The sequence below is a fragment of the Nymphalis io genome, chromosome 4 (assembly GCF_905147045.1).
Source record: "Nymphalis io chromosome 4, ilAglIoxx1.1, whole genome shotgun sequence".
Taxonomy (NCBI): Eukaryota; Metazoa; Arthropoda; class Insecta; order Lepidoptera; family Nymphalidae; genus Nymphalis; species Nymphalis io.
The window spans coordinates 9,231,623-10,216,878 of record NC_065891.1 but is presented as its reverse complement, the minus strand read 5'-3'; the positions used below and the strand labels follow the sequence as shown (position 1 = coordinate 10,216,878).

At 32.8% G+C, this 985,256-nt stretch overlaps 31 protein-coding genes and 1 long non-coding RNA gene across 68 annotated transcripts; 13 read left to right on the top strand and 19 right to left on the bottom strand.

Moving 5' to 3' along the window:
- The first annotated feature begins 1,950 nt into the window (after window positions 1-1,950).
- Window positions 1,951-15,787, top strand: LOC126781830 (uncharacterized). Of its 3 annotated transcripts, XM_050506908.1 has the most exons (17): window positions 1,951-2,075; window positions 4,129-4,279; window positions 5,038-5,143; window positions 6,636-6,694; window positions 9,750-9,961; window positions 10,296-10,394; window positions 10,675-10,779; window positions 10,880-10,958; window positions 11,671-11,888; window positions 12,035-12,269; window positions 12,721-12,822; window positions 12,985-13,119; window positions 13,471-13,785; window positions 14,097-14,210; window positions 14,513-14,659; window positions 15,042-15,232; window positions 15,382-15,787. In XM_050506908.1, the coding sequence occupies exons 1-17, from the start codon at window positions 2,047-2,049 to the stop codon at window positions 15,536-15,538; spliced, it is 2,454 nt and encodes an 817-aa protein (XP_050362865.1). In that variant the 5' UTR covers window positions 1,951-2,046; the 3' UTR covers window positions 15,539-15,787. The 3 variants fall into 3 exon arrangements, with proteins under 3 accessions (XP_050362865.1, XP_050362866.1, XP_050362867.1); XM_050506909.1 differs by lacking the exons at window positions 14,513-14,659; window positions 15,042-15,232; window positions 15,382-15,787 and adding an exon at window positions 14,313-14,456; XM_050506910.1 differs by lacking the exons at window positions 1,951-2,075; window positions 4,129-4,279; window positions 5,038-5,143; window positions 6,636-6,694 and having other exon boundaries at window positions 9,765-9,961; window positions 10,680-10,779.
- Window positions 15,788-15,828: 41 nt separating this feature from the next.
- Window positions 15,829-26,669, bottom strand: LOC126781825 (ubiquitin-protein ligase E3A). Its single transcript, XM_050506895.1, has 16 exons — window positions 26,447-26,669; window positions 26,012-26,225; window positions 25,336-25,466; window positions 24,967-25,127; window positions 23,064-23,246; window positions 22,728-22,843; window positions 21,984-22,200; window positions 21,055-21,224; window positions 20,275-20,443; window positions 19,313-19,447; window positions 18,817-19,019; window positions 18,520-18,701; window positions 18,026-18,194; window positions 17,465-17,632; window positions 16,651-16,806; window positions 15,829-16,277 (listed from the first exon to the last, which is right to left on the bottom strand). The coding sequence occupies exons 1-16, from the start codon at window positions 26,479-26,481 to the stop codon at window positions 15,939-15,941; spliced, it is 2,748 nt and encodes a 915-aa protein (XP_050362852.1). The 5' UTR covers window positions 26,482-26,669; the 3' UTR covers window positions 15,829-15,938.
- Window positions 26,670-27,184: 515 nt separating this feature from the next.
- On the top strand, window positions 27,185-31,226 carry LOC126781870 (retinal rod rhodopsin-sensitive cGMP 3',5'-cyclic phosphodiesterase subunit delta). The gene is made up of 5 exons (XM_050506991.1): window positions 27,185-27,502; window positions 27,796-27,827; window positions 27,992-28,143; window positions 28,420-28,556; window positions 29,822-31,226. Exons 1-5 carry the CDS (start codon window positions 27,432-27,434, stop codon window positions 29,901-29,903), a joined length of 474 nt encoding a protein of 157 aa, XP_050362948.1. The 5' UTR covers window positions 27,185-27,431; the 3' UTR covers window positions 29,904-31,226.
- A 41,423-nt stretch (window positions 31,227-72,649) lies between these two features.
- LOC126781866 (protein sprouty) lies at window positions 72,650-117,619 on the bottom strand. Of its 5 annotated transcripts, none has more exons than XM_050506983.1 (3): window positions 117,447-117,619; window positions 94,245-94,273; window positions 72,650-73,788 (listed from the first exon to the last, which is right to left on the bottom strand). In XM_050506983.1, the coding sequence occupies exon 3, from the start codon at window positions 73,729-73,731 to the stop codon at window positions 73,075-73,077; it is 657 nt and encodes a 218-aa protein (XP_050362940.1). In that variant the 5' UTR covers window positions 73,732-73,788; window positions 94,245-94,273; window positions 117,447-117,619; the 3' UTR covers window positions 72,650-73,074. The 5 variants fall into 5 exon arrangements, with proteins under 5 accessions (XP_050362940.1, XP_050362938.1, XP_050362937.1 ...); XM_050506981.1 differs by lacking the exon at window positions 117,447-117,619 and adding an exon at window positions 115,381-115,530; XM_050506980.1 differs by lacking the exons at window positions 94,245-94,273; window positions 117,447-117,619 and adding an exon at window positions 78,191-78,387.
- A 3,121-nt stretch (window positions 117,620-120,740) lies between these two features.
- LOC126781822 (eukaryotic translation initiation factor 5B) lies at window positions 120,741-146,198 on the bottom strand. Its single transcript, XM_050506886.1, has 18 exons — window positions 145,981-146,198; window positions 145,838-145,900; window positions 145,484-145,641; window positions 142,798-143,963; window positions 142,194-142,358; window positions 141,763-141,897; window positions 140,566-140,784; window positions 139,882-139,995; window positions 139,460-139,687; window positions 138,802-138,984; window positions 138,525-138,686; window positions 138,240-138,370; window positions 137,682-137,814; window positions 137,058-137,165; window positions 136,101-136,265; window positions 135,929-136,036; window positions 134,877-135,038; window positions 120,741-121,807 (listed from the first exon to the last, which is right to left on the bottom strand). Exons 1-18 carry the CDS (start codon window positions 146,025-146,027, stop codon window positions 121,700-121,702), a joined length of 3,555 nt encoding a protein of 1,184 aa, XP_050362843.1. The 5' UTR covers window positions 146,028-146,198; the 3' UTR covers window positions 120,741-121,699.
- Window positions 146,199-149,899: 3,701 nt separating this feature from the next.
- Window positions 149,900-161,245, top strand: LOC126781833 (ATP-dependent RNA helicase SUV3 homolog, mitochondrial). The gene is made up of 15 exons (XM_050506914.1): window positions 149,900-150,393; window positions 151,280-151,400; window positions 151,726-151,894; window positions 152,211-152,397; window positions 152,878-152,955; window positions 153,733-153,824; window positions 154,320-154,459; window positions 154,688-154,822; window positions 155,633-155,739; window positions 156,770-156,963; window positions 157,712-157,891; window positions 159,056-159,204; window positions 159,605-159,703; window positions 160,284-160,425; window positions 160,713-161,245. Exons 1-15 carry the CDS (start codon window positions 149,970-149,972, stop codon window positions 160,809-160,811), a joined length of 2,316 nt encoding a protein of 771 aa, XP_050362871.1. The 5' UTR covers window positions 149,900-149,969; the 3' UTR covers window positions 160,812-161,245.
- A 2,547-nt stretch (window positions 161,246-163,792) lies between these two features.
- On the top strand, window positions 163,793-167,116 carry LOC126781855 (uncharacterized). Its single transcript, XM_050506965.1, has 5 exons — window positions 163,793-163,918; window positions 163,994-164,126; window positions 164,864-165,166; window positions 165,890-166,056; window positions 166,645-167,116. The coding sequence occupies exons 1-5, from the start codon at window positions 163,846-163,848 to the stop codon at window positions 166,917-166,919; spliced, it is 951 nt and encodes a 316-aa protein (XP_050362922.1). The 5' UTR covers window positions 163,793-163,845; the 3' UTR covers window positions 166,920-167,116.
- A 353-nt stretch (window positions 167,117-167,469) lies between these two features.
- LOC126781857 (transcriptional adapter 1-like) lies at window positions 167,470-169,602 on the bottom strand. The gene is made up of 4 exons (XM_050506967.1): window positions 169,584-169,602; window positions 168,708-169,169; window positions 168,097-168,461; window positions 167,470-167,657 (listed from the first exon to the last, which is right to left on the bottom strand). Exons 2-4 carry the CDS (start codon window positions 169,101-169,103, stop codon window positions 167,507-167,509), a joined length of 912 nt encoding a protein of 303 aa, XP_050362924.1. The 5' UTR covers window positions 169,104-169,169; window positions 169,584-169,602; the 3' UTR covers window positions 167,470-167,506.
- A 1,153-nt stretch (window positions 169,603-170,755) lies between these two features.
- On the bottom strand, window positions 170,756-195,620 carry LOC126781840 (cytochrome P450 4C1-like). 3 transcript variants are annotated; one of them, XM_050506940.1, is made up of 11 exons: window positions 178,617-178,847; window positions 177,552-177,658; window positions 176,764-176,854; window positions 176,030-176,215; window positions 175,038-175,107; window positions 174,759-174,961; window positions 174,218-174,327; window positions 173,594-173,727; window positions 172,471-172,571; window positions 171,648-171,836; window positions 170,756-171,303 (listed from the first exon to the last, which is right to left on the bottom strand). In XM_050506940.1, exons 1-11 carry the CDS (start codon window positions 178,765-178,767, stop codon window positions 171,137-171,139), a joined length of 1,509 nt encoding a protein of 502 aa, XP_050362897.1. In that variant the 5' UTR covers window positions 178,768-178,847; the 3' UTR covers window positions 170,756-171,136. The 3 variants fall into 3 exon arrangements, with proteins under 3 accessions (XP_050362897.1, XP_050362900.1, XP_050362899.1); XM_050506943.1 differs by lacking the exons at window positions 171,648-171,836; window positions 172,471-172,571; window positions 173,594-173,727; ... (5 more) ...; window positions 177,552-177,658; window positions 178,617-178,847 and adding exons at window positions 182,276-182,464; window positions 185,098-185,198; window positions 186,079-186,212; ... (5 more) ...; window positions 190,379-190,485; window positions 195,377-195,620 and having other exon boundaries at window positions 170,774-171,303; XM_050506942.1 differs by lacking the exons at window positions 170,756-171,303; window positions 171,648-171,836; window positions 172,471-172,571; ... (6 more) ...; window positions 177,552-177,658; window positions 178,617-178,847 and adding exons at window positions 181,477-181,647; window positions 182,276-182,464; window positions 185,098-185,198; ... (6 more) ...; window positions 190,379-190,485; window positions 195,377-195,620.
- Window positions 195,621-198,535: 2,915 nt separating this feature from the next.
- LOC126781871 (39S ribosomal protein L27, mitochondrial) lies at window positions 198,536-200,011 on the top strand. The gene is made up of 3 exons (XM_050506993.1): window positions 198,536-198,681; window positions 198,844-199,007; window positions 199,761-200,011. Exons 1-3 carry the CDS (start codon window positions 198,630-198,632, stop codon window positions 199,962-199,964), a joined length of 420 nt encoding a protein of 139 aa, XP_050362950.1. The 5' UTR covers window positions 198,536-198,629; the 3' UTR covers window positions 199,965-200,011.
- A 106,087-nt stretch (window positions 200,012-306,098) lies between these two features.
- On the top strand, window positions 306,099-313,110 carry LOC126781874 (lipopolysaccharide-induced tumor necrosis factor-alpha factor-like). 2 transcript variants are annotated; one of them, XM_050506996.1, is made up of 3 exons: window positions 306,099-306,205; window positions 306,717-306,855; window positions 312,412-313,110. In XM_050506996.1, exons 2-3 carry the CDS (start codon window positions 306,722-306,724, stop codon window positions 312,512-312,514), a joined length of 237 nt encoding a protein of 78 aa, XP_050362953.1. In that variant the 5' UTR covers window positions 306,099-306,205; window positions 306,717-306,721; the 3' UTR covers window positions 312,515-313,110. The 2 variants fall into 2 exon arrangements, with proteins under 2 accessions (XP_050362953.1, XP_050362954.1); XM_050506997.1 differs by lacking the exon at window positions 306,099-306,205 and adding an exon at window positions 306,380-306,429.
- A 25,541-nt stretch (window positions 313,111-338,651) lies between these two features.
- LOC126781917 (uncharacterized) lies at window positions 338,652-339,539 on the bottom strand. The gene has a single exon (XM_050507038.1). The coding sequence runs from the start codon at window positions 339,537-339,539 to the stop codon at window positions 338,652-338,654; it is 888 nt and encodes a 295-aa protein (XP_050362995.1).
- Window positions 339,540-404,517: 64,978 nt separating this feature from the next.
- On the top strand, window positions 404,518-772,755 carry LOC126781823 (sorting nexin-25). 7 transcript variants are annotated; one of them, XM_050506890.1, is made up of 17 exons: window positions 757,010-757,449; window positions 757,840-758,147; window positions 758,503-758,675; window positions 758,960-759,146; window positions 760,419-760,665; window positions 760,965-761,174; window positions 761,258-761,432; window positions 761,800-761,957; window positions 762,284-762,457; window positions 762,675-762,809; window positions 763,260-763,400; window positions 763,479-763,609; window positions 764,446-764,588; window positions 764,970-765,120; window positions 765,625-765,758; window positions 766,295-766,443; window positions 771,685-772,755. In XM_050506890.1, the coding sequence occupies exons 1-17, from the start codon at window positions 757,219-757,221 to the stop codon at window positions 771,739-771,741; spliced, it is 2,904 nt and encodes a 967-aa protein (XP_050362847.1). In that variant the 5' UTR covers window positions 757,010-757,218; the 3' UTR covers window positions 771,742-772,755. The 7 variants fall into 7 exon arrangements, with proteins under 7 accessions (XP_050362845.1, XP_050362847.1, XP_050362848.1 ...); XM_050506891.1 differs by lacking the exon at window positions 771,685-772,755 and adding an exon at window positions 766,510-766,589 and having other exon boundaries at window positions 766,295-766,452; XM_050506888.1 differs by lacking the exons at window positions 766,295-766,443; window positions 771,685-772,755 and adding an exon at window positions 404,518-404,528 and having other exon boundaries at window positions 757,100-757,449; window positions 765,625-766,282.
- On the top strand, window positions 441,059-454,831 carry LOC126781875 (roundabout homolog 2-like). Its single transcript, XM_050506998.1, has 10 exons — window positions 441,059-441,158; window positions 448,164-448,493; window positions 448,570-448,723; window positions 449,809-449,939; window positions 450,072-450,344; window positions 450,471-451,787; window positions 451,895-452,228; window positions 452,315-452,487; window positions 453,067-453,413; window positions 453,493-454,831. Exons 1-10 carry the CDS (start codon window positions 441,110-441,112, stop codon window positions 454,075-454,077), a joined length of 3,693 nt encoding a protein of 1,230 aa, XP_050362955.1. The 5' UTR covers window positions 441,059-441,109; the 3' UTR covers window positions 454,078-454,831.
- LOC126781854 (uncharacterized) lies at window positions 617,612-622,896 on the bottom strand. Of its 2 annotated transcripts, XR_007670713.1 has the most exons (4): window positions 622,185-622,896; window positions 621,512-621,698; window positions 619,019-620,769; window positions 617,612-618,462 (listed from the first exon to the last, which is right to left on the bottom strand). XR_007670713.1 is itself a non-coding variant. In XM_050506964.1 (3 exons), the coding sequence occupies exons 1-3, from the start codon at window positions 622,615-622,617 to the stop codon at window positions 620,424-620,426; spliced, it is 966 nt and encodes a 321-aa protein (XP_050362921.1). In that variant the 5' UTR covers window positions 622,618-622,896; the 3' UTR covers window positions 617,612-620,423. The 2 variants fall into 2 exon arrangements, 1 of the variants encoding a protein (XP_050362921.1); XM_050506964.1 differs by having other exon boundaries at window positions 617,612-620,769.
- Window positions 623,536-674,767, bottom strand: LOC126781826 (proton channel OtopLc). 7 transcript variants are annotated; one of them, XM_050506902.1, is made up of 16 exons: window positions 655,885-656,132; window positions 640,340-640,495; window positions 639,702-639,865; window positions 631,207-631,391; window positions 630,901-631,124; window positions 630,501-630,584; window positions 629,986-630,100; window positions 629,731-629,891; window positions 629,465-629,630; window positions 629,213-629,383; window positions 628,715-629,086; window positions 628,071-628,287; window positions 627,597-627,881; window positions 626,796-627,033; window positions 626,299-626,466; window positions 623,536-625,537 (listed from the first exon to the last, which is right to left on the bottom strand). In XM_050506902.1, the coding sequence occupies exons 1-16, from the start codon at window positions 656,080-656,082 to the stop codon at window positions 625,397-625,399; spliced, it is 3,045 nt and encodes a 1,014-aa protein (XP_050362859.1). In that variant the 5' UTR covers window positions 656,083-656,132; the 3' UTR covers window positions 623,536-625,396. The 7 variants fall into 7 exon arrangements, with proteins under 7 accessions (XP_050362859.1, XP_050362857.1, XP_050362858.1 ...); XM_050506900.1 differs by lacking the exons at window positions 628,715-629,086; window positions 655,885-656,132 and adding an exon at window positions 674,518-674,767; XM_050506901.1 differs by lacking the exons at window positions 628,715-629,086; window positions 655,885-656,132 and adding an exon at window positions 660,371-660,548.
- LOC126781832 (proton channel OtopLc-like) lies at window positions 688,287-745,273 on the bottom strand. 2 transcript variants are annotated; one of them, XM_050506912.1, is made up of 9 exons: window positions 744,864-745,273; window positions 712,867-713,115; window positions 710,223-710,378; window positions 699,125-699,242; window positions 698,499-698,607; window positions 695,933-696,112; window positions 693,999-694,159; window positions 693,421-693,583; window positions 688,287-691,022 (listed from the first exon to the last, which is right to left on the bottom strand). In XM_050506912.1, the coding sequence occupies exons 1-9, from the start codon at window positions 745,082-745,084 to the stop codon at window positions 690,016-690,018; spliced, it is 2,364 nt and encodes a 787-aa protein (XP_050362869.1). In that variant the 5' UTR covers window positions 745,085-745,273; the 3' UTR covers window positions 688,287-690,015. The 2 variants fall into 2 exon arrangements, with proteins under 2 accessions (XP_050362869.1, XP_050362870.1); XM_050506913.1 differs by lacking the exon at window positions 744,864-745,273 and adding an exon at window positions 720,173-720,319 and having other exon boundaries at window positions 688,288-691,022.
- On the bottom strand, window positions 746,396-751,990 carry LOC126781865 (vesicle-associated membrane protein 7). The gene is made up of 4 exons (XM_050506978.1): window positions 751,533-751,990; window positions 751,223-751,451; window positions 749,309-749,376; window positions 746,396-748,387 (listed from the first exon to the last, which is right to left on the bottom strand). The coding sequence occupies exons 1-4, from the start codon at window positions 751,734-751,736 to the stop codon at window positions 748,229-748,231; spliced, it is 660 nt and encodes a 219-aa protein (XP_050362935.1). The 5' UTR covers window positions 751,737-751,990; the 3' UTR covers window positions 746,396-748,228.
- On the bottom strand, window positions 754,024-755,767 carry LOC126781846 (pyridine nucleotide-disulfide oxidoreductase domain-containing protein 1). Its single transcript, XM_050506951.1, has one exon. The coding sequence runs from the start codon at window positions 755,527-755,529 to the stop codon at window positions 754,111-754,113; it is 1,419 nt and encodes a 472-aa protein (XP_050362908.1). The 5' UTR covers window positions 755,530-755,767; the 3' UTR covers window positions 754,024-754,110.
- Window positions 772,756-774,932: 2,177 nt separating the features above from the next.
- On the bottom strand, window positions 774,933-800,519 carry LOC126781816 (low-density lipoprotein receptor-related protein 4). Of its 2 annotated transcripts, none has more exons than XM_050506873.1 (36): window positions 800,345-800,519; window positions 794,634-794,809; window positions 794,314-794,496; window positions 793,918-794,036; window positions 792,980-793,184; window positions 792,547-792,673; window positions 788,634-788,740; window positions 788,304-788,463; window positions 787,863-788,013; window positions 787,212-787,522; window positions 786,858-787,044; window positions 786,613-786,766; window positions 786,316-786,525; window positions 785,912-786,093; window positions 785,186-785,349; window positions 784,959-785,096; window positions 784,471-784,576; window positions 784,252-784,402; window positions 783,874-784,035; window positions 783,523-783,738; window positions 783,211-783,400; window positions 783,049-783,139; window positions 782,775-782,937; window positions 782,555-782,688; window positions 782,403-782,490; window positions 782,222-782,327; window positions 781,832-782,135; window positions 781,413-781,741; window positions 781,212-781,335; window positions 781,036-781,130; window positions 780,714-780,957; window positions 780,316-780,574; window positions 779,858-780,052; window positions 779,571-779,734; window positions 777,667-778,983; window positions 774,933-777,547 (listed from the first exon to the last, which is right to left on the bottom strand). In XM_050506873.1, exons 2-35 carry the CDS (start codon window positions 794,722-794,724, stop codon window positions 778,852-778,854), a joined length of 5,742 nt encoding a protein of 1,913 aa, XP_050362830.1. In that variant the 5' UTR covers window positions 794,725-794,809; window positions 800,345-800,519; the 3' UTR covers window positions 774,933-777,547; window positions 777,667-778,851. The 2 variants fall into 2 exon arrangements, with proteins under 2 accessions (XP_050362830.1, XP_050362831.1); XM_050506874.1 differs by having other exon boundaries at window positions 794,634-794,806.
- Window positions 800,520-803,929: 3,410 nt separating this feature from the next.
- On the bottom strand, window positions 803,930-813,014 carry LOC126781843 (gamma-aminobutyric acid receptor subunit beta-like). 3 transcript variants are annotated; one of them, XM_050506945.1, is made up of 10 exons: window positions 812,718-813,014; window positions 809,535-809,635; window positions 808,780-808,847; window positions 807,478-807,623; window positions 807,176-807,333; window positions 806,776-806,891; window positions 806,396-806,564; window positions 806,015-806,263; window positions 805,615-805,806; window positions 803,930-804,699 (listed from the first exon to the last, which is right to left on the bottom strand). In XM_050506945.1, exons 1-10 carry the CDS (start codon window positions 812,822-812,824, stop codon window positions 804,524-804,526), a joined length of 1,482 nt encoding a protein of 493 aa, XP_050362902.1. In that variant the 5' UTR covers window positions 812,825-813,014; the 3' UTR covers window positions 803,930-804,523. The 3 variants fall into 3 exon arrangements, with proteins under 3 accessions (XP_050362902.1, XP_050362904.1, XP_050362905.1); XM_050506947.1 differs by having other exon boundaries at window positions 805,615-805,803; XM_050506948.1 differs by having other exon boundaries at window positions 807,179-807,333.
- A 2,721-nt stretch (window positions 813,015-815,735) lies between these two features.
- On the top strand, window positions 815,736-836,958 carry LOC126781835 (gamma-aminobutyric acid receptor alpha-like). The gene is made up of 11 exons (XM_050506916.1): window positions 815,736-815,850; window positions 830,781-831,127; window positions 831,213-831,280; window positions 831,359-831,579; window positions 832,055-832,137; window positions 832,930-833,064; window positions 834,982-835,109; window positions 835,280-835,465; window positions 835,548-835,679; window positions 835,844-836,027; window positions 836,764-836,958. The coding sequence occupies exons 1-11, from the start codon at window positions 815,804-815,806 to the stop codon at window positions 836,925-836,927; spliced, it is 1,695 nt and encodes a 564-aa protein (XP_050362873.1). The 5' UTR covers window positions 815,736-815,803; the 3' UTR covers window positions 836,928-836,958.
- A 1,145-nt stretch (window positions 836,959-838,103) lies between these two features.
- Window positions 838,104-851,861, bottom strand: LOC126781819 (adenylate cyclase type 9). Of its 2 annotated transcripts, XM_050506879.1 has the most exons (9): window positions 851,843-851,861; window positions 851,680-851,724; window positions 850,829-851,194; window positions 849,688-850,694; window positions 849,045-849,299; window positions 848,603-848,968; window positions 844,872-845,245; window positions 844,241-844,438; window positions 838,104-842,635 (listed from the first exon to the last, which is right to left on the bottom strand). In XM_050506879.1, the coding sequence occupies exons 3-9, from the start codon at window positions 851,113-851,115 to the stop codon at window positions 840,815-840,817; spliced, it is 4,308 nt and encodes a 1,435-aa protein (XP_050362836.1). In that variant the 5' UTR covers window positions 851,116-851,194; window positions 851,680-851,724; window positions 851,843-851,861; the 3' UTR covers window positions 838,104-840,814. The 2 variants fall into 2 exon arrangements, with proteins under 2 accessions (XP_050362836.1, XP_050362835.1); XM_050506878.1 differs by having other exon boundaries at window positions 851,680-851,860.
- Window positions 851,862-853,105: 1,244 nt separating this feature from the next.
- On the top strand, window positions 853,106-854,755 carry LOC126781880 (uncharacterized). Its single transcript, XR_007670716.1, has 3 exons — window positions 853,106-853,175; window positions 853,316-853,399; window positions 853,795-854,755. It is a non-coding gene; the product is annotated as an uncharacterized LOC126781880 (long non-coding RNA).
- A 1,294-nt stretch (window positions 854,756-856,049) lies between these two features.
- Window positions 856,050-868,962, top strand: LOC126781820 (probable phosphorylase b kinase regulatory subunit alpha). Of its 4 annotated transcripts, none has more exons than XM_050506882.1 (18): window positions 856,050-856,448; window positions 856,530-857,515; window positions 857,809-858,022; window positions 858,206-858,315; window positions 859,397-859,544; window positions 859,942-860,106; window positions 860,590-860,757; window positions 861,723-861,849; window positions 862,142-862,227; window positions 862,935-863,105; window positions 863,784-864,040; window positions 865,002-865,130; window positions 865,393-865,531; window positions 865,871-865,915; window positions 866,578-866,682; window positions 866,798-866,913; window positions 867,030-867,287; window positions 867,375-868,962. In XM_050506882.1, the coding sequence occupies exons 1-18, from the start codon at window positions 856,190-856,192 to the stop codon at window positions 867,621-867,623; spliced, it is 3,732 nt and encodes a 1,243-aa protein (XP_050362839.1). In that variant the 5' UTR covers window positions 856,050-856,189; the 3' UTR covers window positions 867,624-868,962. The 4 variants fall into 4 exon arrangements, with proteins under 4 accessions (XP_050362839.1, XP_050362838.1, XP_050362840.1 ...); XM_050506881.1 differs by lacking the exon at window positions 859,397-859,544 and adding an exon at window positions 859,035-859,182 and having other exon boundaries at window positions 856,051-856,448; XM_050506883.1 differs by lacking the exon at window positions 865,871-865,915 and having other exon boundaries at window positions 856,051-856,448.
- Window positions 868,963-869,473: 511 nt separating this feature from the next.
- On the bottom strand, window positions 869,474-871,059 carry LOC126781861 (39S ribosomal protein L28, mitochondrial). The gene is made up of 5 exons (XM_050506974.1): window positions 870,915-871,059; window positions 870,532-870,799; window positions 869,985-870,304; window positions 869,718-869,899; window positions 869,474-869,620 (listed from the first exon to the last, which is right to left on the bottom strand). Exons 1-5 carry the CDS (start codon window positions 870,933-870,935, stop codon window positions 869,563-869,565), a joined length of 849 nt encoding a protein of 282 aa, XP_050362931.1. The 5' UTR covers window positions 870,936-871,059; the 3' UTR covers window positions 869,474-869,562.
- A 386-nt stretch (window positions 871,060-871,445) lies between these two features.
- LOC126781815 (golgin subfamily A member 4-like) lies at window positions 871,446-885,088 on the top strand. The gene is made up of 10 exons (XM_050506872.1): window positions 871,446-871,759; window positions 872,273-872,402; window positions 872,794-872,907; window positions 873,088-873,245; window positions 873,558-873,756; window positions 873,864-875,012; window positions 875,099-875,206; window positions 875,386-881,962; window positions 882,986-883,140; window positions 883,984-885,088. Exons 1-10 carry the CDS (start codon window positions 871,637-871,639, stop codon window positions 884,061-884,063), a joined length of 8,793 nt encoding a protein of 2,930 aa, XP_050362829.1. The 5' UTR covers window positions 871,446-871,636; the 3' UTR covers window positions 884,064-885,088.
- Window positions 885,089-885,907: 819 nt separating this feature from the next.
- On the bottom strand, window positions 885,908-901,123 carry LOC126781856 (G1/S-specific cyclin-D3). The gene is made up of 5 exons (XM_050506966.1): window positions 900,469-901,123; window positions 898,115-898,336; window positions 891,693-891,855; window positions 888,385-888,506; window positions 885,908-888,275 (listed from the first exon to the last, which is right to left on the bottom strand). Exons 1-5 carry the CDS (start codon window positions 900,700-900,702, stop codon window positions 888,093-888,095), a joined length of 924 nt encoding a protein of 307 aa, XP_050362923.1. The 5' UTR covers window positions 900,703-901,123; the 3' UTR covers window positions 885,908-888,092.
- A 36,854-nt stretch (window positions 901,124-937,977) lies between these two features.
- LOC126781792 (splicing factor YJU2) lies at window positions 937,978-942,914 on the bottom strand. Its single transcript, XM_050506829.1, has 5 exons — window positions 942,753-942,914; window positions 942,465-942,677; window positions 941,494-941,668; window positions 940,935-941,112; window positions 937,978-938,476 (listed from the first exon to the last, which is right to left on the bottom strand). Exons 1-5 carry the CDS (start codon window positions 942,774-942,776, stop codon window positions 938,113-938,115), a joined length of 954 nt encoding a protein of 317 aa, XP_050362786.1. The 5' UTR covers window positions 942,777-942,914; the 3' UTR covers window positions 937,978-938,112.
- A 1,305-nt stretch (window positions 942,915-944,219) lies between these two features.
- Window positions 944,220-952,478, bottom strand: LOC126781802 (myosin-9-like). Of its 2 annotated transcripts, XM_050506844.1 has the most exons (21): window positions 952,357-952,478; window positions 951,659-951,801; window positions 951,418-951,474; window positions 951,293-951,343; window positions 951,090-951,222; window positions 950,769-950,822; window positions 950,326-950,696; window positions 949,641-949,854; window positions 949,379-949,509; window positions 949,040-949,170; window positions 948,745-948,889; window positions 948,020-948,202; window positions 947,464-947,579; window positions 947,102-947,334; window positions 946,884-947,020; window positions 946,558-946,676; window positions 946,371-946,488; window positions 945,382-945,513; window positions 945,153-945,260; window positions 944,618-944,826; window positions 944,225-944,511 (listed from the first exon to the last, which is right to left on the bottom strand). In XM_050506844.1, exons 1-21 carry the CDS (start codon window positions 952,388-952,390, stop codon window positions 944,493-944,495), a joined length of 2,838 nt encoding a protein of 945 aa, XP_050362801.1. In that variant the 5' UTR covers window positions 952,391-952,478; the 3' UTR covers window positions 944,225-944,492. The 2 variants fall into 2 exon arrangements, with proteins under 2 accessions (XP_050362802.1, XP_050362801.1); XM_050506845.1 differs by lacking the exon at window positions 945,153-945,260 and having other exon boundaries at window positions 944,220-944,511.
- Window positions 952,479-953,472: 994 nt separating this feature from the next.
- LOC126781915 (putative leucine-rich repeat-containing protein DDB_G0290503) lies at window positions 953,473-969,255 on the top strand. The gene is made up of 16 exons (XM_050507037.1): window positions 953,473-953,509; window positions 953,790-953,890; window positions 953,983-954,034; window positions 957,518-957,571; window positions 958,239-958,342; window positions 959,735-959,909; window positions 960,230-960,296; window positions 961,053-961,203; window positions 961,422-961,604; window positions 962,097-962,212; window positions 962,380-962,627; window positions 962,913-963,037; window positions 967,322-967,443; window positions 967,771-967,882; window positions 968,354-969,128; window positions 969,248-969,255. The coding sequence occupies exons 1-16, from the start codon at window positions 953,473-953,475 to the stop codon at window positions 969,253-969,255; spliced, it is 2,430 nt and encodes an 809-aa protein (XP_050362994.1).
- Window positions 969,256-969,383: 128 nt separating this feature from the next.
- LOC126768236 (centrosome-associated protein CEP250-like) lies at window positions 969,384-984,108 on the bottom strand. 6 transcript variants are annotated; one of them, XM_050486210.1, is made up of 19 exons: window positions 984,011-984,108; window positions 983,255-983,346; window positions 981,426-981,488; window positions 981,062-981,173; window positions 980,865-980,977; window positions 980,495-980,675; window positions 979,912-980,060; window positions 979,359-979,480; window positions 978,300-978,456; window positions 977,892-978,074; window positions 976,354-976,469; window positions 976,171-976,279; window positions 975,716-975,866; window positions 975,451-975,590; window positions 975,264-975,376; window positions 975,076-975,193; window positions 974,668-974,874; window positions 974,189-974,420; window positions 969,384-969,480 (listed from the first exon to the last, which is right to left on the bottom strand). In XM_050486210.1, the coding sequence occupies exons 1-19, from the start codon at window positions 984,039-984,041 to the stop codon at window positions 969,461-969,463; spliced, it is 2,409 nt and encodes an 802-aa protein (XP_050342167.1). In that variant the 5' UTR covers window positions 984,042-984,108; the 3' UTR covers window positions 969,384-969,460. The 6 variants fall into 6 exon arrangements, with proteins under 6 accessions (XP_050342167.1, XP_050342166.1, XP_050342168.1 ...); XM_050486209.1 differs by lacking the exon at window positions 969,384-969,480 and having other exon boundaries at window positions 974,081-974,420; XM_050486211.1 differs by lacking the exon at window positions 969,384-969,480 and having other exon boundaries at window positions 974,081-974,420; window positions 976,183-976,279.
- Between the last annotated feature and the right edge of the window lie 1,148 nt (window positions 984,109-985,256).

Genomic DNA, 985,256 nt, shown 5'->3' with positions numbered 1-985,256 from the left:
CTATCACAGCACGGAATAAAGCACTACTTTAAAAAGAGTAGAAATAACTTAAAATTAATTGATTAGGATGTTATAGTCGTATTAGCTATATTTTATTTTAAAAGAAGAAAAGAATAAATTTAAGGCCTTTCGTTTTTATAATGAGAAAATGCCCAACAAATATGATCCCAATGCATTGTGGATTGCACTTAGCGAGTACAGCGATGGAAACCTTTTCGCTGTCTATCCTAAGTTATTAGCTGAACTCCTTATACAGGAAGATGCAGCAAGGCAGGAGGGAGATAATAGCGAAGCTGAGAGGCTCGTTTTACCAAGCGACAAGGAATGGAGACTCACTCAATATTTTAATCTGGTGGCTATGCAGAAAGCGCTGGATGTTGACCAGCAAGTATTGTCAGTTCATTCAATAACTGAATTAAAATTAAACAGAGCTAAGAATATGTCCAATTTGTTTATAAGATTAGTAATTGTCTATGGGATCATCTTAATATCTATGATAAGTATTCATGTATTATTTTACATTGAGAAAAAAATAAGGTGATCATTTGGAATATTAATCCCCAAAGTTTTCACTTGGAATGGTTTTCCAAATCCTGTGTACATAAACACTTTTTTAGTTTATTTTATTATTAATATATTTTACGACACATGTATTAAGTGTTTCGTTATGAACATGCTCTATATTCAGCTCCATAATTATGTTGTGGCCTTGAACTCAGGTATTTCCGTTATAGCTTACCATATACGTTTTACATAATATGATACATACACACACCTACATCGTCTGACTGACAAGGACATCCGATATAATGATTATTGATTATAATAGTTTGCCTTTTTTATTAGTCAATATCTTATTAAAATTCGTTCGAAATATTTATTAATGAATTAATAAAATATATATTAGATTGTCGTTGCATGTGTAGGTAGAGTTAGGTAGGTGCTATATACACGAAAAAAAGCTTTTACACTAAATTCATATTAATTTAAAGACACAAAGGACCTTTTCTAAAATCAGTCGCATCATCATCAAATCACCAACAACACTATTGGTTGTTGTTTATACTATACATAAATATGTAAGACAGAAATCCATACAAATTGCATAGGCACCCACAAATTACTAATATTCATAGAGTACCTATAAAGTGATTATTTACTGCCGTGAGCACATTTAATTTGTACAGAGAATTTTTTAAGGAACACCTACTTGTGATTGTTATAAGTAACAAACTCCATCAAGCTTAACTTTACTAACTATACTTTTTAGATTTAGAATATTTTAAGTTGTTTACGACATATTAATTATGAAAAAAAATTCTGGTAAGGAAATTTGTTCTGACGTAATGAATTATCTAAAAATTACATTCATATACATACCGGTCAGACACAAGAAAAAAATAACAATACGTATTAAACATTTTTCGCATTAATCGACCACAATTGTTACTTGTTAAGGTTTTCGGAATAAAGTAGGTAACTAGGTACGGTCTCGTATTATATATAGATATAATCGCAAAGCTTGCGTGCCACATATCAGTATAATTATTTTACGAGTTGTAATTTTGATTGCAAAATATATAACCAATTTTACAAAGCAAGCAATGTGTTTGAGGTCGACTCAAAAACTTCGAAATATCGATCTCTATCTAATAACGACCGTTTTTATAATTAGTTTTCATATATAATTCATACAACAGTATTAAGCACATCATTTGAAGGCTATTTTTAAAGCTGAACTTTTTCATTTAAATAGTTCATAAAAACTCATTTCTTTCCTGATTATAAAATTAAAAAAATACTCATTGTTTATTTGTTGAAAATGAAACAGGCACTTAAAAAAACAATACCATTGACAACATTGATGACATATCATAGATGAGTAATTATTGTATTTTTTTAAATTATTATATATTCAAACAGAACAGCTGTAATTTTTAAAATTCGTATCGGATATAGTGGCGTGTGAACCTTTTGAAAATGAATTTCTCTAAATTATATTATTTCGAATAATAATGACTCATAATATTTTAATGGATAAATGAAATGATTGATGGACGTCATAAAATAATACCGTAAATATAATAATGATTATATTTTCAGTTTAATAGTTTATTGTATTCGTGTAGAATACATTGTCAACATTAGATATATTTCATTATAGATTTTATATACTTAACTATTATATAAATAACTATTTATATACTTCTTAGTACTAAAACGCGTTAGGTAGGTAATTAATTGTGTACATTCTCATACAAAATTATCTGAAATAAGCACTAGTTTTGTACTGTTAGATTTAGTAGAATATTGTCTTTATAATATTATCATAGGTCGATACTAAGATATCTCATAGACAGTAATTACTTTTATTATCTACTACCAAACTTGTGTCTTGTGTCCTTCAACATGTGCCGTTTTAACGTACGTAATGCCTTTTTTGAATTATAAATTTAAAATATTTCAGTAATTAGGTAACACCGGTTGTCTAAAATAAATAAAAATGTTGTTATGGTTTTGATAACTCGCAAATAAGGTCCTTACATATGAAATTGGCGTTTTGTACGGGAGGAATATAAAGTCATATTTTTTTTGTAAAATATATTTAATTATTCAAAGTATGCACAGTTGTTATCTATGCACTTTTGCCATCTCATATTTAGTTCATTAATCCCTTTACTTAAAAAACCATGGGGGCGAGATTCAATAAGCTTTTTGAAGGCTGCCGCATCGGAGTTGAATTTTTTTTTTCGTAAGAAGTTTTTCCAATTCCGAAAAAATGGTAATCTGATGGATTAAGGTCCGGGGAGTACGGTGAATGTCGCAGACATTCCAATTGTAGCTTATCTAACTTAGTGGTTGTTTGTTTTGCAGTATGTTTGGTCTTGCGTTGTCGTGAAGCAGCAGTGGCCTAGAGCGATTGACCAATCTCGGTTGTTTAGCAGCTAGTTCTTCCTTCATGGTTTGCAGTTGCTGACAATAGACATCTGCCGTAGTCCACCAAACACTCACAAGTAACTTTTTATGAGTCAATTTTCGTTTAGGGCAGGATGTGGCTGGGTCTCCAGGATTCAGCCATTGCGAAGAACGCTTCCGATTATCGTACAGTATCCACTTTTCATCACAAGTAATGATTCGATTTAAAATTGTGTCGGTTGAGCAAAGTAACAGTGCAGTCGACGCGTGTTTGCAAGTTCGATTCACTCAATTCATGAGGTACCCATCGTTCAAGTTTTTTTACTTTCCCGATTTGCTTCAAGTGGATGATTACAGTTTTATCACTTACCCCGAAGCCTGCAGCTATCTCTGAAGTCCTTTGTGATGGATCCGCTTCCACAATAGCGTTTAATTCTTCATTTTCCACTTTGGTCTCCGGCCGTCCACGAGGTTCTGAAGGTCGAAATTTTCAAGACGAAAAATTGAAACCAAAAACGTACCGTGCTTTCTTTTGCAACACCAGCGCCATACACATATTTAGTCGTTTGAGCTGTTTCTGCAGCACTGGTGCTACGGTAGAACTCGTACTCGTAAATATACCGATATTTCATGTTTTCCATTGTGTAATAAGTGACGCCAAAGAAAAAAATAATGGGGAAAAAACAAATGAATAACTGTTTTGAAAACTCAAATGTACCACCCAAAATGAATTTATAAATTTTAATTTGGAGTTCTTAACCAAAGAGGAGATATTTCAGATCAAAGTGGTCAGTACGACAAAACGCTAATTTCATATGTAAGGACCTAATATTAACTTGACAAAAGGCAGTTATTCTTATTTTTATCTCACAAACAGACAATTTAATTTGATTGAATTTGTTTCAATTTGTATTTCTGGGCATATTCCTAACAGTATTATCTTGATGTGTTTAATGAGATAAAACTGAGGCATATGTACTTTATTGTGGTGGTATTATTCTTAAAAACATATGATAAACGTGACAATTTTTTTATTGAAAATATTGTGTAATTTAGAAACCACTAAACAGGTCTATTATTTCATAATCTTAATTTAAATATTTAATAGACAATGAAAGAATAGTCATTAAATAGTTTATATCTGCACCAATATTCACCAATCTTCTATGTAATTATATTTCAAATTATTTAAATCTAAGCTATGTTCTACAGGGAAGAAGATGATGGTAAAGATAAGAATACGATAGCAGAGGCAGCAGAGGAATGGGCGCCTTGGAGTTTGGTGCTACCGAGTAAGAATCCAAATGCACCACCCCCTGTATCTGTGAAAACTGCCCCTGGGCCAACTTGGGACATTGGACAGGTATTTTTAAAAAATACTTATCAACGTATTATCAAACACGATAGAATATTAAAAAAATGCAAAATATAAAATAAAGTTATGATAAAATAGATCAAGTATGTAAGTTTATTGAAGAAAATATATTTATCATAAAACGTAGCTGTCACAATAGTTGATATTATTTGCAGTGCAGTAAAATTGTTAGAGACTTGGTGAACTACTCATGCATCAAAAATTCAGCATTAAAAATTCAAAATAATATTTATTTAAGGAGAATCTATGCATTCGTCAGTTTTCAAAACTTGGATAATTATTTATGTCTGTTTTTTATTCTTCATTTATATTAATTGAACGTGAATATATGGAACATCAATGTACGAATGAATAGAAACCGTTATAGTAAATACTTGTTAATGGTGGTAGGCCTAGCTGTTGACCTGATGTGATGGTTGTGACTCTATGTGAAGAACCGTATAGGTGGGTACCACCTACCACTAACTCAACAATCATTCTACCGCTAAACGACAATACTTTTTGTTACTGTATTTCAAATTAAAACTTAAGTCCAGTGGAATAACAGTCACAAGCAACAAAGCTCTATAGTTTCCATGATTTGTGGTGCATTGACGGTGTATGGAACGGTTAATATTCCTAATCGAACCTTACCGCTAGCTAGGTGGTCCAATATTTGTAATATGTAGTCAGAATGGCTGAATAAGTTTCTAAATTACGTTATGTTAATTAAATTGCTTACATAATAAATAAATAAATATTACTAGGTTTTGAAAGCTGCCCGTCTTCTCTGCAAGCCCCCGTTGGAAGTAGACTTCGTTGATGAACAAGAAATGCGATGTGTCTATTCCCTTATCTACGATGTTTTCCGATGTAAGCATATAATTTTTTAAATCAATTATCTATCTGTGTTAAATATCCCTATATTTATATATTTAATTGGAAAATTACATACTATTAAAGCCAATTATATTTATAGTAATTTGCCTAAATAGCGAATTACTCAAGGTGAAGTTGTTAAAATACGAATCCGTTAAGAGAAAACTAGCTATTAAAAAATAATAAAGTTACAGCCTGTTATTAATACCCCACTCAGCTCAGGCTTAAGCCTCTTTATCAGACCTCTGTTAAGGTTTTTGGAGCACTCCGACATGCTATTTCAATGCAATCAGCATTCATGCCAAATCCATATTTCGTGTAGTTGAAAAAAACACTGCGCTGACCCGAAATGGATAACGATTTGGTCATTGATGATTAGTGAATACAACGTCCTACAATTACGTAATATATACTGAAATATGGCATATAAATTATAACATTTTATTGTTCAGTCATAAAGTGACGATATTTTGAGTATCGTTATTCGAATGTCGTTCGTGACTTTTTTTGTAAATCACTAAACACGATGATCGTAAAGCCCTTTATGCTATTATCCTTATAAAGTATCCTAAAATGTGGGTTCCGGATAGGAACGTTTCTACATAAGTATGTGTCCCGATGGTAAAGTCGGCGCGTGAACGATAACTGCTGTAAATTACATCACGCGAACTTTGAACTAGTTTACGAGGCACCGTAAGCATTATTCAACTTTTATCACAAAACGCCTAAACGATAATGTCGTGATAAACACTCGCGTGTGTTTTAACTGTCTTATTTAAATGTAGCCAAATGTTTCTTTTTATTGCACTGGAATCTGAAATTTAAATGCGATTTAAAGAATATATTTTCAACTAGCTGGGAATCTGCACTTGTCGATATACGGACATCTATTATAGTATTATACTTTTCAATAAAAATTAAAAAAGTATACCTACTTAATCTATCCCATTTCGCGACATATGTACTTAATTAGAACCCATGTGATGAATTACAAAAAATGTAAAAATCAAATCAGATAAAAATTCTCATTTACAATAGTAGTATTTTAAGCGCTGGCCCTGGGGTAGAGCGAAAAGATTGATCGTTCCGGGCACCAGGTAGCAAGGGGCGCGAAAACAATTTCCAGGGGTACATAAGTTTTGTTTGATTTTATAAATGTGGTAATTATTATGTTTATGATATAACATTTACTGAAATGCATATATATGGAGTGAAAGCGTCAACCAAAGGGCGATGAAATACAATTTCGCTCTATTCTAATGAAGGGTCAGGGCCGGCACAGAGTATTTAGTACCTAAGTTGATGCCTGAAGGATAAGATATAGGTAATCTAAGAGTATTTAATATACCCGTACTTTTTCTGGTCATGCATAATAAATAATAATAATTTTATGGTCATTAAATTCATTCGGAAAGTTCAAAATGCGTAGCTAGGTACTTTTACTATTCGTATTCTATTAAAATACCTTGTTCGGTATTTATTTCAGACAAAACTATTCTGGATCAAGCGATAGAAGACATAGACTTTTTTGGTGATTTCCCGCAGGTAAGTAATTGTTATCTCAGGGCGATCACAATTAATATTCCATTGTACAATATGTCAGACAATTTAATGTACACGTAACGTACGTGTGCGTATTTGAATCATACATATAAAATATTTTAATTATTTAAATGACAGATAACTTTCAAGTAGCCATATTAAAACGATTTTTTTTAAATAACAGACACACTATTTAATTTTTTTTTGTATATCTATACTTCTATAGATAATAAAATCAAGAGTGTGGCGTAGGTACAAGTAATGCAATCGAGCAAAATAGAACGAAAGCTCGTATAAGGCTTGCGTTTTATTCAGCAACTAGGTCAATCTCATTTACTTCCGAACTGCATGTTGTGACCCGCATGAATATCGAGTAATAAAACACTATAACATGTTATTTCCTATAAAGAGACAGTACTGTAGTAGAGACTATACTGATTACAGTGCTACTTAAGTACATTAAAGTTGCCAGCGGTTTTGTTTTTCTTTATCTCAGTTTGCCGTCCAGCCTAAGTTACCTTGTATTTTAAATATTTTGTAGCGAATTCTTTTCCAAAAAATAACTGTTTTTTTTAATTTATATTTGTAACATTTTCCTGATTAGTTTATTTAAACAAATAGAACAGTTAATTAAAGTAAGTTATATTCAGATAAAGTTTTAACACTAAGTTTTCGACATCTTACTTAAAATAGATTAAAGTCTGTAACCTACAAGCTATTCAGATACTAGTGCGATTTTTTTAAATTAAAATACATCTAGTTTAAATTGGATCAAAATGTTGTATTCCATACCAACTTCAATGAATATAGATATAGCAACAATCTATATTATCAAGTAGAAATTAGTACTATAAAAAAATATTTTCGATTTACTCATTTAAAGCGACTACTATATTTATTACGCATGTCAATTACCCTTTAAAAAAATGATACATTTATGGTCAATAAGACGAACGAGCAAATGGGCCAACTGGTGGTAAATGTTCACCACCGCCCATAGACATTGGCAATGTAAGAAATATTAAACATCGCTTACATCGCTAATACGCCACCAACCTTGGGAGCTCAGGTGTTATGTCCTTTGTGCCTGCAGTTACACTGGCTCACTCATCCTTCAAACCGGAACTCAACAATAGTAAGTACAGTTTCGTGGTAGAATATCAAATGAGAGGGTGGTACCTACCAAGACGAGCTTTCACAAAGCCCTACCACCAAGTAAAAATGGTATTATAAGGAATGTAACAAATCATAAATAACATTAGGCCGTTTACATACTTCTTTTGTCAAGCATTTTAAAGTTAACGTAATCTGGAACAGTTATATCATGAAGTAGATGTCAAAAAGCGATTACCCTGGTGGGCATGCTTATACTCTTATAAGCCTTGTCATTCTTTTTTGTTAGGCTATTTCTAAATTTTGCAAATAGGATGTATAAATAATGTGAATATTATGTATAAATGTATTTAATCAGGATTACATAATAGTGAAATTTATGCATAAATTTTGTCATTGGCAATTCATAATTTTTAAAGCATGCAACACATAAATTTAAGCTTTCGCCTGATATCATAACCTTCTAAAAGTAAAATATTATAGACTTTTGAACATCTTTATAGCGCTCTTGAACTTGTGGATATATTGTCCTGAAGGTAATTCATTTCGAATTTTACCAAGGTTAAAAAGAAATGTCATTACCGAACGGCAATAACTTCGGTTAAAGCAGATTCGACAAGATGTAACAACAAAAAGTATAGACCATCTAACTCACATTACGACGTTATCGTGACCAAAAACCATTTCTTTTTCTTTGAGGACGCTCACGAAAACGAGCTTTGTATTTATGAGGGTTTATTTTCGCGAAAAAATCAACATCGGTAGCATTGAAATCTGATAAAACGACTCCGATAAATAATAAAACAGAATTGTGTTAAAATACATTCAAGTTTGAATGTGATCGCTTTGATAAAGCGCCTTTTGTCGTAATTATTTAACACAGCTAGAACTATTATTCATCAATGAATTTGTTAACAAATAAATGTTTGTGAACTATAAAGACCAGTAAATAAATAACTCGCAAGCGTAGATTAGAAATGCGTAAAATTAGTTAACAGTATAATTTAATAGAAATAAGCTATAAATGCTAGTAATGCTCAAGAAGCGGCTACATGAGTCGCTTAACGCATATAAAAGTTTTTTAGGGTTAACCTAATCGCAACCGGTAGTATTTTAACTAAATATGAGACATTTTTCACTGTTTCTAGTGCTTTATTTTATAAATTTTATCACTAATATATATTTTATAGAATAGGAAGGTTGACGAGCATATGGGCCACCTGATGGTAAGTGGTCACCAACGTCCATAGACATTGGCATTGTAAGAAATGTTAACCATCGCTTACATAGCCAATGCACAACCAACGTTGGGAACTAAGATGTTATGTCCCTTGTGCCTGTAATTACACTGGCTCACTCACCCTTCAAACTGGAACACAACAATACCAGGTACTGCTGTTTTGTGGTAAAATATCTGGTGAGTGGGTACCTATCCATATATTATATTATGCCTTATATTACTCTATGTAGTATTTAATTTTCATTTAAATCATGTACATATCATTTTAGCAACAATTTGGTGTTTGCATGATGGATATGCCGACATGACCTAGTGGTTAGAACGCGTGAAGCTTAACCGATGATCGTGGGTTCAAACCCGGGCAAGCACCACTGAATTTTCATGTGCTTAATTTGTGTTTATAATTCATCTCGTGCTTGATGGTGAAGGAAAACATCGTGAGGAAACCTGCATGTGTTTAATTTCATTGAAATTATGCCACATGTGTATTCTACCAAACCCCATTGGAACAGCGTGGTGGATTAAGCTCCAAACTAAGCCTAGCAGTGGGACATTAACAGGCTGTTACTTTTATGATTGATAGAACTCTTATTTATGTTTTGGAAGAGTAATTAGTAGATATTTTAGGTACTTTTATCTAAAAGTAATTCAGATACAACTAAATCATGCATTGTTGTGGAAATTTCACGTGGAATACACCAACAGTTTTCCGTACACCGCCACACAACATGGCTGTTTCTCATGGAGTTAGCAAGACGCCGCTGGATGGCAAGAGCACGTGGTGAGGCAGAAAGAGCTACAAGATTGCTTAGAGCGGCAGGCTTTCCTTTCCAAGATGTTGAAAATGCAGTTTGGGAACAGAGGATTCACTTTGCCGCAGCCATCGCCAGGATCCGAATTAAAAATAAGGCTTTCACGTAAATTATGAATTATTAAATAAAATAATGAATTATTAAATAATTTATTACAGCTAATTAAGTCGCCAATAGCTTAGCTTAAACAAATGAATTATAAAAATAAATACGATGCTTTTTGTTTGTAATTTTTATTTTCTACGACAAAAACGTTTCATATCGAGTATATCTCATATCCCTAAAGGAAATCTAAGATAATCTTGTATTGTAATGGAGACGCAGAATCGATCATCCAACAAAATATTTTATTACATTTGAATATATATTTAGATTTTGAAAGCTTCATATAAGTACCTATTTTTGATAACAGTTACGCTATAATAGACTATTATTTTAGGTTATCTGATCTTTTGCCGCCTCATTTACGGGAAGAAAGAATATCGGCATGTGTTAACAAGGACACTGTTACTGGTTGGGTTAACACTTTTAAAGCTAAGTAAGTAACTAATTGATAGTGTCTGATATGTTTGGTGTTAAAGCTGTTATTCATTTCATGCTTCTTTAATGTTTAAGTCTTTCGAGTTTTCGGAGTTGAATTATGCGATAAAATTGTAATAGAATTTAATAAACCAATAGCAGAATAATATGGACGATGATTTAAAATAATAAAATATAGATTTAAGTGTAATACTTATACCTAAGTGTTCTTTGAGTTTTTCAATTTTTAATGTGGTTGAAAAATTTAATATTTTTCCTGAACAGTTTTTATTTTTCAGAAAAGTTGCGTTGCTTGTAAAAAGACTTAATGATATGGGCTATTCCTATAGTAATTCTCGTCAACTTTGCGCTGGAGAATACAGATTTGATCGTGTCTGTCCCAGGTAGGTCCTTACAATAAATTTTTATTGCCATCTGAACAAGCTTAAATTGACTGATTTCTAATTCTTTATATATTATAAAGACTCAATTATTATTATTTAGATTTATAACACTGCGTCCACCAGATAACGTCAGTTTTGGACAATTGGATCTCGTTAAGGAAGGAGTTATCGTTCTTCAGGTATTTCGTAGTCAAAAATTATGATATGATTAGGCGCTACGATTTTTATCCAAAATTATATAATAGTATTTAGTTACTATTTATACAAATAACGCAGCAGTGACCCAATTCACCAGTCCACCTACAAAAAAAGGTAACAGTAATCTAATAAGGCACGACATATATATATACGAAAAGTATAATTATTACTTTAAAAAACAGTCATTTTAAAGTGAGATGGGCGAATCCTCTCGGCGTACTAGAAAATTTACTTGTCATACGGCAAACGTACTTTTACTGGTGGTACAGCTTTGTGCTCGTCTGGGTAGGTACCACCCACTCATCAGATATTCTACCGCAAAACAGCAGTACTTGGTATTGTTTTGTTCCGGTTTGAAGGGTGAGTGAGCCAGTGTAATTACAGGCATAAGGGACATAACATCTTAGTTCCCAAGGTTGGTGGTGCATTGGTCATGTAAGCGATGGTTAACATTTCTTACAATGTCAATGTCTATGGACGTTGGTGACCACTTAGCATCAGGTGGCCCATATGCTCGTCCGCCTTCCTATTCTATATAAAAAAAGTACATGCTTTTATTATGAAGTCGCAAAATATAAGCAAGATCGACTGACTTATTCATACCACTTATTCATTCTCCCATAATGGACTTCTATCAATCTAGTTTCCCTTTTTATTTTTATATGAAAAAATAACAATTTGCCACATGACCAGGAGCGCGAGTTTTGCGCAGGCGCATCGACGCTGTGCCGCGCATTGCGTGCGAACGCGTTGCGCGGCGTCGTTGCACAATCGCACGCTTCCTCTCCGCGCTGCTCAGCTTACCTCGCCGCGCAGCTGCGCGAGCTGGCAGCGGTGCTGAAATCTGAGACTCCAGCTTTACCAGTTACACCCGAGCTCGGAAAACTGGTCGTGTTCGGAGCTGGTGACAAGTATTTTGAAGTTTCTTTTTACATCATGTCACCTTAAAATTGGCGAATGTCAAAAAAATATCCCTAGAGGCTTTTCAGCAGCAACACAGTGCTTATTAGTTTAAACTAGTAGCTGGCTTATCTTAAGTATTAGGGTGAAATTTTAGGGCCGAAAGCTACGTGTGTGCTCTACGTGAACTGGGCATAGAGGCGTCGGAGCTGCCTCAATCGAGTGCACCGGTTTGTGTTCTGAGTGATCCAGTGCACGGTGACACACCTTTAGTAGCCAGCGCGCTGGACGGAGTCGTGGCAGTGCTGGCTACACCACCGAATTCCTTTTCAGCTGTAACAGATCCAATCGACTTAGTATGTGGACGAGGGGGAGATTTAGCCATGCTTGAGGTGGGTAATCATTTATTTTATAATTTTATAGTAATGGGCTAGGCTGTAGGTATCCTTTGTGTTTAATTTTTGACAATTTTATATATTTGATGAAACATTTTACGATATAACATTAACTGGTTAACTTAGACATCTTTAACGAAAAGGCATGTTATCACCAGAAAAATAAAAAGAGTTCCACTCAGTTTATATCTAACATCGTCTATTACGCAATTTATACGCAATCCGTAAAAATATATTGGTAATTTATAACCTATTAGCTACTAAAAATATTACAAAATATAGGCACAAGAATAATTTCACAAAATTACCGCAGTAATAATAGCTAAGGTTCCATCGTAGTTTTTGTGAAAAGTTTATTTAAATATTTATACTATAAAATTTATACTATTATTATAAAATAAATTTTCTTTTTCTATTGAATATTTTTCTATTGGTAGTGTATTTTCAGGTTCTGACAGAATCAGAAATTGATTCCAATGGAAAGGCTCGCGTTCAGTCTATTTTGGAAGAGCAAAAGAAAACATTGAAAGTTTTATTGTCTAAGCCTCAAGTATGTAAAGCATTTAATGATTGAAAATTTAAAAAAGCTTTAGTTAAAATACAATACCTCTCTCTTAATATATTTATTATTATAATATTATGCATAATCAATTAAATATTACGATTTAAACGAAAAATAAATATCTACAGTTGGATAAAATTCGATTTATAGATTCAATTAATACTGTATGAGACTCATTCGGCCCTGGAGGCGGAGAATCAAGCGCAAGTGACGCGTGCCGTGGCGGAGGCCAACCGTCTCGCACGCGAGAGACATGCTTTACTCAAGAAGAAGACGAAAGATCACGTGAGTTTTGAAGGCTTCGGCTTTTTTCTAACTTTCATTATAGAAAGGGAAGCAGCAAGAAATCTAGCTATATATCCTGAGCTTTTATATAATATATGGTGTCAGTTATATCTTATTTACTTTTTAAGTATGATTTGTAAAACGATTTAGTCATAAGTAATATCTAAATAAAGTTATCTTGATTTATTTTGTATGAGTTACCGTTGTTAACTTTTAGTAATAAAAATCTTTATGAATGTCTTCGAAGATATGTCAACTAAGCATTTTACGGATGTGAAAGTCACAATATAAGCTTTATGCTACAAAAATACATACAGACAATTATCTTATAACTTATATTCTAACACCTAGACACCGAAGCATAAGGAAGTCGCTGAAACAGGAATAACCGATTCTTGCACATCGCTAGATCAGACATGTTCACGATCTGATTTAGACAAAGATGAGGTGGACGAAATGCGCCTGTCGCATAAGAGGCCGATGTCGTCACCACCCACCACAGCGAGAACGAAGTCAGATATTGAGGAAACAGTGCTAAAGAAACGAGCGGAAAGCGCCAATATGGCTTGGCGGCCAGGATATAAATCTAGACCCATTCCTGAAATGCAGGTCGCTGAAAACGACCCCTTTCCGCGGGACCCGGATAAAGATAGTCCTGACGTATTTGTAAGTATGATACAATCACTTTTATAAATTCCTAATGTTCGGAATATGTGAAATCAGTAAAATGTACTAAATTGTCTATATTTTTATCCTAATGTCTTTGATTAGATTAGACTAGAAATTGTGTAGTCTTATTGTTTATTATTATTAAGTACCTACGTAGATGAAGTACTCCTATTAAATTTGTAATTTTTTGCTTTACACTATATAACGTAATAAAACAAAAAACTATACTTTAGACTTCACTTTAACACTACAAAATAGCTCTAACTTAAATTATGAATGTTATAAACAAGATTTTATATTTTCGTCAGGTACCTGAATGTGATTTATTTGAAATTCATAAATTGCCAAACCTTGGCAATGGTTTAGACATCAATTACATTCTGGATCGAGACGGGTGCTACTTGGGCCTTATTCAAAGAAAGGTATTTTTTCTGATTTATTAAAAAAAAAAAATGAAATTGAAAATTTTTGATGCTTGAAATTTTATATATATTATTGATTTTAAATGATTTGTCTGCTTAAAGAATGAATACCTACTTTATGTCGAATGTCATCTCGAAGAATAGGCATTTTAAACTGTCTCACTTACCTTTTTCACCGGAAACCAGTAGTAACGAATGCCGAAATCTACATACAAAAAGCTATCCGACTGCAAATTCGCCATTAAGTAGCACTGGTACTACGTTCGTGACGGTAAGATATAAAGTTGTCAGGCGTCGCTCAGGAGATCACCCGGCTGGACGCCAAGTACATGATCCTGGTGGCGGAGGAGCGCGGGCTGTTCGGCGGCGCGCCCGCGCAGCGCCGCAAGCGCGCCGAGCCGCCGCCCGCCGCGCCGCGCGCGCGCCGCCGCCGGAACAACGTCTTCGAGGTGCCCTCTCAGAACCATCGACACAGCTGCTCTACGGTCTAGCAAAATATAGTTTAACTTCCTCGTTTATGATATAACGAAACGTTTTGTCGACTTAGTACTTCTAAGTTAGGTACCGGGATTTGATGGGGTAAACACTTATATTTGAAGCACTTCTTCCAGGTTTAAATGCTTAAATTATACATTCATGTTAAATTTTTACTTAAAAAAAGTTGTTTGTCGTTTCGTAAGCATTAAGTCACATTCAAAATAAGTTTTTCTGTTCGATCGAAATCGTTGCATCATGCAGGAGCATGCTGTATGTCAGCGCAATATTATGATTTTAAACAATAAGTCTCATAACTTAAATAATTATTATAATTTGCAACACGTCTAAGTGTAGGTAGAGCGCGTCGCCGCTCCGACGTACGCTTCGATGTCGCGCTCGTTGCGGCGCAGTTCCGCGCCCGCCTGCCTGCCCGAAGCGGGCGAGACGGGAGCGGAGCCGATCCGCGTGTGTTCGCGACACGCGCGACGCCACGCTGCGGCGGCCGCCTTCACGGCCGCTGCGTGCACTTGCGACGCCAAGCATCGGTCAATATAATTACAATTGTTAAGCTATTGTTAACTAGGAATAGCTTTTTATGCTACTCAATAAAACATAATTTAAGCTTTACCACAAGATATTTTTAACTACGATATAATTCGTTAAATTATAGACGATGTTTAAAAAAATATTACAGAAACATAGTCAAAAGTCGTCGGCTGTCAGTGGCGGTGACGTCACCACGAACAGCCATTGCGTCTCCCGTGAACTGTCGCCAACCCTTCCCGCTTACGGTGCACGACCTGCGTCTGCGCCGCAACTACAGCGTACTCCATCGATTGAAATTTGAATAAATATGTGACGTTATAACCATTATTGTTTATAAAAATAAGCCATGGCTTATTAAATATTTACTCGTATAAGTCAGGCGATAATAAAATATAAAGAAATTGTAGCTCATTATGTGCTGTTCAAATAGAGGACGGATTCTTCGATGAAATTTAATTTATTACAAAATAAGCGCACAAGAGGCATTGTTTTGTTAATATTATATACCTGCTATTTAAAAATAGGAGTATGATATCGGTTACAATAAAAAAATAACATGAAAATATATGTTTAATTTCAAAATCAAACAATAATATCTGTATAAATAAAACCAACTTTATTCATTAATTATACAGATTTGCCAAAAAATGGCATTAAAACAATAGGCTTCGCAATTCGCTGTTTTGTTCAGGTTTAAGCGAACGGTTAAAGTAAGCCGAAGCCTTTTGAGTAATTAATGGCTTTCATCAGTCTGTCTTGTAGTTTCTCTTTGCTGTCGTATTCCGGTAGGAGTAGAACGTTGAAACAGGTGTGAGCCGCCGGTAACCGGTCGCAGTCCGGTCCATTTCTCGCTACAACTAGTTTCAAGTGGCTCAAACCTCCTACAGGTACTCGGTCGGACCCTGTAGTAAACTGTAGCAGCTTTCGTTTATTCTCTAACGACAAACTGTGAACGATGCTCCAGAAATCTTTTATGATTTGCGATTCGGGCGTGTAGCCTCCGTCATATTCTGTCGATTTTTCTAGTTCAATGAAATCAAATTTCTGCAATAAAATGGAAATATTATAATAAATTTATCTATAGATGAAGCTAATCGTGAATGTAAATTAAAAGCAGTGACGTTGTATTAACAAGTTAGTTGTGTAGTAAAATTTTCACAAGTGGTATGTTTACTATTATATGAAAAAATTAATAATAATTTTAGACAGACTTTGTGAATCAGTGACCTTTAATGGTTACCTTTAATGGATGCCAAGAGACATTGTAAATATTTAATATTCTTTACCATCTTTAAAACGCCACCGATAATGGAAACTAAGCAACTCGTGCCTATAAATACACTAGGTCATTGAAAACAAATCGACACGAAGTATTAGATAGCCTGCACAAGTAGAGGAGGTCCACAGTGGAACGGACCTTGCTGCCGCACACGAGCATCTCGACCTCCTCGGGCCGGAACAGCGTTCCAAGCTGGCTCTCGTCCGTCACCATCGCGAAGCCGCGCCTGAACGCCTTGAACTGCGTTTCCACTGACTTGTTTAGTAAAAAATCTGCGTATAGTTCCACGAATTCCTAAAAATTATAATGGAAAAAAAAGAGGAAATTAATAAATACTTTCTACTTCATGATTTCTTTTTGTGTATAATGTCTTACTAGATACATGATTGTCTTTTTTTTGTCTTTCTATAAATACAGATATATATATAATATCATTGGAATGCATAAAATGTAATAGTTGAGTCACCATACCAGACAGAACCTTAAGGAAATGTCTCAATTTGATAAATACATGGAAATAATTATCTTGATTGGACAAATCTTATAAAAGTTTCAAGATAAATTCAAATTCCACAATCAACAATCAAGACTACTCAAAGAAGTATTCACTCAAAAATGCTGTCAGTGACTCAATAGAACGTTATAAGAAATGCCTTAAGATTTAACTATGTTTAAATACATTATTTTTACCAAAATCACTGAGAGCAAAATCAAAAAATTAACTCGACGCTTAAATATAATTTATATTTATAAATTCGCTATAAGCTATGCCAAAAAATGTACTTTTACTTGAAAATTATTTGCAATTGCACGCAACTGAAATAACCTTTCATTTATTACAGTTACTGCATTATTTTCACTTAACTCAAAACAGCAAAATTACATAAAACTATTGGTATCTTATTTAAAAACGGTGAACTTAATACATTAAATTCGTTCAATTTAAACTCACCTGTTTATTTTCTTGTGTAACAAATATATTATCGCCATTTTCTTTCAAATCATGAAATATATTGCTGCCGAATACATCCGTATAACATATTCTAAATGTCTGATAGTACACTTCATCTAAATCGCTGCCTGTATAATTTAACATGTCCTTCAAGCCGTTATATAAGGTCTGAAACAAAAAAAAAACACCCTTATAGAATATATAAGGCTTTTTATAAACTTTAAAGAAAAGCCTTTAATAGAAAAATTTCTAATTCCTCCCTACAAGTGTGTTCGATTTCACTTCACTATCTGACATCTACCCAAAAGCCATTCCGTTATTGGTATTTATGAATTCACGGCATGTATTGCCTGATTAAATTTTTCGTAAAACATTGATACTGCTCGACTGCCAGCTTACATAAGTCGATGAAACTATAATCAAAAACTTTTGATATTTTAATTGTAAGTTTATTTAATGGTGTACATGATAATTAATAATAATATAAAATATAATATAACAAAAAATCATCTTGCCAATGGCTTGCTTATTTGAATAAATGCAGAAATCATGAAAAGTTACCATATTCCAGTCTGCCAAGTCTTCAAAGGATCCTTTTCTGCCCATTAATTTTCTGTACACGACCATGGGGAAATTAACAGCCAATATAATATTGTTATATATCGCAAGTCCTAATACTATTCCGATCAGTGTAAACTGTGCTTCTGTTTCAAATGATGTGGGATTAAACCTGGAATTCATTTAAATGATTAATATAATTATAACACGTGAAAAAAAATTAAGAATGTTTTGTATTATATTATAATAATAAAGATGTGTCGAGTTGGTAAAATAGAAAAAGTAATATGTACTTTCAAGTGATATTCTTTTATACATTTGTTCATTTTTGTAAAATTTGTCTCCGTAAATTTTTTATTGTTAATGAAATTATTGTATTTATATATATTTTTATAAAGTTTAGCATGTCAGCCATCTCGGGTAATAAAAAATACTTTTTTAAAGTTAGATATTAAAGCATTATAAAGTACAAACGATTGATCTGTTTAGCTTCTCACCAAACGGTCTGCGAGTCAGGTCTGTGTGTGAACATGCCAAAGTCCGCGTTAAATATCTGCTCCACGACGAGCTGAAAGAACTCCTTGCTTACGCCACCCTCGTCCACCCCCTGCTCGCCCTCGAACTCCACGACCAGCTGCTTCTTCAGGTCCAGCGCACGCTCCATCGCTATCATCTCCAGCTGACGACGAAAAAATTAAATTCTTAAACTCACTATCATCGTACGTAAGGGCAAAATAATTATGATAATCACAAATATAGCTTAAATTAAGAAACATTAGATGTAGAATGCGTACCTCGACGAGTGCGTCGTCGATGAGGTGCGAGCGGCGCACCTTGAGGCGCAGGAAGGGCATGGAGGGGGCGGCGCCCACCACGGCGTGCAGCAGCGACACGCGCCGCTCCGAGAACATCCGGATGCGGTTCTCGTAGTACAGGCCCAACGACTTGGTGGCAGCCGTCAGCACGAACGGGTACTTCAGGAACGAGAACTTACGCCCTGGTACCCACACACGTTTATAAGGTCAGTCGGACAGACGTGGTTCAGTTACGAGTAAATAACGAGCAGTGGGTAGTCGATAAACACTTTAAAATCTACAGCCTCAGTAGAAAGAAGCTGTGTAAAAAGGGAGATTCGGAAACCAGTTGTATATAACAACATTTAATTTTTTCATATTTCATAATCATAATATTTCATTGTCCATATTATTACCAAGATTCTTTCTCTTTTCAATGGTCGATGTGCAATATTTATCGACGGGTATTATAAGTATAATATAAAGTGAAACTTACCATTTGCTACTTCAGTTTTACAATTAGCTAAATCTATGTCCATTTCTATAGTATCACTAAGAGGTTCATTGTAAAACTCTTCAAATGGCAAATAAGGTTTCCTGACGTCTAATACATTTATATCTAATTCAATAGCTGAAAAAAAAGAAAGCAATTGTAAGTGACAGTAATATTTCGTTTAAATTATTTAAAAATAAGATCTATTTTATTGAATCTCCAACGACTAAGCGTCCATAGTAACAGCCTGTGAATGTCCCACTGCTGGGTTAAGGCCTCCTCTCCCTTTTGGGGAGAAGGTTTGGAGCTTATTCCACCACGCTGCTCCAATGCGGGTTGGTGGAATACACATGTGACAGAATTTCAGTGAAATTCGACACATGCAGATTTCCTCACGATGTTTTCCTTCACCGTCAAGCACGAGATGAATTATAATAACAAATTAAGCATATGAAAATTCAGCGGTGCTTGCCTGGGTTTGAACCCACGTTCATCGGTTAAGTTTCACGCGTTCTTACCACTGGGCCATCTCGGCTCGGCTAAGCGTCCATGTTCTTGTTTAACTTAATTGATAAAATTTTATTTATTTTCTTTTTAATGCGCCCAACTTTTAATAAATAGTAACAATTAATGTACATTGCAAGCATTATTATTGATTGTTGGTCCAGTGGTTCGGATAGCTATAGATATATAGAGCTATAAAGTTTATTCTGCAGTAAAATAGCTATGGGTTTTTTTCTTTGAGAAATTAACAGAAGCACGTGAAGATATTGGTCCTGTGCTTAAACTCGTTCCGGATTGCCATCCTATCGGATTATGGGAGTGAGGGAGATGGAGACTGCACTTGTATTTGCACACACACTTGTGCTCTCGGCTATATCATATAGTGCGCATTTGGCTAGTCTTTCTTGAGAACGGTCGCAGTGGCCGAAATCGGTTTGGAGGGCGTCATCATGAATGCTTACCTAAGGGATCTTCCTGCTGCGCCTCTTTAAAGGTCTTGATTTGAGACAAAGGATATAAGTGGTCTAAAGCATCGCCTAAAGGATCTAACTGGCTGGCTAAAACAACTGGCTCCTCCCGTAGTGAGCTTGGTTCCATCACACCCGCTAGCATGTTGGCATAGTACACTATCTGAAATTTTATGTTTTTTTTTTTTAAATAAATATAATTCCATGCGTATATTTATAATAAACAGGTACGTGAAATTCACGCTTGTCATGCCAATAGACAACTTTAAAGTGGGCGAAAAACAGCTGCTTAAACAATAATATAATCATTTACATAAGGCGCTGCATCTACTTTATAAGTTTTATGGTTTTTTTTTATAGAATAGGAAGGCGGACGAGCAAGTGGTCACCAACGCCCATAGACATTGGCATTGTAAGAAATGTTAACCATCGCTTACATCACCAATGCGCCATCAACCTTGGAAACTAAGATGTTATGTCCCTTGTGCCTGTAATTACACGGCTCAGTACCACCAGTAAAGTATTTTGGTTTAGTAGTTTTTTCAGTTAGCCGTTATGAAAATAAATGTTTCCTCATTTATTAGAACAGAAAGATGTTAATACATATATTAGTGAAACATTTTTGGCCGTAAAAATTAATTATGTAACGGGCAAATAGTTACAGATCGATTTCTCTTAATATCATCAGGCATTTGTAAAATTCTTAAGAAGAAGACAAAGTTTTATGTTTTCAGAGGTAATTTCACATACACATACAGATAAAATTAAAACTACCTTCATAAGTTTCGTGGCCATAGTGACACTATCGTCATCTTGAACTTGAAACGTTCTAGAATAATTCGTTGATATAACTCTGAGTGTGATGAGTTGTTGGATAGTTTCTAATATATGTCGGAGGCTCTCTTTACAATGCTGTCCCCACAGGCGCGCCAGTTTAGCTTGAGCTGAAACATCATTAATATATTCATTACTAGACCATTCCTACTTCGTACAGGTAAAATAAGAATTTTATCCAATGCCTTTATTTATATACACAGTTTGTGTATATAATTCATCTCGTGCAAGGAAAACATCGTGAGGAAACCTGCATGTGTCTAATTTCATTGAAATTCTGTCACGTGTGTATTCCATACCAACCCGCATTGGAGCAGCGTGGTGGAAAAAGTTCCAAACCTTCTCCTCAAAAAGGAGAGGAGGCCTTAGCCCAGCAGTGGGACATTAACAGGCTGTTACTGTTATTTATAGTTTTTAATCAACCAGATATTAAACATTCGCCACTGATCTATTCGCCAATACCATGCTAATACATCGTACAAAACGTCCTGCATATATTTTTAACGTTCTTATTTTGAAATATTTTTTAATATTTCTAAACGGAAATTACTGATATCGTTATTTTTTATTCTCGCTTTTTTAAACATAAAAACGTTTAGAAGCTATCAATAAAATGTAGGTACATATGCTGTCGCTTACTTTTCTTTAGATATCATAGAGGGCTACAAATAGTTTTTTTTTTAAACATAGAATAGTATTAGCAGTAGGAAAACTGACATTACAATATAGACTAATTTTCAAGCTTATCTTATTAAGGTATAAAATATAAATTGGATGCTAGTTTCCTTGAAATAACCATTGGTTAAAATTTGTTATAATATTGTATTAAATTTCCATTATATTTCTATCATAAACAAATATATATTTACCTTTGACCGACAAATGCTGAGCGGCATGACACATTGCCGGCAATGCAATTTCCAGGTAATCACTGCAACCGAGATCTGGCACCTCGAAGGCTATGACGAAACAGTGGACTATATCGTCCATACTCAAACTCTTCGTTATCCTCAGATCGATTTCTATATTCTCTGCCAGCGTTGTGAGAGCTATCACAAATGCTGAACTATAGTATTCCGATGGCACCTATTTATTTAAAACTTCATGTAATACATCATCATATTATGTCTGTAATTATATGGAATGACACCATGTGCATGGCATACGGCCAATAATAATAACGTGATGCCAATAATAATTATTAGAGAAAACTAAGTAATTGATAGTTTTAAATTTGTCTAGTATCACAAATATCCCACTACTGGGTAATAGCCTTCTCCCTTACTATGGTTGAGTAGTGTAGCTTATTCCACTAAACTGCTCAATCACGGGTTGGTCGATATAATATATGTGACCTGAAGAAGGTGGCGGGACCCATCAGTATACGGAAAGCATCAAACCGGGAGCTTTGGCGCCCTTTGGGAGAGGCTTATGTCCAGCAGGGGATTATGATTAGCTGTTGATGATTTATGATGATATATGGGAAAATATTATACCATCTTACAAAGTTCCCCTTAAATCGCAAGCACAAATTAAATTAAAAAACACGAATTTACCACATGAAAAGTGTTTGCGATTTCATTTAAAACTCATATATTCCAACTGAGACCTACTTTGGTAAGGTACTGCAAGGCTCTCTGACATGAAGCGACATCTAAACCCGGTCCCATGACACTGTCCACATCTTTATCAGGATCATTTGAAGAACACATTGCATTTGATTCTTTATCTGCAACATATTTTTGAATATAAATATTTATATATTAAAAAAAAAAATACCGCTATTCGGTTTAAAAAGATAATTAAAACATTTTTTTTATAATCTCTTGGTTTTAGTAAAAAATTCTTGTACATTAAATATTAAGCTATATTTATAAATGGGTAATTTAATATGTTTTCTCTAAGATATCCGTTAAATTAGAAGATTTGTCACAAATGTTTATATTTACCTAATTTTTTCTCCCCTTTATTGTGATTGTCCCTGTCAACTATTTTTCTTTGAAAACATTTCGATAGTATTGTGGGCTGCGTAAATGCTTCACCTAGTGCTCTTATTAATGGCTCTGGATTTTTCGTTTGAAGGCACTCATCACATAATTCATATACACGTTCTTCAGTTAACATGGAACCATCTGGAAGCAATGACAGAAGCAATTCGTCTAACGCCTGAATCAATAAGTGTTTTTTTAATGTAAAATCTGCTTTGTTGTTACTGGACATGTTTGTCTTTAAATCTTTCGAATTGCAATGTAAAAATTTGCATTCATTGTACAATATAGCAATGACTTTGTTAGTTAATTAAGTAGTCACTTCTAATTAACTAATGCTTCCTTAGAATTAATTGGGTTTGTGTGTAATTACAATTTTTAAATCATGTGTCAGATGTTAATCAATTAGTAGCTCTGGGTAATTTACTAAAATGTTATCTGTTAATAATACATAAGACCCAATGATGTTAGGTTAAGCTTGATGATTTAATATGTTTAATTGCATAAAATAATGTACAAAAATGAAAATATTATAATAACAGTGTATGATAATAATACATATGATAATACATCAGGTCGAGATTCAAAAAGGTTCCTAATTTTAAATTATATATTTACTTTAACTAGTAGAATGCTACAAGCCAATATATATATATATATATATATATATATATATAGTTTGGCAAATATAATTTACACAGTCCCTACAAAAAATGCTAATAAATTATTATACAGTGAAAATTATACAAATAAGTATAGACTCTATTACAGTTTTTTATGTATTTAATATGTGTATGAAGGTATCGGATAGACTATTACAATTATTTTCGAAATATTATATAATTAGTACATCATCCAACACACATTGCCAAAGTTAATTAAGATTTAATTTTGATTACAGTATCAAGACACTGTTTAATTTTAATGCTACATAATGTATGTTGTTTGTTAAATTTAAACACACATACAAAAGTCTGGATCAAACAGAAAGCAAAGACGGCAAGGCGAATTGGCTTGTTGAAATACTTGCTTAAATCAGAATAAAAGTTCTCCTTCTGGGTTATTCAACCCTTCGAGTCAGGTACATTAAAAATAAAGATTAGGGAAAAAAAATTAACTCATAATTAAGCCTAACACTGTATAGTTCGTTCTAGCGGCAGGAAGCATTCCATGTGATATTTATAATTTATAGGTGCAATAAAAAAATTCTTGATTAATATATCTTTACTCATAAACATTACTATTTCACTACTATTCATATATGAATTTTAATTTTACTTCCAAAATTCTAATAAAAATTTCACTGACATTAAAAAACACAATTTTTTCATACTTCAAAAACTATGATTAATTATCATTTATTACTACAGTCCAATTACCTTTGCTTGTGTTCATTAAAAAAAAATAAGAATGATAAAATTTTAGTTTATAAAAACATAAATAATTTTAATATTTTTATATCTGAATTATACATTTATCTAATAAAATGAATATATAATTCTGTATAAAAAAAAAAAAGAAAAACCCAAATATTATAAATTTTTATTAGTTCATTCATTCTTCAAACAACTAGTTCAAACAATGTTTCCCCTCACTAGTTAAACTCAAATGTCATGTCAATTCAAGGTCAATGTTGTTTATTAGCTTTTCCCCCTCCTGCCATAGGAATATGGACTATAAATTGATGAAATATTAAAACTGCAACGAAACTGAACTTTACCTTCTCTCTTTCAAGGTTTATTATAGTAGTTATTACCTAAAATCTAGTAATTTTTTTATCATAAAGTTTTATGTTAAGCTGCGTTTCAGAAATAGGTAATGTACCTTGTGAAATGTCCATTGAATAATAAAAATAAATACTTACTATCATAAATTGCATTTTCTTTTTCTTCGTGAGATAAATTATGACTAGTTTCAGGTTTATCTTTCTTGTTGTCCGCCAGTGATACGCTGCATGATGCTGAATCTAATTGTTTACTCTCTACACTTGATTTGCCTTTTATGTTAGAATTTGTAAAAGTTGCACTGAAAGATTTATATAAGAAATTACTCGTACTTGCATCTTGATACAATTACATAAAACCATTCATTAAAAATTAATTTAATTAAAAAATAAATTGAATTAAGTAATATAGCATTTCACATATAAGCAAGATACACTTTCAATCTACTTGAGTGTTTTTTTATAAATACTCAATTAAATAAAATTAAAATTATGTCATATTTAATTTACCTAGCACTGGCATCACAATTACTTGCTTCGGTCCTTGGAACTTTGTTAGGTAAAGTGTCACACAGGCGAGCCTCTTTATAGAATAATTTGATTGCTTCTGCTGCTGCTTCATTTGGGGTCAAATTTCTCGCCTAAAATTGAGTTATTAAAATAATAAACTTATACATTTAGATATGATTTATATTTACAAAACCTATAATAACATCAAAAGTACATTAATATACCGTAATCCACCTCTGCTGTTAAAAAAGTTTAGAACGAATTTTACTGTACTGGTCCATTTGACCCTTCATAAATTAAAAATATAAAGGCTTTTGGTTCAACCTGTAATGTTTATTTATATTTTATAAATAAAGCAATAAATAATTGAATAGCCATCCTCACAATATTTTTCTATGCCATTGAGTACTATGTTACATATAAACATAAGTTACTATTTACTGGAATACCCTCAGTTTAAAAAATTTAAAAAAAGTTTTAAGTACAATAAATTTATCTTATTTTATTGAAATTTGTAATTCGCCTTCCTTGTTTTTATGTTCTTTTATATTTAATTTCAATCTATGTCATTTGAAAAATATGCAAGAAATGATTTATTTTAATATTAAATTAAGTCACTAATTAAATTAGCAGTTTATCCACTATAATATGAAAACTTTATGTCTAAGAAAAATACCTCTCCACTTGAAGCACAATATTTGTTATCACAATTAGGATTGCCACAGCCATCTAACAGCTGATAAAAATATCTTTCAATTAATTGTCTCGCAGCTGCTCGTTTCATAATGTGTGGATTGTTCGAGCCTGATCCGGCGCATAAACCTACTGGCGGTTGATTTTTGGAATTGCTTGGGGTTGAACTGGTGTTTGACGATGACGCTTCGCTCCCCCTGAAAAACATGAAAATAAGCCAACGTCCGAGCTCGCAAATTAAATCGTCGTCAACAAAGATCAAAATTGGCAAGTAATGCATAACCTCGAATGATTACTACTGTCAATTACGCAAAATTTTAAAACAATAATCATTACTCGTGAATACAAAAAGATGGTAGGTAAGTAAAAATTTACATTAATGTCCAAAATAGTAAATGAAAATAAAAAAAATATTTACCTTGAAGCTTCGTCAATTTCGCTTTTCGAGTTCATAGAAATAAATGATTATGTATTCTTATTAACTTCTAACCGTCTAATATTTCTAACGCAAAATCGCCTGACACAACATTTACTTATTAGCTCGAGTTCCAAGGCAATGTTTTTACAAAACAAATTAAGCAGGTAGGTACACAAAAAAATACTACCGATTGTTCTCATCCTACAATCTGTCAATCTACCATTTTGAATTTACATGAAGTTGTACGTACCAAAAAAAAATTAAAGAATATATTTTTATAACAAAACATTAATAAACAATACAAAACAATTGACATATAAAATATATACAAGGAAATTATTTATATCTACTTGTAGTTCATTGTCAATTTCAGATTTTATCGTCACATAGGACATTTTTATAATTCTTAAAATTCATGTCAGCGTTAAATGGAACATTTATTTTCTTTTTGCTTGAACAGCTTTTAAAAAAAAAACTGTTCACAATCAGTAGTGAAAATATTATTAATTTTAAGTAAAAGAATATATAGATATATATATATATATATATATATATATATATATATATATATATATATATATATATATATATATATATTCTTTGTTTACTTTTTGCTAATATTTTAAGAGTCACACATGATAACTTTCACAAGATAAATACCAAATTAATCGATCAATCTTGAAATGTCAATTATGTCAATATAACTGTCACTTACAATAAAATAAATTATATTGTCAAATTATGTGTCAGTTATTGTTTTCAATTACACAAAACTAAGTAAATATATAGTAATTAGTAATATTTAAACATATAAATTACATCAATAATAACATTCCAAACTTTATGTTTTTGTACGTTTATAAAAACATCGACCTACGTTCTTGAACGTCTTTGATAATAATTCTTTTGTATACGTTTCACAACCTAGGGGCATACGAAATTACGAAAGCTTTAATAAACTTAGTACCTCCTAAATCTAAGAAAAATGACGGAGCTATTACCGCTTGAAGAATCTGAAAAAGATCGAATGAAGTCAATTCTCAGCGGCTTTCAAATGTATCCTTTTTCTCTGCATCCATATGGCGCTGTGGCGGCACCACAGCACTATATCATTACTTTTAGATTTTATTTTACTGTATTTCTCTTTCTTAAAACTTGTATTATTCCTATTTATTGACATTGTCAGAGTATTTCTGTAATTAGATAAAATTGAATGACAAATGAAAACTAACCTCAGAATGTTAAACAAATAAATCTTCAATAAAATTTACAAGTGAACTATGATAACCAAGTTTTTTATGTGAAATTCTTATTGTTGGCCAATATTTTTTTAACAATATACCAAACAGTAATTATATGAATCTACGAGATGTGGACACAGGTAAGTTTGTTTATTCCCATTTATAATAGTAGGAATAAATAAAAAAAATATATTTTTTTTTAATTTTGTGGCTCATTAACAAATTGTTATAAAATGAAATAGATTGCTTCAGTGTTAGTACATACATAATAAATATAATTTAACTTTTTATTTTGTGTTTATAGGTAAAGTTATTTGGCAGCATAACGATGATATGTCAAATCCAGATGTTGAGCATGAGGCGCGCGTTCCGAAACGTATCCTCAAGTCTAGAGTTGTGTCTCGCGAGATGAATTTCAGCTCTGTAGAGTCTATGGACAAATTTCGACTAGAACAGGTTAGAAAATTCTTCATAAAATTTATCTATATACTTTGATCTACTCAAAAAGTTATTTCAATAAATAAGGTGTTGAATTGTCTGCATAATTCAATTACAATTACTAGGTTCACATAATCCCGAATGTATTGAACTGCTTAGATAAAAAGTTTAATTGGTACATTAATCTTACTAAACAGTAAACATAAGTACAGTATAATGTGCATTTATGAAACAGTTTTTGTTGTTTAGTTAATATTACCGACATGTATGATTATGTTATTTATTACATTTCAGAAAGTTCTATTCAAAGGTAGATGTCTAGAGGAATGGTTCTTCGAGTTTGGATATGTGATTCCTAATTCCACCAACACCTGGCAATCCATCATAGAATCGGCACCAGAGTCCCAGATGATGCCTGCTAATGTACTTAAGTGAGTTTTTTGACTTTTTCAATGGGTGAAAAGGTGATTGAAGCTGTCACCATTTTTTTAAGTATTTTTAAATATATAGAAGCTTTATTGTACACCAAAAGTGTTATAGAAACATACAGTTATCAACACAAACAAAATATATTAAGTTGTTCAGTTTATACTTTGAATGCCCTGCCAACGATAGGCTCCAAGATGTGATAAAAACTCCCAAACACAGACCGGAATATTGATGTTTGGCGGTAGAACAATAGATACCCACCCACTCATCACAAATAGGAATTTAATTTAATATTTTTTTATTTATTAATTATATTTTTAATGTAAAATCTTTAAACCCAATTCTGCTACAACGTGAGTAAGCGGCTATGTAGATTTTGATGTTTATTTAGCTGTGTGTATGGAATCAATAACTATCTATGTGAAGAACTAGTAGTGGCTTAAATTTTTGATTTTTCAGGACGAATAATATCCATAATCTATGTACACCAAAAATTACCTCATTATATAAATATAAAATTATTATATATTATGTGAGATAGACCAATTTGAAATCCAGACAAATGCTGAATTGCAAGTACATTTGTACATGAGATACATTGTAAGAAAACCTTCATGTATCAGATAAACTTCTGCCACATGTATATCTACCAATGTACGACACAGGTTGGTGGCGGAATGAACTCCAATTCTAAAAGGAGAGGAGTACATTGGCCAGCTGTGATATTTACACATTATTTATTTGAATTTCTATTTGGTCTAGTAGAAAGGTATTTTTTTTTTTATAGAATAGGAAGGCGGACGAGCATATGGGCCACCTGATGGTAAGCAGTCAACAATGCCCCTAGACATTGGCATTGTATGAAATGTCAACCATCGCTTACATATCCAATGCGCCACCAACCTTGGGAACTAAGATTTTATGTCTCTTGTGCCTGTAATTACACTGGCTCACTCACCCTTCAAACCGGAACACAACAATATCAAATACTGCTGTTTTGCTGTAGAATATCTGATGAGTGGGTGGTACCTACCCAGACGAGCTTGCACAAAGCCCTATCACAAGGTATAATCAGATCCGGATGTCCTGGATCCATACCTCTGGTTGGGACCAGGTCTGTATGTTGGCAGAGTAAACACAACATCTAACATTGGAGTCTGGATATTGGCAGTGTAAACACAGCATCTAACATTGAATATATTAAAACATTTTACTTTTTATTCCAAAATTGGTAATTTTATTAAGATTGATAAATTTATCTTTTCAGCGGGAATGTCGTGATTGAAACTAAGTTCTTCGATGGAGATTTTCTCATAACAACGTCGCGTGTTCGCCTGTTTTACGTTTAAACGACTTTTGTAATGATAGGCATTTATTTTATGTAGATGTATGTTTCTAATATATGCATTTATCATGCACAATTTTAATGGTATTTATATACTAATGTCATAATTTTAAACAAGTCTAGTCAAATATTTGAAACGCATAATGTGCACTTGATGTTTAAGATAGATAATGTTGAAACTAAATTACACACAATGTTCAAGATTTGATGTATTTTTATCCTTCACGTGTATTTAAATAGATGAATATGCATTGTAACTATTTCAAACTACTTATAATGGGTTAGAAAATATATATGTAGAACTGTCTGAATGGCTTAACTTAAAATGTATGAGGGGGTCTACTAGTCTAGGGGCTATTCTTTGCTTTGCAAATAAATGGACCAACATCTGCATTTTATGCCAGAGGAGTCCTGCTCTAACAAGCCGTCCAGCAACAGGATACTTCAATGGCAGGAGCATAGCACTTGGAACTGCCATAACCATATCCCATCACAAAGGTGATGAGCGATGAAAGCATGAAAGAGAGGGGCGAAGAACTGAATATAATTCCACTTAATTTGACTGATGTATTGAAGGCTACACACCAGGTGTGTAGTTGTAGTAGGTGTGTAAATAAATAGTTTTGATACTTTAACGACGGGATGTAATTAAAATCAGTGATACGAAACTTATTACAAAAGTTATCGATTTATTTATAATTAAGTACATTTTAAAATTTTGATAAGTCGTATTTCTAATTAAAACTCGTTTGGCCGAACGGATAGTAAATTCTAATTTTAAATTAACCTTGGTTTTTAACCTATTACACTTCTGCAACTGGTCCAGCAGTAGATACTTTTATATGGCAACGATGCTTGATTGGTTAGTGGTCCGTGACTACTACCGTGGTCGTTTCTACCTCACCATTTTCAGGGCCTACTATGTTTATAGCCGTCATAGTTGTAATGTGCGGCCGTATACATTAGAGCAGTTGCAGATGCGGGAAGCACATTTCGTGTTCGAACATAGAGTATACGTACGTTCACCTTTCGAAGTATCCGTCTCGCAAGAAAAACAAGATTTGATCGTGGGTGAGATTGAAATAGAGTGCAAATGATTGTGGGATTGATGGAAGCGATTGGTAGAAATACGAAAAGAACGCATGCTCCTTGTCACAAAACAGATACAAATATCTAGTTTCACTTCCACGCTCTATTTACTATTTTTTTATTCAAACTGAGCTTAGACTATTTTAGAAATAAGTTTTAAAGAACATCGTTAAAATCTGTGTTAGTTGTTAAAGTGTAATGTCAAACCACTTTCAATAAAAAGCATTTTCTATCTATACATTTTGTTTTTTCTTTTTTTTTTTGACGAATCATTTCTTGCGCCTGACAGTTTTTCGGCATAGTTTTTTTTTTCTTTTCATGCAATATAATATGGTATAAGATCTTTGTTATTTCTACAAGATTACAAATCACTTATGAGAAAAATCACAACAAATAATTTCAAAATTGTTCAAATTGTTTTGAATTTATTATATATATAGACGCGCAAATTATTGAACATGTTGTATGTACTAGTTGCGTAAGCCTTAAATTCAAAGATGTATAGCAATAATCTAATGCAAAATATATTTTAATTAAATATACTCTCCATTTTTGATTTTACGAACAAAATTGTAAATATGTTACTAATAATTTTGGTTGTGTATGTTGTGGCTTAAAGTAGGTAATTCTAAAATGTAAAAGGCAATTATGCGATACATTGGTATTTCTTTGGCAGGTTAATCTTACTCTCAGTATAAATTATCCTTAAAGGAATGAACGAGATAGATATATGTCTAACAAAATTTAGAGAAAAACAAACAAAAAAGTTGCATTCAAGTTTGCAAGGAAAATAGTTTACATCAACACTCGATAGATGGCTTTGTACCCGTGAATGAATCGCGGGTTTTTTAACTTCTTACTTCAGTCGAGCATCTTTCAATTTTATTATTTGTTCAATACAAGCTGTATAACATTGTTTCAACAGATATTTAAAACAGACCACTTTTATTGTATAAATGAATATTGATATAAGTTTTAGTAATATTTGTTGCATTTAACATATATGTAGGAAGGCTGTCTGCGTCATTGGTATAATGAATAGCTTAAATATTGTAATCTCAAACTGTCGGTTTAAATGAACCTATCACTTGGGCAAATTCTCACTAGCAGTCGCGTTAGAAGCGTGTCTCGACGGTTGCAGTGCAGTCATGTAATTTTTGTTATAAATTTAAAAATTCTCAATAGTTTAGCAGTAACCATAGATAATGCCAAATATCGTTAATACGCAAAACTATATAATATATAAAATAATTCTTTAAGAGTTCACTTCATATCTCACTCGTAAACTTTTGAAAACCCTTAGGTGATACATGTATCTTTTAAATGTTACAATTATTATAATGTCACATTATAAGAACTCACTTACTCACCCGTGAAAAGTAGACATTGGTTGTCTACTATTAATGGTTATATACTATTTTGATGTGTGTATTCTTGAAATGTTATAATTATTATGATCAAATTCGCATGTCATTATCTGACATTTCACGACCGTTCTCGGCGATGAGTTTCGAGTTTGTTCATACAGAATAATTATTACTATTTTTTTGATTATTAGTATGTAATAACTTTTATAAAAATAGTGTTGCGTGTAATAATGAACGGACTCATGACCATTTTAATACGTTGATCTGTAATCGCTAGAATAAGTTTAATAAAAATATGTATATTTACAACTTCTACAACGACACCTTCGTTTTTGAGATTGTTATAATCTTAATGATTGGAACAATAGTAAAATTATCAGTTGTATCGATAAATCGTGACTCGATGCTGAATCTTATTAGTACGCTGACACGTTTATCAATATTACCATAGAGGAAGCGAGGAGCGTTGTGAAACGTCACCTGCAGGAAAAGCGACGGACGTTGACGACAGGAACTTTTTGTGAATTAAATCATTGGTGGCGGGCCTTACATCCTCTCTAGCGAGAACCCGTTGTCGGATTTCTTCGTAGAGTGCCGTCGAAGGAAGCCGTGTCGTTTCGATGCGCGGCACACGCACTGACTCCGCATATAAATAATAGAAATTATATAATTATGTACCGGCGAGTGCTTGCCGCGTACTTGTTGGGAATCGTAATGTCAACCATACTTGACTGCCTAATAAATAATAATTATGACATTCCGATAAATATTGAACGCTTTTTTTCGATAGGAAGGTCGATGTTATCGGTTACTACCTATTACACATTATAATAGAACGATAAGCTGCCTAATTGTATGTACATATACGCGTACTGATCGCTCTATTACATCGGTCAAGTTTTTATTGCTTCGCCATACAATTTAGGTACGAATTAATATTTTCTAAAAATACGAATGAAATAAATAAAGACACACAAACGAATTAAAAAAAATACTAATTTACTATTTGACTTAATGTTTGAGTTATTACATTTAATTATTTATTTGATTATCTTATCCCATATAAATATATTTAAAAAAAAAACTATCTAATTTTATTTTTCACTTGCATTTCGAAATTTTTTTAAGATCTTTTCTACAGGAATCCAATAATGTTGATTTGTTACTATGATTTGAGTGAAGCATTAAGAATAAAAAAAATATTTTAATGGCTATGTTAATAAAATCATATAAGTACGCGTTTGTCATAGATAAAGCTAATGTTATTTCTTATAATCATTTTAGTATCAACTATAAATAGCATTTAAAAAAAAATGCTGAAGTAATATTGTATTTACGTAATAATTAACTGTATAAATACTCTACTTTAAGTAATACTTAATGTATATTTTTGGTATTATTTAGGTATCAGTATCGACTATGTATTTTAATACCGATGAAATAATTAGCGAAGTCTGATGTATATGTATGTTATAAGGCCTAAATTTTACAAACAAATTTTAGCACTGATGTGTTTATAGGTGTTTACGTACAAGTTCTTGCAGCTCTCTAGAATTTAAAAGGATTTATTTAAATGCCAACATGGTACAGTAGTTTGACCAGAATTGTTGTCGAAAATCGCAGGATCAAATCCAATCAAGCATAACTGAGTGGTGTCGTGCTTATGATGCATCTTTCGCTCAACGATGAAGAAAAACATCGCGATTAAATTTACATGTAGTGTATAAAATTTGCAGTGGATCAGCTTGGTGGAAACCTTAAAACCTTTCTAACAAAAGTTCTTTCCAGTTTCCAGCAGTGGGACATAAAGAGGGTGCTACTTTCACTCCAAATTTAGCCTTACTGATGCCAGCCTACGGTATGTTGGCATCACTAGGGCTAAATCGCTTGCCGGATGAACACCAAATGTGTGATATTTTTAGCTACGTTGATTGCTCTCTTCCTGTTTCCGGCAGGAGTCGCTCTGATCTGCACCGCACCGAACAGTTAATTAGTGATGAATAATTAATACCAATGCTTCGTTGACATGTAAATGGCTTGATCAAATTTGGATCCGTGTAGCTAAAAAGTTAATTACTTTAAATTCATTTGTAATTTAAAAAAATAATTGATTCCATACTGATTTAATTTCAACATACATATGAAAGTTGCTGATGACGTTAATAGTATTGAAACCACGAAATATGAATTGCGAGAAAGTTAAGTGCTGGGATTAATGACCTATAATTAAGATTTTTATGACGCTGGGTTCACACACCAAAATAGTCTATACTTATCCAAGGATGTTGTAATATAAAAATTATACGCTTACGTACAATACAGCCTGTATTGTACTGCTCTGTAAATAGCATAAACTTACACTAATAAGCTAAAATTTTCTTAGAATTTGATTTTAGAAACAGGAGCCTAAAAATACATTTATCTTAAATGTCGTTGATCCTAAATAGCGTATAAATGTCTTTTATTTTTGTAAAACATAAACTATATAATTTAGCTAAGCATATTAATTTTCCACTTCAAGATCATCATTGTAGGGATACAATAATTGATTTTTCTAATTAGGATATAGAAAATTAGTTATTTTAAGGAATTCAGATAAATATGCATTATACTTTACTCTAAAGTAAAACACACTAAAGCGTTGAATTTACAAATGAATACATTACTTTTACTTTTAAAAATCATGCAATCGGTTATCGAATAAGAGACTGACGCGAGCGAAAAGTTCCCTCAAAAAAGTGGAATAAACATTATGTGGAAGGATGGCGGGTGCGTTGCGCGCGCGCATCGTCCGCGGGTCAGCGTCCTACGCCCCTCCCGCGACCCCCTAACGTCACGACCGCTACGTCACTATCTTGCTTGTGAGACAAAGTTTTTTGACCAAATAATAGTTACAGATAGGACAGTTAAGTAGAACTTTAAAATGAAAAGATCGAGTCGTAAGTAAAATGTAATCCTAGATATTGTAAATTGGGCATGTTTAGAAGTAGGTATATATGAAAAATTAAGCTTATGTGAAGTAGCACTATAAAAATGTATTTGAAAATCATAAAATATTAAATAAGTGCTTTAAAATATTTATCTATTACGTAAGAAAGTTTGTTTTAAACAATAGTATTGTAATAATATTTTTTAAGGCATTGTAAATAACCATCGCTTACATAGCCAATGCGCCACCAACCTTGGGACCTAAGATTTTATGTCCCTTGTGCCTGTAATTACACTGACTCACTCACCCTTCAAACCGGAACACAACAATACCAAGTACTACTGTTTTGCGGTAGAATATCTGAGGAGTGGGTGGTACCTACCCAGACGAGCTTGCACGAAGCCCTACCACCAGTGGATAAAAATATTACTATAAAGATACTATAAAAATAATTGAGTATTGAAAAGATCGGATGCTGAATAAAAAATAAATTCTATACCATATCCAAATCTATGTTTTAAAACAATATCCACGATAAAAGTTAAAATAAATCCCCAGCTCATCGGTGCGGAACATGAGGTTCAGCAAAAAGCGTGATTACAAAAAAGTTGATGTTTACGATTCGTTGTCGAAGGTAGTGGACGTCGTGACAAGCTCAGGGGAGACGCATTGAAGCGTTTAGCGAGTGACTGTAAAAACTGGATGCGCATGGGTATCTGCGATTACCTCCGGTGTCTTAGCTTAATAAGAAAGTGATCAGAGACGACGCTTGCAGGAACTCCAGTAAGGATTGAAAAAACAATAAGCTTAGTATTCAGTAAGGAAATAAAGGTGTCATGTATTTAGCTCATCTTTCAAACTTTCAAAGATTATCAAAGTAAATACTTTGACAAATGACAATTTGACAAATGTCCAATTACATATTCCTAACGGTTGTTTGTAAATGATCTAGATGTGAAGGATTTAAGCTTCTCACGAAGGATAGACGGTTGTTATATCTTTATGAAATGTAAAAATGAATTACTAATATAAAAATATATCTCTGATATCTAGAAAATTGTCTCCATTTCTACAGTTTTAAAAAAATAATATGATGATGTCTTCCGATTTTGTCCACAATTGAGTATTCTTAGCGGAGACTATTTAACTGAGATAGGCAATATAGTACACAAGGGTATGCGCAAACACAAATATGCTCACTAATCTCTCCCTCAAAAATCCGAAACGACCGGAAGAAGTTTAGGTTCTTCCTTATAAGCAAACCAACGACGACGACGCAGTTAATACCAATGTATTATATAATACATTTATTGTAAAACATAGAAGCGGGAGACATTTTTAAAAACGTTATTTACTTATATTATGACCTTGAGTGTTTTGAGAAAATACATCATAATATTTCTTCATAATCGTTATATTTTTTTAATGTGGTACTGATTCGCTTATAAGAGATTAATAAACCGGATATCTACGCCTACAATTTGGTAGACATGATTAAACTTAAAATAACTTGTAGAATTGGGACTACTGAGGGTCAAATATGAGAACTCTTTTTTTAAATCCTGTAGATAATTGTGTGGCATATATTCAGGTCTATATTTAAGATAGAAGACAGAAAAAGATTAACATTAATACTATTAAATTTTATTACGTAAATAAAATATAAAATAAAAATGCAAAACTTCGATTAAAGGTTACATTCGATCACGATTTAAACAATAATGATTATCGGTGATTCAAAGAAGCAAGACAATCAAACATAAAAAGGCTACCTACTCGTACAAAGGTACCTCCGACGACCTCCCATCAAAACGAACAGGTCCTTAATAATAATGATGCAAGATGAGTTTCGATGGTCCTTATGGGCACTCAAGGATAGCTACTGCGCATTCGGAAGGCTATGGTCCACGTTTGGACCAAGTTACATCACATCTTGTCTATAAGGCGCGGTGGATTTGAAATATGAAATCGTTTATTGTTAATTATTGATTCATTGTTAGTGCGCCGCCATCTTGGATGTAAGTGGCCAGCCATGTTCCCGAGCGCGGCTTCCGGCGTGCGCGTGCTGCTGAATGCTAATGTTCGCGGTTGTGCTGCGCCCTCGCCATGTCCTGGATCAATTTGTACGCTTCTCACTATTAAACCTAACGCTTATGTCAATATCTACCTTTAAAAAGTCATTAACTACCAGCTTTACAATTTTTTAATATCTTGTCTATAACTCTACATAGATTATAGAATCATAAATAGACTTGTTTAAAAATTGGGAATTTTATCACTTAACTATAGTCTAATAATGATTCCAAAGTTTATTCCCGCAATGAGAGAAATACTACATAGACAGCTCGGCTTCTTGCCTTGTATAAACTCATAATTTAGCTTCGAAATGCGATAATACTCATTCACTGACAATGCTATTGTTTTGCTAACTGCACAAGTTGATATGAATCGCATGAATAGCACTCCCGCAGACGTTATTATGTATAATATAGATTGCTGGCATATAACAAAAGATTAGAGGTTGGGTCTGCATATAAATGTTTACTCGGGAACTGTGTAAAAGACAAGAAGCTGGCGATAAAAAGTACCTACCAGTTCTAAACAGTGCATGACAAAGTTACATCGTATTGATATTAAATATTTCCCGATATTCAAAACTCTAAAGAGTCAACAAGACGAGAAAAATATATTTAATGGACAAAATTGCTGGTAAAGACGCGAGACAGCGATTAATGTTGAGCTAACTTCAATATATTGAAAATTTCGACGTTTACGTCAGTCATAGAGCATTCCTTGAATACCGATATGCCTTGAGTTGTTATCATTTGTTAATTTATTGTTATTTATAGAACTTCTAATTGTTTATTGTTCTGATTGCGATTATGTTTATGTTGAACATTGTGATCTGTTGAATGTTTATTATAAAATTCAAAAATTAAATATTTGATTAAAATCTAATTAAAAGAGTTGGTAATTTTATTCGCCCAGGACTAGCTTGCTTAGGTATGTGATGTATGTCTGCTCAGCAATAGTGTAGCTGTTTGGCATTTATGCGACATGTGATTTCTATTGTCTTGTTCGAGTTTATACATAACTACTTAAGTTCAACGGCATCGCATTGCAATATATTACCCAATAGTAATAATACTAATAATGGCCTCCAGACCAATCCGGCTACGGTGACAAATATCATTGTCTAACCAGCTAAGAAGGAAATGTTATGAAGAAGTATGCGTTCGTGCTGGTGCACTTTCTATTCCGTCAAGGTCATAAATTATAATATGATAGGACAGCAATCCGAAACCAGAGATCAGGTGCAGGACTAACGGCTTTCACATGCTTGTCGAGGCGAGCGTTCTAACTCCGGCTTTCTGCTGACAATTTCTTAACATAATAACTTTTTTCGGTCCGAAAATTGTGAAAATATGACTATATAAGGCCAGTGCAAATTCATAGAGGGCCACCAAAAACTATAAGTATATAATAGATATTACATTAAAATACCAAGACAAAAAAAGTATTCAGTCTTCAGCAGAAAATCTCGTTTTATTTCTTGCTACAGTATCCGTGCAAAACCGAAAGGAGTCTGCACATACCACACACATAACCGAGATGAGAATGAAGTAGTATTATTATATATCCATATATAAAACTACTCCGAAACAAATTAGTACAAAGCAATGTGCGGGCGTATTTTTTGCATTCACCCCTTCGTGTCTACGCGTATGAGTGTTCTTGCGAGTATTGAAATCGTCTCAACCGCCCCTACCCCGCATATGGTACCAAAGGAAATGACATGTGGTTCCCGAAATCTGCTGACGATGGACAAAAGGAGATACGAGCCCTTATATATATGTATTTATTTATTGAAATAACAACAAAAGCTTTCAATTCCTAATATCCAAGGTTACTAAATTACTATGCTATACTCTATCTAGTATTGTATAATTAACATTAATAAATTAAAATAATCGAATTGATTATAATTAGTTACTATCCATATAAATTTCTTTGAAAATAACATATTTTCTTTAAAAAAGCTTTAAAGTGTTCATTTGTCACTATTATGGTAACAGCCTGTGAATGTCCCACTGCTGGGCTAAGGCCTCCTCTCCTTTATTGTCGAGGAGAAAGTTTTGGGCTTATTCCACCACGCTCCAATGCGGGTTGGTGGAATACACATGTGGCAGAATTTCAGTGAAATTAGGCACATACAGGTTTCCTCAAAATGTTTAAATTCACCGTCAAGCTCGAGATGAATTATAATACAAATTAATCATTTGAAAATTCATTACTGCTTGCTCGGAATTGAACCCACGATCATCGGTTAAGATTCACGCGCTCTCAACACTAGGCCATCTCGGCTTTTTTATACTATAATATTACTTTGTTATACTATAATACTATTATATTTTAACACAATTCTTAAATAATGTTAAAAGTAGATTTAATTGAATTATCATTGCCATTATATAAAGAACTGTATTTTATTTCTTAATCGAGGCGTGTCAATGTTAACATCATCGTTAGGTTAGAACACACCTGCCGATACATTCCGTTCATCGCATGGCTTCGGTCGCACACGAACCACCGAAATTTATATTTTTATAATACAATACGTACGTACTGAAATACAAATATATAAAGGTGAAGATCGAAAGGATTTTTTGTACATTACTGGTACAGTAACAGCCTGTTAATGTCCCACGGCTGGGCTAAGGCCTCCACCCCCTTTGTAAAAAAAGCCGAGATGGCCTAGTGGTTAGAACGCGTGAATCTTAACCGACGATTGTGGGTTCAAATCCGGGCAAGCACCACTGAATTTTCATGTGCTTAATTTGTGATTATAATTCATCTTGTACTTGACGGTTTGCCACATTATGCCACATGTTTATTCTACCAACCCGCATTGGAGCCGCGTAGTGGAATATGCTCCAAACTTTCTCCTCAAAAAGAGGAGACGAGGCCTTTAGCCTAGCAGTGGGACATTCATAGGCTGTTACGGATAATTTAAGAATTAATACCGATACTGGAAACGAAGATACATTTGTATCAGTGTATCGACATAACAAATATGAATTTATAGGAGTGGTAAGTAGGTGCATGTTTACAAAAAACTTCGTTGAGTAAAGTGATTCTTTTCATTGTTAGCGGGAACGTGTAAAAGTGTAAAGGCGGAGCCTTTACACTTTAAAATATATTTTATTTTTTTATACATTATTAAACAAATAATCAATAATTCTAAAAAATCAATTTCACAAAAATATATTTTTCAATTATATAATGTGATCATTTTTATTAGCATTACAAATTTTGTTTAGAAGGCAAATGAGATAACAACATATCTGACTAAAATTATAAAAAAAAACAACTAATTTTCATATATTTTATGATAATCACAGCAACAAATTTGTGAGAAAAACATTACAAATGTGGCAATTCATAAAACTCTGATATAATCAATAAAAGTCATGTATAATAATAATTATTTTATTTCAATGTCAGCATAATGAATGGAACATTAAAACGTAAAACATTAAGTTAATCTTATGATTAAATCTACTGGTTATTTTGTTAAACAAGTTTCGTAAAGCAAATAGTTCTCGAATGTATATTAAATTAAATTAATTACTTATTTGCGTGATTGGCTTACGCGATAATTACTTTGATGGCATAGACAGTTGACATCTAATTAATCCATATTAGTATTAAAAACGATATATTTAAATTAATTAATTCACACACAAAACTGTGATAGAGCAGTGTCGTCATGTTGTTTCATATTATAATCTTTCGTTTTTTTAATGGTAGGTAGTATTTTTACGTAAGTTAGTGGTCTACTAATCTCTGCTGGCATTTTGCTGATATCAAGCTGACAGCTTCCATTTTTTAGAGGACGGATATTGTATATTGAAACCGTCTAACATCCTAATGAGCGAATTAGTAACACATTGTTGTGTGTTAGAGTTCATGATATATGTAGAGTTGTATCATTTATATTATTTGTACTGATATTGTATCTAAAGCCTCGTCTCTATCCTGGAATTACCTTTCTTCTTCAATAGCGTGTAGACAAACATTTCTCCGTTCCTCAACAGTTATGGCATTAAATTTTTACTCAACTAATGTCATAATAGAATTCACATAATATTCATTATTACATTTTTTGTGACTCGAGGTCTCACTTTCACTCCCACATCTTTTATTATGAAATAGTTAGTAAGAAAATAATAATAAATAAAATAGCATGACACTTCATATTTATGTGAAGCTGTTTGCTTCACGAGTGTGCGTGTCACGATGTAGCTAGCACAAACTAATTTATTCCGAATTGAGTGACAGCGTATAACACTACTACAAACGCAAAAACGTCTCTAAGCTAATTTACCTGTAACAGTTAGGTGCTATGGTTGGCATTGACAGTGTTAGAAATGGTTATTGTAGCTTAGAATGCCAATGTTTTTGCGCGATGCAAGATGCCACTTACTTTCGGGTGACCCGGCAGCCGAATTTTATCGTTATTTTGAATACAGAAACAGCCTGTGAATGTCCCACTGCTGGGCTAAGACCTCCTCTCCTTTTTTGAGGAGAAGGTTTGGAGCTTATTCCATCACGCTGCTCCAATGCGGATTGATGGAATACACATGTGGCAGAATTTCATTGAAATTTGACATATGTAGGTTTCCTCACGATGTTTTCCTTCACAGTCAAGCACAAGATGAATTATAAACACAAATTAAACACATGAAAATTCAGAGGTGCTTGCCCGCGTTTGAACCCATGATCATCAGTTAAGATTCAAGCGTTCTAACCACTGGTATTATTTTGAATAATATATTAATAATATATATAGAAATATTAAAATTTTATGCTAGTGTGTTGCAGGTGTGATTGTTCCTGCACATATTTCAGTTCATTGCTCTTGCACAACACGAAGTTGTTATTGTGTATCAGATGAATGTGCAAGTAACGCCAACACGAAGTGAAGGAGCTCGGTGGATCCATTTTTGAATCCTAGAAGCTTCAAGAGAGACCAAGAGCAAACTACGTGGGACATATTACGGTTTAAAATCACTTTATTTCTCAAGATTACAATCACTTCGAGGAGAAATAAATAAACTTAACAAATTAGTTACAATTAATATACAGAGTGCGCAAATAAATAGACGGTATTACAAAAAACTTGATTAACAAAAACATTTGTGAATGTGTAGGTACATTTCAATAATTGTCTTGTTATTGAGAATAGCATAAAGGCCGGTTTACATGTTGTTAGAAATTTTTTAAAAACATTATTTTTGAAATATGATTATTTAATAGCATTACCTTTGAAAATGTGATCTTTAAGTAATTTTTTATAAATATATATTGTTTTTGCGTTTTTTATATAATTTGGAAATGAATTATAAATTCGTGCTCCTTGGTACAAAATACATTTTTTTCCGTAATTAGTTTTAGGTTTATATACTTGAATGTTATTTCGTGTTTGTATCTGTTTGTTTTTTGTTAATTTAATTTGTGTGTGAATGTTATTGTTTAAAATTTTTCTTATCAACATAGCTGTATTGTATTTGTAAATTTGTGTAATATTAAATAATTTAGTGTCATCGTAAATTTTATGGGTTGGTGTTAGATGTTTGTATCTAAAAAGAGCTTTAATTAATTTATTTTGTGTTCTTTGTAAACTATCGAGGTGGGTTTTTGCAGCTGATCCCCATATCTCAATAAAATAGTCAATATGAGGTTTTACCAGAGAGTTGTATATGGTATAGCGTACTTTTAAAGGAAGGCAATTCGATATATTTCGTAAAGCACCAGTGAGACTGTTTATTTTGGATCGTAAGCTTTCTATGTGCGGCTTCCACTGAAGTTTGCTGTCTAGTGTGAGTCCAAGATACTTCTCCTTGTTTAAAAAACCAAACCAACAAAAACTTGTAGTGGTGCATGATCGTGAATGTTTTTGTTTTTGGCCGAAAAGATTATGTAATTTGTTTTTGCTGCATTTACAGTTAATAAATTTTATAAAAACCATTTTTCTAATATATTAAGATCATCCTGTGCGTCCTGTATTATAGTACACATATATACTGTATATGTGTATTATAGTACATATGTATACTGTATTATAGTATACATATCTAATACATAATCTGATCCGACGGAAAATCCGACACTACCGGAAAGAGAACAGGCGGTTTACGGTGTTACAGACAGCCTCTAGACGGCAGTCAAGGCATTATGTGTGTAATTTGTATGCATTTTTATTTTATTTGTGATTTATTAACTCTTACAAAAAATAACCTATACACGTCACTGATCCCATAAAGACAAATACTAAGAATTATTGCTTAATATTGATCACAAGCTCATTAGCCGCAGTTTTGCTCTTCCTTCAAAAATGAAGGATTTTCAAACAAACTTTCATCTTTTTATCACTACCTTGGAGGTTAAATTTTCAAAAATCCTTCCTTGGTGCTAACTTACTGTGTAAAATGAACCCGTATGCAAATTTCATGGCTATTGTCCCAGTTGTTTGGCCTATACGTTAATATTTCAGTCAGTTGTATATATATATATTTAAAGAAAGCGGTTTATTAATTTATCGGTCACGCTCGAATATATAATTTAGTAGTTTATATATGTATTTTAATTTAAAAAAAATACTGCTTATTAGTACATAGCATGTTTAATATTGACTCTAATGTGAAGAAGAGTTCTCACGGTGTCGATCTCGTTCCCGATTTCCGTCCTACGAGTAGACATTCCGGTGTTAAAACCTTCAAGTGCACGCACTGCACTTGAAGTTTTTAGCATGTAATGAATAAAAATAAGTTTTAAAATTATTTTCATAAATTGTCAATATCATTTTTTCCAAGTTATTAGTACGGGTGGGCCTAATCTTGCAAGCTGTTATACATAATAAAGTACATAATAATATTACTTAAGTAAGTATGAGTAAGTAGGAATGATTGTAAAATAATACTATACCAAAATTTTCTTGTGGGTTTGTTACCTGTTATAAGAACTATAAATGTAATGGAGGTTTTTTAATTGCATCATACATTACAAAGACAAATCCATAAATTAAAAACGTGGAAGCGCATTTTCGTATTTTAACTCTTGAAGGTCGACATTTTTGTCCCAGTAAAGAAGAAGCAAAAACCTATTCGTAATTAAGTAGTTACTTTAAATGCTAATGAAAAGGTAAGTAGTGGCCTTCGAATAAGCCTAACTGGAAAAGAAATATGGTGTCTCAGTAGCTGATTAGTCCTTTTTAGGCATACGAAACCATTTCGCTAACGTAAGATAAGGTAAGAGATAGCAGGTACTGTTCTGTACAGTAGTATTAGCTTAGATTAAAGTAAAATGTTCTAGGAATATTGTTTTATAATATTTATATTTTAATATTGATATTTCAAAACCATCTTCATTAAGTCTTGTATCATATTTTAAAATTCATCTTGTGCAATACTATTTTTACTGATGCTACAGTGTGATGTAATGAATAAACATTTGAATATATTACTAAAAAAAGAGATATATATATAATGATTGGTTTCGAATGATTCTTGCACGTGACAAAATCTAAATTGCAAGACAAAAAATCGAAAACAGGAAACGTAAAACGGATTTCGGAAGTAAGTTACAATAAAAGTAACAACGAAGAACAATTTCATACCTTCAGGATCCTTGTCAATGAGCGCATTGTGCAACGTAAACTATAGTAACGAACGCGGACGGATGGGATCTGTCGAGCGGAAGTAGTGTGCCTAATATCAACAAAAGCCTACGGCTGGTGAATAGATAGGTAGCTATTTCGCCATACGTGCCTTTAGTTAAGTTTGGCCGCTGAGTGTGAATAGTGTGATGAGTTCGTAGGGAGCGTGCGTGAGCGACGGAACGGGGCTCGGCTTAGCGGCGCGGGAGGGGGCCGGTTTCCGGCCGCGCGGGCGCAGCGTGGGAACGCACCTACACTCCACAGATTAAATGACGGGCACTAATTAATTTAAGTTTACGCCACGTAAAAATAGAAACCCGTGCGCGAAGGTACTACTGAACGACCATTCTATAGCGTTTATGACGTTTATCTGATTATTGGCGTTGATTACCGCAGGCGACGAGCTGGGACTTGCGATATGATCCAAGTTATTACAAACTTTCTTTGGCCTAGACGACATAGTTTAAGACCGGTAGCTTTGAGATAGTGCTTAAGTATTCTATATTATAAGATACGATCAGTGGAGCGGTGACTGCAATTAGGATGTGTTTATTTTTAGATATATGAATAATAAAGTTTAATTAGAATTCTTAATTTCCGTTAATATCATAAAATCTTCAAGCGCATTATGCCGCAGGTGCGTAACAGTCAGTTCATTGAGTGGCTGAGACTCAATCGGAACCCGCCTGTTTTAGATCTTATCTGTCCCAAAAGCTTCGCAGTTTCGCTGAAGCGGGTCGATCTTTGTGCGCAGTCGCTCGGCGCAGCGGTGCGGCGAGACGCGCGGGCGCACCTGGCGTGGCAGATGCTCGGCTCCATTCAAATTCACTATTAAGTTTTATCAATTGCGGACGCGCTGAACTCCATTCATCGTTTTTTTATAGTCCTCGTGTTTATACATTCGCGCAGTTGCGCGTTAATACTACTCTGTAAGAAACTTTATAAGATAAAGATTTATCCGATTACAATTTCGTTAACATATTTCTCACAATTAACATTATTCTTATTATTTTTTTATTACACTTAATATTATATTTATACAAAGTAACTAAAGACATGGGTAGATAAAAGAAGATTTATCTCGTTTCATTAGTATACTTACAATATACAATGTAAGTAAAAATAATGATTTTATATTCGATAATTAATATATAATAGTTATGTATAACTTCATTAATAAATATAATTAAAAAGTGCTTAACTTAATACGTATAATAAATCGAAATAACAAAATGGAACACAATGTTATTCGAAACATCTTATATTGTCCCGATATTCTATATTTGGCATAAAAGTATTGATAGAGCGTTACATCGAACGTATCTGACATCTTGACATGCTAATGGGCTTCCTATTTATTACCGCCCCACTCGATTGGTCAAAACGAAAAACACATTAATGGTTACAATATAACCCCTTATCTGAGACTGTTTCATTCATAATTCCCGTGATAACAAGACATATGACATTAGTGTTATTTAAATGGAGATTATTATTGGTGTGCTCGAAAATGATATATATTGAGTGCTTAGTGGTGTTTATCAGACATTACATGTGATTATTTTGCTTATATAATTATTATTTCAATAATAAGTTCAATATTTAATTTGAAGTTTGTATATTCATATTTAATTTATATATGAACATAACACGTGTTTTAAATTATTATTTATGTATTACATATAAATGTTTTCTGTTGTTTAAGATTAATAAGCAAAATGATAGTTAATACTCTACGTAAGGACTTGTAATTCAATAATTTAATTATATTTTTCCATAAAACTTGTTATTTTTGTAATTAAATGTAATAAATATTTTGTCGTTATTTAGTTTCAAAATATATCATTAAAAATGTACGGAATTTAAAATTTTAGATTGAATAGTTATAAGTTATATAAGATATATTTTGGAGTCAATAACAAAAGTGAGGCAAAGCAAATATATTGAGATATTATGAACTTATATAACTGTTTGGCAATTATATTATTATAATAATAATAATTTTACATTTTACTCACATTTACTTAAACTTTATAACTCCTAACATTATTACTACATTTATCTAGAGTTTAAACAAATTCGGTGTCTATAAAATAAAAATAAATATTTGATAAACATTTTCGAAATTTAAATTACCTATATGGCCTATTTTTCGTTTTCTACGAAAAAAAGGCCAGATTGTTTAATTTTTTTTAAGAAAATAAACATTAGCGAAAATTCTTAGAATCATGTGACTGCTTAAATGATGTAAAGTTAATCGAATCAGTATCGTACTTAAAGATTTTCCCAGTCACATCAATGTAAAGACAAGTATTTACTAGACGCCAGAATGAATGCTCGCTGAATATATGGATAACTAGACTGTCCAGACTACAATGTTAATGTCGCGAATACCAAACGCGTTTGGCTGGGACTTCTTGCGGCGCACATTACTTAACCCACCGTCATTACAGCTTTAGTTCGTACTTTTTTCGATAACCACTTTCATACGACATCGTTAGATAACATCTTATTTATCGTTTCAATCAATTAATAAAGATAAAATTAATTCTGATAATGTAAAAAAACATACTCCTACTTATCCGTATTAAAAAAATTTAAGTTAAACATATAGCCAAGTTACAAATATATAGTAAAATAATAAGTTGTGCATGTTTAACATAAAGTAAAAAAAAAGATAGTAGATCTGAATGAGAGATCGTCTGAGCTCATAATCTTGGCTTGCCGCCAGCACGAGGCACTTCGTGGATAACGTTGATTTAGGAACGTTCTTTATTTTTGTGCCGAAAAAAAATCATAAAGTAAACTAATAATAAATATTCTAGTAATAAATATGAAACGTTTTCGTACGTAAAACGACCTCCGCTAAGCCTATTTAGATAATTCAGTAATAAAAATAGTCTGAGTAAGGCGAAGTGCGCGCGCTTAAAAATACCTCCCCTTTTTCATTCACATCCTGGTGAGGATGAACCGACCAAGTAGAAGTAACACTTAAGACAGTAAATAATATGAAACGGATGAGTACTTTCAAAATGGTATCTTTATTTTCATTCATGAATTAGTCGTTACGGGTGGTTCGGCTGGTAATTCTCCCACGGTCTCGTGAATGGGATCGGAGTGCGGCGCGGGCACATGATCAAGAGCGCAGGAAAGAAAGGGGCCCACTTCCCTTGCAGAGGCGTATGGCGTTACTTCCGTCCGTCGCCGGATACGTACGTTCCCTGTTCGCGTCAATTATTATTTCCTACTTAGTGTTTCCTCTGGGGGCGATTGTAATTAAAGTGTAAGATTGTTTGACAACTAAACGTAAGGAACTTAAGACGTATATTTTTATGTATTCATTCAAAATAAGCGTTTTTTAAGAAACCATTTTAAACACAATTCTTTGCATAAAAGTGTTTGTTTTATACACATCCTTATGAGTATTACAAGAGGACAGAAAAACAGACAGTTCATGATATAAATATGATAAGAACAAGAACAAACAAAGAGCTTCAAATACTTACTTTGCACTAAGAATAATATAGGATATTAAATTTAAAGAAAATAAAGTAACATATAACATCTTCAAATCATAGGTTCTGTTTATCTTTCGATTTTAGTTTCAAAACTTTATTCGCTGATTGGTTTAATTGGTTTTTTACATTATATACACTGGTCGCATTCGTCATTGATAATACTCGCTCGTTATTCCAAGAAAGGTTCTGAATCATTTACTTGTACAAGACTAACCAGCCTTGAATCTCCTACCTATTTTTATAAACAATTATTGAGGTTGTTAACTTTCTTCATTTAATCCAGTAATCCAATCAACATACAATAGCAACATCATTGATATCATACGATCTTTAAAAACTAAAAGTCAAATATATTCTGAAAACAGCTGAATCTGATTCAAGTTTCACAATCAATGAAATTGTTTTATTCGCGACGCAAGTGGCTTAAATATGTCTGTCTCATTAAGGTAATTTATTTGTTGTATGTGTGATAAGGACGGATAGCGGAAGTCGGATAAGAATGGCGCGGGTCTGTTCATTGATGTTTCCGTCGAGTCTCGTCGACTCCAAGGGCTACTATAAGATGCAACTTGACGCTTTGTATACAACTTTTAATTCTTTTAAGTAATTAACACTGGAAGGTATTTTTTATTTAAAATGTCTAAGTAACTTAAGATTAGCTGTTTTTATTTTGTGATATTTTAAGTGTACACTTTTTCTACTATAAATTATGATACATAATTTAAATTTTAAAGGAATGTCATCTAAGATACGTAATGTCGCAAAGAGAATAAAAAAAATGTTCATCATAAGGTAATGAAAATTTATAATTATTATCATGCAATCTACATACCATGGAACGATACAAATAAATTATATGGAGTTAAGTGTTAAGTTACAGCAAAATGTTAATAGCCATGGTCTTCCTAATTTATTATTATATCATCTACTATTTAAGTAAAGATAGTTCAAAAGGCCGATTTGTTTTATATTTTCTCTGCTTTCTCACGCTGTAGCTTACGTATATATTATTCTTATCTCGGATGTTTATTTTAACCCTGGCAAAACGACAAGATGATATAAAAAGTTAGTTTGATGACGTAACTAGTTTCATTAAACTTAACCCCTCTACCCGATGTCGCGCCCGCCCACCAGTGACGTCACGGGCAATTTTCCTCCCCGAATAGATCTCGAGATCATTTTAATTTATGATATATCTATGTTTAGATATTTAAATATCAAAAGATAGTGTGCTCTATAAGTACATGATTAATTTTCAAGGGTCGCTTAAATGCCTAATCTGAAACTACAAGCAATATCGAAAAACGCTCAAAAGAGGCACGCAGCCGATTGGATGAAACTTAAAACACCACTGTTACACTTTTAAAAAACCCTAGCTAGGTTAAACATTTTTTCTTGACAAGAAAATTGAAGTCGTTGTTTTTGATACGAGATCCTTGTAATTAATGCACCAGTTGCATGCACAAATTATGGGTAGCAGCTTGGATTTTTTTTTCTCATTTTTTATAAAAAAAATTGTCATAATCGGCCCCCAAATTCTTTATATAATTATTCAAAATGTTTGGCAGTTTAGGATTGCACCATACATGCACACTTGAAAAAATCAACCCGTATAAATGCTTATAATGTAATAATAATAAATGTTTATTTACAGATAAATATCCATAGTATTATTATATTATGTAAATGGTCTAAAAGCAAGTTTTTTAAGTAAATAAAAAAAATATACATACTGACGATAACGCTGGAAATTCATGAAAGTGTAGTTTACTTTTTAATTGAACGCTTTTTTAATAATATATTTAAAAGATAAAAGCAATTTGATAGTCTTCAGAATCTATTATAATATAAATATATTAATGACAGAAATGTTTCACTGCCAAGGTCTTAATAGAAGCCGGACTTAGTTCATATAAAAAATAAACAATAATCAAAGAGCGCACACAGCAAAAAAAGCACAGAAAACGGCTCGTATTACTCGCGTATCCGGTAGTCAGTAGTCGTTCACGGTGTTACTCCACCAACCAACTATATAATATTACTTTAATGAGACTAAATAAATGCCTCGTTGGTCTAGTGGCTAGACATTATAACCTAGATCCCGAGGTACTGGGTTCAAATAGTTATTGGGTTGTTCTGCCGAAGATTCTCAGTAGCAACCCCGATTCGGAAAGTTGGAAGTGTGTACAAAGCACGTAAAGTGTGAAAGCACGTAAAGCCGTTGGTCCTGCGCCATCTGTGTTTGTGTACATACTTGTGCACCATAAGATGTCCAGTTGGCTAATCTCTCTTGAGAATGGCCGCTGTGGCCGAAATCGGTCAGACAGAAGAACATCATCATTACTTCAATGGCACGAAATACATCGAGTGCACGAGCCTAGCTAGCTATCTCGTAGGGCTGCCAGATTTGTTTGCAGGAAATGACATTTCATATATTTATATTACAGAATGACTAGACTAGTTATGAAAAAAGAATTAAGTAAACTACAAAGATAATATTACTTTAATAGCACGATATATAACGAGCGAGTATAGGAGTAGGGTCGTTAAGTTCCATTCAAAGAAGTCGTACTTCATTTATGAGTGGTGTTGCAATAATAATATTATTCGGTAGTCATTTAAATATTCAAATAACTAGAATAATTATGTTCCCTTGACAGATTTCAGCCAACTACACAAGCCATATTAAAGTGCACTAGTGTGTGTGCAAACAAAGATAATCTTATAGGACGGCAATCCGACACGACACAATGACTTTTCACTGGTCCGACCTGGGGCTTAAACCCAGGACCTCGGGATCTGCGGCCTTATATTTAGTCACTGGAAAAACGAGGCAATCAACTAGAATAATAAGGAAATTCTCTCGTTATTCCTATTGAACTGTACTATTCTACTTATTTTTAGATTATACTATACTCTCTTTATACTCTCCCGCTCCTCAGAACAAACATAAAGAAGTTGGTCCTGCCTCTGATCTCTCCGGTCGTGTCTGTTCCATCAGGTTACCAAAGTAAACCAATGCTTGCGCACACACTTATACGAGTTATATGAATTTAAATTACAATCTATAGACTACAATACAATTGATTATATAATGTTATTATATAAGTAGATGCGCTTTGCCGTTTCACCTGTCATTTGAGACTATTGACGTGACAAGCATGAAGTTCATGTTCTTCTATTTTAGTATTATGATACGATTAGATTATACCAACCTATTATATAATAGAATAAAAATTTTAAAAATTATGTTGCGAATGTAAAAAATCATGATATATTTGTATAACGTTAACTTACAAAACAATGAATTTTAATTTGAAGAGGTAATTAATTTATTTATAATACGTATTTTAAAAAAAATGTTTAAAATACGTTTGGAAGGTTATGTAAATTATTTCGTATTAGTCATGGCCGATCATTATTTCATTGCTCTCCATCATCATCATCACTATCCTTGTAGTTCATTATATTTTTAGCCAAAATTGACGGTTTTAGATTTTTTCATGACGCATGCGTGGTCTAACGTGAACTAATTTAAGAGATAATTTTAATAATAAAAATATATTATCAATGAATTAATATTATAAATGGAAAAATAAACTATTTTTACTCGTAAGTTTTAACAATAAAACTAGTGAATCAATTTTGATAACATTAGATGAAAAAAGTAAAGTTAATTAGGTATAGTAATTTTATTTTTAACTCAAAAAAATACTTGCAATATATAAATACTAACGAATCACCAACAACAATTATATGAATGTAAAACATAGTGTACTAATACCACACGAACTGTATGTAATAATATATGTGCTACTTCAAATTTTTTTAAGATAAAGTTTTGAATGAGTATTAATTCATCCTAGCCGAAGTCGAGTACGGTAGAATAAGTCTATGAGACTACGGAATATAGGTATCTATGAAAAATATAAACTACACTCAATACGCGACATGGACACTTTCGTATTAATTAATTAAAAATTTTATTTTAAAAAAGAAAGTAATACAGGTATTTGTTCTGTGGGTAACGCTTACTTTAAATTTAGAACATTGCTTTTTATAATGTTCCTACTTTTTTTAGAATGCTCTGGGATATTAAATGCAAAAGGTACCTACACCAAATTCATAGATATAAAAATGCACTAAAGTTATTAGTAAATTAATAGTAAAATTTAAGTTCTCATACAAAACACAAACATTTTTAGTTTCTAGTATAAAGAAGATAAGGTAACAATAATAAAACAAACTTGTAAGTTTATTTATATACATATTTAATTATATACTACGAGGATTAAGAACGAGGAAAAACAAAATGTTGTGATGTATTTACGTTCGGATTACTGTTTTTTAAATCAAATCTATCCATCAGCCCTATTGGACGAAACAACGCGTCCGGCGAGTCGAGCGGCGAATGGGAGCGGAAACCCGCGGTTAGTCCACTTCCTGTTTCCTGCGGGGCGGCGCACGCGCAGCCGAGCGCGCCCGACCGTGCGCGAGCTCATCCGAAGCTGCTCGAATGAATACGAGACTTTTCAATGGTTAGGTAGTATACTCAATGGCTTAGCGTTAATATTGATCTAAGCTTGCGTCGCCTCCTAGATTATAGACATATAGATAAGCGGAAAAATAATTTTATTTTTTAGTCTTTACCTAGTGGCAGGTATATATTTATGCAGCCCGCCTGTATGGTTACCACCCACATAACAGTTATTGCATTCCATTATGTTCTAGCTGCTGCTCCAGCTCTTTAGCTCTTTAGCTGGTGAGTCTGTGTGGTGAATGTATGTCCCAATAACATTATAAATGGCGATATAACAAGGCGATGAACAGTAAGCAGAGTTAATTTTTGCACTTTCAGTGTATCAGTGAGCGCACCATTGCCGCTCTCTTCTCCCTTGTGTGCGAGTGGCGCATATACTTAATATTTCGATTTGTATATTGTATACTACATTTCTGCTTTTTAAATACATTAACAGCGATATAATTCAAATAATATATATATACATGACACAAAAACAATTTTCTATATTTACCATATTATAAAAAGGTTTTAATTTGTTCGAATGTCGTTGGCGTTGAATAGTATAGTCTACATTAGGTGTAAAGCCTGGCTTGAATCGCGGATGTAGTACGTGACATTGTCTTACTTAGATACACTCGCCGTGATAATATTAACTTTACAGTTATTGTAAATGTATCGATTATTCTTGCTGTTTGTCTAAAATGCTTTATAAAGGTAAAGAGTACTGAGTTATTAAGAATAGAAATAGTGCTGAAATGCACGACGCATATACATGTGCCTAGATATTATATTATATTTTGCTATTTAATAACAAATTGTATGATATAATACATAAATGTAATATAGTCTTCCGCGCATTGTGCAATATGTGTTCTTTAAAAATGCCTAATTCATTTAAACAGGTTGGTCTTTATACATGTGTATATTGTACATGAGATACATAAAATATATAATTTAAGTCCTTAATTTCGAATTAATAATTCTTACATCTTTATATTTTTCCGAAATACTATAAATGTATATAAATATTCCGCAATACTATAATGTAAATAGATAGTTGTCTCTAGTATCTCATCAAAATGAAAGATCTCGTAGGATATATAAGCCTGTAGTTTATTTGTAATACATTTTTAAAATTAATTGCATTAACGAAATTAACCTGTCAATAATATATATTATGTAATGTGTATTACTATTTAAAAAAAAGGGTCGTTATTAATTTCAACGAAATACTTTGACGTAGGTGTTACGAAATGTCAAACTGCCACTAACAACATTCGTTAAAATTTACAAAAGTCAACACGCTATCGTGTATTTGAATTGCGCTATTTTTAGAATATTCATATATGAATAGACATGGGTATATATTTATTTGTAAATAAAATACGGTATGATAAAATTCAATTGTTATTTCATTTTTGACATGTTTATACACTAATTAAAAAAAGCTTTGGAACTGGTCATAGCATTTATGAAGTCGCATCTCACATTTCGATGTGATGTCGACAGTCGGCATACATTAATTACTCAAATGCGAATATTATAGGTATATACATAGTACATCGCCGCCCACGCGGTCGCCCACGCGTCGCCTACGCTCCACGCCTCGCAGACTGTGTAGTAGCGTAGGCTCGCTCCGTGATTATATCATTCGTAGAGATGACAGTCGAAACGTCACTCTAATAAAAACATTACGAGAAGTTTATAAGCGTCTAGTTATAATTTCTATAAATCATCCATTTCATTTAAATTTATTAAAAGATTTATTCGAACGTAAATATTTTGGAAGCTATCACAAAAAATAATCAAAGTTTTTTTTTTTTTTTTAATTTTTTAAAATTTAAATTGCTAACAAAATTTTAAGCAAATTTCGATAATTGTATTTCAGTAGTAAGCCTAAGATTCTTTAATTCGCCTCACTGTTTACTACCAACGGTGGTATTCGTTTTAATTCTCTTCAAAGCATGAAAAGAGAGTTAGAGTCTCCTGGCTGGCCTAGGCCCGTCAAGGTACGGGCCTCGGGGTTGCCCCCTTTACCCGGGCTGCTCCTCCTCGACGGTCTTGACGTCATTTCATTCTGGCCCAAAGGGCCAGGGTCTCATTGACCCAGTGGCTGTCTATTTGTTGGTTGTTGCATTGTTATATATGGCTTTTCAATCCGGTGATTGATGTCGTCCTCATCAGTCCAAATAGTCGTCGTCTTCTACATCGATGCCCGCATCGGAGCAGATGGTCGGCGACAGTAGGAGCTCGCATCATCAAAGCATGAAGCAGGAATACCCAAAATAAAACCACACAGCAGACTTTGATAAATCGCTATTGTTATTGTTTCTACGTAAAAACTGTTTGACTGACTGTTAATTAAAAAAAAAAATATTTATTAAAATATGTTTTATTCTCAATCAATAATTTGAAAGTAACCTTGAATTTGTATAATTATAAGGTAGTTTTTTGCTTGAATATATAAAATATAACGTACTTCTGTTAGTTCGTTATTCTTTGACAGTATCCTTTGCTCAGCAGCGCGACACAGCAATCGAGGCAGGCAACTCGTTTGACTCGTACGTTAAATTAATTAAATTGTACAACTCTTGATGATTTCAATATGCATAAAGATTGTTTCTTCTTTATAGAATTGTTGCATTTAACTATAATAGTAATAACGATTGACAATTTGCCCAGACATACTGTATTCGACTTTTATTTACTTTCATAAAGCTTACAATTCAATACATGTTTGTGGTTTATTTCTTTTCCATCTGCCTTAGAGTTATTACCAAGAATTGGCAGGAGGTATCTTGTTAGAAGCAGGTTTGAACTTAATTCCACCATGATTGAGGTTGGTGTATACATATTAAGATTCACGACATTGCTATTCAACCACTGGGCACTCTCGGCTCTTTCTCCTCAAAAGGTGAGAAGGCCTTAGCCCAACAATGAAATATTATTACTGCATATACTATATATAACATATAATAATGAATTTAGTTCAAACCTGCTTCTACCAAGAATAAATAGTTAGTTATATCATATTTCTGATACGGACGCCTTTATTTTGAATAATGATAAATCGATGTTTTTCACACACTTCAATAATTTGTGAAGAAATTCATATTCAGGTTGCAATGAACATGTTTTTTTTTCAATCTTAGACTTAAGTACAGCACTCGTGTTATGTACATGTTATGTTATGTACATATGTACATCTCGTGTTATATTATGTAATGGTAAACTGTTTTTCGCGCAATAGTAGAAAAGGTCACTGGACTGACGAAATGAAAACTGATTTCACACCTAATGTAGATAAAATATGTTATATTATAAGTTATTAATAGTCAGCTATTTAGATACTAGCATTTGGTCCACCTGATGTTGTGTAGTCACCGCCACCTATAAAGGCATCACATTGGCAATGTAAGAAATAACAACAACACAATCATCCTTGGTAGCTAAGATGTTATTTCCCGAGCCTGTAGTTACTCAGACTATCTTTATAGTGGTAATTTAAAAAAAAAATCTATCAAATGTATTAAGCCCAATTTAAGCCTTTTAAAGTTACGTTAAGCGAATATCAAACAAACAGCGCTAATAAAGACACAACGTTACCGATGTTACAAAATTTAGTCCTCATGCTCCAGTAAATAAGAGGGTGGGGGGTGACTCAGGGGTGTACGAGGAGGCGGGCTGCCTACACACCATTCATGAAGACTTCGTTACGAGTCGAGTATTTGCATAATGATATTCGAGAGTCTGCAAATTAAGAATGTTAAAAATAGAACAGTATTCTATTTTCACTTACAATCAGATAACCTAGTATAATCGAGGCTCCCAATTTAACAAACAAGGCTACAGGTTTTATTATTAATATAATTTTAGTAAGTTTTACGAAACTATAAAGTTTTATAGCTTTTACTGGAAATTTGAAAATATACAAAACAAACAGTAACAGCCTTGTTGACTGGACTGCCTCGTTGGTCTAGTGGCTTGATATAACGCCGTAGACCCGGAGGCTCTGGGTTCAATTCCCAGGTCGGACCTATAAAAAGTTATTGCGTTTTTATGTCAGGAAATTCTTAGTAGCAACCCGGAGTCTGGAAGTTGGAAGTGTGTACACTCCCGTGCCTCGGAAAGCACGTAAAACCGTTGGTCCTGCACCTGAACTTTTTCCAGTTGTGTTGGATTGCTGTCCCATCGGATTATGAGAGTTAGGGAATAGACAGTGCACCTGTGTTTGCGCACACACTTGTGCACTATAATATCTCCTGCGTAGTTAGCTAATCTCTCTTGAGATTGGCCGCCGTGGCCGAATCGGTCTTGAGGACATTATTATTATTATTATTATAACAGCCTGTGAATGTCCCACTGCTGGGCTAAGGCCTCTTCTCCCTTTTGAAGAGAAGGTTTGGAGCTTATTCCACCACGCTGCTCCAATGCATGTTGGTGGAATACATGTGACAGAATTTCAATGAAATTCGACACATGCAGGTTTCCTCACGATGTTTTCCTTCACAGTCAAGCACAAGATGAATTATAATAACAAATTAAGCACATGAAATTGCAGTGGTGCTTGCCCAGGTTTGAACTCAAGATCATCGGTTAAGATTCACGCGTTCTTACCACTGGCCATCTTGGCTTTTTCAAAACGTAACTCTAAAGAATATTAGTATGATGAATATAATTTTTCCAAAGAAAGATTATTTATATGTATATTTGAAGTTAAAACTTCTCCGACCTTTATTATAAAAAGGTCATTCGGTCAACAAACTTTCTGTACGCGTCTGCTTATTAGAGATTTAGTTTAACATTATTTCGCATAATTATTAAATTTACTAGCCGCCTGGAATAGTTATTTTCTTGGAGACAATGATGCATCTGGTATGATGGTGGTAAATAATATGTTTTTCTATGGTAAATATAATGGTTCCAACTAAGAGATCTCAAATACCTGTCTTTTTTCTCTATAGCGAGTGTCTGTCTTTTCAATATTACAGTCGAGACCAGGAAATTTAAAAAACAGTTTCGTGTGTAGAATATTTATTTTTCATTTGTAACAAGCAGACGGTATTTCAATTAAGGATAAACTATAAGATAATTTAAGATGCCTAATTTGTCAATATCATCTACAGGTATTTTGTCGTATCGACGAAAAATTCGTGGTCATACATCCATACAACAAATTGCTCCTGTTATTTTATACGTTCTATTTGTTCGTGGATCATTCATATGGTGGTTCTGCTGAAGTATCATCAACGACCTAGTAGACGAGAATAGACGACGAACAGATACTTGTTTACACGATACCGGATCCGATACTTAGTGGTAGAGCTTTGTGCAAGCTCGTCTAGGTAGGAACCACCCACTCATCAGAAATTCTACCGCAAAACAGCAGTACTTGGTATTGTTGTGTTCCGGTTTGAAGGGTAAGTGAGACAGTGTAATTACAGGCACAAGGGACATAACATAATCTTAGTGCCCAAGGTTGGTGGAGCATTGGCGATGTGAGCGATGGTTAATATGTCTTACAATGCCAATGTCTGTGGACTGTGGAGACTACTTAAAGTCACCACTGTCCACACCAATTGTAGACCATCCATGTGGTCAATTTGCTCGTTCGCCTACCTATTCAATAATAAAAAATAGTCATCGCAAAGCATCGCCGGCTTTTATAATAAGAATTCTACATTAGATATAAGCACTAGTAAGTATTTTGTTTTTGTTAGAATGTTTCTTGACTTTCACTTTTTTTAAATATCAATGTAATAAAGCGATTAAGATGTAGTTTGCAGTCATTGTTGTACCGCATATAATTATTACGTCGATAATTTTATCGATTTCAGCCACAGCAGCCAATCTTGAGAGAGATTAGCCGACAGCGCGGAACATATTATAATGTCTTGTACACCAATACTGGTGCACTCTCTATTTCATCACTCTCATAATTCGATGGGGCGGTATCTTCACACGAGCGGAAAGAGTTCAGACGCAGAACCAAAGGCTTTTACGTGCTTTCTGAGCCACTGGAGTTTACACAGTGTGTACTGGAGTCTTGAAGTTCGATTGTGTATTACATAATCCAAACTTCTCTACTTCTAACTCCGGGCTGCTAGTGAGAATCTTCGACAACCTAATCACTTTTTATCGGCGTGACCTGGGACTTGGAACAAGACCAAAACTTAGGATCTGCATTCTTATATCCACTAGACCAACGAGGCAGTCTATCATAATTTAAAAAAATCTAGACGGATTCGTGGAAAAAGGACGTTTTGAATATCAGCGAAGTTGTTATCGGAACTTTTTGAATAAAAAAAAATCTATTAAAAAAGTACTGTTTGTATTATAAAACTGTCGGTATTAGAAAACCGCATGTTCTATGTAAATAAATCTAAGGTTTGTTTTTCTCCACTCCTGCCATTGGAAAAGGCGCTATGTGTGATTTCATTCATGCCTGCAACTAAACTTACTTAGTTCGAAAGTAATATACAAACACGTAATAAGTAGTATATACATTAATCTATGGTTGAACTGTTTTCATACAATTATAATTAAGGATATACGAAAACGTTGTCGCGTGACGCGACTGATATTGAACCCCGTCTCGAGGGTGACTTTTCGAGAACGTTGTGACGTAATTCACAAGGTCGGATACCAGTCTAATGACCTCATTTGCACTTTTACAATTAGGTTAATTCATAACGATGATTATAATTAGTATTATCTTAACTAAAATATTATACTAACTACTCATTCGCTCATTATGAAATGTTGCAGACACGTTGTCAAAAGTACAGAAAAGGACATAGGATAACTAACACCTGTCCCCTGCTCCACACACTGGTGAAGCTACGTTCGGAAACTACTTATCTGTAATATTTATATGAAATAATAATATTGATACTTTAATATACTTAATTGACTTATAGATAGATATGTATTTAATTTAATTTTTTATTAGCTACATAAAACATTTGTAGTGTAAGTTATTTTCATATTTTAAATTTAAAAAGAAACAAAAGTCAAATTAAAATTTCTAAATTATATAAACATTTTATAAAGGTGTATTATATAGATATTTTATATAGGTAAACCAGTGCTCTAGATCGTGATTAGCCTTAGAGTAGGTGTCGATGTCGAAGTGTTGAGGGAGGTGGCTGAGCGAGGTGAGGGAGTCGCGTGGGCCGCAACCAATATGAATGAACTGCCAACGCGGACTCAGAACCGCTTATAAATGTTAATTTCAACACGATTACCATCGGTTGTAGAAAGTGCAACGTGGGTGAATAACTTGCTTATAAAATGATTTTACGAATAAATAGAAAATATGCTTAAATAACCTTAGTCTTTATTGCTACTTTTAAGATATATTTATTTACTTAATATAGACATTTTTTTATTTTTTAACTATGAAACATAAAAAAATTGTAACGAATTACAAATATTTTCTGAAAGGTGAACAACCTCAATTTTATACGCCATTTATTTCGTAACATTCCTGTTTGGTTGGGACTGGATGTTTGTTAATCACGCAGAATTGTTGAATGGAACGAAACATGGTACACACACAGGAAGACCTGACAAGTTATCTTAAATACCTAAAAAACTGCGTTTTCTCTAGGACAATCGGGCATATATGGATACGAAAGTTTGTGAGAGGAGGACACTTACTAGAATGGTGAAAGCGTGTGCTTAAAGCATTAAAAAGGTGGGAAGCGGGTGTCTCTGCGAAGAACGCAAACTTGTCGCCCAGCATATGCTGGAGGTTTGCCTGCGTACAGCACTTAACACAGCTATAAACAGCTATTAATCTATACATGCGAATAGGAATAGGTGATCTGATGTGATTATGATAATCTCTTAACTGAAATAATATAACAGGACATAAATGATTGCTATCTCTTTTTTATACATGAGGCTAATAAGGATAAAGAGCTTTTTATTACCGTCATAATGATTAACAAAATCAGTTCCATTATGTAGGCAGATGTCAAAGGTGCAAATGTCAACTGAACGTAATAGTTCGTTATTTCGGTAAAAACAATCGTGTTGTTGTTTGGACGGATGGTAGTTCATCTCGCACCGGTGCCGGACGTACGTCCGCTGCGGCCTGGAATTCAACACCTGTACTACCTGTGTTGTGTATTTCATTAATATATTTTTCAACCGTCATTACAAAAGATTTATTAGAATATTTTATATTCTAATAAATCTTTTTTCAAGATCTGTGTAAAGCAAATTTGCGTATCCGAATTAAACAATATATATATATAATATATAAAAAGAATCCGAAGACATATTTAAATTTAAAAATTGTTAAGTGCGGGATGCCTCATTTTTATTAACTATTCGTATATCAATTAATTGTAAAGCTAGTGAACTGAAATATACAGCTAGAATTCTGAATTCTTGTCACTATACCACGCGGTTATGATTTGAACCGTGGCTGTTTTTAATTATTTTATGTCACTATTTTTTTATGTAAATGAACTAAAATAAATAAGCCTTAGCATCTTATAATATATAACGAGCTGTGCTATCCAACAAACAAGTGAGTCACCAAAGACAAGCAAGACACCCCAATTTTAGGTTAAGAAAATTGTGGGGGTTTCAAGCCCGTGCAAGAACACTGTTTTCTCGTGAGTCGTGCTTGACGCCTAAGTAAAACTTCGTGACAAAAACGGCATAAAAATTATGTTTAAATAGTATAATTAAGTTATTAATAAATCGACGGAATAAAAAATGACTAAAATTTCGTCTATATCATATGAATTTCAATAAATTAATTTTAAATTACAGCGTGTACGCGTTCAAAGTTGCGCGGCGAGGCAGTTCGTTTCGTAATAAACTATAGGATGCTGATAAGACGGATGTGCTGTGACCATGCCGGCGGAAGAGCATCTGTTACGAGCGATTGCTCTGGAATCCGCCTCGATTGTTACGCTACGTGATGTATTTATCGGATAGCGTCATATTTATCGTTTTACTAGTTTTCTTGAAGAGTTTTACTATAATACTTTACTGTTTAAAATACGTCGTTCAAAAAAAGAATGTTTTTAATCTACAATTCTAGGTAACTGTAATTTTTCTTAGTATTACTACCAAAAAGCTAATTTTGTAATACCGAATAAATTTAATATTCAATAAAGACTTGCGTCGTCTCTGTGACGCACAGTTTATGCGACAAATAAATATAATATGCTCTCGAATTTGCTTTGAATGCCCTAGGCCATGTAGATTTATACACAATTTTGATCACTCGAATATTTAATCTGTCCGTACATACAGAATTGTATGTACCTTGCACCATGCTTTCAAATACAATTTCTTAAATACAGAGTTAGTTTAATAAATTGATAATCAACGATTTAATATATGCATGTGGGTACCTTTTTTTTTGTCACAAAAATTCAGTTTTGTTAACACTAAGTGGACGTACCACAAGCGTACGTACAATATTAGGACCCAATGTGCCCCAAATGCCATAGCTGTAATCCAATTTATAAGAAGTGTAACGAATAAAAGATAAGTACAGATATTTAAGCAACGAAGAGACGGACAGAGCCCTGTCACCATTCTTTACTGAATTTTGGTCATGGCGTCATATTATTTATATAATACTATAAACATAAAATAATGTTTATTAATTTATACTTTACGTAGCATTAAATAAAAAACCGTGGAAGAAATGTAAATATGAAAGCTATTGATGTATGAAACACGTTAAAAGTTGAATCGTATTACAATTATCGGTGTCGCAACGCGAGCTCTTCCTGTCCGCCTGGTCACACGACACCACGTAACATAACACCCGTACACAATCCCACAAATGCGGTTAATATGCAACTTAATAGAATCATGATAAAATTATTTTCATCTATACTTTAAGGGTTTTAAATTATTCTATAAGCTTTCGGCTAGGAATACATAAAATATTACAACTTTACAAGCTTAATTTGACTCTTGTAATATAACTGATAAAACTTCACCTGTTAATTAGTAAGTACATGTCAGCTGATTTTAAACGCTTCCTCCTAACCGTTTGATCTGATTTTTTTAATGATTTTGGAGCAGATGACCATTTCTAGATAGTGGTGCCAAGAATAGAACATTATCTCCTTGAAAGTATAGGGAAACATTTGTTACGAAGTCTTCAATACACACAGCAAATGCAACATAATGTTAGTAAAAGGGATGGATACACGTCAATATATACGTCAATACATACTCTGCCGTGGAGTACCGGCTTAGAATAGTACTCCCCCAATCTCATCCCGTGGGTGTCGTAAGAGGCGACTGAGGGACGGGGAAAAGGGGGGATGGGCAGCAGCGTCCCCCCTCCCATAAACATCTTACCCCCTACTGCGCTCGCCAACACGCCTGCCCAGCGCGGCGAGTATGGGCAAACCCCTCCTTTAATGGCAGATGCGCCCAAAAAAAGGCCCCCAGTTACCGGCAAGCCCGCTAGGCCCGTACAAGGTAGCGGTCGCGGTATCGGCAGGGCAGGGGGTGCTAAGAATCACCGGTTCACGGCAGGCTACCGTATAAAGCGACTGAAAATGGCAACGTATAATGGACGCTCGATGAGGCTGGACCATCACCTCGCCGAATTAGAAGTAGAGTTAAGTCATATAAACTGGCATATACTGGGGTTATCTGAAGTCCGAAGACAGGGGGAGGACACGATAACTCTAGAGTCCGGTAACTTACTCTACTTCCGCGAAGGTGATAACCTCTCCCAGGGTGGTGTCGGTTTTCTAGTCAAAAAGGATCTCATTAGCAGCATTGTAGAAAATCAGTAGTGTGTCGAACCGGGTAGCGTACCTTGTCCTAAAACTTTCCGACAGGTACTCCCTGAAGGTTGTACAGGTATATGCGCCAACTTCGACATACTCTGATGATGTGGTCGAAGCGATGTACGAGGACATCGCAAAGGCCCTCAACGACACCTCGAGGGCCCACTACAATGTTGTTATGGGAGACTTTAATGCTAAAGTGGGAGTACAAGATAGCGGTGAATCGAAAGTCGGACCTTACGGCTTGGGCTGCAGAAATCACAGGGGGCAAATGCTGGTAAACTTTCTCGAAGCGCAGGGGCTTTTTTTTATGAATTCTTTCTTTCAAAAGAAGCCTCAGAGGAGGTGGACCTGGCGAAGCCCCGATAACGTGACAAGGAACGAGATAGACTTTATCATTTCGAATAAAAGGCACATATTTAGAGATGTTTCAGTGATCAACAGGTTTAATACCGGAAGTGATCACCGCTTGGTTCGAGGCACTCTAAATATCAACTTAAAAGCCGAAAGATCGAGAATGATGAGGTCTACTCTCCGACCTACCATGCTCCAAGCTGCTCAAGGCTCCGAAAAGTTCCAAATGGAACTTCAAAATCAATTCACCGCGTTGGAAACCATAAGCAGCATTGATGAGAGAACCGACACGCTGGTCAAAATACTGCAAAACACATCCCGCAAGTGTTTTCCGCCACAGAGAAGAGACAACGCACCAAAACTCTCTGCTGAGACACTCGAGCTCATGAGAAAACGACGAGAACTACCATCGTTTTTGTCAGATAAGGCCTTAAACCGAACAATAAAAACGCTGACGCGACGCGATCTCCGACGCTCCAATACCCGTGCCATCAAGGCTGCGATTGAGCAAAATCGGGGATCGAAAGTGTTCGCTCGCAAGTTTGGGAGGCCGCGTCTGACAAAACTTAAAACTGAAAATGGTGGGGTCGTTACCTCTAGGCCTGAGATTATCGGAGAAGTAGAGAGGTTTTATGGGCAGTTGTTCTCTTCAAGATCGGATAAACCCGTGGGAATCAGTATTGATGACCAGCGCGCCCCTCTTATGCGCCATTACTCCGAGGAGCTCCCGGTCGTTGACCAAGGAGAGATTAGGGCGGCTCTAGAACAGCTTAAAAACAACAAAGCTCCGGGAGATGACGGAATCACAACAGAGTTGCTTAAGGCAGGCGGGACTCCGGTCCTGAAAGAGCTAGCAAGCCTCTTTAATTCCGTCATCCAACATGTGGCAAGACCCCGGAAACGTGGAGCGGGAGTGAGGTGGTACTGTTTTTCAAGAAAGGTGATAAAACCCTCTTGAAAAACTACAGACCAATCTCCCTCCTGAGTCACGTGTATAAGCTGTTCTCAAGAGTCGTCACGAACCGTCTCGCCAGACGACTTGACGAGTTCCAGCCCCCAGAGCAAGCCGGCTTTCGATCAGGCTACAGCACCGTGGACCACATCCATACTGTTCGGCAGATTGTGCAGAAGACCGAAGAGTACAATCAGCCGCTGTGTATGGCATTTGTGGACTACGAGAAAGCCTTCGACTCCATCGAAACCTGGGCAGTGCTCGACTCATTGCAGAGATGTCATATCGATTGGAGATATATCGAGGTACTGAGATGTCTGTACAACGCCGCTACAATGACTGTCCACATCCAGGACTGTAAGACGAAGGCGATCCAACTGCGCAGAGGGGTGAGACAGGGGGATGTAATATCCCCGAAACTGTTCACCAACGCGTTGGAAGACGTTTTCAAAACGCTGGATTGGACTAGGTATGGAGTCAATGTAAACGGCGAGTACATCTCACACCTTCGATTTGCCGACGATATCGTCATCATAGCAGAGTCGCTGGAACAACTCACCGAAATGCTGCGTAGCCTAGGCGAGTCTTCCTGGTGTGTCGGTCTCGGTATGAATTTAGACAAGACCAAGGTCATGTTCAATAGGCATGTCGTGCCGGGACCGATATACGTCGAGGGGAAACCTCTCGAAGTTGTTAGTGAATATACCTACCTAGGACAGATAATACAAGTCGGTAGGAACAACTTCGAGAAGGAAGCCGATCGAAGAATTCGCTTGGGATGGGCAGCATTTGGCAACCTTCGTCAAGTCCTCAAGTCGTCTATACCGCAATGTTTGAAGACGAAAGTCTTCAACCAATGCGTCTTACCTGCCATGACATACGGTGCCGAAACGTGGACACTAACTGCGGGACTAGTCCACAAATTCAAAGTCGCTCAGCGTGCTATGGAGCGAGCTATGCTCGGAGTATCTTTGAAGGATAAGATCAGAAATGAGATTATCCGGAAAAGAACCGGAGTCACCGACATAGCTTGCAAAATTAGCAGGCTGAAGTGGCAGTGGGCTGGTCACGTATGTCGTAGGACCGATGGCCGTTGGAGCAGACGAGTCCTAGAGTGGAGACCGCGAATCGGCAAGCGCAGCGTAGGGCGCCCTCCAGCCAGGTGGACCGACGACCTTAAGAAGGTGGCGGGCACCAACTGGATGCGGAAGGCGGAGGACAGGGAGCTTTGGCGCACCTTGGGAGAGGCCTATGTTCAGCAGTGGACAACGATTGGCTGTTGATTGATTGATTGACACGTCAATAATGAGATTTTGGTCAGATTTTAAATAAAAAATATATAGTAGTGTGCGTGTATACGATGGCCAGAATAACTGTATTCATATTTCTTTATATACGAGAGAAAAGTTTTTTTTTTAATGTAGAGCTTATGTTGCCGAGTAATTTGAGGTGTTTAGTTATGGAAAAAATATTTAAGTTTATTTATTATAGCGGGAACGTGGTATTAACTAATTGAAATTCAGAAATACAGACTCTTTTTATATGCGCCGGGATGGCAAATTACTCCACCTGATGGTAAGTGGTAGTAGAGTCCAAACGCGACGACGGCCAGTACTGTCGGCAATAATGTTCTGTACTAGCCGTCCCCGCCTTGCCGGCCCGCAAGATGCCTCTTCACGCCTCGTTTGAAGAAACCGGGGTTGTAAGAGGAAGAACACGTGAGCTGGTAAGGAATTCCATTTTTTGGATAGTATTTATACTGTTTTGTATAAAATAAAATTGTTAACCATTAAATTTGCAGGCCGTAACGAATAAGCTTACGGAATTTGGAGTAATTTCGATAATTAATTTTTTAACCCATCACAATTTTTTTTTTATCCGGCAAATTAAAGTTGCGTTATTATATTTTTTAGCTTAACTTTCCAAAATTTATTATAATTATATTTGCAACTGCATTTTATTTGCGGTTAATAACTTTTAGCATGCAAAATTGCGCACGCAAAAAATTTCGGTTTTCCTAATATTAATTTGTATTAGTAAGCCAGACCTTTATATTGTCATTTCTACCTATATACCAGTAGACGAAGTGCGGTATATACTGGTTCTAAGTCTTACTAAGAAGGCTCTAAGAAGGCGTCCCGGCCATTGTATCTAAGATATTATATCTCTTGTGCCTGAAAGTGCTCTGGCTCACTCACTCTTTAAACAGCACTACAGAGTATTGATGTTTGTCTGGAGAAGAATTCATTAGTAGGTGGTACCTATCCTAAAGAACATTTGCTAAGGTCTGTAAACCTTATACTAATTCAGCGGTTTACTTAAGAACCTTTGTGATTTGATTTACCAAGGCAAAAACATAAATTTGGAACATTTGTGACTAAATAATTGTTTCGAAACGAAACTAAAATAGAGACATTTATTTACTTTTTAACAATCACCTGTATTAACATTTGAATATTCAATTAAAAATTATACAAAACCTAGTTTCCCTTAACAACTTTGGATTTAATCTTATTAATTAAAATAGAAATAACGCGAGTCAGCTAAATAACAAATGGAACAAAACACAATTTTTAGTTTAGTCAAGTAGAATGAGACACTTAGGGAAGTTTTATTTTTGAGCTTGGAAACTAAGCTTAAGGAAAAACTAAAGTAAATTCACGGGCTAATACATCACTTTTTTTTACCACACACCGCCCTTAGATATTGGTATTGAAAGAAATATCGTTTACGTCGCCAATGCACCACCAACTTTGGGAACTAAGATGTTACAATTCTTGTACCTGTAATTACACTGGCTCACTCACCCTTCAAACTGGAACGCATCAATAGCAAGTACTGCTGTTTTGCGGTAAAATATCTGATAAGTGGGTGTTACCTACCCAGAAGCAGGGCTTGCACATAGCCCCGCCACCAGTACGCATAGCCGTACCACCAGCACACATAGCGCTACCACCAGTAAATCTCCTTTGTGGCTTAAGAAAACGATGAAACATTGCAGTAACTTGATAAGTTCTTATTAAGTATGTATAATGAACGTGGAATTACTGTCACTTGAGTTGTATCTATATTTATATGTGAGTTGTTTTTTGTGGGTATTCCGATTTAGGTTTCTTTGTACTTATATTATATAAATTACCTTCACATGTCGCATTGAAAGTCGCACATTATGTTATCTTCACGACCGCAGATGTGTACTTTTACTAATATATCTTATTAATATTTATCCGAATTGTTATAGTTTTTTATTAACTCGTTGGTTTTAGGTAAAACTGGACTTCGACAAAACAGTTTTTTTCACTGCATTGATGTCTAGTAATATAAATCTAGTAATTTATTTAAAGAATGTAATATAATACGAAATATTCATTGAAGTACTATTATAGTGTATGGGTATGGAAGTTTTAGAAATACAACATTGGTGAGCAAATATTTTTTTTGTAAAAAAAATATATCAATATTTTATTATATATATAAAGTATTCGACGAATAAGTGTCGTATGAATAGGTAGGCGAAGACACCTACAACATCGCGTAGGCCGGCGACAATGAGGACATATTTTTATCTTCCGACTCAGGACCGATGACCGTAGTTCCTACGTCGTCGCCAATTTGTATAAATACGAGTTTAGATAAACCCATCATTCAACAGATTGACACAAATATCTTTATTATCGTCGTCTTCAACTAATTGTGTCATACGGGCGTTGTAAAACGTCTGGTTTCATATTTGCATATTTATCTGCACAGTGTATGAACTCTAAGTTACGAGTAGGTAGGTATAAGACAAACTTGTTGTACCTAATTGTTTTCATTTATGTTGTATTAATGAGTCATTAATAATTAACGCTTATTAAGGAAATCGTGTATACTGTTTTTATTCATATATGTATGAATATTATCTTAACGAATAACTACAATTACAAATAATGAGTTACTTCAAGCCAACGTAGTCAATGTAAATAATTAATTGCGACAAAAGTCATTCGGGTTTATTCGCTTAAATAAATTTGTTATCTTATTGATATCTTCATATGAAATAAATGTTATGCTAGATACGCAGCCTTTATTATGTAATTTTAAGCTGAGTAGTTCATATTTAGCTTGCCAGGATATCGAGGCAGATTTATCGCTACTACGAAATGAGAACAAAAAAGACCGTTAAGACATATTCACGTTGCACTTGCCGTCCATAGACAAGAAACTTGTTTCTTATTTATGAATTCTGTATAATGTAATTTTTCTTTAGAATAGATATAAAGTTGAATAAGAAAAAATCTCCATCCATTGTATCTGACGTCAGAATTCGAAGTGGAAGCCGCCTCACCCGTGCCGCGTTTTCATCTTTTATTTATAGACGATTGATTGATGAAGCGAAACGTCGTATGAATGAATCGATTTATGGTTTCGTTGAGCGGACACTGTTTATGTGCCCGCTTGACGTCAGGAATCTTAAATGGGAGACGAATAAACGTTCCTAACCCTACCGCCGACTACCTTATAACACGCATCGTATGTTATTCAATCATCTTTCCAGAAATGCCGATCTGACGTTACATAGGACAGTCGTACTTGCCGTACAATGATTCATTAAAGCGACTATTGTATTTTATCTTCAGTAATGTATCAATTTATGCCCCATCAATCTACTTCGTCACAAGTCGTAAATCCGACACCTCGAGTTTAATCTTCAGGAATTTCATTAAGATGGCGCGATCGAACGATAGCCAAGGTTAACCGTTAAACCTAGAATGTTGCCATTAAGTTCATCCATAAGTTAAACAATATATAATTAATAATAATTGGTATAGACTTATATGAAGATAAATTGAGATAGAACAAAATGGGGAATTGAACTCGAATTGACACCGACAGGTGTTTCGCATTCGCACTGAACTCGGAGTCATCTTAACATTAAAGTAGTCTATTGCGCTTATTAAGACCAACTAACAGAGCAATAGATTACGCACGATTCGGCGTGGCAAGCGGTCTAATTGTTTAATTTCGGTCTTGAGATAGGTTAGCAACGGAATGAGTACGGACGGCGCGTTTGCTCAACTCGTTATCGTCGCTTCGGGAGCTCGTTTGAAGAGCCGCTTCCTGCGCGATGACCTGTCTTATCGGCTGCACCTACACTGCAGATGATGCGAAGTAACTACCACCAAATATTCTTCAAAGCTCTAACGTCTCAAAGTACTGAATACGCCTCCGGTAATCAATAAAAAACTAGTAATCACAGTTTTAGTTCTTTACTAGTAGTAAAAAAATACTTCTATTCTTTGACACTAAACTATTTAGTAATTAGCTTGTATTCTAATATACTTAATAATCACTTTCAATACAACTTGTCAGCTAAATTCGATCTAAAAATCTTGTATAACACCAAACTTATATCCACAATAGCCGAAGAAATAACAAAAATTGGTTCCTAATCTCTTTTTTATCTATTCTTGACGATCATATAAACACCGTAGATAATTTAAAATATTATACACTGTATATTTAAGCATAACAAATTGCATACTGTTTAATTTTATTTAAATTCTAAGCGTATTGCTACCGGATAGTGTATTTCGCAGACCCGCTGGCTACGTGACTGAGGCGTCAGATGATAATGGCAACTTTATTAATAGAATACTTATTTATCAAAATATTGCACGTTGTGAACTTGAAGATATGTAAAATACATTTTTACGGCAACTTTATTCTTTTAGTAAGTAATTACTAAAAATGTATTTATTAGACAAAAGACAAAGTAATAAAATATAAAATATTTTTTTGTGTTCACTAGTTATTGAAAGTACCATTAAAAGAGTTTGTAATACAATAAATAGCTGTTTCCTTTTTATGAAAAAATACTCTTATTGTTCGCATTACTTTTATCTCCATATTAATAACAGAACAAATTAAATTATATAACAATGGGATAAGAATAAAAAGGTAACCCCTTTATTATCGTATAAAACGAAGTAGAGCATTATTCACCGAGCATCGAACAATCAGAGTGCCACTGCATCATGCATCACGGGGCACAGGTCAAGAAATGCGATCGATAAATAGCAAGATTTGACAGTGAAATAGCGTGTTTACGAATACAAGCGCCACGACGCACCTCCATCGCCTCGAGCTCACACAAATCTCGAATCTGCCTCGCAATGACACGAATAATTCATCTTCCACGAAGCATAGGTCAAAAGATCCGTGGGGCCAACATATTTTATACGGGAGATTTTTTTTTTCTTAAATTCAAACATGAATTCAGTTAGAGCAAACAGGTTTATCTATTGTAATACATCAGCTAGACACATTTGCGTTTGAGTAAACAGAAATGTCGTGGTGTCTATTCGGAGACATAGCGCGAGGATCCTGTATACTTGCAAATATCGAGCATTAAAATTCTCGATGTGGTGCGCTTACGCACGCTGAAAATAAATAGGCGTCCTATACGAGAATTGCTCACAACGTACAGCAAAACCTAAATATATCGGGAGCGGATCCGAGGCATCGTCTATACATTGTAGGCTTAGGCATGACACGTCTGCACTTTAAGTTTTCAAATACGTACCTTAGATATTTATGATAAAATTTTACAAACAAAAGCCACAAAGTGGAACTTTGTTTTTTCAAATGTTTATATTATTGCGTCTCAAATATGTCCTATAAACGATAGTTGCCTTTTATCCCATGCCAGAGATCATCCGCCCATCAAACGCTGTCGGCGGCTTGTCGACATCTGTTGTCCCCATTTAAACGATCCAGCTAAGTACGTACTCGAGTAAATCTTGTAAAGTCTTCACGAACTAAATTTAATAGCACACGTATTACTAGTGTTATTTTTTTGTATACTTACTTTTTTAACAATTTACTAAGTAAACTTATGAATAACTGATTTCACATGTAAGAAAAAAAATTTGCGACAAAACTGGTTTTGAATAATTTGTAATATTATTAAACCTGCACATGCGATTTAAATAGGAAGCAAATTATTAATAGTACGTTTAAATAAATAGAAAAATAGTTACATAAAATTATGAGCGTATATTTTCGGAATGCATTCCAGGCATCAGATAAACATGGAGCGAAGGAAGGAAGAGTGAGACAGGAGGTGCATCCTGCGCGCCGAAGGAAGCGGCGCGCCTCACTTCCTCCTGCCAACTCATAAACGAACCACTATTTATATACCGACACATATGCTTCTTTAATATTTTACTATTGTAGCTATTCAATAATTTTAACAGACTCATTTGAAGATTAATCTATTACACCTTTCGTTAGAAAGAAGACTGCAGACATTTGCAATAAACATATATACGAAGTTAGTGATTTCAATAAATTTCGATATATTTTTCTCTTATAAGATATTCAGATAAAAAAAAAAACATTTTTTGACTTTTGTTTGCTTCGTATAGTTCGCATTTTAATATGTACAATCGTGGTGACCAATAATAATTTTTTTCAAACTTCATATGTCGATTACGTTGTGATAGGTTTTATTGACAAAAAGAAAACAAATATTGTAGTAAACATTCGTATTTATAATATAATGTTGTCGTTTTATTTACAAATAAATACAAATTCAGTTAATAAATAAATGGTAAATTATCTACATCTTAATAAGTATGCTTTATATCTCATTTCTTAATCTTCTCTGGATTTGTGTGGAATCCAAAATACTAATGTTAGCGTTTTCTTATGACACGTTTCGGTCTCAAGAAAATTTGAGACTTTCGGCGTTCGGCGACACGTTCACGTACATTCACACTATACGACTATATTTACAAGAGACGATCACTCAGCGGCGCGGGGCGCTCGTCCGCGCCGGCCCCGCGCCGTCACCACACACTCGGACCAGGCACAGCGATCACTGAGTCCACCCCCGCGCGGTCCGGAGCTCTCCGCTCGCCAATAAATATTTGTACAACGCGGGCGCGCGGCGGGACTAGATAATACTGGAGAGCGGCGGCGGCTCGGGGCAGCGGCAGCCGGCGCGGCGGCAGCGCGCGTATGCGGTCGCACCCGCCGCCGCGCACCCGCGCAGCGGCCAGTACAGCCACAGGCACGGCAGCGGCACCGCCAGCGCCGCCACGCACGCCAGCCGCGGCCCGCACGCGCACGGCTCGCTAGCCTCCTCCTCGCCGCTCCCGCAGTGGTAGAACAGCGCCTTCGCGCAGCACATGCACGACGCGTAGTCGACGCACGCCTCTGCACTGCACAGGCACGAGCCACACAGCCAGCGCGAGGGCAGCGGACGCGGCCGCGCGCACTGCTCGCAGCGGCAGCGGCCGCAGGTCTCGCACACGATCGAATCCGTCGCAAGCGGCGCGCGCCTCTTGTCGGCGGCGGGCTGAGCGGTCACCGGCTTGAGCGGCTGCGACGCCGCATGTCGGTGCGGCGGCGCGGGGGGCGCGCGGCGCGGGGCCTCCACGTACGCGTTGCGCTCGCGCTCGGCCTCGGGCCGCGGCCGCAGCAGCGACACGGCGGGCTGGCGCGCGCCGCCCGCGCCCGCGCCCCCGCCGCCTGCCGCGCCCGCTCGGTGCACGCGCGCCGCCGGCTTGGGCGGCCGGGGCGGCGCCGCCGGCCCGCCATACTCGTCCATCGAGTCCGGCTAACGGCTCTCTGGGCCGTCGCCTTCCTGTTCCCTCATCGTCCCCACCTGGGAAAAAATAAACACATACGTTAATACAATGTTCGTAGGAGGAAAATACATTCGTTTTTTGTACTCGCACGTATCATTCCCATTTAAAAATACATGGTATAGCTTATCCTGTTCCAGATATAAATTTCCTATTAATTTGCTTATAAGATTTAAGATGTCCTTATGACGAAGAAATTTAACAGTGAAATACGTGTCTGAAGTTTTACGTATCTGTTTTATGTGAATGACTGCCTCGTTGGTCTAGTGGTTAGATGTAAGGCCGCAGAACTCGAGGTCCTAGGTTCAAATCCCAGGTCGGGCCAAAAAAGTTTAAAGTTATTGGGGATTTTTGTCGAAAATTTTTAGTAGCAGCTCAAAGTCTGGAAGTTGGTATTGTGTACACTCCCGTGCCTCTGAAAGCACGTAAAGCCGTTGGTCCTGCACCTGAACTCTTTCCGGTCGCGTCGGGTTGCCGTCCCATCGGATTATGAAAGTTAGGAAATAGATAGTGCACCTGTGTTTGCGCACGAGCTTATGCACTGTAATACGTCCTGCGCAGTTTGCTGATCTCTCTTAAGATTGGCCGCCGTGAACGAAATTGGTCTGGAGGACTTTATGTGAATGATAACAGAGGGCTGCTCTTATAGCAGGCCGATTTCCATTGTTATCAATTTTTATTACTAATACTTGTTGCTGTTGCCTCTTAATAAGCATCTTTAGATACGACAAATCTTAGTATTGTTCGTAGTATGGCTGTATTGTATGATGATATTAATTGCTTTGATGAATGAACGCGGTAAAGTAAAGTTTATTGCTATAATATTTAATACAAAATTATATTGTTGATCTTGAGTAATCTTACGATGGAACCTGTTACAAGTTTGGTAAGTTGCTTTACCAAGTTAAATAACTATATATATGTATATGAAATTAAGAACATCCGGAGAAACACAACCAAACTTTTTTTTTTCGAGATTATATTTAATATAATGATAAAGTAAAAGTTGGTATAATATTTTATCTACGGTATCGATGGCGTTGTAGGTATAACTATATACATACATTAATTTAATGATTTTGTTAAAGATTTTATTCATATAATGTCCTTGCAAGTGTCAGAAATTTACTCATAATTACGAAACAAATCAGCTAACATAGTGGTATTTAACTATACGTATAGCATACATACATATCTTCCACACCATTGAAAACATTGTATACAACTGTGTAGAGTCGGCTCATAATTTGTCTGATACGAAACATTTGACCATCTCACTCGTGGTCGAGTGTCTAAACTGACTAATTATTTTTTTGTTAAATTATATCACATACATATAATTAATTTAAGCGCGTGCTAGTTAAAATAGAAATGTGTACAAGAAAATTGCTTACAAGAGGACCACATCTTGTCGGTGTGAGCATAACTAGTAGAATTTCGAAAAGCTAGTAACTGTTCTTTAATCTAAATTAACCACTAAACCTATTAGATAACGCTGAAAACTGTAAATATGCGTTTGTAAGTTGAATCCGATTACGAAAGGGTTTGAAGCTAATTTCGTTTTGGTAGCTGTTACTAAGTCAGTGTCTGTAGTTATTAACTTTTACTTTCGGTTTTATTCTAAATTTATACTTTTTACGATTGTTAAAAGTACAAATCAATGTAAATACAAATTACTCAATAAATTTCTTTTCGTCTGGTTTAATGAAACAATTATAAAATGCATTGATTGGCAACGACTATAATTGAAAATTATATATTATTTACTCAATTTTATTACTAAATTACGTAAACATATATAAAGTATAAAAAAGGCTCGTGCTAATATTAAATGGATGTATATATAATATTCGTATTAATGTATATGTTAGTCAATTTCGAATATACTAAAAAGTTGAAGGAATTTCTAATACTCTTAAATTCTTAATCAAATTTAATGTAAAGCAAATGTATGTTATTTATTTCGTGTAGTCTATAAATTTGACAGATATAAAGAGTTGCGATCACTTATTAATCGATATAGAAAAAATACTTAACTCCATGATTAATTTCGTTTATCTGTATAATATGTCATTAAACTTTTATCAAAAAGTATGACTTTAATTAATTATTTCTTCTGTAGGGGTACGCAATGAGCTTTAATATATCAAATACATAAGAGTATCATATAATATAATAATTATTATTGATTGGGCTATGTGTTTATGAAGCTTACCAGTATTACACAGTGTCATACTTTATCAAAACTAATATTATATATGCAAAAGTATATTAGTTTTCACAATACAACGAAGCAACCAATCCACGTTGTTTTTTTTCGCAGATAGGTCAGAGAGTAAAATTGGCTACTTTTTATCATTTTCAGAAAAACGGAAAAGAAACTGCCTGTCAAAATTAATATTAAATATATTGAAGACTATGCTAATTAAAAAAATATATATAAATTTTTATTTACGTGTCTACATAAATGAGACCTTCTAAATATTTTGTTACGATATATTTCTATGGAAAAGTGGAATGGATAATTTCGATGACATCTCGTGACTAACATTAACGTACGTTTTGAAACACATAAGCAGTTGATTAGTATTGCTACGATAAAATTAATAATGTCAGAAATATTTGCATATATGTAAACTATGACAGGCATCTGGCTACCATGAGCGTCCGTCTATCTGAGATAAAATAGTGTCGCCACTACACTAATGAATCGAAATTAAATGTAATAACTATTGATTACATTATATTTAAAAGGCTAAGTTGTTTTTGCACCTTTTATAAAATGTCTGCTAATATTTTTTTAATTGCTATTATCTTTTTTTTTTTTGTTTTCGTTTTAATTTAATTGCCAGTAGTAAATTAATATGATATATATATCATTTAACAGGTTTTATTAAAATCTGTGTATATAAATTTCGTTTTGATGATAATAATTAAGGCCAGAACAACAATTTAATGTATTTATTTAAACAATTTAATAAAGGTTTTTTTTAACATCATTATAAAATTAATTAACCAAAGCTTTCAAATTCAAACACTTTCCTATATTTCTAGCCTTATAAATACTAAAACGTAGTCAGAATTTTAATAGTCTAATACGATTTATATATTTCTAGTAGACATGATTGGTTTAAAACATTCGAAAAGTAAATATTAAAAAAGCTCACTTGTATAACTTTTAAAATAATCTTGAACAAGATAAATCTTTAACACTCGTTTTATATACTGAATGATTATTACTATTTTTAATGAATTTTGGAATGAGAAATCGTATGTAGCGACATTTATGGTGACGTTATGAATATTTATTCGTCTAAATAATATCCTACGTTTGATACGTTTAATGGTTTTACGTTTTCATCTAAATATTGTAGGGATTAAATATATTAGTGACTTATATTATAAGTAGTTTAAATTAAATAATTAGTTTTTCCATTCCATAAATATATACTTCACGATATTATTTTGTTTAGTCTAAATGCGTTTAACGTCGTAAAGTTTGTTAAATGATAAGGGTTGTGTATTGTTTACAATACATTTTTATTCTTATCTGCGTTGAGTTATCAAACGCTGTCGAAATTGGTCTCGCTGTTGCTATAATAATTCTTAATAAAACGATCAAAATATGTAACTTAAAACGTATCTTCTTATTAAACGTCGTTACTCGAAACGGGATACGGTTCTCTACGATTTGTGAGACTCTACCTTGTCTAGTACTTAAAATTGTATGTCACGGGCACGTCGGCTTGTACATGAAAGCTTATGAGCGCCCTGTTCCAAGATAAAGGTGGTTGTTATTCGGTTCTAATGATTTTTGAAGTAGAATTATAAATGAAAGCTTTCTTATTAAACTTGTTAGCGGAGAGGTTCTCGCTGCCACTACGCGGAGGCGGTGGCGACGCGAGGTGCACACGTGTGACGGTATGTGACGGCGCTAGTCACATTCGACGGTCGCCAGGCGCGACGCGACGCCTCATCATTCATGTTTGCTCAATTTTTTTCGCGATCGGAATGATTACTACCTACGTATGGTACGAGAATTATAAAATCTCGCCGGACAAATCCGCCGCGACTCGTCACATCCTGGAATGACGTCGTGCGAGTACTTACGAAGCAGACGTTCCACGGTCACACGTCTTCTACACACATCTCACAAGGGCACTCGGGCCGACTGGCCCCACACACTACACTGAGCAACTACGCTCGGCCGATAGTGCCGGACCGAAACCGCGCCGGTAGGCTCACTGACACACAAAAATACGGCAGAACCACCGAATTTTGGCCGCGCAAATCCACGGGAAGGCTCATAAGACCGGCGCGGTTCGGAGTGGCACCTGGCGCGGGCGGGGGGCGGCCCACGCACCGGCCTCGATTCTCGTCCGCCCGCCGCGCGGTTATCACTGCAATATGGCCGCTACTCACTTCCTCGGTGAAGTTCTTCGTTGATTTCTACTCCTGATCTCGATGACGGCGATTTTCGTAACCGTTCCGAACTCGTGCGGATTCACTGCACTTATCCTTATACACATTTTAATGGAAAACCGGGAGCGTTAGCGCTACGCTCCAACGAAACGACCGTTCCGTTCGCTGGCACATTCCGCACTGGCGTCGGGCGCGGGAGCGGGCCGGCGGAGAGCCGCACCCCGCCGCCGCGCGTCCCTCCGCGCGCGCTTCGCCTTTTTATGAATGGAAGGCGGCCATACTGAATGAACCGCGTACACGAAGCGGTCGGCCGCTATTTTCGCAGGCGAACGGGGACGGTAAGGGGGGCGGGGGCCGGAAGCGGGCTGCGAACGCTCGCGGTGCCAAATTTTGCGGCGCGGGCGACGGCAGCGGATGTGCTCGTTTATCGAGCTTCCGGTGAGATCCCCGCGCGGCCGCATCCGGGAATTAGGTTTCCGGTCGGTAAGAGTCGAAACATGCCGCCCACTTTCGTCCTGCATCTAGAACTACCCTCGTCCTATGGTAAAGAGAATGAAAAAACGGTTCCATTCGGATCTCCTGATAGTCATATAAAACATATCGAGTAGCTAAGCATGCAAAATGTTATTCACAACACAAATATCTGGGTGCGCGAGAAGACGCGCGAGCGGCCGACGACACGTTATCGCATTGGTAATAGGTATACGCGAGTATAATTTTCGCAAGGTTGCAACGACAATAAGGCGTGTTGTGCACGCGTCTCTGTGTCAAGGACGAGCGATAACGTTATGCCATATGAGATGTTGTCATCATGATTTAAGGGACTATAATCAACGCCGAAATTTAATAGAGACAGATACGCCGTAGTAATTAAAAACTTAAAAAAAAACCGAAATTAAGCGTCTTATCATTTATAGTACAGTACTATTTATAATTACATCACAATATTAATAAATTTATGTCAACACTTTATCCCATTAAGGCATAAGATTTAATGAACTGGCTTAAAAAATGAGATAAAATCTAAAACAAGATAAGAATGTAGACCAGAATGCGTTGTAAATATTAAATATTAATTCATAAACCAGATTGCGAGTGAATGGACGTCACAAGTTAGTCATACAAAAAATTGTCTCTACCTGAGGTTAGTTCTTCTATTGTCCAGATGCAAGCGCCAACCGCATAACAATTGCTCTTAAATTTCCATTTCATTTCTATGATTGACTTCAATGAAATAACGATTGCTCTGAATCATCTTTTGGTGGTATCAAAAATTTAATGAATAATTCAGCAAATACTGCAAAAATTGAAGTAGTAGAACTAAAAAGAAATAAATAATCTTACTTTTCTGTAAGTATTTTCTTAAGAAACGCGATTTGCTTTCTTTATTAAATACTAAATTTTAATAAAAAACTTACTTTACGTAACAAGACAATTTATTTATACTCTGCGTAAATAGAGCTGTAATATGTTATCTACATTCTTTTAAAACCAACTTATTAATAATAATAATAATAGTTTTAATTTTGTTGCGGCTAGTGTGCCTTAATTGGCATTTTGTAGGTAATACGAGTGTATTTAAACACTACTGTGGCATTCACCCGTTTTGATTTTCGAAACAATCTGTTTACGTCTTCGATCACTAATAAGAACTGTGAAGTTCTTATTAATAATTGAAGGTTTTCGTATGAAGTTAACGCTTATTAATAAATTCGTTCAAGACATTTTTATAACCAATGTTGTATTTATTACTAGTACGAAGAATATCAGTTTATAACAATATATAACTCTATTTTTTTTATTTTCTAACACTGAAACTTACGATTATTATTTAAATCTTTACGAATTCGCAAACTACTTAAAAGTTTTATTTCGACCGGAACACTGGGCTGACATGTGTTTGAAGGGAATGGGTTTTTTTTCGGAATCTGTATCCGGTTCGGCATATTTTTTGTTGAGTTAACGGTAAGAAGAAAACGCACAGGAAGTATTATTTTTTTATCGCTTCACAATTTCCTATCGAGAACAAACGATTTATAACATTCAAACAACACATATGTAGCATAATAGTAAAATTAAAATACTCTGTTTCAAAAAATAATAAATTAAAGAGGTAAATATCTCGATTTATCTCCTAGCCTGCAACACGCGAAGGAAGCGTTGATGAGTTACATGATACCATTTAAGAACAATGGGTGGACTAAATAGGTACAACATGTGAAAACGACACCATTGACAACCAATTGTATCAACACAAGGCGTTCGTTTCACGGAATGCTAAAAGTTACATCCAGGAATTAACACAATGTGATTCAGACTAAGTACGTTTTCGTAGTAAAAGATTCCTGTTACTTTATTTTTAATGGAAATTTCTCGTGTTTCATTATATATAAACTAGTATAAACTATGTATGTGCATAAATTCGTAATAAATAAAGTGTTATTCGTCTTCAAACTTTATGTAAAAACGGTAAACATATTACATATTATTTTATTTTATAAATAACACAATAAGAAGCCGTCAATATGGCATTTCCACTAGTAGGTGTGGATGAGTCAGATTTCATTGTTCCATTTTATACAAGCCCATATAAGAGTTATACCATAAAAGATAACGTGGGCTGTTTAGACTTAATAAACAAAAATATTTCAATATCCGCGTGTATATAGAGCGCAATGCCTACTCAAGTAAGATTCGAAAAAAATGTTTTGATAGTAAAGTGTTTATGAACGTGGGCCTCGATAGAAATCAGGTTTCGTTTGTTATTCTGGAGGCGGTGCGCCCGCGTCGGTCGAGCGGAAGCCTTCGCCTCCGCCGCGCTTTCCATCCGCCTCGGCCCGAGCTGCCGACCGCAACCAGTGATCCTATTGACAGTATTATCTACAACTATACAATTAACGTTTAATGACTGGCAGTGATTTAGAAAGACTTTCATATAACTCATTACACTTTCTTAATGTATAACATTTTGCAAAATGCGTAGAAAGTTAAGATGATCTAAATGTTACATTCGTGTACTTCAATATTCAATTCAATATGAGATTTTATTTATTTTATTACATACGTCTCTATGTAATTACAACTTTTAATCATTTTCTTATTCTATTTTATAAATTAACTGCGTGTTTTATCCATTTTAGCAATGTGGTGGATCGGATTTCTCTTATTTTATTTTACTTATGGAACGCGACGTCGCATATCATATTAGATTAGAATATTACAGCGCTGTTAATTTACACATTCGCACTCCATTGAGCGAAGTGAAGTCAGTGTAAGGAACATTCCTCACACTGACTTCACTCAATGGAGTTCATATTTGTTTTCGATTGGTATTAAAAATTTTAGGCTTACCGTGAGTCAAATTAGAGGAAGCGTTGGTAAGAAACAACAGATACAGAGTTCACAGTATTGCTAGCGACAAATTTATTTTTACTCATTAATTATAAAAGGTAATATATTCGATAATTGTAAATTTTAAATATAATTTATTACGTGACAATGAGGTTCACTGTGGCGCTAGTTATTATCGTGCGATTGTTTTCTCAAAATATTGTGTTATCTTTGAACTTCCTTTTGGAGTCAAATAAAGTTATCAGTCTCATTTTAATCGTAATTCTTTTTAAATATGTTTAAGCTTTGACAATTAGCGTTATATATACACGAGTATATTACGAAATAAATTGTCTGGTTACTTAACAACGATAAACAGTATTGTTTTGAACACGTATTATCTTTTGCGAGTATGAGAGCCGATAAGCGGTTCATAAGAGAGTTGTTTGTCTAAAATTACTATCTCGGTGTGTGCCCAAACCGTGTGATAACTGTCCCAGTACTGAAAGTCGCGTTAGGCACACTATTATGCCGGATGTGAGACCCAGATAAAGGCAACGCATAGAACTACTATTTAGACTATCTATGTAAACATATTAACTGTGTCGATTCGATGATAAAAAAATATAAAGCATTCGTTATTCGTGCTCCGAGAATTCTGCTAATGCTCTTTCTTAGAAATAAATAAAAACAACATGAACTGCGCGTCGCGCCGGTTTTCGCGGATACTCAATTTTTTGCGACTTTTGGGATGTAAACATGTGTGGTAACATGACAAATTAACACATCGATGTTTGTGTATAAGCAGGAAATAAGATGAAAAAGTGGAATGGTTAACGATGAAACGGAGGCGAGTTCGCAATATCATAAATTCTAATGAATAGATCGGCAACTAAAGCAAAAAGATTTCAAAATGTTTTATGAAGAAACGAACATTATTTTAACACACTCCACATTACTGTATTAAAACCAACAGTAACTTAATGTGTGATTTCGATTAAAAAAAATTGACATTGACATCGTAATATAATATGTTAATGTAACAATATAAGTATCTAGTATATTAACAAGCGTTACGTAAAAACAAAAGTTAGAATGAAGGATCTCATTGAATGGACGCTGTCGCGCACGACTCACTCCATTCATGGCACGCACTCATCGACGATGACCTTCCATGCCCATGCGGTTATTTAGCGATGTGTGTAGTAGGTAGCGAATATTCGCTCACGTGACCGATCTGATAAAACGCTCGGCGTCCATCTAAAGAATTTGTCAGCTATATATTCACAGTCACGTCTGTCATGGGAAGATGGAACATGCGCTGGACGAAATTCTCGTTTTAATTGAAGGCAATTATATAAATTCCACGTAGCGGTCGAGTGAGGGCGTGCAAGAGGCGCGGGAGCGCGGGCGTGCGGGCGGCGAGAGAGGCAGTCGACCTTCCGTGAGGCCGTCCGCGTCCGGCGCGCTATAGCCCGCGCCATCACCTCGCCTATTACGAGTCCGGTAAGCGCAGAGCGCAGGAAGCCACCTTAATCACCGACACCGGCTCACTGGCTTGAATGCCCCCAACAACAATCAAAATCTTAACTTGACGTCCAACGGAACGGACCAGAGTCGGTGGCCGAAAGGCATGTAACAGATATTTAAATCAGAATATACTTTGTTTATGGTACTACTAGATTTATAGCTAAAGTATGTAAGTAGGCTACAGCTAAAGTATCTGCTCATGTGAATATTTTATCCAATGTTCCATACATGAGCTAACAGCTAATAAATTATAAAGCAAATAAATTAACTTTTTTTTAAATTAGTTTAGCCGAAATTATTTAATTAAAAATCGGGTCGTTACCTTAAGTATTAATTAAAGAACTAAAGAGCAAATTTAAATATGTATTTTTCTCAAATGACAATGTTTTATCTGTTTAAATATATTCCAAAGTCCGGAAACAAAACGGTTAATAAAATAAAGAGATAATCCGGTGCGTACAGAGCATACGGCGAATAAAACCTTATTGAAGTAGAATTTCAATGAACCGGAACTATAATTTTTTTTAACTTTTTATCTTCGAGTGTTTCTAAAAAGTGAAATTGAACACGGTTATCTTAAGAAAAAAGACATACATCCTTTTTAATTTCATTAATTTAAAAAACTTACTTTTATTCGTCTTATCGTATTTTATCTCAATGGCAATAAAGAACTTTTTACAGAATATCTTTTTAAAATGTTTAAAGTAACGGTTATTCAATTTGAAGTACCTCACATATGTATATATGAAATAAATAAAATTGGTGTACCTTATTAGCTTTTTAAAAAAAAAAAATCATTTCGTTATTAGTGAATACCAAACGAATGACGTGTTCATCCAGGATGTATATTGTTCGGGGTGCATGTCAGTCACCTCCACGTGGTGCACCCTGGGCAACGGGGTCGACAAGTAATCCGATGTTTTCTCGGAGTGCCTGTCGACCGCGGCTGAGACTGACGCGACGGTAATGCCACGGGCCGTTCCTGGTACTTTTCTGTTCAGCAGACTGGACTGTGCGAGCGGCTTTGTGGCAAATTGAAGGTGGAAGGAAGAAGCTCTCTGCTTTCTTTCTTTGTTTTGTTTTGTTCTTCTTCCGTTTTGTTTCGTTTCGTTTTCTTTCTTCTGTTTCATTTTTTGTTAATTTTGTTTTGTTTTATTTTCTTCTTTTATTTTCTTTCCTGTCTTCTATTTATTTTTGGAGGTTACTCCCAATGGTGGAGTCAGTCGAGTTAGAGTTGGTCTCCGGGGTCTTTTTGGGCTGCCGGAGAAAGGAGGTGGGAGAGGCGGGTTCGCCCAGTGTCGGTATCGATGCTGGGTGGACAGACTAAAAGGTCACCGCCTCTCAAACTCGTTTCCCCGTCCGGGTGTTGTGGACATGTCTCGCAGCCCGTGGTGGGACCGAGGGCCTTGCCTTAACCGGCTGGGCCAAGAGGAGACAACCTCAATAAAAAACATTAGTTTGTAGATCCCGTGATACCACCCGACCTCACGGTGTATATAGGGTTACCAAGGTACAGGGGGCTCTGCCTTGGTGGACTTTTTATTTCCCCCATACTCGTGGGATTAAGTATGGAATTTATAAAGAATACAAAAAACAACAACGGACTCGGCGATCATACGGACAAAGATAACATGGCGGTGGAGGCGGGCGCCCCAATAGCGCGCGCCGAAACCAAAGACACTCTCGTGTCCAAAAAACTGGTGGTCCGACTGGAACGACTCTCAGAGTCCGACTCGTCGGCCACCAGCATGGTGATGGTCTCTTCGAGAGACCCCGCCTGTCGTCGGCGGAAGGGCGAGAAGCGGCCCCGTCCTGGGCCGGAGAGCTACTCCGGCTCCGAGAGCGACGCGGGTATGAGCGAAGGCGGCTTCTCGGGGTCAGGCATCAGCAAATGGCTGAAGCCCTCCCCCAAAAGGGGGCGTGGTCGACCGCCCACGACGGGCGAATACGTCGGCCTCGGGCGCTCCCGCGAGGAGCTAAAAGCCGCTAAGGCAAAGGAGCGGCGGTACGAGGCGGAGGACGCACTGGCCGCGTACAGTGCGGCGGCCAAGGTGGCCACTGAAGAAAGGGCGGCCCGAGCAGAGAAACGCCAACCCGGCGCGACCGTGGACGTGCCGCAGACGTCTGCCGCGCTGGACGCGGCGGTGAAGGAGGCGCTCGACGTCGTTCTGCAGGTTGCCGACAGGTCGGGCAACCTGAAGGGCACGTTCGTTCGGGCCCTGAAGTCCGCCGCCGTCACCATTAAAGGTGCGGTGGCGGATCTAAGGGCCCTCACTGTGACGGAGGAGGTGGCGCGGCTGGAGGCGGCTAACACGCGACTCTCCGGCCAACTGGCTGAGCTGCGCCGGGAAGTCGCCGAAATGCGCCAGCGGCCGGTGGCGGCGACGGAGGCGAACCTCCAAAACGTCATGGAGGAGGCGCTGCGCGCGAACCGCGAGCAGTTCAGCACGATGCTGAACGCTCGCCTCGAGGGCCTCGAGGGCCGCCTCCTTCCGGAGCCTCGGCTGCGGCCTCCACTCGCCGCTGACCGCCGTAGGGTAGCGCAGGCAGCGGCCGTAGCCGCGGCGGGAAAGGAGGCTCCAGCCGCCTCCCACGCAACTGAGGGCGTCGAGGCCAGCGCCGCCAAGCCTGCTGCTGTCAGGCCGAAGCGGCCTAAGAGAAGTATGGCTGCCCAAGAGGCGGCAGCCAGGAGGGTGGCTCCTCAGTCGTCAGCGGAGCCGGCCGCCACTCCGGCCACGTGGAGCGCCGTGGTCGCTAGGAACAGGCCAAAGAAGGCAGAGAAGACGGGCGCCAAGCCAGCGGCGGCGAAGCCGACTTCTTCCGGGGCCACCAAGAAGGTCCCGGTTAGGAGGAAACTCCGCCCCCCTCGCACCGCAGCGATAACGCTGACGCTGAAGCCCGGTGCTGAGGAAAAGGGGTGGAGCTACGAGAAGGCTCTGGCCCTGGCCAAAAGCCGGATCAGCCTCCGGGAGGTCGGCTTGACGGCGGTACGGTTCCGGACCGCGGCGACGGGAGCGCGGATGCTCGAGGTGCCGCCGGGCACCAACGAGGCCGAGAAGGCGGCGGATGCCCTGGCGGAAAAGCTCCGCGAGGCCCTCAGCCCGGAGATCGTCCAGATCCATCGACCCACAAAGTGTGTCGAACTAAGGGTACTAGACCTGGACGACTCCGTGACGGTGGCGGAAGCCGTGGCGGCGGTCGCTGAACAAGGCGGCTGCCCTACCGGGGCCATTAAAGCGGGCATCATCGCTCGCGGCTCGAGCGGCTCGGGCTCTCTGTGGCTGAGCTGTCCCGTTTCGGCCGCGAAGAAGGTCGTGGAGGTAGGTCGCATAAGGGTCGGGTGGGTGTCGGCGCGAGTCATGCTGCTCGACCCCAGACCGCTGCACTGTTTCCGGTGCCTCGAGCGGGGGCACATGGGGGCAAAGTGTGACCGGGACGTCGACCGAAGCCGTCTGTGCTTCCGCTGCGGTCAGCCCAGTCACAAGGCTCGGGAGTGCTCCGCCGCCGTAGCCAGCTGCGTGGTCTGCACTGCGGCCGGTAAGCCAGCTGCCCATGCCGCCTGCAGCAAGTCGTGCCAGGGCGGAAAGGGCGCCGCGCAGAAGGAAAAGACAAGGAAGGTGGCGACGAAAGGCCCGGTAGCCACGTCTCCACGCACAGAGGCGGAGCCGATGGAGACCACGCAGTGATGGCCCTGCGCTGCCTCCAGGCCAATATCAACCACTCTGCCAGGGCTCAGGACCTCCTAGTCCAAAGCATGGCAGAGTGGCAGATCAACGTGGCGGTGGTATCGGAGCCCTATTTCGTTCCCTCGCGGGACGACTGGGTCTCCGACCACGAACGGGTCGTGGCCATCGTCGCCCCTGCGGTCGCTGGCGCTCCGGCCATCGAGGGTGTGGCCAGGGGCAGGGGGTGCGTGCTGGCCGTCGTCGGCGGTGTGACGGTCGTCGCCGTCTACGCCTCGCCCAGTCGGAGTCTCGCCGAGTTTGAGCAGATGCTGGCAGAGGTCGGGACTCTGATCGGGCAAGCGGCGCCCGCACCGGTGTTGGTCGCGGGGGACTTCAACGCCAAATCAACGGCTTGGGGTTCTCCTGTGGCCGATGCCCGGGGAGAGGTGCTCGAGGAGTGGGCGGTCTCGTTGGGGCTGGCGGTCCTCAACAGTGGGTCGGAGAGCACGTGCGTGCGGCGGCAGGGCGAATCGATCGTGGACATTACGTTCGCGTCCAACGCCCTGGCCCGCCGTGCTCAAAATTGGAGGGTCGAGACTGGCGTGGAGACACTGTCGGATCACCGATATATTCGGTTCGATGTCTCTGCGTCGGCTCGTTGGGATGTTCGGCCCACTGTTGTCGGAGGAACGGAAGGTCGTCCGCGTTGGTGCCTGGGCCGCCTCGACGGACAGTTGGCGAAGGAGGCGGCCATCGTCGAAGCTTGGGGGGCCGGTTCCGACCCGGTCCTCCGGATCGACCAGGAGGCCGACCGGATCGACGGCGCCCTGTCCCGAGTGTGCGACGCGGCGATGCCGAGGGCTAAGCCGCACCCGCAACGTCGGCGGGTGTACTGGTGGCGTCCGGAGCTCCGTCGGCTGCGCAAGGCGTGCGTGGCGGCACGGCGCCGTTACGTTCGGTGTAGGAGACGAAGGGTTCGTGATGACGACGCGGAGGGGGTTCTCTACACCGGATATAGGACCGCCTGCCAGGCCCTACAGAAGGCCATAGCACAGGCCAAAGAGGCGGCGTGGGAGGAATGGCTGGAGACGCTCAACGGCGATCCGTGGGGGCGTCCGTATCGGGTCGTGAGACAAAAGCTCCGACCCTGGGCTCCTCCGCTGACCAGCAGTCTCCAGCCGCAGCTCTTGGCGAGGGTTGTGGACACGCTCTTCCCCGAGCGGGGAGAGTTCGTGCCACCGGCCATGGTGCCGCCCGCGAGCAGGCCCCAAGAGGAGGACGACGGGTCACCGGTGACTCCGATCACCGAGGCGGAATTGCAGGCGGCTGTCATCAGACTAGGGTCGAAAAAGACAGCCCCTGGGCCCGACGGAATCCCCGGTCGAGCCCTGAAGATCGCGTCGGAGGAACTCGGCGAGAGCATGCGGCGCCTCTTCACCGCATGCCTGTCTCAGGGTAGGTTCCCGCGACGGTGGAAAACGGGCACGCTCGTTCTGATCCGCAAGGACGGGCGTCCGTCCGATCAGCCGTCAGCCTACCGCCCGATCGTGTTGCTCGACGAGGTGAGCAAGCTCTTCGAGCGGGTGCTCGCTGCCCGTCTCGTCGGCAGTATGGAGCCGGGACTCGACGAGCGGCAATACGGGTTCCGTCCCGGCCGCTCGACGCTCGACGCGATCGCCAGGGTGAGGGGCCTGGCCGAGGAGGAGGTGTCTCGGGGCGGGGTGGTGTTGGCAGTGTCGCTGGATATTTCCAATGCCTTCAACACCCTGCCCTGGGAAACGGTGATGGAGGCCCTGCGGTTCCACGGTGTGCCGGGCTACCTGCGGCGTACCGTGGCCGATTACTTCTCGGGCAGGGCGGTGGCCTTCCCGACTGCGGACGGATGGGCCGTCAGGTCGTTGTCGTGCGGTGTTCCGCAGGGGTCGGTACTAGGACCGCTCCTGTGGTGCATCGGCTACGACTGGGTGCTGCGCGGGGCCACGTTGCGGGGGGTCAGCGTCACGTGCTACGCTGACGACACCCTCGTGTCGGCCCGCGGCAGTTCATACCGGGAGGCGGCCTATCGCGCCACGGCTGGGGTGGCGCACGTGGTCCACCGAATCCGCGCGTTGGGCCTCGAGGTGGCCCTACACAAATCCGAGGCCCTCGTCTTTCACGGGCCTCGGAACGCGCCACCTCCGGGGGCGGCGATAACGGTGGGCGGAACTTCCATCGCCGTCGGGTCGACGATGAAGTACCTGGGACTCGTGCTCGACGGCAGGTGGAAGTTCGAAGAGCACTTCCGGCGCTTGGCCCCAAAGTTGGTGGCTGCAGCCGGGGCGCTAGGGAGGATCCTCCCGAACGTGGGTGGGCCAGGAGGTGCCTGCAGGCGCTTGTACACCGGCGTCGTGCGCTCGATGGCGCTCTACGGGGCGCCGATATGGGCGGACGCTCTGAGCGCCCGTAACGTCGCCTCGCTGCGACGTCCGCAGCGAGCGATGGCGCTCAGAGCGGCTCGGGCGTACCGCACGGTGTCGTACACCGCGGCGTGCCTGCTCGCCGGAAGCCCGCCATGGGACCTCGAGGCCGAGGCTAACTCGAGGGTCTATTGGCGGATCAAGGCGGCAGTGAGAGCGGAGGAGAACCGGCCCCACCCACGTGAGGTTCGGACGTGGCGAGAGGAGGCCCGCGAGAGGGTATTCGCCGAGTGGTCGGAGAGACTGGGTGTCCCGGGTGCTAGCCGGGACCTCGTTGCGGCCATTCGGCCGGTGCTGAGGAAGTGGGTCGAGCGCAAGCACGGCCCACCCACGTATCACCTCACACAGCTTTTGACCGGCCACGGTTGTTTCGGCCGGTACCTGTGTGAGGTGGTCGGTAGGGAGCCGACGGTGGAGTGCCACCATTGTGGCGGAGGAGCCGTGGATACGGCGGAACACACGCGCGTAGAGTGCCCGGCTTGGGCGGAGCCTCGCGCGGTCCTATCCACGGCTGTAGGTGGGGACCTGTCGCTTCCGGCCGTCGTCGAGAAGATGGCCGGAAGCGAAGAGATCTGGGCGGCAGTGTCACGGTTCAGCGCATGCGTCATGTCGCAAAAGGAGGAGGCAGAGCGGGAGCGGGAGGACGACGTGGACTCGCTCCCGCAACGAAGAAGGAGACCTCTTCGACGGCGACGTGCCTTCGCAGGCCGGACGCTGCCGCAGAGTTAAGGTGTGGTTGGCGGCGGAGCCAGTCTGTTGATCCGCCGCGGGGCTTCAAGCCCTGACGCCCAGCCTCCAGTGGCGGACTCGGGGGAGTCCGTCACGTAACAGGATGGAGGCACAGAGAGGAGGGAGGCGCGCCCTAACATCCTGGCGCGTTTCCGAGATGGGTCGCCTTATGGCGACGACCGCTGGCGGGGTTGCGGTTGTAAGTCACAACGTTCCCGTGACCCCGCCGCCTTGCGGAGAGGCGGAAATCCGGGGAGGTTTTAGTGGGTAGGACGGGGCCGTCTGCCCCGTGAGTCCCACATACCCGTCCCGGTCCCCCCGGACCGGGCGGCAGGCGTAAATGCCTTTCCTCCCCGAAAAAAAAAAAAAAAAAAAAAAAAAAAAAAAAAAAAAAAAAAAAAAAAAAAAAAAAGGATGTATATTGTTCACACAAAAAGCAAAAGTAGCTGTGACGGAGCTAGTGGAGCACTCTGTTACGGCCAATGACATCACTTTCCACCACACCACAGACTAACATTCTACTCTATGACCACACCATAGATCACAGAGTTGTTATACTACATAGACATTTTTTCTGCTTCATCAATAGCAGTCGTATTGTTCCGACAGATCAAATTGTTTGTATCGTAATAACGCCGTATTAAGCGCTCTAATTTTTTCGGTTGGTACCGTGCATGATAGCAATCGTATAATCAATTCTACAGCATCCCAACAACGTGCTATTAGATACCCTTTTGGAATAGTAGGAGTATTTGTTAGTTCTCACCGTATAAAATTCGTTCGTGGGAATTGATTTTGCTAATTACCGTTTAAAAAAGTAACATAAAGTACCTAGAAACGGTATTTCTTGCTTTTAAAAATATAAAGATTATGTTTATCAGAAAAAAGTACTGAGATAGTTCTGTATCCATTTCTACCTGATATATGTATGAATAATCATTATCAGTTTTTTTTTTTTCGAGAGAAACTTATTTCATTTCTAGAACATTCAGTTGGTTCACGCAAAACTCTAAAAAAATGTATGACCTATTTGTCTATTTCATTCATCATTCATTTTTTATTTACAAAGTTATATCTAAATGTTTATGTTTATGTCATTTTGCTGCAATGAATGTTAAATATAAACAAAGGTTACAGTATTTATTTAATTAATGCAACTCTTAAAATATTTTCTTCGGTTTGTCATAAAGAAAACTAGTTTAACTTACTAAACAGCTCACTGATTGACGGATATTATGATAATGATGTCGTCCTGGCCAATTTCGGTTACGGTGGCAATTTTGAAAGGAGACTAGACAACTACGCAGAAGACATTATTGTGAATATTTGCGCAAACACAAGTCTGTATTCCTTCCTTCTAATGCGATGGAAGACAAATCCGATACCTCAAATCCCAATAACTTTTCATTTGCGTCACACGGGCTTTGTACCTAGAACCTCGGGAACCTTATAACCTAGCCACTGGGTAGTCAAACGAATCTACGACACGGTGCATTTACACGAAGCCAATCCACTGAACCAAGGCATAAAGCCAGTCGAATGAAAAATGCCATGTAATTTACGCTTAGGCCTATATACAAGGTTTTCTTCTTTTTTGTGCTAGTTATCGTTATATTTTAATGGATTGGCTCGATCAATGCATGAGGAAACAATGTAGTGGATTGTCTATTTAGATGAAGCCAATATTGGATTGGCTCAGCTATTGGCCTCGTGTAAATGCCACATTATACGCGTTTCACAAATTGTAACGACATTTTTACGAGTATGTACATATTATAGTTCCTTGCCCACTGCGGAACTTGAACTATAAACACCAATCCAGACCATTCGGCTCATCAAAAGTCATTGATATTTATCGTGGACTTGAAACCCTACCAATATGTACTGACAAATGGCTCAATTTACTTTGAATTTGTTTACCTAATATAGGACACACAGAAACTCATTTAAAAAAATATTTATCGTTTATGATAATTCTAAACAGGTATAGATATAAAAAGACCAAGTGTCTCAGATAGTCATAGAACGGTTGGCAACTAGCTCTGTATGGAGTAGTGATTAATGATTTATCACACATAATGATGGTGAACGCGCACTGCACTTTACCTTATCAAAAGTAGAATTTTATATTATCATATATTCATTTATATATTTTTGATATATTAGCTTATTTAACCTAATATATCAAATATATGTAAAATATTGTTTTCAAATGAAAATGAACAAATTAGTAGACAATAGGCGATCTTATTGTACGTCACCCAAAGACAATATTATATAGTGTTTATAAGAGATATTATATATCCCCTATAATACAAATGTGCTGCCAACCGTGGTATCTAAATGATTATGCCTGTAGTTACATAAGGTCATTACCCTCGATAAATTAGCCTGATGATTCAAATCCAATTATATAATTTAAATATAGTATATTACGAAAAACTCGTAACAGTCCACAGTGCGTGTATGTCAAGCGAGGCGGCGACGCGGCTAGGTGCGGCGCCGTGGGCGAACAAGCCGCCCACGCGACGCCTGCGACCACGCCACGCAAATTCCGAGCCCACACCTGCGTACGACGTTGCCACACAAGCCTCGCGTCCAGGATGTTCAAGCTCATAAATACGCTTCTTTTTATGTCTGTACGTCATTAAGTGACTTTCTTGCTACCATCGGAACTGCCCCACTTCAAACGTATAGTTGATAAATTATACGATTGCTTTTCATTTAAAATATTATATAGGTATCTTAACGAAACATTATTCGTTTAGCATATATTAAAGTCCAGAATCTTTTTATCAATTTTGCATACGCAGTTGTGTTAATATAACATACAATAATAAAATATGATATGCTTAAATCCACGTCCCCTGCGACATCACGCGTCCAGCTAATTGATCACCACATCTGTGTTCCACGTTGTCTTACAAATTCAAGCCTCATGTGATATGAGCTTACACGATGATGGCGAATGTGTTCAATATTGACAAAATCTATTTTACGCTTTAAACTTTCCAATGTATAAAAAATATTCTTTATATTTTATTCGGATTTTTACTATAAACATAACTTTTTTATTTTGACCATCTTTGCAATACAGTTACATCGGTAGAGATCATAAGTCGATTATATTTTATTCGGGTTTTGAAGGGTTAATAAAGTATATAAAATAGAAATGGCTAATACACAGTACAGTACAGTAACAGTAACAGCCTGTTAATGTCCCACTAAGGGCTAAGGCTTCCTCTCCCTTTTTGAGGAGAAAGTTTAGAGCTCATTCCACCACGCTGCACCAATGCGGGTTGGTAGAATACACATGTGACATAATTTCAATAAAATTAGACACATGCAACCTCGCGATTTTTTCCTACACCGTCAGGCACGATATGAATTAATCACAAATTAAGCCCATGAAAACGCAGCGGTGCTTGCCCTGATTTGGACCAACAATTATCGGTTCAGATTCACACGTTCTAACCACTAGGCAATCTAATATAGCCATACCCAATTCCAAATGCATAACCTATTGAAAATCTGAATTGAAATGAACCAAACGAACATATAATATGATTTATAAATAATTATCAAGATTCATTTTGGAAAAACATAGTTTCCTTATAAAATATACGATATTAGTTTTGTAAAAGTATTTACAAGTTAATAATTAAGCTAACGAATAGTGTAATATTCAAACGATCATTGCAAGAAATTGTTAATTAAAAACTCTTTGTTTGAATCCATATATTTAAAAAAAATATCATATTCACAACAGTATATGTATAGGTGACAATTAATTATTCTTAACGCGTATTATGAGACAATCTTTGATTAAATACGCAGCGTCCATTTGACTACCAACTAAGTAGTGAGTTACAAAAAGGAATATTAAGATTCTATTGTAATATAAACTTTAATTCTATTATATTAAAGTTTAAGATAATAATTTTCTCATTATATATGGTCGTTCATTGATTTTCTTAGTATTGATTTTTAACCACTTTAGTCTTAACTAATAATTAACTTTTTACTGGTGGTAGAGCTTTGTGCAAGCTCGTCTGGGTAGGTACCACCCACTCATCAGATATTCTACCGCAAAACAGCAGTACTTGGTATTTTTGTGTTTCAGTTTGAAGGGTCAGTGAGCCAGTTTAATTACAGGCACAAGGGACATAACATCTTAGTTCCAAAGGTTGGTGGCGCATTGGTGATGTAAGCAATGGTTAACATTTCGTACAATGCCAATGTCTATGGGCGTTGGTGACCACTTACCAAGGTGGCCAAAAATTAAATGCCACACATAATTCTTAATTCAAGTGTTCTGTATTACTGTGAATCGTATTTACTTACCTACATTTTACGCAGGGACTGACATAAACCTGTAAATTGACAAATTATTTTGTTAATATAAATTATTTTAAACGATAATTTAATTGGTTGAAAGATTAAGTATGTCTTTAGTCTAAACATTACAGTACATATCTTAAAATATAGTGTATACCTACGTATCGTGGATATATACAGATTAAAATATTGTTTCCGCTTTCTAAGAATAAAAAACGTAAACATTTATTTTATTCTGTCAAGGAGATTAAGCTAAGTATTAAATTGTGCTCATTTTATAATAATAGAGGATGATTTTCATTATATACCATGAAAAGCATTAATTCCGTAAGGAAGATTAAACAGATGTGCTACATGTGCGCAAAGAAAATATTCAATGTCTCCGTACGCATACGTAAGCATCATAGCATGTCTGCTTCAAGAAGGTCAACCTGTGTGTTGCGGATAACAAAAACGTTCATTTGAAATAAAAATATTCATCATGAATGAATAAACAATTCCACGTTCATAGCGTTAATCAATGAGTTGCATGCAGGCAACAGTCCGAGTCGATGTCGAGCTCATTGATCGATCGACTCGATAGACACTACTACAGGCGCGGGCGTGTGTATACGGTGCTCACGCGCAAAGAAAACCGGATGGCGCACACTGAACGCCTTTAGATGTGTGCGCTCGTGAGCAAAGGATTTCCTACCGTCCGTCCCGCGCCCGTGCCGCCCCGCCTCAGACCTGTTGCACTGCTACCGGAGTTACGCCGCATAGTTACCAGACTTGATATGCCTGCTCTCCGCTCGTCGCCCGCTCGCTCGGCCACTCGGGCCCACGCACACCACCGCGTTTCGAACACTTAATTATCATGGCGCACTATTCGTGAAATTGTTGCTGATCTCCTCTGCTCTTATCGACTGCCGATAATATCTACTGTTGCAATTAATTTGAATACGTAACCCGCTCGGCTCGTAATTCATGGAGGAGACGCTATCGTATCTCACTGGATACTTAATTATTTCAGAAGTAAATATTGTCACTTTGAAAAGATGTCTGTAATTCACTCACTACGATTATTTTATTAACTTTCCATACCTTAAAATGCAAATGCGAGGGTATTAATAGCGTCATTAATTTGTCTCTGCGAGTGTCGTTTAGAGGAACGCATTACAATATCTAATGACTTTTATGGTATCTCTTTCGATAGCATGTAATAATCCGTATAAAATAACCTGTACTTAAATTTAAAAGCTAGAGGGCCCATAAATTGTTATTTAGGTACAGACATCAGAGAGCACAAGAGGCTCTTAGGAAGATTTAAAGCGGGATCGATATTCATAGCTAGTAACAGTAAGTAATGAATAATGGTAATCACTTCCACAAGGTACACATTAACTCATTAATCAGCAGAGCCTAATGACCGGAAACGTAAGTCGCAGCTCATGTTTGGTATTATTTGTAGCTATAGACACTAGATAGTGTTTTTTAGTTTATATTACTACTCATGTAAACAGTACTTGTATCAAAATAATTCAATCATTGGGTTTGTTTAGCAGATCGTTATATGTATGATTTTTTCCCTTTGACCGTCGAAACTATTTAAGTCGTGTTGTTTTTTTTTAGTTACTAGAAGATTAAATTGCAGGAATGTAGAGACGTAGAGAAAGCTTCTCGTTCAAGTTTAATGTATTCTGATCTTTATCGCGTGTAGGATAATTGATTTCGTATTTTATTTTTCATCTCGTGTTTATATCATATAAGAAGTGCTGTATAGCTGAATGCGTGCATATAATATGTACAGTAAATATGTTGGTCACAGCGACACAAGCGTCCCAATTGCCTCAAGCTCTAACGCTCGGTGAAAAAAACAGGTAGCGCCGTCCCGCCGTATCGATCTTTATGTTATTTTTTTATTTATCTTTTTTATCTGAGCCTCCGCTTCGAGACTCGGACCCGAACGGAAGTTGTAACGATTTTTAATCGCACCAAGTATCTCGGCCGGCCGGTTCGAACGCCAGCTTCGGACAACGATTTTATATATAGATATATATATATATATATATTTTTTGTAAACAACCACCGGAAACGAGCGAGAGATCTCAGCGATTTGGAACACATATCTTCCATTACGTCTCTCCGCTCTTTGTAACAATGATAAGGTAGAGATAAGAGACCCTGAGACAAGCGGGGGCAGCCGACGTAAAAACAATATCAACTGTCGCCATTAATGAGGTCTAATCTACAAGCGAGCGTTCGAAATTTCATTGATGCCAGCCCACAGGCCGTGGACAGCATCAATGTCAGTCTCTGACTCGGCACAAGACGAGTGTGAAATGCGACGATGTATTTTAGTAACATTTTTCTGCCAATAGTGAGACGTGGGCGCGCGATAATGGCCCAAAATATCCACATTCTCAACGCCCACCGGCACCATCGAGAATATTACTCCACAGATAAATAATTTCATTTGATATTATAATTTAATAAATCAAATAATCTTGTAAATTATTATATCAACTCAAATTATTTATTAGTTTATTATCGATGAAAAGTACATAATGTGCCGCAACCTTCAAGAGAAAATAATTAATTTAAACATAAATGTAAAAAAATTTAAACATGTAACTTATTATTTCATTATTATATTTTAAGGTTTAAAGAACAGTTCGGAAATGTAAAAAAAAAGTCATCTCGACTTAGACCCCATCACAATATTAGATACTTGGAAAGTTGTGACATGGCGAATTAACGAAATGTTCGAATTTTTATCATTCCGTTTTTCGTCATTCTTATCGAAATCGAGCTTATTTTATAACTATTTTTATAGCTTCCTTTATAATTTTAACGAGTTGATTTTTATATGAGAATTGAGAGAGTTGACCAATAATTAAATTCTAGAAAAAGTTAATACTTTTTTAATGTAAGGAAAACGTATACAAGTTTACGATACTTATTTAGATTCGTAACTTGTAGTTTCATATTTGAGCTGTTTATATTTTGAAGAATCACCATGATAAACATGAGGTACATAACGAACGTTAAACTACTTTGCGGGTCTGGCCTCAGCCCGTGTGTCTGGCTTTGCTGCAATATGTCGAGCGTGTCAAAATTGCCACAATGCGCCCTTGTAAAATGTTAAACTCTTCGAGGCTAATTAGTTGCACTTAGTAATATTTCATTTCATCAGTAAGTAGTTTTGTTATTAAAATACCTAATATTTATTTTAAAATGAATTCTTTTCCAGACCAAATGATTTCGTGTCAATTTAACTTTAGTAATAAGGTAAGTCTCCTCAAAAAGAGGAGAGGAGGCCTTTAGCCCAGCAGTGGGACATTCACAGGCTGTTACGGACGGAATAAGGTAAGCATGATAATCCCTCTTATTGCGTTGTCCAATGCCGATTAAACTCTATGCAATAAACGTAATGTGATTCTTATTACACAATGTAAATTAACGAACGACACAACGTCGTGTGTGTATGCGCAGTACGAATGATTTAATCATTCTTCTTTCAAATATAACAATTAATAGTGTACAACTGTATACTCTATGTTGACACGCTCTTAACGAACGTTGACGAAACATAAGCAGAAGAATTATAATATTCTGGTAGCAAATATTACGCCAAATTGTCAAGGTGTAAAGTTTATATATAATTGACGCACATGTCTGTGGTGCTATACTTATTACTTAATAATCCCTTATAATCAATCAAAAATATTACAAAATTCTCTACGATTTTTACATTTATATTTTTTATTAATATTTTATTATATTGAATTTTTTTTAACCGAACGTACGTACGTACGTATACGTGGTGGAAGTGTTCGGCTAGCAAATATCAAACATCGTATTGTTTTATACGTGACTTCCGTTTGCTCTCCTATCAAATCACGTTACGACGCTAAATTTAAACTCGCTTAAAGTTCGAGAGTACAATCAAAGGTAACTCATTGCATCATTTGTCAACAACAGAAGGACAAATTAATGTATTTATTACAATTTGCTATATACTTATATATAGCCGCCATTACATTTATTTAATTTGCTTGCGGCGTGTTTTTGCTATAAATTTAATGTGTATTTTGTTTTTGTTTTTATTTTAATTTGATATATTATAAAAATTACTGTACATAGTTAACTAATAAAGAATAATAAATCCCTTAATAGTTCAAATTCAAAGTATTTTTTCAGCAGTATTTTATGTTGTCTGCGTACCGCCAAACAGCAATACTTTGTGTTTCTGTCATGGGGGTGATAGATGTTCCGTTGAGAGTGTGAGTGAGCCAGTGTACCTACAGGCAATTACATCTTGTACTTGTGGTTGGCTGTGAAGATTTAATAAGTGGTTTATGTTTATTTTATAACCATCAGCTGGCCAAGTTTGCCACTAAATAAATTGTATTACAATATAAAACTATCCTCTTAAGCCAATTTAGATTTGTACGCGGGTAATGAGTTTGTCTAAACTAACTATAAACTAGCTATATTGTATTTACCAAGTCAATTCAAAATCCCATACTTCGAAGTAGTATTCCATACTTTGAAGTAGTATTCCATACTTTGAAGTAGTATCTTAATCTAAAGATAATGACTTTTATAGGAAAAATGATACCTTGGATTACATTATGGCAATTTTCGGATCTCTAATTTTTTTATAAATTTTATTAAGTTTATGTAGGTAAAAGAATTTTTAAATTTTATTTATTTATTTTTGAGTGTATCCATTACAAACAAACATACAATAAATAAAATTTTACGTCTTTATATTAGTATAAATAATTACACTTTGGTATAATAAAAGCTACCCAGCAATTGGGTCGTTCTGTTCTTATTTATAATATCTGTTTAATTTTGCGTAACCTTCTATTCTATTCTCTTTTATTCGATTCCATGACTACTTTTTTTTCAACTTCTGCTTTCGATGAAAGAAAGCTAAATATTGTTCTGTTTTTATTGTATGAGATTAGTTTGAATCGGTTGAGATCATTTAATACAAAGCTTTAAAGAATAAACAGCGCCAACGACCAACTGATGTGTTCATGTAAGTGCACTAATTACCTTAATATCTGTTCGTTTAGCATTAAGTTCAATAAATAAAGTGAGCTCCGGGCAATATTAGATTAAAAACAATTGGAATAAGATATTATCAAACATACGGACAGACAGACAAAAATTCTAAAAACTCTTGTTTTGGCTTCTGTTGCTTTAATAAAAATATTATATTGATTTTTTTTTCAATATCATCGGCCTGTTACAATTTTATTATATGTAAAGATGAAATTACGATTAGGATTGAACATCTATAAACATGCTTTTAATTGCAAAGCGTTATTTATTGCTCTAGTGGCTAACGTTGCGTATTGAGTTCTTAGCCGTCTTCCCACACTCAGATATTTATATAATTACCTAACATAAATACTAAATGATTAATTAACAAAGTAAAAATTTACGTGTACAAAATTATTTTAATCAAGCTTTGCCCGCAAATTTTCTTAGTAAATGCTAACAATAAAAAGTATCTTTTATCTTATCTACTCAGAGAAGAGGAATAGTATAACTAGTAATTTATTGATTTCATTTATGTACATAATACTTAAAATATACATAAATACAAAAATGGCTTAAAACCGTTAATTTTTAAATACCATCAACAGGAATTCGTAGTTTAAAAAAAACATTTCTTGTACTCACACAAATCTTGAGGCTTGTATTTTATTATAAAATAAAAATCAATTATATTATATTGAAATTAATTGGTTTTTTATAATTACAATTATCAAGTTATAATTATTATTATAAAATCATAACAAAATTACTGTTAATTTAATTTTTATTAAGCTACCGAACAGCAGAATTGTATAATCTAAATATAAATATGTAGGTTGAATTAATGAAACATCTATCATTAAACTTAGTCAGAAACTGTATTATATACGGATATAACATTTTAGAAAGTAGTAGTTACTTTTTTAATATATATTATATGTATTTATTTCACAATAAAATGTCCTTATTATACTGCAGCCAGGTGAAAAGTTTTGTTGAGGCAACAAAAATTGACATGAGTGGGACGACAAGATTATTTGTTTTTTTTTTTAATTTTTGAAGGGGAGGCAAATTGGCTATCGCATGAGATCAGAGATTAGTTAAGAAGTGTTCTGTCGCTGTAGCCGGCGCCAGCTATATTTATATTCTTTTGAAACACCGCCCTTGTGTTTTCACTCAGTTTACTTAATTCCCCTCTTCAGCTTTCCGTTGTAAAGATTTTAAAACAATTTCTCTTTCACGCTCTTCTTTGTCAAGAACTCCTTATTTATATTTTTATAAAAAATAAAATTTATTCATTATAGTTATATATTTTTGAATGTTTTTAAAATTCTGAAACCTTGTTACAAACTAATTACTTGATTAATGACCAGTCAGAACGCTTAAGATTAATATAATACTGTCCAAAGAATACCATTTTATATAAAAAATAAAATACAAAAGACATTGTTGAGCAGATTTTCTATATTATGTTTTTTTAATATAATACATACATTTGATGTTCAATATAATCGTAGAGATCATAGCTGCGGTCACAGTGAACTAACAGCGTGTGCTGGAACCAGTTTGATTTAATCATCCTAATTGCGTCCCCCGTTAAGCCTTATCCCGGATTTAACCGCGACAACATACATTATATGTTATATAGATTGCGTGATTCTTCTATAAAGAAGCAATTTATGCTCCACAATGTAGATTGTTGATCTCTCGGTGAAAAGCGGCAATGTATGTCATCAGTTGTTTTATAATCGTAATTGCGGGTCCCGTTAAACGTATCCAAGAGTACCATGACATTAGACATGAGATATGTGATACGGCTTCGTGATACGTTGCTTATAGTTGTTGCTTTATTGAATACGGAATGTAAAATAATAGTTATGGTTCATACACAATTGCTACTTAGAAATTACTGAAAACTTTTGTCGTTTAATATTCAATGTACATTAAAAATTTTCGCACACAAATATTCCCTATTAATTAAATTAACTTTAACTAATTTCATGAATTTGCAATTGTAACATTTTATGCTTATATAGGAGAGATATTATTCGACCGAATTATTAATCTCCATTTTTTACATTAAGTTAGTGGCATTTAACGTTTCAAAAGAGCTTTGAATCGATTTTTAATTATTGTTGAAAAAACGGTGACATAAATTACCCTTATTTTAATGTTATATTTCTATACTCGGTGTGGAATTCATTCAATTTTCTGACGAAAATCCCTTACAATCTGCCAATTTATCGTACATAGTAGCTATTTGAATAAGACATATACAGTAACGGTAATCTAAAATAAAAATATACTGTTTTAATTTTGGTACTCGCAAATAGCCATATTAACTTAAAATGAGGCAGTTATTTTGAAATAACGAACAAACGCTTCTATTTTATTTATTTGTATAAATTACCTTTTATAATATACTTCAGTCTTCTTCATTTCTAGCATAGGATTAGAGTAAAAAGGTTTTATTTAAAAACATTTCACTTAAAGTATAAAGTCGTATAGGTCGTATATATTTGTATCGGGCTAATAATAACGGATATAAAATAAAATAATTAACAATACTTGAAGCTACCAACTTACGTTTATTGATTTACAATAAAAAATTGCAAATAACACAAAAAACTCGATGTATCAGTTTGTAGCCAGCGAACCGGATGTGAGTCCATTAACGAATTTAATGAGTTGAACGTTTAAAAAGAGAATATTAACGATACAATTTTAATATTTCAATTTTATTTTTAATAGCCAATGGAGTCGTATTAACTTTATTAACTGGTATTTTAGTTTGCTTCTTTATTTGTATATTACAAATTCCAATCACATAAAATTATATATCTTATACTTATTCTTAAAATTATATCGCATACAAATATTATATATATATATATAACAATGAACAGTAACAGTAAAGGCCTGTTAATGTCCCACTGCTGGGCTAAGGCCTCCTCTCCCTTTTGAGGAGAAGGTTGTGAAGCTTATTCCACCACGCTGCTCCAATGCGGGTTGGTAGAATACACATGTGGCAGAATTTCAATGAAATTAGACACATGCAGGTTTCCTCGCGATGTTTTCCTTCACCGTTAAGCACGAGATGAATTATAATCACATGATGAATTATTATAACAATGAAAATTAAATATATTAGCGCTATATAGTTTCTACCTGGGTTTGCTTTGTTCTATGTTTATTGTATAATAATATTTATATACGTATCCATTTGTAAAACATCTAATGGGTATAAAATTGGAACTACACGTGTGGAGTTTGTACGAGTATTATAAATTATATTTCCACGTTGAAATTGCGCGAATATTATTATTATTAGAAATAGTTTTTTTTTTATTTATTTTCGCAATATTCGAGCTAAGAAACATCGACACTCGTTGCTTTGATAAAGTGACACAATGCGTTATCTGTGTATAAGCGACAAGAAGAAAAAATATTTAGACAGGTTTGTTCCTAGTGGCTCTACTTATACCACTATAAAAACTACAGATAATTAATAAATTATTCTATTCAAATATATATTTTTTAGATTTTATTGGTTAATTATAATTATTTTTTAACACACGCCTGTTTCATAGGAAACACCCAACTGATATCCATATTTACATATATTATTAAAAATAAATATTTAATATATATAATACACCCAGATTCAGGGCTGGAATCGAAACCGCAACCCGGAAACGGAAGGCAAAAATGTACGTCTTCTATGATAGTATCGCTAATAATATAATTTTATTATAAATAAAATTTATTTAAATAATATAAATTTACTAAGTCAACATAGTATACTCATATACATTATATACAGAAAAAAACCAGTTATGATTTGTCAAGTCTTTATAAGTCTTACAAATTTTAAAATAAAATATATTTTTTTGTTTTATTTATGTATTTCTTAACTATTATTAGATACTTGGTTACTAACACTGTTTAATTTTGTCCTACTGATGGGCTAAGGCCTCATCTCTTTTTAAGAAGAAATTTTGGAGCATATTCCACCACGTTGCTACAACGAGGCTTAGTGGATAAACATGTGGCAGACTTTCATCCAAAATCTTTTACGATTTCTTCCTACATTCAAGCATATGTAAAATTCATAGATGCTTGCCAGGGTATAAACCCATAATTTATAGTTAAAATTCACGTTCTATATTTACTTAATAACAATTAATAATGTTTATTCTCTAGTATTAACTGGTGGCAAAGGTTTGTGCAAGCTCGTCTGGGTAGGTACCACCCACTCATCAGATATTCTACCGCAAAACAGCAGTACTTGATATTGTTGTGCTTCGGTTTGCAGGGCGAGTGAACCAGTGTAATTACAGGCAGAAGGGACATAATATCTTAGTTCCCAAGGTAGATGGCGCATTGGTGTTGTAAGCGATGGTTGAAATTTCTTACAATGCCAATGTCTATGGGCGTTTGTGACCACTTACCATTAGGTGGCTCATATGCTCGTCCGACTTCCTATTCTATAAAAACAACACCAAAATTTGTTACTAGTATGTTAATATCTATTATATAGGGTAGAAGAAAAGATTATATTTCATAAATTACATATGCCATGAGCATACTGTGCACAAAGTAAAAAGGTCGCCGGTTATATTTTGCGCGCGATTTTCGACCATAGACGATAGTCTAGCAAACATTAAATATTCCACTAAGCTTCGTTGTGTAGATCTAGTAAGTGCTAATAGGAGCAATCCCTCGGTCAACATTCGCCAAGGCCATGCCGTACGCGGAACTCTCGCATCGAGATTCAACAAACGGAAACTTGGTAAGAAAAAAATTTAGATTTTTTATTTATTGATGTACTACTAGAGTTGGGCAATGTCAAATAAGTTACTGGGGACAATTTGAGGTCGTACGCTACTTTAGATTTTTACGATCTGATAACAAATACCTATTTACCTAATATCGAAATGTAAGTTTGATGTTGATTGTAATATTGCGATAATTTTGAATTAAATATATGTACATGTACATGTTAAGTATATACTTTACACCGTAACTATATTGGCTTGTGACCTTTTAGTTATGTACAAGATTTATGTTCTGAATCATTAATATAATAAAAGAAAATTATTAATATAATCAATTTCAGATACTAATTATAATGACTTTAACTTAAGAATAAATGTGAAATTAAAGGATTAATCTCATAAGGTTTTAGGAAATTTTAATAGTAAGTATGTTTTTTTTTTTAATTTTTTAAGTATGTAGTCCAACATTTTATTCATCTAACATAAATGGGATTTACTTTGTCCGTCTAAAGCCAAAAGCTCTTCTTATACTTTTCTTCGTGTATTTTTCAAATTGAATCAAATATTCGTAATCCTAACTTTCATTGAGGCGTGCTGGGAGACGGCGCGGGCGCAGCGCGGGTGACAGTAAACAGGAAATGTCGTAGCGAGTTGGCAGCTCTTCAAGCGACACGTGCTTGACGTTGGCGTCACCGCAGCGTCGCATACTCGTGACCGTGCCCACTCTATGTCTGCATCTTACATATTTACGCTGCTGATTAACATTCGATAAATTAAATGCTTAATAGTAATCAAATAAACTAATAATTGCACCGATTAAAGACAAATTTTGCGAAGGTATTTATCATATACGATACTTATTTGCTTCTTAAAATAATAGTAAACCGATTTAAAAAGAAACTTAGTACGTACAAATGTGCTAAATACATGTATTTTATTGAAAATCATAGCAAAGTACGTCATTGTAAATGGAGTATTTGTAACAAAATTATAGAAACCTTGTCAAACATTTTTGAAGTGAAAACTTCTTTAGGTGCGTTGGGCTGGTTTATCGTAGGGGATAGACTGGTGGTTTTACGTCACCGACATGCTAATGTTAATATAATGAAATCGTTGAAAGTGAAAATAATTAATGTATTGTGAAAATTGATGAGGATAGTAATGATTGAAATTGATGTAAATACAAACAGTATATACAAATAATGTAAGTTTATTTCAACTATTATTTATTTAAATTAAGCTGTATTAATCTTTGTACCGAGTTTGCGACATACTGTGTGTTTTGATGAATAATAAAATGGGATAGAATTGTTACGTGGAGTGCCAATAGATGTGAAAATTATAAAAAATATACATATTTAACAGTTTCAAGTTTTCACCTCTATCGACAGTCCCTATGACTACATGTTTTATTTAATCTATATTTCAACGTGTACATCGAAAAGTCATTTAACATAACATAACAGTGTAACTTAACGAAATAATATCCGTTCCACTGTCAAACCACTGTCTGTAAAGGCTTATTTTAGTGACCGGATACTCGAATAGGCACATGAATGGTTTTAAAATTTCGACGAAAAAAAAACTGTTAGAAAAAGCGTCGACTAAACGTACCGCGGGCCACATGGTCAGGGTAGGAACAAAAGGCACGCTTGAATATGTTCTACAGATGTGCTATATTATGGAATATACGCAGGGCTGTCACCGTTAATTAGTATATTTCAATTGCTTGTAAAAATAAGTCGATTTTCAACGGTAAGCACATCAATGTTTATCTCATTCAAAGTTGTCATAGCTTAGTACAAAGAGAAAAACATTATGATTATGATTGAAGATTACTTATTCCCTTTTAAATTGTAATACTAAATATTTAACAAAAAAGGTAAAGAAGTAGAAAAGAAGCTGCTTTAAAAGTGAAATATTATACTCTAGCTACCCGTCCCGGCTTCACACGGGTAGAATAAGGGTCTAAATAAAATATTTATATCGTAATACATATATTCGAAATCATTTCATCATTTGTTTTACGGCATGACATTTTTCAAAACCTTCATCATATATATATATATATATATATATATATATATATATATATATATATATATATATATATATATATAATTGGTTGAACCAATTTGCACAAAACATTAATAAATTGTACGCTTAAACCTTCCTCAAGAATCACTTCATCCATAGATGAAAACCGTATGAAAATCAAAAGAGTAGTTTTTGAGTTTATCGCGTTCACACAGATAGATAGAAGACAGACGCGGCGGCGTCTTTGATTTATAATTTGTAATGATACTATTATAGATATTTCTGTATTTCATATTATTTTTCTTAGTTTATTTTGTGTGTATAATAAGTTAATTTTACAATTTTTCAATAGAAATATAACATATTTGTTAATTATAAGAACGAGATTCATACATTTGAAAAAAAAAACACAATAATAGAGATCTACAGAACACAATAAGTATCTTAATAAAATACATATAATTATTCGGAATTGTCAACCCTATACCCTTGGAGTGAACAATGCATACCTTCATATGTATGGACTATGACATCGTACGATACTAGTTTTGGCGCGAAGAGTTTCAGTTAGCTTTTATAAAATAATGTAGACTTTTGCCCCAGACGTTAAAATAAAACCGCAGTAATGCTTGATAAAATATCGTCTCTACATTTAAATAGTTTAATACTATATATATAGTTTCAATCTGCATGTTGAATTATTGTATACTGATTTCTTTTTATAAAATACAATATTGACAAAAATAGTTATGTATTTGTTAAACTTAATAATATTACTTCGAAAGAACAAATAAAAGCTAGAAAAAAGTTTATATATATATTTATAAAATAGGTAGGCGGACGAGCATATAGGCCACCTGATAGTAAGTCACCAACGCCCATAGACATTGGCATTGTAAGTAATGTTAACCATCGCTTACATCGTCAATGCGCCACGAATCTTGGAAACAAAGATGTTATGTCCCTTGTGCCTGTAATTACACTGGCGCACTCACCCTTCACACCGGAATACAAAAATACCAAGTACTGCTGTTTTGCGGTAGAAAATCTGATGAATGGGTGGTACCTACCCAGACGAGCTTGCACAGAGCCCTATCACCAGTTATAAGTATTAACGTTTAGCATATTTATCTATCTGGACTTGAATGGAATATTATTACACAATACAAAGAAATTAATCGTTATTGATATTGTTGTTATTGTATTGTAATTGGAAAGTCGATATGGCCCAGTGGTAAGAACGCGTGAATCTTAACCGATGACCGTGGGTTCAAACCCGGGCAAACACCACTGAATTTTCTTGTGCTTAGTTTGTGATTATAATTCATCTCGTGCTTGACGATGAAAGAAAACCTGCATGTGTCTAATTTCACTGAAATTCTGCCACATGTGTATTCCACCAACCCGCATTGGAACAGCGTGGTGAAATAAGCTCCAAACCTTCTCTTCAAAAAGGGAGAGGAGGCCTTAGCCCAGCAAGGGGACCTTCATCGACTGTTACTGTACTGTACTGATATTGTTACCAAATTATACATGATTAAAATAAAATATACACATATAAAATATTATCCGTCCATTGGGATACACAAAAATCGCTCGATAAATTTAAATTATACCATTGAATGGAAAATATTCTGATTCCTGAACCATCTTATTTATTTTGTTAAATAGTACAATATAAAAAATATTATAAATGCAAAAGTGGGTTAAGAGGATGTTTGCCATCCCACTGTTACGCCAATACAGGATTAAATATTTGTGATAGACGTCGATAATTTTTTGTTAAATATGTACTGTAATTGATTGTTTATTATAAATAGAAAAACTATTATATTTGATTTATGTCGAGAGAATTGGGAATAACAGGTACAAATAAAAGTACCTTCCAGATTCGCAAGGACACTCGAAAAATGATAAACGTCGGAAGACCATGTGAGTTCTATTTAATTCCTGTAAAAGTAAAACTTTGTAGTATAACTTACATTATAATTATAGTATAGTACATATAATTATCATAGTACCTATTCAACTATTTTTGTTATCTTTTGTATGGCAGAAGCATTTGAATGACAATTTCGTTAAAAAAATCTTTAATGATTATTTATCATCAAAACTAGACTTTGCAACACTGTGTCTAGTAGATAGGCAGATAATGAGTTAGTGTCAATTTGTCAAATACAATGATCGCTTATGAATGAATCGGTGAATGACAGTTCGGCCATGTTTGTTTACGCGTGCGCATCGCTCGGGCCTACTCGGCGGCGTTCGGGCGCGCTCGCGCTGGAAATAGCACGCACAACGTCGAAGAGTGCGGTCGACGACCCAGCGCCCTGCCACACCGAAATATTGGTAACTTCAATCCTTTTCGATTACGATATGGGGGTGTCAATTATGTAATGAATTTTATTACTGTAGATAATTTTATCAACGTTTTTAGTTGAAAGAAAAACTTACTACATAAAAATATGATATAAATTTTCTTAATTTTTTTGAATCAATTCAAATTAGTAAAATGTGGTTTTATCAGAAATAATAATTAAATAATATTGCCTAATAAAACTTGATATATAGAAAACATGTTTTTTAGGTACTGATCATATAAATTTTAAATAAAGTCAGCGTTCAAAATAATACATTTAACATAATATAGTCAAAAATACCATTGAACTAAAAACAATTAGATAAACCCTATTACCATTCACATATCTATTGTTTTAGTTCAAAAAACTTCAAACTTCAAAAAACAACGGTTTATTTGTTACCGCGAATCTTTTATATGCATTATCCATTTCCAACTTTTATTATAAGTTAAAAAGAAAAGACAGAAAATTAATTTTGAAATATTATAATAATGTTAGGTACGCGTTAGTTTACACTTTACGAAATCGATGATATTTTTATAGATAAAACAAAAACGAAAATTATCGTTACTAAAAATGTAGGTACTTTATCAATATTTCCGTATATAGTATGTTATATATATAAGATTACAACACTTGGTTTGTAATACACATTACCATAGCCGGCTATTAAAATGTACAAGCTATAAATCATTATTCATTGAATAAGTCGATAATTTGTAATAATAAAATAATAGGCGGTATAATTTCATCAACGGAGGCGCTCCTACGGCGGCCACGCCGGTCCCACACCTACCGCACTGAGTGGTACCACCTACCACCACCCACTACTGAAAACTTGCACAAGCCATCCAATTCAAAGATCAAATTCTTGTTATTTAATCGTGTTTATGTATTTAAAAGCAATTACTTCAGAGCAATATAAATTTAAGAGGTATTAAATAATTGATTTTTATATATAATAAAGTAAGATATAAAATATTTACAGATAGTTAAAATTCTTATTTAACTTTTACTCCTGACTAAATACATATTTCAGTATTTAGCCAGAAGTAAATGTAAAAAATATATTAAAATTATATAATAAAATAAATAATTAAACTGAACTTCTAATCTTGAACCATATTTGAAAAAATGAATTTATTCAGAAGTATATTATATATATATAACTATACGATTATTAAAGTAGAGTTGCATATGTACATACGTAAGTTACATTTAAATAAACTGAAATGGTAATTTTTGCTATTTGATTAGAAAGGTTTATCTAAGTCTTTTTTTTTCGTATTCAAACACTGCTTAAAATTTCAGTTATATTTAATACGTACATGGAATATTTTTAATACAATATAAAGCCTTTTTACAGCAAAAGAACTCCATTAACATAAATATGCAAACTTTTTAATATTATAACCTGCCATTAACATAATCCATGTACAAATTCCTGTATCCCTAAGTATTTATTATGCTTTATAGAAGTACAATAAAACCGATGGAAATATTAAGTTGGCTTCACAATCTGCGCCTACGCATCAGTTTCGCAAGGCGATGCATGGAGGTTGGTACCAAATTCTTAACCCACAGTCACACGTGGGCAGGTGGAAAGCGGAGCAAGGCATTATGCAATTGTTCGATATGGCCTGCACCTTATTGGATGCGAAAGTTGATTGTAACAAAATTGAACTTAATGCTAAACAAAACAGATATCAATACTGTAAACTAAAGTTATCATTTCGCAATAAAATACAGCTCCGATTGATACCGTAAGTGTATCGTACATCAGTTTTGAAATAAAAAAAGTACGTTTATATACATTTACATCAGCAGCTACTGTTTAAGATTCTGCATACATAAGTATTTGGCTGCAAGTGTATATAAATGTTAGCTTGCAGGGTTGCATATCAGGGACAAATCTAGTAGCAAAATTATTGACTTCTTGTGCCAAAAATATAATTTGCAGCGGAGTTATAAAGTTGGCTGTTTTACACTCCCTTGCCTCCGAGGCGTATAAAGCTGCTTGTGCTTTTTGTCATAATTATTAAATTCTGCTACATGCGTGCGCTATCAGCTCGCACTATAGCAGTGTGCTTGTTTAATTTCCGATCCGTAACGTTGAAATGAGAGGAGATCTTTTACAACTAGAAATTAAAAGTCCTGAACCTATTTTATAAGATAAAGCTTGAAACTCGAAATGAAACTCAATAAGTAATCATACAATGTCAAAAAAAGTAATTTGGTCAATGACTACAATTATAAAATACTTATAAAATATCTAAACACATCAAAATATTGTATATAAGCCTATGTCGGTTTTCGACATGAACTGTTCGTTATATCGAAGAATTAAATAGTATTTAGTTCATCAATTATTTAGAAACGAATTTATTTAGTATATTAATTTCGTAGAATTACATAATATGTTAAATAATCTGTGGCTTCCCAGGGATTTCTCAGAAATTTCCAATCAAAGCAGAACTCATGAATCGATATTTCGAAATATTACTTTTGAATAAAAGCCCTTGATGTTACATAATATTTGAAATTTATTATTAGTGTCTGATATTTTTAATAGAATAGTAAATTAATATTTTATCTATCGTAACTAAAAATAAATAACAGAATGTCAACATTGAATCGTGTATTCATATTTTACAAAGTTCTTTGTTAATACAGAAATATCCACCAATCTGCATTATATCAATAAATAAGTTACAAACCTTGTCTTCAAAGAAAAGAGGTAAATGAAAGGAGGATTTAGTAGACAGATGGATATTTACAGGCTGTTATATAAAATATCCATCGTTATGTGTTATTCAAAATTAAAATAACGGAGATGCATGGTGGTAAGTAGGCTTAGGTTATTGGGAATTTAACTGAGTTTAAGGGCCTAACAATCAACACCTAAATAATTTAATTTCAGCAAAAACTTTGATTCTTTTATAGTTTCTAGATTATCAAGAAACGGGTTTTGAAAAATGAATGTTATTTATTATTTATTGATTTAAATAATTAATGAAAGCATGTTCTTTATTTAAAATTTTGAAATCGTAATGAACATTTGAAAAACTTTTTTTTTATTACTAACGGCCCTAATTATAAACGTAAATGTTTAGTGCTGACAGACAATACTGCCTTCTTTCGAATGTCAAACCATATAATGACAATAATATCAGAAATAGATACCTTAGCCGCTAAGCATAAGCAACGTGTATAAGTAAGGCCGTAATATTTATATTTAATCGGAGTTTAATTATTTATATAATTAAATTTATTCCGTCAACATTATGATTTTGTCGTTGAGTCTTAAGGGATTTTAAATAAGTCATTGATTTTTTTACACACAAATATAACGGTTAAAAGAAAACTTATAAGTTAATATGAAATATTTTAACGATAAGATTTACAAAAATGAATATGTATTAATGACTGCAATAACTACTGAAAATGTATATATTTGTGGTAACTTTGGATAAATGAATAGCATCGTTAGCTCATCCATACCGCCTACTGGTTAATTAATGACCACAAGGTTTTTTTTTGAATTAAATATAACGATTCGTCGGTATACCTGTCGCCTTCTCAGTGGCCATAAGTAGGTTATGCAACCTACGCTGCATTTTAATTTTGGTGTTAGCATGAATGTCACGAAAAACACAATTTACCTGTTACCAAACGTGTATGTAATGGCTTAAGCAATAATACAGCGAGGTCTAACGCTAATACAACAAAGTCTTGTAATTTGTTGCTAATATAAACTTATTTATGATTTACTTTTTGTCACCTGATGATAAGCGGTCACCCTCGCCTTTAGAGAAAGGCACCGTAAGAAATACTAATCATAGCTTAAATTGCCAATGTGCCAACAAGAAACAGGACATCGTAGGACCGGAACACAACAATATTTAGTATTGTATTGCTATTTGGTAGAATAAGTGATAAGTGGCACCTACCCAGACGGGATGGCACAAAGCCCTAACATCAAATACTTTTAATGTTTTCCATTTAACACTATATTTTTTATATTCTAAACAATACATTAAGACATTTTAGTAATAATCTGCGAAAGACCGTTATCACGAAACATTATTCAAAAAGTAAATATCGTAAACTACCGAATATTTGAAGGCTAAATTGAACTAAAAATATCTCTGCAAATAGCTCGTCAGTCCATTTTACAAAGGACAAAAATTGGATAAAGATGATAAGCAAGGTTTCCTAAACAAAACAATACCGGTACATCCCTATTTGCATGTAATAACATAAACATTTATGCGCACGGCAAACGCATTGGTCTGATGCCAAACTAGGGTTTCCGGCTCTGATAACTAGAAACAACACTAGCGCTAATAAATAATTAACAAGCTCTACATACAGACAGATTTATAATGTGTTTTATTTAAAATAATAATTATTAAGGAAATAGTAAAAGAACTTGCGAGTTCTTATACCTAGTCTAACTTTTAAAACGGTACGAGTCCTTGCACATTACACCGAGGCCCGAGGGTCGAAAAGTTCGCCCTTATGCGCACACATATGTGCACTATAACATCTCTTTCAAAGTTGATTAACTTTTGAGAATGGCTTTTGTAGCCGAAAACTCCCAGAAGGATATTATCATAACGCCTGTACACAACCATGTAATCTTACTGTTTACTAAAAATGTATCCCCTGCGAGGGTTGATTTTAATATATCAAAATAACACAATTATTGTTAATTAGAAAGGGTAAGATCATCTGGCACGATGACAGTGAAACAACACTTTACTCCGGTTGTTACTGATTAAATCTTATTAGGTACACATTAAAAGAACACTTTTTGGATAACGATGCTAGGAAAAGATGTCAAGTCTCGAGTTGTAAAGGACTAGAAAGTTCCTTGTGTACATTCTGACTAATAAAATGCAAGCATCAGTCCGAGTAAAAATTTTTGATATAGATTTTGCCTCAAATTAAATCGATATTTCTTTTAAATAAATCGTTTTTTTTGTTTGCCATTCAAAATGAAAACTTTATAATGTATTTGGCCTACACAAAAACCCATAGTGATTAGATGTATCTACATATGGACAATTGACAACGATTTTTGTACACAGTTTTTAATAAAAAAGGAGATGTTAAGGTTAATTTTAACATTTTATATTTTTGCAGATTAATACGACTAGGAATTAATACGTCTTTTTAAATGGAGTATAATAAATTAAACAAGAACAAAACCGTTGAAAATCATACATAGTTACAGAGTGCGTACACTAACTCGTCAGTCGTCATGCATCGTAATTATATAATTGAGATACCTCTAATGACTTTTTAACTCCTAAATACTCACTATTGACGTAAATAGTGTAATATTTTTTTATAAAGAAACAATGTCTTATTATAATCGTATTCAAACCGGCTTTATTAATGTGTTATTACGAAGATGTAATGATGGTTTTCGTTTTTATAAAAGTCCTTGCGATATTAGCGATAATGCGTTTAGAGTGCAGGGCGCAGGCGGAGTCGGGGCACTTCCTGTGGTACGTGACACGCGGTCCCCTTATCGCCTTCATTGATAGATTTATCTCGCGAGGTCGCGTTCCCGCCCGACGCCCGCGCCGACCCGCTATCACACTCGCAAACGGTCACCTCACGTTTTAAAACTAGCTATATAATTCTTTCATCGTTTATAAATATACCATGAAATTTATAAATTTACACAATCCCAAATAAATGACCATTGCAACTACAATAAATCCTATTAAATAATTTATACAATATTTTATTTACATTTCAGTAACGAAGTTATTTATTATTAGTAAGTACAACAATAGTAAGCCGTGACATTAATAGCTATTGTTATTATACTATTGTACCAAACTAAATTGGTAATATATTTAGCGAAGGAATTAATAAGACATGTAATGTAAATATACATCTATTATTAAGAAAATCAATATCGTTAAACATTCCTTTGTATAAGAAATTTGAAATATGCAGCAGCGTAAACTAAAATAGATTCGGCTAATTGGCAGTTACTAGTACAATGACGGATTTGTATAATATAACAGAAACTTTATATTTTTTAAATATCGTACTGCCACAACCATTCGCTACATATTAAATATTGATTGTTTTTCACAAAAAAAAATCGAAAGCTATATCTCTAATCTAAACCTCTTAACATTCGAACGTATTGAAAAAGCGTCTGGCGCCACATTGATAACGGTCTTAATTTTCTAAAAGCCCTGTCATATTGGCTTTCAAGGTAAGGAATGGCTGTAATTCTTTTAAAACACAGATCATTTTCTGGTAGCCCTTTGTGAATGTCTTATCTTATCAATGAAACAGTGTTCCGAAGTGGTTTTTTGTTGATGGCATTTGGCACGCGCTTTGTTCGAGTCATTTTACAATGAGGTCTTGTTCTGTGATGGCGATAACTGTGATAGGTGTACCGAGTACTTCCTGCAAGTAATATATCAGTGTTTTGTATAGTGCGACGACGGTGTTGAGAGCCGACGACTCGACTAGACTCTGAACAACGGGACCTTGCTACTGTTAGCCGCCCGCGCCCGCGCCGGCCCTACTGACAACTTTAATTTCCTGTCAATAGTCTTTCTTGGTATTTAACTGTAAATATAAAGGATCTACCATAGCGAACTTGTAAGTAGTTTTTACTGATGATCGCTTATTACTGTTTACCCGTTAGTAAATGAAACAGCGGTATTATATTTTACATAACATTTTTCTCGTTTTGAAATCTGAAATAAATGACTTTGAAACGGTCGAAGTCGTCCATTTCGTGCGTTCTTAATCACAAACAATTTTAGATCGTATAAATTATCTCCAATTAGCGAAACTCCCGTCATCGGTAAGCCGAGAACGTCGAGAATAAATAGTGAATGAAACCAATTCAAGGTTGAGGGAGTCAAAATGTATAAATAGATGACGCACCGATAGTTTCTGGTGTTCTGGTGCTTGGTAACTGTCGTAACCGTTCGTGACTGGCAGCAATGGCAATGGCACCGTGTCACTCGCGTTGCGCAGGCGGCTGCGCTGCGCGGCGTGCGCGCGGCCGATCGCCAGCCGACTGTATCTGCTCGCGACTCCCCATTCACTCGTACGCATGAATGAATGATGCCAGCACGTGGCCGAAAAATACTGAAACTCTGCTCTGGCAGGAAACCACTGAATCGACCTTGTCTAATGGTGACTAGACTTATTAGTTGACTGCGCGAACTAATATACTTGTGTACATGCTATTACATTCGTGCGACCATTGCGTACATAAATATAGAGCAACATAACGTTATCTATTGACAGTAAATCAGTTGTAGGACGTTTCTGATGTTGACGGGATATATTTTGTTATACATTAATAACGAGTGTTAATCAAAGACGACACAATACTATATCTTACATTTTTGTCCCATTAAATAATTGAAAAAATTAAAACATGACATCGAATTTTTAGTGATAAGTATTTATATCTTTTACATAAGCGAACGTTTAATTACCTACATAATTATACACAGCACGCAACATGCAAACTGACACTTTTTATTTTAAGGACTATTTAATTTTAATGGATTAAATAAAAAGATTGGATTTGGCTGTTTTTATCCTTATGCCTTATCAAAATTTATTTTTTGAATAATCGTTAGGCTTCATCAATACATTAATTGTTTCTGAAGTTTATATTCAATAAACTTTAGTTCCTAACTATGGATCTCTCAACAGTTTCACTTACAGACAAGTTTTTGATTTATTATTTTGCTTAGAAACCCTCTTTACTCTGAAAATTGAAAATTAATAAAATTATTATGTAGAAAAACCGACCTAAATTATTTCGAATCGTAGTTATTAATATTTTATAAGGGTATATTTGTTTTAATGCAACTTCAACAGTTATTATTACGCATAAAGATTTTTCTTATTCTGACGTACGCAAAGATTTATTGTATGACTTTTATACAGATGTTAATTACTTTCTTTGTTTTTTTTATTATCGTACAAATTAAATAGCAAATCTCTTTGTAAACTGCCTTGTTCGCTTTCATTGCAACTATTGACAAATGAATGTACTATATATTAGTTATATAAATTATAATGTCTCCTGTATTATTTTATATCATGTGCTTTTATATAATTTGTCATTTTTACATATTTATTGATGCTTTGGTTAACCTTTTTAAGATACATATAACATCTGTTTAAATTTCTCCCAACTTGTACACAAATAATTTCTATTCATAAAATAAATTTAATGTATTTTGAATCTTCTATTTTATTTTATTTTTCGCACTTTTATCTTTATGTACGACAAATAATCAAAATCAAAATATTTTAAAAATAGAGATTCAAAGCATTACACTTACTTATTGATAGTCAAATTAGTCTGATATATAGAAGCTACATCCGGTTTGAAAAAGAAATACCCCGACCTGAGAAGAACCGGCAAAAGAAACTGAGCGGGTTTTTTTTTGTCATGGCTCTAAGGAGAGTTCGATGTTTAATTTCATAATGTCTTATTAATATATATGTCAACTAATTTATAAAACAAAAATTACAATGATATTTCAAGCTTGTGTGATACTTGATATATAATTTATTCTATTAAAATATGTTTTTAAGTTAAAATTCTCTTTTGAAAAATGTATTTTACATTACATTTAGAACAATATGTCAAGTTAAGATTTAAATTAATAAATTTGCAAATACTAGCTTTATTCTTACTTTAAATTGTGCAGTTTTTTATTTTTATTTAACAGATAAAAATAGCTATTTTCTATTATATTTGTTAGAAAAAAATAAAACATATATTTTTATTTAGATTATTTGTTAAAAAATATGTATTCTTGAATATTCCTAACTATGAAGAGAATGGTTACTTAAATGAGAAATTTTGCTTCATTGTATTTATTTACTATAAGTATATATTTGTTAATCGAATTCGTAGAAAATAACTTTTAATATTGTAACTAAGATTTTTTCTTAAACTAATGATTTAATCTGAATACCTTTATAAGCACACCATTCAGCAATTAAACACTTCACACAATTTTGTAATCGACACTCACTAAGATCACTTTTTAAATATTCTGCCAATTATGTTATAAAATATGACACCCACAACACCGACTACAGCGGATGTTTGGTCTTCCATCTGCAAGCTCCGGCGCGGTTTGAGCTGGTCTGCTTCCTAGAGGCTCAACGGTCCCGCGCCTGCGCACTCGGCACTGGGGCGTGACCTAGACCCTGAAAACACCACCCTCCCGCCCACGCTCACCGAGTAACATGGTTATTTGCAAAGATGCAACCAAAATGCAATCCGAAATAATAACGCCGTTTTAATGTTTTACCTTCTTTTGTCGCTATTAAATGTATAGACGTTTCGAAAATACATTCCATTTTTTATTGTTTGTCGATGATGATCTACCTTTACTTTACTACGTCTAAAGTTGTAAGGAAGTAACGCACTACCTACACACTTTTGCCCCTCCCTTTGAACGATTATTCTTCGTTTGCATTGGCTCCTCCATTTGGTATGAGTACTGTCCTTCCGGGAGCCATTATGGTTGAAAAACAAGAGCAACGTAGGTTACGAGCCTATTAGCTTGTCAAAGGTTACGTCTAGAGCTATAACTCTGTGTATTATACTGGGAACATTATCTAATTAAATAGTGCGCTAGTTGTACGTGTAGGAATGTCCTTTTTAATGTGAATTATTACTGCTCATGTTTCCTTACGACAGCTCTACATAATTAGATACTTAAGAGAATGTTTATATGCAGAACATGGCATCATCGATAAATGTAGATAGATATTAGAAATATTTATTGAATTGATACCATTTGTGACAACATAAAAAACTAAAAATTTTTATTTCGTCACATTATAATTTGTTGAATTAATCAGTACGTATAATTACTGATAAAAGATTTTTTCTTTCTTTTTATAGAATAGGAAGGTGAACGAGCATATGGGCCACCTGATGTTAAGTGGTCACCAACGCCCATAGACATTGGCATTGTAAGAAATGTTTACCATCACTTACATCACCAATGCGCCACTAACCTTGGGAACTAAGATGTTATGGCCCTTGTGTCTGTAATTACACTGGCTCACTCACCCTTCAAACCGGAACACAACAATAACAAGTACTGCTGTTTTGCGGTAGAATATCTGGTGAGTGGGTGGTACCTATCCAGACGAGCTTGCACAAAGCTCTACCACCAGTAAAATTAGATTAATGATAGATGATTATATTTTACAAAGTTTTATATTTATATTGTAAAATTATTTAAAAGTATTTTTTTTAACTCAACCTATATTTTATACCGGTTGTACTAAAAAAACAAAAAGGATTCACGATTTAAAATTTGCAATACCCGGGAGCGAGATAAAAATAACGACATTTTTTTTGAAACCTCTGAAAACTCGATGAAACTTTTCATTTAATAAATTTACCTTAAAAAATCTTATTGCGCCCAAAGTAGATGTAAAATAAAAAAAATCGGTGGTCGAAACATTAAGCACAATAATGATACAATAAGTTAATTTACTTCGCTTCGAATTAGAACAACTTTTATATGACTACATTGCTTAATTTATTAGATTAGCGATAGTTATATATAAAACTAGTGTTAGTTTCTGTACTGAAGATCATCATCGCTTACATAATGTGCTTTTACAATTTCATCTCGTACACCGCTTTGAAGAAAAACATACTCCTAAAGAATAAAGGATGTTTTTGCTTAGCATTTTAAATTACTGCGCTTAACTACCTCGTTTTATTAAATAGCGTAATAATTGGGTTTACTGTGTTACTCAATTTTTGTGCTTATTGATTGTTTTAATGATTTTACTTCGTGGTAGGGCTTTGAACAAGCCTTTCTAGATAGGTACCGCCTTCTGATCACATATATCACCAGGCAGAAATGTTAAGTAATGTTGTGTTCCGGTTTGAAGTGAGCGAGCCAGTATAACTACGGGCACAAGGGATATAACATCTTAGTTTCCAATGTTGGTGGCGCATTGACACCCTAGCCATAAATCTTCTAGTTCGAATACATCGATATTACATAAAACATATGTTAGATTTTCAGAACAGCAGTTGTTAATATCTAAATTGTTTATTTTAAGTCTTGTCTACTATTTTTAATACGTGTACGAACGCAAAGATTTAGGTACGAGAGGTATTTAAGTTGATTTTAAGGAAATATTTAATTGAATTCGAAGCTAAACTTGACAACAATTAATTTTTTAATTATATACGTACATTGTACGTTAAATTTATTTTTCTTAAATAAAAGAAACATTCGAAACGAGTTTTAATGATTGAAATTATATTTTGAACACCAGCTAGAAACAGCGTTAAGGTTGCAGATATTACACCAATTAACTTAAATATTTTCTATTAGATTTAAAGGTATATTAGAAGTATATATTCTGTAAGTAACATTTTGTGTGGTATTTCAAACTTACATTTTTATAAAAATTACTTTGAGATCTGTCATAGGAGATTAACAACATTTAGCACCCACTTACCATACAGACAAATAACTAGTGACGTGCCTCGTTTATGTATTAACTAGCTTATAGGACTACAGATTTCGAGGTCCTTAGTCCAATTCCGGGTCGGAATTAAATAGCTATTTAGTTTTTCTATCGAGATATCCTCAGCAGATCGGAATGTGAATGTTAAGGTTTTACCTTCCCGTGCCTTGAACTCTTTCTTGGTGGTTTCGTATTTGTCGTTCCTTCGGATTATGAGTGCGGCAATAAAGAGTGCACTTGGGCTTGGGCATGCACACTACATATTAAGAATGGCCGCCGTGGCCGGAATCGGTCAATCATCAATTACATAATGAAGCGTATTTTTTTTAGAATTATTATTCTGCCTTAGTTTTTGAATAATTAGCTTGTAAGCGTAAAAATTTAACGATGTTAAAATATCCTATTAAATTGATTAAGTATATAAAACCAATGAAATTTGTTGTATTTTGGTATCATGGAAAATAAAAATACACAGGAAATAATAAAAAGACCTGTTATTTATGTTCAGAATCTTCGCGAACCAAATAATGTTTACATCATTAAATATTTTTATAATCCATAATAAAGTGATATCTAGATTAACAATAAATTCAGAATATCGAATTTGTTTCATTCGGTGAAATTATTTTTATCTGTGTTAGATAATCAAATCCTAACCTAACCCTTTAATAAAAACAGTTTCAATGTCACACAAACATGCTCACTTACTGCATATAATCATTAGAAGAAAAAGAAGGGAAAATAAAATTCAAGTGCGTATTTTGTAATTTATTAAAATTTCTTCAATATAAGAATATGTCCGATTCCATCCATATAATATAAGCATTTCAAAAAGGGATAATACCTACAAAAAGTACAACCTTCTGTATCTTTTATGTGGACTCCTTGTCACGTTAAAACCTTATGTCAGAAAGGGTGACAATTAAAAAATATATATTTAAGTGACTTTTGTCATTAATAACTTTTTTTATTATTATCAAGATTAAATCACTAACCCAATTTTATTCCTATTTTTATTTGATACTAAGGAACCGATCATTGTCAATAGAACGTTACTACGAGATCAATTATTGCACCCTCTGACATAGTCATAAATAAAAAAAAATGCAAGTGTTGCCACATTATTTACATAAAGTTACAATAGTAAATAAATCATACGTATATGTACAAAGAATTAGTGGTATAAAATGTCTATATAGAATATAACTGGCATATATTATATTGCAAATTATTTCTCTCAAATCGATTAACATTGACGTCCAATGAAAGATACCAAAAGGTTGAAAATGAAACGCGTTTTTACTTTCAATAAATAGTTTCTAATGGACTATTTACATATGTATGTAGACGACAGAGTGAGGTATTATTGAACGCTCGCTGTATTTTGAAAACAAGAGTGTGGTTCAAAACGTATGAAAATAATATCTACGGGGACGCGGCTACATTACGACAGTTATTAGTTATATACTTATTAAGTCCTGAGATTCAGACACAACGGAATAATTAGATGGAACAGACTGAGGGTGTTCAATAATTTTAAACCACATAAATTACTATTAGGTTGAGAGCTTTATAAAAAAGCAAATATAGAATCCAAATGACATGTAAACGACATGTAGACACATATTAAGATGCGAGATCACGTGTCGAATTGACTCGTGTGACGCAACGACAAAAGATCCTAAGTGACGTATACTGTCTCCACTACAACACTTTACAAGATAGCGAAGAGCTTCTTCAGCTCGACCATCAACTGCCAATCGGTCTTGATTAGGTCATCCCTGAAATAATCCTTGCAGGCGTCGATACTCTCGCGCGATATCTGAAACAAAGTAATGTTATTTTATATCGTCATTATTATTATATTTCCATATTTACAAACATTTGAACACTAAACTGAAATAATATAACAATTTTATGAATGCCTGCATAGAAAAAAAATTACTGCACAGCTAATCTTTAACGTAAATTATACGAATCGAGCATTCGGTAATCCGTTTTGTATTTGCTTCGTCCACATCAATATTTGATCTTAAACAAGACTAAATATAGGCCACATTTATATAGCCATTGAAGTGTTCAATTTCATCTCATTCCACCTCAATACATCAGACCCTCGTTAGAAAGTGTATGAGTGGGGCTCGTAAAAAAAAACTTGAGGAGTTTTCATCCTAAAACCACCATCAGAGGATAGAATAAGTTAAGTGGTGGTGATTGGTTCAATAAAAGCAACGAAAACGGTTTGATTCTCACGAGTACTCGTGGGACACCGCACTTGATCTACAGAGTATGACTTCTCCAACTATTTGCAACATATGTATGTTAGAATATGATTTTCTATACCCTAAAATATTTTACGTTCCAAAAATTTTTATAAATAGAATTAATTATATCCACTATAATTAATTATATTTATAATAATAATGCAAAAAATTCGATGTTAAAAATAGAACATGAATGTACGGGGGCCCATTCAAGCCGACCTAGTTTTGGAGCATCGATTCAACTTTCCGGGGTTGAATGGAAGTATGACGTCACTCGGAATTAGATCAGGTTGTGCAAGCATGGAACTGGGTCAGCCGCACCCCTGACCTGGCTTCCGTCTTGCGATCGCTGCAACAACCCCTCGAGGTTTGACGTCATTGAATTAATCCGGGATACTGAATGAATCGAGGCGCGGCACATCTAGTTTAGAGTTTGCGATTTGGGTTGAATTGCATTCATGCATTCAATATATATATATTTAAATGTTTAGAATAAATTTGGTTTAAATAGTGTTTAAAATTTAAAATATATTTTGTGTTAGGTTATTTAATACATACATCGTAATACCGACGACAAATCTTTAAGTGACGATTGTTCGTACTATAATAAAATTTGTTAAGCAAATCTTATAATGTAATAAACAAGAAATACAGACTACAGGGTCTAATTAAAACAATACAATATGTTCTTGAACGACTGTCCTGTGAATCTTAAAGCTATGAAAAGTATATTTCCAATAACAATTCTATGACTTGACTTTAAAAAATTGCATTGTTAAAAGAATACAAAAATATCATCATGTAATGAAAAACAATAAAAAAAATTGAAAATTGATAAAACTTTATTAAGATATAAATAAATTTGAAGCATTCATTGGCATACGAAAATAATAATATCATAACTATCTTATATATAATGTGTGTGTATGCACAGTGCACAGTGGTAGTCAAGATATTTTTCCTTAATAAAATGCTGCAATCATGAATAACACACTTTGTCAATAACATATATATGTTAGTCTTTCGTGAATTGCGAATATGCTACAAGACTGCAAAGCAAATAAGTTTCATCAATGAAACCGCGATGCGAAATATCAATGGAGCTTCGAGAATGGGATTTGACCCGGTCATTGCGTCTGTGTGGGAGCTACCATGGCGCATGTGTTGGTGTGCGTTCCCCCGCCCTAGCAACACGGAACACCAAGTGTTTCTTATTACCAAAGACAGAAGATATATTCGCTTACTCGTATCTGTATGACCTCGTCGTCACGTTATACAGAATTGCAATAAAACAGACCCGTATAGTGCCTTTAGTGTTTGAACTTTTTAACATTTCAAATCGTTTCGACGAATGTTCGCCAAGGTGATGAATGTTATCGTATTGTTTATGTCATTCATTAGTTAATGTTTATGGGACAAGGAAATTGTAAAAAAAATCATTTTTGATAATTGCTTTCAAATAAAAATACGTTAAACAGTAAGAGTTTTCGAAAACTAATTTTATATATTTTTTCGAAGGCTCTAGTAAACCGAATTTAATTAAAACGATGCAGCTGGGCAGTTATCCAAATACCAGATTTCATGGACTAGGTCGATTGGCTTGGGACAATATGAATGAATTTCGCATTTAGTTAAAACGTTTATTTTGTACAGAATTTATTTAGGGCGCGTGAACATGATCGCTGTTTCGTAAGTTTACAACGAATTTCACAAGATTAATTATGTTTAATATGCTCGATCGGGAGGAGCTGGGTCGAGCTGTTAGCGAAACGATAAATCTCTATATTACTAGGACGTGATACGGGAAGTTCTTGAACATAATAATAGCATGCTGAACACTAATAACGCCACATGTTCGAACAATGTAAACACTTCTCGAACTTTCTCAGCGAGATTAGAAACAAACTTCAATAATTCCTATACACGTATCCGAGCTTACTTTGTTCATAGCCGTGAGAACATTTTACAAGGTTTCGGCTTACTTGTCGAGCCTAACATACGAGTACGTATGCCTAGTTTTTTATGCAAATGTGCAATCTATAATTGCCTTACAATGTTTTTCTTATTCTACAAACTGTGTTAAATGCTAAGTACATCGTCGATCCTATTCGTCAGTGAATTCTTCGAACAATAAGTAACGCAATTTAAAAGCGTTACTTATTGTTGGACGAAAAAAAGGCAATATTTTCTCTAAGCGCGACGCTTATTTCACCAAACTGCAGTTTGGTATACGTGTCGTAGAATATCATTCGAGATGAATTATAAAGACAAATTAAGCACTGGGTTGAAATTAAGTATCCGGATTTGAACGTCGACATTGATCGAGAATAAATCAAAATCGAAATAAACTTTATTCAAACTTACAAAAACTTGATGAATTTAGGACTTATTAAATTAATGAAAATTTACTATTTTCAAGAAACAAAAAAAAAACTTTATAACTACTCTTTTGAAGAAGTGTATTATAATATATGTTTCTATAATAATGAAACAATAATTACTAAACAGGTACGATGATTGATAAAGTTAGTGTGAAAACGTGTTTTTTTTAAAGTATAGCCTCAAACCCACAACACGCGCTTCATATCTTACCTAATGCATGGAAAGCCGTCACGTGACGTCACGGCCGAAAATAAAACGACCTTCGTGCGGGTGACGGAAAACCGCTCTGTTCATAACGACTGCTTTATAAAACGAGGATTAAAAGAAACATTGATTCTACCGTGTTTTCTCAATATCAACATTACATATTTTGATTTACATTATATTTGTCATTATGCCAAAGATTTCATTCGAAACTTTAACGTTAATGAGCGCTATATGGCATTATGTAGGGCGAGCTATTATACTTTAAACATAATTATTTCTTTATTCACCCACGTGATAGATACAAGTATCATAATTAAAGTTGAAAAATTTATACAAATGAAAATTAAATCTCAATTCTGCCATTGAAAATTATTCGTGAGTCGAGATTATTGAAATAAAAATAAAATATTAAAACATACTTAGTAAAGTATAGTCTCATTTAAAAAAAAAACCACAAACATTGCATTACATTTGTATGTTAGGTATTAAATTAATTGATTGCGTGACTAGCATTAGTGTAGTAAGTGTAACGCACATCGTTAGGTAGCCAAGTCCCCTCGACCTAGTGACCTGACGTGATCAATGAAACCGCGGACCAAGTGCTACATTCATGCTTACTGCTCAATGAAGGATGCGGGCTACGTTAAGTAACAAGCTTCAATGAACACAGGGAATATCATATTGTAAATAAAACTTAAAGATATCATAGTATAGCTTCGGAAACAGTTAAATTAACGTTGATGTCTTCTAAACGGCTTTCGATTTTAAATCAAGATAATTTGATAAGCGTATCTATTTACATATTTACTGCTAAAAATATTTATATAAAATAAAATATTATGCAATATCACTTTCTTGCCCTCCAAATACTTGATACTTAAACTAATATTTAATTTTTAAAGTATTCTAATATTATAAAACTAGCAAATACTCAATTATAAAAGTAAGGCGGATGAGCAGATACGTATACTATTTGAGATGCGTGATAAATAAAGTTGATCACATCGACCCCTCAATAAGGCCGTCAAACCCCCATTGACGTTCGCTTTGTAAGAAATATTAATCATTCGTCGCACCTTGAGTGCGCCGCACACGATAAGCACTTAAATCCAATCTTCATAAGTTTTTTGATTCAATCAAATTTCAAACAGTAACAGACTGTGAATGTCCCACTGCTGGGCTAAGGCCTCCTCTCCCTTTTTGAGGAGAAGGTTTGGAGCTTATTCCACCACGCTGCTCCAATGCGGGTTGGTGAAATACACATGTGGCAGAATTTCAGTGAAATTCGACACATGCAGGTTTCCTCACGATGTTTTCCTTCACCGTCAAGCACGAGATGAATTATAATCACAAATTAAGCACATGAAAATTCAGTGGTGCTTACCCGGGTTTGAACCCACGATGATCGGTTAAGATTCACGCGTTCTAACCACTAGGTCATCTCGGCTCAAAACAATAAATTATTACTGTTTGATTTGAAAATATAGTCTAGATCGTCATACAAATCTATAGACAATAAAATGCTGTAGGCAATATAAAATCAAAAAAAAATAAATCCAATATAAAATCAAATTTCTTAAAGAATATTGGAAAACCAAGGACGCAATGGAAAATGTAGTTTATTAATTTATTTCATAAAGGGCTCAGGCTACTAAGAATAGAAATACGTGAATAACAGGAGGAACAACCCCTCATGTGACCTAGTGACCTGTTGTGCTCAATGCAGACGCGCGGCGGGGTACTGTATTCATGCTTGCTCCTCAATGAGTTAAGTTAAGCTCAATGAAAAGTTAATTCTAGTTTGTGTATATTAAAATGTGGGTATCGCTTACAAGTATAACTTAATATGTCACATGTATTTCTAAATCTTTTAAGCTTCTAGAAATTCAAATAATATTTTAAATATTTCAAAGCATTACGACATCAGCTCACAAATATTCTAAAAACCATTAAATATTCAAATATATAGAAAATAAATAAAATTACTTGTGCTTAATTATATAAATATATATTTTTATGTAAAATATAAAAAGAGCTAGTCATTGTTTATTTATATAACACTATCATTGGACAAACATATACCCTATAGAGGATGAAATATATATCACAATCAACAAATTTACTGGTGGTATGGCTTTGTGCAAGCTCGTCTGGGTAGGTACCACAAACTCATCAGATATTCTACCGCAAAACAGCATTACTTGGTATTGTTGCATTCCGGTTTGAAGGATGAGTGAGCCAGTGTAATTACAGACACAAGGACATAAAATCTTAGTTCCCAAGGTTGGTGGCGTATTGGCTATGTAAGAGATGGTTGACATTTCTTACAATGCTAATGTCTAAAGGCCGTTGGTGACCACTTACCCTCAGGTGGCCCATATGCTCGCGTGCCCTCCTATTCTATAAAAAAATCATATATGAACGAAATAAAGTATATTATTTTACAGTTTGTAGTGTTAATACAAAAACAACATTTTATAGTCTGTGTCAAAAATTTACAAAGACATTAAAATATTCTCAACACATTTAAAAACCTTCGGACAAAATCCATTCGATAAATTCGTCACTTGAATCTCAAATTTATATAAATGAGTTATTGTACATTTAATTAAAATGCAAAGGCGGTCCTATGTCGTATGTTAATATAATATTGACAATGACATCAAATGCGAATGCACTCACAAAATAATGATTGTTTTATATTACGTAGGAGACGCGTGTGTTTAGAGTTAAACAACGCAAATATCAATACGGCGTGTTTTAATACTACACATCAACGACATACTGTTTCCGTTCTATTCTCGTATCAAAACATTTGCACTTCGGATGCTATGTAAAGGGACGTGCTAATTGCATAATATTCCTTATTGATTCTAATTATATATTCTTATATTATAAAGAGAATTTAATTTTTTGTATGTATGTTATGGATGAGCTCAAAAACTACATAACCAATTACTTTACTTTAGAATTACTTTCAACTATAGAAAGCTACATTATTAGCGAGTAACATAGGTATTATATATACATATAATACCTATGTTGCCCAACGAAAATTGCAACAGTGTAACCCAAGGTTACATAAAAGTATATAAAAGTTATTACATTACATTATTGGCTTAAATAAGATAATTGTATAATCAAACTGGACGAAGTCGTGTCGGGCCGCTAGTATTAAATAATTTGAAAATGTTTTGATTGAGTTCTATTTTAAGCTCACAATTTTGAATACCGTTAGTGAAACTAAAACAAATAAACAAGACTCGTAATTGGCAAATACAAATATTTTTACGTACACTATCTAGATGAGCGAAAACGGAAATAAAAACTATGGTTCGATAGTTTAAACTATGCATGACATTTTTTTTGTCTCAATGCACTATTTATAGAACTAGAGACGTATATTACGTAAGTAACAGATATCCCACGGGGCTGACGCTGAGCTACCGCCTATTTTCTTTTCACAATAGGCTCCGGAGCTACTTCCATCATCAACGCCGCTTCATCAACGCCGATTCGTTATTACACATGTGGCAACGATTGCATCCATCACAAGAAGATTCTAAAAAATTTCCTAAAACCTGCCCCGTTGTAAGCTCTGTGTCATTACCGGTACGATGCGCGAATCCGTGACGCCCCTCGAAAAGACGGAGTGGGTACCGCTGGTTTTTTAGTGGGTATTCCGGCGCCATCAGCGCCGGCGAGTACCGGGGGAAACGCATAAAAGAAAAAAAACCTCACGGTTCATGTATAGGGATTGTTAGTTGGTAAGCACAATGTATTGGGACGAGTCTTCGTGGATATGAACTAATTATACGTAATGTTATCAATTATAATTTAATTTGTGTATATTTACCACATAAAAAACTTTGAGTGGGTTATAAATATTATACAAAGTATTTTACAACTTATTTTTTTAATAAAGTTGATCTTATAATTGACGATAGAAATATATAATCTTTTACTTTGGATAACTTAGGATCATGGTTTAACATCGAGCGCGGTAATGCGATTCTGTAAGAACTCACTTCATTACTCACTCGTAAAAAGTTCACAACCGACTTATGGTGATATACTACTTGGATTCGTGTATTATTGAAATGTTATGATTATTATGGCCAATGTCGCTTATCACTTTCTGACATTTAACGACCGTTTGCGGCAAGTTTCGAGAATGTTCTTACTGAGAAGCCTACATGTAACCAAAACGTTTTATAATTGATGTCACGCCAAATACAATTTGGTGTGTGTTGCAATCGCGTTCACCAGAACACCAAAAGTATACGAACGAAATAAAAAATAAACAGAAATGTCATGTCAAAGGTTTTTTTAAAGTTTCCAATATTCACCATTATAAGGTTTATTGATGTATGCAATTCTGTTTTCAAATCGTAATTAAACATAACTAGCTGCTCCGCGCGGTTTCACCCGTGTGACTTTTAAACTCTGCCTCCGTGGGCTGTACCGAGTTACACATACTTTATGAAAGTACGTTAAGTGTGATTAATTATAAATTATTAATAACTAGTTTACGCCCACGGCTTCACCCACATGTGAAGAAGTGGTCTTAAAAACCCAATGTCCAGCTCATACCCGTAACAACGTTCACAGCCGTTAACCGTAATAATTGGTTATTTAGTTAAGAGGCAAAAGACGAAACAAGCAAACTCACTTTTGCCCTTATAATATGAGTAAGGATAACAGAAATTTAAGATAAAAGTAAATAATTTATTACTTTTACCTTACTTTTCGTAAATGTAATAAATTTACAAAAAATGGCGAGTGCAACTTATACTTTTTATTTATGCAAGCCTTTCTTGCAAAAATAAATAATATTTTACTACTTACGTTGCTTCTATTACTTTTGAAATACTTTAATATCTTTTTTATGATTGTATAATATTTTCAGTTCCTGATAGTAGTGACTGCCTCTTTGGTCTAGTTAGGGTCAGTAAAACGTTATTCCATCGAGGAAATCGGTAGTGTTCACATTCCCCTGCTTCGGAAAATATGTAAAGCCGTTGATCCTGTGAACTCTTTCTGAGAGTGTTTGCGCACACACTTGTGCACTATAATATGTCCCGCGCAGTTGCCCAATCTCTCTTGAGAATTACCCACGTAGTCGAAATTGGTTAAGAGGAAATCATTATCATCACCTAATTATTACTCAGCACGTTATTTTCATTGCGTCAAAATTGTGGTATGAGTTTAATCTATTTGTTACTGACCAAAGAAGTTCGTTTCTTGTTTATTTTATTACTTTTACCGAAGACCTTATTGAATTATTAATAGCAACCGGTAAAAGTGATGAATTTCACAGTTTTCATCACATTTACCAAATGATATTATTGATATCTTCCGCATTAATTACATTAGTCTATAGCTTTATAATATTAGTACCGTACCGTAACAGCCTGTGAATGTCCCACTACTGGGCTAAAGGCCTCCTCTCCTCTTTTTGAGGAGAAGATTTGGAGCTTATTCTACCACGCTGCTCCAATGCGGGTTGGTAGAATACACATGTGGCAGAATTTCAGTGAAATTAGACACACGCAGGTTTCCTCACGATGTTTTCCTTCACCGTAAAGCACGAGATGAATTATAATCACAAATTAATCACATGAAAATTCAGTGGTGCTTGCCCGGGCTTGAACCCACGATCGTCGGTTAAGATTCACGCGTTATTATATAATATTAGTATCGATTCAATATATATTGGTTATATTATACGAAACTCGAGATTTCGACGAACAACAATTGAACACGATAATTAAATCTATTGATTATAATTCAATTGCTTGTTTACCAAAGTTACCCGATGTTATATAACGAACTATTTATTTATTTATTTACAAAATATAAGTAAACATTACAGGTTGAACTTAAAGCATTTACTTATTTAATTAATACACTTATTCCTTAATTATTATAGTATGTATTCCGCTGCCGTTTTGCGAAATAAAGCAGGTGATGAGTTAAACAAGTCGAGGCTTGCGATTCCAGGCCAGGACACCATTGAGCAAAGTCAAAGCGCGTATCAAAGGTGACTCGCTCACCAGTACCAATCGACAGTTTACAATTACAATTATATTTATTACAATTATAATAAAAATAAGTGACAAATGACTCGATTTTCTATTAATTATGAAAGATCAAAAGTTTCAATAATAATAGAATCATAGTAATTATGTTAACGATATAACGTAGAATAACATCGCAAGGTATCATTATTAACGTGCTAATAAAACTTTCACGCGCGTTCCTTTGATATATACATACAAAAAAATATATAACTAATTAATTTCGGTGATGTACATTTATATCTGATCTTTGAAGATATTTTCATTCGGTTGTATTAATAGAAACCTGTTTCTACATCTAATTTACATAACAAAAACATGTGTACGATTTTACTATGGACGTCGGACGCTAAATAAAAATTTTATATTATTATTCGTAGTGTCCAATATCTGCTGTATATTTAATGTTTATGTCGATGCGGCTTCCTGGATTTTATTATAAGTTAAATTACCGGATGTCATTTACATGCATATGCTTTTAAAGTGTTAGTAATGTGTCGAGGAAAATTTATATCACTATGTGTAACAGCCTGTTAATGTCCCACTGCTGGGCTAAGGCCTCCTCTCCCTTTTGAAGAGAAGCTTTAGAGCTTATTCCACCACGCTCCTCCAATGCGAGTTGGTAGAATACACATGTGGCAGCATTTCAATGAAATTAGATACATGCAGGTTTCCTCACGATGTTTTCTTTCTCCGTCAAGAACGAGATGAATTATGAACACATTAAAATTCAGCGGTGCTTGCGCGGGTTTGAACCCACGATCACGAATAAGATTCACGCGTTATAACCACTATACCATCTCGGCTTCTCACTATGTGTTAAGTAAACGTAAATTATCATCTTGTGTATGATGTCCGTGAAGGTGTGGCTTCGATTGACTTTCAAATATACAATTACAATTCAATATTCAAATAAAATTAAATTTAATTAGTGGTATCGTATAAATACTCCACAACAAAATTAATCAATCACGATGATCTTAATCGATGATAGCGGGTTCGAATCGGGGCTAGTGTCACTGAATTATACCGTGCTTAACTTTTTTACACTTGTGTGTGTGTGTGTGTGTGTGTGTGTGTGTGTGTGTCTGTGTGTGTGTCTGTGTGTGTGTGTGTGTGTGTGTGTGTGTGTGTGTGTGTGTGTGTGTGTGTGTGTGTGTGTCTATCTCGTGCTGTTGAAGTATTTCTTAAAGGTAATTCTGACATAATAATACAACAAACCCACAGTGGACCAACGTAGTATAAGCAATAATAAAACTCTTCTTAGAAAAAGAGAAGGCTTTGCCTAGCAGTGGGACACTTACGAACTGTTATTGTAAGTGCGATCCTTAGGGTAGGATTTACGAAAAGAAAAACAAATTATATCTTCTTGAGACATATCATACTATCTACTTCCTATTTTTTAAAGTTATTATATTCCAATTAGATCTAGTTATGCAGAAAGAAGTGATGTGACATTTTTTCGAAAAATGAGTTATTAACACAACCATATTAATTTTGACAAGTCAGACTTTTTGAAAGGACAGCCATGTTGATATCTTTTTTTTTAAATATAAAACGGGAAAGCAAATGACTCCACTCCACCTGATGGTAAGTGGTAGTGGAATTCAAACGCGACGACGGCTAGTACAGTCAGTAAAAATGTTCTGCACTAGCCGCCCTAGAAGGAAGAATAATAATAATATTATATTCTATAACAATGGAGATATGAGAAGTCAAATGAAGTCATTTCAACAAATATTTTCTGTAATGTAAATCAGTCAACATGGTGTCAAATGTAACCAATGTCGTCATAAACTAAATTACCTAAATTGCAGAAGTCAGCTGCCACCTGCTGTTTTTACAAATTTCAATTTGTTACGAGGTGTCGGTTATCGAGTTACATAAAAGGCAGCCACTCCAGTTAAATAATATAAATTAAAAAAAAATTGTTATTTTTTAAGTGGTAGATGGCTTTCTTCGACACCTATCAGGCCATTATTTCAAAAAAAATAAATTTGTCTATGCTGTCAATGTAAGAATAACACTTTTTTATACGTTGAAAAAAAATACCCCCTGAACAGTATTAATAACATACATCGCACATTTATTTATTCGTTTTGAAAAATAAGTTAATACTTTAGTTACTGACTATAATTCTATTTGCTGTTTTTTCAATTGTCTTCTTGTTTGTAATAATACAAAGAACAACCAACTAATCTGGCTAGCGTACGCTTTATTGTAATTTGTACAAAATTTACTACTTTGCTTGAAACAGTCACGTCTAAAAACGTAGGTAATTATTAATATTAAAAGCAACGATTTCGAAGAAATGCGTAGAATTTAAAAAAAATTTAATACCTACCTAATTTTTAAAACACAAGAACACAAACACCGAAATCCTACTACCATAGAGTCTAATGCGAAACTTTTGACATGATCTTTCAATAATTACGAAATAATCTTTGAATTTAAAAAAAAAGACAAACAACGTTATAGACTGCGAAGAAATTTGGAGGCTTTTTTATAAATACTATGACGTGTAATCCACACGTCTGTGCGTATGACAACACACTTACGGTCGAATTACTGAAAACAAAAGAGTTAGAGAGTAGAACTTTCTGCAAGCTCGTCTGGGTAAGTACCATCCACTCATCAGTATTCTACCGCAAAACAGCAGTACTTGGTATTGTTGTGTTCCAGTTTGAAGGGTGAGTGAGCCAGTGTAATTACAGGCACAAGGGACATAACATCTTAGTTCCCAAGGTTGGTGGCGCATTGGTGATGTAAGCGATGGTTAACATTTCTTACAATGCCAATGTCTATGGGCGCTGGTGACCACTTACCATCAGGTGGCCCATATGCTCGTCCGCCTTCCTATTCTATACATAAAAAAAAACTAAAATCGCCATCAAAGTTAATCAACATGTAACTTCGAACACTAACTGCAAACGGTATTTTAAATAAAACTATAATATAAATATTTCTTAGCTTATTTTTTTTTTTAATTTAAGTTTATTTTAATAATTCTAGTGATAATAATCTTAGTAATAATTAATATTAAACTACAGAGGAACGAGTAGTGCCCACATGCCTGTGAATTTCAGGGTACGAACTAATTGTATCAATAACAATAAAATCATGGAGTAAATAAATAAATAATAATAAAAAAGTAACTAGCAGCTTTACTGACAATGTATTTGATAATAATATAACAAAGAAAAACTGCTATCATTTTTAATGATAGCAGTTGGTGCAGCGTGGTGGAATAAGCTCTAAACCTTCTCCTCAAAAAGGGAGAGGAGGCCTTAGCCCAGCAGTGGGACATTAACAGGCTGTTACTGTACTGTACTGATGATATAAACCATCTCAGGGCAGAGAAACGACGACAAGTGTAAAATTATATATACATAATGAAAAGTCGTTGTGGGCGAAACCGACTACACTAAACTAATTAATTATACAATACACTAATTTTAATTTTGACAAATCTCGGAATTCATACACCGGTATATTGGTGATCGCGGAAAGTCTAGTGAACGTCATCGGGGGTTTAAAATATTAAATAATCCGATGGTTTGCTAATACCTTTGTCTGACTACATTAAATTTCGTCCTATTATTATTAATAGTAAGGATTTTTTATTTGTGTATAAAATGTAATAAAAAAAAACCTCTCATCGGAGACAAACAAAGCTCTTTTTTCTATCTTTACCAATAAGTAATTTAAAGAAACTGCTAAATGTATACAATAATGTTTTTTCATCTACTTAAGTCTTTCCATAAACAAGCAAATATCTCCGGCAAGGAACTCAGTACGTAGTTCCCTTTGTTTACTAATATAAAAGACAGATATTAATCATTAAAATATACTATAAATGAGATTGCTGAGATAAGGCCTCCCTTCCCTTTTGAGGGGAAGGTTTATAATACATACATAATATAATCTTATGAATAATAATATGCCTATATATAATTACCTTGCTGACTAGCATATCAGTCTCATCGAAGTGTCTACCGAACATCTTGGGCGACTCTCCGGGGATCGGCTCGATCTTGATACAGACTTCCTGTCCCTTGCGGGCTGTCTCCACTTGCTTGTGGTTGATCTCGATAGATGTCACCAGCCCCAGTTCCACGAACTAGAACAAATTTATTGTGATATTTTTTTATGAATAGTAAATCATTAGAAATAATTCTGGCAGTTTTAGACATAATCCACTAAAACTATGTTTCCCTTTTGCTTTGCCAGTCTGAAAATTATTGTTAAGAATTTATTTGTCTAACGCTCCTTCGCTCACTGTCGACGTTTTCGATATACTTTGACAAAGTTTCGTTCCGTTCTCATTAAACGCGCGCTTAGTACACAATGCACAATTACGTACTACAGTACAAAGTATAAAATCATTTTATGTAATTCTTTTTTTTTTTTTTTTGCTTCAATTCTAGTATAGTGTATAATAATTAGGCTAGCTATTGGATCCCGCTTAATTAGTAATCCGTTGCGGCTTTCACTCAACAAAAGTGTTGTGTTTTGTTAATACGCTATAAAAATTAATTGATAAAATCGTGTGCGCTTAAATACGCGATATACATGATTTTATCATACTTCTATCAAATTTAGGATTTAGTGTTAACGCTCTGTAGCGTGCAATTCAATGGGCCAAGACTCCAAGCCAACGTGAGCGTAAGTAGCTCGATAAAGTATTTGAATTGTTCAGGAAAACATACTACTAAAGTGAGATTATTTGTGGCGAGCGATCCTGAGTGGTTGCAAGGTATTCAACTAAGTTCGACGAGCCAAGACCTTTCTTATGACGTCACGTAAGATACTAAAAAGTGGCACGCTTGGTTTTTATATAATTTGTTCATTTACATTACTTGTTTTATATTATATATTTGCATTTTCCAAGTATACATGTCTGCTGGACTCGAGTTTTGGCTTTCGAAAATAGTGAAATACAACACTTATATTTTAGAAATAATATTCGTAAAGATTAACGACAACGTATTCAAAAGGCAATAGTGTTACCTCTTGGCTGGGCACGCAGATTGGCGTCCCCTCCTTCAGGATACCCGCCTCCACCATGACTCCCGCCACGATGGGATCTCGCGAGTTGAACACGAACTGCGGCAGGATCTGTGGAGAGGTTGGAGTTAGAGAGAGCCGACTCGTGAGCACCCGCCACGCCACCGGTGCGCACCTTGAGCTTGCAGGGGAACACGGCGATGTGCTTGAACTCCTCGCGCTTCTTCTGCTTGAGCTCCTCGCGGTAGGCCGTGAACTTGTCGAACAGGTGGTAGATGATGTCCGCCGCGAATATCTTCACGCCGAGGTTCTCGGCCATCTCCTGCGCGTCGCGTTCGATCTACGGGCAAAGTTGTCATTGGAACTTTGGGAGTTCAATTCAAGTGAACATACGTAGTTACAAGTGCAATAATGTTGTATTGTAAATAATGAAAGATACATCGAGAACATTGCTATTAGGAAATCGCATGGAATAAGGAAATCTACGATTTGTTTATCTCGACTCTTTCTGCCATTGGAACAGGCTGGACACGTTTTTATTATATCTGTTCACAAAAATAGCCGAACTCTCTGCGGCCATTTCTCCAATATCACTTTCAAGTTCTAATTTTGAATGTATTTCTTAAAGCAACAAGAATTGTTCGTAAATAAATTATTATTCATAGTAGTTAAAAAATCGAAGTGGCATTTTTGTAACATTTGTGACGTTTAATGTAAAAATAAATGTATGAAAATGGAAGATTTTTTGGAAAATGGGCCTGTAGCTGCTTAGAGAGGTATCAATATAGACATATATAAAGTTTAGACATGATAGATAAAACCTACTGGAAAAATTAATCCTAGTGAATTTATTTTACTCATTGATAAGGCTTTGTGCAAGCCCATCTGACTGGGTACCACCCACTCATCAGATGTTGCATAGTATTAGAGTGTTCCGCTTAAAAGGGTCATTGCGTCAGTATAAGGGACATAACATCTTAGTTCCCAAGGTTGACGTCGCATTGGCGGTTTAAGTATATATTCTTACAGCACCAATGTTTATGGGCAGTGGTGACCACGTACCGTCAGGTTGTCCATTTGCACGTATCGTATCGACTAAACTGGTTCAAAAAACATAACAATAACATCTTACCTTGACATCAAAAGCCAAAATAGTTGCGTACTGCGAATCATGTTCCAACATGGCGGACGCTTTCATGACGTCACGTTTTACAACCGGCCCTATCCTAATGGCGGAATACTGTGAAGAAAACCGAAGCAAAATTAATTAAAATATATAAAAGTTTTTTCTTATGTTTTTATAATACATGTTATTAATAACAATTTATAATAAAATAACCAACAAATTAAAAAATATATCATTAATATTATAAATTATATATTTGTTGCTGTTGTTGTGTATCTCTTTATTGCACACAGATAATCATACAGGAGTAAACTTAACAAAATAAAAGCAAAAAAAAAAATGCACAAAGGCGAACTTATCGGATCATAGTTACTACCCAAATGAAAGGTTGCCAGTAACTTAAATGTTATTAATTATTGATAGTGTCTTAAATCAACATTATTAATGTTTCTAACATATTTTTTGAACAAAAAAAGTTCTTAATTTGTCCCAAGACATTTTTTTCCAAATAGAAATAGAGGCAAACTCATTGCCTTGTTGTGTCGTGTCTTTTAAAGTAAAAATACCTTAAGATAGTAACAGCTATCTCAAAGACTGATTATTTGATAATAAAATTTTCGGAACACTTACAGGAATTTTGCTAGTCCTGAGGAACTCGAGCAATGCTTCAAGGGAACCAAGTGTAGAGGCTTGGACGTACACGCCGCGGTCCGACAACTTGATCGACGACAGAGCGGACTTCAGTTCACGAGCTACCTCCTCTCTAAAATATTTATTCAATATTTAAAAAAAAAAAACTTTTTCATTCATTTTCCAACCTTTACAAGAGCAGGGTTCTGAACTAAGCTCTTGAAAAGCAAACGAGATCGTACTATACCTCTTATATTTTTAAATAATTATTAATAAGATAAAACTGAACCTAACTATTTGTACATAATTAGATCATTTAGGAACAACACTTTGACCAAGTTATTTAAAACAATAACTTTAAAGTTGTTAAGTTTTCTTCATATTATGCTGACATTCCCAAGTTTATTTGTTTTTAGAGTAAAATCATTGACAGTATAGAATCCATTTTTTTGTGGATAACTGTGGTATATACCGGTGTAAGCTTCTTTTATATAACACTTTTTATGTATTATTATAGTCAGGCTCACGCAAGGTTTCACGTAATTAAAACTTACTTACATTAGCACGTCGACTTCATCCGGCTTCTGAGCCACGAGCAGGTTCAGTCCTGCTATCGCTTTCTCTAACTCTTTTGCAGCAATTTTAACTCCTTGTGCACCCACAACTTCCTTGTGCTCTATATAGGCATTCTACAACAACAATTTTTTTTTATATAATTGATGCATTATTAATTGTTCAGACCTAGATACAAGCTTTATTTTTTGTGAATAAAAAAATGATTATTATTTTATGAATCAAAAACCAATGATATTTCCAAAATTTGATGAACAATAATGGACTAACCTTGACTCTAAGTTCCTTCATGGGTTGAGGCATAAGCAGAGACCTAATCTGTGTAACAATAGGCCCGTCTGTCCCCGCCAACACCATGGTATCTCCTTCTCTCAGGGTACCGTTGATGAGGATTGCGTCGATTGTGGTACCCAATCCGGGTATAGCTTTAACCTGTAAGAAATTAAAAGTATATCATCTATAGTTATAAATAAAAATATTTTATTTATTGTATAACAATATACTTTGGTTATTATATATGTTCGCTTCAATGGGTGGAAAATCTCACCTCGAGAACAGTTGCCAGCAACTGTTGCGAGAAGATCAGTCTCTTGTGCAGCGGCCCCTCGCAGGCCTGCACGATCATGGCCAGCAGGTTGCCCATGCCCTCGCCAGTCACGGCCGACGTGGGCACCAGCGACACGTACGTGCGCGGGTCCGGGTTGGAGTAGAACAGAGCTGCATTTAGACCCTGGAAGAGATTTTCATTTCATATATAAATAATATGATGATTTTAAACGATAACTTCGTGACCATGCTCATTTGGTATTTCTTGACAGAGACAACCAATAACTATTTATTGACCTGACCTAGGTTTTAGCCCAGGACCTCAGTTCTTCAGACCTCAGGAGCAGTTACTAGGTAAACATATAAAAAAATTACATATAATAATAAGTAAGTCAACTCTGCCGCTTGATCAAGCAACTAAAGAGTGTGGTATAAAGGAAAGCTGAACCATCCTACTATCCTATTATTACTTAATACACAATTAAAAATTATAATAAAAAAAAGTATAATAATACAACATGGGTAGTACTTATTTACTTTCAGTTTTGTAATATTAATGAAACCAATAGAATTGATTAATATATTAAAATTAATTATATCCAGACTGGTTTTTTTTTTATAATAATATAAATTAAATAGCACACTGAATATGAACTTACTTGTTCAGCGAACTGTATGATGACATCCTTGCTCCTCTTCTCGAACTCCAACTGAGTGTTGGGTTGCTGCATTTTGAGTATGTCACGTATGTCCTTCCTTTGGGCACTCTGCCAGTCGTATAGACGATCTATCTTGTTTAACGCTACTATGAATGGTGTCTTCTTTTGTTTGAGGAGATTTATTGACTCGATCGTTTGCGGTTCCAGCCCGTGCATAATGTCTACTACCTGTCAAGAAAATATCAAGGAATTACTTGTAATAAAAATTAATATGTTACTATATTTAAAAAATAAAAATCCAACATAGAAAACTGATTAGTATTCTGGAATGGTAATATCACATAATATTTTTTAAATTAAATTAAAATATCATTATCCTATTCAAATAAGAACATAAAATTGATATTTGACGTAAAACTTACAAGAATGGCGATATCACACAGTGAAGAACCTCTGTTTCTCAAGTTACTGAACGACTCGTGCCCAGGTGTGTCAATAATAAGCAGACCTGGTAACTTGAATGCTATCTCGTTCACCTGTCACAAAATTAAATTTATGCAATAAACAGTAAGTTAAATAACGGTCATTTATTATAAATAAAATATACAAGCTGATGAAAATTTTTAGATGCTTACTACATTATGGAAATAAAATTTTGTACAAAATGACTATAGCCCATTTCAATAACAGTTAGAGTAAACATAAACAAACATAACATTTCTAATAACTATAGCAAATTCACCGACATTCAAAACACAATTTTCAAGGAATCCATAATATTTTTTTTTTCATCTGCAATAAACCCCTTAGGTTTTAATTAGACTTGTTGAGTAAGCTTTTCTCAATGAGATAGAAGCCAGTTGCTTTCTCTTTAGTCGAAATATGCAGTCATTTGTATTTAAAAGATTCATAGCCAGTTGATTTATGTGTCCATAATTAATGGAATACCCATTAATTATGTTTTTTATTTTTCAAGGACCAATGATATTTTTCATTATTATATTTTTCAAGGACCAATGATATCATGTCAATTCAATGTTGTTCATTTGTCTTTGCTTCTCCCGCTATTGGGATAGGCTCTAGGAAAACATTTACAATAAACTTACGCCCTTCACGTGTTTAGTCTGTTCCTTAATGTTCTCAATGGGCACATTAGTAGCTCCAATCTGCTGTGTAATTCCACCTGCTTCCCCATCCTGCACATTGGTTCTTCTCAATTTGTCCAAAATCTTAGTTTTACCAGTGTCGACATGACCGAGCACACACACAACAGCAGCTCGTAGTGGATTATTCGTTTTATTCTTTTCATTGTCCTCGCGACGTTTCTGTTTAAATAAAGACATATATGAGGTCAACAGGGGTTAAAAGATAAAGTGAGGAGGACAGATGTTATGTACCCACGTACCCCTGACAATGTGTATGCAAAATTTCATCATGATCGATTAGTTGAAACTGTAAGGGTACCAAACTCACTTTCGCATTAACTATATATTAATTAAATTTTATTAATAACTCGCGCAAAATTTTTTTTTTTTTTTTGAATATAAATATTTGAAACACTGATATTATTGAGGTTTTTTTTTTTTTTTATAGAATAGGAAGGCGGACGAGCATATGGGCCACCTGATGGTAAGTGGTCACCAACGCTCTTAGACATTAGCATTGTAAGAAATGTCAACCATCGCTTACATATCCAATGCGCCACCAACCTTGGGAACTAAGATTTTATGTCCCTTGTGCCTGTAATTACACTGGCTCACTCACCCTTCAAACCGGAACACAACAATACCAAGTATTGCTGTTTTGCGGTAGAATATCTGATGAGTGGGTGGTACCTACCCAGACGAGCTTGCACAAAGCCCTACCACCAGTACAAAGCCCTACCACCAGTACAAAGCCCTACCACCAGTACAAAGCCCTACCACCAGTACAAAGCCCTACCACCAGTAAAGCCCTACCACCAGTGAGCGGAATAGATGTAAAGTGAGAATAGAGAATAGAGAAAATATATTTATAAATAATATTTTGTCAATGGAGGTGACAATTGCTTAAAACAAAATACAAATGAGAGAAATAATTGAATATTTAAGTTGTATTGTGTTATTATTACTAAAGTTCTAGAACTTAACTATTATTATTATAATGATGTCAGACTATTTCTAGATGAATTTTGAAAGGTTTCTGAATTTAAGCAATGACAGTGTTTGCATTTATAGTGTCTACTACTTCTAGCACTACTAACATAATAAACAACTCATAACATTTTGTTATAAGTATTTTTTGTTAAATAAATCATTGTTTACCTCTAATCTCTTCAAAACCAATTCACGTTTCTTTTGCGCATCTGTCATTTGTTCCTCCTCCGAGTCTTCTTCGGAACTTGATTCTTCTTCTGAACTTTCGTCATCTTCTTCATCTGAACTATCATCTTCATCTTTCTGTTAAATAAAAAAAACAATTTTTTTTTTAATGATTTTTATACATTTTGTTTGTTGCTAAAGTTAAACACAAATAATAAACAAACGAAATATTATAAGATCATTAAACAAATATTTTGAAATATTCATATTTATAGCAGATACACAGATATATGTACGACAGCTATTAGGATAAAATTTATTTTGATTTTAAAAAAATTGTGTCAAAAATTTAGACAACGAAACATTACTTTTAATCGTTTTTGTTAAAAATCTTGAAATTTTATAATAAAATAAGATGCTATATATAATATAACCTTAGATTTTTCTTCAACTGATTCAGATTTCTTTACTTCTTTAACTGGCGGAGCAGGTTCCGGTTTAGCTGGTTCTACTTCTTCCTCTGAAGACTCAGCATCCCATGCATCTTTTACTGACTCATTCTCTGATTCTTTTTTCTCTTCTTCTTTTGGAGGTTCTTCCTGAGGAATGCAGATAATATTAATTAAGTTTAATAAATAGTAACTTATTAATAAATTATTAATGCCTCAAACTTAAATATACTCATACAACAACCTCTAGACTAGATTAATTTTCTGTTTTTTTTTTATATGCGCCGGGATGGCAAATGACTCTAGTCCACCTGATGGTAAGTGGTAGTAGAGTCCAAACGCGACGACGGCCAGTACAGTCGGGAAGAATGTTCTGTACTAGCCGTCCCCGCCTTGCCGGCCCGCAAGATGCCTCTTCACGCCTCGTTTGAAGGAATAATAAATTAAAAATAATGTATTAAAGTTATAATAAATAAGCTATAAAAATAAGCAGTGTAAATATTTTTCAATAGTGGGCATGAAATACTCGCTTTAAAAACAAGAGTGAATTAATTGTAATACAGAAAAGAAAAATAATAAAAACACTCACTTTTTTATCTGTAATCTCTAAATCAGCCTTCTTTTCCTCCGCTGGAGTGCTGGGGGCTTCTTGTGACATTTGTGTTTTTAATTTGGTAGGCTTAATTCTAGTTCCAGGTCTAGGAGGTAATTTTTTCTCAGCAGATCCAATTTCAATGCCTTGGGCTTTTAATGATTCAAGCATTGCTTGAGCTCTAGCTTTCTCTGCTTTTTGCTTGGGGGTTAACAATTTGCCTTCAGCTTTCAGTCTTTCCTTCCTTTCTTTTTCTTTCTGCTTCTTCCTTTCTTTACGTTCTTTTTCTAATCTTATAGCTTCTAAGCGCTGTTGTTCTCTCTCTTCTTCTTGCTTCATCCTTTCTTCCTCTTCTTTCTTCAAACGTTCTTCCTCTTCTTTTACTTTCTTTAAAGCTTCTTGCATAGCTGCTATTGTCTTTTTGGTAGGCCCTTTTTTGCCTTTATCATCTTTATCAGCCTTTTCTCCTTTTTTCTTTTTTTTGCCTTCTCCTGTTGGCGCATCACCCTCACCATCCTTTTCTTTCTCTTCCGATGGAGCTTTGGGTTCTTCTGTTTTTTCTTCAGCAGGTTTCTCGGGCCTTTTTTCTGTTGACTTTGCAGGTGTTTTTGGCTCCAATATATCTTTTTTGCCTTCTAGTTCTTTTTCTTTCTTTTTTGCCTCCAGTTTTTTTAACTTTTCCCTTTCTTTCTTTTCTTTTTTCTTTTGTGCAGCAGTTTTTATTGTTACGTCAGCTTCATTATCACTACCTTTATCGTCAGCCTCATTTTCATTTTGTTCCGTTTGAGGGTCATCTTTCTTACCCTTTTTCTTAGTTTTACTTTTTTCCTCAACAACTTCTGAAGGTTTCTCAACTTCAGGTGCAGGTGTTGCATCTTTTTTAACTCCTGAATACTCCATTTCAAGTTCTGCTAAAACTTTTTCTATATCCTCATCACTATCATCCTTCTTTCTCTTTGCTTTTTTTCCTTTCTTGCCAGCAGGTTCTTTCTTTTCCTGTGTTCCTTTTTTCTGAGACTTTTGAGGTTTTTCATCATCAGAAGAAGGAGGTGCTTCAGGTGCTGAACCTGCCGAATCTTCAACTTCTAGCAGAGAAAATGCACTTTTCTCTTCCTTCTTTTTGTTCTTCTTAGGTTTTTCCTCAACCTCATTATCTGATTCATCTAACAAAAACAGAAAATGATTAATTTAATGAAATGTAAATATGCTTAAATTTAATTATGGTGTAGAAAACTTAAGCCTTGAAAAACCTTAAAAGATTCAAACACCAGGCATTGTAATGGTAATAAAATACTTATTACTGTTTTACAATAGGCATAGCAACATTATAAAAATAAAAAATTCTTAGCAATCTTAAAAACATTCGACATATACTTTTTCAAATAATATAAATCAACACTTTAACACAAAACTAATTTGTAGCTGATAGTGACGATTTTCTTAAATATTTAACCAATAGACAGATACAAACAGAGACATGAGCAGAAGTGAAAAGAAGTGCCATATTTTTTATCTATTAGACTTTGAAGAATATGATGTCAACAAAATTGAGGTGAAACTGAAGAATGAGCTTTCGGATATTTTGTTATTAGGTGAAGCACAATACCACAATTTTACACATCACATTTTTTTATATACACCATAAAATTGCTAATTTCCATGGCATAAAATTTTCTAGACCAAGTTTACAAGTTATTTCAATTCACTCACATAATACACAATAATTTTTGTTGTGTTTAATGGTCATACTCATATATACATACATGGTTCATACTCTTTACTAAACAGAAGCTGTTCTACAAAAGCTTATATAAATTACCACCTAATTGTAAGTTGCTTATCTACTAACCTATTCTAAGATTAATATGGACATACAGGATCCTGCTATTGGGAAGTTTTACTATCTCCAATATCTTTATACTACAAAGAATGCAAAATACCATTTAGGAAACTATATGCAATGAAAAAAATGTACTAAAAAAATACTTTTTATGAATACCACAATTATACTGTCAAATGTCTGAAGCAAAGGAAAAGTTAATCTTTACTGCGAGGGGGCCTAACTTTATGTACTGTGACACAAAACTACAATAGTGACTAATAATAGAATAATAATGCCAACAAATTCACCCACAAAATAAACAAAATATAAATGTATAAATGTGAATTGAGAATAGAAATAAGAAAAAGTATGTATTTTACTTAAATACAAAGTATTTCAAGATCAAGTACAGTATAATGTAGCACCTATCTCTATTCTAGGCCAAACCAATATTTTAAAAGTGAGTCTCAATTTAATAGAAATTTCACATTGTTTCAGTTATATTAAATGTTACCTTTTTGTTTTAATAATTTATTTAATATATTATTTTAGTTGAAATTCTATATTTAAATATAGAACAGCTCTTATTCAAACAACTGTAAAGCAAATTCGTATATTAAATAAAATCAAAATATACTTTACTCAAGTAACACCATTTTGAAATGTAGATTCTACCGAGAAGAACCGGCAAGAATAGTTACACTTTTTGACAAGTTATATATACATCATTTATCCTGAATGGAAATAAATGATTTCTAACTTTACACTTTTTTATCATATTTATTTTTTTATGAGTAATATGCCTTATTATACTATAACTTATTATATGCCAAATATATTTAAAATAGTATATCAATTTACCTTCATTACTGACATCCACTTTTTTCTTAGACTTATTTGAAATTGATACATTCTTTATATTCTTTGTGACTTCTTTAACATCAGAATCAATTGGTTTCTTCTGCTTGGTTTTAGATTTTGGTTTTTCATCTTCACTTTCATCTGATTCAACTACTTTCCTGAAAAATTTTTACTTGTTATGAACAATGATTCAGTTATCAACATTTACTATAGCACATGATAATGTATATGAACATATACATTGTAATATATCTGTTTATTATATGACCAATTATTAGTAAATATATATAAAAAATATTTTTTAATTTTAATTAATAGAAAGTAAGCATAACATATAACCTATAAGGTACTTACTTCTTTCCTTTATTTTGGACCTGTTTGGAGCTTTCAATAGCTGTAGTTTCCACATCACTATCACTGAAATTATGTTAAAATTAAATATTAAGATTATAATACATGCAAAATAAGTTTAACATATGTTATAGCAAGAAAATTACCCATCCTCAGCAGCCTGATTTTTCTTCCCTTTTTTAGCCTTGCCCATTATATTTATGTGCTCTATTAAGTCACGATGCCTGTGATGAAATGTTCTATTAGCAAATACTTAGTGATTTCTATCATGTGAAACGTAATCAATGCACTAATTGAGCTAAGCCGAAATATATCGCTCGTCGTCGTGTCCTTACTCTTCTCACGTCAGGCACGTCAATGAAAAAATTAAAAAGTTTCAGCCCTATACAGATAACAAAAACTTATTACAAAAGAATATTGTAATCATTTATTTGTGAATGTGTGAACTCCAAGCATTAGACTTATTATTATTATTATTATTATTATAAGATTTATTTTTAATTTCAACATTAATAAAATATGTATTTTAGACAATAGTACTTCACGCGAAAATACAAAAACATGCCTCATTGCTCTAGGCATTATACTTTATAGATAGAATGTAACGACTTTACCTATATATAAAAACCAAACCAAATGGATGAAAACTGTTTAAAATTAGCTTTATTATCTTTTATTGTTTATTTTAACAACATCAGCACACAATAATTAGGAAATTATTCAATAATAAATTATAGATATCGAATTTAACAACTTTTTCGTCTATAAGGTAATGTTTATATAATATTATTACATATGAAATTGTCGTTTTGTACGGGAGGAATATAAAGTCAATTTTTTTTTGTAAAATATATTTAATAAATCAAAGTATGCACCGTTGTTATCTATGCACTTTTGCCATCTCATAGGTAGTTATTACCTAATACATTAAAAATAATAATTGTGTAACATTTTTTAAACGGAAACAATCAAGTGTTCCGAAAGTTTAGTATGAAGAGTGTATCTTCAGAATATTTTTAAAAGTGGACAGGATCAACTTCCACTGAGGTAACTCTTGGGCAGTGAGCAGTGTCTAAATTTGGGAGCTATGTTATGGCTGCTTTCTCTTATATTTCACTAATGTACCAAAAATCGTAGTGTACCAATCTGCGTAACCTACTGAAAAATATTGTAATTCTCGTCTCTCTTTTCTTTGCTTAGCGGCTTTTTAGTTAGACAATAATTTCTTGCCGTGTGGTGACGGCGACGAATATCACCACCCCATCTCATCCCGTGGGGGCGTAGAAGTCGAACACACTAATAATATACACTAGGGAACGGGCAGCGGCGTCTCTCTGAGTACTATGACCAGCTTACTGCGATCGCCAACCCGTCTGTTAAGCGTGGCGATTATGGAATATCCCCCCAATGATTCGTATAACTAAACCACGGCCCCTAGTCCCCGGTAGTCCTGCTATTCCTAGCCTTGGTAACAGCTGTGGTAACGGTGGGGCAGGGGATGCTAAGAATCCCCGGCAGAATTCGTGTTCCCAACACCGACGACCCCTGCCTCTGGCAACATATAACACGCGTACACTGCGGACCGACGAGAAGATCATCGTAATTGAATGGAGGAAGAACTGAGCAGAACTGACCTAGGTAAATATAGTTGTCTACAATTTCGAGTGCAGAATTTCCAACCTTGACTTGAGTGGGTGCAACATGGATGTTTGACATGATCTTCGTCTTGTCCATGTTCATTTTAAGACCCTCTTGTTGGGAGATCCTGCTGAGGTCATCGAGCATAGTGCCGAGGTCTTCTAAGGTCTCAGCTAAAACCACGATGTCGTCGTCGTGATATTGATGCCAACTCCGTTCCAGTCCAGAAGCTTGAAAACATCTTCCAATGCAGTGGTAAACAGTTTCGCAGATATCACATCTCCCTGTCTTACTCTCTGCAATTAGATAGGTTTTGAGTTCCTTCCTCCTCCTCTCGTACAAGCACTTTAACACCTTGATATACCGGTAATCGATTTGGCACTTTTGAAGGGACTTCAGCACAGCCCAGGTTTCGATCGAATCAAAGCCTTTCTTATAGTCCACAAACGCAAAGCAAAGTGGCTGGTTATACTTCTCGGTCTTCTATATAACTTGCCGCAGCGTATATATGTGGTCTATGGTGCTAAAGCCTTTTCGGTAACCGGCTTGTTCGGGTTCGGGCGCTTGAGACGATTCGTAATGACTCTCGAAAACAACTTGTAAGCATGGCTCAGCAGTGAGATGGGTCTGTAATTCTTCAGAAGGGTTTTATCACCCTTCTTAAAGAAAAGCACCACCACACCTCTGTGCCTTTGGCGTGTGACCTTTGGCTATGACAAAGTTAAATAGCCTTTGAAGAGCCCTGAGGATCGGTGTACCACCCGCCTTTAGAAGCTCTGCTGTAACACCATCATCACCAGGTGCCTTGATGTTTTTGAGTTTCTCGAGAGCCATTTTAATCTCGCAAAGACTGACGTCCTGAAAATCTTCGATGTAATGTCGGGTTAGTCTTGCTCTGGCATCTGCAGCTTGACTACTGACAGGTGATTGCGTTGTCGTGTACAGCTGACCGCTCGATAGCTTCTTGAATGCGCATTGTATTAAATTGTAGAGTGTCGCGAGTCAGAGACTTTGAATCTGTCTTGTTGTTGACGTCAGAATCATTTTCCGTCTTTCCTCCATAAGCCGTGAGGTAGAGGCTGAGATCTTTTTGGTTCCCTTCGTACGGCTAGTCTTGAAGGTCTTAGACCCAGCCGTATAGACCCGTCGAGGTCGGTGCGTATACCTGTATGACCTTCAAAGAATACCGCTTGATGATCCTGAGTATAAGGTACGCCACTCTAATCGACACGCTCTCGATTTTCACAACGTTGTTAACAAACACAAGGACTCACAGTAAGGTGGTGTCGGGTTCACAGTCCACAAGTCCCTTGTGGACTGTGAACCCGACACCACCTTACTGGATTTCAGGATTATCGTATCCGTATATATACCGAAGACAGGGGTGTGTTCGGACTTCGGATAATCCAACGATATCCCAGTGTAACCATCCAACTAGGTAGGTCCAGCTTCGAGAATGAGGTCAATCGTCGAATCCAACTCGGCTGGGCAGCGTTTGGGAAGCTACACGATATCTTCTCATCCCAAATACCGCAGTGTCTCAAGTTGAAAGTCTTCGACCAGTGTGTGTTGCCAGTGATGACTTACGGATCAGAGACGTGGTCGCTTACTGTGGGCCTCATAAGAAGGCTCAAAATCACTCAAAGAGCAATGGAGAAGCCTATGCTCGGAGTTTCTTTGCGAGATTGAATCAGGAATGATGAAATCCGCATGCGAACCAAAGTAACCGACATAGCCCGAAGAATTGCTAAATTGAAGTGGCAGTGGGCGGGGCACATTGCTCGCAGAACCGACGGCCGCTGGGGCAGAAAGGTTCTCAAGTGGTGACCACGAACCGGAAGACGCAGCGTGGGCAGGCCCCCTACAAGGTGGACTGACGACATAGAACGAGTTGCGGGAAGCCGTTGGATGCGGGCAGCGCAAGACCAGCCAACGCGGAAATCCTTGGGGGAGGCCTCCAGCAGTGGACGTCTTCCGGCTGATATGATGATGTTGATGAATTTCTGTCTTTCTGTCATTATGATTTTATATGTGAAAGAAGAACACATAGCACTAATTAACTATTCACCCTCTAAGCAATATTTATAGGTAAAACCATAAGTTGTTAAAACTTCTGATAGAGAACGTATTTTTTGAGTAAATACTGTATAGTAACTTGGAATACCTACTCCCTATAATAATCTGATTGAATTTTTTTTTTTTTTTTACTAATTACGAAGATCAACCAAAAAATTCAGTCAGAAACAAAAATTATAGTTGTTTTAGTTATTGTAACTTGCCAATATATTAAAATAAGGATTTTTTTTTTAAATTACTGACAGACATTTCAATTTTATTAATTTGTATAGATTAAATAACTTGTACGGAAATTTAACGTTGTGTGAATTAGCAACACTTGAATTGTCTTTGATTTGAGCAACACTGTTTTTAAAAGAAATGTGACATACTGACAGATAGTTACAAAATTTTAGTACATTTATTTTTGTTTTTTATCAAAATGTACAAAGGGTTTTCGCGAATATGGACTGTTTATTGTGTAGATAGATTGCAGCCGGGCTTTTCTCCTTTTATTACCTGTGTTTTCAATTCTCGAAAAGGAAAACTTGATAATATAGGTTATGTTTTTAAGAGAACTAAGAAACATGATAGAGGGAATCCCTCAGCTTTATTCGTTCCGGTGCCGGTGAAACCTAATCCTGATGATATAAATGTAGGAGAAGAATTTACGGGACGTCTAAAAAAGCAAGATCTGTTAAAAATATTAAACAAATTTTATCAAAAGCCTGAGATAAGGTCACTTGCATCAGAAAATGGTCTTGATGATCAATTACTGCATCAGGCTTTTTTATCATTTAGAAGACATTGTTTAGAACACGATTTACCACCGGACTTACATATAACAATAAGTGATATCTTAGTTGGTAGGTATTTTTGAATTTAATTACATTCTAAATGATTAGAAATATATGTTTCTGTAAGGTCTGGAGGTGTTATTTAACGATGCTGCTCCAATGTGGGTTGGTGGGTATACTCATATGACAGAACTTCAGTGAAATTACACATGTTTCTCATTATCTCGGTATCATGTTGACTTTTCATTAAAAAAAAAGAATTGAAGCTACATGATGTAAACAGAAAATTACTGAGACTATTAATAACATACAATAATACAACCACTCTGTATTAAAAATTTAAAGCAAAGTAGTAGTAGCTGAAATATTAATTCAAAGATGGTAATATTAACACTGGGGGACAGTACACTAGACTCAATAGCTGTAAAATATTAATCATTCCTTACATTGCTAATACCAATCACTACCAACCTTGGGAACTAAGATGTTATGTACCCTTCAAATCTGAACACTACAATAATAATATTACTGTTTGGCAGTAGAATATCTGATGAGTACCAACCCAGAAGAACTTGCGCAAAGCCCTACCACCTAGTAAAGTATTGTATTACTTTTGTGGAATTTGTAATAATAATAATGTCCTTCAGACCAATTCCAGCCATGGTGGGCAATCTCAAGAGAGAGCCAACTGTGCAGGACATATTATAGTTCACAAGTGTGTGCACAAACACAGGTACACTCTCTATACTCTAGCTCTTATAATTCAATGGAGCGGCAATCCAACTACTACTCTGGCTGCTACTGCAAATTGTATACAGAAAAGCTCAATAACTTTTCATTGGTCTGACATGGGATTTAAACCCAGGGTCAGCAGTCTTAAATCTAGCCACAAGACCAAATGAGACAGTCAAATTTGTAAAATTTGTATATGTTATTCCAAAAAATTATCTTACAGGTGCTGGACATGTAGATGATTTGTTTCCTTACTTCCTTAGACATGCTAGACTTGCATTTCCACACCTTGACTGTTTAGATGATCTTAAAAAAATTTCAGACCTAAGGACTCCAGCCAATTGGTAAATATATAAACAATAAAACCATTTAGAATGTCGTCATCAGCAAAAATTAATGTCTAAGCTTGAGACAAATTTAGAAATTCATAATACAATGTTAATTATTACTATTAATACTATGTTAATTATTATTACTAACTTTAATAAATGTATATTTATTTTATTTAAAAGTTTTATTTAATGGCAATAAATAATTGAACTTTGAGTTTTAATATAAAGGCCAGAAAGGTTAAAAAAAAGTGCTATAATTGAGAAACTGAAAAAATACTGAATTAAATATATATTATATTATAATATATATATATATATATATATATCCTTTCCACAGGTATCCTCAAGCTCGTAATATGAATAGAAAAATAATATTTCATGCAGGACCCACAAACTCTGGCAAGACTTATCATGCCATGGAAAGGTTTCTTACGTCAAAATCAGGTGTCTATTGTGGACCACTAAAATTGTTAGCTACAGAAATATATCACAAATCTAATAGTAAGGTAAATATCATAAAGTACATACTATACGAAAAACTTAGATGTATAAATTTCAATTTTTTTAAATATTATTTTAGGTTTTTTTAGTAACATAATTTTTATTCTCTTCATTTCATTAATATAATTCTTAACATTTAACATGTTTATTTATTTATTTAGATACACAAATTTAGAATGTAATCAGGACATACAGGAAAATTAGGAATTTATACAATTGCATTGCATGCAAAATTAAACTTCAAAATGTGTGTACACATCATGCTTATAGAAATAATATAGATACAGTCAGTTACTTATATAATAATATGTTATGTTTCAGGGTACTCCATGTGATTTAATCACAGGTGAAGAACGACGGCATGCTACACAATACAGAACGCTCATAGATAGTAAAGATGAGACAGAACCTGAAACCGAGAAAGAATCTTATTTGCTTGATGAACCGGAACTTACTCCCTCAAAGCATATTGCGTGTACAGTTGAAATGACATCCTTGAATGACACATGTAAGTAATTTGAACCGTTAATTTTTGACAACCTTTTTTCCAAAATATCATGATATATATAATGATATCAAGGTGCACTTGTGATGACTCACAATAAAGTTTTCAATGATATTGGTATGTTTTGTGCTTTCATTTAATAAGTTTAAAAATACACTTGGAAATAAGAAGTTATTGTAGTGTTTTTATGTGCTGCTACTAGGAAATTTATCAACAGATAAACCCAATAACTTTTTAATAGCTCAAACTGGGTTTGTACCGGACCAGAAGCATTGAAAAATAATTAAACTAAGATTTCAATATCCCATCCCAACCTTACAGTCGAGCAGTCTAGGAAAGCTCAGAATTGTTTTCATAGTTTAACAAGACACCTATGCACAGTATTGGGAACCTTTTGGGCTATTACTTTATCTCTTAACGAATTTGAATAAAGTGATAATAAAGAATTACTGTAAGTCAAATATATGTTAACAATATTTACAGATGAAATAGCCATTATTGATGAAATCCAGATGATTGGTGACAGAGGAAGAGGGTGGGCGTGGACAAGAGCCGTTTTAGGTATTTAATATAACCAATATGTATTTATGTATATTTAACTTCAAAAACATAAATCCATATTAAATACTCTATGTAAAGCAACTTTTCTACAAATATATTAATTATATTATTAGCTTACAAGTAAGATAAATCTAAAAATAAGTATTTCATTTAAGAAAAGGAATAACTAACGAATTTATTTTTTATTCTTTTCAGTTAAATATACATTCTGATCATGTGGTAGCTTTATATTCAATTGAATCCTTTAACATAATGATTTTAATGTACATAACAGTGTATTTTACTAAAAATATGTTTTGATGGATGGTTTTTTTGACAACTTTAGAATTGAGATTTTTTTAACAAATAAAGGCATATATTTTATAATTATACAAGGATAAAAATAATTATAAAAATTACCAGTCTTACTTTCTGTAATTATTGATTTGACATTCGAAAGAATAAGACCCAGCGTTGTTTAATTAATCGCTTGCTCAAGTCAGATCACAATAGTACTACTTTTTAAGAATGGCTTGATGTTACTTGCATATGTCACTCTCGGACCTATAAAAATCAAAATACTTTATTCAACATTAAAGCATTACACTTGCTTATTGATAGTCAAGCTAGAAACTATCACCGGTTCGGAAAAGAAACAATCAGTCCTGAGAAGATCTGTCGGAAGAAACTTACATATAATGTATATGCAAAAATACTATTAATTCATACACTAAAACGAAAGAAACGAATATAGTGCAAATTATTTTTGAGATTTTAATGTTTTTTTTATGTTAAAAGGTTTACAAGCTGAAGAAATACATTTATGTGGTGAAGCCGGTGCGATAGGCCTTATAGAGGAAATTTGTAACACAACTGGTGAGGAAATGGATGTAAGTAAATGATATCTAATAACAACTTGCTTACATTGTTTGCATTAAAAAAATGTTTTCAGTATAATATTTTATTAATAAAATGACATAATTGATTAAAAAATTGAAAATATTTATATTGTGGTATGGCTTTTGGTAAGCTCATGGGTAGCTACCACCCACTCATCAGACATTCTACGCTACGCCTGCCTAAACATAACATAAAAAAATAATTAAGTTTATATAGCAAGATTGCGGTCGCTCTCTTTTGTGATATAGTATATATCATATATGAGATTGGCCAGTGTGACAGAAATTATGTTTACTATCAAAAGTACTTCTGAATTTTAATAATTGCTTATAATTTTACAATAATCAGAATGTGATTGTTTCAAGGATTGTTTCATCCATGATCTTACTAATTTTATAATAACTTTTAACAAACATACCTTATTTAGGTGTCGCCTGCTACAAGTAGAAGTACAATATCATTCCTCTAAATATTACTGTTCGCAGGTGCGTTCGTATAAAAGGTTAACAGAACTAAAAGCAGAAGACTCGGCTCTGGGCTCGCTGGACAACGTGCGCGCAGGCGACTGTATAGTATGTTTCAATAAGAACGACATTTACAGTGTAAGTCGAGCGATAGAACAGAGGTCAGTCCCTGGTTGAGGCAGGTATCCGAATACAAATTGAAATCATTCTATATTTTATATTGAGTTACAATTAATATAAACAAAAATGTAATTTGTTAATTAGTTTGATCATTAAATCTTAATAACTAAAAAATATGAATACCAATAGCAAACTCAATGACTAAAAAATATAAAATATAGGTAATTTAAGTATTCACAGGTCAATTTAAATTAATCATATTATTGCAGAGGTCATGAAGTGGCTGTAATATATGGTAGTTTGCCGCCTGGAACGAAATTAGCTCAAGCTAATAAATTCAATGATCCAGAAAGTTCTTGTAAAGTGATGGTCGCCACAGATGCTATCGGACTCGGTATAAATTTGTAAGTTAAATTTCTTATTGAAACTAAAAATATTTGATGTGCTTTATTTTAAATGTAAAATGATTAAGCTTTAGGTGCTAACTTGATTGAGCTTGAGGTCTCTGTGTTTCTCTGACAAGTAATTCTCAGGGTAGCCCAGAGTGAATTGGGTGGTAGTGTCGATGGCCGTTGCTTCTGCGCCGGAATTCTTTGCGAGTATGGGTTTGTCGGGCAGATTGAGGGAATAGAGTCCACTTGCAATCACTCTCTTTTGTGATATGAAATATATCTATATGAGATTGGCCAGTGTGGCAGAAATTCAGTTCAGTATAAAAAGTACTTCTGAATTTTAATAAGTGCTTGGAATTTTCAATATAATTATCAGAATGCCAAGAAGTGGTTAGAACGCGTGAATCTTAACCGATGATCGTGGGTACAAACCCGGGCAAGCACAACTGAATTTTTATGTGCTTAATTTATGTTTATAATTCATCTCGTGCTTGACGGTGAAGGAAAACATCGTGAGGAAACCTGCATGTTTCTAATTTCATTGAAATTCTGGACATGTGTATTCTACCAAACCGCATTGGAACAGCGTAGTGGAATAAGCTCCAAACCTTCTCCTCAAAAAAGGAGAGGAGGCCTTAGCCCAGCAGTGGGACATTTACAGGCTGTTAATATGAACTAATTATCAGAATGCGATCGTTTAAGGTCATAATCTAGGAACTCATTAATTGTATAATAACTATTAACAAATATATATTTTAATAATACATATATATTCTATAACCTTGTCGTCATGACTTTAACCTTTTTTATGATGTATTTTAGGAGTATACGAAGGATAATATTTTATTCACTCATAAAACCTGTAATAAATGAAGACGGTGATAAAGAAATGGATGTTATCAGCATATCACAAGCACTACAGATTGCAGGTGTGTTTATCCTTATATACTATTATAATAATAATAATAATAATATCCTGGGACATTTTTCACACACGGCCATCTGATCCCAAATTAAGCTTGTACAAAGCTTGTGCTATGGAAACCAGACAACTGATATACTACATATACTACTTTTCTTTTTGTAAATACATACTTATATAGATAATTACACCCAGACTCAGGACAAACAGACATGTTCATGCACACAAATGTCTGTCCCGGGTGGGAATCGAACCCACAACCTTCGGCGTGAAAGGCAAGTGTTCTACCAACCACGCCAACCGGCTCGTCTATATTATATTTATATACTTTACAAACCTCAAAGCTCACCCAGCTTTACAGATACTTGTAGGCTTTAGAAGGATTGATTATTATATTAATTTTGCAATTTACACATGCTATTTTTAAAAATATAGTTGGACTTTTTGTAAGCCCGTCTGGGCAGGTACCACCCAGTCATCACTTATTATACCGCTAAGAAGTACTTAAGCGTCTAGTAAGTGATCTAGTGTAACTACAGGCACAAGTTACATAACAACTTAGTTTCCAAGTTGGTGGCGCATTGGTGATGTGAGAAATTATTAATATTTCTAAAATCTGTAAAGTGCGGTGGGGACCACTGGCCACGTTGAACATTTGCCAGTTCACCTACTTATTATAAATAATTATATACTGGACTCGCTATCAACGCGGAGTTAACAGCTGACAATTTTAATACGATAACAATTATAAATATTTGACGCGAATAAATTTTTCGTTTACCTGTTCGTACTTATAAAATTATGAGTAGTATAAATATTTCTATTTATGACCTTATATTTATAAAATTATGTATTATATACAATTAACTACATGCTATGTACTTCTAGCATAACCCCACAGACGTTATTCTGTCTGTGTGATACCAAATGTCATGTCGATCGTGTTAAAGGTTTATAAATTTGATGCAGCGCCATCTTGCGGCGAGTTATTATTAATTGTTAAATTGGAATTAAATAACCTTTGATGAAATTTTCAGGTCGTGCCGGTCGATACGGCAGTGCGTGGGAGACGGGGTATGTCACCACATTCAAACCGGAAGACCTTGCTACATTGAAGACGCTGTTAGCTCAACCACCGGACCCCATTACTCAAGCGGGGTTGCATCCTACGGCAGAACAGATGGAGCTGTACGCTTACCATCTACCTCACGCTAGCCTTAGTAGCTTAATGGTACATAAAATATAAATCTGATTAAGATTTTCAACGGTGCTGAGATTTTGTTCAGACCTGTCTGTGTGTGTACTACTCACTGCTTAATTGTTTAATTATTCTACCGATCTCCGTATTGCCGTGTTCCATGTGTAGGGTGAGTGAGCCAGTGTAATAAGCACAACGGATATAATATGTTAGATTCTTTGATTGGCAACGCATTGACGGTATAAAGTAAAATATAAACCATATTTATCTTATCAACAGAAGGTCCGTTTGCTCATAAACTTTCGTGAAATATCTAAGTATAAATTACATATTTAGGGGGTGATGTTCAATGTTCAATAATATTGTGTCTGATGTATGAAATCAGTATAATAATATCAGAAAGAGATAAATTAGTGTTTACCTATCACTAGTTCAATCTACGGCGACGTATTAAAGCTTAGGGGGGATAATTCAAATGGAACGTGTTGGTCTGTATTATCATAATAACGAAATTCGCACCGTGCCTTTGAAGTTATCGCATTTGCTTAAGCTTTCACAGACTACATGCTCTACCCACAATGCGTCGGTGCAGGCCGGTTCGCCTTCGTCCCTAATATCACGCACGGTAGAAAGTCACCTTTAATTTTACACGATGGAGAGATTGGAAAAATAAGAGGGGGGTGCGTTATCGTGGATTGAAATATATATATGTTTATAAAGCTGTTAAATTAGTGCTTAATAATATATATTATAAAATAAAATAACAAAAATAACCTCGCAGGATATATTCGTCCACCTGTGCACAGTGGACGACTCGCTGTACTTCATGTGCAACACGGAAGCGTTCAAGTTCCTGGCGGAGATGATCCAGCACGTGCCGCTGCCGCTGCGAGCGAGATACGTGTTCTGCTGCGCTCCTATCAATAACAAGCTGCCATTTGTTTGTGCTACCTTCCTTAAGGTAAATTATTAGTAATATTCTTTTTTTTTATTAGATGTCTAGGGAGGCATTGCAGTTGTTTAAAAAAAATATTGACAAGTAAAATACACAAAAGTTCACTAAGCTTATTTATCTTTATTTACATATAAATAACTCAATCAACTAATATTATAAATGCGTAGCGCTTTCACGTCTTAACTAATTAATTGATCATGAAATTTCACATACATGTTAAGAGGTATAAAAATTAAATAATTTTTTTTTTATAAATTAAAGTAGTCTTCAAACAGTGGTTCTCAAACATCTGCTTCGAAGTGTTACCGTCTAGAAATTGTTATGGAATCTTTTTTATTTATACTTAATTTTCTCAAAGAATTGTAAATCTTACATTGGATATAATCAACACGTAAAATAAAGCATAAGCAAAGTAACAGTCAGTAGGATTTCAATATTAATTAGACACAAAAATAGTGAATAACATGGTGAAATAATTTCTATTATTTCTGTCACATGGTAATAATAATGTCCTCCAGACCGATTTCGGCCACGGCGGCCAATCTCAAGAGAGATTAGCCAACTGCGCAGGAGATATTGTAGTGCACAAGTGTGTGCGCAAACACAGGTGCACTCTCTGTTTCCTAACTATCATAATCCGATGGGACGGCAATTCGACACGACCGGAAAGAGTTCAGGCGTAGGACCAACGGCTTTACGTGCTTTACGAGGCACGGGAGTATCCACACTTCCAACTCCGGGTTGCTACCGAGAATTTTCTGACAGAAAAACCGAATAACTTTTTATTGGCCCGACTTGGAATTGAACCCAAGACTTCCGGGTCTGCGACCTTATATCAAGCCACTAGACCAACGAGACAGTCACATGGTAGTCGACGCCTGTATATATTATATATAATAATAACAATCATTTTTTTGCATGAAACATAGTTTTACAGATGTTGTGTTTTCTTTATAAGTCTCTAATATATTTCGCCCACGATAGGCACGCAAGTACATTTGTTAACAAGTAATTAATATTAAACACATATCACACCAATTGTACATTAAAATAATTATATTAATATATGTATAAAATGCCAATAATTAATTAAATTCAATGATTTACTTAAGTTTATACATTTAAGTGCATAGTTAGATATGTAGATATGATAATACTGTTTTATTACAGATGGTTCGTCAATACAGTCGCAATGAGCCAATCACTAGAAATTGGATGAGAAACGTAGTGGATTGGCCGTTACCATCACCTAAGACCATCATGGATTTAGTTCATCTCGAAGCCGTTTTCGATGTACTTGAATTGTATTTGTGGCTCAGGCAAGTGGGAGTGATCCAACTATGTATATTTATATATATCAGTATCATAAACCAAATTTGTTATGTAGTATATTCATTGACGAGCTGGTTGGCGTGGTTGGTGGTTGGCCTTTCACGCGGAAGGTTGGTTCGATTCCCACCCAGGACAGATATTTGTGTGCATGAACATGTCTGTTTGTCCTGAGTCTGGCTGTAATTATCTATATAAGTATGTATTTACGAAAGAGAAATAGTATATGTAGCATATCAGTTGTCTGGTTTCCATAGCACAAGCTCTGTACAAACTTAATTTGGGATCAGATGGCCGTGTGTGAAAAATGTTCCAGGATATTATTATTATTATTATTCATAGAATCTAGTGTATTTAATATTTGTAATAATCTTTTATTTTAATACGCAGTTATCGATTTCCGGATATGTTCCCCGATGTCAAGTTGGTGCGTGAAATGGAAGTGGAGTTGGATGCTATCATACAACAAGGAATATTTCAAATTACAAGGTAATTATTACGTTAATTATAAATTTGATTAATAAATAGTCTTGAAATTATTATTAAGTTCACAAAAAACGCCCGTAAGAGGTAACAGGGTAATAGTTTGTTGTTAGTAAAGCAACAAAAGTCAAAATGGAAAATATTTATAACCGGTTGCGATGGTGAATTTATCAAAATCACTCGCTTCTATCAGAATCTACTTGCTACTCGCTTTAAAGAGGCAGACTTATAATATTTGCTTAGTGGTAGGGCTCTGCGTAAGCCCTGGGTTGGTACCACTAATTCATCTTATATTCTACCGCTAAACAGTAATAATTAGCGTTGTTGTGTTCTAATTTGAAGGGTGAGTGAGCGAGTGTAACTACAGGCACAAGGGACATAACATTTTAGTTGCCAAGGATGATGGTATATTGGCGATCTAAGGAATGATTAATATATTTTTCAGCGCCGATGTCTATGGCCGGTGCTGACCATTTAACATCGGGTGGCCCATTTGCCCGTCCACCTACCTATTTTATATAAAACACATTTTTCCGTGCTTATAATTTGTATCACAATTAAATCATATTATAAATTTCGTAAACAGGTTATTAAGGAATTCCGAACAAGTGTTTCGTAGTGACGCAGATATAAGTGAAGTGGGGAGGGGCAAGAAAACCGGGAAAATGCATACGCAAGTCAAAAGCGACGATTCGAAAGGAAAATTATCAGATTTACTTGTTGCGAGGGTAATTAATTAATTTTTTTTTAAATTAAATAGACATATTTTTTTTCATTGCATTGTATCCACCAACTATTGGAGCAACGTGGGGCTGTAAGCACCAATTCTCCTCAAACAAGAAAGGAGGCCTTAGCCCACCAGTGGAACATTAACAGACTGTAACTTAACTTTTGCGTTATTTTCTATTGAAATATGTTTTATATTAATATAATACCCTTATAATGCAAATATATGGGATAGATCACTAAATATTTTTTTTTTGTAATATAACTAATGATTAAAATTATTTTTTAGGGACTAATAACACCACAGATGCTAAAGAAGTTACAACAAGAATTAACCACAGATAAAACCGACCGAAGAAACAAAGGCGGTCGAAATAGAAGGAAATAGTGATAAAAATTGTTCGAGTAAATGTTTGTGTTAATGAATGTGTAAAAAATTAAAGAATGTCATGTATAGTGTTATAATTTGTATTGTTGTTTTATTGTGTGTTTGTTCATTTTCTTGTTTCATGTTGGGTTATATATTGTGTTGTTTAATGGTGCGCTTATCAGAAATTCCTAATCTGCAATTCTAAATCTTATTTCTAAACTTATCTGTAGGCTGCTCTACACTCTCTGCTAACACTCTTGCGCCACACTCGAAGGTAAAAGTTATAGTTCCTAGGTTTGCGATTATTTGTTCGTTGTTTTTTTTTCTTCTTTTTATGGCGTGTATCTATACTATTTATTTAAGCGCATATTCTGCCGTGACGTATAAAAGAGATGACATAAGATCAATGGGTTTAAAATTTTGAAGTGCTTAATAGTGATGAAAAGGGTATGGTTCGTTGGTTTTTTACGATTAATATTCAAATCTTATTCGTAAGCTGATTCTTACTAGTGATAAGTTTGTCATATAATTTATTATATATATCATTATCTGTTTTAAAAACAAAACCGTCTTTAAATAAAATTCATGCCCTAATTTTATTTTTTTTCCTCTTTCTCTCCCAAACCTTGAGAACCTCCTTCGTTTTTCGAAATCGGTTAAAAAGACGAATCTGTAGTGTTTTATCACACTAATCGAAGACGTTAAGTTCACATAGACCAGCGATACTCGACCCATTTCTTTATAGGGGCCACAAACACGTGTTAGTCAGGGTATCGCGGGCCGCAAACAAAAATTTTTGTTTCGGGATTGTTGATTGTTAAATAACTATAAACGGATTTATCGCGTATATTTTAACTTTTTTTAACATTTCATGACGTTTCAAACACTGCAGTGTTCGTGGCAATAAGAGGTTGTTTAATTCAAATAAGGTGTTAAAAAAACCTTTAAATTTAAAATAGTTGAAAAGTAAAAGCAGGAGAGCCTACCCAGATTTAGTACAGCTGCCATAGACTACTTTTGTATAAGTAAGAATATGTCTTATATTCTTAAATAAAGTAAAATTAATCAGCAAAACGATTCAAGAGTGAATTACATAACATTAAAATAGTATAATTTTTATTGGTATATCATTTGAATTTTTAACCCGTGAGAGAACCTTGCAGACTACCAGACGGGTGAATAAGTCAGTGTGTCGAATTTAATAGGGAACTACAATAATATCAATATTTTGACCTACGTATCTAAATAGATTTTTGTTTCGATTTTGAAACATGGATAGATAACAAATATGCCCTATATAGCGAGTTGTTGAAAGAGCTGAATATCGCCAATTACTCTATAAATAATAATTTACTGGTGGTAGAGCTCGTTTGGGTAAGTTCAACCCTCCCACCCACTCATCAGATATTCTACCGCCAAACAGCAGTACCTGGTATTGTTGTGTTCCGGTTTGAAGGGCGAGTGAGCCAGTGTAATGATAGGCACAAGGGACATAACATCTTAGTTCCCAAGGTTGGTGGCGCATTGGTGATGTAAGTGATGGTTAACATTACTTACAATGCCAATGTCTATGGGCGTTGGTGACCACTCACCATCACGTGGCCTATATGCTCGTCCGCCTTCCTATTCTATAAATATATATAACAAAGTATTTCTTGATAAAGAAATGGAAAGGGTATTACATTCAAAAACAATTTATAGGTATTTCAACACAGTGGGGAGCGTCGCTACAGAGGGCTGCATAAAGGGTTTGTTAATAATGAGTGAATATGGCCGTGTATTTGTTGGGTGTTGTCGTGTATTCTCAGATTAGAGATAGTTGGCTAATCTCTCTTGAGATTGGCCGCCGTGGCCGAAATCGGTCTGGAGGACATTATTATTACATTCTTGTAGGTAGTTGCTTTCGTCGACAAAAGGAAAATAGAAGTTCACATATCATTTATGATTTGTGATTATTCAATATTTAATATTTGCTGATAACAACAATGTTATTTGATTAATTTGTATTTACACGAGTCTTATTGAATACAAATAATCATAAGATTTCAATGTTGTCTCGATGATTTTATTATAAAATATTATTATGTACAACAACAAAAATTACAGACCTATTTTGAAGAAGTACCATAAAATAGTAGCCTTGACCGTGGCGACTGTGCTGTGACTATTTCTAAAGTAAAGTACGACGATGTAGGGGAATGGATGTGTGGGTTTGTTAATAATGAGTGAATATGGCTGTGTATTTGTTGGGTGTTGTCGTGTATTCTCACATTAGATCTTCAATTCGGAAAAGGTTGTTATTACATTAAAACTGGGTACATAATAACTTAAGTACATGTCAGCTGTAATGAATAATAATGGTTTACAAAAATTTTTAGCTAATTAAAATACTTCCTTTTTTAGCCATCTAACAATGCTGCCCTTAAGTACTAAAAACATATGGTATATTTTTTATACATTAATTAGTAATTTTCAACCGTTCATAATACTCCAACTCTATTATTTGTATTCAAATATTCATGAATTTTTAACAATGGTATTTTGGGCTACATTGGAGTTAAAATATTTATTTATTAAGCTACTTCTTATTTATATTTGAGCCTACTATTGTTTCCTTCAACTATTTCTTTAAAACATCTCGAAATAGATTACACGCTTGAAAAATTGTTTAATAAATTGTAATTTATGCGTATTCTCTATTATCTTTAAAAATAAATAAACAAGGCGTTACCTGAAAATAATTGGTAGATACAGTCCCTAAGAAAAATATATACAACATTTATAAAACAAATATTTAAAAATAACAAAATGGTATTACAATTATACACTGATAATTAAAATTGATAGTTTTATAATGAAATACATAATAAACAGATTAATATTCAGGCAATAGCTTGTTGTCACTCTCATCACAATATTATCAAAAAGTCTGCCGCAAAATTGCGACCTATTGACATTATATTTATATAGTAAGCACTTATCACTTGCGATTACCTAGGCCGGAGGGTAGTCGGCTCACAGTACAATTAACACCGTCTTAGTGACAGTTAAAATGATAAATGCTAGCCGGTTTATTATCGCACTGGCGTTAATTATTTCCAGTGAAAATTTTGTGCACATCAATGGTACGAATTTTTTTAAATTAAAATTAGATTCTTTTTTATATGGTGACCGATTAGAGTGTAATTTTACTATTGCAGCTTATAGGATATTTAAAATAGACGGCAAAGAAACTATATTAGCATCAGAGAATGAAAATATAAGCATACACTGTAAGTCAGATTTTCCTATGACTTACTGCGGTTTTGTTCATCCTAGTGGAAAACGGTTTTCGTGAGTATTACTTTGATTACTAGCTAAAGGTTTCGTATATTCAGTGTAACTTTTTACGTTCATTGTTGCGAATTTCAATGAACTCTGTAGTTTAATTTATATTATATTTAATTTATAAAATCAAATTTTATGCAGAGCCCAGAGAAAACTTTTTATTTATTTTTACAATAACAATATTTTTTTTATTTACATTAATTATTAGTAGCATAATAAATAGTCTGTCTTCTGTTTAATAAAAGGTTAATTTTATTTCATAATCCATAACCTGAATATTAACAAAACAAACTTTAATTAGTACCTATGAAATTATTTGAGTAAGTAAAAGATATTTAATGATCAGCAAACACGACCATGTTATATATATACCTAGCTGTATGTTCTAACAAAATTGTCTCAGTTACATTATTTTATTTTGTATCTTATCTGAGTGTATATATTATTTAATCGTTTTAACTTAACTAGTTGACAATGGCTATAAAAACACGTTTTTTTTACGTATTTATATTACAACACAAAACTTGCTATATTTTTTGTGATGATACTTTTTTAATTTTCATGATAGTAGTACAGTACAGTACAGTAACAGCCTGTGAATGTCCCACCACTGGGCTAAAGACTTCTCTTGCTTTTTGAGGAGAAGGTTTGGAGCTTAATCCACCACGCCGCTCCAATGCGGGTTGGTGGAATACGATAGTAGTGACTCTGGCATATTTTATATTAATAATATTCATTACCAGGTTTGCAGATCGCGCGGTTAATGATGGTAAATGCGTCCAAAATATTAAAGCCACAAAAGCTGACAGTGGTGAATGGGGCTGCCATATAGGAAGGCAGTCTGTTAGATTAGAAACTATAAAAAAAATACATGTAAGAATAGTGAATAAAGTTGCAGCCATAGAACCCAATGTAACAGCAAAGTTAGGGAAGCCGATCACAATCGCCTGCGCAACAACAAGGGGATTGATGCCGTTAAGTTATTGCCGGTTTGAACCACCCAATGGACAATCTTTTAATATAGACTCGACAGTAACGGAAGATCAGTAAGTACTACAAGCCAATTTAAATTTTATATCCTCATAATTAGGTTCCTTATCTGTTATTCTTTTTTCACCTAATTTTAATTCATAGTAGGTATGCATAGTTCTAGTCTATTGACGAATCAATTGGTATTTAAGCTTAAATTATGAAATCTTTAGAAAAATGGGTTATAGTGTTCCGTGGAAGTGGTACATTCTCAGGTCGGGCCCATAAAAAGTTATTGGGTTTTTCAGTTAGAAAATTCTCAGTAGCAGACCGGAGTCTGGAAGTTGGAAGTGTATTCACTCCCGTGCCTCGGAAAGTACGTAAAGCCGTTGGTCCTGCGCCTTAACTCTTTCCGGTCGTGTCTGATTGCCGTCCCATCGGATGAGGGTTAGGGAATAGAGAGTGCACCAGTGTTTGCGCACACACTTGTGCACTATAATATCTCCTGCGTAGTTGGCTAATCTCTCTTGAGATTGGCCGCCGTGGCCGAAATCGGTCTGGAGGACATTATTATTACATTCTTGTAGGTAGTTGTTTTCGTCGACAAAAGGAAAATAGAAGTTCATATATCATTTATGGTTTGTGATTATTCTATACTTAATATTTGCTGATAACAACAATGTTATTTGATTAATTTGTATTTACACGAGTCTTATTGAAAGCAAAAAATCATAAGATTTAAATGTTGTCTCGATGATTTTATTATAAAATATTAGTAAGAATATCTACAAAAATTACAGACCTATTTTGAAGAAGTACTATTATCCATCAAATAGTAGCCTTGACCGTGGAGACTGTGCTGTGACTATAGCTAAAGTTAAGTACGACGATGTAGGAGAATGGATGTGCGGGGCCGGCCTTGATGATGGCAAGGAGCACATCGATGTTATCAAGCTGGAGGTCGAAGGTTTATATCATTCGTTAAACTGCATTCATTTATCATAAGCTTAAACCTAAAACTCATAATTCACATACTTAATATACCTACCACATTATAATGGCTCTGCTAATTTAAGTATGATTTTTTCCCAATTCATTAATAACGCAAAGAATGCAATATATAGAAGTTGTACTTACTCCTGAAGCTAGTATTCATTGGAATTTGGTAAAACTAAGTTTTGCTGCAAAGTGCAATATGTTACGCACGCGCTTCGCTGATTGTGTAATGGTAATAATATATTCTAACATAGTCAAAAAAAAGAAGAAATAAGACTAAAAATTGTAAAAACTTACAATTAAATGAGATTAATGGTGTACGATAACCGATATAAAGAAACGTACATTTTTATAAATGTACTTTGATTAACATTTATTTTGAATCAATTTTTCATTTATATATTTAATAAACATAATAAGATGTCCCTGCTGTATTTATTTGCATATATATTATTAGATACTTTATATCATAATTCGTAAAATGCAAGAAGTTTACTTTCATCAATAAAATAAAATCGCTAGTTTTTAAAGTAGATGAACTTTTTGTCGACAATTCTAGGTATGTACACGATGTCTACAGCATCAACAACTGGTGTTACATTTGGGGGTATATTAATAGCAGCCGCACTCGCGTCGCTGGGATATATAGCGTGGAAGAAGAGAAGGTTTCTAGGTGAGACACCGGCAGCGCAAGAAGTGATAGAAATTGAGGATTTAGGCCAACGACGCTCTAGTAGTCCACGGCCAGGGCGAAGCGTTCCAACTGTTGTTGTTCAGTCACCATCTGACCCTGGAACTTCTCCACTAATGTCTCGATCACAAAGTCCACCATAGATGATTTAGGTTGGTAAGATTAGTGCGATTTGACTGTTTTTGCAATAATTTGTATACACTTATAACATTTTTAATTTAATCAAATGCCTATTTCTAATTAATTAGCTTTGACTGTAATCGACTATATATTTGTGGCTATTTACTTAACTATATTTATACATTTCTCATTAAACTTATTACTTTGTTTCTCTATTCTATTAGCCTTTTTTATTCTTCAACACTTTTTAAATCACAATTCCCAAATAAATATAGATACCACAGATAACCAAATAACCTTATGAATATAATACTTATTTTAAATTCGAAATCTAAGCAAACTAAACTATGAAAGTATTTATAATTATATCATTTAACAGATTAAATTAAGCAATTAAACTTTTTAATTTTATTGTTAGTTTGTAGGATATATTTAATGGCACGTGTTTGTTACCTAATATTATAAGCGATTGATGATGAAGATGTAGACAGATTGAAATAATAATGTAAATAACTTTAGTTTGATAAGATTGTATTAAAATATTTTTACTGTTATTAATTAAAATAAAATTCATTGAAAGTTTTTTAATTTTTTTTTATTAATAATATATTTAATAACTCGGGTGATTCAACATAACCGCTAATCTTTCCATATTAACTGCATAGACAGAATGACAGGCTATGACATTTTTATGCGTCAGTAATGTATTATAAAACTCATCAATAGACAATTTCTCGTCATTTGGTTCTGGATTTTGTACACTGAAAACAAAACAATAAAATTAAAAACTATTTTATATATTTACATTTATGTAAATCAACTTATCACAACCATTTATACAAACATCCTAGGGAGCAAGTGTGTCTTCAGAAATTCATAGTTGATTATAGTCTAACTTCTTTCAATACTATGACTTTGGTTTGGGTTGAAGTCATAGTTTAGTTAAAAGAGTAAAGGAAGGAATAGAATTTAATAAGAGTCATTAAATTCTGTAGCTGTCTGTATATTTTTTTAACTTTAATTAAATTATTTTACACAACAACAATTTGTATGAATTAACGTCTTTTTAATATACAAGTGTTGTTTGTGTTACACAGATCAATTTTATTAAAAAAATGACATTAGTGATACTGTACAATTCTAATATAGTTTATTAAATTAAATTATTTTAGGAATATTTTTTTTTATACTGTGACTCACCTGCAAGCAATTTCAAATGCCGTTGAATGTTCTACTTCATCTATAGTCGGGGGACATCTAGGTCCTAAGGCATCTACACTATCATCTAAATTAATTCTTCCATCATTTTGTGGATCATATAGCTTATTACTGTTCCTTAGCCAAATGTTAGGCATATCCGCACCAATATCATACATGAATCGTTCGTTGCGTAACTTGTAGCCTTTCCTCTGTGAAACAACAGTGCTTATGATATTTTTGAGAAAGTTTTGTACAGCAACTACTATAAGGTCTGCTGCGTCATCATCAGCTCCTTCTAATCCAAGTTCCCAGGCTGCTAGCATGAACCGGCCCACAACCAGTGCATGGTCTGGCAAAAATATTTCCTGCAACATTATGCATTTTATTTATTGATTCTTTATCTATATAACAATATACAATAACAATTAAAAGGCAGTTAATTTTATATAATCAAAAAAGTTGTTATAAATAATAAGTAAAATGTTTTAGTTCAGTTTTGTTATTATACGAGTTATAAGTAATATTTTGTTGGTTCTACTTTACAGGACCAGAAATCTTTGCCCTCAATTAAGACATTTATTATCCTATATATAAATAGATCTTATGCTCACTTGGATTGCATATTTGACTCCATCGCTACCAGTTCCCGGTGGTGAATTAGGAGGTAAGTATTCCAATAAGTCAGCTGGTTCGAAGTTCGATTTTTCCGATGTTCGAGAGTTTCTTTTATGTCTTCTACTATTCCTGTTATGAGAACTCGCTTTTTCTTGTGCAATTGTTATTGAAGTTTCTGCCAGACCTTCAACTTTATTCAATAAAGCTAGTAAGAATTCATTGTGGTAACGCACCTGATCAGGGCTTAATAAAGCGCGGGCTTCCGTATCAAATTCTTCCTTCGTAAGCTTCATACGAAACCACTGTTTCATGTGATTAAAATATTTGGTAGATTTTTCACCTAGTGCATCGTTAAGCTTTCGACGGGATATGTTCAAGGCGTCTGACGACATATTGTTATTGATGTTGTTAATCTAATAAGGAGTTTTTATATTGTTTCAGGATGTTGCTCATAATACCTTAAAATACCAGAAAGAAGAAGTATTATTAATTTATTTCAACATTTTTGTTACAATATTATTATTTTTTATACTAGATATTTTATTGATGTTATAAGTGACAGCTGATGTCACGCTGACGTCCGACTGATATCATGATATGTCATATCCAAATGATATGCGATGACATTAAAGATATTTTGTCCAATCGGTAAATCACTTTTTGACCACATACATACAAAGGATTATCTCTGTGTATGGAAAAGTGGCCGCCGAAATGCGTTAAATTAGGATGGCGGCTACAATTTCATCAGTTTAAATTTAGAAAACAGCCAAAAGTTATTGGAGTAGGATAAATAAATTACAGTTATTTTAGGTTACAGGTTTAAGAGTTTAATTTATGCCATTTTGGAAGGTCATTGAACTGTTACTTACAGCTTATAGCCGGACACTCTTCACTCTAGGATCTTATTTACGAATACATACAGTATAATACCAATAATTTAATACATATACTATAAAGTTAATGTTATGTCTAGGGAGTGGTTCACATTACTCTTAAGTTTTTAATCAAAGAGAGGATTTATTAATAATATATATATATATATATATATATAATATTTTAGATATATTTCAGTACATTTTATTTTATGGTGAGAGCGCGTCCGGCATTCTCACCACTTGGCTCATTATATAGGCAATTTAACCGCCAAAAGAGAACCTTAAAATTTTATTTTATATTTGTTTCGTAGACAGAGAAACTAATAGACGCAATAACGATTTCCTTCTCACTTACTCAAGAAAGAGAACGAAAATTACGTTACAAATGGTTTAGACAGAGATAGAATTATCAAATTTTTTGTCCTTTATCGTCTAACTGTGTGTGTTGTCGGCGTGTGTTTTCACGCGTAAGTACAATGGTTTTGTCCCTAAATATAATTTCTCAGTGATGTTTATTTATGCCATAGCATGACGAACCTTATACTGCATTAAAATCCTGAAGATAAAAGGATTTTCCAGTTTTTATCATGCATAACCTATAATTATTTATAATGTGAGTGCTGCCAGCGTCAGCTAAAAAAATATCTCGATTTTCGATAAAAAATATCGACTCGTCGATCGATCGATGATCGAACGAAACAATGTAAACAAATAAATACGAAGTCCAATAATAATCTAAAGTGCTTCGTTATTTATAAATATGTTATTTTAATTTATTCGTTCTCCTATTTATATTTTCCTAACGACAACCTTCTCCTCAAAAAGAGGAGAGGAGGCCTTTAGCCCAGCAGTGGGACATTCACAGGCTGTTACGGTACGGTACGGTAACGACAACATTATTTAACATTCTTCATGAATTTATAATATTATTAGATTCCGAGTCAAGAGGTTAACATAGAAGTATATGGGGCAACCATTCTGTATTAATAATTTAATTGAGTGTTTTAGATTTCAACATCTGAGGAGAATAAGTACCATATAAAGATGCTGAAGTACTACTGATACGGAAACAAAAACAAACAATGCAACGGTTTTTGGGTGTAGTTGTAAAACATAAAAATATTTTAATTAAAAAAAATTATAATAAATATTAAAAAGTAAAATTTAATAACTTCATTTTGTTTTAATTAAATCCTGAAAATTATTTATCAGTTACTATGGCAACATTATACGCACAAATTGACTAGGTATCTCTGTCTCAATCGCGGTTTCACGGCCCCTTGGTTTATTTCTTTCTCTGTCTACGATGTGTTTACTCCAAGAAAATCCAATAACCTTGTTTTTGTTTATTGACACTAAAAATATCATCTGCTTACACATTATTAATCTATAATTTATACAAACTTCAATGTACATTATGCTTATCAAGCAACAAACAAGTTGATCGGTCTGTTTTTAATCGCTTAAATTAGTTTTGTAGCTACTATTTTTAAATAAAGATGTTGATGTAGATGTTATTTATAATAGATTAAAATATTTTTTTTTTTTTAGTGTTTTTTATCTCTAGGTTTTAATTTTAATTTAACTCCGGTATCAGATCGCAGTATGAGTTCGGCACAGAGCCCTATATCTTGCTTGTACTCCGGCAGGAGTATAAAGTGCTTTATGATACCAGCTATAGTGACTTTCATTTCCATCATCGCAAATTTCTGACCTGAAAGAAAATTATAATGATACATATTGAGCATTTTACGCCTTGTGATAGAATATCTGCTATTTTATTTTTAAAAAGGGAGACATTTTTGTAAAAAAATGTAAAAATAAGAACTTTAATTAATGATAATTAATCTGCTTAGGGACGTATCAATAGTAGGGTATTATTGATTCAAGTACTATTTATTATAATTTTAATACAGTCTTGTCATTTATTTGTTTTTACTTTGTGACATGATGTCATATGTAGCGTTTTTGAGCGATACTATTACTACCATTCTTAGAGGTAACATGAAATCTATTTATGTCCTACCTATGTAGCCAATTTTTAATTAAAATGATTACCAATACAATTCCTCGGGCCAGCGCTAAAAGCAAGCCAACTAAAAGCGTTCTTCGCCATACTAGCTGATGTGGCTTCAAATCTCTCAGGTCGGAACTCCATAGGATTATCATAAATGTCGGGATGCCGATGCATTTCGAAGATGTTCACTATCACCGACGCATTTTTTCTTATTTTTAAACCAGCTATCTCTGTAATAAAAGTTTGTTGTTAGATAAAATGAACAAAATTGAAAGCTTATAATCACTTCGTTACATACATCCTAGCGGCTGAGTTTGGGCCGAACTTTCTCATACCAAAATGATAATTCATTATAATCATTACCGATATTAAACCAAACGTAGACAATTACTCATATCATAAATTCAATTTATTAAGCGATACGTAATATGCCGACTGCCTCGTTGGTCTAGTGGCTTGATGTAGAGCCGCAGACTCCGAGGTCTTGGTAAACCCAGGTCCCCAGGTCCAGGACCTTGGTTCCAAGGTCGGGCCAATAAAAAGTTATTGGGTTTTTCTATCAGAAAATTCTCACTAGCATCCCGGAGTTTGGAAGTTGGAAGTGTGTACACTCCTGAGCCTCGGAAAACACGTAAAGCCTGAACTCTTTCCGGTCGTGTCGGATTGCCGTCCCATCGGATTATGAGAGTTAGGGAATAGAGAGTGCACTTGTGTTTGCGCAAACACTTGTGCACTATAATATCTCCTGCGCAGTTGGCTAATCTCGCTTGAGATTAGCCGCCGTGTCCGAAATCGGTCTGGAGGAAATTATTAATAGGATTTTGGCGGTTTGGCGCATGCGTCAAGATTTGATCTGAAAAATACCTGTATCTTTTGTAACGAGCCTCTCTATTAAAGGTACGGAAGGATATATCCGAAGACTCTCTTTGATAACTAGTTCCAAGTATTTCATTTGTTGCACTTCCCTGCATACAAAAAATATTTATTAATTAAAGTTAATCAAAAACTCAAAAAAAAAAATTCGTCTTCTAATTCAATCCAAAGACCTGATAATGAACTTAAGCCATTACGGTGATACTCGTTGGTTGGTATTGATTTTTTCTGAATTTGTAATAGCGATGTTTATGACAATACGATACGATATACCAAACACAAATTTAGTATATGGAGAATTTAGTTGCGCTTGCTCGTATTTAAAGGCGTGACATTATTGGGATCCAAGAGCTTGTAGGGCTATTCTGTAATAACAAACTCGAATTTCATCTCAGAAAACCGTGAAATTTCAGAAACTGCGATATGGGCGACAACAATTATAACATTTCAAGAATACTCGCATCAAAATAGTATATCAATATAAGTCGGTTGTCAACATTTCACGGGTGAGGTTTGACGAGCCGGTTGGCGTGATTGGTGGATGCTTGTCTTTCACGCCAAAGGATCCCAGGATATATATATAGTAAGTAAAAAGTAAGTAACAGCCTGTAAATGTCCCACAGCTGGGCTAAGGCCTCCTCTCCCTTTTTGGGGAGAAGGTTTGGAGCTTATTCCACCACGCTGCTCCAATGAGGGTTGGTGGAATACACATGTGGCAGAATTTCGATGAAATTAGACACATGCAGGTTTCCTCACGATATTTTCCTTCACCGAAAAGCACTGATGGTGACATTATGTCTGTGTTTTCTGTATTTGCGTTTGTATGGTTGTATAATAAATTATAATGTTTTTAGCCTCCGAAGTACAAAGTAGGAATTAATAACTTTAACGTGTTTATCTGTGTGTCTGTCTGTGGCATCGTAACTCCTAAACTGAATTTGTTGCTCTTTTTTCTGATACGATCGTGCTGGTTCATAGCTGTAAATTACGAAGATCTTTTCCGGTGTTTGGAGATTATCGGCTCATTTCCTATTTGATAAATAGGGCCTTACCAACTTTCCACAAAATATTTTTAAGAATATAAAAACAAATGTTAACAAAGGCGTAAACGTACGCGTAAGTCGGATCTCTGTTTAAGTTGGCTCCAATGATACTCTTCTGTTCTTCTAGGATCTTCTCTTGAACTTCAGGATGTTTTGAGAGGCAATAAAGAGCAAAACAAATTCCGGACGTCGTCGTATCGTGGCCCTGGAAATTGACAAATGTATAAAGAACAATTTTTTTTCATTAATTAATGACAAAAAAAAGAATCTTATAATGAAATAAAAAAATATGTACTTGTATTATACATTGAAGCTGAGATGGCCCAGTGGTAAAAACGCGTGAATCTTAAACGATGATCATGGGTTCAAACTCGGGCAAGCACCACTGAATTTTCATGTGCTTAATTTGTGTTTATAATTCATCTCGTGCTATACGGTGAAGGAAAACGTCGTGAGGAAACCTGCATGTGTCTAATTTCACTGAAATTCTGCCACATGTGTATTCCACCAACCCGCATTGGAGCAGCGTGGTGGAATAAGCTCCATACCTTCTCCTCAAAAAGGGAGAGGAGGCCTTAGCCCAGCGGTGGGACATTCACTGGCTGTTACTTTTGTATTATATATTATATATTTTTTAATTGTGTAATTATGAACTATTAAAACACATTAAACTCATAAAGTCTCACGGAAGTCACCTCGAACATGAATGTGTCGACTTCTTCTCTCACGTGTTCGTCGCCGATTTGTTTGCCGTCGATTTCAGATAGAAGGAGTAGGTCCAAAAATGCGTGTTTATTTTTTATACCTAAAACGTACAATGAGTTCATAAGTCAAATCATTGTATTACAAATACATCAAAACATTTAATTGGTATTTGGAACTAAAATTTGTCATTATAAAAAAAGAAACGTTTTTAAATGAATACAGATGTAGCTTTTCACACTGCATATTTATTGTAATTATAGAGCAAGAGCCTGTAAAAGTCTCCCGTCTGGTAAAAGCCTTAACAAAGCCTAGTAACCACCAATATATTCCACTGTGTGACATATGCATGTTTTCTCACGATATTGAGCTGAGCACGAGATACATTATTTTAAGCATAAGCTTGAATTTAATCGTGCGATTGCTCAAGTTTGTTAAGGTGTGGCAAAATTAAGAAAATATTTAAAAGTTGTGATAGGTTTAATGTACATAATATATTTATGATTAGTTTTATATATATGTATGTATGTATACCCAAATCAAAGTTTTCACTCAAAATACTGATATTTATATTTGACTTTTGCAATTCATCCCGTCGCAAGTTGATCACTTTTCTTGTATGCGAGTGTAGTATTTCCGTTGCTTCGTCTTGTACTTTCTTATACGGAAGTAAATTGAATATTGGGTCTTCGCCTACGAACGGGTTTCGCATTCTCAATGACAGGATCTTAGAAAGGCTAAAATTTGATACACATATTAATGTAAGTTCGTACAATAATATATAAATAATAATTGTCATTTAAAAGTACTTACGACTCGATCGCCTTTACATATTTAGATTCGCTGTTGTTTTGAGCATCGAAAGAAACACCCATAATAGATTCTGCAAATAAATTATATACAGTAACAGCCTATTAATGTCCCACTGCTGGGCTAAGGCCTCCTCTCCCTTTTTGAGGAGAAGGTTTAGAGCTTATTCCACCACGCTGCTCTAATGCGGTTTGGTAGAATACACATGTGACATAATTTCAATGAAATTAGACACATGTAGGTTTCCTCACGATGTTTTCCTTCACCGTCAAGCACGAGATGAATTATAATCACAAATTAAGCACATGAAAATTCAGTGGTGCTTACCCGGGTTTGAACCCACGATCATCGGTTAAGATGCACGCGTTCTGACCACTAGGCAATCTCGGCTTAATAAATTATATAAAAAATACTATTTCATGTATCTTAAAAGCGTATACTTCCTTGTAAAAACCTCATATAATATTATAGATCTAAACACATGCATTCGTCGTACGTCGCGATACGATATCGTGTCGTGGATAACGATGCGACCTCGTGTTAAGATTTTCTACGCTATACTACGAAGTACATCGGAGAAAATCTCAACACGAGGTCGCATCGTTGTACAATGTACAGCACGACCTGTGCTGGGGCCTTGTGTCTGTATTATGCGTTTTTATTGTTTTTTATAGAATAGGTAGGCGGACGAGCATAGGTTACCAGATGGTAAGTGATCACCAACGCTCAGACATTGGCATTGTAAGAAATATTAATCATCGCTTACACCAACCTTCGGAACTAAGATGTTATGTCCCTTGGGCCTGTAATTACACTGGCTCACTCACCCTTCAAACCGGAACACAATGATATTAAGTACTTCTGTTTTGCGGTAGAATATCTAATGAGTGGGTGGTACTTACCCAGACGAGCTTGCACAAAGCCCTACTACCAGCAATGCGTATCGGCCCTTATTGCTAAAACTTAAAAAGAATGTTAGTAATGAAATTAATTACCTGTGACATTATCCAAAGCCGTCAAAGCTATAATAGGAAACACGTCGAAAGCTTTACCGTCTATGTAGTTTTGCAATTTCTTTATCAGAATCTTTTCGTTTTTCAAGAAAACTGGTAAAAAGTTTTGTAGGATTTTGAAATGAAATGCTGGCGTTAAGAACTTCCTCATTGTTCTCCACCTGTGACCTTTAGATATTTTTATTTGTAGAACAGTTGTTTTATAATTACTTGATAATAAAGTTTGCTGGTTGTGGGTAGCTGTCGCCTATTAGCCAGTTGTTCACACGCCGCTATTTCTGTGTGCTGTTCCTTACATTCAAATTTCAAAACAATTTTATTTAAGCCCGTTTCACTAAGCTTCTTGAGCTTGAGCAATTTTACACTTAGGTAACTTTCCAGTTGGTGGCGGTTGGCTTTCAAGTTGCGTTATACAATTTGTTTAAATAGCAATCTTTTTTTGTTAGTATATTATGTTCTTCGTAACTTTAGTTATTTCTATTACTTATCACGGACTTTTTACTTTAAGAATCCGGTTTAATAGTTATTTAAAGTTCTAGTCTAATGGCTAGTTACAGAAAAAAATATTTTAAAGCAGTAATGCAAAAAAGTAAAATAATAATATTTAAAATTCAGGTAAAATATTACTACTTTAGATAGTCAAAAGTTCATAAACAAATTTTGTTTATGATCTTTTCTTATGTAAAAAAACAAATTCATAATTTCCTTTCTCGTACCTGTAGATGTCAGAAGTCCATCGCCAAGCCACGGTTTCAAGAAATAATACGAGTAGCCCTTGGTTATTAGCTCGTTGCTAGACATGAGGTCCTGTTAAGAAAATGTTTTAGATTTTTTAGTTCGTCAACCGTATCGTATCTATTGTATTGTCTCCACGTTTCCACACGTTATTTTCTACTCCGTCGAGCATGAGTTGAATTCGCACGGGTTGAATAAAAGTGTATATAAAACGTTTATTTCGTAATATTATACATAATAACTCTATTAGTTTACGTGGCGCAAGCCAGAATGGATCCCAGTCAGCATCATTTTTTCGGACATCTTTAACTATCATCCTAATATTTTAGCCAATTTACACAAAACAATAATAATACACCTAAATCTTCCTTATGAATCATTCCGTGCACTGGTAAATACCGAATAAAATCCGTTTTTTTTTAGCCTTTTGCCGTCCAATGCTGTACGAAAGCCGCCAACCATTCTGATCTTGGGCAGTAAATCCGTTTGGTAATTTTTTAAAAACCTTTCATTTAATAAATAGTTTAATGAATATTAATTAATAATGGAAGTGGTCTTTATTTCGAAAAGTGACAGATTGTATATTACTTGTATATATTTTTAGTGACACTCAAAGCTTATTTATATTTAGCAGATTTTAACAAAAAAAAGCACATGAAAAATCTAGAATGATCTTCGGATTTTTAGAAGTTTCATTTCTTTCTTCAGATTTGATTTAAAATATAAAAAACAATGCCAATTTTTCAAATGTAAGTATTTTCATAATAACCTCGATATACTTTGGGTGTGAAAGCACAACATACACGGTGTGAAGCAGGTGCGCCCTGAATACATCACCATATTCTTCTCGCAATCTATGAAGAAGAGGCAGAAATCCTGAAAATAAATGTATAATAGAACAGAATATGCTTTATTGTACAAAAGCCGCCTTACCGCAAAGGGAGCGATCTCTTCCAGACAACCTATGAGTAAAGGACATGTTATTCTTAAATATATTATTAAATTAAAAACAAATTGAATACAAAGATCTGATAGGTATATTATATAAAATAATAGCAGTCGTTTGTAAGCTGGGTAAGTATTGCCAACAAAATAAAGCTCAGAATTTAATAGTAATTAATACAGTACAAGTACCAGTACAAGTAATACGTACATTTTATTATTTGTTAATTTTAATATACTTAAACTGCTGAGATCTTTAAATCTAATTTAAACAAAATATCATTTTTTTTCTCTTTTCTGGCGTGTATCTACGCTATTTGAGCGCAAGATATTCTGCCAATGTCACGTATAAACAAAATATTATACATCGTTAATTCGAGGACAGTCATTCAGTTCTCTTTTTTTATAAAAAGCGCGGGAAAAGTATTTTTTATCTTTATCACAAAGCAATATCAATGACGTTCTGAAACTGATTATATTTTTATTAAATTGAATGCAATATATAAACATGCATATGCTAAGATCAGGTAAGTCAACGGTCAAACGCTTGCCTATTAAGTGTATATAATATATATATATATTATATACACTTATATTATATATATTATATTATATATATAGTAAGTAGATGAACATTGACATTTGAATATACCGTTTTCTACAATTACGCTAAAGTACATTTATAAAAAAAGTTTAGTACAATTACGCACATTTCTTGCAGCTTTATTTGGAAATTAAACAGGCACCGTTCTGACGGATTCTCGTCACAAAATACTATGAAATATTAAAAATTTACTAATCGAAAAGTTTTAATATCAATTAGTTTTTCAACTTTCATAATCATATTTAAATTGCACTTAAATAGTTTAAGCTATTTTAGATCATGACTTACCTCTTGATTTTGTTAGAAGTAAAAATCCATTGCCTATTAAAGGAAGAGGTCTCGGTCCGGAAAAATTAAACTTGTTACAATCTTTAATAAATATCATCCAAGATGTTAAAATGACAAGCATTAAAACCAACAATATTAAAATCGTAATCATATTTACAATAATTTCAAATGTGTAAAGAACAAATGAATAAATCGGCTTCGACTTATTGATCAAAGCGTCTGTGTCGTGTCGTTGAATATCAGCGACTATTCGTTTTAAATATAAAATCATTAGCCTATTATGATAACTATTTAACTTCGATTAGTTGATTATATATGAACATAATATATATATATTTTCTGGTGTTTGTTGGAATATAACTGCGTATTTTAAAATGGAACTTATCAATGAAAAATAATAACAATCTATACTCATTTTATAAAAAAGTAAAATTTTATTATTTGTATGTGTGTGTATGTGTTTTTATGGATAAACTCAAAAACCACTGAACCAATTTGAAAAATTCTTTCACCTACAAAGATCTACATTATCAGCGAGTAAGATAGGCTTCATTTTATTTAAAAAAAAAAAATAGAGATCCTTACGAAATTCGCAACAATGTGACCTAAAATATCAAAAATTCTCTTATAAAAGTCATTACTTGGCTATACATTTTTACATGTTTATAGTACTCATTAGCTATAAAAAAGTCCGCGAGACTTTAAGTCTAACTATAGTAATTATGACAATCGTATCATGATATTAATAATTATGCAACTAAACAATTTCATAATTAAGGTTTATTATGTCCATGTATAAGAATACCCCAGTAAAACAATTCTTCACATTTACTTTTAACATTTTATTCTCTTCCACACGTAATTTCACGTAACACGTTATATAATTCAACGCTAATTAATATTTTACAATTTTTATTGGAATTCCTTCAATCACGCTGACTCTTCTAAGTCTTTCCGTGTTTTTTTTTTCTTTTTTATATATCGCGTAGTTTTTTTCGCTCAATAATTTCCAACCAGTGTTAATTTAGTTAAAAATATTACAATTATTTTCTAAAAATCTCAAAATAAAATGATAAATCAGTAAAACCTTACACTCGACCATCCTGATAACGTGTATGACCCCATACACGTCTCAGGTGAGAACCTTACACATGCAAATTTTCCTTTAAATGATTAAAATCGGACCTTTTGTTTAGAAGTATCGTCAGGAATAAAAATGCTAAAATTATGATGAATAATATGATTAAATAGGGTGTGAGCAGGTCACAGATATCGATTCTACTAGCAAATTGTCACTTTATCGCAATCGAATCGAAACGTGATTTATCCATTTTCTTATTCTTTAATTTGACATAACGGTATATGTTAACATATTATTGGTGCGGTTTCGACTGAACTGAATAATTATTCAAAGTTGGATCGGAATTGAATCGGGAACGTATCGTAATCGATATAGATTAGTAGAATCGTCCCCAGAAGGGCTGGTAAGTAAGGGTACTTACTAAGGTTACTACAATTAGTCTATTATTTACCTATAGCCTACACCTTTTATTATTTAAACCAAACAATTGGAGTGTGGTCTTAAAAACGGAAAGTAATGCGTGGTAAAGTTTATTATTGTATTTAAGCTTTTTATATTCTACTAATCCATATTTATAAAAAGGTTGTACATAACTTATTTATTTTATTTCACATAAAATATAATTATTACATGTATATACTGTCAGTACATAAAAATATTATAATCGACTGTCAACCTTGGTTTAGAAAAATATAACTATTTACTACATATACAAAACATATTTCTGTATACTTATATTTACTATAATTAACGGTTATCAATCAAGTTATACTTCACTTCGCAAACAGTTGAATTTTATATCAAGGTTCCAAGATTTTTATATAATGTGCTTATAAATGTCGTACTCAAGAGTTGGGCTAAGGGTCCTCTCCTTTCCTAGGAGATGGTTTGGTTAGGTTACGTTATCCCTCCACACCGCTCCATTGTGGTGTGTGTGGTAGGGCTTTGTGCAAGATCGTCTGGGTAGGTACCACCCACTCATCAGATATTCTACCGCAAAACAGCAATACTTGATATTGTTGTGTTCCGGTTTGAAGGGTGAGTGAGCCAGTGTAATTACAGGCACAAGGGACATAAAATCTTAGTTCCCAAGGTTGGTGGCCCATTGGCTATAAGCGATGGTTGACATTTCTTACAGTGCCAATGTCTAAGAGCGTTTGGTGACCACTTACCATCAGGTATTTGGTCCATTGGCCCATTTGCTCGTCCACCTTCCTATTCTATAAAAAAAATAAAAATTGTGAGTTGGTATACACACATGTAGTAGATTTTCATTCGATTTCATTTCTTCATGGTGTTTTCCTTCATCGCTTCAAGATGATTTAGTATCATCAATTAAATTAAACATATGAAAGTACAGCGATGATTCCTTGGGTTTGAACCCACAGTCTTAAGTTAAAATTTACATCAAGGTACTCTTATTACCTGAAATGTTCTATAAAATTAACAGAATGTGGGTTTGTTTCCACATTTAAATTCCTGATTTATCGCATTTTAATCTATAGTCTTATATTGTACTAACAATTTCTTATATATTTATGTACCAATTGTTATTGTAATCGGGTGAATCGTATAGAAACTGATGTTATGCAGCGCCACCAAGCGACGAGTTACAATACATTGGCTAGCATTAAAACCTTAAAAAAAAATTTATATGTAACATCTACCATTGTGATCATTCAAACAGTGTTGAAGTCTATTAATCTCAAACCAACACACATTTTTATATACAAGATTACAAGAAAATATACAAAGTACTTTTCTTAATTAATTTTCTGGTTGTCTAGCATTTCTTGTCTCTAGGTTTCAATTTCAATTTAACTCCGTTATCTGATCGCAATATGAGTTCGGCGCAAAGCCCTATATCTTGCTCGTACTCTGGCATCAATACAAAATTCTTTATGATACTGGCGATTGTAACTTTCATTTCCATCATCGCAAATTTTTGACCTGAAAAAAACCATTACACTTCAAATTACTTCGGTTCAGACAGGTCTTAACCAAATTTAATGTAGGAGTAAAATTAACCAATAGGATAAAGCAATCGCTTTATTAAAAATGTTTTAAAGAGCAGGTTCAAATTTTAAAGGATATCCCTAAAAATCGTAGTTTTGGGTGTGTAACTTAGCTCACGTCAGCGTACGCCAAAGCGGGATCAGCTACCCCTTTTTTGACGAGTATCTGAGTGGTTTTTTATCTTTTTATTTCTTTCTTTTTCACTGTATTTTTAATTATAATTGACACTACGTATAAAAGCACACTGATAATGCGATTTCATACTTTTACCTACTATGTATTAAAATATGTTTCTGATTTGGCCTTACACTGTTGCGTAAACTCCTACGATGCAATTAATGATATAATGCCGCGCTTTGCATTAACAACATGCAATATATTTTTTGCCGTGTTATTATTTATTACCGACTCAATGATACTCATTGTGTATTTGTTTTATTTTATCACAAAAGATACACTAATCTAATAAGAACTATTAATCTTATCAATTTATTTTGTCCTTTAAGACCAAAAAGGAGAGGGACATATAGTCCCATTAAAGTTTTTAATTTACTGCTCTTACCAATACAATTCCTCGGGCCAGCGCTAAAAGCAAGCCAACTAAAAGCGTTCTTCGCCATACTAGCTGATGCGGCTTCAAATCTCTCAGGTCGGAATTCCATAGGATTATCATAAATATCGGGGTTTCGATGCATCTCGAAAATGTTCACTATCACCGACGTATCTTTTCTTATTTTAAGACCATCTATCTCTGTAAAAAAGTATTAGATAAAATAAATAAAGCGTGTCCAGTTTCTTTTCATTATGTTAGTGATGATTTATTTTATTAAGTATCTATTTCGTGTGAAGACAATGTGTTTTGACTTCATTTCGTTGTCGTTTAACTTTGGTAAAGTTATAGAAATTTTGTAACATCCTGTACATGTCACACCGCTAGGCTACACGCCACTTCTCTTTTTGTGGAGAAGGTTTGGATCTTAATTCACTACGGCGTTCCAATGCGGATTCGTGAACACAAATGTGTCATATTTACATACGACACATGCTCACATGTTTTCCTTCAATGCCGACCACGAGATGAATTATAAACACAAATCTACAATCATCCTCAACCGATGATTGCATATTTTACACGTGTATTAGAACTGAGAGGTGGACAACCTTTAAATTGCTAGTTACGAGTACATATAAGCTGGTATATAAAGTGAAGTGAAGTGAAGGTCGACCGCTACACGTTACTGTAGATATTTTTTTAAACGTAGAACGGTGAATTTGTTTACTTCGTAATAGTGTAGACATTATGTATAAAAGACATAAATATAAATGCATTTGAACCGAAAATGCAGATATAATATATTAAATATTGCGACAATAGTCTGACGATCATAATATTTTTAAACACCTAATAAATAAATAGTTCACCAGTAACAACGGAGTGAAGCTCAGCTAAAAATAGAGTCATTATTTTCGAATTTTCTTTATCCCTATACCGATTCCTATGATATATGACCTATTCTTTACTAGTTTATAGTTTTTTACTTGTATACTACTGAGGTAGTGTGAGAGGCGCGTTTTTTTTGTTCATTCGTAAACCTGAACCTATCCAGACTGGTTTTTAAATTCAATATTAATAATTTATTAATGAAATATTTTTTTGGCTCGCTTATAAGCAAACGTTTATCTCCTTGATTCTGTTTAAAACAAGTGAGACAGGTTACGAACTGCGTAAAGGATTTTATCAACATTATAGACGTCACTCAACGGCATTTGTCTTGTTATAAGAAATATTATAAGTTTGTGTGAACAGTAATGACGTAAACGTACTCGTTTTCGTTGTAAGCCTGTATATGAATTCGTAAATCAAACAAGTCCTTGTACTTGTACACCTGTTTCTTATAGTTATGAATGTTTTTATTTTAACCTTTGCTATTCAAATATAAACTGTTACACTTCAATCTTGACGATCTTACAGAATATTTTAAGTGAACTGAGACGAAAGAAACAAAATCGAAGGGGCGTTTATGAGTTTTATAGAATGTACTTTCTTATTCGCATTATTTTTTTTAATGTTTATTGTTATCTAGTATGTCTGCATAGATTTCAAAGGTCCAAGGATCAAACGCAGGGTCGGCCGTCGGTGTCTGGCTAATAATAGTTAATTGGTTTTTTTCGTCAATAAATTATTATTAGTAACAGCTCGAAGTCCGGAAATTAGCAGTGTTTACTCGTAGTTTGTAGTTACTTAATAAATAAAATATGATGTATATTACCATATAATATTATAGAAATAGAGTGTTATATATATTATAATACTTTATTTTTATTTGTTTTTTTATTGTGAACATATTGTCGTCGTAAGGGTCTCGTGTCTCGTCTCTTAGTAGGTCATTGGAGGGGCAAGAATAGACGCAATATATTTTTTTCCTACAGTTCTATGAATTGAGTCGACTATGCTATTCGATTATCTGGTTATATCCGTAATCGATGTCAGAAAAGTACCAGAGAAATGATGTATTTGTCATATTAATCTATTGATATATATTTTGTTGTCCATAAATTAATCATATATATAAATTTTGTTATTTAAAAATAAATGTCTTATATATATGGATTGAGACAAGATAAGTGTAGTTACAGGCACAAGGGACATAAAATCTTAGTATTCTATAAAAAAAAAAAAAGTACGAGTATAAAAAATTGTATCCAATAAAATATAACACGATGTATTTCATAGACTGACAGATCCATTCCAGATGAAATAAAAGAGGATTGACGTTTAAAGCATATTTGAGTTACCAAAACTACATTACTAAAGTAAGATCATACAAGGTAAAAAAAATTTGGCACGCTTAGGTATTAACAATTTGTAACTTTTGCGGTAACTATCTCCTTTTATCCTACATTCTTATCGGCGGGAAACCCATATTGCAAATATAAACATGAAAATGTATGCGTTATTTAAATTAATTACTTACGCACTGATAAAACAATAATAATAAGCAAACTTAAGTTATATGAAAAACTCGTCAGAAATTACAAATTAATTTAATATAAATATATATTTGTAACTGATAATTATTATTTGTCACTAAACTTTTTGGTAAACAGCAAACCTGCATTGGTCTGGAAGAAACTTTTCCTTCGAATGTCATAATGATAGATAGAGATAAATCAGTGTTTAACAAATCAGCCGCTAAACAACGTTTATAAGTAAAACTGTAAATTATAAATTAATTTAATAATTAGATGATAAATTGTCGGTCTTTAGAACACATTTAAATTTAAAGTTATAACGCAAATATTAGATAATTTACATAAATTTATAATATTTCATTTATTGGGCAAATGATTACATAATACAACAGTTATAATATATGAACTTACCTGTATCTTTTGTAACGAGCCTCTCTATCAAAGGTACGGAAGGATATATCCGAAGACTCTCTTTGATAACTAGTTCCAAGTATTTCATTTGTTGCACTTCCCTGTAAAAAAAGAATTTGTTTGAAATTATTTATATATAAAAAAGGGTATAAATAGTAGCCGAGTTCGTCTAGTGTTTATAATACGTGAATCTTAATACTCATGGGGGCAAACCCGGGCCAGAATCGCCGAATTTTCATCGAAGGAAACAAAGATCTGTTGCATATAAGTCTGCCATATGTGTATTCAATAATTACCAACCATCATTAGAGCTGCGTGGTGAAATAAACTCCAAACCTTCCCCACAAATGGAGAGAAGAATCTAAGCAATGAGACATTGACACTTAAGATTGTTGGCTAAAGGGTCGCTCTTTTTGTATGTATACCAAATACATGTTATTAAACCTATTCCAATATAATGATGATAAAGTTCCATATTCCTTTAAAGAAATATTCTTTTGGATTATTTATTAACAAGTTATGATAACGAGGCTCTTTGGAAGTAATAATTAACAAGCGGTTTTATGAACCAGAAATAAAGAGCCGTGTTCAATGTTCATGAAAACAAGGTCGTCATTATTACCATACATAATTTTTAATAATAAAAGTTATGACAAAGGGAATAATACTTGTCAGGTCGGTTTATCAGTATAGTTACCATTTAGGTCATTTTTAAAAATTTATTGTAGATTTAAAGTAAAATATTAAATATCTACTAATTTTAACATTCAGATAGTAATGGTGGCTCCACATTCTCGATGTGGACACCCGTGAAACAGAGCTAACGCGAGTGTGAGTGGTATTTGTGATGAAGTTTATCTCTAAGAACAACATTTGCAGACAATAATCGAATGAAATGACAAAGGAATGACGGAAATTCGTTTTTTGCTCACGGGTCTGATGTGAACTTATTTACATATTGTTATTGTTTAAATGACGTACGCGTAAGTCGGATCTCTGTCTAAGTTGTCTCCAAAGATATTCTTCTGTTCTTCTAGAATCTTCTCTTGAACTTCAGGATGTTTTGAGAGGCAATATAGAGCAAAACAAATTCCAGAAGTTGTGGTATCGTGGCCCTGAAAATTAGCAAAACTTCTAACTAACTCTATTAAAAATAACTCTTGGCCGTTATTAAACATAATAAAATATGCAAAACTGCTATTTTGTGTCATTAATACATTGTAACTGCGAATCGAGCTTTACTCGGATAATAAAGTGTACAAAAACGTTTGATTTTTCACGAAAGCCACCTGTCTTGATAAACTTAAATAGCAAAACCGAATATGGATTTAAAATTAGTCAATTCCGTGGTACACGAAATAAATATATCTATAACATTTGCTCATTTAGTATAATTTTAATTACACAATAATATTATATCTGTCATAATAAAAATACGGGTATATGTAGCAAGTTTCATGACAAACCAAGTAGTTACGTACAAAAATATTTAAATGACGAGTCGCTGCGTCCTGGGTTCGAACTGGTTGAGCAAGGGTCAAAATAAAACGTTTATATCCGTAATACATATACATAATTCTATACGCGGTGTAAGCGGCGCACGCCACTGAGGCTCCCAGTCGGCATGATTTGTTCCATCTTCAACAAATCATCGTCATATCCAATTTACACAAAACCTTCAATGAATTAAACATCTAAACCTTTCTCAAGAATCACTCTGTACATTGATAAAAACCGTATCAAAATCCATTTGCTAGTTTTTTTAGTTTATCGCGTACATACAGACAGACGCGTTGTGGGCGTATGAAGTGATAATAATCAGTACTCATTATACACTTCAGTAATAATTAAATGTTAAGTTTAATTTGAGGAATTACGCATTTACTTATCTTAATTGTTTAAATGTATCTGTATATTTTAAAATACTTATTCATATTAACACAAACATTCTTAATTCGAAAAAAGAACACGCTCAGATAAAAATGCATTGAACTCATAAAATCTCACGGAAGTCACCTCGAACATGAATGTGTCGACTTCTTCCCTCACGTGTTCGTCGTCGATTTGTTTGCCGTCGATTTCAGATAGAAGGAGTAGGTCCAAAAATGCGTGTTTATTTTTTATACCTAAAACGTACAATATGTTTATAAGACAAATCATTGTATTGAATAAAAAAAAAAACAATAGTAAATTTTAATGTTATTCATAAGATTTGTACTGCGTGTAACAATAAAACATTTTTGAGTATAATAAATAATGTAATATTTGAATTCGATAGAGATGTATTAATTATGAATGCTTATTTGTCAAAAAACAAATGCATTTTTTTTTTATATTTATATAGAAAAAATAGCAGAATATATGCTTACCCAAATCCGTGTTTTCATTAAAACTATTAATGTTTGATTTTTGCAATTCATCCCGTCGCAAGTTGATCACTTTTTTTGTATGCGAGTGTAGTATTTCCGTTGCTTCGTCTTGTACTTTCTTATACGGAAGTAAATTGAATATTGGGTCTTCGCCTACGAACGGGTTTCGCATTCTCAATGAGAGGATCTTAGAAAGGCTAAAATTTGATACACATGATATTAATGTGAGTTCGTACAATCATATAAAAATAATTATTGTTATTTAAAAGTACTTACGACTCAATCGCCTTTACATATTTAGATTCGCTGTTGTTTTGAGCATCGAAAGAAACACCCATAATAGATTCTGCAAACGAATTATATATTGATTTTATTTTATGTGCAGCTTATCATAACTTATCATATTTGTATTAATTGATTAATATTTTTCGTGAAAAAATAAATATAAAAGAAACATTACTCATATAATATATTATATAGTATATAATATAAAGAAAGAGAGAGAAAATCTGAGAATTCCTTGGTACAGGAAAATCTTTTAAATAGCTTGTATTTTTTTTATAATAATTTGTATAACCTTTTTTTACCTACTTTATTTAACAATTTGTTTTATCTTTTTTTATTGCATAATTAAGTCTTTTGTATATGTTAAGTTGCAAATGTATAAACATAATACATTGTTGTTAAAATAAAAACAACATTGATTACCTGTTACATTATCCAAGGCCGTTAAAGCTATAATAGGAAAAGCATCGAAAGCTTTGCCGTCCGTGTAGTTTTGTAATTTCTTAATCAAAATCTTTTCGTTTTTTAAGAAAACTGGTAGAAAGTTTTGTAAGATGTTAAAATGAAACGCTGGTGTTAAAAACTTCCTCGATGTTCTCCATCTGTGACCTTCAAAGAAATAATTATTGTAGAAGCTCCCAGTGCTGGGCAGATGACTCCTTTCCTCTTTTGGAAAAGGTTTAGAGTTTATTCTATGACGTTGTTTGAATGCGGTTTAGACGTGTAGATTTTCATCAGAAACGTGAAACTTACTGGTGATATGTAAACTTCCTTATGAGGATAAGTAACGCCCACTAGTCAGTTATTACAGGTGCAAAATATAGGACCGGAATTAAGAGTTTAAAAAGAAGTCCAGTGGAAAAAATTCAAACAGGTGAAAATTATATATTAAAGTTTTTCAAAATTAGCACTTTCTGGTTATAAGTAGGTATTTTTAATTTATTATGAGACTGTTTTCTATCTATGTATTAATAATATTGGGAATAACATCGTTGATAAACTTTGAAGACCTTGTTTATCTTGGGGTTTGGTTCAATTTTTTTTTTTCTTAATAAGATTTTATACATATAAAATCTATATGGACAAGTAATTATATATTACAATAAGTAATCCATACGAGTATTAAATATCTATGTTTAACAAGTGTAAGCATTTTAAATTTGCTAAAAAAACTAAAATGCACGGTTTTGTCATCATAAAATTCGAAACTTAACGAAAGTAATTGAATGAGCCAACTCGAAGTGTATTAGAGCTATTGAAGTCTCCCAGTCCCTTTCTGACTCCATGATTATCATAAATAATATATTATTTTTATATAAAAAGGTATAATAATTTGACTGTTGTACCTGTAGATGTTAGAAGTCCATCGCCGAGCCAGGGTCTCAGGAAATAATACGAGTAGCCTTTAGTTATTAGTTCTGTGCTAGACATGAGGCCCTGCCAAAACGTAATTTTATTTATTTTCATTTTAAACTAAGGTCAGGTTATCATACAGCTTTAGGTTTAAATTAGACTTTTAAAAAACGCAATGCACCATGAAGTGTAACTTAATAACATAGTTTCTTTCATATATCGCCGAAATAATATAGTTGTATATCGTTTATGTATTTATTTTACCTTATTCTCAATTAAAAAAGCAAAAATTTGACAAAAAAAAAAAAATATATATATATATATATATATAGTGTGAAAAAACATCTTGTCCGACCCGTGAAGCGGTTATTAGGTATCACGATTCGAGTGATACCTAACGAGTCGGTTCAATTTATATAATCATTTTTAAAATACTAAGTAAAAAAATGACCCCGAATAAAATTAAAATTTAATTTAATTTAATGGGGAGAATCACATGGTAACACAGTCGCGGGCGACAGCGCTCGATAGGTACTTACTTCTGAAAAGAGCTTTTTTTTATGTGTCCGAGTTGAAATTGTCAAATCATTCGATAAGGACGCCAATACGATGGCTGTGGCGAAGATATTGTTCCATGTGCTTAGCACCAACAGCGATACAGGTCTGGCACCGTTGCGTTGCGCCCGATTTAATTTGGTCAAAAGCTGCTCAAATCCGCAAATTCGTTTCAGTTTCACAGACTGCATAATTGCAGTCACTCCTACCCAGACACATTAACTTATTCAAATACTCTTGATTATATATACGACATATCGCTGACAGTTATGGAACGACCACTGGTACCTAAGTAGTTAACGCGCGCAATTGAGTGACTTCACGTGTCTCGTACCGAGGCCCGGCCCGCCGGGTCCATGAATTCCGATGTTGCGGATTAAGATTTCCATTAAAATTAAATTACAATAACATTTTTATATTAATGAATATTTGATTTTTAATGCTCATTTCGGGTTCGACGTGGGTTTTTTCACACACCGTATAAAGTAAAATTTAATTTAAAATACATTTAAGAATTTTAAACCGTAACATTTTTTTATACTTTGAGTAATCAACAATTATTTTACAAATTAAAATGAAAAAATTTCAACTCTACAAAATTCTACTCTAATATTCGCGTTAAATTGAAATTTTATGTAGCCGTCTGAAAAATTTACCATCTCCTGTCACCAGTAGAGGCAATAACGTAGTCATTATATTGTGATATTATGTTTCAGTACCTCCATATACTTCGGGTGTGATACCACAACATACGCAGTGTGTAGCAGGTGTACTCTGTATGCGTTTCCATATTCGTCTCTAAATCTATGAAGAAGTTTCAGGAAATCTGGAAATAAATACTTTATTTAGACATAATACATATGTGTAAATATGGTCAAAAATAAAAAAAAATCTAAATCGAAATAGTTTATTTTACAACAAAAATATTACACACTTGATACACTAGCTGGGTTGTTTTCTGAAACGATATCATGATTGTATTTCCAGTGGCATCCACACTAAGCCAGCTAGTGTCGTGGAGATTTATACAATAATAGCAGTCTGTAGTAGTTTCTGCTCAGTACTGTCATTGGTTTACCGCAAAACAGAAATGCTTTATTATAGGGTCAATAGTTCACTACCAATGGCTTATATTTTTCTTCATTGTATTGTTTATATGAACAGGTAGTTTAATACCATACTCTTAATATAATGAAAATATATAATTTTTAATTTATTAATTTGTGTAAAATTCATTTATCTTATAATACTAAATGATGAATAATAATATTCGCCATCTGTGATACAATTCGTATTGCTTTTATTAAGGGTTTTAGTTAAGCGGATTGCCCAATCGAATTATAATGACCACTATGATGACGGGAAGCAAACCCACCAGCAAGAGCATTTAGTAAACGTCATTATTAAAAAAATGCAGTATTGCCAGTTGCAAAACAAATAAAAACGTCAAGGATAATAAAGATTAAACCATAAAAATATTCAAACTTTTAAGTCATTTAACTTTTTTTATACATATAAAAAAGTTGAACCTTTGAACACAAAATTGTTATACTAAAGCTGACTTAATATTGAAATATTGTAATCAAGACGCAGACTATTTTTTTCCAAAAATGACAGCTGCGTCTGAATTAGTTAACAACTGAATAACATTTATTGCATTGTTTAAGGTCGCAATTCAAAGAATAATAAATGGCGTATAATAATAATTATATCGTTTAAAAAAACCTGAAAACGCTTTAATGGTTATATTATGGTTAATCATGTCATGTAGCGTAATGTAAACGATACATCAAATAAAAAAATTAGTTTATTGTGGTAGGGCTTTGTGCAAGCCCGTCTGGGTAGGAACCATCCACTCATCAGATATTCTACCGCAAAACAGCAGTACTTGGTATTGTTGTGTTCCGGCGTGAAGGATCAGTGAGCCAATTTAATTACAGGCAAAATAGATATCATCTTAGTTTCTAAGGTTGGTGGCGCATTGGCGATGTAAGCGATTGTTAACATTTCTTACAATGCCACTGTCTATCTATGGGCGTTGGTGACCACTTACCATCAGGTGGCCCATATGCTTGTCCGAAGGATGAGTAAACCAATGTAACGATAGGCAAAAGGGTTCGTTCCCAAGGTTGGTAGCGCATTGGCGATGAAAGGAATGGTTAATATTTCTTACCTTGCCAATGTCTATAGGCGGTCGTGACCATTTAACATCAGGTGGCACATTTGCCCGTCAGCCTACCTATAGTATAAAAATAATCCCAAAGGGAAGGACTTATGGATTAATTGGGTACCAACCCATAGAAAGTTTCAGGATCTGCATCCATATTCTATCATCGGGTTAGATGATACCAAATTAAATTACTGTAATTTTAATTAAACAAACGCTTGCAAAGTTTGAAATCAATACGACATTAAGAAATAGATTAGAATCAACAAGAAAAGACTTGTTTTCATGGTATTATTAGTTGCATGCCGCTTGATGATCATTCGCTTCTAAGTGTGACTACTTGACAATGTGTAAAATGTGTATGAATTAATAAAATGACGACTAATGTTACAACGAACGACGAATGTAATAGCTAATTTTAAGTTTATTATTGTTCTCATGTAAGTGACGTTAGTCTTTATGGGAATAAATATTCTTGAAACCTTGTAAGTGAAGCTAGTACAAAGCTCGCGTGTAAAAGATCGAATCATCATCTGAATACAATTAGTGACTAATAGTACTTAGTAGATAAACATTTAATTGAGCAATTTTTACTATTTTGTAACGTTTAACGCATTTTATTTTTTTACTTCGTTAAGACACTGAATTATACTTAAGTACAAAGTGTATGTATTTATCTCTTACAATACAATTATAGCAATCTGTAAATGTCCAAGAGCAGTTGGATCTACTGATTGGTTTCTATTGCCGTACTCTCATAGTCACTTAACACATCGCTCTTCTAAGATGTACTGCGCAGTATTTATAAAATCGTTTTCTTTAACCGTTTACTTTTTTTTAGTACGAGTACAATACTAATGATGATAGTTTTTCTCATTATACACATTAATGGAAAAATCAAAAAAATCTCAAACTCTATCGCCTTCAAAAAAATTGTTACCGTGAAAATACAAGTCAACTTTTCTATTATTACCTTTGACAATGAAGTTATGAATTCAAATATTTTTCTTAAGTCTAAACTTGGTCAAATAAAGAATCAATAATCATTTATAAATAATATTTACAGTCGTAAATCGTATTTGTGTTATATGACGCGATTTATTTTTCTTTAAAACATTGTACCTTTGGACTTGGCAGCGTCAAGTAGGTACTAACACGGTAGAATGTATCGTACCTACTTGACGGCCTTGCAGCAAACAAATGAATTATTCAAATTAAAAATTCACATCCCATATTTTTATTCACACTAAATAACAAATCCAAGAAATAAGTCCAAGGTTCAAGAAATTCAATTGACTTAAATTTGGTCACCTGAAATATTAACGATTGACAAGTGGTTCGTTTAGGGGATAAAATCTAGTACAATAAGATTGCATCGATGGCTCAGCGTGTATGCAAATGTATGCTACATATGTATTTATTAATTCCCCCTATATCAATAAGCTCTGTGCATTTTTTCACCTCTACGGTTAAATACAGGCCTTAACTCAGTACGCTTACTACTGTGAGTGTGTGTGTGTGTGAGAGTTCCATTTTCCATTGAGATCCATCCATATCAATGAGGGCAGAAACGCAACACAAACTTGAACGAAACGCTAATGCTAATGTGTGTGGCAGAAAGTCACTATACTCCGGAAAATCTGGACACAGCGACTCAGATATTGACGTATTTAGCACACCGCCATATGTGGGCGGCAACATATATTAGAACAACAAAAATACGTATGTGAAGTTTTAAATTTTTATAACTTTTGATAGATTGAGAGGATTTTGATGAAATGAAGACCTTGAAATATTTCTTATAATTCAGTTATTTCAATTTGTGTATTAACCTTTTTAAAGATTAATTATTATATTCATGATGTATCCGGAAATGCAATGAAAAATGCATTTTAAATGTCAGCGATGTTGCTATCGGAATTTTAAGTTAAAATAAAATGTGAATATAAGCAGTTAAGTGAATTATAAATAAATAAAATATATTCATCAAGAACTGTTTCCTTGAAAAGGGAGGCTGGTTTATTTTTCTTTTGGCTTTAATGTAAATCATTAATTGAATAAAATATGGTCATACCACTTTTTGTGGTACATAAAATAACAGAGCTATTAGTAAAACGCATGGAATATGTAGATCTGGGGTTCAACGCGTTCTTCGATTGGAATAGGCTATAAGTATTCTTGATGTCTATGTGTGTGAGGTATGTGCTTTTGCGGAATTCAATGGACGTAGGAATTCGTGAGCCACATGTCACCTTCCATGGCCTCAAGTAAAGAAGTCTAAATAATCCTACAAATATTATGTAAAAATGCTAATTATTATTCCAATAGCATAATATAATCTTGTGAATTACTAATTCGATACATTGTTTAAATCTAAAACATTAATTTTTTGCCACGAATTGAAAATATTTTCATAGCTTAAATATAATAACTATTACGCAGCTCCAATGAATGAACTACAATTTAATAACGTAATTTACCTATAACCGTGTAATCATTAATTACAATCAATTATAATTATGATAATAATTTTAAAAATTTGATGACATAAATTCGTTTTCATAACAATGGCCTAGCATTTTAATTGTTGTAGTTGTCACGTAAATTATTATTTCGCTATCTACGTATCTCACAAGTGCAGAGAATGCAAATTTTTGTCCCACCCTCCAATAGCTTCATGTAATACCTACCTACATCGTTGGATAAGTATTTTTGAGTTGAGCAAAAATTATAATGGCTCCAAGTTTTAAATATTAGTCCGTTTAGAGATATACTTTATTAAAAATAGCAGTTTAAGTAATAGCCAAGTAATGGTTTTTAATAATCATTTGGTATTTAGGTTTCTCCAGGCATTAGGGATTCGTAGCCTTATTTTTAAATGAGATCATAAAAAACGCAGAGTAGGAATAAAAATGTGTGATTTTTTTTATAAACAAAAACTCGTAGTTCGTAACAAATAAAAGCAACCTAAAATAGCTTATTTAAATTTTTTTATTATATATATTGTGTTTTATATTATAAAAGCTACGCATGGTTCTGATGATACCGCCATAGCTAGCTGCTACTATTTTTTTTTAATAATTTGACATCGAGCTCGCACACAGTCTTACCACTAAGTAAATATTAATGACAGAATTCATTGTATTGGGGTAAAACATTTATTTTTGACTATTGTTAAACAAGAATTGTTTAGTAACGAATAACTTTCAACGGACTAAGATTGGAAACTTAGCGCTATAGTAACTGTTTTTAGCTTAAAAATACCTATCCAACGATGTATTACACGTCGCTATTGGAGGGTGGGACCAGAGTTCATAAAAATCCTGGCATCATCCTTTATTTTGATAATACCATTTATTCAAATATATATTTTGTTTTGTGTTATAATAACAGATAGCTATTTGAAAATAAATTAGATAAGTAGGGTGTTATTTAAATTTCAAAAGTTATTTTTATACATAGCCTATATAGCATATTTATTATAATATAATATACTATATAGGGGTAATTTTTTGCCAATATATATTTAATAATAATGGTCATGACTTACCTCTTGATTTTGTTATAAATAAATGTCCATTGCCTATTAAAGGCAGAGGTGTTGGTCCCGGAACATTGAACGTTTTACAATCTTTAACCAACAATAACCAAGATGTTAAAACAAGAAGCAGTAAAACCAACAATATTAATATCGCTAGCATTTTATCATTGATGAAAACAATTAAAATAAATTTATATCGATTTATAAATCGCCAGCAATAAAAGCGTCTAAATCACGTCAGTGAATATTAAAGACTGCGTAAACAACGAACTCAACAATAACACTAATAATATGATAATAATCATTCAGACGAAACGCAATGCTTTCGATACCGGTTTTAATTTAAGTTTTATGCTCGTGTTTGTCACAATTATTTAAATCGATTTTTATAAGTGTTAGCTAACACTCTATCAATTACTGGATTCGTGACGTTGATCCTGTAAGGGTTTAGTCGAATAACAACTGTAATGTTATCGTTATAAAAACATATTGTTTGGTATATCAGCTAATAGAAATCAATGTAATTCGTCGGTGTTTATAAATAATTTTGAAAACTGAACTTGTTTCCCGCATTTTAGCTGACATAACTTGTCATGAGATTAACTGTCAACAATTATAGAGGTACCTTATTGCACTCGTACTGAAGGTTTCCACAGCGTAAAAAAATATGTATATATGTGTATGAACAGAGCCTACTGTTATTCGGGCCCTATAATCGCCCTTTTCAACCAAATTTATGGTATTTTTATTTTATACTATTGACTTGTCTAATGATAATGTGTGGTATTCTAATAATAGTTTATAATTGATATATGTATATGCGCAAAAAGAGGTAAACATGTCGATATTAATAACGAGTTTCTTATTATAATTGACTACATGCTTGTTAAAAACTGGATAGCAAAGGTGAACAAAGTTTAATTTTTTTTAGGAAGAAAATTTAAATTATGAAGCTAATAATACGACTATTATTTTCATTTTATTGCTGGTAATAAAACAAATTCATAGTTATTAACAATAAGGCAGAATTATGTAAAGCAAAAAAACATTAGAAAGTTACCTTTCCACTAATTCAGGATCTAATTAAGATATTTAACTATAGCACTGAAGGTGGAATTAGAATTGATGAGAAAGGGTCCGGAGAGGTCAAACCTCCTTGCCGTAAAAATGATTAAGATTAAGAGATGATAAATACTATTTAACAATTTAATTCCAGCTTATTCTGTCGACCCTTCTTTTCCTGTTTACTGTTAATACCCAGAGATACCAGACTAACATAATGAAATTCCGGTAAAATACTCAGCAATTCAGTACATATTTATTATTACCTTCAGCCTTATTTTAATTGCTGTCATCATAAAGTTAACAGATTTAAATAATACTTAATAATATTCTTACTAATATAATACTTAATAATACTTAATGATATTCTTCACGTTAATTTAAATTAAGATTATAATTATTCCTTTAATTATTTATACTATGTGTTTATGCTTTCAGAAGTTATTGATTGCCTCTCAGTTGTTTAGGTGGTCAAGTCATCGCATACAGCCGTTACGCTTAAAAACGGGTAATGAACTTTTGATCATTTCTTTGCCGAAAGGGTGCGAATTAAAATCGTATTACACAAAAATTGACTCGATATTATTCTAATAAATTGTCAGCCATGTCTACTGGCTCCGACACGCTCTGCTTATACAGTACAATGCAGATTACATTGTCGTTTGTATCACTTTTGTATTGGACCCTAAAGGTTCATGCCTAATATATAACGTTTACTTATCCTTAATTCACCGTCTCTATAGTTTGCGAAAGACTCATGATGATGTTCATAATACCCAATTGTTATATTCGGGGACCTTGATCAGCGCCACAATAAAACTGGCCCTCTGTACTATCTTTTTTTTTTTTTTTCGCTGTATAAACGCATTTACGCGTTTCCCCCACATGAGGTGGGGGGGTATGTACGCCGGCACTGAAGGCGCCGGAATACCCACTAAAAAACCAGCGGTACCCACTCCGTCTTGTCGAAGGGGCGTCACGGTATCGCTTGCGCATCCTACCGTGACGCACCGACGGTTGGCCCGCTCAAGCGGCCTCTATTCTTAGGGGGTTCTCGGGGTACTGAGTACCCCCCTAACCCCAGCGGCGCTTACAGTGGGGGAAGAAGGTGAGCATAGCGTCGGCGCCTCCTCCCGGGTCTTCTTCGGCGGAGCGAATCAGCGGCGGCTGACCTCGCCTCTCGCTCTCGCTCCGCGACCTCCTTCTGCAACATAATACACTCGCAAAAAGAGACTATCTCCATCCAACACCTCTCGCTGCCAAGCATAGCATTAATCACGCTCGGCAGCGAGATGTCTCCGCCAACTATCGCCGCTAGGGTATGCCTCTGGGGCCCCCACGCAGCACACTCCGTCAAAGTGTGATGTGCCGTGTCCAGTGGCGCACCACACTCATGGCAGGAGGGTGATATCTCCCGCCTCGCTATCCCGTGCAGGTACTTACCGAAGCAGGTGCTTACCGGACACGGCGTCCGGTAAGCACCTGCCTCTGTACTATCTGCTGCATTGCCATCGTTGTATTATAGCTTATGCAATAAAGAATGTGAAATGATAAAAATAGATATTGCTCTATTAGTATTATGCTACTTTCACAGTAGCGACTTTGAAATAGGATATACAATAAAATAACGGTAAAGTGATCGATATCCGATTGAAGGAAAGTTAAACTCCAGGTTGTTTTATGCCTGGGCAAAGTACCAAACAAAGAAATCTACATGTGGTTTTTGTTGACAGGTTGAACCATCCACAAGCTTAGCTTGGCGGTAGTCTGTACCTAAGTGCACTAAGTGTCAGCTTTATGACATAGACCATAAATATCCGTTCCTGTTAGTAAATGCATCTATAGTGAAATTAGGCGATAACCCATTGTAAGTATAACTCGTTATTGTTATATGAATAATTATAAAGTTGTTGATTTTTTTCATGTTTAATATATGTTTCAACAAAATAACATAAAAGATTTTGCTTGAAATTTGTAAGATTTTACGCATTTAATATTCCAATTAGAAATAAAATGTGCAATGGATGTATGATCTGTACCTGTAATTTCTGAACATAGGCAAATTGTCAGAATGACTTGACTTGAAGTTGACAAATGACATTTGACTTACGGAATTAATTTCTAACTTTCTAAGGTTATTTCAAGTCCTTACAAGTTCCAATAATATATTATTGGATAAGCAAATCTTTTCTTTTCTATAATGTCTTTTAATTCTCTTTTAAGTACAAGTAGAAATAAAACACCAATTTTAGGTAAGCTATATTTAGTCTTTTTATTGATCTTGCAAACTGAAACTAAAAAAAGCATCGGGAGGAACATGTACACAATCAATTTTTTGTTCAAATATACTAATACTATGATAACTAAAAGTTATCTTTCAAAAAAATTACATACATAATATTATATTTTTACAGAAATTGTACGTTACGCTAGTAAGAAAACTGGTGGCAGTACCAAAAATACAAACTGTAAAGTTAAACCAAAACACAGAGGTTGGAAGGTTCAAGATGGTCATTTTGTTCAGGCTGGTCACATGCTAGCGACTCAACTTACCCCAAGATTTCATCCTGGATTAAATGTAAGTAAAAAAAGCAAAAAGTGTAGTTAAAAAATCATTAAAAATTATGATCACTTATAAAAAATCAATGGCTAGAATAAATCCGTGTCGTTATTTTCAACAATCAGCTTTGCTTATAATAATTTAGCTGGCGATTAGTCTGCTTTTTTAGTTCAAATTAATAATGAAAAAAGAGTCAAATAGGTGTTTAACAAAGCAAGAAGGTCTAATGTACTGAAGATGATGTCCTCTTGACCAATTTTGGTTACAGCGGCCAATCTAGTGGTTAGCCAACTGTACAGGACATATTATAGTGTCCAATTGTGTGTGTGCAAACATGTTCACTGTCTATGCCTTTACTCTCATAATCTGATGGGACGCCAATACGACACAACCAGAAAGAGGTTAAGTGCAGGAACAATGACTTTACTTACTTTCCGAGATACGGGATTGTATATAGACTTCCAGACTCCGGCCGGCTACAAAGAATTTTTCCTCAGAAAATCACAATAACTCGAGGAATTACTGAGGCAATCATATGAAGTAGAGATGTTTTCATCCAACACATGCAAGCTTACTCACAGTGTTAAGTACAAAACAGAAATTAAGAATATAAACATGTAGTTATGCTTGCCGGTTTTACACTCGCATAATTTAGATAAGATTTACATGAACTAATATCTGAGTGGCTATTGAAAGAGATATTGGCTCTTACTTAATTGTAGAAAATATTAATATGTGTTTTAAATGAATATAATATGTTTTATAATACAGGTTGGTTTTGGAAGAAATGGTACACTATTTGCAATGGTGCCCGGTAAAGTGGTTGTTACCTGTGAGAAATTTGACCCGAACTGGGAACACACATGGGTACAAAGAGTATATGGAGGAAGAGAAAACCAGACAATATATAAAAAATATTTCAACGTCATACCTGAACCCCAACATACCAGATTTAAATTAATTGATGAAATTTAGGCATTATATTTATATGTATAGTATAGTAATTATATGGTTTAGCTAATAATTACTTTTTGTTTTATTACTTTAATAAATATCTAATGTTCAGTTAAAAACATTACTTTGCAACTGTATGTGTTTAGGACAGAGGGGTTACAATAAGGTATTTCTTATTGCTTAGATAGTCAGGGGGCAGATTTACAGTTGCAGTTCAAGAGTATCATTATTATTTTACTTTACTAGACTACTGATATAAGTATTTTATAAGCTTATTTGGTGATTTCATCGCCACTATTTTACAAACTTCGTTTTTTATTTTAATTGAATTCTTATACATCATTCAATTTTTGTGCTTCTCAGGGAGTAGTCTGTAATCTTCCTTAGACCTAGGGCAGCCAATAACAAGAGAGTGCACAATCAAAATTATGTCTCAACGTTTTATGGCCAATGCTAAAGAAAATTATTGGAATAGATGATTCTGAACCCTGCTAGGTGAGAAATAAGGGTCAGAAATGTAGCAGCTTTGTGTGAGCCCATTTCTGTTATGCCAAAAAAAATTGCAAATGCTATTATCATAGTAAGTCTTATATTGAATCAATATAAATTGACACAAATCACAAAGTATTTTAGTTATTTTTTTAATCTATTAATAAGTTTAAGTGTATTGAATTTATATAGAATTTTATATATTAAGTGGTCACATATGAATGAATAGTAGGAGATTCCTTTATCGCAACAATAGCGTTGTTAAAAAAAGCAACGCGCTAATTTTAAACCGCCATTTTTCGGTGGACAGAAAGGTAACGTATCAATTCATTATTGGCGCAACTTGTGATTTTTTGAATGTGATCAATTGTATTATGTATTTATTATATTATATATTATATGTGGATTTTTAAGAGTGAGTATTTACATCAATTTGTATGATTTAGTGTTCTATTTTTATAAAGACCGATTTGAGGTTTTTATAAAGTCAGTTTAATTTCTGCTAAATAAAAAAGAGATCGAAATTCGAAATTCTTTTTGCCAAACCAAACTTGTAGAGCATGTTAATAGCAAACTATGGGATCGAACTAAATAATTGCTTCTTTAGTTCTACCATGGTTGCGATCTAACAAAATACATTTATGGTATTGAAGTAGATTTAGGCGTGACGTATTTAAATCTGAGCGTTACGGTAGCATGCGCAAACGATCCCGTGGTGGAAACAGTACCGCTGGTTTTTTAGTGACACCGGCGAGCCCCGATGTTCCCGTGGGGGAATCTCGTAATGCATTATTCCAGCGTTAAAAAAAGCATTTAAATCGGCGAGATTCTTTAGATAAAAACATAAATAAAATGGGAATTAAAAAAAATCCACTTATAAATTATACAAAAAACACATTTAAGGTAGAGACCCTCATTTAAGTGAAAAAAACTTGCATGAGAAGGACTCGTTTTTTCATAACCAAAATACAGTAAAAATATTTTATATTAAGTGTTAAGTTAGCTAATAAATAATAAAAAAGTTTCTAATTCTAATTTAAGTACTAAAAAAGGACGTCATGATGAAATAGAACGGGAAACGCTAAAATACAATCTGCTTTGGCCTGAATTAGGATTGTAAGATGGCCTGTGTACTTATTGCCAATGTACTGTCAACAATAGGAAACAAAATGTAGTTAAATCCTATGTCCATTTAAAACATCTATAAGTAGATATGTAATTTAAACATCAATTATTATTACAGACCATTTCATTATTATTAGACTAGGACTTAAATGACAGCACTTTTTTATATGTATGATCATGTAGATTTTTCTATGAAATATGAAATATTATAAGATTCTTTGATCTTGATTGAAACTACCATGTAAGTACTTCTTTACGTGATACTTTCAGTGAATATGCATTTTGTGATTTCGCCTTTTGCAATTTAATAATATAAAATAACATACAGAGAAGTATCAATAGCGCAGTCACGCCACCTAGCGATATTTAAGTCGCAGGTTCGATCCTGATCCCTCATCAAGGCATCGGTGAAGAGGACGACGACGATCTGGAGACACGGTAGGACGACATCACCCATAAAAGAGGAAAGTCATTAAGGACTTACAGCCACCGGGTCATAACGACCCTGGCCCTCTGGGCCAAAATAAAGTGACACGACGGTTGAACCGTCGGGGAGGACCAGCCCGGGTAGGGGGGGCAACCCCGAGGCCCGTACCCAGACTGGCCTAGGCCAGCCAGGAGGACCATTGATTCCTGATCCCTTGGGTTAATGTCACCCTCACTCCTAACATAAGCTTTACGTTTAATTGGAGGGGTAAATAGGAATATTAGTAATTCCGTAGGTATATAGGTACAAGAGGCGATTTTATTTAATAGCCATATCGTCAAGACAATGTGTTTTAATATTTATATTATATATAAATGTTAAAACTATTATATTATATACCTCGTTCTCTAACAAATGTTTTATTTTTTATTATATAATACTATCTCCGTACAAATCGTATATGTAATATCTTAGAATATCATCTGCTCAAGAACGAACGTGCTAACAAAAATTTACGCCTCGTTCTTGCATGGGGTAAGCCCATGCTCATGAAATATGAAAAAAGTAGAAAGTCGGCATGAGGGACGGACAAATTTTATTGCTTTATAAATAAATCTCACCGTAAATCAGTGAAGCTTTGTTAACAGTACGAATTATGTACTTCTTACAATTCATACATAATATATGTACTGTGGTTTTTTAACTTGTATAAAAGTGAATATTTTAAAACAGCTGTTACAGAAACAGAACACTCTTAATGATAACCTTTCTTCAAAAAATATTGTACAATATATATTTTTTCATATCAAACGTGACTTGAGCAAACCGAGTCATTTCATTCATTTCTACGACTAAACAACACTATATTACTGTCCCAGTAAAAAAAAGGACACATAAGTTACACTTAAGTTAATATTATGTCTAATTTTGTAGGTAAGTCAGTTAATAAAACATTATAAAATTAGAATAATTTTTTAACTATATTTTCTTAATATACCAGTAGTGCAATAGGTTTTTATATGTTTGATTTATATTATACATTGTTTCAGGTACATTTTTATTTATTCTGCGATCTTTTGTAATATTAATTGGCTATATTATAAATTGCACATCGAATAAGAAAATGAACAAAGAAGGATTTGGTTCAAAAGATAAAATACTTTTATTGTATTATCCCTATGAAATTCATAATTCAGTAATTAGCGTGGATGTTTCGGATGTTTGCGCTAAACAGATAAAAATATAAATCCGTTTTTAATGTTGGTATATGAGATATTATGTTTACAATATTAGCTAATTAAGCTTAAATATACTAAATAATAAATAATAAAAATATTATATATGTATGTTTATGTATATATTATTTATTTATATGTATGTATATTTAGCTATAGTACTGTATATATATATATATATATATATATATATATATATATATATATATATATATATATATATATATATATATTTAATAAAATAAAAATTAAGATGATTAGTACACCTTACCGCTTTATTTATTTCATGTCCTTCACCCAAAGGTTGTCTTGAAGAGACTCTTTTAGCGATAAGACCGCCTTTTGTACAAAATAGTTTTCGTTTCTTTTGTGTTTGTGTTTAAAATGGTTCTGCAACTCTTTTGGTGTACAATAAAACATATTCTATTCTATTCTAAATACTTAAATATTCACCACAGCATCGTCGTACTATGCAAGAAAAGTACATCGCTTAGTATACCTACTCATTAAGGCTTAGAGTATAGGCTACAGTTTTAGTTTCAATTTTATTGTTATTAATATTTTAGCAAGTGTTGCCACTAAACAATTATCTCGTTAAAGAAAAAAAAGTTCTGAAGAAAGGGATCTATTCCAGTTTGACTATAATATATATGCGGAAGCTATTTATCAAACTATACAGTCGTTATTCTTAACGTAATTCAAATATGTCCAAAACAGTCTATAAATTATTTTCACAGCTCCGGTCCATATGTGTATTTAGGTTACAGATGCTAGTAACACGAATATGTAACATAAAAAATAGCAGGTAGGGAGAGGAGATTGGTGATTTTCCGGTCGCGAAATAGCGTCCGGCGTCCGGATGTAAACTCGAACTGTATTTTCTAAGTATCTACATAGATTTAGTAATTAGCTTAATACTATTATGTTAAGAAATTAGGGATTAAATTAATGCCATTAATTCTATACATTGACAAAAAATTGCAAGTTTTTTTTTTTTTTTAATACTACTAATAATAATTCGGTATGCATAAATATTTGTGTTAACATAATCTTTTTAAAACGTGTTCCGTTAATATGGGGGAATTGAATTGCGGATGGCAATGCACTATTGTTTACTTTAGTACAATAACATACTTTCAATGTAAAACAACTACATGTCATAATAATAGTACCGTACGTTTCTAAGGTTAAGGCTTTGTGCTGGTTGGTCTGGGTGGGTACCTTGCATTTATCACTTACTCAACCATTAATACTACGGATCTGTCGTAAGCCATAGGCAATATGCATAGACTAAGGTCTTGCCATGAACTGAAGTACTCATCTCATATTATAACAAATACAATACTCTTCCTTTTTTTTCATCACTGAAAAAACGCGCTACGCGTTTCCCCCACGGGAACAGTGGGGGGGTATGTGGAGCTCGCCGGTGTCCATGGCGCCGAGTGTGCCCCGAACTTGAGATAAACACTAAAAAACCAGCGGTACCCTTTCCGTATTGACGAGGAGCGGGATAGCTTTCGCATGCTACCGTGACGCTCTGACATACAATACTCTTCCTCATCTGAGTTAATAAATAGCTTTTGTTTTCGTTGAATTTATTAATGTATGATTCATCAATCAAAACCTATGATTGTGTAGGATTAGTTGGCCAGAAAATATCGCCATTTCATCCAGCTAAACTTCGGTAGCGTAAAGTGGACCGTAGGCGAAATGCTAAACTGGTAATTTTTCTTTTCAGTTTTCCACCCATATTACTGTATTCGGCTGCTCAATAATGTCTCACACCCGTTGCGCAGTATAACTCAAGGGCTAAATTAAACTTTTTGCACGGTAGCGGAACGTGTCATGCGTGTTTCTGGTTTTATGTTTTGTTTCATTATAAATATATATTTTTTATGTAGGTTTAGGTTTGTGTAATTTTTTTAACTGATTCATCTAGTTAGCTGACTTTAGGCCCAATATTAAAGTTATTAGTTAACTCCAATATTACCTATACGACAATTTTATACTTATACATTAATATGTATAATTAATAAATATACATTAATAGTATAATTACTACTTAATATTGTATTCAATTTATTTATTATTTATTGTATTCTCTGAATTCTGAGCGTCTTGAAATTCGCTTACACTAAATTATTTCTACTCATGCCTATTATGAACCGTAAAAGAGCTTGATGTTGGTTCCGTATTCACACTCATGTCTATTACTGTGCATTTTCCCCTCTATGTTTCAGACATTTGCAACTCATCGTACTCTGTGATTAAAAAGTCTCAGGTAAATGTCAACCTTATGATCTAGAAAATAAAGTCGTTAGGATTTTTTAACTACGGTCCAATTAAAGAGTATTCTGTAAGGAGTAGTGTTTCTCTAATGAAAGTCGCTGACAAGACTGCACATTGTCGAGACTTGAGTGACACGATGTCGTAGCGACATTTCATTTTTGATGACCTAGAAACGCGTTCAAACAGAAAATGTATACATATTTTACTTAGCAATTTACTTTACGACATCGCAATAACAAATTTACGGACGGACTAATCACTGTATATTTGTTTAGGTAGGTATTTATTTTTCCAAATTTGAAATTTGCAGTAGTGACATGGTGCTGGCTCATTCCCGTTAAGTAGAAGATTTGAGATTTGAGCACTCTGCTCTACTGCGGTGGTAGTATGGTATGCAGAGTTTCACCTTATATTTGATAAGGTGTGTTAAAGATAAGCCTGTTATTAGTAAATATTAGATATGCAAAAAACGCGAAACATTTGTTTGTTATGAAGTATATTATGACTTGACTTATTTCATTGTATAATTTTTAATAATTGTTATACAAGAAGGCAAAAATACTGTGCCATAATTACTTAAGTAATTGTGATTGTATTATTCCACGTGAATTGGCAAATTCTATAACGTGGCATATAAATATTTATGTTTAGTCCGTTCCTGTTATCTTTAATACGCTATTGTTACGCCTTAACATTTTATTTTCTTCTTTCTTATTAACTTTAATTTTCGATGACCATTTTTTCTCAGACGAAGGAGAATGGCGACTTTCAGGCAACCATGGCAAAAAACAACTTTATAAGAGGAATCAGCTTAGTCTTTGCTGTATATATGCAGACAAAATACAATAGAAAAGTACAAATAAGTCCCGTTCGTCTAAACCCTCTCGGAAACAGTAAAATTCGGTCCCTTTTTAATCCACCTGATCGTGTTTTACGATCGTCAACTTTTACGTATAAAAAGTTTTGACACTCAACCTGCTACTGTAATAAACATCATCCCTGTAACGGCTGGGTTAACGTTGCTTGTTTTTATGTACTCAGTTATTGTTTTAGTCTTTCACTGGTCGAGTAATTGAAGGATAAAATGTGCTTTAATGTGGATAAATAGAATGCGCAATATAATGAACCAGAACCAGAACCAGAACCAGAATAAAACTTTATAAAACAATAAAAAGAGTTTCGGTGAATGCTTATAATCAATTTATAAATAATATGCATAAACATAAGGTACATAAAGTATTAAAATATGTTGCCTTTTCTACATAAACCAATAGTATACTCATGCCATGGATCGAGCAATAATAAATTTAAAAAAAATGTAATGTAAGTTTACACATGTATGGTTATATCCCAATGAATTATTCATATTTTAAAAGAATTATATCTAGATACTCTTGAAAAGCTCCTTGAGTATTGAATGTTATAGCTCGAAAGCTCATACATAGTACGCATAAATAATGCTTTATATAACATATAATGTACATTTCTTTTTTTTTATGAAGTATCTAATACACAATTTGGTCTGTGACTCTGGAAACTTGCTTGCTTTACGACGTGACGTGACTAATGACTAGTTTTTAATTAACATATGTTTAATATTACTATTTTAATCGAGCATGCAGTAACAGTACATAATTATTATAGACTAAATGTAAACAAGTAGGCAACCAAAATTTCTTTAATTAATTTTGAAAACTCAATCGGTAGTAAAGTAGAATTGGCAAATCGTTTTTATCCGTTGCCGTGGAGTTGCCGTGGAGTACCGGCTTAGAATAGTACTCCCCCAATCTCATCCCGTGGGTGTCGTAAGAGGCGACTGAGGGACGGGGAAAAGGGGGGATGGGCAGCAGCGTCCCCCCTCCCATAAACATCTTACCCCCCTACTGCGCTCGCCAACACGCCTGTCCAGCGCGGCGAGTATGGGCAAACCCCTCCATTAATGGCAGATGCGCCCAAAAAAAGGCCCCCAGTTACCGGCAAGCCCGCTAGGCCCGACCAAGGTAGCGGTCGCGGTATCGGCAGGGCAGGGGGTGCTAAGAATCACCGGTTCACGGCAGGCTACCGTATAAAACGACTGAACATGGCAACGTATAATGGACGCTCGATGAGGCTGGACCATCACCTCGCCGAATTAGAAGTAGAGTTAAGTCATATAAACTGGCATATACTGGGGTTATCCAACATGGCAAGACCCCGGAAACGTGGAGCGGGAGTGAGGTGGTACTGTTTTTCAAGAAAGGTGATAAAACCCTCTTGAAAAACTACAGACCAATCTCCCTCCTGAGTCACGTGTATAAGCTGTTCTCAAGAGTCGTCACGAACCGTCTCGCCAGACGACTTGACGAGTTCCAGCCCCCAGAGCAAGCCGGCTTTCGATCAGGCTACAGCACCGTGGACCACATCCATACTGTTCGGCAGATTGTGCAGAAGACCGAAGAGTACAATCAGCCGCTGTGTATGGCATTTGTGGACTACGAGAAAGCCTTCGACTCCATCGAAACCTGGGCAGTGCTCGACTCATTGCAGAGATGTCATATCGATTGGAGATATATCGAGGTACTGAGATGTCTGTACAACGCCGCTACAATGACTGTCCACATCCAGGACTGTAAGACGAAGGCGATCCAACTGCGCAGAGGGGTGAGACAGGGGGATGTAATATCCCCGAAACTGTTCACCAACGCGTTGGAAGACGTTTTCAAAACGCTGGATTGGACTAGGTATGGAGTCAATGTAAACGGCGAGTACATCTCACACCTTCGATTTGCCGACGATATCGTCATCATAGCAGAGTCGCTGGAACAACTCACCGAAATGCTGCGTAGCCTAGGCGAGTCTTCCCGGCGTGTCGGTCTCGGTATGAACTTGGACAAGACCAAGGTCATGTTCAATAGGCATGTCGTGCCGGGACCGATATACGTCGAGGGGAAACCTCTCGAAGTTGTTAGTGAATATACCTACCTAGGACAGATAATACAAGTCGGTAGGAACAACTTTGAGAAGGAAGCCGATCGAAGAATTCGCTTGGGATGGGCAGCATTTGGCAACCTTCGTCAAGTCCTCAAGTCGTCTATACCGCAATGTTTGAAGACGAAAGTCTTCAACCAATGCGTCTTACCTGCCATGACATACGGTGCCGAAACGTGGACACTAACTGCGGGACTAGTCCACAAATTCAAAGTCGCTCAGCGTGCTATGGAGCGAGCTATGCTCGGAGTATCTTTGAAGGATAAGATCAGAAATGAGATTATCCGGAAAAGAACCGGAGTCACCGACATAGCTTGCAAAATTAGCAGGCTGAAGTGGCAGTGGGCTGGTCACGTATGTCGTAGGACCGATGGCCGTTGGAGCAGACGAGTCCTAGAGTGGAGACCGCGAATCGGCAAGCGCAGCGTAGGGCGCCCTCCAGCCAGGTGGACCGACGACCTTAAGAAGGTGGCGGGCACCAACTGGATGCGGAAGGCGGAGGACAGGGAGCTTTGGCGCACCTTGGGAAAGGCCTATGTTCAGCAGTGGACAACGATTGGCTGTTGATTGAATGAACCAGAATAAAAAATTTAAGACCTTTGAACCATAGTGAGAAAAAACCCTAAATAAAATTAATATTTTATTGTTTTCTTAATAATAGAAAAAGTAAAGTAAATGAACAGTCTGTCAATGTTTGCGGGGCTAAATGCTTTTCTTGTATTGACATATTATTGTTTATTCCACTACGCTGCTCCAATGCGGTTTGATTGATACCTAAACATGTGGTAGATTTTCATCCGTGCAGGTTTGTCCGACATATGTACAATTTTTTCTTTCATCGCCGAGCTGAAGATGAATTGGGCTCTCGGCTAGAAATAATAATAATAATAATAAATATGATTTGTTCTTAATTTGACTTATATTATTACTAGTATTTAATTTTACTTCCCACATTATATCAAGAAACTTTAAAGTATTGCATACGTTTATGAAAATAATCTAAAATAACTGTATATATTATAATCATTTAATTGAACGTATTTTTATTGAAAACCCATTAGGAAAGTATTGATTCCGTTCCGACGTCAGGTGATTTACATCGCTGCTTGGTAATTCGTTGCCTGACGGACATCCAGTATAAATCAATGTTGGACCCCCGCTAACCGGACATTTATCTCGGTTCAACGATAAAAAACTTCGCTACGGAAGGGCTGAAATGTATGCCCGAACGTTTGTGTTGGCGTATTTATTTACTTTCTCTGAGATATACTGAAACTTTGTCTATCAAGAGACTTCAGATTCGGACGTTAAATTCACCAATTTTTTTAAACAAATAACATTTGAGAATTGCATTCCCGTGTCCACATTTAATAGTAGAGTAATATATCGTTTTGGATATATATTTTGTAAAATTTGTTATGTTAGCTACATAATAAATTTTAAATAATAATGACAAAATGTTTGTAAAGTGTGGGTGTTTACATAATTTTATTCCAGGATAACAGTATGCCAAAAAAATTGATGTATAATGTTTTTATCGTCCATAATCTTACTCGTGTATATCTATAGTTCAATCTAAGTACAACTAACGTCATTGTATTGGGTGCAATCATTGTCTATGGGTTCATGATCTAAAGTTCCAAGGTCTGAGGGTTGTGTTCTGTTAAAGGAACAATTAATGTGCTTCTTTACTTCTAATAATTTCAGAGACATAACTATTCATATACCGTAAGCAATGTAAGAAAAGTCTACTTGCTATCCCTTACAATGTTTGTGTTGTGTTTTTTTCTCATTATCTTCTAAAACTTTATTTAGAAAACTCGTAATCAACTTTAAAGAAAAATAGTTATTTTCAAATAGTAAAAATATTAAAATAACGTTTATTGGAATAGATTTAAACATTAACGAATAAAGGATAATCTTATTATAATAAGAGATATATCAAAGTCAAGGTTCAGTTAAATAAAGAGAAAAGATTGCGACATCGAGTATAATATTCATGGAAAATCATAATTTAATTCTGGGAGACAGGTCGGGCGAGCTCGCTAGAGATTAGACTCTTGTCTCGAAAAATGTGTAATGAACGAAAATCGTAACCGAAATTTGAAATTATGGACTTACACAAGATATAACCTCGTTTATATCTCGGAGACTGCCTTTAATGTTTTATTTTTATGGACGGGAAAACATTACAATAACTTTTTTATTTCGTTAATGATGAACGTATTTCCTTACTTAAAGTAAAGTATCCTTAATTTTTATATAATTATTAATAACATTTCAATTATTAATTCTTATAAAAAAGTCAAACAATTGATTGCCATTAATATTGTATGTTGTAAAAGTTAAACAATAGAATGTATCATATATAATTATATATATGATACATTCTATTGTACAATATACATTCTATTGTACGACGTTCAACAATATGGACAACCGAACAAAGAAAATGGTATTATAAATGTTTCAAAGTGAAATTATTCATTAATATGTGTTTAATAAAGCTGTAATTAATAACAGTTCAATACCAATTATTATTCAATGATGTCATGACATTTATAAGTTAATTCGATGAAGTTGTTTTCGAGTCAAGTCGTTCGATAATTCCTTTATAATTTTGAGGAACTTCGCGTCAAATCTTCTTAACGAGCTGGGTGAATTTGATTTTTAAGGCAATTGTTTTATCTTATTATGATTATTTAGATCCTTTGAATTTTGTCCGATGCTGTTTCCAAAACGAGATTAATTAATTAATATTAGTGTTTATTCAGTAACTAATTGTAATTTACTTTGAAATATTACTTTAATGGAACAAAAGCATTCTTCATGTATTGTTAGTCTATAAAGGTCAAATTTGACTCATTTTCTTATCGCATACTTTTAAACATGTAAAATGTGGCGTCCACGGTAATATTTTTTTAATAGAAGCGCAAGCCTCTTCTCATCAAAATTTAGAAATATAAAACATTCGTGAGAAAACGAGATAAAGTGCGAATTGTTGTATTCTTAGAAGTTCAAGAAACAAAACGATATATAACTGTACATTAACATCTGTAGCACTTAAATACTCGTGGGCTTTCTTGACATGACATAAATATTACAGACTCATTGCTTTATACCATTAAATTATGTTTAATTTTAACAATACAATTATAAAAAAAAAAAAAATTGAAATATTATAATTGTATTTCTTTTTAGAACTCAATTGTCCCAAGGTAATTTGGTATGCAAGATTATTCTTTGCACGTTGAAATTAATTATCCTTGGTCCGGCCAGGTGCGCAAGAAATATCATGCACACATTTTATTAAACACAAGGGATTTTTTAAGATATTCTACGTTTAGTGAGTAGCAAGGCTAGATGAATAATTTGAGCAAAATGGGCATAATATATTTATATTTCTCTAATAAAGAAACTATCTAATTTATTATCAATAATAATTCTTATATGAACTAATGTTATTCTGTATAATCATTTAGTCTATTAGTCTTGAAGTATTTTAATATTTACTTTTTATCAAAAGGAAACAATTATTTAAAAATGTCCAACGACCCCGACTTTCTTATTCTTTATCTCATTATGTTTTGTGTTGAAGAAACGTAACGCTGTCAAATGAAACAAATAATTGCTTCCACAATTGCACCGTATATTATATTTGTCTGTGAGACTGTTTAATATCAATTCCAGTGGCCTGTATTATTTTCAGACGCCAACATCGCCGCGGGTAGCATTTTAATTTTCCGCCATTCTTAAATTTTTTCTTTTTAAAGATACACATTTAGTATTTTAATTTTTACTCCGTTCACGTTGGCTATTTGCCGGCTCGTAGGACCTAATTGAATGAATATTACATATATTCTGATTTTAGAGCTGCTTCTACCTCACGAGTTAAAGCGAAAATATTTTACGTAATTTCATTCGCCATTTGGATCTTCATATTATTTAAAGACTTGGTGTGACATATTTGATATTGTTCTGGTCTTAGCATTATATTACATTTATAGTTAATAAAAATATATTCAGTGATTCAATTTTAATAACCCTTGAATTGCCATATTCTATATTAAACTACGTAATATAATATGTCTTGACTGCCTCGTTGTTCTAGTGGCTAGATATAAGGATGCTGACCCGGATCCTGGGTTCAATTCCCAGGTTGGGCCAATAAAAAGTTATTAGGTTTTTCTGTCAGAAATTCTCATTAGAAGCCCGGGATTTGGAAGTTGGAATTGTGTGTGTGTCTCGGAAAGCACGTAAAACCGTTGGTCCTGCGCCTAAACTCTTTCCGAACGTATCGGATTGCCATCGGATTATGAGAGCTAGGGAATATAGAGTGCACCTGTGTTTGGGCACACATTAGTACATTATAATATCTCCTGCACAGTTGGCTAATCTCTCTTGAGATTGGCCGCCGTGGCCGAAATCGGTCTGGAGGATATTATAATATGTCTTATTTATAAAGGTGACAAAATGTCCATAAACAAAGGAACATCTAAATAAATTGTTTTTAAATTGACTACATATATCTCGGAAATTACTGTAACCCATACAATTCGTACACATGCTGTCCTTATAAAAGGTCTATATTCCGAATGCGATCACGATAAAGTGGTCAATATTCAAACCCGAAACACATAAAATCTGAAAAGGAAAGTCTCTAAAGTCCACTAAATGCACAAACGTCTGCTCTGATAGCGTTGTTTGCGTATATTTATAGGATTGAGCGGTAAAATAAATATTTTTAAATTTGGAACAATATGGCGGACAGCGGGTCGCCATAAATCTAAAGATGGTCGTAATGCGCGAATACACGGACTGAATCCTTTATGAAGGGTACACTTTTGGTTTTCGTTTGTATTCGAAACATAAATTGTATCGAATTTGATCTGTTCGTTACATATAAATCGTTTTATAGTTTGTTTTGTAAAACGAAATAACTTGTACCGAACCTTCGTGTATTATTATTACTTTATCAATACAGTTATTCAGTTCATAAATAAAATAATTCAAAGGAGAAGAAAAAGTTCGTATTTTATAGTATGTCGTAATATTTTATAGTAGTTTTATCGACATAATTTAATAATTATAGCATGATCCTTTTACTGTTAAAAAAATCGAATCCACCATAGAGTTACTTGTCTAGTTAGATGGGTTGGCAAATGTTAAAAAATAAGAAAATTATGGAAAAGAAAATGAAGTTCTTGAAACTAACTACATCTCTCCCATATTTAGATTAGATTAAGATGTATTGTATTGAGTTTATTTTAAATTTTACCAAAGCAGCTATTAATTTTTAATATAGCAGACTTTCGGAAACATAAGAAAATAGCTTAATAGCGAGTTCTTAAACGATCTCTATGGGTACTTCATATTAATCGGCGTGTATTAAGCTTACTAATGAGTGGTTCAATTAAGTCTAGTTTATGGTAACAGTGCAAACGCATTACTGCATCATTAACTGTAACGTTGGACACAGTCGGTAGCAAGAAATGGAAAATGGTTGTATCGTAATCCGATTATTGAACCGCTATGTTGCTTGTGATGTTTAAAAGGCTCGATAGCTATGTTCTTATTTTTCATGCTTAGAAATATAACATCTTAAAGTGAGCTCTGACTGGCACTAATTACCAAGCACATAGAGCTCACAATACATTGATCACGTATTTTATGTCCGAGTTTTAATGAACTCAGCGCCTCTTCGCTTACTAAGCACCATTATTTTTTCCTATAAAATTGAATTATCTTTTATGGTGAATCAGCAAATTGCATAGTTGACATTTCTTACTCTTATATAATAATTACAAATAAATGAGATAAATTAACACCATAATTGCACGCGGTACGGTTAGAATAAAATTATATAATAATTAAAAAAAGAATATGTATCAATAATGACAATAACTGGCATTGTAATCCGATTTATACATTAGTACTGGATCTATAATTTAAACATCAAATACAAAGTTATGTCTTACATATATAATTACAAGATATAATTCTTGTTTGATAAATAAATATATACATAAATATAGACAAAATTCTGTTCTTTCTTTGAAAAACAATACCTGTGTTTGAAAGAACTCTTTCAAAACTATGTTAGTTATATTTTAAAAATCATATGAATAATGAAATATATGGCACGTGAAGTTACAAAATAACAATTCTTTAATTGTAAGATTAGGATAGTTTTTTTTAATATTGAAACTTGAGAACAGGTACATATATATAACAGGTAATATATATATACAGATTTTGCTTAAATTCAGTCTTATCTTTAACCGCAACTAAAGAATGTAATCACATTAATGAGAAATGGTTTTGATCAGATCAGATCGGATAACAAAGTGCTTCATCGTGTCGCCTCGGTGCCGTTTTAATTTTCCGCTAGCCCACAGATTTATATGTTTTCAGTTTTACCGTCAATTTTCGCGATTTTTAATTTAAACGCTACGTTGATCCCAAAAAGGCAGTCGTTTCAATTTTCGTTCCACCTTACCATTTACTGACTTGTTATTTAAACTTGCGTGGATTACCTTTGATGTAAAAATAATTCGTGTTTTGTGTATGTCAGATTAAAATTAAAGTCCATTTTATTTTGTCTTATCGCATGTTACATTTATTATTTCCTTTGAATAGCACTTCTGATATAATTTCTTCTGAGAAGACAATCTAGAATTCTAGATCATTGACTAGTAAAAGTTAAATTTAAAATTTATGAATTTCATCACACTATAAATTTTCAATTTTACGTTATCGGAGACAATACTTATTAACTATTTGTGCATTTATTTAAAAATTAAACGAGTTATTGCTATTATTTTTCTGCACTATTAAATAATATCTTTATCAGTTATTAGAAAATGACGAGTTTTTTAAATATAGATTTCTTTTAGTAAATAATTTTGTGTAACTATGGTAGGACTTTACACCTTGTTGATTTATCTTACACTAGTCAAACGCATGTTTTATTTCTTTGAATCAATCTTTTATTATAATTTTTGTTTAGTAACATTATAACACTTAAGTGTAATACATAAATGTCTAATAAAATTCTAAGTACACGTTTTAATTTCTTGAGTAAATTGGACTTATCTGTGTAGTTCTACTTTTTTACTAATCATCTAGCATTACTTTCTATAAAGGTAGGGTAAATAATATTAGTTTTAGAAAGGTGTAGCAAAGTATTTGTTGTTTTTCTTAATCGTTTTCACTCTGTCAATTTTTTTTAAGACGATGTAATACTTGAGTCAAAAGTGATCTAACTAGCGTTCGAAATTTCAATTTAATGTAAATTTGAAAAATATTTTCATTAATATTCTAATATCAAGGGAGAGAGAAAGGGAGTCGTATAACATTTTTCGTATTAGTTAAATTATATCTGTATTTAGTAATTAATAAATAATAGTGGTCATCTTTGCACAATAAATAAATTTGATGAATTAATTACGAATATCATATTTTACAATAGTTTATTAAGTGTGATGATGTACGATTTTAAAAATAAATAAATAAAATATGGTACATTAGAGTTAGGCTATAAATTATGGTACATTAGAGTTAGGTTATTACATAGACTATTCGATAGAGGCGAATCAACGCGAAGTCAATGATAGGTAATTTAGACTATTTCTGGCTCTCCCCAATCTCTAAATTGTAAAGGTCCGATACGCTTGTCTACCCTTTGTCCTGCGTGGGGCTTATATTACTTAGGAAAGATTTAAGACGTAAATCGTCTAGACATATATAGAAAAAAAATGTAATGTAGATATAATATTACGATATAGTACATTATTATTATTAAAACCACACACACTATCTTGGTCTTGATTAACTTGTCCAATAGCTAGCAGCTAGCTTAGCGCTTAGTTAAACACTGATTTATCCCTTTCTGTTATTATTGATTGGACAATTGAAAGAAAAAGACACAGCATTGTTTAACTAAGCACTCGTTAAGCAACGTTTATACGTAAGGCCGTAGATTTTTATATTTTATTGTTTTGTTCACTTACAACTATTATTACATAAGAGCATGACTAATATAACACTAGTGATTATTTGATTATACGAACGAACATATTATACGAATTGATATTACGAACATTCTACATAATAATTATGTTTTATTGTACTCATGTAGTTTACCTAGGTAAATAAATGTGTTACGTAAAATGATTGGAATATTACTGATAAAGTACATATTTCGTAAAATCGTTGAAAATGTTAATGAAGTACACTTTAAAATTGTTTAACCAGTTAAAACAATTTACTATGAGGCAGTTATTATAAGCGCCTCGTTGAAATATAATTAAATACATATCATTCAATTTGAGACTAAAATTAAATTAAATTATTGCAATATGTTACAAAATCGTTTATAATTATTATTAATAAATAATCCTGTAACAATGATGATTTGTAAAATCGATTTGGTCGGCAGATATTCTGAATATTCATTACTTTTGAAAGTGCAATCGATATGGACTGTGACATGCACGCGATACTAGCTATGATTAAGTAGTACATTGACTCAACTATATTTTTAGTTTTGTATAACATTATAAAAAATAAAGCTTTGTATAGATTTCGATTGTTTGTTCTGAATAGCGGATTCAGAGTGCAGTTCCAGTAAATTCTGTTAATGATCATCATCAGGAAATGTCTGCATATAATATCGGGAGGTTGCGTCATATTTTTGAATCGTCTGAAGAGTATTTAATCGAACGCGCGATATTTGGGGTTTTTCTGGCAGATAGAATCCGAAATGAGGGCATTCGCCAGAAAACTAAAGTCACCGACATCGCACGTAGAATTAGCTCGCTGAAGTGGAAGTATTGATGGTCGATGGAGCCGACACGTGTTAGAGTGGAGACCACTCTTAGGTAAACGTAGTGTAGGACACCCTGTGGCAAGGTGGACCGACGATTTAAAAAAGGACTGCCAAGATCGAGATGCTTGGCGTTCTACGGGGGAGGACGGCAATGGGCTGATATCTATGTGATACTACTCTACGAGTATAAAATAAGTAAAAGCATAAAGCGTCAATTTTGTGTTCAGAAAGTCGGGACAACACGTGGTTCGTTCGAACCTGCGACTTCCGCTTCACTAAGTGGCATGTATATTAGTTTATATTAACTATTGATATCTTTATGGATAAATGTAGTTTTAACTCTAAAAAATGCATCAGCTTTTTCAGAGAAAGATATAAAAAAAACACAAATTTTGATACAGATAGCAAATGGGTCTTCTCTTATTCAGTTTTTAAACACTAGTACGAATACCCAGTATTGACTTATACAATAAACTTGATCCTTTTGATGATAATCGTAATAATACAATAAATAAATGGCTTAATTTACACAACACACAACAATATACCGAGCACAGCATTGACAACGTAATATAACTAATCAAAATATCTAATAAAAAATAATTTCGGTTGGGAACGAACCCAGAATCTTCGGTGTGTCGCTATTGTTGCTACTACATACAGCTTTGTCGAAATATAATAAATAGTGACTAAATGATTATAATACATTCAATATTCATGTATTAAAAACGAACATTTGAGATTTATTCAACTCGAATCCCTATAGTGTGTACAAGAACGAAACGCAGGCTCTAGGGGGGATTCGAGAAAATTGCAAACATAAAGTTTCTAATCGACGGATCTTTTATTCCCTAGCTCTCGAGATACAGCCCATTAGCTCCGTAATGGGGGTTGCTTAAAATTTATTTTATCATCTTTTGGCACGTGACGTCTGTTTAAGTAGTCAGTAGAAGAGACAGCCGGTTCTGTTCAATTAATTTTTTAATATTACATGTTATATTAATACAATTTATTATCATTATGAATGCGTTTTGACTTTTAAATACTGTAAATTATTTTGTTAAATATTGGTTAACAAACATTGTATTTTAAAATTAGTGCTTAAATGTATAACGCTTGAAAGATTGGCTTGGATACGCTAATCTCGGGAAAACTAGAGGCCTGATAGCCAGTTTGGTGAAGGTTCTACGTAATTTAACGCTACGTCAGTACAGAGTGGATCAGCAACCAACATGGTAAACCTAACAACCGTCCTATTGCATGTATTAATCATGAAATTTGTATTTACCTTATATTGTATAATCTTACTTTAACGAGGGTAACCGTTCGGTACAGTTATTTATCTAAATAACTTCAATAACTAAAGTATATCTCAAAGAAATATAATTTAAAATGTATAAGGTATTTATTTTTGGGATTTATTAAAATTTCCTTTTATATTTAACCAAACGATAGAAATAGAATCTTGCTGTATTTCAGTATTTTCACATTTTCCTATGAGTTTTTTTCTCTGTAAATAAATAACAATAGATTCGGACAATGTATTCGTATGCGATTTATACGTCTCTCGCAGCGGGAAGCGGACTGCAATGCATTATTAGCTTACCAACCTTTACCAATACCCACAAACTACCATATACGACAAAGCGTAGTTCTTAACTCTATAGGCACAAGGGCTATTTTTGTAAAGCTATTGAAGCTTCGAATGCAATACTTCGGCAACAATCATGTGCCTATACGACAACAAGTATGTCTTATTACATTAACTTAAGATCTATTTTAGAGTAAAATAAATAGATACTTTTTGCCTACCGTATGACGCAAATTTAAAGCCATGCCTTCAAATAGTAATTAACCAACGAGGCTTTAATTGTTGCACTTTGTTAGGAATAAATGAACGTAATATATTATGTTAGGGATAGTTAGTGTTCTGTTATATGTGAATGAAAATTACTATTTTAAATTTATAGCTTTTCAGTATTTGCTTCTTAAGCTTAAGAATTGTTGGTCGGATGTACATAAATAGTTGTTTATTATAATACACTAATACCATTTATTATATATAATTATATAATTATTTTAGGATACATTTTATTGAAATTTTACACGGTGATAGCAGTACCCGATATAAAAAAAACAATGTAATATACATCTTGTTTCACTGCCGAAACAATATTCCCTTTCCAGTTAAGGAGGCGGAGGGTTCCTTTAGCTAAGAAGTACATGGAAGTGTCAATAGACTAATTCAAGTTTCCTACCAATGTCTACGCAACAACGTCAAAGGAAATTTGTAAAAAAAAATATTATAGTTGTAGACTTTAATCTTAAAAGATTAATGTATTATTGTCACTATATCGTCTTGTTTATTAATTATACACTATTTAAGTTTTTAATTATGACAGAGTTATCCGGCATAGATCCAACTCACACATAACCTTATGGAATCAAAGATAAACCATAGACAATATAGTACTTTTTAATGATTTTACATATTTCTAAAAATCAATATCATTGTTTTAATAATTCATGTTAATGAAAACCATCAAAGAATAACTAAAACAATTTGTCTTTGAACGTGACAAAACTTTTCTACCTTTTTAACAAGAAAACCAAACAAACAGTTATTGTTATACAAATTCAATTTCATTGTTGTCTTTAAGGCATAGTTGGAAAAGTATTATTTTTTCAGTTACACGACTTTATTCAACCTCTTCAAAGAAGAACAAAAATGTCGACAAAGAATATAAATTAAACTTAAAAATAACTTTATAAGGAAATACAGGACGAACAAACCATCCTTGTATGTAGTGGTGTGTGGAATGAAAGCGACTACAAAAGTTGAGAAGTTGCGTCATAAATCATGCTACGTACTTACAAAGTTGCAAGAGCAGGAAATAAGTAAATAGACCCTTATGTCGTTTGTAATAAAGATTAGGATGGATGAAATACGAGGTGTGTTTTAAGGCAAGCCCAAGGGAAAGTGTAGTGAAGGAACAAAGATAAGTCCGGATTGTCGCGAGCTCGTCTACGAGGAAATTACAACTAGCACAATACAAAGGCTTCAACCTCTTCTGTTTCTATTTTAAAGATGTTCTTCGTCTCTGATATGAATTAGAAGTGGTAATTTTCTAAATTAACTGCTCAATAATATTATTATATTATTTATATTACAATTAAGCTTAAAAAATATAAACGGCTTATACTATATTAATAAAAACAAAAGGAAATGTTGATGTTAACGTAACATTGTTATATGTAGTACTTACAAATTTACTTAAAAATATTGCAAATAATTCTCGATGCTTAGTTCGCAATACCTATTATTGCAGACTCGACAAAACGATGACTATGACGTTTAATATTTTACTAATTTTTAGGTGGATCGTGCGTTTATATATTGAATTGACACGTATCAATTTCATTTGATAAAAATGAAGGATATATATTATGTTTTGTGTCACGTACTCTACTACCATTATTTTTATTTTCAGATTGCCTGGGAGATGTCGCTGTTATAGCGATAAGATTTGTATTTTGGAAATCTGTACATTACATAAATATATTGGTATTGTATAAATAATTTGGTAAACTGCTTCCAATTTCAAATCGCAATCAATACAATTAGTTCGGTTTTTCGATTCCATTCACAAAATTATGAGCATCATTAAATTTAGATGCGTTTAAATTAGGAGTTGGATTATTTCGCCGTTTTCATTCAATTTTCGATGCATTCGTTCTGTCTATAAGGTTGTGAATGCTAAAATGGGTATCATTTAAGCTAAAGAGAATAGACGTAAAATCATGGTTGTTCATGTTAACAAGCGAAATTAGCTCATAATTACCAACAATTATAGTTCTTAATGCATTGTTCGAAATAGTCGGTAGGTTTCGAAGGTGGAAAGATATGCCAAACCCCAGCGCAGACGAAATATGAGGATTAAATTCCTGTACTGCACTTAACTAGACTAATTTATACGCGGGATGCCTGCAACGCTGTATGTATACTTCACTAAACTAAACAAATTGAGAGGTAATTGTTGATATTCAGTTGTAATACCTTTTGTTTGTTTGCAGTTTGTTTGCGTTTATACAATAACAGTTTTATTTGTGGTGTTTCGAATGGGTAACTGTTTTAATGTTTTGATAGATTCGAGCGTAGTTTGTACAAATATCAAAGGCCTTTGCAAATAAATTGAATTGTCATAAAACTTTATTCAGCAGCTGTTGATAATTTAACAGTTATATGCGTTATGTATTTTATATATATTATGTATACAATAAAACTAGTGATTATTATTCATGTATGTTTTTAATTGAATTTCTCTATTTTAATATATGAAACATAGATTTTTTTATTTAATATATTAAAGTTCATTCGATTTCATTAATTATTATGTGATGTTATTTTTATTTTAGATTTATCTCAGTATTTTTTAAATGTATTATTTATTACCGTTCATAAAATATTATTGCATTATTGTTTCAGTAAAACAATACAACTATTTATCATAAAATCAGATGATAAAATAATACTTCATAATTTACCAAAAGAGAAAATCCATGTCTCATACGAAAATGACATTGTTTGAATAAAGTAAGTACAAAATTTTTCATCGGCCATATTTGAGAGGAACGAATTACACGAGAGGCCTACGACGACGTGGCGTGAAATTGCCTTCGGATGGAGCCGGGATGCTGCATCTTGAGATTATCTCCTTATATTCGTTTAACATTCGAAACGAGGACACATTTATATTATTCTGTAAATAGGCATTTAGGTATAATGTAATAATAAATCTGTTGCTTGATGATACCATTTTAAAAATGTTGTGTTTTTTAATAAATTGGATAGGCGAACAGCCGAATGGGGCACCTGAAAAGCGGTAAGTGGTCACAATCGTCTATAGGTCCTATATCATAGGCCATAGGTCTATAGGTCATCATCGTATACATTGAAGCTGTAAGAGATTAGCCGTTCCTTACAACGCCAATACACCGCCAACTTTAGTGTACATCATTTATAACGATTGTTTAGAAATAGAAAAATTAAATGAAGCTTGGAGTTTAACGCTCAGAGAGTTATGAGTTATGAGTTATTTTTTTAGGTGTGACACGCGGGAGTGATGTACCGATTAAAAAGCGATTTTTCGTTAAACGTATCCATTCTTCTTCCAACGTATCCATTTAAGTTCTTGATTACCCTTATGATGGTAGGGATTCTCTATATCCGAAAAGAAGGAGTTCTCAAGGAGAATTAGCAGATTTTTTTTTATCAGTGACCCAAAATAAATGTTAAAAACTGATATAACCCTTTCGACTTCGCAATGTAAATCTCTAATTATGTATTATTACTGACTCTCATTTGCGCGTTCACCCCGTTCTGAGTCTGAATACAAATAAAAAGCAATATAAATCATTCAAAGCGAATAAGTAGATGAAATGCGGTGCGAAAATATATAGCGACGGCAATAAATTAATAATTCCAGCAAAAGCCTGCCTGAAAAGGCTACAGCTTTCAACTCGACAATAAGACTTAACTGAAAGGCGATTATGCCTGTCCCTATACTTTTAAACGTTAAATAATAAAACAAATATTTTTTTAAGCATCACTTTAATAAAAACGAAGTGTTGTTCAATTTGTGCAAATATTATGATCTTATGTATGTTTAAGAATATATTTTATTGCGAAAACATTGTAATCCTGAAAACGTGCAGGTATGTTCGCGTTGACGGTGCCAGGAATTTATATGTATATATTATAATCCCGATATTTATAAGTGGAAGTGTTTATTTATTATAAGATCATCTAACTGTTTGATTAAGATTTATAAAATAAAAAGATATGGTCCAGAGTGGTGAGAATACGTGAAGCGTAACTGAAGATTGCGGATTCAAGCTCAGACAAGCACTGATTTTTTTAAGTGCTTATATTATTAAAAAATATCGTCGAAGAACCAGCATTTTTGGTATGAAAACCTCCCACTGTGTAACCAATCACCTTTGAAGCAGCGTGAAAAAATAAGCCTCGAACCATGGATACCTTAGCCTAACAGTAGAACTTTTAAAGGCTATATATACCTACTCTTTTAAAATAAAATAGAATTAAAAAACCCCAATACCTTACCTCTGTATTTGTTAACAATATAATCAGATGAAACCGTTTTTCGTTTGAAGCAGCTGATTTAATCAAATTGTATTTTTGAAACAATATTTGAATTTAACATAATACTGATTTCGGAACCACTTTGAAGGCACCGCTTAAAGATGTTTGTTTAAGTACAAATGAGCACGACTCAGCTATTGTTTGCTTGGGTGAATTTTCATTTATTTGCGTAGATTGCCGTACTGTTTTCTCGTATTCCCCGTTATTTGATGATACTGCCGTTACGTTCAATAATTTAGTTTCATTATATCACGCAAACATCATTTCAAATATGTTTATCTGTTACGATAATTTCGCTTATATAAGCTAAAGTACTAACGGCCTTACTTATAAACTGGCTCACTCACCCTCGAAACCGGAACACAACAATACAAAATATTACTGTTTGGCGGTAAAATAACTGATGAGTGGGTGGTACCTACACAGACGGACTTGCACAAAGTCCTACTTGTAGCAGGTGCTTAGTTAAACAATGCTGTGTCTTCTTCTTAAGAATGTTAAATCAATAATGAAACAAAGTGTGAATCAGTGTTTAACTGAACAGCCGCTAAGCAAAGTTTATAAGCAAGACCGAAAGTTTTTAAAGAAAATAGGTAAAATAATCAAAGCAGTCTAGATTTATCAAACTATTATATTCAATCAAACATCTAGTCGATTTTATTAAGATGTGTGTATGAATTTCAAATTTTATTACTACAAAATTTAATTAAATGTTACAAAAAATATTTCAAATGTAATAAATGCTAAATATTGGTGTTTATTTATCAATGGCAGCTTATTTACACATACGATACAGCTTCGTACAGCGATTACATTACAGGATGAGCGCCTGCGTGTTGTCGATAACAGAAATTAATGTTTTCCTTCTAAATTAACGTGTAAAACCCAATAAAGCCCGACGCCATATTAATTTGTTTTTTTTGTACTACCGAGTAAACGCGGCTGTTTGGTAACAATTACTTTTTCAGGATTGGATAAATAAAGAAAGCGTAAAGATTATTTTAAATTATTTTTAATGGAATTCGTTTCCATAAAAACAATTTAAAATGCAAACATAATAAACATGGAAGGTTTGCGTTAGAAAAAAAATACATATGATACATTTTTCTTTACGGTTTCTGTTAAAGATATCAGAAAATATAACAAGTCACTTGAAATTGAAAACGGAATCAAACACAATAGACATGCCACTCGATAATACAATACACTAAATATAAATATTCATGGATTCTGTTCTAGAATTTTCTTTTCAGAATCTGAATACAGGAAACCTTAGATTCGCGTATCGAGTATGTATTGGACAAAGCTTTAGCTGACAACTGGCCCCATTTACCTATTGTTGTGAATATCGCAACAATGGCTTGCTCCCTATTCCCGAGTGGTGACCCATTTGTGCCAGTTGAAAAATATGAAAAGTTATCTTTGGTATTTTTTGTTTAAACTGCGGAGCCGCGTATAAATGATGACTCCGTGCGCATCGTTATTGTGAACCACTTTTTCTGAAATCCGGAAAAAAACTTTTATATGAACGCTTTGTTTATTTGGTATTATTTAACTAAGATATTACCTGTTAAATTTTGCGACATTATTGAGTGGTATAATTGCTGTATAAAAATGAGAAAAATAGAGCTGGTATAAATATTAGAAATTAATAAAAAAATTTATACATATATTATGTAATGTAGCGTTAGCCAACAGAGAAATAATTAGATCAGGGGTGAACAAAACTATACACTTCTACATCTTTTACCCCATCTTTTATAGATAATGTTCAAGGCAAAACAATAGAATAAGAAAACATTTATTAAGGACCAAGCAAGGTAAGGTATTTTTTGCCTCGTACAACCACTCTGTGGACCAGCTTTCGCCAGCGGTTTTTCCGAACCAATATTTCTTTAAAGAAAGAGCCTACCATTTTAGACTTTTACACAACTTCTAGATTTTTCATGTATTAGTTTTCAGCATTACAATATAAATATTCCTATCATTATATATTTCTTATTATTTGATAAAAGAAATATCTAAGCAAAATGACGAAAAATTTATTGAAATACAACAAACATGTATAAATATCAAAAATATCTGTAATAATTTTGACAAATAATAATGTCCTCCTGCGTAGTTTTTCAGGCGCAGGACCAACGGCTTTATGTGCTTTCCGAGACACGGGAGTGTACACACTTCCAGCTTTCAGACTCCGGGTTGCTACTGAGAATTTTCTGACAGGAAAACCCAATACCTCCGGGTCTGCGGCCTTACATCAAGCCACTAAACCAACGAGGCAGTTATTTTGACAAATATATATATATATATATATATATATATATATATATATATATATATATATATATATATATATATTTCATTTCACAATCCGGCAGAAGTTTTTTTTTTTTATAGAATAGGAAGGTGGACTAGCATATGGACCACCTGATGGTACGTGGTCACCAAACGCCCTTAGACATTGGCATTGTAAGAAACGTCAACCATCGCTTATAGCCAATGCGCCACCAACCTTGGGAACTAAGATTTTATGTCCCTTGTGCCTGTAATTACACTGGCTCACTCACCCTTCAAACCGGAACATAACAATATCAAGTATTGCTGTTTTGCGGTAGAATATCTGATGAGTGGGTGGTACCTACCCAGACGAGCTTGCACAAAGCCCTACCACCAGTGACAGTTAAATTGCCTCTGTATATACAGATGCAACTCAACCTTTTTTGGCAATGATCTATGCATTGCCTTTACTATATATCATTAGTAATGACAATTGGTTGAACGGTAACCGTCTTCTAGCGACGAGTTACAATAAAGTTGATTGTAAAATAACTTCTACATAAAATAAGACATCGGTAGCAGCCTACTGGGCTAAGGCGTCCTCTCCTTTTTTTTGAGGAGATGGTTTGCTGAGCTTATTCCACCACGTTGCTCTAATGCGGGTTGGTGGAATACACACGTGGCAGAATTTCACTGAAATGACATGCAGGTTTCCTCACGATGTTTTCCTTCACGGTCAGACACGAGATGCAAGCACATGAAAATTCAGTAGTGCTTGCCCAGGTTTGAAGCCACGATCATCGGTTAAAATTCAGGCATTCTAACCACTGGGCCATAAAATAAGACGTACATGTGCCAACTTTCTTAGTTATCGGACAAACAACGTCAAAGTCCATCATCCATGTGTTATGATAAAATTACCCTTATTCTATAAATCAAAGTTATAAACGCATCGGATAATGTATACTTAAAAATTTCTTAAGTAAATATAAGATCATAAAGTAAACAACGAGGATAGAACTTTACATGCTTTACCACTCAATAATAATCTCCCGTTGCTCTTAAACAAACTTTCCTATTACGTACGCTGTCGAAACTTACACCTTGAATAAACTTAACGTCTAACTCTTGTCTAGAATGTTTGAAAACTGTACAAACATAAAGGCTTTATCTCGGTGTATGAGGAGAGAAGTAATTAGTTCGAAAGAACGTTAAATTTGCATGACAGTAGAAGTCTTTGGTGCAGTCCAGTTAATAGTCGTTATGGTATTTCAACTTTTGCTTACTACCGTTACTATTACTATCCTTTTTACATGAAAATAATTTAAAAAAGAATTAATAAAGTTTTAAAGTATAATTGTGTTCTTAATGATTTTTGACAGCACCCAAATAATCTGACAGGATTTATGGGTGTCAAGAATAAAATAAACATTAATATTTTGTTGTTATATAACATACGTTAACAAGAGTTATACAGAAGCAGAATAACAAACGTTGGTGTCTTCAAATCCAGAGTTTTTTCTTGGCACTCGTGTATCCCAGATTGTGTCGTTGCTTTACATCACGGAAGTCAACGGTCAAACGCTGGCCTATATGGGATATAAAAAGAATCTTCTCGTAATTATCCTTTCCGAACTTGACATTCTTCTGCAACGGTTGTAGTAAGTACCAGTCTGTAAATGTCCCACCGCTGGTCGAAGCCATCCTGTCCTTTATTTTTTGATGAGGTTTTTGGTCTGGAACGTTAGGATATAAAATTTCAAAAGGTTTTGTATAATACACATGTATATATTATACAAAATCAACACACACGGTTTTATTCAATGACCGGGTTATATTGTCTTTAATAACGAGACAATAATATGTAGTATTGAAAAATACTATTAAAATTATTAACTTGTCTTTTAAAATACAAGAAATACACATAATTACATCGCATTAATAATGAGCTAAGCCGGCGACTATAGTACTTAAGTTCGAATGAAACGATTGTAGCAAATATGGTAAGTCATCAGATGGGGCTGAGAAAATGAGATCGACATGAACTAATTATCATATATAATGCTTATAGGACGTCATTAATGATTTATACCTACTAACATTGTAAATGCAAAAGTAGCTCTGTTTGCCTACCTGTATGTTACGTTTTCACGGCTACACCACTGGCCGAATTTGATGAAGTTTTGTATGAAGTAAGCTAGAACACTAAAGAAAAAACAAACGCTCATTCTTATACCTAACAACTTCCTCCTCCACGCTACCATGCGGGTGAAGATAAGCGAAAATGGAACTAACTAATAATATTAGGTCCTTACATATGAAATTAGCGTTTTGTCGTACTAACCACTTTGATCTGAAATATCTCCTCTTTGGTTAAGAATTCCAAATTTAAATTTATAAATTTATTTAGCTGGTACATTTTAGTTTTGAAACAGTCATTCATTTGTTTTTCCTCATTATTTTTTTCTTTGGCGTCGCTTATTACCGCACAATGGAAAACATGAAATATCGGTATATTTACGAATACGAGTTTTACCGTGGCACCAATGCTGCAGAAACAGCTCGAAGGATTAATGATGTGTACGGCGCTGGTGTCGCAAAAGTAACCACGGTAAGTTTTTAGTTTCAACGTATTCGTTCTGAAAATTTCGACCTTCAGAACCAACCCTGTGGACGGCCAGAGACAAAGTGGAACTGTATTAATCCACTTGAAGCAAATCGGGAAAGTAAAAAAACTTGAACGATGGGTACCTCATTAATTGAGTGAATCGCACTTGCAAACTCGTGTCGACTGCTGTGTTACTTTGCTCAACCGACACAATAATAAAGGGATTTTAAATCGAAACATTACTTGTGATGAAAAGTGGATACTGTACGATAATCGGAAGCGCTCATCACAATGGCTAAACCCTGGAGACCCAGTCAAATCCTGCCCTAGACGAAAATTGACTCAGAAAAAGTTACTTGTGAGTGTTTGGTGGACTAGCGCCGGTGTCGTTCACTACAGCTTTCTAAGCGTTGTGCGTTGCAAGACCACATACTGCATAACAAACAACCACTAAGTTAGATGAGCTACAATTGGAATGTCTGCGACATCCACCGTACTCCCCGGACCTTGCTCCAATAGATTACCGGATATTATTATATTTTTTCCGGAATTTGGACAACTTCTTACAAGGAAAAAATTCAATCCGATTTTGCCGCATTCAAATCCGATGCGGCAGTCCAAACCACCTTCAAAGAGTTTATTGATTCTCGCCCCTATGGATTTTTTAGTAAAGGGATCAATGAACTACCTATGAGATGGAAAAAGTGCATAGATAACAACGGTGCATACTTTGATTAATTAAATATTTTACAAAAAAAAATGACTTTGTATTCCTCCCGTACAAAACGCCAATTTCATATGTAAGGACCTAATAATAATGTCGCTTGGACAGAATTTTAGCCATAGCGGCGAATCTCATATACTAGCCATCGCCGGAGAATATGATATAGTACTCTGTGTCGGAAAACCCAGGTGCACTCGTTGTTCTCTAATTTCAGAATTCGATGGGACGGCCTTGCGACATGACTAAAGAGAAATGAGGGGCAGAATCAGTGGCTTTACGTGCTTTTCTAGGAACGGGAGTGTAAAACCAGCAAGATTCTAGTAGTAGATAAAGTTTTTTTAATCATGATAACATATTGCGTGTTAATATTACTTTGTAAAACGTTTATTTAATAAGTATAAATTGATATATCTCCGCTATAACGGACACTAACGCGAGTTAACGGAGCCGACACGTGTTAGAGTGGAGACCACGCTTAGGCAAACGTAGTGTAGGACGCCCTGTGACAAGATGGGCCGACGATTTAAAAAATAATATGTTATATATTATAATGCAATATTCAAAAACAAAGATAATGAACAACGTGATGGTAAAGATTCAACGCACCCATAGACATTTATATCATAAAAAGAGTAAAGCATACAATTTTGCAATTCCCTGCAAACAAAAGGACCAAAGATTTAATGTACATTCTAGCACATTCTTGTCTACATAAATCCGTTTCGCTTACATAAAGTTAAGGTAATTACATGTATATGTAATTTGCTTTGTCATTAAGATGCACCCTACAAGAGGATATACACGGCTGTGTAATACAGTGAGATTAAGTAAGTGCTTATGAATATTCAAGATTACAATGTTTTCGACTGTTTCTTATTAACCTGTTCCTCTAAATATGTACTTGACAATAAGGAATTATTTAATATAAATATATAAAAGAAATATACTATATCTTGTACATTTTAAATATTTAAAGAAAATATTTTATTAACAAGAATTATTTACAATTGAAAATTAAAAATATAAATCATGGCCGTGTAGAATGGTAGAGAAAGAATATAAAAATATGTATATTTGCATGTTTAGCTTATTTACTGGGCGTCGGTTAATTTGTTATATTATAATAACAAATTAAATTAAAATGGTCGAAATAAACTTGTAATAAAATATATCTTTGGTAAAGTATACGATAAAATAAAACTAACTTACATATGATATAACATAAATGGTTATATATTATTTTATATTTAAAAAAGAGCCTAAGGGATAACCTTTCAAACGTTGTTTATCCGAAAAAAAATTGTAGCATAAAAAGGAGTTATCGGTCCCAAGCCTCCAATCATAATTTCAGCTAAGAGATATTTAACATATTTCAATTTGCTTGCATGCCACAATATGTAGATATTTTTAAATATTGCGGTAAAAATGATTGCTATAAATCGTATAAACCGTGATGCTTGTATTGTGCTTTACTGATATTTTATGAGCGAACGGTTCGATTATTATGTATGGCGATATTGCGCTGGGGACTATTGTATATTTACCTGTTGTTGTTGATGAGGGTCCTCAAAGCGACGTCTGCTAAGCATATTTTCTTTAATATTGACTTTTATTTTTGCCTCGTCTTCTCTTATACATGAGCGGATTATTTATATGGAATACTACAATAATTAGCCGTAGAAATTGCGTGTTAATATTACTATGTAAAACATTTATTTAATAAGTATATATTTTATATATCTCCGCTATAACGGACACTAACGCGAGTTAACGGAGCCGGCACGTGTTAGAGTGGAGACCACGCTTAGGCAAACGTAGTGTAGGACGCCCTGTGAAAATGGGCCGACGATTTAAAAAAGGTGGCAGGTTCGGGATGGATGCGGACTGCCCAAGATCGGTGTGGTTGGCGTTCTATGGGGGTTCTACATGACACACATCACGTTGTATGGTGTTGCTATTCTAATAAGTCGTCGTATACCCGCTTAAATTTATTATCTCTGACATATATATATATATAATATATATATATATATATATATATATATATAACGATTTGCTTCCTCGTTTCTGATACGCACCGCTAAGACCTGGAATACCCTCCCGACCTCCGTTTTTTCCACCACCTACAATATACCTTCAAGTCTAGAGTGAATAGGCATCTTCTAGGCAAGTTAAGGCGCTCCATCTTAGACTGTATCATCACTTTCCATCAAGTGTGATAACAGTCAAGCGCTAGCTTATATATTTAAAAAAAAGTTTACATTTTGTTTTAGTGTTTTTTGCGAGAATTTTTATTTTCATAGGGTACTAAATAATAAAACGGTGTATGATTTGAAAATAATTAAAGATAAATCATCCTATTTTATAAGCAGATAGAACAATTAAATCAGCAGTTTTCATAAGTTTTAGATTAAAATCATGAAAGCAAGAAACTTTGATGTATAATATGTAAGAATCGAATCGATCCATCATGCAACTGCGATGGGTTTCCGTGAAAATGTTGGAAGAAACTGCACGCAAACGTCTTCATAGCACGGAAACGTTGACCGACCTATATTCTTGAAAGATTGCTATTGTCTTTTTGTGATTACTAAAAATAACGATATCTAAATAAAAAGTTATGAAAGGCAAAAATCAAATTTCATAGTAGATAATATATGTCACCCTGCTATTCTGGCCGTCAGGTCTATTGCCGGGGATTTCACCATCCGCTACATTTATTTGTGTAATGAGTATGTAAGCTTATATATTTTTATGTATTTAAGTGTTTTTAGTAAACAAAGTTTTTATTTTTGTGTGCATTTATTGTGATTGAGACTGTGAGGGTTGAATTTATATATTAATGATATAAGCGCTCAATTCTGTTAATTTTCACAAGCAATCAAATCAAAATGACGCCAATATTCGACTGAACGAGTTAGGGGAGAATAAAATAAAATCTCATCGAATACCATCCATCATTGCTCACCGTGATAGAGAGGCGGCTGACAGAAAAATGATTTTTTATATGAAATGACCTAAATTTAACTTGAAGGATTATGGAAAAGTCGAACAATATCATTCAGGTTTGAGTAGTTGATCGATGACACACATTATATAAATATAATTACAATTATAAAATTATCTTGCTCATTGGTTAAGTAACTAGATTATAAAGCTGCATATCACGAGGTCCTGGGCTCAAACGGTGGTACTGTTTAATATGAATTACGTAAAAAATATTTACGAAATCGCTATACAGAAACATTTTTTTTATTTTTCTATTATTTCTGCATGAAACTAACAGGAAATAGAGATATTATTCTAATGTATCTCTGAGTGTAAGTGTTTTGTCAAATGTCTTTGGCATATTTGGTTTCCTAAATTTATCTATTAACGATATAGCTAAAATAGGCAAAGAGTTATAGTATTCAATAGATATCATGTGCTTCGTGAAGCATGTACTACATTCGATCTCGGTTTTAAAGTACCCAAGCCTTTTTGGCTGGTATTAGCCGTTTTACGTTTAATCATTACTGATTATCCAAGAACAAGAGTATCAAATCTACATAGATCTGACGGGTTGAGTAATGTTCTAACAAACTTCCTCATATTCGTATACATTCATTTTGTATTTTTATTATAATATGTTTTAAAATTATTTATTTCAAATAATTTAACGAAACTCTCTACTAACGAAACTTTTGGTTATTTGTTATTAAGACTTTTGCGCCCGTGCCTTCTCTAACACTCTTGAGTTTTATTCGTGTGTGATTTTGCTTCGTTACTTGTGTTTTTGAAAGGTATTGAGATAAGATGTCAAAATGTAGAGATGGCTCGTAAACAGAGTTGTAACACTCTCCAAGTGGACATTATGCAGAACGGTTATTTTGTCTGGAGACAGCATCCTAGTCACTACTATCTGCACTATATTATCTGATCTATCTATACCATTCCTAGGTCTGTACAAAATATACAAATGAAAGTTGATAAAGTTTATTTGACGTTTCCCTTAAGGGCCCTCAACGCTCCGCGTGAACTTCACGCACAACGCTTCCAGCGGTTACCTGTAATCAAATTTATTGCCCTAACAGTTTTGATAATAATTAGAAAAAGATTTAATTGCTAAAACAAAAGCAATCGTGATAATTAAAAACAAAATTGATATGAGTAACAAGTCATTAGATTGATTACATTAAATTTGAATGCTACATGTTACTTAAATTAAACTAGTAATTCATTCCGACTTCGCTCGGGTTTTACCTTATGATTACCTTTAAATAAAGAAATATATAAAAGTCGATAAGCTATTTTCCCTCACATATTAATTAATATAAAAAATATTCATTTTTTTCTAAACTGTCCAAGATGCAAAAAGTAATTGAAAAATTTAATTAAAAAACGCTTCAAAATTATGTATTATTTGATTTTTTAAGGCAACTATCTCGAAGCTCGATTTTATTGATTGTAAAGCTACAAAACCTGACGTTGTGGGTTATATCCTAGGTCTATTAATCAAGTTAAGTTGGCAGTGTGAACACTCCACTAGGAAAGCTACTTGTTTAAGTTAAGTTCTGCGTCTGAACTTTTTCCAGTCGTGTCGTTCCTTCGCGTCGTGCTATTTTATCGAATAGTGAGAATAGGGGAAGAGAGACCACCTGTGTTTGCGCGCAAACTTATATACTAAAATATAATTTCTTCCCTTCTGAAATTGGTCAAAAGGACGTAATATTTTCATTTCAGTTAGTTTGTGAGATATACAAAATTTTCGTGTAGGTACATAAGTATGTAATAATACTTTTAGTAGCTTTTGCTTCAAAACTCCGGTTCGATAATTTTCTTACCGCATACATTGACATTATATGCCATAACTATCTATTTAAAGAGAATACTGTTGTAATAAAATTATAATATCCTGGAACATTATTCACACATGGCCATCTGATTCCAAACTAAGCAGAGCTTGTACTATGAAAACCAGACAACTGATATACTACATATACTACTTTTCTTTTGTAAATACATACTTATATAGATAATTACATCCAGACTCAGGACAAACAGACATGTTCATGCACACAAATGTCTGTTCTGGGTAGGAATCGAACCCACAACTTTCTAACCCACAAGTATCTACCAACCTTTTTTTTTATCACGCAGTGGAAACCTTTAGAAAGGTTAATAATAACAACATCAATATGAACTGACTGATATTAGTATCATACTCTTTTCATATAAGTTAAAACAATACAGTGATGGTTGCGTGGTTGCGTTTAATAACACAATGGCGATCTGTCTGGAGTTAATTAATAGATCCATTCCATTGTCGTCTCACAATGCCTGGCCTTTGTTCACGTGTCGCACAATCTTCCTTCCTGCGCCTTCGGTGAGGATGTTTATCTTTGACGTATAGCTGAGTTGTTTTAAGATACTTTACGAGTCCATACGAATTCTTTTAGAAAGTATTGTTTGTCTCAACTCTTTTCATCGATCTCAACATTTTACTTTTAATTTGAGGTACAGAGATCACGTTACATATTAGAAGTCATTAGCATTTTAGATTCCGAAAATAGTACATAGTTCAGTATGGCAATGTGATTAATACTCTTACAACTCCCATACATGTTTTAATCCGTGCATAATAACCGCAAAAGCGTGTGTACAACATTCGACGTCCGTTCATTAAGCCTGATCGTCGCGTCGCGTCTTACACCTCCGCCTCCTATTGTTTGTTATTGAACACTGGTCATCTGTATAGGTGACACTTATGCAACGGTATTAAATTACTATAAAATTCAAACGAATGCAAATTGAATATTCAAATACGTATTACAAAAAACGATAACCATTAATTTTCATGTCAGATCATCATCCCGAATTGGTACCTCCTGACGATCAATTTTACAATAAATACAATATTAACAACAATTAATTAAATAATAATAACAAATAAATCTTTATTTTCCTTCCAAACGTTATGTTATAATATAAAATTGAAACTAGAATTAAGAAAGCAATATACAGACAAGTGTGTTTACGGAGCTGTTGTATTACAAATCACCACAAATGATTATTTAAAAATGCTGTAAGGGCTTACATTATAATATTATAATTTTTAAATTTGGCTAGACGCTACAAAAAATGCGTCTGATAACAGCGAGAGCAATCGGGAGAATCATCTGTAAAGCTCTTGTCAAACATGTGCGGGCAAGCGAGAAAACTAACAAGGCGACTAGACTTTGCACTCGCTGTCGACAGATGTGGTCGAAGCTCAATAATTTCCTCTCACGTCACGCTGCTTCTGCAATGTCTGGGCGCACAGGTGCGTCCATACATGGTAGGGAAAGTTTATTTTGTTTATTTTTATTGAATTTTTGGTCATAATATATTAACTATAAAAATTTATTAAATATTAACTCTTTTAGTTCGTTGTAAATTTGTTACTGTAGCCATATACTTATTTGCTCAAACGTAGGTAAATGTAGCCTGTTTTCATTAATTAATTAATTTTATTTGGTCAAAAAAAAAATATTTACTACACTTTTATAGGTCTCAGTCCATTTTATAATGTTTTAGCTATGTGATTTATGTATGTTTGTAACACAGCTGATGTAATCTCATCGTATGTTTCTTTAGAAAAATAAATATATAAATGAATTTAATTGAAATCAAAATACAGATATAACTTAGCTAGTTTAAATCTTATGTTTTTCAATATGAGGTTAACTTATTTAAAGTTAATCTTAAGATTGTATTATGTGATCACCTAAAATACATTACACGTTATTACGAATAAAACGTTATTTTTATTCAGTCATAAAACTTTAAACTGACGTAGTTTAATAGGTCACAAATAAGTTTTTATTGCACTAAGAAGTTTACTAATCTTACTGGGTAACTCGAGTGTAACTACGACTACATTGTTGGCTTCTAAGCCCGAAGCGACTTCAAGGATTCCCCTGGGAGTGTTAACTTCGTGTTTGTAACTTCATATTCAAATCATATCATACAAATTGTCTTACGATAACGCTTTATGATAAATAGATGGAGATTTATTTGTAACAACATTTATCATAAATTATATTCTTAGCTTGTGAAATGGGGAGTATATACTTTATCTAGCGCAAAATGTTGGAATATTATTTATATTAAATGTTTTATGTAAATTATAAGTCAACAAGTTACCAGTGAGCTAATTCCACTAAAGAGTACCGAGTTTATATTTATTAATAAAAACGTTTCGTAGAATATATATCTTATAGGAGTATCTCGAGAAAAACGTACCAATTGAATATTATTTTTGCCTATTATATCCCGTTTATTGTGGAAGATTTTTTTCATGTAGGATAATTAATACAAATTGTATAACTATGAACTTACATACATATGGAAACTTTATATTTATTTAAAATATATATTTTATTTATTTAATTTACTTATTTAGATACCAATGTAATTTAGTTGATGAAAAACATTAATTATTTAATTTTGGCTCGTTATTCTACGAGTATGCATCTACTGAAAAGTCAACAAATATGGTAAACTTTTTAATCTGACTTTGCCACGTGTCAAGCCGCAGGTTACAACGAGTATTATTACACACCTATTGTAATTTTTTAAATAAGCTATAAATATAGTAAATCAATTAAAAATATATATCCTATTTATAATTTTATTTAAAAAACATAAACATTGTTATGTATAATATTAAAAAAAAAGGCTTTCATAAAGTATAAATACATTTACATACTAAAATGATCTTTTGAAAAACGCTATACGAACCATAAATTCGCCAGTATTAAGGCTTATCAGCACCGGTAACTTCCACATTGCAAGTTGCGACGCTAATTCTGAAAATAAATTAAAGAAGACGCCTCAAGCGTTCGCCTCATACAAACTGAGGAACCGGCATTTAGATGTTCAACTTTAAAACTGTTTAGATGAAATTTTCAAAGGATTTGTTGTCTACACTCTGAGTTCTGGCTTTGTTGAGCTTCGAACTTTTACAACGCTTTAACGATTGTTTTCGCTGCTAATTAGGTTCACCGTATCGTAAATTTCTGTTGGAGATTGTGTTTGTTGTGAACATTTTTTTTCATTTAACGCAATTCCCATTGAAACAACATGTTCATAAAATATAAACACAAAGATAAATTATTACAGTTGTACTGAAACAAAACTACTCGAAGCAATTACAAAGTTTTATCGTTTAATTGTTACAGTAGGAAAAAGTTGGCCGCAAAAGTGGTCATAATTAACCCGGAGTTCTTTGTTTTTAACCATAAATATTACTCCTCAGTCCACTCTCACTGACAACCGCTTTGCGTTTGCATTGCAATCTAATTTAGAGTGATACACGCCACCGTTCCCGGCCACAATTACGTTAGTGTTTAGGCAGCCATAAATTTAGCAATTACAAGCCCAATGCCATAACAAGGTGGCTAAAATTTCGTCATATCAACAGATTTTCTATGAATTTTTTGTAACATAATTTTGAACCATTTTTAGTAATCTGGAAGATTGGAACAAAATGTTAAATTTCTTTATATTTTTACTTTAACGTTATATGTAAGAAAAAAATATTTTCGGAAGATAACATTTATTAGAACACGTATGAGGTTTTAAATATAGTATGACATTTAGACCTACTAGTGTAAAATTCCGAAGCAACTATATTTCAGATTTTATTTATTAATTTGAATTATTCATAAAAACTTAACTGTCACTAAAGTAGTAGTTAGTTTAGGAGATAATCGTGGCAAGTAGCATTTTATGTGTCCAAATTTCGAGGGAAAACATAATGCCGTTGGCGTCGACGAGGCGGCGACTGCGCCAGACATTTCCTTGCAAGAAAGCTACAAAAATATATTTTGGCACTACATAAAACTTTCTTACTTATTAAACTTTCGCAAGAAAATCATGTAGGCACTCTAACAAATCCCTGCTTACTTTTTAATGGTAATTTAAAATATGATCAAATAATTGCAATTTCCAATTAGCTTGAATTTCCAATTAGTAACATATGTTGATATGTTTATCCTACTTAATATTATGAAAAAAGAACCAAATGTTATATTTTATTTAAGCGGGCTTAAAATAATTGCATCGTAATTTTACAAGATTACATCATAAATACAATACAAAAGAAACTCAGCAGTTACTAAATTTAAAAAGTAAATATATATAACAGTACAGTAATAGCCTGTTAATGTCCCGCTGCTGGGCTAAGGCCCCTTTTGAGAAGAAGGTTTGGAGCTAATTCCAAATTGAGTATATATAATAAATATGTATAATTATATTTATTTACCCTGAATAAAAATTTATTTATATCATTCATATAATTTGATTTCTTTTTTTTATTATGAATACATCACGACTGAACATTTGCATTGAAAGAAATATTTACCATCTCTTACATTTTTAATGCGCTACTATCTTTGGGTACTAAGATGTTATGTCCCTTGTGCCTGTAATTACACTGGAAGACTGACGAACTAATATGTGTTGTTTATTATTATGTCTTAATCATATTTCAATTTACAAATTATGCAAAATGCTGCGAAATTCTATATATAAACAAATACCTTCCCTAAATGATTGTTACCGATGGTATCACAATAATTAATATAGTCCAAGATAGAATCATGTTCAAATATGTCTTTTTGAAATAGATATATTTTTATTAATACAAAATATTATTGCAAATATATTGTGACAAAACTAGAGTATTACTACTTTGTCAAAAACATCCCGAAGGGAGTCTCGAGCTCTGAGATTAATAGCCCGGATAGCTCGTTTTTTGTGAAATGAAAACAGTTTCAATATATAGTAGTATACCTACGGAGTGTTTTCTCAAAAGTTGTAAGGAATAATACTATAGAAATAACTAAATATCTGTAAATTATTTGAATAAAATCGGTCAAGTTTCAGACCGCCAGACCAATGGCTTATTATTAATCTAATATCCAAAACTGACTGACTCCACAACTGGTTAACATGTAAGGCCGCAGACCCGGAGGCCCTAGGTTCAAATCCCAGGTCGGGCCAATAGAAAGTCTATTCTCTGTAGCAGCAGTAGAATGTATTTTTGTACCTTTATTTTATGACCACCCTATTATGCGGTCCTAGCTTCGACTATTATTAAAGTATTTAAAAAATGTGAAATATTAATAATAAAAATTGGTTTGAATCGTAATTAAAATTCTGAAACGTAGATCAAAAGTGGTCCACGGCTTATAGATTTGGGCCAAATTTGGTTATTTTTAACTGACAAAGGAAAAAAATATCCGTCTTATAGTGAAAGATTTCTTTGCACGTAAGTTTGAATCAGTGATATCTTCTCAAGTATTTTACATTGAACTGATATAGCGTAAAAGAAAACTTTAATCATTATTCCAAGGAATATGATCTTTAAAAATTTCTTATAATATAAAATTATAAATCATGTTTTTATAATTATCTTTTTAAAATTCAGATAAATATGTTAGCTACCTTGGTAGTTTAACAAAGGCGGTGGCGTATATGGATTATTAACAATCAATTGGAGAAAAATTTACCTATCCGTGATAGATAATAGAAGTGAATTTAAGTGTTCGTTAGAAGTACACTAGAGACATATCCTACTTCGGACTATTCTATAAACCGTATAAGGACCAAAAAAACGACTTCATTGTTTAAACAGTTCCTACAAAATATTTACAAATTATATCTATTAACCTTCCCGGTTTATCGCGCTTTATGTTATTAAAACCCGTATTATTTATTTCAACATCCATTGCATGGTTGAAAAAAAGTAAACGGAGATACAGACAAAGGCAATCAGCGACTTTATATTATATATTTAGAGAAAAAGTGCAATGCAAAATTGAAAATTGAAATGACCAATTAATAAATAACATATTTTTTTTTTTTAAATTAAGTACTTAATTACACTATTATAAATATCATCTTTTCCTAATAAATGATACTATTAATCATCAAATTATATAAACTAACAATAGGCCTGCAACAGAGGAAACTGCCAGCGTGCATTAAGTTTAAAAATATTTTTTAACTTTCATATATTATATAGTATCTTTATAGTAAAAAAAATAACATGTGTACAAAAATTTACGTTATTATATACGTTTTTAGATGTAGAATTTTGTTTCAAATAATAGTAGGTGCCTTCAAAGTTCAAACTACCATCTGTTATATACGAAGAGACAATTTTTGACATCGACAATTTTATCATCGTCACGGAATACAATACTCTAAGGTATAAAAGGAAAATTTCTTCGTGAAACAGGCTAGAGATGTTTTATGGCTTTAATAAAATATCATCGACGTATAAATCATGGGGTATTACGGCGTTACGACTTTGAAAATTGCTTGTTTCGGTCGCACGTTAATTTGTCAATTGTAAGTGCCGACATAAAGTAATAATGTTCATTTTTTACGAAATCAATAAAACTTTATCATCTGATTGATTCAAAGAACTTAAATAGAAAATATGTAAGTGAATGAAGTAAATTAGAATCTTTGAAACTTTGCCTGTGTCTTCAGACAAATTTAGGTTTAATTGAACATTGCATAATTTTCCAAGTCTTATACTAATATTATAAATGTGAAAGTAACACTTAACAGTAAAAATAAATAAATTTATATCATATAAAATTAGTATTGTTTTGTTAATAAATAACTTTGTCTAACAATAATATACCAACAAGACAACTGACCTTCCGTATTAAAACCTTTAGATCCCAGTATGTAGTCATGAGTAAAATGCTCAGTTTTCGATTGAAAGGAGCGATACCCATTCTCTTTGAAAGCGATTTGTTGGCTAAATCAGCAAATGCGACGGGCAGTTAGTATCATTTATTCGGGTTGTATTATAATTTATCCTGCTATTTGTAGTATTGTGACTATAAATTACTATATTTATAGTGTTTTTTTAACTTCCATAATGTCGATTAATACTCCATTGTCCGCTATAATTTTTATTCAATACCTTTACTGTCACGCTTTTATCGAATTACAGTTTTTTCATTGTTTTAACAATCCAAAAATACTTATAAACAAACTGTTGAAAAATATATAATTCGTGTATTAAAATAATAACTGTAATAAAATCTTACATATATTTTCATTTGTTAATATATAAAAGTATTTCTGCGTATTAAAATTCGTGTAAATCTAATATTAATTTCCAAATATTTTAGTTAATTGCTGATTGAAAAGACCAGTTGCTAGTCAGAAAGCTGTTTGTGGATCAAATCAACAAACACAGTCGACGTGCGGTTCGCTATTATGCCGTCATTTCATTTATTCAGGATTCATTATCACTTGCCTGTTTGAAATTATTTTATGCCGAATGTAACATGTGTATGTTTATTTAATAAATGTACCATTTATAATTTTGATAATACTATTTATATATAAGTCTACATTATTTATGTTATTTAATATGCGGTTTTTAGATTTCAATTATTCGTTTCATTTGCTTGTATTAAATTGAATTACTACCTTCAAAATAAAATATTTAATGTTGATAGATAGGATATAAGATAAGTCTCAACTAAGAAAAACTTTTAAATTTAATATATAATATACTCAAATAATTGAACCTTTAATATTTTGCTTAACTTTTAATTCTTCTTAAGGTTGTCATAAACAATCCAAAAATATTTATAATAATAGAATAAAATGTATAATGGTTAACCGATTAATGCGCTAAAATAACAACTATAAATCATATTTACATAATATCTTTCGTTAGAGTGGTGGCCTTATATGTATGTGTGTTGATGCAAATATTATATGTATATTTTGGCTTTACTATGACAGTAGGTTTCACATTATTCTCCAACCTATCCTTCCAGGTGTGCAGGAATTTTTAGTGCCCATAGTATACTGCATAATCTTTATGTATTAGTTATTTTTGATATCATTATATCTGTATATTGTATCTCTAATTTATGAAATACGTAAATTTAACGAGCCGGTTGGCGTGGTTGGTAGATTTTGCCGTTTCACGCCGAAGGTTGTGGGTTCGATTCCCACCCAGGACAGACATATGCGTGCATAAACATGTCTATTTGTCCTAAGTCTGGGTGTTATTATCTATATAAGTATGTATTTACAAAAGAAAAGTAGTGTATGTAGTATATCGGTTGTCTGGTTTCCATAGCACAAGCTTTGTACGAGCTTAATTTGGGATCAGATGGCCAAAGGCAAAAAATGTCTCAGGATATTATTATACGTGTTAAATAAATATTTTTAAAAATTACGAGACACTTTAGGAACATTTTGTTTTCGTCGTAAACCAATTAAACGTTCTCAGAATTTCAGGCTAAAAGTATTTCTCGTGAAGCTTAACTTAATCGAGGCAGCCACAGCGCATCCAAATGGGGATATGCTTAGGTCACGTTCGCAATGCATTCGAAATTCAAATGAGTGTATTTTTTGGCCTGTCTGAGTACACGGTGAATTAAATTAGCGCCCTCCCACAGACGATGTTTGCTGTTCCTTTTTAAATTGTTAACAAAGGCGGTGGCGAATTTGTATTTGCGGATTGTGACTGTGGGGCTCGGTAGGGATGTCTCGATTTGTTTATAATATGCGACTAATGAACAATCATTTTCATTAGTATCAAAGATGTGTGGTTCAATTTTCAATAAATATTAGCTAGTTAGAAATACTTGGTAGTACTTTGTGCAAGTCTGTCTGTGTAGGTCACATACTCAATCAAACAATAATTATGTAAGGAATTGTTTATATTTCTCATAGCGTCAATGTCTATCGATGGTGTTGACCACTTACCATCAGATTTTTTAGTTTTAGACTCACTTTACAGTTAGCCTACCTATTAAATAAAAAAAAACAAAATCAATAAATGACTATTCGACTAGGATCATATTCTTATACATTTATTCCAACGGAGCTACGATTTTTTATAATCAACTGTATAAATGTTACAAGCGCGGCACGATCTTTGAGCTTAAAACCTGTTCGTGCCTGTATAATTCGAAGAGTTACAGTCACAAATGAATTTTTGAACTACATTCCTAGTTACATGGTAGCTTCACATTGAATGTCCAAAACATAAGTTAGACTAAATTTCTGTAAAACCGTGCTTAAAAACTGAATTTGAAATATATGAAAACACGTTAACCGAGGTTTTTGCTAATTACAGCTATTTACCGAAACAGAGTTGATTCTTTGTCCCATTGGTTTTAGACAGAATAATTAGTATATGGAAGTGGTAACGACCATTTTAGTAGCATAATGATAGTTTAGTAGAGTAATGTAAAATGTAAAAAGCAGTGCATTTAAATAACAATAATTTGAAGTTTTGTTAGTTGGTTAGTATTACAGTACTTATATATAGCATATATTAGTAATGTTATTTATTCATCGTCGGTGTAAGGACCGCCACTTGCGGTAAAAGCCTCCTCCAACTCGTTCCACATCTCTCTCTGCTTTGCTATGCTGCTTGTTTAGTAGACACATATATTAACTTTCACTTAAAATATACTTTAAGATTATCGCACAGTTTATTAAAAATATAATATTTAACGCAGGAAATATAATATTTTAAATTAATTTTCTAATATTATGTTGGTGGTATGTCTTTGTGCATACCCGTATTGGTAGGTACCTTCTCATATGTATTCTACCCCCATTACTTAGTATTGTTGTGTTCCAATGTAAAGGGTGAGTTAGCCAGTGTGACTACAGGCATAAAGGACATAACATCTTTGTGGTTAATATTTTTTACAGTGTCAATGTCTATGGTGGTTAATGGTGGTGAACAATTACAAATCAGGTGGCCAATTTTCCAGTCTGCCTAACTAAAATAAAAAACCTCCTAAGCCAAACTTAAAATAAAATAAAAAAACCATTTAATTTAATATATATAATAACTAAAAAAGCACGACTGATTATATCATTTTTATATTCGTGTTACTTCTAAGTTGTCAGAGTCTAAGATATTTACGCTGCTAATTACCCCCTGGGCTGATTCTGTCCACAAACAGCAAAGCTAATTGCAGGCCAGCTTTATACTAATGCCGGCTTGGCTTTGTGGTCATGCTTATTTCAATTTTTTTTTATGTCAAAGACGCAAGTAAGGATGTTGCTAATGACTGTTTTAATATTAAAATATAAATACGAAACTTATTTACGTTCATATTTTTGGATGAAAATATTTTTTATGAAAAACTTGAATACATAAGCATACGTAGTGAATACGAGGTTATACTTTAATGTTTTTTAATGTACGTTACAGTTTTGCAGTGATTAATTCTTTGCGTGTGATTCCAACGATGAATAATAATTTCCCAATGTGCAGTTGCATACACAACTTTATTTAAAGTTAATTTACTTAATAATATGAGACTATAACTAATTTATATAAGTAACATTAAAGTTGCATGAATACGAAGTTTGTCTTGCGTAAAGCCCTTATATCTTAAGTATTCTTAGCCCCTTTAGCCACAGTCAATACAATTATCAAGTTCAAACAGCGTTCCCGAAGCCAAACTCAAACTTCGTCTGGTTATAGCTGCATCCAATATCCTAATTGACATATCGGGCGGTGGACCGCATCCTACCGACGGATTATTCCCGTTGATAGACATATTTCAGACGTTCTATCTGTTGAACGCACGCAAGATATTGTGCCGATCATTTCTGAGTCATCATCGTATACATGTAATTATTTCAATGATTTTCGATGAACTGCATGAAAAATACATTACGAATAGGTATTTTTTTTTCTAACTTTACGAATGCTTTCGATGGTAGATTGGTTACACGCAAAAATATTATCTTAAGCATTTTAAGTAATTAATTATTTTAATTAAAAATATATTGGCAGACAGGGAGATGGGCTAACTGTTTGTAAGTACTCATCACCACCCTTACACATTGCACTGTAAGTAATATTAAACATACCTTATATATAGGGTACTGAGATATTACGTGCCTTACCTTTACCTTAACGTACGTTACCTTTGTGCCTGTAGTTACATTGGCTTACTCGCCTTAAAACCAGGACACAACCAAACTAAGTATCTGTTCGGCGGTGGAATATGTGATGATGATACTTACTCAGACGGGCTAAATAGATAGACGGGCGGGACGGGACAAATATGAATAAAAATCCTTTGTAGACTCTTACTTACTATTTTACTATGCCGTAATCACACCACTTATAACAGTTGATAAGTCGTGTTATTAAATAACGTTGTAAAATAAATTGACACAGATTTGTCACTTTTAAACGCGCATTGGTATTTTAATATTAAGTTCAAAACTCTCAAAATTAATAGGCGAAATTAGCTTTGACTTCAAAACCATCCATTAGAATGAAATATAGACAAAATACTTTTTATTTTTGAGTAATGTGTCTTTCTGCTTTTGAGAAAATATTATATTATTTTAGTACCGCTCGCTCTGCTCTCTCTATTCCGAATGACGTTGATCCCTCCAGTCTGAACTGTCCAACGTTCCTACTGTCAGTCGAACTATTAAACGTCATCACTGGCATCGACCGCACCTAAGCAGCTATGAGCTGCTCAACTCCAATAGATGGCGCCATAGTACTAACGCTGCGATATTTATATGGTTTTTTAATATTAATAACTTATATCTTATTTTAAATTCTAGTAATTATTCCCAGCGTAGACATTAAATAAATTTATGTTATCTTAGAAAATCAACAATCAAGTAATAGTAAGAAAGTACCTGGATTATAGAAAATATATTTGTCATAATATTATATGAATTTTTTAAAATATACTACTCCTAAGTTCATATTTTTCCAACTATGTCTTACCGTTCATAGAAAAAAATAGTGGTATTTATGATTTGTATTTGTATTATTGTAGCATATATTTTCTAACCGTATAACTTCCTTAAAGCTTAAATAAGTACATCCTAATATTGTACTTGCAAACTTTTAAGACTGTTAAAATCGGAAAGGTTTAGGTTAAAGCTATTTGACTAAAAACTTTAATTATATGATAAAACTCAGTTGAGATCAACATTGTAGGTCTTATTTATCTCTTCGACTGCGTCATGCGTATCAGATCTCATGTTAAGCTATAAAAAGTCGATTCACGACTTAATTACAGTGTGCCAATCACATCTTTTGGCGCGAAATCATAACTCAGCGAGACGCCGACCCTCATTCTAAATCTTTGGGGAAGCTCCATCCATTGCGTTTAATTATGGCCCGACCCCAAGCGATCTACCTGAAGATCGTAAATCTTTCTTAAAGATATATTCCCTGCACAACAGCCTTCATTCTATGCCCTCAGCGCTAATCGCTTCTTGTCGCACTTGGAATTTTCTGTATAAACATTTGAAAGAGACTATTATATTAAAGCCCAATAAGACATCGCTGGTTAATCTTATGTAATATTGTTAAATTGTTGATCACAACTTCAAGATATTGATTTTTATGTGGTTATATAGATATAGATATCTTGTGATTTTAATGTGGACTACGATCTTCCAAATTCAAAGAAGAACGTCGAATAGCTTTACGTTGATGGATACAATAACTGTACTTTCAGCTTTCCTTTAATTTAGTACATCGTGCTGTATATCTCAACATAGTTTTGAAGGGTGTGGAAGCTGAGATTTAAGCTTTCTTAACTTGCCGTTACTTCGTTACTGCATTGAAAACTCTTTGAACCTCCCCCTTCTAAGTTAAGGCTTGACTTTACGTGTCACGATCTTGATGCCAGCGTTTATATTTATTGATTAGCGAGGCGATGGCAGATATCAATAAGCTCCATTAACCAATCTTCTGACGAGATTCATTAAGTTAATACGGCCTCAAGTTAATGCTTTCTAGTTAATTGGTTCAGATTAATCTGTAAATCCATTCAAATAACTTGAATTAAATTGATATCGATTTAGATTTTTAATACTAAGAAGTTTATGAGTTATAGAGAAATGTAGTAATTAAAGATCACTTGGTGGTAGGGTTTTGTGCAAGCCCGTGTAGGTACCACTCATCATATATTCTACTGTCAAACAACAATACGTAGCATTTTTTTTTATATGCCCCGGGATGGCAAATGACTCTACTCCACCTGATGGTAAGTGGTAGTAGAGTCCAAACGCGACGACGGCCAATACAGTCGGGAAGAATGTTCTGTACTAGCCGTCCCCGCCTTGCCGGCCCGCAAGATGCCTCTTCACGCCTCGTTTGAAGGAACCCGGGTTGTAAGAGGAGGGGAACACGTGAGCTGGTAAGGAATTCCATTTTTTGGTAGTGCGACAAAGAAAGGAGTTGCAAAATTGTTGTGTTCCAGTTTGAATGATAAGAATGGTAAATATTTCTTACCAACCTTCAGGTGGCTCATTGGCCAGTCTATCTACCTACTTAAAAAAGATAAAAACAATCCTACAGCTAAAAAATAAAAAACTTAGAACAAACTGAATCAACACATACACGAATCAGTAAATACTACCAAACAATAAATGTCATAGTAACAATTAATTTAAAAATTATAATGCACATGTAATATTCCAGCATTTTGCTAAAATTCATAGTTTTTTTAATGTATTTGTGTTCACAGTTCAGTCTTTGATACAAGTTGGACAAGAGCTGTACACACAGTCTGGCCACCGCGAGTACTGAGCAAATACACTGACGCCCGTTCGCTTTTCAATTAACTTCAGGAACTGTTTGTATTCAGGTATCATACTTCGGCCTTTGATGTTCTCATATTCTGAGCATTTCAATATCGAAGCACGTTTACGATATTTTGAGATTTCTCCAGTTCTGCATAACGAAGGTACTTGGTAGAGAAAGCACTCTTACATACTCTTAGTTTAATTAAACGTATATGAATAATGTTACCAATACTAGGGCTTAGGTCAGACTATTTCAATAGTTGCCACTTACTCACCAGCTTATTTTACCCCAAAATTGAAGTGATTACTAAGCAATGTTTGTGTTTTGTTATAAACATTGAGGAAAACGGATTATTTTCTGATACAAGATATGTAACAAATATATATGTATTGTAATGTTAACTAAGAATAATTTTACCCAGTAGTAGGACTTTTTTCAGGTTCTGAGAAATTTATTCTTCTATTAGAGCTAGTACTCGTATGTATATGGATAAGGTGCACTTTTACCATCAAATGCTCGTCTGACTTCCTTAATTAAAACAATTTTTGGTCCATTAGGTTCTATAAAAAAACCTTGACTAAAACTAAAAAGTAACATAAAAATAATAAAGTATTTTTAATTAGCTGAATCATTGGAAGATTATATTGCTTTCCGATTACGAGTTGAGTGAAAGCGAACATTGAAAGACAATGACGTAATGCTCTTAACAAAAGTGAATACGCTTCAAGAAGATTTATGCACTCGAGGTGTCTAAAACCAAAGACAATGGAGAGGACTTGACAAAGTTATTTAAATTAGGGGACAATTTTCTTGGGCCATAACGTTTAAGTGGTAGAGGCGGCGAGGTCTCGCTAAATGAGGTTTTAAGCCGTCCTCGTCGAAATTCACAAAGCAGGTTTCAGGCAGACAGGCTGACTCTCGACGCACAATGCTCTGATACAGCGGAGCCGTGAACAATACATACATTATTATATTGTTTTATGACTGCGCTGGTTTCTGACGTTCCAAATTAAGTGAATAAAGTTTAAACCTTTTGTTTGGTAATTCATTTCAGTACCATTATTATATTTTAATGTATTTTCGCTACAAGCAGCGAATTTATACAAAATATTTAAAGATTATGTTAAATTAATTATACTAGATTTTTAAGCATATCTTTTGTAGTTATTTTTGAAATTGTAGTTTTATTTAATAGTATGAGCATACTCTTGATATAGTTTATGGCGTTATGAGTGGTTGTGACCACACCATCAGGGCCTCCATATGCCCCTCTGCTACAAACTGGTACTATTACATACTAATTATTTCACTAAATCGTTATATTTGAACAATCATGTAACTTGTAATTACATATAACGCAAGTCTGATCATAAATCGCCGTTGTATTCACAACAATATAATCCAGTGACGTCTGTCGGTGACTTTGAAATAAAAAGTAGCTGGTTCATCTTCACTTCGTTTCTAACACCAACCGAGTCTATACTAAGTTTGGAGTAATTATTAATGATGTAGTTCCTTTGATAGCTTACTTGTCATTTCCAACGGCCGTTCATATCTTTATTTATTTATTTATTTATTGATTTATTGGAAATAGTTACACCATCGACTTATCACTAACACATTCACTTAGCATTAGATACAGGGTATTAAATCTAGGTGAATAAATCATTACAGGTGTAAACAACATTGACAACATCTTAATTGATATTTAAATAAATTATCTCAAATATAAATGTTTTTTTTAAGTGAAATTGTAGTACATGTGGGTTTTGTACGGAATTCAGATTTTTTAATGCAAATTCCATTATTTTTAAATTCGACTGAATTTCTTTTCTTATTTTAATTATTATATAATTTACGCTAATTAAAAAGTCAGAAAATTATTATTTGTTTATTACTTTGATATTTCTGACATCTAACGATAAATGTAAAGTCCAAATGAGCTGTTGAAATTATATAACTTTTAATATTCGACCATTAAACGTCGAAGTGAAATTCGTTTTCAAATGAAATATGAAATTGTTTCAAGAAACAGACGGTTTTATGAGTTGTTTAAATTGAGTGCATTTTATGATTTCAAACTTGTATTATTTATTATGACTATAAAGAAACGTACCGTGGTAATATCCTCTTTATAAACTAAAATGAATATTTGTAGCATTAAGCAGTAACAGCCTGTGAATGTCCTATTGCTGGGCTAAGGCCTCCGCTCCTTTTTTGAGGAGAAGGTTTGATTTATTCTGTTTTCTTTTTTCTTAACAGAAAATTTGTATTTCTATGCATTTCTAGACAATTCAATTATGATGAAACTTTGGTAAGTTGTTTTGCGTACGCATGCATGTTACGTAAAAAACAATATTTATTCTTTATATGTTTCACCTTCAATATTAACGCTTTATGTAAACCCGTACTCTACCCGTACCTATGCCAGCCGGCACGGATAGCTAGTAATAAATATAATCAAATGAAAAATAAAATAATCCAATGTTATTCAACAAAAAAATAATTACAGGCAACCGCAAAAACAGTAGTACTTAATATTGTTGTGTTGCTGTTTGAAGGGTGTGTAAACTAGTGTAATTACAGGCACAAGAGACATAACGCCTTAGTTCCCAACGTTGGTAGCACATTCGCGATGTAAGCGATGGTTAACATTTCTTATAATGCCAATGTCAATAGGCGTTGGTGACCACTTATCATCAGTTGGCCCATATGCTCGTCCGCTTATTTTCACTATAAATAAAAATCCGCGTTCGTATAAGAAAATAAAGGTAAAATTCTGATGAGTCTTTTCTTTTTCCCGTAACACGACCATTTGTCTATTTTCTCGGAATGTAATAAATTATGCTTGAAAAGTTGACGGCTTTACTTCTGGATGCAGATTAACCTAATCCATGTCGCCACGCTCTTGGAACTAATTTATTGCAGCACTTTTCGTTCTAGGCTAGGTTATCTCTTACTAGAATTTATTTCGCTTTTCAAGCGAGCTGGGAATTAAAGGCAATGGCGTTATAAATCGAGGTCACAGACTGAAAGTGAATTATCGAGACCACATAAGCTACGAGTGGAATTAAATGTGAGAAATACTGATCACATGATACATGTAATTACTGATAGACGATTGGAGATTGCTGTAGTTTCTAGGGAGTCATGTAGTATCATGAATTATATTAAAATGTATTTAGGACAGATTTTATTCTGTAAATTTCATTATCATTATATAATCATTTTTAAAAAGATCCAGATTCGACTGAAACTGGAATTTCGCTGGCTAAAGCCGGAACGGTCTTTACTCGCCCTTTACAAGTCTCGGCACGCAATGTAATTTCTATTTTTTTTCCTACAATGTTAGTATTGTAATTTATGTTTTGTTTTTTATTCTAAATAATATTTTGTATTTCTTTTTACTATAATGCTGTTAAAAATTCTTTAGTCTTCTCTTCTCAATAGCGCCGCAGCGAATGATTTAAGAAACATATATAATTATGTTTGTACAATGGATGGCATGCGTCAAAGATGCGCTTTTTCGCGGAAAGAAATGTTGTAAGCGCCAAACGCTTTTTTTCGTTATGAAAATTAAACGAAAAGGTTAAAAACGAAAAAAACTAGAAGCAGTCTAGAATATTTGTAAATATAATTATTTTGGGAAGATTATGGTTCCTTCATAAAATAAATTTAACTTAGTATAAAGTCATTTTTATTTGTACACTATGATGATGTTCTCCTGAAAGAATTTGATCACAGCGTAGCTGCTCAAGAGAGATTAGCGAACTGCATTGGATATTACAGTGCAAAGGTTTGTTTTAACACACAAGCGCAATCCTTATTTCCACATTCTCAAAATGAAACGGAAATCTACCACATACGGAGAGTTCAGGCAGGACTTACCGATAGACGTGTTATCCGAGGCACGAGGTTGTAACTCATTTAGCCAACAAACAAACACCGTCTTGCTACTGAGAATTTATTAATGAAAAAGGCCCTTGTCTATGTCTAATGGCTCACTTACCATTCAAACTGGAAATACAACATTACGAAGTATTGCTCTTTAGGGCTAGAATATCTGTGTGTGCCTTAAAATACCGTCACTTAATGACGGTGTGGGACATGAAACACGACTAATGGATTAATTTATCTATTTTAAAAACGATTTATAAAAAAATTATAACGAGGGTAGATTTATAAAAATCTTAATACTAAAATTTTCTATCAAAATATAATTGTAAGTAAATAAAAAGTAAAAAATGTCTTCCAAAAAAAATCTACATCATGTCTCACATGATATACGGTTACGCATATAGAATACAAAACGGGATTCACAGTAAAATATGAAACTAGATAAAACTTCTGTCCCTTGAATAGTTTTGAAAGAAATGGTCTCAGATTAGCATAATGCGATACACTTAGTCATCGGTACGTTATCTAATACAATTTATTGCGGACTCCTTGACTATTTATCAGGAGATAAGCTTAGAAGATAGGAAAGACCTATTTCTAGACTGCCAGATAATTTATTTGAATATATTTTATAGGAAAACCAGTTTCAAGGAAAAACCTTCGGTTTCGCATACATTATGATAAATATATAAGAATTCAATGTAAATATATTGAATTACGACTCCACCTTAAATTTGGTTCAAAATTATTTCTAGTTCATTATATATTATGATAGCGACATATCCAAATAAAATAAAACCTAAGTAATCTAACCTTTTAGTGATAAAATTGAATATAATGTTCTTTATTCAAGTTAAGTTTTTTATAATTTACTGATTTTATATTCGTGTAAAACTCAATTCTATGCTTAAATTAAAAATGGATATATATTATGTATATACGAACATACGCTTGATGAGTCAAAAACCTAAATTTAAAGTAAAGTTCTGGTATAAGTTTTTATGTATGCTTAGTAGTTTTAAAGTTTGACATTACTTTTATTATTAATAATAAAAAAGTTAATTGAGATGGACCGAGTATTGAAGAATTAAGTTCCACAGACTAGTTTTGTTTTAATAAAAACTCTGTGAAATCTGCTTTCGTCGGCGACTTTTTCGAACCGATATGACATACAAACCTTCAAGAAAAGAGCGTACTTAATGGCCGGCAACGCACCTGCAAGCCCTCGGGTGTTGCAGGTGTCCATGGGCGGCGGTAGTCACTTTCCATCAGGTGAGCCTCCCGTTTGACCCTTCTAACAAAAAAAGTACAACGCTAAATTATTCTTAGGTTTTTAAATGTATATCATATATAATCATTAATAAAACTTTGAAAATATGAATGAAATATGTAATAACTTTCTACTTACCTATAGATATTAGTTTTAGGGTATAAAATTGTACCCGGATAAAAAAAGACCGTATATTTAGAAGGTTTTGTATACTTGGAAGGATTTCAAGAAATATAAAACGATTATCACGTTATTCAAGTGGGACGGCAGTAAGTGTATTTTTCAGTGAAGGATATCTGCCGACTTTAGAACTCGTTATCGTTCCGAGCCGGCGTCGTGAGTATTCGCTGTGACTTCTTTACTAACAATAAATGCTTTGTCAAACTTCCTCCTCGACTCCAAAGATAACCGACTTATATTTGTTTTGTAAAACTTACCAGGTTTCGCGTTTTAGTCGTTTTCAATCTTTACGATTTTATTTGCCTTCAGTATACCGGATTAATCTAGTTCGATGCGCTTATTACTCGCTGTATTATTAATGAGCGGTAAGCAGATTTGGAGTTGCGTACTCAGACTCTAGTAAGCTATTATCTTCCTGTCATATTATATTACATAAGCCTATATTATGTTCGGTGTTGCAATATTGGCTCTATGTTATAAAGATATTATTATTATGTAATTAACATTATATATACATATATAATAGAAATGTTTGTTATAAAACTATATGTGTAATATTTTATTAATTAATTAATTAAATATGAAATATATATACGCGTGGTATGCCTAAAGATAAGATTTTTATGCAAGCAATATTTATCTTGGTACGTGATTTTTAGTGATATAAATATATATATAATTATTTCGTCAATTTTATTCATCATTTCACTGAAGGGTGGCTCGTTGTGAATGTGAACTGAAGGCTTTATAGGGTTTTGAGGCTTGTAGGGTCGTAATCCAAGTAGCGTAATAAAGGAGCACTTTTTCGGAGATCAGCAGATACGGAAGGTGAGCGTCGATATATCAAGAGATTAGTCGTTTCCCGCCGTCGTGAACAAGGCGTTGAATGTAAAGTGGTATGGATACTGAGGGATGTGCGAAATGTCGATATTTTTATAACATAAGCCTTTTAGTCGTTTTTATTATATTTTTCATCTCTTTAAAAAATCAACTTGTATACTAAATTAAATTAAATTTCAAAATTACATGTTCAATACTAAGATATTAGATTTTTTGTTTGTGTTCAAAATGATTAAACAAAATGAAATTAATAATCGTTTATGATGATGCATATCGATATCGATAGTCATCAGTATATTTAAAATACATCACTAAATAGTAAGGAACTCCATAAGTTAACAGCTATCCGCGAAGCCTATCATATATCAGGCGGGTTGACATATTCGCCCGTCATGTACGCTTTACATATAGAAGTAGCCCGACTCATGTATTTGTATATCAAGCCTCAAGTGTGGGGTAACCATTATGATTTATTGGCTTAATTTATTGTATTCGAAACTAATTGAAAATTTCATAACTTATTTATGAGTTATGGCATTGGATGTGAATTTAGTACAATTCAAATTACGATTTTATTTTATTATTATTCTCGTTTATTTGTTGCAATATACAACTGCACAGCCTACACTGGTGGGCCTAAAGCCATAAAAATATCACATCTTATAAGGAATGAAAATATTTACTGAAAAATAATGACAAATATAGTTGAAAAAACGTAAACGTTTGTATGCAGTGTATAGTTTTTAAGATAAAATTATGAAAATTGGTTTTTAGAAATAGTCAGTTATATGAGTTAAAGATAATTTTTTAACTTACAGTCAGTTCCATTCCAATAGAAAGCGATGTTAACAAATAATCCATAAAGAACCCGAATCACCCGAACCACAATCTTCAGTAATGAAGGAACGACTAAAGCGAAAGAGAGTCATTCAGCTTATTAATCATTTACAATTGTCACAATATTTTTCACACTTTATAAGTCGAGATGCAATAGAAGATAATGCTATTGTAAGGAAATCTACTTATCTGTACTTATAAAATCTTTTGTCTTCTGACTTTGATCAAAGCAGAGCCAAAGCTACTAGGTCAAGATTGCTGAAATATGGAACATCCGTTTATATTATAATTTGAGCATTCGCTAAAGGAGGACTTTTGGCCATTTCAAATCTAATTGAAGAATAGGGATAGCTTTGTATGCTTACCCGTATGATGTCAGGACGGGCCGCTTATATCAGATAAATTCTGCCACATGCAAATAAACTCGTAATAGTACGGCGTGATCGAATAATTTCTAAGAAGACCGCAGAAATTTTTGAATGTAATAATTTCATAAATAAGAATCATTATATTAACAAAAATATTTTTCAAGTTACAAAAGACGTAAACAAATATAAGCACGAGAGCGTCATACTAACACATTTACACAAATAATTAAACACTCAAATGAAACGCCCTGTCTGCGTACTTTTCCTGTTTTAATGTGTCTGCTTCCTATTTCCCTCTATAAATTGCAACCTTTGTAAGGGCATGAGCACCGAATGTTTATGATACCACATGAAATGACGCAGTGTATAATGATCCCTATTTCATCGGTCGTAAAGTGTCTAATGCCATAACGACATATGTGTGATGGATCTGCACAATTACATTTACGTCGAGGGCTAAATTATCACGGGTTCCTTTACCTTTACGTTTTTTTCTTGCTTATATTTTAAAATAGAAAAAAGTGTCTTCGGTTATTTGTTAATATTGTAGTACATTAATATTTTAACTGAGATCGTTATTTATGTTATATATTAAAAGTATGTATTATCATATAAATTTGCAATCATTTACATACATAAAAACATTATATATTTTTATAACACTACACATTTTAAAAGAAAACGCAGCAGTAGGTACTTTGTATTGTTATTTTTACAGTAAAATAACTAAATGAGTAGGTGGGTATCACGACCCACGCCGGCTTGCACAAAACCGTCATGGGTCGACCGACGTTATATAATGCTTAGTTCTTTGTTCAAAAATGCGTTTTCTTCTTAATAATCTCATAAATAAGATTGTATAAACAAGAATCCTTTCAAGTAATATTTATTATAGGACGTATATTTGACAGCAGACAGAAAATCAAAACAATGCAGCTACCCGTAAGCCAATCGATGAGGGTTCGGGATGTTCCTTAAATTCTTAATACCTCACGTAACATTAGAGATTAGGGAAGGGGAAACTGCACTTAACTTTTATAGAAGCCTGGAGTGTCGGGCTGTCGATCGATGATAATGGATTCATGAAGAAACTGTACACAGTGTTCTGTTTACTGACTTCAGTGCACTTTTATCGGATACACGAAAAAACTTGCAAGTCATTTTGATTGGCTTAAAATAAAAACTGTTTAAAATATATTTAAATCTGTACGTACATTTGTTACAATAACTCTATATGTGTCATCGAAGATTTGATAAGTATTAATTTATTGTTACATACTCAGTACATAAAAAGTAAAAACAAGAAAGCTGTTCGAAGATCGTATAGATTTTGAAATAAAAAGTTGAAATTGTCAAGTCAGCATCTCAGAAATGTCAGGAAGGACGTCAACAGTATTGTCTAAAAAAATGTACTATAATACATTCATTTTCTATCCGACGAGTAGGGCTATTCTAAGGTAAGAACAAACTCGATACTATTATATATATATGGATCATTTATCATAATAATCATAACACATGGTATATAAGTCGGTTGTCGACATTTCACGAGTGAGTAATGTATTGAGTTATTACAGAATAGAACTGCTGTTCCTGACTGGGAATATTAAACTATAATCATATTTAAATTTAGAACGGTAGGTACACTGACAGGGACACAGTAGCAGTACAGTAACAGCCTGTTAATGTCCCAATGCTGGGCTAAGGCAACCTCTCCCTTTTGAGGAGAAGGTTTGAAGCTTATTTCACCACGCTGTTCCAATGCGGGTTGGTAGAATACACATGTGGCATAATTTTAATGAAATTAGACACATGCAATGTTCCTCACGATGTTTTCCTTTACCGTCAAGCATGAGATGAATTATAAACACAAATTGAACACATGAAAATTCAGTGGTGCTTGCCTGGGTTTGAACCCACGATCATCGGTTAAGATTCACGCGTTCTAACCATTAGGCCATCTCGGCTTTGACAGGCACACAAAATACTTTAAATCAGTCTTTTTTTTAAATTAGTCTATTCTACATATTAGATATTTTGATAAATTAACTTAAAAATTAGTATTAAAAAGTCCTATAAATTGAAGTATTCATATCATATTCATTATAAATGTCGAATGTCAAAGTTATCTCATTCACCATTCGGTTAATTATCTTCCATCCCCATACAGTATTTAATCCTATTCAAGGGTTGCATCGTACGGATATAAGCCGCTTACAATATTCGACAGGGCCCAACAAAGCGACAGTCGACTTGTTAGACCCAAGTTTGTCTTGTTAAAACTCGCCTCGTAGACTTATGACATTTCAGACGAACTGGAAAGCCTTTCAACTGTGTATTCGAAGATTTTATCTGCAATGGAATATAGCAAAGTTCGTCCTTTCCAAATGGGGCTCGTTGCTTATTAGATTACTGTGCATCTCAAATGCATTCACAAAGAATATTTACGTAACGTTGTGCTTGTATAAAGTTATAAGAGCTAATTAACTTCATTGACAACAATGTCTGAGTTACTTATATAATAAGACTTTACTGGTGGTATGGCTTTGTGAAAGCTCGTCTGGGTAGGTACCACCCACTCATCAGATATTCTACCGCAACACAGCAGTACTTGGTATTGTTGTGTTCCGGTTTGAAGGGTGAGTGAGCCAGTGTAATTACAGGCACAAGGGACATAACATCTTAGTTCCCAAGGTTGGTGGCGCATTGGTGATGTAAGCGATGGTTAACATTTCTTACAATGTCAATGTCTAAGGGCGTTTGGTGACCACTTACCATCAGGTGGCCCATATGCTCGTCCGCCTTCCTATTCTATAAAAAAAGACTGTTTTTATATTCGACTATATTTACTACAATATTACGCAACAGTTTTTTTAAACAGTAAATTAACAATATACAACAGAATAAATTCATTTTGCTTTAACATAATCAAATAAGTAAGTGTTTGTGAGATATATATTTATTAAAATGGCACATTTAATACATTTTAACAGTGATTATGTAATGAGTTAGAAGGATGTGATAAAGGTTTTACATAGATAATTGTATAAAAGGTATAAAAAATTTTTATATTATTTATTAACTTTACAATGTAGTTGATTAATTTTGAAGCACATAAAGAAAGTATATTACAAATAATTATGAAGCATTTCATAGTATCAAAATATTTTTTAACTTAATGACGCTTTTACGAAATTCTTATTCTATCTACCACTAACAATTGTAGAATTTAAAAATAAAATTAATTTATCGTTTCTAAACTTTTATATCATCTGTATTTATCGTCTAATTAATAATAATATTGTATTGGTTTATGGATACAACTTATTTTTTTACTGTATAACAATGTGAATATTTAACTCTTACAAAAACTGGAATTCTATTACAATCTGCTATTACAGCATGCAATCAACACATTAATAAACGAAAATAATTAAGACCAAATGATCAAAGTAATTTGAAATATCATCCATATATAATCAGACCGAACTCATTTATCCATATATGCAAAACAATTTACGAACAAAATGTTCGCGTCAATTAAATAACTGTTTCATATGCGGAAAAATTGTTTGATGGTTTTAATTGAAGTCGGTCCGGAGGGACGGCTTGTTCAAAACGTACTCTGTAAATAATCCAAAAATAACGAGGTATAGCAATTAAATACAGCTTTGAGACTAACATAGACAAACATTGGTCACGTGGGTCGAACTGACATCAAAGGAGTACGTGTCATTAGTTATATGCGAACGTCGATGTGTAATATACTAAAGCTTAATTGAAAATTTAATGCTTGTGTACTCATATTGGAGTCGGAAGAGATAGTTTGCGCTGTTTGTGTCCGTCTCTGAATACTTCTACCATTTATACAAATAAATAAAATTGAAGTACCTGTCTGCGATCTCAAAATGCCCATTTTCAAGTTAATATGGCTGGCTACATTTACGAGCTACCAGAACCAAAAAAAAACATCTGTGGCTGTCTGTTTGTGCCTGTCGGCTGGAAGCAATCAATTATTTAAGCTTTCCATTGTAATACAAATTTATTGATGTTAAAAAATTCTAAGAAAATAACTATTCTATCAAATAGTAATAATTTGTTTTGCTGTATTCCGGTTTGAAGGTTGAGTAAGCCGGTGTAATTACAGGCACAAGGTATATATATATAGACCCATGTTGGTGGCAGCTTGATGATATAAGGGATTTCTAATACTTCTTGCATTGTCATTATATATTGGCGCTGATGAGAACTTACAGCACATTTCTTTGAAGTCAATGTAAAAGTCAAAATCTATATAGCATAACACTTATTTATTGATTGCCAAAAATCTACTACTGCTAGCAGAAAAACTGCTTTTTTTTTAAAAGTTGCCATATTCCAATGAAAAAATATGTGTATACAAATAAAATAAACACTGCGTGGACTATTTTATAAATCTCTAAACGCTAGTATCATTTTAGTGTGGCTCAGGCATTACATATGAAACATATAGCATTCTGGTGTTAAAAGGCTTATCGGTTTTGCTTTGAAACGCGAATGTTAATATTTGCACGTTCATTCTGCTAATAGCTGCGACTCCCTTTTGATATATTTTGTTTGTGAATAATGCTTGATTCAAAGGTATATCGTTTATTAGGGAAATGCATTTTGTTTTAATTTGGATTTATTTTCAATTCGAATGGTATTCATTCGATGTGATATTTTATTGGTCATGATTAATAAATAGACAAACTTTTATTTAATTCATGTATATATAAAATACTTTTATATAGTAATAAGGATCAAAAAAACCTTTATGCTCAGTCGGTTCAATGGAACTGGTTTACAATTTAGTTTCAATATTTGATCCAACAATTTACAACAAACAAATTAACAGGCAAAGCTAAATAAAAGCTCACAATAAATATTGTATTAGTTATATTGCTAATTATGTTAGTAAAGTAAATAAAAATACGGCGCTGGATATGTATCAAAAATGCTTATCACCCTAGTGTATACATGTGCGTAGGTGAGACTATACCCGGCAACTCAAGCAAGCACAACTCAGTTTCCATGTGCAAAATTTCTATTAATAATTAATCCAAATCAGTTGAAATTTTGTCACCAACTTTTCAAGAGGAAAGCCAAGATTACCAGTGGAGATTTTCTAGTCGATACTTTAAATAAAAAAAATGACTAAAAAGCAAGAAAAAGTTTATTTAATTTATTTCCTCTATTATATTAAAAAACAAGTTGTACTTACCGTCTTTTAGCCGTTTGGGGCTTGTAACTGACTTGCTCAGTGAAAAACAAATTAAAGATATTTAATTAAAAATACAGTACAAACATAACTGTTAATTAAATACAATTACATAGCTTGTACCCAACCCGCATTGGTTGAACGCGGTGGTGATAAGCTCTAACAAAATGAGGCTTTACCCAGCTGTGGTGAAGTTGCAGACTGTGACATTACTTTTTTTGTATAATCTGTCGTAAAACACTTCGTTATGAAATAACTGAAATTGTTAGACATTTACCAAATAATACTCTATACCCTAGGAATTTCGTCAATTTGTGACCATTTAATCTACAGGAACTACATTGCAACTGTATTTGCAAGTAACTGGCAGAACAATTACTTGCTTAGACACTTTAAAAATTCCGCCCACATTCGGAAAATGGAAACGTCAAGTCGGTTTTAGAGGTACGCTCTGATTTACAAGCATGCATAATACACATCTAAAGTGCTTTAAATTCGACGCTAGTTCGTTAGGAACCACTGCTCTTAGTCATTTTGTCTTTACAATTAAAGCTTACTACTACGGAACCAACGAGATATAGCTTATTTCGAACGACGAAATAGAATGCAATGTTTAAAAAAATAACCATAACAATAACTCTCTTATACAGAGAAAAAAAATTAATTTCGAATTAAATTTGAAAGTTTTTTTTCTTTTCATAACACAAATAAAATATTGCGATATATTTTATTTTTAGATTTTTTAATCTTTTTAATAGTCATTTAAAATACGTGCATTTTTTTAAAGTGAAATGATTTTGACTGCAACACTCTTTTATGTAACGCTTGAGTGAAACGGTCAGACCTAAATGAGTGATACACCTTTTACGAGTATTTTATTACAAACTACCTATTTTGTAAATATTTTAAGGAATAGGTTGACACTTAAATATAACACATTTATTTCATTTTAATAACATTATAAATTACATGACTATCAGTACGAGTGTTACAAATACTGATTTTCTTACCGGTTCTATTCGTTAGAATCTGCTTTCCGAACCGCCCACGCCCCTAACACAGGAATGGCTGGAAACTAGTTCAGTATAAATATTACATATACCTAATCATAATTATATACCTAATATTATATAAATTAAGGTTTCTGTAAAAATTACTAATGCTGCAGTAAAACGTTTCATTGCCAATCTACTCCTAGCTTTATGATTCAAAACAAAACCCTTTGCATCCGTTAATCCGTATCCCCGTTTCCCCTGTGTTAAGGTTCGCCTTTATGCAAATATTATGCAGAGGAATGTTTTGTTTGGGTACTTAGGATTAACCCGAAAATGTTATGTAATAATTATAAATATAAAAAAGTTAGTCTGAATTTTCTTTTATGACTTCTTCAACTGTCTTAAGAATAAATTGTCAATGTTGTATGTGTCTGTAGGCTTAATAAGAGCAAATAAAATAAAATATTGATAGAGTTTGTAGACACTTATAGTAGTATGAATCATCTTTTTACATTAAATTAAAATTTGTATTTTAATAATATAAAAAAGTGTTTTTGTATTCCATGCGTTCACGTCTCGTTCATCTGATCGAGTTATAACGTTATACATATATTGTTAGTACTGACTTGAAGGTTTCTGCCATAGTAAAAACAACGCACAATAGATAGTATTGATATTTTTCTTTTTAACATACATTTAAAGATCCATTGAAATGCATACCAAACGTAAGCTAGTTTTATAATAAAAATGAGTATAACTTACGCGAACTATTATATAAATAAAAAAAAATAACTGAGCTATTTCAAGCCTTTTTTTTAATCAAAGGTTTTTCATAGACTGTAATTAGAAATAGGCTTATTATAACATACCATGGGATGTTTTAAAGCTACTTGAATATATATTGATTGACGGATAGTTTTAAAATTATATATTATATAATAGCTTACTGGCTATCGTATACATAAAAGCGCATAGCGGACGCACTTATAATGAAAGAGATAAACCATATCAAGAGCATATAACGAGAGTCCCTTTTATTGCCCCCACATGATAAAGTCCTGATTCCTAACGTTCGTCGAGACCTCTATAGCACGTGCGTGGAATACTCGATGCCTCTGATTAGCAGCACAGGTACGGCGTGAGTGGTCAGAGGTCTATTTCACGTGAATAGAGGATATTATACCATCGTGCAGCTCTATTACGATTAAATTTCCTTCGGGATGACATTCCGTATTCATTTTATTAGACTTTCATTAGCTATTCAAATTAAAAAGGTTTCAATCGACATTTCAGTTTAATAGCAAGTAGGTACTTTTCTATTATGGTAGATAAACTACGAAATGCGGTATTAATTTTTTTTTTTTTTATAGAATAGGAAGGCGGACGAGCATATGGGCCACCTGATGGTAAGTGGTCACCAACGCTCTTAGACATTGGCATTGTAAGAAATGTCAACCATCGCTTACATATCCAATGCGCCACCAACCTTGGGAACTAAGATTTTATGTCCCTTGTGCCTGTAATTACACTGGCTCACTCACCCTTCAAACCGGAACACAACAATATCAAGTATTGCTGTTTTGCGGTAGAATATCTGATGAGTGGGTGGTACCTACCCAGACGAGCTTGCACAAAGCCCTACCACCAGTGGTAGGGCTTTGTGCAAGCTCGTCACCAATTAATATGACGATAAGTTGTTCCTGGTGTTAATGTTTTAAGAGATATTAGACATGTCATATTTGGTCAATTCGAAGCTGTTTCATGTTATTAATAATAATATTACACTTTATGGCACAACAAGACAGAATAGTTATTAACGATATGAATTAGTATATTTACGATTTCTTCACTGAACCGGATATTGTGAGCCAGTTGTATTCCTTGAAGATTTTTTACTGCTATTTGTGGGATTCTTGATTCGTAGACTGGTCTGGACGATATTCGGTCAGCCTATCCATGACGGGGTCATCGTTATTATAAACAAATTAGTTACAGTAAAAAGAAATCTATAGTTGAATTTAACTATCATAGGAAAAGTTAAGCAGCGATAAATCAAACTATATAGTTTTTACACACATATATTGTCACAAGCACAGAAGGGGTTCACAAGAAAGATATAGCGAAGGTACAGTGATAGCGTTTAAGTATGAAAATAGAACAACTAAGAAATATGAAAGGAATAAAGCGTAATACGTAAAAGCGTTGTATAGCAATGAGTATCGAACGGTGCGCGCGCGGCCTCACGGCGTCGGTATCGGGAAACGACTGGCGAGCGGGGTAAAATCGATGTTGCACGACGGTCCCGAGGCGCGCCCGAGCGCATCAGCTCGGCAGTGACGTCACGCATAGCGGTGCTTTAACCAACTATGCATGAAGCGAGTAATGCGTTTATTCAACGCTACATCAGCCCCCCCCGGAGACCGTTAAGGTCGAAAAACGTCGGGAAAACGTACTCTTCGACCTGATCGAGTACGGCGATCTTCATTACTTCTAACTGTATCCTCTATCTGTTTCATCCCAACTTCCGTGCGCGGCGCTTGGTCACTCAGTATGTACGCTGGTTTTAATCTGTCTATCGAAACGGTGGTAGGTTTCCCCCGAATGTCGATCTTGAAGAATTTGTCTCCTCGTTCGATGACGGTATATGGTCCAGCGTACGGTGCCTGTAAAGGCTTGCGAACGAAATCTTGCCGTATAAAAACTTGTAGAGCAGATCGCAAGTCCTTGCTGATGAAAACAGGAGTTCTGCCATGGTGAACAACTGGTGTAGGTTTAAGTTTCCGAATGTTTTCTCGTAGTCGTGCGAGAAAATCTGTGCAATCCACGATTTCAGTGGGACAGTTGTTGAAAAATGTGCCAGGTAATCGTAAGGGCTCTCCATACACTAGTTCAGCTGATGACGTGCTTATGTCCTCCTTCCATGCTGAACGAATTCCTAAAAGAACTGGCGGAAGTACTTCAACCCAGTTTTCGTCATTGTGGCACATTATCGCCGCCTTGAGTTGCCGATGGAACCGTTCGACCATTCCATTCGCAGCGGGATGGTATGCTGTGGTCTGTATATGATTGACACCTATCAGCTTCGAAAGTTCCTTAAATAAAAATGCCTCAAATTGTTTTCCTCGATCCGTTGTTATCTTCTCGGGACAGCCAAAACGTGAAATCCAACCAGCAACAAAAGCATTTGCCACTGTGTCAGCTTTGATGTCGGAGAGTGGTATTACCTCTGGCCAACGAGTGAATCTGTCCACGGCTGTAAGACAATACTTATACTCTTGTGAGGCTGGCAGAGGTCCGATTAGATCAATGTGTACATGGCTGAATCTGTTCGACGGAGGAACAAAATGCTGTACAGGAGATCGAGTGTGTCTGGAAACTTTCGAGCGTTGACATGACAGACAGTTACGAGTCCACTCGGCACAGTCCTTTTTAATATTAGGCCACACGTAGTTTTGCGTGACCAGTCTGGTTGTTGCTTTAACACCTGGGTGACTCAATCCGTGAAAGCAGTCGAACGCTTGTCGGCGGAATTCTGGAGTCAGATAAGGACGTGGTGATAAGCAGGACATATCGCAGTAAATCGTCTTACCGGAACCAGAAATGTCTAATCTCTGGAGGTCCAGACAAGAAGTATTGCTTCTTAAAATTCCTTGGAGCTCGTCGTCATTCGCTTGCGATAAAGCTAATGCGTCCAAGTCGATGGCGGTGGTAATTGCATCCGTGCGTGAGAGAGCATCGGCTACCACGTTGTCTTCACCTGCGACATATTTAATATTAGTTGTGAATTGCGACACAAAATCAAAATACCGAAATTGGCGTGGTGAGCAATTCTCTGAGGCCTTTCTGAACGCCGATACTATTGGTTTGTGATCGGTATATATGGTGAAGTCTTTCCCTTCTACCATATGACGGAAATGTTTAACGCCTTCGTAGATCGCTAGTAGTTCTCTGTCGAATGGACTATATTTTCGCTGTGATCTACTGAGCTTTTTGGAGAAGAAAGCAAGCGGTTGCCACACGGAGTCTATTTCCTGCTGTAGTACAGCGCCGATCGCGTTGTCTGAAGCATCTGTCCACAGAGTTAATTCAGCTGTTGGATGCGGGTGTGCTAAAAGTGTGGCTTGAGCTAGACTTGCCTTACACGCTTCGAATGCCTTCTGAAGCTCGTTTGACCAAACAATAGGTGTACTGGCTTTGATAGCTGGACCAGACAGTAGCTCGTGCAATGGGGCTTGTATCCTTGCTGCGCTAGGAACAAAACGGCGGTAAAAATTTGTCATACCCAGAAATCTTCGTAGTTCCCTGATGGTCTTGGGTTGCGAGAATTTTTGTATGGCTTCCACCTTTTGAGGATGCGGCCTCGTACCTTCTGCAGAGACGACGTACCCCAGAAACTCCACCTGTGGCTCCCCTAATACGGATTTCGAAGCGTTGATCACGACACCGTGGTCCTGTAAACGCTGAAAGATTTGCTTCAGGTGTTCACGGTGCTGCGTCTCGTCCTGAGAGGCCACAAGGATGTCATCAATATAAGGAAAACAGAAGTCTAAACCTTTGAGTATCTCATCTATAAAGCGTTGGAATGTTTGAGCAGCATTGCGTAGACCAAAACTCATATATGGAAACTCAAACATTCCGAACGGGGTAGTTATAGCAGTCTTAGGTATATCAGCAATGTTGACTGGGATCTGATTATACGCCCGGATTAGGTCAATTTTACTAAACACTGTGCAGCCGGCAAGATTATGCGCTATATCACCTATATGGCGGACTGGGTATCGATCAGGTATTGTGCGCGCGTTAAGTGCACGGTAATCTCCGCATGGCCGCCACTCATTGTTTTTCTTTGGCACGAGATGTAACGGGGACGACCACGGGCTATCGGATCGCCTTGCGATACCTGCTCTTACCATATCCTCAAACTCCTTGATAGCAATCCGGAGTCTATCCGGTGCTAAACGACGAGGACGGCTGTATACAGGAGGTCCGGAAGTCGTGCGTATGTAGTGGAGTGTGTTGTGCTTGACCTCACGCGGAGACAGGTCTCCAGCGGGTCTAGTGAGATCCGGAAACTGTGAAAACAGGTCATGGTATCGCGAAGTACCTGTAAAAGATTTAATTTGGCACACAACATGTGATGCAGGTTTAGCAAGAGCACTTAGTGAAGTAATATTGTCTATTAAGCGATGGTGTCTAGCGTCCACAAGCAAATTATAATGCGATAAAAAGTCTATGCCTATAATAGGTTTAGTGACGTCAGCTATGACAAAACGCCACGTAAAAGCACGCCTGAGTCCAAAGTCTAAGGAAAGGTTCACCCAGCCGAAAGTATTTATTGTGGACCCATTGGCTGCGAACAGCTGATAGTCTGTCTTTATACACTTCCTATCTCGAATATAATTATGTGGATATACACAAAGGTCAGAACCTGTATCTATTAAATACTGCACTTTAGTCTTACAGTCCGTTATGAAAACGCGGCCACCAGCTACACTATTACAGTCACGCGTTGCCGCCTTCACTGACTGCTTGGTTCGTTTCCCGAGTGAAACGAACACGGGGAGCGGCACTTCGTCGACTGGTTGCCGAAACGCCGATGGTACCAGCAATGGCTCGAGCCAGCATTAGAGCGGCTCCGGGACCGTCGACGCCAGCGTGGAGAACGCGCTCGACTTCTCGAACGCGAGCGGGACCTGATGGATAGCTCCGCAACTTGCAGTGACAGGTCGTCGACTCGCTGAACAAGCTTTTCTATGAGCGTCGTCGGACATCCTGACGGTGTTGAAGTCGACGTCGATGCTGCTGCTACCTGAGGTTGCAGAGATACCTCGTGGATCTTATCTACAATTTGCGCCACCGTGTCGAGGGGGAGATCGGCTTGAGCTGCAATAATCGCCTGAACGTGACTAGGCAATCGGTTCGTCCACAGCGAGCGTATGAATTCGTCCGGTACATCAGCTCCAGCTAGGCTCCGCAGATGTCGAAGAAATTGAGAGGGTTTCCGAACTCCTAACTCTTCGTGGGTAAGTAATTGTCTTACCCTTTGCTCCTGTGACGCCGACAACCGCGAAATTAATTCTGTTTTTATTTTTTCGTATTTATTTTCTGCCGGCGGATTCGTGATTACATCTTTTACCTCGCATACATATTTGTAGTCTAAATTGGCGATAACGTGGTAGAACTTCGTGCCATCCGCCGTTATATTAGACAAGGCGAATTGTCCTTCTAATTGAACAAACCACAATGCCGGTTCGTTCGGCCAAAATGGCGGCACCTTGACGCCAACGCGGCACACTTCTTCCTTCGCGCCATTGTTTGCCATTTTAACTTATTACTGTTAATTGCAACGTACACAGTCTATAATAGTGCGAGTGTTCGTACGGGTCACCACTTATAGTTGAATTTAACTATCATAGGAAAAGTTAAGCAGCGATAAATCAAACTATATAGTTTTTACACACATATATTGTCACAAGCACAGAAGGGGTTCACAAGAAAGATATAGCGAAGGTACAGTGATAGCGTTTAAGTATGAAAATAGAACAACTAAGAAATATGAGAGGAATAAAGCGTAATACGTAAAAGCGTTGTATAGCAATGAGTATCGAACGGTGCGCGCGCGGCCTCACGGCGTCGGTATCGGGAAACGACTGGCGAGCGGGGTAAAATCGATGTTGCACGACGGTCCCGAGGCGCGCCCGAGCGCATCAGCTCGGCAGTGACGTCACGCATAGCGGTGCTTTAACCAACTATGCATGAAGCGAGTAATGCGTTTATTCAACGCTACAAATCCATCAAAATAATAAAGAACGATCGGATCTCGTTAGTGTCCTTCATTGTAAAAATAATTTATTTGTTTATTTATTTATTTACAAAATATAAGTAAACATTACAGGTTTAACCGAAAGCATTTACTTATTTAATTAATACACTTATACCTTAATTATTATTGTTTGTATGTATACCGCTGCCGTTTTGCGAAATACAGCAGGTGATGAGTTAAACAAGTCGAGGCTTGGATTCCAGGCCAGGACACCATTGAGCAAAGTCAAAGCGCGTATCAAAGGTGACTCGCTCACCAGTACCAATATTTTAGTTATAATATTTCACATACACATTATGCGGGTTCTTTATAAAAATAAATTGATCATAGAATATACATTGAATGCGTGGTAAGACTACTACTACGTACTAAGTGTATATGTACATAGAATTCTGCCACAAGTGCGCTTTCAGCGATATTTTATGATTATAATTCGAAAAAAAAGGCAAACTGTTTTATTATTACGATGTCTTTAGTCTTATTTATCTCTTAATACATTATATGCGCAATAATTGTTAGGCTATCTGTTAGAGATCCTGTTCATACGTAGCTTTATGGCGTACTTTCGAACAATATACATACAATTAAAGACATTAAGGTTTTTCCATAGACAATTACTATATTTTAACTAGTTAGGCATATTTATAACACAAATAGGTCGTCTATATAAGTTTATTTTGGAGTACAAGTTGACTCATGGCTAATCATATATTAAGCTTATTTGAATATTTATAAAGGATCGAATCTATATTCGATAGCATATCTATATTTCATAACTATCTATGATCTTATAAGAAGGTTTTGTTGGTACATCTTTGAATATGTAAATTGGCTAACGTGTGACATACGTGGTGAATATTTATCATATTAAATGATATACCGGTTACAAGAAAGTAGACCTTTCTGGGATCAAAATCGCCAAGCAATTTTATTTGTTCTTGTCATGTCATTATTAGAAGACGCCAATAAAATGGCAGGTATAATCAAATATTTCGATAAAGCTATTTTGTAATTTAATTTAAAATTAATCTCAAACGTGTAATATTAAATACGTATTAACTTTGATTTCTTAAATTATTATTTTTTCTGGCAAAAGTAATTATTGCCGTATTTAGGTAGTGATTTGCCAAACGATATTACTTCCTCTTCATCATACAATGTTCACAGTATATCTGAGTGAAGTTCAGAAATTCCGTCTGAAGCTGAAGTGTCTGTATTTAAGATCAATTACAAACTTCAACTGTAAGTTACGCGAGTATTGTTTCAGTGTTATTTACTTACCATCCAACAATTTAGCTGGAATAGAGTCGTGCCGTGTCTCTTGTATTAATTTAATATTTTAACAGTAAACGATAGATTTTTAATATATTAAGATTATGAGGCATAAAAGGCAGCTTTAAATAATAAGATTATAATATCAAATTAAGTATAATTTATTCTACACAATCTTTAAGAAACAATTTTAAGGGCAATCTCTTCCAGGCAATCTCTGGGACTCGACGTAGAAGAAGCCGTTTAGAACTGTCTATACTAAGACAGTATTATAAATATGGAGGTCCATGAAATGAAAATACATAAGCAAATATATAATAAATATATTATATATACGTACAATTATAAGATATACTATACGTAGATATATAATTATGGAATATTTAACGACGAAATTGGTTTTGTAGATGTCGTTGAGATTGAGAATGACAGAAATAATGAATGAAGATATAGAAAATAAGAAATAATAATCTTAGAAATCTGAATGGTTAAAGGCTTTCTACGAGACAACAAATATTTAGAGCTGTTTTAGTGGAGGAAATAGAACGGAAAGGTTTAGAAACCTTTCATAATAACTCTAAAAAAGGTAAAGCTTGTTAAACTGGTTATACAAACATCCATGTAATGAATGGCATGTTATTTTTTATATCTGTCAATATAATAATCTAATTGCTACAATCAATTCATCCTAAGTAAAGTATTTACATTTTATTAACTGTTTAATAAGTGAATGCTTTTAATATTCCCATTTTTGGGCATCTCTTATTGAGTTGTAAGTTTTTAAAATTTTTCAATGTCTTATTACTTATGACACATGTCGCAGTATACCATCCGACGCATACATGTTCCTTTAGGACATTTTACTTTATCGCCGAGCACGAGATGAATTATTATAAAAGACTTATGATTTGTGACGGTTTTGAATCCACAATCATCGGTTAAGACTCACGGGTTCCAGCCAAAATATAATATTTGCTGCCCTATTAATATTAACAAAACTAATAAAAAAATACGACATAACTCTATTAATGAATATCGACAAAATCTTGATATTAAAAATTATTAAAAATTATAAATCCGTGAATGCAAATACGAGTAGATTAGGTGTATAACCAACAAATTCCATAATTATTCTGCAAAGTAATGAAAACATTATAAACCTTATCACATACAGAACAAGGGTTATTTTTCTATATACTACTAGTTATTACCACGTCACAACAACAATAACGCCAATAAGATGAACGTCATGCCGCGAGTGCGCGTCTGATTTATGGCTTCATTTTCCACTGGGAGATGGAAAATTATCTTTTGTTAGGATTTATATATAGAATAGAGAAAGCATACCTTTTGACGCCCTTTGAAAGTAATGAATCGCTTTAATAGGTCGTTTGTCAAAGTTAATTTTCATTTAATATGTTGTATAATTTTTTTGATTATAATTATTCATCGTATTTCAACACTGAATTTGAAATTAAATAAAAATACAATGTTAATAAATAAATAAATAACGTTAATAATGTCCTCCAGACTGATTTTGACCACGGCAGCCAATCTCAAGAGAGATTAGCCAACTGCTCAGGACATATTAAAGAGTACACGTGTTTCAATTAGACACGACGACGACAGGGATTTCAACTACTCTTAATATTTTTTTTTTTGTCTTTTTTATGTAATTCGTTTTTACTTAGTGGATTTGTATAAGCCTGTCTGGGAAGAAACACAGACTCGCTCAACACATATTCTGCCGCCAAATTGACAAGGTTGGTGGTGCATTGACAATGTAAAGTTAATATTTTACAGTACCAATATCTAAGGTGATTTACCAGGTGGCTCATTTGCCAGTCTGCGTACGTATTTTAAATAAATAAAAAATAGGTATTTATTAATTGTATAACACTCTCTTAGTCTCTATGTATTATGTAATCTTTAAAGATTAATATTATATTATTGACATGACACGTCACTTCCAAACGTGCCCCAATGTCTTGGTTTGTTTGTTTGTTACGTCCTTCCACTTCCTAACTTCTCAACCGATGATCATGAAATTTTGCATACAAGGAGTATGGGTATGGAAAAGGACATTGCACGGACAAGCCGCGGGCGGAAACTAGTTGGGCAAAACAACTTAAACTACCTGTTAACTGCTTTGTAATAGTAACTTTAAATTTAGAATTTTGGTTGTCATAATTTTTATTAAGGGGTGAGGGTGAAAATTGACTCAATGGTTTATTCGTTCCGTGACGCCATTAGTTTTTGTATCGCGTTCGCCGCTCAATGTTGTGGAAGTGCGTGGGAAGCCAGAGATACGACGGTATAACATATCATAAATATTTCAAACGCTGGCCGGATTTGTTCCGGACAGTTTGAAATTTCGTGCACAAACAAAAATGCTTATATTACTTTTATCAAACAATAAAATACGCTTTTAGTTGCGTGATTTTTCATTTTTGTGACAACCAAAATAATACAATAACATTAACTTATGATTGTTTTGAAAATTAATTTTATAGTTAAATAACATAATAATAAACGGAAACCTGCATGTGTCTAATTTCATTGAAATTCTGCCACATGTGTATTTTACCAACCCGCATTGGAGCAGCGTGGTGGAATAAGCTTAAACCTTCCTCTCAAAAGGAAGAGGACGCCTTAGCCCAGTAGTGGGACATTAACAGGCTGCTACTATTTTATACTTTATAATTTAATGCTTAGTTGGATTTTTTATTAAATGAACCTTCGAGTATTTTATAAATATAGCTAGCTATATTACTATATTTTTTTTTCTTAAGTAAGACGTATATTTAGACGTTTTTCCTTTATTTTGTTATTGGTAACATTAAAGCTTGGCAATAGCTACCAAACAAAAAAAAAATCGATTAACTAACGAGTAAAAAAAGACACAAGTGTTTTTCTTTGTCTATTTATGTGTAGATATAATATGCCTATATATGCGTTCAGTGTTTTTCCATATTTACTGATTAGGAAATATTCTTAAGTGCAATTATTATAAAAAAATTCAAAAATTACAATACTGAAACTTTGTCTTTCGGTGTGTTTTCTATTTTAAGGCAATTTTACAAAATAATTATCTTCTTACCCGACGCCATCTTTAAACAAATATTTACGTTTAATTACCGCGAATTGTTCAAAGTAAATGCTGATCTTATAAAGTTAATGGTACAAGTTGATCCCAGGTGTTTCAGCTTGCTGTTTACCTGTAGGGAGAGAACTGGGGTCACTATACTGAATTGTGAGGGTGCTGGAAGAACGTAATATATGGAGTGCCTGTTTGTGATAAAGTTTGTATTTTAATTTTAATAAAATCACGTTTGTGTATTATTTATTGTATATAATACATTTAGACGAATAGAGCATTAAGTATATTTATAAATTTATTAGATACGATAAATATATAATATATATAAGCAGAAATTGTGCAAACTGTACTGTTTTGTATTAAAAATAGAAATATATTCTTGATTTGATTTTAATTTTAGCACTACTAATTTAATGTTTTTCACAGTTTAACTTTTTTCTATTATTGTTTGATTTTTACTAGCCCAATTTAACAACACAATATTAAATAGAAGCCATGGATGGACCTGGATTCTACTCCAACGATGACGCTAAACAACATCGAACTAAAAGCAACCCTCGGTATAGAAATATAATATTTATATTACGTTTATGTGTGTTATTTACAAGAATGATCTTGCATTGATGTATTTCTTAGCCCAGAGATTGACTGGTAGATAAGAGCTTCAAACATTAAGTACGATACACAATATTGGTCGACCAAGTTTTATAAATCAACAACTGCTTATATTATTACAGCAGTAGAACATATAAATATTAGATTGAAAAATTAATATTATAACTTATTATTATTTATTCTCATTAACTTAACAATATATTGTTTTTTTTTTTAATTTTATTTTCAAGATTAAAAAGTCGACTCTATAGATTTCTGTTTCCAATTTGGAAATTACGTACGTCGAAGATTATCGTTGTCCGTGCCCTCCGGAAGCTGCACAATGCGGGCGTACCGGTTATAATCTAGCAACGTCATTGCTGTCGTTGTGAAAATTCTGTTGGACGACCTTTCTCCTTGCACAAAAGTACCAACATGTTATATAAAACCGAGCAGAAGACGTGATCGAAGCGTACGTGTTACATCCCTAACCCTTATATACATATTGCTGACATACTACTATCGATTGACGTCAATTATAAATTGACAATCAGCAATATATGCGTATAAAATCGGTACATTTTTACCAAAAAGATAGTTGTTCTGGTTTCTGCCCGCTGGTCTGAACTAGCAACAAGACTAATTCCTGAACCTAATTGCCGCTAGACACTTTGAAGTCATTCGCGACTCGCGTGTAGCAAATAAAAATAAGTCAGTGTAAATTTAGTTAGGATAATTATAATATAAATACTTTCAGATAAGCATCAGTAAAACAACAAAAGTCACTAGCTTTTGTTGTTTTATGTTAATAACTCAAGTGCACTAGACAAACAGTACGCTTTATGATGAAGGCACCTACAATCTGAAACACTTTAGCAATTTCTCGACAAATAAGGTTAATTTAGTAAGATTTTTAAATATAAACTTTTGCCCTTTTTTGATTAATATATAAAAAATGACTTATTCTACCGCTAAATTAATTCTTTGTATTAAGCTGTTTTGAATACTTGATGTAAATAAAATAACTGTATCATCTTAATGTGTATATTTTTTTAAAAAAAATTTTGAAAAGGCGCTTTAGCAAATCTGATGCTGAGGCTGACCCGAAAGTAAGTAAGTGCTTGTAGTTGCACTAGAAATTTGGCAACTCTTTTCTTCGTCGTACCACTAACAAATATAATTCTTTACAAGCACACGTGTTCCTCTCTTCTTATAACTTGTGTTCCTTCAAACGAGACGTCAAGAGGCATCTTCCAAGCCGGCAATGTGGGGGCAGCTAGTGCAGAACATTCGTTCTGACTGTACTAGCCGTCGTCACGTTTGAACTCTACTACCACTTACCATCAGGTGGAGTGTAGTCATTTGCCTTCCCGGCAAACAAAAATATATGGTTTAATATAATTTATTGATTGTTGTTGGTAGAAATAATGGAGAGGTGGTATCCATATAGGAAAGCCGTGCAAGCTTACCTAGATGTAAAACCTTCTCAGGGTTTAACTTAACTGCTCTCCTCGGTAAGACGTAAATACGTGTAATGACGGAGGTACGTCATGAGGTGAATTCGACTTTGATCAACTAATTATATTTACCACATTATAATTACCATATAGTATTTTTTTTTTGCTTATAACAGGAAGGCTTAGGGTAATATGTAGTTACCCTTAGTCTTCCTGTTAAAAGCAATAAAAAGAATTGTATAGTCATAACTATATTTACGCGTTTCCCCCACATGAGGTGGGGGGGTATGTGGGGCTCGTCGGCACTGAAGGCGCCGAAATACCCAGTAAAAAACCAGCGGTACCCACTCCGTCTTGTTGAAGGGGCGTCACGGGATCGCTTGCGCATCCTACCGTGACGCACCGACGGTTGGCCCGCTCAAGCGGCCTCCATTCTTAGGGGGTTCTCGGGGTATGGAGTACCCCCCTAACCCCAGCGGCGCTTATGGTGGGGGAAGAAGGTGAGCATAGCGTCGGCGCCTCCTCCCGGGTTTTCTTCGGCGGAGCGAATCAGCGACGGCTGACCTCGCCTCTTGCTCTCGCTCCGCGACCTCCTTCTGCAACATAACACTCTCGCAATAAAAGAGACCATCTCCATCGAACACCTCTCGCTGCCAAGCATAGCATCAATCACGCTCGGCAGCGAGATGTCTCCGCCAACTATTACCGCTAGGGTATGCCTCTGGGGCCCCCACGCCGCACACTCCGTCAAAGTGTGATGTGCCGTGTCCAGTGGCGCACCACACTCATGGCAGGAGGGTGATATCTCCCGCCTCGCTATCCCGTGCAGGTACTTACCGAAGCAGCCGTGTCCGGTAAGCACCTGCGTCAGTATAAACGTAAGTGTGCCGCTCCTTCTTGTTACCCAGCGATTCAGTTCCCAGGGCGGATCACTCGCAAAAAGTGTCGCCGCCGTCCACGACACCGTACGGTAACCTCGTACCGCTCTCACCGCTATAACTCTCTGCGGTCTCCTCAGAAGAGCTCTATTACGAGTGGTGAGAGCGTCTACCCATATGGGTAATGAACATTGCCTGCTGTATTAATCGTATCGTGATTATTTAACATAGTTTCACTAGAGAGCGATACGTGTTTTAAAAGCGAATTCCGTTTTTTGTGTCAGCCACCACAGTTATTATCTCGCAACGTCACTGACCCGCGTACCTGAAAATTCTGTTTTAGTTTCTGTTCTATTTTGAATTTTTTATTGCTTTTGTTTGTTCTAGTGACTTTTCGTATACATCCGCCAACTAAATCATTCCTATTTTACTATTCAACAATATTCGCTACGCCTTTATTTATTGCGAAATTTACTGTTTTGTATTTTATTCTACATATTTGTTTATTAATTGGAACTAATGTTCATAAATATAAGACTTATACAGATTATCAAACATATCATTGCAGGGTTTGAGTTTTTCATCTTGCTGCAGAGGCAAACGACTTCAAATAAAATTAGAGACTATAAAAAAGTCATCCACTATTTTTCAGCATTAGCAGTGGTATTTTTTTTCAAATTTAAATGGGATGAATCGAGGAGTTTACCTTATAAACCAAATTTAAACTTTAACAATTATAATTCGCACAGATTAACGTGTTATAGTCAAATATTGAATCAAAAAACAAAAATGATATAATCTAAATCATGTAATTAAACTTTATTGGTCATTGGTGGTCAATATATACGTTATATTACAGGTATATAAAACTAATAAACGCATTATGTTCAATAGTTACTACATTTTTGATGGGTAACATCTATTGGCGCACCTTGAGGGCAAAGTCGATTCGTATGCCGTGAAGACAAACGGTTTGATGCTCTCCACTGCCTACCTCGTTGCTATTTCGATAATATTATAATAATAAATATTTAATTAATAGTTTTAATTAATAGTTTTTTTTTAATGACTCTGCCATGATTTATCGTAAACGGGCGCTAGAATTGTTGAGAGATGCAAATAAATAATAAATAAATAAATAAATAATAAATAATGTTATCTTAATTTTATTTTGTATTAATTAGTATATTTTTAGTAATTTTTTTTGTAACGTAAACTTTGCATGAATTTAATGAATTATTTAATTTTAATTTGTACCTATATCAATTTCAAACTATTTGTGTTATTAATTTTAATTTTATTAAGTGCATGTTTATTTTTTTATGATCTTTAATTTGTACCAATTTGGACTTTTTTTTTTTAATCTTTCTACTCATGTTGCTATAATTATGTGTTAATGTATTTTTAAAACAAATATTGTAATTGTTGTGGCTACTTTAAAAAGCTTCACATGTTAGCTATTTTCACTAAATTGTTTTACATTTGTCATTAAAACATGTAGTAGCTACTAGTGGTCCTTAAAATAAATAAAATAAATAAAAATAAAAAATAAATTGTAATAAAAAAAATATCTATTTTATTTTTAAATTCTACTCCATATTTGTTTATAGTCTTATAGCATAATAATTATATCCATAGAAATAAAATACGCGTATTTAAAAGGGGTAATTTAATTATGCATTATTATTAGAAAATAATAATATCAAACCTTTAACTTGGCACGAGTGTGCTTTCTGAAACATTTAGGTGACAAATTTAAAGTTACGCGGGCGAAGCCGCGGGTTTAGCTAGTAATTCATAAATTTTTAATCGCTATTAGGTGCTATTAATGATAAAGGCCACATTTGCATGTAATTTTATTTTCTATATTTCCTTAAAACCTTTTTTGTAATTGAGAGCAATCAAGTTTTTGTTAATCTATCTACCTAAATGTGCGACTACAGTCTTAAGCAGATCGGAGGGTTTCACGGTGTGGTTGTTTTAATTTATTATTGCTCAATAAAAGTTGGTAGTGTGTCTAATAAAGATACTCGGGTGACGCCTACAGAGTTAGGTAACATTTATTTGCCAAGAATGACGGTATGCCAAGGCCTTTATGGCTGCCATTGTTAGATAATTTCAGTATATTTCTTATAGTCTTATACTTTATTGCTGAAATATTGTTCTAAACTCAAATTGATACGTTCAATTACGACTACGGTTCAATTAAGGCTATAAAAAATCTAGTTAAGCTATCATGGTTTGTGGGCTACGTTTTTCAGACCATTCCAGTTACAAGTATAAAGAAGAATGCTTGCTATATTTTTTTATGTATGTGTATAAAATAAAATATTAAATAGTTGAATATAATGCCATGGTTGCTACAAATCTAGTACCTAAATATCGTTATAATCATAAGTTATCATATGTGTAATTAATTTGAGTTCAAAACAGAAGTGTCAGAATTTCGGCAAACCTGAGAATATTGTTCATTTACATCTGTATTCCATTAGCAAATGCGCCTTAACCTGCCACGTGTTTGCCATTTTTCCTTGACCCTCTTACCCCTGCGTATTGCTAATATAATTGGATTACAAAGGGGTTGTCGATGTGTGATTGCGGGTCTTATAATAGTGGTCGCTGTAAGACGCCACGAACGCCTGAGGTGCCATCATCCAGGTAACGAGTTAAAAAGATAGGGTTGTAAGTTAATACGTCGTATATAAAAACTAATAGCGTTTTTATTTCAGACATATTCTGGATAATATTTATAAAAAGTCTACGTCAATTAATTAGAGTATGTAAAACCGGTAGCATTAATTATTATAAAGAGTTAGATAAGTTAGGAAATCTCTTGATACATATCCAGTGGCCATTAATTTGGATATGCGATTGACATTATTAAAACTAAAAAAAAATGTTTAATATTATTAACTCGATTTAAACTTTAGTTATGTATCAACAACCCTATCTATGAAGACACGTCAGCCAGCCTGTGTAATCTTGTTCGGATCGCGGACACGAATTTCATAAATGCTCGGTCGAGCTAATGGATGAAAACATTAACTCCGTAGGTAGGCCTTTCCAGTTAAAGGTGGCTTCACATTTTCAGTAACTAATTTAAAAACTACATTATAGTATTTTTTAATTAATATAGTTGCAATACATACACGGGGTTTATTTAAAAAACTACCTAATATAACAAATAGGTTTAATATAATCTGTGACGGAACAATGGACTCATTTTTGTGCTATTAACACTGTGTGAGTTATAATTATCTTTTAAGTACAGTTAATGTAATATAAAAATTATAAAAACACTTAATATTATTATCAAACTTAACACACGTGTTTTATTTTGCCTATTACGTATGAATTTTGAGTTGAGGATAGTTACATGAGTTAAAATAGTATAGTTTTGTTACTGCGTTCTATTTTTATTTAATAATAATGAAACAAATTATAAAAATAGATTACCATTAAATATTTTTAAATATTCATTTAAAACTTTCAATTATTATAGAATATATACAGTAAATTCGTAAAATCAAGTATCATTATAATTGTTAATAGCATTTATCTTTAATAACAATTATTGCTATATTTTTTTAGAAGGCGCAATAAATTTATTTGATATTTAAATTACATATTACATGTATGTAATATGTAATTTAAATATTTTTGTATTACAATTTCTATATGTTAATATTATGTTGCTTCTAAAATCACTTTAGTAAATAATGAGCACCAACTCATAAATAATGAAGCATTAATTTCTCATGATACGTCACTTTCTAAGCACGCAAAATAGACATTAGTGTTATTTATTAAAAAACATTATTTCTTAAATTCTCAACGATATTCAAAATATAAAACAAAATTTGGTAAAAAATAAATAATATAAAATTTGGTAAAAAATAGGAAATAAAGTTCAATAATTGATCCTGATCTTATGAAACCGTTAAAATTAAGACGAATGTGTTGTGGGTTTTTGTAAGTATATCAAATAGTTTGATCATGATCGCATCAATTTAGTTATAAAAACGTTATTAACTATTAGATACTTAGATTACTCTATAGACACAACACTAATTAATTAATGATAAAAGATAACTTTAACAATTAAAAATATGAACACTAAATTGTTTTTGTTTTTACATGTAGTGGGAAGGCTAACAGGCATTTACCTCATTGTAAATATAGTAATAACAGTTTACCCATACAGCGGGCTAAGTGCAGTCCAGTCTGGGTGAATACTCATCATTTATTTTGACGTCACACATCCATAGATTTGTGTTCTATTATTAATGTGTTCTGGGTTGAAATATGAGTGAGTTTCTGATAAGTTTGTATGATATATTCTTTATCTATGGTTGGTTGTAACTACTTAACGACCATTTGATCATCTTAGTAAAGAAAAACAAACGAATATCACAATTGTTCGGTCATTTTTATAGGAACACGCAATTCATACTTTACGTCATCTTACTTTGGAAATAGGTTTAAAAATAAATTTGTAGGATTTCTTAGAATATATTATATCTAAGATATACAATAAAGAAAAGTTACACTTCATGCGCCGCTTGAAACTTTGTCAGTTTCTGTATTCAATTTCAATTTTCAAATTTCGTCTGTAACATCGTCAGGCAAAAATTTGTATTAATAAAAAAAAGGTAAATTATACATATTGCTTGTTACTCGTAGTTTATCATTTCACTTAGAAGTTTTTATTGTAACTCTTAATATTCATATATCTTTCAACTTTTAAAGCTACATATTCTGAAGTCCTGACCTTTTATATCGGGGCGGGCGAGTAAAATATTTATTAGCTTTTTCTGCTTAACTGGTAGCAACTGGCTACCAGTTAAGCCTAACTTTGTATAGCTAATTATACCCTTTGGTATATTTTTTTAATTATAATAAAAAAAAATGTTTCTATTACATTTACACATTCCATTCGATTTGCTAATAATAATAGTTCTGCTTTATAATGAAATAGTTCTTGATTAACATATCTTTTTTTATAATATAACACTTATTCCACTTGACTACTTATCTCCAATTTATACATAACAACTTCTACATTCAAAAGGTCATTTTTTTACGAATCCATAACGTGTACCGTAGATTATTATTTTAGATATCGCCCCATTGGTCGATATCATGTCGATTCACGGTCAAAGCTGTTTATTTATTTTTACTCGCCTTGCCATTGTAATAGTTGAGTGAATCCGGCTTGAAACAAATTATGACGTCATAAAGTATAATAAGGAAAAATTATAAAGGCAAAACATTTCAAGATAACTTTTATCATTTTAGATTACTTGGGTTGAGTTGGGTTGATAATTTTATATTGACATAGTTATAGACATTATCAATATTGTAACTTTACATCTCTCACATAGCTTAGGTTCTCAGCTCAGTAGTAAACAGTAACAGTAACAGCCTGTTAATGTCCCACTGCTGGGCTAAGGCCTCCTCTCCCTTTTGAGGAGAAGGTTTGGAGCTTATTCTACCACGCTGCTCCAATGCGGGTTGGTAGAATACACATGTGGCAGAATTTCAACGAAATTAGACACATGCAGGTTACCTCACGATGTTTTCCTTCACCGTCAAGCACGAGATGAATTATTAACACAAATTAAGCACATGAAAATTCAGTGGTGCTTGCCCGGGTTCGAACCCACGATCATCGGTTAAGATTCACGCGTTATAACCACTAGGCCATCTCGGCTAGCTTCTCAGCTCAGTTATAAACATATGTAAATCAAAATGCAATATGTTTGTCACATATTGATTATTATATTATTGATATTAAAATGAAACAAAGAAATGATTTAATAACACAAATAGCCTTATAACCTGATTCGCCATAATATCTCGAAACACTTCCGGATGTTTTTAACAAGTGACAGGACTCGCTTATAGTTCCGTTCCAATATAAGTTTTCGTTCCGTTTTTTGTGGTGAGTTTTTACAATAATTGATACACAAAACCGACCGACTTCGCGCTGTAAGTTGTATATCGTAAACGCTTAGTAAAATTGAATAGTAACAACTTTACAATTTTATCGATTAGTAAAATACTCGGTTTTTAGAGTACTGGAAAAATAAATGAAATACATGCGTCAATATTAGTAAATGTTATAAAAGAAACAAAGTCGAGTACTGGAGTTAGTTTTAAAAAGCAAAAACTTTGTTATAACTTTATACAAACGTACAATACGCCAGGTAGCGGCGAGACAACATTTCAATTACGTAATTGCTTGGTCTGAGCTGCAGGACAAATAGGCCTTTGTGCAACCCTCCAATATGTATTGAGCTCGATTCTGCCAATGCTGATGACATGATGCATGGAGTAACGTATAAATATACCACTAACTTGGTAAATCCACACATACCAATCCTTATAGGTATATTGATTTTATCATTATTGTGCACTAATTGAACGATTTGATTATATTAGTGTTTATTAAATTATACGAATGATTAACGGCGATGATTCAATTACGCTGTATCATAACTATAATGTAAAATTGGGTTAATTTATTTGTTTGTTTGTTAGCCTTCACGTCTTAATTCATCATTTTTGCATACACTTAGTCTGGCGTACAAATAAAGACATAAGGTCCCTAATCCCTCACATAAAAGCAAAGCCGTTGGACGAAATTAGTTCGTCATATTTCGTATTTATCGTGTTTGCAAAATATATTATAATGAAAATTTTCAAAATGTGTCTATTATGCAGAATAATAATATATACTTTTAAAAGAGAAGTTTTTGCAGTTAAAGCATAAATAAGCTTTTGTGTTTATATTAATTACTATTTTTGTTATTATTAAGATTTTAACTATTAGTGAAAACTTATATACAAACGATAACATAACGAATAAACAAAAAATATTTATAGAAATATATTTAATGATCTATGATTAATAATTGTTGTTCCAAACATATAATGAGTGGAAGACGCATCTTTACGATAAGGACGACTTATTGTATACATATTTTTATTTTATTAATATCGTAAAATTTATTTCTGGTGGTAGGATGTTAATCATCCGCCTGGCTTATTACCACCGTACGCATGATGGAAAACTCGTGAAGTGGCTTGCAGCCGCGTTTCGAGGTCAGCCAGCGTACAGCCAGTGCCCGAGAGAGTATTGCCGCGATGGGTGTTGGTGCAATGGAGACGGCTGTTGAACCAATGCCGGGGGAAACTGTATTGACCTGCCGGACAAGGAGACCCGAAGAAACGGCTGTTCTGCTGGCCGCCCGTGGCATAGTACAGGGGCCCGAGAGTGCCTAATCTGCTCGCTAGGCTGCCCCACCAGGCCACGCATAATCTCGGGGTGGACCGTCGTGCCGGCTGGTGACCGGAAGGTGAAGTCCCGGCGGCCACTTCCGGGAGGGTTCGGGGGCCCTTCCGTCCGGCGGGTCAGTGTATTTTTCCTTTTGGCAACCACTTGGGGAAACACGCCTCCACACTTTGCCCATCCCTATCATGGCAATAGGTCGCTCGCTTCACGTCGCTTTTCCATTTTTTTTCCCAAATGGTAGCGCAACAAAACAGAAATAACGGTCGTACAGCGGTGCACACCCCCACCATACCCTCGCTGTTTGAGGTCGAGTTCTCTAACATTCGTGGACTCCACGCTAACCTCAACGCTGTTTACCACCATCTGGAGACAGCACGGCCAGCAATCTTGTTTCTCACGGAGACACAAATACTCCGTCTTGCCGATACCAGCTACCTTAATTATCCCGGCTACACGCTTGAAGAATCCTTCAAAGCGAAAGCCGGAGTATGCTTGTTCTTCAGGACGGATGTTTGCTATCACCGACTGCGCTGCTTGGAGGACCCCTCCTTCTCCATGTTGGTGGTACGTGTAGACCTGGTTCGTCAGAGTCGAGTCTACGTGTGCCTCTGCAGATCCCACAATGGTGACTTGGAGGCAAGCCGATTATTTGACCATCTTAGTCGGGTGGCAGATGCTGCGCAAGAGCAGTTTCCTAACGCGGAATTAGTGTTTTTGGGGAATTTTAATGCTCACCACGAATCATGGTTGAAATCCCTCAAAACTGACCATGCTGGAAGGACTGCTCATGCTTTTTCTCTCACACATGACTCGAGCCAACTGGTTGATCAGCCCACCAGGATCCCAGACATTGATGGGCAGGCGCCTTCTCTACTGGACCTTCTGCTGACTTCTCACCCGGTGGAATATCAGGTTGTGGTTCAAGCTCCTCTTGGTTCTTCGGATCACAGCCTTATATCTACCAGAGTGCCACAGGCCAAACTGCCGCCACTAGCGGTATGCAAACGTCGCGTTTGGCTCTATAAGTCGGCAGATTGGGACGGTATGTGCGATTACTATGCGTCGGTCCCTTGGAAGGAACGTTGCTTCAGTGGGCATGACCCGACAGCTAGTACCACTGCTGTTGCTGACGAGATCATGTTGGGAATGGAATACTACATTCCTAGCTCAGATCTCGTCAGTAGGGGTACGCGTAACCGTTGGTTCACTCGTGAATGTGCTGATGCTGTATCATCTAAGCAGGCGGCATATCGCAAGTGGATCAAAGGCTAATGTAGCCGTTGTCATCTAATGCAGCGGGTCATCTAACATTGACTAGTGAGTCAATGTTAGATGATGAAAGCAAACTACAATAAAAATTCCAAGTCCTGTAGAAAGGCATACACGAGAGCGGATGCACAGCGCATTGTACAGATTGGTCATGACCTTGTTTCGCATCCTAGGGGCTCTCGTAGCTTCTGGCGTCTGACCAAGTCTGTGCAAAACAATTTCTGCCAACCTTCGCTGCCACCGCTCAGAAATCCGGACGGATCGCTAGCTCCGCAAGAGCAAGACGCGGCGGAGCTGTCTCCTGTGTTAACGCGCCTGTTCCAACTTTCTCTCTCTTCGGGATGTGTGCCGGAGGCTTGGGGAAGAGCTAATGTGCAAGCGGTTCCCAAAAAGGGGATCGGTCTGACCCGGCAAATTATCGTCCAATAGCTATCACCTCAGTACTTTGTAAGGTGATGGAACGGATTTTAAACAACCATCCACTACCTAGAAGATCACTGTCTAATTAATGATCGTCAGTACGGGTTTCGGCCAAAACGGTCCACAGGTGATCTTCTAGCGTACGTAACATACCTCTGGGGTTAAGCTATCGACAAGCATGGAGAATCGTTGGCTGTCAGCCTCGATATCTCCAAGGCTTTTGACAAGGTCTGGCACAGAATTCTTCTCTCCAAGCTGCTGGCATATGGTCTACCTGCTCAGCTATGCACCTGGATTGCCAGCTTCCTACACAAGCGTAGCCTTCGTATTTTAGTTGATGGTTGCGCTTCATAATTCTATGTAATAATGCTGGGGTCCCCCAGGGATATGTGCTATCTCCCACTCTCTTTCTTTTGCATATCAATGATATGCTCTCTCTTGGGAACATACATTGCTATGCAGATGATAGTACAGTGCATGGTGGATACCACGGACGTGCAGTGGCTGGGAGAGCGGAAATTGAGGAGAGGCGGAAGGATCTTGTCATTGAACTCGATAGAACATTAGAGCTCATCGCCAAATGGGGCTCTGATAATCTTGTTGAGTTTAATGCCAAGAAAACACAGGTAAACACAGGTATGCGCTCTCACAGTGAAAAAGTCAACATTTTCCCCTCTTCCCTCCCTCTGTGGTACTCCGCTGGTGATACAAAGCAAAATCGCCATGCTGGGGATTGACCTTAGTCCAAGGAATTACATCGAGGCTGTTATAAAAACAGCTTCACGGAAACTCGGAGTTCTGAACAAGGTGCGGCGTTTTTTCACGCCACAGCAACTGTGCTTGCTGTACAAAACACAGGTACGGTCTTGCGTGGAATATTTCTCGCACCTTTGGGATGGCTCCGCTAAGTACCTACTGGAGGCCTTGGATCGTTTGCAGCGACGTGCGGTCCGCATTATTGGCGACGTAAAGGTCACAAACACTCTCGAACCTTTACAATTGCGTTGAGAGATAGCAGCGCTGAGCGCTTTCTATCGACTGCATCTCAGGAAGGAATTAGAGAGAATTATTCTCTCTAATTCCTGCTTCCCCCTTCCTTCTTAAGTGCACGCGAGCTGGTTCTCGGTGTCACCGCCTAACTGTGACATCAATTCCATCGCGAACAAAGAAATTTGGCAACTCCTTTCTTTGTCGCACTTCCAAAAAATATAACTCCTTACCAGCTCACGTGTTCCCCTCCTCTTACAACCCGGGTTCCTTCAAACGATGCGTGAAGAGGCATCTTGCGGGCCGGCAATTCGAAGGCGGCTAGTGCAGAACGTTTTTCCCGTCTGTACTGGCCGTCGTCGCGTTTGGACTCTACTACCACTTACCATCAGGTGGAGTAGAGTCATTTGCCCTCCCAGCAAATATAAAAAAAAAACCTAAAATTTATACCTATCAGTATCTAATATGAAATAATAAAATTCTATAAAAACAAAATCAGAAATAAGAAGATATTTAACAAATAAAAACACAAAAAAGAAATATAATATATAAAGCCAAACTAAAAGCTAATCGTTGTTGTGTTCGTTTTATTGTTGTATAATTTTGTGTCACAAAATATCGATGTAAATAACGCTATTATGCTTAGATATATTATTGTGATTAAATGGTTATGCATAAACTTGATTCATTTAATAATAAAATTCACATGTTTGATTTAGCTTTATTTACCAGAGTGTACGTACAGATGCAAGCGACACGATTCAATTAAGTGATTGCTTGCTTTAGAAACGGAACAGGTACAGCCTTTGTGTATCTCCTACAATGTGTATGGAGTTTGATTTACTTTAAACTTATGACACGCAGGGATTTTAAACGTATGTATATACAAGACTCATTGGTCTAGTGCCTCGTCGATCTATTGGGTAGCTTATTACGTCGCAGATATAATATCCTGGGATTAATTCACCAATTGATTCGTGTGAATTGAAGTTTTCTTAAACTATTGCGTCAATTGTGGAGTTTAGATATCGAATTAAACCGGTATTCGAAGGTTATAAGAATTTTTATTATCAACTCTATTTTTTTCGCCGGAAAAATGCATTTACGCGTTTCACCTAAGTGAAGTGGGGGGGTGTTTGGGAATCGCCGGCGCCGAGCATTCGCGGAAATATCCACTAAAAAATCTTCGGAGGACGTCAGGGGACCGCTTGCGCATACTACCGTGAATTATTATCAACCCGAAACTCTGTACTTTTTGTACAAAATGAACCACGGAAGTCTTAAACAAAGAATTGTATTATACGTCTTCTCGTTTAGATATAATTTACATAGTTTAAATGACTAAGGCTGAATATATTTTAGTTAAACCATTTAACAAAACGTTGATAGCTGTCCTTACAAGTATGTACCTACGTCCTTTCCAATAATTCATTTTTACAAGTTCCACGCAATCAGTTGAGCTGAAACACAGTTTTGACGATAACAATAAGATGTAGTACTAATACTTATAAACGTGATTTGTTCAAATTTACCGCCAAATCAAAGCTTTATTTATTTTCTATTCTAGTCCTACACGTAGTCCATACATGTAAATTTTGTGTATATTTTTAGTAACTTTATCAATATAATGACGTTTTTCACTTCATTAGTCTTTTTAAATCACGCTTATGGCTTGGTTCAAGTAGATACTATTTGATTCATAATTAATTAAGTATAATCTCTCTGCAGCGTAGTTGTTAGTTGTAAGCGCCTCTGGCAAGATTTGAATTTGCGCTCCCCAAAACTTTTTTCTCGGTAGAAAACAATACAATCACTTTGACAGTGTAATTAATTTAAGTATAAAAATAGTTCTTGTATTGTAGAAGGGAGAAATAATATAACATGAGTTTGTTCCAAGCCATGACACTCATCTTAATTAAGTGCAATATTATTTAATTTGTGTTGCCAATATGTTTTTATTGTGTGATCCAGTACCCTAGCGGCCTACAAGCTTCGGGTCTGCAAAGTACGCACCACTGAAGGTCATTCTCCAGGCTGCCACCTGGCCAGCTGCGATACTATGTCTCTGACTTTGGACTGAATAATGTTTTAATCAATACTATTGATTAATAATAAATAAACATACAACACATATTACTTATGATATAGTCAGAACTCATTCAGCGGTCATTGCTATTACAGATAAAATTAGTTTCAAGTACTTCTGACTAATGATATAAGATAGTTTACTTATATTTCTATAATTTAGAGATTTCAAGTAGATTTTTCTTAGTACCACCAGAACAAAGTGTTACCTGGGATTAACGTGACCAGGTCACATACGCTTGTTTGTTACTTAAAATGTGATGTATTTTTAAACTCCTTAATAACATGTTTTCAAATATTTAAATAAATATTTTTCCATTGAACCATAGTAATATATTATTATCTGGTAGGGTTAGAAGAAATATTTTCCTATCCGTAATATATGCTATTTATCAGAAACATACGTACACTGATAAGCTGATAACACTATGAGTCAGCTCATCACGTCATTATAGAATAGTAGTCATTTGAGATAATGGCCCCGGCGAATTTAGATATTAAAGAAAGAGAATTTCAAAGTGTATTATCAGCTATTAAGTAACTAAATATATTAATCGATAAATATGTATAAAGAAAATGTGGACATATAACTATTATAGTTAGTAAGTTCTTTTTACGATGGAAAAAATGTTATTTTGTAGAAACGGAATGATGATATAATCACATTTTTTTACTAACTATCGTCCTGACTTTTAAAAGTTTATTTTAAATTATTTATTTATGAAAGTAGGTGGAGTGGTAAACGGGCCAGCTGATGGTAGGCAACATTAGTTATTAAGAAATTATGTCCTTTGTGCCTGTAATAACATTGGCTCACTCACCATTTAAACCGGCGGAGGCGGGGCTTGACGGATATATAAAAGCATCATGTCGTTTGCCGTCACGGCTTACGAGTTGGTTAAATACGTAATTACTTGATTACGTTAAAGATGCAATTTTACATAAATATCATGTAAATAATATTTTGTTGGTAAACTGTTATTGTAAGTTTTTGGAGGTTAAAAATCGAGAAAATATAATATTATTATTATTGTTATTATTTATTGAAGTCAGTAAAAGTATTTCGGTATTAGTTATTAACATTGTTTAGCGGGTGTCTAGTTAAACAATACCTTGTTTTCTTCTTTTAAATGTCTAATTAATTCTGGCAGAAAGGTCAAATACTATCTTATTATAATGTAATTTATATTAATAAAACTTAGTAAGCATTTGTCGAAATTATTTACTTATCACCTTTATCTATGCCATAAAACTTATCGATAATATGTCATATTTTATCGTGTAATGTTTAGGTCTGATAACCAATCATTGCTTTGAATATTTTTATTGAGTTTATTTTTAATGATGACTGAATATTTAAAATGTTTATCAAGCACAATTTCTATAGAAGCTCGAAATTTAATATAATTTACAAAGTTTTATAGTCCAATTTAATCTTAGAACAGTTTAATTTTACGCAAATTTTTATCAAACTAAATAATTTCGCATGTATATTAGATTGTTATATATATGCGAAATTATTTAGTACATGGTTTTTGTCAGATCTATTTTTAGAAACAGACTATAATAATTTGTATTAATAAGATTATTTTCAATAAGTCATTCAAGCTTATATCAATTTATTTTATTTTGCTATTATAGGTTTGTATTTAGAAAATTTAGAGTGTATTTTATATAATACAATTGTGATATATATTACACTAATAATATAAAATAATCAACGAAAAGTTATTATATGAACATATTATATAATAGCTTTTCTTGTTAGATTATAAAATTTCGCATTTGGAAACATTATACTGGATCTTTAGAATGTTTCAGTTCTGGCAACTTTTTATAATTTGCTTTAACTAAAAGGTTTTATGTATTTGCTTGTATGACTGTTCATATATTCGCTCCACAGAGCTGAAGAATAATGGTTAAAAAAAAACAAATAATTAAATATATCAATACGTATTAATTTATTGAGTACCCGATTCAATTAAGCTTGATTGAACTCAGAGTGTAAATTATGAAATGAATAGTAAGTAGACTGAATAATGTAACAATAAATATATATTTAAAAGAACTTATTCATGTTGAATACATAACACTTAAAATCATACTAAGCTTCATTAAAACACAAATTTGCTTACGTAAAAGCAGATTTCATATGTAGAAGCAGATAGATATTGCCATGAAATAAATTAAGTTATTTCATATAAAACACAATTTTAATAAGACCGATTTCCTCCAGACCGATTTCGACCACGGTAGACAATCTCAAGAGAGATTAGCCAACTACTAACTAATTACGCATGAGATATTATAATGCACAAGTGTGTGCGCAAACACATGTGCACTCTCTATTCCCTAACTCTCATAATCCGATAGGACGGCAATCCGACAAGACCGGAAAGAGTTCCGGCGTAGGACCAACGGCTTTACGTGCTTTCCGAGGCAGGCAGGCAGGCAGAGTGTTCACACTTCCAACTTCCGGACTCCGGGTTGCTACTGAGAATTTTCTGACAGAAAAACCCAATAACTTGGCCCGACCTGGGAAATAAACCCAAGACCTCCGGGTCTGTGGCCTTACATCAAGCCACTAGACCACTCAAAAAGAACTTTAATGATATGAACTAAGATGTATGACATATATAGCAAGACAGTTTTTTTTTTAAACTTAAATAAAAGTATACGTTTAATCATGATTATTTTTGTATCAAATATTGATAAGTCGTAATCTTATTTCCGCGGCATCAATTCTCATATATTGCCTAGTTCAGCAAGAATCGTTACATTTAAAGTTGGTTCAGTTTAAGACGTATCGTGTTTTTAAGTGTATAAAAAATAAGCAGAACGTAAGTTAGCAATTTCTTCATCTTTCGATTTCCGATTTTTTTGGGTTTATTTATTAAATTCACTTCGAGTACTCTTTAAAGTTCTAACTCACATTCGTAAGTTTTAGTTAATTTTTTTTTTATAATATAATATATTTTTTAACCAACAAATGTTGAAATTATATCATATTGAATGATATAATATCACTATATTAATTACAATTTCCTAAAATTTTAGTGGAACTTTCTATAGAAGTCGTCTCATATTCGTTCGCCGATGAACCAACCGCCATACTCGAACTCGCTAGGACCAAATCCCTATAACCCAGCAACTGGTCAAGCTGGTTACCCAATGGACGATAACAAGACACAATTCATGGCTCATCCATCAAATGCCACAATAATCCATGATTCCACAGTGATGCCTGGGGTCATTATCTCGGGCAATTTGGGTCCGAATCCAACACCGTACTTTTGCAATAATTGCAACCAGCAAATAGTTACCAAGATTGATAAAAAGCCCTCAATGAGAACACACGTGTGCGCGGGACTGTTATGCCTTTTCCTGTAAGTTTCTTATATGTTTAAGAATTAAGTGTAACTAGCGTTAATGACACTACCTGTCTAATTGGTAATTTTGCTTTGGGCTAATATAATGTTATTTTATTTTTTTGTCTAGAAAATTTTAATAGCAGTTTGGAACTTACCACACTACCTTGATTATTTTTCTTCTCCGCTAAGATTACAATTAATTATAATTTGAACGTACATTAGCACATGGATATCTTAAATTTGTGTTTTCCCAACGATGATTCTCAAGTACTAAACTCAGCTCAGTCTCCATAACGTCTGTAAATATATGGTCAAATAAATGAAAAATCACACTCTTTTTGGCTAATCAAGTCTTATTTTTGAAATACATTTAATTACATTATAATATAATAAAATGTTAATTTCAGTTGCTGGCCCTGCGTTTGTGTACCTTACTGTATGGACTCGTTCAAGAAAACTGAGCATTTTTGCCCTAACTGTGATGTGTTCATTGGAATCTACACTTCATAATAAATCAAATATCTGTATCTAGTTGTTCCTGGAAAATATAATAGAGTTACCTCAATTCAACCCACAGCAGCCGAATAAGGAAAATTTATAATAAGAAGATATTTTTGTTAAAATCAACCATATCATTATTGCTGCCGGGAATCAGACCTACCAGCACAGTTTCGAATGACAGAGACGGCAGTTCATGTAATGACGTAAAATTGGGTATATATGTTGTAATAATTCTATTAAGAATACACATGTACTTACCGATAAAACATTTGTTAATTATTATTTTTATTACAATTAAGTATGTGTTAATTCTTTATTATGTAGATAGATTAAGAACTGTACAGATAAGACTTATTTAAATATTATTATATGTGTAATGTAAATAGTAATAATAAATATAAAATTTAGTTTTTTTTTTAAATTATGAATTGATTTGTTTTATTTATATAAAAAAAATGTATATTTAATAAATATAGTTTTAATAATTATAGTTTATAACCTTAAATCTTCGTTTGATTTAATCACTTTTTAAATAATATAGTGCAGTTGGGATATATGTGTCTACTTTTGCTTTCTTTTTATTGTGAAAATACGATTCCTAACAGTGAGACATGGTTCTCCGCCACCCCCTATATGTGAATAACCAACCACAGCTAGCAGCTACACGATATCAACACCCAAAATAAGTTATAAAAGCAACGCTTGGTGCAATAGATACGAGTATGTATGGATACATACTCGTATCTATTGTACATTATGTAACTGATAAGTGTCATAGAGTGCGCCCGTTCAACAACACCATTGCCACGGTCCTCAACGCCAAACACAATACCAAATTATATTCTCAGATGCCTGGAACCGACAACATCTCCATAGCTAGTAGCCCAGTACCATGCTCCTATATATGCGCCGCTCCGAGTATGACATTCGGTACAGGGTAACGTGAAATATTCAAGCACTTTGTACGGAAAAGTTATTATTATTTCACACGTACGAAGTCATACGGGACATAGATTGACTTATTGATTGATGATTAATGATGTATATATTGATTACATACGTGTGACATATGCGAGACCTACATCTCGGTAGACTCAAGTTTCTAATTTGGTGGTATTGGTACACTTACATTTATTTATCACGTAAAATATCGATGAAAAAGTGCTTCCAACATCACATGAATAAAGTATATTTTTGTTTTTGATTTTTATTATGATATTAAGTATTATCATGATAAATTATTGACATGATAAATTTCAAGTCTTTATTTGATAATTGTTTTGTTGAAATGTACAGTTTTATTTACAATAAAACTGTACATTAGTTTTAAAGATATCTCATTAATCGTCATGAAAATATCGTTATCTTTTAATTTAAAAACTAATGAGGTATTTGTCATCAGCAAATTATACTGCTTCATATTTGCTCCATAAAAGATATTGAACAAACACATTTTCAATTATTGAATTATTAGTGTTATAATAAAAACTTATGTATGAGAAGAAAAATGATAAAAACAGCGCCTGATTTAAATCACCTTGATAGGGCTCACGGTGTAAAATATTAAATGAATAATATGCTAAACATTGATAGGGTAAAACTACAATGGCTAAGATTAAGAAAACATACCAAGCTTCAACAATGTTGTTCATATAAAAGCAGTATTAGTCATAAAATAAATTATTAGTCATTCATGTATGTATATAAATCGAGATTTCAGCCGAGGTGTCCCGTGTGACGTGACACCTAATTCAAGTAAGATCTACAATGAAGTGTTTTTGAAACGTCACTATCTGAACTTACCATATTTTCGAAAATTAATCACCAGTGAGAAGAAATGCTGAAAAACTCTGGTAGTTGCTCTTTTTAAAATAAATGAGACACAATGTTATTAATATTTACAAGTATTGTTCCTGATTCGTCTTGCATCAGAACCCTAACTTAAACACAATCATCTTTATGCAAAAAGCATTATTTTAATGCTTAATAAAATTTATTGATTCATTGTGGGGGCAGGGGTTTGAAGTTTATTTTTATTATTAATAGTGTGTGTATCTTAGCTATAACCTTGATGGAATACTTTTGAATATCAGTATAATTATCATATTATCGTTTTGTGATGCAACTTTCTACACCTATATCTTTAAATATTTTATTTAACTAAAGTTAACGTAACGTATTCATGTATACCATATGTTTTTGTAATATTAGCGTAAGATTATAATATTTCCCCCTGAGGAGAGCTCCGCCGAGCCACGAGCGGAGCAAAGCACGGGAGAGGCCGCGGATGCGTTCCGCAGCCTCTCCGATCCGTGCCGAGGACGGCCATCGCAGTGGTTTTAGTGAGTAAGAATCCCACATAACCCAGTCCCCTCCCCCATGGGAGCTGGGTACCTTTCTGAAGGTTTCAACTGCGTGAAAAAAAAAGATTATAATATTTTGACCAATATAACTAGTACTTTATAATTTATATATATTTAATTACTTTTTTTATTATTTTTAGTATTTGAATAAATGAATATCGCTGTACATTTTTGGTGCAATCACGATTATTTTTTTTTATCAAATATTGATAACTCGTAATCTCCGTTCCTCGGCATCAATACTCATATATTGCCTAGTTCATCAAGATTCGTTACATTAAAAGTTGGTTCAGTTTAATACGAATCGTGTTTCTGAGTGTATAAAAAAAAGCAAAAAGTAAGTTGACACTTCCTTATTCCTGAATATTTTATAAGTGTAATTAAATTCACGTCGAAAGAAGGTACTTCTTTTTAGATTAAGTCACATTTGTAAGCTTTAGTTATTTTTTGAATGTATTTGTTAAAGACCTTGAATAATCATTCAAACAGCTTATTATCGACACTCCTCATACGTTGCTTTTAAAAACATTACACATATCTTGTTTATACTAGTGATAAAATTCTTCTACATTAAAAATCAAGAAAGAAATCAATTGAGTAACATGATTCAAGACTGTAATCAAATGAAAATTCAAGCGAAAATACGTCTTACAATCTTTTTCATTTATTTCAATAAAGATAAATACTAGCACTGTAAATACTATTATATAAATTCGTTCTCCCGCGGCTATACGTATGAGGAGAGGGGTGTTAGGTAGTTATACGGGAATATAAATTGCCTATAGCCACACTATAGGCTATCGCTATTCCAAATTTCATTCAATTCCGTTGAGTATTTGCTTCAAAGAGTAACAAATATGAATAATCCCTCCTCACAGTCTTTCGCGTTTATAACAACAGTAGGATGAACGCTATTATAGTTTATCAGAATTTAATTTACTCTACTTTGTAAAAATTATAACTAAATATAAAATATAATAAATTTTGCAATAATTATAATTATATCGAGCTTTAATATTGGAAATAAGGAATCTTTACTTATTATTATTGTAATTAGTTTTCTATTTTTTTTACATAAACAGTTGTAATACATATATTCTTAATATATTTTAACCAATAAATATTGTGATTACAATGTTTTTTCGAATATTTTTATATTAATTATAATTTATTAAAATTTTTAGTGAAAAATATTGACGACTCGCCTCATATTCGTCCGACTTCGGATCCACCGCCATACTCTGACTATCCACCAGGGCCAAATCCATACAATCCAGCATCTGGACAAGCTGGCTACCAAATGGACCATCAACCTCAAGTCACAGTGGTTCATCCACAAACTACCACAATAATCCAAGGACCCACAGTGATCCCAGCAGTCATTATTTCAGGAAATTTGGGTCCAAATCGAACACCGTACTTTTGCAAAAATTGCAACCAGCAAATAGTCACCAAGGTTGAAAAAAAATCCTCAATGAGAACACACGTATGTGCTGGACTGTTATGCTTTTTCCTGTAAGTCTCTTGAATATTGAAAGAATTGAATGTAAATGTTGTTAATGTGTTATGATTGCCCGATTGATCCCGAGGCTATTAAGTCTTGGGTTCAAGTCCCAAATTGAGCTAAAAATCGTTTTTATTTTTCCTGTCAAGAAATTTTGAGTAGCAGTTTTGAGGCTGTTTAAACTTTAAAGAGTCCCAACTTACATTTCCTTCATCATTTTTTTTCCGCTTAAACAAAAGCGGAATGAACATATGAATATCCATTAAGCATATGGAAATATTTAACGCGGTCTAAGATCCTCAAGTATTCACTAGGCCAATTATGCGAACATATTTATAACGTTCTTAACAATTATCGTTGAAAAACCAGTGTGCTTTTGAATATTATATTACAATATAATATAATTTTATTTTCAGTTGCTGGCCTTGTGTATGTATACCTTACTGTATGGATTCGTTGAAGAAAACTGAGCACTACTGTCCGAGCTGTAATGTCTTCATTGGAAGGTACACCGCATAATATAAAAGGAAGATTACTATATATTAATTGTGTGGATCTTAAAATAGAAAAGAGCCTCATCAATTAAACGCACGAGTGTCGGAGCTGACGAAAGGAACTTTGGAAGAAGTGAAGATATCTCTGATATTCGAAGTTTTCATCCATACCAACACGCACATTCCATCAAGCGCGTCGACGACCAGGATGCTGTCGGAAATCTGGCCCACTAGCTCAGTATCATGTGATAGTGGCAGTAGTTCATGTAATGAATTGTAATGGGGTATATAATATTATATTTCGTAATTATTATAATATTATAACACTCACTCGTACTTGCACATAGTGCGATAATTTTTTTTATAATACCTTGTAATTTTGATTATAATGAAACGTTAAATTATATACACATTTGATTATTTATTTACTGTGTAGAAATATTTAGAACTTTACAAACAATACTTATTAAAATATTATTATTAGCTTTTTATATATAAATTATTATTGTATTTATATATAATATTAATAAATATAAAATAAATCCTGTATTTTTTTAAAATCTTGTATTGATTTCTCTTCATTTATGTTCATTTTTATTTTATTTATTACACTTATTGATGGTTAAAGTAAGAACAACAGCTAGTTAGAAAAACACTCAGAAATGAGATGAACACAGTAGATACTGTTTTGAAATTCCATCATCGTTTACAAAATTTAATATTTATTTATCATTCGAAATATTATTATCTTTTGCACCTAAATTTTACTTTTCATTATAATTTACTTCATCGAAAGCATATGTTATTATTATACCCCAACATATATATATATATGTTTGCATATATACGTGTGTGGGTGTTTTCTTTTTAAAAATATAATCCAAGTTCTGTAAATTTATTGTAAATAAAATAATAACTGTCAAGTGATTTCTGTACTCTCACTGGGATGGCCGCCGACAGAAACCAATGGAAACAAATAATCCATATGAGCCGCAGCCCTGGTGGTTCGCACTAGGACTACGGTATTCAGGAATTAAGGAACGAAAGAGAAATATATGTATATTTGGTCGTATGAAATATTCATTTGCTTTTGACATTGGTAAGAACCAGGTAACGCTAAGCTTAAGCTTAAACGAAAACTGATTAAAAAATTGACAAATTATTTAAAACAATTTAAAAGTGTAATAGTGTAAAATTGTATGCAGGAGATATTCACTAGCCTTTATTATAACGGTTAAAAGTTAATTACAACTCAAGTTAATATTTGAACATAGGTTTATTCAATCCTGTATGGAACAAACATGAGATTGCATTATTTTTAAAATAACCAGAGCTAGCAGCCTCGCGGTGTCGGCTGCTAGCTCTAGTTGTTAATTCTTATAATTATATAATAATAATAAAATAATAATGGTGCATGGCGAAATACACATGAAATGTGCTTTATGTACTAAATTTATATAAATTATTATTATAAAAGACGGTATGTGGGGCGGTCATATGAATGAATGTTCTCAATAAGACTATATATATATTATATATGAAAATATAATTTATAAAAACAATATAATTTATGGTCGGGGTTTACCAATAACTATATAATAAGAAATAATACAATATAAATGCGGTTGGGTGGTAGCCGTGTAAAGAAAATATCTAATTATAAATTCGTATGTACTGTGGGCGATACATACTGATTGTTAAAAGTCATCTCGATGACTATTAAATATATAAATTAAAACAAAAATATATACGAAAGACAGAAGTATTATTATTATAATTATACTTAATAATAATATAATACTCTACGTAAAAGTATCAGTTTTAGAACCAAAAGGTTATGACAGAATTTTCATTCATAATAAAATATCCTGACACCAAGCAATCCGCAATCCATGAACGTGTGCCGGCGCTTGTTCTGTTCGTTACTGAAGCCCCGAAAACAGCCGTTGACACGGTACTTTTGATGATCATGGCGATGACATATAAATTTGCATGTCGCGAATACGAGCGGATTCTCCGTGTGTTCTTAATCTTTGGATAATGGATGGTCGTTCTTCACGCCGTCACATGCCGAAGAATAGGGAACGCCTCCGCTTTCTCAAAATGCTTATCATGCCGCCTGACTCTTAACTCTCAGCTTTTAACTCTGGTATCAAAAACTAATATAATATATCAAAATAATCAAAAACTATAATAGCTGATAAAATCAATAACTGTCCGAGGCTTAGTGTAACAAACACAGCGCAAGTGCCTAAATATCATTTAAAATAAAACATAACATATGCTTTCGATGAAGTAAATTATAATGAAAAGTAAAATTTAGGTGCAAAAGATAATAATAATATTTCGAATGATAAATAAATATTAAATTTTGTAAACGATGATGGAATTTCAAAACAGTATCTACTGTGTTCATCTCATTTCTGAGTGTTTTTCTAACTAGCTGTTGTTCTTACTTTAACCATCAATAAGTGTAATAAATAAAATAAAAATGAACATAAATGAAGAGAAATCAATACAAGATTTTAAAAAAATACAGGATTTATTTTATATTTATTAATATTATATATAAATACAATAATAATTTATATATAAAAAGCTTATAATAATATTTTAATAAGTATTGTTTGTAAAGTTCTAAATATTTCTACACAGTAAATAAATAATCAAATGTGTATATAATTTAACGTTTCATTATAATCAAAATTACAAGGTATTATAAAAAAAATTATCGCACTATGTGCAAGTACGAGTGAGTGTTATAATATTATAATAATTACGAAATATAATATTATATACCCCATTACAATTCATTACATGAACTACTGCCACTATCACATGATACTGTGCTAGTGGGCCAGATTTCCGACAGCATCCTGGTCGTCGACGCGCTTGATGGAATGTGCGTGTTGGTATGGATGAAAACTTCGAATATCAGAGATATCTTCACTTCTTCCAAAGTTCCTGTTCCTTTAATTCCTGAATACCGTAGTCCTAGTGCGAACCACCAGGGCTGCGGCTCATATGGGTTATTTGTTTCCATTGGTTTCTGTCGGCGGCCATCCCAGTGAGAGTACAGAAATCACTTGACAGTTATTATTTTATTTCAAATAAATGTACATATATTTACAATAAATATATAATACAATAAATTTACAGAACTTGGATTATATTTTTAAAAAGAAAACACCCACACACGTATATATGCAAACATAAGTAAGTAAGTAACAGCCTGTAAATGTCCCACTGCTGGGCTAAGGCCTCCTCTCCCTTTTTGAGGAGAAGGTTTTGAGCTTATTCCACCACGCTGCTGCAACGCGGGTTGGTGGAAACATATATATATATATATATATATATATATGTATATATAGAAGCATGTTCATATATATACATATAATAAAAAAGATGAACATTCTTCTTATTAAGAAAATTTCCATTCTATTCTATAGAAATATATAATTAAATACGATTACTTACAGCAATTTTAAGATCGTGATATTATTTATTTTTAAAGTGCGGCTAGTTATAAGCCAGGAAAGTCTGTATCATATTATATAAATACTGAGATCATCGTCGAAAACTCGAGATTAAAAAAAAACCAACGTGTGTTTAAAACTTATCTTAGAAGAAGATGCTAGAAAATAGTCTAGCATAGTACAGATAAAATATGTAAATGCTAATATTTGGTGGCACTTTCTATTTACACAATAATCATTTTAATTAAATAAAAACAGGGAAAATATAACAACTGTAACGTCACAAACTATTAATTTTTATCGTAATAAATAACATATTAATTTTAAACGTTTTATGTTGATAAATATTAATTTCCTGTATTTTTAGAAATGTTAAGGGCGTAAAAATATGATTGCTTTATTACGCTTCAACATATCGCCCACTTGCGACGATAGTCTGAAATCTCAAAAACCTCGATTTTACAGGAAACGATTTTTAAACTTTCAAACGATCCTATGTTTTTAAATATTGCACAGATCATGTAATACTGTAAGAGCGTATTTTAGATCAACTAATATTGAAACTATTCATGTAAAAGTATCGTAAGTTTTCTAACAAAATAACGAAATTAATGTTAAAAAAAAAAAAACAGAAAACTTATCATTCATCCTGAAATATGCAAAATTTACGATGTATAATTAAATAATACGTTGAAGATGACGAAATGGTTTACTTGATGCTTAGTCATTTAGTAATAAAACGTTATTTATGAAAATTTTCATTTATCAATAAATCGGGAAGAATAATAAAAATAGTGGTATATAGTTGTAGTAAGTTTTGTAGTAGTAAAAGGCATATGACAATAAGCCGAGTTGGCCCAGTGGTCAGAACGCGTGAATCTTAACCAATGATCGTGGGCTCAAGGCCAGGCACCACTGAAGTACCACTGAATTTTCATGAGCTTAATTTGTCTTTATAATTCATCTTGTGCTTGACGGTGAAGGAAAACATCGTGAGGAAACCTGCATGTGTTTAATTTCACAATTGAACTTCTGCCACGTGTGTGTTCCAACAACCTGCATTGGAGCAAATTCAAATTGGATCAAATTAGCTTTAAACCTTCTCCTCAAAAAAGAAGAGGAGCCCTTAGCCGAGCGCGGGACATTCACAGGCCGTTACTTTTACTGTTATGTGGCAATCTCATTTACTCTTCAATGAGCCTGTGATTCATTCCACACATAACTTTCAACATGGGTCATTTTAAAATTATAAATTATTAAATTCAGTACATTCAATTTAGATTTATAATAAAAAACAAAAGAATCTCTTCTTCTTTAGGGCACTGAAATACTGCACGTAAATCATAGACAGCAACTACTATGTTATCTTTCTTATCCTTCTCTATTCGGGACAAACGTTTTTCTTCGAGATGTTGTAAATAAATTGGTTTTAATTATTTTTCTTCTACGAAACTATTTTTGTAAGCTTCGCAAAATTCGCAAGTCTTTTTTCAGAATGAAGAAAGATAATATATTGAATTCCTGTGTAAATATGCGACAAATCATAATACAATAACTATCACATACACAAATATAATTTTTTGTCCATCATCTACATATTTTTAGACAAATAGAAATTCTTTATTTTTCTTTTTTAATGCACTTCTATGGGTCGATTGTTTATAGCTAAAGTGTTGACAAAAGAATACATTATTATTTTCTCTTTTTGAAGCTTGTGTTCCGCTCTCATCAACTCTGACATAACGATAAGGTGGTTTTACTTCTTCCATAGACTGAATTATAAATGATCATTGCCTTTCAATATTTCGCAAATTCCATTAATCATTTAGAAGGTGATGTCGTTTAGGTAAATTATATTGGCTCGGCATTTCTTTGCAAGTTAGTTTTAAGTTTTCGTTCAAGCATATCTTTCTTGGCTTGAGACGATCGGAATTACTTACCACTATTTTTTTTTCTTCTGGCAATTACTTTCCTGACGTGGTCTTTCTTCCCTTTTCTTAGATGTTTAAGCATCCATTTCAATGATGCCAGGATCGATTAAAAGTGAGCACGTTTTCTCTTATAGCATTCGAAGCATAATTTTCTGTGGTGGTGTATGATTCATTTATTGTATTATTTAGTATACTTTCGTTTAAATCTGTTATATTTGATTCGCTGGCTAACCTTTCTTGATTTTGATTGGTTTCTTGCAAATTTGCTTTAGTGCACCTTGTCGTTGAGATGTCGGTTAGTTCATCTAAAGTAAATGTAAACTTTGACTTTTTTGTAAAATTTGGTAATCTCGGTCTTATTCCCAGTCACCGCTGTCTGCAAAAATTCATAAACAACAGGTAATTTGATGATGAATTTGTAGATTCACTACGGGGGCTTTAAGTTTGATCTGTCTCTTGATTCTCTGAAATTGGAGGATAAGTACGAGAAGAATATAATAGACAGGTACTTACATTTTCTCGAAATGTGTACCTTCTTACTACATAATTACCTACACGGGCAAATAACTCTGACGTATTGATGAAAATAATATCAATTTATTAAACAAATATTTTATTCACTTTCTTCTTTTTCGAGTGGCACTCAGACTAGCGAAGGTTGGCAGTCAGCTTTAAATACTCCTTCTTGTTCTTCGCGAGGCGAAAGAGTTCGGCAGCACTCGCGATTCCCGTCCATTCACGGATGTTGCACAGGCAAGACTTTTTTTTGCGCCCAACAGCTCTCCTTCCGGCAACTTTTCCCATCATAATCAGTTGCAAAAGTTCATATCTTTCATGCCTGAGCACGTGTCCGAGATATGCAACTTTTCTCTTCTTGACAGTCTCCAAAAGTTGCCGTTTTTGGTTGACGCGTCGCAGAACTTCCACGTTCGAGACCTTTTGAGTCCAACTAATGGCCAACATACGTCTATAAGCCCACATCTCGAAAGCTTCTATACGTTTCTTGAGGTCTTCTTTAATTGTTCACGCCTCGCATCCGTAAAGAAGTATAGGCCAGATGTAACAATGTAGGAGTCGTATGCGCACAGGGATCTTAAGTCTGCGATTGCAGAGTACTTTTTTCAACGTGCAGAAGGCACTTCGAGCTATTTCGTTGCGACAATGATAGCAATGTCATCGAAGCTATGTTTAGATAACACCATGATCTTCGTTTTTGATAAGTTCATCCTCAGACCAGCGTTTTCACTGCACTCATTAACACGGCTCATAATTAATTGCAGCTCTTCAGGAGATGATGCTATTAGGACTGTATCGTCAGCGTATCTGATATTGTTAATATACCGGCCATTTATTTTGACTCCACATTCTTGGCCTTCAATTGCTTCTGCTATTATTTGTTCCGAGTACAAATTAAATAGCGTAGGTGATAATATATAGCCCTGTCGGACTCCTCTCTTTATTTCTACCTCATCAGTCTCCTCATTGTCAACTCGTACATTAGCCTTCTGGTTCCAATACAGATTCTGGATAATACGTACATCTTTGTCATCTAAGCCGATATCATGTAATATTGCAATTAGACGGTCATGCAGTACTCTGTCAAAGGCTTTTTCGTAATCGATGAAACAAAGGAAAACGTCTTGTTGCATGTCTCTGCATTTTTGTACGAGAACCTGCATTGCAAAAAGAGCCTCTCTCGTGCCCACTCCTATTCGAAAACCAAACTGACTATCTGCGAGATATTCAGAAATAGTTTCAATACTTGGCTCATAAGGCTAATCGTTCGAAACTCTTCGCACCTTCTTGCGTTGGTCTTCTTAGGAAGCGTAATAAAAGTTGAGGTTAGCCAGTCTCTGGGTAAGTGGCCAGAGTCGTATACCAAGTTAAAGAATTTAAACAGGAAGTCAATATTTTCGTCTTCAATAAGTTTGAGTACCTCTATGGGAACATTATCCGGTCCGGTTGATTTTTCCGTTTTAGCTTTTTTAAGAGCGTTTGTGACTTCATTTTTCAGGATAGGATATCCCTCATTTGGATCACAAATTTTACTGGTGGTAGGGCTTTGTGCAAGCTCGTCTGGGTAGGTACCACCCACTCACCAGATATTCTACCGCAAAACAGCAATACTTGATATTGTTGTGTTCCGGTTTGAAGGGTGAGTGAGCCAGTGTAATTACAGGCACAAGGGACATAAAATCTTAGTTCCCAAGGTTGGTGGCGCATTGGCTATAAGCGATGGTTGACATTTCTTACAATGCCAATGTCTAAGGGCGTTTGGTGACCACTTACCATCAGGTGGCCCATATGCTCGTCCACCTTCCTATTCTATAAAAAAAAAAAAACAATTTACCGCTATGCTTCGAAAATCGTCGGCAAACATTGATGAAATGTATTGTTCCCATAAGTATTATTAACTTTAGCACATTTAAAAGAATCTATTTTCTGCTGGGCAAAGCGGTCAGAATTTAGTATATCGTCTTTATTTCTTTATTTTTGCTAACTGTGCCATTTTTGATCTCGACCCCATCTGTAAGTAAAATATTAATAAAAAGTTATTGTTTAGCACATATAAAGTTATAAGTGTAAATAAATTCATAACCTAATTGGAAAGTATTCCCGAATAACAGCACATCAACAAATAACCCAATTCACATTTCGCTTGAGAGCAAACGCTTTATCATCTTCAATGTTACTATTCAAGTTATCACAATGTTATTTAGTATGTTTACTAGAAAAATGTGATATTCAGGACCAACCACATCATTTTTTAAAAATGATGTGGTTCGTCATTTTTTAAAGTGATACATTACATTGTCGAAAAGAAAAAAGGATCAAAATTATACTTACCTTTTCACCAAAAACATGATAAATTCGATTATCAAGTTGTTCGCGAAAACCGCAAGCACTTCACACTAGCACTAACAGGGGACAACTGAGCTGTCTCTTTCTTAAAGTCAACCAGATCGCTGAATGAGATAATGCTACACTGTGATATATGAGACTCTTTCTCTCATAGCTCCGCCATTTTTAGGGTAAAAATATCACGTTTTTACAGATCGCGATACGGCGATTCCGAATTTCTATAAAATCAAAAATCGAATTATTTGAAATATCTGTCACACTGTCGTCGCAAATGGACGATATTTGATGGGGATTTAATTTATCTACTACTTAATTGTTTTGTAATTTTCTCTGTTAATTTAAATGTAAATCATTTGAGAAAATAAATGTCTCTAACCGTAAAATGTGTGGCTCGTTGTACATTAGGTGTTAGTATATAATCTATAATAATAGTAATAGTTAGTATATAATCGACAAAATCCTTATTTTACCCGTACGAAATCAGGACGAGCAGCTAGTAATAAATGTATAGACTTAGATAATTATTGAATTTATAAGAAATCTCATAGCAATTTATTTGAGCACTGGAACTTACAGTAACGGACATACAAATACAACAAGAAAATCTACATTAAAACAACTGTTTTATCTTTATAAATACTCATGAATACCAGCTTTCTATTTCGCTGTCGACTGACGTATGTAGGCCTTGACATTGAGATTCTAGGCCGACGACAGCGGTTCCGATGATGTCATAGCTATAGAGGCCATCGTGATTCTCACCTTACATTTTATACACTTAAAATATATTTGAAACATACTTTAAATAAATATGACATTTTAATTCAATTCTTCATCTATTTTAGTTAATTAAACTGTGAGTCGCTTTATGTTTATTTTATAACTTGTTTTACAAGTTTTATAAAATAAATAATATGTTGATACACTATCAACGCCATAAAATGAAGAGAAAAAAAAACCTAACCTTAAAAGCTGATGAATTTGATAAAATTAAAATTTGGGAGTCCTACCCCAAAATAATATTGCTATTTTTTAGTTATAAAGAAAGAGAGAATCAGAATATAGTGAAGATGATGAAGACTGAATCGTGATTCGACATTTACCTTGTATAGTTTTCGATATCAGTAGCTTTAAACCGGCTTGAAATCAAACAATTATCAATTTAATGTGTACAGTAACATTTATTTTGTTTTAACTTTGCTTATATTTTATCTAACACAATCGAAATAATTCTTTTATATAAATCTTTATTGTTTGTAGTAGGAAATTGTAAAACATAATAAAAGTGACATATAATATTATGCTTGCGCAATCTAAAATTGGGAATAACATTTCTTTGCCGATCCATTTAATGTTTATTAGTCATAAATAATGCAATTTATAGTATCTAATCTAAAACATTTAATTTATATTTATACTGGTATCATAAAGATGAAGAATGTTTCTTTGAACACATTAATATTGAAATATATCAGTTTGATTTGAAAAGAAATATTTTTTGATTTTATAGGTCATTCATTAAGAATGGTTATTAACGGTAAAAAAACTCCTTAGGATTCACGGGAACGTAGCAATAATGCTTATGTGGGTTGAACCACACGGTGTACATTATAGAGCTGGAAAAGTGTTTGTTTGATGCGTTAAATGCGGTGACTACGTGTACGATTAAGATGCAATTAATAGCTCATTCATTGAAGAAGGTTAAAAATTAACTTCACGTTTCACTTAGACAAGTGCAATAAACATAGTTTCAACCAATGGGCAAATATAATTGTTATTTAATGAATGGATGCAATTGGTTGTTTACTTATAAAATCAAATCATTTTTTTTTATTTAAGTAGGCTAAGGCACCGGCAAGACACAGTAGTTTCACACACATTAGTAAGAGTTTTATTTATTTTATTATTAGCCTAACAAAAAGAATTTCTTTTATTTAAAAGTATTATATATACATATATATAAAAGTCAGCTTGTATACTTAAATACATGTGAAACCGCAAACAAGAATTAGCAGCTAGTATTAAAAAAAATATTATGATTGAAGATAAGTCAAATAATAAATAAAGAGGTCGCAGCCGGCAGCATACTTTTAGACTTTAGTCGCCTTACGCCTGTTGAATGTATTGCTAGTCAGTACGCTTCAACAGCAAATTATAAATAGTGCTAAGTGTTTAAGTTACATTAAAAACTATTACGGACAGGTATGTTTTTTAATTATTTTTTTATAGAAAATATTTAATTAATTTTTAAAGTAAATATTTTCAAACGTATATTGTTATTTGAAAGTTTTGTATTGCTATGCGTGTTTAGTGAACGGAACGGTGTAACTTATGTTGTAGGTAGATAAAAATTTATTATTAAAGTTACCAAAATAAAATCAGTGTATGAAATATTAGTTTATTGTTGGATTTGTTTGCTCTGTAAGGTAAAAACTTAACTTTATCACTAAAATTTCTTGTATAAGCTAGGCGTAGAAATATATTTAATTTTGACGTGACGTATGTTTTTATATAGCAATATTTTGTTGTATAAAATGTTAAGCTATTATAATAAGATATTGCAATTTTAAAAATAGGTTAATTTATCTCATACTTATTATTAAAATTATATTTGTGTAACGATGTTGATAATATAATAATCCTATATACTATTTACATACGAATGTACAATTTCGTCTAGCTTGTGTTAAAATCATGTACAATATTTTTTCAGTTACAATGAACCCTTCACCAGTTGGACCGAAGCCAACACCATTGATCTGCCCATCTTGTAGGGCCAGCATAGTAAGCAAGGTGGACCACAAGGCGACCACTAAGACACATCTTATAGCCTTCTTTTTATGCTTATTCCTGTGAGTAAATTTGTTATAAAAATTACATAAAAACAAATAATACTAGTCATTACATAGAATAAAACAAAATCCCCCGCCGCATCTGTCTGTCTGTCTGAACGCGATAAACTCAGAAACTACTAAACTGTTTCTCATACAGTTATCACCAGTAGACGGAGTGATCCATGAGGAAACTTTAGGTGTATTAGTTAAGGTTTTGTGTAAATTAGCTGAAATTTGACAATGATGATTTCTAAAGATGTAAGTAAAATCATGATGTCTGGAAATTTTTGTTATATGTATTACGCTATAAACATTTTATATACACCTTTATTTTACTCGTGCGATACCGGGACCGGTCTCTAGTAGAATACATTCGATCACTAATAAGAAGTTTCTATTAGTGATCGCAATTTCGATCAATACCCACTCGAAAATGCTACTCTTATAAACACGTGGGTGAAGTTTAAAAGGGAATTCCCCACTTAATAAAAATATTCTAAATTTTAAACGTGTGCTTTTATGTATTACGATTAAATAGTGAGTCATGTATTAATATACTTTTATAGGCTCATTAGAAATGACTTAATAAAGCCATATTCTCATGTTTGAATAGAATTTGACCTAAATAATGACCTATATGACGATGTACTTAATATAAAAAAGAACAATTCAAATCGACATTTAAGCATGCCTTTACCTATTCTTCTCACCTTGAAAATAAGTACAATGAAATATTTATAAAATTAAAACTACAATAACCAAACTAGCTTAAAAATAGTTTGTTTTGAATAAAACACAGAAGATGTTTTAAAAACGTAAGGATGAGTGAGCTTGTAGGTATTATTAGATGAGGAGAATAAAATATCGATTCAGTATTGGTTGTGATTTTGTTCTTATAACAATTATTGCTTTTAAAAACAATAAATAGAATGATTTACGATTAAAAAATAACATTTTGTAATCATATAATGATTAAATTGAAAGAGGAAATGAGTCTGTGACCCTTATATTTGACTAGTTTAATTGGTCGGTGGTAATTTAGGGAGCTTTACGATGACTCACTGCATGTTCTATATGCAGCTACTTTTACTATATTTGATATTCAGATGTTATGGTTTTATGACAATACAATGCGTTATTGCGATCTAATGACACTGACCTTGAGTTTCTGTAACGATTGTCAAGTCAGATTTACTAATTTGACTTTAATGTGAAAGCTCATTGTTGGCACATACGTAATTTTAACCAGCCGACTAATGGCCCCTGAGATTAAAACCAATTTGACTTTTATCAGCGTTTTAGAAAAATGGAATGTAAGTCTGTAAATTGTAATGACAAAGATAATTTTATGTTGGTTTGTGTATTAAAAATGTTTACATTACTTTAATACAAAATTTTGTTTGGTTACATTGTTTTAAAATCAATATTTTCACCTAGATTTCAGTGCTTAGCGTGTTTTTCTATAATTAAAATGTTGAATAACCTCAATTTTAAAATAGCGACACGTAAAGGTACACACAGCTTGTGTAATTCTGAATACATTGCGATTGTTTACAGATAAAAGATTGTAACGTTAAGGACATTATAACCTTTAGTGTAATAACTATTAATTACAAATTCGCATGCACATATAATTACCTATCTAGGTTTTACGGAGAAGGTATTAAGTAACACAAGCCTTTTATCGGCCGCGTGGAAACTTATATCAGTTAAATATTAAAATTAGTTACAAATACACGAATATGTATGTGACTAAATATTTCAAATATTTAAATTATGTATAATAAGTTAAGCACTATCAATTTATGTTTTAAAAATGCATAATTAGTTCAGAGTTCACTAAACTATATCGAAATCCATTTTGCCTAAAATTACACTTGCTCACTTAAGCTTGAATTGGTGAGTGAGTGGTACGTAGTCATAGAGGTCCTTCCAAAGCCCCACCAACATGTATTTGTCACAATTAGATAGACTTTTTGGTTTTTTTTTCGGTTGACCTGTATTGTACTTACCCAGCGAATCGAGACTCCCATCTGCGAATCGAGGCTTGATGGGCTAGAGACCTGGTTCGCCCCGTTTTCGCTAACCCTAGACAGTGGCCATTCGCCCTGGGTTCCACCCGGGAACGGTGTGCTTCCACTCTCACCGCTATAACTTTCTGTAGTCTCCGCAGAAGAGCCCTTTTACGAGTGGTGAGAGCGTCCACCCATAAAGGTACACCATATAGTGCCATGGAGTGCAGCACACCGGCGTATAGGCGCCGGCATGGTGATTCCGGCCCTACAACTAGATAGACTTAAATTTCTATACAAAACAGAATACATTAAAAACATATGTTTTATAAATTAAATATGCTTCATATTATTTTTAAACATATTCGTTTCAGTATTTTTTTTTCAGTAGTGTTCTTTAAATATTTTATAAATATGGCTCCGTGTTATGGTTAAACAATATGTTCCAAATTCGAAGTATACAATTGTTAAACGACGATTGTTTAAGCAGGTAATTGAGCATTACTAATCTGTATGAGTCACGTATGTAGTACACTTATGCCTGGTTCGTATATTTAACCAATCGTTATTGTACTTCAATAAACGATAGTTTTTGAGTTACGAATAAAGATCCGTTAATCTTGTTCCTATAAGTTTTACACGTACATACGGCTTCGAAACTTGCGTACGTATTTTATTGGGCCGCTTTTAATTTACGCCTCGTAGTCAATGTTTGGATACGTAAGCAAAACGAATCGTTTCTTGACTATAGCTAATGGACTTTAGATAATATTGTCATTTACCACTACAAAAATCATATTATAGAATTTATTAAAACGATATTATGAAATCCAAATTAATTAAGAACCAAGTTATACGATTCTAGAATAAAAATTTTAAAGCATGATTATATTTTCATTGGTTGATTATTTATTAAATAAAATAACTAAGCATAAGATAATTAATACATAGCTAATTTTGGAAAGTTTTATTTAAAATAACATGTATTCGTCAATTATTTTAATCTTTCTTTTCTCAAATGAATGAGCTAAAATCATTCTCGAGAAATATGTGCGTTATTTAGTCTATGATCATCTTGAATCTGTCAGATACCATCATGACAAAGTTTCACGTAAATAGGATCAGTAATATTGATAACAGTGTTTGTAAGACAATTTATACAACAAAACAATTTATAAAGTAGCTGTTATGACATTACGATAAGATTAATATTTTCAAATTGCAAACATTAAGTATGATAGATATCAACAATATAATAAAAACATAATACTACTTCAAAATGTATATGTATAGAATACATAAATGAAACAGGGCTTGTATATGAAATACGTCGATTTTAAACACAGGTCGCGGGTTCAAATTAGCGAGTTTTCATGACCTTCATTTGTGTTTAGAAATTATGTCATTATTTTTTGTGTGTCGTGTAAAAAAATCATTATGATATAAAATTCAAATCTTCTCTTTCATAGGGGTGAAGTCTGGCTTTAGTCCAGGAGCAAAACGACAGACTACTACTTTTTGAAAATGATATTACTCGTTATATTATATTTGCACCTGAGCCAACAAATTATGAAACCAGAGAAAAGAAAAAAATATACATCATGAATTATTTTTAATCTATTTTAAACCGTCGCCTATATCCTTGAAGCTTTAGTTAAATCTATTTATTAAATTATAAATACTTAGCCAAAGACTGGACCTACAAAACTTCTAGAAAGAACTTGTAAAAATGAAGTTTGAATTATTAGATTATTATTAGAAATATATTTTTAATTTCATTGACCTCATGACGGTCACAAAACTGCATAATTTATTTACTTAATTCTAAGGCCGTTTATGAGGTTAATTTATATTCATTACGAGCTTTTATTTAACTTCAAAAGTTTGTTATTTTGCTTAGAATAGAATATAATATGCTTTATTGTACACCAAAAGAGTTACAAAACCATAGTTTACACACAAACCATACGATAGTTTACACAAACATAAAAAAACGAAAACAATTAATGTACAAAAGTCGGTATTATCGCTAAAGGAGCGAACTCTTCCAGACAACCTTTGGGTAAAGGACATGAAATAAATAAAGCAGTATGTAGGTGTACAGATCAACTTAACTTTTATTTTTTAAATAATTAACTTAAATAAAACATATATACAATACTATACCTACATATTCATACATATACTTATAAATAAATAATGTATAAGCATACATATATAATGTATATATAAAAAACGTTATTATTATAATTATAACAATAAATAGTAATAAAGTGCGGCAGTTAATAAAACAACACCCCACTGATAATTATGTGTCGGTCAAATCTTGCAAGCTGAATTAGAGCCATTTCCATTTATCCAACGGATCTGAAATTTAACATGTTTCAATTACGATGAAAATGTATTTATATCATAAGCATGACCTAATTCTATATCTAAGATTGGCTCCAGGCGAAGGAACTCTTCAATAGTCAAACGCAGAGATTCGATAATTTATATATAAAATAATGTTTTAATAAAATGATGCTTGTTATTAATTTACCTCATATAACATCTATTATGTGTCAAAAAAGTTGAAAGCAATATTATTATGGAAATAAGTAGACTTAGAATTTCTAAACAGAATTAGATGAAAAACATTCTTAAAAAGTTGATTTTGAAATTAATCAATGTGTAATGTATCAACCAATTAATTCAAACAATTTTTCGACAGTTTTGTCATCTTAACAACTGTCCTTAAAATTTTACGAAGATTCTATATCTTCGTAAAATTATAAGGACAGAATATAAATAACAACAGCACAAAAACATTTGGGAATATTGCAAATTGCAAAAATTAAAGACTGATCTTTAATTTTTGCATAGGTTTAATTATATGTTTAAGACTATAGGATCTTCCTATCTGACACAGTTAAGTGCTGTATTTCGATACCAGTCCAAAGGCAGCTTCTCATTAGTTGTAAGTTGTTACTAGAAATGTAATACTATCCTTAAACTCAGCTCACTTTCGCACTATATTTACCACATAAAATACTCATAAACCAGTGACAGACAATGAGTGTTTACACACTGGCGCTACCAATTTTTTTTGCTTTGTTTTCAGTTCATGTAAATAATGTAAATGTATTTTATTATGATGGATAGCAGCAGCTATTTTATAATTTATTTTTATTATTAATTGTATGTCTAGACTTTTGCTTTAATGCCGTTTTTCGTTTTTTTTTTCGTTTCCCTACTTTAATGCTACAAATAGCAAGCTTAAAAGCTCTATTCCAATAACTATATATTTTTTTATTATATCTTATATATATCTACAACTACGTTCAAAATATATTTACGTCTAATTTTATTATTTCTCGTCTTTATGTCTCGTTTTTTTTATGTAGCCATGGACTTAGTGCCGTCGAATTTAACGTTAGCGTTTCAAAGAAATGCAACAAAAAAGGTTTGCGTTACAAAAGAACCAGAATGTTCCTGAACATTATCATTTAATATTAAGCTCATTGAGAAGTCGTCAAATTGATCAAAGTTTTTTTAACTTTATTATTCTTTTTTATTTCAGATGCTGGCCTTGTATCTGCGTTCCGTATTGTGTCGACTCTTGCCAAAATGCTGACCACTATTGTCCGAGCTGCAACGCCTATCTTGGCACTTATCAAGGATAATTTATTAACAATTTATATGTAATTCAACACTTTCGAAAATTATTTTTGGATAGTTAATATGTCAGAGGTGTGATTATTGATTACAGCACATTTTGTCGTAACAAAAATATATTATACTTATCTAAACTGAGATTATAAATGTAAAAATAATCCGTCTATCTATTTCATCTCTTCACGACTAAAGCACTGATACTATAGCACGACCTGGGTAATATATATACATATGGTATACAGGAATTTCACAGGGAATAGCGAAAAATATGATATGACTAATAATTAAGTATAAGAAAAAACAAACACTGATCTATCTTTTGACAAAATTCTTCGAAGAGCACTCACTGTAAATGCACAATTTGTATCACCCACTGTCTTAATATTTGATATGGGAGATTTTTTTAAATTATATACGTTTCAAATCTATGTTTAGGTTTCGTCTTGCCATCCTTCGACGTATATACCTCAAATATAGATATAGATATTTCATTTTTCGTAATATATACTTACCACACATAAAACATATTTGGTATGAGTTCTTGGTGAACAATATATGGCTCGCAAGAGGTTGCTATTGTTAAATAAAACCTTTTACGTATATTCTTTCTGATCATTCTTATAAAATTAAGAAATCTTATTTTATTTATTTTAAAGACTGATAACATTTTATTATTAGCATTTAATAAATGATAAAAATATATCTGAATATATTTTACATATCTATTTGAAAATACAATTATAATAATATACTTATTTAGTTTTAAATTTATATATACATTAATTATTATGTATTATATAATTAAATTATATATTTGCTAAGTGACTTTAACAGTTAAATATATAATTGTATTTCTTTTGTCATTCAATCTAATATGTAATCCTTATATTGTTATTTAAATATAAGGAATCTTACTTCGAATTTAATTATAATATTAAGATACGTCCATTTATAAAAATATATTATGTAACTTATTTTTCATATGAGATTGCTTATATATTTAATAGACGAAGCTCAAATATTTATTAAAGTGAGCATTTATATCGAAGTGTATTTTAATAAATAAAAGCAATGTGATTATTACAATTATGTTTGTTTTGCATTTGTTTATGACTTTAAAATATTTAAAAATCGTCAGTTGACAATTCTAAATATAGACTGTTAAGAGCGGATTAAAAAGCAAATTGCTAATCTCTTGATTTTGCAAGGGTAATTCCGGTTTAGGGCTCCCACACAAAACCGCGAATTCGCATCGCATCGCAAATATCTGCGAATTTGCACGAACGCACCGCAAGAATTTCCGATCTGCTTCGCATCGCACATTCCTGCGATATTACGACATCCTTGGTGACGCCATTTTAGTCCGCTCTGAGACAGCTTAAGAGAAAGACGCGCGGCGCCTGCGCCGCCTTCTTTGTTTATAAAAAAATGGCGGAATATGATATAGATTTTTTAATTTCTTTAATTGAGGAGCGCCCCGTCCTTTGGGACACAAGTGATGAACATTATAAAAATAAATTTATTAAGCAAGATGCGTGGAAGAGCGTCTGTGAAAGTTTGTTTTCAAATTTCCAAGAAAAAGAAAACAGCGAAAAAACAAAACTTGGTATGTACTTTTATCTCTACAACAATACAATCAATGCATATAAGTATAAATTAAATAGCGTGTGAGTTCATAATAGTCAGAGTTCATAATCGTAATAAATGGATGAACCCAGAATCTTCTTTTTCTTTTATATCTATTTAACAATAACAGCAGTGCAATAATCTTTTTGCGATCCATCTTAAGCTTCCTAAAAACACGTCCAGTACGGCTGACTACACTTGAAGGAATGGTCGCCCTACCAAACGGTTTGCCGCACTAAATCGTATCGCAGAAACTTGCGATGCGAATTCGCATCGCATCGCATCGCAGTTTTGTGTGGGAGCCCCTAAAGCTAAAAATAAAACATGGTATCTAACATTATAATTTCAAGGGTTGTATTTGATCCAAAACATAAAATAATAAAATTTTATCGATGTAAAAAATCACGGAATGTTCTCTAATTTTTACAGTTTTTTTTATTTATACACATAGTTTTATAGGACATTGAAACAAAAATGCCTAAACGATATAAAAAAGCGTTTAGGCACTTAATACTTTTTTTTTTTTTTTATATTCTCCGGGAGGGCAAATGACTCTACTCCATCTGTTGGTAAGTGGTAGTAGAGTCCAAACGCGACGACGGCCAGTACAGACGGGAAAAACGTTCTGCACTAGCCGCCTTCGCCTTGCCGGCCCGCAAGATGCCTCTTCACGCCTCGTTTGAAGGAACCCGTGTTGTAAGAGGAGGGGAACACGTGAGCTGGTAAGGAATTCCATTTTTTGGAAGTGCGACAAAGAAAGGAGTTGCCAAATTTCTAATATACATTTATTTTTTGCGAAGAACAATATCCCCTGTAATATATAGTTAAAAGAATTATGCTACATAATCTTCAGAATAGTTTGTAAAATATGACCAATAAGAAAAAAAAATACAATACTGCCTGTCGTTGTAGATAAAGCAACCATTTTAAAGATTAACCCGGACAAACAGACAGACAAAAATAAAATTGGTTTGGTTTTGGTAACTCGCAAATAGTCCAATAATTAATTTATATTAACTTAAAAAGACGCAGTTTTTTGGAAAACACAAACAACACTTTAATTTTATTTATTTATATAGATAAACACAGACTCGTATGTCAGTGACTAAAAATGTTGGACGGTTACTAATTAGGAAACAATTTACGACGAAGTTATTGAAGTTCCTTCCATATATAAATAAATAAAATAAATTGAATTTACACGAGATCTCACAACTTATTCAAGTGGAAGACTGCGTTGCGAAACTTTTTTTTTACATTTTATGTTTTTGATGGGTTTTATTTAAATATAAATTTTGAGATTTGTGAGAGAATATAAATGTTGAAGAATAATGAATTTAATTTTATTACAAAATGTCAATAATAGATAGAAAATAAAACACAATAAAATACAACAATATTACGCTTTTGTTTATCTTTTTTTTGTCATTAAGAGCTCGCCTAAAGCCACTAAAATTTCAGATTTCATCCGTATAATACGGATTTCTCTCGGTACACGATCTCATTTATATGCTTTTCTATTTGCACCCTATTTTTTATTATTGATTAAAAGTAAAAGAAATCCTTTCGAGAAGTTTTATTATTGTTTTAGAAGTAATTTGAAGAAAGGGATGGCTCAAATGTAAAGGCGTAGTCTAGTGCCATCCGGTGAATGATAAAAGTAATAACAGTAGTACTAGCAATATAAGCAGTAACGTAGTATAAATATATAAATTGTAGCATGCAAATCACGAAAACACGTGCCGTAAGGAAATCAGCCTTTTACTACCTTCCCGGTGTCATAACTTCGCTCTGACGACACACCACACCATAAATTTCGTATCTTAACTCGTATGTGCATCGTCTGGGAGATTAATGGTTTGTATTTATTTTTTCTGTTATTTTTTAATAAAATATAATTTTTTTACTAAATACTTTATATATATAATACTTTACTGTTAAACTCTATCGATATTTATATTTTTTGTACTTGTAACTTTATAATTAATTTTAATCGGCTTATGGGCTATTTTAGTATAGTCGCTAGATATTATAATATATAAACGAACGAAGCTTACAATTATTTGATAAGATGTTTTCAATATTCACATTAAACTACACAGATATCAGCTTTTAAAAATATATCTTACAGCACTAACATACATCTTAATGTATTTTTAATCGCACGATTGGTGTGTTGGTAAGTGTATCAATGTATACAATTACAGACATTTGATTAATGCCTATAGTAAACAACAGGAAGTTTATAAAAGAAAAGCTCATACTTAATATTAATTGGCGGGAAAACTAGAGTTCTTACATATGTAATAGGTTTATAGAAAATCTGAGCGATGATCGTTTACTATCTATCGTTTAAAAACCATGTGCGACCTGCACATGGTTTTTTTCATAACGTTTTTTTAAATTTAAAATAGGCAGACTGGCAAATGAGCTTCTGGTGGCAAGCCATCATTGTCCATACACATTAGCTCTGTAAGAAATATTAACCATATCTGACAACGTCAATGCGCCACGAACCTACAAAACTAAGATAATATGCTTCTTAGGTAAACTGGGTATAGGATTGTGCGTGTTTGGATAGAACATTATTTCAGAAATTATGATATTATTGATAATGTATCAAACAGTTACACAGTGTTCCGGCTTTAGGAGGAGTGAGCGAATGTAATTACATGAAAAACGGATATTTATTTTAGGTTTTCGATTGGCGATGCATTAACGGTATAAGAAATTGGTTATACATATCCATGGGTGAATATGGTTTGGGTGAATATTGCTATGTCTACAGCAGAAATAAATAGGATATCGATCAGAAAACGTTATTATTTCAATACTTTAATGTTATATCACTGTGAAATTGCCTTAAAAGTATTTGTATCAATATAATTCCATATTTATATAATAGCGTACTTTCCGCATGTCTTAATGGTATTCAAATCAAACCCACCACGAGACTACCATAAAACGCAAACGTATGTGATATAACACGAACACAAACTCTTGAACAAGAACAAAAATGACAATAGAAGTGGTATTAAGATACAGATTTCGGTACTACGTATGTTATATAATTAGTACCTTTTTTCATATCTAATACACAGTATTTTGATCTCGTACGGGCGCAGTATTATGATTTTGTTAATAAAATCCTGAAAGTCGGTCCCAGCGCTACCTACCGGGACCAATCTGGTATTTTTTTTCACGCATCACCCTTGGGAACCAGATTATGTGGGATTCTTACCTACTAAAACCAACACGATGGCCATCCTCGGCACGAAGTGGAGAAGCTACGGGATCATGTCGATGTCCTGTGTTGTACTCCGCTCGTGGCTCGGCGGAGCTCTCCTCAGGGGTAAGGGAACCCCTCCGCAAACCAGGTCCAATCTAAGCCATCCAGATACTCAAACACACAGAAAAATCATCAAAATAGGGCCAGCCGTTTAGTAGAGATAAAATTCCATACACACGAATAGAAAAATATTACATATTACGATTACGCCGTTAGAAAAAAAATTACGAGCACCTATAAGAAATATATGAATTTGTAAATGAAATTACAAAATCGAAGTAACACAAGTATGTTTATTAAAAAGAAGAGTAACTACTGAGTTTCTTGTCGGTTCTTGTCGGTAGAATCCACATTCCGAACCGGTGGTAGCGTTTGACGATTCAGGAGTATTTGTAAAAGTCTATTTGAATAAAAATAATTTTGATTTGATTTGAAATAACCGAAATCATTTAGCAGTAAATTATTTTGTTTAATACTTACGATGCCATTTCCAAATGGTCTGTTCTGAGTGGGCCATAAACAGCGCTAGAAGTCCGCGTAAAAACATAAGTCACGCGCTGCGGCGACGGCGCCGGAGACTTCGTTTATGCAAACTACACTGCGTTTACGATAAACTTAGGAATGTTTTTTTTTTAGGATCTAGGCTATCAGAAATATTGTATAATATACAATAACAGTAACAGCTTGTTAATGTCCCACTGCTGCTCAGGCCTCCTCTCCCTTTTGGAGGAGAAGGTTTGGAGCTTATTCCACCACGCTGCTCCAATACGGGTTGGTAGAATACACATGTGGCAGAATTTCAATGAAATTAGTTACTATTCAAGCAACTAACCACTAGGCCACTTGGGCTACCTTAGAAGCAAAATTATTCTATATTCATTATTGTTTTCACAATGAAACTTAGCATAATATTTACAATGTCTCATCCATGTGCGATATTTGTTTAAGCCGTATATGTAAGTGGGTTAGTGATAAAGTTTGTCCATTGAAGACGGCCAACTCTGAAACTTGGATCAAGATGCAAGACGTTCCAATTAAATTATAGACGGTTCAAAGGCAGAATGCATAACGTCTACCATGCACCGACTGAGCAATCGCTATGGAAATCATTTACCAAGTTCTCGAACGCTCCGTTGTGGTAAAGGCGGTTGTACATGTTTGATTTGATTAAGGCATTACACGATATGCAACAATTGTATAAGAGAATATCGAGCATGAATAATTCGTTTTGGAAATTGTAGTCCGATCATATTTATACAGACATATACATTTATACTGTGTTTTAAAGTGGTAGGCAAAAATAAGACTTAATCCTTTTACCCATTTTTTTATAGTATTGGTAGGTGGACGAGCATATGGGCCATATAATAGTAAGTGGTCACCAACACCCATAGACATTGGCATTGTAAGAAATTTTAACCATCGCTTAACCCTTCAAACGAGAATACAACAATATCAAGTACTGCTGGTTTGGGGTAGAATATTTAATGAGTGGGTGGTACCTACCGAGACGAGCTTGCACAAAGCCCTACCACCAGTACACTCATACTCAAAATTTGCCACATTTGTGTCACATAGTAACCAGCTCGCTTTGGAGTAGCTTGGTGGAATCATGCCCAAATCTTATTCTCAAAAGTAGAGGAGGTCCAGCAGTGGAACATTTACAATTGTTACCGTTAATGTGTAACTGATAGTTTACTTTACTCATACTTATTATACATCTTAACAGATAAATCACAACAAAACAAAAATATTATAATATCTAGGTCAATTTAAATAACTTTTTTAATATTGGCCCTTTTTTAATAGAAACGTAGGTTATATTACTAAATTTCGAAATTCGAACTGTTCTATATTATAAAGCATGATCGCGACAATTTATGAATTCAAAAGAAGAGAACAATAAAGTGATAAATGCTCATAGTAGTGAACCAAGGGTGTCAATCATAATGATTTCTCAATTATGAATAAACATGAGCCTTCATGAGTTGCGAAAATCTATCCCTTCCTGCGCATGTAATATTCTAGAAAATGCAATACAAGTGCAAAGGTACCTTAATGATTAATTTACGCTTCCGATAATACAAATGTCTCCGTGAGTGAATCATTTGACGACTGCTTAAATAAAAAATAAATAATTATATTAGAAAAGAAATAAGAATATTAATTTATAAATCCATACATAATTTAATTCAGTCCAAAATATTGAACACAAATCTTAATAGTAAAATATTTTCGCGTTGAAGTGCGCATTAGTTAATCAACAAAGCCGTAGAACTTGGTTCGTAAAATATTTATCGTATGAAATGTTTGTGAAGCTGCGTACAGCTTAGGCATCTGGTATTTTTGCAACTATTCACTAAATTGAATGTGCGCTGCAACTAACTCCGGTCGAGATTACAACTCCATTCAAATCAATAGTTTATCGAACGTATATACATAGTATGTAACATGCTAGTAATTACGAGAAAGAACGTTCTTTGTTTAATATGCGCATAAACAAATATTTCAAAAATATAAAGTAAAATAATATCCTATATATATCTTTGCTTCTGCCTACACATCTATGGAGGAAAAGGTTTGACGCTTATTCCACCATACTTGTGTATGTACACAAATGTGTCAGATTTTCAAACAATAGCTGAGGTTTCCCTAGGTTATATTCTTCACCGCTGAGCATAAGTATAAACACAAATTAAGGTCATGAAAAATTCAATGTTACCGATGTTAAAATTTAAATTCCTTAATTCAATATATAAGACTACGACTACTTCCACTGTTTCGGAAAATAATGCAGTAGTAAGGTTTCAGCACAATAGTACGTGGTAGGGCTTTGTGCAACCAAGATTTCGCCAATTACATATTCTACCGCAAAACAGTTATACTTAGTATTGTTATGTTCCACTTTAAAGGGTGTAAGAGCCATTGTAAGTATAGGCACAAGGGACATTTTTGTTCTCAAGATTGGTGTATGGATAAAACGTTGTGAAGTTAAGAAATTAACTTTTAATTCTTTTTATTAATAAGTTTTTTTTTTTTTTAATTTTATTGTAGGCGACAACAACAATGACAAATACATATAAAACGTGTTTATGTTACTCTTTAAACCAATGACTACAATTACTATGACCACGCTATTGCGCGTGACGATTTGTGGTGCGTGTAACGAAGTGTTGACATAGACTTTTGATATATACGCATGTTTATTTCATACACTATTTTTTGTTTAATAAGGCCAGGGAGAGTATTTAATAAAACAGTAACAGTAACAGCCTAGTTCCTACTGCTGCGCTAAGGCCTTCTCTTCCTTTTGAGGAGAAGGTTTGGAGCTTATTCCACCACGCTGCTCCAATGCGTATTGGTAGAATACACATCTGGCAGAATTTCAATGAAATTAGTCACATGCAGGTTTCCTCACGATGTTTTCCTTCACCGTTAAGCACGAGATGAATTATAAACACAAATTAAGTACATGAATATTTAGTGGTGCTTGCCCGGGTTTGAACCCACGATCATCGGTTAAGATCCACGCGTTCTAACCACTAGGCCATCTCGCCTTACACATATATAAACACCCGTTGATAATATCCTGGGACATTATTCACAGACGGTCATTTTATCCCAAATGATACTAATGATACTTTTCTTTTGTAAATACATACTTATATAGATAATTACACTTAGACTCAGGACAAACAGACATGTTCATGCAAACAAATGTCTGTCCTGGGTGGGAATTGCACCAACAACTTTCGGCGTGAAAGGCAAGTATCTACCAACCACGCCAACCGGCTCGTCAATGTTAATTATCTATGCGTTAGATTTTAGTTCATTCAAATACCTCTCGCAATGATTGCGAACCAATTTGAGATAAAAGTCAAGAAAAGAAAAGTAAAGAGTCAAGAAGCTTTGAGTTGATTTTATTAAGAAATGAATTCTCTTATTTTTTAATAAGTCTAAATTTAAGTCACTTTTCGTAACTGTTTCTTTTTTCGCTTACATAATATTGAAACATCAATAGCCCATCAGTTTACAGGCCGCCTAGCAATGAAAAATCGTAGGTTTGGTCCTGACTCCTTGGGCTATTGTTGTCTCCAATCCTAACACAATTTTGACGCTTAATTGAAGGGCTATATAAGAATTTTAGTATTCAGAATTTATATTTGTTTTATAAGAATATAATAACAGCGAAAATAACAAATATTTCGTCTTTCTTGCATTTAGAACTAGATTATTTTTCTCAAACCAATCTAGAACCCAGGGTAATGAGTTCCGAACTCAGGGCCTCGGGTTCTGAAGCATTATAAGTTATCCAACGAGACAGTTATAATTATTAACCATATTTACTGCTTATATCCGATAGTATAGTCACATTATTCATATATTACAATAGCGGTGTTCAACAAGTCATTACTGTTGAGCGGTAGGGATAATTACTTGCCATTTGGCTCGGAGTGCGTATTAGCGCACAATGGACGTATTAGAGCGTCAACGTACGATCAATGCTTTGACCTATGCTTTTAAGCCTATCCCAAAGTACGAAGCTATAGCGTACAAACATAATCACTATGGAGATGTTTCAGTTTTGTATGGAGCAATGGACTGCTAATACACTACACTAAAAGTTATATTTTCTACACTGCATATTTTCTACTTTCACATAATATTTAAAATCGCCATTTTGTTGGTAGACAGAAAAGTAAAGTAATTAATTCATTATTGGCGGTACTTGTAATTTGTTGAATGTGTTCAATTCTATTATTTGAATTTTTAAGAGAAATTGAGTGAGTTATTTACCGTTCTATTTTTCAGTGAGTGTTCTATTTTTAAAAGACTAATTCGAAATTTTAATAAATTCTGTTTCACTTCTGGATGCTAAATATATATATTAATGCTCCCTTGTTTTTATGTACAATGTGCAATTTTTCATGTATAATGGCGTACGTGTAAAATCATTAGTCAGTGTATTATACTGACATGATCATTTTAATGATTATATAATTCAATATAAATGTTATTTTTTTGTTTTAAATATTATTTTTTATTACTTACTATCTGTAATTAGTTGTATCTTGTATCTGGTTGTAATTGATCATTCTTTCTGGTTTTATTTTGCCTAATTATTCTCTTTTTCTGTTCATCTGTCCTAGATTATTTTATACACTAATTAATTATTAAGAAATTTGATTGGTTTATGTGTACGAGATATGTAATTATTCATTGTTTTGTAATTTTATAATGTTTGTTTTCAGAATAAAGAATAAATAAATATATATTTTATATATTTCATGTAATTATTAAAGTTACATAAAATCGCCAAAATTACCTTTAATCGTTAATATTTTATTAATGTCAGACTGTCGAATGCGGTAAGGATATCTGAACATTACTATGATATTATAAATAGCCATTTATCATATTATTTTTTTATCAAATAATATAAAATAAACAAATTATATCGTTTATTAGCAAGAACATAATGTAAGGCATTTGTAAAAAAACATTTCAACTTCATCTGTTTAAGATATTATAAGCAATCTTAAATGGAATAACTTATTTAAAACAAAAAATGTACATATTTTCAATAATATTATCTCAATATTATAATATCAGATCAATATCAGAATTTAAAAAGAGATTTATATTTAAATAAATATATAAAGTGTATACACGTATGATTGAATTACAAAAAAAACAATAATATATATATATATATATTTATTTATAAAGCAAATATATATAATAATTTCATTGATATAATTTATACACCAAACTTATATATATATATATATATGTGTGTGTGACAATTCGTATTATGTAAAATATACATGAATTTAAAACATAATGTTGTTATCAGTCTTTAAATATATATAATATAAGACTTCTTATAATGTTAAGAATGATAGTTAGAAGGGATGATGGGAAAATGATAATCTTAAAGGTTTTGAATAATGATATCGTCCTCTTATTCTATATTCACAAAGAACTGATGCAAAATACGTTTTATATATTAAATATACGTTATATATTTTGAGAAATGAAATATCAATAACTATGACTGTGGTGTATTCGTCGAGGGACGAAGCCGAAACCGATTCTTCGACTTCAGATAACCGCTCTATTTCCTCCATTCTATGCGCTGGGCTTAAATTTTACTCTGTCGGGAGAATTTAAAGGCTTCCCATAAAGAGAAATGGTTGTACGTGAAACTATCCTGAAGTTTAGTTCATTCAACTTGCTTGTTTATGTTTGAATTTACTTTATTAAAGGTTTCGTAGCTTTGAATGCTTATATTATTTAATTATATAATAAATATATATCTTTATATTATCAAATATTACATGAAGACATCGTATGATAAAAGATTACGTAATTACATCGAGCGCTCTTCGAAGAATTTTGTCAGGAGATAAATAACTTCTTATAAAAAAGGAGTGCTTAGTATATACTTAATATGATTAATTTATTGATTTTGTATTAACTTTTTATATTATAATATATAATATACGGATATTATATGTCTATGTCATATCGAGAGCATGCGATAGTTTCAGTGGTTTAGTCATGATAAGATGAAACTGATAGACACCGTGAATCGAATACACCGTGCATTTGTACTTCTTTTGCAATGGAGCAAAGTGATGGAATGCTCTCCTGACCTTTTCCAAAAGAGGAGAGGTAGCCTTTGACCAGCACCGTTATATTGGTAGACTGTTAATTTACCTTATTTTTATACAATAAAGTATTATTATTTAAAGATCACAGATGGAGAGCAACATGGAAGTTTTAATGCCAGTTTTTCATTTCAATTCCTTACAAAAATGTCTACCAGTTTTCTTGAACAGATTTTTATAAAGAAATTACAAAAATACATAGAAGGTAAAGCTTTCGACGCTTTTCCTACTATAGCATCGTCGTTAGATAATGTTACAGGTGATCAATGTTGTTTTTATTATACAATAATTTATTCTATTTTACAACTTAAGACATATAAAAGACTTTATTATACAACAAAAAGATAAAACAAAAAATGAATGAAACTAAACGCACATAATATATATCAATTATTATTATAAATACAAGCTGTCCAAATCACTTGATACCTCTCTGAATGATTGCTAGGCCCAATCTTCTAAGAATACATATATGCATATACAATACATATTATGTGTGTACTATTGCCGTATATTAATTTTTTCATGATCGTTTTTAATGAATTTTATTATATTTCGATCCGTAAAAAATTGTCTTTTAAATACCATTTATAAATGATATCGGTCTATTATTTATCAGAGAAAGCGGTAGCGTTCAATGAAAATTATAGAATAGTTTTGTTAATGTATTTATAGATTACAAGATTCGATACCGATAATAATTATAAATAATTTCTCGATGAAAAAAACAAATAGGCAATAATCGGCTGAATAGTAATTCCACAAATATTTAGACGGAAAGTGTTTCTTAACCCGGATTAAAAAAATACAGACATAAAAAGACTCTTCACTTTTGAATACTATATTGCATAATGGTATGTTATTACAACTATAAGAAAAGAAACGTAACGACCGAGATGGCCCATTGGTATGAACGCGTGAATCTTAACCGATGATCATGGATTCAAACCCGGGCAAGCAAAAAATATCGTGAGGTAACCTGCATGTTACCTCACGATATTTATTGAATGTGATATATTTCATCTCTCCCTTAAAAAATTCAAACTGCAAGTAAAAGAAATATTATACTCTCAAGAGCCTTAATTTACTCATGCATTTTTAATTAATTAATTATATATTGATTATTATATTGATTATTTATTATTAAATTATGTTTTCTTGATTTAAAAATTAAATTTATATTAAATTAAATTATATAAATGAATTATATAATTTCATGCACCTATTAAATATAAAAAATGTCTTGTTTTGTAATTACTTGTGATTAATTTATAAATGGAAACTGTTTTGGTTTATGAATTGTTTTATATTTTTTATTTTATTGTAATTATTTCACTGTTTGTTTCCTGTACACTAAATAAATAAATAAATAAATAAATGTGTCTAATTTCACTGAAATTCTGCCACATGTGTATTCCACCAACCCGCATTGGAGCAGCGTGGTGGAACAAGCTCTAAATCTTCTCCTCAAAAGGGGAGAGGAGGCTTTAGCCCAGCAGTGGGATATTCACCGGCTTTTACTATATAAGAAAAGAAAATATTAGGGCAAGGTCACACAAAAGCTCACTCGTGTTGGATATACAAGTTCACAGTCGAGTTAACAGGGATTTAGATGCGATTACCATTTCCCGCAAGGTGGTTGCAATCAATCTCCAGAAACTAATCAATTAGCAATGAATGCCGGACCGGTATTGACTTTACAATATTGTGTGCACGTATAATGAGGCGATGTTCAACATTAATTGGTTTGCAAATCCAATTAGGTCGGCTTCGATACGCATTAAGCACGTACTGCTCATTATCGATTACTAATGACCTATCGTCTGGAGTCCACTTTGTTGTTAGTACTTCAAATTATCTAATAGTTTGTCGTATATTCTTTTTAGTAGAAGCTTTTTAGTATTAGATATAAAAGTTAATTTCAATGTGTATACGTACTAAATATGGACAAGTCTTTGCTGTAAGCAAAGTATAAATAATAATAATGCGAACTTTCACTTTAAAAGCATTTGTAGTGTACATTATATGAAGTTACAGTGATATAAATAGTTCACGTAGCCCGTAGCAGTCCGCAACAAACATCGCGTAATGCGTAGCGGTAACTACCGCTTGTGCTCGCAAATATTATTGTTGGCGGTATGGCGGCAGACCAAACAACGACTCAGAAAAGCTCGCATGACGTGCGCTTTAAAATTAATTAAAACTTCATGCTTGAATTTCAACATTTTAATAATTAAATTAATCTTCTATGCAAACTTTGAAAGTCTCAAACAACGCAAACGAAACGCATAGAGATTGTTTTTTATTAATATTATAAACAAACTGAAATATAATTAATCTTAATCTTAAAATTGAACAGTAGATGAAACTATGCGAGTGATTTATTTTGCAACTATTATTTGAAGCGTAGAGATTCATTATCAAGACAAAATAATAAGCTCACTGTACAATAAATACTTGTAAGAAATTCTTTCAAATGTAATATTTAAAAGGATAAAGTTCAATATACCCATTAGAAAACGAATAAATGTTAAAACGTTCACTTTTATATGTCTGCGTTCGTCTTTATTAATATGAAATAAACTAGCGCAGTATATGTTAATACGAAATAAAAACGTGAGTAAACTATTGCTAGGAGCCTCCATACAATAAAACTTTCGTTATTGTCGGAGGTCGAATTAGACGAAGCACATAAAGTAACTCAAGTGGTCATGTGGCACCCTCCTCCATTTCGAGAGCTCTTGGATAAAGATTCGTTTGGATAAACTCCAAGGAATATTTATTACTCTACGAGTGTAAGAATACTCCTTTATGATATAGTTCTAATAAATAATTTCATGTGGTTCATAATATTATCTAAACGTTTTTTGTTCAAGGCGTACATTATATCTTAACCGAGGACTACTTTTTCAAATCCAAACACGAGCTATTCGAGTTTTCTATTGCTGTAATTATTTTTTATTATTTAAATGTAACGTATATATACAGACTGGCGATGGATCAAAGTAATGGAACAGGAAGTTGCCTTAGTGTATAATGTAAAATGAATTTTCATTTCATTTTATATTTCCTACTATACATAAGAGTATTCGATGGGGCAGCGACCTTCTATTTAGTATACAAACCTATGTCAGAAGGTCTCGCCCTTCCTTTATTACAAATTAAGAGTATTTGATTATAAATAAATAAATGATTTGCGTTATATTTTTATACGATTAAGTTTAAGATAGATAAGATGCAACAAGCAATATGAGTGTGTATATGTGTGAGTTGTATGTATTGATGTGCGTCTATTATTGATTCATTTATTTAACAAAAGTATTCGGGCTGTTGCTGAACATTTATATGTGTATCATTAGAATCATTTCTAAATCATTAGGGTCACAGATAAACGATAAGCATCATAGACTATACAAATAGCGCGTTATTAAAATATGCAAAAACAAACATTTATTTACTGTGACTAACCAAACCCGTATTGATTATACTGTAATAACAACTTTTTGTCGACTGTAATGTATTGTGTGCACAACTTGGGTCACGTGATTGGATATGAATATTGTATAGAACTTTCTATAATAAAGTTTATATTTCATAAAATGTTATAATATAAATATTGGTAAGCAAATGAGAAAAGTTATTACGGTGATATTTTTTTTTTCATATAAATGTGATATTCAGAAATAATGTTTGTCATAATTAATATTATTTATATGCAAACGCGTCCCCGATATATATATAGTGAGTATTAATAATGTAGAGTCAAAGTTAGTAACATAACAGCCTCTAAATTTCCTGAGCCACTGCTGGGCAAATCCTCCTCTCCTTTTGAAAAGGATTGGAGTTTAGCAACCACGCCACCTTAATGCGTTTGATCATGACGTTTCACTTCGCTAACGTATCGTCTGGGTAGGCCTCAATCACTCATCAGATATTCTGCAAAACAGCAGTACTTAGTATTGATGTGTTCTGGTTTTATGGGTGAGTGAGCCAGTGTCATCACAGGCACAAGGTACATAACATCTTAGTTCCCAAGGTTGGTGGTGCATTGGAGATGTAAGCAATGATTGACATTTCTTACAATGCCAATGTTTATGGGCATTGCTGACCACTCATCAGATAGCTCATATCCTCGTCCACCTACGTATACTATAAAAAAGTACCAATTCACCACATGAAACTTCATTGGTGCAAGCCCGGATTTTAACCAACAACCTCAGCCTTAGATTCACTTTTTCTAACCACTGGGCCATCTTGGCTCTCATATATGATTGTGTAGATATTATGTATAATTATCATAACTATTTTGTACTAATTATTTCTAATAATAACTGCAAATTAAAGCATAAATAAAGTCAAAACATGTGTCCGAGTACTGTATTACTGCAGTAATCGATTCGACGGAACTTGTCAAACCAAGACCGGAATGACCAAATATTTGCGTAAAGAATTTTCATTAGCTAGCAAGGGCGACCACATGTCCACCCTTTACCCGAACAGCTCGCTCTGAATACGTACACTTCCTTTTCGTGGAGCCTCCGTGGTAATTGTGTTACGATGCGTAAATGGAATGACAGAAAAGTTTATTCGAAGTCAAACATTGTATTGTATAAACTCGTTCTTTGAGTATAAGTAATTATTGTTATGATAAGTAAAAGAAAAACATCAAAATAAAAAGATACAATTGATTTTCATTTGTTTTAATATGAAAAAGCTAGTTATACGCGTTTTTTTAATATTCGACGATCAATTTATTCGACCGTACTTTGCTAATGCATCATAAAAGAAGCCTCGCGTATTTTAGATATATATATGTATGGAAGATATTCATTATATGAATTTCGAGACCTACAAACCTCTCATACAAAGTTTTTGCATTATTGTTTTTACAGCGTTTGTTTAAGTTTGTTTGTCAACATATAAGAATCAACATTTCGACTACTCTTCGCCCGACCGACTCTTTAACACTGATCACCGGCGCTTAATAAAATAATACGAAATTTCCATATCAATCGGATTCGTAATTTTTCGTAAATTGGAAATAAATATGACCTTTTTATAATATAAGTATGACAAATGACTGTACAGTAAAGTTTAAATATTTAAATAAATGATTTTAAATATATAACATTACAATATTTTTCAAGAATGTAATACCAAAGTAAGGTAAAAATATAATACAACGATACATATATTTTACACGCATAAACAAGATTTTAAATCTTGGACTATTTTCAAATTGCTTAGAATATATATTGGCATCCATTTGGCACACTATCTGACAGGTTAAACATTTTATATCAGATCGTAATATACTTTAAACATTTATGCCTTAGTACGAAACATTGTTGATTTAAAAAAAAAACGATTTAACGTATTTTTTTTTATAGTTTAGTTTAATTTAGAATATTGAATGAGCAATAATCATGACATTTTAAATTATTAAAAATAAATTGTTATTTTAATCAATTAAATACTTACATTTCAAATAAATTCTATAATCATTGAATCATAGTAAAAGGTTTTTCCGTAAATTCAATTTCACAGAACAACATTAAGGATGCGTTGTCTACTTCATGCCACCCTACGTTAAATTCAGTGCAAGTTGTCGTGAGGGCCTGTCGCCCTCTCGTTCCTGTTTAGCTGACGTGGCATCCAGTGCTTGATCTGACAGATGATCTTATGTGTGTATTTTGCAGTACAAGACGTAAACATAGATTCCAACATAATTTACCTACCTGAAAATTTCAAGATATTCACATTATTGTATATTATTATCATATTGTAATTATGTGAAATATTTTTCATACTTGATGTTTTGTGATTTAAGCGTGATAACCAATCCAGTTGTTTATTTCTAAATCTATTCCATATCTATTCATATCTGAATTCAATTCAAACTGAAATCTTTCATAATATTACAAAAATGATTATGTTTAATGTGTCATAATTGTTATGATAATTATGTTCTTCCAAAACGAATAATTCTAAATTTTGTGTTTATTTCAACCACATAATATTTTCCATAAAAGAACAAAATACCCCATTTAAGCCGTATATTTAAAGTCAACATCATCAAAGGGTTTACTTAAAGGCTGTCCCTTCGGCTGTCAGTGACAGATAAAAACTGGTTGGACCAGGACTTAAATGGCGAGGTGTGTCCGTGCCTTCGTCAGCATATTTACTTACCCCGGAGCTGTTTGCTCCTTTACCTAAAACTAACCTTACTTTCTTGAGTAAAAGGGAGAAGCGGTGGCGAAAGGAAAGTAATTTAAATAACATGTATAAAATACTTTTCTAATTTTTTTTTGTATAATTCTAACTCGCGCTTGTTGTTTAAGGTGATAATTTTGTAGCCTGTTTCTCTCTTTCCGAAATCCGTCATAGTGCATAGATTAAAAAGTATGCAATGTCTTAGTACAATATTTATAGTGCTATATCTACATAATATACTAACTACATATACTATAAAGCTGAAGATTTTGTATTGCTGAATTGATGTACCAGTACCTTTGATAAAAGTCCGTTAATAAGGATTAAGAAAAAAATTGCTATGTTAAATTGACACGTGTTATTTTTCAAATAACAAACTTGTACTTAAAATCATGATCATATTGATTCCAGAAATTTCTAGCTAAAATAAAGTTATTCCTACCTAGTAACTGTTCAGATAAAAGTTATCCAATTATAAGTTTTATCCTATCCTAAGTAACATCCATCCGCTTTTGATTTGCACCACATCTATTGATTTCGCAACTCTCTAGTTTTAATATTCCTTACTTCAGCATTATTTTATTTCATACAAACATTTATATTGATTTTGCTGAGTTTGTTTTCCTATCAAACATTTTAATATGACTTTAAAAACGTTTTATTTATACTTAATACAAATGGATAAAGTTTTTTAGTATATTTGCTATTTCATCTTCTATTTCTCCACACTCATGCTACTCGTATTATTCATACTCACTCACTCAGGGATTTCTCAACTAGATCTTAGATCTTAATTTGCTGCTCTTTTTTTCTCTAGATCTTGATGGTTTCAAATGTAGAAGACATTTATGGTTTTATTTAAAAAATATATTATTGTTGCTTAGTGGCTATTGAGTTAAAAAACTGATTTCACTCTTTCATCATTATAGACTCGACATTTGAAAGAAGAAGACATAGCAATGTTTAATTTTTCGTTTCATTCGCTAAACAACGTATACAGTAACCGTTAATATTTAATTGTTTAATTACATAAATAAAATAATATATTGAAAAACAATAAAATCAAAATGTATTTTAATTTAAGAACATATTATAGAACTTTTGAAATAAAATTCACTCGTTTCACTTTAAGGGGTAGAAGTCTCAGGGGATTGAAGACGTCTCCATCACGTAAGCCTGAATGCGAAAGTCTTCACTTTTCGGATTTCATCTGTCATAATTTCACAGTGAAAAGGCTTTACCTTTTAAATAAATAACTTTCCTATATCGACGTTTATAATAAAAACAGTAATTGACCTTTATACCTTTATAAATAAGAGTCAAAATACTGTGGCACTGGCTGTAATGTCGTTTCGTTGTATTTATAATTTTCAAGGATTTATTGAGTAATTATGTTGTCTCGAAGTTTTTGTAAAATTTGATGAATATAAAGTACCTTGTGCCTGTAATTACACTGGCTCACTCACCCTTTAAACTGGAACACAACAATATTAAGTACTGCTGTTTTGCGGTAGAATATCTGATGAGTGGGTGGTACCTACCCAGAGGAGCTTGCACAAAGCCCTACCACCAGTAGGTAGAGTGTATAGTGTAAATAGTATTTTTTTTTTTGGTTTAATATGAAAATTTCTAGTTCTCTTCGCAAGCTTATCGGAAGAGGTTTCTTTTCTTGAGGCTTTGCAGCTGTACAATATTTTTTTTGTCATTAATGGTTATTTGTCAGCCTTTGTCAAACAACGAAATAGTGAGTTATATATTGATACAAATAATAATTTAACATTTTTCGACGCCATATACAGATTATATAATTAAGCAGCGGCATAAAAGCTGCTGAAACTAACAAACAGAGCATATATTCCTTTCTAATTCAAAATTACATTTATGTTCCGTTGCAGTTGACATATTTGTTGACATATGGTTATGCACGATAACGATATCGTGCATAACCATTTGTAAAATACATAATACCCCGTCTGGTACCCTCCACTGGTGACAAGAGGGATTTTTGTGCCAGTGAATTGGAATAACGATTCAACGGGAAATGCTGCTCGCTAATCTTCTCATAATTCCACGTTCATGATTTGTTTTTTACAGTGGCTATTGATGATTGGTAAATTTACATCATTCTAATATCATCAGTATGAGTTGGTGAAGTCAATTATATTAAACTACGTGTTCGTTCACGTTTAACCACCGTTAAAACCGTCAGGAATTCGAGATGACCCTTGGCGATTGCGGTGAAACTCCAATTTCGCCCCTTTGAATGATATTTCCTTGTCACAGTACAAGTTAAGATGGCAAGATCGTAATTAAATAGACCAACCTAATAAATTAATACTCCATGTAGGGGATGAGTTTTCATTATATAATGTAAATACATATATTTTGTTTAAAATTTGATTTTTACTTTATTTTAAATTTATTGTCTTTTCTTGTGATAAAGAAAAAGATAAAATAAAAAAAATATTTTATAAGTAATTTTAAAATGTTTATTATTATTACTTTGGATTAAATATTTAAAATTAATGTAACATATTTCTTCCAATAAAAACTTAAAATAATTATAGAGTAACGTTAACAAAAAGCTTTAAATGGTTATTGTATCTTCGGCTTATATTACATTAATTAATGTACAATAGAATATAATATCTATGTTTATCTGTGGAATTAGTTTTCTGACAGAATGCTTCAAGGTTTTGCATTCATTACTGGATACCATCAACGTCCCGACGCCGGACTCGAGAGGTTGTTGTAGCCTTTTTGTGTGTGCCCCTAAAAGCAAGCTACAGGAATTCTATAGAACTTTCTCGATATTTGTGTTGCCGCGGACTCCAATTATGGGGACGTATATACACGATTTGTCATTTCATTGCAGTATTTTGGAAATGCAGAAATGTATATTTCGTGCCGTAAAACAATTACATATAGATGTCAATATTTTACAAAATAAGAGATTTTGGAATATTGTACCTTCTTCTTCTTCTTTGTTTAAACTCTCTTCCCAGTTCAGCTGGGATCGGGTCTCCTTGTACATATGCGCCAGAGAGCTCTGTTTTGGGTTGTCTGTGTACTCAGATTCTCTTTTTGGGCCTCTTTTTGTAGGTTTGACCACCAAGTTGCGGGTGGTCGCCCTCTTCCCCGCGGTCGGTCCGGGATATTTAAGACTTTCTTGATAGGATGATCATCGTTACGTCTCAGGATATGGCCGTAACAGCGCAGTCGACATTCCTTCAATTTTTCCACAATTGATGTTACCTTGAATGATCCCCTGACATACTGATTCCTTACTTTGTCCATCCGGGTGATTCCTCCCGCCCATCTAAGCATTTTCATCTCGCTTGTATGCAGTTGTTGTTCGTGTGTATTTTTAATGGTCCAACACTCTGCCCCATAGATCATGGATGGGCGTACTACCGTTTTGTACACTTTTCCCTTTACACGAATGGGCATTCTATGGTCACAGAGAACACTCGAAAGCGATTTCCATTTTATCCAGGCGGTTTTAATGCGGTGGTCCACGTCCTTATCGATATTTGCATCAGTAGTAAGCACAGATCCAAGATACTTGAAGTTGTCTACTTTGGGTAGTGCGCGGTTGTCTATGTAAATATTACATCCCGTCTCTTCTGTCCCTCCATAGTCACACTCAAAATATTCGGTCTTTCTTCGACTAATGCGTAGCCTTTGGTTTTCTATTTGTGTCACCCACCGGTTAAGTGTAGGAAACACTTAGGTATGTTGTGAGGCAAGCCCATTGCCGGGATTACTTTACAGTTCTTATAAAGTTTAAAGATGTTGTTGCTGGCGAGGATATAATCTATTTGTGAGTTATATTCAGAGCATTTGTAGGTGATAAGGTGTACCGTTGATTTTGGAATATTGTACCATTACATTGTAATATACGGCATATTGATAGCTTATATTTGTATTAATTTACAATTAATACAAATTTAATGTGGGAAAAAACTTTTAGGTCGTATGTGACCTTTTTTTCTACCACATGAAGTAGCAGGAGTGCACTGGTATACCCGCTTAAAATCAACGGTACCCACACTGTCTCTTCAGGTGGGCGTAATTGGAACGCTTGCGCATACGCGCATATTAATATGTTCATTTTAAGTTAATCTATGTACATAATTGTAATATGTCTTTTACGTTCTAATAAGTTTTTTTTAAATATTTAATTATGATTACATTAAATAAATTGACGTGGTGCTCCGAAACGGAATAAACTTTTAATTATTTTCTTGTCAGTATTTATACTACAAATTTAATTATATTTTTTTGTTTCAATATTGATAATTTCGCAATTTAGAGTTTGAGTACCTTCTTCATTCATAATAGGGGAAACCGAATAGCAACGTTCCTATTGGTTGGACGCGTGACTACAGCGCCACATGCGTTGAACTATTCTATTCTCGTTGATATCCGAACTGACGGTCGATATTTTACGCGCTCTTATAAAAAAACTGTAATCTGTATCCTGTGTGAGTTCAATCGTGATATATAATTGTGAACGACGCTCCCTGGTTCCTTTAGCAACTGATAACCTATGGAAGCCGTATAAACAGCAGGACTGAAGACATGTACTGGGTCCAGTCTACATAAGCTAGTTGGTGCTGTTGAAGGTAGGTGCTTAGGCTTAATTCCCTACTATATATTACATGAGGTATTATTTGTTTATAAAACTATGGGTAAGTGATGCGTGTGTTAGGGTCTGTGAGAATATTATAATAAGAAATGAAACTCACGCAGATGGTCCATAAACGTGTATATTATACACACGTTATACACACAATATATGCGCACAGAAGAAATAACGTTATACAGGCATAGACGATCACATATGTACACATAAACACGAACACAATACTTAAACACAAAGCGAATTATTTTTAAGCGCAAGTAACGGTTATGACGGTGGTAGAATAATGAATAATGCGTAAGTCGTAAACGTTGGTAGGATCATTCGTAGCCAATATAAAAAATCCGTCGCTCCAATGCGCTTGCACCGGTAGGCGGGGCCTCAACATAGAACAAAGGACGACGTCACAACGGAGATAAACAATGCGGTTGTCCACTGTGTACGTTCGATCGTCCGTTGTGTCGTCAATCCAATATTCTATGTTGAGTTGGAATGTGTTGTGTAGTATGTCTGTTTGGATGTATGTTTATAATATGTGTGTAAGTATGTATGTTAGTAGGATGCACATGTGGTGGACGCCACATCACTCCCCCCCAGAGAGCGTCCCTACGGACGGTAAAAATCCGGGAATCGGACCTTTCGACCCGAGCGAGTTGCTCGGACATCGGGGCACACAGCATCTTTAGCTTGGCTGATGTTGCCGTGCTGGACTTCGATGCTTGTGGCGGGTTCTGTGGCCATGTACGCTGGTTTTAGACGGTCGATGGAGACGGAGACCTGTTTACCCTTGACTAGGATTTTAAAGACTTTGTCTCCACTTTGTACAACCTTATAAGGGCCGGTGTATGGTGGTTGTAAGGATCCCCGCACCGCGTCTTCCCTGAGAAATACGTGGGTGGAGGAAGCGAGGTCTTTAAATACGAAGACTTTATTGTTCGCGTGACGTGAGGCTGGAGAGGGTCGGAGATTATTAATTATCCTGTGCAGGCGAGCGGTGAAGTCGGAAAGGTCCGTGGTACCGTCTACACAGGAATTGAAAAATTCTCCGGGGAGGCGAAGAGGTTCGCCATATACGAGCTCCGCGGATGAAGAGTTGAGATCTTCTTTGATGCAACTGCGCATGCCAAGGAGGACCAGGGGTAGCGATTCGGTCCAATGGCTATCGGCATGGCACATGATCGATGATTTCAGCTGACGATGAAATCGCTCTACAAGACCATTGCATGCGGGGTGGTAGGCGGTGGTTCGTCGATGATGAAACCCGGCTATCTTGGACAGGCAGTTAAACAGAGCGGACTCGAACTGACGTCCGCGGTCGGTAACGATGTCTGTCGGACAGCCAAAACGGGATATCCATCCCGACAGCAGTGCCTTGCCAACCGTCTCAGCTGTTATGTCTGCGATAGGTATCGCCTCAGGCCATCTAGTAAAACGGTCTACAGCTGTGAGGCAATATTTGAAACCTTCAGATGGCGGAAGAGGTCCCACTAGGTCAATGTGAATTTGAGTGAACCTGGCTCGTGGTAATTCGAAGGTGCCTAATGGTGCTGTCACATGTCTTGTGACCTTGGCACGTTGGCAATCCAGGCACTTCCGTGACCATTCGCGGCAGTCTTTCCGCACACCTGGCCACACGTATCGCTGCGATACAAGTTTGGCAGTCGCATTAGCACCAGGGTGACTAAGGCAGTGCAGACTGTCGAAGACTTGACGCCTAAGTGATTTAGTCACGAATGGTCTCGGCGCAGGGGTGCTTACGTCACAGTATAGTGACATTAGGCTACCGTCAATTGTCTTCTTCTCGAGGCGGAGTGAAGATTCACCACCGAGTAGAAGTGTTAATTCAGGGTCGTTGATTTGGGATTTGGCGAGTGTTTCAATGGCGACAGGGCTCTGTAGTGCGTCCACCCGGGACAAGGCATCAGCAACAACATTATCTTTGCCAGATATATGCTGAATGTCTGTGGTGAACTGCGCTATGAAATCCAGGTGTCTATACTGACGAGGGGAGCTGCTACTTTTCCTCTCGTGGAAGGCGTAAAGCAATGGCTTGTGGTCAGTATAGACTGTGAAATGTCGCGCCTCTAGCATGTGGCGAAAGTGTTTGATTCCCTCGTAGATAGCAAGAAGCTCGCGATCATACGGGGAATACTTTTGCTGTGCCGGACTCAGTTTCCGTGAGAAAAATGCTAGCGGTTGCCAAATCCCATCTTTGTGTTGCTGCAAGACTGCCCCCATAGCCTGGTCAGACGCATCTGTGACGAGAGCTAGTTTGGCCTGGATATCTGGGTGTGCAAGTAAAGTGGCATCACAAAGACTCTCCTTACTCTGGTTAAATGCTGCGAGGGCTTCGCCAGATATATGGACTGGGTGGGAGCCCTTCACTGAACCAGTGAGTAAGGCGTGGAGGGGCTGTTGGATTTTAGCAGCCTGAGGTATAAATCGCCTGTAAAAATTCAACATACCTAGGTAACGTCTCAGCTGTTGGACGGTTTTAGGTACTGGGAATTGCTTGATGGCGTCTACCTTAGAGTCTAAGGGCTTGGTACCAGCTGCCGAAATTCTGTAACCTAAAAACGTTACCTCCTCGGCACCGAAGACACACTTGGCCGAGTTGACCAGCATGCCGTAGTCTCGCATTCTCCCGAACAGTTGATGCAGATGCTTCTCGTGTTCGGCCTGACTTTTGGAGAAAACCAGGAAGTCATCCAGGTAAGGGTAAACAAAATCTAACCCGCGAGTCATCTCGTCAACCAACCTTTGAAACGTTTGGCCTGCGTTCCTGAGACCAAAGGTCATGAATGGGAACTCGAACAAACCAAACGGGGTTGTAATGGCAGTTTTTGGGATGTCATCTTCACTAACCGGCACTTGGTTGTAAGCTTTAACCAAGTCGATTGTAGAAAAAATTGTACAACCTGATATATTATGCGCGAAATCGTGGATATGTCGGATGGGGTACATGTCCGGAATTGTCCTCGCGTTGAGCTTGCGGTAGTCCCCGCAAGGTCGCCATCCGTTGTCCTTCTTCGGAGCTAAATGTAATGGCGACGACCATGGACTGTCTGAAGGACGTGCAGTGCCGTTGCTCAGCATAATCTCGAATTCGCGCTTAGCTATGGTGAGCTTATCGGGAGCTAACCTGCGGGGAGTGCAAGATATGGGAGGTCCAGGTGTGGTGCGTATATGGTGTACGGTGTTATGCCTAGGTGTGCAAGGTATACCGGATGGTCGGATTAATCTTTGATATTGCGACAGAATAGAATGGTATCGAGATTCACCAGTCAAGACCTTTACAGAAAAAGCATTGCAAGTATCTTTATTGTAGTAAAGCTCAGCAACTGAAGTAAGTGAGGTGATATTGTCTATTAGGCGCTTATTTTTTACGTCTACAGATAAATTGTATTTACAAAGAAAGTCTACACCTATGATAGCTTTGGTTACATCCGCAACAATAAAGCGCCAAGGAAAATCCCTGCGTAAGCCTAGATCTAAATTAAAATTAACAAAACCATACGTGTTGATGACACTGCCGTTAGCCGCCGACAGTTGATAGCCAGTCTGCTTGCACTGGTTGTGTAGGGCCCGAGGAAATACGCACAGGTCACTGCCCGTGTCGATAAGGAACTCGTTCTTGGTCCGGCGGTCAGTGACGAATAGACGACCTGGTGTTGGGTTGGAGCAGTCGGTAGTCGTCATTACCGACTGCTTTGAGAGTTTCCCGCCTTCGAAAAGTCACACGGCTTTATGCACTTCGTTGCGCCGTCCCTAAACCGTTGGTGATACCAGCATATCGGATACTTCCGATAGCTGGACTCGGAACGTCTGGATGATCCACTTCTGTCACGGCGCTGATGTCGAGTCCTCGAGCGGGGTCGTCTGCCAAGCTCAAGGGTCAGATCCTTAACCATTCTCCGCATTTCGGCTATCTCACCAGCCATTGACTGTAAACTGGGTCCATGCGCAGATGTCGCAGCAATGTGGTGCGGTGGGGATGCTATATCTTGCACCCTGTCGGCCAAGTCTGCAAGGGTCTCCAGTGAGCTATGAGGTTGTGATGCGAGAAGGGTCTGGATGTTTCCGGGCAGGCGACTGCACCAGATGGTACGGAGAAAGTCCTCAGGCACGTTCTGGCCCGCGAGGTTCTGGAGATGACGCAGGAATTGGGATGGCTTTCTATCTCCAAGGTCTTCATGCATGAGAAGCTGTTTCACCTTACGCTCTTGAGAAGCCGAAAGTCGCTTGATTAGCTCGGTTTTTAATTTATTGTATTTATCAGCAGCAGGTGGAGCCAGTAAAATGTCCTTGACCTCGCGCGAATATTGGTGGTCGAGGTTGCCGATGATGTAATTGAACTTGGTGGAGTCACCAGTAATTCCGGCGTTCGCGAATAGAGCCTCGACTTGTGCGAACCAGACTTCCGGGTCATCAGGGTAAAAAGATGGTAGTCGAAGACCGGCGTTAAAAGTTCCAGAGCGTTCGCCGTCAGTACTAACGCGCTGCATAGGGCGTGGTTTTCGCTTGGTCACGTTATGACCGCCATTTTGAGAAGTGCATGACTTAGCAGAATCGCTGCTTTCGCTCATGGTGTTCTTTAAAAATTACAGCTCGGGGTCACCAGTTATGGGTAAGTGATGCGTGTGTTAGGGTCTGTGAGAATATTATAATAAGAAATGAAACTCACGCAGATGGTCCATAAACGTGTATATTATACACACGTTATACACACAATATATGCGCACAGAAGAAATAACGTTATACAGGCATAGACGATCACATATGTACACATAAACACGAACACAATACTTAAACACAAAGCGAATTATTTTTAAGCGCAAGTAACGGTTATGACGGTGGTAGAATAATGAATAATGCGTAAGTCGTAAACGTTGGTAGGATCATTCGTAGCCAATATAAAAAATCCGTCGCTCCAATGCGCTTGCACCGGTAGGCGGGGCCTCAACATAGAACAAAGGACGACGTCACAACGGAGATAAACAATGCGGTTGTCCACTGTGTACGTTCGATCGTCCGTTGTGTCGTCAATCCAATATTCTATGTTGAGTTGGAATGTGTTGTGTAGTATGTCTGTTTGGATGTATGTTTATAATATGTGTGTAAGTATGTATGTTAGTAGGATGCACATGTGGTGGACGCCACAAAACAATTACTTTTTAAGTTTAACAAAATTGTTGTATGTATAATAAACTACAATGTAATAAATTTCAGTCTTTCAATGTAATTTTATCAGTGACGGTAAATTAATCGACAATTTATTTCCTACCAACAAATCAAAACAATCCATTACACATGCAATCCTTCGCTGTTATAAAATCGAACGCTATCAGAATAAACGCCGTAAAGACGTCAAATTCACATGTTCACGTACACATTAATATGCATACGAAAATGAAATCGCAGTCGGCACGTTGCTGAAGCAGTAAATAAGTTCCGGAACAAATATCCGGTGTCAAGTGAGCCTGTTACGCGTTCTGACGTCCCTTTCTTTTTAAGGGTGAGTGAATAAGACGTAGATACCTGTGTGTGATAGTCCCAACAGTTTCCTAGTTGGTGATTGACAGAGCAATCAGCGTTTTGATGCACTGCGTGCTGTGTGAAGTTCAACGTAAATACCATTGCTTATGATTCGTAGAAAATCCTGAAATGTCATTGAATGTATTTTATAAATATTTAGTACATTTTTATTTAGTACACTTTGACATATGACTTATTTTTTCTTATTGAGTAACTGTGAGTAAGTAAGTTGTTAAGTTGGTAGGTTTTTAGTAAAAAAATATGTGTTACATTCCTGAACCAATCCGGCTGCGACAAATGCACAGGGGATACTATAGTGCATACAGATTTTTTTTTATACAGAATAGGAAGGCGGACGAGCATATTGGCCACCTGATGGTAAGTGGTCACCAAACGCCCTTAGACATTGGCATTGTAAGAAATGTTAACCATCGCTTACATCACTAATGCGCTACCTTGGGAACTAAGATGTTATGTCCCTTGTGCCTGTAATTATATGTTATTATGTATGTATAATTGTGTACAAAAACACAGATACTCTGCATACCTTATTCTTATAATCTGAAAAGAGTTCAATCGCAGGTTTTACGAGGTTTATGAAAGTGGAACTACTAAACTCTTGACAAAAAGGGTCAATATTACTCTAAGCCAGAATTTGAATTTAAAGCCTCGGAATCTGTTGCTTTACAAACTGTCATTAGATAAACGGGACTATCGATTTATAGGTAGGAGGTATGTACATATAATAGTTTAAACGACGTTACTTCTTTCTAGCGTCTTCTAGAATATAAATTACTTTCCTTCTATAAATTAAAAGAAATTCAATTGTTACATGACGGTATAGGTGCCTGTTACTTATCGAAACGAAACCGCAATATGTACTACTGTCAGTATAATAGCAACGCTTCTTGCGTACAAAGCGACTTATCTTACGACACAGCTTACAGGAGAGCGTGATATAAATTCAAATGATTCTAGAATAACAATTTAAAGTAATGTAACATTTAGATTATTGTTATAGAAAATAATATGTATTTCTTAAAGAAACATGCTAGATGAACGTTTCCAGATCGTAAACTTCTAAACAGAAACAAACATATATACTACAGGTGGGTGGTTTTGTTTTTGCTAGTTTGTTTGTTTGCTAGTTTGTTTATTCTTTTTTATCTGTATATGTTTTTTAATAAATATATTGCAAGTTAAATATATATTTAAAAGCCGAGATGGCCTAGTGGTAAGAACGCGTGAATCTTAACCGATGATCGTGGGTTCAAACCCGGGCAAGCACCACTGAATTTTCATGTGCTTAATTTGTGATTATAATTCATCTCGTGCTTGACGGTGAAGGAAAACATCGTGAGGAAACCTGCATATGTCTAATTTCACTGAAATTCTGCCACATGTGTATTCCACCAACCCGCATTGGAGCAGCGTGGTGGAATAAGCTCCAAACCTTCTCCTCAAAAGGGAGAGGAGGCCTTAGCCCAGCAGTGGGACATTAACAGGCTGTTACTGTAAATATATATTTTAAATTTTGTTCAATAAGAATAAATGTTTTAGAGACGGGCGTTAATGAATGCAACACAGTGTAGCAAGGTCATGTAATTAGATTCATTGTATTTTTTCACTTGTGGCATGTCTGGCTGCACGAAGACTTTAAAAAAATTATAGCACAAATAATATAATAATTTACAATTAAAAAAAATACCTTAAAAATAAAGTAACTGTTTTTATTGTAATAGATTAAACTGCATACTTATTCCTTTTTTCTATTAGTGATAGAACTATTTATTTACATTAAAGCCTTAAATAAATTATTATTACACTAGTGTTAGTATTTATATGCCCAATGGATTGGCTATACGTTTTGTTAATCCAATGAAAGACGTTAGTTAAAATGTAAATATTATGATTATTTATAAACTAAATCTTTTTATACATATGATTTATCAATTAAGATAATAAATTGTATGTTTTTAAATTTAAATACGAATTACACATCTAGGAATTATTGTAACAATTACTATTTAATTTATTATATATTTAATAAAATATAATAAATATAGTTATTTTAACAAATAATACTAACAAGTGCAGTCCTTAATCGAAATATTACGTGTTAATAGAGATGAAGTATAGGAATCTTTCAAAAGTAATTAAAACAATTTGTCAAATTAATTGTTGATCTGATAAAAGTTATAAATGTCTGCAATTTATTATTACGTACTGCGAAATGCTTAGTAAGCTTCGTAGGTACCATTTAAATAAGATCTCTAGGATCTGTTCAATTATTGGATTTACTCATATGGATCAAGATCATCAAATTCTGGTTATTGTACGTCTTTCCGCGTAACGTAAATTAAATTAGTTTATGATCTCATCTTCTCAGTTACTATGATTTTGAAATTCAACTTGCTTACATTTATGTTTATTTCGATTTTATTATGAGTATTAATTTTAATAAATGTGTAAATAAGAAATATGATTTAAGAAATATGACCACAGACACATTTATATGATCATTGTTTATATTTTTATTGCAATATACAAGTAAATACTTATGTGACAAACAAGCGTTATGTTTTATATTAAACGCCACTCAAAGTTATGAAAATTCTGTATCCCATGTAAGAGTAATAGTCATAATGGGTTTTCAGCAAGTTATAAGATGTCTAAATCGACAAAAAATCCTTGCGCAAATGCCTGCGTCCCCTCATTTAGGGGGCCCTCGTGCAGCCCTCCCTCGACACCTGCTGTTCGCAAGATGTGCAGTGATGTGCTAAGTTCCTTGTTGCAATATTTTTCAAGAGTCGTTGGATACAAAGAATGGTTATTTTCAAGTTGAGTTTTTACGTGACGCTTTGTTTGATGTACGTATGTTCGTACATATTATTATATTGTATCTTTTTTTAATGATTTATTTTACTTAATATTATGACTGAGCAAGTGGATTTGTTTGTTTGTTTGTTACGCTAGCATTTCTTAATTAATCTACCGATCGTCATGAAATTTAGCATACACTTTGTCAGTGGTACATAAAAGTACAAAGAGTATCTAACTGCCCTCTCCCTCATACGCGGGTAAAGCCTCGGGCGCAAATTAGTATATTATATATTCACGTGTATATGTGTGTATGAATGTATATAGCTGAAATATTAAATGTTAGTTAAAACATTTGACTTGACTTTCTTGACTAAACTAGACTTATTGATTTACTCGACCGATCATTTTTATTATAAAGAAATGAAATAAAAATTACCAGTTTGATAATATGTATGAATATACATATTATACTTTTTTAATTTAAAAATATAATAATTTCATAAGTATTTTATGCAAAATTCATAGTTATTACTAATTATATATCTGATAAACATTTTGTTTTGTTATTTAAATATCGCTTGAACTTTTACTTTTATATTGAATTATGCTTAAGAGCGGACATCTTGTCTTGCAGTTGTTAATTGTCGTTGGAGGACTTTGATAGGAGACAATTAAAGTCCTTTGCCAAGACATAGAACGACGAAATAAGATATGTTTTCCAACTTTAAGACAACACAACGAGGTCATCTAGTTCAAACTTGTATAAGAATTTTTTTTTTCACTTTTAAATAATAAAACATTTCATTTACTTAATTAAAATTAATTTAAAAATAATTAAAGATAGTCAGTCATTTGATAGAATGTCACATTCCAATATTATTTAACGCTTGGAATTTAAAAAATACGGCTTTATAGGCTGTTTAGTTCATGATTTCACTTTTTCTGTCATAATTCATTTGAAATTTGGAAGAAAAATACAGAATATTGCTTAACTAATCCACTAAGCAATGTTTATAAGTAAGGCCGGTAGATTTTTAATAATCACAAGTAAACCATTACATTTTTTAAAACATGATTTTTGCTATTAACAAGTTTTTTTTAGTTTTATTTTATAAGAAGCTACGGAATAATAAAAATACATGCGTGGTCTTATTGGTATTTTTATTACGTCCTTGAATTAAAAAAAAAAGATCTTGTACGCACCATTATAATGATCATGTTATCTTAAGATTGTTATTCAGTAAAGTCACTACTCTATTGTTGTATTGATATCCAAACAGGATATAAAAGAATATTGTAAATAGTTAGTTATGTAATCTTATTATAGAAAAAGAACTAACACTGTAATTTTTGTCGATCTTTTAGATACAACATACGTTCGAAATCGAAGTACTGTCAACTTAACGCTATAACATGCTAAAACCGTGATTCAAACTGCATAAAAAGACTTTCCAATTTGATTTTAACCAGATAATGATAAGAACCCTTAGTATACAGTTATCAGTACTCATATTTTTAAGAAGGAGGTAAGCTAAATTAAATTTTACGTGTAAACTGATCATAATAAAATAAATTACGATTTTTTAAGTAACACATAGATAAAATATTGTTAACTTGTGTATGTAAAATATTTAAAACGAAAATGTTCGTTTCGTTTTTTCTTCAAACATTAATGTGTTCACATGCGACGGGTGCAAGTGTAATTTTGTGACCCTCGATTTTCGCGGCGGACGGCGACATCCACTCGTGAAAAATAGCTCTGAATATTAAGCGATTTGTTATGCCTAACTACCTTTATATTCCAACGTATTTGATTTAATAATAAACCAATTCCCTCTTAAGGAATGAATGAATATTTTAATAAAATTGTTTGAGTAGTTTGAATTGCAAGTAATAAATAATGAAGCTTTAGTAAGGCAGTTAACTCAACCTTTTTAATTCGTAAGACATCTTCATTTTTATTATTTCATAGTCCAGAGCGTTTATTTAAAGTATTGTTCGGTTTTTAAAACTAATTATTATGCTATAAATTATCTACAAAATAAATTTATTGAAAAATAAAACCAATATGCCATATTTTTTTGTAATACACAATATTCATAATAATACACTCCATATTATATAGGTAGGTGATCAAGTGACATAGCGATCGTAGCTAGACTACGTCGTAGCGTCAACCGCAAGAGATTTACTACGCCTCAACCGATATTTTGTGGTTTAGCTACGACGATATTACCTTCTTACATAATCTTAATTTACATAGAGTAAAATATATGTGTAATATAAATTTAATATATAGATTACAATATATTTAATTATTATGTTATTATAATTATCTTCTACATATAAGAATATAATAAAATTTTCCTTTCTAAATTGTACTTATATATTCTATATCTGAGTATTGTAGATGTAATTGTTATATGCTTTAGCAAATTTAAATGAGAGTTTGAAACTAAAATATTTCAAAGCGTTAAAATTTTAGTTAACTTTGTAACTAGAACTACACGAAACTTACACGGAGCGAAACTTTATAACTGCACTCGACACGTTTTGACACTTTCAATATAAAATATACGGAATTCTTTGCTCGTAATATGATTTACGCACTTAAATTAATTCATGCTACCTTCGAGGAGAATATATCATGCGGTTTATTGTACTATTCGGTGTAGGGAGATAACGTGTACGAATTAAGCGACAACAGGTATTCGATTTTACTATCCGTGGATGTGTAATTATCATCCTCGTATTAATGAAGCAGCGGACTAATTTTTTTTTAATTCCTTAAATTAATATTAGTTATGGTATTTTGCCTTAAATGTCTAGTGGATGATGTAATGAAAGGCAATTGAGTATAGATATATGTATTGTAATATAATTTACAATATTTGATTGTTACGACGATATTACAGTGCGATGTTAGAATGGCGACTGGCGGCAGAACATATAATAATGTATTAATTGACAATGTAGCATATCGAATATCGACTTGTTTCTAGGTGCCATTATGGACAATGATTTTTGCTTACATTAATAAAAGTTAATACGTAGGCACAGTATTTATGAATGATGTGAATATGAATAGTTTATTTTTTGTTGTAATGGATTATATAAATAATTTTGTTTGTAAAAGTAACGTTTGCTTTTTATTTCCTGCTAAGTTTCTTTACGTACAGAGTTTGAATCATGTTCAAACTTTTTCTTACTCCTTTCTTTGAACACATTACGGGATAATGGAAACACTAATTAGCTACATGCTTTTAATCCGTATTCTCATATATTATAAGTAACTAATATGATTTAAAAAGCATTAAAATAAAAATGCTTAAAGTATTTATTTATCATTCAATTTAATAAAAATATATTTTTAATATTCGTAGGATAATAATATGAATTCTATTCCCCTTTATCAGCAGCTTAATAAACATATAAATAGCTAATTAATCTCATACATTAAATGCTTAAGGTAAACTTATCTGACGAAATAAACTCCCACCGATAGGAAACTATCTCGAAGTCCGTCTAGTCTCCGGCTCTATTGGTCTCTATTTAGTTAATTAATAGCTCGTAAACTTGAAGCACCTTTACCCTTAAGAATGCTACGGGCATTTGCTTTGAACATTTTACTCCTGGATTACTTCGGAATTAATTAGTAAGCTTTGGATTGGTCTATATCGTTTAGTTCGTGTTATCTTATTAAACTCGATAATATGTTTTAGTACATATGTGGGTATTATTTAATATATTTCAAGGTTAATAATTTTTCATCCGTTGAATAATCTTACTCATAATAAAAGTGCTACGATTAAATCACAGACCTGCTGTTTGTGCTTCGGACGTTTGTTATTCAATTGCGTAAGGTTGAATGTAGTGTAATAATTTTGTTTGTATAGTTAATGACGTCATGCAAATAAGCTTATTAGTTACATTTTTAATTATGTTTAACGAAACTAGCTGTATCAGTTAGTGTCTGTAATTTATTGACGACATCTACGTAGTTACATATTAAGTGTTATCGGTCTCATGCACACAAATATCTGTCCTGGGCGGGAATTGAACCCACAACCTTCATCAAAATATGCTCGTCCACATACCTATTTTATTTAAATATATATAGTGGAGAAGTGTATCTTCCGTATCACTCTCATTATTTGATATTTGATCAAATTTAATGGACCAACCCGGAGGACTATGGGATCTGTGGCCTTATAGCTAATACTAGAGTAGGCAGTCTTTCTTTTTTAGATGAATAACTAAGCCAATTGAGAAGGTCATTTGGTCTTCTTTTTTTCTTTTTATTTCACTTCGGTAAAGCAAAATTTATATTCAGTTCAGGATTAGCTTTTAAAAAATACTTCTAATATCAAATATATAATTCACATTTAATAATAGTCCGTCTGTACAGCGTGAAGGTATTAAAATCATTATTAAAAGAAAGGTAAAAGGGGAATACGAAACCAACTGCGACGACCGAGTTTGCTCTCCAAGTTGTGAACTCGTTGTCTATTGTGATTTTCCTGCTCAAATTAATCCTGCGGCGTGTTCATTCGCGAAAATTATTACGACGCCTGATATAAAGTGTGGTACACACAAGGGCATTAACCGCAGCGGCTTCCTGCAACAGCGATTCGATATTTTCCATAACGCTTACCGTGGTCCTGGTACCGACGATCCTGTTTTATGAAATAAGTTTCGCGGAGGTAAATGGAAAAATTAGGTCTAGATAAAAACGCAACTTTACGGTCCTGTGTATAACTAGCTTAGGAATCAAGTGAGGAGACTAAATGGTAGTAGATTTAGGATTTCGAGCCCCCGTAGAGTACCAATAACGTAGATTTAACATTCAACCCTTTTATTTGAACGTGCAGACAGAAGGGTGGGCTCGGCTACGGTTCTACGTATTTGTGTTTAGAAATAATAAAATGCGCTTGATTAAATACGGATTAATGGTTGTATTTGTTACCAATGATGTTTGGCATAAAAGTGGTAGCAAAACACACCACAAGATTAAACGAAATAATTACGTCATTTTTATTCTGATATATATTCACCTATTTCTATTTTTAATATGTGTACGTCAACGTTAAACGTTATTTTTAAAATTCGAATTACATTTATTTCTTAAAGTTAATAATATTTAGTTCAGTATATTTCATTTATTTAATATTTTTTATACGTACCAGAAATTGAATAAATACAAAGTATGTCATAATGGAACTAACTAAGCTGCATATTTATTACTCGAAGAGATTTCTTTCAGCACAAACAAAAAAAAAACATTTAGGCAGATAAATAATAGGTGACAATATGTACGATCGTACAAAATCCAAACTACAATGTACTGCAAAAATTAGATATATCCTCGGTCATATATACTATACATACATACTTTAACGTGGTTTTTTACTGGTGGTAGGGCTTTGTGCAAGCTCGTCTGGGTAGGTACCCCCCACTCATCAGATATTCTACCGCAAAACAGCAATACTTGATATTGTTGTGTTCCGGCTTGAAGGGTGAGTGAGCCAGTGTAATTACAGGCACAAGGGACATAAAATCTTAGTTCCCAAGGTTGGTGGCGCATTGGCTATAAGCGATGGTTGACATTTCTTACAATGCCAATGTCTAAGGGCCTTTGGTGACCACTTACCATCGGGTGGCCCATATGCTCGTCCACCTTCCTATTCTATAAAAAAAAAGTATGAACTGGGATAATGATCAAAAGGTTTATTCTCGTTTCAAAAAGGTTCTGAATTAAAATCATATATAGCTATCGTATCGCTGAAAGGAGGCGTGAAAAGATTTGGTTTCAGGCGGAATAGAGTAGCCCCCGAAAATCCCTTTAGTCTGCGCGTGATAAATGATGTTGTTCTTTTCAAATGTCGCATTAACTGAAACGAGATCTTTGTGAAGGTATAGGTTGTGGTTTTAATCAGAACTGTTCATATTTCAAGCGAATAATGGTTTTTTGTGGAGTCTACTTAATCTTTTCTTCTAATTAAACTACTACTAACAACTAACTTTATTTTAAATGTTTCAGGGAAAAATATTTTGAGCTATATTACAGTTCATAAATGTCCTATAAGCTTTGTATTGATATCTTCTCGTACGGTAGCTACTACATACATACATACATACATGTTTGGCTCAGACGATAATTCTGCCCTCTTGAGCGTTGTAATTGACATGTGGTTAAGCACATGTAGGTTTCGTTCACTCGACCACCAGATGATTTATAAACACAAACTAAGCTCATAAAAACTCAGTGCTTGTCTTGATTTAAACCTTCTTTTTTGATTTGATTTGATTAAGATCCAAGAATTTAAAAAAAGCTACGATTATAAAAATTGGGAGTAAATGTATTGATAAAGTGAATAGTCAATATATTATGACTGAAAACATTTTCTGAAGTTAAGTAAAATTTGTTTAAATCACAAACAATTGTATTTAAGTTGTTCAAGAAATCTATTTATAGGTTAAGGTAGAGCCGTAGTAATAAATATCACAGCACGACGTCCAACCCTCTGAATATACCTGGAGGGGAATCATCGATTGATGTAATTAGATTACAACTCTCAGAGATATTGAAAGACCAGCTTAAAAATCTAATTGGTTATTTAAAAATATCGTGAATATAATTTAACTTTGTAAGTTATTCATATTTATATATAAGTACACTTGTACACATTTATTTTTAATTTACAAAAATCAAATCTTTTCACATTTTACTTTACAAGCTTTTATTGCCTCCTGCTGAAGTTAGAAACTTAAATACTGAACAGTAAGTAACCCACATGCAAGTTACCCTTAAAACAAAATTAAATATTTAGTTTTCAAGACATTATTTTCATTTTTCGATTAAGTAAATCTACGGGCAAATTAAAACCAGAGTTAATTTTTTTCACTAATCCTATAATTCTTAAAATAAAAGAACAATTCTCTATTGCGTCACGTTAAAACATTGTATAATAAATCGCATTAATAAGTAATCTTTAAGTCCATTCAGATTAATCAAGTATCCTCTTTAATTTACAATCTAATTAATAATTCAGGCAAAAACGAAGTCTTATAATCCTGTTAGACGGAATGGTACGGACCGCGGTATCCCAGGGTTTATCTTTACGGGAGGTAATGATGAAAAGTAAATTATAGAATTATCGCCTCTATGACTCTGAAAATAGGATATAAGAGACAGTTGGTCGGTATTCTTACTGTACTTCTGTTGCCAAAGGGATCAGGCTGCATTAGTGAGTCCGGTGTACGCACATTAATATTCTATGTTGTCGAATAGGTAGTGTATATGTAGCATTCAATATGTGTTATTGATTAAGTTTGAATAATACAAGCTTGATTAATACAATCTTAAGTCGTGATGACATATATCAATAATTTTAATACGAGTTCTCAATAAATGTTCGTGTATTTTCAAATATATTAAAATTACATTCTTAAAAAATACTTTAGAAAAATATTGTTTTAAACCACTTCCAAAACTGTAATATAAATTGTTTATACTATCATAATGATACTTGTATCAAAAGTATGTGGAGCTGGAGATAAAATATTAAATATAGTATTATCTACATATATATGTATATATATTCATCTTATAGATACAATATACCTTGTATTAAATGTTTTTACTTGAAATATTTAATCAAAATATAATGCGAAAATAAACTTGACATATGATACATAAAAAAAGCCGAGATGGCCCAGTGGTTAGAACGCGTGAATCTTATCCGATGATCGTGGGTTCAAACCCGGGCAAGCACCACTGTATTTTCATGTGCTTAATTTGTGATTATAATTCATCTCGTGCTTAACGGTGAAGGAAAACATCGTGAGGAAACCTGCATGTGTCTAATTTCATTGAAATTCTGCCACATGTGTATTCTACCAACCCGCATTGGAGCAGCGTGGTGGAATAAGCTCCACAACCTTCTCCTCAAAAGGGAGAGGAGGCCTTAGCCCAGCAGTGGGACATTAACAGGCTGTTACTGTATGATACATATAAACTATACAAGAGTATGGTTAATATTTTATATAAAATACATAATATATCATAAAATTTGAATCATAAAATATTATCACAAATTTGAACTTTTATTTTTTAATATTGTTATAATTTTTTCAAGCAAAACAAACGAGAAAATATGCACTGTTTGTATATATATATCCAAACAGTCCGGGTGTGAGCACACCTTTAATGAGCCGCCAACCACTATTAAGTACGTGGGGTCCGTACGTAATTAAACTGACTCACTTACCATAATATCTAAAACCAGAATAATCTGTCATCAGTCTTTTACTGCCTTGTGAAATGACGTACCTTAATATAATCCTTTTAAAATCAAAATAAATGTCGTTTAATGCATACAACATTACAGCGGAATGCATTTTAAAATTATCACACAATATATTATCATTTGCAAACATTTAAAAATACAGAAACGTTTTAAATGGCGGTATTTAAAGAGAATGAAGGTGAAATCCTCTAATTGCGGTCCAGGCGTGCGAGATAAACATGAATAATGTCCTCCGATGTCCAAGGAGCGGACGAACTCTATTTTCTTACTTTGTCACCTGCTTTGCAGAGATAACACTTAGCTTGGATTCGTGAAATGCTCACTTTAGAGAATTGTCGACTTTTTAGTTTAACTTCGTATTTTGATCATTTTCTAAGTGTTATTTAGGTATTGCGCTTCAAACACAGAGTTATCGTTTTTTATGCCAATTTAGTTATTAAATTATCCTTTTTTTGGTTTTGTTATAAGTGAAACCTTAGAGTAATAACTAATTGGCCAAGAGCCCAACTGCTCTTAAAATTAAACACATAAACTGTGTATGTGTGTGAGTACACACGCTACGCTTATACACTACACATAGGGTTAGTTTCCTCACGTTTTTTTTCTCGGTCGAGCACGAGATCAATTTTAAGCGCAAATCAATCAAATTTTTTACTTAAATCTTCCTCGGATTAAAACACGCGATATTCAGTAACAATACAAGTGTTATATATTAAGAACATTATATAATTAAAAATAAATCGACACTAAAATGAAAATAAGTAAAATGATAAAAAAATAAATCTACTTTTAAAATAGAACGCTTATTCTACTTTTGAAATAGAACGATCGAATTGATTTTATTAACTTCGTTATCGTTGACTCTGATATTTCCAATAACAAATTATTTGTACACGAGACAAGCTCCACTTCGACACGGCAGCACTGTAGTGTAGTATATAAGCAGCTGACACATGGTATTGAGGGCAGTAATAAATTTATCTTCAAACCTTAAACATCTACTTTATTTACCTAGTCCCGTCCTTACATGGCGACCCTGCCATTTAAGGTTTGGTTTCGGGTTCTAACGAAGTGCAGTATAACAATATAATGTCGCTCTGTGTAATATTGGACATTCGTGTATTTAATTGTTCGAACGTTAGTAGCGTCATAATACAAAATGGGCAAAGAACAAAGTAAAGAACAAATTGTGATTGCACAAAATGCCGCAGGAGGCGTGAATTCGGCCGACGTGGAACTAATACACCAAAATCAGAAAGTGACAAATATAATTTTGGGTATTTTTCTTTTACTTTTAATTTTGGGGGCAAAGTTTGCCATATATAAATTATATAAACGCTGCCACATAAACTGGATGCGTCAGGAGATGGCCAGGAGCGCTTTCAGACGTTCGAGGCGTGGACCAGAGACTGGAGAAAGAAATCAGGAACGTGTCGTTTAGCCTGGAGACGCATCAATAGATGCTTTTAAAAAAAATAGGAGTGTAAAAGTGTGAAAAATATATAAAAGGAGAAGTGAAATAGTGTCATCAGCAAAGGTGTTATGGTATTATAGACAATAGATATATTCATATTTTATCATTATTTTTAAGTGTATATTTTTAAGCCGTTTCTTAAGATTTAAATGGATTACACGCCAAATAGTTCATTTAGGCCGATGCCGAATCAAACATCTAGTTTATACACCGAGGAAACAATAGAGGATCCACAAGTAATTCTCGAGGACGCGGACATAATTTTGAACGTGCAGTATCGCGAGGTAGAAATAATAACGGTAGAAAACAGCATGGGTATCTTATGAATCAATCCGAAAACGATATACAGGTTACTACTTCGGAAAATAACCAAAACTTAGAGTTTTTTCGATCCTAACTTTATTCTAGCATGCAATACATATAATAATTTCGTAGAGTTTACAATATTAGGTACCAAATATAGAATGCTAGTTGACACGGGCGCCTCGATGTCAGTGATTAAATACGATGTAATAAGAGATAGGAATATTCCAATACATCCAAAACGCGTAGCCGTAAATGGTATTGGTGGCACCTCGTACACCGAGGGCTATGTTTACATACCGTTTACCTTATGTGGAATAGAATTCAAACATAAGTTTTATGTCTTAAAGAATTTGCCTTGTATTCAAGATGGTTTAATCGGACAAGAATTTTTAACTAATTATAATTGTGTATTAAATTACGAAAATAATACATTTACTTTAAATAGCTTCGACAAACCAATTACGCTCTCCTTAGGTTTAGGAAAATTAGGTAAAAATACATTTATAAAGGTACCTCCGAGGTGTGAAAAGTTTTTTCAAGTTGATTCTTATTTGAATGAATCGTGTGTTATATTTCCCAGAGAATTGTGTGAAGGTGTATTTATCGCTGGAAGTATCTGTCAACCGAAAGAGGGAAAAATATTTATTCAAATTTTAAATACTCGCGAAACAGAAATTAATCTTAGTTATTTTAGGCCTGAAATTGATTTATTATCGAATTATAATATTTGTTCGTTTAACAAAGAAAATTTGGACGGAAAAAGAGTTCGGAAATTATTATCATTAATTAAATTGAATCATTTGAACAAAGAAGAAAGCATTAGTATACAAAGTATTTGTGCGAAATATGCTGACGTATTTTTCTTGCCAGGAGACAAGTTAGGTACGTGTAATCTTTACGAACAAAATATACAACTAAAAGCTAATACGAATCCGGTCTATACTAAACAATATAGATTACCGTTTTCTCAACGTGATGAAATAGAAAAACAAGTTCAAAAAATGTTGGCCAATGATATTATCGAACCCGCTAACAGCGAATGGTCTAGCCCAGTACTATTAGTACCTAAAAAATCAGAAGATAATAATAAAAGCTGGCGTTTAGTGATAGATTTTCGGAAATTAAATGATTGTATAATGCATGACAAATTTCCCCTTCCGAATATAAGTGATATATTAGACTCACTTTCAGGAGCTATTTATTTTTCTCAATTAGATTTAACACAAGCTTATTATCAAACGAAGCTAAATGCTGACAGTAGGAAATATACCGCATTCACAACACCGTCTGGCCAGTATCAAATGACCCGTATGCCTATGGGTTTGAAAACCAGTCCTGGTTCATTTTCACGCTTAATGACAGTAGCAATGTCGGGACTTAATTACGATAAATGTTTTGTATATTTGGATAATTTAAATTAAGATAATATAAGAAATTTTATACCTCGGACACGTGGTATCAGCGGACGGCATTAAACCAGATCCAGAAAAAATTAAGGCGTTAATTAATTATCCGGTTCCTAAAAACGTAGACGAGCTCAAACGATTTGTAGCCTTTGCGAACTATTATCGAAAGTTTATTCCGAATTTCGCCCAAATCTGTATTCCATTAAATGATTTATGTCGTAAAAATGTAATATTTATTTGGGATAAAAACTGTCAAAAATCATTTAGTACTTTAAAAGAAATGTTAATGAGCCCTCCAATATTACAATATCCTATTTTCGATTATAATAACACATTTATACTACAGACAGACGCCTCAGGGTATGCAATAGGTTCGATTTTATGTAATGCTGATCGTAGACCAATAGCTTACGCCAGTCGTAGTTTAAATAAAGCTGAACGTAGGTATCCAACGATTGAGAAAGAGCTTTTAGCGATTGTTTGGTCTGTTAAATATTTTAGACCGTATCTCTATGGACGAAAGTTCATTATAGAAACGGATCATAGACCCTTAATATTTTTATACAATATGACAGATCCTTCCAGTAGATTGTTAAAATATCGGCTAATACTTGAAGAGTATGATTTTAAGGTTACTTATGTGAAAGGGTGTGATAATGTAGCTGCAGATGCATTGTCACGCATAGAAATTAGTAGTGAAGAATTAAAGGCGATGAATGATCATATTTTGTCAGTACTTACAAGGGCACAAAAGAAGAAGCTTGATGAAAAACCTTGTAATTCTACTTCGGTTTCTAATATTTCTTCTGACGATTGGACTGATCACCCAAGAGTTGTAGAGATGTTAAAACTACCGAAGTATTACACGGAGTTGGTATTTGTGAATGAAGAAGAATGGAGAAAGTTTAAAAAATGCGTATCATTAGAGCGTGGTGATTATGCATACTCGTCGTCAAATCGTACAATTTTTGTGAAACTGTTTACCCAATCCCAGTGTACACGAGCTGTCTCTGTGAGGGAAATGGAATCATTTTGTATCGATTTAAAAATAAATACGTTATATGTAATAAAAGATGAGAATAATTTTCAAATAATTAAAGAGCTAGCTCAGGTTATTAATAAAATGCGTAAGTGGTCCGGACCCCGTTTATGCGTAATTAAAGGAGTTACAAAAATTATAGACGACGATACGAAAAGAGTTATATTAAACGATTATCATATCCTGCCCACTAGCGGTCACGCAGGAATAAGACGTATGTTAAATAACATTCGTAAAAAATATTTTTGGCCAGGATTAGAGCATGATGTTAAGCTTTTTGTAAAAAAATGTAATAAATGTCAACGTTATAAATATTTAAATACCATAAAAGAACCTATGACCATAACGGACTGTGGAAATTCAGCTTTTGATAAGATTTATTTAGATTTGGTAGGTCCATTGACAAGAGATAATAATTATAATTACATTTTAACGCTCCAATGCGACCTCACCAAATATGTCGAGGCATATCCGATAGCAGGTAAGGATGCGCGCACAGTAGCTACAACTCTAGTAAATAATTTTATACTTAGATATGGCATCCCTCGGCAGATCGTGACCGATAGAGGAACTGAATTTATAAATTCTACAATGGAAGAGGTTTGTAAAATTTTAAATATAAGTCAATTACAGTCTACAGCCTTCCACCATCAGACCTTAGGATCACTTGAAAATAGTCATAAACATTTAACATTTTATTTAAGAATGCAAGTTAACAGTCATAGTCAGGAATGGAGTTCATGGATTCCTTACTGGTGTTTTTCGTATAACACTTCTGTACACTCGAGTACAAAATTTACTCCATACGAATTAGTGTTTGGCAAACAATGTAACTTACCAAGTAATCTTAGGTCGACAATAGATCCAATTTACAATTTTGATGATTATGCAATAGAACTAAAATACCGGTTACAAAAGTCACAAAATGATGCTAAAACAAACCTCATAAATTGTAAAACTTTAAGAAAAATAAAATATGATAGAAGTATAAACCCAGTGGAGTATAAACAAGGAGACTTAGTATTGATTAAAAATGAAAATATTAGCAAACTTGATCCATTATATTTAGGTCCATATACAGTTGTTAAAGATTTATCACCGAATGTTGTAATTTTAGTCAATGGTAAAGAAAAAACTGTTCATAAAAATAGGACAAGACTTTATGTTGAATGATCATTAAACATATTGTTTATTAAGACTTGTGATTATGACTGTACCTATTATGATATTTGATATTAAATTTCAGCACTGCATTATTATACCTTTGTTTACATATTTGTTTTATTTTGTTTAATTATTATTATATTCAATTTTATTTTACTTTTTCATATTGTATTTTGATAAAAAAAAATGTTAATGTATCCAACATTTTTTTTTTTTTGTTTGGTAGGGCATGTAGTGTAGTATATAAGCAGCTGACACATGGTATTGAGGGCAGTAATAAATTTATCTTCAAACCTTAAACATCTACTTTATTTACCTAGTCCCGTCGCTTAGCGAGTTACGGAAGGGAGTTTCTAACGCCTATTTAATAGGCATCCGACGCGACTCAGTACGCATCTCAGTAGCAATAATCTCGGTAATTGCTTGCCAGCATCCTGCATACAGAATAGACACAGATGTTCAAGAATTAGCATTGTTTAGCCTACGAGGAACAAATTTGAAATAATTACATCCATTTGTCGAGCTTCGCTGAATGCGCTGCCAGTTTATTTACGAAAAGCGATATCGACTCGCCTTTTTTAAATTGCCCGTTAAATAAATGCAATGTATGTAACATGTAAATTTACAAAGTAGAAACAGGATTTTTGTTAGTATTCTCTTCTAGGACATTGCAAGATATGTTTTTCGTTTTACGTAAAGTAGTTTTATTTAAATTTTTGTAAAAGGAGACTTAACCGGTTTACATTTGTAACTAATTTCGAAAAACAATACCAATAAAAATACAAGAGGTTTTATATTTTGAACAAATAATATAATTAAATATGTAAATATATTATATTAGTAATTTAAATTTATCGATAAATACCGACAAAACTAGGGTTTTTGTGCAAGCCTGGGATACCTCCCCGGTATCCCAGGCTTGCACAAACCTCCCACTCATCATATATTATAATAACCTCCCACTCATCATATATTATACTGCCAAACAGCAATACTTGGCATTGTTGTGTTCCGGTTTGAAGAGCCAGTGTAACTACAAGAACAAGAGATATGTTAGTTACTAAGGTTGGTGATGCAAATGCGATGTAAGTGATGGTGAATATTTTTTACATTGCACAAGGTGTGATCATGTTACTATCACGTTGCCTGTCGAAATAACAAAAAATAAAAATGTGATGCCTTTGTAAAATTGTTTCTACCTCTAAATTCCTTTCGAAGATTTGTTTCTGGTCTGAGGTAATTCGTTCCGTAACAGTGCATGGTGGTAGATTTTTATAGACAATTAATAAGTTAATGTAAACTAGTAAAGATTTTGACAATATATCAGATCAGCATCATATTATATTTTTTTGTCCACACTCCTTATTCACAATTAAATACAGCGCGAATTTATCACGTGCGAGGGAACAAGAAATAACATGGTCAAACAGCACTCAGACACCCCAACATAAGACAAGTATTTGTATAAACTTTGTCTGTAGTGTCGATCGAATCTACGATCACTAGAACAAACTAAGTGCCGTCAACTAAACTGAAAACTTCACTTTGACCGACTCAAACAAAACTGGTAATTATGTCATTTATGTTTTTATAAACAACTTTTTGCTGTTGAAAGACTATTTCTAAATATATTATTTATATTTAATATAGAGATATTTCAGTTAATTTCAGTGACTTATAAACATATTGTTCTAATTTATTAATTTAATTTATAATTAATTAACAAATTCATCTTCTTTAGTAAAGTAGTTCTTAGATAAATCTACATAATGTACCACAATCGTATTATCATTCTATAATCTGACATACAATCGAGTATACACGACTAAGCGAAAAAAAAATTATACCTTCCTCCTCTAAGGGTGGACCTAAACTTAACATATTATTTTATTTACCTGATTTTAATTGTATCAGCGTACAGTAAAATTGATTAGGTTTTTGTTGCGCTGGTCATATTAAAATATATTTTTGTTTGTAAATAACATAAATAAATAACTGTTACTGTTTCAAACTTACCACAGGGTCACCACCTAAAGTATCACTTTTGTAAATAATCCAAAATTAATGAGCTTGTAATTAAAGCTATGTTTAGACAAACAGGGACGCGCTCACATCAAAGGCACGGATGAAGATTAAACAGGACTGCGTCTGCGCCACGTGCACGTATTAGGGAATACTTTATCTGGCAAATATAATAAGACCCGTGAAAAAATCATCCATACCCTTAATGCTTTAACATAAAGATCAATTTCATATGACATTTGATTATACAGAAGCATTACATTGGCTTATTGTGCAAGTTGACATTGCAACTAGTCCCAACTATCAAGGGATTTTCCGTGTAATAGGGTGTCGTACTAGTAAACGTTTAAAACCAGATAACAACAAAAACGTACAAAGACGTACATAAAATTGGGTTTTCGTTATCATAAGATATATACGCAACAACTAATCGTACTCCATATCATTATATGGATGGATTATTATAGTTGTTGCTTTTATAACCATACATGATCGTATTTATCCGAATACTAATTATAAAGTTCATATATTTTTTTATTATAATTTAATTATTTAAATATATAATATTGGTTAAATTTTGATTAAATTATTATTTTTATACCATATAAACTCGCCTCTATGCAATTAGGAATAGGAAACTGAGTATCTTACGCTGCTTTTGCTTAGGGCTTGTTATTTTCTATACCAACCGGTGGCAGTCTTTACGTCGAATGTCAATAAATATGTGTAATGTTTCTACATTGAATTAAGATATTTGATTTCGTCTATAATACCAATTTTAGTTTGAATCAAATTTCATCTTCCAAAAAAGTATTAGACTAATGATGTTCGATAAAAGATATTACCTATTAGATTGGTATCGGTTTACGTTTATGGCACGATAACCTAGATGCGTACCACTTAGGGATATGGCGGTAAGCAGGTCACCTCCCAGGAGGTCAGAATCACGATAATCCTCGAAAGACACGCAACGATAGTACAACGATTTATTTTAGATTTATATGTGTATTATCTTAAGTGAGAATAGTTATTCTAAAACGGTATTAATATATTTTTCATTAAATAAACACATACCTGTGTTTTGTGATAATTGTTAAAAGTAATCCATTTAGAAATCAAAATATTTTTAAAAACAGCAGATGAATACACCTGAAGGTAAGTATTCATCAACACTTACTTCTGGCAATGTATTTCATCATTCCTTAGAGAAATAAGATATATTGATAAAACCACAATGATTTGACCTTAATTTCATAAGTCTGTGCCTTACCTCTCTCTACCAATAATAATGAAAAAAGTGCTTAAAATTATCTACTAACTTCCAACCATCAAATAGCATGGATAAATTTAAGTATATAATTGATTCTCTATGCCGGTAAAAACAAAATAAAATAACACTAAAATAAATGATTAGTGAATGTAACTACCTAGACGTGTACACAGTCATACGAATAAGTAAAATGAAATTATTCTTCATATAAGTAATAAAAAGGTTTGGAATGTAGATTGTGATAGAACTGCCAAGAATAATTTACTTTACAGTACTCACTATTTTTCTCAAATGATATACATATGGGAACGTCAGAAGGGCCTTTAAAATGATCTTGGCTGTTATCCTCCATAAAGGACATGATAATGGCGGAATCTCCGAAATAAAGACACGTTTTAATTGTTCAGTACACTGTTATTTAGTTTCACAGTACAATTATACAAAATCTAATACGGCTAGGTTGATTAACTTGGATTGAGAGCCAATAGGTTAGAAAGTGTCGTGTGACGGTGACAAGTGAATGATCAGCTGTCAGCACGTTTGACGACACACTATCCTATTCGGGATTACCCTCTCTTAAAATAATTATTCTATTACAAATAACTAACTTTCAAAAACAATTTGTTATAACAAAAAATCACAATACTTATCACACCATTAAAAATGAGCAAACTATGTTACTACTTAATCTCCTACTGAAATTATCAACGCGCCGTCATACATATAATTAACTACGAGCATATACAATTATAGCCTCAATGTATTTTTACCATTAATTTATCAAAGCCTATTTTCATAGGTCAAACCAATATATGTAATAGTTATCAAATAAAATAATTACTTTACCCAACTGGTCGATTCACATCATCGGTATTCAGAGCAAGTCATTCCACGTCCGATTCGCTTGAACCTGTCCGGCTATCCTATTATTAGGCTTGCTCGTTTAATGTCGCCACATCCTGAAATGATTGTCGGCTGCCGTTTCATTTGACTGCAGTTGGACAAGTCTTTATTGTGTTCCAATTGGACAATCAAGCAAATGTTGTGTTAATTTGCATATTCGTATTTATTGTAACGAACGTATAAAAGAATAAAGTTAGGGTAGTAACGCAATAAATATTCAATAAATAAAATATATTTTATTTAATTTAAGCAATTGAAAATAATGCATTTTTTGTTACATATTTTTATACTTTAAATAAAATATACGGTAATTTTAGTAAATTATAGTTGAATTAATAAATGTTTTCATCTTGTGAATTGAATAGAGAAAAGAGCGTAGCGATTAAATTCTAGATAAGTACTCCTTCATTATATTCATAATAAATAAGCATATTATAGTTTAGTGAAATATATATTTTAATTTTATTAAACTTAAATGACTGTAAGCAGCAGACGCGTAATAATAAATAGTATTCACGATCGCTTATAAATGCTATTCATACCGGAGTTAACGTCCAACCAAGTTCGTTTCCATTCAAAAGGGCTCGATCAAATTAGCGGAATGCTTCATTTTGAATTTTTAAGCCAATTAACATTGAACTCCAGACTCAGGAGTTGCCAATTATAGCGTTACGGGGGAAGGTTCCACGTCATCAGGGCTCGGAGTAGAGTGGTTATGTCGAGGCATCGTCGGTTGGAGCCGACAATGTGTATAAATAGGCAATCCCGATTGCGATCACGTAGGTCTAACGAGCCGTCGCGACTGCACTGCCTGTGGTGATCGATCCGAACTATGTCGGTATTACTTCATACAGGTGCTAAATTTTATCTTACTTACTGAAAGCATCAATGTGCGTAGCAGTTACATGTTTTATGCTACGACGTCATCAGGATCGACTACGATGGCTTCGTAGTCATAAGTCTACGTGATCATTTCAGTTTTATTTATAATTGATTGTTAACTATAATAAAACTAAATATGTTATAAACATATAATGTCTGTTTTGGTTCAAACTCAGAAATTAATAAAAAAGCTGTTGCTACTTGATTATGGTAGATTTACATTTGTTTCCTTCTGAACTACTTTTACAGTATATTTCAAAAACTACACACATAATTTACTGTCTCGTCTGAAAAGTTAAGTCATTTCTCATTCAAGGAAATGTCTTTTATTTTTAACTGCATACAGAAGTGAGTAGTTTATAAAATAAAGTCACAATCTGACACACGCGAATATGAAAACTTGACATAACCTATGGGATTAAATTTAAAGAAAAAAAAATAGTCATCTATTGAGAGCATCTCAGAAATGTTATAGGTATATTATTATTTTTATGTTTTTATACTATAGGTAGGCGGATGAGCATATGGGCCACTTGATGGTAAGTGATTACCAACGCCTATAGACATTGGCATTGTTAACCATCGCTTACATCGCTAATGTGCCACCAACCTTGTGGACTAAGATGTTATGTCACTTGTCCACAACAATACTAAATATTGCTGTTTTGCGGTAGAATATCTGATAAGTGGGTGGTACCTACCCAGACAAGCTTGCACAAAGCGTTGCAACCAGTGAGTATTTACTAAGACGAATAGTTGGCCTAGTGGTCGATCTGCGCACATATCGTTAAAGAAAGTTCCTTGGTGTTTATGTTCGTGTTGCGTGTATTTCTCAACAACGTGTCTTTTTCCTAATTAATTATTTCAAACAAAGAAGGATTATATTTTATAAATATATTTTAAAGATTACTGCGAGAAACTGAAAACAATAATGTTAATAAAAACCGTTGGAATATTAATTAAATAAATGATTATATTAATAATTCGTTAATACTTTTATATTGGCCACTATTATCACGTTGAAGAAAGGAAAACTTTAAATAACAGTAATATACTTGGATGGGCAACACTTTGTGATACCGATAGTTAAACACATTGTATAAAATTTACATGTTCAACCAATACAAATGTGCGGTGAGAGCCGGAACATCATTGATTTATAGAGGGTTTAATCCAAACCTTTTATACATGCTTACATAATAAGCATCCTTTTTATAAATTAATCTGTATTCGAACCGTTGATTATTCTATAAATTAACAAGCTTTCTTGACTGTCTTAAATATTTTCTACCATAATTTACTTTTAGAATAAACAAAATAAAATTTCTATATAATTATTTTATATCAATACATATCCTCAAAATATATTGTAACTTAAAATTAACCAAAAATATGAATATTTATATAAATCCTGTTTTTATATAAATATTTAAAAGTGATATATTGATTGCAGAGCAGATTGAAAAGAATCATCAATGAATATTGATAATACTTAAAAGAACAAAAAGTACCAAATTACAGTTTGTATAATATTACATACTGCTAAACAAAGACTTCCTCTTCTCTTGAAGAAGTATAGAGCTCATCCCACGTCACTGATCCATAGTGGGATGTTGAAAAAAACAAAGCAAGTACTAAGATATTCATGTTACATAACTTCATCTGACTCAAGAATGCATAGAACACGTTAATTTAACCAAATTATATTGATGGGCCGTTGGCGCAGTTGGCAGTGACCCTGCCTTCTGCGCCTGGGTTGCGGGTTCAATTCCCGCCTCGAGTCTGCATGCATTATCTACAAAAGTGTGTGTTATGGATTTACACATTAATAGAAAATTATATTATGATATATGTATGTATTTTCGTCAGTTATTATCCATAACGCAAGCATTAAGTTTAGACCATGTATAAAAAAATATTATATTATATATTTTTTATAATCATATTCGTACGTTTGGTATTTGGCGGTGAATTGCAAAGAAGCGTGCATTCTGGCACATGTGTATCTTCATCCCGCAATAGAATAGTAGAATAAACTCCTTTCCGTTAAGACGAAGTGTTTTTCCAGCCGTGGTATATTTACGAGCTTTTACATTTTATTAATATTTCTAGTAAGAAAAGGGATTGACGGTTCAAGCGCTCTTGAATTTCGCACGGCAGATACTCGGCAAATTAATAAGTCTAATATTATTAAATATATACAAATTTATATTACAAAAAAATAATCTCTTCAGATAACTGTAATATATATATTTTTTCGTTTATTAATAACGCGCAACGTAATTTTACTTTATAACATAAGAATCTCATAAAGTTTTCATAAATATGTTATTAACATGACTGCAATTTTATTACTTGTTAGTATTTTAATATAGATTCAAGTTAGGTTCGAGTTTAAGTAAGATGATATAAGTAAATCATTTGATCCCCAGCCTTGCCAAGTAGTACTCGGAAGCCTCTTCCATCGGGACGTTATTAAGGATTAAGTTATTCCATCATAGCAAGTTATTCTAGTCTTATATTTAACGAGATTTTCTTATAAATAGTTGACAAAAATTTTATTATTAAATCGCAAGACTTTATACTGATATTAAATTTCAAAAAACTGCTGCTACTTGTAAAACAACTGCAAATAAGATGTGTAGTTTGTATGTATGTACATTTCTTCAAAAAAATATTGCCAGTCGCCATCTTTAATTTGAATTAATTGATAATAATATGTGCTTGTTATATTATTTATAATAATAATTCTTGCCTACTAGAAAACACACAAACCTTTAATATAAAGTCAAAAATAATATCAATTTCAATTATAAAACGTTATCGATTAGTAGTTTTCCTTACCTTCACAATCTAATCAATGGCTTAGCACTTAATCGCATACAATACAAATTACCTATAGCAAGTATCGGAGTACCGCTAATGGAAAACAGATGTGCTTCGATGTGTTCGAGCGAGCTTACATTAACCTCGTAGTGGAATTGTAACGAATATATTTTATTTGTAATCTCTAATTGAAACGCAGCAAAAAAACATTTATAGCTGACAAAAAAATTACAGAACAAGTCATTTGTTTTATATTTTTTTATTTTTGTTTCGCTTATCCCATTTGGGATGGGTAATCCATGGAACTTTATTTAAATAATTGACATTACTATTAATAAAGAGGTTCTTTATGCAAATAGATGTCAGAATTGACTACGATTACTTACGCTAAAATATATAAACATGACTAGTTACGACGTGTGAAGCTAAATGTCCCCAATATTATTGAGCTTTCAAGATTTGTATTAAATTTATAAGCAATTGACGATATCAAATAGATAATTTACATTCTTTGAAAGTTTGTCTACAATTCTTGAGCCCATATTATTCAAGATAATTCAATGAAAAATATTGTATTGATTTAAGTACTTACAAATCAATGTATTCTAAGTAAAAACAAAAGTATGGCCAAATTCGAAAAAACATTTTTAATAATTGTATATAATATAAGCGTTTTCAAATATCGAAGCAATAAACATGACTAGACAGAATTTGCTTCGAACATGTTACATAATGTACGAAAACATGTTCCGGAACGGTAAGCCTCGACGTTTCATTACAAGTATTTGATTTATCGGGACACTCTAAAATACTGAACACGTACGCCGCTTTAAGTTGAACATTATGAACCTTAACTTGCGCGTTATAAGGACATTTTACTTCAGATTAATAGGACAGAGAAATCTTAACTGGATAGTAAATAAACCTATGTTTTATCGATGGTAAGAAGGTGGATGACCACAACCAGTATTACTAATACTATACTAAATACTAAAATTATACTAATACTTCACGTAAGTAAGTGTTGTTTTTTATTTACACAAGCCTTGGGAACTAGAAACTCACTAGTTTACTGGCTCACTTACCCTCAAAACAATTGTAATTTATCGGTGGTATGTGATGAGTGGGTGATACCCAGAAGGTTGCATAAAGACCTACCCGCAAATAAAAGTGTTAAAATTGTAAGTTTAATTAATCTTAATATTACAATTTCTAATCTAATACGGCATGTCTCAGATACCTTTGATAAAAGATTAATGTGTTGACAATTATGCGGATATAAATTCCTTAAATATTTTAATAATTTGATATTCCAGTTTCTGAGGGCCATATTCATTAACATTTAATCAACCTTTTAAATAATAAATTAAAATTTCCTGTTATATAATATAATAGAATAGAATATGTATATTTTATATACCAGTTATATTTATAAATATGCCCCCCATGTCTGCGTGGATTGAACTAGGTAGGTTCAATCCACAGTGACGTGCCTCACTCTTTCCTCTAATGGCTACAGTTCAAGCGTGCAATGCAAAGTTAAATCACCAATAGAATTATAGTCAACTAGTAATTTGCTCTACTATATATTTCCGACATTAAAGAATGATGTTATTTATTACATGTGCAATATTTTGTAGTAATCTTTTGAGTATAAAAATACTAGAATACTAGAGGTTATATTGTAAGCAAAATAATAAGGCACAAAGCCCTACTGGTGGTAGGGCTTTGTGCAAGCTCGTCTGGGTAGGTACCACCCACTCATCAGATATTCTACCGCAAAACAGCAATACTTGATATTGTTGTGTTCCAGTTTGAAGGGTGAGTGAGCCAGTGTAATTACAGGCACAAGGGACATAAAATCTTAGTTCCCAAGGTTGGTGGCGCATTGGATATGTAAGCGATGGTTAACATTTCTTACAATGCCAATGTCTAAGGGCGTTTGGTGACCACTTACCATCAGGTGGCCCATATGCTCGTCCATCTTCCTATTCTATAAAAAAAAAAATCTTACAATATATCCTCTCCAGAGGGCATAGAATACATTTAATATGATGACAATCTATTCAAGCATACAGAACATCCTTAAATGTTAAATATTCGATTATAACTGGAAAATATATATGCTTCTATATAATCATAAAAACACGATTTTATAAAAATAAAATACTCAAAAACATATTAGTTCGCTATTTATTATAAATATATGATTCAGATTCTGATAAATCATAGACATTTATCGTTAAACTAAAATCTAAATCAAAGTATTTCAAATAATCGTCTTCTATTTATTCAACGTGCCGACATGTATTTGCCCAAATGCCACGCTTTATTTGTTCAAAAGCTTCATTTAAAATAGGAGTTATTGAAGTATAATTTTGATCACCATTAAGCCGGATTTTCACAGTACGAGTACACTTGTACGAGCTAGGTCGTAAAGGAGTCCATTCGAAACGCGACTTACATCTCACGATTTCATCAGGGTCCAAGTAGAATTTACTCTACTACTGCGAGGTGTAAAAGTTGTAACAGATGTTTTTAGTTGTTTATAGTAAAATTTTATATTCATTTAATGAATATTAAATAATTCGCGTAAAATTTAAGTGACTGCTTTCAGACACTATAACACTCGGTGCAGTTCTCCAACAAGCATGAGTTACTTTTTTTACAAAATCAATTTAATTGTCATTATAAATTCTAAATAACCAAGTAAATAACATCAATAAAATTTAAGTGTATTTCCTTGCTTTTAAGAAAAATATGATCCATTTTCTGGATTTAAAAAAAAAATTGTAAAAAAACTTAGAATAAAAAAATTAGGTAATCAGTTTTTCTAATGACTCATGGTCCGTGGCAATGTGAACTAGCCGTGTACATAATGTTGTGGTCGACTCGAGTTCGGACAAAACTCTGCGTACCACGCGGTTTCCTCTCGCAAAAAATAGTAGGGCGCACCTTCGTGAACTGAACTAACTATGATATAGTATTATATCAATACTCTTCGTCTTATCTTAAGAGTTAAGCTATTTAAAAATTAAAAATACTCTTTAAAAGAATGCAAGTAGTAGCATCTGATAATAAATTAAAAAATATATATTAACTAGCAATAAATAAGGCTTCGGATAGCTTTTGCGATATCTGGCACTTTTCCAGAAACACTTTAGATAAGAAAAAAACCTCTTGTTGAACGAGAGCAAGGAAAACTACGATTGGGACATTCGAACATTGAATTAATGGGATACGGTCGCGCAAACGGATACAGATATTCATTGAATAAAAAGATAAAACCGTTTTATAGTCGCATGAATGTTTGAAACTTGGCGCGTTTCATTCTAAACGCGACTACTAACGTTTGTGTATTTTAATTTTTATATATAAGTATATTTTAATGAAATCATATGTTGCGCTTTAATTACAAGTTGTATATATTACTTTGATATTATTGTTGAAGAAGGAGAAAGAGAAGATTAATCATTCATTAGCATTTGGAGATGTAGTTGGTGGTCATAGGCATCCTCGACGCGAATTATCGCGTCAAATCGACTAGTGTCTGAATCCAGAGATTTCCGCTTTTTCTCTCAGTTCATCAGTTCACCTTCACTTTGTTAGTGGTGAAATGGTCGCGCCATTGCCATTTTTGCTTTTTAATTCAACGAGATCAGTATGACGTCGGTTGATGAAATATACGAACAAAAGTTTGTTCGTATATCGATCATCATTACGAATTTGCGAGATGTATTTGAACAGAGAGTAAGACAGACATATTGTTACACGGCATTTTATAATTTTATTATATGCATAAATAATCTATAATATGCAAAACATTTACATTGAATACAAGTTCGAAAATCTAAATCTGAAACAATACCCTAAGTTTTTTCTTCAATGTTCCAAAGTTTTTTTTTATCTCAAAAGTCACCTTTTTTCAATTTAGAGTGCTTTATTGAACTAATAAAGCGATGCAGATTGTCAGCTAAGGGGGCTGTTTTTCACGTCACGATCTGTTGAGTCAGGCGCTCAATGGTCTGGAAAACCCGCCGATAATGCCTTTCGTTTTGAACTCATCTCCGAATATGGGAAATATCTTTTTGACACCTGACGTGTCAAAGGTCTGGTGACCTCTTGGGGTAAATTAACTTAAGGGCGTTGTTATAAAATGAATGTATACATTATTTTTATACCCATTATGAATGAAGGATTATTATCATTGATTTTTCCCTATAATATAAATAATGTAATGTAATTGTTATATTTTTTTTATTTAGCTTACGTTACTAACTAAATGTAACTATTTAGCAGTTACGTTACAAACTAAACTAAATGTGGATTCTACCGACAAAATATTTTTCATCAATACATAAGCATTACATAAGTTTATTAAAATATATAAAATGAAGTACAATGAAATGCCCTTCTTGAAAATCGAAAAACACTAACTTTATGCTAAAGTGATGTAAATACATATATTTCTTTCAATTTAATAAAACACTTAAGTTTTAAAATCTATCGAATCTTTGATGCAATTTTAATAGATCCAACCCCGAATTTTCTTAAGAAGATTAACCCCCAGGAGATAGTACGAGTTACCTATTATTTAGTTAATGTTCTAACTTATTCCATACCTGACCAGTTTAAGAAGAACTTTATATCTCTGTTTTCCTTTAGTCATTTGGTATCTTTTGAATTGGCTGGTTTTTGAAATCCCTCGTAAGTTGGAGTACTAAATCTGCTGAGATCCCCATCGATTGCCAATAATGCCTGTAATTACTTCCCCAGTGCCTTCGGCTGTTAATCTTGCTTAGGCGTATGCCCTCACCGGCAATGCTTAGTTAAAAATTATTATTATTTCACGGCAATGTTCAATATATTGAGCTGGATATTCAAAAGAGTCTTTGTAAAAGATTTAATTAAGCCGTAAATTCTAAGGATTGCTCATTGTAAATATATATATGAAAAGTATATTTTTCTTATTTCTATACTAAAGAGAACTTACTTTTATATTAGAAAAATCTAAATCTAGTCCAAGATTAGTAGTTAGGTGAATAATAAACAACAAGGTGTAAAATATTATAATAATACAAAAAATAGGTGCACTATAATATAGATAAATAAATATACTAAACACTAAAACATACATAGTATGAAATTCAGTAAATATTGACAACAGTTAAAAAAATTGCATTACCATTGTTCTAGGATTTCACAAATGTTGAGGAGATCAAGACTGGATTGGCTCGTCTCTGAGGTCTGTATCATAGAACCAGGTCACGTGACGTAGTTTAGTTATTCTTGCACCAGCCTCCGGCCACCGTTGATATGATTTGGAGACACAGCGCTCACTGCTAGTGAAACTTAATTCAAAAGAATATAAAACAGGAATTTTAAGTTTTATCCTATTAATCGCCATTGAATTTAACAAAGGCTACCTTTTGGAATCCGTAAAAGTTCGTGTATACCAACTTTGTAGCTAGTTGAAGGTTAATTCGTTTTGTGCAAGCGTTCAGCCAGCAAAACATTCAGCTAAAAGCCCTTTCAGTGAATCAAAAACAAACTCTTTGTATGCCCACACGAATTTCAATACTGTTGGCTATAAATATAACATACGCTGCAATCGAATTTTAAATACAACTGAAACATGTCGATTCGATTTGTTTTTTTTTTATTTATAGCCATTTTAATGGCTGATCCGTGCATAGGTTTTATTAATTGGTTTTGTGTCATAATATATCCCATTAATTTATTTCCAATAATTTATCGAAATATATAGAGGTTTTTTTTTAAACAACAAACATTTTTTTCAAATTAAGATTTATTTCAAAATTTGATAAGCGTTTAAAATACAAAAAAATATATATATAAAAAGCTTAACGATAAATTTTTGATAGATGTGTCTCAGTGATTAAGACGAGAATTTTAAACGAAGATTACAAATTTAAGTAAGAAATGTCTGATTGTAATTTTGAAAACGCTTTGTGAATTACAGTATAATAGCCTTGAAATTCACTTGTATGATGTTGCATAGCAGCTTAACTTTGCTAAGCACAACATATATAATACGATATACACAATATTGATTGAGAAACCGACTATAGCACTACTTATTTTAAATAAAATATTCGCTTCTTTAATAACATATTATATATCACATGTAGAATCAATGACTAAATTTGCGTGTTTTTTTTTTCTTTTTTTTTTTTTTTTTTTTTTTTTAGAATAGGAAGGTGGACGAGCGTATGGGCCACCTGATGGTAAGTGGTCACCAAACGCCCTTAGATATTGGCATTCTAAGAAATGTCAACCATCGCTTATAGCCAATGCGCCACCAACCTTGGGAACTAAGATTTTATGTCCCTTGTGCCTGTAATTACACTGGCTCACTCACCCTTCAAACCGGAACACAACAATATCAAGTATTGCTGTTTTGCGGTAGAATATCTGATGAGTGGGTGGTACCTACCCAGACGAGCTTGCACAAAGCCAGTAAAAACGTTGTAACGTTGTGTGTACGTGTAACGTTTCTAAGGTTTAGTGAAATAATTCTGACGCTAAGTGATTACCAGCACTTATATTTACAGTACAATTATCTTTAAGGTTAAACTCTTTTATCATTTGTTATGTAAAAACATAAAGAAGGCGATATATAGCGATAAAAATAATCCAGCAACAAACGTGTAAAATTTCATCGGTATCATCTATGTGTGCTGCCATCTTTAAATTTGTTACATAGTCGTCTGGGAAGATATAAATGTCCCAGGCGTCTTGGTAGAGCATTAGTAGTCAGGGACTATGCTATCCCGTCACGGCTGAGCCAAGGCCCCGCTATTGTTTGGGTGAATTTGCCAGCGGCGAGAGTATATTAACTGCGTGGCTAGACTCTTTTGTGACATATAAAAACGTTTTGTTGCTAACGAGTTTTTTGGAATTGCAATATCTTTTGACCAGACTGCGTCAAGTATTATGTTTACTCTTTTTTCTTTCATTATGAACGATAAGGTTTTCCTTTTCGCTCATTTGAAAAATATTTGAAAGAGAATTGTTGCATCTGCAAAGTGATCTGTCTTTGAGGATTTGCATTCGTTTTTGATATTGAAATATAGTTTTCTTATCGTTTTCAAATATTCTCGCACGTAAAAATATATAAATATAAACAAGAAAATAATAAAGTCTCGATTGCAACTTCAAAGATAATAACGACAGCGATTACTATAAAATGATTTTATTTATCAAAAATAGAATTAATACGATAATTTTCTTTTCACAATCTACTGCTATAAATATTGGCATTATATTGGCACTTTGGTATCGTAATTGACGGACATGATACGGACAATGTGACATGCGACACCCCACTTCTTTTCACCCCAGTGAAACACAATAAAAACATTACACTAACTCAAATGCACTCGTATCTTGTTAGACAAGGCTTAATCTAGTTGTCAATTTATATTATAGAAATCAAATATGTGTATCGCGGTAAAAGTTATATGAAATATTTTCTGATGAAAAAAAGTTTTTGTTTAATCAATGCTAAATAATTTAATACTTTAATCTTACCCTGTCAATACTATTATTTTTTAATGTCATATGTAGGCGACTGGCAAATTTTATCTCTATTGTGCCTGTAGATACACTGGCTGACTCACCCTACAAACTAAGTATAGCTGCTTGACGATAAAATGTGATGTGATAAGTGGATGGTACCTACTCAGGTTTTTACAAAGTCCTACCACCAAGTAAAAGTGTATTTTTAAAACTATAAAAATAAGATTCTCAATAAAGAATCAAATCTATATCTTAAAAGAGTCGACGTCGAATATCTCAAGATGTATTATTATAAGCTGTCACAGTTAATTATTTTAATACAACATTATACAACGTCACGAGACTTTTTAATTAACTACAGTCGTCACAGCGCTATTTTCATCGTTGAACTTTGCTTGTTTTAAAAACAAATATACAAATGTGAACGTAATTTCACAACAATTTTAACTATTTTTATTTGCGTCATTACCCTGTTTATATTTCATAATCAAGATTGAAATATATTTTATTCAAGTGGACTTTTACAAGCATTTTAAAGAACTGGTATAAACATGTAATAATCGTGTACAAATAAATTTATGTAATCTATATGAACGAACAAACAAAACAAATAACCACAAGTTACAACTACAAGTTTTTTTATCATCCATATAATTTGTACATAGTTATTATGTTCTAATAATATTTTTAAACAAATATTTTTAAATGTATATATTACATAAAAATATTTTTCTATTTATTAACTAACTATTGCTCAAAGTAAGTTTGAAATTGTTCGTCTATATTTATTATAATTTGTACTGACATTTCAAGACGTTTAAATTAGTGTACAACAAATTATTTTTTTCATCATCCAAATATTACTTTCTGATTTTCATTCATTTTATTTTATTATTCGAAAAGAATCGAACACCGTATCGCACGAAGTACGTACGTACGTATGTATTGACTTTACGAAGACGAAAACTTGGTGTTACCATTTTATCTTTACTTCTCTTTCTCTTACGTGTTAATACGATTCTTACAAATATTTAAATCATCAAATTTGTTATCCTGTGATACATAATGTTATAATAATTATTTTACAAAGTTAAAGCAAAATTAGTTTGAAGGCTTGTGCTTTTTTTTTCAAAGTTATTACGTGTAATTATTTTATACATAGCCATAATGTTATAACGACGTTTACTCTAATTATATAAAACTTACTGGATCTATGCAATATAAAGATTCGCTTTTTTATTACTTAATTTGAAATATCTGTCCATGTTATATTCCACTTACGATAAAATATAATTACAAACATTGGAAATTTCCATCTTCGATATAAACAATTATATTGTTTTCAAATAAAATTTAAGTTAAAAAACAGATATCAAAGTGGTTGTATATTGCAATGAAATTAATGTGATGTTCCGTATGTAGTTTCGCAGCTGGGTACCACCAAAATAATACTCCCCACTATTATGTCCGACATCAAAGAGTTCGTAGGGTGATGGATTAGGCTCGTATCGACGGGCCACGCGCCAGATAACAGATATCTGTAATACTAAACGATTGTAAAGCCCGGGGGACATATTTTGGTTTCTATATTGCGCTTGTAGATCTGTGTGAGATATTAAATGTTTTCGCTTTAAGCAACGTTGGTTGATGTTCGTAATATTAAAATTAATTGTTTCTGCAATCAAACTGAAAATAAAGTTAAGCATTTCCGTAATTATTTACATTTGTATTATACATATTTTATGAACCTGCCAGGTTCATGCTTATAAAATTGTATAATGAAATTTAAACATTTCCTAGAAAACATTTTAATTCTAAGATAAATGTTCTTTGATTTTATATACATTTATTTCTTATATTTCATTTTCATTTTAATAATAAATCCTTAGTCATTATAATTCTACCAAACTTTTATGAGGTATCCGCGGTAATAATAGTTCAAAAATTATATTATATTAATTATTTTTAATGTTTTAACATTTTTAGGCACATTTTATATTTATTGCAATTTATTCTTCTAATCACGAAAATAAAATATTAATGTTCTAAATAGTATATTTACCTACAAAGGCATATATTTAATTAATATTTGAACTTAGGAACAATACAACTTTAGTAATAAAAACACGCCATATCCATGACTTGACTTTTTAAATAACAATAAATATCTACACAGGAATTGACAACTCGTAATATCCATGTTCCTTTTGATTGTTTGAGAGAAATTAATTCAATTTTTTGAGGGAAATCGCTCGAATTCATAGGAAGGGGAGAGATTTATCATATTACTGATTGCGTCTCTGCGCACCCTCGTATATATTAATAGGCTGTTGGATAATTTTACAAAATTATATCAAACGTATATGAATGCGTATGTGCCTGTGAATTTGATATGTTAAAATGTATTATGTATAAAGACGAGTAGTTCTTCCACGTAAACTTTAGATGAAAAATATTTCATTAGAGACCAAGGTAATTCTTATTAATGACGCATTCGTTTATATTGGACATTTTATTTTATTCCATGGACAAATACAATAAACAAAAAAAGAAAAAAAAAACCTCAATAAATCGTCGACAATATCTTCTACGATTTATATTGTTTTTTTAAATATGTCGTATTACAATTGTATTGTATTAATTTATGAACATCTTAATTTACTTTAATAAACATTATATGACACTACGTAAATATAGCACTACATACGAGTAGATATGTGTACTTTACGTAAAAAATATAGATATTTGCATAATAATAAGAAACCTAATCACATAAATGGACAATAAACTTTTTCATACTATGAGCAGACTGTCTCTTGCAATGGAAAGTTATGGTAAAATTTGGTTTCTATAGATAATTTATAATAGTAATTAAAACATGAATAATTGATATTTTTACATAAACTTTGATTTCGAGCGTTATTATACGTAATTACGAAGAGGAAAGTTCACTAATTAGGATCACGAAGCCGCTAAGCAACTTTGTAAATGTTTGAACGCGAAATCAAAATAACTCCAATAAAAACCAAAGTGATAATTAAAACTAATTAAAGTTTTAGATTGTCTAAGTTATAATGAATTATGAAATTTTATTAATTGAAGAAGCTTATTACATTTTATATCCTGTACTTATTAATAAAATTTTCCCGGTTATGTTTATTTAAAATTAATTATATTGTAATATGTTTTCCTCGTGAATTAATATGTATCTGTATCCAAATTTAAATTTAAAAATTAATAAACAATGTGAGTGAAACGTAAATAAAACAGAAATTTAATTGTTTAATTGTTAATTTGTATGTATAAATAGCATCTATTGTACCATGCCCAAAAAAAAAGCCGAGATGGCCCTGTGGAAAAAAGCCGAGATGGCCCTGTGGTAAGAACGCATGAATCTTAACCAATGATCGTGGGTTCAAACCCGGGCAAGCATCACTGAATTTTCATGTGCTTAATTTGTGATTATAATTCATCTCGTGCTTTACGGTGAAGGAAAACATCGTGAGGAAACCTGCATATGTCTAATTTCACTGAAGTTCTGCCACATGTGAATTCTACCAACCCGCATTGGAGCAGCGTGGTGGAATAAGCTCCAAACCTTCTCCTCAAAAAGAGGAGAGGAGGCCTTTAGCCCAGCAGTGGGATATTCACAGGCTGTTACGGTACCATGCCCGAAGTATGCGGGTTCAAGTCTGTGTCAGCACCACTGAATTTTTAAGTGCTTAACTTGTGCTTATAAGGCTCGGTGGTGATGGGAATCTTACGGATGAAAATCTGCCAAATGTGTATCCGCAGTCTATACAACAACACCACTGACGCCAAATCTCTTCTTAATAGTGGTGCCAGCCTTAGCCCAGCCAAATGTTATAAATAATAGCTATTATTGTTACCTTTCATTTTAGTGAAAATATGAAACTTTTATATTGATTTGTGTCTTAAATTTTTTTACTTGATGAAATTATAAAGATAATATAAGTAGATTATCAGTATACAAATGAACTTCCAACTATTTGGGTACTCATTTTAATTTATCTTAAGACAAGTTCCACGAGTTAGTTCTTAATTTTCAAATTTGACTGATAGTTTCTGAGGTGCGTTGAAACAAACGAACTTTGAGTTTTATATATTAGTTTAAATACTACAAGGATTGATTGCATTGGCAGTAATTGACAACAGACGTTTTTAAAGAAAAACAAATTCAAATATAAGTGAGATTCTATTACATAAATACACTTATATATTTCTACGGACACCAATGCAATAAGGATAAGTTTCTTTTAATATCGTGAAAGGGTAAAAGCGATTCAACAACAGTGACTGATGATCACAAAACGTGCTATACGAGATTAGATTGGACGAACATTTTATTATTTACTAAGCATATTTTTTCTTATTATATTTGTATATATTTAAGTAGCATTTGGTGCACTATTATAATTTTGATTTTGTTCGAAGCAATGTTCGTTTGAGTACAAATATTATGTAGATCATGGTTCTTATTCATTGAAATATTGATTATTGTTATTGAGTATATAATGGAAGTTGATAATGGTAGTTAAAACATTATTATTAAAGTAGTAACTGCCTGTGAATATCCCACTGCTGGGCTAAGGCCTCTTCTCCTTTTTTGATGAGAAGGTTTGGAACTTATTCCACCACGATGCTCCAATGCACATGTAGCAGTATTTCAGTGAAATGAGACACATGCAAGTTTCTTCACGATATTTTTTTTCACCGTCAAACACGATATGAACTATAAACACAAATTAAGCACCACTGAATCGATCATCGGTTAAAATTCGCGCGTTCTAACCTCTAGGCCATTTTTGCAATTTTTGAACTAAGATTAAACTTATTGTTAATTTCATAATTAAGATTGAATAAAATGTTCATGTATCGAATGAAATGCTGTGACATCTGTATCCATTTACCAGCATAGGATTAGTGTTTCGGTTTTAGCTCTAAGCTTCCTCCTTAGGAGGTATTTGCTCGTCAGTTGGTTATTATCGAAACTTTATTTGTTTTTCGTTATTTGATATCATAATTGTTTACATAAATAAGAAAAAAAATCTTATTGTTTACATATGTCCTGGCTTGAAATATATGTCATTTTGGTCCTTTGAACATAAAACGGGTTCTTAGCTAAAAACTGAATTATTGATTAATATCTTAGATAATCTTAATTGATTAATAACTCAGATAATCAGAATTTTTACGTATTTATGTAAAGATTAGAATTAAAAATAAATAACAAATATATAGAAATAATTTACAGCATGTAACAAAATTACTTATTAATTTAATTCTATCAAAGATAATTCGAAGGACAGTTTTGAAAATACTTGTTTGATATATTAATCTTATTTTACTTTTATATCTTATTTATTAGTCTGATTATTAATTAATTCTGATTTATTAGAACATTAAACTATTAAATTTGTATCTCTTTCATTGCTGTATTTAAAAAATATAAACGGTATAGAAATTTCAAAGTGGTACCACTGAAACTCGACATAAACAAATGAACTCGCATCAATCATGACTCGTAGGCAGCATTTTAATGAGATTATTTCCTAATACTGAAGGACAATTTCCCGACTAACTATATTATTCAAGGGTTGATGAATCGATTACGTAGTAGGGTACTACAGGCTCAAAAGGTTATTAAAGCAGGTGACAGTTTAAGAGATCTAAGTATTCGTGAACGTTCAATTACATAAGAATTGTTACTGTTGATAATTATTATATTTTTAATTATTATTGTTTCAATACATATATACTACACCGTCAAATAATATGTACTATATAATAATATAAGCAAACATACAAACATACAATTTTTACTTTGACAACTTAAAATGGCTAACGATATATGATGGGCCGGTTGGCGTGGTTAGTAGATACTCGCCTTTCACGCCGAAGGTTGTGGGTTCGATTTCCATCCAGGACAGACATTTGTGTGCATGAACATGTCTGTTTGTCCTGAGTCTGGGTGTAATTATCTATATAAGTATATTTCTTTTGTAAATACTTACGTATTTACAAAAGAAAAGTAGTATATGTAGTATATCAGTTGTCCGGTTTCAATAGTACAAGCTCTGCCTAGTTTGGGATCAGACGGCCGTGTGTGAAAAATATCCCAAGATATTTATTATTATTATTATATTATATAATACGAGTATATTTTCCCAAAAGTACCAGTTTCCTCTTTTAAATATCTGAATCCTCATTTTACAGGAATAAATTAAATCTAAAGCTACAATGAGTCCGGAATGTAGATTCTACCGAAACATACCGGCAAGAAACTCAGTAGCTACGTATCTCCATTAAATTAATTATAGGTACGTTAATTAAGCATAAATATATTAGTATTAATTTTATCTTGCATGAAAATCAACGATATCTTTGCTATTTTTAACGTTTATATAATGTGTTATCGAGCAATCAGCCATACACATACCCCCCACTGTTTCCGTGGGGGAAACGCGTAATGCGTTTTTCCAGCCATAATTTTCTAAAATTTTTCAACATGAGAATTAATATTATTAATAGGTAGAAATATCTGTTTTTTTATTTTGTAAGCAGATGTAAGAACAATTATACTTGAAAATTGAGTTGTGCTTGCTCAGTTTCAAACCTGCAATTTTTATAAAATATATTTTACCTGATATTTCATCCACTGGAAATTTCATCCAATCCCAGCTCAATAATAATAACATATTTCCAATCTCCCTGCCTTGTTCAAAGTCATAATAAAATTAACATTTCAATCGAATTTCATGAATTGTAGATTAAAAGAAAATGTTTGTTAGCGAAACAATCTACTAAGCGAATGAGAGTAATACAATGAGAAAAAAATGTATTTGGTGCATTTGCTGGGAACAGAATAAATAAATATGTTTAATTAAATGATTAATATTGAATTGATACTCAGAATTAATTAGGAGGCTATTCACAATAGAATTGTTTTCTTTTGTTTTTAAATCATAGCTCGCGAAAAATTGGAATACCTATTTTTTGAAGTATTACCAGTAAAGACTAGTCATACCAATAAGACAGTTTCAACTGTACAACTTTTAAGACTGCTGATTATAAGGTCTCGTGTTGGAATCTTAGTTCAGCTCAATACATTTTATTAGGTTTTCGGTCAAGTCATTTTCAATTTTGATAAAATTTGGCATCCGTATTTTGAGTTTTGAGTGTTTCCCATTTATGTCTTTTTTTTTCGTATTTAAAATCAATATGAATCCATTATGATTACAATACATTTTTCAAGATCTTGACCAATGACATCACGTCAATTCAATTTCAATGTTTTTTTTTGTGTTTACTCCTGTGATTGGAATAAACTAAAGATTTTTTTTATTAATTTTGTAACTTAGTTTTATTTTTGTTTTTCAAAGAGCCTTTTAAGTTGATTAATTGTTATTCTCACTGTTATATACGATTGTGTTGAATATTTAATAATATAGTGTTATGTATAATGAACATCGGATCAACATGATTGCTCTGTAGAGCGTGGAGACGTTAAATTAGCCAAAAGCCACCCATGAACCCAGTCTCACACGGCATGTAAACTGGCAACGTCTTCATTTCATTAGGGGAGCGATGCTAACTCACCCCCGAAGTCTTGAAATAAACGGCAAAATGTTATAAGTCTTGTTTTCAATTTTGTTTTAAACAATTTTTTTATGTTTAAAAAATATTATTTTTATTACTGACTAATTATTTAGTGTCTTGTAATTGATAGAAAATAATACTATGGATTTGACGTCGAGAATTGTTTTTGTTAAAGCCAGTTACGTGTCCCATTATATCCTTTCGAATGCTAATCTCAAAATTTAAATCCTCTCCAGTTACGAGTATAGCCAGTGTTAGGGAGTTAGGATGGTAATAGGTGAAGGAGCCAGCATCGATCCTGTAGCTTTCACATCGCTGAGCAGCCTTTATACCGTTGAACGATAAAAGATCACGTACTGTGTGTTTTTTAATTGACCAAGAAAATGTATACCATGTCAATCTTCGCTATAAGCAACCAATTATCGTATAGGTTATGTAGAGCATATACATTGTATTGTCACTTGTATCAGAGAGGTTATTAAATTTTAGATCAATCGGTAAAGTTAAACGAGTTTAAAATCCAGCTGCAATAATAAACCCAAATATACATAACTGGTGAATTTAAACAAAAAAAAAACATTATTTTTTTAATACGGTGGTTATACAGTTTTGCTTAGTATCGTTTATCAAGTAACTTATGTTTGTTCTGCACATTGCATTAGGGCTGTTTGTAACCAGTTGAGATCTCTTCCAAGACTTGTTACAACCGGCTACAGTCACTTGCAATAAATTTATTACAATGGTGAACCCATATTTCCTTGTTAGTGGTCTCAGAAATAACCATTTAGCTTTTAAACTGGTTAATTATATTTAAAATTATAAAGATAAATTATTTGTAGACTTTCTTAATTTTATTATAATATTATAAAAAAAATATTAAAATATAAATTTAATATTGCAGTGTGTATAAACAATTTCGGAAATTGTTTTATTCGTTTCACTTAAATAATAAATACATAAATTATTTGACTAACCATCGCTATAAAAATATATTTTAAGTTACTACTACGTACTATAGAATGATTTACCTAGTAAGGGAAGCGTACAGCTGTAGTGTCGTATTAAATTTTGAGGGTTTTTTATTAGCACAAACAATACTTTGATTATTTTTCTTATTTGATACATACAAAAAACAAGCAAATAACCACTTATTCGAGGAATTTTGGTACTTGCAGCTATTGTTATAAAGGCGATAGTTGTTTAAATATAATGATATCGCACATGGCAAAGTTCGACTATGCGATATTTGTTATATTCTAGGCTTTTTCAGCGTCTGCTAACTGAAGATAAGTTCTTGTTAGTCTGGAGTCTAACAAAATAACGATACTAATTAAATATTATTTTCGCTTGACGGGACCAAACGATTTGTTATACCAATAATAAAATATTGCTGACGTACATTTTTATCTATTCATTTGATTTATATTATGATGTTAGAAATATTGTTTTGTTTGAACGAGCTTATCTCAGGTCCATTGCAATCTTATTAGAATTATTATAATTTTGGTTTTAGGTTATCCGTTTGTTAAAAAAAAATTATAAGCTATAGTATCATGGTACGACAATAAGAAGCCAAAAATAACCTAAAACCTCGACTAATACGCTGAATTTTATTTAAAGACTGAAAAATGGATAATTTAAAATTAACTCGAGTAAAACATCGGGGTGCAGTTATTATTGAGTAAAATTATATATTTCTCTACATTAATCAAGCACATATAAGTTGGGTACTTCATTTAAATATAATTAGTAGAGCAGGAAGTCTCTTTTACTAATTACAATATGATACTACAACTGTTCTCTTGTTATAATTATTTATTATTGTATTGAATGTTGCATATCTATTCTTTTGTTTTATCATTGTATGATTGAAAATCATGTTGACGTATCGAAAAATATTAATAGTATAACATGATAAATTAAAATAATTGTCTACAACGCATACTTATGATTTATATAATTGTGGGCCGTAAACTTAAACAAAACAAGTAAAAATGATAGACTGAAATGACACTTGTACCAAATACTTCACTTGTGGTAGGGCTTTGTGCAAGCTCGTCTGGGTAGGTACCACCCACTCATCAGATATTCTACCGCAAAACAGCAATACTTGATATTGTTGTGTTCCGGTTTGAAGGGTGAGTGAGCCAGTGTAATTACAGGCACAAGGGACATAAAATCTTAGTTCCCAAGGTTGGTGGCGCATTGGCTATAAGCGATGGTTGACATTTCTTACAATGCCAATGTCTAAGGGCGTTTGGTGACCACTTACCATCAGGTGGCCCATATGCTCGTCCACCTTCCTATTCTATAAAAAAAAAAAAATACGAATGTTATTTAGTTACAAAAATAATTCCTAACATAATGATTCTTTCGTATTTATACTGTTCGTAAGATGTAAAATATAATAAACTATATATGAAATTATATGAAAAACAATCTGATATAACTTTAAACGAATGGGTTTTTATGAAAGAAACTTCAATTACACGTTGTTATAACTTGATGATGATTAAGAGCATACTTTTTTATACAAAATCTTATTTGACAAAACAGCAGAATTCATTTCAGGCAGGACTTTGGACGATTGTCGACTTTGTACAACTCCCTCTGTTCCGACAAAAAGTTAAATTGAAACATCCTTAGGATAAACGACATGATATATCCTGTTATTCTAATATAGCCTTTATTTATTATGCTCTAAGGCTGATATATAAACAGTTGAAATATTTCCCAAACAGTACCATAATGAGTGTACTAAGCTTCGTGTATTCTGCGTTTATGTACAATGTTCTTATACAAGCTTTGCTGTGTAATGTGTTCTCATGTAATATGGTTATATACATATGTAGGTATTATTAGATGCTGCTTAAAGCAGTTTTGAGTTATTTTATGAGAGGGAATATTTACTCGTTGGTATAGCTTTGTAAAGGCCCGTCTGGGTTATTACTTGCCACTCACTAATTATTCTACCGCCAAATATCAATACTCTATATTGCTGTATTCACTTTTGAACAAAATAATTGGTGAGCAAGTTATATTAGCTTCAGGGATATAATACATGTAATCCCAAGGCTAGAATACCTTTTTTCTATTTAATAAATTTAAACAAGTGCTTAAGTAAATTTAAAAACTCTCTTGTCTCAATAAAGAAATATAGTAATATATACCTACACGTATGCACCGTTACGTTACGTTTCTCGTTATTAAACAAAGTTGACAACAACCTTTACAAGTTTAAATCAATATTCCATATCCATTGTTCGAAACAAGAGCGAGAAAGAGAAAAGTCCTTAAAGATAGATTTTGTTATAAGTCTTACAAACAATTAAAGTTTGTCCTAAGAAATAGCTTTGCTTCGCTAAGTGCTCCGGTTGATTTGTATGACTTTCAAGGATCGAATGAAGATTGATGTGATTGGCAAACGAGATATTTTTTAAACGTATTTTTATATAAATCTAATAAAAGTCAGGAGCGAAATCCTCTTTTTAAGTATTAATGTTTGATGATTTAAAACACTAACGATTTTAGCTGTTATACACGTTGTAGCGAGTGATTAGTTAAAAAATGCTGTGCTGGTTTCTTCTTTCAAATATCAAATCAATAATGGTAGAAAGAGAGAAAGCAATGTTTAGCAGTCGCTAAACAACATTAATAAATAAGTAATAATTTTAAAGTCTTACACTTCAAAATTATACCTACTTTCATTTTATTTATAAACAACCAATTAAAATACTTTATTATAATTCAGTCCATTTGTAATTTATGCTTTCTGGCTTGCACACATGTCTATTTTTAAACAATTTTTTTTCTTTATATATCTGTTTACATTTCTTATATAATTTTGTTTCAGTATGAAATCTTAATACAAAAAGTAAATGTATAAGTAAAAATAACTAAGAGGAAATGATTTATTTTATTTTTAAAAACGACCAGGAAGAAAACATAGACGGCAAAGTTTTTAAACGTAACGAATTACAGTTCAAAACTGACAAATGAGTGGACACTTTAAATTGCCTCCTTACTTTTTCTTGCATTTGTAACATTTAAGCCTTTTATGGCTTTGGTAATTGATCTTCATTTATTTCTAAACCTATTTCATTTAAATGTGGAACATCAAAAATGTCTTATATCAGTTTCATACTAAATAAGTATTGCATTAAATAGTTTTCGAGTTATTTATAAATTCAACAGATACATTAATATGTTTGCGTCTAAAGAAAAACGTCGTCAGGAAACCTTCATATTTCGGATAGAAATCTACCACATCGATAATCCATTCAAACCAATGGATACATCCATTAATAAGTTCCAAGCGTTCTCTTCAGGAGGAGAGGAGTAACAGTTAAGTAGACTAGAGATATCATCAACCAGTGAGTGTCATAAGAACCGGCTAAGCTAATTTTATTATGATAATCAGTTATGTTATTTCAAGTTTCAAGTTATAATAATATCCCGCTAATATATTAGCGTTACAGATAGAGTTATTTTCGCATTTAAAATATTGATATAGATTATTATGTATGTACACAGATAATACTATTTGTTTTAATATATATTTGCAATTGTTTAATATGTAATTAGAGGTAAAACCTTAAACTCTTCGATTTGATGGCGTCAGCTGGATTAATCATTTTTTTCTAAGATTAATTATACAGCTTTATATGTTACGTTGTTTAATATATCATTTAATTCCATAATATAATTGAAAGCATAATCGAGCCGAGGCCTATTTAATTTGACAGAGAGTTATTATGATCATACATTAGTCAAGCGTAATAGCAGTGAGTAATTCAGCAACTTCAAGTATTACGCGGCTTTCGTCTCAATAAATTAAAGTGATTTATCGACAAAACTCAAAAGACGAGAAACTTTTGTCGTTTGCGGAAAGAAACAGATTTTCTCTGACTAATGAAACAGCCATTTTGTCTCTGCAACACGCCCCGGCTTTTTACTGAGTTATTTTGCAGTTTTAAAAATTGTGTTCATAAAATAAAATTTAAAATAAAAATGTTTCATTTTGACGGGGAAATCTAAAAACGAGGTTTTAAAACAAAAACTATTTATTTGCGTAACTTATTCTTTTTTTTATGAAACATTGGCGATGTTAGAAATAATAAACATCAAATATTATTATCTTACGCTATTTTTTATGCCTTGTGTGTCTCCGAAGACTAATGTAGTTGTGAAATTATTAAGTTAGGCAAGTTAACATTACCTTTCTTAAAAACAATTGATATTCTGATTTCATATAGGGGAACGGGACTGTTACTCCTTAATACAAACTAGCGAGGAGTACTATACTTACTTCTACACTACTACACTCACTTGATTGGAATAATATATATATATATATATATATATATATATATATATATATATATATATATATAGCTTAAAAAGGTTTTAATATAATTACTTGTGAGTAATAAGAAGATATAAAAAGAAAATATATTAGTGTAACAGACAACGCAGTGTTCCAACACCCGTTTGTAAGGTTCTAGATAACAGTATATCCTAAGGCAATTTCACACTTACCTGCAAAGTAGTGTTCCATGTCTCGGGATTTTACAGATAAATGGCGTGATCAGACGCAAAACAAGCACGAATGCTGTCGCGACAATCTTGTGACAGAGACATTGAAAATTCCTTATCATTAATGTTACTTATGTCTCCTTTTAGATATTGATAACATTATGTTATTTATTACATTACACTGTTTTATTATTGAAGTGGTTAGCTTTTAGTGTAATAAATATATTTTTACTATAGTAAAATATTCAAACCGACGTTTGGGCTTAAAAAATAGGACGTAACTGTTGACGCGCGAGCAGCCGGTATAGGCTCACGCTGCCGTACTCACTCGCCAAGAGTACGAGGGGGGGGGGGCAGATCACTTTCCGCTCCCCAGAAGAGCTCAGCCGTGCCACGAGCGGTGTACAGCTGCGGATGCGTTATATCGACACGTCCTCGTAGCCTCTGGTCCGTTTCGAGAACGGTTATTGCAGTCGGTTTAGTGGGTAAAAATACACAAAATACCCCTGAAGGACTGGTTACTTTCTAAAGGTTTAATTTTGTAAAAATGAGGTTAGTTTATTTTAAGAGCAATCAAGACTTAACATCTTAGTTCCCACACTTGATGGCGCATTGGCGATGTAAGCGATGGTTAACATTTCTTACAATGCCAATGTCGCATACCGCCTAATTTCTTTCAGGAGTATTTTATGACAACCTTCTTTTAATAAAAATATTAGTTAAACGTAATATAACAAGCACCTTTTGAAAGTTAAAATTAGTGAATTATTCAATCATTTTTATCTGGCATTAATACTATTTTTTATGTTGTATGTACAATAAAGATAAATAACAAACGAAGATTATCAGTTATGACATATATGTATATTATATACCAAGAAAATAAAAATAAATCTAAACCTACTAAGGATGCAATAAATCTGTTAAGCATACAATATGATAAATGAAATAGTGGCATAGTGGCAATATAACTTTAATGTGATAATTGTATTTTAATGTTCAAACGATTGTAATAAATTCAACATGGTCATAGCGAAGCATTATGCAAAAGTATGAACATTTTCTCCGACGACATTATTCGCAACTGTGTATTTACTTGCAACGGAGTCGGGAATAAATCTGAATAAATAAATACTACAGCACGTGCATACGGCAGTAAAGCCCCGGTAGCTTCCTACGAACATTGCAAAGAATTAGGTTACGATCTTTGAACCACTACTACAGCATTAGAGATAATATTCATTCAAATTGGCAATTGAATTCATGAATCAAAATTGGATGCTACCTGTGACTGATTGAGTCATATTTTTTTAAATATAAAAACATTTTATATATATTATATGTCACTATTGTTCGGAAATGTAGATGTTACTTTTTAAGTATAATATCACTAAAATAACTCAAAAGCTGAAAATATGACTATGATAATTCTGATATTATTTCAACTGGCATAAAGTTATCATTCTCTCAAAACTTAAATCACTTATTTCCGCTAACACAAGCTTTGAATTTAGAACGAATTTCTAAGGAAAGTGGCTCCCTCTGGTACGATTCACCAATTTATTTTGTCCTGTTTTTTATTTAGTAAAAATAATATTATTGTAAACATAAACATTATCCACATGTCAAAAGTCTTCCAAAAATCGACTTTCAATCAATATCAACGTATTTTTTTATAAACTTTTTTACATAATAGGTACGTATATATAATAATATTAGTTTAAAAATAGTGGTTATTCTGTATCAATCTTTGTTAAAAATAATACAATCTTTTATTGGTAACTCTAATGAATCTACAATTTAGAAAAATTCTTATTGCCTTGTAACTTTTAGAAATATAACGACATCTAACTAGCTAAGCTGGTTAAGCTTATATAGGACAACAGGTTTCTTGCCAGGAAATATATCTGTATAGATTTCCAGCTTAGCTTGTATTGGACAACATGTTTTCGTGGTTCTCAGACATGAAACCGCGAGCGTAATGCGGTCGCAAGCAAAACATGTCGCGAGAACCATATTTGCGTGACACGGCCAATGTTCTAGTATTTGAAGTCTGAATTTCTATTTCATAGCATGCTTTGAATTTTTAACATCGGCTTTGTAATGGGTTTGTTTTCTAGGCCATGTAATTTCTACTTTGGAGTCGTTTATGTATTTAGAATTTTTGTCGCTCCATAGAAACTTTTATTGATGGTTATTGGCCTATGCGCAATCTCTTCTTATAGGGGAAACGCGTGAATGCTTTTTTCTAGCGAGATAAGAAAAGGTTTTAATGCATTGTCTACTGGTGTGTGAATATATACACAAGAAATAAAATAAAATTTAAAAACGTCATGGCCAGTGTTACCTTGACGGTTCAGGAACTTTACTAAATATATATTTATAGTAAAAGTAATAATAGAAATATATTACTTTTACTATAGTTCATGCTTATTATTCATCTTGTGCTCGACACTGAGGAAACAACGTGAGTATGCCTGTTTTTTTCGTATAAAATTCTGCCTCAAGTGTTTCAAATAGCTTTACCAATCGTATTAGAACAGCGTGGTGCAATAAGCTTGCACAGTAGTGACCTATTACTGACTTTTATATTTTACTTTGTTAACATAAATAAATAAATACATAAATCGTGTATAGATTAACTCTTGTCTTATTTTATCTTATAAAGCCATTCACATCTCAGCTTGAAATTGCCTAATAAGTGAAATTAGTTCTTGATAAAATTTATCTAAAGGGCACTATATCTTCATACACACCCACGCTCTATTTAAATTACTAATTGAATAAAAGAAACCTATCTCAATAGCTTTCGATAAGACGATTTGAACGTTGTCTACACAATTTAGAGTAGAGGTGGTTAAGTGATACACTGATAGTCATTCACATCAATATCATTGTGACTTATTGTTATGGGTTCAAATTTAGGTAAATTCCGACGTTATTTTAAAATTGATTTTACACTTATTCTGATTTAAATAAATAAACCGATTAGAAATATTTTTTTGCCTATTGAAGTATTTGTTTTTTTGAGTTTTACTCTTTGAGCGGAGTTTTTGAATGGTATGGGGTCTGTAAGGATTTACTGCTTTGGCGATTCGGGATTGTATTGTCCCATACCTCGAGTTTCTGACTTGACGCTAACGAGGAGAGTAAGTTTGAAAATTTTCGAGTGTCATCCGCTGCGCCCTTATACATATCTTTCATCTTTTGTTGAATATTCTGTTAAATTTTTATAATCTGTATATTATAATAGTAGTAGATTTAGTTCCGCTTCTGATTTTTTAAAAGAGAAAACGAGCTAATCGAGTTAACATTTCCTTAATTATTATTAAATTAATCAGACGCTCATACAAAAGCTAAAATGGAACAGTTTCATTAAATTTGTAAGTATATTAAAATTATGCGTTCCTAAATTTGTGTTTATAATTCATCTCGTGCTTAACGGTGAAGGAAAACATCGTGAGGAAACCCGCATGTGTCTAATTTCATTGAAATTCTGCCACATGTGTATTCTACCAACCCGCATTGGAGCAGCGTGGTGGAATAAGCTCCAAACCTTCTCCTCAAAAAAGGGAGAGGAGGCCTTAGCTCAGCAGTGGGACATTAACAGGCTGTTACAATACAATACAAAAAAAATAAAAAGATTTATAAATAGGTATATTTTTATAGAATGGCCAAACAAAGATATCATAAAAAAGAATGAAAGAGCATAAATGTAAGGCTGTCTCTTTTCAATTAAAACTTGTAAATACGAGTGGCTCGTTAAAATGTCGTTGAAGGTTAAGTGGATAAACAAGTTAAACGAATTCTCCTCGCTTAATACGGCCTCTCATACAAATGACGTAATTTTCCGTTGAATTGAAAATAGTACTGAATGCAAGCCTGCAATTGCCCCAAGTTGTTTAGCATAATACCGTAATATCATTACAGCACAAAGACCAAGGGTGGTTCAAAAAAATAATACGCTGAAGGTTTTCAAAATAATTTATTTGCTTGTAGAATTATATTTTAACGTCTAATGGAGAACTATAACAAATAGCAATTATTGTACGTTTGTACATAATGTGCGCTTTGTATATACAAACCTATTTCTAATTGACGAGAAATTTCTGTGAAACTTCAAAAATTTTGAACTTAGTTATCGTTTTTGTTATTGTAATTTTATTTGCATACGTCGTTGTTTTCATATTTATTGATTTTCGTCGTAATATTTCGAGCGTAACGTACGAATTAAGAGTCAGTTTATATTTACATTCAATTCGTTTATTCTAAGTAGTAATACGCCCAATAGTGTTTCCGATCGGCGACAACTCAGGAATAATCGAACTTTAATAAATGTAAGTTTTAGGTTTATCTGATCTGCTTATATTCTCCTTTATTAGATCTTACGTTCGAACAAATTATTTCTATGTACAAAAATTAAGACTTGTATCGTCAATTTAACCTTCGTTACGGAATTTCCATTTCTTCTTAATAAATAAAAAAAAAACATTTTATATTCAAAAAACACCGTACGTATTATATTAGGCTCCATATAAGGGTTCATATCATACTGATTTGACGGAACATGGTCAAAATCAAATCAAATAAAAAAATATTTATTCAATTATATAAAGGAACTTTTCAATCATCATAAATTGAATTGAAAGCTAACGAATAATATAAAAATAAATAGCCGAGATGACCCAGTGATTAGAGCGCGTGAATCTTAACCGATGATTGTAGGTTGAAACCCGTGCAAGCACCACTGAATTTTCATGTGCTTCATTTGTTGTTTTGTAATTCATCTCGTAATTGACAGTAAAAGAAAAAATCGGGAAGAAGCTCAGTAGTTACTCTTTTTAATTACAAAGTCAATCAAATAACCACTTCAATTTATACATATCTTGCTTGGAAATCAACAAAAGTATATTGTGCCTTGGTATAAAGATAATTTTGGGGAACATATTTAAAAAAGTTATACATATATAAAGTCAAGTTATGGTAAACCTTTACATTTTATCTTTTATTAACCCTATAATTATTAACCCTATAACCATGTGAAAATATTATTTACACTTTTTTATATTTTTCGTTAAAAGAGGTAACATTTTAAAACCAATAAAATTATTATCTATTAATTTAGTATTGTTATTCTGGTTTGAAGTGTGAGCCTGTGTAACTGCAGGCACAAGAGACACAAAATTTTAGTTCCCAAGGTTGGTGGCCCATTGGCGATGCAGGGAATGTATATTTCTTACAACACTAATATCTACTAGTGACCTTACCACCCAGGTGGCCCAATTGTCTTTCCACCTGCATATTTTATATAAAACGTTATTATAATATCATATATTGATATGTTGTAACCTCGAGTGCGTATAAAAATGTTTTGCGTGATACATCAGCCTTAAAAGTATTTCTATATATTTTTATCAACGACATAGACAATAATTTTTCGTAGGATATTTTCATTACAGTGGAATTAATTTTATAAGTTAAGCTAGAACCAAAGGTGTAGGATTAGCAAATACACGAAAAACTATTAAAAATTAATATAAATATGATACTTCATAAATAAATATACAAATTATTTAATTTTAATTTGGACGTTGGCTTAAGGCATTTGCATTATACACGTGCTAACAGCACTAGTTCGAAACATGTACTGCCATTTAGCCCGGTATTTTCATTACAGCTCTTCTGGATTTATTTACACAAGGGTCATCTAAGAAAATGAGAATGGGTGTAAGCCAAGCCAGTGGCGTGTTTGTAAAATTTACTGCTCCTATTTCGAATTTGCTAAGAACCTACAGGGTTTAATGTTACGATGTGTTAAGAGTGGCTACAGAATACAAATCATTATGATAAGATTAAAGTTTGTTGGTTGTATAGTTTCTAAGCTTGAATGATAGTCCATAGTCTGTCTTCTGTATGTATTTTTGTTTTGTCTGACATTACAACCGTATGTTATCTTTGAGTGCAAGCTTATCGAGCCATTTGCTATTAATTTATGGAGAAGAGTTAATAACTTAAATTCCTCGACGGGCATATAATAGATAGCATACTAGTTTTTTAAAAGGTTGACAAAACTAGATTAAAATAATTGTTGATGTTCGTTTCCTACGAAGAACCCTATCGTTTGATTTGATCTCACCATAAAACTCCGTCAGTTACATGCCCGGCAAATTGTCATCACCCTAAAAATAAATAGAGGAATCGAAAGACGCTGGTTTTCTACATTTGTGCTGAATTACCAGCCGTGTTGTCTTCCCAACTTATTATTCGTACTAAACAGAGGGTGCCTCAAACACACCACTTAGACACCAAACAAGGGTGTATTAAGTGTGAGTTAAAATTTAAATTGATTCCACCCTCCCTTCGAAAGAAATTCAAATAGTGCAGTGTGACGTCGAGCGGGTAACACTCTGTTTGTGGGATTCTTTTTCTGCAAATTGGACGCCTCGGGCCGTTAAGACACTAAAAGAGGGAATTGGACAGTGCGTATATATATTTTTTGTACATAAACACACATGAACAATAATTACACGCTTCATTTGGAAGGGAGCGAATAAACATCCTGTCGAAATGTCCTTTCATTAAAATATCCACTGAAGATGACTTTGTTTTCTTTAAGTTACTGTCTAATTAGCAATTCGTAAGAAAAACTGTTATAGTATCGGAGACCGTTTGCATAAGATCCAAGGAAAATTCGGTAAAGCTATAATATTATGTAAATTCTCTCGATTTTACAGCAGTCTTTATTTTTCTTTTGTTAGACAAAGTCACTGTAAAAGCGTTCAGCTCGTGTTCGAACATTTATTTTTATTTCCATTTGCAAAATGACAGTTACAATGTCTGTTTAAAAAACAAAGAAAATGTGTCATCACGAACTAATATTTTCTTAGAAAGAAAAGTAAAATGAAGAGATTGCGAAATGAAACCATTATAGCTTAAAAAATAATGCAAATGCCACGCAGCCTTTGCCTTTCCACACGTTGGTACCCTACCATCTGCCCAAATCAATCTTAAATATTGAATTTGCGTCGTAATCTGATGGAAACTTTTCTCGGAACGGGCTCCTATTACGTTTTAACACAATTTGTTTCAAATTTTCACCTTCCGCTTTATATGATCACGCTTCAAACTTGCGAGGTGGGGTAGAAATTCAAATTTTAATTATAGACGTTAGTCTGCTGCATAATATTTTATACGTGCTTTGTTTTCATGAATAATTCATTGTACTTAACATTTTATATGTTTTAATGTTTTATGTTATTTTTATTCTAAAGTTACGGATTCAAAAAAGATGAAAAATACATTATTGAAATTTAAGTTTTCTATTATTTCACTGCCTTGTTGGTCTATTGGCTAGACATAAGGCTGCAGATGGTTGTGCCCCACTTATAACAAGGTAATCTAATACCGTTGAATAGGGAATAAAATAACCTTTTATTTGATAAAAAAAAAAAACAAATAACTGATGAGGGTATAGTAATGATGCCTGTTTACCTGCTTGGACCTTGCAAATTCATAGTTGTGCTAACGAGAAAGTAGACAATATTTTTCCAATTTCTCGTGTATAATTCTCTCGATTAATGTTCGATTTTTATCTATCGGGGAAGTTGATTAAAAAGAAGTGAATTAAAGTTACTATAAATTAACATTGTTGGCTCGTGATTTAGCTCGAAAACATGTACATATTATCTAACATATAATGTCATCATCAAACAACATTTAAGGGTATATATTTCTAATGACGTATTTTAGACCATATCGGAGTCTGAAAGCTGGAAATGTGCACACTCCTGTGCTTCAGAAAGCACATGAAGTCGTTAGTCCCACGCCTGAACTCTTTCTGGTCTTATCGGATTAGCCGTCTCGTCAGATTATGAGAGTGATAGAATAAAGACCTGCACCTTTGTTTGCACAAACACTTGTGCACTATAAAATGTCATGCGCAGTTAGCTTGTTTCAACATCATCATCGAACGAGACGAATTTTAAAAAGAGGCAAACACATTAACTAACGAGCTGGTTAACTGGGTAAGTAAGTAAGGCATTGTGCAAGTCTATTTGAGAAGGTATCATCAACGCATCATACATTCTACCACTAAGCAGCAATACTTAGTAGTGTTTTGTTCTGGTAATGTAACTAAGTAGTGTTTTGTTCTGGTAATGTAACTACAGGGGCCGATCCCGTGACCCCCTTACGATAGACGATGTGGGTACCGCTGGTTTTTATTGGTTACTACGCACTCAGCGCCAGGGAGTCCCACATACCCCCCATTTCATGTGGGGAAACGTGTAAATTCATTTTTTAAACCATAAAAAAACTATAGGGACATGAACTCTTAGTTCCCAAGATTGGTGGCAAATTGATTATGCAAGGGATATTTTTAATTGTCGTTGGAGCTGATGGTCAAAATTTTAACTAAGATTTAATAAAGTGGTACACTGCTATTGCCATAGCAAGTGGCTACATGTTTTCATGGATATTTCTTTTTTTTTTGGGTTACATATAAAAATTTAATTTAAATAAACATTTCACAAGAACGCCTCTGAAGCGGTTTCAAGATTAGATTTCGTCTATGAAAAAATAATTCGAAAGTTTTGTACAAATATAATACTAGATTTTTCCTGCAATATTACATATGAAAACTATGATGTACTTACATTCATGAAAACCCTGATAGCCGTAAAATATTATGATAAGTTACTACATAAGCTAAAACAGGAAATTAGGATGAGAAGCCAGTTTTCTTTTAGGAAATTTATATATCTATTAATTATAATCTAATGTTAAGTAAATAATAAAAGAGCGAAAAAATCTGCTGATTTCGATGCGAGTTATATAAAAATAGCTTATTGTTCATTTTATAAAATTATTTGTGAAAAATAGAGAAAGAGCTAGTGGTAGTTTTACATTTGATGTGATTATTCATTTTTATTACTCATTTAATCTTGTAGTAGAGATGGCCCAGTGGTAAGAACGCGTGAATCTTAACCGATGAACGTGGGTTCAAACCCGGACAAGCACATCTGAATTTTCATGTGCTTAATTTCTGCTTATAATTCATCTCGCGCTTTTCGGTGAAGGAAAACATCGGGGGGAAGCCTGCATGTGTCTAATTTCATCGAAATTCTGCGACTTGTGTATTCCACCAACCCACATTGGAGCAGCGTGGTGGAATAAGCTCCAAACCTTCGCCTCAAAAAAAGGGAGAGGAGGCCTTAGCCCAGCAGTGGGACAATTACAGGCTGTTACGCTAATCTTGTAAAAACTACGACTGCATTATGCTCGTAAGAACCTACTCAAACACAGCTTATTACTATTCAGTTTTTTCGTCGTAAATGTAAGTATATGAAGCCGTAAAATATATATATATATATATTTATATTTTACGGCTATAATTTTTATTTATATATATATATAAATAAAAATTATATCTATGCAATAAGAAGATTGGAATGTGAAATTTTGTTTAAAAATCCATAAAATTTTTAAATATTTAAAAATTGTTCACATATCAACATAGATGTATGATGAAAGAGATTTAATTTGAAATTTTTCACGGTCCATTCATAGAGTAGCAATTCGCGAAGGGATTACTGGCACGTCAATGGCTGCTCGTTGAAACTTTGTTTAAACCTTTTTGCCATCCCCTTTAAGTACGTACCTTATTAATTAACTAATTCAAGGGTTTTAAAATATACCCTTGATAACCAAAAGTCAAAATTAACAAATTAACGAGGTGTAAAGCAAGTTGTATTATGATATAGAGGCAAATGATAAAATAAAATTGTGGTTTTACATTTTATAATTTTTAACTTTCTTAATTAATATTTTCGTTAAAAAAGAAATAATTGTAACAATGTAATGTAGAATAACATTTAATTATATTTATAAATTAAGGATTTTGTTCACTAGAATATTTTTTACGAGTATCTTGACCGATAATTGACTTTGATGATTCTACACTTATATATATATATATATATATATATATATATAAAATTTTTTTTTGTTCATCTCGGAAATGGCTCTAACATTTTCGCTCAAATTTTGTATTTACATAAGAATTACCCTTTCAGTTTATCTGTGTCTGTTTCGTTAGAAAAACGAAAATTTTCACAAAAAATAACACTTTTTACATCTAATTATTAATTACTAGAGCCGAGCAAAGCGCGGTCACCCAGGTAATAATAATAATTTTAAATATACAAAATTTCCTTTAGTGTAATTAAATATATTACTCTCTACTTTTTTGAGTTTTAATTTTTTTTATATATTTCATTAGAAACAAGTAAAGTAAGGTAACAGGTGACTTTAAATGTTTAACTTTTACATAATTCGTACACCAACAAATTAATTATGAAATATTAAAACCTCATTACTTCAACCTATTTATGTGAAACGAAATAAGATACATAGCTAATTATTATTTTCACATTCAGTGGGTATATCAAACGTAGAACATTTTATAAAAGAATACAAAGAAAAAATAAATAAACAGTACAGAACGTTTCATTAAAAGAAAACACAGTTAATGCTCTCCCGTAAAAAGGAAAACCGTTGTAACTTTCTTTCCCATTAAAAACATGGAGATAAGCCTCGTCTGCGCTGTCAACTCATACATCGTTAATTTCGCGAGAGCCTCCAGTTTTTATTGTTGGTAATTTTTCCTTACCCGGAAAATATATTAGCTGGGAAACAGACATGCGATGCTGAGGTGGTATTTACTTCTGGGGTAGTTAATGGACAGTGTTGCTATAACTTCATTTAGGAACTGTATCCTAGTATTAACAAAGGTAATCGTGCTTTTTTGTTTAATTATTATTTATATTAAAATAAAACTAAGCATAAATTCATCTTCCAATTGAAAACTTCAACAGAAAGTTTTTTTAAAGCAGATATAATAGACAAGGAAAGAAGTATAAAATACTCCTTACATCGCCAACCCTATGACTTAAGATTTCATATCTTTTTATCTGTAATTACACTGGCTTACAGTGCTCTCAAACTCATCATCATCATCATCATCATCATCACCCTTTTCGCGTCCACTGCTGGACATAGGTTTCTCCAATGGCACGCCACTGAGCCCGATTTTCAGCTCTTAATCTCCAACCGCTGCCAGAGGTGCTCTCAAACTAGAACGCAAGAATACAAACGGTTAACATTGATAAATTCAACTTAGAAATGTTTTCTTTTGCAAGGCTCCAAATTAAGTTAGTAGAAAAATCTGGGGTCTCGCTTCTCTTATCGTACTGTTGTGATTTATGGTTAAAAGTCTTGTAAGTAATCTAATCACCGTCCTATTCTAGAAAATGTGATTATTATATTAACAAATAATAAATATTTTCATTACTATAATACTATATATAATTGTAATACTTTCATTATTCAAAACATTAAAGTTTAATGAAAAAAGTTAATGACGTCATAATATTATTAAGCACATCCTTATTTATGTGTTCCAAAGGGGACTTGTAAGTAATAAAAATATTTGTGAGATATATCATATTGAATTCTGCCGGATTTCCTTGAATACATAAATCCGAAAAATCTTATTTCACGTACGATTTTGTATTAACCGCTTTTCCATGTAATATGACATTGGGGGTAACGACGTAGCAATGTGTAACATTTCTTACCTGGCTCCGATATTGCAGGGTCCTTACGCATGTATATAGTGCTTAAGGTATGAGATGCGCGCGTCTGTTATCGGGAGGCTCTGGAGGTTCTGCCCTCCCCTAGTCCCCTCAGTAAGCTATTAGCTGTCGGGAAGGTTGCACGCGTTTGGGCGGTAGTTACACTTTTCGCCCACGTTACGTACGTTCTAGGAAATTTCGGATTATTTTTGTCCAAGTTTTTCAGTGCCGTGTATTGTGTTACTGACTCAGTGATTGGACTTGTTTGATGTGATTGCAGGAATTTTAAAGGTAAGATATTTTTTAAAGTTTTGTATGACTTTATTTAATCATGTAAAAAAACATATATTTTGTTAATAATATTTTTGGTCATTACAATTAACAAATTAAAGTGTGTATAATTATTAAATAAAACCTAATAAGAATAGGCCGATTAAAACAATAACTTACAACTAGCCATGATTAATATAGTTAAAGCATATTATTTTATATTTTATTTATATATATTAGAGCTGACGACGAGATTACTCAGTTGTTTGAACACATGAATCTTAACCAAAAATTGCGTATTCAAACCTGGACAAGCACCACTAAATTTTCATGTGCTTAATTTGTGATTATAATTCATCTCTTGTCCGGCGGGAAATAAAAACATCATGAGGAAACCTGCATGTGTCGGAATAAAAAAATTTACATGTGTAACTAACAATCCAAATTTGAGCATTGTGGTAGACTAAGATCGAAGCCTTTTCAAAAATCAGAGGCTTAGCCCAGCAGTGGGACATTTACAGGTTATTACTCTATTTCATATTATAATATTTCAATGATATAAACAATAAATCGTAAAATAAATTGTACTACATTTAAATACAACAGATACAATATGTATAATAGGACTTTTTTTGTAATGTGTACTTACCACTTGTCCAAACAGAAAACAGGACACATAAAAAAAACTGACATAAATTACTCCAACGTATTTTGGACACACGACAATACACAACAAAGATGTCAGAAATAGAGTCATTTAAATCTATTGTAATATAAAGATTTACCCATGGTCTAAGCTTATTGAACAAACTTTTAATGCCGATTAAAATAGTTTTTAAACTTTAAACCTTATTCCCACGAAATAAGGTGATATCCCGAAAAATCTAAGGCAAAGTTATATTTGTCAAATGGTTCAAAGAACCTGCGATAAAACAGATAGTAACAAATGTTACAAAAGACTGTAACAAAAGATATTATTACAAATAAATAGATGGATCGTAGGCAATCTAATGGAATAAAAAAAAAAACAACAAAAATTATTTTGATGGTAACGCTTACAACAACACTGATACTTTTACAACGAACGCAACTAAAATTTGTGCAATCTGCATTTATTTTTATTTTTAATGCACAAAGGTAGGGATAAAAATAGTATTTACTTTAATCCTTGTTATTTTTTAAATAGATATATTTTTTTTCATTATAAAATGCTACTTAAAAATCTGCACTTAATAAAACAAGCTAATAAGCCTGTAACTAAGAAGCTACAAGGATATTTAATTGGTACATAGAACACTTTCGGTAAGATTTTCCTTTACCACAAATTAAGATTATTTGAAAATAAATTATGAAAAAAAACTTATTCTAATCATTATCTTTTTTATATATCAAATATTATATCTTGTCGCAATTTTCCTTTTTTTAATAATATTACATAATTGCAAAATATATTACTACCATTTTTTTCATTACAGTACAGTAAGTAGCCTTAGCCTGAGAATATAACACTGCTGGGCTAAGGAATCCTCTCCTTTTTTTTTTTGAGGAGAAGGTTTGGAGTTTATTCCACCACTCTTCTCGGATTGGTGAAATACACATGTGGCAGAATTTCAGTGAAATTAGACACATGCAGGTTTCCTCACGATGTTTTCCTTCGCTGTTAAGCGCGAGATGAATTATAAACACTAATTAAGCACATGAAAATCATTGGTGCTTGCCCGGGTTTGAAACCACCATTATCAGTTTAGATTCCCACGTTCTAACGTTTTCATTAAGGTTCGCCTTAATAATTAATTATTTTTGAGTGAATCCCTATTAAATAAAGTGTTTTAAATGTTAATATACCAACAAGTTAATTAAACAATACCAATATCTCAAATGATTTGTCAAATGCTATCGTACAAATATGCATCGCTCGTATTGTTCAATAATAATCGGTAAACCGGTTTCAATTCCGGCGAAACAATCTGAACAATTTATATACCTTTATCTGATGTCACATCAAGCGGGTGTATCTATTACGAAATTGCGATTTGATAAATCGCCAAACATTATTATGGGCGGCGAAAGAAATGGACGTACTCAAGTTGAAACGCTCCCGCGAGTTCAGACTTGCTTAACAAAAGTCCACTCTATACCAAAACGTTATAATTTATTTTTAGGTAACAAAATATTTGATACATTTCGTCAAAAGTAAGCTTTATTAGTAAAAGGAAAATATTATGGCATGGGTTCTTTGACGACGGCAAGTCTTTTACTAAATTGGTTATGTTTAAGAAATCATCAACATCATATTTAGGTGGAAGCATTATATTTTAAAATAGTAATTTTACTTTACAGGATCACTTATTCTAATTAGCTTTTCAGTGGGCTTTATACATATGCATAATGTATTGCTACGTTCTGCGATGTCTCATGGAATATTTATCATGAATAAAATGAGTAACTGTAGCAAAGCCCCGTAGATATATCTTTTGGTGATTATTCATAAAATATACTATAAAAACTTGGTGATATGGTGCAAGCCTCTCCGGGTAGCACTATTAAAATGATGCAACGTGGTGGAAAAGCCTCAAAACCTTATCCTTGAAAGAAGAGTAAGCCCTTGCTCAGCAGTAGGACATTAACGGGGCTCCAAAACGGAGGCTCTCCTCTTCCACGGTCCACGGAGAGGTCCCCCTCGGGGGGCAAGTATCACCGTCCACGGGACGGTGATCAAGGTGCAGGCCCAGATGAAGTATCTGGGCTTGATCCTGGACGGGCGATGGAGCTTCAGACAGCACTTCGTGCAACTCGGCCCGAAGCCCGAAGAGGTGTACCGCTTCCGGACCGAGGCGAGAAACCGCGGCGACCGTCCAGGGTCGGCGGATGTTGGGCGGATCAGGGCTCTAGCCCAGCAAGCCCTGATAGCCCGATGGGAGGAAGATCTGAGGTCCCCCACAGTGGGCCTGGCGACAGTGGAGGCGGTACGTCCCCACTTAATCGCTGGCTCAAAAGAAAACGAGACACGCTCTCGTTTAGGTTAACGCAGGTACTTACCGGACACGGCTGCTTCGGTAAGTACCTGCACAAGATAGCACGGCGGAAAATGTCACCTTCCTGCCACGAGTGTGGTGCGCCAACCGACAAGGCGCAACACACCCTGACGGAGTGTGCCGCGTGGGGACCCCAGAGGCTTTCTCTGGCGGCAGTTGTCGGCGGAGACCTCTCCTTGCCGAGCATCATCAACGCGATGCTCGGAAGCGATGAGTGTTGGTCGGAAATAGTCTCCTTCTGTGAAAGTATAATGTCGCAGAAGGAGGCCGCGGAGCGGGAGCGGGAAGAGGACGCCGCTGCAAACCTGCTCCGCCGAAGAAGACTGGGGAGAAGAATGATGCGCACCTTCTCCCTCCGCCGCAATAGGCGTCGCTGGGACTAGGGGGTTCTCAGTACCCTGGTAATCCCCATAGAGAATGGAGGCCTGCATATGCAGGCCACCCGTCAGAGCGTCACGGTAGCATGCGCAAGCGATCCCGTGGCGCTCCTCGTTATGACGGAAAGGGTACTGCTGGTTTTTTAGTGGGTATTCCGTTGTTCGGGGCACATTCGGCGCCTCGGACATCGGCGAGCCCCACATACCCCCCCACTGTTCCCGTGGGGGAAACGCGTAATGCGTTTTTCCAGCGTAAAAAAGGACATTAACGGGCTGTTTCATTAGTTTTAATGATGTATCTTGTCAAAAATAAAAATATAATACTTTTGCACTCATAGAAATATAATAATTTGGCTAATTATTAGTTATTTCAATTTAATAGAAATTGGCCATTTGCTTCATAATTTGATGATGATGAAATATGAAATTACAAATAAAAATCTATGACTATAAAAATAGTACTCAAATTTAAGATAGTATACAGTTACCATAAGAGTATTAGTTTTATTAATTTGTACGGCACCAACGTTACCAACATTTCGATCTAAGTTGTTATGTGGCTCACCGACAATTAACACTTGAACGCAATGATGATCGTAAATGACTCAGTGAGACTATAGGTTTACAATCACTGTCATATATATCATATATAATATCATAAGCAATATTAAAAAAAAACAAACTAATATAAAGTTCCACTGCTGGGCAAAGGCTCCTCTCCTCTTTTGGCAAAGGTTTTTAGCTTATTCCACCACGCTGCAATACGGGTAGTTAGATATACAATGTGTGCTACCACGTCATGTCATGTGGTAGAATTTCATTTAAACTCGGCACTCGATACCTCAGGATGTTTTCCTTTACCGCCGAGCACGAGATAAATTATAAACACAAAGTAAGCACTTCCCTGGGTTTGAACCCGCGATCTTTGTAAGTTTCCCGTGTTCCAGCGAAAAGGCCACCTGGGCTTTTGAAAAAATAATCAGGACCAAATAGAAGTAAAGAACCGAGATGACCCAGTGGTTAGAACGCGTGAATCTTAACCGATAATCGTGGATTCAAATCCGGGCGAGGACCACTGAATTTTCATGTGCTTAATTTGTTTTTATAATTCATCTCGTGCTTGACGGCAAAAGAAAACATCATGAGGAAACCTGCATGTGTCAAAATTCACGGAAATTCTTCTACATATGTATTCCACCAACCCGAATTGGAGCAGCATGGTGGAATAAGCTCCAAATCTTCTTCTCAAAAAAGGAGAAGAGGCCTGTACTGTACTGTAAATAGAAGTAAAGTAACAATTGACATGGAATGAATGCAATAGCTCGGTATGCAAAAATTCATAATATAACTGTTTATTAAAAGGCGAGTTTTTCAAAGGCTTACAAGTAACAGGCTTATTTAAGTAGTTGCTATAAGGCATTAACCTAAATATTAACATAACTTTTGAAACTGGAGTGAACTTACAGAAAATTATGATATAACTTTGCTAATTTTTGTATTAAAAATTTAAAGTACAATATGAACATGTTTCATTGTAGAAAAAAGGTATCAGAGTACAAGTACTAATAGTTAAAAAGATTAAATCGAATTCAATAATAATATTCTGTAACCTCGAAAAATGTATTTTGTAATGTTAGAACAAAACAACGTGATATTAAATGTATATGAAAAGTCTTATCGTTGATCTTCATGGTGGAGAGCAGCAGCATTTTTACACTCCCACATTTACAGTTTTCGAACTGTCTGGTTAATTAATTAATTTCACAATTGAAAGGGTCGCGTGAAATTCAGCTTAGATTTTAAAACCACAACTAAGGTTTAGACGGTTAGCCAAAAGAATCACAACCTAGGTATATTATATAGATATACCACAGTTCGGTTTCCACGCTGAAGTCTATTAGGGAAGCGTGCCAGTAAATTATCAGCCCGGTTTTCCTTCTCCTCGGTAAGGAATGATCGCGTGTCCATGTCTGTCGAGGCCGCACGCGATATCAAAATTTCCTATACTTTGCAGATTACGTAGCAACTATTACTCTCACGTTTGCACACGATACCTTGTCGTCAGATTTGGGAACTATTAACAGCTGTTATTTTAGTCACGCCCAGTAATCGAGGAGTTTTAGCCGGACTCGGGTTTTCAGTTTGGAAATAAATTTCATATGGACTGTCGTGTTTAAGTAAAAACTTTGTTCAGTTGAAATTGAATTGCTGTTATAATCGATTTTAAATGCTTTACATAAAATTTATGGAAGCTATTCCGTGTAACTTTATTGTTATCTGTCGTTGATATCTATTGTACTGGGTTATACGTTTATATAAGTTTATTAGACATTATATAAAATAAATTTTATAAGCAAAAAATATCTACGAAATATCATAAAACAAACTTATTGACTATCTCTAATAATTATTCTTTTAGAATTTTTGTAAACGTAGTATGATAGACATGAAAATCTACACAAGTTAGGGTGATCTAAATGTGTTAATTTTGTTCGTCATGCGATGGTAACTACAATTCTGGAATTAGGAGGGTCGTGACGAAAAGAATCTAATTACTCATCGAGCTTGGAATAACTAACAACTGTATTAAATTGCGTTGATTATTTTAACCTAAAAAATAGTATAAGACCAAATGAGCTTAAATTTTTCATGTCAGTTTTATTTTAGTAAGTAATTAATTTAATTATATAGTAAGTTTGGAATATTTCTATATGTAGCAGTAACAGCCTGTGACTGTCCCACTGCTGGGCTAGGCCTCCTCTCCTATTTGAGGAGAAGGTTTTGAGCTTATTCCACCACGCTGCTCCAATGCGGGTTGGTAGAATACACATGTGGCAGAATATCAAGGAAATCAGATACATGCAGGTTTCCTCACGATGTTTTCCTTCACCGCCAAGCATGAGATGAATTATAAATAAAAATTAAGCACATGAAAATTCAGTGGTGCTTGCCCGGGTTTGAACCCACGATCATCGGTTATGATTCACGCGTTCTAACCACTAGGCCATCTCGGCTCTATAAACTACATAACACAAGCAAATCCCGGCAGATGTTCTGTCTGTATATACATAAATACAAATTGTCATACTTATCGTTTGAGCGGTATAGAATTTAATCTGCTGCAGCGCCATCTTGCGGCGCGTTTTAACAGAGTGAATAGTAAATCTTCACGAGAAAATACATGTATGTTCACTACTTTCGTGATAATTATTTTAGCAGTGTCAAATTGAATCATCTATACAGACATACCAAGAACCATTATTTATTATCATTATTTATTATTACAGCAACACAACGTACTTGTAAGTATACTAACTTAAATTATTATTGCATATTGTATCACGAAGCAAGAACTGTTGTGATAGTGTTAATAGCGATAATTGGTAACATACAAAATGCATTTAGTAAGGTCAAGGCGACAACTACACGTGAAAGCGGCAATTAGATTAGAGCTTCCAGTAAATTGTCCAGAGGGTGTACAATTTTCCCTGTCTGTTCTACAGACATTTAGGATTTGGATAAAGTTGAGGTTAATTTCATCGTCGCTTGTATATTAAGTTTCTTTGACTTAAAATCAAAAGTCAATCTAAAGAAATGTATTAATGTTCATAAACGAAATAGATAGATATATCCACTATACGAAAACATAAAAAAATATAATATCTATTATATAATAAGGTCGTTTTGCCGCGATCTCTTTAAGACGTCGTTAGTGTCTGCAACGACAAAATGTACATGTGGTACGTTGACAATTACATATACACGCTGCATATAAAAACATGCAATATCATAATTATACGTACCCTTGTGCAGACTAAATATGCACACATAAATATATAATATATACATCAATCATATGGAGAAGTGAAGTAATGCCTGCAAATATCTCACTACTGGGCAATGGCTTCCTCTCTTTATGAGTAGAATGTTAGGTTAAGCTATTTTGGCATAATGATTAAAATAATTGCTTGTACTTTTAACATAGAAAGTTTTATATACACAATCTAAGTTTCATATTTTCAAAAATACACTACCATACCATATATCAATAAAAAATAATTTACAGTAACAGCCTGTTAATGTCCCACTGCTTGGCTAAGGCCTCCTTCCCCTTTTGAGGAGGAGCCTATTCTAACACGCTGCTCTAATGCGGGTTGGTAGAATACACATGTGGCAGAATTTCAATGAAATTAGACACATGCAGGTTCCCTCACGATGTTTTCCTTCACCGTCAAGGACGAGATGAATTATAAACACAAATTAAGTTCATGAAAATTCAGTGGTGCTTGCCGGGTTTAAGCCCACGATCATCGGTTAAGATTCACGCGTTCTATTAGGACATCTCGGCTTTAAAGAAAAAAAAAATTAAATGTTTGTAAAATAAATATAATGCATGGATATTTTTAGCGCTTTAAAATGCTTCCAGAATTTATTTCTCTGTATTTGTACTTTATATTATACACCTGTAATTGTACCTTAACGTAAAATACAATGAATTTTTAAGTAAAATAATTTGAGAACAAAGTAAACCTTTGTGTTAAATAACGTTTGCAAAAAATGCTTTGAATAAATGGCACCCATGCTTTTGAATAATCAATTCGCCACACGTTGCGGCGGAAATATTTTGTCGTTCGTTCTCCACAAAGTCCTAAAGTGTGACTAAAGTACGGTTATTTAACACCCATAATGCATTTTTGAGAAGTGTTTCTCTAACAATAGGTCAATGATTATGTTATATTGGTTGTAAAGTTAACTCGCTGTTGTCCAGTCTATTGTTTACGCCAGAAGTGACTTACAAAGTTTTATACTATCTGATGTTGTATGTTAAGGGAATAAGGTATATAATTGTATACATAATTTTTAAAGTGACATAGTTTTGTATTTGCATCGGGACGCGTGGGGCTTGTGATTTATATTCATCTTTTGTTTTTGGCTGTTTAGCCAGTACCAGTATCAATGGCAGACGGGCTACGAAGGTCGTTATTCTTGCATTGTGCCACCAGTATTGTCTTTAACGACATCGTTAGTAAGTAAGCGGGTGGTCTTGTGCATTGAAATTCTATTGATGATGTGATAAATCTTCACCTATCGTGTTATTACTGGAAACGATTCTCTTAATTGTTTAGATTAAAATGGAATATATTATGGAATACATTAAGTGAAAATATAATATTCGTTAGTATGTCTAATAAGCATCGCTGCATTTTTACATACTTATTTTATATTTATTGTCTTGTCCTTGGCTCTAAAGATAAATATTGGGAGTAAACCGGCATATGTCGGATGAAAATGCCACATAAATAGGCTCTATTAATATAATAATAATACTCTCCCGACCGATTTCGGCCACGGCGACCGCTTCAACTTCCTGCAAAAAAAGCAAAAGCGACCACGGTGTTACACACCCCCAGAGCCGCCCATGTGCAGGCCTCAGACAAAGCCCGGATTGCATCAAACCGGACCTCTCTACCTTGACCCATCGCCACAGGACTTTATTGATATCGGAGTCCTTATACGGGAGCAGTCAGTTACGCAGGAGATATTTCAGTGCACAAGCGTACGCGCAAAACGCAGGTGCACACCCTCGTCTCCTCCTTCCTTGATCCAGTGGAACGGGAGACCGCTACGACTGGAGGAAAGATCCCATGATGTGTCTGGCCGACAATAACTGTGCGCCTTCTACTGTCGCCCTAGGCCGTCCACCTTGCCTAGCTACCTCGCCAGTTCCATTAAGCCCGATTGCATATCTGCGTTGGGTTGCTTTCCCCGCCGAGATAGACTTTATGCATTAAGCGGGAAGGATCCGCTTGTAGGTCCACCATTCTAGCAAACCCCCCTCAACCAGGTTTAGCCCGCGAGCCAACGCGGTTACCAGGGTATGGCCGCTGCATGCACTACAGCTTCTTGGAGCCACTGGTGAGAGATTGCAGAAAGCCTGTGATTAGCGAAGCCACACCGCCCATTATGGGCCGGCTGGTGAAGCCCCGAAAGTATTCACACTAGGCTCCCCACTATACTCCTCTATTAATATTATATATCTAGTCTATTAATATATACCATCTATATACATAAACGTTTAATAAAATGTCTACGAAAGCGTTGAAAATTATAAAGCTATTTTCATCATGTTGCTTTAAATCTGCTGTCAATTCGTAGATTTTTTCTTAACTATACGATACAAGGTGATATATTGCTTTAAATATAACAAAGAATGTTCTGGTCCGTTTGTCAAAATAAAACGATATCGGCCCACACGTTATAGGGAATGTCACATTCAACAAAAACGTCACACGCATCGACGATTTACTATTTTCCGAAAAGACGACAAATAGGCAAAAAAGGACTTAAGACGTATTTTGTTAACGTGGATTTAAAACTACTATTTTATAAAAATCATTGATTCCTTTAATTCTCTATACGCGGCTCAGCGGTTATAGGATAACATAATATTTGTATGTTTTCGATGCTGCCGTTGATGATGTTGTGTCCGAATGAAATTATTAGCTTCTCATCTAATTATTATTTTGCTGGATATTAAATTAATGTTCCAATAACTCTTGTGTCAAATAGCAATACTTTGATATAATTATATATGTACAATATGAGCTATATGAACAATATATTTTATATTTATTTGGTTTATAAATAATCACAGACTCTAAAACATAGATATAAAAAAAATTAACATTAGAATAGCTAAATGTATTGATTTATTATGAGTAAAAATGTCATGGATGCTAAAACATAAATGAGAAAATTAAAAATAATAAAATAACAAAGAATTGTTATTATTAAAACAAAATTATATAAATAAAATATATGTACAAGTAATCTAACATTTTAGATCCCGTTGTTACCGGCGCATTGATAGAGGAAAAACTAATCTTTATTTCTTAGTTTTAATGCTAAGTCTCTTTAGCTCGTCTGCCTGACAGTTGATCCTAAGCTTTTGGTATCTTTTGTTTTCATTTTGGTGGTTATCTGTAAGTTTATATAAAAAAATGATACTTTTTTTTTCAAATGTAATACTTTGTACAATCGTACGTGTAATGGAATTGTCTATGATTAATACATTACCATAGGTTATATTGTTGGTATCTGTAATGAGGAAATAAATTAATGGTCATGGTTCAAGCGGTGTTCTAATAAACAAATCTCAAAATCATCTTTACGGTATGTTCAAACACTTTTATTGCCCAAATGCCATGATCCGCTCAAAAACTTATTACAAAACCGAAGTTGTATTGTTGTTCAGGGATGGGTGATCCGTGATGTCGTCTATTGTGCATCCTCGGTGTCGAACAATAGTTGACCATTGGAAACAACCTTTTGTTAACGGCAGCTGAATATTTCTGTTGAGAATATCTATCAGACCGAAATGTGGGATGACTTTCATTGTGAACTAACTCTCGCTAGCGATTTTATACGAGAGATCTAGACCATAACGTTTTAATTTTTTTTCGTTGTTTTTATCAACAAATTTAAATGTATTTTTGTCATACTATTTTAATTACTTTAAAAAATAAAGAAGTCATTAAATTTTCCACTATAACAAAACTGCCAAGATACATGTATCAAGCAATAGTAATTCCATTAAATACATTTTAAAAGCATTTGAAATATTAATGGAGACTGAATTTTTTGTAAAGAATAGGTAACCGAACGGTCAAATAGGCCACCTAAAGGTAAGTGGTTATCACCGCCTATAGACATTTGTATTGTAAGAAATGTCAACTATTCTTTACATCGCCAATGCGCCACAAACCTTGGGAACTAATATGTCATGTCCCTCGTGCTTTTAGTTAAACTGTCTCACTCAACAATAATACTAACTAGGTACTGCTTTTTTGCGGTTGAATGTCTGATGAGTGGTATCATTGGTTAGAGTGTATTCATTTGAATGTGCATTTGAAAAAAAGTATAAAGTAATATCAAAAATACTTTTCGCCCACGATGAAGCTACGGCTATCACAAATTTAGCTGACATTGATATATACACCGCTTTACAAACCATTATTTCGTAAATATGAATTCAAAGTGAGTTATAGTTTATCATATAAAGGGATTCATAGTAATAATCCTGGTTTATATGATGTATCGAACTCTATTATAGTTTGAGCAAAAAATACGTTTGGGTGACTTCATTCATTCACTGGGATTTTATAGTAGCAACTCTCGCGTCATCGTCTTCTATGGGACATATTTCTATCTGTGGATATTTTTTTTTCATTTATCACAAAGCTTTGTAACAAATAAATAAAAAGAATACATTCGTTTTATTGAACAGGAAACTTGAACAGCTTAGGAATGTCAGAAATTGAATTATGATAGAAACATAAAAAAAAATCATTTATGGAATTTTTTTTTTGATCACTGTATGACTTTTTAGACACAGCTCAAAAAATTAATGCATTATTTTTCTATTTCCTGAAAAATGGCGTGGACTTTTGCTTTCCCTCAGCCAAATAACCTCTCAGCTTTAACGAAGCAAGCAATAAAGAGACAAAATTAAAACGTACTAAGTGAAGTGCCCTTTAAGAGATTTCAGGGACATTCGGCATTAACACTACTACGGTAATGAGGTTGGAAGTGAAACTTTGGACCGTTTCCAGAATACCTGGTAAACATCTCTAGAAGCTATCGGGGTTACGATATTAAATCAATTTATAAGCATTGGCTTAAGAAGATAGCTTGCCACTTCACTTTAGTATTTGTCTATTATAATAATGAAAATAAAAATTGAAAACATTGAATAATATTGTTAAAGCTTAAACATTGCGTTTTTTATATAAATATATCTTACAAATAATTTGTGAAAGATACTTAAATATTTTCAAATTAATTTCGGTGCGATAGTAGGTTTTTTACTACTTAATGTGTCATATTTATTAATAATATTTTTATTGAATATATGAAAGAGACAAACTATGATAGGTTTGTCTCTCTCAGACTATAATTTAAAATATTTCCAAATATAAAAACGATATTTCTAAGTTTAGTGTAGGTTATTTGTATATTTTAATTTAACTTTTAGTATCCGTCTCTTCTAAATACAAGATTTCCATTCTCAATTATGTGGATTTGCATTGCGTCTCGTGAATTGTTTGAAATTCCTAGCGCTTATGTGAGTTAACAGCGTACAATCAGCAATGAAGAGGGATTACTGACGATCCAAGCGTATGATAATGATAATGATTGAATTATATCTACACAAATATATTTATATAATAGTAAAGTAACAGACAGTTAAATCACACTGCTAGGCATCGTTAATAGATGGCTTGGAGCTTATTCTACTGAAACATGCAAGTATATGCTAAAATTTCATCTAACATAAGTTCCGGCAACCCACCGGCCATCTAATGGTAGTTGGTCGCCCATAGACATTGGCGAAATATTAACCATACCTTAAGAAATATTAACCATACCTTAAGTTTACATTACACTGACTTACTGAATCTTCAAATCGCAACACAACTGAGTATTGCTCTTTGGTAGAATATGTTATGATGTGCGCGAAATCGATCAGGAGGACTTCAGTAAGTTAACAGATAAGCAGCCATCTTACTTCAGCAAAACGTTTTTTCCTTTTAATTACACACAAACACAGAGCTTTTTCCACAATACTTAACACATTTATTTGTTTATAATAATATGTGTATTTTACATTTATATTAAGATTTATTTATTACTTTGTATTTGTAATAGAAAAATGTTATTTTATGTATTATTACAGCACCACCTACATCATATCCCATGAGTTATTCCTTACACCGTTGGTTGCCTGGAAGAGATCGCTATGTAGCGATAAGGTCGCCAAAGTTGTATGCTACTCATTATTAAAGTAAATACAGATACTATGTTACCCATACTTTTTATATTATTGTGCCTCGAACTACTGTATCTAAGATCATATATTCCACTACAATTGACGCTGCCTGTATCATCCTTCAAGCTAGAACGCTTATTTGTAAATAATTAAGTTTTCCAGTATAATTGCTGCACACCTACATACCACACAGCACCACCTACATCATATCCCATGAGTTATTCCTTACACCGTTGGTTGCCTGGAAGAGATCGCTATGTAGCGATAAGGTCGCCAAAGTTGTATGCTACTCATTATTAAAGTAAATACAGATACTATGTTACCCATACTTTTTATATTATTGTGCCTCGAACTACTGTATCTAAGATCATATATTCCACTACAATTGACGCTGCCTGTATCATCCTTCAAGCTAGAACGCTTATTTGTAAATAATTAAGTTTTCCAGTATAATTGCTGATGACAAAAAAATTTAAGCAGATAAATTTACGCAAAGCCATCGTCAATTTATGTGTCGGATTAACTGTAGTAGCAAAATTTTTATTACGTTAAAATTTTGTCCTAAGCTCATCATGCAGTGACCTTTCGAGTTTGTAATATAACCTCTATCCCTTAAGTATTAAGAGTGATTGTCAGTATAGATCCTAAATACACAAAATAATTCAAGTAAAAACCGCGGCGCCATGCCCGTACTAGTTAAAATCTACATGGAAGGTTTTGAGAGCTTAACTCGACGCTGGGGATTAAATGTCCTCTAGATTAGTTTAACATGCAAACTTAACGATTAACGTGTCTTTTAACGCGACAGTTCTAACTTGATAGGACATTAAAGGCGGTGTTAAATTCCTAGAATAAAAGTCATTATGTATGTGTTTGTTAGCGCAATCTTATCTTGATATGTTGTTTTCAAATATTCAATATTTACCGTTGTTCGTCGACATTATATTTTAACTAGATTGGATGATGAGATAAACTTATATTTTTCATTTAACTGACATTCATAGACAATTTTTTCGTATACAATGCTATTTTTTTGGCAAAAGGCTTGCTTCTTATATCATTAATGTCAATCATAGGTTCTAAGATCTTATACGCATTGTTCCTGTAATTGCGCTAGGTTACTTCCACTGAAAAACCGGAACAATGATAGAAAGTATTGATATTTAGCAGTAGAATAATCAATCACTAGGATATAGGAATAGGAATCCAGAAGAGTGCTTACAGCTTACAGATTTACAGTACATATAAAGTGTTTCTTTTAATGGCAGTTTTATAATTTGTAAAATAATGTAACTAAAATTCTAGCTATATTCCCATACATCTCAAATATTTAGTTTACACGTACCATTATATTGATTCTACATTTTCAATAATATGTACGTGTAAGCATTTTGTCCTGACTGAACTAAAACTACTGATTCTAGGAAGTTGAAATTTTGTACGTAGGGTTTTATTAATTAAAAGGAAGGATTTGATGAAAATTTGAAGACGAACTCATATATGGAATCTAGTATCATAATATATAAGAAAATTTTCTTACCATAATTTAAAATAATATTTGCGATGAATTATTTAAGATGTAAATAAATAATCTTTTTATTTCAATTAATGCATAGAAGGGATATTACAATAGCCAAGCGAATTCTGATTACATAATTATAATAATTATTATGTCGCTCTGATCGTATCGGACATGGCGACCGTTGGTAACGTAGACTAGTCAACTGTGCATATGTTATAGTGTACAAAGGTGCGAAACACAGGTGTACTCTCTATTTCTTGCATTTTCATAATACGTTTCAATTACGAAAAGAGTACACGCCAAGGACAATATGGCTGTACGTGCTTTCCGTGATAAGGTAAACGTTGATAACTCCAGCCTGCCTCTATAAATTCCAAAAAACCAACAACTTTTCATTGGATAGACTCTAGCTGTTGTAGCTTTGTAATAAAAATATCTAATCACTGTATGACTGCATTAAAGCCTTACTGTATGTATAGATAATTTAGTCATCCGACTACTTTTGCCACATCACGATGCTTCTATTACTCAGTGCCACTTTAAACACATCGTATCAAACCAGCCGTCGTATGGAAATCAATTTGTCATTACGCCCGCATCTTGTTCTGAGCCTTGCATTGGTATGAATAATATTTTTATAAGTAGTTAATATTGATCGAGTCATCTATAATAAAATAATCATATAAGACAATAACAGCTTGCTTGATGTACGATACAACAGTACACGAACGCATGAAGCTTTTTCTTTATCTATTGGGTTTTGATTTTATTATCAAATGTAGATTCAAAACCAAGTAAGCTCAACTGAATTTTTGTTCTTTTATTTACAAAGTATGTGCGTAAGTTTTAATCTTATAATTCATCTCATGCTCGGCGGTTAAAGAAAAGATCGTAAGAAAACATATATTTGACAGTTGAAAATTTGCAACATGTGTATCTATCAACCTGCATTGAAGTAGCGTGGTGGAATAAACCTTCTCCACAAAAAGAGTTACTTAGCCCAGCAATAGGGTATTTACAAAATTTTACTGGTTTGGTAGTTAATTTAGGTAACAATAGAAAAACGTCACTGAAAAAGAACAAATACCTTCTTCAACTTTCAACAATGGAAATTATAATTTACTGTATTTGTTTATATTTCAATACTTATTGTATAAAATGTATTTGAGATGAGATGGGATTCCTGGCCGAATTCCAAAGTACCATTAGCATCAGTGGTAACTGTCTGTCTTAGTGGGATACCACGGGATCGCTTATGCTTGCTACCGAGACGCCAGGAACAACTTGCTAATTAATGTGGCTCCAGTGCAGATTAGTCGATTAATACTAGCAAGGTTCAAAGAGGTTTTATGTTTTTTTTAGGGCCATTTGTCGTAATATATAAACAAATTGACTGACGTATTTGGAGGCTAATTGATCAAAAAATCCTAAAATATCAAAAAACGTCACACATTTACTATACGTATACATTTTAAAAATAATAATTTATTATCGATACAAATAAATAAATTCAATACATAAGCAACAAGACTTTAAAAATAAATGTTTATTGATATAGATAAATAAGATAAATATCATAATAAAATCAAAATTATCGACAATATCATGCGCGTCACAATGTTTCTGTTTTGTTTCTTGATTTAATATAGCGGCAACGTCAATAGCTTAAAAATAATAATTTGTTATTTACCAAGATAAAGGCATTTAATATTGAGAGACAAATTTGTATAATATGTCATGAAACGAGTGTTTGACTGTCTATATGTTCCTAGATAGTTGTGTCTACTGTTTGCCGAAACCTTTACACTAGGCACGGAACTAAATTTAAACTTGATCGATACGGTTATATCCAGCTTCCAGCTCAGACATTGCAGACATTTTATTAATAGAACAACTATTTTATTAATCAGTTCTATGTATCCTCGATGGAATTAAACTAATCCTATACCTACATAGGTATTGTGTATGTATGTATGTATTGAGAATTTAGTCACAAAACTTTTTGTACGAATTTACTTAAACAAATCAGCTTCTTGTAAGCGACCGAATTACATTTTAAATTTATATAGCAGTAACAGTAACAGCCTGTTAATGTCCCACTGCTGGGCTAAGGCCTCCTCTCCCTTTTTGGGGAGAAGGTTTAGAGCTTATTCCACCACGCTGCTCCAATGCGGGTTGGTAGATTTATATAACACTGAAAAAAATCGTCTCTTAAAATCTTAAGTAGTAGTTTCATGATGATACATGATTACATTTTAGATTACATATAGTGAAACACAAATATCGATGGAACACGTTTTCTATTTTTGCGAGTCATGTAATTTTTTTTGTTATTAATCCATTTAACGGTATTGTTAAACTAATGTTAACAATACAATTATATATTGTTAATGAGCCGAGATGGCCCAGTGGTAAGAACGCGTGAATCTTAACCGATGATCATGGGTTCAAACCCGGGCAAGCACCACTGAATTTTCATGTGTTTAATTTGTGATTATAATTCATCTCGTGCTTTACGGTGAAGGAAAACATCGTGAGGAAACCTGCATGTGTCTAATTTCACTGAAATTCTACCACATGTGTATTCCACCAACCCGCATTGGAGCAGCGTGGTGGAATAAGCTCCAAACCTTCTCCTCAAAAAGAGGAGAGAAGGCCCAGCAGTGGGACATTCACAGGCTGTTACGGTTACGGTTACGATTAAACTAACTCATAAAGTCTGATGATAGGGCTCAGACCAATAAAAACGCTAGAGCATTTAAAATTATCGTAAAATTATTTATACTTTAACAATATCGAGGTATATTTTTCAGTGGCACAATGTTGCTAGAAAATAAATAGAATACTTCAAAAACCAACAAACAGCCGAACAACAACAACTTTACAACACTAAATGTTAAACTCAATCATACACAAATACACTCGGTGGCTAAAAAATTGAAACAGTTAATGAAAAAAACAAGCAATTACATCACAGTGCACTGGCTATTGTGTCCGGATCAGAAATCGCCTCTATCGACACCGAACCATTTCGGGTTGGCTAGGGTTGATTTACCCCGCCCCATCTGCCTCCGTCTAGACCGGCGACCAGACTAGTGTGATTCCAACTCTGGAAGAGGGAGGACGTTCCGACACGGTCCCGTTGGCGCGAATTTTGAACGCGAGTGCGTGGATTGTGATTTAAGTGAATTGATCGTATATTTTGTGTCGTTTGTTTCGTTCTTTTTGATTTGGAACTGCAGATTTAATGTAAGTTTTATGCTATTTTTATTAATTAATTTAATTTTAAATAATAGATATTTTTCATACATCATATTTATAATCTATACTTTAGCCTTCCACTACTAGTCACTAAATATTTGTTGATAAATGTTTAATTTAGCGAATTACTTAAGCATAATGATATGATAAATGCACATATGTAATAACTCTTTAAATATCATAATAAGGTAGCAAAATGAAAAGTCATAAATATTTTATTTGGATAAATATTCAATAAAAATAAAAATAATTCATATATAATTAATAATATTAATCGTAACCATGTCTCAATTATTATATAAGAAGTATATAATTTTACAATTTTATTCACGCAGACTTTATTTTTCCACATCCGAAATGGAATTACGGAACAATGAATCGATATTGTTACGTAATTTTATTTTTGTCAAAAAAAAAACATTGTGAATAATTTCAGCGCATTGTTTTTTTTACTCGTTATTTTGAAGTCAATGAATGTAACGAATGCTTCATGAAAGCGGAGAGCAGACAGGAGTGGTATGGCATTGTAAAAATAAGTGCAAAAGGGATGTCAAAACGTACTTAAGAGCGAAAAGTCGTTTTTCGAAGACATTTTGCGAGGAACTCAAGAGTTTCGAAAAGAATAAAAAAACGACTTCCGTCCCGACCCGTCCGCCACTTATCACCAGCGGGGCAGAAACGATGAATTAGCGAAAATATAACCCCCCGATCTTAAGTATTACGGTAAAACTTGGATCTTCGGCAACGGAACTTTTGCTGTACGACGCTTTTTAATATTAAAAAGATTTCTATTGATCTATAATAGAGATAACATTGCATATATAAAGATCGTAAGCATAATATTTAACACTAAATGGTGCTGTATTATATTATAGAACGAGCATATTGTGATAATATTATCGAATGAACAAGTCTTATGTGTTTGAGATTGTTAGAATGTTAAGGATAAATAGGTATCACGTATTACATATCCTTATTTAATAAAGAAAAATGATGAATACATTTATCATATTTCCATTTAACTGGTTTTCTCTAAACTTTAAACACAAATTAAGAACATGGAAATTCGCTGGTGCCTTTCCGGGATCTGAACTCACAATATTCGGTTTAAATTCAGTTGTTCTTACTACTAGGTCATCTCGGCTCTTTTTAATGGTCTAGTGCAATTTTCTATGTCACTGTTAAGTTATATATTTTTATCATTTTAACAATGTAGCGACTCGAACATTTTTCTTTAATTTACGAAGATATAAATGAGTGCGCTCCGATCTCGAGTTTTTACTTTAACAAGATCGCTTTTTATATTGAATTCTACGTTCAGATCTCGTTTTATATTTTATGAAATGTTTGACTTGATATTGAAAATCAAAATAATATGTTTGGTCATGTATATATGTGTGATAAGATGAGTAAATTTTAATCTACCAACGGCTTGCAATGTAGATGAGAGACGGTAAGAAATTTAGTAATCATTCGTTTTATCAATAATATACTTGTAATAATCGTAGGCATACATAATTAAATTTAAATATCAATAAAAAATAACGAATATTGATTGCAAGCTTTTCATCATCTACATAATTGTTATAAGAAGACCTCCTTGCGTGTACCGCAATGTAATAGTATAATGTATAATATATTATCCTTTATAAATAAATGGGATTACTACGGCAAAAAATCTTCAAATTTGACTGATAGATCGTCCATACGCGAACAAGCTCAGCATTAAAATATTAATGTTTATTTTTATTCGTGATACTCATAAGCTTTGTCAGCTTGTTTGGTTGTTGGATAAACTAACGAACATAAACTCAAAACAAACTAACATGTATAATTAAAACACACACACATCAAACCTAATAAAAAAAAGCAAAATATAACAAAATAATATATATATGAGCTTTCACTAATTTAAATATAATTATAAAGTAAAAGCTATTGTTACCATATTGTACAAAAGCATTTTGGTTAAATATATATTACTTGTTCATAGGTATGAAGATCGATACCAAATATCACACAAAAGCTTTCAAAAACGACAACAATAACCACTAATGGTTTGATATAATCATAATAATGTTCCATTCCTTTATTATTGGATAACTATGAGAATAGTTTCGTACTAAGAATTAAAATTTCATGAACAATATATTTGAATTATCATTTCTTTGTTATTAATTGACACTTCATTTCATTATTCGAAACAAAAACCATTAAAGTACTAAACTGTAAATTTTTTTTAATATATATTAGTTGTAATTAGGAGGAAAGATCTTAACAAATTTGAAACTCACCGCAAAACACGAACATAAAATGTCAGATGTAAGTGATATGCGACATTAACTATAATAATAATCCTCCATATACTTCAAAAACCCATAATCCTTAACACCTGCCGTATCACCCGAAAATTTATATCATCATCCACTTTATCATCAACGTTTTTAATATAAGCAACATTCCTTAACGCTTGGCTACAGCCCGCGTTTTAGGTTTAAACCCTTCGAAAGAAGAGAAACTTAAAAAGTTAAATAGAAATAATAATAATAATAATAATATCCTGGGACATTTTTCACGCACGGCCATCTGATCACAAATTAAGCTTGTACAAAGCTTGTGCTTGTACCAGACAACTTATATACTACATATACTACTTTTCTTTTGTAAATACATACTCATATAGAAAATTATACCCAGACTCAGGACGAACAGACATGTTCATGCACACAAATGTCTGTCCTGGGTGGGAATCGAACCCACAACCTTCGGCGTGAAAAGGCAAGTATCTACCAACCACGCCAAACGGCTCTCTATAATAATAACATTTAAAGGACACACGTGTCAAAATGGCGTATCACCGCGACGAATATACAAAGTGAGTTCTTACAGAATATCATTGCTGATTTCTATGTTGATTTCCCTGTTATTACAAAATAAGTTTTAAATTGTCTGTCTCTAAATCGGATCAAAACAGCTATATTTAACAATACTCATTTAAAAAAAAAAATAACACTGAAATTAAGAATATTTTGCATGTTCTTTTAGCAAACTTTTGTCTTGCTTAAAAATACATAAATTTTGATACTATTACACATTTAATAAAAAAGTTGTTTAAACTGTCAATTTAAGGAACTATTGGAACGTTTTTGTACGTTCCAGTGACTGCGCCTCTCCTTCACGTTATCTATTCCACAATGATGATTAAAAAAAATATGTAAAACCATAAAATATACTTACATTCGATAACTTTCAAATTTTTTTTTGTATAGAATAGGAAGGTGGACGAGCATATGGGCCACCTGATGGTAAGTGGTCACCAAACGCCCTTAGACATTGGCATTGTAAGAAATGTCAACCATCGCTTATAGCCAATGCGCCACCAACCTTGGGAACTAAGATTTTATGTCCCTTGTGCCTGTAATTACACTGGCTCACTCACCCTTCAAACCGGAACACAACAATATCAAGTATTGCTGTTTTGCGGTAGAATATCTGATGAGTGGGTGGTACCTACCCAGACGAGCTTGCACAAAGCCCTACCACCAGTAATGTTAAATGTTATATTTGTTACATTTCTTCTATATATATAATAAGTTATATTCTTGAGATCTATGGCAGACAGAAATAAAATCAAATGAAGCAAGTGTATCGATAGCAAATATAAAATAATTATTCTTTAAACAAATAGACAGTAACAGTAACAGTTTGTGAATGTCCCACTGCTGGGCTAAGGCCTCCTCTCCCTTTTTGAGGAGAAGGTTTGGAACCTACTCCACCACGATGCTCCAATGCAGGTTGGTGGAATACACATGTGGCAGAATTTCAGTAAAATTAGACATATACATTGTTTCCTCACGATGTTTTAATTCACCCTCAAGCATTAGATGAATTATAACCACAAATTAAGCACAGGAAAATTTAGTGTTGCTTGCCCGGGTTTGAACCCATGATCATCGGTTAAGATTCATGCGTTCTTACCACTGGGCCATCCGGCTTTAATAACAACAAATAAACGCATAATGTAAAATTCATGTAGATACAGACCTCTGTTATAGTTATGTATGTTGGGATTATTAACCTTGCTGTGTAAAGACGCCAGCAATGAATCCATTAGCACATGAATCAAATGAAAACCTCACTGAGCAATATAACACAGTTGTTATATTTTGAGAAGATATTAACATGTTACGGGTAAAATAAAAGCGTTTTCTTATCTTAGAATCAGGAACAATATAACAGTTGTTCAAACAAAACATCGCATGTGATAAAATTGTATTTTAATAATTATCTTGAAACAACAATTATTGTTTTTTAATTTTAATTTTATATATTATAATATAAATAGCATAGTGTAAATACCTACCTAATGATAACAATAATAACGAAAAACAGTGAAAAAATTAGTAGATCCTTTCCTCTAATTTGACTCAAGATTTTAAATTACCGACAAAATTGATAAAAAAAATATGTTTATCATTGATTTGTTGATTTTTCATTTTTGTAACAGACAATTATATTTTATTATATAAATGCGTGTTTCGCCTGTAGTTTGATAAAACTCTCTCATAACTTATACTATTTGAAGGATAAAATGAAACAATACATATTTACTTAAAATAATAATGATAAACCCCTTATTATCCCATTGCTGGACAACGACCTTATTCCTTCTTCAGTGCGTGCTAGATAGAAATTTGGTAAGGATTCGCCTTACACAGCAGGTTGAGTTGAATTAAAAAAAGAACCTTCACGATCTTCGCTTTAGATCTACGTGATCTATCCACCAACCATATCGCCTCAATATTAAAAAAAAAACGATCTACAAAAATCAGGATTAAAGCTTAGACTAAGTAGAAACCTTTTACCGACTTAATACAAAATCCGCTTCAAAGTTGGCAATCTACCAAAACGTCTATAGTTTGAAAACAGAAGAGAAGATTTATAAAAACTGCCTTTTAAAATTTAATAAACCCTAAAACTAAATAGCTGTAATTATTTTATAATGCACCCATTCCGTTAATAATAGAACCGTGTTGTACTAAACTTAAAAAGCGTATTGTTGATCTATGAGGCAATTTGTACACTTTTATTATTTCGTTCGTCGATTCGTAACGAAATAATAAAAGTTTAATCGCGTACATTTGTTATACGCCTGTGTTATTCAAGAACCACTAGAACCGTGTTGGGTATATGGACAAAACTCAACAAACTGACCATCACAAGGATTAAATATACTTGTGTTACCCAGACTTATAAAATAAGCTATATTATGTACTACATGTTACCTTAGGACCTGTACCTATATCCTTAAACTTTTAAAATAACCTACATTTAATTATATGCTCGTATTTAATGTTGGGTAATTTAAATAGCTACAATATTACTGGTGGTAGGGCTTTGTGCAAGCTCGTCTGGGTAGGTACCACCCACTCATCAGATATTCTACCGCAAAACAGCAATACTTGATATTGTTGTGTTCCGGTTTGAAGGGTGAGTGAGCCAGTGTAATTACAGGCACAAGGGACATAAAATCTTAGTTCCCAAGGTTGGTGGCGCATTGGATATGTAAGCGATGGTTGACATTTCTTACAATGCCAATGTCTAAGAGCGTTGGTGACCACTTACCATCAGGTGGCCCATATGCTCGTCCGCCTTCCTTTTCTATAAAAAAAAAAAATATATAAAGGTAGTTATTATTATTACCGAGTATTTCCGAGACCCTAGATTCCAAGCCTCAGGTTAGGCCAATAAAAAGTTAAATCTAATAAAGAGCGAATACATTCCATCCATTGGTAAAACCGTTTGAAAATACGTTCAATAGTTTAAGTTTATCCCGTTCAGACAGATATACGCGACGGGGGAACTATGTTTTATATATTTAATGTGCATATCAATTTCTGACAGATCTCTTTGCTGAAAACTGTTACTTTTGAACATTTTGTATTATAACTGAATGCTGAACGCAGCATTTATTATATCGTAAAATGGGCTGCTTTTAGATATTAAGCACCGACTATTTACTAGGATAAACTGCTCTTGACCTGAGCAATCTGGAACGAGTAGTCGATATCCCGAGATTATGAAGATTATGGTTTTAATCACATACTAAAACGATGATAACATTGATGATAACGATCTTTTTATGACTACAAGTTGCACAGTTAAAAAATAATTGTATTTTATAAAACGAGAGAGAAATACTTGCTTTAGCATTTATATGCTAGTATTAGTATGAACAGCTATTCCTAAGATGCGAACCATTCGCAAATGACAATTGACATGACATTAACAAATGTAAAATTTGATTAAGATTGCTAGGTAATATTCTTTGTGTATGTTTATATATTTTCCTCCTTTTTTAACAACCTCCAAAAATAGTTAATTAGTACATGAGCATCTCTGTACACGAGAAACGATAGAAACGTTTCACTCAAACGTTATGCAAAGGACGTTGCATTCATATTAGACCTTGAAATTTTACTCTCATTTCGCAAAAAAAAACAACTAAAATATCTTAAAAAATTCAACGTAAAGACGTCTTACATACATTTTTGCTTTTATTAGAAAAAACCTCGAGCTTTTAAACGTCGAAATCAGTTGAAATTTGACTGAAATGATCAACGGTCATTTGTCGGTAGCAGTCGATGACGCAATAGGCGACCAATGAATGTTTACTAATTAGCCAGATTAGTTAATTTGACATTGATCAATATCTGGGAACGAGGAGTGTGGAGAGTCCTTGGTGTGGTATGCTACATGCGTTGGTAAACTAGCCTCGTCTCGTATCGGGAAAACAAATTTAGAGGCCGGTACCTAGATAAATGGACATTTTAAACTGTCTTTAAATCTGTATTTATGTGAAATATACATAAAGTAACACTTTATAAATGTCCACTGCTAAAGGCAAAAGGCCTTTTCTCCTCTTGAGGAGAAGGTTTAGAGAGTATTTTACCTCATGGGATAGAAATGAGACAGAATTGCTGATACTTCTTTCTATTTCTTCTAATTTCCTTACCCACAAGCCAGAAATGAATGACAAACACAAATTAAGCACATCATGAAAAAAATTTAGTGCATGTATTTTAAAATTTCCGTTTTAACTAGTAGACCATCAATGCCCACACATAACGTGCGCTTATATTCAAAGTGTAAGAAATACATTTTATTATCAAAACTGTTAAAGAATTCAATCCCAGTACAAACTTAATACAAACAAGTTCGCATGAACTAGCGAAAATTTCGTATACACAAATATTTGGAAGAGATTCGCGTTTTATTAAAATACACCGTATTTACCCATCAATCTCATAGATTCATGACGTCAATGTTTTATTTTAATCCCCAGCGAGCTATTTGAACTACTAACGGATATTAAATGCATATAACGTTAAAGTTCATTCAACGCTCCCAGAGTGCTTTAACGTGATTACGCGATCATCAAAAATTTACTAAAATAAGGTTATTACACTATTACTCGTTCATATTATAATATGAAAGAGGATTTTTTTTTATTTAAACATATATTAATCATAGAATTTATAAAAGAGAACGAATTGTTTTATCTATATGTTTGATCATGTCATCAATTTTATTAAGTAAGTACGGGGAAACGAACCACCTGATGGTAAGTGGTCACCACCGTCTTTGGACATTGGTGTAGGTCATGCTTTTACATCGTCAATGCGTCACTAATATTAAGAAATTAAATATTTGTCCCTTGTACCTATAGTTACACTGGTTCACTCACTCTTGTGGAAATGCGTGTGCTGAATTTTAATGGGAATGAAAAACGTTCGTTTTTCATGCACATAAAATACCAAACTATAAACCGATAGAAAAGTACACAGTAACAAAGGCATTGATAGCACGTCTTTGGAGACAACAAAACAACAAAAAAAAACAAGATCACTCGTTTCAATTCTGCTAAAAACGTATCGCAACGAAAATAGATACGGGAATAAATTCATATTTCAATATGTCTTACCTTTCGTTAATTGCTCAACTCCAACATCGGGTAGTGAAAACCGGAAACATCCCAGTCACAAATAGAAACATTGCTTCTTGTAATCGCGTCATATGATACATTTGGCTAGTATTGCATTAACTTATTTGAGTGACGTAAAAAATGACGCTTTAAAATATTTTTACATTAAGAAATGTAAAACGTACATACAAATATTTAAGGACATTAACAATAATTTTAATTTACATATTTATTTGAAACACGATCATTTCGTATGCTTATCGAAACTAATACAAAAACAAAAGCAATGATTAATTTTAATTTAAATGATCATATATTATGATTAATAATTGCAATATTTTTTATAATTGCTTAAACAAAACAGCAGTGCACCGTTTACTTATACACTTTTCATTAAAACTTTGAAAACCATCTTTAGGTGATACGCAATTTCAATGCGTTTATCATATAAATGTTGTAATTATTAGAAATAATTTCTCATATCACGTTCTGATATTACACAATCGTGTTTTGATATGTTTTTACCTACAAAATAGTTCTAAAGATTAACTTCCAGTATAAACGAAATGTTGAATGTAAGTTGTGAAATCTAAAATGAAATCTCAGAGAATTAAAAAAAATAATAAGAAATTTACTATTTTATACATAATATCACGATTATTGGTATTTACTTAAAAGTTATATTATTAATATGTTTTCATTCTAAAGTGTACTTTATAGAAAGATGAAGAACCTAATGTCATTTACTTCACCAATTATAAAACTGAGGCCTCATAGCAATTTACATATTTATCGATAAAATAATCTTCCTATTTCTCAAAATTCTATATCATATATTGGATTATCTGGAATTAAAATAGGAATTGGACATATGTTAATAAGTCCACTAACATACATACACAGATAAATGTTATTTACGATCTTGAAACATCGAACATGTAACAAAAGTTTAAACATCGGTAGTTGAGTGTGTCACGGTTCTTAAAAGAGTCAAGAGGTCATCGCTTAAAGAACGGATACATCCCATCTCTATTCCTGCACGTTATTTTACATACAATACTGTCTCACAAATGCGCATATTTACTTAAACCCACAGGTCACAGACCACAGTACTTAGACTCTTGCTCGCGAAAACTCAACTTAAAAAGTTAACATCCGTTTTATTAGCATAAATATTTATAAACCACACATGTTGCATGAAGGTTTTTTTATTATTATTTGCATATAAAATTGCGAGTTTCCTGTGTATTATAGTAAATTTAAAAAATTAAAGAGTTGTCGCGTTGAACAAATTCTTAACTATTATAATTTAAATAATTTATTTTATTACGTACATGTTTGTATGCGTTTTTATAAAAATGTTTATTTAAAAAAAAAAGATATAATACAATTCAAATAAACAATTGACGTGTTAAGTAGACTTTTTTCTTATTTATGTGCAAAGTCGAAGATAAGATTTATCTTTCAGAAATTCGATACTTAAATTATTTATTAACAGATATCTCTAAGGAATAAATACCGCCTGAAGTATTACCAATTCGTAAAGGTCACGTAATTATTCCTCCCCACTCGGCTATCAGCGGCACTCTGTTTTAAAAGCCTATTCTTGTCACAGATAAAACGAAGATATCTGGTGACCTCGTATATCGTACATTTTGAGGATAACAGAAACAATGAATTTTAATTCCGTGCGCAACCCGACCCACTAGGTCATAAATAAGTCCCTTATCGAATAGGTAATTGGTGATGGGGACGACCACATCCAAACCAAGGGATATATAATACGTAACTATAAATTAAATTACACCATCTTAACTCAAACGATGAAGTGACACTATAATTTGTTGATAGTTTAAATATGTTTATAAACTAATGTTTCGTTCGGTGTCGGCACCTGGATGCTCTAAGTTTGTATACTTTGAAAAGCTTATCATTTTATGAACAAATAAATCACGTGCAACTTCAGTAGTTTCTGTGTATCTAAGATAAGGTGAGGAGTTACAAATATAATAACTTTTATAGCTTCGGAACACCCAACTTGATTTGAAAGACTTCTCGATCTTCATTCTTAAAACAATATGTACAAAGTATATTCTGTAAAACTCGTCCGAACAACTTTGAAAGATGAAATATGATTATTTACGAGTCACATCCTTACATTTAATTCAGCTATAAGTACTAAAATCCCATGTAACAATATTAAAGGCAGTCAGCCCTTGAATGACAGCGGGACCTAAATCCATCATCAAGTCTATCAAAATCGAATAAAGTACAATTTTCCCCCATTACCGCCCTTCATATCTTCCGTCATTTCACGTATCGCTTCCGAACCTAAAAGAGGGTAAGATGTAAAGATGAAAATAATAAATCCGTATCGAATTTATGCACGGTTAGAGAATGAATCTACGAAATATGATATTCGGTCGTGAAATTCGTCTGTCAGTTGTGGCGATCCATCACCAATTAAATGTTGGGCTGTTGACGATACATTATCAGCTGTGAATGCTCTCTGATTGATGGCGGCTAGTACGATGAAACCGTGATGCTTATGTTCGCGCCCAATTGCCTCTTTGTAAGCGAAGACTGAAGAATGTTGACAAGACTATAATAATTACAACTTGTGGAACTAGTGATATTTTGATAAAAATAAATTCGTTACGTTGTGTATTCATATGATGTAAACAAATTAATAAATTTAACAAATCCATTAAATTTTATATTTAAGTTCCGTAATAAATATCAATAAATAAATAAAAAGCGGATTAAGTAGCAATTAATATTAAAAATATAACATTTATTTTATAAAGTGCTGTAATAATAGCCGCGCTATAATAATTAAGCTCAAAAATCTCAATTATTTTATTCATTGGATAATTAATAAAACAAAAGACGCCCCGTAGGCCTAGGTATTAAAGGCTTCTATTGTTATATGGGTTCATGGGGAAAAAAGGAAGTTTCCGGCCTCTATCGAAGTATTGTTCATTCTTCTTGTTCCGATTTACTCAAGTCTCACCAAGTAATACATTTATCGTTGTATCCAAGAAATTACTTTAGCTTTATAAATTGTTTATTGAACGGGCGTTTCAAATCGCTGCCCCGATGACTTTTGATATCGTTTTGATTCGAGCTACAGATTTGTATACATTTAGTTTGGGGCCGGCGGTTCCCATGGCGTTGGGGAGTTACGCTATTTTGGTGCGTCGTCAGATAATTTATGATCGTGCAATGCACAGACGCGCTTTTAGGGAGATGGCACATTCATCGCCGGGACAACGATTCCTCTTAAATTTATGTCACCGTAAAAATTATAAGTGACGCATAAATAGGCCTTCTTACTTAAGATATTGGCTTTTAACAATTTTATGTGTGTAACTAATTGTTAACATAAAATTACTTCTTTATTAGTAACTTGTTCGCTTCACAAACATAAATGTTAATTTTATTAGTGAACTTCTAAAAACTCATAATTAAAACCAATTTAGTACCGTCGTATATACTAGTTAAATCTCAAGGACGCATTCATAAGTGATATGCGTTCTATAGTTTGTACGGTTTTTATTAGTTTCATTTTTATTCTAGAATATTGTTTATCCATTTATTTATAATTATATTTTATTAAACATTAGTAGTAGCGAATTTACGCGCATTTTTTTAAAAAACTTTTTACATTCTCTCTAGGAATATTGTAAGCTGCTGTGAATAGTAATTATTTACCTTCTTATATGCCTACTCTTACTTACATTTTATTTTTTTCTATCTGTTTTAAAACCGATATACAATTCAAAATATTGGTTTTTTAAGTTTTGATGACTCGCAATGACCTTAAAAAAAAACAATTATTATTAAATACGATATATTTTGACATTACAATTTTATATATAAGAATAGATCATTTAAAGAAACAACAATAGATTAACGTTAAAATAATTTATTAGGAATATATGGTGATATCCTTATCTTTTATAGCGATCTTTCAAAGATAACCTTCCTTTGGTGAAAGATGTTTAGTATGAGAACGGATTTAAAGTAAGATTTTTTTGTTTTCTCATTTGTCAAACACATTAATATTGTGTTAGCTGACACCTCGCATGTCAATGAATAATTGTAAGCACTTTAATTAATAATAAATCGCCATTTTAAACTAGAATTTAATGGTAATTTTGTCATAGTATATTAAATTCTACCTTATTTTTTGTATAGGGAACGAGATGGCCTAGTAGCTACAGCAATCTTAACCGAAGATAGCAGGTTCAAGCTCGGGTTTTTTTTTCAACCACTGATTTTTAATGTGCTTAATTTGTGTTTAACATTTATCGGATTAAATTCTATCTTGTCATGTGAAACAACCCGCTTCGTCTCAAGAGGAGAGGAGGCTTTGGCCCAGCTATGAATTTTTTTCGGAATTTGCCGAAATCAAAGACAAGTGATATTTAATATATTTCTTAAAGTAACATTTCAAGTTAACCGTGTTTGTTTGCTAACTATATATGTTAATAGAATTCATTGCTTTTAGCATAGATCAGTGACCTTACAAATTTCTCTAAGTTCGAAATGTACCCAATTAGGTAATATATATATTTTTGTAAATAGCTTTCTCTTGTGGTACGTCAAGTATTCAGTGGTTTAACGAGCCCATTGAGTAGGTGAATTGTTGAACCAATTTTGTACTTAAACTATTTGTCAAGAGAGTCCATGCCCTAAAATCGTTTCCAGATTTAGAGACGAAGGGTTCCGAATACAATTTGTTGTTACCATTGAAACAATGCCGACCGATGTTATGGTAATCTTAGAGGCGGCAGAACATTTCTCTCGGCTTTATTTTGTAAGCCAGCTCCTTTTTTATATTCATAGATGTAAGGGATATCTCGTAGGATTAAGATAAGATTTCGTTATACATACGTTATGATCGGTTACTTGTTTTTTTCTTTGTCAATATTTTTACGTAGAATTTCATTTATCAAAGATATTTGTTCTATAAAAGAAGTTATCTTGATAAATGAAATGCTTAAGTATGTTATACGAGTATATCGATTTATTCAAATCCGTGATATAAGAAAGTATGCTATCTTTCAAACGCACTAATGTTATTGCAAAACTTGATATATTTTATGGCATAGCGCAATGTCACGGAAGAAGCAATGAAGTGTAAGCGCTGCACAGCTGCTGCTATTGTATTCTTAATGACTGTTTGTTGATTTACGTAGTGGCATATTTTTGTTTTCATAAACAATTATTATGATTACCAAATGGTTTTAATATAATTATAAAACTTGAGCAAAAAAAAACACGACGTGCTGTTTTTTTACATTATTAGATATATTTTTTTAAATTAAATATATTTTTCATAATGTTTTCTTGTCATCTCTATACCCAAAATTTTCTATGGCACAATCGCTCCGGGAATAGAACAGTAAGTTGAGTATATAAATTAGCTGTCAGAGCGCTAATCGCTCCGACAGCCCGCGATGAAACTTTAGAGTCCATCAGTGGTAGTCTAAAAGGCCAACGTATGTTTCTAAAATAAATCCACAATAACGGCATCCATTTATTTTGTTATCCTTTTAGCAAAGTTATTTTGATGTACATTGTACCTCGTTTGTTTGAGAAAGGATTACGTTTTATCATCAACTATAAACCCATCTTCAAGTAACCAAGGATTATCTGGAACATTGGAAAATTTTCGTAACTTATTTAATTAATTTTGAATGATAAGCTAGCGTGAACGTTACGAATTAGGGCGATTTTGCCAGATTCACACGCTTCGCAGAAAAATGGCTGCGGAGTGAAATACAATAGAGCACAATTACGTTCGAAGTCGTAATGAGTGCGCCAATGAGATAGCAATAAAATTTCGCCTTACAATGCGGCCGTAATTAGAATTAACTGTCTCATTCCCACCCACATCCGATGACCATCACAATTTAGTTTCACAGACATTATCCAGAATGAACAGATAACATTTGATTCGATTGCATAATATCCACAGGGTATAGATTTAGTAGTTTTAAGTGTGTAATTAGTTTTTTTATTGATACATAGATATTGCATAAAAAATAAGAAAAACATTAAATGACAATTGAAACTTAAATTTCAACTTTTCAAATAAAAAACATAATCAAAAGTACTATAAAACAATGTATATAGCTTACTATATGATACTTAGACTCAAGTGTTATAAAGAAAACTTGTCCTTTACATAATAAGAGTTATGGATGTAGACTGTAAACGTAAAACATTGAGTGGCATTTACGAGGCGAGTGTTTTGTTTCTGCAAACAGCTGCCACATAAATGAAGGTACCCTTGTATCGCCTTAATTTTTTACCCCTAGTTTTTGTTAAATCAATTAAAGCGATACAGTTTCTTAAGTGAGGCTGTTATTGAAATTCACGGATTGCCACTCGAGCGGTTCTTCATTTAGAGGATTTAGTGGGAATTAGGAATGAGCACTGTGACGCCATTGTCGGCGGTTTTCGGAAACAATGCTTCATTGTGCGTGGACTCGAGAGACTTAACTGCGCTTCGCTATTTGGTAAAGCGAGAATACTATGGTTATAATTTTGGAGGAATTTGAGAATAAGTTGGAAATTGCGTTTAGGATTAAGTCTATTGAAATGTAGTTTTGAATTAAAATTTAAATGAGTTATGTGTTACTTTTTGTCTGCTTATATCATTTGATCATATTTTTCGATTTTATTTATAACGGAGATTTTCATTGAACAGAAATGTGGTGCCTAAAGATATATTTATAGTAAATTTATTGTTTATCAGTTTCTATAGTTATTTTACTTTTTTATTCATATTTTAAAATATTGCATAGTTCTACAATCTGTTTCTTACAAAATCAAATTAAAAAAATATTCTTTAATAGACTTATAAAATATAACAATAAAATAAAACTAAAACGACGCATATATAATGCTTGTCCCATCAAATAACTTTACCAAAGCTCAGTAATTCGCGTAATAAAATATATTGGATTTTGTAATGCTCCATTATCGGCAACACGGTTGATGTAAGGCCATCAATCAATGCTTTGAAATTCAATCTGTACTTTTAGACCCTCCAATTAAGCATAATTTAAGATAAGCCTTTAATTTTTCGTTACGGGTGGCCCTCAAGTGTAAGCCGGTCATTAGCCACCTTTTTTAGGTTCATTTTTATACCTTTTGTCTTAAAGCACATCATATTTCTCGAAAATATTCCATAATGCATGAGATACTGATCCCTTCATAGCAATTATCTGTAATAAATCTTATGTTAGATCAACAGCTGAAGCCTAAATTTATATTCTTATTACACAATGTACCATACATGGTCCTGTATAACATAGAGAAAAAAGTAGGGTGCGCTTCAAAAAATAATTTTACCTTATCTTTCGAGTGGCACTCGAGTGACCTCATACACTCGACACAGGCCAACCGACATTATCAACCAAAATAAATGACCAATTAAACAATCTAAATCATTTCGTTTGCGTCCCGGTCCTCAATGGGGTGGAAACATAAATCAACATGTCGTTGAGTGGCGATAAACATTTTGTGACTTCCAGTCCAGGTGATAAAAAATCGACCACTTTTTTCGACGTTACACCCACCAAAGGCTTTAAAAGGGTGACATTTTTTAACTCTAACAGCTCCTTAATTGCGTATGGCCACCCTTTAAAATCGTCCCTTTCAACAAAAACAGGCTTAATAAATGACCATAACGATTTAAGGCCGAGCAAAAAATAATCGGTAGCCGCGATAGTAACGAGAGCTTGATAATATTAAATTCCTCGTATAATGATTCGCCGCATCGGTGCGACGACACTAAGGTAAATATTTTTTTAATGGCGCATGCTTACTCCATTAAGTACCGGCTAATGGGGTACGCAAATAAGAGGTGCTCACACTTGTTCGTATTAAAGTGCCACAATGTACGTCGTTGCGGATAAGAGGATCAATATTTTGATAGCGCGCGTGGTGGGATTGTAGAAACATGTGGTCAAACATTGTGCAACATCGAATGTAGCTGTTTAGCCGCGGTTAACGGCACGCACGCCGAGCAAAACAAACGTGGCTGCGCTTTCGCCACGCTCCTAAACTATACAGTCTACGTGCATTGTAAAGCCAGGAGCTAGGTCCAGCTAAATGTACATAGTGAAAAATCAATAACAGATCATTTGATGTCTGAGTAATTTTTTTGTACATTGTACGTCGAATATACGTAAAAGTGGCAAGTTTTTTTTTCCTTATTCACAAGACATTAAATAATTTAAAAAAGGAACTAGATTTTACTAAATTTCTTATCTGTTAATACATTTAGGTGTTTCAATTCTATAATAATTTTATTGCGTTCTTTGTTATAATAAAACAAAATTTAGGAAAACTTAATAATAAAGTAAATATAATACACGCTTTTTTGTACGTTTAAAACATAAATATGGAGGACAATGTTCTTGTTAGCTCAAAATCTGTTTCCTCACTAATCCCACAACGCAATAATATACATAAAGCATGTCAGAAAATATTAAAGACTATTGATATGATAGTGTCAAACTATATAACATTAATAAATAAGCTTATTATAATTGGACACGCCAAAGCAGTTTTGATATGTATATCGATTTGTTAAATGGCTCTTAGTCTAAAAGCAATAGAATCCGCTGACCAAAATAAACTCCTGCGATGAATCAGCTGTCAACCCAAGAAATTCCTCCACATCAAAGGAGTGTATTCGCGGAAATGCAGACGTTATTTTTCATATAGGATCAGCGACAAGTGACAATTAATTTGCGCAAAAATTCTGTTGAACTTCAATTTTACATCCTGTTTAAATTTAATAATGCGTTAATAAAATTATTTCTGTAATTTAATAATTAACCAAACAACAACAAAGCTAAAACGTGATATCAGACAACTAACTCAGAACGTTTTTGTGTAATGAAATGAAATAATATCACTGTGAGAGATTTTTTTACTTGCTATAATTCACTCGTGAATTCGTGAGTGAATGAATGAATGAATAATTGCTTATCAATCAATGCATTTGTGACAATTTAAGTATATATTTTTATACTTAATATTATTAATGCTAAAGTATTTCTATTTTGAATTGTAATGAAATTGTTTTTGTAGCTAAATAATTTATTTATATAAGGCACGGAACTACGTTTGATTTAAATGATAAATATAGTTTTAATTTCATCTTCTGAGAATATATTATTTTTCAAGAACAAAACCTATGCTGTGTGATACCGACTAAGTATGTAGGTATTAAGTAAGCTTTTGTCATATCGAGTTTCATTCAAAACCAATAGAATAGTAATCCATTTTTGTACATCGAGAGATAGGAAGATAGTTAGCATAAGCAAAAAACGTTACTTTTACCCTTAAAATGCAATCTCCTGACCTCTGGGTCAATAATAATACCACGACAATCTCCATATTCCAATCACATAACCATTACAATCCACTTTATTGTGATGTAAGTATTTATGAAATAAATTATTTTGATTTAATTTTAATCATTATCATATCGAGGAATCCTCGACAAATTGACAAATTTTTCGGGGAGAAATATCAAAAATGGAACCAATGAGACATCGAACTGAATAAACACAGTTTTATTAAGGAATATAGATAACAACTAAATATGGTATAATGGTTCTCTACTAGTTTCGAGTGAACTTTTGTTTGGAACGAATTTGAAAGTAAAGAAACATTTAAATGACGCGGAAAATTTGACACTGCCTGCGGGCTTTGGGTCGAATTATACGGAGTTTTATTTACGGGCAGAGATTTACGCGAACAGCTGTCCAGTTCTCGGAAGTGTACAAAATTTTCTGCATCTTAAAAGAATACAGTAAAAGTTCCTGAATTATATAAAATGGCTTACATTTAAAGTATAAAACAACATTACAGCATATATTATTCGAATTTGTATAGTTTTATATTATTGTGATAGCTTTATGTATTAAATGTTAAAGAGACCGTACCGTAACAGCCTGTGAATGTCCCACTGCTGGGCTAAAGGCCTCCTCTCCTCTTTTTGAGGAAAAGGTTTAGAGCTTATTCCATATTTGTTAAAGAGAAATGATGTAAAAATCGGTCTTAAACTATGCAGGTTTAACTTTCAAATGTTTCGCTATAGCTTTATTTACTGACGGACGTTGCATTGTCGTAAAAATAAATATTTACTGAACTCCAAGTATTTTAAAGTAACAACAACTTACACCGTTGTTAGTGAGTTGAAATAAAGCAACGATATATTTATTTTAAAAATAGAACGAGCTTTAAGTATTATTCTAACATGTATTACATATTTTTGTAGTGGATTTTAGACAGAACTGTTATTTTACTTCTTTCATTTGTTTTATTTTAAAGTGTCTATATAGTGCGCGGAGAGATTAAAATTTTAGGTCAGATATGTCGTTATTTATTGTTATAAAATAAAACAGAGATATGTCGTTTATAAAACATTGAATAATCTGAGTGACTTCTATAAATAAAGTCTCTTTTTGAGTAATTCCAGACGTTTTGACTGGAATTGGACATGGCGGTGGTGTTCACTTAGGTCGTACAACTATATACAAGAAATAAACATTACAATAATATGTACTCAACTTTCAAATGATAGAAGTTCTTTGAGACGAAACAAATAAAGATTAGGATATTTAAAAGTTAATTCATTTATTTTTAATCTGTATACTGTGCCTGTTAGATTTGAAAAAATAAGAAGAAAAAGTATAGAATTATACTATTTCTCTGCCCGTTCTAATGTTTGAACGCGCTTAATTTCGTAAATTCAATTAAATTAGAAACCGAATTAATATAAATATCGCACATGACAGTTAGCATAAAACTGTCAGCGTTATACAAATTTATAAAAGTTTTCTTTGAAAGTTATATAAAATTTTATCAATGTTACGAAACTGCACATCGAACTGAACTCATCGCGGTATCATAAACTACACTTTTCCTCTACTCTTCGTTGTGACATTTCTATTTCAAACTTCAAAGTTACAGTCACAAATATTTTTTATTATATTTCTATGCATGATATTTTAAAAGTTAGATACTAGTTAACTTCGACATTTTTATTTGGAAGAATATTTATAATAAGTTTGGATTTTTCTATTTTCGCATTTATCTACTCCTAGATTCAAGAACATACCTAGATGTTCTTGAATCTCAACCGAAGTTTACAGTTCCAATCCGGCAATCACTACTGAATTTTCATGTGCTTAATTTGTGTTAATAATTCATCTCGTATTCAGCTGTGAAGAAAAAGGTCACATTGGTGGAATAAACTCCAAGTATTCTCCTCACCTTCTTCTAGTAAAGTTTCTTCTTTCTACTCCATACTTACACGCTTTTTTGTTACATTTTAGATTTTTTGCTGTAACAAACATAAATATATATTTTATATTATTCACAATTCACAAGCGGTATTATTTCCATCACATACCACAATATTTATATCAAGGAAACGTAAATGGAAAAGATCTAATTATTGCTATTACTATCAATTATCCTGAGTAAAACAACGCATAGGCTTAAAATTTTGCTCAAAGTTGGTATTGTATTTGAAATCCCCAATCATTTATAAGCGCCTAAAATTCACCCCCGACAATAATTTCGTAGCTGCTTTGTGATACCGCTTCCGGCGTACACAATAGATGCATGCAAACTTCGTGAAATGGGTAAAAATAATCCTCTACCGGAGCCCAATACATCACGCGAACTGTCAGTTGAGACCGCACGAACAAAAATATACCATTGAGATACGAGCTATGCTTTGTCGGGAACTTTAAAAAAAACTTGTGCAATTTTTGACGGTACACGCACCGACGCGTCCGAACAAAAAACAGCGCAAACGAACGTAATCCTCTCGCCAAACAACGCGTACGACAGCCCATATCAACACCCATTCCAATTGACTATCAACAAGATCGTTAACGTACAAATCAACGCTATGATAAATGACTGTTGCGATTAAAAAACTAGCTCTCACGCCCACAATTAAGTGTTTGAGTTCGTTTTTAAAATTAGATCATACGAGCTCATATCTTTTCGGCGTAACCTACAATTAATCAATTCAAAAAATGGAACACTGATCGTATTTTACAAGGCCCCTCATTCGTTCTTTGTGTGGGTCTAATATACGTCGACACTTAGTTCTCGGCTACCATAAATATGGTAGTCGTCGTCAAAACAAACATTATTCAAAGGCATGTTTTCATTTATTTTTACAATAGCACTCGTTTATTAAAATCACCGCGTGTGATCTCGTCGAGCGAAGGTTTGGTGAGATTTCTCTATTTACTTTTAAGGCTACTGTTAAAAAGTTTATGTGTCATCATGATGGATTTGAGAAAACCTCAAGTCAATTTCTTAAGTAAGTGTTAGTAAATATGTCACTTCCAAAATGATACCATTCGGCTATGAGGTTTGTGAAGTTCGCTTGAACAAATATATTTAATGTGGTGTACATTAAAGTAATATTAACCAGCTCTGTACATGATCTCGAAAGTTAATAAACTATGTTGACGCAGCTAGCCAGTATGTGAAAAATAAACATGATGAAGTCCAGAGCGTAGTGCATTTGCTAAAGTTATCTCTGCACCACGCCTCGAAGTAAAATGTCAACAGTCGCATTATGTTTTCGAGAGTACTCGCCTTACTAATGATGTTATTGTAGTTGCCAACGTTTCAATATTGTTATAAGCAATAAAAGAACGGGCAATGCTTAAATAAACATATTTTGAATCCTTATAAAAGTTCAATGAACTATTACGATTACTTTCAAGAGTAATATAATTTGATTGATTTTTCTTTTATGTTATTGCTACCTATAGTTTGTATGTGTTGATATTTCACTACCTACGTCATTTTCGGGCTGGACTCTTAACTAAAGAGCTCTTTGTTTATTGGATTGAACGATACATTTTTTCGGTTAACTGGCGTCCCGTCAACGTTCAAGTGGCAATAAATTATAATCTTAACCTTGGCTACGTTTGTTTTGGTTAACCGTTTATTTCTGAGTGCATATGTGCTTCGTGAGAACCTTCGAAATAGAGAAACCAGTGTTTAGAACTATAACTTTAGTATAGCCCTTTTTTATACGATACAGCTTATTACAGAGTTTAATACCCTTTCAATAATAACACGCACAGCAATAATTTAATGGAAATTAAGTTTTAAAATAAATTTATGGCATAATTTAAAAAAAAGAACAATTTTGTCAATCTCTTAATATTAGTAGCTATTAATAAAATGTAATAATTTTTTTTTTATTGTCTATCTAAATTTCAATACTGCATCTAATTTTGATTCGATTTCCGAAACGAATGATACTAATGAAGTTTCATTTCAACACATTATCCGGTGGATTAACACGTTCAGCGCATTACTGTTGATTAAAATCGAAAATGAGCACAAATTTAGTTGAACTATTTCGACATTACAACCGATTCGAATATGTATCGATTTTGTAACTAAAACTTTCCACTACAATATGGATGGATGTATTCGAATCTTATAACAACAAAATTCGAATACATCCGTTATCATAAGGCGAATTTATTGACGGTCGCATAATCTCCCTATATTTATAACATGTATCCCAACCATCTTATCTCGGACGGCTACTGCAGCGTCTTATTACAGAGATATTTTTATCACTGCCCTATAAAATGCAGAGAAAAATAAATATTTACATGTTATAAAAAACATAGCATATTTTATGTGTCACATTTATCACAAACGGCAATGAGGACTTTTTGTGAAGTTTTAAAAATGTCAGGTATCACTTATTAATTTAAAAATGATAGCGAAATAGTTATTTTTAACACTGAAACTATTTACAAATTTTCGCTACACTACCACTTACCATCAGGCAGAGTGAGTGAGTAGAGTCATTGGCTTTCCCGGTATTTATATAAAAAACATACATTTGTTTAATATAACTATAAAGGAATAACCAAATAATCAATATAAGAGTTGCCTAGATTTTTGTTTTAAACGTAATTTAGGGACTGTCGAGATTCCACTTCGTACGATATTTCAGTGACCTCATCCAACGATTGAACCAATAGGACATTAGAATAATTTTATACTAAGAAATTAAAAATTAACCCTGTAACAAATATGAAAATACCAATCCTAGAGGGAATTGTTTTAGGAACATTGGATATAAAGGCATGTTCATCCACTGCGTCAGACGTGAGATGGACATCAAACACGAGTACCTGAGAATATATGACAACTCCAGTTGTTAGTGTGTATTGCCCCCAGCTAACTCGACAATGACGGAAGTTTGTATCAAACGTAGTTGAGCTGAGTAATTTAAACCAGTCAAAAGTTAAATCAGGGTCATGCATTCGTGGAACCGCATTAACTAATAAATTCATATAAGGGTTACTGATGATATTACCCGCAGATCTCTCCAGATTAACTTATTTATCCCATCAATCTATTTTCATATCTTTTTTTATATGCAGTAGAGGTGATAATTCCATGAGCATGATAATACATCATTAACAATTTTGCTGCTTGGGATTTCAATATGTTTTCAATATTTATTTCAAAAACATTGATTGTAATTGGGAGTGTGAAGAAATGTCAATTTTCATTCATATGTACTGTCAATCTTAAGTAATAACATCTATGGTGTGCTTTTTTATTTTATTTTATTAGAAGTCAATGGTTACTTGACAAAATGGTTTTATATATAACTAGCTTCCCATCCCATCTTCGTACGGGTAGAAAACGGTTCTACATAATACGTTTATATTCTATTACATATAACTCTACAGATTTACGCGGCACTCATCAATAAAGCATTCAGTCAACATGATTTTTCCGACTTCTATCAGGCAATTCACAATAATAAAAAAAAATTAAAGCTTGACATTATATCTTAAGAATTAAATTATAAAATCGAATCCATAGTTAAATCATTTTTTATTATTTAAAATTCAAGTTAGGAAACCGACAATAGCAAATTCCACGATCTTTTACGACCTCGGTTTTAACGTGTAATATGCCTTATTTATCAATTATTTTTAAATGAGATTTAATTGTATTGATCGGTCAAGCCTACACATGTTATTTAAATTTGATTATAATTTATTAGTAAGAAATTAATCTCCGTACCACTTACTGTCGTGACAATATGCTGTGACACCGTTAATAATTTCATTAGCAATCATACTATAAATCTGGTGATGACAAGATGCAGTTTGTATACGTAGAATATATCAATATTTATATATAAATGCTAATTGTTACGTTTTGAGGACTATACCATTCAATTCGACATTGTAATAGTTACAATGTACTGGGAATAGACTTTTATTTCATTTTATAGAAATGAACATCTAAGACTTTGAAGTACGATATGAAAAAGTAAAGGTGAAAAAACGAACACACAGTTCAAAGCCAAGCAATTGCCACTGAGTTTTGATGTTTTTTTTAATAGAATATGTTTGCGGATAAGCATATGGACCACCTGATGCTCACCAACGCCTATGGACATTAGCATTGAAAGCAATGTTAACCGTCGCTTACATCGCCAATGCCACCAACCTTGGGAACTAAGATGTTACGTCCCTTGTGCCTGTAATTACGTTGGTGTACGTCCCTTGGTGGTGTATTACCCTTCAAACCGGAACACAATACCAAGTACTGCTGTTTTGCGGTAGAATATCTGATGAGTGTGTGGTACCTACCCAGACGAGCTTACACAAAGCCATACACTACCACCAGTAACCAGTGATATGTACTGTAGTACATATCACTGGTTACTGGTGGTATCGTTTTGTGTTTAATATTCATCTCGTGCTTACCAGTGAAGGTAAATATCGTGGTGAATGCATGACACTTCCATGTATCTAATGTATTGCTGACACAAGTGTATTAATTAATCCAATCCAATTATTACATTATAAAGAGAAGAGGAACTCCTTGTACAGAATTGGGTCAGATATTTAGTACATTTAGCAATTATAACAATGAGATAAATATCACACTAACGATTGCTTAGATTAGCTTATATATTTATTTATGTGCATTTTTGTCATACATTTAGTATACATTTTATATATAAGTGATTGGATATAATTTTATTTTACACTTAAATCACAGTTTAAAAATCATTATTGCAATGCCACAAGGCTTAAATTTGATTGAAAGAAGCGAAATAATTTGAAACGGGGTCTTATGATCTTGTGGAAGCGTCATAGTATACAATTTTTTGCGAAGGTAGGCACTTGTCTTGGATACGGCTTGATTGGCAAAGTGCGTTGAACACGATTCAGTAGGGAATGGAATACTGCTGTGTTGCAAAATATTTTATATATGCCTGTGTATAGATTAATTTTTAATTATTTTATTTCATTAGTTTTATGTTAGATTTTAGATGTTGCGTATACTTTTTAAAAATAATTAGCTGTAATTGTACTTATACTTAGCTAAACGATACCTTATTTTCAGACTTTAATTATCATATTAATTTTGTTTACACATATATAATAATCTACTCACACTGAACTGGCTCTTTGTCAATATTTATATTGTCTAATTATATTTGTCTTTTTGTACTTGGAAATAAAAAAGTTCTTTCTCTCTCAAAATTACAAAGGATTAAATGTATTGTAATTTATTTTTATAGACATTCGAATTAAATAAACTAGCCAAGACATGTGAAGTAAAGCTGGTTACGGTTTCCACGACGTTTAAGAGTTTCAAATCACAACGTGACAGATGTTTACAGTCTCCTTAATATTCCAAATAAATATTATAAAGTTGTTTATATTATAGCCGACTACGAAGTGTCCGCACTCATCAGCCCGCTGTTTGTTTAATTTGATTTTGAGGGACCAATGGCTTGGTGATTTAATAATGTTGATTGTATGTATATACAATTATAAATGTTTAATATAGTTTCCGTAGTGCAGATGGGTAAATGTGTCAGCTTAGATAGAACACGTGGATTTTAACCTAAGATTATGGTTCATATCTGGGCAAGCACTATTGGAATTACATTTTTATATAATCCATCTATTCATCTCGTGGTCGGTGATGGCATCTATCACATGTCTCCCCACCAGCACTGAAGTGGCGAGGTGGAATAAGCTCCAAACATTATCCTGCAAAGAAGAACCTTAGCCCAACAGATATTTACATTTTTATTTTTACAATAATATTTATTGATTTGATAGAAACAGGAACACATATTATATAAATACGAGAAGTATAGGATATTTGTATGAGTTTCCGTCTCCGTAATGTCAATTCATCCTTCCTGTGACAAGGTGTTCGCTTCAATAACGAAATTCAGCAAATACTTTCATTTTTGTCAGTGAATAAATTTAAATATCATGGTTAAAAATAATTATTAATCAGTTGTTGATTCACAAATTCGGTTTAAAAAAAAAACAATTAAAAGTTGAATTACATAATACATTAAAACGAATAAATAATATTTTATTTTAGGTAATATTAAAATGATTTTTCTTTGTTTCAGATGTTAGATAAAAATAAAACATGATCAAGAGTTTTCTCACGAGATATCAGGAGCAATTTAATATGTGGCAGTGAGCCAGTATGGATACTCTGGCTTTGGTGACCTCTCTCCTGGGACTTTTCTGTCTTGGTTAGTATTTTCCAATATTTTCTTTTGTTTTCTCGAGAACAGTTCTTACGATATCGTTAGTACCAAAACACATACCAATTTGAAATATTATGTAGTATAACATATTACTTAAATCAAACCCTTAAATTTAGTTTTACATATGTAACGCGTATTTATGTACATTTTTAAGAATTATGTATAAATAAGAAAAAGCACGTGAACTTCAACTTACGTGTGACGTCAGTGAAACCTTTTATTGCTCCAGTAACATTTAACTACACAACTTTGCATGTGGAAACGTTATATCACCGACCAAATCGACCTTGAAATTTTTTAATCATCGTTTTCAAAAAAAGTTTCTGTTTATATACACAAGTTTATGTCCTAAGAAAAAATCGTAAATCATATTTTATTTTCAAAGACCGAGATAAAAATTAATAAATTAAAATATTACTATTATTAAAATGTTACAATTATTAATATTTATTTAATTTGATTGCTTTGATTGGTGGTACATTATGATAGAAATAAGTTTATTGTTAAATACATCTTCAAATTAATTTACCAAATAAATTTAGGTATTGTTTAAAAAAAAAAAGAAACAAACAAGGCAAAATGAAAACGCCTCTGCCTCCATCACAAACTCATTCTATACGTTTCATATAAAGAATTCATGGTGAAGTCAAAGTTCAACCAGCGCTAATAGCCACCCTCCCATGGGGTCGCATTCCCTGCTCTATTCGAAACTTAGTGTCACACCGTACCATCTAAGATTTGTGATACCACTTAGTGAAATGTCGTTGGGAAAAATATGCACCATATTTGTGTTTATTTCAGAAGAGGCTATTTTAGAAACTCGCGAACATAATATTAATTCTAAAAGTCTCCCGTATTTCTCTCATACTTTTTTCATAATCATACGATTTGTTATTTTAATATTATTATAATGTTTAAGTTAACTTATTTATGATTTGACAAATTTTAATTTTTAATTTACATTTTTTTATTATAACTACTATGTAGCGATTTGTGTCAGTATATTACGAATACAATTACTATTTCCCAAATGATGAGTAAACAAATATACGACTATTTTTGATTTCCACGTTTTAATATATATATTTAGACACGAGGCATCGACCGTGACGCAATGCTGGAATTGCAATTACCTAGTTATTACAAATAAATACAATGCAACTGCAACATTTGCAATATTCCTAATATTATTTCATTACAACTACACACATACTTTATAAGGTTAACACATATAAATATTTATACATTTAAAAAAGTTACTTTAGTCATGTTCTACAAATAAACAGTGGGGGTAATGACACCCTCGGGCCTAATAATTTTCAAAGGAAAGCGTTACTTATTGACAAAAATCATTAGGTTAACAAAATACACATGCAGAGATTTAGTGACGCATCTGTCTGTTGCATATATTTTACAATCAGCTGAGCTTGGAGCAGAGTAAAAAATATCGCTTCAATATATATTCAATTACCCCAGTTAGTTTCATCACCATGAAGGAATTATTTTAGTCTATGGCTTTTTGATCTATGTGTAAAAAAGACCGCGCCCCAGGAGGTTATCAAAGCGTAAAGAAGTTAAGCTAATGTTAAACGACGCCTATCTTTTGTATCTAATGCGTGATGGATGCTGCGTGAAATACGGTGAAAAAACAAAAATAAAGAGATTTAATAGGTAGGGTACTTCACAATGGGCATGTATTGTGTTCAATGAGATATTTGAAAAATGGATCCTATCTCCGATCTGACTTGTAACAAAAGTGACTTTTATGAATATTGACACATTTTGACCCCTATTATAATAAAGTATCGGGTATCGAAAAGCGTTTTAAAATAAGAATCCACCTTTTTAAATGAACATTGGCGGAAGTCTCAACAAAAAGGTTTATTATATGGTAGATGCAAATTATACTTTTTGAATTTGGAAGACCAACAGCCGGTACCTCTTTTAAACATAGATATCACTGCTAACAAGGAATCTTATCGCAACGGTTGATCGCTAAATTTTTTTTATTTTTTTTAAGCACTTAAATGATCAGATATCTTTGAACTTGCAAACTATACCTTTTTATCTGCCGATATTAATGGAGACAGCTCAGAAGCTGAGATAAAACAGATGCTTGTTTAAAGACGCCATTATATCTTTTTTTATATTTATCTTTACGTAATACTGAGTTATCTAACTATATAATATACTTAATAAATAATTAATACTCGTAATGAAACTTATAGTGCATTACAAATCTAGTGTTAATATAACAATTCAAATAAGTGTAAATTGAGCTGTAAATTATAGGCAATTTTAATAATAGGGTTTAATTTTAGAATATGACTTATAAATTAGTAAAAATTCGATATTTTTACGTTTCGTTCAATATTAATAAGCAAGCTGACAAGATTTATAGGTGCCGAGATTTAATATAAAAACTTTTGTTAGAATTAATAAAATAAACAAATAAATAGGAGTTGAGCTTACAATTAACGGTCCTTACGAGTATCTGGTAACAGTATCATAAACTACGTTATCAGTGTCTTTATTTTTTCAAATGTCCACGCGTTAGAACGCTCAGAAAACAAACTAAGAAGAAAAAGAAACGTCACAACTGTCGCCGACGCGTTTCCGTAAACTTCTACAAAGAAATGGCTACAACTCCAAATAAAATAGAAACTTTTAGTCTACATATCCGAGCGCAAACTTTAAAGTCTTTATCTCTAAGTAATAAAGTTCAAATTCCGATAGACGTGTTTACTGGCAGCAAAAACGATAACTGTCCAACTGTTTGTCATAGGGCTGCCCCCATTTCACGCAGGTACGCAGGGCCCTATGAAAGATGACACTGTGTCAACAATTTGTCTTTACATTAGAGAAGCGCCTTACAATACAAACATTAAAACTCACGAAATTCATATTAGTCTAATCCGTCCATCCGTTGAAGCAAAACGGCTAATTTTGAACACATGTGGGACGCGAGTCGATACGCGTTTTTTGCATCGTAAAAATTTAAGTGCTATTTCATTAACCGTGACATTCCTTGAACTCTCAATAAGTCGTTTAAACTCACTTAAACGGTACCTTACATTTATGTATGTAAATCAGAGTGCATGGGGTGTTTTTTTGGTGAAGACTTTTATAAAATAAAAGTACATCATCTTAGGGATAATCTTGTGACGAAAGTAGTGGATAGACTTTGCCGAAATTAATTGAAATTTGCTTATTACGATTACCGAGTACTTGAATTTTTCTCGTTAACAATTTATATTGTGTCTGTCGGTAAAAAAAACATCGTAAAAAAACTTGAGTACGACAACCAAGCGAAGCGCCGCGATGGTAATATATAGCGCGAAGTCCTTTGCTCAGCAATTTCGGTTGATTTGCTAATCTAATTAATTATCATTAAGCAAAGCTAGTCTAATTTTGTTCCAAAACATGTCCTATTGAGTCAATTCTTGTGACTCGCAAAACATTTCATTGCGAATAGTTTTTCACAACTTCTATAATTTTCGTTACATCGAATAAATTTTAACGTTTTCAATTCAAGCCGATTTGAGTTATTCTTAACTGTTTAAACTTTATAGGTGAACTCCTCTTCTTCAATATTTTAGTTTTGTTACGTATTGGTTGAGCTTATTAGCATGTGACGTGTGAAATAGTCATATTTTAAGCATCTACAAACATACTTATTTGTTAAAAATAACGCGTGTGAAGTATGCATCGTTAAATCAAATTATATAATATAAATTATTTCTTTAAGTATTTCACATCACCATAATATATTCTGCGTTCCAAATTCGAAAAGAAAAGACATAAAAACTTATTATTATTTTACATGACTTACGTTTTTCCAATGTCTAATAATAATATGATATGCATCTTTTTAATCATATTATTATTTAATTTTGGTGTGCTTGAATTGAAAATTTTGATCGGAACGGTTGGGTATAGTTAAAAAATATACAGTTCAAAAGCCTTTCCAGTTGCACTAACTTTCACATCGTTTCGATAGAATAACGTTTCGATATTACAGTTATTTATTAACTACAATAACACTGATTTAGAGACTAAAAAATCATTTAAATTTTAACTTTTCAATACAATTTAATAACATAGTTTTCATTTGTGAATGTTGCGTAGCAAAATGGTGTTAAATTGCGCCAATTATATTTCTTCTACAATATAAAATTGCCTAATGACAGTCCAGCGTCACATTGCAAGGGGTCCAAAAAGTTGAACACGTGTTCAAAATTTCAAAAAATCATGATTGCCTCCTAAGGGAGCCAATCACGGCCATTAGAATTAGATATTCGATTTTCAAACTAATATCAAGTTACTTAGGGTGATAGATACTTGATGATAACGATGACTAGAGATAGTATAAAAACCGTATTTCAAGGAGGGTTAAGTCATCAACTGTCAGTGTTGTAATAGTCTATAAGTGTACCACTTCTAGGCCTGGTATCATAATAAGAATAATCTAGAAGTTATTCCATCACGTTCCACTCGAGGTCGATATACGATAAAATTTAATCAAATACATGTACATAAATATGTGTATTGAAGATGAATTGTATTCATCACATAACCCCGAAAAAAAAACTCGTTTTCGTTTGCTCGTAGCGTGTGCTTGTATTTGTACAAACTATGTTCCCTATGCTATTGGCTTTTTGTAAATATACCATGAATTCTATAATTCAAAACATTGTTATATTTCTATCTAAGTCACGTTGACAAAATTAGATATAAAGGCCTAATTGCTAATTATACAAAGTAAAATTATTTTTCTACAATGACAAGTATTCAATCTGTACTAAGCTTATCTGCAAAAAACGTTGAGGTAATATAATTTTCTTTTCTCTAAACTGCTACTAAAATTATAGTTACCATTATTAAAAATATAAGTAGTCAATTACAATAAATAGAATAATTTAAGTAGCGAGTTAAGCATTTAATAGCATAAAAACATGATCACAATAAAAAACATAATATAATAAATATTAATTATTTATAGTTTAATTATAAACATTATGAGTTTTTCAAATTAAGAAATATTATTTTAAAAAACATACATTTTTTTATACATTTATTTTTATTCCAATCATAGACTAAGCTCCCTATCAAATATGTTCGATTATTTTCAACGATCAAAGACAACCGTTTGAAGTGAATACATGTCGACAAGTTTGTGATACGAGGCAATAGGAACTAAATTGAATCAAAGGAGTTTCTATTTAAAGCGACTATTAGCCCAATTTTTGTCCAAATCTTATTCTTTTTAAGTTGGTACATAGCAAAAGGAGAGCTATCAATTTAAAGCAGACACGTAACACATGTGATATGTTTTAAGCGTAGACGTATAAAACTGCTTCGGCCATTCGTCGAACCGGCCGGTTGCAACGTAAATTCAAAAGCCATGTTACGATAACCGATTTTTTTATTTATTTTTTTTATTCGACGCGTGTCAACATGTGCAAGTAGTATAAATTAGCTGGGGGACACAATTCTCCCTCGCAAACTTTTTTAACAAAGATTTTTGAACAATAGCGACATAACTACACGCGTGCGAAATGAAAATTCACTCCCTATACCGTTGGGCGTCATCTACGTCGTCACTATAAAAACACTTGGATTCGGATCATTAATATTCTTTTGTCATTTTGTTAATATGTACTTTTTGATAACACAAACATATTGTATAATATGTTAAGGAATTAGAACAGGAAAATTGAAATTGTTCTTTTTTATTTAATTTATTATATGATAATAGTTTTATTAATTTCTTTTTATCGAGGAAGCATTTTTAACATCTAATATAATCGATAGTTCAAACGCACAACTACGTAATAAAGTCGGTTTTATGTGAGATAAAATAACGTATCGAGATCAACATAAACAATATTTTATGATCATACATTCCGCTAAATCTTATTTTATAGCTCTTGGTTTCTTTTTTGCCATTTTCAGTAGATATGTATCGTATTCGATGTGCAATTATTACGACTTGCTTTTAATTAGGCATATAGGCTTTTTGAAATCTAAAGACAACGAAACTAAGTAAATTAGTTATTTCGGTGTCAGATAAAAGATTCTTATTTCTATTATGTTCACATACAATTTTAAAATTTTCTTAATTATTAAATTTATGTCTCCGAAAATGTAAATAAAACAAACAATAACAATACAGAAAATAAATACATTACAATAAAGTGCAAGTAGTTCAATAAAATTTGGAATGTGTAATTATACAAAACTATATATATATGGAAGAGGCTATTAATTTTTCTGTAAATATTCCATAAGGCGCTTTTTAAATAAAGGTAAACATTAAGTTTTCGTAACATAAAAATTAATTTAAATTTTTCAAGAAGAAATTATTGCGTTATCTCAGACATCAATATGGGATAGAAATGTAAAGATAACAAATGTGATCAAGATTCAATTATAGATTAGTACCGCACCACACGATGGGATACGTGAATAAATAAACACAATTATTTTGTACAATAGAGGTAATCCCTATTCTGTTACAACACGAAAATCGAGTCGCAGACGATTACGGGTGGTTCATTTTAGGCGAAATCTGTATTTTTTTCAGTGATCGATTTTTGCTTTGCCATAATAATACCTTGAGGCGCAACAATGGACATACATCAATTCAAGTGTCAAAAACTAACATCTGCGTCGTTCGTTGTAAACAGAGTAAAATAGTGAGGGTCCCAATTCAGCTTCCTGGGGGACTTAGCCTGTGTTTATGGCTCATTATTATTGTGCGCTGCTTTAAAGTAGCCGAGAATGACATACTCTAACCGTTATTCACATAATATTATGTTAAAGCCTAGAACGAGCCTTTGTTCGTTAAATTTAAAATAATGTACTCCACTTATAAATAATCAAGTGGGTCTATAGTTTTAAATTCCTTCAATTATTTTAATGTAAATTGCTTTGTGAAAACAGTGGCGCGATTATTATAACAATATTTAAAATTGATATTTTTAACAGGTCCAGTCAACGGAGGTTTAAGTGATGATTATATGAGCAGTGGAGAAGCGCCTTATATAATAGAACAGCCCCTCGATGTGACAGTTGCTAGACATCAACCAGCAACTTTGAACTGTCGTGCTGGTGGTTCACCAGCACCATCAATAAGATGGTACAAAGGCGGAGTTCTAGTTGTGTCTGATACACATAGGAGTCTACTACCAGCGGGTGGATTGTTCTTCTTACGAGCGACCCATGGTAGGGCCCATTCAGACGCTGGCGTATACTGGTGTGAAGCTACCAATCCATATGGAACAGCTCGAAGTCGGAATGCAACTTTGCATGTTGCTGGTAGGCTTAATACAAATTGTTAAGTATTATTATGTTTAACTGTTGCATTTTTCTATATTCTTATTTTATATTTTAGTGCTTCGCGAAGAATTTCGTTTGGAGCCAGTGACAACTCAGACTGCTCAAGGAGAGACCGTGATATTAGAATGTTCACCACCACGGGGCTCTCCGGAGCCAATGGTTTATTGGAAGAAGAATGGTCAAATTCTACACTTCGATGGAGATTCTAGGCAAGTTATCAACATCTTTTTACAATATATGCAATTCAATTTAGAAAAACAAACTAATATCTCATTAAGAGACAATAACTTATGCAGTCACTAAAAACTATTCGAAACGAACTTTTGAATTACGGAAATCTTATAAAGTTACTAGATATATTAAAATGTGGAACATCGGGATATCAAATGAAAGTTACTCGCTAGTTCGACAGTGCGCACTTAACGTAAAATCGAGGGTAGTTGGTAAGAGCACTTGAAGTTAAATGGGATGGTGGAAATGCGATAGTCTTGTGAATCTCTGCAGATAAAGTCACGTAACACCAAATTAATAAAATTCAAATACGATACAAAAATGTAAGCCCTAAAATCATAATTAACCGTAAATCTAATAGTTAACTTGTAATTTAAAATAATAACAAAATAAAATAATTTAAAAAAATGTATCTCTCTCTCCTCTATAATCGTCTTAATAAATTTCCAGTAAAATAAAATGAAATAATTATGTTTTGTATTGTTATACGATAACAGAACTATTGCACAAAAGCATTATTGTTATAAAATAATTATATTGATTAGAAATAGGGTCTTTGTGTAATTTTATAAAGTTACATATTATGTTAATTATATTTAAAACGTTTACATAAATTATTTACTTGCTTTTATAATAATTTGCATAAGTTTACGACATAAAACGTTTTTATTAAATAACAATCTTCGCTAACTTTAAAATCAATTTTGCAAGTTTTATTGCCAATTCATTTCCATTCGTTGTCTATGAATTTTTATGAGGCATGGCGTTAGGTTACATCTTGAGGGAACGGTATGTATGGTGAAGCATGAAAATAATTAACAGTAGGGAGAGTACATCAAAGTCATAAAGAGGGGGATATTTGAAGAGCTCGACAAGCAATCAAGTAAAAATCTGAATAGTTCTTACTCACTGGACCCTTTATTAAATGTTAATTTCCTATTGAATTATTCCGCCCAATATTTGAATGACTTTGTTACTTTGCGCTTAAGCCAAAGTAATGAAAATTGAAGTCATAATTTTATTGTGCATTAAAGCTTTGCTCATAAGAATGTTATTGCTTCAGAATGCACTTGGTCGATGGAGGTAGTCTCGTAATACAAGACGCGAGGCAAACTGACGCTGGCAGATATCAGTGTATTGCAAGGAATGCAGCTGGCACTAGAGAATCTGCGATTGCTACGCTTAAAATACATAGTGAGTTATTAATTTATATGTAGGTATATAAAACATCAAAAACATACTGAAAAAATTACAATCGTTTATATTTTACTCCATCTACTGTTTGTTCGACAATACGTTAATGATGTTATTATCTTTATTGTGCAGTAAAACCGTATTTAATTGCGGGGCCGGAGGACGTTGTAGCACAAACCAGTGGGAGTGTTACTTTTCAATGTAGAGTGGGTGGTGACCCCCTCCCAGACGTACTATGGAGAAGGACAGCCGGCGGTGGTAACATGCCACTCGGCCGTGTCAAAGTCCTTGACGACAGAAGCCTTAGGCTCGACAATGTTGTTTTAGCAGACGAGGGAGAATATACATGTGAAGCTGATAATGCTGTTGGAGCAGTAAGTGCAAGCGGATATTTAACCGTCCATGGTTAGTAATATTTTGTATTGTTTAAGAAATTTTACTTTTTTTATAGTGTGGTGTAAATGTTATAATTTTATACACTGTAATGTTGATTGATGTACAAAGGCAGTCACCAATAATTTTCTTTTTTAGATCCACCTTCAGTCATATTAAAACCGAGTTCAGTTATAATAGACAGTGGTTCGACCGCTACATATACTTGCAAGTCTACAGGAAAACCTGAGCCAACGATGTTTTGGAGCTTGGAAGGAAACAGAACGGTTATATTACCAGGTACATCACAAGGAAAATATCATGCTTCGACAATATTAGACGGTGTAACTGAATTAACAGTCAATAATACAAGTAAAAATGATAGTGGAAACACAATCGTTTGCTCAGCAGTGAACTTTGCTGGTAGTTCGTTTGTTAGAGGGAAACTAACCGTGACGTCAGACGATGACCGCCCGCCACCAATCATAACAAGTGGTCCCTCTAACCAAACGTTACCTATAAAATCGATGGCCGTTTTCCCCTGTGCGGCTATCGGCACACCTGAACCAATTATAGCGTGGTACTTTGAAGGGAAAGCTTTGATACAAAATCATAGGAGAAATATCTCTCATGATGGAACGCTTATTTTAAGAGATTTAGACAAAGAAGACAGTGGTACTTACACCTGTGTTGCTTCATCTCAGCACGGAAAGTATGTTTGGAGCGGAGTTTTACTAGTTGATAGTCCAACGAATCCAAATATTCATTTTTTTAGAGCTGCTGACACGTCAGCTTTACCAGGTCCTCCAACTAAACCACAAATATATAATATAACAGAGACGAGCATAACGATAACATGGAATCAAAATAATAAAATAGGATCGTCTTCAATTCTTGGCTATCAAGTTGAAATGTTTTCAAGGGAGACCCTTTTAGGAAATAATACTCCAAGGAACTCACGAGGATGGGTTGTTGTTTCAAAGAGGGTTCATCAAACACACTACATAGTGAAATCCTTAATTCCCGGCATAACGTATATGTTTATTATTAGAGCGGAAAACTCTCATGGCTTATCGGGACCGAGTCCAACATCGGAAGCTGTAACAGTTGGCGAAGATACAAATATTTTATGGGAAGGCGGAATATATTCAAATAATACAGAATTTAAGAAGAATATCATGACTGATAATATTGTAGAACTTATTGAAGCGACGCCCATAGATTCGAAAACAATAAAACTTATGTGGGAAATATTGAACTTCTTTTATTTAGAGGGTCTTTTTATATATTTTAGACCTCTGGACAATAAAACAATAGAATATGAGATGAAAACTATACTACATTCAAATGATGTATCAGGATACGAACTAACATCCTTAAGAAAATATATGAAATACGAGTTCTTCCTTGTTCCTTTTTATAAGAGATTTGAGGGAAAACCTTCGAATTCCAAAATTGCTCAGACCCTAGATGATGGTAATTATTTAGTTTTTATTTTATTTATACTAGCTGATAGTAGTTTGATTTATATATATGTATATCTAATTCTCCAAATAGGTTCTTCATATAGACTTTTTTTTCAGTTCCTGATGGACCTCCAACAAATATTGAAATGTTTATTTACAATACAACAACTGTACATTTAAAATGGCAACCCCCTGAACCTGATTTGCAAAACGGAGTTATTGTCGGATACAATGTCGTATTGAATTGGTTAGATATACCAGCCAACAAATCAATGATCGCTATAAACACGACTGTTCATCAAGCTACCAGTTTGATAATGACTAATTTAACTTCAGGCGTTAGTTACTCCGTACAGATTGCAGCTGAAACTATTGTCGGATTAGGTCCGTTTAGCCAAAAAGTATATTTGAATATAGATTCCCGCTCTGTCGGACTAGATCCACTGTCAAGGTAAAACAAATAAAAAATATATTAAGAAATTATTTTTGTTCTTCCAATTTTAAAATATTACATAATATTGCTTAATATTATTTTAGATATCCAACAAATGGAGAAGTATCAATCGTTGCAGGAGATTTTGTAATGGAAACATGGTTTTATTTTTTAATCGGAGCAATTGTTTTATTCAAAATTGTTATGATCGGTGGAATAATTTATATAAGAAGACACAATATTTTTGCAAAGAAGTCTGCGCTTCCTAATATTTACGGTGAGTTATAAAGTTATATATTATTTACATATTTGTGTTATTTATATAATAAGGGTCAGATTTCGTTTTTTTTTTAAAGTAAGCACGTATTCCACTTAGCCCTAAATACTTACATCTTTGCCTAGAATCAGCATCAGAATTTCAAAATTAAAAACATTCCACGGGTGTCGTAGGGTGGCAAGGGTGCCGAGCGTTTGTTTGATGGAGGCTTTGCCATGCGAGGGGCGGGAGGGTGCTAGATTACTTTCAAGTTGAAAGGTAGCACGAGCCCTCTCTTCGTAGCGCAGTGGATCTCTTTCATTTCGCATTCACGTTCAAGGCACAAAGGAATGATACAAATCCGAAAAATAAAGACTCAGTAAATGTAAATGTTTTTATTTTGTTTTCTCGAGGCAATTCGTTTGTTGATTTACCCAGTTACCTTTAAGCCAATTTTACTCGCATTATTTGTAGGTAACATTTTACAAGCCTTTGTGTACAATATCTCATTATAACAATATATACCTACTCCAGCAGCTGAAAATATCCGATTACTACCAATCTATTTTTATTTCCTGAATTATAAAAATATTGTTTTAGATTCAAACGGAACAAGCTTGGTGACTCAAATGAATATTAAAGCAGCAGTTTCTTTATCGCATCCGCTAAGCAGTTGTTACAATAAAAACACAGTAACTAAAACAGAGTCACTTTTGTGGATGGAAAATCAACCAGGTTTGTGTATGACCGGTAGCCAATCAAATCATAGTAAAGATAAGACTAACTCCGAATATGACAAAGTAACTCATCAGTTGCCGGAATATGCCGAAGTAACAGCTTCAAGAGTTAATGGCAATGAATGGAATACAAGCAAGACCGCGACTTCTCCTGCTGCCTACGCTTCAGTTACGCTCGTCGCGAATACCAGACAATGCGTCAGTTCCTTGGTATGTCCTTATTTTTAACTTTATTTTTATAATATAAAGACTATTTTGCCTTTATTACAATTATTTGTTTTATCGACAGGGATGGTTTCCTCCAGGAACCAAAAATGTTGATAATTTTGACAATCGCTATGCACCAGATGAGGAACTATATCCAGCCAGTAACGGTGGTTATTACAATAGGAACGTATACAGTGAGAAATATTTTCAAGGTCATCCAAATGTTCTTAAATTTTATGATTTACCATCATTAGATAAAACACAAAAAGCTCAAATTAGATATAACCAGAGCTTAGAGGAAAGAAAAGGAGATAAGAATATCAAAACCGACGTAACGCAATCGCTTATTGGTCGAAGTTATGGTGTGAGTTCTCGAAAAAATTCTCAATCAGAAACGACATATAGAGCGTTTGGCGAAGAAGAATCAGATGATGAAAATTACGGTGACGACGGAGGCTATGACGAATTGCAAGCTATGCAACCACAACGCCAAAGACCCAAGCACCAATACGAGAGGCCTAACTTTGACAACGATGCTACAAGAACTTTAGCTCGCTTGACTTCTTTTAAGCATGGACAAAATGTTCTAAGCGGAACGCAAGGACTTCATGCACCTGTACCCCCTCCGCCCGCTCCTCACCCACGGGTTGATTCAGTGACACGGTAGTATCACGCCTTGCCGGTTTTCGGCGATTTGTGCCAAACGGACGTATAGACTTATGTAGTGCACTTTTCACAGTGACGTTGTTACAGTAATGTAACTGTTCTTCCGCACCTTGCTAAGTGTAAAATTAATAAATAAGGACTTTTTTTATGATCCACATATTTAATGCTTCATGGCAACCTTGGATTAATCGTAAAGACTGTGACTTTCTCTTTAATTTGAGCCTAATATGTTAGTTCAATATTTCTAAGATATTTTAGTAACACTAAAACTTTATTGCGTATAATAAATATTTATTACGTTATTTGAAAATTGTAGCTAGTCTTTTGTAATGTTAAAAAATGTAAATACTGTACAGAACTGTAATAAGTATATTAAAAATATAATCATAATTATGAATTGCTAAGAAATGTTTATCGTGTTATTGATTCGATTAATAAGCCAATTTATATAGTCCGTCGAATATCAATAAACGAATTTGTGAATTAATTATATCATTAGCTTAAGTCTTCAAGTAGTAACTGATTGAGTAAACGCTTGGCAATAAATTTAGTGACATTGAAAAACCAAGTAGTGTAAATAATGTAGATAAAAGTTCAAGTAGCATTTTCTTGATTAGAAATCTGTGAAACCGATGTAGATATTTTAATTAAAACATTTCATTTCCAGTTAACGACTAGTTATGTAAAGCAGAACAATAAACTTTTGACTGTATAATAATTAAACACGCTAAAGTATTTCATTGTGCCTAAGTAAACGGTTCTAATTTTTCACGTAAATAATTTTGTCAAAAGATTCTAGTGATATTATATACTTATTATATTAAAATTTATTTCGTGTGCCATAACATGTTTCCTATAATATAAAATAGTAACATTGGAGTTGTGAAATATTAAATTCAAAACTTTTACGATATGAAATTTTTTATCTACGTAAGTTAATGTGATATGTATGTATATCCACTTGTTATAAATGATAGCACTACTTGTATCATTGCATATCATTTGTAGTTACATAATTAAATGTTAAACTTTCATGAGTGACACTCAACTATATTAATTTACATAGTAAGAGTACCTATTATCTCTTATTTCTAAAATACTTTTAAACATTTCGAAGTCACTATTTTCTGTACCAATTTTCGACTGTTATTACAAAAACTAAAATCTTAGTGTAATGTAATTGTGGAATGCTAATAGCAAACATAAAACTAAAATAATTATGCGATGAATCAACAAAGTCGCTTATTGAAGCTTCTAGAAGTTCGGAAAACTTGCCACGTGTACTTACAAAATATTAACAACATAGTCAACATTGGACGATACAATTAATTATTTTTCTTAAAAATAAGGGCAGAAGTTATATTACTTCTATAAAAAAAAAACATTTTTTTTGTTGTTCTATACATTCGATGAGTTAGTCATTTCAGAAGTATTTATTCTAATAAATGGTAGGCACGCAGCTTGGTTATCATTGCTCTAAAAACAAATTGCAGATAAAATTTATATATTAGTATTATACAGAAGAAAGCTGTATTTTATATAATATTTTGAATACTGTTTTTTTTTTCATAAAAACATTTTGCCCTAAATTATACGTAGCGTAAGCTAATGGTTTCTCTTTCTTGGTATTATTATTTTATTATTATTTATTTTTGTGTGACATTTTTCTATGTAAATATTTAAGATCGCATTTTATACATAAATATACAAAACCTACGTTTTTAAATTTATTTCATAACTATTTCCGATTGCTTTGTGATTTTATCAATGACTTTAATTTTATAACAATAAACTATAAGTAAAATTTTAAGAAACTGTGAATTTTTTTTGAACATAATTTCGAATATATAAAAGTGTTTAACATTTGTTACTGTAACAAATATTTCTCACACTGTTTAGATAAATACAATCCACATACATAGTTACTGACCACTTCTATAAAATATGTACAAATAAACATAAAATTTAAACATCAATTAACAAACTCGTTTCAAAGTTTAGTTAATGTGAAAATGTCTAAATAAAAACACTCGACTTAAATATTTTTCATCTAAAACGTATATGTTGTAAAGTTTTTTTGTAATTTTCGAAATTCTATTTTAAAAAGGAACTCGAAAATATTCTCACCAAGTTCCTACTATCGTGCATTAAATTTTATCGTTGCTAAGTTCTTAAGTTCAGACTCACAATGTAATATTAAGTTAGCAACACATTCAATAATAAATTCAAGGTATAAACTACAATTTCAAAATCATTACTGCTATTTAAACGATTAAGTATCTCGATTATTATTATATTAATAGATTATAGAATCGATTTCTGTAGAATGAATCTACTCGCAATACTAGTAGAAAAACATGAAGCGTATATTATTGTAGAAACATTCTTTATAGCATAACGAGTAATATTTGTATTATTATTTTCATTTCTCGAAAACTTATTTTATTATTTCAAAGGATCACTGACATTAGTGGGAGTGATAAACTAAACGTAAATATATTTCACGAAGATATTAAAATCCAAACGGCTCTCAACAATATAATTATAATAAAATGTATAGTGTCATGTTACATTTATTTGTATAATTGATATTATACATTATAATATTTGTATAATTTATACGTTTCTGTGTATTTTTTGTACCTATTTAACACAAACTGTAAGTACTGTGTAGTTAGTTGTAATTTAAACCTAGCATTGCAATAAAATATGTAAGAGCATTATGTTTACTAAACTTCAAATGACAAATCATATATCTGTACATCGCGATAATAAAAAATATACTTTATTTTTAATGTAAAAAGGCCTATTTTTGTGTGTCATAGTATGCGATTATGTTATTGCAACATAAAAATATGAATATCGTCGCAATAATCAAGACCCTATTTTAATTTTGTATCGGTCTTTGAATACCTATTTTTAATAAAATAATTAATTTACTTATTTAACTGCAGTTTTATTTAAATATTTTATTTAAACTCTTCTAGATATATAAATTAGAAACAATTTTCAAATTTGGAATACTAATTACATGGCAAAAAATTACAATACAATGAGTCTATCATTCTTAAGCTCACATAACTAATAGATTTTACTTTTATGAAAAAATATTTTTAATCCGATTGTTTGACTACGACTGTATGAAAAGGGATTTTTGCTACCACAGATACAATATTATTGACAAAACTAAATAGACACTAATGTGCATCAATACGAGGTGCCTTGCAGGAATAATATTATTGTAAATATTTTTTAACAAAAGCAGCTAGTCTCGATCGTTCATTATTCAAATTAAATAACTAATTATAAATGAAATTTACTGGCAAATTAAATTTGATATGATTTCTGATTTGTCTCAACCAAAACAACTATGAATAGTTTTATCCGTAGTCCCAGTGGTTAAGACATGTAAATCTTTAATGATAATTACGGGTTCAAGCCCGGGCAAGCACCATAGAGTTTTATTTAAATTGTACGAAAGGAATATATCGTGAAAACTATGCTATGCAATTTGCACTATATCCTATCACATGTTTATCCACCAACGTGCATCGGAGCAGTGTCATGTGATAAGCTCCAGGCTTTGAGAAGGTTTAAGGGGGTGAGTGAGTGAAATTTCCAGTTCATTACTTCACTTTTTTAATCAATAATATAATAACAAAAAATGAATAAAAATAATTGATATACATATTATTTTTAAAACAAAAGCATCGAACGATTGTTTCATTACAATTGTTAAGTCAATAGCATCCACAATTCATGCACTACGAAAATATCAAATAAACAGTGACCACACGAGCTCGATGTTACTGAATAAATAAAGAGAAATTAAATCGAAACGAATGTAATATACAGCCTGTATTGTCAGCGCATTTCAATTGATGACGTAACAATTCATAAACCAAATCTCCGTTCGACACTCGTCGAGTACATTATTGGATATTTAGCATTCGCTCGTGGTCCGGCCGGCTCGTCTGTAAACGCCTGATAACATAGTTAAGTATATTAAGGCTTCGTTCATGCGAATGACAAGACCTTGTATGAAACTGCTGCCGATTGTTTGATATTTTAATTACGTGCAAGCCTGTTTTTTATATTAATTATGAGCGATGTTAGAATATTTTTATTATGATTATTTTGTTATAAAATATTTTTATCATTCAAAAGTTTTTATAATATATTATATATATAGGTATATGGAAACACGCTGTTTCGAACCGGAATAAACTTTTAAATAATTTCTTATCAGAATATATACTGCAAGTTTAATTAATAATTTTTGTTTCAATTTATAAGACAACATAATCTTTAGAAACAAGTTATCTAGTTTTTATTTCTTTTTTTGGGAATGAGTTTGAGTACCTTCTTCTTTCATAATAAAAAAACGGAATAGAAACGTTCCTATTGGTTAGACGCGCGACTACAGCGCCACATGCGGTGAACTATCTGCTATCGATATTCGAACTGACCGGTTATATTTTACGCGCTCTCATAAAAAACTGTAATTTGTGTTAGTGAGTTTTATTATAAGTTATATCGTAAGTGTGGACCACTTGTTGTTGACTGGCTGCTGACTGGTTGTTGTCTGGTTCCTTCAGCAATAACTGTCCTATCCTGTGAGTGTCCTGAACCTAAACGATAAGTAGGAGGACTGAAGACACGTACTGGGCCCAGTCAACGAAAGCTGGTTGGTGCTGGTCAAGGTAGGTGCTTAGACTCATTCCTTTAGGCGCATTCATTGTACGTTACACATACATTGATTTAGTTATATAATATTTTTAGTATTTATAAGATTTTATAAAAAATCTATATAATTTACAAATAGACAAAGACGAAATAGACTTTATATATATATATTTAAATTGCTTGTTATGTAAATATAAAAAATGGAAGATAAGATTTAAAAAAAATCGAAACATGTAAATTCATACAATTATGTAATATTTTAAATCAATAATAATTAATTGATTATAGTCGAATGTCGATCGCTGTGCAGACACTATACTTAATTTAGTTGAATCTTTCAAGGTTACGTACAAAATTTGCAATATTAGGATTTGAATTGTTGCTAAATTGTTTTATTTATATTAAAATTTAATTATATCTAACAACAATATTTACGAATTATTAATGCAGTACGTAAAAACATTTCTGCATACGAGTTTGGTATTCCGGACCAATAGCGACATTGGATAAATTCAACATTCACATGTAACCAATTTACTGTAATAGAAAAATCGTGTCCCGTATTGAATTTTATACTGCGTACAGAAACAGGATTTTTGATTCAACAAAAAAAAAGAATAACAGAATTCCAGCGTATCTATGAAACCGATAAAGTTTTAGAACTATGTAAATGTATGAAAAAATACGCCAACTTTATCTCTTTCCATTTTCAAATATATATTTTTTTCATTGAATAGTATGTGAAGTGCAGAGGGCGCGGTCGCCTGGGGTACCGTTTTAATTTTCCGCCAGCATGGAAATTTACACGATCTGAATGAACCATCAATTTTAATGAGCTTTAAAAGTTAACTGATCAACGCTCTCGGTGGTGCGCTAGGCGAGGAAAATGTTTCTTCCGTTAGAAAATTATATGGAAAATTAAAAGAGAATTTATTTTAAAAGAAACATTAGACGATTATCTGAGAGAAAAATGAGGGTTATTTTAGTTGGATATTGTATTCATACGTATACTTGTTTTACTACCATTAAAAGAGAAGAAAATTACGACACTATTTTTATTTTTATGTCAAGAGCAATAATAAAAACATTACTTTTAAAGATTCACATAATAAAAAAAATGAATTTATTGATTAGATTATTTATTAATTAAATTATAGTATAATTAAAAAAAATTGATATGTTCCATTACCTTTTTTTTTTTTTTTTTTTTATAGAAAAGGAAGGCGGACGAGCATATGGGCCACCTGATGGTAAGTGGTCACCAACGCTCTTAGACATTGGCATTGTAAGAAATGTCAACCATCGCTTACATATCCAATGCGCCACCAACCTTGGGAACTAAGATTTTATGTCCCTTGTGCCTGTAATTACACTGGCTCACTCACCCTTCAAACCGGAACACAACAATATCAAGTATTGCTGTTTTGCGGTAGAATATCTGATGAGTGGGTGGTACCTACCCAGACGAGCTTGCACAAAGCCCTACCACCAGTAATAAGTACTACAAAAATAAACTTTACATGAGACGTATAAATAAATCCTTATACTTCAAAATATATCAGATACGCAATGTATGTATATAAAGTGCGCTTGAAATATAATATAATCTTTTTAAAATTAAAATAATATGACAGCGAAAATAAAATACTACCACTGGTGGTAGGGCTTTGTGCAAGCTCTTCTGTGTAGGTACCACCTACTCATCAGATATTCTAGCACAAAACAGCAGTACTTGATGTTGTTGTGTTTCGGTTTGAAAGGTGAGTGAGCCAGTGTAACTACAGGCAAGAGACATAAAATCTTAATTTCCAAGGTTGGTGGCGCATTGGTTATGTAAGCGATGATTGATATTTCTTACAATGCCAATGTCTAAGGGCGTTGGTGACCACTTACCACCAGGTGGCCTTTATACTCGTCCGCCTTTCTATTCTATAAAAAAATAACTAAATATTTAATATTATAGAAAAGTTATTCCGCCAGCAATTATAATTCGTCAAATGGGCAGGTATTTTAAGTGCCTTGTACTTCGGCGAGTCGGTGACGAATATAATTCAATTAGAAATTAATTGCTTGATTAAGTTGCGTCCGTCATCGAGGGGTGTTTTTTTCTATTATCAGAAATATGATTTCGAAGGTGTGGCGTTTTTAGGGTCAATTTTAGTAATGGGAAACGGTTGTTAGCCTGCTGTTGACGTAGATGGATTTTAGAGTGCCGATACGAAATACACGTTTGATTTATTTTCAATATATCCAGTATTTTAATATTAAAAAATTAAAAATAGTTTCTACTATAGTTAAATGGTTTAAATTCCTAGTATTCCTCAAGATTTGAAGCTTATTTAAACTAGTTGTTCCACTACTGGTTGAAAAAAATAGATATCCAGGAAGTCAAGTGACACACGTTTTAACATAGTATGCTTCTATTTCCTATTAAGTTATCTTTTGTTTTTGCACAAAAAAATATAATACGTATATTTTTAGGGCGTAACATATCTTTATTTATAAATATCACATGGAAGGTTTTAATCCAACACATCTAAGTTTTTCATGATGTTTTCCTTCGCAGCCGAGCACAAGACGAATTACTTATAAACACAAATTAAGTACAATAAAACTTAGTAGTTCTTACCCAAATTTGAATCCGTGATCTTGATTAAGAACCACCTCGTTTCATTTACTGGTCCACTTCGGTTCTTAAATATATATATATATATATTTTAAATCAAATTATAGTTGTCTAATTATATTTTCAAATGATAATTGATTGTTGCGTAGGCCGTTTTATCTCTAAAATAAGGCCTAAGCAACAACCGATGCACTGAAATGGTAGAGATGCGATTACTCGTCCGTACGAGTCTGACTCTGAAAGCTATTTCACTAATGCGAGCACATTGTATCTCGAACTGCGATGATATGAATGTGTTGCGAATTGGAACTCGCTGTACAAGGAATATATTTGTAAATATGTAACTATAACTGCATATACATATGTTATTTAACTATAATTTTCTTTCCTTAATCATTTCATAATTTTTTCTTCAGTTTTTATACACAAATAAAATAAAATATATTTTTAAAAAGTTGTTTTCAGTGAAGTTATGTTGGATGCAAAACAATATTATAAAATAAATCATGAATAATTTAAAATTAATAAAATAATAAAACGGTTATATAATTCGCCGCGATTATTAAATCTGTAATTATTTATAAACAACTTATAAAGCGGACGCCTCGGTTCATAATACCATTACGCTACACTTTTCCTCTCAACAGCGAGAGCATCCATAATTACCTGCTTAAATTTTAATGCAGCTCGGTCTAATTAGCGAAACATAAAACGCATATAAAATTTTCTCTCATGTAGGAAAAAGGCCAGGATAATATACGACCGCCCTTAAGCCGAAAGTGCCCTTAATACTGTGCTTAAGTGGGCGAGGTACAGACATGTTCAGAGGCTTTTCGGGCCCAACACTTCTAAGCCTTTTAATATCGTACCCTCAGTAGGCCTTTCATCGGATCTCTTATATGTTCTTTACTTTTTTAATAGCATTCGACGCTGAAACTGTTAAAGTTACCCTTTTGTAAGTGATATTCTTGTGTACTTTGTTATTTAATAAGCAGTCTTTATCATATATACTCTCAAGTGATTTATAAATTATTATTGATTAAACGAAAATGATGGTAACGATAACAACTATACCCACTTCAAGTTCGCTCCAGCGTACCTTTGCATTAAAAGTAGCAACTTTGCTACACTATTTTAATATTTTAATAAAACTAATTGTCGCTCTCAGCCAACTGTCTTCCACTTCTGGAAGAGAGTTCTTTGGTGACTCGTCAAAGCTCCCGGCTCTCCGCTTTCCCGATCCAGTCGGTCCCCACCTTCAGCTTCTTCATAACCGGCTCTTCTTCAATTTCATTTGTGATTTTCAAGATCAAAGATACTCCAAACATAGATCGCTCCATAGCACGCGCGACCTTGAACTTGTAAACTAGTCCCGTTATGTTCCTTATGAAAATATATTGAATGTATTTTTATTTGTTTATTATGCCACGATTAGGTTTTAATAACAAATGTGTAAGAGGAAAGCATTATATGGTTTACATCTATATAGCATATTATAATTTAATTAAAACTTAACTTCGCCAGTTAATAAATAGCAATAAATAATGAACATCATTAGAGTTACAAGTAAATATGTAAATAGCACCGGTTTCAAATAGTGTTTAATTATAATGAACTTATATTAAAATATTATCAACATTTCGCAATTAAAATTCATAAAAATTACGCAATTTTTATTTATAATGAAACTATAAAACTATACCAACGAATTAAAGGTGTAATTTTCTGTTATTAACGAAAAAAACACGACAAGCATTTTAATTAATCAACCTACAACTACATTAACAGATAAAGCCGTAAGGTAACTGAAATACTAATCGTAGTTAAAGCCCTAGTTAAAAGACATTTTTAGCACGCGATAAAGCGTTAACAAACGTGATTCAGCTTAATTCACTCAATTCTCACACCAGGGTCATCGTTAGACAGTAACGTCCTTATAAACTACCGATGACGATTGCCCAAATTTAATTAAGGCGATGCACACTAACCCTTTGGATGCGAATGGGCTGTAAAGTCGAAACAGCGCGGCACATGGTCTCGGAGTTTTGTAATTTTATTAATGATGTAATAACAGTTCTGTCAGTCGCATGTGTGTGCCCATGAGCGATAGTGGAGTCGTTAGTTCGGGCGGGTTAATATCGAAGGGTTGAATTAGGGATTATCTATGGAATCCTGGTATTACTATGGATATTAAGCGCTTTTCTCGTATTATTCAAGCAGCCATTCGAACAAGTGAGTGCAGAAACGCTACAACGACACATTCTTTGAATGAAAGCGTTTTATGAAAGCTTCAAATTAAAAACTCCCTCTTTTAAAAAATTGTTTTGAGCATTTTACGTTCATGTCAAAACCGGTTCTTGAAAAGTACACTTACTTAGGTACTGCACTTGCTGCACATTATTTTTAAAAGTATAAGTGAGACAAAATTTAAAATGATTATTTATGCTGAAAATTTTACATCACATTTATATTGAGTTTGTGTCAAGCATATACGTTCGCTACTTAGATATAAAGTTAAATATTAATAATATTGTAAAATGCATATCTTTGTAGTGTGAAAAAATTAATCATCAATATAGTAAAGAAAATATTATAAAAAATATTATTTGACTATTTCATTAAACTTAAGGCAATGCGTGTCGTCAAAATGAATCTGTCTAAAAGCCTCGTTAGAAGAACGTGGACGAATTCGCGAGTCTAGTTGTATATACAAAATTGCCACAATTTGCAACTTGAGAGCAACTTTGGAAACTTTGCGACATAACAATAAATGGCTAGGTCGTCGCTCCTCGCAGATTACCGGCGCATTGTCGACTACAGACTCAATTACTCAAGAACTTGACGACATTAAACTTTTTAAACTTCAATGAAAAACGAGTAAAGCCTTACAAATTAAGTAAAAACTGCGTCTTAAATTCGAAACATCGTTTTTACCCTTTTGCCCAATCAATGTTCTTGTTAATTTCTAGTTACGGGGCTGCAAATTTAAAAAGGAAATATTGAGAAATTGCTTTTTTATTAATAACTGTCTTAAATAGATTAAATAAAAAATATTTTTTAAAGTGATATTGTTGTATTTTAAAGTTAAGTACTAGTTGCTACGCGCGGTCATATTCGAGGTAAACACCGCTCGCCCTCGTGTGTAGCGTGTTTGGTACTTATTCAACCTATAGGCTATCTAAAGCAAAAAGTTTCATATGTTTTCTGTATTGGACGACTGAAGCTTCATTAGAGTAGCTCAGGATCATGCTCAGTGAGCTCTATGACCTACCTGGTCATAGAGCTCACTGAGCAGAGAGTTACTATACACTACCAGAGATATACTTGTTACGTATAATACTTATAAATGAATTGTGATTTGCATTTTTGTATCGATATAGCTGTACATAACTTTTGTAAAAAAAGGGTGTCATTTAAATCACTAAATAATAGCGAACATTAGTCATTTAAATGATTGTCCATGAATATATTTTAAATCTGTAACGACAACTGCGTGCGTACTCGATATAAATTAGGAGGACCTGTCGTCTATGAGACTTAGTTGTTTTGCGAAGTTTCTATAGCGAGCCGCCCTCCGTATGTCGCCTAGACACGAAACACTTCAATATGATAACAATATTTAACAAAAATACATTAACATGCTTATTTTATCATTTTGACGCAAAATAATTTAAGATTTCTTTAGTTTGATGGTTTGGAGTAAGTTATTATTTATTTATTTCTCAATGTATCCTAAAACCTATCCATAATAATATAAAAAATATATTGATTACATTGTAACGAAGTCATTAAAGCAGGTCTTAATTTTAGTTATTTATCAAAATTACATACACTATTATTCACATATATAAATTATAGCTTATAATTGATAGTTAATTGTTTGCACTGCGAATTAGACTAATAAATAGTCATACTCAGTAGTCAAGAAAAATAATCCGGCTTAATCTAAAAACTAAAATACATTATAATTTTATTGACATTCATTAATTTGTCTCATCGTTATATGTTCTTCTTGTGATATTAATCGGACTTATCATTAATTCCAAGAATTATTTTTTTGGTAAGTAATAAATATGAGACGGTATAGAAGCTACTTGTGAATCTCAACCGAAGATTTAAAGTAATCATGTGTTCAAATTGTGTTTATTATTTATCTCGTACTCAACATTAAGGAAAACATGTGTATCCATCGAATAATAATAATATCCTGGGACATCATTCACACACGGCCATCTGATCCCAAACTAAGCAGAGCTTGTACTACGGAAACCAGACAACTGGTATACTTCATATACTACTTTTCTTTTGTAAATACATACTTATATAGAAAATAGATAGCATTGGAGCAGCTTGATGGATTAAGATCTAACCCAACTCCTCGAGATGAGATGAGTCCTTTACTTAGCATTGGAGCATTTATTGGCTGTTAATGTACTGTACTGAGTACTAAATATAATGGGTAAAAAAGAATTGATTGGAAATATATGAACATTTTTAAGCCAATAGTAATGTGATTTATAAATTAAACCTAATTACAAATCTAGTTAAAATTCCAAGTTAAATTTTTAAATATGTACTTTAAACCTTGCATGCAAATTGCAATATGACAGAGCTGGAGCTAAAATTGAAATAACAAAACAAGTATTATGTACAAACACAAACGCGATGTTACGAACAGATAATTCTACGATCCATCATTGCATTAGAGGGGACGCAATATTTATTGATTTTTAGCAATTTTCGCCCATCGCCAGTGCCCAATAGCCGGTTTTATGGAACGCTAACAAGATTTGAACATTTTGTAAAACAACACTCATATTGTATTAAAAAACGGTTATATCATTTCGTTTATGTAAGCCTGTTACAGAACTTTGTTCTAAAATCTGTTTTGTGTGGATCATATTGATATATGATCATATATAAAAATGTAAGTTTTGTTTGTTTATTTTTTTTTATTCCTGAAACTAAAACGAACGCCAATCTTTATATGAGAGATTTATATCTCCGGAAAGATCCGTGACAGCAATTTTTTGTAACATATTCGTTTAATTAGCAATAATCAGTTATTAGGATAATAAACTTAATATGAATTGCTTATAGCTGAAAACGGAAAACAACACAGAGATAATAAAAGATACACAGAGAGCAAAAACAGCTTTATTATTCTCTGGCTCTATAATCTTATTAATTCTAAGTAATCTGTCAATCTAAATATTTAATAATTTAACTTTATTTATATGCCACTTTATTAGTTATGTTTAACGAGCATTAGACTGCCTCGTTAGACTAATGGCTTTATATAAGGCTGCAGACCCGGAGTTTAATGTCAGAAAATCGGTTTTTCTGTCAGAAAATTCCCAGTAGCAGCCCGGAGTCTGGAAGTTGGAAGTGTGTTCACTCCCGTGCCTCGGAAAACGCGTAAAGCCGTTGGTCCTGTGCCTAAACTCTTTCCGGTCGCGTCGGATTTCTGTCCCATCGGATTATGAGAGTAAGGGAATAGAGAGTCACCTATGTTTGCGCATACGCTTGAGTACTATAATATCTCCTGCGTAGTTGGCTAATCTCTCTTGAGATTGGTTACCGTGGCCGAAATCGTTCTGGAGGACATTATTATTATTATTAGGTTTAAAGTATATCAAGTAATAAATGTTCACACAAAAACAACCTTGATCTTAGAGGCGACATATTTATTGAGCTCAGCTGTTCATTCTTAATAGTTTATGCAAATGCGTCAACTGCTCCATGTTTATTACTCTAACCCTCTCTTTCATTATTGTCTTATCTACCGTCGTCTCATTTCAGAATGGAAACAAAATGTTGATTTACATGTGCAAATAATACTGTAGTGAGATCCAAACATTAATTTAGTAGACAATCGACTCAGCTGTGTTTACATTCTCATTGTCATAATTAAACAATATATTTCTTGTAATATTATTTATTGAATGAAAATTATACAGTAGTTTTAAAATTACAACTACAATGACTAATATGTTTTTTAAACGCACATTTATTCACAAGAAATATTTTCCTTACAAATTCTTGAATAAATAATATATTATAATATAGGTTGGACTGTATGATTATACGTGCTAAACTATTTAAAGGTATAAATATTTGTTCGGTTTTAGTAGCGAGTGTTACAATGTGTATCTTAGAGTCTAGAATTCTTATTTCTACAAAAATAAAAAACAATCGTATTTACATATAAAAGCAACCACTGCATGCATCATTTACTTGTACCGATGTCATATATATGACTTTAAAATATACAAATAGTGCGTACTCCTAAACAAAATGAAAAAACCTAATGAATTTCTGCATAATTATTTAGACTAATTAAAATTACAAAAACAAAAAATCTAAATATCAAGAACTAAATTGATTTGAATTGAAAAAAATATATTTGATTTTTATTGAAAATGAAATTTCATAAGTTTACACTAAGGTAAATAGAAATTTAAACAACTTGGCTTACTGTACGCAAGTGTAACTTGGAAGAGCTGTATGAAACAGATTAAAATTTAACGCTAACGGAACCGCGATGCACTAATTTTTTTATCTAAAAGCAATGGATCAAAAAAATTTCCGTCATAAATAATCTACAAACGAAAATGAATCTGTTCAACAATACTTTACTATCAACGTAATGCCAAACACATAAAAGTGTCATGTGCATAATGCACCCTATAAATAATATTCCCAGTAGATATAGCTAATGCTACTTAGTCTCTCTCTAGAGATGTAGGTCACAATGTCTATCCCTTTCTAATATATCCATTATATTTATACCCTGTTCTGTCACACATAAAGCTTGGTTTCGATAAAATTATTTTTGTCATTTAATAAACAATTGAAAATCTACTATAAACTTCTAGAAATAAAGCTCAAAATAAGCTTAGCTCCGTAACCTAAAATGCATATCCTGTTAGGACAATGATTTGTGCTTGCATCTATTGCATAGGGTTTCTAATGGTCGGTACATGCGTATATTCTAAGGACACAAGTTCGTTTAATTTATGGTTCAAGAAAGGGTACAATAAAATCCTTTGTCAACAAAATCTTAAGTATTTTATGCTAAATTAAACCTATATAAATTATGTTCTGAATTTTATTTATGTTGAACAAATAATAAATCTTCACTGATTAATAATGTATGACTTATTTTCGTATATTTTTTTTCGTATTATATATTTTTCGTATATTATTATTTTTTTTTATTATTTCGTAATTATTATACATTTATAAAATATGTGTTTATGTTATTCTTAAATATAATTTATTTGTTATATTTGAATGTTTTCTTTCAAATAAAAGATTAAATGTGTTTTATTTGACTTAATTAAATAAACCCACAAACCAAAAATATGTAACAATATTTAGGCACACTCAACTTATATTTAGTAATTAATATAAATAATCAAAATAATTAAAAGAAAATATTAATTCTTAATTTAGACAGATTCATTTTTATCAATTGCATCGGTTCTACGAAACACATGACATAGTTTCGAAAGTAAAGTCCGATCACCCCAAATATGTTTGCACAGTAACCTACATTATATCGTATGAGAAGCCATTAATGATCACAGTGAGGGTCACAATTCGAGGGATGACAGTCCCTCCGTGACTGTGAATGCATTGAACTACATCTCATCAGCTTTGACACAGACTGAGACAAAATTTGACTAAATCTATACGCTTTACGACAATTTTGAAAGTTCTTAAAGTCAACATAAACAAGCTGTTTAAGTCCAGTCACGTAGAAACCTCGGAAGTTTGCATGGTAGCCTGTTTTTATTCTCGCCGTTTGAAATGAAATTGTGTTAACGATATTAAAACAGGAACAACGTTGCCTATACGTGGATAAAATGATAGTCGTTCCCTTGAGATTTTCTTAAACTTTTGTATTTATTCATGGTACATTATTATTAATAAAATATTCATGTAACAATCCTGTCTAATATTCGAAATCAAAAAATAAGATTAACAATAAAGATATAATCTTTCTTAAGGAATATTAAACAAAATATGGATTAAGATTATAGTAAATAAGTTTCTATTAAGGAAATATAAACGTAACTTGAGCTCCAATTTCAATATGAGATTGAGTCCGTGCCGATCTATTGTGACCGACCAATGTCCGAGTGGTCGGAAGTATGCCTGAAGAGCGTAGTGGGCGTCACTGGCCTTTCATTTCTCCCTGTACGTATATTCTATTCAAATTTTTACCCCCAGCTCGTTGGGTACGCTCGATGAGTGCTCTAACGTCCGTTCAATGCAATTTGATGAAGCCAACGCGGTGTACGCTATTCAAGCTGAATAGGATTGCCCACGACAATACTGTGATTTAATGGAACCAATCCAAAACTCGCCAATACCCGACCGTACCGTTTTTGATTAGAGCAGTAACAGAATTTCGTCCCTTTGGAAGCACACAGCTTAAGTTGTCACCTGTCATGTCACAGTCAACATAGTTAACATTAAAATAATGAATTAGTTGATATAGTAGCAATTAAAAACATTGTAAATAAATCAATATAATTATAGATGACAAAACGTTAAATTAAAAAAAAACATATTTGTTCGTATTGTATCTCAATACCGATAGGCAGCTATGTAATAAGAATTACGCGTGTCTTACCCACAATTGGAATCGTGGGCCCTAAGTGACGTATTTCATTGAACTAATAAATCTGGCAACAACGACAAACAACTGAAACTGAGTTATAACAACAAAGTCAAATTACTGAAGGAGTTTACCGCAAGGGGGAAGGCAACCGACACCGGGTGGCGACGCGGCAAGAATACTGATGATGCCTGGAGACTCCTAACTCGCCCAAGATTTTCGGATCGGGATTTTCCTTTCTTTACAATGGGCCTACTCTGGGGGCATATCAATTGCAGGCGGTTATGTCGTTAGGAACTTTCGCGGAGGGAACACCAACGCCTCATCGATTTCCAAGCTAATACCAAATATACTTTTGAAACGTGTTCGTCTGAACGTGTTTTTAGCAACTCTCGAATTCTCAATACGATTTTAAATTATTATTAATGATTATTCAAAGTTGTTATATTTTTTTGATTTAACATTAAGTAGCAGTGAAGTTGTAATGAATACATGAAAATAATGTATCTTTTTAGTCTATTTAATATATCAAAACAATATACTGGTAAATATTGAATATATTGTATAAATTTGGCTATTATTTTATTAAGACTCATTAAATAAAATATTTACGTTCATTTTTAATTTTATAAATGATATTAGAATGATTTTATTTTAAAGGAAATAAAATTAAAAAATAATTTATTAATTTTTAAACGTAATCTGCTTTTGTGTGATAACAGATGGTGGTCAGTAATGGTATAAAATAATTATATTCGTCTATATTTCTTTTAATCTAGGGTAATAAGGGTAAACGTATTTCTCATTGTCCCTAAATTGAATTTACATAAATGTGCTGCCGATTCATTTTTCTATAAAAGGAGCTTATCTACTAAATACTGATCCCTAGTGTATTAATTCCATTGTCAAATAAATGCATTTGTCCACCCACATACAGTCGTAGGGGGTGAGCAATTCATTCATTATTTTAAAAATAAGTTCTGAGAACAGAACTATTACTATTAAATTCTTAGTAGGTATACCATATGTAGTTCGATGTCTTTCGCTAATTTTATAAGGATGCAAAAAATGCATCTGATAATGTGTTAAAAATTAAAATTGGTTATTTAAACACTTTTCTTTAAAATATTGCTATAACAACTCAACTCATCTTTAATTTATTTAAAAACATCAGCTAATTAAATCGAGTTTCGAGGCCATCGGTTGCTATTTTACGAAAATTATATTTCACAAATATTCTTAAATTCACTTCACACTAAAGTCACGTCGCTATTTTATTTTTATTTAAATTTAGATATTGTACAAAGAGTACAAAGTCGAATATACAAAAATTAAATCTTAATTGTGAAAGTAATCTATCCCGAAAACAATTTAATAACACGTGATCAGACACGTTATACTACAATTACTTCTGTTAAGAATAATATCAAATTGAAATCCTTATGTTACATTTGTACTATATTATTATTCTAAAGAAGTAAACAAGAATCCCACGGCTGGGCAAATACCTCCTCTGCTCTTATAGATAACGTTTGGAGCTAATTCAACTATTATCCCATCCGGGTTGGTGGAAACACATGTATTTGCACATGAGACAAATTATAAACACAAATTAGGCACATGAAAACTAAACTGTGTTCTATCCAAAGGGCATCCATCTCTTTCAAGCTTAGAATTTCTGAAGTAAAATTAAATACATTGTAAGATGAAAATGAAATGTTGATCATCTTGTTTAATTAGAACGATTACGCTCTAAAGGATTCAAATTCCTCAATACAAAACTTTTTCGTCACGTATTCGAAATATTTCTTCAGGGCCTCGTGTTCTTGCACGGTGGGCCACGAATTGACTTATTTTAAAGCATTTTGATCCTTATTTTCTAAACGTTAAAGTTCATTAATATATTTAAGGGGAACAGTTTACCAGGTGGTAGTTAGGTAAAAGACGCCGGAATCAGAGGCCCGCCTAAACTCTGCTCAGGGACTTGGAAAATTGCATTCGTTATCGCATATCCGTGTTCGACTGTGCCTGCAGTGAATCCGTGTTAGGATAAGACCATTGTGAGCTTACATTGAGTATCGATTTTGCGACTGTTCTACGCGATCAATTATAAACTTATTTCTGTGGCGTAGAATTGCATCATTTTTTAAATTATTTCTCCCAACTTATCAAATATAAATTTCAATAAAAAATAATTGTTTAAATATTATAATAGGGTTTAATGTATTTTGTTAATTCTAACTAAAAGGTGCTCAATTTTTATGGTGACGAGAAGTTTAAGTAACGTGTTTTTATATTTATCATTCACAGAGTAAAAATAGAAGTGTTCGTAATTTGCAGATTAATTTGGTAACGGTTTTTCTTCTGTATTGCTTAGATATGCGTTAATATAACTTTTCTTCCCGTTTCATGTATTTTTGTTTATTATTGTTGCTTTCGACGTGAAGGTGAATCAACCCTAGCTCGCACCTACTGTTTTCTTTCACTCCGCCGTCTTTGTGACACACGACATCTCCTGAATGACCTCTATTCATTCCCCGACGCTCATTCTACTAATGGAGTTGCCTTTTTAACGTACAAATAAATAGTTTCAAAGCGTTGCCGGTTGATGTAAAAGGATGCTAATTAATTAAAAATTTCGCTAAAGGCCAGTCTAAAGCAAATTGCAAGTGATTTTATCTATCTCGACGACGTCCCGTAAAAGCATATAAATGAATGAAGATGAATAATTTTGTTCAAGTATAATTTATGGAGTTTCTCTCTCTCATTCAAGATGAGTAGGGTTGGATGGTTTTTTGCATATTATTTTGATATAATTAAAAAGTTAGATTTTTTACACTTGATTTCTTAATATAAAAGTCTGTGACATGTGATACGAAAATAATTAGCTGTTTGCGAGAAAATACCGATCTAAGTTGGCAGGCTGAACGTTATTACGTAAACATCGTTTCACATGCCAAAGTAATTGAACATTCTGTTGTGTCTCAAAATATTTCTTGATAAGTTGGCAATAAAGCGCTCTTGCATCTATAATCCCCGCGCCCTCCGAAGATTTTCGATTCTACGTCTCATCCCGTCCTTTGGTAATGAAAATTCTAGACGTCCCGAAGCGGATTTTCAGTTATTTGAGGATCGCAATGCGACCGGAAAAATAGGCTCCTTTCGGCTTAAGAAAATACTTGTGAAGAGAAAATTGATAATATTTATGCAATAACGAATTCCCAATCCGTCTCTGAGATCAAATTAAATACAGATGGATACAAATTTGATTCTTTAAAACTTTTTTTATCAAAATGCAAATATTGTTTAAGAAAAACATTAAACCGTGTTTTTGTAAATTGATTTCTTTGGTAAGAAAACATTGCAATGACAATTTAGCGAGCTCATTTAAGTAATAGCCTTTAGAGAAGGTTTTGAACTTACTCCACCACGCACCTTCAATGCGTTTTGATATACACGTAGCAGATTCTCATTCGACACATGCAGGTTTCGTCGCGATAATTTCCCCAATGAGTACGAAATGAACTATAAATATATAAACTACATGAACGTTCAGTGTGTTTGAACCTGCAATCTTCGGTTAACGTCAACGTATTCTAACCAGTGGTCCATCTCGGCACCGTTACCATTTACTTAAAAAAAAAGATTATTAACTATGCCCGCATTTTTTTAAGGAATTACTCATTAATAGCAGCATTTAAATCTTGTGTTATTGGAAACAACAATAGCCCCAGGGGTCAAGATCGAACCTGCGAGTTTTACATCGCTAGTCTAGTATACCATTGCGCTGTTGACGCTTACTGTAATCGTATTTCAACTGTACTCGTCTTATTTAGGTTTCTATATTTGTATTTTGAAATGTTTTATATGGAAATAAAGTAATACTTGTGTCAGTGAAGAATAACTAACATGTCAGCTGGGAAGCTTTGATCGGATTCATCCCGAGGTGTCGTGAATGAATAAAGTGGAAGGTCATGAATGTTTTATAAGTCGCCTGGTGATACGGATCAGCGGACCGATCGACTAAAAAACCGTATAAACGAGCTAGTATAGTGGTGTTATACGTTTTGAATATAATTCACACTATGACTTTGTATCTGGTGTTTATTTTGTAAAATGACTGAAACCATTTTTGTCAATGTATTTATTTATGGTACTTTTATTTATTAAAAATATTTTATTAAGACACACGTACGGACAAAAGGGCTAGCTAATGGTAAATGGTAACCACTGCCCTTATACATTGGTGCTATGAGAATTATTCAACTTTACTTACAACGCCAATACGCCACCAACTTTGGGAACTAAGATGATATATCCCTTATGCCTGTAGGTACACCGGTTCACTCACCCTACACCCGAAAATACGATTATATTTACTATTGGTGTTTGGCGGTAGAACATTTTATGATGAGTGGGTGGTACCTACCCAAAACCGTATCAATGCTCCTTGGTCATCTTCAGTTCTGATTCGACTTATGCGTTTTATATGGAATATCTTTTGTACATATGGGATCACCTGGATGGTTCATAACTAAAGTTTCACTAAAGCTCATTTATAGGTTAGTAATATTATTATTAAAAGATATTTATTTTTTAGCTAAATTCAATAAAAGTAGATCTTAGAACATAGAAACATCTTTTTGACGGTACATAGTTTCTAAATAAAAAAATAATATCTTAAAACTATTATAATATATTATAATGTAGGAAGTACAACATAAAATGTACGAACAACAAAATTATATTTTCACTATACGATTAATATATAACAGATTTCCCAAATCGTAACATAGGGCCGGACATCCTTACCCTATCCGATAATGGAGGCGAATTTATAAAATATTCAACGTCAACCTTATTTATGAGCACTTTATGTTGAGGAACAAAAGCATTGTGTTCCACATTCAATTGTTGTTAAATAAAAAACAAAATATGCCTAAAATTTTTTGTACGTTTTTGGTATTTTCCATTTTTATTCGTTGCTAGTTTCAGTCCTTTTTTCTTAGATAAAGTACAGTACACTGAATCAAACGAAATTACCTTACGGCTGGTTCTAAAGTTTGTTTTTTTTTTAAATATAGTTGAAAAATCGGTATTTTTGTAAGTATGGGTTCTTCTTTCCACAATTTTTTTATGCATTCTCTCAAGCCCCAAGGGGGATCCCTTATACATTCCAAATACTTTCAAACTTCCAAATTACCGAAATATCTTATCGAATATTTACTTATGGAAAATAATTTTCAATCATTTATTAATTTTGATTAATAATTAAGCAAACAAACTAACCATTTTTTTCATACTTTCTTTAACTCAATAGTAAATGTTATATTTTGAATCGATAAACTACTAATACGCTGAACTATAATCTAATTAATTGTTATGCGAATCCGAAAAAAAAGATACCAAAAGATTTGTATTCGGAAATCAATATATTTGTAACAATGTGTCGTGAAGACATTAAGAAGTATAATTATCGTGACGTGATTATGCATATTAAGAAACATGGAAGACATACTTCTTGTGGTTATCATTAAAACAACTTCTCTAGAGTTTGAAGATAAGGAGGTAACTTATTTCAAAAAATTTTTATACATATGCAACACATAAATAGAGCACTGACATTGTCATTCTTAAAAAATCAAGTATGCTAAGAGATCAACTTTCATAATACTGCATGGCGACAACGATCGCTCTGACAAGAGTGTCACGACGAAGAAGAAGTAGAAGAAGAAGACATAACTAAGAGTTATGATAATAGTTTTAGAAATTAACCTTTTTTAAATTTGGAATATACGTGAAGTAAAAACATGTATGAAAACTATTGCTTACGTGTTGATATATCAATTATTTATAATTAAGTCTGCGTTAGAACATTCAGTAATTATCAAAGTCTATTATAAATGTGAATACAATTCGAACGTTAATAGCATGTTTTGCTTCACTCGAATCAATATTTCTGCGAATTATTAGGACACATGTTCACTTATTTTTCAATTAAACATGCTTTTACATAAAATGAATCGGTACAAACCTAGTACAATCGGTACAATTTTTGAATCGTAAATATGTTTTAAAAAAAATCTATAAAGTCCTACAAACTCTTTTTGAAATTCAACACATCATGGTGTAGAAGCTACATATTATAAATATAATATATAAATAAACATTTTGATTGTCATTTTAAATATCTTAACGAGGAACCAACAAGTTTTAGGGAGCTAAAGAGGTATTTTTAAAAATGAAGTAATTATTTATAAAAACTAATTTTACTAATTAAAACTAAATGTGAAAGAAAAAAAAAGTGCATTCTCAAATAAAATTAATTTAAAATTATATATTGTTACAATAAAATATCGTTCTTGTTCGTGTAATGGTAATCAAGTGTTTACTTCTATCGTAGAACGATAACATTGAGCTAACATAACTCCCTTTCATATTAGCTGCTTATTATTTTTGTATTTAAGTTGTCGACAATTTAATCAAAGCCGTTATTTTACTACTCAATGCTATTCTTTTTTTGAACATTAAAACTAAATACCTTGTACTGATAAATATAGTATTCACAAATGTATACATTATTTACAAAATACGGTTACTTTCTAAGTTAATAAAACACACACAATAATGTGCACGGGCCTTTAAGGATTATAAGGGGAAATCGAATGACGCCTTTTGCATTTTCTAATTATAGTGTATTAACAACGGGCTTTCTACAAAATGATTTCACCGCTACTTTGGACTAGTAGCAAGTTTATAAGATTGGAGATCCTAAAACTTGAGTCCGGGTCCACATCCTGCCTCAGGTGAACCCTCAATCAAATTTTCCGTCAAGTAATTCTCAGTAGTATCCCATATTTAATAAGTTAAAGTCCTCTGCTTCGGAAATCACGTAAAGCTACTGCAAATCTAAAAGTAATTCCTGCGTCTGATCTCTCTTTAGTCGTATTGGAATGCCGTCGTAGTGGGTCAAGAGGAGATCATCATCATTTCTAATCTTTTAATTGGTGAATTATAATAATTCTCCAGACCGATTTCGGCCACAACGGCCAATCTCAAGAGAGATTAGCCAACTACGCAGGAGATATTATAGTGCACAAGTGTGTGCGCGAACACAGCAGCACTCCCTATTCAATAACTCTTATAATCCGATGGGACGGCAATCCTACACGACCGGAAAGAGTTCAAGCGCAGGACCAATGGATTTACGTGCTTTCCGAGGCACGGGAGTGTATACACTTCCATCTTCCAGACTCCGGGCTTGAGAATTTTCTTTCAGAAAATTCTCAACAGCAGCCCGGAGTTCGGGCCAATAAAAAGTTATTGGGTATAACTTTTTATTGGCCCGACCCGGGAATTGAACTCAAGACCTCCGGGTCTGAGGCCTTACATCAAGCTACTAGACAAACGAGGCAGTCAATACAAAGTATTAACAATAACAGTGGTGAATTATACACAGAAATTCTAATAATAGTTTTAAGGTCCCTAAGTAAGTAATTTTTTGTATATAACTTTAGCTGAAGTATATTATTGACCTATTAAAAAAGAATTACTAAAAAATGTACAATCTGTAAATTAACTCTACGAGATATAATAAAAATTACTTAATCAATATTTTTGATTAAAAATGTAACGAAAGGAATCCAATCAAAAATAATTCGGATATCAAAGTCAATTCATGTTGTTCGACTTATGAAAAAAAAGCGAAATCAATTTTGTCGGGATTAAAAAAAAACAGTAGGATGTCCAGGGGGAAAGTTTCACGAGATTAATTCTCTTGATAAAATTTCACGGTTCAAGAAATCCAACTACCGGTTGCGTGGGGCGATGAGCGATACTGATTACGTACGTACGAGTTCATGATGCCTTATAATTCCGTAGAAGAAACTCAGTTACCTCGTTAATATTAGACTTAGCGGTGACACGTATTTTAAATATTATCAAAGCCTATGCCAAGTTATTTTTTTATAGCAGCTAGACAAGGTTGTCTCTATTATTATGGATAATATATACATTTGATTAGATAATACAAATAAAAATAGTATCTTTTAATTAATTAATCTGTAAAACTGAATATTTTATACAGATTAAAAATATTCTATGCAAATAGCATCATTTAACTTCAAACCATTCTGTAACACTTGTAGCTCTGCCTTCGTTACCGTAGACGGTACGTCGCTACGGGTCGTAGCTGGCGCTACGGGTCCCCAGAGATGTAAGCCTTCGTAGCTTCCAATGTTCTAGCATTTACGCTCAGAGCTAAGCTGACGTCTTATTATTTTTGCCTTGGCTTTCAAATTGAATTACTTAAGTAACCAGTTGTAGACTTTCAGGGAATTTAATATCTTATCACTGCTTTTTAACGTCGGGCTTCTTATTACTTAAGTAAATAAATTGCATCTTATAATTAAATGTAATTAATACCTATTTGTAAAAAAAAAATTTTGCTTGTCACGTCGCTTCTTATTGAAATTCATTCAAATCAATCAATCAATCAATCAACAGCCAATCGTTGTCCACTGCTGAACATAGGCCTCTCCCAAGGTGCGCCAAAGCTCCCTGTCCTCCGCCTTCCGCATCCAGTTGGTGCCCGCCACCTTCTTAAGGTCGTCGGTCCACCTGGCTGGAGGGCGCCCTACGCTGCGCTTGCCGATTCGCGGTCTCCACTCTAGGACTCGTCTGCTCCAACGGCCATCGGTCCTACGACATACGTGACCAGCCCACTGCCACTTCAGCCTGCTAATTTTGCAAGCTATGTCGGTGACTCCGGTTCTTTTCCGGATAATCTCATTTCTGATCTTATCCTTCAAAGATACTCCGAGCATAGCTCGCTCCATAGCACGCTGAGCGACTTTGAATTTGTGGACTAGTCCCGCAGTTAGTGTCCACGTTTCGGCACCGTATGTCATGGCAGGTAAGATTCATTACTCATTTTTAATTCATTACTTTATTGAAATAAATTCATTACTTTATTGAAATAATGCAAAAGAATGAAAATGTTTTGTTTCGAAATATTGTTTCGATATAAGCAATTATCATAATTACTTAATTTATACAGTAAGAAAATAGCACTCGCACACAAATGCCCGTAACAATGTACGATAGTTTGAAGGTCGGCTCATTTGATTCACAGGCCATTGACCGCAAACGACCGGCTGTGAACAAACTTGTGACCATTAGACATTAGAGATACCTCAGTTATTTATTTGACTCCCACAAACTGCGCAATTGAAGATAAACTATTAAATTAAGCACCAAACTGAGCCGCAAATTGTAAGCAACAATTTCAAGACGTTGTCATTCAAGATACATTTTATATTAAATCTGGAAGCGCAACTGTTAATAATTAAATCATGGTAACTATAATCATTTAAGGCATAAATTATACATGAGCACACAAAAGCTGATATTTATTAATTCACATTGTATTTGAAAATGTTCATAAAAATATTGCTATATAAATTCTAAATAATTTATAATTTAAATATTTGTTTATTTTAATTAAGCTTAATTTATGGGATCTAAGAAATGTGTCAATATTTGTGAATATGCGATTTGACGGTGTACGAATATGTTACTATCTACAGTTGACTTACATATGTCGAACTTATAAATAATAATAATAATTAGAATACCTCTTCTATTGAATTCAATTCACAATGTCGAATATTAGTTTAACTAAGGAAACTTGGTCTACGACGTTGAGTCATATCACATTGTCTATGAATCAAACCAGACTGTTTCTTTACCTTACAAGATTTATACTCATATTCTTTTGTTATAATTTGAAATAATAATTTGTTGACTCAGGTTTAATAATGTAATCATTCGATATTAAAAAATGTTTAACAAAAATAATCCAAGATGAATATTCTTACATTAAAAATGCATAAATACAAGATACAAAAAACAACTGGATATTATCTTCGAATACATGCAAATTTAAGTAAGTTTATGTTAACAATTCATCTCGTTTTAAGCGAAGGGAAATCTCGTAAAGAAACCTACATGCTGGAAAATTATCCGATATTTCTATCCACTAATCCATAAAGGATAAAAGAAGCTTGGCGTACTTACAGGGAAATATAACTTCGTTTGTAATTTGTATATGAATATACTTGTAAGATTTGCTTATTCTGGCTTGTGTGGTTTAAAGTATAATATTTCATAGTACGTAAATGCGGAAAAATTAACAAAATGTAAATATTTTATTTGATATAATTTCGTAATCAATTTAAGTATTTTATAAATAATTAAAAACAAAGGTGACTATGCTCTAGCTAATTTATGTACTATGAAAAAAATTAAATTATGCCATCCCTTCTGAAAACGTCTGTTAAACATTTTAAAAGCGACGTCTTACGAAATAATTACCTACGTGCTGGTTGACCCCTCGGCTTTAATCTTAAGAAGAAAAAACTTTATTCGTGCGTAACAGCTTGCAGTAACAATTATTTATGGGATCTAAGAAAAATGATTTGGGGCTAAAGAAAAGTTTTTCCATTTAGAAACTTAACCAAATTAACTACATTCAAGTTTTGCGGTACATGAATAATTAATATTTTTTTTTTAATTAATGCTTAAAAATAGTTTTAATATAATATAAATTTTCTATTCAATAATTGAAACACTCCTTTGAAAGATAAATAAGAACATTTCTGGAAACTATATTTTGCTTTACATATTTTAACAGGCGCTTGGTATTAACCTTATTGTAATAATTAGTTTGTTAAACATATTATAACAACAATTTACATTTGCATATTTTATGCTGATTAACATGACAGAATAAATAATATGTAAGATTTTTCGTGAAACATTACTTTTTAAAATTATATTCGAATGATATACATAAAGTAGTAGGTTTGTTGTACGCATTTGTGTAACTCATTACTACAAACTCTTACAAGACTTATACAATAAATAAATTTATAAAAATGGCCAAAAAAACCAGCTTCTTATTACGCAGCAGACGGTTTGCGTTGAACAAGCGTCACCATCCTGTATAAATTATTATTGCTTATCGCGACCTTTGCTTGGCTATTTAGTACGTAATGGGATATAAAAGAGCAGAATTATCAGCAAAGGTATAATTAAATAAAGCCTTAATGCCTTACAGAAGGCGTTATTTTATATTTCAGAACATAAAAATATATTTGTTTCTTCTAGTAGAGTAAATGATTTGTTTTTTATTCGTATTCAAAGGTATAGAGAGCTATCAGATGTGTACCGGATGTTCCCTCTTTGAGTTATGGCCGACCAATTCCGGTGAATGTATTTCCGCTGTGCGCTCTCGGTGACCAGCTAATCGCCCAATAATTCATAGCTAATCAGCTGACTGAACTTATTGTACATATGTATGGTTTTAAATACTGAATCCTAAACTCATCGCTGGAATGTTTTAATTTTAAGAAAACAAATAAAATATGTTTATCACTTTGTACAATATTGTTTCAGTTAAACCAAGGGTAATGCATATCAACAAATTATGTATAGGTTACTTTGAACATCCCAGTCTTTTATACCACCAACTTATCCTTTACTATTACGCGCGAGTTAAACCGCGCGCAACAGTTAGTTTAATACATATCTGTTTTTACATAATTTTAGGCAAAGATAGAATCTTTAAGAAAAGTAATCAAGTAATAATGAACGAATAGTAAATCTCCATCTTTTCTATGGGCTACGATTAAGTTTATAAAATATTTTTTCGCCTTGAATTTAGGTAGCAGTTCAATTTACATCCCAATGCCTTTCATCCGACGGTCTAGTCTCTTTATTATAATGTAAAAATCCATTTCTTTATTCACACGTACGGAATATTTAAACGTTCATTAATGTTTAACTTTCTTTCAGCGATCGCAGTTCTCGCTTGGAACAAAACTCATAAATATGTAAGTGATGGTAACTCCGAATGCGGTCCATGCAAAAATACTCACTCTGCTTTAAAACAGGTCAAGTTTGTAAAGTTAAGATTTCAGAATATAGCTTATTACTTATTTTGCATAAAGAAGAATATCATACATAATTCATGCGTTTGACAGATGTTTTTGTAGGCGTCTTAATGTGCCAATATTTGGGGTCATACATTACAATTTTTTTTTAATTCAATTAATTTTTATCGTTTGCACAATATTTTTTAATGTGTGTAAAGTTTTAACATTTTGTAGCACAACTAATTATATCACATTACAAATACTTATGAATATTTTATTTCAAATAAAATACAAAACATTTCGATATTAAATTTAAAAGAGAATAATTGCACTACGTAACAGAACAACGTGGAATTTAATTTATGCGTAGCTGACTGCATTTACTCACAGTACAACTGTTTTTGAAAATCTACACCGTTTCCTCTCCGTTATTTTAATTTATTCGTGCAAGCATTATAAACCTGAAAGTTTTCTGGCTACAAATAAAAAAACACCCCTTTCGCCTGACCGCAGCTCGGGTCCTCATAACTTGGCTCGTCCAATAATATCGTCATATTTTTTTTAACGTTGCGAAATTGGAATAAAAGGAAGGGAAAGTTCCGCATCGAAATTGCAAGGGTCGTGTGCTTGCCATAAATAATAGACACAATATGCGAGTGCGTCGCCGCCTCGCCGGCCGCGTCTTGGCGTGCGTGTCCAGGATGTTAGTTCGAATATTGACAATTTGACGTTCCGTTTAACGCATTATACTGTTTTTTTTTATTTGATTCCCGTTTATGTAAAATGTAATATTTTGCTTAACAATTTAAAAATACTTGTAGAAATATTAATTATTTAGTAGCTAGCCTATATAATAGTGCTTCCGAGTTCAAATCCCGGATCGGGCTAGTAAAGAATTATTGGGTTTGTCTGTATAATATATTCCCAGTAGCAGGCCGAATACCTGAACTCTTTCGTATCGTATCGGATTGCCATCCCATCGGATTATGTGTGCGGGAATAAAGAGTACACATGTGCTTGCGCACATTCATTCATGAGTACATAATTTGTTTACAAATCAATTAAATTATACTTGCCTAACGACGTAGTAAGTTTTGAGAATCGTATTTTACCCTAAAGACTAATTTGCATGTAACATACCATAATGAGTTTCAAGTCGAATGACTTCCTCGTAACTATCACTTACCCGAAGAATAATTATTCAAATCAATCAACTAAAGAATATATCGACGGTTATCGTAAATAAAGTGTCGCCAGTCATCGTGACATTTAGCCCGCCTTTTCCCTGTCTGTGGTAAATGAGACGATCGAGTGATGCGCTCTACGGTCTCCCACCACCCTCGATCGTGGAGCAAAGATAGAAGAGACAGAGATATTTTAATTTTTTTTATACTATTAACAGATCATCATTATTTATATAATATGAAAGAGTTTAAGCAAAAATGAACTACGACATCACATCATTTTTATTATTTATTATTAATTAAAAAGGTTATGTTTTTATATACAATAACCTCAGAAACTACCGACTTTCTTTTTTTTTAATAAATTATAAGCGGTCGGTTATTTATAAATTATTTAATTTATGGTACTTTTGATATTAATTTTCTAGGCCTTTTGAATTAAAACCTTTTGGCGCGATAAAAGTTAAACATCAAAATTTTAGTGCAAAGTTGAAGTTTGATGCAATAATTACTAACATGTGAGTACTGAGTTGCACTTTTTATTTAGTATTGATGTTGTTAGAAAATCCGCTATCCTCATATAAATTGAGCATTACCAATTTTGGTTTTCTATACCATCATTCCGATTACGGTTTCCACCTTTTAAAATAATTATGATAATATCTCTGCTGTTTCACGGTACGAACAATTTACGCATCTCTTTTATATTTTCTCTTATTTTCATCGAAGTGAAATGAAGGATCCGCTTTATGTAATGACTAACATTACACGCCAGGATTATTATGTTTAAAAGAATTTTAAAAACTGCAATTTTAAAATATTTTAAATATTTAATGTTGTATAGTTTTTATGTTTTATTTTAATATTGTTTTTAATATAATAATAATTATAGTGAAATAAAGGTCGGATTTCCTATGAAATATTTATCATAACGAAGACCAAAATCGTGTATAGGCACGATAATCGTTTCTTATATTTGATGTAATTTACAGATGTTTTCATTATTTCTTGACTCTCATAATCCATTGGGACGGTAATCTGACACGACCAGAAAGAGTTCAGGCGTAGGACCAACTGTTTTACTTGCTTTCCGAGGCATGGAAGTCCACATTTTCAACATCCAGACTTTGGTGGCTACTGAGATTCTTTGACGGAAAAACTTAACAACTTTAAGTTTTTTACAGAAGTAATCCGACTGAATAAGATGTAACACTCTATAGTAATTGTGTTATTAACCTTGATAACTTTTTTACTCGGTCAATGAAAAAGAGGCTGGTAATCATTTATTTATTTTCGATGTAAATATATTATCTAATTAAAATTTAATAATATATTGCTTTTGCAATAAAATATACTTTTATCATTAATAATGATTAATTTACAAATAAAATACTAACTCCAACCTCTTTTATCGCCTATATGTATATATCTCTTGCGCAGTAGAATATGCTTTAATTAATAATACTTTATTTATTTATTATTACATGTTAAGATGAAATTACAATATGAAAACAATTCTAAATATTTATAATATTATGATATAACAGTCAACACAAAGAATGTTCCACATAATATATCGTATTAACGGGATTTCAATCCGATTTATCCAGGAAATGACCTACATTGCGGTGTTGTAGCGTGTTTTTCATACGCGTTAAAAGTAAATATTAAAGACGTACTTTATACGCATGACAAAATCAAATAAAGAACATCGATTTGTTGGTTTTCACAGTGGTAGCTGAAAGTGGCTGCTATGCACACAGTGACAGGTTTGAGCCCCGATCGTGACAAATATTTGTGCAATGGCGTGGTCTGTTTGTTGATTATTATAGCACTAACTTAAATGCAATATGAGATAATGAAAAACAACTATAAGTTATTTATTTGTGTGAGTTTGTTCAGTAAATAATGTATCGTTGTTTGGATAAATATGGTTACGAACTTCAAAAACACAAGCATTATACATACTGTGCATGAATCAAACGAACAATGGAGAATGGATTTATGTTCCGATGTCAGCCTTAAAATAAAAACGAAAATTACTTATGTAGAGATACCAATTATAAATAAACTTTATTAAAGCGATGCCGTAAAGATTTAAATCACTAGTTGATTCTTCTATACTTCACTATTGATTTGATCATCTTACAAATATAATGAAATAATTTTGGTGAAGCTTGCTAGGTAACCATAAACGTAGGCCGCTGATGTTGTATGATGTTGGAAGGTCCCAATGGCGGACTTGTTCAAGTTAGCTGTCTGGTTGCTTACTGTATTCAGCTTAGTAAACTGCAACCAATGCACAAAAAACTAAAGTTGCATAATTTAAGTATTTTATGTTAAGCATAAAATAATGTTCTAGCCAAATAATGTAGAATAAATCATAGTCCAGCTTTTTTTGATAATAATCATGAAGATATTTAACATATAGTTTTGATAAAATTCAAAAGTCTTTAGATATAAAATTACCCACGTACCAAAAAATACTTATTCCAGCCATAATCGAACTTAGGACAGTCCTGTTACTATAGTGATAAACGTCTAATGTAAACTCTTGTAGCACAATATTACTTGATTAGATTTTCATTTTACCGTAGGGAAAATCTGGTTGAGACGATTAATGGATAACTTATTATTATACTTGCTTATCATAACTTGGATAGTAACTGTGGGGATACTTGGACATTTAAGGCTGGTTTATTAATTAAAGTTATACACGGATAAGTTATCCTTAGGCTGTATATAAAGTCGAATTCGAAATGAACAGAATTAAATATTAAAGTTATACTGATATTGTTTTTTATTACTTCATTTGATATATTGTACCTAGTGGCTAGTTACAGTCTGTGAATAACCCACTGCTGGGCTAAGGCCTCCTCTCCCTTTTTGAGGAGATGGTTTGGAGCTTATTCCAACTCGCTGCTATAATGCGGGTTGGTGGAATACATATGTGGCAGAATTTCAGTGAAATTAGACACATGCAGGTTTCTTCACGATGTTTTCCTTCACCGTCCAGCACGATATGAATTATAATAACAAATTAAGTCCATGAAAATTCAGTGGTGCTTGCCCGGATTTGAACCCACGATCATCGGTTAACATTCAGGTGTTCTTACCACTGGGCCATCTCAGCTTGATATATGCGGCTTATAGGCAAAATATTGAATTGAATATTTTGCCTTGTATTGCAAAACGGTTATTTATACCAGTCGACAATTTTGCTTATAAAAAAAATCCTGCGTTTATTTGTATGCGTCTTTAAGATATTTGTACAACTAAAAATTGTGTAATAAATTATTTAAATGTGTGCTTGACTTTAAAATATTAGTTCAAGCTTTTTTAGCAATACCCAGGTTCGCGTTCGCCATGTAACAGATATTCAAGATATAGAAGATCAAGTGCCGCAACGCCATCTAGTGGCGAATAACAACAAAGTCCCAAATATTAGGTACATAGTGTCCTTTTATACGAGTCAACCTTCACGGTGATCGGTCGAACGGTTTCGAAGGGTATTAATCTCAAACAAATATACCAACATTTAATATATAATATATATAACATATAACATTTGTAATGTGTGTTATCTTTGATTTAATTCAATGGTTTCGTTTTACCGCATTTGTTATTTTATGTATAAAGTAACTCAACGTCTTCCTTAAAGAACAAATAAATGTAATATATGTAAATATTGTCATGTTTTTTTTAGTAGAATAAAAAATAATTATCCCGCGTACACGTTCATTAGACTAATAATATTTCAAATAATTCCATTTCCGTGTTTTCTATATTAACGAAAATTAGAAACAATATTACATGTTTAATATTTCACGTAGGTAAAACACATTATTATTCCTAAATTGAATACACCGCTGCACTTTGTTCGGCAAATGCACTGTGAACACCGTATAATAATATATATTTCACCCATTAATGTGTATGAGTAACATCACGCACAAAAGTTAGAAACAATAATACGTTATGTGTGCACGAAATTAGCATAATGCTAACAGCACCGTCTCGTGGGAACGAGCACGTGGATAAACTGCGGGACAAACGGTGCTTGTGACTGTACGCTCAAAGTAATATTCTGATATTATAAAAATACATGTAGAATTTGAAATTATGTTTTAGAAATTCTCTTTAGCTTGTTATTGTGGGGAAGTTACGTGTAATCGGAATTAGCGTAACAGTTATAACATACATTTGTATTATGTTTTTTCGCTGGAGAAGTTGGCGATTACTTGGTTTACAACTATTAAAAGTAAAAATGTAAGAAAATAAATATTACACTTATATTTTTTTAATTAAGTTAACATAAAGAAACAAAAGTGCTACCAATAATTACTATTACAACTCAAGAAAGTTTACATATCTATGGTTAAACTGCAGCCAGTTTTTTTTTTAACTTAAAGCACCTTAACTGTTATATGAATTAAAAATAATAATTACATACATATTAAAATATTATTACACATATATAAATGAACTATACTGCTTAACATTTTTTTCACTCTAGTTTAATTTGCCCGGGGAGGTTGAATTTGCTACAGACCTGTTATATTTAAGTTTGAGAACAAAACTGGGTTAAACATTTTCATAATGCTGGCTAAGCGCCGAGCGAACACGTGACTATATACGAAAAGTGGACGCTTATTTAAATAATTAACAGCTGAAAACAATCCTTAATTTCAATAGCTTAGTAGTTCCTTCAAAGCATATTGTTAACATTATGTTTATTTCACAAGACTTACCCAATTTGATTTTAAAATAAATATTTTGTATTTGTGCTTTCCTATGTAGACACGTGTTGTGTTTACACACAATTTTGGACTTTTGATATACTAATAAAGTATGTAACATGAACAATTATATAATATATTCAGAAAGATATTAACTAATCTCAAGATAAACAAACCTCTGTCTGATTTTGTAGGTACGCGTAGAAAGAAATGTAACGACTTTCATTTTCACAATGGGAAATGAAACAGTGGTCAAATAAATTCCTTACTTCAATACCATTTTTTACGAATCTTGTATATAATCACTATTTTATATTGAAGGTTCTTCTCATATCTATTTTCATATATTTTTTATATTAATTTATATTTATTGTAAACCAATGAATGCACCACCGCAGAATTGGGCATTGTCACATGAAAATTCAATATTTTATTCCAGGTGAGATTTTATTTCATATTTGTTTGATACAATATAAAGACTACTTCTTACTTAATGAACAATATTCATTTAAATAACGAAATAGCATACATTTTGAACAACATCATAATATTTAAAATAACATTCATATTTCGCTATAACGAAAAGAACATATTTTAATATCATTTCCTGAAATATTACAGACAGCAATGTCAAGAATTAGAAGTATTTTGGTAAATAATATAGCCGTGCAGATGCCTGAAACAGCACCGTATGATTTCACATTGTTTTGTAGATTATTATTTTTTTGCTTTAGTATGTCCAATGAGCCGATTGGCCACCTGGTAAGTTCGCACATAGACAACCAAATACAAAGCAATTTTTACAATATCCAATTACGGTATCTACGATGTTATGTCCTTTTGCCTGTAATTATTATATTTTAAAATAATGAAATAAAATGTAATTATGTAACATTAGTAAGCAACATAAAATATAATTATTATCATTTCTAAGTAAACTTATATCGATGGAAAATATTATGGTCAATTCGTTTTTTTTTTCTATTAACCTTATTGTTTTCATTTATATCTCACTATATACGAATTGTCTGCCTCGTTGGTCTGGTGGTTAGCATACAGACCACATCCGAGGCTGTGGGTTTAAACCCCGCGTCAGTGCAATAAACAGTTGTTCAGTTTTTTGTCGAAAATTTCTGGAATTTTCTGCAATTTCATGGAAGTTTACAGTCTACAATTCCAGGCCTCGGAAAGAACGTAAAGCTACTGGTCCTGCGCTTGAACCCTTCAGACGTGTCGGAAGACATAATAATTATATATAATAATATATACCTAGACATTGTATTGATGAAGGAAAAAAGTAACTTATAATATAAATTTAATTCTCTCAAACGCCCACCGGAGTGAGACTCGTTATGCTTTCAAAAATAAACAAAAACTTGTTGAGCTCTTTTAATAAACGGACGAATACGTCTGACTTTGTACGGTAATGTTTTAATTACTTCCTTCTTATTATCTTATAACTTTCAACGCATATTCTGCCGCCCTCAGCCTAATTAAGAAGGGTTTTAATTAAGCCTTTTCATATATACCGCTTAAAAGATTTCACACGGCGTGTTTGAAAATAAGCTTATTTGGCAGACGGAATAGAATACTTAAGCAGACATAACATTCTCTCTGGATGTCGAGTATATGAGATGATCACATTACATATTCCAGTTTAAATTTATTATCTGTGGTTTTTTTTATGTAACATATGTACATGTAACATATATACATCTAAATCATATTTATACGTAAAATAACAGCCTGTAAGCGTCCCACTGCTGGGCTCAGGTCTTACGAGTAATAATGCAGGTTAATTGTTACACATGACTTAGTTTTTCATCTAAAATATTCAAGTTTCCTTACAATATTTTACTTCACCGCTGAGCATAATATTAATTAAATATAAACACAAATTAAGCAAATGAAAGTTCAGCGGGCTTGACTGGGCTTGAACCGGCTAATCTTTTGTAACCTTCACGTATTCTAACCACTCGGCTGTCATCTGCGTATGTTATTATTATAAGAAGATGAAAGAGGTCATTGATCAACAAAGTCTACGAGATGACTGGAAATATTTGGCACTATACTTATAATCTAGATAGACATTTCAGTCAGACTATTACTTGATAACCTAATTAATAAATCACTTAACACGGCTGACACGTACCAGACAAACGGAATGGTAAATCGCATAACGCAAGTCTGTACGGTTTTTAATCTAATATTCATAGGTTACTTTAAGCACAACCCTGATGTTAGGATGCTACGAGAATGTAGGTCGTATTTGCATAAGTGCTGGGACGGTGGAAAGTCAAACCACAAACCGCTGAGGCATTTTTGTATAGTACTCTACTGTGGTTGTTTGGACCCATTATGTTATTTGAATTTCAATGTACATGCTTAATGTATCCTTAAATATATATTAAATACCCTAAAGGATGTTTCAAAGAAATTTATTTACGTTAGTATCGCTGAGTAAAAGCAAAAAGAACTTCCTAAAATAAGTCAAATTTAAATATAGATTTAAATTAATACATATTAAATTTGCAGAAGACGATCTTTAAAAAAAAAGGTTTTAAAATATCAATTTTTTATTCATTACTATACCTTCGTTTCCGGGCTATATCAAGTAAAATGATACACTCGTAACAATATTCTTCATTCATTCACCAATTATTCATTAAGGCACGTATTTAAACAAAATGCTAATTTAACCATTTAATATAAATTACTAAATTGAGGTATACATAATCGTGTAATGTGCGCTATGCCTCAATATAGTAATAAATTATTACATAATCATAATCTACAAATCTTATGATTTTTATTATTCAAATAATTACATATAATTTAATATTTCATTGCCAGCATAATCCTCCTCATTGGATAAAATAAACGTTCCTGATTAGTGTACCTAAAAATAAAAATAAAAATTGATGCGCGCACTTTTTAAAAATGTATACCTAATATTAAGTATTTTTTATTTCACATTCACATAACATATTCAAAACAATTATCTAGTCTGCGATATTATTTACAATATAATTAGAAGCTTTGTAATAAAAATTACATTAATAATAATAAGGAACTTCATAACTAAAGACAGTCGATTATAACACACAGCAAAGGAAAAATTCTTAAATGATAGGTTTGCAGCGATCTATAATTGAAAGTATTTTCTGCAAGCAGCTATCGGTGAAACAGTACCCACGCTTCGAATTATAGGTTGATGAACCCAATAAGCTACATTGATTCCTATCGTACCTTGTTACCTAGTCTTTGAAGAAGTATTTATGTATTAGATTGTTACTGATTAAGTGTAGCAATTGCTATACAAAAGTTGATCATATCAAATACATAGTACAAGTTTTATTATAAGCCAAATTAATTGTTAGCATAAAAAATTGTTTATGAAAATAAAGGAATAATAGCTACCTGTCGTAATCATCAGTTTCTTAGCGGCCGTTCTCTATAATTACGTCTTTGTTGAGCATCAATGTTCTTTTGTTTAAAAGCAAGCTCAGAATAATAACAAAAGCTGGTAGACAAGGGAGCGCAAACAATGACGTCTGCGTACTATGAAACTGAGACTTAGGGGAATTTTTCACTCGTTTAATTTAGAATCGATGCATTTTGTATATTGCGAAAATAATTGAAATCGGATTTGCTTGTAAGGTATTGTATTCGTTAAAATGTCCAATCATTTTTGCTTTTTTTATACCGTCGTGACTGTTCAAGAAATTTCAAATAATTATAATTGACTTCTGTGTATTGTAATATATACACAAGTTACGAGAAATTTTTTTTTTAATTTATACTGAAAAAAACTTTTCGTCTTATAATATTTAATAAAAGTAAGCTAACGAAGACTTTATAGTTACTTATTATTTACATACCGTGCAAATATATGCATAACAATTTTTTTTATAATAATAATATAAAAAATATTTTTATATAGTTATGAATCATCAGGTGATCCTATATTATTTATAAAAGATATTCCATAAATGTTGATCCGAATCAGGACTAAAGACTAACAAGCAGGATATGAATTATGAACACATCTGAAGCAGAATTTTATAATATATAGATGTAACGGGTTATTTATTAACAGAATTCAAGCAATTCATAAATAATTTCATACAACAATAACAGTTGATCACTTTATATCAGATAAAAGTCATGCATAACGTTCTCGTAAGTGCCATGAAAATTATCTTTAATAGGGGCTGTCTGCGAATAGTTTTTCATGAACATAGTGAAGGCTCGATTAACACACCATAACGGTCAAGCGGAAACTCGGACGCCATGTTGCCGACGAGATAGCGGAAATATATCACCGGAAGTCGGCAGCCATTATTCAGGAAAGGAACCTTCCGTTGTCACTTCATAAGTGCTCTTATTTTGGAGATTTGGCGGCGCTAACTCTGCGTATGCGGTATGATAATTTATTGCTGATTTTATCACGCTGTTGCGTTTTCTCTGTTTGCATATGCACCTGTGATAAGATAAATAATAAAATGCATATATGTACATTATGCATATATATATATATATTAGGTGCACATTCTCCCTCCGCCGCCACTCTCACTCTACACTATATACATATATAGTGTCTCATGACGGGCACGTTTTTTTTTCTTTCCTAGTAAAGTTATTGTTATAAAAAAATCTTTTTCATTATTTTAAAAACTGTGGTTTACAATTTTCACGTGGCTTACATAGACACTAGCAAACTCTCAACCTGCTCATTATATAGTACGACACTTAGATAGTACGACCTTGTTGTAAAAATAAACCGTTGATATTTTCTAAGTTTTTAATTAGTTCAAATTACCTTTTATTCCTATTTATTCGAGTGCCTGTTTAAAACTAGGTTAACTTTTAGCTTGGAAAAAATTCGCTTACATTTATAAAGGCATAATATTTTCCCATTTCAAAAAAAAAAATTATAATTGACAAAGGAGAGATAATTTATAAATAAATATACATAGTCAGAATAAATATCAAGTAATTGACCAGTAAATGGACTTTAACGAAAGTTATCGGATTAAAATTGAGACATTAAGTCGAAAATAAACTAAAACAGAACACTAATAATAATACAAAAAAATGGGTAATGGAACCATAAAAGATCAAAACTTATGTAGTAAAAAGAAACTTAAAAATTGAAAAGGAAATAAAAAAATCACATAGGCTATCGTTTCTTTTATTATTAATTTTACAAGTTATGAAATTGTAAATGAAAAAGTTGCGATGAATAATTAATTATTAGTACATTAGCTAAATCATTAGCTAAAGCTCATCCGGGTAGGTACCACCCATTCGTCAGATATTCTACCACAACACAACAGTATTTGGTATTGTTGTGTTCCGGTTTGCAGGGTGAGTGAGCCAGTGTAATTACAGGCACAAGAGACATAACATCTTATTCCCAAGTTTGGTGGCGCATTGGCGATGTAATCGATGGTTAACATTTCTTATAATGCCAATGTCTGTGGGCGTTAGTGACCACTTACCATCAGGTGGCCCATATGCTCGTTCGCCTTGCAATACCATAAAATAAAGTACCATAAAATTACGTCGACGATTGTAAAAATGTTAACTATGTTATACTGCCAAAATGTAATGTTAAATTGGTGAGCCACTTTATGTTGGAAGTATTATCAGTAGGTACACTTGTGTTTTTAACTGCCAAGGAACAGCGTCATTTTGTGAACAGTAAGTTCCAATAGTGTTTACAGTTCATTTCGCGCTCGAAGTTTAAGCAAAATATCGTGAGAAAACCTACATGTGTTGGCTATACTGCGATACCATCTATGTCCCAGATGAATAATAATAATATAAGAATATTTACTTAAATGATACATACAAAGGTAGGAACCGAAATACTTAGTAAGATTTAAATTTAATTAATGACATAATAGCGATAAGGAATAAGCTCAGCTTATAATTAAAAGGTGATATGTGTTATGGTCAAATATACGCATCGTTGTCCAATATAGAATCGTCAAATTATATGACTGTATTTACTACGCAACAGTTTTATATTTATAAGCCCGTAAGATCGTCTGAAAGAGATCACTGCTTAGCGGTAAGACTGTCTTGTGAAAAATAAATGGTTTGATGTTATTTATATTTTAAAATACATGTCTTTGTCACAATATAGAATATATATATTTTTTTTTATATTCGCCGGGAGGGCAAATGACTCTACTCCACCTGATGGTAAGTGGTAGTAGAGTCCAAACGCGACGACGGCCAGTACAGACGGGAAAAACGTTCTGCACTAGCCGCCTTCGCCTTGCCGGCCCGCAAGATGCCTCTTCACGCCTCGTTTGAAGGAACCCGGGTTGTAAGAGGAGGGGAACACGTGAGCTGGTAAGGAATTCCATTTTTTGGAAGTGCGACAAAGAAAGGAGTTGCCAAATTTCTTTGTTCGCGATGGAATTGATGTCACAGTTAGGCGATGACATCGAGAACCAGCTCGCGTGAATATTATTATTATAGAACCATAAACTTGATTCTTTCACATATTAATAGCGTAAATCTGTTTTAAAATTGGCTATCGTGGTATCGAAAATCGTTATTATAAGCACTTTCCTGGCGAACGCTGTAAAAGTGTTTTATTTTAAATTACGTAGATTTTTTATTTATACTTCTTTCTAACAAACCTGCATTGGTGTTTTCATCAGGGCCTGTGAGATATTCTCAGAGAGAATAGCTTATCATATCATATTGGCCTCTTTGCAAAGTAATTTAACTTAACCTAAAAAATATAGAAAAGAAACTTGATTCGTTTATCAAATAAGTACGAATAGACTAGATAAAAAAAAGTGCCGAACTTTCTTATGTACGTAACATATATATGATACATATGTGCGAATGAAACGACGATCCCAAATAGTTTTGGGGATATCCAGTAATTAATCAAGATTTTCAGGTGACGCGATAGATTGGATTCCATCATGACTCGGCTCGATGTCACTGACAAATGCAAGTCGTTACGTAACGTACCTTCAAGCCCTAAGCTTACATGGATAAGGATCATAGATGAAATAGTAATGTTAAGAAATACATATTATTTTGCGATATAATGCGTTATTGCTTAACCATCGCTATGATGATATATTGTACGGATAGCTGTTGTTTTTTGTTTTACTTTGCATATTAAATATGTTTTTAGCTTTCTTTGACGTGCGTTGTTCGGCTTCGGTCCCAGGCCGTCTGTTCTCGAAATTCTCGGATTTTTCCAGATTTAAGTCGAAACTCGATGCTCAATGCTTGTCAAAATCGTATCATGATGATGTAATTTACACAAGGTCATAAGTTTTTTTCTGTCACTGATACTTACAAAACTTTTTGCTCCAATATCATATATATGTTTATATATATATGATGAATACAAAGTCTGTTTTATAGTTGTAAGATGTCATTAAAAAAATTTGTTCAATAATTTTTGATTATAGTTGTAATGAAATGGTTAGTTTAAGAATTACAAATAAAGATATATGATTATTTTGAAAAATTTCGATGTTTTCGAATTCAAAAGGAACGAACCCAACAATGCTATTTATCGTCCCTTTTTACTGGGCCAGGCGCGTATTACTATGTAAAAATGCTTGATTATTTTCTTATTACCTATAGTGCCTGTGCTCTTAATAAAAGTATCGCTAATTTTGATTTAATCCTGTAACGTAACGACCCGTATTTTACCCGGTGGTAGAGCTTTGTGCAATACCGTCTGGGTGGGTACCACTCATGCCGCTAAACAGCAATACTTGGTATTGTTGTGTTGCGGTTTGAAAGGTGATTACGCCAGTGTAACTACGGGCACAGGGGACATAACATCTTAATTCCCAAGGTTGGCACATTGGCGATGTGAGCTATAGTTATTATTTCTTACATCACAAATGTCAATGTGCGGTGGTGACCACTTACCAACAGGTGGCCTATTTGCACCTTCGCCTACGCCTAAAATATAAAAACATGTTAAAAAATTAATCCTTCAAAAATCAAATCAATCGATCTGTCGAATTAAAACGAAATAGATTGTAAGTTATAATAATGAAAGTAAATAAAATTTCTAATCAAATATTTTTATTTAATAAATTTCTATATATACTATTATATCTAAATTATCGGATTGTTTAAGAGTCAGGCAAAAGCTTCTACACTGTTTAAAAACGTATTATACATGTTATAGGTATTTTTAATTTAATTTAACATGAAATGCGTTAGAAGCTGCGTACTACTTTCTCAATACGCAATAACGTTTACATGTTAACGAGCTTAATGTTATGGATTTCAATCAGGTGAATTTCAAATGTCTGGCATATTCTCAAGCACCTTAATTGAATTGTCTGCTTGGTACGTGTATGGACTAACGATATTTCAAAAATTTGTATTTACTTCAATATGTACTATATATTTTGATTATGACCTAATCAGTCATTTTTACATGCACAACCCCGTTACTGTCTAGTTGTATACAGTTCTATATTTATAGTATATATATAACTATATAGTTCTCTGTAGTTTTATATTTTATTTTAGTTTTAATACATTTATATAATTAATAATAATCCAATTAAATGAATACAAATATAAATGTATTTACATTTATTTATTTTGAAACACGGTATTAAGTAAAAATAAGAAATATTAATAAAACTTAACCAACAAAGTTCCCAATATTAAATTAAGACACATTATATTGAAGACAAATATTGAATATTTATTATTATTGGAGACGCAAAACAGAATTGAAATAATAAAAAAAAAAACAAATTCAATAAGAATTAGAAAGAAAGTATCACATAAGAATTATTCACATTCTTCTTCTTCGTCCAAACCTCTTCCCAGTTCAACTGGGACCTTGTACGTCTGCGCCAGAGAGCTCTGTTCTGGCTTGAAGAATTATTTACATTGAGGACTTAAAATTATTTTTATTAGTGTTCATTTTTATTTGCTGTTAAGTACTTGTTTTTATTTTTTAACAATTTAGAGTCAAGTTAATTTGCCTTACATAATTTCAATAATATTGTTTCCAAATTAGACATCCCATTTGTTAGGATATAACTGCTCATATTTCCATTAAAGTTACATTTAACTTAAGTATACCAAATTTATGCTAATCCGATCGGAAACTATAAGTGACTATTTCTCTAACAGCAAACATTGTAAAGTCTATTTTAGCCTTTTCGTATAGGATATTTACTCCAACTCACTTGTGACGCTTTTTTGACGCAAGGGAAATCTTTGAATGATAGTTGTGCTCTTTTGCTTTTACAAAACTCCTACGATAGACTTTTTTGACTCTTTTTTGAAGGACTTTTTTGAATCTAGACTTAAAGTTATATCGTATATGCTGAGTCCAAATTTATGACTAAATCAACTGACCGCTTGGTATAACAAATATTTGTACGTTTTTGTGTCGTCTGTGCCTTTTTGAGTTTCCTTTTTATATTATTTATTGAACATTTAAGGCTCAGTAACTTTGTTGTTATTAATTAATATATACCTTCTCCTCAAAAAAGGGAGAGGAGGCCTTTAGCCCAGCAGTAGGACATTCACAGGCTGTTACGGTTACGGATATATATTATGATTATATATATAATCATTTATTCGTATGAAATATAGTTTTACTACTGAAAATTTTTCTTAAGAACTTATACCCATTCGTGTCTGTGTATGTTATATATCATCTAACTAGTCAAGATTATCACAAATGAGTAATTCATTCTGAGCAGACAAATATTTGTCACTAGATGAAAACAAAACTGAAAACACTAATGCAAGCAGGTGCAAGCTGACCACTGCGCCAGACGGTCGTCCATCAATCAGGTGAAATTAACGTCGGTACCACTAGTTTGAAACATCATCGCTTTTATAACAACGGGTAGTAAATAATGTATTTTATATTATTTTAGTACCAACTCATTTATTACCTAATAAAAATAATATTAAGAATCCTAAAAGAAAATCACGAAAGTTTATTAATTTTGATCTTTTTTACCAAATCTTAGTTATATATTTGTGGTTCATTAATATTATTTAAGAGTTATTACTTAATTAAAATATTATATAATAAATTATATGCGAATCTCACTTAGTCGAAATATATAATTCTATATAGACTGATAATAAACTTAAGCTGTATTAGTATAAAACCATATATCATACACACATATTACACTATGTGCTTTCATATGCAATTGGACTATAAATTATCTGCAAACATCAATATAAGTGTAGTTCAATTTAAAAAATCGTAACAACCCTTTTCCTGTGTGGTGTAAGTTATAGGATTTCATACTTCATAGATTGTGCCTAATATAAATTATTATTAAATGTGAATTTTACCACTCGAATGGTACACGTACTTGTTATTCGAATGGCTAGCGTATATTATTATTATTAGGCCTCATATCACATGGTCTTGGGTTAAAAAGGTTCTTCAGATAAAATAAAATAATTGTGTTTTTCTGTCAAGAAATTCTCTGTAGTAGTCTGGTATCTGGAAATTGTCAGTGTTTACACTAAAGCTGACCTTAACTCTTTCCAATCGTGTAAGATTTGCTCCCCATCGTAAATCATCATTACCAGGGTAAAAGAACAACACAGAGACTTGTGTTTGTGCACACATTTGCACTATAATATTATGTCCACAGATGGCTAGTCTTCCCTTACCGCCGTGATCGAAATAGATCAGGAGGAAGTCATAAACATATAATATGTCATATAAAACATTCATAAACAAAAACACATTACAAAAAATAAAGTATTCTTAGGTAATATAAAAACAACACCGAAATTAAAAGTAAAAATTCAAGTATAATCCTTTTTATTTTGTAAACTTATCGCCGACATTTTATTGATGTACCAAAAAATCTGTAGAAAAACTCGAAGCACTCCCTCGAGACACGACGTCTAGCTAATGAGGTGTTCTTGTCGTGGCACGTGACAGACACGTGTCGTTATAACCGAATAGTTCTTGGAGAACCAACATGCAGTACGTAAACTACAGGTCATAATGACACTTCTAACTGGAATCTTATTTTATATGATGAAAAATAGAGTGTTTATTTTTTTTAACTGTGTCAGAAGTTAATGTGAAATTAAATTTCTTTAGTTTTCTATTTCAATCATAATTGTACCTGCTCTTAATAGGGCTCTGGTAATTTTCCAAAATAATATAACAGAATAGCAACATTATTGCATAAACATCTTGTGGATATTTCATCCATATTTTTAATTTTATAAAAAAAATGGGTTATATTATATTATATTTAAATAAAAGCATACATGGATTTTTAAGGAATTGTAATATAATGATTGCTTCAATTATATAATTAATAAATATAGAATGTAAACCACACTATATCACTAATGCAGCATTTTTATATTTTATAAGATTGATATGTTCAAGTAGCTAAAGATAACTGTCAATCAAAGCTTTTTTCACAAGAAATTCACAAAAATGTCTAAAGAAAAGAACCACTATAATATCATTCTCTCAAGTACTTATCAACATGTAAATGATGAACATCCGTTTTAATTTCACAGTTGACAGTGATGCTTTTATATTGAAATAACAATTTTCGGCAGATACATTTTTTTTTTTTTTTTTTTTTTTTTTTTTTTTTTTTTTTTTTTTTTTTTTTTTTTTTTTTTTTTTTTTTTTATAGAATAGGAAGGCGGACGAGCATATGGCCCACCTGATGGTAAGTGGTCACCAACGCTCTTAGACATTGGCATTGTAAGAAATGTCAACCATCGCTTACATATCCAATGCGCCACCAACCTTGGGAACTAAGATTTTATGTCCCTTGTGCCTGTAATTACACTGGCTCACTCACCCTTCAAACCGGAACACAACAATATCAAGTATTGCTGTTTTGCGGTAGAATATCTGATGAGTGGGTGGTACCTACCCAGACGAGCTTGCACAAAGCCCTACCACCAGTGAAAACATAACATTGGCTTAAAGTAACAGCCTGTGAATATCCCACTGCTGGGCTAAGGTCTCCCCTCCCTTCTTGAGGAGAAAGTTTGGAGCCTATTCCACCACGCTGCTCCAATGCTGGTTGGTGGAATACACATGTGGCAGAATTTCGGTGAAATTAGACACATGCAGGTTTCCTCACGATGTTTCCCTTCATCGTCAAGCACGAGATGGATTTTAGACACAATTTAAGCACATGAAATTTCAGTGATGCTTGCCCGGGTTTGACTCCACGATCATCAGTTAATATTGACGCGTTCTAACCACTAGGCCATCTCTGGATTTTTAACAACAATACTATTCTAACATTGGCTAAAATTAATATACGATTAATATTTACAGTAAATGGATACATTTACATGTAAATGCCATTATTGAGATTACATTTTGCGTTCGAATGAAATCGTAAACAATGACAATTATTTGCTCTAAATATCAATATTTATAGCTTGCAAATGCTTGCATACCGAAATTATATTAAACGTTGTAGTTTGAACAATACACAATTATTGTATGACCAATATTTAACAATAAAGAGAGATGCATTCGAGAGATATAAGCTAAATATATATTTGCTTGTATTCATTTTACGTATATAATTAAAAACTATTCGGTTTTGGCACAACATAATTTATATAGTCTTAAAATATTATTTACCTTATCAGGATTTAATTAAAAACCATTTTAGTTTAAAACAATAATATCTAGTTATGAATGGTCTAATTTTTAAAGTCATATGCTAATACGAATAAGGTTCTAAAATGTAGTTAATTCAAAATATTTGATTGCGACAGTATAACTTTCATCGGTATAATCGAGAATTGCTTATACAAATGGCTACTCTTAAATTTTTTGTTAAAGCTAAAAACTTCTAAAGAGATTAGATTTTTCTGTGGTTGTATTTAATGGAATAATTTAACTAATGGCTGAAGTCTTTCTACACCTCGTCCTAGTTAATTGTACCTTAAATATGCATGTTCTTTTGTGTTACAAACTTGCGTGTTAAAAGATATATTTTTACAGCCGAACATAACATCATTAAACGGTTAAATCAATATCAGCTACAATGGTATAACCTTTAACAATCGGCGTATGGTTGTATTTAATTTTATGAAAGCCTAAAGAGTTTAATTATAAATTATCTATGCTTTACGTTTTAGCAGAATTAAACTTCAAATATTATAAAATCACTAACTTTTTAAAAGTATAACTGTTGCATTATATTTTCGAATTTACTTTGTTGTTGTAATTTTACCATTTATAAATAAGTATTCTGCTTAATAAAGTAAAAAAAAAAAAAAAAAAAAAAAAAAAAAAAAAAAAAAAAAAAAAAAAAAAAAAAAAAAAAAAAAAAAAAAAAAAAAAAAAAAAAGCCGAGATGGCCCAGTGACGCGTGAATCTTAACCGATGATCGTGGGTTCAAACCCGGGCAAGCACCACTGAATTTTCATGTGCTTAATTTGTGATTATAATTCATCTCGTGCTTTACGGTGAAGGAAAACATCGTGAGGAAACCTGCATGTGTCTAAATTCACTGAAATTCTGCCACATGTGAATTCTACCAACCCGCATTGGAGCAGCGTGGTGGAATAAGCTCCAAAACCTTCTCCTCAAAAAGAGGAGAGGAGGCCTTTAGCCCAGCAGTGGGACATTCACAGGCTGTTACGGTTTAATAAAGTACGAGTACGTACGTCCATTAATATAGAAATAATTCGATAATAACTTAATGTATAGTGAATCAACATAACTTTAGTTTAAGGTGCGGTTATCATTTCAATCAGAGATTGATTGATAAATAAGCTAAAAAGGTATAGTTAGGGAAACATAATTGAGCGAATTTCCTCACATTCTCCATAGAGGGTGCTGCTATCGATGTTGTAAGATACATACGGCTTTGATGTTCAACATTCAATTTATTACAAATGTAATATTAATAAAATGCATTTGCCAGACTATATATAATATATGGTAAATGTCTAATGCTAGCATACAAATTAATTGAATAGAATCAGATGTGAATTGTTGCGGTTATAAAAATTGGACTATTTAAAGGGCTATTCGCGCAAGCTATTATATATAACCCTCCAGTTAGGTACAGTTTTTAAAATAATAAAAATTAATTGGTAAAATTGTAATGAATTTATTGTTTAAACATAAACACAAGTATCTAATACAAATATATATACAGTGAGAACAAAGATGATATGTCCCTTGTGCCTGTAGTTACACCGTTGCTAAATCAAAAAAATATATGTAAAGAAATATTTTATACAAATATTCAATAAAACAGGCTTTTAAAAATGAAAGTATGAAATAAAAAACATATTAATTTATATTTATATATAATATAATGCTGCTTAATTATTGTGGCAATGTGTTTACGCTGGGGTGCTCAACGTACCGTGCGACATATCTGAAATTAATTCCTGTTTTGTCATTCCCTCACTTTATATTCAAGGCTTAATGACGGCATGATATAATGCACTATAGGAAAGGCTTCCACGCTAAGATATCGCGAACGTGCGCGTATTATAAATTGAAAAACACGAGTTTGCTCTTACTGGACGCTAGACCAAAAACCAATATTTGGAAGGGGTGCTATTCAAACGCACCCTTCGGTAGTAAAAAACGTGTGATACCTTTGATTAATGGTTAGGACGAGGCTTTGTAGTATGATTGTGTGTTTTTTCTGTGAATATAATCCGATTGTTTTTAGTTTTAAAAAATTACATAAATCAACAAACATAAGCGATATGTTTTTTTAATGACACAATATTCCATTGTTTTATAATATGATTTTTATGATATATGACATTGCAATTTTCTAGTGGAATAATGTTGCAGGCTTTACCTTTGTTTATTCCAAATTAATATTTCTATAGCTACGTGTATTTTTTTGTACACTTGTCACGTCAATTTCTTATTATTATTTGAATAAGCTCTCGTATAGTTGAAAAATAATTTTAAGATTACTTGAAAATTGTTTATTCGTCGAATTTGTCCATTTGTTAGTCATTAACACGCCTATGACTATATCTAGGATATCTTGATAACAAGTACTGTGGTTTATTGGTCATCAGGTTTCAAACATATCCTTAAGTCTTAAGTCAATTATAATATTTTTCAGAAATATTAAAAAAATGATCATATAATTAAATATAAAGTAGATAATTTATATAACACTAAAGAAATCTTCTGGTGGTAGAGCTTTGGCAAGCTCGTCTAGGTAGGTACCACCCACTCATCAGATATTCTACCGCAAAACAGCAGTACTTGGTATTGCTGTGTTCCGGTTTGAAGGGTGAGTGAGCCAGTGTAATTACTGGTATAACAAATTTAAAATTACTGGTATACTGATATAACATTTTAGTTCCCAAGGTTGGTGGCGCATTAATGATGTAAACGATGGTTAACGTTTCTTACTGGCCCATGTGCTCGTCCGCCTTCCTATTCTATAAAAAAATACAATTTAAGAAATAAAATAAAATATATTACCAAAAATTAAATCATTACTCAAAGGAATACCACCAAATTGATTACGGTAATCATTTATATAATCCAATAATCCATAATAGGTAACCGTTATTTATGGCTTTAATAGAGCTGATATTAAAATTATGCGGTTAACGTTCGTACATACATTTCAACAATTTTAATTATTCACAAACTCCGCATTGGCTAAAATGTAATAAACGAAATGTCACACATGTAAAACAATTTATGTTAACATGTTCAAATTAATTTGTATGTTATTTGACTAATGAACAGATGCTTATTCATAGACAATGAGTTGCATAAAATTCTTTTCTAACTATGGAACTTTTAGGAAACTACATGTATATAACACAATCGTGTAAAATGATTCTCGTCCGTCGTTGAAAAACAACATACTTCTCATACATCTTACTACTTTGTTATAAATGCTATATTTATTTTTATCGTAAATAAAATATATTAACCGAAAAAAATATAATAAAATAAAATCGTGTGCAAAAGCGTTGTAATCGCATATAGAGTAATCTATAAAATACTTTCGGCAAAAGAAGTGCAGGTGATGTCAAAATAAGAAAAAGCTTTCTGTCATTAAGTAAAGTAAATAATATACCCTCTGTAGTCAGATAAGTAAAGTAACATTTCTGGATTATATGTGGAAGTTTTCATCTGACTATATTTTCCTCCAATGCCAGCACGAAATGATCAAAATTACAGATAACGTGTGAAAAATTGGGCCACATTGGCTTTGTCATACCTTGCAAAATTTCGAGGATCAATAAAAAATCTAATATATAAAAACATTTCCCTTCTTTTAATAATTATAACTAATTTTGTGTTATAAATGATAAAAAGAAATTTTCTCACAATAATTCTCAAATTCATTTTTAAATTAAAGTGTTTATTGTGATTATACTTAAGATGTAATATTTTAAAAAAATAAGCTATTAGAATACCAAACTATCATTAACAGTTATATTAATGTTATTCAATATGTATAGATAAATCATCAATTCAGCATGACAAATGTTCTTTAATATGTAATAACTGATACAGTCATATGAAATATTCATACTGGTGGAAATTTTCGTTGATAAAAATAAAAAGATATATGAATATGTTCTCAAGTTTCCTAAGATTTATTAAAGGTATTAGAGGAAAATGGTAAAACGTTATTCACGCGCAGGTGTGCTGACGATCCGCTAACTTGCCATATTTTTGTAGGTAAATTGAGTCGGGTACGTTCCCGGAAAATTCTAGTTTTTTCTTATACAATATTAATACTTCTTATAAAATAACTATTTTTAAAACGTACTTCCTTTAAAAAGTATTTAATCGAGATATTTCACATAAATGTACATTTAATTTCAAAATTACATTAAAAAAAACTAGTACTATAATCTCCAACTTAATAGGAAAGAGTAATAACAAATTAAGCAAAGATAAAAAAATAATAATAATAAAATTATACGACACATGAAACGTATAATTTCCTATAAAAACTTTTTAAACAAAACGTCTATGTATCAGGACCCTAAAACCATCACTAACACGAGTTAATAGCCAATATGTGTAGCCGAAATTGCCTTTGTAACGTTGTTTTCCCTAACTAATATTGCCTTAAATATATTATCACCATCTTCTATTATCGAAGCATTTATGCTTTCTTTTACTTTTAAATTTTCGCAGCAACTTTCATAAATAAGCCCTAAAGGGATTACAAGCAAAAGTAATCATTTTCAATATATCAGAGAATTGAATTACTTCATATCACTTGTAGTCATTTTAAAAGATTCTTATATATTATATATTATTTAACCCTTAAAAACTGCAAAAAATATGAATGTTAAACAAATTTAGTATAAGTAATAAATTGTAAGGAGTTAATTTTTACATACGACCTTTCGCACTGATATACGACGTATTTACATTTCTGGGTATAACTATTTGTAAAGAATCCTAAGAACCAAGATGGTCTAGTGGTTAAAACATGTGAATCTTGTTCATTGAGAGTTCAGCCCCGGGCAAGAACCACTGAAATTTCATGTTGCTTTACGTTCTCTCCGGCTCCGGATTTATGCCTACGCCTGCAAGACACTAGCTAGGGAACCTACAATTACTAATATAATTTTACTTTAACCTCTTCGGAATGGGGAAGGGGGCTCAAAAGTCCGGTTCTGGTACTCTTCGGTAAAAGAAAACATCGTGATTCATCATTTTGTCAATTTCTTATCCACCAACCCGCCTTAGAGCATCTTGTTATTATATGCTCCAATCTTGAAGAAAGAAGGCCTTAGCCCGACGGTTGGACATTAAAAGGCCTTACTTTAAAAGTAAAATAAAGTATCCTTAGGTTCAAAGTTTTGGGCGCCACTCGTATCGATATTTATCATACAACAATAAAGCCACAACGGTTTTCTGTTATAACATTCCCTTGCATATTTCAACTGGTTATCGATGATATTAAATTCTTCATGCAATATTCAAATCTCTTGTCTGAGGATAAAGTCTTGAAGAATAGGTTTTGAACCGTGACATTAATTTTATAAGCGAGAATAACAAACTGCTTATAGAATTATTTTTTCAACTTTGTTGTTGATTTTTTTTAATAAGAACCCAACCCAAGTTTATTATGGTTTTGGCTATGGAAATTTAGACTTACTTAAGAAATTAACTCATAATTTATGGATACCTATGTTTGTTTTAAAATAAAGTAACATTAAATTGATGAAAATAATCAATGGATCAATAAAATCTGTGATAATAATTCATCAATCATGAAGTTTAATTGTATTAAAATTCGTAATTCTCGTTGTTTGTGCATCAATATAAAATAACAAAAATGTAACATTTGTTTTTGGAAATTATATTGAAATTATTGTCTAAAGCAAATAATTTAGTAATGAATTATTAACGTACAGAGAAGACAATGTCATATACATATATTATTGAACGTACAAATAACATAGGTTTTTTTAGGATTATGTCACTTCCATTCTAAATTTTACGTAAGTCTACTGATTAGTTCTACATCGACCGTATTTCCATTTACCGGGGGATTTTACGTAAAAGCGCAAGCCCTTAGAAAAAGGTCTTTTCCCGAACGTTACTCGCGGGATGAAATGTAAATACATGGTGATATGAATATAAATGCCGTCTAAGTAGACCTTGTGGGGTTTTGTTATAACGGTTCGAGTCAGTTTGTTATTGCAAGTTTCCCATATGCGGAATATCGCTAGATACCGTATTAAACTTAGAACGTAAACTTAATATTGAATTTTCATCATGTACAAGCATTTTAGTTACTAAATAAAATATGCTATTAACTCGCTTATTACGTTTATTTACAAAAAAATTTGAGAGCAATCTTTTGTTAAACTAATAATTCCGTTTCGGTGAAATGTCTAATTTCATTAATATAAAATAATAAACAGTTTTATTTATTTCTTTGACGATAGTAGATAAATATTGTGACATTAATTATTATCAACGAAAAATTTCTATGGTCACGCAAAAAGCAAAAATGTTGATCATTAAATAAATTTTAATTCTTATATTATTTATTTCTTTATTAAAATGAAGAGCAAGATAATTTTTCACATAAAAAAACATTGTTTTATTAACTAACTTAGAGCCGGTCACTCAGGTGCTATGTAATATAATTGTGTAATTAAATTATTAATATTAGGTAGTTTATTTAGTTATACATTAAAAATTTGGTTCCTCTGTTGCATTTATACACTGTTTATTTGTACTTATGTACAAATAAACAGTGTATAAACCTGTGTGTGTGCCCTATAGTTTGTTAGATTGGATTACGTTTATAATTACTGCTTCACTCTTAAGGCCTATAATAATATACGTTGTTTATAACCATTGTATAATGAACGTGCTGAATATTATAATTAAACTTGTAGTTCTGACGATTAGCGCCTTGAAACGATCAAACGACGGGGCCGACGTATAGGCTGCCTACAAAGGCCCCTTAATAAAAAAAAAGAATAAAAAAAAACAATCAAAATCTCTAGCTTTTATTAATATATATGATTGTAACTGTTTTTATAGTTTATAACTTTAATAAATAATATTTATGCGCGCCGTCTAGTGATGTGAAAATAGCAGGTACATGCCTTTAGGCGATTCGTCGTATTCACGTGCCCTCAAAGAGATGACCAGACGTTGAAACTTTTCGTACCAGTTAAAGCATTACTTAAAATAAAATAACATTATTTATTTAATCAGAAGAACAAAGTACAATTTTGTCAATCATCTTTTAGCAGATAAATGATTTAAAGTTGTGTTTAAAAAATAATGACGTCTACTAAAATCTTAAAAATGTATTATTATTGAAATATATATGAAAATTATGTCATAAAATTAGCTAGTATTAGAATACTAAGTACAACTGATATATTTGTTATTGAATAGCTATTTATTATTATAACTAAATGATACAATATTTTAAAAGTAGCAGCATAAAGTAATAGCAAGAAAATGCTTGAAACTGCTTGGCAAAGGTAAGTTAGATAAACGTAAATAGGCTTGGGAACTGCTATGCGGGTTGCTATTAACAATTTTGAAAATGCTGTACAGGAAAGCTGACTGACTTCGAACCCAGGACTTCCTTATCTGCACCTCTGTAGCGGCATAAACGAACTACTAGACCACGTTTATAATGTAATATACAAGTATCGTTATATTGAAAAATATATTGAGATTTGAATTTAAATGATTTTTTTTACTTCCTTAATATTATACTTACGAATACATCGCAACAGCCTAACAACTCGCGTATTGTAAAGGGTGCGGTGAATATGCATATTGTCTAGCACTAAGAGCACTCCAGCTGCGGAGACGATAACAATAGGCCAAGAGTAATTTCAAGTTTTTATAGCTTTTTATTATACGTATCTTTTTATTGAAGGCATGTGACTCTTGCTTTATTTGCAGTTCTGGTACAGCTTAAATAAAGCTAAGTTTACACTACGAGGCTTATTACATCTTCTCTCTGTTTAGCTTTGGGTAAATAGTAATCTCAATTGTTTTAAGGTATACAAACATAATTCATGGTTCTGTGCTAGTCACGAAAACAAAAAAAAGTGATTAAGCTGTCGCACAATTTAGTATCAGGAATATTTGAATCATAATTAATAGACTCGATACTCTTTATTTTCATCGAACAAGTGCTAATTTCACTTTTATAGAAACGTTAGTATTAAATTAGTAAAGCAATAATTATTTAAAATGTCAGCTACGACGAAGCTTTTAATTTTTTCATATCAGACTTCACATCAAACTTTCAACTCTCCTATTTTAAATCATTTTAAACATAAGAAACAAGTGCTAAAAATCAACAGTGACAAAAAGCCTAGAGTTTTTAACGTATTTTATGTACCGTATAGTGAGCCGTTGCCAGGACTCTCGTCGCTTGACGGAAATCCCATTAGAATAGCTCGGAAATGCATCCTTCCTAACCGGTGGACGTGGCAAAAAATATCCAAAATATTTTTGCATTTTAGTACGAAATCAGCGGCAAACTTTGAAGTATGACGAACCGTGCTACGTTCTAATATACGTCGTTTGGTAACAATTTAGTTTTTTCCATCCATATTTATGCATTTCTATACTTGGCAATGGCCTTCCATAGATTGTTTATCTAGTGTTTATTTTTTATAAAAAATACTTTTTATTTTAATAAACATTAATTCACATTTTGTATTTGGATTTTACGTAAAGGACGTAATTTCAAATCCGGGTTGGCACAAATAAAAGTGAGTTTGTTTATGCATTCAAACAAATACATAAATAACAATCAATTTTATTTTCACTCGTTAAGAAAATTAAACATATTTCGTAATAACAGTGTAAATTTCAAATAAAATAATTATTAATAATTTGCACAAAAAAGATTAGACCTTATCCACTACATTACTCAAGAGCCTGTTAGTAGCGGAATTTCATCCAAGCCATACAAGTTTCATCACGATGTTCTAACGCTAAGTACGAAATATTTTTTTTTTTTTATAGAATAGGAAGGTGGACGAGCATATGGGCCACCTGATGGTAAGTGGTCACCAAACGCCCTTAGACATTGGCATTGTAAGAAATGTCAACCATCGCTTATAGCCAATGCGCCACCAACTTTGGGAACTAAGATTTTATGTCCCTTGTGCCTGTAATTACACTGGCTCACTCACCCTTCAAACCGGAACACAACAATATCAAGTATTGCTGTTTTGCGGTAGAATATCTGATGAGTGGGTGGTACCTACCCAGACGAGCTTGCACAAAGCCCTACCACCAGTATTATGAACACAAATTAGGCAGACAAACCTCGGATGTTCTTCCCCGAATCCACTATCTTCAGTTATGATACACGTACTCTACATACATACTAACTTAACTTCTAAAAGATAAATGATAAACCTGAACCAGAAATACATTTTTCAACAAAACGTCTTACCGTTTTAATTTTTTACCTATAAAACTTGTAAAAAATCACTTTTTGTCTCAAATGCCTTATCACCAATAATTTCTTTTATTTTATTTTTTTAGTACTCGTTTGGTTTAAAAACTTATTAAATTTAATGTATATTGTATTTATATTATATACTTGTAATTTTAGTATGTATTCATTATATAATTTATTTATTAATGTATGTGTATTCTATATTTATATTGACATTTATTTAATTGTTTGTTTTTTTTAGATTTATTTTATTTACCACCACCACCACCTACCACATATTCTATGCGTTATTTCTTACACCGTTGGTTGCCTGGAAGAGATCGCTATGTGGTGATAAGGTAGCCAAAGTTATATGCTACTAATATTTAGGTTGTATCCATATTTTATATTTATTATATATTTTATATATATATGGTGTACAATATAGTAAAAATTATAAACTCTCTTTAGCGGCTGTTTATTAAACACTAATTCTAATTCGCTCTTTCTTTCATGGTTGATGTGACATTTGAAAGAAGACAGAATTTTTTAAGATAAACAACGTTTATGAGGAAGGAATTTATTTCTAATTATTGAAGTAAAATTTTTAATAAACGTACACACATACAGTCATTAAAGTTATAAATAGTTTGTATTTGTGTGTTTGAAATTTGTAAACTTCGCCGATATTGTTAATGCAGAACACGAAGCTACAACGAATTTAATTAGGGCTTATTAACGTAATCGCTGTGAAAGCCAAACTTTGATAAATAGGTCTCTGTATGTTTAAGAGGTTAGTGGTTGCGGAGATAAATACATGTGATGTTCACCTGCTTTTAGTAAACAAATCTTTGAATCTACTGCTCTGGATAACTACTTTACTGATGGTATAATTTATGAGTGTTTGGAGCTTGGAAAACAGATATGTCACATTGATTGTGGAAGGAAGACGTTTTTTTTTACTTTATGATATTATTATATGTAATAAAAACATCTAGTCAAGCCTTTGCCTGACTGCCTTCTCATATTAAATAAAAAAATTGAAGTAAATGTAGATTTTACTTGTGGTTAGGTTTTTGTGCAAGCCCGTCTGGGTAAGTACCACTCAATCATCACATATTCTACCGCCAAAAGTTTGGTAAATTTTTACGGACACTAGGGACATAACAGCTATTTTACCAAAGTTGGTAGCCTATTGTCGATATAAGATATGGTTAATATTTCTTACAGCGTCAATGTGGATAGTAGTGACCAATTACCACTAGGTGCCTATTTACAGCATGTGTACCTATCAAAAATTTAAAGAAATGTGTACTTTTGTATTGAAGTAATTTCAAAAAATTCTATCTTCCTCTCTGCCCTGTATTAAATAATAAACCTCGTATATCGTAGTTCAAATAAGGTTAATCTACTTATCTCACGATATTGAATGTATCCCAGAAGATACTCGCAGTCAACAGCCACACAAGCATATTTGCGAGTAAAGAAAATCGTGTATAATGTAACTGGTGTTTCATGCAAGTTTGCATGTTTTTAAATTAGCTTTACTCAATTATGAATTGTTATTGCCAATTATTATTAAAGAAAACGCCTGTTCACGGAAAAGATATGAAATCAGGTTATTGATACCCCGCTGTTTTTTCGAAGTTACTTCTGCCAAATCTCTCCATTTTAATGTACCAGAGTTCCATAATGTGATTTTAATATACATGTCTATGCATGTTAATGAGTGTTATTTTGTTATATTTTAAGGGCAATATCAATTGACAAACATTTGTATAATGTGCCTGATTAAATTTCAAATTAAATTTTATTGTTTTTGGAAGAATAGAAATTTGGACAATAACAAATTGGGTAATTTATAATACTGTTATATGGAATTGACCGGATATGAATACTCTATATAATCATTTTTAAATATGCTTCGTATGATTTTAAATGATGGCAACTTTTACTAATAAAATAAGCTTTTATGTAGGTATACATTTTAATATGCATGACGCGTAAAGGTCCTTGTAAATGTTTTATTCGTTAACGAGCCAGCGGGATTAGGGTAATCATGTCACGTTGTACTACAAAGAGCTTTTTCAATTATTCCATATAATCAATTTTAAGTTTGTCATGAAATTTGTGATTTAAATTTGCATATTATTCAATGCTAATAATATTATGAACTAGTTTTTATGAAGTAGTTACGTAGCGTATGTCATATTCTGTACCCCTGATCTATTAATGATGATCGTTTGAGTGTTTAAGGCGTAAAGCATAAGAAACATTTTGGCATTTATAATATTAGTAAGGATGTATTTTAAGCGCTTGGACGTTCATAATGTAACACTCTATGACTGGACGGATTCTAGCAAAATTAAATATAGAATTAGATTAAGGTGAAATAGGTCACAGTTACTTTTTTAAACTACTTTTAGAAACATCACTAAAATATTAATTTACATCGAGCGGCGGATAGATTTCATTTTTACTTAATATTTTATTATACGTACCACAAGTGAAATAAATACAAAATAACATCAAAAGAGAACTAAGCATACGTGACATGCTTAACCCTTGAGGAAAGTTATACCGCTACACCCAAGAAGAATAAAGTCGCTAAAAGAGATAAGTAATATTTTTGAAACGATAATTTACGTAATTTTAAATGAAAAAATAAATGTTCAGTTTGTCGAGTTTTTTTACTTAATCGTTAACGTTGACATTAACTGCATTTTGTATGAAATTATAACAGCCACTAGATGGCGCTCTTTTCACTCCATATAGATCGCAGTTAATGTCAACACTATCGATTAAGTAAAAAACTCGCAAAAGGTTCGCACAGTAACAAATTCTGTTAATTTAAATTTTTTTAATCAAGATTTTAAACGTATATACTTTTATGAATTATCTTAATTAATATTCAGTAACGACTCTTGAACAAAAGCTATTATTAAGAAGTGTCATTCACAAACTGCTGATACTACGTAACTAACTAAACATTCGAAATGTTACTTTGAGATACTAGACAAACAAGAGTCATACAAAATAATGTATAATATTACTAAATAGTTATAGTAACAGTAAACAGCCTGTTAATGTCCCACTGCTGGGCTAAGGCCTCCCCACCCTTTTGAGGAGAAGGCTTGCAATGCGGGTTGGTAGAATACACATGTGGCATAATTTCAAAGAAATTAGACACATACAGGTTTCCTCACGATGTCTTTCTTCACCGTCAAGTACGAGATGAATTATAAATACAAATTAAGCACAGAAAAATCAGTGGTGCTTGCCCGGGTTTGAACCCACGATCATCGGTTAAGATTCATGCGTTCTAACCACTAGGTTATCTGTCTTATATATATTTTTTTATTAAACTGCACCACTTTGACTGTATACATATATGTATCTAAACTAAAAGAGCTATGTTTTTAATTTTAGGGAATGCTAACGATACGATCTTGACTAAAATTTTCTATTATTGTCCCAAAATTATCATTTTTTATCTATTAGTCTCGAATCTTTACAAATGTCGATAGCTTCAATTAGAATAATTTCTAATGTAAAAAAAACATTTTTTTGCAAATTTCTGTGTTATTCTATTAACAGCTTTACAAGACAATAACACAATAGCCATAGTATAATATTAATAAGCTTCTTTCATAATTTATGAAGAAGAAATCCTTTTATATAATTTGTATTATTCCGGTAAGGCTTAATGGGTACAAGGATTATCTGTAACAGACGTCTCAACAATGCCGTCAGCGTCTGAAAGCTTAAATTTTCATTATATTTATTGGATAATTTCGCTGCAGAAGGCTTGAGACTACGAGATAGGCGGATTGTCAATGCAACAGTGAACATTCGATTTCCTTACTTATTTACCAGTATAACCACAGAGGAGATATTATCTTAACATATAATCTTGATATTATTGGAGTATGTCAAAAAAAATTTCTAACCACTTTTGTACTGTGGTTTTGTTTTTTGAATAATATCTTGAGTTGTAAGAGCACATGAGATTCTCTTGTAGCGTACATTTTTAAATGAAAATCCTACTTTGCATTGACGATAATGAGCAGTTATACATGTGAATGACTTCTAATAATTCTTTCTGGCTTATGTTTTTAGCCACGCGTTTAATATTTCCAGCAATAACATATATTCCATTTATGTATACAAAAACGTAGCGTAGGAAGCCTTCCAGCTAGGTGAAGTGACGATATATGCAAAGTGGCTGGCAGCGGATGGAAATTTAGAGCTAAAGATCGAGCTAAAGATGACAAAGGGATAATGATGGATGATGATGATGATGATACAAAATGGTAATATTAAATTGAACAGTAAGAAGACAACTTATAGATTAAACAAATATTAATAATACGTTGCATATATTATTAGTAGAGCCCAAGGTTAGCAATATTTAAGATTTCACCCGCGCGTCTTTGACACCCATTCTCAGCGCTTAATCTTGTTTCAATGCCTTTTCTATCTACTACGACCGTCATTGAAGTATTTAATTCTTTTTTCGCGTTGCCATATTTTACAAATTATGCTACAGAATATGGTAGCAAATTTTGTATGGTTCTTTTAACTACAATATCATAATTAATACAAAGCGTTGTCAATTTTTTCCGTAGTCGTTTTTCGCGGAAAGAAATGTAGTAACCGCCAAAAGCATTTTATTTTTAATAAAAAAAAACTGAAAGGGTTTTACAAATAAAACTCACAAAGGGCAATTCTAGTTTATTTGTAAATGTAAATAAATTCTCAAATTTTAGTCTCACTGGCCTATATCATTACGATTATAATTGAAAAAAACTAAAGATTAGAGGACATTTTGTTTTTTTTTTTTTTATTTACAGAAAATTTTGGCTTTTATTGTTTCATCAAACAACACTTGAAAATATAATTTTGTACAAACAATATTTTATTTTGTGCGTATGCTATAGACAACTATAAAGATAAGAAAAAGATTAGCAATTCTACTACACGCTCTCTTAATTCAATAACATCAATATCGAATGATATCATACTGACCGTTACCGAGCATGATTTTCAACAAAGTTTAGCCAAATGTGCAGGATAATTAGTTCATAATCACAAATACTTTTTTTTTGTTTTTTTTTTTTTATAGAATAAGAAGGTGGACGAGTATATGGGCCACCTGATGGTAAGTGGTCACCAAACGCCCTTAGACATTGGCATTGTAAGAAATGTCAACCATCGCTTATAGCCAATGCGCCACCAACCTTGGAAATTAAGATTTTATGTCCCTTGTGCCTGTAATTACACTGGCTCACTCACCCTTCAAACCGGAACACAACAATATCAAGTATTGCTGTTTTGCGGTAGAATATCTGATGAGTGGGTGGTACCTACCCAGACGAGCTTGCACAAAGCCCTACCACCAGTCGGTTTGCGTGGTTGGTAGATTAGCCTTTCACGCCAAGGGTTGTGAGTTCGATTCCCACCTAGGACAGACATTTGTGTGCATGAACATGTCTGTTAGTCCTGAGTCTGGGTGTAATTATCTATATAAGTATGAATTTACCATAGAAAAGAAGTATATGTAATATATCAGTTGTCTGGTTTCTATAGTGCAAGCTCTGCTTAATTTGGGATCAGATGGCCGTGTGTGAATAATGTCCCAGAATATTATTATTATATAATATTATTATATAACCTCCATAATTAACTAGATCACGTCATATAGTCCGATGTAACTGCAATTCGTCATGATAAAAGGAAGTTCAGATGTAGAACAGGTCGTTACGTGCTTTCCAAGGCATGGGTGGCTAAAGCTGGATAGCTTACAAAACTCGAGCTGCTACTTAGAATTTTGAGAAACTTGTTACTTCTTGGGTTACCAATAACTATTTATTGGCCAGACCGGGATTTAAACCCAAAACCTCGAGATATTACACAGTCTAATATGCAGCCACTAAGCCAACATGTCGTCTAATATAACGAATATATAACGATAACGCACAAATATTAATTTGTTTTATTAAAAAGAGTTACCGTTTCTTAGTCAATGATATCAAGAACTGTTTTCATATATTTATATATAGTTGCAGATATATGTGTGTATGCATGCGCAAATACATTTAAATCAAGATACGTCTCAGGGTGCGTCAAGCAATAATCGATTGATGAAATCATTACATTATTATCGGTCCCTCATAAGTCGTTCATATTAGTGGATTACACGCAAAAGCTCTTCGGCATCGCAAGGCGAACAATAATCGGCTTTCTGACCCATCACTATATGCGTGAAAATATTCAGTTTACTGATAGATTTTTATAAGATACCTAAGAGGTAGTGTAAATAATATGAATAAGCCGATTTTGTGGTGTGTTTTGAAACGGTTACGAGGCCTTAGTGTTTATATGTTTTTTGTCGTTGATTCTAAATTTGACTATATATTAACGAAATCGAAAAAATATTTTGTCTTTTTATATTTGCTTGAATTTCATGTCACGTAAGTTCATGTATTTATTGTACTTTAAGGCGTAATTGTAAAACTTTTTGACCGATTTTTATCTCTATTTTCATATCTAAGGTAAATAATCATAAAAATCAAATACGATAGAATATCTTATTAATTACCAAAAATTATTTAAAATTTTATACACTAACTTATATCACACTTGACGCACACATCAAATTTAGACCTTGATTATTAAAACGTACGTTTTTTTAAATATTAATAAATTAAATTATTATACAGCACAGTCTATTCTATCCCGATACGTCTGCTCATAATAATTATATAAAGATATTAAATAATTTTATTAAGTTCGAGAACTTTTCAGTCCAATAAAATTATTGAAATTCAAAGAATAACAATTTCTTTGTTATAATAAAAAACTAATTATGTATAATAACATTCGAAACAGCCGACTTTGAAATCGGAGTAAATAAATATTTTAATAATAATGAGGTTTTATTGAATACAATTTAAGTACTTTAAGAAACACTAAGCGTACACAAAACTCGAAGATCGGGTAAAGTTTGAAATTTTAAAAACGAAGTTGAACACTGGCGTGAAACTGCTACAAGACTTAAACTTGGTTAAACACGACTACACACTGTTCAAGCGAAGAAAACCATTATATTATAACAATCATTCAATCAAATCTCAAAACCTTTACTTAATATAAATAAAATAACCAATCAAAACACACTATGCTGTAACATATAATACATTAGAAGTATAAATGATTTTAACAAAGGCATCAAGTTTTGCGTAAATTATTAGAATGAATAATAAATCGTAACTCAATTAGTTAAACTTTGTTCATTATTTCAGTTATTGCTCGTCAATCTCCCCGACAATGATTCACAAATTGTAAAGCGACGTCAGACAACACGTTGGCAGGCACTCAGACAAAATTGGAAGCGAAAATAAACACAAAACTTCCTCGAGATTACACCTGACGAGTCGGATGCAAACGTGATTTTAGAAAGATGCTAGCTCAGATGTCGATACTAAAATTACACATTTCCGCACTTCATCTCTGATTTACGAGATTACTCTCAGAACTTTTACGAAATAACACTGAATCTATCCATATAAGGAAAGATTTTTCAATCTTCCAATCTTCTTTCAGTCCGAACCGGTGGTAGTGACATTCAATAAGTAAGTGTAAACACTTGTAAGAAAAATAAATATTTTTTTAATTCTTTTGAATATTTTTAAAAATAGAATATCAAGTGGAAACCACGGGATAAATTTTAAATGTAGTTTCATTTAAATTTTATTCAAAAGACTTGTAATATAAAACAATAGTTTACAGTAGTAAACATCAAAGTTATATGTACGTATACATTTTTAGGTATTGATTTCTTTATTGACTTCAATTATTTTTTAAGTTAATATCGAGTCGTCGTAGATCATGCTGAATAAAAGCCGGGACATAACTCGAGTCACACGCGGCAGGTCAGTCCCGGGATGATGAAGGCAAGTAATTTACCGTGTCCCGGTTTCAGTGTGACAGATGGGCAGTTGTGTCAGCACTTGAATGTACGCCGGACTTACGTGGATGTGGCATGGGCCTTACAGAGTTATGATGCCTTCAAGCGTTGGCAGCTAATGTGCTTGTATTGTAGGAAGCCAATATTTTACCTTGTAGTCGACGTATTTTTTATTTGTGAAAAGAAAACAGAGATCAGAACATTTTCTGCTACTAATAAACTAGATATAATGGAATTGTAATAATAATTTGATCGAGTTGAGAATTATTTATTATATGATTCTTTTTATTGGCTTTTGTTTTAAATAGTTTTGGCGAGGCGTGAAGAGGCATCTTGCGGGCCGGCAAGGCGAAGGCGGCTAGTGCAGAACGTTTTTCCCGTCTGTACTGGCCGTCGTCGCGTTTGGACTCTACTACCACTTACCATCAGGTGGAGTAGAGTCATTTGCCCTCCCGGCGAATATAAAAAAAAAAAAAAGTTTTGAAGTGAAAAAAGATCGAGAAGACAATTGAACAATTTTTACCCCTAATTTTGAACTCATCAATACATGATTCGAGTTACATTTGTCATAAAAAATATAGATTTATATATGTATTAAATAAATAATTTTTGATACTTATATTACAATAATCTGTAATGCGTCATTTTTCTCAATTTTAAAATATCTGTAGAAATAAAATTATATTTCAAGTAATATTTTTTGTATGATATACTTTTTACATTTATTTTTTAAGTTGTGAGTGGCTTTTATATCGAGCAAAATCAAAATCTGTTTCTTAACTCTATTTCATTTCAGTGTAGGCCTCATTTGCTAAAATATCCAAACCATCTGCGACCCCACGACTGTTTTGCAAGATTTATCATTTAGGCGTAGCGACAGTGTTTTAGTTTTATGTCAGATATTAATTATTTGAAATTACATTTCCATTGTGTTTCTGATTCTAGTTTTAAATTTCAACCTTTGAACTAGATGCCGAAAATCGTGAACATTTTGTTTTGATTTTTGTTCATAAAATATCTACTATAGATTTGAGAAATAAAATTAAATAAAAAAAGCAGTCTTGTTTACATCAAATAAATAAATAAGTATATATATGTATATATATATATATATATATATATATATATATATATTATATATATATATATATTATGTAAAATAAATACGACCCATGACAAAGTTTTGTCGCAGTTGTAATTAGTTACTTTTCATAAAACGATGAAAGAAACAAATATTAAATTGTTCTTTCTATAAAGTATTATAAATAACCATATTTTTCAAAAGGCAAATGCTTATAAAGAATATATAAAAACCTTATAAATAATATATTAGTTATTGAATACGACGTATTTGCTAAAAATAAAAACTACCTTCAAAAGAATTAGAATACATTTTGTATAAAAACATAGTCTTTGAGAAATAGGTTACTAATAAATAAACATAAGCATCATTCTATTTGTAGTTTTATATTATTTCATGGCTTTTATAAAAAGGTTTTATATACACTCGCTACAATCACAGTAAGATTTATTACATCGGGAGAAGCCACTAAAAACTGGCTCGTAATAAAAATAAGAAAATAGATTGTGTTTTATAGGTCATTGAATTATGTTTTGATATTGTGAAGAATGACAGTGCTTAAATTTGCGTTTGTATCAAGTTCCAACTACCAAATGTTCCACTTATACTCTTACTGGGCCAAAATCTTCTATCTCTTTAAGATATTTTTCACAACACTAAAAAGAAACAACCTCAAAATTTTGTCTGCTTATGATTTCACTTAAACTAAAATTTAAAAACAATATTTATACCAGTTACTTTTGAAGTAGGTGTCAGGATATTATTAAATAATCATATCTAAATAGATTTACATTATATAGTTTATGTATAGTAAAACTATAAGGAATATATTATATCAACTTAAATACATAATATTCATTGTTTATTAGGTAATTTTAGAAAAGTTTTGTATATACCGTGTGAGATAGATTAAAATAGAAAATAATGAGAATGACTTAATTCCTTTTTTACACCTTCTCGTATTGCAATATATAGCTCTTTAAAGATTGCTTGAAATAAAATTAAATATCTTAAATGAAAATTAACGTGAAAATACTTATATCACCTTTTTCCTCTTTCTCTGTAATTATAAAAAAAGCATTCGTTCCCTCTGTCAGATGAAATAGATACATTCGTTAAGGGATGCCTTTATTTGTTTGAAAACTACGGAGAAGTAAAATTTTAAAAAATCTACGGTCATCAAAAGTAACGCAATACCAAAATACATATCATTTTGAAGAGTTTATGTTGTATGCGTTTTGGGCGTGTGTTGTGGGACAGGCAACTCAAGATATAAAGAAGACAAATATATAAATATGTAACGAAGTCAGCTTAAAAAGTTAGATTTTAAATATATTATTTAAATAAATCACTAGTTTAGATATTTATACAAATACAATTTTTATTAATAATTATTAATCAAAACAATTTATCTTATTAATACAATGGATTTTAATTAATCAACGGAAGTGTGTATATTTGTGAATACATAGTTTTGTCTAGTAATAATAATAATATTATCATTTTTTTTTATATATATTAATCATTTTTTTCGACCAAACAAAGATCATATATACAAGACAATAAATTCTAAAAAGACAAAAATTAATTACTAGTATATCATATAAATATAAATAAATTGTGTGTAAATAAATAAATAAATTATATGTATAAATTTTAGCTCAAACCTAAGATAAAAAGTTCTAAATTGATTGTTTAAGGTATTATAATATTGATTTGACATTGTGATATAATGTTAAAAAAACGTTCAATGCCTACACTAGATATTTGTACCAAAAGTATAAGATGATTTTGAACGAGGATTATAAATTTAAAAAAAAAACTATTCTTTTTTTATAACAGTAACCATTTTGTAGATGGTAATTTTATTAATTATGAAAACTCTTCAGCGAACAACCATCAAAATTATTATATGAAGTAAGTAAATAAATACAGTTCATACGGTATACAGACAAAAGGTTTCTTCCATTTTTAAATCCCAGTTCGTCTCAACGTCAACGCATAAACGAAGGCTCATCATATTGTCCCATAAGCTCCGTCCGCGTCTATCTACGAACTTTACGAATGGGCAATTGTGCCAGTTCATTGCCCCCTCGAGCCTACCGACCTCTGCCTAAGCTGTAAAGAGACCGTTTTCCTAATTTCAAGTATATTTCTGTTATTCTTCTTGTTAGTTTTATTTATTTTTCTTTTTATACATTTTTCTTAAAAAAATCATATAAACTTATTCGAGTACGGAAGTCGTAAAATGTTATGCAGATTCTTTTACAAAGTACAGGGGATGTAAATATAAAAGATAGAAAATCTGAAAGCCTGTTAGCTTAGATGTTCGTTACTTGCTGTGTTAATATTAACACGGTAACGAACATATATTCGCATGGCTTGTTATATGAGGATGTAAATTCAACTGAAACATTTAGACCACGTACAGCCCCCGGGGCATAGGGATAGTGTCAGAACATAGCCCCTTTGGATGTGTTTGGAATGCGTTAAATACGGGATCCGTAACAGTTTGTTTGTTTTCTGAAATTGACGATAGAGCCGGGCTTTCTTTGAATGGGTCTGTTGGAACAAAGCCACGTCTCGTATGCTTTAGCAAACTAAGCATATCCTTGGAAGTGAGCTCGGAATTTCGCAAACGGTCAACATTGTCCATTCGGCATTATTAAAACTGCTGTCTTTGTATTATAATCCATACAACACTTTAAGTATGATTACAAATATAATACAGTCGAGATCAAGAATAAACTTACAATGTATTCCTAGGATTCCTTTACTGTATAACATTTTATTATCACCGTAAAATGAAAATTTCATCGACAATTCAAATCGACTGTGTCAACTGTCTTTCGGAACTTATGTTTAATGTATTACTATGTTAAAGGACGGAATGTAACAGAACAATAATGTCCGTTGAGATATAAATCTACGAATCTTTAAACCGAATCCAATTTATTTGGACGACATTCACGTAATCGCAATGATGTTGACAAATAGACTAGCCGGCCCTCCCCGCCTCTTCGCTGTTCGATCCTCTCGCAACGGATACTGCAACACGATATTTCATTCTATTACGAAAACAGGAACAATACAATAGCGATAAATTAGTTGCGATTCGCGAAACTTACGCTACAATTTTCAGTGCCCGCGAAAAATATCCGCTCCGAAAAGTATTTTATTTTATAGTCATGGAGAATGTTTTCAAAAATAAAATCGTATTAGCGTTCTTTCGCTAAACTACACGGCTAAAATATACGACTATTTTTGATTTAATTGCACACTTATTATACAATTGGTATAGCATATATATAATACAAGCTATATTTAACCTACGATTAGGAATCAGTAATCACGTGGGCACTTTAAACCGTCTATCAAATATGATTACTTATAGAAATGGCAATTTCCTTGTCTGTTGTCTGATAGCCGGTACAATATTTATGATTAGTGCAACCAGCATGTCCGCCATAATTCTTTTCTATCTAAAAGTTGTATCTCATTCATTTTAACTGTTTAATATTCAATATCAACACAACTTGCATTCAACGTAGATTCAACTACTTTTTCAAATATAGTTTATAGCAAAAATTGATACTTGAAATGTGGATCAAATGCAACAATTTCTATCATTGTCAAAAATAATTACTGGTAGGGCTTTGTGCGTGCTCGTCTGGGTTTGTAGTACCCACTCATCAGATATTCTACCGCTAATGAGAAATACTTAGTATTGTTACGTTTCAGTTTGAAGGGCATGTTACTACAGGCGCATAACATCTTATTTCCCAAAGTTGGTGGCGCATTGACCATGTATATTCTATACTACTACTATTTCTTTCTTTTCTCTTTCTCTGAATCGCCAATGTCTATGAGCGGTAGTGACCAGTCATTACGCTTGGCGCGCTTGGCAGTCCAACCTACCTATAACATTAAAGGTGTTGGAATAGAATAGAATAAAATATGCTTTATTGTACACCAAAAGAGTTACAGAAACATACTGTTATAAATTATATTAATTATATGGTTTCATTTAAAATCATTAACGAAATAAAATAACCTAACAATACTAAGCAACGTATAAACTAAATCGTATTTGTAAATAGAGCAGTTCCCCGGCACCGACACGGCATTTCCATTACGGGCGATACGCTAAGTTTTTCTCAAGCTATTCTGATTTCCAACAATCTCATCAAATCACGGGCGGCGAAAGGTAGCAAAGGGAAGCTGATTGAATTGAAAACCCCTCTACCTGTGCCATATTTCTTTCCCGGTTTCCAAAGAGAACTTTTATCCAATGTTAAATGTGTTTTAATCTGATTGAACTTGCGACTTAGATAAATTGTTTCCGTATTGTGCTATTTCATGAAGAAATTAGTTTGTTTTCGTGCAAATCAATGATGAAATCATCTTAATAATTAATTAAATATATCTGTAACTTTATATCTCTATCATACGTCGTTAATACTGTCATATTGATAGTCAAAATTTATTTTATTTTTCTGAAATGATTCGTGTTTTTATAATACAATGAAGGTTGTTTTTTTAAGTGCTAAGCTTGCTCTCTAAAATCTATATAACAACACCTATTGTATAAATTAAATATCACAACTAAAACACAAAAAGCTGTTTTTCTAATTAAATTTTTAAATAGAATTTTAATCATCACATTAATTCAGCGTAAAATTGATTACTTTTAAATAATTATATTTAACTAACACTCCACGTATCGTTATTATTTGTCAATGATCAAGATAAAATGAAAACATATCTGTTATTATAAATATCAATAGTTTTTGTAACCTCGCATCGCGGGTAACTTCTCATAGAAAATGCATGCTCTGGCACTTTATTTATTTATATGGGGTTAGTTCGATAAATCCGAGACGTCCTATCGCATGGGGGACTTTTATTGAACTTTATATTTAGTACACATCGAAGGATCAATATGAAAGGATGTGGAATGCGGCATAGATTGTTTGAAGTCAATGTTATTTGATTTTTACTTATCTCTTTAAGGCAACAAAATATATTGCCCGATATTTTCATATGGATAACTTATGGATAACTGTGTTTTAAAAATAGTACATCTAAATGGTTTAACAAATTTTATTATGATATTTTTTTTTTATGAAATAAGTGAACTGATCTGATGGTAAGTGAACAACAATACTGAATATTGATGTTTGATGCTAGAATATCTGATGAGTGGCTGGTAGCAACCCAGACGGGCTTACATATTATTATTGCATATAATTAACTTAGGTTGAAATAAATTAAAGCATGTTAACCCTGATTCGTTCATAATTGCTTTAAATTAATGAAACATATTCATTAAACTGCTCAATTTGTAACTTGTCTATATAATTTATTACTTGCAATAATATATAAGTTTTTGGGCTATTAAATGAAAAACATGCAATTAATTATATTTTTGACAAATATTAATCGTGTTTAACAATTAAATATCATGACAATCACGCAATATAATTACGTCCTTAATTATATACGTAAAATGCAATTTACAATAGTTTCCATTCGTAGCGTGTAATTAACGACGCGGCACGCAGGAGACGCGTGCAATTTGTCATGGCAAGCCGGGCTCACTAGCACGTACTAAAACATATAACTCATGCAGGCATAGACTATTTCGCGTATTTTTACCGTATAATTGGAATCTACTGCTTTTTGCTTCCTCATAAAATATTTTTCTCCGTCATCGTACTGTTCTTGTATCACACGTATTTGTAATTTTGTTGATCATAACTCGAGTTCCTTTATATTTATTTTATCCTAATAAATATCATATTAGAAGGAGCTCTCCAAGCAGTAATCGAAACAAAAACCGCCGTTATATTTATTTTCAAATATATATAATATATACTTAGACATTATAATTATTATATGATATAATGCTATTTTATTAAAATTAAAAAAGAAAAATATTTTGAATTAGCTCGTTGAATAGAAAAAAATATTCATTATATTTAGTAAATATTAGAACTTGAAAAAAAAAACAAGAAATCGTATTTTGTTTTTGTGCTTTATAATGATTTAGTTTGATTGAACGTGTTTCAATCGACTAAAGTTTAATCCCTAACAAAAAGGCGTCAAGTTATTGAGTCCCGGATATTTTCATTAAATATTTTTTTATTCTTATGAATCTGGCAAAATCATATCATATATATAAAATAAATATAATATAATTTTTGTGTTTTAATCTTAATTCTTCGAATAAATTGTCTCTCAAGCATTACACCCCGAACTGTACATACCACAGCAATTTGCGCCGGCGATGGTCAGCACCGCCACCATTGACATAGTAATTAGCCGTGCCTCGTTTGTCACGCTGACAACTCTAATTTCCGTTAAACGTACGCTTTAACTTTGTAAAATGAATAGCAATTGCTACAAATTGTATTACACACATCCTTGCACATTTAACTATGAAATATGAGACGATAATGTCTTCTTTATAAAATATAAAACGATATCGGTGTAGATTAATAAGATTAACCTCCAGTATCTTAATGTGAATTTTAATTGGTCGATGGCACCGATGATGCCATAGGCAACCAATTAAAGTTCAGTATTTAGGCGGGCTAATACGTCTGACTTTGACAAGCGTTTTAGAAATGGAGTTAAGTTTGCTGTTCCTATTTAACTCCGTATATAAGAATCAATATTATTTTTGCCTTGACAAAAATTATGCCAACATTGGTTAATAACCAATGATCATATCAGTACTAAACTAATTATTATTCTTCAATTACATTTTTTTTCCAGTGCATATCAAATTATATATCTTGCGGAACACATCGCATAAATTCGACCGAATAAAAAGTTAATTTCGAAATGCAATTTCAAAAGTAACAAAAGGTGCAGAATAATTGTGTTGCCACTTTTTTAATTAAGTAATAATTATTTTTAAATTCGTTCATTTAAGAATAAACAAAACATATTTAATACAACCAATGTTAGCCATCGTAATATTATTATTATATTTTTTTAATTTGAAATAAGTAGGCTGGCAAGTGGGCCACCTGAAAACGGTCATATTAACCAACCTTTACATCGCCAATATACCTGTATATAATGTACCTTTGGAACTTGTTAAGAGCCTTGTGTCAATAGCTACACTGACTCACTCATCCTTCAAACAGAAACTCAACGATATTAAGTATGGAGTGTGATAATTATTCTACCGCCGAAAAAATATTGGGTAGTATTTATCCTGAGAGGCTTACAAAAAGCCTTATGATCAAGTAAATATATTTCGCTTATATAAGAGCGATGGACATACTATAAATACGGTTAACTGAACTTAGTACGTAAGATAAAATGTCCTATCGAAGTTCAGACTGCGGTTACGACACTAGACACTGAACAATGGTGCGGTCCAGCCAGTGGGCTTAAAGCTAAGTACTTCAGGGTATTGCTTCATTAGGCAGATTTAGACAGAACTTAAGTTTATTACTCAATATTATAAATATTTACTATTATTTTAATAAAACTTGTTAAGTTTGATTTAGAATATAACCGTTTTGAATCTTGGGAAATTTAAAAATTAATATTATACAATCAGTTATTTTATAAATAATATTAAATAAATTGATAAATTAAATTGAAGAAATATTAATAAATGATTATTCTATAAAAGTCTACATAGATAATAATTATTTATTAAAAACTTAAAGTTAGTATTCGTTGATTTTTATAAAATAAATATTATTATATTAGCATACATACATATATGATTTTATTTGTGGAATGAAGCTACTACTAACCTTTACTGGTCCTTCTCAGTGGAATCCACATTCCATTCGGAATGTGTATTATAGATAGATATATATTACATTTAATCCTGACGAGATATATAAGTGACTAGGGCTTAATCGGTGTGGTGTTTGTAACAGACCTTATAGCGTTCTCATCTGGTGATTAGTCTGTTTTTGACCTAAAACCTCTTTGAACACTGTTAGTGGCGTTACTGTTCAAGGCCAAATTTAAGTGCAACGTTCATTTATTAAAGATTTTAAAAAAATATAATAAATTAGCTTTTAACTATATTACCTATTTTCTAGTAAGCTAAGATATCTCAGTGGGTAAATCACATGGATCAGAACCGAAGATCACGAGTTCAAATCTGTACAAGCACCAATGAATTTTTTATGTGCTTAATTTGTGCCTTTAATTCATCTCGTGCGTAGCGTTATATAAAATTATTGTAAGGAAACGGCATGTTCAACAAAAAACGCTAGAGCAGTGTGATCGAATAATCTGCAAGTCGTATCTTGCTGGGAGTGTACGTATATACATAAATATATGAATATGTGTACACTATTGTGAAACTATTAACATATGTATACACTACACACACAGTAATTATTACTCAAACTTATCACACATCTTTATTACTGACGGGCCGGTTGGCATGGTTGGTAGATACTTGCCTTTCACGCCGAAGGTTGTGGGTTCGATTTCACCCAGGACAGACATTTGTGTGTATGAACATGTTTATCCTGAGTCTGGAAGTAATTATCTATATAAGTATGTATTTATAAAAGAAAAGTAGTATAATATGTAGTATATCAGTTTTCATAGTACAAGCTCTGCTTAGTTTGGGATCAGACGGCCGTGTGTAAATACTATCCCAGGATAAAGAAAATAAAAAAAAAATGTGCCCAAACCATTCAACATTAAATTATTATTTATTTAATTTTTGGAAAATGATTTCATTCGATATTTCCATTGGTGGAAACGCTGGTAACGTCAGACTACGCTGCATTACATGGGATTGTTGCGGTGCGCTCGTAATGGACTTAATACTGATGTGGTTTTAGCTTTTAGTCTTTGTTTGCCTCGGCTCGGTTGCGTTTGTAAACCATAAATCCGTGTTTGAACTATCTTTACACGAAATGTGAGTCTGTGTTTAAAAAACTTTACACATACAGTTTTTAAATGTTAAAAGTCTGATGTGCTTAAAAAATTAAGATCATAATATATAAATCTAATGTGCTATAAATATAGATAGTTTATATTAAATATTTTTTTTTTATAAATAAATAAAAATACATAAACCATTATAATTTTAATAATGAAATATTACAAAAATAAAAGAGTAGCAATTAATACTTTTTATGCATTAAATCATAATAAATGGATGTATGTTATTCTTATATAAAATTTAAACCACTGTTAAATAATTAACAAATGACATAAATACTATAGAGCCGAGATGGTCGAGTGGTAAGAACGCGTGAATATTAGCCGATGATCGTGGGTTCAAACCCGGGCAAGCACCACTGAATTTTCATGTGCTTAATTTGTGATTATTATTCATCTCGTGCTTTACGGTGAAGGAAAACATCGTGAGGAATCCTGCATGTGTCTAATTTCACTGAAATTCTGCCACATGTGTATTCTACCAACCCGCACTGGAGCAGCGTGGTAGAATAAGCTCCAATCCTTCTCCTCAAAAAGAGGAGAGGAGGCCTTTAGGAGGCAGTGGGACATTCACAGGCTGTTACGGTTACGGTATAAATATTATATATTTTTGTTTATGCTATGGTTATTTATCACATTCAAACAATCTTCAGTCTCATATATAAATATATGTGCTATTTTTATGTCATTATTCGTTTGTTATTATCCCATTTATTCAGGTTATGACAAGCCTGTTTTCAATCTTCCTTAGAATACAATCCTTTTCTGGTGTATTGGTCCACCAACATTCAGGTTAAAATTCCCTTGATCTGTTGTTACCATCCACGACTTGAGATGTAGTAGCACTATTTTATTCTACTAAAACCTTTGTAGAATAAAAACATTGCATAGTCATAGGTTTTTACGTTTTTGACAATAATTTTAAAGCAGTGAGTACGAGCAATTGGTCATAAAGCATACTCGCTAACTCGCTTAACGCCAGTACAATCTGTTGTTATGAAATGGAACTTTGTACTCCCTTCTTTATGGTATATTACAAATAAAATTAATTTCAGGTGGTAGGGCATTGTGCAAGCCCGTCTAAATGGGTACCATCCACTCATCAAATATTCTACCGCTAAGCTTAGTATTGTTGCGTTTTGGTAAAGAGTGAGCCAGTGTAACCACAGCCACAAGGAACATAACATCTTCGTTTCCAAGGTTGGTGGCGCATTGGCGATGTAAGCAATGGTTAATATTTCTTATATCGCCAATGTCTATGGGCGGTGGTGACCGATTAACATCCGGTGGTCCATTTGCCCATCCGCCTACCTGTAACATAAAAAAAATAAAAATACGTAATAATTTTACCACCAAAATGTTAAAATTATTAGCAAAATTGATTTGATCACTAATAATAACCATTTATTATAGATAACTTCATAAATTGTAAACTAATATTTGCAACCATGAATGTGAAAATAATTTAATTAATTTAAAACAAAACAAACAAATTCATTATAAGCCTGAATTCTAAACAACTCGAAATAACACGACAATCGAGATATGACGTCATGTTATGTGGAGCCTAGCCTGAAGTTAAATTGAAACTGGTAACCAAACCATACTCGTATGATTTATTAGCCGCATGTGAATACGTTACTCAGTTCAGTATTTTATGTCCCTGTTTTATTGAAGGTCTGTTTTGCTTTATGGTATTTTAGATTTAACAGGCTTACTGTTCGAATCTTTTGATTTCACACACACATTAACAAAAGTAACACTCAAATTGAGATACATAGTTATAGGATACGCAAATACTTGGTGCGGTTACTATTGGTCAATTAGTTGATCGGATCTTTGGTTCTGATGAACGAGTCTTTCGTTAAATTTTTGGTATCAAATAAATCTTTCATTAAATATAATACAATATACAAAATAGCATAATTTGAATGTATTTTTTATCCGATCTTCGCGAATGTATTAATGAAAGTATTTTAATAACTTTTGCACTTTTATTAATCATCATTACTTAGGTATTTGCACTTATTTGGCTTATTTGGAGCCAGTGCAGTGTGTGAACCACAAGCCATTGCTATGTGACTGCAATCTTTGCCTCATGGCAAAGATTGCAATCACATCCAATCATTTCCAAGGTCATCCTTGGAAATGATTTAGTCACTAGATTGGTTCCACACGGCCATACAAGTGGTTAAATATAATCATATTTTTCATCACTCAAGCTTTAATAAAATATATTACATTTATAATAATATAAAATTGGCTTAAACTTAAAGGATCCGTGTAATATTGAGATATCATCAAAATTATAGGTTATGCTTTAGTTCAATTGTTGAATGTGCTTAAAAAAACACTTAAATTACAACAACCGAATACTCGTACCGACACTTTATACAAATAAGTTTAATAAACTTTAATATAAAAAAAAAATTAACATTTCCATATATATGAATATATTTTTATGTATAAAACTTGTTGTGAATTATATTGTGACGTCACTACCAGGAAGCTTGTAACAATTTGTGTACCGTTAAAACGGGCTGATTTTCTTGCTGTATTCTGTTACACTGACCCATATTCTAAAATTCTACAAGTTGTTTCTTCATTGTTATAATCTAATCATTACACTACCATCTCGCCATTTCCCATGTGACACAAGCAGCCAGGTGAAGATTTCAACAGAGTAGAATAGAAACACTATTTTAATTTGATATTTTTAATGACGTAATTACACACACGTACACACACACATCCACACACAGGCACGCACACACACTACATAAATATTGGATGTAAAACAAAACTTCGATGTGAAAGAAAATATTCCATACCTAAACCTTATCTCATCTTTGAAACTTCCTCCTTCCCTACTACCTTTCAATACAAACATCACCAAGCCTGCAGGCATAATATTGTATTATATCCAAGGTATACTTTGAAACAACTGCAGGTCAAAGGTACTGGTAACGATAAGACTTGGCACAGATAAGAAACGTTAATCCATAGTAACAAAGGCAACGAGCCCATGTCCCGCGGCATGACCATTATCTGAGCCCTTGCGTCTATTTTGATATTAAGCGATAAAATTATCATTGGTGGTAATTTTTCGGTGTGTAATATTATTACTTTTAATTTGCAACTTTTAATATCTACGATACCTTAATATACACTTAGGTTACAGACCTCCACAAATATTACATTCAACAACATATATCTAATAAACACGTGCAGGTCAAATTTCCAATTTAATTGTGCACGTCTATGGCACAGTACCTGAGGACTTGTGTTGTGTGATGTTCAATATATATATATATATATATATATATCTTATACGCCATTACTCCGAGGAGCTCCCGGTCGTTGACCAAAGCGAGATTAGGGCGACTCTAGAACAGCTTAAAAACAACAAAGCTCCGGGAGATGACGGAATCACAACAGAGTTGCTTAAGGCAGGCGGGACTCCGGTCCTGAAAGAGCTAGCAAGCCTCTTTAATTCCGTCATCCGTCCGTCCGTCCAACATGGCAAGACCCCGGAAACGTGGAGCGGGAGTGAGGTGGTACTGTTTTTCAAGAAAGGTGATAAAACCCTCTTGAAAACTACAGACCGATCTCCCTCCTGAGTCACGTGTATAAGCTGTTCTCAAGAGTCGTCACGAACCATCTCGCCAGACGACTTGACGAGTTCCAGCCCCAAGAGCAAGCCGGCTTTCGATCAGGCTACAGCACCGTGGACCACATCCATACTGTTCGGCAGATTGTGCAGAAGACCGAAGAGTACAATCAGCCGCTGTGTATGGCATTTGTGGACTACGAGAAAGCCTTCGACTCCATCGAAACCTGGGCAGTGCTCGACTCATTGCAAAGATGTCATATCGACTGGAGATATATCGAGGTATTGAGATGTCTGTTCAACGCCGCTACAATGACTGTCCACATCCAGGACTGTAAGACGAAGGCGATCCAACTGCGCAGAGGGGTGAGACAGGGGGATGTAATATCCCCGAAACTGTTCACCAACGCGTTGGAAGACGTTTTCAAGACGCTGGATTGGACTGGGTATGGAGTCAATGTAAACGGCGAGTACATCTCACACCTTCGATTTGCCGACGATATCGTCATCATAGCAGAGTCGCTGGGACAACTCACCGAAATGCTGCGTAGCCTAGGCGAGTCTTCCCGGTGTGTCGGTCTCGGTATAAACTTGGATAAGACCAAGGTCATGTTCAATAGGCATGTCATGCCGGGACCGATATACGTCGAGGGGAAACCTCTCGAAGTTGTTAGTGAATATACCTACCTAGGACAGATAATACAAGTCGGTAGGAACAACTTCGAGAAGAAAGCCGATCGAAGAATTCGCTTGGGATGGGCAGCATTTGGCAACCTTCGTCAAGTCCTCAAGTCGTCTATACCGCAATGTTTGAAGACGAAAGTCTTCAACCAATGCGTCTTACCTGCCATGACATACGGTGCCGAAACGTGGACACTAACTGCGGGACTAGTCCACAAAATCAAAGTCGCTCAGCGTGCTATGGAGCGAGCTAAGCTCGGAGTATCTTTGAAGGATAAGATCAGAAATGAGGTTATCCGGAAAAGAACCGGAGTCACCGACATAGCTTGCAAAATTAGCAGGCTGAAGTGGCAGTGGGCTGGTCACGTATGTCGTAGGACCGATGGCCGTTGGAGCCAAAAACGCTATCCATAAAAACGTCACTTCATTTTGACTTTGAAATTTTATTGACATCTTTTACATAAAATAACATTTTTCTATTAAAGAATGACTTTATTAAAATAACCGTTTATCGCAGGATTTGAGAATGAGACCTTCTAAATCCATGTCCGTGTCGACGTCTGCGCCTGAAACGTTATTATCTTCACTCAAAGGGCTTCACTTCCGTTTCGGTGATCTAACTGAGTGTTTCTTTTTTCATTTAGACACGCTGAACTAGTTTGAAGCTCCTTTGTTCCTTTATGATCATAGTTTTGTATGAAATTAGCTATCCAACTTCGGCGACTCAAAGTCGTACGAAGTACATAATATATTATAATAATGTCCTCCAGACTGATTTCAGCCATGGTGGCCAATCTCAAGAGAGAAGCATACTGCACAGGAGATATTATAGTGCACAAGTATGTGCGCAAATACAGGTGCAACTCTCATAATCCGGTGGAACGGCAATCCGAGACGACCGGAGAGAATTCAGGCGCAAGACCAACGGCTTTATATGCTTTCCGAAGCACGGGAGTGAACACACTTCATACTTCCAGACTCCGAGTTGCTACTGAGAATTTTCGACAGAAAAAGTCAGTAACTTTTTATTGGCCCGACCTGGAATTTGGACCCAGGACCTCCAGGTCTGCGATCTTATATGTAGCCACTAGACCAACGAGGCAATTAAATATTAACTATATTATATTATATGAAGTATCTGAAACCATACTGTTTTTGTAGTTTTAGTATAAATTTGTGTGCATGACCATGTCTGTTTGTCCTGAGTCTGGGGTGTAATTATATATATAAGTATGCATTTACAAAATAAAAATGGTATATGTAGTATATCAGTTGTTTGGTTTCCACAGTACAAGCTCTGTACAAGCTTAATTTGGAATCATATGGCCGTGTGTGAAAAATGTCCCAGGATAAAAAAGGATAAGATAAATTCTAGTTTGATTGTGCATATTTGATTATCCTAGTTAAATTTTTTGAGTAATAAATATGTTTTTGACGATTAATAATGAATATTTCTGAATAACGAGCCACATTTTAAGACTAAAATTTAAAATTGAACAAAAAAATATCACAAATTTAAGTGCATATACAACCTTTGGGTGGAACAACTTCAGCTAATTTATATATAAAAACAAAGCTGTCATTTATTATGATAATATAAGCATTTTGCGACCGGTACAGTTTTAATGCACTCTGTACTTAGCGTTCGCAGCCTCGAAGCGTTTGTGGCTCATAGACTTAACTTAGGAAACTTGTCGAAAACTATGACAATGACATCAAGCCTTCGGTATTATGTCTACTTAGTGCTTTTACGATTTAAAAAAATACATATTGTATTAAGAGTTTTATGAAAAAAATTAAACACTATAATTTGTAATGATCTGTTGTCCTGGTTTCTTGTGGTACTAAGATATGAAGATGGTTATGAATGATTCAGAAAAAAAGTAGGTATAGTTTTAAGAGCGTAATTATTATAGACAAAGGAATAAATTTATATAATACATGTTTCTTGGTGGTATATGCATCCCCATCTGGGTGGATACCACTGATTATGCACTCATTCTACCGCTAAATATTTAGGTACAGATCACGAGGTACAAATCTGCTGTTAGAGTTTTTCATTAAAACTTTCTAAGCAGCAGCAAATCGTTGCTTCCGTCAGAAACCATGTGACGAACGTTTGTCCCTTGATCTCGGATTCTAAGAGTAAAGGAAGAGATCATGCACCATTTACGTAAATGCACTCAAATTTGTACACTATAATATGTTAATATCCTGGATAGTTATTGCCGTAGTCTATTGACTTTAGAGGACGAAAATATTTTTATTTAAATGCTATTATCAATAAATTCAATCTTCAGTGATATTTAAGAAGATATTTTATAACATAACTTTAAGCCTGTAAACCATAAAATATATCCATTACTGCCGCTCAAAGTAACCTGTATTTAGTTTCTTAAGTCCGCCACAGTCATAGCTAATTATGCTGGAATAACGTTGCTACAATAAGACTTTACTGAGTACAAAAAATAACCAGAGCAAGTTTATCCTCTGGGGACGAGTGCAAATTACATCCTGCGTCTGAACAACGCTAAGCTTAATTAATCTAAAAATCCGCCTTATATTCGCACACGATGTAATTTAGATTTTATTTTTCAAGGCATCAATTTTTTTCAAGCAATCAGCTTTGTTTTTGCTCTTAATACATTGACTTGAAACATTTTTATTTGAATAGGCTTTTTGTTATTTAAAAGCAAAAAAAAAGCAATACTTTTCGGCTATAAATGGCTTAATTGTTGATCTAAATAGGTAAGGTAAAGTAAATATTAACCTGTAATATTTCATAACGTGCTGAGCTAATTAAATATAAATATAATATATAAAAGTTAAATATAAATATTTTATTATACGCCTTTATCGCGTAATTAATCTAATAACCTCAAAATAATAAGCCTCTTATATAATATATTTTCAAAATTCCTTTGGTGTGTTATTTAGAAATGGGTTCAGAAGGTCAAACGACCTTCCCTTCAAAAACAACTTTGTTATTGGGCTCTCATTCCCGTAATAGCCGGAGTCAGTCCTAGCGGCTAACACGTATGTAGTTACACAGAAAACATCTCATTACCAGCATTTCGTTCTCGGGGCAAATGGGGGTTAATTTCATTAGCACGAGACCAACGAATCGTGTGATAACTTTAGTGATGTTATGTGGAAACGCACCCTTGGGAACGAAATAAATGTTTATAAGTCAGAATTCCAGTGACGTTGATGTATTCATTAGCGTAACATACGTCCATATGTAACGAGGACTTTGTGAACTCTCTAATTACTTTACTTCGTTGTGTATTTATATTACAGAAAGTCGGCTTATTATTTCAACATAATTATGTAAAATTATTCTTTATCTTATCTTATGCTATACAATAATATACTCGCAGATTAAACATGAATATAATGTATTCAAAGATTGTTAGTTTTCCTTCAATTATAAACTTATTTATAGAAGTATAACTAATTACCATATTGTAAACTGCATTACACGAACTAAGTGACATTGACGACATAATATGTTTATACGGCACATATATGTATGTCAAAGATCACTGTCATTTTCTGGTATCATTTACGAGCTATTTAGTGAGTCTTAAATTATTTCTAAGAAATCTAAAGCACCTAAGCACTTGGATGAAATAAGCAAAATACTGACTTCAATCAAAGACTAATTTCAATCAAACAAACAAATAGTAGGATTGTAGATGAGGCAAATAATAAATGGCCTGATGATGATTTGATAATCGTAATGTAGAAGAAAATAGTTGGTGAGGTCGAATAAAGATATCCTCTTCCGAGATCATCGCCTTAAGCTGTCAAATTGTAAAAACTCAACTAATACTATACTGTTAAAAGAATTACACTTTTAGTTATTTGACGTCTATATGTTCCCTGAAATCCTGATGACAGAATTTCTTCGTGATAATATATAAATGCTTCCGTGTTGATACCAGAGTTTTAATTAATATTTCATGTTTTTACTTGTCTTTTATCGATGAATATGTCTTTAATATTTTAAGAAAAATAGATAACTAAAAATATGATAAATAAATTAAATTTATCGCTCTGAAACAATATATCATTCATTGATACGACTTCATTACCATAACTGATTGGACGAAGGTATTGTCTCGAAAATTCGCGCGATAATTACTAGAGTACACGGTGGCGAGATGCAAAGCCCTGTGTGCCGTGTAATTATTAAACAGGGACCGAAACTTCCTATAACACACCAACAGACCCCCAACCGGACAAATTAAAATACATCCCAGTGGAATGTCGACAGTTTCGATACACGTCACTAATTGACTCGCGCAACTATCGCAACGTGATTTACAATCCACAAGAGCTCTTTCCAACCATTAACATTATAAACGGGAACTTCAAAAATCGGCAAGCGAATCACGTCCATGAACCTTAATTAAGAAGTTAATGAGATCGTGTCCTGACCTCTTTTGTGGTAATCAATACTAGTTATATATTACGATATAAAATACATTTGGAACGGTGCCCGATTTTGTTCGGTTGATATAAAAAAAAACATATCTTATGCACTATTTTCATAGCCTGCATTTTGCTGACTTTAATTAAAAAAAAATCACTTAATCCATGTATATAAACTATTGTCACCGGGACCAAGAGTGTGTCCTAAATTTCGGTTAAGTGGCTGTTTAAAAACTCATTCACAAAATTTGATTACACATACTGAAACATTCGCAATAACAATCTCATTTTATTTGAAAATGGATCCTGATTGCTCAAGTAATGAAATAATATAGCGGCTGTGAAAATATCTCCATTATAAGCCGACCATAACCATGGTCGGCTTATAATGGAGAACCTTCTCCTCAAAAAAGAGAGAGGAGGCCTTAGCCCAGCAGTGGGACATTTACAGGCTGTTACTGTATAAGCCGAACGAATTTTGTAGTCGTATTGCACTATTACAATTATGATTGACAAAAATTATGTTATGGTTGTGCATTGCTATTGATGCAGCAAAATCTGTTAAAACGATTTGGCTATCCTAAAATAATAATTTTCAAAATATTTTTCGAAGTAGACAAATATTATATATGTATAATATGTATATGCCTGTAAAATAATTGACATAAATGTTTTCCCGCATGTTGACAATGGAATATCTATTTATTTAGAGGGTCGAGATTATGCTGTTGCGTGGTGACGGTTATCGAATATGCTGAGAATATCGAACTTGTAACCTCAATATGTAAATACCATGAACTACATGGTACTTGGTATTTAAGTAAAATTTATATTAAGGGATTAGCCATATATAGGATTAAACCACAAATACGCTCAAATACGAAGCATTATACATGAATATCGAAGAGACATTACGTCGTGCGCTAATAGCCAATATCTGACGCCAAAATTGCCTTCCTAACGATATTTCTGCAAGTAATAAAACCCGTAATCCTATTACGAGACCTACTGAAAACGTTTTTGCTCACGTGGATGTGATATGACCAATACTTTTCAATTTATGGAAATAATTATCGCAGTGACCGTAATTGTAGCTTTATTTATTTCGTAACCATTTTTTAATTTCAATTAAAAAAACAATGAATCATTTATTTTATCGTCAATCGCATTTAAAATAAAAATAAAAAGCATGAGGTGAATTTATGTTATAGAAAATACAAATCGAGACAAATAACGAAGGAAACAATATGATGTTGAACGTTCTAAGTATTATTATGTTAAAAATAACACTCAACGTTTAAGTCATTAGAGTAATATCCAATACAGCTTCCTTAACGATGTTTTCGAGGCAAACAATGGCCTTAATTTTATTACTACGACCCGCATCAGCCTCGTTATAGACTCAACTCGGATTGTCAACATTACAGCAATTTATTCAAAATTACGAACTCTGAATGACCTAGTTATGAACATCCAAATTTTGCTATCTAATCTCTAGTTACAATATTCAAGAAACGCTTCGTTTTACTGACGGGTAGTAGAATTGTCTCCGAGGTTTGATAATTACATTTTTTGTTACTCATGAATGAATAGGCTATGAATAACTGATAAGAACCGGCCTTTCTTATAAAAGTTGCGCAGCGGTTGTATACCGTATTATAAATAAACAAATACAAGGTCATAAAATAATAATTAAGTAATATAATTTTTATTTTAAATCTGAATTACACTTTATTATATATCAAATATTGTTTTATTTCCTTTTTTTTTCATTAATATAATAAAATGATTACCTAAACATTGTTACACCCGTATAATATTATTTAAAGTATATTTTGCTTATATATATTATCATCATCATCATCATCAACAGCCAATCATTGTCCACTGCTGAACATAGGCCTCTCCCAAGGTGCGCCAAAGCTCCCTGTCCTCCGACTTCCGCATCCAGTTAGTGCCCGCCAACTTCTTAAGGTCATCGGTCCACCTGGCTGGAGGGCGTCCTACGCTGCGCTTGCCAATCCGCGGTCTCCACTCTAGGACTCGTCTGCTCCAACGGCCATCGGTCCTACGACATACGTGACCAGCCCACTGCCACTTCAGCCTGCTAATTTTGCAAGCTATGTCAGTGACTCCGGTTCTTTTCCGGATAATCTCATTTCTGATCTTATCCTTCAAAGATACTCCGAGCATAGCTCGCTCCATAGCGCGCTCCATAGCGCGCTGAGCGACTTTGAATTTGTGTACTAGTCCCGCTGTTAGTGTCCACGTTTCGGCACCGTATGTCATGGCAGGTAAGACGCATTGGTTGAAGACTTTCGTCTTCAAACATTGCGGTATAAACGACTTGAGAACTTGACGAAGGTTGCCAAATGCTGCCCATCCCAAGCGAATTCTTCGATCGGCTTCCTTCTCGAAGTTCTTCCTACCGACTCTTTTTTTGCTCGCTGGAAAAACACATTTATGTGTTTCCCCCACATGAGGTGGGGGGGTATGTGGGACTCTCACTAACCAGCGGTACCCACTCCGTCTTGACGGGGGACGTCACGGGATCGCTTGCGCATACTACCGTGCCGTCCCGACGGTTGGCCCGCTTCTGCGGGCCTCCAAATCCTAGGGGGTACTCGGGGTACGGAGACCCCCTGGCCCCGGCGACAGTCACGGCGGGAGGAGAAGATGCGCATAGCGCCGACGTCTTCTCCCCGGTCTTCTTCGGTGAAGCGGGTCAGCGGAGACACTCTCCTCGCGTTCCCGCTCCGCGGCCTCCTTCTGCAACATGACATTTTCGCAGAAGGAGACCATCTCCATCCAGCACCTTTCGCTACCAAGCATGGCATTTATCACGCTCAGCAGCGAAAGGTCTCCGCCGATTAAAGTCGCCAGGGAAAGGCGCTGAGGCCCCCAAGCGGCACACTCCATCAGAGTGTGGCATGCCGTGTCCGTAGGCGCACCACACTCGTGGCAGGAGGGCGTTACCCGCCTGACTATTCCGTGCAGGTACTTACCGAAGCACCCATGTCCAGTAAGCACCTGAGCTTCCTACCGACTTATATTATCTGTCCTAGGTAGGTATATTCACTAACAACTTCGAGAGGTTTCCCCTCGACGTATATCGGTCCCGGCACGACATGCCTATTGAACATGACCTTGGTCTTGTCCAAGTTCATACCGAGACCGACACACCGGGAAGACTCGCCTAGGCTACGCAGCATTTCGGTGAGTTGTTCCAGCGACTCTGCTATGATGACAATATCATCGGCAAATCGAAGGTTTATAATTATTAAGTATTTAAATTATACAAAATATATATATTTATACTAGTGCTGGATATACTTATAAAATAAATAATAGGTTCTGGAAATATCAACAGCGTTGTGGTAATTAATTTCTCCAAATATATTATGCTGGGTCACATTCATTTCACACACAGTATGCCTTGTGCTTTGCTTTTGGTCTCATTTATATATTTTTGTTTTTTTATCTTATCAATACAAAATCAAACAAAAAATATTGTTATCATTATTAAGGTAAAGGCCGGCAACGCACCTGCAAACACTCGGGTGTTGCAAATGTCCATGGGCGGTAGTAGTCACTTTCCATCAGGAGCCTCCTGCTCGTTTGCCCCCTCTAACATAAATATATATATATACGTAAATTTGTATAGATCATATTATATATGTACAGTGCTTGCGTAGATAAAGCAATAGGTTCTTATCTATCTTTGACTATTCTTTCTCGGAATTAAAGGCAACACCACTACATCGATCTCGTTCTTTAATATATTTGATGCCGTCTTGTCTTCTAAGAAAAAGTAATACCAAAGTTGTAAGCCTAGACAAGTATGTAACTTGTGTATTGTAAATAGTACCCGATAGAGCAAGCTTCGTCTTAATAATTCGTATGAGAAAATGTGTTTTTTTTTTTTTAAATATATATAGACAAACTTAAAAAGCAAAACCTTATCTATTAAGACAAGTATTTACAAAACTTGAGCCAAATCGATAGAACCGTTTCAGATATTCACTAAATAAATCTACCTCGTTGGTCTGGTGGCTTGATATAACGCCGCAGATCCGAAGGTCCTGGGTTCAAAACGCAGGTCGGCCAATAAAAAGTTATTGGGTTTTTCTATCAGAAAATTATTCTGTAGCAACCCGGAATCTGGAAGTTGGAAGTGTCTTCACTCCTGTGCCTCGGAAAGCACGTAAAGCCGTTGGTCCTGCGCCTGAACTTTTTACGTTCGTGGTGGATTGCCGTCCCATCGGATTATGAGAGTTAGGGAATAGAAAGTGCACCTGTGTTTGCGCACACACTTGTGCACTGTAATATCTCTTGCGTAGTTGGCTAATCTCTCTTGAGATTGGCCGCCGTGGCGAATCAGTCTTGAGGACATTATAATTATTATTATTAAATAAATATACATACAGAGACACAAAATTAAAGAATAGTACTACACTATTATTAATTTATGTGACATATATAAAAAAAACTGTAATGTATATAAATTACTGAATAGATCTACTAGGATGAAACGATTTAATATCCTTTTAACAATCCATTCGTTTTAGTAATCCTTTTAATAGGTGATTGTTTTTGTTTCTACCTAATAGTAGCCATTATGTAAATTAATGTGTTTTGAATAACCGTAATATCAGATATCTATTTTGTATAATAAAAACCATACAATACTATTAATAGTTGTTCAGATTTTGTGTAAATTGTTGACGAAATTGTAGACATATCTTAAGAATTGTTCTTTCATAAGAAAATAAAGACGACAAAAATCACTTCGACTCGATTGGAATGCATTTGCCGAAGCCATACTTTTGCAATCAACATGTTCTTTTGGAAAAAAATTGTAACTTTGCGAACACGGTATTGTGAATAGGAAGTAAGTGTAACTGTATAGATTAAAAAACAATTTGACAGCCCTTCGACAATGAATATCCGAAAAAACAATATGGTGAACCTCGGAATAAACGTGATTTTTTTTTTTATTTTTAGAATACAATTTACTATGTCACGTCACACAACGTAACACGTGTTACGTGTCGCTGGCTCGACGTAAAATATTTTTGTCAATCTAAAAAGGCGGCAAAAATGTTTCCATATAAATAGTTACTATTGGCGGAACCATTTCAACAAACCTTCCATTGGACTGTTAAATTTAATAGAGTAGTATTAAGTAAGTTTCTTATTTAAAAATTACTATGTACATTTTTTTGAATAAAAAAATAAGACAAATGTCTTATTTACGGTATTTAAACAAAAACATTTTAAAAATAAACGACACAAAAACTACCAACAGAAAATCAATGATATGCAGCATGTACATAAAATATTTTTATAACACGTAAAAATTTTTCAGAAAAAACTAAATACCCAACATCGAATATTATGTACAAAGAAAATACTAACAAAAGTATCCAAGATAACCTACATCACAGATTCCGCTTATAATAAATAAATCAGGTTATTGAAAAATATTATGATGATGACTGTCTAAAGAAATATTATCCGATGAAAAATATAATCAAAAATATTTATATAAAATGATTAAAAAAGACGGGAGATCTTACCTGTCAAACAAAATATATTTTTATATTATTATACACAATATTTTGAATAATAGTACCGTTCTCCTATCTATACTTTTGTAGGCAAATTATTGTATTATAAATTTATATATTATATTATGTTCACGATGATAAAACAATTCATGCGCTGTTGATATTATAGTGCACTAGGCTGTGGGTCCCGGGACATCTAGTGTCTCGAACTCTCGGGATATATTTCAGATTTAACAGTCTCATGACTCGAGATTTGTTTCTTGCAAGTTTAATTTGCTCAGTTCTTATTTTGTCAAAGAGAACAACAGCCGAAGCAATAATTGACTTAATTGGCCCGAAAATCTAATCCAGAACGTAAATATATATAGCCCTAAATAGTAGCTATGATGATGCAAACATTCCTTTATTTCATTTAATCTGATACCACGCAAATCCTCAGTCTATGCTATTATCACAAACATCTGGTAATCGTGAACCCTAAATTCCTAAATTATACTCAAGCGTACAACACACATTTCGCTTACAAGGATTACGAAGGTCAGACGTTCTATGTGTACTTATATACTAGTTGTACCCTGCAGTTTTAACCGTATTGAATTTGTATTATACGTGAAATAGCCGAGATGGCCCAGTGGTAAGAACGCGTGAATCTTAACTGATGATCGTGGGTTCAAACCCGGGCAAGCACCACTGAATTTTCATGTGCTTAATTTGTGATTATAATTCATCTCGTGCTTTACGGTGAAGGAAAACATCGTGAAGAAACCTGCATGTGTCTAATTTCACTGAAATTCTGCCACATGTGAATTCTACCAACCCGCATTGGAGCAGCGTGGTGGAATAAGCTCCAAACCTTCTCCTCAAAAAGAAGAGAGGAGGGCTTTAGCCCAGCAGTGGGACATTCACAGGCTGTTACGGTACGGTGAAATAATTGAAAAATCCAAAAAACTTAAAAATATTAACAAAAGAAAAACAACATGATAATCTAACTATGACATTTAAAATTTTAATACTTATTTAAAAATACACACTGACAAATTTAAATCGTAAAATAACCTTTAAGTAACCGTTCCGGTTAAAATAACATAAAACTCTTTGTAAATATTATTTTAGTTACTTTTTATTATTAGATTATCTCAGATAAGCAATAAGCGAGCCCAGGAAGCAATGTTATTAGATCAGAAAATTGGGCGTCAAGGAAAATGATGAATGAAGGTGTATAAAAAATATATTGCATTATAGTAACCTACTTTGTAAAAAAAACTCGTTAAAATATAATATATGACTTCAATTGTGATAGCATAAATATGTTAAGCAATTACTGTCTTATAAGAGACGCTTAGTCTATGTTTAGTTAAACACAGATGTCTATCTGTCTGTTGATTTGGTATTCGAAAAAGAAGACAGGATCGTTTAACTGAACAAAATTTATTGTCGGAGTTTTTAAATATAATATAGCTTAAACCTTCCATTACACAAAATAAAATATAAAGCAAATAAGTGTGTGTATGTATGTAATCATATCGTTAAAAATCGAATATTTCGTAAAAAAATCTCTAGCTCCATACAATCATATATATTTTTAGGACAGAAGTGATATATAATTTAAAGGGATGTAATCAATCACAAAATTACGAATATTTACATTTTATCAAGACACGAAAGGAACAACTCAAAATAACTATTTATGCGATATCTTACACTGTTTACCTAATTACCCGCCTAAAAGTAAGTAATAAATAAAAACAAAAGAAGCCATGACAGTTACGATGTGTATGCTGCCAGTGCTATTTTGCACAGATTTTTATTATTTAATTTCATGTCACCTTAGTTGTATTATTAAAAAAATCACTAGCATTTTCTAAAATAATAGTTATTTATTGTAATATTTGATTTCTATATGCTTTTTATTACATAGATTATTAAATTATATTTGACATATTTTTTTCTCTTTTCTTCTCGATCTTCAATCTGAAGACTAGATTAGAGTGAGTATTAATTTCGTTCATAAATCGATTAGTCTTAATTCTTACATGAATACACTTCTGCATATTTTCTTGAACTTTTAAAATATCGATAAAATGCTCATTTTAATAATTTCTCAAAGAAATATAAAATACAATCATTAAAAAAATGCGGCTGAATAAAGTCCATCATAAAATTAAGAGGGCGAAAGAAAGAATGGTTGTATATTGTGAAACGCCCACACCTTTTGGTGTGAGATTTAATATCATAATGGACAGTAATGTTCGCTGAGGGACGTCTTTTGTAGTTGTCTATCAATGCATTTGAGGACTTGGTACATAAAAAGCGCTGTACTAATTATAACAATGAACCTTTTAAAAGCCACGTTAGACTTTTAATAAGAAATTTGTATAAGACGATACACGTAATATTCGTTTAATAGCATTTTGTTAGAACCAAATTTATATTACAGTAACTAAACATTACCAATTCTGAAAACTCTGAAAATTGTAACTAGTAATTGAAAACAAAACTATATAAATAATTTGGGGTTGAGATTATTTGTTCAATCTATAAAAATGCTGGTACATGGCACAACTTTATTATTTTTTCAAATTTATGGAAGTAAATTTTTAAGTTGATTGAATTGTGGTATGTATGTGCGTATCGCGAATATTCTTTATTTAAATAACCATAGTTATTACAGTAAATGGAAGCAACTAAGATGCTGCTTGATGATAATAAAATTAATGAAATAATTTCACTAACAAAACCTAGTCAATGTCAGTTTAAAATACATTTAAAGAAAATTTTACTTTTAATTATGCTCTTGGAATAAAAAAATATCTTTACAAATATATATGAAAGTAAGAATGGCCAAACGAGCAGAAAGATATGGAAAGTGACTAGCACTGCTCATGGACATCTACAACACCGGAGTGCTTCTTCCTTGCCGGAATAAAAATGTAAAGCCTCGAGTTGAGAACAAAACTTAATATACAATTTCATTGTGCCAAGTCATCAATAATTCTAATATTATGATTGTGATACAGATAAAAAAAATTAATCAAAACCTTACATAAGATTTATCAATTCATAGACAACACGTCTGTGGTGATCTGTGTATTGAAGTAAAATAAAAGCCTCGAGTTAAGTGAAGACAGTTATCCCATATAAACGCTAGTAAGAATTCCGAATTCCAGTCATGCTCTTTAGACAGAAGCAACATCAGCGTTTTCAGGTACATATAAAACAGGAAAAAATTCTAGACGTAATTCAGAGAATTGACAAAAACGCTTTGTCTTGTAACCGTACTGATTGGGGGAGTCAAATAAACCAAGCCTGTCTCGAGTTCCACACACGACGTGATCCGACTGTCTTACGAATTTATTCTGCGGGTAAGAAAAATAGGAATACGGCTGTCACGATTTTGTTATGAGTATGTGAAGTGTTAGAATTACAGACTTGTCATTTTTGGTATTATTTTTAGCACGTCGACAATAGTAGTAAATCAAAAGTCACTTTCGACTGAAAAACCTTGTGAATAAAATAAATGAAACCTAACCAAAGTTATCAAACCCACCCATCGTTTCATGCACTAATGTTTTAATGATTCATCTCGTACTCGGCGATAAGTAGCTTGTAAACATCAGAGATCCAATACAATTTGCAGTGGGACATTTTTTCATAAATATATTTTAGATTTTGTGTTTTTTATTTCATTCTGGACTTTGGCTTAGATAACCTAATTATAATTAAAAATAATTTATTTAATCAATTATATTCTAAAACGATCCAGAATATCTTTTGAGAGTTCAATAGTTCAGCTTCATTGAATATGAGTTAATTTTTTCTGGTGACTTGGTTTCACAAGAAATGTAAATCTCCAAAATTATAACAAGCCTGGGTAATGTTATAATAATATCATTATATTATAGGCGTCTAATAACCTAACTGTAGGCACTCTGCTTATTCTAAATGTTGGAAAGTTCATAATTTTAAAGTTCAGCAACCCTAAAGTTTCCTAACAAACATTTATATTTAAACCTGTCCACTATAACTCGCTGTATGTTTATAAACCAAACATAAATTTCAAAATACATTTCCTTGATGGCCGGCCCTTTGCCCACTTATATTCTAGAGACTAATATTATAAAATAAATATATATTTAATATTAGTTATTAAAAAAATATCTCTACCTATATATTTTATATACTAAAAGAGGTTACGTAACTATTTTGGGGGAAAGTAGGTCAAAAATGAACTGACGTTTCGAATCCTTTAAAACAAAACAATTCTTTGTTAGCAAAAAAATGATTCATGCATTTAAAGAATGCTTAATCTCTTTTATGAAATAAGAAACGAATTCAAAGTAGAAAAATGCGCGAATAAGAGAAAGAAAAGTATTTTCATTAAAATTCGCCGAGTTGAAATTGACTTTGTGAGTACAAGCCATCATATAGTTGAATAATTCATAACATATTTTAATTTTGTTTTAAACATCGTTTTTACTTTAATAATTATTTTAAATAATGGATTTTTTTCAAACTTTTTAAAAGCTAAAGATAATTTCGTTTTAAAATGTTCAAAAACATCAGTTAAGTTATCTGAATCGAGATTAAGATAAACCTTATTTACATTAAATTTATTACTTATTATATAATTGTTTATATGTGTTAATAATTGTTAAGTAATATAGAGTAAAAAAAAAAACAACTATAATAAATAGGGAAATTAATATTCAATCGGCAAATGAAACATAAACTGAAGTCATTAATAAATATATTTTCTATTATTCTATGCAATGGAAGATAGATTAAATGTGGTTTATTTTTTAATGGTTACAATATTTTATTTGTAGATACTTAAGCATTGCCTTTATATTTCAAATCAAATCGCCGTTATTTGTTTTTTTTTTCAAAATGAAACTATTTATTAGTGTGTATGCAGCGTGATTGCGATGAACTTTAACGTTTGAACAAATAGTATATTTAATTAAATCAATTTTACTACCTTTTACATTACACAATTTTAACATATCTGTTATTTCAGTTGGTACTCAAAGACATTATCGCTAAATTTGAAGCACCAAAAAATAAAGCTGAAGTCAATTATACGTTGATAGAATCATCTAATTTTCAGGAAGAAATTAGTAACTACGGTGATAAAGATAATAAATTATGTATTAATGAGAAAAATATATTGATTAATATTTTATTCCGTTAATCTATGTGCTTAATACGACGTTTATGTTCACTGAACTTATGACTGTGGCAGGGCTCTCTACAGGCCCGTTTGTGTGGGTAGCTTCCTCACTATTTACTATACCGCAAAATAACAATACTTTAAATTGCTTTGTTGGAATAGATAGTGTAATTACAAGTACAAGGGAAACGATATCTTAGATCCTGTGGTTGGCAGCGCATTGACGACGTAAGTAGTAGTTTGTTTATCTATTAAGTTTATCAACATTAAGTGTTACATGAATTTGCTGTAGCTACTTTTTTTATTGTTACAAGTGGTATTTACTTATAATTAGTTGTTACGCTATTCTATGTGTTTTTAATGTATTAAGTGTTTTTTTAGTATATACAACTGTTGGTAAACCTTAATAAAGAAAAAATATTTATAACTGTGTCGGTGTATTTTGGTGCAAGTGATCATTTTCCATCAGGTCCATTTACGCTGCCTTGCATAAAAAAATATATTTCATTAACAATCTTAAGTAAGCTCAGTCAAACAATAGAAATATGACTAATATATTTTGTCACTTCAAAAATAAGTCCAGGAGAAGCGATTGCCAACATCACCCGCCTTTCCCCTGTTTAATGCAAATAAAATATCTTGGAATCAATTCGGATCCGTCTGTAGTCTACTTGAAATTCAATGTTTTAACTTCAAAGAGATCATTACGACAAAAATAATTTCCATAGAAACGTGATCTTTAATATAATATGTTGACTTCATTATACGTTTCCGCAAAATCTAAAGGTTATAATATTTCTAATATTTATATATAAAGGGAACATAAGATTATTTTATTTAAATTTGCCCAGAGGGTAAATTTATTTTAATAAAGGAACCTCTTGTTTTTATTTAAATACTTAAGTTTATTTTAATGTGTTCGGCATAAAATGTGGAATAATTATAAGATTATTTATTGCAAATTTGATTTTTCTTAAAATAACTTGATCAAATTGCATGTCAATCTAATAAGGCATGGGTAATAATAAAGTTCCAGTCGGCAGCCAATCAAATATTTATGTAGTGTGATCGAGATGTTGTCCTACAATATTAGGTTTGATGAACTCTATACGATTTATGTATGACATCACAATCTGCCAATATACTATTAATAAGCGATGAAAATAAAATCTTATAATAGTCTAATATCGTAAATGGTATTATTATATTTAAGAATATAAATAATATTTTATTAAATATTATATTCTAAAACTATATTTATGAGACCACTTCTAAATTATTGTTACAACGTCGTGTTCTATATTCTCCTTTTAGAAATAAAAAAAGACGGTACATTCATTTTTATCGATAACACATTTGTGCATCTTGCTTAGTTCTACCAATTTTTATATCGATTTCTGCTATTGTATTGACAGGCCATATCGTTCCACAATTGCAGCTAATAGTGAAAAAAATATTCTCGACAGTCATAAATGAACCACATTGTTTCGGATATAATTCTGGCACATTTTTCATGCATTAGAAACCTTCAGAAAGATACCCGGCTACCCGGGGCTATGTGGAATTCTTACCCACTAAAACCACTGCGATGGCCGTTCTCGGCACGTATCGAAGAGGCTATCGTGTCGATATAACGCATCCGCGACCCCTTCCATGCTGTGCTCCGCTCATGTCTCGGTGGAACTCTCCACAAGAGGCAAAGGCAATAGTGCGTACGGCAGCGCTAGCCCATCCCTGAAATAGGTCACGTGAGGCCACTACCTCACGCATCCACGGTCCCAATGTTAAGCCCTCTTATGTGGGAGGGCCGAGGCGACGCCGATGTCGTCTCCGCCGTGCAGGATCAGCCCTTTCCCGTTCCCGCTCCACCATCTCCTTCTGGATCAAGACGGTCTCACAGAAGGAGGCTACGGCCCTCCACGCCGATTTCCTGCTGAGCGTCGCTGACACGATTGCTCGCAGGGACAGGTCTTGTCCGACTTCACGGACCAGAATCTCCCTCTCCGCACTCCACGCGGGGCACTCTTCCAACGTATGCTGAGCGGTGTTCTGGTCCGCACCACAGTGGTGGCACATTGCCGTCGATTCGCGTCCAATCTTACATAGGTATTCTCTAAAACAACCGTGACCGGTCATTACCTACGTAACTCACATGTGTCACCCGCACCAGAGAGGTGTAATGATATAAACTGGCATACCAGCCATCATTATAGATACGCCATCGAATAATCCCTTATCATAATAAATTTTCATTTACGAAACATCGTTTATTATCTGTATTTATTAATAGAATCCTTTTGTACAAAAACATTATTCACAACAACATTAAATCATTCCCTCAGCCAGTGCAGCATTAGCGTGAGATTTTTTCTACATTTTCCGCTGACGGATGCCAACGGCAATTAGTGTGCGGAAATTACACAAGAAAACAGCGTGTAATCCATCACCTGGACCAAAAAATAAAGCCGAAATCCGCCTTCCAAAACGTCATTTAAGCGAAGGCTTAGCGTGACGCCGCGTGTTTCGCGCTTACAATGCTTAGCCCAGATAAAAAAAATATTGCATTATTTTATTAAAAATTAAATATTCAATAAAAAATCATATTAAAGTATTATTATATAACTTTAAATATTTAGATGATGTACTTATCTTTATTAATCATTAATATTATAATCTATTAAAACTAACACAAATTAAAGATTTAGAGTAAATGAACCGACGATTTTCAATAAAAACATATATCCTTTACAAATTGGTGTCTATAGTTGAAATGTCTACGAAATCACGTGTAAAATCTCCATTAGATACAGCTCCGATTGATCCGGGATGAGCAGCCATCTATTGGACACGGCCCATCGCCGGAACTCGTGACCCGAATAACGAGTACCCTAAAAAAGTTTTCATTCCAATGCCTTTAAATTACAGACATTGGCGTTTAATCATTAATTTAATAAGAATTTTTTATCTTATTTAAAGAACTTTTATATTAATGTAAATGTACTCGGGAAATTAAGAAAAGTAAGGTATAATTTAAAAATTCTTTTAGGCTTTCCACAAACCTTAAGGTTAATACGTAATTACGTCTGGGGAGGTACTTGTCAATTATCATTTCACTAAATAGCTATGCTTTTTATGGCTAACCAGCTTCATTCCAATGGTTGGTAACGTATTGACAGCGTGAGAAATAATAAATATTTCTTACAATGCCAATGACTATGAGCACAAGTGGTCACGCAACGTCAGATCATTCGCTAATCTTCGTATTGCAAAAGAAAAGCTACTGTCGCACTCGTAATATATATATGTTGTAAGAACGCGTGAATCTTAACCGATGATCGTGGGTTCAAACCCGGGCAAGCACCACTGAATTTTCATGTGCTTAATTTGTGTTTATAATTCATCTCGTGCTTAACGGTGAAGGAAAACATCGTGAGGAAACCTGCATGTGTCTAATTTCATTGAAATTCTGCCACATGTGTATTCTACCAACCCGCATTGGAGCAGCGTGGTGGAATAAGCTCCAAAACCTTCTCCTCAAAAGGGAGAGGAGGCCTTAGCCCAGCAGTGGGACATTAACAAGCTGTTACTGTAATATTTTTATTGTAATTTGATATAATTATTTTTTTATGTCTATATCACATATCTACCGTTATGAGTTAATCTGTTTTTGTATATAGAAAACCTATAATTATAATGAGATAGTAATAAAATGACTAAATTAAATTTTAACTGAAAACTATAATATTTATTAGGGTCAAAACAGTTTGTGACTTAGGCCACACCGATATTGATATTCTTCTTAACAAGGTTGACAAGCGATGATCTTTCAGTGGCATTCCCGTAACGGTAAACCAGTTACTTTTATAGGACTTTTATACAACCGATAAGCCAAAAATAAGTCACTTTAAAAAGAGAACGTTTCCCGACAAAGTTGTATATGTTCAGTGATCAGTTATGAATATTTAAGACGTAATGTTTTGTGAATGTGGATCTTCTACGTCAAGTTTGTAACTAAATTTACGTTTATGTACTTCGTAACTTTGAATTTGTGTGAAGAACAAGTTTGGCGTATAATTAATTTATCATTGAGGATATGATTTGTTACAAAAATTATATTTGTACTGACAATAAGATTGAAATATTTCTCTAAATGGAACATTTTCAAATAGCTTAGTCGTTACCTTTTATAGCTTCTAGATATAAACTACGTCTACAAAATTCGAAAATATTTTTATTAGCTCTGTCCAATAATTTACTATATTTAACCGTCAAACAGCAATGCTTACTATTGTTGCGTTCCGGCTTAAAGAAAGAGTGATACATTGTAACTACAGGCACAAGGAACATAAACATCTTAGTTTTAGTTCCAAGTTAGAAGGTGTCAGGAATGGTTAATATTTCTTAATATTTATGGTCAGTGGTGACCACTAAACATCAAGTTAAAATATATAAATTATATAGTCTTCAATTTCAGCCTATATACAAATTCAACCTTCTTATAGCTATTTATATAAACGTTTATTCCTCGAAAAAAGCCTATTATAAAAAGTTATGTTCCTAAGACAAACTGTTCTTAATAAATATGAGGATAAATATTCGTACTCGTACTTCACATTTTTTATTTATGTTTGTGGATGTTAAGCTTCTTGATTGAGTGTCGAAAATGATTTAGAATAAGAAAATGAAGATAGAAAATAATATAAATACTTATATCTATAAAATAAATTGGCAATCGATTTAATGGCTCAAGGTTATTAATTTGGAAATTTTCTTTATCATCTCGAGAGACAATATTTCGCTTTATGGAGCGTGAACCGCGATCCCCTTTAATAATAAGCTTCAACCAATCGGAATACGCGATAGTGCTTATAACCCTCGTTATTTATGTTTTTCCTTGTTTTTATAGCATTATTTTTTTATTCCCATATTCACATATATAAACAGAACTTGTGCTGATGTTGTCAACTAAATGAAGTACTTCTCACCGGAATGTAAATGACTTGAATATGGCATGATAAATTTTCTCAAGACAATAAATACGCCCTTTGCGGTTATCATGCGGACAAAGAAAGGGGACCACCATTCATACATCACACGCAGGCTTGACCCTTCTTCATTAAAGATGAAAATAGTTAAAATGGGAATGTCTGTTGTCTATATAATATAATGCATTTATAATATATTTTGCTAATATTTTAATAGGTTGGTTTGTTGTTTTTGAGTCACGCAAGAACGCTAAATAAGATTGATATAGGACTATATTTGGTGGTAGGGAAAGCTCTGTGCAAGTCTGTCTGGGTCCCACTCATCACATAATCTATCGCTAAACATCAATACTTGATATTGTTGTATTCTAGTTAAAAGAGCGAGTAAGCCAGTGTAACTACAGGAACAAGTGATAAAACATTTTAGTTCCCATGTTTGAGGACGCATTGGCAATGTAAAGGATGATCAGTATTTCTTACAGCGCCAATGTTTATTGAAATTCGTGGTTATAAAAAATGGCTATATCACGAATTCAATTCCACTAATAAAGTTTTTACATTTATTACTGTTTTATAAATAAATAACAAGAAACACTTTAGGCGTAATTAATCTGATTGACTAATTAAAAAGTTTGTCAACTTTGTTTCAAGTTAATTAATTATAGCCAAAGAAAACTTATAGAATAAATACTAAGCAATACTTTTTTAAAACATCGTAATAAAATCTAAATATAATTTGTTATATTATTATGGAATACAACGTCACGTCAGGAAGAATTAATAAATAAGAACAACAAAGATCAAAGTCGCGTTAAAGCTAACCTAAAAACGTTATCTACTTCAGTTCACAGCGATCGGATAGTCCGCGAAGAAGTTAGTCTTATAAAGTTGGACGAGGTAAGAGAATTCACCCTCAGGCCCAGAATAAACAAGTAGAACTGAATACAACAAGTTTGCGGATTAACATCGAGATAGACAGCGCTAAGCAGAGTTACACGCTCGCTTGTTTCATGAAAAACAAGCATAATTTATACAAAGCTATGAATATAATTCCGTTTTAAAGATCAAATTGCAAAAAAAGTACAAAGATATACCAAGATATGATTTAAAAAACACGTGAAGCAAAAATTTGCCTCAGAAGAACTTTTGCAGTGAAATTGATAAATCTGACACAACCGACACCCTTGAGATTGAGATTATAATTGAGACACGAGTATGACATTAAGTAAACATGTTACACTGAACAATAATTAGTGTTGCAATGTAATATAATTACTAAGTGAAAAACGAAGAGAACTTTGGTAAATAACACCACCATAATGTAACAGTAACAATAACAGTAACAGCCTGTTAATGTCCCACTGCTGCGCTAAGGCCTCCTCTCCCTTTTGAAGATAAGGTTTGGAGCTTATTCCACCACGCTGCTCCAATTCGGGTTGGTAGCATACTCATGTGGCAGAATTTCAATGAAATCAGACACATGAAGGTTTTCTCACGATGTTTTCCTTCAACGTCAAGCACGAGATGAATTATAAACACAAATCAAGCACATGAAAATTCAGTGGTGCTTTCTCGGGTTTGAACCCACAATCATCGGTTAAGATTCACGCGTTCTAACCACTAGGCCATCTCGGCTAATGTGCTACACGAAAATTAAAACCATTGGATTAATCTATACATATAGTAACTGTAACTGAGCCGCGTAAGTACATTGAATATTTTTTGGAATGTCTTATTCTAATAGTCATTATTATCGACAGAGTCCAAATTATTTTTTGTCCGTCTGTCTGTCTGTTTCCACATCACACAAAAACTACTAGACGGAATTTGGTGTACTTTGTTTTGGTGTTAACTGATTGTCTGAGTTAACCTTTAGAAACATTTTTAATGTGGGAAAATTGGTTCGATCAAAAATCACGTCTAAGCTTTAAACATTGTAAGTTGGTAATTTACAAAGTTATTTTACTTCTGTTACTATCGTTGTAGGATTCTTTTATTATCCCATCTATAAAACAAATTGAACGTATAAAACTGCAGAGCACAGCAACTTTATTATATTCAAAAGAGATGCAATATTTTGCTAAGGCAAGATTTTACTAAGGCATTACTCACATTTATAAATACAATCGTATTAAATTCATATTTGATAATCTGTATGTATTTATGTTGACATAGTATGTCATATTATTCATAGTTACTCAAAATAAACGTAAATGTAAACACATAATAATATTAATGTTAGTCATTTTTAATTATTATCGAAATAGATACATCAAAATATATCGCAACACTAATTAGTTAGGTACTTACTAAAATGATTTGAATATATTTAAATAATTGACATGTTTAATTGGGCCGTGAGGCTTCCATTAAAATAGAATAGAGCCACCCATATAAAACTGTGGATGTTGTACGAGCTAGCTAAAGGATATTTTTTTGTATTAAGTGCCTCCAGCAATACCATCAGCGGAGTCGAGGAATCAGCCCACCAGGAAAAACATTCTCAGAAAGGGTTGGCGTCAAGCGGGCGTCCTGTATTACCTGTTAAATACCTTTTCTTGCAGTTACAAAAACACTTCAAATGAATGGGTTAAATAATTGAATTGGAAATGGTTCTCTAAATTTTTATGTTCACATATGTATTTTCCATTATTGTAGCTGTGATTTACGAACGCACCCTTAATTTGCTCGCGGCTAAATTACGTTTCACGAGCTCTTTGTCCTAAATTACATTATAACTAAAACAAGTTTATATGGTAACAAATTTTATCAAACATATTTTGCAGCAACAGATGTAAAGCAATTTATACAAAATTATTTATTTATTTATTTTTACTTATAATCAATATCAAACAGAAATGGTTCTAGTTATCACTCATTACTAAATAAGGCTACATAGGATTACAATTTTATAATACGAAGCTTGAGAAAAAAATAAAAGCAAAGACAGTATAAATATTAATATTTACAGAAAAAAAATTCTTACTTAATATTAGTGCGAGAAAATTGTCTGTGTGTGTGTGGTTATTCGCTTTATTTTTTACGATGAATTTGAATTATTTCTCTTTTCAATTACATTTTGGATAAGTGGAAAAAAAAAGAATAAAAATTGTTATAATTATCTAAATCTTCAAAAGAACCTCGAAAAATCTTGAAAATTGTTTTGTTTTCACTATGCATACAAAAATTTCGGCGATAGAATATGTGTTGAGTGTTTGGAACGTATCGTATGGTTTGCACGAAGCCCTGTGGTAACAGGTACCACAGGGCTTTTTGCCTTTATATCAGTCGTATATCGATTTCCTATAGGTTGGTATTGAGGACATCCAAAACTTACAGTAAGAAAATATTCGCCTTGTCAGGCACAGTCGTTAGTATTAAGTGTGAGACCAATATGATATGAATTGTTTTTAATACATTGACGACATTACATGATTGATTTTATTTTAAGTTAAACGATTTTTAAACAGGCTCATAATTATTATTAACAATCTGTGGAAGGGTTATTTTTCGAGTTACATTAAAAGCTTTTTAAATTAATGACGAAATTAAATTACAGTGCACTACACCACGTGGCTGCCATGCGAAAAGTGCCCGAAGCCATTTGTACTGGGCATTGCACTCGTTTACTTAATTATAGAACCAATGACGCTTGTAATAAGTGCTACAATTGCATAGATGCATACAGACATGTTTACGGTACAATAAAATGTCGATACTGGCTGAAGTTCAAAAGGTTTATTTTACAGTGGCTAGTCCCGTGTATCGCGGCTGGGTAATTGAATTGACAAAGTTTACGATTGCAAAAATATTTATTGTGTTCACGAGATCGAACCGTTCGGAATATCTTTCCTGGTTCCTCGCAAACAAAAGTTTGAAATAGCGAAACATAACACGAACAATAAAGAAAATATTTATTTTGTATCTAGTTTTTTATTATTTATTTGACACGAATAATAAAAATAAATAGTTGTAAATTGTTTATATATTTATTGCGTAAAATTTAAGTAAATTAATATTTTACATATTTTACTTACTTTACTTGACTATATTTAAAGTAAATATTGGGTCCTTACATATGAAATTAGCGTTTTGTAATATGCACCGTTGTTATCTATGCACTTTTGCCATCTCATAGGTAGTTCATTGATCCCTTTACTAAAAAAACCATGGGAGCGAGAATCAATAAACTCTTTGAAGGCGGTTTGGACTGCCGTATCGGAGTTGAATTTTTTCCAACCTTGTAAGAAGTTGTCCAAATTCTGGAAAAAATGGTAATCTGTTGGAGCTAGGTCCAGAGAGTAGTGGTTATTTGTTGTGCAGTGTGTGGTCTTGCGTTGTCGTGAAGCAGCAGTGGCCTAGAGCGATTCAATTTTCATTTAGGGCAGGATTTGGCTGAGTCTCCAGGGTTCAGCTATTACGACGAGTGCTTCCGATTATCGTACAGTATCCACTTATCATCACAAGTAATGATTCGATTTAAAATCCCGTCATTATATATTGTGTCGGTTGAGCAAAGTAACACACAGTCGACGCGTGTTTGCAAGTTCGATTCACTCAATTCATGAGGTAGGTATCTTTTCAAAATCAAAAAAGTTTTTTTACTTTCCCGATTTGCTTCAAGTGGATTAATACAGTTTTATCACTTACCCCGATCTATCTCTGAATTGCTTTTTGATGAATCCGCTTCCACAATAACCTTTAATTCTTCATTTTCCACTTTGGTCTCCGGCCGTCCACGGGGTTGGTTCTGAAGGTCAAAATTTCCAGAACAAAAACGTTAAACCAAAAACGTACCGTACTTTCTTTTGCGATACCAGCGCCGTACACATCATTAATCCTTCGAGCTGTTTCTGCAGCACTGGTGCCACTGTAGAACTCGTACTCGTAAATATACCGATATTTCATGTTTTTCATTGTGCGGTAATATGCGACGCCAAAGAAAAAAATAATGAGGAAAAAACAAATGAATGACTGTTTTCAAAATTCAAATGTACCAGCTAAATGAATTTATAAATTTGAATTTGGAATTCTTAACCAAAGAGGAGATATTTCAGATCAAAGTGGCCAGTACGACAAAACGCTAATTTTATATGTAAGGACCTAATGTATATTTATCTGTAATTCATTGTATAGTATATATAAAAAATAAATAATAATTAAATGAAATCGATAACTACAAATATTCAGTTAAATTTTAGGATATGTTAGAACCTAAATTTTCCTGTTCGATCTGGTTTAATTTCAAATACCGAAGAAAGTTATGTCGTAGAGAAACCACATAATACGGACCGAAGCCAAACTGAACTCATTGGAATATTTTACCGAACATTGCCGGCTTCATTATCTAACTTGATTGGTCTATTTGCTATGAACAGATTACTGTGGTTGGAGCTGATTGCAATGAATAAACGCTAAATCGATGTAATTGGTTGAAAGCCTATTTGGTTACGATTTTATTGAATGCTTCAGCTAACATCGAAATATTGCGTGGTATTGAGTGTCGGTGCATTGTATAAGTGAAATGTTAAAATCATTTAACGTTCTATTACACCATTATGGTAAACACTAATTAGTTAATAGTAACTAAAATGTACATATTATATTTTAATATAAAATATTGAAAAAGGTAATCGTCAGAAATTTTCGTCTCCTATTTCTAAATTTACTATCTCCACGGTGTTATTTATATATTCCTTTATTTTATACTAAAACAAAACCTGAAACCGAATAGATACGATCTCACTCCTAAATGCATTCTTAATCAAGCTTTCGAAAGCTTTGGATTGCTTAATTTAGGAACAAAACCTCATTCCATTAGGCGAAATTTCAAGATAAACTTTTCTAATCCATTCCTAATCTTAGTTTTCTCATAAACGGGAAAAACGACGGAAACCTACAGAAAATACTGTGTATTCGGTCAAAGCTACATATGCGTATCACTTTCATATCATTGACTTATTGGATACTTCAGTTATGGTGTTATATATTTTAAAGGTAAAAAAGATTATTAGCATATATGTAAAAGTTGCCACCATTAAAAGCGGCAATAAGTTGAGCGGTAGCTATATTTTAGATTTGTATATTATATCTATTTAACTCTGTATTATGTGGTTTCTCTTTTATTGTATTTCTAGCAATTGACTAGTTTACATTATATGTTTTAAAAACAAATAAAAATTCCAACATTTCTTATAAAAAGATAATAATAACTCATGAAAATGATTAAATATTAAAATTTTCAAAATTATATATTTGTCGTTGTAGTTTAATCAATTGAACCTTGGAGTATAAATATATTTCTGACACATCTTATCCCTCCATTGGTTATCCGGTTCATTTTTCATTCAGAGACTCAAAATTGCGATTTAACGGGGATATGCTGTCGTCACAATTAAGTGTATAAGTTGAGCAGTTGCCATATTTTGCACATGTATATTGTATCTACTTAACTCAATGTAAATGATAAATGTTTTAAAGAGCTTTATTAATGTGTAAGGATTATTTTTACGTTTGTCTTGAGCTAGTTTGCATTATAGATTTATACGCCAACTGCAATGAATATAACTCATATAATAAACAGCATAATATATGAAGATGCACTTACCTAGTTACTAACCTGCATCATATATTGCTAATATTATAGCGTTTCGCAATTAGGAAATTAACTATAAGCTATTATAATGTCGAAGCACTATGTCTTCGAAATTGGTATGATTATAATATATCATTAGCGGCAACTAGTAACTACTGCTGCAACGGATAGCGAGCCTATTTAGATACAAGTTTCAAAATTTTATTCTGACACATGTAAATTTCTTCTCTGTGACTTTCCTTATCTCATCAATAACGTGAAAAAACCGGCCAAAATTAACCTGATAATGTTAATTGATGTATAAAATTTTAATTCAAAATATAAAGTAAAATCATTGACATATCTACAATGATAAAAATAACCTTTTGTTCAGATTTTACAAATATTTATTAAACATATTTTTTTATATAAAAATATTATGATACTTCGTGCTATTTTATGACTGTAATAATAATTGAAACCTAAAATAATTGAAAGTCATTAATGAACACCACGTGTGAAAATAATATAAATTTCTAACACATTTTGTAAATATTGATTGTTCTTTGGCTTTGGTTTTTGGCGATCTTTTGGCTAGAGAGCTTGTGCACAAAATTTAAATATGATTTGCCCAGACGGACAGTATTTATAGCGATAATAATGCCAAAAGAAAAATTAAGGACCACGTCTGCCACCATGGTCTTGCTGCGTTGTTAGCGCTTTGAATTCGTAAAAAAGAGTATAATATTATGTGCCCATGTCTGCCTCTGACGTTGAAAATCAGATTTTTTCTGAAAACCACGAAAGCCGGAGAAGCAGACATGGCTCAGCCAGGGCCCAGACTTTTAACTGTTTTTTTAAGTTTTTTATAATTTCAAAAAATGACATATATGTAAGCATCATCATTATCAGGCAGACCTAAATTGTTCGATTATTGACATTATAAAAAACAACAGAAAAATCGTCTGCTAGTGTGTTACATCTGCGTTTTCCTGGAGTCTAGTAACAGCCTGTAAATGTCCCACTGCTGGGCTAAGGCCTCCTCTCCCTTTTTGAGGAGAAGGTTTGGAGCTTATTCCACCACGCTGCTCCAATGCGGGTTGGTGGAACACTCATGTGGCTGAATTTCGATGAAATTAGACACATGCAGGTTTCCTCACGATGTTTTCCTTCACCGAAAAGTACGAGATGAATTATAACAGAAATTAAGCACATGAAAATTCAGAGGTGCTTGCCCGGGTTTGAACCCACGTTCATCGGTTAAGATTCACGCGTTCTTACCACTGGGCCATCTCGACATTTTAGACGTAGGAATTTATTGAACTTTACTATTATTAAATGGACTAAATCGAGAATATAAAACATGAGCAAATAATATACCGATATGCTCGCCAGCTCTTTAGCCATATAGTCAAACAATTGATAGTTTTTAAATAATTTTCGTCAAGTCGTACTAAGCCTTATTACTAATTCGATTATTTTGTAATCATGTACATTCATTAATTTTAGAGCTAAAGGACCAAATCTGGATATCACTTTTTATCTTAAAAAAAAATACATATTATTAGAAAACAATGATATAACCGATTAAAATGATACAACAGATATTTTTAAAGATACAATTTTTTACGAGACAAAATATTTATTTGTGTGCGTTATAAGTGTGTGTGCGTATGAAAGAGTATGTGAGCGTGCAAAATATTATATATATATATATATATTTTTTTTTATTTTATTTTATTTATTTGGGAAACATACAGCATAATATAATACATAAAATTTAGTAACAAAATAAATTTCACTTAAGCCAACAAAGTTTCCACTTATACAAACAAACATGGAGTGAACCTAACGATAACAAGTTATTTAACAATTTATTAAGATATATGAATAAAGTATTAAAAATAATTTAAAACAGAAAAAAAAAACGATAAGTATATTACTGACAAATACAGTTTTTTAGAGCTTCTTTGAACTTAAATAAATTTTCGTTAAATATATCTATACTAGTGTAGCGTTTATTATGATTGTCACATGCTCTTACTAAAAAGCGATTTTTAGCATAGTTCGTTCTACACATTGGGACATAAAAGGTATGTTTTGAACCGGCAATGGAATGTGAGCACTTGATATAAATGTTGTTGACTAAGTACATTGAATCGACATATATATATATATATATAATTTTAACACTTTTTTTGACAAATGAAACAAATCTAGTTGCATAGACAACAATTAATTACACAATTAATTGTTAGCCTACTAGCACGTATATGCATAAAGGCTGTAACAATAGCGAATCATTAGTGAAACGACTATTAATGAATTCCGTTTGTTTCAATGCGTTTGTAATATTCCGACGACTCGATAATTTTAATATGACATATTTACGCTACTTCAGATTATAAATTACAGTGAAATGGTGATGTTTATTGATAAAAAGAAATCAATTCATAGCGTACATATTACAATCGTTGACTGCCCCTGTTTAGGCCAGCTTGTATGGCTGTGGATTCTGAACTCCAAGATTCTCCATTCTCTTATCCAATAAAAACGAGTTGGTTTTTTATCAATAATTTTTTGGCAGTGGTACGATTTTACCTCACATTGGATTACTTTAATTTGTGCAACTGTGTTTACGCAATGTATATATGCTGAAGCCACAATTTGATCGGAATGATTTCTTTATTACGACTGTATTTTACAATTATTATGGTTCCTCGTATATAGTATGTAATTACTCCTTTTGCAACTAATTGAAAAGTAAGTAAAAGCCTATAAGTGACCCATTTCTAGGCAAAGCCACCTCTCGCTCTTGCTGAAAATGTTTGAGGCTTATAATTCCACCACGCTGCTTTAATGCTGGATTCACATGTGGTATAATTAAATCCGACAGATGTACATTTAATTACGCTGGTTGATATACTTTAAGAAATTAGCAATGATTTAGAAAAAATCTTTAACCTTACTAGTACATTCGATTTGATTTTATAAACAGACTAAACCATATACTTATATATAGTAAAATTTCAAGGTAACACGTAAGAAGCTACACGCGCTGTATTTTTTGTTTTTAATCTGTATTCAGTATTATATCGAAGTAGCTTTGTTGTCTTATAAACTTTGAATTAATAATATACGATCTTTATCGTTTAATAACATCAATATATCACTTCTTAAATAACCAAATTACCGAAGTTGAAACATAAAAGGGACAAAAGTTTTGACATTAAGAATCATCATTTCCGTAATAGAGATAGATTTCTGAAGGAAATCATTTTCTCAATAAAACAATACATCAATCTGACCGACGCCTAATACAGTTGATAACTTTTGCACATCGGATTGATGTATTGGCCGACATCTCTTGTAATATAAGGATAAATCAAAGCTATTTGTCGACCTGTATTTAGTACCTACCTATTTAGTTTGCTTACTTTTCTATGATTACCATTTACTAGAGACGAGTATGAAGATGGTTTTGTTCTTATATATTATATAAGTATATATATTTAAATTGTGAAATGAGTTCATTTATACAGAATAATGAACTCCTGGAAATATTTAGAGAAACGTAAAAAAGGCTGAATAATCAGTTCAGTTTAATTGTGTATTTTGAAAAAAGAAAGATTTTTTCTAAAATTATTTTAGTCTATCGGTTAATTTATCCGAATCACTGAAAACTTCGATTGATTTGCTGTTTATGCAAATTCTTCTTTCGACAAGCGATATCATTTCAATGCTATTTCTATCTAAAACCGTCTAATAGAACAAACAGTGACGTATTAATTTAAAAAAAAAACATGTTGTATGTATATGCGTAAATTTAAATCACAAGAAAGCAAGAAGCTTTCATACTTTACAGAGAACAGAGAAGAATATTTTTGAATAAGAATCAAAGTTTAATTACAGAATCATTTGTGTTCACAAACGACAAAAACGCTACATTGTCCAGAACAGGCAATAATTGTCATCCAATATAAAAGTAAAGAGCGACAAGACGAAAACAACATCAAATCTCAATGGATTCGTTCGACGTTAAAAAAACACAAAGAAAAAATCCAATTAAACAAATTGATAGATACCATTCGGAACGGGATCGTTCCCAATCTTATATACGCTTTGTGATCGCCACATCTCTAGCTATCAGATACAAAGACCTTTATGATTGTATCAGCAAATTTGATGCATTACCATTATGAGTACCTACTTCGAAGAGGTTTTATATTTTTCTTATTTTACAATACATTATTACTAAATACCGTCCGCCATTTTTCTGACGTCGTAATATATGTAAAACTTAAGACATAATTACACAAACATTTTAAGCTCGAATTCTGAGTAAATATTTAATTTTTATTAAACCAATACAGGATTCTACAGCCACCGGGAATAATAGTATTTGAAATGGATTTTTGTTTGTACTTAAATTGTTTAATTTAAAGACTAAAAGGTTTTAGGGAATAATTCAGTGCGTAATACATTCAATTATCGGATTAACCTACCGAATGATGGTCGTCGTACCAATTAGTTGATAATTTTGAATGCGGTTTATAATATGTTGTTATTTTATTCAAATAATTCTTTAAATTGTAAGTGTTATTGTGTATATATTATTTTTAATGTCATTATTATAAAAAAACTATATAATAATGACATTAAAAAGCTTTCCTTATTTTTTTTAACAATATGCAATGTAATAATAATAAAATAAATATTTGTATTTATCAAAGCCGTGGGGGGAAATTTGTAAGAAATAAACGGGCACATTTAGTATTTTTTTTTTATATTATAGGTAGGCGGGCGAGCAAATAGGCTACCTGATGGTAAGTGGTCTCCAATGCCCATAGACATTGGCATTGTAAGAAATGTTAACCATCGCTTACATCGCCATTGCGCCACCAAACTTAGGTACTTAAAATGTTATGTCACTTGATTGACACTGCTTGCACAAAGCCCTACCACCAGTGATCAGTTTTATAGTATAGAAACACTTGCTTCAAATTATCTTAACGTTAAAATTCTTATGACGTCTTATGTTGTAAGCGCATAACCACGTTTCATGGTATATCCTCAAATTGCAATACAACAAATGTCGTGTAATATTATCAAAATTATCTCGCCCCGGCTGACGCTCCATACGTGATCTTAAAGGTATTACGGAAGCTGGGAAATACGGACGTATGTTACGTTATATTTTATTTTAATGTTAGCTTAATATAAACTATTATATATTTGTGTATTTAAGTAACTATGTTTTAAAACGAAATAAGTTTTTATTACAATTCGAACTACGCTTATTTTGTAAAAAATAATATTCTATGAAAAATAGTTTGATATATTTATAATTTTTAACAACTAACTTAAGTGGTAACTTTTATAAATCAATAAAAAAGTTATAATTCGAGTACTTTTAAATGCAATTTTGAGTCCTCATATTGCATTATCATATTAAGCATATAATATTAAAACCTGCAGGAAATATACTTGTTATGTATGTGAAACATATATGATGAAAATTTAACGCAGATAAAACCAAGGATACAGTTCTAGGCATAATAATCTTGACGAGCTGGTTGGCGTGGTTGGTGGATGCTTGCCTTTCACGCCGAAGGTTGTGGGTTCGATTCCCACCCAGGACAGATATTTGTGTGCATGAACATGTCTGTTTGTCCTGAGTCAATTGTCTGGTTTCCATAGTACAAGCTCTGTACAAGCTTAATTTGGGATCAGATGGCCGTGTGTGAAAAATTTCCCAGAATATTATAATAATCTATATGCCATCGTTTATAGGAGAATAATATCATCGAAGATTTTGTGGCAACTTTCATAAGATACTATTTTTATCAAAATACATAATCTAAAAGGAATAAAAACCTTAGCAACGATTACAGGAATTAAATTTTTTTTCTTAAAACCATTTCACGAACATCAATCTTTCTAAAAAGGAAACTTTTAAAAAACGAGGTCAAACGACTTTTCTTTAAATGTTGTTGCCGACATTTCGAACATTCTTTCGTGAAAATTTTAAGAAACGTAACTAACTTCTTAGAGTAAGCAAACTCTTAAGGAATCCGGCGGAAGATTTTAGGCCGCTAAACACTTTTTCATAAATTTATGTAACATTTTTTAAATTATTTGAGTTTGAACTTATATTCATTTTAAATTTACAAAACTTTTATTTTCGAAAATGTAATTGTCTATTCTATATATACCAACTTAACATTAGTATATAAACATAGTATTCTAAAAATAGCACTTAGCTTCTTATAAAAATCAACAATTGTTTACACTTTATTTATTAGACTATTGAACAATAACAGCAAAACAGAAAAAATAAACATTAGACTAGAATACATATTATGTACCCCCTCCTCAAAATGAGGAGAGGAGGCCTTTAGCCCAGCAGTGGGACATTCACAGGCTGTTACGGTACGGTACATATTATGTAATGTAAATTATATTATATTTTATGAGACATACCAATGAAACCTAAATAGCATATTGTTTTTATATTTTCATTGTTGTTCAACGCCATACCTATTGACATGTCTAAATAAACGCCATTAAAATGTACATCCATTAAACCTTTTTCATATCTGTCATTGGCCAAATATGAAAATATAAAAAAAACAAAGGTGCATGGAAAAAATTATGACGCTCATATATTGCCAAAAATGTTTCAGAAACAAGCGAGTTTCACTCACGCGTGATTGAAAAATGGGCAACACCTTGCGATGTTACCGCCTCGCTTATCGTTATTTTACACCATAAATACGCGTGTATTGCACTTTTGTAAGACAAAATAAAGAGAAATAATATTATAATTTGTAAAACATTCAATATTCCAATATTACAGCTATGAAATATTTTTTTGAAGAAAATAAAATTAATATAATACTCATGTATGTGATTATATAAAAAACATTAGTATTAAAACTTCGAAGGAAGTATTTTGAATTTGGTGTAGTTCATTTATTTCATTTACAAATATACTATGATGAGATACATCTGGCCTTTTTATCAGGACCGACTCGTATGACGTGTCACCTAACGGTATGTTGCTTTTTTATGCCATCATGGTCCCTCTACGCCGCCGGTTTCTACTCCCTTGCATGGGTAAGAACGTAGTGCTTATATAATTACTTCATTGCTTCTTCATATGAATATGTGTACTGCACAAAAATTTGTATTTTTTTAGACTCAGTTTTAATTTATTTTACTCCATATTAATTAATTGATCGTCTTTAATAATTCTTTCACTAGCCATAAATTTCGAAATTTCGGCCGAGGCGCCCGGCATATGTGAAATTTTTCAATGTAGATTTTTTATTTTTCATTTCCATATCAATCATTCTCTTCTAATTCTTAAAACATTTTACATGACAATATTACCCTGAACCCGTTTTTATATCTTATGTTATAAGAAAAAAACCATTGTTATTATTGAGAGCTTCAAGGATAACTTTCAAGAATACAGTGTAACAAGTTTCTAGCTGGCGGCGTAACGTGCTGGGAAAACTTGAGGTTTTGCAGGCTAATTAACCGCACAACTTTTGGTAGATAAAACCTCACAATGCGCCTAACAAGCTAACAGCAAAAACACTTGCGTGTTTTTAATACTTAACACGTCACTACTGGAATATTACTTTGGAGAATATATTTAGTGCTTGTTTTAAATATATACAAATAAATTATAACAAAACATAAAACAAATTTTATAAGGATATTTTTATGATTTTAAAAAAGTCTACAAAGGTCCTGTTATAACTTATACAGACTAGAAAACCCAAAATAGTTCAAGTATAAAAAATTCGCTATCCCCTGTCTGTTTGTCCGCTTAGTCCGCTTACCTTAAAAGCAGCGTAACAGATAATGATGAAGTTATTTTCTGGAAGGCTTATAGTATACAATGCATGCTTATTATATTTATAAAAACTAGAGAATAGTAGAATTTTGTAATCGACTTATATATTATCTCGATGTTTATAAGCTAATATATGGTATATTTCTGTTTGGCAGTATAATAAATTTAATAGAACAACAACAAATGGTACAAACAAATGAATTGAACACAATTAGGTAAGATGTAAATTAAAAAACAATGTTATTTTTTTGTACTTAAATAATCTTTAAATTATTATAATAACATGTATGAAAAAATTATCATTATATCATGTAAACTTTTTTTTTTATAAGCAAATCAATTTGGGCGCTCTCGTATAATTTCTACTCCGTCCGAGTTTTGACTGTCACGTCACTTCGCCCATTCATTATTGCGGGCGACTTTTGCGATACGCGCGTTGATAATTTCGTATTTATTTTATCCTTCTTTGTGATTTGATGCCCCAAATGCATTCTTTCACTTATAATAATATAAGAAAGATTATTAATGTATTATTATATGATAAAATAAGAGCAGTATTTTCACGTAGACTAACAAATAATCTAACGAAAACCGATCTTGTGATTGCATTCTTTTACAAATCATGCGAAATATATTAGTGAGCTTATTATTATTGTTTATTTTAATCTTTTGTTAATGCAGATTAATCATAACTGTGATCGGCTATAAGTCCGTACGTACTCTTCATGTAGAGATACTAGTGCTTTCCGTTTTCGATAGAAGATAATATCGATATATCGATATTAATGACCTTGATGGTCTGATCTGGCAAAATTGGTGATCCGGTTGCATTATTTCCTGGGAAGCCCAATCAAAGGTTTTTTCTATGTCCAGACTAACTGCTAATTTTGTTGTAGTTGAGTCCAAGAGGTGGCCTCAACTGCTTCAGCCTATCGGTCAGGTAAACTAGATGATCACCGGTGGTAGCTTTACATTTAATTCAATACTGTAACATGATAATTCAAAAGTGCCCTTATAAGCCTATTTGAATAAAGAATTATCTGATTTCATTTGTATCATACGTACTTTATTAGACTACATATTTGACTTTCAACGAAACATAATATGGTAAAAATCAATTTCAATGGGTCATAGTCATTAAGGATTTTTTAACGTATACCATTGAAGATACGGCGTTGTTCACAAATTATCTTCAAGATTAACAATAAACTTAAGATTAACATTGAAGTGCATTTTTCATTGATGCAAGCTCTTATGACAACACTTTCGGTATTCAACGTATCAAGGCGGAATTACGAACATTCTGAATTATGTTTATATTAAACGAATAATTATAACTAGCCTGTAAATTTAATTATTTGATCCTCAAACTAAAAACTTATAAATACCATAAATTTTACTACTAAGGTACTGACATTAAAATGCTCATCACGAAAATATCTATTTGTTTTTGTTGATAATATATATATGGAAAAAGTATGTTTCTCGAGTTATATTTTTTGAATTAGTATGCTATGGTACTGTATACTAAATGTATGAAAGTTTTTTTTTTTTTATACTAACCGAAATATAAAAAAAAACAGGAATAACGCGAAAATACAGGCGAAATTATATGGGCGAGCGAGCGACGTTGGGCGATGCGTCGATCGGTCGCTCCAGAAAAGAATTTAAGAACTCGTAATTTTAAAAAATTGTAAAAAAATCATTATTGCAGATATCGTAAAAATTCTTTCGCCAGTATTTTTTATATTTTAAATATGTTTTTTTGAGATCATAAAAAAATAAGCTCATCTACTTAATTATGTAATATAAATTTCAATTTTTTATATCAAATACAATATTTAATTATCTAATTCTCTAAAGGACATCAGATTGACGTTGTGTATATTAATTACTCAAAAGCATTTGATAACATTTCACATTCGTTATTAATTAAAAAACTTGAATATATTGGTATACACGGCAATTTGCTAAGATGGATAACATCATATCTTGGTGACAGAACTCAAGCAGTTGCTGTCAAAGGGCACATATCTAGTTTTGTCCCAACAACATTTGGGGTTCCTCAGGGCTCTCACCTCGGTCCCCTATTATTTAACATTTTCATTAATGATATAATGAAAATTTTTCAAAATCCTAGCATATGCCGATGATACAAAACTATTTTAAATCATAAAAAAAGTGCTGACTGCTCAAATTTGCAATATGATTTAAATATTTTAGTGCAATATTGTTCATCTAACGGCCTACATCTTAATTTTGATAAGTGCTATATAATAAGTTTTACTAGAAAAAAAAAATCCAATTTTATTTGATTACACAATTTCCAATAATTTAGTTAAGAGGGTAACCGAGGTTAGGGACCTAGGAGTGCTTCTAGATTCTAATTTATTATTTTACAGGCACGTGAATAAAATTATCGCAAAAGCTTACAGTATGTTGGGTTTCATATTTCGCCAAGGAAGATACTTTAAAAATGTCAATACATTTAATGTGTTGTAAAATTCGTATGTAAGATCTAATTTGGAATCCACAATACGCTAAGTATATTATGGCTATCGAAAATGTACAGGATAAATTTATTAGAAGATTAACGCGTAAATTTGGGTCCAATCCAATAAGCTTAATATTTTGTCGCTTGAGAAACGCAGGGAATGCAAAGATCAGGTTTTTCTTTACAAAATTTTAAATAATTTTGTCGATTCAATGTACTTAGTCAACAATATTAATATCAAGTGTCCACATTCCATTTCCCGTTCAAAACATACCTTTTATGTTCCTATGTGTAGAACGAACTATGCAAAAAATCGCGTTTTGGTAAGAGCAACTGACAATTATAATAAACTCTACACTGATATATAGATATCTTTAACGAAAATTTATTTAAGCTCTTAGAAGCCTTAACTGTATTTGTCATTAATATTCCTATATTTTTATTATTTTTTTGTTCTGCTTTTTAAATTAAATTTTAAATACTTGACTATATATATTTTAATTAGTTGTTAAATAACTTGTTATTGTTAGGTTCATTCCATGTTTGAATGTAAAAGTGGAAACTTTGTTGGCTTATGTGAGACTTATTTTGTTACCAAATGTTTATGTATTATATTATGCTGTATGTTTCCCAAATAAATAAATAAATAAAGAATGTAAATTTGTAAAAATAAAAAAAAAGATTATTCTAGAACTTGTACATGCTTTCAATATAACGAACAAACATAAACTTGTTACCTCTTTTAGACACCTTAGATGTAAGCCAGCTATAGATTTACATAATCCATGCGATTTGCTGATAGATCTGCTGTGCATTAAAAATAGTGATTAATTTGACTTGGTTTACAATATAACGCTATTCCATACAACTACTTATATTATTTTAATTTTACTTCTAAAGTTCCATTGGGATAACAACTCCGACATGCTATTCGAAAAACCATTTTCTTGCTAATCAATAATGAAAATCATAGATAGATTATTATTAAAGATTTTAACCAATTAAATCGCGTCATTTCAATGTCATTTCTTGTATATTTGTCTTTACTGCTTTTGTGGTTGGAATATGCTAAACACAGGATTTGTAATTCTTTTGTAAGATAATGTGAAACGCTTGTGAGTCGCAAACATTCAAAAATTTCCAATTGTAATGTTACATAAACTGATGAATGTTTCTTTGGTAAAACTTAATTTAAAGATGAGAAAATATCTTCGAAATATAACGATTATATTATATTATTATCGATATATTAATATTAGAAAAGAAATATTATTACAATAAATAACTTCAGAGTTCTTCATTATTCTTCTACTGAGTTCAGTTCATTGATTCTTCTCATGGTTGAAATATTTCTTTCTGAAGGTAGACTTTTACAATAACCAATAAGAAATGTAAAAACAATTCTGAATAAAGACCATTATAGAGATAATATTTGTATTGAACTTATTTTCAATAATTTTCATACTAACATTTAGTAATGTGCATAACAAACTGTGGCTGTTATTAACTTGAATTATTTGTCTTGGGATAATTTTTGTTGCCACTAGAAATAACAGCAAGTTGACAATTTCGTGGTTCGTTGAATGAGATGTAATTTAATCTTACAGTGCGTAGTTTAACTTTAAATTTAGTTTTTGACGTCTGAACTCGATTCGCATTAGTATAGTAAACAGAAAAGATTAGTCTAGGAAAAAGGATACATTTTCAAGGTCTTTAAACATCCAAAACAATCATACCTATTATCCTTATTTATTCTTATATTAGGTATATTTCAACCTGTAATATGAAAAACGACCAATTAATTTGATTTAATTTATAATAAATCATTTAATATAAATCATTGAATTAATACAAAATTCCCTTATATTTAATTTCCCTTCGATGTTTTCCAATAAGTTATTAAATTCATATATAATGTTAAAACAAAATCCAATGTAAGCTCTTAATCGAGTAATAAAATAAATTGTCCCGCATGACTCCCATCGCGTGCTCGAAGCGAACAAAACGTCAATTTTAATTTGGCGAGCTACAGCCAACAATATGTTTACGAGAAAAAGCTTTAAAAATAATTGACACTTATTGACATTGTTTCTATTTAAAACAAGATATATCAAAAATAAACGGCATTCCAGACAAGGTATTTAATATGTACTATGTTAAATACCGTTATAGAACTATAAAGAACGCTGCATTGAGGCGCATCACTTTATACAGAAATAAAACTCGTTGTTTATGACGGGCAAAATGATCGGACACCTTATTGTAAGTACCTAATCATCTCCGCTTATAGACATTGCCACTGTAACATGCGAATTTAATCCATTATTTCAATCAATACGCCACTAACTATCGTATAAAAATGTTTGTCTCTCGTTTCTCGTTCTTCGTTTCGTTCGGAAAAAGTAATAATGCTTTGTAGAACATTGATGAGTAGGTGTTATTTCTTGTCTGACCAGCTAGCACATAGCCATATCCAAAGTAGTATCTGGAATCATATCGAAGCTGTACAGATAAACTTACATGATGTAGATAGTCCACCTTTTATATTATACTCGGATTTTGACCGAGGACAGAGATAGTCCTTCGTCTCTTCAATCGAACTGGCCAACTCGTGACTATATACAATACAGTACAGTAACAGCCTGTTAATGTCCCACTGCTGGGCTAAGGCCTCCTCTCCCTTTGAGGAGAAGGTTTGGAGCTTATTCCACCACGCTGCTCCAATGCGGGTTGGTAGAATACACATGTGGAAGAATTTCTATAAAATTAGACACATGCAGGTTTCTTCACGATGTTTTTCTTCACCGTCAAGCAAGAGATGAATTATAAACACAAATTAAGCACCTAAAAATTCATTGGTGCTTGCCTGGATTTGAATCCACGATCATCGGTTAAGATTCACGCGTTCAAGCCATCTCGGCATATACAATAGTTTCTAACAAAAAAAGGCGCTTAAAACTATTATTTTTACTTATTTGCTTAAATAATTAATTAACTTATTTAAAATGAACTACCAACCCTTGATTTTATCTTTTAATACCGTAACGGATTTTCTAAACTTTGAGTAAATGAATCGTGCAGTTGCTATAACAACAGTTTATGGAGAAAGTTTTTGACGTCCCATAATCCTTAATTAGAAATCCTCTTTGATTTCCCGTTTAATAGAAAATGAAGTCATAATTTATTCATTATAAGCTCACGCATTCCTGAATGAAGATGGCCGGTACTTTTAATCTGTCCAAGGCCCCTTGGTATAATCAAAGCCGAGCAAAAAGTGGAGGGTTCCTTCGTGATATCATATTAGAATATAGCTATGAATACGATGCTGTGCTTCTAAGGTATTTTATTATATAATTTTTACTTCAACTTGTGAGAAAATAATAAGCAACTACGTTTTTTATGGTAAGTAGTCACCAACGCCCTTAGACATTGGCATTGTAAGAAATGTCAACCATCGCTTACATAGCCAATACGCCACCAACCTTGGGAACTAATATTTTATTTCCCTTATAATTACATACAAAACGTATGCTTATTATTTTTGTATTAAAAACGTTTCGCTTTAAAAAGTTACATATAAATACGTAACAGTCTAATTCTACCTTGAACCTCTGTTCCCATCATGACCAAGTTGATTTAATTCAGAAACCGAAAAAATTGGAGCAATTGCTTGTAATAATAATTTTTTTCGAAGTCAAAATAATTATTTATCAATCTTTAAGTAAAAATCGTCTTGTTCATCGTTTATTCAATTGATCATAAATTCAATGAAGTTTTTTCAATGGAAACTTATAAGTACCCTGTCAAGATATGACAGTGTTCAGGTTCTTTGTTCTATAAAGCCAGGCTTAGCCTCGTCAATCAAACGTTCAGGCGATGAAAGGAAATGTAAATTACTGATGTACGAGAAACCAAAGTTGCATTAAGTATGATAAATGAAATTATAATATAATTATTAACAAGTATAATACTTGTTATTTCGCTACACGTGTTAGGTGTTTATTTATTTATACTTAATTGTATATCACAAGAAAATAATACAGAAAAAATGCTTATTAAACATTTTTTGTACTTTTTTTGTATATACACTTTTTCTATATACAAAGGGCTCTTTTATAGATAATGAGTCATTTCTTCCACACAACTTAATCAAAGGAGAGACTTTAAATAAGAAATCGTGTAGATGGTTACACTAATAGATTTACAAACAGATATTTATAATGCGATTGCGTTTCATATTGCGATTACAGATAAAATGTTTTATTTTCCTTTTAAGCATGGTAGTAGCGTTCAGTAATTTTATTTAAACAATGTAAAAGAACTAACAAATATCAATTCACGGTAGGGTAAAAAATAAGTTATGCAGTATTTTAATTAAAATTCTTGAATGTAAGTGAAACGAGCAATGCAGCGATGCCGACAATTGGTTTGAAATGAAAAATACGCACATTCTTCATATAAATTAACTGCTAGATATATTTTAAAATTTTATTATATGATAATCTCCCACTAGTTTTGCTAATATTGTACAATCTATACTTTTATACTAATATTATAAATGCGAAAGTAATTCTGTTTATCTGTTACGCTTTGGTATGAAGCAAGCTTGGAGAAGCGTGGTTAAATAAGCTCCTAGCGTTGTGTTTTGCCTGCAAGACATTACTATTACTTTTATTTACAAAATCAACTTAGCGTATTAAAGAATCCAATTGATATAACAAAAAAGGTACTTATTATGTAATGAATGTTTTATAATAATAATGTTGTTATTGTGTAAAATTTCGTCTGTAGATCTTGAAGTCCCGAGCTCAAATACTAGGTCAAGGGTATAAAAATATTGGTTTGTTTATCCAAAAAAAAATAGTTTAGAAGTTGTCGCTTAAAGCCTTAACCTTTGTATCGGATTGCAGTTCCATCAAACTACGGGAATGAAAAATGTACGTGTTTTCACGCACACTTGTATACTTAGTTGGCTAAATTTTAAGATTGCCGAAAATATATCAATGTGACGTCTTGTTTATTCATTAAACTAACAATATAGCCAGATTTTTAGATTTCTGGTGTTTGAAATGATTGTAAAATTGTACGATACTGTATGATATGACACGACACTACATTATAATATACAATTGTTTTTGCACAATTAATCGCCTATAAGAAAAACATTTTTAAAACCTGCTTATTTAACAATAATCGCGATATTCCGAATGCGTTTTAGGTATTTTAAAGCTTTGTATATCCTTAATATTGCTTTTTAGTACCAAAAAAGGTAATTTACGTTTTCGTCACGTCACATATGTTGCATGGATGTTCTAGATAATGCCAAGCGATGATATCGTTACATTATTGCCAGGGGACGGACGCTTAACGACAGAGGAAACTCATTAAATACGCGTAGATTTATGAGAGGCAAGGGGGCTGAAACGCTATAACTAAATTTAGGCAATGTTAGCAGCACCTCAAGGATTTTCTATTGAAGACATTGCCATATAAAGGTTTAATGTTTTTTTTTTAAACCAAAATATTGTTTTATAATATTTGTTTATGAAAATAACATTAGAAGATCTGATTCAAGCACTTGATACCATAATTTTTTGTTCACAGTAAATTAAGATGAGACGTTGAGATTGTGTTAAAAGTGGCAACGACAATTAGATAACAACCAAAATACTTATTTTAATAACTGTGGATAAAGTTATAATAACGTATAATAAAATTACAATAGTAGGAGATAAATAACTACAGACTATATTACTATTTATTATTATATTACTAATTAGCCTTAAAAGACTAATAAGCTTTATCAAATGCATAATTCTTAATTGTATCATTATTAATATTGATATAATATCATAATATATTTTAAAGATTACAAAGATCAGAATTTATTCAATTTTAAGATTCAGAATCAGTTCCTCGTTTTAAAAAAGCAAACAATCCTAAAAATTCGTGATTGACTCAATATAAATACATATATACGAATCGACTAACACAACGAACTCTTAACAAAGATAAGAGTACCATCAAAAGTTAAAACGTTAAATCTAAAAAACTGGGGATGTCTGTGAAGTTCAACAAAAATCGAATTAATTCAGAAATCCACTTAGAATTTGAATTGCGTAACGGCTAACTTTAAAATTGCTATTGTGTACCCAAATTTAACTTCCTTCTTGTTTCCATTCAGTTATGAAAACAACATCTATTACTTATTGTATGGATAAGTTTTTTTATTATTTCTTTTAATCTATGCTATTGTATTGCTTGTATTTTCTTTACTTATGTTATGTTCCAGAAAAGGTTCTGGAAAAAACAAGCAAAATAAAAATAAAATACATCTTATAGTATAAAATGTTTAGATTAAAAAGGAATAATGATTTCAAATCATGAATAGTTTCATTGCGAGATTATCGGATTAAGCAGTTTTATTTATATGACGTGTGGCCTAATGTCCCACGGCTGGAGAAGTCCTTCATTACGCTACTCCAGTGCGGATATAACGTGTTATTTACACGTATTGGATCGTTTTGACACATCAAATCTATATATATATATATATATATATATATATATATATATATATATATATATATATATATATATCATTTAATATGCAAACATATAATGATTATGTGTCTTTTTTCCTCTGTGTTAACAGATTTTTTTGTTCGGTAGGTATTAAGGAACTTTAGATATATCAATAATATAAAAAAATGGAATAAAAGAGGAAAGAGAAGTGTTTGAAATACCCAAATTAATATTCACATGTTTTCCTCAAATTTTCAATATTCATTATTATGGTCGTAATTTCGACTACAGGCCGATCACTAGTAAAACAAAAAAAAAGAGGCTTTATACTTTTCTAGTTTCAGTTTCTAAGACATTTGGTTTTAAATTTTTTCACGACAAAGATCTCAATAACGTAAATACCATTTCATCTTCCAAATTCAAAATATCAAAACAAATGAACTTTAACTTAAAATTATTACCATCAGATTTGACGAAATGTAAACAACTTGAAAATGTTTTATACCAATAATTATTTCCCCGAATTAGCCAATTTAACTAACCTCCGGTAACAAATCACGAAGCAATTTTCCTTTACAAAAATTCAAAGGAGAGAGTTCGTTATTTACATCAACGATCGGTGAGCCGAAGATAAAAATCTTTTATCTGCCTCTGAAAAGGATGTTTTTACGTAATTTCAAGGAAAATTTCATCTAATTACTGATAATCCGGGGGCACGGGTCCGAGTTTGAGCTTGGAACAATGAGACCAACTTTTTATTTGAACCTATTGTTTCGATAAAAAGTGAGTAAATTTTAAACAGAGAACGTTTATATAACCTACGAGGACAACCAAACTGAATAGAAGACTTAAATGTTCCATTCTCGATTCAGCACTATTTCACTCCGATGTCTTTGGAATATTTCTTGCAGTGAAAATAGACTTCACGATGCATTTGCGTCGAAAGCGTTCAGGAACATCTATTGGATTGCATTCTTTTTATAACTTCACATATGTATAATGTTTTCTATTATATTCACGTTCTTATTAAATGTGTTTACGTTATATTTATTCGAAAACTCCAAAACAATCGTCGACTTCACAAACTTCCGAAACTGTTCGTCTTGATAATGTACGAGGGTATAAAACTTACTCATTTATTATGCCTACATCCCAAGGCGTGCAAGTTATACTTCACGGAGTACAACAGCGCTTTTCAAACTAATTCACGTTATTCATTTGCTCGTTAAGTTTCATGTCCTCAATGGAGGATATATGATGTTGAATGAGACACGTTCAAAAGTTAAATTGCTCTAATTTGTGCACCTTATTGCACACCGGCCTCTTCGTTTGAAAGCCATTGCACAAGGATTAACTTTAGTGATGTGCTTTGCGATAATCGATAGACATTCATTCTCTGTTACTTTGACATCGCATTTGACAAGTCCCATGGAGGGCTTGAAGTGTCATTTTTGCATTTATCATAGCAGCTTTATCTATTCAACCTAAATACAATGGAGTTTTTAATGAAATAATTATTTAGGTTAGATATTTGCTGATGAATGACAACAATTTAATAATAAAATAAAATTCATATTCAATTTTAGCATATAACTCAATATGGAAAATTATCAACTATTTTGTTTATAAGCCTCGACATCCACAAAATTAAAAGTCACATCCCTTAACCACAGTTAAGCGAATACGTTTAGGTCTCCCTTTTTTTGCAAGGTTATTTGATTCGTTTTACTTGTGAAAGCGCATCTCCTTTGAAGTAGCTTGAATTATTTAATCTTTTAATAGAATTACAGTGCTCGTACCCTATCTGTTGCGCAGTTAGATGCTTTCCTCCCCTAATTGCCTTAGCTCTATAGAAAAATGAAAATATTTTATACATTAAACACTAATATTAAACGTTGTATAAATTCTTGACATTATTTTAATGGAAGTTATCGACAACATAAGCAAATTCTTGATCGGGTTGGTGCGTTTGCGACTTTCTTTAGAGTTTTGATATTTAAACATCTACAATTTGGATGTCACCCGATCATTATTTTAAACAAAAATCTTCCATTGTATATTCGATAAGCCGAATAATAAATTTTTAAGATTTCCCTGAATTCAATGACTTAAATTTATTATATGATATAAAATATTTTTACAATCGTATCCACCCTCTTTAATTTCTATATTCATCATACTTTACTTATTTAGTAATTTACGAAATCAATTCGAAGATATTTAATTTCAAACAAATTCGTTGAGTCATTAACCGTCCGTAATAAAATCAATAAAAAGAGTATGTTCTCGAACCGAGGGCTCAATCTGTCGATCAATTAGGACGAACAGCCTCCATTATTCGTATGAAATGGTTTGAATACTGCTTATCAGATATAAAGGTTGTATTGAGACATTAAAGCAGTTAGAGGCTGCCGCTAATTGGAAACGAGGGATGTGAAGGGACGAATTGCTTGTTTTAGGGCGACAATAAATTGATGCGACCGAAAATTACCATACGGGATATTTGGAAATTGCTTAAACTGTTAGAAACCCTTCTGGTCATAGTAGGTATCGTTGGTGGAATCAAATAATAATTGTGTGAATATGTCACTTATATGATATATAAGTTATCTTAATACTAATCTCAAATAAAACATTTTATTTTGACATTATGAAACTAGTCTCTATATCATCTTTAAAAAATCATGTTTCAAATGTATTTATATTTGCGTTAAAACTGTCAGGTTAAAACAATAAAATCTTCCTGAGATTAACTGATTTATAGAATGTAAAAAGTATTATGTTTAAAATTGTATCCATTTGTTTAAAGATACTAAATAGGCATTATTATTGTACTTACTTGGTCCAAATTCAGGCGATTACAACCGTTATTAAAGCAAGGGTACAGCGACACAAAATTGGGGTTATTTTAGCGTGACTATAAATTAATTTTGGTGCAGGGCAGTGCAGTTAAGCCTCTATACATTTTAATTGCTTCCATTATCGGCTATTCTGCAAAATGGCGATCCGGTGACAATGGGCACCCTCTATTTGTTTTGACATAGAGGACTGATTAAGGATGCACGGTTATAATTAGAACCTTCGTTCTAAAAAGGAATGAAAGAACATTTTCTCAAATATTTCATGTATAAAATAACCACAGCCATTCCATTGCGTAATCGTGACGCAATGTTTCATCGATATTTTTCGAAATAACGTTACGGAAATTAATTTACAGTACAAAAATATCTATCAAATGTATTTTTGGCTTGCAAAACGTTTCAATTTTATTCACCGACGATTTATTCTCCGCTAATTGTTTTACTGCTGTATTCAAATAGACAGGAATCGGATAATCCTTTGTTTCTGTAAATATTGCATTCCGCTGCATAGTTACTACCCTGAGGCGGACAAATCGTAAATCTCATTTTCTCATTATCAACCCTTTTAACTGTCTATTCCAAGGACATTAATGACTTTTATTTGATTTTTACTCGCACTTTGCTCCAGCTGATTTAAATTATTGCATGCTTTGTATTTATTATTCGTACAATTTTCTTGCAATTCTATTCGTGTAATTTTTAAATTAGTTTACAGAAAAGACCTGGATTGTCTCTTTGAGTTTTGAGCAAACACGAACTTAACACTTAGTTTCAAATGAAATAAAAACAAAATACTTTATTAAACATAGAAGCATTACACTTATTTATTGACTGTCAAATTAGAAACTACCACCGGTTCGAAAAGAAATAACCCAACCTAAGAAGAAGCGGCGAAAAAAACTCAGCTGATTAATTGGTAAAAGGCACACTGCCAATACATAACGTCAACATTTTGTTGAAAACATTGATATTTTATTTGTTTTCTAATAAATATTTCATCACAATAAGAGTGTAAAATATTTTTTATCTTTTCCTAGAACTAAAGGTACTGCAACCGCTTTTTTTTCTTCAAAACCGAATACGGAATACGACCCGAACCAATAACATAAACGTGGTGAAAATACTGTAAATAATTAATCAAAAATTTCATCAAACGTTTACTCTCTGCACACTCGTCTGCAATAAAACATAGATTATTATTGTCTCGACTATATCGAGTCTCTTTCGAAGACAAGTAGTAATTATTATTAACATAATGAATTCAATTCAAATTAAAGGACTTTTGATCAAAAGTAAATAACAACTTAAATGTTCATTATTATATTCATATCATAGGAAATTTCCTTGAACAATTTTAGATTGGAATATCCGTCTGGCGCCAGCCCCCCTACTAATACAAGTCACCCTAATAAAATCCTTTATTTCCTTCCTTTCTATATATTTCTTCGTAAACACCATGCTAGTCGTCATCTTAACTTTTATCCATAATAAATTACAGTTCCCGGAAAATGTATGACATTATTTGCCTAAGCAGTAATTGAAACTAGACAAACATTAAGATAACTTTCCTGACAGTATTAAGAAATATATATTTCATGAGATTAACCTATATTTTTATTTATTTATCTAATAGTAAGTTGTCATCCCCACCACACTGGCATCTCATGAAGTACAATACCTACTTAAGCTGTCAACGAGTAACCAATCATACGATCTTAAATATTACTTCCTTTGTGACTGTAATTACACTGGCTCACTCTTCTCACCTTTGAAGCCGGAACACAAAAGTATTTATGTTTCATCGATAACTGATGACTGGATGGTACCTAACAAGACAGCCCTGCACAAAGCCCGCAGAAAGATATTTTTTATATTCTTTACGGTTTCTTTGGACAATGATGAAGAAACTCAGATGAAAACAATAGTAATAACAGAAAGTGAAGACGCTATTATAGTTTTTTGCTGACAACTTTGACTTTTGACTTATATGTTAAAATCAAAAGAAAGAAATTTCAAACGTTTCAATAACATACAGTACAGTAACAGTCTGTAAATGTCCCCCTGCTGAGCTAAGGCCTCCTCTCCTTTTTGAGAAAGTTTGCAGCTTATGACGCCACACTTCCTAAATGCGGGTTAGTGAAATACACATGTGGCAGTATTTCAGTGAAATTAGATACTTGCAGGTTTCCTCATGATGTTTTCCTTCACCGTCAAGCGCGGGATGAATTTTAAACACAAATTAAGCACATGAAAATTAGTGGTGCTTGCCCGTTTAAACCCACGATAATCGGTTAAGATTCCCGCGTTCTAACCACTAAGCCATCTCGGCTTAATATATCAATAACATATTTGAAAATATTTTAATATTAAGTCAACTAATTACATATATACATATATGACGTAAGTAGAAAACAGAAAACTAATTTTAAGACGAGATGACGTAAATGTGTCTCGACGAAGATCATTCTTGAGTATTTCAGCTTCAGTGGCAAGAATTCCGCTTTAAGATTGGCTATGATTTATGGGATATTAAAGTTTGTTATCAGCTTGGGAATGAAGACTGAAAAGAGCAATGGAATGAAAACAAAAAAAAATTAACGTATTCTTTAGAAAGAGGACGCAAGGGAATAATACTACATAAGCAACATATCACATAATGCAACTACGATATCGTAAAAAAAGCAAAGCCGGTAAGTTATCACGGTTAAAATAATTAAAATAATCAAAATACACGAGTCAGTAAATATTGTCAATTATATTTATTTTTAATTAATTATAAACTGTAGTCAAACATAATGGACTAAAATCGCAAGGAGCATTATATACTTTTTTTGAGGTAGGCGGACGAGCATTTGGGCCACCTGAGGTTAAGTGTCACTAACGCAAATAGACATTGGTATTGTAAGAATATGTAGAACCAGTATATATAATTGGTTAAGAAGATTTAAATGATTCTTTGAATCAAATATACCGTTGAATCTCCTAACAGGAAAAACTAGATAAAACTAAAGACACGGTTTATCTTTTTCCGTTATCCGAAATGTGTCACGGAGTACCGGAACCCTTTTTCTTTGACAAGACAAACTAAGAAAGATAAAATGTTCTTTAACGGACATTAAAGAGCTGTTGCCTTAAAAGAAAGCCATAAAAAGGCTGAGTTCCGCGGCCCGTGGGGACCTTAGTCTCGTTTCCCGCTGAGCCAAATTAATAGAAAGACTTATAAATGGAACGTTAGTCCATTACTCTAGTTAATAAGTGACTATCGATTTTTTAATTCGACTAATATATTTATACAACACAAACAAATTTTATAATAACCGCATATTAAATTTCCCAATTTTATTTTGTTTTAATAGAAGTCGTTATTTAATAAATATAATAATTTATTATTCTAAATGATATGTCGCAATGAATATGGATATTCAAAGCTTTTAATTGTACATCAGTTTCTTCATCAGAAGATTGAATGAAATATATTACACAACTCATAAATAAATCATTCAATTACTAAACGTATAATTAAAAAGTAAGGTTATAAAGAATCATCAAGTAAATTTAAGAACGACATTCGTTTTTTAAATAGTTATAAATAATATAATCTTCTTACGAAAAGGTCTACAGCTTTTTAAGCCTGTGTAATTTTACTGATATCAGTCTTGCCCTCTTCGGAAAGTAGTTACAACACTTCGAGCGTGAAATTTTATCGAGAGAATTAATCTTTAAAAGTTACCAAGTTCGCCTTTATTCTTTTGCTACAAAATAAAATTTATATGTTACTTTAATCAATTTCAAGAATTATCAAAAGAAAAGCGTTTATTTTATTTGCATAAATATTCAATGGGAAAAAATATATATATTTATATTTTAAAATTATATAACATGTCAGTTTTTCACACATATGTATGTTCCTAATTTAGTCGGTTATTTATCTCGAGCTCATTTGTTAAGGAAAACAACGGAAGGAACACATTACAAACACAAGGAATAAAATTAAAATAAAATGAAATTGAACCACATGCACCACCAACCTGCTAATGCAGGACTAGCGTGATGGAAAAACCTCCAAACCTTTGCCAAGAGTAGAGGAGGCCTTTGCCCACATAAAATAAATATTATAATACTATAAATGTACCACACATTTAATAAATTAATTACTTTAAACTATCAATCACTGAAAAGTATATTTATTCAATTTTCTTACAATTTTCACGAAAAGGAAAATTGAAAACAGAATTTAAAAAAAAAACTTATTAAAATAATTCAATATTGTGTCAATGTTGTTATATAACTGAAATTCTCTAGTTTTATGTATAATGGGAATAAAGTAATTGTTTCGTCAAATTCCGCGTCAGGCGCATTGGTGTACTCGTAACCGCGCAGCCTTTTATAATTTTAGTTACAAACGAACAGCACATGGAATGAAGCATTTTTGAAATACGCGGCAACTTATATAACACACATAGATTAGTTTAAATGAAATTTGAACGCAGATGTGGACTAATCAATTCCCTCAGTTTATTAAACAAATAAATTTTCATTCTTCAAATAAAAAACTCCCAAGTAAGGACAGTCGAATATTATATATTACAGACCCACATATGTATATAAACTATTTTCAAGTGTTGTGAACATCAACGAACTTACGAGTTTCAACCCCCAGAACAAGCCGGGTTTCGATCAAGCTATAGAGCTTCCATAGAACCTACGTCAACTGCGTAAGAAACCTTTTCGCTAGGTGCACCGACCAAAATATATAAATAAATATTATAATAAAATAATACCCGAAACGAGCAGTCTAACCCCTGAGTAAATACAATGTACTGAGTGAATAAAATTTGCAAGGAATGAAATCCAAATTGCTATATAATAAAAATGAGTTAAAAAAAAATTGATAGTCATATCTATAAAATAGATATATGTGCTGGTACAATTATTTTTGAACCCATTTTGAAAATCCTACATATTTTTTTTATAGAATAAGTAGGCGGGCGAGCATATGGGCCATCTGATGGTAAGTGGTCACCAAACGCCCTTAGACATTGGCATTGTAAGAAATGTCAACCATCGCTTACATAGCCAATGCGCCACCAACCTTGGAAACTAAGATTTTATGTCCCTTGCGCCTGTAATTACACTGGCTCACTCACCCTTCAAACCGGAACACAACAATATCAAGTATTGCTGTTTTGCGGTAGAATATCTAAACTATTAGACTGTCTAACTATAGAATATCTAAACTACTTATAAGTATTTGTATATGTATTATAATTATTACTGCATTCATTTGGAAACTATATGGAATGATAATTTTATTTCTGTTGACATAATAAACTATATCTCAAACAATATGAAACACATTCATAGCGTACTCAGAAACTATAATATATAGCTATCTAAAATCATATCAGTTAAATTGGTCGTTATTACTTGAATTCGTACCCAATAAACTGTAAAAACTCACTTCTTTATAATACTAGTGATGATTATGATAAACAAATGCCATTAAAACAAATTAAAAACAAATAAAAACAACAGCACAGCTACTAAATTAATTAATCTATGACAATAATTGGAAAGCGTTGGACCGAGTTGCCGCACTTTCCGCGGAGTTGAGTTAATAATCTCTTACCGGCCTACTCATTTGGAATTTAACATCGTGTTACGAAGTTCTACCATGACAAATAACTGCATGATTTCACGCGTTCGCTAATTCGATTCATTTCGTTCAGAAATGTTCACTGAATTGTTTAAATTATCGTATTGTCTAACTTCGAGGAGACTTGGATCGTTTTCACTCGTGAGATTTAATTTATATAAGGACGTAAAATATTTTATAACACTTTTCGAAGGCGGTTTTTATATTACATTAATGTTTTTATATTTTTGTCAGCGAATTATAAATAATACATTTAAAATATGTAATTAATTCCTATAACCTTTAAATTCTAACTAATATTATAAATGCGAAAATGTTTTTGTTTATATGTTGGTTTGTTACGCCTTAACTACTAAATTGATATTTATGAAAGTTTGTATACACGTTGTCTGGCGTACAGAAAAGGAAATATTAAGATACCAAGTCCCCCAATACACGGTGGTAGAAACTTGTAACTAATAATCATAATTAAATATAATATAACCTAGCGAGAATTTAATTATGTTTTAGATACTTATACGTCGAGAAATATAACTAATTTAAAAAAACAAATAGCAAGTCTATGTCAGTCTTAAAGCTATACAATATCATAATACTAATTATTCAAATTTGTAATTTTTGCGTGAATTTATAAAAAAAAAACAGTAGGAAAACTTACCTGCTTAGCACTAGTATGATGTGAAGTCGTGTAACGAGATATTTCATAAATCCTATCACCATGAAAGTCCCACTCGTTTTCTCTTCTCTCTCGGGCATTCCATTCTGTAATCTTCGTAGGGGAGAAAAAAACGAAGCTATAGTTATTTAAAACTACCATGTAAACTGAACATATGTAACCATTGTAAAATGGCTATATCGCTTTAATTAAAAGCGACATATAATTAAATGTATATGCAATATATTTTCGTATATAGAAAATATATAGGTTTTATCTTTTAAAAATTATCGGAATTTGCCTGTATGAATCCTACTTCTGTTAAGTATATTTTGACCATGATATAGTTTTTTTTTTACATTCGCAACCTTAGTACATAACATATTCGAACGTAACACTTCAACCTTATATTGCGACGTGTTAAGCATAAGCTGTCTGAGCTTAAAAAAATAACCAATAAAATTTTGGTAATAAGCCGGAAAGATGAACAAAAGAGAACCCGGCCACAACAAAACAAGCACCATGGATATAGGTACGTATTACCGTAAGGGCCCTATTTCAGTACTAAAACAAACCATTGCTAACACAACGCAAGCACTTACCATAAAAACTGAATATAATAGCGTCCCTATGTATTCAGATCACACGTTTACATCTCGCCACTTTTCCAAAATCAAAGTAAAGCTCATGGCAAACACTCGTTGAAAATGCGATGTAAATAATAAAAAGGGCTTCCCACCTGAGAGACTGCGAGCCCACACTGTCATTTTCACCATTGTAGCCTCCCATTTCCCCTTCGAGCGGTTTATTTCAGATTCAATATGCACTACAGACGATGGGGAACGCCACGAAATATAATATTTTAACTTTGATATTCAACAGACTATAATGAATTTTCATGAAATTTATTATTTTATTGGACACAATTTAACTTAAGAAACGATATCCACCGTAAATATTGCAAATACATTTTAGCCGGGTTTTTTATGATTATGTTAATAAACTTTGCTTAAGAAGTTACAAACTTTGCTTTATGAAGCTATTCCTCTTTTATTGTTGTTGTTTTTCTATCCAAAATGCTTATAAATGTTAATGGATTTTCTATATAACATTTATCCTTCTGCTGGACAGAGCCTCCGCTCCTCTTAAAGATAATTTTTGGGCTAAGTTCAACCAAGCTGCTCCAATGCGGGCTGGAAAATACACGTGTAGCAGAATTTTATCCTACAAATGCAAGTTTTCTCATTACAACGAGATGGATTCGGACCCACAATCTTCGGTTCAAATTTTGCTGTTGTATCAAAAAGTAAAAAAGCCTAGTAAGGTAAGCTTTATAATTACTTTTGAAAGATTTATTTGACACATGATTTCTGTCATAATAATATTTTTTATATTAAAATGCTGAGTCACTTAAATACTAGAAGTTGGTCGAGAGCTTGAAAGTAGGACGCGTCCATTTAAAAGTGTAACTGTTGGGATTCTTCGAGGGTTCTTTGTTTTATGTTTAAGAAAAGTAAATTTAGGAATATTTTTCTTAAAAAATTAAGTAAAGTAAATATGTTTTTACTAAGGCTCCTTTTAATATTTTACAGTCCTTCATAATTTTATCGTTAGACGTTATAGCGTGCAACTCCTCAAATTCAATAGCAGACGATAGTTTATTAATACTAATGATATATTTCAACTTGTGCTACAATGAGGGTGGGCTTGGTTGAGACTTGTAATCGGCTTTTCTTTTCCATTTGTCGTCGACAAAATCGACAACATGTATACTTTGTAAATATTTACCAACAATATAGCCTTTTTGCTTTATAAAATAGAGGCTATTATTAATTGCCATTTGGTAGTGATTCGCTTGTTGTACCTTAAGTACTTTTGCGTAATTTCTATTTCACTCCCACGAGACTCTTTCACCTAAGAGCCGATCGAGTCTTTTAATAAATAATATATATTATTAATTAATAAGTACCTACGAATAATGCCTAAATGCTGATCAGGGAAATTAATTGTATCAATATGTCGGTGTATATATACAATATATATATTGACTGTTCGGAGGTCCTGGGTTCAATTCCCAGGTCTGGCCAATACAAATTTATTGGGATTTTCTATCAAAAAATTCTCAGTAGCAGCCCGGAGTCTGGAAGTTGGAAGTGTGTACACTCCCGTGCCTCTGAAAGCACTTAAAGTTGTTGGTCCTGCGCCTGAACTCTTTCCGGTCGTGTCGGGTTGCCGTCCCACGGATTGTGAGAGCTAGGGAATAGAGAATGCACCTGTGTTTGCGCACACACTTGTTCACTATAATATCTCCTGCGCAGTTAGCTAATCCCTCTTGAGATTGGCCGCTGTGGCCGAAATCGGTCTGATATATATATGTGTGTATATTTGCATATTACATTGGACTATGTTATATTTTAAGGACACGCTTTAATGTCGAGTATCATATTGAATTTTTCATCACTCGAATAAGTTATGTCATGAAAATCAATGTAGTAATCAACCTATGCCGTTTTAAATGTTAATTAAATTGATGATAATTATAAATTGATTACTTTGTTAAAGGGTTTGTTTTCAGTTTTTTATAAGAATATAATTTTTTTTTTAATTTTATTGTCGTGCAAATATATTTTTTATAAAAAGACATAATATTCTTCTGATTATAGCGGGATTCCATTTTAAAAATCATAATACGTTTATTGACATAAGATGAACTTTGTATTGTCAACAATTAAGACCGTAATTTCCATTCGCTTGTTGATTATAAAAACGTGTGAACGATAAAATTTAAGCACGTTTTTCTACGAACTTAAACAGGGTTATCGAGTAATTTTCTTCAGTAAACTGGATCAGTTAGGAAGTTACTTAGTGCACACGTTATAAACTGTAATACAAGCTCGTTTATAACCTAGGCAACCGTTTTAAAGAAAAAGTAGCGATTTTCATCGACAGCCAGGAACAAAAAGTCTTTGTTCAAAGTAACTTGAAAAGAATAAGAACTGTTTTAACACAAGAACGACATTTTTCTTTTCTTAAACAAAACTGTTTAAGTTTTTACTATCGCACTAATATTATAAAGCAGAAAGTTTTATTCTCGTCTTTGTTTATTTAAATTCAAGGAAAAATACTATTTCGCTTGACATTAGACTTTTATGTAATGGTAGGTGGAAGTTTTATGATGAATATATTATGAATATTTTTGAAATATATATCTAAATCATCTATGTTTTGTGAAAATTACAAAAAATTGATAAGTTAAAGTCCCTTTATTTTTACCTTTTATGGTCTTTAATTTTTTTTTGTTGACCATATAATAGAAAAGATCACTTGGTAATATTTTCTTTTTTTTTTAAATTAATTTATAGTAATTTTCTTTTACTTTTGACCGATTACGTTCAGCGACTAGACTCAATAGAAACAAGTTAATTATGCAGGTGATATTATAGTGCACAAGTGTGTGCATAACACAGACCTATTTCCTCACCCTCAAAAAAAGATCTAGTGGTGACTTCACGGCTTTACATGCTTTCTGAGGCACGAGAATATAAGCATTGATATTTTCCAGATTTTGGGTGGCTACTGTCAATCACTCGAAAAAAAAAACACTTTTTGATATTGATCATAGGATCTCCAGATCAGAGGGGCAGTGTCTCTACGACACCGCTATAAAACAAAACGCTAATTGTTCCCAAGCGAAATGATTACTAGCTGATATAAAATATAAAAAAAATATATATCAAATAATAATTAATACGATCTCAACAAATTGTGTAGTCAGGTCATACATACCTATTATATTGCTAGCTGGAAACTAATATCATGCTATGTGAGCAAAGACAATGAGCTACATTTGAAAGGATTTAATCTATATGTACGAGTTGTACGTACACTTTATGTACACCTTATTCCCTAAACAATCGAAGTGATCTGCATACGCAAACGATTATCATCGCCATCGCTGGAATACTTTAATTTAGATGAGAATTACGAGAGATCGTTCCACCTGAAACAAACCGAATAAAAATTAATAATATAATTTAACGGTGTTGAAATTGTGTATAATTAAAAAAAAACCCAAACACAAACACACGGAACATGAGTATATATTTTTTGTTGTTATTGTGTTTCGTATTCATTCTCTATTAGACTTTTCTTATTTATTTTTAATTGTATTAAATTCAACAAACAAAGTTGTGTGCATAATTTTATTTGTTTTAATGTTTTTTTTTTTAATTACACGGTCATTAATTCCTAACATAGGTAACTTGATGCCTGTGTATTTTATTTATTTATTTATTTTGAACAATTTATACATATCTTAAACAATAAATACGATAGGAACTACATTAGTATAAAACTGTGTCGTAGCTACTATCGCCCTCCAATTCGACAGCACATTTATTTATTATTTGTTCATTATAAACATAACAATCAAATATCATTTAATTTAACAAAATATACTAAATAAATATATACATCTAAATATATATACTATAAGGAAGGGATGGGGTAGGAAGAAAGAATAGGTTAGGTCAATGTTATATATTATAGTCGACTGATTTATATATAATTTAAAATAATACATCCAGACTAACAAATATTATCATACCCATAGATAGATCTCCAATACATATATTTACGAACTCAAAAAAGAAAATTAATTTACAAATTAATGACTGTAACGTTCCCACTATTGGGCAAAGGTCTGCTCTGCTCTTGTTATTATTAATAAAAAATAACACACATTATTAAATATCCTAATTAGGTATGTGTAATTCTATTAGATATAAAGGAAACGTCTCGTTGACAAGTGGAACGAACCTAAAGTGATCACAATAATGACTGTGATGATGAGAGCAATTATCGTTACGAGTTTTGAAGTATAACGATGCCCACATCTGTGCCCGAGGCTTGTTTAGTAGGCATCCTTACTCGGATACATAAGCGTTCTCACCAAGACTATTTAAACTCTAGCAATTTCAAACGAGATGGAAACAGGCACCGTGGATATAAACATGGGAAAATTTCTGCCATTGTTTTATACGAGCATAACTTCATCAGACATAACGTAATAAAAATGCGTATGTTCAACAAATTTAATGTTTATTTGTTTTATAAACACCTCTTGCTTTTTTCATAAAAAAATCTCTATGTATAGTTCAAATTTATTCAAAGTATATATAAGGTAAACGCTTTTAAAAGTCCCACAGCTGGGCTAAGGCCTCCTCTCCTTTTTAAGAAAAAGATTTGGAGTTTATTCCACCACGCTGCTCCAATGCAGTGTCGTGGATAGACATGTCACCTGACAGATGCAGATACACCACACGATGTATTTATATATAAATCAGAATAAGTGTTTAAACCCGTAATCTTCAGTTAAGATTCACATACTTTAACTACTGAACCATAGTAGTAGTTAAAGAACCTATACAATTTAAAATCTCACAATAGCTATTCCCAGATATAAATCCTGTTGAAAAAGTGCCCTCGATGCATTTAGCTGTTTCATTGCGCTATTTCAACCTTTTTCGAAACCTATACAATACAGGAAGCCAGTGGTTATTACCTCCGGAGAAGTCTTTGTTAACATACTAGCTGACTTTTCCCCCTGAATTTAAATGGAGAATTATTTTCAAGTATTTTTCGGTAGAGAAGTTTTATTGTATTGTTTGATTACGTGTCACTCTGATAGATGAAGGAATGGCTCTCAAATGGTCTCGCCTTTGTCATTTCGGGTCTGTGCGTAATGTCGGTTTCAGATGGATGAATTTATTAAAAAGTTCAGCGACAAGACGTCGTAAAGTTTATTAGTTGCTTTTAAGATTTTTAGGTGAATGTCGAGTTTCCAAGTTTGACAATAGACTTCATACAATCATTATTTCAGTTCATTGAAGAAAAAAATTGTGATTTTAACTGCGATGACTAGCTTAGGTATTTTATTTTATTCTTTTATATGATGTTAACAATTACATTTAGAATATCATATATTATATAATAACTAACAAACAGAAACACTAAACACGTATAATACTTTTGTTTTTCGTGTAATATTAAAGAAATGGAATTTTAAACACGAATAGCTTTTTTCCTCCGCTTAGGAACAAGGTGCTTCTGAAAATTGAAACTATTTTCAGTAGCAAGAAAAGAAATTGCTTGCGAGCAGCGAACCTCTAAAAGAGGACCTCTTTCAGACTAAAACAAACGCAATTTAGGTAAGGAGCGTTTTCAGCCAGATGGTTAAATAACCATTCTTTTGTATTTCATTATAGTTATAACTTTGGTTTTGTATTTAGTGAGGCTGTTTTATATTAAAAATCTATACTAATAAATGAGTAAACTTTTTTTTATAAGGCCTAACTGAAAAACACTACTAAATCGATATACATGATGCAATGCATTTTGAAAAAAGTTTTTATTGTGACATATTAACGTAGTTGCTATTACTATTCACATGATTGTCACCTCAATTTTATGTTTTTATTTTAAAATATATTAAAATGTTGCAACGCTGTTTTTATAATGAAACTGAAACGGTTCATCGAAATATGATCTTGAAATTAAAAAAAATACAAATTCGTCTTGGGCTAACGGTCACTTATTCATCGATATTAAATAGATCTGTATCTATACTTGTATGACTCGGCGTATTTGGTTTTGCTGTGCAAACCCCAGCACAGGTTTTCCTAGGGGAGCTTTCTTTAATCTACAATATTAACGAGAAGTAAGTTTTAAAATAATTTAACAAATTCCAATTATTTCGTTTTATGTGTAAAATAAAATAAATATATTAATTACATGGTTTAATTAAGCAAATCTAATTAATAAAATAATACGGATATACAAAACTAAAATTTCAATATCCAAGTAACGTTAAGGTAATTCGATACGAAAATCTCAGTATTGTGCACTTGCTTTAATTTTCCCGGCGATTGTTAGCAGCGTACGGGTTAACCTGAAACTCGGATCGTCTCGGGAGCGATTGAGCGTTACCCGTGCCGAATTGGGACACATAAACGAATTTAACCCAACAATTTTAACCGTCTAACTTTACTAGGTACATTGGGCCCCAAACACTAATTATATATATGTACATGTTGAAAGCTTTTAATATAATCATCGACTTATATTACTATTGTTATACAAGTATTGTTTGTATTTCTTCGCTTCCGTTGTGCCATGAAAGTTAGTACAAAAAACTATATAAAATTTTCCTATTACTGGTATGCCTTGCCCGCTTTCATCTAAGGGAGTAATGGTACACCTTACCACCTTGCCCTATGATAGCTACGCCACTGAAGCAGATCTATTTGCGTCTAAAACCTATTATATTTCTTACGTATTTTTTTTATTAAGACTCTTATCCTATCTATATTCTCTTCTAGAACGTTCTTTCTACCTAATCACTATGATATATGAAAACAACCCAGTGGAAATTATGTCACTTATAATAATGAAATACCAAAATTATAAATGCGAAAGTAACTCTGTCTGTTATGCTTTTACGGCTGAACACTGAACCGATGTTTATGAAATATTTTATAACAACCCTTCCCACAATACCATGATCTCCCCACTTATTTAAAATGCAGATGAAGTCGCGGGTAAACATTAGTAAGTTATATAAAGGAACGAATAAACAATTCTTATTGTAATTATTGAATAAACGAAACTCGGAACATTTTCGAATATAAATAAACGATTCATTTGTATCACAATACACATACATCGAATCGAAAAGACAATTTCGAGAGCCAGCGAATCGTAAATTAAATAAAAACTTATCTATCTCGTCATACATACACTTTTCTCTGAGTCGCAGGTGTGCAAAGAAGTTTTCAATCAAATCAGCGAAGTGAGCGGTGAAGGAAACGCGTTAAGGGTGGTGACTGATTGACAACATTGTAAGGAGAAACATTTCCTCCACATTTTCTTTTAATTCGAAAACTCTCGAATTCGTTCCATTTATTTCAAGTGATAAAAATCTGATAGAATTTTTCCGTGTCAGAAATTTTGCGCGTTATATAAGAAGTACTTTTTAAAAATTTGCTTGTGTCATTCAAAAATTTAAGATTCCAAAAATATGTATTTATTTCTAAAGGATATCATTTTTTAAGTATTTATTAATCAAAAAATATTGTGTGTACGGAATGTGTACGTTACATAAAAAGTATTAATAAAAAACCAGGCCTATGAAAATAAATGAAAATAATAGTAGTTATTAAAAAAAACGAAGTCCAGGTGACGAAACTCGGAAGCGGTTACGTTAAATTTTAAAACATTATAATTAAATTCATTGATTTCATTTCAGTATAAATAAAATAAAGTTATTCGTTTTTTATCCACAGGACAATTTCAGCTTATTTCATTTCATTCCATAATATTGTAACATTTAAAAGTAGGTATGTAATATCGTCAGCCGTACTAACCGTTGCAGTCAGTTTTCCCTTTGCTATCGTTAGTGTTATCTTATCAATACACCAAGTTGTTTATATAATGCTATAACTAAGATGCTACGTATTTTATATCCGCTTATATAAAATACTGAATGATAGTTTATATATATATGATTCATAGCCGTTTTACAAAAACGCATCGTGTATTGTTAAAATAATTATTAAATTGTTTTACTGACATAAAGTTATGTATAAATACATGAGAGTATTATTAATTAAATAGTAAGATTTTTATATTCTTACTATTAATTCAAGTCTGTGCTAAAGAAAATATTGTATATAGGTATATATACAAACTATAAGTATGTACATAGGTATGTTATGAAATATGGTTAAGCCTATGCACGTAATAAATAATAGATAAATTTAAATCGATCCGAAGTCGACCAGTCGCGTCGTTGGCGTCTCGGAAACTTCGTAAGTTCGCCGCTGGACACCACCAGTTTGAAAACTTTCCTTCGTTATATCTTCGACCGCACGAACTTATCCAAGAAAAACTTTAAATTTATTGATTAGAAGTCAAACATGGTTGCCAGTTTTTATGCTATTTACTGTCAGTCAACGGATATCAGATATATAGGTGTGTATTTATCAACAATTCCATATGAAACTCAATTTTTCCAGTTGCAAAAGTTATAAGTCTTAATGTCTCTTAAATTAACTCATATCTAACCACTAGATATCAAGGCTAAAAGAAGATATCAAAAGCGTTGTCTAAATAACCACTTGTCTTATTAAAAATTAGCGAAAATATTGTACGATATAAAACATTAATAAATAAACAATGCGTTATAAATATCTAAATCAAAATCATGACATTGCATCGTTATCTCTGATAATGATTTTGCATCTTCATTATTTCGTGAAATGCGTTACATATAGAATGTATATACATACGTACAATAACATGATACGTACGTTGGAACCTTTATAAAGTCGTGTTTCTATTTTAAATTTAATTTAAAAAAGGTTTTTGTTAATAATTTTTTTTTGCACTAGTATTATACATGGATAAATTGTTTGCTTTAGCGCTCGTAAAAACGTTTGCGTTAGATAAGCCTTATATTTTAAATTATAAGCATTATAAAATCACGCGACAACATGAAATGTTGCGGAACAGCTAGCGTATCTATATGTGTATCGACAGTCTTTACTAATATTGAAAAATGTCAAAGTGAGTGTTTATCTGATACTTTTCCATGTCTTAATTACTAAACCGATCGTCATGATAGTTTGAGATACGTTGTCAGAGATACAGAAAAAGATATAGGGTATCCCCCCCCCTTACATATCGGCAGGCTGCGAGCAAAAACTGGTTATTATATAAAACCCTTTGCACTAACAGTATACGAGATGAATACAAAAGATTTTCCAATATTCAATAATAGCTCATCCAATTTTTGATAACTGTTTGACAGTCTGCGAATTTTTCTACGGAAGTTGCTTTCGCATTGCTAGACAAACGGCCTTTATTCCTAGTGTATTTATTGTCTGCGGGAACTCTAATATTATGCTATTGTGCTGGCTTATAGCATATCCGAATACTTTTATTTTCACAAGGCGCGCTGATTAAAAATTCAGAACAAAGCGAGAAGCCTTGCACTTCTGTGTACGTGAGCGGGAATAATTTACCCGCGGGATATCCCCCGTCTATCATACGCTTTGACTCAATGATTATGGTTGGACAAGGACTTTAGGAGTTGATGGGTTAAAATAATGAACACAATGCGATGTCAGGTTAACTATTGTTGTAGACATGCCAAAGCCTTTTGCTTATGGCAACGAACATGTAGACTAGTTTTAACTTTACTTCATTAAAAATCTTATGTAATTTTTATATACTGTTGTATTTTTCTTATGTTAAGCATAAATAAAATTTAATATAATACGTTACTTTCTATATAAAATATATATTTAAAATAATAAATATTATTCTTTTTAATATTCCTACGCGCACTTTTTCTTTCAAAAAATCGTTTTCCGTACAAGTGTTTAGTTATTATTAGAGGAGCACATTAACTATAAAAACAAATAAGCCGAGTCTAAAACAATATAACGTTATTAGATCTATATTCACCTTCATAAAAATAATGGAATATATCTTATAGTTCAAGTGTACACTTTGAAGTTGACATTATGATTTTTGTATGTCTGCTGTACGACACGGGGTGAAAAGTACTCTTAAAGAATGATCCAACATACTCTTAATGACAACTCTTCATACACTTTATTTTTAATAGATTTATTCAACAGGAAAATGCAAGACATAGAAACATCTTTATTAATGTCAGCATTTACTTTTAATTGCTTAGACTCCATTTCATCGAAGAAAAAGAGATTTGTTTGTGTAATATATTTGTGTATGATACATATATAAACTAAAAATAATCATAAACATGTATGGTGACCACCATACAATAGAAGCAATTCGCCCAATACTGCAGAAATGGATGGAACGAAAACGCCCACCGTTGACATTTCACCTAGTGCAAATGCTATCCGGGCACGGGTGCTTTGGACGATATTTGTGTAAAATTTCTGGAAGGGAACCGACACCAATTTGTCACGCCTGCAAAACAAATGAAGTCATGTGACACACGCTACCGGTATGTCCAGCTTGGGAAGAGCCGCGGCAAAGATTGATCGTAGCAGTCGGTGAGGACTTGTCGCTGCCAGCCGTGGTGAAGTCCGTGATTGGCGGTGAAAAGTCTTGTAAAGCTATGCTCACTTTTTGCGAGACCGTTATAGCGCAAAAATAAATGGCAGAAAGAGAGAGGGAGAACAATGCTCTGGCAGCACCGATAAAGTGTAGGAGAGTAGGGCGCAGTCGGCGTAATAACCTTCCTACCTCCGTGAAGAATACCTTTGTAAAGTAGTTTTGAAAAGTATAGGGTCCCCCTAGGACGAAAGCGTGCCAATTCCAACAAGCATGTAGCAAAAAAATAGGAGTTTTCGACAATGAAGGGTTCTTTAATTGAACAACCGCTAGCGGAGTCGCGGATGATTACGCAAGTGTGTCCGTAACTTTGCCCCCTGCGGAGCGAAGACTGACCGTGGTGATTTTAGTCGGTAAGAGTCCGACATAACCCTTTATCATCATCATCATCTGTGGTAGAGGGTTTGCCCACGTATAAAAAAAGGCGTACTTCTTGAAGATAATATTTAGAGCTGATTCCACTACGCTGCTCCAATGCACTAGTGGATGTAAATGTGGCAGAATTTCATCCGATACATGCATTTTTCTTATGATTTTTTTGATCACCACCGAGCACGATATTAACACAAATAAAAACATAAATGTAAACAGAAATTAAGAATCAAAATCTACCCTCTAATAAGAAAACATTAGTACAATTATAATTTACGAACAAAAGTTATATTTTACTCCATTATTTATTTATTTATTCGTTTTGAACAAATTATACATATCTTAAACAATATAGACGATAATAACTACAATAGTATAATACCGTGTCGTAGCTACTAACGCCCTCCAATTCGACAGCACATTTATTTATTATTTGTTCATTACAAACATAACGATCCATTATTTACAAATATTACTAAAAATAATATAAAAGTCGCCCAAATCAAATACATGTTAACAAATACAATCTTAAATCAAATAAACATACTTCTTATTCTGTAATGTTTATCTCACGGAAATAATATGAAATTATACTAATATTTAAACTTTGTCAATAAATATTGACGACAAACAATATACGGTAATAGAAACGGTTTATTACGATAGCCATTCGCGTCATTGATATCATTACATGAATAGTTGCTCTGATAGATTTCGATCCTATATCAAATTGACCGGCATTCAATTTCATCCTTTAATGATGTACTGGTTCATCGGGTTTCATATTGGGCACTATTAGAGCTATTATAATATATTAGTATATGTGTATATAGTTCGCTACAGGTTTAGTTAAATCGAGCAGTAAAGTAATTGAATTCGCGGATGTCTCTTGTGCAATCAAATTCAAATTACAATTGAAATGGTTTAGCGAATTCAACCCGTGGCACTATGGATTTTTGTTAATACATTGTTTTTGTAACAGCCTGTGAATTTCCCACTGCTGGGCTAAGGGGAGAGGAGGTCTCCCTTTTTGAGGAACAGTTTTTGAGAACAGGAACAGAAGGTTGGGAGCTTATTCTTTTTTTTATATATATAGAATAGGAAGGCGGACGAGCATATGACACCTGATTGTAAGTGGCCACCAACGCCCATAGACATTGGCATTGTAAGAAATGTTAACCATCGCTTACATCACCAATGCGCCATCAACCTTGGGAACTAAGATGTAATGTCCCTTGTGCCTGTAATTACGCTGGCTCACTCACCCTTCAAACCGGAATACAACAATACCAAGTACTGCTGTTTTGCGTTAGAATATCTGATGAGTGGGTGGTACCTACCCAGACGAGCTTGTACAAAGCTCTACCACCAGTGCTCCATGATTCCAGCACGTTGCTCCAATGCGGGTTGGTGGAATACACGTGTCGCAGAATTTTAGTGAAATAAGACCCATGCAGGTTTCCTCATGATGTTTTCCTTCACCGTCAAGCTCGAGATGAATTATAATCACAAGCACATAAAAATTCTGTGGTACCTACCTAGGTTTAACCACACGATCATCCGCTAAGATTCACGCGTTCTTACCACTCGGCTTCACTATTTTTTTAATAAGAAATGTAAATTATATCATCGTCAATACAAAAATTGTAGCTGTATTATGGTATAAATATAGAATATGATTGCTATGGTTTGGGGATTTTCAAGTATATCATGATAGCTGGGGTTTTACTGATAAGAAATGTAAAAAATATTGTATATTATATGTTGTACTATGTATATGGGATTCTACCAATAACAAATATAAATTAAATATTCTAAATACAAAAACTTATGTATGTGTGTATAATATATATATATGTAAACAAATACGTCGCTTAAGATCCAAGATGGTCTACTGCAGGCAACACGTTGCATCAATCACATGCGACTAGAGCATGCTTCAGTGTTTTTTCATGTGCGTTTTTTGTTCATCTCAAAGTCAATATTATCATTTCTTTAAACGAGATATTTGCATAGTCGTATAACATTTACATTATTTTTTGATTTTATAGTAAGTGTGTATAAAAAAATTGAAATAATAATCATAACAAATTATTAAAAATGCAAACTTAATTATATTTTTACAATAGAAAAGGAGATAAAGAACAATATATAAAAGTTGTATACTTTTGTAATGAGAGAGTTGTTACCTCAAAAAATAATTGCACTAGATCTAACGAGTTTACTAAAAGGAAAACAAAAATAGTTCTTAGTTAGCTACAGGCTTTTATAAATTCTATATATATCCACGAAGAGTAAATTTGTTTGTTCTCTATATTAAGATATAACATTATCAAATATTGGTAATTTTATAAACACTGTAAATACTCAAATCAGTTTAAATATTTATAATTGTAATAATAAAATATGAGATTAAAAAAATCCGGTACTTCTCAGGTCTGAGGTGTTAACCGCTGGTAAATTTTTTGGCAATCAATAAGCAAGTGTAACGTTTCTATATTGAATAAAGATTTTTGATTTTCGGTTGAGATGTGATTTTAGATGAGCGACTTACATTCCCACTTCGCTTCTCCATAACCACTTACACAGTCTACACTTTTCATCAGAATCTGTCTAGGCGTTCGCGGTTGATTAACATTTAAGGTAATAAATATATTTTTTTATTTCATACCTTTTATTATTTAACCTAAAAAAGTAAACGAAATAATTCAATTTCAAGTTGAAGGTAATAAATTTCTACGGGATTATGTTATAGACATATTAAATTACGCACTCGTGTTAGTGTACCCTCATAAACGTCAAAGGTAGACTGGACGTGGGTTCGCATCCGGTTTCACGCCGAGCTCTATTAAGATGGAAGTAAACATTGTGTATTGTCTTACGGGGTTCGGAAAAAGCTTTTACGTTTTCATAAGCCATAATGTATCGTTCTTTTTAAATCGTTTTTAAGAAATACATTATATAAAACAGTTTTTCTTCTGATTAACAAATGAACATCCAAAAGAACTATATAAACTTCTAAAACATAATTAAATGTATTTTATTCAAGTTAGCTCTTATAAGAACTTTTTCATCGTGATTTTACAAGATTAAATTAAACGTAAAGCGAATCTACGCATTTAGAAGTGGGAGTTTCGAAAGCACAGATTCGAGGGAAAAGATGCGGCGATAAATTGAGTAATTTTCCATCCTAATTACATATCTTTATGATAAATATTATATTTTTATCATTTACAAATTATATCATTGTGAAATTTTGCATAGCAATTGTCTATTATTCTCAGTTAATCTATGTATATGCCAAGCAGTGGCTTAAAAGGCTACTCGAATAAAATATATTTAGAATTGTATGAAAATTACTGTAATATGTATCTGTTTATATAGAATACTGGCAGTATGATCAGATAAATATTATTATTTATATACATTTAACGATTATTGAAAATAAATAGATAGGAAGAAAAATAAATATAAATCGCGTAATTCTTTTGAAGTGGCGCGGCGTAAATTGCATTTGTTATCTGAGAACCGTCCTGCGTCCACTTGAACTGAAAATGTTATCTAGATGCTGAAATCTAAATGTGGACGCAATTGAGAAATATTGCTCGGAAAATAGCCTGAGATTGGAATATAAGATAGAAATCGGGTATTCTGTGGAAAGAGATGAGAATCTTTAATATATTGTCTTTTATAATTCACTGGAATGAACTACATTCAATGTGGGAACGCTAAACTTCTTTTAGTAATATTTTAATGCGAACAAAATTTTTTATTTGAATATTTTTTCCACCTGAGGGTAAGTTTTATGTATATACTGTACTGCTTCAGAACGGGGGTGGGCAAATGAAAATGTTGAAGTTTTTTTGTCGAGGATTTCTCAAGCAGCTCGGATTTTAGAAGTGCGTAAAGTTGTTGGTCCAGAACCTGAACTATTTCCGGTCATATTCCATCGTATTATGGGAATATTGAATATAGACTGCACTAATGTCGGCACACACGCTATAAAATGTCCCGCACAAATTGCTATTCTTAGAATGGAAGAGAATGGAAGAGAGAATGCATAAGAAATCGGTCAGGACATCATATACATATCTATTAAATGGGTCATGACCTAATCATGAATTAGATATGTTTATATTCCAATGATTATATTATATAGTAACAGCTTGCGTATGACTGCTGGGCCTAAGGCCTCCTCTCATTTTAAACAGAAGATTTTGAGCTTATTCCACCACGCTGCTCAAATGCGGATAAGAGAGGATGCATAAGAAATCGGTCAGGACATCATATACATATCTATTAAATGGGTCATGACCTAATCATGATTTAGATATTCCAATGATTATATTATATAGTAACAGCTTGCGTATGACTGCTGGGCCTAAGGCCTCCTCTCATTTTAAACAGAAGATTTTGAGCTTATTCCACCACGCTGCTCAAATGCGGATAAGTTACATAATTACAGTGAAATTAGAATATGCTTTTTCCGCATCAGTTATCAAGGGACCCCTGTTTCAATTGCTTAGTTAAATAAATAAGCAATATTATAAGGTAATTATAGTTTTAAGCAAATAAATCATACGTTCACAAAAGAGCTTATATTGTTACAGAGATATATCTCATAATATATACTACTGTCACATACATGACACACTTCCTGGAATGATATAATAACTTGGATAATTAAAGCCCAGGCTTTAGATCGCAGTATAAACAGTGATTTCGTTTCTCATTCTGACTGCAAAAGGCGTCCTACATTTGTATTTACATTTCATTTGAGCACTGTAAGTATGTCTGGCACGCACGCTCTTTCAGTGTTTTTAGAGTGAAATTTATCTTGAATTTAAACGTCATTTATATAAACTGTCATTTTATTTAAATATATGTTGGATTTAGCAAATAATTGAATTCATTGCTTTGTAAATTTATTCAATATAGCTCAATTGAATATCACATTGATTATATCAGTAATCAGCCGAAATGACCTAGTGGTCAGGACGCGTGAATCTTAACGGATGATCGTGTTTTTATACCCGAGCAAGCACCAATGAATTTTCATGTTCTTAATTTGTGTGTTTATACCTAACCTGCATGAGTCTAATTTCATTGAAATTCTGCCACATGTGTATTCTACCCACCCGCATTGGAGCAGCGTGGTGGAATAAGCTCTAAACCTTCTCCACATAATGGAGAGAAGGCTTTAGCCCAGCAATGGGTCATTAACAGGCTGTTACTGTATATCAGTAATCTATATTATAAATGTGACAGTAACTCACTTTGTGTGTGTTACGCTTTCACGACTAAACCACTGAACCGATTTTGATGATATTTGATACGCAATTTGATAGCAAGCTTGAGTCCCAAGGAAGGAAATAGGCTTTACTATACATAATAACTGTTCTCCATTCAATTACGGCGAAATTTATTGTTTCAATATATTATACGTTTGGAAGATTATCTTTAATATCTATCGGCCTTACTTATAAACGTGGCTTAGAGGTTGTTTAATTAAACACAGACTTCTCTTTCTATCATTATTGATTTCACTTTCTAAAGAAGAAGATAAATAAGGTCATGGGTATTGAATATTAAATAATGTTAATCCAGAATATAATATGTCGTTACAACCCTTGCGGCTGTAATAACATATCCAATATAAGTAGTGATTGACATATTATAAATATTCTCAAAAATAGAAATATTTTATAGTATATTTTATTAATAAAAAATGTTTGTTTTTGACTAAGCACTTTAACTTTAACATAAATTTATTTTATACTTCGATAGTAACAACGTAAATGTTAAAAATTCATATTTTTTTACCATTTTTTTTATTATTTATTTCTCATAAATTGTCAGACTGGCAATGGGTCACCTAATCGATTCAAGCGTCAATAGCGCATGTAATGGTTTACGGGCCGCCTAGCAATGTAAAAGTCACAGGTTCGATCCTGGCCCCTTGGATTATTGTCGTCCTCGCCAACTAAAATATAATCATTTATGATATATAACGTAAATAATAATACGTAGCTGGAATTTGTTGAGTATTAAGAAATGTAATTCATTTAAATGAATATTTATATATGTTTGCTTCTAACAAATAATAGAAATACAAAAGCCCATAACGAGATAATAACAAGGCACAGGTGGTCTCTGAATATTCAACCAGCTCGCTTGACTGGGGCTATGCAAGTACCACAGCTGCAAGCTATGTTCAACTACATCGAGCCTAAATTTAACATTATAAGTTAAGCAACTGTTAGTTAAAACTGATACATGATACAGTGGAAAGCCCTACATATATACATATGTACACAGCCCCACCCTTTCCGGCTTTGCACGGGTTGAGTAAGGATAATTCGTAAAACGATTATATTGAAGGACAAACAGACTAGCAAAACTCCTTCTAGAAATAGGAAAACTTAGGCAGTCGAATAAAACAAACACGATCTATTAGGGCGGAGAACCCTTCTAGCGAACAATACAATACATTTCACTTAGACTTTCCTACATTTTATATATCCGCACCTAACGGTCGCAGCACGTGTCCGACCGAACGTAATCCTGTCAGCAGGTGTGCCGACAATCCGAACACAAATCTACAAATTGAAATTTAATAAAACCTCTCCTTGAACTGCTATATAATTCGTGACAATGTTGTATTTTGACCTGACAGTTCTTGGATTGCCAGTTGACTTTATATTACACAAAATAAAGATGTATATTTTCGAATGTCCACACATTTCATCTGCTAATGAGCTACTATCTGCTGTCGTTACTGGAATCTATCTAATTAATTTTAAATTGTACCACATATTGATTGATTTATAATTATTTTGTCAATATCTTCGACTATTTTTAGGTTATATTTTGTTCCTAGTTAATACAAGCTTTCATTTGACTTCACATGTCTTTTAGACCAGTTCCACATCTATTGAGCTGAAATTCTGCACATCCTGGTGCTGGCGATACAATACACTAAACTTTATAATAAATACATTTTTAAAGTATTTTCAAATAATGTACCTCTTATATTTATTCTTCTTATTTAATATTTTATTTAAACGTTCAATATAGCATTTGTATAATTCGATATACATTTCGTACAATAGCGATTACGGATGGAATATAAATCGAAATTGGGAATCCATTTCGCGCTATACGGTAACATGTACAATTTCTTTTTTGTATGAAAACCCTCCCAAGGGCCAGTAATGGAGAAACTTTTTCCTTCTTCGTAATTGTTAGGGCCGATGTAAGGTAATAAATAACCGCAGGCTGTGGCCTTCTGATTGAACTTGCTAATGAATGAAGGATAAGAAACACGAATCGAACCTCCTGAATGCCTTTAAGGAGTGGCGTTACGTTTGAAAAATGATCCAAGTTTTTATGTGAGTTACCTCGTAGTACCGTTTGAGAATCGTATCGTTTGAAAAATTTGAATAAATCCGCAACTTTGAAATTAAGGTAAATAAAAGAACGAATATTAATTTAGATTCTTTATGGCTTCTGGGGATTGTAGAAGGGAAATATTTTATTGAAAAGTTTTTTTCAGTAAAAAGACTCGCCAATTATCGGTTAAAACAACTTATTACGAATTTCGACTTGTAAATAGCTTTAAATAATTTTCAAAAGTATCAGAATTTCAATTCATAAACATATAAAAAAATATTTTCAACAAAAAGTCAAACACCTAAATCGATTACCCAAATCTTTCGTAGCTATCAATAATTCCCTTCAAGGTATGCATTAAAAAACGCGCTCAAAACATCAAAGGGCGGGCGGTGTTTTCTTAACAAAGTGAGGTCGTGAGCTGCGAACCAATGAGGATATCCAACCCTTGTTTTTCTTTACAACGACTCGCTTTCAAAGCCTGACCAGTCTGATACATCTGGGAATCCGAAGCCTACCCCTTTGACAAAACACGAGATTATCTATTTGGTCAGAAGAACTTAGAAAACGATCGTTGATGCAGGAAATACTTTTATCCGTTGTTATTCTCCTTTGACAACTCTTAACTCAATTTATTACTTTATTTAAATTGTTTTTATATATAGACCTTGTATAATAGTAACAGTCCAAACAACAACACGAAATTTCCTATTAAGAAGAAGACCTTGGAGTTTAGTCTACCAGGTGTACCACTGCAAGTTGGTAGAAATATAGACATGGTGTTTTCTTTCATTGCCGATCACGTGAAGAATATTTTCCTTGCCCGAATTTCAATGCGATTATTAGCTATGCGTTGAAAGTTAGTAGAAATAGAATATATGCTTCAATTATATATTCTATTTACCTTTCATAATATAGTAATTTATATAATAAAATTTAATAGAATAATAAATTTCGAAATGAAAGATAAAATATTTAAGTAATTCATTTACTTATACGAAGTTGTTATAAGCACTATACCATTTATATATAATAGACTGTATTTATTCAAAATTTACCGATGTGTTAAACAAGAGATGGCAAATTATCATATTTTACGGTTGGCGCTTTCACGCATCAAATCGACTATGAAATATTTTCAATTTCAATTAGTACGTAAATAAACCCTCTGGGGTCAGAGTCCAAAAGGACAGCAAAAAACGCCTCTCCATAACCAACCAATTAATTACATTCCCTCCATAATGGTAGCGCCGGTTTTATTATTGGTATTTTAAGGTGCCGTAGTCAAATAGAAAACCCTTATTGGTGAATAGTATATAATTTATATCGTAATTAATTGCTATGATAATAATATATAAATGTGTTTAGCCGTATAATTATTAAAACTAAACTATTATTACATTATCTTATATTGTTCGTAAATATCGATCAATAATTAACAAGATATTTTTTTTAAATAATAGAAATGCCCTTTTTTTAGAATTTATTAATATTCCTATTTACCCCTCCAATTAAGCGTACAGCTTGTGTGTGTGAGTGAGGACGACAATAGCCAAGAAGTCGGAACGTAACCTGCGACTTTTACATCGCTATACAACCCGTAAACTAATGCGCTATTGACGCGTCATCAAATGACATTATTCATCATGATTTCTTAATACTTAATACTATTTATATAAATTTTAAAAAAAAATCTTCCATTTAATATACTCTATGTTAATATAAAACTTGACGCAAAATAATAATAGATACAAAATAATATAAAAAAAAAACTTCCAATACGTAATAAAAAATATTGCTAAACGAAGCATCGCTGACAAAGAATTTCTTTATAGATTAATGAGCTAACTATAGTCTCTATAAAACAAGCTCTCGGTGACTAGGTAAAATTGCATCAGATTAATTTACCTGTTCGATTCAAACCCTGCTCATGACAGCCTTTGTATCATCCCGGGACTAGCTTCATTACTAAATATGAGACCTATCTAGAGGAAAGGATCTATATAGGATATCATGTCTCGTTGAAACAACTGGCTATAATTAGAATAGTGAAATGAAAATTTTAATACAAAATACATTAATTATTCTTTTTTTTTCGTGAACGAAATTCAATCAGAAGGATATTGTAATTAATACAAATATTCTTTTTAGGAATTTTTGCAACATAATATTAACTTTTATAAACTTAATTATCGTTAATAATAATCATTAATTATTTGAATCATAATGAAACCACAATAATATTATAATCCAGCGGTATGTACACTCCAATCGTGAACGATATTATTGTAACAATCAATTCGAAATTGTTTGAATCATGAGAGAAAATATTATATAAAGATACAATGGCCGTAATAGCTCAACTAATTTGTCCACGATATAATAGCTTTTTATAACAAGAAATTCCCCATCTTTGTCCACAACAAAATATTGTCAAACTAAGGCAATAACGAGGGCCGTTAGTTTCTGGGATGGTGAACTTTCTCGAACTATTTTTGTCCGTCATAATAGCCGAAGTTTGGCCCGGACAATCTGCACGCTATTTCAATGAGACCGTCTTTATTTTCATAGTTATGTTATGTCATAATATAACATTATTATTTTTGCACGTTATATTACATGTTTAATATATTAAAGCTCAATACTGTTAAAACAAAACATACAATTTCTTGATTCTTGAATTTCGTAGCTTACATCTTTTTGTAAACTTATCGGATATATTGATTGAATCTTTTTTTAATCAATTTATAAAATTTAATCATACTAATATTTATATAAAAAAAAATAATCGGTTCCATCCTGCACTGACAGACATGGGGTAAGGACTGGAAGACACTGGCTTTCTATCTCATTCCAATTAATATCGTACCTCGCTGTACATCCCCAGTTTCAACCGCCTCTACATATTTAACAAACATATTTTGCACATTTTGTCTTATTGTAGTAGTTTATTTAATATATATTTTTTCAATAAATGAGCCACCATTCGCAAAAAGAATCATTCGAATCGTAACTCCTGAGATCATCACGTACACAAAGTCTCCGCTTCATAATATAAAATACAGACTGTTTTAATAAAATAGCACCGATTTAGTTTAAAAACAAATAGATAAATTTTGTAACGTCTTTTAACTCGTTTATGTGAATTACTTTTTAATATTTGAAACTGTTTTTATAAATGTTTTTAAAATTATTTTTTAATTCTTAATACGAATAGTTCAGCATACCTGGGGGCAAGCACCATTAAGTCGTGGTGTGCTTAATTTGTGATTATAATTCATCTCGAGATCGGCGTTAAAGGAAAACACTGGAAATATTTGATGATATTATGCCACATTTGTATCCAGAAACCTATATTGAAGCAGCGTGTCGGAATAAGTTCCAAATTTTCCCCTCGAGAAGAGAGTAGACCGTTGTTCATCTGTGGGACACGTACAGGTTACTTTACTTAGAAACTAATTATTATATTCACGTTAATTTCTCAGCAATAACATTGCTAGTTTCACAATTATTACTATTAAACTCATTTATAAGAAATTAGTATTATGCAATGTTAAATTATTCGTCTACTTTCCCTTTATCAGTAAAAAAACAAGTTGTTCGGAATAAATTGTTTTCTTCTTTCTAAAATCGGAGAGGTCACAATCAGTTGAACTGTAATTGATGGTTATTTTATTTGTTCTCATTATTGGTTGAATCTGAGGATTGAAAAGCTAACCACTTTCTTCCGGACAATTGAACGTCGAACTTATAGCCTTTTATAATAATTGTATGTCGTCCCGTCGTTCACGTAGAAGATTTGAGATCGTTCCATTATATTAAGCTTCTCGTAAAATTGTATTAGATTTTTCAAATATTTGATCGATACTAAGCGGGTAGTAACAGTTCATGTAGCACCTTTATATATTGTATTATTGTAGCCAACATGCTGGTCAACTGTGGGTTGGTGGATAAACTAATGACCATTTTTAATAATACCTCACCAAAAATGAATTATAAATAAAAAGTAGTGCTTGCCTGGATTTGAACCTTCAATTAGTCAGTCAGGTTCACATATTCTATCCGCTGGGTTATGGCTTTATATAAATATTACATTACAAAATACAAATCATGTTGTCCGGTATCGTGGCATGAATATAAGCAGGATTTCCCGACTGAATTGCAATCCACTTCTATTTACTTATCTTGTAAATGTTTATGTAAAAAATCTTGGCAGTTCCATTCATTTTGAGAGGACATCTCGTAAACTAGTCTCATAATAATATAAGTATAGCAACAAGGGTTCATTTTATATTGTTTTTTTTTTTTTTTTATAGAATAGGAAGGCGGACGAGCATATGGGCCACCTGATGGTAAGTGGTCACCAACGCTCTTAGACATTAGCATTGTAAGAAATGTCAACCATCGCTTACATATCCAATGCGCCACCAACCTTGGGAACTAAGATTTTATGTCCCTTGTGCCTGTAATTACACTGGCTCACTCACCCTTCAAACCGGAACACAACAATATCAAGTATTGCTGTTTTGCGGTAGAATATCTGATGAGTGGGTGCTACCTACCCAGACGAGCTTGCACAAAGCCCTACCACCAGTATGTTATGTTTGGTCAGTCAAATATATTAAAAATATAGTGAAGGGAGTGTTAAGCCTTAGTCCTTTTTTGTACCCCTGACAATCTGTATGCAAAATGCCATGAAGATATGTAGTAGTTAAAACTTGAAAACGTACCAAGCAAACAAATAATTAAACTCACTTTCACATATAACATTAAATATTTAGGATTTAAAATTATATTCTCACTCTTATTATATTCAAGAAATTATGCGTTGTACATATGGGTGAGTCTACGAGGCATAATTCAAAAGCATCCCTATAAAAGGCTACAGTTTACAAAATTAATAAGTACAAAACGATCGTTCTATTGTCAAATACATACTTCACAGTAAAGGGTTAACAAAAAGTCATATAGAGCGTGACACCGCGACCCGCTAAAATACGAGGTTTAATTTATAGGACCGAAACCTTCCTGACCCGTGTCACTCTATTCAAACTATAAATTACCATTGTCGGTGTTACAGACGCCCAATCTAATGTGTCTGTGTGTGACTTGAATATAAAAAGAGGATATAAATCACAATCGCACGTCTGTCTCTTGCTTATTAAAGGTCTTTAAATTATTTTGTAAACAATTGCGTCTTCTTCTTTCGAATATCAAATCAATAAAGCCAGAAATGGAGACATTTGTGTTAAATTATTCAGTCGCTAAGCAATGTTTATAAGTAACCGAAATAATAATCGATTTGGTTCTTTTTTTATAATATAGGCCTGATGGTAAGTGGCCACTAACGCCCACAGACATAGGCATTATAAGAAATGTTATCCATCGCTTACTGGCTCACTCACCGTTTAAACCCGAACACAACAATACTAAGTACTGCTGTTTGGCGGTAGAATATCAGACGAGCTGAAAGTTGATTGAGCTATTTCTGATTTATTCCTTTGTATTCACCCAACTAACTCCTATCTGGATGCCAAATTTGAACTTTCTAAGTCATCTGGAACTGGGCTACCACCTACCACCAGTAAAAGTTGGGTTAAGGTACCCAATATGAATTAGAGCAAAAAACAATATAAGAGTCATATTAATGTATCAAAGAATGTTACAGTATAGATTAAATGTTTTTGAATAAGTATTCGACCTTGAGGAACCTGGGTTTAGTATTAAATTGTCTAGCAAATTATAGCTTATTCCACCACACTGCTCCAATGCGGGTTGGTGGAATACACATGTGGCAGATTTCAGTGAAATTAGACACATGCAGGTTTCCTCACGATTTTTTCCTTCACCGTATAGCACGAGATGAATTATAATCACAAATTAAGCACATGAAAATTCAGTGTTGCTTGCCCGGGTTAAAAAAAAATTATCGCAAAATAATTAAAAAAATTATCGCATAATAATGAATATGACAGCTAACTAACTAACAAACTTCCACATACACAACTTTTCGTAGAAAAGTCTCCCGTAAAATGTTAAACGATGCTCAAAATCCGTGGACGTATTTCGGATTAATGTGCAAGGTTTAAAGAGGCCGGTAAAATGGGAAAGTTAATTTTAATGCACTCGGCCGCTATCTCGTTAGGGGCTTGGAGCGCTGTTTATAAGGAATTAAGCATCAAATAAATTCCTGAATGCCTTATCGGAGAAAAAATATAATAGTTTTTTATCCAAATCCTTTGAAATTTTCGAGTTTTGATTCACCACTGAAAATAACACCAATGAAATTTGTATTTATAATTCGTCATGTGTTCTGTGGTAAAGGAAATCATTAGTAGGAATTTTTCATGTGTAGCAGCTGCAACGTACGTCGGAGAAGCGTAGTGAAATAAGTTCCAAACCAACCAAACCCTCAACAGATTCTGGATGTCAACCTAAAAATTCCGATGAACAGACTATATTATATTATGTTATATTTATATCATATTATATTTTTTGGAGAATCGTTTTTCTTTAACAAGAAGTTATACATTAACTTCGATAGTAATTTGTCATCGTCATTAAATTATTGATTTATTTATTTCAACTTATATTGTCAGATGTCTCTAAAATATTTCTCCATGAAAGGTGAAAAGGTGGTAACCCATTGGTGGACAAATAAAGTTCATATTTATATTTATTGTTAGGATAATTACATTTCTTACATTACAATAAATACTAAAAACCCAAAAACGTATAAAATTTTGTTATATGTTTTAAAAAAGCAATCGTTTCATAAAAAAACGCATTAAAAAAGACTACATACAAAATTAATATAATTTCCATTCCTCCGCCAGCACTCAAGGATGGAATGCTAATCCGGCCGCTATTATTTTCTCATTGTGAGGCGTTTTTACTTATTCCTTCTCGTATATCGAAAGATAATTAAAATGCTTGCAATAGCAGACGGACGTAAGCGATGCAAAAAGTCCTGGCTCTATTTGTATTTTTTGTGCACAGCCATCGTTTCTTGCATCAGCTTTCAATTACATTTTCAAGCAAATGGTCGAATAACGACAAGAAATTGTTTTACATTTATTTTTAAAGCATCGCAAGTGTAAGTATCGAATTTAATGTTTGCAAAGCGCTTAAATTGCGCTTTATTAAATTATTATGACATTATTACTTGATCATTTCGCACTTTTATAATTAATTACCCAAATTAATATTTATGTTTATTATAATATTTATAATTTAATATTTTTACAATATTAATTAATTGGTATATTTATTTTTGATGACGGTATCAAAACAAGGAAAACTCCAGGATATTTTTTTAAATTAATTACATAAAAAAATTGTTTACACATACAATTAAATATAAGTACAAAAACATATACGCATAAATGAATACAAAAAGGTTAAAATAAGTATAAAAGTAATCGAGAAACTTTTACCAATTTACCTGAATATGGAGAGTTTCAATCAAAGTTACTGGCAACACAAACTAAAAGACATTGAACAAACACCGTTACTTCAACTCAGGTATGAGATTGGTAATTCCACTCTACCAACATCGTTAAAATAAAATTTGATTGACTACAATTTCATATGAATATTATACAAGTAAAAATGAAGCAATTTAAGATTTTCGAGCGATGTTAAACATTATTGCGGAGTAAAATTAAACCTTCTCTCTTGCGAAGACGTTGGTCAAGACCTTTGCCATATTGGTCCACTGCTTGTTATTTGATAAACATAGCAGAATTTCATACAAAACAAGTTTCTTCATGATGTTTTCCTTCAACAAACACGAAATTCGTTTTTTATTAACCATGTAAAAACTCAGTGGCACTTGTTCGGATTATAACTCACTATCATCTATTAAGTTAAACGCTTTCTATCCACAACACCATCGATACTACAGTACTAACAAATGAGCATTTGAATAACACGAATCAAATCAAACCAAATTATTTTCTTATTCAAGTAGAATCGAAAAGCTCTTTTGAGTCGTCATGTATTAAATTAAATGTAAAAACTAGTAAGGTAGTAGTAAATATAAATAATAGTAAGTAAGGTTTGGAATGTTGATTCTACGAATATAATACCGACAGGAAACTCAATAGTTACTAAATTACATGTAAATAAATAGTTGGATGTTATTCGAATATAATATAAACAAAGAGAATGTGGAAATTAAACCAATCTAACATGTTGGTGATCAATCGAATAATCGTACAAATTAATTAGCTTTGACAGTACACGCTCTTGTCTTATTGAGATGTTCCAATTAATTGTAACAATCCCTGCTACTAATTAGATAAGTTCTATAAATTCTTATAATTAATAATATTTGGTATCAATATACAAATATAATACCATTACAAATACACGCCAAGAATTATAACCAAATATAACAAAAATATAAAATTATTGAAGTATAATAGGACATGATTATTAAACGTTATGTTAGATGCCTCCAAAATATAATGTTGAAAATACTTCTAAAAGATCATACACACATATATAGCAATTCAAATAGGTGTTCTTCACACGCATACGTCGTTACCAACTAATTAGGGACGATAGTTCTATGTGAATAAATATTTACTTTAAGTCTATATTACGAGTGTATCTGTAGCGTTTTGATGCTTATTTTAATACTTAAATGATAGAACAATTAACCGTGAAATTAAAGCTGGAAATGAAATCAAGGCATTGTCAAATTGATAGTTATTTTTTTTTTCAACGGTTAACAATAACTTTAAATTAAATACTTTTTGAAATCATGGACACCTAATTAAGGACACAAAAATATAATTTATTAAAATACCAATTTTCAAATAAGAAGATTTTAGCAACCCGAGTGGTTACCATTGTTGGTTTCCATCGATGGGGCATGGATGCTATTAAATTTCTGCAAGTATCTGCAGAAATGTTGTTCCCAGCCTCTTGAAACTTGTCGTAGAGCTGGTGTATTGTTTCTTGAGTTGCAACATTTTTATTTACTTCAAACCACATGTGCTTCATGGGGTTTAAATCTGGGCTATTTGCGGGCCAGTCAAGTACCGTCACAGACTCCTTCATAAGAAATGCTGTGACAGACTATGTCTGCTGTATGTTTGGGGTCATTATTATGTTGAAACGTCCCGTAACAGGAAGATTCTCTTCAGCATAAGATAGCATAGTTTCTTTTAATATTTGTCAGTATTGGTGTTGATCTAGAGTGCCTTCAATTTTTTTACTAGTCACTTCGAGCTTCAAAAAGCAGCCCAAAATTTATCTCCTTGTATTATTTTTTTAGCAAAGGCACTTTTCGAGCAATCCTTTCAAAGAGCAGAGCCTCCCTTAGGCGTTGACGAAAATTTCTAGCAAAAATGCTATACCTGGACCCTTAAACGGTTCTTTCTTGACCATCAAAACTATCCTACGATATTCTTAGTGTTTTTTTCTTGACCATTACTTTCTAGGAAAACTTCGAGTCAAACTTGGCTTGGCAGTCAAAATTTAAACCCAGCCAAATGCCACTGATTTTCCATGTGCTTATGTTGTGTTTATAATTCATCTCGTATTTGGCGGAACAAAAAGACATCGAGAAGCAACCTGCACGTCTACTAGCGTCGAGTCTGTCACATGTTTATTCAGCAACCCGCATTGGAGCACCGTGATGGAATATACGGACGTTCTTCTCGAAAAGGCATCTCCTTTGGAGAAGAACGCCCCATCGGGACTTTTATAACCTATTACTGAGTGCAATAACGGCTTGTAATATTAATTAAAAAAAGGTAATTTTCTAACATAAATCTCGTTTAATACGTGTGCAAAAAGGTACAGCCTATTACGCCAGCCGACTTACGACTTCTATTCTCTATAAAAATATATGAGCAGTTTTGACAAACTTCCCCTACGATACTAATAATTTTAAAAGAAAAGCAAGATTTAATGCAATAAATATTTTCTTATAAAACCAACCTGTGAATGTCCCACTGATGAGCTAATGCCTCCACTCCTTTTTAAAGAGAAGGCTTGAAGCTTATTACATCACGCTGCTCCAATGCGGGTTGGTGGAATACACATGTGGCAGAACTTCAGTGATTTTAGACATATGCAGGTTTCCTCGCGATGTTGTCCTTCACCCTCAAGCACGAGATGAATTATAAACACAAATTAAGCACATGAAAATTCAGTGATGCTTGCCCGTTTTGAATCCACAATCATCGGTCAAGATTCACGCGTTCTTTGACTACTGGGCCATCTCGGCTATTATATTTTACCTATACATAACTACAAACAAATAATCATGAAGTTTTTTGTTTTCATAATCACTCTTTAATTACACACATCACATAAGTAAAAATAATCTTAATTATAAAGTATTAAGTTATTTAATTGTCCCACCTATTTTATTATTCTATTATTTAATATTAAATGTTATAATTTTAATTGTAAAATATTAAATAAATATTATTAAACAATATCGATTCCATATTATAATTTTGTAATAATTACCGATTCAAAAAAATCGGTTATAAGTCCAATAATATATAATAGGCAAAATACTTGTTATTTTTACATATAATTAAAACCCTGTAAATATAATACAGGAATAGGTATAATAAAAAAATACATATGTTATTGCTTGAATTAATAACTCAGTCAGTAATATAACGTAGATCGTCGAAGTCGCGTCGCCCCTCCATTTTCAGCGGCCGGCGCCATGCGACGTCCGGACGTGTTTATTTTTCATTTCCGCCCGGTCCGGCCGAACCCTACCCCTCGCGGCCCTCGTCGTCCCTAAGTGATGGTGCAAGTCATGAAAAACGAACTATATAAAGACGAAATAAGTTACAAGCGAATAGACCTTATTATGTAATTAAATTAAAAACGTGTTTAAAAATAAAATAATATTTAAGTTAGGGAAATATATGGTAACAATGACTTTATTTTTATTTTATTTAAATTTTCGTATTTTCTGATTACAGCAAAATTCAAACATTTCGAACGCTCCGACCCTCTATTTATATATGTACATAATACGTATACTGTATAAAATGTAATTTTATTTTTTCAGCTGAGATACATACTTTCACATCAAATATTTGGTAGATATACAAATATTTTACAGTATGTATATATATGATATTATGAAAACTACTTTTTGTTTATGAGTTATAATAGGTTTCACTAATTTATTCCAATTTTCGATTTATATAAATCTGATCTTTTTTTTATATAGAATAGGAAGGCGGACGAGCATATGGGTTATCTGATGAAAAGTGGTCATCAACGCCCTTAGACATTGGCATTGTAAGAAATGTTAACCATCGCTTACATAGCCAATGCGCCACCAACCTTGGGAACTAAGATTTTATGTCCTGTAATTACACTGGCTCACTCAACCTTCAAACCGGAACACAACAATAACAAGTACTGCTGTTTTGCGGTAGAATATGAATATTCTAATGAGTGGGTGGTACCTACCCAGACAAGCTTGCACAAAGCCCTACCATCAGTAAAATCATTAATAATATAATGTTTTATTTAATTTAATTACATTTGAAATTAATCCAAATAAGTAAATACGCTTTATCTTCTACTTACACCACATCTGAAACATCAAGATGTGGTAAGCGTGAACGTGAAACAAAAATAAGGCAACATCGATCACACACAGTTCCGTTTTACTGACTGTCCTTATTACATTGCTTAACGTGTGTATGAAGCCTACCTTATTTATTAATTTATTAAAAACAATTACTTGTTTTTATTAGAACATCAATGGTCTACATTATTGATTGATTAATTTTAATCAGCCTACTTACTAAGCAAATGGTCGAAATTTAATAAATCGACAGAATGGCATTCTTATAGTAGTCTCTATAAGTACCTTCTTGAGTGCTAATTTTTATTTTTAGGGTTTTATTCGAACGCGCATGTACCTAAGGGGGAAACGTACCTATCAATTATTTAACATTTGCATCACAAGGGAGTGCGAATATGTATAACGATATGTCCAGATTTTATTCGGTTATAATTATATTGTTGTATCAATAGAAACACCAGTAAACATTCAATTTCTGAGCAATATTTCAATACCTTAAAAAGTACTAAATCATCTATGATTTATTCCTAGTATCTTTGATTCTGATAACTCTGTAATAAGTAACATATAAATAGTGCATATTTAAATAAAGAATACAAAAGATATATAGTGACAATAATACAGATAGAACAGGTAATAATATTATTACATGGCTTAAGGCATAATTAATTCGGCTTCGAAATAACAGGCCGCCGTGCCATAGAGACACATCGGACTTCATGTTAAGAGATGAAGGTTACTTTAATTATTATTATTATAAAATATTACCTAATACTAAATATGCCAAAAGTCTAACGTATATTAAAATAAAGTGTTATAAAATAAATGTATGAAAAATAATTTTATACGAATAATCAGTTGCCATTTTTCAATTTAAATTTTAAAACAAATGTCTATTAAAATGAGCCAGCATAATAAGCTTAGGTACCAACCGTAAAAATACTTGCTCCCTGTATCTATTTAACTGGGAACAACAAGATTATCCCATCCGTAGTTGAATGTGCCGGTTCGTTTATCTCAATGTCGCAGACGGACACGGCTCGTACGTGCTTTCGTACAAAATAAAATGCTAAGTCTCCACATTTCTGGCAATACAGGTAGGCACACTCGTTGCTTTTTTATGATGTTGTAATGTACGAGTACAATATTTCATGTAATAATTTAGTTAGTATTCATAGAATAAGATCTAACTTAGATGATCATGTTTAGTGCCTGTTATATTAAAATTTATAAGCAGCCAAGTTCAAGTTGTAACACTTTTAGAAAACATGATTAAAATATGTAAATGACGGGCCAGTTGGCATGGTTGGTAGATTCTTGCCTTTCACGCCGAAGGTTATGAGTTCGATTCCCACCCAGGACACACATTTTTGTGCATGAACATGTCTGTTTGTCCCGAGTCTGGGTGTAATTATCTATATAAGTATATATTTACAAAAGAAAAGTAGTATATGTAGTATATAAGTTGTCTGGTTTCCATAGTACAAACTCTCCTTAGTTTGGGATCAGATGGACGTGTGTGAATAATATCCGAGGGTATTATTATTATTATTTTATGAAAACAACTTCCTATAGGTAATCTATTCTTGAGATATGGGAATATTATTTCACATTCGAATAAAGACAATTATGTATTTAACTTTTTGAATTCCAAACAATGTCTATTCTAGTATAAATCATCACTTTGCTTGTTGCATAACAGGTAATCAATATATCTTTAAAATTTTGCGGTACCTATCTACTGGTTCGCAATCAACGTGAACATGGTTTTATACTAAAAAACAAATTGACTTTACTTCCGTACAAAACGCCAATTTCATATGTAAGGACCTACTATTTAAATATCTAAAGTAACTGTGTCCCATGGTAACAGAATGGGTAATTAAAAGTAAAAAAGGACTAAATTAACTGCCTGAAAACGTCTCACTGCTGCCCAAAGGCTTCTCCTTGTATCCAACACAAGTAGCTTTTGGCAAGCAAAACGGTTTAGTTCGTTAACGAGCTCAAGACTATAGAAATATAAAGTTGCTAATAAAACCCAGACAGGGTCTGAACCCGCAACCCAAGGTTAAAATTCACGTCTTCTAACTACTGTGCTATCTCGATAAATGTATTATAATTTATAACTATATATAAGCAACATATGTAAGAAATCACTATAAACATTAATTTCAAGTTATTAATGTCATTATAAGGATGTAAGAAAACATCAAAGAAAATATTAGACATTTTAATTATATAAGAACAGCCTTACAATACTAGAAGTGTAACAGTTTTAGGCGTAAGAAGTAGAGCGAACATTTTCATTTATCCACAATAATCCACAAATCGAAAACAATAATTATCAATGAAAAAATATATTTTGTACAACAATTTCTCTAGTCTCTCATCTACTATCACAGTCCAAAGCTTATGACTTCTAATATGCAGAATGAGATAGTTCGCGAATCACATTATTGTAAACTGCAAATTAATTATGTTCACAAAAAAAATAACAGCCATTTACAATTAAGTTATTTAAAAAAAATCTGAAGTCTTATTTATATTAAACTAAATCTAAACACACATATTCACTGCAAAGTGTGGTTGTATTTGTATTGCCAGCAACATCAGCTATTGCAATTATTTTTTCTTGTATTTGTATTTCCACAAACGTGTTTTACGTGTCTTTGGTCTTATATACCTTATTTTTAATCTCAATGTTATTTTAATGTGCCTGCATGCTTATTACCAGGCAGCATCACAATCTAGTGAAACTATAGTAAAAACTTTTGACGCCGTAGTGTGCCAGTTGACTTCCTTGATTCCTCTGGTTTGAATGGTATTCGGCTACATACCATAATCCGTTCATCTCTATTATGGATCGCCATTATTAGATTGTAATCCAGAATCTAAGATTGGTAATCGCCATTTGTGCCCACTTCACCAGCGTTGCAATATTACCCAAATATATTTTATAGATACATAAATTTTCAATGTTGTAATAGTTTTACACGTCCATACATTGCATTGCATTTCATCCAGTCATACAGCGTCGTAACTTTGCATCCACAGACTTTAGGCCTCTGGGGAAAAGGCACACATTAAAACATTACACACAAATAAAATAATAGTAAGAACTATTTTTATACTTAAATTAAATTACACTTTCAAATTTTTTGTGTCGTTTTTTTACTAGAAATCTTCCTAACTACGATGACATAATATGCCAGTTTTGTATAAAAGGAATTCGAGCAACTTTTTGGCATTCTTCTAATTTTTACATAATTATCATATTAGTAGATGAGCATTACAGACCTTATTGTTGCAGATATATCTTGCCAAGATATACATTTTTGCAACAAAATATAAAGGACAGGTTATGTTTTAAAATATATCAGCCACACATTGCAGTATAACTTTACCCGTCTAGATGTACCTTAACTGTGTATTATTGTATTGAAAGAAGATACAAATTATCAGTTCACAAAATGTATGAAGCAATTATAAATGATGGCCGTATAATATTTGAAAACCATTTGATTTCAAATATTTTTATAGATTTAAAAATCGTTATTAATTTACTTGCCGAAATAATTGCTAAATTTTTATAAAACTTTTTTCCTTAACATTAATATTTACCTCATAATAAAAATGTAATATTTACTACACAATTAATTTTGAATTTTTTAAAAAATATTGTTCACAAGTAGTATTCCACATTCTTCACTATTTGTTACTGAAACGACAACCAGAAATTCCCAAAACACACATTTTCAATGAAAAAGATTATTAAGCATAATATAAAATGCATGTACAATGAAAAAGCATAATATAAAATGCATATAAAATAGAGCATCACAAACATACAATTCATATGGAATATTTTAACCATGTTTTAAACATTACTTCATAAAATAAAAAAGAAAATGCTAATAAAACCCAGTTATTGTTAAAATACAGCATCGAATATATAAATGTTTATTATAGCACACACATTTCGTTTTACAAATATATATCAATTGAAAAAAACTTAAAAGGTTTTATTTATGGTGTAATTTTTATTTAGATTGTTAAAATTTTTTACTTGTTTGTTTAAACAGAATTAAATTATTTTTAGTTCACCTATTCTTATAAAAACCATTTTTTTATAACAATATTGCATATGGAAGATCATTATTATTACATAAATACAACATTGCTTTTGATTCTGTTGAAGAAAAAAACTTATTTCGTTGTTCGTTTCAATCACGTAAGGGTAATTGACCTTCCCCTGAAAAAAAAAGGAGAGGAGGCCTTTAGCCCAGCAGTGGGACATTCACAGGCTGTTACAGAATTGAAATAAAATTCTTAAATTTCTCTAAGCCTTATAACAGATATGGGTGGAACACATATTGGATTTAGACAAATTTGTAGAGTTTTAAAAATAAATAAAAGATAAATCAGCAATTATAACTTGTCTATGCTACTAAAAGTAAGTACATATGAAACTAAATGGTTAGATTTTTAACTTTCGAATATTTAATGTGATACCAAATACTAAAATGAAATAAGTTTAAACGAAATAGAAGCTATTTTACTCAACAGTCATTAAGTAAATTGTCATTTTTCATATTACTTATCATTGCGTAATTTGCGAATAAATCACATATTCTACTTTTTTTAGAAATATTTTTATGGCTTATTGTTTTTTTCCAAGTTTTTATAATGTTTAATTTCATTACAGACTATTTATTATTTAAACACTGGTTAAAAAATATAAAGAAATGCGTTTATGCCCCAAGGCTTGAGCCTCGAGCTATTCGTAACTTTTTTCTGTGTTCTTCTGGAACTTTAAAACTCCAATTTCTTTAAAGATTGCGTACTTCAGTTGTTTTATTTGGTGCTGTTCATTTAACATTATATGTAATTACTATTAGATAATTATAATATTAATTTGCAGTTTCACATTTGTTCTGTTAAGAAGACACCAATCTGTTCCAATACATATGGAATTTTTCATTTGTCTATCACGGACATTATTTGTACAAACATAGGCAACTTATAATTATAATATTGATTTGTTACCATTACTCGACCAATTAATCAAAGTGTCAGATGGTCCATCTTCTATGTCTAACAATAGATTATTTTTTGATTCATCCTTAGAACTATGCAATACAATGTCCTCATCGTTAGTTTGGAGATTAACATAAGAGAGAGATTTCTTCTTTTGTTCTAAGTCAAATATTTCTAAATCTTCATCTTCGTCTTCATCAGACTCCATAGTTAGTGGTATTCGAGATAGTTCGAGATTGTCTCTCCGATCATCTGATTGGAGGACACCATACCTGAATTGATTAGCATCATTTGTATTGTGTGCATTGCCGCTATCATATTTTTGATTCTTTTTTCTGTAATAAAAAAAAGATAATAATTAATGATGGTTTCCGGAGTAACACTGCGGACCGAAACTGGTATGAACATAAGTCTGATTGTGTCATTTGCAAGAATGCTATACATGATTTTATATAGATACGATACATTTATTTTATATGTCAAATTATTAACAGATCTGTTCTTTAAGTAGCAAATATATACACTCATTGAGAATGCTGTCAATGATCATTCTCATAGTAGAAATCAAGGATTCTTTTATAACAGAATGTCGTTCTAACAACTAAACCAATGTTATACTTGGGAGAACTTGTGCAGGTAGGTAGTAATTATGTAATAGCTACATATACAACTTCTAAAATTTCTCTCTGTTATTGTTGGATACATTAATTTATTTTTTCTATAAAATGAGAGACTTCTAATATTTATTTAAGAGAATTTATTTATTTAATAATTAAATTCTAAAAGAATAACAATGTATTATGTATCCCTATCAAAATTATCTGAGACAGCTTATATATTGTACAATAATAAGTATATGATAGTAATGTGTTTTATTATCTATTTGAACTTTGACTGTTATAATCTGAGTTTAATGGTAACTCTCAGAACATGATTAAAAGAGAGAGTTCCTCTACTTTTGTAATTATGCAATAGTAACGATGATATTTGATATTTTGAACATTTATAAACTATATAATATTGAATTAATTACTATTTCTTATTTAGTCATTTAAAAATTGTAATAAATTTAAATACCTGTAAAATATGAAGTATGCAACAGCCAGGAGACTAAATCCACCAAAAACAATAAGACCTCTTTTAACAACACCGGGATTGTTCAGATCAAGACTACTCTCAGCTTCCGTCGATGCCACAGTAATAGTTTTATTTACAACAGTTGCATTTGTTTTCAGGAGTGTTTCATTTAACTTTGTGATATTACCTGAAACATTATTTGTATTCTTTAAATACTTGTGCCAACAAAAAATGTAAATATTTATAAGCAAAGAAAATAAGTTTATAAATTGACTAATATAGAACTTTTTTGTTTATTGGAACAAATGAAAACTGTAAGATTGTATATGTAACATATGAAAATAAAATAAAAGATTGAATATATTTTGAAAAGTTATTGAAATTACCAGTGGTAACATTATTACCATATTCTAAATAACAAATACTCAAAAGATACATATACTCAGAGTGAAATTCTAAGCAAAGGCGTCAATGAAAAATCTAATAAAAACCATTTTTTAATTAAAGTTATTTTTCATATATAGTTTTATATATTAATGCTGTAAGTTTTAACTAAAGCAAGTAATCATAAGCCAGGGATTCAATATTGTTAAGAACAGTACAATGGTAATGTAATTATAGTTCATTATAACAATTTATCATAAATACCAAATAATTAATTCAATTTATTTACCTATGGGACTATCCAGTACATTACTATTGCTTTGTATTTTTACATCAGACTGTACTGTTGACACTGGTAACGAATTAACATTTACTTTACCAATACCTCCTTCACTTAGTCCATCATGTGAAGGTACTCCCTTATTATCAGCTGCAATTTCCTTATTGGGACCATCATTTAGTGGTCGGCTAATAGATCCAGTTCCCTGCTGAGCTGTATCTGTATTTGCTAAAGATGATTTTGTATCAGCATTGTCTGTAATCTGTTTCGGCAGTGACTCAGCTTCTCGTTTACGAAGTTGCGATAATTTTACATGATGACGGCTGGATGGCCTATTATACACGTTGTCTAAATTGGCATCATTGTTAGCTGTATTGTAAACATCTTCTGTTGTTTTAGCACATGTTAGGAAGAGGAACACTAAGGAAACTCGTATTATCATATTAAATAAAGTTTAAACTACTACACATTTATCAATGAATCTCTATTCCAATGAGGTTTCTATCATATTTGTTTAATTAATACTAATTTTTCCTCCCATCAATTATGCACACCAATTAGAAACTGATGACCAATTCTTGAACAATGGCGTTAACATAAACGACGTTTAAAAAAAAAATTGCACAAATACACTGAGCAAATATGAATACATATAATTAATTAAATGTAGTTTAAAAAACCTGAGCAATAAACCGAAATATACAATGGCCTATGAGTAATATTTAACTTCTGACAGCTGATATTTCAAATCAAAAATGTCACTTGTCAAATTTACATTGACAATAGACAAGGAAATAGACAACAAATCAATAATATAATCTTCAAAGTTGCACTGCTATTAATTTTTCTGAATTATTTTGTCTCTATTAAACACCTACAAATGAATAATTAATTTTTATAGATGTTCCAATTATTATACTAACACATTTTTATATAAATTGCATGTTGTAAATTGCATTGTAATAATATATAAATGAAAATTATCGTACTTTTGAAATTAAATTTAACTATGTTTTTTTATGCTTATTTAACACTTATTTATATTCCTAATCGTAGAGAAAAAAGATATAAGGTAGAGTATATGTGTACTCTACCTTATATCCGTTACCTAGTAAATATTATATTATCATTACGTCTTACGACATTATTTTAATATCAGTGTAATTGACAAGAACGCCAGTTTGCTAAGTTTAAAATTTTTTACCGACTTATGCCGGATGACTTCATAATGTTGAATATTTTTAAAAATATGAGTCCATTATCGAGACTAGATATTATTTTTGGGTATTTGCGTTTTTCTTATAACGTTCTATTGAAATACCACAAATAACAGGAAGTAAGTAGAAAATAAAACGAACGATCACATAAGTATTATTTAATTTATTCAAATAGACATTTATATTAATTATATATTTAAATATGTAGAGGATCCAAATTTTTAATTTTTGGTAAGTATCTATAACACTGACTGAGTATCCATTTAATAATTTAAAACCTAAAGATACAAACATCGGTACATTTTGTTCCAAACATTTAGGTACACAGTAAATATCACTACAAAATTGAACAAGTTAGAAATAGTATAGATTTATCAAAGACTTACTATTAAAATGTGGTTTAAATATTATATCGGCAGTGATAAAACAAGCCAAACACGCATACGTACCATAATACCGCCGAGTTTACCGAGATGCTAGGTATTTTTAATCATAAAGTGATAGCGATCATCGCGTCATCCTTTAATTTAGATAAATTACTATAATTTAAGAATTATTACGATCGTAAAGATTATACCATTCAAAACTCCGAACTACATTCACTCGAAATCTCACAATGTGAGCACACATCACTCCCTGATTCTAGAATAAACCAGACAATTAAATCTTAAAGTTAATTACAAAATTAATAAATATATTATAAATAATTTTATATGACCTATTTATACAAAATCTGTAAAGTAGAAATGATATTGCGCATGACGCGTTCGTTAACTCCGATTAGGTATGTCTACCTACCATAATAAGTCAGCCTATAAAAATAGATTGCACATAAAGTTCGTTACGAAAATATTTGCAGTGAGATTTAACGCAAAGGAATCGAAAATTGTGATAAGACACAAATTAAATAAACGAACTTTTTAAATTATTTGCTTGGTTCTCTCAAGCTTCACAAAGATATAGTCAACTTATTTATAACATCTAAAGAGTTGTTACTTTCTAGAATAATAAATATTCCAAAACGCTAAATATAATACGTTATACTTAAGAAGTGTGCGAAATAGTGATAAATGTTTTAGATCTTCATGGCCCCTTGCAATAAAATCAAATTCCCAACATATCAAGCAGTTTACTGCCAATAATTCACAATCTGGTGTTTCTGTAACTTTAAGTACATTTAATAAGATATTCATTTCGACACGTCAATTATATAATATTCGTATGTAATATAACCCTACATTTCTATATCAAATAATTACGTAGCTCTAATAAATCTTTTGATACTTTTATATAATTATCTCTAATTTTTAAAAATACCCTAAGCTTCTCAAATATTGAAATTGTGGTAAATTATTTGTTTTACACTATTAATTCTGATACCAAATTAAGGCGCTCATAATAATTTCCTATTGCTTTCGTTTGATAAATCAATCAATACAATATATTGTCGACTTTCAAAAACGTCTTAAATTCTAAAACCATGGCACTCAAATTACTTCTAACAAAGGAGGGAACTTTTCACAACTGGTTATTAATTAAATTTTGATTATGAGCAAAAGGTTAATACGTATTTGTTGAATGTTTGCATCTCCTTATTCAGTCTTCCACAAATTAAATGTAATGCAAAACTATTGTATTGTGGAATGTGATAAAGAATTTAAAAGAAAACTAGTAGTTACTGGGAGTCAGATCTATCTGTATCTATCCAGTTATAATTTCTGCAGTGACATATTTTGAATTCGACTCATTCCGGGAAAGCAATTAGGTACTTACTTATCTTGTTCTACTTCATAAAATGAGAGTCATTTCAATATTAATTCCTATGTACCTACCGACTATGAATATGGAATTACCTATCGCAAACATGAAACTGGCATACCAAACCTAAGTTTTAAAATTGCTGCCCCGGACCAGGACGAAATTGATTCTTCAACCTAGGGCGTTGAAAATGTTGGACTTTTCTTTGTTGTTGTTTCTTAACGTCCTGCAGCTGTCGTATATCGTTCACTCCAAGCGCGCTTTGTAGCTGGTCTTCCATATTTCAGCGAGAGTAACCGCTGAGTGGAAACGATGGAAGATGCAAAGCGGGAGTGTAAAACGTTGGACAAGAGACCAGGCGACGAATCCGTAGAAATCGAGTTGAACCTAAAATATTTAGAAATAGCAGTAATTATGAAAAATGTTTAAATTATTTTAAAGATTATATTTAAATGCAAAAATGAGTTTAATGTGTTATACCATATTGTTATCAATCAGAACCAAAGGTGTGTGCGAAAACGCAATTTTACCGGTTTGGCGGAGCTCGCTTAAAATTCAATTGCAAACTTTGAACCAAACATACTAAGAGGTAAATTAAACACAAATCTGTTAAAATAGGAAAATACATCATATCATATATATTTTGTTACGTTGCTGAAGGACTTTGGATTACTTGTAGGAAGGAAAAGAATACATATGGTGGTAGGACTTTGTGCAAGCTTGTCTGGAACCTACTTCCACCCACACATCAGATATTCTACCGCAAAACAGCAGTACTTGATATTGTTGATAAGGGTGAGAGAGACATAACATCTTAATTTCCAAGGTTGGCAGCGCATAGGTGATGTAAGTAATGGTTAACATTTCTGGCAATGGCAATGTCTATAGGGGTTGATGACCACTTACCACCGGGTGGCCCATATGCTCGCCAGCCTATCTATTCTAAACATTTTTACCATTACCATTTAAAATATTACCCATTTTATTGCCTCTACTAGCGACAGGAAGGCTGGTTCATTTTATTAAGAATCGGAATTGCGATTCCACAAGAAAATTCTATTAACATTCTTGCCACCATTCCACGCGGTCATGATTTGCACAGAAATTATTTTTAATTTTTATCTTATTTAAGTCCTCAAATAAATTACCGGATTAGCGAGAACTTTCTGTGCTTCAAAGGTGTAGATCAGCCACATGGTGACATTGCAAATAAGCAGGAAAGTAACGGCTTGACGAGCTGGCTTGCTGCGCTCTTGTTCGGGAAGATGTACACGGCGACGAGAAACATCCGCAATAAATAACAGTTGCAGAACAACCTGTAAGAAATAGAACATAGCTTTACAGTAGATTAACGAATTCAATTAATTGTCGGAAAGTAAGGGTGACTCACATTTTCTTACCCGAATGCCACAGAATTACGATTATGTTTTTCGTTTTTGTTTTAATTGTAAAAGAAAATATCACAAATTGTCAAAAAATACGAGTGCAGTAACATTCTCAGCATCATTTCTTGCATTTTAGCAATAAGTAGTAAATTATTATATACTACTTACTTATAGCATATTATTATATACTACTTATTTATAAACGTATATTTTGCATGCGATAGTACTCTTATCACATAATTATATATTGCATCATTTACCTGAAGAACGCTCAAACATCCGGTAATCATGACAAGAAGATTCGGTTCGTGGGTGAAAGCGCCCATGCCGCCAGCAATAACACTAAATACAGCATACACGAAGAGTCCAAACGCCGACACACGCAGTAGAATATCATTCAAGTCCGATTGCTCTTCTGAGCGGAACTTCAGTGATTGTACCCTGCGAAGAGGTTCGGTACAGGAGGAAGGATTTGAGCTCCATTTCATTTTTCTACCACTACACAGTATTTTAGATAAACCAAAACCGGTAAACATGTATATTAAAAAATATTAAAGATAAATGTGTGTTTATGTTGTCATAAAACAAAGCGTTTGTGATCATTATTAACAACATATGAGAGTGCACGAAATGTGCCCGAAGTTGGAGCAATTAAAATTAATCATGTAAAAGGATTTAAGGAATGTTACGGGAAGTTATTATAGAGTTAAGAATGGGAGGGAAAAAACAAAAATGATAAATGAACACAATAAACAAATAAATTAAACACAAACAAAAGGTAAATAAATTAATTCTATGGTTAAACGCTATTCCAATAAATGTATAAATGTTAAAAAAAAATAACACTAAATATCTAACACTAAGAAAATGTTAAGCAAAACCTTTTAAATGATTATGATTTAAGTCACATAAAATATACTTGACTACTACTTGGGCTTGATAAAAAAGAAATATTTTATGAATGCTTTTCAAATAAATTAAAATATATATATATTAAATATTTATATTAAAATATAAATATATATATATAAATTAAAATTTCAAATAAATGATTTTCTTACCGAATAAATCCAATGAGAATAGCAAAAATTGACAGCACCATCAGTGCGCAATGGGAAACATCTGCTAAATAAATCGATAAACGCTTCAACTCTTGATGTCTTATCAGGACGAAGAAGAGAATTAAGCAGATGAGAGAAGCGACCAGGAGCAGGAGTCCACAGAAGAGTCCCTTCGATGCACCAGCGCAGTCAACACGATTGCCACGTTGAGCCGCCGCTAACGCCGCTGCCCTGCGGGACAGAACAGCCTCCAGACGTCTTTCCAGATCTTCATCGCTGGCCACGCTGCAACCAAACACGTACGCACACGTCATTAACGTATGCGATGGTTTTGGTGTTAGTACTATACTAGTCGTGCAGTGGTGTAAATGATTTTTAATTTTATCAATAAAAACCTGAGTAAATGCGTAAACTAAAAATATTCTAAGCTGTTGTTATATCAAGAAAATTGATAAGTTATTGTTTTAAGCTTACCTAGGATATCGCCCAATATGTTTCCACATGACATAAATGACAGCAGCTCCAATCAGAGAGTATTCGATAATGAATGGATAAAGATAAGGAGCTGAATCCGAAACAATTGTCCCCATTATTGGGTTGCGTCCACATACTGTCGTATTGTCGATGTTGGCAATTAAAGCAGCAGGATTCAGATTGTCGAACGATTCAAAGATTTCTGTTGCGTTGTTGGCTACAAAAATAAAATAATGTTAAATGAAGTTTTAAACAAGTTAAGCCAAAATATAAGTTAAGTTTAACGATATATAAAATAAAAAATAACATTCTCAAAATATAAAGTAAGTGAAATTGGAACATTAAAAATGTAATTATATTACAAACATTTACGGCTCATTTAGAAGTAAAAACTTGACATTATAAACCATATAATGTTTATAATTTTACATTGTAAATAGCTTTATTATTTATAACAAAAATATTTTCGTTTTATTTGTGCAATTGAAACTAAACACCAACATGCTTACACTTGTGTACAATGAATAATTAATTAAAAATAAAAACATGTGCACCTAGACCTACTCGATAAAAAAATAAACGCAAACTATAATCTCTATGGCGGGGAACCAAAAACGAAGATGGAAGACACTCCGTCGACAAACCTGGTGAATGTGGTGGTTCATCGACACGGTACGTTTCGATACTATTTCCCCATTCGTCTCTAACTGATGGTAATGATCCAGTAGTGCTTGGCATCAGCAAGGTAGACATAGTGCTTACAATAGGTTTCATGGTAGAGGAATAAAGCCATTGAAACACCTCCAACATGGCTGTTTGTGATTGTGTCACTTTATCAGCCCCTACAGTTATTGGTGCTGCAGTGGAAGTCGTTGTAAAGGGGTTATCATTTGGCCATGAATCTTTAAAGTCTCGACCATAAGCTATTCCAGTGTCATACCCTAAAGTTGTCTTTATCGAGTCAATTATTTTTGATTTAGGAATGGAACCACCCATGTTATAATATGATGAAGTCGCTGAAAAGTTAGTCCAATGCTTATTTTAATAACATACATGCAGTTAAATGAAGGGTTTAGTTATGTTAATAGGAAGTTATGCAGAATCTAACAAATAAGAATGAATAAATGTAATCGGAAACTTACTCGTAGTGGGAGTTGTTGTAGGCGTAGAAGTAGTTACAGATATTGCATTTATAATCTGTTCTCCAGTAGATTTTGCAATAGTAGCTGCAGTTGAAGCTATCGTAGTCGTAGCGGAAGTAACGGCGCCAAAAACTTTTCCAGAATGTCTCAAAGTATGTTTCCGGATTACTTCTTGAAATTATAATTTCATTAGGTATTTTGTTGTTTGAAATTATATCTTACATGAGATGATGCTTCAAATTAAAAACTTACTTCCAAGTACACCTTCTCCGGGAATGCCTTGGGGGTTCTTTACGTGATAATCAGTAATTTCCTTTAGTGACTCTAAGACCAGAGTTCTTATCCAGACACATATATTAGTAGCAACGACATGCATCAAACCGAATCTGGCTATAACTTTGAATCGATGTATATTTAACTAAAATAATAAGAATAGAAAGTAATTATAGTTTTTTATAATTAGTAGTTATAATTTCTTAAAAATAGTATACATACAAATAAATTTGTTAGGTACTCACTCTTGAATTCATAAATATAAAATACATTTGCATGAAAGTAAAAACCATTTGAAGAACCGGATTTACACCCTTCAAAATCAAATAGCAAGGTGACTCTAACGGCAATTCGAAGAATGTCCCAAACTCCAACCCGTTATATATCATTGTTCCCAGGCCGAAAGCTGTAAAAACAAAATATAAAGATTCAAAATATATGTAAACATATTTATAAAAAAAACCGCCATCAACGTTAGAAAAAAAAAAAGTTTTATATACCAATAGCGCCGATTCTTAGGAAAAAGCTGCCATGGCTATGTTCATTCTGTGAAGTCTTTCGACGGCGCATTGGCCGGGACACGGGTCCTGCTTCCAACTCCACGACATCTTGTTGCTAAAGGAAGATTTAAAAGTTATTTAAAAAAATGTTTTATTATTAATGTTTAAAATGTTTATAAACCACTATAAACACAACGTATCGTATATAAAATAATATGAAGTTTAATCATTACATATAAACTTGCAATAGTATCTGCAGGTTTATTAGTGAGTGATTTACTAGAAGAAAAAATTTGGTTGTTATTAATTTTGGGTACATTCAATATAGTAGCGTAACACATAATATTAACGATATAAATAATTTACTAATTCATAAAGCAAAAACGGTATAATAGCCGAGTAAATAAGCATTGTACATTTTCGCAATCACACACGATAGAACAACAGCACATCCAAAGCTTTCCGTGATAATACAAAACGCATATGATAAGCAGGACCTTCTAGGTATACCTCACCTGTTCTGAGGCATATAATTGCGCCATTTGAATTTGCAATTGTTGTTGTCGTACTTTATCACGCATCTTACGGGGATACACCTCCTGCCCAAATGATATGGAAAAAACAAAAAGTAGGCGGCATAAACAAAAAGGGGATTCATGCGCCAGTCACGTCCTAACGAAGCATTTACAAAAATCAGGGTTGAGTGAAAAGCTTATAAATAAATTTGCGATAGAGTGCTAAAGGATCACAAAACTTAAATAGTTACATAATAAAAAAAATAAACGTGAAGATATTATATGTTAACTAACACAGAACAACACAATGAAGTAACAAAGTGATATGATAACTGTGTTATAAACATTTTATTGGATGTGCTGATGATGTGCGATAGTTGATAGGAGAGTTGACACGCACCTGAAACTGGCTTTGTTTTTTGCTCTCTTTGGCTGCCTTGTCCTTTCCACTTTCTTCTTTCTTATCTTTGTCTTTATTTTTTCCGTCTTTCTTGCCATCTTTCTTTCCGTCCTTTCCTTCTTTACCTTCTTTGTCTTTACTTTTCTTTTCTTTTTCTTTCTTTTGCTTCTTCTCTTTAGGTGGGGGTTTTGGTTTTGGGGGGCTACCATTGCAGCATGCACTTTCTGGTAATAAATTGACATAGTTACTTTTATCAAGATTAATGAAATAGTAGATTATACACAGCATAATATGTAAATAACTGACCTTGTAGTAAGAAGCAGAAAACGTAGAGCAAAAACAATATGCTCATGCCATACAAGTAGGTGAAAAATCCCTCGTAGTAGTAAAGAGGGAGATTGTGAGTGATTACATCGCTGATGACGTAAGCGATACACACAACTACGAGAAGCTTCGCGTAGATGAAACTTGAGATAATGAACAGCGAAGTTCTGCAAAAAAAAAATTGTTGCAAGTATTTTTTCATTCTCTTCATAGACGAAAAAATAATAATGACTCCAGTGTACCTAGAATTTTCATTTACTAATAAGTATATATTAGGAAATCATTGTAATATTGTAAATAATGACACATACAAAGAAATAAAGAAACAACAAACGAAACAAAGAAAAGCATCGTCACTAACTCGAAACCCCATCCCGTTAAAGGTTTTATATTTAATACATTTAAATATAAAGCGTAGCAATATTGTTACCGCTACGTAATTGCTATAAAAAGTTTTTTAAAAGTTGACACTAGCGATTAAATGGCTATTAGTCGTACTAAGGTATTTAAAATGTAGTACCTGGGCGACCGATCTTCGCTCGGCTCTAATAGTTGGATTTATTGTGAAATTTTTCTTTTTTTCAGAAAATACATGTATAGATAAACTTAAAAAGCAAAAGCCTTATCCAAATACAATATATGAGACAAATTGTTAGAGCCGTTTCCAAGAAACACTAAATAAATGTTTTGTATATAAATAGATTCATACAAGAATTGCTCATGGATATAATATTATTAGATATCTAACCTAATTTTCGCTAAAGTATAAAATAGAGACGTGAAAAAAGTAACAAAGCCTACATTAAAAATTTCTTCATACATTCTCTTCTTAATATAAATAATTATAAATATTGTTCCATTCACTGACATAGGATAAAATTTAAAAACTTTCTTTATTCATAAAATAATAAAATAAGCTTTTAAATTCTGCATAATTTATAAAAATCCAGGTTAAGTTAGGCCACTATTCATAACCCGCCGCGTATTAGCATTCTGGGTCATGGACAAAAGAAGGTGAAAAGGTAGAGCATAAAATGGAGATAAATTCACGAATGAAATATACATGAAATACAAAATTTATTTACAATGAATTAGGTGCTTAAATATATATTTTATAACACGTACCTACTTATACACTTTTTTTTATATAAAAAATGTATGGACATTGATATTATTTTTAAAACGATGTTATCTATTATCTAAAGGCTTACTAATATGAAATAGAATAGGAACCAATAATATTCGAGTCATACTTCTTCGACGGCTTCGGCTGAACGCACTTGAGCTCCATCTCTTTGTTAGCTGTATTATGCTTCTCAGCAATTGCTATATCGCTACCCTGCTGCCGGTGCTGACCGACGGGCAGCGTAGCCATGTTGTCTACCGCCTCTAGCTCCACCGTGGCGACCTTCACTTCAGCCTCCATGGGCTGATGCTTATCCTTCGCCATTGCACTTCACTTAAGCCGGGACACAACACAATATGATGGACATATCACGGGGTACTGGGATAAGGATAAGGAACGGGTCAAGAAGGGCTTGCGAGGAGCCTTTACTGAGCAAAATGACTCCGGAAGTTTGAAGGTGCGGCTTTGCTCTGTACCCGCGGCTCGAGTGCGCCGAGAGTTGCGCAGAAATGGATGCTGCGCGTAAAACTCACAATCCAGGGCCGGCAACCGACGCCCCTATATTGTAAATTGTACTAATGGCATGAGGGATTTTATAGTTCAACGATAGGGTGTTATTAGGAGGGTCGCTTAAACAATGCATCGAGTGCTTGGTAAAGGTTATTTCGTGAGGACCGCGTTAGACAGAATCGAAAAGTGCAATGCTGCACAAAATCCCTCGCAATTCAAATAATAGTTGTAGCTTCTAACTTAAAATCGTTAATTGTTATTGTTATAATCTGGTTCAATATGGTTTATTACAAAAATGTAAGATCAATTAAATATCCAAAAATTGACAGCCCTAATATGGCGGCACGCGGTCGATAGAGGCGCGTCTCTCCCAGAAGCTTTGGGAAGCTGCGCGACCCACTGACCCGGCCCTGCGTTTGAAAACACCCATCAAAAATACCTTCAGTCTTAAATCAGCAACCGTCTTCTGCGGTTGTGCCAACCCTAGCATCCCTTAAAAATCATACACATGGAGGTTGAATGTCCGACTATTATAAGACACATAATGCGACTAGAAGTCGCATAATAGCTGTCTCGAAGGATGAAAGCGACGCGCATGCTCGATCTCGATTGAATAGTGACCGTAACAGGTCGCTGAACCCTATTGCAAGCAAAACACTACGTAATACTGTACTCACCCACTTCAAATAATGGAGGTCAAGCACTAAAAAGGACAAGCATTTGCATATAAATGTCGTCCTCTTGAACGTACTTTTGCACTATCATAATAAACCTTGTTTTTGCCTGCAATTTAGATTATGAGAATAGCTTAATATGTAAGAATTGGACTCGTTCCTCCTCTTTGCTTCATAGTATGTTTCTACTACATATAATGGGGCCACGAATAACAAAAGAGTGGAGGATGCAAAATTATTAAGAAAAAAATTTAGGGCTCCCATTTATTTTGTTTAGCATAAAGACAAATATTCGCATTACATCGCACTATCTTATTAATAATATTAAGTCTTTGTATACTTATTATTCGTTTCCAATTATACGGCGAGCTGTTAAATTAAAATTTGTTTGAAGTCATCAACTCTCGTTGCAAAACTTGCAACGTGCTTTGTTTCATGAGAACATTAATTTAATTAGCTGCATACCCTACTTGACACTCAATACGTTAAAAACGTCACACGCATTCTAAGTAGAAACCTTGCGAAATCGTTCTCGATTTAAATCACTTGTATTTGTTTTAATGCTAATTAAATTGAAAACAGAACGTCTTTTATGACTTTTATTTTAAATCACTAAGCGTAATTACTTAACGTTGATTTTTTTAAATAAGTAATTATTAAAAAATATATTTTCATATTATTAAAAAAATAATAAATTAATTAATAATGTAAATAATAGCATAACAAGATAAAAAAAAATATTTAAAAAGTACAACTACAGTATTTATATGTATATAGGTTTTATGTATATCCTAACTTAACTCTCTTTTGAAATTAAGACATTCTTGAACGAAATACGACGTACCTACCATAACGTTTTGAAATTATTAAGAGGAATATTATATAGTTTTATGATGATGTTTAATTATGATTATAAAAGATGTTGGCCACACGCCATCGAATATCTATTTTCATCCACTATTTAGCTAATTAGTTCGATATAATGACATCACCTTCTGAATTAAAAAGGTTCATGGTTAAGGTTTTACATTTATCAATTTAATTATATCTTCCTTGTTTGTAAAGATTGTAGTATTATATATTAATTCTTCTTTCAAAACATATATACTATAAAAACGTTTACTCACGTAGGCTCTTACAAACACTTTTGAATCGTAATTTACAAGATTATATTTTGTGTATAGTGATTTATAGATTATACACATCTACCACTGTTTTGAATTTCCATATACAAAAAAATTATAAATAATACTAAATGAATGAAGTTATGAATTTAAAAGCTGCGAAAATTTCAATGATTTTGCCAATTTATTATTATTTAGAAGATAATTTAACAAAAGATTATAAATTAAAGTGTTATATAATATATAAAGTAATCTTCTTAATTTTATTATTGTAGTTAAAAACTTATGTTCCATATTCAATGATGAAAAATGTATTTTGGATCGGATCTGCGTAAATTTTAGCTAGCGTTCACGTGTTGAAAGGAGTACTACGCTAAATTTTAAGTCATTCGGTCCGAATTACTTAAAATTTATATTAAATATAGTTTCGGAGACCTCGTGATGAGTCAGTCAGTGGTATTTCGCTTGTATATAAAGTTTAAATATATAGAAATTTCACGATGAACGTACATATCAGTAACATAAGTATTGGATGAACGCGCATTTCTAGTTCATCAGGAGTTGCAAAGCGTTATTGACACATTGATTTAAATTCAAGAATATTATTATACTTCAATCTCTCTACGATTTTTTATTAAATGCAAGAGTATTTAACTTTTCCAGGACATTTTTGTATGTAGTTGATTTCAATCGACATATTCGAATACATATTCATAAACGAGATAACAATTAAAGCGGTGTGAACTCTACACCTAAAAGAATGTTCAAACTTGTAACATTAAGAGTGTGCTCACTGATGTTCATCTTGGCGTATTCACTAGTGTAATGCTAGTTTCATTATATAATGTAATGTGTAACATAATAGACCTACATATTAATATAATAATATTATTAACGATATTTGATTGCAAACCTAGGCTTCTGAACAAAATTTCCTTTAGCCGTCACTATGAAAATAATTCACTTAACACTTGATAAATATAATAATAATAATAATATCCTGGGGCATTATTCACACACGGCCATCTGATCCCAAACTAAACAGAGCTTGTACTATGAAAACCAGACAACTGATATACAACATATACTATTTTTCTTTTGTAAATACATACTTATATAGATAATTACATCCAAACCCATAACAAACAGACATGTTCATGCATACAAATGTCTGTCCTGGGTGGGAATCGAACCTACAACCTTCGTCGTGAAAGGCAAGCATCTACCAACCACACCAACCGACCCGCCATTAGAACATAAAAATATTCTTCTTACGTTGCAATGGCGCGTTGTAGAAATATCAATTAGCTACGTTTAATCCTTCAATGACATAATACGGGGATAGCAAACTTTGTCGGTGACCGCATACAATACATCATTACAATATTTTATGATCGTCTGAATAGGCAAGCGAAACGGAATTAAGCGTCTCACGTACTCTTTGCTTCTTATTTAGTACCACTTTTCGCCGCAACGTGTTTTGTTGGGTTGTGTTTTCGATGTTACTTTATCGTATAATAAATTCGCACACTACACACAAATTATTTATTAAAACTGTGGATAATTTTACAATCGATAGTCAGTATGGCAACGATTTCACTGATAGATAGATTGTTTGATAAGAATGACATATAATCCGATTTGTGACACGGAAACGATATTATCGACAAGAGCAATCAATTAGTAACTACTTCTTGAATATGTTATATTAAGACGTTATTCTGGCCGATTTCGGCCACGGCGGCCAATCTCATGAGAGATTAGCCAAATGCGCGGGACATATTATAGTGCAAGTATGTGCACAAATAAATGTGCACTCTCTATTCCCTAACTCTCATAATCCGGTGGCAACTCGACATGACCGAAAAGAGTTCAGGACCAACTGCTATACGTGCTTTCAGCACGAGTATGTACACACTTCCAAGTTCCAGACTCCCGACAGCTACTGACAATTTGTAGACGGAAAAACCCAATAACTTTTTATTGGCCCGACCTGGGATTTGAACCCAGGACCTTGCGGTCTGCGGCCTTATATCAAGCCACTAGACTAAGGAGGCAGCCAGTGGTATATTATATATCACATATGAATAGAAGCATTATAGATGGTATCTATGACAATAAATAATGTGCAATGGGTATGATATTAAGTTTATAGATTGCATTTTATATGGCGCGGATAAATTTGAGTATAAACCACGTAAGAGCCGAGAACACATGTCTCTAAATCAAAGATTGCAGGTACTACTAGGTACCCGGACAAACACCACTGTTTTTATATACTTAATTTGTGATTAATTAATCTTTAATACAGTGTTAAATGACTGTTACTATTTTCTTTACTTTAGTATAAGTGATAATGATTCATCATCTGAGGCGTTACAGCCGCGGGTGGGCCTTAGCCTGATCCAGTAAATCTCTCCAGTCCGATCTATTTGTGGCTTTGGTTCTCCAACTTGTCACCCCTAAGATCTTGGTGTCCCGTTCGACACCGTCTAACCATCTGAGCTTGGGCCTGACTCTACTTCTGCAACCCTCCGGCCGGCCTTCCAAGAGGCGTTTGGGTACTCTGGCCTCGTCCATTCGTACTACGTGCCCTGCCCATCGTAGGCGTCCGATCTTTATGGTCCTAATGATGTTAGGTTCATCGGACATTTGGTATAGCTCGTGGTTATAACGCGTACGCCATCTCTCATTTTCTACGAAAGGTCCGAAGATGCGCCTTAGTATTATTACTAAAATTTCAATAATTTGTTTACTCTTATTTTTTATTTATATTTGGTAACAGACAAAAGGACCGGTAATAAATATTAATAAATAAAACACTGGCCTTGTATCTTTGTTTATAGCAAATTAAAATCGTGTTATAATATAAGATTTCTAATAAAAAATACTATCAGAGATTTAAGACTTAAGAGTCCAGATAGCTCAGTGGCTAGACCACGTGAGTGTTAACTTACAATTGCGGGTTCTAAGTTATATTACTTAAAAAGTAAATACTTAGAAGTATACTATTATAAGCAATATTTCTTAAGTATAGCTGTATTTCTGTCGACTTACAATTAATGTAACTCCCATAGTTACAAGCTCTTAGCATTAACGCATGTTTCAAGTAATATGTCACTTGCAATAAACAACTACGACTGAAAGATTGAACGATAAACATTAACTCGTGCCATAAATAACTATGGATGAATACATACTATTAATAACACATGAGAAATGATGACGTGATTATGAAAGATGTATGTTTCAGTAGCTTATATATTTCCAAAGTTACATACTGGTTTATTTATATAAAGTTTACTATAAATATATTAAAACATTTTAGTAAAATTATGAAAATAATATACAACTTAATTTTATCAGATATGCATACCTATCTTTAGCATATTTACATACATACATATTGTACATATTGTAATTATATAATTTTAGTTTATATAATTTACAAATAAATACTCAAATTGAACTTGTAATTAACAAATAACAAAAATTCATGCTTATCTCTTAAACATTTTATATAAACACATTCGTACACTGACACATGCATATATTAGGTTTTGATTTAGATTAACCAGCGCTTTTAAATGTCTTAAGCGAACCAACAGTGTGTTTACTTGAGTTTCTAATTATATAAGTAACGTTGAAACTCCTGTTATAAACAAAAATTTCAAGATTACAAAAATCTTAATGGTTTTTAATTAATCCGATTATACCTAATCAACTTTATTCCTTTACATTTAAGTTCATTTTATAATACCGCACGTGTTCCTTTGATGTATGCATAGAGGACCGTATAGCCTATTGTCCGTCCATGCAACGTGGAAGTGCTTTGATTACAGCTTCCTCCCCTTTATTTATTTTTAAATAGTCTATTGAGTTTTTTTGTGACGGCCTGTATGTGTCCCCTATGATTTAATAGGTCAATTGATGGTTTGCTTGACCATCATTTTATAACTATTTAAATAATAACGTTACAAATAATCCCAATGATATTCAATTAAGCTTTACAAAAACACGTTTGGCAAATATTATTCGTATTTTTAACCATACTAATAAGGGAAATAATAAATATCCCAATTTATTGTATTCGATTTTGCTAAGAAATGTTTGTATTATAAACCACTGCTCATGTTAATATTCGACCATGACTAAAATGTTACGTCTTCTTCCATTGAAACCCATAAACAGCAACCTAAGTACCTGCTTAGACAGATCGGCTGACACAAAGCCTTACCACTAATAAATGTTAAAGAGTAAAATAACAATAACAATGGCGATGATAATGTTACAATGTATTGCTTTGGTCGCTATAATAAATTGTACAAAATAATAATTTATAAACAAATAATAATTAAATATATACATCTCATAAGATTAATCGACGTTACAGAGAGCAATGTTTGTCTATAAAGATAAATGTTACGTATCAATAACGATAATTTTCATTGTTGTTGTTTTTTTATCTGTTTGTCATCTGTATAAATAAACCTGGAGATACAAGCAGAATTAAAGGATAATATAATTTAATAACTTAACTATTAAAAATAAGAAATGGGCTTCATTAGGATTTAAAGTATATCAACTGACAAAATGAATTGCTTGTTAAATATGAAGTATAGAAAATGGAATTATAATAATAATAATATCCTGGGACATTTTTCACACACGGCCATCTGATCCCAAATTAAGCTTGTACAAAGCTTGTGCTATGGAAACCAGACAACTGATATACTACATATACTACTTTTCTTTTGTAAATACATACTTATATAGATAATTACACCCAGACTCAGGACAAACAGACATGTTCATGCACACAAATATCTGTCCTGGGTGGGAATCGAACCCACAACCTTCGGCGTGAAAGGCAAGTGTCTACCAACCACGCCAAGCAGCTCGTCAAATTGGAATTAGATATAAAGAAATGTTTTCCTTGGACTGGTTATGGTGTTACCGAGTTTTCTTTAGGAACTTGAATCCTTGTTCGTGTATACTCATAAGTCTGTTATCAAAATACGTATTAATAAATATTATACTAACTTGGCATTCTTAGGTTTGGTTTCTGGTTGGCAACACGCGCGGTACCGCAGCACCGCCTCGGTGGGGGTAAGTGCATCGGTCTCGTCCGCCGGCGCCTCACACTCGTCCGTGACGAGCGGCGCGCGCGCCGGCGACGTATGAGATCCGTACCCGTCGGAATTCAGCTATAGATTCAAAATAATATAACATTACATACATTATTAAAAAAAATCTTATAAATAAGTTGCGGTAATATAAAAATATTTTCATAATTTGTAACTTATACGAAATACACTTACATCTATTTTAACTTAAAATTCAATGTAGAGCTGACACAGACATACAGATAAAGGTTAAAGGCTCTCGAAATATATTTACACGTTTGAAAGGAACACTTATCTTTCATAACGACCTCGTATGATGGTTAATATACGAAATTATGAAAGTGACGGTAATATACATGAATTTAATAAGGTCAAAACCTCAGCGATTACATCATTTAAACTGAATTAAAGTTTAAAATATTTTAATTTCTTTTAAGGAAGGAAGTTTGGTACCAAACGCTACTGGATAACAAAATATAATTTATTATGGGAGATCATATTTAATTTCGCAAAAATGAATCAGTGTCGCTAGTAATTAGTAAATAAAAAACTTACTTTGACAATAGTGCCGACCTGAGGGTCGGCCAGCTGTTCAGATTGCGCGCGTTGCTCGCGCTCGATCCCGTCTATTGGTGCGCCCAGCAGCCGCTCCTTCATCTCGTGGATGTAGGGGCAACGCTGCATCGCGATGTAAAACTCGCGGACGCGCACCTAAAATAGAAAATATTAATAAATTCCTCATCCCATTATCTACATAATCGTTTAAAATTAACGTACTCGTATAATTTTACATGTATATTCCTCTAATATATATATAATGTTAGATATCAGCTGGCAAGAATAACTATAAATAATTGTCATATAACGTTAAAATAAATTAACAATCAAAAACGTTAAAATAAATCAACAATCAAAAAATTTAACGAAAATATATAATTCTTCTTTTTTTATTATATATAGAATTTCATATTAAAAGTTCGTTTCTACCAAGAAATAAATTAGGTAGTAGGTACAAAAACAGGCCATAGTTTTTCGACAAATGTCGTAAATTACTATTAAGAATGTACCGTATCTATTCATTGTGTTCTTAGATTTATTTAAATCAAAATAAGATTTCCGATGCATGAGGGCTATTCATTATTCGCCGACAATACCATCTCTAGAGTATTATTGACAAGGCAAAATTCTTAGATACAATGCATCGGGAAGTCGGAAAGGAATATCGTGATATCGCTATCTGACCTTGTTCTTTGACGTGACACTAAAATGTAACCTTGAGTAGCTTTTGTGCTTAACAATAATAAACAATTATATAAACGTACATAATGTGCGTGCAGATTGCCCTACTAACTGTGATTTATTTATTTGAATTCCACTGACGCGTGTTATTTATCGACGCAATCGAACACGTGCGAAATTAATAACTTTACAGTCGGTTTCAACAGAACTCGTAAGAAATGTACAAGACGTGTCTATTAATATTGGTATTCATTATAAATTATCGGAATTATAACGAAGCCCTTTTTAGCTTATAAGTTTTTTTAGTCCTATTGTTCGATGTCGTTTTGCCGCATAACGATTTAATTTCTCACGAATAGGTACTGAGTACCGACACGCTATATATGTTCCATGGAAGGCTATATTTATATAATTTTAATGACCGAACATTAAAATCTATTTTATAAGGTTTTCAAATCACAAGTCTCTTGCTAAGTAGTATAATAAATAAACAAAATGTACTTAATGGAATATTTTACAAAATAGTATTGATTTATATCATAGATTTATTAAGAATTTTGTATTCAATTACAACAAAATTATAGAGATAGGAAAATAAGCTGTTAGACTTTGGCAATGTAAGAAATATTACAAATTTAATTCACCACCAATTCGAAAGCTAGGAAAGAACCTAGATACGTCCTTTATGTCTAAAATTATACTGGCTCATTTATCGTTTAAATTGGAACACAGCAATACAAAATATTCTTTAATTATTATTATTGTTACAAGTATGGGACGCTTAGGCACAATAATAGCCCCATAGTCCAGCGTCAGCGACGAATCTGTAACTTTCACATGACTACACTTTGTATACCGTCGAGCTAAGGTTTTTGTGACAATGACAAAGCTAATTATAAATCGACTACCTGATCGACACTAATAGAGATAAGTAAATACATTAGCGCTTTAACGGTACTAAATGTAAATTTCGAAATCGATTGCTGATCAAACAAACCTGTTGTGAGACGAGAATGGCTATTTATATGTTTTTGATAATTATCAATAGTGATGTCTTATAGTATTCTATACAAACCTACGGTCAACAGAACCGATTTATGCCATGAATATTATTTTGAAAATGAATATCTTTAATTTCAATATATGTTATATTAAAATTTAACATGAAAATTAAAACCGTTGGTCAGGCATAGCTGATTTTCAGATGATCACTGGAAAAACGCGTTGCGCGTTTCCTCCACGGGAACAGTGCGAGGGTATGTGGGGCTCGCCGATGTCATAGGTGCCGAGTGCGCCCCGGACATCGGAATACTCCCTAAAAAACCAGCGGTACCCTTTCCGTCTTAACGAGGATCGCCACGGGATCGCTTTCGTATATTTTCGTAGACATCATGTACCCACTGTTAATAACTAAATACATTATTTATTTTTATCCAAGTGACAAAAAAAATATAAGATCAGTTTAGTTTCAATCAAGAGTATCAGAAAAATATAAATTGGAAACAGACGGTTATTATGAGCTTATATCATAGAAAATATAATTTAAAAGCTTATTGTACATAAACACAATATTAACAAACAACAAAAGCATAAAAAGATTGAGGTTGATTAAAAAAAACAACACATTTCTAATTCCAGCGACACGGTATAAATGTTTTGAACAGAAAAGCGGACAGAATGTTTTTACTGAGAGAAACGGCAGTATTATGTGAGGAAATACTGGGACAGTCCCATCCGCCTCATGTGGGACTAGACCGTATATGGTATAATTGCGACGTACAGACACGTCATTTCTTGATTACTTTATTGCGGACTGAAATGACGTTAAATACTGTTGATTTTACAGATCCGTTATTCTTTCTATGTTCTTTCTAATCAGAATCAACAAAATAATCCACTTACGTTAACTAAGCAATATTTTACGTTTAAAAATGATTTTTTTAAAAGTTTTGGTGTATTTTATTAATTAATTTTTATTTCGTTATAAATATAACTTGCACAAACGGTTCTAGTTTGATTGGTATAATTATACATTAGTAATTTTATATTTATTTTCTTTTGGATTTTACGGATTATGATCTAAAAAAGTAAAAGTCATTAATCTGGAGACTACTGAAAGTCTACCTCGTAGTCGTATTTAGGTTCATTTATTTGGTCTCGATAAGAAGTTGACTCACTGACATTCAAAGGTAACTAGAACCTAACAATGTTGCAGGTGGAACAGGAATTAAGCCTATTAGATTAGTTGTTAGAAGTAAGATGGCGATCATGATTATAGAAAGATAGTTAGTTATATAGGCCTCATGATAAATACCATAATCCATCCCTACCATAAGAAAAAAAAAACATTTTTTTTAAACGCACATATAGTGTATGTTTATTAATTTTAAAATTATTTATATGCTGCATGTCAGCACTTGAAGCAATAAAAACAAGAGAATGATTTATTACAACAAATGGAGTTTATACCTATTGTGGAAATCACACAAGCAATCAAACTAAAAATACAGCATAAAATACAGAAGAAAGCTAAGTGTAGTTTACTTCTATATTATAAAAACAAAATAAAGTTAGAACTAAAACTGTTTAAGGTAACTAGTAAAATAGTTATATCACAAGCACGAAGATCTGCTATAAATCTGCAATGCCTAACATGGAATTGGCACAATGATATTTCTCTGAATGGTACTTACCGCGTACTCGCACGCCTAGTACAGTACAATCGATAAAGTAAAACCGGGCTATTAGGTCACTGGACTGTTATTTACAGAAATTAAATTCGCTGATAGTTTTTAATTTATGGAATAGGAGTCAAGGCGAGTGAAACTTGATACATAGCGATACCGCTCAAAGAAGTTAATTGAGAATAAGGCATATGTTTGCGTCTGTGACAGCTTATAGGGCTAAAATTAATCTTAGAGGAATTAAAACAGATGTTATAATGATATTCTTTTGATTTTGTTCAAGGCGGCTATTCTCAATGAATAGACGATATTCAGTACGTATTTCTATTACTCTCACAATCCGATGGGATGGCAACCCGACACGAGCGAAGAGAGTCAGGAGCATGAACAACGTTTTCATGTATTTTCCAAGGAAGTGTTAACTCTACGAACTTTCAAAATACCGGCTATTACTCATAATTTCTGATCCGAAAACCCCAATCATTTCTTAGTTGCTCAACCTAGCGTTTGAGCTCAGCATTTTAGAGTCTATAGCCTATTCCAGTCGAGGAAGAAGTAGAGATGTCCAAATTTCGAATTTACATATTTCATGCGATGCTAATAACTCTGCTTAATCTATAATATATCTTTATTTATAAAAGAACACAATTCAACTTAACTAGTTCTATCCACTTTAATTTTACTTTCGATAACAACTTCACCGACAATCGAGACGTTTTTTTTCGCGAATCCATTATGAAAATCATAGATAGATTTCGTCCAATGATATTGCGTCAATTCAGTATCAAAGTTTTTATTTGTCTTAACTCCTCTTGTAAGCTTACACATTTTTGTGAGATGCCACTAAACCAACAAGACACTAAATGTTATAATAGATTGTACTTGGGCATCATTATGCTTGAACACGTCATGGGCGAAGCTTATCATTACTGGTATAAGGGCGTGCGTATTGATGGGTAGCACCCACTCTCTGATGTGTTTGTGATTATTAAAATGCCAAACAACAATACTTTGCATTATCGTATTCCGGTTTGAATAGTGAGACACCAAATGTAAGTAGAGGTATAAGGGAGAAATTGACGAGGGGCGTTTTGACGGTGTAAGACGTGGTTTGTATTTCTATGTATCTTGTCTACTGTCAAATATTTGTGTGCTAAGATGACTGCTTTAGTAATATAGTCGTGAACACTAGGTATGTAAAAGTAAAGTAATATACGTAGACATCATGATTAATTAATTTACTATTTATACAAATACTATTGCAAAATTTAATTTGCAAATTATTATATGCGAAAGTAAATGTTGTTTGTTACGCTTTCCGCCCAAACCACTGAGCCGATTTTGATAAAATTTGAGACGCAACATGCTTAAACCCCAAAGATGGACATAGGTGACATTTAACTAAACCCAAATTCCAACCCTCCACACACGGGCGTAGATGTGGGTGAGAGCTAGTATTTATATTAAAGAAATCTTCAAAAAGAAGGCTTAAAGTATATTGGGACAATATTCTGCTGTTGAAATGTGGGTAAGTGGACATATATTGACAAGAATTTTATTAGAAACATTTTTCCTCATGATGTTTTGCTTTATTACCCTGGACGAAATGGTTTTGGAACCAAACAAGCACAGGAATACTCTATTCCATTCGCTATTATTAAAACAATGTCATTTTATATTTTACCTGACCTATAAAAACATTGTTTTTAAAAATAAGAATGTAAGCGCAATAAAACCATATGAAGATACGGATTTCGAATAATGAAGATTATAAAGAAGGATTTAACAACATTCATAAAATTAATCGGAAATCAATTTACTAATTTTCAGCTTTTAATTAAGTTTATCAAGGTCTCTCCTTTAGGTAGGGATAGCAAACACTGAATTCATTTAGTTAAATAAGAATTGCAAACGAACTGAACAAAAAAGTCTTATAGTGTTCTATTAAATAAATATATCATAAAACTATACGAAATGTAAAACCAAATCAAATACAGCTATCTTAAAATTAAGGTTATTGACATTTGACACTCATGCACACATACACAATAACATACAAACAAAGACTGATGGCATTGTAAATGTTATAATGCATATAATGTATTACAAAATTATTGTTAACGTTTTAGCAGCGTATTGAGTGATATACAATGAGTAACTCTCACCGAGATACTCTATTAACAATTGAATTTAAGCAGTATATATTTTTAACTTCTTAGAAACTTTATACAAGTATCTTACGTTACATTTTGCAATTAAAAACAAATAAGGGTCAATGAAGCATTAAAATGTACTTACTCTCTATTAAAAGAAACAAACTGCCTTGTGGTCAAGTTAACTTTCCTACGGCATTACGAATTCTAGGTTAATATATATGGCACAGATAATTTAAATGCGTTTTTATTGTTGTTTCGATTGACATTGTAGACTTTCGGATCCCAGGCCCATTTAAGGTCAAGGCGTCAAAAGATATTTAAGAATGAACATAGTGAATGTATATATATATATACTTTTCTTGGTATTTTTTCTAGGGCTTTTTTAAGCTCGTCTGGGTAGGTACCACCCACTCATTAGGTATTTTACCGCAAATAGCAATACTTCGTATTGTTGTGTTCCACTTTGAAGGTTGAGTGAGACAGTGTAACTACAGGCACAAGGGATATAACATCTTCCCATAACAAGTTCCCAAGGTTGGTGGTGCGTTGGCGATGTTTAATATTTCTTACAATACCAATGTCTATGGGTGACAATGACAACTCATCATCGGGTGGCCCATTTGCTCGTATCTCTGCCTATTTATATAAAAAAAATATACGCCATTCCAATCGTTAAAGGAGTAAAGATAAACAAACCTTAGATTTACATATTCCATGCGATTTGCTTATATATCTGATAAATTATGCACTACAAACACTTCTTGATTAATATATCTTTATTTACAATACAACACTTTATTATTCTACTTAACTACTTATGTTCATTTTAATTATACTTCCAAATTCCGATCGCAAATTTATTAACATTCAAAACGACATCTTTTATCGAATACATAATGAATATCATAGATTACTTAAGATCTTGACCAATGATATCACATCAATTCAATGTCAAAGTTGTTTAACCAACGTAGGAGTAAAGAATTCCTCCTGTGTTTGGAAAAGGCTATAAGGGGAGTGGCGCTTAAGGACTTCTTGAAATTCATTCCCCATCCATCCAGTCAACATTGCCTGGACAGTGATCAACAGGTGCCTTATTCTCATTAAAAAAAGCAGCCGTGGCTCTACTACTCCTTAACAATATGTACGATATCCATTTTTAATGATTGCAACATAAATTATTTCATTTTATATTATACGTTACAATGAATAAATATTTCTATCACGTACTTTATCAATACGGCCTAAAACAACAATCGTTACAAATTGTAATCATAAAAATAGATGGGAGGCCGGCCCATATTCTTATTCACAAATACACAATACGAAAAATATTTCAAAACATTTGCTAAGGTTACAACGAAAATTAAGCGTTTTGAGAACACCTGTAGCACGCTAGTAAAAGTATCGTTAATATATTTTCATCTAGTTTATGACTTAGCCCTAAAGTTAAAAGTAATAAAAACATAAAGAACGGCATAAAGAAATTGGGTCAGGTGAAGTAACAGCCATTAGACGCCGTATCGTAAACACATTGAACGCCCACAGTCCAATACCTCGTGGACTGTTGACTGACTATCAACAGGTAAATCCTGAATTGATGTATGTTTATTAAACTATGCTTACATAATTTTGTACAAGTGTTGTACGTGCGTTGTAACAAGACTTTAAAATATTGGTTTATTACGAGTATGTTCATTGTTGATACAAATTTATTTCTTGCCAAGTCAGACATTAGGCTTCAATATATTGTCCTAAGTTATAAGAAGAAATTATATTTTAAGTTGTTATAAAAAAATTACGTTTTTATAAATAAATTTCAGAACTGACCATTTAACTTGGCATCCATTTAGATCACACATCTTTTGTCGTTGAAGTCAACAACCAAGGCATATATCATAACATTGAACTTGGCTCTTCTCATTTTACATTAATATTTTTATAGGATATATATATACACATGGAATTAAAGGTGAACAAATAATGACGATGGACAAACATCTCATAGTGTGGACAGGCCCAGTAGCTAGACGAATTCCTCACGATATTTTTATTAACCACCGTGCAAATGAAGCACATGAAAAATCAGTTGTATTTGCTCGGGTTTGAACTCGTAATAATCAGTTATGATTGACGTCTTACCATTGGGCCATTATGGCCCGTCCATGATAGTAAACAAATTAAATTATATCTGTTATAAACTATAAAAATGCTTCGAAGAATTTTTTTTACTATCGCCACTAACATCAAAGAGCTTTATTTATTTAAAACATACTATTTGGACACACAACTAGCTGAAAACAAAGGGAACAAAATGGCACAACCTGAATTTGATTAAATTACAACTAGCCAGTTGTCGCAGCTCCGATATGTAAAAAGTTTTTGATTTCATATTATGGCCTCACTTGGTAATATGTATACTTCAAATACTTTTGTCTAATTTTACTAATGGTAATCATTTTTTTCCTTACAAAACTATTTTATATTATATTATAGGACATTTGATCGACATCCAAGAAGCTATTTTAAAAGAATCGACATGCAAACATCGTTCGTTTACTATATAATTAATATCGTTGTAGTATTATTTGAAAGTTTTTTTTTTACTTTTCATACGAAAAACGTTCTGAGGTTTGACTCTGAATTAATATTTCAACCCTTATGTATCCACTCACAACTCAGATTTGACTTATTAATATGAATTATTACTTTTTAAAAGCCTCAACGCCTTTATAACAACGATACTAGTTAAAACAATGGCGTTTTATCTAGAAACAGTTGTTAAATTCAAAATAAATTTACAATCTTGGCGCTAACGGAAAAACATTACTTTTCACTGTCCATGACAAAGATAAAAAAATAGCAAAGTATAAAAGCACCATTTTTTAAAAGAGACAAATGTAAAATGTACATTTCTTCATACAACCTTGCAAAAGCAAGCTAGAGAATCGTCATTGTATAAAACGTCTTTGTGAGTGGACTTGTCTAAAGATAAAACATCATTGTAACAATTTACACTTCATCCTAAAGAGGTAAACATTACCACTTATTCTACTGGTGGTAGGGCTTTGTGCAAGCCCGTCTGGGTAGATACCACCCACTCATCAGATATTCTACCGCAAAACAGCAATACTTGTTATTGTTGTGTTCCGGTTCGAAGTGTGAGTGAGCCAGTGTAATTACAGGCACAAGGGACATAACATCTTAGTTCCCAAGGTTGGTGGCGCATTGGTGATGTAAGCGATGGTTAACATTTCTTACAATGCCAATGTCTATGGGCGTTGGTGACCACTTACTATCAAGTGGTCCATATGCTCGTCCGCCAACCTATACGACATTTTTCTGCCAAAAACATAGAATAAATAATATATTTTTGAGCATCAAGTATCAATAATGAATTTGTTTACAATAAAGCTGTAAAAACTAACACGTTCGTAACTCGGAAAATGTTAAAAACCGACTTACATTTGCTATATTTATGCAAGTAACTTTTAAATGTTTTATATACTATTAAATATATGTTATAATTATTAAAGGTGTCGGCGTAATAATGTTCTGCGGTCATTTCGAGGTTTTACTCACAAACTCTGTAGCGAGGAAAATTCATCATGTGCGTTACTAATTTAAAAGTCTATAGAAGTATCAGTTCATTGACACTTTGAACGTGATAATTTGTTTTGTTTCATAACAATTTTTTATTACACTCATTATGAAGATCTTAAATGTAATTTCGAAACCGTTCAATTTCAACAAATGAAAGACGATCTTTTCTCGCCGTTTAATTAGTTGTTATCTCAATTACTCCATTTCTATCGAATAACAAATAACAAATTTCTTTATTATAAAATAACGTTTGAAGATATAAAATAACGTTTGTTTGCTCCATAATAAATAAACAAAAATGTCTATAAATTAATTATGTAAGCGAACTTTATGTTTGGTCTTGTTCATAACGTGCCGTCCACTGAGCTTATTAAGGCTATCCTTCTAATTTTTTACGTCACTTCATTATAAGTATGCTTTAGGCATTAAACCTGAATCGTTAAAAATAAATTCATAGATAAATTTAAGTCTAATATGTTTAATAAATACACGTACCTAGTCACATTTATTAAAAAAAGATTTAACGCAAAAATTCCAGTAATCAATCAAAATAACCTTGAAATCCAATTGCAATAATTAAAAATAAAATTTAGTATAAATCAAATATGTAATAGAAACGAAACTAAATTCGTCGTTAAAATTTAGCTTTCACGTCCACCCCAGCTAGACTACTAAAAAAAAAAACAAAAAATGTAAATTAAAAAAAACCTTTGCTCAGCGCAGCGAGATTGCAGCTAAAAGCAACTTCCGATGTAATTTCTCTCAGAAACATAAACATAGCTTCTACTTATAGAGTTTGTTTGAGCCTCTCAAAACAGCCTGTTGCTTGGTCAAAGCTTACCTTCTTCATTATAATTTACACGCGTGTATTTCACGGACGAGCTTGTAATATTTTAATTCCACCCTTATTGAATTAAAATGTAACAATTTCTGCACCATTTTAATTAACAGCATAATTTAAAAATATTATATTATGAAAACAATTTAAGTCAACTATTCAATTTTTTTTATTACAATGTTTGACGTAATTTACATAAACAAAAAGATTAAAAATTAATTAATACACTCATTCAGCCTAAATGATATTCTATTGATAGTTCGGTAAACAACGTATAAGAATATTATATATATCTATAGCATTCTATTTATATACATATATGTATATCAAGAAGTGCTCAATTTCCACATCGTTGTTAGCTTATATATTATATACTAGTACTAGCTAATCTACTCATACGTATAGAAACAATTAATTTTTGAAAGTTATACAAGTACATATAATTTTAAAATATGTGTCTCACTAATAAATAGTAAAATAGAAATCTTTAGAAGCGAAAGTGCTTTATGTAATAATATAGTACGCTTAGATAATGCCTGCGAATAATTTTCTCCAACTCAAAGCCCACCTTTGCTTATTAGAGCATCGTAATACGTTTATCGCTTCAAATTTTCCGCTCGCTAATTCTGATTACGCCTAGGATGATTATCGAACATTATTATAATATGTAAGTAACAATAGATTTTTATCATTAATGGGTTACCGCTAATAAGACTGCAGAATTCGAAGTCCTAGGTTCTAACCCCGGATCAGGCAAATAAAAAAATACTGAATTATTTTATTAAGACATCATTAGTAGCAGCTTAGAGTTAGGAAATTGAAAACCGCACTGATCAGGTACAGTCTGGTCGTTATCCCATTAGAGTAAAGAGAATAGAGGGAACACCAGTGTTTCACACACTCGTGGACTATATCTGCTGCACAGTTGACCTGTCTCTATTCGATTACCAAAAAAATAACTATTTGGTAGGGTAACGGCCGCTCGGGGAGCGTGAGGAGAGGGCATCCGCTGACTCGCTTCGCCGAAGAAAACCGGGGAGAAGGCGTCGGCGCTATGCGCATCTTCTCCTCCCGCCCTAAGTGTTGGCGGGGTTAGGGGGTCTTTGTACCCTGAGAACCCCCTAGGATTTAGAGGCCTGCAGAGGCGGGCCAACCGTCGGGGCGTCACGGTAGTATGCACAAGCGATCCCGTGACCTCGAAAAGGCGGTGTGGGTACCGCTGATTTTTTAGTGGGTATTCCGCCACATACTCGGCGCCGGCGAGTCCCACATAACCCCCACTTCAAGTGGGGGAAACGCGTAAACGCGTTTTTCCAGCGAAAAAAAAAAAAGGGTAACGGCCGCTCATTAAACGTTCTACCGCTAAACAGCAATACTTAGTATTATTTCGTGTTCGGTAATTAAGCTAGTGTAACTGTACAAAACGATACCCCGAACACCACAGTTACCAGGGGTGGTTAATATTTCTAGATTTCTTACAGAGCCAATGCCTTTGGGTAGTGGTTACTGCCATCAGATAATAACTTTAGATGGTAAGTATTCAGATGGTAAGTGGTCACCAAACGCCCTTAGACATTGGCATTGTAAGAAATGTTAACCATCGCTTACATCACCAATGCGCCACCAACCTTGGGAACTAAGATGTTATGTCCCTTGTGCCTGTAATTACACTGGCTCACTCACCCTTCAAACCGGAACACAACCAATACCAAGTACTGCTGTTTTGCGGTAGAATATCTGATGAGTGGGTGGTACCTACCCAGACGAGCTTGCACAAATCTCTACCACCAGTGCACAAAGCTCTACCACCAGTAACTTTTTGCAATAAAAAAATGAGGAGGAAACCATTATTTATTCATCAATCACCATTATTCATAATTAGATCATAATGCTTTTGACTGATTCATGTTAATGTCAAAATTCAGTTATATAAGTTTTTGTTATTTTAGTTAAAGATTTTTTATTTGAATATAAGGTTACCTATAATCGGTACAAATATTGTTACATAAGCAATAAGAAAATGAAAATGAAAAAAATAACATATAACGTTGGTTTCCTAATTAATAAAATAAAATAAAAAATATGCCTAAAAGCGATATCCGTATATAATTTCAATTCAATTTACATATTAATCTTGTAATTTTGCCCGTTTTTATACATTAGCAAACTTCATATAAATTTTACTAAAACTAGACTGGTACAAGCGCTTTTTAATTGTCATTCTACAAATTGATAAAATAACTAATAGCATTACGCAATTCACATAATACTGAAAAGAACCGACGGTCCACTTAGTATTTGCTCTTTTATACGGATTATAATAGATAAATTTATTAATTACTTACAAATAAATGGATCCTTATACCCACCTTACCCGCCTACGCAGTCAACTGCGGATGACTTCGAAGGTTGGTGAACCAGTGTGATTACTAGCATGAACATAATGACTTGAACTTCAATGCAAATAATAACTTATTTTTTATAAGGCTTTGTTGGAATAAATAAATGACGTAATTTTTAATGAAGCTTTTTAAGAACAAGTTTTACGACGTAAATTTTATAATGTAGTTATTTAGTTTATTATTAACCACACTAAAAAACTTATAAAAACATTGGTAAATATATTATTCTTAGAATGTTTAACGGAAGTTATTTTTTTAGTAAATTTCAGAACGGCTAAGTATAAAAATGCTAGTGTAAAAAAAAGTATCATTTTATAATTTTCTCATCTACCAATCTTTATGTGCGCTAATAGCTAACTGCTACAATCACGAGTAACCTAATATACTGGCAGGCAAATATAATGGTAGGCAGACTGGCAAACGGGTCAACTGATGGTAAGTGATATAAAAGAAATATTTACCATCGCCATCGCCAATGCGCCACTAACGTTGGGAACTAAAATGTCCTTTGTGCCTGTAATTACTCTGGCTCACTCAGTACAACCGGAAAACATAATACTAAGTACTATTTAGCCTACTTCTAAAAATAAGGGATGAGTGGGTTGCACTTACCCAGAAATGCTTCTACAAAAAACCCTAGCACTAAATAAATAAAAAAATGAAAGACCAGAATACTATAATACGAATACATTATTTTGTGAATTATGAACTGCTCATTTAATGCTTAAAACAGAAATGTAAAATGATACTTAAAAGAACTTGACATTATAAAATTAAAATCGTTGCTTTGACAAAATATTTAAATTACTTGCGGATGTGAATTGTGGAACTGTATAATAACCTCGATTTCGTTTGCGCTGCAAACCAAAAAAAGTGATAATAAGTAAAGCCCTGTTCTGAAAATGTACCACTGAAGAGCGGGGTTAAGACTAAGGCCTCCTCTCCTAAGGGTTTCCTCACAATGTTTTCTTCTTCCTTCAATCCCGATTAAGAAATTAGTTTAAAACACGAAAATTCAGTTTGCTCGGATTTAATATCTGAATTTTCGATTAAAATTCACGTGTTTTAACTATCTTTCACGCAGTTGTAACCTTTTGTAAGGTTCTCTCCCCCTCATTCTCAAGGGCTCTTGTAGAAGGAACCAGGTTATGTGGATCTCTTACCCACTAAAACCACTGCGATGGCCTTCCTCCGCACAGATTAGAAAGGCTGCAGGATCGTTTCGATTAAACACATCCGCGAACCCTCCCGTGCTGCGCTCTGTTCATAGCTCGTCGGAGCTATCCTCGCGGAGTGAAGGTAATCTCGCCCCCTCACACTCCTCGCTAGTACGATATCGCGTTGCCATCCCAGCCACCACTGTTTAAAATAGAACAAGCGGGGCCCCCACCTTACGCGTCCACGTCCCCAGGGTTACGTCATTTCTTTTATGCCCCGGGCTTTGGGGCTGTGGGAGGGCCAAGACGACGAAGCGTCGTCTCTACCGAGCGGGATCGGCCCTGCCCCATTCCCACTGCGCGTCTCCATCTGGACTATGACAGTCTTACAGAAGGAAGCTATGGCCATCCACGCCGGTACCCTGTGGAGCATCACCGACACGATTGCTCGCAGGGAATCTCTCAGGGAAAAGGTCTTGTCTGACTTCGCGGTCTAGAATCTGCCTAACCGCGTTCCAAGCGAAATATGCCTCCATTGTTTGGGCGGTGTCCCGATCCGATCTTACACAGGTATCACGTGTTCCAACTATTCCATATTGGCACCTGCTATAACATTGATAATAATATAGCGCATATGTGTGTATGTACTTTAATAACTTCCTGTGTTCACATTGTCATTCGTTTGTACCATACATGATTTAATATGATGAAATTTAAAAGTTCTTATTTTGACATCTTCTGTAGTTTTATTTGATACGCAAATAATGACGAAGCGAGTTACGATTTCATAAGTATACGATAACTTGATAACTTAGTTTAGAAAAAAAAATCTTGAGAACGTTTTTGACTCTGAAACAATTTCGTTTAAAAGGACCTGAAGAGCCGCGACTTCTATCGGGTGCACAATGATATAGTCTTTTATATGAGCCAGTAACGCCTAACTGTACGGCCACGAATTAAATTTATTTTATGTACGTAAAAAATAAGAACCACGCCGAAAATTTAAAAAAAATATAATATACAGTCTTATGATATGTATAGATTCCAATTCATAAATACTTTACGAGATCTTTGAAGACAATTTTTATAACGTAGAAATTTGAAAATATTTTAGAATCAAATAAACTTGCGAAACGAAATAGTGATTAAAATGCTTTTATAATTCCCTCCAGTAATAACGTTAATTGTTTCTAAACGATCAGCTATAACAAAGGAATCTTTACCAGAAAAAAATCTAAGGACATCTACAAATAAACGACAGTTTCATCGTCCGATACACGCGGTGATCTCATCGACTCGTAGTTCGTATTCAAACGAAGCTATTACAATTCTCGGATATGACATATCCCTTGGCGTAATTCAGTTACTCAATTTCATGTGAACACAATCTAATTTCAGTTCGAGACTCAATATTTAGGTCGCGAATTTAGATAAATAATTCGATGATGTTGGAAGTTACTTTAATGAGATTAATGTTTAGCTGTTTTTTTTAATTAAAATTATATTAATACTTGTAGATCGATGACGTAATTAAAGGCTTAAAATATCTACTACGTTCAAATTTAACAAGGACCACCAGAAGCCTCCTCTGAAATGAGGTCATCGTAAAAAGATGGCCCATTATACCAAATGTAATTCTTTTTTTAAATTATTTATGTAAATACAAGCAACAGCAATATTTTAAAGCTAAGAGAACACATATAATATTAGAAATAAATAATAGGAAAAAAAACGTATACGAAGAACTAAAACGCCTTCTATCTTCTTTTTATGACTGAGGTACATACTAGAATGTGCTTAAAATGTTTTTATAGCTTCTGTTATAAATAAAATTATAGTCATTATAGTCAAAATTATTTTTAGCTTATACGATTTCTACTCCCAGATTACTTTGACATTTGAGGGTAACAAGAAAATTAAGCACTGGAAGTGTTAGCGGATGTCAAAGCTTCGGGTGGGAAAACGGGCTTTATCACATTTAGTTTGGGTCGTTTTTTGACTGCACTAAGTAGGTCACCAACCTTTTGACACTGAAATTCAGTCACGGTGGCCGTGTTATCTACGGTCGATTCGGAAAACGTGACGCCGCGTCGAGCGCGGCGTACGTCGTCCGCCAGGGCGCAAGCGTGGTCGGCTTGCTTCGGCGCGCGGCCAGACGCGCTCGCGGGCCGAGACTGGCGTGTTCGCGCGTTTTCCCTCCCGCGCTTTCCCACTGGCATGCGCACATCAAGCCTGCATTGTTCTGCAAATAGCGGCGAGGGCTGGGCCGCTATTCAACCGTGCGTCTTTCAAAGCCAGCGATACACTGAACTGTTGCCGCGGCACTAAAGATGTGCGCGGACAACTTCGTTTTGTTGGTCGAAACAGTAATTTAACCAACTAGTTACACAACCGCAGGTAGCCTTTTAAATGTGCGAAGATAGCCTGTTTAGTACTTACAGTATTACTAAGTTTATGTATCCCTTTTTTTTTTTATTTTATTTATACTCTTATTTGCGTATGACAAAAAGCAAAAGGGAAGTAGGGCTGGAATTTTTATTTATAATTCATAACTATACTCCACAGTGAACAGTATATAAGAATTAAATATACCTAACAGATTAAGCTAAACTCAGTATAAACATATTTTTACTTTTTTTCAATCCTTATCATTAATTAAACTCTGAACTCAGAACAAATAAATATCTCCGATTACTTAAGATTATTATTTCATATTTATAATTTGTTTTAATCGAAGACTTTGTTATAAGATTATTTTAATATGGTATAGTAACTTACCTTGTAAAAGAACTGTAAAATATAACACTAAAAAATATATTAAAAAGGTCGTAATATATAATAAAACCAATGACCCAGTTAGGCTTTCTCTGACATAGTACACGTTTGTTACGAGTAGAAATTGTTCAGCTATTTCAAGAACGCATAAAGATTAAAGTCGGTATAAACAGTCAACAGTGGCCACATCACAAATGTCGATCGCCGATAAACAATTCGTTTCCGAGTACTGAGCTGATGTGTACATGCCCTCGTTTCAAACATACTGATGTTCTCAAATCCGGAAATCATACAGATTATTATTAGTGAAAAAGTTTATCGAGTAAATCCAACTAGAATGCCTGAAGTGATCTCAATTAAGACAAAAACATTGAAATCCTGGAATTAAAACAAAGGATAAGTTAAGTTGGCGAACATTAGAACTTCGTTATATATATTAATACATATAAATTTGCTTTTACATCTTTAAATAGTATACATTACGTTTTCGTCTCGAATGAATTTTTAAATTTTTATTAGAATTTAGGAAAACATTATTATATTTTATCAAGAGTATTCAAATTTAATACGTAATATCGAAGTTTCTCTACCGCTTAACGACCTTAATAATTCTAGAAAGATCTTAAAAAGGCCTATAGAAAAATACGTGAAAGCATACAAGTAATCATATATTTTAAAGACAAACAATTACATGTTGCCAAAAAAAAAATGACAACTTTAGTTTAACTTTTGACCATATAGACTTAATCATTCTCAGAATAAATAATATACATTTTTAATTTAAAAAATGTGTGAGATAAAACAGGTATACGCTCGGATTGATATTTATTTATTATAATCTGTAATATCTGATTGATGCTTTTATCTCATTACTTAATTTTCTTTAAATAAAACTATCATCAAATTTACGGTACAAAGTCGGAACGGAAAACTAGTTTTGTAATAAATACTTGTTCTCGAAATTTTACACTAAGTTGTATATGCGTTCTTGCCTTATTTGTCGAGTTAGCATTAAGATGGATCAAATTCAAAGTCGAGTTTCAAGTTCAGTCCTAGAAGACAGCTTGTTAGCTCATAATTAACTGAGGACCAATTCAATAAGTTATAAGTTTGCAACCCAAAATATTACACATCTAAGTCGAAGTGGTGTTTTTTGTGCAAGAAGAATTATTGACACTAAATATTCTTAATAAATATTTTTGGTATGAAATAAATTTTATTGAAATCTTGGAAACAGTGGAAGAGGTGTTTTTTGTTTATTTCGAGGCTAAATTTGTTAAATAATATTTCGTGCTTAATCTGCTATAAAATATCAATACGCGCCCGCAATACGTAATTATGTCAACAAGCTATTTTTACGAAAATTTACCACAGATACAAACAAAAGAGGCATTTATTTTATCTTCTATCCGGGCATAATTCGTACTTGAGGGATATTATATTTAATCATCAAACACTTTTATCGCATTGTGCTTTTTATTTACCCATAAATTTTGTTAATATGTAATATTATAAAGAATTACATCGAACACTTGTTTTTTTTTAAATATTTAACAAACAAAGCAATGACATCAAAGGTTAGAGAAACATTCACGGTAATTACATGAAAATAAATTAAAGTTTTTATCACTTAGGCACAGCGTTCACTAAAAAATTGTGAATATAAAATAGATTCAAAGAGAAATAGCGGCTCACTAACAATACTGTGGCTGGCCCCAGATAACTCTTTTAATTAAAACTTTATCTCGAAATAGGTCGTCATATTAATTAAATTTTTCTGTGAACCATTTCAATTATCTAAATCATTTACTAGACAATAAGAAGTTAAACGAAAAACATTAAAAAGGTTTTTAAATCAAATAAATCTTATAATTACAAGCAGTAATTAAAAAAACTGCAAATAATGCGTTACTTATTTTTTTCTCTTAAACTGCAGAAACAAATGTCTGATTTTTTTCGACATATGCATAGTGTGACCATGAGTGTATAGATTTATAATTTTTAATTTAAGAGTATCATTTAAAAAAAAATTATTAGAATTTGACCTTCCATCCTTTGCTTAAGTTTTCACACATGTGGAAATAGCAGTATAACAATCCAAATAATGTTGACGGTATTTCTATTTTCATAGACAAGATGTGGTCTATATATTTATAATCTTACCAAAAACTATACATGTCTAATCCCATATTAGTTATCTGTAAACTAAAATGAATAATGAAGTTCATATTTCTTACAATTTTATTCAAAAAGGAATTCATTGATCGATTTTGGGCAAAGACACAAATATATGAGTATATGTACAACCATTATTATCGGCGAGTACAAAAGATAGGCTAGGGACTGGTGAGCAAAATTTTGATATTATTCGCTCATGTAGCAGACTAAGTATCGCGATTTGTGGTATCACAAACATAATGGAAGACATTTTCACTACGAAAAAGTATATGATACGCAAATATATTTGATGTCTTTAATCGAATAAAGAGATAGCATTTTTCGATTGAAAACATCAAATATTTAACATATTTTAAAAAATTAACGCTCGTGCGATGTATCAACTAAACAAATCTACTTATTTTATTTGGGAAAACCCTGTCTTTATATATTAATTAAACAATAACTTCTGAAACATAAACCAACAAAATTTACACTTATACTTCTTATACTTATATGCGCCGTCAAAATATCAATAAAATATAAGTATATATTACAATACACAAGGGTTCTTTATTATCGATCGATTACATAATTAAAAGCAATCATTGGTTAATTCCATGATATAAAAATATAAGTAAAACTCGAAATCAGTGAGTGAATTAATGTCCGTCGTTGTTAAACATATTCAGAGAGCCATAATTAATCAAAATGCAGTTACAACTATGAGCATATTAGAAGCGTGATAATGTAGACTCCCTTATTTCAGCCTAGTGGTTCTTTTTGTTTTTAAAATTCATGCGACAATAGGCATAAATGACTAAATGCTTAAGTACACTCATTTTATTCTAAAATTTAAAGCACCGTAATACATTAATGCTGTAACTTAGTAATTAATTCTGTAAAATTGATTCAAATTGATCCGAACTTTAATCACTTTCATTATGAAACACGAACAAATCATAAGCCGCAAAGCTCGCTAGCTCCCTAACCATTTACAAATAGATTGGTGTTTAGTAATGAGCCGATTGCATTTTGTGCATCAATTATTATTGTCTTGTCATATTGACTTTGATGATTGTAACGCGTATAATTGACTATGGTATTTTAGCTTTTGTTTTTTTTTATATTATACGACGAGCATATGAACTACGTGATGGTAAGTGGTCAGCAAGGCCCATAGACATCAGCATTGTAAGAAATGTTAACTATCGCTTACATCGCCAATGCACCACCTACCTTGGGTACTATTGGGTAGATGCTATGTTCCTTAAATGTTTTACCTATAATGCAAAACTATTGGGTAATGCGGATCTACATCCAAGGGTTTATAAAAAAAATCAGTATTTATGACTTACTTAATTTAATGTAAGAAAATTGCTTTTATTTATTAAAATTAAATAAAAAAAATTCTACAGTGTCTTCTATACATATAATATAAATGTTTACCAAAGAACATACTTTATAATTTCTTCTATTATAAATTTTAATTCATAATTCAAAGCTTCTATAAATAGTAAGTCAGGATTAGTAAACATTTATGAAACCTGTAAAACTAGTACTAGAGCTACTCACATTTTGTCAGCGCTTCGTTACTCCAATCCGTATTAAAAACACAAATGTTTTTTACTAATAATAACACAAAACTTCGCGCTTAATTTGAAAGCAACAACTGCATGTTATTTATATACAAATAAGTCGTTACAATGTTCATATTATTTAATAACAAACACGTACTAGAAACACGGTCGTGTTACAACGCAGCATGTTTATGAGAGCTTCGGAGCATTTAACTTTGAGCTTACTCATGTTTTTGTTGGAGAGAGCGAGACGGAATAAAAAACAACGTTAACTTTCGGCTAAACTCGGCTTCTTCCGCGTGGCGTTGCCTTTTATGTCTAGACGCTAGTAGCACATGGATAGGCATAACGTGTTTTTTTAATGTCCCAGGATCTACTATTAAATAAGAACAACATTTTTAAAATATTTAAAAAGAAACGATAAATTTAAATATAATTCATATATAATAAATATATAGTCTAAAATAAATAAATATGTTATTACTTATTATGCTTAAAACTAAGTTCATGTTTATTTGGAAATAATATAATGTACATATTTTATTAATGTTATATTTTGAGGCCAAATACATATAATTATTGGATTTAATATTGTTATTATTATTTAATACTATTATTCATTAATATATTCCTAAATCAAAATTTATAATACAAAATTATCCATACTAGTGTTATCGATCGTAAGACGTAATAGCACCATAGGAAACAGATGGGGGCGGCGAGTGTGGGGTTCCGAATGTCCCATAGTTTCGTAATGCACGTCACAATCTCCCATAAATAAAACAAGAACCAAAGAAGTATGACATCCTAAAAAAAGTATTAATTCAATCGTGTAGAAACACAAATGTATGGGATCCTTTCAAGTGTTATTGATCATATTATTTCGACTCGTCTTCTAAAAATAATATTAAGAGATTAACATTATAACGTAATATTAAGATTCCAATCCTTTTAAATATAAGAATTGGTTTAAAACTTTGACTTAAAAAGCAAAGCAGCAATGTTGTTCTGTAAGGACTCTCTTCATATCTCACTCGTGGCGTTGAATACCAATACGGTGATATGCTATTTTGTTGCCACTATCCTTGAAATGTTACAATTATTATAGTCAATGTCGCATAACTTTCAACATTTTACGATCGCATGTCTGCGGTGAATTTCGAGTTTGTTCTTTGTTTCATGAAATAGGTAGACGGACGGGTAAATGGGCCGCCTGATTTTTAGTGATCATCACCGCCCATAGACATTGGGATTGTAAGAAATATAAATCATTCCTTACAATGCCAATATGCTATCCATCATGGGACATAGATGTTGTCTCTTGTGCCTATAATTACACACGCTCACTTACCCTTCAAACCAGAACACTACAATATGCGCTTAGCGGCAGAATATCTGATGAGTTGAGTACCACCCGTACCTACCCAGAAAGGCCTGCACAAAGTCACATTTTATCACAGTTTCAATGTTTTTTTTTTAATTTTCGACATGTTTATTATACTAAGAATAGTATTATTATAAATCGGGCTCACCGTGATCATGTCGGAAACGTAAATTATATTTTTAAATATATTTAATAAGAATAATACAAAACCAGCGATGCCTGCGCTTGCACCTGTCCTTTAACAGGTGTGTGAGATTAAGGCGCAGATGTACTAATAATTTCTTAATTTCTTCCCAACATTACGTGTCATTAAAACAACATCCAAATAACTACAGGAGCGTATAATTGCACGCAATGTGAAAAAAAATATATATTATACGTCTCTGTATATTATGTAAAAACAATAAAATTAAATTACAGATTTTATGAAATTGCATTTGTGGGCTGGCAAGGTGGGGGCGGCTAGTGCAGAACATTCTTCCCGACTGTACTGGCGGTCGTCGCGTTGGAATTCTACTACCACTTACCATCAGGTAGTCATTTGCCTTCCCGGAAAATATAAAAAAATGCAAAATGCTTACATAATCTAATAATATATATACATAATATTTTGACTTCTCTTTTCATTTCAACAAATCAAATTAACGATGAAGAAAGCATTTTTTATATATTTAGTTGACTTTATTTTATAATAGTTTCCGCCCGTGGTTTCGTCCGCGTTTTGAGGGCTTAAAATATAAAAAGTAGCCTATGTCCTTTATTGCGGTTCAAGCTTACTTCATACCAAATTTCATCAAAATCGGTCCAGTGCTTTAGCAGTGAAAGCCTACCAGACATACAGAGTAAGTTTTACATTTATAACATTAATATAGATTACATTTAAAATATTATAATTCAAGCGATAAGACGACTATCGGAATGATGGCCGTTTGCTGTTGTGTGTGGTGCATTATCTAGATCTTAGATCTGTGTTTTAAGGCCATTTTCCAGTTCCATTGACCGATGTCGGCAGATAGACAAACAAATACAATCTGAACGTGCGTGCACGTCTCCTAATGTTTACGTGAGCGGCTGTCATAACAGTAGCTATATAAGTTGTCCATATAAATTATTTTAATTTTTTTTATCTATAACTATTATATTGAACACGCGACAAATAATTACAAATTTAAAAATTCACACAAACGTATACTCTATTAGAACGTTATTTTTTTAATCTGTTTTATTTAATTATTTCATTATTTTTATTCTTCTTCTACCTTCTCCTCAAAAAGAGGAGAGGAGGCCTTTAGCCCAGCAGTGGGACATTCACAGGCTGTTACGGTTACGGATTATTTTTATTTAGATTTTACCGTATTGTGAAAAGGTTTGACTAAACTGTAAATTATATAAATATATTATATAAAATAAAATGCATCATGCATTAGTAATGAAGTAGTCTAGTTATACGTGAGAAATATAACAATGGATCAACAAATACTAAAGCCATTTATTTATAGATGTTTTACCAGATAAAGTCTATGGCGCCATTAAAACAAAAAAAAGTTAGAAGTATATCTTGCACCGACATTACAATTTCTTTACGCTTTTGTAAAAGTTTAATTTTGTTTTATATATTTTTTTAAATTTGACAATTATTACGAAATATTATATGGGCGATATTAAAAATCCTATACTAATATTATAAACGCGAAAGTAACTCTGTCTGTTTGTTACGCTTTCACGGCTAAATCACTATACTAATTTTGATCAAATTTGGTATGAAGCAAGCTTGAACCCTAAGGAAGGATACAAGATACTTTTTAATACCTAACTCCTGCCCGGCTTCGCCCATGTGGGCCCCCCCACATGGGCGAAGCCGCGGGTGAAAAATAGTTTAATATAAAGTATTAAATGTGCAAATATATAGAAACGAATTTTAAATGAAATACCTTATTACGTTGTAAAGTATCGTTTGATTACACATTTGTCCTGAATATTAAAGACAAATTAAAAGATAATTTAAATGAACTACGTATTTTGTACTTTTTTCCTTGTTTAGTGATAATGTTGAATAAAACCCTACGTAAAACAGTTTTATCGCTTTCAGGCATTAATATGCTAATAGCACACATACGCTATACATAATGACCATAATCTTTTTAAATATATAAATTTATTGTATACCAGGGTAAGCTCTTTTGGTAAATACGAATAATTGTTGGGATATTTGTTCCAAATTTAAATTTTATATAATACTAGTTTTCGGGGCTTCCGCCGCGTGTTAGTAGGTTCGCATGTATGGTATTAAAAAAAAGCCTATTTCCGCCCTTGATGTTTAATGATAATTCTTGATTCATACAAAAATTAATCAAATTTGGTTCAATGGTTAAGTCGTGAAATCATAACAGACAGACATATAGAGTTAAATTTACTTTCGCATTTATAATATTAGTATTAGATAGCTAAGTAAGAACAAACTCTGTGATTGTGAAGAAGCCTTCTTAAATTTAAGCATTTGAAAATTCAGTAGTTCTTGCCCAGATTTAAAGTCACGATTTTCACCACGTAAGGTACCATTAGGTTATACGGCTTCGTACAAGCCGTTATAAATAGGTACCACCCAGTATTAATATTTATGTTTAAATAATAACAATTTAAATTTATTTAGTTTTAAAATTTACTTTATAATTTTAAAGGTATAACATTAATTGACACCGGAAATGGGTTCAATGTCCTCCTTTAGTTAGTATAATAACCGTAAATGATAACATCTTTAATTAACTAACAGAATTTCACTTGCATTTTGACATGTAATTTGGACATCGTCGAAACGTTATAATATTCGTGTTATGTAGGAATAACTCGTACTCGTTTAATTATATTTGAAAAATAATTTTCTTATTCAGTTGGGATAGGGTGTAAATTAATTAAATGTTATATTTTTTATTAATGTATTTTATTCTATCGCCGAAATACTTATTGTTGTGTTCCGGTTTGAAGGGTGAGTGAGCCAGTGTAACAGGTACAAGGGATGTACCATCTTGGTTCCCAAGGTTGATGGCGCATTGACGAAAGGATGTTGACCATTTACCGTGTGTAGTTGGCACATTTGCCGATCTGCTTACTTATTTGAAAAAAAAAAACACAAATATTTAGGTGTGTTATATTAATTAAATAGAACTTTAAAAATACAGTTCAGTTCAGTGAACAGTTAAAATTGCAGAGTAAAAATTTTAACAAAACAAAAGAGGGAACGGTGGCCTGTACAAGTAACCTCGTGCAAACCAAATTTGTGTGAACTTCATTGTATTTTGACAGCTGTCGTTTTAAGTACTTCGATAATGTAGCGTAAAAAAATTTATAGTGTATAAATAATTTAAAGTTTTATTAGTCGTGATGAGTCACTGAACCGAGATAGTCCAGTGGTTAGAGAGCGTGAATCTTATCCGATGACTGCGGGTTAAAACCCAGACAAACACCATAACCATTCATCTCTTGTTAGGTGGTGATGAAAAACATTGTGAAGAAAGTTGCATGCGTCTAATTTCACTGATATTCAACCACATGTGTATCCACCAACCCACTTTGGAGCAGCGTGGTGGAATAAACTCTAAGAGCTCAAGGAGCATGCCTTTTTTACTTTAGGGCCCTTTTTACTTGTTTTGAAAAAGCAACAACCAATGCCGTACAACTTCAGTATATAGGATTTTAATAATAATAATAATAATCTTTATTTGTCACAAACATGGGTGTAGATAATAATTATGGTCATATTACAGTAATAAGACCCTGCATGTTTTGCCCATTACATGGCATACAAATATTATTGGTCAATTATAACTACAATTTATTATATTTTATAAATCTTAATACCGTTGTTGTTATTATATAGTATTAAGTATACTATTAAATAAAACATAATATACAATACAATATTATCTCATATATAGAAATTTCAGTAGCCGCGATTTGAATGAACTTCCACCAAAACTGTTGAAAAGCAGTTTAATCTTCAGCCAGTCAAAAATTGCAAAAACTGTACTTTTAAGCCTATGAAAGCTATCGTGTTACGTCACACACGACTTTATATGTGAATAACTACGTATAATTCCGCCTTTGTACACATTCATTTTTAGCAATGGCATTTTTCTTTACATACATTTGCGTTGAAATTATAATGAGAATAATCTTTAACATGATAACATTATATAAAAATATGAACTTTATATCATTTTATTTCTTCAAATTGCCAATCTCTTTCATGAACTACATCAGGGAACGCCACATCATTATGCAATGCCGTCACATATGGCTGGACATGACCAGGATTATGTGCGACAGTCCGTCGTATGTAGACCGCAATCACATTCCATCATAAGTCAAATCGCAATATATTTTTATTCAAATAGGCTCGATTTATATCGCTTATATTACTTTAATTAAATTCAAATTTATTAACGTAATAATACATTTATTTGTCGTCATAATATATTTATTAAGTATTGGCGTCACTAAAAAATATTATTATATTGCAAATTAAAACATTAATGAATTGGGCAGAATAACTGGATAAACAAAAATAATAAAAATAAAACAATACAGTACTAGATTGTATTGGTACCAGCACTGGATGGAACCGGTTTAAAATTCACCTGCAAGATTTGGCCCACACATACTAACATTAAGCTTGTAATAAAGGTAATAAAAATGAGTATATACAGAATATGTGTGCATTATTTTTCTCGTTTTTGTTTATAAAAACTCAAAAGACAAATTATAATTTAACTTATATATAAATTTACAATACGATTAGTTATAATCGCATTCAAACCAAAATACATAAAAAAGGTATTCTGAGTTAATTTAAAGACTTGAAACTCAAAGTTAAAAAGATAATACACATTGTAGATATTTGTTAATTCAGCTCTGGAAATAAGTGTTTTTGTATCATTTTTCTCCTTATTTAATTTTTTCCTTGTATAGTACCATTTTATAGGAATGCTTTTATTTCCATCCACAGTCTCTAAGCTGTCAAAGGGCCATCAATATGCAACGACGGCACGCCTCACCGGATATTGCTAGCAACGGCGTAACGTGTACAGAACATAATCACACCTGTGCACACATGAACATTGCCATATCCCACATGCCGGAATAGGATATGAAGGATGTATAGGATATTAAGATAAAGGGAAAAGTTTCCGCCGTGAAACCGTATTTCTTTTATTAATAATATTAAATAATTATTTCTTTCTTTTCATTAGCTTATCGCATCACCTTCTTGTCATAAGTAAGTTTGTCTAGACGCGGTCGCCATCTTTTCTGCTTCAACGGTTTTACTTTGATTGTGTTCAGTATATTGCATCGTTAGCCTGCTTTTAAGAACTGACTGACATTTATTTTAGTTTTATTGAACAAAAATACAATTCAAATATAGCCCTTTCCTGAGCACGTTTTGAAACTTTCTGTAATCGTGTTTTTCTGGAGTCACCCTCAAGGGCCATGAAACGCCCTATTACTAACACACTAATTAAAAACTTTTTTGTGCTATTTGAGGTTTAGTTAAGAATGCGACATTAAAACTCGACTCGACGAATAGGTTTTAGGTATGAATTTTCCCTGTTTTGTCAACAAATTGTTCTCTTTGTTCACAGCAACTTGGAACTAAACGATGTACCTGTCTCTCTCGACTTCTCTCTAGAGAGTCATAGAAGGTTGTAATGGGAGAATACTATTACTCTTCACAGCGTACGTTAGCGTTAAGTAGATTAGACATTCTGCTTTGCATATTATGGAAATCAGCTCGTATGTATAGCCGAATATAATGAATCTATTTTTTACGGTACAATGACATAAAAATGTTTTATAATAATATATCTTTATTTAAAACTAATCTTTTTTTATTAGCCTTGATCTATCAAAACGCTGCATTCAAAAAACAAAATTTCTTAAATAAAACACGTTCAATTGAACTTTTATTACGCTCTCATGATCTTAAATTACAGCTGAGTAATATTGACAACGAATTACGTATGACGTATGTCGAATAAACATTCTCGCAGAAGTATTATGCAAGATATGCTTTATTATGATTTATGCTTTATTTCGAGAAACATCTTAAAAACACGAATAAATACTCATAAAGTTGTCCACTTATATATTCTACTAAGCATGATCCGGTAGGTTCTACCAATGCTTCACCGCTGGTTTTTGCTGATATGTTTCATTTAAGGGAGGGGCTTGCTAATGTCATTTATATCTATACCAATTTCCGCTGCGGCTTCACCCGCACGTGATGTAGGGTTAGGTTAATTATTGCTTCCAATAAAATACTTAATAACAACAGAATCGCACTAGCATTTAAATCTTCATACCAAACGACTCGGAAGTGCAAGGGTGAGCCAGACCGCCCTCTGAGGTCGATGACCGGAGGAAAACAAAGCCGCGCACCACCTGTAGCCCGACTCTGCTTTTCGTTGGTGCCTTTATCATACATCGGTAACTAACGATATTTTAAAACAATATTATGAACGCTACTCACCTTACCATTTAAATTGTATCGTGTCGAATTATATTAATTCTTAAAACGGACTTTTTAAAAAGCGAATAATATATTTTGTACTATATATTGTAAAACTTTATTGTGATATGAGGTACCAAATTATATACATTACTGATTGAAGTATGTGATTCAACATCCCTCGTATAATAAAATACTATTGATTTAATAAGTCGATATCGTTCGCTGTTCGTTCTTTTGTTTTAGGCATATAATTTTCAAAAGTCGACCCCCACGTGTTCGTCACTCATTTATAAACACAAGAGCAGTCCAAATAGAGAGAACAAAACATCGTCCCTAGAGAACCCTCCGATTCGTGTAAGCCAGATTAATTAGACGCCTGATAGTTACAGTGCGACTCTGCACTTGCACCAAACGAGGGGATCCTCATATTATATTTACACATTGCAAAATGACTCTTTTATCTTATACGATATGTATTATTTTTCCTTAACCCGTATCAAAACCTGCGAATACCGTCTACGAAGCTGCAATTACATTATTTGTCGATTCCATTCAAGGAGTGCTTTTTACTCGCTTTGCGTAATGAACACTTTTATACAAAATTATAAAAATCTTATTATAAATAGGAAATATCACTTTACAATTACTACTTAATTTTATAAATTATAATTGAGCATTATTCTTAATAACAATGTAAAAATGTTATTCGGAATTTTGATTCTACAGAGAAAAACCGGCAAGATACTGACTAGTGACTCTTTTTGTCAAGTAAAAAACATGTCAACTAATAGACAAGTTGGGTCCAGTGAACCAATAATAACACTGGCTTACCTACGTTTTTTATGCCATGTTAGAACAAAACCGTTCAAACTTACAAAATAGTTAATATATATATATATTATATGTAAGGACCATAGAACAAACTTTTTTATTTAATTTAAGTGCTTACGTCATTTTATTATTCAACCATCAAAAACACGTTGTACAAAAAACCTTTAACTTTAGTGGGAGCCAAAGGGGCATTGTTACAAAAAAAAACTCAAAAACGCATGCCCACGAAAATCTATCTATCCTATATTTTGATATGGAAATAATTATAAAAATAAAATATAAAGTTCCACAATGCGCACATAATTAACATTTACCAATATTTCCTTGATAAAATCAAGTATCCATGATTCAATTCGACTTCAAATATAATTTGTTCAAGGTCAATACTATTGACGTAAAACATTCAAAGTCTGAGTTATTCAAGTATATATATACAAATAAATAAAGTGTAAGTCTGTTATTTCAAAATAACTGCCTCTTTTGAAGTTAATATGGCTATTTGCGAGTTTCTAAAACCAATACAACCGCCATTTTTTAGACTGTCGCTGCTGTTTAACAATTTAAATATTTAATTTTATTAATATTAATACAAAAAGGCTTTATGTACGTTAAAATGGCAGATTAAGAAGGCTTTTCTCTAAAACTGAATTCCACACTGGCAAAGCCCCGGGGTTTAGTACTAGTGTTAAAATAAACACTTAATATGAAGTGTTTATATCACTGTAAACCTACAGCGGCCCATGAACCTGAGTAACCTTAAATTGTAAAAAACCAAGGTTACTTTAAGAAGAAGTTAATTTTGATTATTTGGTAACATTAATATATAATATTAATTAATAATAGATTTAATCTTTTTTTTGTCAGACATTTTTTTTAATGAAATTTATAAAAAAATAAAATTTCGACAAAAAAGGATAATGACGTATTATAAATTAATTACAAAAATAATATAGTAACCTAAGTAATCAATTATTGGCAATGTAAGTTTTATCGTTATATTTTTCGCTATTTTTAATTTACGACTTAGTTAGTTAGTTTAGTTTTTGAGGCGCAGGTTCGTTAATTTAGATATTTTAGAAGACTATATGTACATTTATATAAATATATATATGTGTTATATAATTTATATGTATGTGAAGATTTTTGGGAGTTTGACACTATTTCAATTACTATTTTAGATTGAATTCGTTGTAAATATATTAGAAGAAACATGTGATTAAATATATTTGTGGGTTTCACAATACACATATTGAATATATTTAGTTAATAATACTGGTGCTGAATCTATTACAAATTTTATAAGACTAAAGAAATAGTTACTTTCCTTTTCTACGAACACAAAATAAAAAGCCACAATGTTATCTTGTCAAATAAGCTTAGTTTAGAAATTAAGCACAACACAAACAGCACCACTGACTCCGAACTAATTTAATTCGACGCGTGCTAAAATGAACATGAATATAACTACATTTTCGCTTAGTTCGATTTAGTTGTTTTTTTTTGTAATTAAACAAAAACTCTATAAAGCGTAGATGAATATGTCAGCTAGTGATTGCAGATCAAATGTAAAGAACGACTATGTCCAAAGTTATAAAACCATGATCTCTAAAATATCAAGTCAATTGTACTATTAAATTTATACAAATATCCAAAGATAATTATGCCAATTGTTAAATGAAAGCCAACGTTAAAAAATAAATATTTTTCTTGTCCTAACTTAATCAATGATTTAGCAAAGTTTTATTTGAAATCAATACTATTCTTTGGGGGGTTACATTTACACACGATCAACAACAATCTGGACTACATAACTAATATATGTTATTTAATTAAAATTATTTCCATTTTCGATACTACCTTTGTCTAAATTTGGTAAACAATGAAATTGTATTCATTATATGCCGTTGTATAAGAACAAAACAAGTTATTCTAGCTGTTACATAAGGCTCATTTAAATAGCAATTAAGATAAATACTCGTACTTCGCACATAATACATCCGACTACAATAACGAGCGCCCAAGGATGCAATAATACTTTTTATATTGAACTTATATGCCAAATACAATATAAATGTTTCTTAGTTAACTGTGTATAATTTATATATTTAAATGATTATGTCATATCATTAAATAATATAAATCAAAGTCACTTTTCTCGACTCGTTTGTAGGTTTACTTCTTACAACACAATGGATTTAAATAATAATTTAGGTAATTTTGAGCTGCTTAATATAAAACATATAAACTTTAATTAAATTAATGAAAAGTTAAACGTTAGTAAAGGTGGTTTTGACACGCAGAGATTTGCTGACTAAATTATAATAGCTATATCAAATTGATGTACTATTTAATCATAGATCTTAAAAGGACCGACAAAATTATTCATTAGTTGTATATCTTATAAAGGCAAGTCATAGTAGCCGCAGAGAATCATAGCGGTGAGGGTGATACGCGGATATCGTACGGTGTCGTGGACGGAGGCAACACTTCTCGCGGGCGATCCGCCTTGGGAGCTCCAGGCGGAGGTGCTCGCGGAAGTGTACCGGTTCCGGGCGGAAGTGAGGTCGCGTGGCGACCGTCCAGGGTTGGAGGAGGTGCTGCGAATCAGGACTCTCGCCCAGCAAGCCCCGATTCGCAGGTGGGAGGAGGATCTGAAGTCCCCATCAGCAGGCCTGGCGACAGTGGAGGCGATCCGTCCCCACTTGAGTCGCTGGGTAACGAGAAAAGGCGGCACACTGACCTTCAGACTGACTCAGGTGCTTACTGGACATGGGTGCTTCGGTAAGTACCTGCACGGAATAGTCAGGCGGGAGGTAACGCCCTCCTGCCCCGAGTGTGGTGCGCCTACGGACACGGCATGCCACACTCTGATGGAGTGTGCCGCTTGGGGGCCTCAGCGCCTTTCCCTGGCGACTTTAATCGGCGGAGACCTTTCGCTGCCGAGCGTGATAAATGCCATGCTTGGTAGCGAAAGGTGCTCGATGGAGATGGTCTCTTTCTGCGAAAATGTCGTGTCGCAGAAGGAGGCCGCGGAGTGGGAGCGCTAGGAGAGTGCCTCCGCTGACCCGCTTCGCCGAAGAAGACCGGGGAGAAGACGCCGGCGCTATGCGCATCTTCTCCTCCCGCCGTGAGTATCGCCGGGGCCAGGGGGTCTCTGTACCCCGAGTACCCCCTAGGATTTGGAGGCCCGCAGGAGCGGGCCAACCGTCGGGACGGCACGGTAGTATGCGCAAGCGATCCCGTGACGTCCCCCGACAAGATGGAGTGGGTACCGCTGGTTTTTTAGTGGGTATTCCGGCGCGTTCAGCGCCGGCGAGTCTCACATACCCCCCACCTCATGTGGGGGAAACACATAAATGTGTTATTCCAGCGAGAAAAAAAAAAAGGCAAGTCATAGTAACTATTGTTTAAAAAAAAGATAAATACCTATGTATATATAAAGAATCTGTCATACAGCTTCATAGCACATTTGAAGCATTTTTTCAAATTTGGTTGAAATTTTTTTCAAGATAGTACAAGATATTTCAATAAACAAAGCACAAACAAATAGATCGTTTGTATCAATTGTGTTTCAATTAGATTGCTATATTAGTTGCTTATAACTCATATTATTATACAACATCAATAAAGTGTAAAAACTATATTTTGCTCGTACGAAGTCAGCTTCGGTCGCTAGTTTATTAATAATTTATTGCAGATTATTAAACCATAAAAGCAATCAATATTAATAATGAATGGTCACGAAGGTTGTAAGAGTTAATATTTTACATGGAAATACAATAATTTGAATGGAAACGAAATCATTACGCGTATAATGTATATGTATAGATAAACATATGTACATAAAAATATCATGTAAAAATAATACAAATTGTAATTTATTAATTACTACATAATAAATATGTTACTATATTATGAGTATTATCATTCTTTTTTTCTCTATTATATACAAGAACATTAAATTTACCATAATAGTCCAAGTTAAAAGTGGATGAAACTGCGAAGCGCTGCTACTTATATAATAATATTATATACTAAAACTTATATACCCTTTCGCTTAAGTTTTATATACATTGACTTAGTATTTTTTTCGGTTTGTCATTACAAAAAATGAACAAATAGAATTGTCATGCGACACGCTGTAATATGTCATGCTTAAAAGTAAATTAAGAAACATTAATTACGTTTACAAGTTGTGAGAACTCGGTTGACAATTAACGCCATTTGTTCAGACCTTGAAAATGAGACAACAATACGCAATTTAAAATGTGAAGTGCTATTCGGTCAAGAGTCAATTAAAACCTGTCTCCATGCATTGATTGAACGAACGAACCTTTTATGTTGAGTACGGCGTTATTTGTTAGGCTTTTATCTCAACTGAAGCGAAACTTGCATTAGTACCGATTACTTTTCAAATAGAATGAGGGTTGAACGCGTTGGTAACAAAATGTTCATAATTTTTTCTTACAAATTTCCGAGGAACAATGACCATGGATTTGAATGGCCTTACATAACATAATATACGAGTTCGTATTTTATGTACAAAATTGTAAGTGTTTTTTTTTTCTTTATTTAATTTAAAATAAAGGCCGGCGTTATAAACGTTACATTTATCATAAAATTTTGTCATTTTAAAAGTAAATTATATCTGGAAATTAATATAAATTTAAACATTAATTTTGTTGTTAGCGATTTTAGACCTGTACTATAGTTTTGAGGGTTATTATTTCAACAATGTTGTGTCTTCTTTTTTCGAATGTCAAATCCATTATGAAAGAAAGAAAGAAATCAGTGCTGAACTAACCACCAGCTAAACAACATTAAGGCTGTCATTTTATGAATACGAAAAAGTTTTTAGTTAAACATACTGCTTATATATAATTTTAAATCATAATGCTATAAAAGTGAACTACCAGGGCAACATAAAACGAAACACCGTATGTATATTTATACCTGTATAGATATTTATGTAACCACAACTAATATAGAATGTTTTGTATTCTCGATCCACAATAACGTAGTTTTCATTGTCGATATATTTACTTGTGAATTGTTTTCTTGGTTTGATTATTATATTTACAAAATCTGCATTCATTGGTATATTTACAAACTATTATTAAGTAATATAACTTGTATTATATTGGCATATTAATTAGAATCGCAGGTCAGTAGTAATGATCATTACGTGTAATTATATCAACCTGCGGTTATCGCGACCGCTAGATGCGCTGATTCTTACACGAGAATAGTAACTAGATGATTCGTTGACATGGTACTACTTGAGCGAATTGCTATAAAATAAAAATACATAGAAAAAATATTATTGATATTAATTTCATTTTTTCACATTATTAATGCAACAGACATATATTTGTATAAGTAATGTTTTATTCTAAAATTAAAAATAACAAACAATGCTTACGTTTTCATTTTCCCGACACGAAAATCACAAACAGAAAAGTCCCATTGTCCATTCAAAGATATAAAGCCGCGCACTCACTACACAAAACCGTTTCAAACCCAAAATCGCTTGTCTATGACACACTTTCTAAAAGGTCAAAGACGCCTACTAATGGCCGCATCTATTTGTAATTATTTTTAAATTCGCTGTATTATTTATGCGCGCTCCAATTCGTTCGCAAACGCGCGATCAAGACCAAAGCTCAGCGCCAACTCGCTGTTCATTCGCGTTGTTTGTTACTACAGACCTATAACTACCGACATGGGGTCCTTTGTGCTATAGAAGCCAGACACGCGAACCCTCCTCTCGTATCTAAAACTCATCTATAGCTATACTTTCCCTCCATTTCCCATCGATTTTCGGCCATTCAAGTTTGATATGAGTAAAATGAAACCGGCCGTATATTTGTGTATAGTTTTGTAAAAAGTAAACGTCGATAGAAAAGCTAAACTATTGTCTATGTCCAATAAAATATCTATTCGAAATTTAAAACTACTATTTGTTTGCAAACATAGGTGTATAAGGTATTCATAGCTAGCTACTTTTGAAGTTAATTAAAATATGTTGTAGGTAGTAATTTATGGGCAGTCTTTGTTTGTCAATATCAGGTGTACCGTTATGTACGACCGCTTTTAGTGAAAGGGTGACAGCTAGCAATTGATACAGTATAAGAATTTTTAATTAAGTGCCTACACATTGTAAATATAATTATTAGATATGATACCTTATAATACTATAATTTAATAGAAAAGAAATTTTTAATTAATGTTATAATGACTAAAAAGTTGCAATTATAAATACCATAGAATCACTTATAAATTGTAACTTTTTCTGTGATATTATGAACTAGATCGAAAAGACCTGAAGACGTGGTCTAAATACCACGAAATGAAAGCAGTGTCGCCTTTATTAACGTAATTATATGGTACATAGGTAATAATAACCGTTTGTTAGTTTTTTTTATTCCAATTAAAAAATATGTTTAATTCCTATTCAGCAATCCACTTTAGGATTGTTTGACTATTAAAAAAAGACATGAATTAATAAACAATATTAAATTAAAATTAATAAAAATATATTGGATAACCACATATTCCTATATTATTAATATATACATATAAATCTTATAATATTAATAATCTAAACATGAATACATCATATCTATGTGTTATTAATATGAGTATTCTTATCAGTTATCCGTAGTCTGTGCAAAGTTTCCCAATCTGTGTGTAGTAATATATATTATTATCTTTTCCATTTCTGAGGCGAACATTTTTTTAAAGAAATCGTCAAATTATAAATATTTTTACTTGAAATTGAACTTTGTGGACGATGTGTGAATTGCACAGGAATATTAGTGTAATAATATAGGGTGCGCAATATCAAACGTGGGTTAGATGCAGTGAAGATGCATTGTATAAATGAAATGAACTAAATTAATCTAGATAAGGTATTATTTTTAAAAATTATTTCTAATTGATATAGAAAACATAAAATATATTTTATATTTAGTTGTTAAAACTGTTTGCTTTGAATTCTTAGTTTTTTTTTGTTCAATAAAAATAAAAATAAGTTTTGTCGTTGTTTTCTTAGGTTTAAGTTAAGATATATATGTAGAAGAAAATATAAAGCCTGAACATGGTTTATGAAAAATAATAAAGTATAGTATGTATTTTCTTAAATTTATTTGATCAGGATATCCAATAACAATACCTATTTGACAAGTTACGTGCAAATAAAATACGAAGGTTTGATAATTGATTATAATTATTTTAAAAATTTAAGATGAAGTCCTCCATTATTTTCGTAGATTTGCGTCAACGCATCCGCCATTGCTTCTCCTCGCGCATCATATTGATCGCCATTCCACTCGCATTCAAATTATTTCATTGATTTTGGTATTCAATGAACATATTAAACACTGAGCCGTTTTTACTTATATAAATCTGTAATTATTTACACCGTTGGATGCCTGGAAGAGATCGCTATGTAGCGATAAGGTCGCCATAATTGTACATTTATTTAGGCAGTATACATGTTTTGTATTTTTCTCTTTGTGGTGTGGTGTACAATAAACTATAAAGTATCAATACAGATTCATGGTCCCACAGACACATATACTGTCATAACGTTGGAATATTATATTTCTCTTTTTTTGAATTTTGTTTAGTAATCTTTTATTTATAAACTATAATGATCATTTTTTTAATAATGTATTAGTTTGATTACATATCAGGACATATAAGAACACGACTACTAGTACATTACTTGAAATTTCGACGAGTGCAGTGTCTATCAGATAAACTACAGTACGTAATGATTCATATTATATTAATATATATTTTATATATATATTCTCTGACTAACTAACTGAACGAACAGTCAAAGCTATAATGTCGAGGTGTGAAATAAGTAGAACTTCCTGTTCTATATAACAGATACATGCTACGAGAAGATTTTGTAAAATTCTGTTTAAGGAAGATTGCGGCGCTGCACACCCCAATCTATAATTTCATCCGATCGATCCGTTCAAAGTGTAGTTTTTATGGATTTAATGTCGCAAAGCTGCGACGACTACTAGTAATTTAATTGTAAAGACCGACTATTTAAAAACCAAATTGACATTCAATGTTTTTTTTTATGTTATTATTGGGTTATATTTTTCAAATGCTAAAAATCAATCGAACTAATAAAATAAATTATTTTAAAATGATAAGTGCCTTTTATATAATTCCTCTTTGTTGTGGATATTTATTTTAATTAACTTATGCTTTTAAATTAAACCCATCATATTATTTAATTTCATAAATATGATTTACAAATATTTGGCATCACATAGTGTTACGTCACAGTCTGATTAATATATCAATTTATTACGGTTAAATCTGGTGCTTCAATTAGTCGAATGACAGTTAAATGCGATAGATAATTTATGACAAATCAATTGCACATCATATGGCGGGAGATCGGTAGCATTATTTCCTACTCGATCTGAACTTAATGCCGACTCTATATGGATTCACTTGTATAATTATTTTAAGATTTATTCTATACTTCTATAGTAATGTTATAAAGAGATAAGATTTGATTTTTGTATGTTTGCTTGAGATAGATAAACCCAAAAACTACTAAATCGATTTTAAAAATTATTTATCTACAGAAAGCTTCATTATCAGCTTGTAGCATAGGCAGTATCTTATTTAAAAAAAAAAATAGAGATCCTTACGATAATGTAACGCATAAATTTTTTCCTATAAAATATCTACCAAGATATAATTGTTCAACCCGGACGAAATCAGGGCGGGCCGCTAGCTTGATTTAAATTAAATATGTCATATTACGGATTTCTCGGATAAATATAAAAAACACTGTACACTGTATCTGATGAATCGTTAGGTTACCTAACCTAACCTCACTCACTCGACCGGAGAGTGCAAGCGCAGGATCAAAAACTATTTGACTAAAGAATATTTTTTTTTGTATATTATGATATTTATTGTTAAATATACAGAAAAAAAACAACTTATAATTAAAAATTCAAATGAAAAAAAGTGATGTGAAGTCCCGATCCCCACCCGACGCAAAGCTGCCCATAACGCAAGCCGCATTTCCACGCCGCTAAAGAAGTTAGATATTTGCATTAATTAAATACGCAAAAAGGCACGTGTCTGTCTGTATTCATGTTTGGACCGATAGTAAATATTCCTGTGTGCTTATAGAAAAAGCCGAGATGGCCCAGTGGTTAAAACGCGTGAATCTTAACCGATAATCGTGAGTTCAAACCCGGGCTGGCACCAGTGAATTTTCATGTGCTAAATTGTGTTTATAATTCATCTCGTGCTTGACGGTGAAGGAAAACATCATGAGAAAACCTGCATGAGTCAAATTTCACTGAAATTATGCCACATGTGTATTCCACCACCCCGCGTTGGGGCAGCGTGGTGGAATAAGCTCTAAACCTTCTCAAAAAAAAAAAGGAGAGGAGGTCTTAGCCCAGCAGTGGAACATTCACAAGCTGTTACTGTTACTGTGCTTATATTAATTCCGTTTTCACCAAAGAAGATCGATTTACGAGGAAAGGATTTTGATATATAATTAATGTATATTTTGTTCAAATACGCTAACGTTTTATTAGTTATTTGTAGTTTAAGTCGAAAAAAATGTCGTGCCACCCCCGAGGCTCAATAGCGTGCGCCGTTTAAATCGATACAGCTATATTACATTACGTAAATTGTAATCCTTTTAACTGGTCCTAAAGAAAATATCGTGACAATGTTGACTTTGCCTATAAATATTGTTTATGGATGATTATTTAAACAATTTTATGTGTTCTTTTTTCAAATTCTAAATCAATTATGTCAGAAAGAGTGACAAAATATGCAAGGCGGTATGTTTTTATTCAGTGTTTAAAACGTAAATTTAAAAATATGGGCAAGTTAAGATTAGCATTGCAAGAACTTAATCCTCTATCAAGACCCGTATGATGATTATACTGAGTAGGTTCCCATGTGTAGGAGAGGCATTCATACGCTCACGTAACGCCTTTGTGCTGTCTACAAAGAATTCCTTCAGGGTCTTCAACACGCTGAGCGTTTATATTGCAATTGAATTTAACCTTCAATCAACTTATATTTTCCTAGTTGAATTTTATCTCTTTAAGAGGAAGTAGAAGGAACTGCTGCCGCTTGAGTATGCAAAAGTATAATATAAATGGGCATGCAAAGATTAGCCATTAGATTAGATTAGTATTTTATATAAAAATAATATTTTTTATTTACACCCAAGAGAATCATGTACACAATTTGTTTGCAGTATTATCTAAATCTAGGGTTTTTATTTACATTATTTTACTATATGAAATCAAGACAAAACAAATACATAAAAGAAAAAACGAAAATTATCATTAGGCAAACACACATAATTATCTGTATGTGTCAATTTGTGTTAATAATTCATCTCTTGCTTGGCGATAAAAGAAAAAAAATTGAAGAGTTCTGTGTTTGACAAAATTCCGATACATGTGTATCCGCTAACCTTCTTCTTCTTTCTTTTACCCAACAATGAGACATTTACAGGTTGTTAATTTTTTTTTTACATATCTGTCAGAAAATAGAAAAACAAAGTGAAAAACTGGGATTTTTAAATTTACACCTTACTGCATGAATTATGAAATTTTATAGAAAATAATGTTTCTATGTGTTTGTATTAACTAATGGAAAAGAAAATAAAGTAATTAATTATTATACGTATAAGAATATATGTGAAGAAACCGTATGTGGTGGTCGTATGCATAGTGATTACATTTTGTAAAATTCATAAAAATAATTTCGCTACTCGTTGTAGTATGGAGAGATCTAAAAGAACACCAAAAAAACAATTAACAAAAATTATGTTTCAAGTATACTATTTAAAAAAATACTGTTTAATATAAGTTAAAGCGTTTTATTTGAAGCTACATTTTTTATAATAACAACAGCCATTAATATATGACAAAAAGTAAAATTTAGATGCATTCTTTTCTTCAATCACTCATAGTACCTATGAGACAGCCCTAATAAATCGACATTCAATACCGTTTGAAATAAGGTCAATAGAACCAGATTACGCGTTCAAGATTTCAATGTTTGAATACACTTAATCTCAATCGAATTTGTGTGTATCGATTCATTCATGGAAATTCATGATTTAAACTTATAAAAAGATCAAATTGCTCTAGCACATGAGCTATAAAATTCAATTCAAATATAACTTACGGGTACAAATAGGTCATATTTAATCAGCGACTGCCTCGTTGGTCTAGTGGCTAGATGTAAGGCTGCAGACTCGGAGGTCCTGGGTTTAATTCCGAGGTCGAACCAATGAAAAGTTATTGGGTTTTTCTGCCAGAGAAAATCTCAGTAGCAGCCTGGAGTCTTGAAAGTATGTACACTCCCGTGCCTTGGAAAGCACGTAAAGCCGGTCCTGTGCCTGAATTATTTCCGGTCGTGTCGGATTGCCGTCCCATCGGATTATGAGAGCTAGAGAATAGAGTGCACATGTGCACTATAAAATCAACAGTTGACTAATCTCTCTTGATTATTTATAATTTTTATTATTATTTAATCAGCACTTTTCTTGTTGAAAGGTTATCAATTTTATTTACATAATAATTATATGACACAAAGTACTAAAATAAATATACATATATAAAGCAATATTAAAAATAGTTATCGAACAAATCATGACCGCGTGGAATGAATAAAAGAAAATAAAAGAATGCTAGCAGTATTGTCCCGTTGAATCGAAATTCCGATTCTCTGAGCGAATAATGAACCACATCTCCTGTCAAAAGCAATAAAACAGTGTGTTTTATTTAATAGAAAAGTTATATATATTGACATATTTATCATCTCAAGAACTCGATTAATCTCATTACAAACTGATATTCATTGTCTTGATTTAAATATTTGACGTCAAATTTACTATTCTACGCTCTCTTGTTTGTTTTAAACTTAACACATCTGTATAATTTGATATATAAAAGATCTCTATAAAAGAAATTACAAAGAAAAAAATGCTCACACAGAGTAATAATATATAAGTAAAAAAAGTATATAAAAAAAAAATTACCAACCTCACATGTCAGTTAAAATTATCAAAAAAAAATATCAATAAAATATTGAAGTAAAACTATGCAGTTAGACTTATTTTTAGATTAAAAAGAAAAAAAAACCCTACCGGTTTATCTTAATGTGTTTGTACAAGAAAAAATAACTTCAGCTTATCAAAAAGAATATTACGCTCCACACTACATATTAACCGTAAGATAAGATCCTAATAACACCATTAGCCTTTTCTTATAATATTATGTAAGGATTTTACGGTTGAGATTTTAGGATTAGATATTTTTATAAGCTGAAAGCATGTATTTTAACTGTCGTGATGAGATCGCTATTACTGCGAATATCGCGTATACGTGGGTACAAATTACATTATCCATACTCCATAGAAAAAAATAAAATTGAAGTGTTTGTCTGTTGTATCAAAAGTTAATATGGCTATTTGTGAGTTACGAAAACAATCTTTATTTTTATTTTTGTCTGTCTAATTGTCCGGACTAATCTTTAAAACGGCAACAAATTACACATTGAATTAACTGAATTGTAATAAGAAGTATTTCAAGGTTCCGTTTAGTCTTTATTTTATCAAAGTCGGTTAAGTCTATCAAAAGTTATAAAAACATACATATTTTTGTTGTTATAAATATGTTGCGGCCATTTGTTGGGCCACTTAAATATAGTTAATGCTGTAAATGAGCAAACGTGCAAATATTTTTTATTTAAAAATACTTAGTTCGTTTTACGAACCTATTTAACTCCCTGAAAACTTCATTTATAATTAATAACGGAAGCATCTCATTGTAAATTACGTTTGCGGTGTTTTCTTTCGGGGCTGAAATTGCTAAGTCTCAAAGCTCGCAAAGCTCACCCTGGAATATAAAAACTGTCTATGTGAGAACAGTCTCCACTAAAATCAATGCCGGACATTTTTAATGACTGCCTTGAGACTTATTGATTGTCATGAAGAAGCACACTTTAAGAGGGAACTATATTCTTTGAAATTCGAATGAATATTCTGATCTAATGAAATAAGCCGAGATGGCCCAGTGGTAAGAAAGCGTGAATCTTAACCTACGATCGTGGGTTCAAGCCAGGGCAAGCACCACTGAATTTTCATGTGTTTAAATTGTGTTATAATTCATCTCGTGACGGTGAAGGAAAACATCGGGAGGAAATCTGCATGTGTCCGTTTCACTGGTATTCTGTCACATGTGTATTCCAACAACTCGCATTGGAGCAGTTTTCTTAGCGAATATGTCGATTTCGATTCGACAAACGTTTCAAAACTTCAAAACAAAAATAAAAAACAATTGCACTCGCTTGGGTGGAATTGCCGTGGAGAACCGGCTTAGAATAGTACTCCCCCAATCTCATCCCGTGGGTGTCGTAAGAGGCGACTGAGGGACGGGGAAAAGGGGGGATGGGCAGCAGCGTCCCCCTCCCATAAACATCTTACCATCATACTGCGCTCGCCAACACGCCTGCCCAGCGCGGCGAGTATGGGCAAACCCCTCCCTTAATGGCAGATGCGCCCAAAAAAAGGCCCCCAGTTACCGGCAAGCCTGCTAGGCCCGACCAAGGTAGCGGTCGCGGTATCGGCAGGGCAGGGGGTGCTAAGAATCACCGGTTCACGGCAGGCTACCGTATAAAACGACTGCACATGGCAACGTATAATGGACGCTCGATGAGGCTGGACCATCACCTCGCCGAATTAGAAGTAGAGTTAAGTCATATAAACTGGCATATACTGGGGTTATCTGAAGTCCGAAGACAGGGGGAGGACACGATAACTCTAGAGTCCGGTAACTTACTCTACTTCCGCGAAGGTGATAACCTCTCCCAGGGTGGTGTCGGTTTTCTAGTCAAAAAGGATCTCATTAGCAGCATTGTGGAAATCAGTAGTGTGTCGAACCGGGTAGCGTACCTTGTCCTAAAACTTTCCGACAGGTACTCCCTGAAGGTCGTACAGGTATATGCGCCAACTTCGACATACTCTGATGATGTGGTCGAAGCGATGTACGAGGACATCGCAAAGGCCCTCAACGACACCTCGAAGGCCCACTACAATGTTGTTATGGGAGACTTTAATGCTAAAGTGGGAGTACAGAATAGCGGTGAATCGAAAGTCGGACCTTACGGCTTGGGCTGCAGAAATCACAGGGGGCAAATGCTGGTAAACTTTCTCGAAGCGCAGGGGCTTTTTTTGATGAATTCTTTCTTTCAAAAGAAGCCTCAGAGGAGGTGGACCTGGCGAAGCCCCGATAACGTGATAGACTTTATCATTTCGAATAAAAGGCACATATTTAGAGATGTTTCAGTGATCAACAAGTTTAATACCGGAAGTGATCACCGCTTGGTTCGAGGCACTCTAAATATCAACTTAAAAGCCGAAAGATCGAGAATGATGAGGTCTACTCTCCGACCTACCATGCTCCAAGCTGCTCAAGGCTCCGAAAAGTTCCAAATGGAACTTCAAAATCAATTCACCGCGTTGGAAATCATAAGCAGCATTGATGAGAGAACCGACACGCTGGTCAAAACACTGCAAAACACATCCCGCAAGTGTTTTCCGCCACAGAGAAGAGACAACGCACCAAAACTCTCTGCTGAGACACTCGAGCTCATGAGAAAACGACAAGAACTACCATCGTTTTTGTCAGATAAGGCCTTAAATCGAATAATAAAAACGCTGACGCGACGCGATCTCCGACGCTCCAATACCCGTACAATCAAGGCTGCGATTGAGCAAAATCGGGGATCGAAAGTGTTCGCTCGCAAGTTTGGGAGGCCGCGTCTGACAAAACTTAAAACTGAAAATGGGGTCGTTACCTCTAGGCCTGAGATTGTCGGAGAAGTAGAGAGGTTTTATGGGCAGTTGTTCTCATCAAGATCGGATAAACCGGTGGGAATCAGTATTGATGACCAGCGCGCCCCTCTTATGCGCCATTACTCCGAGGAGCTCCCGGTCGTTGACCAAGGAGAGATTAGGGCGGCTCTAGAACAGCTTAAAAACAACAAAGCTCCGGGAGATGACGGAATCACAACAGAGTTGCTTAAGGCAGGCGGGACTCCGGTCCTGAAAGAGCTAGCAAGCCTCTTTAATTCCGTCATCCAACATGACAAGACCCCGGAAACGTGGAGCGGGAGTGAGATGGTACTGTTTTTCAAGAAAGGTGATAAAACCCTCTTGAAAAACTACAGACCAATCTCCCTCCTGAGTCACGTGTATAAGCTGTTCTCAAGAGTCGTCACGAACCATCTCGCCAGACGACTTGACGAGTTCCAGCCCCCAGAGCAAGCCGGCTTTCGATCAGGCTACAGCACCGTGGACCACATCCATATTGTTCGGCAGATTGTGCAGAAGACCGAAGAGTACAATCAGCCGCTGTGTATGGCATATGTGGATTACGAGAAAGCCTTCGACTCCATCGAAACCTGGGCAGTGCTCGACTCATTGCAGAGATGTCATATCGATTGGAGATATATCGAGGTACTGAGATGTCTGTACAACGCCGCTACAATGACTGTCCACATCCAGGACTGTAAGACGAAGGCGATCCAACTGCGCAGAGGGGTGAGACAGGGGAATGTAATATCCCCAAAACTGTTCACCAACGCGTTGGAAGACGTTTTCAAGACGCTGGATTGGACTAGGTATGGAGTCAATGTAAACGGCGAGTACATCTCACACCTTCGATTTGCCGACGATATCGTCATCATAGCAGAGTCGCTGGAACAACTCACCGAAATGCTGCGTAGCCTAGGCGAGTCTTCCCGGTGTGTCGGTCTCGGTATAAACTTGGACAAGACCAAGGTCATGTTCAATAGGCATGTCGTGCCGGGACCGATATACGTCGAGGGGAAACCTCTCGAAGTTGTTAGTGAATATACCTACCTAGGACAGATAATACAAGTCGGTAGGAATAACTTCGAGAAGGAAGCCGATCGAAGAATTCGCTTGGGATGGGCAGCATTTGGCAACCTTCGTCAAGTCCTCAAGTCGTCTATACCGCAATGTTTGAAGACGAAAGTCTTCAACCAATGCGTCTTACCTGCCATGACATACGGTGCCGAAACGTGGACACTAACTGCGGGACTAGTCCACAAATTCAAAGTCGCTCAGCGTGCTATGGAGTGAGCTATGCTCGGAGTATCTTTGAAGGATAAGATCAGAAATGAGATTATCCGGAAAAGAACCGGAGTCACCGACATAGCTTGCAAAATTAGCAGGCTGAAGTGGCAGTGGGCTGGTCACGTATGTCGTAGGACCGATGGCCGTTGGAGCAGACGAGTCCTAGAGTGGAGACCGGGAATCGGCAAGCGCAGCGTAGGGCGCCCTCCAGCCAGGTGGACCGATGACCTTAAGAAGGTGGCGGGCACCAACTGGATGCGGAAGGCGGAGGACAGGGAGCTTTGGCGCACCTTGGGAGAGGCCTATGTTCTGCAATGGACAACGATTGGCTGTTGATTGATTGATTGGGTGGAATTTCAAAAAACTTTAAATTCATGATTATGAGTTCAATCAAGAAACACAAATATTAAATTTCAAGCAGATCAGATCTCCCGTACGACGAACAAATACGTATGCTTTTATTTTTCGTTCGAAACTGAAATACATATTTATTTATTTTTAACAAGAAGCTAGAATATATAATTTCATGCATTTCATTTTCGATCGACCTGCCAATTTGAATTCAAAAATATTTGAGATATAGAGAGAGATTAGTTATTAGACTCGAAATAACCATCGCGTTTTCAGTGTATTTAAACATGTTGACAATGTTCTTTCATTAATAAATGAAGGCTACATGGCCTGCCAAAAGCTAATTTCATTATTAAGCTTAGACTAGAACCGTAACATATATTTCGTTCATTCTTATGTAGTGCTTATCTTAAAGTTAATTAAAAGTTATTTAAAATATAATACAATTCGAGACAAATGAAACAATAAACTATGCAGAAAAAAATGATACAAAAATTGGCGTTATTATCACTAAAATAGCAATTTATTCCTGTCAACCCTTTTGATATTTCATCGCGAAATGAAAATGTAGGCGTCTATGATGTTTAAGAATATTTAGTAATTTATAATGTTTATTTTTTATGTGACACACCTGACTTGGGGGTTAGACCGGTATCCACTCTAGAACTCGTCTGCTCCAACGGCCATCGGTCCTATGACATACGTGACCAGCCCACTGCTATTTCAGCCTGCTAATTTTGCAAGCTATATCGGTGACTCCGGTTCTTTTCCGGCTAATCTCATTTCTGATCTTATCCTTCAAAGATACTCCGAGCTTAGCTCGCTCCATAGCACGCTGAGCGACTTTGAATTTATATTTTATATATTTATAAATAGAAAAAATATATTTATTTAATAAATAAATCTATGATTTTAAAATCAGCTTTAATTAATTGCAAAATCCAGAAAGTTTCATCAGAACATTTTATCTAATAATATATATATATATCTAAATATAATTAGATATCTCCATGTATGATATGACTAATTTATCTAATTATATATCTATATATGAATAGAAAAGTTTAGAGTAGTATTCACTACTCTAAATAATGTCTTTGTTAATAGTCATGATATAGTTAACATGAATAATTTATCAATTCTCTTCCTCATCGACAGTTTCAGAAATGATTAGCAAACATATATTGACCAATCTGTTTAAATACTAAGCTGATTGGTTGACCATTAAGATAAAAATCAAATTGATTAATCTGATGTTTGATCAGCTATTGTGAAAATAGAGGTTAGTCTTTTTTTACTGTTTGTGTAACACTATATTTGTATTCGAAATATAAAACACGATTTCGAGATAATTTCAAAGAAAGTTTATTTGCTTGTAAACGTTAAACATCCAAGAAGATATTCTTACAGCTATCCACAATATCGCCTAAACAAATAAATAGTATACAAATATATAATCGAAAAACTTTACTCTAGTATCACTATCACTTTAAACTAAATAGTTTGAAAATATTTAATAATACAAATTTTAGACTTAAATATAAAAGGCATAACGCATAGTTATTTGGTGTATTTTGGAAAATAAATTAAATTTTAATAAAAAAATATATAAAACTGAAAAGTCTATAATTACTTTTAGTAGTACCATAATAATATATAATATGCGATATTTATATTAGAACATCATCGTCATCATCGCCCTTTTCGTGTCCACTGCTGGACATAGGTCTCTCCAATGACACGCCACTGAGCTCGATTTTCAGCTCTTAATCTCCAACCGCTTTTATTAGAACATAGGACATATTATTTTAAAGTTTGCATACATAAAACAAAAAAAAAAAAGATTAATAATAAAATTTTAACTTTATATAATAACAAAAATATGAAACATTTATTATAAGAAACATAATAATATAGCTCGCATAGTATTTACTCAATGTATTATTAATTAGCAAAATGTATTAATTTAATATTAAAATATAGTTTATATAATACCTGCGCGATTATTTTTGTGATGCAGTAAAAGTTATTTCTGCGTAATATTTGTGTTGATAAAAGTAATGTTTTATAAATAAAAAAATACTCAAATATAATTCATTCCATTGTCATCTAATTTTTATATTTCTTTCATTTAATAATAAATCTTATTATTTTTATAAATAAATAAATACTAGATCTGGCTATTGGTTTATTTCTTAAAATATAACTGTTAAACATCATTGGAAATGCTTATAATAAATAAAACGCCATAACAATGAGTCGCAATCTTAAGCAATAAAATAATGATCGTTACAAATTAATGCTCATCAAATAAATAATTATCAAAAATTCATTTAAAGCTGTTTTATTATATTATACGAACATGTCTTAATATTATTTAGCATATTATATTATACGAACATGTCTTAATGTCATTATAGCATTTTTTTTATAATTGAAAATTATAAACATTCTTACAAAGAAATTACAAATACATTAATAATAAAACTTTTTCCACTAAATATACCTTTGTACCGGTTTTATATATGATACAAATATTATAAAAAGTTAAAAGAAATGCGAGTAAAAGTTATTATTTGTCTTATACTTATAAGCCAGAACGTTAAATATTATATAAGTAAATTGAGCAATACATATTTTGTTGTAGTTAAAATTTATTTAGATGCTAAAAAATTTTAAAATATGTATGTCAATAAATCCATGGCCTCCGTCATCTTCAAAATTTTTCAATAAAAATCAATATCGAACTTAAAATATATTAACATAACTTCATTTATAGGAATACACATATAAAAATAACATTGATATTTGTTATAATTACGATTATATTTTCCAAATATATGTATTTTTTTTAAAATGCTTTAAATTACACAAGCCATCATTCGACCACATTTTATTTTTCAAGTCGAAAAATCCCGCTAACAAGTAAACGTGCAGTAAACATGACAGAAACAGTAAACATGTTTAATTGTGCTTAAAAAATTGAAGAACCAAGAAGAAAAACTGAGCCATAAATTTATTTTTACTTATTTATATTAGACAAATCCTATTTTTCAAAATAGATAATTGCTAACATTATCAAATATATGGAACGAACCGTCAAAGTCTATGAATCTAACATTATTCCGATAGAACCATTAACGTTGAGTAATTTTTCGATTGAATATAAAATATATAAAAGTAAAACTGGACGAAATAACTAAGACTATTTGCTATAAAATTGGTGTTTTTAATTTTATCATTATCAAAAAACGTTACAGAATCATACTATTTCATAAGCTCCAATATTTCCTACAGATTATAAAAAACTTGGTGTCACTTTCCGCCTAACTACTGGGTCCATTCAAGTAGGTATTGCTACGATTTTATAAATTTATCCAAAATACTGATTCTACATTTATATCGCAAAAATATCGCTACAAAATCTTTAATATTTGATCAGACTGGACGCGCCAATCGATTGATTACAAAAATTACTACATTTACTTTTAGTCAAAAGCCTTCAAAAAAATATTGTTAGGTCGATATTATTGTTCCCACTGTACCTAATAAGAATTATTTGCATGTGTCCTTTAAAATATCTTATAGTTTCAATAAATACACTTGGCATTATATTTTTTGTGATACTTAATACAGTGTTTTGAAGTATAAAATGATTTTAATTAAAAAAAAACTATAAATAAGGACACAAGCGTAATATATTAAATACCTTTGACAAAAAAAATTGTAAAGCAAATATGACAGTGAAAGTATGTGAAAGTAATTTATAAAATATAACCTATTGGAAGACTTTTTATTTGAAACGTGAATGCATGAATATTAATGTTATACAGATAATCTGTAATGTATGTGGAATGTGAGGGTATCTAAACATACGTCGCTACACTAATTAATCTAAGTTTACCTAAATAGTGTGACAAAATGAACACAAGGATTTAATTACTCCTCTACTAATAACGATAAAAATGAAGAAAACAACATCAAAACCATTAAGCGCTAAAAGTAATATAATCCAACCCGTCTAATTGAGAAATACTGCGTCCATTATCAACATACGTCCGCTAAGGTAGTTAAAGCGTTTCATAGAGCTACAAATAAATAACACATTAAAATATCTAAATACAATAACTTAACATTATAGCAGTCAACTTCAGAACAAATACAAGCGCTAGTTTAAGTGCACACCATGTATAAACAAATGATGTACATACATTTTCATCTCAAAGTAGCTGTTAATATTAAATACTATTACATGACTTTATTCCTATACAAATATCTATAAACTTTATGGCACTAACATCTATCTACGCCACTTTTCTACGTTCAGTGTTCAGATCAAAAGTAATATGATTCAATCCAAATCTTTGGCGCCGTTCGCTACATGTAAGCGGGTTTCATTTTGTACGCCCGTTTCCATATTTCACACAAACACACCGTGGAGTGGAATCGGTAAAATATCGCCAGAGGCATCGAAACGTGCGTTATGATCGTCCATGCCCAGAGGCCGTAGAAATGCAATTGAACAGGATGTGATTCTGCCCTAGATTTCTCCAAAGTATTAATTGCCCACATTGCCAAGTTGGTCACGAGTAGGAACGTAACAATTTCCCTTCCAGGTTTTTTGCGTAATTGCTCCGGAGTTTTTGCTGATCTCCGACTGGCATCCAATATAAACATCGTCTGACATGTGGTTTGAACCAATGATGATAAAGCCGTTATCAATATGAGAATTGTATTTTTTTCTATTGTAAAATGTCCGCCAATTATTGTGAACGTTCCATAGATGAACATTCCAGTTTGAGCTCCAACGAGGAGTATGTTGTCAAGTTCCAAATTCCTGTTTCCGTCGTACTTTAGGTTTCGAACGCATACCATTCCCGCTAAGCTGGCTAATGTCGTCATTGCGTATAACACCAGCTCGCAAACATTGACTTCGACCACTGCTAATGTAGCATATTCTTTTCTCGATATAAGAACGAAGAACAAAATTAGCGATATAATTGTAAGAACTAGAACTAAAATTCCAAAAAATAAACCTTTATGAGCTCTGGCACAGTCGACGCTGTATAAATGAGGTGATTTCTTGTAAGCCAATCCTTCTAATAGACGAGCTTTGGCTATAGCTTCTGCAACATCTTTCGATGGATACTTGGAGATATTTTTCCACATGACGTACAATATGGCTGCACAGATGAGAGAATATTCGATTGTGCATGGAAAAAGGAACGGAGAAGCATCTTGTACTAATGAACCCATAATGTTGGTTCGACGGCATTCAAAAATATGATGAGGTCCTTTAAGTCCTCGCGGAACTCGCAAGTGCGCCGCTGCTGGGTGAGAAGGTGGAACTTCAGTTGCTAGCGACGCAAAGGCTTTTTGAAATGCTGAAAATATAAAAAAGTATCGTTTATACAGAATATATTAAAATTCCAATGAATAATCTAATGAAAGAAATTAGGCAAACCATTATTTTCATAATTTATTCTTGAAATGCGAGAAAAGTGACAGAATTTTTCAATAACTAATTAACAGAAAGTAGAGCCCAATTCAGAAACACCAAGAAATCATTAAATATCTACGCGCCGTGACTAGAAAGTTGCTGATATGAACTTTTCATTTGTATTATTAGATATAAACGAAAGCACTTAAACTATTAGAAATATTTTCCAAGCAATAACATTAGAAGATCCCGTTAGGAATTAGAATTATCTATTATCGATATTGAACCGTACGTAAGAATTCAGGCCAGAATTCCATTCGAGGTCAACATTGACAAGAATGCTATCAACTTTGTTCGGTAATATACCTACCCACAACAATGGTACTCTCAAATTAATCTTTTATTTCATTCTTAAACAAGAAAACTCACAACAAAATTCATTAAAGCGTTGTATCTACCTACCTACATAGTTAATAAGCTGGGTCAAGCAGAAATAAATTGAAACAAAGGTTCGCGTGAAAGAAAATTACTCGGGGTAGTGCATAAAAAATGAGGTTGGCCTGTTTATGGAAACGTTAAACGTACTGTGTTAGCGGCTTAAAATTGTTAACTGGGTTTACACAAGTGGAACTCAGTAATTGGTCCGATTTGATTTTGATAACAAAGAGCCCGTAAAGAGTTTTTTTATGATAGCTTTTGCGCATAAACACTTTCGTATTACGTATAATTTATGTTTAACAAAATATTTTATATAACAAAAAAACCGTGTTTGTGCAAAATAATAAAATGTATTTATATTATTCGAGGTTGTAGGCTCATAATAAGAAAATGTTATTATAAATTGCAGGAACTAACAAATTGAATCATCGAAGCGAACTTTGCGACAGCACTATAGCGATAGCAATACAACAGCGTTCAATCATAATTAATTCAATTAACAGAACACAAAGGAAATAAACGAAATAAGCGTGAGATATATAATATTGTCACAGGATATTTTTTTGCGTGACAACTGTCCGTTCTACTTGTTACAATTTTACACTCGTCGTTTCGACAGTGGTAATTTAGTACTCTGGCTCGAATTTACCCTTTTTACCATTTTTAAGAGTAATTGGTAATATTATAGGAAAAAAATAATTAATTGAAGGAGCTTTTTAATTTACATTACCAGCGTCAGGGTTATTGTTCGGATTGAGTATTTATATTGTTCAAGTAGCCTAGATAGCAATTGTCGTGCATTGTTTGTGGCAGTTTCGTTATACGCAAACTAATATTTTAAAGTCTGTCCTAGTCGTCTAACAGTACAAGTTGGAAGTTTATTTTTGTATTCGATAGCCCGTTAATAATAATATTCTATACATTCGGGAGCAGTAACAGTTGTTCACACTAACAAATGTTAACCAATCAGCCGAACTTTATTTTGTTAATCCGCGGTTAAGCAACTTATTAGTAAAGCCGTGATTTCGCTCTTTCTGTCATTTTTGATATGACATTCGAAGAAAAAGACACATAATTTTTTAACTGATCACCCGCTTAGCAAAATTTATAAGCAAGGCGATAGATGTTTAGTTAAAGAGATGCACTTGATTTTATAACCATACTCGCTCTATAACTACATTACGTTATATATATTTCGAAACATCAAACACTATTTATTTCCAAGTCACCTTTTCTTATGGAAAATATCAAATGTGCCGTTGACACGAACAAAGGGATTATCAATATTTATTTAATTATTGGTATCACCTAGTAGTAGTATTTGTATTAATAATAAAATACTTTAATTGCAAACACTGTTTAGTGTTTATTTAATATTTATTGTTGGGAAAAGAATACTAAAATTTGAATGTGTTATAAGGAACAACATATAATACCAATGAAATTAAAGGCAATGGGAAAGGAAACAGCAGTATTAAACAGGTATAAATCGATCGTGACAAAGATAGCGGATGCCAGTTTATATTGTAAGATATCTGTTTTTAAATCGCTCTTGTCAAAATGTTTCTTGGAACTGTATACCCAACAAAGTCTCAGTTACGAAATTCTGTTTTTTATTAAAATAGCCAACGATATCAGTGCTTTATATCTTGAAACAATTTATATTTTGATAAATTTATTTTTACATTAATAAAACAAATAAGTAATTAACCAAAAGAGTAAGTAGATAGTAATAATTAAGTGCTTTATATTAAAGTTGCGTGATTAATATCATATGCGTGTCTTGAAACCAAATAAAGAACAAAAACTTACCAAGTCAACATTTCATTCTATATATAAAGCAAGATTCCTACAACATTAATTGTTAAGGTTTTCCAACATAATGACAAATAAAATAAACTTACCAAGACGATGGGAGATTCCAATTGTTTTGTTCTCAGGGTCGTAGAATGTAAGTATTTCGTGTTTTGTCTCTTGAACTAATACGTTGAGCCACACGCTAAGGTTGGTGCCAACCATATGCATGAGTCCAAACCTGGCCACTATCTTATGTTTGTATACTTTCATCTGAAAAACACAAGAAAGAAAATGTATTAAGTACAAAATTTTAAGATATTAAGCATGAATTAATAAACAGCTCTTGTCTGCTGTATGGAAAATGTATGATACTAGACTATATCGACGCCAGCGCCAAATTTAGTGCAAAGTTTCAACTCAATCGGTTGGGTAGCTTAATAAAAATTTAGTTGATTGCTAATGCAGGACAGTTTTTTGGCATTTTATCTTTGTCACGATTTTTATTTCATTCATGATTACTTTTTATTATTTTATAGGAAAATTCGAGAACAAAATATAATAAAAGAAAGTAGATGGTTAACTGGTGAACAAAAACAACAATAGTATTGTTAGTAGAAAGATTAAAAGCGTTGCTCCAGTTAGTTTTTAAAAAGAGTTTTTAATATAAAATATATTTTTTTCTAACCTCATTGTTGAGAAAGATGAAGTACATCTGTATAAAGATGAAGGCCATTCGCGTGGCGGGCGTCAAAGCTAACAGAACATTGTGGCAATTTGTATTCCTCTCAAGTTCCCAATATTGCCCAAACTCCAGACCCGAGTAAATCATTGAACCGATGCCGAATGCTGTTAAACATACAAAAAAGAGCACAACTTGTAAATTGAAAAAAAAATACCCGAAAGTTATTTTCTAAATAAAAGTGCAAAAAAGTTGTTTTAGATTTTTTATATAATATGGAATAACTAAACTAAAAATATAAACATTGGTCACAATTATCTAAGCTCAAACTATCGTCGAACTTTTAAAATCCTTTGACCATGAAAGTTCAGTAATTGGATGGTTTAATTGTGAGTTAAAGACCATATAGTGCTCCGCGATGAAGGAAAATGTGAGGAAACCTACATGTGACAGATGAAATTCTGCCACATTTGTGTTTCACCAATCAACTTAGGACCAGCGTTGTGGAAAAAGCTCCTACCTGAGAAAGTCTCAAACGGAGAGTAGGCCTAAGCTCAGCTGTAAGATATTACAGGCAGTTACTACTATATAAACATTTGTACAGCCTTAAAAATTTAAATAATCTGTATAAGACAAGTCGTACAGACGAAATCTCTTCATACTTAAGTATATTAAACGTAACACACATACACCAGTGCCTCAACAGTTTGTAATACATTTATTATTCTAAGCGTAGACAGCTGAATGAAAAGTTGAATTGCAAACGTTGTTTTATCTTTTTTAGAATTCTCTTACAGTTCCAGTGGCCGGAGTTAAAAAGAAAATAAGCAAACGGCCTTTCTGAGCGTCCACTTAGCCTACTTTGTAAACGTATAATAATGAAACGTAGGGAACCATAACAACAAAATGAAAAATAATATTGTACACAATACGAATTGTTATTCCTACAACTAACACAGATATTTTCCATTCAACGCTAAAGATAAAAAAGTAAACTTTTGTATTCACGTAAGAATCAAGGATTCTTTAATCAGTCGACTTGAAAACTGTATTTAGTTGGTAAAAATATTATAAAAGGACAAAATACGTCTATTTAAAGGTTAAATGGTATGTACGACCTTACTTATAAGCAAAATGATTATTATATTTATGACGTTGCAGTTAAAATAGTCGTTCAAAAATCGGCATCGAACATTTAAAAAAAAAATCAACAAAATTTGTTTCAGGAGCAGCAGTAAGCCGTCTTTTTTTAAAAATAGCTTTGTTTCGATTTGTTCAGTTTAAGGTCAGGTCTACATAATTACTACTATAATTTTAAATAATTCTTTAATAAATGCACATATTTAGTGTTATTTTAAAATATATTTTAAGCGTTTCATTTACTTTAAAGTGTAATAAATACGATTACATTTTCGTTATCAAGGCATTTAATAAAATTAACTTGAAACTTTGTGTCTTAACTTCCAAAGAACATATTCAATTTAATTTATTTTACTTTATTTATTTTCTCGGAGTTCATGTTTTCAGACGGCAAAATGTTTGCATTTAATGTTAACATTTATTTTCCTTATTTAATTGTACATATAAACGCGTGTGACTGTATACTTAAAATGTTAATCGTAAGCTGCCGGCGCACATTCGGCGAAGCAGATGCTAATTACTGATCAAGTTAGCAAAACACATTTACTACAATTATTTTATATAAAAATATGTGGCGAATATTATTAACAACTACACCGGGTTTAAATAGCAGAAACATGAGGCACGATCCGTTGCTGTCAAGGTTACTGGGGTACCAAATAAAAACAGGATTTTAAGGGGAATATTATGAGAATAATTCAAGGTTGAGAAATACGGATGGATTTTTATACTCCCTTCCAAATGTCACTTTGCACTTTTATAGTATAGTTAATGTTCTACTGTTATGTTTTATTACTTACCAACTGCACCCATCCTCAAATAGAAACTACCATAGTGATGTGTGCGTGTGGCGAGAGCGAATCCCAGCGACAATCGCTTAGCGGCTAGCTGCGGCTGCACATGCGTGGCTGTGGTGTTACTACGTTCCGTGCGAGATGAACACGACTCTGATTCCGACGGAGAAGAACTCGATTCTGATTCTGAATTAAATAATTTAAAAGCTATATATTTATATTTTAGTTATTAATTCCTATTTTCGGTATGTTAGAATATCACATTGTTCGCATCTCGTATTAAGCTAGGGAGTAATTGTGATGTTCAGTTCAAGATCTATACTAGTAAATCTTCAGTAAAAAGAAATAAGAATAAAAATATAGCCATGTATAATAGTTTCATTCTCAATGAAAGTTTTTGCCCAAATGTATTTGGTTTAAATTCCATTGTTCCAGAGAAAAATTTAGTCTATCCCATCTATTATATTACAGTATTTTTATTCAATACAAATAACGTTAAAAAACAATTCATAGCTTCATTGCATTCCGCAATTGAAAAATGCGTCTACGTATTATAAACTTTTTTTTAAAGTATGTACTCAAAAACAAATTAATAAGTTTATACAAGATAACTTTTATAATATTTTTTTATTCAAGCTCAAGATCAAATAAAATAAAATTACAATCGCATCGCCACTCGATCACGTATTTTATCTCCTTGTCATTTAAGAGCCATTCATTATTTTGGACTTAGAATTTCATATTTCGCTTCAAATTGTTTTATTGAATTCCTTTATGAGAATATTTAGACACAAATACGATTTGAAAAGATGAATATATTAAAATATTTTTACACAAGTAGACGAAAACTTCAGAAAAGAAAATAATAATCTTTTGTCTCATGTCAACGCTTTGTTCTGCCAGAAACAGCTTACTGTAAAGCGGATTGAAATTTTTTCCGTCTGCAAAATGTTTCTACTTAAACAATTCAAATACTCACATACGATTTTAATTCCATACATTTCTTCAGAGATTTTATTCAATGTCTGTCATACCAATTATTAACTACATTGTATTATATTGTCACTAGCTTCTTCGGTGAAAAACGGTCCGCGAGCGCTTTGTTTTATTCATAAGGAGAGCGATTAATCGGGCTTAAAGATCAGAAAAGTATTTGGAAATAGAGGTATCTTAAGCTTCAGACGAAGGATTAAATTGTCGAATCGAAAAAAGTGTTATATCCTTTACCGACTATACCTACAAGCCTAAATAATTACTTAGAAATGTAAGAAATTACTTGAGCTTATTAATACAATAGTCTTTCCGTTGAGTGTCCAAATTTAAATAAAAATAGCTCAACGCATATATAATCCACCAACTCGCATTTGAATCGCTTGGTACAAAGCTTTATCATATAAAGAGAGAGGGAATTAGCCATATTTGGGACATTTACAGAGTGTTACTAATCTATTTATATAACAAAATAATATATTTTTAAGCTAGTTATAAGTCATTTATAGCTAATAATAAGTGAAAAACCACAGTCAATGTGTACAATCCTATATCTTTTTTAACAGATTCCCTGACTATTAACAGTTAAATAATGACCATGAATGTGATTTGAAGAAAGGGGAAGGATTATAACTTACAATAGAACTGAGTACGAGCTGAGATGGCCCAGTGGTTAGAATGCCTGAATCTTACCCGATGATTGCGGGCACAAATCTGCATGTGTCTTATTTCATTGAAATGCTGCCACATGTGTATCCACCGACACGCATTGGAGCAGCATCGTGGAATAAAATTTAAACCTTCTCCTCAAAGTGAGAAGAGGCCTTAGCCCAACAGTAGGATATTAACTTTACTACAGTTTTATTAAGGAACGCTCATTTCTTAAATCTCTGAGAACGTAAGGAGTAATTAGTGAACGGGCTTAAAAAAAGGGATTTCCTTTTGCCTTAAAGTAGTATTTGTAAAAATTACTTCATCACGATTAATCTTTCTTAAAATGAGTTTGTGAACTAATTGTTATATCAGAGTAATAATCAGAAACGTATATTATCGCTTTAATTTGATAAACAAACAACTTGGGATTGTTCTCTCTGCAAAACGTGTCAAACGCTCTTTGTACATATTTGCCGTCTTAACGAAGTGCATTTCAAATTAGTACTCGAGTAAGATTATTTGAACAGTTAAGCCCAAAACAAGAACATAACAGATAACATGGCGTTGCAAAAAATTTTAACGTCCATTAATTAGTCTATTATTAATTGTTCAGTAATTAAAAATATTTACAATAAATAATTTATCAACAAATACATTTGCATAAATACATACATTTTTTTTACTACATAATAAAAAACGATTTGTATTTCTTATGATATCCAACGAAAGAATTAATATTATTAAAAGTAACTCTGCCTGTCTGTTACGCTTTCAAGGCTAAACCACCGAACCGATTTTGATAAAATTTAGAATGAAGCAAGCTTGAACCCCAAGCACAGGCATACCTAATACGCCCCTCTCACACGCAGGCGAAACAGCGGGCGAGTACTAGTAAAATGAGACATACTTGAAATAAAAAATAACTCACTAGCAACGACAGCGGTGTCAGCTGCGGACCGAGACCTGTCTCGGAGCAGTGCAGCGTACATGTACAAAAGGAACACCATACTGCCGATATACAGGTACAGATAGAAGCCCTGCCGATAAAATTAAACATTTATATCTTCATCTAAACAACACAGAATACATATCAAGTTTTATTAAACAAGGAAAACAGCTATTAACAAAAGATAGAGACAAAAATAGAATCGTAAAATATGGTCTATCAAAAGTTTTAACAAATAGTTATATAATAGTTTTAATAAATAAATTATATGTGTGTAGAATTATATCAATTGTATACAAAAAAAGAAAAAAGTAGATCCTATACAATATATAACTTAACCTAAAAGTAATGAAAAGATAACATATATCATTGCTGGTCAGTAATTTCTAAATTAGAGCTACAGCATGTAGCTGTGTAAGCGTGTAATTTAAAAACAAACTTTATTTGGCGGCAATTTTTAATATAATAAAATAAATAATTAAGCTAAGTTTTTAACAGTTATTTTTAAGTCACGATTAGTAAAATATTTTTTCATCGCCAATTTTTGGTCATTGCCACATAACAACAATGTATTTTCCATGACATTTAGAACTACCATAAAAACTTACCTCATAAAATGAAGGTGGTATGTATGTTGAGATGACTTCGGCCATTGGAAATGCAACTCCCATCACAACCAAGAGTTTCCCGTACAACGCCGAGAGAGTGGTCGCGAGTGCATCCCCTCTATCAAGAGAAACATGAAAAATAATATATCTTAATATTATTTAATAGTAATGTTTTAAAAAAGGTAACCAAGAGTATGTAAATGGCATGTAATTTTATATTTATATTTATAGTGCACAAGTATGTGCGCAAACACAGGTGTACTCTCTATTCCTCTCTCATAATCCGATGGGAAGGCAATCCGACACGACCGGAAAGAGTTCAGGCGCAGGCGAGTTCAGGAGGCACGGGAGTGTACACACTTCCAGACTCCGGGCTGCTAGTGAGAATTTCTGACAAAAAAAACCCAATAACTTTTTATTGGGTCAACCTGGAAATTGAACCCAGAACCCCCGGGTCTGCGGCCTTACATCAAGCCACTAAACCAACGAGGCCGTCAATTTGATTATATAATATTAATGTAATTGTACACTTAACACAAGTGATACTACATATTCTAACGATATCCTTATGAAACTAAATTCAAATTAGCTTGGAGACTTTCGCGTTTGTAGTTGTTATACCAAATACTTTTATATACATGTTTTATTTTTATAGGTATAATATTATACATAATATTAAACATATTTTTTATTAATGAATTTCTTCGAGTCCAGACATTTCGTCGTTATCCTCGCTATCATCCAATATATCATGTATGTTAATAACAATTCATTCTGATATTGTTGTTCTGAATAATTCTGATGCTGTTATATCTAAAGCCTCTTCTCTAAGCTGAAATTACTTTTCCTCTTCAACAGCATGTAGACAAACATATCTCCATTCCTCTACAGTTATGGCAATTAATTTTTCCTCAGCTAATTTGATTGTAGCATTCATATTCATTATATCATTTTTTGCGACGTAAGTTTTCAATTTAGACATACAATTTAAAAAACAAAATGGCATGACACTTCCACGCTACATATGCGAGAGTTCGCACTATCGCAAACTGGTTTATTTCGGGCTTACTCACTGTATGTATTACACTACTACAAATGCCAAATATGTCTTCAAGCTGATTGATCTGTAAAATCGAATTGCCTTTAGAATGGATTTATTCGGTTACTCTGTGTTTTTGAAAGTAGATAATTACATTCTTATTATGACAATCAACGGATATTGTATATCTTTATATTAAAAGTGATGAGCGTTCTCTGTATCCACTATTGCAATGTTCTGCGTTGTAACATTAATAATTATGGCATATATTGTAAAATTAATAAGTGTGGCACTGTAATGTTCGTCTTGAATTAATCACTAATGTAATTTTTGTTACGTTACACTTACATACGAATACTGTCGGCTCTTCAAGTATAACAATTATAAAATCATTAAGTATAATAATTATAAAAAAAGTGTTTTAATTGTTAAATATAGGTATAACAGCGCCTTTGAATAGGGCCCTTAAACGTATAATAATATTTATAAAGAGGCGGATTTAGATTTATTTGGTGATGGCATGGAAGCATACAAGGTTAAAGTAAAAAATACTTTGACAGATTACATATTTAAATGCTAAAGTACTGCCACAAATGGTTCATACACCCTTTAATTTCCTCTTTCTTTTTTTTTTCGTTTTTGTGTATAATATTTTACCATAATATGTTAGTTTATTTTTTTTTCTTATATTTCTTCTTTAATTTATTTGTATACACATTGTTTTGCTTATGCGATGTTTAAAAATGTTAAATCGGAGTGAGCGAAGCTGAATTTGTGAAATTCCATGATTGCGTATAGTGTTAATAAGTGTCATTGTTTGGAGTTGTTATTTTTTGGGACAGACATATATAAACATTGTACATTGTGTTAACTTCCTATAAAACAAAATAAAATATACAATTAGAATCTTTAATATAAATACAAGGAAACAAAAAATATATATAATACAATTTTTGAAAAAAATATATATATAAATGCAATGCTTCTAGCAAGTATAAGAAAAAAGTCGTATCCGCTCATCCATATAGATGTATGTAGATTTCCAAAAAAAGATATCAAAACAATTAATACCTACTTATCTATATTTATTCTATACTATTTTTCTTCATTCATGTTTTTATGCTAAATAAAGAAAAGTGAAGAGGCGTTTGGACTCTACTACCACTTACCATTAGGTGGAGTAGAGTAATTTGTCATCCATTATGTATGATATAATCTATACAAATAAAAAGGATATATTTGTACTATATGCGTTCCTAAGCCATTCAACCGATTGTGATGAAACTTTGGTGAGTTCTCCTGCGTTCGTCCGAGAAGGTTTCTAAGCTTAAAAACAAGTTTTTTTTATTGTATGTGTGTTGTATATAAACGTGTTATTTAGATCTTTATTCAATCCGTGCAAAGCCGGGACGGCGAGCTAGTTATTTAAAAAAAATCTTACCATTGATCAAGCTCTTTCAGCTTACAGAGTACATAAAATTTTTATGAATTTTCGTCAGACCCTCAACATTCATTTGCATAAAATGTTGAATGAAAACGATCGTGCTTTAGAAAATCATACGTCCTATTATTGAGGATCAAAGAGCCGCTTAACAATTGATATTAAGCAAATTACAAATACTACAATATATATACAAAATACTAACATAAATTAATATCTAAAAATATTGATGTTTTTATTTTGTTTGCTTATAAATTTGTGCAGTACTTGAAAAAAATACATTAATATATGTATCATAAATTACTACTACTAGCTTCTCGTGGTTTCACTCTTGTTAACGTTGCTTTAGTAAACGGACTAATGCAAAAAATTTTTTTTCAAATCTGACATGTCGATTCAGTGCGCTCTTGATCCTAGAGCGTTTTATCAGACCAATAAATTCTTTAACTTGATAATATTTGTATAAATTTATCCGAAAGTTAAAACCAAATAAACAAAAAAAAATAATCATTCCAAATTCGTAATTAATTTAATCATTATTAACAACAAAAACAATTAGAGCGTCCCAGAATGAATAAATTAATTACTGAGAAACCTTCAAATTTCCGGTTACCAGAATAAGCTTTTATCGTAATTTCCGCTGTTTAAATGCATGTGTTTAAGAAAAAAGGGATTCGTATCAAGCTAATGAATACGAATGCTTACAAAGCGCGTGAAGAAAGCGTGTTAAAAATACCCAGCTCTAGTTTCTGGATAAAACATTTAGGAAAATGCCTAATTATTATGAGGTTAAAAAATTATACACCGAAATTAAGTACATAAAAAGACTAAAAATAGTCGATTTTTCACAAGCATTTATGAGTTTTTACATTTTTTTATGGCTGCTAAAGCTAAAAAAAAGCGAAAAAATTGTTTTAATTGTATTTATTTAGTTACTATACGCTCAATTCGATTTTAATTACTTTCGTATTTAGAATATTAATAAAATTAGTATATGTGTCGTATTTTTATTGCTTACAGATATATAATTCCGTTTTGATTGAACAGGATTAAGGACATGAAATTATTAATCGTGTTGTTCATATTCTTTATGTTGACGACTCTCTTCGCCATTACATAACTATAGAAACATCTTTATTCAATTTGTCTCTAACAAGCACTTTTTTAAAATCAATATTTTTCAACTACATTTATCAAATAAACCACTAGTATCGAAAAGTTAACCACAAAATAAATAAATCTTCATCTTATGTATATATGAATCTACGGATATTGTCTGCGGTACATTATCCGTGCAGTGTACATTACACTAGCTCACTCACCCTTGGAACATAGCAAAACAAAGTATTGCTGTTTGGCGGTAGAATAATTTGTTAATGATAACCCAACTAGGAAAACTTATACCTAGTGAAATTTATTAAGTATCAAAAATTATTATTTGAAGTTATATGTATATAGATGTATAAAAAAACATTAGTAAACATGTGCCTGTCATTGAATAAATGTATAAAAAACAGGTAAAATAAGATTAAAAAATAGTGACAGAACACGAAAATGCGTTTTTTTTAATATATCGTAGTAATACCGATTTTTCCGCGGACGAAATCGCGGGCACCAATTATTTTGAATAAGTGAATTCCGTTCATCTGAAGAAACCGTGGAGCGGTGTTTCTTTGATGTTTACTAAAGCATAAACTGTAACCACGAGTTCTTTGAAATCTACTATATCGTATTCTATGAGCAATCAGATTAAGTTTTTTTTTATTACATCCGGTTTTTGTAATCTCTATTTTTATTCGAATGCGCAATTATATTTTTCTAATTATTTAGCATCGAATGTTGCTTTCTGATAATACTTCGTTTGTCAACTACGAGTTTATGAATTACTAAACGTTTTGAAATGCTAAATATTAGTTTTTAATTATGAACAACAATAGTTCATATTAAAAATATTGTGTTTTTAATATTTTTAATGACAAGAACACAGAACTTAATTCACAACTAGTATAAGTAATGACGATGTTTTTCTGACGATGTTTTTCCGATGATGGTTCTTTCCGATTATGGTTGAATCTCAGGAACTAGCCAGCTGCACAGTTGATACGTTGCCAGTTGATGCACTACTATTGCCTTAACCCTAGTTTAATGAGATCGCAATCTTGAGATCTCAGTCGCCGGACCTAGAGTCTTGACGGGCTTTCCGAAACACAGAAACTACCAAATTCCTATCGCCGGGTTACCAATTTAGCGGAATTCTTGGTATAAAAACTCTTTTCATCTGACCCGATTCGAGATCTAAATATTTAAACATAAAATTAATTACTGACTTTTTTTCTGTAGATATTTTATATAGACCTGGACAGCAAACTGGCTCCGACTACATTATATAATACGCTATATCTCAAAACAGTGCGACATAGAAACATAATATATGCCTGTTTCTTCCATATTGAACGGACTTGTTTTTTTGTAAGGCCAAAAGAAACAGTTGTCGGCTTAATAAAAAAATAAAATCGCTCTATACTTATTGACATACTAATCTATATAATAATCTATATAATTTAATGTATGAATAGATAAAAAATAAATATTTTTTTTTATAATATTATGTTTTTGCTTTGTTATGAATATTAATTTAAATAAGAAACTATATTATCCACACACATACCTCTACAATTACGCACACAATATAAAATATTTTTTTCTAGAAGTTTTTATAAATGTTTCAATTACAAATCAACATACATATGCAAATTTCACGCTCCGAAAAATAGGGACCTTTTCACTAAGCACTTTCTTCATAACAATTACGGGACTAACAATGATACTCGCTTCTATCCTAGCGAATATAAAACATTGACTTTTTTTAAAGAAAACTAAGGGTGTCTCGAAATGTGGAAATATAGCGAACAATACATATGTTGTTCACAATATTCAGCGAAATAAAACGGTGTATGTTACAATAAGAGTTCATAAAAAATTTCGTTTGTTTAAATACAAAAGCAATCTACACGGTATCTAAAAATGACAACTCAATATCACATTATTATATTATTATATAAAGCTAGTTATTTGCTATTTGGTTGGGAGCTATATATATATATATACATATATATATATACTGTTATTATAAAAGCGAAAGTAGCTCTGTCTATCTGTTACACTTTCACCACTAAACCACTAAACTTATTTTGATGAAATTTGGCATGAAGTAAGCTTTTTTTGTCTGACCACACCCCCTTCTAACAACTATTCTAAAACGGATCGAATAAATAATACTTAATACATGAATCGTGGAAAGCAATCCCTTAATTTCATTCGCCAGTGATACCCCAATAATAATTCGGCGTTCGCCGCAATCAATTATCCTTATTAATATCATGAAAATGTTGATGAGTGAGTTTGTTTATAACGCTTTCACGGCTTAAATATTCAACCGATCAACATGAAATTTTCCATGCACAGATTCCATGGACAGAAAAGAATATCGGGTCCAACATCACCCCCGGTTGAGCCGCGATCGGAAACATGGTTTTTGTAGTTCAAAATATAAACTATTCAACATGCTACAATATACTATAACATAATAGTTAGCTGTAATTGATGTTTACATGAATCATTAAATCCTCTACGCAGTATTTAAAAAAAGTACAATTTCAGTCATAAAGTAAAAGTAAAGTAACAGCCTGTGAATTTCCTAATTATGGTCTGAGGCCTCCTCTCCCTGTAAGAAGAAGACTTGGAGCTCATTCTAAAACGTTGTTCTAATGCGGGTTGGTCTATACACATATCGAGGCGTGAAGAGGCATCTTGCGGGCCGGCAAGGCGGGAGCGGCTAGTGCAGACCCAACTGTATTATCCGACTATATTATGTATTTCTTCCCGACTGTTCTAGCCGTTTGGACTCCACTACCACTTACCATCAGGTGGAGTGGAGTCATATGCTTTCGCGGTTTATATAATATATATATATGTATATAATTTCAGTGAAATTAGACACATTCAGGTATCTTCACGATGTTTTCCTTGACCGCAGAGCACGAGATAAATTTTAAACTCTAATCTGTGCCTGCCTGGGTTTGAACCCGCGATTAAGATTCACCTACAATATAATTTCCAGTAGAATTTATATTCCGAATCGATGGTACCATTACATTACTTACTTATTGTCCTGTAAAATAACTTTCGATTCTTTACACCTTTATAAAGCCAATTTAAATGTATATTTTAATTTGATTTGATATTGTAGTTAATTAAATGTATACACATGATTCTACATTCAATTAGGATATTATGCAAATAAGGTTTCAAATTTGTCGTCTAGCTCGACGTGAGACGCGCTACGTCGTGCTACTAAGAATTATGTACCGAGTGGCACTAAATAATATAAGACCAGGAAGCAAGGACCCCTCGGCATTATCTTTCACAATCTCCTTGTAAAAGTATTATTCAAAACATTTCAAACTTGAGGTATCTTTTCGCCTGGTTTCTGGAAACCCTTAACGCTCCCTCTGGGAAAAGGGGCCCCTCTCGTGCGTGCCTTGTTGTCATGGCAACGGTGTGTTATTGGCTCCCCACAGCTATTGTAGCTTCCAAAGATATCTATAGGAATACATATAGCATGCCACTCTGTCCGAGATGACATAGCCCCAAATTCATACACGCCCTACTTCCCATTTGAATGTACGCACTTGATATATTTTTTAGATTTGAGTGTGCGAGGGTTTTGAGTTGGCTTTTGAGATATTTGTGTTTCTATGATTTGTTCGCTGTAGAGGGTAAATATATATTGTTCTTTAATAACTCCGTGGTAAAATTTGTATTCTACACGCTGAATCAGCTTTCGGCGTACAACTTATACAAGTACATATGTGTCTACAACATATGTATATTTTTTAAACAATTTTGATTTATTTTGTTCTTTTTATGTGTACTAATAATTGCTTATTTATTTTATGTAGAAATATACTACATAAAATAAATTTTATGTAGTTTTTAAATGAGATTTTGTTACCGTTTTTTCTGATATTGTCATTTAAGTCAAAGACTTCATTTCATTTTTTTAGTAAGTGTAAACCTAAGTTTGCATTCTAATTTAACCTGTAATTGGTATATACTTTGTAACGTAATTTATATATACATATTTGCAAATATATTCTTAGTATATAACCTAGGCTCCCTAATAAATAAAACATTTCATTTCCATCCGTTTAGTAAATAAATACCATCATCTAAACATTAAGCCATATGTAAATATATATAAATTTTATACTTTGCCTTTCATAGCTTTATCACTTAATTCAACTGTTTTTCATTTAATATAAATTATTTTTATTAAGATTAAAACCCTCTTCTTCTCAAGATTTACCTGTTTCATTAATAACATCGCAACAATAACTTAATAAGCAATCGAGAGCAATGAAATAATTCAACTTTAAAATTAATTAATTTACCTTTTAAATTATTTAGCTGTTTACGATGTTGATACAGATTTAATTTTCATCAGTGTATTACTATGTAATTAAATATGTTATGTTTAAATAGGTCAATGTGTCTCCTTGACTCAGATATAAAAAATGATTTTTATTATGATGTTTATTATTAAAAACTATCCAGTCTAGTAAGTATGTCTAAGATCGCGATCGCGAGAAGAGAGTGTAAGGGACGCGTAAATAAAAACTAAAATTTTGCCGACTTAAGGCGCTCTTCCGTTGTCTGAGTACTAATTTGGACAATAATATACAAAATTTTATTGTAATTTATGATATATCTGAATAAAAGTAACATCACCTCATCAGTAATGCAACGACCATCAATAATGTTTAATTTTGCTGTATATTTATCCGGTAAATATTCGTGAATTATTTAGATATGGGTAGTGGATTAATCCAACACAGATAATCAATTTGTTGGTATAATCGTTTTAAATAAATAAAAGTGAAAGCTCTTAACCCACAATAGCCCACAAGTGAGCTATTTTCGGGCTATTACTGCATGATATTCTGTCACCCGCACTGAAACAGCGTGATAAAATAAGCACTAAATGTATGTACTCCTCATTTACAGGCTGTTATAAATATGTAAGCTCATTTTTTAATAATATTACTAATTATTATTCTTCTTAGCAAGTAAATTACTAAAATGCTTATCGAAAAACGCCATATATAAATGAGCCGATTATTTTTATATTTACTGGGTCCTTCAACCACCCTAGAATTTCTTTATTCAAGCTCAAAGTTTAATCAGACCTCGTGATTACACGTCCTATGTAAACAAAGAATTTCCATTAAACCGTTTTTATCATGGAGGCAAAAAAATCCTCGTTGCCTTTTAAAGATAGCTCGTTTTTTCGTTAAAGTTTGCAATGTTTTATTGTTAGCCCGGAATACGCTCAAGACTTAGTGACGTCATAGCTGTTAATTTATGAGCACTCCAGTACATTTTGTGACAAGTCCAAGGCACTCGGTAGAGTGAGCATTCAGTGGCTAAACTCAATTTCCCTTCCTCGTGCGAACAGATCTGCTAGAGATGAATATATGCTTGTCGATGGTTGCATTTCATGTAAAGGATTGAAAATTAATTGTGTTTTCAATATTTTACATTTCAGTTTTATTGATTTATCTTTTCAAGATAATATTTAATTGATAATCCTATATAAAGCTAGAGTTTAACATCTAACGCAATGAAGCCGAGTCAAGTAGCATCTATTTATAAATACAATTAATATAAAAAGCCAATAAAGCATTTTTAATACGAAGTAAAATTTTATAATATCAAAGAAATATTTTCATATTGTAAAAATTTGGAACAAAGGTATTATAAAAGCCAGTAATAAATTACATTACCTATCGTTTGCATATCGAACAAAATGCATCAATGAGACGAGAATCAAATATTATATGACCTTTTTTTGTCAGACATCCATATACATAAGTTACACATAAACTTGACCAAACCGTTAAAAAGATAAAATTTGCTTCACTATCATAAAGTTATTCTTTAAAATTTAATAATGTTCTGTAATAATATTTTATACTAAAGTGCGTCGTAAAAAGGCTCCAGTCATCATACTTATTACTGCTACCAAATAGCATTACCAAAATTGTGCAAAGTAAGACCCCTTACATAAATGTAGGAATAGGAGTTTCAATAATATAACCTTTTACGAGGGCAACATTTGACCGTCGGAAATATTTCATTTATTACATATACTGTTGGGAGCGGAGTAAGAAATTATGCGCATAGTTCTAATAAATTACTTTCCCTAAGGTCCGTAAGCTTAAGGTCCGTATATTAAGCGAGAACTCATTTTGAAAATACATAACCACGTTACTATATACATATATTATGAAAGTACTATTATCGACTTTTTTTATTCTTAAAAGAGATGGTCCAGTGGCTAGAATGCGTTAATCTTAACCAAAGATGTTGGGTTCAAACTCGAGCAAGTACAAATGGTGTTCGTTGTTCTTAATTAATAAATAAATCTGCACGAATCAGACGCAATTCTTGTCAATACATGCGACAACATGTGTATCCAAGCAGCATGGTGGAATAAGCTCCAAACTTTCCTCTCATTGACCAGTAGTGGGACAGTTGTTATGTAAGGCAGATACAAGATAACTATCCTATACTGTGAGAAATATTTGCTTTTAGCATTTAACAACGTCAATGCGACGCTAACCGGAAACTGTACACTATGATTATATGATGCATAATAACACGAGCTCACTGCCTCCAAGATGTAAGAAGGTAAGTGAACTAAAAGTACTGCCATTTGGTGGTACAATAACTGATGAGATCACACGTTTTGCCACCACTGAATTATTTTAGCCTTTATCGTTTGTATAATTTATAATGTATTTCTTAAAATGCATAAAATTATATTAAAAATAACAAAATACGACACAGCCCTATAATACATGCACTCAACCACGGGGATGATTCGTCTTGACACAAACTGACGCTACAATACGCATGGCTTGTTTTCATTTGACAACGCTACTCGTGTTTATAGTCATCACGCTTATGTAACTCGTTTTATATATTTACAATTACATTTATATGATATTAAATGCTGCCAGCTTTCTCGCCACTATTTCACACGGACGTGATTTGTACAGTAGCTATTTTATTTTATTTGTACCATATATTCAAATATTGTTATATTTGTTTATATTTGTATGTATAATCGTTATTACGATTGCAACGGAATGCTAGTAACAAAAAAAGAACTGAATTGTACCAAAAGTCCAATAACATATTAAATGACAGTAAGCGAGGTGGTTGTTAGTCTCTATATCTATCCTATGAAGATAACGACCAGATATATTTATGGTCAAAAAGTTAAAAACAGCACTACTCAGTAACGCTGCTATGTACTGGTTTAAAGGGTGAGCGAGCCAATATAATTTACATTAGTTAAGATACACAACTTCTTAGATTCCAAGGTTGATAACGCATTGTCGATATAAGAAATCGTTAATATATTTTACAGCGACAACGCCTTTGGGCGGCGGTGATCACGTACCGTCAGATAGCCTATTTGCCTGTCCACCTACCTATTATAAATAAATAAAAACTATTTTGAATTAATCAATACAGCTAATATTACTTACGCGCTAATTACATGCATGTTTTGAATTGATGCAGATGTTCGTGTAGGATGTCTGCTCGGAGGTAGCGGTGGTTGAACTGAACCGCTGCCAGATCCGTACAGCATCGGTTGCAATGACAGCGACGCACCCAGCGTCATTGATGGCGGACTGGATAATCTACACAAAATAAATCAGCGTATAAATAACAAACAGAAGTCTTTAAGATACAGTTCATTGGTTATTCTTTTGTCATAGATAAAAATCATATAAACACACAATAAAAATAATTTTCTACGTTACGTGGAATCAAAATAAACAAATGAAAAAGTACCCAATGTCAGGCTGATGTCAAAACAAAAATGATCGGCCGAACCAGTCGGCAAATCCGACGTAAGTTACGACATCTCCCTAAATCACTACACAAAACTACACTCCATTCGACTGTAATGGTATGAGAAAAAAATACTTAATATTTTGTTTAGTAAATTGACAATATTTTTATTAATTGTTCTCGCTTGTTATTATTTTTGTTTTACTATTAATAATCGTCATGCGAAAATAAAATTGAAACAAAAAAGAGAGGTTAATAATTATTATTAAAAAGGTTCAATACATTAAGATATCGCGACTAGCCCGATTCATTAAAATATATCCAGTATTTTGGACTGATACCCTGGATCGGATATATTTTATAGTAGGTAATAATAACTCTAAACGATTATAATCGTGAGTTCAGCTCGTATATAAATATCGTATTTATTGAGCCGTTATCGTTAAAATGTTATCATTGAAATAGGAATTACATCGGCGCGAGCCACAATAGTTAATGGCCTGTCGCTAAACAAAATATAGTTACGGCTCAATTAATTTCTATAAAATTGTAGTTTCAAAGAGCCTCGCCACTTTTAATGTTTTACCACAAATTAAACAGTAATTTCATTTCTAATAAAAAGCTTAACGAACTTATTATTTCAGAACATATTTATAAAATATATAATTAAGTGGTTTACCCGCTTCTTTGTTACTGATTAAGAATAATTTACAATTTTAAAAAAAATATGACATTGACATAAAAATTTAAAAAAAAATGTAAAATTTTGAAAAGTGATTTAAGACGATACGTTTTAATGATGCGTGTATTTTTTTAATATTATAATTATTATATAGCCAATATCGTTATCACTTTCAGATATTTTAATAATAGCTCTATTGTCTGTACTTATTTAATGAAAAATATAGTCGAGATTAAATTCATAATTTCGACACTTTTTATATAGAAATAAAGTCTATTTTTTTTTATTTTTTTTATTTTTTTTTTATTAGGGAAACATACAGCATATCGTATATTACAACTTAATATAATAATCATATTTTAACACTTATGCCAGTTAAGTTTCCACTACTGTTTTAACAGGGAAGTGGACTAATTTTGATGTTACATAAAATATAACTATTTATGACAAAGTAAAATTTTAACGTAAATATGGTTATGGTTAATTACTAATAAGTATTTTTCACAAGATTATAAAATTTATGAGTAGGATCAACTCGAGCAAAGTTGTATTAATAATATCTAAGACTAAATATGTATATATGCGCCGAAACCTTCAATAATCGTTTATAATAAAATATAAATTTCGGAACGACATAATTCATGCAATGTTAAGAAAATAATATCATGGTACAAACACTATTGATTTATGAACCCATTAGAATGGCAAAACAGTTTAGTGAAACCTAGACCGCCTCTACAATTTACTGGTTGCCGTTTCCGTCTGTCTGGACATTATGGGAATCTGATACACTCCAATCGTAATTCCCGTTGGATATTATATTTCGAAAAGGGAATAAACGTAAAGAGGATAAAGTTTATGGTTTATGCTGGTGACGAATATACGAGAAAAGTTATCGACATATCTGCTCCTAGAAATATAAATTAAATGATAAATTATTTTATTTAACCTCTTTTGTAAAACGATTGGCCGTTAATCCAAAGTATTATTCATTAAAAAACAGAGTTTGTTTTAGTAACTAAATTACGAAAAAAAATAGTCATATTGTTAGTTCCTAAGTTATATAGTACGAGAAATAGAAATAATATAACGTCTTTTATAAAACGATAAGCTGTTTATCAAAAGTCTCTTTCATTAGAAGCCAAACTTCCAAAGCGTTAATGTAAGCTTTTACATTCAATATTTCAATCGATCAATCAATTGTTTAAATACCCTTCGCTTTACAGTTAAGTTTTTGAAACCAAATTTACAAATTTCAAACGCAGAGCAATAACTTTCGGCATTATTCGTAAATGTGAGCTATAAATAGATTTTAGTTACTGTATATTAGCATCGTCGCATATCCTACTAGTATTATTAATGTGAACGTTTATATTTTTTAATTAGTCAAAACACTGCTGGACGGTTTTGGATGAAATTTAGAATAGAAGTAGTTAACCTGACTGACTGACCTGACTTGATTTAATATATAGGCTACCTAGCACTGGAAGCTTGTAGTCTATAAATCTGTACCGAATAAAAGATATATGCACAGTAGTAGTGGCAATTATTGTTATTCCAATTTTGAGATGCAACTAAACCGTATTTTGGATTTTACTTGTAAACTCTGCTTGAACAAAGCAGAGTTCGTGCGAGGTAATATTATATATTACCTCATAGGTGATTCCAAATGCACTCGGTGAGAAGAACAAGATGGCGCCGGTTGATGTGACGGGTGAGCCGGGATTGGTGGAGGGCTGCTATGCCTGCTTAATGTCTCTGGTGACACTAGTGCAGCTCCCGGTGACGCTGGACTCGGCAGAGGTGGAGCGCTGCTCCCAGACATCTCGGAATCCGCACCGAAAGTGCCCCTCGACACATGGGACCCACCCGACATGTTGTTTGCGGGTATCGAGTAACAGCTAAAACAATATAAAAATTAGAATTAGTTACTATAACTATAAGCTTATCATCATCAGTGAAAAAAAATACTCAAAAATAATAAAGTTTTCGAATAGGTACAAAATATACAGTATTTAAATGAAAACCGATTTAAAAAAAAAACTTTCTATCTTGCCATCAGTGTTTTTACTGTATGTATAAAAAACTAAATAACGTTTCTCTTAAAGAAATATCGCTTTTCTTAAATAAAGTCTAAAGTTTCCAATACAAGTTTAAACGTTGTTAAAAGTTTCTTGCCCATTAAACTTAAACTTCTCATCCTTCATTTAAAGTAACTTGATATTGAATTAATCCAACACGTGAGATTCAAAGTAAAGACCTTTATTAGATAAGTTATAAAGACTAAGATTTTAGTTTGCTTAGTTCAATGTCTGAGATTATCTCGACTTATTATTGACTAGAAATATCAAGTCGCGTCTATACTTCATTTGACGTATACTTTAATTTTAGCTTCTATTCCGAGGGCTAACTCGTAAAATCTTATCAATCTTATCAGAAGTACAGCTCAATAAAACTCGACAAACTCCAAATAAGAGGTTACGGGTAAGATGGGGAAGAAATTGATGGCTCAAGATTTCGAGTATTTCAATCGAAGATGTAATACGCTCACTGCTCGATTTTAATAGAGCTGTCTAAAGCTTAACAAATTTTGTTCAGCCAAGATTTGAAAACTCCATTTCATTTTTTGAATTAAATGAAATCCAAGCTTTGAATAAATCGAAGCACTCAGAACCAATTTTATATTTAAATTTCGCATTCTCCTGTATTTCTATTAATCGTTTTGCAATTTCTATAAATTACGTTTTATTTTTCAAAGATTAATAATTCTAGAATGTTGCAGGAATCACGTTCGCTCTTTCTGTCACCGTTCAATTGGTATAATACAAATAATAAGCCGATTTATTGGCGCCGCTAGATATCGAAGAACGTGACGAAAATGCCGACATCCGCTCCAAATGAAATACCGTTTGACAAACTTTGCTTTCAGTTGCTGAACGTCTATCTATTTACTATTCTAACGCCAGATCTCTGAGTATTGTTACTATCTACATGTGATAAATCGATGGATGTCTTTAGAATTTTAGTTCTTAAAACATTCGGTCATTCATTCCACTAATATGAAACGTATGTATTTTAATAATTCAGATGAAACTTATTCAAAGTTTATCTCAAACTGAGCGAGGACTTAAGGGATGATTAATGTTTCTTACAAGGTTCATTTTTATGGGCGGTTGTGGTCTCTTACCATCATATGGCCCATTTACCAGGCCCTCTACATATTTATAAAAAATTTTGGTCGATTTTTGTTAACTAGCTGAAATGAATACTCTCCAATAATCATTTATAAATTATTATTAAATAACGATAATTAAATTGTAATATAATAATAACAAGAACATAATAATTTATTTTTAATTATCCTCTTCACTGAGTAACACAATTAGTGATGAGAGTTCCTTCATAGATTATTTCAGAAGACAATACCAATGACCCCTTTTGTTCGTTTAATCTCTGTTTAACAACGAACAAAGGAGGCATTTGTGAACATTTCTCTTGCTGATATTTGAACTGGTATATTTTGCTCGTGAATAGTAGATATATCTATCAGTAATAGAAATTGTGCTTTTAAGAATGCGATTATTTAATAAATTAGTATTTCTACAAATTAGTAATCTTGTTAATCCTTTATGTCTTTGCGACCGGTATTATTCGCGTTAAATTTATATTACATAACGGAATAATAAAAAAGTCTTAAATATAAAATAGGAAGTAGAAGAACGCTTTTAAACATATCTCAATCTTATCATCATCATTTCAATCAATGATAAAACCGATCAAAAAATAAAATTAATGGGTGTTTTGTTTTTGGTAACTTGCAAATAGCCAAGCTTAGAAAAGTTAGTTTTTTTGAAATAACAGGCAGACAATTTAATTTTATTTATTTGTTAATATATACTAAAACATTTTACATTAAAGGTTACACTAGATAAACAAATAATGTTACTAAATGCAGATTGGAGTGTTTTCCAAGTAAAATTTCTACAAGGTACTTTTATAAAATAAAAAATAACAACACAGTAAATAAAATATTCCTAATTATCTGCTATAGGTTTATTATTCACAGAAAGCACTTATTATAAAATCGTTGGCCTCAACTAGGCCACAGACGATTAAATGAAATTTTAATTAAATGATACTTCGCTTCAAAATATAATTCGTTTCTACGTATAATCGAATAACGTTGAGCGACGAGCGCGCCATTTCCGCATCCAATATGGCAGCTTTTGATTTCCTGTACCGTTTCCCGCGTAAACGTTTTACGTGAGATTACGATGTACGTTTATTTTAATCAAGCTCCGCTGCGCCGCGCTTAACAACAACTGGTTTTTCAGTGTTATAGTATTTATCCCTAATAAAGTCACATAATCCATGTAGTCTAGCTTAGATAATAATGTTAAATCAATTTTTTATTAAGAAAAATAGGCAGATTTAATTAAATTTACTTAAACTTTTTTATAATTTTCAATGCGTTTTCGTGAAGTCACTATTTAGTCTATATTTTTGTTAATAATTTTGTTCGTCAATGTATCGAAGAGATGGTTTGTTCGAGCCCTATTAAGATATTTTAACAAATGCATACGGTACAGTAGTACATACGTAGGGTAAGGTGTTTTAGCACAATATGGATTGATTATTTACCTTGGTATTGACTGTATAACAATATTTATTTATATCTCAAATTTAGTTAGAAATTACAAGCATCACACACTTTTATTATGACAGTTTTGAAATAGTTTTAAGTTAGTCAAAATAAAATGTTTAATTCAATCCACGTATTCCGAACGCAATATTATATCGTTTATCTAGAACAAAGGAAGACCTTCAACTTCAAACGAAACAATAGTTACTAAAGCGGCCTAAAATACGAGCCGTCTACGGTTGGGTTGCAACTACCAATTCTATTAACTAGGTCTGGTCACGAGTTTTGAGCGCCTATTAGAAAATGGATGGTTATTACATTTTACCCTTCACAAATTGTTTGATTTAGTAAAATAAATGTCCACGCAATTTTGAAATCGATAGTCTTATCACGCAGGTAATTAAATTTGAGCTTACTTGTTTTTTATATAATTTATGTTTTCGGTATCGACGCTCTATTTGCCAACAACTCGTACAAATACTATAAAATATTTATAAAATAATAAATATTAGTGTAAAATATATTTTATTAAACAATTATTTTGTTAACTTACTTCGTTAAAGATGCCAATTGTTTTACGAATAATAAACATTTTGTATAACATTTACTTAAAAAATATTAAATGAAACATCTTTTAATTTAGTCCAGTTCTTGATGTAGTTACAATTCATATTCATAACAAAATTTATGTAAAGCCCAAAATATACAAGTATTTGCAAGCCATGCATCGAATCAAGTCTACATTGTATGTGTGATCGCTTGACTAACGTTTTACTTTTATTTTCAAGCGACAAAACAAAGTCTTTCTAGCTGTAACGGTAACAGCTACGGAACCCAAATAACGAGGTTTAGGCGACAAAGACTAAAACATTTACACGGTCTTATATTATTATACATATAAGAAACAATTACAATGTACATTTTAATGTGTATGTATGTTAGTAATTTGTAGCAGAGAAATATTATTAATTAATTTTGTCATATATTTGTAAAAAGATTTAATTTTTTTTTAATTGATGTATTTATTACCAACAAATATTGATAGGTATAACAATCATTACCGTTAATATTATACAGGTGATACTATACTAATATAATATGTAAATACATATTTCTTACAGCACTATGTCTATGAGGTGGTGACCATTACCATCAAGTGTCCCATTTACCCGTCCACGTATTTATAAATTAAAAAACTATGAGGTTGGAACGTTGGTCAAAGCTGAATAATATGGTATCATAAGGAAAATATTAATACAATACATAAATAATACAAATCCGCTAATAAAAAATAATTTGGAGTTATTAAAAAAACATTGAACATACATAATTATGGGTATTTAACCCAAATATACTCGTAATACAAACTCATTCATAAAAATCACTTTCACTATCTATAATCTCACTATTCTTTGAGCGCCAGTATAAATATTATCAGTCGTATACACTGTATGTTTGTAGCGTACTATGCTTTGCAAATCAATAACCAAATGATCGTAAGTATATAATTTTGATCGAAAGAAACTCGTCTTAAACGCATTGAAAATAGAGCTGCTTTTGGTTGACAAGCATAAAGTAAATACGTTTAATAGTATATTGTAGACGGTTTCGTAGCGTTCGCTTTCGTTGGAGCCTGTTGGCCGCCCGCCCAGTGATCAATGAGCGTCTGTAGTAACTGACTTTTTACGCTGAACGTAGTTTTTGTACTTTTATGCAAAGGGAAATGATAAAGGAACCAGTTACGAGCTGTTTTTGTTGGGTTGAGTTTGAAAGGCAAAAGTTATTCAAGGCTAAAAGATAAAAGAAGATTTAGTCATGTTATTAATAAGTTTAAATTAATAATAATAAATAATCAAACCTTTTTTTCCTTTACCTTAAAGTTGCATGGAAGAAATTGCTATCACCTCTTGTCCATTTTTCTATGTATTTAATTTATGTCTACGTAATTAGTGTCCAATAAAGAGTATTTAGAAATGAACTTGAATCAAACAAATAAATTATTTAAGCAGATTAATCGTCTGACATATGATTAAATTAATAATAATTAATGCATGGCTTAAAAAGGATTTAAATAATTTACTCAATTGGTATATATTACGTCCAATTCCTGTGTAGTTCGATATTATTGGATTATGCGAACGAATCAATTATTCAACTGTCTGTGACGCAATTACCAATTGATTGAATATGTTCGACGCTACATAATCCTCAATTGTTTACTGTCCCATGCTTCTGCCGTGCCACATTACCGTGTGTTTCCTATATAATATAAAACATATTGGTGTTGTTAGAAACGATTATAGACATTTTTGATAAGACCATCTAACGACAATATATTAATCTACCAGCTAAGGTATTACCAATGAGGTTTGGCTTGAAACAGGTGGCCAACATTAAAAAGTTTTCCTTACACACACCACGGACCCCGACTAAATACGAGTAGGATATAGTCGCACACTTTTGGTAAAACTTTTAATATAAAAACTGTATTAGCAGCAGCATCAAATTTTTTTTTTATTTGTGTTGTTTTCTCTTTTTGTTATTTGTTTCTACCTTCGTTTATTTAAGTTCAGTATAATGTTAGCATATAGTGTCATCCTATTCTAATGCTGAAAATGCCTTAATGGTTTATCACACTATACTAGTCAACAATTATCGTATTTTTTTGTTATTTTTGTAAATGTGTCGACGGTGCTTATATCAAAAAATAAATAAAAATCTTTAGTTTTTGTGACTGTTCTTTAAAAATCGATTATTATTGTGAATTAAATTTTAACAAAAACAAATTAGATAATGTGTAATCAAACCATTTTTGCTATTTATGTAAAACAATCATTCGTTTAAATATTTTCGCGGTGTAGAAATTAATAATATATATACAAATGAGTAGAGCCTTGGTCTGTATTAATGGTGGCAGAATATTTAGTTACATGACATGTGGTCGGTACCGCAGGAGCCGCATTTGTTTACAATGTAAGTTACCGTACATGTGGTTACACGAACGTTATTGAGTGAGCCCTTTAAATATTCTCCTTTACACTTTACTCTTCACCTGACGCGGCAAATAAAAAAAGAGTAATGGGTTATCAAAACACAAACACCAGATGATGTTCTAACCGAGTTATGTAAACTAACTACCTAAATAAAACATAACTTCCTCTTTCATAGTATAACATATATAAGTTTAAAGCCCTACGACTAAAGTGTAAAGTAGTGCTTGTTTAAAGTTCTTCAAAGTAGTTAAAAATACGTTTGACAGGTATCTTTCATATTTTTACAATTTTTTTTTTTTATATACACCCACTTAATATATATTCAACCCCTAAACAGTAATACCTAGTATTGTTGTGTTCCGGTTTAAAGGGTAAGTGAGCCAATGTATCAGCAGGTGCAAGGAACATAACATCTTAGTTACCAAGGTTGATGGCACATTGGCAATGTAAGGAATGGTTAATATTTCATACAGCGCCCATGTATGTGGGCGGTGGTGGCACTTATCATCAGGTCCGGTATTTTATAAAACAAAAACAAAATACAAAATTAACTTAAAAAGTTGAATACTTTTAGTAAGTTTAACGTAATTTGATTTCTTTTAAAAGAAAAGAATAGAAGCTATATCTATGTAAAAAAGGACGAAAATAGAAGTGTCTTAGTACCGCGTGAATATTCACTCCCTCTTTGCAGTTTCCCGTTTTGTTTCGTGAGTTTTTTTTTGTCAAGACGCTCGACGAAATGGTCGTAAGAAGGAGTAAGAAATAACTTCTTACGAGAAGTATGTTGTTACTTTTCATTCTATTGTAAATGCACAAAAGATAGTAAGCCCTTATAAAAAGTATTCATGCAAAAAAATAATTAAAATGTATTAATTAAATACAAATTTGGAACAAATTGCTTCATCATTTGCTCTTTAACATATGTCAAGTGAACAAACGCTCCAGTCGCATTTTCATTAACGGAGGGTCGCGTGAGATATCCACATTCTCTTGCATTTTAAAATTAATAGCCGACCACCCTTGTCAATGGACGTTCGCAGGGTAACCGGTCAATGACCCCAAGTATTTAGGACGAACCGGGCTTATAATATTGAAACAAATACGCCAGGAAGTAGGGCGAGGGGTTCGAAGCGTCAATGGTTTCCTATCCTGACTTCAAACTTTGACAACTTCTCAAGCTAAATTATTCATCAAGGGACTCGGGATATACTTGTTTGCCTGTCCCTTAAGACGGATTAAACCCTTATGACCGTCGTAATTCCTTCAGACCACGATGAAATTCCTTAAATACACATTTTAACTATCATTAATATCAATGACTACCTTTCGATGGCATCAACGTCGATTTCGGTTCCATTAACCAAAGTTTCTGTTATCTTCATCGTTACTTCGGATTTCTACGAATTACTAATGATCCATATGAAAATGCTAGTGTCAAATCATTTTAACTTTCAATAGCAACACGCAGGTCGCCGCGAACGCACTCACCACACTGAATTAGATGAGAGCGTCGCGGGGGATCTAATTCGTTGATACCCAGCTCGATTGCAGCAATTTTGTCCTGCTATTATTGCAAGCACGAGGGCGGGACAGGACATAAGCTCTCGAGCGAAATTGTTGTACAAATAGATTATTAATGGCATCAAATGTGAGTGGACTTAGGGACGTGGGAATGTCAGGGACATATTGTAGTTCACTTCAAGATAAGACACAGAAAACCTATCTCGATTCCTTATTATCAAAGAATCATTAGAAGTATTTAGTGTAAGTAAATTGATGATTTTTTTTTATTATGATATAATTATAATTTCTTTTGCAGATGCCCTTTATTTTTCTCATTGTCAAATTTTGATCAAATTTATATGGGACCGTCTGAGATGAAGCAAGAATTATTTAAATCAGAAAAAGAACATAAATGATAGTTGATTCCGAAAATATTCCGACGAATTGAGGTACAAATTCGGTTTAAAAGGTTTCATATGAAAAACATGATTATTATTTTATAAAAACCAATTGACTTAGTTACGCTTAAAAACAAATGATTATAGTAAACGTTTAAGTTTACATTCTGGTTGGATGATGTATATTATTCAGCTATTATTATAAAAGGTATTTTGCGCAAGAGCTGTAATTGAGGGACGCAGGGGTCGGATGGTTACGGAAGCGGATATTGTCGATTTCGCTGCGGAGACAGTCTGTGACCATGATTCTAAATGGAAATAGTGTTTGCCTTTTTCAAATTTATTTTAGGAAGGCAATGATCCACGTTTGACCACTCTGGCCACTGTCATTACAGAAGTAACAATTTCCATGTGCTGCCATCACTTGACCAAATTCGCTCACCACCAGAATATATCAATACAATTTTTGTTTAGATATATTTTCTTTATCACTAATTAAAAACAACTAAAGATTCCCTTATATTATTTACGATTATCAAAGAAACATTATAAAACATACTGTTCAAATATGTGTACTTGTATACGTCTGTGTAATAAATGGTATTATACTAAAAGCATATATCCTTTAAGATAAATCATAATTAATATTTTTTTAATCTATATCTCATACTAAATGACTCATTTTACAACTATTTACTGTAAGCAAAATATATTTTTAAAGTCAAATTAAGTGACCAAAACATAAATAAATATAATATGGTGTTAAGTTGAACTTTTCTTTTATCAAAAAATGTAAATTTACCACAATTAATATTAAGCCCAGATTCATAATAATAATAATGTCCTCCACACCGATTTCAGCCACGGCGGCCAATCTCAAGAGAGATTAGCCAACTACGCAGGGGATATTATAGTGCACAAGCGTGTGCGCAAACACAGGTGCACTCTCTATTCCCTAACTCTCATAATCCGATGGGACGGCAATCCGACACGACCGGAAAGATTTCAGGCGCAGGACAGACGGCTTTACGTGCTTTCCGCGGCAAGGGGGTGTACACACTTCCAACTTCCAGACTTCTAATAAACGGGCTGCTTCTGAGAATTTTCTGATAGAAAAACTCAATAACTTTTAATCGACCCGACCTAGGAAATGAACCCAGGACCTCCGGGTCTGCGGCCTTACATCATGCCACTAAACCAACGATGCAGTCGATTCATAATATGGTTATAAAAATAGTTTTCTGTTTTTATCCTACTCTATGACCATCTCTGTGAATCTAGCAAAATGCACAACAACCGGTCACGGAATTTGTTTTTGTTGGAATTTGTTGTCAATTTAAATTTATGATCACATATCGCAGATTCGCAGGTCACGTGGGGCCGCTAGTATTTATTTGCAACAGGTCGATTACACTACCATTTTATTTTTGAATCATTTAGAAATATGTCAATATATATATAAATACAAGTAACTTCATTATCGTGGCTTGAATAACAGCTTTTGTACTATCATCAAAAATTACTTTAGTTCCCGCCACAAAAATAAACTGTACCATGACCGAAGATGTTCTACAATATGAAGTCTAGTTTTATGAAAATGCTTAAAACGGTGTTTACATGTAATTAGTTGAAATGTTTTCGTTTTATTTCTTGCATTTATTTATAAAACAACTAATACCGAGTATCAATTCAAAGATATTGATTTTACAAATAAAGAGAGCTTAAAGTTTTTCAATAAAATTTAGTTTTTTATTGTATGTCTTTTCATTGCGAGAGAGTAAAATATATTTCGCCAATTACGTAAGATGGAGGGGAAAAGAAGGATTGATCGGTTTTGTCGAGATTGTAAAAACATTAAAATTCGAGGCAAACAAAAAGTGGGAATTTCTCTTACATTTTTATCTAAAGTAATATTATCACTTATCTTTAACCACAAATATTTACATGAACATTACGTACGTAACATACATATCTGAGCGATCATATTTGTGTTGTATGAATTTTCAAGTCCCCGACAAAGCATCCATGCAAAAATAGTTGAGTGTAAAAAGCTTCTTATAGGTACGAGTATGTCTCGTCATCATCAACATAATATGTTACACAAAAATACCACATTTTTTATCACTATTTGAACTAAATTAAGTTTTATACTATTACGTTGTAATGCTTGCGAACTATTTTAATTATACAAATGATTACAACCAAACTTAAAATAATATGACATAAAAATTGTTTATAATATTTTTAAATACTTTACCGAAACTTTCTTTTCATTTTGCATATAAATACAACATTAATTATTGACGTTATTAGTTAAATAAGGGTTCATAAAAAATCTTACACGTAATTATTATTTACTCATATATTTTTATTACTTAGTCGGTGGTCAAAAGGCGACGCGCAGTCTCGTTTGAAGCACTCTCGCGCTCGCTAAGAACACGAATTCGATTTCAAAGCAACTCTCAACTTTAATCCGTTTAGATAAATCTCTTTTTGCAGTAATAGAATATGGTATGAATTTGTCTAGCTCTGCATACATAAATTGTACCATTTAGTAGAGACTGGAATAGACGGAAATATTATCCGTGGAGTGGTGGCGATTTGCATAATAATCTATTCAAGAACTTCCTCTTAAGTGAGAATGTTTCGGATTAATTCGGACAATAACGTAATTTTATAATTCAATCTATTAACGTTTCCTTATCGAGGACTGTGTCAGCTTGCGACGTGTTCTCCGTGTAAATATCCCACTAGTGGGCTAAGGCCTCCTCTCCTTTCAAGGAAAAGATAAATATCCTATACTATATTATATATTTATGTTATTTTTTATTTGAAATGTGTATTTATGTATTAATGTATGAAGCATTGAAACCTTCAAATCATTTTCAATCTAGTGGTAAGGCTTTGTGCAATCTCGCCAGGGTAGATACGACCCACTCATCAGATATTCTACCGCAAAACAGCAGTACTTGGTATTGTTGTATTCCGGTGTGTGAAGTATGAGAAAGCCATTGATTAGAGCTTCGAATGGTTGTAAGAATAACCCTTATTTTGTACTAGAGAAATAAACAAGCTTTGAAATTAATGTGAAATTGTTTTTCCAATGAAACTGTTAGGAACTGCTCATTAAAGAAACTTGGTATTTTTCCCCAATTGTAAAATGGTGGCAGCGACGACGTGACAGTTTATCACGGGATCAAATGTTTTTCTTCCATCCGGCAACTTTGTTATACTTGACATAACGAACAAAAACGAAAAATTTTTTTGTTCGTTTGTTGTACATCAGAAAAACACTTAGTATCCACCTTAACTACATTGAAATCTTTTATAAAAAGATTTACGATGGTAGACAAGAGCACTATAAACAAATAAAATGGGTGTTAAAAGCTTTACGCTTTTAAATATCCAACTTGGAAAATTCACAATGCACTACACTATATATTCAATTATGAAAATATCCGTTGTTATATAAATAGTATCAGTGACAGTCTGCATTACAGCAGGGTAGTGGGATAAGCTCCAAGCATCTCGGTTCTAACTTCTGTATAATATGTATTTATGTAAATGTTTGTAATATTGAAGTGCTATATAATTCATAAAATATAAAATGATATTTTATTAATAAAACATACCATACCAAAATTATGAGTAACGGTCAAACATTTTCTTTACAAAACATTCCACCCTGACAAATCATAATTTTTATTAAATAAATAAATAAAACATCAATATAATCAAAAACTGTTTTATTTTGCTAACAAGTCGTTGCAATTCATGTTCCATGAACGCCTAGACATTTTACTAGACAGGAATGTATTCCCCCAATAAGCTGCGTAGGCGACACACGTCGAGAGACGGAGAGGCAGCGGAGACATCTGTAGGGTCCTCCAAGTCACAATAGCTATAAGCTAGGCGGTAGATGCATCTCACACAATGCTCCATAAAACTTCAAATGGCATAACTTAGTTATATTTAATGACCTGCCCTTTAATTTTCCTTTACAAAGGATAAAAGTATTAGAATATATATGTTAAAGTCAAATAGAAAAGGTTATAATTGTTATTTTTAATGCTATATAAGCATAAGCCCCAATTAAAAAATGCAAAATTTATATAAAGAACGAATCTTAAGCCAAAGAATGTACCTACATTTTCAAAATTATAATTTTTTATTTTTACATTAGGTTCCTAGTCACAATTTTCATGTAATCTACGATGTAAAATTACGTTTTTACCATGATACTGTAATCCCTACAGCATCGTGGTAAAAACGCAATTTTACAGCGTTATATTTATAGTTCTGAAGCTAGCTAAATATAGCGTCATGGCAACACCACGGTCTATTAACGTTATCTCCCTACAAATCACCATTGCCTATTTTCACACGATCACAGAACCAGCATACGCACACATGTGCCATCAATTATGTAAAAGGAAAGATAATTGTCTGAGATTTCATCTCAATTTAATGTATACCCATATAAATCTCTTACTTGTCATTTAGTCCTTTTATTTTTCTGTTTAAAGCTTTTCATAATATATTTCTTTAACTTTATAAGTTATAAAAAGTACATTGTACAAATATAAAAAAAGGCTTATGTACAATTAAGAAAATTAAAAGCCGTAAATTACATTGACATCTTGGATTATATAAATTACTGAATAATATAACGTATATAAAATAACGTATTTACGTCAATTTTCTTGTAAACTTATTAATGTTTTCAAAACTTTTAATCGTTACTGCTTTAAAATTTATAAAAAAAAATACAAAATAATCTGTTGATTATAATATATCACAGAACAAATGAAATGGGACTCGTTCTATCATAGGTTTTTTTTTTAATTTTGTCTGATTGTAGTTATACGGATTTAAATTAATTGTTCTTCTAAATCTTAAAAAATAAAAACTTATTTCAAAACATGATATAATGTTGTCCATAATACACGTATAGTTGAACGAAAATACCAGACCACCAAGTACATCAATAATTTATGGGATATTACATATATAGGTTTTAGTTACAAAAACGTGTATGAGCAGGAAATAACACAGTAACCGCCACTCAAAGCCACCACACACCAACAGCGTTCGTTAACCACACAAAAATGTACATTTGAAAACTAGAGTAGTATAAAAGTTTTGATCAAAGTGGAAGCGACAGCGAACAATGAAAAAAGCGCAGGAACTACAATATGCATTTTCTTCGCGGACAATGTGCGAAAGATAAAGTGCTGAAAAGCACTTTCTTGCTAACTTTTTATAAACTATAGAATATTCTAGAGGAGTTTCTTTTTCTGCCTTTATATTCTCCATTACAGCATGCAATCATTAAATATCGTTCAATTCATTTTTAAGAGATAAAGTAATACTAGTTATAAGAAATTTAATATCAGCGGTAAGATGCCGTAAAGTATTAGTAAGGGCTTCTCTCGCTAATTACATTCCGGCTATCATCGACCTCGATGTCTTATAATATTCTCGCTCAAGTAACTCGTAAAATGACTAATTGAGAAAGATGACACAAATTCTAGGACAATATTCCTGCAGGGCGCGTATATTTAAGATATTAGTAATTTCAGCACTAAGCTGTGAATTTGGATGGATTATTTATATTTTAGGTTTTTTATGATAAAAAAATATATTTAAAGTTTTTTTCTATTATAGGTTATTTTATCAGTTGATTTAAATATAATTTGCATAGTCTATGTCATAGATAGCTAACGGGGGCGATGTCAGCCCTCGATGGGTGCCGGAGCGTTCCTGGAAGGCGATAGCGGAGCCAATAAACAAATTTATTATATCATATATATATATGTTCAAAATACCTGTTTTCATAAACAAAATACATGTAGCTGTGAAAATTATCCAATTTTTATCGCTTCCGAAACCGAAACAGCCTGTGAATGTCCCACTGCTGGGCTAAAGGCCTCCTCTCCTCATTTTGAGGTGAAGATTTGGAGCTTATTCCACCACGCTGCTCCAATGCGGGTTGGTGGAATACACATGTGGCAGAATCTCAGTGAAATTAGACACATGCAGGTTTCCTCACGATGTTTTCCTTCACCGTAAAGCACGAGATGAATTATAATCACAAATTAAGCACATGAAAATTCAGTGGTGCTGCCCGAGTTTGAACCCATGATCATCGGTTAAGATTCACGCGTTCTTACCACTGGGCCATCTCGGCTTTTTAAACATATATATTATCGCTTGATTAAACATTTTATAATTAATATGCTAATTAAAAACCTAAAACGCTTTCAGTTTAGATAACAAATTAATACAAATTTCCTTAAATGGTGGTAAGAAAACACAACGTACAGCAATTTAACATGTTCCGACAAGAACATGGAAACAGCCAGAAATCACTTGTCGCAAATGCATGCGTCACCAACAAATTAGTGAATGTGTGCATATGCACATAATCAAACCTGTAAAAATAGCTATAGAATTATTAAATATATTTTTGTTGAAATTAAACAGTCGAATTCTAAGTAATTCTAAACATTATTTTTTAGTTATCTATTACTCTGTTGTTGAGATGTTAATTTTTATTTAAAAAAAAACTGAACTACATCTAAATATTAGAGCCAGCAGTATTGAGCACTTGAAATAATTGAATGTTTCTCCGTACTTTCCTATTGAGTAAGTATGTGGTTAATTCGCATTTTTTTTTCAAATGAAGCTATGAAACTAAACTTTTAAAACCTTTAAATAAAATGCTGATAAAAAGAACAAAGATACTATATCCTATTTCCAAGGACTGGAAAAGAAAAATTCTAAATAGCCACTAACCACCAACCAACGTATATCCAAAAATTTTCGTCGTCATCCACACAATACAATGATGGATTACGACTACTACGAGCCTTTAACGTCATAATTCCTTTTTGTGGTAAACTTTTTCTATTCATACAAATTCCAAGCAGAGATAAATAAACCACATTTTCCACTTTATCAGAAGTCTGCTAAGCCAGCAGGCATACTTACTGCAAACACTTGGAAATTATTGGAGTGTTTTTACGAAGTGTTACCAAGTTATTATAAACATTAATATAAGGCTTGGGACCATTCACTAATAAGAAATTCTTAGAACTCAAGACTAACTCAAAATATAAAATTCACTCTTGAATATTAAAATATCAAAAGGCTTCAATAATCAATACCAGTAGTCCAACCTTCAATTTCGGTGTCCACAACAGAACGTATAAAAAATTTACTTCAAAAGATAAGAAATTGAAGCCAGTTAATGTACGATCAGTATTCATTTGATTATAACGAAACTGTAACCCGAAATCAATGCATTTTTAACACTCCTCCTGCATCTCAATGTTGTCATGTATTATTAATTTTGTATTTATATCATTATTTTTTGTTTAATATTGATTATGAGTTTATTTAAAAAAAAAAAAACAATTATTTAATATTACTGATAATAAACTGTAAAGTCCATTATACATATATTAATGTAAATTAAGACTGACTTTTCAAGGACGAAGGTACAAAATGGGTCCGGAAAAGTTAGTATGATTTTATACCAATAAAAACCTAGTTGTTACAACGGTACAGTTGCATTGAAAATTGGCTTCTTTCATTATAAAGGGTTTTAAGAGCATAGAAGAATATAACAAAGAAAAAACATGAAAGCGTTTCCGTATAAAAACAATGCAGCCCATGGGGAGCCCCAACTTCCGGCACCTAATGTCAGAGAGGGAGATCATAGATCCACTTTATAGATTGTATCTATACATGTGTATATATGTATAAAATATGAATGAACACTTTCAACAGTATTTTTATTTTTTTTACATAAGAATATATAAAGCGAACAAAGGGACAATTAAACATAAATGTTGCCAGCTTAGACTGGGACTTCAATTAATTGTGCTCCGGTAAAAAGGTGAACCAAAAGCGATATAGAAACATTAGGGCCAACCTGTATATGTAAAATTAGTTCTACTACAATATAACAGCTACAGCAAAAGTATTTGCCATTTCGTTTACCATTTGCCTAAACATTTGACAATAAAGCCAAGCTTTTTCAATCACTCTAAAACAAATTATTTATCACAATGTTGGTAATTTAGACAATTGACCATCGAATTCATAAAGCCCTTATTACGAAACGTTCAAAAGTAAAGTGTATAGGTAGCACAATATTCCATTACACTGGGAAGTTTACCAGAAGTTTTTTTTCTGGCACTGATGTAACAAACACCTACCTATACACAATCTTAATTACTAAATCTTAGAACAACAATAAACATTAATCGAGAGAATTTAAATTAACAACGGGACTAAATAAACAAAGCATTATCGTAAATGCAGTTCGATTAATTCTCCGAGAGCTTACGAGATCTATACGTAAATACGTACGGACTAAGGCTTACCTAGCCGCTATTAAGGAAAGTAGACAACTATAAACGCAGATAATAGTTAAATAAAATTAGCTCTTAGAGGTTTAAGAAACATAATTCGTTTTAGTTACGATGTAAATACTTTAAAATATTTTATTTACTATTAAAAAAGGGAAAGAAAATATTTATTTTTAAAACTACTTAAAATTAAATTTAATACATTTTAATCATCACGTTTATTATATTAAATATTACAGGGTCTCCTTTTTTCTATAATGATGTACAATATGTGAAATATGTAGCCGACATGCGTAAATTCGTATTAAAACAAAATACATGTGATTGTAGAAATAATTTTATGATTATTTTATTTAAATGAGATACTTATTTAACGCATTCTTACGCTTTTCAAGATCTCAATTTCGAATTCCTCCGTGATATCAATCTATTATAGTAATTTATCATCACGTCGTCATCCCAGCATTTTTCAAAGCAAGCAACTCGAACATTATTATCAAAGATCAGACGTGACTTGAACAAAAAATCTCAGCGATGATTCCTGCAATGTTACCACCATACAAATTGATGGTTCCCCCACTTTAAATACTGGACCTAGAATAACAATGTTTGATTTATGACGCGTGATAGGTCGTTGAGTAAAATATTACCCGCGAGGGCGTCAAGAATGGGGGAGATGCGAGGCTTCTTTTTAGAAGGATACGACTCAGATATGACTTTTATTTAAACGTCACTTATTGTATAGATATTTAAATAAATCAAATTGTTATTTTATTGACTTTATAAGTATATTTAATTCTTATTTAAACTTACTTTAACACACAAATATTAAGTGTAACATTTGTGACACAACAAATGCGATCCAAGACATTCTAATCGACAGAACACGTAAGTTTTTAGAAGAACAGGGAGTTCGGAATCGGGAGTTAAAATCTCTGATATAGGAGCTTAACTTATGATTTTTACTCATCGTGTAATCGAGAAAAACACCATGAGAAAACCTATGGTTATAGCTATGGCATGGAAAAATTATGGTGTATATATGTGTAGTATTCGATGTCACTTTAACTGATTTAAGATAAAATTAGGTATTTAAAAGGGTAAAGCTTTCAACGCCTACGGACTTTACGGACTGCTCTAATATAATGTATAAATTTAATTCAAAATTTAAATCTAACTCGCTTAATCAAAAGATTATAAAATCGCTCAGTTAATTAACAACCAGAGAACATAAAGTATAGAAACTGCTTTGTATTATCGATTAAGTTAATGTTCCTCTGGAACTTCAATTATGTTCAGGCTATCTTATAATGCCTTTTACTTATTCCGGCATAACGGCATCTGTTACCTTGCATGGCTGAGATATGAGCCTCAACGCCCCGATGTATAATGGGCGTGAATAACCATTATGCTAGCATAGATGGAGGCATAACGCTAACGATATTTGCATTGTTTCGGATATATTGATTTTGTATTAAAACGAAAATGGTAGTTTTAGCTTGTGGATTTCGAAGCGTTGCGTGGATAATAATTCATTCATGTATCTTGATTTTAATATCAATGTTTTGTAGTTTCGATAAAAATACGAAGGGCGTGCTTAATAATAATATCCTGGGACATTTTTCACACACGGCCATCTGATCCCAAATTAAGCTTGTACAAAGCTTGTGCTATGGAAACCAGACAACTGATATACTACATATACTATTTTTCTTTTGTAAATACATACTTATATAGATAATTACATCCAGACTCAGGACAAATATACATGTTCATGCACACAAATGTCTGTCCTGGGTGGGAATCGAACCCACAATCTTCGGCGTGAAAGGCAAGTATCTACCAACCACGCCAACCGGCTCGTCTGCTTAAGGTAATTGATACTTAATAGTCTGACTAGATACAAGTGAAGATGACGAAAATGACTGTATTTTTATTACAATTTCAATGACGCAAACAAGCGAATGTTTTCTGAATCTGATGATTAAAATTCACCTTCTCCTAGAGTTTCTTGCACTGTAAGAAATTCCTTAAAGCATTACATCAAAAGCCATGAGATAAATTATTTTATTTGTGCCTAAAATTACATTGAGCTACTCATCCTTTAAATTGGACTACATCCATATAAAAGAATTGATTGGCGATATAATAGATAATAAGTGGGTGGGTCCTGATGAACTTGTAACTTCTCCGTACACAAACCTTCTGTAATTCCAGCAGCCGAAATCACTGACCAAAATGGTCTAGATGGGTAAAAGACGTTTGAGCTAATATTCGTTCATTTCTAATCAATGTATGTATAGTGTAATACTCTCTATATAATATATTATATATGTATTACCTTTACTCTTTCTCTTTCAAACCTTCCTCTATGCTTTTCCATTTTATTTGAATTGTAATATTCGTGTTTCATTAGTAGAAATGCATTTTATTTAAACCCGTTCAATATTAGATCACAATAAAACAAATGCTTATAAATAAAAGCGTAGTTGAAGCAACAGAAATCATTATTGAGATTGAGCAGCTAATTAATTTTATTAGCTTCGTGTTATTTGAATAATAATCGTGAGAAAAAACAGAATTTATCTTACAATTCCCAATACATGAGGAGCTGACAGTTTGTTTTAGTTCAGAGCCAGTTTATGGAGCGCCTGATTTTCGAGCCACTATTCAAATTAGACGCTAGTATATAAATATTAATTATATAAAATTTTATCTTAATGAGTCTTAATATTTAAATTGTCAGTTATTAAGGTTATATAATTTTCTTTAATGAATTCCTTTAAAATAATGAAGGCAAACTAAAGTTGGGTACTGTAACTAAAAACATTATTAATATAAACCCTACTCAATATTTTCTACTCTCGACACGAAAGATGACATGGAAGCTAATTTAAAATTAATAATATGGTGGCTAGGATTGTTAGCGCAATTTTAACTTGCATTAAGGTTTTCAATTTTAGAAGCGGAAGTTCGTTCATAGTGGATGAATATTCTGGTATAGTCATTAAAGTGATTAAGTATATTACCAACCATAGACAACGCCAAGTACACGCTTTATAGGCTTCTATTTTTGAATTGTATTTTTTTTAATATTTGTTACCTCAGAACTCCATCATTTATAAACCGATATAGAAAATGTTTTTTTTTTTTGGAGGTATACTTCCCATTTAGCCCTATTTAAATTTGAAGAAAAATTCCCTCCTTAGGGTGAAAAAATATCCCCAGGGTAAATTTAATTTGAAGTCGGTCTTGTTTTTTAAGCAGATATTTATCCAAGTAATCTTTATTATAACCACAAATAATTCAGATGTTTTTGTGTAAAATGGTTCGTTTTCAGCTATTTTATTTTTATATAACTAAACAAAGCTATTTGTTTGATTATTGAAACATGAATACTCATAAAAACAATTTAAAATATATTTAGTTTATATGGATAAGTAGAGATAACAACATTGATTGATTGAGCCATTTAATACTGTTTAACAAAAACTTATTTATAAACATATGTATGAATTTATCATATAAATATATTGATCCTGATAAATATGATTAAATTGTTTTAAGTAAATGATGATAGCATACGTTTGTTTTGAACAATCACTAATTATTATTATAGACGCTTAAAGAAAATTTTGAGATTTTATTTAAGAGTGTTTGGTTCTATTTCGCCAAATATATCTGCTGATATACATACCTTTATGTATTTTATTATTATGATAAATACCCACTGGTTTTATTTTGATGAAAATTCCAGCTATCGATTAAGTCAAAGACATAATTCGTTCTCAAGATATGATATGGATCGGACTAATAAGAATTTCCAAAATAAAACAGTATGTCTTATCATTCCGCGTTAATAAACGTTCAATGTCCGGTTATGACTTAATTTTTTTTTAACATTATTTATTTTTCTGAGTGAATGTTATTACGTAAAAGTAATGTTTTTTTTTTTAAATTTATGCGATATGACGACATGAAGCTTTGCTCATCATGAAAAACATCTTTGTTTTAAGATTTCATATAAATTCTGGTACTTAAACGCCATGAGTGTTTTATAGTCTCGAGCATCAAAAACTTGGTAGGTGTGCTTCATATTTTTCTAAACGTCTACCGCGTCTGCTCTGAGTGTGACGTTAAGAAAAATATCTTGCTTGTGGAAATTAAATATTAATAGTAGTGTTGTTGTTACTTTTTAATATAAAAATAATATTCATGTTGAAAACTCCTTTATGCTTTAGCTTTGTTTATAATTGCTTGTATAACATTAATTGCATTTTTATTTGTTACAATATATAGTGGACGTTCATCTTTTTTTAACAGCGTCACATTTTGTTGTAATATTATTAACATAATATTAAAGTTATTATATACAGTCATATAACATTACATATGTTTTCAAATTTACCTATATTGCTTAAATTTTCACTCACATGTATGCAAAGTTCACGAGCAGCTATACAAGTCAATTATCGTAGTGACAGCGAATTCAGAACTCGAGGTGTACTAATTAAGTGTATTATACAGCGTTCCTACTCAATATTGTTTTACTTACACACATAAACTTATTTCCTGTACGTAGTTAATGTAAACAAGAAACACTATTTTATTAAAATCGATTCATATTATATGAAAGGCTACTACTAAGATGTTTGAAAATATTTCTTAATAGTGACTGAGTAGAAGTTACGTAAGCTATGTATTCCGAAGAGAAGCTACGCTTTTGTTTACGCGAATAAAAACCCGACTTCTATTGACTGACGCGACGCACGCGATTCGGCAAATACGGCTGACTATCAAATGTCAATGTTATGTGAACGTTTCCCCTTTAATCATGCACCGGTTTCGTCACTCCGCAACGCGACAGACTGTTTCGGTGCAATTTAGGGATCACTCTTGCTGAGCTGTCTGGCGTGAAATTAGCGTCACATGTCGGTTCAAGTGCCAACCACTCATATGTTCATGTTACCGATTACGCCATAAACACTGCAATAGTGGATAGACTTCTAAAGGATCGCGGGAAGTTTCCAAGTGGCTATACAAATGAATGTTGATAATTATATATGTGTAAGAAGAATTGTTGTGGGAATCTTGAGACAGGTGTTTGTTTAGGGCTCATTTGAGTTTTATTATTTTAAGATTCATCTTATTTATACATGAATCAAGTAGTCCTTATTAATTATAAGCTTACATCACATGTCTAAGCTAAGAAGTTTGAATTATTAAACTGTAATACCGAATGGCTTAAAAGATTGATTTTTCTTGTCGATTATTATTGATATTATCATTACAAACATAATATATACACGTATTCATTTTATCATCATTATTTTTAATTTAAGTAACAATTTTCATTTACATCAAACTAACTTAACACTCCAGGCAGCACTTGAAACCCTTCATGCTGACCGCAACTTCTCGAGAAGTAGTTCAGTACTAAATGTTCTCTGACCTGTTGTGTGCAGAGTTGTAATAACCGACAAACTCCAACTGAAATTGTAGGTGCTCCAACTATACCGAGGTCAATGGGATGCGTATTGGAGCATATACCTAAGCTTTATTATTCTCTTAAAATGTGAGCTTACTTATTTATCGTATATTTCGTACTGAATGCCTCGTTGGTCGCGAGATCTACGCTTATAGCTACTTTATAAGTTTTCCGAGGTATCCCGAAATCCTTGGTTCATTAAAAATTAAGTGGGTTTTTCTGAACAGAAATTCTTACTTTCATTCCCGTTCTTCGAAAGACTTTTATAGCCATTAGTCGGAATGAGAGTAAAGAAATAGAGTTCAGTCAAAGATGGCTAGTCTACGTGTCTACGTACTATTCTAAGTGGTTTTAATTTGATCACTATTGCCCATTGACATTGAAACAGTAAAACATTTAAAGCATTTTTTACACGGCAATATGCTCCAAATCATAGGTAACTACTGATTAGGAAACAGCTAAAGAGAATTACAATTTGTAGATTAACTGATCACTAAGTATCTTCCCTGGAAAGCTTACATTGCCTAACAGAAATACAATATAAAAACTACAACAACCTCTATACCTACATTTAAAATGTATGTTTATAAGTAATATTATACTAAAACACGGGTAAATATCGATATAATAAGAGTAAATTGTTTCTATTAAATAAATACATACGCATGATAAATCGTCCGCATTAATCTTAGCTAAAAGGCGGAGAAGCGATTATAATAAATCGTATCTTATAAAACTACATTAGAGTATGAACATACATTTTATTTTATTTTAGCTTATCAAATAGAAAGCCAACGTTATATATTAAGAAACACAATGTCTTTTTGCACGTATAAAATATTGTAACAAAATATATATCAATTATAGGCTAACTTAACATTAAAAAAATAAAAAAATCTCTAATTGACGAAAAACAATACATAATACATATACCTTCTTCAAATACTAAAGTAATAAGTTATATTTTATATACATGTAAAAGAATATCCATCCAAAGGCAGAAGGATTAAAAATAAACAAAGCTCAGATTTACATATTCCATGCGATTTTGTAATAACTTGCATATGGAATTCGACATCAAATAATCATTTCAAAATTCGATCAAAAATACATACAGTTATATTAAAAATTTTATGTTAATTCATACTTTATCTAAGATCAATTAACGAGAGGTCAGGTACTGTCATGACTTTATCTTTGCATACTACGTATTGGCTGTACTAATGATCGGTTCAACTGCGTGTGGGTCGTAAGTCTCCCCTTTCTCTAGACAATACGTTAAGCTGTTGGTCTTAACTGTTACTAAAGACATCTACTAACTATCGTGTACTGTAAGTTAAATTATTCTAATCCAATATAATTCCGGCTTGTCCTTTTGGATGACGAAGATCACATCTGAATATCTTTGGATAAAACTATTTATAAATTCGAGATTAGATATAAATATTGTAGACAATAGTAAGTGAATTAAAATTAATATATTTTACATTAGCTTTATTAAGAAACCATTTAACTGTTATATTTTCACGAAGGTCAAATTACCTTATTTCAAAGCATGCAAGATGGTAGCGTCTAAAGGTGTGCGTTGAATAATTTTATTGCACCTACTAGATTTGGATACAAACGCCATTTCGTACACTGAGAAAAGGTTACATATATATAAAAGATCATTTATAAATTCGCTTCGTGTTAAATAAATCGGCATCAAGTAAAGTTCAAACAACCGTGCAACAACAAACAACAAACTTTTCGAGTAAGAAACAATTAGTGTACCTTTTTAATTTGCATTGAAACGGCGCCGGCTAATCGCAATTATCTCAACATGGAAGTTGAGAGGACGCTTCGAATATCATACACTATTTATATGAAACGCGTGATTTTTTTCAGGATACCTGCTATCGTGTGGCTGCTAACACAACTCAATCATATCGTCTTCCAAAATACAAACATATTTTATAATTTAATATAATGTAAACTACAATAACTACTATATTGGTTATCCAACATATATACTATTAAAAAAATATTTATTTGTACCAATTTTATTGAAAAAAATATTTACAGAGAGAAGGTAAATATATTTTCAAATAACCTCATTAACAATTTCCCTGTTGTTGTAGACAAACCATAACGCTTTAATTGTGACCCCTCTAAAGCCAGCAAAAGCCCGCCCAATGAGATGTTATGGAGCGCGATGTTTTAGTAGTAAAATTTATTATTGTGTTATTCTTTGTTTTGATAACGAAATACTTATGACGAAAAAGCACTATACGATTCTGTAGTCTAAAACGAAATACTAGTATGTTTTATATCGTAAGCTTATCTTAATATCGTAGTTTATTTAAAATTGTCTTAATATCTTCTAGATATAACTTAATGGCTTAAATCATTAAAAAATATGTATTCAAGCTAAGATGTATATTTATAATTATAAAATTAAATAAGTCAAAAAGCGTAGGTAGAACGACTTTATTCTATAAGATTTGAATTAAAAATGTGCGAAGAACGTATGATATTTTCATAGTATTTTGTCGCCATAATAATAATGAGGTTTTCATTAAAAAAAAAAACTTCAAATGAAAAGCCGTTTCTATCCGTTGCGTGAACCTTTGTTTGCCATGTGTCTGGTAACTCTGTACTGTAAAACTCTATGAAAACGCGGCTTTAGATCTTTCGCATGGTATCATCAATCAACACGTGTCATAATGTCGAGCGGATGCTACATGTGAGGTCTAACTATTAACATAATAAATCTTACTTTTAAGTGTATTTTTTTTGTTTTTTTTTTTAATTATTGTACATGATTTAATATTTTTTTCAAAAAAAGAATACTTGCAATGCTCTTTTTTTAAGAACTTACTAATATTTCCATTTACCCCTTTATTTTAGCGTACAGTTTGTGCTAGGAGTGGAGACGACAATAGTCCAAGGACTCAGGATCGAACCTGCGACTTTTACATTGCTAGGGCCACCTTAAATCATTGCGTTATTAATACTTAATTATAATAGAATTGAATAGAACATAATAATTTATATAATAACATCGTATTGAAACATTAACCAACGGTTTTTTTTATCTATTTTCTCCCTAGACGCTTCTTTGGCCCCGTGCAGCATATATAGTAATAGATTAGACCGAGAGTATCGCAAAATCTTTCATTTGTTGATTAAAAAGTAATCTCAAAAATTTATTAATATAAGTATTTCGTTCTTTCTCAACATATAATGTTGTATAATATGTATGTATGTACGTACTCTTTATTTTAGCAGTGATAATACTCATACAGCAGTTGTTAATACAGTGTTATAAAGTAGTGATCATATTATGAATGTAATTAAAATATCGTGCTTGGTGTTATTTCGGTTAGCTTCACATCTAATTAAGTTTCATGGACATGTTTATTCGTGATTGCAGTTCGTCCAGCGAATGATAACACTCGTTAAACCCGATAGTACCATCCTGATAATAAGCTGAATTATATTTATTACACGGCATTTGCATTTTTATTATTACGTTTGAAAAGGATTTAAATTTTACATTCTACAATTCATAAAACCATAATATTCTCAAGGGATTTTAATAATCTTATCAGCGAATCACTATTTTCGATAGCATATCTTTTTTATATCTTATGTTTTTAAGTTATAAGCATTTTTCTAAACTATTTTCTTGGACCTATAATAAAAAAACTGGATGAATTTAATAAAGCAATAGCTAAACACCAATTAACACATTATTATTACTATTTATTTATTGCCCTTTCGATTGAACAAGTGAAGTGAACAACGGAGATCGCAAACTCAAATCTATTCAGCTCTAACACCTTTGAGCTTTTCATGCAAAAAAAATCAAAGAAGTGTCCAAATAAATATTTCCACGCGTATGAGTATATACAAACCCGCAATGGCGGAGTGTGGCGAAATGAGCTGCATTCCATATGCTTCGTTATGTAAGGTAAATTAATGATATTTAAAATGTTTCGTGGTAAAAATATTTTACACGTAACTCCATTTAATGCTTACTGAATACAGTTAAAATTGTAAGTACGACGCTGAAAATTCATATGATAAATATGAAAATGTTTTATAGTGACGTTCGCTTACGGTTAGTATTGATGTTCGTTGACCTGTACCGATATTATATTCGGGTTCAGTGAAACGAAGTACTTGTAATAATTTATATGAAAATGGAATAGTGTACCAGAGAATAATGGAATGAAAATCTATTCTTAAAAAAATTGAAAGCTTTCTTGGAATTTTACAATTAAAAAGTATATTTATTTTCTGTATATGTATAATATAAGATCAAGTTATGTCATTGTATCCTTTACTTAACATGTTTAAAATATTATACAAATATTTTATGAGAATTAAAATTGACAATTTAGAATTATATTTCTATTTCATACATATTTCAGTTATTCATTTGTTTTCACGTTTCATGAATTATCTTGTAATAAATATTTACAACTCTTTAAAGCTACCACAGTCGTACAATAGTAACAGGTTAAATACATCAAACAGTAATTAACGGCACCGATACGATCAACCTAAAAATTACTAAAATTATGTAATAAGTGTCTAAAATAACTTTAGGTAATTAATTTATTGAATAGGCGGACAGTGAATAATAGTCCCATGCCTGAGCACCTGGACAAAGGCCTCCTCTCCTCAAAAGAAGGATATAGCTTATTAATTCAAATAAATATTTTAATTTCTAATCTGCTTGAATGTTAATTTTGACTCTAGATTAAAAAAAGCCTATATCTCAGTTTAACATCTGTAAACGAAATATGCCATGGAGGTAACAAGTAATATACAATAAATTGTTGCAGGTTCTGATACAATAAACAAAAACAATATACGCTTAAATAAAATATTTCATTATTTACTTACATATTCATTCGAAATTAATACTGAAATAGTAGTTTTCATTTCAATAGAAATCTTAAGTTCTCCACGAAGCTGCCACCGATTCAGGGTCCGTGATTACTTTGTGAATGAGTTATAATCTAGATTTAAAATTGATGTTGTTTATGTTGTTTTAAATTGATAGACTAAAATTCATATTTCAAAAGCTTTTATATAACGTATAAATGTTGTAACTAAATGTTACTTCCAAATTATGTTCAACTTACCCAATTCAGCTGAAATGAACGAATATTTTACATTTCTTAAAACATGTTTTCAGTATAACATTAAATTGATATTTTATAAAATACTACTAATAATAATAATATTATAAATGCAACAATATGTTTGTTGTTACACAACAATGCAGCAATAGATCGAAGTAATTTTTACAAAGATTCTTAATCTACGCCGTATTATCTTGGCCGGAGATTGAGTTTTTCTATCGGAAAACTGTCAGGAAGCGAACCTTCCGGTATCAGATAATACTAACATATTATATTATTATTCCTCACATCATACGTCTAATCACATCATGTCTGATCAGGTGCGACGCGGCATTACGCTTGACGGTAAACAAATAGCAAGATTTCCGAAGGAAACGTGCGCGGCTCAACTACAAAAATGAAAAAGGAATACTAAGTAGCTTCAAGGAACTAGTACTTTATCTGTTCACACGACTTCGGAACAAATAGCATTGCCTGCAAGAGCGAGATATGTATTGTTCATAATTTACATAACAAAATTTATTAATTATGTGTTTTACTATTGTCGAAAAATACTGATCGACTACAATTGTATACTAGTAATACAGTGTAATGAAATTTATCTCATGAAATTTACAAATAAACATAAAAATTACGAAGTAAGACACTATCTATACTAATATTATAAAGAGGTAAAGTTAGTGAGGTTGTAGGGGGTAATCTCTGTATCTACCAAACCGATTTTGACAATTTTTTTACCAATAGAAAGCCACATCATTTGTGTGTCATAGGTTATATATTAACCCCAAAAAATGAAAAGACTTTTTCGTGGTAGTGGGATTTGCAGTTAGTCAGAGAAAAAACGGCCGACTGAAAACGTTTCTTACGAAAGCTGACTTAACGATGAGAAATATATGATTGAGTTTTAGAGGAAAGTTGTAGAGGTTGATAATGCCTACAAAAAAGTCAGCGACAGCATATGTCTAACTTTTATATTTAAGTCACAAAAAGTAGTTTTTTATATTAAAAAAAATAATTTAAATCGTTAGGTCATGTATATTGGTCATAATATCAACAATTATGATTTCTTACCAAAATAAGTAAACTTATCGCCTCAAGTGTTTAGAACCAAAGACTACATTTTTACTGCATATAATTTGGACCAATCGTTAAGGCGTGAACAAAAATAAAATGAACCGTAATAAAAACCGTTCCGTATCATTCCTATATAATGACAGAATTATTCAGCTGAATGGTGCAGCCGTTAAAAGGACATTAAATTTCAACCCGTAAATCTTATTCACTCTTTTTAATTCTGAAAACTTGAGTTATATTACGTTCCATATAAATAAACCAAGTATTAAAACGACGCTTCTTACTTTTTTAAATATGAAACTAAAGCTGCTATTGAATTCCGTAACTAATGGTTTTAAAACAAAATTATTTAATTTTATTAACTCAAAAATTATATTATTTACTACTATAAAAGTATGAAAAAGATCTGAGGATCATTGACATAAATTTTACGAAAAATAAATATTATTAATTTGTACCTGAAGCCGCAATTATCCCGAATACGGTTTTAATAATACATCGTTTTAAACATCGAAATCTTTACATAATACGTGTACAACAGTTAACTTAAGCGTTCGTTACACTCATAAGGTTTTTTATACACAAGAAATATTTAGTCCCTTTCCGGTCGAATGAATCATTTGTTTCAGCTGTGATTCGGTCGCTTATCATCCATATGTTTCTTAAAGATTGAATGGGCTAGTTATATGACATTAGCCATAGAATAATTTTATATAAATAAATATATAATAGTAGCTGCCCGACTTCGACGAATAAGGATACATTATTATGTGTCTAAATCTTCGATTAATACTATACTACTATTACTAGTATCTTTTTTTTTATAGAATAGGAAGAAGGACGAGCATATGGGCCACCTGATGGTAAGTGGTCACCAACGCCCATAGACATTTGCATGTAAGAAATGTTAACCATCGCTTACATCGCCACCAACCTTGGGAACTAAGATGTTATGTAACTTGTGTCTGTAATTACACTGGCTCACTCATCCTTCAAACTGGAACACGACAATACCAAGTACTGCAGTTTTGCGGTAGAATATCTGATGAGTGGGTAGTTCCTACCCAGACGAGCTTACACAAAGCTCTACCACCAGTAAAACAGTCTTTATACAGTAGTAGTGGTATTTTTGATCGAAGGCCTATCTGTAAGTAACAAGGACAAAGTTATTCCTCCCATTATCCTCCTTAAAGTTGAAACTTCCAAAAAAACCTTTCTTGGTCGGATGTTTGCGTAATAAAATAAATCAATGTTCCAAATTTCAATTTTCTAGACTCAATAGTTTTGGCTGTGCTTTGATAATTAATCAGGAAAAGCTTTTCATAAGTATAGATTCATGCTTGTTTTGCTCGTAGTCTCTGCGTTTACGGATATTTTAACTGATTGATTTTTAACTCTAACAAATGATTTTGACACTTCGCTAAAGGTTTCTGATATAGCTCGATGAAAGTAATATATTTAGCAATTTTTGAAAAAAAAACAAAATAGGCACTGCAATACATGACGGATCTTAGCTATCCTATAATATAAATAACGTTCAAACTGTTAATCTAAGCGTTATAAGCTTAAAAGATTTATCATAACTTTCGAAATTCACATATTCGTTTATTCGAAATTTCAACGCTCGTTATGTGGAATATCTAATTATATCCCAAGTATAAATTTTAAATAAGTAGTCCAACCTAATACTCTTGTTGGAGAAAAATATAAATGGTAAAAATCTGGGTTAAGCTTCTAATAGTCCTGTATGGGATAATCTCTTATACAGATTTAAATATGAAGTTAGATTTATAATATCATAATTAGTTTAGTGAGGCTTTGTACATGCACGTCTAAATGGGACCACCCATCCATTCACCATTCATTCTACCGCCATACAGCGACAGCATTGCTTATTGCTGTGTGCCAGTTTGAATGGTACCAGTAATTACTGGCAAAAAAAGGTTCTGAGGTTACTAGAACATAGTTGCTGCAAGAAGTGTTTTGTATACAATCACAAAATTTATAAAATCAGTTTCACTCCTGGTTGCTTAATAATTATATATATCTACAGAATAATAGGTATTTAGTTTATTTATGACCTACGTACATCCTTAAAATAGTCAATAGTAATATTTTAATAGTAATAGAGCCTGATATTTAAGTATCGACCTAATAATATAATAAACAAAATCATTTTCCCCTTTTCATCATAACCACTTCAAACTATAAATATATCTTTGAATTTAAATCTATGTCATTCAAAGTATATTATAAACTTAAGCGACCCGTATAGTGACCGTTGGTGGTTTATTTGACCCGAGAGAAAGCCCAGATCAACACGACCCGTCAAACGGGTGCCGCTGGCATACATATGTCCTGAGTCGCCGCTCTATTTATATGGAACGAGATTTTACACTCCACGTGCTGGAGATACCTTATACGTCAAAATGGAGTTAACCGCTTGGCGACAAGGGATCGAGCTAACCCAATTTCGTATAACATTAATCTTAAGTTTAAGCATGAGGCTGAAGTAATAGCAGTGTCAATTTGTGAACTAACTAATGCAAGAAGTAAAAAGTTTCTTGGTATTTTTAGAAAATACCTCAAATAAAATTAATTAATTCATTGAAAATCTATGAACATAAACTAATCTATTATAATATTCTAGAATATAATGGATTACAAAATTATACATGTAAATGTAATAAATTATCAATTTATATGTTGTATAGCAAGAAAAACCTTATATTTGTTTATTAGTCAATTTGACTGTTCTATAGACGTCTTTAAACTTATATTACTTATTATTAATAATACTATTTATTATAATAGCTGAAGGAATTGGTTTTTTTTTAATCAAGAGATAATATGGATGGTGACCAGTCAATCAACCTTTTCAACTGTAGATGTAATAACAGCAGATTAATGGATTGACGGATACTACACGACCATTGTACGTTGTACTGACGTCAGTCTTTCCAGAAGTTGTGCTTAGAGCACAAAGAAAGCTTGTGCACCGATGAGAATAATAAGAAAAGAGAGTGCGAAATGATTTATATTTTAAAAAATATAAATAATTTATTGAAATTAGACGTACCTATGATCGAATGAATTAAGAATTGTTTTTTTTTTTTGCTTAAAGCGTTATTTTGCAATTTTTAGCATTGACATATTATGTCAATCATAATAAGCGACGCGACTTCACTCTCATTAAAAAAATTTGGTTGGTTTTAACACACTAGATTTTAAGCGTGGCGTTACCTTGATAGCCTTACATTCACCAGTTATACCACACCTGGCCTCCAAATTGAAGATGCAAATTATCAATGAATTGAATTTGAATAATACGAGAGAATTTAACCGCTATGTTTTATACCCGCTTAAACATCAAATGATCACCTAACACTAGTTTTATAGATATTAAAATTAAAAGATAAGGTTTTTTTTTCGAATCGTACAGCGGAATATTTTCGTATTGGATAGTAGCCGGTTGGCTACGTCCGATGAAATATTTTGCCGTTACCGTGACTGATTAATACAATCGTTTATATTCAATTAATAATAGTATTTCTTCTTTAGCATTTTGATTTATTTAATAGAATCGCAAAGTACATGAAGAAAAATAAAGTTTTAAGTGACAATAAAAGTAAGCCTTCAAGCACACCTAACACCCGTCTGATTATTAAATATGTACCTATGCCTATGTACTTCCACGTTGATAATGTTACTTTACGAATTCTCCAATTATTATTGTTTGTAAATACAGGTATGACGGTCAAGTATATATTACAGTTTTTAATTTAAATATTTTGTAAACATTATGGAGAAGATCGCAATGTTGTTTAAAATATTAGAAAAATATTTAGATCTAATAGAAATACTTTGAATGATAATTAAATTAAATGATAATAAATGATAATAAATGATAATAAATGATAATAAATGATATATAACAGATATACAATGATGATCATCATTTAATATTCTATTTAAGCTCCAGGGATTATATTTGAATTATCATGTCGAGTTTAATATTAATTTAAAAACTCTTACCATTGTGATAGATCCTTGTCATCTAGTCCGGAAGGCGTTGCGAGCGTATCCGCATCTCCCTCCGTCCTCCCGCCCGGATGCTCAGGTATTATCCGTTCAATCGTCGTCACTTCTTCTATATCAGAGTCGATGCCTTGAGCGAAGTCCATATAAAATGACTCCCTCGAATCGCTGGAGCCTCGTCGCAGCTTCAGCGACAGATCTGGTGAGCTGTCATCCATCTTTCTGACACTCTTTATTTTACCTCCATTCGATACGCTATTCTTTAATTATAAAGTCCCATTTCCTCACTTCTTTGTAACCCATTTTCGGCGTGACCAGTCTTTGTTAAGCAGTTACGACTAACCCATCTTTAAAGCTTTGTCAAAAATCGTTTCGGATTATTTTCGTTTTATTTATACTCTTAGAAAAATCTCGATTTAACTGTAATAGGTTTTAAAAAAAATACATCTTACTATCCAACGTTCAAAACGTATAAAACTAAACATGTGCCTCAACAATTAATGGAAGACAATAGCAATTTATCTTCGTGATACGAAAAAAACATTTCTAAGTAAAAAAGAACAATGACCCGAGAACCATTCCTAGTGTAACATTCCCTAAAATCGACACCGCTTCCTGTCGCTCTAATAGCCATCAAGTCGTGGAACATGCACATGCCTATATTGAAATTTTACTTTAATTAAATAAATATTTAAGTTTACATTGATTACAAATTTAAAATAATGTTTTATAAAGTTTAAGAGCTTTTTGACATAAATGAGCACTCGAAACCCATTTGCGACTGCCAAAATAATATGCAGTGCCATAAATCACAGCGGTTCTGTTAAATGCTACCACTAATAAATATTTATAGCATATAATCTCTCACTCATTGTTATGGTGAATCCATCCTGAGGATTCGTTTATTTTATTAATAATTCAATATTCAAATTGTCCGCTGACGCTGTTTGCCATATCTGACCATTAAACATAAATGATTAAATTTTACGTTTTTTATGAAATTCTACGAATATGAATCATGAATAATTAATGCCTAATTATACAGAAACGTTTAATTAATCGAACATTCGTAAACAATATACGAATACGATCCCAACCGAACAATAATACCCGCGTTTACATACACGCCAGCGGATTCCTATTCTGATCACGCATCGCTCCGTACGTCGAAAAACACGGAACTCACTCACACACCAATATCGTAGACCTGTAATACTAGCACGTGGTAGAGCACGGCGCGACTTAGGCGCCCTCCCGCGGCAAAGGATAGCGCGCGATTGCCGCGAAGCGGGACTACGCGGCGAGGTATGGAGGGGGACTCACCCTCGATGGCGCGGGATCAATCTGCCGCTCCCGAATTTGGAACGACCTCACATTTGTGAGGGTAGCGAGGAACTTGTGAATCGGTATTACTTCCTTCACTCCAATGAATATAAGCTCCTAACTTTTATTATCATTGTTTTTATTCGACTAATTCAGGAGGCGGTTGTTTGGATTGTTCGTGAAGGAGAAATGAAACAAGTTTATAATAATCTACAAATTTATAACATGGTTCCACATGGTTATTAAACAAATTCGTATTATACTTACAATATAAAGATATCACAATACTTTTAAAGTCTTTATAATGCATAAAACAATTCAATGATAAAATAAAACAGATTATCACACAATACATACATTTTCTTTAATAAATGTCATTATTATTATGGAACAAAATTTAAGAATATTAATTTATTGTAAAGAAAATAAAGATTGAACAACACACAGTTTCCTTCTATTTCTGGCTAATAATAATATTTTAAAAAAATACTCTGGGCTTATGGTGTTCAGAAGTAGGTATATATATAGATATAGGTAGGTAGTAGTTTATACTTGAATTAATTTCCATAATAATATTACAAAGAAATTATGTCGAATAATAAAGCACAAAAAATATAAAGTACTTAAACATTATAATTTGACGAAATAAAAATCATCCTTAACTATTCCTCAAAAGTCTCGAAGACATAACCAATTTTATGATATTTTAATTCACAGTAAACAATTATCTTGAATTCATTTATTTTGATTACCTTTCGGTAACACATGTAATTCTTTACTAACTGGTCAATATACCTGATTATTAAATTTATACAATAGATTTTATAAGATACGAGATTTAAAGTGACAATTTTTTTTATTACATAGTTATTAAAGTTTTTAATTTCATCATTACTTTTAAAATTAAATAAAAAATTGCTTTATAAACAACCCGATACATATCTGCATATTTCCTTTTTAAATTGATAAACAATATACTTACCTTACTTATATACGTTGTTTAGCGGGTAAAGTTTAACAATGCTGTCTTCTTCTTTCGAATGTCAAATGAATAATGACAGTAAGAACGAAGTCAGTGTTTAACTAAAGGCGCTAAGGCGCTAAGCAACGTTAATAAGTAAGACCGCTATTGTTCACAATAAATTTTCGGTATAATGTAACAAAGTAAACACTGCACTTGTGAAAATTTGGAATTTATTTTATTAAGATATCGTATGTGGATAAGAAACATTTCATTAAGAAAAACGATATTAAATCATAATTTTGTATAATAGTGATGTTAAATTGAGATTTTTCCAGATTTTAAATCAATGTTTTTAGAAGATTTATGCTTGGATTCTTGTTATTTTAACATTTATATTTTATCCGACATCGAATACCAACAAATCATACAATTCGGTTACACACCATCCGTTAACAGGTTTGACAAAACAATCAAATATCTAATATCTGCTACCTATTTTTAATTCCATATACGGGATTTTTTCAATTGAGTCAATTAAATTGAGCTTAGATTGTGAACAAGAGAGGATCAAAACATAAGTGACTATATTATAATAATATTATTATGTTAAGGCAAGTTTATATTTATCAGTGTTGCTAATTAAAATAAAACAGATTTCGTACAAAAAATAATGCTAATAATTAGATATTTGGGTTTGCGATTGGAATGTGATGGGCTGAGAATTTCTATTCTAAGAAGATATTTGTAAATAGAAGTGATTACATTTATTATTATCATATAATATAGTAACGATTATTCTATTCTAACAGAATGAAAATGAACTAGTGAAAGCGAGACGAAATACTTGTCTCATACATAAAGATATTTTTTTGTTTATTTTCATGCTATTAATAAAATAATACTAACGATCACTACGTCTACAACAAATTTTTAAATTATGTATTTATTTTTAATATTTTTCAAAATTATATGATAAATATTTGGATACGTTTATTTACTAATTAACTGAATTAATTATCTGATATAATAATATGATGTTGTATACTATGAAATATGATATAGGAACAATATCAGTTTAGCCAACACAGGATCTCCAAGCGAGACCGCCACATGCCATCGCCCCGATCAGATAAATTGCTAATGCAGCTATTAGAGTCAGAATGACATACATTTTTATATTTTTCCAAAACAGCGAACGTTGCAGAGTCCTTGCCGAAGTCCGGTATGAAACTGACTGAAAAAATATGAGGCTATAAAAATTTACAATACCTAGGAATTTCACTAGGCTCTAATAACTAATTAGTTTCAAAGAAAATTAAAAATATTGATAAACTCTAAAAGCCAAACTTTATCTAAATACAAAATTTGAAAATCATTAGAGCCGTTTCGTCATCGTTAGATACACAATATATTAAAATATATACACATATACAAGAATTGCTTATTTAATATTATATTTAAGAGATATATTTTAAATAACCTGATTTGCCTGTTTTTAAGTCTCAGACGATAAATATAGATTTATATATTTGACTACATATAGAACAAGCCAGCCTATTATAATGTCCATTACCATTTCGAGTTTCATTTAAATTCTAGTTGATTCCACGCGATGTGTTCAATAAGAAAAATACGGATATTTATCGATTAAGTCGGAAATAATCGTGCCGCTAGATGGCGCCACTATGGCGTGCGCAATGTAAATATAAAGTTATTTGAAATTACGGTAGAATTATTTCTCTCAAATTGTTCTTATCCCTAGTTTTATATATTAATTTATGCCTAAGGTTATGTTATAATTTTAGTATATAACATATTTTATACAGTAAAATGTTTATAAATACATATATTTAAATGTGAAATGACCACTAAAATCTCCGATTTAAGAAAAACTTTCAAACATTTAATAAGTTTTATGTTTCAATCCCATGTATGCTGCATTGATTGTATCAACGGTGATATTGGAGTTTCCGCACAAACAGAATAAGTCACTTCATCAGATTATGAGGGGGCATCTGTATTTAGACACTCACATCTATTACATAACATTTCCTCTGCAGTTAGATATCCCGTAAGAATAGAGGCCGTAACTAGTCAAAAAGAGATCATCATCAATAATATTAATAATAACAATGTTAACAAAATGAGTACTTACACTTGTGGCCAGATTGTCTGCCTTATTTACAAGCAGCTCCAATTTTTCTCCCCGCATTGCCATATTATCTATAATAGCACACACATTTTAATAACAAAGTATTAAATAATATTGTATGTTAGATAGAGATTATAAATAAATAAATATGATAAGATAAAGAAGAAATATTTACATTAAGTAACATAAAAATATACATTATAAAATGATTATAAAAAATATTAAGATGGTGTTTTAAAATAGGTATACATATAATTTTACTTGGTTAATTTTAATAAGTTATGCTGTTTAAGTCATAAAGTCCATCATATGCGAAAACAAATAAAATATAGTAAGCTAGACTGTATTGTCAGTACCAAAAATGTATGAAAAAATAAAGTGGTATTTATAACATTGATAAATTGCTATTTATCTACGTTTCAAGATTGGATTAGCTAGGGAATTTATGTGATATAGTGTAACAAAAAAGTTATAATAAAACCTTTATATTCGTAAAAAGTTTTTAACAGGACTTCATAAAAGGGCTATAATGGATTTGAAGAACAGATTAAGAAGATTTGACATTAAAAACTGACATATATGAAAAAATGTATGTATAATAATTAAAATCCCAATTCGCAAAAGCATACAATTTTGTTGTAAATCGATTTTATACACATATATATTATTATTATTTATTTTTTGATGTTCCAGGTATGCGGACGAGCAAATGGGACACCTGATAGTATGTGGTCACCACCGCCCATAGATATTGGCGATGTTTGTAATAATAACCATTCCTTATATTGCCAATGCCAATTCCTGAGATGTTAAGTAGACGGGCCAACACAAAGCCCTACCAACAGAAAAATAGTTATATGATAGGAAACACTAAAATGACTACAAATAATACAGTTTTTAATTTTGATTTAATTAAAAACACTAATTGGTTTAATCCATTTAAATACTTTTCACATTTCTATATGTGTTCATAATATAACAAGGCCTTGAATTCAAGGTTTACAGTACGTGCCGGCTCAACTTTTTGCAACATAATTGTGTATTTGATAACATATAATTGCCTATTTTATCGATAACTATTATTTTCATTTAATCTATTCCTTACATGGAATATAAAATCAATTGCTATATTTTGTATAATGGGACTTAATGCATGTTGCATTGTAATATTTTTCTTTGCTAATTAATATTTAAGCTATTTATGTATATTGAGTTTAGACAGCTTTGGTGATGTACATCATTCCAAGTACTCATCCACTTATCTATTAACAACCAATAATAAAATCCATGAGAACAAAAAAAAATATAGAAATTCAATTTTATTTGGAAAATTATGATAAATTTTCAATAAAAAATTCATAACAATTGTATATCTATAACAAAAAAAGAACAAAAGCATTTAAAAGTTATAGTTCAAATGATTATATTTCAAAATATTTATACAAAACATTCTTTGCACTGAGAGGAATAATGTGAAAGTGATAATGACTTGTTTACTATATTTTTCTTATCTAGAAGTAAGGGAATATTAAATGTAAATGCTGTGTTCTTCCTCAATAGGTCAGACACTTGAAATGCAGAGAGAATATATTTTTATGAGTGTTAAGTGACCTTTATATATATATATATATATATATATATATATATATATATATATATATATGTTTTTTCTAGGATATTTTGAGAAACATAATTGATCTTATCAGTACATTCTAATTACTGTAATATACGATAATTTAGATTAATGCTATAATTATAATTTTAATTTATATTTTGGGCTGTAAAATTTCTTTCAATAAGAAAAATCTACTATAAGAAAATAAAAAACATGTTTACTACCTTACACAATTATAAACTGAATAAGAATGAATGAATCACTTTTTTTTCAATATGAGAATCTGATTGAGAGCTACTTACCTATGTTTTTCACCATGATATTTTTAAGTTCATCCAATTCTCCGTGGACCCTGGAAATAGTTTCCAGATCCTTTGACTCACTATAGTGTTTCATTTCAGTAGCAAGGACTCTTGCAAATTCACTGTTCATGGCATATGGTATGGCAGTTTGGGCAGTATCACCAAATAACGATGTGAACCTCCTTTTAATTTCATTTAAAAAGAGGAATGCTCTCGAACGTTGAAATTTCTAAAACGAAATAAGAATAAATGTAAATATAAAAATGAGGCTTTATAACAATTTCAATTGGATTTATACAATTAAACTTACGTCGTCAGTAATGCAAAAATAAACCAATTTATTTTCCGCAATGTAATGAAATAGATAATTTCCATGGGAGTAGGTAAGTTTGTCATCATGAGGTGGTATCTTTGACAAAATTTGTTCTGTAACTTCGGTAAAATTACCAGCACATGTCGCATATTTCGCTAAAACAATAGTACCGCGCGCAACAACACTAAATAGGATAGGCATTTTCGATAACTTGCGTCAATAATGGTTTTCAATGAAAACACAATGGAGAAAACAATGACAAATTACATTAGACACCTACAGACTTCAAACTAATTAGAGAATTAACAATATTAATCCACGTCACTATTTAAATTTCAGCTTAAGGTAATTATTTATCAAACTATGGATATCTTCTCTTTTTACAATAAGTTCAACAAATGCGAATAATTAATAAATTATAGCGACAGTAGTATAAAGTGTAATGTACGGGTGGGTATGTATAATTAACAATGACAGTGACACAAAAAAATGTTGCCATTTGCAACTTCTGGTACAATTATTTATATATATAATATTTAGATGCAATCGATTGAATCGATGCAATTAGACGCAATATCGAAAATATTAAAATGTTAAGAAAAGCTAAATTCATACATTACGTCAAAATCATACTTCAAATTTGTAATCTTGATAATTGATTATTGTTAATAAAAATTTACATGTAGTTTTGATTACTTGAAATCACAGATTTCAATTACCCGTGATTATTTATTACAACAGTAGTTGATTACGCCAACTATATACTAAGCAAAGTCTTTAGTATATAGTTGGAATTAAGATAAATTAATATATTATTTTTTTATTCATATATTAAAAAAGAAATCTTCAATTTATTATTATTTTTATATAACCTTTGAATGATTTATCCAACAAATTGTATTGAAAGAACAATGAATAAATATTAGCATAAAGATGATATGCTGGGATAATTACGGAATGTAAGCTTGTTTTAAATGACGGAAACACTGTCAATATCTAACGTCATAAACGGTGACAAAGTATTCAATTGCTACATTATTGCTTTAGATTTTTATCTTTCCAATTTGATACTTTTTGTAGTTGTTTTTATGTTTTTCGAAGTATTCGTTCGTATTGTAATTTTGCAAATAATATTACTCAAATTGTCAATGTTATTACAGATATTTTATTATTTTTTGGGAACACTTTAGAAATTCGCATCTCGATTTTGGGTGGGAAGTGGGGTCGAGGAGTAAGGGGCTTTAGTCATCTGCAACTATCATTTTAGACTTAAATCGTGTCGAATTAAGGGGGAAGGGTAAGGGGGGCTAACCCCCCCGTTATTAATTGACATTCATACCTACTCTGCCTTAGATTAGTGAATATGGGCTGATTCGGTACGGCAATGTCAATTAATAATGTTAGTGGGGGGTTAGCCTACCTTACCCATCCACTTGAATTTGACACTATTTTTTATTATAACTCACCCATATATTAAGACAAAAAACATAAGTATTATAAGTTTACAGATAGACCATAAATAAGTTTACCTTCTTTAGCTCTCATACACCAATTAATTTGCATTCTTAGCAAGACAATAAATTACTGATCCCTCTGAGTTGTAGAGTAGATTGTAGAGTAGAGCCGAGATGGCCCAGTGGTAAGAACATGTGAATCTTAACCGATGATCGTGGGTTCAAACCCGGGCAAGCACCACTGAATTTTCATGTGCTTAATTTGTGATTACAATTCATCTCGTGCTTTACGGTGAAGGAAAACATCGTGAGGAAACCTGCATGTGTCTAATTTCACTGAAATTCTGCCACATGTGTATTCCACCAACCCGCATTGGAGCAGCGTGGTGGAATAAGCTCCAAACCTTCTCTTCAAAAAAAAGAGGAGAGGAGGCCTTTAGCCCAGCAGTGGGACATTCACAGTACAGTTTCTGAGTTGTATTAAAATATACAGCAATTCCTTTACGGTGAAAGCAGTCAAACTAGGGAATTCCCTGCCTCGAGAAATTCGTCGAGGTGAATCCGTACATATCTTTAAAAGTCGTTTGGATAATTATTATTTATCAATATAACTATAGCATGTTGTATTATTATATGTATATGATTATTTATTTCTTATATACGTTTATATGTATGTATGTATAAGTATATATATGAGTATGTATGTTAGTATATTACATATTTGTATTAAGTTCATAAGCTTTCAACAAATTTTAATTTTAAGTTGTTCGCACACTGCCCGATTAATGATCCTGGCAAAAAAAACATAAATATCTCTCTACAGGTTGCCTGGAAGAGATTAATGTAAGTGATAATGTGATGTAATGATGGCCACCTTTGCATACTAAATGTACTTATTATATTATTGTAAATTATGTGCAATAAAGAATAAATAAAATAAATAAATATGTTTAACATATAAAATTATATTTTAATTTAAAAAATTATTAATGAAATTAAAATTATAATATAAATTTAAAATTTATTAACACGAGTATGTTTATTACTATCAATAATTCATTATTTTAATAACAGCTTATACTTTGATACACTAAATAGAAGTTTCGTAGTTACATTTTGATTTAATCAAAATAATCATCAATGTCTATATCTGGATTTAATATATCATCACCAAAAGGTGTAAGATCTATTTGATCAAGTATTAAATTTTCACACATTTCTTCTAGATCAGTTTCACCGATTAGTATTGCACCTTGCAACTTTCCATTTTGCAGCACAAATTTTATGTATTCATGGCGAGGAGTTGTCCTTAATAGTATTTCATAATCATTACCTAATCCTTGACCATTGTATTTACCTAATAATACAACTCTGTATCCAAAAAGAGTTGTACAGTGTGTGAATAGTTCAAAGCAAAAGTCTTGTAAGACTGTTTCATTTGTTATTCTAGCATGCATTGCCTTAGCTGCCATTCCAGCCATCTGTCGAGCTTGGGTCCATAGTCTTAACTGAAACCAGTGTGGAGCATGTTGCCAAGTAGCGCTTGCTACATCGCCTGCAGCAAAAACATCTTTGATTGAAGTTTCTTGAAATTCATCTACAGCCAAACCACCATCTGGACCCCTTTTTAGTAATTCATCACAAGAAAAATTTACAGCAGGTTCAACACCAGTAGCAGATATAACAAAATCACATTGTATAGTTCTTCCATTAGTCAACTTTATATTTAAAGCAAATTCTTGTTCATTAACTTCTTCTACTGATTCAACTTCAACTTTATAAATTATTTCAAGTTCTTGTTCACCACTTCCATTTTTAACATTTTCAAGTTTTCTATACCAATCAGGACCTAAAGCTGCAGATTTCAAATTCTTATTAATAGATACCACTGTATCCTCTTCAGAAAAAATGTGCCTTCTTGTAATAGTGGTATCTTTGTTTTCTTCAGATTTATTTCGGAATGAATCTTGAAAGAATTCAGCCGCTCCAGGATCAACAAATGTAGCTGATATATAATCATCCCTGACCACCCATACCTTCTGAATACCTCTGGTAGCATGAACAATTTCTGATGCAATACCACCATTACCGACAATGACCATGCGACGACCATCTTTAAGTTTTTCCTGAAAATCTTTTACTGAATCTGTATCTCTTATTCCAAGTATCCTGTTGCATTTATTTGAGTCTGATATTAATCTTGGTATTCCACCAGTACAAATGCATACCACATCATATTGGATAGAAACATTGTCATCAGTAACAGCTGTTTTATTTTTTGTATCAAGGTATTTAATTGAGTCATACACTATTTTTAAATTTGGATGTATCTTTAACAATGAACTAGCTTCTGTATCTTTAACATCAAACTTTACCACCGTTTTAGCATAAAAACTAACATTGCTTACATTTTTAACTAGTGAAGATGCAGTAATTATTACAAGTGTTTCTTCGGGATGTAAAATTGCTAATGTCTCAACACATGTAACTCCAGCTATGCCTCCACCAATAACTAAATATCTAGTTTTTAATGTGGCCATTTTTATATCAATACATACTTATTTCGATAAGTCATCAAAATACAAAATAAAAATTAATCACTATTAATACGTGTTTAAGAACTTTTTTAAAAAATGCTCTGGGAAATTATATACGTCATATATATAGAGCTGTTGCTACAATTTTTGCTGTATTTATTTATGCAGTTATAAATAAAAGTACTGAGTACAAGATTCATATTAAAAAAATTTAAGCAACTCTGTAATTTATATACGCCCCGGAGTCTTTGGAAGATAGTAGCAGTGATGCCAACTCCTACAGAATATTCCCCCTAGGATCAACTGCAAATTCCCCTAAATATCGATTACGAACCCCTAAATTTTTTATTGTACACTTGGTTTGAGAGTTAATTTCAAATACAAATTAAAAATACATTCAATCAATCCCTAATATATTAATGATGATAATAATGAAATTAAACGATTTTTACTTTTCATTCAGTGACCAGAAATCGAAGCCCGGGTCTCCTACGTGTTGTACAAGAACGCTGACCGTTGAGCTATTGTTTCAATCGCAATATATTACAGTTTCTTTATATTTCAGTTATAACCACGATTAGAGCTAATATTTGGTTTAGTTTATTGGTTGCATTCGAGGCTTAATATAAATTGTCAGTTGGAGTCAACCGTTTTGTTAAGAAAAAAAAACTTGAATAATAGACCCCCTAAAAACTCCACCTAAATAAATGCACATCCTTCAAAACCCCTGGACATCTTGATTCCCCAAATTTGGGGTGAAAACTCCCAAGTTGGTATCACTGAATATAAATTACAATTGAATAAGCTTAACATTTGATACATCTGTCAAATCTGATAAGAACGTAATGGTTATGTACTCTGTGGTTTAAGCAAGAATTTTTTAGTGAAGCAGAAAGCGATAACATAAAAACTATCGATACACTATAAAAATAGGAACAAGGAATATTATGTTTATATAATTTTATCAATTTATGTTATTGTAACATAAGTAGTAATCGATGCAGTGCTGATGTAATAAATGCAAAACTATATAATTAAAACAGCTGTATCGAGTCTTAGGTTATTTAGTGATGGCATTCACCATTCGCGATCCGAAACATAATAACTTCATGATAGCGTTTAAAAAGAAACTAAAAAAATCATGACGTAATATCGTCAACACTTATCTATATAATTATAAATAATTCTTGTGTACGTGTGTATGTTTGGTTCGGTTCCGCTTTCGGGAATGATTAAAATAAATGTTTGTTAACCCTTTCGAAGTGGAGACGGTAGCTAGTTATTTATAAACTCACGAGCAATATGTCATTTGTTCAAAGAGTAAGAAAATAAAAACTTACAAATAAATTCATTAATTTAGGTTACGTTGAATTACTGTTTTTTTTATATAGAATTGATAAAAGTAAACAATATATGTTATCTATACCCACAATTATTGTCATATTGACAATGAATCAAAACTTGAAAAAACCAAAATATCAATACTGTTACTGAAACGAAAAACAGATTTCAGTAAATAAAACTTATATTATTAAATAATATGGAATTTATAGCGTAAAAAAATGCATTAAAGCGAAATTAATTTTTGTGCGAACATTTAAAATGTGAAATTTCAATATAACGTAATACGAGAGAAGTTAAAATATTTCATAACTTATTTGTTTACGTATATTTCACTGCTTAATAATAATCATGTTAAAATGTCTCATATATGTTTTTGCTCCTATTTGTTTATCTTTGATATATTACTTCCCTTTTATATTAAGTCTGACGTATATAGTACTTCTTAGTGCGTGTTGTGTATTGGGAGTATTTGTATTAACTCTTTGGGGTCATCTTGCGCTCTCTTCGCCTCACCAAACATCTTTATTTTTACTGGATAACATTGAAAAGGAAGCTCGAATATTGGATACTGCAATACGTGTGGGTATAATAAATTATTGGCGAAACAATGGTTTAAATTATACAACAAAGATTAACTATTTGCTAATATAACTGAAGGCGACAGGTTCACTAGCACCGAACAGTAAAATTATTAAAGCGGTCTTCCTCAATAAATTCTGTAGAAAATGTTATCTTCTTTAAAATTTTATGTTGGCCAAAACTTGTCACAATTTTTGTTTAATTGTCTTAACCAAGCCGATAAAACCTTCATTTTTAATAGAGATTTAATCTACCAACTCACCAAAAATAATAATGTATTTATAAATAATTATAGTCCCCTCAGTACTTTGCTTTAGTTAATTTAACAATTTTAGTTTTTATGTTGTTTTTAGATGTTCTCTTTGAATATTAAGTTAAATTTCTTTGTAGGAGGAACAAAGTAACTGGATTTATTTAGCTAAAAAGCCTCACTTGCCAGTCATCTTTGGCCGAACAGTAGATAGTCAATTACAATTATTAATTGACTATTTTCTCAGAGATTTTGTGACACGTTGGCTGAAAGAACTCTCTTATAAGCCAGAGCCAGTGATAGATAAGTTTAAAGAACATATTTGGAGTGCTGTTCAAACTCTGTATGAACGTCTTTTAAAAGTTGATGCCGAAAAACTACTGGCAAATGATATTGTCACAAAAATAACACAGCATTTTGAACGCATTAGGATAGCAAGAAGTTGCGCGTAAGTAGTCAATTAATTAATTAAATTAATGAATAAATAAAGTTATTATTAAATTACAATATGCATAATTTGTAAAAATATGTTTTTGTATGTAATTATGATTATATATATATATATATATTTATACTTATTAAAAAATAAAAATTGAGATGATTATTACACCTCCTTACCGCTTTATTTATTTATTTCATGTCCTTCACCCAAATGTAGTTTGGAAGAGATCGCTCTTTTAGTGATAAGATCGCCTTTTGTAGGAAATAGTTTTCGTTCTTTTTTGTGTTTGTGCTTAAAATGGTTCTGTAACTCTTTTGGTGTACAATAAAGCATATTCTATTCTATTTTATGTTTTTCACAGGTTGGAATTAAATCAAGCTCCTGTTTTTGCATTGGCATCACACTTGATGTCTAGTGATACTGAACTGCACTACCTGCGTCAGATCAGCGATCTGATTGTCATGTTTTTAATGCCACGTTGTTATTCACTGTCTCCTGTTTCATATCTTGTCAGAGAGATATTAGCATGTAAAAGTATGTATTGGTGTTACATTATTTTATTGTATTATTTTTAATTCATAATTTATTAACTTTTGATCTCCAAACTAATTAAATCAGTTCCTTGATTCCCGATTAGCACCATTTTTTCACCATTCTTATATGGTATGAAAATCTGCCATATGTGAATAAACAAACCTGCATTGAAGTAGTCACAGTTTCTACAAGAAGCTCTTAAACATTCTGAATAATAGGGGTGGCTTCATTAGACAAACTGTTTTGTCTATTAAAAAAAATCTAATAAGATTCCTATATTGTAGTTCTTCAGCCTGCAATTGATCTCATTACTGAACCTGATTATATAAATCAAAAGATAATGCAATATCTCGAAGCCCAAAAAGAAGTAGACGCCATGCATATAAGAACACATGAGTATGCCAAAACATTTGAAGACTATATCAGACTTATTAACAACTGCAATAATGTGGATACACTGAAACGTTTAAGGTACACATTCATAACTAGTATTATTAGAGTGTGTAATTATTCATAACTACTTTTCATAAATGGTGTGGCATTATGTAATAATTATAATTTGAACTAGCTTGTTGCCAACAATTTAATTTATGTAAAAACATGACATTTCACGATTTTTATCAACAAGATCTTATAACTAAATTAACACACTAGACATTTTATTTTACTTTAATATTTGTGAGTTATTGAAAATGTTGAAGTATTTTAAGTTAAAAGAATAAAACCCACAATGTTATTCAACTTCTAAAAATGAGATTTTCTTTATGTTACTGCTTTGTGGGTTGAGAATTTGACATTAAAATAACACCCACTTCGTACTCCTGGCTTCCAGTTGCCCTCAATCAACATATTTTTTTATTATACTAGCAAATGTTGAAATGTGCATTTTTAAACAACAATATGGGTTTAAATTATTTTAAACAATTAAACGATATGGCTTGCTGGCAACCTATTGTACATTATTAGTTATATATTAGAATCCTTCATGCACGAGTCAAAGTTAGATGAACTATATGTAAACACTTAGAATACGACAAACAAGCATTCTTTTATATTTGACGGACCGGTTGGCATGTTTAGATACTTTCCCTTCTCGAAAGTTGTGGTTTCGATTTTTTTTTTATAGAATAGGAAGGCGGACGAGCATATAGGTCACCTGATGGTAAGTGATCACCAACGCCCATAGACATTGGCATTGTAAGAAATGTTAACCATCGCTTACATCACCAATGCGCCACCAACCTTGGGAACTAAGATGTAATTACAGGCACAAGGGACATAACATCTTAGTTCCCACCCAGGACAGACATTTATGTGCATAAACAAGTCTGTTTGTCCTGAGTCTGGGTGTAATTATCTAAATCAGTATGTATTTACAAAAGAAAAATAGTATATGTAGTATATCAGTTGTCTGTTTTCCATAGTACAAGCTCAGCTTAGTTTGGGATCAGATGGCAGAGTGCTTTTTTTTTTTTATATTTACGCCGGGATGGCAAATGACTCTACTCCACCTGATGGTAAGTGGTAGTAGAGTCCAAACGCGACGACGGCCAGTACAGACGGGAAGAATGTTCTGTACTAGCCGTCCCCGCCTTGCCGGCCCGCAAGATGCCTCTTCACGCCTCGTTTGAAGGAACCCGGGTTGTGAGAGGAGGGGAACACGTGAATAATCTCCCAGGATGTCCCAGGATATTATATATAACATTTAACCAACATATAAATTTCAACATGTGTGTAATACAGATACGACATCGTTACACAAATAATGCAAGCAACAACATTACAAAACATAAAAAGAGCAAAGGGAGTAGACGTCGATGTGATTGAAAAAACTGGAAACCAGCACAATGTTAGCAGGCAACAAGTAACTGATGCTAAGAAGTTGAAGAGATACATCGACCAATTGACTATAGCTAAGGCTGAGTGCGAGGAGGCACTACGAAAACTAGGCTGGGATGGAGCTTTTCCAGCTGTGGAGTCAGATAACAAGGTAACCACTTTAACATATGTATATATGTATATATATATGTGTGTATATAATATCTACCTTTTAAAAATTATGTTATGGTGCTTTTCTATTGTAACAGTTTGGAATGTCTACATTTAAAACTGTTAGCAAGACAATTAGACTTAAAGTAAATGCTTAACCTTTTTTCATCGACACTAGCTGATGTCATATAAAGCCAGACTTGGAAGTTTTCAATAATTGCCGTTTCATGATTGCCGACTTTTAGTTAGCCCAAAGCCCAAATTAAAAATATAATTATTAGTTATTAAAATAACTTACAGGCAATGCCTCTGGATCAAGTAATGGAAAGCGTTACTGGTCGACGATATCTCTCAATGTTCCTAGAGACACTGTGTTCGCAAGGATTGGTTGGTTTCTGGTCAGCAGTGGAGGAGTTACGTCACAGCGCTAGAAGCAGTTGGCATCAGCTCGGAGCTGAAATATTTTATACTTATATAAGGTCACCTAGTGCTGAAATTAAAGTAGACAAAGTATGAATTCGATTTATTTTATAAACACAAATTTTACTGTAAGACTAGTATATAGATTTAAAAGCATTGAGTGTTTTTTTAAGGATACTAGAAAAAGAATGGAAGCGTTTCTATTGGGTGATAAAGGACCGGAAGTATTCTATGAAGTACAAGAGACGGTAGTAGACACAATCCAAGAGAAGTATTATCATTCATTTTTGCTAAGTGACCAGTATAAAGCTCTTATCGCAGAACTTGCAACTGAAGAGGCTAATCAAGGTGACTAACTTAATATATTAGATTAAAGCTTATATTATACTAGTTACCGCCCGCGTGTGAAGGGAGGGGGCGGTATTAGGTACCCTATATCCTTTTTAAAGTTGGAATTTCCTAAATTCTTTTCATAGTGGATGCTTACGTATAAAATAAAACTATGTCCCAAATTTATACTTTCCGGACTCAATTTTGGGTCGTGAGTTGATAGTCCGTCATGAGAAAAGGATCTAAGATAGACAATCGTTTTGAGCGACCACTTTAGTTTGTCTCATTTTAAAGATAATAATAAATAAAAATGTTCTAATATTTGTAGTGTATTTATATAATATTTTCTTAACATTTTAATAAAAATTAACAAAATTTATCACAGAACTGTGTTCAGAAAGGTCTCCAATTGAAGACCGTCAGCTGTCGAACGAATCGGTCTCGTCAGCGGAAAGCGCGGGGACCGTTCACCTTACAGAACATTCCACGTACGCGAGACGAAAGTTAGACCAGCTGCAAGAGAGACACAACAATAAAACGCAGGTATTTAAATAATGTAATCTGTTTTTATTAATATTTGAATAAAGACAAAAAAGTCTTTACTTCAATATAGATTAAAAAATAGCCGTCTAAAAGTTTAAGACTATACCCATCGTGCTTAATTAATTAAAATTTTTTTAATAAAATCCCATAAGTGTGGATCAGGGTTGTGTGAAGACCTGTCAGAGTCCTTATACATAATATGATGCCGCAGAGGGTTCAGTACATATGTACCAGAAATGCTTGTTTCTTTACATATTTGTTATGTTTTCTTTTAGAGAAGAGCATAAGATAAACTGCTATTTCATTATATCCTTTTTATCGTACAGGCGTTAGCGGCTCTACGAGCGTCGCTGAAGCCAGAATCTCCGGCGCTAGCGATGTTGGCGAACGAAGTGGAGCGGTTAGCGGGTGAGCAGATGCGGTTGGAGGCTCACTTGGCGAGAACGGACACCTGGGCGGAACACCTGGGCAGGTGGCGGGCTACGGTCCATAGCGCTGAGGTCAGCAATCAAAGACGGTCAGCAATAAAAAACAAAAAAAAAAGACATCGTGACTGAGTGTCGACTCTTGTTTTGGTGTTGAATGACATAGATTTTTATAAAGTTCACGAATTAAAATATATATACTTTAATCTATTCTATATGACAAGTATCTATGACTAAACACATTTGTATACTTTACAGATTATAAATGCTTATACTTTTATTATGTGTATAGATTATAGACGAATCGAAGCCACCTCAGTTCGTAATAGTAGTTCACATGGCGGAGCAGGAACCTACGAACGCGGATGAGAAACCAGAGCAGATCTCGACAGGCTGGGTACTGCTAAGGACACTCAATGAATTCCAGGTAAACCTTTCATCGGAACGATCAATAAAGTGATTTATTCTATTTATCTATGGTTTAAGAGTTTATTTCGCAAAAGTACTAAATTAATTTACATGAGATAAATATATAACTAGTTACAATACAGTATAAGTTGTACTGACTTATAAATCAAGATTAGGTAAGTACTGAATTTAATCAATAATACAATATTGTAATATTTTTTTTCTTAAATTTTATAAAAAATTTTTTTATTTAAGATTGTCTTTGGTAATGCATTGTACAGTTGGCTTTTAAAAGAAAATTAATTTATCGTTTCGGTCCTTAATAAAGGCTTCTCTTGTCGTGGATTATAAACAAAGACATTTTTCTTAATAATAAATATTGATTTGCTTAAAATGTAAATATATTTTTTTTATTTATTACTTAGATCACGTGTTTGATATTTGTAATTTTTATTATTTTTACTTTCAGGAATTACATAGAAAGTTAAGACCTATGTGTTCAGAATTAAAAAATTTAGAACTGCCATCGAATTCTTTTAAATTTATTTTTGGAAAGAATGATAAAAACTCTCTAGATAAAGCCAAGACTCTTATTCAAAAGTATTTAGAAGTAAGTAATATATAAAAATTTCTTAATTTCCTGCGAGTGCCCGTTGAATTGTGATTAAATTTTATTTTATTTTTTCAGTTCGTCTTAGAGGACGATAGATTAAACCAAAGTGAAGCTTTATATACATTCCTTAATCCTAGTTCAGAGTACCTGAAACAAGGTGATCTACCAAAGAAAAATAAATTTTCGTTCTCTACATTATTTAAAAGGTAAAATAAACTTATAATTATGATTTTTTTCTGTGACATAAAGTATTCTTGTTCTTAGTGGACTAGATATAAGGTCACGGATCCCAGATGAGACCGATAAAAGATTACTGGGTTTTACTGTCGAAAAATTCTCAGCAGCCCGGAGTCTGGAAGTTGGAAGTGTGTGCATTCCTGTGCCGTGCAAAACCGTTGGTCATGCGCCTGGCCTCTTCCTTTTCGAAACGGTTTTTTTTATATATAGATAGACATTAGCATTGTAAGAAATGTTAACCATCGCTATTACCAATGCGCCACCAACCTTGGGAACTAAGATGTTATGTCCCTTGTGCCCTGTTGTTACACTGGCTCACTGACCCTTCAAACCGGAGCACAACAATACCAGGTACTGCTGTTTTGCGGTAGAATATATGATGAGTAGTACCTACCCAGACGAGCTTGCACAAAGCTCCACCACCAGTAAAATTTCGATGGGACGGCCATCGGATTATGAGAATAAGGGCATAGATAGCACCTGTGTTTTTGCACACACCTGTTCATTACAATAAAGTCTTAAATATTAATTGCTTAAAGGTATACGGGAGTTGGATAATTAAATTATTTTCAGAAATTTTTGCTAACGCTCCTTCGTTCGGGAATCACATTTCGATACACTTTGACAAAGTTCCATTATCATATGATATCAGCGCGTGGAATATAAAACTTTAATAAGGAAATTAAATCTTAAATGTATATTATATAATTGTCTATGATTTGTTGTCTCTTCTCATTTGAGGTAGAGGTAGCGGGTTTGAGGAGTGACAATTTATGTTTATACTTATAATGTTTATTCGTTCTAGTACAAGTAGTGACGCGACAGCTAGATCGTCACAAGAGAAGGAAGCTTTTACTCATATGCCTGCTGATGAAGATGAAATATCCTTGTACTTAGACGGGAATGGGGGTGACGCGGCCAGTAAGAATATGAATAATTCAATGCGTGGTACGTTTTCAATACATTTTTTATTAATAGTAATAATATAAAAATGTTTGTGATAGTGTATCTAGACACAGATTATGCCAACGTAAACCAAAGATTATAAAGTTTTATTTATAAAGGGTCGGTGAAAATATTAAACTTACTACTAAACTAATATTCGTCTCGATTGCAGTTGTTTAGTTGTCTAACTATATATGTATATATATATGTATGCACTTTCACATTACTTTTATTAGATGTGAAATTTTAATTATTTTTTTTTAATATTATTTACTGAAATTATACAATTTTAATGTTTACGACTGCGTATTTTCCTTTTTTACAATGTATTTATCGCTTAATATTCTAATAATAATGGTGTGCTAAAATGCCGTTCTTCTGCAGGGACTGCCCCCATCGGCGAAGAGCGGGACAGCATCGCGGAGCCGCTGTACGCGCTGCTCAGCGAGGTGTTCGACATGCGCGGAGTGTTCCGCTGGCTGCGGAAGACGCTCGTCACCTTCGTACAGATCACGTACGGCCGGACCATCAACCGGTACGGATATATTTTGTAAAATTTTATCAATTATACAGATAATTTATTTTTAGGAACCAGAAGTGGATTTTAAAATAACGGAAATGAAAATTTAAATAAAGAAACAAAGGAATTAAATAAGTAACGGAAAATGACTGTTTATCATTAATAGAGAAATATACCACTACGACACAGCTTAGGCGGGAGAAATTAGAGTTCCAATCTTCAGGAGCAAAAAGAGGCCCATAATGGCGAGATGGGTTCTTTTATAGCCCGGTCCTTCTGTGTTGCCAGTCTTCTCGACTGACTCCTTACATTATATACTAAGTCACGAATGTACATATTATAGTTCTGTTAGATCGCAAAACAAATATTGTATTATATTTTTCAATAATAGACGAAAAAGCTGTCGGCCATGATGGTCTATAGATATTCGCGTCAAGACGTCTCACGTCACACTTCAGAAAATATTTCACCGAGTTTAAAATAAAAACGATAATCTACACTAGTATTATATATTTTTAGGCAAATCAAGGAGACAATATCGTGGTTATTCTCGGAACAAATGCTGCACTACTACACCGGTATAGTGCTGAAGTCGTGGTGGCCGGGCGGGGTACTGAGCGAAACCACCTCCAACAGAAACATCAGAGACAAGGGTAAGGAAACGAAGATCACCCGCGGCGCCGACCCGGACGAAGAGCAAAACAGGAGGGATGTAATGCATTATAATTCTAGCTTCTTCTTCTTCTTGTGCCTCTCCACTACTGGAGGTTGGCCGTCAGCTCAGCGAAGTTTTCGCGGTCTCGCGCCAAGCGAAATAGTTTTTCCACGCTGGCGATCTTCGTCCATTCGCGGATGTTGCGCAACCAGGACTTTTTTTCTTCTTCCAGCGCATCGTTTGCCCTCTACTTAACCCATCATAATAATTTGGACCAGTCGGTATCGCTCGTGTCTCAAGACGTGACCCAAGTACTCGGCTTTTCTCTTCTTGACGGTTTGCAGTAACTTCCGGCTACTGGCGACGCGCTGGAGTACTCTCGTTCGAAACTTTCTGTGTCCAGCTAACACGGAGCATTCTGCGGTAACACCTCAAAAGCTTCTAGACGTTTCTGGGTGTCAGCTTGCAAAGTCCATGCCTCACTACCGTATACAATAATTCTAGCTACATAACATAATATGCACGTGGCCGCAGAGCACACGCGCACGCTGGCGCGGCAGGCGCTGGGCGAGTGCGTGTGCGGCGCGCTGTCGTCGCTGGTGGGCGCGCACGCGGCCGCGCGCGGCGCGCACAAGCTGTTCCACACGCTGCAGCACCCCACGCACAACAAGCAGCTCTTCTACGTGAGTACGGTCTCTTTTTTTGTCGCTGGAAAAACGCGCTTCGCGTTTCCTCCACGTCAAAGGGAGGGGGGGGGGTATGTGGGACTCGCCGGTGTCCAAGTCGCCTAGGGTGCCCCGAACATCGGAATTCCCACTGAAAATCCAGCGGTACCCTCTCAGTCTCTACGAGGTCGCGGTCTCTACGAGGAGCGCCCCGGAGTTGCTTGCGAATGCTACCGTGACGCAACGTAAGTGCGGCCTGGCTCGACTTGTTGCGAAAAAAAACAAACAATCATTGATGTCGTATCTCTAAATAATAGTAGTATTTTTTTAATTTATTGCTATTTATAATCAGTGAAATGCTGGCAGTTTTAGGGCACATGTGACGTCACAATGTTAATATCGTCGTATGATTTCGTAATCAATAATTTTAATGTCCACATTGTAACGTCACGATTATGCGGTTACTTAATATAAAATATATTATTTTTTATTCAAGTGGCCAAATAGTTTAACAATTACTACGGACGTCTTAATGAATTGAACTTTTATCAGAAGATGTTATATTGTTTTTTGGCTTTTTAGGATGTACTAAAACACATTAAATATCTTTCACAAATGAATAAATTATGTATTTTTCTTGGAGTAATCAAGAATTAATTTTGAATAGAACGAAATCAACAAGGCAAAGAAAAACGAGTATAACTACTTATTTATTTATTTAGTATATAACATATTATATAACCTAACTTTTTCTTATTTATTACTTCTATGTAAATTCTTTCTTATAAAAGGATATAATATCAACACAACTATTCCGAAAGCAAATGACAATGGATTAAAAAAGGATATAATTGATATTGCTGCAATTATGAATATTGTTAAAATAATTATTTTTATTTTTGAGTTTTTAAAAGAGATCGCAATTTGTTCTGGCGCTTTTTCTATACTGGATATGGTCTGTAAAGGAAATATATATATTAGAAAAATAATTTAAAGCGCATGAAATTCAGTACGTTTGACAGAAGTGAAACTTCTTTTTCCATCTGAAACCTTTCCATTTCGAACGTTCCAAGAAATATAATAAAATAATTTAAAGCTCCCGTAATGCAAAATACACGACAGAAGTGGAACTCCTTTTCTAGTAACGTTTTTTCAATTTGGAACGTTACTCTTATTGCGTCAAAAGAAGTTGCTTATCAATACAATAAGAAAAATATTTTATCAGTTTATATATAAGCGAAATACCATTCATCACGAGAATTCCTAAACAATCCCCGATTGACTTGATATTTGTCACAGTTACTCCTTCCCTGACGTAGATGCTCACCAAGAACGGATTTTACGAAAATCCTATCCAAAATACATTTTTCACCTTGTCTATCCGTGCAAATTCGGAACGATTAGCTGTTAATGAATATTATTTACCGTATATCTTAAATTGATGTCGTTACTGACGAAAAGTATTTTTTCGCCAAGAATGCTTTCTGAAATAAAAAATAAATTAATTAACTAATGTCAAAATACAAATTAAACAACATACTCTAGACTTTATTTATGTATACGATTATATTCTTTTTATTAAAAAGCTGTAATTTCGTTTCGGGTTTTATGAACATAAATATGGCAGTAACACCATTCCACTTACACACATATCAGTTTTATTTTAATTTATGGAAAATATAAAAAATATAGTGTGCTATTATTAAAATATTTTGATATATGATTATGTAATTGCAATACGATAAAAACATCTTCGATGTAAGATATTTTATTATAATTTTCAAGCGTAATAAATTATGGAGGCGCGGCGCTCTTTTAATCAAGTCGTAGGCCGCGACACACGTCGTCCACGCCTTACGCCTCTGCCCATGATCTCGCACCAACGCGTTGCAGTTCAAGTTGAGTCACACTTGCATTAAGCATATTTATCGCACCAAGTATTGCCTTTCTGAATTTACATCCTCGTTTGGACCTCTTAAAACATTTAGAACCCACGATCACAATCATATTACTACCAAAATAATTATCTTTTATAAGGTTTGTTTAAATTGTGACCCTGGATTTTATGGTAAATCCATAAGAAACAAAACATAAAAGGGTCATGAAAAATAGTAACCGTAACAGCCTGCGAATGTCCCACTGCTGGGCTAAAGGCCTCCCCTCCCTTATTCCAATTATTCCACCATGCTGCTCCAGTGTGGGTTGAAGGAATACGACATTGGCAGAATTTCAGTTAAATTAGACACATGCAGGTTTCCTCACGATGTTTTCCTTCACCGTAAAGCACGAGATAAATTATAATCACTAATTAAGCACATAAAAATTCAGTGGTGCTTGTCCGGGTTTGAACCCACGATCATCGGTTAAGATTCACGCGTTCTTACCACACTTACAAAATAGTACAACAAATAAAATAATAAATGAAAAATAGTACAACAATTAAATAAAAAAATAAAGGATAATTTTTTTAGACATTTTTCAAAATAAGTAAGACGGCTTAGATTACCTACCGCTACTGTCCACTCCTATCGTATTCAATTCGTCTATTTCCCCGTTCCTTATAGTTACTGTACTGTAGTCTTCGTTGTAACGATACATTTCTTCGGCTAAAATACACGTAAAATCTGTCTCGTTGAATGGAAATCTTCGTTTTATTTCGTTTAAAAATAAAAAAGCTCTTGATCGTTGACAATGCTGAAATATAAAAAAAAACATATTTTGACATAAAAATAAGGAATAAATCCTTTTTTCTTACCATTTTTTTTTTATGTACTTAAGAAACATGTATACGAAAGTATCATTATAATATATTTAACGTTTGCATGTAGTTACGATTCAATTAATTGGTATGGAGAACAGCCAAATTGCTGGACTACGCATACTTCACTGGAATTAAGTTTGTTTAAGTAACATTATTTTTTTTTTATTTAAAGAGGGTTTTTTAAACTATATATTGTAGGGAAGAGAGTATTGAAACACACGAATGTTGAAATGATACTGTCTGTTTAATAATAAGGGTCCGTTCACACAGACCGGCTCGGAGAGGAGAGCAGATTTTTATCACGTTGGAAACAGTGTTTTGAGTGATTGTAGTAAAGTTTATTTTTGCATTTGCACCTTTTTTGTCATTAAAAATGCCTGAACGCGCTTCGTGTGAAGTAATAAAAGGAGCCGACCGGCTCCGCTTGCGTGCTCTTTCTCGCTCGCACCCGCTTTCAGATCTCTTCCAGCCGGTCGATGTGAAATAGTTGGCGGCTCCGCTCCGGCCAATTCCAAGCGTATACGACCCGGTCTGTGTGAAAAGAAAAAAGCAGGCCGATGCTCTCCGAGCCGGTCTGTGTGAACGGACCCTAAAGTCGCTAATTATATAGCTATAGGATATATTAACTCCTTACATATGAAATTGGCGTTTTGTACGGGAGGAATATAAAGTATTTTTTTTTTGTAAAATATATTTAATTAATCATAATCAACGGTGCATCCGTTGTTATCTGTGCACTTTTTCCATCTCATAGGTTCATTCATCCTTTTACTAAAAAAAACCATACAAAAGTGGTCAGTTCGACAAAACACTAATTTCATATCTAAGGACCTAATATATACTAAGTTACACCTAATACACACCTACACACTACAATATTATTAATTTATACATACATTATTTTAGAATTGCTGCATTGTGTTAAATTTCGTAAATGTTAAACGAGGTATAAAATGACGCCAATTATTTCACAAGTAGACTCCTATTACTAAATAGTCTTCCCGAAAAAAGTCGAGCATTCCTCCTGCCGTAAATGAATCCTGGTTAGGATTAACTAGGAAATTATAAGTAATCCGACTTTAATATGAGGCAGTATTGCAATAGAACCTCATCAGTGCAATGTTGAATACCAACTTATGTTATACTACATTGTATCCAATTTTACATATTAATTCCTAAAATTTCATGATAATGAAATGTTAGGAATGCGATAATTTTCATGTTCGAAAACGATGAGCAGATGTTTGAATTTAATTCATCCATATCAATAACTACAAGTCGCTTTCATTTTACTTTACTTTCGCTTAATAATTGGCATTTCTAGAGGAATTCATATCAACACCACAATACAAACATTAACGTAACTCCCGAACCGTTTTTGATAAAATAGTTTCGAGCTTTCTCGAATCCCAATGTCTGAATAAACAAATAACCTAGGCACTTCTTGAATAATCGAGCGTTTTTAGAATTATGTCTATAAAAAAACAACAATTTTATAATACACAATTCCATATTGATTTGTGACCTATATTGGATAAAATCTTATAAAATTCTATTTTCTAACTTACAAATATCCAAAACCTATATCTTTGTCTATCTAAAAAAGGTACAACTAATTTTCGATCTTTAGTAAGTAAATAATTTATGACTTTTAGACTTCGTCTTTCTTGCAGCATTAGAACCTAAAATTAGTCATTTTAATGGAGATAAATTAAATTAAAAACAAACGGTAAAAAAACATACGAACCTTGTCAGTAATACAGAAATAAAAATATTCGTCCTCCAAAATAAAATGGAACAGGTAACGTCCATGGTAATAAGTCATTTTATTATTTCTTTCTGAAATTTTATTAAGCACTTCATCCAGAATTTCGTCGAAATTTCCATCACAGGACGCATATTTATTAAAAACTTTTCTTTGGTATGCAACAGCACTAAATAAAATAGACATCACAGCACTTAAAACAAAATTGCCTCTATAAGTTCTTGTATTAATTGTTTTTTTTTTTATTTTTTTTAATACTTTGATCACATTTTAATACTTCAAGTGACAAAGAACGCGTATCACGACTCGGTCGTGTAGTTATAAAACTGCGTGAAACGTTTGACGATCTCACGGCCGTCGCATTCTTCCGCAAATTTACAGTCGTACCGATATCATGTAGATATCATTGGATTCTAAAATTAGGTATAATGTGGGCACGCTCTTAAAATAATATGTTCCGCTAAAACTGTCACTTCCTATAAGTGATCAATTCTGTTACGAGGTGACAAGTATACGGTGCATGACCGCTTTGACTGGCATTTTGAAAATTAACTTCTGAAAAATCTAGAAGGTGATGTTATAAAGTAAAATTAAATCATTGTAATGTATTTCTATTGGTATTCAAATAAATGTTTTTTTTTGTATTATTAATATATTTAAATGAGTTAAAAACACGTTAAAAATACGTTTGTGTTTTTCTTCTAATAATTATTTGTTCAATATTCTGTTGCAGGAAATCTTCGAGCTTGTTCTTCTAGAAGTTTTTCCGGAGCTTAAACGCTATCAATAAATGTAGGACGAACTTAAAAGGGATACAGTAAGCATATGTTTTATGTACAGGGAAGTTCGATATACAACTCTATATTTTTTTATTTCTATAATACTACATTGTTATTTTGAACCAGTTACATGACCAGTGTTATAAATATTTTTATTTAGCTTTTTTCAATGTGGCATAATGTATAACGTTGATCTCATCTTGGCTATTACATAGATATAGCATGGATACTAAGTTATATGTGTTCTGTGATCGATTTAGCTGAAATAGCAATATGTGCCAAGAATCCGCTCTCTACTTACTTTATGACTGGGTAATGTTTTTATTACCTACTTTTTGATAGTTTGTTGACGTATGACGTACGAACCGTGTTTCGTTATGTGTACCTGAAAAAAAAATTCTACAGACATACCGACTTCATGAAATGTTTTTTTTTTATATTTCTTAGGAGTATGAGTGGTTTAAATTCGTACCTAATATATATAACATAATATAATTAGCCGAACATGTCTATGATCATCAAACTTTTAACTCAGTTATTTTTTATAAAACATTGTCAACGATTGAAATTATATTTTCCGTGTAATATATTATTTTTTTACAATTCAGTATTATTAAGCAAATGAGATGAGATACGATTCATTCCATTTATACTTTATTTTACTTACAATGCATTTTTTATTATGACGCGCAAATATTTAATATATTTAACTTTGTTGTCAAAGCATAATATAAATATGCTATAAAAAATCCTTTATATTGTGACATCCAGAAGTACACAAACTTTAGTTTGCTATTCAATAATAATAATAACTTGTATAATAGTAAAAAAATTATAATTAATAAATAACAATGTTTGTTTAGAACGGTATTTTCTATATGGATTAAACAGGTCCATGTATTTTCGTGCTGGCACGCTGGGCAAGTCTTGTTTATTGTTTTGTCTATGATTCAACATTTCATAACCTTTCAAATGTCATAATTTAAATTTTATAACAATTAACACTATGAATAAATGTACCTATTGGAAATTATCTCGATCTGATTTAATCGTTTTAATGATATTATTTAATTTGTATGTTTTTGTATGATTGAAATTCTATTTTTTTTTATACTCATATCGGAAAGGTTCAAATATATTCTTATATTATAATTTATAAATAATATATATATTGGCGTTGGCTTTTTAAAATTAGTAAACGTTTAGTGTTTGCCGTACAAGTGTATTCTTCTAGAATAAAAAAAAAAAGATCTTTTGTATGTTATCTATATTTTGTAACACGATGAACTGTGAAAGTATTAGATAATCATTCCAAAGTTATAAATGTATAAATGTTGTTAGAATTAAAATCGATCGTATATCTTAAGATAACTGATCATATACTTATAAAAAAATTATAAAGCACATGTCGTGAATATATAATACTAATTGGGAACATGCATTATTTATTTAAATATAAAGGACATTGCGAGTCTAAAAAAAATCCGTTGTCTGGTGTTAAAAGGGCCAATGTAACCAATATCAATATTTTAACTTAATACCGTTTCTGACCTTTTGGTAGTCGAAATAGAAACAATAAACATATTTTATTTGTTTTATATATTATTATTGACATGTTATATTAAGCTTATGCCATTTTATTTAAACAATACTGCCATTTTATTTCTACTAAATTTATAGGAGAATAGAATAGATTATGCTTTATTGTACACCAAAAGAGTTAACATACAGTTGTAAACACAAAAAAATAACATTGACTTGTTTTTTAATGATTTGCGATGGCAAAACGTCGTCTAAATTTCACTCAAAAACTACTTACATACGTTCTTTGGCTCTAGCACCGGATAACAAATTTTTCAATATATGTAATACCATATGAATATTTCAAAGTTTTGTATGGAGCGTATTTCAATGTAATTTATTATCAAATTTATTAAAATATTAGTTGTATAGTGTATTTTGACGCTCTGTAATTGAAATAAAACAAAAATCGTCTTATAATAAAACAATTTAGCGATCAATGTTACTTTTGTTTTGATGTAAATTACTTCATAAACGAAAATAGTCAATAGCATAGGGTTTTGTTTCTGCACAAAAAAAAAACTGAAGAATGTTTTTTTTTTAATTGATCAATTGATTAATGATTAATCTAGGCTAGCAATGCGGGTTAACAGCCATTAGTTTAAAAAAATATTCTAGATATTATTACATAGATAAATTAATTAACATATAAATATGTTTCTTTAAAACTCATGCATATTCCCTGTTAATATTATTTTAATAAATTTATACGATTTCCAAGAATATTTTGGTCCATTTTAAGTAACATCGTGTTACTCTAAACAACTTTATAATATTTTATAACTGATATAATCTAATTTGTATTATAGTAATGTATACGTCTCATTGTTCAAATCAAACCAAAGATAAGTTGCCTTCGTAACTTCGACTGTCTTCTATTGCACAATGTAATAATATGTATCTAACGTAAGTTACAATTATGTTATTAATTTTATGATTAATCTTTTGCTATATAAAATCATACGTACTAACTAATAAAATTAAATTTTTGAACTTATCTATGAAAAAATACTAATTAAGTGTTATACTATATTTTGAGCGTTGACTAGGTTTAAATCTAAACTATTGTATATCTAATATATATGCATGGAATATATTAAAAACTGATATGTTTTATATTGTTTTTATTGTATATATATATATATATATCATATATCATTGAAATTCATCTAAAATAGACAACCCCACAGATTAATGTCATAGAGCCTTTTTAATTGAAGGTGTATGGTACTCAGGCTTCCACAAAGCTCGACCACAACAAAACCTTAATAAAACAGTAATGCACCCACACATCATCGCCAAGCAGCAATACTTTGTATTGTTGTGTTTCGGTTTGAGGGTGAGTGCAGAGTGAGCCAGGGTAAATATAGCCTGTTCCAACCGCAAGAGGTGTAAAGACAAAAGTATATTTTGGCTTTGTGCAAGTCCGTCTGGGTAGGTACCACCCACTACATTTCACGTATATCCAAGCCTCAATGGGAAGACATGCGTGATGAGTCTATGAAAGCAGTTGCGGGCGTAGGTATAATAAAACATCGATTTATTCGAATAATTTCTATTTTAATATTCAGTACAATAATAAATTAAATAACAGTTAAACACCTCGTTTAAAGGAGGCATCAGGTGTAAAAACTGTTTTTATTATCTTATCCTTATTAATATAATTTAAAATTATACTTATATAAAATAATTAAAACATTCATCGAATTTGGCATGTACGCATTAACATACGAATTTTAATTCTAATTATGAAAAATGAAAAAAAAATATGTGCGCATTAAGCACCTTAACTGGCAACATTCATACCAATTTTAAAGGAAATAATCATAAAATTATTTCATTGAAAAAATAATTGAAGGCATAAGTAGGTGTCATGAAACAGAACAATGATATTAATTAATTTGCAGTTTTCTGTTTTTGAGTTGATTAATTACTCTTGTACATATATATAGGCCATGAAGGTACTATTATGTGAATATTGACTTAAAACGTTCATTGATGTAATGAATTCTAAAAGTTTAAAAATGCGACATAACACCTTTATCCACTTAGGTCTTCAATTCACAGGTAAATATTTTTCACTCGATAGCTTCAAAGCATCTGTATCACAGCACTCAACGTTCTTTCCCTTATTAACTACGCTTGCAAAGTAAATGAGGACATCCATAAAAAGGATGTATATCTAATTTACGATTTAAAAAACTGATTAAAAGCATAGATTTTTTTGTTTATTGTTAAAAAATAAGATACCCATAAAATATAGTGCTATTTGCTTAAGCGTGCGAATGTATCCTATACCCCATGTCCAAACAAAATATAACCTGTCTTAAAATTTAATTGAAATTCTTAATACTTAAGAGACAAACGCCTCTTGGAACGTGGAACTTATTATAATTGGAAACTAATCTATAGCTACAATATTTCACTACATTTTGCAAATTATAAGGCATAAGGAATGTTATCGTTGTATCTTGGCTTTCTTAACATGTTTGCGAGATCTGTAGCTTTAACTCGCTATGTTCTTCCAAAACATTCACACCGAGACAGTTAGGTAATAAAAAAAATATTAATTTGCATAGTTAATACTTAAATAATGGCCTACCTACCTCACACTCGCTGAACTTTGAATTGCCTGATATGTACATATGTACACATTTTTAGATTTTCTTGCAATGTTTACATATTTAAATACCAAGTAATCATCGAACACGAGAGCACTTCCGAAACCTTCAATAAATCAATGGCCCGCGTTACATCTATAAACTTTGAATAAATAACAAAATACATAACAGAGTAAATAGGATGAAGATTTTTTTTGTGATTCAGTTTTAGTCATACTAATGAAACTTACATTTGCTTCAAATCGAGTAATACCATTTTTAAATGAAATACTTAGAAGAGAATTTAATTCTCACATATTTTTATGTATATATACGTATTCCTATATAAATATTACTATTGAGAACATTCTGTTAAAGTAAAAAAACAACATTCCGATTTTTACACTTCAATCGCTTCTGTTCGATTTTAACTAAATTATTATAGTTTATATCTATTTCTTATATCTAAAGTATTTCAGGCAAATTAAATCGCTTGATTAAAAAATAAAAAAATAGAAAAAAATATCACAAAAATAGTATAAAATAATGTAAGGTTGATCTTTTGATTTAAAACAATTAATCGGTATAGTTTTGTTATCTGTACCCCGAGTGTAAGTATACGCTGAAAATCAAAAAATAAATATTTGCGTAACCTTAAAAGTAAAGAGTATCCACGACAGCGAATTCATTATTACATAGGAGTGTACTATATTTGAAATAAAAAAAGTTAGTTTTTTGCGTTACCTGCTATCGAAAATAAATTGATCATTGAATAAACTTAGCAGAATTTTTACGTAAGTCTCAATCACCTGCTGTTTTTGTGATCTAACGATTGTTCATTAATTATTACTCCTCTGCTCAGAGATCTAAAGATCTCGTATAAAAAAATTAATAATTATATTAAATGTGCGTAAATCGTACACTCGGGCCACTGTACCTGTTGACTCCCGTCCTAACTCTACCTTAGATTAAAACACCCTGTGTAATGAGCGTCGCGCAATGTCGACAATGATTATTGTGAAATCCAAAAAGTATTCCTTATAAACAGATATAATATATTTCCGATAGCTGATTTTCATATCAATTTTAAAGCAATCTCACATTTAGTAACATCAACTGATTTCATATACAATTCTAATTATTCTAATAAAGAAAAATTGTTGATATGAGATGTATAATCCATTTCAACAGAATTTGTACGAAGGTTATGACATTTTAAACCGTATTTTTACATAAAATAATCTCCGAGTACTTATATTTTTATTGGGTAAAAATATGTTATTTTTATTTTTACAAATAAATTCGAAACGGATTATACAAATTAGTGGCAGCCCTCCAGCTAGCCATTTTAATTCGAAATAAAGTAATATTCACTTTAACGTGATAAAAATAAACTATTATATACAAACCGGTTAGACAAAAAGTCATGATTAGAACTAATTATTTACATTTCTCTTATTGTCACCATATTATCGTGGTGAATTAAATCTAATATCGTACTTTTTATATAAATTATGGAACTAAACCATGTTATTTGAATATAAAAGTGACCTTTATTGACAGAAGGATACGGTACACGCGAAATCTGACGTAAAACAAAAGTCGCTCCTATCCCAAACCTCTTAAACTTATATTCCTAATTGTTATATATATAAATATATATATATATATATATATATATAAAAAAAAATATATATATATATATATATATTTTATATACATATATATATATTATATACATATATATATATATACATATATATGTATATATATTATAATTGTGATTATAACACGGTGTTCTAACAACTGTCGTCTTTGCATCGTTTCCCCTGAGCCATGGGGAAAGCGATTTAAAGTCGACATATACAAAAATAATACGAAGATTTCCTTATATCTACACATTTTAATGTTATCTTTGTCTACTTCCTGAGTGAATTTAAATATTGCATTATGTTTAGTTATATTCATCTTTAAAAACATTGAAAGCGGAATCTAGCAGACAATATCTGCTCGGGTGTAATAGGAGACATAATATTTAATGAAATCTCTAGTACCGAATTTTGGTATTATATATCTATGTAAAAATGGGCGGTAGCCTTAACTACACTATAATCGCATACTGTATTGCAAGATATTTTACTTCTGTGAATTGACTTAATAATGACTTTATTTATACATATTCCAAAATATTAAACGTTGTTATCCCGTATCATTACCATTTTAGCTATTATTAATGATATATCTTATAATTTATTACAACTCTATTCATATAATTACCTTTTCGCAGCATAATGCCCCGAAGATGATTATATGAAAAATTATATTTCTTAGTCTTAAGGCATATTAACGTCCAGTCTCTGAAACGCTGATCAATATCAGATTTACTTTTATATTAAACCGAAACCGAAAATATGTTATTTAACATTAGACTGAATGGTGATTGGTCGGTGGTAGTCCATGACGCGATAAGCGAACAATCAGCGTTCAGTATTTATTCAGATTAATCAATCTAAATTTGCTCATCATTTCAGAATCCGGCGGTAAGAGTGTCAAAAACTCAACATTTTATGTTTTAGTCACTCTTTCATGATATTAGAATTGGTAATCTTGATATACCTTAATATACTTAGGTTGTTACTATAGTATATTATATAGTCGTATTGTAATAATATTCTTCAATATCATCTTACAGTGTTGTTTGCATTTCAACAATAGTAGACGGTACATCTACTCTACAATGTTATGCTGACCTCTACCGCTAGCTACCAGTACTAATTCGACTGATATTTGAAAACGTGATGCGATTCAATTATGAAATGTAGTAGCAAAGCTGATACCGCGAGGCGAGACTCATATGTAACAACTTTTTTTATGGAATTTTCACGTTTTCTAATGTAATCGTATTGCAGGTAATTAGTTAATTGTCATGTCATATGTCATTTAAGAGAATGGATGTAAAGTGACGGGTTCGAAGTCGTCGCTCGCTGGTCTGGGGGGCAAACGGTGTGGGGGAGGAGGGGGCGGTGGTAACAAGCTCGTCCCCTCTGGCATGTATACATTCGTTACGCGACCCTGTTAAAAATTAAAAAAAAATTATAATTTTCATCGATAAAAAGGTTAAAATAATTTTAGAATATGACACTACCTACTTTTTCTTCTGAGCACCATACCACTACTTGTCGAGCGCTTACACCATTATTATTTTATCTTTCGTTTATATAATTGTTATCAATGATGCTTATTCAAAAATATTGAAGATATTTTTGAAACAGACAATCATTGTATAAACAACAGAAGTAAAGGTAAAAATAAAAGACTAAGTTTGTGACCTCGCAAAGTCCTGCAAATATTGGTACTACTGGTGGTAGATTTAAATTAAGGGACTACTTGAATAAACTATATTTTTGATTTTAAATACAAATTGATTTTAAATACATTTAAATTCTTATAAAAATCTTCTGATATGCTATTTTAAATTATAATCCACAAAGCGTGGAAATCTTTTTCGATGATTTTTTGCGGGATAAATATTTAATTACTTTATGTAATACCTAAATCAGACACATTAATTAGAGTGAACTTTAAATAATTTCCAATATGCTTAAAAAAATAATGAGGTAATCAAGTACCATGTCATGAATTTTGAAATCTTCATTTACCTGGCTTTTGTCGTACTTGAATATTCCCTGGAAGCGGTTCTGCCTCCGTTCCATGGGTTCACCTGTGGTGGAGCAGCTATAGTTGGGATTGTGGAAGGAGATATGGCCGCTCGATTCCCTGTAGTTTTCTTTCAGCTCGCCTCCACGATCTTTACGCATTTTAACTGTGGGAAACAGAAATTTTATGTGACTACTTCACTTTTTAAAAGATTGATGAATTTTTGCTCGAGCAAATATTTTTAAAAGGGCGTATGCAACTGCTGATAAACTTAGTTCTAAATACTCACTGCAGACAATTAGTGCTACCATAATGAGTATTATAATAAAAATAGTTGTTGCTAGTCCGATGATAATAGCTCCGATGATAGTTTTAGGAGCGGCGGTAGGAGTTGGCGCCATGTTGTTATTGATCTCAACATCAGCATAGTCGTAGAATGCTGGATAATGAGATGGCATTCGCAAGCCTACACGAAGTTTTGGTGCTAAAATTTAAAACATATAATATTTAAAATATTGTCACATTATTACTTTGAAAAAGAAGACTCCTTAAGAGCATAGAACATTTTGAAAGTATTTTCTTTCATTATTTAAATAAAATGATTGTAAAATAGAACAACCAATAATAAACAATGTTTAATATAATAATTGATGATGCAACTTTTTATATCAAATAGATATATTTTTGAAATATTACGTTACAATTTTGTAAAAATATTATTTCATACCAGAATATGATGACACTTACTAGTTGAGCATGTTTTTTCACCGAATGCGTCTGGACAAGCACATACATAGTCGTGACCTCTAAACAAGCAGAGATGAGAACATCCACCATTATCTTCCTTGCAAGGATTCCATCCGTGTTGTTTTTCAGACGACACTGCTTTAATTTCCATTACCATTTCCAAATCAGTTCGTATAGCAGTCACGTTCTTTCCTGTTCTCTTGTCAGCTCTCATAATTGACTTTTTATACCAATCAGTCCAGTATATATACTCATTAAACTGAAAAAAAATTGAACTTGTACTATGTCGACAATAGTGCGAAAAGAACATTTAAATTTTATTAAGGTTGCAATTATTTTTGTAAAACATGTAATAAAAATTACGTGTAGAGTAATTATTACACTCTTTGTAATCTTACTTGAGTCATTCCGAAAGGATTTTTAGCTTCTGGAACTAACTGTACCCTATGTTGGCCATTTAAGTCAGATGTATCAATTCTATCTTTTAAAGCATCAGTCCAATACAATCTTCTATCTTTATAGTCTATAGTGATGCCATTCGGGAAGCCTAGGTCATGATCCACAAGAACTTTTCTTTGGCTGCCGTCCAAAACCGACCTTTCAATGTTAGGACTTTCACCCCAATCGCTCCAGTACAAATACCTTAAAAAGCAGAATATTTTTTGTGAATTTTATTATTGAATTTAATGTACATATATATAAGTGGTTTCAGTTTTATACCCTTTAGCTGGAAATACCGCGATTGCCCTGGGCTCCGTTAATCCAGGTATCAACGTTTTTCTACAGGTCCCATCAATCCTTGCAACTTCAATAACCTAAACCGAAAATATGTTATTAATATATAATTTTAAACTTATTATATACTTTACCAAAATAATTTGATACATAGTGCACACCTTATATTCATTATCCGACCAGTAAATATTATTAGCAATCCAGTCCACTGCAAGACCATTAGGTGTATCGAGTCCTGTATCTATAACTATTTTAGACTCTCGCATGTCTTCCATACTGATTGATCTAAAAGTATTTATTTCGTCATTAATATACACATTTTTTTCTTATATCTATTAAAGTATTTGAAAATAATCACAAACCTTATAACATTTTTATTTACATCAGTGAAGAATACAATTTTTTTCTCCCAATGGTAATCGACTGCGACTGAGTTTTGGATATGTTTCACAGGGAGTGTTACGTCCCATTGTTCCGGCGTGTCCAAAGAAATCATTGCGATGCTCCCTCTAGCAGCGAATACTAAGAAATTTTCTGGGTGTTTCTTACATATTTTCGGATTGTATTCTGTTTCATTTTCGAATGATAGCCCTGTAGGACACGCACAAGTATATCCTTGAGGTGATCTTAAACAGAGATGAGAACACCCACCATTGTTTATTCCGCAGGCGTTTTCTAAAATATGATCTCCCTGTAAATACATAAATGTATGTCAGAAAATCATTTATTTATAATAAAATCAATTTAAACCAAAGTATGTTATAATACATTTACAATATACCTGAATAGCACGTATATCCATAAGCCCTTCGAGGTTTTCCCGTATCGTCAACTGCTCTTGACCATTCGACTTATCTGCTCTATGAAGAGATTTGGTTTTCCAATCAGTCCAGTATATATGTTGACCGACTATCACAATACCGTAAGGATAAGGAACTTGACTGAGAAGCGTACGACGGTCGTGGCCATTAAAATCCGAACTTTCAATAGTTAAGACTTTTGCATCATTCCAGTAAAGACGACCTTCGATCCTATCAATTGCGAGTCCATTTGGCCATTTAATGTCTGTATCCACGATAATTTTCCTACAATTTTATTATACATTAAAAATATTTGATAACATGAATTCGATTACGTATAAGATACATAAAATCACATTAATAGTAATAACCTATTTTTGCCATCCATATCGGCTCTTTCAATTTTCGCTGACGTTCCCCAATCAGACCAAAACATATAGCCGTATTCATAATGCAACGCTATGGCTCGAGGGGAATCTGAAATTTTATGCAACAGTATATTTACTGCAGATATAGAAATGGAAGTTTAAGTGATGCTCAGTATTGTTTTACCTAATCCAGTCCAGACAAGAACTTTTCTATTCATTCCATCAAGTTCTGCCACTTCAATACTATTTCGACCACCGTCAGTCCAATATATCTGACAAAAAAGTATTTATTAGTATATATATACATAAATTTGTAAATTCCAAAAAGATACAAACCTTTCTTCCTGCAGAGTCAATAGCAATACCATCAGCTGTATGTAGACCCCTCTCTATAATCGTCTCATTTTCCTTACCATCTTTATTAGCACACTTGATTTTCCTCTCTCCAGTATCAGTCCAATAAATGAGACCTATATAAATAGTAATATATATTTCCCGTAATATTAACTTAATACATTATTAAATTATCTTCTTTGTTAATATACTGTCTATTTACCCGTTCTTTGATCCACATCAACACCAAGTGCATTCTTCAGCGGTGGTAATGGAAGAACAACGTCAACTAGATATGGCACGTCCAATGATACAATTCTTATGTCTACGCGATGAGCAAATATCAAAAAGTTGATCGGTCCGTTAGTGCATGTTCTTCCATCATTCTACAAATAAGATACCAACTTAAAAACAGTTTACAATTAAACGATTTTCATTTTTTAAAGTTAACATTATATTTATATTTTATTCGTATATAGCGCTAATCAAAAACCTACACTTAATCTTATTCCAATAGGACAGGCGCATGATCGTCCTTCCGGTTTTAGAAGACACAGATGAGAGCATCCACCGTTGTTCTTGCTGCATCTGTTAAATGAGTATAGTTATGAAATCGAATCTTTATGTTCTATTTTATAACACTGAAGATATATTTTTACCTATTTACGCCTCCCCGTCTTTCCTTGTGAAAGACTCTAACATCCATAAGTCCCTCTACTCCAGCTCCGAGTGTACGACGATTTTTCCCAGTGAACTTGTTTGCCGCTTGAATAGATTGCGTATCCCAATCGGTCCAAAAAACTTCATCGCCATATAGATCTAGTCCAAATGGATGCGGTAAATGTTGTCCTGATAAACAAAAAATATGTTTACCAATATTTCAACATTAGTTTTAAGTAAGATTACCCCCATTGCTTTAATCATAGTTTTTGGTAACTATTATATTTGGACAGTTATAAAAAGGTTCATACCGATTAAAATAGTTCGGCCAGTTCCATCAAGATTGGCATACTCAATAGTTCGGTTGCCACCATCCGTCCAATAGATGCGATTGTTGGTCAAATCTAATGCCAGACCGTTTGGCCATGTCATATTACCGAAGATAAGCTTTCTTCTGTTGCCTCCATCCATGTCAGCGCGTTCAATACAAGGTTCGGAGCCCCAGTCGGACCAGTACATGATGCCCCCTAAAAGTGGTTAAGTATATTTTTGAATCAAATTCATTATTATTTAGAGGACAATATGTTTACTCCATAAATAAGATAATATAAAAAAAAAAATTACATATACTTGTACCTCAAATGCGTTCAACTGAACATTACCTTTAGGGTCTAGTACAATGTCTCTGGGCTTATCAATATTTTCCCAAGCCAACAAAGTTCTCATTGTGCCGTTAGTATTAGCTACTTCAATCCTGTTAGTACCGGCATCAGTCCAATACAGTTTGTTGGTTAACCAATCATAAGCGAGTCCGGCGGGCGAAACTAAGATAGAGATAAAAAAAATTGCCAAGCTTTTATAAATATAATACGTAATACATAGTTTTAATTGTGTCCAAAAACTGAAACATCATTATTAATGCAAAGAGTTTTATTCTTACTTAAACTACCTACGAGTATATTAAGGAAAACATGAAATAGTATGTAATGTAATAAATAAATACAAGCGAGCATATCGTTGTATTCACAATCAAAACTTACTCAAATTGGAGCCAATAACGATAATTTGTTGAGATCCGTTCAAATAAGCTCTATTAATCGTATCTTTTTCAACATCAGTCCAAAATATTGAATTGCTATTATGATCCCAGTCAAGTGCGACGGCCGATTTAATATTTTGCACAGGAATAACCTAAATTTTTAAAATAACATTAATTTTATACATAATTAAGAAAATACACTATATTTATAAATATTTACCATGTCCAACGAATCCATTTGTTTTCGAGGATGCAGTTGCTTTAATCTTATGTCCTTACGTCGTGCGTAGAGTAGCAACTTTTCCGGTGTTTCTTCACAAGTTCTTCTGTATTTTAATATAATATTTTATACATTATTATGTACAATATATTATAATGTAACAGTATGTTTTTACATTATAGAGACGATAAAGTGCTATTACTTACTTGATATTACAAATTCATTAATTAAAAATTGAATTCATAATATCGTTTGTTGGCATAAATTGTGATATTATTGTTCAGTGAGTGATTTGTTAAGCAATGATTTGTCTTATTCTTTCGAATGTCAAATCAATAAAATAATGACAGAATTAGTTCATGATCAGTGTTTAACTAGACAGCCTCTGAGCAACGTTTATAAGTAAAGCCGTAATTGAATATAAATATTAATAGCCCATAAAAAGAAACCTATTTGTTAATAAATATTACATCATAATTTTTACTTACCCGTCTATGTTTAAATTGAAACCAATATGACATCGACAGGTGTAACCGTTAGAATTGGGAAGGCACAGATGTGTGCACCCACCGTTATTAGAGCCACATCGATTCTTGTAAGTTTGAATTTGCCGTAATGGATGATAGCTATATTTAAAAATTACAAATCATTTTAATTATTTCACTAATTATATGTAATGTTAATAATCAAAGCCGACAATCTATACATTTTTTACCTTTTAATATCCATAGGCATATGCAAACTTGCATGAACAGATTGCATTGCCATACCAGTTTTTTTGTTCACGGTTGATATACTCTTCGTATGCCAGTCAGTCCAATATATCGCGTCTTCGAATAGTGTTAGTGCAAAAGGGTGTGGTAATCCTTTGCTCGCAACCTTTAAACAAGTTCAGAAATTAACAAAGATTAGATTAAAGGAATCAGTCATCATGGAGTGGTAAATCCGACACAACCAGAAAGAGTTCAGACGCAGGAACTCTTGACGTGCTTTCTGAGGTATAGAATTGTAAGCACTTGCAATTTCCAGACGCTGGGCTGCTAATTTAATTTAATATATATTTATTTTGCCAATTTCTCGTCAGATAAACCCTATAGATTTTATTGACTCGACCTGGGAATTAAACCTAGAACCTTGGGACCTGCGGCCTTAATTAACCGCTTGATCAATGGGTTAATCAAGAAATATTATAAATATATTTAAGTTACTTTTTGTATTCCTTTACTTGGTAACAATATAAAATTATTATTCCAATTTTATACTTAAGATTACAAAGCTTACAGAAAATAAAGGAAAAACATTCATAATGTAATTATTAATAATTACATTTTATCAAGTGACACACACATATTTTATTTTACGTAAGTATATCATTTATACCATAACAATATTATCTAAAATATTTACATTTTCGCATGATTAAATGAGGTATAAAACTTACACGTTTCCTTTCTCGACCATCGAATGTAGCTCTCTCTATATTATGATGCTTAGCATCTGCCCAATATATCTTAGAATCCATATAATCAATGGTCAAACCATTAGGCCAAAATATTTCATTAACTATTACGGTTTTTCTATTACTTCCGTCCATATCTGAACGTTCTATCTTCGGATTCGGACCTAGTGTTCATTAAATAAATTTCATACATTATAATAAATAATTAACCGCCATATTGGTATTAAATTATATTATATTTACGTTATTTAGTCAATAAAGAATTTTTTTTTCCATACTAATTAAAACTGTTATATAATTTTTAATTTTAAATAAAAGTTCTGCATTGGCTCAAATTTTCTTATATAATAACTATAATCCCTAATACTAGATTCAACTGTACTTACCCCAATCGGTCCAAAATAAAATCGCATCTCCTGGATGAACAACAATAGCTCTTGGCTTGTCAACATCGCTAGCAGCTAACACAGCTCTTTGGGATCCGTCTAACGTTGCGACTTCCACCCTTCTCGTGCCAGAGTCCGTCCAGAATAACAGATTGTGAATCCAGTCCACAGCTACGCCGCCTGGTGCTTCCAATCCCCAACGAATGACATCTGTAATTAACGGAATGTATTGAGTTGTCATATAATAAATTTTTCGAAGGCTAAATGTCTTGTAATGTAATGTTTGTTTTAACTAACCTGACATGTTGTTACTATTCATATGAGCGACTCTTATAACCTTCATATTATTTTCAGACCAAAATACTAATTTCTTTTCATAATGGTAATCTAAAGCCACTGCATTGTGTAGTCCCTTGAAAATTGACATGTAGTTATCTCCAGTAAGCCAAACCTAAAAGAAATGTAAGCATAAATAAAAACCTTTTTTAAATAGATTAACGAAAAATAAGAAAATCTAAATAAATAAGAAAATAATGGTGTACCTGACGAATTCCAACTCGGTTAGAAAACAAAAGTGTTGGTGACTGCCCAGTTGCTTTACACGACCTTTTGTCTGGCCTAAGAACGTAACCTGTCATGCATCCACAATGAAAACTCCCTGGAACGTTGGAACATGTCTGCGAGCAAACTGGGTCTTGTTCGTACATACACTCGTCGACATCTCGACAACTGAAACCATGTCATTATCCTTTAGTCTCTTGAAATCTTGTTTTTCCTTTGATTAAATCTCATGTTAGATTAAAATATCTATACTACTTATAACATATGTAGTAGCTTAAAAGAACGTACGTAAAGTATGACACTATTAAATCGACTTAGAGATAAATTAGACATACCTGATACCATCTGCTTCTAACACGTATCCTATAGGACAAGCGCAGCTTGGAGTACCATCGAACGTGGTGATACATTGTTTCTCACACAAGTCTTCTGGTCCGCATTGCCTCTTGGTAGGGCATTTCTGTTCATCATCACCTTGAGGACAATCGTTCATACCATCGCAAACATGTTTTCTATTAACGCAATTCTTGAACGCGTCATTGAATATAGATGTGCACATATACTGGTCCTCTTCACAAGACACTTTACAATCTTTTTCGTCTTCGCCGTTAGAGCAATCAGAAACACCGTCACAGAGCCAGGTTTTCTGATATAGCATTTAAACAATATATTTTATTTGTTTGAAACGAAAAAAGATAAATAAAATATTAATTTAGGGCAGTTTATTTAATACATTTTAATACAAAAAATAATTATATATATAATATAAAATTCAGTTATAATATTATCAAACTTTTCTTACTGTAGAAAGAAACCACAAAGATTAAAAAATTACAAAACGTGGATACAACCTAATTAATAAGTTGTATAACTTAGGCGGCCTTATCGCTACATAGCTATCTTTTCCAGGCAACGTACATATGAGCATGCAAATGCGACACAGTAAAGTAGGTATGTGATAAATGACGGTGTAACATGAAACATACTGATATGCAGCGCCGGTCTACACAGGTGTGCTCATCGGTGGTGCAATTACGTATGCCGTGCGGCTCACAGTTGATCTCATCGTCACCCTCCGAACAGTCTCGCTCCAAGTCGCAGCGCCAGCGGTTTGGGATGCACTTGCCATCATTGCATCTAAACAGGAATACATTTTATTATGACAATGTGCATTCTTAGTAAATAATATAATATACGAAACGTACAAGTCTAATATTTCTTTTACACGGGGTTCGTTTATCAACCTTATGAATAACCAGAAAACAGCCGTTTGACCAACGTATCTGTTATTCCGATTATTTAAAATAAAAAATCTGGAATTTCCAATAAGGCGTGAACATCACTTAACATTTATAGGTGTTAGAATTCCTATATATTTATTGTAATCATGGATATGTTTTGTAAAAAGAAGTTCTTGATTGACACACCTAAATTCAGTTGCACTGCAACTTCCAGGTACAATGGGACAGGAGTCCTCATCTGTCCAATCTCCGCAGTCATTGTCTCCATCGCACTGGAAATCTTTACGTACGCAGTTCTTGTTATTGCATTGTATTTCGTTTTCGCCACATTGGAGAAGATCCATAGCTGAATGAAAATAAAGTAACCAGTTACTTTGGTCTGTAAAAAATATATCATACAAAATTGTACAAAATATTTTATTGATTGATTTATATTGAACAATTTCATGCGTTTATTAAAATTATCATCTTTAAAGTTTATTTTGACATTACTATATCTTAGTTAAAAAATCTTACGACAGTCAGCTTCGTCTGAACTATCAGGACAGTCTGCTTCTTTGTCGCATCGCCAATGAATCGCCAGGCATTCACCAGATGCACACGTGAACTGATTAGCTCGACATCTATAAAATTAGAATGGAAAGCAATTACTCCTTACGTACATGCATTTGAACTTTTGAATTTCTTAATGTTGTTTACGCTATTTAATTTTTAATGTTGTTTGCCTTTAAAGATGAATCCCTTCGAAAGACTTCGTGTTTAAGTTGTTAACTTGAAATGCTTAGTGATAAGTTGATGGTGTAACTATCTAAATAAATAAATAAAATATAGGTGTCGTTAAACGTTACAAACGCCGGCGGGAGGTGACGGGAAGTTGGTTCGGTAGGCTCGAGTAGGCTGCGGCGTTCCACAGGGGTTGGCCAAATTCTGTGGAACGTCGGCTTCGATTGGCTCCTGTGAGTTCCCGTCCTTCCCGGTGTGAGGGTGCTGTGTAATGCTGATGGTACTCTCATCACCGCGACGGGGCGGCACGCCTGACAGAAGTCGAAACAACTCTCACCGTGGATTAGATGGAAATGCTGGGCCTGAGGGTCTCAATATCCAAAACGGAGGCCCTCCTGTCCACGGTCCACGGAGAGGTCCCCCACGAGGGCGAGTATCACTGTCCACGGGACTGTGATAAAAGTAAAGGCCCAGAAGTATCTGGGCCTAATCTTGAACGGAAAATGGAGCTTCGGGCAGCACTTTGTCCAACTAGGCCCGAAGCTTATCAACGCTGCTTACTACCTTAGGCCACTTCCTACCTAACTTGGGAGGGCTGGAAACACCATGTCGGCACCTATGCGCCGGTGTGGTGCGTTCTATGGTGCTGTACGGTGCACCCATTTGGGTGGACACTCTCACCTTGGATGCTTCTCGCGAGCGATCCGCCCTGGAAACTCCAGGCGGAGGTGTTCGCAGAAGTGTACCGGTTTCGGGTGGAAGCCAGAGCATGCGGCAACCGTCCAGGATCCACGGAGGTGGGGCGAATCAGGGCTCTAGCCCAACAAGTCCTGATTCGTAAATGGGAGGAGGACCTGAGGTTCCCATCAGCAGGCCTGACGATAGTGGAGGCGATCCGCCCTCACATGAGTCGCTGGGTAGCAAGGAAAAGCAGTACACGGTAGGCTGACGCAGGTGCTTACCGGACATGGCTGTTTTGGTAACCTGCACGGGATAGCGAGGCGGAAAGTATTACCCTAATGCTACGTGTGTGGTGCAAACAAAAATCCAAAATCTCTACTAATAGCAGCTTATTTTATCGAAAAGACGAACTAAGCTTTGAATGAGGAAGACTTGGATATAAATTAGATCAATTTATCACCCTTGTTAAATAAATAAGTCATTTTCGTATTAAAATCAATAAAAGAAATTGGTTCTATTTAGATCTTTAAAAGATGATTCGCGTGAAACGTTTATTCAATGAAATCGCTAGGTTGTTTAATAATATACGCCAATAGGCACAGTTGTATTAGTAGCGATAAAATTGGCATTTTTATAAGAAATTTTTATTATATAATAATTAAATAATGTAATTAAGTTACTAGCATTAAACATTTTGGATCTATTAAAGAGTCGCCCACGGAAGTCAGATATATCGGGTCGCCTTTACAAGACACAAGCTTGCGCGTGGGCGCGTCGTCATGGAACCCGAACACCCCTTCCCTTTCCATTTCAGTTCACCCCCACCCGAGCGCCTGAGCTCCCCCGCTCGTTCCCTTACACCCCGCTTATTGATCTCTCGGCCGGTACCAGCCCGAAGCGCGCTAGTGACATAACAAAAAGGCGGTCAAAATGGAGTAGACTGCGATTATTTTATGTTGTAATTATTTGATTTTAATCTGGTTATATCTTTTAAATTCTCTTAAAACCCTTCATCAGAGACAAATAGTACATACAATGTTTTTAATTTAGACGTATTCCGATGTAGGGCCGAATATAAATTTTTTTTCATAGAAGAATATTTGAAAGTTATAGTCGTTTTGTTTAATTTTAACGGTAAACAAAAATAGTGGCTCTGTTTAAATTTAGCTGATATTATTTTTAGAAAGAGCTAAGACAGAATATATTTACAAATGACGTAAGGATTTCAAGCCAGCTATTTACCATATTAAATTAAGCGATTTGCAAACTTGCATTATCCCCTTCTATTATTTCGACATCCCATTAATGGTGACGTTTTCATCACTATAACGTCACGAACAACTTTAGAATAAAGAATGATTAGGGCTACCATGGATTATGGCTTAAAAATAGCGGTGCTACAATGTTTAATAAAAATCGTAATGAATTATAAAATTTATCTTTTTGCTAAAAATTACGCTACTGTATAAAACAGAGATAGACAAACATATATTTTATTTTGTAATATTAACAATATATAAGTTTATATCTTGAAAAATAAAACCTTCTAAATCGAATTTAACGAAATTTTATAAATACTTTGTTAAGTTTTAACGTGTCGGAAGAAATTGGAAACCGATATCATCATTTATTCACAATATACATATGTATATACATTATGTGAACAAATGATGATATTACGGGACGGGACGGAATAAACTTGAGCGATCGTTATGTCCTCCTCCTGACCGATGTCGGGTATCTTTGACGGATACTATTCAACTGCATCGGATGTTTCAATGCACAAGTTTTTAGGACAAAAAAAGATTCACTCGCTATATGAACTCTTATAGTTCGATGGGATGGAAGCCAACAGGGCCGTGGAGAGATCAAACGAAGGACCGCATAGTCCTGAGTTGCTACTGAGAATTTCTTGACAAAATCTAATATCTATTGTCTACCCAACGCGGACATTATACACAAGATCAACTACATGGTAAGTGGTCACCAACGCTCATAGACATTAGCTTTGTAAGAAATGTTAACCATCGTTTACATCGAAAATGTGCCACCAACCTTGCGAACTAAGATGTTATGTCCTTTTTAACTGTAATTACACTGGCTCACTCACCCTTCAAACTGGAATGTAAAAATACTAAGTATTGCCGTTTAACGGTAGAATATCTGAGGAATGGGTGGTACCCAACTAGACGGGCTTGCACAAAGCTTTACCACCTAGTAAACTACAATCTCTGCATCGGCCACAAAAATGATATATATATTTTATTTATATATATTTTTAATATATTTTCTACAGCGTTTATATCTAACGTTTTTGACACTGTAAACCATATTTATTGTATTTCATGACAATATTTATTTGTCTTGATGTGCTTAAAATGTTGATACTTTGATGAATGACAAAATTGCAACGCTGTCATAAAATCGCTCGCGCTCTACAAAATACTCAGGAACAGAGGTTATGTACAGACATATATTTCGTATTTTTGTGTTTGTGGAAGAATTCTCTAATCTCTACTTCTTATAATGAATGTAAGTCGATAGTGTCAATCAGGTCATCGCTATTTATATTAAAAGAAGTAGAGATTGATGATTAGTGATTTTGTATTTGATATGCCAAGATATTAATTCTACACGGGTTCGCAAATATAGCGCTAAATTTTTACTATAGAAGATATTTCGGTAACGTTAGTTTAAAAAAATCAAATGGTATCCCTAGTCAGGAGGGGATTCGAGGAAGCAAGGGGAAACTCTATTATATGCAATATATATGAGAGTACTCAGCACTTAATACGTTTTGTTTGTTCAATTAAATGATGTTTTAGGGGAATGGTGACGGGGTTTAGTGTTTTTTATTATTATTTTAAAGTACCTCGTGACAATTAGTATGTACCATGAAAAATGTGGCGTTAAACGTCATAATGTTGACGTGACGTCTTAATTATATTATCGTTAGTAGTATGATACACGCAAAAAGAAGAATAATATAATAAAAAAGGTAATAGATCAATAGGTTTCTACTTACTTGGGCTTAGGACAGTTTGTTTCGTCAGAGTTATCTCGGCAGTCGTTATCACCGTCGCAGAGCCAGTCCGAGTGGATACAAAGTCCATTGGCGCACTGGAACTGATTCGATGAACAATTGTCTCCACCTGTTCATTTTAATATCATTTAAATATTTTTAATACCTTTGGTTAGAATAAGGCGTTAGAATAGGATTTTTTATTATAAATCGAAATTAATTAATTTCTGTACCTAATATAAATAAAGCGGTTACCTTTCTACTTAGCGGTTATATTTTTTTTAAACACTTTTTTTATTTAATTTAATAAATAGTTTGACTGTCAAGATATTACCACTATTATTTGTCTCAATATAAATGAATATTACTTTACTTAACATTTCATTTTTCAGGGTAATATATAATAAATTAAACCCGCAATGTAAATCCTTCTCACCACATTGAGATTCATCTGAAAAGTCTCCACAGTCGTTATCTCCATCGCAGATCCATTCGAGAGCGATACACACGCTAGTCGTATGGCATATCGTACGGTTTTCGTGTTCGTCGCAAGATGGCGTGCATCCTACTTCATCTTCAGATCCCTCGCAGTCTACTTTGCCATCGCAACGTTTTTCCATAGGAATGCATTTGCATGTCTCCTGTTGAATCATCATTTTACATCAATAAGCTGGTACAAATTAAAATAACGTTGTACTAACTATATAATAATGCCCTACATATTATTAAACAAAGCCTCTCCCCGCCGTTTATGTCTGTCTGTCTTTCAGTAAGCTCAAAAACTACAGAACTACTTTTTAACCGTTTTCACGAATAAACGAGGAGTGGATCATGAGATCATAGTTGAGGTATATAATTTATTAAAGTATTTTGTAATTTGACTGAAATATGACGATGTTTGTTAAACATTTCGAAAAGTCGTGCTAACTGGGAGTTTTACTGGCGTGCTTAGCGAAAACTGAAATTGTTATAATATTATACTTTATATTAGCCCTACTGGTAGTAGGGCTTTGTGCAAGCTCGTCTGGGTAGGTACCACCCACTCATCAGATATTCTACCGCAAAACAGCAGTACTTGATATTGTTGTGTTTCGGTTTGACGGATGAGTGAGCCAGTGTAATTACAGGCACAAGGGACATAACGTCTTAGTTTCCAAGATTGGTGGCGCATTGGCGATGTAAGCAGTGGTTAAAATTTCTTACAATGCCAATACCTACGGGCGTTGGTGACCACTTACCATCAGGTGGCCCATATGCTGGTCCGCCTACCTGTACTATTAAAAGAAAATTATATACTACGCTAGAAGCGTTTTATGCAGACCCCTATTCTACCCGTGCGAAGCCGGGACGGTTACAAAGTATTTTATACATTACCTGACATGTAAATAACTCTTTTGAACACGGTATATGACATCCGCCATCATCGGCGTCGTCTTCGATATCATCAGCGACGACGTATGATCCTTTAGGATTCACGTGTATACGACCATTAGCTATAAAAAAAACATGATTTAATTATCACGACAAGGGAGTGGATCAATACATTGAATTATAATTTAATATCAAATGTCAACATCTTAATTAAATTGATATTAATTCTGTGCTTAAAAAATGTAACGCTTACATTTTTTAAACATTACATATATTAAGATTTATATAAAAATTATAGCAGGGATGAATTTATGACACAAATTTTAATTGAAACTGCTATGAGGTAAGCAAGATTGTACTGTTGAATATAATTGTAGATTATTGGTACAAAAAACTCACGATGCCAAGCGTCGACTCGTGTATAAGGGCTGTGTGGTCGGAAACCGGGAACTTGCATGCCAGCCATGCCTATAGCTGGGGGCTGGTAAGGTGGCACTCGACCGATGGCGGAGCGAGTGTCCGGCGGCTCCACCGACCCATTGCTAGGCCGGGTCGCAGCTGGTACCGTATCTTCAGCGTTCGCTGCAAAAACATTATTATATGTTACTATATTCCATGGTTTATATATTTATAACGATGCAAAACTTAAATATATAACTGAAAACGAGCTAAATTCCTATTACATTTTACTCTTCAATATGTGTATTATAAATACTTACTGCATAGCCAGAATATCGCAAAAAAGATTAAATGGACGGCAAGTGGAGCCGGCATGATGACGGCGCCTGCTAAAGCGCGAGAGGATAGCATTTAGGTGACCTGCGCGGAATCCGCGCGAGCTATGACTCTCAGACGCTGCAGCATGGCTCGCCTACACTGCGAACTGCTCACCCTTCTGAAAAGAAATAATTAATTAAAATATTTTATAACTAAATTTTCTTTAATAATTGACGTTGTTTTAAGTGTGACTTCGCTCCTGTTTATTTTTTGAGATAATAAGTTACTTCGTTGCTGCGTGAATGTAGGATAAACCAAATGGTACACTGAGTTATTTATAATATTAAAAATAGTTGCATATTACTACTAGCTGCTCTTCTCGATTTCTCGAAAAGTTAGTTCGTACACTGTAAGAAATATCCTAAAATCCTTTTTCAGCGGAAGCTTACGTAATAAAATGAACCTTCACTTCACATTTTTACATTCTATAGTTTTGGCAGTGCATTGATAGTCGAACAGTATAAATGATTATTATTACAAAGATAAAGAATTATCATGTTTGGTAATTGTCTTAGGTCTAAAAACAATAAGCTGGTATTATCTGTATTGGGCTTGTAGAAATTAATGACAAATTGGAAAATGATGGCGGACGTAGTTATCAGTATCAATTTATGTATATAAGCGTGAATATGAATGTATAAAAGCTATTCTTACAAATTGCATATCAAACATTCAATTAAGTACCGTAGAAGGCATCTGACTTGAACTTTTGTTAAAATATTAAAACATATATAAAATATGTATGTGTTCGAACGAAGAAGACTCGCGAGCTAATGGTCGTATATATTTTTAATAGCAGCAGTATTAATTTTGACAATAAAATGATAGCAACGTAACAACCTATTAATGTCCCACTGCTGGGATAAGGCTTGGCCCTGACCTTGAAAGTGTTTTGGAAATTATTTCACAGCGTTGCTTAAATACGTATAAATAGCAAATTTTTATCTGACACATGCAGGCTTACTCGTGATGATTTCATTTACCGTCGAGTGTGAGATTGATTGTTATGAGCATATATAAACTCAGTAGTATTTGCCCAGGTTTGAATCCAAATATTCATTTATTTCGCCACTGGACTATCTCGGCTTAAAGGTAATATTAAATAAATATTACATAATTATTATTTTAGCAATAACTAAACACAACAGAAGCCGAGATGGCCCAGTGGTTAGAACGCGTGAATCTTATCCGATGATCGTGGGTTCAAACCCGGGCAAGCACCACTGTATTTTCATGTGCTTAATTTGTGATTATAATTCATCTCGTGCTTAACGGTGAAGGAAAACATCGTGAGGAAACCTGCATGTGTCTAATTTCATTGAAATTCTGCCACATGTGTATTCTACCAACCCGCATTGGAGCAGCGTGGTGGAATAAGCTCCACAACCTTCTCCATAAAAGGGAGAGGAGGCCTTAGCCCAGCAGTGGGACATTAACAGGCTGTTACTGTAAACACAACATTCAATTAGTACTCTTGCTATCAAGATGTCACTTATATTAACTTTACGTTATGTTTTTAATTTTTCGTTTATATATTTAAGAAACTCATTAACGTAATTGCTGATATTTAAAAATAGCTGTTCACCCGTATACATAAGTAGTATATGTTTGAGTAACGTAAGAATCTTGTCACCTTTAAATGTCTAAGGTCACCTTATATATATTCGGTCTTTGTGTACTGATTAATTTGGGTTCAATTACACTGAAATTTATTCGGTTGAGTTACATTTTTACTGTTACAAAACGGAAAAGTTTAATATATAATGCTATTCACTGCTATAACAAAGTTTATTTGACAATATTTTTATATCTACTGTCATATCTACATATCTATTTATTCTAAATTTATCTATTTTTAAGTTATAAATAGATCTTCAGTAAAAATTGTTTTATTTGAGGCTTTTGTAGTCTATCATGAAAATCTTGGGGCCAACTAGTACCAATATCTAGCGAAGCATTATAGAGTTTTTTTTTTTTAAAAAAAACCTCTTTTTATATTAGTAATGTTTGCATGTTTTTATTTTATTTTAGCCTATTTGGCGTGTTATCAAATATGCACTAGTATTAACATTAGTTTTAGTAATTTTATCTTGTTTTATCTTTTACTGCATTTAATGATGCATTTGTGTTGGCAGCAAATTTACAAGGCGTAGCCGGAAAAGCAGCGTAAATGAGGCTACGAACTTTTCACCAAATCGCCAAAAATCATATTGTCATCTTATATCTTTTTTATGGTTTTGTACAGTTATTTTGTTTTTTTGTGAATAAAGTTATTATTTGGTGAATAAAGTTCTTTGTTATTAATATTATCTTTTTAAAACCTCTATCTTTGCATATGTTTGAATAAAACATACTGTAAATAACTTGTCTGATAGAGCATCAAAGTGGACAGAAGCGAAAAAGGTAGCGCGCTGGAACGCGCGAGTTTAAATGTGCGAATCAATGCGCAAAATCGCACATTTGGGCGGTTGCTCGAGCATGAATGTAGGTAAAAGCATCGCCATGTGTACTGAGGGCTTTTGGGATGACACCTTTAAGCTATTTTTGTACATTCGTCTTTACCTATTGAATGCATTCAAAATATATATTGCTATAAATCATTAACATGAGGCTAAATTATCGGGTATACCCTGTACAAGTTAGCTTGATCTTTTTTTCCTATTACTAGCCCAGTGATGGGAAACAGATATCTATAAATAGTAGTCGAAAAAAGTAACGTTTTAAAATACTTGTAACTGTGACGAGATGGTGTGGGTGTATTATGTGTGAAATTCTTTATTGCATATATTCTTTATTCGACTTGTATGGCCAGTGGATGGAACGATGGAATGCGTAATTCAAATTAGAATTCAATTTATTTTTTTACCTTATTTTTCTAAAAAGAGTTATACCAGCTAAGGTCCCAAACAAAAGGACCTCCGTTCGTAAATAATAACTTAACAATGATTTTTTTGTAATCGATATTTGCAACAGTTACTGCCTGTTATTCGTGTCCCATCCGTCCGACCGAAGTAACATTGTACAAGCGTCAATTATTTTCAGTGTTCCTATTAAAATTTTACTTTAAAGCAATAAAAAGTCTTAAAATTTTCGGATAACGCTTGAATCTTTAGGGACTTTTGTGTTATATGTATTTTTTTTAAATTTTTACAATTTTTAAAATCATTAAATTAAGAAAATAATATGTTCGTCATTGCAAAGTTATATCGATCAGAAAAATTTACATCTGTCAAAAAGATCATGCTAACTTGTACTGGGTATAATATAATCTAAGTTATATTGCGAAATTTTGTTTTGCTATAACAATGAAAATAGCTATATTGTAAAAATAAGGCGTTGGTGGAATAAAAGCTTTCTTTTTTTGTATGATCACATACATTTTCAATAAGCAAGAAGTTCAATAATACATGTGTATTCAGATTTCAATTCACTTAATCGACTTTATAAATATTTCTCATCAATAACTGGTGACGCTCTATATTGACTATGTTTTATGTCATTTCACTTAATGGAGACGAAATCAACTAACAACATGCTTGTACTTTATGTTTGACCGATTAAACAAATACTTCTATATAAATTACATTTTTTTTTATTTCATTGTACCAGTTGCCATAATGCCGATGAAATCAGTAAATTATCTTTCAAATATATTCATTTAAGTCCAGGTTATCAGTTTTATTATATTGTGTGAGCTTATTTAGTCTTGGAAAGCCGAGATGGCCTAGTGGTAAGAACGCGTGAATCTTAACCGATGATCGTGGGTTCAAACCCGGGCAAGCACCACTGAATTTTCATGTGCTTAATTTGTGTTTATAATTCATCTCGTGCTTGTCGGTGAAGAAAAACATCGTGAGAAAACCTGCATGTGTCTAATTTCATTGAAATTATGCCACATGTGTATTCTACCAACCCGCATTGGAGCAGCGTGGTGGAATAAGCTCCAAACCTTCTCCTCAAAAGGGAGAGGAGGCCTTAGCCCAGCAGTGGGACATTAACAGGCTGTTACTGTTACTGTATTTAGTCTTGAACTGTCGGTTATCGCTTTTATTGTAATAAAGGTTATAATCGTATTAATAGCCTTATAATGTTATAAGTGCAACGCTTGTCTACACAGCAGTCTCTACATTGAAGTTACTTTTTAATTTAAATTAACAATTTGTACACAGCTAAGAAGTGTCTACATAAGAAAACACCCATTCTATAAATAGATATTAACAATGAACTAAGTAACAAGCTATTTATATAAACGTATATAATATTTCTATAGTAATATATTAATATAAATGATGACAATAAAAACTTACCAATGATATATTATAAGCACTAAAAAGTTATAGTAACAAAATCTTACTTTAATTCTTAAAAACATTAGATTTTAAACACATTTTATTTTAACAATTCTATGTAAGTAATAAAGATTTGAACTGAAACTGTCTTTGCTGCTAAAGATATCAATAATCCTTCAGATCACCTGATAACCTTATGTTATATTCTGTTTGAATAACCTTATAAACGAAAATTTGGACGTAATCTTTTTATAGATGCAGCCATATTGAAAATTGTCAACTGTATTGGATTATGTAAAGGCATGCGCGAGTCACGAGCTACTTGTTGAGTCCGATCCATTCACTACGCTCCGCGTCGCGCATTACGCCTCGCCATCTCTCGATCTACCCTTATACACCTGACAGTTGCCACACAAAAATTTCAGTCTCTTATTTTCCTACTCGATTATCTTATTACCGCTTGTCCTAACTCGTGTGTCTTGCTATATAAAACTGATTATACTAAAAAAAAGCATTGATCAACAATCATACTGTAACGTGATACTTAAAGAAATAAATCATTTTAAGCAACCAATAAAAACATTATAGCGACGTGTTAACTATAATTTATATTACGATCTGCAAATAATTATTTATGTTAAGTAAATTACTCTTTTCAATTTCTTATTATGCATCTGCATTAAAATTTTCATCGACTGTAGGAATACTGCGCAAAATTTTCAATTGTATTTATCTATAGCACAGTATCAAAGTAATGAGTACATTTCTTATTAACATTATTACACAAACGAGAGAAACGTTAACATGATTTTCAGTAATATTGATAAAAATGTTTTATCATAGACAAGAATTATAAACTCGTAATGTAATACCTAAAAATCTATAAATAATTAAAATTACTTTACAATGAATATTATAATTTACTTTATAATTAACTCAAAAGACGTATCATTAATAATGATTAGTAAAACTGAACTGAATATTAAATCTAAAAATAACAATAATCATGTACTTAAAATAACTTTATTATGACAATATTTACCGTGTCGCTAGCAAAGCGCGATCAATACGGGGTGGGTGCGCAAGTGCGCCCACGCCCGCCCGCGCCTCGACCCTACCGCTACCCTCGCTGAAACTGAACCTGCCGCCCACTCAGATGACCATGAAATATTTTATACCACGTCAGCCCTGACAAAATCGTTTAATTACTCTATTAATCTGCACTCTTTCTTCTTATTATAATTAATGGCTACGAATTATTTTCGTATTTTTATTATTTTTTTTCGTTTTTAGTATTTTACGATTGATAAAAATATGTATTTCTAAAATCCCTCAAACATAATTAAAAAATATATATTACATACCTTACTTAATGATGGTACATGCGACGCAATATCATCCGAAGTGACTGAACACAACACTAAAACAGAACAATGTCCAGTATAATTTAAACGTATCACTATGGCCCGTAACGCTAAAGGGAAATGCAATAAATGTTTTATAGTTAATTAGCGTTTAGAGCATGAAATATTCTCGTGTCGCGACCGCGGAGGTACTAGGCGATCTGGAACCTGGGACCACCCCCCCGCACCGCAATCGTCCCGCGCAGTCTGCGCTTCGTCGATGAATGGAGCCGCTCGCTAATACCTAGCTACTATATAAAGTTCTTTTTAGCACTCACCTACATTTGTATTGTATCAGCTTCTGAATAACTGTCGATGAAAATAGCTTATAGGCTTATAAATATAGTCGAATAAGTTTTATTCACTCCATAATTATTCTCTTAGCAGTTTTGAATAGTATATTGCGTCATTTTATTATAAACTTTATTTGAAAAATAAAAAATTGGGATAAAGATTTTATTCTAACTCCTTAAAACGGATTTTATTAATGATTATTAGCAGTTGCTTAATAATTAATTTAACTTCAATCGTAATACTTGAGGCATACTCTACATTAAAAAAGTATATTTTAAGAAAAAGAGTCCTCTATGAAATGGAGGACTCCTTTTTATTTCTGACACCCTTAAGGAAAATCTAGCATGTACCGTAACATCATTATCTCAACGAAAGCTTTTACCCCCCAACAGATGGCACTACAACGAAGTCAAACTGTCTACACCTATCGACTGAACTGTATGAGAATTATAACATTTATTATATAAAGTCAAATTTTATGTACGATTAAGTAAAGCTTCAGTAAGTATAAAATAAGTATTACAAATAACAATAATATAATAATAAAATAATTTATCTATGTACATACACGTATACGCTTACCCACTTAATTGTCTTATTAATTAATAAATAACTAATACAATTATGTAAGTATTAAAAAAATATATAGTTTTATTTTTGAAACTGTATTCTATAAATAATAATAAATAATATAAGTAAAAATACGAAAATAATAATGAAAAATGACGATGAAAAACTCTACATTATATGTACGTACTCTTAAGAAAAAAAATGCTAAATATGTATTATATTATACCTTCTCCTCAAAAAAGGAGGAGGCCTTAGCCCAGCAGTGGGACCATCACAGGCTGTTACTGTATTTACTGTACTGTATTATAGGTACAGTGCATCAAAAACATGCATCAGTATACTCCGGATGTCTAAGGTCATTCTTATTTGTCTGAATTTCAATTGTTATTTAAATGTGATGAAAAGAGCTAAAAAACATTTCTACTAATAATATTAACAATATTTAGTTCGAAATGCTTAAACAACGACATCTATCGTATTTCTCTAGAACTTCTTTTACCATCTGTTATATTAAATATATCTTATAAGATGACAAACCTTCCATCTTTACGATAAACTAAAAACAAAATGTGCTTAGTAATCCAACGCAATTCTGTAGCTAGACATTTTGCTGAAAATTTTGCAGTTGAGGTGACTAAAAACTCAACAGATGGCACTATAATAGAATCTAGTTAGATTTCTAACATAATATTAAGACAACTGAACGTAAAAAAGAATTGGCAATAATTATAAAAATAATATTTTCATAGTATATTAAGAAAAGAAGTGCAGAATTCTCTTCAGATTACAATCAATGTGGTATTTTATCTGAAAATCATTATAATTGCAATAATTCGAAACAAGTTCAGAAATTAGCAGTGGTATTCTCTAAGAACTCACTTCATTACTCATCTGTGAAATGTGTACAAACAATTTTTGGTGATACTATTTTCATGTGTGTATACTTGTCATTTTATAATAATTATGATTAAAAGGCCGACAACGACTCGTATGCAATCCGATGCTACAAGTGTCCATGGGCAGAGGTCATCACTTTCCATCACGCGAGTTTTCTGACCGCTTGTCCCCTCTTACATAAAAACAAAGTTAACATATGATAATATTGAATATATGTAAGCAAAATGTACATACTTTTAAGGCGTTGCAAACCTAAACAATGTCAGCACAATAGCATAATACGTCATCCTTTTAAATCGATTATAGAATTTATATGTCCTAAAGATCACGTGAATCACTCATAGTAAATCAAAAGAGTTTTTAATTGAAGGGCGTAATGAGATGAGATATATAGAGACTAATATTGTCCCACGGGCGTGTTAAAGCACAAAATTGGAATGGATTGACAGCTGGCGAAGCCCGGCTACCAAGTCTAAAGTAAAAGTTGAAATTGGACTCGGTAAGCTGACAATTGTTGCTTACACGTGGCAAAGGAGTAATGTTCATATTAAGTATTGAAATTTAACGCCTTCCTTTGTACAAGCATTATTGTGTTTGCAAAAGGAGATGAATTTCCCGAATAACAATAATAATAAAATAATTCGACACCGAGCTCATTAAAATATATTCCATTATCAATTGTGTCGGAATAAATATTCTAATCATAAAAAATCATCTGTTACGTAAAAGTCTATCTCACTTTTCGGAAAAAAGGGATTATTCCACCTCTTTGGTCGGTATGGACTGGTTTATTCTTGCTTTATTTGTTTGTTAACATGGCTAAATATGTTGAGTACTCACTTCGGGGATATATTATCCTAATCGATTATATTATGAACTCAGACATTATTTGCGAAAACTCTGTTTGTTTGATTGTTACCTCATAATGTCAGTCACTTAAATGATCGTAATGAAATTTGCTATAGAAGTTGCCTTGGCCTATTTACGGGAAAAATAAAATATGAAAATGTAATATAATATATTAGAGGAGTAAGAAGCGCCACGCTTAAAATAAAAAAGGATAAAAAAAGTTTTTTTTTGGGGCTAATCTTTTAACTTACACTTAGTCTTAAAATTTTTACTTTTGCCCTTTTAATTAATTTATTTAACTCTTTATTGTGCACCACGTTACATAACCTAAAAATAAGTCAAAAGACAACAACAAAAATACGTGCAGCACAAAAGGCGGCCTCATTGCTGAAACAAATATTTTGTTCACACGTAATCGTGTCTAAGAGTGGATTTGACCATATTAATAATAAAACAAAATGTGTCTGATATTTTATTTTTCAATAAATTTAATAAATAAATTTTATTACTTTATATTCACTAAAAGAAACTTCAACTATAATCTACTTTACTATTCTTATATAGAATTCCTTAATCAGCTTACAATATTTACATTTAGAGGTAATATTCTACATTAATTAATTTGCATAATATAGTTACGTTATTTAATTTAAATGAACAACTATTGTAATCGGAAGAAGAGGATAACTAATTGGAATATTTACTTTTATTAGTAACATTATTATGTTTTTTTTTTTTAATTTAAGTATATACTTCTTGAATGAAAATCAAATTTTGATATTGATAATCATATTTTAGTATGCTGTTTCCTTAAAAATAGACAGGCGAAGTAATCTACGTTGAGTCAAACTTATTTTCTTTTTATAATTGATATACTTAACGTTTATATTCAAAATGAGGTTTATAATATTTTATTAATACATTATAAGTGGCAGTTTTCGTATATTATACATTTATTAAATAAACAAATAACTTTATAACAAGCAAAATAAATTTAATTAAATATTCATCATAAACGGTACATAGTTTGGCATTATAAAGTTAACCCACACTTAGTTACATTCATTAATATCATACTTGCTGATAAAAAAATTGTGTAGCCTACACTAATTTTACAGCCTCACTTACGTTTTACCTCCACATATAAGAACGAGATAGCGATAATTTAAATATTGTCAGATTGACAGTTTATTTCAGGAATTGTGTTCAACCGAATCAACATCGGTTTCAGTGTTTAAGCAACAAGAATTAACACAGTACAAGGTACGTCTACATCAAGGAAAAACGTTCTAACTTAGACATATACGAATGTATTCGAAACTTAAGTATAATGTATAGACAGTTTTAAATGGTAGTTGAATATTTTTTCGAAGCGAAACTTCTTTGGGTACGCTGAGAATACAATTTCAAGGTCGAATTCGAATTGGACGCTTCAGCGACGTATGTACGTTTAAGTAAAATAAAACTTCTGATTTTACTTGCATCGTGTACTAATTTGAACGCAATCTTAAAATTATTTTTACTTTGTCTCTAATCAAATATATAGAAAACCCAATAGACACCGTTAAATATAAGAAAGCATATTGGGAAAATGACGCGTGAATACGTGTCAATGACGTTAACGTCACGTATTTTGGGCATCGAAGCTTTTATGACGGTAGCGCCACGTTTCAGAGCGTGTATCATCTTAGGTTTGTTGGTGCTATCTGAAACAATAAAAATAATAAATTTTACATCCAATATCGATACGAAAAAACTTTTTTCCGACAGGTATATAGAGGTATATGTCTGTAAATGTTTGACCAACAGAAAATAATACAATAAAATGTCTGAAAAAATATATATTTATTAATTAATCAATAAGAACCACAGGGTATCAAATAATCGGAAACACCATAACCATAAAATTGTTTGCGATACGTAATAATCATAAACGTAATAAATCTTAAATAACACATTGTTTCATAAAAAAAAATAAAGTATAAAATATATTTTTTATATTATGTAGTGCCGAGAGGGCCGAAAACGTTTACATGTGGGTATTAACACTGGATATAGTCTGTGACTACGTTATATTTAAGTGTAAATATTTATTAAAACAGCTTCTTATTTATGAACTTAGACACCTTGAAAACCTGCACGCGTGACGACGATGCAGGTTATTACATCTACTTATGTTAGACGTAACATAAGTAGATGTAATAACCTGCAGAAGAGCATCGTGTTAAAATAAGCTCCAAGCATTCTACTTGACAAAACAGATCTATATATCTATGTATAATCTTGCACTTGACAAATTTAAACGGCTTTTATTTAATTTCAAATAATAAGGTAAGTTGGCATGTGAGCCACCTAATGATAAGTGGTCGCCTGTGGACGTTGCCGACAATTGTATCTATAAAATTGTGCAATTTCAAGATGGTATATCTCTTGTGCCTGTATGTACATACACTACACACTACTAGCTCACTCACCCTCAAACCGGAAAACAACAATATCTAGTATTGTTGTTTGGCGGTAGAATATGTAATGAGTGGGTGGTCCCAAACCAGACCGGCTTGAACAAGGCCTTACTACTAAGTAACCATATGAATGAAAATAAAATATGTATTCGTACTTACTTCTCGAATTCTTCGAATGAGGTCGTGTCCTGTAGCGTAGGTTCGTGTAATCTCTCTGGAGCCGGAGCGATGGTGGTGCGCCGGTAGTTGGTGGTAATGGTCGTGACCGCAGGCTTGGCAGCGGGGAGACTCGTCCAGTGGTAGTCGTGTACTCTCTAAGAGCTATGATTTCTTCAGGAGAGTGGGAACCTTCTTTGAAAGAAACATAGCTTAAAATGTTTGAAATGTAACTACATTATATAGGATTGTTTTGTTTATTACAATAGAATAATATATACTTACAAAAACAAAAAAGATAAACAGGGAATGGGTAAAAATATTTTAGCAAAATATTTTACTAAAAAAAATGGCAATATTAATATATGGATGAGTATTAAATCAAAGTTTAAACAAAACGTACCACCGGATTTTAATTCCTTATCCATACTAGTGCTAGTGGAAATTTGATCACGATTCTTTAACTTGGCTCTCTTTTTTGCCCGCGCGCCCCAGTAGGTGTAGTTTACTGCGGCATATTCCAGGAGCGCGGCAAACACAAACACGAAGCACATGACAAGGTAAATGTCAATCGCTTTCACGTAGGATATGCGAGGCAAACTGCTCCTAACGCCTGTGCTTATGGTAGTCATCGTAAGAACCGTGGTAATTCCTATAAGAAAAAAAATATATAAGACTTGCTTAATATATCCTAGCACAAAAATAATTAAAAACATGTTTGATGTAATCATTAAAAACTAATTTGTAATATATAATATATTGTAAATATATGTATTTTTTTCACCTAAAGCAACTCTAGCCGAAGTAGCCTCGTGATTGATCCAAAAGGAAACCCAGGATAGCATTACAATCAGAATACTCGGCAAGTAGGTTTGAAACACAAAATATCCAATGTTCCTGCGTAGCTTGAAACTGAGAGATAACCGTTGATAGATGCCAGTAGCTAACTTCTCCTGAAACGGTAGCATACTTTAATAGGTGCGCTTTCTGAGTCGTGATTTATAGCCCAAGTTAAGGAATTTCTATTAGGCTTACAGAGCTAGTCTTTAATGTATATTAACGTAGTATATTTTATTAGTGTGTATATAAATATCGTTATAAAGGACACTCATCGAAAATACAAGGATAATATTATATTCTAAATATTAAAATTGGCCGTCACACCTTTCTGTCGTTAGTTTCATGTCCGAGAATAGTAAACTGAGGGAGTTCTGCATCTTCAACTCCACGTACCGGAGTTTCCTTCCAGTACATAACCACGTCCGACACTGTGTAGCCATCTACATGATAAGTTGTACGTTAGTATACCATTATAAACGTCAATTATACTTACTATCTTATTTATTTCGCACAAGAAGCTATTTAGCTCTTGGATGAAATTATGAAACGATGTGTCAAAACATATTTAACATTCCATATTATTTAATGGAGTATAAAATAAGCATAAATAAAAAAAAAGTTACGGCTCAACCACAATAATTAACGCTTGCTCTAACAAAACTTTAAGCTTAACAGACAAAGCAAGCGAGCAATGGTGAGCTGGATTGAGAATATAGAGTCACACAGCTTTCAATCTCGACGGTGCAGTTCTGGCTGTCAAGGGGGTAGTAGTGCAAGTCCATCATGCAGGCGAGCGTGGCCGTGAAACGCATGCCGTAGGTCACGCTCCCATCACCGCCGAGACGCACCAGCTTGTTTCGTTCAGTGACATCGTGGAGAAAACTAGAATTGACACATTATACAAATATTTACTTATAACTTAACACATATTTTCATAAAAGAGTATGCATATCCAATTTGATCCACTTTTAAAGGGTAAATCCCTTTAAAAGTGGATCACATCTTATTTATTGTTAATAAACGTACCTATTCTTGTCATTTGCAAAGAACGTGTCCGGCACCCAAATTTTATCAGCAAAGTCGCCAGATAATGTTAGGACCTCGTCTTGTAAACCGAAAGCCAGCCTTTCATCCTTCCAATATTGATTTAAATAAAGGGTTATTGTGTAATCCTAAAAGTATATTTAAATAAGGTTTATTAAAGATTGTAAGAGAGTTTTCATCTTGATTTGTTTACGGTAAGCATGGATTATCTTAACAATAAAAAGTGGTTGAAGATTCCATCGATTTGCTGACTCAACTTTGCTCCTCGGTCACCGACGACAGATATGTGTCAAGTGATCACGGCCTTGCTCTCTTTTCGCTATTAAAAGCTTAATGAATTACAACGAGCGATCGAGTACACCCCTGTTTTGTCTGTAAAGCAATCTCGGCGGTGACTTATTGACGTGTCACGTTCAACTAACTTCCGAAACTCAAGATAATGGCTTCCTTCACTATTTAATTTATTTTTATTAATAATATGAACACATACAATTATAAATGATGCTGCAAAAAATTTAGATCCTATCCGTGAGTTCGAATTTAAAGTAGTACTACGTATCTATTCGGAATACTCATTCCATGAAAACTTATATAGCATACTCGCATAATTAAAATTAAGATTTAACCCCATAACATATTTTTTTACCATAGTATATACATAATTAAAATAATTAAATAATAAAAAAATTAAGAATTTAAATTAATATCTCAACGATTGTGACAAAAATTAAATTTCTTAATATAATAATAATAATATCCGGGGACATTTTTCACACACGGCCATCTGATCACAAATTAAGCTTGTACAGAGCTTGTACTATGGAAACTAGACAACTGTTATATTACATATACTATTTTTCTTTTGTAATTACATATTTATACAGATAATAACACCTGAACTATAAACTGATTTATAGTTTTTATAATTAAAAAATATAGAAAATAAAGGTTCTTTGGAAAAAGTTATTTGATATTATCGTATATAGTTTAAAGTTTTAGAATAATATATAGTTTAAAGTATAAATATAGTTAAGTATAAATATAGTTTAAAGTTTCGTATATAGTTTAAAGTTGGTAAAAAATAAAAACTATAATATATTCGCCCTAAAACTATCATAATAAATCGGATTAATACTTTGTGTGAATCAGGAAAAACAAATTAGTAAACAAAAAATAACTCTTTATACTATAAGTATGATTAAGTACCTGTAATTTAATGCGAAATACAACAATATATAAAAACAAATGGACCGAAATGCTTTAAAAAAAATCATTTTCACTCACCATATTAACTTCGGATATTGCGTCGAAACTAGCAATGGTTAAATCCATGCCGACGTAAAGCGGGTCGCCTGTGGAGTAATAACATTTGTGCAAGGAAGCAGGTCCTCGATGCAAGTTAAATGGACTGCTGACGAATCGCAGCGTGTTTACTGAATTCAATATATTGAATCTACATGTCTCGGGAAATGCAATAAATAATGTGCATCCTAAAGGTTACGTGTAAGATGGAACATATTTTAGGTTGAAAACATATTTAGAAACACTATCTACATGGCAAATTTTCGTAGCATTAATTACTTACTACGTGTAAGTATTAGTTATTACTTCATAGTGATATAGAAGTCGGTGCTATTTACTGTCTCTACATTATTAATGTCGGAGTCTTACATATGTTTACGTATAGCCAAGATATAATATAGAATTATTTAGCTAGTGTTTTTCTTAGTGAGATAAAACGCTCGTTCAGTTGTCACAGTAAAAGTTAGGAGCTATGTGAAAACTACTACAAAACTTATTAAATTTTAAAAATAATAGGAGATAGTAGCACTATTTTGTAGATATTTATTTATAACTATTTAAGTGTGAATGAAATACTTACAACGATTGTTTTTTATCAATGAAAATTTTCTTCTCTAGTATTTACCTACTGAAGACGAATATGCATAATCCATGAATAATAAATAAACTGTAATAATCATTTGTTAAAGCAGTTGGTCTTATTTTCAGTTCTACAAGTAATTGTATAATTTACTTACCGCCAAAGTTTGGGCGTAGACGTATGTCGTAGCCGTCAAGAATCCGAGTAACAGTGTGAGTGACGTTTTCTAAACGATCAACCGCTACAGTGCGCTCTGGTCTACGGAAAAATATCACATCCAACTTCAACATTTTTACTTTTATTAAGCATAATATATACTCCGTGCCCGTCTGGGTAGGGAGCACCATCCACTCATCAGATATTCTATCTCTAATGTTGCGTTTCGGTTTGAAGGGTAAATGAGCCGGTGTAATTACAGGACAAGGGACATAATATCTTCATTCTCAAGGTTGGTGTCGCATTGGTTATGTTAGGTATAGTTAATAATTCTTACATACATGCATTTGACTGCCTCGTTGGTCTAGTGGCTTGATGTAAAGCCGCCAGACCCGGAGGATCTGGGTTCAATTCCCAGATAAAAATTATAGTCAGAAAATTCTCATTAGCAGCCCGAAATCTGGAACTTGGAAGTGTGTACACCACCGTGCTTCGGAGAGCACGTAAAGCCGTTGGTCCCGCGTCTGAACTCTTTCCGGTCGTGTCGGATTGCCGTCCCTTCGGATTATGAGAGTGAGGAAATAGAGAATGCAACTGTGTTTGCACACACACTTGTGCACCGTAATATCTCCTGCGTAGTTGGCTAATCTCTCTTGAGATTGGCCGCCATGGCAGAAATCGGTCTGAAAGACATTTTTATTATTATTATTTCTTACATTGCTAATGTCTATTGGGCGGTGGTAACCACTTAATGTCAGGTGGCCTATTTGCCCGTCCGCTTACCCGCGATACATACAACTCAAACTAACAAACAAATTAGTTTTATATAATAATATAGATTCTTAGGTAACTAATAATTAGGTACTTAATGATTTAGGTCTTAGTAAAAATTATTCCCAATTTGCTTATGCATCAAAAATATAAAACCGGTTTGCATAGGAATATCTCAAAGCTGCGCCGAAAAAATATCTAATTAATAAGCTTTAAGTTATAATTCTATTTTTCAATTTAAAACAGCAAAAAAAGGAAAATTATTTGTAAGTGTTTATTTTATATATTTATTTTTTCGAGAAACAAACTACAATAATTCAGAAAAAAATAACACATAAACCAATAAAGTTTTCACTATTATTTAATACGAATAAGAAACAGACAGTAAATAGGGATAATATGTGTATAAATAATAATAGACAAGAATGATTAAAATAAGATATTCATACAAAGCTAGAGAGTTCATATGTTTGAACTAAGTTCAGAAATGAGTGTCAATGCGATTTGAAAAAATATTTTTGCTCTAGATAACCTCTAATTCTCTAGGTAACATATTGAGTTTGAAAGCTGAGCAATTCAGTAAATCTCCTTTACAAGTTCTAAAACAACAGGCAATCTATAAATCTATAACTATAAATCTATAACTTGACCTAAAAATTGTGGGCTCTGTTCTTCAAATAGTTGAAGTTTTTGTCTTTGACATTCGACTTATATCATTTTTTAAGCGTTTTTTTTGTATATAAAAAATCCAAATCCAATTTTTTCAAATTTTATAATGAAATATTTTGATTTTCCCCGGTTTTTACAACAGAATACTTTCTGTTATACAAGCCGGCCCAGCTCATCCATACTTGCAAAATATTAATATATGTATGTAATTTAATAATAGTAGACCTAGGTTTTCCGAATTTGGGAGCTGGTACTTTTAAAATAAAAATATATGTAAATATATTTTATTTATGAAATTTTGACTTATACACTTTTTTATAATGAACAGCATAAAATGTACTAAATTACCTGGTGACAGAGCGTTCTCTGGGTGTTTATCCATCTACTCATCAGTTATCCTACTAGTACTTTCTCTATATTGCTGTGTTCTGGTTTGAAGGCTGATTGAACAATAATATGTAGTGTAACAGGATCAAGGGATATAATATCTTAGATCATATGCTTGACGGCACATAGACGGTGTTTGGAGCGGCTTAAATTTCTTGCAATGATATAGGCGAATGTGAATATTTACCATTAGATAAGCCCATCTTACTAAAATAAAATTAAGTAATCATTTAAAGAGTGCTAATTTGATTTTGAATAGACAAACCGCACCCAATTTATTTTTATTTTTTAATTGTTCCTGAATAATAAACAATTTGAACACGTGAAGCCCAAGGTTCAAGCTCGGTAAAAGCCACTAAAATCTAATGTGCTTAATTTGTGGTTATAATTCATCTCATAAAGATGATAATCTGTAACATGTATCCAATCGGAATTGGAGCAGCGCGGTGGAATAAACTCCTAATCTTCTTGTTTCCACAAAAATAAAGCATTTGAAAATTAATTAGAGCTTGCCGAGTTTGAACCTACAATCTTTGGTTAAGATGTAGGTTTTGTAACCACTGGGCCATCTCGACTTTTTATTTTATTTAAGATGAAAATTGTCATTAAAAAATTTATTCTATTAAAAATAGTCAAAATGTCAAACTAAATTCGTCAGAAACCAGTTAAATGGCTATTTAAAAATCAGCACTTAGACGAATAAATCCCTTTCAAATGACATCTGTATATATATGCACCTAAATACTTAGAAGATATATTTAAATGAGATTCCCTCTGGCTTAGATAGAATTGCCATTTAGCGAGAGGATTCCCTAAATCCAATATGAAATTAACCTAACGTCGGTGACGGTCGGAAAACCTATTACAACAACGAGATAGATTTGTGTTTAGTTCAACATGGCTGGCTTAATAAGACTAACCACTATGTATTATCTTCATACTCATTGTTATGAATTATATATTATTAATATTTATAAAAAGTCTTGCCCGTTAAAACAATTTAACATATACAGCATTTTATGTTTATCCTTTAAATCTTTTAATTATTTTTAAATAAACGCACTTTCAAAACTCTTTCTACCACTGCCTTCGGCCGACGGAAACATGTAGGAATCTTAAAAAAATATACAATAAATTAGTCTTTTCTGCCTACATTTATTTTAATAATTTACATTTTAAAAATACAAGTAGCTTAAATATATTAATCTATTTAATAACCGTGGCACGCAACAAATGGAAAACTTATCAAATATCAAATCATTTTTTTAAGCTGAAATATTTTCGACAAACAAATGACATCACAATATTTATTTTAAATGAAATTTGTAAAAAAATATTGTGTAATAATAATACTTACTGTGCTTTTACTAAAGAAAAAAGGAGCGGGAGAACAAACATAAGCAGAAGTATCTGACGCGCGTGCAGGCGAGCTGAGCGCGCGAGGGGTTGGCGACTCACGCTCATCGCGCGGTCGAGGCACGCGACTGTCGCCACATCGCGTGATCACCGACACCACATGTTTTGCAATACTACGTTCTCTGAACAGCACATTACAACTTTAAAACTTTTTAAGCAAGTCTCATAACCGATAAAGTAAAGAGTTGCGTTGCGCGAGACGCAATGCAAGTTATCGCAGTGTGCGATCGCGGCAAGGCGTGAGCGGTCGCGGCGGCTGCGGCGCGCGGAGTGTCGTCGCGCGTGCGCCACGCCTCCACAATGGACACTTATAACTTTGTAACTCCCTTACTTTTAACTTATAGAAACCCGCCCAAAAAATTTTCAACAGATTAGACTATATTATTAATACTAAATTCAGGAACACATAATCATCATCACATACATACATCTAAATCGTTTACTTAATGGTCGATTGAAAGAAAACCTTTTAGGTACCTACATTTAATTAGTTACTACTTTTAATTTTGTAAGCACTTTGATGTACTTCCACCTTGCTTATATAGAATGGAACTCGAACTATATACTCGTAAAGTATCTGAATGCATATTGGTGGAAGGTGATGCAATGCTGCGGCGCGCAACCGGCAGGTGCGGAAGTTATTTACAAGGCGCAACGCGTCCGCCCGTAGATTAGACTCGTCAACGGTGATAAAATGTAATATTTGTATATACTTAACAATTGATCAATATCGATAAATTGTGCATACTATAAAAAATATTTGTATTATTTGAACTGACAGTTTTTCAAACATCACCAGATAACAGATATCACAAAACCACTTTAATTTCATTTAGCTATAAGGTCCCTTATGACCAGACTTATACCTTAGTCTTGGCTATCGATGTTCTTTCAAATGCCTTGAAAGGTAAAGTTAAATTGCTAAATTTTCATAAATATGCTGACATACAAAAATATTTTAATTGAAAAGACACACATGATGCTAGTATATTTTATTTCACAAGTTCAATTGATTCCATATAATATTTTTTCCACACCAATAAGTTGAATGAAAAGATCTTATCGTATTACAAATAGCAATCCGCTTGATACCCATCGACAACGCCATCGACGCGTAAAAATAAAAGGAGCAAAGAAATAAGTGCGAATATATTCGTATTTCGCGTGTAATAACGAAATATTTCTCCGAAACAAAAAACTGAAATACATAAATATATATATAATAAATAAGAGCAAAATATAGAAGCAAATAGTATATGTAGCTCCATGGTTAAACAAAATAACGGAAGGTGTGGTTTGTACCTTTGCAGAGCCAGTGTTTTTGGGGCTACGATACCACGTATATTTACTCGTTACGGCCAGGTATATTTAATAGTCTACGTTCTTTAATATATTAAAAAAACGTATCAATAATAATATTTTGCACACGATCAGAATTAGGTACCTCCCTATCACCCGGCTTTTCACTAACTAAAATTGTTATTTGTTAACATTTTTTTTATAATGTCGATAGACGTACAAGCAAATGGGCCACCAATGGGTAATGATGGTAAATGGTCACCGTCACCCATTGTAAGAAATATTAACGATCCCTTACACATCCAAAAAGGCATTTATATTTGATCGGTTTTTGTTTATAATAATGCTTGCACGTAGCTAATACGATAGGTGGTAGTTAATTATACAAAAAATATATAATTATTGAAATATTAGAATAATGTTTTATTACAATTCATGAGATACATCATGAGATCGGCAACATGATTATTTTATTGTTAAATAAAACATATTTCTTAATATTAACAATGAATAAATATATTTCTTGTAAATAACTGCATGCTTAGACTATATAACTGCATTCTTCGAAATTATTTTTTTAAGCATTCAAAGAAATATCTTTCGAAGAAACTAAGAAAAGCTTGCCTTACAAGATGTTTATCGTACGGGAGTATTTTGGAAAATAAATCCATGAAAGGTAAATTTATTTTCCAAAATATTCCTTGGACATTAATATACGCTTAAATGCGACATACCTTCGCAGGACTAAAATGCCTACTTGAAATAATGTTGTCGTTTACGTTTGCCAGTGTTTTCACTCAAAGTCCCGTCGTCCTTTCAGAATGGTTCACCCGTTAACTATGTAGGTAAATAACATTACTGAGCTTGCTGAGATGTTCATGCGAGAGAATTCAATATAATGTATTCAAAAAGCATTAGAGTTTTTATACGCCACAGAAAAGGAACATATTGAAAAAATAGAATGAAATTAATTTTATTCTTTTTCTTATTATTATATTATTTATTCTTTTTCTTGTATATATTATTATATAAGTTTATATATATATATATAGATTGCATGTACATATATATATATATAAACGAAATACCACTCATCACGCCGCCGCAAGTATCCGCCCGATTAACTTGAAATTTGTCACAGTTACTCCTTCCTCTACATCCAAAATACATTTTTCTTCTACCAGTGCGAATTATTTAGCATATAATAACATATAGTTTCTCCATATATTCCTCATAAAAGTGATTTTTTGAAAACATTTCAGAAAATTAGTTTATCATTCAACATTTTTGACAAAGAATATTTATTTTAAGCTTTAGTGTCCCATATGATTCTTTTTTTGTTAGTAAATGTTATAAGCCCTGATATAACTGATTTGTTTGTTAATGATGAAACATACCAGACGTTAATTTGGTTCGTATTTCGAATTCCTATCGAGTCACATTTAATTATACAATTAAAGTAATTTAAACTTTTATTAACAGTAGTGTGTGTCAAACAAAGTTGCGGTGTAAGGCGATTGGTTTTCAGGCATCAGGAAAGATCAGCGCATGCGTGGTTGGCAGAACTTCAAGTAGAGTCGCGGCGGACTCGGAGCGCGCGAACCAACAAGACGGGAATCATCTCAGCTACTGATTAGGGCGCCGCAGAAGTGCAATTTGCTCGATATCAACCTTACATAAAAAACGCATAACTATTGCAACCAAAGTGAACGTACGAAATTTTTAACAATGATATACGAAAATTTAGTCATAACTTGCATCATACTTCTTTTGGGGTAAGTAATAGTTTTATTATTATAAGAAATATTTAAAGTTATTATTTGTGTATTTTTTTTAATATTACCATAAAATTTGTTTCATTTTAAATAACAACGATATACCGGTATCTCTACACTAATGTACAAAGGGAGAAGTTAGGTACTCCTGCAGAATATAATGACGTTATTTACTAAACATATATAAAATAAGTTACCAAGTAACGTTGTAGCTCAGTAACAACGTAAGGTGAAGGCAGCGCATCCTTATTGATAATATTAAGATAACCCTCGTCAAGCGTCTAGATTTCTCAACACATTTTTTAAGAAAGAAAACAAATAAAATTATTAGAATCAGAGTGTACAAAGGCTTATTGCTTTAAGCAATCTCGTACAGATATCTATTATCATGAAATAAATATAAGTAAGGAATGTAACAGATAAAATATAATACACCAATCAATTAACTTCTCGCAAAACGGTTCATATTAAAATCATAAAGAAAATAAATATATTAAAAATAACGATTATTTAATACTTATATCGATAGTCCGTAATATAATATTATTTGCCTCATAATTAGCACAAAAAATATTTTTTCATATTTTTATTTAACTTTCTTGCTTAAAACATTCTCAAAATCTAACGGCCTTACTCGTAAACGTTAATAGATAATTTATTTAACAATTATGTGTATTCTTCTTTTGAATTTCAAATCAATAATGACAAAAAGAGAGAAATCAGTATTCATCAATATAGCCGCTAAGCAACGTGTATAAGTAAAGCCGTTTCTATTTAGTTCTACTAATCAAAATATAAGTAAATAGTCTTAACTACGTTCATACTTTTTGAAAACAAATTTGTTGCACTAATTTCACTTCAAGATAAATACACTCAGTTACTTTAAGAGATATTACGTGCAAAAAAACTCTCGGAGTCTTCATTTCATCTAAGTTATATTGCTAATTTTCATCATGATGAAAGTTTACGGAAATTAATATTTTAGTAAGTGCGCTGAAACTTAAAGTTTACCTTTTTCGCTATTAAACCGCAGCTCTCGTAAAATTTTAGTTTAAACGAAAACCTTTTTCGAATACCTTACGTTTATAGAGCATCTCACTTGTGAAGTATGTGGCTTAAGCTTTCCAATTAACTTCAGTTTTGAATTTAAGATCTTTGATATTTTAAATACCTTAACAAATTTAAAAACAAAAGTATATAACATAATAGTGTGCAAAATTTCAGTTAAAAGGGATTGCCATTTCTAAAAATGGCTTAAAATACAGTTGTTATTTGACTCACGCTAACATACTTATAAATAGTTGACGTAAAATAAAAACATCTATGAATATTACAAGAACATAGTCGCTTTTATATATGCACCCTATCTGGTTTTAGTAAAAGATGAATTAAATATCATATGATATAAGTGACTTTTACATGGAACAATTGAATAATTTTTTCTTTAAAATATGCCTATTATTTTATAAATAACTATAACTTTTTGTACATACAAAAATCGCTAATTTTTTTTATTCTGGGACATTATTCACACACGGCTATCTGATCCCAAATTAAGCTTGTACAGAGTTTGTACTATGGAAACCAAACAACTGATATACTACTTTTCTTTTGTAAATACATAATTATATAGATACTTACACCCAGACTCAGGACAAACAGACATGTTCATGCACACAAATGTCTGTCCTGGATAGGAATCGAACCCACAACCTTCGGCGTTAAAGGCAAGTATCTAACAACCACGCCAACCAGCTCGTCATTTTTTTTTATTGACTTACTTATTAACCCTCCGCCGAAGAACTACAACTTTAAAACTAATCCTTTAAAAGTGTCCTTGATCTGACTGCATGACTGCATATATAAAATACAAGCAACCTTTCATAGTTCAGTTTTCTAATATGAAGATCCTTTATGAGTCATCAAATTTCTGTATAGACAGACGTGTAACGAGTTGTATGTATATGGTAGTGGCATTTACCTAAGAAAGTTAACTTAAATACTATTTATTATTATTTATTATTCCGAGGGTAGTAGTTTATTATGCGCCATAACTTAATATATGCCTATATGAAAATGCCTTATCTTAGGCTATGTTTAAAGCCATGTGTTAAGCTTGGTATGTAAAATATACTAATAAAGTAGTTAGGTCATTACTTAATTCACTTGGTGGTAAGGGTTTATGAAAGCTATTCTGGATAGACAGATTCATGACGTATTCTACTGCTTAGAAGCCACAAGAGACGAGCCGTCTGTTCCCAAGGATAGCGGCGCATTGGCATGACTACTACCATCAGGTAGTCAATTTACAAGGCTGTCTATCACTTTAAAAAAAAGACAATATTTTTTTTAATATTGTTGCATGTACCAAAACATGACTAAGGATTATTTATTATGCTATGCTTTTTACTATTTTCTCTAATATGGAAATCATTAATATGGCTGTAACCAATTTTTAAAATTCAACCTTAATAACCTTAAAAAAACCCAAACAGAAGCATTCAATGTTTTACCATCAAGAACAGTTGTATCTTGATAAATGGGTATAATTTTAAGGTAGATAAAACCGTAACAAAATGCCCACATTACAGTAACTGGATTTACCAGTAATTGCGAGCAAGACGCGTAGAGCGCTGCGTTACTTTACATTTTATGCGTAGCTTTTATTGAATTTATTTTTTCCATCGCGTTACACAGTTTCATTACTTTGTAAATGTAGTACATCGGTCATAATGAATTTTACGATTAAGATGTTATTTTACTTTAATAATTTTTAATTGATTCATTGAGTTGGGGCAATACAATCCGTTCAATATAATAAGTTTTTTTTAACTAATGAAATTTTACACCATATATGAACAACAACAACAAATATGCCATAATATAAACAACAAATATGAAGGATATTCCAAATAAATAATTAGGGATAATAGTTGTAATATTATTTTAGAAGTTCGGGCTTAAGCACACAGTTCATTTTATTTTAAATTACATCAAATTATAGAAATTTAGATAATTTAAATATCCGTCTTATAAAAAAATTTAATTTTAATTATTTAAAAAAAAACTATATTGATTTAAAAATCACGAATCGGGATAGAAAGAAACTTTCAAACTTGTTTATGCAAAAAAATATATTTTATAATACCTTCTATCAAGTCTTTACGACTTATAAATTATTATCAAAGTCACAATATTAAATATATAGGGTTTCATTTAAAGAAGTAGAAAAAGAATACTTTCTTTTAAAAACCCTTACAATTTTTTTAAACTTAGAAGTATATAATTGATTAAGCAGAATATCTAATAATAATAATGTCCTCCAGACCGATTTCGGCCACGGCGGCCAATTTCAAGATTAGCCAACTTCGCAGGACATAATATAGTGCACAAGTGTGTGCGCCAACACGGGTGCACTCTGTATTTCCTAGCTCACATAATCTGACGGGACGGCAATCGACACGACTGGAAAGAGTTCAGGCGCAGGACCAGCGGCTTTTCGTGCTTTCCGAGACACGAGAGTGTACACACTTTTAACTTCCAGACTCCGGGCTGCTACTGAGAATGTTCGATAGAAAAACCCACTAACTTTTTATTGATGTAAAAACTTAAGATTTAGCACTTATTGCAATTGTTAAAAACAGGTAAATACAAAAGATTTTTTTTATTTAACCAAAAAATAGAATTAAAAGGAACGCCAATGGTCTTGTATCAGTAATTATAGAGAGTAACTAATATTTAATATAATTTAATTCATGTAAAATAGTAATGTACGTGGATGTGATTTCTAGAGCTGTTTTGTAAGAACAAACTCAAAAGTCACAACAGACCACGATCGTAAAATTCGAGAAAATTATAGGCGGCATCAACTATAATAAGGATTGAATTTAAAGATATACCCATCGAAAAAGAGTATCACTCTCAGAAGATTTATAATATTTTACGACTGATATACGTAGTAAGTTCTTACAACAGAAGTAGCTCTATTACTACTGTTATTAAATATATGTATATAAATTTAAATGTAACAAGTCCCTTAACATCTAATGCTTACGAATTATTTTGTACAAATCTCTAGATTAATATTCACTAACATTTGCCTGATTTCTCGTATATCTCCGACCTCGTTCTCATAACTGAGATAGAGCTCTAAGCCGAATACCGGATGTAATATAGCAAATACGATATTCCAATCAATGGTTCGAGGCGAAATGAATCGTGTCAGATGTTATAATGTGTTCTTTGCTCAAATACTCATCGCTCAATGTTAATACAAAACAAGAACCCACCCACACTTCGTCTCTCAGCAGGTTGATAGATTAGGATTGAAAGCCTTACTGAACATTAAACCGAATACCATGACCTGAAAACCAATATACTGAAGAGGACAGCGATATCGTATATTTTAGTGCGCATAAAAGACTTCTTGTATATCTGATAACATACCCAACGCTTTCGAGTAACGAGAGACCGCGAGCCTGTCACCTTTATAAACGATAATTTAAAAAAATATAAACCAGAAATATACAACCTACTTTAACAATATTCAATTTATTCACTTTGTACTCGTGCTGTGTCCTATGTCATTTTTATACAAATTAAGCTCATTTTTATAGTCACAAAAACGTAGTGTATGCGTTGCATAGGAATTCAATAAAGAGCCCGCTATCTCTCGTTGTTCGCTCGAGGGCCTTAACTGAAAATATCACATCCCGTGCGTGCTTATCGCAGTCACATTGTATATATAAAGGTCCTTTCAGAGTTTCGACCCTAAACATTTTAAGAATATTGAAATTTACGAGTGTCCTTTGAGTGTTCGCACGGATTTAATGTGACGAATTTTATTTTGAAAATAAAGAAATGGGTCGAAATGCGAAGGGCTGGGTCTCATTTAATTATTATGTTCTTTATCAACTTTCCCTTTGATTCGCTATGATCTGAATAAACTCGATTCAATTTCAAATACAACGGTTTTGTCGTCACAAAATCTTTACTTAATGTTTTGTATCCATGGTGCTATATTTTAAATCTAACAGTTCCTTACAGTCATATTTAAAAACTTTCATTTGAACTTGCAATATAAATTATGTTAAATCATGAAAAATTAATTGAAATGAAAAAAAATGAAGAACCACTTCCTCTTATGCTACGGAGTTGATATTGTACAATTGGTTTAATTTTTAATGCATATTATTTATGACTAGCGATTCGCCCGCGGGTTCGCATTTATCTGAATTTTGATTATGATGATTAGGCAATAAAATTAAACGGCAATCGAATCAATTTGAATGAAAAGCGAATCCTAATATGTTTGGAGAAAGTTATTCTACTCCGGAAAATCTGGACACTGCGATTCAGAAATTGACCGCCTCAGAAATTGAAATTGAAATTGAATATAGGCTTATGACCGCTACATATATTATAACAACGAAAATTCGTAGGTACGTGAACTTTAACTTTTGATAGAGTCGACCGATTTTGATGAAACAATGACTTGAAATACTTCTTATAATAATTCAGTTATCTCAATTTGTAATTTTAGCCGTTTTAAGGATCACCCCAGATAAACAGACAGGGATAATAACAGAAATGATTGTTTTGGTTTTGGTAACTCGCAAATAGCCATATTAACTTCAAAAGGGGCAGTTGAAAAAAGCATATAATGTAGAATTACGCTAACAATAAAGGTTAGTTACGATTTCCTACGAATATATTTTTTTTTTATAACATATGAAACTGGTTTCAATGATCTTCGTTTGTTTTGCAAAACCACTGCAAGCCTTTGTTGAATAAAAGATTTAAATTCCCTGTTCAGACAATAAAATTAGGTTTCCTCTTATACATACTGTCACTTGTGTTGCATAAGTAACATTAACATGCTAGGAAATTCAGTCTTCGATAAAAACAAGAAATTAGAAAGACATTAAACATATAAATGTACATTCCTTATAATGATATTTTTTATACGACTTAAAAATGAGGAAGTTCTATATATTTGCTTTCGTTTTAATACATTGGAGCAGCGTGGTGGAATAAGCTCTAAACCTTCTCCCCAAAAAGGGAGAGGAGGCCTTAGCCCAGCAGTGGGACATTAACAGGCTGTTACTGTACTGTACTGTTTAATACAGCACCTTTGGACCTTGTTCAATTTTTAATAAAACTAAAACTAAGTAACAAATTAGAAATAAATACATTACATACATAATTCTTTTAAGTAACCTAAATAAAACTAAAAGCTTATAGAAATAAAAGAATAAAGATTTGAAACAAACATATTACAAGGGGATTCGAATCAAATCCGAATTAAAATATTGACTTTTCAGTTAAATAAGACGTAGATGGCTTATTTTACACATAACAGGTTTTGGTGCATAATATTACATCTTCGCGGTTTTAGAGTGAGTTAACAAGAGCAGGTCACTTGATAAGGTGCCAATTTTATTAGACGATTAGATGACGCCGTCAATGTCAACCACCACTCAAAAGACATCGATCCTACAGCTTCTCGATTGAAACCTAGTTATCAGATGACATGATTCCTACGTTATATAAAATCTTATTTTAAATATTTTACCTGAAACAAGTTTTTTTAGAATTACATATTTGGAACATTTCAATTTTTTTTTAATGAAGAGTGTGCAAACACGCACTAGGCTCACCTGTTGGAAAGTGACTACCACGTCCCATGGAAACCTGCTCTCGAGGACTTGCAATTGTTCGTTGCAATAAACGGATGGAAGCATTTTTTTAATAATATCTAGCCAAACAAAACTCCCCCTATGCAAATATTTGTACACTTCACGTGAAAGCTGCTGTATGCATAAATATAAATAAAACGGTCAAGTTGCCAAGTATATGAATATGAAACAAAAAAGGGAATCTTTATTTCAACCTACCTGCTCTAATAGTGAAAGTTTCGACTAATCTCTGTTAAAAAATCAAGCACTTTTGAGTTTTAAAACAGCTCAATTTGCGCCCGTAACTATTAAAAGAGCATACACATGTCGATTGGAATTTTGCTACATATGAATCTATGCTACTTGTAATAATCTCAAAAATCTGAAGGCGAGGAGGCCTTTGCCCAGTCGTGGGACATTTATAGGCTGATACTTTACGCAACTTGAAGCAAGTGTCGCTTCGAATAACTACAAGTTGGCACAAGCTATAAACACTAGGTAAAATAAAACAGAAATGCTAGATAAAATTTATATAAGGGTGTCAACCGCCATTACGCTAATACTATGATAGTGTACTGCAGATGTCGGAACTTTGCTTTTACTAAGAATAGACTAATTGATATCTGACACTTTTTATAAAGCACATGAAAGTCGTTTGCCTGGGTTGAAACCCGCAACAGTCTCTCTATCTTGTCTATAAATTGTCTATATATCTATTCAATATAAACAAACTAACTCTTAAACGCTTAAAATAACAAATTCTACCTCCGAATAGAATCCAATCGGAGATTCCTTTTGTGTCTCACTGTGCTATCTGTCTACAGACTATATATTTTTTAACTGCTATTAACTGGTGCACAGGCTAATAAAAAAAGACAGAAAACTATTTTCTTTTAAGCAAGATTAGAAAAAATAAACTTTTAGAACTTTTCTTACTTCTTATGTAATATATGTTACACACATAAAATAACTGTTATTGATGGTCAGGCCACATGTGTTCTTTGTCACTGTGTTATCAGTGATCACAAAACTTATAAGATATGATCGATGAGTTTATAAAAATTTTTCTTAGTCAATCTCGCGGTAAATAGTATAAATATCTGACTATCCGCATAGCTCAGATTAGAGAAAAATATAAAAAATATTTTTATTAATTTAATTATAATCATTACATATTCTTAAACAAAGTCTCCATGCCGCGTTTGTCTGTCTGCCTGAACGTAAACTACCCAATGGATTCTCATATGGTTTTCACCAATTGACTGAGCGATCCATGGGAAAGGTTGATAATTTATTAAAGTTTTGTGTAAATTGACTGACATATGACGATGATTGTTTAAAATGTCGGAAAAATGACCACTGGGTTATCTCGATTCTGCTAATCAACAGATACAAAGGAAATTAAAAAAAAAGCTTGTTAATATAAAAATGCTTAGATTTTTTATTATTTATTAAATTTGTAAAAAAACAAAACTTGTTATACTAAAATGTAACGATAAGTAGACGACTGCAATGCTTACTAGTAGTCCTTATAAATTTCATGTACACCTGAGAATACAATTTTGCCCAAAGTTGAGCTAGTACCCAAAACAAATGCTTACTCTGGGCCTTTTTCCTTGAAGGAATTTACCTTTCTATATAAAAACAAATAACCAAGTCAGTTCGCCGTACCGCATCTGTACAATGGCCTAATTTAATTTAACAATGACTAAGGAGTTTCTTAAGATGAAGTAGTCTCTCCTTCCTCCGTCGCATAACATTCAAGTAAATTATGATTTTATTGTTACTTCTGACAGTATTTGGGAAATTTGAATTTTATTTTGTTCCACCGCTTAAAACCAGTCACTCTCTCTTCAAACAAATAACAAGTAAACGTAGAGTATATTCAGACATTAAGTAACAAACCTAGCAGAATAAAGAGTAGACGTTAAAAACGTTTCTATAGCAGATTTTAAGGAAAAAAATAGCTTTGACAATAACGTCAAAACGACAGAATGTAAGAATTGAAATTTCATAATCATGTCGTATCTAATTCATAAATACCTAAATTTAAAATAACTACAAACTTTTCAATATTATATAATATTATCAAAGCACCGACCATAATCTAAATATAAACAACATATACATAATGTGTACGAATAACGAATAAACCGCCAGAGATGCTGCGTTTGTTACGAAGAAAGTGGCAGTAAAGATTTCATGACTAACATAGACGTAAATTTAGCGATAGTTGGGAATTGCATGGTTGTTCTTGGTTACATTTTTGAAAAATTCCTTATCCAAGATATAAGCAAACATTATGTTGGAAGTATTCTCATCATGACCGGACATATCATAGCAAGTATCCCGGACTTACAAAATGTAATCAAAGATTCACCTTATTTCAATGACAACCAGACAACTTGGAAGTTAAACGCAAACTGCTATTTTCTCATCGCAAATATTTTCTCAATAATCGGTGAATATCAAGAGTTGAGGTCAGCGCTCAATAGAAATTCTGAACTCGTATCAGTATGATCGATTCAAACAAATGTTGGAATTGCAATGCGTTCTAGAGGTATATCTGCCGTATGTCGGCCACGCTTTGATGGCTCTAGGCTACATTCTCGAGCAGTTTCAAAGTGTCGGACCTCCGCTGCCGAGCGCTGTTGTTTTAATCGGACATCTCTGTGTGCTTACAGATCCTCGGACCTTATCTTCTGAACAACCGAATTTGCAAATAATCAATATTGTATTTTTGTTCAGTAATATACTTATATTTCTTTACGATTTGGTTCGAGCTCTCGATTACGACGTACCCCATGTTGCTTAGCTTGATCATTATATGGGTTGAAAAATTCAGTTTCTGTTATAAATATTTAAATTCAATATATAAACGTTTTAATAAAATGATACCTTTCTTAATAATAAAAATATAACAACTCAACTGCCTGTTTTTTTTTTTAAAGAGTAAATATTATCACTCCTTAACTAATGATTTATGGAAGTTTGATGACGTATTAGATAATTTTAATTGACTACGTGATGATATTGTTGCCACAACGAGACTTAAATTCATGAGCCTTATTATTATATAAGCTTTTAGCTTAAAGTTAATATGATTGTGTTATTCTGAAAAGATTACTCAAATACGATTCCCGACTTCCTTGCGACCGAATCGAGATATATTTTATTTCTTATATTATATTTTCATAAATAAAATACGAGGTGAAGGTTTTAAAAGTTGGTTTGTCAGAATTGAAAACTTGTAACACTTCGGTATTCACCAAAGAGTGCTTGTATCGATGAGAGCTCTCTGTCATCAATAAGAGCTCACAATCAAGGCTTCTGTAGCTACAAAGAAGAAATGTATATAAATTATATAAAGAATATGGAATAACTTGAATTCGAAAATCTTTTTACTATATAAAGTTTAAGTAAAATTTTGTATATAAATTAAAATTTTTGAAACTTGTAATTGTAATGTATGGGGTAGTTTTAGAATATTACTTTTATAACTGTGGGTAATTGTAAACCCATGTATGGTGGTCTCTCGCTATTAAACGCTCAACCGAATGGACGTCTTTTATTGCGCTCAGTAATTATCCTCAAACAATTATCAATAATATTATATATTATTCACATATTCAACAGTGGCGACGAGGATGGGATAAAAGACGTCTATTCGGTTGAGCGTTTAATAGCGAGAGACCACCATACATGGGTTTACAATTACCCACAGTTATAAAAGTAATATTCTAAAACTACCCCATACATTACAGTAATAAACATATAAACTAAAATTAGAGTCGAGATGACCCAGCGGTTAGAACACGTGTATCTTAACCGATGATTGCGTGATCAAATCCAGGCAAGCTCTAATGAATTTTCATGTGCTTCAATTGTGTCTATCTCGTTCTCGACGGTGGAAAAATCTAAATTTAACGTAATAATAGTTCTAAACTCAATCCAATCGCAATTTACTCAAATACGTCTCAATTTTCGAATTATCCTAAACATTTTCCTATATTATGCTTATTCGGAAAATATACAGTGTTATGTTTTATGGCGTTAAATAGCTAGGCTCATAATAATAATACTACGTTGAATTTAATAAAGTCGTTATATAGATTTTTAAGAAAGAATAAGCACTAATGGACGAAGTTTTCTAACTCGGTAAATAGAGAAACGACCTGCTATAAGTGTCAACATAACTTTCATTTACACTTCTGACCGTTACTGCATACATGGTATCAGACTTAACATATTATATAAGTTAAAGAATTTTCTTTCTAGTCGTATTGTAATATAAAGAAAAATATTTAGTATACGAAAAAAATTGCGGCTCATTAGAAGATAAAGACATAGTGAAATTAAAGTTCTAGTATTATAGTAACATAAGTATTAAGTGCAGCTTGTAAATTTATTTGTTTATATTTTGGATTAATGCCTACAAAAAATAATATGGTTGTGTATTTTATTTTTTCCCTGGAAAAACACATTTACGCGTTTCCCCCACATGAGGTGGGAGAGTATGTGGGACTAGCCGGTACTGAAGGCGCCGGAGTACCCACTAAAAAACAAGCGGTACCCTCACCGACTTTCGGGGGGCATCACGGGACCGCTTGCGCATGCTACCGTGACGATTGTGGTTGTGCCTTTTTTGTTTTTGTTTTTTTTTTTACGCTGGAAAACGCGTTTACGCGTTGCCCCCACTTAAAGTGGGGGGTATGTGGGATTCGCCGGCGCTGAGCATGCCGGAATACCTACTAAAAAACCCAGGGGTATCTTTACCACATCTCGGGGAGCGTCACGGGATCGCTTGCGCTCATACTGCCGTGACGCCCCGACGGTTGACTCGCATCTACGGGTCTTCAAATCTTAGGGGGTTCTCGGAGTACAGAAACTTCCTAACCCCGGCAAGACTTACGTTAGAAGGAAGAAAAAGGTGCGCAGAGCGCCAACGCCTTCTCCCCGGTCTTCTTCGGCGAAGTGGATCAGCGGAGCCTTTGATTGCGCTCCGCTGCCTCCTTCTGCGACATAACATTGTTGTTGTGCCTACGTTATAGAGTTGAACTAAAATTTATTCTAAAAAGTTTTGGATATTTAAGAATTGCACTAAAGTCATGCCTACGTTATTAAAGATCAATTAATTGTAGTTATATATAATGTATATTATACAGAAGTACTTGAAGGCTTACCTTGATAATCTAAAGGAGGAGGTACAAGCCTTAGGTATCGCAATTTTCATTTTAATATTTAATTATTACTCTTCTAATTACTGAATTCTACATTAAATATAAAATACACTTAATTCAAGTAGGATCTTTAAATGAAGAATAAATTGCATTTAAAGTCCACTGTTATTTATTATATACAATCTATATAATATATAATCTTTTATTGAACACAAGTATTTATTGAAGTATTTTTAACATGAGTTTCAAATTTATTAATTATTAAACAATGCAAAAGTATTTGTGGAATTTTATTAAAGAATCAAGGACCTTGCCCGAGGTGTTTCAAGTTTTCTTTTACTTCTCGAGTTTATACAATATTTGTCACTGTTTTTAACAAATTAATCAACATTATTGTGCATTAACATTATATTGTTTCAAAGTAAGCATTTCGAATTTGTCTAAAAATGACGATAGAATAGATACAACAGAATGTATCGAATAGCGCTGAAGAAACAAAAAAGAAATTGAAAACTAAAAAATTATACAGTTCATGCATAAACGAAACATATTCTGAAAAGCCTGGCGAGGCTCCAAATAAATCGGCTGGTACATCAACTTTTTCGCGGTTTCAGTACGCGTTATGTTACGTATGCTACCATGCTCCATTATACCATCTCATTATAATATAAATATTATTTAATTGTATGTCGACAAAAAGATAGAATGTATTAAAACGTATTCTGTGGCCTGGTGTGAAAAAGACCACAGTACATTTTTAAAGCTTATTGATACTGGTCTTTTTAGCACCAGCACCACAATATTAAATTTCACAAATGTCGATATATAATAATATTCTAAAGCTGTATATAAATAAGTGGATTAAATCTCTTATTAAATCTTATTAAATCTTAAATTAAAATTAGTAAGATTAATAGAAATTAGTTAGATTACGGCCGAAATCGATATTATGCCTATCTACAAACGCATTCTTCGACGTTCAACAACATAGACATGAAATTTTGTATTTAGAACATTATTTCTAAAAAGTTTTTTGTATGTTATACTAGAACGCTACAATACGGTATAGAATAATAATAAATATTATTATTGTTTTTAATACATATTATATTATACTAAAATTAAGTCGGTCTTTATTGGAAAAAAAAACAGCTGCTGCCTTGTAATAGATGAATCGTAGTGCATAAATCATAAAGTCGATCATGCAGTACGATTATATACTTCATAATAGTAATCTTATTATTAAGGTTTCATTTATTTTAAGGTAACAATGTTTTATTTACATCGTATTTTTTAAAACGTTTGTAAAAAAAAATTAATAATTTAAACATCTAAATTGAGTCGGCGACATCTAAAACTTTGCCCATCCATCAGATTACTTCGAAGTAAAGATTATTTTTATTATAAAGTTTGCTTTCTTTCAGAAAAATTTGTTAAAAAGAATTCAATTATACATAAAATTCGCGCTAAAAATGTTAGTATTCTTGTGTTATGCTTTAATTGTTGGATCGGTACTTCAGTTAAAAGAAATCATTAGACATGTGACTTTATAACACAGCTTAATTTATTACTGATCACTACATTTTATAAAATAAAGTCCTCCCGCCGCGTTTGTCTGTCTGTCTATTTTATCGCGATAAACTCAAAAACTACCGAAGGGATTTTCATACGGTTTTACATACAAATACTTTAGCTTTGTGCAAGCACGTCTGAGAAGTACCACCTCGTCATATATTCTACCGCTAAACAGCAATATCATAGTTCACAAGATTGCTTATTGGCGACGTAAGGGATGATCAGTATATCTTACAGTGCCAATGTCTATGTACGATGGTCACCACTTACTATTAGGTGGCCCATTTGACAGTCTGCATACCTATATAAATAAAGTGAAGTGAAATAAAATCTCGTAAAAAGTCTACTAATACTAATTTCCTTAAACTTTAGTTACAAATATTGTCTCTGTTCAACTCGTCTAATAAAGCTAAACATTCAAAAGAATGTTTATCTTCTCTCTTTAACTATTCCTACTCGCTAACTAAATCTGTGATAGATAACGAACCGAGTTTATAAAGTTTCAAATGGGCTTAAATCACTGCGTAGTTTTTACTTGAATTGAAAGGGAGCGAGCTCTTGAGCAATCAATGATATGGAGAAGTCGCAATCATCTCGCGTGGTAATTCAATTACAATAAGTGTTCACTTCGAGGTTGTCAATTTCAAACTATTTTCCTTATACAAATTGTTAAATTTTGCTAAATATAGTATTGCATTATTTGTTTTTTAAATCACGCTTATTTTTGCATCACGCCTAGTAAGCATATTGTGCAGTTTAAGTTTGATAGCGTGCATCTACATCTTAAAATATAGTGGCTTCAACACACACTCCTTACTATCTCCAGAAATCCACCGAAGTATGAATTAAATAATAAGAATCCGAATAATAGTATAGTCATATAAGTCCATGGTTTTTTTTGTTTTACGACTAAGTAACTTATTTTCCATGATAATAATAAAGCTCTAAACTAAAAGTAAAGATTATATATTTTGTAAAATAAGTGAGAAAATTCGGTCTTTAAAGGTTTATGTTGTTCACTGTTCTACAGTGACTACATCCGATTAGGAAGCGCCTGTCGCTGCGAAACGAAATGAAGAAAACTAAAAATAAACACTGACAACGTTGTTTTTAGGATAAAACATATTATACACACAAAATACTAACACTTTCAATGAATAATGAAAATAAATGAATAAAAAGAAACACATTTTGCAATTTCTCATTGAAATACCATCAGGCAACCCTGTTTTACATAATACCAAATAAAAAGGGCGACGTAGACGTTTTTTCAGTAAAGGTAAAACATTGGTACCGAATTGCATAAATAGAGAGCGGTATATTGCTAAAATAATACTGAAATGAAATAAGCATTGGTAAACATCACGTGTTATTTTAGACATAACAGGTTAAATATATAGAACAAAATGTAAGTTGAACTGTATGCAATTCATTTTATACCCATTAAATGTTTGCTTTTTCTAAAATTCATAATATATTTAAAATCTTTACAAATCAGCGAACAAGCGCTCGCAAAAGGAGCAATTTATTTGACGACAAAAAATGGAACATTTCCAATAACGCTGACATCCTTCAAGTCACATGACAGCAGTACATCGGGAGACTCTCCGAAGATTTTATCTGCAATTGCTAACAATCTGTCAAGAGAGAACATAGATGACCACTGGGACAAAAGCTCTGGCGTATTGTTTTCAAGTTATGTTAACGATACCGACGAGAAAACTAACGCTAACTTATGGAAAACAAAGAGAAGCATAAACGATGCTGTGTCGAAAAACATCACACTTGTCTTAGAGAACCTGTTAAAGAACTACGAGAATTCCCAACTACCCACACACGGTAAAGGTACGTGCAAAAGTACATAAGATAATATCATAAATTATAACAAAGTTTATGTACTTTATTATTTACTTTTATTTGTTAATAACAGGATATCCTACGGTTGTACAAACAAACATCTTAATTAGAAGTATGGGTCCAGTCTCTGAACTGGATATGGTATGTAAACTTCAATCATATTGAGTATGTAAGTAATATTAGTTAGAATCTAATGCTTGTTTACATTTTCATAACTAGGATTATTCAATGGACTGCTACTTCAGGCAATACTGGAGGGACACACGTTTGTCATTCCTAGGCCCAATTCGCTCCTTATCCCTTTCTATTAAAATGTTAGAAAGAATATGGCGTCCAGATACCTACTTTTACAACGGAAAGCATTCATACGTTCACACTATTACCGTGCCTAATAAGTTACTGAGGATCAGTCAACACGGCGACATTCTATACTCTATGCGGTAAGTACCCAGGTCTTATTACGAAAAGTACTATTAAGCGTAATTAAAAACTATTTGAATTGGTTTCATATCATATTATCATATGTATCAATCAAATTATATCTAAATTTTCATAAATACAATTATTATTAATAAAAGATATTAAATTTTTTCGCTATGAAAATATATAAATAAACTTTTATATGTAAACGAACTTGAAAACTATAAAAATAAAATTTATGAAAAATATAAATGATGCCCAACGAGAAAAAAACATTAATTTTGTCGTCGCTAAAAACACAGCGTACATTTTAATTGGCAATGTGAAAAATGTTGACGCTCCGGTTACCCGACAACACAATTATGGTATCTCACTGCTTATAAATTGCACATCAAATGTACGTTTGAACAATAAATCTTTTAACATCTTACTTTTCGAAAACCTCGATGAATTATCAAATTTTCGTAATTTATATAACATTTCGTCACACTACAGGTTAACGATTAAAGCGAAATGTCCGATGGAGCTTCGTAATTTCCCGATGGATCGGCAATCGTGTCCGCTCATCCTCGGCAGCTGTAAGTATTCATTGATTTCAAGATATATTCCAACCAGTGACGATTTAGGAAAACCTCACGGCCGTAAGAAGTTATCAGAGCATGCAAAATCAGCTTACAATACCGCCAAATACTTGAACACCTATTCGTATATTTTTATAGGACAACAAATCGATATATTTAAATATGACTTAACTGTTAAGTGAAATATATTTAGGTGCGAGTATAATACCTTAATGTAGTTATTACGTAATGTACTGTTAATTTATACAACCACATTAGCTAACGAGGAACGCAGGCCAACGAGCAAATGGACATTTTGATACATGGTGGTTCTCACCTCTCTTAGACCCTAGCTCACTGACTCTCTAAACTAATACAAATAATTGCTCTTTAGCATTAGAATGACTAAGTTTGCATCAAAAACTGGTTAATGAAATCAAATATGATTAGGGTTAAATTTTATATGAGTAAAATAAAAAATAGTAAAATAAAAGCAAGTATAGCAAGAAAGCTTGAAAATTATTACACTACGCTACTCATCGAAACTGTATTTCATCCAATGGTAGGATGGTAGGATGGTGCAGATTTCCTCAAGATTTTTTCCTTCACCGCCGATGTGAATCTGAACTGCAGCAACTGAGCCATCTTGGTTCTTACGTATGTGAGAGTAGCCTATTAACCAGAATTAATCCGAAGTCACGCATTGTAATGTGATCATATAAACATCATCACGTGTTTATATGCTCATGATACACACACAGTAACAAGATTAATTCCTACAATACGTGTTTTTGTTTTTCATGACTGAAGATGCGTACTCAAACCAGCAGTTAGTATATCAATGGCAGAATTCGCAGAGCGTCAATTTCGTACCCGGCATGACGTTATCACAGTTCGACCTAATCAGCTTCCCATACAGAAATTTCACTTTCACCAGACGAGAAGGTAAGATGATAATAAAATTGTGCCAAATTCACATAACCAGAAACACATGCGCAAATAGTGAATTAATTAATAAAAAAAATTAAAATTATCTGTATTAGCAGTTAGTACATCCATGTCAGTTCGCATCAACCTCTCTAATTTATATCAGAATATTTTAATCTTATATCAAACATATTATATATTCGTAAAAATAAATGACCAAACATATAAATTATAAAGTATAACAAATAGTTATTAGATCTTCGTCTCTTAAATAGCAATTAGAAAAATGAATCCACAATAATTCATCAAGGCACGGAAATTATGAGGATAATTAAGCTTACTACCAAAGTAATTATATAACATACATCGGAAACGAAATAGGAAACTTCGAGACATCTCCTTTTATTAATATTAACACTTTCATAAATGTGATGACGTTGTATCATCGGTTACGTCAGACACTTGGGATATAAAGAGTGTGAAATTAATAAAATCTAGAAAAGCTAAATATGCTAACGCTATCAATATCGTAGGTAGGCAAAAGCACTCGATCCCAGCCTCTCATAACAGCCTTCGTCCCACTAAACGCGACCCTGGCTAGCGAGCGTTATCCGCTTAACGCTTAATGTGATTTCGCACACTTCGATTGAGATATGCAAAATCCGAGCCAAATAAATCCGTTTATATAAAATGATTATGATTATGAAATATCTGGACGTGCGCACAATTCTGTCTCGTAACGATTTTTATTTATTTTTTCATGTAATGTTAATAAAGGATAACTCTTTGATGACTTTTATATTTTAGTGGCTATTACGTTAGTACTATATTGTCTTATATTTATAATATAATAAATATTTAAAAAAAAATCTAGCCAATAGCGGAAGTCACATCTACAATCATTGGCACAATAAATATAAAAATAATTATAAGTCTTGTTAAAAAAAGGCGATTTATTTCTCTTTTATACCTACTTGTTTAATATAAAAGAAACGTCTAAAAATAAACTATGTTAAATATTTAACGTTCGCAACGCGTCGAGGCACATTTATCTAAATTGCCTTTCGGAAAGACTTTTCACACACTTTTCTGTACAAATATGATTTCAGATTTCTTTCCTTTAAAAGCTTGTAGCGAACATCATGTGTAGCGCCACGAGCGTCGGGCTTATGAGGACACAAGTCTGCTTTTACGCTTCAAAAAATTTACCGTTTTCGCACTCACTTCGAATGAATAAAGACATATTTCATTTATTAAATTATGATAATATTGCTAGTATTAGTAAATGTTAGAGTGTAGTAGCGGATTTACCAGCAGACAGAGGCAGCAATTGTTGATCGAAGGGCAGCAAAATAATATTGTGCGTGTATGTGTTCTTATTATTAAAATTACTTATTTTTTTTTTTATAGAAAAGGAAGGCGGACGAGCATATGGGCCACCTGATGGTAAGTGGTCACCAACGCTCTTAGACATTGGCATTGTAAGAAATGTCAACCATCGCTTACATATCCAATGCGCCACCAACCTTGGGAACTAAGATTTTATGTCCCTTGTGCCTGTAATTACACTGGCTCACTCACCCTTCAAACCAGAACACAACAATATCAAGTATTGCTGTTTTGCGGTAGAATATCTGATGAGTGGGTGGTACCTACCCAGACGAGCTTGCACAAAGCCCTACCACCAGTCTTATTTATTTATTTTTTTTAATTTGTCACGTCTACTAATTCTACGTTTAATTGTTGATTGGTAGAGAATACAATTCTTTTGTAAAATAATATATTTATAGGATAGTATTAAGATTTTCTTTATTGCTATCTACTTTTGAAGAGACGACAAATGAAAATTATATTAAAAGACCCAATGCATTAAGCATAACCGTAAAGACAATAACCTTAGAACTACATTTAAACAATATTTATGACATAATTCAGGGGACTTCTCGGTGCTCCAAGTGTCGTTCAATCTTCAGCGGCACACAGGATATTTCCTCATCCAAGTGTACGTGCCCTGTATCTTGATTGTGGTACTCTCTTGGGTGTCTTTTTGGATACATCGTGAGGTTAATATTTAATATATCTTATTATATCTAATCATAGCCTTTATTTAATTACCTGGCAACCTTTAGTACGTTGTAAATTAATCATAATCATACAATAATAAATAAATATTAAACTATTTATAAAATTTAACATTACATTATTGTAAGTAATATAACATTTTTGCTTTAAGGCAACGTCAGATCGAGTCGGACTTGGAATAACGACGGTTTTAACCCTATCAACAATAAGTCTGGATTCTCGCACAGATCTGCCTAAAGTGCGGTATGCTACCGCTTTAGATTGGTTCCTGCTTATGAGTTTTTTCTATTGCATCGCTACGCTACTTGAGTTTGCTGGCGTTCATTATTTTACAAAGGTAAACTGATAATAATTGAATGAAAATGCTAATTAAATTACTATCATTATAATTAGATTGTCCGAATTATTGTTTTTGATAGGTAGGATCTGGAGAAATTGTGATAGATGACTCAGAGTGGGAAGATTTAATTGAAGAAGTCGGTGGAGACGCATTTGCAGCTCGACAACTAGCAGTTCGTCGACGTAGCTCTGTTCGATCGGGTAACAATTTCGTGAGTAGAATCACTTACCTATTAATTAACTTTAAAAATTTAAATTTTTTAAATAATTATTTTTTTCAATATATAAATATAACAGAGAATTTTGACGGATTATTACATATAATGAATTAAGAATTTCGCAACTTTATAAAAGTTGTTGCTTTTTATTTTTCTAGAGTTTTTCCACCGCCACTGAAAATCACGGTCAGACAGATATATCACAACAACCACAGCAAACCGCCGTCCGCCTGACCATGGAGCGCACCACGCAGACCGAGGTCAGAGTGCCGCGCTGGAGGCAGCTGCTGTACTGCCTGGCAGGGGACGACCAGTACCGCCGACAGAGACAGAGGGAGGCCGGTTAGTATAATAAAGGGAGATGTATACATAATTGCAGACATTAAAAAAAAATAAAAAATCATTACAGCACCGTTTTTCTATTAAGTTTGGTTTGTCTTGACTTTATTTATTTGAAAAATTGGCTTTGTAATTCTTTTTCCTAAATACACAAAATATGCTCATATAATATAATGAGACGTGAGCTTTTTTACACAACAAAAAACAAATAATAGATAACAGCTTTACTTATAAATGCTCTTTAATTAAACACTAATTAATCTTTTTCTGACATTATTGTTTTGACGTTCGAAAAAAGAAGTCACAGAATTGCTTAACTAACACCGTCTAAACAATATTTATAAGTAATTACATTACAAACTTGTAATACGTATAGTCCAAGATTTTTAGACATTCGCTCTGCATAATATAATCCCGCTACTCCATTTTTCGATTGGATTTTGGTAGAAAAACGTATTTTTGCATATATCTCGAAAACGGTGACTTATGTTAAAAACAGTACAGACTTTTTTATAAAGGATAAAGTTTATTTAAATATATAAATATTCTTGTCCAGTAATTTTAGCACCCAAAAATGCGTTTATACTACATTTTTGGGACTATTACTAAAAAATGGTGTATGAAATTTTATCTAAATTTACAATACAATATTAACTGTAATATAAAATAAAATTAATTGTACTTCTATAAATTAACGTCATATAATGTTTACAATAAATTGAAATTTTTTTCCAATTAGGTAATCGGAGACACATTAATAGTGTGTCGCATATAGACAAGGCGGCTCGCGTCCTGTTTCCAGCATCGTTCGCTCTTCTAAACCTCTTCTACTGGATGATTTATGCTTTATCTAACGACGCGTTCGCCTGGAGCGACAATCCAATCAATACTCTGTCACATTAAATGAAAGCAAAGCTAATTCCGAGTACATAAAGCTGCGAGGTACAATACTTTATAATTGTGACTAAAGTAGAATGACTATTATTACTGATTTTGTGTGTTAATAATATTCTACTAGATAAATTAAGTTAAAATATCTCGATAATCATTTTAAGAATTACAGTGTACACTTGTAATACAACGTATAAGTGATAGTCATATGTTTAGTGAATATTTATTAAAATTGTGTCACCTGGAAGTTTGTTTAAGTCAAAATTAAATACTCTTGAATTATTCAATACATTTATTATATTAGGTTAAGATTGTGTGTATAATGTATAATTATTAATATATTAAAGTATGTAGTAATACCTATAATAAATTCGGTTAATTTTATTTTATTTAATATCCCTAAATTATATCACTGAAACTTTTTTTATAAACTAAAACTAAAATATAAGAAAATGATAATAAAATCTATAATAATAGTTACAATATTTATTGTAACATTTTGCCATACTAACAAAAAATCAAACTACGATTAAAATTTATGAACTAATGAATATAATCAAAAACAAATAAAATATAAAATGTTTCTGCTGACCTATTCTCACAAAGGTATTTTTTGCTAATTATAAAATCTCTTCTCTATTAACACGCGTTTTTTTCTCCTTGATTTTTAGATTACTAGTATATACTAGTAATATAACACAAAATAATCGTAATAAAACAAAGTTATTACGATTACATACATTGGGTATTTTTTTTTTATAGAATAGGAAGGTGGACGAGCATATGGGCCACCTGATGGTAAGTGGTCACCAAACGCCCTTAGACATTTGCATTGTAAGAAATGTCAACCATCGCTTATAGCCAATGCGCCACCAACATTGGGAACTAAGATTTTATGTCCCTTGTGCCTGTAATTACACTGGCTCACTCACCCTTCAAACCGGAACACAACAATATCAAGTATCGCTGTTTTGCGGTAGAATATCTGATGAGTGGCTGGTACCTACCCAGACGGGCTTGCACAAAGCCCTACCACCAGTAAATGATATTTATAAAATAGATTGAACGCTGTATTCTATCATCGTGTACCTTGAAATGTACAGACAGCACACGAATAGTGGCAGTATTTTATCCTAACTTTTGTGCTAAATATTGCGCATAAAGAAACTGGGACAAATAACAAAACGGTTAAATAATATCTTTGTTTATTCACACAAATTCTAATTTTAGTGTTTGAAAAAATATAAAGTATGTTAAAATTTAAAATAAATATATACAATTAAACAGTCATAGCGGCTCATATTGTAAATAGCACTAAATAGTTAAATCCCAGACTTGAATATCAACTATATTTGTAAAAATTAAATATAGATTGTAAAGAGAGCAAATATCCTTAGTGTATTCCAAATTTGGTCCAACATTTGTTAAATCAGTACATTCGATAACAACAATCGACCCACCCCAACATATTTCATTGTAAATCAAACCATACACTTGAGTCTATACAAAATACATATGAAAATTAAGTAGTAGCCTTATTCGAAAATGATAAAACATAATTGTTAGCTAATAAAAATATCTCCAATGTGCGATCACACTATATTGCTACCAAATATAAAATGTTGGAATTATTTCGTTGTAACATTCCGAGATAAGACTTTTGAAGTATTGTTTCATAATACTATCGATTCTGTTGAACACGATGTCTTAATTAAACAAAATAAATATTGTTATCTCTTTCTTATGTATGGGGGTTAAAAAGAACAACAAGCTTAAGCTGGTTTAAAAGAGATTGTGATTGACATCAAAATCGGTTTCAATATGGAATAATTTGTAGACTATTTAACTACAAGTGGAATGTATAGTAAGGCTTTTATAAGTTCAAAGGTAAACATGCTTTCGTTAAAATATTGTATAAACATGACATTTTTTTTTAATAATAATATACATTTTACAATTTATTAATTACTTTTGTTAATGGGCAGCACTTCTATCAAATATTACTGCATTAAATGTTTAATAGAATAGAAATGCAAGGTTGAATAATTCGTATTTCTAATTACTTGAACGAGACAGTATACATATTAAGTAGAATAGGAAATAATTATAAACTACATTATATCAAATGTATTCGGTTTGCTTTTTGTAATTATAATTTATTTAGCTACAAGTTTCGAGTGCTTTTCTTAATTATATAAGAAATTGTTATATCGAACAAATTTTCTGAATAATAAGAAATATATTGAATTCTGTCATATAAGTAAAAATATTTTTTGCTATGAATTTTCTTTATATAAATATTTACTCTTAATACTGCTATCAAGTCTTAGAAAGAATTTACTAGTCTTATTTTCGTTAGAACTATCGTTCTATAAACTCACAGACTAAAATAAGGGGTCCCGCAACTGCGTTGTTTTAATTAATTTAAATATTTATATTAATCCATGTAATGTTCATTTTAAATTTAAATATATTACTTTGTTTGATGCGAAAAAATCTCTTATTATTAATCTTAATCGGGTTATAATATAAAGTTGAAGATGATTCTTTAATATTACAAAAACCTCGTCACAAAACATTATTCGACGTCGGACCCCTGAAAAATTTAATTTACAAATCACCGCGAAGATCTAATAGAAAAAGTCTCTTTATATGTATGTATACATTTGCTATTTTTTTTTAAATTGAAATATGACTAAACATTAGAGTCAAGTTAATCCAATTATATATATTTAGTATTAACTCCACAGCGTTAAATAAAAAATATTACTTTGATTTTTAAATACAAAAACTGTATAAATAGCTTTAGAATGTCATAGAATAATTTACACATTCGTATATACAAATCACTTCACGCAGGGATCATTCAATCGTCTTAATGATTTAAGCTCATTCCCAATTTTTTTTTTATTAAAAATGGATTTTTTTTAACGCACGATTGTATCATCCCTATCAACTATAATCGCAGACTAGAGCACTGGTCACAGTTTCATAAATAGAGGCAAGGAATTTTAAGCACACTTTTATAATAATTGCATATACCCTATTCCAATCAAAGAAGGATTAGTAATAAACCATAGATTTATAGATATTTATATATATATATATATATTATATATTCCGGGAAAGCAAATGACTCCACTCCACCTGATGGTATGGGGTAGGGGAGTCCAAACGCGACGACGGCTAGTACAGTCGAGAATGTTCTGCACTAGCCCGCCCCCGACAAAGAAAAGAGTTGCCAAATTCCTTCGTGCGCGATGGAATTGATGTCATAGTAAGGCGGTGACATCGAGAGCCAGCACGCGTAGATTTGTGAAGGAAAGGGGAAGCGGGAGTGAGGGAGAATAATTCCTCAGAGCACTCGCCGTTTTACATTCCATAGAAAGCGCAAAATATTCCATCAGATCTGCTATATTATGCACTTTAAACAGTTTTTGATGAATATGACTTTATTATAATACAACACTATTCCCTACGTATATTGAATTTACTTTCAAAGTCCACAACAACTTCGCCGATATTCAAAACGCATCCATAATGAATACCATAGATAAATTATTCAAGATCTCGATCAATGATACCGCGTCATCTCAAGGTCAAATTTGTTTATTCCTCAAAACTTCGCCTATGATTGGAATAAGCCATAGCCAATTTAACATTAACAGTCATTAATTAGAAGTAAATTCAAAAAATAGTTTACAAGAACACTGCCTAATAAAGCTCAATTTATAAGTAGGGTTTATCTCCCGAGTATTTATACAAGCGATTACCATTTCGACACACAATAAGTATCACGTCTCACCGTCTACAATGTAAATTGTATCGTACAATATATATATTTATATATATATATAGTTAAAAATCACAGATTCTACTTTTTTTTTCTAACGATCTATCTACACGTCTTTCTTAGAGACGACGAGATAAACATTCATGTTATCTTTACCTTTGACATAAACACTTCCACGCGGCTCGAACTCGTATTTAGCCGATAAAACCGGTATACAAGCTTCGCCCACTTGAATTCGCTTCGCGATGCCCGTGGAATCCATCCTTGAAGCTATGTTTACTGCATCACCCCAAATGTCATAGTACAATTTTGTGGTTCCTATTACACCGGCTGTGACGTCACCGAAATTGTATCCGATACGGAGTATGAAATCAAATTCGAGTAAATCTTGGTTAAAATTATCGACAACCTTTTGCATTTCCAACGCAAAGTCCATTAGCTGATAAAGATGGTCGTACGTGCCACGTGTGGAATGCCTTAAATCGGGATTAAGTCCACTAGCTGCCATGAAAGTACTGCCTATTGTCTTGATTTTTTCAACGTGCTGAAATTCCGGTTTCTCCAATAATTCGTCGAAATCAGCTATCAGCTCGTTAAGAACCCGTAAATACTCTTTACCCTTCAAATAAGACTCATCGTACATTTCATTAAAGTTCACAATACTCGCAAATATAATTCCTACGTCCTTGTGATTCTCTGAATATTTCGCTGTATTTTTTAACTGATCAGCGACGTGCCGCGGTATTATATTATGTAACAACCAGTCTGCTTGATTCCTCATGTTTTGCACTCGTTGTTTGTCGCGATTCGCTACCACGTTGCTATAGAAACTCAGTCTATAACTGATTTCAAACTCCCTGTTAAGGAACCACACCAGAATCAACAACAGCGCGACATCTAAATACAGCTCCGTCAAATGCATCTCATGGAGCATACCGTTAAACAAGTGCGAACCGTTCCTTATTAACGAATCCTCAAAGGTAACATTAACCATATTAAAGATAGAAATATTTTGAGCAATCACTTGGGGATTTAATCTAATATCACGGTCTATTAATTGAGTATTGGCTTCGTGACAGCCCAGGACAGCGAAGAACAGGAACAGACCGGCGTAAAGCGTGACCAAGGTATTCTTTACCAGCCAACTCATTTGTGTAAAATTACAAAAGTGAACTATACTTACGTATAGAAGATAAACGTAAAACGATTGATCCCCTCTTAGAATTGTCACCGTAGTGTTTTGGCAAGAAAAATTTAATAGAATTACTAGTATTGGCAAACTTATTAACAAGCTCCCGGACAGATGCCAGGGATACCAATTCGAGAGTTTTCTAAATATCTTCACTGATCTTCTCACGGCGTCCGTAATATCTTGAGGATGGTGTTTCGTCTTCCACTTCAAATAATGTCTATAAACGCAAAACGCCATTGCGATAGCCTCTATAAAAATAAACAGGACAAACCATCCAATGGTAAAACGCCATTGCTTATACAACATTAATATCGAAGTGGAAACGGCTAGGAAAATTATTCCCGACACGAGAATATCTAGGGCAGTATTGAAGCGAGACGTGGTTAAGGTTGGCGGGAAATCTTCGCAGTCATCGCTTCTATGCGCTTTGTCCCTATAGTGCTGCTCCATTTCCGGCAATTTGAAAAACAATGTAAATCTATTCAAAGGAGGATGCACAAAATAGTTTATTCCCGATCTCGCATTGTCTTGGACACATCTGATTAACTGGAGATCCGATTGTTTTCTCAGCTTCTGAAGTGATTGGACTTGTTCATCGTTTAACGGCGGGGGTAGTCTACTTCTAGAGGGAAGCTCATTAACAGAAGATTGACTCGAAGTATAGTATCCCGATACCCGATGCGCCATCATATCAGCTTGCGATGTAGCCAGTGAGGCATGATTGAGAGCAAATATCTGAAAAGAAAAAAACAAAATCTGCGTAACTAAACGATAAATGACTTCACACTTCGTGTTTACGTATCTAAATATAAAATGGAACAAGTTTATGATATAAATGTTTACGATGCATGATCGTTCATATCCTCGCTGAAAATTAAATTTTATATTCAAAAGAGAAAATAAGACCTTGACACAATTTTAATAAAATAATCAGCTTTATTATCTATACGAATAAATAAAATCGAAGTGTCTGATTGTGATTTAAAATAAAAACGCTTCTTTTTTAATTAATAAGCTTATTTCAGAGTTACCAAAAAACAAAACAACCATTTTATATTTATTTTAGACAACTGCTGCTACCTAATAATATAAATATTTTAAATGTACTCGTATAATTCAAATGGGCATTATATACATTAAAATGGCAGATGTTAAAAGATTTTCATCAAAGATTCCACGCTGGCGAAGTAACGGATTTTGCTAGTCCTCATATATTTAAGAGACTGAAAAATTAATACTTCTAAGATTAAAAGATAAAACTGGTTATTATAGCATTTATTTTGAGGTTTTTCAGTCAGTTAACATTAGATTTATTATAATTTCTCGGTATCGTACAAAAAGTTTCTTGTCATACCAGATTAGAATCGATATGTTCGTGTATTTAATATTTAAATAGATTAGTAACAAATAAACATATAAAGTTATATTTTATAAACCTTTCATTACAAAAGGGCTTAAAATAATTATTTCAAGTAGACATGTCCCACAGCTAGGAAAAAGTTAAGGGCCACCAGATGATAAATAATCACCATCGCCCATAGACATTGGAGCCTTGGGAACTAAGATGTTATGACTCTTGTGCCGGTAGTTACACTGGTTCACTAACGCGTCAAACAGGAACACAACAATACTAAGTATTGCCTTTTGACATTAGAATAAGTGATTAGTGGATAGTTCTCGCCAAGACGGGCTTGCACCAAGCCTTGGTCAAGCATTTGGCATTGGCATTGTAAGAAATGTCAACCATCGCTTACATAGCCAATGCGCCACCAACATTGGGAACTAAGATTTTATGTCCCTTGTGCCTGTAATTACGCTGGCTCATTCACCCTTCAAACCGGAACACAATAATATCAAGAACTGCTGTTTTGCGGTAGAATATCTGATGAGTGGGTGGTACCTACCCAGACGAGCTTGCACAAAGCCCTACCACCAGTAAATATTAATATTGGTAGTCTCTACATCTCTTATAAGATATTTAGATAATGGAAAACATACATTAAACACACATAGATACCTATAACTGTATTAACGTAAAAGTCATTTGTTGATATAATAAGTAGTTTGAGCGAATCCAACTAATTCTCTCTATAAAATGAATCGTGTTGCGCAGAATCGTTCGTGCATGTATCTCAACCCAGAGAAACTCTAATAAATGTTTATAAGATTTAAAACAAAAACCATTTCTATAATGTCTGTACCTTTTAAATAATGTTACAAAATTTCTTTATAATAATATGCATAACATTATGTAATAGGAATACTGTTACTATAATATTATCTCTTCCAAATCTTAAATTAAAAATTAAGTAGTTGAATTGAAGTATTAAAATTTTTTACCTGCTGCTGGATACTCGATCTCCGGCTTGTACTTCGAATGCCGGAATCCTTGCGGCTATTGACCGACGGACAGAGGCTGACGGCGTCGTCGTGGGGACGGGGCACGTGAGGTAAGGGGAGGTTTAGTTTACGGCTTTTGGGCCGGACGATATCCCCTTGAGTCGCGAGTGTCGAACTACGAGCACGGCTAACGGGTATCTGAAAATTGTGGTCAAATATGAGCCAGCCTTCTTCACTTAATGATGAACAAAGTAAAGAAACAGATTGTAAATATCCACTCTCGGCTAAGGCCTCCTCTCCGCTTAAAGAGAAACCTTTAGAACTTCTAAACCTTTAGAACTAATTCATCGACGCTACTTTAATGCGTGTTACACATACAAAATTTTCATCCGACATACGCACGATGTTTTCCTTCACTCAAACTCAAATTAAGCACGTGAAAATTCAGTCAGTCCGAATTTGAGTCCACAATCAACCTCCCGTTTTGATATTAGTTTATAAATTAATTATTGAAAATTGAAGGTTAATTCAAGGTTAAAGTACGTACTGATCAAATAACATTTAAATAAATGACTACAATTCAATAATAGCAATTATAAAAAAAAGCGTGCCTATAGTGAATATAACTAACCTCTAAGTTTACTCTTCCGTACTGAGATCTATAGCTGCTACTTCTAACAAAGGGCGACATGTTACTTCTAGACTGGCTTAAATACGATCGAATATCAATTATTTCTTTTTCAACCGACGCCACTTCATGGCTGTGGGGGATGTTTAGCTTACTACTACTCTGCAGCGGCCTAAACTTGTCCTGAGATTCTATTACTATCGGCACTTGTTGGTAACCATTGTTTAGTTGCAAGTCGTCTCCGCGTTCCATCATTTGTATTGTCTTTTCGTTGAGTTCTCGTTTTTTCATTTCATGTAGTGGCGTGTCCGAATGCTTCCTCAGGAACCTTGGTACTTTCCAGTTTTTTATTTTATTCGTATATTTACCGTAACTTCCTGGAATGTAAAACATTTACCTAACGTTAAAGGCAATAACAGCATATATCCCACGCTTGGCTGAGGCCCGTCCTTATTAGGTTTGGACTTTGGAGCTTATTCCACCAGTCTGCTCCAATGTGGATTGGTGTATATACAACTGGCAGATTTTCATCCGACACGTGCCGGTTTTACGAGCACAAGATAAATTATCATCACAAATCAAGCACACACATCCATCTCATAAGTATAAAGTCAGTAGTTCATGCCCCGGTTTGAACCCGTAATCTAAGTTAAGATGCACGTGTTCTTACCACTGGGCGATCTCGACTCATCGTTTACCTGTTTACGGTTAACAGAATACAGAACAGTTCCTTGCGTTCAGAACGTTCATATTTTATCTTTTAGTTTATACATGAATACCCTAGTTTGAAACTGTTTAACAGAAATTAGTTCATCACTTTTAATATAAACAAACGCTATTTACATCATTATACCACGTGAAGTTCACGCAATTGCCACACTATGAACGGGTCATTATTTTTTATTGTATATATTTCTTAAGTATTATTAATAAATTAATTATGCCTTTTTATGATCTATTTAAGGAATTTTATAAATGCTTATGTACAGGTTTTTATAAAGTAAGACATGGATGCTATAAATGTTTGCATTTAAAATCTACTCGTTATATATGATCTATCTTTTTGCTATTCGTTATAACTCCGCGGTGTACAGGTCGTCAAGCGATGTAAAATTCGCAGGTTTGACGATTATAATACTAAAAAAATTTTGCTATCCATAAATATCCATTAATTCTTTCATCCTTTGAAAAGAAAAGTATGAATAATTATCAACATCAATAATAGACGCATATTATTGAATGAACAAACTATTTATTGAACAATCACTTAGGGCAAGAGTGTTACTGATCTATAAGCATATGATTATGACAACTAGATGACTAAAAGATTGCGAGAGTGGAATATAAGATAAACGAAAAATGTTAAATAGATTTTATTAATATATATTTCAATGAAAACGGTACACTTTGCGAGATTGATCTTCAACAAATGGCGGTTGAGTGTAAGTGATGTTTATCGAACTAAAATCTTACGCATATATTTTCTATAGTTTAATAATTTAATAATTTTACTTTTCCATGGATAATTCTCATACACTTTAATCTTGCATTTAGCTGTAACGCTTAGTAATATTCGCACACAGGCGACAATCATTCATAGTAAATCTAATAAAACGTTAGCACTTACGATTAGAGATTGCAATCCGAAAAAACAGATCAAATAATCGGATCCGTTTATAGGAATTTCTGGCAAAATAATAGCGCTAAAAATGTATACTAACAGAATTATTACTTAAAATATAATTTGAAAAAAAAATAGTTTAAAGAGTTATAATTATAACACAAGCTCATTATTGTGATAATTGTGCCATTCATTAGACAGATTCATCAAACCGTGATGGTGTCTGTCATAAATAATCACAATTCTCATCTCAGTAAATAACGCAAGGTTAATTATATTAGTTTTTTAAAGTTACTTACTAAACTACTATCTGGGAATTTATCTAGGAAGACTGAGCTACTCGCTACGTCGTTAAACTTTTAACAATGAAAATAAAGTTGATAATATATATACATAAACTACCTATTAAGAAAAATTATACTCGATTAACTCAATAACAGTTCAATTTCGAAGAATCATCCTGATTTAATCGATATTCTATTGACTTATAAGCCTCTCACAACCTGAACCGTGATCATGAACTCTGCTTTTGATTAAAAAAATTCTATCAAAACTAATTCGAAACTCTTAAATTTTAATTGGTTTTCAAATCTAAAACGTTACACAAACTTAGATACGTTTAGATTTCGATCTAAGTGTGTAGTATTAACAGTCTGTACAAGGAAGATTTTACGTTGATTTCAAAGCAACATTTACAGTAATTGCAAACCAGTTTCAGAACTCAGTAGTTCAGGGTTATCATTTAATGATAATCTGCGCTTATAGATAATTAATTTCAAGCGTTACTTTCCGCAAATTATACGTTTTATTCATTTATGACAAACATACGGAATAGTAAATTTTTAATTTTAAAACCAATCTAATGATAGTATTCATTTGAATCATATAAATATTAAGTACTAATACTACAACTAAATTATTTCATACTAAGTGTAGATTTTTTTTTAAATGTAATATATTCCTTAAAAATAGCAATTGTATCATTGCCATATCACGTAAAATAAAATTAATCCAAAACGCCTTCAAAAACCTTAAGCGACTCGAGAAACCATGTTCCTATTAACATTGTCTGATTTGAAAATCAGCAAATGTACACGAAAACGCTTTAAAGTTTCAATTGTTTATATTATTTTGAACATAATATTATGTCCGTCATTAAGATTCTTAATGCGCTGTAAACGAGAAAACTAACTTTTTGATGCAGCTATCAAAATACATGGTATTTTTAAGGAAATTAAGATAATAAAAAACGAAACATAATAATATCCGACCTTTATTTAAAATTGAATATAACGTCTTTTCTTTAGTTGATTGATTATAAATTGAATAATTCTTGATATTCTTACGGCAAACTATCATCGAGCACAACAGGTCAGTATATAGGGTTAGGGCCGTAAATTAAATAGTAACTTTGAATTATTCCTGTCTAATATAATTTATATCAAAATCTTAAATAAAATATTTATATTGAAGATTACTATATAATTTCGCTTCATTGATATACAAATAAACATTAAGTATCTAAAATTATCTAAACCAAACCATCTTTCAAACTCGTTTTACAAGTTTTTTAATTGGAATATCAAGATAAAACTATTATTGGAAAATATGTCATATTTTAAAAGCAATAGTAGTGGTTTGATGCGCAGAGAGCATCACCTTCAAGCAACTAAGAGTCTCTCTATATCTTATCTGTGCGCCGTGCCTTGTGCCACTGATAACTAAGACTTTTAATAAATAAAACTGTGACTTAGTTCACATTAGGTACAAATAATATATGACCGCAAAAACCAGTAGCGTTATCCGGCGTTACGTTTTTCTCTCAGCTATTTTCGACTAGCATTTCCTTTTAACGGGAAATACCAACATTATTAAAAATTTCCAATGCGTTTGTAACAAATTTTTCATTTCGAATGAAAAAAAAATCTATAATTATATCTTAACGTATTATTGTAATTGAGTAAATAATAATAGTGGGTCATAGGTCATTTACGTTCATGTTCTGCGTTAGTTATTACAATGAAAACTAAAAACTAACTGGTAAATAAAATAATTATGATGCATTCGCTTAATTACGTCACATAAAACAAACTTTAGCTTAACGTAAACTCACCGACAGACGTTGGACTTTTTGATGAGTTGTCCGTTTCTTCGGGAAAGTTCTTCTTTTCGTCCATCTCGGTATCCGAATCCAGAATACTCGGAAGCGAACTAGCTTTAGTACGAATATTAAAGGGACTAGGTGATAGGAAATTACAGGAATTTTTGGCATCATCTTTGTTTTCCCTTGCGTCTGTTGATGGTTCACTAGTTTTACCAGATCCCGGCAGAGGTAAATGATTATAGGATAAAACTGATTGCGGGGAAATAGCGGGAGATATAATGAGGCGGAGATTGACAGGGTTCGACGGAGTGAGACAGTGGTCGTGATCGTACGGAGAGCTTATCTGGCGGCTTTCAATGAAGTAAGTCTTATGACCTGGATACATTTAAGGTATTTAAATAATGCAAAGGTAAAATAAAAACATGCTCAATAAACTATTTGAAATACTGACCGAAAACATCATCTCCCTCTTCTAAAACGTAGGAGCCACCTAGAAATTTGCTAGTCTCTTCAGAAATATGTACACGGCCCGGTTTTCCTGATGATTCCATCTTATTAGCTAAAGTTACATCGTTGCTCCAGACATCAAATTTGAATCGACGTGTACCAACAATACCACAGAGAACCGTTCCCGTATGAACCCCAACCCTCATGTTCACACCCTCGCCGCGCTCTCTATCAAAATCCTGAATAGCATCTATCATACCTAAAAGTTTAAAGACTTCATAGTAAAATCTTATAATATACTTTAGGTTAAACAATAAGTAACTTAGACGGGTTGTTGCTCAAATCGATATACATATAAAAAGCTTTATATATTGAAGTAAAAAGAATGATTAAACATGGCATTAATATTGACGTGCAGTCATCCTGATCGATCGGGCCGACTAATGTTACAAATTGCAATCTGCAATCATTTTTCATATTATAACCGGTACCGATCAATAAAGATGTCTGTAAAAAGCGCGTGCATGTGACGAGAAATTTAGGTCACAGTCATTATATTACGTTCTTAAGTAATACGAACGAGTGGAATGTATGTATTATACGTTAAGCTTTATATTTAACTCATCACCATATCTTATGATACATACCCAGTCCCATTTCTACGCAGCAAGTTGCGTGATCGGGCCTCGGTTCAGGACAACCGGATACGCAGTAATAACAGTCTCCTAATGTGGAGATTTTTTCGCAACCATGAATCAAACATAACTCATCGAACTTTTCAAATAGATCATTCAGTATATTTACTAACTCCTCCGCTCCTTTGTTACTCGACATTCTTGTAAAACCAACAATATCAGCAAATAAAATGCTAACGTTATCCATTGAGCTCATGTTAAAAGGTCGAAATAATGATTTGATATCCGACGCACCGGGATTCGATGGACGTGGATTTAGAGAATTGTGAGTTTTCAAATTTGTTTCAAACTCCAAAACTTGCTCCTTCATCAACCAGCTGGCAAGTTTCGGTGGCATTACAGAATGTATCATTTTCTCTTTTAATTGTTTTTCCATTTCTAGCTGCCTTCTCACAAGTAAACTCTGACCTACTTTCATAAAAGTGCCACGCATTCTCACAAATGTCATTAGATAAATATGTACACCAATAATGTGGACACAAACTTGAAGCAAAACTCTCACAAACATTCCAGGAAATTGCCATTCTTGTTCAGACAAGTGCAAAACTATGTTTAGAATTTCAAATACTGTAGAATATAAGAGTCCAATTATGACACAAGCAAAAAGGGGTAATGGTGTCAAAGTGTATATGATCAAGAGTATTTCTATACACATAGTAAAATGTCCCGATTGACTAATATCAGCTGCTTGAGAAAAATCACCATTAATTTGTGTGGTCAATGTTACTAATGAAAGACTTAGTGTACACAGGGCAAGTGCCATAATCAAAGACAGCTTGGATGTATATACTTTGTAAACATTTGTAAAGGTAACGAATAGCATTATAGATGTAATAAGAAGGACACCAGCAAATATAGAACACAGAAACGGCCATTTCACAGTTACACCATTTAAGCCAAGGACGACAAAGTAGATAAACCATGATATAGAAAATATCAAAATATACAAAAGTGCAAATCTGAAAAAGACAACACTTATTATAATAAACATAAATTAAAAAAAAACTAGATATATAATGGTGTATAGCAGTTGTTTAACTTTGGAGCAAGCAATAAACATCAAATAAATACAATCAAAAATTTAATCACAAACCTAAATCGTAATCTTATCTGCCTGAAGGAACTGCTCCTATATTGTCCTTCAAGTATCTCTGAATCAAATCTTGGGTTCCACCATGTGCCAGCAGCAGCCCTTTCAAAAGCAATTGGTATGGCAAAACCACAGCAATTAGTAGTAGGATTGTTATGTGCCAAATATGCTTGAACATGAGGTGCAAGCCGAATTTGAGCATCTTCTCCCTCCGAGTAATCACCATCATGCTTACCATCAAAATGTTCAGACCCATCATTACAAGTAACACACCCACTCTGGGCACTCATTGTTCAAGTATTAATTTATTCACATTATGTTCCATCTTTAAATTTAGCACATAAGAAGTATCCTTTCTTTGGATTTATTCTACGAAGTAAAATAATGCTTAGTTCCATTCCCAAAATTTTAATGTTAATTATGTATACGTTTATAAAATATTCATATTTAAAATTACATCATTTAATCCAGAAAAATGCATGACAACTAATAATTATAACAATAAGCAGAATTTTAACTAAGAAAGTTTTATTTATATTTATGTATATAATAAATACATAACACTTTAATTTTTTTTATGAAATCAAAAATATGTTTCTATAAAAAGGCAACACATCTTTTTATGTCATTAAATAAATATTAAACTTAGTGATGTTCCTGTCTAAAAATATACACCGTGAAAGTTGGTGCTTAAATTTAAATAATTTAATAAATAGAATACAGTAAGCAGTTTTGAATGCGAAAATTATTACTATAAATTACACTTGAAACTATTTATTTTGTACAATACAAAGAAAATAAGATAGCTAGATATAAAACAAAATAAATATATACTACAACCTAGTATTACTTACCATTTTCAAACCAAGGTTATATTTTCTTAACCGAGAGCACTAATACTGTTAAAAAATTATTAAATTACACTTCACATAAGGAAATCGTAACAGTTTTACTAACATTTCCTAGCTTTGATTATCAATTTAAGCATACAAATTGTTTATCACTCACAAAACTTACGTACATAATCTGCTATATCCAGATTTGACAGTAAAACAGAGTGCAGGCAATTCAGAGTTGCCAAGCTATGTTCTCAAAAATTCCTTACTCATTTAATTTCATATAGTTTTGCTTTGTTTTCCAAAAAAATAAGAAATAATGCAATTTTTTTAACTTAATATAAAAGTAACTAATGTATAGCGTATAATTAAAACTTATCTTGCTATTTTAAAATAAAATATGTAACTTTTGACTAAAATAGTTTCACTCCAATTAAGTAGATTGACTTGGTTTAATTTTTTTAAATTTAATATATAGACGGACGAGCATATGGGCCGGGCCACCTGATGGTAAGTGGTCACTAACGCTTATAGACATTAGCATTGTAAGAAATGTTAACCATCGTTTACATCGCCAATGCGCCACCAACCTTGCGAACTAAGATGTTATGTCCTTTGTGACTTTAATTACATTTACTCACTCACCCTACAAACCGGAATACAAAAAATTATCGAGTAGATTTAGTATTTTTCGCGTGAAACCTAAAATAACGTTTTTAGGCGATTTATATTTCATTTCATTGTTAGCAATTGCTTACAGCTACTCATATTTACAAGTGTATTGTTATACAACTAATGTATACAATTATACTTACATCGATATACTTTGTTTTCTGTTTTTTCTCATTTCGTTTTTCGCTATTTTTTATATTGTTTTATTTCTATTACATATTAAGCTCTGAGAACATTTACCAATGGAATTTAAAATGACTTCATTATATAAAGATTAACATATTTACGATACCTCTACCAATAAGCAAACCCCCAACCACGCGAATTTAGCGCCTTGACCGTCTACGAGTTAAACTAACAATTCAAATTTATTTAAAATGTGTATAATATTTTCATTTTTTCCCGGGAAATTTAGCACACGGTCTGAGAGATCGAGTGAGATTTTGGATAACATTTTAAGAATTTTTGCTTATACAGGTTCAAGGCCCCTGTAGATAGAAAGCTACGTCTACGACTACGATCTTTATGATACGGCTGATACGGTGGTTGCTACCCCCTGCTCACAGCTGAAAGCAATTTAACTTTTTTGTGATTTGCCTTAAAAGTCCCCACATCTACGCAAAAATTATGAATCTGGCAATGTTGAAATAGATATTTTTTTTAAATAATTGTTGAGACAATTTATAGGTACCTACCCATTATAATCACATTATAATTATATGTTATGATGTCAATTGTCATCTCATGTCTTTCATTCGAATTATTTTTGACTATTCTGAATACAACTTTAGCGGCTGTAAGGATATATAGTCTTATACTTATTGTACTATTTGCATTGAATGGTAAGACTTAAAAAGTCTTTCTTCGCCTTTATTGTGGCGTTAGCTTAGATTTCTACTTCAATATGTAATTAACGTATGATCTACGTTGTTTTTCCGTACCCTGGTACTTTGTTCATCATCATATTTTTGATATTTTACAGTTCTCAAGGGGATCGTCATCAATTGGGCTCTTGAGAAGATGGAATCTCCCAACCCAACGCATTGAGATAAAGATATATCTATTGGTGCGGATTTAGATTTTTGCCGAGCGAATTCTTTAATCTTCGTCTGTTGTTCGTTGAGGGATACCTTCAGTGGCACTAAGAGTTGCCGAATGATTTGGCGAATTATTTGCTTCCATATTATGTCCATTGTACACTGTCATTTTGTAGATAGTGGCTTCCGCTTAGCTGTTGTTTAAAGTTGTGCTTTGTTGTTGGATACTTTGTTAATAGATTGTTGCCTGTAGTACGGGGGAACCATTGTTACTGCAATTAAAAACTTTGAATAGTGATCGTTGTTTTAATTTTTGTTGTTGTGGTAGTACTCTCTTTTGCTCAGCCCCGACGCCCGGGGCTTAAAAGATAGGGCCTCTCTGGGGCCGTGGATGCGTGCGATGACCTCGCAAATCTTATTTCAGACGACCTTGAGGAGAACGGCAGCCTGGATGACCTCGCGCTGCCGTACGCACTAGCGAAGTGCGTGGGAGCGAGATTACCCCTGAGGAGAGCTCCGCCAAGCCACGAGCGGAGCACAGCACGGGAGGTGCCGCGGATGCGTTATATCAATACAATCCCGTAGCCTCTTCAATCCTTGGCGGCCATCACAGTGGTTTTAGTGGGTAAGAATCCCACATAATCTGTTGTGTTGTGTGTGTTGTAATGTGCAGTAGTCATTAGAAATAAAAAAAAAACAAAAAGCTATTTCTTTTTGAGAGATATTTAGACAGTTACTTTATTTTACTATGTATTTTTCTTTTGACTATTTGGAATGTTTGTGGATATATTTATTACTTTACCCAAGTTTAACATATTTATTGCACTTTAAAAAAACTAACATTATGAATAAAAGACTACAAAAATATTGGTTTTTAACATTTTATTTATAAAATATAATTGATTATATTTTATTTTATAATATCAACATTTTATTTTAAATTCTGAATATATCACAACAATAAAAACTCTTAGGAAGATTATGAAGCTATGTAAAAAGTTACAATATCAAAAATACAAAATACATTTAACTATGATTAGAAAATAATATCAACAAGGCACATGAAAAGCACCTCAATTAATTATTGCTTTATATATATATATATTGTCAATACTCTTTAGAGCTTTTATATATTTCTCTTAAATAAATACTATTAGTCTTATTTGTCAATTTTTACTAATTTAAGTTCAATGTTGTTTATTTGAAGCTAGATCACATTATACTGCAATAGCAAAACAACCTTTGTAAAATACAATATTTCTTGGATTTACAATTAGACAAATATATCATCTAGATGAAATATAATATTTTGGTAGCTCTAATGATATCTTAATCTAGTTATAGGAATCTCTGTTATTTTTATTCAATTTATAATGTCCAAAAATTTAATCATTATACATTCCATCGAGAAGGAAATCCATTCTTTTATAATGTCTGTTTTTCCAAGCCTCTCGACCTCGTTTCAGTGCCATATAACCCACAACAGCAAACATAGGTACAACAAGTATTGTTATTACAATTGGCATTATCATGCCTGGGTGACTTCCTGCCTTCATGGAATGCACCTTGATATCTGGACCATTTTCATCAAGATTTAAATGGTTTAGTTCATCCATTTTTACTAATGCCTCATGTGACAATATTAAAGGTTTATGAATTTTGGTAACATTTATCTTTTCTGTACCAATAAATGTACTTGTATCATTTAGCACAGTTTTATTTAGTTGTGATAATTCCACATGTGAAGTATTTACATTAAAACTTTTGACAGTAACATTTAACATTTGATTCACTTTATCGTGGCGAATAATATCTTCTGCAGGATTATACACGACTCCTTTTCTGGGAACGACAGACTTTTCTTTATTGCCACTCAGACTATCCAAATTTTTAAATAAAGTATGATTTTCGTTACTCAAAGTAAGTGGATTAGAGGATATTATTGAGCCACCTTCACTTATCACTTGGTTTGTTTTGTTTTTATCAGCTCTGGATAATTTATTGTCAAAAGCTGTTTTATCAGGAGTCTTAAGCTCAGGAATTGTATTTGCTTCAATAAAAGTTATAAGTAATATGTTGTAAATGACGAAATACTTATACATTGTTAATAAAACATTAACAAATTAAGAATATAAACCATTTATAAAACAATCTAAAAAATGATTGAAAAAAATCTGAACTAAATAGGTACGTATGTAACTAGAAAACATAGATATTCAATTCAAAACGTCAACAAAAATTGTGCCAATACAGCTGTCAACGTCATTATTAAAGCCGGGCTACACGGTGCAAAATGCTACTAACCAGGTTAACTTACTCGCGTTTAACACGATAAACAAGGCACAATTTTACTACACTATTGTAAATTTAGCAAATTTGTCGTTAAGTCTATTGTAATCAAGGGATGGCAAGACTTTTTGTAAAAAGCTTAAGCATTTTTCCAGCGATAAAAATGATGACTATGAAATATATATTACAATAATATATCAGAATATTATACTATTATTAGTGGTAAGAAATATTTCACAATCTGTATTCATAATTTCTACATATTATTAGTTGATAATATTGGTTATGAGGATTCAGTAAATGTTCCAGAATATTATTTGGATAATTAACAAATGGGAATGATATGGGAACTCGCAGCACTTGACATAAAATAACTTTCAAATAATAATTATTAAAATGACAATGACAATCACGACTTTCAAATGACATATCGAAGAAAATAATTAGTAAAAATATAATGTATTTAAAAATGCTTATCCGTGTTTCTTTTGTTCACATTTGATAGAAAGTGCGCAATTACATCATCCAAAATGAGAACTCGAAGTAATTCAGGCGTCCGTTTAGATTACTACCAGAGAGTTGTACATAAGTTAATTTTAGACCATCAGCAACCGGTTACGGGTTTGTTTCCAGCCAGCCCTCATAATGACCATGCGTGGATCAGAGACAACCTTTATTGCATATTGGCAGTTTGGGGACTGTCCATGGCATTCAAAAAGATTGCCGACCAGGATGAAGATCGTGCTAAAACATATGAGCTAGAACAAAGCTGCGTAAAACTGATGAGAGGCTAGTATATTTTGACTTTAAGTTAGACCTTATCACGTATCAAGTTATGATAATATTATCAAACAATTCTATTTTCCATAGGTCTCCTTATGGCTATGATGCAGCAAAAAGACAAGGTAGAGAAATTTAAAAGCACTCAGCACCCTCATGATTCTCTTCATGCAAAGTACTCCTCTATAACTGGAGGAACTGTTGTTAAGGACAATGAATGGGGACATTTGCAGATTGATGCTATTTCATTATATCTCCTCATTTTAGCTCAAATGACTGCATCTGGTTTGCAAATAGTATTTTCTCTAGATGAAGTTGCATTCATCCAGAATTTAGTTTTTTATATTGAATCCGCCTATTGCACTCCTGATTATGGAATTTGGGAAAGAGGAGATAAAACAAATCATGGGCTACCTGAACTCAACGCTAGTTCAATTGGTATGGCCAAAGCAGCTTTAGAAGCTATGAATGAGCTGGACCTTTTTGGTGCTCGTGGAGGACCTTCAAGTGTCATACATGTCTTGGCAGATGAGGCTCAAAAATGTCAAGCTGTCTTGCAGTCAATGTTGCCTAGAGAATCTAACAGCAAAGAATTGGACTCTGGTTTGCTGTCAATCATAAGCTATCCAGCGTTTGCTGTTGATGATCCACAGCTTATAGCTAAAACTAGAGACATAATTGTTTCAAAGCTTCAGGGAAAATATGGTTGTAAGAGATTTTTAAGAGATGGTCACAAAACACCAAGAGAAGACCCCAGTAGACTTTATTATGAACCTTGGGAATTAAGAATGTTTGAAAATATAGAATGTGAATGGCCATTATTTTTTTGTTACCTTATACTAGATTACTGCTTTCGAGGTGATAAGAACAATGTTACTGAATACATGCAAAAACTAGAGAAAATAATGATAAGAAAAGATGATGGCATAAAATTGGTGCCTGAATTGTATTCGGTACCAGGAGACAAAGCACATTTGGAACAACTAGAACCAGGCAGTCAAGAAAGAATACCACTGGGAAGATGTCCATTTATATGGGCTCAGTCACTATATATACTAGGAAAACTATTGCAAGAGGTATGTATATATATGCTTATTTCTATGTATTTGGAGCAATTGTTAATTGATAAGTTAATGTTAGTTGATAAGTTATCACCAACACGTAACAGACTAATTAGTTTTTTTTTTTTAAATTATAGTCTTGTACAGATTGATGGTACAATTCTTAACCTAAAAATGTTCATCATATTAACCACTATGAAAGAGAGGTTGGTATAAAAAATGGTGCAGCTCTAAATCAAACTTTATTTTTATTTGATATTTTACAAAGAAAGGAATGTTTTTACTTAATAAAGTCTATAACATTTTAGGGATTTTTGGCAGTTGGAGAACTAGATCCTTTAAATAGAAGACTTTGTTCAGAAAAGAAACCAGATGTTGTGGTCCAGATTGTGATATTAGCTGAAGATAATGAAATCAGGGATAAACTTCTTGAACATGACTTGCATGTACAAACAATTAGTGAGGTAGCTCCCATTGAAGTACAACCAGCCAGAGTTCTCAGCCATTTATATACATATTTAGGTAAAAAAAAATACTGCATGTTTAAAGATATAAAAAAAATTGTTATGTCTAATTCAGAAAAAAAAAAAATTTTATACAGAAAGCTAGTTACTAAATAAAGTTGATATAACCTAGATTGTATAAACAAATATTGCCATCCTTAATTATGATTGATAATAATTAATTTTGTTCTTAACCTTAAAGGTCGTAATAAGAAACTCGGATTATCTGGAAGAAAGTCACGGGATGTTGGCATTCTTAGCACAAGCAAATTGTATTCACTACATGAGCGTATATTTGCTTTTACGCCTCAAGTGAGTATATAATAAGAAAATAATTTGTATCATTTTTAATTCAATTTCATAATATACTCAAACAGAACATCTATTTATATTTACAAAATTTTAGTGTTAAAGTAACTGTACTTGTACTGTACTGTAACTGCACTTTAAACCATTGTTCCTGCACCGCAACTCTTTCTGGTGGTGTTGAATTGGCAGTCCCATTGAATTATGAGGCTAATGGAATAGAGAGTGCACTTGAGTTTGTGCACTATCATAAGGCTAGTCTCCGTTTGGAATGGCTGCCGGGGCTCAAACGGTCATATTAAGCCCCGGCAGCAGAAGGATATCATGATTTATTAAAATGAACTACAAACTAAATTCTAAACATTGAATGTTTCTTTTCCAAACTATATATTTTTATTTTTTGTTTCTATAATAATAAATAAATAATTTGGGTTTGGGATATAAAAAGGAAAAGACATTAAACAGGTAAAATACAAATTTTAACTATACTATTTCAATAATATAAAGAACCTGGCGAAAATTGGAAAAACTGGACAAATGGGACTTATTATTTTTTATTCATAATCTTATATTTCAAAGTCTTGAGTCAAAGTGCTCCTATAATTTCAATTAATATATAAGTAAAATCAAATCATAACATAAAATATTCAAGACAACTCATTATTCATTTTGTTTTTCCTTTTTTTGCTTCTAAAATTTAATTCACACTTTGTCTGATTTAATAGTTTTCTGACATGCAACGATTCTTCATAGCTTCTGACTATGAACTGATGGTTGACATGCTAAAAGCTGAAATTGCTTTCTTGAAGTCTTCATGGCAAAATCTTCTTGGGAGACCGCTTGTGGTTTTGACTTTGAATGACATGAATTTAGGTATTTTTGTGTCTTATGCTCTTAAATTTGTGCTTGCTACCCCTTGTGTATACTACTTTATATATTTGTTGATAATAAAATCTCATAGTTTTGCTATCCATTTAATATTATATTAACAATTTTCATTGAACATATGTTCTGGTAGGGGCAGCAGTATTGTAAATATTAACCTTAAATATATCATATATAAGATTTTTCCCGCATGGCTTTATAGAATTTTGACTACGAAGAGTACTACATGACGCGTGACCCAGCGTTGCTTGCGAGCACGTTTACAGCAAACGTCGCATTTCTTGGTATGAGCTGGAAACAAATGCTTGGAAGACCGACCATCACTTTACTTGCTACACAGTACCTGTTAGGTAAACATTACATCAATCTATATGTATTTGTTTATATGTAATGCGCTTATTATTTATTTTATCATTTACACAAGTACATGTGTTATTGCTTTTATTTTAGTAATTGATAATTTTGTCATATTATTTCTCATCGAATTTTTATTTTTATATAATTAGTTATATTTAAGGGATTGTAGCATTTTATCTTACGTTTTTAAAGTTTTGTTACAATATAATTCATAATATACAATTTTATTTTTTAAAAGCATGTTTTATAAAATCTCATTCGGCCTGCGATAATTTCATTTGAGTTTATTTTTCATAAACATATTATGTTGACTTTTGCGATCCCAGTTTTAGCTATATTTACGCTTCCTTAATATGCTTATAAATACTTTCTAATGTGTAATATTTTTAGATCAAGGTAGAATTCCGATGGCAATGATAACAACAATGAAAAAATTAAAATCCGGTTACATTAATGGTACTAGAGTGACTCTTGGAAACCTCGGCGATTTCTTGAGTACATCAGCCATTACTAATTTAAGCTTCTTGGGAAGTCAAGAGGATGGGTATCCAGATAGTGAGTAATGTTCATAGCTTTCTACCGTTTTATTTAATGTCTTATAATATAATTAATAAAGATGTGGAAATGGTAAACATCGATTTAGTTAACTTGGCATTGCCAGTCTAATGCTATATAAATATTTTATAACTTTAATTTTAATGTTTATATGATTTTTTTTGTTTTTAATGTTTTATAGACCTATACAGTGTTAGCTGTCGCCCTTTGTAATTTTAAAAAGTTGCGACTGCGATACCAGCGCGTGCAACGTCGTATTGCATGGCATGTAAATTTTCATTCCTAAGCAGCTCAGGTATTATACATCCGATATAAGCACGGTAGAAATGATTACCATCTTCCATAAACGATTGTAGCAAAAGTATGTCGTATACTATTCAAATATTCAATTCAAAAGAATTCCGGGTTCCTAGCGATCGTTAACGAATCGGTCGAAGGATTTCCGGAATTTTGTCGGAAGCTAGTGACCGGCGAACGTTTCAGAGCTGAACCCGCAAGTGCAGAGCTACCTGGAGGAGCACCTGTTGCGCTCGTTCAGCAGCCGCCTGAGCGTGCTGGCGCGCCCGCCCGCCGTGCGCCTCGCGCGCGCGCTGCGGCGCCGCATGTCCGTGCGCGGCGCCATCAAGAAGACGCGCTCCATCAACGTCGACTGTGAGTGCCGATATTGCGCATCGACCTTTGAAAGGAGACAATCGGCTAATTTTTTTTAAATATATAACGGGGTGGTATTGATCACGTGGGGCAATTCGTTGTCGGAGCCGTTATCAGACGTGGTGTAGGCGCAAAGTAAAAGTTCAGTCTCGTACAACTGTTGTTTATATGTTCGCCTACAATCAGTAATCACAAAATAACAATTAACCACATCGATTACAGTGGTTGGAAACGCAGCAAGTTCGATACAAGAAGACGACCGTTCGCCCCGGAGTTCCTTTCCCAAGTCCCTTGCACGAAAGCGTTCAGCAAACCTCAAGTATCCGATCTCAAATCATTAACTCATTATTTATTAACTGTCGAGTGGGCTCTCTGAATTCCTGTATCGACCTTACTCAAGCGTACTACTTGACGTTTCCGAAAACCGCTTATAGACGACGTTGTACTTAAATTATGGCGTCTTAAATCTTTAATTTTGCGACATGCTAGACTGTTATCACACCTGATGGAAAGTGATGATACAGTCTAAGATGGAGCGCGCTTGCCTAGAAGATGCCTATTCACTTTATTCGGCTTTGTAGAGCGTAGTACCCGACTATACATCGTTGGCCAATCCGCCACTACATACTCTTCCTTATAATGTACTCCTCCACTTTGGTCACATCATAATTGAGAATTGATAAATACCAATTTCCATAGCTCTTTCTTCAAGAACAGAGGATTTTCGTGCAAACTTTTATCCCCTTTATCACTACCATAGGAATTAAATTTAATAAATCTTTTCTCGGTGCTCACCTACTGTGAAAAAGAAGCCTTTTTTGGGCTGTGCATTAATGTCAGTCAGCCAGTTAGTAATTCTGTTATATTATTATTTAGGATAAGGATACCACTTAATATGTTTTTTTTTTTCGAAACAAATGAATGTGCTGCTTAGTTAAAACTTTACGAGTCTTATTTTTTTATAGCCGAAACTCTAGGAATGGAAGGAGAATACGTCGGTTCGCACTTGCTTGAAAGGAAACAATCTTGTCTAGAGGTAGACCCAGGACGTAGTCCGTCACCTGAAGAAGCAAAGAAACGCGCTTTTACCAAGTCAGTAAAATTATCTATGTATTATTTTTGATACTAGAATCGTATTCTAATTTTTTTTCTTGTGTACATATGGCATGGATGACATAATTTTAATTATATGACGTCAACTTCTCACAGCCCTTTTAAGATAAATATATATATATATATTGTAATATGTTCAATCGAATTTAACTTAATTTGTAATCAAATTATGTTTTTTCGAAGCATTTTTAAGCATAAAAAATTTAAATTACTGAGCAACACAATCAAAGTTTTATAGCGTTGTAGTATAAAAATATTCATGATAATTCAGGGGTACGTCGACTACAAGTTTGGGAATAACGACACCTACAATTGAGACAAACAAAGAATCACCACCACCCCCTCCGAAAGAAGAAGGTTAGTCCTTATATGTATTATTTTATCACCATACTCTATCTATGTAGATGAAGTGTTTATGTTAAATTTATTTATTTGTATTTAACACGATGCAAGAATAAATATTAATATATAATAAATTTACATATAATTCATTAGCCAGCCAACGAAAGTTTTTACTATAGTTTATTTTAAACCAGGAGGAGTAACGATAAATACAGGAGGAGTAAATAAAATAAGATAATTTACTAAAAACTCAGCTTTAGTATGCACAACAAACAGTTATTATTTAATATAATATCTTTATTTATTTCCTTAATCCTTAAAAGAATAATGTTGTATACAATATTTTTTTAGGGATTAATGAATCCACTTTCTTTTTTCTTCCAAAATTCCCATAAAAATTTCGCTGTGTTCAATCTTATAGATTATTTTAGGTTTTTTTTATATATCTTATAGGTAGGCGGACTAGCATATGAACCACCTGATGGTAATGGCATATGGTCACCAACGCCCATAGACATTGGCATTGTAAGAAATTAACCATCCCTTACATTGCCAATGCGCCACCAGCTTTGGGAACTAAGATGTTATGTCCCTGGTGCCTGTAGTTACACTGGCTCACTCACCCTTCCAACAGGAACACAACAATACTTATACAATACTTTACTCCTACAGTTAAGAAATTGGCCGTTTTACATGTTTAACTGTTAAAAATATGTTTTCAGCTACAGTGAAAAACGTACTACGAAATCGAACGATATCAGAATCTCAGAACATATATGCTGAACAAGAAACGGATGAACTGATAGCGATGCTGCGAGAGACGGAGAGCCTCGACGAGCAAGGGGACATCCTGCAGTACTTGGTTGACACACATGGACTGGAATTTAATACTGGTGCGTTTATGTTATCAGAATTTTACTTTATAAAGTAAGATATGTAAGCTTTAAACGACTAAGAAATATTTATATTTTTAAACTTTTCAATGTGCATCGATGAATTAAAAAATAAATAAACATTATGAATAAATATATTATTACACACTACACTTGTTTATACATGGTCATATTTTGCTACTGAATTGTACAGCAGTTTCCACCATTTGATTGAGAGGAATATACTTTAACAATAGTATGGTTCATCATCTCGATCATCGTTAGTATTTACTATTTTTTTTTATATATAATAGGAAGGCGGACGAGCATATGGGCCACCTGATGGTTAGTGGTCACCAACGCCCTTAGACATTGGCATTGTAAGAAATGTTAATCATCGCTTACATCACCAATGCGCCACCAACCTTGGGAACTAAGATGTTATGTCCCTTGTGCCTGTAATTACACTGGCTCACTCACCCTTCAAACCGGAACACAGCAATAACAAGTACTGCTGTTTTGCGGTAGAATATCTGATGAGTGGGTGGTACCTACCCAGACAAGCTTGCACAAAGCTCTACCACCAGTAAAAATACAAATAGTATTTAATTTCATCCAGCTGAATGGGCAATGTTATGTAATTAAAATTTCAAATATAGATTTAAAAATGTGATTACAATGTTTTATTAATATTTTTAGGTATGCAGGAGAACGGTAAATATGTGACTGTTAAAGACCTACTTAAGGTGCTCTACGAGAAAGCATGCAGTCAGAAGTTGTGGGGCCTCGTGAGACACACGGCTGGCATGCTCGGGAAGAGAGTTGAAGACCTAGCCAAGGCCGTGACCGACTTGCTCGTGAGGCAGAAACAGATCACCGTCGGCATGCCGCCGAACAACGAACATACGATCATAGCTCCTCTACCGGAGAATGAACTAAGACACCTTATACACGTGGTTTGTAGATGATGATAGTAATTCACTTCATTGCACACCAAGACAAAACAGTCATAGTGGGAAAACATTGCAACAAAATAGTATTTTTCACAAGGCAACATTATCACTAATCATTCATTCATTTAATTATCTATACCTTTGGTCAGAAGAAATGTATATAAATAGGTTGTTACTTTCTTAATTATAGGGGGCATAAAAAATATACGCCCATACATTATTCAAATACACGTATATCCAAGGCTTCATGTCAAATGGGTATACATACCAAAATACAGTTTTACATAACCCCAAAAGTTTTCTTATATATCGTATTATATTTATAATGGACTTACTAGTTGCTATGTAGACTACGTACTTACATTTACATACTATCGTTTATTTTGAAATGTATTGCGTCTAAAAACGAAAAAAACATTTTGCTTATATGGCCGTATCTTATGCCTCGCTGTTAAGCAGAATAGTTAAGTTATAACGCGGCAAAACAATAACTGGTATTTTTCAAACACACACACACTTACAGGCACACAAGAGTTACATTAAAAAAATATTACCTAGTACAGGGGTTTGCAACTAGATTGTTATGCTTTAATTGTAATTAATAAAACATATTTTTTTTTCATTTTCATTAATTAGCTTATATAATATTAAATGTTACGAATTTCGTTTGTGCATTGACAATCATATAATTATCAAATAAATAATTATACATTATCATATATCATAAAAATAATAATCACATATAACGTTTTATTGCATGCAGTCTTTACGTCGAGAAAAACATGGAAATGATGATAAAAAGGTAATTATTAAATAGATTCAGCATCTTTCATTTACTATAAAATGTTTTAAGGTGACCAATAATCACTATGATGAATCACTGCATGCATTATTTAAATAAAAAATCGCATCTCATTCGTTCTACTTTAGTCCGTTTTAAATATGTTATATTATTATATTTTAGGCATATGGTGATGATGAAAGTACAGCCATGTTAACCCAAGAGCTGTTAGTGTACCTCGCTATGTTCATACGAACTGAACCCCAGCTGTTCCTGGAGATGTTGCGTCTGAGGGTTGGACTCATAATACAAGTAAGTTTATATTCCCGGTAATTCCTTAAAAATATTCATGTGTATATAAAAATGGATGTCGGTGGACACTGTTTGTGTTATCACTGTGAATATATTTTTTTATTAGCATGGTTAATTTTTTTACAAGCATGGAGTCGATATATAAAGAAGTCGTCCATCGTCGTCCCTTTATATATATATATAAATATATATATATATATATGTATATAAATATATATTTAGTGTCGTGGCTTCTTAGACTAATAGTATAAATTTGCAATAGGTAATGGCAACGGAACTCTCACGTACGCTATCCTGTGACGGAGAGGAAGCTTCAGAATATTTACTCAATTTATCGCCTTTCGAAATGAAGAATCTCCTACACCACATACTTAGCGGCAAAGAATTTGCTATCAATAGCGGTAAGAATTCATTTATAAAAGTAGTATTTTAAAATATAAACTGTGATAAACAATCACAATTTATATTTTAAAATACTCACTTTACTAATACTAATTTTCTGAGTATTGTAGGGTTATCTAAAACAGAATAATTATGTGCATTATGTCATTATGCCTTCGCAAATTAAATACAATTAAATTAAAAAAAAAACGTGTCCTTTACGTAGTCGTCGTCTACGTAATACATACAAAATTTTGGTCGTAAAGCAAAATTTTTTATCGATATATTTTCTATAGTCATTTTTATATAATTATGTTTATATTATTTAGAATATAATACACGCCAATGTTTTTTTACAGCCAACTCAATTATTGATATTAAGGAAAAGTTCGCTAAAGATAAAGGCGAGTTATACGTTTAGTGTGGACAATGCTTATGTTATGTTTTGTGTACCCGCATACGTCCCTTTATTTTAATATTGTGGAGTTGATTTTTTTAACGTAACTAATTGTTTTAGTAAAAATATAAATACCTTTAAAATTTAACTAACACTGTAGTTAAAATATATATATTAGGCTTATAGCACACTATCAACTTTTTGATTAATTAAATTAAAATCATTTACTTTGAAGCCTAATTTTTTTGTTAGAAAAAAAGAATCAAGATTAAAATTACCATAAAATTGATCCTTTGTGCGTTAGTCACACTTGGCAGATTTTTTTAGTTGATTATTAGTAGCAATAGTTGTATAGTTATTAATTAAATTATATTATTTTAAATGTCTCAATTTGCACGACCAATTTGCACAAAAAATATTTGTATATAACTTTTAATATCCAAAGAATATAGTTTTTATCATATAATTTGCAAGATTTTATCTCGTTTCAGTTATTATATAATATTATAATCATTATCGTTTCTTTATTATTTTATTTTAAAATAAATTTTATAAAAAAATTGTCTTAATAAAGCACAAGTCACAAGCGACCAATTAAAATTGCACTTTAAAGTAACAATAGTAGATATTATAATATTTTAATAAAATGAATTATATATGTGTTTACAGTTGGCCGAGGCAATTTTTCGATTGTGAGCAACAAATCAAATCGCTACACAAAGAAATCTCAAATTCTATTGGAAGGTCAAGGACTCCAGGGTACCATAGACGAAGGTAATAAATAATATACTAAAATAATATATAAGTAAGTACTTTATGTTAATTGCCCGTGAAATAAATTTTCACTTGTAACTGTAGTACGAACTTTTTTAAAATTGCATACTTTTAGCACCAATAACTGAACCAGACCGGCAAGGACAATGGTTGAGACGCAGACGTCTCGACGGGGCATTAAATCGCGTTCCGAGAGATTTCTATCAGCGAGTGTGGGCAGTTTTAGAAAAGGTACCACTTGTTTATAGTTCATTCGTAACAAATGTAGTAGAGGTGAAAGTATTATATGTGCATTATTAAATGCAAGAATGCATTTCCTTTTTAATGTTTCCATTTTTAAATTTTAGTGTCAAGGTCTAGTGATACAAGGCAAGGTACTACAGCCAAATTTAACCCAAGAAATGACGTCGGGCGAGCTAAAGTTCGCCCTAGCAGTGGAAACCGTACTGAATTCGATCCCACAACCGGAGTACCGTCAGCTGGTCGTGGAGGCCCTAATGGTGCTGACATTGGTCGTAGAGTACAAGGCCGTCAACCATCTCGGAGGGACAATCACGGTTGAACATTTGGTTCACAAAGCTAATCAAATATTTCTAGAGGACCAGGTCGGTTTATGGAACGTCATTCAATCGTGATTAATAATAATGTGCTCCTCACTAGATCCTAATGATGACATGTTGCTCCAATTATAGACGCGCTGCGCCGGCGACGCCACGCTGTGCTGCGCCAAGGACGGCGCGGACGGCGCGGAGGGCGCGGGAGACGCGGGCGCGGCAGGCAGCGCGCTGGTGTGCGGCGGCGCGGCGGGCGTGTGCCAGCTGCTGTACGACAGCGCGCCCAGCGGCCGCTTCGGTACCATGACGTACCTGGCGCGCGCCGTGGCCGCGCTGCTGGCCGAGCGCCTGCCCGCGCACGAGCCCGTGGAGTGCGCCATCACATAGGAGCCGCCGGCCCCGCTCCCCCACGCTCTACACTACTTCCGACCGAACCTTTTCGCATTTAAGGTCATCGGAGAACTTTCGCCCGACCAGATTCATAAATCATAAATTTTTCTAAATACCTTATGTCAAGTCTATTCCGACAGCAGGAGGAGTAAAGATAATGAAACAACTTCAACATTGAATTGACCTGATATTATCGGTATCTTGAATAATCTACGGTTTTCATTATGGATTCGTGAAAAATGGCGTTTTGTTTCTCGGCGAAGTTGGAATCAAATTTATAGAGAGATATAAGTAGTTAAGTGGAATAGTGTTGTATTATAAATAAATATATATTAATCAAGAAATGTTTGTATTACATAATATAGCATAGCGATTTGCAAATCGCTTGGGATATTAAAATGTAAAGTTTATTAAGCTGAGATGGCCAGTGGTGTAGAACGCGTGAATCTTAACCGATGATGGTGGGATCAAACCCCGGCAACCACCACTGAATTTTCATGTGCTTAATTTGTGATTATAAGGTGAGGAAACCTGCATGTGTCTAATTTCACTGAAATTCTGCCACGTGTGTATTCCATGAAACCGCATTAGAACATTGTGGCGGAATAAGCTCTAAACCCTCTTCTCAAAAAGGGAGAAAACACCTTAGCCCAGCAGTGGGACATTCACAGGCTGTTACGGTTATGGTTACTTACTAAAGTTTATTTATCTTTACTCCTTCTTCGAGTGGAATAGGTAATAGTAATATTTGTTTCATATACTACAATGAATCGATTGTCAACTTACATTACAAACAAACAACTATAATTGAAGTGACGCATTTACACGTGTAAAAGTGTATGCGTCAAAACAAGTGTCGTCACTATATTATGCAGCCACATATTTATTAATAATCTATCTATTTTCGTTTTTACAGCAAGACAAAACTACGAAAATTAAGCTTTGTAAACCGATATATGAATTTAAAGTACACTACACACAGTATTAAAAATCAATAGTAATCAATTTAACAAAAAGAGATCCAGCTATTTAATAAAAACATACAATGAAATTATTATCAAGGAACTCGCTGCAAATAATATTGTATTTTGTAATCTATATTTAATAATTGAAATAAAGAAATGTACTTTAGCTAAATATGCACCGGTGACACCAAAATCTAATCGTGGTTATCCACCTATAGTTCATAAGTAACCTTGCCCAAAAAGTAATTATCTACTTCCATAATGACAAAGAACTTAATATTTGCTAATAAAATATTAATACATTTAAATAAAGATTCTTAACTTGACACATTTATATAGACAATTTCAAATAAAATGTTAAAAATATTGTGTTTGATTTTTTTCAGTATTTGCATATTTTTTATTTAAATATATTTTATGTTAAAATCTTAGTTTTTGAAGTTTATCATAATTAATTCATAAATTGTATAGATATATTATAATTATTAGTATTGTTCATTTTAGTATTAATGTTGTATGACCATCATTTTGAAATAGATGAAAATTTAAATATTCATTTAAGTTTCATTTTATTACAATATTAATATATTTGGCTATCTTTTAAATAATTAATCTTTAATATGGGATTTCAATAAAAAAATTAACTATATTAATAACTTTATTAACTTTAAAACCAGTATTCATAAAAGGTATTTTTTTACTATAAAACAAACAGATATTGAATTATGGAATATATAATTTTAATGTTGAAAAGTGTCTTTTATATTTGTGACTACTTACAACTTACTGAAATCGTATTAAAAAGTCTAACTGAGACTATTAATATAATTTTACTAACATATAATTAATGGACACCTATATTTATTTCAAAAAGAAGAAAACTAGAGCAGTAGTCTATCTATTTATTTTCAAGGATACAATTTTTTCTACAACACAACAATTTAATATTACATAACATTCTATATAATTCATTAAGCTTCATCTTTTTTGCCAAATGGGTTCATTTTTGATAGCCAAGTTGTTGTAGTCCTGAAACAACAAGTATTTGATATCAACATGATTCCATTATATCAGTTTTCGAGCTTCACAAGTGATACATGATAAATTACAAAACAAAATAACTCACGATATGTCCTCAGCGGGACTATTATCACTCTCTTTATTAGCGGCTCTCAATTTTTCGACCAAATTTTTTCTGTAAAGGCTTTTCAAGGGTACTGGTTTGTTAGCAGCTTCCCTCATTTTGGCAACTTTGCTAAGGGCTTCGTACCAAGTTAATCCATACCATTCAATTTCTTCAGGTGTGTACTAAAACAATTATTTTAAATTTAAAGGAATACACAATAAAAATGACAACCTTATAAAAATATTCCAGATATTTTTTTAAACTTACAGAAGACAAATAGGTCTTATATTCATTATAAATATTTTTTTGCTTTGCTGGATCATGTTCGTATCTTGGACAACCATTCATCAGTTCGATGAGTATTTGTTTTTTCAACTTTAAGGCTAGCATTGAAACCAAATCACAAGCTGGTGTTTTAAGCAAGTAATGATCAAATCCATAGTGATCATTTATTAGTTTAATAGTCCTATCAGTAACGGTAACGGACAAATTTGTGTTTAATATTTCTGATTTTACAACAGTTCTCTTGAGGACAGGCACCCAATAATGAGGAACTCTACGACGACGGGGGTCACGCTTTTGAAAACCTAAAGAATAATTTTTGATAAGTTATTTTAATGTGTGTATTATAAATAATATCAAATCAACAATATTATTCAATACACAAAAGATTTTATGAGTAAATTTAGATTAATATAAATAAAAAAATGGATATATTTCAAGTCCAATATTTGTTTAACATTCAAATTAATTATTTAAAATTATAGTTAGCATTAGCAAAATTTTCATAATAAGATCATAATGTAATGGTAACCTTTTACTACGGCTTCCCCACCCCAAATACCCTCATGAATTTCTGCAGGGTATTTCAAAGGTATGGGAATATTTTGAACAGGCAATGTCTCTCCAGTTAACTCATCACGTTTCCATTTGCTCTCTTGAGGGATGTAATGAACTGCAGCAGGTTTTAATATTTTCCATTCTCGCCAAAACTTCTTATATGCAGGTGGAAGGTCAGTGGCTATGCCAATTTCAAATCTGGTCTTTTTTTTAAAGGTTTTAGACAACTGGCGAGCAGTTGCCTAAAATAAAAAACAAAAAAATTGATAAGGTGATCATTATGTACAACAATGGCAATAAATTCTCATGATGCAACAAATATACCAAAAGTTCATTATTATTTTATATTGAATTTACCTGAATACGAGATGATGCCATCTAATGAATTTATTTATAGTAACATAAACTGAAATATTTATAAATGAATATAATATTTGGTGTATTTTATTTTATTACTTTAATTCTGTCAAATGTAAAAGTATTGACAATTAAAGGTTACTAGTGAAGTATTCTTTCATAGATATAAGTCATGATAGTGATTCACCTCTATTAATTTTAAAGTATTTTTTTTTTGTTTTAATTAACATTTATGTTTAATTATTATTTTTGTTTTAATTACTATTAATATCTTTGAATATTACAGCAAATGTTTTCATTACTAATATTATCATCAAAATCTAACAGATACCTTTGTAATACATATACTCTTTACATAATCATATTATAAATGTACAATGTCAAATTATTGCATTCATATTATATATTTTGACTTTAATTAATTTCATGTTGATAGTTTAATTATTTAACTTTATAAAACCGAGAAAAATGAATAATATTTCAATATACGTTACTCTGTATTTTTTCTAATCTGTGCTGACGTGGTTGAAATAATGAAATTTTGTACAAGAAAAATGGCAAGCAATAACAAGTGCCAAGTGGTGGCAAATTATTAAGTATTTGGTTGGTTGATTTGCTTTGTGTCGTCTCTTCTTAGTTTAATCCAGTTGTGATATCGTTCTTTGTTACTCAGTCATCGCATTTGCATTCATCGTTTTAATGTTTGCAAAAAAAAACATACAATGTCCGAAAGTACAAACATCAATAAAAATCCTGGGCAGGATAAAAAAATTGACGTCTCTGACTCTGATTTAGCAGCGCCAAGTGAAGTATCCAGTATTGCAGGAAGTGTAACCCACAACAAGGTAAATAAAAAACAATACTATGGTTTCGTTTGAGTGATGTCGAAATGAAGTAAGACTTCAATTTGGTCCATATTGCTCAAGCAATGTTCTTATCTCGGGTTTTAATATTGTAATATTGTATTTCTTGAGTAATTCTCTTTATTATTCCAATTTAAATAATACTAAGTAATATTAGTTTTTGTTATTCAATATGTTAATGTAATACACATAAATGAATATATTTTTTCTTCATTGTTTAAATGAAATAACTTAGCTTTCATTAATCGCTATATAATTAATATTTAACAGTGATTTTAATGACTGTTATGTTAATTATTAAAATAATTTGTATTAAAATTGTATGTAAAAGTTGTGAAAAAGTTGATTTTTGGATGTTTTTTTTTCATGTTTTCTTTTTTTAGTCAAATCGATAATTTCATAAGTATTAAATTATAGTTAACATTAGTATAATTTTCATAGTAAGATCATAATGTAGTGTTAATATTATATGTATTTTGAAATTTTCACCTGCAGCATTCAATCTCTTCAGAGAGGCAGATTAAATTTGAAAGAGCTCAGAAATGCTTAGAAAATGCTGCCCTTGTATCAAAAAGGATTAAAGAACACCGCAAAGCTACTGCTGAACTCTTGGGTCGGCCATTTGGTAAGGAAGTGAAATGATAAATCTAAACTTTATTCAATTTCTTTACTAATTTACAAATATAAAATATATACTTACTACACTCAGTTGTAATATGTAGGTATACTGAACAGTGTACAATGTCACATTGTTGTATGGAATATGGCCACAAAAATGGTGTTGTTCATTTTTATTCAATAGGATTTGCTGTTTGTTTTTTTTTTCTTATTTGTTTATCATGTGGCTTAAGTGTATCTTGTTTGTAATCTTAAGTTAATTGTATCATGATGTAAGGAAAGTTGTAAAGTTAATTTCTATCTATCTATAAAACTCAATAAATATCAAATCACACAGAATATAAAAAGTATATTTATAAATAATTATTGTTATTGTAAAAATCTGTATGTATTTTTAGATGAAGAAGTTGGAGACACTGCGTCAGAAGTGGCAACCACCATAAGCGAAAAAACTGGGTATTCTGTTGCAACTGATACATCAATGGCAATGTCTGTTCAAGATGCACTTAACAGTAAGTTAAAAGTCTCTTTTATTTCAATATTAATGACTTATTATTTAACAATGATTTAAAAAATGTGTATTAGAATATTCATAACATATTATTGAATATTGATATTATGTCATATAAAATATATAAGTATACTATATGATATTTTATATAAAATTACTTTGAATTTGATTTCTATTATAGTTCCTGGAATTAGTGAAAGTCTGGCAAATACATTAAAACAAAAGGAAATATTAATGGAAAGAATCAAGCAGTATAAAGAAATAAGTAAAAGACCAATGAAAAAAGTAGTCCCTACTAGCAGAAGAGAATCAATAACTGATACATTGGATGTAAAAAAGGTGGGTTAACTTTTAAGTAAATAGTATAATACATTCATGACATTCTGACATATAGAATTAAAAAAATTACAGTTAGAAAATATTTAGAAATATAATATGATATATTACAATTAATTAAAGAAAACCACTCTTTTTTTCTTAATTGTGTAAATATAAATATTTTTTTATCTAATTTTTTTTTTATCAAACCTTAAGAAGTAAGAGCTGGATAAAGTAACCTATGACTTACATTTACTATTACATAAAACATGCTGTGCATATTAAATCATCCACCCATATTTTATTTTTAATATTGCTTTTACAAATATGCAGGATTCTAACATAACTGACATCACAAAACTTTCAAATTTAATAAAAGAAAAAGATAACAGTCTAAGTATAATGCAAGTAAAAGTCAAAGCAATGGAAACAACAATTTTAGATTTGCAAGAGAAAATCACAGAGAAAGATCAAATAATAGAAGCAAAGAATAAAGCAACAACATTAATGTCAGACAGTTTGAGCAAAAAAGGTTTGTATAAGATACATATTATGAATACAATACTGTTAAAACACTTTCTTCAACAAGAGTAATAATAAAATTACTTTTATACATTTCACATTATAAATATTTTTCAGAAAAAGATACCATTAATTTACTAGAAGATACAAAACAGCAGATGATAAAAATGCAAAATAATTTCATAGCAATGGAGACTGAATGGAAAGAAGAAAAACTAAAATTAATACATGAAATAGACGAAAAAAACGATAAAATAAAAAATCTTGAGGAAGCTAACACAATATTGGAAAATTCAAGATTTGATATAAGTGTTGCCCATTCTAAATTAGCAGAAGAGTTAGACATCAAAACAAAAGAGGTTAATGAATTACAAGATAAAATTAAGCAGCTTGAAGATTCCCTTACACCCAAAGTGAAAGAAGATGAAGAAGAACCAAAAGAAGAAAAAGGAGCCCGTGAAATAAGTAATATGGAAGAATTAACAAAAAAGATTGAGTTGCTGGAACAGATTAATTGCGAATTAAGACAGGCAAATAAAGAGTTTGAAAGTCAACTTGCTTTGATAAATCAAGAAACAAAAAGTAACATATCACCAAGTAAAAAAGGTAGCCCTCTTCCTATACGCAAAGGTGGCAGAAATGCCGCTTCGAAAATGAAGTCACCATGGAGTCATTTGTCATCTGAACCTACACAACAAGAACAAGACAAAAAAGGTAAATTGGACAAACCAAAATCGGAGATGATACTTCAATCTCTCAATAAAGACATTTTACAGAAAGAATATTTAATATCTGAAAAAGATGCATTAATTTCTGAGCTTCAATCTGAAAATAATAAAAAAGAAGCAAAGATAAGTGAGTTGCAAGTATTAATCGACACACAAAAAGAAAAAGAAATGATTGATGTTGGCATTTTAGTTGATTTACAACAACCAATAAAACAAGACGGAGATGGTGATACAGATAAGACTTCCATAAACGTAAATGATTTAGAGGAAAAATTAACAGTAGCCCAAAATCAAATTGCCTCACTGAATGATGAAATTGATGTGGCAAATAAAAATATGGTAAAAGTAAAGTCTAATTTCAAACTAAAACTTAAACAAATGCAAAAAACTATTGAAAACTTTAGTAAAGTATCTGACGCTCATTGTGAAATAGTGAAGTTAAATGAGGAAATACACCAACTTACTCAAAAGGTAGCAGAACTAGAAGAAGAAAAAGGTAATCTTCAACTACACTTGGTAGATTATGATAGTGGAAGATGTAAGTATAGCTTAACATTTCTAATTTAAAAACACTAACATAACAAAAAATTATATTGTTTTATATTAATATATATTTCCTTACAGTGACTGAATCAGATGTTTACAAAAAATTAGTGGAAACAGAAAACCTAGCCGAGGCAAGACTTAAATCTATAAGTTTACTTGAAACTCAGAAATTTGATTTGGTTCAAGGTAAATATGTTTTGATTTATATGAATGATATAACTATGACTTAATATCAAATTTTACTATAACTATATAAAATATATTAATTTTACTAATTTTGAACTTTTCAATGTTGATTAAATTACACTTATTCAATATTGATTAAATTAGTCAGTTTTCAGACTGATGTTTAAACCTTGTTTCAGAGCTTCATAGCTTACAACAAAAGAATTTAGAAATGGAAGATAAGTTGGCAGATATGTCCTATTTTCAAAATGAACAAGTATGTTCAGAAATGAAGTCTGTTCAATTAGAAGAACAAATTGATCAGTTGCAAGCATCTAAAAAAGAACTAGATCTTATTATAGATAACTTAAAATTGGATAAAGAGCAATTGAATGAAAGCCTACGAATTCTGCAAGAAGAAAAAGAAGAGTTAATTCAAAAATTGGAAAATTATGTTCAAGAAAATATAGAGCTAAGTGACAAATTAGAGAAACTAAGTGCCGAAAAGGTGAGTTCAGCTGAGTCAATAGAAATTGTGGAGTCATTAACAACACAAGAAAAAATGGAACTTGAGGAATATAACAAATCTCTTCAAACAGAAAAGAAAAGTGAAAATGATCATTTAGAAAACTACATTTCCCAAAGTCATGAGCAAAAAGAAAAACTAATGCAAGAAAGTATTGAACTTAAAAAGAAAATAGAATTATTTTCAAGTGAAAGACAAGAAGTGATGGAAAAAATGAATAATTTATCATTAGAAAATGAATCTTTAAACAACGAAATTAAAGAGTTGAAAGATCAATGTGACAGCTTAAGAAATAGTGTTAATAAACTAGAAGACGAAAAGAATGAACTTACTTCTCTTAATCGCGAACTTAATCATCAGATAGATGAACTTAAACACGAGAAGAGTGAAATATTAAGAGAAACTGCTGAAGTAGTCAAACCATTAAGTGTTGAGGATGTTATTGACGGGTCAGTAACTGAAACAGTAAATCAAGATGATAAAATAATTGGAGATAAAGGAACTAGTAGAATGAAGTCTGTAAAACAGTTAACAAAAGAAATTCTAAAACTAAAAAATACAATAAAAGAAAGAGAAGATGAAATTGCTGATTGCCAAATGAAAATACTATCATTGGAAGAACAGCAAGAAAAACACAAAGAAATATTAGAAAATATTACATCAAAGGAGAAAACTATCAAGAAGCTAATTGATGAGAATAACCAATTAAAGAAAGAAATACAAAATCTTAGTAATGAAAACAAAGCGGAACATAATTTACACCTTACACAAACGCATGAACTACTCCAAAGTGAGATACAAAAAGTACATCAAGAATACAATGCTGCTTTAAATGCTCGTGATTCAAGAATACACGAATTGGAAAACCTTTTGTTGGAATATGAAAAACAAGTTATTAACTATAGTAATAACTTGCAACAGAAAGATAAGGAACTCTCGGAATACATCAATCAAATAACTAAATTAAATGACCTATCACAAAAACTTAAATCTACCGTTGATTTACTTGAAGATGAAAAGGCAAAAGATCAGAACTCGGAACATATAAAATCATTAAATAAACAAATTGCGCTTTATCAAAAGACTCTGTCTGATTTTGAAGAAAAATTACGAACACTTGAAGAAGAAAAAGTACAATTTCTCACATTAAAATCGAAACTGGAAAATAAAAGTAGCAATCTCGAATTAGAAATACAAAAATTGCAAGAATTATTAAAAGAAAAACAAGGCCTTATTAAAGATTTACAGATTCAGCAACAAAAACAAGTAGATGAATTATCAACTGTTTTATTACAAGCTAAAGAACGTGATGAAGAAATACATGAAATAAAGTTACAGTTAAGAAAAGAATCGATAGAAAATGAAAAATTACATAATATTGTTGTGCAAAAAAGTAATGAAATCAATGAACTCACTAAGTTATATGATAGTGCTAAAGATAAATTGAATTCTGTTTCGCATGACAAAAATGAACAATTATCTGCCATTGAAATTAAAAATAAAGAATTGATGGAGAAATTGAAAAAATTTGCTGTTAATATAAAGAAAAAATCCGCTATGTATTCTGAATTGGAAAATCAATACCATGAAACCCAAAAACAGCTTCAAAATAAAACTGAACACTATGAACAGCTTTTGATACAAGTAGAAACCATACCTGCATTACAGGAAAAATTAAAACATGCAGAAGAAGAGTTCAACCGTTTCCAATCTCAAAAAATTTTACTCGAGCAGAAGTCACAAGAAATTTTACATTTACAATCCCAGATCGAAGATTTACATAAAAACAATTATAACGATATTGAAACGATTACAAAATTAAATGCATCATTAGATTTATTAAACAAAGATTTATATTTTGCTCGTGAAGAAAATAATAATCTTAAGATACAAGTTGATAGTTTAAATAATAAAATAGTAGAATATGAAATTGACACAAAAAATAATGCCAATCTTTTAACTAAAATATCATGTTTGGAAGCTGATATAAATCAAAAACTAGAGCAAATTGCTGCTTTATCTAGTCAAGTTGAAAGTTTAAATGAAAAATTGATGCAAGTGCAATTTGGTCATGATGCAAAGGTCCAGGAACGTGATATGTATATCGAAAGCTTACAGACAGAAATTGACAAATACAAAAACAGAATATACCGCCTCGAAGAAAGCATTTCCGCTATGGAGAATGGGCGCCAATCTTTAGAACGGAAAGCTGATAACCTGGATATTCAACTTCATGAAAAGCAGAAAGCTTATAGTGAGTACAGAAACCAAGAAGATGAATTAGTAAACAGACTTGCATTACTTATGGATAACGATAGAGTTGTTGAAAAACAATTAAAAGAAATAGAAAGTGAAAATAAAGAGATGCACTTTAAAATGCAAAATCTTAATGATGACTACCAAAACTTACAAAAATTGCATACTGATTTGCAAAATAAGTATAATATATTAGAAATGAAGGCTGAGAACGTCGATACTATAGAAACTGAAATATCATCATATCAATCGCATATTCGCGAGCTAGAATCAAATATTAAAAGAATTACAAACGAACATAACACATTGCTGGGGAAAAAGAAAAAGGACATAGAGGAGTTAGAATCAGAATTTAATACACAAATTGAAAATGCTATTAAAGAAAAGAAACTGTTAAGTGAAAAGTATGAGAAAATCAATGATCATGTCAGTAAGTTAGAATCGAAACTAAAAGAATATAAATCTACTATTGAGCGTCAAAACTTAAATCTTGGTGAGTTGGCTTATGAAAATCAGATGTTAGTCGAGAAATCGGCTCACAAAGAGAAGGAAATTTCACCGGATTATACTGAACAGTATATAAGTGAAATTAATAAGATGAATTCATTGCTCAATTGTAAAAATCAAGAAATTATAGAACTCAGTAATAAAATACAGCATTTACAAGCTCAAAACTTGTCCCAAATATCTGAGTTAGAAAATAAGAATATAGAGTTGGCCGAAAAAATTGAAGAATCGTCTTCACAAATAAATAATTTAATAAAAGAAATCAACCTTTTGAAAGAAAATAATGATCAATTAAATAATTTACTTACACAGAAAGATGAACAAATAAAACAGATTATGGAGAACAAAAAACTATGTTTCGAAATGAATATACCAAAAACAGAAGGGATGACTATTTCATCCACAATAGAAGCAATGGACAATGAATCAAACCCTGTTGATATTTCATCTCTTCAATCACAGATAGTATCTGATGCTGAACTGCTACAACCTGACGTGCAATCTATAAAAGTGAAAAAAGTATCTGAAAACATCCAGACAAATCCAAGACAGGTACGTTCCACCTCGGAAGGTGTAACAGAGGAAGTCATTGTACCTAAAAAGTCTTACCTATGTTATAAAGAAGATGATGTTAAAGATGTAAACGATCCTTTCAATTCTGAGGAAGGTTGGGGCCTTGAAAGTACTGAAGAATCAGATGTTATAATACCAGGTTCTTCACAGTTGTATCAACAAATTCAACAACTTAATGAAACAAATAATAAGCTGAAAATAGAAGTAGATACCACTAATTCTAAGCTACTGAAAGCTTTGAAGAAATTAAAAGAGTTAAAATCTACAAATGATATGCTATCAAAAGAGTTACAGTTAACAAAGAAAATTTCTCAATCATCGATGCTTGATATGGCTATAGAAAATGAACTATCAAATAATGTTGAAGAATTAGAGAAAAAAGTTCAGGAGCTTAATACGGACCTAAATAAAGAAAAACTTGAAAAAGAAGCCTTAAAGAAACAAAATGATGTGTTCAAGAATGCTAATGACAGATTATTGGAAATGAAAGAAAAAACGGATAATGAGTTAGAAATGTGGAAGTTTCAGTTCAAGCAAGTAAATGATAAATTTTCTTCTTTGCAATGGGAAGGTGATTCCACTACCAGTCCAAATTCGCAGCCCGTATCAAACCAGCGAATCTTTAAAGAAACAAAAGTAAACGAAGAGTTAATAAAATTAGAAAAAGAAAATGATGAATTACAATTGATAATTGATAATATAAATGCCCAAAATAAGGAATTATCCTTGCACCAAGAACAACTGAAGGGAGAAATAAATCTACTTACTCAGCAATTACATCAACAGTCAAAATTAACCTGCGATAAATGCGACAATGTGAATGAACAAAACAAAGAATTAATAAAACAACAAGAACTGTTGCAAAGTGAACTAAACTGTCACAAACAACAATTAGAAGAAAGAAAATTATGTACAGATTGTGAAAAATTCAAACTTGAGATTGAGGACCTTCACGATAGATGTAAAAAACTGGAAGAAAATAATGCGATGCTTAATGAAAATTTGCGAAAAATAGAAACTGAAAACAGTGAATTATTGTCTCAAAACAAACATTTAAAAGAAATTCTTGAAGAACATCAGTTTACATTTAAAATGCGTGAGGAAGAACTTTTAGAGAAAAATGGTTCATTAACAGAAGAAGTTCAATCTCTAAAACTTTTAGAAAACGAAGCCACTTCTAAGGTAACTTCATTAAATGCTGAACTTGATGATCTAAAGCTTCGAATGGCGCAATCTCCTGAAATACACCATGTACATAACACGCAGGAATTTAATGCTATGGCACTAGCAGAAAAGTATAGCACTTTGGAAGAACATTGTTTAAATTTAAAGCACAATCTAGATGAAGAAACTAAAAAGAATAATGATCTTAAACTGGAAAACCAAAATTTAACGGAAAAAGTAAATGATTGCGAAAAACAATTAAGCGATCTTAATGCAAAATTACAAAATCTTAACTCAGAAAATGACCAACTTTTATCAACTGTTACCGAGTTACGAACGTCAGTATCAAGTGCTATGGACCAAAGAGGATTCGAAATAGCTGAACTATGGAAGCAACACTTAGGTCAAAGGGAATCTGAATTCCAACAAATAGAGTGTGATCTTAGAACACAGTTAACTGCAGCTGAGGCTAAGTATGAACAACTCCTTGAAAACGTTCAGTCATCCAGTCAAGAAGAAACAAATAAAATTGTTTTGTCAGAACAAATAAGTTCTTTGCAAAATAAGTTACAGGAAAAAGAGGAACAACTCAAAAGCCTTCAACTTAAATATGCGGAAGTAATAAATGAACTCGATATGCTTCGCTCAGAAATGGAAGATGAAAAGCTTATACATGAAAATAAAATACTAGTCCAACAAGAAGAATACGAAAAAATGCTTCAAGAATTAAATAATAAAAATCAAGTACGTTCTGATGATTATGAAAATGCACTGAAAAATCTCCGAACTGAGTTAGACGCAACCGCTTCTGTTAATGCTAGCTTAAATAAACAAATTGAGGAAATACGAAATATTTATGAAAATAAAGTAATAGACTTGTCTAAACAACTTCAAGTTAAAGAAAGTGAGATATTTCAAAAAACACGAGACTTTACAATAACTTTAACACAAAGAAATGAAGAATTTGAAAATGTAAGAAAGCAGTTGATTGAATACGAAAAGAAAGTGGAGGACTTGACTTATGAAAAAGAATCCGAATTAGCAATTTTAAGATTGAAAATGCATGAAAGTACTGACAAATTTGACAAGAGGCAAAAAGAAATTGAAGATGAAAAGGATAGTATCTCTGAATCATTAAAAGAAAAAATTATCGAGTGTACAAATCTTAACAAACAAATAAGCGATTTAAATAAAGTTTTGGAAGAATATGCAAACAGAGCTGCTGAAACGCAAACAGTTTTAGAAAATCAAGAGTTGGAAATTGTTACGCTTAAGGATGAAATAACTAGTTTGGAAAATACATTGAGGGCAACGAGTAGTAAAATAGAGAAACATGTAACATTTGCATCTAATACAAAGCAGGGCGAAGAAAGTGGAATATCAGCAGGTGGTCTTGATAGGGATTTATTGGATGCTGTTCCGAGAGCCGAGTTAGATTTGGCGTTATATATGTTGCATCAAAGAGATGTACGGTGCGAAGAACTTACAATGGAGTTGACTCAGTTACTAGAAGAAAGAGACACGCTACAGTTACGTCTCTCTGATAGTTTACGGTCTTATGAAGAATTGAAGTCACGCTGTAATTCGGCGGGATTAGATATTTCAATAAGCTCGAGTCACGAAGGTATTTCAGATTTGCCGACGTTTAATGTTGAAAAAGAACGTCAGTTTGTTGATACGCATAAAGGGCAAACATCACGCAGCAGCAGTATAAGTGATCCTGATGTAGATAAACCAAAGTTGCAAGCCAAGTAAGTAATAAACTCAATGTATATAAAGATAAAGTATGAAATTACATAACTTAAGTTATATAGATTTTTGTAGTCTCTCGTGTCGTACACGCTACATCATGTGTTTTTATTATTTTTACCCTAAATAATTTGATAAATATTGTTGACGTATAGAAATTATAAAAATATACTAACTTGAATTAAGTATATTTATTTGGATTTTATTTCTATTCTGGTAATTACAAGAATAGTCTATAATGGCTTTCTATGGTTATTTAATGAAAAAGTATTTTTCTTTGTCAAAATTCGCGTGAAAATCCATAGTAATTATTTATAAAGTGAATACATTAGGTGTGTTCCATATTATATATATTTAAGTCAACAGGTTAAACATAAGTTTAATAGACCAAATATTGTAATACAGTACAGTAACAGCCTGTGAATCTCCCACTGCTGGGCTAAGGTCTCTTCTCCCTTTTTTGAGAAGAAGGTATGGAGCTTATTCGATCACGATGTTTTCCTGCAGCGTATAGCGAGATGAATTATAATCACAAATTCAGCCCATGAAAATTCAATGCTTGCTCGCGTTTGAACCCATGATCATCGGTTAAGATTCACGCGTTCTTACCACTGGGCCATCTCGGCTTTCAGTATTGTAATAATCTATACTATATTTATTATTTTTTGGAAAAAATAGTGAGTTATTATTATAATTTAGATAACCTTACCTAGTTACTATTTTCGTCGTAGTTTGTCTGAGTAGGAACCACCCACTGATCACTTATTCTATCGCTAAGCAGAAATACACAGTATTGTTGTGTTCTAGTTTGTGGGGGAGTGAATCAGTGTAACTACAGACACGAGAGACATAACACCTTGGTTCCCAAAGTTGGTGGTACATTGGCGATGTAAGTTATGGCTAATATGTTTTATCATTTAACATCAGGCCCCTTCGCCAGACAGCCTACCTACTTATGATTAAAAAAATAGGTTTTCAAAGATTCTTTTGATGGTTATTGTATATGACCTCTATCTTTTTTTCAGGTTGTCTGAATTGCGCAGTGTTAAACATAGTCGCGATGTTCGCTTCCGACACGAGAGTGAACAGCGGCAGCTAGGCATGCGCCTATTGCAGCGAGATGTCGCCAACTTACCACCGGAAGCGGTTGAACAGCTGACTCAAGCACATCATACACTTTGTAAGTATTAAGCAATTTAAAGTAAGCTGTCACTTCTAACTTATCTATGGTAAAGAAATTATACAAATAGCACTGCAAGGCAAAGATGGAATGTGTGTTATTTGCATCTTATATCATATATATCGATACACGTAGCATATATGGTGGCATACTGATTTTGGCCAAGGCGGCTGTGCTCAATCGACTGCGTGGATGGTACTTACAGTAACAGTAACAGCCTGTTAATGTCCCACTGCTGGGCTAAGGCCTCCTCTCCCTTTTGAGGAGAAGGTTTGGAGCTTATTCCACCACGCTGCTCCAATGCGGGTTGGTAGAATTCACATGTGGCAGAATTTCAATGAAATTAGACACATGCAGGTTTCCTCACGATGTTTTCCTTCACCGTTAAGCACGAGATGAATTATAAACACAAATTAAGCACATGAAAATTCAGTGGTGCTTGCCCGGGTTTGAACCCACGATCATCGGTTAAGATTCACGCGTTCTTACCACTGGGCCATCTCGGCTTTGGATGGTATTTATAGTTAAAAATTGTGTGCCCGAACACATAATCCGACACGATACGTTCACTATGAATTAAGCTAAAAAGAATAAAACAATTTCATGTTACTCAGGCCCATATTTGTAGTGAACAGGTGGATAAGTGTAACTATGAATTTCTTGTCGGTTCTAGATAGAATCTACCTTTGAAATGGTTTTTACTTTACTTGCATTGAATTCAATACCGTAACATGACGAAAAACTCATACAGAGATTTTATTGCTTTTTTATGAACCTACATGAAAAAAATAAATATATTTCGATATTTTTAATGTTTACTGAAGATTTATTTTTTATTTGTAGCACGGGACACCCAAAGCACTCCAACGGTTCTACTCAACTGGTTGCGAGGGAAGAGCACGCCTAAAGTAGTACATATGTGAACACAAATAGAATAAAACATAGTACTTTAGGAGGTTAAGCTCTAAACGAAAGTGCACCTATTGCCCTTCACGTTGTCACCACGGCACTGTACAATTGAATAATGTTTAAAAATAAAACATAAAGTTACAAATTGTGCATTTATAAAGCTTGTTATCGAGAAACGAATAACGCCAGTACCAGTAGTTGACTTTTTAGTATTATTGCCTGTTTTAAAAATCTATTCCATGCCATATGGAATCAATGGATCTTTCAAATGCATTTCTTAATCAATTCTACACCTTTTTTCTTAAATTCTACTTATAACATCAGCAACTCTTTGATGAAACTTTCGTCTGGAAAGAACTAAACTTAACTTGTTACTTCTATGCAGGTATACAAGCATAAAAACTTTTACTATATTAAACGATTTTTTATTGAGTAAAGCAATTTTTAGATATTTTTAAAAACAGAATGTCACTACAAAGTTACTGGCCACGAAGATTCGAGTCGGTTTTTTATATAAAAGGTGCTAAAATTTTTCATTCCAATATACATATAATTATGTACAAAGATAAATTGATGAAATTCCGTTTCGAATAATAACTACCATATTTCGTCAAAGACTGCTGTCCAGAGAAAATTATTTAAGTTAATTTGGTTTTTAATTCAATTAATTGTTCTTTAATAAAAATATATAGTTATACAACACCACAATACAGCCCTGTTGTGTTATTTCATATGAAACTAAAATTTTATAAGACAATAAAATATTGTGAGCGAACGAACGAAAAACTTATTGTTGATGTTTAAAACGATGTCTTTCCGAGTTATCCCCGATAGATCTTCCATCTTTAGTTCTACTTATTATATTCCTTACATTATACATCAGAATTACATTATAAATCAGACATAAAGTGAATTCATTAAATTTTCTCTTCTAAATTAAATATTATTTAGTAATTCTTTCCATTCATCATAAAATGGTAATCATGGAATTTCCCTAAAATTTTACTTATTAAAACAGCCATAAATTATTTTTTAACTATTTTTTGTGTTAAACAGTAAATTTAATTGATTTAATTAGATTGTAAATGGAATGTGTAAAGTAATAGGCAATGAATATATTGTGCCTTTTTTAATTATATTCTTTCTTACCATTGTTGTTTATTTTATTATTTGTAATGTTATGGGTTTATAAAATTGTAGTATATATTATTTCATTGTAAATAAATTAATCAACACATTTCAAAGTGATTAATGCGATAATTGTATATGAAAGTGTAAATTTGTTTTCCCATTAAATGGCAATTATTTTAAAAATGCAGTTTTATTTTATTTTACATTCAAATAGTATTAAAGCGTTAAACTTTACCGGATTATCGTTTTAAATATAAAAAATATACTTCTTAGTGCTAGCTGCACTATTAAGGGTCCGTTCACACAGACCGGCTCGGAGAGCATCGGCCTGCTTTTTTCTTTTCACACAGACCGGGTCGTATACGCTTGGAATTGGCCGGAGCGGAGCCGCCAACTATTTCACATCGACCGGCTGGAAGAGATCTGAAAGCGGGTGCGAGCGAGAAAGAGCACGCAAGCGGAGCCGGTCGGCTCCTTTTATTACTTCACACGAAGCGCGTTCAGGCATTTTTAATGACAAAAAAGGTGCAAATGCAAAAATAAACTTTACTACAATCACTCAAAACACTGTTTCCAACGTGATAAAAATCTGCTCTCCTCTCCGAGCCGGTCTGTGTGAACGGACCCTTAGTGCTAGCTGCACTATTAAGATTATATAGAATATTTAACCTTTTTTTTAACAATTACCTTTATTTGTCTCAACAACCATGTGTAAAAAAAGAAACTATAATTTTGTAAATTTTTATTTTCGTATTGTTTTAAATATCTACACCTCAATTTACAACAACCATACAATACAGATACTCAACTTAGAACATAATGATCACATAAAAAAATCAAATTTTCGCAACTTCGCGTGTCATACAACTTTAAAATTTAATTAATAGAATACAATAGAAAAGATCACTTCTATTATGAGTTTTACAGCTCTAAACTATATACATTGGGAAAATATTAATTTTCCACTACATACTTTTACTCTATTTCATAACAATCATATTTCTTAAGTCTACTAAAAAAGCCAAAAAGTAAACATTAAATTTACTATTTTTAATGCGTATATTTTCCCATACATGTAAAAAATTATATAATATACCATATTATATCTATTTATAGTCAAATTTGAAGATTCTACGTACTTAGGTAGTAGTACCACAACCATGCTAACTATTAATATTTATTTGTTTTACTGTCCTAGAAGAAGAACACAGTAATTTAATTTTATTTTCATTTAACATAGTCAGTATAATTTTACAAATACTCTAAAGTAGTGTTACTTATGGCACCACGAGCTTACAGCATAATAGTATATATTTACATTTATTTCTAGAAAAATATATTTATACAGCGTAATGGCTAGTATAATGAACTTATTTGAGTTGTATTAGAAAGATATAAATTATCTAGTGGATAATGGACATATACTTCAATGGCAGTAATTAAAACCATTACCTATGTATATATGATACATATCTTAGAAATGGAAGACATTGGACTATTATTATTCAATAACATATTTTCAACTTTATATAAATGCAAAATAAACAATTAAAAATAATGTAGATCTTAGATATCATATACGATTAGCTTTCTATCTTTAACACTTACTATTATTTTAAACATACTATTTGCATTCTCCACCCGTACTTAAGCTCTACAAAATATTAATTATCTGTGGAAATTATATCACAATATTTTAATGTAGGTAGATAGTGTTTAACTTTCCTCTTCGTCCAAGTTTAGAATCATTAAGTACAAAAACTATTAAAATTGACTATTGCATAATTTTATTTTCAGTAGTTGTAGGAACAATAAAGTAAACTTTTAAAACTAAATGTAAACCTAGCTTACCAATGTTACGAAAATCACATTTTTTTCTATAATTAATCCAATGACATAGTACCCCTAAGTTAACATATTATGACTGGAAGTGACTATGATTTGAAGTTAAATCAACTTTCTAACACTATCACATTAAATGTTAGGTACTTAAATGCTAAAGATAATAGTTGGTACAACATTCGACAAAAAGGAACAAAAGAGAATCTTCAAAACAAAACATTTAGCCCTTCGTCTACTTTATATTTAAATTAATAATATAATATAATTTAATGTGTATATCAGAAGAATTGTGTTGGTTATGTCATTTATCTATTTGTCTGTGTTAAAGATTGACATACTATACATATATTAAAGTTATTACAAAATAAAAGCGTAATTTATTGCCTTCCCCCGATATACAAAGAAATCTTCTTTAATCGGAATACAAATGAAATATTGAAATCGCTTACGTAATTTTGGTCAGACTGTTACTGTTTTTACTTAAAAAAATATATTTTCATTTGCATTATTGCGAATACATATTTTAATTGAAATGTTTGTCAAATCCTTCAATCATGAAATAAGTCAAATTTCCAAATAATACGTTTTTTTACTAAAATTTACTTTGGTCCCGTATTAACAATTTTGCTACGACCGCCATTTTAAGAATTTTAATTTTTTTTGTGCATTTGTCAAGCAAAATTGAATCTTAAAAATAAAGAGGTAGATTTTAATTTCAAGATAACAACTAGAGCTGGAAAAATATAATTATATTTCTTAAGATAAATCAAATTTTGTATATTTCAGTGCAATGCCTCTGCCTATTGATTGCTAATTTTAAGACTAGAGGCAAAAAAGTAGCACGCAGGGCTTACTATTAATGAAAACTATGTACACATAAATCCTTAGACTACACGCGCAGTGAGTAATACCTGCGTTGAACACGTGCATTTGTCAGTCTTAGTATCAGTCCTCAACCACGGATGCACCGTCGTATTCTTGTAGTTTATAGTATTTTCGTACTAATGCACCGTAATTAAAACAAATTTCCCTCGCCGAAATGCTGGCTAGGATACACGCTTCTGGATTATTTAAAAATGCACGTCTCGGACGTCAGTTGGGGTGGCGGCATTACTGTGAGCCTTGTCCTGGGTCGGAGGTGGCGTCCACCCCGCCGCCTCCCGGCCTTGTCCGTTTGGGGCAGAAACGACACGTTCTTCAATTAGGTTTTGCACCATCTCTTCAATTTGTTCAAGGCACGTTTGAAGACAATCCTACAATAAACAATGAAAATTACGTTAATGAATAATATGAAATAATGATAAGGATTAAGTAGTTATAATTATTTGTCTCAATATGAAATAACATGATATGATTATTTACCAGGTCAATCCCAGTTAATTCATGTAAACGCGGAAGATGTCCGTCTAATCCTAGGCCACGTAGTGCAGCAGCGATGCTGCAGGAAGCCAGAGTGCTAGCGGGGTACAAGGTGAACTCATAATCTGTAACAAGCGAAATATAATTTAACAAATTATAAGTAAAGATATCGGTAACTGAAAATTGTAATGTTAATTGAAATTTCCTGTTGCAATCTACTATGTAGTAGCATTGTTAACCACGCTACAAATACGATTAAAATAACATATGAACGCTTTGCCAGCGTATCAGTGCAAAAGCAGGTCACGCACGCTTTGACAATGTGCAAGTGTATGTGGAGCGGATGTGAACAAATCTATTCCATAAAATTCCATGATTACTTCAGTGTTCATGTAGAATGTAAGAAATTGGTGTGACAGCGACTTGCGGCTACAGAGCGCGAGTGCGAATACATTAGCGCGTAGAGGCTACACACGTATCCGATAATGTAATGCTCTTTTCTCCTTCCCGCAGGTTGTTGGTCCCTTTCTGGAGAGTGTAGCCTCAAAGGAGCCGGCATCCGCCCTCGCGCCCGCATTCCATAGCCCGCGCCCGTTTTACTGGAATATTTCTCACGGACTTGCTTTGGCAAAACCATTATACGTATACAGATACCTCTTAAAAAGGCTCTACCGTGGACCGATTTGGGCCTGAACAGCTCGAGTTGTATTGAACAACCTGTATTTGTACCGTAAAATAATTGGCATGTAATTAAACGTGAGGAGAAATTTCTAGACGTAAAGATAATATAAAGTACTACCATCGATTCGACAATCGATACGATGTTAATCAATAAAATATCGTTTTTAAGGTATTGTGAGAAATAACAGCAAAGTTATTTCATATATTTTAAATACTTCATTTATATTCAAGTACAAACATTTTATCATTTTGCATACCGCAATGCTTATTTTTATTTGAAACGATAACATAACAGGAAAATCAGCAGAATGACCTTGGAGGGCGAATGCGTTTAAATTGGATATCTGTTTGCTATTTACATACTTCACTAGTATATGTATTAAATTTATTTATATTTCAATTATTAAGAATAATAATAGATAATACCAGGTAAGTATTCAAAGAGCTCAATTCATCATTAAGTAGGTATATTCCATTATACTGAGGGAATGTATGGATACCAAATACTCTTTCAGCATCATTTAAGATTTTTTGTGGCGGCGTACTCGAGATAAAAGGTACGAGTAGGGAAGAACAAAACGAATGAAATGAAACAACGAGAGCGGCCGCTCATTGGAAGCATTTGCATAATCTGATATTAATCAAACATCGAAGCCCTACCGCTTTTACCGCGCGACGACCGGTTCGACTATTGCAACGGACAATGTGTCAGACTAAGCAATAAAAAATTAATAATACCCCATTTCAGCTAACAGATTTAAGATTACAAAACATTAAACAAAATGTCATAACTTTGTGGAAATATAGTTAAAACAATATAGCTTTTGGTAAATACAAACAAAAAAAAGGAGGAATAACGTCTGGTATTATAATACAATAAATGCATATATTACGGAATATGAAATATATAATTCATACAAAAGCATAGAGGTGTAAGCGTGAGCCTAACAACGATGACATAATCGTCTTATTATCCTTGAACGTGAAGTGTAGGTACCAATAGACGTGGAGACGGTGCGGGCGGGCGCCACGACGTTCAGAGTCTATTCGCAAGGTGAATGATCTCGCGAGGCCGCGCCGGTAGTACATGTATGTACGTAATGCTCACCGGAACAAATAGGTGTTCTCCGCACCTATGTTTCTACGTTCCCCGTCTGTCTAACCACTCAAACCTACCTAAATGTGAGACCGCCCGACACATACTCGTACCTGTCCGATAAGATACCTGTCTCCACGTAATCGAAGCCGCCAGTCGTTGCTTCAACTTGTCTGAACATATTCTTTATAACGGTCGTTAATCAGGCAAAGGTACTTGAAACGTTTAGAACTTATCTTAAAGTGCTAAAGGCAAATTATATTATTTGTCAAAAATGGTTTCACAGTAATAGTTACTTTTATAATAAAACATTACTTTAATATCTTTGGTAAGCTACAATTTCAAAAGAAAAATTTGAACGATTTAAATAATGATACATAATGTAGGTCTGAGCGATATAACGAATGGTACCTGAGAATGCTACGAGTTCGAAAGCCACTTAAGTATTATATTTTATTTTTTAATTTATCACGACGAATATGTGATCGTTACATTACATATGAAGCAACACACGAGTGATTTGGACCCCTATAATTTATATTTTTTTAAGAAGGATTTGTAATTTATTTCAGCAAGACTGACGACAAACGAAGAATATAATATGTTGAATTAGCCACTGCGTGACATGTAAGAGATGATATCTGAGGAGTGAGTGAAATAAAAGAACTGTAGCGTGAACTTCACCGACAAAAAAAACAACGAAAGCGGCGGCGAACAACAAAAACCGTTGCACAAAAACATATGATCCCAGAGGGATACGGGGGGTCTGAAGGGTGCGGGGAGAAGTCCTGAGGCGTGCTGGAATGCGCTCGGGCGAGCGGCGTGGGAGGCGCCGCCGCCGGCGCGAGCGCACCACACACACGCGCCCTCGCCCTCACTCTACCCTCACTGTAAACAAACCTATTCACATCTCACCGCCTCCCCGGTGCTTGCGCCCACTTTTCTTATCTTCTCTACAATAAAGGAATGTACATGAAATTTGTCCGAAATTGCCAAAAAAATCTATACATTGATAAATCTATAAATGTTACACATTTAAATAGGTTTAAATTGTCCTTTGTATAATACGTATTCACACTGAATATGTATTACACAGATATTCTTGAATACTGACGATACTTAGAAAAACTCCTACGCTGTAGTGGTAGCGAACGCTTAAAGGAATAAAATGATAGAAAGGTCAAAATTTTCGAAATCAGATCAATAGAGGTAGATCAGAACAATCATAATATTATATCTTCTAGATGTGAAGTCCAGTGACATATAATATAATACACATGGCAAACTAAGCGGACCCAGTGCGACATTGTCGTGACGTGACGTGGTATCGAGATGCTAATTACTGTCTACCACCGCAAACGAAACGTTTCAAAGTTAGTTGTGACTAACGTTTAGTAAGGCATGTAGCTTATTAACTTATGTATATACCTATACTCAAATTGCTAGCTAATGTATACCAACATAATTACTCAAAAATAATTTTACGAGTTGTGATCTATATTCTTAAAAAAGGATATTAAAAAATATAACATACCTCTAGCTGCCAGCGCAATGAATGTCTGAGCGTGCCTATGAACCATTCCCGTGTTGACATGTCCTCGTAGAGGCAACCGGGACAACAGCAGCGGCAAGAAGTCGTGCGCTGTCACGCCAGCAACGTCCCACTTCAACTTGGATAGCACCAACAACTCCCAGCTCTGTTGACAAAACGAATATGTTTAATATTAATTAAATAGTAAAAAATATCCTAATCATAACCTCGATTTAAATCAACGTTTCCAAATATGAAATATATATGAAGAGCGTAGTTGTTTGCTATAATATTTTAGTAAAACTTGTACGATACGCCTGTTTGAGTTTATAATTGGTGAAAGAAAGCGTTGATCGTTTGGGGACAATAATGTTGCATTCCAGCCACGACATCCGTTGTAATCGTAAACATGCCGTTTTGCTCGACTTCCCGGAACAACGCGTAGGTAGTCCCCGAGTCCTAGATATCGTTATGTGATCAAGCTACTTATCCATGTTTTTTATAAAATAAAAATGGATAATATCAAATAATGTTTTATACTGTATTCAGATTTTAATAAAATTTTATTAGAATATTGTATCAATTTTATTACCAAGTTACATTTACGCTTGGACCTTGGAATAATAGTGCAAAAACTTCTTCAAAAATATGACACCCCGTCTTATTGCCTCTTCTGGTGACAGGAGTGCTGGTTAATTTTTCGCTCAGAGAATCGGAATTGCGATTTAAAGGGGAAACGCTGCTAGCGTTATTGCCACCAATCCAATCGGCCACGATATGTACAGTAACAATTTTTATTTGTTAAATACAACGTTAAGGCTTTAATGTAGTTACATTACAAAATAAAATAAAAATATGCAATATTTGGGTTAAAATGTTATTAACAACTATAACAAAACCATAATCTTCTTAGTATGTCTGACCTAGATTAAATAATTACCAAGTGTAATACAGCCCCTATAAGTAACGGTAGCGATATGAATGGCTAATTTTATGAATAACTTGATTATATTGTAGTCACATAAATGCATACAAGTAAAGGCGATGCATGGCCGTTGACAGATAATACTCGATGTTTACTTAACTCAAAGGCGGGGTCGGACGCAGAGGCAAAAGTTAACTATTTTATCATTAACGATTTTATCTTTTACTCTCAATACATTAAAGCTCAAACTCAAGTAACAAAAAAAAACCTTAGGACCTATCAGTTATTGATAAGAATAGCTTGTGAATGAATGAAGTCTCATCACTGGGACTCGCACGATATAGTATCGTGTAACAGACGGTTCACTTCATGATATTTAAGCATCAACCTTCTATGAAGTTAAATGGATAAATATAATTTATAAGAACAATAATACGTTTCGAAGATATAAAGAAAAGGTGTTCGACAGTAGTTACCATGACAGTGTTATGCGGGTCGACCGCGAACTGAAAAGATTCCGTATCTCTTTTGGATTGGGGTCTTTGAAAAGCTTCGAAAACAATGAGCTCATAAACTATTCACCGCAAAATTTGCTGCCATGATGAAAACTGATATGTAGATGATCTAGACTTTTTATTCAACAATGATATATGAGAAATACTTTATTATAATTTGTTCAACTGTATGTACTTGAACTCGTGCAGGATGTGAGAAACTGGCAGGGAACTTGCGACGTGCGGAATGCCATAACGTAAATTTATGGATGGTGTTCATTAGAGAAGCATGCAAGGCGGTCTGGCCGTGGCGGCAGCAGTTATCGAACCGCGTTACAGCCAATAAAGTGAGCTATGCAAACAGCCCTCGCCCGCGACACATTCTGAATTCCACGGTTGGTTCCCATGCTTTATCCAATTTCATTGAACAGTGCGACTACGCTATATTACAGTCGAGCGATAAATGTAGTGCCATGTCGCCCCAAAGTAACACGAAATATTTAGAATAAAGTAGAATCCTTAAACCAATTTCGGTAATTCGACAATCAAATTCTTTATATCAATGTTCGTTCTCCTACTTTTCACATTGATATGACTAACACAATCCCATCAATCGGAAGAGTATCAAGATGGCATGAATGCTTAAGTTACCTTGGGTATATTCTAAGCAACGTGATATGCATACTATAGTAAGTCTTACATAACAACATATTATAGCGGCAAATTCCTGTAAATTGATATAGTTGCTGAATAGACTTAGATGTTTAACTAGCATTTAAATTGGTAAAAAAGTAGTATTTATAATAAAACTGTTTTCAATTTCTATTTTATATTCATTTTATATCCGAAGCTAAAAATGTAATCTATAGCTTTGAGGTTACATGTCGTACATTTTTTAACCACAAAAATTCAACTTTTATAACTGCATGGCAAATGCCCGCATATAGAGTGCTATTCAAAGGGTAACTTTAAATTTTATTACCTTTGAGGGATTTAATAGCAATATTTACAATTATAGTGACGGAGAGAAATAAATTCGTGTTTTAATTTTTCTTTATAACGTTGATTACTTTATCAAGATTGAATTGAAATTTAATATTTTTAAGCCGACTATTTTTAGCAATAAGCGGGTGAAATATTAACGACGATGTTATTGTTGCATCAAGTGATGATTATAATAATGTTTAATGGCTACAGTCGGCGAAGTCTTTGGCAAACATCAGTGTAGACGAGGCCATATCTTGATTGGAATGCGACTGGTTCTTGTCACCCCTTCCCCTCTACTCTTCCCAATACTCCGGCGACTGTACTCGTGGGAAATAATAAGAAGAAAGTATAATGGAAATGGAATAACCAAACAGAACAAAGACCTTTTTATTTTAACATTCTGTTACGTATTTATTTTGAAAATAAAGAGGACAAAAGGGCCCAAGAATTTATAGGAAATCTATAGGCATAGGTTTTCGTTTGAGCTAGCGGGAGATATTTTATTTGCACCGGAAACAAAGGCGTGAGTTCGACAAATATCATTCGCCATTTAACTGAGAACTTCTTTGTGTGCTTTAATGCGCAAAAAATCCTATTTGTAATTTGCATATTGGAGAATGCATTGTTTAATATTAAATAGAATTTCCTTATTGGCGAATAAGGAAATCGGAATATTACAATTATTAAATATTGCCAATATTGTTACAACTACATAGGTATGTATAGCTTTCCAAAGCTAATATACAACTAACCTAATTTAACATTAATAAAAATTATTAATGGTGTTTTTTTTAATGTTGACTTATATTTTCAGGTGTTGTTTGTTTAAATAAATACGGACGCATAATTTTGTTTCTAAATATTGTTTTTATTTTGAGTATGAATGATAGAATCCAGTGCTCTTTGAACTCTTATTTCTTTATCATGAACTGCGTAAGATAAAATTGCTATAAGCAATATTGGTGCCGGTCTCTGATAACATTTTATATTTATACTATACTTTCGCAAAACTATCTTACAATGCATATTTTTTTATAATTATCAATGAACGGTTCCGATGAATATAGGCGGCAATCTTAAGTAATTCTCATTAAAGAAAGACAGACGAGTTGTGTTATTGAATTTTCTTTTGACAAAGCTGTACGACGGCTCATAAATTAATGCTTCAATTATAATAAACGTACTGTGGATGTGAGAATGCACAGGTTTTATGATCGGGCAAAGAGCGCGGGAACCCTACAGGGTTCCCGCGCTCTTAATACATTAAGACTGGCACGGATGCCGGAGCGTGCTTAGTCTTTTTGCTTATTTCTACCCCGGTTTGCTATGAGTTTCACAATCAAAGTTATAACTCCGGCTCTTGCGAGTAGAGCATACATTGAGGTAATATCGTAATCATTAAAAGCTATCTATTTTTAATATGCGCTATTAGCATAAAATATTAGTTGGTATGTAGGGGGTTACGGTTGTAGCCTCCTATCCGACACACTTGGATGAACTCCCATAAGATGAGCATAATTTTATATGCATCGAGTGTGACGGCGCCGTTATTACAGGTTAAGCTATTATTTTTTTTTTAATATTCACATGTAGACGATAACCGTATAGTCAATATAAATGTTTTTATATAGCAAATATTTTACTTGCTCAAAACTACCTGTCTACGAATATACGTAGAGGCGCTACGACATTGCTACGAATCGTATAGACAATTATAATTTTATGAATGCGAGGTTAAAGTATTTCATAAACTATAATTAAAGATTGTTTGTTGTTCTTTATATTGTTCCTAAAAAAGGGTAATATTTCTTTAATAAATATAAAGCAGCTTTTAAAAGTAAGAAATTAGAAAATATGTGTTTGGGATCATGTGTATATAAAAGATTCAATATAATATATTACACAGCAATACAAGTAAGTACACATCAAAATTCCTGTTAAATAATATAATTTTGTATGTAAGATATGATTTAGTCAGCGCTAGATCTTTATTTATGATTGCGTTTCGTGCATCGTGCTCGCTCCCACATCTTAAGGTCGAAACGAGCAACGGCATATGAGCATTCGAATCATTTAAAATAGTTAATTGGATTTGCCATTTATGTGTATCATAATATCAAATAGTTCGCCCTAGTGACGAACAAGCAAATTTAGCGGCGGCCGCGGGCGTGAGAAAAAATAAACAGCGTACTTCGCCTGTAATTGGCCTGATTGAAACGCGCTTCTCGTTCGGCAGTGTTTCCGAGAAGGCTGTCGGCTCGTTAGGGGACACTGTCCGCAGGGCAGCCCTCCTCCCAGACCGCTCCCTACCGCATTCTTCATCAACCAGAACGATCTTGCTCTAATCGTTTTTTCATTACAACAAAACACAATGAGGTAATCTTTTATGAAATTTCGTTACGGAGACATTTTATATGTCTTTGAATACTAAAATATTTGGTATAAGTTTTATAATATCAGTTTCCTAGTTGAGACGGAGCAGGAAACATTTTTTGAGGCCTTTGCAAGTTAAGGGGAAAGAACAAGTGTCATTGAATGCATTTTACAAAAAAAAACAGGTCAAGTAAATGTGACGCACAAAGATGTACGGTGCACTTATTATCTACTGAATGAGTGGCGCTTGGGGCCCCGTCGGGTGGACGCGACGCGCCCGAAATGCAACAGACATCGACTCAGTGTAATATAATATAAATAGCAAAAAATATTCCCTCTGTTCTTTCATTCAAATAAAAATAATAATAATTTGACAATATTATAAATTTTAACAATCCAAATAAATGTTATTAATTAATTACCTAACAAAAATTAAGTCTGCCTAACCTGTGAATATATAACTGTATATAAAATAACGTAATTTAAACTAATGGTAATGATAACAAAGACATACTGCCAATTTACGCTAACACGCTGATACAATGTGAGCTATTTCGAAAGTAAATGAATGCCAACGCCCTTAGGAATTAAGACCCATACACGGTACTAGACTACATTCACAAATGTAGAAATCACACATTGCACTTTAAATTAGTGCTCAAGAATATGATAAAGATGTATACAAAATAAATCATAAAATCAATTATGAATTGCTTCATCGTTAAAATAAGTGTAATCGCATCGTATAATATTATTACTCTCTAGACCACAGAACTAATTACGCTCAACTGTGTCATTGTCTACGTCTTAAGACAAAATATTTTGAGATTACTATTTTTAAACGTTTATTCATAAGTATCTTTTACCTCTCCTGAATCAAGTGTGACACACGCGTATTTTTGGGGAGATACATTTTTAATAATAATAAGAATAAGCTATATACCTTCTCCTCAAAAAGGGAGAGGAGGCCTTAGCCCAGCAGTGAGTCATTCACAGTCTATTACTTTACTTTTTTACTTTACATTTTTAAAGTATTCATAGTTGTAAACTTCGTAAGACATTATAATTTGGGTTGTCTTAAAAAGTATTTTAAAATGTACGTAAAACCGTTATTAGTGGAATTGAACCGCCATAAATCTGGAATTCCAATCTCTCACGCTCGTTTAGAGGCGAGGTTGTTAGAAATCAGCGGAGTAAAGCGACACGAAAGCGACTGGCAGCTTCTTGAGCGCGCCACGATCGCATCTCCATGCAGCGTGCTTACAGAATAACGTATAAATTTGAACCCAGATATTTATAAAAAATATATTGTTACATATATTGTTACAGTTAGTGTAAATTATATGATGTCCTATTGCAATCTGTTATTTATATAATTCCATTGTTAACAAATCTGAACAGCTAGTTTACTAACGAAACACGTATTAAAATCTTACTTGAAAAACTTCAGTAAAAAAATTGAGCTAAAGATCGATTTTAATACATACTTAAGTCATTTGAATGATGCTATAACATGCCGGATATTTCAATCATTACTTTCAGTACATTTTACACCCCACGAAATATAGTTTAATCACAACAAAAAGTGTGCATGTATCATAACAATGATATAATGTCATAAATATATTATATACTGTTTAACTTACACAGAGATCTGTAAGCGTGATGCTGTTGGCGGTGTAGAACACGAGCAGTTCAGCAGGCAGCCCGCGAGAACTCGGTTCTCGTAGCTTAGAAGCGAGCAGCAAACAGGCGGTCCCCAAAAGTTGTAACTGGCTTTTCCCCACCATACATGTACTCAAAAATCTATCCAAGTACGAAATCGCCAAAGGGAAGACTTCTTCTTGACAACTCTGGTCTTCACACACCTGAAAATGTACCAGTAATCAGTATATTTCATTAAGTGCCGTGTATTCTTAGAAATATCAAAACCGCGGCACACCCAGAGTTTATCATCCGGAATTTCTGATAACCTATATATTTCATAAATTGTAATACATACATATTGCGATAAATACAAAGCGCATTACTTTCCTACTTGTTGAGTTTCTTATCGACAACGGTTATTGAACGTTATTCGGTAAACAGTTTTCAACTTTTAAGTATTTGTAATAAGTAACGGGTACTTGTAATGTACAATTTGCAGTAAATAGTAGAAACAGTATTGGTTTCTTCAGAAAGTTGACGTTATGAAACTAAGTAAATATAGGAATTTATTGAAAGGTACTGGAAGTGAAAGCAGATGACACTGTAATGAACTAGTTATTCAGTAACCGGAGAATGTCACGAGAGCCGTAATTTATCCTCGCATAGTTTCGCACGGTGTAATTCGAGAGCCCGGATTCTGATTCTATTACAGCCTTTAGAAAACATGCGCATCCCATGGCTGTCTCAGCCGAATGTCTCACGCTCATGGACCTGTCAGCTGATTAACGTATGTAACAACGAAACAGGCTATTGTTCTGTTACGAACTTCCTACTTAGCGTTAGCGCACATGCAACGCTCTGTAAACTATGTGACAAAATAAATGCGATATCGTTGTAATGTTTTAAATTCCCGTGTCTAGTGATATACATAGTAACAAAAGAAATGCATTTTTAAATTAGATTTATAGCAAATTTTAAACAGGCAACTGTATTGTTTTTGTTTTCAATCGTTAACTCGGGAAATTATAAATGGTTTTTAATAATATGTGTTATGTATACACTAAGTCGAAGATAAAAAAAAAACATTTAAACAAGTTTAGCAGTTACTGGGGATATCGGTTGTACTTTGAGACTGAACTTGAATGTTAATAATTGTAGTAACGATGTCAGTGACCTCACATCCACGGGAGTTGTTTCGGTCTGCTTGTGCTGAAATTTGGTAGGTATGCAACTGGTTTAGACGACCACGAGGTGTCGGTAAACTCTGTAAAGTAGGAGGCACATGCGCGGTGCGCCGCCATTGCGCTGAATGACGTCAGCAACCGTCGCACTCACTGCCCGAACCCCACGTGGCCGAGCTCGATTTTACAGCTGATTGGTTACGTACGCCCTCAAATTTCTAATCTATTTCTTTATAATAATATTACAATTGCTTTTTAAAATATTAAATATTTACCCGGTCTAAAAGTAATCTATAAGTTTATTTTCGTTATTAAAACGTTAGTTAAAAAACGTTAACTTATAAAAATTGAAATTCTTTATCATATAAAAGCAAGGTGACTTTTCAAATTATTTTAAAAAACGTTAATTTTGTACAATCGTATGTTTGTGTGATATTAACGAAAGATAGTGCGCGTCCGGCGTCAGCTGTGTGCGTGTCAAAATCAGCTGATTATTCAAATAGAACGAGCGAGTCGCATCGGTCGGCGACCGCCTGCGCGTTCCGGCCGGGGGCCCCTCGCGCGCCTCTTCACCCGACTCCCGAGCAAGCGCTATATACCACGACTTTCCAATGACTAAAATACAATACATTTAGGTACCTATTTACTTCAGTAAATTTAACATATAAGTTAACTGCATCAGGTTTAAAATTGTTACAACGATATCAATACAAAAAAATATAGATACACATTTCTCAAAAACATCTTATTATTTGCAATGTTTATACGTATTATAACAAACTTTTATACGAAGAAAACAAAACCTTTTTTTTTAATTCCAATAGGAATCACATTCAAAGATAACGAAAACTTAATCAGCTGATCGTGTAAACAAAAAAAGATTGTGACACTGTTATGCTGGAATCGCTTCAAAATAACGAATTCAAACTAATAAGTTTACCTACAAAATGAAAATATTTGTAACATTTAGATTTCTCATGTAAAGTTGGGTGAGCGAGTGGCGAAAGAGCATACATAAGTCACGGTTATAGCCACTGGTTAAGAGACCCTACACGTGGTTGAGTGGTGAGTAACAAAATGGCGAACGGTCGACGAGGCGGCTAACGAGTGGTGGCCGACCGGGCGGTGTGGGCGCGGCATGCGCGTGCTGCGGATCACACGGGTACGCTCACCTCTAGCATCCACTCGGCGACGAGTCGGCGCATGTGGGGAGTGATCTCGGTCTGCACGGTGCCGAAGTAGTTAGCAGTTACGGCGTAACGCTCCTCGGTGCGCAACAAGTTGTCGAGCACGCGGCGGCGCAGCAGCACCGGGTCGGAGGCAGCAGCGGGCGGCGCCGGCGCCGGCCCGACCCGTGCGCTCTCACCGCTCCCGGGACTCACACGCTCCGCACACAGCAGCTCCATGGCACACCGCACAGCGGCTTATGTTTGGCTCGCTTGCTTCGCGTGTCGCGTTGTAATGTTGTCGCTTACAGCTGATCGAGCGCACCGAGCGGAAGCCGAGCGAATACGTTATGATGCTTCGGCGGCGAGAGCCTGAGTCACAGTGATCGGCGGTTGCCCGTACCCGTACCGACCGGCGAACATATGATCGGCGGGGCGCGGGGCGCGGGGCTACGAGCCGCCTGTGAGGCCCGCACGCAGGTTTCTCCCGATTCGACGTTCGAATAATAATACATAACACGTTTTCTTGCTCGCTCACACACTTTCGTGACTCTTGCCTCTCGTTCTAGTATTTACAAAATGAGATGGATTCCACGGACTGATTATAAAAGTGACCATACGACCACAATACCTATCTGTCGATAGATACCTATTTTAATTATAGATTGGTTACTTATCCTTTTAAATTACCCACAAAGAAATACACACGGTTCACATAATAATCTATAATACCATGTAAGTTCGAGAAATATAAGTATATATATATCAGTTGGTATGGCAGTGCATGTTTCATATAAATATCGAGCTTGAGAGACTAAGCTATTAAAAGATATTAATTAGGGTTATAGAACAATATTTATCTAATTTTGTATATTTTTAAGATAGTATGCACTTAATGGTACCTTGTATAAGATTATAAACGAACTAGTTTGAGTAAATAATTTAATTACTAAGCTGTGTACTGTGTTGATACTATACATTGGATTTTATTTTAAAAGCATTTTGGTTGAGACACAACGTAAGGTCTAAAATTTTTTTTTAAATTAAATGTTAAAATAAACAAGTGCATAATAGAAAAAAAACATATTATTTTTAACAGTTTTACGAGACGAGTAAAAAAAATTACTGGCTTATAAAATTTTAATTTCAAATTATAACTTCTACTTATATATAACTACATTTAGGTATGTTTTATAAAAATATATTTTGAAATAATATGAGTCGCATATATTTCAATTTTGAAATAATATGTAGTCGCTTTTCAAAGTGAAAAGAAAATAAATTAATTTTGAAGATAATACATAGATTGTTTAATCAAAATGAAATTTTTCCGATCATATCAGTATTGATAATAATCTTATATTACAATATTGGGTTCCTTAATATAAGCGCACACGCAGCGCTTAACGATCAGCTGTCTTCGTCAGCTGATTACTGTAGCGAGCTGTGACAGCGCTGTTTTTGCATATCTAATTAGTGACGAACGTATTGTGAAATTTTTACGTGATTTTATCATTAACGTTTATATTTAACTAGTTATTACTTAAATACTAGGACTGACCTAGTTGCGTCAGCAAATATAAAAAGAAATAGATCAAACTTTGTATGATTTATCTTATTATTCCTTATCTAAATTTTTTTAAATGTGTTTCCGTACATTTGATATTTTTAATAATAATAAGTCCGTTTAATGTTTTTTCTTTGTAAGTATTTAAGCATTAAGCGATTTTAGGTCCTATTTTTTACTCAACTACGTATAATAATTTAAGAAGTAGTGCTATTGTACTCTTCGTACAGAAGATACTTACATTGCTTCTCGTAAATTCTTTAATTTTAATAATTCTGTGGTTTTCGATTTGAGTTTTTGCTGTGACACTGTATTAATTAATAGAAAATTACATTCTGGACAAACGTGAAACTGTCAGAAGAACATTTATAAGAAAAAAGGTGTGAAAAATTCGCCATGCACGTTAAGATGTATTTGCTAATAGATTTGCTGGCTGTATAGGGCGAGAGATCATTTGTGAGATATTTATTATACGTATTATTTGTTTATATATCTGTTTCTAAACCAGAAAATAACTAAATAATTATATTAGTCAGCGCGATAACTATACGATTACATGCAAGCTTGAAATATGGACGAAGAATTTCTCGCAAAAATAATTCCTTATCACTTCGGTGAACCAGTAATTACAAACGAGTATTATTTGTAAATTATGAATTAATCTAAAATCTTAATTGTTTTTAATATTTAAATTAAATTTAAAAGCCTTTTTATTTTATAAACGATAGTACGTACTTAATACTTTCTTATGTTATTATTTTAAGCTGATAGTAATTACACACGACACGACAAATAATAGGTACTCAAATATTTTTCGGATATGGCTGTTCGGTTTTATTTGCACACTTTAAATATTGAGCCGTGCAAACAAACACTGTTAATCTACTCTTAATGGATTTTTTTGCTACCAAAAAGCTGCTGTAGATATATCAAAATAATTTAAAATTAATCAAGTGCTCATTATTCAATTACGCCTCGGTTGAAATTGGTTTGTAGCTAAATATTAGCTTGCTAATGTCATTTATAATCAAAATAAAATAAAAACACACTCAATGGCGATTGCTTAAATTTTTAGATTGACTCAAAACAGTTTTTATATTATGATATTTAATTTGTTCAGACAACTCTTCTAATACCTACACAGCAGATGCCAAAAATGATTTAATTATATTAAAAAACGAACTTGACACTACAATTTATCAAGATACTTGCAAAGATAGTTGCTTAGTAAAATTATTTGAATATTATTAAAACTTATTTTTGTGTGTTATATTGGATAAGGATCAATTGGAATTTGCAATAAAATATATGAATATGATTTTTTTAAGTACTGTTAGTTGTTTACAAGTTTCGCTTTTTGATATAATCTATCTACTTTTACCCCAAAATTCAAAAGGAATCTGCTTGGATCCAGCCGTTCGGAGGTGATAGACATAATTAATTACAAAATTACCAATGCAGCCTATCCTAGGCTTTAGTACAATTTATTAAGCAGATTAAAATTTAAAAGTATATATATAATTTATTCGATCTGCATAGATAGACTTACAATTATATCGTACATGTACCTACTCAATCAAGGCGAACCAAATCGTTCCACGAACGTATTCAAAAGCATCTTTATTCTATGCTTAACGGTCATTTATATTATTAACTTGATAGAGCTGTAGCTATTCAATTTTGAGTGCTACAAGTCAATGACCACGTTAAGCACACCGACTGTGACAATATGGGTAGTGTTATCGTGGGGTATTTTTTTGCTAATTTAATCGCAAGAAGGCGCGTAGGGCTCGCTCAGGAAGTGCGCTATAACCGCAGCTCATTAATCACAAGCCGGCTTTGTTCAAACCTCTAAAATGTTAAGGTTGCTTACATTTTGAAAGTTTTTTTTTCTAACATGGTAAGAATGTTGTAATAACATAAGATATTATAAAATATAAATAAGATAAGATTCACAAGCAAGATCTGAATTGAGGCAAATTTTAGCAAAATTGACAATTTAAAAAAAGTAGAAAATATAATAATCTACTAACGTAGCCTTTAAGCATAATATATTTCGAAGTTGATCACCTTTACTTCGTTCAGTTTCCCAGTCGTGTCATTTCTCTATTACTACAAACTACAAATTAACTATTATAGGCCCCCTGATGCGCTAGCTGTGTAATTCAAACGCATTTATAGCTAAAACGCATTTTGCCGCGTTCCGTTCATTACTGAGAAGTACATATTAATGAATAACTCGTAAACCTTATGCCGGATATCGTCGAGTATAAGAGGTGTTTCCTTGGTATAAAAATGAGCTTGAACTCAAACAATGAGCAGGATTCCAAAACATAGGCAATAAAGTGGAATGCTTAGTGTGAGCAGGACATCACTCTTTCTCGGAATCACGAGGCTGCGTAATGGAACGCGACGAAATGGAATGTAACCTGCACCGTTCACCGGACGAACAATCGACTATCCACCTAAAAACACAGCTAACATATTACAATATACTATTTATTATAAAATATTTTACATACGTTATTTGAATATGAAAAGTATTGTAAAATTATCATTTTAGTAATGTTACTAACGACGGTTCAACATGAAGGCGACGTAAATCAATAAAAAGATTTACGTCATTGTTTTACAGTAATAGCTATTTAACGTGAAAAAATATTATCTAAAAGAACCAAAACGTGTCGACGACAGTCGTTAACACTTTGTGTTTGCTTTTATGGACGAAAGTATATAAGTCAATAGTATTTGTTCCTCTATTGTTTCATTTCATAGCTAAAGTTACATGCGATTGTGCTTTTGAAACACGAATTTTTGTTAAACACTAATCGCTCTAGCACCTTCCCGGAACAGAAATAACTCGGATAATAAAGATAAAATAACCAAGTTACAAACTTCGTTTACCTGACTAGGTACTTAAGTAACATTTATTTTTCAAAACCTATTCATAAAAATAAAGCGGTTATCGATTTTCTAATGATTTTTGTTCGTTTTGCTGTTGTTGTGCATCGTAATAGCCTATAGATTTCCGTTTATTATTTCATTGAATTATATATTTGTGTTCCATATTGCTTTAGTTTTTTTAGCCCACTTAAAACAGAAGGTTATCAATTCGGCCTTATTTTTCTGTGTGTATATTTTGAGGAATATAAAATAAGAGTAACTTGGCGCCTATTTTGTTTATATCGATATATGTTCGCAATCAGTTCTTTTTTATATTTTTTTTTAAATTAATTTAATTTAGAATAAAAATAAACATTCACATTCACTGTGTGCAGCAACAATGGTAGCAGATTCAGAAATAATATGAAATATTATCGACTTACTAACGACGTCCTAAAAATTAATACGGGTACATTTTTTTTTAATTTAATTTAGGGACTTTTATCCTAACCCTGCACGTCAGTGCACATGTACATTTAAATATTCCATTTTTTTTTAATTTATTTCTATATTAAAGTCTAACTCAATTATTGCAAAATTTACGACAGTTTTCTTTATTACATAAATATAAAAAAGATTTTGATTTCATAGTGACGTCTATTATTCACAACAATATGACTGTTTAAAGAATGTAACATAATAAATAAAAATGCTTAATTAGGTTTCATTGAAAATATGCAAACATATGGAATTCATGGCATGCATTCAGTGTTTTACTTCTATACAGTTACAGTGAGCTGTTTTATGATAATTTTACTAAAAAAAAAATAATGTGTTTAATGCTATTTTTATGTGTATTATAAAATAAATAATTATATAAGCGTCATCATTTATTATCATTTTGCGTTAATAATTATATAAATTTAAAAATAGAACTTATATTAATTTCTTATTATAAAAATAGATAAAAAATAATCTTATTATTTTATTTTGACATTAAAACAATTTAACATAACAAGTTATAAATATCGCATTACAATACAGTAATGATGGTATCCACGTCTATATTTGTGATTAGTGCCGGATTAAGTCATGAATAGAACCCTAGGCAATAGGGAAGACAAGTCTCGGTGCCCCTCTTCCCGTAGAAAGGTAACATCACTGACAGTGAACAACGACTCAAGACTAACACCACTCGTTATTATAGAGGTAACGAATGAAAAATTTATTATATAAAAATGTCTGTCCTTTATAATATTTCCCTTAGAACTTTGTATGAAAGAATATTTTAATTTATAAAACTAACTGACGCAATTGCTGTTGTTGCCGGTACTTTCTATGATAAGATATTTTATGTTTGGGATAATGTCATATTATAATACATCGCAGTACAGTACAGTTTTTAAGGAATTACTGTATTCCTATTTCCTCCACTTAAGCGTACAGCTTGTGTTAGGAGAGGGTATGACAATAGCCCAAGGGGTCAGGATCGAACCTGCGATTTGTAACATCTCTAAGCGGCCCGTAAGCCATTACGCTATTGACGGTTAATATGACATTTAAGAACTATTAATTTTGTAAAATTTACTCTCTTCGAGGTAACTAAATCTGAAACTGCGTTTTTTTTTATTAAACATCCCTATGTAATATTATATGTAAAACAATATATATCAAAAAAGCGCGTATGTTGGTTGGTCCTTATGTAATACCACAAAAGCGAAGTATCGACGTAATTGTTTGCATATTTCGAAATTGAAGATTAACATTTCATCAGGCTATTTTTATCGTGAAAGATGTAAGCATTGGATTGTGGAATATCATCTTCGTAAGAATGCGAAGAAAAGAAGAAAAAAGCCGAGATGGCCCAGTGGTAAGAACGCGTGAATCTTAACCGATGATCGTGGGTTCAAACCCGGGCAAGCACCACTGAATTTTCATGTGCTTAATTTGTGATTATAATTCATCTCGTGCTTTACGGTGAAGGAAAACATCGTGAGGAAACCTGCATGTGTCTAATTTCACTGAAATTCTGCCACATGTGAATTCTACCAACCCGCATTGGAGCAGCGTGGTGGAATAAGCTCCAAGCCTTCTCCTCAAAAAGAGGAGAGGAGGCCTTTAGCCCAGCAGTGGGACATTCACAGGCTGTTACGGATTACGGAAGAATGCGTAAGAGTACAGGTACTCTTCATGGGAAATAATGTCACCGAATATAAAACTGTGATTAAATCAAAGTGCGTCAACACTACACTAGAGGCGATATTCCGGCATTGAAGATTGAAATTAAGATGTGACTCCATTACTAATATTATTTTGGGTCGATTCACGAGTCTCGTCAACAATTTGCTTGTTAGTCAAATGCATAGAAATTATGGATTATTTATTTAGTTTTATATAAAATATTGTTACATAATTTGTAACAGAACCTAAAGCTTAAGTAGATATTTTACTTATTAGTTTATCTTTAAAAAATTATTGTTTAAGAATTTATTTAAATAAAAGCATAATTAATAATAAATAAATGTGTTCAGGTTGATGGATTGAATAAAACAATTGTGTGATGAGTTACTCTCACTTACGATCAGGTGGTCAAAATAACATAAAATATTGGTTTTACACTTTATATACTACCAATCGTCACGTTCAGTGATGTGTATTCTACTACTAATACTAAAGTAGTTACTACACGGATTCCACGGTCATCCAAACGATATAATATATACGAATACGAATATAAAACTGTGTAATAGATATGATCGGAATAAAAGAAGATACATGCAAAAGTAATTATGACGTTTTTTTATATTTAAATTCAACTTATCACTTTACAATTATAAATTAACTGATTAAAAATGTTATCTAGGCTTCTCTGTAAGCGATATTATTCGAAGTAATCGCGCGAAGTTTTCGCGCAATTTTTTGTCTCTATTTTCAAGATTACTAAAAAGTAATGAATTTAATAGATAAAAACACTTCATTAATATTATTATCTTTGCTCGAGGACCAATGTACATAGGACCAATGTGCAGCACAGATTCTAATCTTCATTATTTTCATTACCTACAAAGTTTACCAAGTAATCGGTCATTCACTGAATTGTTTCTAATCTTATTTATTACTTAATAATGTAATGAACCGATGCATGTAATTTTCATTATTTTTTTCCAACCGAATGCTGACGGTTAACAACACAATGTGTACTTGTTTCAAATGCGCTATGAGACTTCCATTACCTACGTCATATTATTGCTTGAGCCGTACCGGGAGACAAAATGTTGCCATTTCTGTCTCTTGAAAAACTTTTGCATTGTATTAAAAATAGACTATCCCTTTGTATCAGAACTTAAAGCTTAAGTAGTATTGTACTTGTTTAACAGATTTTGTCTTTGTTTATAAATCATGGGTATGATAAGAACTAGAAACTTCGTTTTTTTTGGTTAAGGTAATTTATTAAGTTGAAAGGAAAATATGCAAATCTTTTAGTAATGACAAAATTTTATTTTAAAATAGATATTGTCGGTATTAGCACATCATATTTTTAGTGAAGTTTGTTAATAAAATTGTGATGTGTAGTTGGTGTTGTGATTGTTACGGTGTAGAACAGTTTTTAATATTTCTTTGACTACCGGCAAAATTACTTCCTCTTCAACTGTATGAGTTTTCCCGCTTTTGATATTAGAAAACGTTACCCGTTCACATGTAGTTTCATCTGCATTGCGGCGTTTAAGAACATGTAATAAGTAATGAGCCTTTGAGAGATCATTAAAGCAAATACATGTCGGTTTATTAACTCTTCTGCCTTCTCTATGATCTGGCGAACGATGAGGATCTGTTCACGTATATATAGCTACCCTTCCTTTAAAACCGGCTTGTTCTGGTGCGATGTCCTTGGATAGGTCTTCAGACGTTCATTAATAATATGTTACAAGATTATGCTAGAACTTTTTTTGTGTATGGTGAAAGTCGTATGATCCATTTTGCTGACCACGTACATGAATGTCATATTTTATTGCTGTTTGTGTGGAGGATATCGATGCCTATGACCTATCTCTAAGTTCGCATATCGGTGCTCGTAATCGAAAAGTTTTCACACTATTTATCTTATAACAGGTTCTAGCAAAAAGTTTTCCAAATTTCAATTATTTGGTCTAACTCAGTAAATATTTTATCATTATTGTCTTCAATTGACGAAAGTATTTTTGTTATTCGAACTATCACTTTATGGTATAGATATATATATAGGTATAGAGGTCACTGAATTCATGTCGATTTACATGAGCATCTGTTTCTTCACAAAAATTTTGAAATTTATCTTGTTAAGGAAAGAATAAAAATTGAATCTTTCAATTCGATTTCTGATACTGAACTAAAAAGTTTAACCTGATACTTAACTGCTCTTAGTTTCAGTTTAAGCAGAAAGTGTTGAAATCATAAAGAAAAGATTAGGAATTGGGTATATTATGAGCATTTTTGTTAGAAGTACTCTACCGCGATTTAATATAGCCTCGGAAGACAACGAAAACCAGGTTATTATCATTTGAGAACTACATAAGTCGTTCCTCTCTTTCTTTGCGTACATCAAGTGCTAATATGCCCACACAATGGCTTAGCAGGTGTCAGTTGCTTGCAGTTCTAATTTGCAATAAATTTTCTCTCAGAATAACTACTATGTATTTCAATTGGGCTGTGGGTATGAAAAATCGATTATATAAACTTATATCCTATTTTTTTTTCGCACAAGCCCGGGGCCCTCCTTTGCGAGCATTGGCTGACTACTGCTAAAATGACTGCTACTTTACTTTATTGGTTACTTTATATTTTTTATTAAATTTATTATATTTATATTTAATCGAACATTAAAAATTGTTTATATGACTATATAGCAGTAAATTATATTGTTTAGAATATTATAATCATAATACAATTACCATAATCAAATTCTACCATATTCATTAATGTATGTTCTCTAATAATGCGTTAGCTTACGTGTTCTTCGGTGTGGACTGTTTGGCGGCTATGTCAGACTGTTCAACATGTTAACACGAAACGTAACCTCTAACAGGATACAGCCTTAATATTATTTCCGTTGACATTTCTGGGAGGTCTTCAACGGTTCTTGAATTCAAGAAAACATAATTTTTATTTTAAAATGTCCAATATAAAGACGCGATCTCTTCTTTTTGAAAATGTTTAATATCAGCTGTTGATATTTAATAATATAGGAAATATTATGCAATGAATGTAAATTTATTTATGTAGGCATATGAAAAAACATCAAAATTAATTAATCCGAATCAATGATAATGTATTTGAACTGTACCGTTAGTTTTAGAATTGATAAAAGGCATAGAACGTAAAAGATACTTTTATACATTGAGCTGTGAAGATTACTTCCTTGAAAGTAGATGTAAAAAACATGAGGAAGACGTGGTCGGAGTTGCGGTAAGTAAATTCATTTAGCGGGCCTCATTCAACTACGACGTTTTTGGCAGATCGGTCGTCACGGCCGAATCGAAAAAAACGACTAGAGACGGTAGCGAGCGTTGACCTGATAAATGTTTACTGTCCTTGAATGGCGCGGGCGCGGACTCGGACGCGGGGTCTGACGTCACTCTGGAGGTGCCGATGGGTTTCAGCAGAACTGCGCCAGAATCTTATTCCTTTATACATACCCTGTTGTACTGTTTTTTCCAATATAATGAGGCAATAGATAAAATTATTAAGTATTATAAGTTAAATTATTAAATTACTGAACTGAACACAGTACATGGATAACTTATTATCTTCTACTCGGCTAAACTAGCAGTGAAATATACACGTAACGATTATCTATACATTGGTAACCAATTCATAGATAAGTAATATATAGATATAATTAAAATTCCGTAACAGCGCGCATATAATAAGGTCATTGACATCATCCATCCGGCGCTCAATGAGAACGCAAGAATTTAAGCAAATACAATCAAATGGTGTAATCTATTTCACACCAACAAATCAATCAAATTTGAGTCTTATTATATTTTTACATAGCCGCGCTACAATCACGAAATCTCCCAGTCAGTTAATAAAACATACTTCCATTGCTTACTACGACAGTTTTCTATTTTTCTAGAAAGCTCTAAGTACTCAATATATTTTTTACGTTTTCTTTATTCTCAGGTATCCTGAGAAATGATTCAGTTTATACACGCTATTACAGGCGACGTCTGGCAATGCACATTTTTTCATTAATTTATTCATAACCGTTCATTCATCGAGACTATCTGCGAACTTCATATACCATGTGTGACAAAAACTTCAAAGTTGGCTATACAATAAGTGAATTAAAGCATGGTTTTATCGCACGGTAGACACAGTATGGCTTCGAACAAATATCGGATTCTGGTACTTCAACATAGTTGTGCGCGAGGCTCGATGGCTCACACACTTTTTGTGAGGCGAGAAGCGGCGAAGGTCGGTCGAGGCGATCCACGAGCGATCTAGCATTCCTTAGGCTATGAATGAATAGTTGCTCGACTGGTCGGTTAGCGCATACTAAGTGAATTCAGATTAATTTGACAACAAACATACAAGTTGGCGAAAACCGGAATGACTGCGGGCACCCGCCCCGTGGGAACGGTCCAAAGATTTGTCTCTGTTTATTGTCTGATCAACGTTCTCATTAAGTTTATGTTTAGTTCGAAAGCTTTTGTTACTACACGCCGCTAATAAATAATTTGTCGCTCAGTTTAACGCTTTCGTAATAATTCAGTTTTTTATAAAGAATAAAGAGCTAATAATTGTGTCATTGTATCTTTGGCAAATATTACTGTAATACGGATACAGGATTTATAATGTAACATGGATTCCGGATATTTTCAAGGAATGTGATTTTTATATGGCAAATTCATCATATAAAACATGCCATGGATTTAATTGCATGACTGTAAATTACAAAATGATAAAGTTAAATCTTTCTTAAGTAAAATAATTTCCTAAAAAGATTTAAATATTTATAAAACGTTTATTCGCAACCTTAATCTAAATTCAAAAAACAACGGTCAAGATTCGTGACAGAACGTTAAAAAAAACTTTAATGAATTAGGTACAGATTGCAAAATAATGTATGTTGTTGGTGTATCGGTGGCTTTCCAATTAGGCAAATCACTTCTGTGCCGATGAATCCTTTAGAACATCATCCACATTAGCGCTGTGACACAGGCCCCTCACGAATGTGTTCATTACTGATATACCGTTTTAAATAAATTTGTAGCTTGTTTTTAACATTTAGCATTTTCCTTCCTCCGTAAGTATCGAGAGGTCCGGAAATTAATGATCACATATTCAAAGTGTGCTGTCATATAAATGTTAACCTTGAAAATAATACTGATTATATCATGTTGTATCTTACATAAGTTATTCATAAGTCGTATCGTAATCATAAAATTACAGCATCCTGGGTTTATTAATGTATAACTCGTACTGTTCCACGCAATGCTAGTATAAATGTGACATTGCTTTTTTTTAATATTACAACACTGAGGATAGCTTTCATCTCTTTGCTTGATATCTCATGAAAGCTTTTTAAATTACAATAGCAGAATATTCTGGTATTAAATAAATGTCAAATACCTTGCGCAAAAAAGTTTTTTTTTTTTACAAGAATGGAGTGTATCATTTGTAATTGTAATATCTTATCAATATTTCTATAACTAATTACAAATTTAAATATAGGATGTTTGATACCTAGATTTAATAAAATATATTAGTTTAATTGAAAGATTATCTATATATATACCATTCATCACGAGATCTCCTGAACTATCCGCTCGATTGACTTGAAATTTGACACAGTTACTCCTTCCCCGACGTAGACGTTCACTAGGAACGGATTTTACGCAAGTCTTATCCAAAATACATTTTTCGTCTTATCTACCCGTGCGAAGCCGGGCGATTAGCTAGTTTTTAAATAGAAAACTAAAAACGTTGTAACATCTCTATATTGTAGTGTTGTTGTGTGCGTGTGTGTGTTGTTGTGTGTAGTATGAAACGTTGTTAAATGAGACAGATGGAGTACGTCCACATCATTCTGTTCGTAATCGTAATATGTATTTTATATCATTTAAATTTAAGACTCAGAAAGAAACGGACTGTTGTAAGAAGTTTGACTCTGATCCCACCAACATTAACGAAAATATTAATTTTAACTTTAACTGGTTATATGTGCGTTAGATTATCGATTGAATTCCAGTACAAAACTATAACTATAGTACAGTGACGCTACTAAGTAAAATATAATACAATATGTACCGAGGTACTCGTTTTACATTGTTACATGCCTGTATTGAGAACAGGGGTTTTTCCAGTAATAATATTTGAAAACAGTCTATGATAATAACAAGTCAACGCTTAATATTTAGATATATATATATAAGCACATTCCTTGACGGTTTACTTACCTATTATATTTATTTTGTTATTATGAATATAAGCTTTTATTTTGTTAAGACTTGACGATTTAATATACATATGTATGTATCAATTAATGCATGCCATGACTAGATACCTACTTAGAATTCTGCCAAAATGTATGTGTGAAGCCCACTTGAAAATCAATTGTTGGACCCTCTGATTTTTGATAGTTATGATGTCAGTTTGCATTATATTGATAAAAATCGAAATTGAAAATATGTCCATAACTCCATCCCACTGGAACATATATATAATTAATAACTAAATAATAAAGGCACACATGGCCAATTGCAAGCCACGTGATAAAGTTCAATGTTCCAATAGTTACAAAATATATATAATTATACAATCAAAACTAGCTCACATGTTACATGCAAAGCAAAATTACATGAGCAGATGATGGTTTTATGGTTAATTCGCCTCCAGCGAATGACCCTGAACCCGATAGATTATCTGGCATCAAACAACATTTCGGCAGATGCGTACTAAAAGATTTTTGATAAACGTTAAAAAATAGGTAGGTACATACCGCGTGTAGGACATTATGAGCACGTAACTTGTTCTAATAAATAGGACACTACTCAGGTTGAATTTATAGAATAAGTCTTGGGTAACATCATATTTACTTAATTATAATAGATGCCTCTCGGCATTTTTGTCCGTTTCAGTTTTTTTAGCCGCATTTTAATTTCGAAAAAGGAATGAGTTCCTTTACAAGTTTTAAGGTTATCGATTTAGAATTAAAACCACTCTAAAATCCCATTCATAAAATTTTAGTAAACAGTAAGTTAAGATAAGTAAATCCTATAAAATTTGTTTAGGCGTCTGACGGAGCGCCTTATTTCGGTTTCGGCGCCTCAGACGTCGATATACTAATAAAACCAGTTCGTATCGGTTCGTCGAATGGCCTCTATTTAAGGAACACCCGCTGTGTTCTTATCGGGCCTCCGAGTCCTGTGCGCAGGGATCCCTGTTGTTCCCCACTAAGCCGTATGCCGATTCGTGTAATTTAAAAAATGGATTTTCACATTCACACAATAACTCATAAATTTGTCTATTTTAACGATCTACCTTTTACATCGGCTTAAAGCAAAAATTTAATGTTTATAATGCGGTATATAATTTTGTTTTCGTTAGTTATAATCATTATTCATTATTTGAAACATAGTATTGGTATTTTACATTTTTATTGTTTTTTCGTAATTTCGCATTGGAATATAATGAGAAAAAAATGAGATCAAAATAGTTATGTAACAAATACCATTGTAATTGTTTAAATATTTATATGTCTAATTGTTTATTTATTTTTCCTCGAGCTCATTGTGATTACAAATATATAACACTTGGTTACAATATCATTATCATGAATTTATATTTAATGCAATATAGGGGAAAATTCTACTAACGAGTTGTCACTTTATCGCAATCGAATCGAAACGTAATCGTTGCCACTTAACCGTTTTCCTATTCTACTAACACAAAGATCTAGTTGTGTTTCGATCGAAGATAGAATAGAATCGGGAACTTGTCGTTACCGTTATAAATTAGTAGAATAATCGCTAGTACGTGAAGACAGATATCGAAATATATAGGTTTCAAAGAATTATCCAAAAAAAAAATAAACTTATATCTGCGAGTTCTGATGTGAGTTGATGATGATGAGTTCTTTATGTAGGAATGTTAACGTATGACATTTCGTATCTGAATATTTATCTATGCTACTGGATATCTTTATAAGGTTCAGAATCTTTTATCAGTTTCGCTTATAGATAACAGTTTTTTTTTTTGGATATTCGATAGATTCAAATGATTACGGTTATTGACTATGTTTTTTAACTTATTATAAATTAATTATTTTATTGAAAAAAATATATCGAATAAACGCAAATAACGAACGTGTAATAAATTCCACATGCGAATCGTTTATTCGGATTCGGATACTCATAAACAGGAACGTGAATACCGTTTTTTACTCACGTTAACATTTATCTATGTTGTCTGGTAGACAATTATGCAAGCATCGATCAATATCAGTAGTATCTCGACTGATCGCCTAGATGGCTCGCTTAAAATCGCTAATGAACAATAAAAAAATGTATTATAGAATTTTTGATTCAGCGCAGAAATGCCATTCATGCAATCATTCGGTACGGTTATCATATGATATGTAAATTTTGGTTGTAGGTATAATATATATATTTTTAATTGGATGTTTTCATTTTTTTAAATCAACATATTATCCTTCCGTTCAATGGATTTATCAAACTAATTACAGCTGAGCGGAAAGAAGCATAGGAATGATACGTTTTACCTGGATACGGAATAATCATTATCGTACTTTTGTTTATGTTATTTTGCTAAACCCTTCACTGAATTATTCGTATACACATTGCCATAATTAATAATAATTTAGGTTTACCATACAATAAATAAATTTAACCCTACGTTAAAGTTCATTAAAATATATTTTAGTCTCAAATTATATTATTTTATTGAATTGAATTTATTTAAAACTGCACTATAAATTTGTTCATATTCATTTTTTTACATCAATCATTAAATACTCATTAATATAATATAAGTACCTAACACGCATGTTTACTATTGCTATTATTGATTTTTCCTTGTTTAATAACTACTTAACTTTTCTAAGTATTTCAATCGTTTGGTAATATTTGTATCCAGTAACTCGATGTGGACTCGAAACATCATTTCGCATTTGGCGGACGAAATCGCCTTGAGTGAGGGCATGCCAATGACTCGCGGGCCTTGAAGTCGTAGTAGATAGAATGAAGAATTGGGGCCTCACTACGACGTTTCTACGTATTCACTTTCAACAATTCGCGTGTTTTCATAAAAAAAAAAAAACATTTAATTAAGATTTTATTTTATATCATATTTATATATTTAGGTAACTCATTTTTCTTTCGTTAAAAAAAATGACAAAAGTACATCGGTCTTCCTAAGAGCGCTAATTGCAAAATGAAATCAAATAATTATCTTATTATGATATTTAAACCACATTTTACTACCGTTTTCGAAGAGGCTTTCATCAATTTTTATGGCATAAGCTTAATTATACACTTAAAATATTTATGTCAACGTTTTCGGCGAGCTAATAGTACACTACTCTATTAAGATAACTATTACTGACAAATGACATTACATAGATACACAAAGACTATGATAATTTGTATTATCTAGGTAAGTCATATTATAGTAAAGGTTTTACTTTGCAAGTGAAAAACTATCTCTCCCAACTTCCCTAAAAACATATATACTTAACCATATTTATTTGTCTTAATATGCAAAAGTAATACAAAAACAAAACTACACTTGAAGTTTGAATGGTTGATTGAAAGTTAGTGAGGGAGTGTTTTCAACGGCCCGCTTAAAAATAATAGTAACATTGTGAGCGACATTGGATAATAAATATTTTTTGTAATTGTTATAAATATTATTCAGTACAGTTTGTTTCTTGTAACAGTTTATTTTACCTAATTAAATGATTTTCTAATTAATCGCTAATGTATAATAATAAATATTACAAAGAATCTTTCTTAGTGTGCTATACTCGTACGTCACGAAACAAAGATCTTCCAAATGCAATGTCTCGGTTATTTTACAGATAATGTAGAAATACTACTTAGTTTGGTTGGATTGGATTACAATGTTCGCGAAATACCACATTCATATTGGGACTACATACATATAAATTAAAGAGGATTTCAGTTTCAGAAATAATTGAGAAAATGTACCATATATTGAAGACTTGCTGTTTTTACGGGTAAAATACCTTTTTACGAAGAATAAATATACATTAATGTTTCGCTGAAGAGACATCTCCCACTCCTTTATCTTTTTAAATATATTTGAATTTTTCGGTCACGCAATAGCCTAGCCTAGCCTACTCATCACAACATAATAATTATGTGGCAGTTTTATCTATAAACTAGGGGGAGGTTGTAAAGGTTACAATGTATTTAGTAATAAAGATAAAACAATGCGCTTACGTCAATAATAAAACATTTCCAATATATTGATTACATATTGGATTTTGATCGTGAAGCAGAATTATTGCACTGATTATGTGCAAATTGTTGCTACAAGATATTATATTCAGCTGTTTATAAAATATTTCATTGGTTAATATAGTAACGAAGCAAAATTATTAAATATTTATATCATAATTTTATCATAGATAAAAATTAAAAATGTGTTTTCACCATTAAAATGCATTTGATTAGATTTATTATATTGATTAAAATTCTATATTCAATAAAATTGTTAATCTGTATATATGTGCCGTTGGAGTTCACTAAGTTCAGTTTTAAAATATTAAATATTTATTTATAATTAATTAATACAGTTAATAGTCATTAATGAATGAGATATTTGCAATAATTTCACTATTGTTAGTTATTGTTAAGGATTCAAAAACCACTTTAACGTTTTGGTATCAAGTTTGTCTTGTGGCATGTGGCAGCTGCAGCGTATCAGGACACCCCGTTGTAAAAACAATAATGTTCTCGTACTTATATGTATTTCATTGAATATAACGTTGACACGATTTAGAATATTCGCTTACTATAACATTTGGAACAAAAAATATTACACTTCTTAATATCAGCTAATTCTCGATTGATTGATCTTTTGATTATGAAACTATACCTTGTGTATTTAGTAGATGGGAAATCAAAAGGCACCATCCTTTTTCCTAATACATATTATACAGTTTTTATATTGTTGGCATTTGGCAAGGCATAATTTGCAGCCTTAATTAATTTGAGGCCTTTGTACAGTTTTATAGGTATTTTTAAGATAGTCTAAGAAAAAATTGTCGATCCGGACGCTTTTAGAAACACTTAATCTTTTTAATGTGAGATTTATAGACTTGCAAATTGTTAAGATATTTATATAGTTAAAAAAATGTTAAATTAATTTGTAAAATCGTATTAAACGACATTGAAATAAATAACGTAAACATTTCAAATATTTCCTGTAATTATGTACTGCCGTTTACAATTTACAATTCGGATTGGTAGCACAGTATAAATAATAATACTTACCTACTACGTACTAAAGATATTGCACGATATTTGGATAAACGCATGAGATGGAAAGACGAACAATTTGGACTAAGCTTTGTTGTTGTATTTTAATTTTAAATTGTTCAGTGAATTACAAAATGATACCCTGAAACCAGAATAAATATCATAAAAGTCAACGCGTAATATAAGACGACATTATGAAATATAAAGATAAATACTTACTGATTCGGGATGGAGTGTAAAAGTGTAACTCATTGAAGACTTTTTTTATAATGTACGTAGAGATAATGCAACTGGTACGCGCAAAAACTATCAACGGCAGTATGTGGAATGTCACAAAGTAATTAATTAGAGGTCTATTAAGTGTTGTTTCTCCTTAAAGATTCACTTGATGGCGCTACTGCTTCGATGAAGATTTTTCCCAAGGATGAATTGATATTATATTATTGATATAAAAGTCGTTGTAATTCTTAAAAAAAATCTAAAACACTTTTTTATTTTCAAGAGTCGAGTTCTTGAAAGCTATTTCAAATTATTTACGTATTATATTCATGTAGCACAGCGTCAGAATATATATGTCGTTTCAAATTATATGCTTAACACTATGTACATTAAAGATAATTAAATACTGAATGTATGTTGGTATCTCATTTTAACTTTAACATTGATATTTAAATAGTTTAGTTATTTAATATTATTTATTTTTATTTAATCTAAAGAAATGTTATAAATTAACAAACTATTATTTAAAATAAAACAGATAAACGGGGCGTAGCTGAGTTGATTGACCGAAAATACGGAGGCAACTTAGACAAGCACTATTTCCTGTGGGCAAGGGGACGACGGCGGGCAGGCGGCACGCGGACAGTTCGCACGACCCTGCAATGAGTTTTAATTGAGTCTGACTGCTCGCGCCACAGGAAGCTGAGGCCACGGCCGATGCCTAGGGCGACCTTTCTGCACGCGCAATTCATATGTCACATACACAACTCTAATATAAAATTTAAAGATTGAACCAATTAATTAAATTGTTCATCCATTGGTCACCCAGACTGTTTACAGTGAGCTATTTACGCTCGATATCTTTTAATAGACATTCCTTTAGTAGACATAGAAGTTTTTATAAACATTTTAAATTTCATTATTTTTTTAGTTATACATTTTTCATTTATGTTTTTATATTAAAACATTTCATGTTACGATTTTTTCAATATAAATGTTTATAAAAACAAAACTGAAACTAAACGGCAACCATTTTCAAATATTATTTAATGTTTTTTAAGTCTCCGAGCAGATCGGGACCCGTTCTGTATAGATTGATTTTATGAAACTAACTGTGTACAGTCTTAAAAATATGTTATGTTACTTGATAAAAAGTTACAACTAAAAAAATACTAGTACTTACTTATGGTAGGTATAAAATCACTTGGGTCCAATCATTAGTTGGGAACTATAACAATTAGGTAATATTGTGTATTAATAATTTTCTACATTAAGTTTTTGCTATTTAGTTAAGTCGTAAGAGTCGCATACATAATATAGTCAGAAGAAAATAATATTGTATTAAACACTATCTTAACTTTGATGTAATTGAATATAAAAAGTATAGTAGACACAATCACAACATGCACAACACTAAGTATCTCTTATGTACTACTTATTATGTGCCCATTGATGGTCGAGAGTTGTGAAATTTCCACGTGCTTCCATTGTGAAAACGCGTAACGATCACGATTTGATCAAATCATTGTCCCACTTTGTAGTGACAAAAACATGCACGCATTCCGAGTGTGCAGCGTCGCATCACATATTACTAGCATAATAACTTTTCAATTATTTAGTTGTAATCTCAATCAGCTGATGTGAAAACGGTCTTTGCATCCGGCTTAATTTGTCAACCGTCAGTTAACTTTATAATTTATTTGCGATCCTGTTTTAGTATTTATTAAAGTCATGATCGGTAACATATTATGTATAATAAATGAGCTAACATATTTCAACAGCAATTGATCGAATATCAAATTCCATAAAATTATCTAAATAAGTATAAATAGTAAAACAATTATGTAAGTTATGTATTTATTATTCATAACAAACAAATAAATTAACATGTTAGGTAACTTTTAACAAAATGAATGTGATTTAATCTTACGATACTCTTTTTTAAGATATTTCATTTAAACCACCGTTGAGTGTTGTTAAAGGTGATTTGATTTAATGACTTTTATGTTATATTTCAACACTTGGTAATATGTTAGCTCATAGCTGGCAATTTAGCGCACGATCCAGCCGCAAGCGCAGATTAGCAAAACTAAAAACGCTAACATACCATTTGACTATATATTTTGAATACTAAATTAAAAAGAATCATATATAAGAGTTATAATGCTTTACATACTTCGTGTACAAAGTACAATCAGATTTAACACAGAATCTTGGTATATGTATCGATACAGTGCACTTTTAAATTGCAAGGCACCTACTTAAATCGCGTTTAAAGAATAAAAAAATGCATTCCAACAACAAGTGTACGCAATTTGTAGTGTACATATATCCTTGTTAGCTATGGCTGTTAACATGAATGTGCGTTCAGTCGCCGCGGGCTCGCCGGCGGCCGAGACCCCAAGTCGTGACAGCCGTTTGTTAAACTAATGGCGAAGAAAAGAATGCCGCCTTCCATTAACTGCTCGAATGCGACTGTTGATTTGAACAATTTGCACGCGCGAACAAAACTTGTCTTAACTACGTCTGTTCTATTTTTATTTGATACTCGTACAGTTTCGTTACACCGCTTTGCTCGAATTATTTATAGAAGTTTTTTAATGACATTCACTTCCTTGTCGCGACATTTCGAACAAAAACTCTTCGATCAAAATTACTTAAAGAGTTTATTTAAACATTAACGTAAACAACAATGATAATTTGAATGAAAATATATATAAAATGTACAAAATAAGTTATTAAACCGTTTAGATAAGTACATATATTAAAATGATCGTTTCGTTAGACGATGAAGCAATTAGCGAAGATAGCGCCATATGTGAGGTCGCGCGTCGTGGGGGTGGTGATCCGCAGATGTAGCCCACGCGACACAGCGCCTCGAAAAAATGAAGCAGCGATAAAAAGTGCGTCGAGAACAGCCAAGGCGTGAGAACGTGGACACGTGGCCGACCGAGCTCATTCATGCATTTGATTCATAAATTGTATGCGCGTTAAGGGCATACTCATTGTTGATTATTCGCTCATGACCCCGGCCCGCCACAATAGATGCGTTTAGATATAACGACCGGTTTTCAAAGGCATAATGAATGATTTTAGCATAATTGCGGGTTTTATGCGGTATTGTACATATAATTACAAAAAGTGGACAATTTTCTGAAATATTTCGTTTTTATTATAAGTAATAATTAATAGTTAGATAAATAATTTTAATGAATAAGGAGGTTATTAAAGTAAATTTCTATTTTACTTTCAATCACCGACAATGATAAAATTAAAATTAATAGAATTTCAACGAATGTGCATTTATTGTTATTTTCTTCGGGAATGCAATTATTTGCAGCGGGTTGGCGGCTTCGGCGCCCACTATAAATCAGGGTCGATGGAGGTCGGGCCGGACGCGAGTTGTTATTTTTAAAATTGCGTGTTGAATATTATGTGTTTAGGTGGAATATGATAATTGCAGGAGGCGCCGTAAGCCGACACCGGCTATGGGATTACAGAGCGGCCGCGGCGAGCCGCAATGGAGGCCCCGGGCCTCATCACGCCTCGTTACACGCTATCAAATCTACAAAAATACTCCTAACGACACCCATACGTAAGAGTTAAGTTTACAAAACATTAACCCAAAACCGATCTTATCGTGTTTGGGTAACGTTGCTAACTAATTCGTACCCTACGTCCTGTTTGATAAGAATACTACTCAGCTGGCAATGTGTATTTATGTAAAATATCAAGGTTATGGATTTTAGTTCAATTGAAACACACCTTAAGTATTTAAAAGTTTGAAACAGAAAATAAGTCGATTAACCAAAAGAATTTTAAGTACCAACAAAACTGCAAAATACCGAAGTCGCCGTGTTCGTTTGCTTTGAACAGCTAACATTTCGTTTATGTTACCAAATCACTTCGAGGAAGATTATATTCGCCGGTTTTCGATTATTTGTTATTAAACTGCTCTCAGATATTTTAGTGTAGGCAAGTTTTTTGCTTTTTATGCAATTTAACAGGTTATTATGATTACAATAGTGAGCATGAAACTGTTTCTTTTTATTACAAATAAGCATTGATTAAAATTTAAAAAAGTGACGGCGGGAAGTCAACCCGCCGACAATTACAAGGGAATGTTACCAATAATGATAACGAAGCTATTATAGCAGCTATGATATTAGAAATTAACATAATATTTTTTATTCACTTCTTTAGAGGTGGCCGCGGACAGGTACTCGCTGAGGGTGCAGAATTCTTTGAATGGGCTTTATAAAATGTTGTATGACGTTTAAAAATCGACCTTCTGATTAGGGTCTAAGTCTTAAAATTATAATAAGAAAAGCCAAATATATCTGAAAATAGTTTGATAAGAGAAGAGGTGGCAAAATATGCCTTGCAATGTAATTTTAAAGTTCATTATCGTTTGCACCGCAGGAGGTGCGAAGGTAGGCTAAGCTACTATCAATCAGCAAGGCGCCATTGAGGGTTGGTCGAGGCTCGTGAGAAACCGTAAACACTTACCCGCTTTATCTGATAGAATTTTTTTTTCGTTCACGGCGGGTCCGGTCAATTAATGGATTGCGCCGTTACTTGGTTTATTTTTGGTACCTACTGCTGCACCGTAGGTATTAGAAGGAACTAATTTATAATATGTGGAAACACTTGACAGTTGAGGTATTTCGAGAACAAAGCCTTCGTAAAAGAATGTTGTCATTTAAACTATTCACTTTTACAAGACGCTAGCTGTCCATCCCGACTTCGTATGGGTAAAACTCATACAAAGGTCGCATTTCCTCCTCTTAAAATTGAAATTTTCACAAATACATTTTTAACTTACAAAATAAACCTATATTTTAAATTTCAGCTTTCTAGACTCAGTAGTTTTGGCTGTGATTTAATGGTCAGTCACTCAGTATAGATTTGCTTTAAGTTATATCTCATACCATTTAAAGTAAAATCTTATAAAAGCTGTACAAATTGCGTCCCAAAAAGTTGACTTTTTATATGTGTTTAAAATTGTTATTGTTGTCGTATACATTATTAATTGAATTTTATTAGTAAGTATTTTTTATATTTGATGCATATATACCAATTTCCAACGAATATTGACTAAAACATTTTAAGTTATTTTATGTGGATAATTAATGTTTAAAATAATTAATTGGAATAATTACAATTATTCCAATTTTTTGACGTTCCAAGTTTTGACAAATCTTCAACTTTTGGGTTTCCAAGGATTTGATTCGGTGTTTTCATTTTAAGAGGATAAGTTTGTGTTTGTCTAAAAGGACGTAAATACCAATAGTTGTAAACGTATCTTTTCTCTCGACTATTTTGAGTACTAACGATGACATTGAATTATTGACGTTTGATGTCGTACCCAGGCCAATGTCTTTTGAAGTAATTCATTATTAATTATTTCACAATTAACCACTTTTTAGAACTGGACCTGATTTACCCGTTTGAGTGTTACTTATATGAATCTCGCTGGCGTCCTTCTAAGCGTTTTAGAATTGAAGTTAAATATTTATCATGAGTTGTGGTCTGGGTATGTCGGCGCACATGTGCGCATAAAAAAACTGTGTGCCGTGTAGTGTTGGGAATGGGATCGGTGTTGACAGTACGCATAGCTGTGGCAAAGCGGTGCGCCCGCGCCGACCACCCTGCGCCTGCGCCTGTCCCACTCACCATAATTTAAACAACATAAACATTATCATCATTGAGCATCCACAGTACAAACAAGACGAGGGTTAAACTATGTGATAATATAATACATTTGTTACATATTTTTTAGTCATTATAATAACTTACACAATAATGAAAGCACTGGTCTTTTAACTTAAGGTTGAATAGTGTAATTAATTTTATTTTTAAATAAAATGTAGGTACCAAAAATTAGATATTATTTATTGAAAAAGTTCTTTCACCTGACAAACAATGTCAATTGTAACGAACAGGAAATCAAAAGAATGCGCACCCACGCCCGTGAGAAGTCTTCGAGTCTTATCTAAAGGAAGCCCTCCTGTATTTTAATATTTAATTTAGCCGGAAAAAGTAGGAGACATGAGACGCGTACGGGATATCCAGCCACAATCGTCATAACCCGTAAATCTCTGATTAGATATCATCCTTGGGAAACGACAACAAATTAATCGGCGCAATCTAAAGTTCATTTTATAACGTATAAATATCTCATTCCGATCTTAATTGTACTCGTGCGAAAATATGATTGGCATGAAGATATACCTAATAAAAGCGAGATTAAAAAAAACATAGACAATTATAAGTTATTTATAAAAACCGCGAAAATAATAGGAAATAGATGTTTTTTTCGACTGAGTAAAATGAATATTGTATTTACGAATGTACAGTATCTAAAAAATATACATAATGCGTTGGAAAATATGCAAAACGTTTTTTTTATTAATTGTTTGTGTATCAAGAATATGGTTGATATTTTGGGGGTAATTAATAACCTAGTTTTAAGAAAAGAGAAATATACGGAGCCTGTGAAATTCTCGTAAGTTATTGAATATATCTATCTGTGTCGCCGGCAAACACGTCAAAATACTGTTTACCTAATAAGTATCGGCTGCACGTGATCCATTCTCACGACCCAAAATAAAAAAAAAAAACAAAAATCCCAAAATTTTAAAAGCAATTGGTGCATTGTCTACATAAACAGTTGATTCGTAGAAAAACAATACCATCGCTCTGCATTGATTTAAATAATTGTAATTTTTAAATTGTTTCTGAAATGTACTTTTGGAATATTATTTGGCATTTCAACATCTGTCACATCACAAATCTGCTTAATACCATTTTGGGTTAAAAATTACTTTCTAAAATGTTTTTTTTTATAATAGACCCAAAATAAAAAAAAAAAAACAAAAATCCCAAAATTTTCAAAGCAATTGGTGCATTGTCTACATAAACAGTTGATTCGTAGAAAAACAATACCATCGCTCTGCATTGATTTAAATAATTGTAATTTTTAAATTGTTTTCTGAAATCTGCTTAATACCATTTTGGGTTAAAAATTACCTTCTAAAATGTTTTTTTTTTGTAAAAGAATACAATAGGAGCTAATTATTTATGATAATACCACTAACAACATGTAACGACAGCAAAATAAAACTTAACAAATTTTATATAATTAAATAATTGATAACATTATAACGATTATTATATTTAGAATTATTTTAAAGATTGTTTAAGCTTGTTCATGAATGTCTGAGATGAGAATTTGCAATTGACTGTCGGATATGGAGATGCACTTTTGATGGTTTAGAATATATAGGTAGCTTACATTATTTTAGTCATATTCCTTATATTATTGTCCATATTACCTTCTAAAACTAAGTTAAAAATATATTTGACATTGAATTAACGTGGTATCATTGGTAAATCTTATATATTCTATGGTATCAATTATGGATTCGTGAGAAAATGGAGTTCATAGTGTTGGCGATGTTACTATCGTAAATTTGAACGTAAAGTTAATGTAAATATAAGTTGTTAAGTGGAAAGCTGTTATAAATAAATATATATAATATAGCAAAGCACAATATGTAAATCTAAGATTTGTTTATCTTTACTCTTACTACAATTGTTATAGGATTTATTTGAAGTGACGGATTCCTTCCGTCCGTGGTGGCTTAATAAGCTTCCTAACACGCTGTCACGGTACCATTAGGCAAAATTACACCATTTTTCATTCATGAAATTAATTTTATTTTTAATTTTGATACCTCTCCTATCAAATTAAATAAAATCTGTATCAATCAAAAATTACAATTTTGGGGCTTTTAATGTATATATTATCCGTTTTGGGCCTTCCCCTATCTGTGTACGTGTATGGTGTACTTACGTAACAAACTTGATCTTGGTAAAATTTGAAATAGTTTACATTAATAGCAATGAATCGCATGAAGTGTCAGAACTCAATTAGAGTCAATTATATGAGATGTTCTGCTATCATTCATGTGATGTATTTATGTCATTAAAATAATTCACGCCTGGTGATATGATTTATGTATGTTTAAATAAACGTGCATAGAAGTTGCTATGGAAGAAGTTTGTCTTTAGATTAGTTTTTTGTTTTATGTACTTTATTCTCAAGTAATACATTTCACTTGTGGAATAATAGTTCAAACACCGGTTTTACGGCTGGTAGTTTGTATTATCTATATTTTATTTCGACAATTTCAATTGTTTTAATCGAAGTATTGGTCGTTTTATAATGTGATCGATTACTTATCTAAATTATAACCACGACTTAATGTCAAATATTCCATTAAAAAATTGAAAATGTAGGTGTTTTTTCTGAATTATTTATATCAAACTTTAGACAGTATGTTCATGCCAAAATCGCAAATATTTTTTTTAACACAAATGAAGGTTTATTCCAATTAAAAAATGTTTTCTTGCATTATTTTGTGTATGTGGTGCATCACAAAACCATTTACAACTATTTTGTTGAATTCGTAAATCTGTTAATGCGTATTTCGACGTAAAATTAACTTATAGTTAATGTGTAATGACAAAAATTTGTAGCAATTATCACTACATTCCCAAGACATCGCACAAGTAGAATTATATGGAACAAATTATAGTTTTGCTCGAGAAAAGACGGCTATATTCGAGTTATTGTAAATTGTTCTTAAAGACTGAATAATTTACTTCCACGAATCCAGCCATTGCTTATAAAAAACGCGACAATAATATTATTATTATATAATTCTACAAACATTATCATAATTTATTACTCATATATATAATTTCTTGTATATTTAATAGATTTGTTACTGAGTGAATGATGTATTGTAAAAGATTTCAAATATGAATTCATTGTTGTGTACTCTGCGAAACTTAACTGATAATGATCACATTTGTATACTAACAGTCACAACACTAACGGAACAGGCAAGATCAATAAATAAATCCATTTCTTGTAATTCTCACAGTTCGCCCTTTTGACTGTTCTGAACCTCATTCCATTCAGCAACTCTCTCCTTCAAACTTGTAAGGCAACTAATAAATCTGTCTCTGTCGCTAACTTTGAATATAACCGCCCTAAGCGGACGTTTCCGAGAATTGAGCTCGTGGCATTTTTTAGAATGTATTATAATTTGATCGGGAAATATTTATGGAAAGGGTGGCCGGACGCAAACTAGTCGAACGAGTCAATTATCAGCTCTCTAGTGTCGGTCGCCTGAAAGCGGCGCAATGGGTGGCTATCCGAAGGTTCCCGATTTTAAGCTGGAATTTATGGGACAGAGATAGACGTGATACGAGGTGGAATTTCACACGACTTTACTTTTTTTTTAATGTTATACTGTAATACATATTGTTTAGAATTCTACTGTCTTTTGAAAAATCTTGGAAATTCAAATGAGTTAAAACGATAAAATTCTTTATAGTTATTTGTTAAAAATACATTATTAAAATATTTTAGTTACGTCAATTTAAATGTAATTAAAAAACGTTATAAAAAATATATTCAATGTACCAGATTATTTAAGCTATACCTATACGCGTGAGATTAAGATTCACAGATCAAATTCGTAGCAAACTGCTACGTTTGCTACGATATTCGTAGCAGAAGTTACCAAATACATGTGGTTTTCATTTCATTTTAGCGTAGAATGGCTTAAAACCTAAACAGGCTATAAACCAAGTAGAACTGAAAAAAATGCTTGTTTAGTTTTATATTTACATGTGAACGCAATGCTTTATGAATCTAAAACCATTATTTTGACATAAATTCTATTTATTTGCCTTAAAACAAGTTAGCTTTTAGACATTTTTAATAGAAAATGAAAAAATGTTTACAACTTAAATATGTTTAATATATAGTATTTTATTTTTAAGAATTTCTGAGTCAGAGAAGTTCGTAACATAATAATAAAATAAAACAACGGTTAAAAGAAACATGTCCGCCATGAGACGCATAGAATTCGTCATAATCGTTTCTGCTAATTTGTCGCGAAGCGAGGAAGGCGGGGCGAGATGCAATATCCGGTGCATGTGCAAGACAATGCTGAATGGACCCAATAATAGCACCGCAATGAATGAATGCGTAAACACATGTGCACCCTCGAACCCGCTACCCCACGGCTCTGGACATATGGCGCAACTTATGCAAAAGGACTTTATGTTTCGGAGAACGGCCTTTACATGAAACAAAAGCTTGCCACGTTTACGCAAACCATATGATGCAGTTATTGTTACGTAAACTATAGACCCCCAGTAAAATACCGATAAAATCACTTACTCCCGAAGCATATGACATGCTTTGTTTGAAGATTCAAATAATAAAAATACGACATTGCTAGTATACTTATTAACACGGATATTTAATATTAAATCCACGACGCTAATTTGTCTATAACCAATTAATAAGCAAAAAAAATGGTATTAATGATCACAGTCTTTATTTTATTTCATCAAATAGGAAGTCAACGTTATATATTCAGTAAAACATTTGTTATTGCATGTATAATAATATTTTTACAAAATATATATCAAATATAGGCTTACTCAACAATAAAAAAAAATGTAATTGAAGAAAAAAAATAAAAAAAAAACAGTCTTAATAAGTACGAAAAATAATTAGGATTAAAAATAATAAAATGTTTGACTTTAGACATAAATAATACAACAAAGACGTATTGAAAGTTTTTATTGTTATTTAAAGTAGCTTTCAATTCACATAAAATGTCTAAATATTAATATTGTTATTTTAAATAAATACATTCAACGCATGGAAGTTTTGGAAACCGAAAGTAAACACTACACAAGGTACAAAGTTGGAGGCACAAAGCACAACGTGAAATAAGGTGCTATTCTGTGGATCATTGTCAAATTTTAGGCATAATATCGCTTCCTGTTCAATTCTCACTCTGTTTGTAATGCAAGCAATAAAAGAAACACTATGGTTAGTGGATACCTGTAATACAAAGAGCAGGTACGTATACAATTTGTCGGGAATTCAGTACGGCAGGTTAATACGACCGTTAGACATTTGTTGTGAGTGCGACGCACTGGCGCCAGATATCCGTATCCTATTGTTAAAAGTATGAGGTCTGTTTTCTATTTTACATCCGTAAAAACCACTAAGAGTACTTTATTCATAGATAGTCCTTAGAATTCCTATTCGAGTGTGCTTCTTTGAATTGATTTGTTGTAATATATATTATGTGACGGTTCTTTAATTAACAATATCGTACTTTAAGAATCGTTACATACTATAAGATGAGTTATAACTCAAATACAAAACATTTTTGGACAACAAATTGTCCAAAAATTATAATTTATAGAAGGCGTATAAACAATTTGTACTTTTGCAATACAAAAGTACAATTTGTTTCTCATAGCTGATATATCGATGCCATGTCATTAATATTTGTTTGCCTAAGTTTATGTGAATAATTTATCACTACATCGATGACCGGATGCTCCGTCTCGCCGCATTCCCGGCTCTTATCAATATAGTCTCAATCAAGCATATCCCTTATAAATTATTATTGCTGAAATACAAATTTTCAAAGTCAACCAAATGACATGATTTCGCATTTTTATAAAGCAAACTTTAATCAACTAACCCGCATTGTTTATTATGAGTGTGACTTAATTGAGTGCACAAATGAGCTGAATGCAATAATAAAGAGGATACAGTAACACCAAATAGCGGTCACGTGCCGTGAATTCGCTACAATTGCCTCGTGAAGCGAAATTAGGGGATTTTGATTAGGTGAGTAGGGTTAGTGTATGATGTGATTATTACGTTACATATTATTTATAACAGCTCGTTTGCTCGTTGGAAAGCGATACGCCGCCCGTATATGGGTTGCATAAGTTCAGGAACGTGCTGATTACAAAAACGTTACGCCCATTTCCGAAACTTGGTGTCACCGATCGTTAAATTAGGATATCCATATACAAATGCATACATATCAATAATTGTAACAAACCAATGTCGTTCATTTTATTTAGAATTATACTTTAAAATGAATAATTATAATACATCTATATTATTTATAATATATACATTTCTTAAATGCAAAACACATTTTGGTATTTAAAATAGGTTTTGATGTTATACATTTGCCCTTTGTGATTTTTATCGTAACAGCATAAATTGTATTTCAAAAAGGTTCAATACCCGTAGTGTCGTGTCGTTTGTATAGTTATATTATACCTTGTAAGTTCTTAGTTCCCATGGTGCATTTCCCATGCAGTTATCATATGTCTGACGGTCAGGAGACTAGTGCTTGTGAGTGATAAGCGATCGCTTTCATAACCAGTACATGGTGTATCATATAGGTATTTAAGCAAACATGTTATATGTAAGTGGTACATTCTTCAAAACTAAAGCAAATAAAATTATAAGTTTTAAGGGGATTACAAATGATCAAAACTAATTTTAATCGGTCTTTAACGGAGCGTCACTATTTATTAAAAACGACATATTATATACTATACGAATTCGGATGTTTTTCCGTTTACTAATGAGTAAAAAATTTTAATAATTTATGAATACCTATAGATTATTAGAATTTTAAATTAATCTTTAATTAATTTGACGATTCAAACGTCTCAAGCTCAATTAGCTATCGAGCGTAACAGCTGCTTGGGTTTCAATATAAGATAGCTTAAGCATTATAGTATTTATAAAGATATAAAAAATTGACAACAGATAATGAAATACGTACTTAATCAATTCTTTTGGGCTGTTTTAAATATTAACCTATGTAATGACTCAAAATATTTCGAAGTTAAAGTAGAGATGCAAGCCAACACAAAGGATCTGTCCATGGTCACCATTACATGCGTACACGCATACACACACGTAGCAAAATAAAACTTAAAGACAGCATTCCCGGCGAACGAGGCATTTTATATTATACCTATATTTGTGTTATAAATTTTACGGTCTGCGACAAGTGTTTGCATAGTCAGTTGGAATTTTTGAGGCCACCGTTTATACTTGATACGGGCTATAATCATCACATCTTAAATTCTCATACTCACGAATAAAAAGTCAATTATTGTTGGACTGTATTACATATTATGTGAGTACATTAAGCAAAAGCTGTAAACAAAATTTTGAGATCAAGAACTCGATGTACTTTATAAATGTTTATTTTTTTTAAATCCATTTGTTTTCATTATGCATTACACTAAATATGTAGACGAAAGGAATTTGTGGTAAATAAATGTGTTCCGTTGCGGGGGGTCTGACGACGGTAAGGACTTGGTCGAGGTTAGAAATACTATGACTAGGACAGAAATTAATGGTTGATGTTTTATTGACATGAACAATGAGATATTATTGAAATTTTTAATATATTTGATTTGAAAGAATGTATTGGTTATTTAGAAAATGCGTCACTAACTCATTTAAGATTTTTTTTAAATATTTACGTAAAATCTAAAGTCCTATAAATGTTAGACCGCCATTAAGACATATAGAAAAAAATCATTGTTTTTTTTAAACGTGACATACGGCTATTGAAGGTAAATCAACCACCCTGAAGGACAATCGAGCGTGGGAGCTATGCGGGGGTATTCTCTAATGGATGTTCAAAATCTTATTACTTTTATATTATTGTCAAAAGTTTTTGTACCGATCCTTATATTGTGACTAACCACATTGCATAATGGATGTTATAAAGAATCTACTGACGTACTTTACGGTATGCTTTTTTGTCCGATTAAGATTGTTTTAAGAGATTAATACCATATTTCAAAATATAATGGCCATTGAAATTGATATTAATATTTAAAATAAAATTCCATGTCAATTGTGATGAACACCACACAAACAAATGTTTCTATTAATAGTTGAAATGTAAAACTGCAATTAAGGGGAATATTAAATTAAAGATAAGATTGTCTTTTCTTTTGTCTTTATAGTCTAAAAAGATCTAATACAGTGAAACTATTTTATCATACTATTATTGTGAAAAAAAAAATAGTTTCATGTATTATTATCATTCGTAGTAAACAACATTACATTATATATAGTTGTACCTTGCAGTTAGCCCGCGTTAAAGTAATATACTGTGTACATGTCTGTTTTATCCAGTGCGTTATATTAGTTGACATTCATGGTTACGGAATCGCTCTTGAGTCGTCGCGTGAACATACATTAGCCTCGTTCTCTTATTCAATAAATGGACTAACGCAAAACTTATTTTTCAAATAAGACGAAGTTTCTAGATTTAGCTCGTTAAACTATACAAACTCTTCAGATTCGCAATACATATTTATTAGATGTCTTTTTAATAACGGATTTTTTATATTCGTTAATTTTGTTGTAGAATAAATAAATTTAATTGTATATGATTCTTAAATGCTTATATTATTGCTGAATAAAGTAACTACTTATTTTCTTCCTAATTCTTATTAGATAGATTTTACATTCCGAACCGGCAGTAGCTTTACATTTAGTTAAATGAATCTTTAAAAATGTTGATTCAAAAGTGCTTATAAGAAGCTACTTGAATAAAGTATATTTGATGTTGAATAAAATTGAATTTATAGATTGTTATCAATTAAAATTGAATTTGATAATGTATCATAAACTTAGTATTTTCCAAATCATGTCTGATTACATTTTAAGACCCAAGATAAGATTTTTAAACTTATTCAATTTTCTAAAAAAACTAAAGTAACATAACTTTTTGTTAAGTAAGTTTATGTGTATAAATAATTTTGTTTTTTAATTTGAATACAAGTGGAGCATGGGTACAGTGTGCCAGGCTACGCTGCACGTACGAGTGCAGTGGTTCTGCACCAGGAATGCAAGTTCGCCAACTTACACGCCCAGGATGAGTTGGACATTTTACAAAAGGGCGCAATTCTTGGAAGTATCTGTCGAGCGGTTGGAGGCTGGCGCTCGCCGGCCATTGTAGCGTGCGGCTAGTTTTGATCTTATTGTTAATGGGACGCCAAGTTTTTTCAACGGCTTCGGAAAAAAGGTATCATCGGACCCCAGCGGAAACGTTACGGGCCCTTGTGAAATAAAATGTATGTATACGTTCTACGAAGGAGGTGTTATTTTAATCGTAGGTCGGCCTTTGTTGTTCAGGAATGTAGATGGCCTGTCATAATTTTAATGGGCAGTTTCTCAGACATTATATAAATCTGATAGCGTCCTGAATATTGAATGATTGTAGCAAATAACTATGTTTTTTTATTAGTTTATCAATCCTTAGACAAAATTTAGTCACATTTTTTATCGACGGCGATTATTGGCAGCAATTACTATATTTTATTAATATTCGGGGATAAAATGTTTTTAGTTTTATTTGACGGCAATTTGAAATTACCGGTCATACAAAACCGTTGTATGTTGGCATAAGCAAGTTATGAATGGCGACTTTTCAAAAGACATCTTAAGCCTAAAGGATTTTATTGCATGGCAGACTTCGGAATTTAGTAGGTACATATGAACGACCTCACAGGGTACTTTCATTCATCAAATTAATGCGGGAAGCTTATACTTCAACACTATCTACAAAGAAATTTGCGATGGGAAAGAATAAGCTATTAACAAAAAGTACACGAACGTATGATACACGTCTGAGGTTTTAAGTGAAAGGATCGTTGAACGTTATTTGAATGATACCGGTCTACCCTAACTTGATAGCGGGGAGGGAATCTCTCCTCCCACCAGAAGGATTCGGAGGACTGTGCGTGTGTGTGCGTTAAAGAATTTTAAGGTCCAATTACTAGCGAGCCGCCTTCCATTAACAACTTTATTTATAATGGGATGAATAAGTTGCGGCTTTTAATCAATCATGTGGGCCATAAGTAGCATCCGGTGTCGACAATTGTTCAATAAATGCTGACCATTTGAATTAAATTTAATGTTTGTTTAATACATAAAGTTTTAAGTTTTTGTTTTTATATACAAGTACTACATACAATCTTTAACGCACTAGGTCTGTAGAATTTGAAATAACACAACGATTTATATTACACAACATTATAAATTAAAATAAAAAATGGTAAATGTTAAAATTAAAAAAAAACGCAATATATTAACTATAAATATACTTTCTATTATATATATTATTTAAGCGACTGTCTAATTGCAACGGCTCGAGTGGCCAAAGCGCCCGACCACAGTGCAAGCGTTCACCCAAAAAACACCCTGAGACGTAACATAATATTTCCCAAGCAGCCTTTTATTTATTAGATGAGCAACGAACACAGGCGCAGGGCGGCGCCGCGACAACTCTACTTCTCAGAACTTAACTCAAACGTGTCGGCTCGAAGCCGTTACATTTTGAAAAAAATTATATTTATGTCGACGAAGAACTCGGGATCCAATCCGTATTTATCTAAAAACCGTGAGCTTTTTGTATGAATATCGATTTGCAGGATCGATACTCATAGTCAAACTAAAGAAAACGGATTAAAGTTTTTATATTATATATATAATAATATAATGTAATTATATTATCATCCCTATTGATGTCGGCCAGTTATTTTGAGATCCCGAGTTTACAAAATCGACGTGTTCGCTTTCATAAGATCTGACGTTTATTGTTTTTAGAATCCAATTTTACACAAGTAATGCATACAACGACAAGTCTAAATTACCGCTGTTTATCAGTTTTTACGTCTGCACAAATTTTTTCGCGATTCTCAACGAATTATATATAATAAGGAGTTAAATAAACCGCTTTCTATTTTGAAGTACTTAAGGATTATGAACAATATTATGTTATCAAAAAATGACAAATATTTATTTATTGCGTTTTTAGGGCGTTACGAGTAATTTAAAGTAACATACTTTAACATTAATCTTTTTTCACCGTTTACGTTTACCGGGCGGCCCCTTCCAATCAATTAATTCCATAAAAGGCCAGGTATCTACGTGGCTTAAAAAAAGTAGATTAAATTCTTCTTTTAAACTACTTTCGACGTTTTGATGTTTACGTGAAAATTTATGATTATAACAAGTAACATTTTATATACAGACATCAAAAACGAGACATTTAAGTATAATAAGAAATAAAGAGCGTCCTCGCAGACAATTTTTATTTCGAGCTTGCAAATTGCAACAATTTAAATTTTTACTTCAGAATGTTGATGTACGGCTAATTAGAATTTTAATAATTTGCATTCGAGAACTCGTTCTGTGACGAATTACGATGACATGCTTTAAAACTCGCCTAAAAAGGAATTTTGTAATAAATATCTATGTTACGGTTCATATTGGAAATTAACTATAATTTAGGTTGATTTAAATAAAAAATATAATAAAATGACATAGTGCGTTATTTACCTATTTACAAATAGAGGAAGGACGGGCTGAGAAAGCCGCGTTTCATAGCACGAATGCACTTGACACTTTTATAAATGGAAGGTCGGGCGGCAAAAAGTGCGGAACGGTGGTATTCAGTCGGTTTGACTTCGATTTAAGCCGATTGTTAACCGTCTGGCTATAATCTGTTTTTCTTCTACTATAAACGTGTCACTCGCTGCTAAATTGTGACTTTTAACCAATACGAAATGGTTTCATTACTCGGTTTTTTCACCATTGTCTGTTTTTAAGGGATGTTAATTTTTACGTTATCCAAAAAACTTTGTTCCTTTGTCGCCTTACGTTTTACGTATAATAATGGTAATATGTGCGAAGAATAAATTGTTGATGCGCAGATCTTATAAAATCTATTTTATATTTATCAATTCTTTATTATATTAAATAAAGTGGCTTGTTGGTCTTTAGTATTTAGATTCTAAGGTATCGTGAGTTCAAATCGTGGATAGGATCAGTTTTCAAGTCAATCAATATTTTTCAAGATCTCTCACCAGTCGTGTAGGGTTTTCATCCTATCGGACGATGACAGTGAAGGAATAGAGAGTGTATCCTGGTGCATTATAATATCGCTTGCACACATAGCTAGTCTTTAGAGATTACCGAAATTCGGTCATTATTATTATGATACAAAATCATGTTTAAGTAATTTTTAACGATATACTTGAAACATTATGCTAAGGATTGTTCGGATCAATCAGAATTAGTTTTTAAAAAATTGCATGAAATCCTTTGCTCCTGTCTGCCTCTTTGAACGTCAAAATCATCCCATCTTTGGGCAGTTTTTAAAATGAGAAAAAAATTCTACTTAGTCATTTGATTATAATCAAAAACGAAAAAAGGGTGTCGTTTTATATTGTTCTGCATTTTTTTACATTATTGCATTGGATATGAATATATAACATTTTTTTAATTGTATTATGTAACACGAGAATGGTTTTTCAAAAAAAAAATCAACTAGTTTGCTTTAGGAATATTATTGGCCTATAGTGAATCTGCTATATTAGATACTTAATTTTTACAGTTATGTAATCTGACCATTAGACCACGGGGCAAAGTAAGCTTTTCGTGGACCATTAGACCACGGGGCAAAGTAAGCTTTTCGTGGACCATTAGACCACGGGGCAAAGTAAGCTTTTCTTTATCACGAACTACTTACTATATTGTCAACTTTGGTACCTAAAAATATCAAACAATATAAATACATCCAAGTTCCTTGAACTGAAACTATCGCTATTGATAATATCAACCATATTGACATAGAAAATTTTGTAACAAATTTCTTGTTACAGACATAGACTATTGATAGTATTAATTACTAGCTGGCCCGAGCCAACTTCGTTGGGCGGTAAAAAAATTTTCTTGTGATCGATTGGCCGAACATTAATAAAATTGTCTCGCGTATTTGATATTTAAAATTATCTGTTGAGCTATGCAACCAAAAAACAAACTATAAAAATGAATTTAAAAAAAAAAGTTAGACATATGCTGTTACTGACTTTTTTGTAGGCATTATCAAGTTCTACAACTTTTCTCGAGAACTTAATAATATATCTCTCATCGTTAAGGCAGCGTTCGTAAGAAACGTTTTCGTTCGACCGTTTTTTCTACGACTTATTTTGCAAACTCCACTACCACAAAGTCTTTTCATTTTTTGGGTTAATATATAACCTATGACACTCACAAAGGATGTGGCTTTCTATTGGTAAAATAATTTTCAAAATCGGTTAATTATGTCCAGAGATTACCCCCTACAACCTCACACACTTTACAAAAGGTAAAGTAATATTAAGTATAGAACTATAGATAACACACATTACAGAATCATTAGTTACTTAAAGTAATTTTTCCTTACTTACTAACTTTCTTTAACTTTTTTGATTTTTGGTAAATTATTTATATTTAAATATTGTTAATAAGATATTTTAAAAATGATCATAATTATCATTGCATAACATTATACAAAAAATAAGATGAATATAATAAATCCCAGATAAATGGATAGTCACAACTGTGTTGTCAACTTATTTATTCAATTTTCAGAATTGATTTTGTACTGACATATAATTATATGAAAAAATTAAATCAAAAATATTAAAATCATGCATTACAATTCGTTACATTAAATAGAACAATTTTAATATCACTCACTGTGAATCACTATCACTGCCAGAATAGTTTGCCAGTAACGAGAGTCCTGATGCTGACGGTATATTTTTTACAGATGTTTTACTATTTGAAGTATTGTCTTTTAAATCTTGAGAATCTTTTGTTTCGTTTTCAACCTTAACTTCCACTTTCTTCGTCCGTACAAGATTAACTAGAGCTGGCTTCTTTGACAGGCCTCCTATACTTCGGTTCCATGTTTCACTTTTTTTAGTTTCAACTATCTTTGTTGGCAATGTTTCAACTTTGGGAGTTTTTATTTTCGGTTCGTCTGCATCTCGTACGTCTTCTATAATTTCCTCCGCGACGATTTTATGTTTAGGTGCATTGTTGAATTTCACTGACCTGAAATAAAATAAAATCATATAAAGTATATTCCGTCTTTGCGAAAGGAGTAATCCTTTCCTAAATACTCTACTTCTCCGAAATAGGTCTTATTCATAGAAGAAAATACGGCTAGATATACAAAAATATATATATTTATTAAGTAGGAAGTGTTGTAAATAAAATTTTGAAATTTGAAGCATGTATTTCTGTTTACTCTTACGAGTTTCTGCTTACTTCAGGCAGTCATTATGTACATATATAGAACTACACATGGAATTCCATTTATGTTCAGATGTCAGGTTATGTTGAAAACATACAACGGCAAATGCATTTTGGCGTTAGTTGATTTTGCTGCTCATGGTACATTGCTGGTGTATTTATCGTAATGCTAATTTATTTTGATATTTATGTGACTTCAAGTTCGAATTTTATTCTGATTAAGGAAAGTGAAATCGAGTCACAAAAAAGTACAAGTAAAACATAGTATGGACCTTTACATCCTTCCAGTAAATGCATCATTAATAGCAACTAATGATGTAACTTTCAAAAAGATAATACTTTTATCGACTTATTATCTTTTATCAAATCTTCATCTTCATTTAAAGAACAGAAGAATTACATTTTAATTTTTTTTTGTCCAAAATGGAAAGATTATTAATATTTTTATTATTTGGTTGTGATCTGCAAAATGGGAGGATGTTTTTTGGTTAGGCGACGACAAACGCAAAACGGCTGGTGGTGATTGGCAAATGTGAATTAAAGAGTGACGTTTTTTAGGGGATCCTGACCCCTTAGGCTATTGTCGTCCCCACTCCTAACAGAAGCTGTATGCTTAATTGGAGGGGTAAATAGGAGTATTAATAATTCTTCAAAATTACTATTCCATTATAAAAATAATATAAACAATGGCTTACGTTACTGGATGCATTTACACTTGTAAGAAAGTATAAATGCATGGATAATAACGGATGGAAGGAAGGGTAGATCGATGGGTAGTCAGGAGAACCCGGGCAAGCACCACTGAATTTTCATGTGCTTAATTTGTGTTTATAATTCATCTCATGCTTGACGGTGAAGGAAAACATCGTGAGGAAACCTGCATGTGTCTAATTTCATTGTAATTCTGCCACATGTGTATTCTACCAACCCGCATTGGAGCAGCGTGGTAGAATAAGCTCCAAACCTTCTCCTCAAAAGGGAGAGGAGGGCTTAGCCTAGCAGCGGGACATTAATAGGCTGTTACTTACTATGTGAATGTATTGACAGGCAAAAATCTTATTTATACGGTATAGACTTTAAATATATCATTACCGCTAGCGGTTGGCAAGAGGACTTTATTGAAAATAAAAGCGGTGGCATTATGATCGTCGTTTTTAAATGTTGATATTTGTTATTTAATGGTTTGGTTTAAATACTGCCCGTATTGTTTATATTTAAAAAAAAATGTATGATGGACATTTTTGAAAATATTTAGATTTGAGTTTCATATCGCATCGTAAAAGATTCCCAAAGGATAAACGGACGGAATAACGAGGACTCCGTGATGAACTGAAATCTATGGGTGTAATTATTTAAATAGTACCCTTATAGTAGGCTTATCTAGGATTCAAGACAATTCCGTCAAAATTGCACCAGCGCCAGCATGACCAGCGCTACGAGCATTATTTTCGTTACATTAATAAGATATGTGACTCGATCCCTTAAAAGTCACCATACTTCATAGCGATTGAAGTTCTTAAAAGAGGCTACTTTAGGACAAGATATAATATTACTGTGTTATTTAATATTTGGGGTTGGTGCCAGGCAAAGCAACACTGAGAAAATTTAATTAGATACTAGTAAAACCCGTGGCTTCGCAGTGTAGAATTCAGTTTGTGACAAAAATTCATCAAAAGACCTACATAGATTTAGCTGACTGTGAACTAAAATTGTGTACATGTCTTTGTGTGATTTTTTATTATTATTATTATTATTATAATTAGATATATAAAATATTTGAATTATTAAGTAACAGCGGTAGTCTTAAATAAACTTGGTAACTTGCAAATATCCATATTTAAAAAGAGGCAATTATTTTGAAATCACAGACAGACAAATCATTTTTATTGTAAATATAATTATAAATTAAAAATAAAATTGTTTATTAAATATTTATATTTTGTAATATTCTTATGTTTAATGTTATTCATATTATAGATCTGAGAGTTATGTGATAAAATATTCATCAGCACCAGCTTTCAATTGGCGAAGATGTAGCAACAAACATATAAAACAAAACAGCAGAACTCCTCAAAGAAGTTAAGGTGTTCACACTAAAGCCATCTATCATCACTATCTTAATCATAGAACACAGGATGATTAAAAATAAATTAAAAAAATGTTATAGATTTTGTTCACGATCTTGATAAATTTATGGTATTCATTATCAAGTCATAAAAACAGAATGTTATAAGATCTTTTAGTCTAATAAACTTACTTTATGAACTCATTGTCTTCTTTTTCTTCTCTGGCTTTCCTTTCTTCGGCAGATTCTGACTGGAACTGTTTCAGCATACCTTCATAGTCAACAGTGCGCTGCCGTCTATTGAGTTCCTTTAACTCTTCGAGGCTTTCTAGCAATTCAATTTCTTGCCGGGACTGTTCAGTTCTGTATTCTGGAATATTTACATAAAAAATTTTAATATTGTGAAATTTAAATACTACTATTGATGTAAGACTATGAAAAAAGACATTTTTGAGACATATAATTTATTTAAAATCGACATATCTTATAAGTATAGTACTTATATTATAAAACTGTAAAGATTGCATGTTTGACTGAACTATTATTTGTTTTTGCATTAAATAATATATTAGATTAAAAAATATATGTTATACAATTTTTTAATAAAATGATAATATTAAGAAGAGAATCAGTAAATATAATCAAGAACACTCAACTGTTATTAAGTTAAGGGTATGCTCTCATCATTTCAATTAATAATCCTAATAGAGTGAGGTAGATACTGTAATATTTATACAAAATACAAACATACCAAGCAGTTTCATTGGGTTATTAGCCTCTTCTTCTTTTTGTTCCTCTTCTTCTCTCTTTGCTTGTTCCTCGGCAAGTTTCAAAGCCATAAAATTTCTAGTAGCACCTGCCTCTATTTCATAGTCCGTATTTTTTGGGTCGGTTTTGAATGATATCTCTTGAAGGCACCTTGTACACTGAAAGAACATATGTAGTTTGTGTTTGTATTTTTATATATATGTACTTAATATTAATCATGTTGCTAAATATAAGTAAATTTTAACTTCTACTTTATTTATAATTTACAAAGATTTCATGTTTGATAAATAGTAAGAGATTTTAACATTTTGTTTATAATCAATATAAAGGCTTTTTATGTTGTTTATGGAACTTATAATTAATAAAACATAGTACAAGAATTCATATCTAAAAAATAACTTTCTAACACATTACATTTTGTCATTTCTGCTTATAAACTAAGCCCTATTCCAATCAAAAAAGGACTAAAGCTAAACAAACCTTAGTAACATATTCTGTGCAATTTGCTAATAGTTCTGCTATATTACATACTACTAACAGTTCTTGATTAATTTACCTTCATTTATAATACAAAACTATTTCACTTAAATCATTACAACCACTTTAATTTAACTTCCAAAGTTCCAATTACAATTTCACTGACTTTAAAATGCCATTTTCTCATGAACCCAAAGTGAATATCATAGATTATTCAAGATCTCGACCAATGATATTGTTTCAATTCAATGTCAAAATCGTTTATTTATCTTTACCACAGTTGTGATTGGAATTGTTTTTAAATGATAGATTAATGATACAGTATATGGATATAAAGATTTACTTTCATATTTAATTAGATTCTGCTTATAACAGGTTTTTATTATCACCTGATATATTTAGAACTAGTTTGGATACCTTAATAATACCTGTTAGTAGTACTATTTACTTTTATATTCAATACTTGTGTGCACTTACTTTTATATAAAATCTATAAATCCTTATCCCAAGATAATCTTCGTTCTCCACATCCTCTTTGCGAGCGTTAAACTTCTTCCCTTTATAAATATACTCACCACACGTAGCACATCGCATATTGAAAGGAGCCATTAAACGAACAGTATACTGGCGGTTCTTCGCCAATTTCATACGAGGGATCTTTGACGGATCGAAATCCGGAGGATAGTATTTCTGAAAAAATAGTAAATTGTCTTAAATTGTTTCTTGATAAATAATAAGATAGAGCACGAGTAAGCTACTACTTACATTTAAAACTTTTCTTTCAGACATTTTGCAATATAAAGTTCCACGATCTTATAGCTACTCTGTAGCTTAAAATTTATTTAGTTAACGTTTTATAAACACTTCAATCCTAGCTTAATCACGTCTGATTAACGAGTAAATTCTTTACTCACGCATTAAAAGTAAAAACATAACTCATGACATCTGTCAAAAACATGAACATCGCATTGTTTTTTCACTCTTTCTTCTTGGAAAAGGCAAAGATAATGCACTATAGGGTCTTTGAAAATTACAATGTTGAATATAAACCTTTTTTTTGTAATTTTTTTTTTTTTGTTTAGAAAAAATATTTAATTCTTATATTCTGTTTGAATTTGACAAAACTGAATATGATAATTTGCGTGTATCAGAGTGACTGTACAAACTGACATATCAGCTTTAAAATAATACCAGTATTTAGTACCTATTTAGTACCTGTTTAAATATTTAGTACCTAAATCATTAACAAAAAAAATATTTAAAAATTCACAATTTACAATTTCAGCACAGAGGTTCCGTATTGTGCAATTGTTTTTATACAATCATTTAGTACCTATTTGTTACCTAAATACACATTTTTATTAGATCACTAAATCAAAAAAAAAAGTTTATATTAGCGAAATTAAAAAAAATATATAAATTAATTAGATCTTGTACAGTGGGCCATTTATGTATTTAATGAGCTACTATTTTCGCCGTGGTGTCAGTTGTTATGGGGATTCCCAAAAATCTGTTCATGAACCCTTTCTCTTCCTCATATAAATAAATGTCAATTTTATATAAAAAGTATTATTTAACTTATTTCTATTACCTAACTTATACCATTATCTAACATTAAATATGCAAAATATGTACATTTCAAGTTTCAGCTTTTTGTTATCCTAGTAAATAAATCGCAATGACACTGCCATTTTATGCAATAAACGGTACGATAAAACATATGTAAAAGTATGAGTGATAACATTATTAATTCCAAATTCTAATTAATATTAAAATAAAGAATACATTTATAATACATTTGAATCAATAAAATCGTTACAGTCAATTACTGATTTGGACAATAAAACACTTATTTTTATACAAAATCGTACTATTTCGCAATACTTTTAATTTGAATAAAATACAACAATTTTAAATATATGACAAGCACACGTAGACATCTTGCACGTTCTGTCCGTCATGCGGTACGCTTATGTCATCACCGTACAAAAACCTCCTTAGTAACTCTTTGCAACTATCGCTTAAATCTCGCCTCGCCGTCACGCGTAATAAAATATTAAGTAAAGAATTTTAAGTAAAGAAAATAAATAAGATATAATACTAATTGTTGTATAGAATAATTAATACATATTTTGCTACTTTCTTATTTGGTTACATAATCTTTATTTTTTGTCTTAGTGATCTAGTAAAAATGTATGTTGTGGTACCAAATAGATACTAAATGATTGTGCAAAACAAAGGCCAAAACAGAGCTTGCCTAGAAAAGGCGATTGTCCTGCGAAACTTTTAGCGCCAATTCATACTCGAGATATTTCTTTTTTTAAATAATATTAATGTTATTTAATGAAAAGCCTTTTTTAAAAGATTTATTGAAGGTAATAAAAAAAGGAAATAATATGCACCACATCACCACTGCATAAAATTGCACTAGCTATCAGCATAATTTTACTTCCGTGTCTAGTCTATAACTATCCATCAACTATCTTGAAAAGGAATTTTCAGGATTTAAAAAAATAAAAATTTCCTGAAACAAACGATATAATCACATCATTTTTAAAAAAAGTTTCAATTAAATTTTGAACATGTATGGAATATGGAAATAAAACCTAAAGTTTAAGTTGCGTTTTTACCGTTCACGGCGATTGCCACCAGCTGCGAGTTCATGCTCGAGAGCTGCGATTTTTTCTTCATGACGCGTGCGTTGAGCTTGCGCCCGCCGTTGCTGTTCCTCGAGTGCTAGTACAATCTTTTCCAATCGGTGGATCTGTTGCTGCTTGTTCTCCAACGTCGAAAACAGTTCTTGAATTTCATCAGCCTTTGAGGCTATCTGTTTGTTTACCTTAAACATTGCAGAAAATTTAATATGATATATATTTTAAGCAAGATTATTTATGACTACTTAAAGTAGTAAAATTAATCAATTAATGTTTTATGACTATTCGAATGATCTATTATTAGTAAACGTTGTTTATAAAATATTTTACCTTGTTTAAAAACGATCATACATAAATGTGTATGCTTCATGTATTACTTTCGAATATTCATAAGTTTTGTCGGCTCTATCGGCTAAACCGTATAAATATGTAGTATAAAAACAATACTAAAAAAAATAAACCATTTAACTATATATTAACAGTCTTCAAAATATTTAAAAAAAAATCTCACTTCATCTACAATTTTCATACGATGCTCAAGATCTTGCTGTAATTCGTTAAGTTCGCGACTTTGTTCAGTTTCTTTATCCTTAAGCATATCTATCAGATCCTCGCGTACCTAAATATTATTAGGTATTATTATGCTTTTAAGACCACACTAAATAATATTTAATTTAAAAAATAATAAAATTAAGAATTCTAACTAGATCTAATCCAACGAGTTTAAGCAGGCAATTAACCTTAATGACAATTGCCTGGGCACGCGATGTTTTATCCTGATGTTCAAGTTGCTGATCTTTTTGAATTATAAGTTCTGATAACTCTTCATTACGATGAACTGCATCTAAGAGACTCATTTTCATTCCCATAATCTGGTAAATAAAATAAATGATAAATTATCTTGCTTTTTAAGGATAAGTATTTGAATCAAAAAAATCAAAGTATTTTATCCGTGCAGTGACGGAGAAAGAATACATTTCACTGTCCGTCTCGTTCCCATAGGTGTCGTAAGAGGCGACTAAGGGATATCTGAGCGGCCATCTGCTCATCTGGTGGTAGGATGTTAAACATCCGCTTGGCTTGTTACCACCGTACGCATGGTGACTCTCGAACGAACTCGTGAAGCGGCTTGCAGCCGCGTTTCGAGGTCAGCCATCGTACAGCCAGTGCCCGAGCGAGTATTGCCGAGATGGGTGTTGATCCAATGGAGACGGCTGTTGAACCAATGCCGGGGGAAACTGTATTGACCTGCCGGACAGGGAGACCCGAAGAAACGGCTGTTCCGCTGGCCGCCCGTGGCATAGTACAGGGGCCCGAGCGTGCCTAACCAGCTCGCGAGGCTGCCCCACCAGGCCACGCATAATCTCGGGATGGACCGTCGTGCCGGTTGGTGACCGGAAGGTGGGGTCCCGGCGGCCACTTCCGGGGGGGTTCGGGGGCCCTTCCTTCCGGCGGGTCAGTGTATTTTTCCTTTTGGCAACCACTTGGGGAAACACGCCTCCACACTTTGCCCATCCCTATCGTGGCAATACGTCGCTCGCTTCACGTCTCTTTTGAAGAGGCATCTTGCGGGCCGGCAAGGCGAAGGCGGCTAGTGCAGAACGTTTTTCCCGTCTGTACTGGCCGTCGTCGCGTTTGGACTCTACTACCACTTACCATCAGGTGCAGTAGAGTCATTTGCCCTCCCGGCAAATATAAAAAAAAAAGAATGGTAATAGAATAATAGTACCTCCTTTTGAAGATCTTGGTAGCTGATACCATTTTCAGTTTCCTGACATTTTGCTGAATCGCGATTGTGTGCTTGCAAATCGTGGAAATATTGCTCGTATTGATTGACTTTTTGTTCGCTAAAAAAATATCAATTTAAAAAAATTGCTTAGTTTGAACAAAAGTTAAGCTGTAATATAGGTACTTACAACAGCTTATTATTTTTTGTTAGATCTCTTATTTGAATTTGCATTTTCCCAATTATATCTTCTTTATTTAAAAGTTCGGCTGTTAACTTTTGCTGCATACCTAATTTGTTCTCAGATTCCTAAAATGAACTATCTCGATAAGTATATTTTTGGATAATGTCGTTAAATTTATGTTTAAAATTACAAGACGTAATCATCAAATATAAAATATAAATAAGATATTTGATAGGTATATAGTATACTTGGTCCGTCAGTTAATACAATGGTTATGAATTTTGATAGTGAAAATTAGTTTAAAGAAATATCTAGACGTTGTTGATAATCACCGCTATTTTAGTAAAAGTTTCCAGAAAGCGCACTTTTTCCGTTTTACATGTTTTTATTTCCTCTTCCATGCTTCGTAATATATCCTTTGTAGCTTGAAGTTCGGCCCACAAATCCATTTCTCGTTCTGTAGGTAAATCTAAAACAAAATATATATATTATTTTTACTTTGCAAAGACAAATAATAAAAGTAATTTTAACGAAGTTCCTTATTCCCTACCAGGATTTTGTCTGTTTTCGAGCTCAGTAATCTTAGTTTTTAATTCTTCTATTATGCTTTGACTCTCTTTGAGCGAGCGTTCGAGATTGTGCTTTTGTTCAGTTTCTCTTTGTGATAAATGTCTTTCTTCATCTAGCGCAGTCATCACTTCTTTTAATTTGTTATTCAATTCTTGTACTTCTGTTTTGTGTTGCATAGTCATTGATTGAATTTGTTCTTTTAGACTATTTACCCTGGTAAGATTTACACATTTTATTAATTTATTCATTCGATTCTGTCCTGCTTTAAAAGTGAATTATACAAGCCTATTTATGAAACGAATTTTGCTAAGGTATCTTTAATACATATGTGCTACAACTTACTCTGTTTGAAGTGAATCACGTTTTTGGGCTAAATGGCTACTGGCTACTTCGCCTGTCTTTAGAGATTCTTTCAATTTTCTTGCCTTTGCTTCTGATTGAACTTCTCGTTGTCGACTCTTGAAAATTTTAGAAAAGTTGAAGTTTTTATAATTACATTATAAATATTATTTACGAAAAGAAAATATATTGTTTTTAATACGCAGCTACAATATCTGTATTAATCGATTGGTTTTATGCATATACATATATATGTATATTATATTTTAGATTTGGTATGTTATTAACTAAGTTTTATAAACAAACTGGTTCTGTACAAATTACCTATATCTATCTCATACAGTTTGTTATATATATATATATATTGTTTGACGTTTATGGGTTATTTTTTAAATTTATTTCGGGCATCAGGACTCAATAAAATACAATAATAATGCACCGCTCTTTGGAGTTAACATACCAAGTAATAAAAACAGATTTATTGTACTCAAGTTTATCGGTATCAACCAGATGCACTATCTAAGCCTTATGATATAAATATAGACAAAGTTAATAAGACCTGATCTTGTAGAGCTTTAACAGTGCCGGTCAGATTAGCTATACTCGCTTCGGCTTCGCGGAGCTGGCGGTCAAATTTAGAGACGCGTAAACGCGTTTGCCGTAATTGTGACTCTGTCGTTGCTAATTTATCTTTTAGAGCCGTTTTCGCAACACGCTCTTCTTCTAATTCCCGTCGCGTTTCCTGAGCAGTCAAAATTATTACTTTAATAAAATAAAAATGTTCTTAAGATTATTGAGAATAGTGTTTATTTTTTGCCTTTATGAGTAGGAAACTTTATGGCTTCATTATTTTTTTATTTAAAATCAATTATTTACATACATCTAAGTACGTAATAACATACTTTGCTGTTTAATTTGTCTCTGTGACATTTAGTTTATTTAAAATTCTTTTACTGGTGGTAGGGCTTTGTGTAAGCTCGTCTGGGTAGATACTACTTGTGGCGTCCACCACATGAGTGAGTGAGAGAGAGATCCGCGTGAGTTTCATTTCTTATTATAATATTCTCACAGACCCTAACACACGCATCACTTACCCATATACTCATCAGATTCTACCGGTTTGAAAGAGAGCCAGTGTTATTACAAGCACAAGGGCCAACATGTTGGTGGCGAATTGGTTAACATTTCTTACAATGCCAATGTCTATGGGCGTTGGTGACCACTTACCAACAGGTATATGCTCGTCTGCATACTATACTAAAAAAAATTGTAGACACTAATTACCTCTAAAACTTTAACAATTTCAGGATCAGTTTCCGGCAATTCATTTTTCGGAACGCTGGCTTCTAAATCTTGGCGCAATTGTGCCACATCTCGCACTAATGCTTCACCAACCGCAACTAAAGTAGATCGCTCTTTACATACTCGCCTGTCGATACAATTATTATTAGATCATTTTATTTTGTAGACATACAACTCATATTAGTGTTATAACTAACAACTGCTTTTTATAACAGATTTAAAAGGAAAATTAATTGAAAATATGAGTAAACGTAAAAAATATTGTAATAAAACATACTTCGTTAGCGAGGTAACTATAGCTAAAGCGTCATCAGCTTGATTTTTGAGATTCCGGAGAGATTCACAAAGTTCGAGCCCCTGCGAGTTATACTGGGCAATTTTATCCATGGCTTCATTGCTAGCAATGTCCTGTTTTAATGAGGATAAGTCATTTGTTAGTATAGCTATAATAACAGTCCTTTAGAAATATATGAAATTAATGCTTTTTATAAAATATGTTTATCTATTAGTTTGTCTATTGAAAATGTGAATTTATAAAAAAAACATACGTGATATGATAACTTAGATGTATAGAAACAATTATTGAAAATAAGCAAGATACAAGCAATTTACATACGTCTTGTTTAATTAATGTCTTAATCCAATCTATTATCTCCTGTCGGCCAGAAAATGCTTGAAGGCATAGCTCAGCAAAACATGCTGGAATTTTAACTACTTTTGTATACACTTCGGCCAGCGCACTTTCATCTATAACCAACATAAATTTGTTTCAAGTTAACAACATTGATAAATACCTCCCCTCTTATACACAAAAAACTGCTTTGTATAGATCAAAAATTGAAAATGATTTGTATAGTTAAAAATATAAAAATGCGTACCGATTGGTACAGTCGTATTAAAAAGTTCCAAAACTCCATCGGTAGCAGAGGAAGCAGCTGCATCACGACATAGTTGCGTCACTTCGTTTGGAGCCCAGTCCGCCACATTGAAAATCACTAACTCATTTTGCCCTTCGCCACCAGCCGTGATACCCTCACGTAACATTTGGTTACGCAGATTTTGAAGAATTTCAAAAACTTGCAATACTGCTTGCTAAATAAACAAAAATTAACTCAATCAACCAAATACACCTATACACATATAATCAAATCAACTTGAACATGCTTTTCCTCACATATATATATATATAAACAACACTTCTAACAGTACTTATACGAATAGTCGAGGCATGTGACAGTTAGCGCAAACTGGTTTATTTCAGTATAGTCACTGTGTTTATTATACTACTACAAATGCAAAAACGTCTTCATGCTGATTTGCTTGTACGTATTTATAGGCTTATTTATAAAAAAAATATCAATACTCTTAATTTTTGCCTAGCCAGAGAATATTTGTATTATTTTAATTCATTCAATTTGCACACCCTGATAGGTGGAAAAAAAAAACTAGTTCAGTCTCCTAAATAAATTTATTATATATTAAGATATTTAGTTAAATTTTAAAGATAATTTATTTTGTTATAGTTGTAAATACATAATTTTTTACGAAAAACTTGAAAAATACCTGTTTTATGTCAAGTTCCTTTTTCATTCGGTGAAATTGCTTTTGTTTTGCGAAATAAGACGATTTTAGATAGTCTTCATCATTTATAGATGGGGGGGTATTATGAGAAGTAATCGGTGTAACTGGCCGCTGCACTGAGTTTAATGGCATAGACGGTGTTTTGGGTCTCGTTGTTGGTGTATGTCGTTGTGGTGTATTTGGACGACTGATTGGAATACTGTGGCGTTGTGTAGATTGTAGCGGTGTACTTGGCCGACTCGGTATTTTTGGTGTTTGTGGTCGCTCTTGTACTGGTGTTTGTGGTCGATCTTGTATTGGTGTTTGTGATTGATCTCGTACTGGTGTCTGTGGACGCTTTCTCATAGTTTGCTCTGTAAGTATTTTGCAAAATAAATTTAAATCAACACCGTAAACGTTTTTTTTTTTTAAATAGTAATTCTTACCTGTTTCTGAATCTAATACAACATCCATGAAAATTTCTCGCTCGATTCGTCTATCTGCCGAACAAATAGATAATTTTTGGATTTTGATAATTGGCACATATAAAAGTTTCAGGTTTGAATGACCTGTACACGTGACAGTAGTGAAGCATATTTACGTCGGAATAGGTTTCCATAAGCGCTTTAATCAAATTCTGTCTATTAGTTTTACTTTCATCAAGCCCAAAGAAGTTTGAATTTAATAAATTTTAACAGATAGAAAATAAGAATAATATACATAACAATCATATATATATAAAATAGATGTCAATAAATATAACATACCATAGGAATCCATGCTAGTATATTGTAAATCATCGCCACTATTATCTGTTACGCTTTGCGTGTGATTTTGGTCTACATCTATTTCCTTTTCTGTAAAATTGACAGGTTCCAGTACTTGTTTTACAGGTATCATCTATAAGTTTTAAATGTTTTTAGTACAAATAAGTCAAAATAAATGTCACAAAAGCCATTAAAATACTTACATCAAAATCCGTAACGACCGGTCGAACTTCACTCTCACAATTTCTATTAATCTTAAAAAATAAATAATATAAGTAATTTTAAATAAAAAAAATTAAACAACTATGAACTTTTATAAAATACTAACTTTAATTTCTGTTTTAGAATCAGATTTTGGGCAATTGCGTGTGACAGCAGTTCGAATCTGTAATAATAAATAACTATATTTTACAATAAATTCAATAAACAATGATTTCATAGGTTTTCTTAAGCCCTAAAAGGGTTAGCGATATTTTAATAGCCTACGAAGAAATTGATTATATACACAATAACTTTTAATCTTTTTATACCAAATTTTAATAGCACTCTTCTTTTTAACGAGAACACACCTTCGAAGAACTTGGTGAGGGTGGAGATCGCATAGGCGATTGACGCTGTGTCGGCGGAGCAAGATTACGGTTCATGGCGTTGTGGGCGGCCCGAGCTGAAGAAGCGGCTGTCGGTCGAGGCGCTAGGCGCGGGCTTAAAGCATCTGTTATAGACCCATAAATAGTAATGCTATGAATACACAATGAGTACTGTTAGTTATTATTTATTATTCCTGTGGTAGATAATAATATTTTGCTCAGATTAAGATTAAGTGTAGGCACATTTTTCAAAATATACTGAAAACACATCGTGCTAGTGGTTAATAGCTAGTTATTTAGCTTTAAAGGATATTTATTAGATCTATTATTTTTAACAAATTTTCAGCAATAAAATTGATTGTTAAAACAAGCATTAATTATTATTTATAATTCGAAAATTTTAGTGTAATCTTTTTTTTTCTTATCAAACTATAATATGTTTCTAGGATATATATGTCTAAATTCAAAACGGAAAACTTAATTCGGACAGTATCATCAGTCTTCAGTAGTGTTTAAAAACAGAATATTTCAATTATTTTCTATATATCTTTTTAAGCTTTTATATTACTCATATTATCCTTCTGATTGTTTTGAACAATACGGAAACTACGCCTAGTTAGTAACGCTGGACGCAAACGAAACGGGGGACATTATCTCATAAGGAATAAAGCAACACATACGTGGTTTATCTTTCTGCGGTTTAGTAGTCGTCATTATAAACACATTCACTGAAAAATTAGCAACTTAAATGAATAAAATTGTTTTTATTTGAAAACGTTTGAAATTTTGATATAACGTTAAATGTCTAATTTACATTCCATTTTCAAAAAATGCAAAATGTATTAATTTTTTTAAATCAAACAGTTTCATTGATTAAAAATTGACGTACTTGACGTTTACTATTTATTATTCCACAAGGTGAGACAGATGGACACCACTGCGTTTTTCCATCCTTCCTTCGTCTTGAGCTTCATTATACTTCACGTTTTTTGTTTTATCTTTGAATTCTGTTGCAATAATTCGGCGCCAAGATTTATTAGAACGCCTACGCCTTATTTTAGTTTCTGAAACATTCTATAACAATGGTTCTTTTGGGATTAAGGTTCTAGTTTTCAACTTTATTCGCCTATCTTAGACCGGTATGGCAGTTACGACAATCTAAAAATATTCAGGTTTAATGTAAAAACTGAGCGGCTGTACTGGTACTGGAAGCTCCAGTCAAACATTTATTAGGCGTTATAAATGGAATCGAATTGGTCATTATGGAATGGAATTGAATTGTATATTATACCTAGTAATACAAATAGACTTACATATTATACATTATGTATATATAATATATATACTATATAAAGAGTTCGTCAGTTTTATTTGCCTGTTTTTTTTTCTTCATGCCGATGCTTGTAACGCCTGTGACTTCCAATCCTATTGGATTGGTTTTGGCGATTATGGTCATCTTTCATAGTAATTGGTCAAACGGTATACATACATATATCAACAGCCTTTTTTGTATGTATAAGAAGATAAAGTTATTCTACTTCTCTATAGTCTACGATAGTTTCTCCACAAAATCCATAGGAAATTTATATACTCTTTGATCGTTTTCAAGATGTAAAGAAAAATAAACTAGTAGACAATGTTGTCTTTGTATTTTTCTTTATAAGAATTGTCAAAACTCTCTTTTTGTCTTCAGTTTGGCTAACTTAAATGTATTTTAGCTTAAAATTTTGAGTAACAAAAGGCTACATAAATAGAGATATATATATATTTTTATAAAATAATTAATGTGATGTAATATGTTGCTGGCGATGTCAGGAGATCCGAAAACACAAGGTGTTTGACTATATTTATTAACAAATAAATCTAAAGGGGTTTCGTGCTGGTGCATGGGCGTCGCCGTACCGCAATACCTACTTGTGTTTAAAAATCTACAGTATAAAAACGTTCATCATAAATTCATTCAAAAAATATTTACGGTGCATAGTGTTAATATTTTCTGAAAGATTTTTAAGAACTTCAAACATTATGTTTCTATGAACTTGCGTGAGATTAGTTGGATTTTACCGAATAACATTTAAAATATTAATACAACGTTCTATTTTTTTATTGTCAGAATCAAAAGATGCAATTGTATGTCACACCAAATGCCGCATTCCACAACGTTTATCATCCGCACAACAACGATCTGGAAAAACTAACCCAAATGAACAAATGGTATTTTTTTAGCGATAACAAATTATGTAATGGTAATAAATAATAATATGATATAGTATAGCATACTGTATAAATGTTTTATCTTTTTTTAGAAAAATGAAATACCAAAAGGACTAAATAAGGATTTAGCGAGGTTATATCTCGGTGAGGTTAGTGTCGTTATTTTTATATGATATTCTTTGTCAATGCCAATAAAAAATAATTATTTATCTTTAACTTGCCATGTTTAAAATAATAATAGCTTCGCCCAAAATCTGCAAATCGTGTGAGCGACGGCTTGGGTGATTCTCGAGCAGCTCGTCCCGAGCGAGAAAAGCTTTATCCGGCTCAAAAGGTAAAAATGAAAAAAAAAAATTCCAATTAAACATTTAATAGAAGTTGTAGCATTAATTTACTTTTTATAATAGGTATTGTTTGTGTTGTTTGCCTTTGTGTATATAGTCAGAAAATAACATCAACGAGTATTGCTTTTTAACGCAAGAAATCTTTTTTTAAAGTAACTCTTCTTCTTTTTAATAAGCCTCTTAATGCCTCGCTGCCTGGCCCCCTTCTTTCTCGAGGAGAAGGTTTTATCACAACATTTTAATACTATACACTACTATTATATTGTACCAACACTATAATTTATTCAAATATATCGCCTAAAAGATAAGTTTGTTTGTATTTCTGTTAGATTTTATAAATTATAATTTAATGTTGCAAAATACATAAATGTCTGCCGGGAGCAAGGAGAAATTTGAACAGTCATAATCTCCGAGATACAATGCTGCATCCACATAGGCGATTGTAGTAAATTTTTACAAGGTTTATTATGTATTACTTTTTCTAAATAGCCGTGAGCTATAAAAATACAAATTAGACACGGACGAACAGTCTCTAATTAAAATATATAAAAAGTACCTTATCGCACTATAATTGCATACTTGTATAATATCATTTTGAACAAAAACGTGTATATACCATTATTACTATTTTATAGTCAATAGTCGTTTATTGTTTTAACTATTTTACATGTTTGCCTAAGGATACGAAACTCAAATACATATTGGTATTAAGCAATTGCGGGATTATGATTAAATAAAACTATTTCATTTAAAATTGAATTACTAACATTTACATAAGTCACCCACCCTTCAATGAACATATTGTAGATATTGATAAGCGGCACTGTGGAGGCACCGGCCTTCTGTTGCACTGTTAGTGTTTAACGCTACTTTAGTTAAATTTTAAACCACCGCAGCCAAACAAATAGACTTGCAAGACAGTATCAGTGATAAGAATTATGTTTAATCATAATAAAATATATAAAGTGTTATAACTCAACATCATTGGTTAAATACTGAAACCCTTCAAGTATGGTATAGGTACAACAAATAATTCCAAACTTATGTATACTAAGACACGAATAACATATATACAAAACTCATACTTAATTTTTAACTTCGTTGATGTATATTCATTAGAGTGTATGATGAAACAAATTGAAGTATGTTCAACTTTTCATGGCTAACAAGGATATGAAACCGTACTGTGTACATGACATACAATAGTTTAAAATTTGACACGCTCCACTCTTCCTTCGTATTAATATTTAGATAAATTCTTTAAAAAATAAATACACATTTACGTTTGCAATAAATATTTTATGATACATATGATACGCTATGATAAGAATTTTAAATATAGTTTTATCAAGATCATATTTCAACAAAAATAAACTGGAGTCCGACGAAATTTTAACTCAATTAAGTTAAAGTTTTTTAATATATTGGTTTAAAAATAATAATGTCATCCAGTCCGATTTCGGTCATGGTGGCCAATCTCAAGAGAGATCAGCCAACTGCGCCAGAGATATTATAGTGCACAAGTGTGCGCGCAAACACATGTGCACACTCTATTCTCTAGGTCTCATAATCCGATGGCACGGCAATCCGGCACGACCGGAAAGAGTTCAAGCGCTGGACCAACGCGGCTTTACGTGCTTTCCGAGGCACGGGAGTGTACACACTTCAAACTTCCAGATTCCGGGCTGCTACTGAGAATTTTTCTGACAGAAAAACCCCAATAACTTTTTATTGGCTCGACCTGGAATTGAACCCAGGACCTCCGAGTCCGCGGCCTTACATCCAGCCAATAGACGAACGAGGTAGTCTTTTAAAAATTAGTGTTCCTTAAAAATAAAAATGTTAAGTACCTACGTAAATATAACAACTGTAATTGAAATATTCTATAGCCAAGCAGCAAATACTTAGTATTGTTGTGTTCCGGTTTGAAGGGTGAGTGAACCAGTGTTATTAAAGGCGCAAGTTAACATCTTAGTTCCTAAGGTTGGTGGCACATTGGCGTTGTACGGGATGGATAGTATTTCTTATGGCCACAGTCAATGGGCTTAACATCAGGTACTTCACTTGCCAGTCCACCTAATATAAAAAAAAATTAAATATATATTACAGTCTTACTAAAACAATGAACCCAATAATATTTGTTCTTTAGAAACGAAATTTTTTTAAATTTTACAAATATATAATTATAGGGTAATTTAAAAATTAAAATTGTTTTAGAATCCAGTATCGTCATTGAATAAAAAACATTTAAACGAGAAACTGCACGGCGCTACTAACAAAGTTGGAAAGCAAGTTATTACTGTTCCTTTAAAACAGGTACGGTAAAAAAAGGCTAAAAGTTAATTTTTTCAAGCTGTTAGGGGTAAGTAAAGTATTATTTTTCAAATTGATGTTTAATTGGTTTCCGAATTAACGTACCGTAGGCTGAGATTAAATTTTATCTTAACTATTTTGATATACAAAATCCTACGTATGTACTAGATTAAATGTATGAAAATTACATTTTTTTCATGTTATAAAGCTATAAAGCTGGCGAGCATTTCGGTATATGATTTGCTCATGGTTCATAACGATAACGATTAAAGGGCAATAGCAATCGGCTTAGTCAGTTAATTATAGTCTCACGTCACTTACGTTTTTGACTTATATGTAGCTTGGCACATGTCGACCCCCGGAGGACGTCCATCTATTATTCTGACTTATGTAGTGATATATTTTTTAAACTTTTTATGATTTAATAAAATGTGTATAATATTTTCATAACTGGCAGACCTGAATTGTTAGTTTGTAGACTAGTTGGAAGGTAAACATATCAACTATCAACATTCCTGGGGATTGCTCCTAAAAAAGTTTCGCTTATATCTCGAAAACGGTGGTTTATAGGGGGAATATATTACAGCAAAATTAAAGCTTATAAATTTATTACAAGGTTGCTTCTTTTTTCACGTGGGATTTGTAGATTTTGAGATTAGCGCGCTTAAAAATGCAAAAAAGAACTTCGATTTTATAATATTAGTACATATTACGAATTGCGATTTATTTATACTACACCATTTTAATATTGTGAGATTGTGAGATAAGGTAATTCATTCTAAGCTTCATCTAAAATAAAATAATAATAATAACAAAATTATTTAAACCTAATGTTTACGTAATAGCTTTTGATAAATGTTTCGTGTGTTTTAAAAGGTTCATTACTTATTAATGGCTTACAGCAATTAAAAATCCATATGTTCGTTTTATTATGTAAAATAATATTAAAAGCTTATATTTTTTTTTACAGAAGTCCATAACGAAATCAACGAACCAAAACAAAGTGATAAATCTTCCCGACCAGGTTAGAAGTCAAGCGAAATTCGTTATACACGTTAATAATATATATTTACTTATACCTGATAAATAATGTAACAAATTGTGGGGAATAGAAACGATGCTTTTTTTGTTAATCCTTTGATATCAGTTATATCATTATATGGTTTCTAAAATAATCATTATATAATTTCTAGTAACTCTTGTATTCATTAAACAATATTCGCTTCATAATGCAATCATTATATAGCTATATACATTTCGAAATACATGTGAACCGAAAAGCAGTAAAAATGATTAACTTGAAATTGCCGACCATTAATGAATCTTCATTATGAACTTTCTCCGCCGTCTTTAAAAATGTTGTACATTTTCGAATCCCTAATATGTTGAATGACGTTTATTTTGTTAAAATATCATAGGAAACTATTCAAAAATATGAAGATTTAGAAATAAAACGAGACTTCTCTGATACTAGTCCATTGTGCAATGACATAGAAGAGGTTTCCGTGGATTACAACGAAGGGGGTAAAAATATTTAACATATATGAAACAAATTGATTTAAATCGTAGTATATTGATTTACATGTGTATTAAGTAAAATTATTTTCGTGTTGTAGTGTATTAAATTATTTTCGTATTGTAGTGTATTATATTATTTCTTTTTAATAAATTATTTATATTCCACTTTCTAGATTCTGTCACTTCAAAAAGTGATAAAATATTAAAACTCACAAATATTTGGCAAGAGAAAATTACACAATTCGAAGGATTGAAAAATGAATTAAACGATAGACAGGTAATAATCGCTTTATTGGCTATGTTACACTAAAAATTAACAACATCATGTAGACGGATATAATTTTTATCAATCATATTATAAAAGGCAGATATTTGTTTGTTGGTTTATTAAAAAAAATGTATGCTCTGAAACTACCGAACCAACTGTATCTAGAAGTAAAATAGGTTATATTTTATTTAAGTAATAAGAAAATTTCATCATGGACCCTAGGCCAATTGCAATTTTTTGACAACTCCCGCACTTTAAAATAATATTGTCTATAGCTGTCGGAGCATATTTTGCAAACTCTAACGTGTACTTAGAACTTGTGATTTTCTGGCGCTGTGTCAGTGACAAAGAAGCTAATTCACTTATTATCCATTTGTTTAACATGATACACATTTATTTAAAGCTTTTATTTGCACTCTAATCTCAGTATAGTATTAGTATATTTAGGTAATAGATGTGCAAGGCTCGTTGTCGTTAAAATAAATTGTTGCAGTATTGTATCATTTTGATCATTTTTTGTTTGCTTTTACTGAAAATTAAAAGTTGATGAGTAAGTAAAAACTTTATAGATAAGGTTATAAGGCTTAAAATGTAATCTGTTATTATGCTATCGATAAATATAAATATGTATGGATATTTTTGGAGAATGTTGTTTTTTAAGATATTGCTATTTTCCTTAATATTCATTGTTGTATAAAGGTGTTGATATGATCGACCATTTATTGTCAGTTGTATAAATAATAAATTAATCAACTACAGTCAACTTGCATGTGTTACTTCATTTGTCCAAAGTATAACTGGTACGATCCAAGGTACATCAGGTCTGTTGCACCTTGGACAGTTTTCCCTTTTTTTAACGGTTTTTTTTTCAAAAGCGGGTTGTAAAAAATTCTATAAAACTTTTACAATCAATCATTTTGATCACTTAGGAATTTAAATTTCTCATACATCATCCCAGCAGGAGTTTGAACACATCAAAAGTGAAAAAATAAACTAACATGCCGAAATTATTTCTAAATATTCTGCGAATCGAAAACGTTAACTCGAATTTCGTTGTCAGAATTTTTGAAGGGCCTTTAAATGCTTTCAAATATTACATATCATTAACAAATATATTTGAACTTGCATATATTTAAACTTGCTGGCTCATTTTAAATGAAAAATCAATTCCAATTCTATATGTTCGGCAATAGTTATTCATTATATATTATTTCCAGGGTATCCAACAATGCATAAATATAATTAAAAAAAAGTGGTGGACATACTATTTAAAAATTAAAACATTCGCAATAAATGTTACAATGTTTTTTTTTCAAATTGTTAATAATAAAACTGTTATCATCTGTTCAAGGAGTTTGTTTTTTAAATATTTAATAAAATTAAGGATTTTAACTGTCGTAGATTGCTATAATGGAAGTTTATACATCGTTACGAAGCACTAAGCAGAAGTTGTCAGCGTTGGGCCAGAGCGCAAGTTTACCTTCTACGGGTGATTTACATGATATCATAAATAAAACTAATATGGCTCCCAATCAGCTGCTTAAGATGTGGGCTGAGTCAAAATGTCAAAAAATTGGTGAATATCCCATAAAATAATGTTGCAATGCAAAGTTTTCGAGAAAATATATTTTAATATTTATCATATATTGATATTTCATTTGACTAAAATCTGTTAAAAAAATATATTTTTTCATCACCTAAATTTATACTGCTAAAAGAAATTGATTTCTTTTAATATAGTTTACCTATTAAAACGTGATAAGCATGGGGTGGTAAGCACAACTTCCAACAGGCATATATGCGTTACAATTTAATAATTATTTGATTTCGAAATGACATTGAAATTAACCTTAAGTACATAATATATTCTATTTTCATATAACGACCTATACACAGAAGTTAAAGAAGATAATAAGAATGCTATAACAATAGACTTAAAGAGGTTACATGACATGCCTGCAAAGTTAGTAGCTACATGCGAACAAGCTTTGGAGACCAGAAAAAATTTAATTGAATGGCTTGAAAATTTAAAAAATAGTAACAAGGTATTTAATGTAATATTTAATATAAAAATATATATTTTATAATTTTTGGTTTTTGAAACATCAGTAACAAACAGCCTTTAATATCTATTAAGTAGTTTCAAAAAGTTAAGTTATATTATTTTTAAAATAGCAAAAAATACTAAAGTAATTTTAAATATATAAATTTTTAAATTAGAAGTTTGGAAAACAATCAAAGACGTAGGTAGTTCTAAAAAACTACTTATATGTTTTTTTTAAAACTACACAAACGAATTAAAACTCAAATTACTAACTTATAACGTTAGCAGTGTTAAATAAAAACATGAATATTACATACTGAAACAAGAATAAAATAACCTTCTCCTTTTTATTTTCTTAAGTTACTGTGATAAAAAAAAATTTAGCAAAATTATTGATATATTCAACAACGTTAATAGATATATTTAAGCGTCATCTGTAGGAAAATGCTCTTAATAAATCCTATAATTTCAGGGCTGTCCAAAGAGTACTCTTGGAAAAAAAATTAATGAATTCATTGCAGAAAACGATATGTTAAGTAGTTCTTTGAAAAACAAAGAGAATGAATTTGTCACGGAAATCAGTGATTTTATAAGGTATTATAACTTTCTTATTTAACTAAAAACGTATCCACATTTCATTGCATGAAATGTTATGTTTTGTTTTATTATTTGCAGAACTTGCTGGAATGAGGCAATTTCTGTACAGCTACGCAACGAAGGTCTGATTTATGAATTATCAGAATTAAATGCTTTGAATGCTAATCTTAAAAAGCAGATAAGCAACTTTGAGCATCAAAAATCATATATAAACAAAGTAAAATTGGAGGTAATTACTTCAACCAGACTTTAAGTAAATAAAGCTTACCTGTAAGGCTGATATGATCCGATGGAACTTGGAACTTTATCTCATTTGAGACTTATTAAAAGCTAGTAATTTGAAATTTATATGTACGTAGGTGCACGCTTTATTTCATTAACAAACCTTTTGGACACCTGTTAAAATCATCTAAATATACATATGAACTACGAATTTAACCCTGACAGGGCTTAGAAGCAGAGCTAAAACAGGAAAAAATTAAGAGGATGTGCTTGAAAGATAGGTTGTCGCGCGCAGAGGGACAAATTAGGATCGGTGAAGAACGGGCGACACTTCTGGAATCCGCTCTAAATGAAGCTCAAGCGCAGACTCGAACCTTAGAACGAACGAAGCAACAGCTACAAGAAAAGGTATCTGTAACTTATACGAAGCTGACTGACAAGTCAGCTTAAGTAATCAGTTCCATAACTGATAAGTTCCATATTTTTCAACACTTTAAGCAATAATTAACCTGCGAAATTTTTATTTATGATACGAATGCAGAAATAAAAAATGATCACCGCTATCCATACATTGGAATTTCTTACAGGTCTAACATGTGAGCCACCAATCATTACTTATTTTATATACTATATTGTGCACTACATGGATATAGAAACAGCCTTATTATAATTGAACTTAATGTGTAGTCGCCTCACGGCTACTAAAGTATTTATTCGAGAACTGCTGCTTCGTGACATAATAACTCTAACAAACGGGTCTGCTTTGAAAAAACTTAAAGATATATATTTGTTGAATAAAATGCATCATTCAATACAATAACACCTGTGTGTTTATTGTTATTCTAAATAAGAATTGATATTCTAATAAATTAAAAAAATATTTGGTTATTTAATATTTAGAGTCAACAATTACAACAAGAGTTCAACAATAAATTGGACAAGTTAAAAGAATGTATGAAAGAAAATACGACTCATTTGGAAGAAATCGCTCTCGCTAAGGAAACGTTGCAAGAAGAGTAAGATTTTTTACTTATGCACATTTCTTAGAAAGTACGATATATTATTTACTTTTATTTTAAACACTTAATATAAAGGCAAATAAACTTATATTTTTACAAATAAAATGGTGTCAAAGCCTGATTAATATGTTTAATTTATTTATTTTTTAAATATTATATAATAGAAAAGAAGAACTACAAAGTAAACTTGAAGAATTATCGAAGCATTATGAAGAATCCATGTCAAATATGAAACAGGAAATAAATAAAAATATCGTTAATCTGATTGACGTTGAAAAAAAATACAACGACGAAATGGAAATCAAAAAGCATTTGCAAACAACAATTGAATCTCAGTGTGCCCATTTAGTTGACTTTGAATTACGAAATAAAGAAATGGCTCAAAAGTTAAAGGAAAAGGATTCTGCATTAGGTAAGAAATAAATTCCTAAAATAAAGATGCAATCCCTTGATGCAAAATCCAGATGTATTTAAAAAACTAATAAAACAAAATGTAAAGACATTATTAAATTTCATAAAATAATTATAAGTTCAAAGACATAACTGTTATTATTATAAACTACAATAAAATAATAACACATGTAATAGATGTTATTCAATAAAATCAATGAATTTGGTCGGGGTAAAACATAGCGACAGTTAAGAAAAAAGGATATTTTCCAGGTCTATTTAACATATGAATTATTATAACTTTCAGATGAACTTGTCATTTATAAAAGAATATCTGAACAAACCCAACAGGCATTAGATGAAACAAAAATTGAAATGGAAAAATATAAAGATCGCTTGTCGGAACAAATGGACACCGTTCACAAATTAGAGGTCTAATACTTTTTTTTTTATATTTGTCGGGGTGGCAAATGACTCTACTCCACCTGATGGTAAGTAGTAGTAGAGTCTAAACGCGACAGCGGCCAGTACAGTCAGAAAGAATGTTCTGTACTAGCCATCCCCGCCTTGCCGGCCCGCAAGATGCCTCTTCACGCCTCGTTTGAAGGAACCCGGGTTGTAAGAGGAGGGGAATACGTGAGCTGGTAAGGAATTCCATTTTTTGGAAGTGCGACAAAGAAAGGAGTTGCCAAATTTCTTTGTGCGCGATGGAATTGATGTCACAGTTAGGCGGTGACATCGAGAACCAGCTCGCGTGGACTTAAGAAGGAAGAGGGAAGCAGGAATTAGAGAGAATAATTCCTCAGAGCACTCGCCGTGATACAGACGATAGAAAGCGCTCAGTGCTGCTATCTCGCGACGCAATTGTAAAGGTTCAAGGGTGTTTGTGACCTTTACGTCGCCAATAATGCGTACTGCACGTCGCTGCAACCGGTCCAAGGCCTCCATTAGGTACTTAGCGGAGCCATCCCAAAGGTGCGAGTAATATTCAACGCAAGACCGTATCTGTGTTTTGTATAACAGGCACAGTTGTTGTGGCGTGAAAAAACGCCGCATTTCACTGCCCCTCTCTTTCCCATGGGTGTCGTAAGAGGCGACTAAGGGATATCTGAGCGACCATCTGCTCATCTGGTGGTAGGATGCTAACATCCGCCTGGCTTGTTACCACCGTACGCATGGTGAAAAACTCGTGAAGTGGCTTGCAGCCGCGTTTCGAGGTCAGCCAGCGTACAGCCAGTGCCCGAGCGAGTATTGCTGCGATGGGTGTTGGTCCAGTGGAGACGGCTGTTGAACCAATGCCGGGGGAAACTGTATTGACCTGCCGGACAGGGAGACCCGAAGAAACGGCTGTTCCGCTAGCCGCCCGTGGCATAGTACAGGGGCCCGAGCGTGCCTAACCAGCTCTCGAGGCTGCCCCACCAGGCCACGCATAATCTCGGGGTGGACCGTCGTGCCGGTTGGTGACCGGAAGGTGGGGTCCCGGCGGCCACTTCCGGGGGGGTTCGGGGGCCCTTCCGTCCGGCGGATCAGTATATTTTCCTTTTTGGTAAACATTTGGGAAAACACGCCTCCATACTTTGCCCATCCCTATCGTGGCAATACGTCGCTCGCCTCACGTCTCTTTTCCTAATTTCCAAATGGTAGCGCAAATAAGAAATAACGGTCGTTCAGCGGTGCACACTCCCACCATACCCACGCTGTTTGAGGTCGAGTTCTCTAACATCCGAGGACTCCACGCTAACCTCAACGCTGTCCACCACCATCTCGAGACAGCACGGCCAGCAATGTTGTTTCTCACGGAGACGCAAATACTCCGCCCTGCCGACACCAGCTACCTTAACTATCCCGGCTACATGCTTGAAGAATCTTTTAAAGCGAAAGCCGGAGTATGCTTGTTCGTCAGGGCGGATGTTTGTTGTCACCGATTGCGCTGCTTGGAGGACCCCTCCTTCTCCATGTTGGTGGTACGTGTGGACCTGGTTCGTCAGAGTCGAGTCTACGTGTGCCTCTACAAATCCCACAATGGTGACTTGGAGACAAGCCGATTATTCGACCATCTTAGTCGGGTGGCAGATGCTGCGCAAGAGCAGTTTCCTAACGCGGAATTGGTGTTTTTGGGGGATTTTAATGCTCACCATGAATCATGGTTGAAATCCCTCAAAACTGACCATGCTGGAAGAACTGCTCATGCTTTTGCTCTCACACACGACTTGACCCAACTGGTTGATCAGCCCACCAGGATCCCAGACATTGATGGGCAAGCGCCTTCTCTACTGGATCTTCTGCTGACTTCTCACCCGGTGGAATATCAGGTTGTGGTTCAAGCTCCACTTGGTTCTTCGGATCACGGCCTTATATCTACCAAAGTGCCACAGGCCAAGCTGCCGCCATCAGCGGTATGCAAACGTCGCGTTTGGCACTATAAGTCGGCAGATTGAGACGGTATGCGCGATTACTATGCGTCAGTTCCTTGGAAGGAACGTTGCTTCAGTGGGAATGACCCGACAGCTAGTGCCGCTGCTGTTGCTGATGAGATCATGTTAGGAATGCAATACTACATTCCTAGCTCAGATCTCATCAGTAGGGGTACGCGTAACCGTTGGTTCACGCGTGAATGTACCGACGCTGTATCATCTAAACAGGCGGCATATCGCGCGTGGATCAACGGCTGCATTAGTGGGGCATCTAACATTGACTCACTGAAAGCAAACTACAATAAAAATTCCAAGTCCTGTAGGAAGGCATACACGAGAGCGGATGCACAGCGCATTGTACAGATTGGTCATGACCTTATTTCGCATCCTAGGGGCTCCCGTAGCTTCTGGCGTCTGACCAAGTCTGTGCAAAACAATTTCTGCCAACCTTCGCTGCCACCGCTCAGAAATCCGGACGGATCGCTAGCTCACAGTCCGCAGGAGATAGCCGACCTCCTGGCTAAACTCTTTGCCGACAACTCTGTGATCGATGATTGTAGTGCGCAGCCACCAACAATACCTTCATGTGGCCACACGATGCCTGACATCAAAATCAGGCAACGTGATGTGCGTGCGGAGCTGCAATCACTCGATATACGGAAAGCTAGCGGTCCCGATGGAATACCAGCCATTGTGCTGAAGAAGTGCGCGGCGGAGCTGTCTCCTGTGTTAACGCGCCTGTTCCAACTTTCTCTCTCTTCAGGATGTGTGCCGGAGGCTTGGAGAAGAGCTAATGTGCAAGCGGTTCCCAAAAAAGGGGATCGGTCTGACCCGGCAAATTATCGGCCAATAGCTATCACCTCAGTACTTTGTAAGGTGATGGAACGGATTTTAAACAACCAACTGATCCATTACCTAGAAGATCACTGTCTAATTAATGATCGTCAATACGGGTTTCGACCAAAACGGTCCACAGGTGATCTTCTAGCGTACGTAACGCACCTCTGGGGTGAAGCTATCGACAAGCATGGAGAATCGTTGGCTGTCAGCCTCGATATCTCCAAGGCTTTCGACAGGGTCTGGCACAGAAGTCTTCTCTCCAAGCTACCGGCATATGGTCTGCCTGCTCAGCTATGCACCTGGATTGCCAGCTTCCTACACAAGCGTAGCCTTCGTGTTTTAGTAGATGGTTGCGCTTCACAATTCTATGTAGTGAATGCTGGGGTCCCCCAGGGATCTCTGCTATCTCCCACACTCTTTCTTTTGCATATCAATGATATGCTCTCCCTTGGGAACATACATTGCTATGCAGATGATAGTACAGTGCATGGTGGATACCACGGACGCGCAGTGGCTGGGCGGGCGGAAACTGAGGGGAGGCGGGAGAATCTTGTTATTGAACTCGATAGGACATTAGAGCTCATCGCCAAATGGGGTTCTGATAATCTTGTTGAGTTTAATGCCAAGAAAACACAGGTGTGCGCTCTCACAGCGAAAAAGTCACCATTTTACCCTCATCCCTCCCTCTGTGGCACACCGCTGATGATACAAAGCAAAATCGCCATGCTGGGGATGGACGTTCGCTGCGACCTTAGTCCAAGGGATTACATCGAGGCTATTATAAAAACAGCCTCACGAAAACTCGGAGTTCTGAACAGGGTGCGGCGTTTTTTCACGCCACAACAACTGTGCCTGTTATACGAAACACAGGTACGGTCTTGCGTTGAATATTGCTCGCACCTTTGGGATGGCTCCGCTAAGTACCTAATGGAGGCCTTGGACCGGTTGCAGCGACGTGCAGTACGCATTATTGGTGACGTAAAGGTCACAAACACCCTTGAACCTTTACAATTGCGTCGCGAGATAGCAGCACTGAGCGCTTTCTATCGTCTGTATCACGGCGAGTGCTCTGAGGAATTATTCTCTCTAATTCCTGCTTCCCCCTTCCTTCTTAAGTCCACGCGAGCTGGTTCTCGATGTCACCGCCTAACTGTGACATCAATTCCATCGCGCACAAAGAAATTTGGCAACTCCTTTCTTTGTCGCACTACCAAAGAATGGAATTCCTTACCAGCTCACGTGTTCCCCTCCTCTTACAACCCGGGTTCCTTCAAACGAGGCGTGAAGAGGCATCTTGCGGGCCGGCAAGGCGGGGACGGCTAGTACAGAACATTCTTCCCGACTGTACTGGCCGTCGTCGCGTTTGGACTCTACTACCACTTACCATCAGGTGGAGTAGAGTCATTTGCCATCCCGGAGCATATAAAAAAAAAAAAAATTATATTTTTGTTGGATTTTACAGCAAAAATTGAAAAATTCCTATGAATTAGAAAACAAATTAAATGAAGAAATTCATAAAAAAACAGAGTACATAACAGAACTGGAAATCAAGCAACAACTTTTGATTGAACAATCACAGGAAAAGTACTTATTTTACATACTTCAATTATTTATATTTATTCATTTATAATTCTGCATTTGACAAATGTAACCCTATTTAATAAATAAGTGCCTAGACGAACGAGCTTCGCTCGGCTCTAATACCAACATAATCACTTTTTTTTGTGAAATTCCGCGTTTTTTAGGACTGACACATGTATAGATAAATTTAAAAGAAAAACCCTGTTTAAATACAAAATTTCAATCGTTTCCAAGATACACAAAATATATAATCTACATATAAACAAGATTTGTTCATTGGAAAACATAAGATATAATATTTAATAAACAGATAATTCTTGTAATTTACAGTGAATCGAAAATGGAAATTTACGAAGAACAATTACTCACATTAAAAAACCATATAACTAAGTTAAAGGAACATTTTGGAGAATTTGACAAACTAAACAATCTTCATGAAATGGTATAAAATATTTATATTTATTATGTATTATAAGAAACAATTTGTCTTAAAAGTATTTTAAAAGAATTTTTGCCTTCATTTCAAATGGCTAAGGGCTTGGCGAGCACTATTTTTTTCGTATTCCGGGTGATATAAGAGAGAATCATGAGCAAATGACTTAATAAAGCTTATTTTTTTACATTTTTAAAACTACGTCCCGTGATGATACTTAATCCTGGATGTCTGCATTATGGGTTTCTTTTATTTCTAGGAAGAATTTGATCATCAGCCTCAGAGGCAGACATAAGCAAATAATAATTTAGTACCCTTTTTATTTCATAATTTCAAAACGTTTTATTACATATACCAAAATGCTCGCCTTGATAAGTTTTAAAACGCAAACAACCAACACTAATTTTTTTTTTCAAATTTAAGTTTTAATATTTTAGTAAGTATCTTACGACTCTATTTAAATTCCTGTGCGTTTCTTAGATAAACCAAGAAAATGCTACATTCAACGAAACAAGGCGTCAAAATAATGAGCTAATTCAAGAAATAGAAAGGAATAAAGATATTTTAAAACAGTTAACTAATTCTATAGTTGAACAAGAAGGACTTATCAAACAGAAAGAAAATATATTGCAAATACTTTCTGAAAAACAAGAAGAACAAGCAGATATTTTACAGTTAAATGGACAAATTATTGAAAAGAACGCCGAAATCGAATCTCTTATGAATAGTATTGAAACCAGAAAAGAACAGATCGATCAATTAGAAAAAATAGTTCTCACTTTAGAAGACCGAAATCGCAAAGCCTGTATTCAAAAGCGAAGAGATCATGACAAAATTTGTACACTGGAAAAGAAGATTTTTGATTACGAATATTGTATAAAACAAAAAAGCAAAGACGTACCATCTAACGATCTCGATAATATTATTAAAATACTGGAAGATGAATTAGGAAGTCAACTTACAACAACAATTGAATCACCTGTAATCAATACAGATCGTAATTATTTCAATCTTATCAATAATAATGAAAATGTTAAAGTTGACTATGGTGAATATAAAGACTACGACAAAAACCAATTATTCTCACAAATAGAAAGAAAAGAAAAAACATCAACAAAATATGTGAGGGAAAACTTTCAAAAACAAAACGACATTTCTAATAATAATGATATACAGAATATTGAACATCTTGGATGGAAACAGGCTATAACAAATATCGACACGCAGAAAGGGATACCAAGTATTGATAGCAAAAGTACGTTTATTCCTGTGTCGCATTTAAAAAATGACACATTTTTATGCGTTAAAGAAAAAAAACATCTTCAGCTTTCGAAAGAGAAATTAAAAAATGTTCATTGTATTGAATTAAATCAGGCTCGTGACCAAAAAAAAATTAAAAAGTTCAAGCTCGCTAGTCACCAATTGTAGATACATTTTATTTTTTTATCTTGGTTCGTTATTTTTAATATTTTCTTTTTCAAAAGTAATTGTTTTTTAAATAAAATATTTTGCGTGTTCAAGATTCTTTATTGTCTATATTTTACATCTTATGAATAGTATTGAAACCAGAAAAGAACAACTCAATCACTAGAAAAAAATAGTAGAATCTGAAAAGAGAAAAACACCGTTATATTATTAAAAATGGAAAGAGAATACTAAAGTTTCAGTCAGAATGGCATATCAAAGTTTTTAAACTAGAAGTTTAATTATTTATTGGGTCCGTACCTATAAAATTGACGATTTTTAAAACTGGTTATTGTGAAGATCGATCGATTTTAATTGTGTTAAGAATAGAAGATACGAAATGCCAAAATCAATTGTTTATTGTATTTAATACATCAGTTACCTACTAATTGCTTATTATCTAATCAAATCACGAATATGTATATCAAAGGTTTATTTATCATTACTTCTCCTGCCATTGGAATGGACCATTGCTCAGTTGTGGTAAAACAAGAAGTTTGATTAATTGTATTGAAAGGTAATGGAACGACAAATTTGGGTATATCATTCTTTGTCAGCTGACTGATGTTAAAAAGAGGAAGTAAAGAAGAACTAAAAAGTATCAAGCAAAAGTCAGAAAACAGCATAAAAAAATAAAGATTATATTAGCGAAATCAAAAAAATATAAAGGTGCGTACAGACTGGTGAAACGTAACATGAAATGTATTATCATGCCTTTCAACGCATGTTCGCTGCAAGCGTGGACGAGAAGCGCGCTTTTACCTTATTTTAATCACTTTATTCATTTACTTGATTATTATTATTATAATTATAACGAACTTTCGCGGTAAGAGCGGTCTGTGCACACTTATCTTTATTTTTTGAGTTACTAATATAATAAAAATGTATGTTTGGATACCAAATAGGTACTAAATGATTGTGTAAAAACAATTGCACAATATTCGGAGGCTTTATGCCGAAATTATAATTTAAAATTATTTTATTTTTGTTAATTATTTAGGTACCAAATATTTAAACATAGTTAATATTAATAAAAATTTTATCCGTGCAGTGACGGAGAAAGAATACATTTCACTGCCCCTCTCTTTCCCATGGGTGTCGTAAGAGGCGACTAAGGGATATCTGAGCGACCATCTGCTCATCTGGTGGTAGGATGCTAACATCCGCCTGGCTTGTTACCACCGTACGCATGGTGAAAAACTCGTGAAGTGGCTTGCAGCCGCGTTTCGAGGTCAGCCAGCGTACAGCCAGAGCCCGAGCGAGTATTGCCGCGATGGGTGTTGGTCCGGTTGGAGACGGCTGTTGAACCAATGCCGGGGGAAACTGTATTGACCTGCCGGTCCGGGAGACCCGAAGAAACGGCTGTTCCGCTGGCCGCCCGTGGCATAGTACAGGGGCCCGAGCGTGCCTAACCAGCTCGTGAGGCTGCCCCACCAGGCCACGCATAATCTCGGGGTGGACCGTCGTGCCGGTTGGTGACCGGAAGGTGGGGTCCCGGCGGCCACTTCCGGGGGGGTTCGGGGGCCCTTCCGTCCGGCGGGTCAGTGTATTTTTCCTTTTGGCAACCACTTGGGGAAACACGCCTCCACACTTTGCCCATCCCTATCGTGGCAATACATCGCTCGCTTCACGTCTCTTTTCCATTTAATTTCTCCCAAATGGCGCAACAAAAAAGGAAATAGCGGTCGTACAGCGGTGCTCACCCCCACCATACCCTCGCTGTTTGAGGTCGAGTTCTCTAACATCCGAGGACTCCACACTAACCTCAACGCTGTCCACCACCATCTCGAGACAGCACGGCCAGCAATGTTGTTTCACACGGAGACACAAATACTCCGTCCTGCCGATACCAGCTACCTTAATTATCCCGGCTACACGCTTGAAGAATCCTTCAAAGCGAAAGCCGGAGTATGCTTGTTCGTCAGGACGGATGTTTGCTGTCACCGACTGCGCTGCTTGGAGGACCCCTCCTTCTCCATGTTGGTGGTACGTGTGGACCTGGTTCGTCAGAGCCGAGTCTACGTGTGCCTCTACAGATCCCACAATGGTGACTTGGAGACAAGCCGATTATTTGACCATCTTAGTCGGGTGGCAGATGCTGCGCAAGAGCAATTTCCTAACGCGGAATTGGTGTTTTTGGGGGACTTTAATGCTCACCACGAATCCTGGTTGAAATCCCTCAAAACTGACCTGCTTGACTGCTTGACTGCTCATGCTTTTGCTCTCACACATGACTTGACCCAACTGGTTGATCAGCCCACCAGGATCCCAGACATTGATGGGCAAGCACCTTCTCTACTGGACCTTCTGCTGACTTCTCACCCGGTGGAATATCAGGTTGTGGTTCAGGCTCCTCTTGGCTCTTCGGATCACAGCCTTATTTCTACCAGAGTGCCACAGGCCAAGCTGCCGCCACTAGCGGTATGCAAACGTCGCGTTTGGCACTATAAGTCGGCGGATTGGGACGGTATGCGCGATTACTATGCGTCGGTCCCTTGGAAGGAACGTTGCTTCAGTGGGAATGACCCGACAGCTAGTGCCGCTGCTGTTGCTGACGAGATCATGCTGGGAATGGAATACTACATTCCTAGCTCAGATCTCGTTAGTAGGAGTACGCGTAACCGTTGGTTTACTCGTGAATGTGCCGATGCTGTATCAGCTAAGCAGGCGGCATATCGCAAGTGGATCAACGGCTGCATTAGCGGGGCATCTAACATTGACTCACTGAAAGCAAACTATAATAAAAATTCCAAGTCCTGTAGAAAGGCATACACGAGAGCGGATGCACAGCGCATTGTACAGATTGGTCATGACCTTGTTTCGCATCCTAGGGGCTCCCGTAGCTTCTGGCGTCTGACCAAGTCTGTGCAAAACAATTTCTGCCAACCTTCGCTGCCACCGCTCAGAAATCCGGACGGATCGCTAGCTCACAGTCCGCAAGAGCAAGCTGATCTCCTGGCTAAACTCTTTGCCGACAATTCCGTCATCGATGATTGTAGTGCACTGCCACCTACAATACCTGCATGTGGCCATACGATGCCTGACATTAAAATCAGGCAACGTGATGTGCGTGCGGAGCTGCAATCACTTGATGTACGGAAAGCTAGCGGTCCCGATGGAATACCAGCCATAGTGCTGAAGAAGTGCGCAGCGGAGCTGTCTCCTGTGTTAACGCGCCTGTTCCAACTTTCTCTCTCTTCGGGAAGTGTGCCGGAGGCTTGGAGAAGAGCTAATGTGCAAGCGGTTCCCAAAAAAGGGGATCGGTCTGACCCGGCAAATTATCGGCCAATAGCTATCACCTCAGTACTTTGTAAGGTGATGGAACGGATTTTAAACAACCAACTGATCCATTACCTAGAAGATCACTGTCTAATTAATGATCGTCAGTACGGGTTTCGACCAAAACGGTCCACAGGTGATCTTCTAGCGTACGTAACACACCTCTGGGGTGAAGCTATCGACAAGCATGGAGAATCGTTGGCTGTCAGCCTCGATATCTCCAAGGCTTTCGACAGGGTCTGGCACAGAAGTCTTCTCTCCAAGCTACCGGCATATGGTCTGCCTGCTCAGCTATGCACCTGGATTGCCAGCTTCCTACACAAGCGTAGCCTTCGTGTTTTAGTAGATGGTTGCGCTTCACAATTCTATGTAGTGAATGCTGGGGTCCCCCAGGGATCTGTGCTATCTCCCACACTCTTTCTTTTGCATATCAATGATATGCTCTCCCTTGGGAACATACATTGCTATGCAGATGATAGTACAGTGCATGGTGGATACCACGGACGCGCAGTGGCTGGGCGGGCGGAAACTGAGGAGAGGCGGGAGAATCTTGTCATTGAACTCGATAGGACGTTAGATCTCATCGCCAAATGGGGCTCTGATAATCTTGTTGAGTTTAATGCCAAGAAAACACAGGTATGCGCTCTCACGGCGAAAAAGTCAACATTTTCCCCTCTTCCCTCCCTCTGTGGTACTCCGCTGGTGATGCAAAGCAAAATCGCCATGCTGGGGATTGACGTTCGCTGCGACCTTAGTCCAAGGGATTACATCGAGGCTGTTATAAAAACAGCTTCACGGAAACTCGGAGTTCTGAACAAGGTGCGGCGCTTTTTCACGCCACAACAACTGTGCCTGCTGTACAAAACACAGGTACGGTCTTGCGTGGAATATTGCTCGCACCTTTGGGATGGCTCCGCTAAGTACCTACTTGAGGCCTTGGACCGGTTGCAGCGACGTGCAGTACGCATTATTGGCGACGTAAAGGTCACAAACACCCTTGAACCTTTACAATTGCGTCGTGACATAGCAGCACTGAGCGCTTTCTATCGACTGTATCACGGCGAGTGCTCTGAGGAATTATTCTCTCTAATTCCTGCTTCCCCCTTCCTTCTTAAGTCCACGCGAGCTGGTTCTCGATGTCACCGCCTAACTGTGACATCAATTCCATCGCGAACAAAGAAATTTGGCAACTCCTTTCTTTGTCGCACTTCCAAAAAATGGAATTCCCTACCAGCTCACGTATTCCCCTCCTCTTACAACCCGGGTTCCTTCAAACGAGGCGTGAAGAGGCATCTTGCGGGCCGGCAAGGCGAAAGCGGCTAGTGCAGAACGTTTTTCCCGTCTGTACTGGCCGTCGTCGCGTTTGGACTCTACTACCACTTACCATCAGGTGGAGTAGAGTCATTTGCCCTCCCGGCGATATAAAAAAAAAAAAAAAAATGCTGGTAGTATTTTAAAGCTGATCTGTCACTTTGTACAGCCATTGTGATGCCCGCTGAATTTGCCAACATTGGGATAGTTTATCGCTATAAGAAATAAAGGAGATTAATTATAAAAAAATATATCTCAAACTTGGATTTTGTGAAACTTTATCGGATGATAAAGAATGTCGTGTGCGAAGTATTTCCCTCTCCAGCATAGCTCTGCGTCGTTCAAGTTGTGTCCGGACTCTTCCTTCCTTTTCCAGTTGAAGACTTTGCGCTAGTACTGCACTCTCCAATCGGAGGACACGAGCTCGCTCAGCTCGGAGTGCCGTCCAAGTATCTGCCGAACAGGCGCACACCGACGATAATGATCTGGAAACCTGAAAAAAATTAACTGCTTCAATAATATTAAAATATATATTTAAGCTGTGACCTTACGAGAGTATATGTGTTAGGACATACAATTTTTATAAAATTTGTTTTTGAAGAGAAACTGAGTATATAAATTATAAAACATTATTATGTGATCCTTGAATACAAATGTACTTATTAAACTTGTGTATTAAATGTGTGTACGCTGAAAGTATACAAAAATCTAAATGAAGTTGTATAAATACTTATTTATACCTCGATATGGATACCGTCATTGTTAGATGGAGGATCGGTCTGTCCATCGAGATGTGCGGCGAGCTCCCGTCGCACCCGAGTCATACGTGCGAAAAGATCTGCTGCACGCTCATGCCGCTCTAACATGAGCGCGCGGGAAGCAGCTGCCGACACCAAAGCCGATCGCTCGCGAGTCAGAGTTTCTACTTGCATATGCATCTCCAACAACTAATAAACGAAATTCAAATAAGAAATCCGAATAGAAACTGGGAAGAATGTGCGATGGATGAATATTGGATACGTCCAAAGACAAGCCAGTCTAAAGCTTACAATTTATGATAAAACAATAGATAAGCTTATCTATTATAAATAAAAATTATATATATATGTAGCCTTTTTATATTATATAACTAAAGTAGTATATATAACCTCTGTCTGTAAATCCTGGTATGGGATTTCCTTAGCATAACAGTCATAATTTCTCAATCTCATAACTTCCAAACGTAACGATGCCAGCTGATTTTCGTATTGGGTCATGCTTTTCTCCCTACAATTTTAATAAGTTATCTGAAATTATTGTTTCAGTTATATTCATAGAAAGAATGTAAAGACCGTACATAATTTTTTCGTTCTCTCGTTGTTCTTCAATAACTTGTTGCAACTTCATTATTTTTTGTTCTCTACTTAATAGCTCACTTGCCATTTTATCTTCCTTATCACCTTCCTCTTGCTTAAAACAAAAACTTGATTTTTAAAGTATTCAACTTTATAATAAGAATAAATAAAATGTGATATTAGTCTCACCGCAATCTTAGACAGTGAGTTTAAAAAACTTTCTTTATCAGCACGACTCTGCCGAAGCTCTTCTTCGGTACGAGACAAAGCCAGACGACATAGTTGTAATTCTTTCCAAATTTCAGTTTCTCTATCTGATGGTTCATTCTCTGAGAACATAGTTTTGACCAGATCATTTTAAAATAATTATAAAGAAGGTATCTTGATGCAGTTTGCATTATGGAATGTCGCTAACATTCAGACTATCAGAATACAGAATCTATGTAAAACCTACCTTTAACAGGGACGTATTCAAGACATCGTTTGCGCTCTATATCAACTAATCGTAAAGAACGTTCACGTAAATATTGTAACTGTTCTTGCAACTCCTTAACACGTCCTTCTAACTCAACGACTCTTTCTTCAGCAGCTTCCTTGTTCTTTTCCTAAGGCATATTAGAAACTTAAATGAAAACTACGGAAGTACTTTGTTAACCTACTCCATGCAGTGAATTCAACATTAATAGCCAGGTGCGTTATTATGCAGATACATTTTGCGTAGCCTACAAATTTTATAAAAGTTTTATATTATATTACTTTATAAGAATTTATTAAAATTAAAAAAGCACTGAATGTTTAGTGTGCTTATTCTATTTATTTATTTTTTCCGAGAGTCATATCCGAAATATGATTACATTGATTAATAAAAGCTTTCTAGTGTAACTATGGTTAGCTTTTATGTCATGGCACCTGCTCTGCTACCTTCGCCTGCAGCGTATCGATGCGAGATTTTTCTTCAGCTACACGAATCTCTGCTGCACGCTCAGCTGCTTCCGCTTGCTCCCGTAGTTCTTTGACTCTAATGATTAAATGAGAAGTAATGAGGACCGATTGTTAGTACCTACCTTCATTTTGTTTATCTATATTATCTACCTTAACTCCAATGCATCACGTTGACGAGACAAAGTTTCTATTGTCAATTCTCCAGTCTTCGAAACCTCAATTAATTTCTTTGACCGTGCATCGTAACTTGACTCCCGATGACGATACTTAAAATAAAATAATTAATATAATATAACTTTAATTATTAGATATTTTAGGAATATTAAATAGGACTAATTATATTATAGCATACATAACTACTAGAATGGATGTTTAAAAATCACTTATGACATTTTATGTTTGTATGTTGTAAAATAACGTAATGATAAAATACAGTGCATTGCGATTTATTACTATAAAGACGAAATAAAGATACTTTTTATTTAAATTAAATTTTCTTTTCATTAAGTAACAGTGAATCTTGGAAAGATAAATTAGAGGTGTCCGGGGGAACAAACTATGTTAAACTATGTTTACTATTTTAAAACTGAAACCATTCATAATTCATAATTTTTTATGTTTTTTGATGTGTGATCTATCTGAGGCATGAGAGTAAGTGTATCTTATTAGAGTACATATAGCAGAAAAAAAAACAAAGCTATAAAAGTAATATCCCTAAGGCTACACTTTTTCTGTGAAAACTACTAACAAAACACCAATACACAAAAAAAAATATTCATTGATGATCTAATCCCATATCGTCACTCGTTTCATTGTTTTAGCATTGATTTACCTTCCCTCTGAGTCCTAACACTGATTTAGCTGTTTTTTTTTAAGTTAAATACCATCTACAAAAACAAAAAACCCTCGTAAGACACGACAATTTAGTATTAGACCTAACCTAATATAAAAACTTTAACATGCTTAAAAGTGATTTCAATTGTATTGTTCTTTAAAATGCCTATAATGGTGTATCACACTGTACTAGCCTACTATTATCGTAATTTGTTGTTAATTTTTTTAATATGCCGATGGTGTTTCTTTTGTAAATAAATAGTAAAAATGATAGAACCGTTTCAACAGGATGTCGTAAACATAAATCCAAATTGTAGACAGTCTAGTTTATTTAGAACTTTAGACCGAACGAACTTGAAAAATCTAACATTTAAAAAAATCATTATTAAGTACTTAAACATAATTTTTAGTTTTATTACATACAAACTTGGGCAACACTAATCTAACAAAAACTAACTCCTAACTGCGGGATGAAGATATGGCGAAACAGAGTAGAAAGTCTCGGACCGCGTATGTCTAACCTAGACCAATATGAGTTTGACAGAAATTAATCCAGAATAACCAATCTGAGATTTATGTGGCGTCTAATATTATTACAAAAGTGAGTTTGTTTCTTTGTTACGCTTCCACATCATTAATATTCATCATGAAATCTTGTAACAGGTTGTCTGTGGTACAAAAAAGGACATAACTATATAACAAAATAAATAATAACCTTACACCTTACCTCCCGCTTACACAAGGGTGCGGCTTCACCCAGTCGAAAACTAGTTATTAATCAAATAAATTTAGTTAAATGAAAAATTATATCCCAAAAATTATATTAAAAGACGATCTGTGTTAACTTTACTTACAAGTTGTTCCATATCTTTATGTTTCCGACGAACCACATCTAGCTCTACCTTCGTCTCCTTTAATTGTCTCTCTAATGTCACTATTCGGCCGCGCGCCACACGTAGCATATTCTCCGCTGCAGACACCACTTCCTTAAGTGACGCCCGAGCAGCTCGTTCTTTAGCTAATTCATTGCATATTTCCTAGATAAAGACACAGTTACATAAATACACGTACTGTTAGGAGTAATATTTAAGTTTACGTTAAGTTGTTACTTGGACAATTTTTCTAGGTGTTAAGTTTGAATGACATATCAGACTTGTAGACAAGCTCCAAGCATAACGCTCCAAAAAATTATAATGTAACGTAAATGTTTAATACTCATATCTATTTGTGTAAAATTGACTTGACGAAAATTGCAATTAAACCTGGTAATTAGTAGCAGTTTCATTATTCGGCCCAGCTTCTTTGGTTTCCTCGTTTTCTTTTTTATTAATCTCTTCAATTTTATGTTGTAGCAGCGCATTTTCTTTTTGTATACGTTCAGATTTTTTAATAATAGTTTCACGATCTATCCATGGTATTCTATAAAATACAAAACTAGACTCGTAATAAGGAATAGTAAAAAAGGTTGAATAATATTTGACATATTGTCATTAGTTCCGTACAGAACGTTTTCCGTTAGTGCAGAACACTATTTTGGATCTTATCGCCTTTCTCTAAATATATACCTATAAGTGTATACTTTATTTGAAATATATATTCTAAATTAATAATATAATATAATATCCTGGGACATTTTTCACACACGGCCATCTGATCCCAAATTAAGCTTGTACAAAGCTTGTGCTATGGAAACCAGACAACTGATATACTACATATACTACTTTTTTTTTTGTAAATACACACTTATATAGATAATTACACCCAGACTCAGGACAAACATACATGTTCATGCACACAAATGTCGGTCCTGGATGGGAATCGAACCCACAACCTTCGGCGTGAAAGGCAAGTGTTCTACCAACCACGCCAACCGGCTCGTCAATTATATAAATTAATTTTACAATAATTATTATAATTATTGTTTGTCTCGCACAGTTTGAGTTACACTTGGAATAAGTGTCATTTCAATGATTTGTCAAATTAGACAATTAGCTTGACGACAATTGGCGTCACAAGAAGGGGAAATTAAGTTAAGTTTAGCCACTGGGCTAGAACACCTCAACCTTAACCGAAGATTGTTAGTTCAAACCCGGGCAAGCACTACTAAATTTTATTTACTTAATTTGTGTTTAAAACTCGTGCAGCAGTGGCATTTTTACAGGCGGTTGCTTCAAACAACATGTCCGGGTAAAACCCATCACCCGGACACGACCGAAGATATCCCATCATGGCAGGTTTTGCGTGTCTCTTTAAGCGCACGCCTACCTTACATTTTTATTAGTAATAATAAAGTTCTTGTAGCCATCATAAGATTCACATACTTGGCAAGATTAAGAGAATAGTTTATTTTAGCTTTTAAATTTTCTGCGGTCCCAGCTACCATTCTGTGCAGTTGTTCCGTTTCGTTGTCAAACTCCACATTTTTCGCCTTCCACTCCATATTCTACAATCAGTAATTATAATTCATATCACGAGCACTAGCTGCTAGCTAATTCATAATATATTTTTAAATAAAGAAACGATGCAAAAATCGAATAACTTTTTATTAGCCCGAACCGGGATTTTTACCCAGTCAGCTAATCACAGAAGAACATATTTAAGCCTAAGCCCTTCCGACTTTTTCTTCACTCTTCAATGTGGTTTGAGTGTTACACATGTGGCAGAATTTCATCCAACACAAATAAGTTTCCTAACGATCTCTTCCTAGCCACCTCACACGAAATAAATTTTTACAATAAAATATAAGCATGACTAATATTATTTAATTTTGGCAACACAATATTGTATTTTATTTCATGTGCTATGTTATGTAGTTTTAAGGGATAAGAATTTTTTAGCGAAAATAAGTTTTTTTATATTATTTATATAACTTACAGTGAGGTATGTAGCGCGATCACTGCGGTGCTTGTAACGCAGCAAGGTCAAGATCTCAATACGCCGTGCCATGATCTCAGCGCCCATACCAAGTACATCCTCTGGAATATGATTCAACTGCGCTTGCAACTGCTGTAACACTTGGGGACCTAATTTATTTTAAATTGACATTAAGATAGATAAAAAACTTTTCATATATATTTATTTACATCCGAAAGTGTTATATTTCTTGAACAAAAGCGTAACATGTAGAACATATAATTTTCATATTTATGTATAAATAATCGTTCGAAATCACTATATGGTTAAATAATGTTAATAAATGTTATTTGTGTTTAAATTCGTCTGAACCTCCATTAACATGTAGGTTGTCAGACGAATTTATAATTCAGTATGTTATATAGATATATATGTGTAAGTTGAAAGTTGATTTATGTTATATCGGAACAACCTTATTCTTGTTTAGTGCGCGTCTGTACATCACTTGCAGACATTGCCGGAATCAATAAAAAGATTTTGATAATTTCGAATTATTGATAAAGACAAATAAAGTACACGCTATCAACAAGATAAAGTACTATACCAAAAATGCCGCTTATCTCTGAGTTCATTGGCATTTCGAGGTCATCTCTCACTAGCAGCAGCAGGTCGTGTGCTGGCCAGCCTTTTATTGATAGAATGCGTATATCACCCAACTCCTCATCGGCAATTCCTGCTTTTGATTCTAAATCTTTTAAAGTAGCGTAACTTTCTAGTAAAGAATTCTACAAACAAAATACTCATATTATTTGAAGTACAGATGCTTTAACACAGATTCATGATAAACTTGGCGGTAGGGCTTTGTAAGCCCGCCTGGCCTCACATATTCTACGATCAAGCAGCATTTTTTATGGAAATAAAAATTTACAATGATTGATTAACACATATAACACAGTACGAGTAAGTAGGCTTACTTGTTGAACAATTAAGTTCTTCTTGGATTTAATAAATTCCCTTTTCTTTGTAGCTAACGCTCTCATAGTTTTATTTAGTAAACAATGAGGCATTACAATATCTTTTTCTGGAACTGATTATAAACAACACATTTCTATGAGATTATAATTAAAATTTATTCTACTTTTGAAGTGCACATAATGTTATTAATATATACCTTGATCTTGAAATTCACATTTCTGTAATTGCATGGTTTTATTCATGTCTTCTTGAGCCAACACATTTTGCTGGGCATATTCTAAACTGTCGTTTGATGTTTTTGGTTTTTTCTACATTAAAAAAGCAAAGAAAAATATTTTTACGTTTACAATTACGTACACTATTATTTTTACGTTTTATAATGTGTCAAAAGAGTCTAAATGATAAAATTACTTTTAAAATAAATTAAAAGAACAATAATAAGATATATTATTACAAATATTAATTTTTGCATAATTATGCAATCAAAATAGGTACCTATAAATATATTTACAAATATAACTACTGAAAATTTATAGCTTATATATTGACGTTTAACTTACATTAAGAGGAGGTAGACTAAGACATCTTCGATCTTTTAGCAGCGTTCTTGGCTGGGAAGGAGCCTAAAATAAAAAGGCCCTTTAATTAAATTTTACCGCTGTATAATAAAGAATCGTTACAAATACGAAGAAACCGTGACAAGAACAAATCGACTTCAAGCTTAAAAGTTCTCAAAAAAAACAGTATAAAACTTCGCCTTATTGTACTAAACCGTTTTTATAGGTAGATTTTTTTATAGTATAGGTAGGCGGACGAGCATTTGGGTCACCTGATGTTAAGTGGTCACCAACGCCCATAGATATTGGCATTGTCATTGAAATTTTAACCATTGCTTACATCGCCAATGCGCCACCAACCTTGGGAACTAAAATGTTATGTCCCTTGTGCCTGTAATTACACTGGCTCAAACAGGAACACAATAATATCAAGTATTGCTGTTTTACCGTATAATATCTGATCTGGGTGGTACCTACCCAGACGAACTTTCACAAAGCCCTACCAGCAGTAAAATGATTTTGATCAGACAGTCGTAATGGCTAGAGAGCTGACGAATAAAATTTATATATGATTTGTTTATGTGGCAGACATTATAAATAGTGATATGTGCCATAACAAGCATTAAGGGCCGAGTCTGCAAGTATGATAGCTTTATAAATATGAAAAATAGCAGTTCTTTGAATTTGTAATAAAAATATGGTCCTATATTATTTGCTCATGATTCCTTCTGAAAACTATTATATAGATATTGCAAAGGTGATCTGGCTTATATCTGAATATAAATGTCATAAAAACGTAGCGACATAGGACTTTTATTAACTAGCTAAATCGATTTATTGATCTGACCTTTTATCATAAACCGATGATATAATGAAATGCTTGTCAGCTCCCTAGTTATAAAATGAAGAAACGAATGATTTTCTTTTATTTAAAATTCGAATGCTAAATTGATCTAATCTCGACAAGTAGTATGTTATTATATATCTCGTAATATGTCATTATAAATATGATAATATTTAACTAATATCTATTTTTTTTTATAAAACACTTAATATTATAGTTAGTTCAATCCACAGTGTCGCACCCCACTTTTTTCCCAATCACTACAGTGCTAGTAAGCAATATAATCTGTTAGAGTTTGTGTGTAACGCACGCATACTAAATCTAGTCTTCTAGAAATATACACTTCTATTTGTATACTACATATTGTAAAATATTGTGCAAATCTGCCTACCTGTGCACTTCTTTAGCGTGCATTGATTATTTTTATGCTTCATTTATTATTTGCCTCTTTTTGTATACATTCAAGCGTATCCCCATAATCCCTTTACTTGTAAAAATAATGTAATTGCCATTATAAATTTTAATTAACCGAGTAATTGATATAAGTACAATTTCGGAGTATGTTAATACCTGGCCCATAAGAACAATACGTTCCGTTTTTCTGGACATTTTAAAAATAATGTTAGTAAAATAGGATAAAATTTTAAGTAGAGCAACTTTGCCGATGTATCAAGATTCGCAGCTACAGAAAATATATAACTATCTACACCGAGCCGTGATCGACTCGAGACTGATGCTCATTGCTCGGGAGTCGGGTCTCGGACTTAACTCCCCGCACCCCGCGCTTTCCCCTCGCGAAAAATAGTGGGCCGCCTCTTCGTGGACTAAACTTACTATAAAACAATATGATTTATATAATTAACCTATCGTTAATTTAACCTATAGTTGCCTTAACTATTAATTAACTATCGTTAATTTTTATTAAAACTTTTAATAATTTCGAACGATAAATAATTAATGTGCAGACAAGTATAAAAACAATTCTTACACATGGTCTAGGAGTAGCAGGACTTGAGGAATGAGCCCTTTTCTTAAATGGGGTGCGCACTGTCAGTTTTCTTTTTGATGCAATATCTTCGCCTAAAGATAATACTTTTATTAATGTATAGTCAGTTCTTCTTCAGATGTTTCAAAATTTATCAATCATTTATTTTAACATATATATAATATATTTTAATAAAATCGTCTTAACTACATTCACAAAGCACAAAAACGCGATAGCGGTGAACTTAATCTGAATCGTAGTGATAAGCCAATCATAAATAACACTAACTACCAAGGCGAAACTAATCAAGGTTCTAATGGAAAATATTTCATTATATAAATCACGGTACGGATCAGTTTTTTTTTGGCACCGATGTTTTATAACGGAATTACTACGTGGCTATAACAAATATAACCAATTTACAAACACAATACTCTTCGTTGGCTTTGTCTTACATATTTATATATGTAGATCTATATTCAATATGCAAAATTAGTTTTTTTTCTCGAATAATCCATCTCCACGGATATATTTTAAATACTTTTGGTTTATCTTTTTGGTTATTTCAATATAAGGTATTTTTACGTGGATATGTCCTTTATTAGAATTCTCTACGATGACTTCTTCATTGGCTCGGATTGTTCTGTGGTAGTTGTATTCGTCGTGGGGATGTCATTGCTCTTAATCTGACTTTTCGGTTTTTACATTCAATACACAATTGTTAAGTCATTTTTACATACAATTATAAACATTAATAACCTGGACTTGAGTTACACGCTGATTTAATCATAGCGATTATTTTTTTTATATTTTATACTTTAAAGCCTTTAAAAAATAACTGGAATTTTTGACAGTTTTTAATAATTTTGACAGATTATCTTTTCTTATATAAAAATATTTATTAATAAAAAGTTTATATATTGGTTTAATTTATTCATTAAAATCGTAAGAACTTACTAAATGTTTTTATTAAAAACAAAACAAAATATGTTCATTAAAGCGTACTCTCAATTAAGCTCAAAACTGTGTAACATGAATAAGTATGCATATATCACATATGTCCAGTCTTACGTACGTAATTACCTCATCTAAATATTAAACATATATTTAACCATATATTATTTGTGTATCGATACCAAATTGTGCACAAAAAATCTTTATCAATATCAAAAAAACATTTATGTATTTTATATACATAATATAAATAAGAAAAATATACCAAACTGTATAATTTGCAAAAGAAAATCAACAAAATCGCAATATCAGCGTTATCATTATTTACTTAATGTTTTATTTTTAGGTTGGTCAAGAACGTGGTGATAACTACAAAGTATTTAATTTGAAGCGACCAATTTGTATAAAAACCATTTCATGTAAATAGTTTTTATACACAATATAACGAACATTTAACTCATATTTAATTGCGCATAACAAAATAATATACGAGACCGACATTTTAGATTTTACATTTGTAAACGTTTTTTTCTTTCTTTATTTAAAGAGCTTGGTCACACAAATGACTATGACGCTCTATACGTCTTCCTTAACAAGAAAATCTGGGTTTGAGACATGATGATTTGGATCACCTTACTCTCAAGCCCAGTCTTACAAGTTTATAAAGAGCCCTGGCATTCGCGGACAAAGGAAATGCCAGCTTTAATTCTATTGAACATTACTTGAGGGTCAATACATCTAATAATAATATAAATCACGAACATACATAATAATGCGTGACGCGTAATAATTACCTGATTAAGTGTTGATTTCATTCGATTCGCAACAGCACCAGTTTTTATCGTAAAAACTGATTGTCTCTAAGGGCGTTGAAGGGAAAGTCAGTGGCACGAAAGGACCCATCTTTCCACTAAACCATTTTATCCAATTATCATGTACTAAATTTACAAAAAATAACTTGATTTACTGAATATTTAAAACAACTCTACTCTACTAAGCTTAATAAATAAATTAAATAACTTTTTAATGGAGCATCATTAGTTTTTCATAT

What these genes read in the sequence shown, in the direction of transcription:
- LOC126781854 (XM_050506964.1), bottom strand. Translation starts at nt 622,617, where the DNA reads ATGATAATACGAGTTTCCTTAGTGTTCCTCTTCCTAACATGTGCTAAA. An exon ending in TGTACTGGATAGTCCCATAG is followed by an intron (nt 621,699 to 622,184) that starts GTAAATAAATTG and finishes ATAATGTTTCAG; the next exon opens with GTAATATCACAAAGTTAAAT. An exon ending in GCATACTTCATATTTTACAG is followed by an intron (nt 620,770 to 621,511) that starts GTATTTAAATTT and finishes TTTTTATTACAG; the next exon opens with AAAAAAGAATCAAAAATATG.
- LOC126781826 (XM_050506902.1), bottom strand. Translation starts at nt 656,082, where the DNA reads ATGCCAGTGGGAAAGCGCGGGAGGGAAAACGCGCGAACACGCCAGTCT. An exon ending in ACCAAACCTAAGAATGCCAA is followed by an intron (nt 631,392 to 639,701) that starts GTTAGTATAATA and finishes TTTTTTTTGCAG; the next exon opens with AACTTCGCTGTTCATTATCT. An exon ending in TTTCTGCTTCTTACTACAAG is followed by an intron (nt 631,125 to 631,206) that starts GTCAGTTATTTA and finishes ATTTATTACCAG; the next exon opens with AAAGTGCATGCTGCAATGGT.
- LOC126781875 (XM_050506998.1), top strand. Translation starts at nt 441,110, where the DNA reads ATGGATACTCTGGCTTTGGTGACCTCTCTCCTGGGACTTTTCTGTCTT. An exon ending in CCTGGGACTTTTCTGTCTTG is followed by an intron (nt 441,159 to 448,163) that starts GTTAGTATTTTC and finishes TATTTTTAACAG; the next exon opens with GTCCAGTCAACGGAGGTTTA. An exon ending in GGACTAGATCCACTGTCAAG is followed by an intron (nt 452,229 to 452,314) that starts GTAAAACAAATA and finishes ATATTATTTTAG; the next exon opens with ATATCCAACAAATGGAGAAG.
- LOC126781846 (XM_050506951.1), bottom strand. Translation starts at nt 755,529, where the DNA reads ATGGCCACATTAAAAACTAGATATTTAGTTATTGGTGGAGGCATAGCT.
- LOC126781832 (XM_050506912.1), bottom strand. Translation starts at nt 745,084, where the DNA reads ATGGATGACAGCTCACCAGATCTGTCGCTGAAGCTGCGACGAGGCTCC. An exon ending in GACAAGGATCTATCACAATG is followed by an intron (nt 713,116 to 744,863) that starts GTAAGAGTTTTT and finishes ATATTGTTTTAG; the next exon opens with CTGTTACTCGATACCCGCAA. An exon ending in CATTTGGAATCACCTATGAG is followed by an intron (nt 710,379 to 712,866) that starts GTAATATATAAT and finishes TATTTTGTGTAG; the next exon opens with ATTATCCAGTCCGCCATCAA.
- LOC126768236 (XM_050486209.1), bottom strand. Translation starts at nt 984,041, where the DNA reads ATGATTAAATCAGCGTGTAACTCAAGTCCAG. An exon ending in AAACTGCTACTAATTACCAG is followed by an intron (nt 978,075 to 978,299) that starts GTTTAATTGCAA and finishes GTCTTTATCTAG; the next exon opens with GAAATATGCAATGAATTAGC. An exon ending in ACTCACTGTCTAAGATTGCG is followed by an intron (nt 975,377 to 975,450) that starts GTGAGACTAATA and finishes TTTTGTTTTAAG; the next exon opens with CAAGAGGAAGGTGATAAGGA.
- LOC126781822 (XM_050506886.1), bottom strand. Translation starts at nt 146,027, where the DNA reads ATGGGCAAGGCTAAAAAAGGGAAGAAAAATCAGGCTGCTGAGGATGG. An exon ending in TAGAGATTACAGATAAAAAA is followed by an intron (nt 142,359 to 142,797) that starts GTGAGTGTTTTT and finishes TGCATTCCTCAG; the next exon opens with GAAGAACCTCCAAAAGAAGA. An exon ending in CTGATATGCTAGTCAGCAAG is followed by an intron (nt 121,808 to 134,876) that starts GTAATTATATAT and finishes ACTTTGTTTCAG; the next exon opens with ATATCGCGCGAGAGTATCGA.
- LOC126781819 (XM_050506879.1), bottom strand. Translation starts at nt 851,115, where the DNA reads ATGAGTGCCCAGAGTGGGTGTGTTACTTGTAATGATGGGTCTGAACAT. An exon ending in CTGCGTAGAAATGGGACTGG is followed by an intron (nt 849,300 to 849,687) that starts GTATGTATCATA and finishes TTAAACTTTTAG; the next exon opens with GTATGATAGATGCTATTCAG. An exon ending in AGAGGGAGATGATGTTTTCG is followed by an intron (nt 848,969 to 849,044) that starts GTCAGTATTTCA and finishes AAATGTATCCAG; the next exon opens with GTCATAAGACTTACTTCATT.
- LOC126781802 (XM_050506844.1), bottom strand. Translation starts at nt 952,390, where the DNA reads ATGACGACTACTAAACCGCAGAAAGATAAACCAC. An exon ending in ACCGCAGAAAGATAAACCAC is followed by an intron (nt 951,802 to 952,356) that starts GTATGTGTTGCT and finishes GGTCTATAACAG; the next exon opens with ATGCTTTAAGCCCGCGCCTA. An exon ending in CGTGATTCACTTCAAACAGA is followed by an intron (nt 947,335 to 947,463) that starts GTAAGTTGTAGC and finishes AAATCTTACCAG; the next exon opens with GGTAAATAGTCTAAAAGAAC.
- LOC126781855 (XM_050506965.1), top strand. Translation starts at nt 163,846, where the DNA reads ATGATAAATGCTAGCCGGTTTATTATCGCACTGGCGTTAATTATTTCC. An exon ending in CCTAGTGGAAAACGGTTTTC is followed by an intron (nt 164,127 to 164,863) that starts GTGAGTATTACT and finishes ATTCATTACCAG; the next exon opens with GTTTGCAGATCGCGCGGTTA. An exon ending in TATCAAGCTGGAGGTCGAAG is followed by an intron (nt 166,057 to 166,644) that starts GTTTATATCATT and finishes CGACAATTCTAG; the next exon opens with GTATGTACACGATGTCTACA.
- LOC126781843 (XM_050506945.1), bottom strand. Translation starts at nt 812,824, where the DNA reads ATGAGCGTGAGTCGCCAACCCCTCGCGCGCTCAGCTCGCCTGCACGCG. An exon ending in TTTTCTTTAGTAAAAGCACA is followed by an intron (nt 809,636 to 812,717) that starts GTAAGTATTATT and finishes ATTTTTCCGTAG; the next exon opens with ACCAGAGCGCACTGTAGCGG. An exon ending in ATGAAACTAACGACAGAAAG is followed by an intron (nt 806,565 to 806,775) that starts GTGTGACGGCCA and finishes CTACCGTTTCAG; the next exon opens with GAGAAGTTAGCTACTGGCAT.
- LOC126781861 (XM_050506974.1), bottom strand. Translation starts at nt 870,935, where the DNA reads ATGGCATCATCTCGTATTCAG. An exon ending in TGGGGAAGCCGTAGTAAAAG is followed by an intron (nt 870,305 to 870,531) that starts GTTACCATTACA and finishes ATTATTCTTTAG; the next exon opens with GTTTTCAAAAGCGTGACCCC. An exon ending in ATAAGACCTATTTGTCTTCT is followed by an intron (nt 869,900 to 869,984) that starts GTAAGTTTAAAA and finishes TAATTGTTTTAG; the next exon opens with TACACACCTGAAGAAATTGA.
- LOC126781835 (XM_050506916.1), top strand. Translation starts at nt 815,804, where the DNA reads ATGATATACGAAAATTTAGTCATAACTTGCATCATACTTCTTTTGGG. An exon ending in ACTACCCACACACGGTAAAG is followed by an intron (nt 831,128 to 831,212) that starts GTACGTGCAAAA and finishes TGTTAATAACAG; the next exon opens with GATATCCTACGGTTGTACAA. An exon ending in ACAGAGACAGAGGGAGGCCG is followed by an intron (nt 836,028 to 836,763) that starts GTTAGTATAATA and finishes TTTTCCAATTAG; the next exon opens with GTAATCGGAGACACATTAAT.
- LOC126781815 (XM_050506872.1), top strand. Translation starts at nt 871,637, where the DNA reads ATGTCCGAAAGTACAAACATCAATAAAAATCCTGGGCAGGATAAAAAA. An exon ending in TGTTCAAGATGCACTTAACA is followed by an intron (nt 872,908 to 873,087) that starts GTAAGTTAAAAG and finishes TTTCTATTATAG; the next exon opens with TTCCTGGAATTAGTGAAAGT. An exon ending in ATACATTGGATGTAAAAAAG is followed by an intron (nt 873,246 to 873,557) that starts GTGGGTTAACTT and finishes ACAAATATGCAG; the next exon opens with GATTCTAACATAACTGACAT.
- LOC126781856 (XM_050506966.1), bottom strand. Translation starts at nt 900,702, where the DNA reads ATGGAGCTGCTGTGTGCGGAGCGTGTGAGTCCCGGGAGCGGTGAGAGC. An exon ending in TCGCCGAGTGGATGCTAGAG is followed by an intron (nt 898,337 to 900,468) that starts GTGAGCGTACCC and finishes GTACATTTTCAG; the next exon opens with GTGTGTGAAGACCAGAGTTG. An exon ending in TCACGCTTACAGATCTCTGT is followed by an intron (nt 891,856 to 898,114) that starts GTAAGTTAAACA and finishes TTTTGTCAACAG; the next exon opens with AGCTGGGAGTTGTTGGTGCT.
- LOC126781870 (XM_050506991.1), top strand. Translation starts at nt 27,432, where the DNA reads ATGACGGAGCTATTACCGCTTGAAGAATCTGAAAAAGATCGAATGAAG. An exon ending in ATTCTCAGCGGCTTTCAAAT is followed by an intron (nt 27,503 to 27,795) that starts GTATCCTTTTTC and finishes TATACCAAACAG; the next exon opens with TAATTATATGAATCTACGAG. An exon ending in TCTACGAGATGTGGACACAG is followed by an intron (nt 27,828 to 27,991) that starts GTAAGTTTGTTT and finishes TTGTGTTTATAG; the next exon opens with GTAAAGTTATTTGGCAGCAT.
- LOC126781792 (XM_050506829.1), bottom strand. Translation starts at nt 942,776, where the DNA reads ATGTCTGAAAGAAAAGTTTTAAAT. An exon ending in TTTATAGATTTTATATAAAA is followed by an intron (nt 941,669 to 942,464) that starts GTAAGTGCACAC and finishes ATGTTCTTTCAG; the next exon opens with TGTACAAGGTGCCTTCAAGA. An exon ending in TAACCCAATGAAACTGCTTG is followed by an intron (nt 941,113 to 941,493) that starts GTATGTTTGTAT and finishes TAAATATTCCAG; the next exon opens with AATACAGAACTGAACAGTCC.
- LOC126781825 (XM_050506895.1), bottom strand. Translation starts at nt 26,481, where the DNA reads ATGAACTCGAAAAGCGAAATTGACGAAGCTTCAAG. An exon ending in AATTGTGATGCCAGTGCTAG is followed by an intron (nt 25,128 to 25,335) that starts GTAAATTAAATA and finishes TAAATCTTTCAG; the next exon opens with TGCAACTTTTACAAATTCTA. An exon ending in GCAGCAGGAAGATCCCTTAG is followed by an intron (nt 19,448 to 20,274) that starts GTAAGCATTCAT and finishes CTTTTTTTTCAG; the next exon opens with CTATTGAATTAGATATAAAT.
- LOC126781871 (XM_050506993.1), top strand. Translation starts at nt 198,630, where the DNA reads ATGTCTTTTAATTCTCTTTTAAGTACAAGTAGAAATAAAACACCAATT. An exon ending in AAATAAAACACCAATTTTAG is followed by an intron (nt 198,682 to 198,843) that starts GTAAGCTATATT and finishes ATATTTTTACAG; the next exon opens with AAATTGTACGTTACGCTAGT. An exon ending in GATTTCATCCTGGATTAAAT is followed by an intron (nt 199,008 to 199,760) that starts GTAAGTAAAAAA and finishes TTTATAATACAG; the next exon opens with GTTGGTTTTGGAAGAAATGG.
- LOC126781857 (XM_050506967.1), bottom strand. Translation starts at nt 169,103, where the DNA reads ATGTCGTCAGACGCCTTGAACATATCCCGTCGAAAGCTTAACGATGCA. An exon ending in GAGTCAAATATGCAATCCAA is followed by an intron (nt 168,462 to 168,707) that starts GTGAGCATAAGA and finishes ATAATGTTGCAG; the next exon opens with GAAATATTTTTGCCAGACCA. An exon ending in GCATTTGAAATTGCTTGCAG is followed by an intron (nt 167,658 to 168,096) that starts GTGAGTCACAGT and finishes TTTTGTTTTCAG; the next exon opens with TGTACAAAATCCAGAACCAA.
- LOC126781823 (XM_050506888.1), top strand. Translation starts at nt 757,219, where the DNA reads ATGTTAAAATGTCTCATATATGTTTTTGCTCCTATTTGTTTATCTTTG. An exon ending in GATACACTGAAACGTTTAAG is followed by an intron (nt 759,147 to 760,418) that starts GTACACATTCAT and finishes TGTGTAATACAG; the next exon opens with ATACGACATCGTTACACAAA. An exon ending in CTACGGTCCATAGCGCTGAG is followed by an intron (nt 762,458 to 762,674) that starts GTCAGCAATCAA and finishes TTATGTGTATAG; the next exon opens with ATTATAGACGAATCGAAGCC.
- LOC126781865 (XM_050506978.1), bottom strand. Translation starts at nt 751,736, where the DNA reads ATGCCTATCCTATTTAGTGTTGTTGCGCGCGGTACTATTGTTTTAGCG. An exon ending in ATTTTTGCATTACTGACGAC is followed by an intron (nt 751,452 to 751,532) that starts GTAAGTTTAATT and finishes ATTTCGTTTTAG; the next exon opens with AAATTTCAACGTTCGAGAGC. An exon ending in TATCATGGTGAAAAACATAG is followed by an intron (nt 749,377 to 751,222) that starts GTAAGTAGCTCT and finishes GTGCTATTATAG; the next exon opens with ATAATATGGCAATGCGGGGA.
- LOC126781820 (XM_050506882.1), top strand. Translation starts at nt 856,190, where the DNA reads ATGAGAACTCGAAGTAATTCAGGCGTCCGTTTAGATTACTACCAGAGA. An exon ending in TGCTACACAGTACCTGTTAG is followed by an intron (nt 859,545 to 859,941) that starts GTAAACATTACA and finishes TAATATTTTTAG; the next exon opens with ATCAAGGTAGAATTCCGATG. An exon ending in TGGACTGGAATTTAATACTG is followed by an intron (nt 863,106 to 863,783) that starts GTGCGTTTATGT and finishes TAATATTTTTAG; the next exon opens with GTATGCAGGAGAACGGTAAA.
- LOC126781866 (XM_050506983.1), bottom strand. Translation starts at nt 73,731, where the DNA reads ATGGACGAGTATGGCGGGCCGGCGGCGCCGCCCCGGCCGCCCAAGCCG.
- LOC126781833 (XM_050506914.1), top strand. Translation starts at nt 149,970, where the DNA reads ATGTACAAAGGGTTTTCGCGAATATGGACTGTTTATTGTGTAGATAGA. An exon ending in CAACTGGTGAGGAAATGGAT is followed by an intron (nt 153,825 to 154,319) that starts GTAAGTAAATGA and finishes TACTGTTCGCAG; the next exon opens with GTGCGTTCGTATAAAAGGTT. An exon ending in AGTCGAGCGATAGAACAGAG is followed by an intron (nt 154,460 to 154,687) that starts GTCAGTCCCTGG and finishes ATATTATTGCAG; the next exon opens with AGGTCATGAAGTGGCTGTAA.
- LOC126781816 (XM_050506873.1), bottom strand. Translation starts at nt 794,724, where the DNA reads ATGCTATCCTCTCGCGCTTTAGCAGGCGCCGTCATCATGCCGGCTCCA. An exon ending in TTAGAAGCAGATGGTATCAG is followed by an intron (nt 787,045 to 787,211) that starts GTATGTCTAATT and finishes ACATGGTTTCAG; the next exon opens with TTGTCGAGATGTCGACGAGT. An exon ending in TCTTGTCTGGACTGGATTAG is followed by an intron (nt 782,328 to 782,402) that starts GTAAAACAATAC and finishes ATAAAATTTCAG; the next exon opens with ATTCCCCTCGAGCCATAGCG.
- LOC126781830 (XM_050506908.1), top strand. Translation starts at nt 2,047, where the DNA reads ATGATTGATGGACGTCATAAAATAATACC. An exon ending in AAGATAGTCCTGACGTATTT is followed by an intron (nt 13,786 to 14,096) that starts GTAAGTATGATA and finishes TATTTTCGTCAG; the next exon opens with GTACCTGAATGTGATTTATT. An exon ending in GCCGGAACAACGTCTTCGAG is followed by an intron (nt 14,660 to 15,041) that starts GTGCCCTCTCAG and finishes GTCTAAGTGTAG; the next exon opens with GTAGAGCGCGTCGCCGCTCC.
- LOC126781917 (XM_050507038.1), bottom strand. Translation starts at nt 339,539, where the DNA reads ATGAGCGAAAGCAGCGATTCTGCTAAGTCATGCACTTCTCAAAATGGC.
- LOC126781874 (XM_050506996.1), top strand. Translation starts at nt 306,722, where the DNA reads ATGAACCCTTCACCAGTTGGACCGAAGCCAACACCATTGATCTGCCCA. An exon ending in TTCTTTTTATGCTTATTCCT is followed by an intron (nt 306,856 to 312,411) that starts GTGAGTAAATTT and finishes TTTTTATTTCAG; the next exon opens with ATGCTGGCCTTGTATCTGCG.
- LOC126781915 (XM_050507037.1), top strand. Translation starts at nt 953,473, where the DNA reads ATGTTGCTGGCGATGTCAGGAGATCCGAAAACACAAG. An exon ending in TTACATGACATGCCTGCAAA is followed by an intron (nt 960,297 to 961,052) that starts GTTAGTAGCTAC and finishes TATTATTTGCAG; the next exon opens with AACTTGCTGGAATGAGGCAA. An exon ending in ACACCGTTCACAAATTAGAG is followed by an intron (nt 963,038 to 967,321) that starts GTCTAATACTTT and finishes TGGATTTTACAG; the next exon opens with CAAAAATTGAAAAATTCCTA.
- LOC126781840 (XM_050506940.1), bottom strand. Translation starts at nt 178,767, where the DNA reads ATGATTACGATTTTAATATTGTTGGTTTTAATGCTTGTCATTTTAACA. An exon ending in GGCTTTGGATAATGTCACAG is followed by an intron (nt 175,108 to 176,029) that starts GTAATTAATTTC and finishes ATTTATTTGCAG; the next exon opens with AATCTATTATGGGTGTTTCT. An exon ending in TATGTAAAGGCGATCGAGTC is followed by an intron (nt 174,962 to 175,037) that starts GTAAGTACTTTT and finishes ATCAAATTTTAG; the next exon opens with CCTTTCTAAGATCCTGTCAT.